The following is a 1,113,913-nucleotide window of genomic DNA, read 5'->3' as shown; positions in this document are numbered from 1 at the left end:
ATTGTGGGATTGATGGTACCAAATGCTGAGCTATAGTCGATTAACAACATCCTGACATGGGTGTTTGTATTGTCCAGGTGGTCTAAAGCCGTGTGGAGTGCCGTTGAGATTGCATCTGCCATGACCTATTGTGGCAATAGGCAAATTGCAGTGGGTCCAGGACCTTGCTGAGCAGGAGTTCAGTCTAGTCAATAACCAACCTCTCAAAGCATTTCATCACTGTCGATGTGAGTACTAGCGGGCGATAGTCATTAAGGCAGTCCACATTATTCTTCATAGGCACCGATAATTGTTGCCTTTTTGAAACAAGTGGGATCTTCTGCCCATAGCATTGAGAGGTTTCTGTAAATGGTCTGAAGAAGTCTAGGATCCAGTTACAGAGAGAGGTGTTGAGATCAAACAAGAACAGTTTACCCACCAGCTTCTGAGGGATGATCATATTAAATGCTGAGGTAAAGTCGATAAACAGCATCCTGGCGTATGAGGCATCATTTTCCAGGTGGGGCAGGACCCAGTGGAGGGCAGAGGCCATTAGCGGACAGATTTGAGTGAAATGAAAATGGAAAGAGGCCAATATAGCAGAACGATGGGATTTAATGCAATCAATAACCAGCTGCTCAAAGCACTTAAGTATTGTAGAGGTCAGTGCTACTGGACAGTAGTCATTGAGGCAAATTCCTGTCACGCTCTTGGGCACCAGATTGATAGTGGCTGCTTTGAAGCCTAAGGGGACAGTGGACTGTTAGAAGCTCTGTTAACTTGGCTGTACAGTCCCTCACCATCCAGACAGGTATGTTATCAGCTGCTGCAGCTTTATAAGGAATGGCTCATGTTGGTGTCTTCCTCACATCAGCTGCCTACTCCTTGGCATCAAACCATGATGGTTTGATGGTAGTGAAAGAAAAGTTGGTGGCAATTGTTGACTCCGCCAGACGATCGTGCAGTAGAGAGCAGTTCTGGCTAGGAATAGCAAGGCCTAATAATGCTTGATGGAGCCCAGCCAGATTTGGTGATGAATGGCTGTATTATTTGCAGTGTCTGGAAAGGAAGGTCCTCATAGTGCCTGGAATAAGAAACAGCAGCATTACAGAGTGATGATAATGATTGCAGATGTGACACCCACGTACATAAAATTTAATAAAAGATAGTGGAAAAAAAAATGAAAGGTTGCCAGAACCATGCCTCCAAATTCTTGATCAATTTCCACTTGAAAACGTCTTTAAGTTTTTGATCCCTTTTAAATTATCTTTCAAAATAGCTATTTCCCAGTGTGTATCATCCACAGTATGTTGCTAAGAGCAGAAATGAGAGTTACCCAGATGGGCAATGACTAAAATAGCATTGGGAGGTAACAACTGTGAATCTCATGCAATCAAATATTTGCTGAACTCCTACAAAACATGACAGATGCTCTTGATTGGCCTTGTGAAAGTCTGCTTATGTAAGCACTTAGGAAAGTTGTATTTTTCATCACATAGAAGTGCCTAACAATTTAGTGAGTTCCATGGATAATATTAACATTAACCTTTACACAACTGCTTGTGGTCAACCTACACTTTAAAAAAACCAGCTTCTAAGTTATAAGCACAATTGATTCTGCTGATGCTGGAAATCCAGAGGAACACACACAAAATTCTGGAGGAACTCAGCAGGTCAGGCGGTATCTTTGGAGGGAAATAAATGGTTGACATTTCGGGCCCAGGCCCTTCATCAGGATCAAATGCAAAACACCACAGCACATACAAGATAGCAAGCATCATACAATCACGTAGAAATAAAATCTATAGTCCAAGTCCATCAGCAACATTTCCCGCAATTTGAAAGTGCATGGCTGCCGTTGGCAAGAGAAAAACAGTTGCTGGTAGTCCACAGATGAACGCACGCAGGCACGGAATCCAGCTTGTCATTCCTCAGATCAAACACTGGATTGCCCCATTAACAGGAGAGGCCAGCTTCCAACCAACCACGGATGCTGTGCCACACAGCCTCAGATGGCTCCTCTCCTGGTCTTGCGATCACGAGAGAAATGTCCAAGGCAATCACCCATGGCTACCCTGCACTCTGCCTTCGAGCACCAACTCCAATGCCTTCTTGTAGCAGGCAGCAACAAGGTCCACACCAAGCCATGCTTCTATGCCAGCAGGCAGTTTGCTAATGGGTTCGACCCGCAGTACCCCAAGTTCGTAAAGTCCAGCAATGTCTTTCAATCATAACAAGTACATTTAAAAAAGACAAAAGCACCTTTGGTTGGCCCCTGACAGCCCACTATGTTTGAGTGCACCATAATCTTACCAGAAGACTATAAGAATCTTTGTGATACCTATGATATAAAAGGATTATTCAGCTGATCTAGGCCTTGTTGATCTTGTGAAATTTTATCACAAAATCTTTCCATCTATTTAATTTCCTCAATAAACAAACACCACATGATTCTTAATCTAAAGAAATAATCTTATATTTTGGATAGAAATATACCTAGTGTGTATAAACTTTCTACATAAAAATATGTGATGGACAGTGTATGTCATTTAAAAGTTAGTTGGTGCTCTGAAAAGCCATGGCAAATTTCACCATTACTCTCAATATGCCAGTATATCCATCAGCACTCAGAGGTAAAGAGGGTATGACGATCAAGATCTCAAGGTAGTTAGACAGCAATCACTCACTTGGAGCAGCTTTTTCAAAGTCCTTGAGAGCCATCCCAGTCCATCCCCAAGATAAATGAAACAAGATTAGTTTCCTCTCTCAGGCCAACATTTCTAAACATTGATGTTGTAATTATGCTCCGTTTACTCTGTTGGCCAAGCCAGATCATTCACCAGATTTCTGAAACAGCCCCACTGTTCATAGGCATGACGTTACCAAGTGGACAAAGCAAATGATTCATGGATGTTATCAACGCCTCCTTGAAAAAGGATTAAACACAAGAAATTCTGTAGATGCTGGAAATCTTGAGCAATCACGCACAAAATACTGGTGGAATTCAGTAAGTAAGGCAGAATTTATGGAGGGAAATAAATGACCAATATTTTGGGCGGAAACTATTCATTAGGACTGGAAAGGAAGGGGGAAGAAGCCAAAATAAGAAGTTGGGGGGGGGGTGGGGGAGAAGAGGAGAACAAGCTCATCAAGACTTGAAAGGAATTCTTCAACCCTTTACCTCTTCCACCAATCCTCTCCCAGCTTCTGACATCATCCCTTTCCCCCATCCAACCACCTTTTCCCTTATCTGCACTCACCTATCACCTGCCTGCTTGTAGTCCACCCCCCCCCACCCCCAGCTTCTTATTCTGTCTTCTGCACCTCTCCTTTCCACTTCTGTTGAAGGTCTTGGCCCAAAATTTCAACTGTTTATTTTCCTCACTACATGCTGCCTGACTTGCTGACTTCCGCCAGCATTTTGTGTGCGTTGAAATAGGATTACACTTGCAGTGACTACAAGAACCCCTGGTTCATGGCACAGAACATTTTGGATAGTCTTGAGGAACTTGACTCTGTTTACTGAAGTCCAGCAGAAATAGCAGGAGGAATACACCATATCCCAGACTGCCCAGGAGTCCACTGTGTCAGATACCTCCTGGCACTTGGTGGCAGGGTCTGCAGGTTCCTCACTGGCCTTATTAGCCACCTCCGAATCCACTAAACTGGAAGCAAATCACCATGAACTAAGGTGGAGGACTGTTGCAGTCAAATGTGCAGCCTGAGCATAATATGTTCTTCAATAATTGCGCTGGAGAGAACAGGAGAAATAAAATCCCCGAAGGGAACCTCAAGGGGCTACAGATGCTGGAACCTGGAGCAAAAACATAACTGGCTGGACAAGCTCAATGGGTCAAGCAGTCCCTGTGGAGGCAAAGGGAGTGTCACCACCTCAGGTGATAAGCCTGCATCAGGTTTGATAGTGTTCATAATGCTCATTATAGAAATGAAAGGGTGAGACAGAGGCTGTAGGTGATATGTGGAAACTGATAAGGGAGTGTTGTAAGGCAGATGGAACCAGTGAGGGAGAGTGAAGAGGCTAAGTATCTGAGGTGGAGGAAATAAAAGGGTGAACAAAGAGTCTGGGTGGACAGATGGGAGTGGGATATGGAGAGTGTATTGTCTGAACATTCAGTGTTAATATGCCTAAAATTGGAAAAAATCAATGCCTTCTCAAACACTTAGACCAGATTTATCATCTTGGCAAAGAAGCTGAAGCCTATCCCAAGAAAGGCTGTGTGGAAGATCATTAAGGAAATGTTTTCCTCTAAGCAATTGCATTTTCCTAAATCCTCTCACAATAGTCATCAGCTTTTGAAAGTATAGAGATCATTGATGTAGATGTCAAGTGCCACTGGAATCTATGGACTCATCAATTCATGTTTATTGCTCTGGAGTGGTGGGGGAACTTGTAGAACACGCTCACTGTCAAGATTTCTCTAAGACTTGAACAGAATTTATTTCAGAGAAGAGACTATATAGAAAGAGTACATACTGTGGGAATTCACCTTCTTGGACACTGCAAGAGCCACTAAGCCAAAAACAAAGCTTATTGATCTTGCTAGTGACCCACCACCATACCAGCAAGTTACTTGGGGGAGATGAAACAAGGTAGAGCACTACCAGATGATGCAGCAGAGACAGACAGGATAAGAGCCTCACCCTCCTTCCTGAGCCTTTCCTGTTATGCAGCTCTAAATGCAAGCCAGAATATTACTGTTGATAGTGGTTGTGGTGAGGCCATATAGAACCATAGAGCATTACAGCACAGAAACAGGCCTTTTAGCCCTTCTTGGCTGTGCCGAACCATTTTTCTGCCTAGTCCCACTGACCTGCACCTGGCCCATATCCCTCCATACACCTCTCATCCATGTACCTGTCCAAGTTTCTCTTAAATGTCAAAAGTGAGCCTGCATTCACCACTTTATCTGGCAGCTCATTCCACACTCCCACCACTCTCTGCTTGAAGAAGCCCCCACTAATATTCCCTTTAAACTTTTCCCCCTTCACCCTCAACCCATGACCTCTGGTCTTTTTCTCCCCTGGCCTCAGTGGAATTCTTATGAAACTAGGGTCTAATCAAAAATCAATGCTAAGTTTGCAGGTTTCAGGTTTTATATCTCCAGGCAAATTCAGAGATTAACCATCATCAATTTGGACCCAAGCTGTCTACTAGTTATAGACTTTGTCACTAACTTGGCATCTATTTTATCCTTTAGGCAAAATGGTTATTGGAGAACATGTTAAGAATTTAGCCTGAGTAAATCTGGAGATAGAATCTGTATTTTGAGATGTTTGTTTCCTATTCTTTTTGTTTTCAGATATATAAAGGGTAAAAAAGAGGCAAGAATGGATGTTGGACCACTAATAAATGATTATTGGTAGCAGGGGAGGTAAGGAGATGACAGATGAAATGAATAAGTATTTTCTGACAGTCTTCACGGTGGAAGACACCAGCAATATGTCAGACATTGAAGAGTATTGGGGGGTGGGGAAGAATTGAGCATGCTCACTATTGCAAAGGAGAAGCTGAAAGATCTGAAGGTAGATAAGTCAACTGGACCAGATGGATTACACACCAAGTAGCATGCCAGATTGTGGAGGCATTAGTGGTGATTTTTTCAAGAATTACCAAATTCTGGAATTGTTCTTAAGGACTGGAAAATTGCAAATGTCACCCCACTCTTTAAGAAGGATGGAAGGCAAAAGACAGGAAATCATAGGCCAGTTAGCCTGACTTCAATGATTGTCAAGGTAATAGAGTCTATTATTAAGGAAGAAGTTTTGGAGTACTTGGATGCACATGATAATATAGGGGAAATCTTGCTTGACAAATCTGTTGGAATTTTTTCAACAGGCAGGATAGACAAAGGAGAGTTAGTGAATGTTGTTTATTTGGAGTTGATCAGGTGAGACTGCTAAACAAGATAAGAGCCCACAGAATTACAGGAAAGATTCTAGCATGGAGAGAAGATTGGCTGACTGATAGAAGGCAAATGGTAGGAATAAAGGGGGTCGTTTCTGATTAGTTGCTGGTGACTAGTGGTGCTCCACAGGGGTTGGTGTTGGGTCCACTGCTTTTCATGTTATATGTGTAGTGAACTATGTGCCTGTCTGGACACACCCCCTGCTGACTGCTTCTGTGGCTCCTCCCACTGACCCCTGTATAAAGGCGATCAAGGCCTGGGGCCGGCCTCTCAGTCTCCAGGATGTAGTATGGTGGTCACTCACTGCTTGTTCCTTCTTCCAGTCAATAAAAGCCGATATCTTGCCTTTACGTCTCAGAGTGAGTTATTCATGGTGCATCAATATGTTAATGGTCTAGATGATGGAACTAATGGCTTTGTGGCCAAGTTTTCAGATGATACAAGGACAGGTGGAGGGGCAAGTAGAGTTGAGGAAGCAAGGAGTTTGTAGTCGGACTTGGATGGATTGGGATAGATGCAATAGGGTGTAGAGAAGTTTATGGTCATACAATTTGGCAGAAGGAATAAAGGTGTGGCCTATTTTCCAAATGGGGAGAGAATTTAGAAATCTGAGGTGCAAAGGAACTTGGGAGTTCTTGTGCAGGATTCCCTGAAGGTTAACTCGCAGGTTGAGACTGTTGTGAGGAATGCAAAGGCAATGTTAACATTCATTTCCAGAGGACTGGAATAAAACACCAAGAGTAATTCTGAGGCTTTATAAGTCATTGGTCATACCATATTTTGGAGTATTGCGAGCAGTTTTAGGCCCTATATCTAAGAAAGGATGTGCTGAAGTTGAAGAGGGTTTTGAGGAGGTTTGCGAGAATCATCCCAGCAATAGAAGTATTAATGTATAAAGGGCATTTGATGGTTCTATGCCTGTGCTCACTTGAGTTTAGAAGAATGAGAGGGGATTTTTTTGAAATTTACCAAATATTGAAATGCCTAGACGGATTTGGCATAGAGGGGATATTTCCATTTCTGGGAGAGTTTAAGACCAGAGGGCACAGCATCAGAATAGGACCTACCTTTAGTTTACAGATGAAGAGGATCTTCTTTAGCTAGAGGGTGATGAAGCAGTGGAATTCATTGCCATAGATGGCTGTAGAAGCCAACTCATTAGGTATATTTCAAGCAGAGTTTGATAGGTACTTAATTAGTAAAGGCATCAAAGGTTATTTGGAGAAAGCAGAAGAACGGTGTTGAGAGGGAAAATAAATCACCCATGATCGAATGGTGTAACAGACTCAATGGGCAGAATTGCTTAATTCCATGTCTTATAATCTTACAGTCTATAAAATACTCATTTTGAAATATCTTTTAGAATGAATTTGTTATTGACATTTGGTTCATAATAAAGTTGAAGGAAATTAATAACCTGTTGACGCACAAAGCTTGTGTTGTTATAGTTAATTTTATCATGCCTAGCTAAATGAACTAACCAAATCAGACTCTGATGAAGTGCAGGCAAAGCATCAGGTTATTTAAATGCTGAATTTACACTTACAGACCCAAGGAAGTGGATCCACTGATGCACTTCCCTTTTAGAACATTTATTGTGACCTGACAGAAAATAAAACAGATGGTCAGAAGGGTGCCTTTCTGGTTGATGATTAATATTAGGTATCTAAATGCATTAAATGACACTGAGGATTCAGTGAGAGAGGGAGCACACAAGCTTAAGGTAGCAATTTGTAACCTTGCGAATCTAAAAGTTAAAAATTATAATGTAATAATAATGTACACAAAACAGGAACATACATGCATATTCACAAATGAGAAATGGAAGTGTGAAAACAGCTGAAATGAAGCTTCATGGGTGCAGCCAAACAGAAGGGATGACAACATGCACAGTGTAGAGAACCATTTGACTGATGTGTCAGGGAGGTAAATCTCAACTGCATAAGCATAAAAGCCAAAGCTCTCCGTGGAACCTTTTAATTTTAGCTTTCCATATTTCCTGGTACTTTAATGGTAATTTGTTTTCCTCACCCGTCAAGCAGAAAAGCTGACGAATGACTTGAAAAAAGCTGACAACACAAAGAAATGCACAACTGAAAATAGCCTTGATTAAAGCATATGGCCTAGGCTGTCACTTCAAAATAATTGATTTTGGTTAAATGCTGCTTTCAGGGCTTTTAATTACCGATTCGTTTATGTTAAAAATGAAATTCCACAGATTCATGAAAAAGATTTTGGAACAGAGAATTATAGCACTGTACATAAATTTACAGTGGCTTAACATGAAGCAATACCAATTATTGTATTATTGGGGAAAATAAAATCACAAATGCAAATTAAGAAGAAGTAAATTCATACATTCTTGAAAGGAAAATGAAGTTTGTTCAAGCTCTTGAAAAATGTAGCCCTTGAAGTTTTTTTTGCAGTTTTCCCCCTTTTCTACTACTCATCCACACACCAGCAGCAACTTAGATGTTCAGAACATCCAACTAAACTTCTGGAGCAAACCAGGAAAACCAGAGTACTCAACATCAGCATTGAACCTCGACCTCTGGTGCCATACAGCAGCAACTCTACCAGCTGCAACATTATGCTGTCCTCATTATCTCTTGATATCTAGAGGAGATAAATCACTTGCACAGGAACATGTTTACACGTCTTCAATGAAGCAATTAGCCCAATGCATTTTAGGCTAAAATTTAGCTCATGATAGACCACTTTAATGTGTCAGCCTAGTACCTGGTACCAGCAACAACCATTCCACAATTCAATAGTGTCACTGCCTTCTCTCTCAGGCCTTCAGAAGTCAATCCTTACTTTGATCCAGGCACAGTGCCATTTACAACTCTTCCTCTACTCCCGCTCACTGACCAACTCCCCAATTGTCACTGAGATGGTTCAGCTGGATCTGCAGCTCACCTGTTTTCCTCCACAACTGGAGGGAAGGCCTGTGAGCTGGTTAAACAAGAAGGGTCTGTTCCAACATCTCATGTGTAATTGTATTTTATAGCATCAGGCCTTTGGTAAAAGAAATTTATTGGCTTGCCACATATCATGCTTTCTCTGCTCCTCTACAACAAACAAAAACTTTCCAGGCATTATCAGATTGGTGAAAACTTGTAAATTGGATAGTAAAGGAGATCTACAGTTATTAAGCAGATGCCTGTCTTATAGTTATAGTGAAAAGCTTTGCTCAAATGTGTGTGTGGTTTTGGAGTACAGACGATCAGCTCTGAAACAGAATGTTGCAAGAGCCCATGTCTATTGCTGTGGCCAGAGAACAGCATTGCTGCACCATCTGATCAATGGCTTGAAAACTTGACATTGCACAGTCCTGACGAAGGGTCTCGGCCCGAAACGTCGACAGTGCTTCTCCTTATAGATGCTGCCAGGCCTGCTGTGTTCCACCAGCATTTTGTGTGTGTTGTTTACAGTTTTTTATGTATGTTTTAGAGACAAGAGCCGCACCCTTTGGTTTACTGGTAGCGGAACTTGTTCATTTGCACTGCACAGCACTGGCAACAGGATATTGAGATGTGGAAGAGGGCATGGCCTTTGGAATGACAGGTGCATCCTGTTGTACTGGATTTTAAGGCTGCTTTGTATTTGTAGCTGCACAACTCACGAGAAAAGCCAAGGCTCTCCTCAGTTATTTGTATCCGAACTTATGCATGGCCCGACATGCAGGGAATCAAAGTCACTGTGGGATAAAACTAAAATACATCACTGCATTAAAGGAGTATGCTTCAGAAAAGTAAATGCAAAGAACCATTTACTGTGTTAAAATGTGTAAAACAGAACAGGAACCATGAAGGTGCAGTAGGGGATAGACATCATTGAGTCCCTTTATGGAAGCATTAGGGGATCTAGTCTCGATCTGCAAGCTTTGTATTTACAAATTCAACCTGTAGACTTACACTATTATAAAAAACGTGTAATATTTTTCATTGGTTTGTGTTAGCATTTTGACAACATTCCCTCAGAGCTTGAATTGCAAGGAATTAAAAATAGAGAATACTGCAAATACTCAGCAGGTCAGGCCTGTAAGGGTCTCCAGACAGAAACATTGACTCTGGTTCTCTCTCCACAGATGTGGCCTGAACTGCCGAGTACTTTCCACAATTTCTGTCTTGTTTTGATTTTACATCGAAAACCTATGGCACAATACAGGCCCTTCGGCCCACGAAGTTATGCCAAACATATCCCTACCTTAGAAATTACTAGGCTTACCTATAGCCCTCTATTTTACTAAGCTCCATGTACCTATTTATAAGTCTCTTAAAAGACCCTATCATATCTGCCTCCACCATCGTTGCTGGCAGCCCATTCCACACACTCACCACTCTCTGAGTAAAAAACTCACCCCTGATATCTCCTCTGTACCTATTCCCCAGCACCTTAAACCTGTGTCCTCTTGTGGCAACCATTTCAGCCCTGGGAAAAATCCTGTGACTATCCACACAATCAATGCCTCTCTTCATCTTATACACCTCTATCAGGTCACCTTTCATCCTCCGCCACTCAATTCTATCATCTTTCCCCATCCTTTTCGGTCCTGATGAAGGGTCTCGGTCTGAAATGTCAACTGTTTATTCATTTCCATGGATGCTGCCTGACCTGCTGAGTTTCTCTAGTACTTTGTGTGTGTTGTTCATGATTTTCAATTGCAAAGTAGCTTTTCCACCGTACATCGTTATGATGAGCTCCTAGTTTGGATACAGTGTGGATAAAGGAACAGGGTGGTGCATCTACCACACTGTGACACCTCCTGTCTTAGAGAAGGATATACTTGTTACCTGTTGGGACTTTTCCTTTTCTTCAGTGAAAGCACCAGGCACTTGTGTTGACCCAATCCTTCAACTTAATCTGTTATTTGTCCTCCATCTGATAATGAATTATTATATCGTTTGCATTAAAATTATTCCCCTTCCTATTCAGAGCTTAAATTCCAGCTATTAAATTTATTTTTAGCTATAATGATTTTAACTTCCAATTTCTCTTCTCTTTTGTACAATCTCTGAATTTTTTTCAGCACCTTCTTGCCTTGCCCTGTCAGTGTATACACTAAACAGCTGCAGGTGACTTAACTTTAGCAAGCGTGGCATTGTCCTTTCTGGTAAGTCACTGTGCAATGAATCCCTGCTGTATTTTCTTTTCATTGTCCCAGTAATGTTGTGTTTCTTCAGAGATCTAAAGGAACGATAGCACCAGCAAAGGAAATAATAGACAGGCATAGAAAAATAAAAACAGATCCAAGAGAAGGAAGTGGGCTTAAGGCAGAAGGGGCCATCACTTGCTTGCTTGTGCTTCTCCTTCTCCTCCCACCTTTCCTTTCTATCTTCTTCCCTCTTCCTTTTTGGTCCTGATGAAGGGTCTCGGTTTGAAATGTCAACTGGTTATTCATTTCCATGGCTGCTGCCTCAGTTTCTCCAGTACTTTGTGTTGTTCACTGTTTTCAATATCTCCAGAATCTCGTGTCTCTCGACATAGGAATGTAGGAGTTGTGAAATGCAGATGAGGTCGAGTCCAGCAGGAAAGCAAGGCTAGATTGTAGCAGGATGAAGCTAGAGAAAATCAATCCCTTTTGGATGAACATTACATAAAGAAAAAAGACAGAACTATTGTGAATCCACGTTTCATGTAAGTCTTCTAATAGCAAAATATTGAACAGATGCCAAATCTGATTTCCTTTTGAGAAACTGTAAAATGAGAGAAAGTCTTTACAACTCGTGATTTTACCACCCCAGGTTCTCTGCTTCTTGTATAAAGGAGCATTTCCTGTAGACTAAAAACAAGAACCTGCTTGACTTCATGCGATTTCAGCGTGTGAATTTCTCACATATCTTGGTAAATCATAGGGTGCTAAGCACAAAAGTGGAAAATTCTAACTCTAATGCATAAATTGTGGGAGAAAACATGCAAGAACAAAAAGTAGATCCCATATAATGATGATCAGCTAATTTTTTACAATATACTTCGACTGTGTAAGTGTGCTGCAAAGTGATAGACTTTTAAAGCACTGTTGGTGCTTCCAGTTTGATTATGGTTACGATTGTACATTTTTAGCACAAATGCTGACTGGAAGTATGCAGAGTGGCTAATTGGTTTCATGAAACTCATACAATGATGATTTGATAGCAGCCTTCTTAATACAGCCACAACAATTCAGCAACAAAGCACACCCCTCTTGCACTAAAGGGACCCTCACTGAATTGTTGGTTGTTTGGAGAATGAATGTTCCATAGGGGAATAAATGGCAAATTGATAAACAGGTTTATTAATGTCACATGAACTGAGATATAGACAAGAACTTGTCTTGCATACAGCACATACAGATCAGTTCAGTAGAACAGTGTGTTTAGGTAAAACAATAATGGAGTATAATACAAAGAAAATGTCATCCAGGTAGACAGTAAGATGCAAGGTCTCAACGATTTAGACTGTGAGGTAAAGAGTCTGTCTTCAATATCTTACATTAGTGGGGTAGAAGCTTTGAAGTTTTTGTATCTTCTGCCTGATAGAAGGGGGAAGAAGAGATCATTTCCAGTGTGGATAGAGCCTTTGATTATGCTGGCTGCTTTATCAAGGCAGCGGGAAGTGTAGAGAGAATCCATGGAGGGAATTGGTTTTTCATGATGTACTGATCTGTTTCCACAACCTTCCCCTTTTTTTGTGGTCAAGGGCAGTGTAGATGCTAGACCAAGCCATGGTACACCCAGATAGAATGCTTTCAATGTGCATCAATAAAACTTGGTGAGCATCCAACAAGACATGTCAAATTTCTTTAGCCCCCTGAGGAGGTAGAGGAGCTAGTGAGAGCCTTGGCTGTCGTGTCAACATAATTAGACCAGGGCAGGCTAATGGGGATGTTCACACCTAGAAACTTGAACCTCTCAACTGTCTCGACCTTGGCACCATTGGTATAAATAAGAGCATGTGCATGGCCTCCTGAAGTCAATGACCAGCTCTTTTGTTTTGCTGACATTGAGGGAAAGGTTGTTGGCGTGACACCATATCACCAGATTGTCTGTACTCTGTGTTCATTCCTGTACTCTGACTCATCATTCTTTGAGGTACGGCCCACTACAGTGGCATCTGCAAACTTGTGAATGGAGTTAGAGCAGAATTTAGCCACGTTGTTGTGAATGTATAGGGATTAGAGTAGGGGGCTGAATAGACAGCCCCGTGGAGTGCCAGTGCTGAGAATAATCGAGGCAAAGACGTGGCTGCCTGTCCTTAGTGATTGTTGTCTGATGGTCAGTAAGTCAAGAATCCAGTTGCAAAGGGAGGTGTTGAATCCCAACTTTAGGAGTTTACAAAATATAGTATTTACTTCTTGCAATTGTAGTATTAAATGTGAGCTGTAGGCAATAAAAAGCAGTCGAACATATCTGCCCGTACTGTTTAGATGTTCCAGAGAGATGGTATCTGCCACAGATCTGTTTCAGTGATAGGCAGATTTGTGCTGGGAATGTAGGAAATTAGTTTCTAGTTGCCAGGAAGGTCTGATGCTTATGTTGGAGCTATATTTATTCTTGTAGAAGCCAAATCCATCTTCACATTGAGAACACTCTGTCTCCTCTTTCCTGTGGTGTTGTTTGCCTTGATCCTTGTGCTAAATCAGCATACAGGAGAGAGAATAAAAATTTTGCTGAGTGCCGTCATAACAATAACCTCACATTCAATGTCAATAAGACCAAGGAACTGATTGTAGACTTCAGGAGAGGGAAACCAGAGGTCAACGAGCCGGTAATCATCGGAAGACTAGAGGTGGAGAAGGTCAGTAACTTTAAATTTCTGGGTGTCACTATTTCAGAGGACCTGTCCTGGACCCATCTCATAAAGGTAATTACAAAGAAAGCACAACAACGCCTCTACTTCCTTAGGAATCTGTGGAGATTCGGCATGTCAACAAAAACCCTGGCAAACTTCTATAGGTGTGCGGTGGAAAGCGTGCTGACTGACTGCATTATGGCCTGGTAAGGGAACACCAATGCCCCTGAGTGGAAAATCCTAAAAATAGTAGTGGATTTAGCCCAGTGCATCTCGGGTAAAGCTCTCCCAGCCTTTGAGCACATCTACATGAAACACTGGGTAGAAAAGCAGCAGCCATCATCAAAGATCCTCACCACTCAGGCCATGGTCTTTTCTCACTGCTGCCATTAGGTAGAAGATACAAGTGCCTCAGGACTTGGACCACCAGGTTCAAGAACAGTTACTACCCCTCAACCATCAGGGTCTTGAACAAAACGGGATAGCTATATTAATTTTACTTCTGGTGTTCCCACAACCGATGGGTTCACTTTAAGGACTCTTTGTCTTGTTAGTTCATGCTCATTATTTATTGTTTTTGCATTTAAATTTGCATTTGCACAGTTTGTTGTCCATTGATCCTGTTTACCGTTACTGTTCTATATAGATTTGTTAAGTATGCTTGCAGGAAAAGCATCTCAGGGTTATTATGTGATGACATGTATGCATCTGATAATAAACTTCACTTTGAGCTTTAAATGAGTTTGATTCAAAACAGATTTACATCCTGTAGGTTGATAAGGTAGTATAATTCCAGTGTAGATTTCCCAGTGCTACAATTTCTCCCCTATTGATTGATGGGTCAATTTACCTTTTCACATTTATTGGTTCCCAGTTAACATTATTTTAAAACTTCTTTGATTGAGCAGATAAAGTAATTAAAATCTATAATAGACATTACAAGATGAAGTTGTCAATAATGCAATGATTGATAGTCAAAGATATTATTAAGAGTTATTTCAATATTTTAATTATGCTATTTTAGAATTGATGTACATTGGTATATCTAGTGCAGGATAATTGAGAAAAATGGACCACATTACAACTTTTTATACCATATGTAATCATTGAGGTCAGATATTATGGAGAGGTTGATGCCAGGCATAATTCCTGTGAATTCAATCAACAATAATCTCAGCTGCTGCCTCATAGATCTAGCAACCTCGGTTTGATCTTAAGCACAGAAGCTGTTTGTGTGGGGTTTACATCTTCTCCCCATGTCTCTGTGGGTTTCCCCGGATTCCTTGTTTTCTCCCCTCATTATAATGATGTGTCAGTTGTCTGTCATTAAGACCATAAGGCAAAGGAGCCGAAACAAGCCATTCGGTCCATCACGTCTGCTCCACCATTCAATCATGGCTGATTTATAACGCATTTCAACTCCATTCTCCTGCCTTCTCCATGTTACCTTTGATACCCCTACTAATCAAGGGCCTATCAAATTCTGCTTTAAATATACCCAATGACCTGGGCTCCACAACTGTCTACGGCGATGAATTCCACAGATTCACCACCCTCTGGCTGAAGAAGTTCCTCGCCATCTGTCTCCTAAAGGGACATCCCTCTATTCTGAGGCTGCATCCTCTGGTCCCAGACTCACCCACTATAGGAAGCTACCACTCCATGTCCACTCTCTCAGGCCTTTCAATATTCGATAGGTTTCAATGAGAACCACCCCCCCCCCCATTCTTCTAAACTCCAGCAAGTACAGGCCCACAGCCACCAAATACCCTCATATATTAACCCTTTCATTTCTGAGATCAATCTCGTGAACCTCCTCTGCCAACACATCTTTTCTTAGATAAGAGGCTTAAAACTACTCACAATACTCCAAGTATGGCCTGATCAATTCCTTATAAAACCTCAGCCTTATCAAACTGCTCCTAATATATGTGTGTGAGCTCAGAACTGCTCAAATACTCTGTGTGGCCTGGCCAATTCCTTATAAATCCTCAGCCTTATCAAACTACTCCTAGAATATAAGTGTGTGTTAGAATCTGGGGATACAGTAGGATTAGTGTAGGTAGGTGGCCGGTGTACCCGTTATGTACGCCAGTTTGATCTATCACCTCTATTATTCCACCTTAGAAATCTTTATAGTCTCTCTGGATAACATCGATAATATAACATTACATTAATGTTTAAGTGAACGCAGAAAATTAAGGAAACATTCAGCAGTCGTACAGCATTTATGGAGAGAGAAACAAAATTAACAGGATTATAAACGAGAAAATCTGCAGATGCTGGAAATCCAAGCACCTCTCAGCAGGACAAGCAGGATCCATGGAAAAGAGTAAACAGTCAATGTTTCGAGCCGAGACCCTTCATCAGGACTGGAGAAAACAAGATGAGAAGTCAGAGTAAGAAGCTGGTGGGGAGGGTGGGGGAGGAGAGGAAGAGGTCAAAGTAGTAGGTGAAACCTGGGGGCGGGGATTTAAATAAAGAGCTGGGAAGTCTATTGGTGAAAGAGGAACAGGTCTCAAAATGTTAACTTTGTTTCCCTGTCCCCAGGTGTTGGGTATGCCTGATGTTTTCTGTTTTATTTCCGATTTAAAAAATCTGCAGTTTTTCTTTACTTTTATGAATTTGCTTTTGATAAAACTCACCTAGTGCAAACCTACCCACACATTTTTGATTTAAGTTGGCTTCCGATGTAGGGCGCCTACAAATAATGAGGAGTTTTATGTCATTGGCTTGGACTTAAACCCAGTTCTCAAGAGGTGTAAATATTTGCATTTATTTGCTGCCTTGGACATCTGTGAAGATTCAAAACTTTTGCAAAGCTAATTAATATAGTTTGTACTGAAGTCATTCTAGCAGCCAAATTCTGCACTGCGAGATCTCATTAGCAACAATAAGCAAGATATCTGATTAATTTTACAAGGGATAAATAATAGCTGGAAGATTTCCAGAATACCCCTACCCTTCAAGTAGGGGTAGGGGTGTCAAGAGCTACCTTGCTCCAAGTACAAACCCGGCTTTGGTTTACAAGCCAACGTGTCCAATGTGCTCAGACAAAACTAAATTATTCAGTGGACTAAACAGCTGGCCATTAGGGGTGGCTCTGGCACTATTAAGTGAGATTAGTACTTAAAAGAGCAATTTGCCAACACTCAGGTTTACCACAAGTTACTTAGTGTTTTGCATTAGCACTAATACCTTAAGCCCAATGGCTCTTGACACAGTTGCTTTCTATAATGCCATGATTACTCTCTTGTTCTCAGTTGAAACAGAGGCAGGATATTTACTGCCTTCTCAGTTTGAAACAAGACCCATGATGCCATGGGTCTCAGGTTATAGTTTGTTGGGACTCTTCTACGTTGGTGTGACCCAATGCAGAAACGTGGACCGTGTTGTTAAGCACCTCCATTCTGTCCGCTGCAAAAAGCAGGATCTCCCAATGGCTACCTATTTCAATTTAATTTCCCATTCCCATTCCAACATGTCTTTCCATGGCCTCCTCAATTGCCATGATGGAGCAAACTCTGGTTTCAGAAGAAACACCTCACATTCTATCTGGGTAGCCTCTAACCTGATGGCATTAATATTGATTTCTCTAACTTCCGGCAATTATTTCCTTCCTTTCCCTTCCTCTTTTTTTCCCCATTCCCCATTCTTGATATCCTCTTACCTCTTCTTCTCCTCACTGGCTCATCACCTTCCTCTGCTTCCCTCCCTCTTTCCTTTTTTCCATGGTCCACTGACCTCTCCTATCAGATTCCTTCTTTTCCCCCCTTTATCCCTTCCGCCTATCCCCTCTCAGCTACTTTCTTCATTTTCCTCTTGCTCACCCACTCAACTTCTTTCTCAGCTGGTTTCACCTATGACCTGTCTGCTTGTACACCCCCTCCTCCCTCCTTATTCTGGCTCCTGTCGCCTTCCTTTCCAGTCCCGATGAAAGGTCTCGGCCTGAAATATTGATTGTTCTTCTTCCCCCTCCATGGATGTTGCCTAACTTGCTGTTTTCCTCCAGAATCTGCAGAATCCCTTGTGCTAATGATAGCTTATCTTCACCAGAGGATTTCTGAGTGTGCTATTGCCACCTATAGCGAAATTAATGAAATGTTTTGCCCTTTGCTGTTCTAAGTGACTGCTGGAAAGTGTAGATTCCTGAGGTGGTATGAATTGAGCTTGGCTGCAGTTAACTAAAGGCTGATCAGAAGCTTATTAGTTGTGGTTGTGGTACAGGTGGAAGAGTGGTTGTGGACCAGTTGCATCTTCCAAGGAAAATCAGCAGTTTTGCACAAAACTTCACCTCAATGGTGTAGTCCTGGAGATTTGCTTATTGTTAAACAAAACAAGAAGAAAGAGAATGTGGCAAGTTTCATATTTGTATTTTAAAATCATACATTTTGTCAATGTTAAACTTTCTCCTTCCACTGCTAATTGTACAGCGTGTTTTCTGATCAGTAACTTACCTGTTGTATTTGGGTCTTTTTCCAGCTAAATTCATTTGTCTAGTGTAACAATTCACTCCCACTAGCAGATACCAAATTCTTAATACTGCAGTCAATTTTAGTTGGCCATGCTTATCATTTTACATTAGCAAAGAACATTGCATGTGGTTTGACTGGGATTGAACTGACGACTTGTCTGTTTATCTATTTATTTATTTATTGAGCTACAGTGTGGGACAGTCCTTTCGAGCCACCTTGCCCAGCAACACTTGATTTAACCCTAGCCTAATCATGGGACTATGGTGGTGGATGGAGATATGACTCTACCTAAGTAAGGCACTTCTTACCTTCACTAGCCACAAGTCACCCCGGGACAAGGTATAGCACCTGCTTAGTTCCATTCCACCCACCCCACGTGAAGCCATGGGAGGAGATGGTGGATGGACGAAAGATCAGCTGCTGTGTAATACAAATCCTGGTTATGTGACCACTGATGCCAAGCAGATAATCTCTGAAGAGTATTGATAATGGTTGGGGGTCACCCATCTTGTAAAGACACTGCCCAGAAAAAGGCAATAGCAAACCACTTCTGTAGAAAAATTTGCCAAGAGCAATCATAGTTATGGAAAGACCACGATTGCCCATATCATCGTCATGATGTAACTGGTATGTCTGTGGACTGTGGGAGGAAACCCATGCCTACTCCTGCACCTATTTTCTATGCTTCTATTCACGGGGAGAACATACAAACTTCTTTTTTGAAGTAAATCCCACATGATCAGGTTTGAGTTCCTATATGCTGAGATTTTTGGCACAATCTGTCTTTGGTCACATTTCCTATATTGTGAAATATGATCAATATATCTCACTATTTGGAGACATAAAGAGACTGGAGGTGCTGGAATTTGGAGCAAAATTATAAACTATTGGATTAAATCAGGTGGTTGAATAGCATCTGTGGGACTCAGCCGAAGGTTGCTGTTTCAAATTGAGATTCTGAGAGTGCAAAGAGGATACAGCCAGTATTTTGAAGTGAAAGGGAGGCTGGGGGTTGAGAGACGGAATCATGTGAAGGGCATGAGGTAATGGGCGGATGGAGACAGGTAGCAGGCCTTACCCCACCTGCCTCCATCTGCCAGAAGTGTTTCTCTTTTATGTTTCCACCTATCACCTATCTGTCTCTTACTGCCCATCACCACAAATCCCCTGTCTAGCTCCACCAATCGCCTACCACACTCTATCTCACCTACTACCTTTCAATTCCATATATTGAATTAAGATGATGCAATTAATACCCTGTGAAAGTTAGGATAGAACGCTGTCCAGTTGCAGAGGGAGGCATAGAGGCCAAGTTTCTGAAGCTTGTTGATTAGTGTGGCGGGATGATAGTGTTGAATGCCAAGCTGTAATCAATAAACAGCAGCTTGATGTAGGTGTTGTTGTCCAGGTGCATGTACTGTATGCTAGTTTCTTGTAAATATCTAATTTTATTTAATTGGAAGATTTCAATCCTGTTACTTTCATTATGTTCAACCGATTCCACAAGGAAGTTTCAAGGTGCAGAGAACAATGTAGAAACTAGTAATGGTTCAAATTAAGTGCGTGTGTCACTAAACTAGTTCAGTTCATATTTTAACAGGTGAGAAACAATCAACTTTATCATAATTTTCCCACTTATTCTTAATTTTTAATCTTATTCTTTGTGTGTCTAGTTGAGCAATTTCCAAAGCAAAGCTGGCAAAATTTATACAGCTTTGGACAGAGAAGATAATGTAACGAGATAGAACTGCTCATTCAAATACAAAGTACTGCAATATTTCAAAGCACTTGGTAGTGAGGATCTTCTAATGGATTTCTCACTCAAAGACACCATTGTTATTCTACTAATCAGAAAGATGATTTTAGACCTGCTCAATCTAACAATTACTAAGCCAGTCATAATGTGTTAATGGAATTTCATCTTCAACTGTGTTTGTTGACCTAGATTACTTTGAGAGAATCCTGAAGTAATTATTAAATCCCCTCTATTTACGCAGGAGCCACAGTATCCGTGGCAAGCCAGAAAGCTTGTTCTTCCATTCACAGACTGCTTTTCAGTTCCAGAGTTCTCTGTCTTGTACTCTTCAGGATTATACAGTAAATTAAAGAATGGTATTCAAATAGATAAGAACATGCATTGAGAATTTTTATTGTCTTTTCTCCAAATAGAATGTAGAACAGTACAGCACAGTACAGGCCCTTCAGCCCACAATGTTGCGCTGACCCTTAAACCCTGCCTCCCATATAACCCCCCACCTTAAATTCCTCCATATACTCGTCCAGCAGTCTCTTAAATTTCACTAGTGTATCTGCCTCCACCACTGACTCAGGCAGTGCATTCCACTTACGGACCACTCTGTGACTAAAAAACCTTCCTCTAATATCCCCCTTGAACTTTCCACCCCTTACCTTAAAGCTATGTCCTCTTGTATTGAGCAGTGGTGCTCTGGGGAAGAGGCGCTGACTGTCCATTCTATCTATCCCTCTTAATATCTTGTATACCTCTATCATGTCTCCTCTCATCCTCCTTCTCTCCAAAGAGTAAAGCCCTAGCTCCCTTAATCTCTGATCATAATGCATACTCTCTAAACCAGGCAGCATCCTGGTAAATCTCCTCTGTACCCTTTCCAATGCTTCCACATCCTTCCTATAGTGAAGCGACTAGAACTGGACACAGTATTCCAAGTGTGGCCTAACCAGAGTTTTATAGAGCTGCATCATTACCTCGCGACTGGGGAAATGGCAGGCCTCAACATCGTGGATCCTTGAAATCAGGAGGTTTCAGAACAAGGATTCACTGGGTTTGTTCTTTGAGTGATCCTGTGCTGCAAAGTACTCCAAAATTATGCACTTTTTGAAAACCATCACTATCACAATATAAAAATGACTTCTCTGAATCTGTTTTTAATTTTGTTAATAATAATGCAGCCTGTGGCAGAAGTAAGAACCAGTCATTGATTTTCATAGGAGATTTGTTATAGATCTAGTTTTTAAAGTGAGTGTCACTTTTAAACTCTCTAGGAACATGGCCCAGGTTTTCAGCAGGACATGACCGTGTTTAGTTTACTAACTAAACCATAGCAAACATCCAGAAATCCTGGTAGAGTGAGTGGATTTTTCCTTACCCGATGTAACTTAATTCTCAGGTCAGTTTTTGAAGAGTATGACATCAGTATACTGTGATGTCATCAAACAAGCCAAGCAGCCAATCATATTGAAGAATTCTTCTGGACAGCAACCAACTCCGGGATACACACAATAGGAAATAAAATTTCCAGTGGGCACTCTGTTTAGTTATATTCTACTAATTTAATGAAATTCAGTCAATCTTCATTTAGCTGAAAAATAATCACTTCAAAAGGCATTTTGAAATAATTATGTGAAGGAGAGATTATTCACACCTTTAATAGATTATTGGGGCTAGAGAGGCTGTCAAGGAGTAATGATTGGTTAACACACTATTAACATGTTAGTTACACTTCATTCAATAACGGTTAACATTTTCCTGTTTTTATTAAGGCAATATTGTTTGTGAATGTCTGTACTTTCTCATCAGCTCACTGATTAACCAGAGAAGCCCAGGATGGTAGGAGACCAGTGGCAGTAACCTGTATTTCTTCATTTAACTGCACCTTTAGCTCTATAGACGTTGCTGTCAAATCTGCACTGTTATAATGCTAAACCCTTGTCATTATTCGCATTGCAAATTCCAAACCATAATTATTGCAAAAATTACTAAGACTTATATTATTTGAGCCACAGCACTTTGATATAATGATACATTCCCCTCCCTCTTCCTGTAACAGATTCAATTTTATTATGCTCATTTCCTGCTTTCTATCCTAATGATGGGCTAAAATAAGACCATTAGAAGGAAAGAAAGATTTGATCTCCCACTTCATTTCATATTTGTTTATAACTAGAGCAGTGAGTTAACTATACTGGAATGACCGCAAATATAGACTGCGGGTTCCAGTGTGGCTGGCAAACAGCAAGCATAGTAAGCAAATACAATAAATTTGTATTACTCTGCATTGGTAATTAAAGGTTAACATTAGTCTCATGCTGTGAGCATAGAGCAACATAAACAAAATTAACATACAAAATGAGGAACTGGAGCAAATTTGTTCCCAAGTCTTCTGAGTCTACGTGGTTGATGCTACTCGCATCAGCACAACGCGCAGGGGAATCCTCTCCTGGCGTTACTTACCGTCCATTGCACTGCAGGCATTTAGGGCAACAGTGAGGGTCCTCCATCTCTGGTGGTGTTCAGAGTTTTCTTCATCCTGTCAGTAGCCTCTTCTCGGTTTTCACTACTGTCATTCATGCAAGTCCTGGGTGAAGACCCAGGAACACCATCCCATCACCATCAGATGTAGGAGGATTCTTAATTGCTGTTTCTGTGACAATTTTGTTTTTTTTTTATTAAACAAAATATACTTTATTCAAAAATAAAATTATATACAATAAACCATTCAATGACTCTCAATCCTTTACAACTGTTTCCATTGCGGTCTTTACATTTCCACACACTTTGCCACCCAGGTGGCATTCTGTTATTCCATATTTACATTCCCTTGTTGAGGGGTATACACCACACCCCCTTACCCCTCAACTCCTGCGGGAGAAGAACCCTAGACTGTGGTCCTTCCCCACCGGGCCCTTGCGGTGGCTGCACCAAGTTTGAGTGCGTCCCTCAGCACGTACTCCTGCAGTCGACAGCATTCCCCCACGGACATCTTCATGTGCTGGTAGACCATCGAGTTTCGGGCCAACCGAAGAGTGTCTTTCACCGAGTTGATGATCTGCCAGCAGCACCGGATGTTGGTCTCGGTGTGCGTCCCCGGGAACAGCCCATAGATCAGAGAGTCCTCTGTTACGCAGCTGCTGGGGATGAACCTCAACACCGTCCCTTCCATCCTCCTCCACACCTTCTCCACGAACCCACAGTGTACAAAGAGCTGGGTCACCGACTCCTCCTCATGGCAGTCATTTCGTTGTTAGCCCTGAGCTGAACCCCAAAACATGGAGGATGGGTGGACCACTCTTAATCTGGCCTCGACCCTTTGACCTGTTTGGCATGGGTGATCTGACCAAAAGCCAAAGCATAAAGCCCTGACTCTAGCCAACACAGCTCTCTGGGTCATTGAGGCATGCAAGACTCCAAACCACAACAAGGTTGTGGTGTTCTTGGAGGCCTCCCTATAGTTGATATACTTCTATAGAGATATTGCAAGGAATTAAATTATTGAAATTACAGTGTTTCAAACATTGAAGGAAATACAACTCCTTGCAAAAGCTTGAGGGAATTTATACACATTCACATTCAATCATCCACTGTAATTAAAAGTTTGCAAATCATATTTGAAATTCTGAAGGCTATTACAAATTATAATTCATTACAACTTATTTCTCTTTGCATACCTGTGTGAAAAATATTTACCCTGGATTTTATTTTTGAAGAAAAATGGTTCAGAATGGATTTAAATGTGGCTAATGTTATTAAATAATATTTTTTTTAAATCAAAAAATAACAAAGTCCTATGGATGGTGGAAATCTGAATTTAAATAGAAACAGAAAGTGTTCGAAACATTCACCAACCCATCAGAATATGTGGAGTGAGAGACAGATTTAATGTCCCATCAGCTGATTGAACACTCTCCTGCAACTCACAGATGGTTTCTGACAGTAAAGTGAGCCTCCTACTGTTTACCAAGGAAACTGATAAACTCACAACTGAATTCAACAGACAGGCTCTCTGGCAAATTCCATGTCAATTATCAATCCCTGTCTTGTGGGAAAGGTCATCTGACCAGCCTCTGTACACTGATGATCTGCATACTTGTGTTTTGTCGATGATTCACAGGGGAACGTTGCAGATGTACTAGATTTGCTTGGTGCTGCCTGGATTACTAGAAGGGGAGGTGACTTACTGACACACAGTCTGGGAGATTTAGCTCCAGGTGGTGTGATGGGGGACTGGATCTGCCATTGGGCGGAAGGTCCAATATCAGTGATTAAACTATTGCTGATCCAAATGCCTTCTGGCCAGAAACAAAAGGAAAGGCTGGTAGGTACTCCCAATATTGTTGATCCAAGGTCTGATATTCTTACTCAACATTTTTGTCAAAACCCAAAAAAGTTAATGATAAACAGGCTCAGAGTTACCGAAATAAGAGAGTGAAGAGAACAGAAGAGGAAGTCTGGAAGGTCAAACATGAGCAGCGACATTGGAGTCATTGTGAAGGTCCAGGCTCAGAGTTGATGGAGAGTTAAGGGTCACCCTTGTGGACTGGGTGGAGATAGTCTGCAAGTAGGCATCCAGTCTGTGTTTGGGTTCCCTGATGGAAGAAGATCATATTATCAGCACTGGCTGTAAGTAAAATGGTGGTTCCGCAGAATGAGTGATTGAGTAATGGGAGAGGGAGATTGAAAGGCTGTATGTAGGAAGTGTAGTGGGAAATGGGTACCGGCAAAAGTTAATGAGAGAGGGTAGATGGTTGGAGAGCAGGGCTTTGGGGAGAGGAGATCAGGCAAAGGGAATTAAAATTGGTGGAAATGGAGGAGTTTACTGGAGTGTTCTCATGGGAATAATCCTTTGGAATGCTGAGAGGTGAGGGGAAGAAAGATACAAAAATTGGAAGGAAGTGTGGAAGAGGAGGATCTGCCAAATTTGGTGGCAGCAAACCGGTCACAAGCACAGATGCAGATACGGGTGGGTCATCAGAGTACAAGATGTTGATATTGGCACTGAGGGCTGCATTGAACTTCACCAAGACATGGGGTTGTCTTTACCTTTGGAATGCTTCACAATGCTGCTATTAGAGTGACATTTGTATGGACAGGATTCCAAACTCCGAGTCTTCAGCATGGGAATCAAATTTAATTTCTGTGAAACTTCCTAGGTCAAATCCCATTTTGACCTTTGACTCCTGGCCCCAAGAATGCCATGCATAAGTTAAATAGCTTACCTTGACTGCTCTGATGAGGTCATGAAGCACTCCGCACTAGATATACAGCCTTTCAATAATACTTATGATATTCTTGGCAAGTATCTAGCTCATAGACTATAATCAGATTATATCCTTCCTTTCTGTATCTCCGACAATCTTATAACTTTTTTCTTTAATCTAGCTGACATCCTACTTGTCTAGTTATCTGTGCCTTCTTGTGCTTTAAGCTGCAATAGAGTTGCACTACTACTATCGGATCCTTGCAATTTTCTTCGTTATTTTGAGACACTTCTCCTGCCACTCTCCATTCTTGTTCCTCTATGTCCTCTACCTTTCCCTTGGGCTATTTGAACCTGAATTCTTGTCAATGACTTTTGTTCCATGCTCCTATATTTGCATGGTTTCATTGTCAGTTCACTAGTAATTTGATGACATTACTTGTGCACTCTTTGTTGGTGTGAGAGCAGCCCTTGGAAGCACACAGTCAGAGATAGCAGGGGGCTCGGAAAGGAAGCTGTGGCTGGGGCAGTCCTGCATTTTCTGGCTCTAGTGGCCTGGTCTCTACAGTGGCCTTCAAAGCTGATACAAGACCTTTTGGTTAAAGCATGTCAGATTGTTCTGTCCTGGGCAACAAGACTTCAGCCCTCTTGCCAGCATTCCACTGTGCTTGTGAAAACCTTTGATCATTTATAAACATGCATTGCTTTCTTCGACATCCCTGGCCCTGTACAAGAATGCTGGCCTGGCATTCGGAAGCTGTTCATCCTGATTACACGGCCCGTGCAGTGCAACTGCATCCTCAGGATCATGGCCTTGTGGCTGCCCACACTAGCCTGGCCACAATTTAAAAAATCACACAGGGCATGATTCAGGAAGTGATAAACAGGTTGAACAGGATTGGTAGGAAGATTCAGCAGGAAGGGTCTCGGCCTGAAATGTTGACTGTACTCTTTACCATAGATGCTGCCTGGCCTGCTGAGTTCCTTCAGCATTTTGTGTGTGTTGCTTGGATTTCCAGCATCTGCAGATTTTCTCCTGTTTGTGATTGAACAGGACTGGAGTGAGTAGACGGCCAAGAGAGATGCTATTGAGATACTGAATGATGTCGAAGGGGTGACTGTTCAGCATGGCTTATGTTCCTCCGGATGAGTAACTTGGATGAACTCACAACACATAACGGGCCTTGCATTATTATTGAGGGCAAAATATACTGTTTGCCTTAGATTTAATGACAGAAGGCTCATCATCATTTTGGGGCCTTGAAAGCAATAATAGCTTTAATTTATATAACTCCTTTTTAATATTTCAAAATCATCCTACACCAATCACACTATTGCATGAAAAGCAATAGTTTCATGCTGAGGTATAGAAAATGACCAAAGCTCGGTCAAAGAGGTAGATTTTAAGAATCATCTTTTGTTGCTGATCATTCGTTGCGTCCAACTTTTCGTGACCTCATGGGCAAGAAGTTTTCGTGGCAAGATACGGAAGTAGATTGCCGGGCCTTTCTTCCATGCGGATACTGCGGCTGCCCAGGTTGGGACCCGGCTGGGTTTACTCTGGACCATCTGCCTTGAAGTCCAGAGCTGATGCCACTACACCAGCAGCCGGCCCAGGAACCATCCTACAACAGGAATAAAGGTCGAGACAAGGAGAATCATATGTTATGAGCAGCTCTAGTTAGGAACTGTATATTACTTGCGATGCTGTTGGTAAATCCTTGTTCTATTTAACTATCCCCCTGTTAGTGCACTGGGATTAGTGAGTTGCAGGTAAATGACGGAAGTTGGAATGTGCGTGGGTTGGAACATATCCTTACTGATTTCGGCATCTAGCCAGTACAGCTTGTACTCTTCGTTTGTTGAGTGTGATAGCTGAGGGTAATTGCCATGAGTGTTAGCTCCAGTTGAATCAAGCCTGCACTACTTCAGGCTATCTTAAAGTGGGTATACATTTGGCTGGAGAGGATACAGGAAAGTGATGGGGAAAGATAGTGCAGAATAGAGCGAATGTGGCTTCCTAAGAAAGTTCCACTGCGGCTGGCGGACACCTCAGACATACTTTAAAAGCCAGTGAGCAATGTTGTCACCGACAATCCTGTACTGAAGGACAAGACGCTACTTACTTCAAGGGAAAGGTGCTGTCCTGTACATTCACGGGGCGAGGGGGTGGCGATGCCCTTTTATCCATGTGATTTTCCTGACCTATGAGTATGGAGTCCTGGATCAGACCAGGATGTTTAATTGGGCAAGTATTTTTCCTGGAGTCACATGAAAGGTATAATGGTCAGGATTTTGAGGCTAGTGGTGAACGCTGACCTTGGAAAGATATTGAAACTTACTTCACAGAAGCTCTTCCAGGAGGAAGCACGGGGAGCCAATAGGACACTGGGGAGACATTGGCGACCACCAAAGATCACGGAGAGCTGGTGGAAATCATTGGGAACTAGTGCGAGTCACCAGGAATCATTGGGGGAGACACGGAGCTACTGAGAACCACCAGGAGCTGTGGAGAATCTCTGGGACTCACTGAGAAGTAAGTAGCATGAGCTACTGGGAACCATTAAGGCAGCCAGGAATGACTGAGAGGAATCCTTTGAACCATTCTTATATCCACTCCTACCTTGGGCACCTGTTAAATACTGAGGGTAAGAGGGGGATGGACAGAAGCGGGACAGGTTGGAGTGAGTGATTGGAGGAGGGAAGAGGAAGAAATGATAGTTAAAGTGAAAGGGATTAGTGGAAGTTAGGAAAGGAGTGGTTGGGGCTCACCATTGCCGGAAGGAGAAGAAGTATCGCCTCTACTCAAATTTGACGTCTAACAAAGCCGTGATCACAAAGCACAATGCTTTCTGCAGACATTCACAATGAATAACCATTGAGAACACTGATGACTTTAGAACAAGGGTTCCCAACCTGGGGTCCCCTCGTCAATTATAGGGATTCATGGCACAAAAAAAGCTGGGAACCCCTTGCTATAAAATTATACTGCAAACATACAAATTATCCTCTAAGTAGTTGACTATCCCTTCATAAGGTATTGGTGAGTGTTCCCTCCTATTGACGAATGTCTCTTCACGCATGGAAGGTTAAGAAATAAAACTGGCTGGATTTATGCTTCAGAATGGCAGAATTATTGTTAAATTAATATTACAGATGAATGAAAGTCAGGAAATGTCTAAAATGGTATTTTGGCAGCCCAGTCATTGTGCATATATTAATGTGCTGCTTAAACAACCTCCATCACAAATACCCCTACAAATATATATCCAGATTGGGAATCATCATTTCAAATTCCAAGGACACTCATGATACCCAGCAAATGCATGCTGTTGATTTATTCCTTACCACTCAGTTGAAAATTGTAATCTTTCAAAAATATTCATCCATAGTTATGATTCTGCCATAATCTCCAATGCAGCCCACACAATGGTTATGTAAGTGAAATTATTATTGTCAAAAAATGATCAGAATTATATGAATTGGTTAACAAATATTAATTCTAAATCCACACACTTTCAGAATCAAAACTAATCCAATCTCTGACACTTGAAAGCCGATCAATTTGAAGGTGAAATTCCCAAAGCACAAGTGAAGTCTGGGTGGATTGTATAATTTCACTCATCAGTTACTCTTCCTGAACCATAAATTCCACTTCAATGTCACTGCTGTAGTCATTCAATAATTCAAGGCTCATGTTCAATGCATTCATTGCTCCATCTGACCAAATGCAAGTGCTGCATCAAAATAATTGTAATTGGACATTTTCAAAGAAGTGCAAGTCAATGGCCTAGAAATTTGATTGCCTGGCATTAATTTTAGAGTGCTATGTGCTTGAAAATTGATTTTCCCTGGAAGTAGATTGCACTAGTGATCATTTATGAATGAAGATGGTCCAATGTAAAATTGTATCAAACATTTTAGGTCATAGTTCAGGTTTTTTACACCTGCATACAATGACATCATTACAGGCCATCCCTAGGTTAAGGATATGGACACCACCCCCTCAAATGAGCTCTCATGATATTAAATTCAAAGGTCTGATGTACACACACATTTGAACCTATGAAAGGCAGAACTAGTTCCCCCTCTCCATCTTTCTCTCCACTTTTAGTAATTGTTCTTTCTTATCAGTTTTAAATGCTCTTTGACGCATAAAGTTGTCTTTATCAGGCTTTGGCCAGACCTCACCTGGAGTATTGTGAGTAGTTTTTGGAGCCTTATGCATGAAAAGATGTGCTGGTGTTGGAGAGGGTCATGAGAAAGATCCCAGGAACGAAGGGTTAATGTATGAGGAACGTATGACAGTTCTGGGCCTGTTCTCACCGGAGTTTAGAAATATGAGGGGGGGGGGAATCTCATTGAAACCTATTCAATATTGAAAGGCTTAGATAATGTGGACAGAAATTTATAATTTCCTTTTGTGGAGGAGTGTTGGAGTCTAGAGAGTGCAACCTCAGAATAGAGGGGTGTCCCCTTAGAACAGAGATGATGAGGAATTTCTTTAGTCTGAAGGTGGTGAATCTGTGGAATTCATTGGCACAGACGGCTGGAAAGACAAAGTTATTGAAAATGGAGATTGATGGGTTCTTGATTAGGAAGGGCATTGATGGTTATGGAGAAAGGCAGAGAATGGGGTTGAGAGGGATAATAAATCAACCAGCTGGACTGGTGGCCATATGAGTTGATTGGCCTAATTCTGCTCCTATGGTTTATGGTCTTTCATATGATTCACTGCAGTACTCTGGAGGTGTGGTTACTATTGTGAGTGATTTTTTTTGTGTATTTTACAACTTATGGAAAAAATCAAGTTGTGTATGTTGGTAAAAGTGGAACACATTCATTACCAGGTGACAGCCTGTACTTGGATATTCTTACCTGCACTACAATAAATTGGTGTTCAAAACTGGGGAAACATCAAACAATTAAAAGACAAGAGAGAATCTGCAGATGCTGGAAATCCAAGCAACACACACACAAAATGCTGGAGGAACTCAACAGGTCGGGTAGCACCTATGGAAAAGAGTAACAGTCGATGTTTTGGGCCGAGACCCTTCAGCTGTCCTGATGGAAGGTCTTGGCCTGTAGCGTCGACTCTACTCTTTTGTGTAGATCCTCCCTGGCCTGCTGAGCTCCTGCAGCTTTTGTGTGTGTCGCATACATAAAACAATGCCTTATTTTCTCCTTCTAACAGGAGGGACAGTCTGCAGGCAACTTGAAACCTAACAGCTACAATCAGCTGTCATTGTTGCATTCCCCCCAGCATTCTTCTGCTTGGGAATCCCAAAGACATACAGATTGGCCAATATAAATTGCTTCTAATGAGTAGGGAAGTGATAAAATCGGGAGGCACCCAATAAGAACGTGGGGAAAGTTGGGATTAACGTAGAATTAGTGTAAATGGCTAGTTTGATGGTAGGTTGAAGGGTGATACTGTGTCTTTATAACTCTAGATGATGATTCATGAGTCACTGACATCCTTTGAGATAGATGTGGCATATGGTGTGGATCAGAAACCTTAGGCAGGAGGCAGCAACGTACCCATTTGAGAAGATCTTCCTCCCACAGAAGCACCAGATTCTTCCTGGACATGTCTGATAAACAAGACAGTCATCACAGAGAAATGGGATACCCTGGCTTTCTCTTCAGGGAAAAAAAAATCATTTATTTTGGTTTCAAGGAGGATAAAATTGCATCTGGGCCATCTGGATTTGCCAGTCACTGACTTTGCTCACATCTGCAGTCTCTTCAGCAGAGAGGGTTTCCACTCACTGGTTATGATGGAAAACACAACTGGTCTCTTGTCTCTGTCTGGGCATTGTCTATTCCAAAATGTGCAGGGCTTAGGGCTGTTTCACTGTTCAGCCATTGGTCTTGGTGCCATGACAGGATTTGTTGAGCTAGGAATCTGCATTGTGAGTGCTTTGATGTTGTGACTGGACAGTACAGTTAGTACTCTGTGCTGTCATCAGTTCACGTGAAATTGCTAGTACCATCCTCATGTTGCTTAATGTTCAATGCGACCGTTGCCGTAGCATCCTATTCTGCAATATGTTTGCTTCTTATTTGCAAAAAGGTACTTTAGAATCAGCCGGTACCCTGACGATTGATCCAAGCCTGATCACGGTACAGTGTGAGGAGGTTACAGATGCAGTTGGATTTAGAGAGTAGAATGTGCCAGTGTTTTACAGCAGGTGATTGATGGGGAGCTCATCTGATGTCAGTGATACAAAGGGACTGCTAATCACTCAACGTGCAGTGTTTCTGTGGGACTACCAATGCCTGAGCATTTTATGAAAGTTAAATCTGTTATCTGCTGAGCTTTTTCTTGCTCAGACTTCAACTGTATGCATATGTGAGAGTAAGTGTTCGGCATGGACTAGAAGGGCAGAGATGGCCTGTTTCCATGCTGGAATTGTTATATGGTTATATGGTATAGTTAGGGAAGTCGTTACTCCTTTTCTTTGCACCCGTAAGTATATGTTTCTTTTACTTATTGATTTTCTTTATTTGTCTTTCCTTTTTACCGAGATTAATACTTATATTTTTCCATGGTTTTTTCTCGTAAATAGCAAACTTATTTACTTTGATATTTTGTTTTTGTATACATATATTTACAATTGTTTATTCAGCTCAACTATACATATATATTTTTTGGAGCCACTGGAGTTTTGGGTTGGGAACGTTACAATTAGTCTTCAGCCTCCCTTGGCTGATTTCTCTCTTTGAGCGAGGGGGAGAGGGAGGAGGGGAAATGGGTTCTTCCAGAAAGCTGATTGGAGGTTTTTACTGTTTTATTTATTCGCTATCTACATGTCTGTGATTACCTTTTATACATTACTAAAGGATACTTAATGGATTCTTTTATTAATATACTCAGTTTTAATGTGAAAGGTCTAAGTAACCCTGTTAAATGAAATAAGATTTTCTCTTATATCCGGAAACTTAAAACTCGTATAATCTTTCTCCAAGAAACCTATATTCGTAAAGATAATACTTCACGTCCTTTCAAAGGATGGAAGGGTATACACTTTCACTCACCCTCTCAATCTAGATCGAGAGGCGTTTCTATCCTGTTTGTTCAGACTGTATCCTTTATTTAACATAATGTAATTTCTGATACAAATGGCCACTTTGTTACTGTTTTGGGTAGTCTTGAGAATAAACTAATCGTATTTGCGAATGTATACGCTCCAAATACAGATGACTCCTTGTTCCTTGAACGTCTTTTCTCTTTTCTGCCTGATTTGAATCGGTATTCCTTAGTGATGGGTGGAGATTTTAATTTTTGGCTTGACACTATATTAGATCGCTCTTCAAGTAAAACCCCCATCACTAATAAATCAGTATTACTTTTTAAATCTTTTCTATTTCAATGTGGTATTCTTGATGTGTTTTTTGCACCCCCAAGAAAAGGAATATTCATATTTCTCTCAGGTTCATCATATGTAATCTCGGATTGACTATTTTTTTATAGATAGAAACTTGCTTCCACTGGTACGATCCTGTGATTATAAGGAGTTTGCTTTGTCTGATCACGCACCTGTGCTTCTGGCTTTAAGATTACCTGTTTATTCTGTACCAAATAGAAGTTGACATTTTAACTTATTGTTATCTGATAAAAATTTTCTAAAGTTTTTGGAAAACCATATTACTTTTTTCTTTAAAGAAAATTTTAAAGGAGATACTGCTGGTACTATAGTCTGGGATACTTTTAAAGCATATATTCATGGAGAAATTATCTTTTACTCTACCTATATAAAGAAAAAAGCTGATAAAGAAAGGTCTGACCTAGCAGTGATATTAAAAGATCTTGATCGAAAGTATGCCCTATCTCCAGATCTAAGTACATATAATAAGCAGATTGAAATCCAATCCAAGTATAATCTTCTGCTGACTTACCCAATTGAACGACAGATGTTGAGAGATAAAACTCAATTTTACATTCACAGGGATAGAGCAGGTAGTTTATTAGCCAATCGCTTAAAATCTTTTACAGTTAATCGTCAAATCACAGAAATTTTTTAAAGATAATGGTACTAAGATATCCGACCATTCAGAAATTAACAACATATTTAAAGACTTTTACCTTAAGTTGTATCAGTCTGACTCTTCTTTAGATGATACCTATATGAATGCTTTATTCAGTAAAATCAACATTCCTACATTCTCTTCTGATAGCCTAACACAGTTAGATCAGCCTATTTCCAATGAAGAAGTGGCTGAGGCTATATGTGCTTTACATTCTGGTAAGACCCCAGGACCTGATGGCTTTCCTGGGGAGTTTTATAAAACTTTCACTACGTTACTTACACCTTATTTATCCTCTGTTTTATCAGAGTCCTTTAAATCAGGTAAACTCCCTCAATCTTTTTATGAAGCTTTTGTTTCTCTTATTCTTAAAAAAAAATCCAGCTGAATGTTCTTCATACAGACCGATCTCTTTATTAAATGTTGATGCAAAAATCTTATCCAAAATCTTAGCTCGAAGACTTGAAAATATTTTACCATCTATTATATCACATGACTAGACAGGATTTATTAAAAATCTTTACTCACATTTTAATATATGTCGGTTATTGAATGTGATATATTCACCATCCAAAAAAAAATCAGAGTGTATATTATCCTTAGATGCAGAAAAAGCCTTTGATAGGATTGAGTGGAATTATCTTTTTAAGACCTTAGGAAAGTTTAATTTTGGGCCTAATTTTATTCGTTGGGTTAAATTAATTTACTTGTTTCCTACCGCTCAGGTTATTACTAACTCTCAAATTTCTAAGCCCTTTAAATTACAGCGGAAAACTAGACACGGTTGCCCTCTTAGTCCTTTACTTTTTGCTTTAGCTATGGAACCCTTAGCAATAGCATTTCGAGAATCTAAGGACATTTCTGGTATACTAAGGGAAGGTATGACTCATAAAATTTCATTATACGCTGATGATATTTTACCTTTTATCTCTAACACTGAAACTTCTTTACCTTCGGTTCTTTCTTTATTTTCCCAGTTTAGTTCTTTTTCAGGATATAAGCTGAACTTACATAAAAGTGAGCTATTTTCTTTAAATGACCTAATGTCATCAAATGCCAAATTTCCATTCTAAGTTGTTACAAGTCAACTTACATATCTAGGTGTAACAATTACTAAAAACTTCACGAATTCAGTTAAAGAAAACTTAAACCCCTTATTGAATTATGTGAAAAAGATGCTTTCTAAATGCTCCTCTTTCTTTATCCCTAATTGGCCGAATTAATTCGTTTAAAATGAAGATTCTCCCTAAATTTTTATATCTTTTTCAGGCCTGACCTATTTTTATTCCTAAGACCTACTTTGATTCTTTAGATTCAATTTTAACATCTTATATTTGGAATAATAAACAAGCTCGTTTAAGTAAAGTTTACCTCCAAAGAAATAAAGAGATGGGTGGACTATTTTAAAATAGTAAAATTTTAGGTTTTACTATTGGGCTGCCAATATAAGGAATATTACTTTCTGGTCTTATTATATTTATTGTAAAGATTGCCCATCATGAGTCTCCTTAGAAGTTAATTCTGTAAAAAATTCCTCTATTGTCTCTCTTCTTGGATCATATTCTTCTTTTTCAGCAAATAAAATAACAGATAACATAACTGTTAATTGTTAAGGGCTGTAAGAATGGCTCCAGGGGCTGTGTTTTGTTCTGTGTGAATTCTGGGAGAATTCCAGTCTGCTGGATAACCATATCTACACCAGATGCATCAAGTTTCAGCTCCTCAGAGAAACGTGTTCAGGAACTGGAGCTGCAGCTTGATGACCTTTGGGTAATAAGGGGAACTGTGGAGATGATAGAGAGGGAGGTTGTAGGAAGAAGGTGAATGGGTGACTGTCGTGAGAGGGAAGGGAAGTAAGCAGTTGGTACAGAATACCCCTGTGGTCATTTCCCTTAATAACTAGTGTATTGTTTTGGGTACTGTCTCCGACACTGAGTCTGGTGCTGTGGTCAGGATAGAAGTGGGTTGAGGAGGAATGTAGAGGTGATAGGAGTTTCCCTAGTTAGAAGAGTAGATAGGAGAGTCTTTGAACACGATAGAGACACCCAAATGGTATGTTGCCTCCCAGGTCACAGGGTTAGGGGTATCTTGGTTCTACAGGGGAGGCTGAGCAGCCAAATGTTCTGGTACGTATTGGTACCAATGGCATACAGTAGGATGGAAAAGAGAGGAGATCCTAAAGAGCGAATTTAGAGAACTAGGTAGAAAGCACCTCCAGAATAACGTGCACCAGTGAGAGCAAGACAGGATCATTTGGCAGAGAAATTCGTGGCTGAGGAACTGGTGCAAGAGGCAGGGTTTCAGATTTATGGATCATTGGGATCTCTTCTGGGGAAGGTATGACCAGTACAAAAGGAACAGGCTACACCTGAACCCAGGGGGGAGCAATATCATTGTGGGCAGGTTTGCTAGAGCTGTTGGGGGAGGGTTTAAACTAATCTGGCAGGGAGATGGGAACCAGAATGATAGGGCTGAGGATAGGGATGTTGGTTTACAAGCAGAAGTAGTGTATTGTGAGATTGCCTGGAAGGACAGGCAGATGATAATGCAAAATTGCAGCCAGTGGGATGAACTTGCAGTGTAAATGAGGGGTGAAGTTGAAAAGGGTGACAAAGGACTGAAGGTGTTATATTTGAATGCACGCAGTATACGGAATAAGTTAGATGTTCTTGTAGCACAGTTGAAGATTGGCAGGTTTGACATTGTGGGTGTCATGGACTCATGGCTAAAAGACAAATGTAGTTGGGAACTTAATACCCAAGAATACACATTCTATTGAAAGGACGGTCAGGTAGACAGAGGAGGAAAAATGGGACTTCTGGTAAAAAATTAAATCAAATCTTTAGAAAGATGTGACATAGGGTCAGAAGGTGTAGAATTCTTGTGAGTAGAGATAAGAAACCGCAAAGGTAAGAAGACCCTGGTGGGAGTTGTTTGCAGGGCTCCGAACGGTAGCCATGATGTGGTCTACAAATTACAATGGAAGATAGAAAAATGATGTCTAAAAGGTAATGTTACGTTCGTTATGGGGGATTTCAATATGCAGATAAATTGGGAAAATCAAGTTGATGCTGGATTCAAAGAGAGACACTTTGTGGAATGCCTCTGAGATGGCATTTAGCAGCAGTTTGTGATTGAGTCCACTACGGATCAGCAGTTCTGGTTTGGGTATTGTGTAATAGCACCACATTTATACTCTCAGAAATCCATGCAGCATGGAAACAGACCAATTGGCCCAACTTGTCCATGCTAATCATTGGATACCCTTCCATATTAACCACACTCCTCATACCTGGTCCATTGATTTCTTTGTACAAATGATTGAAGTGCTCATCCATACACTTGTTAAATGTTATCAGCAACCCAGCTTCAACCACTCTATCCAGAGAGTAGTTACTTCTATATTCCAGCTGCTTGCTCCTTCGGGTTGAAGAATCTCCTCCTCAGTAATGAACTGGTTATGATTAGGAAGATTGAGTTAAAGGAAACCTTAGGAAACAGTGATCAAATTATGATGGAATTCACCCTGCAATTTGAGAGGGAGAAGCTAAAGTCAGATGTATCAGTATTACAGTGAAGTAACAGGAATTACAGCTGCATAAGAGAGGAGCTGACCAAAGTTGACTAGCAGGGATGATGGCAGAGCAGCAATGTCTGGAGGTTCTGGGGGTAAATTGGAAGGCACAGGATAGATACATCTCAAAGAAGAAGAGGTAGTCTAAAGACAGGATGACACAACCGTGGCTGACAAGGGAAGTCGAAGCCAACATTAAAGAAAAAGAAAGAGCAAAAATTAGTGGGAAGCTTGAGGATTGCGAATTTTTAAAAACAAACAGAAGGCAATTAAAAAAAATCACAAGTGGGGAAAAGACAAAGTATGAAGGTAAGCTACCATATAATATCAAAAATTATACCCAAAGTTTTTTAGGTAGTGTACTGCTGGAAAATGACGCTGGAGAGATCGTAAAGGGGAACAAGGAAATAGAAGATGAAGAGAATAAATATTTTGGATCAGTCACTTCACTGGAAGATACTAGAGTTATGCTGGAAGTTTGGTAATATCAAGGGTCATGTACTTTGGAAGAAGGAATAAAAGCAGAGACTATTTTCTAACTGGGGAGAAAATTCAAAATCTGAGGTTCAAAGGCTATGTTCCCTCTAAGCTGTGCATGTGCACACACGAATTCACAAAGGAAATTAATGTGCGTACAAAAGGTTAGTTACGTAAAATAATGTAGTAATTAATAATTATACTTATTGAAAATAATCTTTTAACTAAATGTTTCTGTTAACTAGTTAGTTGGTTTTTCAAATACAACAACACACGTCACTAATTTACGTTACCCCGCCTTTCCTGTTCCGGTTTGTACAGCTGCATCACGACAGCAGCCATCTTTGGCGGACAGTGTTCATAAAGTTTACAAAGATTTGTTTCAAATCCTGTAGATAGCGTACTAAGTTTTTATCGAAAAATGTTGATTCACTATGTCAAATTCAAAAGAAGCGAAGGGCACGAAGTGCAAAAGAACTGCAAATTTGTTTAAAGTTGGATCGCTTAACAATATAGTAGAAACTGCCACACCAAAAGCTCATGAGGTTATGAACATTAAGTTACAAGAAATATTTATGCATGAGTTGGAAACTGGAGTTATCTGTTTGTATTGTCGTGATGCAAAAGTTGCTGGAGAATTTGCTAGTGGAAAGAAGTGGGATGATACTGAAGTGTCATTTGGCAAGTAAATCACATTTGGAAGGTGTACAAAAGCTCAGGCAACAGAACCCATCATTACCCGTTACAGGAGTGCTATGCATGTTATGGTTGAGTGCAGATGAGCAAGAGCTAAAATGTCTAAAATATCATGATTTTCTATCTGAAAATACTGTAATAGTTAGACAGTTTAATGATCTCAAATTTTCCGTGCAAGAAAAAATTAAATCCAAACTGATTTCAAACTTTGCTCAAATGGTGGCATTTGTACTTCAAAATGAACAGTTTTGCGACCTTGTGCAGTTGATGGACATTGGGGGAATCCTTTCTTGCATCTACTGCGGACTGTGAGTGAGGTCTTAGCCTAATGAATCAACTCAAAAACAAGCTGAGAAACCGTTTAGCTGAATGTCATTTGGATACGTTAATAAGAATCAAAAGCTATCAATTGGATGGAAGTTCTATTAGTCTAGATAGAGTTTACAAAGAATGGTAAATGCCAAAGATAGAGAGAAAAAATAATTGAGCAACTTAAATATGTATGTTATTTAGTTGTTATTCTGTGCCGTTTTATGTTAAATATTTTGTAAAACTACATAAATCTACCATGTGTGCATTGAGTGTGCACATACTTTTGTCACAGGAAAAAAAAATTGCACAACGTAAGATTTTTGCACACACTGACTACTGAAAATTAGAGGGAACATTGTTCAAAGAGATTTTGGAGTTCTCATGTAGGATTCCCTGAAGGTTAATTTGCAGGTTGAATTGGTGGTGAGGAAGGCGAATGCAATGTTAGCTTCAAGAGGACTAGACCATAAAAGCAAGGATGTAATACTGAGGCTGCATAAGGCACTGGTGAGGCCTCACTTGGAGTATTGTGAGCAGTTTTAGGCCCCTTATTTAAAAAAGGATTTGCTGACATTGGAGAGGGTTCAGAAGAGGTTCACGAGCGATTGAAGGCTCTGGGTCTAGAAATTGCTGGAATATAGAAAAATGAGGGGGGAATCTCATTGAAACCTATCGTGTGTTGGAAGGTCTGGATAGATTGGATGTGAATAGGATGTTCCCTTTAGGAGTCTAAGACCAGAGGGCACAGCCTCAAAATAGAAGGATGTCCATTTAGAATAGAAATGAGGAGGAATTTCTTTAGCCAGAGAGTGTGAATATGTGGAATTCGTTGCCACAGTCAGCCATGGGGTCCAGGTCACTGGCTGCATAGAAGGCCGAAGCTGATAGGTTCTTGTTTAGACAGGATGTGAAAGACTATGGGGAAAAGGCAGGAGAATGGGGTTGAGAGGAAATGGAGCAGCTTTGGTTTGCCAAATGGCCTCATTTTGTTCCTATGTTTTATGGTCTAAAATCAGGAAAACTGCAGATGCTAGAAACTGTGGTGAACTACATATACCTGTCTGTACACGCCCCCCACCAACCCCGCTGACTGCTCCTGTGGCTCCTCCCACAGACTCTGGTATAAAGGCGATTGGAGCCACAGACCCTTCCTCAGTCTCCAGGATGTCGTGTGATGGTCACTTGCTGCTTGTGCTTTCTTCCCGCCAATAAAAGCCTACCTTAACCCACGTCTCAGAGTTATTGATGGTGCATCAGAAACAAAACCCGAAAAAGCTGAAAATACTCAGCAGGTCAAACAGCATTTGTGGAAAGAGAAACAGAGTTTACTTCTCAAGTTAAAATCCTTTCATCAGAACTATTTTGAAGAGAGGTATCATGGCTGAAATATTTGCTCTGTTTCTCTTGCCACAGATGCTACCTGACCAGCTGAGTGTTTCCAGCATTTTCTGGTTCTGCACCTGAGTCTCCAGCCAAATTTACAGAACTGCCATTGGTCATGTAGGTTTAAGGCTCCAACCACAAGCAAGAGAAAATCTGCAGACGCTGGAAATCCAAGCAACACACATGAAATGCTGGAGGAACTCAGCAGGCCAGACAGCATCCATAGAAAGAGTACAGTTGGCGTTTTGGGCCGAGACTCTTCAGCATGACTGGAGAAAAAAAAGATAAGGGGTAGAGTTAAAAGGAGGGGGGAGGGGTCTCTTTCCATATACTCTTTTCCATGGGTGCTGCCTGACCTGCTGAGTGCCTCCAGCATCTTGTGTGCTTTCCAGGAAATTCATTCCCTTTTGTGATGTTTTCTAACAGTAAATACTTAAAGCTGCCACAGGGTGGCGCTCCTAGACCTTGTGCGGCAATACTGGCCAAGTATTTCTCAGTTTTCCAATCCAAAATCGTTGAATATAAAATTACCGTCGGCTGATAAATGGCAATTTATCAACTCAAATGTTATTGCATTTGCAAGCAGTTGTGCAAAGGCTCATAATCTATAGTGAATCAGGATGCCAGTGAACCTTTAGGTTGTCCCTGTAACTTTCAGTATTGACAATGGTCACATTAATTGCAAGTTGGGATTTTATTTGTATCTAATTAGCAGAGACCAGATAGCATGCAGGTAAATTTTAATCATTTGTCTTGGAGAAGCTGGGAGAGGACTATCTCCAGCTATCATAAGTATGCAACAAGGTTATTACAGTAACAGTAAAGTTCCCTCTAACAGTACAAATGGCATCTTTTAATATCGGAAATGTCCCGAGATGTTCACTAGAATAATAGCAAATACAATTTAATAAGAAGATAGAAGGGTGATAACCAAAAATTTTGGACTGGTGTAAGAGGGCAGTTTGTCATGCCCACTGGATTGTTTACTGTGAGGACTGAGTGGGAAATGATATTCAGCTTGGTTGGTCCTTGTTGTCGAGCAGATCACAGAAACAAAGCCGGAATTTTAAGAGTCATCCATCTTGGCTGAACGTGGGAAGTTACCTGTTGTCCCCTTTCACACTGACGTTAATATCCCACAGACTAAAATTCTGACCACGGATTTTCTTCATTGTTTGATCCTGAATTACTTGGAACCTTACACTCAATCTCAAGAAGTTACATTTATGTGTAAGACTTTACAGAGTAGATTGGTGTTATTCTTATCTGTTTCAGCATGTCCCTGTGTGCTTTACAACAGGTGAAGTGCTTCTTGACGCACCATCAATAACTTTCTCTGAGATGTAAAGGCGAGATATCGGCTTTTATTGACTGGAAGAAGGAACAAGCAGTGAGTGACCACCATACTATGTCCTGGAGACTGAGGCCGAGCGTCAGGCCTCAGATTGCCTTTATACAGGGGCCTGTGGGAGGCGCCACAGGAGCAGTCAGCAGGGGGCGTGTCCAGACAGGCACATAGTTCACCACACTTCTGAGGGGTTGTCGCAGCTACAGTGTAGAAACGTAGCAGCTAGTTTGTGCACAGCAAGCTCCCATGAATAATATTTGAGTACAGGTTAAATAGGATATAAAATACATCAAGAACAGAAAGTGGTTCCCTTCAAACTCATTTGAGGGTGAATTTACTTTGTGTCTGGTCGTTCCCAAGATGTAGTGTTCTTCTGCCGTCCTTAGGCTTCTGTCTGAAGTCTTGTGCTATTTCGTTCACACAGTCAGCAGGCATTTGGGGCCTACTTTCTTCCCTTGTGATGGGCCTGGAGGTTACTTATTCTTAACAAATGCTACAGGATTTAGCGTAGCTTTGTGCTGATTACAACTTCCTGGGCAGATCCTGAATGGAATGATGAAGATTGTGGTCCACACCAAAGATTTAAAGTACATTTATTATCAAAGTAATAATTATCATGGTCTTGACCAAATCCTCAGAAATTGAAATCACCTGGCTTGGCTTATTATAGAAGGGGTTTGGTTTCTCTATCCAGATATCAAAGTGATAATCTGGCAGGTTTGATTCGGTATCTGTAAAAAGTCCCATGTTAAATCTTTTGCGTTTGGAAGTTGCAAGTTATTCTTGGGCTACACAGAACCAGATGCCCATGACTAACTCATCTTACTGTGTGTGGAGTAATATTCCAAAATTCAGCTGCTAAATGTACTGCAAGGTATCACATTTTCTATTTTCAATAAGCATCTGACACTGTCCCAGCTGTCATATTATATGACCTAATTCAAATGCATTTTGAGTGATAATAACAATTTTGCAAAAATATGGTTTACTGAATTAGTTCGAGGGATGATGGATTTCGATTATGTGGATACACTGACTTGATGTCCTTTAAAAAGATTATGAGGAGATTTGTTGGAGGGACGATAAGGAGAAACCAATTTCATTTGCTGGTATATCAGTAGCTAATATATGGTTTTGTTATTGACATATGAACTAGAACCAGAGCTTTATCAGCAAGGGACTCAGGTTTAGAATGCACTCGCTGACTGAGTGAAGAAAGCAAATGCCTTAGTGCTCCTCAATAGGCAATTGGACGTATACCCGGATGGAGGTGGGGGTGGGTTTTAACAGCAATTTCCAGTTATGTAGTATCATCAACAAACCAAAAGCGAAGTACATCAAAGACACATTATCAAAAAGAAAATGATGGTTTAGAGACACATACTGCATGTCAAATCATCTGAGTGGGGGGTGGGGTGGGGCTGAACTAACACCCAGTATACATTTGGAAACTGATGACACTGCTGACAGGCAGCAAATGGATGAGAAGTAGAAAGGCCAAGGGTGACACCTTGCAGGACACTGTAGGCATAGGTGCAGATATGGGAAGAGGACATTACTTTGATTTTCTGTTTAGCATACAAATGGAGCTTGGAGACTGTTGTCCCAAGCATCGAAATTCAGGATCGAGAAGAAAACATGAAAGCTGAAGACACAGACTCTGATCTTCAGAGGCAGGAATCTGCAAGAAATCCCTGAGTTTAAAAGACACAAGTGCAAACATCAGGCTGAAGACTGGGTGTAACCAGAGGCAGAAGCAAACTTCAGAAACTGGCACAGTTTCAAAATCATTTGTAACTCCTCTGCCAATAAAGAGGGCAGCAAAAGAAATTAAAATTAGCGACGGCTTTTGAATGCAAAACCGTCGCAAGAGCAGCACGAAATGCACAGAGCTAGAAATTCATAAGATGAAAGCTATGGGTTAATCAGCATGAAACATCTATTTTCTGATACTGCTAATGATTATTATTAATTTTAGAACAAATCTTAGTGTTTAAATTAATATAAGGAAAGAGTTTAACATTCCAGTAGGTTTCCAAGCCAGAAGGCAAAGCATGAATAGTTCGGGCTGTTTGCTTTGGTAGAACTGTGTATTTGTCTACTCGGATCAAATTACAAAGCATGGAACATTTCTATGGCAAAATATGGATTTTGCTTTGAATGACAGAGCACTGCATAAGTGGGACTACTGCCTCCCCATCTGAGACCAATGCTAAGCTGCAAGTTTACCTGACTTATTTGCTGATGGAGTTGGACTGAGTATCTTGATACCTTGGCAGTCTACGGCATTAACATACCATGAGTTTTCAGATGATCTCGTGATGGAGCTTGCTGGCGGTTGAAGGTAAATGGTATACAGTCGGCCCTCCTTATTCGTGGGGGACTGGTTCCGGGACCCCCCGCGGATGCTAAAATTCATGGATGCTCAAGGCCCTTATCCAACATGTATCAGTTTGGTGGTCTTTAGGACCCAGTGGAACCCCGGACTTTATTTAACATATTAGTGCGGTGGACATTAGGACCTGGTGGTGCAGCTCTGAATCTGCAGTGTTTCTGTTCATGAAAATAATCATGATCGCGATTGGAAATAAGGTGGAAGTAATAAATCGGAAAGAGGTGAAATGCCATCAGTAATTAGAAAAGCGTTAGGGTTACAGTCGGTCAACGATCAGAACAATTTTAATGGAGCATGTGAAAGGCCCTGCCCCGATGAAAGCTACAATTATTACTAAGCAACACAGTGGTTTAATTATTGAAATACGTATGTTTCTTAAGTGTTTTAATTGCATAGAAAGATAAAATATGTACTATATACTAAGAAAAACGTTTGACTAACTGACGCTAAATAATACCGGATGTACCTGTTCCGACTTCAAATCCAACTTAAAGACGGACTCAGGAACGGAACTCATTCATAACCCAGGGACTGCCTGTACTTTTAAGTGATTTCTAGATTACTTATAATACCTAATACAATGTAAATGCTATGTAAATAGTTGTTATACTCTATTGTTTAGGGAATAATGACAAGGAAAAATAATCTATATATGCTCAAGCAACGAGTGCTGGAGAGAGAACTTCCGGGTTTTCCCGATCCGTGGTCAGTTGAATCCGTGCACGTGGAATCCGCAGATAAGGAGGGCCGACTGTATTTCTAATGAATGAGTAAAGAGAAAATACATTTGGAGGAGTTTAGTAAGCAGCATAACAAAAAATAATAACCAAAACAATGACTGCAGAAGACTGACATGGCCAGAAATGCAGAGATTACAGGAACACTGGTGTATTTCACAAGATATTGGCTATTCTTTTACTGCATTGTTGTTTCTCTGAACATACGTTTGCAATGCAGTGCTCGAAGCATAAAATGCTATTTAGGCCTGAGTGCAATTCCATACTGTAGTGCTCATCAGAGAATCGTACAGTGGTGCAGTGGTTAGCACACTGCTTTACAACGCAGGCAACCCAGGTTCAATTCCCTCTGTAGACAGTAAGGTGTTTGTATGCTCTCCCCGTGACCACGTGGGTTTCCTTTCCTGCTGTTGTCTGTAAGGTGTCTGTACGTTCTCCCTGTGACCACGGGGGTTTCCTTTCCTGCTGTTGTCTGTAAGGTGTCTGTACGTTCTCCCCGTGACCACGTGGGTTTCCTTTCCTGCTGTTGTCTGTAAGGTGTCTGTACGTTCTCCCCGTGACCACGTGGGTTTCCTTTCCTGCTGTTGTCTGTAAGGTGTCTGTACGTTCTCCCCGTGACCAGGGGGGTTTCCTTTCCTGCTGTTGTCTGTAAGGTGTCTGTACGTTCTCCCCGTGACCACGGGGGTTTCCTTTCCTGCTGTTGTCTGTAAGGTGTCTGTACGTTCTCCCCGTGACCACGGGGGTTTCCTTTCCTGCTGTTGTCTGTAAGGTGTTAGTGATTGCATGGGTTTCCTCCAAATGCACCAGCTTCTCCCACAGTACAAAGAGCAGTCATTGTGCATTGAGCCACGATTAGAGGAGGATTAAACTGGGGGATTGCTGGGCCGCATGGCTCAATGGGCTACAAGGCCTTATTCTGCTCTGTATCTCAATAAACAAACAAACACATAAATAAATAAATACGTAATAAAGCATGGCACTTCAATGTCCTGCAAGAATCTGTTATTGGGCAGCGAAGAAAATCAGAACGAATCAGGAGTCCAACAACAAACAATGTCATTGGGTATTGTCTGACATCATAAGCACATCAGAAGCAGAAACAGGAGTAAACCAATATGCCCCTTGCGCTTGCTGCACCTTCAGTAAGATGTGCCTGAATTTTTAACATCAGGACCACTCTCCCATTATAACCACCATATTTCTAGAGGTATTCACACCCAACAATCTGTTGATCTCTGTCTTGATGTCCGACTCCGTACCTTGAGACTGTGACCTCTAGTTATAAACATCCCTGAGCCAAGGGAATACCAACTACACATCCTCTGTGTCAAGGCCCAGAAGAACTTCACATGCTTCAATGAGATCATATGTCATTCCTTTAAACCCTTGAGGGTATTTGCCAAATGTCTTAATAAACCCATAACTCCATAAATCAGGCTGGTGAAACTTTGTTGCAGCTACGTACCCGGACTATTCTGTTGGGAAACTACTACCAAGGTGGAGATGAGCTGCAGGAACACGGCAGTGCCACATCACGCACATTCTCCTCCAGATCACCCATCTGAAACTATAACACTTGTCCTTTATTGTCACTGTTTCTAAACCTTGGAACTCTCTTCTATTCAGCAAACTGCAGTTCATGAAGGAGATCAGGAATCACCTTCTCACTGGGGACTGGGGATGGGCAATAAATGCCCATGTCCTGAAAATGCCCTGTCCGCACAGGAGCAGCTCTCATTGAAAATTACTCCTCATGGCAAGCCGGCATTGGAAGTTACCAGCATGGGTTATTTGTGCAACACACACAAAATGCTGGTGGAACGCAGCAGGCCAGGCAGCATCTATAGAGAGAAGCACTGTCGACGCCTCGGCCCGAAACATCGACAGCGCTTCTCACTATAGATGCTGCCTGGCCTGCTGTGTTCCACCAGCATTTTGTGTGTGTTGCTTGAATTTCCAGCATCTGCAGATTTCCTCGTGTTTGGGTTATTTCTGCAATGTGATCCTTTGCCTCCATTAAAGCTCCCACTGTGTTGAAAATACAGAATTAAATGAACTATGCATTTTATCTTAAGTCTATCAACCTCGCAGAAGCTAAGTAGTTTGTACAATAAAAACTCCCCACGATGGTCTGCAGACGATGTAAGCTTTTCTGTCCTAATTTTCACCTGCTTTCCTTAGCTGCCGGCTTGGGAAATTTGAGCTGGTTTGCTTTAGTAGCGGTGTGGTGCAGTTTTACCAGGGCACCCTACTGGACAGGAAATGGACCAGAGTCAGGGGCAACCCAACAAAGGAGATTGTGTATCTATTTACACTCCTCTTCAGGTCCAACAGAGGTCGAGTCCTGTCACAGTATGATCTCCCCTCCACCCCTTCTCCTCTCTGGTGGCAGGGCTGTGTGGGTGTTCCAGCTCCCAATTCACAGGCTTGCCAACCTCCTGGGTGGAATTCCTGTTCGGCACCATTGTTCCCTGACAAAAATTGTCTTGCTTTTAAAATTGAACTTGACATTTTCACAAAAGTACATGGTCGGCACAACATTGTGGGCCGAAGGGCCTGTAACATGCTGTAGATTTCTATGTCCGTGTTTTATGTTAAAAAAGAGGATAATGGGATCACAGAAGTGTAAGTGCTCAAAAGGAGGTCATTTGACCATTGTTGGTTCCTGATACAGTAATCCCACCAGTCCCAGGTCTCTTCATTTTCTTCATAACCTATCCACTATCTTTATCAACACCTTCTAAATAACCTATGTGAATTATACCTACTCTTTGGCAGCATCTTCCATGACACGTTTCCATCAGATTGATATAACACAATTTGTTTTTAACAGATCTCCACTGGCTCTCCAATTCAAACTGCTCCTACTGTTCGTGAGTGTGCAATTGACTGGGCTGCAGGTGCCTGACGTGTCTTTATACTCTGTTTTAAACAGAAATGTTACATCTACTGTTTAAAAACTGTCATCACTAATTCTGAGATGCTTAGTTACAGGTAACACGAGAATGACAGATCATCACTTTCCTTTTCCAAAAAATAGTGATTAATGAGATCTCATTAAAATAAACATTTTGATGCAGGAGGCCATCTTTATTCTGGCAATGGATTCATTGAAGCAGAGTTTCCACGTTATCAGGTGAATAGGTTGGGCTGGAAATAAAGCTAGGAAAACAGTAATACTGCCATCAACCAGAGTGGTAACCCCAAAACTCAGCCAGTGACAGAAACACAATATCATGTGTAATATTTATCTCTGCTGCATCACTGTGGAGCAGGAAAAGTGAGAGTGAAAACAACTGGTGTTGATGCACAGCCATACACTGAAGAACACAAAACAGGGAATAAGCTCAAGGTGGCCCATACTTTAAGGGAAATACACTATCTGTGAAAATTTCTGTATAAATACTCCCTGGCATTAGCCAACACCATGATGGGATACTACTCCTTACCCATATCGAGTACAAATTCCTGTCTGATCTCCCCCACCCTTAATTTATGCCACTTTGTGAGGAAGGATTTTGATCTGTGGAGGTCTAGGTTCAGCAGGACGCCGTAGCAGTGTTCAAGTTACTCGACCATTTTTCATGCAATCGTCAACATGTCCACAGCCTTTGTCAACCAGAACAAACCCCCAGGTGGTGGTAGTCGGGATTGTGCATAGGATGGTGGGGAGAGCAAAAGGCAAAGGCAGTGGACCATCACCATCCCCACTCCCTTAATTATAATACTAAGCTTGGTGGGCCCCTCACCATTGCTGCAGCTAAACTCCTTATCTATAACATATCCAACACTCTTTCTAATATCCTCCTGTCTGTAGTCTTGAACTCTCTAAAAACTCTGCTCTTGGTTTATCTAAACCCGTTCTGTCCTTTGTGGCATGCAGTATATTGGCTTCTGATCCTTCAATTGACAGTCACTTGCAAGGGGAGGGAATGGTGGTGGGGAGCAGTGTGAGTGTGGGCATGGGCAATAGACAATAGACAGTAGGTGCAGGAGTAGGCCATTCGGCTCTACTAGCCAGCACCGCCATTCACTGTGATCATGGCTGATCATACACAGTCAGTACCCCATTCCTGCCCTCTCCCCATGTCCCTTGACCCCGCTATCTATAAGAGCTCTATCTAACTCTCTCGAATGCATCCAGAGACTTGGCCTCCACTGCCTTCTGGGGCAGAGCATTCCACATATCCACCACTCTCTGGGTGAAAAAGTTTTTCCGCATCTCTGTTCTAAATGGCCTACCCCTTATTCTTAAACTGTGGCCTCTAGTTCTGGATGCACCCATCAGTGGGAACATGCTTCCTGCCTCCAGTGTGTCCAATTCCTTAGTAATCTTACATGTTTCAAAGTTGGAGGAGTGGCAGGCACACATATCCTCTTAATGGGTTTCAATAGGTACCCTTAATGTCAGAGAAATGTATACAATGTACATCCTAAAGTTCTTTTTCTTCACAAACAGCTGAAGTTCTTAACTAAATAATCATCCATTAATCTAAGCTTAGCACATGCCCATAATGTTAAGGATGCATGCATGTTATCCTCCAGAGGCTGAATAATTAAATTCCCATGCTTGCTCCTGTATTAACTTAAAAATTTCTTCTCATATTTAATTCCCATTATCATCTCAAAAAGCATCACCTTCATCGTCTACCTTTATCCTTACATATCTGTCCCTTCCCTAGTGTAGCAAACCTAGTATCTGATTAATGGAAAAAATAAATATGACTATTATAAACATCGTCTATCTGCTGGACTTCACACACCTTCTGTTTAAGGTTGCTTTGAATAAATACTAAGTAAACATGGTCTGAGCTGATGGCTTATTAATTCAGCATTCATTTGTAGTTTAAAAGATCAGGAGTGTGGATTCTTCTTCATCCGGATTTCAATGCCTTTTTCCATGGCAAAAGTAATCATCATTTGCTTGCAATCTTCATAGGTTGAATTGAAAATCAACTTTATTTCACAGGAAGTTCTTGTTTACCTTTGCAGGCTTTCTGGAGGAGGTCCAAATATTAATTGATGGGAACGAAAATGGAATAAATGTCATCTGCAATTAATACCAGGTTGTGTAAATATTAAAAATTAAATCATAGGAGCAAACAGCAGAATTAAAGTGATAACCAGGGCTCAGAGTAGTATGATCACAATCTAGCATTAATTACACTGGCCGTGGAGGGAGATGTGTTGCAGAGAGCTTCCAAATGAAGCTAAGGAACCTGGGGAAAATACGAGCTTCCTGGCCATCAAGAACTGAAGATCCAATTGACTTCACTCCGAACTGAAGTATAATTTCACCCTGTTAGTGTAAGGAATGACTGTGACCACTAGAGCACTTTAGAATTCAGCCATGTGATGGAACAGTTGGCCATTAAGTGCAATTTTAGGATGACATTCACTGGTGTTGCACTAGAAGTCAACATGACCCACTGGTAGTCATTGTCATTTAATCCCTCTGCCCTGCATCTTTGCTCGGATAGGAGCAAATTTATTGATCTAGAGATACAGCACGCAAAGGCTCCACTGGCCCTTCAAGCTGTGCCACCTAGCAACCTCCAGTTTAACCCAAGCCTAATCATGGGATAACTTACAATGACTAATGAACCTACTAACCGGTATGTCTTTGGACTGTGCGAGGAAACAGAAGCACTCGGAAGAAACCATGCTCCCACGCATTCCACGAGGAGTACGAGGGGAGACCAGGATTGAACCCTGAACTCCGATGCTCTGAACTGGAAAAGCATTGTGCTAATTGCTATGCTACTGTGACGTATTTTGAAATGGAAATTAATAACTTTATTAATCTGTGGAATAACTACTGAGAGCTGAGGTGGATGAGAAACCAAGAAATCCACTCAATGCAGTATTATGTCTCAGGAAAGGGAACCTACCATAAATTTTGCCTTTATGACTCCAGTCCCAGATATTCACAGGGCAACGAAGGCAGGTCAATAAAGACTGGCATGTCACACCAAAGTATATCACTTCTATTGTCCTGATATATTGGCTCAATTAAAAAAACAGTTTTAATAGTTGTAAGTCAGAAATGCAAATAATGGTAAAACACTGCAGAATTTAAAGGCAGGGCCTTCTCCGAGTACCTGTTCTCAGCTGGCAAGCTCCTAACAAAGGCTGAGAGGATATTGGAGGAACGCAGGGATGAGAAGGGGAGGCACATTAGTTTTGGGTTTCTGTACTACGTATAGTGCTGTATTCTATCTTCTTTTCTTGCTGTCGTTTTTGTTGTCAGGTTTCCTGAGTCCTGGGAAATCCAGACCATAGTTATAACAGCCTCAGTGATGTGGCTGGCCTTTTAAGAACAGATTAATTGACTGCCTCACCCACCCCCAGCCTGCACCCATCTCACTGCTGTTAAAACTGAAACTTGATTTGGAAGTGCGATTGAAATTACTAAAATTTAACCTTGCAGCTGCTTCCTCCCATTGTGAAGAGTTAAATTCCACAAAATCTTTCCCCTCTCTCACCCACTTGTCCTTCCACTGAGTTTGTTCTTCAGAGAAGGGCCGCACCACTAGATGGAAGCATTTCTGTTTCTAGGTAACTGGGTTTTTGTCTCATCGATTGCTATGGCAACCTGACTCACTTGCTCTATTCTTGGTAAATGAGATGGAACGTTTGTTTTTCGATGTCTGGAATCTGAATTTATTGACTTATTACTCAGGGTTGTGAGGTTGGCAGAGGAAATTTTCTCTCATTTCTTATTACTTCAAACAAGATTGTAAAATGTGAAGATTTTGTTGTGTTATAATAATATCACTTCTGGGAAAGAAAACTCCCTTGTTCCGCCTCCATTGCTTTGCTCTGTTTAGCTGCCAGTGAACCGGGTTTTTACTTTGCAAGTAATCTTGTTTTGGATTTTCCATAAATTGTAACACAAAAGTAATTTGCTTTTGAAACAAATAAAAAAAAATCTGCTGGGTCAGTGTAAAACCTATTTGTGAAACAAAGTTGGTCATTGCAACTTTCTCCCCTCTCCTGTAGTTTTTCATACCATTTGTAGAATCCAACCCACTCAAGGAAGGGTTGCACCTCCAGGGGTATCCAACTGGTACCTTCCTTGGATTGGTTTCCGTCTGGTTTAAAACAAAGTCAGTAAGTCCAAAGCTCACCTTGCAGAAATCCACAGTTCAGTTTGAGTCCAGGGTTCATTCCATATCAATGACAACAGAACTTGAGTTTATATGGTGTAGTGAAATATTCCAACAAAGTATCAACTCAAAGTTAAGAAAGTTTCTGGGAGATCCAGAAGGCTAGTAGATTGAAAAAGGTCACAGAAATTGCAGAGAAGATTGAGTGTATTGGCTTTGCTTTTTAAAAATGGAACAATTGAAGTGGGAGCCACCAGGGGTCAGTTAAGACCACGAACAAGGGTGAAGTGGGGCTGCGTTATTTAAGGTTTGGATTGTCCGTGATCTTCTCCAGACTAGCTTAGAGAACAGAGGTAGCAGATTCAACAGCCGGTCCACCCCCGCCCCCCCCCCCACCCCGGATTCTCATAATCTCAAAACAATCCTTATTTAACTGTGCACCTAGTCAATTCATGTCTTCCATCTAACTGCAAGCAACTGGAAAGTTGAGCTGACATTTGTTAATTTGCTTTTATTAACCAAAAATGCAATACATTTTATTTTATATACACTATCTAATCAAAAGAAACCTGATAATATATCACCCTGCCAAATAGAGCAAAACCTCTCTCTTCCTTTGTCTATCACTTGTGCATAGTGCAGCTCCTGTGATATCATTAGAAGCAAGGAAAAGCTGATCAGATAGATCAGTCCAGCCAAAGGATTTTGGTCTGAAACCCCTGACTGGCCTGCTGAGTTCCTCCAGCATTTTGTGTGTGTGTTGCTTGGATTTCCAGCATCTGCAGATGCTCTCTTGTTTCTGATAGATCCCTGAGGCTGTGAGTGCAGTGGACACGAGGTTACAGGTCAGCTCTGGCCATGGGGGCAAGCAGTGGGTGAGACGCGAGAGGGCATGGAGAGGTGTTTGCATTTCCCCATCCCTTTGCCATCATCCATCTCGTGTGCCAGCAACACCTCACTCCCACCAGAGTGCTAGAGATCAGTTCCACGCACCAGCGAGCCAAAACTAAGGCATCTGTCATCCTGTTTAAAGTGCCAAATGTTGGTCAAAGCCTGCAGAGAGACTCATTTGATTGCTGTATTTCATGTTACCCCAAGCTGGCTAATTCTCCCACACTCCTCACAATGCTTAGTGACATTAACCCTGTCCTATCTGAACAGCGACCACTCTGCTTGACCTGCAGCCAAAAAGGAAAAAAAGGTGGCTTCCTGTCACTTCACAATATACACAGCTTCAGGTTATCTCAGCATGCTCTGCACTCAAATAAATGTTCCTGAATTGGTGTCGATATTATAGGAAACAAGGCAGCAACTTTCTAGCACAGGAAACTCACACAAATGTAATATGATACTAAATAGATAAACTGACAAGCCAGAGAGTAAGCTATGAAAATCAAAAGAAGTGCAGATTCTAGAAATTTGAAATAAAAATGGAATGCTGAGAATGCTCAGAAATAAAGTTAATGCTTCAGGTCAAAGAACTAGGAGAATGATAAAACAAATTAGTTTTAATCAGGAGAGCCGGAAGTGGCCATGAGAAGGCCTTGACGGACAGGATTAAGGAAAATCCCAAGGCATTCTACAAGTATGTGAAGAGCAAGAGGATAAGATATGAGAGAATAGGACCAATCAAGTGTGACAGTGAAAAAGTGTGTATGGAACTGGAGGAGATTGCAGAGGTAATTAATGAATATTTTGCTTCAATATTCACTATGGAAGAGGATCTTGGTGATTATAGGGATGACTTACAGCGTACTGAAAAGCTTGAGCATGTAGATATTAAGAAAAGAGGATGTGCTGGAGCTTTTGGAAAGCATCAAGTTGGATAAGTCACCGGGACAGAACGAGATGTACCCCAGGCTACTGTGGGAGATGAGGGAGGAGATTGCTGAGCCTCTGGCAATGACCTTTGCATAATTAATGAAGATGGGAGAGGTTCCAGAGGATTGGAGGGTTGCAGATGTTGTTCCCTTATTCAAGAAAGGGAGTAGAGATAGCCCAGGAAATTATAGACCAGCGAGTCTTACTTCAGTAGTTGGCAAGTTGATGGAGAAGATCCTGAGAGGTAGGATTCATGAACATTTGGAGAGGCATAATATGATTAGGAATAGTCAGCATGGCTTTGTCAAAGGCAGGTTGTGCCTTACGAGCCTGATTGAATTTTTTTGAGGGCGTGACTAAACACATTGATGAAGATAGAGCAGTAGATGTCGTGTATATGGATTTCAGCAAGGCATTTGATAAGGTACCCCATGCAAGGCTTATTGAGAAAGTAAGGAGGCATAGGATCCAAGGGGACATTGCTTTGTGGATCCAGAACTGGCATACCCACAGAAGGCAAAGAGTGGTTGTAGATGGGTCATATTCTGCATGGAGGTCTGTCACCAGTGGTGTGCCTCAGGGTCTGTTCTGGGGACCCTTACTCTTTGTGATTTTTATAAATGACCTGGATGAGGAAGTGGAGGGATGGGTTGGTAAGTTTGCTGATGACAGAAAAGTTGGAGGTGTTGTGGATAGTGTGGAGGGCTGTCAGCGGTTACAGCAAGGCATTCGATAAGGTACCCCATGCAAGGCTTATTGAGAAAGTAAGGAGGCATGAGATCCAAGGGGACCTTGCTTTGTGGATCCAGAACTGGCATACCTACAGAAGGCAAAGAGTGGTTGTATTCGGGTCATATTCTGCATTGAGGTTGCCACCAGTGATGTGCTTCAGGGATCTGTCTGTGACCCCTGCTCTTCATGATTTTTATAAGTGACCTGGATGAGGAAGCGGAGGGATGGGTAAGCAAGTTTGTTGATGCCACATAGATTGGGAGTGTTGTGGATAGTGTGGAGGGCTGTCAGAGGTTACAGTGTGACATTGATAGGATGCAAAACTGGGCTGAGAAGTGGCAGATGGAGTTCAACGCAGATAAGTGTGAAGTGGTTCATGTTGGTAGGTCAAATATGATGGCAGAATATAGTATTAATGGGAAGACTCTTGGCAGTGTGGAGGATCAGAGGGATCTTGAGGTCTGAGTCCATAGGACATTCAAAGCTGCTACACAGGTTGACTCTGTGGTTAAGAAGGCATACGGTGCATTGGCCTCATCAATCGTGGGATTGAGTTTAAGAGCTGAGAAGTAATGTTGCAGCTATATAGGACCTTGGTCAGACCCCACTTGGAGTACTGTGCTCAGTTCTGGTCACCTCACTACAGGAAGGATGTGGAAACCATAGAAAGGGTGCAGAGGAGATTTCCAAGGATGTTGCCTGGATTGGGGAGCATGCCTTATGAGAATAGGTTGAGTGAGCTCAGCCTTTTCTCCTTGGAGCGACGGAGGATGAGAGGTGACCTGATAGAGGTGTTCAAGACAATGAGAGGCATTGAACATGTGGATAGTCAGAGGCTTTTTCCCAGGGCTGAGATGGCTAGCATGAGAGGACATAGTTTTAAGGTGCTTGGAAGTAGGAATGGAGGAGATGTCGGGGTAAGTTTTTTATGCAGAGAGTGGTGAGCGCGTGGAATGGGCTGCTGGCGACGGTGGTGGAGGCGGATACGATAAAGTCTTTTAAGAGACTCCTGGATAAGTACATGGAGCTTAGAAAAATAGAGGGCTATGGGTAACTGTAGGTAATTTCTAAGGTAAGGACATGTTCGACACAGCTTTGTGGGCCGAAGGTTCTGTATTGTGCTGTAATTTTTCTATGTTTCACTGATCAGGATGGAGGGATAGACAAAGCAAAAGCAATATCTTTGAGAGGATAGGCTGATGGTGACCTACTGTTCCTGAAGCCATCTGATTAATAGGTTAGTGAGAGCAGTTAGAGGAAAAAACAGATCAGGTTTTGTAAAAGCTATGAATGCCGGTTAGTGATGCAGGAACTGTCCAGTAGATCAGTAAACGTCAATGTAGAGAGAACATATGCGTTAATATTACAGATGGATGACTTACAACAAACATAGCCAGTTCTGGCTTCTAAGTTGCTGTGTGTGTGGAAGAGATATATATATAGGATATAGAGAATTTGCCTTATTGTCTTATCCATTCCCCCCCCCAGTTTTGGGTGACCATGTTAACTCAGTCTTCTCATTTTAACCCCCCATACCACTCGCATTCTGACCTATCTGCGTGGCCCCATGTAAACTTGAAGATCAGTGCTTTAATTTTTGTTTGGGGACATGGTAATCATGAAGACTAAATCCAATAATGTTAAGTAACTGTATCATATAGAGGGAGATGAGACTTTGCCTGAGAAAGTTGTGAGTCTCTGGAACACTCGTCCTCAAAGCAAGCGGAGATTTTGAATAGTTTGAAAAGACAAGCAGATAGTTTCTTGATAAACAAGGAGGTAATAGGTCACAGGTAGAGCTGTGGTTAGAATAAGACTAGCTACGATCGAATCGAAAAGCTCCACAGGATCAAGGGGTATAGTAGTCTCTCTATTCCTGCGACTATGTGTGAAGGAATGAATAGATTAGTCAAGAAAAATGAAGAGAAGCAAAAACATCCTCAATTTTAAAATCTCATATTTTTCGAGGTGGCCTGGGATGAAGTTAGTGTTGTTGTTGCACACTGCTCCAGCAATGTGGATCCAGCCCGTACCTCATAGCTGTCTACAAGTTTGCCCTGTGATTGTGTGGGTTTCTCCCTGGTGTTTTGGTTCTGTCCTACACTTGAAAGACAAGTTAATAACTGGATATTGGTCCCTAGGGTGCAGGTGGGTGGCAGGAGAATTGGGAGGATGGGTAGTTTTGCATGTGCTTGATGGGCAATAGAGACATCAGGTTATTGGGAAAATAAGTTGAGGAATAGGACTAATGGTAATGCTTTCAGACTCAATGGGCTGAATAGTCTCCTATGTTATTACAAAATACACAAAGATAAAAATCTGAGAATTAAATTGGGAAGGAATTAGATGGTATATTTGCAATTGTTCATTTCAAAGCCAGAGTGGTAGATTGGCTGGAAGTAACAATTATTACATAATTAAATAGAGAATTGATACTCGATACGACTTAATTTTCTGTTTACTGAATATCTTCTGTACAAATACAGCAAATCCACATTATTGAATCCACTTTGCCTGTGAAGCAAGCAGCCAGGTGCAATTTTCTTGGCATTGTTTGAACAGTAAATTTCGGATACTCATTCTAACCTGCAACTGTGATTCTTCTGCAATTTCATTTAAATCATGTCAAGATCCTCTAACCTACTTATCAGGCAGATCTTGTTTGACAAATCTGTTGACATTCTTTGAGAAAAAAACAAGCAGAATAGACAAAGAGAGTCATTGTTCTTGGATTTTCAGAAGGACTTTGATAAGGTGCTGCACATGAGGCTGCTTGACAAAATAAAAGCCATGGTATTACAGGAGAGATACTAGCATGGATAGAAGACAGGCTGACAGGCAGGAAGCATAAAGTGTGAATAAATGGAAAACAAGAGATGATTGGCAAATGCTGGAAATCCAAGTAACACACACAAAATGCTGGAGGAGCCCAGAAGGCCAGCTTGCATCTACGGAAAGAAAGTAGAGTCGACGTTTCGGCCGAGACGCTACGACAGGACTGGGCCTTTTCTGGTTGGCTGCCAGACTCAGCAGGCGGCAATCAGTACGAAAAGTCAATCATCGGTTTTGTTGCGCAAGGTGTACAAAGAGGAGCCGAAAGCAAATTCTGTGGATGTGAACGAGGCACTGAAGTGGTGTGTTGCCTGCCAGGTGCGAGGGTCAGGGACGTCTCAGATCAGATCCACGGCATACTAAAGGAGGAGGGAGGGTGATCAGCTGGAAGGTGCAACACGTATTGGTACCAAAGTTCAAAGCAAATTAATTATCACCAGATAGAACTCTGAGATTCATTTTCTTGTGGGCATACTCAAATAAATCCGTAATAGAATAACAACCATAATAGAGTCAATGAAAGACTACAACAACTTGGACATTCAACCAGTGTACAAAAGACAGTAAACTTCAAATACCAAAAAAAATGGTAATAATAAATATATCAGCAATAAATATAGAGAACGTGAGATGAAGAGTCCTTGAAAGCGAATACATAGGTTGTGGGAACAGTTCAACAACGGGGCAATTGAAGTTATCCCTTTCGTTTAAGATGCCTCAGGCTGAGGGATAATAACTGTTCCTGAAATTGGTGGTGTGACTCCTGAGGCTCCTGTACCTTCTCCTGATGGTAGTAGTGAAAAGGGAGCATGTCCTGGGTGGTGGGTGGCCCGGATGATGGATGCTATTTTCCTGCGATAATGCTTCGTGCAGATTGCTCAATTGTGGGGATGGCTTTACCCTTGATGGACTGGGCTGTATCCATTTCCTCTTGTTGGATTTTCTGTTCCACATGAGGCAATTGATATACTCATCTATAGAAATATGTCAAAGTTTTAGATGCCATGCTGAATCTTCACAAACTCCTAAGGAAGTAGAGGCGCTGCTGTGCTTTTTTCATAATTGCACTTACGTGCTTGACTCAGGACAGGTCCTCTAAAATGATAATACTGAGGAATTTAAAGTTGTTCACCCTCTCCGTTTCTTATCCTCTGATCAGGACTACCCCTTGGACCTCTGGTTTCCTCCTCCTGCAGTTAATAATCACCATCTTGGTCTTGTTGTCATTGAGTGAGAGGCTGTTATTGTGGCACCAGTCAGTCAGATTTTCAATCTCCCTGATGCTAATTTGTCACCACCTTTGATTTGGCCTAGAACAGCGGTGTTCTCAGCAAACTCGAATATGGCATTGGAACTGTACTTAACCACACAGTCAGAAATGTAAAGCAATTAAAGCAGAGGGCTAAGCACACAGCCTTGTGGTGCACCTGTGCTGATGGAGGTTGTGGAGGAGATGTTGTTGCCAATCCAAACTGACTGGGGCCTGCAAGTGAGGAAATTGAGGATCCAATTGCACAAGGAGATACTGAGGTCTTGAAGCTTATTGATTTGTTTTGTTGGGATGATGGTACCGAATGCCAAGCTGTAGTCAACAAAGAGCATCCTGATGCAGGCATCTTTGATGTCTAGATGTTCCAGGGTTGAGTGAAGAGCCAATGAGATGGCACCTGCTGTGGACCTGTTGCTTCAGTCGGCAAATTGGTGTGGATCCAAGACTCTTCTCTGGCAGGATTTGATATGTTTCATCACCAGCCTCTTAAAACATTTCATCATTGTGGATAATAGTCATTGAGGAAGGTCATTACATTCTTTATAGGCACTGTTATAAGTGAACTCTGCTTGAAGCAGGTGGGTACCTCAGACTGCTGAAGCGAGGGGTTAAAGATCTCAGTGAACACTCCAGCCAGTTGATCAGGACAGATCTTCAGTACTTGGGCAGGTAAACCATCTGGGCTGGATGCTTTTCATGGCTTCATCATTCTGAAGGCTGCTTGCACATCGGCCTCAAAAACTGAAATTACAGGATCAGTGGGAGCTGAAGGAGCTCATGATGGTTCCTCCATGTTTTAATGGTCAAAATAAGGATAGAAGACAGGCAAAGGTAGGAAAAGGGAGGAGGTCCTGAAAAAAAGTATATAGGGAGTTAGGCAGAAAGCTGTAAAAGCAGGACCTCCAGGGTAGCAACGTTTCGATTGCTGACTGTGTCAAGTGCCAGTGAGGGTATGAGTAGGATGATTTGGCAAATGGATGCATGGTTGAAGAATTGGTGCAGTGGACATGGTTTCAGATTTCTGGATCATTGGGATCTTTTCTGAGGAAGATATGACCTGTACAAAAAGGACAAATTACTCCTGAACCCGAGGGGAACCAATATCCTTGCATGCTGGTTGTTAGAGGTTTTGGGGAGGGTTTGAACTAATTTGGCAGTGGGATGGGAACCAAAGCAGTAGGGTTGAGGATGGGACAGTTAGTGTACAACTACATGCAGAGTGTAGTCAGACTGTAAGGAAGGACAGTCAGCTGAAAGGGCAAAATTGCAGTCAGTGGGATGAGTTAAAGTGTAACTGGGGGCCAAAATCAAAAAGGGTGATGAATACAGGGCTGAGGGTGTTAGATTTGAATGCATGCAATGTATGGAACAGGGTGAATGATCTTGCAGTGCAGTTCGAGATTGGCAGGTCGGATGCGGTTATCCTCAGATTGTGGCTGAAAGAAGCCCATAGTTGAGAAGTTAATATCTGAGGATACACGTTGTATCGAAAGGACAGGCAGGTAGGCAAAGGGGAGTGGTTTTGACTCTATTGGCAAAAACATGAAATCAAACCTTAGAAAGAGGTGACATAGGGATGAAGATGTAGTATCCTTGTGGGTAAATTTAAGAAACTCCAAGGGTTAAATGATCCTGATGGGGATCATACACAGGCCTCCGAACAGTAGCCAGGATGTGGGCTACAAATCACAATGGGAGATGGAAAAGGCAAGTATAAAGGGCAATGTTACACTAGGCATGGGGGATTTCAATAGGCAGGCCGACTGGGAAAATTAGGTTGGCGCTGGATCCCAAAAGTAGAATTTGTAGAATGCCTATGAGATGGCTTTTTAGAGCAGTTTGCGGTTGAGTCCACTGGGGAAGTGGCAATTCTAGACTGGGTCTTATCTAATGACCCAGACTTGAATCAGGGGCTTAAGGCAGAGCAACCCCCAGGACACAGGGAAAATAATATGATAGAACTCACTCTGCAGTTTGCGAGAGAGAAGATAAAGTCAGGTGTATCGGTATTATAGTGGAGCAAAAGGAATTACAGAGGCGTGAGAGAGAAGCTGGTTAAAGTTGATTGGAGGGGGACGCTATCAGGGATGATGGCAGAGCAGCAATGGCTGGAGTTTCTGGGAGAAATACAGAAGGCATGGGAAAGATACATCCCAAAGATAAAGAACTGTTCTATAGAGAGAAAATTTTCTATAGAAAATTGGCTGACTAGCAAGAGGCAATGAGTGGAAACAAAGGGAGCTTTTTCTGATTGGCTGTTAGTGACTAGTGGTGTGCCACAGAGGTCAACGTTGGAACTGCTCCTTTTCCCGTTGTTTGGCTATGATTTGGATGAAGAAATTGCTAACTTTGTGGCCAAGTTTGTGGATGATACAAAGATATTTGGAAAGGCAAGTAGTGCTGAGGAAGCAGGGAGTCTGCAGAAGGACTTAGACAGACTGGGGCAATGGACAAGGAAGTGGTAGGTGGAATATAATATAGGAAAGTACATGGTCCTGCATTTTGGCAGAATAAATGAAGGCATGGGCAATTTTGTAAATTGGGAGGAAATTCAAAAATCAGAGGTGCAGTGGGACTTGGAAGTCCTTGTGCAGGACTCCCTAATGGATATCTTGCAGGTTGAGTTGGTGGTATGAAAAGCAAGTGCAATGTTAGCATTTATTTCATGAATACAAAAGCAAGGATGTAATGCTGATGACAAAATCCACAGAAATCCGAGTAACACACACAAAATGCTGGAGGAACTCAGCAGATAACCCTGATGAAAGGTCTCAAACCAAAATGCCAAGTATTTGGTCTTTTTGCTTTTTGTGTTTGTTGCATGTAATACTGAGGCTTTGTACAGCATTGGTTAGACCACACTTACAGCATTATGAGCAGCTTTTGGGCCCCTTATCTAAGAAATTAGGTGTTGCATTGTGCAGAGTCCAGAGGAGGTTCATAAGGAAGATCCCAGGAATGAAAGGGTTAATATATGAGGGGCATTTGATGATTCTAGGTCTATAGTGTTTCCTATAATGGGGAGTCTAGGACCAGAGGGCACAACTGAGAATTGAGGGATATCCATTTAGAACAGAGATAAAGAAAAATTGCTTAGCCAGAGGGTGTTGAATCAGTGGAATTCATTGCCATAGATGGCCGTGGAGTCCAGGTCATTGAGTATAATTAAAGCAGAGGCTGATAGGTTCTTAGTTAGCCAAAGGTTACAGCGAGAATGCAGGAGGATGTGGTTGAGAGGGACAATAAATCAGCCATGATGGAATGGCAGAGCAGACATGTTGGGCTAAATGTGACTTTTGGTCTTATGGTTATTGTAAAAGCAACATTTTGTCATTTGTATTCTGTGATATGGCTGATCTCAGTCAAAACTGTCTCATAAAAATTGAAAATACTGGAAAAACTCCACAGCTGAGGCAGCTTTAATGGAAGGAGAAAAATAGTTAATGTTTGAGTTGATGGCCTTGATCAGGATGTATTTCTTCCAATCACATAAAAGACTATTGAATTTATTTTTATTGAAGTTCAAGCCAGACAACTTCAGCACGCCCCAGATCTTCAATCAAAGGCACTTTCAACTTTCTGTGAGTTTTGTTTTTATCTTTAAAATTCTGTTTGTAGTTTTAAGGATGTGAGAAAATACATATCACTTAAGAACTTTACATTATGTTATTTTAAGCTACAGCTTACTGGCTTCATGGCCTGATAACCATCACATGGGAATCAGATAATCTTGCAGTATTCAAAAACAGCTTTATAATAAGCAGTTGCAGGATATGTTCCCCATCTCTGTTTATTACTGATCTCTTGAATCAGAAACAGCATCTAATCTACATAGACACAGGAAACACGCTAAAATACAACTTTCTGATTACTAACTGAAGTAGTCCCATCATTTTGGATATTACTCTGTAGGACTACATTGCAATAATTTTGGGATCAAGGGTCCTTACAAGATTGAGCAGGGTAATTTAAATGTATATTGAATGCTGGATTTTCTATTGCCAGGAATAGCTTCTTGATAAACTTTTTGAAGTCATTCCACAGAGGTTGTTCCATGTTTTTCTCTGTGTGTTGACAGCAGCCATTCTAAAGGCAAATCTAGCCCAAATCTGACACAAACCACCCCTGTGAAGTCTGCATAATACACAGAGATGGCAGACAGCTCAGTGATGTTAACACTTTATTTGCTTACGTTACTACTCAGGACATCATGGCAGAGGGATAGAATTGACAAGAGCTCGTTGAGGAACCAGGATGGTCTCCTTGAAACAAGATACTGAAGAGGCTTGACTGGAGAGACGCAGAATTGATGCTTCCCCTGGCCAGTGTGGGCATGACTGGAGGCCACCATCTGAAAAACAGAGAGCCATTCGGCACTGAGATCTGAAGACAGGGTAGTGAAGCCTTGGAATTGTGGAGGTTCAACTACTGGTGCAGTGTGTGCACTTTGTGCTCCACGTGAGTGTTTTGCACCTTGACTCCATAGTAAAGCTGCTTTATTTGGCTGTATTCATAAGTATTCATGTATGGTTAAATTGACAATTAAACTTGAATTGATACTGAGTGTATAAGGCAGACATTGATAGGGCTTTTTATATAGTGTATATAAGGGAATCAGGGATTTCTGAGTACTATAGGAAAGAGAAGCTGTGGTGAAAAATCAGCCACAATCTCAATGGTGCAACAAGCATGCGAACACAAATGACCTCTTACAGTTTTTTTTTCATATATGAACTTATGAAATACATTTTAGGAGCAGGAGCAGGCCTGTGAACTAATCAATAAGATCATAGTTGACCTATACATACACCATTAGCTCAGGCTAGACGGTAGAGTTTGTGTTCTGTAGACTCAGCTTTAGCTCCCAGGAATAAGTTGTCAGTGCCCATGTGATCTTGAGAACTAATGGCACCTAAACGCAAGCACTGGCTTCAGGGAGCAGTTTACCACTGATAAACACCTAACCTGAATGTAGGTCTCTCCGTGCTGGTCTCTTTCATGATAATAATATTCCTCTAACGTTTTCAGATATTGGCAGAGTCAGACACCAGAAAAGCCAGTCACTTGGAGCAATATTTATTAACTGTGGAATATGATTCATGATCACAATTTCAAAATATGTTATTCAGTGTTCAAATCTTAAGATTTGTCTAACACTTTTTCATCGAGGCTATTCTCTAAACATAATAGAAAGAGCTTGAGGGCAAAGTATATTTTATACACAATTCTCTTCCTCTTGAAGAAGTTCTAATGCTTTTCACTACCTAGTCTTCATTCATAACATACATGTCATGTTAGATGAATATATTTTCCATTAATGTCCTAACTGATCAAAGTAAACACAATTCTCAAATGCCATTTACTGGTATTTCCAAATCATAAGTAGCTGGAGGCAAAAGATGCTGTGGTGTTGATGCCCCGTTCACTCAATGTGTATTAGGCTATTGCACAAGACGTACTTATCCTCCAGGAATTCAGTCAGATCTAGGTGCTGCAGAGCTAAGAACAGATCCCCCTTGTCATTTATACTGTAGTCACAACATGGAAGCTCCATGCCAGGAACATGTCATGCAATATGTTGAAAATGTTTTCTGCTTGCATTCAGAATAATGCACAGTAAGGAAAAATACAGCACATTGCTTGTTTGATTGCCTCAGCTTTGCTTGATTGGCTTTGGGGCTCTTCGCTTGAGCAGGATGTTCTGCCCCTTCCTAATATGTGTTGGGGAGAGACGTGGTGCATTTTTAACCAATGCTGTTAATCTCAGAAGGACCAAATGCAGCAAGATGACCTTGAGAGACCTCTCCAGCAAACTGGTCTGAATTGTGCTCCTTGCAATCCTCAGTAGAATAAGCATGCATAGAGCCCTTGGTGCAATGTGTCAGAGAATGGGCCTTTTAACCTATAGTGACCTGCAGATTATTGTAAACTCAGATGTTCGGAGGCCTGGTGCTTTCCATAATTTACTGGAGTCTCCAGGTCAACACTGGAGAGCTCCCAGTGGTGCTAATGCACAATGCAAATGGTGTCACAAGGCCTGGACTGCACATACAGCATAGCATCTCCCAGTGATGTGATATTAATGTGGAGTTTATATTATAAAACTGATGGCGTATGAAATAAATGTTTGCAAATTACCTGAGGGATCCAGACTGTCAGTTCTGTTGAGCAGATTTGACACCACAGTCACTGGTTCAAAATCTAGATTCACACTGTTGTTTGAAAATCACAAACATAGCTTTGAAGGAGTTCTGTAATATAAAGGGGCACAAGGTTAATGTGATGGTTTGGGGAAAACAATACTAGCCTTGCTGCTGAAAATATAATGGAAGTATGATCTTGGAAGTAAACTTTATACTTGTCTTATAACATCATTATAGTACAAGGACTTGTGCAAATAATTTTCTGATGGAATGGTAAACAGCTTGGCAGCAGAATTACAACAAGCCATTTATTTTATTTACACAGTTGTATGTAGCTCATTGCCAATCAGTTCATTTTGGAAGATATGGCCTCTTGGATAGCTCGTTAGTTCCACTTTATTGTCCATATGGGATCTAAACTATCATGGGCGAGTTTAGATGCAAAATCATTGTCCACTCATAGGGAAGCCCATCTTCACAGCACTCCCACAATTCATTCCAGTTGAGCTATCTCTCTGTTGCAATTCACCAGAGAGTATTTCAGAATAAAGCTTCCTGACTGACTGTGATTCGGAGACAGGGTCATTTCTTCTCCATTGCCATGGGTTCCCCTATGGTGGTCCCACTGGGTGTGAATCTTGAGCTGCAGCAACAGGGTAGGTACTGAAGAAGGAACAGACACGTCCTGAGTCCCTAAAGGCAGAGGATAAGAAAAAATCAAGTCTACAGATGACCCTTCTAGTATTCTAATACCCTTCTAGTATTCAGGGAACCATGCCCTGAATGTGAACTACTGTTTATCTGATACAAAGTTGTTCACTCATTACAAAGTAGGCCAACTATTGTTGGCAGAATTTCAGATGGTGACGAGGAAGCATGCAGGAATGAGATGGATCAGCTGGTATCACAACAACAACCTTGCTCTCAAAGTCAGTAAGACCAAGGAACTGATTGTGGACTTCAAGAAGGGGAAGATGAGGGAACACATGTCAGTCCTCCTTGAGGGATTAGCAGCAGAAAGGGTGAGCAGTTTCAAGTTCCCGGGTGCCAACATCTCTGAGGGTCTACTCTGGGTCTTCCACACTGGTGCAATTACAAAGAAGGCACGACAGTGGCTATATTTCATGAGGAGACCTGGTATGTCACTAGAGATTCTCGCAAATTTCTGCAGATGTACCATGGAGAACATTCTAACTGATTGCATCACCATCTGGTATGGAGGGGTCACTGCACGGGATTGGAAAAAGCTGCAGAAAGTTGTCAGCTCAGCCAGCTCAATCATGGGCACCAGCCTCCCCAACATCAAAGGCACCTTCAAAAGGCGATGCCTCAAAATGTGGCATCCATCAATAGGGACCCCTTTCACACAAGACATGCCCTCTTCTTATTTCTGCTATAAAGGAGGAGTTACAGGAGCCTGATGACACAAACATTTCAGATGTCTGAATGGACAATGAACCCATGTACACTACCTCATTATAGTTTTTTTTTGCTTTATGTGCTACTTATATAATTTAATATATAGTTCTTATTATAATTTGTAGTCTTTTTACTATTATGTATTGTACTGTACTGCTGCTGCAAAACAACAAATTTCAGGACATATGGCAGTGATATTAAATGTGATTCTGATTTTTCAGTGTAGTGGGAGCCACGATCCTCAGTGTTTATGTGGCTCCTGGGTTTGAATTTTTGTTTGCAGTCGGTGACTAATTTACATTGTGAGAGGTAGGGGTTGGGGGAGGGGAGTAAGCAGTAACGAACTATAACAGGGGCCCATATAATAACAGGGAGATGATGCAATGACCTTTGCAATAATGACTGGTAATGAAATCTGTCTTACTCTTCACTGAATCACCATGGCAATATCCTGGGATGTATCGGGATGAGACAGCCATACAATTCGAAAAGGAAGCCTCTGCACTCTCACTATTGCTGCCAGGCAATAACTGACAACATTAAGCCTATCCTTTTTTAAAATTCTAATTAGACAGCTATCAATGAACTGCTTAACATTTAGTGTGTTCCCCTAACACATCCCTTTAGGAAGGAGGCAAACACCATCAGTCTTTCTCTGGAATTTTACTGTTTAACTTCAATTATCCTCCTGCCTTCATTACTCAAAGCAATTCCATTAGTAACTCCGGTCAAGAAATTTCCTTTCTTACTGACAAAGCCCAGCTAAGTTTCAGGGTAAGAACCATTTAAGTTAATGGTGGGATAAAGATCAAACCCTAACTCCAATAATAGGCCAAATGGCGTGGGAGATAATGATCAGCTACCCACGTTTAATGTGTTGTTCTAATCTCGTGTTAGTTTGGTGATCAACAGGTTTGGTGCAGGAACTTTCATACTGACCTAAGTGGACCAGTTTGGTAGGGAGAAGTGTTGGAGAATATACTTAGTTTGTTCATTATACTTAATATCGCAACACCCGCTTGAAATGAAAGCTTCATCACCATCTACAAATTTGCGTCTGGAGCATGGTGGAATACTCTTCCTGGCCTGAATGGGTGCAGCTCCAGCATCAAAAGCAAAGCTGGTCACTTGGCATCCCATCAATGCTCTATATATGCTTTCAGAACAAACACAAAAAAATTCTGCAGGCACCCAGCAGGTCAGGCCGTTTCTGTGCGAAGTGGAACAAAGTTAATTTTCAGGTTAAAGACTTTTCATCACTACGGTTGATCTGCGGGGGACAGTGGGGAGGGGAGGTTTCCAATAGGGTAAATCCAGGGTGACCATAGAAATAAGCTGTAAACAAAAGGTAATGTGGCTAATCAGTGAATAGGAGCAGAATGTGAAATGCAGAGCCGGAAGATATGCCTGGCAGGTCAGACTGGACGTGTCCTCTACTCCCAGAGGAAAAGAAGGAAAAAAAAACCTAACAAGTTGAGTTATGTCACAGAAGGATTACTGATATAGACAGAAAAAGCAAGTTAAGTGAAGCCATAGAATTTAATATTGAGTCTAGAAAGCTGTAATGTGCCCAGGTAGAAGCTGAAGTTGCTCTGAGGTAAGTTTGGAAGCTATAGGAAAGGTGCTAGAGAGCACAACTTGTGAACTGCTCTGATAGCATGGCATGATGGGCTGAATGGCCTCCTCCATTCACGTATTCTCTGCACCTCCAGCGGTCATCTTTTAAAAAGTGAACTCCAGTTACCGGTGCAGGGAACTGCAGTAACAACTCCTGAAGCCAGCACCATCGCCACTGAGAAGGAGATGGGCAACAGGCACCTGTGAACGTCACCCGGCCTGGGAATATATCACTTTTCCTGCATCATCACTGGATCTAAGCTCTGGAACTTCTTGCACAACAGCACTGTGGGAGCAGCATCACCAGCAGCAAACCTTCATGGGGGCAATAAATACTGGCTTTGCCAATTTTCCCCACATCAAGCAAATAAATCGATAAGAACAAAACTCCAGCTGTAAGGAAGGATACCTGAAATGACTGAGGAACCACAGTTCAATAGGGAGTCAATACCTGCCAAAATATCATTTAATGTGAGACTTGCAAGCAAACACAAAACAGCAAAAATTGACATAGTTTCAAGGATGAGCATGATGCACCATCAATAACTCACTCTGAGACATAAAGGCGAGATATCGGCTTTTATTGACTGGAAGAAGGAACAAGCAGTGAGTGACCACCATACTACATCCTGGAGACTGAGAGGCCGGGCTCAGGCCTCGATCGTCTTTATATAGGGGTCTGTGGGAGGAGCCACAGGAGCAGTCAGCGGGGTGGGGGGGGGGGGGTGTCCAGATAGGTATATGTAGTTTACCACAGAGCAATCAAAAGTCAAGTAGGTAATTAAGGCACTTAGCACTTTCCACTCTATTGATCATGCAGGAGAAGGCTGAGGATGATGGGAAACCACCTCAGACTCCACCACCTGAAGCCTGGGAGATTGTAAATGCTGCCCTAAAATGTGATCAAGGGCAAATAGAGAAGGGTTGCCAGTCCAGTAGGTGGAGGTAGGGTTTCATGATGCAGGCAGAGGGTATCAGATCCAAAGAAACAGTTGTCAGAGAGGTACTAGCGTTTTTCAATTCATCCTCAGAGTCACTGGGAGACACACTTAAAGTGTTGATGCTTAAAATGGTGGCTGAATATTGAGCATCAGAGACACAATGGAAAACACTTTGCAGCTTTTTATCCTTTATCCTACTTCCTGCCACCACCTCCCACCCTCCCCAGAATCTAACCTCACCCTACTCCACTCTCCTGGGATATAATTCAGCCGTTGATTTTGATTTTCATGATTCCAGTAAGGGAGTGGGATAGGATTCCACCGGTGTCACTTAGTAAGCTAACAATTATCAGTGTGAGCTCCACTTTCCTAAGAATTTTCATTCTTAATTGAATGACAGTCTTTCTGGAGAATTCAGAAATAAAAATAAATGCAACTCTCTTAGAACATGAGAAGCTACTAAGACAGAGGCGGATGATTGCCACTTGTAGCTTCAGCAAGTGGGAAGGAAATAGAGTTACGCTAGCAAGACTGATGGTCTACATAAAGAAAATAGACGGATTGTGAAAAGATGTCAGGATGCAGAGCAAATGGGGAAAATGCTTTGAAAGTGCAACCTTCTCCAAGTCTACAGGGGAGAAATTTGAGAAAATGCCGGGACTGTAAAGCATAACTTACTGTCATTATTGGGAAGATGAGCCATCAGGGTGGCAAAACAGGATGATTCAGAAAGAACTTACAGCCACCTCTACGACTCCAGAGACGTGAAGCGCATGTGGCAGGGCATTCAGACCGCAATGGACTAGTCTGCCCTGTGTGTCGATGAGAGTGATGCCTCTCTTCCTGATAGGCTGAACGCCTTTTATGTACGGTTTGATGCACGATGTGTCGGTGAGGAAGGCTCCTCCCCTGCCCCCCAAAGAGCAAGCACTCTGTTTGCTGCTGCTGATGTGAAAAGGCTCCGGCAAGGGTTAACCCATGTGAAGCTGCGGGGCCTTATAACGTACCCGCTGGATGCTGAGAGACTGTGCAGTTCAGTTAACAGTGGTTCAAACAGACATCCTCAAAGTCTCTTTGGGACAGTCCACTGTCCCTGTAGGCTTTAAAGCAGTCACCACCATCCTGGTGCCCATGAGGTCAATGACTACCATTCAGTGACTGCAGTCAGTCAGTCAGTCAGTGTGGGCAGCAACATCTCTAGCTCCATCATGCCCCCCAGGGCTGCGTGCTCAGCCCGCTGCTGTTCACACTACAGTTGCATGACTGTACTGCCAGATCCAGCTGAAATTGGAACACCAGGTCACTGATGATGTAACCCCAGTTGGCCTCATCGACAACGATTATGTGACGGTGTAAAGAGGGGAGGTAGACTGGCTTGTAGAATGGTGTGAGCACAACAACTGGAGTCTCAACAAGGGTAAGAATAAAGAGATGATTTAAAAACGTGCAGGCTGACGATTCCTCACGGCTCCTTCATGGAGTGAGCTAGCAAGCCCAAATTTCTGGGAGTGCACATAATGGACGATCTGTCCTGGTCCTCAATACCAATCAAGAAAGCACAGCAGCATCTCCATTTGTTGAGGAGATCGAATTGAACGTGGCTTCTCCCACCCCAGCATTGAGAGTGTCCTGAACAGCTGCATCATTGTCCGGTACGGGAACCGCAGGCATCTGATCGCAAGGATTGCTAAAAGGATCATGAGGGTCCCTCTCCCACCCTCCCGAGATCTTTCCCAGGAGCACTTCATCCGCAGGACCCCCGTAGCATTAGGACAAGGACTTTTAGGATGAGAAACAGCTTCCTCCCCCAGGCTGAGCTCTCTGCCACCAGCCAGGCCTCATCACTTATGAAGCACCAGTAGTGTTGTACTGATTGCTTCTTAACTGTGGGGTAAGTGCACCTTAGACTAAATGTCAGTATTCTGGAATTTATTTTTTTATTTGTTAATTTATTTGTAGTAATATTACTTTATGTGCTGTGTGTGAGTTGTATGTATTGTGCTGTGCACCTTGGATGGAGTAACATTATTTCATTTGGTGATATACATGTGCATCAAAGTTCATTTAACTTGAACTTGCTTAAACTCCACAATGCATTTGGAAGATTTTTCCTGAAGTGAGGAGAGCATTTCACTCTGTGCCGGGGTCCAGGGCACCACCCGGACCTACACCAGAGGGAGGTTATCTATATCAGCATTGAGGTACTAAATGCAAAGTAAACAAATAGAAAGTTTGTGTAGCTTGCAATAAAGACATCATCAAATCATAACCATCCTTAGCCACTGGCTCTGATCAGTATATCTGTCTTGTGCCTAGTGAGAGTGTAGAATTCTCACCGGGCCAAGGGCTGACTATAGAGCAGAGCAACCACCTCTTCATTCTGTCAGGCACATGCTGACCCCAGTTTGGATTCGGGTAGATCATAATCTGTTGAGGATTATCTTGAATCGGGGTCTGGCTGTGACAAGTCACTTGTCCCGGTGGCTAGATCCTTCAGTGACTTCAGCATGGCCGTGTACAGATGGGTTTGGCCAATCAAAGTCTAACAAAAGCCCTGGATCCCAGTGAACATGGAGGAGCTCAGTACCAGACTTGTATAAGGTTTTACACAGAATGCGGTACCTTTTCTTCCTAACATAGAAGAGGTGAAACCTCCATTAGTACACCTGTGGGTTTGCAGTGCAGCACAGCGGAATTTGCCAGATGATTATGTAGCGGTAAAATCAGTTTTCATCCATGACAATTCTGTTTGTACCATCAAGGCTTGGGTTACCAATGTGCAAAGATTACTGCAGGACATTACTGCTGACCTGTTGAGCTTCAATTTCCTAGCACTGACTGACATCAAGGCCTTCCACAATGCATGCTTCTGCAAGGTGTTTGCATCTCATTCTAAAACTCTTTTCAGCCTGCAGCACAGAGGTGAACATCCGCTTTGTCCACCACAATCTAATTATTAGCATTGACACAGGAAATTTTTGTGGAATAATCTGGATAACCAGATTATTTTTTAATGAGAGCTTCCTGTGCACAAATTGATAAGCAGATTTCCTGTATTATTACAGTGATTTCACTTCAAACAAGCTCTATGGTTCAAAGGTTCATTTATAATTGGAGTACACAGTCCGAAATTCTTCTTCTCCGGGTGGCCATGAAAAGAGCGGCAGGACAAAAATCACCCCTCCCCGCACAAAAAATTGAACAAAAACTACACAGGTACATCAACCCAAAAGTCCCTCACCCCGCACAAAAAAAGCAAACAAAATGGAACAAAACGGAGTTTCGATAGTTGTAGAGTATTTGGCAATATAAAAATAAAAAATCTACATAAATTTTATTATTTGTTGGTTCATCTCTGGTCCCTTCCCCTGTTGTAATTGGCTTCGTAGCTTTCCTGCATGAAATTGGGGGAACCTGTTGTCCGTCAGCAATAAATAAATGAGCTGCAAAGCTCAATGTTAGTTTGCTATTCCATTCCTAGGGCTAATCGGATCCAAAGTATTTAGATACCTCATGCCAGATCATAAGCATACATGCATCTCACAACTCAAATAAATTTCTTTTTGAACTCCCATGTTTGTTCATAAATTGTCATGGTTTATTGGAGAAGTGTTCACATTATATGATATACATTAATGATTCTAATTTGTCATCTTTTATAGTGAGAACCCCTGTGGATACCCATCCGATCCACACGTCTGCACCCAGTTCCACTGTGGCATTTTAAATCTCTATGCATTGGTACTCTGACATCCAGAGAAAGCTGAGACGACGGCTGCTTGAGGCATATCAAGAGCTATGTGAAGTGAAAGAGAGACAGTGAACTTCTGCAGTTGTGAGCCAGCATAATATTTAATCCATCTCTTCATTAATTGACAAATAACCACTGTCATTATCTAGATTAAAATATTTTACGGAATAATAGGTACTATTGTTATCCAAGCTAATGCTGAACCTAGAGATGAAATGCTCTAAACTGCATCTTGGTCCGTGCACAAACAAGAGAAAATCTGCAGATGCTGGAAACCCAATCAACCCAAACAAAATGCTGGAGAAACTCAGCAGGCCAGGCAGCATCCATGGAAAAGAGTAGTCGTACTTTGGGGTCCTGATGAAGGGTCTCGGCCTGAAACGTTGACTGTTTACTTTTTTCCATAGATGCTGCCTGGCCTTCTGAGTTCCTCCAGCATTTTGTGTGTGTTGTTGACTTTGATCCATGGCTGGGATGGAGTTTGTACCTCAATGCATCCCTCAAATCCATTGTTGGTAACTGCTTTGGTGCTCAGACAAGGCAAGTCTTTTTAAAAGAGAATGGGCACAGATTAAGCAATCAGTTTAGATCACACTGAGGCAGGAGACTGATCAAGTCCGTCAGGTAAGGAAAATACATAGAAAACATAACAGCTCTGTAATGTATTATGTTGGCATTTTAACACAGTAACGTATCTGTCATGCTGGCTGACTAATACAGATAATGAAGAGCTGCAAATGATAGTTTCAAAGATATCAGTGATGAATGTGAAACGATTGCACTCAAAAGTGACATAAAATAGTAGCTTGCAGAAGACGCATTATCATTTTTTTCCCTTGTCATAGCAGAATTTAGAAAAGTGCATCAAAATCATTGACTTATTTTAAATGTGGATCACAAACCAAAACAGAGACACCTTGAGGGCTGGAATTACTTGAAGTATTATATCCATAACCTTAATGGGGCTGCTGTTTGACAAGGCAATACTGTATCAGAGATAGAGCTAACAACAGAACATCCCTTATTGGCGGAAGCTAACTTCCAAACAGCGGTGGTGATGAAACAACAATATAGGAAAGGTCATGCCACATGGAAGAGTCAATTCTTCAAAGCACACTAAGCCTCTTCTACACTGAGTAAAGTATAAGCATAATGTTCCTGCACATGCGTTATTGCATTGAGAGCTCCTAGATCCTTGTATGCCTGTAAGATCGGGTGCTGAAAATGTAGGGCCTGCTAGGGGAAGGAACATATCTCAGCTCTACCAAGATAGCATTTTAGAGCTAGTCGCAATGGAATTGTATGAGGCAACCAATCTGTGACCATGAATTACATTGAAATTGTATCTGGATCTCAAAGTGAAGGAGTTGAACATCTACAGAAACAGAGTGGCCCTTACAACGCAAAGGGTTGAATTCGATTTGAATCAAATTTGATTGGAGGGGCAATGGCACCTAACAGCGACTCCTTTACTTGCATCTTTGGAAACAGCTCTATTTCCATCTTCAATATCTTTATTTTTCCCTTTCATGGTTCTTTTGAAGACCCTGACCTGGAGATACACACAGGCTCCAGTTCTTTGTGGGAATGGGACCCATGCTGTTATTCGACATGCCAAGGGCGGCCTGACAGTCTCGATCGTGTTCGGAAGCCAAGACCTCAGGGCTCTGGAGACGGGCGGATTGAGGGTCGGTGTCACGGCAGGAGACTCGTGCGTCTTCGGGGAGGCTGGAAAATCTTTCGCTGTGAGCCCAAAGACCCAGGCCTTTACGATCTTCAGACACAGAGCTCGTAAAAAGTGATGAAACAGACGTATAACATCATAAACCAGCGGGTTGTTGTTATGTCTCCCGCTCGCTGTGAAAATGGGGGACACCTCCCTCTCCCTTGTCAGGGAGAGAGAGAACCTGTGGGTTTGTTGAATATTGGATGAAATGCGAAGCCTTTGGGGTAACTTTGGTCTGTGTCTTTGCTATTGCTCAGCACATGCTTGTGCTCAGTAGCGAGTGCTCTTTTTGTTTTGCCAGTGGGGGGAAGGGGGATTGTTGCTCTTTGCCGCTTACACGCGGGAGGGGGGAGCTGAGGAGGGAGGGACTTTTGAGGTTCTCACATTTAACTGTCATTCATTCTTAGGGCACTTCTCTGTTTTCGTGGATGTTTGTGAAGAAAAAGCATTTCCAGATGTATATTGTATACATTTCTCTGACACTAAATTTGACCTTTGAACCTTTGAATTTGATATGACCAGAAATTAAAAGTGATTCTCATAGTTTAAATTGAGTTTGGTACTGCAAAGTTACTGGCATTTCGAATGCGTTAAGCAATGGGATATTCCAATCTTCTTTACATAAGATCTGAAACTATAATCACCAACTTTTCAAAAAATAGCACAAATTAAGCAGTCACCTGATGGTTCGTGGTGAAATTATTCAAATGTTTTGCTCATGGTTCAGGTGCTGGTCAAAGGGACCAGGCAGAGCATGGATGGACTGAGGGGCCAGTTTCTGTGCTGTGGTGCTCCAAGGTAGTGATATCTGGATTACTGCCAGTGCTACATGTTAGTCAGGGCAGCAATAGGACGATGGCACAGATGCTCCAGTGGCTGGAGAAATGGTGCAGGGGCAGGGTTTTAAATTTTTCTAGATCATTGGGATCTCTTCTGGGAGAGTTATGACCTGTGCAAAAAGGACAGGTTACACCTGAGCCCAAAGGTGAACCAAAATCGTTGCGAGCAGGTTTGCTAAAGATGTTGGGGAGGTTTAAACTAAGTTGGCAGGAAGATGGGAACTGAAGAGTTAGGGCTCAGGATGGGACAGTAGGTGTACAAGTCGTTGCAGTTTGTGGTGATAGGCAGACAGATGGCAGTCAGTGAGGTGTAACATGGGGGCAAAATTCTAAAGGGTGGCAAATACAGGATTGAAGGTGTTATATTTGAATGCACGCTGTATATGGAATATGGTAGATGATCTTGGAGAGTAGTTATAGATTGTCAAGTGTGATGTTATGGGCATCACTGAGTCGTGGCTGAATGAAAATCATAGTTTAGAGCTTAATATCCAAGGATACGCCTTATTTCAAAAGGACAGGCAGGTAGGCAGGGGTGGTGGGGTTGCTTTATTGGTAAAAAAATGAAATCAATCCTTCAAAAGAGGATTGGAGGATGTAGAATCTTTGAGGGTAGAGTTAAGAAGATGTAAGAGTAAAAAGACCCTGATGGGAGTTATACACAGTCTCCCAAACAGAGGCCGGGGATATGGAATGTAAATTTCAATAGAAAATAGCAAAGGCATGTAATAAAGGCAATGTTGATATACTTATGGGAGATTTCAAGATTCTGGTAGATTGGGAGAATCAAGTTGATGCTGCATCCGAAGAGAGGAACTCTGTAGAATGCCTATGGGGCGGCTTTTTAGAGCAGCTTGTGGTTGAGCCCACTAAGGGAAAGGCAATTCTGGATTGGGTGTTGTGTGATTTGGTGACTGGATTGGTGAGCTTAATGTAAAGGAACCCTTGTGAGACAGTGATCATAAGATGATACAATTCACCCTGCAGGTTGAGAGGCAGAAGATAAAGTTAGATGTATTAGTATTACAGTGGAGTAAAGGGAATTACAGAGGCATGAGAGAGGAACTGGCCAAAGTTGATTCTTGCAGGGACAGCAATGGCTGGTGTTTCTGGGGCAATTCAGAAGGCACAGGATAGATACATCCCAAAGATGAAGAGGTATTCTAGAGGCTCCTGTGGGTGACAAGGGATGTCAAAAACAGCATAAAAGCAAAAGAGAGGGCATATAATTTAGCAATAATTAGTGGGAAAGTAGAGGATTGTGAAGTTATTATAAAACCAACAGAAGGCAGCTAAAAAAATAAGGCGGGAAAAGATGAAATATGAAGGTAAGCTAACAAAGTTATCAAAGAGGATACCAAGGGTTTATACATATATTTATATAAAGAATAAAACAGAAGCAAGAGTGGATATTGGATTGCTGGAAAATGACATTGTAATGGGGACAAAGGAACAGTGGTCGAACTTAGTAAGTGTTTTGCGTCAGTCTTCACTGTCAGTACGCCAGAAATGCGGGAGTGTCAGGGATTAGAAGTGAGTGCAATTGCTATTACTAAGGAGAAGGTATCTGGGAAGCTGAAAAGTCTGAAGGAAGAGGGGTCACCTGGCCAGTTGGACTACGCCCCAGACTTCGGAAAGAGGTGGCTGAAGAGATTGTGGAGACTTTGGTAGTGATCTTTCAAGAATCACTAGATCCTGTAACGTGCTGTTGTCATTGGGTGGCCATGCCAACTGATACTGCTATTGATGGAGCAGCAGCTAGTGCAAGTAGAGAGGAGGGCGATTGGGTGGATAGTTACAGGAGGAGTACCCCATTGGGGCCGAATGGACAGATTCCATGAGGCATTTTGAAACTGGCACACATGACAGGAAAGCCGTAGCATCAGATGGAACATCCGCTGCTTGCCTTGTTTAATAGATAATTATGAGAATCAAGGTGATTGGTCACATGGGTGTAATTGGGTGGTACAGACTCGTTGGGCTGGGAAGGGCCTGTTACTGCACTGTCTCTCTAACTAACTAAATAAATAAATGAATGAAAGTAGCACTGGGGGTAAAAGATCAGTCATGATTTTATTGAATGCAGGGGCAGACAGAAGCAGTGTGACCTGCTCATGATTCTTTTCCTGACGTTCTTATGTTAATGTTCCTTCTTGCTGACTTCAGTGGCATGTAAAACTGGGAAATGGATGAAGCCAGCTTTGTCCCAGATTTCGCTGGTTTCCCCACAGAAAGGTTAGATTAAAATTGCCTCCTGTGTAATTTGATGTAAAACTGGACCTGCACGGAACTTGAATTTGTTGTTACATTCCCCTCACTCTCCCAATTTCACTCTGCAGACTGTAAAGGCTTCTGCATGAATAATGCAACAAGACCTGGGATCACTGTTATTATTTATTAACAAGATGAAAGTGACAGGCACGCTGCAGAGACACAGCCTGGGATTCCGCTGAGCACCGAAAGATTTGTTAAATCTCTCAGCCTTAAAGCACAGTCTGAAATTAGAAGTAGAGCAAAAGTTGGATCACATCAGTGAGAAAGATTTATATAAATGTCCTAATTCATTGTTTAATTAGGATGTGGATTCTTTTAAAGATATCAAACTTTTTTGCTGAACTAACTTAAATAGTTCGCTGCCACAGTGAAACTCAGAGGGTCAAAGGCAGGTGGAAAGGCTGAACTTGCAAGACCCTGAGTTTCTATGAGCAGGTGAAGAACAAAAAAAGACCAAGGTGACTCTGAGAAAAGGTTTATCACTCATGTCAGAGAGACATGAACTTCGTATAAGCAACCATCAACTCTGGTGAGGAACTGACATGAAACAAAGCCACTTCACTCAGATGCTTCTTCAGCTCAGACCTCAAAGTGCCTTTGTGGAAATCAATCCAAGAACAGAGAGTGGTGCTGTGGATTTCAGACGAAATTAGGGCATATGGTGCAGGGCTTACTTGGTATCATTACTTAATTTGTAGCTGCTGCACCGCTGTTAGAAACTTCGCTGTTTGTTAGTCGGATGCTGGTTCAATTATTGCACTGACAGCTAGTTCTGGACCATTGATCCAGGAACTTGGGCTTGAATCCCATGGAGGCAACTACAGTACAAGCAATTAAATAAATTTGGAATTTTTAAAGAGTGACTTTTGGTTCACTAACATTGTTCAGAGAGGGAAATTTTCCGTCTTTACCCATGTGAGTCCAGTCCCATGATGTGGTTGACTTTTGACTGTTTCCTTCCCCCTGGCAATTAGAGATGGGCAATTAAGTAATATCCACATCCTGTGAATAAATAAACACTAATTGTTTCTTCTGACAAAAGAACCTGCCTGATTTTGACTCTAGCTCCAGGCAATGTGATAAAAGTTGAATGTATTTAGGAGATGGGCAAATATGTACTACCTTACCAGTACCACATGTGTATTATCAGGGGTGGTGATCCCATGACATGAACAAAGATTTTGTTGGCATATAGCATGCAGTGCCACCCCACTCATAATAAAATGATACATAATGATCATCTTTATTGCCAGAAGAAAGAGCGAATGATATTTTACAACTTGAGATCAGTGCGATGTTTTCACAGGAAACATCTCGTGCCAGCTTGGCGCCAGCTAGATGGTGAGAGAACACGTGATGTTGGATGATACATTTTGAAATCCTTGCAGCCCTGGTGTACACACAGTTATTTAGATAGCAAATGGTTACAATAACAGAACTATTTACAAATGTTGTTATTTTTCAGGTCTTTTTAAAAGATTAATTTTAATTATTTTTGAACAGGCTTTTTACAATGCTTTATTTATTTCAATCTGTCTCTTATGTACTTCTATTAGTAATAAAACAAAAATACATATATATATAAGCAACAAGACTTACCCTTTTTCCTTAAAAATGTCTATAATTATTTGTTAGTAATCCATTAATCAATGATAATCTCTGCTCAAGATTACCATCACATGCAAGAAAACATTTTATTAAATTGAATTGACTTTATTACTAACATCCTTCATAAACATGAATAAAAATATTTACGTTACACCTCCGTCTAAATGTACAATGTGCAATTTATAGTAATTTGTAATAAATAGTATGTACAACAGGACAGTCAATATAACATATAAATACACGTACAAACAAGCTGGATGAACTCAGCAGGTCGGGCTGCATCTGTTGAAATGAGCAGTCAACGTTTCGGGCCGAGACCCTTCGTCAGGACTGAAGAATGAAGGGGCAGGGGCCCTATAAAGAAGGTGGGTGGAGGGTGGAAGGTGCCAGGTGAAAAACCAATCAGAGGAAAGATCAAGGGGTGAGGGAGGGGAAGCAGAGAGGGGATAGGCAGGAAAGGTGAAGAAGGAATATAAGGGGAAGGCACTATGGGTAGCAGAAGAAGGCAGAATCATGAGAATCATGATAGGCAGCTGGAAGAGGAGTCAGACTGAAAGTGGGATGGGGGAAGGGAGAGGGAGGGAATTACCCGAAGTTGGAGAATTCGATGTTCATACCAAGGGGCTGGAGACAACCCAGACAGTATATGAGGTGTTGCTCCTCCAACCTGAGTTTGGCCTCATTAAGACAGTAGAGGAGGCCAGGTATGGACATATCTGAATGGGAATGTGAAGCAGAGTTGAAGTGGGTGGCAACCGGGGGATCCTGTCTGTTGTGGTGGATGGAGTGGAGGTGCCCGATGAAGCGGTCCCCCAATCTGCGTCGGGTCTCGCCGATGTAGAGGAGGCCGCACCGGGAGCACTGGATGCAATAGATCAGTTTAGTTCAGTTCAGTTCAGTTTCAGTTCAAAAGAATTCAGTAGAATTTGTGAATGCATGGATGAAAGTGCCTGCTGTTTCCAAAGTAGACAATGTCACATCAAGGACTGAGCTTTTTGCCATTCACATTGTCAGTGCTTTCACCTGGCTGGACAATTGCTACTTTTGACATTCCTAATAATATCAATTGTGTTCTGGTTCTACTTCAGAGCTACAACACCAGCCTGTTACGGGTGCAGTAAACACTAGCTTTCATCATTTCCTCCTTTCTATGCTCTGCCCACTCCAGCCCAGCAGTGGACTTCACCTCTCGTGTCTGAGAGCTAACAACTATTGGGCTGCTTCTGGTAGTATTCGGCAATATGCTCAGTCTGGTAAATGTTTAAGTGGTGTTTTAAATTTCCATGATTCTTACTCATATTAAAACATAACTGACAGAAACAGTACCTTCTGCTGTTGTAATACCTCACATATCAGAGTGAGGACCACCTATGTTCTTTGACAAAGTTCCACATGGAAGGTTAGTTAAGAAGGTTCAGTCGTTAGGTATTAATGCTGGAGTAATAAAATGGATTCAACAGTGGCTAGATGGGAGATGCCAGAGAGTAGTGGTGGATAATTGTTTATCGGGATGGAGGCTGGTGACTAGCGGGTTGCCTCAGGGATCTGTTTTGGGCCCAATGTTGTTTGTAATATACATAAATGATCTGGATGATGGGGTGGTAAATTGGATTAGTAAGTATGCTGATGATACTAAGGTAGGAGGTGTTGTGGATAATGAGGTGGGTTTTCGAAGCTTGCAGGGAGATTTATGCCGGTTAGAAGAATGGGCTGAACGTTGGCAGATGGAGTTTAATGCTGAGAAGTGTGAGGTTCTCATTTTGGCAGGAATAATCCGAATAGAACATACAGGGTAAATGGTAGGGCATTGAGGAATGCAGAGGAACAGAGAGATCTAGGAATAACAGTGCATAGTTCCCTGAAGGTGGAGTCTCATGTAGATAGGGTGGTGAAGAAGGCTTTTGGAACGCTGGCCTTTATAAATCAAAGCATTGAGTACAGAAGTTGGGATGTAATGTTAAGATTGTACAAGGCATTGGTAAGGCCAAATTTGGAATATTGTGTGCAGTTCTGGTCACTGAATTATAGGAAAGATATCAATAAATTAGAGAGAGTGCAGAGACGATTTACTAGGATGTTACCTGGGTTTCAGCACTTAAGTTACAGAGAAAGGTTGAACAAGTTAGGTCTCTATTCATTGGAGCATAGAAGGTTGAGGGGGGGATTTGATCGAGGTATTTAAAATTTTGAGAGAGATAGATAGAGTTGACGTGAATAAGCTGTTTCCATTGAGAGCAGGGGAGATTCAAATGAGAGGACATGATTTGAGAGTTAGGGGGCAGAAGTTTAAGGGAAACACGAGGGGGTATTTCTTTACTCAGAGAGTGATAGCTTTGTGGAATGAGCTTCCTGTAGAAGTAGTAGAGGCCAGTTCAGTTGTGTCATTTAAGGTAAAATTGGATAGGTATATGGACAGGAAAGGAGTGGAGGGTTATGGGCTGAGTGCGGGTAGGTGGGACTAGGTGAGATTAAGAGTTCGGCATGGACTTGGAGGGCCGAGATGGCCTGTTTCCGTGCTGTGATTGTTATATGGTTATATGTTCCCCCACCTTTTAAGTAGATGTTGTAAAATGTATTTTTATGGGTGGCATTAGGATGTGTTTCTTTTTGCTGTCTTAGTTCTGTTGTGAAACATGCAGACCAACAAGTCTTAAGCCTCTCTCACTGCTCTGGGTTCCAGTGCTGATTGCCAGGTTTGGAAGAGGTGGGTGAGTATGACAGTTCCCACAAGTTTTCCTCTTGCATGCATGCGTGGAGCTGAAATCAGGACCCCACTCGCGATGGGACCAACCTCATGCCCCTCCTTGCTCGTTGACAATAAGACGATCTCAAATGCAGTTCAAGCTAATCAGAAGTGGGATTCATCAGTACCTCCTGACAAACTACAATGATGGCTACTAGTTTCACCTCACTCCAAAGTTAATGCAATGTGACTGGTGGAGAATGGAGGAGGATGAATTTACCATGTTGTCATGCTGGTGCAGAAAATGTTTTGTGACTCAATGTGACAAGGCTATTTAGCAGCTGGGATGCCTCAAATTAGGTAGAAATTGTGATCAAGTGTTTGACAACTGAGTTTGATGCCATTTTGTAACACAGGTATCCTTGAAAATACCAAGCAGGATCAGGTCCACGACAGTAAAGGGGATACGGGAAGACACGATGGAAGCTGCCCTATAAAACTCTATACATCTCATATCTGTCACTGGGACACCTACTGAATTCGACTATGAAACAGGGATGCTGAATTCATTCAGCAACTGACATTGGGTCAGCCGTTGAATTCTGATGGAAACTTAGCATGCAACTTGCCAAGCTGCCTGACCTTGATTGTCCTGATCCAAGAAAGCAGAGATAATATGCCTTTTAACAGCTGACAGGGGGACAACTTTTCAATTCAGAGAGTAGATGGGGAAATCAATTTTCCTCATTTACATTGAATAATAAACCCAAATGCTGAAAGCAAAACTGAGAGCCCCTCCTGCAGTCACAAGTGTGAAACATTTTGTTCTCTTTATCCAGCTTTAACCATAATATATTTTTAAAGGTATCATCATTTACTTCTTTGAACATGTGTTGACCCATAAAATGGTTCCAGTTTTAAAATCGCCTGTAACCTTTCTTTTTTTAAGACCTGACTTGTTAATGAGGTGTGAGTTGCTCTTTCTACTGCAGTCAGTATAAACAATTTAAAATCCTTTTGTTAATAGGTGGAAATCCACAATGACAATCTCCTTCGAGTAGTCATCAATATCCGCCCACTTAAGGATACAGCTGCTAAAATTGAAACAAAAACACTCTGGACTCTGACATTATGTCAAGCTACCAGGTCTGATAGTGACCAGGAAATACAGAGACACATATATAGAGTGTCAGCATTTCATACTTTGAAACAACATAGGAGGAGGCAATATGGTTTACTGGACTTCTAACAGGACCCAGTCTCATCTATCCCTTCCTCCCGGCGATCCTCCCTCCCATATTCCCCTGCAAACCATTCTTTTTCACATGCTTGTCTATTCCCTCCGATTCTCATACTATTTATCTGCATCAAGTATATAATTTATAGGTGCTATTTCAGCTCAGCATGCCATTGAGGTGTGGGAGGAAAGAAGCATGCCATGTGGCTACAGGGATAATATGGATGTCATGTAAGAATGAAATAAACCCGGGGTGATTCTGCCACTGGACATTAAAAGGCTGGGTCCTCTGTGGAAGCCCCTTGGATAATTGTTAAGGGTGTCAATGACTCTATACAAATACTGTGTGAACATTACTAATGTATAGAACCAGAGACATGATGAATGTATGTATTAAATATCACAATGTAAAGAGACATGCGCTGTTTTTCACTTGTCTACTTCTTTTATTATGAATAAAGATTAATTCTGAAATTAAAAATAGTTAAACAGCTGATGTTTCACTCAATAAATAAAGGGCAAATGCAATCCTTGGAGTATCACTGTGCAATATGCTGCTTTGAACAGGAATGTTTAATAATTGTGACAGATCATGCATTACCAAATAAGAATTTTCAAAGCTGGAATCCTTAAGTGATCTCTACTTCGATTTTTAAGTGTTATTTTAGTTTGTTGTGGTGATGAGTTCAGCATCAGACACAGATTAAAACTATAACCTAGTTTATGTCAGAAAGGGAAGTTAAATAAAAAAAATGACAACAATGCCAATTACCTTTTGAGCTCATCACCGCAACTGCACATGCTACGCAGAGTTTAACACCAGAAACATATTATTTTAATTTCCTTATTTTGAATGCAGCTGCCTTATTAATTTTTCTCTTGCTAATTTAAATAACCTTTGAGAGAGCTGCGGGTTTGCTACTTGCCCTTTTATTGGTCAGTTTTGCAATTCAGATTTGATTCACATGAGAGGAAGGTAACCCATGCACTGATTTGCCTAATGACGAATGAAGCTGCATTTAAGCAGCAGTTGTTGCTCTCTGGCTGGTTCTGGTGGTTGTTCCTCTTCTCCAGATTTTCCATTTTTATTAAAAGCATCTGGTGACATTCCAAAGACTACAGTGGGTACCAGATTTTGGGGAATAAATCTATATTCCCATGCTTGCCTACTTTTTCAGCATACATTTAGCTTTTATTTCCTCTTGGTTTCCTGTGACATTGCACTTTCACCCCGCTCAGCCTTAAACATCAGACTCCACTATGCTTGTTCTTGTTCAACTGATGCATGTCAGCGGTGACATATGCAATATTACTTCACTTAATGGACTCGGTGACACAATATGGGACTCCCACGTTAGTCATAGGCAAAGCTTGCAATGCATTAAAGACCCTTCTCTGTGCTATCCCAGAACTGCAAAGAATGCTCTTTATTTTAGCGTTAGAAGGCCAACACCTCTGATCCTAGAGCGTACCATTTTGCTAATGGGTTTAAAATTTCACTGAATGGATTACGAGTTCATTTTCAAATATTAAGCCAGGTGGTACCACTTAGGTGCTGGGGGTACCAATTTGCTAATTGTGAGTGCACAATTTTTAACACAACTCAAGCTATGCAGCAAATTGAATAATACGTTACTGCACACTGAAGTATGCAGAACAGGCAGTTAATGGTGACAAGCTATGTGCAAAGCTGATTTCACACCTGTCGGACTAAATTAAGGTCACATCAATCCATTGAGCAGATTGTGTGGAGGCAAGTGTAGGGAACCTTAATCTCAGCAGTGGGAACTCCCTCCCCCACCCTTCCATACCTCTCTACACAATCCTGACCCCTCACAACAGCTGCCCTATTTAAAGAAAGGCTCAATGATTTGAGAGTTTATTGGAACATGATCAGGAGGTTGGCAAATTTACGAGAAATGCCATTGAAAGCAAAGATTGCAAATGCTGGGAACGTGAAATAAAATATACCAGAAAATGCTGGAATTACTCAGATTGTGGAGTGAGGAACAGTTTCTGGTTGTGGACCACTGAAAGCTCATTGACTTGAAATGACTTGCTGAATATGTCTAGCACTGAATGCTCCTATATCTTTGTGCTGAGTATCCGCTTTCATTGAAAGCAATACATTTGAGCCTGGCATTAAGTTAAAACATGACGCCTGTCTGAGGCTGTGGAATTTAAGGGGCCATTTTGCTGGGCTTACCTTGAGGAGGAGAGAACCCTGTACAGGCTTCCCCGCTATCCGAAGGTAGAGTGTTCCTATGAAACCGTTTGTAAGCCGAAATGTTGTAAAGCGAAGCAGCAATTAGCATTAACTTATATGGGAAAAATTGTTGAGCATTCCCAGACCCAAAAAATAATCTACCAAATCAAAGCAAATAACACATAAAACCTAAAATAAAACAAACATATAGTAAAAGCAGGAATGATATGATAAATATACAGCCTATATAAAGTAGAAATATCGTTTGTACAGTGTAGCTTCACTTATCAAAAATGGGAAGATTTAGCCAAAAATTATTTGGGAGAAAAAAATTGGCACATACATGTATACGCACGTACACACATGCACACACATCTGTCTGCACAAGGCTTCACAATCATGGTAGTCTTTCTTGGGGTGAACACACATATAAAACGGTTGTCTTTTTCTCGTAAAAGTGAAAATGCACTTTGGTTGTAGCGAAAACAGGTACTAATGTAGGTATTTTGTAACAGCGAGCTGTTGTAAAGCAAACGTTTGAAAAACAGGGGCCACCCTGTAGCTGAACGAAGGAGAAGATGTTTGTTTGGTTCAGAGGGCTTTTCCTATCAGAGGGCTCAGTGAGCATAGGTCACATGATTTTCAAGGTTAAGGATCTCCAAAATTAGTCACTCACATCCAATTTCCAGTAGTTTGGGGTGATTGGTCATGAAAGTGAAGGAAACAAAGAATGTGAAGGAAACAAAGAATGTGAGAAGTTCATCCTTTCATCATGTGGGCTAAGACTTCTGTCCAGAATCCATACATCAATGACCATTAGTGGTATTCTTAAATAACATTTCCACTATCTAAACAGCTCTGTAATAACTCAGCTGGTAAGTTTCATCCAGCACAATCTGGCCAAAATGAGTGAACAGCGTTCAACGCTGTGAGGGTGGTGAGAAGCTGGACGAAGGTGCACAAAAGGAAGTTGAGAATCATGAGGTCACAATGTAGTCATCTTCTTTCCGCCTGGGTTTATAATCCCAATCACCAACAATCAACACCTCTAATCTTTCCTCTACCGTGATATCCTCCTACCATAGTAAAATTAGTCAGAAATCCATTTTGCAGTCCAACTCTGAATTTATAAATTCACTGATATAATTGCAAAGTAACCTTGGTTGTGGTCTGCAGGTTGAATGCTTCTCCCATGGCTGTAGTATAGCTGGTGAAATAGTTATGGTGCTCAGAGGAAGAGTTGGAGAGAAAGTTGATTACCTTGGAGATAAACAGCTCATGGTTTTCAACAGCTAGGCATGAGGGGCAATGTCTGAGCTGGCTATAGTCATGTGAGAATATTGTCATCCTGAGAGTAAACAAAGGGTTCCTACTACGTAGGATCTCCCATGACAGATTGATGGATGCCTTGGCACCCGATTTGACCATTGGAATCATTGTGCAAAGCTTTGATGGAAGATTATTCTTGTGCAATGGAAGCTGAGACATCACACATGGTGATGAAATGTTTATAGTTATACTGATACCAGTGATCAGATTGGGCTTTATAGTCTGTGCAAATCCATGCCCCATATTGAGCTGGACCCCTCCTTACTTCTTAAGTACCAGTATAGGCTCTTCATTCCAACAGTACTCGGAGGTGTCCACATACCAGGGTTTCTCTCGCCCTTTGCTGCCCCTTTGCGTGCTCCAGTACATTTGCCTGGTGTCTCTCAAGTCCTCCCTCTATCTAGGCATCTATCCCAGGCATTGTAGTTGCTCTTTATCCACTGAGCAGAAAAAAACACAGTTTCTGGGGATCTGAAGTGAAAAAGCGACAAGGGCTGTTGTAATGAGGGAACAGAAGGATGAAGAAGGAGGAACCCTTGGGGCATTGGTAAAAAGTGAGATGATTATGATAAAAAAAAGATGTTCAAATAACCTCAACATTGTGAGCTTCAGCTTCACCGGTGACCAGGTGTTCTGTGATATCTCTTCCTGTGACAGTTGGCACAATTACTTCCACTTGGCTTAAATATTCAGGCATACTTCACCTCTTCCATTTCTTGCTGCCTACCTGAGGTGTGTTCAGCTTTCTCCTGTAAGATAAAGGGATAAGTGTCAAAGAGCACTGGGTAAAATATTTGGCTGCTGTGGCAGCGTTGGCTGAGCAGTTGGCCGTACGTACAAGCTGTGAATTGAACTGCTAGGCTTGACATGTTGCCAAATGTATGATGGTTTGATGTAGCACATGTAGTGCAGGGATGTGAATTGGTCGATACAAGATTGGTAGGAGTTGGAGCGTGCTGAGTTGAGAAGTAAATGACACAACTGGCAAGCTGGTGCGTAGGATCAGCTACCTGAAGGTGAAAATTGCCCTGAAAGCCCATGTGAGTTGGCAAACGTGATCTCTGCACTCAGTCCATGGTTGGTACAATGTTCTTGCCACCAGACTCTCCTGTTACTCTCACTGCCTCTTTTCTATGAATAGAAAGCGTCTTTTAGACACCAGCAGAAAGCTCATTCCGCTGCATGTCCAGCTATTGCTAAGAGTACAGATTTTATTTCCAATGACTCACGTCAATCCTTCAAGGTTTTAAGAGATGTGGATTACTTTGAATGTGTTCTAACCATTGATGATATCAGGCATCCCACTGGTATGCACAGTCAGTGAAAGGGGTGCTTGGCGCTAACTGAGCATAGGAATCATGTAAAATAGCAGGTGGTACTAATTCACCATACTGATTGTAACATAATGAACTGACTTCACTTAATCACACAACACAAACAGTGCAGCTGTTTCTTGAGTTAAACCTTATAGTCCCACTCTTACAAAAAGAAGAGTGACGCAGTGGTACTACAACTCAATCCCTTACTGCTCCTTCCTTGTCATCACTGAATGAATGGTAGACGCTTTCCAAAAGGAGCAGTTGAAGAATTTAAGAAGACAGATTTCTTCCAATATCAGCCTTATAGTAACATTAGCTGTAGGTTGGCAGTTGCACAAGATGAACAGTATTTGGAGATCATCCTGTTGGAATCAAGTGAGGAGACCATGATGACTAAAGAGAAAATAAAACAGAATTCCCAATTCTAAAAAAAAATCTCTTGCATGTTCTTGCTCAACTATTGCATTATGTAACATTATTGTGCCTCTTACACTCACGCTGAACTTGTCAATTTCATCAACTTTGCCTCCAACTTCCACACTGCCCTTAAGTTGTAGGACGTTGAAAACCTGTGCCAACCAATTGTAGGCAGTGTTCAAGGACATCTTCAATCTCTCACTGTTGTAGTCAGAGGTTCCCCTCTGCTTCAAAAGGGCATCAGTTATACCAGGGTAAACTGCCTCAATATCTATTGTCTAGTTATACTCACATCTACTGTGATGAAGTTCTTTGAGAGGTTGGTCATGGCTATGATTAATTCTGTCTAAGGAAGGACTTGGACCCACTGCAATCAGTCTACTGATCTTACCATAATTATGTAGATGACACTCAGATTTATATAACAGTGTCATCAAGTGACTATGGTCCCATACATTCACTGAAAAAAATTGTCTTGAACAAATCACTAATTGGATGTGCCAAAATTTCCTCCAGTTAAACAAAGAGAAAACTGAAGTAATTGTTTTTGTGCCAAAAAAGAATGATTAAATTCAGTGCTCACTTAAAATGGCTGTTGTTACACCCACAAACCAAGCCAGAAACCATGGTGTGGTGACAGACTCCAACTTAAATTTTAGCTGCCACATTAAGACAATTACAAAGTCAGCTTACTACCTTCTTAAAAGTATAATGAGAGTTAAAGGGCTTATATCTCAGCAAGATCAACTTTGAGGGCTCTGTAGATATAGACCCTCTGTTCTTTCACATTGCTAAGTTTCTAAGGCAACTGTGCTGCTCCAAGGAGTGCTATATGAGGTCATTCTTACCCTCAGCCATTAGGCTCCGCAATGAGTCAACCTATAACCAGGAAAGTGATGACCCCCTCCTGTTGGATTCTTTGAGATAACTATTTTTTTTATTCTTTCTTACTTCTCTTCGAATATTTGTACATCTGTGCATTTGTAATGCTACTGCAACTCGGTAACTTCCTTTGGGATCAGTAAAGTACAGAATCTACCTATCTATCTGCTATAAACCATGAATTCTGCCTTGAAGTTTGATCTTCCAAAGTGTATCACTTGGTGGTAGGGGTTGGGAGGAATAATACTACCAGTTCTCATTTCAAGATTTTTAGAATAGACTAAACGATGCATTCAAGCTGAATCCGGTTAGAGTGTCATGTCCTTCATGGTTTCACTGAAATTGTAGCTGAATTAACTTTCAGTTGACCATCACTTAATTATTACAGTAAGTGAAAGGAAAGAGAGACAGACAATAATTTCCCATTAATTTGAATTTTAATGCACACTAGCATTTCATATCCCTATTGTGCGAAGTATTGCAGGCTCATACTTGTCTAGAGACACTGTGGCTTTAGTCTTGAAAGGGTTTCTCAATTTCAGAATCTAAGGATAAAAGAAGACTGTGTAATTCTGTGAAACTCAGAGATTAATCAGTTCTGTTTTCTTTGGTTCTTTGTCAGGCTTCAAGAATCAATTCAAAATCTGGCATTTTCCTAACACTCTGTCATGAATGATCAGCCTGATAGACTGTGAGATTTTTACTCAGGAACTACTGTAAAATAACAAACACCACCTGAGTCCCAGGTTTTCACTTACAAACCCAACCGTTTAAAATGAAATGGTATACAAAAAAAAATCTAAATTGCCAGAAATAATTCTTGAAATGCTTTTGCGAATGGGTTTACCATGTAGCACATTTCCTCTTTTTCGTGTAGAACTATCTAATATACACACAATTTGTTGGTGCAGTTTCTTCACTTCCAATGTACTTCTCTCCTCAAAGTATGTACTATCAATGATCTGCTCTTAGTGCTAAAATTAGCTGTAAGAAGTCATGGAAGAGTGAATTGGATGCTTCCTGACAGTGATCTCTGACAGTTTTCCCTTACTGTACCAAATTAGGATGGTTACAAGTGGCTTGGGCAAAATGAGATTCTCCTCTAAGGCAATTGACTTTGCAGTGAAAATCACTGGTGTTGTGGCCAATACTTAATCTTCAACAAACACCCAAAGGATAATTAATTGGTCATTGCTGAATGTTCATGTGTCAGGTTGTCTTGACCTAATTAGTTCCAAAGTTTTTTGTTGCAGTTAAAACCACACATAGAACAACTTGGAGAAGTAATCAAAAACATGATTGAAAAGGCAGGTCTGATGAAACCACCTTGAAAGAAAAGAAATGATTAGGAAAAAAAATTCTAAAGCTTAGTGCCTTCTTTAAAGCTTGACCACCAAAAGCAAGACTGTTCAATTTATGTATGATCAAGAAACCATAATTGGAAGACTGCACATACCTTTAGGGTTGGGGGATGTTACAGATATTAGGAGGATAAGGATTGAAAGTACTTACAATCATGAAAAATTTGAAACAGAAACTTTGCTTGAACAGAAACCAGTGCAAGTTAATACATGGATAGGAACTGCATGATGGGGATTTGGTGTAACCTAGTGTGTGGATGGAAAAAGTTTGAATGAGTTCAAGCTTCAGGGAGTGGGGACAATGAGGCCAGGTGATTCAGTTTTGAATTAGACATGTCTTGGTATAACAATGGTAGGAGCAATGGTTTCCACAGTAGATGAAACACAGCATTCTAAGATATCATCCCTTCTCCCACTTGAGCTCACTCAAAAAGCCAATTCTCATTGTTTCACCAATGGCAGCCATTTCTTCAGGTTTTAAACCTGAATCTTTGAATTCCTTGTTACTCTCCCAATATCTCAGCCTACAAATAGACTTTGATTACAGTATTGGCAAAGCTAAGGATACCATATAAATTCAACCAGCTGTTGGGTAGACACAACTCACTGTAGTCATGATGCGCCAATGTTGTAGAGTAATTGTTTAGAGTGATGAAAGGTATTAACCAGGTGTCGTGCTTGTCAGGTACTGTTGTTGTTGCAGTCTTCCAGTTAAATAGAGGACACCTTATCAGACTTCTCATTTGTGAAAGAACGTTTGTAGATGGCATCTTTGATCTCAGGATTACATGCTTCTGATTTTTTTTTGTTCTGGTGCTTTGAGGTTTCTGAGCAATGGTAATTCCCCCAATATATTGGTAGAGGGGAACTCAGTGATGGTATTGACATTGAAAGTCAAGGATAGGTTTCTCAATACAACTTTGTAGAGATGGGCATGGAATGAGGGAAGAACACAGGAGTGGGGTGAAGTCAGGCATGAAGTATATTGCAGGGGGTGGGGTGGGAAGAGTATGGGGGTAGAAGTGCAAGTAGTTATGTAATTTTAATGGATGTGTGTCTGATCTCCAAAGAGAAAAAAGCAATCACCTGAGTTTTGTTGCTGTGAAACTCAGTGAGAAGTTCTCACAGGATCTGAAACATACCATCTTTGTTCCCTCCCCTGATGTCCTATGGCATAACCTAATTTTTAATGCACAAATAGCAAATCATTCTAGGTATTTTAGTTTTTACTGCTTCTGCAAAGTTGCAGTAAAACTGTCAGCTTACAGGGAACATTTGAAAGAACCGCTATTCTCCTTATGAAAACAACCACTTTGATCATGCTCATCATATCTGCTGTTAGACCTCTGAGCACCATTTTTTTGTACAATGGGATGAATTCTCAACCATGTACCTTCCAATGTTTCCCCAACATTCACCATCTTGTCCAATAAATGAGGGAAGCTATGTCACAGAGCAGCAGACCATTGGTTCCAAACCACGTTGGGCATTAGGATAGGGAACCCACCCCAATTTTCACTTCCTCCACATCTTGTTAGATGCAATTATTCACCTGCAGTAATTCATCAAAATGTTATTTTCATAGATAGAAACAGGAAATGCTGGAAATACTCAACAGAGCCTGCAGCATCTTGGGGAGTGAAAGGAAGTTTAAATTTCTGGTTCACGACTTTTCAATAGTTCCTGATCACAAATTCTGTATTGAAGCAGCTGAGTATTTATTGTATTTATTCCCGACTTCCAGCATCCCATTTTTATTTTTGCTTACTTTCAGGAACAACTGAGTTGGAATTCCATTGGACTTTGGGATTCAGCAATAGACATGCAATTATGAGAAATGTTAGACAGCCCCCCTAATCGAAATCATTCTATGGATGCCTAACCAGGAGATGGAGAAAGGCTGCCCACTGTCCTGCACCACTTCCCTCAACAAACAGGAGGCAAATGTTGACTGTATTTTAATTAAAAGCCTATTAGAAAAGCTTCACTAAAGGCACGTATGAACATGGCTGCCATATTCTGCTGGTAGCTACAAAGCTGCAGCTTCGGATTTCCAACTGCATATCACTGACTGAGATTTACCCTTTAATATTTCCAAGGGGATGGGATGCATTTAACCAGCTTTAACCCGAATACCAAAGAACAGCATGAGAACTGACTAAGGAACATTGCCTTTTTCCCAATAGGTTATTTTGGAAGAAATACTAAAACCATTCATAGAAACATCTACAAAGGAAGCTGGGTGTCCTTTTGCTCTCCATAGTGAAGAATAATATGAGTCAGGGGAATGAAAAATGAGAACAACATTTTGTAAAAAGCTGTTCAAACATTGATTAAGACCTATTGAATATATTTTTCTTTCTCTATTAATTCTACAGTCAGGTCAGATTAATGTAAGGGAGTTGCATCTGTATTAACCTCCTGTCACGTTTAATTTCTGTGACAAGTTCAATAACAAAAACTGAAAACTTGACCCACTCTTCATGGAAACAAGATGTGACTTACAGTGAAAGTGAAAATTATTACTTAGATTCTTCTGCCTCCTTCATCGAGGTAAGGTTGATGCAGTCATGGTTTTATAAATACTCTCTGCTCGTCATAAAAAAATCAGTGGTTGAAACAAGACTCTCAAGTATGTCTTAATCACACATGGGGTGATAATGTATGTTGGTAATTGTCAACACTAAAAGATTAACAACAGCTAATGTAAAATCACTCAGTATTTTGCTGTGCAATATCTCAAATTTGGACTGTTACATTAGATCATTATAAGCCACATCTGCTGTTTAGGAATTATGAAATTGTAAGTGAAGTCTTCATAAAGCAAAAAATGCCATTAAAATCCACAGGAGGAAACAATAGAGCTTTAACAGGCTGATATGGAAAAAAAGTCACATCAATAGTAGTTGTGACATATGTCTTGAGTTTCATGGGCTTTTATTTTTAGATGGATACCAGATTACATAGGATTGGGACAACACACACAAAATGCTGGTGGAACACAGCCGGCCAGGCAGCATCCATAAGGAGAAGCGCTGTCGACATTTCGGGCCGAGACCCTTCATCAGGACTAACTGGAAGGAGAGATACTAAGAGATTTGAAAGTAGTGGAGGGAGGGGGAAATGCAAAATGATAGGAGAAGAACAGAGGGGGTGGGATGAAGCTAAGAGCTGGAAAGGTGATTAACGAAAGTGATACAGAGCTGGAGAAGGGAAAGGATCATGGATGGGAGGACTAGGGAGAAAGAAAGGGGGAGGGGGGAGCACCAGAGGGAGATGGAGAACAGGCAGGGTGATGGGCAAAGAGAGAGAAAAAAAACAAACAACTAAATATGTCAGGGATGGGGTAAGAAGGGGAGGAGGGGCATTAACGGAAGTTAGAGAAGTCAATGTTCATGCCATCAGGTTGAAGGCTACCCAGCTGGTATATAGATTTAACCCCCTCCAGTCTTCTCCTATAATTTCACATTTCCCCCTCCCCCCACTACTTTCAAATCTCTTAGTATTTCTCCTTTCAGTTAGTCCTGACGAAGGGTCTCGGCCCAAAACGTCGACAGTGCTTCTTCCTATAGGTGTTGCCTGGCCGGCTGTGTTCCACCAGCATTTTGTGTGTGTTGTTTGAATCTGCAGATTTCCTCATGTTTACATAGGATTGGGATTGGTACACTTAAAACTAGCAGTGACTCCAGCATGGATAGCTTTCTTCACCTGGACTGTTGGGGTGCACTGTGTATATTTCCTGTTGGGTGCTTTCAAAAGCCTTTTTACCAGATACATCTCAATCTAGGGAAAGCAACTATAGGCTAACACGGAAATGTGAATAAGGCTATATCTAGTTTTATAAACTGGGAGATGAAGAAACAAATGAAAACAGGAATTTAGAGGAAATGTTAGTAGCTATTGAAAATGAAAACAAAAACTGCAGATGCTGGAATTCTGAAATAAAGGCAAGTAGGCAGTATCTTAAAGTTCAAAGTTCAGAGTAAATATATTATCAAAGTAGACATATGTCACTATATATAACCCTGAAATTCATTTTCTTGAGGGCATACTCAATAAATCCATAGTAGAGAAATAACCAGAATAGAATCAATGAAAACTGTTGAAGGACCGAATTTCTGTTGACAGAAAAATGGAATTAATATTTCAGGTTGAAAACTCTCTGTTAGAACTGAGAAACCCTCTGTTAGACAGAAAACAAGTTTGTTTTAGGTTACAAGGTGAATGGGGAAGGGTTGGAAAAACAAGGGCATTATTTCTGAAAGGTTTAGGTTCTCTCTAACTGCCCCCATTTCATGGCTTTAATGTCCCTTTGCTCATGTTTTTCTCTCTCTTAGTGTTCTCATCAACTGAATGACCCCTTCTGCAGATTGTCTCCATAGCAACTCTAGCCTGACCTGATGAATGGTATTCTATTTGTCTTAACCCTCTCTTCCATCCTGGACCCCCTACCACCCTTGAATCATCTACATCAACCCAGCCTTGATGCAGTGTTTGAAAGAACTTGTTTTCTCTGAGAAAATGACAATGCAAAGAATTAATTCCACAGCTGCTACCTGGCCTACTGAATGGTTCCAGCATTTTCTGTTTTTATTGATTTTTCAGCATTTAGTTATAATGAAATAGCTCAATTTAACCAAAAATAAATCAGTGTCATAATTATAATGAAACTCATTTTTAAAGAATTCAGTAATTATATTTAAAAAAGATGTTGGACAATTAGTGAGAGTTTAATCTGCTCTGCAATATTATTATGTTAGTAATTTGGCAAAAGTGTCAAGCTGTAATGAACAGAAATGAATACATACTCACAAACTCACCTCTACATAGAGATATGATTGAGTTCTGTTGTGCCAATTTCTAGTATCCACGAAGTGAACTGATTTAAAAAGATTCAAGTAGTTAACACAAGAAACAAATCTTTAACTTGTTTCACAAGCAAGAGATCAGACAAGCCAAATACAGGAAACTGGTGTAAAACAATATCACACACAATAATATATCTTATTGTCCATATTGCAAATGAGAAAGTGTTCTTTGTGTGTTGTTAGATCACCTGGATACTTGGTTATCACAATGATGATGCAAAGTTAATCCATTTAAATGTCATAGTTGGGTTAAAATTTGTTGTAGTGCCTAATAAAGTGGCCATTGAGTGTATGCCCATGGTCTTACATTGCTGTAGCACAGCCATTTCAAGGGTCAATATGTCGGCGCATTCAGAGATGCTCTTCTGCACATCACTCTTGTAATGCTTGGTTATCTGAGTTATTGTGGTCTTCTTGTCAGCTTGATCCAATCTGACCACTCTCCTCTGACCTCTCTCATTAACAAGGTGTTTCCACCCACAGAACTGCTGCTCACTGGATGTTGTTTTTTTGTTTCTTCCACTATTTACTGTAAACTCCAGAGACCATTGTGAGTAAAGATCCCAGGAGAACAGAAGATTCTGAGATGCTCAAATCACCCCTGTCTGGCACCAGCAATCATTTCACAGTCAAAATCACTTAAAACACATTTCTTCCCTTTTCAGATGTTAGGTCTGAACAACAACTGAACCTCTTGAACATGTCTGCATGCTTGCATGTATTGAGATGCTGAGATGTAATTGGCTGATTAGGTATTTGTATTAACAAGCCCGTGTACTGATGCACCTAATAAAGTGGCTACTGGGTGTATGTCACATGCTGCGGACTCCAGAACATTCCAATATCACGTACAGAACCAGATTGTTTCCCCTGAGTTAATGAGTGCGGTATTTATCGATCAATAACATATCCTCAGTGGCCCCTTTATTAGGTACAGGGGTGGAACCCAGTGTGGTCTTCTGCTGCTGTTGCCCATCCACTTCAAGGTGTTGTGCATTCAGAGGTGATCTTCTGCACACCACTGCTGTAACACGTGGTTATTTGAATTACTGTCACCTTCCTGTCAGCTTAAACCAGTCTGGACATTCTCTGACCTCTCTCATTATTAACAAGGTATTTTCACCCACAGAACAGCCAGTCACTGGATGTATTTTGTTTCTCACACCAATCTCTGTAAACTTCAGAGACAGTTGTGCACAAAAAAACAGGATTTCAGTAGTATCTGAGATATTCAAATCACCCCATCTGGCACCAACAATCAGCCCATGGTCAAAGTCAGTGAGATCACATTTCTGCCTCATTCTGATGTTTGGTCAAAACAACAATTCAACCTCTTGACCAAAACTGCATGTTTTAGTGTTTTAACTCTGAGCATTGCAATCAGATAGCAGGCATTTTTATAAAACCCTTCTCCAGCCAGTTGTGATGAAGTGAGTCTGCATGTCCTGCACACACTAAAACTGATAAATAATAGAGGATAGATCCCAAAAGACAATGCAATTAAACATTAAAGTTGGACTGCTGAAGCCCAGCTTTATAATGGTATTTATGATCCAGAAAGCAGGTAGTATATTTTCAGCAGACACCAAAGTGGTTCATTTGGGAGTCTGATTCATGTAACCTGGAATATCTGTACTGATGGGATTAGAACTACTTTCACTCATGATTTTGTAAGCCTCGTGTCTTATATAAAATAAATATACATTTTTGGAACCTGAGTTCTTTCACTCTGGAAACAGAGAGCCTGAAGAGTTAGTGGAGAGTTTGTGAAGGTAGATGTTGGCAAGACCTCAGACATAGTTATGAATCAAAAGATTGGGCATGGTGCAAGAAAATTGAAGATGGTGAAGCCTAGACTGAAGGTGCTGTATTGGAATGTTTGCAGTATACACAATAAGGTAAATGAACTTACAACACAGCTGAAGATTGGCAAGTATGATGTGGCAGGCACCAGGGAATCATGGCTGAAGGATTATAGCTGGGAGCTTAACGTCCAAGGATACACATTGTATCAAAAGGATAAGCAGGAAGGCCGAGGGAGCGATGTTGCTCTGTTGGTAAAAAATCATTAGAAAGAGGTGATGTAGAGCCAGAAGGTGTCGAATCATTGAGGACAGACAGAACTAAGGAACTGCAAGGGTAAAAAGACCCTGATGGGAATTATGCACAGACCCCCCAAACGGTAATAAGGATGTTAACTCCGGATTACAATAGGAGATAGTAAACGCATGCCGAAAGGGCACTGTTGCAATAGTCATGAGGAACTTCAATATGCAGTTGGATTGGGAAAATCAGGTTGGTGCTGGATTACAGGAGGGGGCATTTCCAGAGTGCCTACGAGTTGGCTTTTTGGAGCAGCTCATGGCTGAGACCACAAGAGGATCAGCTATTCTGGATTGAGTGTTGTGCGATGAACCAGAATTGATGAGAGAGCTTAAGACCCCTGAGGAGAAAGTGATCATAATATGATTGAATTAATACTGAAATTTGAGAATGAGAAGCCAAACTCAGATGTATCAGTATTACAGTGGAGTAAAGGGAATTACAGAGGCATAAGACAGGAGTTGGCCAGAGTTGATTGGAAAAAAACACTCGCAGGAATGATGGCAGAGCAGCAATGGCTGGAATTTCTGGAAGCAATTTTGAAGGCACAGGATTTATTCATTCCAAAGAGGCAGAAATATTCTAAAGGCAAGATGACATAACCATGGCTAGCAAGAGAAGTCAAAGCCAACATAAAATCCAAAGAGAGGGCATATAATAGATTAGTGGAAATTTAGAGGATTGGCAAACTTTTAAAAACCAACAGGAGCCAACTAAAATAGTCACTAAGAAGGTAAAGATGGAATATGAAAGAAAGCTAGCCAATAACGTTAAAGAGGATACCAAAAGATTCTTCAGATATGTAAAACGTAAAGGAGAGATGAGAGTGGATATTGGATCACTGAAAAATGATGCTGGAGGGGTAGTAATGGGGGACAAAGAATTGGTGGATGAATTGAATAAGTATTTTGTGTCAGTCTTCACTGTGGAAGACACTGGCAGTATGGTAAAAGTTCCAAGTGTCAGGGGGCATGAAGTGAGTAAAGTTATCATAACTAGAGAGAAGGTTCTTGAGCAACTGAAAGGTCTGAAGGTAGATATGTCACCTGGACCAGATGGCGTGCACCCCAGAGTTCTGAAAAAGGTGGCTCAAGAGAGTGTGGAGGCATTAGTAATGATCTTTTAGGAATCACTAGATTCTGGAATGGTTTCAGAATACTGGAAAATCGAAAATGACTCCACCATTCAAGAAGGGAGAGAGACAGAAGAAAGGAAACTATAAGCCAGTTAGTCTGACCTCACTGGTTGGGAAGATGTTGGAGTCAATTATTAAGGATGAGTTCTTAGGGTACTTGGAGGCACATGATAAAGTAGGCCATAGTCAGCACGGTTTCCTCAAGGGAAAACCTTGCCTGACAAACCTGTTGTAGTTCCTTGAAGAAATGACAAACAGAGTATACCAAGGAGAATCGGTGTACTTGGATTTTCAGAAAACCTTTGACAAGGTATTACAGGAAAGACTCTAGCACGGATAAAGCAGAGGCTGATTGGCAGAATGCAAAGAATGTGAATAAAGAGAGTCTTTTCTGACTGGTTGCTGGTGACCAGTAGTGTTGGGACCAATTCCTTTTATGTTATATTTCAATGACTTGGATGATGGAATCGATGGCTTTGTTGCAAAGTTTGCCGACAATATGAAGGTAAGTGGAGGTGGAGTTCTGAGGAAGTAGAGAGGCTTCAGAAGGATTTTGACAAATTAGAATAATGGTGAAAGAAATCACAGATGGAATACAGTGTCAGGAAATGTATGGTTATCCACTTTGGTAGAAGAAGTGAAAGGGTTGACTATTTTATAAATGTAAAGAAAATACAAAAAACGGAGACACAAAGGGACTTGGGAGTCCTTGTGCAGGACTCCCTAAAGGTTAATTTGCAGGTTAAGTCTATGGTGAGAAAGACATAGGCAATGTTAGCATTTATTTCAAGAGGAGTAAAATATAAAAGCAAGGATATAAGGTTGAAACGTTATAAAGCACTGGTGAGGCCTCACTTGCAGTATTGTGAGCAGTAATGGGCCCCCTATCTTAGAATGGATGTGCTGAAACTGGAGAAGGTTCAAAGGAGGTTCATGAAAATTACTGCAGGATTGAATGGCTTATCATATTGAAGAGCATCTGATGGCTCTGCGCTTTTATTCACTAGAACTTGGAAGAATGAGGGGTGAACTTATTAAATCCTATCGAATGGTGAAAGGCCTTGATAGAGTGGATTTGGAGAGGACGTTTCCTATGGTGGGAGAGTCTAAGACCAGAGGATACAGCCTCAGATTAGAGGGGTGTCCTTTTAGAACAGAGATGAAGAGGAATTTCTTTAGCCAGAGAGTGGTGAATCTGTGGAAATCTTTACTACAGTCAGCTGTGGAGGTCAACTATTTATGAATGCTTAAGGCAGAGATGGATAAATTCTTGATGGGTCAGGGGATGAAGGGATATGGGAAGAAGGCAGGAGATTGGGGCTGAGAGAAAAATTGAATCAGCCATGATGAAATGGCAGAACAGACTTGATGGGCCAAATGGCCTAATTCTGCTCCTATATCTTATGGCTTTATGACCTTTATTATATTGTGCTTTGCTTCTTTATTATTCACCAACTTTACTTTTGGTTAACTAATATAAACTAAAGATAATTTTGAAAGCTGATTCAACAATTTATTTGAAAATTTGTTGTAAGATAATTATTGATCCTTAGTGTGTATGTGTTAGTATAGATGAATTGTATCTTAATTGGGAGATACTATATTTGTTAATTTTTTTATAGGTCAACCCAGTTGGTTGTGTTTTAAATTAAAACCATTATATAAGTTCATTAAATATCCATTAATCATAAAAAATCCTTTATTATTTTCCCAGTGGTTAAAGATTCCCTTGAAGGAGTTTTGTCCAAGAAGGAGCTTATTAACCACATTGAATTGCAATTTAGAAAGCAGACAAAAAAAAGTATTGCTCAACAATTACCATAAGATTAGCCTCATTGTTACCATTGTATCTTACTTTAGGAAGTTTGCAGTTTAGTTTTAGTACTTTAGGACAAATATCTGTGTTTACCACCAATCACTGTTTTAAGCACATGGGGACATGTTTATGTAGAAATCCTGAGTAACATCCCAAATAAACATTAAAACTGTCTTAAAATTCGTCTGCATGCCATCCTATTCATAAGTCACTCATTTGTTGTTAGGGCAATTACTTTATTGAAGCATTTCAAAGTAGAAAACCTGCCACCCAACTTGATCTGACAGATAGATGACTCTGGTCCCTCATGCTCAATAAAGATGAACTCTAAGTAATGATGTGCCAAAGTTTCCCTCTCACAAACAAATAAACTGTCAAGAGTAGGGTAAAATGTTCCATATGTCTGAAATAAAAAACTAGATCTCTTCAAAAATCTTTTCCTTTCAGACATGGGAACATTGATCATCGTATAGTGTAGTATGATAAACTGAGTGAGGAGAAAACTACAGAGCAGAACATTGGGAGGAATACAAGGCAAATATACGAGGAAGACCTACTCCAAGGGTATTCAGGGCCTGAATACATCTCATTAAGATCATCTACGAAGTGCTTCTGTACTGATGTCCTAACAGAAAGATTGTACTTGCAGGAGGTCAAACTGCAGCTGCAAAGCACGACTGAGATCGTATTGCCCATTGTTTTGAAGTTGACAATAGCCTTCAGATTCTATGTTTCTGGATTATGGATAACTAAAACATTTTAATTTGTAGCTCACTGCTGCATTGCAGAGGAGGTGGGCATACTCAGGAGAACAGAATTTCCACTTTCTTTCATTACAGTTACAAAACATAGGTTTGTGGAGCTCCAAAGCTCCTGTTGGCACAGGACGCTTCTCAGCACTCTCATGTCAAACTGCCTCATGTATTCTGAGGCGTCCTGTAATCAGAAGAGATTTGATTCCCTGAATGGACAGTGGGTGTGCAAGCATTTTTCGTGCATCATTATCCCTGTCAATTGTAAAAATGCAATTCCTTCCTATCAATTCCTCCATCTCTGCTACATCTATTGTCTGGATGAAGCTTTCCATACCAAGACATCCAAGATATCCTCTATTTTCAGAAAAGAGTTTCCCTTGCACCACTATCAATGCTGTACTCACCCAGATCTCCTCCATTTCCTGAACATCTGCCCTCACCCCATCCCCACATGATATAGCAAAGATAGGGTTATCTTTGTCCACAACTACCGCCCCATAAGCCTCTGTATCCCACACATCATTCAGAATTGGGTACAATATCATGAAATATGTTGTTTTGTGGCAGCAGTATATTGAATGAAATTAAATTAATTAAGTAGTGCAAAAAGAGAACAAAAAAAGAAAAAAGAAGTGAGATAGCATATACTGGTTCATTTTCCATTTGGAAATCTGATGGTGGTGGGGAAGAAGCTATTGCTAAAACATTGAGTGCGTTTTCAGGCTCCTGCCCTTGTAACAAGAAGAGGGCATGTCCTGGGTGATGGGGACCATAACCAAAAGAGGATGCTGCCCTTTTGAGGCATCACCTTTTGAAAGTGTCCTCGATGCTGGGGTTTCTAGTGCCCATGATGGAGCTGGCTGAGTTTGTGACCCTTTGCAGCTTTTTCCGATCCTGTGCTGTGGGGTCTCTCCATACCAGATGTGCTGCAACCAGTGACAGTGTTCTCCACAGTACATCTGTAGAAATTTTCAAGAGTCTTTAGTGACATAGCTAGACTCCTCAAACTCTCAATGAGATATAGCTGCTGTCATGACTTCTTTTTAATTGCATCAATATGTTGTCCCAGGATAGATCTTCAGAGATGTTGACAATCAGGAACTTGAAACTGCTCACCTTTTCCACTGCTGATCCCTCGATGAGGACTGGTGTGTGTTCCCTCGACTTCCCCTTCCTGAAGTCCATAATTAATTTCTTGGTCTTATTGACGTTGGGTACGAATCTGTTTCTTCAACACCACTCAACCAGCTGATCCATCTTAGTCCTGTACGCATCCTCATCACCATCTAAAGTTCTGCCAACAATAGTTCGGTCATTAGCAAATTTATAGATGGTGTTTGAGCTGTGCCTGGCCACACGGTTGCGGGTGTGGAGAGAGTAGAGTAGTGGGCTAAGCACGCATCCCTGAGGTGCGCCTGTGTTGATTGTCAGCAAGGAGAAGATGTTGTTTCTGATCTGCACTAACTGTGTTCCTCTGATGAGGAAGTCAAGGATCCAGTTATAGAGGGAGGTACAGAGGCCCAGGTTTTGATTAGTACTGAGAGGATGATGGTGTTGAACACTGAGCTGTAATCAATAAACAGCCATCTGACGTAGGAACTGCTGTTGTCCAGATGACCCAAGGCTGAGTGGGGAGCCAGTGAGACATGACCAGCCTCTCAAAGCACTTTGTCACAGTAGATATGAGTGCAAATGGGTGCTAACCATTGAGGCAGTTCACCCTGCTCTTCTTGGGCACTAGTATGATAGTTGACTTTTTGAAGCTGGTTGGAACTTCTGATGGAACCAGTGAGAGATTGAAGATGTCCTTGAATACTTCAGCCAATGGATCGATACTAGCTTTCAGTACCCCACCCCCCCTGGAACACCATCAGGGCCTGATGCCTTGTAAGGTATCACTCTCATGAAACCTATTCTGACGTCGGCTTCCAAGTCAGAGATCACAGGGTCACCCGATGCTGCAGAGATGCAGTCCCCTTAATTTCCACCACCAGGCACATTCTTCCCTCCCACACTGCTCTCTCTGTGGCTCCCAGGTCCACTCACACCTCCCCACAGATCTTGCTCCTGTCACTTAGCCCTGCATCCATGGTAACTGCTCTATCTGCTCCTACACCTCTTCCTGCACCATTATTCGGGAGCTGGAATGGACCTTCCGGGTGAGGTGCTGCTTCACTGGGGTCATTTAGCACCCTTGCACCGTCTGCTGCAACAACAGGGTCTCCTAATGGCCACGCATTTCAATTCTGCTGCACAATCCCACAGCAACATGTCTGACCATGGCCTCCTGTACTGCCACAATGAGGCCAGTTGCAGTTTGGAGGAGCAACACCTCATATTCTGTCATGGTAATCTCCAACACGATGGCACGATCAATCAATTTCTCTAATTTCCAATAACCACTCTCCTCTATTTCACACCCACACCCCCACTTTGTTCATCTGCACCCTGTTGCCCCTTGTCCCGCGTGTCTTCACCTCCCCACTCTCATATCCTGCCCATCACTGATTCTCCACCTCCTTCCTTTTATTCCATGGCCTATTGTCCTTTCCACATGGATTCCATCCTCTTCAGCCCTTTACTTCTTTCACCTATCATCTTCTAGCTTCTCCCACATTCTCTTCCATTCCCCTTCCCCCACCAACCTACCCTTCCCCCTCACATAGACACACCTATCCAGCTTTTACACCTCTCCCTCCCTCCGCCTTTTTATTCTGCCTCTGCCCCTTTCCTTTCCTGTCCTAATAGAGGGTTTTGACCCAAAATATTGACTGTTTATTCCCCCCACCCCCATAGATGCTGCCTGACTGGCCTAGTTCCTCCAGCAGTTTGGGTGTGTTACTCATTTTGGTCACTTTTCAGTTTTCAGAAAGTAGTCACCATACTTTAATTTGCCATCTCTCTATGACACAGTGCATATTTAACGGACCACAGAAGATCAAAGAGATATCAAGGATTATCAAGGATTAATCAAGGATTAATCAAGGATTATTATAGCTACTTGGCATCAAACTGCAAGTAGAGAGATTATAAGGATCTTGAATATTGCATTACAATAGACCACAAGTGAAGCAATATGAAACTTGGAAAGGAAGTCCAAGAGATGAAGTGGTGAAGTATAATAGCTAAAGTCAATCATTCCATTATGGAGAGAGAGAAGTCTAATGGAGAGTAAGTCTTGATTCAAAAAGCCTTGAAATGTGCGATCAAAAAAACACTGGACAGTTGCTGAAACTACGATGATGAACAGATACCATGCATAAACTCAATCAGAAGATCCCATGCACAAACTTCATGTCTTTTGTCTGTATCGAGAGTATCCTGAGCAGCTGCATCACTGCCTGGTTTGGAAATTTCACCATCTCGGATCGTAAGACACTGCAGTGGATAGTGAGGTCAGCTGAAGGGATCATCGTAGACTCTCTTCCTGCCATTATAGACATTTGCACCACACGTTGCATCCACAAAGCTAACAGCATTGTAAAGGACCCCACGCACCCCTCACACAAACTCTTCTCCCTCCTGCCATCTGACAAAAGATACCAAAGCATTCTGGCTCTCATGACCAGACTGTGTAATAGTTTCTTCCCTCAAGCCATCAAACTCCTCAATTACCAGAATCTAGTCTGACACTAACCTACACACACACACACACAATTAATTGAACACCACTCCACTTCCTTAGCAATTTTTGCTCATTTCTTTCCCAATTCCTGCTAAAACATTGTTTACATTTACATTTACGCCTTTTATTATCATATTGTAATTTGCCCTTTACCGTGCCTATTGTCTTGTTTATTAATTATTGTACTGTCTTGCACTGATTTGTGCACTTTATGTAGTCCTGTGTAGGTCTGAAGTCTAATGTAGTTTTGTGTTGTTTCATGTAGCACCATGGTCCTGGAGGAATGATGTTTCATTTTTTACTCTGTACTGTACCAGCAGTTATGATTGAAATGACGATAAAAGCAACTATTATTATTATTAAATTGAAAATTATTGTTCATGTTTTCTAGCTCTCTTGGAGTTTAAGTCCATGACCCTCCTCCATTTGCATATATTAATCATATCATCGGTTTGCACTTTTAAATGTAGAATAATATTTCCTGTGTAGCCCATGCAATAGAGAATTCTGGCCTCAAGCAAATATTAGGATAGTTGGCAGTCACAAGATGTTTATTCAAAGTAATGGCTTTTAAGAAGATCTCAACAAAATTAAGAAGTTGAAAAGTAGCCGAGGCTCTTGAAATATTTTTTCTGAAATTTTGTACTCAGGCTTTCAACATCTCTATGATGATACACCCTGAGGGGTTCATCGTTTTAATTGGTTTTGGTGAACAAGATTTCCAACTGTTCACCTTCAGTTTGAAATCTGAATTTGTGCTTTTAACCCCAGTTAATAATTGATACCTTACTTCTTAAAAAGTAATGTCCAGGAAGAATCTAAGCAGAGCTATGATAGCCTGGCATTGTCTTCTGTAGGATAATTCCACATTATCTTAAAATGGAATGCTTCTTTGTTAGAATCAATATTTTGAATTATTTCTTCCCCTTAAGGCAGCCGTATACTTGCAACGTTGCTTTATTTAGAACCTCTGCTTTAGATAAGGAAGAGTGCATACAAATTACAGAAGACATTGTAGGTTAATTTTAGAGATAGTGCTCAAAAGTTGATTGTCTTCTGGGTTCTAGTGATAAAAACAAACGAATCTAAACTGATTATGAGTCTGTACCGGATGAATTAGTAAATAAGGATGCTTGTGGGAACTGCAATTGAATTATAGTACTCCATTGACATTGAAAACATGGTGGATGTGCAGACGAGGTTTATAGCAGAACTAATTTATATTTCTAGATGTTTGCCTGCCACCCTCATCCCCATCTACACCAGTGGGTCACTAAATTCCCAAATGTAAAACCTGACATTCGGTTTTGATCTTAAAATTGTAGCTAATCTGTGAGTGCTGTGCGAAGTTTACAAAAATCAATTAAATCACTTAAACTTCCTGTAATTTGTAAATCTCTTGTGAATAAATAATAATCCAGAAATAAATGCTGCATATTGTTCCAAGTAAATCATACTGACACAAAAGTGATCAGAAGGATAAAGTCTGATTCACTTAATGCTTGAAAATATTGTAAATTAGGACAAAGAAACAATTCCAAACCTTCAAAGTGATAACTAAACATAACCAATTGCATTGGTGCAAGCAAAAGTGCTCTGCTTTTAATTAGAATGTAAATTACTTAAGGTGAATAAAGGATATTGAATTTGCAACTTGTTGATCTCATTAGGTCAGAGATATATAAATTTTACTTACATTAATTCACATTACTTCATTAAAATAATGTGTCAATTTTTAAATGAAAATGCAGTTTAATAAACCTGATTTTCTTCATCTGCTGAGAAGCTTTAGGGTCAAAACAAGATTACTATAATGTCACAAGAAATTAAATAAATTTGGATCTATAGAAAACTTTTTACTGCAGATTATTTGTTATGTTGCACCTTTGATTGGACAGTGGCATAAATTTGCATTACTTTCCTTCTTGCTTTCATCTTCTGTGGCTGAATATTAACCCAGATGGCATTTATAGAACATAGAATATCACAGCACAGTACAGGCCCTTCAGCCCATGATGTTATGCTGACCTTTTAACTACTTCAAGATCAATCTAAAGTTTCCCTCCCACATAGCCCTTCATTTTCTATCATTTATGAGCCCATTTAAGTCTCTTAAATCTCCTTAATGTATCTACCTCTACCACCACCTTGCACTGTGTTCCACACACTTACCACTGCCAGTGTAAAAATCCTACCTCTGACATCAGAGGATAGGTTTTCCTCCAATCTCCTTTAAGTTATGTCCTCTCACCTTAGTAATTGCTGTCCTGGGCAAAAGGTGCTGGCTGTCCACTCTATCAATGCCTCTCATCATCTCATACACTACTATCAAGTCACTTCTCATCCTCCTTTGTTCCAAAGACAAAAACTGTAGCTCACTCAACTTTTCTTCATGTAACGCGCTGTAAGGTTTCACTGCTAATGTAATGGTTCCTCTGAGGCAGCAATGTTTGGGTTATGACTAGAGATAATGGGGATTTTGGAATGTGTGCCATCCAATGAGAGGCGTGTTGTTTTTTTCTGTGGGTCTGAGAGAAGGGATTTTGTTGTCTTTTGTCGGGGAGAGATGAAGAGAGAAGATGCAAGCGGAGAGATTTGGTAGACCGCCGGGCGGAGTGGACTTGGAGTGAGGGTGTGAAGGTCAGCAATGCTCAGAGGGTCGAGGGAGAACAAATGGACGGAACCATGAGCTCCAACATGAACAATACACAATCATGAACAAACAATGAACAATCATTAATGGGCCCTTTTTATTTTTATTTTCTTTACTAACCCTATAGTCAGATTAAGATTTATAAAGTTTAGTCGTTTAATTGCATATGGTGTGCTGTCTGATATTTTGCGGTTCAGATTTGTAACTGGGCAACACATCACGCAACATCCACACGAATGAGATTTCTCAGTTTGGCGGGTCTGGAGGCTGTCTTCCCCTAGACAAGCACGTGCTGACCGAACCTGAGAGTTATGTTCTTTAAAACGTGCTCTCTGATCCAGGCAGCATCCCGGTAAATCTCCTCTGCACATCTCTAAAGCTTCCACATCCTTTCTATGATGTGACTGAAACTGAACGCAATGCTCCTTTTGTCATCTAACCAGAGATTTATAAGTGTGCAACATCAGCTTATGACTTTTGAACTTAATCTCCCAACTAACAAACACCAGTACACCACATATCTTTGTAATCATCCTATCAAGCTGCATGGCTACTTTGAGAAACCTTTCGATCTGGATCCCATTTGAACAGATTTTAAAATATCTCTCAATAGCAGAGATATTTAAAAACAATGGAAGTCACTGTGAAAGGCTCTCAAGGAATACTGAAATCCTTTGTGTCCTTTATTTGTGGCCAAGATGTTATCCGATTCTGTTCAATGAAAGTGGAGCTAACCAAGCTAGAGAATGTGTTAAGGTGGCATAGGAACAACCTAGCTATTGACATGTCTGTAAATATTTGTCAAATGTCACACACCTCACTGAACAAAACGACAGTTTTCATGTTTTTCATTGGCAGGTGCACTATTGTCTCACTGATAGAAAGGTTGGTTTGTTGTTTAAGCATCAGATTTTACAACAAAATCTATCAGTGTTGTTTTATTTTATAATTCCTACCTCAGTGTTTAATTGTGAAGTGCTTTAACATTGACTCCAGGAATTAAAATTGCGCAATTGAGTTAACTGATTTCTTATATATAACTTAATTTCTCAATTTATTAATTTTGATTATTGAAGTGAAATTATTGTATTAAATTATCATAGAACATAAAACAATAGAGCACAGGAACAGACTCTTTAACTCATGATGCTTTGCCAAGCTAATTAAACTAGTAATTAAATGAGCAACTAAACTAGTCCCTTCTGCATACACAACTCCTTACGCTAATTTTTTTGCTATTCTAAGAGCCACTTAGACTCTTCTACTGTATTTGCTTCTTCTACCGTAGCCTGCCATAGGCTCAGACCTCCACCCCATCCTGTCCCACCTAGAAAATGCTGCCTCATACACCAGGACGTAATAACATTGCCTTCAGCTCTGGTTTAGTCCCTCGAAGGCGGGTGGGTAAACTGTCCTCATTTGGACTCAGCAACCCTTTCTGTAACTGGATCTTGGACTTCTTGATGGAAAGACCCAGTCAGCCCGAGTAAGCAGCAGCATCTCAAGCTCCATCACGCTGAGCACTGGTGCCACATCCGGCTGTGTGCTCAGCCCTCTGCTGTTGATTCACAACTGCACTACCAGATCCAGCTCAAAGTGCATCATCAAGTTTGTTGTTGATAGAACGGTGGACAGCCTCATCGGCATTCAGGGAAGTGGTAGAGAGGTTTGTCAAACGGTGTCAGAACAACAGCCTGAGTCTCAACATGGACAAGACAAAAGAGGTAACTGTAGATCTTCAGGAAAGCAGAGGTCAACCACTCTCCATTGCTCATCAATCGCTGTGCTGTGGAGTTAGTGAAGAGCACAAAGTTCCTTGGTTTGCACATAATAGGAGGATTCCTGTTGATAAGTGAAGGGCTTGGATATTCTTCCTAACTGACCTCACGTATTATCTATACTTAGTTAAACTTAAATTTCTTTATTTTTCATTTTTCCTCCGAATCTGATAATCAAACACTTGGGATAGCAGAGGTGCCAGAAGTTCATCTGGGAGCAGGGTGTTGACCTTTGTAGCCAGTGGTTTAGTTGCTGATCATGGCCCACTCCCCCCCAGGCTTTGCTACGGTAGTAACATTGGGAGCATGTTGACAGCAGCACTGCCACATGGGTTTAACACAGCTGTATTGATAGAAGAAGGAATGACCACGTGACACAGGCTGGGACCACCCCAATCTTATTCTTCTCCTCTCAGGTATGGAATCAGAGCCAATACCATCATGAAAGGTCATCAACAAAGTAAGCAGTATAAATACATTTTTGGAGTACATACACATACCTGTGCTCTTAAGTACATGTGAGTGGTGTGAGTGTGGAGTGAGCTACTAGAGGAAGTGGTGGATGCAGGTTTGGTTTCAACATTTAACAGAAATTTGGATAGGTACATGGATGGGAGCGGTATGGAGAGCTATTGTCTGGATACAGGTTGATGGGACTAGTGGGACTAGGCAGATTAATAGTTCAGCACAGACTAGATGGGCTGAAGGTCCAGTTTCTGAGCTGTCGTACTCTATGACACTTTTAAAAGTACTTTACTCGATGTGTATACCAGGAAAAAGGCATAATGCAGCAATATGTTGCTTATGTAAATATAATATAAATAAATCATTGATTTTAATGGAAGGAAGCACCATTGAGAATGTTCTGTCAGCTGACCCACCATCTGGTATGGGAATCGTAAGGCATCTGACCACAAGAACCTGCAGTGGATCATGAGGACTACTGAGAGATTCATCAGGGCCTCTCTTCCAGCAACCTACACCCCCATCCAGGCATTCATAGAGCCCTCAGCATTGTCAAGGACCTCTTCCATCTGTCTCACAATCTCTTTGACCTCCTACCATCAGGAAGAAGCTACTGCAGTATAAGAATAAGGACTGCTAGGCTGGTTTCAGCTTGTTTTGCTAGGCTGTGAGACTTCTGAGCATTGTACTACCAGTCAGTACACATTACTTATAACAGTGCCAATAGCATTTTACTGTTGTATATTTAACTATAAGTTATAATGCACTTTATGTCAACTTGTATGAATTGTATTATCTGTTAATACTATTGTGTTAATATTAATTTATCTGTTGCATGTGATATACGTACTATGTCTTGTGCCTTGGTCCCAGAGGAGCCTTGTTTCATTTAGCTATATACACACATGCACAGCTGAATGATGATAAACTTGAACTTGAACTAGTTTAAAATGAAGTCTATGATTGCAAAGAAAATGGAATGTGATTTCTCTTCTGTCCTCACCTCCTAATGTCTGAATTTTAGAAGAGCAATAGAATATTCCACCAAGCATAAAAAACATATTATTTATACAAAGTGACTCAATTATGTTCTTGGTGGGATCCTTAAAGGGAAAATGTGTCTCTCACTGTTCATTATTTCAACAGCTTTAAATACCCAGCGTAGAATATAACTTGGAGTGTAATCCAATTTTTAGACTTGCATGAAACAAATAGATCTTATAAATTGAATAGGTTTTATTCTCTTACACTTAAATATTCTAAGAGTAAAATAAAAATTGCATGTGTGAATTCAGATGAGTGTTATTTTTCTCAATGGCTCTCTGCAGGAGCACATAATATCACAGTAAAGCCATCTTCAGGTAGTGAGTGAAAATGACATTTCCTTGTTTTTTTTTCTTGGTCAGTTTTCTATGATTCCATCTGTTTCTAAAACTGTAATTATATGATGGCACTGCCACCATCCCATTGCACTGAACAGTTAAAAAAGGGGTATGATAGGAATAGAAAGGGATCTAGAATGAATAGTTAATCCACAGAGGAAGGAGGTACAATGAACTTCAGGGATGGTGGTCAGGATACGTGTGCAAATGTTGAGGTTGAAATGTTTACAATCAACTTCAACTGTGCTGTATTTATCATGAAATCTTACTGTCCGTGTCATATAAATTTAATTTGACACTTACTTATACAATTATTATCTACCAAGCTTCCCTTTGATTCTTTTAAGCAAGTGAAAAATATATGGATGGAAATATATGCACACATTTGGGAAGTAACCTCTTCCTCAATGCCAACAAGATAATGGAGATGACTTCAGGAGTACTTACACCACTCACAACCCTCTTTACATCAGTGGCACAGCACACCTCACACAACCTCTTATGGTCCCAGAACACATTCTGCACAATCAGGAAAGCCTTTACTTTCTGAGGGAGCTAAAGAGATCTGGAGTATGCACATTTATACTTACACCATTCTACAGATGTGCAGCAGAGAGCATCGTCTATTAAGACAGCACATCACATCAGTGTGGAGGATCTGAGAGATCTTGGGGTCCATGTCCATAGAACACTCAAAGCTGCTGCGCAGGTTGACAGTGTTGTTAAGAAGGCGTTTGGTGTGTTGGCATTCATTGACTGTGGGATTGAGTTCAAGAGCCGTGAGGTTATGTTACAGCTATATAACACCTTGGTCAGACCCCACTTGGAGTATTGTGTTCAGTTCTGGTCACCTCAGTACAGGAAGGATGTGGATACCATAGACAGAGTGCAGAGGGGATTTACAAGGACGTTGCCTGGATTGGAGGGTGTACCTTATGAGAACAGGGTGAGTGAATTTGGCCTTTTCTCCTTGGAGCTACGGAGGAAGAGACGTGACCTGATAGAGGTGTGTAAGATGATGAGGGGCATTGATCGTGCGGATAGTCAGAGGCTTTTCCCCACGGCTGAAACGGCTAACATGAGGGTACATAGTTGTAAGGTGCTTGAGTTACGTACCCCATAGCTGGGTCACTTACCAGCAACGTTAGAGAGGTCCGTTGAAGTCTGATGGTACTACTTTTAACAGTATTTATTGATAAAAATACACAAAAGTAATATCAATGCAAACATACAGATAATATACGTCATCAATACTAAATCTAAAAGCACGGGTATAATAATACTCAATAAGAAATAGCTCTGTCGTTGTCTAGGGGGATAATGTATTGTCCGATGGAAATATAGAAGTCACTTTAGTTCATTCAAGCTGTAGGCTGCAGCCTTCATTGGTTGGAGAGAAAGACGGAGGTTTAACTTGCCCATTCCTTTTATGATGTCAATCCTTCGAGAGTCGTTGGGGGACTGGTTTCCCCTTTATGGTTAGCTAAAGCCGTGCTTCCGTGGCAAGACCCACCAATTCCGAGGCAAATGGAAAGGGATGCACGTGGGCTGTTTCCACCGACTTCGCTATTACGCTGTTACAGGAGTTCTAACGTTTCTTCTGGCGTGTCTGATGGGCTGTTCCCACAGACCCTCTTTTATCCTGACTCACAGGGTCTCAGATGTCAGTCAGGTTGGGATGATGCAATCCCTCCACCAACCTCCCCCTCGGTTCATTGCCTGGGGCTTCGATGCATCGTACTGGATTCAATACACAAGTCCGTCTCCAAGAGACAATAGCCGGTATCAATGGTTCTGCCTTTCGGAGGCCAGGACACATTCCAAACTCTTTGTGGATTCTGCATGTCTTTCTCTCATTTCCTGGGTCTCCTGAACTGACTCAATAGTGATCTTGCGATTCTCACAAAGGAGGGGGCTACCCCGCACCCTTCGGCCCCTCAGAGCTGTGGCACATTCGTAACACTTGGAAATACACAGAGAGTGGTGAGTGCGTGGAATGCACTGCCAGCGGCGATGGTGGAAGCGGATACAATGGGGTCTTTTAAGAGCCTTTTAGATAGGCATACGGAGCTTAGAAAAACAGAGGACTATGCATTAGGGAAATTCTAGGCAGTTCCTAGAGTAGGTGACATGGTCAACACAACATTATGGGCTGAAGTGGCCCGTAACATGTTGTAGATTTCTATGTTCTATGTTTTATGTTCTATCACCCCAGGGTCCATATTCGTCAGTGTCTAATGACAGTTCAAGGTGACTAATTCTAATCAAAGCTTTTCCACATTCTCAAAGACACAATGTGTTAGGCTGAATCTGGTGGCAAAAGCCATTCCAGAGGTCCTAGCAGACAGCTGGAAACTATAATTGAATACAGCTTGGCTGGCACCCGGATTTTTGAATGTGACTCTAATGCATTGGTTGATAAGATGAAGACGAGTCACAGAGAGAGGAGAAAACCTTTCTGTTCAATACTAGGAGTGGATCCTTAAGAGACATGCATAGTCGTGTGAATTTAATCCCCACTAGCCACTAGCCTCAAAGACTGCTCGATCTACCACTTCTCCGTCACCTGCTTCCTCATATTCACCATTAGTAAAGTTGTATCTTTTTGTTTTTCAGGATTACCAATACTTCAAGCTTGATCCCCATGTATCACAACTTAAACACTTGCTACCTGCTTCAATTAGATAGATATGCCACCTGAGCATGCTACATACACAAGCAGCACAGTCAGGAAGGGAAAATGCATCTCCAATAGCTCATTCACAAGGAGGAGTGACTGATGGTTGTTAATGGACTGGCCATCCCTGAATCATTTGCAGCATGGATTGAAACAGGCTTTCTGCACTGCTTCTAATTTTCCTCTTTCTATGCCTCCTGCTTGCTCATTTTCTGTTTAGCAATCCTGTCAAGGGCTAAGCCCAGTATTGCCAGAATATTCAGTTTGGAGACTATGTTTTGTAAGATAATTCTAGAACAGCAAGTGCAATATTGCCTGAGGATATGAAAATGTGCCAAATGAGATTGCAGGTGACAGACTGGCACTCAGTGAGCTTGTCCTTGCTTTTCTCAATGAACATGAGTCACATTCAGAGAGGATGGCTTTTGCTTCTGAATAGCCACACACTGGTTTGGCCTGATTGCGAACTCTGTGACGCTGAGTGACATAAATGGCTGCATTATGGCTGCATCAGTGGCATCATGAATGACTACACTCAGGATATCTCCCAAATGTCACCTGAAAGTTAGCCACCATTTTCTGTTTTTTGTTCAAGAATTATGCTTCTATATGATGCCCTTATGGATATATAGAGCTGAAAGGTATTTTTGGTTTACATAGGAGAAATGGTCATTTGGTTAAGTGTGCAAAGGGCTACTATCTGTACCTCAACAAAGAGACATCACACAAGCATTCAATTTTTAAAAGATCTGTTCTGTTTCATCACAAATTGTAATTACAAGAAAAAATATGTTTATTAATTATATGTAATATAACATAGCTTATACATGCTATAATGCTAAATTAATTATATGCTAAATATATAATTAATATGTTTAGGAAATTATAGAAAAGCATGCAGGGAATAGTAGAAAAGGGTGAATTAATATCATTGAGTCAAGATGGTTCAGCAATCCTGTTTTCTCAAATCTTTAATCCTTTTCGCTCCTTATGGGGCATAGGGCCTCAACAGAAGTCCTCCACTTCCTGCGATCTCTAGCAGATGTTTTTGCAGTCTCCCAAGTTTGGCCGGCGGCTTTCAGTTCATCCAAAAGCTTACGCCTCCAGGTTTGCTTTGGGCGACCTCTTCTTCTCTTCCCTTGTGGATTCCATTTGAGTGATTGTCGAGTGACATTCGACTGGCTCTTCCTCAAGGTGTGGCCGACCCATCTCCACTTCCTCCTCCTTATCTGGAATACAATGGGCTCTTGGTTTGCTCTCTTCCATAGGTTTAGGTTTGACACTCTGTCGTACCACTTAAGGCGGAGGATCTGCCGGAGGCATTTGTTGAGAAAGCTCTGGATCTTGTTGCAGCTGGTGTTAATGATTCTCCATGTTTCAGATCCATATAGCAGGATGGCTTTCACATTGGAGCTGAATATATGGAGCTTAGTTTTGACAGAGATGGCCGTAGATCTCCAAACAGGTCGCAGGGTTGTGAAGGCATGTTGGGCTTTTCCGATCCTTGCTCTGATGTCCTCATCTGTACCTCCTGATTTACTGATTTTGCTTCTGATGTAGGTGAATTTGTCTACATCTTCAACTACTTGTCCTTCAATCCATAATGGCTCCTCTTGTTTGTTATTAATGCATAGAACTTTGGTCTTCTCCTGACTGATCTTAAGGCCTACTCGCTGTGAGGTCTCTCCTAAGGAATTTACTTTCTTCTGCATATCTTGAAGCCGGTGTGAGAGAAGAGCGAGATCATCTGCAAATGCCAGGTCTGACTTTCTGTCCAGGCTGACAATAAAACACACATATAGTGGAGTTTGCCATTCTATTGTCTGCTCCACAATGACTCTAAGTGTAGCTATCTGGTCAATGCATGATCTCCCTTTCCTGAACCCTGCCTGCTCATCTCTAAGTCCCTGGTCAATGGTGTCTTTCATCTGCTCCAAGATGACCCTGGTGAGAACTTTGCTAGGAATGGACAACAAGGTGATCTCTCTCCACTTGCCACACAGTGAAAGATCTCCAGATTTTGGCAGCTTCACAAGGAGGCCCTTCTTCCAATCTGATGGGATCTCTCCTGTTCTCCATATCAAATTCAGCAGTATATGCAAATGGTCCACCATAACCTCTCCACCCGTTTTCAATGCTTCTGCAGGAATGTTGTCTTCTCCAGCAGCCTTGCCATTCTTCAGGCTTTTCAGGGTTTTTCAAATTTCTTGCTTGGTGATTTCACCTATATTGATGTTGAGTGGGTCTCCAGGCTCCAGGTCAGGTGGGTTCTGTGGCGGTGGTCTATTCAATACTTCTTGGAAGTGTTCCTTCCATCTCGCCAGCTGATCTTCAACCGAAGTGAGTAGATGGCCTGTCTTGTCTCTAACAGGTCTGTTGAAATTGCTTTTCTTCCCTCTCAAAAGTTTAGTTGTCATGTAGAGTGCCTTGAGGTCCCCTTTACTGGCCGCTGTTTCTGCTTGCTCTGCTATTTCATTGAAGTATGACCTCTTGTCCTTTCCGAGCTGTTTCTTCACCTCCTTGGCCATCACGCTGTTGTTGGCAGCAATTTGTTTCTGTTGCCGGGTTCTGGCCTGATTCAACTCCTGTTTGAGCTTTTTCCTCTCCTCCACCTTCTGCCATGTCTCGTCCCTGATCCAGGGTTTACTGTTGATGTTTTCTCAATTAATGCTTGTTTATTTAGCACCTTTGCATGACCAGAGCAGTGATTTCTCTGGGCCACTCTTTTAAATTCGTTGGTTATAGCTGCTTTTAATAAAACTCTTTAAGAGAAAAACAGTAGAATTAAAGTAATGGCTAACAAAGTTGAAGTTGTAACTGAGTTATAAATGAAAAAGATATCATTCAATGGCGATTTTCTGAATCTGAACTCATATATTTGAACATTGACTTCTCTAACCTCTGTTAATGCCCCTCCTCCCCTTCTTACCCCATCCCTGACATATTTAGTTGTTTGGTTATTTTCTCTCTCTCTGCCCATCACCCTGCCTGTTCTCCATCTCCCTCTGGTGCTCACTGCCTCCCCCTTTCTTTCTCCCTAGGCCTCCTGTCCCATGATCCTTTCCCTTCTCCAGCTCTATATCACTTTCGCCAATCATCTTTCCAGCTCTTAGCTTCATCCCAACCTTTCCGGTCTTCCCCTATCATTTCGCATTTCCCTCTCCCCCCACTACTTTCAAATTTCTTAGTATCTCTTCGTTCAGTTAGTTCTGACGAAGGGTCTCGGCCCGAAATGTCGACAGTGCTTCTCCCTATAGATGCTGCCTGGCCTGCTGTGTTCCACCAGCATTTTGTGTGTGTTGTTCATATATTTGATAGCTGGATTGCTATACTTTGATGCCTGATTGGAGTTTTCCAGAATTCCACACAAGTCTTATGCCAATTCAGCACCATGGACAGCTCATTGAGAGCCAGAAGTCAGTCTCTCTCTCTCTCTCTCTCTCTCTCTCTCTCTCTCTCTCTCTCTCTCTCTCTCTCTCTCTCTCTCTCTCTCTCTCTCTCTCTCTCACTCTCTCTCATCCCCCTCCCTCTTTCTCTTCTGAGTTGAAATGAAGCAATTATTTGCTAAGATAATTTAGACTGGTGAATCCCAATACTTTTTTGGTTTACTACTTCCTTGACTCCCAGACCACATTCCTAGTACACCCTTCTCTCTTTTCTGCAAAAAACTATAAAGAATTTTGATTTATGATGCACAGTGAAAGAGAATAGGAACTGCAATTTCAAAGCAGTGACAAATAATTACAAAAATATTCAACTTGTTTAAATCTGCAAATAAAATAATTTCTTTATTTACTTACAGTAAAAACAATTTTCATTAACAATTTTAGAGTATACATTAGTAGTCCAGCTATTCAGTACATCAGTGCTTTTTCACCTTTTAATGAGACCGACAGGTTTGGTGCAGTGATATCAGCTTCTCAACACCAGGCTGAATGTCACTCTGGAGGAGTCTCAGATCCCCATGTTCAGCAATTTGCAGTCTGTTTTGTTGCTTGGAAAGTTCGGCAACTGCACTGAAACTGTGATCCACTGAATCTGATGTTGATCCTTTTCCATAGCACAGGATAGTGTTCAGAGATTCCTTCCTGCAACCAGAAGTCTTGATGTGATTTTCTGATCCTTGGCGTTAGTTAAGTTATTTTGTTGCGAGATCAGTTCTTCCTCCATCCTTCCTGTTAATTCCTCATTACAAGTGTTCAGGAATGGATTGTTACCCAATCTGGAATTTGGATTGATAGAAGATCCTGAAATCTATCTGACATGTCTTTACACAGCTCACCCAGGTGGGCACAGTATGAGGGGTGATTGATAAGTTCGTGGCCCAAAGTAGAAAGGGTCAATTTTAGAAAACCTAGCAGATTTATTTTTCAACGTAGTCCCCTCATACATTTACACACTTAGTTCAGTGGTCGTGGAGCATTCGGATCCCTTCTTTGTAGAAGTGGTCCATGGCAGGGGTGATTGATAAGTTCGTGGCCTACGGTAGAAGGAGATGAGTTATTAACTTCAAACTTTCTGCATTATCACTCAGAGTTGAACTGCACATGCATGTAACAAGAGCGTCTTGGACCTCCAGGTGGTCCACAGCAGGGGTGATAGATAAGTTCATGGCCTAACGTAGAAGGAGATGAGTTATTCAGCTCTTGTTATACGCATGTGCATTTCAACTCTGAGTGAAAATGCAGAAAGTTTAAAGTTAATAACTCATCTCCTTCTACTGTAGGCTACAAACTTATCAATTACCCCTGCTGTGAACCATTTCTGGAGGTCCTAGACGCTGACTTCTACAAAGAAGGGATCTGTATGCTCCACAACCGCTGGGCTAAATGTGTAAATGTAGGAAAAATAAATCTGCTAGGTTTTTTAAAATCGACTCCTTCTAGCTTAGGCCACGAACTTATCAATCACCCCTCCTATGTTTGACGACCATCATCTGGTATTTTTTCTTTCTCTTCCACATCAGAGAGCATTGGAAATTGGAAAAAAGTCCCAATGGTCTACGTTGCCCTTAAATAATGTTAACTTGGACAGAAATATAGAGCAGACTGATTTGACTTTGATAAGATTCACATAATTTCCTTGCAATTGAAGACTGATTTCACTAAACTTTACTAATAATTCTTACAAATAAGCCATGTCATGGCCAGTATTCTTGAGTTGATTACTGAAGGAAACATTTGAGTTTTCAAGGAATTTCATCCCAGTTTGAAAATGTGCATTAAAGTGTCTCAGGCGGTTACCTTTAGGGAGCCATCTGACTTCTGTGCACAACAGCAAACATTCAAGCTATCCATCATTCTCAACACAAAACTCTCAAAATAGTGAGAATTGAGAGCATGGGACTTGATTTTATTTACTGCTGTGATAACGGTATTTAATAATTTGTGCAGCCAATTACTTAGTTCTTTTTGCGACTGGAGGCTGTCTGTGAATCACACAGCAAATGGTAAATATGTTAGATACTACTTTTATCAAGAAAGTAATAACCCCCCACGGTGGCATCCTGTCATTGATGGTGCCCCATCTGTTGCACAAGCAAAAATGTTAGTGAGAGAAATGTCCTTCTCTTTAAAATATTGCTCAACACCCCAAAATATTGATTCCCCTTTCATATCTGTTTCTAGTTCCCTTGCAAAGAACAGCTCTTGAACCATGCTTTCACCTTTTAAGAAGCAAATATAACCAAAAAGCAAAGATTTAGTGCCTGACAAAGTTGATTCATACAGCTACAGAGCAAATTCTGTTGTCCCGTGGATGTTGGTTTAATTATTTGGACTTATGTAAAATCGTACTCAGAATCTCCAACTGCTGGCAGAATCAGTTCTTCACCAGTTGCATGGGGCTTTCCAGACTTAGCAATCAGCAATGAAATATTGTATGAAGCATGCAAACCATCACTGTTTGGTTGTGAAGTACTGGCAAATATGTTTTGAAGTGTTTTTCGTTTCTGAAAGTTTTCAGGAAATAACTGAAAATAAGCCAAGTTCTTCTTTGCTTTATCAGAGTCATAAAGCAAAGAAATGTTCAAGAAGCCTGGACAGTTTCATTGCTTCGTTTGATAAAACTTTTTCACACAACAGACAGATTGGCTGCTGTTGGTTGCATGGTGCTGGTATAAATCCACATTTCAGATACTCCACACTACACTGTCTACACTTAGTTTTTGTTTGGTCTGCTTCTGCCATTTTCATTATGGATTGACGACCACATTCAAATCACATACCATTTAAGTCCAACCTCAATAATGATCAATAAAGTTATGACATCATAATAGCTCAGGCAAAACCTGACTCTCTGCCTGGAGGTACAAAACATGCGACCACAGTATTTCTGTTAGGCCAGAGGCAAGAGAAATGCAGTCAAGACCATTCGAAAGGGTAGATTCTGAACTTTACCCCATTGATTGCCATACCTTAATTCACAGAAACTGCATCACTGCATGATTAGAGTATAGGAATTGTACTAGCTAACACTGCACTGCAGTAGCGAATGGCAATAATGTGTGGGCTGTGCCTGGAAGTAATATGGTTTCTTCAGTCCAGATTTCTCGTCATATGCTAAATACGGAAGTGTCAAGTAAATTTTCAACAACTACAATGCACTTCAAGCAAAATCTAAGAGAATGGTGGATTAACGAGATGAGGTGATGATGCAATTGTTGTAATCAATCATGAGGCACAGACAATCAAATATTTATAATAGCTTTCTGGGTTTATTAGGGTTACCCAAGTTAATAAAAGACCAACAACAATACCTTGACTCCACTATAACAATGGAAGAAATTCTATCAGTGGTTAAGACCTTCCCTACTGGGAAAGCTCCTGGCCCAGATGGATTTACAGCGGAATTTTTAAAATGCTATGCAGAGGAACACGTTGGTCTCTCCCTCCTTGGTATCGTATTGAGTGCTCTGCTCTTCCTGCCATCCCTCCATTACAATGCTTGTCTATCAAGTTACCTCCTGAGGCAAGGTCTCACCCAATTATATTGCATATGCATTTGTTCTGGAATAAACTAGCCAGATTATTTGTTTAATCCGTATTTGAATGAAGCCTTGAGTATCTGGATGAATCCAAAGTTGTGTATTGATTAGTCCCCTTTCTCCTGGAGGGAATGGCAAGGGAAAGGCATAATTAAATTGGGAGACCTTTATAATGGTGATAGTTTAAAATCTTCTAATCAATTAACCCAAAAGTGTATCTCTAGGTCACAATTTTGGAGTTATCTTCAGCTGTGTCATTTGCTACATACAACTTTTGGCTCTACACAGCAACCCCCACAATTTGCTATGATACTGTCTGCTGTACTGGCTGCATATGGTGAAAGTCACAAAGCCTCAACCTATTATTCAGCTTTAACACAAATCTCTGGGATAATTTTCTGTTGGGTCTAAAAGAGCATGGGAAAAGATCTGAGCGTGACTTTTGAGACAAAAGAGTGGGACAAAATTTACAAAAATGTCAAAACAATGTCAAGAGGCCTGAGTGTGCGCCTTATTCGGTTTAAGATCCTACACAGTTTTTAATTGGACTCCAGCAAGGTTACATAGATTAGGGTTGAAAATTACCCTTGAATGCTGGCGCTGTCAGGTGGATAAAGGGGACTTTGTACATGCACTCTGGTCCTGTCACAGAATTCAAGAATTTTGAATTATGAGACTTAAGTATATTGGTGAAGTTTCAGGTATTCAACTCCCTTTCTGCCCCAGACTTTTTGTCTTGGGAGACACACTTGGGGATTACACACTCTCAAAATTGGATCCAGACAAGTATAGTGGTAGGAAGACAAATTAAACTTAGAGGCTGGAGGAACGTGGGGGGAATAATCATTTCAGGAGTGGGTCACAGAAACAGCCAAAATGGCAGCTTTTGAACACATGTCTTACAAACAGTTTGATAGATTGGACATCTGCACACAAAAACGGGGCAAATATTTAGGTTTCCTGGGGGGGGGGGGATAATGCTGAATGTAGTGGTGAAGCATATTGCTGAATGGCAGTCTTTTCTGTTATTAGAGGTCTAAATAGACACACATATTGATATTTATTTCTGCCATGTTTGTTTTGTACTTTATGGATAATTTTATGTTTTGTAATCTATGATTTACATAATTCCAACACTGACTCAAGGGTTCAGGGAGATTTTTTTTAAAAGAATTCAAGAAAATTTAAATCTTAAAAAAAAAAGCAAACAGGAGCAGGGATATAATACTGAGACTTTGTAAGACAGTACCTGGAATATTGTGAGCAGTTTTAGGCTCATATCTAAAAAAAGATAAGCTGATATCAGACGGGGTTGAAAAGAGGTTCATGAAAGTGATTCCAGGGATGAAAGGAATCATGTGAGAAGAATTTGATGGCTCTAGGCCTGTACTCTCTGGAAGTTCGAAGTATGAGGGGGGAATCTCATTGAAACCTATTGAATGTTAAAAGGACTCGAGAGACTAGATGTGGAGAGGATGTTTTCTATAGTGGGGCACAACCTCAGAATAGAGGAATGTCCATTTAGATGAAGAGGAATTTCTTTAGCCAGTCGGTAGTGAATTGGTAGAATTCAATGGCACAGGCGGCTGTGGAGGCCAGGTCATTGGGTGTATTAAAGGTGGAGGATGTGTTTCTTGATAAGTCAGGGTATGGAAGATTGTGGAGTGAAGGCAGGAGAATAGGTTTGAGAGGGAAATGGATTTGCCATGATCAATTGGCAGAGCAGACTTGATGGGCCGAATGGCCCAATTCTGCTCTGTGTCTTATGGTCTTAACAGCCTTTCAGCCCCACCAAACTCCTCAGAAACAAGCTTTGAATGTGACCTTTCTTCCAGGTATCAGGTGCCTGTACAATCCATTACCGCATCCCACTCTGTAACTTTCTGAAGAAAAGTGCAAAGTTAAAAGCATGGTGGATGAGGGGAAGTGTAAAGGTTGCAGAAAGGACTTGTTTGAGGATAATCTTCAACAAATTGCATATAATGCAGTTGTACTGTAAAAACTGCTCCAATTATAGAAGGTACTGCAAAGAAAAGTAATGAAGCCTAGTTAGCTTTTGCTGCCTCCAGTACCCCTTGCCTTAGGGGTTTCGTTTGTCACCTTCAAATGTTTGCTTGTTTTTAAAATGCAACTTATGGTTTTCACTGCATTTTGAATAAATGAAGAATCTAGCTGTTCAATCATATTTCTTTGCCTCTTCTTTCTCAATCCTTCTGTCAACTCCCATCCTATATTACTGAACACATTCTGAAAACTAGTGGCAAAACACTCACCCTGGCTTTGGGACCTAAGATCCTAGATGTTTACTGTTATACAGGAAAATGGTAGCAGTTAGGTGTAGAAATACTAACAATTCCCAAGCAAACTGGGCAGTTTTAACCCAAGCAATTTATGTCTTTATCAGAGAAAGCAATTACATGAGTTGAATATCAGCCATATATTTCAATTCCCCTTTCAAACAAGTACAAGCAATTCTGAACCCTTTGGATAATAATTGTTACATATGTATCATTTTTATAGACATACATAACCCCTTAGAATATCTTAATAGTCCTTATCTCAACTGTGTAAATCTTTAGCAGAGATTTTGTGACTGATAAATAGAACATTTTATACAGTCGAGCTATTTTCAGTTTGAGATGTCGCAAGGATTGTGTTCTGTCGCTAATGAAAGATATTGGAACCAATGTTGTTAGTTTCTTTGTGTCCCTTTGAAAATTATTGGCATGTCTTATTTTTATACTTAATGAGTACAGTTTGTCCTTGTACAGTGATTCATGGAGTCTAATTAAAATATACTGATTGACAGCTGTACTGTATAAAACAAATAAACCGAGAGCAAACTACTGTTTGAGCAATACTTGTGTAAGAATCAGAATCAGGTTTAATATCAAGAAGACAATAACGTTAGATTACCATTATCCTTTTTACATTGGTTTTGTGTTTCAGTAATGATTTGAGATTAGGAGCTGTTCTCTTGCAGCATCCTTGTCGCTGTACCCTCTCTTAATCTCAGGGCACATAGGGAATAAATGAAACTTTATCTTCAAATCCTTAAGTTTCTCCAGGCCATATTAAATGTAAATTTGCACCAGTCCTATCTCAAAGCTGTGGTTATTATTCTGAGTAAAATGTCACCTTTGAGTTGGCAAGCCTCATTAAGCCTGGTCTTAAGTCGTAATCTTGTAGATCATGCACCTTTCTGACATTTGACATCTGACAGTAACTACAATGTTAAGAGAAAATTGGTCTGGTGAGGAAATACAGAGGCCTCAATGTGAAGGCTCCCATGGGAAGATTGAAAATGATAAGAGAAATAAAGCTGTTGCAAGAAACTTCGGCCATTGAGGATTTGGAATAAAAATGGAACATGCTGAAAACATACAGGCAGGATCTCTGAAGAAAGGAACCAAGTTCATGTTACAAGACAATGACATTTCAACAGAAAACAAAAGCAGCTTTTAATTTTAATTTAACCATAAATCCAATGCCTTTTCACATTTGAGGATGCTTGGTGGACTAATCCTCAAATTTGCAGTGTTCTCTTTTCGTTCTCCCCCTCCCCGACATTTTCTGTGAATCAGAACACCATGAAGCAAGCTGCTGGTTCTCTGGAGAGCCTGGCGAAACTGCCAGCATCCATTTCAGCGTTTTCTTACATGTTTAATGGAATACTTTTGAATAAGATAACAAATCTAATCAAATAATGAACACACAAATCAAAGTTATTGGGAGCACAGAGGAATTTGAAGCATTTTTAAAAACTGAATGAAAATGCTTAAATGCTTGATTCTGATACCTCAGAATTCTATTAAGATGATACTGCACTCTGTTGGATTTGACAAAAAATATTACTCTAAGCCCTTTATCCTGAGGCACCTTTTAGTGAGAGAACGGGTTCTCTATTCAGTCTCTGACCAGACACCTTACTTTATGCTGCCTGCACTGTGCTGGAAATTACTGGAGGAGAATCAATCACCATCATTGTGGCTTTTCATTGCATTAGTGTTTGAGTATTGATCTGCAGTCAAAGAATGGAATGCCAATGATGTTTCAGCAGAAATAACAAAAAAAAATGTTAGTTTCTTTGTGAAAGTGACCTTTAAGTTAGAACTTCTCAATGTTCTCCATCACTATACATGGAAGTTAAATATTGCTTATTTTTCATATGCAGAATTATTGAAACTTACTAATGTGAGAACAGTGACATTTTATTTATTTGCATGAAAGAAGAGCAGATATGATATGCTACAGCCTCTTACACATGTATAATAATTAATTCTTTAAATATGTGTATATTATTTTGTAATGTATTCCTTGTTTGCAATGAGATGCTTAAACCAGCAGTTTTTTAGGTGTACTGAACTACAAAAAATTGATAGATAATCCATCGTCCAGTGTCTTAGCCTTTTTCTTTTGTACTTTGTCCTGAAGCCACCTGATGATAAACACCAAATAGTTTTATTGCATTTTGATATAGTGCCTGACTGTATGCAATGCTGTTGATAGTAGACTGCTAGAATTTTTCTTCTGAATGATTCCTTAAAGGATCTCCATATTATGCCTTTTAATCATCATTCATTTGTCCTGCATACACCAAAGGTTTTTGATCTAGATACCTGTTGTGCATCATTCATTACTCAACCTTTTCTGCATACTACTACCATGATGTCTTGCCTAATGTACCTAGCCTTTTTCAACTAAATAATGTAATTCAGGAAGTAGGTACAGTATATTTTCAACATATTCACAAGATTAATACTTTACAGATAAGGGAAGCTTTTGAAGCCATGAATTAAACATATCTCATATACCAGCTTAGTTTCTATTAATTCCACTAATGTTAGTCTGGATTTACTGACTGAGGATGGCACTAGTTAAACTGGTGCTCACATTAGAAGAGTTTGCCAGCATCCCTATTGTGATGTGGTTCCTCAGGCTAGTGGAGCTATAATCTGATTTAACAGTCAATGCCTAGAGAAAGACTGAAGCAAAATGCAACAGAACAAATCTAGGTGGAGAAAAGAACAAGGGAAAAGGAGAAAATTGTTGCTGAAGTGCTCCCATTAAAATGGTTTTTTTTGGGCAATCATCATTTTAAAACATTTTGCTAATCGGTCACTCAAACTATTTTCAGAAAAGGTAGAGAAGGTAATAGATTTTAAAATATTATGAATGCTGGAAATTATTTACCAAGTCAATAAGATTAAGACCTTTCACTTTTATGTTGTCTTTGGCTTCCCTTTTCAGACTTGGTTGCTTCATTCTGCTTTTAGCATTTTTCTTCTTTGGGATGTAGTGCATCTATGCTGTGCCTTCTGAATAGCTCCCAGAAATTTCAGCTATTGGTGCTCTGCCGTCATCCCTGGTCATGTCCCTTTAACTTTGGCCATCTCCCCTCTCATGGCTCTGTAATTCTTTTTATTCCACTGGAACACTGAAACATTTGACTTTAGCTTCTTCCTCTCAAACTGCTTCCTCAGGGTTTCTTTAACTTAAGCTCCCTAATCAAATCTATTTCATTGCCCAACACACTACCCAGAATAGCTGATCCTGTAGTGGATTCAAATACTAGCTGATCTAAAAAGCCATCTTGTAGATATTCTGTAAGTTCTCTCTGTTGGGATCCATCATCAACCTGATTTTCAACCTGCGTATTGAAATCCCCCATGACTATCATAACATTGCTCTTTTGACGTGCATTTTCTATCTACCACTGAGATTCGTAGCTCAATTTTGGCTACAGTTCAAAGGCTGTACCTTTGCAATTTCTTAACTCTACTCACAAGGATTCCAATTCTGTTATTTCTAAGGATTTGATTTAATTTTTTTTTTACCAATAGAGCCATGCTGGCCTCTCTGCCTACCTGTCTGTTCTTTTGATACAATATGTATCCTTGGATGTTAAGCTCCCAACTATAATCTTCTTTCAGCCATGACTCACTGATGCTCATGTCATACTTGCCAATCTCTAACTGCACTGCAAGATCATCCACCTTATACCATACATTGCATGCATTCAAATATAACACATTCTGTTCTGTATTCATTGCACTTTTTGATTGTGACCCCTTGTTACACTGCATCATCTCACTGAGTGCAATTTTGCCCTATCATCTGCCTGTCTTCCCTGACACCCCATCTCTCACCTCCGATTTGATTGGGATGCTAGAAAAAAAGTCAAGTTGGTGCAGGGCTCAAAGAGCCTTCTTTTTTGCATTGGAGTGAGAGACAAACTTTTATATTGCTGGCTTGAACCAGAGTGGTGTCCTTTTGACCAATGGCCCAAATTCACTGTAGTAGCAGTAACCAACCAGTGCCCAAGTGTTGTAGTGAGAGTTCAATTTTCTGCAACGCCGACCCAGACTGTTGTAATTGGCTCTGGATGCCAACAATTGAAGGGGCCTGAAGGATATAACTAGTCCAACGGGTTGATTAGAATGCTGTTGTACCATTCAAGTGAATGGCAGTATGTCCTTGGAGCAAGATCCCCTTCTATTGCATCACAACTCCTACCATTGCCCCTTGGTTTGTACTCGAGACTGCTGCCTATGTACACAAAGTAGGTCCAGGAGAAGGCAAGTTGCAAAAGACAAATGAATATTGGTGACAGCAGAATCTGGATTTGGGGACAGAATATCCAAGCTGGGATAACTTCAATTCTAACTTTATCCAACAAAAGGACCTAAACTCCTGATCTGCAACTCAAATAAGAAAAAAATAGAGTACTGGGAATGATCATCAGGTTATCCTAGCTTCTCTAGAGAGAGAACCAGTGTTATCAATTCAGGACTGGTAACCTTTCAGATGACTTTGACTCAAAATATATGAACTTGCTTTCTCGCCCCCTAGGCACTAGTTTAGATGAGAATTTCCAGCATTTTCTGATTTCACTGCTGAATTTCTGTATTTCCCTGTTTTATCAGTCTGTAAAGGTCAGCGTGGCCATGAATATTTATGCATTGAGGTCCTTCTGGAATAGAGCTTAAATATTAGAAACACCTCACAGTTTGCCATCCACGGTTGCACCAGCCAGGTCACAGGTGCACTTCATTCCAAGACATGTCAGTAGCTTTTGTTTGAAGGTGGAGTGCACAGAGCTTTGCAGAGATGGCATTTTGCCTCTGGTATGGGGTGTCATTGCCCACAGGTCTCTCCTCTTATGATAGTTTTGTGGCATTATTTTAGTTTAATTAGCACTTTTATAAGGTTTTGTCCTGGGAAAAGAGAGTGCTGAGCTAATCTAGATAACTGAAACAATAGAAAGTCCTAAACTGCAATATAACAAAGGGAAGCTTACCACTACATAAAGAGGAGTGATGATTTTAGAGCTCTCAAAATATATAATATATATTCTACATTCTATTTAAAACATCTTTAGATAAAACTAACATCTATATGTTAACCTTAATACTTTCCTTATTCAATTCTCCTACCCCAGCTTTTCAAATGTGCCTTAAAAATGTCAGTGTTCCTCAGTGTTTGTATGTACATTTTTGTGTTTGACCACAATCATTTTGTTACAGAGAAGAAAATGTTTTCATAGGAAAGATTCTTACACTACTTTTGTCTGATCTTCTAAACTTGACCTTTAGAAATAAGTATGTGCAGAGTCTGAAGTTACTTACGCAATCCAGCCCACGAGGATTGTTTCAGCAGCACAGAAGCCTCACTGGGAATAGGCAGGGCGCTAAATAAACGGGTCCATTTCACACATCCAGAATACAAAGCAGCAAATAACTTGAAACAAGAATATACTGTGTTAGAAAAATGCTGCATTAAAACTAAAACTTTTTGCGGTCATTGAACTAGCTGCCTGATCACCTATGAAGCTTTTTCAAGAAAGGCATTTGTTGGATTGTGATGTCTTTAATCCAAAGTTCTTTCAGAAGGCAGGAAAGAGGCACAAAACTTATTGCTTCACAATAGTTTTATTAACTCTTTATAGAACAAAGAATATTGAAAATGGACAGTGATAAATGTCTAATAAGTGAAAGGAGATAGAAGGATAAAGACAAAAGAAGACAAAGATGGTGTTGCTTCGTGGTCAGCTCTTATACACATAGATAAGAAACATTTTATTCAGATTACAGATGAGAGACAGCCAATCAGAAAACTCCTATTTAAATAATGCAGCACCAGAGAAGCTGCCAGAGTTTTCCAGAATCATACAAATGGAACCACTAGGGGACATACTAAACAGCTAGTTATACATACTGTGACCACTAGGAAACATACTAAACAGCAGACAATTAAAATTGTTGAATTGATAAGAAAATAACAATTAAACAGATGGATCCAACAATACCCCACCCCTTTGATTCTAAGTTACACATTTAGAATCATTACATCTGAAAATTCAGAGGCGGAAAAAACTTGTGTAATGGCTAGGCTGATTAGTAGGCACACCTACATGAGCTTGAAATATTCTATTATCACCCTTAAACAAAAAAGATGTAAATTATGATAAGGCATATTAGCACAATATGACTCACAATATTGAGTAACCCAAGCCTCTGAGACTGAAATGACTCTAGGAAAATATAATCCAATAGATTGGTGCATTTTAACTGCTTCTTTACACAGTGATCAGCCAAATTAGTTAGATCTTCAGACTCATCAGGTACAGTATGTAGGTACAGTACACCACACTTCGCCTAAAACTGCGCATGACCCCCACCCCTCCCCCCCCAACTGCTAAGAGAAGATCTCATGCATGGCAACCTTTTGTGTGTGTGCGTGTGCGTATTGAATTGTAATATTTTTCTGATGGATATCGTCAATGAAACTTCCAGTCATTACCCCATTTCAGACAATGTAAGTGTAATTGCATGAACTATGCCCTACTGGAATAGTACCTTCTGAATGCAAGCAAAAGGTAGCTTTTATAGTGAACACATGAACATATTTAATATCTAATGTCATTAACTTTAGGTGCAGATGCATCCCAGGATAAGACATGATTAGGGTTAGATCTGATATGATTCCTTAAATCATCCAGATTATATTTACATAATTGATCCAGTTTATGATGGTGTGTGGAGGTCATGATCGTTGTAGATTTATTTCTCCCTTGAGGATAGTGAATCATAGGCATAATGTCAATATTGCCATTGCTGGAATGTTTAATGAAGAGAGTGAATGATTGTTCTGGATCTGCAGGAATGCCTAGTATTGGTGAATATTTTGACATACTCAACAGCTGGAGACATTAACAGCATCAGCAAATTCATGTGATACTCACAAGTATACAGTATGAGACATCTCAACTGACACATTGTGAGTGGGGAGAATTAGCAGAATTATAGCGTCAATAAATAAGATTAGAATAAACCTCATAATGTCCAGTAGTTGTCGACTTTGTTCAAAGTCTTCTGGCTGGTTAGTAATTTGCTCACTGTAGCACAACAGTATAGGCACTATAGCAGAGGTTACTAGCACCTTAACCACAATGCTTGTTGTCCTTGCTGGTACTAATTTTATTTGCTTGCAGTAGCTGGCATGTACCCATTTACTTTGAGCTTCTGCCTCTATTGCTGATTTGGCAATCACCAGCGTTTGGTAAAAGCCACTGAGCTTCCATTGTTCTTTTTCTGCAGTTTCTTAATCAGGACCCACTCACCAGGATTCAGAATGTGTTCTCTTTCTGTTGGATCATTCCAAGTGAGAGAAACCCGTTCAGAAGCGGACTGTACAGCTTGGGTTAATTTCACACAATTATTAGCTGAACTGTCTGCCCTAATGTGTACATCAGCCTCTCTGAGACCGAGGGCTACTGGAAAAGACATATGATGTCCTGTTAGCACCTCGAATTGACTTAGTTTAGTTTTTTTGTTTGGGGTTGCTCCAATGCTACACAAGACTACAGGAAGAGCGTAGGACATGGGATGCCTTCTGTTGTTGTTTGATGATCCCACTCATTTGTTTGCCTTGTCCTGATGATTCTGAGTGATGATGAAAAGATCAAAGTTCACCAGTCAACATAATTCCTGACAAACACTCCCAGTGAAATGTGACCCTTTCGGAGTCAGTGTGTCACGCTATCCCCCATCCAGGAATATAGTCCTTGATCAGAGTTTTTGTTGTTGGTGTGTGCCTGTGGCTGTTCTTGCTGAAATAGCTTCCACCCATCTTGAAAACTTGCCCACTATTACCAGTATCGTTGACACTTTGGCAAAGAAATGTCGACCACTTGTATGTGAAAAATTTGACCAGATGGGACAAGGGCATTTAATTGTGGTAACTTTTCTGCTGCTCCACAACTTTGTTCTGGCATGTCATGCATCTTTTAAATGCTTGTCAAGCTTGTGCCCTGAACTTTGCATTCCACTATCACTGGGAGAATCTATCGATCACCCTTTCACTCCATTGTGTCCTAGGGAATGCATCTGCTGTGTCAGAGAAGGAAAATCACAGTTAGAGCTACGTCCATGAATATTTCCATATCTCCATAATCCATCCATTCCCATGATTCTTCACATTTCTATGATGCAGAGTGAAACCTTATTTCCATAATTCCAGTTGTTGGGTTCACTGCATATGTTCTTGGTACTCCAGCTGATCTTCTTTCTGCCAACTTACAGGCTTCAATCAGAGCTTTTAGTTCTGCCTGTTGTGTGGAGGTTCCAGGAGCCATGGTTCCTCATATCAGTACTTCAGTTCCAGAAACAACAGACCATCCAGCTGTTCGAATTCCTCTCTCAATAGTTGAGGAGCCATCAGCGTACAGAATCAGATCTTTGGCAAAGTAATAACAAACAGGATGTTATCAGTCTCCATGTTCTTGAGTTAAGGCTGTCATCTTGTGTTTCTTGTTGATATACATGGTTTACTTGTATCAGGGATTCGTAATGTATGTTCAGGACACGTTACTTTTAAAATCTGAAACACTTTTAGCTGTTCTTCATTAAGAGTCACAGGACTGTCCGATGACTTACTGCTCTTCAATTAGCTTGTCAATACATTGATTAACAATGGTTTCATCTTCATTGTTTCATCCTGTGTGTCACTTCCCCGGTCTTTATTGGAGCAAGCTTTGGATTGACATAACTTTCAATCTTATTTCTTTATCACTGGCATCCTCACTTGAGTTGCAAGTGGCTGCTGTCAAGTCCATGTTATGTCTATCCTGTAATTCTTTTGGAGTTCAGATGGTGGCACTGTCATGGAGGACTGTCCAATGCGGGTTGTAATACTTCAGAGAAACTGAACTTGTTTCCTGATCATTTAAGAAGCTCTTTCAAGAAAGGTATCTATTGGATTCTGATATTTTTAATCCAAGGTTTTTTTTTGGAAGACAGGAAAGAGGCATAAAACTAGTTGCTTCACAGCCATTTATTAAGTGTTAAGAGAACAAAGAAAATTAAACACAGACAGAGATAAGGTCTATGAAGTGAAAGGAGATAGAATTAAAAAGACGAAAGGAGACAATGATGGCAAGACCTTGTGGTCAGCTTGTTTTATACATATAGATAAGAAACATTCCATTCAGATTTGCAGATAAGAGTCCAAAAGCCTCTATTCGAATAATGCAGCACTAGAGGAGCTTCCAGAGCTTTCCAGAATCATACAAAAGTAATCAGTAGGGGACATACTAAACAGTTGGTTATACATATTGAGACCAATAGGAAACATGCTAAACAGCAGACAATTAAAGGTGTTAAATTGCAAAGAAAATAACAATTAAACAGTTAGATCCAACATATCCTAACTGTGGCAGTGAGAGTTGATTTGGACTGTGTGTCAGCACAAGAACCCTGTTATGAAAAAGCAAGGTATAATTCATAGCTGATAATAATATAAAACAGATAGCTAACGAAGAAGAATCTTGTGAGGTTTAAACACAAACCTGCACAATAGACAGGCCTTCCAATAACCCTTCAGTTTGTTTATTTAAAATGCTGATCTTGCAGTCTGTGCCTGCTTCTCTCATTTGATCTGCACCAACTTCAAGACCACACCAGCCTTCTGTGGCCTCAGAGTTTCCAATGATAACAGAACATAACCCCTCTAAAGCAGAATATGAGCACTGAATAGGTGCTGGAGAATGCAACTGTGGTGCTGCCCACTGATACCCCGGTAACCTTCTGAAATTTAGAAACAGTTGGAAGAAATTATACTAAATAATTAATATTATAAAAGTAAATAAACTATTTTAGAAGCATATTTAAATGCAGTAGCTGCTACAAATAGCTTTCACCATATATTTACGTTTTAATTAGTAAATATAAACAACACAATTACCTAAACTTTCCTTTTTCATGAAGCTTGGTGACACCATTCAAATAGTGGGACCATGATGGGTGCAGTAGCGGTGCCCAGTGTCAAATGCAAGATAAAAAATTGCATTGTCCGTAAGTTTCATAGTTTATAGAGCATCATTTCAGTGGACTCGAAAACATCTGCATCAGTTGCACCTGACCAGTGGAAATTCATTAATTATGGTTGGGTGCTGGATGTCTGAACTCATGCCTTCCCCTTATAGGGTTTCAGGCCAGGACGGTGTGCTGGACTTAGATGAAAACAGAATTCCAATTGCAGGGACACCAGGTAGCTGGAATTATTGCCTGAAAGGATGACATTTCAACTAGTTCAGGAAAATAGAAATTTTCTATATTTATATTTAGATTATATTAATTTATATACTCCAGCCAGTATGAATTTTGATTCTAATTAGCCCAAATACCTTTTTTCAAAATTCAGTGCGGACTCAGTGGCAGACTATCACTGACTGCTTCAGAAAAAGCCCAAAATTATTACAGTTGTAACTATCTCCAAGGCTCTCGGTTTTGGAACTCCTGTAAACTGTTCTTCCCATTTACCTCCTTTGCCTCCTGATGCACCATCAATAACTCACACTGAGACGTAAGGCGAGATATCGGCTTTTATTGACTGGAAGAAGGAACCAGGAGTGAGTGTCTATCATACTATGTCCTGGAGACTGAGGCCGAGCGTCAGGCCTCAGACCTCCTTTATACAGGGGCCTGTGGGAGGAGCCACAGGAGCAGTCAGCAGGGGCGTGTCCAGACAGGCACATAGTTCACCACACCTCCTTAAAATAGAGTAAGTTTTTGGTCACCTGCACTCACATCTTCTTATACCTGCTCGATGATACTCCTGTGCTGCATCAAAGTTGGTATAAATTCACAAGCTCCTGCTATTGAACAGAATATAGCTCCCTGCTGTCAATAATATTATAAACTCACGGTCATCTTTAAAATCTTCTCTGATATTTTGCTGCTTTGAGGGGATTTTATTCTGCTTCTTTTGTGAAATGCTTTGCCAGGCAAAAAGACAGCAGATGCTGTAGCTATGCTGGTAGGTGGAGGAATTTCTTTTGAAGACAGGAATATGGCAATTGGTGTTCAATGGTCCACTGAGCTGAGATAGAGTTTAAAAATAATCAACAAAGCAGAATTATTCGGAGTAGAAGGAAGGAATTCAATAGGTAACTCTAGAATGTGGTGGGGTGGAAAATAGAAAATGCAGATCTTAGGAAAGGGGAAAAAGGTTTTTAAGGTGGACAAATGGACAGGGAATTACAGAGAAGACCAGACTGTGGCTTGTTAAGAAAATAGCTGCCATGGTAACAATATGTCAAGAGTAAATTTGAAAAGTTGATTATTAGTGGAACAGGATTGATACGGACATCTAACAAAGATAACAATGATTCAACTGATAATGGAAATATGCCAATTGGCATTTTTGAAGTTTAATATATTTTTGTCTGTTAATTGACATCCCTCCTCTCCCCCCCACTGTTACCTCCACACACATTTGTTCTTCTCTCCATTTCCTTCTCCCTGATCGTTGCCCTCTCCATCCTTCACCCAGATCTTCCACCTTCATCTTGAATTAAATCGATACTGAGCTTCATCTTGCTTTAGCTCTGCAAAATTCACAGGTCTCCAACCACCTTAGATATTTGCACTCCAAGTTTAACAGCACCAAGACTCCAACTTCTGCACTTCTTAACTTCGCTGCCTCTCTACCCCTCAAGGATATATTAGGACATTTCATTAGACCAACTTCATTGGCCAAGCTTCTGCTGTAATATCCATCAAAGTGGCAGTGTTGATTTTTATTTGATTAAACTCCTATAAAATGTCCTGAGTTGCTTTGCTGCATCATATATATATAAAAATTAAAGTTGATGTTGAATAATCCCTGGAGGCCCCTGGCTGATGTGCTCCAACATCATCCAGAGGGTTCTGATGCCAGATATTAACAGTGTCACTGGAGCCCTGCTGGACCAGGTGAACAGCTGCACTCTTGTTTCCTCACTTGCACATTCTGGCAATGCTTACTTGGGTTGTTATATAACAGGACCATAATTATTTGTCAGCATTGTTACTGCATGTTGCTGTGTGAATAATGAACAAAGAGCTTTTGAAGTCTCTGTATGCTTGTGAAATTGTGGAATGCTCAGAGCAGGTAATGATCCTGACAGTTCTGGATAAGCCATCTTGGAATGGTTCACTTGCTGTCAATGGGACTTGTGGCGCCCTATCCACATCTTTCTGTATGATCCCACCACAACACAAAAGGCCCTGTTGCTGTGCAAGGCTGGACCTCCATCATAGGTTGCAGGGCTAAAATCCCACCAGGTAATTTCAAACTGCATAAAGGAGCAATCTGCAGGAGTGCACAGTTCACCACTGAATGCAGCCCAATAGTAATCAATAACAGGTGAATGCCTTGGACCAGAAAGGCTGCAGGACAAAAGCTTACCATGGTTATATCAGTGGTACTGCAAGTTGTCTCAGCACCTCAGACTCAGAAAGGAAAAAGCAGCATGATTGCCATTTTCCTTTACCATCTGGTGATGTCTTCTGGGTATTCTACACAGCATTCAATTCATTTCTGAAACACCAAACTGTCCTCCCTGATTATGGCAGGATTCCATTCCATTGAAGTATTCATAACCCAAACAGTTTGCAGATCAGAAACTTAGCTGCAAATCGAGTTCCCAGTCGGCAGAAGATGCCTGAAGCTCCTCAGCAGCTATCGACCCCATTTTGCTGATGTCTCAAATGCTCATTTACTTGTAAGGGCTGTGCATAAGTTTGTAAGCTGGGGATGACAGGTACCAATTGTTAAAGAGCTACTTGTTAATCCTGACGATAAGTACTCTGGATAAATGTGAAACCAAGTTCCAAAAAGAACTCCATATCTTCAAAAGATACAGCATGCACACCAAAAGGGCAATAGGTACATAAGAGTGGCAAGTGGAGTCAATCTGGAGAAATGGGGAAAACGCAGATGATGATGCAGAGCAAAGGACAATGGAATGCACAATAAGTGGTAGGTCACTAAGAGGTGAAGAGGAATGAGGAACCTTGGTGCAAATGTCGATGAATCCTTGAATGTGGTGGGATACATAGATAAGATGGTTAAAAAGGAATATGGGATACTTGCCGTCAATGGCAAAGTCAAAGGGTGACATTGTCGAAAACATTAATTAGACCATAAGACGATAAAACATAGGAACAGAATGAGGCCATTTGGCCCATCAAGTCTGCTCCACCATTTCATCATGGATGATCCAATTTTCCTCTCAGCCCCAGTCTCCAGGCTTCTCCCCTATTTCCCTTCATACCCTGGCCAAACAAGAATCTATCAACTCCAAGACCTGGGCCTTAATACCCCCTGTGCAACTGGATCCTGGAATTCCTCACTTGTAGACCCCAGTTAGTTTGGATTGTCAAAAGCATCTCCTCCATAATCTCCATCAGCACAGGATCACTGCTGGGATGTGTGCTTAGCCTCTGCTCTACTCGCTTTACACCTATGACTGTGTGGCTAAGTACAGCTCCAACACCATATACAAGTTTACTGATGGCACCACTGTTATGGGCTGTATCAAAGGTGATGATGAATCAGCATATTGGAAGGAGGGTGATTGAAAACTTGGCTGAGTGTTGCAATAACAACATCCTCCCACTCAATGCCAATACCAAGGGACTGATTGTAGACTACAGGAGGGGGAAACCAGAGGTCCGTGAGCCAGTCCTCATCAGAGGATCAGAGGTGGAGTGGGTCAACAACTTTAAATTCCTGGGTGTCACTATCTCAGAGGGTCTGCTCTGAACCCATCATATAAATATCATTGCGAAGAAAGCACGACAGCGCCTCTACTTTCTCAGGAGCCTGTGGTGGTTTGGCATGTCATTGAAAACCTTGGCGAATTTCTAAAGGTGTGTTGTGGAATGTGTTGATTGACTGCATTATGGCCTGGTATGGGAACACCAACGTCTTTGGGTAGAAAATCCTAAAAAAGGTATTGGATTTGGCCCAGTACATCATGGGTAAAACCCTCCCAACTAGTGAGCACATCTACATGAAATGTTGCTGTCGAAAAGCAGCATCCAGCATCAGAAATCCTCACCACCCAGGCCATGCTCTTTTCTCACTGCTGCCAACAGGTAGCAGGTACAGGTGCCTCAGGACTCGCACAACCAGGTCCAAGAACAGTTACTACCCCACAACCATCAGATGCTTGTACAAAAGGGGATAGCTACACTCATTTAAGTACTCCGTTGTATTGTTATTTCATGCTCATTATTTATTGTTATTTACTTTTATCTGCATTTTCACAGTTTGTTTATCGTTAGCAGTTCCTGATGTTTACTGTTTACAGTTACTGTTCTATAGATTTGCTCAGTATGCCCACAGAGAAAGAATCTCAGGGTTGTACGTGGTGACAAGTATGTATGGTAATAAGTCTTACTTTGACTTTAATCCTCTGCCTTAAATATACATACATACCTCCACAGCTGCCTGTGGCAAAGAATTCCATAGATTCACCACTCTCTGCCTAAAGAAATTCCTCCTTTTCTCTGATCTAAAAGGATGCCCCTCCACATCCCCTTCACTCTATCAAGGCCCTTCACCATTCGATAGGTTTCAATGAGGTCACTCCTCATTGGTATAGCTTGTATTTTGATCCTATCTGGTCACCACACTCCAACAAAGATATTATAGCAATAGAGAGGGTGCTGAAGAGATTCACGAAAATGTTGTCAGGACTGGAAACCTTTGGTAATAAGTAAAGATGGTCTAGGCTGGGGTGTTCTTCAGTACAAAGATTTAGGGGAGAAAAATGTGAAAATATACAAGTATGACAGTTAAACTGTAAGGAGTTGTTTCATAAAGCACAGATGTTAATAACTAGGAAACATATAAATGGCTAGAAAGACTGGAGGAGGGAACTTGAGACAAAAAGGGCCTTTCTGTCGATGGATAGTGGCAATGGAGGCAGAAACTCTCAGCGGTGTTGAAAAGTACTGTGCTGGAAAAGCCACAACCTGTAAGGCTATAGACCAAAACCTGACAAGAAGGATTAACACGTCCATCTTGAGGTGGCATGGACACAGGGCTAAATGGCCATCTTCTGTGCTGTAGGTTTCTATGAATATAATTCATAAAATGTGTTACATCATTCTCTGCACACATCCAGATGAAAGCACTGTCAATTTATCACAGCTGTCGCCACATTGCTGTGAAATAATCAGAGAAGGCTGTTTAGCCTTAAAGGCACATTCCCCTTGGTAGCCAGATGGCAGCAATACAAACTGCAGTTGCCATGGAGGACAGAGTGCAAAGGCTCCCTGAAGGAGGTGACAATGAGCTAGTGAATGGGATGTATGCCAAGACGATGCATTATTTCATATTCTCTGGGGTAATGGTGGAAAAATAACATCATGCCACTAAATATGGCAAGTATGTAAACAGCTTCACAGCACTATGATCAATGCTCTTTTATTATGACCACCCGGATGTGTGCGGGCGCACACACACACACACACACACACACACACACACACACACACACACACACACACACACACACACACACACACACACACACACACACACACACACACACACACACACACACACACACTTGCCTGCTTCACAATCTATCAGGAATTAGCAGATCATCCGGAGAGCAGCTCCCCAGGCTTGAGGACAATCTGCCAATGGGACTTTGTCTGTCAGCAGCTAAACTGTCCAACACCAAAAACAACAGCAATCTCTGCCAGCAGCTGACAGCTTGTACTCCTTCCCCTCTGTGAGCGAGTATTCTGGAGTTATGTGAGTGCAGCAGATAATAATTCAAACAAGAACCAGTCTTTAGTTCTTGACGGCCTGAAATGTCAACTGTTTACTCTTTTCCATAGATGCTGCCTGGCTTGCTGAGTTCCTCCAGCATTTTGTGTCTATTGTTTAGTTCTTGATGTAAATTGTAAATTGAAAGCAGTAAGTTAAGTTAAAAACACAGGCTGGCCCATAGGCTAAGAGATACGGATTGAAAAATGGAGACCATTTTATTGTCATTCAAAGGAAGCATTGGCAACCCAAATTATTGAAGTATGTGATGTCCTTTTAACTATTGAAATTGCATTTGTATCACTTACTTCTGGTTGTAATTTCTGGTTTAAGATGACGCTATTGAAGTTGTGCGACAGCTTACTGATGATTTAGAAGGCAAGAAATACGACAATAAACATTACTAATAACCGTTTCTGAAGTAAATTGTGTCAACTATCACCACAAACAATGATGAAGCAAGTGGAAGTGAAGCTGATTTGAAGGATGAGCCATACTGGTGAATCACAAAGCCGGACAACATATTCAAGATGTGGTTACAGACAGAGGTGGTATCGAGGTGTTGAAATGAACGATTTGGAGAGGAGTCGATGCAGAAGAGTTTTGATGCCCGTCCGCCTAACCAGGGTGCGAAGTTTGATTGCTTCAAGCACCGAGCTGATTTGGTAAGATTGAGAGCAGCTTCAGGCCGTGTGATCCGGGTGTGTCGTTGTGCTGGGGCTATGTCCTAGAGTGAGGCACTACCTGGTGCTCAGACAATTTAAACACCAGCCCAGATAGACTGGAAAACCTGAGTGTGCAGGCAAGGGTCAGGGTGATTTCACTCACTCTCCCATGACATTTATTCCTCGTTTTGGTGGCTGTCATCTCTGTGAGTTTTGTGACATCTTCCCCTTTTAATACGATGAGCTGAGCTCAAGGCTTGGGCCTACTATTCTGGCTGCTCTGGCGAGCAGGTCTAAGGACTCAATTTGGTTCGGAATACTGTCACTTGCATCTGTTGTTTGAATGTTGTGTGTTTGTTTTTCTCCTTCTCTGCGCAGTGATTACCGTCTTTTTTTAATTGGGTACTTCAGGTTTCTTGCTTTGTGCTTGCCTGTAAGCAAACAAATCTCAAGGTGTATAACTTATATATTATTTGAAAATAAATGCACTTTGATTTGACTTTGACTTTGGTCTTAAGGGAATAAAAATGTGATGTAGTTTGGAGTTTGTGAGGCCTTACCATGAGCGCTTCCAGAACGATGCCTGCTTATTGTGATGAGTAAAGACTTCAATATCACCAGCTTCAGTGTCTCTCCACTGACTTTGATCACAATCATGACACCCCATCTTCTTTCTCTGGCTATTTCTCCCTTCCTTCCCAGGACTGATGAAGGGTCTTGGCCTGAAATGTTGACTGTTTATTCCTCTCAATAGATGCTGCTCAAGCTGCTGAGTTCCTGTAGAATTTTGTGTGTGTTGCTTTGGATTTCTAGCAACTGCAGAATCTCATGTGTTAACAGCCTTTACTAATTTGAGCTCTGTCTGAGATCTCTGGAAGACGTGTAAGTATCTCCAGTGAGATTTTGTGGCCATATAGCTTTTTAAACAGCTTCCAAGTGTGGAACTCACAGGTTGTGTTCCTGCTTTTCTGTGACGGCTAAATGCTATTTTTCACCTCTGGGAATTCTCAAGTCTTCAGAGCCTTAAAATGCTTTGCATATTGATGATCGCAGGATGCGCAGAGTACTGGAAGAATATTAGGGCATGGTAACAAAGACCCTGAGCAGAAGTACCCAATCCAATATTTGTATTTTGTGTCATTCAAAATTTTTCAGTTACATAAGGAGTAAAAAGGAGGTGAGAGTTGATATTGAACCACTGGAAAATGATGCTGGTGAGGTAGTAATGGGGTACAAAGAAGTGGCAGATGGACAGTGGGTACTTTGCATCTGTCTTCACTGTGGAAGACACTAGCAGTGTGCCAGAGGTCTGTCAGTGTCAGAGAGCAGGAATGTGTGCCATTTCTATTACAAAGGAAAAACTGGAAGGCAAACTCAAAGGCCTTAAGGTGAATAAGTCAATTGAACCAAATGAACTACATCTCAGAGTCCTGAGAAAGATTGCTGAAGAGATAACAGATGCATTGGTCATCATCTTTCAAGAATCACTTGATTCTGGCATGGTCCTGGAGGACTGGAAAATTGTAAACGTCACTCCACTCTTTAAGAAAGGAGGAATGCAAAAGAAAGGAAATCATAGGTCAGTTAGTCTAACCTCAGTGGTTGGGAAAATGTAGGAGTCTATTATTAAGGATGAGGTTTCGGGGTACTCGGAGACTAATGATAAAATAAGTCAAAGTCAGCATGGTTTCTGTAAAGGGAAATCTTCCTGACAAATCTGTTAAAGTTCTTTGAAAAAGTAACGAGCAGGGTGGACAAAGGAAAAGCAGTAGATGTAATATTCAGAAGGCGTTTGATAAGGTGCCACACATGGGGGTGCTTAACAAGATAAAATCCTATGGTGTTACAGGAAGGATACTGGCGTGGATAGAGGAATGGCTGACAGGCAGGAGGAAGTGAGTGGGAATAAAAGGGGCCTTTTCTGGCTGGCTGCCTGGGACCACTACTTTCCACATTGTTTATCAGATAGTGGAATTGATGGCTGTGTGGCAAAGTTTGTGGATGATACAAAGATAGGTGGAGGGATAGGTAGTGCTGAGGAAGCAATGTGATTGCAGGCCAACTTAGACAAATCGGAAAAGTGGCCCAAAAAGTGGCAGATGGAATACAGTGTTGGGAAATGTATGATAATGCATTTTGGTAAAAGAAACAATAGTATGGACCATTACCTAAATGGGGAGAAGGTTCAAATATCAGTCGTGCAGAGGTACTGAAGAGTCCTCATGAAATACACCCAGAAAGCTAATTTATAGGTTGAGTCTGTGGTAGAGAAAGAAAATGCAATGTTGACATTTATTTCAAGGGGAATAGAATATAAAAGCAAGGAGATAACGCTGAGACTTTATAGGACACTAGTCAAACCGTACTTAGAGTATTGTCAACAGTTTTGCGCCCCATATCTCTGAAAGGATGGGTTGTCTTTGAAGGTTCACGAGGATGATTCTAGGAATGAAGAGGCAAATGTATGGGGAGTGCTTCCAGCCCTGGGCCTGTACTCACTGGAACTTAGAAGAGTACGGGGGAGATTTCATTGCAACCTACTGAATGTTGAAAGGAATAGATAAGGTGGATGTGGAGAGGATGTTTCCTGTGGTGGGGATATCCAAAACTAGAGGCTACAGCCTCAAAACAAAGGGGCGACCTTTTAAAACAGAAGTAAAGAGGAAATTTTTTTTAGCCAGAATGCTCTGCCACAGATTGCCTTAAGTTGATAATTTCCTGATCATTCAGGGTAGCAAAGATATGGTGAGAAGGTAGGTGTGTGGAGTTGAGTGGGATCTGTGATCAGCCATGATGAAATGGTGGATCAGACTTGATGGGCGGAATGGCCTAATTCTGCTCCTAAGTCTTATGGTAATTGTACTCATAAATGATTACCACAATGACTTAAACAGGATTACATCATACGTGTAATCATGGTGCTGAAAGCTTTAACAAACCAGCTGGTAGGACATATTCAACCTCTGACTGCTGGAATTGGAAGTTCCTACCGGTTTCTTAGGGGAAGCAATCATGTTGGTACCCAGGAAGAGCAGGGTGAGCTGCCTCAAAGACAATCACCTGCTAACACATCTATTGTAAGAACTTTGAGAGGTTGGTCATGGCTAGAATTAACTCTTGCCTGACCAAGGATCTGGACCCGCTGCAATGTGCCTACTGCCACAACAGGTCAACAATCTCCACTTGCCTTTGAAGCACTAGACAACAGAAAAACGTATGTCAGGCTGTTGCTTATTGATCACAGTTCAGCGTTCAACATCATCACCCCCTTACTACGAATCAACAAGCTTCAAAACCTCGCCTTTATACTCCCCTCTGCAAATGGATCCATGTCCGCCTTATCAGGAGACCACAGACTGTGCAGATCGGTAATAACATCTCCTCCTCACTGACAATCATCACCTGCACACCTCAAGTATGCATGCTCAGCCCATAGCTCTACTCTCTACAATCATGACTGTGTGGCTAGGCACAGCTCAAATGCCATATGTAAATTCGCTGATGATATCACTGGCAGAATATCAGGTGTTGTTGGCAGAATCTCAGATGGTGACAAGTAAGTGTGTAGGAATGATATATGTTGGCTGGATGAGTGGTGTCACAACAACAAACTCAAACTCAAGGTCAGCAAGACCAAGGAAGGGGGAGACAGGAGAACACACACACCAGACTTCATTGAAGGGTCAATGGTGGACAAGGTGAGTTGCTTCAAGCTCCTGGGTGTTAGTATATCAGAGGATCTGTTCCAGGCATGTGAGCAGCTCAACTTCCTTAAGAGCCTGAGGAGATCTGATATGTGAACAAAGATATGCAAATTCCTGCAGATATATATAGCAGAGTGCATTCTAACTGGCTGCATCAGAGCCTGGTATGGAGGCTGTAATGCACATGATTTCAATGGGCTGCAGAGGTTTGTAGACCCTTCATGTTACTACCACTGGGGAGGAGGTACAGGAGACTGAAGGCCCACACTCAATGTTTTAAAAACAGTTTCATCCACCACCATCAGATCTCTGAACAATTCATGAACACATGAATACTATCTCATTATTCATCTTTTGCAAGATTTATTTATTTTGTAACTTATAGTAATTTTAAGTCCTATACTGTACTGCTGCAAAAAAACCCCAAGTTTCACAATATATGTCAGTGAAAATAAACTTGACTCAAACACATCAATTATGGATAGCAGAACGATGAAAAAGCCAGACAATGTGTTTCAGTTTCAGGTACAGTTGCTCTATGTTTGCTGCAGGCACACATTGTTGTTCGAACATGAAATCAAGGCTGAGGTTCCTTGCTGTATTGTTTTCAATTTGCTGCTGGGCCGGGGAGCGTTAGGGTTGGGGGAAATGGTGCAAAGAGGAATATTGTTAAGAGCTCTCAAGTTAAAGGCAGAGTCTTGGTTGAGGAAATCTTTGAAGTGTTCCTCCCAGTGGGAATTGACTGCCTCGCTATCCCTGATGAGCTCCCTTCCAGTCTGGGCTTTCAGGGTGAGTCACTGCTCTGAAACTAGCCATGACATCACTAAAGAATTCATGCACGCCATGGTGATTGATGAATTGTTGGATCTCCTACATTCTTCTCTTAAGATCTTTGATTCCTTTAGACTTCCCCTCCCTCCTCTCCAAATGAATCATTTCTCTGATGAAATGACTGAGCATGACATTTCATAACCCTATTTTATGAGAGGGACAATTATATTAATGGACGCATCCTTGAATCAGCAACTGGAACTTGTTAGAGCACATGACCAAAAAAGTGACAGACCATTGAGGAGCTAACAACTGATGCACTTAAACTGTTTCATATACTCAGTCATTTCCCTTGGCTAAGCCAAATATGTTGATGGTAACTGAAAACTTGCCTTGAGGAAATCAACATTGGAGAACTCAAGAACCCCAGTAAGAAGGGGCTACTTGGCCAGCATCACACAGCAAATATGAAGATACCTAACCCACTGGAACAGAGGTGTCCATAATCCCAGACTGTTCTGAAGTCCACTATAATTAGTATTCTTCTAGTTTATCTATCGGAAAATAGTTGGACTAGTTTAAGGACAAGAAATCTAGGAGTTCATAAATCATAAATACAAGGTGTTCTTGGACTGGAAGCCTGATAACCATGGGGGAGAAAACAATCTTCAAGCCTCTGAAAGAAAACAAGGTTAATATGCCGTATTGACGAGAAACACAATTTGGAAATCCAGAAATAATAGAAGTCATAAAATTAATGCAAATTGTTCTTCTATTTCCATGCATAAATCTCCTTTATCTTTCCACTGGATTTTGCCAGGGTCAATGTAACCAACAATAAGTCTTAAATGATATCTCTTAAGTTCACATTATGAGGCTGTAATTTCTTTTATTACTGCTCACGATACTGAATGGTTCATTGGGGCAAGAGTGATAGCAAAGTGGCTTCATGCATGAATAATAACCCTCGTGGGAAGGCATCAGGGATATGGAATGGGATGAATGACTTAATTCTGAACCTGTGTTTTAAGGTATTATGGATTAGCTTCCACAAAATTCCAGACATGAAATCAACCATCTCCCCCGACCCACCCCGATATTTGGTCTCAATTTCTTCCAGTGAAAGAATGGACAGAGAAAACATCAATACTCAGGGGATAGGAGCAGGCTGGAAAGGCCGAGTTAGCAATTCAATAATTCATGACTGGGTGTGATTTGCCTGGTAGGAGTTCATTAGAATCCCATATGAAAGATATAATCTTGGACAAGTGTGCAGGAAGTCTCCTTTAATTGCCAGTGTCTCACAGGTCAGACAAGTGGTGAGTGAAAACCTCAGAGGGTGCAAGAGCCTACATTGTGTTTGTTGAATGTTTGTTCATTTCCCTGGACACTGCCTGGCCAACTGAGTTCTGCCAGCATTTTGTCTGTTTTGCAGGAGTGTTGTTTATTTTTCTTAGCATGCACGAATTCTTGTAAGTTTGAAAAAAAAACCTCATAGTACAATGCCCTAAAACTGAAATATTTTATATTTATACTCATTAACTCATAACACAAATAGGTGACTTAATGGAAGTCCGGGATCTAATCACCAAAACATTCCAGAAATTCTTATATGCAGTACATTTTTTCAATGGGGTGTCCTCCTTCAGAGAAGGTAGGGTACATATTTCCACTCTGTCACAGAGACCTCAAATAAGGCAGGAGTTGGGAAGCTTTAATGATGAAGGCTAACATGACGGCACTGCTGGTTAACATTGTATTCTGCTTCAGCAAATGCAGAAAGATTACAGATAACCTAGAGGGGAATGTTCTGCAGTGATAGGCCACCACAAGTCCACTCTATAAGCTCGATGCCATTCTTTGTTGTTTCTGGTGGTAATCTTGTCCCACTGCCTCAGCTGGTTCATTGGGTCCTGGTAAGATTCTGATCTCAGCTTATTTACTGAATACCGGTGACAATTCTGTCACGTAGCAGCTGCTAATTCACAGCACAGGAGTAGCAGTGCTGGATTATTCAGGCGACAGCTGCTATGACTCAGACATGGAGTCTCATTCTACTACTGTCCTTCAGCCTTGCACTCATCAAGCTGGTAATCAAGATGGCACTACCCAGGTGCAGCTTGAAGCTCTTCAGGAACAGTGAAACACCAATAGACAGTGATTACTGAGTAAAGGAGTGTCATTTGTGAGCAAATTGCTGCTCTCATTAGCCACTGGGAGCACACTTGTGACTCGACAATAGAAATGCGATTGCTGCATGCGAACAGATGGCTGTTCTGTATGAGGAAAGAGGTGCTGCATGTGAGCAGATTGCTCTCCTGTGCTGGGAGAGAGCTGTCAAATGTGAGTCTCGGAATCAGAAGTATGGTGTGGTTATCAGAGTAGATATGGGAACTCATCGCAAAGCTCCAGCAATAGTCCTGCTCAGATTGCACAGAGAGCAAGGAAAAGATCGAGGGTGGCAGAGGTGCACTTGTGTCTGTCAGCTGGGTGGACTACAGATCTGGAAGTTCGAAGTGCATTAGTGCAGTGTTAGTACGAGCCGGTCGCTGCACCGTGTTTAGATTTTACTGATATGCACAGTCAGGACATTAATGTCCTCCATCACGTTCCTCAAAGTCCATCTCTCTCTTGACATCAGTCCACCACCCATGTATGCTCTCAGGCAGCACACACACTAGTGCCCCACAACCAGCCATCTTCGGATGTTTCCTCAGTTGGCCTTGGAAGCAATCAGAAGCCCATCCATTTACTTGCAAGATCTTCTTGTGGGTCATTGAGGAAATATGTCCTGAATATGTCATGGTAGCACAGTGGTCAGCACACTGGCCTCACAGTGATTGGACGCACCAATCAGCGTTCGATTCCTGCCTCTGTCTTTAAGGAGTTTGAATATTCTCCCTGTGACCATGTGGGTGTCCTCTGAGTGCTCTGGTTTCTTCCTGGATTCCAAAAATGTATTGGTTAGGGTTAGGATTAGTGAGTTGTGGGCATGCTATGTTGGTGCTAAAAGTATGGTAACACTTGCCAGCTGCCCCCAGCACAATCCTCAGAATGGGTTGGCCACTTAGGCAAAAAGACACATTTCACTGCGTGTTTCGATGTTTTGGTCTACGCGCGTCAGACAGACATACTTTATTGATCCCGAGGGAAATTGGGTTTCGTTAGTTGCATCAACCAAGAATAATGTAGAAATATAGCAATATATAACCATAAATAATTAAATAATAATAAGTCAATTATTCCAAGTGGAAGTAAGTCCAGGATCAGCCTATTGGCTCAGAGTGTCTGACAAATAAAGCTAATCTTACCTTATCTCAAATAGAAAGAACACAGAAACCAGAATGAAGCCAAGCATAAGGAGTCTGGTAATCTAGTACCAATTCATCAGATCTCACAAGTATTGGAATCGTAAAGGTATTAGAGAGGGAGTGTTTTAACCCAACTGATAATTTTCAATCTTTGCACTATTTGTGTTTATTATTGTTACGAGGATTCTAGCCTTGCGTAATTTCATCACTTAGGGAAAGTTGCCTATTTAATGACTCGGGGATAAGTGATGCAGATGTAGAAGCTGCTGGCAGACCCTGCCATTTCTTATATGCGTGTGTTGCTCCAGATTTTCAGCATCTGTAGTCTCTCTTGTGTTACCATCCTGTCTTTGGCCTCTCGGAATGCAACTTTTTTTCCCTCACTGTTTATCAGATATTTGAGTTTCATCTAATTATTAAACTTCAATAGTGTCTTCAGGAACTCAACTCCAAAGGTCACAAACTGCTCCAGGAAAATAAATAGTTCAATTGCTGAAGCATCACATTTAACCAAAAGTGTTTGAAGAACAGTTTATATAGTTGAAATTCAAAGTCAAATTCATATATGTCTCCATATACTATTTTGAGATTCATCTTCTTGTGGGAATTCAAAAGACAACAAGCTATGCAAATACAAAAAGAAAAACAACAGCAACATAATAATAATAATAATAATAATAATAAATACAATAAGTAATAAATAAAATTGAGAACATGAGTTGTAGAGTCCTTGAAAGTGACTCCATAGGTTGTGTAATCAGTTTAGCATTGGGGTGAGTAAGGTTATCCACTCTGGTTCAGGAGCCTGATGGTTGAGGGCTGACAACTGTTCCTGGAACTGGTGGTGAGGGACCCAAGGCTCCTGTACCTCCCTCTTGATGGCAGCAGTGAGAAGTGAGCATGGACTGGGTGACAGGGGTCCTTGATCATGTTTGCTGCTCTCCTAAAGATGTGCCCAATGGTGGGGGGAGCTTTACCTGTGATGGACTGGGCTGTATCCACTACTTATAGTTGGATTTTCCATTCAAGGGCATAGCAGGTTTTGATGTCTGTGATGTCACCACTCAGTATACTCTCCACCGAAGTTAAACTACATAGAAGTTTGTCAAAGTTTTAGATGACATGCCGAATCTTCACAAACTTCTAAGAAAGTAGAGGTGCTGCAGTGCCTTCTTTGTAATGGCGTTTATGAGCTGGACTCAGGACAAATCCTCTGAAATCATAACACCGAGGAATTTAAAGTTACTGACCCTCTTCAGCTCTGATCCCCTGATGAGGACTGGCTCATGAACCTCAAGTTTCATCCTTCTGTTGACAATAATCAGCTCTTTGGTTTTACTGATGTTGAATGAGGTTGTTGTTACGGCACCATTTAGCCAGATTTTCAATCTTTCTCCTGTATTCTGTTTTGTTGCCATTTCTGAAGGTGCCAGCAACAGAAGTGTCATCATATATGGAATGGGAGCTGAGTTCGCCTCACAGTGAGTAGAGCAGGGGGCTAAGCACACAATCTTGTAGTGCCCCTGTGCCGATGGTGATTGTGGACGAGATATTGCCAATCCAAGCTGACTGGGGTGACTAAGCTAGTCTTTGTAGTGTTGTATATTGCCTATTTTGTTTAATATGAATACAATGAAAAATAAAGGTTTTGAGCCCAAGCAAGCTTTGCATAGAAATGGCTGATATTCAGCATCCTGAAGTGAAAAAAACCATTCACATATTTATTATTCTAACCTGGATGCAGGGATGGAAAGACCTATGTATTGAAATTCTTGAAGGTGGCACATCTTTGAGGGACTGGTTCGTAAGTATGCAGGATCATTGCCTTCACAGAGAGAAGGACAGAATAGGAAAGTGGGGAAATTACACTGAACCGTTGAGTAGACCAGAACAAGGGTATTGTGTAAAATTCTTATACTTTGTAACTCTCGGTCCGGCTAGCAGCTTAATCTAGGGGAAGACAGTCGCCGGCCCAGTCAAACCTAAGAAATCTTGTTTGGGTGGATGCTGCGTGATGTGTTCCCCTGTTACAAATCAGTACCCTGAAATAACAAACAGTACACAATATGCAATTAAACGATTGAGCTTTATAATTCTTAATTTGACTATATGGTTAGCAAAGAAACAAAAAAGGCCTCATTCTCATGAAACAGTCTAATGCGCAACGTTGGAGCTCACGGTTCAGTCCACTGGTTCCCCGTCGACCTTCTCTGAGCATAGCTGACCCTCAAACCCTTGTTCCAAGTCCACTCCATCCAGCAGTCTACCAGCTTTCTCCATTTGCGTCTTCTCTCCTCACCTCTCCCCGACAAAAGACCGCAAAGTCCCTGCTCCATGACCCACAAGAAAGAACAACACCCCTCTCATTGGATAACCCACATTCCAAAGCGCTGTTATCTCTAGTCATAACCCAAACATTGCTGCTACAGGGAAACCATTACCTCAGCAGTGAAACATTACAGAGAGGCCATTACATTAGCAGTGAAACCTTACAGCGCTTTACACTCTCCCCCCTGCCAAATTTAGTCATGTCCTCATGACATTGAGATGATTTGCAAAACACAAAGTTCAATCCAGGTGTAAAAGGCAGTGACATAGCTCCCCAAAATGATAGGGGTCACATTCTGTTCCCCCAGTGCTACGTAGGCCAGCCTATCCGGTGGTCTCCTAATTCTCTGAGACCTCCGTACCCCCTCACCTAACTCTTCGGGTTCAGACACTGCTAGGGATACTTACGGTCTACCTGGCGAGACCTCCCCGATCTATCACTTGTGCCCACCTGCGACTCGAACCCCTCTGTCCCATGACCAAACCCCACTTCATCCCCTGCAGGGTCCCACTGCAACCCGGGCTATCTATAGATAGCTCCCCCACCCCCACCCCCACTTCACCTGACTCAGCGGGAGAAGGGCCAGGAGTCTCTCCATCAATCAATGGTGAGTTAGCAAAAGGCAGCATATACCACACCTCCAGGTCCTCATCCTCTGAATTGGTATTCCGCTCAGAGGTAGGGGCCGGCCTAACCTCTCCTGCGGTGGACCCCGCAGTGAAACCCCCATCAGTTTCTGCAGAGTCCTCTTACTAGGTGTAGGCTCCAAGTCCGTCTCTGGGTCTGCCTGCACCTCTTGTCCCAGGGGCAGCAGGTGATTCCGATGGAGAATCTTGACAGGCCCATTCCCATCCCTTTGGTTTCACCCAGAAAACTGATATTTGATTCTCCACCACATAGGGCTTAGCTGCCCAGCGGTCGGCCAACTCATGTTTCCCAGGTAGCCCCAAATTCTTTATGAGGAACTAGTCTCCCAGCAGGAGTTGGGAGAACCACACCTTTTGATCAGATCTCCTTATTTCCTTGATTCTGCTTGGCAACTGCGACCCCAGCTAATTCGTAAGCCCTTTTCAGCTCTCTTCTCATATCAGACACATATTTCAGACAAGTCTTCGGTGGTAAGTCACCCCTGTCAGTCCCAAAACAAAGGTCAATGGGCAACCTTACCTCGTGCCCAAACATCAGAGAGTATGGCGAGTACTCGACAGCTTCATTTCGGGTACAGTTGTAACTATGGACCAGATGTCCAATATGTTGACTCCACCTGCTCTTCTTGCTAATCTCCAAAAGCCAGAGCATGTCTAGCAAGGTCCGATTAAATGTCTCGGATTTGGATCACCCTGCGACTTCTCGACTCCAAGCATGCCCCGTAACTCATGGATGAGTCCTGCTTGCCTGTACCCCAGCAGGAAATCCCAACTCCCCCTCGTGGTCTTCCGGAGCATCCCCTAAGAGAGCGTCACCCTCAGGCACTCTGGGAAATTTGGGTTTCCCCGTCACTCTCACTACTTCCCCAGGCCGTACCACCATTGGCTTCAACTGGGTGAACCACACAGTCCCTCGTCTAAATTTGGTCCAATCCAGCCCATGCATTTCCTCAAAAGCAGCTCAAAACAGTGGGTGCACAGACAATGTTCCCAGAAAGCTCTCCCCAGCCTTCTCGTTGCAAGCTCCCATGAGCCTCCTCACAAGAGGGGTGTTGGTCACCACCAGAATTGAAACCCTGTCCTTCTCAATGAGGTCCGGACAAACCAGCACTAATGTGTCAAGGACCTCAGACACTCCCACATCGACCTTTAAGAGCTCCAGCTTCACTGACAAATAACTGTCTTGTGGATAATCACTAGCACGAAGCCCCAGATCGCCAGTGCCCTGAATGGGGTCAATGGTAAATGCTTCAGATACCAGTTGTAAAATGAATGGTACAACAACATGATCTGCAACCCGGTGTTGAATATGGTTTAGCATAAATATCCTCTATATGTAGCGACACACTGAGCATGGTCCCACTAAGCCCTTAGGAATAGGGTCTTTTGACTTTTGGGGGTTCCGTCGTACAGTACATTGCTGGGAACGTGCTCCCCCAGAGACACCAGGCCGTTCCCTCATTGGGTCTCCACTGAGTTTTCCCAGTGACTCTCTCTGCTTAGTACCCGGGGGTCACTCTCCTTCTGGCGTGGCACCTGCTGCCAGCGGCCCTCCACACTGTTCTGTTCATCCCCTTAGGGGATCTGCTCCCCCTCATCAGCTGCATCATATGGGCCAGGGGGTCACACCCTGAAATAACAGCCGTGACATCTCTGTTCTCAGCTCGGCCACAATCTCCTCTACCGCTCCCATGGTCACTTCACTGTAGGGGACCACTACCGAGGGCCGTATCCTGCTGACAGAGGCCTCCCACACCTCTGCCGTCTTCTCCTCTTCCCGTACCTCTCTGATCAGTTCAATAAAAGAGGGAAGGGGGGCACGTCTTATGAGACCGTCAGAGACCCCAAGCAATCAGGTCCTGGGACTGGGCACTCCGGCTATCTGGTCCATTCTTAACTGATCCACCTCAGCAGCCTGAATGATCCCTCTGCACCACAAGCAATTTAGCTGCCTCTCTTGCTGAAAAATAAAAGCAGAAAGCTTCTCCCCCTTCTCCTGATGCATATTCTGAAACCCCGCCACGAGCTCCATTGGGATACCTGTCGGGCCAAAAGCATTGTCCAGTGCTTACATGTAATTGACAGCTGTCGCTACAGGATTTCAGCAGCCTGCCCACTCAAACTCAACCAATCTCTGCCGCTTTACATCATTAGAGCACTGCCACCCATCTAACTAAGAGGTCTGTTCTGCCCAAGTTTCATACCCCTCTTTCCCTTTTGGGGTGGGCATTATTCCAGAGAATAGGCAGAGCCTACCATAGAAAGGAGTTTGAACCTGGGCGTTTTTCCACTTATTCGCCAGAGAGGTAAGGGTGGATACTAACTCAGAATTCTCACTCTTCATTGGTGGACGGCGATTAATTAGACATTCCAAATCTGACCACTCCTTCCCCTCACTCCTTAGAAACGATGGAAACCTGTCTTTGAAATCTCCGCTCACCCCAGCTACCTCTGTGTCAGCACTGGTCTGCATTAAAATGAGAGCTGTGCCCGCCATTTTATCAAACATCCTCTGCGCAATTTCAACTTTAACATTACATAACAGGCAAATTAACAATTCATCCGGAGTACGAATATCTACCACACTGGTTCGAAGCTCAGGGTAATCACACAGCATGCAACAATATCAATCCCGAACAATACCCCCATAATTGTAACTCTTGGTTTGGCTAACGGCTTAATCTAGGGGAAGACAGCCCCCAGCCCCCGGCCTGGCTAAACTTAAGAAATCTTGTTTGGGCGGATGCTGCACGATGTGTTCCTGTTATAAATTCGTACCCTGAAATAACAAACAGCACACAATATGCAAATAAATGATTGAACTTTATAATTCTTAATTTGACTATATGGTTATTAAAGACACCAAAAAAAGGGCTCATTCTCATGAAACAGTCCGTTGGTTCTCCGTCAACCTCCTCCGAGCATAGCTGACCCCCGGACTCTTGCTCCAAGTCCACTCCATCCGGCGGTCTACCAACTCTCTCCATTCACGTCTTCTCTCCTCATCTTTCCCCGACAAAGGACCGCAAAGTCCCTGCTCCCTGACTCACAAGAAAGAACAACATCCCTCTCATTTGATAGCACATATTCCAGAGCCCCGTTACCTCTAGTCATAACCCAAACGTTGTTGCTACAGAGAAACCATTACCTTAGCAGTGAAACCTTACAGCATGTTACACTTGCACTTTCAGAAGGACATGAAGGTCCAAGACAAGGGATACTAGAATACCTTCAGGGATGAGAGAGTTCAATTATGAAGATAGCCTGGGGATCTTCTCCACAAAGCAGACTATGTCTATGAAGGTTTATAATTGCAAAATAGATTGGTACTAACAGATGGTGCAGGGTCTAGACGAAACAGATATTTTAAAAAAAATGAGCGAATGTGAGGAAAAACAATTTAACACAGTAAAGTGATTATAATCAGGAACTAACTCTTCATAAGTGAAACTAACAGGTAGTTAAGGAGAAATAGTTTGCTCAACTATGAGGTAAGAGTAGGGGTGTGAGTATAATTAGGCAATGCTCCTAAAATCAGCATGGACTTGATGGACAAAATAACTCCTTCAGGCTATCATGACTTAGGGCAGCACTGTAGTCAATTTCCACTACTGCTTGTAAGGCGTTCGTACGTTCTCCCTGTGACAATGTGGGTTTTCTCTGGATACTTCAATTTTCCTCCCACATTCCAAAGGTATATTGGTTAGGATCAGTAAATTGTGGGCTCTAGGAGCATGGTGATACTTGCAATCTGCCCCAAGCCCATTCTTGGACCATGTTGGTCATTGCTGCAAATGATATACTTCAGTCTATGTTTTGATGCACATGTGACAAATAAAGCCAATCTCTTTCTTTAATTCTACAATTCTGCATAACTTTTGCATGGTGTTCATTGAGTTTTTGCAGGGTAATGGCAGGAGATCTGAAGAAGCTTCGAGGCATCCTCCTGTGAATGAAGATTTCAGCTTGCAGACCTACAGTGCGTTTCCATATATGCTGAATTCAGACAATTGTTCTCCTTTAATGTGACTGTCCTATGTTCGTATCATGGCTCATTTAATTTCAGCAAATCTGTCATAACTTGACAGCCACATACACCAAATCTTCAGCAAAACCCACTAGGTACTGAATCAGAGGCAGGAATTAAATCAGTTATTTTCAGCACTCTGCCTCAGGCCAACCTAGAAGCTTGGGCATTATCAGCTAATTCAGCAAGGAATAAGAGTAGATTTAAGGTAAAACAGTGTTGAAGAGACTCCATGCCAATTCTAATCAGGGTTTAGTGTAACAGGTATTCTAATACTCTTGACAACATCTAAGAAACTTGAAACAGTGGTTCCCAACCTTGGTTCTATGGACCCCTTGCTTAATGGTATTGGTCCATGGCATAAAAAAGTTGGGAATGCCTGATCTAGAACAAAGCAACCTGTTTGACTAATATTTCACTTACCATCCTTAACATTCCTTCTCTTCACCCAGTGATCACAGTAGTGAACCATCTACAAAAATTCATTGATGGTACTTACTCAGGCTATTTTGACAGCACCGTCTGAGGTAATCCTTCATCTTTGTTGAGTGTAATCCCAGAATTCTCTTGCAGGAGTCCCTTCAGTGAACTGTTCAAGAAGGCAGTTCACCACCAAGTTCTTAAAGGAAGTTCAATAAATGCTGGTCTTGCAGGGAATGTCCACATTCTATAAAATGGCTTTGAACACTATGTCAATAAAAATACCATATGTATGGAGCCTACTCATAATTGATGCTAATAAAGTGAGATGCATCATCACAGGTTTCCTGTGTAAGAGGACAACAAAGAGCTGGCAGATCAAGCCAGGCAAAATTCAGGCAAGACGTTATAGTGATGATGTCATAAACCAAACACAAAGCACTTGTAATTTTTAAACTACAGCATGACTCTATGACTGAATTATGTTTCATAACTGCTTGCCATCTGTTTGTTATTCTTTATAATATATAGTGCACTGTTTAATTTTAGCATGTTTAACTGTTCTTATTTTTAAATGGCAGGTACACAGTGAGTGCACAGCATGCATAAGTTACAGGCTGGTAAGAATCTTCATGCCAAGTGTTTCATGCAAGATGTTGAAGATAGTGAATAGTTCAGCTTGGGAAGTTTATCATTTGGCTTGTTTTCTAATATCTTACTACAACTCCACCCTGAGCTTAACCACTTGCTTCTTGGCCTGGGAGTACTTTCTATTCCCACCGCTGCATTTCTTTTCTGTTAGATTACAGTTTCTATTCCAGTTGAGTGCCTCCCATTCGGACTGTCCTCCTGTTGCCAATCAGATTAAAAATACGCAGCAGGAAAAAATGGTGATGAATTTGCTCCGATAACAGCTATCCCTTGGAATATGACCAGAGCTGGCCAGAGCTGTGGGAGAATATTTTACAAACACAAAGATAACCTTTTTTCTTGTATTCACAACACTTAATTCTGTACTGAATTGGGATTAAATCTAGAGATGAAGGTTTTATTGAATTTAGTGGACATCGGCCTTCACAGAGAATAGACACCTCTCCTGGGTTATTGATCACATCTCAGACTAGAGAGAGGGCAATAATGCACCCTACAATATAGAAAATGAATTGAAAGAAGAGGCAGAAGAAAAAATGAAGACCAAGGTGATGAATAAACACCTATGAAAAATCATTGAATTTTTGATGTCATCCTACAGGGGAGACCCAAGCTGAGGACAATGCATTGAATTATAAATTCAACGTTTTAAGCCCCTCACAATACGTCTTCTGATACTTTGGTGATCACTGATCTGATTGATGAAGGAGAATTTTTAGTTAGTTCTTTATGGTCTAATTTCAGTGGTGATCTATGTCAGATTCACAACTTCTTAGACCAGAATGGGTGAAAGAATATTAAGCACCAGTGGAGCTTGTGAGAATGTATGAACCATTTTTGGTCTGTGTACTGATTATAGAACTCACTTAATGGAGCAAAGAACCAGAGAACTATTAATAAGTAATCTCTTCACCCAGTCATGAAATGGTAACTTGCATTTATAAGACCATGAGACAGATGAGCGGAATTAAGCTATTGGGCCCACTGAATCTGCTCTGCCATTTTATCATGGCTGATCCATTTTTCCTTTCAGCCCCAATCTCCTGCCTTCTCCCTGTATCCCTTCATGCCCTGCCTATCTACAACCTATCAACCTCTGCCTTAAATAGACATACAGACTTGGCTTCCACCGCTGCCTGTATGGTGGAAGCCATACCAACCTTTAATGGTTCAAAACACCAGAAGGTACTTCACAAAAGCATTATCCAATAAAATTCATCGTGAACTCAGAAAGAAATATTAGGAAATTTATCAAGGAGATAAATTTTCAAGAACAGTTTAAAAGAGGAGAAAGTGAGATGGAAAGGTTCAGTCAGGGATACCCAGAATTCCCAGGCCAAGCAAGTGGAATGCACGGCCAACAACAATGACTAATACATAGAGTATCCACAAGACCAGACTGGAGGTGCACGAAGATCTTGGCGAGGGGAAACAAATAGAAAATCAGAATTCATACTATGTTACCTTTGAGGATTTAACCTAAAGAGGAATGAAAGAATGTGGAGGTCACTAATTAATATAAAAATTACATGCATGTATCTGACACATAATTATCTATAATTTTCTGCCATGCTCAGTGCAAAAATGTGAAGTTTTGACTGGTCTCCTGTTGGAATATTCTGGCTGACGAGGAAGATTGGTTTAAAGTACAGCTTTCAGCCTAATCACATTGACACTGACCCCATGTGAAGCCATTAAAGAGGAGCTGAGTGCTCAGGATACCTTATTAAATGGAAATGTCAGTTGGAGCTGCAGCTTTGAGGCTTGGGTCATGGGATCAGCTGCTTGTCTCCTTTAAATGTAAAAGGATAGGTGTCTTGCTTTGAATCTCTTTTCATCTCCCACAACAGCAATTACCATTTATATGATATTTTTAGAGACGAGAAATGATTGTGTTGGCACAATGTATTTTTACAAATTAGTAGATTCTTGGAAATTTTAAAAGAAAATTGGTTGAGCCAGTGGGATTTTAAAAAGCTATTTTGGAGGATGGAGCTTTGAAGCTGAACTCAATGAGACCAGTGATACTGGATGAATGGGCCAGGAGGGAGTGGGGCTGGGGTAGTGGAGAAATGTGTAAGGTTGCAAAGAATATGGTAACAGCTGCATTGTTTTATGCATGAACAGCAGCTGTACCAAGAAGGGCTGGAGGGTGGAGGCCAGCCGGGAGGTTATTAGGATGGATGGAATATAAAGGATTGGATGAATGTTTCATCAGCAGATGGGAAGAAAGGGCAGAACTGGAAAGTGTGAGACATGGAACTAATCAGTCTGTTATGAAGAGGTTATGGGGTTACAGTTCAATTTGTGATTGAAGAAAATACTGAAATTGTGAACAAGCTGATTCCAAATTGCTCTGAAAACTCAGTGGGCTTAGCTACTTGGATGCTAATTTTTAACAAACAAGATCTTGGGGGGGGGGCACCTACTGCAATAATTACCTTTTGAAAATGTTGCAATTATATCAGTTGGGTAGAAGCAGTCAATTTTACAGTAAGTTTATTATTTGCTTTCTTAGCTCCACTGAAATCCCAGTGAAGTCAGACTCTCAGGCTTCATCCTTCATAGTGTTTAACCGCGTACCATGGGTCCCAGTTACTCATCCTTTATGGAACAAAATGGCAAAGGCGTTGATAAAGAATGAGTTTATAAAGTATATTACCATGTGGAAAAAAACTCTCAACTTAGTAGTTTTATTAAATGGGGGCATGCAAGAATGCACCTCCTGTTCAATTTTGGAGGAAAAAGATTTAATAATAACACCAGGAAAATAATATGGGATCGAGTATGTGAACTCGGATACAGCTGAACTCAAGTCATCAATTCTGATCCTGGAGCTATAAATCCTATTAAGACAATCTTTCTTTTACATGTACATGTCTGCAGACTGCTTGCTACGTTCACCACCTAAAGTCCTTGAACCATGCAAAGACCAGATAAACTGCTGCCTTGTGATTCACTTCCCCCTCCCACTCCCACTAGCTGCAAGCCATCCACTCAAACCAAAGATTGCTATGGCAACCATTCTGAGAAGTGGTACAGGGTATCTGTTATAAACTCTTCCCTTCAATTCTAGCCAGGCAATTAAAGGTTGTGATGACGTCTTTGTAAAGAAACCTGTCATTTGCTTGCAAAGCCTATCATAGGTGAGCTCATGTAATCGTCTTATACTGAGACACATAAACAACAGTACAAGTGGACATTAACCAATATTAGTATTTTTAACACATTCTGTTGTTGGAACTTTAAGCATATTTTTCACAGAAGAAGTTGTTTCACAATGAAAATTGGGAAAATCAAATGCACAGGTTACTTCTTGAAGGTTACCTGCCTTAATTTTCATGTGGCCTCAATTTAAGCAGCCAGATCTCCAGGAGAAACAGATGAGCTAGCTTACTGTGGTACTTCCTGAGCACCAGTGCTCACTGACAGGATCAATGTCACTTATGTGTCAGTCAGTCAGTCATGTCCACAAACAGGTTCAAACTGCAAACAGTGCAGATTAGTTATAGCACATTTTAAAGAGACACATCAGAACAGGGATGGGACATCCAGCTGTTTGCAATAGTTGTGCCATTCAAAAACAATCCCCATTTACCCACATTGACTTCGTATCTCTGAACACTCTGGGCATTAAAGTTCCAATCATGTAGTTATTGGTTGGATTGTGTTAGGCCTGGTTTCTGAATCCACAGTCTCTCCCTTCCTGTCCTTACCTTCACTGGAAGTGCACAACCTGATGGGCTGACCCTCTGTATTTAGCAGATGATCTGTGAAGTGGAGTGGCTCTTTGCAGTAACAAAGGTCCTCATAATAGATCGCAAGGCCCTGCCCCAGTACAATCTGACAATTCACCACTGACATTGAAAGCTGATAGCTTGCTCAGGTACTTGGTCTACAAAATCTGAATAATAACATTATTGGACAGAACAGGCTGTTTCATGTGGAAATTATGTTCTGATCTCAAATTGTCTGTCATAGCACAAGCAACTTATCAGAGTAAAAAGTCTAAGCCCATTTACTAGGCAAGTGAAAATAGTGCATTGCAATTGACTTAAACCTCATGATATGGAATCACATCTACTGCAAATTTATAATTGTAGTTCTACTCTGCCATTAAAAAAAAAGAGGATCCTCATTTGACCATGACTGTCTGGTTTGGTGCAGCATCCTCTCACAATATACATAACTAAAGCAAACTGTCAAGTCAGAAGAAACGGCCTGAAATCACAGCAGGACTTGTTTGTGTTCAAGATGAAGAAGCATACAGGAAAAATCATTGTGGGCACCACCCACCCAGAAAATTGCCTTTTGCAAAAGCTCCCTTCTGGTAAGCACTATAGGACAATTAAAACAAAAAAAAACTACATGCCATGTTCCAAGCCTTCCCCCGGTAATGCTCCCCAACTCTTCCTCGGCTTCATGCACCCATGCTGAGCTCTTCCATTCCATCAACTTTGTTTCCAACTACCACCCTGCCCTTAAATTTATGGGTCTATTTCTGACACCTCCTTCCTCTTCCTCAAGTTCTCTGTCTGTATCTCTGGAGGCAAACTGTCAAACGACTTCTTTTTCTTAACCTTCTGATTCTCGTATCTATCTTGATTATATCTCTTCACATCCTGTCTTTTGTAAAAATGCTATTACCTTTTCTCAGATCCTTCATCTCTGTTGCATTTATTCCCAGGATGAGGCTTTCCTTTCCAGGACAACAGCGATGTCCTCCTTCTACAAAGAACAGGGTTTCCCTTCCTCCATCCCTTCCCTTCTTCCCTGCCATCACCTGCATCTCCTCTTGTCCTTACCTCCACATCCAACACATCATCCTCCGCAACCTCTCCCATCTCCAAAGAGATCCTACCACTAAACATTCCCTCTCTCTCCACTTTCCACTGGAATTGCTTCCTCTGTGATTCCCTTGTCCATTCGTTCCTCCCCACTAATCTCTCTTCCCTGAAAGCAGCCGAAGTGTGACACCTGTTCATTCAGGGCCCGAAACCCTCCTGCCGGATGAGGCAACACTTCATCTGTTCACCTGCTGGGTTCCTCTGTTATGTCCGGTGCTCCCGATGCGGCCACCTCTACATTGGTGAGACCCATTGTAAGTTGGCGGAACTGCTTCGTTGAGCATCTTCGTTCTAATCGCCAAAAGAGGAACTTCCTAGTGCCGAAAATTTAATTCCGATTCCCATTCCCGCTCTGTCATGTAAGTCCATGACCTCCTCTTGTGCCATGATGAGGCCACCTTCAGGATGGAGGACCAACACGTTATATTCCTTCCTGATGGCATGAATATTGATATTTCCTTCTGGTTAAAAAAGTTCCCTCCCTCTCCCCTCTTCTTCTATACTCCACACTGGCCCCTTATCTCTGCACACTTGCTTGCCAGCTTATCCTCCTTCCTCTTCTCTGATGATCCACTCTCCTCTCCTATCAGGTTCCTTCCTCTACAGCCCTTTCCCTTTCCCACCCATCTGGCTTCACCTAACGCTTTCTTGTTTCCTTCCATCCCCCACCTTTTTATTCTGGCATCTTCCACCTTTCTTTCCAGCCCTGAAGAAGGGTTTTAGCCCAAAATGCTGACTGTTTATTCATTTCCATAGATGCTGCCTGACTTGCTGAGATTCTCCAGCACTCTGTGTGTGATGTTATCTTAAAAGTTTCTCCCCAGGCTGTTAATCTGATCAACCCCTACCCCCATCTATTTATTACCTCAATCACCGGATTACATTGTAAACACTTCAAACCACTTTACATAATGCTGTTTACTTTGTAAATATATACTGATGTTTATGTCTTTTTGCACATTATATTCCACATCTGTACTTTAACCTCTAACTTTATTTTTATATAAATGTTTATTCTTTATAATTATTGAATACTGTTTTCATTGTAAGTCTTGCCATCAGACCACAGCAAATTCCTAATACATGTAGATGCACTGTATATGGTAAACAAAATTGATCCATGATCTTTCAAGCTCTCTGATAAGTTACTGCATTTCTTGTTTTCAAATCTAAGGTCTTCTTCTCTCCCTAGTAATGTGGCAATTCCACACATTTCAACTCTTATCCAAGGATGTCACCTATTTTTATCACTGGTTTTTCATTATTTACCCTGGCTAAATGTCTTTCAGGAGATTCTTGTTATACACTAAGTTTGGTGGTGCGTATAAATGAATCTCTGCACCATGACACGATACTTTGGGAGTCATATTGACAACAGAGAATATGTCTAATATTGTGCAGATGAGGAAACCGCAGTTTTTTCCATATGACTCTGGGTCATTGGAATTCAATGGTAATTAATGACAGGAAACAGAGAATTCAAAGAAAAGGAAAGCTAACTAAATCAAGGCTAACAACCTCATATTAAATCAGAGCTCTTCTACAACTAAGTTGCAAAAGCAAATCTCAGCATTATTTATTATACAGCATAGCACTTCCATAATTTAGGATGTTAAAATATGCATTTCCAAGTTGATAAAGAAAAACGCACCTTCTAACATCAAAGAATATATTTATAGATCAAAGGGAGTCAGGAAGTGGAGACACCTTCAAGATATTCTGAATTACCAGAAATAAAATAGATAAACATCATCATCATTATGTGCCGTGTCATATGACAATGGGCAATCATGGTCTTCCATCTGTTGACTATGATTGCTCTTGGCAATTTTTCCTACAGAAGTTATTTGCCATTGTTTTCTTCTGGACTCTGTCTTTACATGACAGGTGACCCCAGCCATGCCCAATACTATACATAAATTGTTTATCCGGCGTCAGTAGTCTCATAAGCAAGACTTATGATATGCACCACCTGCTCATAGACCATCCCATGGCTTCACATAACCTGATCGGTGGGGTGGGGGGGGGGTGGGTGCTAAGCAAATGCTACACTTTGCCCAAGGATGACCTGCAGGCTAGCGGAGGGAAGAAGTGCCTTCTTTTGTAGAGATGCATCTCCAACCCACCATCCCAAAAACAAAGATAATAGAAAAGTAAAATACTGCAGATCTTGAAAATCTGAACTAAAATCAGAAAATTACAGGAGACACTCAGCAGAGAGAGAAATATAGTTAATATTTCAGGTCAATGACTTGCTGTCAGAGCAGGATAATTCTATTATGCAACTGACACATCCTGCATGCCCATGAATTGGCACCCTCTGAACATTCAAAACTGCTGCCAAGTATTTAGTGACAACTTTTTTTTTCTGAACTGGCATCACATTACACCAGTTAACTGAGAATCTGCCAAAGATTACTTGGAAATATTGCTGAATGACTATTATTGATGGCCACCCACACTCTGGAATTGAATTATGTTGTCACTGTGGTAAATTCCCTTATTGTAGAAGAATGTCAGATAGAAGCATGACATCTAGTCCTTTCCAAGATACATCTCTGTCTTGTTCAGTTTTGCTATAGAGCCTGGTCTTTAATTTTATCTATATCTACTTGAACAAAATTGCCCATGTATAAAGCAGGATTTTAGCTTTATTTCTGGACTCTAAGATCTTCCCATGTAAACGTGTCTTCACTCTTAGCCACCAAATACTCTGCCGCCACTTTTCTTTCCTCATTTATTAAAAGAGCTGATACTTATCAGGGCAGCTGTTCCATACATTTGCAAATTTAATAAGTATGACAAAAAAAGCACTTGTAATATGAAATATTACTCTTGGCTGACCTCAACATTCCCAGCTCAGGAGCAATAAGGTCCCAATAGCAATTTTATTGTGTGAGCCGGCCTAACTTAGATTAGATTGGTAATTACACCTGGAAGCTTCCACAAAATTTTTAGCACTCTGTGTTTTTTCTCCTTGTAGACATATGTCATTCCTTTTGTTTTTAGAAACGTTTATACATGCTTTCATTGAGATGGATATGAAACGTTGCCGAGGATAAGTAGATTTCACCTGCACTTCCAAACTAATCTTATTTTTCCAGAAGCTGTAATCTAAAGTGTTTTGTATTCTAGCAGCCAAAAGAAATGATTGTACTGAAGACTGACAATGTAAGAAATAATTGAATAAGTTGCAGTGTTTGGGCAATGATTCAGCTCAGATACTACCCTCCTGGCGCAGGATTATAGATATCAGAATCAAAAGCATAATCAGTCCCTTTGGGAATGTTGCCATTTGAATTAGTCATTATGTTCCCTCATTGCTGGCTGGAAGAGCACCTTCATTTATTTTCTGGCTGTGCTGGTATCAGTGACTTTCATGGTAGCATACCTAGCAGGATTCTGGATAGTCTTAAAATATCATGAATTGAAGGAACAGTGAGAGGACTAGAGAAAATGCCTGGTCTCCTTTCTTTGGGATATGCTCTTTCTCTCCAACATACAGCAGAAAGCCAAGTGGACTAATTATCACCGAAGGAACATTGAGGGAATATTGTTTAAGGTATACAATAGTAAAGGAGAATAGCAAGGAAAAATATAAAGTTGAACTTAACTGGAAGAGGACTAACTTCAATAGCATGAGATGAGATTTGGTCTGCACATAATGGAAACAAATATTACCAGATAACTTTAACTGCACAGGAGGCTAGGCATGATGACTGACCAGGAAGCTAGGTATATTCCCAAAAAGGGAAAGACTTACTGGATAGCAGAGGCAATATGAAATATTATGAAACAAGTATCTATGGAGTTTGTCAGGAAAACAGGAGTGTTATAACAATGGTACAGAAGTTGTCCTTGAGCCTGGTGGTACATGTTCTCAAGCTTTTGTATCTTCTGCCTGATGGAACTAGGAGATGAGAGGATGATTGTGGTGGGAAGGATCCTTGATTATGTTGGCTACTTTCCCATGGTAGTAGGTAGTGGTAGTATTAAAGGAGTAGAGGCTGGTTTTCATAAAGAACTTGACTGCGTTCACAAATTTTTTATAATTTCTTGTGGTCTTGGGAAGAGCAGTTGCCATGTCGGGTTGTGATGCATCTGGGGAGGATGCTTTCTATGGTACATTCTGCATTAAGAAGAAGGATTGGCCAATAAAAGACCAAGACAGTGGTTAAATCAAAAAGTGGAAGCTATAGCTGGGCTACTTGATGGGTACTTTATTTCTGTCCTTATCAGGAAAAAGTTCAGTCAAACATTCTAACTAATTTTTTTGAATTAAGTAACAGGGAGGTTGATGAAGAAAGGTATAGGCAATATCTGTACAGGATCCAGAAGCTGCTTGACAAAATCTCACTGGAAAGGTTGGTTAGGAAGACTGAGGCTGACAGACAGTAACCACATGGATAGTTACCTATCTCCCTCAGTTTCTCAATAGATTTCTATAGAAAGGGAACTATCCACTCCATTTGATTTCCAACTCTCTGTAGGGGTTACCCAATAATTCCACCAAAAATTCTCCATGAATAACTGAGTTGCTGTTTCCAGTGTAGATACCTAAGCTGATGTCAGAGCTGATGGAGCAGTAATTGCACCAAACAATTCCCTTTAGAAAACAGGAATAGGAAGCAGGTTAGAAATTGGGGAACTAAGTGGGTGCTGGTTTAGGCCAGAAAAAAAGACAGAGATATGGGCATATGGTTACAATGTAAGGAAAAATAACAAAATGGAAGAAGTACCTATAGCTTTCTACTCTAGGCCAGTTACTGTTTTTATTGATGGTGATTTACAAGAAAATTGGCCAGATACAAGAGACATCAAGATGCGTTTGATTACGAGCATATCCTGCTTTCTCATCCAGTCTTTCCGCTAATGGAAAACAATAATGCTAATTGCACACTGGGGAACTCACGATCAGGAGCAACGTATCTAGAGCTTGCTTTGAAAACCACAGGACCCTAAGAGCTTTTATGGAGTAAACAATAAAATGTTTTTCAGATTTGAAATGCTTCTTCAGTTAATGCAATTGTTTAACATGTTAAATGAACCATGAGATGTTAATGTTTAGCACTGTTTATCTGAAATTATTTGTAATACATGCTTTATGTTTATAGCAAAAATTACTGCATCATAAAGTTTGGATAAAGGTTTTGTATAGCAGTTTGAGATTTAGTCATGATTATTTAAGTAGAGACTTTCATTAATGCCATGTACTAATGTTCATTTAGTTGCTAATGAAGAAAAATTAGAGTTAATTTATTTTGTTCTCAAGAGTTTTATATATATATCTTGGCCGTCACTGTATAAACCCACACTAAACAGATGAAAAATAATGGTAGACTTGTTCTGCCATGTTACATTATTTACTTTTGTGACTACGATATACTGATGCAAAAGATATAATTATCCGGGGGCGAGGAATGAAAATGATATTTGAACTAATTTTCTCCTCAGCTCAGCAAACCGATTTTGTTATGCTCCTGGAACGAGAAGCAGAATCTCTGCAAAGTTTGAGGCTAATTTTTGCATGACTAACAGTCCACTTATACTGAAATCCAGTTGGGGAATTTAAATCTGGAAAGTAAAATCCTGCCCAAAGGTGACAAAGGTTTGTCTGAAAGTATTTTCGAATAGACCAGTGTCTCTGCCTGAAAGCAGCAGGACCTTTTCGATATATTTAAATTAGGGCTTTACAATTGTTAGAGGGAACGTAATCATAGTTTTTCTTTTATCAGTGGACAGATTTCGCTAACCACTGGCCATTTGCTAATGAAACCCAGCTAGCAAGACACTCACAACTGTAGCAGCCATTATATTAACATTGACAGCTTGATTGAGAAACCTGATTGAAATTAAAGCCAATAAGCTTGTTCCACTTTGGAAAACAGAATTATTAATGATTGTAAGGTGAATGATGAATTTGATCCTGCCATATCATTAGATAAGGTAGGCATTTCAAGTAGAAGAGCATACACTAGAAATTAAACCATGTAATATCTTTTAAAAAATTATGGATGTGACATATGTCTTCAGGAGATGAAACTGTAACAGAGAGATAGATTTAATCAAATGGACCAAATAATACTTCAGAATAAAGATGGCACTGAATAATCTAGTAACAAGAGACGTAAAGATGAACATTGAGCTTGGCCCTGGCCCAGAGAATTTTACCTTCTTCCCTGAGACTGTATTACAAATACAGTTGGGAAGGGGAGATTATTTATGATAAGATAATCCAAGCAGTATTCCAGGAAGAGCTGGCCTACTTTCAAACAGAATGGAGACTGACATAATTTTGGTCTGCTTTTTGATTGCAACCATTAATCATATCCTGCACTTCACTAAATGAAAACAGGCCAGTTTTGTGTCGCTGCATCTTTGTCCTTCAGAAAAAGAGAACCGTGGAAAGTCATCTTAACTTACTTTTTAGCAAACCGCAGTGTAAAGCTGGGGGTTGGTGTGGGTAATGTAAAAAGAAACACTTGGTGGACCAGCCGTTTTAGGTTAAAAAACCTTGGACAGTTTTTAAGTTGTGAGGAAAGAATCTGTAGTTGTTCTAAGGTGAGTAGAAAATGTTCTCCCAGCTAGAAGCCCTGAAGATTTATTATAGAAGTTGTTTGACATAAAGCTGCATGAATTAAAGCAAGATATGAAGCATGTGCTTCAGCTCTTGTTGCATAAAGCACATTGATTCCAGCACTGTTATGACAACACAATTTATCCTCATATCTATCACAGTGCATTGGCTCCTGTCAATGTCGGGATAAACTCAGGCCATTGCTTTACTTGCAAAAAACCTACATCTTCCCATTCCAGATTTGTGACATAGTTTCATATTTCACTATTGGGATAGAATAATAACATAACATTCTAGAGTTTTCTATGCCCTCTGGAATGAAACTCAGATAGACAGGGAACTAAATTGAATTTGCATTTTCTTCAGAATTCCCTCTGTGCTTCCAACGGCTGAACTTACGTCTTTTATACACCCAATGTGCTGAAATGCTAAGGCATCTGTGGGCCTCCTCTCATCCATCTGAGAAAGCTAATAAACCCCAGCATAATCTTGAAAGGGTATTAGAACATAGTACAGCACAGTACAAGTGCTTCAGCTCATGATGTCGTGCCCACCTTTTAACCTATTTAAAGTCAATCTAACCCTTCCCTTACACATAGCTCTCCATTTCTCATTTATCTATGCACTTATCGAAGAATCTGTTAAATGAGACTCATGGAACTAGATCTAATATGCAAGTTCTCCAGAATTCCCTGGAATTCCATGCATACACCACTCTCTATATAAAATAAAACTACCTCTGACACCCCTTTATATTCTCCTCAAATCTCCTTAAAATTGTGCACTCTCATATTAGCCATTTCAGCCCTGGGAAAAATCTCTGGCGGTCCACTCTACCCATGTCTCTTATCATCTGCTATACCCTTATCAAGTCATTTCTCATCCTCCTTCACTCCAAAGAAAATAGACCTAGCTCATTCAGTCTATCATTATAAGTCATGCTCTCTAATCCAGGCAGCATCCTGGTAAAACTCATCTGCACCCTTTCTAAAGCTTCCACATCATTCCTATAATGAGGTGACCAGGACTAAACACTAACAGACTGTGGTCTAAGCACCGTTTTATAACGTAGCAACATTACCTCACAGTTCTTGAACTCAATCCCCTGACTAACAAAGGCTAACACACCACGCATCTTTTTAACCACCCTATCAACTCGCTGCTTTGTTGGACCTATGGACATGGACTCCAAGATAACTCTATTCCACAACACTGTTTTCTGCTTTCATATTTGACCTTACAAAGTGATTCACTTCACACTTTTCCAAATTGAACTCCATCTGTCACTTCTCAGCCCAACTCTGCATCCTTTCAAAGTGCCATTGTAACCTATGACAATCTTTGACACTATCCACACCACCACCAAACTTCATGTCATCTGCGAACTTCTACTTCTTAATCCAAGTCATTTATAAAAATTACTAAGAGTAAGGGTCCCAAAACAGATCCCTACAGAACACCACTGGTCATCAAACTCCAGGCAGAATACACTCCATCCACTACAATCCCCTGCCTTCTATGGGCAAGCCAATTCTGAATCTATGCAGTAAAATTTCCATGGATCCCATAGCTCTTGACTTTCTCAGTGAGCCTACCAGGGGGATCTTTATCAAACACCTTATCAAAAATCCAATGCACAAAATCCACTGCTCTACCTTCATCAAAGGGTTTTACCTCATCCTCAAAGAATTCAGTCAGCTCATGAGACACAACCTGCCTCTCACAAACCCATGCTGGCAATTTTTAATCAGACTATGCTTCTCCAAATGTTCATAAATTATGTCCTTAAGAATCTTCTCCAATAGCTTGCCATCACTGATGTATGCCTCACTGGTCTATCGTACCCAAGATTATCCCTTTTACCTTTCTTGAACAAAGGAATAACATTTGTCATCCTCTGAACTACTTGTATTATTGCTGTGGTCAGTGAAGATGAGAAGATCATTGCCAAAGGCACAACAATCTCTTTCTCCTGCTTCCCATCGTAACCTGGAGTAAATCCCATCTGGCCTCAGGGACTATCTTTCCTAATGTTCTTCAAACGTTCCAGCACATCCTTTTTCTCAATGTTGACATATTCCAGCATATTAGGTGATTCCACGCTGTCCTCACATTTGTCATGGTCCCATTCAGTGGTGAATACTGAAGGAAGTATTAATGACCTCTCCTATCTCCTCCAACTAAAAGCATATGTTTCCACCTTTATTCCTGATAGGTCCTACCTTCACTCTTGTCATCCTCCTGTTTTATGCATACTTGAACACCATAGAGATTTCTTAATCTTACTCAACAATGCCTTCTCATGTCCCCTTCTAGTTCTCCTAAGTCCATTCTTAAGCTCCTTCCTGACTATCATATAACTCATTACAGCCCTGTCGGATGCTTGGTTTCTACAATGTAAGAATGTTTCCTTCTTCCTCTTGACTAGATGATCCACTTCTCTTGTCAATCACGGTTCCTTGACGCAACCATCCTTTCCTTGGCTCAGTGGAACAAACCTATCCGGAACTCCATGCCAGTGCTTCTTAAACAACTTTCACATGTCCATTGTGCACTTCCCTGAGTACTTCTGGTATCAATTGCCTGCCCATATATATATATATTAGAGGATAAATTGATAACACTGGAAATAATGCTTCATGATCGCAAAATGTGATTAACCTGTGCTCATAAACCAAGTGCAGCAACACAATTACAATAAATGCAACATCCAGATTGATGCAATACTCTGGTCACATTTCATTAATGGTGAAAACCAGATCAAGTCTGATATTATGCTAAAAGCCAGTGCTTAATGGGAAGATGCACTGTGGTTAGAACTGGTTGAAGCTTCCTGGAAACCTGAGTTAATCAGCAGATTCACAGATATCCAAAAAGAACAATGGAGACCATGCCTGATGAAATGGAAGAAAGAAGAATGGACTTCTATTCAAAGAGGATCAAGAGAATTAAGGAAATGCTAAAGTTCCTGATGGAGACAACAAATTATGTCAACATTTAGAGTCATATAGCAAGAAGGCAGAGGAGGAATAGTTCAATGATCTCACATGTATAGAATTTTTTTCATGGGTATTCTAATGGTAGCTTCCTAACCCATGTTTTCTTCCTTGCTTCACTGGCCTCATAGCCTCATCCCAGTGAACCACTTGCTAATCTATGAAGAATCTCATTAAGCAGAACTCCCATCTGATTTTAATATGCAGGTACATGCACATTTACTCACCATTGCTCACAGGTCTGACAGCCTTCATGTACTGCTGACTCTTTACATAAACATCCCATAAACAGAAGAAGATAGCGCATGATCAATTTAAGAGACAGCCGACTACTACAAGACATGAGCAGCTCCAACAGGTTAACCAGCCTGCAAGATGGATTGCCATCAAAAAGGCAACATGAGAGCAGAAGTGGTTGGAGATTGCTAAGTTCATTCTAGTTCTTCTTGGTATTTTATTTTTCTCTTATCCCAGGGTCCCCATCATTACTAGCCATAGCACATGTTAGCATTACTTGCTTCCTTGGCCTTCTGCCTCACCATAGCCTGACCACCAAAAATCATAGACTTGCATTGTATTAGCAGCTTCAAAATAGTTTGTGGTGTCCCAAAGTTATTTATAATAAATTACTTTTAGGAGTGTAGCCACTGTGGCAACTAAGCACACAGTTTCATATGGACACTTTGCATTCATCAAAGTTTACCTACATATTGGATTTACATGCAGTGACTAACTGAGAAAGAGTGATCTGAAGCTAGAGCAGGGGAAAAGGAAAGCCCAGCTGCCAGCTCCTGGAAAGTAAGATTACATATGGTTCTGCCTTAACACTTTGATGGGCGGCCTACTGGCAAAGGCTTATGGAATCCATAAGACCACTAGTCCTTACAACATAGGAGCGGAATTAGATCATTCAATCATGGTTCATTCACAGCATAAAAAGAGTCAGTCCCAACACCAACCCCTGCAGAACACCACTAGTTACTGGCAGCCAACCAGAAAAGGATTCTTTTATTTCCCCTCACTGTCCCCTACCAATCAGCCAATGCACTAACCATGCTAGCAACTATCCTGTAATACCATGGGCTCTTACCTTGGTAAGCTGTCTCATGTGTGCCATCTTGTCAAAGGCGTTCTGAAAATCCAAATATACCAGATACACTTCATCCCCTATATCTATTCTACTTGTAACCTCCTCAAATAATTCCAGCCAGCTCGTCAGCCAAGACTTTTCTCTTAAGTATACTATGATGACTTTGTCCTCTTTTGTCTTATGTCACCAAGTACTGCATAACTCCATCCTTAACAATTGACTCCAACATCTTCACAACCACTGAGATCAAGCTAACTGGTCTATAATTTCCTTTCTGCTGCCTCCTTCCTTTCTTAAAGAGAGACATATGCAAATTTACGGTCCTCTGGAACCATGCCAGAGTCCAGTGATTCTTGAAAGATCATTGCTAATGCCTCCACAATCTCTACTGCTACCTCTTTCTGAACCTTAGGGTGCAGTTCATCTGGTCCAGATGACTTATGTACCCTTAAGTCTTTTAGGTATTTGAGCACCTTCTCCCTTGTAATAGTAACTGCACTCACTTCTCTTCCCTTACACCCTTCAACACCAGGCATACTGCTAGTGTCTTCCACAGTGAAGACTGATGCAAAATACTCATTTAGTTCATCTGCCATCCCCTTGTCTTCCATTATTATTTCTCCAGCTTCATTTTCTAGCAGTTCTATATCCATTCTCATCTCTCTTTTATTCTTATATACTTGAAAAAGCTTTTTCTATCTACCGTGATATTGTTTACTAGCTTGCTTTCATATTTCATCTTTTCCCTCCTCATGATTCTTTTAGTTGCTTTCTGTAGGTTTTTAAAGGCTTCCCAATCCTTTATCTTCCCACTAATTTTTGCTTTGTTGTATGCCCTCTCTTTTGATTTTATATTAACTCTGTCTTCCCTTGTCAGCCACGGTTATACTATTTTGCCATTCGAGTACTTTGTTTTTGTTTTTGGAATACATCTATCCTGCACCTTCCTCATTTTTCCCAGAAACTTAAGCAAGTGCTGCTCTGCTGTCATCCCTGCCAGCAGCTCCTTCCAGTTTACTTTGGCCAACTCCTCTCTCATACCACTGTAATTGCCTTTACTCCACTGAAACACTGCAATGCCAGACTTTATTTTCTCCCTATCAAATTTCAAGTTGAACTCAATCAGCTTGTGACTGCCTCCTAAGAGTTCCTTTACCTTAAGCTCCCTAATCGCCTCTGGTTCATTACACGAAATCCAATCCTGTATAGCTAATCCCCCAGTAGGCTCAATGACAAGTTGCTCTAAAACCCATCTCATAGGCATTCAGCAAATACATTCTTTTGGGATCCATTACCAACTTGATTTTCCCAATCTACCTGAATGTTACAATTTCCCATGACTATCACAACATTGCCTTTTTGACGTGCCTTTTCTATTTCCCATTGTAATCTGTAGTCTACATCCAGCTACTGTTTGAAGGCAGGTATATAACTGCCATTAGGGTCCTTTTACTCTTACTCTTTCTTAACTCAACCCAGAAGGATTCAACATCCTCCAAACCTGTGTTATATCTTTCTAAAGATTTGATGCCGTTCTTTACCAGCAGAGCCACACCACTCCATGAAACCATGGACATTCAGCTCTCAACCACAACTATCCTCCAGCCATGATTCAGTGATGGCCATAACATCATACCTGAAATCCATAATAGTGTAACAAGATCATTCATCTTATTTCTTTTACTTTGTGCATTGAGACATAACACAGTATTTGCCACACTTTTTTGATTCTGCATCTCTAATGCACTGATACTCACCCTGCTGGCTGCAGTTTTATCCTAACATCTGCCTGCTCTTCCTGACAGTCTGAATGCATGCTATCTTTGATTTTTTACCATCCATCCTATCCTGAGTTCCTTCACTCTGCTTCCCACCGCTCCTGCCAAATTAGTTTAAACCCTCCCCTACAGCTCTAAACAAACCAGCCTGCAAGAATATTGGTCCCCCTTGGGTCCAGGTACAACCTATCCCTTTTGTACAAGTCATACCTTCCCCAGAAGAGATCCCAATGATCCAAGAACCTGAAACCCTGCCCCCTGTACCAGCTTCTCAGCCATGCATTTATCTGCCAAATCATCCCATTCTACCCTCACTGGTGAGGGGCAGAGGCAGCAATCCAGAAATTACTACCCTGGAGGTCCTGCTTCTCAGCTTTCTGTCTAGCTATCTAAATTGTCTTTTCAGGTTTTCTTTTCATTCCCTTCCTATATCATTGGTACCAAAATGTACTAACGCATTTGGCTGCTCTCCCTCCCTCCCCCTCCAAAATGCTGAAAGAGTGCATTTTCTGGCCTTCCTGTAAACCCATGCACAAATCACAAGGAAACCTCTCACAGGGCTTTACTCAGAGGTTGACGATCCATGTTTGTCAATATGAAGGTGGTGGCCAGATCTGATTCAGTACTCAACCATCACGACTTTGTCATTTTGATAGCAAGTATCTTAATTACCAATGCAGTATAAGCAGGAGCCAAGAACATTACAGTAGAAACTTTTACATGCAAGCTCAGACCCCTGCCATTAGGAATTAAATTCAAAGCAGCTTTGAGGGTGTCACAGCTCTCGAATCATTTGGCCTCCAAAATTACAAGGTTGTTGAAGCAACAACAGCAGTAATCATTCTACTTTTGCCTACGTTTCTGCCAGTAAGTCAGTCAGCCCAGACATAGCGCAGTGTGAAGCTGGCATTCCAGGTCCAGAGATGATTGCAGTTTCATCCCAACTATCTCCTGCCACCTCCCCCGGCAAGTCAACATTCTGGTACCGTGCATGCTCCAGGTGCTGGGAGAACATTATATAGGAGTACTAGAACAGGCAGACACACATGGACTAAAGCATGGGAAAGATGTTGATGATTGAATAATTACTGTACTCCGGGAGCAATTAGTGACTCATTGATAGGCCATGCCTCTGGAGAATCCATGAATTCTTGCTACCTGTTACTCTCTTTCAATCTTCTTGGATTAGAGAATCTGTGGCATTCCTCATGCTATTAAATGTGAGATGATGTGGATATCACTGTTCAAGAAGAAAAGATGGAGATGTGATTTTAGACGGAACCTGACACTACTCTGAGAGTGCTGTTATAGCTATAAACTGTGCAACACCATCAACATCTCTGTGGAGAAGCAAAGTTAGCTCAAGCATTGCACTTCACTGGGATGTCTGAGGAAAATGAAATGCCCTACTCCCTTGTCTAATAGGTTGCCCTGCTCTGTAAGCCCTATCTTGTTCCCTCAGAGTAATAAGAGGAGTGGCCTCCACTTTTAGGAGTCACAGTACTTGGCTTAAGCACAAATATCAGGATTTCTTTTGTCACACCTCGTTGCAACTTCAGGAACTGCAGTGAGCTCTCCAGACACGAAGGACCTCTTTTTTTTACCTAGTATGCCTACACGATAATCATCAGTGAGCCACAAATAATATTGGACACTGTTAAACAGGCGAGGTGACGGCAGCAAACTTCCTACCACTACGCACAGGGTTTTCCACGAGAGTTCAATAAATAACATTAGTTGTATTGTCCAGTTTATCAGCACTGTGCATGGATTGACTTTGTCTTCTGCCTACTTGGAATACCTCTGGCAGGTATGATCATTGCACATGCAACTCCCCTTTCACTAGAACAGAAGCACAATCAAGCTGTGAATGCATTGTACAAAAACTCAAAGCAACTCAGCATGCAAGAGGATCCAAGGCAAATGTTGCAAGCCACTTATCTGATTGAGCCATTTGGATATACTTCTTTCCAATTTAAATTTTAAAAGTGTGTTAATTTCTTGAATTAATCATGTGATATAATCCATGAAATTTAAATTGCTGAAACCACTTTGCTGTGCAAACACAAACACAGGCCTTGGCGGACTCGCTTCCTATTTATGGGTTAACAACTGAACTGTGAAAAATATTGCCAATGTATCCACAGTAGGATTCTCTTTAGGCCTTCAATCTGAAATTTGTTGTGGCTGGTTGCACCTCTACCTCCAGCGGATAAGAGTAAGTGTTTTGTACAGTAAGTCAGTGAGAGAAATGTGAATGGCAAGCGGACTTGTGCTGCATGAACACAAATCCCATCATGTACAAGGAAAAGATGTGACAGCACTCCTTTGTTTAAACATTTGAAACATTGCCCTGTGCATTAAAGGTGATTTCCTGATGGCCTGGTGCTGAGAAATTGGAAGTACTTGATGCAGCAAGTTGATGGAATGTTGACAGAGTAAGAGGGGATGTTTATTAATATCAGTGACCAGCCACTAGATTTAACACCTGGACGCCACTGCACTGTTGTCACCGTATTTGACACCCAATGGGATCTAGTAATGGGTTTCAGTGGTTGCAACACGCAGTATTTGGGAGAATACTTTGACTATTACATTCCAAATTCTCTCTGCCAGTGATCTGCCAAGACCAGCAAAAGGCCCTGAAATCACTTAATTAAACCCAGATTCTAATTAAGAATTATATTCATATGGATTTGAAATTACGTGACTCATCTTTGCATTGCATACAACCAGTGAACCAATCAGGAGTAACAATTTACAAACATGAACTTAAAGTATTCCTCTATTTAAATCAACAAATACAAGCATATCAGTCAATCTTGAATGTATTTTCTGCAAATTATGCAGCAAATAGGGTTTGGAATGATTATTCAGAATCAGGAAACAGATTGAAATTTCTTGTTTCTTCAAATGCAAAAAAAAACATGCTAATTTCAATATTATCCTGGGTCTTTCATCATCTTTTACTTAAATATTGCATTCAATTCCATTACAAAACCAGACACTCAACACTCGGCAGCCTAAGGTTATGTGAAGACTAAGCACAGTAATTAAGGCAGTGGGAGGCATGTTAAATATAAGGCACATTTTTGTGACATAACCAGCACTTAAATTCAATAACAGTCTCGGGTAAGGGCTTATGATGGATTAGCCTGGCAGTAGGTTATGTGCTAAGTACAGCCACACCAAAACCAGAAGATCATAAGCAAGGGTAGCAAGCATGTCAGACTCCAAATTGCAGTTCTGCTTTTTATGTATGCAGAAACATTGTGAATCATTGTAACATGGTTTTGAGAGTCACTTTATGATTGAAATATTCATAGAACAGAGCTGCTGGGTCCCCACATCCAACAATACACGGCATCAATTTTAGTTAGGCATATTAAGAGTCAATTGCTAGTTCTCACCGCTGTCTATATCTCTCCTTGCAGGTGCAGTCTGGAGTGAGCTTTGCAACAGTTGTATCAGAATACAAGCAAGAAGTTTTCTGGTACCTTGCACCTTCATGAGTGAAAGGCTATTTTAGTGCTGTATGGGCTGGCAGGGTGATTTCAGAGGGTCAGAGAAACATGGACAGACTATTGCCTGGAAAAGGTATGTTCTTTTTGGAAAGTATGCGTGAATACCCTTCAAGATGACAAGACTGCAAGAGAAGAGAAGGCAGGATAATATTTAGGGCAAAGAGGCAATACAGGCAAATTGGTTCTTCCTGTTTCTGCGGGCTCAAGGGAAACTTTCACTATGGAGTTTGGTTCATCTACCAGTGAGCACCAAACTGGGAGACGTTGCAGGGATCAGTGGGAACAGCAATAAATGATCTTGATGATAGGAAACTGTGATTGATTGTGATCCTAAACACCAGTCACGCCTAGTGAGTTGTATTTGTAGTTGCAGAAGGTCACAAACCTGAATGAGGTCAAATAATACAATTTCTTTCTTAGTCCTTCGGAGGCATTATCAGGGGTAAATAAAGGTTTGATGAAAGACCCGAGAAAGTTTCCAACTATCATGTTCCACATCTTTTCCATCAGTGAAGCATAATACCCACCTCAAAGTCCTGAAGTACTTAATTAAGCCCAAATGGTTAATAAATAACCAAGGCAATATACTGTATTTGAGAAACAAAATGATTTTTTTTCTCTCTCTTGAGTTGCTTGCTGGCATTGGATCACTCAGGATAATTAACCAATGAGCTAGGATTCTTAAGATCTGTAATCAAACCATACTAATAGATTTTCGAACAATCCAGCTACTGTTCATTCAAAGGTAAATAAATGTTAAATAATTTTCATACAATTAGCTACTTCATATGTAATGAAGTAACACAACTTCAAGACACAGCTATTTTGAGCGTGTAATTCTTCAGTGAATTGATATAGTGTTATAGTTTTGGTACGAATTCTAGGCAATTCAAGTTTCCCTGTAAGTATGAAAACTTTACTTTGACTTTACAGTCAGTTTCTAATGATTTTTATAAATACCTCATGCAGAAGAAAGCATTGGCTGCCACTATTCAACTCCAGCAAAGGCAAAGAACGTCCGTTACTTCCCCAATCTATTGCTCCAATCTGATAGCTGTGGCATTGTCCTCCTCACCCATGATGTATTGCCTTTTGAAATACATGCTCCAGATCTTCACTTCAGCATTCGGATTATGATGAATACTTGTCTCAAATATAAATTCTGAAATTCAGTTTAGTTACAGGAATTTAATGTATTCCTACCCTAAAGCTATGACTTTGATCATAGACATTATATCAGGATCCTTCTTTCTCCGTGTGTCATTGGTGAGTCGCAGATTTACTGAAATAATTTGTCAGCATTTTCAAGTCTGGCAATTTGATTTGTAAATAAAAGAAAATGTAGGTCTTCAATCTTATCCGTAATTGAGTTCTACAGACAAGAATGTGAATGTGCTTTGACCTTAAAGCTTTGTTGTCTATAACAAATCCACTCTGGTTCTTTAATGCATCACAAACTAAGAAATACAAACAATCCAGCTACTGTGAATTCAAAGCTAAATTGGTAGCATAGGTTGAAAATGGCTGCTCTTTGGTAGTAGCATCTTTTTAAAATTAAAATTATTCTTTCGAGGAGGTGAAAAGTATCAGCCTGCAGCATTACACTCTCTGTTAATTTTTATACAATGTGCTGTCAGATACCTTGACATTTCAAGAGAATATTTTAAAAATGATTATGCCTTTCTTTCAATTTTGCTTTGTTGCCTTATATTTAATAGGAAATTGAACACTTTTTTCTCAGCATTTATAACAAGGATCAAATATACCAGCATTGATGTCCATGCATTGTCCCAGTATCGACCCCAAACACACTAAAGCAGAACAACACACACAAAATACCAATGGAACACAGCAGGCCAGGCAGCATCTATAGGGAGAAGCACTGTCGACGTTTTGGGCCGAGACACTTCATCAGGACTAACTGAAAGGAAATGTACTAAGAAATACTAAAGCAGAATTTGTGTGGGATAATCTTGCTTGGAGGTACTCAAGGGGCGAGAACCAGGTGTGAGAGTAGGCTCAGGTTAGATCTGCCATGACCTTAGTGAACAGTAAAGTAGGCTTGAGAGGTCGTATAGCCAACTCCTGCTCCTAATTCTTATGTTCATATACAGTATCCATCCTAATATTAAAAACAAGAGGAAATCTGCAAATGTTGGAAATCCAAGCAGCACACACAAAATGCTGGAGGAACACAGCAGGCCAGGCTGCATCTATGGAAAAAAGAGCAGATGACGTTTTGGGCCGAGACCCTTCGGCAGAACTGGAATAAAAAAGAAGAGGAGTAGATTTAAAAGGTGGGGAAGGGGAGAGAGAAACACAAGGTGATAGGTGAAACTGAGAGGGGGAGAGATAAAGTAAAGAGCTGGAAAGTTGATTGGTGAAAGAGATACAGGGCTGCTGAAGAGGGTGTCTGATAGGAGAGATAGGAGAGACAGAAGGCCATGAAAGAAAGAAAAGGGGAAAGGAGTACTAGTGGGAGGCAATGGGAAGGCAAGGACATAAGGTGAGAGAGGGAAAAGAGGATGGGGAATGATGAAGGAGGTTGGGGGTGGCATTACCAGAACTTTGAGAAATCAATATTCATGCCATGAGGTTGGAAGCTACCCAGATGGAATATAAGGTATTGTTCCTCAAATCTGAGTGTAGCCTCATTGTTCACTACCATTCAGGGCCCCAGACAGTCCTTCCAGGTGAGGCAACACTTCATCTTTGTGTCTGTTAGTGTCATATACTGTGTCCTGTGCTCCCGGTATAACCTCCTGTATATCGGTAAGACCTGAATTGGATTGGGAGACCTCTTCGCTGAACACCTCCACCCACCAGAAGAAGCAGGATCTCCCAGTGGCCACCCATTTTAATTCCACTTCCCATTTCCATTCCGTTATGTCAATCCATGGCTTCCTCTACTGTCGTGATGACACCACACCCAGGTTGGAGGAACAACACCTTATATTCCGTCTGAGTAGCCTCCAACCTCATGTCACAAACAATGATTTCTTGAACTTCCAGTAATGTCTCCTTCCCCTTCACCAGTCCTTATTCCCTTTTCCCTCTCTCACCTTATCTCCTTGCTTGCCCATCGCCTCCCTCTGGTGCTCCTCCCTCTTTTCTTTCTTCCATGGCCTTCTGTCCTCTCCTCTAAGACTTCCCATTCTGCAGCCCTGTATCTCTTTCACCAGTCAACTTCCCAGTTCTTTACTTCATTCCTCCCCCTCCCAGTTTCACCTACCACCTTGTGTTTCCCTCTCCCCCCCCCTCCCAACCACCTTTTAAATCTACTCCTCATCTTTTTTTTCTCCAGTCCTGCAGAAAGGTCTCGGCCCAAAACGTTCACTGTATTTTTTTCCATAGCTGCTGCTTGGCCTGCTGAGGTCCTCCAGCATTTTGTGTGTGTTCCATCCTAATATTACCCATTTGAACTGTGTTGCTGAATTATAGTAAATTGTTTGCATTCAAGGCTTTTGAATCATGAAACATACACCTATTGAAAACAGTAAAAACTACCTTGGTTCACTTCACCTATTACACCAATGCAATCTATGATCATGTGTGCTGCTTTGTGTCTTGGTACATACTTTGAATATCTCAAAGTTTTAATGTAGATTCTACAGACAATCCTTTATTCATTCCAGCCAAGCAACTGAAGCAGCAGAGGACTGAGGTCACAACAAACATATTAAGAAGCTGAAGCATGAAAATACTGTTATAACATTCAAAGGACTGTTTCCCTTGTCAGACATGATTTTTTTGGCCAGATCTTAAAATGGACCTGAGGAGCAACTTCTTTATGCAGAGAGTTGTGTATACTGTACACATGGAACAAACTGTCGTATATTGAGAAAAATGTTTGGACTATACAGGAATAAGAAGGTTTTAGAGGATTAAGGGACAAACACAGGTAATGGGACCAGCTGCGAAGGGCATCCTGGTTGGCATGGTGGAGTTGGGCCGAAGAACCTGTTTCTGTCTGGTAAAACTCTTGCTGTATCCAGTGTTTGGCATGGTACAGAAACAACAATGCCTTCAAACTAAAAATCTTACAAAAATAGTGGATTTGGGCCAGCACATCACAGGTAAAGCTCTCCCAGCCATTGAGCACATTTACATGAAACGGTATTACAGGAAAGCTGCACCCATTATCAGAGATCCTCTCCACCCAGGCCATGATCTTTTCTCACTGCTGCCATCAGGTAGAAGGTACAAGAGCCTCAGCACTCACACCACCAGGTTCAAGAACAGTTAGTACCCCTCAACCCTAATGCGGAGTAACCACACACACTTGTTCATCCATTGAGAAAGGATAGACTGACATTGGAGAGGGTTCAGAGAAGATTCACAAGAATGATACCAGGAATGAGAGAACATCTGGTAATTCTTGGGCTTTATTCCCTGGCATTCAGAAAAATGAAGGGGGATCTCACAGAAACATTCTAAATGTTAAAAGGCCTGAATAAATTAGATATGGCAAAGTTATTTCCCATGGTAGGGTAGTCTAGGACAAGAGGGCATGATTTCAGGATTGAAGGACATCCATTTAGAACAGAGATGTGGAGAAATTACTTTAGTCAGAGCATGGTTAATCTGTGGAATTTGTTGTCCTGAGTGGCTGTGGAGGCCAAGTCACTGGGTGCATTTAAGGCAGAGATAGATAGGTTATTGATTAGTCAGGGCATCAGAGGGTATGGGGAGAAGGCAGGGGATGGGGGATGACTGGAAGAATTGGATTAGCCCATGATTGAATGGTGGAGCAGACTCGATGGGCCAAATGGCCTACTTCTGCTCCTATATCTTTTGGTCTTAACCAATTTTCTTATTTTAAGGACTCTTTATCTTGTTATTTCATGTTCTCGTTATTTATTGCTATTATTTATAACCGTATAACAATCACAGCACGGAAACAGGCCATCTCGGCCCTCCTAGTCCGTGCCGAACTCTTAATCTCACCTAGTCCCACCTACCCGCACTCAGCCCATAACCCTCCACTCCTTTCCTGTCCATATACCTATCCAATTTTACCTTAAATGACACAACTGAACTGGCCTCTACTACTTCTACAGGAAGCTCATTCCACACAGCTATCACTCTCTGAGTAAAGAAATACCCCCTCGTGTTTCCCTTAAACTTCTGCCCTCTAACTCTCAAATCATGTCCTCTCGTTTGAATCTCCCCTACTCTCAATGGAAACAGCCTATTCATGTCAACTCTATCTATCCCTCTCAAAATTTTAAATGCCTCGATCAAATCCCCCCTCAACCTTCTATGCTCCAATGAATAGAGACCTAACTTGTTCAACCTTTCTCTGTAACTTAAGTGCTGAAACCCAGGTAACATCCTAGTAAATCGTCTCTGCACTCTCTCTAATTTATTGATATCTTTCCTATAATTCAGTGACCAGAACTGTACACAATATTCCAAATTTGGCCTTACCAATGCCTTGTACAATTTTAACATTACATCCCAACTTCTGTACTCAATGCTTTGATTTATAAAGGCCAGCGTTCCAAAAGCCTTCTTCACCACCCTATCTACATGAGACTCCACCTTCAGGGAACTATGCACTGTTATTCCTAGATCTCTCTGTTCCACTGCATTCCTCAATGCCCTACCATTTAACCTGTATGTTCTATTGGGATTATTCCTGCCAAAATGTAGAACCTCACACTTAGCATTAAACTCCATCTGCCAATGTTCAGCCCATTCTTCTAACCGGCATAAATCTCCCTGCAAGCTTTGAAAACCTACCTCATTATCCACAACACCTCCAACCTTAGTATCATCGGCATACTTACTAATCCAATTTACCACCCCATCATCCAGATCATTTATGTATATTACAAACAACATTGGGCCCAAAACAGATCCCTGAGGCACCCCGCTAGTCACTGGCCTCCATCCCGATAAACAATTATCCACCACTACGCTCTGGCATCTCCCATCTAGCCACTGTTGAATCCATTTTATTACTCCAGCATTAATACCTAACGACTGAACCTTCTTAACTAACCTTCTATGTGGAACTTTGTCAAAGGCTTTGCTGAAGTCCATATAGACTACACCCACTGCCTTAGCCTCGTCAACATTCCTCGTAACTTCTTCAAAAAATTCAATAAGGTTTGTCAAACATGACCTTCCAGGCACAACTCCATGCTGGCTACTCCTAATCAGATCCCATCTATCCAGATAATTATTAATACTATCGCTAAGAATACTTTCCATTAAGTTACCCACCACTGATGTCAAACTGACAGGTCTATAATTGCTAGGCTTACTTCTAGAACCCTTTTTAAACAATGGAACCACATGAGCAATACGCCGATCCTCCGGCACAATCCCCATTTCTAATGACATCTTAAAGATCTCCGTCAGAGCTCCTGCTATTTCTACACAAACTTCCCTCAAGGTCCTGGGGAATATCCTGTCAGGACCCGGAGTTTTATCCACTTTTAAATTTCTTAAAAGCGCCTGTACTTCCACTTCTTTAATTGTCATAGGTTCCATAACTTCCTTACTTGTTTCCCACACCTTACACAATTCAATATCCTTCTCCTTAGTGAATACCAAAGAGAAGAAATCGTTCAAAATCTGTCCCATCTCCCTCAGCTCCACACATAGCTGACCACTCTGATTCTCTAAGGGGCCAATTTTATCCTTCACTATCCTCTTGCTTTTAATATAACTGTAGAAACCTTTCGGATTTACTTTCACCTTATTTGCCAAACCAACCTCGTATCTTCTTTTAGCTTTTCTAATCTCTTTCTTAAGATTCCTTTTACATTCTTTATATTCCTCGAGCAATTCCTTTACTCCATGCTGCCTATATCTATTGTAGACATCCCTCTTTTTCTGAACCAAATTTCTAATATCCCTTGAAAAACATGATGCTTTCAAACCTTTAGCCTTTCCTTTCAACCTAACAGGAACATAAAGATTCTGTACCCTCATAATTTCACCCTTAAATGACCTCCATTTCTCTATTACATCCTTCCCATAAAACAACTTGACCCAATCCACTCTCTCTAAATCCCTTCGCATCTCCTCAAAGTTAGCCTTTCTCCAATCAAAAATCTCAACTCCAGGTCCTGTCCTGTCCTTCTCCATAATTATGTTGAAGCTAATGCTATTGTGATCACTGGACCCGAAGTGCTCCCCAACACATACATCTGTCAGCTGACCTATCGCATTCCCTAACAGGAGATCCAACACTGCCCCACCTCTAGTCGGTACTTCTATGTATTGTTGCAAAAAACTATCCTGCACATATTTCACAAACTCTAAACCATCCAGCCCTTTTACAGAATGAGCTTCCCAGTCTACGTGTAGAAAATTAAAATCTCCCACAATCACCACCTTGTGTTTACTACAAATATCTGCTATCTCCTTACACATTTGCTCTTCCAACTCACGCTCCCCATTAGGTGGCCTATAATACACTCCTATCAGTGTTACTACACCTTTCCCATTCCTCAATTCCATCCAAATAGCCTCCCTAGAGGAGCTCTCTAATCTATTCTTCCAAAGCACGGCCATAAGATTTTCTCGGACAAGCAATGCAACACCTCCTCCTCTGGTCCCTCCTACTCTATCACACCTGAAGCAACTAAATCCAGGAATATTTAGTTGCCAATCACACCCTTCCTGCAACCATGTTTCACTAATAGCTACAACATCATAATTCCAGGTATCAATCCACGCTTTAAGCTCATACACCTTTCTTACAATGCTCCTAGCATTAAAATAGATACATTTAAGATACTCTCCACCTCCTCCTCTCTTTTCATCCCTAACAATGCATTCAAATTTATTATCCTTTTCTTTCTTCTCCTCTACATCTTCGGGCTGAGCGCATCCCTTCTCCATCACCTGCCTTTCCTCCCTCACACACGGTCTGCTTACTTGCTCTACTGGTGAACTAACCTCCTCTCCCATAGTTATCTCAAATTGATTCCCGCCCCCCCATTTTACTAGTTTAAAGTCTGCCCTGTAGCCCTAGCAAACCTCCCTGCTAGGATATTGGTCCCCCCAGGATTATGATATTAGTATTTGCACAGTTTGTTGCTTCCTGCACTCTGGTTGATCTTTCATTGATCCTGTCATAGTTAATATTCTATAGATTTGCTGAGTATGCCTGCAGGAAAAGGACTCTCAGAGTTGTAGTAGCTGATGATATATTTGTACCCTAATAGTGAAAATTCCTTTGAGCATATGAAGTACAAAATACTGCTGAAGACTAGCTTCTCTAACAGTAGCAACCTCCAGAAATATGATGAATCCTTTCCTCGGTACTCAGGTGCTGGGCCCACCATTGTCAAGGATGGAAGTGTTCTTAGAACCTATCCCATTTACTTGTACGACTGTTCATGATTAAATGTGTCACATCTGTGGCCAATTGACTATGGTTTTGCATAGGTACCTAGTATCTCTTGCATGTTTTTTCCCATGTTCTGTTCACTAGCAGTCTCATGTTACAGCTTCACTAGGGTGGGACTTCATATTTTTTACAGGCATGCACTTCAATATTTGTGGGACAATAGGGGATGATCACCTGCCTAGAAGGTTCAGACTGAGTGAAGGATTTGCTGAACTGTGTGTTCACAGGTTTTGGTGGAGCACTGTTATACTGCAGCTAGTAGCCCATGGTGCCTCAAGTATGGCTAAATACGAGCTATTTGATTTGTTCTGAATCTATCAAATTTAGAAAGATGACTGTGACACACTACATGATTAAAGGGACTTTTTCTGTGAAGATGGGACTTTCTTCTTCATGAAGTTTGTGCAGAGGTTACTCTAACCAGTAGGTTAGTCTTCAAACTGATTCATTCATCAATTGCCCCAAACACTGACTCGACGTTCTGCTATTCTGGGCTCAGCAAGATTAGTGAGCTGAGTGGGTATCAAACCATTCATAGTGATGAGAGTTGAAATGTCCATTGTAGCACAATGAGGAAGGCAGCAAATAATTTATCATCCCTTTTCAATTATGATATTCTACAATCTACACTGTGCATGGAATGTACAGTAGCACAGTTGCTAGTGTATCATTACAACAGCATCAACAGCTCAGGTTCAATTTCACTGTTCTCTGTAAGGAGTTTGTATTTAGAATGCACAGCACAGTACAGGCCCTTCAGCTCACAATGCTGTGCAGACCTTCTAACCTACTCTAAGATCAATATAATATTTTCTTCACAGATCTCTTCATTTTTAATTCATCCATGTGCCCAAGAGTTTCTTAATATCCCTGATGTATCTGCCTCTATCACCACCCTTGGCAGGGTGTTCCATGCACATCCAACTCTTTGTGTAAAGAACTTAATTCTGAATTCCCTCTGTACTTTCCTCCAGTCACCTTAAAATTATAACCCCTCATATTACCCATTTCTGTCCTGAGAAAAGGTCTCTGGCTGTATACTCTATCAATGCCTATTATCTTGTACACCTCTATAAGTGTGACCTCTCATCCTCCTTCATTTCAAAGAAAAAGACCTATTCTCATGAGACATGCTCTACAATCCAGGCACCATTTTGGTAAAACTCTTCTGCACCCTTATGAAAGCTTCCATATCCTTCCAATAAAGAGGTGACCAGAACCGAGCACAATATTCCAAGTGAGCCCTAATCAGAGTTTTATAGAGCTGGAACATTACCTCTTGGTTCTTCAATCCAAATAATGATGGTCAATACATCATACACCTTCTTAACCACCCTATTAACTTGCGCAGAAACTTTGAGGGATCTGTGGACATGGGCTCTAGGATCACTCTGTTCCTCCACACTGCCAAGAATCCCGTAATTAAACCTGCATTCTCCATTCAAGTCCGACCTTCCAAAGTGTATCATTTCATGCTTTTCTGGATTGATCTCCATCTGCCACTTCTCAAACTAGCTCTACATCCTATCAATGTCCCGTTGTAACTTATGACAGCCTTCTACACCACCCACAGCACCACCAAACTTTGTGTCATCTGCAAACATTTCTACTCATCCACATCCTCATCCAAGTTAATTATAAAAATCGAAAAGAGCAGGGATCCCGGAACAGATCCACGTGGAACTCCAGTGGTCACTAAGCTCCAGGCAGAACACGCACCATGTACTACCACCCTCTGCCTTCTATGGGCAAACCAATCTGAATCCATGCAGGCAAGCTTGCCAGGATCCCATAACTCCTGATTTTCTGAATAAGCCTACCAATGGAGAACCTTGTCAAATGCCATACTGAAATCACTGCTTCATCATTTGTTTTGTTATTTCCTCAAAGAATTCAACCAGGCATGTGAGGCATGACAGGCTCCTCGCAAAGCCATGTTGAGCAGCAGCACAGCTCAGTAGAAACAATTAAATATTCCTAATCTAACTATGCTTCTCCAAATGCTTCTAAAACCCAAGAATCCTCTTTGTCCACAGTGATGAAAGACTCATTTGTCTATAACTCCCACGGTTATTCCTTGAATAAAAGAATAACGTTTGCCATCCTCCAACCTTCCGGTACAGGTTGAGTACCCCTTATTTGAAATTTCAAAATCTGTAAGCCTCTGTAATCAAAATTTTTTGAGCACTTCTGTCACATCAAATATGCAAATTTCCACAAGGCGCTGGGAAGGTTCACAGGCAATGTGCAGGTCTCTGTGCATCACAGACAGTTCTGAGAAGTGATCTCACATATATAATGAACAGAAGTTACTAAATAACAGAAAAACACTGCATACAACAAGAAAAATGAAGATCTCGATCATGTATTCAAAGGAAGGATTCATCAGCGTCGGAGTGAACACATGCTGCTTAACACTTTGCTGCTCTTGAAACAAGCAAAGATATATCACGGCAAACTGAAAATTGAATGTAATTGTGAATAATCAGCAGGCTAGTTTCAGAAATTTAAGAAAAGGCACAAAATAAAATTTTAAAGATAAAGTAGCTGTTGATCATGAAGCAGCAGAGAAAATCACTGACTGTTTTTATATCTTACATAAAATCTAAAAAATACTAAAATACAAATACAGTGTACTGTAACCTTTTAATCAGAACATGGCATTGTAGGTGCAGTCTGAAAGCCTGCCGTTGTTAATTGTACTACAGTGATTCAGGTGTTCTCCCAATCCTGCTCTGCTGCTTTTGTTCCCTTGCACACTTTATATTTTCATTATATTAATGGTATGTCATAATTTTAACTGTTAAGCACATGTACATGATAAACATATGTAAAGCAAAGAATACTTACCAGTAGCATGTATATTTGGAGATGGAAATGATGGCAATCTCAAGCTATCTCATTATATATTCCAAAATCCAAAAAAAATCCAAAATCCGAAACACTTCAGAGCCTAAGCACTTTGGATAAGGGGTACTCAACATGCTGTGGCCAGTGAGGACCAAGGGTGCAGCAATCTTTTCTCTTGCTTCCTGTAGAAAACTGCTGTCTACTCTGATGTTTTTCAAAAGTTCCAGCACCTCCTCTTTCTTAACCTTGAAACGCTCCAGCACATCAACCTGTTTTATACTGTACTCAGGTTTATCAAGATCTCCATCACTGGAGAATCCTGAAGCAAAGAACTCGTTACAAATTTCCCCTACCTCTAATCCTTTTCCTTGCCTTAATGGGACAAACCTATCTGGAACTCCCTAAACAACCTCCACAATTTTGTTGTTCATTTCCCTGATTACATCTCTTCCCAATTTATGCTCCCAAGTTCCTGCCTAATAGCACTAATATTCACCTTCCCCCAATTAAATGTGAGGATAGTGAGGGATAAAATTGGCCCCTTAGAGAATCAGAGTGGACAGCTATGTGCGGAGCCGAGGGAGATGGGAGAGATTTTGAACGATTTCTTCTCTTCGGTATTCACTAAGGAGAAGGATATTGAATTGAGTAAGGTGTGGGAAACAAGTGAGGAAGTTATGGAACCTATGACAATTAAAGAGGTGGAAGTACTGGCACTTTTAAGAAATCCTGACAGGATATTCCCCAGGACCTTGAGGGAAGTTTGTGTAGAAATAGCAGGAGCTCTGACGGAGATCTTTAAGATGTCATTAGAAATGGGGATTGTGGCGGAGGATTGGCATATTGTTCATGTGGTTCCATTGTTTAAAAAGGGTTCTAGAAGTAAGCCTAGCAATTATAGACCTGTCAGTTTGACATCAGTGGTGGGTAAATTAATGGAAAGTATTCTTAGAGATAGTATTAATAATTATCTGGATAGACAGGATCTGATTAGGAATAGCCAGCATGGATTTGTGCGTGGAAGGTCATGTTTGACAAACCTTATTGAATTTTTTGAAGAAGTTATGAGGAATGTTGATGAGGGTAAGGCAGTGGATGTAGTCTATATGGACTTCAGCAAAGCCTTTGACAAAGTTCCACATAGAAGGTTAGTTAAGAAGGTTCAGTCGTTTAGGTATATGGACAGGAAAGGAGTGGAGGGTTATGGGCTGAGTGTGGGTAGGTGGGACTAGGTGAGATTAAGAGTTCGGCATGGACTAGGAGGCCTGTTTCCGTGCTGTGATTGTTATATGGTTAAATGCTTTTGTCTATTGTCTGTTCCTATCTCTGTCTAAGGATATGGTAAATGTTAGGGAGTTGTAATCACTGTCTCTGAAATGGTCACCTATTGAGGTGTGTTACCTGACCAGGTTAATTGCCGAGTACCAAATTCATTTTTCACTTTCCTCCAGTCAATTTAGTATACATATTGTGTCAGGCATCCTTCCTGGGCACCCCTAACAAATTCCATCAACCTAAACCTTTTGCGCTAAAGAGGCACCAGTCAATATTAGGGAATTTAAATCACACATGACGACAATCCTGTTATTTTTGCAAATTTCCAATATCTGCCTCCTGATCTGCTCCTCAGTGTCTCTGTTGCTATAGAATACTTCTACCAGAATAATTACTTCCTTCCTATTTCTGACTTCCACCCATGATGACTCATTACACAATCTCTCCAGGACATCTTCCCTTTCTGCAGTTGTGAAACTATTCCCCTATTCCTGATTAGCAATGCCACTTTCCCACTTCTTTTACCTCCCTTCCTGTCCCTTTTGAAACATCTAAACCTTGGACATCCAGCAGCCATTCATGCGCTTGTGAGAGCTAATTCTCAGTAAAGGTTACAAAGTTTTTCCATGTATTGTCCTATGTTCATCGCCCTTGTTCCTATCAATTCTCATTTTATAGTGGACACATTTCAACCCATCCAACTGACTGCAATTATGCCCTTTTCACTGCTTATCCTTCCTCACAGTTTCTCTATGTGTTGCATCCACCTTTGCACAACCTGACTGTCTGGAGAGGCCCATTGTACCTGCCTGTTCCTGCCCTACTGCACTCATGTCTGCATACCTCAACTCCATTCTATCCCCCTTGGCTCAGTCCCTTGCCACCTACATCTGTAGCACTTCACATGCTCTCAATCTCCTCAGTAGCTTTCAATTCCCTGGCCCTGACTGCCTCATTTATACCAGAGATGTCCAGTCCCTATACACTTCTATCCCCCGTCAAGGATGCCTTAAAGCTCTCCCCTCCACCACCACTCTCCTCTGTCTAGCAGAACTGATCCTCGCCCTCAACAAATTTTCCTTTGACTCCTCCTATTTTCTCCAAGTGCAAGGGGCAGCCATGGGCACCAGCTATGTCTGTCTTTTCATGGGCTACATAGAACAGTCTGTGTTCTAAGACTTCCCTGGCAATGTTACCCAACTCTTCCTGCGCTACATTGACAACTGCATTGGTGCTGCTTCATGCACCCATGCTGTGTACGTCAATTTCTTCAACTTTGCTTCTTAAATACATTTAGACCATTTCTGACACCTCTTTTTCCTTTCTCAATCTCTGTTTTCATCTCTGTAGACAATCTGTTGACCAATATCTTTCATAAACCTACTGATTCTCATGGCTGTCTTGACTATTCCTCTTCCCACCCTATCTCCTGTAATAATGCTATTCCTTTACCTCAGATGAGATTTTCCTTTCCAGGACATCAGAGATGTCCTCTTTTTTCAAAGAATGGGGTTTCCCTTCCTCCATCATTGATGCTGTCCTCACCCACATCTCCTTCATTTCCTGGACATCCATGCTTACTCCATCTTCCTGCTACCTTAACAGTGTTAGATTTTCTCTTGTCCTCACCTACCACCCCATGAGTCTCTGAATCCAACACATCATGCTTCACAATTTCCGCCATCTTCAGCAGGCATATCTTTACCTCCCTCCCACTTTCCATTTTTCGCAGGGATCACTTGTTCCATGCTTCCCTTCTCTATTCATCCCTCCCCACTAATCTCCCTCCTGGTACATATCCCCGCCAGCAACAGAAATGTGATACCTGCCCATTCATCTCCTTCCTTACATCTATACAGGGCCCCAAACATTCCTTCCGGTGAGGCAATACTTCACCTGCAAATCTGTTGGGGTCATCTATTGTATCCAGTGCTTTCAATGCGGCTTACTTTGCATTGGTGAGAGCTGATGCAAACTGGGGGACCCCTTTGTCGATCACCTCTGTTCCATCCACAAAAAAATGGAACTTTCCAGTGGCCAATCATGTTAATTCTTATCCCATTCACGTTCTGATATGCCAGTCTCCTCATATGCCGGGATGAGGCCATTCTTAAGGCAGAGGAACAACACTTCATATTCCCTCTAGGTAGTCTCCAACTTGGTGGCATGAATATCAACTTCTTCTTCTGGTAACTTTTTTCCTTACCTCTCCCCTCTTCTATTTCCCCTCTATTTCCCTCTTCTCCTCACCTGCCTATCAGTCCCCCAGTGTCTCTCCTACTTCCCTTTGTTCCATGGTCTGCTCTCCTCTTTTAACTGATTCCTTCTTCTCCAGCCCTTTATCTTTCCCACCCACCTGGCTTCACTTATCACCTTCTAATTAGTCCTCCTTCCTCACTCCCCTTCTTTTTATTCTGGTGTCTTCTCCCTTCCTTCCCAGCCCTGAAGAAGGGTATCAGCTCAAAACGTTGACTGTTTATTAATTTCCATAGAATCTGCCTGACCTGCTGACTTCCTTTAGCACCTTGTGCGTGTTGTCCTGGATTTCCAGCATCCCATGACCTATCACTTTGGTTCCTGTCCTCCTGCCAAAAAGTTTAAACCCTTCCCGGTAGCTCTATCAAAACTGCCGCAAGAACATCGGACCCCTTAGTTCAACCTAAAACACTGTCCCCTGCACCAACTCTTCAGCTACACATTTGCCTACAAATTCATCCTATTCTCCTCCACTCTGGTGCATTGCACAGACAGCAATCCAAAGGTTACTATATTTAAGATTGTACTTTTCAGCTTCCTATCCAGCTCCCTATATTCTCTCTTCAGATCCTCATCCCTTTTCCGATCTGTGTCGTTCTTACCAATTTGTACCATGACTTCTGGCTGCTCACCATCCTCAGGTATTGACCTGAACTGAGATTTCCAGGGAGTCTCGTTCACATCCACCAAATTTCCTGTTCCCCTAAATGTGAATCCCATATCACCACTGCTCTCCTCTTCTCCGTCTTTCCCTTCTAATCCATAGAGAGACTCAGTGCCAGAGACCTGTTTGCTACAGCTTTCTCCTGTTAGGTCGTCCCCCACAACAGTATCCAAAGTAGTATACTTGTTCTTGAGAAGTATAATCACAGGGGTGATTATCTCCTGACAGATACCCAACTACCTACCCCTGCAACTTAAGGGTGTAACTACTTCCCTGTAGCTCTGATCTGTCACCACCTCATTCTTCTGAATGTGCCGAAGGTCATCCAGCTCCATTTCTAGATCCCTGTAGGGCTCCCGGATCTCCTACATCTTGCATCAGGAGCATAGCACTAACCTAGGATCCATTCTCACTCCTCTAGATAGGTGCTAATAAAGAAAGAGATAGTTGAGAAGAAACTCAACCTGGCCTTCGCTTCTTCTTGCTGAAGCCTGTTGCGGCAAAGCCTCAGCTCCCCAATCAAGCACTAGCCCGCTCAAAATAGTTCACTGCTCCATTCCTGAAGCTTGATATAAAACATTAACCAATCAGAAAAATACACTGATGTTGATTGGTTACTTGATGATAGTTCTTTTCCTTTCAAGGAATCTTTTATCACTGGAGTTTTCTACAATTTGTCAGTTTTTGAAGTATTTACCATTATATGTAAAATCCCCTTATGGCCTTCTTATATTTAGTGTCTTGCATTCATTTTCATTTTTCTTAGATTTCCTTCATTAACCCAGCTTTTCATCATTTTAAACAACCCCTGCTGTAATATTTGCAGATTTTCTAAATCTATTCCAGTGAATGTTGTGTGTGCATATAACATATACTGTATTTTCTGTGTGTGTATCTGCTTGGCTCTTTCAAATAGAATGTAAATTTTATTATTGAAGTACATACTGTATACAATCCTGAGATTCATTATCCTGTGAGCATACTCATCAAATCTATAGAAGTGTAACAGGATCAGTGAAAGATCAACCAGAGTGCAGAAGACAACACACTGTGTAAATGCAAATACAAATAAATAGCACTCAGTAATGGGAACATGAGATAATGAGATAAAGAGTTCTTAAAGTGGGATCATTGGTTGTAGGAACACTTCAATGATGGGGCAAGTGAGTGCAGCCATCCCCTTTTGTTCAGGAGCCTGATGTTTGAGGGGTAAAAATTGTTCTTGAGCCCGGTGGTGTGAGTCCTGAGACTCTTGTACCTTCTCCCTGATGGAAGCAGTGAGAAGAGAGCTTGACCTGGGTGCTGCGGATCTCTAATGATGGATGCTGATTTCCGGCAACAGTGTTTCATGTAGATGTGCTCAATGTCTGGGCCAAATCCACTACCTCTTGTAACCACAAAGCTACCTTTCTCAGTTTTGTGAGTGGTGAATCTGTGAATTCGTTGCCACAGGCAGCTGTGGGGGGTCAAGTCTGTATGTTTATTTAAAGCAGAGGTTGATAGATTCTTGATTGGTCAAGGCATAAAAGGAGGAGATTGGAGCTGAGAGGGAAAATGGATCAGGATGAAATGGCAGAGCAGACTCGATGGGCCAAATGTGCTAATTCTGCCCCTATATTTTGTGGTCTTATTGTTTGTGTAAATACCAAAGGAAGAGGGGAGTAGAAATAATTTGTTTCAGTTTTATTTTTCCTTTTTCTATGTCCTGATTTATTTTAAAGCCACACTAGCAATGCTCTTTAGTTCTAAAACAAGGGCTTTATACTGGAAATATCATATCTCCTCCACAGATAATGCCTGACGTGCCAAACACCTCCAGGGTTTTCTGTTTTTGTTTCCAGTTCGCTAGCTCTGTGCACCCACTGAGCTCTGCAAATTCTATTTTTACAACATATTTTCAAACATTATTTTAGTTATTTTGTTCCAAGTTAGAGTCATGCATTTATTGCTAACTTCCTGGATCAGAAAAAGTGGAAATATTCCAATGCACGCATGTGATTAATATCCCTCCTTGGTTGATCTGCATGGAAAACTGTCCAAATAATAATGGAATACACCTCCCATTTCATTATTCAAGCCAACTTGTTCAAGTCCCAATACTGGGACATCAGCAGCTTTGGGATGGTCCATATAAACCATCATATTCTATTGCAAATAAGCAATTTTATTATGTGTATTCATGTACATTGTAGTCTTTAATATACTCACCCTTGAATCAAATTTCTCTGATTATGTTTGTTTAATCAGTGAAGATTAGTTGAATGGTAAACATTTTAAATAGATGTAATACAAAAAATCAGAGTAAAATAGTGATAATGAATGATTATAAGGGCAGACATGCAAACATACAGTACAATTGCATAGTGAGAAATGACCATTTGTTCTCTTTAGCTGAGTAGGTTGCCAGGACAAGGTGAGTTGAACTACAGCAAGCAAATTTAATTCTGAAACATTTTAAAGCCATATAAATTGCACTTACTTTAACAAAGGTAGATGTAATATTGTCTACAGATTGGAAAAATCTTTGAAACTTGGATGTAGTAGAGGAGACTCTGCAGTGAAGACAGAGTAGCTGACAAACCCAAAATAGAAGCTATAGTGTCACTACTGGTGGGAAGAGGTGATCACAGTGTGACATTCACTTTTTAAAAAACTATCCTACTGATTTAAAAGAACATTGATCTTTTCTATCAAACGCTTATTGCTTTCAAGTATCCTTCCATTTTTTTTTGCATGCAATTCAGCTAAGGAACAGGGAAACCAAAGCATGTTAGAAGGACCTTTACTTGTCAAATTATTTTTTAAAAGACAATAAGCAGCATTGTATTATAAATATTTCTCAAATTATTTCAAGGTTTTTTGGAATTACTTCGTAGTGCAACAAATCATTGTATAAATTATTTCACTTTCTGGAAATTTGGCATGCACCTTCCCTTCAAACAGTGTATTTCTGTTTCTCATCACCAATGAACAAGGCTGTACAAAGCTCCAAAACGATCCATTTATTATCATTAAGGGATCTGCTTTGTGTTGTTAATTTATTTTGAATAGGGTCCAAATTGAGCTTTGCAAGAATTAATTAACATGAGAATTTTTAACATAAAGAAGAAATCTCCTCTTTGAAAAAGGAAGCACTTCTTGCAGATTTTCTTTGAGAGGGGTATCCCCTTCACCTCATACTATACTATGCTATACATTCATCAGACACAACAAAAGGTTAGTACTAGCTATTGTTGAGTAATGAACTACACGTCAAGTTTGATTGCCAAAAGAAATGAGTGTATATACAGTGATGTGCAGTTTGACTAAAGACTATAAAAGCATAAAATAATCAACTTCAGTTCTGTGGTTTAAAAACAAGGTGATCATTTTTTTTCATGAATTTCTGCTTCCAGCTCTAGTTTTGTTTTTGTGACCACTCACTCAGGTCTTGGATCCTTCAATGGCAGGTAAAAGAACACAGGTCAACTTGATTTATGGTGTTAACAGAATCAGCAGTCAAAAAGACTCCTAAAACTAGCATGTGGAAGATCCCCCTGATACACCATAATATGCAATGTGATTTGTCAGGATGTTTTATATAACGTGGAAACGGGGAAAGATTTAACATTGGCTGCCAAGTCACTATCACACATTTTACGTTTCACAGTTCCACACAAAGCCAACATTTCTGCCAATACATTCAAAATATGTCATTGAGGGAATCTGGCAATCCTCCTGCAGATTTAGGTGGATCAAAAAAGCCCAGGGTTGTGTGCACAGGTGAAGGGTGTGGATTCAAGATGTACACAACAGACATGTACACAGCGGGTGTTGGCCCAAAATATCGATTGTTTACTCTTTTCTATAGATGCTGCCCGGCCTGCTGAGTTCCTTCAGCACTTTGTGTGTGTTGCTTGAATTTCCAGCATCTGCAGATTTCCTCTTGCTTGTGATTGGACTAGTGTGATTCATGCATGTTGGTATGAGAGTTACCAATAGAACATTTATACTACAGGAGGACAACATCACATCTTACCCAACCTCATTAAATGTACCACTGCTGCACCCAGGAAGGTTTTAATTTCCAGTGCCAGCCATCCTACGCCCTCTCAGAATGAGACTGCATAATTAGTGCCAATCAGAGTTGAATTACAGACAGGTTTGTTCTATGAAATCTGGAACGAATGACTACTCATTTAATTTGGAATTTTAAACTGTCAGAGTCAGGACTTTCATCCTATCAGTCTATCTTGGATTCAAACAAAAATCCCACAGGCATTTGGCTCTGGTAAATTAATCTGCGCAGCTCTGCATTAAAAAAAATCAACACTTTGAATAGTGCCACAGGCAGTAAAGTTGGAATCTGAGAAATTTATAACGATGTTGCTCCTAGATAGTACTACATCTGCTCTCAAAGTCTCTCAAAGAGTCTTGAGATACTGTAGGTTGCTCAGTAAAGTTGCTGGTTGTCTGTCGTAAATTCAAGACTTTCCCAGTACATAAATATCATGACTGAACGGCACACAGAAGAGTACAGGAATAGATGTGGTAGCAGCAATACACACAGGGTAAGTGACACAGGAAAAACATAACAACCCTAAAGCACTGAAAGAAAAAGTTTGGCAAAGCACTGACAACCTTTCCGCATCACTGGAGCTGCTGCTGTACTGGTAGATTGGAAGGAAGTGACAGGAATGCCCATTTTCAAGAAGGAATGGATTCAGGCGATCCCAGATCCATCATTTTCACCTATAATGAATAAAGTATCCAGATTGGAGCAAACTGGAGTACTTGTTTAATGGTAGCTCATGCAGATAGTAGCCAGTATGGATTTAGATGAGTAAGAACAGTCTTGACCAAGCTTTTTGACTTAAGTAATTTCTGAAGAGCCATGTGATGACACGCAATCTTCCTAAAGTCTTCTATGAGCATCTTACTTACTTACATTTGGTAAACTTTGGAAATTACAGTAAAAACAATGAATCCTTATTCGTATCGAACGGAGAAAACAGAACAACACGGGTAGGCCCTTCAGCCCACAGGATTGTGTTGAAAGAATTAATCTAATGACTAAATGCCTATCTAAACTAATCCCTTTTGCTTCCACAATATCCATATCCTTTCATTTTCTATACATTCATGTGCCCATTTAAGAGCCTCTTGAACACCTCTATCATATGTGCTTCCACCGCCACCACCCCAGACATTGCATTCCAAGGCACCCAACACCTCTCTGTGATTATAAAAAAAAACTTGCCCCATACTTCAACTTAATCCGCTTACCTTAAATGTATGCCTTCTGGTATTAGACATTTCAAAACTGGGAAATATATTGACTGTCTAGTCTTTCTATGCCTCCTGTATATCTCCATCTGATCTGTCCTCAGCCTCTGCTGCTCCAGGGGAAACAATGTAATTTTGTCCAACCTTTCCATATAGCATATACCCTCTAATGCAGGCAGCATCCTGGTAAACCTCTCCTGAACCCTCTCCAGAGCCTCGACACTTTGTTCTTATAATGGGACGACCAGAACTGAACGTAATAGTCCTTTTGAAGCCTAACTAGTTTTATAAAACTGCCACTAAACTTTCTGAACCTTGAACTCAGTTCCTATAATAATAAATGCAAGCACAACATACGCCTTCTCTGTCACTCTGGGTGATGAAATGTAAGCAGACAATAATGTTAGTGACAAGACCCTCAACATTATTGATTTGCAGAAGGATCAAGTCTCCAAATCCATAGCTGTGTAGCCACTTCCAGGGAGCTATGATCTTAGACCCCCAGATCCCCCAGCACACTAACAATGTTAAGGGGTTGTCATTAACAGCATAATTCTTTTTAGATTTGATCTCCCAAAGTGCAACCCTTCATATTTGGCTGGGTTAATCTGCACTTGCCATTTCTCATCCCGTATCTACAACTGATCTATATCCTTCGCCAATCTTCTACACTGTCCACAACACCATCAATCTTCATATTGTCTGCATACTTGCTAACCCATTCATCTACGTTTTCATCCAAGACATTTATGTATATATCACAAAAAGCAGATGTCCCATTATGGATGCCTGTGAAACAGTGTGAGTCACAGACATCCAGCAAGAATAAGTCCTATTGACCACTACTCCCACTCTTCAACGAGCAATCCATTTCTGAATCCAAACAGCCAAGCCGTTGTGGATGCTATGCATCTTAATCTTCTGGATGTTCCTCCCATGAGGGACCTTGTCAAACACTATACTAAAATCCATGTATACAACATCCACAGCTTTACCTTCGTCAATCATCTTTGTCAATACCTTGAAACCCTCAAACAAGGTAGTAAGACATGATTCGCACAGAATCATGCCAACTGTCCTTAATTAGGACATGGTTTTCCAAATGCTTAGTAATCCTATTTCTAAGAATCCTCTCGAGTAACCTTGCTACCACTGCTGTGAGACTTACTAGTTTCTAGGATTATTCCTATGTCCTTTCTTGAATAAAGGGACACCATTAGCTACTCATCAATCCTCTAGGACCTTGCCTGTGGCTAGAATTGACAGAAAGATGTTGGTCAAGGCCCCAGCAATCTCATCTCTTGCATCTATCAATATCCTGGGATATATTCCATCATGTCCTGAAACTTATCCACCTTAATGTTCTTCAAGAGAGCCAACAGTACCTCTTTCCTTACCTCAACAAGTCTCACCATGCTAACATGCTGCACGCTGATCTTACAATCCTCCATATTCTTCTCCTTGGTAAGTACTCATTTAGGACATTGCCCACATTCTCCAATCCTTAACACAGTTACCCCCTTCATTCTAGAATGGTCCTACCCATGATCTATATGTCCCCTGGCACTTGTTGTTTGAGTATGAGAATAGTCCCATCTTTGTCATTATTTCTCTGTTAATCTTCTGGTTTATTGTTCACTGGGTGATCACAGTTAGTGCAGATTGGTGATAACATTTCCTCCTTGATGAAAGTAAACACAGCCATACCTCAAGGATGTGTGCTTATCCTGCTGGTCTCCTCTCTCTACACATGTGACTGTATGGCTAGGTACACCTCAAATGCTATCTATAAATTGTTACGAGATACTACTTTTGACTGCAGAATTTCAGATGGTGACCATGAGGCTTGCAAGAGTGAGATAGATTGTCTGGTTGAGTGGTGTTGCACACAACATCAGCAAGACCCAGGGATTCTTCAAGAAGGAGAAGTCAGGAGAACACACACCAGTCTTCATTAAGTGGTCAACAGTGGAAAACGTGTGCAGCTTCAAATTCCTGGGTATCAACATCTCAGATGATATATCGTGGGTCAAGTACATTGATGCAATCACAAAGAAGAGTTACCAGAACTATACTTCTGCAGGAGTCTGAGGAGATTTGGTATATCACCAAAGACATTAGCAAACTTCTACAGATGTACTGTGAAGAGCACTTGGACTGGTTCAATTATACCCTATTATGGAGGCTCCAATGTCCAGAATCAGAAGATACTTCAGAAGCTTGTAGTTTTAGCAAATTCTACCACAGACACAACCCTCCCCACCATTAAGAACATAATCAAAAGGCCGTACGTCAAGAGGGCAGCATCTATCATTAAGGACATTAATCAACCAAGACTTGCTTCCTTCTCATTACTACTATCAAGAAGCAGGTACAGGAGCCTAAAGATCCACACTAAACATTTTAGGAACATTCTTTCCCTCTGCCATCACTTTTTTGAAAGATCATGAACATTACTGTTCCTCTTTAGCACTATTCACAGATTCTGTAACTTAAAGTAATTTTTATGCCACAAACAACAAATTTCATGACAAATCTCAGCAATAATAAATTGTATCTGATTCTCATTCTGGTTAGTTTGCAAACGATACAGCTTAAAACACTTGGGTGTAATAGAAGTGTCACAAGAAACAACGATTGCGTAAGTGACAAATATTGCCGTTAACAGCTATGCAAATATGAATTCAGGAAATATTAACATATCGTGGCAAATCTGTGATAATGCTCAGAGTAAGATCAAATATTGTTTTATTATCATGGATAATTGCTAACTAAAAATAAAAGAGAGGCAGCAACAACAAAATTACTAGAAATTAAGTTTCCTCCAATACATCATTTCCTATAGACTGGGGACATTGAAGTACAATACAAAATGGTGAGGTTAAAATAACACACAAATTAGACTGAAAATTGACTCTAGTGTTCAATGTGTGGAGTAAATAGATCTAAATAGTTTTTGCAAAATGGCATGGGATTAACAATGCATTATTTGATACTAGTATTACGGTAACTATGTGAAGTTAAGTCACTGCATGACACCTTGTCTTTTTTAATGAATGAGCTGATTAAATCCAGTCAATATTCTTTATTTAGATAAGGTAGCTCCAAACTAAAGAGCGATAATATTGAAATTGACAAATTAAAATAAGACTTCTGAACCTGATTTGTGTTCGGAAGATACAACTCCAAAAATAGCCAGTCGTTAAAAAGAGTAGGAGAACCTTATGGTCATACTTGCACTGCTTAAGAAATAATTAGCATCTCCCAGGCAGTTAGCAACCAGACTGACAAAATTAGAATTAATACACTATATTAAGACCGTAAGATATAAGATTAAGACCATTTGGCCCATCAATTCTACTACATCGTTTCATCATGGCTGATCCATTTCCCTCTCAGCCTAATCTCCAGCATTCTCTGCGTACCTCTTCATACCCTGACTAATCAAGGATCTATCAAGTTCAGCCTTAAATATACTTAATGACTTGGCCTCCATAGCCCCCTGTGGCAATGAAATCGACGGATTCACCACTCTTGCTAAAGAAATTCCTCCTGATTTTTATTCTAAATGGATGACCCTCTATTCTGAGGCTGTGTCACCTGGTCTTAGACTCCTCAAGCATAAGAATTGTCCTCTCCATTTCCACTCTATCAAGGCTTTTCAACATTCCATAGGTTTCAATGAGATCCCTCCTCATTCTTCGGAATTCCAGTGAGTACAGGCCTGGGGCCATCAAACTCTCCTTCTGTGGTATGCCATTCAATCCTGGAATCATTCCTGTGAACCTCGTTTGAACCCTCTCTAATGTCAAAACATCCTTTCTTAGATATGGGACCCAAAATTGCTCACAAAACTCCAAATGAAGCCTCACCAGTACCTTATAAAGCCTCAACATTCCATTTTTGCTTTTATATTTGAGTTCTATTGAAATGAATGCTGACATTGTTTTGCCTTCCTCATCACTGACTCAACCTGCAACGTAACCTTTAGGGAATTCTGCACGAGGATTCCCAAGACCCTTTGCACCTTAGTTTTTTTGTATTTTCTTTTCACTTAGAAAGTAGTCTATGCATTTATTACTTCTACCAAAGTACATGACCATACACTTCTCGACACTGTATTCCATCTGCCACATGTTTGTCCAAACTTCCAATCGGTCCTTCTGTAGCCTCTCTACTTCTTCAACACTACCTGCCCCTCCACCTATCTTCATATTGCATGCAAACTTGGCCACAAAGCCATCAGTTCTGTCATCCAAATCATTGACATGATCTACATCAGGATGTTTCCATATTAAAAATTATATTGCTACTGTGAAATGTACAACAAATGAGGCCAGCAATGTTGAGGTGGCATGAATTGGAACAACAAAGATACTTTGATACCGTGAACTGACATCATAAAAGGGGCATCAGAAATTTGATCTGCTTTTATACTTTAGCACAACTGAGTGAGCTACACTGAGTGGTCACTTTATGAAGTACACCTGCTGGTTAATGCAAATATCTATTCAGCCAATCATGAGGCAGCACTTCAATGCATAAAAGCATGCCATGATGGTCAAGAGGTTTAGTTGTTCAGAACAAATATCAGAATGGGAAAGAAATGTGATCTAAGTGACTTTGACTGTGGAATGATTTTTGGTGCCAGACAGGGTGGTTTGAGTATCTCAGAAACTGCTGATCTCCTGGGATTTTCATGGTCAGCAATCTCTAGAGTTTACAGAGAATAGTGTGACAAAGACATATCCATTGAGGAGCAGTTCTGTGGGCAAAAGTGCCTTGGTAATGAAAGAGATCAGAGGAGAGTGGTCAGACTGGTATAAACGGACAGGAAGGCAACAGTAACTCAAACTACACATTACAATAGAGGTGTGCAGAAGAGCATCTCTGAATGCACAACAAGTCGAAGCTTGAAGTAGATAGACAAAAGCGACAGAAGACCACACTGGATTCCATTCCTGCACTTAATAAAGTGGTCATTAGTGTATATAAACTGGATGATAGTTTTCAAAAGCTAACTGTTATTTGATAGATTTGGAGAATTTGTTTATAGAAGAATAAAGGTCAGTGACTTGTTTCAATTTTTTTTTAAAGAATCAGATTTCTAATGTTTGTCAAAGTATCTAAACTCACAGCTGAGGAAAATCTGAAGTTAAGCCTAGTATTGACACTGGCTCAGGTTTCCCATGGCCTGAATTTGATTGCAATAGTCATCCTCGATCCGACTGCTCTGAAATCTAAACTAAAGTTTCAATGTTCATTGCCAATTAAACAATTTTACAATGAAAGCTCTTGTGTATTTAAGTGGTTGAGAAAGATATAGATCTATTCATCTTTCCTTTGTATCTGAAAAGGAAAGTGGCCATAATAATTTTTCATCTTCTCACCAAAGGGAAAGATCAGAATTTTTGTCATCTTAAATTTGTTTCCAGTTGTACTTAATTTTCTATTTTTCTTTAGTTTTTCCTGATATTCTCTGGCCAAATCACAGAGTATGGATAAGAGCACAGCTGACAAGTTCTCAGTCACAAAATTTTACCTTTTTGTAAATGCCACTTGGAGATGTAAAAGAGCAGCTTCATTCATGGAACACTAAAAATTATAGTTTGGAAACTACACTTAATACACAGAACCAACTAGGCTGCTGAGAGGGAAATATGACCTTCCTTCCGTATTTGATATTTAGTTTCTACGGTCCTAACCCCAACAGGTTATTATCTGACTAACTGGCACACGACTCAAAAGCTCTTGAAGAATTGTTCTGTAACCATCTATCAGAATTCACAAGCTCAATCCAGGTTAAATAGATGAATGATCAAAATGCTCATGTTTTCCTCTACATTACCCATTTTCCTCCATGAGGAGGTGCCAATTGTCCACTCATCAGTTGGCTCAGATATGGACCACTTCAAATCCTGGTGAAGTAAAAATTAATACTTCAAAATTTCAGGATAAAATATTTACCATTTGAAAGTAAAATAGTTGCATGTAAATGCCACCCACATATATGCTCAATGCAAGATCAGCTGCTCCCAAATGCACCAAAATTAGAAGCGTGGTTGTTAGCGGAATACTGCCAATGTCATTAATGACATCCATTCATGTCTTAAAATTGAGCCAGTACACAGCTATTTCTTTCATTTATGCTGCAACTCTTGAGTACCTTGTAACCTTTTTTTTCAAAGCTTAGTTTGATTTTGAACAATGGTCTTTTAAATACATTCTGTATTTTGAAGAAACACATACAATTGGAATGGGCATTCTGTTATGGTTAAGTGAAATTGAAGCACAATACACCTGTATTCCGGAAGAATTAACCACATTTCCATGTACTTTTACATCCTGACTAATCAAGAATCTATCCACCTTTGCTTTAAGTATACCACATGACTTGGCCTCCACACCCACTGTGGAGATTCACCACCCTTCTTGCTAAAAAATTCCACCTCGTGTCTGTTCTAAACCTAGAGATCATGGTTTAAGGGTGAAAGGTGAAATGCTTAAAGGAAAATGAGGGGAAACTTCCTCACTCACAGGGTGGTGAGAGTGCAGAACAAACTGCTGGCAGAAGTGGCAAATGCGGGTTCGAAATTAACAATTTGGCTAGGCTCATGGATGGGAGGGGTATGGAGTGCTATGGTCTGGGTGTAGGTCAATTCGAAAAGGCAGAATAATAGTTTGACATGGATTAGTTGGCCTGAAGAGCCTATTTCTGTGCTGTAGTTTTCTATAACTCTAATAATAATAGGAGTTTGCCTGTTTTGTATGAAATATTTCTCACAGAGATTAGTCAGCCTTTGGAATTGTCTGTCTTTGTGGACTGTGAATGGTCATTAGTTGGTAGATGCTTCAGTAAAGAAGATAACTTGAGGATCAAGCTGAGGGGCTGAGATTGATTGACTTTTGGGTGCAAGTGAAATAGAAGATGACAAGAATAAATATCAGAGATAACTTCAGGCACAGTATCAGCCATAATGTTAACAGACAGACAGACATACTTTATTGATCCTGAAGGAAATTGGGTTTCATTACAGTCGCACCAACCAAGAATAGTAAGAATATGTAGAAATATAGCAAAATAAAACCATAAATAATTAAATAATAATAAGTAAATTATTCCAAGTGGAATTAAGTCCAGGACCAGCCTATTGGCTCAGGGTGTCTGACCCTCCGAGGGAGGAGTTATAAAGTTTGATGGCCACAGTCTGGAATGACTTCCTATGATGCTCAGTGTTACATCTCGGTGGAATGAGTCTCTGGCTGAATGTATTCTTATGCCTAACCAGTACATTATGGAGTGGATGGGAGACATTGTCAAAGATGTCATGCAACTTGGACAGCATCCTCTTTTCAGATAATACTGTCAGAGAGTCCAGTTCCACCCTCACAACATCACTGGCCTTACGAATGAGTTTGTTGATTCTGTTGGTGTCTGCTACCCTCAGCCTGGTGCCCCAGCACACAACAGCAAACATGATAGCACTGGCCACCACAGACTTGTAGAACATTCTCAGCATTGTCTGGCAGATGTTAAAGGACCTCAGTCTCCTCAGGAAGTAGAGACAGCTTTGACCCTTCTTGTAGACAGCCTCAGTATTCTTTGACCAGTCCAGTTTATTGTCAATTCCTATCCCCAGGTATTTGTAATCCTCCACCGTGTCCACACTGACCCCTTGGATGGAAACAGTGGTCACCGGTGCCTTAGCCCTCCTCAGGTCCACCACCAGCTCCTTAATAAAGCGAACTTCATCATCAGCATAAGAAATTTGGCTTTAATTTCTAAATGCTCTTGGTTTTATACCAACAAAGCTGAACATATTTTGTTCTGCCTTACTGGAGAGAGAAGGCAGAGACCATAAGACCGTATGACCATAAGATATAGGAGCAGAATTAGGCTACTTGTCCCATCGAATCTGCTCTACCAGTTCATCATGGCCCCTATCTCTTGCCTTCTCCTTGTATCCCTTCACACCCTGACTAATCAGGAAACTATCACCCTCTGCCTTAAATATACTCAATGACTTGGTCTCCACTGCTGCTTGTGGACACCCTTCTATTCTGAGGCTGTGTCCTCTGGTCTTAGACACACCCACTAACTCATCAGTTAAGAACTCATCCGGGTGATTGATAAGTTTGTGGCCTAATGTAGAAGGAGATGAGTTATTAACTTCAAACTTTCTGCATAATCACTCAGAGTTGACCTGCATGAACATGTAACGAGAGCTGTATAACTCGTCTCCTTCTACCTTAGGCCACGAACTTATCAATCACCCATCTGTGGGCACTTTCCGGAAGTCCAAGATCCGTATGCTCCACGACCACTGGACTAAGTGTGTAAATGTAGGAGGGGATTATGTTGAAAAATAAATGTGCTAGGTTTTCTAAAATTGACTCCTTCTACCTTAGGCCATGAACTTATCAATCACACCTCGTATGTTTTTCCTGTTCTGCTCAAGTATGAAGTACGTGGTTCCCAAGCTAGGTTCACAGATTGTAAACTATTTTACCCAAATGAATATGTTTAACTAATTAAGCCTGATTTGGATGCTTGCAAAATGCAAAATGAATGAATGTATTGTTCTTTTTTGTCAAACCATTAAAGAAGCGAGAAATGAGTCATACACAACAAATGTTTATCAACATGATCATAATTATCTCTGTTTAAATAGTTAATATGTTATAAATGATTGTAGTCTGGTTAATCTACCAATTCAAATAAGAAATAATTAATTGAGTTCTTAAATGGAATTGCTAGTTGGGAAGGCAATTCAATACTCTCATTAGAATTCAGATTTAGTTTGATCACCAATTATCAAATTACATTTGAGAGGATAGCTATGAATGATGTAAATTGGTATAATGAATTTTGGATTAATTCTTAGATGATTGACAGTATTGAATAGGTTAGAACATCTGCACCATGAATAGTAATTTTCTCGAGTTTGCTTAGCCTTGCACCTTTAAGGTGGACAAGACTGAGTATGTTCTTCTGCCTCAGGACAGCCGCACCATCTCCCAGGATGCCAGGCGGATGAGTCCTTGTAAAGGTGATCTGCTTCACTTTGATCCTCTGCTCTAACTGAGTATATATGCACACAGTAGGCTGTTAAAGAAAACGGGGAAGTGTAATCCGAAGGGCTGTTTTCTATGGAGGGGCGAAGGCTAAGGGAAGATTTGACAGAGGTTTTTAAGATTTTGAGAAATATTAGATAGAGAGCTGGTATCTTTCTCCCAGGGTTAAAATGTTTAATACTAAATGCCATGCACTTAAGGGGTGGAAGTAAGTTGAAAGGAAATGTGTAGGTCATGGTTTTGTACACAGAGAGTGCTGGGTGTCTGCAATGTGCTGCCACGGTACTGGCTGAAGCAAAGCTGATAGAAACTTTTAAGAGGCTCTTAGATAAAAAGATGAATGTGCAGGGAATGGACATTGTGTGGCTAGGCATACAAGGCTGAGATAGATTGATTAGTTGAGTGGTGTCACAACAACAACCTTGCACTTAGATCAAGGAATAATCTGTGGACTTCGGGAAGGGTGTCACCACAATAACCTTGCACTTAACATGAGCAAAATCAAGCAACTTATTGTAGTCTTCATGAGTGGGCAGTTAAGAGAACACACATCAGTACTCATCAGTCAGTAGTGAAAAGGATGAGTAACTTAAATTTCCTGGGTGTCCATGAACAGGAAAGACTACAAAAAATGTATTCAGCCCAGTCCATTACAGGCAAAGGAGTGCTGCCACAAGAAGACAGCATCCATCATCAAGGACCTCCACCATCCAGGTCATGTTCTCTTCTCACTGCTGCCCTCAGGAAGGAGGCACAGGAGCTATAGGTCTCACAACACCAGTACCCTTCAATCATCAGGCTCCTAAACCAGTGTGTATGGTGACATATCTCTACCTTAATAATAAATTTACTTTGAACTTTGATTCAACAACCTGTGGACTCATTTTCAAGGATTCTAAAAGTCATGTTCTCAGTATTTATCTATCTATCTATCTATTTATTTGTTTACTGATTTTTTTTTGTATTTGCACAATCTATGTTATTTTGCATATTGGTTGTTTGTCAGTCTTTGTGTGTAGTTTTTCACTGATTCTGTTGTATTTCTTTGTTCCACTATTCCTGCAAGCAATAAATCTCACAGTAGTATATGGTGAACTATATGTACTTTGATAATAAATTTACTTTGGACTTTAAATTTTATTCGGAGTTTGAGGAGACTTGGTATATCTTCAACCACTTTAGCAAATTTCTATAGATGTACCATGAGGATCTTTCTAACTGAATGCATCATCATCTGCTATGGAGATTCTAGTGCACAGGATGAAGAAAAGCTGCAGAGGGCTGTAACCTCATCCAGCACTATCATAGGCATTAGGCTTCCCCACTATTGAGGACACTATCAAAAGGGGATTCCTCAAGAAAGCAACATCCATCAAATAAAGACCCTCATCATCCAAGACATATCCTCTTCTCATTATTATCATCAGGGAGGAAGTTCAGGAGTTGAAAGATGCATATTCAACACTTTAGGAACAGCTTCTTCCCCTCAGCCACCAGATTTCTGAACAGTCCATGAACCTACGAACACTACCTCACTATTTTGCTCTCTTTTTGCTCTTTTTAAAAATATTTCTTATTGTAACTTATGGCAATTTTTTTAATGTATTGCACTCCACTGCTCCAGCAAAACAACAAATTTCACCAGTTATAATAAATCGATTCAGAAGACATGAGTTCAGCTGGGCGTTTAATTATCAGTTTAATTAGTTCAGCACCATCATCAGCCAGAGAGTCTGTTGTTGTGCTGTTCCATTCGATGTACTGAAGGTGAAAATCTCTGATGTGCACAAGTGATTAGTGGCTCATTTTACTCACACCTTTGTTTATCTCAGATAAGACTGTACAATCTTGCTGATTATCCATCTTCAAGCCTGCAATGGTATCCTTCCACATTGTTACCTAAGCAATCAGTGAATTATGTCAGATCAATCCTGATGGGGGGGGGTCCTGGCCTGAAAAGTCGATTGTTTACTCTCTTCCATAGGTGACTTACTGTGTTCCTCCAGGATTTTGTGTCTGGTGCCTTGGATTTCCAGCATCTGCAGACTTTCTCATGTTATGGTAGTCTGATGCATCATCTTACTGTGGTAAACTATGTATACCTGTCTGCACACGCCCCGCCTGCTGACTGCTCCTGTGGCTCCTCCCACGGACCCCGGTATAAAGGCGATTGGAGGCACTGCTCCTTCCTCAGTCTCCAGGATATTGTGTGGTGGTCACTTGCTGCTTGTTCTTTCTTCCAGCCAATAAAAGCCTATATCTCGCCTCACATCTCTGAGAATTATTAATGGTGCATCACTTACATAACTAGTAAAATCTATTATATAAAATTAATTGATCAGAGTAACATGTAGCAGAACGTTTTGTCTCTCAACCAGCTAAACCCCTCTTTTACAAAATGACTGACATCAGATCAGATAAGGCTGATTTATTTATGCTTCTACAGCATTCACTTGAACATTAAGCTTTAAGTTTTAAAGTGGATTCTGGTGTTCGAGGCCTAGTGTTCAGGATCCTGGTCATCGGAGAGACCGGCTTTCAAGGCCTAGTGCTTGGGGTCCTCATCCGAGGTCATCATTCATTGTCACCAGAGAGTCCTGGGGTTAATACCAAAGGTCGAAGGGCGAAAGTCAATCAGAAGTCCAGAAGCTGAGTCCCAATGGCAAGTCCACTGGGAAAGTTGAAGGCCAATGTCTGTGAATGCAAGAGTCCGTTGGAGACTGGAGGCTGGAGACTGTTTGGCCTGGGGGGTGGTGGGGGAAGACTGTCTGTGTGTTGGAAGGTGGAAAGGAGGAATGGGGCATGTTTTACTGTTGCTTTGTTGCTTTTTCTTTTGCTGAGCATTGCAGGCATGCTATGTTGGTGCTGGAATGTGTGGCGACATTTGTAGGCTGACCCCAGCACATCCCTAGGTGTGTTGGTTGTTAATGCAAATAACACATTTCACTCTAGGTTTCAATGTATATGTGATAAGTAAACCTGAATCTGAGGATGAAACTCTATTTTGGGAGCACATATTGGGCCATTTTTGATGCAGTTTCCCAACTTTTCTTAAACATAGAAACCATAGAAAACCTACAGCACAATGCAGGCCCTTCAGCCCACAAAGTTGTGCCGAACATGTCCCTACCTTAGAAATTACTAGGCTTACCAATAGCCCTCTATTTTTCTAAGCTCCAAGTACCTATCCAGGAGTCTCTTAAAAGACCCACCACCATTGCCGGCAGCTCATTCCACGTACTCACCACTCTCTGAGTAAAAAACTTACCCCTGACATCTCCTCTGTAACTACTCCCCAGCACCTTAAACCTGTGTCCTCTTGTGGCAACCATTTCAACCCTGGGAAAAGGCCTCTGACTGTCCACACGATCAATGCTTCTTTTGTTCTTATTCATTACTTAGACAATGCTAAAAAAGAGCAAGGAATAATATAATACTGTCGAACGCAAAAAGCTCTTTTTCTCTGTTCATTGTGTCCAAAAATGAAAAACATTCCCACTGTTCGTATTCCTAGATGATACCTTAAAAAGGAACACAGGAGATTTTTCAATAACTGATAGCCTGTGCAAATAGGTCGGCTCTTATGTAGGTCAACTAAGTACAATTAGATGCTGTTTTGGCTGCAGTCATGAAAACATTCTGCACAATTCTCCAGTATATTATTTTAAATGGTTCCTCTGATTAAGCCAATGGGAAATTTAGCTGTAAAATATACCGAGAATTGTGCCTGTAAAGTGAATCCAGATCTGTAACCAAAAGCAATGAGGACAAACAAAAATCCAGGCATTCTCCTGGTATCATTCAGACTTCACTTTAGCTCATTTCTTGCAATATTTATATGAATTGGCATATATAAAGCCCTCCTTGATGTGAGGTTTTTAAACTAGCTCAGGCTTTAGAGGAGTTTTAGATAGAAAATATAAGATTACAACCAAAGTGGCTGCTTCTTATCTCACTTTCATGTCTAGGGAATGATATCTTCTGTAAACTAGTGATCTTGTGGCCCTACAGTAATAATATTTACATGTACTGTAGCCATGTGCTAGAAATGTACCACAGTTTTACTGTCGTTACTGCTATGAGGGATACCGAGAAACAAAATACCTTCTCAATGAACATCAGTATCAAAATCGCAAGGCCCAATCATGGATTGGATTAGCCATTTCTATTCTGCTCTAATACTGGCCTATATTTTCCTAAAATATAGATGATAGAATCATAATGCAAAGAAACAGTATTTCCGCCTGCTGCCCCTGTACCAGCCAGCAACACGGATTGATACTATCCCATTTCTCAGTACTCAGCCAGTAGCCCTCTTTTTTTATGATACTTCAAGTATATATCCAAATACTCGTTAAATTTTGTGGGCATTCCTGTAACCAGCAGCCCTTCAGGCAATGAGTTCTAGTTTCCACCACCTTCCGGCTGGAAAAACACTTCTGTTAAATTCCCTCTAAATCCCCTTTAAATCTCATACCCTTACTTTCATTTTATGACCACTGGTAAGAGGCTTCTCATTATGTACTCTGTCTGCTCCTTTCATACTTTTGATCAGGTCACCCTCAGTCTCCTCTACTCTAAAGAAAACAAGTACCATCTATCATAAATGAAATGCTTCATCCCACACAACATTTCCTTCCAGCTGTAGACTAATTGATGCTTTATAACTTTCCATGATTGCCTCTTACATTTTACACAATGGCAAGTATCCAATGTGCCTTCCTAATTGCCTTATCCACCTTGCTGATGCCTGAAAGGATCACTGGACATACAAACCAAGACCATTTGCTCCACAGAACATCCAAGGTCCTCGCATAATGTAACTGCTCGTGTTACTTAGGATTAAATTCCTTCTGTTATTTCTATGCCCATCTTGCCAACTAATCAATATCAATTTGTAGTCAAAGACTAATTATAATTCACAACTCACTAATCTTCGTGTCATCCAACAACTTGCTAATCAAACCTACTACATTCTCATCAAGGCTGTTAATTCCCATATCTCGTTGCTGTCTGTAAGGAGTGTATGTGCTTCCCGTACCTTGTGCTTTTCTCCGTGTTCTCCGGTTTCCTTCCACATTCCAAGGATGTGTGGGCTAGTAGGATGATTAGTCGTGTAGCTGTGATTGGGTGGCACAGTATCTTTGTGCCCTCTAGTAGGCACTCTGGAAATTCCCTCTCCTGTAATCCAGCACCAACCTACTTTTTCCGATCTACCTGCATATTAAAGTCTCCCATGACTATAGTAACGTTGCCTTTTAGGCATGCAATTTCTATCTCCCATTGTAATTTGTAGACCATGTCTTTATGGCTCTTTTGGGGTATGTATACAACTCCCATCAGGGTTTTTTCTTTAGGTCGCTCCTCAATAATTCAATACCTTCTGACCCTGTCTCACCTCTTTCGAATGATTTGACTTCATTTGTTACCAACAGAGCGGTGCCACCCCTCTGCCTTCCTGCCTATCCTTTCAAAACAATGTGTATCCTTGGACATTAAGCTCCCTGCTATAATCTTTCAGACCTGATTCCATGATGCCTGCAACATCAAACCTGCCAACCTGCAACTGTGCTGTAAGTTCATTGAATTTATTCCATATACTGCGCTAATTCAGATACATCACCTTCAGTCCTGAATTCACCCTTTTCAATTTTGTCGCACCATGCTCAACCTTTTGATTCATAACTTTGTTTGATGTCTCACCAACATCTGCCTCCGCAATCTCTCCACTAACTGTTCTGATCTCTGGTTCCCCTCCCTCTGCAACTCTAGTTTATACCCCACCATGCAGCATTAACAAACCTCCCCACTATGGTATTAGTCCCCCTCCAGTTCAGGTGCAAACTATCTCTTTTGTGCAGGTCCCACGATCCCTGGAAGAGAGCCCAATGATCCAGAATTCGTATTCCCTCCATCCTACACCAATTACTTAGCCACATATTAAACTGCATAATCTGCCTAGTTCTAGCATAGGTAGCAATCCTGAGATCACAACCCTGGAGGCCCTACCCTTTAACTCAGCGCCTAACTCCCAGAACTCCCAATGCAGAACCTCATCACTTGTCCCATCCATGTCATTGGTACCTTCACAGACCTTGATCTCTGGCTGTTCACCCTCCCAGTTAAGAATGCTGAGGACCTGATCTGAGATAGCCCAGACCCTGGCATCTGGGAGGCAACATACCATCTGGGAATCTCGTTCTTGACCACAGAACTTCCTGTCCATTCCCATAACTAATGAAACCCCTATCACCACAGCCTGCTTCTTCTTCCCTCTTCACGTCTGAGCCAAAGAGGCAGACTCATTGCGAGAGACCCGACAACTTTGACTGTCTTCTGTTAGGTTATTCCACCCCCCCCCCCCCCCCCACCAAGAGTATCCAAAGTGATATACCTGTTGTTGAGAGTGATGACCATGGGGGTACTCTGCATTGGCTCCTTAACCCCTTTCCCCTTCCTGACTGTCACCCAGTTTCCTGTGTCCTGCACCTTAGGTGTAACTACCCCTCTATATGTCCTATATATCAACCCCTCAGCATCCTGGATGATCTGGAATTCATCCAGTTCCAGCTCCAACTCCTTAACTCAGTTTATTAGAAGTTGCAGCTGGATGCAATTCCTTCAGTTGTTGTGGTCAGGACACTGGAGATCTCCCTGCCTTCCCACATCCTGCAAGAGGAGCATTGCACTATCTTACCTGTCATCTCTACTGTTCTAGCTGAGCAGATATAAAGAAGAGAAAAAAAACGAGCTTTTTTTCATTTGCTTTCTCTGAGTGAAGCCTGTCTTCGCTGAAGCCTTGAAGAGCTAAAGCTTTAAGATCACCACTTTGACTGTGTCCACCCAGACGATGGCTGCTGTGCTTTCCCCTGCCTCCTTAATTTCCTCTTACTAATTAATCTCAAATATCAATTGGGCACTGGTCAAAGCTCTACTATGCTGCCACAAACTGCTCCTGTCTTTTATCCTTGGGCAGTGGTCCTGATTGAAATCCCCTCCTCTCTAAACTTCTGATATCTGGATTGGTGGCTGGTCAAAGCTCTATTACGCTGCCACAAGCTGCTCCTGTCTTTTATACTTGGGCAGAGGAACTGATTGAAGTCCCCTCCTCTCCAGAGTTCCAACGTCCGAATTGGCGGCTGGTCAAAGCTCTTGTAGAAAATGCAGACTCAGTGGCCACTTTATTAGCTCCACCCGCTCATTCAAACAAGTATCTAATCAGCCAAAGGACACAGAAAAACAAGGTATGGGAGAAAAGGAACACCCATCACCAGGTCCCGACAGCCTACATCTGAGAAGATGTTAAAAAGCTAGTGGAACCATTGTTGAGGTTTTCTACAACTCACTGAGTGATGGGAAGGGACCAGCATATTGGAAAAATGCAATGGCAATTCATAGTTCAAGAAGAAAGGAAAATCAAAAATAGGTATCTCTTGGCTTGATAGCTTAACATCTGTTGTTGGTCAGATGCTGATGTCCATAATCAAGGAAGAGGTAGAGAAGCACAGTCTAATCAAAGCAAATCAACATTGTTTCATGACCATCCAGGACTCCTTAGATTTGTTGACCATATCCTTCAACCTATGGGAATTCGCTGGCCTCAACTCTTGACATTTTTTTGAATGCCTCCTATTGGGTGGTTGGGAATTTGCCTGCGAGCAATCCACTTTTGCCAATTCTGTTCTATCATATTGAAATCAGCCTTCCTCAGTTCCAGACCTTAAACTTTAAGATGTGCCTTGCACTTTCAGGTTCAGTAGCAGGTGATGCAGCTTCTGAACTTAACAAATTTTCATCTGATTCATCAAAAGACTGCAGTGTTCAATGTCTTGGCAATCTTAATGCTTCACTGCGTTACTGTTGACAAGATGAACCGCATGTTAAAGTCATTCAGTACATCAATGATGTGCTCGAGCTGTCTCATGTGACATCTACAAGTACAGATCCATCAATTTTGAAATGCCAAACACAAGCTTCGGTGTTATGTTCATCCTTTTGTTGCATGTGTTTGAAGTAGAAAGTGGCTCCGGCTTCACAGATATGTGTTCTAAAATACCTGCTCTTCAGTAACTCAAAAAGTATCTGTTCTGAAGCTGTTAAAGAAGATGTACACTCAGTGGCCACTTTATTAGGTACACCTGCTCATTAATGCAAGTATCCAATCAACCAATCATGTGGAAGCAACTCAAAAATAAACATGCAGGCATGGTCAAGAGGTTCGTTTGTCATTCAGACCAGTCATTACAATGTGGAAGAAATGTGATTTAAGCACTTTGCCTGTGGAATGATTGTTGTTGCAAGATGGTGTTTGAGCATCACAGAAACTGCCGATCACCTGGGATTTTCATGTACAACAGTCTCTAGAGTTTACAGAGGCTGGTGGAAAAACAGTAGACATCCAATGACTGGCAATTCTGTGGGTGAAGTGCCTTGTTAATAAGAGAGGGTAGATGAGAATGGCCAAACTGGGTCTGAAGGTGACAGTAACTCCATGTTTAAAGTTAATTTATTATCAAAGTACATATTGCATATGTCGTCAAATTACTTACAACCTTGAGGTGCATTTCTTTGCAGGCATGCTCAATAAATTCATAACAGAATAATAACCATAATAGACTCAATGAAAGACCCCACCAACTTGAGTGTTCAAGCAGTGTGTAAAAGACAGCAAACTGTGCAAATACAAAAATAAAGAAATAATAATAATAAATAAATAAGCAATAAATATTGAGAACATGAGAGAAGAGTTCTTGAAGGTGCCTCCAAGGGTTATGGGAACATTTCAGTGATGGGCAAGTGATGTTATTCTCTTTGGTTTGAAGAGCCTGATGGTTGAGGGGTAATAATTACACATTACAAAAGTGGTGTGCAGAACAGCATCTCTGAACACACAACACATTGAACCTTGATGTGGCTAGGTATAGCAGCAAAAGACCATGAACATACACTCTGTGGCCACTTTATTAGATACAGAAGGTATCCGATAAAATGACCACTGTCTGTACGTACTGAAATAAGCAGCATGCATCTTTTGACTAATTTCACTGATATTGATCTCTTGTTAGCACACACACAATGCTGTAGAAACTCAGCGCGTCTTTGCTGCCTGACCTGCTGAGTTCCTTTAGTATTGCATGTGTGTTGCTTGGATTTCCGACATCTGCTGATTTTCTCTTATTTTTGATCTCTTCTCATGTACTTTTCACTGTGTAAATGACCCTTTCTATCAATTCACCTGGGGCTGAGTGGAGTGCATTTTCTTTTGACGAATCTGGCAAATCCAGTGCATGTGGTTTCCATTGCCCATCACCAATAACTCCAGAAAATCATGTGTAGCAAAGATCATATTAAATTATTGTATTTTTGCTTAAGATGTTGACATAGTTACCAGAATGTGTGTGTGTGTGTGTGTGTGTTTGTGTGTGTGTGTGTGTGTGTGTGTGTGTGTGTGTGTGTGTGTGTCCTTAGTCCTGAACATATTTCCCAAAAGTGGACCTGTGGACCTGTAAATGCACATTTATCCATGACTATGGATTACTCGGTCAGGTTTATGTGCTCAGTGGAACTGTGATAGATTCACAGTGTCCTCTAAATGTTTGTCTGTTTTCAGGCCACTATGCAGAACTCCTGGGCATGTGCTTGTTATGAGATATACTGTAACTGGGTGCCTTTCATGCAACTGCTTTAGAGTAACTGTTTTTCCTAATGGTGGAGTAATAACTCTTGATTGCAAAATATAAAAGATACGTATCATTCTGAAGCTAGGCTTATAACATTTTCCACAATCTAATATTAATGAGTAATTTTCATATTCTCCTTCCCATTCACACTTGACATGTTTGTACACTTGGAAGGTAGTACGCCTGCCTCTCTCTCATCAGGAGAGCAAACTGTCATGTTGTGACTGGAGGCATTCCAGTGATGACCCAGTCCCATCAGTACTGCATTCTCATTTGCAGGTGCACCAAATGTCAATCGACTCATTGGATCCATATTCTGGTTATACTGTCCATTTTGTGCTTCAGAACAGACTCATGTTACTTCTGATCAAATATGGTTGTGAATGTTTCAGCCTTTGTCCTTTACACTTATTTTCTGGTATATGCCATCACCAAGAAAAATGGATATTTAACTAATTAGGTGGACTTGAATTGCAGAACAGAATTGAAGACTATAGGCTGTGGGATTCCATAGAACCATAGAACCATAGAACACTACAGCACAGTACAGGCCCTTCAGCCCTCCATGTTGTGCTGACCCATATAATCCTTAAAAAAAATACTAAACCCACACTATCCCATAACCCTCCATTTTTCTTTTATCCATGTGCCTGTCCCAGAGGCTCTTAAATATCCCTAATGTTTTAGCCTCCACCACCATCCCTGGCAGGTCATTCCAGGTACTCACAACCCTTGGTGTAAAAAACTTACCCCTGGTGTCTCCCCTAAACTTCCCTCTCTTAATTTTGTATGTATGCCCCTTGGCTTATTTACAGGTCCATTTTTGGGAAGTATGTTCAGGACTAAGGACAGACAGACAGACACACACACACACACACACACACACACACACACACACACACACACACACAGAGTTTGGCTGAAAGAAATCCCTGTGACTATGTAAACATGAGGGAATCTGCAGATGCTGTAAATTCAAACAACAACACACACAAAATGCTGGTGGAACACAGCAGGCCAGGCAGCATCTATAGGGAGAAGCGTTGTTGACATTTCAGGCCGAGACCCTTCGTCACAGGTTCCTTGGCTATAAATTTCTACCGTCGTTAGCATGCATATGGTGCTTCTTGCATGGCCTTCTACTTGCTTCCTTGAAGCATACCTGTTCTCCTAACTTGACAATAATAATGAGAGAGAGTGATTGATGATTACTGAACTTATAAATTGTGACAGAAAACAATTCTCTTTGTGATGGTCTGCAATTCTTCAGGGATGACTTGTTTTGAGCTGTCAGATCTGTTTCAATCTACCCGAGTTTACACAATGGTAGTTTCAGAATGGAGAGTGCCTCAGTTTAAATTCAGAACTTCAACTCCACAGAATAATGCGGAGATCTCGCCACTAATAATGTCATATACAAATTACATCTCCAACAGGCAAACTGGTAAAGATGAGGTCAAGTAGGGTATCCATTAAATATATTCAACCATCATTGCTGAGTATTTCTAGTATTTTCTATTAGTATTGCATTTCTGCAGAATTACAATTTTTGTTAGTTTGTTTATAATTTGGTTGTCTCAGCGTCTGCTGCACACTCAGTCAGGCAGCTATAACTTGCAGAGTTTGGTCTGCAGCTTAGGAGTGGCGTTAGCATTCCAAATCCCTCAGTGTCAGTGCTTTCTTGTTATCCTAGTGTTTCTTTCAAGTGGGAAGGAGGTCACAATTCACCAGATGAAGCACAGCATTTGGTGTTGATTTGGAAGTTCTTTGTTCATCTTTGACCTGATGTTACGAGGTTTCTTAGTATCTACAGGACTGTGCCAAAGTTCCAGGCACATGTTCAAAAAAGTTCAGTAAAGCAAAGATGCTTTAAAAAATAGTGAAATGAAAAGTTTCTAAATATCAAAAATACTAGCAGTAAACAGCAAAAAACTAAATCAAATTAACATTTGATGTGACCACCCTTTGCCTTTAAAACTACATCAGTTCTCTTAGGTACACTGTCATGTAGTTTTATTAGGAAGTCCCCTGGTAGGTTGTTCTAAGCATCTTGGAGAATTTGCCACAGTTCTTCTGCAGAATTTGGCTGTCTCACTTGCTTTCGTCTTTCTAGGTAAACCAAGGCAGCCTCAATAACATTGATATCAGGGCTCTGTGCAGGCCGTATCATCTGAAACCACATAAAACATCTAGGATGCCCAAGACTTTTGTACAGTATTTTATATTCAATGCTGTGTCTCCCGGAAATACTCCCTCCAGATTACGTTCCACTGTGCCACCTACACTGGTGGTTTTGTCATTCCATTGCAACAGAATATGCACAAGTGATGGTGGTGGGCAAGGCTTGCACATTAACTGGAAGTTAAAAGTTAAAGTTAAAATTCATTGTGAATAACTCGATAGATAGACAGATACTTTATTCATCCCCAAGGGGAAATTCAACATTTTTTCCAGTGTCCCATACACTTATTGTAGCAAAACTAATTACATACAGTATTTAACTCAGTATAATATGATATGCATCTAAAATCATCCTCCCAAAAAGCATTAATAAATAGCTTTTAAAAAGTTCTTAAATAGTTCTTAAATCTTAAATCTTAAATAGTTCTTAAATAGCCATTGCTTGATTAGTTTTTGAGACAGCACTGCCAATGTTTCCGGATGTTAAGAAGATTTAATAACATTGGAAAAAGCTGCCATTGTCTATGTTTTGTCTAAATCCAAATGGAAGTTTGAAGCCTGTGATTTGCGAGATTTGTATTTATTGCTTGCTCCTCTGATCACTAGGCTATCTAATAACACAGCTTGAACATAACTAAAGATTCCTACAGTCACAAAAATGAGTTAAGGAGAATTCTAGCCCAAATGAAAGATACGGATGATTAAAATGAACATTTACGCTATAGCAAGAGTGCTTTTGACAATAAAAATATCTTTCTTACTGTGAAAGAACTCCGAAGGTCACTTTTAGATTAAATAAACAAATTGAAGCATTATTAAGGAGAAATAATTTAAAAAGGAATCCCATGATGTATAGGTGAATATTTAGTCTTCATTGTGCATGACAATAAAATTTTCTTGTAAAGAAGATTTTATTATTTTTGAAAATAATGATCAGGGTAAATGTAAAGATTTAAGCATATATCAGACAGAGAGAGCTTGTATGCCATTAAATAAAGCATGATAAATAGCACCTTTAATATAGAAAAAAATCCCAAAGGATTTCACAGGAATGTTATCAAACAAAATTTGACACCTAACCACAAGTGGGAATGTCAAGACAGAGAGACAATTTTAAAAACCATTGAAAGAGAGAGAGGTTTGTTTTGAAAATAATATATTAGAATAAAGATAATGGCACCTGAAGAACTCATGGATCTTTTTGATAAGTGAGAAAAATGGTTCAGAGTCTGGGAATTAAGGAGAATGCAGAATAGTAGAATAAACTCATTAAGCATGTTGAAGTGACATTTCTGGTTACTTCCTTTCTAAAATTTGCACCAAGAAGGAAATATATAACTTTGAAAGAACAAATTAGTTTGAAATAAATGGACCTCCTTCTCAAGGGAAATAGGACAGAAGTAATGAATGGTCATTCACTTTAAATGTTGACTGTTGCTCTCACCCAGATGTTGTCTGACCTGCTGAGTACTTCCAACGTTTTCTATTTTTAGCCAGCAGTTTGTTGTTTACTGGTGCTCCACAGAACTGAGACTTTTGTAAAGTTATGGAAGTACTCGTGCTAGCTAATTCCAGTGGACAAACTGACCACCGATCATTATCTAAAGAATGTAGACCTGGTTAACTGAATAGAAATGAAACAACTGATTGCAATCGCCCACAAACCAATTGTTGGAAGTCTTCGTTTTTAGGTAAAAGCAGAAATAATCAGAGTCTCAGGAAAAGAGCACGTTTATTAATATGGAGTCCATTATTTATTAAGTACTGGAGACAGAAACAAAGGAATGCAAAGTAGAAAAATCTATTGAGACTCTTGTGCTAATCCAATATAAATCCAATGTCTTTTATAATTGAACCTGACAAAAGCCACCATGAAGGCTGAGCTGCCAAATGTGAAGTAATTGGCTTCTAGCCAATGACAGGAGCTGTGGAAACAATGCAGTGCTCGGACCTCACTATTGCCTTTGAGCTAAAGTCCTTATCAATAACATCTATTTCCCCATTTTCTTTTGTTCAAAGGCCCATCAATGTAAAATGACTCCTTTATTTGTTTCATGCTGTTTGCACGTCCCCTTCACCATTACATGTTAGAAGAGAATTTACTGACAGCCAATGAAAATGTATTTTCAATTTACTTCTTGAAAGTAAAATATATTCTGTGTCAATGTAAAAGTACCATTCTTTTTTAAAACCCTAATTTTCTTTTATCAAATTGGGACAAGAGACCTTCCAAAAAGATGATACAAGAGAAAATCCGAACATAAAGGCTAGGGGAAAGAACTTGTCCCTGCTCTACCAAAAAATGGGGATCTCTACCTTTCACTCGCCGGCTGGTGGCGCAGTGACATCAGCACTGGACTCTGAAGCGAAGGTTCCCAAGTTCAATCCAGTTCAGGCCACTCCCGGGCACGCTTTCCATCCGTGCCGGGTTGAGTGTCAAGTTTGCAACTGGGCCTCGTAAAAAAAACTGTGCTGTGAGAAGGACGTAGGGGACCACTCACAGAATCTTTCCTCCAAGACAACCGCTTGAAAAGTGGTCGCTGAGGCTCTGACAGAGTATGGCACACAAAAAAAAAATCCTCTTACTTGCTCACTGAACACAAGATCCTGTGTTTGCTCATTGCTAAAAGATTTATTGATCCTGGCTTTGAATATACTTGGTCAATGAGCAACAATGCTCCTCTTATTTTGTGATTTCATAGAATCACAATCCACTGAGAAAGGAGATTTCTTCTCCTTTCAGCCCTAAATAGAAGAGTCTTTATCCAGGAATATACTCCCTAGTCCTCTACATCCCAGCTTAAGAAAAGCCCCTTCACCATGCCCCTATCAATGTAACGTTTCAACAATGTCACACCTCATCTTTAAAGTTCCAGTGATTCTAGGTATTTTATTTAATTTCTCCGCCTAAACCAAGGAAATCATTGTGGACTTCAGGAAGGTGCAGGTGGACCATCCCCTCTGAATACCTGGTTCATCCATAGAGAAAGTTAAGTGCACTAAGTTCCTGGGAGTTCACATCACGGATGACATCACCTCAATATCATTTCCCTAGATAAGAATGCACAGCAGCACCTTCATTTCATGAGGAGATTGAGGAAAGCATCTTTACTACATTTTATAGGAGCACCATTGAGAGCATCCTGAGTAGTTGCATCTCCATCTGGTGTAGGAACAGCCAAGCATTGGACCAGAAGACCCTAAGGAGGACTGTGAGAACATCTGAGAGGATCATAGGGGTCTCCCATCTAACCTTCAGTGACATTTAATAGGAATACTGCAGATGCAGGGCCCTTAGTATTATTAAGGATCCCACCCATCCAGTCAGTATCCTCTTTGACTTTCTACCATCAGTCAGGAGACTCCAATGCATAAACACAAGAATAGTCAGGAACGGAGACAGTTTCTTCCATCAGGCTATTAGGCTTGTGAACTCCCCGCCATGTCATATTCAAAGTGTCATAAGTTAATTTGTTCTGTACCTTACAATATTTAAGTTATGCACTTTAGTTTGTTTATTTATGTGTAATCCAACTGTAGATTTCATCCTTACTTTCATAAGTTATTATGTGTTATGTGTGTTATGTTTACTGCAGTACTTTGCACCTTGGCTTGGAGAAACATCTCGTTTGACAGTATACATGTGCGTAGCTAAATGACGGTAAACTTGCTTTGATATGATACAACCCTCATCTCAGAAATCCGCACAGTGAATCTTTCTGCATTGCCTCCAAATCAAATTTAACTTTCCTTGCAAATGAAGGCCGATTTTGCATACTTCCTCTTAAGTGGTCTCATCAAAACCCTATGTACTTGCAATAAGATGTCCTTATTCTTCACTCCAACCACCCTGCTAGGAAACGCAATTTACCAATTTGCCTATTCTGTCCACACATTTACTTCCTATATTCCTCCTGCAAGGCCACTTAGTTCATCTGCATCTAAATAATTAAGTTCAGGATCAGAATCAGAACCAGGTTTAATATCACCGACATATGTTGTGAAATTTGTTAACTTTGCAGCAGCAGTACAATGAAATACATGATAAATATAGAGGGGAAAAACAGAATTACAGTAAATATATATATTTAGCTATTAAATATTTAAGTTAAAATAAGTAGTGCAACAAAGCCAGAAATAAAAAAAGCAGTGAGGTAGCGTTCATGGGTTCAAGGTGCATTTAGAAATCAGAAGGGAAGAAGCTGTTCCTGAATCGCTGCATGTGTGCCTTCAGGCTTCTGTACCTCCTTCCTGATGGTAACAATGAGAAGAGAGCATGTCCTGCATGGTGGGGGTCCTTAATGATGGATGCCACCTTCCTAAGGTACCATTCCTTGAAGGTGCCTTGGATAATATGGAGGCTGGAACTCATGATGGAGGTGATTAACTTCACAAGTTTCTGCAACTTACTTTGAACTTGTGTAGCAGTCCCTTCATACCAGATGGTGATGCAGCCACTCAGAATGCTCTCCACAGTACATTTGTAGAAGTTTTTATATGTTTTAGCTCACAAACCAACTCTCCTCGAACTCCTAATGAAATATATCCGCTGTCTTGCTTTCTTTATAGCTGCATCTAGATGTTGCATCCTGTTCAGGTCCTCAGGCATATTGACACCAAGGAACTTGACATTGCTCACTCCCTCCACTTCTGATCCCTCTGTGAGGACTGGTTTGGGTTCTGTCATCTTACCCTTCCTGAAGACCACAATCAGCTCTTTGGTATTGCTGATGTTGATTGCAATGTTACTGCTGTAACACCACTCCACTAACTGGTACTGTATATTTCACTCCTGTATGCCTTTTCCCGAGTTTCCCAGAATTTAAAAGTTAATATTTTCCTGTTCTTCTTAGCAAAACAGATTACCTCACGTTTTCCAACATTGGATTTCACCTGCAACGTTTTACCCATTCATACAATCTGTCTCTAATCCTTTGCATTATTAGCAATTATGAATACAACACATCCAATCCTTGTCAATTATTCTGGGTGATACAGTGACATTATAAATAATGTCTCACAACTCTAATGATCTGGGATCTATTCTCGCTTCCATTGTTGAGTTGAGTTTGCATGTTCTCATTGTGATAACACCGGCTCACATCCCAAAAATATTTATTGGCTACTATAAAAAGCACTTTTTGTAAGTGGGTAAGAGTAAGAATTAGAATATTTTAACGGACACGTAGCTGAGAATAGCAATGATAAAATAAGTGTGGGATGGGATTGCCCTGGACAACAAAAGATGAAAATATAAAATAAATAGTTCAAAACATCAAACACCCAGTACTGATGATCACAGCATCACATTAGCATCAGATCACAAACCTGAAAATAAACTATTCATTCCCACTCTCAGTTTCCATTCTTTCCCCATGACACTTGCCTATTTTCACAGACATTTGATAGAAAGTATCCTACCCAGGTGTATTACAGCTTGGTAAGACAATTTGACCTCTAACAGACTGCAACTGTCTCGACGTTATCATTCTGCTCTCCTGTTTGAACATCACCCCTCTGAATGCACTGCCCTCTGATCTCTCTACACCATTAAACCCACAGACAAGGGTGGTGCTGTTTTAGCCTGGCAACTGCCCTCTACCTTGCTGAGACTAGATGTCAGCTCTTAGACGCCTCCTCTTACATACTCCCTAAACAGGACCTCTAAAGAAGCATCAGGCCATTGTTTCCCACACTGTCGCCAACTTCATCGACACTGGAGATCTCCCATCCACTGCCACAATACACAGCACTACTCAGTTCTACCGCTTGCCCAAGATCCACAGATCTAACCGGTAGGCACCAAAATGTTTCTGCCTTCTCCAGCCTCACTGAACTTACATTCATTTATTTCAACTTCATTTTGTCCCCTTTGGTTCAGTCCCTCCCTACTTACATCCATAAAACTTCACAAGCACTCCATCACTTCAATCAATTTTCAGTTCCCTGGTCTCGATTGCCTTATTTTTACAATAGATGTCCAGTTCCTATACACTCCAGTCCACTGCCAGGAAACACTTTAAGCTCTCCATTTCTTTCTGAACAACAGTTCTAACCAGTTCCCCTCTATCTCAACCGTCTCTCATTACTCCTCAATTTCTCTTTCAGCTCTTCCTACTTTTTCCAAACCAAAAGTAGAGCCATTAGCACTTGCACGGGCTCCAGCTATGCCTGCCTTTCTGCTGGCTATGTGGAACAGTCCATGTTCCAAGTCTGCACTGGTAACACTCCCCAAGTCTCTTGAAGCCACACTGATGACTGCATTCGTGCTGTGTCCTACACCCAAACTGAGTTGATCGATTTGATTAACTTTGCCTCCTACTTCCAACCTGCCTGCAAATTTACTTGGTCCACCTTTGACACTTCTCTGCCCTTACTCGATCTCTCTGTCTCCATCTCTGAAATCAGACTATTAACTGACATCTTTTACACACCTACTGACTCCCCCAGTTATTTTGACTATACCTTTTCCCTCTTTGTCACCTGTAAAAATGCTATTATCTTTACTCAGTTCATCCATCTCTGTCACATCTAATGAGGCTTTCTATTCTGGAACATCCGAGATGTCTTCTTTTTTTCAGAAAATGTGGATTCCCTTCTAATAATGATGCCCTCAACCATACCTCCTCCATTTTCTGTACATCAGTACTCTCCCCATCCTCTTGCCATTGAAACAGGTATCGGGTTTCGCATGTCCTGACCCAACACCCCATGAGCCTTTGTATCCATTTCATCATTGTCTTCAGTTCTATCATCTCCAGCGGGATCCCTTCCCTTCCTTGTTCCCCTCCCCACCACTTTCCAGATAGATCATTCCCTACATGACTCCCTTGTTCAACTGTTGCTCCCCACTGATCTCTCTTCTGGCGCTTATTACTGCGACCATGACAGGTGCCACACCTCCTCCCTTAGGGCCCCAAACAGTCCTGTCAGTTGAGGCAATGCTTCACTTGTGAATCTGTTGGCGTCATCCATTGCATGCAACGATAACAAACAATTATCAAACATTCAGTCCTTTGCCATGCTATATTTTCACCAAACCTGTGAGACCTAGCTTTATAACATTTTTTTGCAGTTGTAATTCCTGATTGCATCAACTATATTTGTTCCTCCTTGTTTGTCCTGATCATTAAAAAAAGCTTCATATTTTGTCAGGCATGATTTGCCTTTCATAAAAGCATTAGGCTCTGGCTTACAGTGTTACTGTTAAGCTCTCAGTAGTCTGTTGCCTGGCCTTCATAATCCCATCTTTTGTCTGCAACTGGTATCAGAATAAAAATCAGTTTACTACATTTTCTTTTTCCCTATATCATTCAAGCATTCTTAGATCTGCATCTAAGAATGCAGAGAATTTTGGAAGCTTGCCTTGAGTTCATCGTCAGCTATTTTAGAACTTTACAATGTCCATTAGGTCCAGAATTTACATTCAGTGTCATTAATTTCTCCATTACTTTTTCTATACTAATATTAATTACTTTAAAGGCTCTTACTATCATTGGATTCTTGCTTCTTCAATACTTCTGGTAGATTTATTGCACCTTCTACTGAGATAACAAAGATGAAATATGAATTTCAAATTTGATGCATTTTTGCTCTCTATTGTAATCTATTCTAACTCTGCCTCTAAGGGCTCTTCTTAACTTGATTATTTCTTATTTTTTACACAAGGAAATTCACACAAACTGCTTTATATTTCTTGGCAGCATGCTGTCATATGTTGCAGTTATCATCTTTATCAATGTTTTGTTATATTTTTTTGTTTTTTTACACCATATGACCATAGGATCAAAATTTAGCAGTTTGGCCCATCAAGTCTGATCTGCCATTTGATCATTGTTGATTTAATTTCCTTTTTGACCCCAATCACCTGGTTTCTCCCTGTAACCTTTGACACCCTTACTAATCGAGAACATATCAACTTCTGCTTTAAATATTTTTTAATAAATTAATTAAAATTAATTAAATTTTACAACTTAGCAAACCACAACCTTATTGTTTTTGCAACTTTTGAAAGCTTTTCTTTTTGACCTAATACTGTCCTTAACCACTGCATTTTTCCATAGGGAAAAATGGAAATTATTTTGTCAATTTTGTCAAAATGGAAATTATTGTCTATAGAATTTTTTTTTTGCAAGAGCCAGAGTATGTCTTGAAGTGCCAGTGTCGATGGGTCTTTAATCTAAATTCCCAATGTACCTCTGACAATCTGTCCATCAGGCTTGCATATTTGCATTTACTTAACTTAAAGATCTACTATTTCTGACATAACCATGTGACTACCAAAACAAATTCAAAAACAACCTTACAATTGCCTTTCCCTACAGGATAACTTACTTTTACAAATTAAGCATGTACCAATAACAAGCATGTCTAAAATAACCTCTCCTTGGTTGGTTCCATGACATACTTCTCTAGGAAACTGTTTTGATACCAGTGCCCAAGAAAAAGTTGGCCAAGTGCCCAAGAGAAAAAAAGAAAAAAAAAAGAAAAAAAAGAAAAAAAAAGAAAAAAAAGAGTTGGCCAGTGCCCAAGAAAAACTTACACAGTGACTCCTGGGCAGTAGTATTTACATCCAATCCGATGAGGTGCTTTGAGAGGTTGGTCATGAAACATACAAACTCCTGCCTGAGGAGTGACTCAGATCCATTCCAATTTGACTACTATCACAACAGGTCAACAGCAGATGCCATTTCATTGCCTCTGCACTCAGCTCTAGAACATGTGGACAGTGAAGATGCGAACATCAGGGTGCTCTTCACTGAGTACAGCATCAGCATTAGCACGGGTGCACCACAAGGCTATGTGCTTAGTCCCCAGTTCTACTCACTTATACTTTTGACTGTGAGACCAAGTCCAGTTCCAATGCCATATTTTAGTTTGCTGATGGCATGCTGTTGTCAGCCACATCAAAGGTGGTGGCAAATCAGCAGAGAGAAGGGAGGTTGAAAATCTCATTGAATGGTGCCACAAAACCAACCTATTATTTAACATCAGCAAAACCAAAGAGCTGATTATTGACCACAGGAGGAAGTCCATGAGCCAGTCCTCATCAAAGGATTGAAGGTGGAGAGGGTCAGTAACTTTAAATTATCTGGCGTAATCTAACCTGGAACCAGCACACAAGTGCCAATACAAAGAAGGCAAGGCAGCACCTCTACTGTCGTAGAAGTTTGCACAGGTTTGAAACTCTAAAAATGTGAAAGATGAGCATAGGCGCACAGTGGAGAATATCCTGGCTGATGGCATCAGGGCCTGGTATGGAAACACCAATGCACGTGAATAGAAAGCCTAAATAAATAGTGAATACAGCCTAGTCCATCACAGGAAAAACCCTCCCCACCACTGAGCACATCCAGAAAGAGAGTTGCCACAAGAAAACAGCATCCATCGTCAAGGACACCTGCCATCCAGGTCATGCTGTCTTGCCAAAGGGAAGGAGGTACAGGAGACTCAGGTCCCACGGCACGAAGTTCAGGAACAGTTATTACCTTTCAGCCATCAGGGTCCTGAACCAGTGTGGATATCTTCACTCACCTCGACACTGAACTGATTTCACTATCTATGGACTCACTTTCAAGTACTCTACAAATCATGTTCTCAATATTTTTTATTTATTAATTGTTGCATGTGTACAGTTTGTCTTCTTTTGAACATTGGTTGTTTGTCCATCATGTGCAGGTTTTCATCTATTCCATTGTATTTTTTGTATCTACTGTGAATGACCACAAGAAAATGAGGGTAGTATATGGTGACATACGCACTTTGATAATAAATTTGAACTTTAAACTTTGAAATTACTTTTGCCAGTCTGACATGGCTGGAACAAAGCAAGATGAAAGCACTGCCACAAGTACTTGATTCCCTCTTAATTCCAACCATTTTCTATTTTCAGAACTTCTGAGCCCAAATTATTGCTCTGTATTGCCTTAATATCAGTGTGCGCATTTTGTTTTTCAGGTGCAAATGGATAAAATTTCTGCCTGCCACTTACCCATTATCCTCTCTTCTCTAAACCAAGTAATCCATTTCAGCCTTTTGTGAAATGAAGAATTTATTTGTACTTAATTCATTTCATAACTGCTCAGAAAGTGTTTGAAGACCGCCGATGCTAGAATCTGGAACAACAAAATGTCTTTTGGAGGAACTCAATAGTTCAAGCAGAATCTGTGTGAAGAAAAGAACCCTGTGCCTGGACTGAGAACGGAGAGGTGAGATAGCCACTATAAAAGAGTTTAAGGAGACAGGAGTCCAAGATAATTGGTGGACTGGTGAGGAGAGGAAGATGATAGGCAAATTGTACCAGGTACATGGAGGCAGTAGGAATGAAGTTAGGAGACAGTGGCAGAGAATGATAGATGGAAACAAATAGAGACTGAGAGGGAAAAATATGGAGAGGCAGATAGGGGGGAGGGTGGGAAATGTGACGATTGGAGACAGCTGCTGGAGGAGATAAGCAGCAACACAAAGGCCTATTGCTGCTGGAAACTGGTAAGTAAAGGAATTGAGAATGAGAACTATTGGGGAAGAAGTGAAAGGCTGTCGAACTAAACCATATGGGGGGAGGTAGGGATGGGGATGGAATGTTTGAAGTGCATATGAAAAAACATCCTAATTGCTTACCATGGAGATTCTTCTTCTTGCTAATTTGAAAAGAAAAACAAATGCCTTTCAAATGTAACAAGGGCCTCTTGCAATCAGTTACATCCTTGCTTAGATTTGAAATTTTTAGACAAATAGGATATACCTCAGCTCCCATATTTTATAATCTTGTGAGCTTCCTGACAAACAAAATCCATCATCAAGTTTTCTGAATCACTTGTGGATTTTAGTGTGAACATTGTGCTCTAGTCAAACTTTCATTGTCACTAGCTTAGAGATGCAGTGACCCTCCTTTGCACTTGGGAGGAGCCAATGCCATCACCTGTAATAAGACGATTGGAATTATTACCACCAACCTAGACGTCTTGTGACATGTCTGGTGTGGTAGTGTAGCAGGTTGCAATTGTCACTCTCACTTTCAGCTTCCACCACTGGCTAGCAGTCTTGCAAAAAGGAGAACTGAATGTGTAAGTCTCTCCCTGCCTGTACATAGCCTCTCCAACAACAAGCCCCATGTAGTGCCTCCTTGCTGGCGACACACAGAAACTGAACTCCTTTTGGACTCAGATGAACTACAGAGGAAGGGGAGGAGGTCTAGCCCCTGCATACATGGCTTGCAGGCCCACTGGTGTGTGGACACACCCTGGGGCTCGTGAACCAGATCCCTGGCTATGGGTAAATAGCCCTGCTGACTTGTGGGCAGCCTCAGGAGAGATGAAGGCAATAGGAGCAAATCGGAGTGGAGCCCCTAAGGCAGCTGGATGTCATTGAACATCCTTCCGGCAACTCCTGCCGCAATGCATTGGTGCCAAGTGTATTACTTCATAAGCTTTCCTTGGGATTACACTGGTGAAGCCAAGAGGGGGATCTTAATGATAGGGCATTTCGGGATCTCCAAATTTTCCACCCAGGCCAGTGATGAGGACCATCACCCATTGTCCTTTGAGACAGAGAGATGCCAACCAGACTCTTTTATGCCTAATAATTTCATGCTCATTGAAGGCAAAAGTGTTGTTGAGAGGTGAAAGCTCATCAGTACTATGCACCACTAGAAACTTATTCACAGTGATGTTGCATTACCCAGTGTGCAGATGGATGATGGAGCTTCTCAGCTAACAGATGGGTGAATTTATTCAGGAACAGAAACAGCTGTTCAAATGTTGGACATGATACTTGATTAAAAGTAACTTTCAGGACCATTTTCTTTTCATTTTAACAGAATAAATTAAATCACCAACATTAATCATTCCATTCTGCAAGTTGTCTGAAATAAGTAATATATAAAGGTTCAGCCTTTTGTACACTGAAAGGAATCTAACTTAAACAAATCACAACCAACTCATGATGTTAACATTTTCTGCTTTAATCTATGGCACTTCTCCAACAGGAAAAGTTAAAAGAGCAGTTAAGTTTCATTCGCTCCCCTGCTGGTTTGTGGACACCAGACTTTTTTCAAGAAAGCCGACGTGGATGTGACATGTGACATGGAAGAGATGCCTTGTCAAAAGATACATTTGCATCAAAAGCAGCCACACAGGCAGATAGGTGGTGAAGAAGGTAGATGGCATGCTTGCCTTCATAGGTCAGGACATAGAACAAAAAAATTGGCATCTCTATGAAACGGTGGTTAAACCAGTCTTGGAGTATTGGTTGGATCGCTATAGGAAGGATGTGACTGCACTGGAGAAAATGAAGAGGAGTTTCATTAGGATGTTGTCCGAACAGGAGAACTTCAGTTATGGGGAGAGATCAAATAGTTTGGACATGTTTCCCTTGTTACGAATGTGCTGCAACTCTGAGGGGCCGAAGGGTACAAAGTCGCCCCCTCCTTTTTGAGAATCGCAAGATCACTATTAATTCGGGTCTGGGACCCAGGAAATGAGAGAGAATCCACAAGGTTTGGAATGTGTCCTGGCCTCAGCAAAACAAAACCATGGACAACGGCTATTGTCTCTTGGAGACGGAATTATGTATTGAGGACTGTACTATTCATTAAAGCCCCTCAGGGGACGACCAGAGTGGGCTGGTTGAGGGATTGCATCATCCCAACCTGATCGACATCTGAGACCCTGTGAGTAAGGATAAAAGAGGGTCTGGGGAACAACCCCTTTAGATGCACCAGGAGAAACGCTAGAAATCCCGTGACAGCGTTTAATAGCGACAGCCGGTGGGGGCTCGTGTGCGTCCTTCCCTTGCCTGGGATTGGCAGGCTCACCACGGAAGAACGGATTAGCTAAAGGAGAGGCCACAAGTGAACGGCCACACCAACGGGACTCCGATGGATCGAAATCATAAAAGGAAGTCGGCAAGTTTTTCTCCAAATCTCTCTCTCTCTCCAACCATTGCAAACCCAGCCGTCCCCAAAGGCTGCAGCCTGCATGAACTGAGTGAACTTTATATTTCCATCGGACAATACATTATCCCCTAGGCAACGATAGAGTTATTTCTTATTGATTATTATTATACCCGCACTTTTAGATTTAGTATTGACGACGTATGTTATCTGTATATTTGCATTGATATTATTTTTGTGTATTTTCACTAATAAATACTGTTAAAAATCGTATCATTAGACTTCAATGGACCTCTATATCTTTGCTGGTAAGTGACCCAGTTACGATGTTCGTAACACCCTGAGGCAAAAAATACTAATGAGCAACTTGATAGAGAATATACAATAAAGTTACAAAAGGGATAGATTGAATAGATGATCAGAAACTTTTTCCCTAGTAGTAGTATCAAAAACAAGAGATCATCGGCTTAAGGCAAGAGGAGTCATAGAACATTACAACACTGCAACAGGCCTTTTGGCCCATCTAGTATATGCCAAGCCATTAATCTGCCTAGCTCCCATCAACCTGCACCAGGATATTAGCTCTCCATACCCCTCTCAACCATGAACCTATGCAAATTTTTCTTAAATATTGAAATTGAACTTGCTTTCACCACTTTTACTGGCAGCTCATTCCACACTCTCACCACCCTCTGAGCGAAGAAGTTTCCTTTCATGTTCCCCTTAAACATTTCACCTTTTACCCTTAACCTATGACCTCTAGCCTCATCCAACCTCAGTGGAAAAATCCTGCTTATATTTACCCTATATAATCCCCCAAAATTTCTATCAAATCCCCCTCAGTCTTCTACATTCTAGGAAAAAAAGAAGTCCTAACATATTCAACTTTTTGCTATAACTTAGGTCGTCAAGTCCCACAAAATCATTTAAATTTTTTTCTGTACTCTTTTAATCTTATTTACATCTTTCCTGTAGGTAGGTGACCAAAACTGTGCACAACATTCCAAGAGATGTTGAAGCTCTGAACTCTGCAAGAGATGGTGGACCTTCATTGCTACCATAAACACCAACCTTCTTGACCAACTGCCCAAGAGGGGCCTTGTCAAAGGCCTTGCTAAAATCCACCCAGAAAACATCAACTTCCTTGCCTTCATTAGTTTCTTTGGAAAACTCTGCAAAATTGATTAGACATGACTTACCACATGCCATGTTGACTATCCCTAAATGCACCTGGTCTATCAAAATACTTATATATCTGGTCTCTTAAGAGTACCTTCCAATAAATTTCCCTGTACTGATATCAGGCTCTGAGGCCTACAATTTCCTGGTTTATTCTTAGAGCCTTTCTTTAACAATGGAACAACATAAGCTATCCTCCAATCCTTTGGCACCTCACCCTTGGCTAAGGATATTTTAAATATTTCTGCTATGGCCTCTGTAATTTCTGCACTTGCCTCCCACAGAGTCCAGGTGAACATCTTTTCAGGCCCTGAGGATTTATCCACCCTAATTTGCCTCAAAGTTCTGGCACTCTTCCTCTTGAAGAGAAAGTTTTCTTTTTCCACAGAAAGCATGGTTGATATCTGTAATGCCTACCAAAGGAGGTGGTGAAATCAGATACATTCAATGTGTTTAAAGAGCATTCAGACAGACATTTGACTAGACAAGGCATCGACGAATATGGACTCAGTGTAGACAAACGAGATAAGTCTGATGGACAAAATGTCTGGCATGAGAATGGTGAGCCAAAGGATCTAATTCCAGAATGTGCAACTCTCTGACGCAAAAGCATGAGGAGAATGATGACTATGGTAAATTGTTGATTAACTGTAGTTCTAGTTCTTAGTTCTACAAACTTGGATGATGGTTTCAAGAGCTACTGTTATAGCTATCAAAGCCAACAGCCCAGAAGGAAAAGATCTCAATAGCATCTTACCTTTGTATCAAGACCTCTTTTCCTTTTTGTCTTCAGTCCTAACATCAGGGCAGCAAGTGTCCTACACATCATGTGGAGTCCAGATACAGCCACCATCTCCTTTTATTCAAATGACTGCAAGTGAACTAGAAGAAGCCAAGAGGCAAGCAAGTCTTAATATCATTATGACTGCATTCCTGTTCATGGTTCTAACTCCATAATCAAGCTCGCAGATGACACCATGGTGGTTGGCCTGATCAGAGGGGATGATGAGTCAGTGCACAGGGACAAGGTCCAGCACCTGGCCACGTGGTGTGCTGACAACAACCTGGCCCTTAACACCCAGAAGACCAAGGAGATCATCGTGGACCTCAGGCATGCTAGGAGCCACACTCATGTCCCCATCTCCATCAACAGAGCTGTAGTGGAGCATGTATCAAGCTTCAAATGCCTTGGTGTCCACATTTCTGATGATCTCACCTGATCCCTGAACTCCTCCATCCTGATCAAAAAGGCACAACAGTGCCTTTATTTCTTGTGGAGAATCAAGAAAGCTCACCTCTGTCCCAAGATACTGATGGACTTTTACTGCTGTACCATTGAGAGCGTACTCACCAACTACATTTCAGTGTGGGATGGCAATTGTCCCGTATCGGACCACAAAGCACTCCAGTGGGTGGTGAAAACTGCCCAGCGGATTATCAGCACCCAGTTGCCCACCATTGAGAACATCTACAATAAACGCTGCCTGGGCAGGGTGAAAAGCATTATCAAGGATGCAACTCACCCTAACCATGGACTTTTTACTCTCCGCCCATCCGGTAGGCGCTACAGGAGCCTCTACTCCCACACCAGCAGGCACAGGAAGAGCTTCTTCCCTGAGGCTGTGACCCCGCTGAACCTCACATCACAGCGCTAAGCAGTATTGCACCCATATTGGACTGCCTCAGTACTTTTATATCTGTATGCTATAGTACTTACTTTTTATTCACAGTTATTTTGTAAATAACACGATTCTTTTGCACTTCTGGTTAGATGCTAATTGCATTTCATTGGCTTTGTATCTGTACTCAGCACAATGGCAATAAAGTTGAATCTAATCTAATGTGGATACAAAATATCTATGCAGTTTCATAACTCTGAAATTTAACCAAGCAAGGAACTTTCATTTTAACGTCCAATGTGACTGGTGAGAAATACTAACCATTCTACAGTCTCATTTTATTATCAACAGCTACCTTGAAGTACAGAATTATGCAAATATGAAAAATCTAACCTCACCCACCTGCTGGGAATATTGCATAATCAGATCCATTGCCCATGCTATATTAAAACCAAATTAAGTTTTAAATCCTCATATCTCAGATTGTATGCTTAGAAACTTCTCAAACCATTGTTTAATCATTAAAAGGGATTCTTTTTATCTTTTAATTGCTTTCATAGACTGAGGCATAGAGAAATAGGAAATAAAAATCCTGGCATTTTAATCCTGGCCATTCAAACAAAAATCTCAATAAATCCAGGAAAATGCTATACTAATTCAGCATATTCATTCAATTCTATTCATGAAGCTTTCAGACAGCTGATATCTGATTTACTCATGAACCATGCAAGTATATTGAAGGTTGAATATTTGCTTGCAGGGGGAAAAAAGGGAAAGGAGTTGTTCCAGATTCCTTTAGGGTTTCTGCTGGACTTTAAATATACTCTCAGAACAAAGTTCCATTGGGATCTCAACATTTTCAAGATTTTCTGCACAGTGATGGAGCTGTGGTGCATGATATGATGCATTGACTTCCAAATGGGTTCTACTAAATAAGAAGGCAGTGGGGCATTGCGAGGCAGAAGCTATGGTTTCAAAGTAAAGAGGCAATTTAGACTAGAGAAAAAATTGCTAAAGATCCACCTGGCCAGGCAGCATCTATGGAAAAGAGTAAACAGACAATGTTTCGGGCCAAGACCTTTCATCTGTTCACTCTTTTCCATAGATGCTGCCTGGTCTGCTGAGTTCCTCCGGCATTTTGTGCGTGTGTTGCCTGGATTTGCAGCATCTGCAGATTTCTTGCCTCTGTAAAATTTTGATTTGCAGTGCATGGAATGCTTGGAATTTCCAGGGAATCTGAAGAATGTTTGAGCATTTTGGAGCTATTTGCTGAATATTCTGGGTGCTCATGGAGACCAGTTTGAGTGGAATGCACACACATTAGTGCCAAGCAAGCAAGTAGATCCCTATGGATTCCCGGCTAGAGCTAGGGTGTGTCTCACATGGCTCTCAAATTCCCACAGCACAGGGACTATAATCTATTGATGTAATCTTGTTGAAGCTACATAACTCGACTAATTACCTCCAAAAACCAGAATTTATTGTATTTAGGTGTAGCACAGGTGATTCTATAAGAAATGATTCAGGTCAGAGTTCTGCAGGCTCTGGAGTCAGGAAGAGCTGGGAGTAATTAAAGAACTAGTTGGAGAAGGAAGTCTCATAAATCTCTCAATTTTAAGGCTACTGGAACCTAGTAGATAAGTGCAACAGGCAAATCTGAGTGTTACCAACCAACTTTAGCAAGAAATACCTTTTGTGAACAGTTTGTCACCACCATAGGAGGTCTTCACTGATTGTTAACTCTTTGTAAGATCGGGAAATGGCTGAACACAATCGATATAGTAATTTAAGGACCACCAAAATACTTCAACTGAAGTGCCAAAGTCTTCTGCCCCAGCCAAATTGTTCTATTTCAGCTACAAAACTGGAACTTCCTGACATTGCTATTAATTTACTCAGTATATCATGACCTCAAATGTATGATGTAGCCATCCCCATTATCAATCAAATGACAGAAAGTGATCGTTTTCAGCCACCTGGTCACTTCTGTGCAATGTGGCTACTACCAGGACTAGATTACAGGTGAAGTTGCAGACATAATCATATCTGAACTCTGATGAAGAAATAGGAGTGACTGACCATGGTATTACTCCATTAGCAAAGGCAGCAAGACACCTTCCTGAAAGTGAGTTCACATTGATTTGCATTGAATTGACTAGCAGGAATTACACATAGTAGAAAGGAAAATTATTCTGGCTGTTGGAGACAATCATCTTACCTCCTAAAGTTTCTCAGCATCCACAGCCCCACTTCTGCCGCTTAATCAATGTCTGTTCCAGATGGAGACCGAAAGTGGAGATGTTTGCAGATTATGTCACAATGTTCAATTGCATTTGCAAATTCTCAGATAATGAATCAGTCTGTGTAAAAATGCATCAAATCCTGGACAGCATGCAGGTATGAGCTGACAAGTGTTAAGTAGAATTAGAATCAGAATCAGAATCAGATTTATTATCACTGACATATGTCATGAAATGTGTTTTTTAGTGGCAGCAGTACAGTTCAAGTCATAAAGATTATAAGTTACAACAAAAAATAAAACAACAAAAATGCAAAAAAGGAATAGTGAGGTGATATTCATGGGTTTATGGACTATTCAGAATTCTGATATCCAAAGGGAAGAAGCTGTTTCTGAATCATTGAGTATGTGTTTTCAGGCCCCTGTACCTCCTCGCTGACTGAAGTTGAGAAGAGGACATATCCCAGATGGTGAGGGTCCTAAATAATAGACAACAACTTTTTGAAGATATACTTGTTGTTGGGAAGGCTTGTGCCCTTGATGAAGCTGGCTTCGTCTATAATCTTCTGCAGCTTTTCCCAATCCTGTACATTGATGCCATTATAGCAGTTTCTAATGCAACCAGTCTGAAAGCTCACCATGTTACATCCATATAAATTTGCTTGACTCATTGGTGATATACACCATATAAAATATAGCTGTGAGTATGCCTTCTTCATGATTGCGTTAATATGTTGGGCCCAAGATAGATCTTTGTGACGTTGACATTCAGGAACTTGAAGCTGCTCTCCTTTCCCTCTGCTGAGCCCTCAGTGAGGATTGGTGTCTGTTCTCCTGACTCCACCTGCTTGAAGTCCATGATCAATTGCTTGGATGAGTGCAAAGTAATTGTTGCAACACCACTCACACCATATAAATAGGTGACGACTCTCTTGGAGAAGAGCTGGTCTAAACACTTCATGTGGAAGCATTATTCTCACTGAGTCCCACCCAAAAATGTCCCCACTATTGACAAGGAAACCTAATTGGAATACCACATAAATTCAATGGTTACAGCTGTATTTTAGAGACTAAGTACTCTGTAGTAAATGTCTCATTCTGTTGCAATCAGCGGCTGGAGTGGACCCAAGTGCAGGACCCAGGCACAGAGAGCGGGTTAGGATTTTTAAACAGAGTTGAATGTTGACTTGGACTTGGACTTGGACTTGACTAGGACACCCAGAGTGGATTCGGAGCTCAGACACTGAGCCAGGACTCGGAACTTGGACACGGAAACGATAACACCATACAAAGACAGGTGATTCGTATTTTGGCTCGGAGGAGCGGCAAATGGCCAGCAACCCTCGGCTGGACATGAGATGACAAAACCCAACAACGACAGATAATTCGTATCTTGGCTCGGAAGACAGTCTCTATTCTTGGCTCCTGGAACAAGCGTTGCCGCACAGTGGATTTTCCATTCCTAGAATGCATTGCTTTTGTAGTTATTTAGCTGCTGGATCTCATTAAACTTGTCTTCATACTTGTTGGTGAAGAAACCAATGGTCTCTGCATAACCACTAATCATGGCAGCCATTGTTACTATCTAGGTATGGTGGCACTCAGCCCTTTTGGGATATTGCTGCACAAGTTTATTGTGGCTTACAATATTTATTTCCTCTGTCACCAATCATGTTTTGGAGTCAGGCCACTGGAGGCAATAGTGAGGATTAGGCAGTGGCAGGTCCAGCAATTGTTGCTACCTGGGATGATGCAGTAACAGAATATAGAACATAGAATGTAGAAATCTACAGCACATTAGAGGCCCTTCGGCCCACAATGTTCTGCTGACCATGTAACCTACTCCAGAAACTGCCTAGAATTTCCCTAGTGCACAGCTCCCTATTTTTCTAAGCTCTATGTACCTAAAAGGCTCTTAAGAGACCCTATTGTATCCGATTCCACCGCTGCCACCAGCAGTGCATTCCATGCACCCTCCACTCTCTACGGGAAAGACTTACCCCTGACATCCCCTAGGTACCTATTTCCAAGCACCTTAATACCATGCCCCTCGTGTTAGCCATTTCAGCCCTGGGAAAAAGCCTCTGGCTAACCACACGATCAATGCCCCTCATAATCTTATATACCTCTATCAGGTCACCTCTCATCCTCCAAGGTGAAAAGGCCGAGTTCACTCAACATATTCTCATAAGCTATGCCCTCCAATCCAGGCAACATCCTTGTAAATCTCCTCTGCACTTTCTCCATAGTATCCACATCCTTCCTGTAGTGAGATAACCAGAACTGAACACTGCATTCAAGAGGGGTCTGACCAGGTTTGTATAGCTGTAAAATTACTTCATGGCTCTTGAATTCAGTCTCACAGTTGATGAATGGCAAGACACCATACACCTTCTTAACAAAACTGGCAACCTGAACAGCAGCTTTGAGTGTCCTATGGAGACGGACCCCAAGATCTCTCAGATCCTCCACAATTCCAAGTGTTACCATTAAAATTATATTCTGTCTTCAAATTGGACCTACCAAAATGAACCACTACACACTTACCTGGGTTGAAGTCCTCAGTCCTCACTTCTCAGCCCAGTTCTGCATCCTATCGATGTCCCACTATAACCTCTGACAACCCTCTAAACTATCCAAAACACCCCCAACCTTTGTGTCATGCAGACAACTTTACCATTTCCTGTTCTGATAATGATAATAATCTACAAAGTCCCAGATCAGAGCAATTAGATCTTGTGCTTGTCTCTCCAATGAAATAGGATGTTATTAACAACAATATCATACTCTATGCTTTTCCTCAGAAGGCTCTTTCAGAGTTAGCGTTCCCCTCTCAATTAGTTTTCCATTCAACTGAGGCACTTTGTTGTTGTTCCTTTCCGTGCTTTGTGCAACATCGGGCAGCGTCTTTATCATTTCCGTAGCATTTGACTGTTTTTTACGAGGATGAGTTGCCACGGATAGAAAGCATGCAAGGAGCCGGCTGGATTCGAACTCTGGACCATTTGCCTGGAAGTCCGGTGTAGATGCCACTGCATCACCGACTGGCTTGAGGCACTTTAACTGAAGTAAATTAGGTCTAGTAGGCCTCTGTTGCTCAGGGTTAACCATGAACGCTGCATCCTAGCTGTCTAGATACGCAAGTCGGTGCAGTACAATATGGAAAACAAGGCTGTTGCCCGTGTACTAAGCTCCCTCTCCACACATTTCTTATGAACCTAAAGGACTGATACAATTTGGCACCAGCAGCATGGCAGAAGTTGCCTGTCAGTGCTGAACTCAATGTAGGGGTGCCTCAGGGACTCCAGGGCCAGGTTTTTCTCTCGGGTTTTACTCCCAAAGCTTTCCCCGTGAGTGGGTATAGCTGCAAGGCAGCACAGGCTTGAGATCAGAGTTTTCCTTCTCCTAGATAAGCTGCCAACCACAGCTAACGAGCCCCATCTGCCCGACAAATTAGCTCGAGTCACTGTTGTAATTGAGAAAACATGGCAGCAGATTACAAGCAGCAAAATCCTACAGATTACAGCGCGGTAATGACCAGATGCTAGATGACCTACGGGGTAGTTCCAGCATTTTCCACTTTAGTTTGCATTAATGACTGAGAATTTTACTGATGTTTGAAGGATGAAAATTGGCCAGGACACAGAGAGTTCTCACCACCCTGTGGATGCAGATTCTCAGGGGGTGCAGTGAGTAATATGAGCACCATTACGATGCTGAAGACCTGTAGCACTGGCCCAGGATGACTGGATAAGGCACCAATCACCATTGTTGCAGCTGCGCAACAGATGTCAGGAATTTCCACTCTGTTATCCTGGGGATGCCATGCTGCCCACCACATTGTGATCCTTCGTTCAATACACCTTTTTATGTCATAGCTCATTTAATGTATGGGGAAATTCCAAACAGTGGTGGTATACATTGCTATTATTCTTGGAGGTCAGATGATTTCAAGCTGTGAACCTTTTTGACAGCAAGACCCCAAGATAGGATTTCCACTTGTAATTCACTGACATACACTGAATGTTACTTTATGTTTGTGAAGAGGAACTCAAAAAACATAATTAACTAACTTGTGTGAACATTATCAGCTTCATGGGATCTTTACCAGTCTCCCAGATTTGACTTTCAAATTACAGGTCCTCACAAGAGGCCCATAAAATAAAAACAACCAAAAAAAAATCACTGTCCTTTTCCTACAAGCCTGTTGAACCCACTTCCTTGATGAATTTGTCTTTATAAAATGACTATTTAACTCATGATGAAATCTTAATTAGTGTCTTCCTTTAAATCGCAAGCTAAAGTCAAGTTACAACAGACAATTAAAAGTCCGTACCAAACATTACAAAATGTCACCTCTCAAAGTAAATTCTGGCTAATGCAAGGCATTCAGTAAAAGTCTAAATGAAAGCAATACTATCCTGAACCCTTCAAAGTGAAGCATTGCATTTTCAGTGGGTGTTTCTACAGTGGTTTTTCTAATGTCTGAAACAAATAGAGAGTTGCTCCTGTCTCTGCTTACCCAACAGAGACAGAAGCAACTGTTGTTCAGCAATCAGAATATGTGCGTGTTAGAGAGAGAGAGAGAGAGAGAGAGAGAGAGAGAGAGAGAGAGAGAGAAGCTGTAAGCATGTTGAACTGATTGCACAGCGCAAGCAAGCAGAATATTTGAAATCTTATCAGCTACATCAAGAAGCATTGTGATTTCACCTCACATTCTCAGCCTATTTTATGTGACTGTCTACAGATTTGGATATATTTTTTTAAAAACATTTATCAAAAGGGAAGAACTGCTCTCACTGAACAATAAAAAAAGCTAAAAACAAAGGGAGACACACAGCCAAGAGGGGCAGAGTCAGGTGAGCCTGTGGACTCGTTGCTGAGCAGTGACAGATTGCCCAGCAAGAAAAGCCAGACTTCAACAACTGCACTTGAGAGAGAGCGCAATGAGTCTGAGGTGAGGAAAGCCCGAAATCCAGAACAAACGTTGGAGCCATTTGCTCTTTCCTGACCTCTGATCCCACCACTCCTGCCAGTCTGATCTGTGTCAGGTTTGAACTGCTAATAAAAACAACGGACGTCTGTGCTCGGCTGTAAGGGCTGTCCATTTCATTCTGTATTGCCTTTCATCTGAATATGGACTAGAATGGATTAACAAGAACATTGGGAAGAAGACAGTCAATTAAAGAACATAATTCAAAGATTTCCTGAGATTACATTTCAGACTGCAATAAAGCTGCAGCTCCGACTATAAGCAACTTAACGCTAACAGGTACAGAAATTTTCTTTGTCTTTACTAAAGCTTTTCTGCTTTATTGTGCTGTAAAATTGCTTCCTCAGCCAACTACTAGAGATTGTTGCCGTGGTGATTTGAGTGTAGTTATTGGGTGCCAAAGTTTATCCAAGTAAGATACATTTTCCTTTGTAATATATAAGAGGCCCATGTAATTTTATTGGGACTTTGTAAATTGTTGATGATATGAAAGATTGCTGTCTGTACCAGGCTGAATTTATACGGCAGCCTGACTCAGACAGTTATAACCCCTGCTTGGTGACTTACCTCAATGATTGCTATGTTTGAAACCTGAAAATTCTGCCTGGTGTGATGCACTAATTGGAGGAATCAATGCTTCCGACCTTATAGTAAATCTAAAATCAGACTATGGTTTATAAAAATCTCTCAGGGGTGAAGCTAATGTATAGATGGATTGACCTCCACCTATATTGCTTTTGTATTCAGAGACTGTTATTAACTGTATGCTCTTTGTAGGGTTGCAGTTTAATTTAAAGTGCAGTTAGAATTAAAGACATAGTATGGATGGGAGAAATAAAATACATAGCTATTTGACAAGCATGGGGAAAGCCCAGGATCTGTTTTGTCGTGCTTTTTCTAAGACCAGGGCCAGTAGAAGGAATCAAGCTGTTCGCTCTGGGGGAAGTGATAATTTCTTCACGTGGGGATTTTAGTGCCATTTTTGAGTGCCAAGATGACGCTGAGTGTCAAGCCTTACATCATGGGTTAGGTATTTTGAATCTTTGAAGTCTGATAAAATGTGGAGAAAATGATACATTAGTAGAATACCCTGCCTAGTTTCAAACCCTTATCTGCAGTATTTATTAACCAAAAGTAATTGTCTTGAAAATACTTTACAGAAATTCTTTTCAAATCTCCTCAGTCACATCTGGTGACCTGCAAGTTATTATCCATGACAGGAAGATTCTTAACAATTCTTATTATGGAGTGCTAGTCATTGAATTTAGCATGGAGGAGGACATTAACAGCTGCACTTCTGGAAATTGTCTAATTATTTCCTTTCACATCATTAAGTTAAGGTTAATTGTAAGACCTGAATGTTGGTAGTCCCCTGTAATCAACTGAGAACTTCTGGAGTATAATATGCTGTAGTTGCATGATAATTTTTTTTTGTATAAATGATTAAAAATTAAGAAGCTCCTGTTATGTAGCTTAAAAAAAGTCACAGGTGAGTGAGTTAGAGAGGAAAACTACTGAATAAAAGGGCAAGGCTAGAAGTTCTAAGACCGTATCAAATGTAAATGCAAGAAAACTGAAGTTACTAATCTAAGAGACTACTATATAAACTCAAAGTTCCTGATTCATACCATTAATACTGCGAAGTACACAGCAATGAGATACTCAAAAGACAACGGAATATGTTTAAATGCTTCAAATATGCACATCTTTGTCAGTTTTAAAGATTAGTTTGCATTTTATATATCTGGAGTGTATAAATTTTATCCAATGTAACTATTAATGACTAATACTGACTAGAAACCTTCTGCAACTCTGAGCTATGCTTTTTACAAAATGTCTTCCCTAAATTCATAAGATGCAACCAGACAATGAGCTAATCAGTTTACAATGAAGTGAAGCAGTTTAGCCCTTGATAGCTGTAACAGATTAAATGCATCCCATAATAAGCAGAATTACTGTCTGGAGTTCAGAGACATAGCTTCTGCATTTAGTAATTCACAGTGCATGCAGCATGAAAAGTAACAGGTCACTCCTGTCTAGCATTTTAGGATCTGAATTGTAACTTCTCTTTTGCAGCATACATAAAGCAAATAGTGATTTTCAGACTGGTATCTACCTCACTGTACACAGCAGGTATAGACAAAGGTTTGCTATTAACATTTGGCTTAACCTGCAGTGAAATTGATATTTTATTTGCAGTTCGTTCACTGTGGCCTCTGAGCTGCAGGGGTGTGCAGCAGCGCAATATCTGAAATGTCCCCTTGCACATAGCCTCTGCTGCCGGGCAGATGCAATGAAGACAGACCAGAAAAAGTTTACGAAACATGGAAGATTTTCTTTGTTCTACTGTATTTCATTATATGCTTCAATTAATAAATCAAAATAATTTTGATGTACTGCACAGTTTTCAGGCTGAGTAAAATGTTCCTGCTCCGAGCAATGTGTGGTCCCTGCAGCTGTAAAAAAAAAGTTAGATGGAATGTTTTCTCCCCCTTCTAATTGATATAATAATGTATATGTTTACAGGAGATATAGACATGAGTCATGTATATCTCCTGTAATTCACTATGATATCAACTACAGAAATAAATTGATCTAGTTTGAGTCCGGAGGAAACTGTGCTGATAACAGAGAAGTAGCAGCTAACCTTTCTTCACTGGATGCATTACTGTATCACAGTCTGCATCTTCCATAAATGATGGAACTGTCTTCAACATATCATCCAGGTAGTGGTTTGCAGATTGTTGGCAAATTATTTTATATTTGAAGTTTCTCTACAATAGTTTAGGGCTCAGCCTTTAAATTGGGGCTCAGTCCCTGCCTTTGTAAAATTACCAGAGATGTTGCAGCAATCCCTTTTTAGCTGTGTAAGCAATGGTAAACCAGACATCTACTGAAATCATGTTGGCAGAGCAGGATCATCACCAAGGAAATTCTGCAATCCAACTCTAGAGATAAGATTAAACTAACACCAAACTGGGGCTTGAGAAGGCTTCAAAGAATAGCACAAAGGTAAGATGATGGTGGATAAATAGTTCCACAATTCTGAAATATAAAAAAATAAGTGAGGTGAGTCTTTAATTCTTACACAGAAGAAAGCTGGGAAAGAGTGAGACTGTTCATTCTTCTTGAGATTAGCACAAAGCAAGGCGAGGAAAGACCGAGTAGGTCCAAGATTGCTTATGCAATGAGATGAGTTCATCAAAAAATTATGCTCTGTATTGCTCTGCAGTGAGAGAAGCTTTTTTCAATACAGGAGCAATGCCCAAAAGTTACCTTGATATTTGCCTATATCAGCTGAACTCAATTATGTTAATTCATAATATTTTATAGTGTCAAAATTCAGTATTTTGTCTCATTAATTGCCAACATCTGGAAACCAGACCAGTTATTTCATTGTATTTGAATGGTAATTAGTAACAAAGGAGATTCATTGTGTTCACTCTAAGCACTATGATAAAGTGATTTCCCGGTGACAGTTTTGCAATGACTTTTTCTGTAGTTTAGTAATGATGGAAATCATGTAACACATTGGTCGCTGACAGACATCCAGGTCTTTCACTTTTATTTAACACTGAAGGCCAGCTGTTCTGTTTTAAGTGAATGATGAGTAATATATTGTTCCTTGAAATAGGGACCACATGGTACCACATGTTGGGTCAGGAAGAACAGCTGTTTTGTCAGGCTGGAACCAGATTCAGCATAGCTGAAATATCACGACTAAAGACCTTGCCCCACATTTCTTTTCCCATGGATGTTGCCTGACTCACTGAATATTTCTGGCATTTTCCATATCTGGATTGTGATATGGCCCAAGCCCAGTTCAAGTATAATGTTCTAATTGGTTTTCTTGATCTTCAAAATGATTACCAACAATCCTGGCAAGCAAGAGATAGTGGCTGAGGGCATTATCAGAATCCAAATGAGAATAACAGAAAGTATCAAAGGGCTATGGTGGTAGAGATCTTCAACTGAGGCTATAATGATGGAAAATTATTCCAGTTAGGAACTTATAATGAGCACTTCATTTCAGACTGCTGTCAAGCACTATATATCTCACTGTTTAAAGTCTGTCAGTCTTTGTTATTACCTCCAGTGTGTCTCTGATTCCAGGGAGATGACAGCTGGTGTCATTACTGTTGTTTTGCAAGGTGAGCAGTGACTGTGATGAGTGGCCTTACATTGCCACGCTGCAGTGAATGAAGCCATGACTCGCGGAGAAGCCAGTGTCTATCTCAGAATTGGCAACATGTGGAGGTGCGAAAGGTTCGAGATACCTTGACAAAAACGGGCCTGCTTCTATCTAGGGTATGTCAGCTGACAGTGGTAAATAATGTCTAGTTAAGTATCTGGGACAGGTGTTTCAGTATGATGCAACTGTTAAAAATGTTCTATGTCATCAGACCTATCCTTCACAGGGATGGATAAAACACTGACATGTAGAAGCATACTTGATGAAAGGGGCATAGAGTGAAAGCCAAAAGTCAAAAATCAGATGAGTTCTCCCAACTAAAATATAAGTAAAACCTTCAGAAAATGAATTCAGTTCAGGACTGTCAGAGGCCACGAAGAAATTTCACTTTTGCCACTCCTGACAACAGGAAACTGTGAAGTAAATACCTTTTTACCTATACTGGTTTATTATTATTGTCACAGATACTGGGATACTGTGAGAAACTTGGTTTTGCATGCCAATCTTACAGATCATTTAATCTATCAATATGTTGAAGTAGTACAAGGGAAAGGAATAACAGAGTGCAAAATAACGTGTTCCAATGACACAGAAAGTGTAGTGCAAGCAAAAAATAAGGTGCAAGGCCGTGGCGAGTTGGACTGTGATTTAAAGAGTTCATCTTATTCTATGAAGGAATCATTTACATAAATCATCTTACAACAGCAGGTGAAAGCTGTCATTGAGGCAGGTGGTACGTGTGTTCAGGTTTTTGTATCTTCTGCCCAGTGGATGAGGGGAGAAGAGATAATGTCCAGGGTGGGTGGAGTCTTTGATCATGTTAGCTGTTTTACCAAGGCAGCAGGAGGTGTAGTTAGAATCTATGAAAAGGAGACTGATTTTCATAATGTGCTGATCTATTACCACAACTCACGGCAGTTTCTCGCCATCTTGGATAGAACAGTTGCCACTTAAGTCATGACCATCCAGTTTGAATACTTTTTATGGTGCATCAGTAAAGATTTCTTTAACATCTTGAGGAAGTAGAAACATCAGTGTGCTTTCTTGGCTGTGTGTCTGCAGGCTATTGGCGATGCTCGCTGCTAGAAATGGAACCTCCTGCTGTTAACGTACACAGGCACAGCCCACCCTTCCCAAAGTCAGCGGCCATCTCTTCTGTTTTGCTGACATTGAGTGAAAGTTTATTGTCATGATTACATGCCACTAGACTCTCTGTTTTCTTTCTATACACTATCTCATCATTATTTGACATTTGGTCCACTACGGTGATGTCATCAACAGACCTGCAGATGGAGTTAAAGCAGAATCGGGCTTTGCAGTCATTAGCATATAGGGGGTAAAGTAGGGGCCCAGGGACACATCTTTGTGGAGCACCAGTGTCGTGGATAACTATGGCAGAGGCTGCTTATGTGTGCCATGACCAGTATTTTCAGGTTTTTATATCTTCTGCCCAATGATGGTCAATGTCAGACCATTGGCAGAAGCCATGAAGGCACACTACCTTTATTTTTTTTGTACCAGGATGATAGTGAGGTAGGGACCTTAGACTGAAGCAGGAAGAGATTAAAACTGTTAAAACTGTTCTGCAAAACTCTGCAGACACAATGTAACACTAATAGGAGGTAAATGTTTGGCTAGATTATATGTAGATGAAAAAGAGGCCAATATATTTTGAAAATAATAACAGCATTAATTTCCATTTTCTGTCAATCAAAAATGCATAATCTCCACAGAATTATAATAAACAAATCTCTGGAGAAATAGGTAAAAAATGTATGACAATGTCAGTACAATGGAAAAGTTGTCTTATTGATTTCCAGTTGTGACTGCACTTGCACCAAAGAAGAGAACTCTTGCAATAAGTGTGTGCAACAAAGGTTAGCCAAATTAATTCCTGAGTAAAGATTTATATAATTGAACACACTGTCTGCATTTTGCAGAATTTAGAAGAATGAGAGATGATCTTACGGAAATATACAAAATACTTTCTTGGTTAGATGTAGAGGTAATCTAAGCCTTGGGCAGTGGTTAGAAACTCAAAATAAGAGGTTGGTTATTCAAGACGTTAATAAAAAAATAAATTACTTCACCCAGACAGTACTGATTGTCTACCCTGTGGAAGCTGAGCAAATTTTGAAGAATAAGGCAATTAAAGGAAAAGTGGTTAGTTCAAGAAAGTGGCACTGTGATCAAAGTTAAGCCAAGATCTAAGTGAATGTGGCAGCAAGCATGTGGACCAAATAATCTACAACAACACACATAAAATGCTGAAGGATCTCAGAGGGTCAGACAGCATCTATGGAAAGGAATAAACAGTCGTTGTTTTGGGTGAGACTTCATTGGGACTGGAAAGGAAGAGGGAACATGCCAGAATAGTAAGGTGAGAGGATGGGAAAGAGTACAAGCCAGAAGGTGATAGGTGAAGCCAGGTGAGTGGGGGAGGGGGATGATGTAAGAAGCTGTGAGCTGATAGGTGGAAAAGGTAAAGGGCTAGAGAAGAAGGAGTCTGATAGGAGAGGAGAGTGGACCATGGGAGAAAGTGAAGGAGGAGAGGCACTGGGGGAGTTGAAAAGCTGGCAAGGAGAAGAAGCCAGAGAGGCAAGTTAAAGAAGAGGGAAGGGGAGGGGGATTAATTGATGTTCATGCCCACAGGTTGAAGTCTACTTGGAATGAATATGACGTTTTAGTCCTTCACCCTGAGAGTGGCTTCACCATGGCAGGGGAGAAGGCCATGTCAGAATGGGAATGGCGATTGGAATTAAAATAGCTGGCCACCAGGAAATCCTGCTTTTTACAGATGGAGTAAAGGTGCTCGACAAAGTGGTCCCCCGATCTACATCAGGTCTTACCAATGTAGAAGAGGCTGCATCGGGAGATAGCCCCACAAGATTTGCAGTTGAAGTGTTGCCTCACCAGGAAGGACTGTTTGAAGCACAGAATGGAGGTGAAGGAGAAGGTGAATGGGCACTTCTTCTGCTTGCAGGGATAAATGCCAGGAGAGATATTAGTAGAAAGGATGAATGGACAAGGGAATCACTGAGGGAGCGATCCTTGCAGAAACGGGAGAGTGGAGAGGAGGTAAAGATGAGTTGGGTATTGAATGAAATACTGCTGCTTCTATCTCTTAAGGTCGTAAGTGTGGCTTCATCAAGCTGTACGCAAGCTCTGAGTTTGCAAACACTAAGCAACACTACGTGCTAAGGTTTCACCTGTCCCAGTGTTGTGAAGGATGGGTCTGATGCCATAGAGCTTTCCTTCCAGCTGGGCCATGCCATACTATCTGTCTCTTGTGGAGAGGAAAACCTTTGACCGCAAATCTGATCTGCACAGAATGTCCTCAAGACCCTGCAGGAGGACATGGATAATGTATTTTGTTAAATACTTCACATACTTTCAAAGTTGTTTGGTTAACTATTTAAGAATAGAAACTTTCACACAGGATGTTGCTTGGCTGGTAGCATGAAAAGCCTTTCCTGTCTGATCATTCATACACATCCAAGGTATCAGTGCCACCACATGCAGCTCTCCAAGCAGCTTCAATCGAGATGAGATCATCATCCGTCTACTTCAAGAGAGCGCATTTGTCGAGATGATCTGGAATGAAATGCAGAGGTCTTTGCTGTGATTGCGAACAGTTGCTTAGCATTGGACTCTGTGCTCTATTAGATATTCTCAGAGATATACATGAGATAAACATTAATTCCTGCTGGAAGATTACCATCTTTGTGAAAGCCGTAGTTTGGTTTTGCCACAGAAATTTTGCTGGCTTTCCAGTGGAAGTATTTTCCTGCTTGGATGTTGTGTGTTGGTGCACTCCAAGCTGCAGGAGTACATGCCAAGGGAAACTTGGTGCAGTCACTGGAAGGGGTGCATGGGTAAAGGCCATAGCTGAGTGCTCTCCTAGCAATGTACACCAGCTGGAATCTGTGTGAAAGCACTGCTCACCGTATGTGAGAGAGAATCTAGTATTCCTACTGGAAAAAACTGTATGAAAGTATTTCATACAGAACTGATAAGAAAAGGCATTCTGTTGAAATGTATCTTGTAAGTGACCTGAACAATATATCATCCAATGCAGTTGAATATCAAATGAATAAAGTTTTTTTAAAAAAAAATAGAGAGAGTAGAAAAGTAGAGAGAGAGTGAGAGATTAGTGCCAGGACAATAAGATTGATGGAGAAGTTACAATTGAAGGCTCTGATATTACTAGTTCAAACATAGGAAATTACTGCTTATCCCAAAATGTATATTGAACAAGAAGCCTGACTGTACAACATGTAATTGAGTAGATGGTAGGAAGCAGAGGAAAAAATCCTAGAGGACTACAAAGAATACTATGCAGAGATATGACAGATATTTATGGTCATAGCATGGAAAGGGGCATACTATCCAACACATCCATGGTGACCAACGTTGCAAAGCTAAGTCTGATTTGTCTGCATTTTATCCCTTACCCCACTGAACCTTTCCTGTCTATGCACCTGTCCAAAAACATTGTAATTTTGCACAGCGTTACCATTGCCTATGGCAACTCATGCCATAAATCCACCAACTTCTGTGGAAACTCCTGTACCTAATGAAATGGTACTGAGGGTACGTTTGTGGTCTTCTGCTGCTGTAGCCACCTACTCAAAGGTTCAACGTGTTGTGCATTCAGAGATGTTCTTTTACACACTACTGCTGTAATGCGTGGTTATCTGAGTTACTGTCACATTCCTGTCAGGTTGAACCAGTCTCGCCATTCTCCTCTGATCTCTCTCATTAACAAAGCATTTTCATTCACTGGATGTCTTTCCTGTTTTTTGCACCTGTAATCTCTTCTCTTGCTTTCTGCAATATTATTGGATATCCTTAGATATACATAGTCAGGCCCCAGGGATTTACCAACCTTTATGGGCTTCAACACCGCTAAATCCTTCCTTTTTGTAGTGCTGATAGGTTTAATGGCATCAAAGTTCTTTTTCCCAAATTCCCTAACTTCTCTGACCTTCTCCATGGTAAATACAGACAATGCATGTTAATTTAGCCCCACACACCTCACACGTAGATGACAACACATATCTTCAAGGGGACCTATTCTCTCCTTAACTACTCGTTTGTTTAATATACTTATGTTTCTCCATATCTGATCATTGACAAGCATCTCCTTAATGGATAAAATCAGTCAATAAAAAGAGGTACAGACTGAACTGGTTGATGGAAGAGGAGTTTTGAAGGTGGATGGTGCAATCAATTTTTGCCACGGGGTGAGAGAAACTGCCTCAAACTCAGTCATTGGCCTATTTCTGTGCAATGACCAAATATATTTGGAGAAATCCAGAGGGGATTTGGAAGCAACAATATGTTCAAAACTTCTGAGAAAAGCTGGAAGTTGTAATTTGGACATGAATCTCTAGCAACCTATTAAATAAAACAAAGTGGTGGCATAACTTTTGAAAAGGAGAAAGCTAACTTCGGAAGTAAAAAATGCAGATTTCTATGTTGTTTCATGGGGGTTACGTAATTTGGAGACGAGTTACCAGAGATCTGCTGTGAATGTAATTGTATATAAGTGTTTAGTAGGAATCTAGAATATGAAATCAGAATACACAGGAAAAATAAGGGGGGGGGAAGAGAGAGAGCGAGAGAGAGAGAGAGAGAGAGAGAGAGAGAGAGAGAGAGAGAGAGAGAGGGAGAGAGGGAGAGAGAGAGAGAGAGAGAGAGAGAGAGAGAGAGAGAGAGATGGTTTCACAACTGGACCAGGGTCCATGAGAGGAGGTTGTGAAGGAATGTATTAGATAATATAAAGGTTTAGCAAGTGAAGAGCCACCATTTTTATTATACATTCATAAGCCTGAAACCTTAGGGTGGCTGAATGTTTCAGCTCTTGATTAGAAAGTTTGTGAATTTGACCCCCTTGTGAAGCTGACCTTGGAGGTAAATTGAGTGGGTTTGCCAGTACTGTGACTTGGATTAAAATGTGTGAAAAAGTGCCACATCTCATCTCAAGGCAGACAGGCAGGGAATGAAAAGAGATGTGCACCAGCCCATCTTTTGAGTTTCTTGTTGCTCAGTCTGGAAAAGTCTAACCACAATTCAGATGAAGTCCATAATTCAGAAGAACGTGGAAAAACGGAACATTTACATATAAAATGCAGACACTCTCTGGGCTGACCTTTAAATGTTCCTTTTATCTCTTCATGTCATAATCAAGGCATGAAAACATTGTTTTTGAAACTGAGCACAACAACGCTGGCTGATAAATACATCAAACTTCCAGGCCATGAACCACGGAACAGAATGTGAATTGGTATAATTGTATAGTTTAATTTAGCTGTTAGTGTTACTTGGAATTTGATGGCACAGAAAAGGGACCTTGCAGATAACATTTTGTTCTTAAACAAGCTGCAGATATTTGCACATACATAATTTAAGTGCTGGCTTGATATTTTTAAAACATATAAATACAGTTTACCAGGTACAGATGGTGAGAACATTTGGGAGCTGCTGGTCACCAAGTACAAGACATTTCTATTCAGTATTCCCTCAGTGTTAATCTGGCTAAGGATAATGGACTACAATAATTATTCAAATAAGTACTTTCAGTGTGATTTCTTCTTAAGGGCATATTTACAATATGCTCAGTTGATAAAGGCACTGAGCCAAAGATATCAGGAAATCCCATTGCTAATCCTGTTCTATATAGAGATGATTGATCGGAGAAGTTGCAAAGGTAATACAATTAACCCTAATAACAACCATGAAATTTTGTTCATAATACTCCTGCGAAGCCCCTAGGGATATCTTATTGCACTAATGGTGCCATTATTCTGTAAATGCAGGTTATTTTTTTTTGCTGTTATTGGAAGAGGAACATCCAGCCAGAGTATTTGATTCAATCTTTTGTTCCTGTTGGAAGCTGATGGTTTGCAGATTATGGCATGACCAGGGTGGCACAGCAACATAGTGGGTAGCACGACGACCCATGCTCCGTTTCTGCCGCTGTCCGTAAAGAGTTACTATGTTTTCCTCATAACTACATGGGTCCTCCGGGTGCTTCTGCTTCCTCCCACAGTCCAAAGACGTACAGGTTGATAGGTTAATTGGTCATTGTGAATTGCCCGTGATTAGGCTAGGATGATGTCGGGTATTACTGGGCAGTGTAGTCCGAAGAGCCAAAAGGGTCTATTTCGTGCTGCATGTCAATAAATAAATAATCAAGGTTAACTTAGGAGGCATAGCTACCTGGATTGTTTCTTGAAACTGTTACAAACGTGCCACAGCTCTGAGGGGCCGAAGGGTGCGGGGTAGTCCCCTACTTTTTGAGAATCGCAAGATCACTATTGAGTCAGTTCAGGAGACCCAGGAAATGAGAGAAAGACATGCAGAATCCACAAAGAGTTGGAATGTGTCCTGGCCGCCGAAAGGCGGAACCATTGATACCGGCTATTGTCTCTTGGAGACGGAATTGTGTATTGAATCCTGTACGATGCATCGAAGCCCCCAGGCAATGAACCGAGGGGGAGGTTGGTGGAGGGATTGCATCATCCCAACCTGATTGACATCTGCGACCCTGTGAGTCAGGATAAAAGAGGGTCTGTGGGAACAGCCCCTCAGATGCACCAGAAGAAACGCTAGCGATCCCGTAATAGCGAAAGCCGGTGGGGAGGCCACGTGCGTTCGGTTCCATTTGCCCCAGAATTGGTGGGCCTTTACCATGGAAGAATGGTTTTTAGCTAACAACGGGGAAATCAACTCCCAACGACTCTCGAAGGATTGACATCATAAAAGGAATGGGCAAGTTTTAACCTGTCTTTCTCTCCAACCAAAACACTGCAGCTTGAATGAACTAAAGTGACTTATATATTTCCATTGGACAATACATTATCCCCTAGGCAACGATAGAGCTATTCCTTATTGATTATTATTATACCCGCGCTTTTAGATTTAGTATTGACAACGTATATTATCTGTATGCTTGCATTGATATTATTTTTGTGTATTTTTATCAATAAATACTGTTAAAAATAGTACCATCAGACTTCAACGGACCTCTCTATCTTTGCTGGTAAGTGACCCAGTTATGGGGTACATAACAAAACTGTCACAAAAGCCTCAAAAATCCAGTCCTGACATGGGTCATTGCTTCCAAACCTATACCTGAAGCAAATAAAGCTAGCTTATTTTTAATATGATCTTATTGGCCTGTGAAGGGTATCCGCATTTTTCAAAAGCTGCTAAACCTTTTGCTTTATTTGAGGAAGGAATAAATTTCATGCTTGTTACACTATTTTGTGGCAGCCTTTAAATTGAACTAACGTTGTGCTTTTGACCATTCAAGAATATTTCTAAAAAACAATTTTGGATACAATGAGGAATGAACTTACTAAGTTTCAAACCAGCCATAAAACCATAAGACATAGGAGTAGCATCAGGCCATTTGGCCCATCAAGTCAATTCCACCATTCTATCATGGCTCATCTGTTTCTCCCCCTCAAGCCCATTCTCCTGCCTTTTCTCTATAACCTTTGGCACTCTTACTGTTCCAGAACCTATCAACTCCAGCTTTAAATATACCCAATGATTTGGACTCTACAGCCATCTGTGGAAAGACATTTCAGAGATTCACCATCCACTCCTCTTCATCTCTGTTCTAAAGGGACATTGATTTCTTTTTAGGCTGTGTCCTCTGGTCCTAGACTCTTCCACCACCTGAAACGTTCCCCACATCCACTCCATCGAGACATTTCAATGATATCTACCCTGATCGTTCTAAACTCCTGTGCGTACATGTCTGGAGTCAAAAAATGCTTCTCATCCCCTTTCATCCCCAGGATCATTCTTGTAAACTTCTTCTGCATTCTCTTTTTCTTTAGATATGAGGCCCAAAAACTGCTTACATACTTCAAATGTAGCCAAACCTTATAAAGGCTCAGCATTACATCTTTGCTTTTATATTTTAGTCCTCTTGAAAGGAATGTTAATATGGCTTTTGTCTTCCTTACCACCAACTCAACATGCAAGTTAACTTTTGGGAAATCTTTCACTAAAGCTCCGAAGTCCCTTTGTACCTCCAGTTTCTGAATTACCTCCCATTTTAGAAAATAGTCTATGCCCTTACTTCTTCTACCAAATTGCATGGCCATATACTTCCCTATCCTGTATTCCATCTGTCGCTTTGCCCATTCTCTTAACCTCTGCCTTCTGCAGGCTCCCGGCCTCCTCCACACAACCTGCCTCCCCACCTACGTTTATATCATCAGCTATCACATAGAACATTAATATGTGATAGGAAAAGCAGCAGACCCAGCACAAGCCCTGCAGATCACCACTAGTCCCCAGCAGCCAATCAGAAAATGCCCCCTTTATTTCCATATTTTGCCTCTGCCGGTCAGCCAGCCTTCTATCCATGTTAGTATCTTGCCTTGACATCATCTCTTTGCTTCACAGCCTCTTGTGAAGTACCTTGTCAAAGGCCTTCTGAAAATTCAAATAAACAATATCCTTATATCTATCTGGCTTGCTACTTCCTCAATGAATTCAAACAAATTTGTTAGCCAAGATTTCCCCTTAGGGAAACCATGTTGACTTCAGCCTACTTTATCATGTACGTTCAAGTACTCCGAAACCTCAAACTTCATTATGGATTATAAAATTTACCAACCACAGTAGTCAGGCTAACTTGCCTTTAACTTCTTGTCATTTGCCTCCCTCCCTTCTTAAAGAGTCCAATAACAACTGTGGTTTTCCACTTGTCTGGAATCATTCCTGACTTTAGTGAATCTTGAATGAATACTACTAATGCCTCCACAATCTCTTCAGTGACCATTTTCAGAAACCTCAGTAGTAATCATCCAGTCCAGGTGACTTACCCACCTTCAGACCTTTCAGCTTTCCAAGCAACTACATTCACTTCCGCTCCTTGACTCTTGAATTTCTGGCATTTTGCTGGTGTCTTCCATAGTGAAGACTGTCACACAATATTTATTGTTCATCCACCATTTCTTTGTTCCCCATTACCACTTCTCCAGTGTCATTTTCAGGCGGTCTAATGTCCACTCTTGCCTCTCTTTTAATTTTTATTTATTTAAAAAACTTTTGGTATCCTCTTTGATATTATTAGCTAGTTTTCCTCATATTACATCTTTCCTCCCTTTATTGCTTTTTTAGATGCCTTCTGCTGGCTTGCAAAAGCTTCCCAATCTTTGAGCATCCTGCTAATTTTTACAATATCACATGCCCTCTCATTTGCTTTTATCCTGTCTTTGATTTCCTCTGTCAGCTATAGTTGCCTCATCCTCCCTTTGGAATGCTTCTTCTTCTTTAGGATGTAATGGTCCTGTATTTTCTGAATTATTCCCGGAAACTCTTGCCATTGTTGCTTTGCCATCTTCCATTCAACTTTGACTACCTCCGTAGTCACCTTTACTCAATTGTACTATCAACACATCTGAATTTAGCTTCTTCCTCCCAGACTGCAGTCTGTGCTCTATTATATTATGATCACTGCCTTCTAAGGGTTAATCTCCCTGTACCTACCAAAACAAGTCTGGTTCATTATAAAGCACCAAATCATGAACTGCCTTTTCTGAGCTGTCATGACCACAGACATCTTGTAGGCCTTCTAGAAATTGTTTCTCTTGGGATCTGGAGCCAGCCTGATTTTTCCAGTCTACCTGCATACTGAAGTCTCCGTGACCACTGTAACACTGCTTTTCTTACATATCCTTTCTTCTGTTGTAATTTGTGCCCCACATCCAGGTTATTATTTGGAGACCTGTGTAGAACTCTCATCAAGGATTTAACTTTACTGATGAGGAACTTACATCTTTATTTCACTTCTTGGATTTCACTTTTTTACCAACAGTCACCCCACCCACTCTGCCAACCTGCCTGTCTTTTCAATCGGATGTACATCTTTGGATATTTAGCTCCTAGTTATGATTTTCTTTCAACCATGATGCCCACAATGTTAAACCTGCCAATTTCTAACTGTGCTATAAGCTGATCTACCTTGTTTCATATACTGCATATAACACTTTCAGTTCTGTATTTATAACCCCTCTTATGAAACTTGGCTCCATGTTGTCTGAATTTAAATTCTTAACACTTTCTAAACTTACTGTCTTCTATTTTCATTCTGGATATTTCAGTAACCTCTCCTGCACTCTCCTTCCCTTTTACCTTATCCTTTCTTTTTCATGCTTTTGAAAACAATCCCTACTATTTTGTTTGAAGTCCTATCCACAGCCTTAGTAATGAGATTTGCCAGCACCTGGTTCGAGTATGCTTTCAGGTGGAGCTTGTCGCATTGGAACAGCTCCCTCCTTCCCTAATTCTGGTGCCAATGACCCATGATTTCAGACCCACTTCTCCCACACCAATCTTTGAGCCACATATTGAACACTCTAATGTAAGTGACCCTGTGCCAATTTTCACATGGCCTCATAACAACCCAGAGATGACCACCTTTTTTGTTCTAGCAAGACTGATAAAATGAATAAATCCACAAGTCATTACCTGTGAGACTTCTATGTAAATTATTTGAACAAATCCATTCTAATTGGATTCCAGACCACAGGACAGAACTGGGCTACGTTTAAAAAAACTGAAAACTGGGCATAGAATGATACAGATTGGCTAATGTACGGACTGAAAACTGGAGATACTAAAGGCACTCTCCTAATATGGTGTTGTGGGAGATGGGGTATGCAAACGTACATATTAGAAACAGAAGTAGGATACTCGGGCTCTCAAGTCTACTCTGCCAGTTAATAAGATTATGGCTAATCCACACCACAGAGAGCGTGTTGAGGCTAACAATAAAGTAATTTAAATATTTAACTCTCCACACCATTAATGAATTTTGCATTCATCGAGATAAATTGAAAAAGATTCACGTATCACTGTAGGTATAAATACACTATGGTACTTTAAAGCATAATATTTAAATCTCTGTTTGATTTTAAACAAAATCTTATCATATCTTGACTCTGGACTATGATGTACTTTTCTGCCCCAATGCCTTTTAAGGTAGGACACCATAACATACAATCATTAGATGAAATGGTTCCCTGCAAAATAGTCAACTGGAACCCTTAAACACACTTCACAGCTCACATAAACAGAAAAGGCTGCACATACTGAGCAGGTTAGGCAGTATCTGTGTAGACGGAGACAGCATGAAAGTTTCTGTTTCCCAGAATTGAAATATATTTGAAATATTCTAGCTTCATATGCAGCAAAGAAAGATAGGTGAGGAACACAAAGGCAGGAGAAGCAAAGGTGAATAAGGACAAGAGGAAAAGAGATATCTGTTAATGCAGAGAGCAGATCTTGAATATAGTGGGCAACCAGGCTTGAAAAAATCATTTACATAAGTACTCAAAGCACTAATACAAACTCCAGTGCTTTCCCTTTGTGCCGACATGGGAAATGTGAATAATTTATAACTTGAACAACAGCAATGATTCTTCTCCCTGAAAATTTTGACCCACTAGCACATTCTATCTATTAGCTATCTGATCTATGCGTTGTTCTCCTTTTGTAACAAAAGTGTCATAGAAACTCATTGGAAGGCCCAACGACTTACTATGTTGAAAAATCCCATGAAATAAATAAGTACCAGTTGGCCATTAATTCAACAGATGAATTTAGTGTTCTAGAGGATATGTAATAAAACCCTGAGGAAGAATTTGAAAAGCACAAAAATCTGTGTAGACATTTTAATGTGCGAAACCCCCCTATGAGCTGGTGGCAACTGCACAGGAAATTTGTGCTCATACTTCATTATAATGATTATAGCAATCAGCCCGCACTAATCAGACCAAAGCTGGCCTTAGTGCAGATGCATGCTTCTCAATGTCTCGAGTGGCTAGCACCAGCTGCAGCTAGCCAGCAGTAATCAAACCCAGGTCTGCCCCTCTGAAAGGCAAGGTGATTGCAGGAGAAAGCTATTTCACAGCTGTGAGAGTATTGAAGCAGAGGCCATAGGTCATGGCCAGACTCGATACCCTCAAATCACAGAGGCCACTCTAGAGGCATCGGTGGATGAAATGGAGAAGATAGGAGATGCTCTTTACCCACAAGAAGTTACAGGAGGAGGAGGCTGTATAGGGGAGTGAATGGCAGAATTCTCCCTGTTCTACTTGCATGGGACCTGGAACCAGAAGAGGGAGAAGGTTAATAACATCACATATATGGTCAAACTCAGTGAAGACATCGTCATCTCCTTTCGCCCCCCCCAAATGCACCACTAACACAAGCTGTTCATTGCAATATGTCCCATCATTCACCTATCATCAATCTCTATCAAAAACAACTCTGGTTTAATTCACAAAAGTACTCACACTCACACCCACATCTCATAGCTTCCATGCAGCCAGCTATTCAATATGGTAGGCACATCAGCCAAACACATTACACATTCTCACCCACACTTCCCTCAGTGATGTAGGAGAATGTGACTTAAAGTCACCGCCATCAAGGGCAGGCTGCCAGTACCCTGGAAGTGAGAGTCCTTTATGTTGTAGAAACGATGAAAGCATGCATTGTTGAGGCCGTGGAAACGAGAAATGCTTTTGGCAAACCCTGCTTCCCTCTCATCCCATAATCTCTTCTGATTTGATGTTTCTCTTAGCCGCGCTTTTCTTGCCATATTAAAATTTTATTGATGGTTTGAAGTATAAAGCTAGTCTGTAAATGAATTGATATGTATTTTGCTCTTTAGTGAAGGCACATCTGGTTGACAGGTACAGTGGGTGGGCTAATGGGTTCTAAAATCAGATTTGCATTAAAATGCAATTGATTAAAGAATGTGCTCCAGAAGAACCTTGACTGGAGTGTAACGGGGTCTGGGTTGGTGTTGGGAAGATGTGTAGGGGACAGAAGGAGGTAGCGGAGGTATTATGTCACAGCCAACACACACTTGTCTATGAACACTCTGCCAGTAATTAGCTGATAAGGCAGTCTTCGGCATTCTACCTTCTCCTCCCCATTCCCACCCCCACCTTCTGTTATCCAACAGGCAATGATGGAGCCCATAACAATGCTACATTAAACAGGATGTCACCAGCGCTACCAGTACTGTAAGCAGTCAGGATTTAATGCAATAGAATAAATATGCAAATGAACAATACTGATATTTTAGTTTACTGAAGGATGTTTTACAGACACAATCATAAATATTTTCCTATTTTTGAACATGTTCTTTAATCTTCAATCTAATTTTAATGGTTATTTAAGTTTATCGTTCAGTCACTTCGATCCTTGCACACCTTGAGGTCAAATTGATAATCTTTCCTCTGTTAGAGAGCATCTGTCATTGGTTGTCAAAAACAATAGTCCTGCAGGAAAATCACAGCCTCTGTAACAACGTCTGGACATTAGCAGCATGCCAACTATGGGTACAATGTCCTTTACCACATTCCTTCCATTGTTCTACCATCACCTTCCTAAACCTTCTTATCTCTAATCGCTTCAACTAACTTTGTATCCACCCCTCTTAATATTCTTACTTACATTGTCCATCTTTATTTGATTACTTCACCATAAAGTGCATTTGATATTTTGCTATTTAATTGCAGGTTGGTGTGGCAGACTGTTCCACTAATAGGCTCTTTAATGTGGTGCAATATTTTATAAATTTAGATTTAATTGCTGTATGAATAGTCCACATACATTCTTGATTGCTAGCAATTTCTTTTAGACATTTTGTTTTGATAGGGTTTAATCAGACTGTAATATATACTCACAGAGAGTTTCCTCAATCAAATGCTGAAGTGAGTAAGGATCAACTTACTGAATAAATACTTTCAACATTCACGCACAAACAGATTATTGGCCTATCCTTTGTTGTAATGTGATCTAATTATATTACCCTTTGGTTTTAGATTTCTCTTGTACTCCGCACATGTAACTTTATTTTTGGTTTCTTGAGCACTTAAAATATTGTTTAAAGGGTACTTGGCAGAATTACTGTTCCTAAATAGTTGTTGTGGATGTAGTTTGTGTTTGTTGCACAAATACAGCAACTAAGTGCTCTTGAATGAAGGCCAGCAATAAATAAAATAAACAAAAATGTTGCTTTTCCTGCAAGTCATTTTCTGAGCAGCACAACTTTTGGATCTTTGCATCAAGCCATCCTCTTTTGCCCAAAGTTGTTCTGCCATTTCCAGTTAAACAATGGTGAGCATCATTAGCTTCTCTGTTATTTATACAGCAGAATCTGGGCTTTTGCTTTTCAGTCTAAATCTATAACTAGAGTAGTCCAGTTGGTTCCACAATTGCAGATTGTCAGAGCAGTCTAAAGCTAAATCCAAATCCTGGTAAAGCCCCTACGTTGTGTATTTAATATTTCATTAACATTCAAGTAATAACATAATATATTATCTGATTAAGCATTCTTGTTCAGTTTAATAATTTTCATTATGCGTTATATGAAAATGTATGTGAATAATATGTCATCACACCACCATGTTATACGTACGGAATTGCTAAAAAGTAAATACAAGTCGAAGACACGCATCTCTCAGGATCTCTTGCTTTTCTTTTAGTTTCATCTTTTGGAGTTACAGAGATTATATGATATATATGTACAATGTCTGAAATACATCTTATGGAAATGTTTGTTTGATGAACTTCAATTAAAAAAATAAATTACAAAGTGTAACTGTGGTGATCAGTAAGTTTTAAAATGAACCCAAGATGACTATCTGCTGAAGTGCAGTGAGACGTTCAATTTTTAAGAAAAAGCACAGCATGCTTTCTTCACAAGTGGAGAAGACCTTTGAGTTTAAAATGGACAACTTTTATGAGTTCATAAACAGTGACTACCAGGTTATAATAATCATAAATAAAAGAAGGAACATAGATGTCTGGCTACATCGGACATATAGACATGTTCAATTGCACAAGGGATGACTCTCTCATGTATACTGAGGTAACTGAGCTGTAGTTAGAAGCAAATGTAGTGACCAATGAGAAGCAAGTGCTGGTTTTAATGAATGAATTGGGTTTAAAGGCATACTGTTTGCTTTGAAATTTAACTGCTCCAACTAAACCAGTTAAAATTAATTTTGCTGATATTGCAAAAGCAATGCAGGAACATTTAGAACCGAAACCACTGGTGATTACAGAATGCTTTAGGTTTCATAAGTGGAGTCGAAAGGAAGGGGAGTATATTTCAGTATAGATAATTGAGTTGGAGAAGTTGTCTAAGCATTGTCAGTTCAATGATGGGCTTAATGATGCACTAAGAGATGGTTTAGTTTGTGGAACCTTACAAGAAAGCATTCAGAAATGGCTCCTAACTGAAGCACAACTCACATTGTAAAGAGCAGTAGAAATAGCTGTATCAATGGAAACAAGAAACAGAGGCGCAATCGAGCTGCAGCCAGAAATGAAAGTGAGCATGAACAAAATTCCAATGTCTAAAGAGAAACTGGCCTGACTGGTTGTGGTAGGAGCTGGCATACACCAGCCCAAGGCAGATTTAAAAGTGGAACTTGCAGAGAATGTAACAAAGTAAGACATATACAATGAGCATGTCAGCCAGACAAAAATAAATTAACTGCAAAGTAAAGAGAAAAAGATAAAAAGTTAAGTTGCAGTTTCAAAATGAACACTAATGTTCATGACGTTGATGAAAAATCTGGTAAAGATGAGTAGTGCTAAGATTTAAATATGAAAACTAACAATAGACAAGCAATTCACCAGAAGTGAATGGCAAATTAATCAAAATGGAATTAGACATTGGTTCAATCACAAACAAGAGAAAATCTGCAGATGCTGGAAATCCAAGCAACACACACGAAATGCTGGCGGAACTCAGCAGGCCAGGAAGCATCTATGGGAAAAAAAAGTCCTGTCAATATTTTGGGCCTAGACCATCCATCAGGACTGATGTTATCCTGACTGACATCATTATTACCAGTAAGATGACAAGGGACATCTTCAAATTCATTGGAGGGAGTCCAGAGGAGGTTCATGAGAATGATTTTGGGAATGAAGGGGTTAACATATGAGGAGTGTTTGGCAGCTTTAGGCCTGTACTCACTGGAATTTGAAAGAATGCACAAGGTGGGAGGAGGGATCTCATTGAAACCTACCAAATGTTGGAAGGACTAGATAGTGTGGATGTGGAGAGGATGTTTCCTTTGGTGGGAGTATCCGGAACTAGAGGGTACAGCCTCAAAATTGAGGGGCGACCATTTAGAACAGAGGTAAGGAGGATTTTTTTTAGCTGGGGAGCAGTAAATCTGTGGATTGCTCTCCCATGGACTGTGGTGGAGGCCAAGTCCATGCGTATATTTAAGGTGAAAGTTGATCATTTCCTGATCAGTCAGGGCATCGAAGGATATGGCGAGAAGCCAGGCGTATGGGGTCAAGTGGGATCCAGGATCAGCCAAGATGGAGTGATGGAGCAGACTTGATGGGCTGAATGGCCTAATTCTGCTCCTGTGTCATGGTCTTATGTGATGAGAAAATTTAAGCAGTGGTGGATGCTCCAAGGTGAAAGGATGACTCTCAGTTGTGGTCCTTTTTAGGATTTGTCAATTATTATAACCAGTTCCTGCAAAACCTGTCAACTATGCTGCACCCCTTGAACTCATTACTGCAGACTGGAAAGAAATGGCAGTGGACAAAACAGTGTGAGGTGGCTTTAAAAAGGTAGAGGTAATGGTGACGTCAAACACTATACTCACACATTCTGATCCACAACATCCAGGGAAACTTGCCTGTGACACCTTGTATATGTGCAATAATATCACACTTTATAAGTGTTAGAAGAAAATTTCTCATAGCCTTTGCATCACGTTCCCTTACCACTGTGGAGAAAAATTATGCTCAGATTGACAGAGAGGCTTTGAGTCTGGTTTGGGGTGTAAAATTTTTCATTCAGTACTTGTGTGGGAGATAGTTTACCCTCATTACTGATTATCAACTAGTAGTGTCCATTTGCTATCCACAGAAGGGTGTTCCACTAACAGCGGTAGCGTGAATGCAGAGATGGGCTCTTTTTCGCTCTGGGACACAACTAAACGATCAAATTCAAGAGGACCACTAGCTGTGAGAAAGGAAAACTTAGCTGATGTACCATTTACCCTTGGAAAAGGAAATACCTGAAAATTTTATGAAAGAGGACACTCCTTTTGATGTATCCTACCTAACGTATATCAACAAACTCGTACTGCAGCAGAGATGATCCAAAGAGAAACTAGAAAAGACCCCACACTGCCTCAGGTCTGTATGGCAACCCAAAATGGCTGAAATGTGCAGCAGAAATACCAGTTCTCCCATTTTTACCAGAACCGGGATGAACTTGAGGTTGATGGTTGCCTTACGTGGGGATTGACAGTTGTACTACCATCCAAGCTGAGAGCTAAAGATTTGGAGGAGCAACATGTCGGTCATCTTGGCACGGCCAAGATGGAAGCATTGGCTCAAAGCTTTGTTTGGTGGCTTGGGGTAGATCTGCAGATCAAACAGCTGGTCATGCACTATTCAGGATGCCAGTACGTACAGAAGATGCCAAGGCCAGTGCCACTTCATCTCTAGAAAGAGCCTGCATTGCCCTGGCAGAGGATTCAGTAGATTTTGCAAAACCATTCATGGGGACACGTTTCTAGTAGTAGCGGATGCAGCTACAAAGTGACCAAAAATATTGCGGCCACTGTTTCCGCTGCAGCCTCACACACTGCTGATGATTTTGAGAAGCCTTTTCTCAAGGACTGGTGTTCCCCAACTCTTAGTAAGTGACAATGGACCACAGTTTGTGGCAGAACAATTTCAGTCCTTCCTGAAAAGGAATGGAATACGTCATATTACGTATGCACTATACCACCCAGTTACAAATGGCTTGGCGGAAAGGTTTATCCAGAGTTAAACAATATCAGTAGAACACACTGCACTGACACTGAATCAGTAGCTTACCAATTTCCTCTTTGCATATCACAGCACAGCGCACTCCACAACCAACAACTCACCAGCTATGCTATTCCTGGGTTGTCTCTTGTACTCATGCTTGGATCTCCTCAAGCCCAATCTCAGAAGGAGTGTGCAGGACAAACAGTTGAGACAGATTGAAAGTTCATCCAACAAGGAAGTTCGATGTTTCACTCCTGGACAAGCAGTCCTGTTAATGGACTACAGAGGTGATCAAAAGTGGTTACTTGGAAAGATTAAGGACCGAAATGGACCACTCTCCTACACAGTAGAGATTGCATCTGATCTAATCTGGAGTCTATACATTGATTCATTGAGAGCAGAATCAATTGTTAGAGAGGAAAGTTACCCAAAGCTATCAGAACCATTTCCTACGTTCTCAGAGTCAACTCCTAAAACCACAATGGAGGAGGCCCCAGAACCTGAGATTGTTTTCACAGCCACAAATCTCACCTGTCAAGCAGAGTGATCCCCTGGTCAGGAAAGATGTTATCTCACAAAAGTAAGAAAGCCTCCATGATGATTGAATCATCTCTAGGCCTAAAGAGGACAATTTAAAATTTACAGACAGACAGACAGACATATTTTATTGACCCCGAGGGAAATTGGGTAAAACTGGAATAGACAATGCGACCATACTGCTGCTCCGCTAATGAGACGTGTCGGAATGTAAATATTTTTAGTGCTAAAAGCCAGAATAAAACTCTGTCCACCAGCAGGTTAGAGAGGGTGCAGCTTCGACATGTTACCGTGAAAGAAAAAATACAACAAATAACGTAAGTTAGAAAAGTAGTCGGAGCGGCTGTAACAGGCAGCATGCTTGGCCGGCACATGCGCACAACTATGGTGTGTACAGAAGTTGTATCATATATTGTACTGTATATACATGTATGTAAGTTGACATGCATTCTCTATTGAGTAGGAATTTATAGCTATGCAGGAATGAGTATTGTGTATTTAATATTTCAGTAATATTTGAGTAATATACAAAAATGCACTATTTGATCAAATATTTGTTTAAATGATTCATTACAGTTTATATGTAAAAGTTCGTAAATGGCATACGTCATCACACCACCACATCATATGTGCGGTGTCCCTGAAAAGTAAAAATGAAACTAAGGTACGTATCCCTTGGGCTCCCTTGTTTTTCTTTTTGATTAGTTTTATGTTTTGGAGTTACAAAAAAGCACGTATTTCTAGTCACAAGGTCATTTTTAAGGATGTACTAGACTAGCAACTTCCCAAAGTGGTTCTTCACTCACTTGAGGACTGTAAATCTTTAGAGTTTTGCACCAAAGAAAACTGGTTGCTCAGTCACTGAATATATTCAAAATTTATCAGATTGATGATTATCAATTGATAATATTTTATATCATCAGGAAGAAGGTACAGGATCCTCAGGACTCACACCACTTGGTTCAGGAACAGTTATTATCCCTCAATCATCAGGCTCTTGAACCAGAGGGGATAATGTCACTCAATTTTATTTGCCTTGTGTTGTGATGGCAATGAGACAGATTCTTTGGGTCTCATAGGCAAGGACTCTGGACACACAGTTTTGATAATAAGGAGTTTATTTACAAGGGGAGAAAAGCTTGGGAACAACACAACCGGCTACAATTTTTGCACAAACATGCTTAGAATAGACGAGCGTGGGAAAAGTCGAGTTGGCAGTACAAAACATGGGAAATGGTGTGGGGACAGAGTACAGGTACACATACAAGCAAGGGAAAAGTAACTACAATACCTGCCAACCCTTGACTCTGGGCAGGCATGGCTCTCTGCTACAGGGACAACAATTAGTGCTCCCACACACTATTCAATGCACAGCTCACCACGTGTCTCCAGCACTGTTCTGCAGTCTTCAGCCTGGAGTGAAGCAAAGTGGTCCCTTGAGGATGGCAAAAAAAAGAGAGCGAGCCAAGAACATGTATTAGTTGGGAGGGGAGAAATTTTGACTGGCAGGTGGTGTGACCTCCGACCAGGAAGAGGGCAGTGCTGTCACGTGACAGGCATGGCACTGAACTGTTCCCACATCCTATGGACTCACTTTCAAGCATTCTTTATCTCATGTGCTCAATGTTTATTGTTTATTTATTTTTTAGAATTTCTTTTATTTTGTATTTGCACAGTTTATTGTCACCTTTTTGGGTGTGGTCTTTCATGATTCTTTTATGGTTATTGGATTTACTTAGTGTGCCTGTTAGAAAACAAATTTTAGGGTTGTATATGCTGGAATATATGTATTTTGATAATAAATTTACTTTTAACTTTAAACTTTGACTTTGAAGAGTGAAATCGATGGATTTTGAGAATCTAGGGGAACAAAAAGAAATTAGAATTGGAGTTGGGGGCTGGGAGTGGAGTAGAAAATCAGCCATCATCTCATTGTATGGTTGAGTGGGAGTGACCATGAGAACAATTCCGTCAGTCTTCCAATCCTGATGTTTTCCATTCTCATGACCTCTTTCACTTTCTCCAACTGACCTATCTGGCAATGCTCCTCTTATATCACCTGAACAAGCATAAATTTCAGTCCAACTCATATAATCAAACCCTAATACAACCATTACTGATATCAGGCGCATCTAATGCCTCCAACTATTGCTGAAATCTTAAATGCTTCTCTCACACCTCCTCTCCATGTCCATTTTCTCTACTGTGTTTATTCCTCACTCAGTTCCAGTTTGTCACTTCTTACTTCAATTACAATTATTCCACAGTGTCAGCATTTCCCCATCATTCTCCATCTTTCAATACTCTTTCTCTAATGGGTTGAAATCAAATGCATCTGAAAACCATGAGTTCCACTATCACCTGTCTGCTGTGGATGCACATCTTCATTGATTTGTCCTCACATTCCACCGCCAACACACAGCACAGTAACATGGCTGTGTTAAAGGTGCACAACAGACCTCGATAAACAGAAAAACTAAATTTAATAATTATGTAAAAGGCCCTTTCAATCCATGTGTGAAATTAAATTCAAGTTACATATATTCTTTAACAAAAGAAAACATGAACAAATTTGAAATGCATTTTTAAGTTTTCAAGATATTCTTAAACAATCAAACACTGACAAAGTGTGCACTGGGTATGGGCTGGTTACCCATCAAGGGCATAACTAGTTTAAAGGAAATGCTGAAACAGCCACAAAAGAAAAAAACTTTCAGTAGTCCCTTTCTCTGGGACACTTCTGTAATGTACCAGAACCATTTAATTCGATGATCGGTATGCCACTACATGCTTGCCTCCATGGCAGAACTCCCAGAAATCTCCACCCCTGCCCTGTGACTCAGTGGTAATATAGGAACGAAGGTCAGTTCTCATGACTGCTCTGGCCTCTCAAAGATGCTGTGCATGTAGCTTGAGCACACCTCCTAATGAAAGTTAAAACCATTACTATACGCCACAAGTGTCTAATATTGTCTTTAAGATTATTAGACAGCGTCAGCCTGCAGTATGGTTCCTCATTCATAGATTTACACTTATTTAGAAAGAGAGCCAACTGTTGAATTGTGCTTCAGTTTAATTCCGATTTGCTCTCATTTTTTTCTCATGCTCTCTCTTTATTTGATATGCTTTGATATATTTATTTAGTCCTCCAATTAATGGCTACCCTCAGAATTGCTGCCACATTCTTCACATGCCAAGCCTATCTGCAAAGGGCCCATCCCATTGGCCCAAAGATCTAGTGATGCTCTCCCTGAGCACTGGCAGCATTGTAATGAAACACCAGCATTGAAATGCCCATGAAAACTTTGACAGCCAGCTGTCCTGCTAGTAGTTTTGCTAACTAAAGTTGTGAGAGTTTCCAATAGACATTAAATGTCTCTGAAAAGACTTAAAATTAAAATCAATAAACCCAAACAAAATAATTGATGCACCATCAATAACTCTCAGAGACGGGAGGCGAACGATAGGCTTTTATTAGCAGCAAGAGACCACGATTAGCAGCAAGAGATCACCACACAATATCCCGGAGACTGAGGGAGGAGCAGTGCCTCCAATCGCCTTTATACAGGGGTCTGTGGGAGGAGCCACAGGAGCAGTCAGCAGAGTGGCGTGTCCAGACAGGTATATGTAGTTCACCACAATTCCAAAGGAGAAACATCTAACCAATTTGCACTTATAAATCTTTGTCTTTTAACCACCAGCATACAACCCCCATTGAGATTAATTGGTCAGCGATCTTGCTCCTGATCTCATTTGATGCTGGACTGAAACCAAGTTCCACAGACCTCTGCTCCTTGAGGACATGCGGAACGCCAGACTCACTTACATTTAAACAAGCTCCACGATGACATTTTCCAGATCACTATCAGATCTAGTTTCCTTTCTTTTAGGTCTTTTTCCTGACATCTCTCCTTCAAGGAAGTCATCTTAGAGCTCTGAAATCTTCTCATCTGTTCCCTCTCTGATGTTATGCTTAAAGGAACATCATTTTTCTTTTCAAAAATATTTTCATATATAAAAATAATGAAAGAATAATCTCTCTGTAGAGCTAGTTTCATCTTTCAACTGTACATGAAATATTAAAAGGTACTTCTTTCCCATTGACATTGGGAATTTAATGAACTATGGAGTGCAGACTGAGCCGAGAATGACAGATAGGTCAACTTTTAAAAAAATTGCTAACCTTTAAGCTTCAAAGCTCTTTCAGTCCACAGAGACCTTAATCAAAGTGCACTTCTGCAATAATTTATAGAATTCTGAATTCTATGATGCTTATAAGTGTATAGATGGAATGAACAGTGTCACTGCAGTAAGGGCACTATGAAACTAGTTGTGGATATGTGAGACATGTTTTGAAAATAGTCAAAGAGCAAGGACCATTAATTCTGATATTTTAGGTCAGAGTTGAATGTGCGGTTAAGTGAAAATTATGTTTAAAGATAGGGATCAATGAACTCAATGAGCTCAAATATCTAGAGAGACTAAACAGTTTCTAACAAACAGGATGGCTGAGCTAATTAAGACTAATGTATTAGTACTGTGTGAAGCCACTAATATAAAGTCTGAGAACAGAGTTTCGAAGAGAACTCCTTTAATGGTCAGCTCACAACATTTTGGTATTTATTATTCCATTTTAATGCATTTCATCATGTTTATGTATTGAATCAGAAGTTTCACTTCGTTAATAATTATATAGTTGTAACTTAACTATAATTTTGTGGAAGAAGAGCTCAAAATCAATTTTTATTTATCAGAAGACCAGCAGGGTCATTAAAGAAAAAATAGCACCTTTCTTATCCTCATTTTGTTCCTAATGTTTTGTGGACTGTGCAATATGGTTGAATTGTAGGCAATGCTGCAACATAGGGCACACAGCAGCCAGTTTGTGCAAAACATGGGCTCTCCAAACACGTATTTGGTGGTAATTTTTGAGGGGCAAGTGTTAGCCAAGATGCCAGCAACAACTCCCATGCTTTTCTTCACCATAGTCCAATGGAATCTTTAACCTCTTTAAAAAGGAGATGTGCTTGTCAACACATTTGAAAGTCTGCATTCTTTAGCTTGGCACTGAAATATCAACACAGGAATTTTGTAATTGTCTATTATTCTCTGCGAACCATAATAGACAATAGACAATAGGTGCAGAAGTAGACCATTCGGCCCCTCGAGTCTGCACTGCCATTCTGAGATCATGCCTGATCATTCACTATCAATACCCAGTCCCTGCCTTGTCCCCATATCCCTTGATTCCCCTATCCATCAGATATCTATCTAGCTCCTTCTTGAAAGCCTCCAGAGAATTGGCCTCCACCCTCTTCTGAGGCAGTGCATTCCACACCTCCACAACTCTCTGGGAGAAGAAGCTCTTCCTCAACTCTGTTTTAAATAACTGACCTCTTATTCTCAATCCATGCCGCAAATGTTGCGGTTTTAGTATTTCAGTAGTATTTGAGTAATACTGAATTGCAAAAATTTTGTTTGACTAGGTATTCTTTGTTTAAAAAATTCATGATGTAAAAATAAGTAAATTCCATACATCAAGATGCTACCATGTCACACGTGCGCACCTTGCTTAAAGTAAAACCGAAACTAAAACCCGTTCTCCTAGGGTCCTGTCTTTCTCTTGCAATTAGTTTTATGTTTTGGAGTTACAAAACGTAGCAGTAGCAATGAGATATTTTTAAAACAAACCTCAGATGGCTACCTACGCGCGGTGAGATGTTCGAGTTAAAAGAAAAGCGCAGCATGCTTTTTTACTTTGTAAGGGGAGAACGGACATCGAGTCAAAAAATAGACAGAAAAAGTCATATTCACCCATTCATAAACAGTGAGTACCAGGTGATAATATTAATAAATAAAAACAAAGAGCAGAGATAGCCAGCTACATTGGAAAGTTTGACACATTCGATTCTGCAAGAGATAACTGGATTTTGTATACTGAGTGAATTGACCAGTATTTTAAAGCAAATGGAATATATGATCAGAAGCAAGTACCAATTTTGCTGAATACATTGGGTAGAAAAGTGTACAGTTTGCTTAGAAGCTTGACTGCTCCAACCAAACCAGCTAAAGTGAGTTTTGCTGATATCATGAATGTAATGCAGTAATATTTACAGTAGAATCAAAACTATTGTTGATTGCAAATCACTTTAGTTTTCATGAGTGGAATAAAATGGAAAGGGAGTCCATTTCGGCATATGTGGCTGAATCGAAGAAGCTGTCTGAACACTGGCAGTTCGGCGATGTGCTTACTGATGAACTGAATGGAATCTTACAAGATTTCCTAAAGGTTAATTTGCAGGTTGAGTCTGTGCTGAGGAAGGCAAATGTGATGTTGGCATTAATTTCAAGAGGACTAGAATATAAAAGCAAGGGTGTAATGTTGGAACTTTATAAGGCACTGGTGAGACCACACATGGAGTATTGTGAGTAGGTTTGGGGCCATTGTCTTAGAAAGGATGGGTTGAAACTGGAGAGGTTCGAAGGAGGTTCACAGAAATGCATGGCTTGTCATATCAAAAGCTTCTGGTGGCTCTGAGCCAGTATTTACTGGAATTCAGAAGAAAGAGGGGTGACCTAATTGAAACCTATCAAATGGTGAAAGGCCTTGAAAGAGTGGATGTGGAGGGGATGTTTCCTATGCTGGGAGAGTCTAAGACCAGAGGACACAGCCTTAGAATAGAGAGGGGTCCTTTGAGAACAGAAATGAGAAGGAATTTCTTTAGCCAGATAGTGGTAAATCTGAGGAACAAGCAGCAGTGGAGGCAAGCCTTTGTGTATATTTAAGGCAGAGGTTGATTGAATTTTGATGGGTCAGAGCATAAAAGATATGGGAAGAATATAGGAGAATGAGGCTGAGAGGAAAATTGGATCAGCCATAATTAAATGGCGAAGCACACTCGATGGGAAAAATGGTCTAAGCAGCTGACAGCTGAAGCACATCTCACATTTAAAAGAACAATTGAAATAGCTGTATCAATGGAAGCAGCAGACAGAGGCGCAATTGATTTGCAGTCAGATTTAAAGGTGAAACGCAGAAAATGCAACAAAGTAGACACATACAAAGAGCATGCTGGGCAGACAAAAATAAATGGATTGCACAGGGAAGAGAAAAAGTAAAAAGTTAAGTTGCAGGTTCAAAAAACCACTAATCTGCATGCTCTTGATGAAAAATCTGATAATGATGAGAGTGACACTGGACTAGGTAGCCTTGAGTTTTAAATGTGAAAATTAATACTAGACAAGCAATATGGCTTATACCAGAAGTAATAAAATAGCCAGTGAGCTAGACCACATGGAGGCTGAAGGAATTATTTCCAAGATTGAGTAGCATCCATGGGTAACACCTGTGATCCCAGTAGCCATGATGAATGGATCTGTCAGGATCTGTGATCATTTTAAAGTCACCATCAACCCAGTAAGAAGGTAGAGCAAGGCCCTCTGCCAGGATTGAGGTTATCTCTGCAAATATTTCTGGAGGGTAATACCTCAGAAAAGGGGACTTAGCTGAGGCCCACCTACAGGTGGAGATGGAAAAAGAGTCCACTCAAAGGGAGTATCACTATAAAAGGCTTATTTTTGGAGTAGCACCTACATCTGCACTCTGGTAGAAAGCTGTGGACCAGGCACTGCAAGGCTGTGCAAGCAATCAGTTTTACCTGGATATCAGGATGATAAAGTACATTGGTGCAAAAAGTGTGAATTCTTTAAACCAAGCATCATTTACTGTGGTTGCACTATTGACACACAAAGATCACAAGGTGTACTTGAAAATTCAAGCAGTGGTGGATGCCCCAAAGCCAAAGGACATGTCATAGTTGCAGTCCCTTTTAGGATCTGCCGATTGTTTTAACAGATTTCTGCCAAACCTGGGTGCTGTGCTCCATTCCCTGAACTCAACACTACAGATCAGGAAGAAATGGCAATGGGCAAAGCAGTGGGAGGCGGCTTTCCATAAGTTAAAGGAATTCGTGATGTCATACACCTTAACCACTTTAACCAGCGAAGCTTGTCATGTGCTGTTTGGGATGCTAACACATCCAGGGGAAAGATGTTCAGAGCTGTCAGAGCCACTTCCTGCTTTCCCAGAGTCAACTCATTCAGCTACCATGGAGCAGGCCTGAGAACCTGAGATTGTTTCACAGCCACAAGTCTCTCCTGTCAAGCAGAATGATTCCCCTTGTCAGGAAAGAGTAAGAAAGCCTGCATAGTGATTTAATCTTTAGGTCTGAATGGGACAATTTAAAATTTACATACTTGTGGATGCCTGTGTAGTGGTTGTATTACATAGTATACTGTATATAACTGAGATGCATTCTATGTTGAGTTGGAGTTTATAGTTAAGCAGGGAGGAATGTTGTGTATTTAATATTTCAGTATCATTTGTGTAATAATTTAAGTATATTGTTTGATTAAACATTCTTGTTCATTTAACTAATTCATTACAGGTTTTATGTAAAAATGAGTGGCTTGCCTACATCATGTCATACATGCGTGCCATGCTTTAAGTAAAAACAAAACTAAAATCCATCTTCCTGGACTCCCGTCTTGTTCGTGCAGATAGTTTTATGTTTTGGAGTTACAAAACATAACACATAAGACCATAAATGAGTAGTCTGCATTTCATACACCAGTCAGTACTTCCAAGTCATTAAATATAAAGAGCCAAGACCATGTGATTCATCAACTAGAGCGGAATTAGTGAATAAACAACCAGGGGGTATTTCAACAGAATGCACAGCCATTATACTATTCTAATTTTAAAGTAATGTATTCTGTCTGCTTTCTTCCTCTCATATTATTTTAATTTTATTTAATAGTTATTAGCAAACTTCGCTACGATGTGTTGATTAGTGTACATATCATCTTACATCTGTTAGCAAAAGAAACTGTGCACCCTTTAGCAAAGTTTCAGGTGCAGCAGAACTGTTTTGTAACTCCCTAAATTAGCTCTGGTGTTTTTTGTGTCTGGTTCTTGAAAGCATACTTCTTCAACTTTCACTCCTTGACTCTATTCCTGTTTCTCTCTTCGTGGTTTTTGTTTCTCATTGTGCAATTAATTAGAAAATTTACATTTTCTAACTATGGACAAACCCAAGATGTAATCATATGATAACAGAGGCATTTGTTTCAAAAATATTTAAAATGGATAACAAAAGGCATACACTCTACTTCATACTTCTGTCTCTTTATCACTGCTTCCCATTTATGCTTACCACGTGGGTTTTAGTATTTGGGATGTTTACATTTTCTAACAGGTCAGTAAAATCAGAAAATAATAAGAGCTGTTCCACTGACACAATTCAGTTTTTTGGTTTGTATTTAAGAAGTGTCAGAACCTGTTAGGACATCTGCATCATCCTCCTTCTGGGTTTTTCTTTGTCCAACCATCCCTTGCTGGTACTACACTGGCTTAGCAGCCTACCAGGACACCTCAAAACAATCCAAAGTCAAAAAAAATGTTTATACTGATTTTTGTATTATAGATTTCCTCGTGTGCTTCCCAGTGGCAGCTTAATGCAGTGATCGCAACTACTATGTCATTGCAACAAAGTGGTATAGAAGCTCTAAAGAACTTTCCGTGACAGCCGTAGAGCAACTTCAGAAGAGGCTGACAAAAGCGATTGTAGGTGCTGGAATCTGGAGCAATGCACAAAAAACTAGAGGAACTCTGTGATCAGGTAGCTTCTAAGAAGGGAAAAACACAGTTGTAGGTTTGGATCCTACATGTTGAGTGTGTGAAAAAACTCATTGGAGAGGACATAGTTTATTAATTTATTTGGACATCCAGTCATCCTCTGCTGCATGGCATGTTCTATGCCATGAATAGGCCCCATTCCACTTGGATGCACTGGATCATTATGCAGAGACAGACCACAGAATGTATTTGAGTAGGTAATTTAATAGAGCCATCTGGCCAGCAATAACAGCAGAAATACATTGATTAATAGAAGTAAAGCAGAGAAATGTGAGCAGTCTAAGATCAGTTGAACAGTTCAGAACTTGTTTGTAGGGCTGTTAAGGACTTTTCAATCTTATGGGTTCTTGCTGATCCTTTTTTTGGAGCTATAAATGTGGATTTTACCTTCAATATCCAATTCTGATGAGCAGAAGGAAAAATGGCCACTGACTCTTGAATGATATAGATGTGCCTCTGATGCCAAGCAAACTTCAGGTACACTGTTCAGGTACAGAAACAATGGCCAAGATCACACACTGATAATAATAATTGAAGACTACAGTAATTACTGTTATTATTATGTCACTCAATGTGCAACAGGAGCCATGAATATTTAAATGTAGAACTCTGTCAGAGGTAATTAGTTCCTCATACACACAGCATTTAATAATCCTCACCTTTTGACCCAAAATCAAGGTGCTGGTACAGACTTGCGGAATTTACCCAGTGGTTACATAAGACATAATATATAAAGTTGGGGCTGATATTCAAATAACACTCCAATAACAGATACAATTTTCTGGCTCATGTTTATTCATAGAAGTTCCTCAGAAGCTAATAAAGGACAAAAATATTTTTTAAAGAATTTGCATACTTCTGACCATTTTCTGTCTGATGAATTACTTTTAATCTCCCCCTCTTAATCATCTCTCTTTTCCAACTGTTTTCTATGTATGATACAAAATTAGCCTACATTTCTTTTTGCCTGGTCCTGGTTTAGACTTTGTGTGGCTCCATGAGGATTCTGCAGATTGAGAAGGCAGAAAGTAGTGGTCAGTAGTATTTATTCTGGCTGGATGTCTGTGACTAGTGCTGTTCGGCAGAGATCTGTACTGCAGGTCTATGACTAGTGGTGTTCTGCAGGGATCTGCACTGGGACATTTGCTGTTTGTGATATATATATATATATATATATATATATATATAAATGATACGGATGAAAACATAGATGAGTGGGTTAGTAAGTTTGCATACAATATAAATTCCAGTGGCATTGCGGATAGTGCAGAAGACTGACAAAGGATACAGCAGGATATAGATCAGTTACAGATATGGGTGGAAAAATGACAGATGGTGTTTAACCTGTCCAAATGTGAAGTATTACAATTTAGGAAACCAAATGTAAGATGGCAAGATCATTAACAGTGTTGAAGTGCAGTGGGATCATGGGATCCAAATCCATTGCTCTCCGAAAGTGGCTACACAGGTTTACGGGGTGGTAAAGAAGCCACATGGCAGCTTATCTTTGTTGGTGGAGAAACTAAGTGGAAGAGTCAGGAAGCTACGTTGCAAGCTTTACAAAATTCAGATTAGGCCATTTCTGGAATATTACATTCATTTCTGATCAGAATCAGATTTAATATCACTGGGATATGTTGTGAAATGTGTTGTCTTTGTGGCAGCAGTATGATGCAATACACAATAATAGAAAAAATGTGAATTATACATATACTTGCTGTAATTCATATATAATTTTATTTATATATATACTTAAATGAGTAGTGCAAAACATAAAAATAAAAACATAGTGAGGTAGTGTTCATGGCTTCAATGTCCATTCAGAAATCAGATAAATCAGATGGCAAAAGAGAAGAAGCTGTAGCTAAATTGTTGAGTGTATGCCTTCAGGCTCCTGTACCTCCTTTCTGATAGTAGCAATGGATGATGTGTGCCTTTAATGACGGACGTTGCCTTTTTGAGGCGTCACCCCTCGAAGATGTCCTGGCTCCTACAGAGGCTAGTGCCCATGATGGAGTGACTAATTTTACAATTCTCTGCAGTAGCCATCCACCCTCCCCATACCAGACATTGATGCAGCCAGTTAGAATGCTCTCCATGGTACATCTGTAGGAATCTGCAAGAGTCTTTGCTGACATACCAAATCTCCTCAAACTCCTAATGAAATACAGCTGGTGTCTACCTTACAGCTACATCAATATGTTTGGTGCAGGTTAGTTCCTCAGAGATGTTGACACCCAGGAACTTGGAATTGCTCATTCGTTCCTTTTCTGATCTGTGTATGAGGACTGATGTGTGTATCCTCGTCTTGCTTTTTCTAAAGTCCACAATCAGTTCTTTGGTCTTAATGACATTGAATGCAAGTTTGTTGCTGTGACACCACTCAACTAGCTGATATATCTCGCTCCTGTACAGCCTCCCATCCTCATCTGAAACTCTGCCAATAATAATTATATCGTCAGCAGATTCATAGATGGCATTTGAGCTATGCCTAGCCATCCAGTCTCGAGTGTAGAGAGAAAGGATATGGAGGAGAGGGTGCAAACGAAGTTTACAAGAATGCTGCTTAGATTAGATGGCGAGACCTATAAGGAGAGGTTGGACAAATGGGTCATTTTTTCTGGAACAGTGGAGGCTGAGGGCAGATCTGATAGAGGTTTATAACATTATGAGAGGCATCAATTGAGTAGTCAGCCAGTATCTTTCTCCCTAGTTTGAAACATCAGATACCAGAGGGCATACATTGAAGGTGAGAGAGAGTAGGTTCAAAGGAGATGTTCAGGTCAGCTCTTTATTTTACACAGAGGGTGCTGGGTGATTAGAATGTGCTGCCCGTGGGGGGGGGGGGGGTTGGTGATGGAGGAATATTTAATAGAGGCATTCAAGAGGATATGGACATTCTGTAGGCAGAAGCGATTAATTTAGTTGGGTATTTAATTAGTTTGGCACAATATCGTGGGCCACAGGGTCAGTTACTATGCTGTACTGGTCTATATTTCATGTTCTCAGATTGCTTGAAGCACCAGTCATTTCTGTTCACAAACGCTACAAATCCCTTTTAAAGGGGGATGTTGTGGATCAGATGCCTGGTGACAGCAAGTTTACACTCAAAAGCCCTAAAAAATTCTTTGTGCAATTGTCAGCATATTGAATGACTACAGATTGCAAAATCCAGGCTAAAGTGTGCAACTACACCTTATATGTATAATTGTAGTTAGAAAACTGTACAATTACAATCACACACACTCTGTGCAATTACTTAAACAATAGACAATAGACAATAGGTGCAGAAGTAGACCATTCGGCCCCTCGAGTCTGCACCGCCATTCTGAGATCATGGCTGATCATTCACTATCAATACCCAGTCCCTGCCTTGTCCCCATATCCCTTGATTCCCCTATCCATCAGATATCTATCCAGCTCCTTCTTGAAAGCATCCAGAGAATTGACCTCCACTGTCTTCCGAGGCAGTGCATTCCACACCTCCACAACTCTCTGGGAGAAGAAGCTCTTCCTCAACTCTGTTTTAAATAACTGACCTCTTATTCTCAATCCATGCCCTCTGGTACTGGACTCTCCCAACATCTGGAACATATTTCCTGCCTCAATCCTATCAAATCCTTTAATTATCTTAAACGTTTCAATCAGATCCCCTCTCAATCTCCTCAATTCCAGCGTGTACAAGCCCAATCTCTCCAATCTCTCTGCGTAAGACAGCCCTGCCATCCCAGGAATCAACCTAGTGAATCAATGCTGCACTTCCTCAATTGCCAGAAAGTCCTTCCTTAAACCTGGAGACCAAAACTGTACACAATATTCCAGGTGTGGTCTCACCAGGGCCCTGTACAAATGCAAAAAAACATCCTTGCTCTTGTATTCAATTCCCCTTGTAACAAAGGCCAACATTCCATTTGCCCTCTTCACTGCCTGTTGCACTTGCTCATTCACCTTCATTGACTGGTGAACTAGGACTCCTAGGTCTCTTTGCATTTCTCCCTTACCTAACTCGACACCGTTCAGACAATACTCTGCCCTCTTGTTCCTGCTTCCAAAGAGGATAACTTCACATTTATTCACATTGAATGACATCTGCCAAGTATCTGCCCACTCACTCAGCCTATCCAAGTCTCCCTGTATTCTCCTAACGTCCTCTTCGCATGTCACACTGCCACCCAGTTTAGTATCATCAGCAAACTTGCTGATATAGTTTTCAATGCCCTCATCTAAATCATTGACATAAATCGTAAAGAGCTGTGGTCCCAATACAGAGCCCTGTGGTACCCCACTAGTCACCTCCAGCCAGTCTGAGAAACACCCATTCACTGCTACGCTTTGCTTTCTATCTGCCAACCAGTTTTCTATCCATGTTGAAACCCTGCCCCCAATGCCATGAGCTCTGATTTTACTCACCAATCTCCTATGTGGCACCTTATCGAATGCCTTCTGAAAATCTAGGTACACAACATCTACTGGCTTACCCTCGTCTAACATCCTTGTTACACCCTCAAAAAACTCCAACAGATTAGTGAAGCATGATTTGCCCTTGGTAAATCCATGCTGGCTCGGCCTAATCCTATTTCTGCCATCTAGATGTGCCACTATTTCGTCCTTAATAATGGACTCAAGCATCTTCCCCACGACTGACGTTAGGCTAACAGGGCAATAGTTCTCCGTTTTCTCCTTCCCTCCCTTCTTGAAAAGTGAGACAACATTAGCCACTCTCCAATCTTCAGGAACTGATCCTGAATCTAAGGAACATTGGAAAATGATTACCAATGCATCCGCAATTTCCTGAGCCACCTCTTTTAGAACCCTCGGATGCAGACCATCTGGACCCGGGGATTTATTAGCCTTCAGTCCTACCAGTCTACTCATCACAGTTTCTTTCCTAATGTCAATCTGTCTCAATTCCTCTGATATCTTATGATCCTGGCCCATCCATACATCTGGGAGACTGCTTGTGTCCTCCCTGGTGAAGACAGATCTAAAGTATGCATTAAATTCTGTTGTCATTTCCCTGTTTCCCATAACAATTTCTCCCAATTCATTCTTGCTCTTGTATATGAATTTAAAAATATGTTTATGCATATGCAGTTTAATCAGTAGGACATTAGCCCTGGCTTCACTCATTATATTCTGATCACCCATTGAAGATGGACGACTGGAGCAGGATTTTGGGTGGCAAAATCAGGTCCATTCTTTATCTCTGACTCCCACCTTGCCAACATGCCTTTGCTCTCCAAATGCAGGAATGTTAAAATGTTAAAATGTTAATTTTGTTCAGCATGTTCAGTTTTATTTCGTATTAACAGCATCTGCAGTTTTTTTTTATTTTTTATGCCTCTAATTAAGACTAGTTTGAAGCAACCACTTGTCAGTTCTCATCATGTGTTCCTTTTGAAGCCAAAATTCATCAAAGGAGACTCTGACAGAATAAAGCTTTCCCCAGAACAAAACATTCTGAATGTATAATTGTGCCAGAATTAAATGAAATACATGAAATATCTCCAGTTAAAATATGTTTGAAAGCTAACATTTTCATCACAAATCTGTTTTCCAAGAAACATGCAGGATGATGTCCTTCTGTATTCCAATCTCTCAGCAACATTTATAGTTAAAATTACTCTGTGTTACATATTTATGACTCCAATGTTTCTTGTAAGTATTGTCATTAGTTCATATTAATTCATCTTGCCTCAGCTTCCAATGCTATTTATTTTCAAAAAGATTGCTAATCATGTTGCTTGATTCTAAAATACATTTTAGATTTTTAATCCTTTTAAAATTATTTTTTCTTTGCATCTTATATTTTGCATTTGACCCAATTGGTGTGTGCCTTCTATACACAAATTACAGATACATTCTTCCAGTGAAGATGGTGCCTGTGTACAACGTTCCTTCAGTCAACATCTTCTGGATAGATCATGAAACCACATAATTAACTTCTTTTATGTCTTTTACATTTGTTTTTCATCTTGAATGTGATTCTGGAACTGTTGGAGCCTCTGATTTTCAGTTTGCAGATTATTTGAATGTTTCAGAGCTTTGCAGTCTCTAAAAGGACTCTGGGAGGCAGAGGCAGTGTGGGTGAACCTGGTGGCAAGGAAGCTGTGGGGCACGAGCTGAATTTTGAATTTATGTTGCCAATTAAAGCTTCCACTGTTTGCCAAATAAAGCAACAAGGGAGATTGAAACATCAAGACAAATGCAGCTGGTGAGCGCCTGTGGCCTTTCTTTGCGAGTTTAAGAGTCGTGGGGTAATGTTGCAGCCCTCTATAACTCTGGTTAGGCCACACTTGGAGTACTGTGTCCAGTTCTGGTCGCCTCACTATAGGAAGGATGTGTAAGCATTGGAAAGGGGACAGAGGAGATTTACCAGGATGCTGCCTGATTTGGAGAGTATACATTATGATCAGAGATTAAGGGAGCTAGTGTTTTACTCTTTGGAGAGGAGGATGAGAGGAGACGTGATAGAGGTATACAAGATATTAACAGGAATAGATAGAGTGGACAGCCAGTGCCTCTTCCCCAGGGAACCACTGCTCAATACAAGAGGACATGGCTTTAAGGTAAGGGGAGGGAAGTTCAAGGGGGATATTAGAGGAAGGTTTTTTACTCAGAGTGTGGTTGGTGCGTGGAATGCACTGCCTGAGTCAGTGGTGGAGGCAGATACACTAGTGAAATTTAAGAGTCAACTAGACAGCTATATGGAGGAATTTAAGGTGGGAGGATACATGGGAGGCTTGGTTTAAGGGTCGGCACAACATTGTGGGCCGAAGGGCCTGTACTGTGCTGTATTGTTCTATGTTCTATCACTGGGGAGATTTCTCTGCTACCAGAGAGGGGAGAACACCTTTTGTTCATCGGTGGGATTGCTCTGCTAGCGGAGAGGGGAAATTGCTTTTTGATTGCTGGTGGGATCGCACTGCTGCTGCAGAAGGAAAGGCCTGCCACTGTGCCCAGAGAATTTTACCCTGGTTCTCTGCATTTTGTACATGGACGAGGACAACAGATTTGTTCTCTGTCTTATAGATTTTTATATTCTTTGCTTTTTGCCCAATCTTTCTCATTTTTTTGTGTGCAGGGGAGGGAACTTTGGGGGTTAATGTGCTTCTTTCAATTTTAGAAACATCGAAACATAGAAAAACTACAGCGCAATACAAGCCCTTTGGCCCACAATGCTGTGCTGAACATGTACTTACTTTAGAAATTACCTAGGTTACCCATAGCCCTCTATTTTTCTAAGCTCCATGTACCTATCCGGGAGCCCCTTAAAAGGCCCCTTCATATCTGTCTCCACCACCATTGCCAGCAGCCCATTCCACGTACTCACTACTTCTATGTCTAAAAAACTTACCCCTGACATCTCCTCTGTGCCTACTTCCAAGCACCATAAAAGTGTGTCCTCTCGTGTTAGCCATTTCAGCCCTGGGAAAAAGCCTCTGACTAGCCACATGATCAATGCCTCTCATCATCTTATACACCACCATCAAGGTACATCAATACACCTCTCATCCTCTGCCACTCCAAGGAGAAAAGGTCACTCAATCTTTTCTCATAAGGCATGCTCCCCAATCCAGGCGACATCCTTGTAAATCTCCTCTACACCCTTTCTATGGTTTCCACATCTTACCTGTAGTGAGGCGAGCAGAACTGACACAGTACTCCAGTTGAGGTCTGACCGGGGTCCTATATAGCTGCAACATTACCTCTCGGCTCTTGAACTCAGTCCCATGGATGATGAAGGCCAATGCTCCGTATGCCTTCTTAACCACAGAGTCAACCTGTGCAGAGTCGTTGGTGCATGATGTGAAATTTGTTAACTTAGCAGCAGCAGTTCAATACAATACATAATCTAGCAGAGAAAACAAATAAATAAATAAAATTGATCCTTCTGATCCTCCACACCTCCAAGAGTTTTACCATTAATGCTATATTCTGCCATCATATTTGACCTACCAAAATGAACCACCTCACATTTACCTGCATTGAACTCCATCTGCCACTCCTCAGCACAGTTTTGCATCCTATTGATATCCCACTGTAATCTCTGACAGCCCACAACACCCCCAACCTTTGTGTCATCAGCAAATTTACTAACCCATCCCTCCACTTCCTCATCCAGGTCATTATAAATATCATGAAGAGAAAGGGTCCCAGAACAGATCCCTGAGGCGCTCCACTGGTCACTGACCTCTATGCAGAATATGACTCATCTACAAGTATTCTTTGCCTTCTGTAAAAATCCAATGCAAAATCCCCTTGGATCCTATGCCTCCTTACCTTCTTAATAAGCTTTGCATGGTGTGGTGAACTACATATACCTGTCTGGACACGCACCCCCCCCCCCCCCCCGCTGACTGCTCCTGTGGCTCCTCTCACAGACCCCGGTATAAAGGCGATTGGAGACACAGCCCCGGCCTCAGTCTCCAGGATGTAGTATGGTGGTCAATTGCTACTTGTTCTTTCTTCCAGCCAATAAAAGCCTATATCTTGCCTCACGTCTCCGAGAGTTATTGATGGTGCATCACATGGGAACCTTATCAACTGCCTTGCTGAAATCTATATACACTACTTCTACTGCTCTACCTTCATCAATGTGTTTAGTCACATCCTCAAAAAAATTCAGTCAGCATGACCTGCCTTTCACAAAGTTATGCTGACATTTCCTAATCATATTATGCCTCTCCAAATGTTCATAAATCCTGCTTCTCAGGAACTTTTCCATCAACTTACCAACCATTGAGTTAAGACTGACTGGTCTATAATTTCCTGGGCTATCTCTACTCCCTTTCTTGAATAAGGGAATGACATCTGCAATCCCCCAAGTCTCCAGAACCTCTCCCAACCCCATTGATGATGTAAAGATCATTGCCAGAGGCTCATCAATCTCCTCCCTTGCCTCCCACAGTAGACTGGGGTATATCTCATCCAGTCCCGGCGACTTATCCAACTTGATGCTTTCCAAAAGCTCCAGCACATCCTCTTTCTCAACGTCTAAATGCTCAAGCTTTACAATCCACTGTAAGTCAACCCTACAATTGCCGAGTTCCTTTTCCATAGTGAATACTGAAGCAAAGTACTCGTTAAGTATCTCTGCTATCTCCTCCGGTTCCATACACACTTTTCCACTGTCACACTTGATTGGTCCTATTCTCTCACATCTTATCCTCTTGCTCTTCACATACTTGTAGAATACTTGGGGTTTTCCTTAATTCTGCACAACCAAGGCCTTCTCATGGCCCTTTCTGGCTCTCATAATTTCATTCTTAAGCTCCTTCCTGCTAGCCTTAAAATCTTCTAGATCTCTATCATCCCCTAGTTTTTTGAACCTTTCATAAGTCTTTTTCTTCTTGACTAGATTTTGAACACCTTTGTACACCACAGTTCCTGTACCCTACCATCCTTTCCCTGTCTCGTTAGAATATACCTATGAAGAATGCCACACAAATATCCCCTAAACATTTGTCACACTTCTGCCGTACATTTCCCTGAGAACACATGTTCCCAATTTATGTTTCCAAGTTCCTGCCTGAGAGCTTCATTTTTTGTGCGGGGAGGAGGGATTTGGGGGTTGATGATCATGCTACTGTTCTTCTCTTTCTTGATTTGATGGCTATCTGGAGAAGAAGAATTTCAGAGTTGTACACTTTGATAACAAATGAACCTTTGAACAAAGTTAAAACTTATTTAAATTTGTTAGATTACTAAGTAGAATATTAAGTCATGCTGGCCTTTACAGGTGGTTAGTGGCCATTGGAGGATAAAGCCCTGTCACTTCCAGGTATGATTCCCTTTGGCATATCATAAGTGCTGACAATCAAGCAGTTGGTGACAATCGTGACTAATAATGTCTTCTATTGAGCTGCGACCATTTTTGCATTTCTGGACATAATCAGCTGATGAAGTTGATTCCTACTATATGTGTTTCTACCCCTCAATTAAACAAGGTGTTGAGTTGTTGAGTGGGATACAATGGGTAATTAAGGTCTGAACATAACCTTGTAAAATAGAACTACATAGGTAACAGTAATTTTGCTGCAGAAAAACCATTCCATTCAGTAGAACCATAATGATAATCCACATAAAAAGAAATTCATAAAGAGTGATGATGAATAGGTTATTAAAATACTATTAAGCAAAACTGAGCTTTCCAAACATAGACAAAATATACTTCTTCATTTCAAATCTATGTCTTTGTCAATAACATTATTGAAACCTATTAGAAGCAATAAAAGTGAGACATACGCAGTGCACTCCAGTTAAATTGGAAATAAATGACTTGATGTTGTGATGGATTTTGCTTCCTGGAACACGGGCTTCATGTTTGCCAAGCTCAGCTTTCTAAACACAGCAGCTGCCACTTGTAAGATCAAACAATGCAATTTAAACTTCTAACTACAGTGGGTTCTGGTTAATCAGGCCATCAGTTAAATAGGGCGGCTGCTTATTTGGGACAACTCAAAGAACAAAAACAAACTGGGACTCCCTTCATTTATTTGGGACACCATGCTGCTTACGTGGTCCAGGAAACTGTAGCCGAGCAGCTTCTGACTAGCTTCAGTTGCATGCACGTGGTGTGGGTGTGAGATACTTCACCATGCTAAGAGTGAACAAGTTTTAAATAGCATCACTTGTGTGTGTTTGTGTTCAAAAAGCAGTGATTTTTGTCACTGATAGCTGGCACATAATAAGCAGTAAGACAACTCTGAACTGTTCCTGCTCATTGCTGTTTCAAGCGTTCAGGCTTGGAAGTGCCAGAAGCAGCCAGCAGTGAAATGAAACCATTTCACGACTTCGACATGTTCAGAACTATGAAGAACTTGAAGGTATTGACAATTACCTTGAATGTTACAATGAAAATGCAGATATGATTGAGGATGGAATCATCAAAAGCATTGTTTGAAGGCAGTCCATTATCTGCGATAGATGTTCATGCTGATTTACAATCAATGAAAAGAACATATCAATGTGCACTAGATAAATTCCTCCATTTACTATTAGGAACTAATACACTGTCTTACAGTAGTTTTAGCATTGTTCTAATTTGTTCTGTATTTTATTTGAATACACAATTTGTTACTCAGTGAAATGGTAGTTTGTCCTTTTATACCTTTTTAAGATATTTCCATGAAACTTCAGCTAATTGGGGCAAAATGTATTGGTCTTGATGTGTCCCAATTAACTGGAATCCACTGTACTTAAAATCATCATGACACTATTTACACTGTAATAGTTTTGCACTTATTTTTCCAGCATTCACAAATGCACAGGTAGTCGACGTCAAAATTAAATGTAAGTATGAGAATCTCCTTAAACATATGTTGACCAAAGCAATTGTAACATCTGGGATAGAACACATGATAATTATGTTCAAGTTCAAGTTTAATTATCATTCAACCATCATGAATATCCATGAATACAGCCAAACAAAACAATGTTCCTCCATCGCCAAGGTGCAAAATACAGTACCACCAGTCAATTCCAGTACATGTAGCATATTTGAGATAGCAGTAAAAAAAACAGCTGCACAAAAAAGCTATATATGTAGCCTAAGTCCCAGAGTGAAATGTCCTGTAGAGTGATGGTGCATGGGTGTAATCAGCAAAAACAACCAGTACTCAGAAGTCTGCAGATGAATGCACACACGCAATCCAGCTTGCCATTCCACCAATTGAGCACTGAAGGGCAGCACCCATGGGGGGGGCCAGCACCCAACCCAGCATTGACACTGCACTACACCGCCTGCGGCGTCTCCTCTCCTGGACTGCTGTAACAAGCAAAGTTGCAGTTTGAGGCCTAGTCATTGCTACAAACGAGGCCACAAAGCTTCCCCGCTGTCAGTGTCTCCAATTAAGAAGGGAAATGGACTTGCAGAAGTTTACATTATCAATGTCCAACAGGGTCTTGCGATCACAAGAGAAACACCCAGGACAATCACTTGCAGTTAAACTGCAAACTGCCTTCATGCACTGGCTGCGATGCCTCTCTGTGGCAGGCAGTAACACCACGTCCAGCTCCTCCTGGTCAACTGCCAACAAGCAGGTAGATCTGTGGTACCTTAATTTCTTAATACCCAGCACTCTCCTGCAGCCACAGAAAAGATGTTGAAAAAAGGCAAAAACACTATTTGTTGGCCCCTGAAGGGCCGCTGCATCTGAATGCACCACCATGTTATAAGAAGTTTGGTAAGAAGCTGCATGACATGAACTGTAAAAATAAACAAACAGAAAAGGTGACGCTTATTAAATGGAGAAAATATAGGAAAACAATTGAATTTTTCAAATTGTCAGCCCTATATAAATTAGTAATGTATGTATAGAACATCTAACCATATAAATGAAGAGTATATTTTTGAATACTATATTAGTTTGGAAAATTGATGAAATACTAAATGCTAAAAAGTTAACTAAGCTGCTAAATCATTAAATGCCAATCTTATCATCTTTATTGAAATGTTAATGATCCTCAAATTCTGAATACATAATACACTGCCATAGCTTAAAATATGATTGTTTATATCAAATTATGACTATTAAGGAAAATTCCCGCATATCCTATTTAGCCTGGACAAAGTGTAAATCACTAGAAGTTGCAATAACCTCTGCTGGTTGGAAGTCAATTAACATGGCAGATTCTTTCTGGCTGTTGTAATACTAATTTAGCACAAACTGGAACTGTATAGTGCACAAGCTGCTCTGTCACTTGAACTCACTGAAACTGAGGCTGTTGACAGTAAATAGAGCATTGAAGTTCCCTTGTTTAAAACAGTTAGTATTATCTTAACTAAAGAGGTAGGTGCAATAATGCATGTTACTTGTTGTGTCCTACTCTCTGATTTTTCTGCCACTCTCTGATTGAATCAAAACCCATTCTGTCTATAATTAACACAGAAATACTGTTAATTATGCATGGGAATATACTCATATTGTCAGAGCTTTTCTAATCAGGTAAAGATTTAATCAGGTCTAGAAGAATATAAATTCAGAGGAGAGTGCTCTGTATCAACATCTGTAAACAAAACACAGAACAACAATTTTTGAGTTTAATCAAACATCATTTTGAGACACAAATCAAATTGTAATGCCGTGGAGGAGCCCTGATTCTACAGTTCTCTGCAATCTCCAATACTGACTGTCTTCAGTCTTGTCAATGCATATCATAAGGAATGACATTTTAAGACAAACTAATGACATAAGTACATTTCTACAGGAATTAATATATCAGCTGCTCTGTGAAAACAGACTGAATGATCTTACAATCATAAATAGTAAATGCCAAAGAAAGAATGAGACTTGACAGAACAGATACTTTAGCATTAAAATATAGACCTAGATTTGTCAATACTCTTTTAACTTTTAGGCACCATCAGCCCCAGATGACGTGATAGCTCTTTTGCTAACAACATTGCCATTTTAAGTTACACCCAATTCTTCATCAATCATATCGTTACAAGCCCTTTATGGTTCATGGTAGACAAAACACTTTCAAGTTTGAAAAAATCTGAGCAATGTAACTCTGCTGACATAGTTAATCTCCACCAAGAGGGCAACAAAACTACTACAGCTTGTTTTAGAATTCCTGCGTCAGTAGGAAGATGATCAAGGCAAAATACAGCATGGCTAACCATTCCTCACCATCACCCACCATTGTAAACATCGGTTATTTAGACAGATATATGGACAGATATATTAGACTGATTCCAAATTTGAGCAACCTCACTGAAGGGGAAAAGTTGGAAAAGTTAAAATGGAGTTCTAATCCCAGCTAAATCAAAATACATAATTTATTATCTTGTTTTAGGATTTGGGATATTGAAGAAAAAGAGTGAAATCTGGCCAGTGACTCCTACATCATTGGTGCATTAACTTGCTTTGTTATAATACCATGAGGGAACCAATGTCCTTTCGCAGATTTTGCCTCTTTCCCACATAAGAAGAGAGCTTTAAGATTATAAGCCAGCTGTGTTTATGAATGTTATTCCAATCTCCACACCTCAGTAAGTCCTGGTGTTTTGGAGGATGTCCCATGTTGCTGTATAATGCACCTTGTTGAGATGTACATGGGGATAAAAACAATAATTTGTAAAAGAACAATAATTTGCTCTTTCTTTGTACAGCCACAGACCAGAAGTTCACCATTCAAGCAACCTAGTCTACAGTCAGTGTTGTGAAGTATTAATTCTCTACGTTCAGTCACATAACTGCAATCACACATTATATCCTCTCAACACTCATTTTTATTTATTATTATTATTGAGATACAGCATGGAATAGGCCCTTCTGGCCCTTTGAACCACACTGCCCAGATTTAATTCTAGCCTAATCATTGGACAATTTACAACGACCAATTAACCTACCAAAGACTGCTACGTCTTTGGACTGTAGGAGGAAACTGGTGCATCTGGAGGAAACCCACGTGGTCATGGGGAGAACCTACAAACTCCTTACAGGCAGTGGCAGGAACTAAACTTAGGTTCCTTGTACTGTCAAGCTTTGTGCTAACCACTATGCTATTGTACCACCCACATGCTGACACGTCTGTGGAAAATGTAGTAACCGTTTTCAATTAATCATGTAGAGAAGAAGCCCAGCCCTAACAGGGGTAATTTCCAATAAGACGAATGTTGCTAGTGTTCTGTTGCACCTTTAGTTCATTCACAAAATGTTGAAAACAACCTTAGCAGCCTACACTCTTCAAAGTAACCAAATATATCTGAAAATACAGTAAACACTAGTTAACAGACTCCCTGCTGATGGAATATTCACTTAAATGGAGCATTTTTTTTAACCGATTACTCACTCCTCACACATTCTAATTGAATACCTGCTGATTTTAGAAGAACAATTTTGACTGGGGGCTGGAAGTATTGAAAATTGGCAAAGCTAAAAATTTGGGTTCCATAATATTTGCTATTTGTTTATCATGGGCGCTAATATAAGTGGAATATTATGTGCAATATAGGCAAGAACATTTCTGGCTTAACCTATGTTATTCATCTTATTGGGAAGAGCGGTAATACATACAACCATAAGACATAGACATTGGAGCAGAATTAGGACAAGTCTGCTCCACCATTCCATCATGGCTGATTTATTGTCCCTCTCGAACCCATTCTTCTGCCTTCCCACTGTAACCTTTGACACCCTGACGAATCAAGAACCTACCAACCTTCACTTTAAATATACTCAATGACTTGGCCTCCACACAATAACACCACACTTTCGAAAAGTATAGAGAATGTGCAAATTCTCACTTAAATTTATGCATTACAATTTGACACCAAATGATACCTCAACAACCCCGCTAAAGCCTTGTGTTGAAATCACATGAGGAATCCAGCAGGGAGAAGGGATTCAAAGGAACCATTAGGTAGTTACAGCATTATTTGTGATTGTTTTGAAGGACAGTCATTTATGGTGAAATAGTGTTTTTGCTCTTTGCAGAATGTTACCGCTTCAGAAATTTCAAGGGAGTGATGTGAATGAAATCTTTTAAGCAAACGTTAGCCAATATTAGTTTCTTTTTTCCTCCAGTTTATAACAAGATAGGGAAAACAAGGACTCACAGAGCAGACCTATCTTTAAGAAGTGGGAGCACAATAGGAGGGATGGGTATTCAATAGAAAACCCTATCCACCCAGATTTTTTTACCTTAGTTAGGAGCAATATGTCAAAAGTCAAGGAGGTGCTCACTTAGAATGCCTGCATACTCAAAGTTCAAAGTTCATTATCACAGTATGTATAAGTTACACAGCCTTAAGATTTGTTTCCTTACAGGCAGCCACAAAGCAAGAAACCTAAAAGAACCCAATTAAAAAAAGAAAGACCAACACCCAATGCACAGAGAAAGAGACAAAATACAAATCATGCCAACAATAGAAGCAAGCAACAGCATTCTGAACCAGATTGAGTCTGTAGACCCAAATCCCTGAATGCTGCAGAGACAACTGCAATGGGACAACAGGGCCATGAGTACATTGTCACTGATAGTGAAGATAACATTGGCACTTTGCTTACTCCCCAGGCCTACATTGGCTACAACAGTAAAGTATTAACATTTGCTGCATACCACTGCATCCTTTAATTAATGGAAACTCTAAACCTCAGGAGAGCCAACTACTCGTGCTTAGAATATTAATGATTGTGGCTTTCCTGATAAAGCAAGAGACATTTAATGCATCCACATCCCTTTCAAATGCAATTGAGAATCTAAAGATTTGCGGGAAACACAAGGTATTTCACTGGCCGACACTTCTGATAAATATTGAGCAGTCGTGACTCATTCAGCCTGTGACTTCCTGCCGTGTGCTCTATCTGAGCCATTGTATCAAACTTAAGTAAGATGACTGTAGTAAACTATGTGTATACCTGTCTGGACATGCCCCTCTACTGATCGCTCCTGTGGCTCCTCCCACAAACCCCTGCATAAAGGCGATTGGAGGCACTGCTCCTCCCTCAGTCTTCAAGATATTGTGGTCACTTTTGCAGCTAATAAAAGCCTGTCATTTGCCTCCCGTCTCTGAGAGTTATTGATGGTGCATCAGTGACATGGAGATGAGAGACATTTTGTGAGCACCTGACCTCTGACCACACTCCAAAGTCTGTTTACAAGGAGAGAATATGCCCATAATGAGATCCAGCATGCCATCTGCACTGTGATTAAGCCAAGAACTATTCTCTCAATCAATGTTTATGCTGGTTGTAAATTCAGTATGGTGCAGAATGGTCTCCAAATTCAGGCTAGCCTCTTTAATCTTCCACAACCTGGCAATAATACAGACTCAATTCGTGCCAGGAGCAGAGATGCAGTGTTCAGCAGAAGATGGGATGAGGAGGAATAGAAAGGGGGATATCTTTACCATGGAATGACTAATCAGAGTTTGAGTCCAATATACACACTCCCAGATCTCCATCCCACTGAAGTCCTCAGTTTACCTTCTCTCTGTTGTGTCCACTTGCCAAAGAGGCCAGAATTAGAGCTTAAAAAGAATTAACATTTCAGACCATATTAAATAATGTTCAAAATTAAAATGTGAAATTTATTATTAGAGAACATACATGTCACCACATATAATCCTGAGATACTTTTTCCTGTGAGCATACTCAGCAAATCTATATAATTGTAACTGGAAACAGGATCAATGGAAGAGCAAGAGCACAGAAGACAACAGACTGCAAATGCAAATGTAAATAAATAGCAATACATAACAAGATAAAACATCCTTAAAGTGAGATCATTAGTTGTTGGAACATCTGAATAGTGGAATGTGCTTATCCTCTTTTGTTCAGGAGCCTTATGGCTGAGAGTAGTAACTGTTCTTGAATCTGATGGTGCGAGTCCAGAGCAACCATACTTTCTACCTGATGGCAACGGTGAGGAAAGAGCATTGCCTGGGTGGTGAGGACTTTTGATAATGGATGCTGCATCTCTACGGCAACGTTTCATGTAGATGTGCTCAGGGAGGGTTTTACCCATGATGTACTGGGTCAAATCCATTACATTTTGTAGGATTTTCCACTCAAGGACATTGGTGTTCCCATACTGGGCTGTAATGCAGCCAGTCAGCACACTTTCCACCGCACCAATCTCTATAGTTGTGCTGTTGGAATATATCTTTGCTCCACATTCTGCACCTTGCTATTTTCCTGAGTGGCCAAAGGCAATAACTATAGAGAAATAATTGCTGACTTTTCCAGTGATCTCCAAGTCCCCTATAAAAGATGATCTACCTTTTTTGAGATACTTTCCTGGTCTCCATTTTGTAAAGATGTTTGCGTGCGCTTATTGCCTGGGTGGTGAGAATTTTTGATGATGGATGCTGCTTTCCTACCACAGCGTTTCATATAGATGTGCTCTATGGTTGTACTTAATAAATGAGCAACAAACTATGACAAACTCCATAAAAACTCAACTATTCACTGTTACATGTTCCTTTTGTGCCCACCTCTTCTATGTATTTGCCTCTACACAGACACAATGGTGCAAAATTTTGTACTGCTGTCTCACTGCTCTAGGGATTCAGATCTGGTCCTAACCTTGAGGGCTGCCTACATGGCAGTTTGAAGTTTCTCTCTTCGACCACATGCTCCAATTTTCCCTTGCATTCCAAAGACGTACTGGTAGGTTAATTGTAAATTACCCCTTAGTGTAGATTTATGGCAAGAAGAATCAAAGAGAAGTTAATGGGCATGAATAAGAGAAACAATTTGTGTCCATCATGTGTCTCGGAAGGTGTCCATCATGTTACAGATGGACACCTTCCGAGATCGATGACTATGTGCACCAAATCTAGTTGCAGATTCCACCTGGACTCTAGGGGAAAAACCATTGTTAATAATCCTCCTCCTATTGCACATTGAGACGCTGAAAGCCATGTATAAAAGCTCTTGACTGTTTAATTAAGGATGTCACGCAAATGAAAAATGATGACATATTGTGACATCATGTTGACATAATGGAAATGGAAAGATGTGGCTTATACTGAAGACATGGTGTTACATCTTGGCAAATTTCATTATTGAAGTAATAAATTTGAAATAAAGGATATCCAGTTTTTATTACTGTGATCCTCGGCAAAGTCTGAGTGCTTACACTAATCTGTTTACCTCATGCAAAAATCCCTATTAATTGAAGACAGTCGTTAAAAGCAGAATAAAGTTCTATTAAATGCCAGAAATCATAAAGTCAAGGAAGAGCCTGATTTAAAAGGTGGCACTATAAGGGGCAGAAATGTAAAACCTGCCAGAGATGAGACTAACTTGTAGCACAGGAGACGCGGCATTTACCATGACAAACCCATAGTAGTTACAAACTTGTTAAAATGATGCTGCCCACCTGGTAGCAATAACTCTCTGATGCACTCTCCACAATCAATGTCTACATTCCAAATGTCAATGAACCCCATGTAACTGAAGCAATTGAATTTAATCCCGATTAGATGAGCAACGCATCACGTTATTAGCTCAGACAACATGTAGAAGCAGTGACTCACCAGTCCTGTTTTTGCACTTCAATCACAGCCGTCACTTCAAAGATTATTCTTAAATCCAGTTCGCAGATAACTGGAGCAGGTAATGTAAAATTAATCTCCAGGAAAAAAAAATCCTTTGAATGCATATTTTGACTTTGAGAGTTGTTTTATTCTCTCTGCTCCTGCTGTAATGCTGTGGCTAAGCAGACCATCTACTGAGCAACAGTCCTTGACTTCTTTGACAGCACCTCACAAACCTCAAAGTTCAAAATAAAATTTATTATCGGAGTACATACATGTCACCACATAGAACTCGGAGGTTCTTTCTCTGCGGACATAATCAGTAACTGCAAACTGTAAATATCAGGAACTGTTAACTATAAACAAACTGTGTGAATGTAGATATAAGTAAGTAGAAATAAATAATCAGCATGAAATAACAATATAACAGAGTCCTTAAATGAGTGTAGCCATCTGCTTTTGTTTAAGAGCCTGATGGCTGAGGGTAGTAACTGTTCTTGAACCTGATGGTGTGAGTCCTGAGCAACCATACTTTCTACCTATGGCGACGGCGAGGAAAGAGCATTGCCTGGGTGGTGAGGACTTTTGATAATGGATGCTGCATCTCTACGGCAACGTTTCATGTAGATGTGCTCAGTGATTGGGAGAGTTTTACCCATGATGTACTGGGCCAAATCCATTACCTTTTGTAGAATTTTCCACTCAAGGACATTGGTGTTCCCATACCAGGCTGTCAAGCAGCCAGTCAGCACACTCCACCACATCAATCTCTACAGTTGTGCAGTTGGAATATATCTTTGCTCCACATTCTGCACCGTGCTATTTTCCTGAGTGGCAATATCAATAGAGAAATAATTGCTGACTTTTCTAGTGATTTCTACAACCCCTATAAAAGATGATCTACCACTTTTGAGATGCTTTTCTGGTCCCCATTTTGTAAAGATGTTTGTGTGTGCTTGTAACATCCACCAGGATATGCAGAGGAAGCGTACCGATCCGATCTCAGTCCTGCCATTCGAATCATTGAGCCTCAGACTCACTGCATGAAATCATCCTTCATACCCATAGAACCTCTCACCACACCAGCCCTACCAGACACCTAGGAGCAATCTGACACAGCCAATTAATCAAATAACCATGCCTTTGGAATGTGGAATGGAACTGGCACACACAAGAGAAATCTACATGCTCATATGAAGAATGTGCAAACTCCATAGATGAACACTAACGATAAGATAAAATCTGGGCACACTAGAACGGCAGAGTTAACTGCTACACCCCTGTGGCAACCCTCAATTCCAGAGCCTATACCCTCTCTTTAATACCCCCTCTTTAATACCCCAAACTCACCACAATGTCTGTGGCATGATAACTCTCTTTCCACCAGTGCTGTGTTATTTGTTGCCTTTCGACCTTTCCAAGCGTCCTCATTAATCTGTAGGATGAGGCCTGGCTGGTGCTGAATATTTTATTTGTAGATGGCTTGATCATACATGAACAAGTTGCTTAATAACTCAGTAGCCTCAGAGGTCATGTCAACAAAATCAAGTTGCTAGTAGGAGCAGGAGGAAGGATACAGGGCTTACAGAAGGGAAGCAATTGTGCAGAAGGCTTTTCGATCAGATATGTTTAGGATCAGATTGCTGGAGGCCCATGTCTTGAAGGCCACTTCACTCCCTCAGATCCAGAGCCATGAACTCAGCTTTTATTGACAGAAACACTTGTATAGAAGCTACCTCAAAGGAAGTTGTGATATTTAGCCTTGTGGCTGAGAAATACATATGCAAAGATGGAAGTGGCTACTAATTGCTTGGAGGGGCTTCCAAGCAATTGATTCAGCACTTTTCCCACCTTTGACTAGTTTCTGCTGCCTTCAGTTAAGCTCAATTTTCAATTGCAAAAGTGAGGGAAGCAATAGGGAAGGTTTAGGAAGGGATATGAGACAAATGAAGGCAAATGGAGATAGTTTTGATTGGCGTCCTGGTTGGCATTCGTAAGTAGGGTTGCAGGCTGGATTACTTTTTTATTATCAAGTAATTGGTTTGGATAATATCGTTGCCATGGTTGAAAACTGCTGATGTGTCAGCTACTGCTTTGAGCTTTACAACATTACTTTGCATGTAGATACAGGTGTGGAGCTCTGAGCAGCTGAATGTCAAGTCTGAATCTTGAGAGCTGATCATTGTTGGTACATTGATGATAGAGATGCAGTTTATAAAGCCGGTGGTGCTGTTGCTTGGATTTGGCATTTAAAGATAGGTTCATTGACAAACAGCACCTCTAAGGTCAATGAACTTCTTGCGGGAGTGCTTTTAAAGCCCCTTAAACTCAGAAGCCAAATTTCTCTTTAATTTGCCCAATTAAATCACTAATGTGTGTTCTGAAAGCAAACCATTGTTTGATATGGCTCTGCGAGGGAACAATGGAAACAGGAAAAAGTTTCCACAACAGGATAAAGGTCTGATCACGGCATTCTATTATTACTTTGTCATCAATTTCTGTAACCATCAAAGCTATGTCTGTTGGGGTGCCAGGACTCCCTAGCCCTTTACACTTTCAGTGCTAATATTTTAGGTTTAAAGGTTTACATTACAGTACAATGTTTATGCCAGAAACACAAGAGCAGCTGCAGCTATCCTTCGACGTTCTTTATCAATGCTCAGATTCCATTTGCAGTGCCAGAAGTGAAATTTCACTCAATATTTTACCAGCTTCTAGAATGTTCTTCCTGTCAACATTACCATCTGGAACCTATCTCTGAGAAACAGACACTTGAATGCAGATTGGTCACATCATGCTAAAACACAAACAAGATATTAGGGGACTGGTTATCCTTTAAAACCCCATATGGTGAACTTGTTCCAGCAGTCTTTTACTTGAACATAATATGAAATAATGAGGGTGTGTATTAGATGACAATCTCAATTTACAACCTAAAGAAAAGCATGTCAAGTTTATCTCTAGTTGATAGTGAAATCCACAGTATTATTTTTCAGACATTTTCTCTCTGAGCTGTCAAAAACAGAAAACCCATAGTAATTTAGGACACAATCTCTTGGAAATTCTTCAGCTGTCTTACTAGGCAATCAGGATAAATGTAGGAGTGTGGTGGCCTGCAAGTCATCACAACTGGAACTAACTCACAACGACTTCCTGAAGCTGAAATATTCCTTTATTTCTCTGGAATTTGTCTTCTGCTTTTAAAGTACCACAGCATATTTCATAGCATTTTTTGTCTACACCACCTCCTTTTCACCAATCCCTTTATTCCTCTATTCCTCACAAGAACTGATTGTGGGCCCACCATGTTTGACAGTGGGCCAACCAATCTCCCTACATTGCCATCATCCTTTGCCTGTTCTTGTATTGAATAACTTTCTTTGACTTCATTCAATTTTCTTTAGGGAAAAAGTTTACAGCAACATGCCTGCAGTTCCAACTATGTTTGTCTTTTCAAGAGATTTTTTCTTCCAGCCCTCCTTAGATGTCCCCCAAATTCCTCTCCACCATTTTTCCGTCAGTACACTGATGACCGAAAAAAATACCATTTTCTAATTCTGTCTGAACAGCATTGTTCCTTCACCATTGCTTTCTGCTTCAACCCTTCCCTCACCTTCATAGAGTACATCTCTGATTGTTACACCTGTTTCCAGTAATAAATTATTAACTAACTTTAAACCTGAGACTTCCAAAGATCCCTTAACTAAAATTACTTTCACTCTAGTTGTTTTGAGTAACCTATTCCATTCTCTTAGCTTCTATCCCTTCCTCACGTTTTGACAGTCTCACTTTCCATTTTGTGCAGATAGGAAGACCCTGCAGCCTATGTGGACAAGAGCAGAAGCTGCAACATGGATCCTCTACTTTCTGTATACCCGTAACTGTACCGCCACCCACAGCTTCAATCAGCTAAATTTGCTGATGACACTACACTGATTGGCCTAATCTCAAATAATAATGAGGCAGCCTACAGAGAAGTCACCACCCTGACACAGTGGTGTCAAGAAAACAGCCTCAAAGTTGCAAAACAAAGGAGCTGGTTGTGGATTACGGGAGGGATGGAGACAGGCGAACCCCTATTGACATCAATGGATCTGGGGTTGAGAGGGTGAACAGCTTTATGTTCCTTGACATAAACATTACCAAGGATCTCACCTGGTCTGTACATACTGGCTGTGTGGTGAAAAGGGCACAACAGAGCCTCTTTCACCTCACACGGTTGAAGAAGCTTGGTGTGTGTCCCCCAAATCCTAAGCACTTTCTATAGGGGCACAGTTGAGAGCATCCTGACTGGCTGCATCACTGCCTGGCATGGGAACTGTACTTCCCTCAATCGCAGGACTCTGCAGAGAGTGATGTGGACAGTCCAGCAGATCTGTAGATGTGAATTTCCCACTATTCAGGACATTTACAAAGAATGGTGTGAAAAAAGGGCCCAAAGGATCATTGGTGACCTGAGTCACCCCAACCACAAACTGTTCCAGCTGCTACCATCCAGGAAACGGTACTGCAGCATAAAAGCCAGGACCAACAGGCTCCGGACTGCTTCTTCCACCAGGCAATCAGATTGATTAACTCATGATTTATTATAAATTATGATAAATTGCACATTTCACATTTAGACGGAGATGCTAGGTAAAGATTTTTACTCCTCATGTTCAATTCAGTTCAATTCAAACTGACCACAGCACCATGCTACAGGAAACCATCAATGTTTGTAGAATGAAATGCAATATAGTGACAACAGGACAGCAATCGAGTTATAGAAATATAGAAAACATACAGCACAATACAGGCCCTTCGGCCCACAAAGCTGCTACCTTAGAACTACCCAGGCTTTACCCATAGCCCTCTATTTTTCTAAGCTCCCTGTAGCCGTCCGGGAGTTTCTTAAACGACCCTATCATTCCTGCCTCCACTGTCACCACCAGCAGCCTGTTCCATGCTCTCACCATTCATTGCGTAAAAAACTTACCCCTGACATCTCTTCTGTACCTACTTCAAAGCATCTTAAAACTACGCCTTCTCATGCTAGCCATTTCTGCCTTGGGGAAAAGCCTCTGACTATCCACACAATCAATGCCTCTCATCATCTTGTGCACCTCTATCAGGTCACCTCTCATCCTCCGTCACTCCAAGTAGAAAAGGCCAAGTTCACTCAACTTATTCTCATAAGGCATGACCCCCAATTGTTATGTTGTTTGTCTGTGCCAGCGTTATAGAAACATAGAAACATAGACAAGCACGGTATATGACATCTCTTTTTATACTGAGAGAGGAACTTGCAGTGGGTTGAGGTAAGATCCAACTCAGTAACGATAACTGAAGTTCATGAGGGAATTTGTGACAGGAGATGTTACAAAGGGGAATATCTAGCTGCAGGAAAATGAGTAACAAAGGTCAAAATCAAAAAGGAGAACCACAATACAAATAATCATCTCATTAGACCTGATATAGTAGGGGAAAATGGATTTCAATTCATGTAGCAATCACAACATTACTGCAATGGGATGGGTTTCACATTCCTTGGGTTAGGATGTGTGTTCTACCGAATTAAATAGCTAAGTGTGTAGGTGATACTGTTGCTTTATATTTCTTTATGATGTGGAAGGAGGCCATTCAGCCCAGAAGTCACAGGCTCTCATAGAAATCCCATCAATCCCCTTCCCCCTCTTAGCTTTCTGTAACCTATTCTCTCACAATACCCATATGCAACTCACTGTAGCCAATTAACCTATCAGCCAGCATATTGCTAGGACCCGGGAGTAAACTGGACTTCCCAGAGGAAACACATGCAGTCACACTGAGAATGTGTAGACTCCACAAAGATAGAGCCAAAGCAGAATTGAATCCAGGTTGCTGAAGATCTGAGATAGCTGTACCACTTGCAAAGCCAATGCTCTACCCTTAGGCTAAATATTGACAGGAAAGGAGAAGGCTTCTGGAAGGAAAAAGCTAGAAATGACAAAGCAATATTGCAGCATAGCAAAATGGGCAAAGACTCAGTCTATAAAGCAGGAAAGAAACATACAAACTTACTACAATGCGGGAAACATTCTAAGAGAGCAAAAACTGAAGCTTCTTCACCTGACTCCACACAACAATAATGAAAAAGGTATGAGGATTAATGATACACATCAAAACAGATGAATGTAGTCCAATGGTCATTACAGAGCCTGGTTTTCAAAGAGACCAAGGTTGAGATATAAACACACTAGGGCACTTTTCAGGATAAAATTCCACCTACTATTTCTCTGCCCATCCTAACAAAAGATCAGGATTATTCTGCAGCTGAAAACTATCCTCCTGATCATCAACAATACCAGAAATATGGCACTGACCTCGATAAATGTTTACATTGTCTTTCCTTCCCTGGAGTGAGTAGTTCAACCATGAGCACATGGTTGAAGTTGACCCATGGAGTCAGGGTAAGAAATCTCCATGACAACAGGCTGAGAACCTGACCACATAAATATACAGTGGATTCTGGTTAATTGGGTTACATTGGGACCCGTACATTTTGGCCCAATTAGGTGGCTGCTCCAATTAGCCAAAGTTTCATGGAAATAGTTAAAAAGGTAAATTGAAACAAGCTGGGTGACAAATTATGTGTTTAAAAAAACATTCAGAACAAATTAGAACACTACCAGCAGTACTACAAAATGGTATATTAGTTCCTAATAGTTATCAATGGAGGAATTCATCTGGTGTACACAATGAACAAAATCAGTGCAGACACCTAATGCAGGTAATGGACTGCCTTCCTACAATGCATTTGATGATTGCATCCTCCAAATCTTCAATTTCATTGTAACATTCAAGATCATTGTTGATACTTTCAAATTCTCCATAGCCCCTAACTTGTTGAAGTAATTAAATCATTTCATTTTCACTCTTGGCCATTTAAAAACATAGAAAACTTACAGCACAATTCAGGCCCTTCGGCCCACAAAGCTGAACTGAACATTTCTGGCATCTCCAAGCCTGAACGCCTGAAGCTGCAGTGAATAATACAGTTCAGAATTGTCTTACTGTTTATTTATCACCAACTGTCAGTGACAAAAAAAACACTGCTTTTTGAAAACAAACATACACAACTGACGCTATTTAAATATTACTCATTCTAAGCATGGTGTATCATCTAACAGCCAATCAAGTGCGTAGGACTGACACTAGTTAAAACCTATTTGGCAACAGTCTCTTGCCCTAATTAAGTGGCATAGCATCCCAAATGAACAAAGGGAATCCCGGCAATTTTCATGATTAGTTTTTGTTCTTTAAGAGTTGTCCCAAATAAGTGGCTGTCCCAATTAACTGATAGCCCAGTTAACCAGAATCCATTGTATTATCTAGAAAGCACAACAAAATTGCAGATGCTGGAAAACTGCAAAAAAAAAAACTTCCATCAGGAGTCAGCAAATGGACAAAAAAACCGGAATTCATGTTCCTGGTTAATGAATTTCCCTTTTCTTTAATTAACTAGGCCAATAGGGGAGCATTTGATGCTAAAGTAATCAGTATATGCCTCGACAAGTTTGAGCTCATGAATGCATTTGCCTCTGGAAAGTTATTCAAGTAATAATCTCCTGGCTTATGGGTATACCTCTGCTTCCTGCCCCCAAATCCATAGTCCTGCCCTATGTCACCCACACCCATATCTATCAGATGGATATATCCACAACAGTCAGTGAATGAGTTCAGCAGTTAAATTATGGGAGTGAACAGCCATTTGTTAATCATAGCATACTCTATGAACTTTCAAAATATTTTGGACCAGTCTGAAGTAGTCCTGAAGATGTTCTGTTAGGACTGCTAAAGTGAGCACTCACTTTTTAAGTAGCAAGGAAATCAAGAACATCTGAGCGAGTCACTGAGCAATGAGACAAACTTTCAGCCGCAAGATCAATGCTGATCATCAACCACCTAATGACATTAATCTTACTTTACTCTTCCCACTTTCCACGATGTACCTCAGGTCTGGTGAAATTGCTATATTGCTAGATCTTGTGTGGAGATTTGAGCTCCAATTTATGGCAGTACAGGCATGGATGTGCATGGTGTGACTACTGATGCTATTAGGTGAATGCCTGATCCCATCATAAAGTCAGACATGCTTACGTGGACCGTGCTCGGAGGCACCAGGTAGAATGTTAGAACTGGCTTGTTTTCACCAGGAATGATTGATTGATTAATTGAATGATCAAAAATCAGTTTTGGTGTTCAGTGCTTAAAAAAGTAGACGAGTGTTATATTTCTAAGTTTTGTTGCTTATGGTTAATATGGGTTATAAACATGAAGAATAAAATGTCATAAACTATTTTACTTTTCTGATTTAATAGTAGTAAAATGTAATTGGCTTCGACAGACTTGATAATAAAGGTCAAGGAATGCATAATTTTGGGACGTGCATTTAATCCCGATACTGTGTGAATTCTCTAAGATGAGCCTGATGCCTCATGTTCACAGTTTTATTCACTCCCTAATTAATAAGAATGCTGGAACAAGATTTATGCACAGGATAAGATTAAATGTTAACATAAAATCATGCAATGTACTGTTCCCACACCTGACTGAGCCCCAGGGCGAGCTCATTGCCTAAGATCTCATGACTAATAAAAGGATAATTATTTTGAATGTGTGCTCCTGCCACAGCATCACACCATCTGGAAAAACACGTCAGAGAATTGCATTGGTTTTCAGTTTCTAATAAGGCACCTGCTTTGCAGCACTTAGAGATAAGGCCTACTGACAGGAAATGCAACATCAATGTATTGACAATTCATATTTGGTAATATGGACAACTATCAAAGCATGATAAAATAAACCATTGACCTTATTATATAGCACGAAGATCCTTTTAAATCGATCTGCATTTCTGTACTTCCTTACATAAATGTTCCAGATCAGGTAACTTCAGAATGGTTTTTGTGAAGTAAACCCAACCACAGTCAAGGGAACCCATTTCCCCAGTTATACTGCATTACCTTTAGATGCAAACTGCTGAGTATTACACCCCGAAGGTGTTTATCAAGTCTATTAATTAATATGATCACTGAAATCACGTCAGTGAGCTGCAACAGAGCTTGCATTACTTTAGTCACACCTTGCTGCTTGACCTACTTTGTACTTGCACCACTCTATGTTTTGTTTTCAGACTGCCTCTGCCTCACAGTGATCACACAGTGACTACCACAATGCCAAATTCTACCCACACTGATTTAGGCCAGTGGTTCTCAGCCTTTTTCTGCTCATGGCCCATTTGTAACTTTTATTTACCTCTGAGCCCCCACCCTCCATAGACTCCCTTAGTTGCTAAAGTTTTAATTTTGGTCAACAGCCTAATTATTCTAAAATGCAGTCAATATTTATGTTTGAACAGGTTATAGGTATTATTATATGGTAAATATAATGTTACAGGTGTATATGAAACATAAAACGATTTCAAAGCTCTGAATAGGATACTTATGCATAATATTCCAACCAGCAATTAAAATTGAACTTAATATTGTTACTTTGGATAATTAGTGAGATCCTTTCAACTGATGTCAACTTGGGAGCTTTTGAGTATCTTGTGGCAACTTGGTTAAAAATATTCGAAGACTCCTCTTTTCACAACATCAGGATGGTTGTGAGCTTTTGAAAGCAGGTGAAGAGCTTGTCTAAAACCACACACAGGCTAAGCTTCTTGCTGCCTTACTTGCCTCATCTAGCATATTTTCCCATTCATTTCAATCAGGGTTACAATTCAATTACATATTTTCATTTCATTTTTATTTATGTATTTTAGGAATATTTAATTAAAGCAGTAAACTTATCATGGCCCATTCAGAAACTGCTGTGGCCCTCAGTGTCTTTATTTTACTTGTGGCCCCTGCAAGTTCCATACGGCCTACATTGAGAACCACTGTTTAGGCAACATAGAACACTGTGTGTGAATAAATAATACCTAATTTAACTTACTAACATTACATTAGGAGAATGAATTATCTGTTTTCCATCCAAATGTGCTCCCCTGGCCACATTCCAACCCTTGAACTCTTACTCTCCTTTGAGCTCAGTGACCTAATCTCACTATGAATTTACAAACTCGGACAACCAAATCACCTTCTACCAGTCAATATTATGTTTTTTCTGTTCATGTCTGTAGTACATCAATATTGTACTCTTGCCTGGCCTAGGCTTGGAGGCTCAGAAGCAAAACAAATTGAAAAACGCTGCACTGATTGTGGATCTGTGGCTCAGAAATGAAGGAGGGAGAAGCTGGGGGTGATGGTGATAGGGAATTAAAAAGTTAGGAGAACAGGCAAGAGATTCTGGGGGCTTGAAAGAGTGTCCTAGATGGTATGCTGCCTCCAGGATCAGGAATGTCTAAAATACGCTCCACAGCATTTTTAAGGGGGAGGTTGAGCAGCCCAAAGTTGCGGTACATACGGGTACCAATGACATAGTTAGTAAAAGGGATGAGATCCTGAAGGGAGATCATAGAGGGCAAGGTGGGAAGCTGAAAAGCAGTGTGCCATGTGCCAGTGAGGGTAAGAATAGGATGATTTGGAAGATGACTGTGTGGCTGAAGAATTGGTGCAGGGAGCAGGGTGTTAGATTTGTGGATCACAAATCTGAACTTCAGAGGGACCAACATCCAGGCAGGCAGTTTTTCTAGAGCTGTTGGGGATGGTTTAAAGTAGTTTGACGGAGGAATGGGAACCAGTGTGATAGGTCAAAAGATGGGCAGTTGGTGTAAAGATAGATGTAGCATGTGGAGAGATTGTAAGGAAGGGTGAGTAGTGAAAAAGGTATAAATGCAGTCAGATAGATGGGTTGAAATATGTCTAATTTAATGCAAGAAGTATTAGGAACAAGGGTGGTGAACTTAGAGCAGGGGCCAATACATGGAACAACAACATGTGGTCATTACAGAGAGTTTTCTATCACAAGTACGGGAATGGCTGCTACATGCTTGGGGTTTAGAGGTTTCAAAAGGGACAAGGAGGGAGGTTAAAGATGTGGGGGAATGGTATTGCTAACCAGGGATAGTATCAAAACTGCAGGAACGGAGGACGATCGGGAAGAATTGTCTATTGAATCAATGCTGATGGAAGTAGGAAACATGAAGTGAGCAATTGCTCTGTTAGGAATATTCTATAGATCCCCTCAATAGCAATAGACACACCAAGGAGCATTGGGAGGCAGATTTTGGAAAGATGCAAAAATCATTGATTTGTTGTCATGGGTGACTTTAATTTCTCTAATTTTGATTGACTCCTCCTTAGTGCAAAATGTTTAGATGGGGTGGAATTTATTGAGTGTGTCCAAGAAGGATTCCTGACACAATATGTAGACAGGCAACTAGAGGAGAAGCCATACTGGATCAGTATTCAGCAATGAACTTGTTTGGATGACAGATCTCTGTGGGTGTGAATTTCAGAGACAGAGACCACATCTCCCTAACCATTAGCATAGCCTTGGACAGAGACAAGAGTAAATAGTATGGAAAAGTATTTATTTGGGGGAGGAAAGGGTGAATTATGATGCTATTAGGCAGGAATTTAGGAGTGTAAATTGGGAATGGCTGTATTGAGGAAATAGAGAATGGAAATGAGAGGTCATTAAGGAGCACTTGAATAGGTTTGTCCCACTGAGGTAGGGAGTGGATGGTAGGATGAAGAAACTGTGTTTGACAAGAGATGTGGATCATCTAGTCAAGAGAAAGAAAGAAGCATACTTAAGCACCACACACAAAACGCTGGTGGAACACAGCAGGCCAGGCAGCATCTATAGGGAGAAGCATTGTCGACGTTTCGGGCCAAGACCCTTCGTCAGGACTAACTGAAAGGAAAGATAGTAAGAGATTTGAAAGTAGGAGGGGGAGGGGAAAATGCAAAATGATAGGAGGAGACTGGAAGGGGCGGGATGAAGCTGAGAGCCAGAAAGCTGATTGGCAAAAGGGATACAGAGCTGGAGAAGGGAAAGGATCAAGGGACGGGAGGCCTCGGGAGAAAGAAAGGGGGAGGGGAGCACCAGAGGGAGATGGAGAACAGGCAGAGTGATGGGCAGAGAGAGAAAGAAAAAAAAGGGGGGAAAACTAAATATATCAGGGATGGGGTAAGAAGGGGAGGAGAAGCATTAATGGAAATTAGAGAAGTCAATTTTCATGCCAATTTTCATGGAGGCTATCCAGCCAGTATGTAAGGTGTTGTTCCTCCAACCTGAGTGTGGATTCATCTTGACAGTAGAGGAGGCCATGGATAGGCATATCAGAATGGGAATGGGATGTGGAATTAAAAAGTGTGGCCACTGGGAGATCCTGCTTTCTCAGGTGGACAGAGCGTAGGTGTTCAGCGAAACGGTCTCCCAGTCTGCGTTGGGTCTCACCAATATATAAAAGGCCACACCGGGAGCACCGGACGCAGTATACCACACCAGCCGACTCACAGGTGACGTGTCGCCCCACCTGGAAGGACTTTCTGGGGCCCTGAATGGTGGTGAGGGAGGAAGTGTAAGGGCAGGTGTAGCACTTGTTCCGCTTACAAGGATGAGTGCCAGGAGGGAGATCAGTGGGAAGGGATGGGGGGGGATGAATGGACAAGGGAGTCACACAGGGAGCGATCCCTGCGGAAAGCAGAAAGAGGCGGCGGAGGGAAAGATGTGCTTGGTAGTGGGATCCTGTTGGAGGTGGCGGAAGTTACAGAGAATTATACGTTGGACCCGGAGGCTGGTGGGGTGGTAGGTGAGGATAAGGGGAACCCTATCCTGAGTGGGCTGGCGGGCGGATAGGGTGAGGGCAGATGTGCGGGAAATGGGAGAGATGCGTTTGAGGGCAGAGTTGATGGTGGAAGAAGGGAAGCCCCTTTGTTTATAAAAGGAAGACAAAGAGAGCAGATGCAGTGGAGACGGAGGAATTGTGAGAAGGGGATAGCATTTTTGCAAGAGACAGGGTGAAAAGAGGAATAGTTGCAAGAGACAGGGTGGGAAGAGGAATATTCTCTCTCTGCCCGTCACTCTGCCTATTCTCCATCTCCCTCTGGTGCTCCTCTCCCCCTTTCTTTCTCCTGAGGCCTCCCATCCCATGATCCTTTCCCTTCTCTAGCTCTGTATCCCTTTTGCCAATCACCTTTCTGGCTCTCAGCTTCACCCCACCCCCTCCAGTCTTCTTCTATCATTTTGCATGTTGTGAAATATCATGTTGCTTGAATTTCCAGCATCTGCAGATTTCCTCGTGTAAGCATACTTAAGGCTTGGAAAGCAAGAATCAGACCAGGCTCTTGAGAGTTACAAAGTAGCCAGTAAGAAACTGAAAAATGGAGTTAGGAGAGCTGGGAGGTGTGGTGAACTACATATACCTGTCTGTACACACCCCCTGCTGACTGCTCCTGTGGCTCCTCCCACAGACCCCGGTATAAAGGCGATTGAGGCCTGAGCCCGGCCTCTCTGTCTCCAGGATGTGGTATGGTGGTCAACCACTGCTTGTTCCTTCTTCCAGTCAATAAAAGCCAATATCTCACTTTTACGTCTCAGAGAGAGTTATTGATGGTGCATCAGAGGGGACATGAGAAGGCCTTGCAAATAAAGGCCTTGCAAATAAACTCCAAGGTGTTTTACCCACAGGTGAAGAACAGGAGGATGACTAGAGTGAGGATAGGATCAGTCAGAATTAAGAGAGGAAATAGGCCTGGAGTCAGAGGAGGTAGGGGAGGAACTTAATGAACATTTTGCTTCAGTATTCACTCAAGAGAGGGGCCTGGATGAAGGCACAGTCAGCATAGAAGAAACTGATATGATGAAACATGTTGATGTTAAGAAAGAGGATGTGCTGGAACTTTTGAAAAACATTAGGATAGGTAATTTCCCCAAGTCAGACAGGATATGCCCCAGGTTACTATGGGAAGCAAAGGAAGAGATTGCTATGCCATTGGTGATGATCCTTGTGTCCTTACTGGCCACAGGAGTAGTGCCAGAGGACTGGAGGGTGGGAAATGTTATTCCTTTGTTCAAATAGGGATTAGTGGGAATTATAGTTCAGTGAGCAGTGGGAAAACTATTGAAAAAGATTCTTAAGAGACAGGATATATGACCATTTTGAGCAGCTTAGTCTAATTCAGTATAGTCAAATGGCTTTGTAGGCCTCACATGAGCCTGAATTCTTTGAAGAAATGACAGAACCTATCAATAAACGCAGAGCCGTGGACAAGGTGTATATGGATTTTAGTAAGGCATTTGACTAGTTCCCCCATGGTATGTTCCATCAGAAACTCAGATTTTCAGTGAGTTTTGGCTGCGTGGAATCAAATTGGCTAGCCCACTGAAGGCAGTGGATGGATCATATTCTGCCTGGAAGTCAGTGACAAGTGGTGTCCCACAGGCATCTGTTCTAAGACCCCTGCTCTTTGTGTAGTTTTTATAAATGACCTGGATGAGAATGTGGATGGCTGGGTTAGTAAGTCTGCAAATGACCTAAAGGTTGGTGATGTTGTGGACAGTGAAGAAGGTTGTCATAGGTTATGAAGGTACATTAAAAGATCATGTCTATAAAACATATGAGCAGAATTAGTCTATTTGGCCCATCAAGTCTGCCCTGGCATTCCATCAAGGCTGATTTACAGTATTATCCTCTCAACTCATTCTCCTACCTTCTCCCCGTAATCTTTGAGTTCCATGCTAATCAAGAAGCTATCAAACTCCAATTTAAATATGCCCAATGACTTGGCCTCCACAGCTGTCTGTGACAATGAATTCCACAGATTCACCACCCTTTGGATAGAGAAATCCAAGTATGCTTTGATCAATGCTTTATGAAGCCTCAACTTTGCTTTCATATTCCAGTTCTCTCGAACTGAGTGCTGACCAGGCTGAGAATTGGCAAAGTTCAATCTGGAAAAGTGGGAAGTGATTCAGCTTAGAAGGTTGAAACTGGAAGACAGAATACAGGGTTAATGGCAGGATTCTTAACAGTGTGGAGGAACAGAGAAATCTTGGAGTTCACATTCATAGATCCCTCAAAGTTACAGTTCACGTTGAGAGGGTGGTTAAGAAGGCATACAGTGGTTTGGCCTTCATTAGTCATGGGATTAAGTTCAAGAGCTGCAAGTTAATATTGCAGCTTTATAAATCTCTCTTTAGACCATACCTGGAGGATTGTGTTCAATTCTGGTCGCGACATTCTGGATGTGGAAGCTTTACAGAGGGTGCAGAGAAGATTTACCAGGATGCTACCTGGATTATAGGGCATGTCTTATGATGATAGGTAGGGCGAGCTTTTTGGAGTGAAGAAGGATGAGTGATGACTTGATAGGGGTGTACAAGATGACAAGAGGCATAGACAAGGTGGACAGCCAGAGATTTTTTTCCCAGGGCAGAGTTATAGGGGGAATGTCACAGGCTGTTTTTTTCTTACATATAGAGTGATGGATGAATGGTATGTGCTACCAGGTGTGGTGATAGAGAAAGATACATTAGGGGCATTTAAGAGACTCTTAGATAGGAATGTGGATGAAAGAAAAATGGAGGGCCATGTGGGAGGGACAGCTTGGATCTTAGAGTAGGCTAAATGATCATTGTTGGCCAAAGGGACTGAGTGTGCTGTCTATTCTATGTCCGATGTTAATGTTCCTGGATTAGATGGTTTAAAGGATACCTGCAGGTAGCTACATGTCTGATCAATGGCATCAAATTAATAAAGTAGAATGATTCCAGGAATTAAGAAATATTCTCTTTCTATTCACCACTCTAAGTTGGAGGTTGTCTGACAGAAATCCTGCTTAGAAGAGTGAGCTTTTTGTAATTTTGTTTTGGTCTAAGTCTCCAGCCTGGGACCTCCCATAATACTGCAACACCCTCCTTGAAAAGTAAACAGAAAACTATGTTATCTGGTTTTAGGATGCCACTCAAAATCCTTGTTTGTGAATTGAGGGATCTAACACTCCTTTCCCAATGTATTCTAACCTTTCCACTTGACAACTATCTTCCACTGCATAATATTATCCTCACTCATTTCTTGCATATCCTGAAATTGAATCAATACTCATGATGTCAGGATATTTTTCATATGTGATAGAATTGGATGACCACTTCTTCAGGACTCTTGTTCATATGAGTCTACCGGCTGCCTGTACAAATATTCATTTAGTAGGTTATTAATGGGAAGAACTGATTGCACGTGTGTAGATCAGCCTACTGGAATATTATGCAATATTTTCAGATGCCAAGTCAGTACTATTGGTAGCTTCATGAGAAGCGGAGTCTGGGGTTTGACTTGCTCTGTTGCATCTGCAGGACTTAGCTCTGGATCACTGATCATTGCCTCTCCACAGCTCATAGCTGACATAGGCTGTGGACTGGAGAACCCCCCACAGTAGGTGCAGTGGGGTCAGAGGAAATAGACTATAGAGAAAGTTTCAAGAGGAAAATTGATGCTGTGAGAGAAGTAGGCTCATCGTTCACTTTGAGACAGAAATCATATCTTTTTCACCAGTAGCTGAAACCAGTAGATTTTAAACTATAGTAAAATGATAAAAATAAACCCAATGACTGCACTATGTTAAGAATAGAAAATATATCTTGAAAAACATACTTTTCAGGTAGACTTGTCAATCATCAATTCCTCCTCGTAGGCTGGTGATTACCATTTCCAACATTTGTATGCCATACAAAAGCTGTGTAGCTATAATCTCCCAATTTAACTTAGTTCTTTTTTATGTATTAGTAATATTCTCCATGCCCTGAACATTATATAAATGCATTGTAGCATAATTTAAAACTTTCTGGTCCATCCTGGCTCCCTGTTTAAGTGATCTGATCAAAAGGTCATTGATTGTTGAACGAAGTTAGAAAGCTGGCAAGGCATCCAACAAGAAGAAAAGAAAGTTGTTTCATGCCAGAGTGCAGTTCCACAACATTCTGGCCTTGCCAACAGAGAAATATTGAGTCCAAAAACTTTGTTTCTAAACGTTAGTGACATTGGAATCATACTTACTATGAAGAACTGTGTACAAAATCTTCCTTCTTAACAGGTTTAGAAAGGGTGACTCTGTGAAACAACATCTATGAATCTTATTCTATTTCAATAACATATTATGTTTGCTGAGGGTTTCTCACTTGTTATTAATGTACTCAACAAATGTCTATGTATGGCAAACTTACTGACAGAAAGATTACATTGATGGATCTTTCCACTCTGACTAACTACTTAATTTGGAAAAAAATATTATGAGTTATAGATTATGAATTTTTTCTTTTATGTTCTGATGTCAGGGTGACAAACTTAATATGTTAGACCACTTATAAGGATGTTTGAATGGGAATTTTATCTATAGATGACATCAAACACACAAAAACTCCCATCAGGATTTCAAAAGCACTTTAGTAGTAGAAAACATTCTGATAGTAACAACTTAAAGAGCAACACTATTGCCAGGTGCCAACTCTTGCTTAGAATATCTTGAAGTCCTCATTAGCAAAATATTTTGGATTCAAGGTCATATAGTATTTTATAAGATTATACCAACCATTTCAAACATTATAATGCTACCAGCTGTTTGGATTTGCTGTCTGTAATGGTCTGAAAAAGTTACAAGTCATTGCTCACACTTGCCTTGAGACATAATTATGAAGCTGCAAAATCTGAAAAGGATTTTGTTTTCCATGCCACCAATGCTGGCAGAGGAAATTTGGAATGTGAAGCTTGATAAATTTTTAATTACAAACCTAGAGAAAATCACATGCATCCACTTTCTGGCTTTGCAGGAGTATTTGCTAGCTGGCTCATATCTCAAGAAAATCTTGCACTGTTTTTGCTGATTAGAGAAAATGACATTTCCTTTTAGCCTCTGCCTCAACTCTGCTTTCTGGAATGCACAGCTGCTGAGATTATTCCAAATAAGACTCAAATATTTTGTATCCCAACTAATTTTACTGAAAGGATGTAGAAAGGTTGACATACAGTATGCAAGTTCTTTTATGTTGCCCTTTGGCCTAACTTGTCCTTACGAACTAAGGTGTTTTCCCCGAACTAGCCTCATTGCATGCACTTGGCCTGCGTCTATCTAATCCTTATAAATTATTATTAAGTTACAAATATAAAAATATAAATCCATCATTTATATCAATAGCCAATTGACAATTAACTTAATTAATCTCTTGTCCGTTCACTCACTGAACTCTTCGTTGCTAACTGCACTTCATAGAGTGAAGTCGTTGAAACAGAAACTAGGCTCGTGATTCAGAACAAAGGAAACTGCGGAGTTACGAAGCAGGAATTGCCTTGGAGAGCATTGCAAAATGGGTTAGCAGTGGATAGGCATTAATTACAACAATTATTCATTTCCGTTTGGCACAAAAATAAGTCAAGAAAAAAAGGCTCAAATGTGACACACAAAGAAAATTAGAAATGGCATTCTGTCCAAAGGCATATAAAGTTGTCAGAAAAAGGCAGATTGTATTATTATTATTAGAAGCAGTTTAGAATTAACAAAGAGGGACAAGCATAGATATGTACTAAAAGAGTCAGAATAAACTTAAAGAAAGGGAATCTCCTCAATATCTGTAAAATTCTAACAAGACTAGACAGACTAGAAGTTCCAACATCTCAAACCCTATCATATTGCCTTCCTCTTCTCACCTATGGCCACTTGTATCTGTTTTCTTTCCTCCCCTGTGACTTCAATAATACACAATCCTCAGAAAAATTTCTGCTCATTCAACTTACAGGGTAAAGATAAACAATTTTTTTCTAGTTGGTGAGACAATCACTGATACAGGGATGGGCACAGGATTTTTTTTTATGAGTGATTCAATACATTTGGCTGAAGAGTTAAATTATACCACCGAATCATGCAAAAAAGGTCCTTTGGATCACCACATCTACACTGACCATGATGATCAAGGATAAACTCTAATCTAATTTTTCCTCTTGCATGCCTATCCCACCAACTCCACTCCCCAATATTCTCTTGCCATCCTTGGGACAATTTACAGGAGCCAATTACCTATCAAACACATCTGAGGACTCAGAGAAGACCCACGTGGTCACAGGGGAAATGTCCAAACAGCACAAAGACACAACCAAGGTCACTACTAAATGAACCACCAATAAGGATAATTAATATAATTCCCATTTAGAACAGAAAGAATTGGAATGGTGACCAGAAAAGAAACTTCTTAACATATGAAATCAATAATACAAAAGAAATCAATTTTTGCTTTGTTGGTATACATACTTTCTCAAAGATCTCCAGAATAGCTGATGATTTGCAGAAAATTTTACACTCCACTACATATTAATTACTATTTGGTGGTACCCTGGTTACCTCAGCAAAACTGGTTAAGCACAACATTGCATATTACTCAGTCATAATAATAAATCTGACTGTCAAATGCATTCCACTTCATGGTATTTGAGAAAAGTAAATGCTGCCATTTAGGCATCTTGTCACTTGTAATATCCTATCATGCAATAAGTCACCAGATGTATGATGATAACTATTGTTGTTGTGGCAGTCTTTGACAGCAAAGTCTCTAGATGTGAGCAACTGCTGAAGAAAAGAAAAAAATTGTTACAGGTTTTGAAGAAACTGGTTTCATTAATTAACATGTCAGCATTTTGAAAGAGGTGAAGACTGAATGCTCTGGTTATCCTCATCCAAATGCACTGTAGATTGTGGAATGTTCCTGCAGATTAAAGGAAAACAAACATGACCCCTGTGTTTAGGAAAGGAGGAAGGAAAAAAGGAGAACTGCCACCCTGTTAGCCTAATATTATGAATAGAAAATGCTTGTATCTTTAATGAAGGATTTAATAGCAGAAAATCGTGAAGAGATAAACAGGAGTAATCAGAGCATGAAGGTATGAAGAGAAAATTGTGTTTAACTAATTGTCTGCAGCTCTTTGAGCTTGTGGCTAGGACAAGAAATGGGGGGGGGGGAAGGTGGTGTTTAGAGAAACAAGTGATTTGGGCATTTTGGGATTTTTAGAAGGCTTTCAATAAAGCCCCACACAGAGTCGGCTAACAAGGTTCGAGTACTCAGAGCTGGAATAAACAGATCTTCCTTAGGCTAGCATTCTGTGTCTATTCATCACAGAGGTAAGTCCTTTGACTTCAGTTAGATCAATAATTTGGCAGAAGGAACCAAATGTATTTGTTGTGGATACAAGACTAGTTGGAACTCTCAGCAGGAAGGGAAGATATAATGAGGCTTCAAAGGAATATGGACAGGCTGAGTGAGTGGGTAAGGAAACAGCAGATGCAATGCTTGTTTACATTCTTCAACAAAGGAAGCCATTTCGCCCACAGGGTCCACACTAGACCCCCAGCATTGTGATTCCGCCTCCCCTTGTCTTTCCCTGTAGTCGTACTGCAAATTATTTACAATCACAAGTCCACCAACACTTCTTTGATTCTTTTGCTATTTACCTTCATTAAAGGGTAATTAATGGCACCTAATTAAACAATTAATGTGCCTTTAAAGTGTGGAAGGAAACTGAGGCAGCTGGTAGAAAACCAAAGAGCCATGGGGAAAACATGCTCCCAAATGCAAGCATGAACCCAAGTCACTGGACAGTGAAGTTACATCACCTTTAATATCAAACAGTGGGGAGTTATGAATTTGGGTGCTCAATACTTAAGAAGAAAGTATTTCTTTTAAACAGTGAAAGATAGGGTAGTGATAACCAGGTATCCTTGTACAGAAGTTATTGGAATACAAAGTGCATTTGCACAAGAGATTAAGAAAGCAAATGTATTGACATTTACTATGAGAGAATTTGAGTTCAGGAGTTATTTATTATACTGCAGCTACACAGGTCCAAAATAGGATTACACCTGGAGCAATATGTACAGATGTGGTATCCTCAAAAAAGATATACTAACCACAGAGGGAAGGTACTGAGGTTCACTTGACTGGTTCCAGAGATGATGGATTTGCTGTATGAAGAGAAATCAAGGAGAGTTAACTTGCGTTGTCTAGAATTTAGAAGAAGTGGAAAGCTCATTAAAACTTACAAAACTTTTGCATGCTTGTCAGGCTGGATGCAAGGAGCATACTTCCTTGGGTGAACAGTCCACTGTATAAGGAAATCTCAGAATAAGGGGCCATCCATTTAGGACTGAGATGAGACAAATACTTTGACAGTGAATGATGAATTTTTGGAATTTGTCTACTCCAGAAGACTCTGAAGAGGAAGTCAGGTTTGATCTTGATGAATAGCAGAGCAGGCTGTTAAGGCCAACTACCCTCTCCTGCTCGTGTTATTTAATCCTAACATTACAGTTTCCAAGTTCATTGTGAATTCGGTGGGTCCATGCTCTTTCATCTCTCCCCCAAAAGAAAACGACTGAGAATTTTCAAAAATCAATTGACACAGACAAAGAAAAATGAAAGAACTTAATATATTTTCTATTTAGTTAGGAAATTGGATTTCAAATCCAAGTCAGAATGAAATAATGTCAACTTTCACCACTGTGGTCTGTAGCACAGTATATCACTGGAGTATTTTTGGAAGTAGATTCAAAGTCAGCCCAGCAAGCAAGGGTAAATTGATTCGTTCACAGGTTGTTGAGAATATCCACTTTTGAAATGTGAGAATTAACTGATAGTTGGGCACTTATAGAAGAGAGACAAGTCAGCAAAGGTGAAGGCCTAAACACACATCATCCATCTGACCTGAAATATCTCGAATCGTTTTTGTCAAATAGGCTGGGTATGGGTGAGGAAGGGAAAAGAGAAGGCAGTGACGCATAATTAACAACAATTAATTGATGGCACATGTGCCAATCTATAAAGCCAATAAAAGGAAAAACTTTCAGAAGTGTATCGCCTTTAAACTCTCCAATTACTGAAAAGCCAACCCCATACTTTACAAGTATGATGGCATATACTAAATAGGGGACCATTTGGACAGACCAAGTCTCAGAAACAGTTCAGAATGGTGTGAAGGTATGGCTGTCGGTGGTGGTAACATTCCACTGAAGAATGCCCAAGAAGTGAAAATGGGAAGAAAGCTGAGATTTTCGACAGTTATAGGCTGGACAAGGCTGCAAGATACAGGACATGAAATAAGAACTGGATAAGAAATACCTGTTTAACCTTTGCTTTCCAGACAACGCACTTGTCCCAGGCATTTAAAAGATGACATAAAAGGAAAATATCTGCAGACCATTTGGATTGCTTATCCATGGAGGCAGTTCTGACTGGAAAGGCCAAACAATCTCCTTTCAGGTTGTAACCTTTCTATGATTTTGTGATTTTTCAAAAATGGCAATGAAATTGGTTGGATTAAAGTTGAATGACAGGTATTGACCAAGCCTGCAAGAGGACTCCACCAATCTTTATAAATGCCTTGTTATTTTCAGTTTACCTGTGATCAAGAGAGCAGTAATATTTTTTTGCTTAATACCTTGTCTAAACAACATTTTATCCAACAGTACGTATTTCTCTACTACTGATCTAATGTAATTTTGTTATCTGTTTAGGTTACCAGAATTAACCACTGATCCAATGACCCTAGTTAGAGCTGATCTAAGACTTACAGAAATCTCATTTTTAAACTATGTTGTCAGAGAATTAACATTTTAAAAATTCCATCTATCATATTATCTGTCAAATGACTTGCTGAGTGCTATTTTAAAGGAGAAAGCTATAGGCATAACTTATCTAAGTCAGATACTTTGAATCACAGCAGAACCTTTTATGATAAAATTGTGTGTGGAAAATTTACACCAGTCTCTCATCCTGGAAAACTGTAAGCAGTTTTGACCTATTGGAAAGCAGATAGGATGGGAATCACTCCAACCAGCCATTAAACATTAAGGTATAAAATACAAAGGTTCTAAAGTCATCCATCATAATAGAAAAATCTTCAGCTAACATGTGGCATAATAACTCCAGGCTGTGTTGCACCTTTTCAAATCTCAATTCAAAAAAATACCTGTCAGAATTTTTGATGGCAATTGTTAGACTACTGTATTAGATTTGAAAGGCATATTGCACATTACAGTTAATGTCTGAAGTAAAAATTCTATCACAAACGAAGGTGTGTGTGACAGAATAATAATGCTCAGTGTCTTAAGATCTCTTACACTGTCATCACTGATATTCATGAGCTCGATTAAAAACAGCCAACCTTCATTCCCCTCCCCTTTCTGTAAACAATTGATCAAGAAATACAGTAAGTGGCAAAGTGGCAAACACTGCAGGATTTTCAAGACATAATAAGTTCATACAAACGGCCCATTAATGACAGGAGACAGAAATACTCCAGTCTTACATGAATTGCAGTACTGTGATAAGAATTTTTCATCCAGCACCACAATAGTCTAGTATACAGAATTAGTAGCCTTGATTTGAGTGAATTTTTTTTCAGCCTAATGCAGAACAACATAATATAGCTTTAATTGGCATAAAAATCCAACTGAGAAAGAAACTTTATAAAGTTAATTTGGAAAATATTCTTCTGGAAAGTTTTGCTGCCACAGATTTGTGGGGTAGCAGAAATATCACTGTCTGAGATTTTCCTGCAAACAGACTATCCTTGGTGAATATACATGGATTTAGGATGATCCTTGAGCACTCCAGTAGGTACTTTCATTAAATCAATTCAGCCTACAATAGCTTATCCAGCCAGAAGAATAGCATAAAGTCTTCAAAATTCAGCTTAGTAAAGCCATGTTGGTTGCTGTAGTGCTGAACTGGCTCCAGAATTGTGCTGAATGCATATGAAAATATTAGCAAAGTGAATTACAATGGCTGTGGTATTGTCAATGGTATGCATGGGCAGTAACACCCTCTTACTAATATGGAGATTCATTACCCAATTACACTGACTGCACTAGTTAACCTCCCACAGCTCAACGTGCGTTCGGTGTTAGGATTGGGTTCTGATTGTGCTATTTTTCACGATCAGCATATGTCAGGATTGTCTGACTGACCAGTACCAAGGCACTGGTGGAAGGGCAGAGGTGAGACCATGTTTGAAATTTGTGCTCCTGGTCATCGTACCTGCTGGAGGACAGATTGATGTCATGCTGGAAAAAGCCCCTTTAATACAGGTATGAAAAGCCACGAAAGCAGTAATTTAAATTGGCAAGACCATAAATTGACTTTTTACGACACTGGCCTGAACTCTGCCCAATTTACGTCAGATATCACCAGTGGAGAGTCCACATCAAGAGCATTGGATACCATAGGCGACCCCCAACAGTCTTGCAGGTGAAGTGTTTCCTCACCTGGAAGGAATGTTTAGGACTCTGAATGGAGGTGACGGAGGAATTGAATAGGCAGGTGTAACTTGCATGAGTGCTGGGAGGGAGATGAGCGGGAAGGGACCAAGTGGACAATGGAATCACACAGATGATGTGGAATAAGTATGGCAAATACCTTCTTCACTAATTTGTCTACCTGTGCCTCTGTTTTCAGGGAACTGTGTACTTGCACCCCAGGACTTTCTACTCTGCAACATTCTCCAGGATTGTTTGTGGTGCAAGTCCTGCCCTGACTTAACATCCCTAAATGCTGCACTTGTCTGAGTTAAATTCCGTCTGCAATTGTTTGGCCCACTTTTCCAGTTATGAACGGGAAAGATAACCTTCACTGTCCACTCTGCCCTCAGGTGATTTATTCCTGACAGCTGAGGCACGGGTCAGTCTCTGATATTCTGGATGAGCCCCACTGCAAACAAAACCCAATACTTAATCCTGCATTGCTGGCCAGTGGCGTAGTGGCATCAGCACTGGACTTCGGAGTGAGCGGTCCTGGGTTCGAATCCGGCTGGCTCCCTTGCACACTTCCCATCCGTGCCTGGTCGAGCATCGATCTAACAACTCAGCCTCAGAACAGACAGACCAACTGCTAAAGAAACAGCAAGGTTACCACCTGATGCACCACAAGGTGCAGAGAGAAATAACAACAACTATTCTGCATTGGATGCCCTTTCAGTAATTATTTTATATCCTACAGAGTACTCACCTCAATGAGGAAAGATAAATAACTTTATGAATGGAACTTTCGTGAAATAACGGTAGGAGATGATGTCAACCCACACACCATTACCCACTCCATTTTAGAACATGGAACATAGCTGAGGAACAGGCCCTTTGGCCCACTATGATGGGCCAAGCTAAATCAATTAGTAATCAAATGCTGAACTAAATGAATCCCTTCTCACTAGGTGCAGTTCAGTAAGGCAAGGGTCAAGATGAGAACCTGACAGAGACAGTGTACAGACATAGTGCAGTCATTCAAGCTGAATATGTCCCTGGGAAGCCTAACCCTCCTTTGTACAGTCTTTGCTTTTTAAGTCAAAGTTGCCAAGCATACCAAGACAAGATAAAGATGCCAACAGAAGATTCTAGGGCAACACTTACTATTAGATGGTTATTTTGCTAATTATGTATTATTGGCTTTTAGCACATAAACTTAATTGGTTATTAACACCTGAAATATATGTTATGATTGGCACTAAAATGCTTTCCTTGAGCACAAGTAAATAAACTGGGATTGCTCAATGAGTGCAAGTTGTCAGATTCCAGCAAATCGGCAATGACACCTGCACATATCCAAGTTCTTATCTTTTCATATCTGCACATTCGTGAGCCTATCCAAAAACCTTTTGAATGCCCCATCATAGTTGCCCCTACATGCCCTCTAATCCAAGTAAACCTCTTCTGCAAAACCTCCACTGCTGCAGTGAATCATCATAGTTAGTTCTACTGTAAAGTAGCGATAAATTTAATCAGCCATCTTCAGTGACAGATAGAGCCAACTAAAATACACACACATGGCATTATTCAGAACTTGACAAATTATCCGTTGGCATCCAACCGATCACTACAGACAGCCAGTAACACAGAGAAAGCAACTGAATACAAGTGATTGACATGCTTAAATACCTGCTCATCATCAATATTCCCCAGGATCATTTGTCATTAGAATTCTCATGCTTAGAGGTAACACTGAGTATTAATGGGCAGAAAATGACATGTTGAGGAAGGATAATGACAACAATAGTGAATCTTGGTGGTTGAAGAGCAGTATAAACCACAAATAGGGAGGATCTGCAGTTTCTTGTGCCTCTGAACTAGATATTACTCTATTGATTCTAGTATATCAGCCATCCCACACAATAACCTCATAAACTTTGCTGATCTTATTTATGTTGCAAATGAAGGTTGTGTATTGAGTCAATCAGCCTGACTTCTCTCTGTACCTTATATTGCCAAGGGCCGTTTACACTACTTGTAACGCTATAACTACTATCAAAAGTTCTTCATGAAATCTATTTGTATTGATAGCATTGTCGAACATATCTGCCATATTTCATGATCTGATTAGAATGCAGAGATACATACCTGATCTTCCATGCAACATGCCAAACAGTCTGTTACTCTCAGCAGAATGTTTTCATCAATATCAATCTCTATGTTTGAAATGTTTCAAAGCACCCTGTAAGATATGTAGATCTGCATTTCAATATATAGTCTCAGTGTCCACTTTATGAGGTACAGGAGGAACCTAATAAAGTGGCCACTGAGTATATTTCTGTATGTTCGTAGTCTTTTCTGCTGTAGCCCATCCATTTCAAGTTCAATCTGTTGTACTTTCAGAGATGCTCTTCTGCTCGCCACTGTTGTAAAGCGTAGTTACTTAAGTTATTGTTGCCTTCCTCTCAGCATGAACCAGTCTGGCTATTCTCTTCTGACCTCTCTCTTTAACAAGAACTAGATGGTATAGTAATGGGTTCAGCCTGGGTTCATTTCTCATCACTGTCTGTAAGGAGCATGTTCTTCTCATGGCTGTGTAGGTTTCCTCCGGGTGCTATGGTAACCACCCACATTTCTAAGAAATACAGTTTAATAAGACAATTGGTCACATGGGTGTAATTGGGTGGTGCAGGCTTGCTGGGCTGGAAGGCATTTTACCGTACTGCATCTCTAAATAAAAATAAATAAAATAAAACTGCCACTCACGGGATGTATTTTTGTTTATCATACCATTCTTGGTAATCTCTAGAGACTGTTGCACTTGAAAATCCTAGGAGTTCAACAGTGTCTGAGATACTCAAACCACCCTGTGTGGCACCAACAATCATTCCACAGTTAATGTCACTTAGATCACATTTCTTCCCCATTCTGATGTGTCGTCTGAACAACAACTGAATGTCTTGACCATGCCTGCATGCTTTTATGCATTGTGTTGCTGCCACATGATTGGCTGATCAGATATTTACATTAACGAGCAGTTGTACAGGTGTACCTATTAAGGTGAGCACTGAGTGTACACAACACTACAGTGCTAGTGCTTGATAGTTCACCTATAATAATCCAAAACCTTGGCCATATTCTTATCATGAGTTAATGCTTCCAACATTATCTTTTGGGCTACACAATCTTTGAGTTGCTGTGTCTAGTGTAGCACTCCAATCAGTATCTAAGGTTGCTCTGATTAGCAACAGACACTGCCTCTCCAATTTGGCATTGGTCCCAATTTGATATTTTTCCTCCTCTATAAAAATACAGATTAACAAATTAAATGTGACACCTCTTATGATCCCAGGATATTTACAGAATATCACAGCAATGAAGTACCATAAAAAATATGGACATTATTGTTGTGTAGAAAAATCTACCATTCATTTGGTATAGTCTCCTACAAACACCAAATTGGTGATGATCAGATTGTCTGTTTCATTTGTGTTGATTTAAGGATAGATAAGAGCTGTCCACTGTTTAATCTTGCCTGCCCCACCAAATGCTCCTCTAAATATAATGCTCTGATATTTCTGATTTAGATGACAGTGGATTATCCTATGCAAGGCTTTATTCCTTTCTAATGTTGTAGGTACTTTGATTAAATTAATACCCTTTCCCTGTTCTGATAGATTTGTCATTCCCTGAAGAGCGTATTTAATTCCTTCTGAGATTAAAAGCAAGAGTTTCTTCTTGGGTTATAATGCAATTCATCTCAAACTACATAAGGCAGTGTGAAAAATTGAAGAAGTTAAGCACAAATTATGTACAGTTAATACGGAGATCCTAAAATCTCATGCACTGGTTTAAAAAAAAGGTAGGAAATTTAAATTCAATAAATTAATTTAAAGTGGAATGAAAAGCTACTATCAGTAATAACCTAAAACTCAAGGTCATTTATTAGTCTTTCTCAAGTAAAGAAAGCTGCTAACTAAGTTATATGAGACCCCACTGCATGGAATCTGAAATGCCCTAGCACAGCAACCGGTTCAATGGTAATGAAATGTACATCTGGGTTCAGTAAGTGATTAAAACTAAATAACTTAATATTGAACATAGAACAGCACAGTATGGAGCAGTCCCTTAAACCCATTAGTCTGCAATGACCTTGATGCCAGTCTAAACCCACCCTGTCTGTTTCCACATGGTCTCCCTTCACTGCTGTTCATTGTTTGTCTAGATTTCTCTTAACATTATTATCATCTCTGTTTCCACCACCTCCCCTGGCAGTGCATTCCAGTACCTGCCATTCCATGTTAAAAAAAAACTTGCCTCATGAATCTCTTTTAAAATTTCCCCCTCCTACCTTAAACCCACCCCCTCTGGTGTTTGACACTTCCATCGTGGGGGAAAAAGACTATCTATCCAAATTAACCGGGTGACCATCGAATGCTATTCCTTATTGTTAAAAAGTGTACTCAGGCATCCATCTGGGCAATGCTAGAATAGCTGTCTGTGCCTTTAAGTGGAGGTGGTGATGTAATTACACACACGCGGGATAGCAGGGAGACCATTTTGTTTTCTGCTGCAGAAGTTGGTGGGGTGTTGGAATCGAGTTCCCCCAGAGGTACTGGGCTGGGTGACGAAAGGTGAGCATTAATTTACAATATCCATGTGAATTTGTTCATGCTTGTTGGTGAATCAAGAATATCGGTCACTTGACATGTTTTATATGTGGATGCTTTAGGTTTTCACGAGTAAAGAACTCGACACTGGATAGCGTGGCTTGCAAAGTTCCTCACCAGCCAAGTAGGTCAGTCTTCCTGTAATTTAAGTACCAGGCAATATCTTGTAAAAGTTGTGTCAAAGTGTACCTTTTGTCTAACTTTATTATATCATGACTGATTATGCATGTAACAGCGTAACGTGAATGTTCAGTCTCTGTTCGGGGGTTCAGCACATGTGAACTAAAAAGTAATAGATGCCTTAGGTGAGATGTATTCACTTACATTTTTCACTGCTATGTATAAGATACAGGGTTGGGGGGATTCTAACATTGCTTGAATTGTGTTCCTTCAGAATTGCCACTACCGTATTAGTACTGTATTAGTTTTGTGCGGTTTTCGTTCTGTATTTTTACACTGCATACGCAATCTGTCGATACACAAGTGTGTGGATCGAAGGTTAAATGGAGAGTGTAATGGCAGTACTTGATTGTAAAGTTGTTCATTTTGTTTTAAGACCCTCTTCTGGCACTTAAACATCTAAAACAGATAAAGGAATTAAAACACGAAAAAGTATTTGTTGTCCTGAGTGTGTACTTTTCCCCAGGTCACAACATAATTTTATGTACTTCTATCAGATTGCTTCAGCCAGCTCCACCATAGACAAAGCCTCCTCACCATCCAGAACATTTTCAAACGGCTGTGCCTTAGGAGTTATTAAGGATAAGGGCATGCCCTCTTCTCATTACTACTATCAGGGAGGGGATCAGGACTATGAAGACCCATACACAACATTTTAGGAACAGCTTCTTCCCCGCGATCATTGGTCCATGAACCCATGAGCACCACGTCTTCTCTTTCGCATTATTTATTTATTTATTATTTTAACTTACAGTGATTTTTTGTCTTGCAATGTACTGCTGCCACAAAGCAGTAGATTTTGTGTCATCTGTCAGTAGTAATAAACCTGAATCTGATTCACTCAGCCTTCAATGCTCTAATGAAGGCATTCCAAGATTATCCAACCTCTACTCATCTCCAAACTAGGCAATATCCCAGTAAACCTCTTATGCCCTCCCTCCAGACCCTCTGCAGTGATGACCAGAACAGCATACAATACTCCAAATGTGAACTAACAGAAGTTTTATACAGCTGCAATATCACTTCTCAACTTGTACACTCAACGCTCCATTCAACCACACTAGGATTTGCAGTATTTCTGAGCTTACTAGGAATACTTTTTGAAGTGAGTCTTCAGATAATTCCTGTGAGTTACAATGCTCCATGTAACTAACTATCTCTTCATCTCTTACCTTGACACATTAGTCCCTAATTCTACACTCTTGAGGTGGAGCAAACAGCCTTTGGCATTTACCCTAACTTGGCTTGCAAGACTGATTCAGTAATTTTATATATGGGTTGAGTTGGCTGTTTTATGCCAAGAGTTTAGAAGATTGAAAAGTGATAATACTGACACATTCTGTGAGGAATCAACAAGGTAGACATCAAGATACATTAAGCAGGAGATTCTCTGGATAAAGTTAAGCTATCAGAATTTGAGGGGAGGAAAAGTCTTTCAAGTCTTTGAAGATGTTTACTTCAGAGGTTTGCGCCCAGATATTAATAGAGGATATAGCGTTCAGGAGAAAAGTGGTCTTGGGCATGCAGTCAATAATGACCTTGTTGACTGAGGAGCTGGCAAATCTGGCCCTATGGCCTATGCCTTTTATCTTCCACACTCTTACAATAGCTTGAGGTATCTTTGTCAATTAACCATGATCATATGCTTTTGAACTGAGATCAACAAGATGGCTTCAGGTGTGAGAACTCTGCCTTTATTTTACCATTCCCAAGAGAAATGATTTTCAAACCATCACAGGGATCCTATATCTCCCCATCTGAAATCAGCTCGCTTATCAAAAGGCCAAGACTGAGCAGGAAAAATCATAATTCTTAAGTATAACATTTCCTCATTAATGATATTTCTTTATAATTATTACAATTTCTTTGAATCATTTTACTAAAGGCAGCTTAAATAGCATTTTTAAAAATTCATCTTTTGGGATCTGGGTGAATTTACCAGCATTGCCAAGTTACTTTGAAAGGCTTTAGTGTGTTGGAGATTGGAGCTTTTGTCAATTTAGTCTCAATACTTTGAAAACAATGTTGCAATATGAAACCTACATCAGGCATGAGAAGAAAAATGCAGCTCCTGTGCAAAAAGCAGAACTCACACTGGTGACATTTCAGACCTGAGGCTCCAGAATTACAAAATATTTCAGATGAGCACCTATAATGATGAACATGACTGGCCTTAGGCCTAAAATTTAAATTGATTTCCATTTCACAATAGGTGCTACCTACCTTGCTCAGAATTTCCAGTCTTTTTCTAATGTTGCATTCAAATTCCAGGTTCTATCATATTTCAGTTTGTGTGGCTCAGCTCCAGATGAAGCTCAAATCAAATGCAGATTAGAAAAGCTTCCAGATTTGCAACTAGTTATACGATTTCAAAATCCCAGCTAGTGGAACTCTGTGAGGTGGGGGAGGCAGGGCATTAAACATTTGATTGTGTGGGCATCTGCAGTCTAGAGAAATATGTCTGTGCAACTACATATCAATAAAATTTAAAAAGCACGCACTTGGGAAGTGGCTTTGATTGATGTTGCCGAGAGCGAGAGAGAGAGAGCAATGCACATGTATAGACAACAGATCCGCACCTCGTGCTAAGGGAAGTCATTGCCCTAAAAGAAATTGCTCTAAAATCCATACATTTCACTTCCTTTAGATTATCGCAACATAAAACTGTATATGTACAAACATTCAATTTCCTTTCATAAACCATATTCCAAACAAACATGCCTTCACAATTACGGTCCATAACTAATGTCACTATACTGAAGATCCAGTCTTTTGGGTGGTGCTCTGTCTCTTTCAGGATAGCGCCTCTGGACCTGAGGAGTGGCATCAGGTTTGGCAGGCGTCTTGATAATGATAACGTTCTCGTAACACCTCTGGACCTATGGAGTGGCATCAGGTTTGGTAGGTGTCTTGTACAACGCAACATTCTTGGTTTCCGGTGTCACATTGTAGCCAGTGACAACATCACTGAGAGGCTGTAATGTGTCCATCTCGTTGCATGTAATCGATTGGGTGTTTTCTTCCGTTGAGCATCCAATATCTGGTCCACATGACGTCTCCATGTTTGATCTCCAACATGGATGTAGTGTATATGGATTTCAGTAAGGCTTTTGATAAGGTTCCCAATGCAAGGCTCCTTCAGAAAATAAGGAGGTAATGGATCCAAGGAGACCCTGCTTTGTGGATCCAGAATTGGCGACCACAGAAGGCATAGAGGGGTTATAGATGGTTCATATTCTGCATGGAGGTCGGTGACCACCGGTGTTCCACAGGGATCTCTTCTGAGATCTTTCCTCTCTGTGATTTTTATAAATGACCTGGATGAAGATGTAGAAGGGTGGGTAGTAAGTTTGCTGATGACATAAAGGTTGGGGGTGTTGTGGATAGTCTGGAGGGTTGTCAGAAGTTGTCAGCAGGACATCAATAGAATGCAGAACTGGGCGGAGAAGTGGCACTTCAACCCAGTTAAGTGTGAAATGGTTCTTCTGGTAGGTCAAATTTGAAGACAAAATACAATATTAATGGTAAGACTCTTGGCAGTGTGCAGGATCTGAGAGATCTTGGGGTCCGTGTCCATAAGACACTCAAAGCTGCTATTCAGGTTGACAGTGTTGTTAAGAAGGCATATGGTGAGTTGGCATTCATCAACCATGGGATTGAGTTCAAGAGCCATGAGGTAATGTTACAGCTATATAAGACCTTGGTCAGATCCTACTTGCAGTACTGTGTTCAGTTCTGGTCACCTCAGTACAGGAAAGATGTTGATACTATAGAGAGTGTGCAGAGGAGATTTACAATGACGTTGCCTAGATTGGAGGATGTACCTTATGAGAATAGGTCAAATGAACTTGGCCTTTTCTCCCTGGAGCGACAGAGAATGAGAGGTGACCAGACAGAGGTGTATAAGATAATGAGGCACATTGACTGAGTGGATAGCCAGAGGCTTTTTCCCAGGGCTGAAATAGCTAACGTGAGGGGGCATAGTTCTAAGGTGCTTAGAATTGGGTACTGGGGCGACGTCAGGGTTAGGTTTTTCACACAGAGAGTGGTGGGTGCATAGAGTACACTGCTGGTGGTGGTGGTAGAAGCAGATACAGTCGGGTTTTTTAAGAACCTCTTAGGTATATAGAGCTTAGAGAAATAGAGGACAATGCACTAGGGTAATTCCAGGCAGTTTCTAGAGAAGGTTACATGGTCGGCACAACATCGTGGGCTGAAGGGCCTGTAATGTGCTGTAGATTTCTATGTTCTATGTTCTATCCACTGTGTACATCAGTGGTCCAGTTCTTGTAGCTATCCTACCGGGTGTCCACTTGTCTGCTCGGTAATCATCCTCTAGGACTTCCTGTCCAAACTTGACCCTCCTTGCTGATTCACTTAGCAACTGGTTGAACTGTTTAGATCTGGTTTCAGGAGGTCTGTGCAAGATCTCAGATTCCTCTTCATGAACAACTTTATAGGTGTCTGATCTGTCATCGTATGAATAGAGTTTGATACACAAAATGGAAGTTGTCCACACTGCGCTGTAGAGAAATGTCCTCCCTGTCCTCAGCTCTAAGGGACTTCTTGAATGTTTGGATAAACCTTTCAGCTAACCCATTCATTTCTGGATGGGGAGGAGCTGACATGAAATGTCTGATGCCATTTTTCTTCATGTATAGTCTGAATCCATCTGATGTGTATTGTGGTCCGTGGTCACTCACTATTTGTTCTGGTAGGCCATTTCTGGCAAAGATAGTCCTCAGAGCAGAAAAAGACTTTTCTGAGGTGGCTGACTTTATTGATATAACCTCCAGCCACTTTGAATGAGCATCTACAGCAATCAGAAACATGGAGTCCATGAATGGCCCAGCAAAGTCAATATATATTCTTTGCCTTGGTGTTGACGGACATTCCCATGGGTATGATGTTGCCCGTGGGGGTGCATTTTGAACTTTTTGGCATTCTGAACAGCCTTTGGTCAAGTTTTCAATCGGTTTATCTATTCCTGGCCACCACATATAGCTCCGTGTGGGACTCTTCATTTTGACTGTACCGAGTTGTCCTTCATGCATGTTCTCTAACACTCTGGGGTGCAGTTTAGAGGGTACCACAACACGAGATCCACTCATCAGCGTTCTCGCTGAGATCTCTGGAAACACAGAGTTACCATGCGCTGGCCATCCTTGCATGGCGATTTCATAGACTTTTGACAATGTCAGGTCTTTCCTTGCTTCTCTTCGTACTTCTGAATTTGATAGCGGTAACCGGTCCTCCAATGCTGTGTGGGAAATTTCTGCTGGGTCACAGTATGAACACTTTTCTTCTTCAGTTGCCAACAGTGGAAGATGTGACAAGTTGTCAGCGTAGCTGTGTAGTTTGGTACCCTTGAGCTCTATGTTATAAGAGAGGTCTCCGAGGAACAGTGCCCAACATTGTAACTTGGTAGCAGACATCACTGGAATTCCCTTCCTGGGTTTGAAAATGGACACAAGGGGCTGGTGATCTGTCACTAGAGTAACCTTTTGACTGTAGAGGTACTGGTGGAACAACTTTACTCCCCATACTAGACTAAGGGCCTCTCGGTTGATCAGTGAATAGTTATGTTCTGCATTCGTCAGTGATCTTGCAATCAGGTGTTCAGACCATTCTTTCCTAGTGTATGACAATGCCATAATGCCACAAGGGCATGCACCACATGCCAGTCTGAAAGTCAGCGAGAGGTCATAATGGGTGAGCAGTTCATCTAATATTATTAGTCTCTGTTTTCTTGAGTGCTCTTTCACATCTTTCTGACCCACTTTGCTCCTCTCTGCAACACTGCGTTCAATGGGTGCTGCACAGTAGCGATATTTGGGAGAAACCGCTGGTAAAAGTTTACATGGCCTGAGTTGTGTCACACTTTCTGGTTTGGGTGCCTGTAGCACTGCTTCAGTCTTCACTTGTGACTGATGTAAGCCATGCTTGTCATTGGCATGTCCGCAATATGAGATTTCATTCTTGAAAAACTCGCATTTCTCTCTCTTTCCGCAGAGACCATACTCACTCAGCCTGTTAAGCACTTTACCAATGTTCTGGAGGTGTTCATCATTCTTGTCAGTCACGATGATGTCATCAAGGTAACATTGTACTCCTGGGATATCTTGGAGCACCTGATCCATTGCTCTTTGCTAAATTGCTGGGGCTGATGTGATGCCAAGGACAAAATGATTGTACTGGAACAGTCCTTTGTGAGTGTTGATCATGAGGATCTTCCTGTTTGACTCTTCAATCTCCATTTGTAGATCGGCATGTGACAAGTCAATCTTTGAAAACTTCTCCCCGCCTGCCAAAGATGCAAAAATGTTTTCTCATATTCTTCCAAGATGGCGGCGTGACGCAGCTTGCAGCAGCCACTCCGGAGCTGATTATCTGTTATTTATGAAGCAGGGTGCCGTGCGCAATCATAATCGATTGAAAACAGATGTGGGAGCGGGGAGGAACATCGGGAAATCTCCAGGAAGACCTTCTTCGTTGCTTCTGCTGTTGTGAGGTCCGGGACTCTGCTGGTAAGAACAGGCCCCCAGTCCTCGGGATCACGTTGCCGATGGCCGTTGGCGGGGCCATCTTAATACGCTCGGCAGAGGATGGTGCTCGGAGAAGCTGTGCCGGAGGGGATGGTCATCGGCTCGGATGTTCGACGGACTCAGAGTCCACTGCGGTCCGGTTGCTTTCACTGTGTGCTGCGTCTGCGAGGCTGGGTTCGACGGAGCTTTCATTGTGTGCTGCGTCTGCAAGGCTGAGTCGGGCAGCGCCATGGAAGTCCATAGCGGGGGTATTCCCTTCTGCTGCCGGTGTGGGATGTCGAGTCTGTCAGGACCCTGGGAACTTGTGGAAACTGTGTGGGGATTTCATTTGAACTTATAGTCCTTTAACATCTTTGGACTATTTTTACTGTGCCCATGGTCTGTTTTTTTTATCAATTATGCTATTGTTTGCACTGTTGTAACTATATGTTGTAACTATGTGGTTTTGTGCAGGACTTGTAGCTTTAGTTTTTGGTCTTGTTTTGTCTGGTGGGATTGGAGCTCCTTTCTAGGAAACGCGCTAAGATGATAGCACGATATTAATATGCAGCAGCCTCTCCGGACTCTGGATTGGGGATTGCCAAATGTTATGTGGATTTTCTAGTGTAGTCTGTTTTGTCAAATACTTTTGTCATATCATTCTGGAGGAACATTGTCTCATTTTTTAACTGCATTGCATTTGTGGTTTCTAAATGACAATAAACTGAATCTGAATCGGAATCTATTCATGGCAGGGGATACACAGTATGCAGCACTAGCTTGACGCTCACTTTGAAATCCTCACATATGTGAATGGCTCTAGCTTCCCCTTCCTTGATCACTGGGACAATGGGCATGGCGCAATTGCTCCACTCAACCTTGGAGAGAATTCTAGATGCCTCCAAGCTCTGCAGTTCAGCATCCATTTTGGGACTGGGTGCACTTTATGGAATCTTGGCATTGCTGCTGCATCCAGTTCAATTCTGGCCTTCATGCCTTTGAGTTCACCAATCCCTTCTCAAACACCTTCTCATTAGCAATGAGCAGCTGTGCTTGTTGATGCCACATTGAGAGCTTTGATTGAGTGCCAGTCAAGTTCGTTTTTTCTTAACCGTTCACGTCCAAAGAGTTCTGGCCCTCCACTTTTGAAACAGCTGTGTTTGACCTCTGTACTTCACATTCACTTACAGTTTGCCTTGGCAGACACTTTTTCACCTGTGTAGGTCTTCTTGAATGGTATCTTAGAAAACAGTCTGTTGTAGTCAGCTTCTGAAATTATAGACAATGCTGACCCTGTATCCAGCTCCATTTTCAGTTTTACTCCAGACACATCTATTGCAATCCATATGATTTTGTGATCTGCTTCAGTAATACTATCCAGTTCTAGATATGATAGCTCACCTTTGTCAGACTCTGCATTGTCAGATTCTGTTTTATATTCAATCACTTTTTCCATTTGCTTAGGTTTGTGTTTGAAGCTTTTCACTCGGTTGTGCTTTTTTTCCATTTTGCACACTCTCTCTGTGACCTTGTCTGTGACACTTTCAGCAAACATTTTCTTTGAACCAACAGTTGTTTGGATCATGGGAGGATTTGGCACAGCAATAAGAGGTTTGGCTTTTTGCAGCATTTAGGGAAATTCTGTGCATTTCACATTCTAATCTCTCTTTCTGTAGTTCCTCCACATCTTTTGCTGCAATTCTAACGATATTGCATGGTCAATGCATGTTAGGTTAGGTCTGTTTCTGAAAGTAGCCTCTGCTGAGAGCTTTGATTATGCACACCACATACAAGCCTGTCCCTTATCAGGAAGTCTATCTCGAAAGTCACAATGCTGGGAAAGTTTGCGCAGTTCTGCATTGTACTCAGAAAAGCTTTAATCCTCTCACTGGTTCCTTTTGTAAAATCTAAATCTCTCAATTACCAGCTGTTTAGGACTCAAGTGATTTTGTAAATGTGCAACAATTTCATCAAACATCTTGCTTGCTGGCTTATCAGGGGTTACTAAGTTGTGTAAGAAACTGTATGCTCTTGCACCCATTAAGCTAAGAAGCTTGGGGGCTTTCTTTTTCTCAACTATATTGTTTGCCTTACAATACAATTCACCTGTCTTGATATACAAATCCCAGCTTTCATTGGCGTTATCAAGTTTGTCAACTTTCCCGACTGAAATCATCATCATTTTATTTTCACTGTATATTTGCTAGTTACGTCTTTCACTGTGAACTCTGCACTATTGCTCTCTCATCCCTCTGTTAATGTCTGTGACAGCCTACCCCACACTGTTTAAGTCTTCCCCTTCATTGTTTGGTCCCATAACTGTCAGAGTAGTTGGAGATATTCTCTGATGTTCAGGTTCATAATCGCCAGCAATTTGCTGTGTCTGTGCAACTACATATCGATTAAACAAAAAGTCGCACACACGGGAAGTGGCTTTAACTGATGTATTCATACTGCAGCAAGAGAGAGCAGTACACATATGTAGGCAACATATCCACATGTAGTGCTAAGAGGAGTCATAGCTCTACAAGAAAGACTCAGATGCTTTATGCCAGCTTACATTTCCTGCTACCACAGAGATTCATGTGCCTACCCAGTGCTGTGGAAGTTAAAAGGGAAAGATCTGTAATCTTCCTAATTCTTCAGTCTAAGACAGCAGGAACAAGTGCCTCAGCTTCCTGGGCAACATACTAAAGAAAGGAATAACCAGCAACTGATGTGAAAATTAGTCTCGGATGCTTTGTAATCAGAGGTACCCAGGCGAATTTCTGGAACGTCAAAATTTAATGCAGATGCCAGAACAAGTGTCCAGCTACAAAATCGGGTGTGTTGTGATGAAGAAAGCACCCCATTACAAGACTTTCTGGCTCTTATATCCAATACAGGTGTTTCCAATATTCACCAGTTTGCTTCCTTTTTTTTTCATTTCCGACACTAGAAGATCTCTTTATTGTCAGGGATGAGTTTCATACACTGTGGTTTATTCTGGAAATAATTTTGTTTTGGAGACACAGGGTGGTGGTATCTTCCTCTTGCAAGTCATAGAAGATCTGATAGACCTCCATTGTTCCTTATTGCTACACCTGTGAGAAGTCCATCTGAGTGCACCTGCTTACAGACCATGTTCGGGAACTGGGCCACGGATAGGAGCTTTAGGGATGCAGTCACACCGAGGCTGCAGGGATCAGGTAGCTGAGCAACTGTCAGGAGAGGGAGAGGTCATAGGCATACAGTGCTATGTACTCCTGTGGCCCTCAATAAGCATACCATTTTGAATACGGTTTGTGGAGGGTGGGGTGCGGTGGGGAGAGAAATGATTCCCCGAGGAAAGCCACAGAGACCAGGTCTCTGGCACTGAGTCCGTTTGTGTGGCTGAAAAGGGAAGGGAGAGAAGAGCAGAGTGTTTGTGATAGGGGATTCAATAGACAGGGGAACCAACAGGAGATTCTGTGGATGTGAAAGAGATTCCAGGATGATATGTTGCCCCCCACCCCGGGTCAGGAATATCTCAGACTGGGTCCACAGCATTCTGAAGGGGGCAGGGTGAACAGCTAGAAGTCAAGGTACACATTGATACCAACAATATAGGGAGGAAAAGGGATGGGGTCCTGGGATGTAGGTAGGAAGCTGAAAAACAGGACCTTGAGAGTAGTAATCTTTTTTATCACTAATTTTTGTAGCAACACCAACAAATTACATTCAATACAACCAGTTGCCAATTATATTTGGCTGTTTAACCCAGCCACCCCCAACCCTCATCCCCGTCCCCCTCTCCACCTGTCCCCCCCCTCTACCCCTCTCTCTCCCCCCCCACCCCTCTCCCCTCCACCAACGAACTGAATAGTAGTACATACACAGACAGAGCATTCCTATTTTAACAGAAGATCTTTTAAGTTAGATATCAAATCTGTCCACATTAAGATTGTGTTTGGTTGTGCATCATTTACTCTTGCTGATGATAATTCCAGGTAAGAAATGTCCAAAAAGCTCCGAAGCCAGTGAGTACTTGAAATATCATGAGGAGGTTTCCAACGCTGGACTACAATCTTCTTAGCTGCAGTCAGGCCTGCCAGCCAGATTTTGCGTATTTTTTCCGTAAGGGAAAGGTGGGAGTCATCATTTGGAAGAGGCAGTAGTAATCTTTTGATTGCTGCTTTTGTCACACATCATTGAGTGCAATAATAGGATGATATGGCAGATGAATGTATGGCTGAAGCATGGATGCAGGTGACAGGGTTGGAGGTCACTGGGATCTTTTCTGGGGAGGGTTACAACCTGTACAAAGGAGACGGGTTATATCTGAACTTGAGATGGATCAGTATCCTTGCAGGCTGGATTGCTAAAGCTGTTGGAGTGGGTTTAAATTAAATTAATTTGGCGGGAGGGGTGGGAACTAGAGTGATAAGTTAGAGGATGAGGCAGTTGGTGTAGAGGTAGATTCAAAGTGTAAGACACTATGAGGAAGGATATGCAGTTGATAGGACAAAATTGCAGTCGGATGGGTTGAAATGTGTCTATTTTAATACAAGAAATATCAGGACAAGGATGATGAACTTAGAGCAGTGGTAAGTACATGGTACAGTGGGTCTACATACCTATGTACATGGGTCTATGCTGCTGTGGTCATTATAGAGACTTGGCTGTTACAAGGGTGGGGATAGCTGCTGGATGTCCTGTGGTTTAGATGTTTCCTCTGTTCAAGAGAGGTAATAGGCATAATCCTAGGAATTATTGACCAGTGTGTCTTACATTGGTGGTGGGTAAACTACCGGAGAGGATTCTTGGAGATTAGATTAACAAGCATTTAGAGCAAGCGTGGTCTGATTAGAGTCAGTCAGCATGACGAAGTGAGGAACAGGTCATGCCTCAAGAGCCTAGTTGCGTTCCTTGAGGAAGTGACAAAACAAAAAAAATAAAGGTAGAGTTGTGGATGTGGTGTACGTGGATTTAGTGAGGCATTTGACAAGGTTCCCTCTGGTTGGCTCATGCAGGAAGTGAAGAGGCGGGCGATCCAAGGACACTTGTCTTTGTGGATCCTGATTGGCTTGCTCACAGAAAGCAAAGGGCAGTAGTAGATGGAGCATGCTCTGCCTGGCGGTCAGTAACAGGGATCTGTTCTGGGACTTCTGTCCTTTGTGATTTGTATAAATGACTTAGATGAGCAACTAGAGGGATCAGTTAGTAAATTTGCATATGGGATGAAGATTGGTGGTGCTATAAATAGTGTAGAAGTTTGTCGTAGGTTACAACAGGATATTGATAGGATACAGAGCAGGGCTGAAAGGTGGCAGATAGAATTGAACTTGAAGGCAGAGTACAGGGTTAGTGGCAGGATTCTTAGCAGTGTGAAGAAAAATAGTGATATTGGAGTCCATATCTATAGATCCCTCAAAATTGTCTTGGAAGTTGATAGGGTAGTTAAGAAGGTGTATGTTATATTGGCCTTCATTAGTTGGGGGATTAAGTTCAAGAGCCGTGAGGTAATGTTGCAGCTCTATAAAAGCCTGACTAGAACACATTTGAAGTGTTGTGTTCAGCACTGGTTGTCTTGTTATAGCAAGGACGTGAAACTTTAGAGAGGGTGCAGGGATTTACCAGAATGCTGCCTAGATTAGAGGGCATGTGTTATGAAGAAAAGTTGAACAAACTAGGCTTCTCTTAGGAGCGAAGAAGGATGGGAGGAAGCTTGATAGATGTGTACAAGATGATAAGAGGGATAGTGTGGGCAGCCAGCCCCTTTTTCCATGGTGGAAGTGGCTAACATGAGAGGGGGTAATTTTAAGGTGATTGGAGGAAAGAATAGGTGGGATATCCATGGTAGTGTTTTTTTTTTACACAAAAGAAGTTCTAGGTGCATGGAACAAGCTGGCTAGAGAAAAATACATTGGGGACATGTATAGGCTCCTAGATAGGCACGAGGATAAAAGAAAAATGCAGGGCTATGTGGGTGAGAAGTGTTAGAATGACCTTGGAGGAGGTTAAAAGGTCAGTGCAATATTGTGGGCTGAAGGGCCTGTACAGTTCTTTGTTCTATGTCTATGACACAGTAACTCATCTGGAGATTGTCCCAGGAAAATGGGAATGTAACATCACTTGCTGTGATCTGAAGATAATTCTCAACTCACCAGACCACTGACAATATTAATCCATTCTCCTGGGAGAGACCAGACACATTAAGAGAAGTAGCTACAGAAATTGACTTGCCATTTCCTATTTCAACTCAACTTTTAGAGAATCATACAATTACTACAGGAAGGAAAGGAGCCATTACTGAGTTTGTGTCATCCCATCAAGTGATTATCAAATTTCTTTTTGAAAGTCTCCATTAATACATATATGCAATGATTAATAAACCAGAACTACTTTAGATAAAACAGATCTTCTGCACATGCTTGTACATCACCTGAGTTTGATTCTAGACCTTGAGTAGTCTTTCTTTATTTAAACTAGTCATGATCCAAATGTCTTATCAGTACCCTCTCAAGCTCTTTGGTTCTAGGCTCAGAACAAACCTTGAGACCCATTAATTCATATCTCATTTCAGAATTTGATAAGTGGGCTAAAACTCAATTCCTCCAAATGCATCCCTCTTTTATGCGCCTTTAATACACACTTTAAAATGGAAAATAGAACCACACCTGTGCCTCTGCCCGTATGCAGGTATGAGGAGGACAGCCAGGTGACCAGATTTCCCGAAATGTGATCAAAGCATAGAACGGTGGGCAGTCATAATCATAATATAGCAGTGGTCAAGCGTGTTGGGACCACTGTTGCTGCATGTGATATTTTGATGATAATTGGACAGGGATTCCTTCAAACAAGCCTGACTAAATTCCCCAGCAATGATTTGAAAGGCGTTGGGGTTGGCTGTTTCTAGCTTGTTGATGGCAGCACTCAATATCTCGAGTTTCTGGTTAACGTTGGCCTTTAGCGATATGTAAATTCCAGTCAGGATCACAGGGGGAAACTCTCTTGGAAAGTAGAACAGTCAGTACTTATTTGCTTGATGTTCCAGATCAGGGAAACAAGAGTACAAGACCACTGCATCTGAACACCACCAATAGTTTATCATAAAACACAGACCCTCACCATTTGCCTTCTCCAAATTAGCAGCCTGGTCCATCCTGTATATTGAGAAGCCCTCAGGTCTTATCAATGTATCCAGCATGTCTAGAGTCAGCCATGTCTCTGTGAAACAGAGAATGCAGAAATTCCTCATTTCCCTCCAATACAGCAGCCTTGCCCTTAGGTCTTCAATCTTGTTCTCTAGTGACTGTACATTTGATAACATGATGCTCGGTAGAGGGAGTTTCGTTCTCTGGCATTTCAGTTTGGCTTGGAGTCCTCCCCTCCTCCCCCTCTTCTAGCTGTGCAAAAGTACCTTCATCTGCTTAAAGGTACCATACCTGCATGCTTGAGAGTTAGGAGTGCCGAGTCCTTCAGCAGATCGTGAAGTTGCTCGTTCGTTAAGACGGTTCAAAATTATGTTACTTAAAGGAAAATTACAAGCCTCAGATTGCAGCAAGAGTAGTTTAGAAGAAGTATATTTAGAAGTTTTGTAAACTGCCCGTAACACATTATCGCGGTTCACCAGTGCCATCTTCAAAAAGTTTCAATAGGTACATTTAATGTCAGTGAAACGTATATAATATACATCCTGAAATTCTTTTTCTGCACAAACATCCACAAAAGCAGAGGACTGCTCCAAAGAATAAATGACAGTTAAACCATTAAAACCCCAAAGCCCCCCTCCTACACACAAACAGCAGCAAGGCAACGACCCCCCCCCAACACCCATCAGCAAAAAAGCGTCAGCGCCCTCTGCCGAGCACTCAAACATGCACCAAAGCATCAATAAAGACACAGGCTTGCAGTACCCCAAAGACTACTCGTTCCCCTGGTAACTAGACATACCACAGGTTCTCTCTCTCTCTCTCTCTCTCTCTCTCTCTCTCTCTCTCTCACTCCCCCTAATAAGGGAAAAAGAGGTGTCCCCATTTCACAGAGAGAGGGGGGACATAACAAACAACTCGCTGATTTACAATGTTACAATTCTATTGCGTCGCTTTTTCCAAGCTTTGCACCCTGAAGGTTGGCACCAGCAAGGTGCAGCTCTTCAGAAACACAATCCTTGGCAGCTAACCCACTGCTCACAATGTTCCATGTTCTTCTGTGATGCTTCATCAGGGACTCGGCCTAGAATCATCACCTCTCCAGAGCCACAAAAATCCGGAACCCTGAAGGCATGCTAGCCTTCCAGGCCGTACCCTTGGGATATTAAAAAGCAGCCAGTCATGAGGCCCTGAGAGCAGGTCCCATTCACATAAGGAACCAAAGTCAACGTGTAACTCCAGGTCAGGGTCGTCAAATAAACTTTGAAAAGGAAAAGAAAAGAGATAACAAAGATAGAAATAGAGCTGTTTCCAAAGATATGAGCAAAGGAGTCACTGTTTACTGCCATCTTGACTTAGCTCCGCCTCTTACTATTTAAAGTGAAAGATGATAGTTTCTTGATTAATAATGCATCGAAGGTTTTGGGGATAAGGCAAGAGGTTGGGAGGGAAAAATCAGCTATGATTGAATGGTGTAGCAGAATAGGTTGGCCGAAAGGACTAGTCATGCTCCTATGTTGTATAGCGACTATTATTGCACAGCAGCACATCTACTGGGATGAAGAGCTTTGAAAGGTTGGTCGTGGCTAGAATTAAATCATACCTGAGCAAGGACCTGGACCCAGTGCTATTTACTTACCACCACAACAGGTCTACAGTGGATGCTCACTCTCAGCTTTGGAGCACCTGGTCAACAACAATACATACACCACGCTGCTCTTTATCAATTATAGCTCAGCATCCAAGACCATCATCCCTTCACTGCTAATCAACAAGCTTCAAAACCTGGACCTCTGCACCTTCGTCTGCAACTGGATCCTTGACTCCTCACCCCTTATAACATCTCCTTCACACAATCAGCACAGATGCACCCCAGGATATGCCCACTGTTCTATTCTCTCTACGTACATAACTGTGTGGCTGAGTACAGCTCAGACGCTATATGAGGTATACAGAAGTGAGATAAATGGACTGGCTCAGTGGTGCCACAACCACCTTACACTCAACATCAGCAAGGGCAGTTCTGGGCTTAAGTAAGGTAAGTCCGCTGAGAAGTCAGTGGTGGAAAGGGTGAGCAACTTGAAGTCACTGGATGCCAGCATCTCAGAGGATCTTTCCTGGGCCCAGCATATTGATGCAATCACAATGAAGGCATGCCAGCAACTGTACTTCATTAGGAATTTGAGGAGATCTGGCATGTCAGCAAAGTGTGAGGTGCAATAATAACTCAGTTCAAGTAACAATATCGTTAACAGGATTTTGAAAGTAACGTGTGATATTTGCGCACTTTACATTGGTGAATGCAAAAGAAAATTTGTAAAAAGAGATCATTCAGTGGACTATACAATTTGTGCAACCTGAACCAATCCTGGTATATTTTAATTGCAGATTAAAGGAGTTACACAGGTTCATTTGGATTACCGATGGAAGAACCATAATGCCACAAAGGTATAATCAGCAAGCTACCAGTCAAGACATACAATAGCGGCTGTCATCAGAAATTTCTGTGATTCAACTGCTCCTGCACAGAATGACCTGATTGGCATTAATCTTGCAACATGGGTATTTTCAGACAATATAATAAATCTTTGAGATAAAACTAAATTAACACAAATTTGATTTAAGCAAAGCATCCTGAGGTGGAATCAATATTGAATTTCAACTTCAACGGTGAGCTGGCTCTAAATGAATTTTGTTCTTATTTTTAAGTGTTATTTGAATCACTTTTTAGTAATGATTTTATTAATCATCACTGAAAGTGATATATTTCTTTGATTAAATGACCCTTGATTATCACTAAATTTATACCATAGCCTTTCAAAGTGACACTTGCAACAAGGGACTCAAATGTGTAACCACCACTACAAAATTTAGAACTGTAAAGTATATATAACATTCCAAGACAAATGTTTTGGTTATTACATTCAATATAGTGGTATCTCCAAGCAATTGATTGCAAGTAATCATTACATTAGTGAAATTATGCTTACCTTCACCTATGTTCAGAGTAGTTTTGATGCTTTTCAGATCAGTTCTCTGTTTTTAAAGTTGAATGTACAGTAAATGTATCCAATCTAGTTACATTCAGGATTTGGAGGGTTCACCTTCATAATCCAGACCACAGTTTACATACCACCAACAACCAAGCATAATCAAACACTTGAGATACTGCATGATGCCTTCTCCAAATAAGAAACAGTGCATACCAATATGGTTGGGTCTTTGATCAGGATTGTTTGAAGAAAATCCTGGCCATTTACAATCAGCATGTAACCTGTTGCACCAGAGCAACCAATACACAGACCACTGTTATACTAAGATGAGGAATGACTACCATTCCATGCCCAGACTGGGTTTTGATAAATCTGATCATTTAGCTGTCATTCTCGTAGCTGCAGACAGGCAGAGACTATAGAGCAAAGCCCCAGAAATTAGGGCAGCAAAGAGCTGGTCATCGGAGGCAGAAAGCGGTTATGGCACTTCTTCCAGTTGGTGGACAGGACCGTGTTTAAGGCTCATCAGAGAATCTGAATGAATAAACCATGGCTGTCACAGACTTTATTAAAACAGTTGTAGACAAGTGTGTCCTCCAAAATCATTCATAGTCTTCCCCAACCAGAAGCCCTGGATAAACTATGAGATCTGCAATCTATAAATTTGCTGATGAAATAACCACTGTTGGTAGAATCTCAGGTGGTGATGAGAGGGCGTACAGGAGTGAGATATGCCAACTAGTGCAGTGGTGCTGCAGCAACAACCTGGCACTCAACGTCAGTAAAACGAAAGAGCTGATTGTGGAATTTGGGAAGAGTAAGATGAAGGAACACATACCAATTCTCATAGAGGGATCAGAAGTGGAGAGAGCGAGCAGCTTTAAGTTCCTGAGTGTCAAGATCTCTGAGGATCTAACCTTGTCCCAACATATCAATGTAGTTATAAAGAAGGCAAAACAGCGGCTATACTTTATTAGGAGTTTGAAGAGATTTGGCAAGTCAACAAATATACTGAAAAACTTCTATAGTTGTACTGTGGAGAGCATTCTGTCAGGCTGCATTACTCTGGTATAGGGGTGGTGGAAGCTACTGCACAGGACTGAAAGAAGTTGCAGAGGGTTGTAAATCTAGTCGGCTCCATCTTGTGTACTAACCTACAAAGTACCCAGGACATCTTTAGGGAGCGGTGTCTCAGAAAGGCAGCGTCCATTATTAAGGACCTCTGGCACCCAGGGTATGCCCTTTTCTCATGGTTACCATCAGGGAGGAGGTACAGAAGCCTGAAGGTACACGCTCAGTGATTCAGGAACAGCTTCTTCCCCACTGCCATCTGATTCCTAAATGGACATTGAATCTTTGGACACCACTTTTTTTTCCAATATACAATATTTCTGTTTTTGCACATTTTTAAAATCTATTCAATATACGTAATTGATTTACTTGCTTATTTATTATTATTATGTTTGGTTTTATTTATTATTGTTATTATTTTTCTCTCTGCTGGATTATGTATTTCATTGAATTGCTGCTTCTAAGTTAACAAATTTCACATCACATGCCAATGATAATAAACCTGATTCTGGTTCTGATTCTGATCTGCTGAGAGCCAGATTGAAGGCATTCAAGTCTGGGGACCAAGAAAGTTACAGGACTTCCTCATTTCTGCAATCTGAGGTACCTATCTGCTTCAAGCAGACATCAATTATACTGGTTATCCATTATCAAGCATCCTCATCACCCAAGACACATTCTCTTCTTGCTGATGCCACCAGGAAGTAGGTACAGGAGCCTCAGGAGCCATACCATCAGATTCAGGAAATGTTATTACCCCTCAATCATCAGGCTCTTGAACCAAAGGGGATAACTTCACTTCCCCCATTATTGAAATGTTCCCACAACCTACAGACTCACTTTCAAGGACTCTTCATCTCATATTCTTGACATTTATTGCTTATTTATTATTATTATTATTATTATTATTATTATTATTTCTTTCTTTTTGTACTTGCACAGTTTGTTGTATTTTTGCACACTGGTTGAACACCCAAGTTGGTATGGTCTTTCGTTGATAATATTATAGTTCTTATTCTATTATGGATTGATTCAGTATGCCCACAAGGGAATGAATCTCAGGGTTGATTATGGTGATATATTTTTACATAATAAATTTACGTTGAACTTTGAACATTAATGAAGTTGGCATTGTTCTTTTAGGGCTATCTTTATATTAAATGTGGGCAGTGTACCTAAGTGTTAGTAGCTTAGGTAGAAGATACTTAAAGTTGTACTAAAATATTCATCTCATTCTACATTTATGACACAGAAACCTTAAAACTCCTGGAGCCGTATGATAAATCAGTGTTATTAAAATAATAAGATCAGTCATGCATGAGATGGTCTGCACATCGAGTACAGACATCCAAAACTTCTTATAGCTAATGCTTTTAGAATGCTTATTCCTGACTGTGAACCATTAAAAAACTGCATAAATATTTGTACAAATCACATTCATTCTGAAGAAATTCTCTCATTAGGAGAAATGAAGCACTTCCACAGTTGATGGTTTTTTCTAACATAAAACAGGTGAAACTTATAATCCCAATCACATGATATACCCAGGTTTTCAGATCCTTATCAAGTGTCATTCAGTCTCTTTTTTTTTCTCTAAGTTTATGGAATTTAATCTGTTTAGTTACAGGCCTCCATTGCTAAAAACATTTGATAAACATTTGCTCAAAATAATCTTCAGTGATTCACTTAATTCTACAATTCACTACAAATTTCCTACACTCAATTATTTATATTATATTACTATGCATAAGTATGAGGCTGTTTAAATGAAAGATTCTAACAAATCTCTGCAACAACGTTAAAGATTTAGTAGTGGTGTTTCATATTTACCCATTAGTGTGTTTAATGGAATGCAATGGACTCCTTATGATACATATTTAATTCCTCTTTCAATAACCCTGCAATGCTGAAGATTACATTAGCTAATCATCCAAACTTCACATGAACATTTGCAGCACAAAACATTGCTTGTGTTTGAAAGTAAATGCGCAGCATGCTGCTGAACCACAGTGACATGTTGTGGGCAGCTTACAAAACTTGTAAATATATTAATTTTTAACTACTCTCACTGCAATCTACAGCCTGTAACTTTCCTTTAAGTAACATACTTCTGAACTGACTTCATGAACTAGTGATATCACAATCTTATGACTCTGTGGACTTTAAGCGGTCAAAGGTATATCGTCATAGCCTGAAGAGAGGACTCCAAACCAGGCTAAAATGAAAAGGCATGAAACTTCTTTGACCTATCATCTTATCAGCAAATGTACCGTCGCTGAAGAACATGGGCAAGATCACTGTATTGGAGGGAAATGAGGGATTGCTGCATTCTCTGTTTCACGGAGATAAGGCTCACTCCAGACACACCAGATACATCAGACCTAGGAGACCTAGGAGCTTCTCGATGCGCAGAATGGACCAGTGAGGGTCTGTGATAAACTCCTTGTGACGACTGTACGCAGTGGTCTTGTCGGACTTTTGTTCCCCAGAACTGCAACTTCTAATGTTTAAGCGATGACCATGCTACTTATCACAAGAATTCTCCTCTTTGATCCTTACCACAGTTTACAAAGGCTGATGTTAAGCAGGCACTTGATGCATTGAGTGTCACCATCAGGAAACAAAAAACAGTCTACCCTAACACCTTTCAAATCATTGTCGGGTACTTCAATCAGGCTTGTTTGAGGAAATCTCTGCCTGATTATCATCAATATATCATCTACAGCACCGGGTGTCACAATACACTTAATCACTGCTATATTACAATTAGGAATGTATACCATTCCAACCCTTGACCACGTGTTGGAAAATCTAATCACTTAGTTCTCTACCTCCTTCCTGCATATAGCAGAGGCTAAAGAGCAAGTCTTAACAGATAAGGACAACAAAGAGATGGTCACAGGAAGCAGCTGAGTGGCTACGAGTTTGCTTTGAGTCAGTGGACTGGGCTCATGAGAGAATCTGAACCAATATGCTATAGTTGTCAATGAATTTATAAAGACAGTCAAAGATGAGTGTGCCCCAATAATATCATTCAAGGTCTTCTCCAACTAAAAGCCCTGGATGAACCATGAGATCCACATTCTCCTGAGGTGGCATTCCTGTCTGACGACCAAGTAAATACAAGTGGTCCAGGTAAAATCCCTGGAAAGCCACCTCCCATATGAAGTGGCAATTCCAGACCATTCTTGAATTGCTGAAAGATGCTTGTTATCTGCGGCAGAGCTTGAATTCTGCCACCTCTTACAAAGTAAAACCATGTGACAAAGGTGATTAGGTTTTGCTCCCTGACGAGCTCAATGCCTTCTGTTCTCACTTTCACCATCAACACATGGATAAACCTTCATGAACTCCCAAAGTCCCCTATCTTGTGATTTCAGTCTCTGAGGCCAATAGGCTAGCATCCTTCATGAGGATCAACCCACAGAAAGCATCCAGCCCAGAAGGGGTACCTGGCCAAGTACTAAAACCCTGCGCTAATCATTTGACTGGAGTGTTTACCGATAACCTTAACCTCTTGCTTCTGCAGTCTGAGGTACCCATTTGCTTCAAGTAAACATCAATTATACCTGTGCCTAAGAAGAATGTGGTGACCTGCCTGAATGACGATTGTCCCGTAGCACTTACATCCACTGTATCAGCTCCTGCCTGCTACACAACTTGGATCCATTCCAATTTGCCTACCATCAAAACAGGTCCAAAACACATGCCATCTCATTGATTCTTGAGTCAACCCTGGAAGATCTGGACAGTGAAGATGCATATATCAGAATGTTCTTCATTGACTACAGCTTGGCACTTCGTAATATCAACCCCTCAAAGCTAATCAATAAACTTCAAGACCCTGCCTTAGTAGCTCCTTTTGCAACTGGATCCTTAGTTGCCAACAACATCTCCTCCACAATCTCCATCGGCGCAGGTACACCACAACGCTGTGTGCTTAGCCCTCTGCTCTGCTTGCTTTATACTTATGTACAGCTTCAATGCCATATTTAAATTTGCTGAGACATCACTGTTGTAGGCCAAGTCAAAGCTTGTGACATATCTGCATATAGGAGGGAAATTGAAAATCTGTCTGAGTGGTGCCACACAACCCTTCCCCACCCCACCCCCCCTGCCTTTCACTCAATGTCAGGAAGACCAAGGAGTTGATTTTTGACTTCAGGAGAAAGAAACGAGAAATCCAAGAGCTAGTCCTTATCCAGGGAATCAGAGGTAGAGAACGTCAGCAACCTTAAATACATTGGTGTCATCATTCCAAAGGATCTGTCCTGAGTCCAACATGTAATTGCCTTTATGAAGAAAGCACCTCTACTTCCTCAGAAGTTGGTGAATATTTCGCATGACATCTAAAACTTCGACAAACTTCTGTAGATGCGCGGAGGAGAGTATATTGACTGGTTTCATCATGGTCTGGCATGGAAACACCAATGTCCTTGAATGGAAAAGCCTGCAAAATGTAGTGGATACGACCTATTCCATCATGGGCAAAGCCCTCCTCAGATCTGAACACATCTACATGGAGCTCTGTCACAGAAAAGCAGCATCCATCATCAGAGACCCCGACAACACCCCCCCACCACCATACCACCCAGGCCATTCACTCTTTTCACTGCTGCCATCAGGAAGAAGGTACAGGATCCTCAGGCTCTACACCCCTAAGTTCAGGAACAGTTATTACTCCCCGGCCATCAGGCTCTTGAACTAGAGCAAATAATTTCACTCAACCTCGCTTGCCCTGTCACAGAACTGTTCTCTTAACCTATGGAGTCACTTCACAGACTTTTCACCGCATGTTTCAATATTTATTGCTTACTTAGTTATTATTATTTTCTTTTGTTTTTGCACAATTTGTTGTCTTTAGTGCATTGGATGTTTGGCTGTCCTGGTGGGTCAGTTTTTCATTGATTCTATTGTGTTTCCTGTATTTACTGTAGATGCCCATAAGAAAATGAACCTCAGACTTGTATGTGGTGATATATATGTAGTAGGACAATAGATTTACTTTGAACTTTGGACAACCACTGAGCTAAGACTACAGATATTGTTGGTATTGCACACACTTTCGGGAATGGATATTTCAGGATGGGTGAAGAAATAAGCAGATGAGCAACCTTTAACTGAAGACGCAGTTTTCAATAAAACATGCAATTGTATTTCTGGAATTTATGTTAGGTTTGTACCATCCAAAGTAGTTTAAATACAGTCATCCTTTACTGAGATTGCTCTTCAGTGCTCCAGGGTAAATGAGCCTCAGAATATTATTAATGGCTTCAATAATTCTTTTAAAGTGAACCTATAATCTGTTTAAACAGTGGTGCCAAGTTAATGAAACTAAGTGCTGGATGTAATTGCCCAGTCATCTTATAATTTCACTTGATTTCTAAGGGAAGCTTTGAAATAACTGGCCTGTTTTTTTTTGTAAATTAATTTATTTCAAACTCACTATTCTTCTTTTAGAATGGAATATATTTGAGATCATAAGTAATAAAATCTATCTATTCAATCCAGCACAGAAGTACTGCTGGTATCATTTTCAATACTCCCATTTAAGTGGCTTCCCTGAAAGAAGCCTTTGTGTTTTTAGCTCTAGCATTCAACAGCAACTCACAACAACTTGTACAGTTATCTTGCCCTTAAATGTAAAAACTTCCTAAAGTTCATGGATGCATGGTGGACACAGTACCAAAGGGGAAGACATAGCGGATGACTAAAAAGAATTCGCTTTGATAGATTTGAAGAAAACTCTGAAAGAAAGAAGGTTTGAAGGAGTGACATGGCTGTTCACGTGTGGCGAATTTTACACAGTAAAATTCATAATCTGAATAGGATCTAAAAAGAAACTGGAAAACATAGTGGTCAAAGTTAGAGGAATAAGAAAACCCTAAAGATCTGGAAATCAGAAATAATAATGGAAAATGCTCCAATACTCAGAAAAGCAGGCAAGCTGTAAAGAGAGAAAAAGCAGTTAACATACCTGGACAACAAAACTACATCAGAATTTAAAATGTGAAGAATTAGGAAACCGGCTTATGTGCAGGATACAAGATAAAATGAATGATCTCTCAGAAATCTGTGTGAAAGCCTAATTTTATCTTTTAAAAAGTACTACATTGGGTACCATAGGTTTTATTCCCAATGGATAGGTTAGAATTTGCTGAACACCATTACTTGGTCAAGTGTGACTTGGAACAATATGTACCAGAATAATTGCTGAGGAGCATAATCCAACAGGAATTTGACTGAAACTGATTTGATCTGCTTCCTTATAATTGGCAGTAAAAACTGTTGCACTATCAAACATAAAGAAAAGTTAATTTTGAAAAATAACAGCAGGATGTTAATCATAGTGGCTTCTGGTAATATGTCATCTGAAAGGTCATCAGCCTGAAACATTAACTTTGTTTCCCACTTCACCAGATGAATTTTTTGGGAACATTTTTTGGGACCTTTGTCAGATGTTCTGCACTTGGTTGTGGAAGCAGCCACTCAGGATTCCATACCCTTTAAAAATCATTTGTTCAAAGAGATTGTACATAAACCTACTGATGACTCCAGAGAAATCATCAGTTAGGCTTGCTGGGGAATTGACAATGAGCCATCTGATTTCTGTGTGCAACAGCAAGTGTTCAAACTCTTTATCACCCTTAACACAAAAACTTCAAGTGCTCAAGATTTGAGAGTGTGGAACTTGATTTTATTTACCACTGTGATAACAGCATTTAATGATTTGTGCAACTGATTACTTAGGTTTTTGCGACAAGATGGTGTCTGTAAATTACACAGTGAACTGTTAATATGTTAAGTACAGCTTTTGTCAAGAAAGTAATAAACACAAAGGTGCCTCCCGTTATTGATGGTGATCACCTGTTACATAGCAAGAATGTTGATGAGCCAAATGTCCTTCTGTTAGAAAAATTGCTGAACAACCCAAAGTGTTGACTTACCCATTGTATCTGTAAATAACAACTCTTGGACTATGCTTTCATCTTTTATGAAACAAATTTAACCAAAAAGCAAAGACTCATTGCTTGGCAAAGTTGACTCATCCAACTGCAGAGCAAATTCTGTTGTCCTAAGTATGTTGCGCAATGTGTCTTACACATTCATGGACATTCAATTTATTCTTCTTTGAACAGAGTTGTCACTATGTGGAATCACTTTAATTATTTGGTCTGGTCACTTATGCAAAACCATACTCAGTACCTCTCTTACTGCTGGCAGAATCAGTTCTTCTCGAATTGCACAGGACTTCCCAGATTTAGCAATAAGCAATGAAATGTATGAAGCACTGTTTTGTCATGAAGTGCTGGCAAACAGGTTTTGAAGTATTTCAATTTTGGGAAGTTCTCACAAAGTGACTGAAAATAAGCCAAGTTTTTCTTTGCTTTATCAGTGTGTATTCTTTCCAAATGTTCAAGGATCCTGGATGGTTTCGCTGCCTCATTTGAAAAAACTTTTTCACACAATAGCCACATTAGCTGCTGTTGGTTGCTTGGTACTGGAGTAAATCCATACTTCAGATACTCCACACTATAAAGTCTAAACTTCTTTTTCATTTGGCCTGCTTTTGCCTTTTCCTTTATGGATTAACCACCATGGTCAGTCGCCCATTGTTTAGTCCAGCCTCGATCAATATAGGGGAAAGCTCATAGCTCAGGCAAAACCTGACACTCTGTCTGAAGGTACATAAAGTGGGGCAGCGATACCTTGGTTGGGCCAACAGTTAGAGAAATGCGGTCACGATCATTCGATATGGCTGATTCTGATCTCATTGAATGCCATACTCTAATTCCCAGGAATCACTGCATGATTGGAGAATGGGAATTGTACTAGCTAGCACTGTGCTCCAGTAGTGAATGGCAATAATGTGCACACTGGGCCCAGAAATAATATGATATCTTCAGTTCAGATTTCTCATAATATGCTAAATACAGAAGTGTCACTTTGCTTTTCAATAACTTTAACATGCGTCACACAAGGTCTAAGCAACAGTGGATAAGCAAGAGATGAGGTGATTACATGATCGTAATCAATTATGGGGTAATAAGGATCAAATGCTTACAATAAGTAATTCAGTTCTTACATTAAACCTATAATCCCTCATCTGCCCCCATGCTACCGAGTGATCCCCACCATCCCCTTCATCCCTTTTATTTTTATCACCCCCCCCCTTAGAAACTCCCACTGCCTCCGGGAGATGGGAAGGGGGGGGGGTGGAGGGTAGTGATATTGCCCACTTTGGGAACCATTATTCTAAATAATATAAATAGAACAATTTCTTTGCACATTAAACTTAATAAACCACAATGACCCAAAAAGGAGCCATCTCTTATACGCAAAACATTGGACAGCAACAGCATTGCTTTATCAAGTAGTTAAGTGCTAAATTGCTGGTAATTAGAAGTGAAAAATGGTTTATAACTATGTAATTATCATTTTAATAAATCATCTCATGTATTCAGAGTTAATAAAGTTGTCTACCATGTCCTACACTGAATTAAAAAAATAAATATGTAATGTGTCAGGGACAAGGAAGAGCTAATCAGTCCATGGACGACTATCCTTGCATAAAGATAACTGTTGCACTGGCATTTTTTTCACTACTAACTGCATTCACATTTCTGGAGGTGTGTTCAGGCACAATTGTAAAATGAAGCCTGAAATCCATCAGCAGTGACCTGCAATTTTATAGACATAGCAGCACGGACAAGGGTTGAAGAAGCAAACCACCTTTGCCAAAGATCTCGGCCTGAAACGTTGACTGTTCACTTTTTTCCATAGATGCTGCCTGGCCTGCTGAGTTCCTCCAGCATTTTGTGTGTGTTATACCTTTGCTACTGTGTTCTCTTTACCAAAAATGTCACATCAGAAAACTGACAGAATATAACAACGAATCATTCATCCACATTCCGCTACAGTTTATATAAATATTATAACAATTAGTAACTAATGGGCATAGAGTACTGACTGGTGCCAGTGCTCTATAACATTTAATTTATAATTAACTCCTTACTATTTAATGTTGAACAGCATCACTATTTGAGGGTAAACATTTGATAGGATGTTTTCATGTTCATGCTAAAGCTATAGTGCAATAACTTTCAACATATAATTATTGAAATGGAATCTACTTTACTTTGCTTGCTGGGCTTTGGGTCAATCAATGGGCACATCTGATGACTTTAATGGATACAGCAAATCCACATTCCATGGCAGAGGTCTATTATTTATGCTTCTAATCAGAATGGTCTCACACACACTTTCACCGACATGAGCAAACTTTTGGCGATTACAGACAAATCTGACCAGACCTGCTTACTTTATAACACAACTGGTTTGTGTCAGTTATTTGAACAGTTTAGATTAACCAAGTCTCAGCAGATGGAAGTGATATTTAAATCCAACAGGCACAGGAAAATAGACAACGCTTCCCACATACACAGAACAAGTCAACTGGGATCAACCTAAAACCTTTACTATCATATTAAACATAACGATTCCACTTTATCACATTTAGACCAAAATGTACTTTCAATTATTGCAACCTTTTGCCTCTAGTCCTTTTATTTTGTATATTTAAATTGTGTCACATTTTACACAAAAAGCATTCTATAAAATTAAATCTCAGTTATTTTAATTTAATCCTCTTTCCTTACAAAACTGTTTGCAATAACATAATTTTTATTACTAGCCCCAAACCATGACATTTAAGTGTTTATAACCCTTTCTCAAAACGTGTTCCAATAAAAATGAGAGCAGAAATTTTGTTCTTTTTCATACCCTTTCTGTAGCATAAATGTTTTTGTAAAGACATGCATGATTGTGACAACCATTAACTTAACCAATTATTCTGACAAAATTGCTCAAACGCCCGCATTCTTAAATTTTATGTCAGCATTGTCGCTTTGTTTAAATCAAAGCATTGAAAGTAATATCTGCTATTATTTCCAGGGCTTAAATGCTCACATGATATTGCAATTGTGTCATCATATAGCTGATAAATTTAAAATGCACTCGTTGGTCAATTGAACTTGAAAATACCCATGGCTGAAATAAGTGAACAATCTATAGGTTAACAGGCAAGACTGAAGCTGCACCTTAAATAATTATAATTTCTCTTTCCCTGAGACTTCAAAAGAACTTCTATATAAAAAGGAAAATGACCAAAGGATGTAATGAGCATATAGATATATTCATCAATTTTTAAACATTAAATTAAACTCTCCTTCCCACTGAAAGCAAAGTCAACATACAGACAGAAATATTGTCTTCTATTTTTAAACCTAATATCAGTGAAGTACAGTATTTGCCACCTATATTTTGTTAAGTGATAAATAAACTGAATATTCAATCTGCTCTTTCACTGAAATATAACTATAAATGATTTATTCTGCTGCACTAGCTCAGGAAATTTTAATTGGTGCCTAACCCAAACTCAGTAAAATAGTGTACAGTTTCACTGTCCATTTTAAATTCCCTCATTAGTAGACACATTTAACAAATGCAGTGGTTCCTGCTTTAAATGAAAGATTCCATTGAGTACACCAAGTCATTAAATCCATGAAGGTTCCAGGATCTATATCCGGTCTGTGCTGAGTTAGTTGATCAAAACAAAGACAACGTACCTCAGAATAGCTAATGAAAATGTCTCTAGCATTTTACCCCTGACATTTATCCAGTAATCCCTTGGAAGCTGCCTTTTTTTGCAGACTTAGAACTGAATTTGGCCTGACTGTGTTATCACTTTGGTTGAAAAGGAATCTAATACTTGCATGTTAAGTTAGTGACTCAGTTAAAGTGCACAATAGAATCCAAAGGCATCGATAAATAATTCCTTTCTCTGATTTTCTTGATCTACTGAGTTGCTATTATAATGAAGCAACTTAACCTGCTTCAGACAGTTAATTATTTTTGAGGCTCTGTGGATCTTCTTTGTTTTTGGTACTGTTGTACAGCACTTTTGAAATGTATGACATGACAGACACCAGCCAACTGTACATTAAAGGTCAGCTGAAGTATGATATAAACAACCATGATGGTTCCAAAATTGCATCAATTCAATGACCTATTTCTGTGAGCTTAACTGTTCTCTATCAGGGTGGAATTCTTATCTAACTTAGATCTGAGCAGAGCTCCTTACAGGTAAAAAGTTTCCATGTGAAACCAGTACGTAACATAAACTAGGGCTATCACATTAGAACCTTCTCATAAAATGATCCAGCATGGCCAAGTGGTTAAGGCGTTCATCTAGTTATCTGAAGGTCGCTAGTTCGAGCCTTGGCTGGGGGTTGCGTGTGTGTCCTTGAGCAAGGCACTAAACCACACATAGCTCTGCGACAACACCAGTGCCAACCTTGGACAATATTGGTGGCATGGAGAGGGGAGACTTGCAGCTTGGGCAACTGCCGGTCTTCCATAAAATAAACATTGCCCAGGCTTGTGCCCTGGAAACCTTCCAAGGTGCAAATCCATGGTCTATCGGGACTACACAAAATGATCCAGATGCTATTGTTTATCATGCAGATGTCTCTTTAATTTTCTCTCAAAGCTGGTCAAAATAAAATAAAATTGTCCTTATACAGCCTTTAATATTTCAAAATATTCAAATGAGCATGATCAAACATAATTTAACACACACTCAGTGTTTTTTTTTTGCTGCTATAGCCCATCCACTTCAAGGTTCAGTGTGGTGTGCTTTGAGAGATGCTTTCTGCACACCACAATAGTAATGCATGGTTATTTGAGTTACTGTCGCCTTCCTGTCAGCTTGAAACAGTCTGGCCATTCCCCTCTGATTTCTCTCATTAACGAGGCATTTTCCACCGCAGAACTGCTACTGACAGGAAGTCTCTTATTGTTTGTTTATTTGCACCATTCTCTGTACACTCTAGTTGTGCATGAAAATCCCAGGAGCTTCTGAGATACTCAAACCACCATCGTCTGCACCAGCAATTATTCCATGGTCAAAGTCACTTAGATCACATTTTCCCACATTCCAAACAACAACTGACCCTCCTGATCATGTCTGCATGCTTCTATGCTTTGTGATGCTGTTTAGATATTTACATTAACAAGCAGGTATATGGGTATACCTGATATGATGGCCTCTGAGTGTATGAAAGCCTGGACAATGTAGTAGTTATTACAAAGTATTGTAAAGGATAAAATAGAGGTTGGGAAGCAGAGTTTATAGGGCAGAGTTCCAGGGATTTGGCCTAGACTTGCTCCTGTGTTAAGTCAGTTAACACAGAACGCACAGAATCACTCAATCTAGGCTTTTCAATATTCAGTTGACTTTAATGAGATCACGCTCCCTCATTCTTCTAAACCAGCACATACAGACCGAGAAGCATCAAAAATGCCTTATGCCATATGATTAACCATCTAATTCCTGGGATCATTCTCACGAACCTCCTCTGAACCCCCTCCAATGCCAGCACATCCTCTTTTAGATCAGGGGCCCAAAACTCCAAATGCTGTCTGATCAATGCGCTATTCATGGTACAAAAATAAGGCTATTCAACCTATCACGCGCAAAGTGAGTTAATACTCCTGCTCTCAATTTTTTTGGTCTCATAAGGAACAACCATGAATAGATGGTCTCTTCTCATATCAATATGATTCCAAAATCTTCTCTGCACATTTCCTGATGCTTTCATGTGCTAACCTGAATGCACTTTATTCAGTTCTAATGAGACCTCTCTATTCTCATCAGCCTTCATATCCAATTTATTTACCTGTTGAATTACCTTCAGAGGTCTGTGGGCCTGTAGTCCAAGACCTTTCTCTGCTCCTCTACACTTCTTTGAATCAGTTATCAATTATTAAATTGCTTTATTTTGCAATGAGAAAGCATATGCCTTCTGTATTGACTAGTATAGCACAGATACAAGCCCTTTGGCCCAATGAATCCATACAGACCTCAGTATTCGGCAGCTAGTCCTAATTTCCTACATCCAGCCCGTAACCTTCCAATGTCCCTCCATATACCTATCTAAATAACATTATAGTACCTTCTTCAATCACTTCTTCTGATAGCTCGTTCCATATACTCATCAGCTCTCACTCAAAATCTATGACTTGCTGTTTTGGTCTTCCCTACTCTGAGGGAAAAGACTGTTACCATCGCACTTTATCTATGCCTCTCATAATTTTAAACATTTCTATAAGGTTGACCCTAACCCTGACGCTAACCGCATCCCTAACCCTAATCCTTACGTAACTAGCTCCATGCTCAACCTCTTTGCACAATCATGACTAACATAGTATATCTTATTCCTCCCCTTCATGTGAACCAACAGTCATAATTTGCTTTTCCTTATCTTCCACGGCACATTTGAAATTGCAATAGGTCGGAAAACTCCCACGGAATTTCGGAGTCAAAAAGTCCCAACTACTCCCTTGGATTCTAACCAGGTCACAACATTTTCTGGCTTTGACCCTCATAATTCAGAAGTTCTGACTTCCTAAATGTGAATATATCTTAAGCAATAACAAGAATGAGCAATCAGCCGCAAGTCAGACCAATGCACCCCTCAATATTCTTCCAGATCACCATTCTGCAAGTACCAATAAATTATCTAGTCATGTTAACACATTATATCATCTGGCGTTTTTTTCTTTTCTCAGGTGCATATAGCTGAATCTATTACACCATTTTGCATTCTTTGCCACAAGTGTTATGACATATCTTACATCTCTCAGACATGGATTTTCATTATAAAATATAATACTTTCTTAGGGTAGGAAAGTATCTTTCCCCATTTGTAAATGAGCCTTATTATTGGAATTACTTCTGTGTGCTGCTGGATCATAGGGCGTCTCAGAAATTGCTCTCAGTTCCAGAGCTCCTATAATCATTACCATAGATTTAATACTATATCATGTAATCTCACTCAGTATCGATAAAATAATTCTGTGCAGCAGTTCCTACCATCTATTCTTCACATTATCTTTGAAGGCAGAAAAGCCATTCTCTGCCTTTTTCTAGCATTCTCACCCATAGGACATCAGCACATGTAAGCTACCAGGTACCATAGAAGAACTTAGACATTCCTGTTCATTTTAATGCTATGCTTATCTGGTTTCATCAAAATGAATCTGTACATTTGATGAAACACAGACCGACAGCTGCGTACAGTATACTGTAAAGTGCAAAGCTTCAGTGTGCCTTACCATACTGTTTTCAAAGGATTGTTCAAGCTATTAACATTAATTTCCCATCAGGAATAGGGAGCCATTAGTTTGTCATAATGATATAAGAACTGTTTTGCTTCAAAAGGCTCTGTTATCGATAATATTGACTGGTGGGCAAAGAGAAAAAGAGGGAGGAGATCCTTGCAGCTTTAATGGATTTCAAATGCAGAAGGAGAAGTTTCAAATGTGGTGTGAAAGATAAGGCATAGAAGAGTAAATTTATAAAATTATTCCACCATGTGATGGCTAATGAAGCAAAGAATGCTTGAATATATCCTGAAAAAGATGTCAATCTGCAGACAGGACTACAGATTTTCGAATTTTTTTCTCTGAAGACAGTATTTTTCTCAGGGAAATCAAAGTATTTATTATTTAATAAAGCAATGTGTAACATAATAATACTTTACTCTGAAAAAATGGGGATTTCCTCAAATGGACTATTTTAAACTAACAGGCATCTGAACGATATGCAGAGAAGAAGGAAATAGTGGATTACAATTTGCTGCTATCTGTCCTAATTTAATTGTATTCACACTTTGTGCAAAATGTGTTTCAAATTAAATGAGACTGAGCTTCAGTTGCTCGGACAGCACAGTCAGATTTCAGCCTTGCTGTGGTATAAACATAGCTTTCCTGTCTGAAGGCAGAACAAAAATAAGATTGAGAATAATATGGCTTGTTTACCACACAGAAATTAACATTCGCTTTTGTTGTTTATCCCCTAACCTCGGCTGCTATGGAAACCTCATTAATTATAATTGGGTTGCTGTGACAGATGATATTTCTTCACCCTGTTAATCCACTCAACCGAAAGCCAATTGCAGGCACATCCTAATCCAGCAAACTGATTTCAAATATTCTCATTACCGTTTGTAAATAATCTGACCTCACACATTTTCTTTGCTGCTCTTTTTCACTTTCAGCGGGTTTTCTGATCAAAAACACCTTGCTACAGATTCCCATTCCTTTTCTTCCAACATAAACTCCTTGCCTCTGCGTTAACTTCTATTTCTCCAGTCATATTCATATCCTTTTCTCCTCATGAAATCTTTGTCCAATATTCTTATTTACTACTGTTAGGTATGAGTCCCAGCAGTGCATTTTTTGTGTCATCAGCTGACTATGAGAGTCTCCGAGACATTTCAGGAGGTGCAGCCCAAATTACTTGAAAACACTAGCAGTTCATCATTATCACTTCATGTTACGACAGAACCCTTTTGGAGTAAAGCAAGCCTAAAATGTGAGTATCTGTTTGACTTGAAATTTGAACGTGTATTTTTTTTTTAGACATTGTGCTTGTAAAGTTTTTTTTTTCTCTGTGATCAGGGAGAAATACTTCAAAATAATGTCAAAAAAGTTGAAAATAAACAGCGCACCAAAACAATATTATGTTTAAGAAAATAACAAGATTGAAGTTGAAGTAGCATTTTGATTATGAACAGCAACCTTTAAGATATTTCTTTGCTGATCTCATGTGACTGTGGTTATATTACTGAATGTAGGTGCCAGGCCATTAAAGCTCTTGGAAAGATTAATGATCCCAGACCAATAACCAATTATCAAAGGGACATAAAAATTTCTTAACATTAAAATATTGAGCATTCCCCTCTGAGCATACTGATTTTCTGCCACAATCGATTCTCTTTCAAATTCACTCTGGCCATATTGTGATTTGCTCAGTGAATTCTGGAGATGCTTGATATATAACCAGGAAGATACAGAATGCTCTGCTCCATGCTTCTCTACAAGAACAAATCACCTAGCAAAGAGGGTGAAATTTGAGAATGGATGTCCATTATCTCCCTGGAATCACAAAGACAGATAATGGGGTAGAAGCTCAAGTGTGTTACGGAGGTGATGTGATACTGAGTCATTAAGCTACCTGATGAAATATGCCCCTGGGATCATCATTTCTATCAGCAAATGTAGAGTGAATTTGATTGCCTTCACCTTTTAGCTTGTGATATGGTTCAGAATGGCAAAGATTCCAAAAGTGGTTTGCCTTACAAGGAATCGTATCTGTCATTAGCAAATTGCTTAAACTTACATAGAAAATACATCATTAAAACTGGTTCTTCCACCAACCATAGTTTAGTGGCACTGATCTTCATTCTCAGATGAAGATCTCAGAAGTAGGGTTGACTGGGGTGGCGTACACAGAAGAAAGTTTTGTGGATCACGTAGGAGGGATTTAACTCTGAGATGGTAACAAAAGAGGTAGGGGGATTATGACATGACTGGAAAAATTAGGGAAGCAAAACTAGAAAGGTAGGAGAATAGAAGAGATGCAGAGATATAATAGAGATAAAATAAGCAACTTTGAGGTGATGACTCCCAGGAACCTGAAGCTGCCCAACCTTTCTACCACTGATCTCTCAATGAGGATCTCAATTTCCCCTTCCTAAAGTCTACAATCAATCTCTTGGTTTTACTGACATTCACTGTGTATTTTTTGTTACAAAACTATTGAACTGGCTGATTTATCTCACTTCTGTACACCTCTTTTTTGCCATCTGAGATGTTGCCAACAACAGTGGTGTCATCAGTGAATTTATAGATGGTATTTGAGCTGTGCTTAGCCACACAGTCATGTGTGCACAGAGAGTAGAGCAGTGGGCTAATCACACATCCCTGAAGTGTGCCTGTGTGGATTGTCAGCAAGGCGGCAATGGTATTCCAGATCTGCACTGACTGGTCTCCCCATAAAGAAATCAAGGAATCAGTTGCAGTGGGAAGTGCAGAGATCCGGATTTAGACGCCTGTTGATTAGTAGTGAAGGGATGGCGGTGTTATGCCTGATGCATGTTTTACTGTTGTCCAGATGTTTCAAGCCAAATGAAAAGTCGAGGAGATTGCGTCTGCTATTGATCTGTTGTGGTGGTAGGGAAATTGCATCAGGTCCTGCTCCTTCCTCAGGCAGGAGTTAATTCCTGCCATGACCATCCTCTCAAAGTACTTCATCCCTGTAGATGTGAGTGCTACCGGAGGATAGTCATTGAGGCAGCTCACCCTGCTCTTCTTGGGCACCATTATGATTGATGCCCTTTTGAAGCAGATGGGAAGCTCACACCGCATATGTGAGTTTTTGGACACTCCAGCCAGTTGGTCAGCACAGATTTTCAGTACTCTGTCAGCTACACCATCAGACTCTGAAGTCTTGTGAGGGTACACCCTCTTGAAGGACATTCCAACATTGTCTTTCGAGGCAGAGTTCAAAGGGTCTGCAGATGCTGTGGGGGTTTGCATAAATGTAGTCTTATTCTCTCTCTCAAAGAGTGCATTAAAAGCAGTCAGCTCTTCAGAGAGTGAAGCATTTATACTGGTAGGTAGGCATGCAAACCATGTCACAGTTGTCGTGCATCCAACAGCATTTCTAACTTCACAAGGAATTGTCTTTTTGCTCTCACAATGGCCTTCCATAAATTATACTGTATCTGGACTTTTTGTAGAGTTCTGGATCTCTAGTCTTGAATGCCACAGATCTAGCTTTCGGCCTGGTTCATTTAGGGCTTCTGCCTGTGTTCTCACAGGCACACACTCATCCATGCAGCCTTTGATGAAATCAGTGACCGCTGCAGCATTTTCATTGAGATTCGAAGATGAAGCCTTCATTATGGTCCAATCCACTGACTCAAAGCAGTCCCGCAAAAGCTTGTCTGCCTCCCTTGACCACAGTCCTCCCCACTAGTGCTGCAGTCTATACTGTTCAATTTTCCTTGTTTATATACTGTAATTCTCCTATTATCCATGACCCAGTAAGATTTTGGTCCAACAATTATCTTATCAATTACAACTATGTTTCAATGTTGACAGATAAAATCAATTCAGTAACACAAAGAAATACACCAGTTGAATACTGTCTTGCATTTGTCATTCAGTCTGCCCAAACATTTGATTCTCAGGTTCATGGAACTCCATGGAATCAGACATGTAATAGATGATTTGTTTAAGTGAATTGACCAATCTCTTTTTTTTCTTAAAGAACATTTTGTTTTAAGTTAATGCTGAGAGATAATGCCAGTTTTGGAAGTTCAGGAGAAAACGTTTATTGTTTTTTCAGCCTGATTGTGAGCTACAAAGGATCAGCTTGGCTTTTTAACGTTGAATAAATCTTATAGATCTAAAACAAAATCCAATGTAGACATCAAACAAAGTTCTTTTATTTTGGATTATAGAGAGCTAAAGCAAAAGTGTGCTTTAAAAATCAGTAAAACAGGGAATTCTTGTTTAATTGCTGAGTAGTACAGAAAAGCAGCAGTAAAATGACAATTATGTTGCTAAAGGGGTTGCGGGGGTATGGAATGACTTAAAGGACCATGGTTTCAGAAATATTGGGGACAGTAGATATACCAATCATAGTTGTAGTTGAATAGAGCATGATGTTCTAAGGAATTATCTTTTGGTGGGTCTTCAGGTGGCTATAGAGGTCGATCTGGGATCCAGATATTGTGCCGCAGTGTGGGCAAGAGTACACACTGTACTCTCACACTGACACTGGCTATGTCAGAGCTTAATAAGCAGCATCAAGCGATGCTCATAAGTAGTATTCATGTTTCAATGAATGATATCCAACATGTAGAGGTGCTTTTGACAACTGTGCCTATAAAATTCTATTGCAAAATATAAAAACCGTCTATACATTCATGTGTTCTAGGAAATGATGCCTAACACTTAGCCACTCCTCAGCCTATTTCCCTAGCTGATCAAGATCAGTGCAATAAACTTCTTCACTATTAACAACACCTCCTAATTTTGTTGTCCGCAAAGCTACTGATCAAGTTGTGTGTATTTGCACCCAAATTATTTATATAAATGACAAATAGCTGGAGAATAAACACTGAAGCATGCAGCACATACTAGTCACCAGATCCCATTCCAAGAAACAACCAGTAACATCAGCTTCCTACCACTGAGCCAATTTTAAATCCACTTGTTAGCTTTCCCTAGATTCTATGGGAGCAAACCATCCAGACCAGACTAGCACCCTGTTAAAGGCCTTGCTAAAATCCAAATAAAAACATCCACTGTCCTACCCTCATCTATCCTTTTTGGTTACCTCTGCAAAGAAAGGTTCACCAAGCATAATTTCCTATGTACAAAGCCACACGCTGACTGCTCCTAATCTATCCAAATGCTGGTAGATCCTGTCCCTCAGAATTTCCTTCAGTAGCTTCCACATTACTGACATCAGGCTGACCACTTGTAGTTCTCTAGCTTGCCTTGCTACCCTTTTTAAACAATGGAAAACCGTCAGCCACTTTCCAGTCTTTGGGAACTTCCTCACAAGCTAACCATGAAGTAAAAATCTAAACGAGGAACTCTGCAATTTCCTCTCTAGCCTCTCACCAAGACCGAGGATGTATTTAATCAGCCCCCGAAGATTTATTCACCTTAATGCGCTGCAAGGCTGCAAAATCTCCTTCCTGATGATATGAATGTCTTTCCAAACATCACCATTTGTTTGCCCTATCTCATGGCAACTATGATGTTCTCCTGAGTAAGCATCAAGGAGAAATATTCGTTAAAAATCCTATCTGTCCCTTCTAGCTCAAGAGAGAGGCAACTCTGCTGAAGTCCAAGGGGACCTACTCTCTCCCTTGTCATCCTTTTACTCTTAATATAGTTATAGAACTATTGATATCTTCCTTAACCTTACTTGCCAGATTATTTCATTTCAAGTACTCGTCATTTGCTTGTTAAGAGTACTCTTAATCTTTTTATAGTCCTCAAGAGATTTACTCAATCCTGCCCTCAAATCCAATGAGTAGATTAATTAGGTGGTTTGTCCTGTACTTCTCTAGGCATTGTTCTCATTAGGTTATATTTAATGTTTGTTTTTTTGTGATTCAAATTGAGTTTAAGACATTAGCACAAAACTTCAGTAAGACTACTCTCTCAACATCCAGGAGCACTCCAGTCTTTGCAGTGATATTGGCCCAAGAAGACCATTTGTGAATAACGGAAACAGTTTTTTCCCACACCAATATATGCCCTTGGAAGAGGAACAGGCATTTAGCATGGGGATACCACCTGGCAGATCACTCCCTAGATCTCTGAATGATCAGGCTCAGTAAGGAAGTCCTCTGAACATAGCATCCCCCTCTACGCCAGGTGACCAAAATTTCATCAGCACAACTTGATGAGCAGCCCTTTCAAAAAGAGGTTGAAACCTTGCGTGTTCCATATACACATAAAACACAGACTCATCCAGGGCACAAAGATAACAAAGCAACAAGGGACTATGTGATCCAGATCAGATGTGGAGTGAAGATACCTGTGTAATTTTCACCATCATCGAGTATATACCAATCTTGTAACTATACTGGCAGAGCAGGGACTGAGGTACAGCCGGCTGCAGGAGCAGAATGTGTTTAGTCCCATAGCTTGTGCTGTATTCAATGACTTGATAACAAGTGGAGAGAGTAAGTGGAAAGTTTACCTTCTGCGATGATGGGAAACTTAAGATAAATCATCCAGTGAGTGCATTTGAAAAAGATCATCACATAAACATGACTGAAAAATTTTTGAAGCCTTGTCAAACATAATAGACAGGGATGCTAGATGTTCCTCAAACTTTTTCTTCTGTTGGCTGTTTCAATTAACTAGTACATTTTATGCCTGGATGTGGCAAGAAAGCAGCATCTTATTCCGAGCTATTAGTGGGGCGATTACATCATATTTGGTGTTCACCAATGCTTTAATTGAGTTGTACGCATGTAATCAGGGGCCAAGTCCTTTTGCACCTCTGATTTTTGATTTTGCTCCCCATTTAGAAAATACATTACCTCTTTATTCCTCCAAGAGGACCACCATCTTGCCGTTGGGTTTGGAGCCTTGCATGCCTCAGTGACTTGGAGAGCTCTGTTGGCTGGAGTCAGGGCCTTATGTTTTGGCTCTTGGCAGGGTCACCCATGCCAAACAATCAAAGGGTAGAGGCCAGTCGAAGTGTTGTCCACTGGTCCTCCAGGTTCAGGGGTTCAGCTCAGGGCTAGCAACCCTGACTGTTATGGAAACAATCATGAAAAATCCTCCTATACAGACAATGAAGAATCTGCTTATACCTTCATTACTTCCTGAAACACCAACGGCATAACGGGCAGGTGCAGCTTTATTTCTTCTATCGAAGTGCATAACCATGTACTTCCCTGTACTGTATTCCATCTGCCACTTAAAACAAAGACCATGGAGCACAGAGCGTTACAGTACAGCGAAGTCCCTTTGGCCCACAATGTTGTGCTGGCTGACCTGATAAACTACTCGGAGATCAATCCACATATCCCTCCATATTTCTATCATTCATGTGCCTATCGATGAGTCTCTTAAATATCCCATCAGACTCTGCATCTACCACCACCCCTGGCAGCGCATTCCATACACCCACCATACTAAATGTAAAAGAGCTTCCTCTGACAGCCTCCCTATACTTTCAAAAATCACCTTAAAATTATCCCCCCCCCACTTTTTCCCTATTCTCCTCATCTGTCCTTCTGCAGACTCCCTGCTTCGTCAGCACTATCAGCTTCTCAATCTATCATCCACAAATGTGGCCAAAAGCCACTTATTCCATCATCTAGATGGAAGAAGAAGGTGATGCCAGCAAACAACCTGACCAAAGGCAACATCCTACAGACAGTTCACAAAACTACTCCCTTTGCTTCGCCTTTCAGATATAATTCAGTTACTATTGGAACCTGTGACTTACAGTTTGATGGTGAGCTTTCCGGCCAATTGAGTGATCGGATGATTTGGTGGCTCCAAGGGAGTTCAGCGAGGTTTAGAGCAGATTGTGCCGCCTGGAGGCAGGGCGTGAGCCCAGCCTCAAATCCATTTCTTGCTGATCTCACCGATTAAAGTGTTGAGCAAGATTAAAACCAACGAGAACAAGAATGGAGGGCAAGCGGGTATTCAGCGCAGTCTGCCTGCATTTGACCAGACTCTCTCCCCCTCGCTTGATGCTGCTGGAGGATGGTGGGTCTGGGACAAGGTTTAATCGATGTGGATTGGACTCCGTAGCTCATGTTACACGTGTTTCTGGTTTCTGGTTATTCCTTTTTTAATTGTAATTTTGTGCGATTTTGATCAGGGTGAGCTGGCTCTGCGGCCTGCAGTCAATGAACGATACAGCTCTCAGTTGAACTAAACTGAACATCCCTGGACTGTTTCAATCACCTTGTGGTTTGATGTTTTATAAAACATAGAAATCTACAGCACCTTCCAGTCCCTTCGGCTTTATATCCTGTGTTCTCACTCATTGTTTACTGTTTGCTCAATAACGTTCTTTTTTCTTGTGTGCTGGGTGTTTGATGTTTTTTTTGGACTGGTTCTATGGCATTTCTTTGTTTTCATGACTGGCTGTGGGAAGATGAATCTCAGGGTTATATACTGCATACATACTTTGATAATAAATGTACTTAGAGCTGTTGAACTTTAGATCATTAACATATAATCTGTTAAGTAGTGAACAAGCTCAGTGGTTGGGTCACCTCCAGCTCTAACTTTCGGATCCTTCTACCTGCCTCACTTGCAGTCACCCTCTCTTGTCCCTGACCAGGATTCCCTAAAGGTTAACTTGCAGGTTGAGTCAGTAGTATCAAAGACAAATGCCAATGTTAGCGTTCATTTTGAGGGAACTGAAATATTTTTTAAAAAAGGATGTATTGCTGAGGCTTTATAAAGTGTTTGTCAGCGTGAGGCTCTCCATTGGTCAGAGTCAACTACGCATATTGCGGCCAGCTGTCTACATAATAAGCAAACCAGTAGGTAAGCCAGGGCTGTACAACATGGAGAGCAAGCTGTTGTTCATGTAGGATTGGCAGAGACTGACGCAGTTTGGCACCAGTGACGTCACAGGAGTTGCCAGTCGGCATTGAACTCAATGTTGAACTGCCTTAGGAACCCCAACTCTGCACTTTTCTTTGGGGTTTGCAATTTGATGCTTCTAGGCCTTTACTTGCTGAGTGAGGAAGGTTTTAATGAAGCCTGCTGAATACTGAAAGGCCTGGATAGAGTGGACGTGAAGAGAATTTTTTTCATTAGTAGGTGAATCTAGGACCAAATGGTATAGCCTCAGAATAGAAAGACATCCTTTAGAACAGAGATTACAAAGAATTTCTTTAGCTGGAGGGTTGTTATTTTGTGGAATGCATTACAAATGAAAGTTGTGAAGCCCATTGATTGTATTTAAATCAGAGGCTGATAGGTTCATGATTAATAAAGGTATCAAAGTAAAAGGATCTTGGACATTAACTAGGGTGTCAAAGGTTACAGGGAGAAGGCAGGACAATGGGGTTGAGAGCAAAAAAAAAATCAGCCATGAATGAATGGCGGAGCAGACTTGATAGGCCCAATTTCATAATTCTCTCTATGTCTTATGGTCTTATGTTCTAATCCTTTTTGTAGTTTTGTCAGGTTGGCACAATATTTTTGATGGGCATGGGGGAGAGAGAACAAGCTATAACTGCAACAGGAAGTCATAAGCTATTAATCTGTAAATTCAAACTACCTTCAAAGGCTTCTCATATATGCAATACGTCCACATAATATAACAGCATATCCCCTTCCTTGACAACACCCAAGTGAACCAATCAATCAAACTAAATGGGAAAAATGAAGGCTGCTTTCAACAAAATAGGTTTTATAAAAGGGTTACCATTTACAGAAGTATGCTCCAACAAGTCTACACCCCTGGGAAAGAAACAAAGATTCCTCTCTTCACAAGGACTATATTGAATCTATTTCCTTGCTTCATAATTCTTTTTAAAGAAACCTTATTATTTAAAATAGCCCATAATGATATTCAAAAATATGTGCAATACTGATGGACAGTTATATTTTAGTGGATTTTGGTGATGAATTTGAACCAGAATAGGGATGGTTGTTAGGGGACACAAGGTCCAAAAGAAAGCATTTCTGAAAATAGCAAAAAGAAAAATCCTTATCTGCTCTTCTTGAACCTCCTGTAATATCACCATTTCTATATTTTACTGCAAATTTCTCTGCAATTACCTAAATAAATCATGAAAGGAAATATAACAAGGGGCTTTATGTTGAAGTTGCCGCTTATTATCATTTAACACCTAATGAAAAATTGTTCATGGTAAAGACAGAAAGATGAAAACTGCAACCTAAATTGTGGACTGTGAATCACTTCTTTAATCCAAATAAACAACGAGGGTCAGAAGGTTGTGTGCATCAGTAATGCCACAATGCACTATAAACAAGATTAGTTCATAACTACACACTTGAGAGTTGTATCTTACATTCACCATGTTCCTATTAATCCACACGAGGCAATATTCAGATTCACTTCCTATTAACCCAGTCAGGGTTCACAGCTCTTTTAACCTTTATACAATTATCTTTAATATAAAGCAATATTTCCCGAATGGGGAATAACATTCGGACTTATTCACAATTTTGATTCACCATTGTTTGACATTGGAGTTGTCAAAATTGAAATTTCAAGAAAGCCATCTAATTAACTACCCCAGAAAATAAATATAAAATTTAAAACGAACATGCTGATTGATGAGTGGCTACTTTCAAATCTATAACATCCCACTCTCCTTAGGCTGTCCTTCAGGGGCTAAGTTTTGATTCCGCACAACTTCTTGTGTTCTGAAATGACTGATGAAGCTAATATGGTATCCAGGGTTACTAGCACAAGTGAGGCTGGAGATTCCTGATTAGATGAGTAGTTAGAATGAGAGGTAGTTAGTTCCATCTGCCATTACCACTGGACTTCTATGTATCACTGACAGAAGTGCTTGAGGTTCTATATGCCAGCTCAGATGTTCTCAAATTTGAGGGGTCAGTCGACAGGTGGTGATGTTATATCTTTCATGGAGACTTTGAGAATTTCCTTAAGTTCTTTCTTCAGTACTCCTGGTAATCTGTTGCTGTGACAAAGCTCAGATGATACCCCTTCATCTTTGGGAGTCTGTTGCTGGACGGGTAAACTCTGTAGCGTGTTCACTGGAGCTAAGTGAATAGATGCTGTTCTGGGAGTGGGTTTCTAACACTGGTTCACTTAACCTTCAGTATTGGATTTTGCAAAATTTTGTAAAAATAGCAATGGTGGTTTCATTCCAATGCTTTGAGTTACCTGCTATAGATAGAACATGTCTCAGAAGCCTGTAGGAGAACAGAGATGATTTCTTAACATATAGACCTATTCCATGAACTTAGTGCCAAGTTTGAAGTTCTGATATTTACACAACTTTCATTTTGTGCTGCACTGGAAGCTATGGTGAATTTCTATATTTATATTTGCTTTCACGAAGAGGTGGCTCCTCTGATACGGTAAGTGGTCCATGTTTTCCAGGATCTCAGTGTTGCATAGTAAAGCACAATGGCCGAGGCTTTCATTTTGCAGATATTTGAAGTAAGATCCATTCTCCGGTCTGTCACTGTGAGAAAATCAGTGTCTTGGAGCCCAACCGACCAAATTATGGAGTAATGATGGTTCTGCAGTGCAGGCAATATAGATTGAAAAATTGGCCATTTTCCCCAAATATTAACTCCACTTGAAAAAGATGCTTATATAGGAGGCAAAGTGCAGAAATGTGACACTGTAGCAACAAGGCTCTTTCAATTGGATTCTTTCATTTTGCACCATATTCAAATATCTTTTCTTTGGGTATGATATGGTAGCATAGTATTTGTTCTGGATTAATAATAGTCATCCTTAATACACAATTTCAGATCCAACCTGGGAAGCTTTCTGACACTAAAATAGTACTTCTTATGTGCTGGTCTGTAATTCCTACAAATAAGTATTTCAGATTACAATGGATATTAAAATAAAATACTTTTTCACTGTTATTAGTTTGTTTATATTACCTCAGCTTTAGAGTATTGTTACATGCTGTAAAATGTTTAAAACCATGTTACAGTGTTCAAGATGTTTGGCTATTCAGCTAGCTTTAACAATATTACTGTTGCTCAGTGCTAGGGATCCATTTGAACCCTGATCTGATGGTAATTAACAGAAGGAGTTCAATCCCTCCCCCCCCCCTCCAAATGTCTCTCAATGGGACTAGGTGGGGTTGTGTGTCTCACAGTCTGATTTATGCCAATTTGAATATTCAATGAAGCTTTGCTAAGTTTTGAGGGAGAAACCACCAGTGGAACATGCATTAGCTGAAGCAGCCTGTTGGGCAGCTAGATGCGTTTCTGATCATGAAAGACCGAAGCAGCTGCCACTGATGGGAAATGGATGGGGAAAGTTTAGTGGTTTAGAGCAGGGGTTCCCAACTTTTTTTTGATGCCATGGACCAATACCATTAAGCAAAGGTCCATGGTCCCCAGGTTGGGGACCCCTGGTTTAAAGGAAGATGGGCCAAGAGCGTGCAACTGGACCTAGCTCTGTCAGACAACTTGGCTGACAAGGATGAGTTGGGTCAAAGGGCCTTCTCTCCCATGCTCTAAGTCTCTATGACTCTATGTCTCTGTATGATCTTTAATTTTCTGATCATGTCCAAGAGTTTATGTTGAGAATTTGCAATGCCCGTAGAAATAAGTGTTGGTAACTATTTAGTTAGTGTGAGAGTAAACGGAAACTATTTATCCACAGAGAGTCACTCTTTAAAAATAATTGTCAAAATGAGCAAAGCTTTTTCCACACTGGGAGAGAGCTGCTGCCAACTGACCCAGATTTTCTGGGACAGATCTTAACTGTATTGTTGATAGAATCAAATGATGTTTATCCATCGTGAACAATTTGGCAGACACTGCAGAAAACTATTGCAGGTTTAAAAGAAAAAGATTTAATTATAGTGCAGAAAGAGCAACAATGTCACCCTTATTCCCACAAATGGGCAGGCTATGAAGTCTAACTCAGCTTCTTTTTTCAGTGAGATAAGTTGTGTGTTAAATTGTTTATGTCTTATTTGCAAAGAATTTTCTATATCAAAGAAAGAAATCAGTGCAGTTACATAATGCCTTCTACATCCTAACAATGTCACTAAGCACTTTACAGATAATTAATTACTTTTGAAATTTACTTACCATTTTAGTGCAGAAAATGAGGCAAGAGATTTGCTCATAGTCAATAAGATAATGAGCAGATAATATGCTTTTAGTGACAGAAAAATGGAAACACTGCCAGAGAATGCTTTATGCCCACCTGAGAGGCAAACAGCAGAATGAAACAGGGGACTTCCAAAAATGCAGAGTCCCAGAGTGCTGCATGGAACATTTGGCAAAATTTACTGCTTAAGTTTCTGAGACAGGACAATTTATGATCTTCTAACTTTGGGGAAGAATGCTACCACTGAGCCATAACTAACACCAAAATCAGATGCAGTAGTATGCCATTTAGCCCCTTTTGTCTGCTCCACAATTCAACTGATGTTTAGTCAATGTCACTTTGCTGAATTAATCCTTTATTGCCCAATTCCAATAATATCCAAAATTCTAATAATCTTGGGATGTATAACAGAAATTAACACTCAAATTCAGGAGCGAAGATGGATCTTAAGTGTGATAATATATAATTCAATAGTCACTTAAAAAGTATTTCCCTGTGGGACTGATTGGTGATAGATATGATTTAAACACAGATTAGAAATAGCAGTTAAAATTAAAATTCAACCCAAAATCATAGGATTATCTCCCTTTTTTCTTCAGATGATGTCTTGGCTTACAATTGTTTTATAATATTTTCTATTTTTTTTATTATTATATGAAATAAACTCTCACATCCCTGATGAAATCTGTAATTGAACATCAACACAAATGTTCTCTCTTTCTAGTGTACCCTGAACAGCAGGAGTGGCAGTCGGCCATGTTGACAGATTTTGATAAGGAGACAACTCTCTAACAGTCACATGAAAGCAAACTGAAAAATGGTCAGCTTTTGTCCACAGTCCACCACTGTAGCAACAGTTGTCCTTCTGTTGCTAACATCAGCAGGTAGGAAGCTAACTGCAATACATGAACTTGTAATAAATATTTATAACCATAGCCTCCTATCTGAGCACACAGAAGTAGCTTTCAATGACTTGGGATAAAAAGTGGGAAAGTATATAGTGCAAGAAAATAGCAAGTATAAGCCATCAGGGCACTCAAATCTGCCCTGCCATTGAATGTGATGATAGGTGAACTATGCTGGTCTGAACTCCCATGCTATGCAGTCGCACATTACCTTGGATTCATCAATCTTTCAAATGTTTACCTATCTCCACTTTAAATATTTCTAATGATCTGACTTCCACTACCCTCAGAGCAGACAATTCCCCTCTGATTGGTCCCTTATGTTGTAACTGTTTCTCCTTGGCCACGCCTATTCCCTTCATGGAAACATTTCAACATTTACTCTGTGAGATCTCCATATGGTTTCATATGTTTGAATAAAATCACCCTTCATTCCTCTAAACTCAGTGGCAATCAGACCTAAACTGTCTAGTCTTTCATGATACGACAACCACCTTATTCCAGAAGTTTACCTGGCAAATCTCCTTTGGACTAATGCAACTATATCCTTTTTTTTTGCGGGGAATGGGGTAAAAGGACCAAAACTGTGTATGGTATTCCAGATGTAGTCTCACTAGCACCATATGCAATTGTAACGAAACTTCCCTAACCTTAAGTTTCAGCATCTCTATAAATAAGGCGAAGATGCCATTTGTCTTCTTAACAGCTTGTTGGAACTACCAATGATTTCATGCTTAAGAATATCTAAATCAAGCTAAACTTCATCATTTGCAGTGTCTCCCTACTTTATCTTTGTCTCCTCTTACAGAAGTGCATGATCTCATACTTTCTCACAGTGAACATCATTTTCCAGGTTCTTGCCTAATCACTTATTCTATTGAAAACCCATTGCAGATTTGCAGCATCCTCAACATGACCTTCCACCTATCGGCCAACTTGGAAACCTTACATTTGGTTCCTTGCTGCACGTTAATCATGTAAACAGTAAAATGTTGTTGTCTATATTGCTATTCTCTGAATACTCCACTAGTTACATCTTTCCAACTGAAAAGAACCCAATTATTTCAAATCTGTTTTCTGTGTTACAGCCAGTTTTCAATCCATGCTAACACACTGTGCTTTTAAGAAACTGGTGCATAAAATATGTGTGCTTTGTCAAATGTCTATATCTAATATTCCTCTTTGTAAATTCTCCCTGTCACATCCTCAAAGAATCTGAGCAAATTTTTCAAACATAATTAACCTAAAACACATTGTATAAATTTGATTATATTCAGCTTTCCTAAAGGAATATTTATTTCCTCTTTGATCATTGATATATTTAGGGAGTTTTGGAAAAAAAATCCGTAACAGGCCATTAGGTTTCAGCAATTTGCCTGTGTTTACCCAAGCAAGCTTCTCTAATATTTTATCCTTTATGACTAAGATTTTTACAATTCTCTATTTTATTTAAAATTCATCCTTCTGTAGTGTCTTCCATGGTGAAGATTGATGTAAAGAACTGATTTAATATAGCTGCAATTTCTTGTTATTAAATCACCAGCCTTGTTCTCTAGAGATCCCAAACTTACCTAGGCCACATTCTTCCTGTTTATATATTCATAGAAACTCTTACTCTTTGTTTTTATATTACAAAATAATTATATCTCTCAAAATCAATTTTCATTCTTCTTATAAGCTTTTGTCTTTTGTTGCTGGATGCAAAAATCTTCCTAGTCCCCTGGCCTGCCATCAGCCCCTGCAATTCTGTAGGCCCTACTTTTCAACTGGCCTCATTTACTAACCACAGATTCTACCTCTTTTTCATGAAACCATCTTTCTAACTGTGATAAATGCCTGCGGAGCATTATGGATGAGCTGTTCAACTATCTGTCACTGCTCATTTCCTGACCCACCTCTTAGCTTATTTTCCCAATCCACCTTGGTCGCCTCTGCCTTTGCACAATTGTGATTATCCACATTTTAAGACAAAGACGTTGATTTAGGTCCTGCCATGTCCACCCTCAAAGCACATCTGAAGTTTTAATGTATTGTGGATGATTCTTTTGAGAAAAAAAATTAAGGGAAGATTATAGAATTGAACATCACATTACATGTTGAAGCTAAAGCTTGTAATACAGTGCCCAATGATCACAAAGACCTGGGGGTTAAACAGAGGCAGAAGTTATGGAGTGGGGGGGTGATGCTATGTTTTGTAACTTCAGGATGTAATTGGGAAAAAAAAACACACAAGTTAGAAGCTTGTCTATGCTGTTCACGTACTTCTTACGTATAACCCGTAATGAATTATGGAATTATGTAAACAAAGAATGCTTAATCCAACAATACTTCTCAAATATTACTGAAATATTGAAATATTGAATACACGGCAGGGGGTGATGATTGTGGAGGAAGACTGAGTGCAGTGTCTAAGTTCTAACCCAGTGAGAATAGAAAGTAAGCAAGAAGTCTGGGCCTAGGCCAGGGCACATCAGCCACCTGAAAAGCCAAAAAACATAAAAGACAGGCAGAACTTCTCCTGCCTTCCTTCAAGAGGAACAAGTATTCACTTAGCTTTAGTTGCACCTGACAGGGATGATTGGTCAGGGCAGCAACCCATCAAACCAATTGCTATTAGTTGAATTCTTAATCATTCTGATCGAACTAACACACCGTCCAGAACATATGTGATTCCTATTATAAACTGGGCCATCAAAATTATGTCAAATAATTGCAATTAATCACAGTTTTCATGAACTGCAACAAGAGTTCTAGCGAGTTCATAAGTTCCAACAAAAAAGTGGTCATTATATTTATTTCTGTACTTAAGTGTTCTGTCACAAATTCACCTAAAACATCACATAAAGGCTGGAGAGTGGAATTAAGAGTGGGTTCTCACATTGTACCACTGGTGATCGGGTCCCAACAACAGCAACCACCACGCCAACTGCCTCATCATGTGCACTTCCCCTACTGCCAATTGACAAAGTAGGTAGAATCTATTCCCTGCCGAAGATGTATAAAATGTGTCAAGTGGCTTACAGGAAACCCAAAAGGCTAACTCGGACTTGTAGTTCAGAAGGAGCAAGGTTCCTCAATCATAAACACCAGATTCAGCAGATGCTGGAAATCTTGAGCAACACCCACAAAATGCTAGAAGAACTCAACAAGTCAGGTAGCAAGAAATTGCTGTCAGGAAGGGAAGAAACAGTCAATATTTCAGGCTGAGGTTCTTCACCAGGGTGCAGAATCCAAAATAAGATGATGGGTGAGGGGAAGCGAGGGAGTACAGGATGGCAGATGATAGGTGAGACCAGCTGAGTCCTGCAGTTGTCCACCTCCGTCCTCCCTTTTCCATCCCCATCGGGTTATCCTCTCAACCCCATTCTCTCCTCATCTGCACATTACCTCCCTCTGATTCCCCTCATCCTTCCCTTTCCTTTGTGGTCCACAGTCCTCTCCTGTGAGATTCCTTCTTCATCAGCCCTTTATGCCTTCAAGCTATCCCCACTCTCTCCTCCACCTTCCCCCTCACCTGCTTGCTTGCACTCCTCCCCATTCCTCCCACCTTCCTAGTCGGGCTTTTGTCCCTTTCCCTTCCAGACTTGATGAAGGTCTCTGCCCCAGACGTCTACTGTTTATTCTTCTGTATAGCTGCTGCCTGACTTCCCGAGTTCCTCAGGCCCTTTGTGTGTGTCGCTCTGGGTTCCACAATCAGCAGCTGACGATGGGTTGATGAGGGCAGGGGATAATTACGGCATTTTTGAAACAGAGGCTGTTGGGGTCTGGCGAATGTCATTATAATTGCAGAATTATGCAAAATTATTCAAGTTGACAGGAGCAATGGAAAGATGTTGTATTATGTCAATGACGTTAGTTTGGGAAGAGTTGATGTGCAGGTAGACTTGAAAGTTCTTATACAGGTCACGGAAAGTAACTGTGTGAAGAAAAATTAATAGGTCAAATTGTGTGTGGCCTGAGGAAGATGATTTGAAAAAAGGTGCAAGGAAAGACTTGCTCTAATTATACAAGGATTTGTGGGAGTCATTTGGAGTACTGATTTAAAGTAATAAACCAGGGAAGATATGTGACATCTTTGACTCATTAAGTCCAAGCCAAGCATAAAGCACCCATTTACACTAATTCTGTACTAATAATATTTTTATTCTGAACTGCCCCTTGCAACTGCAGATGTTGAAATACTTGTCCTTTCAGCTATTCATTTCCCACCCACCATTCAGTGATCATCAGTCATTCCAAGTGAAATAGCAATTCCCTTGAATTTCTTCTGAGCTAGTGCTGTACTATTGAAACTAGCGATGCCTATTTAAACCAATCCCTTCTGCCTGCTCATGCTCCATACACTATGATTTTTGCATATCTAAGATCCCCTTAAATGTTTCTATCATACCTACTTCCACCACCACCCTCTGGTAGCACATTTCAGACACCTTTTATCTCTTCTTTTCAATTCTGGTGAAACACCTCCAACTCGTTTTCTTTTCCCACAGATGCTGCCTAACCTGCTGAGTATTTCTAGCATTTTCTGTTTTCATTTCAGATCATATTCTATTAGCTTCTCTAATTCTTTACTCTACCTACGCACTAGTCCTTTCTGAATCACGCATTAGGATGTCCATTGGCATCTATATATTGGTACTCTGTAATCTCTTACTATTTTTATAATATGATTTTATAAATGTTCTGTAAAAATTAACCAATTTCACACTTTCTTGCACATTCCAGTTGCCAGATCTTTGCCCGCTCATTTCTCTACAGCTTTTTGCAGCCTCCTTCAGCCTTTTCACAGTTTACTTTCCCACGTATCTTTCTGTCATTAGCAAAATTAACGGCCATATCCATAATGCTGTCATCCAAGTTATTTATGTAAATTGTAAAAAAAAAGACATCCCAGCACATTTTCTTGTGGTACATCCTTGGTTACATTTTACCAACCAGAGGAAGACATGTTTTGTTTACTTTCAACCTTGTTTACCAGTCTGCCTTTTATCCATGCCTTTTCCAGTTCACCTTGATCCACAGCACGTTACTTCGTCAAAGGACAAAGTTAGTCAAGCATGATCTCGCTTCTTCAAGGTTACATTGATTTTGCATGATTACCATGGATTTCTAAGTGTCTAATATTTTTTATGTAAGAAGTTAGGCTCATTGGCTTGTCACTTTAAAGAAACAACTTACACTTTCAAATTGATCATATTTAAAAAGGCATTAATTTCTATTGCATTATTCATATACGGTACTCATAATGATTAGTTGACAGGCCTTCTTTCAATTGGCCTTCTAAAACTTGTGAATCTAAAAGACAGACACCCAAGTCCAACGTCTCCAGCACAATATGGCATATTCACAAAATGTTCTTGGGAAACGTGGAATTATTTGTTAATAATTCCAGTTATCGACATGCTAAGATATTTAATAATTGCAGGAGTAGAATATTGATGGCCCAGTCATGCAAGAGCTATGAATGTTTTAAAAGGGCCTGCACATCACTGTGGCATGAGGTAGAGTGCCATTTTTAGGATGTTTTTACCATTTTTCCATGAAGATCTTAAAAATGGCATATTTCTAAGCTTCCATTTAAAATCACACTATGCTCCTGAAGGATATTTTTGAAGCCTGTTAGATAGCAAGATACTAAATCATTAGCTTTTATGTTATTCCTGCAGGGCAAGCTGTACACAATAAATGATTCATTAGTTTGTCCTGATAGCTGGTAAACAAATGGCTTCATAGTAACATAATATGGAAGAGCAACTAGATGATAAATAGTTTGAGAAAATTGCCTAGCAGATGTAGCCCAATCAGACTCTGCATCTTGCTCTGCCATTTGATAATACAATCTTAGCCTCAGCACCACATTCCCATTCTCTCCACATACAGATTGACTTTCTTGTCCTTTAAATATCTCTCAGACTCCCGGTTGAATTTACTCAAATACTCTGCCTGCACAGCAGCACGGGGTAGAAAATTCCAAAGATCACGACGCACTGAAAGACAAAGTTCTTTTTCATCTCCAACTTAAATCAAAGACTCCTTATTCTGAATCTAGGCTCCCTAGTTCTAAATACCTGATATCAGAGAAATATCCACTCCTCATTCTGCCCAACTACCTGCATCTCAGAAACTCATATGTTTCAGTAAGATTATGACTCATGCAGTGGGTATAGGTCGAACTTTCTCAACCTCTCTTCATGCATCAACCCCTTAATTGTAGGAATCAACTGAGTGACAAGAAAATAAGATAAATAATATTTACAAAATATTAGAATTTAACATGCATCTAATCATCTAATGAGATCTATGCTCTGCTTTCTTTGAACAGTAATCTCAGCACATTTCCGTGTTTGCGAGCCTTATGCAGATATCAAGGGACGCTATCATTTCGGTTTCCACTGCCCACGCCTATCAGACAGCAAAAGCTACATGTTATGTTGTCATCATAACAGCACGGTCTTCAAGTATTGCTGCAACGAGACTGAGTTTCAGGCAGTCATGCAGATGAACATGACAGGCCAGCCAGAGGGATACATGCATAAGTAAGTGCAGAAGCTCTTGAGATCTGGTCAGGTTCTTTGGCTCTTGATATTTTAAAAATGTGTAAATTGTTAATGATAAGAAACAGTATTTTGTCAATGTTGCAGATTAAGTAATGAACATAGGCCTTAATTTTGTTTACCAGTTTGAATTGATCAGAATGCATGCATTCTGCTCAATTCATGCATTAGCATTCTGGGAGATTGGAATTCCAGCCGGCCATCCAAATAGCACACGTTAATTAGAAACACAAGAAATTCTGTAGATGCTGGAAGTGCAGGGCAACACATACAAAATGCTGGAGGAACTCAGCAGTTCAGACAGCATGTACGGAAATGAATAAAATGTTGATGCTTTGGGCTGAGACTCTTCTTCAGGACAGGAAAGGAAGACGGAAAGATGCCAGAATGAAAAGGTGGGGATGGAGAAGTAGGATTATCTAGAAGAATGATAGGTAAAGCCAGGCGGGTGGGAAAGGTAAAGGACTAGAGAAGAAGGAAGCTGAAGGGAGAGGAGAGTGGACCATGGGAGGAAGGGAAGAAGGAGGGACACCAGGAGGAGATGATAGGCGTGCAAGGAGAAGAGGAAAGAGGCCAGAGTGGGGAATAGAAGGAGAAGGAAAGAGGAAAGTGAAATTTTTACTGGAAGGGGAAATCGATGTTCATGCCGTCAAATTGGAGGCTACTCAGACAGAATATGTTGCCCTTCCATCCTGAGAGGGGACCTGGAAAGGAAAGCCTCATCCTGGGAACAGATGTGGTGGAGATGAAAGAACTGAGAAAAGAGAATAGTATTTTTACAGAAGACCGGGGGGAAGAGGTATAGTCAAGATAACAGTTGAAATCGGGTTTATAAAAGAAGTCAGAAGACAGTTTGGTGAGAGAGGGAGAGAGAGAGAGAGAGAGAGAGAGAGAAGGAAGTTGTCAGAAATGGACCAATTGTATTTAAGGGCAGAGTAGAAGTTGGAGGCAAAGTTGATGAAATTGATGATCACAACATGCGTGCATGGAGCAGCACCAACACACATGTACTGCAGGAAGAGGTGGGGATCATTACCATGAAAGGCTCACGAAATGGACTGTTATACGTATCCAACGGAAAACCTGACATTGCTGGGGCCCATGGTTACCCCTTAGGTTTGCAGAAAGTGGGAGGAGCCAAAGGAGAAATCATTGAGGGTGAAGACCAGATGGAGGGGGTTGCTGGTGGAGGAGAACTGGTTGACTCTTTTAATGAGAAAGAAGCGGAGAACTTTAAGCCTTCTTGATAGGGGATAGAAGTGTCTCAGGACTGGACATCCATAGTGAAAATGAGGCAGTTAGTGCCAGAGAATTGAAAGTTTTTGAGGAAATATAGGGCATGTGAAGTGTCCGGATGTAGATGAGAATGGACTTAACCGGGGGGATAGATGGAGTTGAGATATGTAGGAATAATTCAGTGGGGCAGGACCAGGCAGACAATGGACCTACTCAGATAGTCAGGCATGTTGATCTTGGGTAGGAGGTAGAAATGAGAATTGCAGGGTAAGAGAACTGTGAGTTTCGTGGCAATGGTTGGGGGTTCTCCAGAGTTGATGAGGCTAGTGATGCTGTTGGAGACAATCTTGTGATGATCCAGAGTGTGATCTTTTTCAATGGGTAGGTAAGAGGAAGTCTCTGAGAGTTGCAGCCTGTCCTCAGCAAGATAGAGGTCTGTCTGCAACATTAAAACAGCAAACCCTTCGTCTGCAGGTTTGATGGTAAGGTTGGGATTGATGCAGAGACAATGAAGGGCAGATTTGCTCAGAGGGCGTAAGGTTCGAGAACAAGTGAGAAGTGCTGAAGTTGAGCTGGTTGATGTCTAAATCTGCAATCCAAGGTGAAAGGAATCAGAGAAGGCAATGACCCAGAGCAGGGTGTCCATGAAGAGAAGGAGCGTTGAAGACAGGAGAATAGGTCATCAGTACGGGTTGGGTAATTCTTGCCAAAGAAATGGAGATGGTGGCAATAGAAGAAGAGCTCAATGTCATAGTGGGTGCGAAACTCACTGAGGTGCAGGCAAAGCGGGACAAAGGTAAGGTCCTTGCTGAGAACAGAACCTTCTGCCTCAGGGAGAGGAAGGTTGGAAGGAATGGTGAAGATACAGCAGGGATTAGAGGGGCAAGGAGCGTTACTTGCGTCGGAGTAGTAGGGAGGGTTGGGGTTTTCATGGAAGGTGGGAAGGGATGAAGATGATGTATCTGACTTCTCAAAAGGTGATGGGGTAGCCTGAGAGACCCGGGGTTGGTGAGTGGTGGTGGGGAAAGGGGTGCCTGTGGTTCTAGCAGCAGCGAGAATAACTTCAACCCAAAGGGGCTGGCAGCATAAGTCTGGGCTGCAGCCAAAGCTAGAGGCTGCATAATTTGCATTCTGGAGATGTCCAGGGTCATTGGAGCTGGAGTTGATGATTGTATATCTGGTTCAGAGGAGTCCAAGGCTGTCAGACTGGATTCAGAGTTGGCGGGATCTGTAGTCTTGGGGATGTCCAATCAACTTAAGGTCCAAGCGGGAGGCGACAGGAAGGGTGCAGGGGCATTGGAACAGGAGTTGGAGTCTGAGGGATCCACAGCTGGAGATGGGTGATCTTCTGATCCTTCCTGAAAACAAGGATGGCAAAGAACTTGTGGTTGAAGGCATGGATCCAGTGCAGGATGAAATGTAGAAGTCTATTACAGGCAAAGGAGATAGAGGCCTAGAGCTGTGGCAGAAACTGGGACAGAGCCTGCAGGTATCTCTGCATTGCAGAAAGAGTGGCATGTAGAATTCAGAGGGAAAAGCAATCAACTGAATGTAGTTACCTGGGATCCTTGGTGGCGCCAAGCTGAGAGGCCTGAAGATGGTGCTGGAAGCCATGTGGTATAAGATGGCAGCGAAGACAAGTTCCCAGGAAGGATACATGGCTGTGGTAGTGAGTCTGGATGAGTACGTGATCGACGAGCCAGAGGACAGCAGAGATCATAGAGAAGGAGCAGAGATAGAGGGTCTCACTGAACTCCCTTAGAAGAAAAGATTTAAACTTCTTCAAAGTAGTCATCCCTCGAAGAGACTTCACAGTGGAGCAGCAAATCTAAACTACAAGAGAAACTGCAGATGCTGGAAATCCAGGGCAACACAATCAAAATGCTGGAGGAACTCAGCAGGAAAGGTAGCATCTATGGAAGTGAATAAACAGTCGTTCTGGGCCAAAACGTTGACACACAAATCAATCTGGATTAATTAGGTAGGGTGAGATGGATGTTGATGGAAACAAATTTGTAGAAAGTGGTAGGATTATGTATGACTCTTAAAAGGAATACTATTTTGGATTTCATAAGTTTGTCTTTTTTAACTAAAATAATTCATCATGCTGAATCCCTGATCTGTGCTAATCACAAATGAGAGAATATTAGCCACAACCCAAATAAAAACTGACCAGTTCTTCAACGCAATTTGTTACTGGTCAATGCAAAACTGATATGTGTTAACGTGTGTTAAACTCTACACGTACTTCCAGTTCCACACGTAACAATTGGTTCATCGGGCAAAAAAGATTTCCAGAAACTTATTTCACCATGAGCTATAGTCTTTAGGAAGGAATATAACACCATTTGGAAAAGGGTAAAATAAGGCATGTTATTGATTTGATTAGACATTTAAAATTTCTCTACAAAGCAATTTTACATTGCCAGAATAGAGTACACAAGGGAAATGTTTGGTTATTATTTCTTTTTAAATTAAATACATTTGTTAATCTTTTCATTCATTAATTTTCTTAAATTTTCTGTTTAACCATAAAATGTATGTAAGTTACTTCCCTGGTCCTGATAGGTTATTCTGCTGCTTTTGGTGGTGAAGTGTGAGTTACTGCTTTCCATTTTGTATCTCTGATCACTTCCACTGCTTTGAGCGAAAATGGCCAATCAAATGAAAGGAAGCTTCAGGATTATGGTCAAAGAGGTTCATTATCCAGTGTAACACACACAAAATGCTGGAGGAACTCAGCAGGTAAGGCAGCATCTACGGAGAGGAATAAACAGTCAATGTTTAGGGCTGAACTGGAAAGGATGGGGGGAGAAGCAGGTGAGGGGAGGTGAGGGTGTACAAGTTAGCAAGTGACAGGCGAAGCCAGGTGAGAGGGAAGGTGATTGAGTGGGGGAGGGGAATGATGGAGGGTGATAGGTGGGAAAGGTGGTCTGAAGAAGAAAGAATCTTCTTCATCATCCATCTGAATGCAAAAGTAGTGCTATTAATTCTGCATATTAAGCACCCAATTAAATAGAAAAAAATGGTATTTCAAAATTAGAAGTGATTATGCTGTACCTAGATGAGAATCCAGATGGAGATTTATTAATGGTATATGGATTTAATTAATATATCATCTCCTTATTTAAATAAAGTGGAACTCATCTGGAACATTATACCAGTATAACTTTTGATTGGAGTCAATACTCCATTGACTGCTAAAATCTGCCTATGACAAAATTACTGTTCAGTAGCTGTAACGAATGTCCTTTGCAGGACTTATATGCTCTGAACTGTGTCTCATAGTCAGGCTGACAGACACTATATGCTTCATCACAGTATCATAGTGTATCTCTCATGATTGGACTAATAAATGTTGAACTCTCCTTCTCAGTGCTGGACTTGGAGGCATAAAACTCTCACCACTGAACTGAAAAGGCAATGAACTGTCTTTTTTGTTGTTAGACCAAGAGGCACTGAATACTCTTACTTATTGCTGACTGACATATGTTGAACCCTTCCTTTTATGGTCAGGCCAACAGACATAGAGCTCTCCCTCTTATTGTTGGCCTGACAGGCTCTCCCCATCATCGACAGACTAACAGACACTGAACTCTCCCTCTCACTGTAGAACTGATAAGGTGGGAACTGTACCTTTCTCCACCTCCTCTTCACAAAGAGCTAAATGTTTTCAATTCTAACTCTATCAAGCGCTTCAGATTTGCAAAGATATATTTGTATGCTATAACGTAAAAGGCTTGGATTTTCCTACTTTGATATATCAGCCCAGTCATGCTTTCTACACTGAACTACCCTCAGACAATTTCAAGTCTTCTGTACGAGTAATGTTTATTGCAGAATTACCAACTTGCTGTTGTTGGTTTAGCTCTCAATCTCACTCTGCTCTGTTTGCAATCCTCTCCATGGAGTCAAGGGAAATGACTTAAATTAATGCATTTTTAAAAAGGTTTTGCTGGTTCATTATTGATTGCAAAATTCCAGCTAGATAGTCATGCAACAAAACACAACTGAGTTTCAAATTGTCTTTAAAAATGTTAATTATAATTTATGAGGATTATGATTTACTCAGATAACTGAAATATAATAGATATTAAATAATTTTCTTTATTCTGTACTGTAACTCATATTTCATTTTCTATCTTAATCAAATTTGTATGTTCCAATATACGTTCAGAATTCTAAATGTCCATTATCTTTCCTGTTTTGCTGTCTGTGAGAATTCTTTAACGTCATTCATAGTTATTAAACGTTCTGATTAAGGCACTAACCAATGACAGCAGTCAACATCCAAAAAGGGAAATTCCGTGCCTCTGAGCTCAATGGTCATTGTGGGAAGCTTTTTTTTCTTTGAAGGTCAAATACAAATGTCACTGCTTTCCAAACTCCAAGCTAATTAAATTTATAGCATTGTCATATATCTTGGCCATTAACAGATGATCTGCTCAGCTCAATCCCAGTTCCTACTTCTCGGCCTTTGCACAAAACATAGAAGTTTCAATATATAGTTAGGGTTTCAGTTTTAACAACTATTCCAGAGAGTGAATCCCAGATCCTCATTATTTTCATAACTCTACTCTAACTTTTACATTAAGTTGATACCCTCTGATTGTTTAGCTCTCTACTATGGGTAATGGGCCTTTCCCATGGGATCCAGGTTATTTGAGATTCATGTTGTGTTGGTAAGGCAGATAGAAAATTGGCTGGGTCACACAAGACCTTAATAGGGAATTGTGGAACAGTTCTGTAGCACTTACACACTGCAGTAGAGATCAAGGGGATGGCTTTGTAACAGAGAGATAATGGGTGATCTTGCAGGGCTTGTCCCAGACAAGTGTAACTAGAATCAATTCAAGCCAACCCAAACCGCGTATTACAGGCTAAAGTAAACTATTGTAAACTCATACATGGTTACCCGCCTAGCAAATATCCCATAAACTCCAACACACAAGCTTGCCATTGTACATATGAACTGCTCATGGCTCACATAACACACAACTGCTGAAGCTTAATGGCTCGTATAGGCCCTGAAACTTGCACTGCAAAAGACTTACCTCACTCTATTTATATATTAGCTGATGCACCATCAATAACTCACACTGAGACGTAAGGCGAGATATCGGCTTTTATTGACTGGAAGAAGGAAGCAGGAGTGAGTGTCTATCATACTATGTCCTGGAGACTGAGGCCGAGCGTCAGGCCTCAGATCGCCTTTATACAGGGGCCTGTGGGAGGAGCCACAGGAGCAGTCAGCAGGGGGCGTGTCCAGACAGGCACATAGTTCACCACATTAGCATTTACAGGGAAGAACTAAAAGGGAAAAATGTAGATAAGAAAATTTTGGATTGGGAAGCATACATTCCATGATGAGTGACTCCCAACTGACATTAGGTTGGAATAAACAAAAAGTTAGTTCAAAGGTCGAAGAAAAGTTAATATTCAAACACATATATGTCACCATATACTACCCTGAAATGCATCTTCTTGCCAGCATACACAGTAAATCAAGAAAGACAACAGTATCAATGAAGGACCACGCCCAAATGGAAGGACAAACAATGTGCAAAAAGCAATGAACTATGCAAATACAAAAGAGAAAGAATGTATTAATAAATAAGTAAACAATAAATTTCAAGACCATGAGATGAAGCGTCGTTGAAGGTCAGTCCGTAGTTTGTGGGAACATTTCAGTGACATGTTGAGTGAAGTTATCCCCTTTGATTCAAGAGCCTAATGGCTGAAATTTAAAAACTGTCCCAGAACCTCAAGTCAAGTCAAGTCGCTTTTATTGTCATTTCAACCATAATTGCTGGTACAGTACACAGTAAAAACAAAACAACATTCCTCCAGGACCATGGTGCTACATGAAACAACACAAAGCTACACTAGACTACGTGAAACAACACAAAACTTCAGACCTCAGACCTAGACTTAGACTTCAGGGGTCCTTCATAATGCTGTTAGCTTTGTGGATGCAGCATGTGGTGTAAACGAGAGAGATCCCGAAGATCCCTTCATGGGTCCTGATGCTCCTGAACCTTCTTCTTGATAGCTTCAGTGAGAAGAGAGCATGGCCTGGATGGTGGGGTTCCTTGATGATGGATGCTGCTTTCCTGCAATAGCGCACCATGTAGATGTGCTCATTGGTGGGGAGGGTTTTACCGGTGATGGACTGGGCAACATCCACTAACTCTTGGAGGATTTTCAGTACAATGGCATTGATTTTTCCCTACAAGACTCATGATTCTCCGGCTTCCTCCTCCTTAATTTTAGTAATCAGCTCCTTGGTCTTGCTGACATTAAGTGAGAGATTGTTGTGGCACCACTCAGCCAGAGCTTTGATTCAGCCAACAACAGTGGTGAAGTCAGCGAAGTTAAATTTGGAACTGGAGCTGTGCTTAGCCTCACAGCCATAAGTATAAAATGAGTAGAGCAGGGAGTTAAGCACACAACTGTGTGGTGTATCTGTGCTGAGCGAAATTGTGGAAGAAATGTTGCCAATCTGAACCGACTGGGGTCTGCAAGTGAGGAGATCAAGGATCCAGTAATTGCACAGGGGGGTTCTGAGGTCAAGGTCTTGAAGTTTATTGATTTTTGATGGTTATATGGCAGGGTGATGAGAGCCAGCGTGATAGAGCTGAGGATGAGCCAACAGGTTTACAAGCAGATGATGGGTATAATGTGAATGTAAGGAAGGAAAAGCCAATGACTGGATACAAATGCAGACAATGCAAAGAGTTAAATTGTATCACAGAGACAAAATTCAAAAGGGCAAAGAATGCAGGACCAAAGGTGCTGTATCTAAATGCACGTAGTATTCGGAATAAGGTGGATGAACTTGTGGCACAATTAGAGATTGCTCATTATGACATTGTGGGCATCACTGAGTCGTGGCTCAAACAAGGTCCTAATTGGGAGCATAATATCAAAGGATATACTTTGTATTGAAAGGACAGGCATAGGCGGTGGTGTGGCTCTGTTGGTGAGAGATGGAATTACATCGTTAGAAAGAGGTGGCAAAGGGTTAAAGAATGTCAAATCTTTGTGGGTGGAGTTAAGAAACTGCAAGGGTATAAAGCCATTATGGGAATCATATATAGGCTTCAAAATTGTAGCCAAGATGTGAATTCATGTCACAATCGTGATGAGGGCCTTCAATGCAAAAAGGGATTGGAAAAATAAAGTTGGTGTTGGATCACAAGAGAGGAGAATTGTTGAATGCCTACGAGATGGCAGCTTGTGCTTGAGCCTACTTGGAGAAAGGCTATCTTAGGTTTGGTGTTGTGTAATAATCCAGATTTTATAAGGGAGTTTAAGGTAAAGAAACCTTAGGAAGCAGTGATCATGATGTCTTTGAATTCATACTGCAATTTGAGAGGGCGAAGCATGTCAGATGTATGAATATCTCAATGGAATAAAGAGAATTACAGAGGCATGAGACATGAGGAGTTTGCCCAGATGGTTTGGAGGGGGATATTGGTGGGGACAATGGTTGAGCAGAGGTGGCTGAAGTTTCTGGGAATAGTTCACAAGGCACAGGATAGATATGTCCCACAGCAGAAAAGGTTTTCAAATGGCAGAAGTAAGCAACCATGGCTGACAAGGGAAGTTAAGGACTGCATAAAAGCCAAGGAAAGAACATATAATGTAGCAAAAGTGAGTGGGAAGTTGGATGATTGGGATATTTTTTAAATCCAACAAAAGGCAACTAAAAAGGTCATAAGAAGGAAAAAGATGAACTATGAGGGCAAACTAGCTTATAGTAAAAAAAGCAGAATACTAATTTTTTTTTCAGTTATATAAAGAGTAAAAGGGAGGTGAAATTTGATATTGGACCACTGGAAAATGATGCTGGTGATGTAGTAAGAAGGACAAAGAAATGCTCGATGAACTTAATAAGGAATTTGCATCATTCTTTACTGTGGAAGACATTAGCAGTGTGCCGGAGGACTATGAGTATCAGGGAGAAGGAGTGAGTACCATTGCTATTACAAAGGAAAACATGTCAGGTAAACTGAAAGGTCTTAAGGTGAATAAGTCACCTGGGCCAGATGGGCTATATCTCAGAGTTCTGAAAGAGATTGCTGAAGAGATAGCAGATGTATTGGTTATGAATCACTTGATTTTGGCATGGTTCTGAAGGACTGAAAAATTGCAAATATCAATCCACTACTTAAGAAGAGAGGAAGGCAAAAAAAGAAAATTATAGGCCAGTTAGCTTAACCACAGTGATTGGGAAAGTATTGGTGTCCATTATTAGAACGAGGTTTCTGGGTACTTGGAGACTAATGACAAAATAAGCAAAGTCAGCAGGGAAAGCTTGCATGACAAATCTGTTACAGTTCTTCGAGGAAGTAACAAACAGGGTGGACAAAGGAGAGGCAGTGGATGCAATTGACTTGGATTTTCAGAAGGCATTTGATAAGGTGCCACACGTGAGGCTGCTTAACCAGATAAAATCCTATGGCATTACAGCAAAGATACTGACATGGATAGAGGAATGGCTGACAGATAGGAGGCAGCGAGTGGGAATAAAGGGGGCCTTTTCTGGTTGGCTGCCCATATCTAGTAGTGTTCCTCGGGAGTCAGTATTGGGACCACTACTTTTCACATCATTTGTCAATAATTTGGATAATGGAATTGATGGCTTTGTGGCAAAGTTTACAGATGACATGAAGATAGGTAGAGGGGTAGGTGGTGCTGAGGAAGCAATGCGATTGCAGCAGAACTTAAGACAAACTGCAAAAATGGATAAAAAAGTGGCAGATGGAATACAGTATTGGGAAATAGACGATAATGCATTTTGTTAAAAGGAACAAAAGTGCAGACTATTATCTAAATGAGGAGAAAATTCAAACATCAGAGGTTCAAAGGGACTTAGGAGTCTTCGTGCAAGACAACCAGAAGGATAGTTTACAGGTTGAGTCTGTGACAAAGAAGGCAAATACAATGTTGGCATTTATTTCAAGGGAAGTAGAGTATAAAAACAAGGAGATAATGCTGAGGCTTCATAAGATACTAGTCAGGCCGCACTTGAAGAACTGTCAGTTTTGTAAGCAGTGTGCACCTTGTCACCGAGTTTCACTTGCACTATCTTGTTCTGAGTGAAAACCACAAACTTAAAATTCTGGCTGCCAAGATGGAGGAAAACAATGGAGGGGTGCTTTTCTGACTGGAGGTCTGCAACCACAGGGATCAGTGCTAGGGCTTCTGTTGCTTGTAATTCATTTCAATGAAAATGTAGTTGGTTTGATTTGGAAGTTTGTAGATGACAGGAAGATTGATAAGAGTTGTGGAAAGTAAGGTTTTCCAGCCTAAATAAAGTTTCCTTGTAGGTAAAGATTTTCATATCTTGCAAAAGCTTTGGTTGACAAGTGACATCATAAAAAAATCCTGAAACTGGTGTTTTATGCATTGGACAAAGCTTTGACACACAGTAATTTCACAAAGTACATCAATTGAGGTTAATTTGAGTTTCAGATTTATTGTCTCAAATATCCTTTTCCTATTACCAATAGACAGAGACCAGTAGAATATGTGATCATTTCTATATTGTAATTTCAGTATTAAGCAATTAAAGCAATAGTCAATGTATTTCATTAAGAAAGTGATAAAAAAAATTATCTTTAGAGCAGGTGTCAAATTGCAGAGGGGGAAATACATTATGCTGTGGGGTTTTTTTTGAACAGTCCTTATGATCTGGAATGCAGCACCTGAAATGTTGGTGGATACAGACACAAAGCCAATTTTCCAAAGGAATTTGGATGCATATTTAAAAAGAAGAAACTTTGTTTTTTATTGAATTGAATTGACTTTATTACTTACATCCTTCATATACATGAGGTGTAAAAATCTTTACCTCTCCATCTAAATATGCAATGTGTGATTTATAGCAATTTATAATATATAGTATGTACAATAGGACAGGCAATATAACATAGAAATACAGTTGTGTCAGTATGAGTTAATCAGTCTGATGGCCTGGTGGAAGAAGCTGTCCCAGAGCCTGTTGGTCCTGACTTTTATGTTATGGTACCATTTCCCAGATGGTTACCCTGTCTCCATTCCTCCTGTAGTCCACAATCAGTTCCTTTGTTTTTGCGACTTTGAGGAAGAGGTTGTTTTCTTGACTCCACTGTGTCAGGGTGATGACTTCTCTGTAGGTTGCCTCATTATTATTTGAGATTTGGCCAATCAATGCAGTATAAATTTAATTAGCAGATTGGAGCTGATACAGTAGTGGGTATGCAGAGGGTAAGGGAGGGGGCTTAGGACACAGCACTGAGGGGAACCTGTACAGAGGGGCAGAGGTGAGGGAGCCCATTCTTACCACCTGCTGGCGATCTGACCGCAAGTCCAGGATCCAGCTACACAAGGCAGGGTGAAGCCTTGTCGAGCCTGGAGGGAATTACTGTACAGTGTTGAGTGCTGAACTGTAGTCCAAGAACAGCATTCTCACATAAGCATCCTTACATGAAAGAACAGAGAAATTAATGGAATAATTTTTGAAATACCTGATCTAGCTTGATAGCCAAAAACCTTCTCCAACCAGTATAATTCTATATCACTGTAGTACGTTATGTAAATTAAAGAAAGACTTATACAAGCTTCATAAAGGAAAGAAAGGAATGAGGGTAAAACATCAAATAATAGTTGGATAATGGTAAATATTTTCCTATTCTATCATCCAATTTAAAGTTGATATATCCTCTTTGAGTTTCAAGCCATCTTGTGGCATAAATAGAGGGCTAGATTGAGATATGCCACTTACTTTCATCAACTATAAAAATTTCTTGAGAATTGTCCATCCTATACTTCCTCTGTGCCAAGCATGTATGCGTAATGGCATCTGAACTGATTATAATAGGTATAGAAAATGATTTTGCATGCACCCTTATGGGAAATGGGAAGAAATATGAAATTTAGTATGGGGAACTGAAAACAAAAATGACAGGTATTTGGAGAGATGACACCAGGGTACATTCCAGAATATTGATATGGAGTGGTTAAGCAGTAATTGCAATGAAATTGCTAATACAAATTGAGAAGTTCTCTCGTCTGCATGAAGTTTCCTCACAGATAAAATATTGCATACTATACAGTAACTGTGGTGAGTATAGGAAGAGGACAAAGTATGCTAAATAATCTAATCTTTCTATCAGCATGACTTCTCTGTATATGCAAGCAATCCATTCCTAATACAGGATATTGGTTGTATTATGTTAGCATTACAAAGAATGCCCTTAGCTGTTGGAAATTATATAGTGGGCAGATTCTGCTGAACACTAGGAAAGTTATCAGGGTGATGTTACATGAAAATGGAATAAAGATAAATACATGACTACAGGCAGTTCAGTAAATTACTGGCTGCTGTTACTGGAAATTTGAATTGGTCCATGGGGATTCTAGTTGCAATATCTCTGCTGACACAAGTAGTGAAGTCAACACTGGTGAAGATTATGGATAGTGAAATTCAGCAGACACTACGAAGAACATTATTGTTCTTCGGCTGCAGATTAAACTACAAAATTGATTCAGAAAGGGTTGTCTGCCATGGTCTATAACTGCAAAATGAAACCCTTAGTTGTAACCAGACAAATAAATTATATCCCAATTTCCCACAAGGAAATCTTTCATTACTTTGTCACTTATAAGAAAAACCGTCATGAAGAAAAAAGCATCAACTATGGGCATAAATTAGAACAGTATCATTTCTTAATGCGATGATTACAGTAAAAAGGAATTTCTCAGGTCTTGCTGATGCAGAGACTTATGAAACTGTCCTTTCATTTTAACAGTCTGGCACAATGGGGCAATTTTAAGCCAATCTTTCTAATCAGATCTAGAGACTTGGGAAATAAAATCACTCAAGTTGCTAATTTCCATTCCCCAGCTGTCAAGAGCTGACTGCTTTGTAAATTAACCTTTTCTCCTGAGCTGGTGAAAAATACACACATTTGAAGCTAATAGGAAACTGTTCACTGGAAGAGCCAAGTTTGAAATGGTAGTGAGTTTCTTGCCAGACCTACTCAGCAAAGATTGGATCAGAACAAGAACAGGCTTTAAATGAAAATTCAATTCCTTTCATTCCCCTACTTGACTAGGAAGATGTGAATTGCTCCACAGGGCCTCATGGGGAAATCCTTGTCCCTTTCTTCTGCATTCCTACCTCCCAGTCTCAGGTCACCTTCACAAGAAGACCTTCAGCTGTGAAATTCAAGCTACATTATACCAATATTCTACTTTGAAGAGATGTCTTTTATATAAACTGGGGTTCTTCTTATTTGTGCTTTAGTAGAAAACAAGGATAAAGTGAAAGGGATGGCAGGGTAACCCTGATGATGGTGGTAGAAAGAAAAGTAGAAGAGAAGAAAGTCCACTGTTTTCAATCAGTAGAATCAGTATAGGTGGGGTAAGGAAATGACCAATGGCAAGAAGATCTGTGGGCTCATCAGAGCATACAATATACATAATGTAATATACAACTCGATATAACAGTTCTATTAATCCTCACACAGATTGGGCAGCCTTAATTAGCAAGGAGGATGAGTTCATGGATTACTTTGGAAAAAGTTCATGAGAATAATATGTTAAGGAAACAGCTAGGGAATAGGTCATGTGAGATCCAGATATTATCCAATAAGAAAGTTAATTAGTAAAGGATCCTCTGGGGAAGAGTAATCCTAATAATAAAAACAGAATTTCATATTAACTTTGAGGGTGATCTGCTTTTGAGCCTTAAATAAAATCAATTGTAGAAAATACAGGGTGAGTTTCTTGAGGTAGTTTAGAAAATTGGTTAAAAAATTAAGTAGATAAGCAATGACAAATATTTAAAGACATAATTCATAATTCTCACTAAATTCAAAATCGCTTGACCAATAGAAACAGATTTGGAAATTTAGTACTGTCAACAAGGGAAATTAAGGACTGTATTAGATTAAAATAAGAGCCTTATAACTTTGCTTAAAGAAGCAATACTTGATGATTGAGAGGGTTGAAATGCTCAGCAAATAATGACCATGAAGTCAAAGTGGCGAGGTTAACGATTGAAGTGCCATGAAGATAGCTGCTGGACTTGAGTTATTTACCACCTATCTTAATGACTTAGGAAAGAGAATAAAGTGTAATGCTTCCCAGTCTGTTATTGATATGAACCTTGGCAGGAAGTTAGACTATAAGAAGGACAAAAGACACCACAAAGAGAGACAGCCAAGTTAAGTAATTGTACAGAAAGGAGCAATTGGAGTATAATGTGACAGATGCTGCAGTTATCCATGATATTTGTAAAAATGGAAGGTGAAACACTTTTTGAAAAATGGTGAGAGTTCAGTCATTGACTAACAGGCAGTGGCAGATTTGGGGTGGGTGTCACGGGAGAGAATGGCAAGTACTCACATTTGCTTCTACTTTTAGAACACAGAACAGTACAGCACATTCCGGCCCTTTCAAGATACTCTAAGATCAGTCTAATTCTTCCTTCCTACATAACTCTCCATTTTTCTTTCATCCATGTATCTATTGTAAATACCCTCTATACATTTGCTTCTGCCACTACCCCCTTGTAGGGTGTTTCATGCAGCCACCATTCTGTGTGTAAAGAACATACAGTACCTTTGATATTCCCTCTATACGTTCTACCAATGACAGCCAATTAGCTATTTCTGTCCTAGATAAAGTCTGGCTATCCACTATCTCTGCCTGTTTATGTTCTATTACCCCATTTGGAGCACCTGATGTAGACAGTGTATACAACATATTGAAATCCGTCCACTATTTTTACTATTGACAACCATCATAATTGAGAGCACAAGAGTCACTGGGTAAGATGTGAGAGGAGAAGATGAGGAAACTCTCCAAATAGAAAATACCTAAATAAAGTTAATGCATTTGTCCCTTGTTATTCCTCCTACAGCAACAAATCTAATGATTTATAATGGCTTCCTTATGACTACAAACTTATTCCAAACCACAATAAATTTCCAAAAGTGGACCATAATTTGCTGTAAGAGGAAAGGTCAAATCACACATGCTCACAGTTCAATGAGTCCTTGCTCATTCATCCAAGATGATATTTTTCATGGCAAGTTTGTAATCATGTGAACTGCAAAACTCAGAGCAGCATAACCCAGAGTGGCAGATAACAAAAGCGATGAACCTGAATCATCAATCTGATGCCAAAGCTGTGGGTTGCAATCATGCTGATAATAATAGTGTAGTGTACCAGTCTGCCAGTGTTTAGTTCCACAATGCCTTCCTACAATACACCCAGAGAAACTTGCTTTATTTGTTAGTAATCCAATGACAAACAAGAGAAAATCTATGCCATTCCCTCTCCTTCACCATTCCCCACCCCCTTTTCCCTCTCTCACCTTATCTCCTTACCTGCCCTTCACCTCCCTCTGGTGCTCCTCCCACTCTTCTTCCTTCCATGTCTTTCTGTCCTCTCCTATCAGATACCCCCTTCTCCAGCCCTGTATCTCTTTTGCCAATCAACTTTCCAGGTGATTATTTCACCCCTACCCCCTCCCTCATGGCTTCACCTATCACCTTGTGGTTCTTCCTCCCCCTCCCACTTCCTTACTCTGACTCCTCATCTTCTTTCCAGTCCTGATGAAGGGTCTCGGCCTGAAACGTTGACAGTGCTCTTTTCCATAGATGTTGTTGGCCTGCTAAGTTCCTCCAGCATTGTGTGTGTGTTTATTAGTAAGTAGGTCGTTCCAAAAATTGTCACAATACGTAGAAGTATCATGTCGAATTATTTCCAAGGAGTAAGTATTTATTGACGTTTTGCGTATTTCATTGATATGTTATATAGTTTATATTTCTTTATGCTGCTACACACATATGAAACGTGATTTCTAACCTCACTCTCATTTCAGTAACTACAGTGCGCTGGTTGGAGTATGGATTTACGGTTTTTTTGTCCTGGTCTTGCTTATACTGGACCTTCTGTACTACTCTGCCATGAACTATGAGATCTGCAAATTTTACCTGTCGAAGTGGGGGATCCGAGGCAGCTGGCTGAAGCAAGACGAGAGTCAATGGAGCGGCTCCACTCAGGGACAGGGACAGTGTCAAGCTCAGGAGCAGTCCCAGGCCCATTCTGCACAGACTATACAGACGCTGAAAGCTGATGTTCAAAGTCCAGCCTTGATGTCTTTTCAAACTTCAACTGCATGGTGAGTAAGCGCAGTCATTTATAAAACAGACGACAGCTGGATGCCTACAGCTGCAGATGGGTGTAAGCGTGCATGTTTAATCACATGATATTTTCTTTGACTGTCCAGGAATATCTTTGCTTCCCTCCTTACCTCTCATATATCAGTACTGATTTTTAAATATAATAGTATAGGTATGAATCAAGTCTCCAAAACCTAAGTAAAGATTCTGAATAACCAACATAACAGACAAAGCCATTGACTGGTGGTCAGGTCACACATAGATAACATCATTAGACCTCAGTTTAAAATCTTCTGCTCAGTTTGCCAGTGTTTCAATCCCCAATGCCTTCCTACGATCTGCCTAGAGAAACTTACTTTATTAGTTAGTAAGTCTGCAACAAAATCGATAAGCTCACAAAATGGCACATAAATTAGAAAACAGTCAATTTCATCGCTGGGCTACCGGGATCATGTTGTCTCAGATTCACAATTGGGCTTCTTATCACTGACATGGCGTATGTCGTGAAATTTGTTGTTTTGCATCAGCAATACATTGCAATACATAAAAAAATTAAGTTGCAATAAAGATTATATACTGTATTAAAAATAAATAGAGCACAAAACAGAACAAGATTGTGAGATTATGTTCAAGGTTCATGATCTGTTGAGAATCTGATGGCGGAGGGGTAGAAGCTGTTCCTGAAACATTGAGAGTGTGCCTTCAGGCTCCTGTATCTCCCCCATAATGGTAGTCATGAAAAGTAGAAATGTTGAGCATGGTGAGGGTCCTTCAAGGTGAATGTCACTTTCTTGAGGCACCACCTTTTGAAGAAGTCCTCGATGACAGGGAGGCTAGTACGCATGATGACAATGGCTGAATCTGCACCCCCCTGCTGTTTTTCCTAACCCTGTGCACTGACTCCCTCATAACAGTCAGTGATGCAACCAGTCGGAATAATCATTTCTGTTAGGTTCAGCCGCAGATTCTGCTGTGTATTAGCAATTCTTTGAAATACGACGTGGTTGTTCAGAATAATTAGACTGATGAATAATAAATAACTGATTAAACTGTTTTTATATTTATTTTAAAGTTATGTTAGAAATACAAACAATTAATTAAATATCTGAAAATGACTTTAACAGATTATAATATAGAAGATAAAACCTTATCTCAGCAGCAGCAAATTGGGATCAGTCTTTTTATCAGAAGACCAGCCTAAAAATTCATTCTGACAACTCTAGAAGAAATTGTACTGGAGTAAAACATCATAGTTCTGGACAAGTTCACACATGTCAGAAAATTCAGTTCCTGAGATTTAAGTAGATTTTTCTCCAGTATGATTTTGAACCTTACAGATATGAAAAATAACAGTTTTTATTTGTAAACAGAGCCACCGGATTTCACAAATCCACTTTAGAATGGCTGCAAAGGCGAGCCAGGGACCTACAGGCCGCTGAGATTAATGGTGGGAAAGTTCCTGAGAGATTATATTTATCTGATTTGTAAAAACAAGGACTGGTTGGGGACATTCAGCATGGCTGCATGTGTGGGAAATAGTGTCTCACAAATTCACTGAGTTATTTCAGAAGAGGTGACTGAGAGAATTGACAAGGTCAGGTAGGTAGATGTCTACATAGACTTCAGAAAGGCTTTTGACGTAATAGGCTTATCAGGGGATTAGATCCTTTGGCATCCAGGGTCATGGCCAACTGGCAATAAAATCATCTTAATGGAAGGAGACAGAGTGATGGTGGAAGGTTGTTTCTCAGATTGGAGGCCTGTGACCAGTGTTGTGGTGTTGGATTCCCTGCTGTTTGTCACCTATATCAATTTAGATGGAAATGTGGAATGATTAGTAAGTTTACAGGTGACACCAAATTTGGTAATGTGGTAGTTAACAAGGAAGGCTATCTAAGGTTTCAACAGAATCTAGGTCAATTGGGAAAATCAATTTACAGTATTTCTGATTCCAGTCATGACAATTCTAAACAAAATGTTTTATTAGCTTTGTCCCAAAAACAAAATGCTATAGATGCTGTAAATCTAAAGTAAGCCAGCAGTTGCAGAAAGAATGTTTCCAGTTAATGGACCTATGGTAGTTCTGAAGTATTTTGGTTTGCCCTGATGCTGTATTAACGTAAGTACTTGTTTTTCTGGCGGAGATGTACTCCAGAAACACGGCACTATGTATCGGCATGCCACCTGAAGTAAGCTGGGTAAGAATACAAGCATAAAATGGTTAGGATTTTGATCTGGATTTTGGTCTGTTAGAGCTATCGTTATGCTTTTCCAGTGCTGAACTAATGGATTGCCTTTCGGACTATAATGAGAGACTGTTATAACAGAAGTGTTCGGTGATGTATTAACTCATTTCAGATTTTATTTCTATATGATACATGGCATTTAATTCTAAGTATTAATTTAGAGTACAGATAAGTTGAGCATTAATCACACTTAAAGGTTTCCAGTAATTTGCACTTGATAATTATGGCCTATAATGTACCTGTCAATATTCTGATGGGAGAAAGCTGAAGCAACAACTATTTGTAGAAGCTTGCTGTGTGCAAACTGGCCGGAGCTTTTCCTACCTTGCAGCAATGACAATACTTCAAAAAGTACTGCTTTGGCTTTAAAAGAGGGGAGTGTCTGAGGTCATGAAAGATAATAAATAAACGGAAGAATTTACAGAATTAGACTTTCGCACTGCAGTAGTAATCACATGCCCCCTCTCAAAAAGACAAGCAGAATGAATGAGAAAATCATGGCTGGGAACATTTCCCTCCCTTTGTCTGGCCGAGAGTACTTCTCGTTACAGAAATGCACACCAGTAACATTTACAGTGCAATTAAGAACAATAACATTTACTGTATTATAAAATTCAGAGTAAATTCCCAGTGCACTCATTGGAATTTACTGTTATAAAGAAGTGGTTTGTCACCACCAGATATGTAATATGTAAAATTTTACAAATAAATTTAAGTTGATAGCTCCACCTAAGATAGAAAGATAACCCAATAGCCATAACATCACGAGAAGGAGGTTGTGGAAATTAGGATAATTGGCCAAGGCTGACTCTAGCAAACAAGAGTGGGTGTGTTAGTGGCAGGATGCCAATGTGGCAAAAATAGAGGCTTGGCATAGCATTGAATTCAAGACTAATCTGTACAGTTTGTTTGCAAGCAATTGTTGCAACAATTTATTTCACAAAGAAAATAGCTTTATTTATAACTTAATAACTGTTCAAGAAAAATGGATCCAGGTAGTGTGAAAAGGAAATCTTAAATTATATAAAATTTAATGAAGCTAAGATAATTCCAACCCTTCTTTTCCCTATATCTCCTCCACTCGCCCCATCCCACCTCCCCTACTGAAAATAAAATACTCATCATTATATGCCACCATCTGTGACTTATATGGGTACACCATTGGTACCTCCCTTGCAGTAATCTTCCTTTCCGACACAGAAGTTTGATTCACAGTGATTGATTTCTATAGTTCAATACTTTGTTCACTGTTAAATTTTTCGACGCACTCTAATTTGAAGGATATAAATATGGTGACTGGATATGGCAACAGACAAAACTAGCAAAGCGCCAGGGTTGAGTTAACTTGCACCTTTAGTGCTATAGATAAGAGGAACGAGCACAAATTCCACAGCTTTGCCACATCTTTTTTATTGATCATTCTTGGGATATCCTTGTTATCAGCAAAATCAGTGTTTAATAGCCTTGAGTGATGGTGTCCAATAGAGCTACATCCCAATTAAAGAAAGTACAGGCAACCCCAACGTTACAGCTGTTCGAGTAACAAAAATTCACCCTGACAGAATTCACAAATCCCTGCGCAAGAATTTGAGGAATGGAATAAATTTCAACCTTGAAAAATATTTGAATAAACACAGTTTTTATTTCAGCTTCCCTTTCCTGACATATGCACAGGTGGTTTGGATTCCCATTTCAGAAAATTATGACATTCACCATTTTATAAGAACCCACCCCACCCCCACCCTCCCCCCTCACCCCCACATAATATTGCCCCAATATTTCCATATTGAAATCAAATCCTGTCAGCTTTGTATTTGGGGAATTAACGCTTGCACTTAATGTTCTGAATTAGAATGAGAATAATTAGAATCAGGTTTATTACTCTGACATATGCCGTGAAATTTGTTGTTTTGTGGCAGCAGTACAGTGCAGAACATAAAAATTACAATAAGTTACAATAAGTAAATAAATAGTACAAAAACCGCAAGATGGTGTTTATGGATGGTCTGAAATCTGATGCTTGGGGGGATTATACTCTTTCTGCTAGCTGTTTAGATGAAGGCTGTTAGAGGGAAATTTACCAGCTTGCTTCCTAATGGCACATTTAATAAGTTCTCCATAGACAGCCTAGTTAGTAGGTGGCTTTCTATATAATTTTCTTTCTCACTCTTCTTCTTGGCAAGGCTTAACCATCAATAATGAAACAGTGCAACACGCAGCATATGTCCATGTATCTTAAACTAAGCACTACCAGCCTCCTGGAGAAAATACAAGCAGTGCAATCAATGTCAGAGCATGCCGAGAGTCTGTTTATTCACATTTTGTGTTTCAACATTTTGTTAGTTGTTAACACAATGCCCACGTAATATGGATAACGCACATGAGTCACGATTGCAGCTGCCATTTGCCTTGTCATGGTGACCCTCGTGGCCAGTCTGAAAGCCAGCAGCAGGGAAGCTCTGGATGTGCTCAGAGGTTACAACAGTAACAGGAGCAGAGGCAGGTTTCATCAGGGTACTGCATGAACACATCCTTCTTGGGGCTCGGGTTGGAGACTCATTCCAGACAAGAATGACCTCCTGCTGACAACTGCGCTGCTTTTCTTTCCTTCTAACAATTTGCATTGTTCACACCCGCAGGAATTTAGAAACAAAAGAATACTGGCAAGCACCGCATCCTCGAGCAATTATAATAACAGCCAATCAACAACTAACCTGTGTGTCGGTGATGAATCCCATTAAATCACACTGGTTCATGATCCTCTCTGTTCCTGGATGTGTTGGAGGGAGGGCATCAGATAGTGTATTGAACCTATTTTAACATCTCTGTTGTAAACTAATTCCTGATAAAAATGCCCTGTGATTAGCTGGCTCTGAAAGATCATGCTGTTTTACCTGTGCAACAGCTGCCACGACTTCAGCATGAAGGATGCTTACCACATTAGTTGGTATTGAGCTGAATTCTGTGCCTGAGGTTTGGACCAATTACTCACCTCATGCATTGCTCTCACCACTTCAATGCTACTTTGACAACCTGGTATGGATTTCTCTGCTAACAGGGAGGGAGAGGATTTGCAAAACATTTTGTATATTCTAAAGAGCCATTCAAAGCATAACAATTAGATTAAAATGACAACCACTGACAAATTATATTAAGAACACCATCTATTTCTATTATCTATAAATGATGTCATTTATTGCTGAATAGAACAACACACTGACACCCCACTGACACTACCCATGGAGTGCCTATTCGATACAATGTTCTTGGTCAAAACACTCACAGGTATATCACCCCTGTACAATAAAAGAAGACATCTGCTCAGGCAGTGACTTTATCGTTCCACAGAAACTTCCACAGCCTGTAAATAGTAACAGGTTAAACAGTGGTGACAAGTTCAATGATGGTTGTCATCTCTAGCTGGGGAGTGAAAGGAAGGGGGAGCCAGTAGATTCCATCACACCCGATAGGAATTGAGAGAGACAGTAGGAGGCAGGCACCTGTACCTAACACATGGAGAAGCTGTTGCTAGACCCCAGCAGCTCACCAAATAAGCCAGGGTACACCCTGAGCTGCACCACTTGCCAGCACCAGCCTTGACCAGTAGAACTTGTACGTTGCTGCATTGGCCCACTCCACAATAAGCCTTGTGATGACTTTAACCATTTTATTGTTGTGGGACTGCCCACAGATGGTTGAGACCTCTGGTAGATTCCCAGCACAGTTGCTCTGTTAATGCCTCATCTCTATATCTAATGCTGCAAGTATCCCTTTTAGTTCTGATTCCAATATCACTCTTGTGACCAGGAATGAATCTTGGTTGCTTAACAAGGTAATGATGTAATTCCAACATGTGTAGATATAACATTAGAAGCATTGTTCAATATTTTTGCTTATTGTGTTAAGATTTGTTTTCTTACAATTAAATGGAAACAAATCATCCATTATTAAAGTTCCCTAGCACTTTGAGGACTCAGAAAGTGCTTTAAACTTCATATGCTACATTTTAAATGGACTGGATTAGAGTTGAAGAGTTAATCAGTTAAACCGCCACAAAAAAAATGTTCCTAACTTCAAAACTTCTCAAATATTTCTGTGCTGAGGTCACAAAGTTGTGCTTTCAATATCGTTCATTACAGAAGGTAATTCACCGTGGAGAACAATGTAAATTGAGCAAAATAGTACCAAGTTTAAGAGTATCCAAGCCAAGTTACAAAGATATTATCACAGCAGATTTTCAGATTTCCAGATAATGCCCTGTTTAACTAAGCCCAGAATAAATATCACCATTATTATCACATGCCATATCATATGACATTGGTGGTCATAATTGTTCTTGGTAATTTCTACAGAAGCAGTATTACATTGGCTTGGTCAAAATATAGTCTTCTTGTAATCTCTTCCTGAGGAGTCAACTTGTGTTTTGCAGATGCAGAATAGTGCCTGGATATGGAGAAAAGACAAAGAAGAGGCAACCATTAAAACACAGCAAGAGGATCATCTCAGTTGACACACCTACAGAGTGAAATAGCTGACACAGGCTATGGTGCTTGATCATGGTCCTGACTATACAGATATTCCCAGTGGACTGAACTTGTAGCTCATGTGATCAATCAAGTGTCTGGTAGCCAAGTCCAATGTTGGGAAATGTGTTTACTCAAACTGAATGTGACTTGTAAGCAATAGTCTTTATGTAGAACAAACACAATATTAACATGTGGAGTCCGGAGTATTCAGCGTTACCTGCTCATTAATGTTCCTCAAGGCCGTGCAGAGTTACATTTCTAAATCCTGAGCTCTCTCATAATCTCCTGCACATTGTTTTTTTGTAATTGCATGGAAAAATAACCAAGATTGTAAGCACATGTGTGTGTAACACGCACTTGGATTTCCAGCATCTGCAGGTTTTCTCCTGTTCGTACGTGTGCAACACCTTCTGCTTCATGCTCACTCTGGGTGATACCATACAAATATGCAAGCCTTAGAACATATTTCCAAATATCTCTCAGTCATCTATAACATGCAGTTTTAAAAGAAAGTCCATTTGGAACTTTATCTTCAGTTATATTTCCCATCAAAACAACTGCAGAGATTTTCCTGATTAGAACCTGGCAATGATATAAGGCACAAGAAACAGTGGTTCTACAATAATATAAGAGCAGAATATTATATATAATATTATATAGAAACAGGAAAGAGACTTTAAATGAAATGTGAAATCCTCTGGTTTATAGAATTGTATTGACCATAGTCCACCATACAATTGATTGGGTCTATTGAAGTGGAAAAGCAAAAACATGTGAAATCACTGTTTGCAATTCATTGTTTATTGCCTTGATTTTTCTTTGAAATTCTGCATTTTTCATCCATCTCCAGAACTCTGTTGCCCTGTTCTCCTAATTCACAACCCAGATAACTTCTGCTATGAGAGCCTTGCCTCTCACAATAACTAGACTTGCTCTTTACCCACAAATGGTCTCACCTTCATCTTCTCATTAATTATCTCAAAATGATTCATATTTCTATTTTCTTTTTTCATCATTTCATTCCAAGTGGAAGCAGCAGTTCATGTCAGACTATCATGCTGCTAGAGGTTGCAATGGAGGTAACACAGGTTACTGACTGGAAAGCAACAAATCCAGAGGCTTCCAATGCTTAGAATCTCTTGAATATATCTGATGACTTTCATCGCTTGACTGTCAGCTAACTAGTTGGAGAAAAGTGTACGAAGATCTTGATAAGATGATAGTATGGTTAACAGGTGCACCGAATTCCAGACACCGAGCAGAAAGTGAAGAAAATATGTCACCAACACAAAATTCAATAAGAATCCAAGATTAAATGAGACAATCCTGACTTCGTCCAACCTATTGGACGGAGGTAGAAAGAAAATTATTGGCATAGAAAAACAAGAATGTTTGAAAGCAGCAAATAACAAAAAAAAAAATACATTTTTACTCTGGCACATCATTGTTGTTCATCAATGGTGAAGGTGTGTTTTTAGCTCAGCTGGAAGAGGAAATGGAATGAACCGTATCCAAAGGTTTATTTTTTGGTGTAAAAATCAATTTGTTGATACAAACAAGAGCAGACAAAGTAGCAGTGAAGAAGTGAACAACCTCTATAACCAAAGAACCCTTAAATTTGAAGAGTGGAGAAGAAGGGAATAGAATGTATAGTGATGATCCAGCAGACAAAAATTGTATTGAGATATTCAAAACTATATCCTCTTTGCTCTCTACTGGCCTGTAACTTGAGGGTACAGCATATTTTTGTTGTCAAGTGAAGGGTAGGGTCCAGGCACAACTGATGATATTTGGAAATTGCCTTGGTAAATACAACTTGTAAAAGTTCTGAAGCAATTATTTTAGAATTATAAAATCATTACAGCACTGGTGAAGATTATTCTGCTTATTGAGCCTAAGGCAAATGCAGTTAATCCTTTTCCATGTCTCTTTCCCTGGAGCTCAGTATTTTCTCCCTCAAGGATTTATCCAATTTCTTTTCAAAAGCCATGACTTAATTTGCTTCCACCATTCTTTAACATGGCCTGTTTCATACGATAAGAGTTTACTCCTTTGTCTCTTTTGTCAGTCATTTTAAATCTGTGCCTTCTGGTCTTTGACCGCTCCATCAATGTACTTTGTCGGCACCTAAAACAACCTAATCAAATCTCTTCTCAGGTAAATACCTCTATATCCTCCTGTGCTTTCACCCTTGTCTCCCGGTACAATCCCGTGCCCATTCTAAAATCTTCACATCCTTCCTAAGATGTAATGCCCACAGTGCTCTAGTTATGGCTGTCCTAATGTTCTGAGGGTTTCAACATAATTTGTACTTTCTATTAACAAAATCCAGGATTACATAAGCTATTTAAATTGTTTTCTTAACCTTTCAGATATTAGTGCATTTGCATTCTGTTGCTGCGTATTGTTTTAGAATTGTGCCATGTTTAATAGGTTTCTTCCTACCAGAACATACCACTTCCAGATTTCTGTGTTAACTATCATCTGCTCATTCTACCGCATGAATTATTTTTACATAAAGTCTGTCAGTATCTTATTTTCTAAAGCTACCAATTTTTGTACTATCAGCACATTTTTAAATTGTGCTCTGTACACCCAAATTGAAGTTTTTACAATGTATTGATTAAAACTGTGTTCCTGAGAATTGAGGAATGCTGCTATCGTCAAAGCCAAAACCACATTCATTCTGTTTTGTGTATCATGGACTTTAATTTTGCTTCTTATGCAGCATTCAATCAACTGTCTTTTGGAACTCTGCATGCATAACATCAACTGCTGTGCAACCAAGCTGTGTAATATGGAGACGCTGGCCCATCACCCCACCAAATCCACACGAACCATCAACCATTCATTTACTCATCCTACATTAATCCCATCTTGTTTTTACCTCACCAAAATTCATCCAATGTGGTTATACATGATTTGCCTTTAACTAGCTTTATTTAAGCTGAACCACATATCTAAGTCACAGATAATTCTGCTAAAGTTTTACTTCTTGGCCCATTGTTAGTTGTTTGGTTTTTAATGCTTTTCAATGAACAAGTACTTGCACGAGTATTGGCCATGTCTGTCAATTTTCCATATCTATGTAAGATTGAAAGATAATAGTCAATATCTGTGTAATTAATGCTCCTACCTCCTCCGATGCCTCCCATCCAGATCTGTCAACAAGCCTCCCAATACAACAAGCCAGCCTCCACAGTACTTCCTCTCCATCAATTCTTAGGCTGCTCAGTCTTGAAATATTTCTCTCTGTTACAATGCTGGCAGATACAAAGTACTTACATTGTGTCTCCGTCATGCCCTCTTTTTACATGTATTGATCCAATATTTTGGTCCCAAATTGACACCTCATAATTTACTATTAATATGCTTGTAGAAGACTTTAAGGATCTCTTTTATGTTAGCTGTCATTCTGTACACATTTGCTCCCCTCTCCAATTATTCTATTCTTTATATCCTCTGTGATCTTTCTATATTTAGTCTGTTTCACATTTGTATGATCAGCACAGCATTTGTCACACACCAGTGCCAATTCCTCCAAACAGGCATCCCAAATCCTTTTCTGCTATGTCCATTTTCATTTCAGGAATCATGGGTTAATATGATCATCCTTCCTCTCTGCATGACTGTAATTGGATTCTACTAACACCATCCTCTCTGTAAATTCTTTTTTTGCAACTGTATTTTTGCTACCAGGTTTTGATTCCAATTTATTTGCCCTTCACATAGTAACATTGAAGTATTAAAATAGTTGTCATCCTTCATTGTCTATACTCTGTAGTTCTTGCATCTCATTGTAATTTCCCTTCAAATTTGATTATCTTTAAATTCCAGTCTAACTGATGGCTTAACAAATACCACCCTGTGGTAAAGCAGTTTTGGCTACCATTTCAAGAAAGAGAAGCACTAAAGAACTAGGCCATTCATCCCTCACCAAGCCAGTTTCTTCTGCTCTATTTTTAAAGAACATTACTTACTTACTGACCATTATGCCAGCTAATGGTCATTAAGGGCAGTGATGATATTCCTCCATCTCCGTCTGTCCTTGGCCGTCCTCTCTATTGTGCCCTAGATGTGGTTCTGGGTCCTCATTTCAGCCTCTACAATATGGCGCCATTGCCTTTGGATGCCTGCATTTCCTCTGCCCTTCAGGGATCCAGTGAGGTGCTGTCTTGATGATGGAGCTGGCCTCTCTTCTCATCACATGGCCAATCCACCTCCAGTGCTTCCTCAGAATGATTGTGGCCATGTCCTCTTGATGACACTGAAGGAGTAGGACGTGGCTGGAGATCTTTCAGGGCCAGAAGATACATAATTTATTCCAGAGGTCTGAAATGACAAAACCTTGGCAAGATCACTCTCTGTCATCAGCAAGCATTCTGACTGTACAAGAGTGTGGACAGAGCACAGCTCAGGTACAGCTTCACTTTTGTGTTGACACTGAACTTGATTGATCCCCACATGTTACTCATTGCTCTGAAGATATTTATAGTTTTGCTAAGTCTTCTCTGGACGTTATCCATCGTCCCTGCCGAATGATGCTCTGCAGGCAGGTGAATCTGCCAGTGCTGTATGCCTTGACAGGAGGAAGAGACTCTACGCAGGGGGTCATGGTCTCAGTCTTTCTCTGGCTGACTCTGAGTCCAACCTGTCCACAAAAGGTGCACAGGTGCAGAGTGTTGACTTTCATGTGCTGGTATATATGTGATAACAATGCAAGGTCAAGGTCTTCCAAACTAGAGAATAGAGTCCATCTAAATGCCCCTCTGCTTAACTTTCATTATTTACCTTATAACTCAGTCAAATTCCAGGTTAAATGATATCATCAATGTCAAAGCTCAAGTTGCTGTCCCCAATTGTGCAGATGAAGTTCGCTTAGAAACTTTGAATGAGCCGGACAGTTTTGGAAAGGATCCTGCATGATTTGAGAATTCACCAGAGGCTCTCCTTGTGGATGCTGTCAAAAGCCTTTTCAATATCCATGATATTTACATACAGTTGTTTCTGTCACTCTGTGTCCTGCTCAGTGATGTTACCGCAGCCTCCATTCTTCCTGAAGCCAGGTTGCTCCTTCCTCAAGTACACAGCAACAGCACCTGTAAACTGTTGGACAATGACTTTGGCGAGTATTTCACTGGGCATTGGCAAAAGTGTAATTGTGCGCCAGTTGTTGCAATCGCATAGCACTCCTGTCTTGGGGATCCTAGCAATAACGCCTTTTGTCCTGTTCTTGGGTACTTGTTCCCATTCCCAGATTATAGTAAACAATGATTGCAGGATGGTTTTGATTCTGCTTCAAACAGTTCAGAGTTCAAATTGTCACAACATAGAGCTTTGCTTTTCTTTATCTGATTTAATCGAAGGAACCTTTCTTTCTTTGATGGATCTGTGTTGATGACAAATTTCTCTGCTGCCTCTTGTTTGTCAAGTTCTTCTGGTGGTGGTCTATTCAGTAATTCTCCAAAATACTCTGTCCATCGTACTTCTTGCTCTTTCTCAGTTGTCAAAAGCAGACGATTTCCCATGGGACCACTGAATCTGGACTGGAACGTTTCACATACCAATTTTGAAATTTTTCATATATTTCCCTGATCACCTTGATTGGCTGCTTCTTCAGCCTGCACTGCAAGGTCTTCCTCTCTTACCTCTCTTATCCTCTCTTACAAGTCTCTTCACTTCCTTGTTAGCTTTAGCATATGCTAGTTGAAGTTACACCTTAAGTAATTTTGACTTTGGATCTATTACTTTCTTCTTAATCTTTCATCTTTCTTCTAAGGGTGTCCATATTTACTACTGTATCCATTCTTTGTTCTTCTTTCCAGCTCTGCACCCTAGACAAGACTTGCTGTTCTCCTTGAAGGCTGAGACAATCCATTTCCTCATTGTATCAATCTTGTCTACTGACACATCCGCATCAAGGTCTTGCAAGGCCTGAAGTATGCTCTTAAGTTGAATGGTGAAGGCAGATCTCACACTGGTGTCCTAGAGCGTCTTAACATCAAGATATCTTTGTATATGCGATCTGGTCCCAGTGCTTCTCAGCTTGAATTTCATCACTGCTACAATAAAGTGGTGTTTGTTCCTTTCTTCAACTTTACATCCTGCAAGGACCATCTCCACATGCAGATAATCAAATGGTCAACGTGTTTCTTGTCGTGTCTATTGGTTGAGCACCATGTCAGTTTGTGGATTTAATCATGTGGAAAGAGGGTCCCTCGTATGACCAGATTATTCACAGGTTATGTTTTGTAACTTCAAAACATTAAACTAATTCAAACGAAGATGCGATGAGTCTGAAATATGGGTGTAACTTCGTCTTTAATTTAAGTGAGCTGTGTGTGGTTGTGTGACAACATATGCAATTAATATATTTTTACATATAACCCATAATTATTTAAGCAAACAGGAATACTTAATCAAACAATATATATACAAGGACACTCAAGTATAACTTAAATATTAAATACACCACACATGGCACAGAATTCCACCAGTCTTTTGTGGTTGTTATTCATTTTTCCACACCTATGCATGCCCATAACCCGAGTGAAGTATTTCCCACTTTGACGTTTAAATCTCCCAAGACAATGATTATGTCGTGATGTGGTGATCAGAGTTACTATCATTAGTTGGAGCATGGCACTGGATCACAGTCGTGTTCAATTGCTTCCCTTTCAGTTTGATTCTCATCAGCCTGCTGTTGATTGGTTTCCACTCCAGCAAGCACTTCTCAAACAAGAGAAAAGCTTCAGATGCTGGAAATCAACCAGGAAATGCAAGTCCTGCAGAAGGATCTTAGCCCGAAACGTCAACTCTACTCTTTTCCATAGATGCTGCATGGCCTGCTGAGTTCCTTCAGCATTTGTATGTGTGTACAAGCACTTCTCAATGCCTTTCTTCAAAATGACAACTACACCATCATGATGCTGACCATCCTCCCTTCCTGAGTATAAATCTGTTATACCAGTTGCTGCCTTTAGTCTGCCAGACCCCGTCCATTGCTTTCACTGATACCCAGTGCATGTTTTTTTGTGCTAGCTTGACAATGTTGTACATAGTTGAACAAACCAGAAACCAATTTTGGACTTGGACTTGCCAGTGTTCAAGGCTAGCTTCATCATGCCAGTAGCTTTCTCTCAGTTTTCACTTCTGACAGCCATGCAGGTCCTGAATGGAGACTCAGGAATGTTGTCCCACACAGACTTTGAAAGATTCTCCAATTGCTATTTCCGTAATGGTTTTGTATGATCAATCAGGGTTGTTAGCCCTAGCTGAACCCCTGAATCTGGAGGACAGGTGGACTGCTCTTAGTCTGGCCTCTACCCTTTGACTTGTTTGGCATGGGTGACCCTACCAAGAGCCAAAGCATAAACCATGACTCCTGCCAAAATAGCTCTCCAGGTCATTGATCCGCAAGCCTCCAAACCCTCTTTTTGGAGGAAGTAAGATCATGACTGATATTTATTTCAGTACTACTCTCCAGCATACTAATCCCATATCCCCTAATTCCCTTAATATCTAAAAGTCTATTGATTCTATTTTGGATATACTGAGCTGAGTTACCATGATTTCACAGCAATCTTGCATGGAGAATTACAAAGATTCATTATCCTTGGGGTGAAGAAATTTATTTTCATCACTGTCCTAAATGGCTAATATTTTATTTTGAGATCATGACCCCACTAGGGAGAATGACAGTTCCAGTTGCACTGCCAAGTCTTTTCAGAACTACGTATTTCAATGAGATCATCTTTCAGTCTTCTAAATTCAAAAGAAACTGTGCTCAGTCCAAAAGGTCATTTCCTAGAGGGGAAGGTTAGCAGCAGAGTGCAATGCCTCAAAAGAAGGAGGCACCCATTTTTGAACGAGAAGGGGGCGAATTTCTTCTCTCCAAAGGATTATAAGTTTATGGAATTCCTAGAATGAGAAAGCTGTGGAGGCTGAGTCTTTCAATGTATGCAAAACTGAAATAAATTTTAATCAACCATGGGATCAGGGTAATGAGGCAGGAAACTGTACCAACATAATCTTATTAAAAGGCCAAGTAGGCACGAGTGAATAAATGGCATGGTTAGGCACCCACATTCAATGGTTAATCATACTTACCAGAAGCAGATTGCTGTGCACTGTCTTCACTGCTAAGCCAGCTGGAAGTTCATCTGCAAGACCTAGCATAATGCAATATTTCTCCAGTGCAGCTATCAAGGGAACAAATGAACAAGAACCTTGCTCCACATTGCTTTGAATTCTCTCTTTGGTTACTCACAATCCAAAGAGTCAGAGACTGAATATATCTGACATTGCCTGATATCCACTCCTTAAAAATTCCTCATTCTTTAAAAGAACAAAAAGCTAAAGATACTAAAACAGTTAAAATGAATTATGTACTTATTGCTATTCAAATGAATGGATTTGCTGTGAGCTAGACCTAAACTGATATAGGTGCAATGGATAGGTTCTCTAGTGTGTGTGAAAGGGAACCAGCACCTCCACTGGACTCCAGATGGAGAGATACCTAGAAACTGGGCAAATCCCCAGGAATCAGCTGGGCTGATGTCTGGGATTTCCAATGCCATGGGAATTCTGAAATGTCTTCATTACAAAGCTAATAGCGGAACCTCCACGTGGAACTTCCAGTGTAGCTGCAGGTGATGTGGCCCAGTTTAACCAGGGGCATGTAATCCCCTTTTTGCCCTTCATTATCCATAACAATGTTTCCCTGTGGCTACTTACAGCCCAGTTTCACGAATATCATTTGCCATTTTTTTGTGCATTTATACGTAAAGCTCTCTGAAGCTTTCCTAAACAGCCTTCTATTCTCTCAGGCTGAGCCAATTGAATTCTGTACAAGTCCTTATCCCTCTCAATTCTTGGTGTTTCTCATTTTTCTTCCTATTACTATATCCTGATGCCAATATCACTATCATCATCATCATCAAAGAAACTAATGCACAGAGTTAGATCACTTGATATTCTCAATAATAGTTTTTCATAAGAGAGATATGGGCAAGGAAGCGATTAATGAATATACTGTATATTAGCCACCTGAGCCTGCATCTTCTATGATGACTCTGGAAATTAACTTTGTGCAGCCTTTCAAGTGGGAACAATTGAGAAATAGGTTGACAATGTGTCACACCTGTCTTGTCATGCTCAGTGTTTGTGAAGTAGTCTCTGAGCTTTAAGCAGATATACAACACCATGCTTTGGGCAACACGGTGTAGCTTTCACTAAGTATTGTGGTCATGTGGACCATGAATGTACAAATACTCAGTAATGGTACAGTGTTAGGCGTAAGAACTGGGTTCTATTAGATAATACTGATCTGAGATACTACAGTTATGTTATATTGTATCTGATGTATGCAAATATCATGAAGTGTAACATCATAAGACATTACTGTGCAATGACACAAAATGTCTTGAATTAGATTATTTATCTCTGTGTGATGTGTTTGCCTTTGTCAAACTCACAGTTTTAGTGGGAAACAGAAATATTGTACACCAACAATCTGTGCAAATAGACTGCTTAAATAAACGCATTAAGTGAGCAAATCTATTAAAGTGACAAGATATTATATGCCTCAACCAAATTTCATTAATTTCTGTAAATTGTTAAAGGAATCCAAGTTTTTATTATTAGTAGTATTTTTCCTGAATTATTTTCTGTTTATGGCCTCATTGCATTCTTTATAAATCCTTTACAGTTTCAATTCATTCCTTCCCACAACACTGAAATTCCTGAACACCTGCACTCTATAGCCCTAATCCATCAATCCAAAGACTAGCAAACCTGAAATTAATTAATTACCACTTGCAGATTTAAATCTGCCTCCAGAGACTGGGCTCCTTAGAACACAAACACAGTCCTCAACAAAGCATCAGTTCTTGAGGAAGTTGATCAGTAAAAAAAAATTCTGTGTAATATAACTAATAATTCTACGTTCTTACAATCTATCCAATACTACTTCAAATAAGGTGTAAAAATGTTTATAATTCACTGGATACTAGCAACAACATCAATTGTATATTGATATTTAAAATTTTGTAACAGGTAATGTTTCATTGTCATGATAAAAAATCTTTTGGTCACATTATTTATATATCACAGTAATCAAAATATTCCTTCTACTGATCATAATAACACTACCTGGGAATACTTTCCCCTTTTTATCATTATATTATAAGACACCTGTGTACTAATTTTGCATTTGAGGCAGATCTAAAAGCCAGCTCATAAACATTCTACAAATTCCCCCTCTGATTTTCCCAGTCTACCTGCATATTGAAATCCCCCATAACTTTGCGCTTTTGACAGGCCATTTCTATCTCTTGTTAGAATTTATAGCCTGCATCTTTTCTACTGTTTGGAGGCCTGTATATAACTCTCATCATGGTCTTTTTACCCTAGCAGTTTCTTAGCTTTCAATCCTATGTCACCTCTTTCTAACAATTTAATTTCATTTTTTTACCAACTGAGCTATGCTGATCCCTCTGCCTACCTGTCTGTTCTTTCAATACAATGTGTTTCCTTGGATGTTACGCTCCCAGCTATAAGCTTCTTCCAGCTATGACTCAGACCTGTTTTCATCACCCTTCTCAATTTTGTCCCCCTTTTACACTGCAACTCATCCTGCTGACTGCAATTTTACCCTATTATCAGCCTCTCCTTGCCAGCAGTCTCAGTACACACTGCCTCTATTTGTAGATGTGGTAAACTACTGGACACGCCCCTCTGCTGACTGCTCCCCTGGCTCCTCCCAGAGACTCCTGTATAAAGGCCATTGGGGCACTGCTCCTCCCTCATTCTCCGAGATGTCATGTCCCCTTTTGCTGTTAATAAAAGCCTATCGTTCACCTCCCATCTCCGAGACTTATTGAAGGTGCATCAGTAGACCAACGGCACCATCCTCAATTCTATCACTCTGGTTCCCACCCCTCTGCCAAATTAGTTTCAACCCTCCTGAACAGCTCTCGCAAACCTGCCTACAAGGATATTGGACCCCATCAGGTTCAGGTGTATTATTTCCCTTTTGTACAGGTTGTACCTTCCCCAGAAGAGATCCCAGGGATCCAGGAATCTGAACCCCTGCCCCTGCACCAGTTCCTTAGCCATGTATTTATCTCCCTCGTGCTCCTATTCTCACCTTCACTGGCACATAGCACAGGCAGCAACCCAGAGATTACTACCTGGAGGTCCTGCTTTCTACCTAGCTCCCTGAAATCTCTTTTCAGGACATCCCTGCTTTTCCTCTTTATGTCACTGGTGCCGATATGTAAGAAGACTTGTGGCTGCTCACCTTGCCCCTTTAGAATGTCGTAGACATGATCGGCGACATTCCTGATCCTGGCACCCAAGAGGCAACATACCATCCAGATGTCTCTATCTCATCCACAGAATCTCGTGTCTATTCTGTTAACTATATAATCTCCTATTACCGCTGCAATCCTCCTCACCTCTTCTGAACCACAGCAGCAAACTCAGTGCCAGAGACCAGGTCGCTGTGATGCCCCCCCCCCCCCCAGTTGGTCGTCCCCCTCAACAATATGAGAAATGGTATAATTATTATTGAGGGGAACAGCCACAGGGGTATTCTGTATTGTCTGCCCATTTCCCTTCTTCCTCCAGACAGTCACATGGTTATCTGCCTCCTGCAATATAGGGGTGACTAACTCCCTGTATCTCCTACCTATCACTGACTGATAGATAGATATGAACTGACTATCATCAGGCTGCAGCTCCAGTTCTTTAACAGGTTCTCTGAGGAGCTGCAGATTGGTGAACCTGGTGTAGATGTGGTTATCTGGGAGGCTATAGGTCTCCCAGAATTCCCATTTCATACAGATAAAACATAACACTGCCCCTGGAGTTATTAGCACTGCTCTTACTGTGCTGTAAAAGGCAAGGAATGAAGAAGAAGAAACTTAACAGATCCTTGCCTGATCTCGCCTAAGCCTGATGAGCCAGAACCAAAGCCTCCCCACTCTGCATCTGGCCCACTCCAACAATGGCTACTCCACTTACATTTATTCACCCTTGCCGATGAATCCCATTCACTGATTGGCTGAAGTTCAAACTCCAAAAACTGCCAAAAAGCACTTCTTTTTTCATCGTCAATCGTGGACCTCTGTGAAGTCACCTCTTCTTGTCATGCTCCCCTTCACTGATCGGCTGCAGTTCAAGTTCCAGAAACTGCCGCAAGGCACTGCTTTTTACAATAGTCATTCATGAACCTATGTGAATTTGCCTCTTCTTCTCACAGTCCTGTCCACTGATTGACAGACAGACAGACATACTTTATTGGAAATTGGGTTTCGTTACAGCAGCACCAACCAAGAATAGTGAAGAAATATAGCAATATAAAACCATAAATAGTTAAATAATAATAAGTTAATCATGCCAAGTGGAAATAAGTGCAGGACCAGCCTATTGGCTCAGGGTGTCTGACACTCTGAGGGAGGAGTTGTAAAGTTTGATGGCCACAGGTAGGAATGACTTCCTATGACGCTCAGTGTTACATCTTGGTGGAATGAGTCTCTGGCTGAATGTATTCCTGTGCCTAACCAGTACATCATGGAGTGGATGGGAGTTATTGTCCAAGATGGCATGCAACTTGGACAGCATCCTCCTTTCAGTTCCACCCCCACAACATCACTGGCCTTACGAATGAGTTTGTTGATTCTGTTAATGTCTGCTACCCTCACCCTGCTGCCCCAGCACACAACAGCAAACATGATAGCACTGGCCACCACAGCCTCGTAGAACATCCTCAGCATCATCCGGCAGATGTTAAAGGACCTCAGTCTCCTCAGGAAATAGAGACAGCTCTGACCTTTCTTGTAGACAGCCTCAATTCAAACTCCAAAAACTTTTGCAAAACATTGCTTTTTAAATCTTTAGTGCAGATCTGTGTGACGTCCTGTTCTAAGCATAGAACACCATGAATTTTAAGTCCCTAGTGTTGTACCAACACATTCACATAGTGAACTTACCTTGAGCTGTATGCAGTAAAAGCTCAGTCTTCCTTCAATGACAATGAAGATGTTTCTTGTCTGTAACGAAATGAAAGCACCCCTTACTACATTGCTTTGAAGATCTAGTTAAATGTACAATTTGATAAATTATTAGTTTTGCTGTTCATCACCAAACAAAACTCCAGGGTCCTACCTCAAATAACAAAAATCTGATTAATTCACAATGGTGTAGCAAATTGATGGGAAACATTAACAATGTATTTAAAAGTCAATGGACCAAGGGAAACTAATAACCACATACTGATACGTTGATTATCGTTTAGCAGACTTGGAAGAAATGCTTTCTGGACACTGACTGTTTTAAGAGGACATGCTCTTTTGTTCTCCAATTCAGTGGATGATGGTGTTATATAAATCTAATTGCTACTGGAAACAAGTTGGCCATGGCCACTATCTAGCTAGTTCTTTTTCCAGCAAGATTTCCTTTCCCTTTTTGAAAGTGAAGTTGGAAAAAAATGCTAAACACCAAACAGAAAAAAAAGTGAGAATATGGCTATTATTATTTTCAAGAATTCAATTTCAACCAGACATTGATATTTGCCCTGCCATTCTCGAATGAGACTGCTGTTCTGTACATGCTTCCATGCTACAGCCACATCTTTATTGGAAAAGATCTCAAATCTAGATACTTGTTAAAGCAAAAAGAGTCTTCAGTGTGACAATGGAGCAATAGGTGAAGACAGCAGGATTTCAAAATGTATTAAAGGTGATGCGGCACTGACAATAACAGGAGAGGAGCCTTACTCAAGTTTGACCCCATGACCCCAATTTACTAATCTCAGAACTGCAGACTAACCACTCACAACTGTGGAATTTTAACAGCTGAGTCTAAGGTCTTGTTAAACATGTCAAAATTCAGCTGTTTATAAGAAAGCTAAGCCTTTTCAGAAGTGTTCATTTATGTGTACACATAAAGAAAAAATAAAATAGCTGGTCATTGAAAAAAGGTTTAATTATCCTCTTCTAAAGGCTGACTGGTGATGAACAAAGGTTAGTGTTAATTTCTTCCAATTTTCATTGCAGGATACCTCTCAGTCTTGGGGATTTTCAACGTCGCAGCCTGTACTTTGTGGTAGTCAGTGGCAAAAATCCAGCATTTACACTGGCCTTAAAGAACACTGTCTGAACAAATCTCATAGGCACTGTACTGTGCACCTACCTTAATATGAAACTCCAGTAACAATGGATTTTGAAGATTTTGCTTCTAGAATACATTTGGGTTTATCTTATTGCTGCTGATCATGAAAATTTCCATGAAATTTACCTCTCATGCACTTCTGTTTTAAATTGCCTATATTTGTCATTTCAATTCATAATTCAAGTCATAACAACTGACACCAAGATTAAAGAAGGCATTTTCCTTAGTGCACAAATCAAACAGGTCATTAATGACAAACACCTCAAAGAACTTCTCGAGGGACTGCAGAAAATCACATGGAAAGCTTTCAAGGATATGGCTGAAAAATTTTTGGGCAACTGCACAGCACCAGACTGGTTGACAACATGCCTCAAACATACAAAACTAAGAAGTGCACCATGTCACTAAAGATTAATTTTCTGCATTCCCATTTAGACTTCTTCCCTGCAAACCTTGGCACTGTCAGTGACGAACATTGTGAAAGGTTACACCAGGATATTGCAGTGATGGAGAAACAGTATCTGAGCAACTGGAATCCATCAATGTTGGCTAATTATTGTTGGACATTTAAGCAGGCCGCATCAGATGCTGAGTACAAACAAAAATCATCAGCAAAACATTTTTAATTTAGTTGAACTACTGCAAAGTATCAACACTGTTAAATGTATTTATTCAATAAAAGTTAATGTCCTGTTTGTCCAAATGCCTACGTGATACTCTGAAATCTTATTTGTGTTCAGCTTAAAGCGGTCAATCATAAACAAAAAAAAGTCCTGGGATATCAACACTTCTGAAAAAAAATGTTGTCTAGTGTAAGCCACTATCATCACTATTCAGAAATCCCAATGATTTGACAACTGGCCTACCAAGATATCTGCCCCACAACCATCCAATTGCCAGGGCTCCAGTGACAGCATTCCCTATACACTTACCACAGCCCCAGTTCCTACACTCCAATGGTTCCTATGTTCTCTTTAAACTGACCAGGTTTTCTAGAAAACATTCTGCAGTGAAACATCAGGAAAACTTTAAACACTTGAAAAGTTTTACTGTAGTAGATGGAGATAGGCATCATTACAAGAGGTTGATGGGTAAAATGGCCTAATTCTGTTTCCAATGCTCATGGTTATGGTTATAGGTTCAGTGATGCACAGTAACAATAGTCAATTTATTGACTGAGCTGCTACACATATTGAAAAATTCTTTCAGGTAACAAACCAGGAGATACAAAACACAGTTTTTAGCTGGTATTTTAACATTTCGATCACCTAAAATGAAGATTAGGACATTCATGTGAGAGTAAGAAAGAAACTTAAATATCTTGACATCAAGCCACTAAATGTTTACTCATACTTCACACATTAGAAGTTCAAAATTTAAAAAGTTCAAAGTACTTTTGTTATCAAAGTATGTATACATTATACACTCTTGCAACTTGCCTCCTAACAGGCAGCCACAGAAGAAAGAAACCCAAAAACAGACCCTATATATATACATAAGAAGACTGTCTAACCCCCCGTGTGTAGAGAATTTTAAAAACACATCATGTCCATAAGTAAATAAAATAATAAAATGACCCAAGAAAAGGCCGTCAAATACCCAATGTGCAATGGGAAAAAAAGCATCAAGCAATCAGTAACCACAAGCAAATAGTGTTTCTGGACTGAAATCCACAGGTGAATCCCATAGTTCAGAACTCATAGTACAGAACTGAGTAAACCTTGTGAACAGTGACCTTGATTGGCAGTACCTCATCTTGTGCCTTGACACCTTGACCTTTTCAATCTGGCCTTGCGCTTAAACAAACAACAGGTTCTGCCACTTAGATACGCCAGATTTATTGCATCTATCTTCACTGTGGAAGACACTAGCAGTATGGTGACAGTTCCAGGTGTCAGGAGGCATGAAGTGTGTGAAGCTACCATAACTAGAGGGAAGGTTCTTGGGAAACTGAAAGTTCTGAAGGTAAATAAGGTCACCTGGACCAGATGGTGTACACCGCACGGTTCTGAGAGAGGTGGCTGTAAAGATCATGGAGGCATTAGTGATCATCTTTCAGGAATCACTAGTTTCTGGAATGGTTCCAGAAGACTGGAAGTTTACAAATGTCCCTCCACTCTTCAAGAAGAGAGAGAGGCTGAAGAAAAGAAATGATAGATCAGTTAGTCTGACCTCAATGGCTGGGAAGATGTTGGAGTCAATTATTAAGGATGAGCTTTTTGGGTACTTGGAGGCCCATGGTAAAATAAGCCATAGTCAGCATGGGTTCCTTAAGGGAAAATCTTGCCTGTCAAGTCTATTGGAATTCTTTGACGAAATAACAAGCAGAATAAACAAAGGAAAATTGTTTGATGTTGTGTGCTTGGATTTTCAGAAGGCCTTTGACAAGGTGCCACATGAGGCTGCTCAACAAGCTACGAGCCCATGGTATTACAGGGAAGATTTTAACATGGAGAAAGCAGTGGCTGATTGATAGGAGACAAAGAGCGGGAATAAAGGGAGTCTTTCTGGCTGTTTTCTGGTGACTAGTGGTGTTCCACAGGAGTCTGTGTTGGGACCAATTCATTTTACATGATATATCAATGATTTGGATGATGGAATTGAAGGATTTGTTGCAAATTTTGCAGACGTTATGAAGAAAGGTGGAGGAGCAGGTGGTTTTGAGGATGTAGAAAGGCTACTGAAGGACTTATACAGATTAGGAGAAAGGGTAAAGAAATGGCAGATGGAATCAGCCCCTTATGGTATAGATATATCCACTTGTTTGTGACTTTTCTATAAGTGAAAGCATTTCATTATCTACCCTTTAAGTCCCACTAGGACTTCATATGTTTGAATAAGGTCAGTGTACTGCCAGGGAAAGTATGAACAGATATGATAGCAATGATTAAGAGGCACCTGAGTAGACAGAGAGGGAATGGAGAGATACAGACCATGTGCAGTGAATGACATGACTTTGGACTGGCATCATGATCGCCATGTATGCCATAGGCTACAGGATCTGTTCCTATGCTGCACTGTATGTTCTTCTCTCAGAGGGATAACAAATTTCTCGAATTCTCTGGCACTGAGGGCGCTGAGGCCATCTCATTAGATTTGTTTGAAGTGAAGATAGGTTAACATTTGAAAGATTGGGGAATTGCAGTTTGTAAGGATCTGCACAGAAAATGGAGCTGGGGCCAGCATTGGTGAACCATGATCACACAATAATGGGGCAGGCTTGTGGGCTGAGTGGCCTATTCCTGCTCCTGTTTTTGTGCCTTTGTGTTTTGTGGGCTTGTCTGACATGGGCCAACTGCAGCCTTTCCTGTTTACACAAAATTGCAATAATATTCTACAAAATAATGGAAACCATGGAGATACTGCATTTGTATACCTTAATATATTTAATAAATGCAAAGAGGACTGAGAAATTGTGTTGTTGTTTTGACCCTCAATCCTAGACAAATTAAATTTTTAAAAAGTTACAAAATAGTATCAATGCCTGAAGATATGGTTGCATATAATTTATATTTCTATGAATTGGCAAGCTTTCAAGAAAATTAAAACAACTGCTAAACCCGATGGGAGAAACAGGATGCATTTTTCATTTTACTAATCTTATACTTTGAAACAGATGCCTGAAAGAATCACATTATTAAAACACAATTAAATGCTATTAAATGTATTAAATATGCTCCCTTGACCTAGTTCTTTTTAAATCTTCTGTTTGTCTATTTGGAAGTTGTTGGTAATTCAAAACCATATTTTAATCAAACATATCTGAGATATCCTGAGATTACAAAGTCATCTTTGCAGATGAAATTGTTTTCTTCCTACACAAGAGATTAAGCCTGTGCTGTATCATTACAGGCTCTCTACTTGCAAACGTGCATTTAGACCCAGTGACACAACTCCTATTCCTTCAGGCATAATGAAACACTTGTAGGTGTTGCATTCATTAAACAAATTCACCCTTAGAACAGTGCCAATAAGTATTATTAAGAATGTATCAAAGTTTTAAAATTTAACTTAGTGTCAGTAAGCATCCATTAAAATATTGTTTAGGCTTTGGATCAGAAAAGTGTTGTCATTAAGGATGCTCATCAGTCACATTCCTGTTAGTACTTTTTCTTCCAAGACTCTATATTCTGCCATTTCCTTTCCTTGTAATTAAACATGATCCCAAAGGTGTGGGCAGGAGCCCACTTCCCCACCCGAAGGATCAGGCTTTATGCACCATTCTGGACTATGGAGACTTATCCTCATAGCACCCCTTACATCAGCCTATCATAAATATTCTCTTTTTCCTATCCACGCCTTTCCCACCTTCTCTCCAACTTAAAACTAATTCTGTCTCAATTCTGATAAATACCTTAAACTGAAAAATGAACTCCTTTTCTCTTTCCACATATACTGACAAAGCGGTGTCAATTGTTTTTATTTAATGTTAAACTGGACCATGATTTGAGATTTCCTGAAATTATGAAGTCGGCTTTGTAGATGCAATTGTTTTCTTACTACACAAGAGATACTTTTGTGATCTGATTGAGATCAAAATGATATTTTGATTTGCATCAGCAGGAACAGAAGCTCTTGCACAGAAAAGAAAAAAATAAACTGGCTTCAGACTGACTGACTTCAAAAGAAACATCTGCAAAGACTTCTGGGTCATGCCTCAAGGTTAATACAAAAGATGAACTAATCACCATGGAAACTTCCACAAATGGATAAGCAGACAGTCAATCAATCCCTGGGCTGTAATTCAAAGGTGACTGCAGATGCAAACTTACTGTTCGAAGTTCTATAGAAATCCTATAACTTTGAATGGCAGCTTACAAGTGTAAACAGCATCTCTAATACAATAGAGAAAGGGATGATGTAAAGGCCCAAGCGGAGAAACCATTCTTTGCAGCCTACATCCTCAGTGCATTTTCCTACCATTATGAAATAACATACACTAATGCAACAGCTTTGTCATCACAGCACCATTAAGGTATCAACTAACTTCAAAGCCTGATCCAACTATAAGCATACAACACTTGACAAATTATTCACCAGCTCCTCCCCAGAAGTATTCTTGTTTTATTGTTTTACAACATTGAACCACAGCGGATTTAATTTGGTGTTTTTGACACTGATCAACAGAAAAAGACTCTTTCATACCAAAGTAAAAACAGATCTCTACAAAGTGATCTACATTAACAACAAATATAAACCACAAAATTATTACTTACATAAGTATTCACCCTCCGCCTTTAATATGACAATTGTTTTTAGAAGTCACATAATTAATTAAACGGAAATCTGCTTTTGGAGACCTGTGTGCAGTCAAGGTGTTTCAATTGATTGTACTAAAATACACCTGGATCTGGAAGGTCAAACTGCTGGTGAGTCAGTATCCTGGCAAAAACTACACCTTGAAAACAGAAGAACACTCCAAGCAACTCTGTGAAAAGGTTATTGAAAAGCACAAGTCAAGAGATGGACACAAGTAAATTTCCAAGTCACGGAATATCCCTTGGAGTACAGTTAAGGCAATTATCTAGAAATGGAAAGAAATGAAATGGAAATATAAATCTGACCAGAGCAGGCCATCCTCAAAAACTGAAGGAGACATATCAGGGAGGCCACCAAGAGACCTATGACAACTTTGGAGGAGTTACAAGCTTCAGTGGCTGAGATGGGAGAAACTATTGCCCAGGTGTTTCACCAGCTGCAGTGATGCACCGTCAATAACTCTCGGAGACGTGAGGCGAGATATAGGCTTTTATTAGCTGGAAGAAAGAACAAGCAGCAATTGACCACCACACTACATCCTGGAGACTGAGTCTGGGGCGGTACCTCCAATCGCCTTTATACTGGGGTCTGTGGGAGGAGCCACAGGAACAGTCAGCGGAGGGGCGTGTCCAGACAGGTATATGTAGTTCACCACATGCAGCTTTATGGGAGAGTGGCAAAGATGAAGCCACTGTTAAAAAAAAACTGACATGAAATCTTGGCTGGAGTTTGCCTGAAGGCCTGTGTGAGCCTGTGAAGTCAGCTGGAAGAATGTTCTATGGTCATGGTGGCTGCATCATGCTGTGGGAGTGCTTCACTGCAACAGGCCCTGGAAGGATTGTGAAGGTAGAGGGCAAGATGAATGCTGCAAATACAGGGTAATCCTGGAGGAAAACTTGATGCAGTCTCCAAGAGAACTGTGACTTGGGAAAACATTTGTTTTCCAGCAAGATAATGACCCCAAGCATGAAGCCAAAGCTACACAGGAATGGCTTAAAAACAACAAAGGTAATGTCCTGGAGTGGCCAAGTCAGAGTCCAGACCTCAATCCAACTGAGGATTTGTGGTTGGACTTACAAAGGGCTCTTCACTCACAATCCCCAAGCACTCTAACAGAGTTTGAGCGGTTTTGTAAAGAAGAATGGAGAAAATTTGCAGTGTCTAGATTTGCAAAGCTGATAGAGACCTATCCACACAGACTCAAGGCTGTTAATGCTGCCAAAGGTGCATCTAATAAATACAAGCTTGAAGTGGATGAATACTTATGCAATCAATTATTTTGTGTTTTATGTTTGTCAATTAATTTAGATCACTTTGTAGAGGTCTGTTTTCACTTTGACACAGAACAGCCTTTCTCTGTTGATCAGTGTCAAAAAAAGCCAAATTAAATCCATTGTGACTCAATTCTGTTAAAACAAAAAAACTTGAAAACTTCCGAGGGGGTGAGTACTTTTTATAGGCACTGTAACTTAATCCCTAATGTTAACATTTTTCTTTCGAAATGGTAAGCATTATGGAACATTCAGCCTTTTTGTAAAGCAATTATAGTTATCTTATACTTATTCAAACTCCTTGCAATGTGTGATCTCCAGGTATCATTTAATTCCAGGTGCCCATTTCCCCAGTGTTCATAAAATGTGCGATTTTTTCAATCTCACTGCTGATGCCTGGAGCTTATTGGAACAAAAAGCCTATTCAAATAAATATAATCTTTCAATTGTAAGGTATAAAAAGCTATTTCTCCATATTAAGAATACAATTTCATTTTGCTTTTTTGGAGTTACAGATGTACTTTGGTTCATGAATCAGAATTAAAGATTGGGACATGCTTTTGTGTTAACAACTGCATATTAACTAAATGCCACAAATGAGCATATAACTGATTTAGAAAGGAATTAGGTCACATTGCTCCCAAATCTGTACACATGCGAAGCATGCAAACATTTTTAACACATTTATCAGCTCGTTAATGCGTCACAAGAAAAAAACGTGCTTTTATCGTTGGAATGGAGCTCGTCAGTATCAACTAGTCACATCTATTGGAAAGCAGAACAGAAGCTTACCAAGAATAATCAGACATTTTTCCCCCATGTGAATACAAAGATACAGCACAAAATATTTTAAGATACGCTGATGGACTCTGAGCAGAATTGTTGCCAGTGAATTGTTAGTATTATTCCTCAGAATTTTTCTATAAAGCAAATACATGCCTAAGGTCCAGTTTTTAAAACCTTTCCTTTAATTTCTCAAAGGAAATTCTCTGCAGTATGCTCCATTGTTAAAACAAGTTTTGTTTGCTTCAGTACTGATAACAGGCTTATAAACAGAGGAAACCAATCCCTGATGCGATTGTATTAACTACACATTTATGTAAGTAATCGCAAACACCTCGGAAATCACTTCTATTAATGGAATTGCCAGCATATTAAAACAGGATTTAAAAATAATGAGTTTTATTCCAAAACTCATAAATAGTTGCCTTGTGGAGGTATGTGTATTATACTCCTGGTGCTATTCCAAAAAGTTTTTGTTTGATAAATCCCACAAATGAAAACAAACGGAGCCTAAAGTGAGAAGTGGATGAAAATTGGAACTTATTGTACACTACTGGAACTCTACACAGCTGAAATTGTTTCTGTCCTAACACCAAGATGTATCCTGAGACTTAACAATGGTACACACAATTAGCACAGGTCTATTTGTGTATGAAAGCAGTGTGTGATCTGTCACTTATATTTTGCACATTGACTGATTAAGATTTCTTCATCAACATACAGCTTCCAGAGAGAGAGAAAGCTGGCAACACAGACTTGGAAGCTGTCAACTGCCATAATAAATAGTAAGAATTACACTAACAATTACGGAGTGTAAACTGAAAGCATTCAATCAGGATCAGCTGAGAGAACAAAATTCATCTAATGTCTGTTCCTGCAAATCACAGTTTGTTCCACTTTGTTTTCTCAAAATCTTTTTTTGCCAGTCAAGAAAATAATAAAGCTCTTGACAAGTTCATTTGGAATATAGTCTAGAGGGTGAATGTAGAGAAGTATATTTGATGAGGGTTTCATGTCTTTATATGTTACTACTTTGTCTGGTCATCCGATAGAGATATTAATTGGTTCATGTTAATTCATGTTTATAATAGACAACAAAGTTGAGATGCTAAATATTCTGCAGCTAACGTATTCCTAGTTTTTCTCTTTAAAGTTTCAAAAGTATTTAATATAAACATCATGGTCATCATTAGTAAAATAAAAACTATTTGACTTGAGCTCTTTTGCCTAAAGAAGGGTTTTCATGATAATGGATCACCTTTCTTTTCTGAAGCTAGTCTAGGCCGGAAACGTCAAATGTTTATTCATTCCCACAGATGCTGCTTCATCTGCTGAGTTCCTCCAGCATTTTGTATGTGTCACTCACAAATAAAAGTCATCTATTTAATATCATTAAATCAATGTACCATTAATCCAAGCAACCCACTTTCCAATGAGGCAGGGGGAAGAAGTAAATATTTGGTAATGCGAACAGAAAATATTGGGAAACTACAGGAAGGGAGGCAGTGTCTGAGGAGATTTAGGTAACTCAAATGAATGATGCAGGTGGAAATAGTTCTGACTTAGATATGTCTAACAAGTACTGAAAAATACCCCAGTGTGAAAAATCAGTAGATTTTGAAGAGTGTTGATATAATATCTTTAGATCACCTATAAACATACTTTGTATTATTCACGTTCTGTAATTTCTGAAACACTATGTTCTGCATCATTTCTCATTCTGCTACGCAGTGATGGACTATCAGACAATACCTACACTTGCAGTAATGAGATGCGTTTCCAGTCTAATTCCCTGCTTTAACAAAATCCAGAAGTATTTTCGGTTCTAACCTGGGCTGTAAAATGTAGGAATATAAAGACCCTTCTGCAAATGCTCATTTATGAAATATGAGAAAAATATCAAATAATGTTATATTTCCACTATTTTTCTGAATAATTTTTTGAGGTTTGCATAATTCATGAACTCTGAACAGAAGCCCATGCATTGTAAGTTTCTAGATTGATGAAGGTTGATTTCACTTTCATGGAGAGATATAAAATCTGGCAGTTTTATCTCACATATGAAATAATGACCACGTTGTAACATAATTTTGATCTAATGATTGAACATATTGATTCGTCCTTTTCACTTGCTTTTCGGGAAGGTAATTTTCTTCATATTACTTTCCTTATTCTTTGCATTGCTGTAAAAACTGGGAACCTCTGGTGTGCTGTGAAGAGCTACTGTCACCTTGTGGTAGTTTGCTGGAAAACCCTGAAGCCCTACATATGTTAACCAGTGCCTCTCAGTACTCCATCCAAACAACCCTTTAAATTAAGCACTGCAATTTCTCTGACAGTATTTTGAATAAATGCAACATGTGATAAAGCACTAAGTCATCCTCACAGGATTAACTGATCTCACTTTGGCCTATACGTGGGCCAGTTCCATTGGATTTAGCCCCTGAGAACAGGAAGAAAACACAACAGGATTCCTACCTCTGACTCCCATCCAGAGAGTGTAACTGAAAAATACATTTGAACATCAAGAGTTCTAATTCATTCTTAATTCAGTTACATCATAGGACATATTGGGGACATGGCAGAACAGCAAATTGAAGACAAAAGAGAAGCAGACAGTAAATAAAACATAAAGAAAAGGCCCACCCTCTACCTCAGACTCGTGCCCAGCATGGTTACTCATAGAGCAAATGCTTTGTAAGAAGACTTCCTTACCAGCTCTCCTTAATAGCCCCACTGCAGTTAATAAGTCTCATTTTAGTAACAGCTTTGTGGTTGGCAGCACTATAAGAATTTGGAAGCAGATTGAACTACACATTAAGGCCCCAAAAACTTATATTGACACTCCGATTTCTGACAATCGTTCCTTTTTGCCTGGCCTGAATGATACTGTTTTTTTCTTCCTGGAAACAGAGTGGCATCTGTAGTGTAGGTGACCTATATATTAATGGAAACTTTGCCTCATTTACACAGTTACAAGCAGTTTACAATATCCTTGCATCTAGTTTTTTTAGATATTTACAAATTCGAGATTTTGTTAGGAAATATGTACCTAATTTTGAACCTTTAGACAAACATGAGTCCCTGGAGGCAATAAATAAATATGATCCGGTTACTTGTGGTGCCATATCCTATTCTAATCAGATCCTACATAATGGAGCTCGGGTGAATACTGCAGGTCTTAAACAGGCATGGGTGGATGAATTGGGTATAGAACTGACAGAGGAGGTCTGGGATGAGTGTTTAAAGAGCATACATGATGGTTCGTTCAATGTCAGACACAGATTTATACAGTTTAAAACAATACATAGATTCCATTATTCCAAAGAAAAGTTGCACAGCTTCTATCCTGATGTTTCACCAGTTTGTAATAGATGTAAGTCTGAGAACAGTAACTTGTCACATTCATTCTTGTCATGTTGCAAGCTTTATGCATACTGGGAAAGTATTTGTCACTGTTTCTCTGAGGCTTATGGGAAGCGGTGGGAAATGGACCCGCCCATCGCCATCCTCGGAGCAACAAGCTCCCTATCTTCAGACAATAAGTATGAAAAAATGGTGATTGCTAAGAAGTTAATCCTGCAAATGTGGAAAATGAACTCTGTGCGTACGTACGATTTGTGGCTGAGAGAACTGGCAAATACTTTACATTTGGAGAGACTGAGACAAAACAATAAGGACAGAGGGGACATCTTTGAAAGGATATGGGGCCCTGTATTGGGCTTTCTTACGGGGTGAGGACTGAGGGTTTTTTTTGGTGCGGTGCACCCCTGCTGTGTATGTTTACTTTTGCCTTTATATTTTTCTCCATTTTGCTGCTCAATATTTAATTTGATTTTGTTGAAGTCATGGTTTTTGTGGATGTGCTGTTTTTTTTTGTAGAAAAATATATATAAAGAAAAACAAAGAATACGTGCAGGTGATCTGAAATAAAAACTGAAAATGCTTTTTCAATGGAAGGTCAATGTCCTGAAACGTTGACTGAATTTTTCTCCATAGAAGCTGCATCACCTGCTGAGTGTTTCTTCAAGTTTCTGTTCTTCGGTGAAAGAGAACCAGCTCACCAATTCTGCACTATTTTTGCATTACCTTACCTTTGTCTGCAATGATTCATACTTACGGATTGCAATATGCAAGTACAGGTAGATAGTTGACCCATTATTTGTGTGGCAGTCCTTTGAAAGAGTTATGCAGTCCCAGAAACTTGTAAAATACTCAGCAAGTTATCACTCTTAATTGGCCAATGCTAAATTGTTCTTCAGTGAAGGTCGCTAAGAGCTTTCCTTCCCATCAGGCCCCTGGTGTTCCTTTATCTTGCAGATACTTCTCAAGTAAGGCTCCAGCTTTGAGTGGATTATTCTGTCAGTGAAAGCACTTCTGGGAGCTCTGTGTTCTCCCAGACACACGTCAATGACAGTCTGCTACTGGAAATAATTTATCATCAAGAACTGTTGGTGCATTAAAAACTGTTTCATTAAGAAATAATTTTCTCATGCAACCATTACACAATTTCTATGTTTAACTTGAGAGTGTAATGCCTCACTAGCCAAGCCACAAAAGTGCATTTTAATAAGTTTAGCTCCCTTTTAAATTGGTTATTTTTACCTTCTGATCTAGTAATTAGTTAATTTCCTCAGCATGATATTCACTGCTTGTTGTTTTCACATAATGTGGACTTTATTAAATAAGGAAGTAATTTTATTTTAATTTAAAAAGATCAAAATTGATTTACAGTTAGATTCTTATAACTATAAATTGCAGTGAGATGAAATGATAAATTTTAGCATTTAGAATCCCAGGTAATTGGGGAACCAGTGAAAATCAGCTAAATGAAGTCACATGACTCAGATATTTTGATACATGGGGAAAGGGAATCTGTCACCTCAACTATAAAAACAGCATGTCCTTAGCACAGCATCTTTACTAGTTTTAGTGTGCATTGTGCAGTGGCATCTACGACGTGCTAACTTTGCTGGGCAAGGGTTTTGGGTAAATGAAAATAATGTAAATTAAATACTTATTAATTAAGTCAAATTAATGCTGGCTTGGCAGGGGAGTAGCTTAGTATTTGGGAGTAAATGGAAGCTGGTGGGATCCATGGCAACCACATCTGCAATAAGTGGCTAAAATTTTATGAAGGGGCTCACCCTGAAATACCAATTCTTTATTCCTCTCCATTGATGCTGCCTAACCTGCCAAGCTCCCCCAGCATTTTGCGTGTGACACTCTAAATTTCCAGCATCTGCAGAATCACTTGTGTTAAAAAAAAACTTCATCGATCTCTCTTTTGAAAATATTGAACGATCACGCACTTTTTGCTATATATAATAATCAAGACCTGGGTATAAAGGGAAAATAATAATGACTGAGGTCAGGACAGCTTTGACAGATCAGTGAAGCACAGAAACTTCTGACACATGACATTTTCTCAGTGGGCAGCAATCAGCTCGGGAGGTCGTTTGTTGGTGACATGGTGCAAGGTTTAATAAGGGCTCGGGTGCTTTCAGCTTTTTTTCTCAATGAGCAGCAGTGAGTGCAGGGCCAATAAAAAGAAAGAAAATGTAAGCGGAGTAGCCATTGTGTGAGTGGGGCATTTGTTAGAGGGGTCTAGTGTTATCTCAAAAGGCTGAGGTGAGAACAGGCTCGGGCAAGCACTTGAGGAGGTTCTAAGCAAGTCAGTGATTTCCCAGCATGTTTCTTTTTCTGTTAGTGCATAACTAGTATGCTGAGGATGTAGTACGTTCTTTGTGTGAGATGTGGGAACTCTGGAGGACCTCCTGTCTCCCTGATAACTACATCTACACAACGCGCATTGAGCTGCAGCTCCTTAGAGACTGTGTTAAGGAACTGGAGCTGCAGCTCGATGACTTCGACTCATACAGGAAAATGAGGAGGTAATAGATAGAAGCCACAGGGAGGTAGTCACGCCTAAGTTGGAGGAGGCAGGTCGCTGGGTGACTGTCGGAAGAGGAAAAGGGAACAGGCAGCCAGTGCAGAGCAGCTCTGTGACCATCCCCCTCATTAATAAGTCTACCATTTTGAATACTGTTGTTGTGGGGGGGTGGGGGGTCTGACTACCAGGGGAAGACACAGTGACCAGGTCTCTGGCACTGAGTCTGGCTCGATGGCTCAGAAAGGGTGGGGGGGGGGCAGAAGGGGAGTACAATAGTGATAGGGGATTCCATAATTAAAGGAGCAGAAACCATATTCTCTGGAGATCAAAGAGACACCCAAGTGTTGCCTCCCAAGTGTTAGGGATGTCCCGGATCAGGAGGTCCAGGGCAATCTAAAGGTAAAGGGTGAACAGCCGGAGGTCATGGCACATACTGGTATCAACAACATAAGTAGGAAAAGGGAGGAGATCCCTAAAGAGAGAACATAGGGAGTTAGGGAGAAAGCTGAGAAGAAGGACCTCCAGAGTAGTATTGTCTGGATTGCTGCCTGTGCCACTATCAGCAAGGGTCAGAATAGGATGATTTGAAAGATGAATGCATGACAAAGGAATTGGTCCAAGAGGCAGGGTTTCAGATTTCTGGATCATTGGGATCTCTTCTGGATGAGGTATGACCTGTACAAAAAGACGGGTTACACCTAAACCCAAGGGTAACCAATATCTTTGCAGGCAGGTTTGCTAGAGTTGCTAGGGAGGATTTAAGCTAATTTGGCAGGGGTGCAGGAACCTGAATTGTAAGGCTAAGGATGGGGCAATTGGTATACAAGTAAATGCAGTGTGTAGTGAGGAAAGACAGGCAGATGAGATGGCAAAATTGTCTTCAGAAGAATTTGTTAAAGTGTAACAGGGGGCCAAAATCAAAAAGAATAATGTATACAGGACTGAAGGTGTTATAGTTTAATGGACACAGTAGCACATGATCTTTCAGCACAATTAGGGACAGGCAGGTATGACATTGTGGGCTTCTCCGGGTAGTGGCTGAAAGATCATATTTGGGAACTTAACATCCAGGAATACACATTGTGCTGCTCTAAAAAGCCATCTCATAGGTATTCTAAAAATTCCCTCTCTTGGGACCCGAAACCATTTGGACTTTCCCAGTTGGTCTGCATATGGAAATCCTCACAATTGTTGCAACATAGCCCTTTTTTACATGCGTTTTCCATCTGCCCTTGTATCAAAAGGAGAGGCAGATAGGGAGAAGGGATGGTGTGGCTCTAAAGGGAAAAATAATGAAATCAAATCCTTAGAAAGAGGTGACATAGGATCAAAGATATAGAATCCTTTTGGGTCGAGTTAAGAAACTGCAAGGGTAAAAATAACCTGATGGCAGTTTCAAACAGGCCTCTGAACAGCAGCCAGACTGTAGACTAACAAGTACAGTGGCAGATAGAAAAGGCATGTTAAAAGGGCAATGTTGCAATAATCATGGGGATTTCAATATTCAGGTAGATTGGGAAAGTCTGGTTGGTGCTGGATCCCAATAGAGGGAATTTATAGAATGCCTATGAGATGTCTTTTTAGAGCAGCTTGTGGTTGAGCCTGCTAGTGGAATGGCAATTCTGGATTGGGTGTTATATAATGTCACTGATTTGATCAGGAAACTTAATGTAAAGGAACCCTTAGGAGTTGGTAATCATAATATTACCATAGAGTTCACCCAGCAGTTTGAGAAGGAGAAGCTAAAATCTGATGCATCAGTATTAAAGTGGAGTAAAGAAAATTACAGAGGTGTGAGACGGGAGCTGGCCGAAGTTGATTGGAAAGGGACACTAGCAGAACAGCAACATCTGGAGTTCCTACGGGAAATTCAGATGGTGAAGGAAAAATACATCCCAAAAATGGAGTATTCTAAAGGGAGGATGAGCTAACCGTGATTGACAAGAGAAATCAAAGACAGCATAAAAGCAAATGAGAGAGCATATAATAGGGCAAAAATTAGTGGAAAGGTAGAGGATTGGGAGAACTTTAAAACCCCAACAGAAGGCAATTTTAAAAAAGCCATAAGGAGAGAAAAAAGTGAAGTTCAAGGTAAGCTAGCCAATAATATAAACAAGTACAGGTCCATAAACCCTTATCTGACATCCTTGGGGCTAGTTGCATTTCAGAATTCAGAATTTTTCGTATATCAGAAAATTGATAATAATGTTGATAATTGACCTGTCTCAGTGCGGATGGACTTTAGGACCCAGGGGAGCTCTGGACCAACACACATCCTCCCGTATACTTAAATCATCTCTAGATTACTTATAATACCTAATACAATGTAAATGCTATGTAAAAAGTTGTTATACTGTATTGTTCAGGGAATAATGACAAGAAAAAAAGTCTGTACATGCTCAACCAACGAGCACTGGAGAGAGAACTTCCAGGTTTTCCAGAACCACGCTCTTTTACAAATACTATTGCAGTTTATTTATAGAGTAATATACTGTTAAGTGAAATAGTGGGATAATTATAGACCATAAATACACTAGTACATTTTATTTCCAACAAAAACATTCAATAAAATATAAAAAGTATACAAAAAGCTATTTCAGATATATAAAGAGTAAAAGTGAGATGAGAGTGGATATTGGATTGCAGGAAAATGACTCTGTAGAGGTAGTAATTGGGGACAAAGAAATGGCAGAGGAACATAGTATTTGGCATCCATTTTCTCTGTGGAAGACACTAACAAAATGCCAGAAATTGAGTGTCAGAGGGCAGAAGTGGGTGTCATTCCCAGTACTAAGGAGAAGGTGCCTGGGAAGTTGATAAGTATGAAGGTAGATAAGTCACCTGGACTAAATGGACTACAGCCCAGAGTTCTGAAAGAGGTAGCTGAAGAGATTATGAATGCATTAGCAATGATCTCACAAGAATCACTAGATACTGGAATGGTTCCTGAGGACTGGAAAATTGCCAACTACACTCCACTCTTTAAGAAGGGAGGGAGAGAGAAGAAAGTAACATCTAGGCCAGTTAGCCTGATTTCAGTGGTTGGAAAGATGCTGGAGCTTATTATTAAGGATGAATTTTTGGGGTACTTCAAGGCACATGATAAAATAGCTCAAAGTCAGCATGGTTTTCTAAAGGGGAAATCTTCCTTTACAAATCTGTTTCTATTCTTTGAAGAAATAACAGACTGGACATACAAAGGAGAGTCAGTGAATGTTTGTTATTTGGATTTTCAGAAGACCTTTGACAAGGTGTTGCAATGAGGGTACTTAACAAGATGAGAGCCCATGGTGTTATGGGAAAGCTACTAGAATGGATAGAAGATTGGCTGACTGGAAAGAATCAAAGCATTGGAAAAAAGAAGGCCTATTCTGGTTGGCTGCCAGTGACTGATGGTGTGCCATAAGGGTCAGCATTGGGACCACTTCTTTTCATGCTGTTTATCAATGATTTGAATGATGGATTTGCTGGCCTTGTTGCCAAGTTTGCAGATGATACAAAGATACGAAGGGCAGGTAGTACTGAGGAAACAGGAAGGCTGCAGAAGGACTTAGACAGATTGGGGGAATGGGCAAAGTAGGGAAATGCATGGTCATGCACTTTACAGAAGAGCTAAAGGCTTTGTTTATTTTGTAAGTAGGGAGAAAATTCAAAAATCAGAGGCGCAGAGGGACTTGGGAGTCCTTGTGCAGGATTCCTGTAAGTCAAATTGCAGGTTAAGTCAGAGGTAAGGAAGGCAAATGCAATGTTCACATTTATTTCGAGATGAGTAGAATACAATAACAAGGATGTAATGCTGAGGTTTTATATGGCATTGTTCAGACTGCACTTTTGGAGTATTGTGAGCAGTTTTGGACCCCTTGTCAAAGAAAAGATGTGCGGCCATTAGAGAGGAGGTTCATGAGAATGATCCTGGGAACTAAAGGGTGAATATATGAGGAGCATTTGTTTCTTGTGACCTATACTCTCTGGAGTTTAGAAGGATGGTGGGGGGGAGAGGGGTGATATCATTGAATATTGAAAGGTCTGGATTGAGTGGATGTAGGGGGATGTTTCCTGTAGTGATGGAGACTAGGACCAGAGGGCACAGCCTCAGAATTAAGGGATGTCCATGTAGAACAGAGACGAGGAAATATTTCTTTAGCCAATGAATGGAGCACATGTGGAATACTTTGCCGCGGATGGCTGTGTGGGCCAGGTCATTGGGTAGATTTATGGCAGAAGATGATATGTTCTTGATTAATCAGGACTTCAAAGGTTATAAGATGGCATGAGAATGTGGTTAAGAGGGATAATAAACCAGCCATGCTGGAATAGCAGAGCAGACTCAATGGGCTGAATAGCCTAATGCTGTTTCTAGTTTGATAGTCTTATGGAAGGTGATTGCAGAAATTACCATAAAATGCAGTTTGGAAGGAAAGAAGTTGAGGGGGAACATGAACAAAATAATATCATTGTAAAAGGAAGGCATGTAGAAGATTTGAAGAAAAAATATAAGACAAACAGCAAAGGCTGTTTAAAAACATGCATGAATCCTTCATATTAATCATTGAGTGCAAAAGTGAGGAATTATGTGAACCCTTGTGAAACACTAATTAGTATGTAATGTTTACAGCTCCTGCCAAACCTTGGAAATTGAAGGACTTGCAGAGAATGCAGAAGAGTTTGGTTAGGATAGTAGGATAGACACAGGAGAGTAGCTGAATGTTGTTTACTTGGATTTTTGAGAAGGCCTTTGACAAGGTGTCACACATAAGGCTCCTAAACAAGGTACCAGCCCACAATTTTACAGCAAAGATACTAGCATGGATACAAGATACAAAGAATGGGAATAAAGAGAGCCTATTCCGGTTGGCTGTCTAAATTGCACCTGCGGTTCTTGGTGGTAAATTATCTTCAGCTGCAGACTGTCATTGACGTGTGTCTGGGAGAACACAAAGCTTGCAGGCGTGCTTTCACTGACAGAATACTCCATTCCAAGCCAGAACCTTACTTCGGAAGTGAGTTGGAGGAGTCCAGAGGAAGTTTGCGAGAAAGATCATGGGAATGAAAATGCTAATATACTGTATGAGGAGCATTTGATGGCTCTGGGTTCGTACTTTCTGGAGTTTAGAAGAATGGGGGGGGGGAGCTCATTGAGGCCTAATATCGAAAGGCCTCAATAGAGTAGACATGGCAAGGATGTTCCCAATTGTGGGAGAGTCTTGAGAGCACAGCCTCAGAATAGTAAGGCGTCCCTTTAGACCTGAGGCAGGGAGGAGTTCCATTAGCCAGATAGTCGTGAACCTATGGAATTCATTGCCATGGACAACAATGAGGACTAAGTCGTTGGGTTTATTTAAAGTGAAGGTTAATAGGTTCCTGATCAGTCAGGGCAACAGAGGTCATGGGAATAAGATAGGAGAATGAGTTTGAGAGGATAAATAAGTCACCCATGATTAAATGGCAGGGCAAACTTGATGGGCTGAATGGTCTCAATTCTGCTCCTATTATGCTTACCAGGGATGAGAGACTTCAGTTATATGAATCGACAGAAACTGAGGTTGTACTTCTTAGGATGAAGCAGTTCACAAAATAGTAAGTTTAATCTGAGACACTAAATAGGAAGAAACTGGGTCCAGTGGGAGAGGGGTCAGTAATCCATCAAAACAGATTTAAGACAACTGGCAAAATGATCAGAGGCAGGATCAGAAAATAAGTTTTAAACAGAGTGGACCATTCTGATCTGGATTGCATGTTGCATTCAGACCATCATGTGAGGCCACATATCCTTTGGGATGACACAAGAATCTCCAGGAATTACAGGTTAATTTCCAGAACATTGCTACAAGAGACTCTGGAGAAAGAAAAAATAAGGATTTGCATTTATTTTTATTTTGCTCTTCATATTGGTTACTTAATGAGGGTGAGTAAAATCACTTGTTTGCTGTGTGCCAAGAATTACATACTCAAATAATTACATTTTCCTGCACTCATTTAATACAGTAATGATGTAGCCATGGCAACATAAGTGCAGGTGACCATTGGTTAATCTGGGAGAGGCCCCACATCAGATTTGCTTGTAAATTCCAGTTGTAGAATTGGCAGCCATATTGTTCAACAATTTCAGATAGGAAACAGGCTGCGCACCCCTGTTGCCGAGGAAACATTGGACTGCACAGCAGGAAAGATCTAAAGAAGTGAACGGGGCAGTTGGGACATTCTGTGTGTCACAGTTCCCGAGGAGAAGCTGGATTGTGCATAATTAGGCACCTGGCAAGGACCAATAAAAAGAAATTAGGTTTGATGCACCATCAATAACTCACACTGAGACGTAAGGCGAGATATCGGCTTTTATTGACTGGAAGAAGGAACCAGGAGTGAGTGTCCATCATACTATGACCTGGAGACTGAGGCCGAGCGTCAGGCCTCAGATCGCCTTTATACAGGGGTCTGTGGGAGGAGCCACAGGAGCAGTCAGCAGGGGGCATGTCCAGACAGGCACATAGTTCACCACATTCACCCCCCCTTTGTTTGAAAGAGTCCCCATGTGGCGAAGTTTCTTACAAGTCAAGTCTATCAGGTGGTCGAATCTGTCGCTGCGATCTACGTAGCACCGGCTGTGATCGCATGGATGCCAGCGACATTGGTGATTGCACAGGGAACGGAGGTTGCGCTTGTTCCTGCCCACTAGGCGCCGGTGATCCCTCACGCATGTGCGAGGCGCCTGGTATAAATGCGTACGAAACGCCCGGTATACAAGTGTCGTGAGGAGTCTGTGTAGGGCCTGGTGAGTACGGTGTCACCTCTGGTGCAGGGTTCATAGTTACCGGAGAGCCTTCAGGGTAGTGGTCTGCTGCACCTGCGGGTGCCAGGTCGCGGATGGAGACCGTGTCCTCCCGCCCATCAGGTAAGACCACGTAGGCATACTGGGGGTTCGCATGTAGAAGGTGAACCCTCTCTACCAGCGGGGAGTATTTATTGCTCCTCACATGTTTCTGGAGCAGCACTGGCCCCGGAGACGTCAGCCAAACTGGTAGGGTGGTCCCAGTGACAGACTTCCTGGGAAAATAATGGGGGACCCATTGGGCGTAATAGGAAAAAAAACCCAGGCACCGTCTGAGGGCCTTGAGAGTGGTGGGAAGAGGGAGTTCTAACAGGGGGCGCATATGTTCGGGATCAGGGCCAATAACCCCGTTTTCCACGACATACCCAAGTATAGCAAGGCGGGTGGTTCCAAACACACACTTGTCCCTGTTATAAGTATGGTTCAGAGCTGCGGCCACTTGGAGAAATCGTTGGAGGTTGGCGTCGTGATCTGGCCTGTCGTGACCACAGATGGTGATGTTATCCAGATAGGGAAATGTGGCCTGCAGTTGGTACTGGTCCACCATCCGGTCCATTTCCCTCTGGAAGACAGAGACACCATTCGTGACACCGAAAGGGACGCGCAGGAAGTGATAGAGCCTGCCGCCCGCCTCAAAGGCAGTGTAGGGGCGGTCCTCTGGGCAGATGGGGAGCTGGTGATAAGCGGATTTCAGATCTATTGTTGAGTACACCTTGTACTGAACAATCTGGTTGACCATATCCGTGATGCGGGGTAGGGGGTACGCGTCAAGCTGCGTAAACCTATTGATGGTTTGACTATAGTCCACCACCATCCTATTTTTCTGCCCAGTCCGAACAACAACCACCTGGGCCCTCCAAGGGCTTGAGCTTGGCTCAATGATCCCCTCCCTGAGCAGCCGCTGCACCTCCGACTGAATGAAGGCCCTGTCCCCCACGCTGTACCTCCTGCTTTTAGTTGCCACAGGTTTACAATCGGGGGTCAGGTTGGCGAACAGTGGTGGGGGAGGGACCTTGAGAGTGGAGAGGCTGCAAGTGGTGTCGGTAGCGCAGCTGTCGGCCTGGTTCTGGATGGGATGTGTGTGCCCGTGTGTGTGTGTGGTCAGTAGCGGGGTATGTGAAGAAGTCCCACAGAACTGAGGATTCCTGACAGTGAGTGGTGGGAGGGGCCCGTCATATGCCATAGTCACACTTTCGAGATGGCTCTGGAAGTCCAGCCCCAATAGCACAGGTACGCACAGGCATGACCAGTAGCACAAAGTCCCGATATTCTGAGCCTTGCACCACCCAAGTCGCTACACAACCCGCCCGGATGTCTGCGGACTGCGACCCAGAAGCCAAATGGAACCTCCGACTTACCGGCCGCGTTGCGAGTCCGCAGCGTTGCACAGTGTCCGGGTGAATAAAACTCCTAGTGCTGCCCGTGTCAAACAGGCATCTAGTCCTGTGCCCCTCCACCCGGATGTCCATCATGGACCTTGCAAGCTGGTGTGGGGCGCTTTGGTCGAGAGTTACAGTGGCCAGAGTTGAGTCGCTGTCGGGGTACTCGGTAAGCATCGGAGGGCCGGGGGCAGGGCATGCTGACGTCGACAAAGATGGCCGCTCACATCCGGGGTACCCGGTCAGCATCCGGGGGTCGGGGGCGGGGCATGCTGACGCCGACAAAGATGGCCGCTCACATCCGGGGTACCCGGTAAGCATCAGAGGGTCGGGGGCGGGGCGTGCTGACGTCAACAAAGATGGCCGCCCACATCCGGGCATGCAAGATGGCAGCCCCCACGTTTCACCCGCAGCGCTGCACTCCGCTCGAGGTTGAGACTTACAGACCCTGGCGAAGTGGCCCTGCTTTCCGCAGCTGGAGCAGGTCGCTTCTCGCGCTGGACAGCGTTGTCGAGGGTGTTTTTTATGGCCGCAGAAATAACACACGGGCTTCTGATGGGCCACAGCCGTGGTCAGGGTTCGGGGAGCTCGTGGAATCGCGACTGACAGAGGTGAATTCGCTCCCGGGAGCCGGCGGTGGCGGGGTCTGGGGTGTCCACGGAACCGGCAGGGAATCGCGCGACTGGACAGCGTCAGCATTATGCAGCGCAGCTTCCAGAGCGTTGGCCGTCTCCATCGCCGAGCTTAAGGTAAGGTCGGCATTTTCCAGCAGTCGCTGGCGCATGTACACTGACCTCAGTCCCGTCACAAAGGCGTCTCGCATTAGCAGCTCCACACGTTGTTCTGCCGTGAGCGTCTTGCAGTTGCAAGCTCGGATGAGCGTCTGTAGTGCTCGGAGAAACTCAGTGCACGATTCGCCAGGCCGCTGTCGCCGGGTAGCTAAACGATGTCTTGCGTAGACGGTGTTCACCGGCCACAGGTACTGTCTTTTGAGGGCATCCAGTGCCCCATCGTAGGTCGGCAGGTCCCGGATAATGGAGTAAACTTTGGGGGTGACCCTCGAGAGTAGGATTCTGTGCATAACGGCGGGTTCAGTTGCACGAACCTCCTCCAAGTACGATTGGAAGCATGCAAGCCAGTGTTCAAAAGCGAGAGCTGCGTCAGGGTCTTGAGGGTCCAAATCCAACCTTTCCGGACGCAAAACGGTTTCCATGTTTGAAAACTTCCAATCAATAAAATTGATGCACCATCAATAACTCACACTGAGATGTAAGGCGAGGTATCAGCTTTTATTGACTGGAAGAAGGAACCAGGAGTGAGTGTCTATCATACTATGACCTGGAGACTGAGGCCGAGCGTCAGGCCTCAGATCGCCTTTATACAGGGGCCTGTGGGAGGAGCCACAGGAGCAGTCAGCAGGGGGCGTGTCCAGACAGGCACATCGTTCACCACAAGGTTTAAGTAGAGTGGCCATTGTGGGAGCAACCATAGAATGAGTGGACTGGTGTTAGAGTGGGGAGTTCAGTTTTTGGCAAGGAGATGCAAAGGCTGTAGGTAGAATTTTTATTTAAATCTTTCTTATTGCACAGTTAGAGCAGTGGGAATGCAAAGCAGGATATTGGAATGCTCCTCTTGTGGGATGTGGGAAGGCAGGAAGATTTCATGTGTCCCTGATAACTACAAGGGGTGATTGATAAGTTCATAGCCTAAGTTAGAAGGAGTCAATTTCAGAAAACCTAGCACATTTATTTTTCAACATAGTTCCCTCCTACACTTACACATTTAGTCCAGCGGTCGTGGAGCATACGGATCTTGGACCTCCGGAAAGTGTCCACAGATGGGTGATTTATAAGTTCATGACCTAAGGTATAAGGAGATGAGTTATACAGCTCTCGTTACATGCACATGCAGGTCAACTCTTTGAGTGATTATGCAGAAAGTTTGAAATTAGTAACATCTCCTCCTACTTTAGGCCACGAACTTAACAATCACCCCGATGAGTTATTAACTTCAAATGACATACAACACATAGAAAGGGTGCCGAGGCCCTGCAAGGTGAGTTCAGGGAGTTAGGTGTTGTTAAAGAACAGGACCTTTAGGGTGATGAACTCGGGATTGCTACCTGTGCCATGAGCTAGTAAGGCTAGGAAAAGGAAGATTACAGAGCTTAACAGGTGGCTAAGGAGATGGTGCAGAAGGGAGGACTTCAGATTTTTGGAACATTGAGCTCTCATCCAGGGAAGGTGGAACCTGTACAGAAGGGACGGTTCGCAAAAGAACTAATATACTTGTGGGAAGATCTGCTGATGCTTCACGGGGGGTGGGATTTAAACTAGAGCGTAGGGGAATGGGAACCAGAGCCTCAGAACAAATAGTGGAGTGGTTGTGGGGAAAGATACAAAATCAGAAATCCAAAGGTTGAGCATGGTGGGACTAATGTTCTGAGTTGTGTATATTTCAATGCAAGGAGTATTGTAGGAAAAACAATATTAGTGAGGTTTGGTTACAGGAGGGGAGGACTGGCAGCTCTGTGTTCTGGGTCTCCATTGTCTTCGATGTGATAGAGCAGGAGGATTTAAAGAGGGAGAGGAGGCATTGCTAGTCAGGGAAAATGTCACACCAGTGCTCAGACCGGACAGACTGGAGAATTTGTCTACTGAGGCTATATTGGTGGAACTGAAGAATAAGAAAGGTATGACTGCATTATATTATAGAGCACCCAACAGTCCGTGGGATTTAGAAGAGCAAATTTGAAGAGATGCAGGGAACATAAGGTTGTGACAGTAGGTGATTTTAACTTTCCAAGTATTGACTAGGACTCCCATTCTATAAAAAGGACTGGATAGGATAGAATTTGTCAAATGTGTTCAGGGAAGTTTCCTGAACCAGTACATAGATGTCCCAGCTAGAGAGAGTGCAAATCTTGTTCTCCTATTAGGGGGTGAGACAGGACAAGTGTCTAAAGTTTGTGTAGGGGAACACTTCGCATCTAGTTATCATAATGCTGTTAGTTTCAAGGTAATTATGGACTTGGATAGGTCTAGTCCTCAGGTTCAGATTCTAAGTTGGAGAAAGGCTAATTTTGGTGGTATTAGAAAGGATATAAAACAGCATAATATTTTACCTATTTGATTTCCACATTATATACTTTCTGTTTTTACTATTGCTGTTTATATGTCTTTTATATTATCTACTTGTTGAACTCCTCTTCCGATTTGTATATTCTTTATTTGGAAATCAATAAAAAAGATTGAAAAATGAAATAGAAAGGATCTGTCAAATGTGGACTGGGACTAGGTTGTTTTCTGGCAAAGGTGTACTTGGTAAGTGAGAGGCCTTCAAAATTGAAGTTTTGAGAGTACAGAGTCGTCAGAATAAAAGGTAATGATAACAGATTTAGGGAATCTTGGTTTTCAAGAGATATTGAAGCTCTGGTTAAGAAAAAGGAGGTGCCTGCTAGATACAGGCAGGAAGAAGTAAATGAGGTACTTGAGGAGTATAAGAAACGCAAGAGAACACTTACAAAGGAAATTAGGAGGGCTAAAAGGAGACGTGAGATATTGCTCTAGCAGACAAGGTGAAAGAGAATCCCTGGAGCTTCTACAGATATATTAAAAGTAAAAGTAAGAGGCAAATTTGGTCCTCGTGAAGATCAGAGTGGTCAGTTATTCATGGAGCTGAAAGAGACAGGGGAGATCTTAAATGGAGTTTTTGCATCTGTATTTACTCGGGAGATGGACACAGAAGTCTGTAGAAGTGAGGCAAAGCAGCAGTGATGTCATGGACCATATACAGATTACAGAGGAGAAGGTGTTTGCTGTCTTGAGGCAAATTAGGATGGATAACTTCCCAAGGTCTGACAAGGTGTTCTTTCATACCCTGTGGAGGCTAGTACAGAAATTGCAAAAGCCCTAGGAGATATTTAAAATGTCCTTAGCCAATGAGTGAGGGATCTGGAGGATTGGATGATAGCTAATGTTGTTCTGATTAAGGCAGGCTCTAAGAATAATCAGGAGATTATAGGCCAGTGAGCCTGACACCAGTAGTGGGTAAGTTATTAGAAGGTATTCTAATAGACAGTATATTTGAATTTGGATAGACAGTGATTGATTAGGGATGGTCAACTAGTCTCTGTGCATGGTAGGTTATGCATTAGCAATCCTACAGTGTTTTCTGAGAAAGTTACCAGGAAAATCAACGAAGGCAAGGCAGTGGATGCTGTGTACATGGATCTTAGCAAGGTATTTGCCAAGGTCCCACATAGGAGGTTGGTCAAGAAGATTTAATCATTTGGCACTCAAGCTGAGGTATTTAATTGGATTAGATATTGGCTTTGTAGTAAAGGGTTGCTTCACTGACTGCAGGCCTGTGTCTAGTGGAGTGCCACAGGGATCATTACTGGGTCTGTTGATATTTGTCATTTATATCAATGATCTGGATAATAATCTGATAAATTGGATCTGCAAATTTGCAGGTGACACCAAGACTGGGGATGCAGTGGACGGCATAAGACTATCAAAACTGGAGCAGCTGAATAAATGGACAGATGGAAGATGGAACTTAATGCAGACAAGTACGAGGTTGCACTTTTGGAGGAACAAACCAGGGCAAATCTTACACAGTGTGCGGTAGGGCACTGAGGATTGAGAGATCTGGGAATACAGTCCATAATTCATTGAAAGTGGTGTTATAGCTAGAGAAGGTCATAAAGGAAGCACTTGCACATTGGCCTTCATAAATTAAAGTATTGAATACAAGGGTTGAGATATTCTATTGAACTTGTATAAGATGTTGGTGAGGCCTACTTTGCAGCATTGTGTGCGGTTTTGTTCAATTACCTACAGGAAAGATGTCAATATGATTGAAAGAGTGCAGAGAAAATTTACAAGGATGTTGACAGGACATGAGGACCTGAGTTATAGGTAAAGGTTGAATAGGTTTGGACTTTATTCCCCAGAGTATAGAAGAATGAGGGACATTTTAGGTAGAGGTATACAAAATAATGAGGGGTATATATAGGGTAAATGCAAGCCGGCTTTTTCCACTGAGGTTAGATGAGACTAGAGCTAGAGGTCATGGCTTAAGGAGGAAAGGTGAACTGTTTAAGGGGATGGTAAGATAGTGGAATGAGCTGACTGCAGAAGTGGAGGATGTAGGTTTCATTTCAACATTTAAGATAAATTTAAATTTGTACATGGTTGAGGGGGAGGTATTGCTATGGTCCAGGTGCTGGTCAATGGGTCTAGGCAGATTAAGAGTTCAGCATGGATTAGATGGGCCTAAGGGCCTGTTTCTCTGCTTTAGTGTTCTATGATTATATATATCTGCAGTATCGGGTGTGGAATACGTGGATCAGCCAACACATCATGTATGGTAATTTGAGTAATCAGACACAGATTACATAAAATGAAATTTGATCCCAGCATATTCAACAGTGCAGAATCACAACTGAAAACTATATACTTAGGATAACTACTAGAAGATGCTGGGAGACATATAATAAATCAGCAGTGATTGAATGCACCACAGACTCAATGGGCTGAATGGCCTCTTTCTGCTCCTACATCATATAGTCTTATGGTCTAAGATTCTCTTAAATTATTTGTGCAATGTACTGGGTTGATCTGTCTCACTAGTGGCTAATAAGGCTCACTTACTTGTATCATAAGCTTTGAGTGATGCTTTCAATTGGGCTGATACAATGCATTGAAAACACCGTGCTATAGGATAATAGTTTGACAGGTTTTTTTAAAATGCAATATTGTTGGCCATCAGTGTTAACAATAGCAAGAATGAGGCAGGCACACAGAAAATTAAAATGTCTGTCTTCCTTTTGCAACAAAATGGGAATTAAATAAAATGTACATCCAAGTTACCAATATTAGTCTTGCACTATTAAATTCAGATCTTCATCTTGAGCATTCTTTTCGGACAACATATAGAGGAAATGAGCTGCATCCAGTGTACGCTGTCATGTTCTTTTGATTGACTATAAATGAAGAAAATCAGCACTGACACCTAGTACAGATAATTGACTGCTTTTATAAAATGCTTTCACCAATTGCATCCTCCAATTCTTCATTTTCATTGTAACATTCAAGATGATTATTGATACCTTCAAGTTCTTCACAGTTCCTAACTTAATGAAGTAGTGAAATAGTTTCATTTTCACTCCGGGCCGTTTCTGGCATCTCCAAGCCTGAATGCTTGAAACTGCTGTGAGCAAAACAGTTCTGAATTGTCTTATATTTTATTTATGGCAACTATCAGTGACAAAAATTACTGCTTTTTCAAAACAAACACAGAAAACTGATGCTATTTAAAAACTGTTTGCTCTATTCCCAAATTAACCAGGAAATCCCAACTAGTTTCTCAATTAGCTTTTATTCTTTAAGAGTTGTCCCAGATAAGCAGCTGCCCCAATTAACGGGAATCCGCAGCAGTTGGAAGTTTAACTTACACTGTTTGATCTTACCAAGTGGCAGCTGCTGTGTTTAAAAAGCCAAGCAAGGTGAACATGAGGCTCCCAGCCCAGGAAGCAAATATCCATCACATCATCATTTATCACTATTTTAGGTTACCAAGTGAGTTGTACCAATGTCAGTTTTAACCACTGTAACGTCATTACGAGGTTCTGCCCTTTTCTAGGCAAATCAATGAACCAAAATGTCTAATGTGGTTGATACACAGGTCACAAATTAGCAAAAACTGATAAAGTGGTAAACGATAAATTTACAATTTGATTTTGGATAGAAAGGTTCAGCAGGCATTAATAGCCAAAGACCTTATTAATTAACCAACCCATCAACTCTCAATCTTTCTTTCCATTGTCAACCTTCCTGTGTTTCTTTCTCAAACACTATGCTTTAGAAAACTTGGTATTATTTTGAGATCTCCTGGGCCCACTTCTTGTCTTATTTCTTTAGGATTAATTAATTTGGTTCTCAGGAGGAAACATAGATTGACCATAATCTGCAGCAAATCTGTGGCTCATCTATTACTTCAATCAACTGAATCAACTGTGAGATTGATTCCCATGAATAGGCGTCATCTTGATGTTGAACCACCAGGTCTTTGGGAGACAGGGAGCTGACAGTGCAGTATACCAGATGTGTTTTTCAGATGGTAATGTTCACGGTAACTGAAAGAGCAGCCACTGAAAATGAAGCTGAGAGAGCAGGCCAGAGGTTAAGCTAGCAAGTTGGACCTTCACTGGGAAAGGGTAATGTCAGAGTGGCTGGTGGTAGGGTTGAAATTGAATTTATATTTAAAAGCAAGGATGAAAGCTTTAGTGGCAAATACAGGATGAGGGGGTATTTTTAAAATCACCTCCAGCTGTACAATCTTCAGATATTTACTATCACACCAACACAGATGGTTGAGCTTTAAGCACCTTTTCCCTGCACTTTCTTCCACCTTTAAGGTCACTTTATAAAATCTGGTTCTTTGAACAAATCCGTGGTATTATCTCCTCACTTGGCTCAATATCAAATCTTCACTGTTTACATTCCTGGGGATAGTTCAATATACTTATTATGCTGCATAAATGCAAGTTGTCTTTGCAAAAGTAGCGCGATCAGGTAGATGAGGCTTGTCGGCCTTGACTAGCAGCTCATCTAAGAGAAGGAGAACTTCTCGATATCTAGGATGCAACATCCATGGCCGACCCTAACCAACGAGGGCCTCACGGTAGCACAATCCCACCGATGTTCTTACTCAAACAGGCCAGATGAAAAATCGATTCATGCCCACTCATACATAGGCCTAGGTAGGAACTGGAGGCGATGGGTCAGTTTTGATAATTACTTTTACCAGGTTTGGAGATGGCCCAAGTGCAGAGTGAGAGACTCTGAAGCAGGTCGATAGTTCACAGACTTTATTATGAACTGCATTAAAGGGAAAATAATACAATAAACGCTGGACCAAACAGGGCCGTTAAACTCTCAAAAGGGAAACAAAACCTATACTGCGGCTGAAAAGAACATCTAAACATTAGACAAATATCGCTAGTCAGTTGACTTGAAGTCCATTATCTCAGGGAAAGCCGAATGCAAAACAGCAGCGAAGCGTTGCTATGCTCTGTCCAAGTCTCGACAAGTATGGAGTTAAATACTATCATGATTAAATAATAGTTAGCTGACACGTACAAATTCACAAGCACAATTGCCGTATCTACTGTGCTGCTGAATCCGTGGCTGTGGCACTATTAGCTACAGGAAGTTTTGGCTCAGCCATTTCTTACTATCAGATGGAACACCACCAAAACACTAAATGGCACATGGAGATCAATCCATTAAGTTTTCCATTTTCTATCAGTGTACACATTCAGCATTGTGCACTTCAAATACAAATGCCCATTTGCTATTCTTTACAATAGAACAAGATTCTCAAGATCAATGGATAAAGTGTGTCACTTCCCAAGTTATATAAACACTAATCACAAGGGAACTAATTTAATATAAAAATCAGAGAGAAACTGCTAAATTCCGCCATCAGATATCAAATTCATGGCATCAGACCATGTGACACTTCAGTGGGAAAAGGTTGTTCCGGAACGTCAATTATGTACAAAACCAACCTGACTAAGTTTGATTATGTTTCGATAGCAAGTTCATACCTCTTAATTTAATAAGTATTAAATCAGTTCAGATTACATTATATTAAAGCAACTGGCAATGGTCGAAATTGACAATCACACAATGGAGTAAAGCAAGATCATTGCAAATTGTAAAATATAGCTGTTCTGAAATGTCTCACAACCATGCTGCCTGACTAGCTACTTGCTTCCATGAGATAAAACCATAAGATATAGAAGCAGAATTAGGCCATTTGACCCACTGAATCTGCTCTGCCATTTCATCATGGCTAATCCATTTTTCCTCTCAGAACCAACATAAAAACTTGCCCTCCACAGCTGCTTGTGGCAAAGAATTCCACAGATTCACCACTAACTAAAGAAATTCTTCCTCATCTCCATTTTAAAAAGATGCCCCTCTATTCTGAGACTGTGTCCTCTGGTCTTAGAATCTCCCACCACAGGAAACATCCTCTCCACATCTATTCTCTCTAGGCCTTTCACCACTCAATAGGGTTCAATGAGATCACCCCTCATTCTTCTGAATTCCAGTGAATACAGGCCCAGTGCCATCAAATTGTCATTGCCATGACAATCCATTTAATCCCGGAATCATTTTTGTGAACCTCCTTTGAACCTTCTCCAATTTCAGCAAATTCTTTCTAAGATGAGGGGCCCAAAACTGCTCACAAAACTTCAAGTGAGGCCTCACCAGTGCTTTATAAAACTCAACATTACATCCTTGCTTTTATATTCTAGTCCTCTTGAAATGAATGTGAACATCATATTTGCATTCCTCACTACAGACTGAACCTGCAAATTAACCATTAGGGTATCTTTCACAAAGATCCCCAAGTACCTTTAAGCCTCAGATTTTTGCATTTTCTCTCCAGTTAGAAAATTGTCAAGCCTTGCACTTCTTCTACTAAAGTGCGTGATCACACACTTCTAAACACTCTATTCCATCTACCATTTCTTTGTCCATTCTCCTAATGTGTCTAAGCCTCCCTGTTTCCTCAAAACTGCCTGCCATTCACCTATCTCAGAAATGTCTGCAAATTTTGCAATAAAGCCATCAATTCCATAATCCAAATCATTGACACATAGCGTAAACTGAATCGGTCCCACACAGACCTCTGTAGAACACCATTAGTCACCAGCAGCCAACCAGAAAAGGATCCCTTTATTCTCATTCTTTTGCCTCCTGCCAAATAACTACTGCTTTATCCATGCTAGTATCTTTCCAGAAATTCCTGCATGCTTCCTGTCTTACTTCCAATTTTCAAGAACCTGCACGGGTTTACTGATTTCTTAAACATATTTAGAAGCTATTGGACTTCAAGTCTCAACAGATTCATTTTGATACAGCTTGAATTTCTCCCCCACCCCCAAAATAATTCCAGTTTATCCCCAGTTTCTCCATGTTCTGAGCAAATTGTGATTTCCACAGATAAATCCTACCCATATCCATCAACTGCTCTTCATTAATGGTGAAAAGGTCTGCATTCCTTTCTAAGCTCTTTATATTCACTTGTTTAATCTTTTACACTCACTAATTTTGGCTAGGTAAAGTCTCATTAGCACTTACTATCCTTGCTTTTGATAGACACTCCAAATGATAAGCTCCAGAGCAGCTTTCTTACTGCTCCGTGTTTTAAAATATTGAAGCTATTGTATGAAACAAGTATAGAAGTAGCCTTACTCGAGGGGCCGAATGGTCTACTTCTGCACCTATTGTCTATTGTCTAAGATGAAGCTTTTCTCCATATCCCAATGCAAATTTTGTCAGTGATGTTCAGTTAATTAGCATTCATGAGGAAGGTTTTCATCTTACGCAAGTTAAGAAATAGCTCAAGTCCTCTCCCCTAGAAACCAGACATGAACTCAATGCTCTCACAATAATAACTAAATAGTCTCTGAGGTAATATTGATCTATATGTTCTAGCCCGGATCCTACCGATCCGCATGATGATTTCAGTTCATTATTTTTACAGTTTTGACATATTATGCTTGAGAGGTACAATGGTTTTTTACAACACTCATTTCCTCTCATGAACTTTTGTTTAAACCTGAGCTAGATTACTTAACTGCTATTTATGATTGGAACAGCCTGCAATCAGTTGTTGTAACTGAAATTATGGGCCACCATGGAATAATGCTACTATTTCTACAGTACTTGTGTCTAAACAAACACACAAGGTTAATTTTTTCGATTCACTCTTCCCTGCAGTCCAGTGGGGGAAATTATGTTCAATGTATCCTACAAGAACGTGATGAAGCTTAAATCCTACACCAGTCTGACCTGGATATCCTTCCTGTAGCAAAGGGATTATAGGCAAAGGGTTAACAAGCAAGGGGGGGGAGGGATAAATCATTTTAATCACTTTGTTTTAGCCATCTGTTTGAGGTTCAAGTGTCTTTAACTGTATGCTTCAATGTCACTAAATGTTTCTGACTGTCAGATATTTATAAACCATTAAAAGATCCCTGACAACTTCTACAGCTAGCAAAGCTCATTCTGAGTCTGTCAGGACATTTCATTACCATTCCTCCAAATCCCTGTCGCAATGAGGAGCAGACCATTGGGATGTGGACCCCATGAGTTTAAGCAGTATTAATAAGCAGCATTCTCACCTTCTTCCTCCATCATTTATACTGGGATAAAATACCAAGAGTGAAGTTACTTGTGGTCACTCTTCATCCTTTCATTCTGCCATTCAGAGACTAAACTGAGCTTCACGTTATCCTTAGCTGATTTGTGATTGCACTCCGTTCAGTAAAGATCATTAGAATGGTCCCTCTGACTTTTCCCTCTCTACCTAATTCATTTGCTTCAACTCATGCTTCAGCTAAACTAACCAAACTCAAATCACAAATCAGAAATTTCTGTCTAAGTAGCCCAATTCTACTCTAGGAAAATGCTGTGGAGGCTGCTCACTGGGACCAATAATTTTCTTTAATATGAATGATGTAGTTAAGTGAATAAATTCACAGAAGCATCAAGCTTACACCAGTATAATTCCTCACGTACTCGGCTAGACAGAACAGTCTTTAAAAATGCTATTTTAGTAAGTCACAATACAATTAAACTCATTGCAACAGAAACAGAGAAAATAGAGGTGTGTTAAATCCCACTGACAATGAGAGAAAAAATTAAGCAAAGGCTGAATTATTTACTTTTGTGAAATGTTATTCAGCTCTTAATGATCTTAGATTAACTTCTGCACATTAACAGTAATTTGCCATTAGATTTTATTTAAAATAGATTTAACTCAGTTTGTATAAAATTTATATGAATTATACATTGAAGCAAATTTGTGCTACAGTTAATTTCAACCAGTTGTGGGGAGATAATTAGGTAATTGTTTGAATATTTTAAGCAAAGGATGCATGAAACTTTACACCACAAAAATGTCTATAGCATTTTATAACACAAGTCTCTTTCCTTTCACTCTTCTTCTGATGATCTTCAATCAACTCAAATGAAGATTCCTTTCATTCTGCTTGAAATCCTGAGTCCGTCTTCACTTGTCCTTATACTTAGCAAACAAGCATTGCAAGATCCGCATTGTGGCTTTGATGTCCAAGTTTATAATGTCTGTGAGAAAGGAGAAAGGAGGATTTTAAAAGTTTAATCACAAGCACAAAGGGATGACTAAGCCCATCTTCACTTCTCTGATCAATAAGAATCTCCTGCTGATCAAACCACCCAGCTCGCTATATGGCTTACTCATCACCAAACTCACCCCTAATGACTGATTATTTGTTTCACAAGTTAACATGTTCTGACCTCAAACCTAAGTTTGATTTTCAGTCACATCCCCATAACTTGCTTCAATAGAAACAATGCCTTATAAAACCTTATTTTTACTATGGACGTCCAGTCCCTATATACATCTATCCCCCACCAGGAAGGTCTCCAAGCTCTCCGTTTCTTCCTGGATTCCAGACCCAGCCAGTCACTCTCTACCACCGCTCTTCTCTGCCTTGTGAAATTATCCTTAACAATTTTGGCTCCTCCCACTTCCTCCAAACTAATGGTGCAGCCATGGGCACCCGCATGGGTCCTAGCTACGCCTGCCTTTTAGTCGGCCATGTGGAGAAATCTATATTCCAAGCCTATACCAGTATCTGTCCTCCTCTTTTCTTATATTATATCGATGACTGCATCAGCGCTGCTTCCTGCACACATGCTAAGCTCGTCAACTTCATTAACTTCGCCTTCAACTTTTGACCCACTCTGAAATTCACCTGGTCTATTTCCGACACCTCCCTCCCCTTTCTAGATCTTCCTGTTTCTATCTCTGGAGACAGCCTATCCACCGATGTCTACTACAAACCTACAGACTCTCACAGCTACCTAGACTATTCCTCCTCCCACCCTGTCTCCTGCAAAAATGCTATCCCTTTCTCTCGATTCCTCCGCCTCCGCTGCATCTGCTCTCAGGATGAGGCCTTTCATTCTAGAACAAAGGAGACGTCTTCCTTTTTTAAAGAAAGGGGCTTCCCTTCACCCACTATCAACTCTGCCCTCCATCGCGTCTCCCGTATTTCACGCACCTCTGCCCTCACCCCATCCCCATGCCAGCCCACCAGGGATAGAGTCCCTCTGGTCCTCACCTATCTCCCTACCAGCCTACAGATCCAACGTATAATCCTCCGTAACTTCTGCCTCCTCCTACGGGATCCCACCACCAGACACATCTTCCCCTCCCCCCACTCTCGGCTTTCCGCAGGGATTGCTCCCTACGCGACTCCCTTGTCCATTCATCCCCCCCCATCCCTCTCCACTGTCCTCCCTCCAGGCACTCATCCCTGCAAACGGAAGAGGTGCTACACCTGCCCCCACACTGCTTCCCTCACCACCATCCCAGGCCCCAGACAGTCCTTTCAGGTGAGGCACCACTTCACCTGCGAGTCAACTGGGGTGATATACTGTATCCGGTGCTCCCGATGTGGCCATTTATACATTGGGGAGACCCACCACAGACTGGGAGACCGTTTCGCCGAACACCAGCGCTCAGTCCTCCAGCAGTGATGGGATCTCCCTGTGGCCACACACTTCAATTCCACAGACCACTCCCACTCCGACATGTCTGTCCATGGCCTCCTCTACCGTCAAGATGAGGCCACACGCAGGTCGATGGAGCAATACCTTATCTCCCACCTAGGTAGCGTCCTACCTGCCAGCATGAACAATCAACTCACAGACCTCCGTTGATACCCCTGCCCCCCCCCTTACCCCATCCGCATCTATAATTTTAGACTAGTTCTCTTTCTCTCTCTTCCCCCCCCACTATAATCTCCCCCCAGCCCTACCTTTCTTTCTCTTTTATTTCCCATAATTCTCCACCTTCCCCCAGCCCATTTCCCTTCAGCCTATCACTTCCCAGCTCTCTACTTCATCCCTCCCCCCCACTTCTTATCCCCCCTCAACCATCCCATGTTACTTCACTCCCAATGAAGGGTTTCGGCCCGAAACGTCGTCACTACCTCCTCCCACAGATGCTGTCTGGCCTGCTGAGTTCTGCCAGCACTTTGTGTTTTCCTTATAAAATCTCTGCCTGGTTCCCTTCATTAATGCACTTCTGAGCAAAATACACAAAAGCAATCAAACGTAAAACTCCTCTCCATATCTTCTCATGAACTTGCTGCCAAAATCAGGTCTACATTTTGACCCACCTGTAGGCCCTGAGCATCTCCCTCCACTCATCCCCAAACACCCCTTTCTGTTTGTCAACGTCAGAATCTCAGACCTTGCAACCTTGCACCACCACAGTCCTTTCTACAATGCCAGCTGGGAAGATTGATTAAGCTGGTGGGCAAAAAAGGTGAGGAGTGGGATAGGGTAGGGATGTAGTGCATAAATATCAAGGCAGAGACTGAGCGAGTCTTGGGGAAGCAGTGTGGGTGTATGAGGAAGATCACTTTGTGGTCCAGATAAAGAGGTGCAATGTCAAGTCTATACTGTATTATATCAGACACTACAGCATCAGTCAGTTTATAAATTGACTGATGAGAGAATAATCTGGCACATTGAGGGGACACATAAAATGATCTCTGCTATGGATATGCTGTTCAGGGATGAAATGTGAATCTACAGTGACAGTGACTATGGTGGTGCCTCCTCCTTTGTTCACAATGATGTCTCATGTGGTCCCTGAAAGCAGTTTTGGTGGGAAAGCACTCAGTTTCAAGGGACAAAAGGCACATATCAGTTTAATAATGGTAGAAGATGATCATAGGGTGGGAGGAGTGCTCAGGGCCACAAAACCGTCTCAGAGATGGATGGAGATCAAGTGGATCAGTGCCACAGCAGTGCATATAACACTGTTCAAATAAACAGCCGTCCCATGAGAATGGCGGTCAACACACAGATGAGTAGGTTGAGATTCTACAGCATATTTCACACGTATGATCCAGGGTGATCATACAGTCTGTATAAGGACGTGGTTAGGAAGTTACATTGAATTGGCACAAATTACATAAGCCAACAAATATTGATGAGGAAGGACTGGCTGGAGAATTCATAAATTGGATAGAGCTAGAGTTGTACAGCACAGAAACAGCCATTCGGCCCACCATATTCATGCTGACTATGGTACCTATTGATATAATTCATGTGCACCCATTTTGCCTGCAGGTGTCTAGGCCTTGCATTGTCAAGTGCCTGTCTAAGTGTCTCTTAAATGTTACCTTCTTATCCATTTCTATTACTTCCTCTGGCATTCCAGGCAGCTACCTCAGCTGTGCAAAAAACATGCCTCACAAATCTCGTTAAGCTTTCCTCTTCACCTTAAAACTATGCCCTCTGGCAGCTGATGTATCTACTCTTAGGAAAAAGACTGCCCAACTATCTTATCCTATCTATGGCTCTCATACCTCAGTTGGTCAGGTCACTCCTCAGTTTCCAGCTATAACCCAATCCACGTTTGTCTACCCTCCTCTTCTTATCGCTGCAACTACCGACTGAAGCAGTCTTAACCAAAGCCCACCCAATCAATGCAACACCCTGGTGAGTCTTGTCAGCACCTTCTTTTTCTGATAACACGGCAGCCAGAAATGCATACAGCTAGGGCAAGGGTCGGCAACCCGTGGCTCCAGAGCGCTCTTTCATCTCTGTGCTGCGGCTCCCCGTAGTTTGTTAGTTTTTGAAATGTAATTCGAAATTTGACGATTATGGTGATCTTGTACAATCTAAAAACGTTGTGGAGACCCCACTTCCTGGCACATCCAAACCGGCTCACAATTAGCCACCGTTCCGGCTAAGGGAGATAGCCTACGGGGGTTTGTGAGTACGTGTCTTTTGGAGCATCTGCGCCCACGGGGATGGGTTGAGGGAGGCTTTAAATCAAGGCTGTTTAGTTCGAATAAAGTTACCTTTGACTGCAGTGTCTTTATTTTATCGCTGCGTGTAGCGCTACACCGCTACAACGTGTTTTTTATCGCTATTAACATACATCACCACTGCCAATGCCTGACACCCTTTTAATTCTTTTAATTCTTTTAATTCTTCGATCCAAGATAGGCTAACTTTGGAGTAACCTTCAACCCAACGTCTTTTTTTCGGAGTTCAAAATGTTTTTGTTGCATGCAGAAATGTAATTTCGTTTTCTCTGCAGGAGTTCATCAATTTCATAAATGCAACACATTATAGTTTGTTTATACATAGCATAAAGGCAAAAAAAAACATTGTATGCAGTGTTATTTCATTTTAAATGTCAAACGGGTTTTGTGGCTCCCAGTGTTTTCTTTTCTGTGGGAAATGGGTCCATATTGGCTCTTTCAGTGGTTAACGTTGCCGACCCCTGAGCTAGGGGAAGGTACCAGAGAGTTTGCAGAGTTTTTGGCATTTCTCTGGCAACTGACCATTGAGTTACAGGGTTGTTGTTGACAGAAAGCATGCATGTACATTATTCCATAGTTCAACCCCTCCATTGACAGCTGAGACAAGGTGCCGATGCACTTTAAGTCACAGGTGAGAAGCTGTACTAGTTTGAAATGAACGGGTAGTTGAAGGATCCATGTGGCAAATGGACACTCCATTTAGAGTAGAAAAGATGCTGCAATTATACAAGGTCATTCCGAACAGAACTGTTGATAATGAACAGCACTTCACAGCACTCGCTTGAGGAGCTAGCAAATTTTCAATTGTTTTTTAAAAAGCTGTTTTTCCTTCATGTCAACACAAAATCAGGGTTTCCTAATCATTAACACACAGGTCGTATGCTTACTATCTGCATGACTTTAACCTTGAGGCACTTTGTTGTTATCTCTGGATTACCCCATTGAATACTGCGCATTCAAGTGGAACTGTGGATATGTTGCCATGGCACCGCGTATCATTCCAGAATATTTTAATGCTATGGTGATTTGTGTCATCAGCTATATAAGCAAGAGGAAAGGGAATTACTAAAGCACTAAACAGTCACTGAAATTGCCTGACACAGCCATCCTCAGCTGACATTTGGAAGATCAAAAGATTAATGGCTCACTCAGATTCTTTATGTTTGTAGCTAATTACATGGATATGACACTATCATTTTGTTGTCCATCAAAAGCAATAAAAATGATTGTTGTAAAAGGATTTTTAAATATTATTTTCTATATGAAACCTTTCCAATTTTAATATTTCACACATTTTCCTCATCCCATCCCTCCCATTTATTTTCCTGTAACCTATTTTGTCACACATGCCCATTAACACCATCAATTTTTCTGTCAACACTGAGTGCAGTTTACAGTAACTCATTAACCTTCCAATCTGTATGCCCTTGGGATTCAAGATGAAACCTGGGAACATGGAAGAAACCCTTGAAATCAAAGGAAGAATGTGCAAACTCCACAAAGTCCACGGCAGAGGTCAGAATAGAACTCAGATAATTGGAGACAACTGCACATATACAATTTGGAAAGATCGATTAGTCCGTTGTCAGATAATAAATAATTCCTCAGGTACACCAAAAAAACCACTTGGGTAGAAACAAGCATATTGCCTTCATTTTCTCAATCAATAACTAGGCTTCCAGTAGGCTCAAATCGGTAAAGCTGCATTTTACTCAGATAAGGCAAAGATATTATTCATTGCTACTGAAATATTGACAGAACCCAGCAAAGTCTAAAGTTGTTGTAAAATCTTCATATCACATCATTCGTTAGGGGAACAGGTTACGCAAGTATAAAGAAGCCTGGACTGACACCTTGCCCTATTGTCCTGGTTCTTATTTATTGTAATGCCTGCACTGTTTTTGTACACTTTATGCAGTCCTGTGTAGGTCTGTAGTCTAGTGTAGCTTTCTCTGTGTTGTTACTTTTTTACGTAGTTCAGTCTAGTTTTTGTACTGTGTCATGTAACACCAGGGTCCTGAAAAACATTGTCTCATTTTTACTATGTACTGTACCAGCAGTTATGGTCGAACTGACAATGAAAGTAACTTGACTTGACTTGAAGAAAGTGTGGTAACAATTGTTCTATTGGCAGTGTAATAATAATATTGAACAAACAAGAGTGAAAAATTACCATCTTTCTTTTCTAAATGTAACACACTGTAATGTTTCATACTAATGCAAGGCTTCTCTTGTAGCAGCAGTGCTTGGGTTATGACTAGAGATAACAGGAACTTTGGAATGTGCATGGGCCATTGAGGGAAGATGCCTTCCTGTCTTGTGTGCCCGAGTGAAGGCTTTGTGGTCTTTTGGTCTGCGGACGTTGGAGAGAGAAGATGCCAGAACGGGGAAGTCGTGGTCTGCAGGACGGAGTGGACTTGGAATGGGGTCGGGAGTCGACACCCAAGAGGAAAATCGATGAAGAACGAACAGGCGGGAAAACTGTCAGCTCCAACATTACGCATTGCACTGTTTCATGAGAATGGGCTCTTTTTCTTTTGTGTTTCTTTACTAACCTATAGTCAAATTAAAAATTACAAATCACAATCGATATTGTGTACTGTTTGTTATTTCAGGGTACTAATTTGTAACGGGGGAACACATCACGCAGTGTCCACCCAAACAAGATTTCTCAAGTTTGGCTGGGCCCCTAGGTTAAGCCACTAGGCGAACCGAGAGTTAGATAAATCTCCACTGACCTTGAGGATTGATTGGATAATTTAACAGTCCTCTGTCTTCAAGAAGCTCCAGCACAAAAGAGACGTTGTGAAGCTGCAGTGAAGGAGAACAGATAAATAAAATCTTGACTTAAATCAAACTACTGGCCAGGTGACATCCATGGGGAAACAGCTGAAATTTCATTTCAAAAACCACTCAAAACTGCTTCCAGCATTTTCTATTTTTGTATAAAATCTCAGAGCACAAGGGAGGGTAATTGGCCAGGATTTCACTCAAGAACTGTAGAAGTATTCAACAGAATTTAGATTAAAAATCTGGATTGACTCCTAGGCATTGCACTGAGATTTTGCAGAACTCATGGATAGTTTAATCAATTAAGCCACGCAACTAAAGAAGAGGGATTTTAGACTGAAGGTATGCAGTCCTGAATTTAATTGCCATAAAAGAGGTATACTTTATAGACTTCATTCCACTTCCACTTGCCGTATCATCGATATTTTCCCACAACCTATGGACTCATTTTCAAGAAGTCTTCATGTTCTCAATATTTATTGCTTAGATATTTATTATAATTATTATTAAATATTTATTTTATATTGACATAATTTAAAGCCTTTTGCACACTGGTTGAACACCTAAGTTGGTGCAGAATTTCCCTGATTCTATTATGGATTTATTGAGTAATCCTACAAGAAAATGAAAGTTAGGGTTGTATATAGTGACATATATGCATTTTGATAATAACTTTACTTTTAACTTTGAACCTTCATTGTTTAAATCTACAACTGAATGGGTGAGCTGGAGAAGTCACATATGAACTAATATTTTCAACTGCGTATCAAGTCTGATCGACATGGTTTGCATTTGTGTATTAACTTTTCCCAAGGGAGTTGCACTCCTATCTTGACCATGAGGCAGAGAGCTATGAAACCGAGCAGAAGGATAGGGGCTTCTTCCCATTCAGGGTGTGGCAACATACCAAATTACTCGGTACACATGACACCCCCATCAGAAGACCACTGCAGAAACTTGATGGAGGTTTTCCTTGCACCTGTGCAGTTAAGCACTGTGGCAAAAAGCCTAAAAGAGACAGGTGCAAGGGGGTCAGGACAATTTTTGTCAACTCACCTTTTCTTTGTCATCCGAGGGGCTTAAATAGTATTTGCTTAGATGAATGAAATAGCCTTCCAGCTGTCCGATTAATAGAATCAAGATTACTCCATTGGAAAACTGGTAAAATAGTTAGAGAAACAATTAGGAAAGGTCAAACAATGTATTTTTATATAATGAAACAACTGTTTAGATGTGACAAGGTTCTGCTTGGATAAAAATGGGCAAGCCTCAGAATATTGTTGGTACTGAGTTAAACAATGTACAAGTCATATAGATAATAAAACTATACTCAAACACTGTTAGATAAAATCAACTCCCTTATAAAATAGTTGTGTAGGAAAGCCTGCAGGAAAAATGACTAAATATACAGCACTTGCAATAATGGGGTTATGTGAGTCTATATGTGCTGGACACCAGGGAAGAGGATATGCCATAATTACCAGAAGCAGAATCAGATTTATTATCACTGACATACAGCATGTAGTGAAATTCATTGTTTTGTGGAAGCAGTATTATGCAGTACATAAAATATATAACAAATTATAATAATAAATATAATTTTAAAACATATATAAATGGTACAAGAAGAAAGCAAAAATAATGAGGGTTCATTAGCTCATTGTCCATTCAGAAATCCAGTGGTGGAGGGGTCTCACTGACTGAGTGCAAGGTTGTTCTTGCGATACCATTCAACCAACCGATCTATCTCACTCCTGTATGCTTCCTTGTCATCATCTGAAAATCAGATGTCTAAATCTTTTTCCCCCAATCCTTTCCAGTCCTGATGAAGGGTCATGGCCTGAAACATCGATAGTTTATTCCTCTCCTTAGGTGCTGCCTGACTTGCTGAATTTTGTGTGTGTCGCTCTGGAGAAAGTGCATGAAATTTTGTATTAAGTCAGAGTGGAAGTTACAGTTACTATTGCTTATGGCTGTGTAGTTTACCCTAAGCTTTTTGGAGCTTAGAAAAATACAGGGCCATGGGGAAGTCTAGTAATTTCTAAGGTCGGGACATGTTCAGCACAACTTTGTGGGCTGAAGGGCCTGTATTGTGCTGTAGGTTTTCTATGTTTCTAAAACCAACACAGAAGAATGATGAATTAGTCATGCCTTATCAGATGACTGGCATCTGTAAGCAGATGAAGGATTCAGCTCATAGCAAGGTGGGGTAGAGAAAAAGGGAAGGTAATCCTTCTGTTAGATGCTACATTCAGAATACTCTAATGTCTTAAACACGAACAAAAACATTTCACCACAGAACTTTCCTTTTTGCTATTTACTCAAAGTTCCCGATCAGCATTTCTGTGCAACAGTCCTACAGTGGACCTTTTAAAAATACTATTCTATAGTTTATTTATTTTTCATGACCAAATATCAGTGGCCTGTAGTATGGAAGCACCCAGGAAATAAGGTGTGTATTGGAGTAACCTCCCAGTTCATACTTACAGATCACTGATCTGTTCACACCTTGCTCCAAATGCACAATTTCTACTTGGATCAAAATTCCTCTACCTTTCTCTGTTGCCGAATGGAGATGCACCATAAATAAACTGTGCTGTGTGTGAGATGCAATGAAGCATCTAAAAGCATATTTTTAAGTCAAAAAATGAAATTAGTTTGGTGTCTTTCAAAAATCGATGGAACATCTTTATGGAGTCAGTCTGAAAATATAAAAAAGCAAAAATGTTGATTCTTTCACAATGAATTCTGGGGTTGGTTATCATGACAACACCACACTATAATCTCTTTTTACTTCCACTGCTGGCAGACATGCTTTGGAAGTGCTCTCTAAATTTCAACTCCACCTCTCTGCCCCTTTCAAAGATGCCGCCACCTGTCCCAATGCCTTGGAGTGTTTTGATTTGTTAAGAGTTCTATAAGTGTGGTGAACTACATATACCAGTCTGGACATGCCCCCCCCCCCACCCCGCTGACTGCACCTGTGGCTCCTCCCACAGACCCCGGTATAAAGGCGATTGGAGGCACTGCTCCTCCCTCAGTCTCTAGGATGTTGTGTGGTGGTCGCTTGCTGCTTGTGCTTTCTTCCTGCCAATAAAAGCCTACCTTAACTCACGTCTCAGAGTTATTGATGGTGCATCAATATGAATGCGTGTAATTGTTGTTTCCTGTCATTAGACAGGCAGTTCTAGAGATTACTGGATGCATTTACTATTTGTCTATACTGCTTCCATCATAATATTTCTGAGCTGAAAGTATAAATCTCTTGCTGGAGTCACTTTCAAAAAAAGTTTTTACATTCAGTTTAGGAAGTCCCAAAGTTACCGCAGAAATGTTAGACCTTCCATGGGCTTAGCTGTGATTAACTGTACAAGCTCACCAAACATTTCTAAAGGACATACTGACCTGTGAGCCAAGATCATTCACAGTCACACCAAGCCTCCCCACGTGTTTGTTGACAAAATGAAGCAATGCCTAAAATGGAAAACAAAACAAGCAGTTCAGCTCTGCACCAATACTGACTCAGCCAGATCATTAGTGTGTTATGTCTGCAGCCCCCTCCTTTGTGAGAATCGCAAGATCGCTGTTGGGTTGGGTCAGGGGCCCAGGAAATGAGAGAGAGACGTGTGGAATGTCTCGTTCCCCCGGCGATGTAAAGCTACGGGACATGGCCATTGTCTCCGGAAGGCGAAGTTGTGGATTGGAGACTGTGCTACGTGGAGGCCCTCAGGCAAAGTGGGCTGGTTGAGGGAGGTATTGCATCACCCCCAACCTGATTGACATCTATGACCCTGCGAGTCAGGATAAAAGAGGGTCTGTGGGAACAGCCCCTCAGACGCACCAGAAGAAACGCTAGCACTCCCATGATAGCAGGAAGCCATTCAAAGGAGGCCGCGTGCGTTCAGTTCCGTTGCCTGGGACTGGTGGCTTGTAACACGGAAAACGGCTTTTAGCTAACAACGGGGAAACCAACTCCCCGACTCAACGGATTGGCATCGTAAAAGACCCGGGCAAGTTTAAACCGTCTCTCTCTTAAACCCGAAACGCTGCAGCTTGAACGAACTAACAGTGACTTTTAGATTTCCATCGGACAATACATTATCCCCTAGACAACGATAGAGCTATTTCTTATTGGTTATTATGATACCCGCGCTTTTAGATTCGGTATTGACGACGTATATTATCTGTATGTTTGCATTAATCTTATTTTTGTGCCCCTTTATCAATGAATACTTTTAAAAATAGTACCATCAGACTTCAACGGACCTCTCTGTCTTTGCTGGTAAGTGACCCAGTTACAGGGTTCGTAACAAGTGCCTCTCAGATCTAAGTTAAGTTATAGTGGTTTCAAAGCTTCAGTGACTTCCAAGATCACGGCCATTTACCCAACTAAACAAAGTTAAGTCCACGTTAGCTCCTTCTAGAGCAATCCAGAGAGGGCTATTGTATTCCATGGTCCTGAAAACTATTTTCTGTGCCTACTAACTCTGATTTGAAAGTACTGATTCAATATCCACTCCCCTAATAGGCAGAGAGAGCCATTCATAACATCGTCTGTCAAAAAGTGTTTTTCCCCCATTTATTGTCCATCATTCAAACCTATGCCCTATCTGCTGATGGGGTCAGCTTCTCTCCGTTACCATCAAAACCAGCCATCACCCAAATTTCCTTTCAACCTTCTCTGTTGCAAGGAGAAAATCTACAGCTTGTCCAATCTTATCTTGTAACGGAAGCCCTTCATCTCTGGGACAACACAAGTAAATCTCTACATCCTCTCTTCTTAAATGGTCACTCAAGAGCAAGAGTGTCCGTCCTGAGTCTGGAGCCACCGATTTCATGGCTGGACAGGTAGTGGTGGACCATGCAGGTGGATGGATACATGGTGAGGTGGTCCATTCCTTCCACCACAAACACCGGGCCTCGTGCTTCTGATTCACAGTCCCAACATTCTCAGAACATTCCCGAATGCTACTTGTCCACTTTAATTAATAATGGGGCAACAGAATTCCAGAACTCAGGAGGCATGATCATGGGGCAGAAAATTCCAGGACTCAAGGGGTTTTTAACATGACTTTAAAACTATTCCTGTCACACAACTTGGAATAGAGAGCCTTTCTGTGAATCTGGCATCAGCCTTGTAAGCGACAATAACCTGAACAGCTGGGTGTAACCAGGGCCTCAGTACTGGGGGTGTTGACCTTTATTATCAGAGGATTGCAAGACTACACGCTCTGAATCTCTGCCCCTACCTTCCCAGCAGTTGGGGATACATCCTACATCAATCAGCTGACTTAAAACACAAAAATACAACTGCAGATGCTGTAGAACAAAGAATACGTACACGACACTGGAAGAACTCAGCAGGCCAGGTAGCATCCGTGAGAAAAGAGTAGCCAATGTTTCGGGCCGAGACCCTTCATCAGCTGTCTTATTTACTTGAAACACAATCAGCATTTCCTGTATGCATACCCTAACAATTCCAACCCCCACCCGTGCATTATTTATAACACTCAGTATTAAGATAAGCTGCCAAAGTCTCTGACAATAGTAGTCACACAGGATGGAAATGAGCCCTTGGACCACATTTCCACACTGGCCACCTGGAATAACACCACAAAAATCCCATCAAATCTTTCTCCTTCTTGTCGCTCTTGACCTCCATGATTCTCCCCCTCTTTCATTACACTCAGGGCAACTTAGGAAAACCAAGTCACTTCCAACCTACTCAGCTTTAGCTTCTTGGAGGAAACTGGTGCACCAAGTAGAAACCCACAAAGTTACACGCACAATAAATAACCTGAGGGTCAGGTCTCTGGAGCTGAGAGGCAATAGGCCATCCCCAGTACCAAAATTCCACTCATCAAAACAAGCAAAGGACATTGATTGGCAAAAAGCCCTTAACATTTTGACTTTGGCAAGGCTATGTACATTAAGTATGAAGGACAGTTGTTACTTGCAGGAATAGATTAATTTGTGCAAACATTTCACGCTTTGCCAATTCTTTTAAGTAGGTTTAGCTCAAGAAAAGGGAGGGAAATGACCTGCAGGGTGTACCCAACAACTGCTTTATTCTAAGATCATCAGGTTTTAATTTGATCTCAGTACAATTTCTCTGTCAAGTGGATGTGTATTTGAATCAGTGTGTATGGGCAGGATTAAAATCAACAAGTGATTGATTAAATGACTTCTCAGTGGTCACCACCTAGGCAGGAGTTACTAGAAGGCTGCTGTTATCCAAGGAACTGTACACAAACAATAATGTGCACTTCAACATAATCAGAAGTCAAAGAGTCCGTTCTTAATGTGGAAATGGGGGGGGGGTGAAAATAACATTTAAAAAGGCATGAGAAGAATTAAAGTGAAATTACAGTACCTGTTGCACTACTTTTATTTTGTCAGGCTTGAGCTTAAATAGGTCGTTAATGTTGTCTGCTTCTAAACATAAATATAACAGTGAGAGTAATATCTCTACACAGCAGAAGTACATTTTATACGATAGTTCAAATAGTCAGAATTCAATGTGAAAGTAGCAAATTTTCTAATTTGTAAAGCAACTCCTATAAACCTATTATAGAAGCAGCTATCCTAAGCTTGTATACTTATAAAATACTAGCAAATCCACATTAGTAGTCATTGCTTGTAAATGAGACGGACATAGGAAAATGTTGTTTGAAGCAGCAGATTGCATCACAGCTCAGTTTGTTTTAAAATATTAATTAGCTAATACTAAAGCCGAATTTGAGGAATCATACTTGAACGGTTTCTTGGCAATATGGGTATGTTGCATTTATTCTTGTAAAGTTGTAAAGAAACGGGCCCTTCAGCTCACTACATCCATGCCTACTTTTTTGTCATCAACAAGGTCAATCAAAACACATTCTTGAATTTATCTCCCTCCAGAGTGTGGCAATGAACGTCAAATTCAATGCTTAACATTTCTCCCATCATCTCACACATCACAGTATTAAACTGACTTTATTTCTTACGTCCTTCACATACATGAGTAAAAATGTTTACATTATGTCTCCATCTAAATGTACAATGTGCAATCACAGTAATTTATAATAAATAGAACAGCCAATGTAATATAGAGTACACTCAAATCAGCATGAGTTCACCAGTCTGATGGCCTGGTGGAAGAAGCTGTCCCGGAGCCTGTTGGTCCTGTCTTTTATGCTGCGGTACCGCTTCCCAGATGCTAGCAGCTGGAATAGATTGTGTTCGAGCCCTTTTTACACACCTGTCCTTGTAAATGTCCTGAATCATGGGAAGTTCACATCTACAGATGTGCTGGGCTGCCCGCATCACTCTCTGAAGAATCCTGCGGTTAAGGGAGGTACAGTTCCCATATCAGACAGTGTTGCAGCCCGTCAGGATGCTCTCAATTGAGCCCCTGTAGAAAGTTCTTAGGATTTGGGGGTCCATACCAAACTTCCTGAACCACCTGAGGTGAAAGAAGCACTGTGGTACCTTTTTCACCACACAGCTGGTGTGTATAGACCACGTGAGACCCTCGGTGATGTGGATGCCGAGGAACTTGAAACTGTTTGCCCTCTCAGCCCCAGATCCATTGTGTCAATAGGGATTAGCCCATCTCCATTCCTCCTGTAATCCATAGCCAGCTCCTTTGTTCTTGCGACATTGAGGGAGAGGTACATGTGCAATTTGGAACCCATGGCCATCTGGACACTCTGACATGGCAAACTTCAGTGAAAATTAATCCAGCCACCTGGGAAGATACCCCCTCATAACACTCCAACAATTATAGAAAAATCAAGAGAAAAAGGCTCTAGTTCTATTTCGTACAGATCTAACATAACCATGAACCCTTTATTTCTTAAACATTCAAATCCAACATTGCCTTTAAAAAAAAATGAACAGTGGACCTACATTCTGCAGCAAATAAAACATAGAAACAGCATCTTCTACAGGGTTTGTGGAGTGGAATTCTGCGTTATCATCTATGCTTCAGTTCCTGTGGGAATTTTTTTTAAACTTTGTTCTCTAGTTTAAAGCTTTCGATTTGATTCTAGCTTCATTTTCTACTTTGTAAACAATGAAGTTTGGATCAGCAAAGTGTTAACATCTTACCCTGTATTTGACTTTGTTCTTTATTATCTGCCCTGGAAAACAAAGTTGTTTAAAAATGAAAATCCATTTCAACTTATTTTGTGGTCTGTGAACAAAACATAAAACATTTACAATCAGAGTGCTTATCAGTCATGCTCAAAATGCACAAGGGGAGCGCTCAGCAAGACCTAATACTGTACTGATCCTCATGACCTGTGTTATAAAAAATACAGCTGAGTTCTGAATTTACTGAGGAAGTTTTGGAAATTTATTGGCTTTTGTTTGTTAAAGCGAATACATTTTATCAAGGACTTGCAGCTAATCTACAAGCTTCAAAGTAGATCAAAGGTTCACTTTGCTCAAACTCAGACACAGTCCCATAAATTCAGAAATTTATCATGTACCATGCTAGTGTGATACTTTCTATTTCCCACATTAAAATTTCCACCGGCAATCTGAACAAGACTGCCTATATGAAGCAGCCTTAAGCAATCTAAAAACAAATACTTTTTTATCTGTGATTATACTTGCACAAGGGGAAAGGTTGAGTCTGCTAACTCCATTTCACGACTAATGGCTTTAAACATTATTACACTAATAGAGCAAGGAGATTTCCAGTTCACCACCTCACTGATAAAAGGATCAAGTTTGTGAGAGTGCAATAGGTCAAATATATTTGAGTCAGATTCATAACTAGCACCTTGGTGAAAGGATATAATTCACTGAATTACTTAGTTTACCTTTAACATATTAATGAACAAACTTACAAATTAAAACCAATATGGATTAACTTTCATCTGTGATGCTTACAAACTGGTTTATTTATACTGAAGAAAATATTTAAATTCAACTGGAAAGCTAGGTAAATAAACTCAAGCATAAATATAACAACAGGAAATGGCTGAAACACTCAGCAGATCAGATAGTATCAGTGATAAGAAAGGATCAGCATTTCAAGTGAATGATCTATTGGGCTCAGACTTTTCATTGTCCACCTTGAACAAATATATTTTTATTCCAATCTGACAGGTTGAATTTTCCATATTTATGAAATGACCATTTAGATCCTATTTTACCTTTTCTCTGTGATATATTCCAAGTCTTTTGTTGTTTTTATTCCTGTTTTGTCAATCTAGAAAAACAAAATTAACAACCTGCTTAAATTATTGTGGACTTGCAAGTACTTCAAAATATTTCTCTTTATTTAGTGATTAGCTCTTATGCTGCAGAGTTCCCTATAAATCTCACTTGTCAATGAACTATGTAAAACTCCTCTGGATGGAAATGATGGAATATTCTAATATTGGATTGAAATTCCTTATTTTTTAGTCTCTGTTCCACAATTTAGTCACGTTACATAGTTTCTCTTCAGGATCATCAGTAATCTTCAATATGCCATTTTTTATGATTGGAACCTAGGATGAATCCAAACTTCATGAGAACAAGTTCCATTCAGCAGTATATCAATGTTGAGATGATTATTTGTTGTCCTTGATAAGATAAATTGACCATTTCCTTGAATGTGTGGAGTTTCTTTATTGAAGTTATCTTAGAGGTGTTAGGAATTTCAGGTTTATGACTCAAAGAAAATGAAGGAATGATGATATATTTTCAGTTCAGGATGTTGACGACCTTAGGAAGACTTGGTGCTGTATCCATTAGACTGCTGGCTCATCTGTCTACATCTTGCTGCTTGTGGATACAAACTGCTTATTGGACCGGTTGGAAATTAAATTAAAAACTGGCCAATAAGCAGTGAGCACCTTGATTTCTGATCATACTAAGGTCATTGCAGAAGTGGCAAAAGGCAAATGGATGTAGAATATCATTCTGAGGAGCTCGTGCATTGTTGCCCACACCTACCCTCCGACACACACAGCTACCTTCCTCACCACTAGATATGAATCCTGTAACGCTAGTGTTTAGCACCTGCTTTACGGTGATTTCAATTTTACCAGGACTTTTTGTACACCAATGGTACAGATATTTACCCATCAGTTCTGAAAATCATACTTGGATCGGTAAAGGAATAAAGTCCAGAACAGTGTGGACCTGTTGTACCCCTGAACCGAATGAGCTGCACATGGTTGCTGTGTAGCAAATTCTGGGATATTTTCTTCATTTTTCAATCTTTTTATTGATTTTCAAATAAAGAATATACAAATCAGAGGAGGAGCTTAGCAAACAGATAATATAAAAGACATATAAACAGCAATTAAAAAACAGAAAATATATAATGTCAATATCAGATAGATAAAATATTACGCTGTTATATATACAATGGTCAAAAAGAAATTACAACCCCTCATAGCAATCATTAAAAAAGGATTGGAAATTTTATTTGATAAAGGAAAAAAAAACCCCACCAACTAACTAAGATGAAAGAAAAGAAAAAGAAAAAAGAAAGAAAAAGAAAGATTGGGCAGCCCAATTGAGGATAAAATTAAAAAGAGACAGAGAGGGGAAAAAACATCTTTTCAGTCATCTCCGAACCTTCACAGATAAGGATTTTCTGAAAAGAGTAAAGAAAAATAAATATATAAAAAAATAAATTAAATCATCTGAAAATATTGAATAAAGGGCCATCAGACTTGTTCAAAATTAAAGGATGTATCAAATGTCCGGCTTCTAATTTTCTCCAAGCTTAGACATGACATAATGGAGGAGAGCCTATATAAAACAGTAGGTGGGTTAGATTGTTTCCAGCGTAGCAAAATAGCTCTCCTAGCCAGTAAAGTTGAAAAGGCTATCATATGTTGAGTGGAAGCAGACACTTTGCTTGCTTCCTCTGGAATAATCCAAAAATTGCTGTAAGTGAATTAGGTTGAACATCCACATCTATAACTTTAGATAATATTCCAAACACATCCCTCCAAAAATTGTTTAAGCTTACACATGACTAAAACATATGAGTTAGAGTAAACACGAGGAAATCTGCAGATGCTGGAAATTCAAACAACAACACACACAAAATGCTGGTAGAACACAGCAGGTTAGACAGCATCTATAGGGAGAAACGCTGTCGACGTTTCGGGCCGAGACCCTTCATCAGGACTAACCGAAAGGAAAGATAGTAAGAAATTTGAAAGTAGTGGGGGGAGGGGGAAATGCAAAACGATAGGAGAAGACCGGAGGGGGTGGGATGAAGCTAAGAGCTGGAAAGGTGATTGGCGAAAGTGATACAGAGCTGGAGAAGGGAAAGGATCATGGGACGGGAGGCCTCAGGAGAAAGAAAGGAGGAGGTGGGGAGCACCAGAGGGAGATGGAGAACAGGCAGACAACTAAATATATCAGGGATGGGGTAAGAAGGGGAGGAGGGGCATTAACGGAAGTTAGAGGTCAATGTTCATGCCATCAGGTTGGAGGCTACCCAGCTGGTATAAAAGGTGTTGTTATATAAGAGTAGCCACTTCTGCGTTACATCTGTCACAAATAGGGCTTATTTTAGGAAAAATATGCACCAATTTATCTTTGGACATATAGGCCCTGTGTACTATCTTAACGATTAATAGCTATCATTTATAAACAGTTAATGAATGCTTGCATGTCGCCTAATGATAGGGTTCAACACATCTGGGAAGTAGAAGTTCAACATTCACTTTTAGACAATCAATGGAGTAAAATTTATTATCTAGTCAATAATTCATCTACCTGCGCACGCCATATCTTAATTCTGTGATATTTTCTACCACTTTACTAATGAATGGCTGGGAATTGATTCCGATTTTTTCAGGCACATCTTCATCCTCATTGCGTAGTGCCACAGTACGAGACCAAATTGGCCAGCGGCTACGATAAGAACTGCAGAAACCCAACACTACCCTAAGACTGTATCAGAGCCTGCTGAGCAAGATAAGTTGGAACACTTGATACTGAGATCGCTTGCAAGGTTCAAATTTTCCATAGCAGCAACTGTCCTCTCGTTATCAACTAGATTTAAACTAATTTGCCAGAAAGGGCATTACAAATGAAGATTTCAAATGGCAAGTAGCAAATAGCATCTTCGTTACCATTTAAAATCATCTACAGAAAGTGAAAGGGAGAATATTTCAGGTCTACTTTATCCTCTGATGAAATTCATTCTATTTGTCTCTCCACAGATAATGTCTGACATTTTGTTATTTTCAGGTCATCTGTTTTCATTGTGTCAAGATCTTCTTGCAACTTTTAATGTCTTGTTAAAAAGGGGCTGGTCAGGGTAAATTTTCAGGAGAATCCCAATAACATACAACAGCTCACAATATCCGTCCTGTTGAAGGAAACCTCATTTAGAGTAATGAAAAATTATAAGCTTCAAGTCATTTCTGTCAATGAGGTATGTGGAGCAGATGGCATTGAAACCATTTTAGAATAATGCATACTTTACTTGCAGAAATAAAACAGCCTGAGGGGATGCATCTTTCTGTTAGCGTTGCTGTATAAAGAAAACTAATGTTGAATGAGCAGTAAGATTTTCAGTAATCTGGAATCAAGATCAATCTGAGCCAGCTAATCTATTTGTCAGCGGAGTTACCTCAAGAATTATTGCTTCCACGCACACGTTTTCTGGGAGGTGAATATCAGGTCTGAAATGCTTTGCAATGGCAACCAAGAGATGCAAAGTGGCAATCAGGTCCTTGTTATGGATCACTGAAAGTCAAAGAGAACAACAGCTTTCAATGGAGAAATCAGAAGTTTTCAGTTGTGGTATAAGGGAACATTGTCTATGAATGTGTTAACAAGTCCTTCTCTACATGGTCCACCCATACAGGAGATAGGAAATGGTATCAATCCACTTGTTATTGCTCAGTTGCAAAGTAAGAGACTGATATTTACAGTTTAAAAAGCACTATTAAAATGCAGTGCTTAGTCTAATTGACTTTTTATTTAGCACTTCAGTCTGTTGGTACTTCCATTTCACTCAGCAGGGTGATTAAAACCTGAAGCTCGACATTTGTGAAGTTCCATCACACCCCGGTGCATTTCAAGAGTACTAATGACACTAAGGCATGCAGCTTGAATAGTGGTTCTTAGGAATATTGAGGAAGGCAGGGACCTTGGTATGCAAGTTCAAAGAACCAAGGAGGTGGCCGTGCAGGTATATAATGTGGTTAAGATGGCATACGGGTTGCCTCTGAACACAAGAACAGGAAGGCTATGCCCTAACTTTGTAAATCCTTGATCAGAGCTCAGCCAGCGTGTGTGTGCAGTTCCAGTTATCACACCATAGGAAGGATATGATAGTAATGGTGAAGGTGCACAGGAAATTCATCAACATGGGGCAGAGAATTTTAGCTATGAAGAGAAACTGTAGAGGGTTGGTCTGTGGAAGAAATTAAGAGGGGACATAACTGAGGCATACAAAATTCAGAAAGGGTAGAGATAGGATAGACTGCAGTAATTTTTCCCCTTATCAGAGGCAGAATAAAACTATTTTGGGTTGATGCACCATCAATAACTCACACTGAGACGTAAGGCGAGATATCGGCTTTTATTGACTGGAAGAAGGAACCAGGAGTGAGTGTCCATCATACTATGTCCTGGAGACTGAGGCCGAGCGTCAGGCCTCAGATCGCCTTTATACAGGGGCCTGTGGGAGGAGCCACAGGAGCAGTCAGCAGGGGGCGTGTCCAGACAGGCACATAGTTCACCACATGGGTAAAGGAATTTAGAAGAGAAAATCAGGAAGATTCTCAGAGAAGGACGTTAACCTAGAATGCAGAGTAGTAAAATTAGAGCTGTTAACAGCATTAGGAAGTACCTAGATGTGAAATTGAATAACCTTGGCATTGAAAGCTATGGATCAAGTGCTGGACGATGTGATTAATACAGATGGATGCCCCTGGTCAGTGAGGACATGAGGAGCTATTGATCTGTTTCCATGCTACAAGAACCTTTCTTTCTCTATGATGTAACTTCCCCCAGAGAGCTAGCAAACGAAACACAGACTGGAATTTTGATTCTAAACCAAAAGCTTTAATGATTCAGTAGTGGGATGTGTTCTTCAATGACAAGGTCATCATCTACTGACCATCCTTAAACACCACTAAGATGGTAATGAACCAACTGCTTTTTGCCTCAGTTTATCTGGTGAAGGAACTCATACACTGGCTTTGAGAAAGGAGTTCTAGGGCTTTGCCTCAGTGATGATGAAGCACAAGCAAAGGAACCGCAAATAGTCTAATGTCTGAGGTGGAGGGGGAGCTGCAGATGCTGGTCTTCCCTTGGACCTGATGTTCATGTCCTAGGCAGTAGTGATCATGGGTTGGGAGGTGGTGTTGATGCAGCCCTGCTTAGTAGCTGCAGTCTATCATGTAGATGGGATACATACAATCATAAGGTATGCCAGTGGAGCTAAGTAAGTGTTGGAAGAGTGCTAATCAAGAAATTTGCATTATCTAGGATGATGTTGAGCTGTTCTTCTTGGACATAGTTCAACCCAGACATCTGGTCAGTGATTTCACCGCTACAATCAAGAGAAATCAGGTGATTAAGCAAATACATTCTCATGAAGGATGATAACAAACTACAGAAATAACATTACAAAAAATAAAATGGTTAAACTTTACAATTTTCACAATAATACTTACCCTGATGTAACAGGACAAGCTACACAACTTTAGCAATGATCCTGTGATCCTAATTATTATGCATGACTTTTTTAATATGCAAGGAAGCTAAGGCAAGACTCAAAGATGATAACGTTACCTTTGACAAGTGTTACTCAACTGCATGTATAATTTTATTCAAGGTACAGACTGGCTCAAATCAAATATTCAATTTATTTGCATTAAAACAGAAACTAGCTTAAAATACAAGTATACAATATTGCTGTCAATACATGAATAATGATAGCCTGCATTATTTAAAGATATCGACATTAGGCAAACTTCTTATGCAAAGGCATGTCCCTCACTTTGTTGTTTTGGTCAGTGTGATTATAAAATAGAGAACTATGTTGTGCACATATGATGAGGTTAGCAAGATACATTCTATTTCATTGATGCAGATGTGAACTTGGGCATATTAGTCACACAGCATGGAAACAAGCCCTTCTGCATATAAGTCTGCACCAACTAAAAAGCACCCATCTACAGTAATTCTTCCTTCTTACCCATCAGCTGCCCTAGATTTTACCACACACTTATATACTATGGGTAATTACATGAAATTAACCCATGTGTGCCTGTTTAAAGGACATTCCATAAACTCTTCAGATTTAAATTATTGTACAGTATATGCACCTTCATATGACAGTCCTCAACAATTTCACAGATTCCTACAATAACAAAATTTAAATCGCTTTCAAGACATTTAGAAAGAGGAACAAATAACTTCATCTCTCAGTTCAGAGCCATGCATCAGCTGTCAATTGTTTGCAGTTTTTTTTATCCCCAAGTATAACTGGCACTTCCATCAGAGAATGATGACATCTCACAGCTTGACCATCTGTACTTAAACTGTGTAACTGAGAAAATTAAATAAAACACCACATAAGCATTAAGGAGCCATGAAGCATTTCTTAGATGCAGTGAATTTGGACGTCACCCACTTTGCATGCCCAATTTTCTGCCCTTTTGCACAAAGCAGCTAGCCTACCTTAATCCTGGATGACCTATTTTACTGTCTTTATGAACCTTTTGCAGTTGTAAGAAACACGAGTGAAAATGATTATGCAGAAAAAATTTAGACACAGAGACAGGTACACAGATACACAAGGAGTACTTAACTATAAAACACAAATTCAACATTTGCACAGATTTGTTTCAAACAGAATCAGAATCAGGTTTCTTATCACTGACATACTGCATGTTATGAAATTTATTTCACAAAATATGCCAATGATAAACACATTTCTTAGAATTTGGTTCACCAGACAACCAGCTGTACTTTCAACCTTGCTATCCATACTTCATTCTCCACAGCCAAACTCTCATCTGAACTGTTTCTGTTAAGCACCACAAAAGAGATCTTCAGCTGCTACATCTCATTCTTTCCTTTACCTTCATTGCCAACGTCACCCATTTCCATGTTGGTAACCTGTATGACTTATCTTCCAGCCTCCTGCTGACTCTGTCCACTACCCACTACCCATCCAGACCCTACCCCTTCTATCCATCAGCCACCATGTGGCTCAGAGTTCAATAGGGCTTGAACTCCCTTTCATGCTTGGTGTAACAAAAACCAGTTAACGCATCAAGGCATTTAGTACACTTGCTGCCTGGCATTCAGCATCTGTTTAACTATTCAATTTCAAATTAGAAAATTTATCATGTGCAACTAATACTCATCAGCATTCTGCAGTGTACTTACAGTCTACACTCCAGTTCGGACTGTCATCCTTTGTAACTTGGAGAAGCTGATTGATTTTATCCAACACAGCACTGAGTTTCTGTTTCTGTGCACCATCAGACATTGCAATTTCTTCTACATCCAGTTTGACTTTACCCAAATGCACTAATAATAAAAGAAAATAAGCTATAACAAGAATCAAAAATGCGTACACATTCCGAATTCAAGTTTGACTACAGTATATGCAAGTGCCTATAAAAAGTGTACACCCACCCTTGGAAATTTTCATATTTTATTATTTTACAATATTGATTAACAGAGACTTAATTCAGCTTTTTTGGCACTGATCAACAGAAAAAGGCTGGTATCAAAGTGAAAACAGATCTCTACAACATGACTAAATTAATTACAAAACAAATATAAAACACAAAATAATTGATTGCGTAAGAATTCCCCCCCCCCCTTAAAAATAACACACCAACTCATCACCGGTGCAGCCAATTAGTTTTAGAGTCACATAATTAGTCAAATAGAGATCACCATGTGCAGTCAAGGTGTTTCAATTGTTAGTAGTAAAAATACACCTGCATCAGGAAGGTCAAACTGCTGGTGAGTCAGTATCCTGGCCAAGACTACACCATGAAAAGAAAAGATCATTCCAATCAACTCTGCAAAAAAAGCACAGGTCAGGAGATGGATACAAGAAAATTTCCAAGTCACTGAATATCCCTTGGAGTAGAGTTAAGTCAATCATCTAGAAATGGAAAAAATGTGGCACAGCTGTAAATCTGACTAGAGCAGGCCGTCCTCAAAAACTGAGTGTATGTGCAAGAAGGGGACTAGTGAGAGAGGCCACCAAGAGACCTATGAAAATGATGGAGGAATTTCAAGCTTCAGTAGCTGAAGTGGGAGAGACTGTGCATACAGTCTCATGGATGCTGCCTGACCTGCTGAGTTCTTCCAGCATTCTGTACGTATACTTTTATCCACAGCATCTGCAGTTGTTTTTTTTGTGTTTTGAACTGTTGCTCAGGTGCTTCACCAATCACAGCTTTATGGGAGAGTGGCAAAGAGAAAGCCACTGTTGAAAACAAATTCACGTGAAATCTCAGCTCGAGTTTGCCAGAATGCATGTGTGAGACTCTGAAGTCAGCTGGAAATTTGAGCATTTTGGCCAGACTAGATGCTATGCTTGGCATAAGCCAAACACAGTACATCATTAAAAACACACCATCCCTACCGTGGAGCATGGTGGTGACTGCATCATGCTGTGGGGATGCTTCTCCGCAGCAGGCCCTGGAAGGCTTGTGAGGGTAGATGGCAAGATGAATGCTGCAAATACAGGGAAATCCTGGAGTAAAAGCTGATGCAGTCTGCAAGAGAACAGTGACTTGGAAGAAAAATTGTTTTTCAACAAGGCAATGACCCCAAGCATGAAACCAAAGCTACACAGGAATGGCTTAAAAACAACAAAGTTAATGTTCTGGAGTGGCCAAGTTAGAGTCCAGACCTCAATCCAACTGAAGATTTGTGGCTGGACTTACAAAAGACTCTTCACTCATGATCCCCATGCACTCTAGCAGAGTTTGAGCAGTTTTGTAAAGGAGAACGGGGAAATTTTGCAGTGTTTGGACGTGCAATGCTGATAGAGAACTATCCACACAGAGTCAAGGCTGTAATTGCTGCTAAAGGTGCATCTAATAAACACAAACTTGAAGGGAGTGAATACTTATGCAATAAATTATTTTGTGTTTTAATTCTGTAATTAATTTAGATCACTTTGTAGAGATCTGTTTTCACTTTGACACAAAAGAGTCCTTTTCTGTTGATCAGGGTCAAAAAAAAAGCCAAATAGTCCTACTGGTAAATAAGTGATTCGCTTGAACTTCTTTTATTTTAGCAAAATGTATTTGGTACATTGAGAGAGAGTGACCATTCTACAGACAGCACCACTCATTCCATACTCACTCTGAGCTCTGTCCATGTTTTCACAACAATGCCAAACATAAGCTCACGGAACAGTATTGCTTCTGGCGAGCTCAATACAGCTCTTGGGACTTAATACATAATTTACTAATTTCAGATATCCACCCTTTATGCCTTTCCTTCTCCATTGATGTGATTGTCCTTCTATTTTTATTTATTCTTCTGCCCTAAATGCTGCTTTGTAAAGTAACTGTTACCTTGTCAACCTTGGTCTACAGCCGATCAGAGACATTCCATCTATTCTATTCCCCTCCCAATATCCCCCTCCACAACTTAATATGTCTGTGTTCTTAATTTTCCCATTCTGTAGACTGTCCTTGACCTTAATAATTGACCATTTCTCTCTCTTCACGAATGTCATTTGACCTACTAAGTACTTCCAGCATTTTGTTTACCTCAAATATAGAATTTGTTATTCTTATTAAAATACTAACATACTGATGACAAATCAGAAGTTAATATTCTGGAAGGACAGCAGTTACATCTTGTAAAACACATTATATGATTCTGGTGCTTCACTAGCAATATAAAAAATAATTGTTCTGCATTCTTGAAATTATTATTTCTTTCCTGATCCTTATATCAAAACTATTTGTTCCTAATTATTATACAGCATTAATTGTTTACTTCATCATTATCCAGCAAAGTCAAGCAACTTTATGTAAAAACATGATCCAGCACATCCCAAAATGTATTCTCCAGTGTGCTTTCGTATTTCCTCTTCTCAAGCTGAACTTGAAAAAGCAATCCACAATACATCTGGCAGAATGTACCAGGGGAAAAATGAACATAATGCATCAAATACACTACAATACCTTTACACTGTGGGTATCGACTTGTTTACCTAATAGATGGTGCAGCACTAATCCATCATACAGGTCTTCCTCCAGCGACTTAACAACAATGTGATCTTGCTTCAATGTGGCATTGATCCAATCAATGAGAAACTAAGAAAAGGAGTCAATATTGATTCATAGTTAAATATTGTAAACCTATTATATTTATTAATTAAATGGCATGGTGTCACCAAGCTAATCTAGTACCCTTAAAGGTTTACCTTCTGCTTCCCTCCAACATTGGACCGTAAATAGCCCAAAATCATTTTAGTTCATCATTACATCCCAAGCATGTGACACAGAAACAGCTCTAAGTGAAGACAAAATATCAGTTCAAGCTAAGAGGTATAGGAACTTTGGGTTATGGCCAGATGACAAACAAAAGGAATGTAGTTGACCTTTTTTGGTGACGCAGGGTGATCTCGGAATCAGATTTTGTTATCAATGACTTATATGATGTAAAATTTTGGGGGTCTTTTTTGCAGCATCAGTGGAGTGCAAAGCAAAAATACAAAAATAAATAGTGCAAAACAAAGAGAAGAAGTGAGAAATCACAGGAATGGAAGGGCTAAGAACAACTGTCAATTAGCAGGGGCTCAGAAATTTAAGCAGCTAAGAACAGAAGTGTAGTGGTAGAAAATTAAAATTCAATTCAAAATACTAGTTTTGAAAACATTTTGTAGATTATCATAATAGGCTGACTTTGGATATCATAATGCTTTTTATGCTGTCAGCCAGGTTTGTTGGATTGCTGAGGTTTCAGAAGAACAGCAGCATCCCTTAATTACATGTCAAATCATCTGGGACACAAGTAAGCAAATCAAATGGCAAACTGAAAAGTGTGATGTTCAATATCTGCAACCAAAAGACAAAAAAGTAGAGACACAAGCAAAGGAATAAGTTTCCACCATCATTAATTCTTCCAGCTTAGGGTTCTTCAGTGATGCTGGCTGTATGAACTTTCTTTTTTCACCTGTAAAGTCAAAGGAAATATTATTAAACAAACAGAAAATATGAACATTAAATGTTGGAAACACTTAGTTAAGGCAAAGACAGGGTTAGTGTGGGATAAGTTTAGAGGTTGTCCAGTTAATGAGTAAATAGAGATATTGGAGAACAAGAAGTGAACAGCTATGAAACGGGGGCAGATAAAGCAAAAATACAAACGAACTGAAAATTTGTGAAATGCAGATCTGTAGAACATCGCCAGGTCTTGCTCTTTCAGAAGTATTTCCTTTGTTTTAATTAACCTTCCCCTACTTTCCCTTTAACTCAAAACTAGTTTGTTTTTCCCCTCTACCAGTTCTGATCACGATCTTCAACTAAGAACATTAAACTGCATCTCTCCTCAACTCCATGGTACAAGAGGTTCAGGTACAACCTCCAGAAAGCCATCTCACAGGTGAAGTGACAATTCCAGACCAAAATTGAATTTCAGCTGCTGTGGCATGGTTTGACTGCTATCACCTCCTTCTATAAAGTAGAGCCAAGTGACTTAACTGACAAAGGTTTCGCTCCAATGAGCTCAATGCATTTTATGCTCACTTTGATGGAGGAAGCTTCACAAACTCTCACAGCCCCTAGTAACCCTGTGATGAGGGTGAACACACAGAGACCATCTAGCCAAGGTGGTGTACCTGGCCAAGTACTGAAGACCTGTGCTTATCAGCTGGAGTATTTACTAATATCTTTAGTCTCTTGCTTCTGAGGTACCCATCTGCTTCAAGCAGGCTTCAATTATATCTGTGCCCAAGAAGAATGTGGTGATATTGAACATCTGGCTGAATAGTGCCAGAATAACAACCTCTCACTGACTATCATTCATTAGCATTTACATCCACGATGAAGTGCTTTGACAGGTTGTTGATAAAATATATCAACTCGTGCATGACTTGGATCTGCTCTAATTTGCCTATTGTCACAACAGGTTAACAGTAGATGCCTTTTCACTGGCTCTTCACTCAACCCTGGAGCATTTGGACAGTGAAGATGCATACATCAGGATGCTCTTTATTGACTACAGCTCTGTATTGAACACTATGAGCCCTTCAAAACTAATGAATAAGCTTCAAGACCTTGGTCTCAGTGCCTCCTTGTTCAAACGGAGCCTCGATTTCCTCACTTGCAGAAATCAGTCCATTTGGTTTGACGACAACATCTCCTCCACAATCGTCAAAGTGGACCACAAGGCTGTCTGCTTAGCCCCCTGCTCTACTCACTTTCTACTTATGACTGTCAGGCTAAGTACAACTCTAATGTCGCATTTAAGTTTGCTGATGGCACCACCGCTGTTGGCCATATTAAAAGTGGTGATGAATCAGCATTTATGAGGGATATTGAAATTCTGGCAAAATGGTAAACAACAACTTTTCACTCAATGTCAGCAAAACCAAAGAGCTGATTATTGACTGCAGGAGGAAGAAACTAAGGATCCATGAGCCAGTTCTCACTGGGGGGAACAGAAACTTTAAAGTGCTTGGTGTTAACATCTCAGAGGATCTATCCTGGATCCAACACACAAGTACCATTGAAAAGGACGTCAGTGCCTCTACTTTCTTAGGAGTTTGCCAAAATTTGACATGTCATCTAAAACTTTGACAAGCTTCTATAAATGCATGGGGAGAGTAAACTGATTGGTTGCACTATGGCCTGGTATGGAAACAGCAAATCCCTTGAACTCAAAAGACTACAAAAAGTAGTGGATACAGCCCAGTCCATTACAGGTAAAGCCCCCCACACCATTGAGCACAAGGGGTGTTATTGCAGGAAAGCAGTATCCATAATCAAGGACCTTGACCATCCAGGCCATGCTCTCTTCTCATTGCTACCATCAGGAAGAAGGTACAAGAGCTTTAGGTCCAACACTACCAGGTTCAAGAACAGTTGTTACCACTCAACCATCAGGATTCTGAACCACAGGGCTAACTTCACTCACCCCAACAATGAACGGCTTTCACAACCTCTGGACTCACTTTTAAGGGCTCCACAACTCAGGTCCCAATATTTATTATTTATTTGTTATATATTTTTTCCTTTTGTATTTGCACAACTTGTCATCTTTTACACATTGGTTGTTGGCCTATCTTAGTTTATGTGCAAATATTTCACTGACTCTATTGTGTTTCTCTGTCTTTACTGCGAATACCCACAAAAAAATGAATCTCAATATAGTACTGTATATGGAGACATACATGCACTTTAATTATAAATTTAGCTCAATTTTGGTGATTAGAGCTCTGCGTAGAGCAGTAAATAATTATTATACTGTTGTATAACCTTCATGCATGCATTCAAGATATTTGATGAAATTTTGATTTCTGTCTAGTTCAAACCTGTAGTCAGAGAACTCTGGACTATACCACAAATTCTACTTTTGCCTTTTTTGCTGCCATTTATGGCTTTCTGTGATTGTGTCTTCTCTACAAGACTACCTGATTCTTGCGATGGCTTCCAAATGCAGAAAGATAGATGCTGTCTGATAGTCAAGCCCCTTTATTGCTTCTGCCTTGTCTTTTCCTATCATCCTCAACTGATCTTATATTCTTTGCCTTTGTTTACCTGCACCACAATAATCAGAGTTTCTCTTCATCTAATTATACTATGTTACATGTGCAATTATATATATCAGTCATCATAAGAACTTCAAAAGGAATTCTCTCTTCCTATTGTAATATTTGTTTTTTTAAAGCCAAACTAACATCTAAAAACTAATTGCTGAATTAATTCCCTTAAACTCTTTTCTTTTAAATTTTGGAAGGTAAATTCCACAAAGGTGCTGAAAACATCACTTAGGTTTTTCAAAGGAATAGAAATCACAGTAACTTTTACATTTTGTTACAACCATCTACAACCTAGGGTAGTTCAAAGTTTTGGGAATGGTTGAATTCCAACCAAAATGTAAAATGTCCATTTCTGAATCCTGCCTATTCTTTGTTATAATGTATTGTGTCAGAACTTGGAGATGAGGCATTCCATTTCATAAACTATTACTGACTGATACCTCCACTGTCGTTGTTTTACTTTTAGCAATTCGTGACATGGAATTGAGAATTTAGTAACTGGACATATCCCATACTTCTAATATAAAGAATTTTTTTACTGTGCAGGAAAATCAATATTGCAAGAAATGTACAAACCTAGAGGAATGTCAATTTTTGTAGATTCTTTAGATTCTTCAAAGGCAGCAACAATATTAGCAAAAGAAGAATCCATTTCCTTCACCTGCAGGTATAAATATATAAGATATGCATGATTATCTATGAAACATCCATCTGTAGAAGATTTTGTACAAAATTGCAAGGGAGATGTAAGTTCTTCTGCCAGAGTCTCTGCAGTGTGGAATATTACAGCATAAATACATATCTCAATTCCAATGAATGGTTATTGTTGTGAAATATTAACTCCCTCTCCACAGATGCTGTCTGACCTCCTGAAAACTTGTAGCACTTTTTTCCATATGTAAATAGACTAAGTTCAAAGTATAATATTGAATATCATGACATTAAACCTATTACAAAAGGGAGGTTTTAAATGTGGGATATTCTTTATCATTGCTTACAAGATATGATAATTTATCTTTAAGGTTAAACATGAATATAATCTTGCAAAGTTTCTTTGTTTACTTACATATGTTCTTTTTAGGTGATGAAAGTATGGACGGAGGGATAACCTTTCCCTTGGCTAGGGTTATCTCAAACCAGGATCACAGCTGCAAAATAGAGCAATAGCTATTCATACCAAGATGAGAAGAAATTCCTTCACCCAAGTTACAGTGATTCTTTGGAATTCTCTTCCCAGGACAGCTTGGAGGTTGTTGACTATTCATTCTAGACTAGGATCGATAGACTACAGTATATTAAGCGGAATCAAAGGGTACAGGGAGGAAAATTACATTGAGGCAAAATGTCAACCATAATTTTATTGAATTAGGCCAAATGTTCTGCTCCTACTTCTACTTATATTCCTTATGACTAGCATATAAGATACAAAAGGGTAGCGAAGTGGTTAGCACAAAGCTTAACAGTACCAGCAACCCAGGTTCAATTCCCACCACTGCCTGTAAGGAGTTTGTACATTCTCCCCATGATGACGTGGGTTTCCTCAGGGTGCTTCAGTTTCCTCCCACAGTCCAAAGATGTGTCAGTTGATAGGTTTGTTGGTCATTGTAAATTGTCATGTGAATGGGTTAAGATGAAATGGGGGGTGGGGGTTTTGCTGGACGGTGCACTTTGAAGGGCCAGAAGGACCTACTGCACGCTGTATCCAAATAAAATAAATACAAACCAAATTATAGGTCAACTTTCATTTCAGAATTCCCAGCAATATTTTATGTTAAACAACTATACAAGGTGAATTATAACATTAAAACAAATATTATAGTGAACTAAGAGTACTGTACTCACTGTCGTGAATGCTTAATGATATTCAATGTTCCACAGGTAATCCCTGCATCCTTCAACCATTTGCAACAATAGTTAAATTACATCATAATGATAATTTAAACTCCATAATACCTTCTATCATCTTAGTTGATCTGATGATGATAACCTCTTCTCCATATTTGTAACTCCCAACAATAGCTTCATTAAGATTCCCATTCACTATTCATGCAGCTAATTCAAAACTATGCTGCCTGAGTCCTTTCCCACAATGGGCCCCAAACACAGATTAGCTGCAGGGATAATCTTTGCTATTTCACTCTCCCTAGTTGTCCACCTTCACCCTAGCTAGCACTAACCATTCCACATTTAGCAATCTCAACCCAGTCTTCAGGAACGTCCTCACCAAGTTTCACTGCTTCAGTACCACATCCTCCTCCTTTAAGACTTTCTTTATTTAAAACCAACTTCTTAACTGAGTGTTTGATCACTTCTATTATCTCACTTAGGCTTAATGTTGAGTATGACTGAAACATCCTTCTATGAAGTGCTTTGGGGCATTTTCCAAAAAAAAAAGGCATCATGTAAATTCTTTATTATGAGCATGATATTTCAGAAATTCAATGATCTGCAAGGGAAAGTGGTTGTACGCTAAATATGCCAGCCACCATACTATATATAACAATTCACAATCAAGCATTCATTAAACAAATTTTGAGTTCTTTCTTAAAAGAAAAGAGTTATTATTGGAAGTTTCTTTAATGTAGCTTACAGTGGTCAACGTTGCCATATTATCAGTGAATATTAAGGATGCAGAGAGAATTCAGTGTTTGAAAACAGCAAAATTTTCACTCCATTGAAGAGGACGTAGAGAAAGTTGCTAATGTGTAAGCAGTATTACCACAAGGTATTTTCAAAAGGAGCAAAGTTCATCAAACAGTTGCAAAGATCTCAAACAAAAGTGCATATCCTGTTTTGTGTCCTTCAGCAACTTAACAGTCCAGACAATTTCTTAAAAGTCCTATTCAGTCTTTTTCCATTTTTCTGCCCTCTCCTACTATTCTCCTTTTCATTACAAGAAAATCTAAAATAAAACTTGGAGAGATGTGGAAATGGCGTTATCTAGTCATGGATTATACATTCATATCTGCATTTCAAATACTTTTTAAACAAATCTCACAGCCCTCAACTTTATTCAAAAAAGACAATACTCATTGGTTATGTGCTTCTGTTGAAGCAATCTTAAGTGTCCTGCTGAAGGGACAAATTCATTTTAACATGAAACATTCCAAGATTCAGCTCTACTGAGTAAATAGCACTTGAAAATTATGTCTACCGAAGCCATTGAAAAGCAAAGGTAATGCAAATTTGCAAGCTTGATCACAAACTTAAAAGCAATCTTAAAAACTGTTTTAAAAAGGATATATTGTGCTTTATTAAGTACATACAGAATATACATCACAATATTGCTAAAACTTACCTTTGATGATCTAACACTGCAAATATAGTTTTCAGAGAAGGCCCTTTGTGATATTTTACACCATCAAAAATAAATGGTCATCATTCTTGCTGATCATTAGAGCATGGGAAAAGAAAAAAAAACTGTTGCATGTTTGTACGTATAGGAAATTCAGATTTTGTGGTAAGGACATATTTAGCATTTTACTTTTAATCCTAGCAACAAATGTTGAGAATCTAATAGTCACAATTACGGATACAAATCGCACACACTAAAAACTACGTTAAAAAATCAGCAAAAATTATTTTTTCTGATATCATTGTAGCTTCCTCTTTTATTCTTTGTGGTTTTAACTGGAAATCACGCAGACTTGTGTATAACGGAAATGATATCAGAGTTTTTAATAGTACACTGCCATTGTAACAGAACTGCAACATTGTCACAGGAGCTCAATGGCTATATGTCATGAACCCAATGCTTTATTTGTTTTTAACTGAACCCCCCCCCCCCCCCAGGAGAGGAAAATATATTACTGAAGTGTACTCAAATGTGCACGTATATCAGCATTACAGATATGAATCTAGTCATGCTGGGTCTACCTATGAACCTGTTCGAGTTTTGCCATCAAAATTAGATGCACTGACTCCTTTCTAGTCTGGCTGCATCATCTCAGTGGAGTTGGTTTCAACATACAGTACATAGTGACATCTACATTTAAGTAGACTGCCAACATAGTTCTAATTAGTTTGGTGTGATAAACTGTCTAAATTACATTTAGCTCTATTTGGAATCATGGGGAAAACAATTACGATATTCATTCCAATGTTGTTACAGTATCCAGGAACAGATACATCTTTATAGTTAGTAGTCAATAGCAAAATCAAACATTCAATGTCAAAAGAGAACGGGACTGTGCTCTTTTCCTTTTTACTTATCTTCATACTTATGATTAATGTAGCTGGCAATTAGAAAACAGTTGGAATCATTCCACTATCTTGAATCAAACGAATATTCACTGGCTCAATATGATTCCCATTCATCCTAGTATTCTTTATTTGCTTTATTAAAAAAGTCATAGACGAGTGAAAAATCATTCAAGTCTTCTCTAACCAGAAGCCCTGGACGTAAGATTTGCAATTTGCTGAGGGCCAGATTAGTGGACTTAACTCTGGTAACCAAGTTACATATAATGGGTACGGGCACAGTCTCCAGGAAACCATCTCGTGTGTGAAATGGCAATTCCAGACCAAACTTGAATCACTGATGGATGCTCAACAGCTATGGCAGGGCTTGAACACTGTCACCTCCTACAAAGTGAAACCAAGTGACATGGGTGACAACAAGGCTTTGCTCTCAAGTGAGCCCAATGTCCTCAATGCTCACCTTGACCATCGACACGATGAACCCACAGAAAACATCTGGCCCAGCAAGGTACCTGGCCAAGTACCAAGCAACTGGCTGGAGTACTCACTGATATTTTTATCCTCTTGCTTCAGTAGTCTGAGGTACCCACCTGTTTCAGCCAGGCTTCAATTAAACCAGTGCCGAAGAATTATAGCTGCTTCAATGATTATTGTCCAGTAGCAGTTACATCCACTGTGATGAAGTGCTTTGAGAGACTGGTGATGAAATGTATCAACTCCCTCCTGAGAAATGACTTGGATCTCCTCCAATTTATCTACCATCACAACAGCTCTGCAGTAGATGCCATTTCATTGGCTCTTCATTCAATGCTGGAACAGATGGACAACAAAGGTGCATACATCATGATGTTCGTCATTGACTATAGCTTATCATTTGATGCTATCATCCCCTCAAAGTAATTGACAAACTCCAAGACTTTGGCCTCACTACCTCCTTGTGCAACTGGATCATCGATTTCCTCTCATGCAGACCCCAGTCAGTTCAGATGGGCAAAAGCATCCTCTCCACAATCTCCCTCAGCAGAGGTGCACCACAAGGCTCTTTGCTTAGCTCCCTGCTCTACTTGCCATATACTGATAACTGCGAGGCTTCACACAGCTTCAATGCCATATTTAAGTTTGCTGATGACACCACTGTTATTGGCATAATCAAAGCTGGGAATGAAAGAGCACACAGAAGGGACATCTGGCTGAGCAACAACCTCCCAAATGTCAGCAAGCCCAAGGAGATGATTATTGACTTCAGGAGGCGAGAACTGGAGTTCCATGACTCAGCCCTCATTGGGGGATCAGAGGTGGAGAGGGTCAGCAACTCTAAATTCCTCAGTGTTATCATTTGAGAGGATCTGTCCTGGATCCAGCACGTAAGTGCCATTATGAAGAAAGCACGGCAATACCTCTATGTTCTTATAAGTTTGCAGGGATTCGGCATGACATCTAAAGCTCTGACAAACTTCTATAGATGTGTTTCTGAAAGTATACTGACAGGTTGCATCACAGCCTTGTATGGAAACACCAATACCCTCGTACGGTAAAGTGGTAGATAGGACCCAGTCCATCACGAGTAAAGCCCTCCCCACCATTGAGCCCATCTATACACAGCACTGTCGCAAGAGAACAGCATTCATATCAATGGCCCCCACCTTCAAGGTCATGCTCTCTTCTTCCTGTTGCCATCAGCAAAGTGGTACAGGGGCCTTAGGACCAACAACACCAGGTTTGGCAAGTTATTACCCCTCAACCATCAGACTCTTGAACCAGAGGGGATAACGTCACTCGCCCTATCACTGAACTGATCAAAGATTCTTCCTCTTATGTTCGATATTTATTGCTTACTTATTTATTATTATTAATAATAATATTATTCTTTTATTTTTCTAATTCTTCATTTTGTATTTGCAGTTTTTTGCCTATTTGGTTGTTGTCGGCCTCATTGGGTGTGGTCTTTCATTGATTCCCTACCCGACTCCCTGTCTATTCATTCTTCCCCATTAATCTCCCTCCCGGCACTTACCCTTGCAAGTGGAACAAGTGCCACACCTCCCCCTACACCATCTCCCTCACTACCATTCAGGGCCCCAAACAGTCCTTCCAGGTGAGGCGATACTTCACCTGTGAGTCTGTTGGGGTTATCTACTGTGTCCAGTGCTCCCGGTGAGGCCTCCTGTATATCAGTGAGACCTGACGTAAATTGGAAGACCGCTTCGCCGAGCACCTATGCTCCATCTGCCAGAGAAAACAGGATGTACCAGTGGCCACCCATTTTCTTTTCTTTCTTTTTCAATCTTTTTATTGAGTTTCATATATATATATAAGAAAAAACATAACATAATAATGAATAGGTTATAAATACAATAGACTTGAAATTACATTAGTAATAGGATAATAATATCCTATTAAATATCAACAAAAAAAAGTACATTAATCAATCAAGTCTATATAATTATATATAAAAAAAAACAAAAATAATCATCAAAAGGAAAAAAAAATTTGAAAATATATAAAAGAGAATATATATTGAAAAAAAACACTAAACTAAACTAACATGGGCAATAATAACAGTTTATAAGTATATGATAGTGTCAAAAAAAACTCCGGAACTCCATACCTGAACAAGAATAAGCGGAGAGAAGGTCTGAAAAAGGCCAAATTAATTCATATGAAAATGTCGAATGAACGGTCCCCAAGTTTCTTCAAATTTAATTGATGAGTCAAAAATAGTGCTTCTAATTTTTTCCAAACTCAGATAAGAAATAGTTTGAGAAAACCACTGAGACGTGGTAGGAGGATTTACTTCTTTCCAGTTTTGTAATATAGACCTTCTGGCCATTAATGTTACAAAAGCAATCATTCGTCTGATTAGAGGGGAAAACTGATTACCATCCTCATTTGGTATACCAAAAATTGCAGTAATAAAATGAGGTTGTAAATCGATATTCCAAATTGAGGAAATGGCACCAAATATGTCCTTCCAATAGTTATGTAAAGTGGGACATGACCAAAACATGTGGGTCAATGAAGCCACTTCTAAATGACATCTGTCACATTGAGGGTTAATATGAGAATAGAATCGAGCAAGCTTATCTTTAGACATATAAGCTCTATGTACAATTTTAAATTGTATTAAAGCATGTTTAGCACATATAGAAGAGGAATTAACCATTTGTAAAATTTTTTCCCATTTATCTGTTGATATATTGTATCGAAGTTCTTTTTCCCATTCTTGTTTAATTCTATCTGATATTTCTGGTTGTATCTTCATAATCAAATAAAAGCTACTAATCCCTTCTGACAAGGATTAAAGGTGAAAATCAAATCTGAGAAATCCAATGAAGTTGAATTGGGAAAAGATGGTAGAACTTTATGTAAGAAATTTCTAATTTGTAAGTATCTAAAAAAATTAGATTTAGGTAATTTAAATTTGTTGGAAAGTTGGTCAAAAGACATCAAAGTACCTTCAAAAAAAAGATCACGAAAACATTTTATACCTTTCCTTTTCCATATGCTAAAAGCTTGATCTGTCAATGAAGGTTTGAAAAAAAAATTAAGTAAAATAGGGCTATCAAGAACAAAGTTTTTCAGAGTAAAAAACTTACGAAATTGAAACCAAATTCGTAGCGCCACCCATTTTAATTTCACTTCCCATTCCTATTTCGATCCACTGTCAGATGAGGCCACACTCAGGTTGGAGGAACAACACTTAATATTCCATCTGGGTAGCCGCCAACCTGATGGCATGAATGTCAATTTCGTGAACTTCCAGTAATGGCCCCCTCCCAACTTCACCATTCCCCATCTGCTTTTCCCTCTCACCTTATCTCCTTGCCCACCCATTGGCTCACTCTAGTGCTCCTCCCCTTTCTTTCTTCCACGGTCTTCTTTCCTCTTCTATCAGAGTCCCTCTTCTCTAGTCCCGTATCTTCTTCACCAATAAACTTCCCAGCTCTTTACCTCATCCCTCCCCTTTCGGGTTTCACTTATCACCTTGTGGTTCTCTCTCCCCTCCCCCTACCTTTTAAATCTACTCCTCTGCTTTTTCTCTCCCATCTTGGCCCGAAATGGAAACTGTACTCTTTTCAATAGATGCTGTCTGGCCTGCTGAGTTCCCCAGCATTTTGTGTGTGTTCTTTGGATTTCCAACATCGGCAGATTTTCTCATTTCTTTCATTGTTTTTATTATGTTCCTTGTATTTACTGAGTGTTCACAAGAAATTAAATCTCAAGGTTATATATGGTGATGTACTGTATATGTAGTTTGATAATAAATTTACTTTGAACTCATAGATACTTTTTTGCAGTCTGAAATTAATGGCAAAAACATGATTTTGACAGGAATGTATAACAGAATCCAAACAATTGTGTCTTGGAAAACAGTGACTGAAAATATTCCCTAAATCTAAAATTGAATACTGTATTTTAACCACTCCTGTTGGAGACCATTTTTTAAACCTGCTGCAGACGAAACCCAAACTGGCCATATTAACAAGGTGCCGAAACAGAAAGACAGAAGCATATGAAATTGCTATATTAAAGAAGGGAGATTTTAAAGTGAGCTTTTTCCTTTCTGCAGCTTCTCATTTATACTGATATAAAAACTTTGAAAATACTTACCATTCTCTTGTTTTTAGCTCCTCGTTTTGCAAAAATGGAACCAAAATGAAAGTATCGCCGTTGAGCTGGTCTGCAATGACGTTTCTAATTTACATTCTTCCTCTTTTCACTGTGTAATACGCAAGCTTTGCTATGGTCATTTCCACAAATAGATTGCAATAGTTCTACCAAACTTCCTCTAAACCTACTAAACCATGTTACAGGACAATTCTGTTTTCTATTAAGGCTTCTAATGTAGGTATTCCCCCCAACTGTGATTTTCCTACAAGCAGAGCAGATTCTATGATCACCTGACTTCAAGTGGCTTTTCCAATATTTTATTACAAACATAAAGCCTTACCAATTGTCAGTAGTCGTAGTGCCCAATCCCCACAAATAGTGCTTTCTCAATCATTGGATAACAAGTTTCTAAAACAAATACCTATGGTACAAAACCATTTAAACCTCATTATTTCTACTTACAGCAAGCTCTTTTAAGGATACAACCCAATTAACTTTGTTGACAACAACTCTTATAGATAAAAAGATTCAATATTGTTTTTTAAGCTGTTCTAATTCCACGCAATGTACAATACAAGATGTAATTAGCATGCATGGTCCAGCAGAAAAGGACACAAAGATAGCAAGATGGTAATACATGGTCTTATTGGACTAAGTTGCAGCATCATAATAAACTCAAGGGGATTGAAACTTCCCATGCATTCTAATGGAATATTGTGACGTTAAGCATTAAAGACAGCCCTGGGTACACATCAACAATTCTTAACTTTAAGTCAAAGTAAATTGTATTATCAAAGTACATAATATATACAGTTGCAAGAAAAAATTTGAGAAGCCTTTGTAATTACCTAGTTCTCTGCATTAATTACTCAAAAATTGTGGTTTGATCTTCATCCAAGTCAGAATAATAGACAAACACAATCTGCCAAAACTAATAACAATTGTATCTTTCATGTCTTTATTGAACATATTTCGTGACTCATTGATAGTTGAGACTGGAAGAAGTATGTGAACCCTTGCTGTTAAAAACTGGTAGAACCTCCTTTAGCAGCAATAACTTTCAGCAAACATTTCCTGTAGCTGCTGATCAGACACACACAAAGGCAAAGAGGAATTTTAGTCCATTCCTCCATGCAAAACTGTTTCAGTTCATCAATAATTCTGGGATACCTCTTCAGGTCATTCCACAGCATCCCAACTGAGTTAAGGTCTGGACTCTGATTTGGCCATTCCAAAACATGAAATGTCTTCTTTTTAAACCATTCTGTTGTTGATTTGCTTTTGTGTTTTGGATCATTGTCTTATTGCATCATCCAGTTTATATTAATCTTCAGGGGATGGACCTCTACCCTGACATCCTCCTATAAAATGTCTTGATACAATTTTGAATTCATTGTTCCCTCAACTATTGCAAGCTGTCCAGGCCCTGAGGCAGCAAAGCAGCCCCAAACTATGATGTTCCTTCTACCATGCTTCACAGTTGGGATAAGGTTTTTGTGTTAGTGTGCAGTGCCCCTTTCCTCCTCACATAGCAGTGTGCATTTCTGTCACAAAGTTCAACTTTTGTCTCATCTGTCCACAGCCCAGGAAGTATTGTGAAGGTCTTTTGCAAAACTTGAAACTTAGAGCATTTTTTTTTTTGGAGAGCAGTGGTTTCCACCATGGTACCCTTCATGAACACCATTCTTGTCAGTGTTTTTCTTTTAGTGGACACATAGACAGAGCCTTCAGCAAGTACAAAGATTTCTGCAGGTCTTTTGCTGTTGCCCTTGGGTTTTTTCTCACCTTCTTCAGCATTGCGCATTGTGCTCTTGGTGTAATCTTTGCAGAATGTTCATTCCAAGGGAGAGTACTAACAGTACTGAATTTCCTCCATTTGTAGAAAATCTCTCTTCTTCTGAACTGATGAACACTCAGGTCTTTAGAAAGGCTTTTGTAGCCTTTTCCAGCTTGATGCATCTCTACAACTGTTCTTCTAAGATCCCCTGAAAGTTGTTTTAATCGAGGCATGTTATACATGAACAGATATTTTTTGATAAGAGCAGGTTCTGTCAGTAACCTGACTTTGTGTATTATATATATATATATATATATATATATATATATATATATATATATATATACACACACACACAACCCACACCTCCAACCTCATCTCATTGATTGGAACACCTGACTCCAAATAGCTTTTGTAAAAGGCATTACCCCAGAGGTTCATGTGCTTCTTTTGAACCTAGACTCTGAAATAGTGTACTCAATATTGATGAGAAGTAGTACAATTGTTTGTGTGTTATCAGTTTAGGCAGATTGTGTTTGTCTATTATTGTGACTTTGGCAAAGATCAGCCACATTTTATGAGTAATTAATGGAGAAAACCAGGTAATTGCAAAGTGTTCACAAACTTTACCTTGCAACTGTATGTCACCACATACAACCCTGAGATTCTATTTCCTGCAGGCATACTCAGCAAATCTATAGACTAATAACTATAACACGGTCTATGAAAGATCAAGTAGAGCATAGAAGGCAACAAACTATGCAAATTCAAATATAAATAGCAATATATAATGAGAGCATGAAATAACAAGATAGTCCTTAAAGTATGAACATCTCAATAGATGAGTGTAGTTATCCCCTTTTGTTCAAGAGGCTGATGGTTGAGGGGTAGTAACTGTTCTTGAAGCTGGTGGTGAGAGTCCTGAGGCACTTGTACCTTCTACCTGATGAACAGCGAGAAAAGAGCATGGCCTGGATGGAGAGGATCATTGATGATGGATGCTACTTTCCTACGACAGTGATTCATGTAGATACAGCTTTTTCCCATTTTATTTACCAACAATCTTATAAAACTGATGGCAGAAGAAATAATGTGAAGTTAATGCTCACAAATGGCTGAACTCAATCCACTTTAAGTGTTTATCTATCTGAAGCATTCAGGAATTTGCTGCACAAAGTCATGTTGTTTGCTTTGTTGTTGCTTCCTTATAAATGGTCCCTCATTAGCACTGGCACTGTGTTTCTTCATAAGCTTTTAAATAAAGCAGCCCAATTCTACCACAGATGAACTGGATGACATACAAACCTAGAATAATAAGTGATAGGGAAGTATTCATCATGGATAAGAGAAAGCTCTAACTTTCAATGTCACCACTAACAATGTGTCACATCAATACATTAGAAGCCACACTGATCAGGAACTTCAGTGGACTCTCCACACTAACAACGGTAATACTCAGGTATTCCGCCACAAGTAATTCCTAGGAACCTCTACATTATGAAGGCAGCTCAGCACCAGCTACCCAGGTTCAATTCTAGCCCTGTCTTTAAGGAGTTTGTGCCATCTCCCCATGGCTGTGTTTTATCCAGGCGTTCCGGATTACTACATTCTAAAGGTGCACAAGTTGTGGTCAGTAAGCTGTGGGCATACTATGTTAACTCTGGAAGCATGGCAACAGTTGCAGGCTGCCCTCAGTGCATTCTCAGTTGATGACAGTATGCCATGTAACAAATACAAATAATCTTATACCTAGTATTAGTTCAATCCACCTTTGTTCCATAAAATTCTCACGGCAGATGCACATAGTTCTGCATCATTTGTTCAACGTGTCCCAACATAAGCTTTGAGGTAAACATTATCTGTCTTTCAAATTTTCCTCACATTCTTTGTACTCTTAAAGCAGCTATGTTAATAAAATGAGCAACTGTACAGTATTTGGTTTGATTAGGTAGACACTGTCATCTCCTCTTTTAATATATATTTTTAAATTCATACAAGCTTGTTTCAAAATCTAAGCACATGCCCACAAAAAATGTCAGTATTTCTGAATCTGGAACAGAATAAAGAAGCACATTCAGAGCATCCATCCCACTTCATAAAAATGTATCTGCCTATCTTAAACAAAGAGATTGCATTTTTAAAATACTTTAACAATTAGAAAGAATAATTTGGCAGAAACTATGAAACTGAGTGAAATCATTCGCAAATTCAGCAGAGGCACAAATTGGACGTGTTGAAGGGGAAATCATTTATATCTCAAAATAAAATAAATGCAAACCCTCACAGTTAAAATAATTAGCAGCAGCAAAAGAACTCTGATGCATATCAATGTTCTGTTTATTCATTTCCTTCACTCTTGATTACATTGATAAGTAAAGCACACATCTTAACTGGCAAAGGGTAAGGCCAGTGGGATTTTAATAAGCAAACAGTAACATATGGCTGCTAGTAAACATTTATTAGAATAAATAACTGTTAGTCTTTGACAACCATGCCTACATTAATTTTCTTTCACATGACCACAATGTTGTTTGCTCCCAGTATTTCTTCTATACTCATGCAAACATTTACTGACTTTATATGGTTACATCACCTTGAGGGAAAAAACAATTTTCAACAACATGACAACCATTGTCATTGAAAGGTGCATGAGATTAAATAAATTATCAGCTGTTAAAATGAAGGCACAACTCTGCAACCATGTACTTATTTTTCTAGTAACTGGCAAACACTTCTTTAGGATGGTTCTTTAGGATAAAACGAAATTCTTCCCAAAAGAAGAAAAAAATGATAATTTTCCAGCAATGTGAAGCATTTTCTTTCAACTGCTCAATTATGTAGCTTCCTCAAGACCAGGAAAAGTAATGTACTTCTTTTTTGGTTCCAATACCATCAAGAAATGCAAGTTAAAGCATTGATTCGGTGTAGAATAAAGTTAAACAGTGCACTGTTGCAGAGGCCTGTATTTAATCCAAAATAGATCACAAATATTGCCGCTACCAATGTCTTTAATCTCCAGTTAAAATTCACCACATAATGCAAGCTACAGTCAGTGGTTTTTACATTAGATACAAACATTTGTAGATTTATCGTTAATTAGAACTATTTTCCACCAAATATGTGCAAACTCAGTTGGACCAAATTTCAACTCAGCAAGATACAGAAAGGCAGTTTTTTTAACCTAACATTATATATTTCAGCACTGTAATGCACAGATCTAAGAATACATCAGAATTTAAATCTATGACAAAATTTACAATCTCAGATTACATCCAAAGATTTTAATTTAATTGATTAAAGCACTTTAGTATGCACTGGCTAGAAGTAATGTGAGGCATGAAAATTTTTATCATCTAAGTTAAAATGCCACAGATGCTGGCAGATTCAAGATCATTGCTCCTTTCGGTCTCCAGTCAATCATGATAACTTGGGGAAAGATAAAATTTGTCCTTGACAATCCCATTCCTATGGAAAACACACTTTTCTAAGAACTAAACTTCTCTTTGTTAATTGCCAACTAAAGACCACCAAATTAATATGGAAATAATAACAATGGAAAATTTAGATGAATACATTGAGGACATTACAAATGCAAATTTTCCATGAACAGTACTGCAATTGGGATGACAAAGGCAGCGATCAAATACTAATTCTATGAAGACCTCCAAATTTTGAATGACAAGCTCAAAACACATCTGCAGTTAGTGACACAGATGTTTACTCTTAGGATTATTTGATATTTGGACCAGAAACTTCATCTGTGTCACATTAATTTAATTTTGGAAAATGTATTGAAATATATAATCTTCCATTCAAACATTAGCACTCCAGTTAGGTTGTTATTGATAGTGGTTCTTGTGGTTATTGCACTGTAGTTCATTTAGCAAAGACAATTTGAATAAATTATAATACTGAACTATAACTATTATTTGAATTTCCTGTTCATCAACTTTTCACACCTCATGCCTTAGTGAAGTGACATTAGCAAACCACATTTTCTCTATAAGATGTAGCCGCTCAGTTAAAAATGAGTCCATTTTTACACAGTTTAGTTGAAAGTTATTGCATCGCAGTTGAATACACAGTAGCCCAGCTATCTGCACACTGTTGACACTTATTAGTGATTAAAATATCTCTCACAGCTATAAAAAATGTACTATTAGTATCAAAGTGAGGTCTCAGAAAACTTATCTGTAAATGGCTTCTATATAATTTTACAAAATAAAGTTGCAAATATGCTGTTACAGATAAAAGTTAATGTTAGCAAGCGATGTCAAGTCAAGATTCTTACTCCAGTTCTGTAGTTTGGAAGATTAATTCAGCTTGAATTCAAACAAAACTTAAATTCAGTTAAGCATAAATAATATTTAACATTGAAATAAAATCATCTAACTTAATACTATTTGAATTCATACCAGCTACACACTAGGATAAAGAAAATACAAACAATTAAAATTCTCCAACTTCTAACAAAGGAATTCCCTCCCCCAATTTAATTAAAAATTCTAACCAGATTCCTAGACATCATTTTGATCATATTTTTAATTACAGCTGTTTCTGGCACCTAAAAATATTCCTGATGCTTAAATCTTTTAAACATTGTGTCAAACTGATTCAAGAGAGTGTTTTAAGGAATAAAACACTATTGGTAAACACAGCTGCAAAGATTAATGTTCAGCTGCTTTAAACCTTCAGCAAAACTGAATCATCCAGTAATTTGCTCTATGATTCTGAAACCTTTCTTTATATTCCTGAAGAACATGTTGAGTTATTTAGATAAAGTTGAGGATACCTTAAAAGATTTAGTATCACAAACACATTAAAGTGACTCATGGATTAATTCTGGCAAGAGTGACTAAGTGAACAAGAACAGGTGAAGACCACATATAATTTGGTTTAGTCTCACGTCTGCTTATCAGACTGGTGGTGGCATCCGTCGGTCTCGAGAGACCATGGATCTGCGCCTGGAGTTTCCAGGGCGCAGGCCTGGGCAGGGTTGTATAGGAGACTGGCAGTTGCCCAAGCTGCAGGCCTTCCCCTCTCCACGTCACCAATGTTGTCCAAGGGAAGGGAACTAGGACCCATGCAGATTAGCACCAGTGATGTCGCAGAGCAATGTGTCGTTAAGTGCCTTGCTCAAGGACACAAACACGCTGCCTCAGCTGAGGCTCGAGCCAGTGACTTTCAGGTTACTAGGATGCCTTGCCCACTAGGCCACGCGCCTTATCAGTCTAAAACCACAAGCTGCATTGGTCTTAAGTTTATCTGATCTTACCCAAAAGGGGAAAACTGAGAACAGCTTCCCTTGACATCAATGAAACATGGCACATGAGAGCCCTACTATCATTATCACTGGCTCAAATGAAAAAAACTTTGAGAGACTGAAACCAGATTAGAGAGGAAAGGTTAGAGGAAAACAGCTAAATGAGTTCAGAGAAGCATAATGGGAAGCAAATAACACTGCTTTTTGAATTATCTTCCCTCCTAAAGCTAGTACACTTCTTTCCTTTTTAAATATGTACCTATTGGCCCAGTGAGTCCATTTTGGGTCTTAGAGCAAACCTTTGGCTCGCTTGTTCTATAGTAATTTATTCCTTTTCGCATATCCATAAGCTTCCTTCAGTTCTTTTGCCGCAACTCGCCTCCCAATAGGAGTAATTCACAGCAGCTTACTAAGCTGCACATCTTCGGGAAGCAAATGGAGAATTTGGCAGAAGCCTATGCTACAATAAGGTGAACATACAAATTCTGCCCATGCAGCATTTTAAATCAGAATATATTTGAATTGTGAGGCAGTATTTCTACCTGCTCTGCCAATTACGGTGCAACTCTCTGTTGATTATTTCATATTTTTCAGCTATGTTTATAATTCCCATAATAATCAAGCAGCCTACCTCCAGGCTAGGAGAGATGAATGAACAAAAGATTAGTCATAAGAATTTATAGTGCTGGGGGGGGGGGTGGGCAACACAGCATCTACAAGCTTACAAAGATGTGGAAGGGTGAAAGTTTGGGGCAATTTAAATGCATTACAAAAACTGTCAAATTTAGAGCATCAGGAGCTAATGCAGATAAGTGAGCACAGGGATGTGTGAATGGGATCTGATGTAGAACAAGATACAAAGTTACATTAGTGAAATTTAAGAAGAATGAGATAACAGTTCAAACATGATGCTTGAAATAAAAACTGGAAAAGCTAGAATCACAGCAGATTATTCAGCATCCACAGAAAAAGAAATAGAGTTAATCCATAGGGTTGGAGACATCTTGCCAGAATTCATGATTATGCTTAGAGTACAAATACCATAATTTGGAAATAACCCAAAGTGACCTACATTCCAAAGAAATTGATGTCTCATATGAAATCACTTACAATTTAGAAGTTTGGAGAAAGAAAATCCATTACTGATCTTTCTAGTGCAGTACCTGAAAGGGATCAGAACAGTCCCAATGTACAAATTTCAAGTAATATGCAAGGGTCCAGTGACTATACCATGTAAAACTAGCTAAGTCTTACCAACAATATTTAAAATTCTTTTATGAAAATGTACTTCAAGTTACCACTAATCACTGCAAGTAAACAGTTGATTAGTCATTTCCAACTAGCTGTTCAGCTGGCAATCATGCTATTGCAGCATTTTATTACAATTCAGAAAGTGTTATTTTTTAATTGTCAAGGCTGCAAAATGATCACTCCTGATACTTGTTTTGCACACTATTAAATTTAGCTGCAATTGTAAGCAATATATTTTTCTCCAATGCATTTGAGATTATTTTCATGTCAGCCTTTCTGTATCCATTTTTTAAACTTGTCTCTCAATTATGAATATATAAAACTTGCCAAACAGGAGTTTACAATGACTCTAGAGCACATTTCATTCAGTTCATAATTTCTGAAAGTATTCCCTACGACTGAGGTTTTTGTTTGCTTCAGTCCTATGATCGCACAAAGCTTTCTACATTTCAATTGTGGTTTATGAAAAATCAATTATATCACTTCCCTCAACTTTAGTCCTGACTGTTTAAGGACCAATCATTCAGCAAGAAGAAAGCACTAAAATCAGTCACACTCTAGCTTGGAGCAGTTCAGAGAGTGCATCTTGAAAAGCCTTAACAGCCCTCGGCCAGCGGGTAACATGTTTATGACCTTATCTACATGAGAAAAGACAATTGATTATAAGTAGGAAGATTTCTCTTATCTACAACTTTAGCAATGTATTTTTACTCTCCATCAATGACATCAAAAGAAGTATTTTGACTCCAGAGCACATTTCATCAATGTACTTCTAGAGTTAGAGCTTTGACACCAGACATATTGACAACCCTGAAAATAGGTGGTTTTCTGTAATATCAAGATTTTTTGAAACAAAATTTCATGGTGGAGTCTGCTTGTGCTACAGCACCACCATCTGGTTGAAGAACACATTAATTCTTCAGTTTCCTCTGCAGAATTTATTTTCATTTTCTTGTTCTATATTCAAATTAAAAGTCAATAAAATTTTGTAATGGAATACATTGATGCAATGAAATGATTGAGTTCTTTTTACATTTAGTTTTGAGTATATATTTAATCACTATTCTCAAATCACATCTTGTTTATTAAATCATGATTTGCATAATTTGGAAACTGCAGCAGCAACATGAGGCATTCTTAGGCTCAAGAGAGAGCATGAAGGCCAAATACTTGAAGAGAAAGTAAATGTGTTTGGGTAAAAATTTTAACAATAATTGTTTGTCCTTTCATTGAATTGTGACAATTATTTTTGGATCCGCGATCAGCTACTCTTCAATGATACTTGTTTATTTTTCTCAACCTTCTTACTGACTGTGAACATATTCTTAAAATTAATGGGTAGGTGGCACAACTGTAAATTATGATCTATCACTGCCAACAATTATATATTATTCACTGATTACATTAATAATGAATTAACTATATGGTGCTGTGATGAGGTATCCCTGCTTACAGTAATGCTGAGGTCCCACTGGCTGCTTCTTCAAGTTCTAAATCTCATCTGAAGTGCTGTAAAGAGATATTTGACTCTGGAGATGGAGCCTTTTATCACAATGTTCAGACTTGAAAGGATGTCTGCTCACTGTTTCATCTGAAAGGCCTCAATAAGAGAACAAAGCAAAATGCCAAGGTGCCAGAACAATGCTCTTGCCCACTGTTCTCACTTATCTCCAATTGATCAAGGGTGGATAATAGGCAAGCAGAATAAAGGGGAAAAAATTTTAGAACATTTTCATGAAAGTAAGGCATTGTAGTAAAAGTGGTAACTTCATTCACGGTTTACTTTGACTTTGGCCCAGAGCACTACTCTTACATTAAATATTAGGTATACCCAACCTTTGTCAATCACTGCTTATATAATTCTCCAATTATAATCAGAATCAATAGCTGAAGAAATGTTCTTACACTATGAAGGAAGTCTGTGTTCTGAAAGATTGCTAAAACCTCAGAAGGTCACAAAGAAAGAGATTATACATTTTAATCTCAATTCTCTCAGGCCTTTTAAGGACCGCATAAAGAAGCGTTTATGACAGTGGAGCCCAACCACATAACATACAATGAAAAGAGGAAAAAAGTCAATAGCATTATGCTTGAAACTCCTCTAAGAAAACCAGAATGATAACATCTAATTAAATAAAGAAACTGTTTGAGAGGAGGAAATGGACCCAGAGACAGAAAACACTGCTCATTGAAGAACAAATAAAACATTACCATAGATTTTAAAACAAAACAAGAAACCTATACTAATATAAGGTAAGGCACAGATACATTGGAGTCAGTGTTGACAATTGACTACTGATATTTCCAGTTGAACTCATCTTGGATATTCAGGCAATCACTCCACGTTTTTGTATTTTGTGAACAGGTTGTAAAGCACTCTCAATGTTGACTTCAGATCCAAATTTACAACATCTGATGAAAGAAAATGCAATTCAGTTATGTTGAAACATAGCAAAATGTAACAATATTTAAATTGCAAAGAAGGAACCCCAAGCTAAATTAGTGGAGAAAGAACAGAAAAGGGAAAATTAGGCCAGCACCTTATAATACTGCAGTATTTAGCAATAGTCATTTATTACAATTATGTGCAAGAATTTACATCATAGGTAGAATAGTACAGGCCCTTCAGTTCTTGATGCTTGTCCCAAACACTACAAATTTAACTACATATTTTCTGCCTTTACAGGATCGAAATCCCTCCATTCTCAGCAAATTCATGTGCCTATCCAAAATTTTCTACAACACCAGAATTATATCTGCTTCCACCACTAACCCAGCAGGCTGTTTCAGGCACCTACCACTCTGTAAACTCCCCAGCACATCTTGTTTACACTTTTCTAATTAAATGCATGCCCTCCAGTATTTGATTGTAGAATTTGGGGAGTTACTGCCACGTGGTATTAAATTCTTATGGTCAACAGGAAACAAACATCACAGGGAATAAAGTCAACAGAGCCAGATTTTATCCTTGTCCACAAAATGAGCCATATTTGCACAAGGCTATCTATCAGACCAGCTGATATTCTACCCTTGGTTATTATCAGCATGAGTGACATGATTGTTTCTTGTCATATTTCAGCCATGCCTGAACATCGTCTAGTCATGCACGCAAGCAAAGACTACTTTGTGAGGAATTGTGAATGGAATTGAATGTTACATAACCTTCTGTGAGCATTCCCAGATCTATTCTTATGATGGAAGGGATAAAAGAAAATTTGTTGATGAAGCAGCTGAAGATAAACTCTGTCCTGAGGAATCGTGACAATGATGTTGTGAAGTTTACATGATTGAATACTACAGTTAACTTCTTTTGTTTGAGGTATGCTCTCCACTAGTGGCAATTTTTCCCCATTATTGCCCATTGGTCTTCAGCTTCACTAAGGTTCCTAAATATCACACTTGGTTAAACAAAGCCAGTGACTCTCTCCTCATCGCTAAGATTCAGCTTGTCACTCCACATATGGACCAAGGCTGTGAAGAGTCCAGAGCTGGGTGGTTCTCATGAAACTCAAACCAGATATGATGAGCAGATTATGGTGAATGAGTGCCTCTTCATGGCATTGTCAATAATACTTTAAATCGAATGATTGGATAGATTGGATTTGTCCTGTGGTTTGTGGACATGACAGAAATTGACGCTGTTGGAGGTTGCCACTGCCTCAACTATCCTGGGGCACTCTGGCTAGAGGTACAGCTACCTGTTAAGTGCAGGAACTCAGTGCTACATCTGGGATGTTAACTGGTCTTGGAGCCTTTCTTGTATTTGGTGCTCATCTGAAGTGAATCAAGTTGGCTGAGTGCTGGCTTCTGAAATGGTAGAGTTCTCAGAAGAAAGTTAAACTGGATCATCCACTCAGTATTTATGGCCAATTACAGCTGCAAATCCTAAACACTGCAAAATTACAAAATGTGAGTACCAAACGGATCTAAACTTGAACAAGTTTTACTCTGTAAACTGTTACAATTGTGAACCCTATTTACTTATTTAGAGATACAGCACAGTACAGGCTGTATATCCAGCCTAATGAGTGTGAACTGCCAAAATACATTTATGTGGCCAATTAACCTACTAACCCATATGTCTTTGGAATATAGATTATCCTTTATTTCTATGGAAATATAATATGGCCAGTAACCTTGCTTCTTGAAGATACTGAACATTATTTAATGATACAAGATCTGAGCTTCCATAGTGAAGGTGATAGTTTTCTTTTAAATTGAATTGTACCTTCTGGCCGAGCTTTTGGGTTCTTAAGCCCTCCGTCCTGCATAAGCTCAAAGGAAAATGACACGTTATGAACCTAAACAAAACACATTAATTATATTAGTCCAATAAAGTCATCCCCAAGAGAAATAATATAATTCTTATTCTGGCATAATTCATAGCTCAAGCTAACCTACGCATTACATTGTCCCATTCACAGCCTGTGTTGGATGTCACGGATATAATATCAACTCACAGCTTGTGTAGTAATCTCACAGCTTTGTGTATTATCTGTTACAATTGCAACATTCTTCTAACCATGGGTAGAAAGCCAGTCATTAGGCCGAGACCAGAAAAACAAACTTTCAAGTTACATAACTCACATCCAGAGTCAAGAATGAAAATCAACCCATATTAACCAGAGTAAATCAGTGTAAATGTCATATAAAATAATGCAGCAGAACACTTAAATAGAAAAGTAACAATCATTTTGCATCCTCAACATTGAAAATAAAATGTTTAATCACAGGTGCCACAAGGTATATAATTGAAATATATTTTTTAATTTCTTGTGCCAGCTGCATTATTAAATGATACATTTAGAGTCAAGAACAAGATACTCAACACTCTTAATCATCTCCCACAAAGATAACCAATTTAAAGACCTTATTTTTAAGAATTTCCATCATAAGAATTCCCAAGGGATTTCATCAGGCACAAGGGAAAATAATACAGGCTCAGTCAGGGTCATGGCTCAAAAGAAGAGAAGCAGAGGCTTGGAGGTGGAAATTCCAGCAAACTCTAAGCCTTAGAAGTCAAAGGCTTATTTCTCACTAGTGTAGTTATTGAAATCAGAGTTATACATAATCATAGGAGGAAATTACAAGAAGCTATGAGGGCTGAGATGAAAATTTTAGGGTTGTGATACTAAGGCAATGATGGTACTTAGCACTGGAGTGATGGATGCACACTTCGTGCAAGATAGGATATATGCGATTTTTTTAATGATGACCTAGAGAAAAATGGAAAGGCAAAGAGAATTGGTAAAATATCTCAGAATCAACAAAAGCACGTATGCGGGTTTCAGTGGATGATGTGAGGGAGTGACGGGATAGCTAATACTGGGGGGGGGGGGGGGGGGGAAGTATAAATTCTTTAAGATGCTGCCCCCATGTGGTCATTAGTTCATCCTTGTTTCAGCCTTGTATGACTGCCATCGAACAAGTTTAAACTGACATTATCACTTTTTGGGGATAATCTTGCTCAAGTATTTGAACACTTTGAGTTATAAAGCAGTGTGGTCACCCACTTCAAGCACATGTCCATATTGCAAAAATGGAAAAGCAAAGAAATTCGGAGTTCATTGGTGGTGCCAGCATGTTCCAAATCAAATATCAGAACCTGGTTTTACTCCAGTGGTTTAAAAATCAAACTCCTTGGAAATAATTTATTTCTGTGTTAATTCTGGGCTTAAGACTCTATCTGTGCCATAGAAATCCAGCAATGGCCACCTCTAACCTGTTGGTGTTTATGTTTTCCAAGCTGACTAGTTGCCAGATAAACACCTGAAATTTAAATTTAACCTCGAGAAATGTGGTGCAAGTGCAGCTGCATCGTCTCATGACAGACTGTATTAATACCTCTCATAAAGGTCGTGAATTAAAAATAATACTTCTCAGGAACTAGAAAGGTTTAATAAGCATAAAACTAAATCAGAGTAGATCCAATTTCTGACTAAGACGACATTTCACAATTTTTAGATTTTTGTGCAGTGTCTGTAAAACAAGACTCACAATTCTACCATCAGTGTTACTGGATCTTATCCACTTCCACTTTAAAAACCTAGATCCTTCCAAATACTGGAAAATACAGTTTGTTCATGTTTACAGTACCTCTCCAATTAAATAATGCACAACAGGAGGAACCACAAATGAGATGAAAGATTGTAACACATGAATGCTTGCTACCTTCATTGTCTTATTAAAATCAATATTCTCATAAATTTCACAATCTTTTTACTTGATTATGCTTCATTACACTTGTTATACTAACCTTCTGCTCAAAACTTTCTGGTGTCAGATAAAAATTGTACAGAGGAACAAAATAATCTTCAAGAAGTCCCATAAGCAACACAAGGTACACACCATCTGCAAACTGACATCAGGCAGGGATTTTAGAACAACAGTGTTTTTAATCCATAAAGCAAGCAGTTAATCAAACTCAATCCATACTACTTACAACTGAATATTAGTTACTTATTTTATGTCGACAACACAATCAACATTAAAGAGATACAAGTTTGGATTTGATTCTGATTTAATTCACTTTTGGGACCTAGACATTGATCCCAAATTCTAGCTGCCTTTAAGTAGGTGACAATAAGCCACCTTTCTGAATTGCTGCAGTACTTCTAGAGGAAGCACATCCACAATCCTGTTTGATAAAGAGTTCAAGGATTTTGACCTTGTGATGATAAAAGATGACATTATATTTCCACGTGAGGATGGCATGTCAACTTGATGGGAACTTGCAGGTGACTATGTGCCCATGCACCAGCTGCCCTTGGCCTCCTTGGTGTTAAAGGTGCTTTTGAACTAGCTGAGACTGGTAATTCTAGTGCATCTATAGATGGCGTGCACTGTTCCAATTGAATGACCATTTAGGGGGGTGAATGGGATGCCAATCTAGTGGTGAACATGCTGCACTCATCCAGTGGAGAATTCCCATCACCCGTCTGAATGATGCTTTGCAGACGGCAGAAATGCCTTGCTCATCACAGGACACATGGCCTCTGACCTATCTCTTGTTGCCACAAGTACTTATGCAGCTGATCCACTGAGCCACTTGAGTTTTTAGTCAAAGGCAGCCTCCCCAGAATATTGACAGTAATGTCACTGAAGGGTAGGTGGCTAAATTCTCCTGTTGGAAATGGTCATTACCACACACTTCTGGGGAACAACTGTTACTTCACACTAACAGTAGGCATGGGAAACTTTAATTGCTGAAGAGCCGTAGATGGAAATAAACAGTGTACAATCATTCTCAACATTCCAGCATTTCCTATTATAATGGAATATAAGTCATTAATGAAGCAGGTGGCATGAGCCTAGACACTACTCTGGGTAACTCCTACAGCGACATTCTCCAGCTTCAATCATCCTGCTTCATGAGGTATGAATCTACCCACTGGAGTACTTTTCCTTTAAATATCATTTTCCTCAGTTTTACAAGTATCCTGATGCACACTTAGTCAAATACTGGCTTAATATTGTTATGTACCCCATAACTGGGTGTCTAACCAGCAGAGAAAGAAGAATCCGTTGAAGTCTGGTGGTACCAAACTAAAGGTGTTTATTAATAAAAATAAGCAAAACCATATCAATAATGCAAGTATACATATAAAACAAGTTAGCAGTAATAAACCTAAAAGTGTAGGAATAATAATAATCAATAATAAACAAGCTCAATCGATGTCCAGGGGTAAATAAATTGTCATAGAATATAAAGTTCAGTTCAGTTCATGAGTACTGATGTAGTTATGGCTGTTGAGTTGCAATCGCTGGAGAGAGAGAAAGAGAGAGAGCGAGAGGTAACAGCTACAGCAGCCAAACCTTCCTTTGCTTTCTTAATCCGTTGTATCTTTGTTATGGTGATCATTCAGTTATAACCCCTCTGGTCTTCAGCCAGACCATTCTTCTGTGGTGGACTCGTCACTTTAGCATGAGTGGACACACACATGTAACCCCCTGGGTCGCCTCAGGCTCGCTCAGCTCGTTTCCGTCTAGGGGGAGCAGCCTTCGGCCCCGCCAAACTGGGTAATCAGCTGGTGTGGATGCTGTGTGATGTCCCCGCCTCACCCAAAAACAGACAGTACACCATATGCAATTAAATGAGTACAATTTATAAAGGTTACTATAACTAAGTGATTAATACCGATACAGTATATATGAGGAGAAAATTAAAGAAAAGGCGCCAAACTTATCAAAGCCCAAACCACTTCGTGCACAGCCGTTGGAGCTCAATTTCTGAAGTCTTCTGGCCACCATTTGATCCCCTCCGAACTCAACTCGCAGCTCAGGACCCTCCGAACTCCTCGGACTCTCCAAACAGCTCAGGACCCTCCGAGTGGTCAACCAAGCACATCTAGCTTCATCCCCCCCCCCCTCGGAGAATCTCCCGGCCTCGGACCCCCCTTTGGGGTCCGATCCTCGCCCAGCTTAGAGCATTGCGTCCTCTCTCTCGACCCCCTTGCGCCGATCTGCCCAAAAGCCCGTCAACAAAAGCTTACAGACTCAGGAGAAAGAACATTAATCCCCATTTGGTTTACAAAGGAATACCATTCTCGGTATCAGTAAATTAGCATTCCTGCTAGTTAACAAAAAGAAACCCTTTCCCAACAGTAACAAAGAAAAAAGAAGAAACCCCCTTTACACTCTCCCTCCACCAAATAAGTCATGTTCTCATGACTACTAAATAACTCGCCACCTTTCCTGCCAACACACCGTAATCCAAGGACAAACAGTGACATCTCCTCCCCACACAGTAACCCTCACGCCCTGTTCCTCAGGCGCTACTTAGGCCAACTATCTGGGAGTTCCCTAACCCTTCTGAGGCCTCCGTACCCCCTCACCTAAACCCTTCAGGCTCGGACACAACTGGGGATACCTTGGGCCCACTACCAACTCCTCTCTCAACCTCTCACTCATGCCCCACACTGCACACAGCTAACCCTCCCCACTACACCTGACTCAATGGGAGAAGGGCCAAAGGTCTCTTCCTCAATCGAGGGAAAGTCAGCAAAAGGCAGCATGTACCACACATCCAGCACATCATCCATCGAATCTGTATTCTTCCTCATTCCTGTGATCGGTAGCTGCTGTTTGATCTTCTCCAAACGGAAACATGTGGCCTGCACTGCTCCCGCAGTCTCTTCAGCCTCCTGTTCAGTATTCACTGCACTTCTCTCCAGCTTTTTCTTCCTCATGACTTCTTCCAGATCAACTTTCAGGTTTTGCACTTCATTTGAACTGTCGATGGTCATCTTCAGGTTCCCTTCAAGCTTCCGCTTCTCTCTTCTGAGATTCGTCTGTAATTTCTTCACCTCCGCAAACTCCCCTCTCTGGGTTCTCAGTTTGCTATTACCCTCAGTCAGACAACTTTCTTCAATCTCTCCAACTTGTAAGTCTTCCGACTGGTTCCAGATCGCTTTCTCCAGTCTCTCCATCTTCATTTCAAACTTGATTCCGTAGAGACAGTCACTCACGAGCTGCGACCTTCGCCAGCCCTGGCACGTGTCCAGAAAACACTTTAACTCGGTAGTTCTCAGCTGCTCCTGCAACGACCTCACTTCATATTCTCCTGAGGCAAATCCAAATACCAAGAGATCATCCACATACACCAAAACTCCAAACGCCTCCATATCCCCTATGGTCTTCCACCTGCCCCGCAGGAAGGTTGCAAGGGCTCCAGATATACCCTGTGGCATCTTTTCGGACCCGAAGACTCCTAGGGAATTTATAACGGCCGTCTTCTCCTTGTCGGCCCCACTCATCGGGATCTGGCAACATCCACTCCTCAGATCCAGCACCTTAAACCACTTCACACCACTCAGACAGGCCATCGCCTCTCTGGCCCTCAGGGCCATATTCTGGTCACTGACAGTGCGCCTCTTCAACGCAATATAATCCATACACACGCTGCCTACATCTTTCACAGCTGTAGGGGCCAGTCGCCGCAACCTCTCTCTCTCCGAGGTGTCTTCAGCAGTCAACTCCCCTCCCTTGTGGTATTTCGCAGCGTCCACGAACAGGGTCTCACCATCAGATACTTCCCCCAGGCCGTACCACCACTGGCTCTTGTTTGAATTCGTTATCAGCCCAATGCTGCTACACACGTCCGCACAAGCAGCTCGAAACCCTGGGTGCATCGACAATGCCTCCAAACAGCGCTCACCCGCCTCCTCCGGGCAGGCTCCCAAGCGCACCAGCAGGATTTGGGTTCTCTCTAGAACAGAAACGCTGCCCGTCTCAACAGGGTCCGGACACATCAGCATTAACGATTCATGAACCTCAGTCTCCTCCACATTTGCCTCCAAGAACTCCATTTTCACTGACCAACAACCGTTGTCTGGATAATCACCGGCACTGGTACCCCGAATCTCCAGTGTCCTCAATGTTGTCAAGGGTAAATGCTTCCAATAACGGTTATGAAACAAACTGTACAGCAACTTCACCGGCGCCCCGGTGCCGAGGATGGCTTTAACTTGACTTCCATCCATCCGTAACAACACCTGTGCGCATGGCCCCTCTAAGCCTTCAGGAATAGGGTCTGCTCCTTTCGGGAGTTCCTTGGTACATTGCTGGGAACGTGCTCCCCCAGAGACCCCAAGCCGTTCCCCCACTGGGCCTCCTCTAAGTTTCCCGACACCTCTCAAATCAACGGAACAACTGATCCCCTTGACAGATCCCCTTGGCACCACAAGCAATTTATCTGCCCCCCTAGGCAAAAAGGGATACCCTAAAAACTTCCCACCAATCTCCTGCCACGGATATGAAAAGCCCCCCCAGCTGCGGCATTTGACTTCCAGTCAAACCACACGCATTTTCCCACACTTTCCCAGAACTGGCAGCGGTCACTTCGAAGTAATTGCGCCCGACAGTTCTAACAACGTCAGCAGCCCGCCTACTCAAACTTTCAACCCGTCCCTGTCGCTTTCCCTCAGCCAAGCACTGCCACTCACCCAACAACTGAGGGGTCCGCTCCGCCCACGCTTCCGCCCCTTTAGGGCTGGACATTATTCCAATAACCGGGCAGAGCCCACCACTGCTGAAACATCCCAACCTGTCACTCCTCACTCTCCAAACAGTACGGACAACCCATGGTCCCACCACCATTTCGTCAGCACTAGTTGGAACTCGAACAACGACCTCGAGGCTAACAACAGCAACCACCCCACCCAACACACACGCAGCGATAACCAGCAATCACAAACCCACAAAGGCACACCAGCTCTTCGCCGCAGACACAATTTAAAGAGGGTGATCACACAGCTTCCACAGAAATCAATCCCGGACGAGCACCCCACAATGTAACCCCCTGGGTCGCCTCAGGCTCGCTCAGCTCGTTTCCGTCTAGGGGGAGCAGCCTTCGGCCCTGCCAAACTGGGTAATCAGCTGGTGTGGATGCTGTGTGATGTCCCCGCCTCACCCAAAAACAGACAGTACACCATATGCGATTAAATGAGTACAATTTATAAAGGTTACTATAACTAAGTGATTAATAACGATACAGCATATATGAAGAGAAAATTAAAAAGGCGCCAAACTTATCAAAGTCCAAACCACTTCGTGCACAGCCGTTGGAGCTCAATTTCTGAAGTCTTCTGGCCACCATTCGATCCCCTCCAAACTCCTCGACTCGCAGCTCAGGACCCTCCGAACTCCTCGGACTCTCCAAACAGCTCAGGACCCTCCGAGTGGTCAACCAAGCACATCTAGCTTCATCCCCCCCCTCCTCGGAGAATCTCCCGGCCTCAGACCCCCCTTTGGGGTCCGATCCTCGCCCAGCTTAGAGCATTGCGTCCTCTCTCTCGATCCCCTCGCGCCGATCTGCCCAAAAGCCCGTCAACAAAAGCTTACAGACTCAGGAAAAAGAACATTAATCCCCATTTGGTTTACAAAGGAATACCATTCTCGGTATCAGTAAATTGGCATTCCTGCTAGTTAACAAAAAGAAACCCTTTCCCAACAGTAACAAAGAAAAAAGAAGAAACCCCCTTCACACACACACACACCAGTCCCCACCGGCCCTCATTTTATACTGATAGCCTTACTGACCGACCTCCTGGTTCGGTCTTCGAAGCCCCCACCTTTCTTGTGGGTTCCAACATTCAATCAGTGTCCACTGGCATGTCTGACGAGTGTCTCTCCAGACCTGTCTTTTATCCCTACTAACGGGGACTCAGCTGTCCAGCACTCCTGAATGACTGTGTCCATCAAATAAGGCCACTCCTTCAGTCCACTGAGGAATGTTTATGAGCAAACTAGTAGAAGATAAATAACCCTTGCAGAAGTCATAATACAGTAACATCAACAGTCTCTCTCCCCCTTTTATCTGTAGCAAATGTTCTTACCTGTTTTTCGTCTCTCTCTCTCTCATGGTCAGCATAGCAACAGTAATAGTTCATGTTTCTTGGGGGGGGGGGATGGTTACCTCTGTACCCCATTGTCCATCAGGTCTGTTCATTACTCATAACAATATCAAAGACAATTTTCACTCACATCGATCCCCTCTGACTCTCAACACAGGAGCCCCTCAGAGCACTGAACTAAGTCCCTTCCCTTACTCCCTGTATACCATGACTGTGTTGCCACCCACAGCTCTAATCTGCTAATTGAATTGCCGATGACACTACACTGATGGAAGAATCTCATGCGGTCTGTACATACCAGCTGTGTGGTGAAAAAGGCACAAGAGCACCTCTTTCACCTAAGATGGTTGAGGAAGTTTGGTATGGGCCTGCAAATCCTAAGAAATTTCTACAAGGCCACAATTGAGAGCATCCTGACTGGCTGCATCACTGCCTGGTGTGGGAATTGTACCTCCCTTGATCGCAGGACTCTGCAGAGAGTGGTGCGGACAGCCCAGCGCATCTGTAGTTGTGAACTTCCCATGTTTCAGGACAGGTGTGAAAAAGACATTACAAAGACAGGTGTGAAAAAAGGGCCCGAAGGCTCACTGGGAATCCAAGCCACCCCAACCACAATCTATTCCAGCTGCTACCATCCGGGAAACGGTACTGCAGCATAAAAGCCAGGACCAATAGGCTCCGGGGACAGCTTCTTCCACCAGACCACCAGACTGATTAAGTCACGCTGATTTGAGTGTATTTCTATGTTACATTGACTGTTCTATTTATTATAATTTATTATAAATTGCTATGATTGCACATTTAGACAGAGACATAACATAAAGATTTTTACTCCTCATGCATGTGAAGGATGTAAGAAATAAAAGTCAATTCAACAATCGCTCGCATCTCACTTCAATAATCCAGATCTTTGATCTGTGTTTCTAAAAAGATAAGGTCTGGAATTGGCTAGTCCTGGTGAAATGAAACTTCGTTCAAAATATACTCAATAAGTAGGTTATTCACAACGAAGTTCAGAGTTCAGAATAAATTTATTATCAAAGCACACATAAGTCACCATATACAGCTCTGAGATTCATTATTTATTTATTTAGCTCTACTGCACAGAGTAGTTCCTCATAGTCCTTCGAGTCACACCACCTAGGAACCTTCAACAAACCCAATTAACCCTAACCTAATCACGGAAAAGTCTACAATGACCAAGTAACCTGACTGGTATGTCTTTGGACCGTGAGAGGAAACCAGAGTACCCGGAGGAAATCCACGCATTCCATGGAGATGATGTATTCCTGACAGAACGGCACCAGATTTGAATTCCAAACTCCGGAACTCCAACTCATAGTAGCATCGTGCTAACCATTACACTACCGTAGCAAAAACACTGTTATTCTGAAACAATTTTCTTGCAGGCATACACAGTAAAACCAAGAAACACAATAGAATCAATGAAAGACTGTGCCCAATAGGAGAAACAGACAATGTGCTAAAGACCACAAACGTTGCAAATGCAAAATAAATAATAACAATAATAATAAATAAGCACTAAATATCAAGAACATGAGATGAAGAGTTCTTGAAAATAAGTCTATAGGTTGTGAGTACAGTTCAGTGATGGGGCAAGTGAAGCTGAGTAAAGTAATCCCCTCTGGTTCAAGAGCCTGATGGTTGAAGGGTAATAGCTGTTCCTAAACCTGGCAGTGTGGGTCCTGAGGCTCCTGTACCTTCTTCCTGATGGCAACCACAAGAAGAGAGCATGGCCTGAATAGTGACGGAATTTGATGATGGATGCTGCTTTTCTGCGACAGCACTCTGTAACGATGTGCTCAATGGTGGAGAGGGCTTTACTCGTGATGGACTGGGCCATATCCACTACTTTGTGTAGCATTTTCCATTCAAGGGCATTGGTGTTTCCATACCAGGCCATGATGTATCCAGACAATATACTCCCCACAACACATCTATATAAGTTTATCAAAGTTTAAGACATCATGTTCTAAGGAAGTAGAGATGCTGATGTTCTTTCTTCATAATGGCACTTACGTGCTGGACCCAGGAGAGGTCCTCTGTAATGATGGCACCAAGGAATTTAAAGCTGCATACCCTCTTCACCTCTGATCCCCCCGCTGAGGACTGACTCATGGACCTCCCGTTTCCTCCTCATCAAGTCAGTAATCAGCTCCTTGTTATTGCTGACATTGAGTGAGAGGTTGTTATGTCACCAGACAGCCAGATTTTCAGACACTCTCCTATCTACTGATGTGTCATCACCTTGATTCGGCCAGTGACAGTGGTGTCATCGGCAAACTTAAATATGACATTGGAGCTCTGCTTAGCCTCACATTCATAAGTATAAACCAAGTAGAGCAGGGTTCTAAGTACACAGCCTTGTGGCACACTTGTGCTAATGGAGATTGTGGAGGAGATGTTGTGTGCAAATCAAACTGATAAGGAGGTATTGCGGCCAATGTCTTGAAGCTTATTAATCAATTTTGGGGGGTTGATAGCATTGAATACTGAGCTGTAGTCAATGAAGAGCGTCCTGCTACGTGCATCTTCTCTGACCAGATGTTCTAGGGTTAAGTGAAGAGCCAGTGAAATGGCATCAGCTGTGGACCTATTGTGACAGCAGGCAAAATGGAGCAGATCCAAGTCGCTTCTCAGGCGGAAGTTGGCACCTGCAGATCGTCCATGAGACCTTCCATCACTTTGCCATTGACGGAAAGTGGATTGCAATTGTCCTTTTTTTTTGTGAAATGATCATAAAGCCTTCCATGTTGTTGGGCAGAATACAGTAATATAACTGCCTTGGATGAGTTTGGCGAGTTCTCAAAACCAGCTTCCATAAAAGATCTTCACCATTCAAGCCATGCTCTTTTCTCGCTGCTGCCATCAGGTAGAAGGTACAAGTGCCTCAGGACTCACACCACCAGGTTCATGAAGTTACTACCCCTCAACCATCAGGCTCTTGAACAAAAGGGGATAACTACACTCATTTTATTTCTGATTTCCAACAACCAATGGTCTCACTTTAAGGACTCTTTATCTCATTATTTCATACTTATTATTCATTGCTATTTATTTATATTTGCATTTGCAATTTGTTGTTCATTGATCCTGTTTAACAGTGAGGGTTAGATTTGCTGAGTATGCCCGCAGGAAAAAGAATCTCAGGGTTGTATGTGGGGATATGTATACACTCTGATGAAAAACTTTACTTTGTGCTTTTAAACTTCAGTATTGTATTGGGATGTTGTTTTATCCCAATCTTTACAGTAAGTACCCAGTGCTCTTAGTTATTTCTTGGCATTGCTTGGAGAAAAACAGATTAGCCAAAGACTAGCCTAGATGATGGTGGGGATGTCAGGAATTAACTGAGTTAAGTCTTCCACTCAACACTTCTGGGTGAATGTGGTTGTAAGTGCTTCAGTCTTTTCTTTTACACTCACTTGCTTGGCCTTGCCATCAGTGAAAATAAGGATGCTCTTTTCTCTCGTGCTTTAACTGCCCATCAACATGATGTTGCTAGACGTCAAAGCTTAATGTGATCTTTTAGCTGTGAGAGCACAAAGCTCTATAATACTTTTAGGTATCCCAGTATATAATCGTAGAGCACTTCCATCACTGTTAGGTACACTTGGTACTGCCCCCCTCATGTCCTTCTGCAGCATGCCCTTCAGAACCCCTGGCTTGACAACAATGACAGAGCAAGGGTAATAATAAAATACACTGTGATGGAGTACAAGCCTGCTGCTGATAATTGTCCTAGTTTTGTGCTGCAAGATCTGTGCCACACAACAGAATGGAGGGCATCGTCAATGTGAAGACGGGCTTTATTTCATTAAGACTGTGCTGTGGTCACAAATGCTATCACAAGCAGATGTATCTTCCACACACAGTGCCACCAAACCTCGCTTAGTGATGGATACTGAGATCCCCCACCAAGAGTATATTCTGCGCTTGTACAACTTCCAGTGCTTCCACTAGTGATGTTCGACAAAGAAGTTGATCAGCTGAGAAGCTGAAGCATAAATAGATATGAAACATAAATAGAAACATTTTCTATTACTGAAGGAATCATGCATAACGTGTCCTTCATCAGAGGCAAGGGTTCCAAACAAGTAATCAATTGCTTTCTTTGTACAGCTTTCTGAAACATAACATTTCTACCTGTGTCTCCAGTTCTGTTACTTCCAAGTTGAGTTTGTTTAGATGTTTATTCACAAAGGTGATGAGCGACTGGGAAAATAAAATGATAAAAATTAAATCATTGCTCTGCAACGCAACTTGTAGAAAATAGAATTTTAATTTGGAAATAACCAACATTGCTCTGATTGCATATCTGACTTCATTGATCTGACTGTGTATCTGATTGTATGTATACAATCTTAGTGTTTGGGCAATATCCTCCCACATTTCCCTTCTTTATTACTTGTACATTGCAAAGGAGACACAACATAAGATTTCTACTCTCTTGGATATAAGAAATAAATCAAATCAAGCTAGGAAGTATGTGCGGACAGAGGCAGAATTAATATTTCAAATCAATGCCCTTTTATCAAAACTGGGAAAAATAAACTGGGATAAATTGCAAAGAATGTGGCAGTAATTGGTGGGGGATATAAGTGTGGGTGGGAGCAGAGGAAGTTGCTGAGAGAGCAAAAGGGAAGATGTACTGTATGGTAGGGAACTAGAGAAATTAAATGATGAAAGTGATGATGGAACCAGTACTCTGGAAAGGTGTAAATAGGAGAATACAAGTGCAATCTGACATTACCAGAGAGAATGAAAACAATAAATAATGGAATACTAAAAAATGTAAGGTACAATGTCAGAATAGGTGATAATCTGAAGTTGTGAAATCAGTATTCATCTACACGGTTGCAATGTTCTTCATCAGAACAGGTGGTGCTGTCCTTCAAGATCAGGTTCAGCTTTACTGGAATAGGAGGTCAGTTCCTGGGATTGAGAAGGCACTTAGCTGTACATTTTCAGTAGGTATGGTATGAAGAGGACTGTGGATTAACTGAAGGGAAAAGTATCAATGAAAGCAGAAAAGATATGCTGATATCAGTATCAGAATTTACAGAAAATGGTCTGTTGAACATAGAAGACTGGTAATGTGGAAGGTGGGTACAAAGAAGAGGGAGTGAGAGCAAAAGGGCATGAAATTAGCCATGTACTTAGAGCTAAAATAATAAATAGTAAATGTGTGTCAAGTTACTGTGCACTGTCAGCGAAGATGCACCCAATGATGATAAGCAAAATTGGTCAAGCAGTATAATGAGCTGTATAAAAACTCAATAGCACCAGCTTTTGCTTTTAATGAACGTTAACCATTATTAGACCAAACAAAAATCTTAAAACATAAAAAAACTGCCCTTAGTAAATCACTTAAGGTAGGTGGTTTTGATACTATATCAGCAACGGAAATGTTTTCTGTTTTGATCTCAACTATTTGTTTGAAATCAATTTAAATGTTCAAATTATTTAAAAAGTAGTAAATTATTAAGGAAGCAGAGATTGAGGAATATTAGTACAAGAACAAACAACAGTATTAACATTACTATCCACACAATGGGCTTTCAGAACATGAAGCACGAGCAAGCAGTGCCAAAAAGAAAATGAGGCAAGTATTTAAAAAGGAAAGAATATAAAATGACGCAGCAGAGAAATGAAAAGTTAAAAGGATTATAGTGATTGGTTCCAACTGAAAACCTTCAGCACTGGCATTACATTTAACACTGCCCTTCTGTGCACAGAATATTTGACCCAAGAGTCATATGTTTTAACTCTACATTAGAAATCATGCATCATTACATTTTCTTCAAATTGTTGATAGCACAGTCTAAAAGATTTTTCAAAACTTGATTTGAAATTTACCTTCTTAACAACACTGAGTTTATCAGGAGCATGGTCAAACAGTGTATCGAATGCATCCCGTTCTGGAATAATAAATGACAATGCAATTCATATATTCTCACAATAAATCACAAACCTAAATGTAATTTCCTCACTACTTACTCCAGCAAAGGCACCCTCTGGTTCAAATGCACCCTTTTATTAAAGGTTGGCATTGCAATAGAGAGCTGAAATTTAAAAAAAAAACTCCTCCACCTTTTTGTCTTTACAAAAAGGTTTTTGGGGGTGGGGGGGGGGGTGGTGGAAGACTGCATTTCTGATCCTGATCTCCACTGCTGCACACAGAGTTTGCACATTGTCCTTGTAGTGCACATTTTCTGGTTTCCTCTCATGTCCCATAGATGTGCTGGTTAATTGACCCTGTAAATAGCTTTGAAGGGTGGCAGAAGATTTGTGGAGTTAAGAATGAGAACAGGTATTTGTGAAATAAGAGGGTGAATGGCATAGATTGGATTGCTTTTACAGCTCGCACAGATTTGATGGACTGAACCTTCAATCTTGCTGGAAATATAAAACTACATTTTTAGAGCCTGAAAACATGCTTCTACAAACATTGTGTCAGTTCTTTCTTTGAAGTATCCAGGAAAAGTCATGAAAACAAGGAAAACATATGCCTGTGCTTTAATACAGCAAAAAAAAAGCTCTGGATGGCGGATATTACGAACTTTAAAGCAATATGACTAATGTCCTATTTTTTGTAAGTTGACAAATTAAAGCATGGTGTTGGGTGCCAGATCAGAATATCACTGATTCGTGTTGTGATATACATTGTTTTGCACAAGTACTAATGAGCATCTACTGTTCATTCAAATGCATCTTCCAGCAGCACATTGGCAAACTGCATGGCCACAAAAGTCAATGAAAAAAAGAGAAAATCACAACAAGGTTGGTTGGACCTCTGAATTACCTGAATCTATATATTTACAGTCTCTAAACCTGTTATTCCCAGTAGAAACTTTCACAAGATGCTGCTTAGGTCAAAATATGGCAATCACACTGCTCCAAACGAATCTCTGTCTATTTCCCGTACTTCCTAATTCCGTAGTGGAGAGACCAGGAAACATTCTCACACTCTGGATCTCAGCTCTGATAGCAAACACTTTCCTGACCTCTCATGTTCGGTACCACAACACTGGCTCAAGTACACACCCTGCTCGAGACTCCAGGGTCACACTTAAAATTAATAAATGAGCCAGTAAACTCTCAGCGCTTCTAAAAAATTGAATGTCAGATTCATACATATTGGAAAGGACCAGATTGCAAAATCACCAGACCAGTCGGGTCTACACGCAACTTGTGATGCATTTATGCATAATCTATTAACTGCTTAGACTATGTTTGGCCTAGCTTGCTCCATCTGCAAGATATTCAAGATGACATACTTCTTTGATTTGGGTGGTACTGTACACACCATCTTAAACTTCAACATAGGAAAAGAACGTCTTCTTAAAGGTACAATATCATTTTATATATGTTTTTCAATAATAGGTGTAACAGTAACTGTTCAGCTATTTACTTACCAAACCTCCCCATCATCATCCTGCAATATAAAAAACAAAAGTTAATAATTAAACTCAACTGTTTTAACATTTTTCCTCATTACAAAAAGGTTGAATTAATGAAATTTCTGAGAATTTTATTAATACTATACTATATAAAGAAAAATTATAAACAGATCCAATTGTAAAAGAGTTTACATCATATTATTCTCAAAGCAACAAAACAATAGTACAGTGGATTCCAGTTAATTGGAACACTTCAGGACCATTTTGGCCCAATGAAGGCATGATCCAACCATTTGAAGTTTCATGGAAGTAGATTAAAAAGATATAAAGAGACATACTACTGTTTAATTGAGTAACAAATTATGTATTTAAATGAATTACAGAACAAATTTTTAAAACTATCAATACGACTATGGTACTATAAACTATATATTAGTTCCTAATAGCAATCAACAGAGGAATTCATACAGTGTATGCTGCCAGGTTCTTTTGATTGACTGTAAGTGACCAAAATCAACGCAGACACCTAGTACAATGCCTTCATACAATGCTTTAGGCAACTGCATCCTCCAGATCTTCATTTTCATTTTCACCTTCAAGACAATTGCTGATACCTTCAAATTCTTTGTGGTTCCTAACTTGCTGAAGTATTGAAATTGTTTCGTTTTCACTCCTGTTTCTGGCATCTCCAAACCTGAATACTTGAAACCACTGTGAGCAACAGTTCTGAATTATCTTACTCCTTATCTCTCGCCAACTATCAGTGACACAGGCAACAGACACTATTTAAAAACTGTTCATTCAAAGCATGCTGTAGTAGCTAACAGCCACGCATGTGCATGTGACAGATGCTAGTTGGAAGCTTTTTGCCAATTGTCTCCCGTCTCAATTAAGCAGCATAAAGTCCCAAATAAACAAAGGGAATCATGGCTAAATTCTCGATTAGCTTTCGTTCTTTCAGTTGTCTCAAATAAGCAGCTGCCCCAATTAACCGGCATTCACTGCATATGCTGCCAAACAATTCTAAAATAAATTTTATAGTGACAGAAGCAGCTTTCTTACAAATAACTTCAACTTTTTTAATAGACATGGTTAAGCCAACAGAATGGGTGTGAGACAAATGATAGTGCTCCAGAGTTAATGCACAGTTACTTGTGAAAATTAAACCCAGGAGGAAAGTTAATTCTGAGTTTAGCAAAAAGCTAATACTGAAGTTTCACACCCATCTTCATAATCTGGCCACCTAATAATACACCTGTCACCATTTCTTCCAGAATGCAGCCAGAATGATGGCATATTTTCTTGCTGCAAAAGCATCATGAGTAATTATTTCAATTCCAAACAAGCCCAGATCCATTAGTCACATGTGAGAACCAGCTGAGATTGTCTCTGGAAGAAACCACACAGAATCTGGGTAATGAAATTTTAAATGTCATCTGGAAAAGGTATGTACATTATACATTCAGCAGCTTGCACACTGAGAGCATGTTGCCTCCCAGACTGATTTTTGTCTTAGATCAAATTTCAGCTCTTCAGCGTGGGCTGGTTGGTGGAAATGATAAATTCATTAGGAGAAACAGGAAAGCAAACACTCCAGAGAAAATGACCATACCTGGGAAGTTTTCATAAATATTTAACAATGAATCTGTTCTAAAAACATCTGGAATTAATAGTACACATTGCTTTATTTCCCTTCAGCTGTACAGTTTGTTTGATTCATGGTTGAAATAAACTTACTCTGTAGTGCTGGTCAACTCCTCTGTAATGTGGGATGTGTGAAGTATCCCTTCTCTCTTCTGAAACCATAGAAAAAGTCAACTATTCAGAATAAAAAGCAATTAGCCATTTAGATATTCACTTTATGCCCATAATATAATCAATTTTGTTTTGTCTGCAGGTGGATAATTATGCAATAAAAACAACTGGATTCCGGTTTCACAGCTTGGGTCATAACTGCGTGTGTGCATGTCAGGTTCAGGTTAGGAATGTAACATGTTCTTGCCATTTGGTCAGAAAAGGTTAGTTCTTTATAAATAAATGTGTGAAGTATCAGTATTGTGGAGTGTGATAGGACCGATCATCTTCATAGATCTAGGAAGGAGCAGATAGCACAAAAACAAAGTAGTTCTGTTTCTCAATGTAGTTTCATTTTAGAGCCAGAGTATCTAAGCCAATCTAGAAAGGACAAAATTATATGCATCAAGTTCAGATTGGATCAAGTACATCAAAAACATATTGAATCTAGTCGGAATTGACTGTTATCACTTGGGTTTGGTGTGTGCTTCAATTTTACATGCAACAAAAACACTAAACACAATTAAGCAACATCAGTGCAAATAATGAAGAAAATGTATCTTCAAACATCAATTAAAACATTGAGTGATACTATACATGTCTCCAGTTCCCTCTCTAACAAGTAAATTATCAAACTCAGTCGATAATAAGTTAGGTAATCAAAGTCAAGTGGCTGGTTGAGGGATTAGAATTACCATTAGCCTTAGGTCTGAAGGAAAGGAAGGGGAAATGAACTATCCAGCAATTGTGTTAACTCTCACTGTCATTGGCACACAATGGTCCAGTGCGTTACATCCACAAAACGGTACTGTAGCTATCCCAAACCTGTGAGTATCTCCCTCAGGGAGAACACAAGCAACAAGCATCTCTAAATGCTTTCATGTTCAGGACCTCTCAAATCACATCAATGTGTCTAAATTCTAAAACTTTCAGTAGAATTACGGGAACTTATCAGAAGGAACTGCAATGGCTCAAGACATTCAGGAAAAACTTTTTCACCCAGAGAGTTGTGGATCTATGGAATGCTCTGCCTCAGAAGGCAGTGGAGGCCAATTCTCTGGATGCTTTCAAGAAAGAGTTAGATAGAGCTCTTAAAGATAGCGGAGTCAAGGGATATGGGGAGAAGACAGGAACGGGGTACTGATTGTGGATGATCAGCCATGATCACATTGAATGGTAGTGCTGGGTCGAAGGGCTGAATGGCCTACTCCTGCACCTATTGTCTAATGACATTGGCTCTCCACCAACTTCTCAAGAACAATAAATGATGGGCAATAAATGAAGAATTTTTCAGAAATACTTATAAAAACATTTAACAATTAATAAGTAAAGTATTTAAGTTATAAAAACCTGTTGGGAATGCTGGGAAAAGGCAAAGTTAATCTAATAAACTTAATTTGCTTGGTAATATTTATTTATTGAGATACAGCGTGGATTTGGCTATTCCGAGTCCTTTGAGACACACCGCCCAACAATCCCCCAATTTAATGCTAGACTAATCACAGGACAATTTACAATTACCAATTAACTTACCAAACAGTACGTCTTTAGACTGTGGGAGGAAACCAGAGCACCTGGAGGAAACACATGTGGCCAAAGGAAGAACATACAAACTCCTTACAGGCAGCGGTGGGAAGTGAACCAGGGTGGCCCGTACTGTAAAACTTTGTGCTAACCACTATGCTACCATGTTGTTCTCATATAGGGCAGCGTGCCAGGGAGAACAACGTACCAATAAGCAGCGAAAAAACTAAAATAAAGAAACTGTAGAAAGAATCGTGGGAACCATTGATTGCAGTTAACCCCTGCTGCAGGACTTCATACTATAAACCCAGGAACCACCATCACATTCTGATAACTAATATCCTTAACAGAATATTAGCTAACTCAAATTTTTATAAGATATATACAGAAAGAGCTACTTTGCCAGTTCTCCACGTGTCCGCCTTAGAGAAACTCAGTTTTAGATGTTTAAAAATGCCCTATGTAGCTATGCAAAATTTTGAACAATCAACTAGTTTCTTTTTTCCACAAAACCACTCACATTGTATTAGTAAGTGGCTTTGTGAAGGTAAAATTCTGTAAAAGGTGCAAAGCAAGAATAGATGATGGAACTTGTTGGTAAACGATACTGATATTCAATTTATGTTATTCTGTTCAGCTTAACTTGATCTTGGGAGCATGGCAAAATTGCTACTTGGGTTATTTGGTTTGATTCCAAACTCTTCAAAAATTTGGAAATCTTTGTCTGCAGAACACACCTATACATTAGTTGGTTGTTTATTAAAATTAATAATGATATCTTTATCAAGTCAGATTGAGAGACAGGTAGACACAGGGGCAGAGAGGGAGGGGGAAACAGACAGATGGGGGTGCTGGAGAGAGGGGTCTACCCTGACTAGAAGATTGTAAATAAAGAAGCTCTGCTTCAGCATGATTGCCTGCCTGCATGCCTCCAAAAAAACAATAAGATCTCTCTGAACATCTCTCTGACAGCCTGATCAGGGAAAATAATTGAGTGAAATCACCCTAAAAGTCAATGAAAATATAAGGTGAGAGGAGGACTGCAGCAGATCATAATCAAATAGATGCAGAAGGAAATAATGCTCTGAAGCAGTCAAAATGAATTAATAGACAAACCAGACAATAAAATGTATTTACATCTTTTTTCTAATATATATCAAAGATAGGAAGTGAAGATACAATAGAAATAGATGTAAAACAAGTTCAGTGAATTAATTGTGGTGGGGTGGTTTCAAGGCTAGCCCTGAACAAAAAAGGCCATTATCTAAATACCTATACCTTTCTTCATTTTTATTTTATTTATTGTGCTATGCCACATAGCAACTCCCTATTTAACCCTCGCCTAATTACAGGACAATTTACAATGACCAATTAGCCTGCCAACCAGCACATCTTTGGACTGTGGGAGGAAACTGAAGCACCCAGAAGAAACCCACACGGTTACGAGGAGATCGTACAAACTCTTTCCAGAATGGGGCATGAATTGAACCTGGGTCACTGGTACAGTAAAGCATTAAGCTAACCACTGCACTAACGTGCCTCTCTACTTAGATTAATTTCTAGCAAAAATTCCTTCAATTTTTCTTGCAAGCGAGATGCACGACAGAAATCAAACTGATTTTGCAAAATACAGATCTCCACTGAATAAAGCTAACCATATTTCCCTTAGACACAAGGACATCTGCAGATGCTGGGAATTCAAGCAACACACACAAAAAGCTAGTGGAATACAGCAGGCCAGGTAGCATCTATAGGAAGAAGTGCATTCGACGTTTCAGGCTGAGACAGTCCTGACAAAAGGTCTCAGCCCGAAAAGTTGATTGTACTTCTTCCTACAGATGCTGCCTGGTCTGCTGCGTTCCACCAGCTTTTTGTGTGAGTTGCTCATATTTCTCTTAGAAAGGTCTCAGCCCGAAACGTTGATTGTACTTCTTCCTACAGATGCTGCCTGGTCTGCTGCATTCCACCAGCTTTTTGTGTGAGTTGCTCATATTTCCCTTAGTTTTACCTTGTAAACAATTTTCAAGTGCTACCTGCATGTTTATTTTTCTTATTACAAGTTCAGAAATTGCTGCAAAATTTTCATTCCTTTAATCCCAAGTGAAGAAACTTTCAGTATTTTCAAAAAAACTGACATTTCCTTCTAACATCTTGCTCATTACTCCCCATCTTTTTGATATATTAAAATTTCTAAGCCAAACAAGTCTAATAGCATAGAATCAATAACTACCTCACAATGTTTAAAATTTGAAGTTTCACTTACCCGTACAACCACTAACTGCACAGCGACATGTTCTGGTAATCTAACAGGGGCTCGAAAGTGCATGGCCAAAGCCACAAGAAGGTGAAGAATGGCCACTGTGTTTTTTGTGTGGATTGCTACAAAAGAAAATGATAATTTTATTACAATCAACAAATTTAGTTTTCAAGAGCTCAAACTCAATTATATAACTGTGCCACATTAGGTTATAAAAGATAAATGGGTCACTTGGCACAATGGTATATGCTACCAATGCTGCTCCCTTTCCGATCTAATCAATCTACCTAGCTACTTCCAGGCCGTCAACATGGATGACCCGAAAACAGCAGCTCTCATTGAAAACAATGGAAATAGTCAAATATTCTCATTTTAGCCTGCCACTGCTAAGGACCATAAATCCATCTATGTTGTGTACAGTCAGTGAAGTTTTAATGTGAATGAACAATCTATAACTGGTTAAAACATAAATAGACCAGACTGTAGCCGGCACACCATCCCTTTAAGAAGCAGCCGGCAAAAGAGGGATCGATGTGCTGGTCTGATGACGTGTTTATAATAAAAAGGAGATTTTTAACTCCCAATACCAACTATCTTGCTGACAAACGTAGAGTCTCTGTAAAATAAGACAGACAATCTCAGAGCTAGGGTGCTGCATCAGAGGGACGCTAGGACCTCATGTGTCCTTTATTTTACAGAATCTTGGCTAATCCATTCCGTGCCAAACACAGTGATTCAAATAGATGGGTTTGCAATACATTGTCAAGACAGGGTGGTTGAGTCTCTCAAAAGCAGAGGTAGAGGCGTCTGCCTCATGATCAACACCTGGTGGTGTACTAATATGTGGGTGATGTCCCAATATTGTTCACCAGACTTGGAGTACCTTGCAGATAAAAGCTGGCTGTTTTACCTGCCACAGGAGATATCAGCAATCATTTTGATAGCGCCGTACATTCCACCTCAGGCCAATGTCATACAGTGCGACACAGCAACAACCTTGTGCTAAATGTCAGCAGGATCAAAGAGCTGATTGGGGACTTCAGGAAGGTTAAGACGAGGGAGCACAAACCAATCCTCAGAGGGATCAAAAGTGGAGAGAGTGAGCAATTTCAAGTTCCTGGGGGTCAATATCTCTGAGGACCTAACCTGATTCTAACGTATTGTTGCAGCTATAAAGGTGACAAGACAGTGGCTTTATTTCATTAGGAGCTTGAGGAGATTTTGTTGGTCAACTAAAACATTTCAAAACTTCTACAAATGTACCATGGAGTGCACAGTATCACCATCTGCACAAGATCGAAATAAGACATAGGAAGTTCCATCATGGGTACCAGCCTCCATAGTATCCACAACATCCTTAAGGAGCAGTGTCTTAGGAAGGTAGCATCCATCCTAAAGGATGTCCACCATGCAGGACATGCCCTATTCACACTGTTACCACTGGGAAGGAGGTGCAGAAACCTGAAGGCTCACACTCAGTGATTCAGGAACAGCTTTTTCCCCTTCTGCCATCCAATTTCTAAATGGACATTGAACTACCTCACCTCTTTTTTCATTTCTGTTATTTTGAACTACGTATTTTAATTAGCTATTTTATTTTATATATAAAACAGGCAATCTCAGTAAAAGTAAAAACAGAAGTTTCTCCTTAAAATAGAATAATATTTCTCACTGACTTAATAAGCAAGAAATTATGAAGCTTTAACCGAATTAATCAGCATTGACTTTGAAAAGCTGATGTAAATTCTGCATTTAGTAATATTCCACGTGTGTACTTCAATACACAAAATGTCATTAATTGTTAGAAAGGACAGTACTTTGTGGGCATAACAAATTACATTTACAATTTCCCTTTTATTTTCTCTGAATCCAATTTAAACTACAATTTACAAGAAATATAAAATATACATATTTGATTGTATTGCATAAAAGTTAGATATTTTAATCTCAAAGTTCATCCACTGGAAAACTGAACAAATGTGCCAAAGTGTAAAATTTGCATCAATTCAGAACTACCTCAGTGACCAAAGGTCTAAAAATTTTGTATGGATGTAAAGTCAAATTTAACAACTTCACACTCACAATCAACACTCCATTTGATTGCCCACCCTTGAGGTCGAAGTAGATTATTTACAGATTCCAGCACTGTCTGAAGTTTCTGCTTCTGCCCTATTTCAGACTGTGTCACTTCAGCAACATTCAGTTTACGACCTGCAAGTTTTTCTGCATAAGGAAAGAAAGAGATTAAAAGATAATGTTTCCGAATATTCAAAAATAAATTAAACTGCAAGTACTGACTTCAATGTAAACCAATATGCAATACCATCTAACATTACAGTTTAACAATGGTAGAAATTATGTAAAGCAGACAATCCATAATGAACATGCACAAAAAATATTAAGATTTTAAGTGGAAAGTTCCATAAATATGTTTGCTCAAAAATATTATTAGCTTAATAATTTATAATACCTTCTGTTAATTCCAGGCTTAATTCCTGCTTGCAAGCTGCTTTTTCCAGAAACCTTTGGCTGCAATGCGGTGGCTTTCTTCAACAACTGCAATTATTATATTCTGTTTTGAATTGACTATTTATTGATATTGTGATGACCCACTTTCCAGCGCACTCGAACCGGCTCACAAAATGGCACAAGCCAGCAGAGAGGCCGGCCCCAAAAAGGGCACCAGGTCTTCTTCACCAGCAAGGGGAAAAGCCTGCACGTGGGAAGGGACTGTGAATATGTGCCCCCTACAGCATTCCCGCTCAGGGAGGGCGGAAACGGGAAGGCTTAAAAGCGAGGCTGCAAAGTTTGAATAAATCTTTTACACAACTGCAACTCACCGTCTGCGTGTTGCTATTCCAGCGCTGTGTGTAGCACACCACTACAATATGCTATTATAGTTTTAAATGGTATTCTTCCCATTTACTCTGCCATTTATTTTAGCAAGGGGGTGAAATAAATGGCAGAGTAACACAAACACAAAAAGTACCTGCAACACAAACTTACTTGATCAAAGTTTAAGATGCACAACTGCTGTGTGAAATAAAAAGGCAAAGGAGTAACAATTGGATATTTGAACACAAATTAGATAGCATTTTCCTGTGGGTGGATGAGAAAGGTAATTCAAAATGTTTTTTTCAGTTTTCAAAACAAGAAATCAGAATAGCCACACGATCAGCCAAGATGGTGCTGCAAGTCATGAACTGAGCTTAAATGGAGGGTAAGAATGGGATGTCAGATAGATCGAAAACTCACAACATGGGGAATTGAGAAGGAGGTGCATAAACAGAGCAAAGAATGGAAGGATTTGAAGGTATTGATCAAAAAGGGTTTAAGCAAAGCAGCAGACCTGGAGCAAATCTGGGCACTCAAGGCGGAGAAAGCAACGACAACAACAATAAAGACAACCACAGAAATGATGAGAGTGACACATGGTAGTACAGTGGACAGCAGCCTGTCAAATGGAGTTTAATATGGAAAGGAGCATTTTGTGTTTTGTGGAGGAGAGGGGTGAAAAGAAATATAAATGGAAGGACAGTACACATTTTAGATGCAGAAATCTAAAAAGTTCAGCTGAGCCAGAGCTACTTATCGCTATACCCAAGACAAGATGAGAACATGATAAATAAAGCACTAGGATTACTTGCATTCACACATATTTAAATTCTGTTCTTAAAGGTTAGCATTTTATATCAGAACTGTACTGCACAGAATGGACCCTTTTGGGCCACTTCATTCATATACAAGTTAATCAAAAGTTTCATTTAAGTTATTCTTGTCATTAAACTTCAGAAACCTGCAAAGTATATAAAGTTCCAAAATTTCCAGCAGTTTATCAAGGTTAAAGAATTTCAGATCTCAGGAAAAAGCACAGTTGTTTTCTTTGGAACAGTGATGATCAAGAAGTGAACTAATACTTTTCATGAAGTTTGATGGAGATGAAAAACTCCCCTCTGCATGGATTAATAACACTGATGGCAAATGACACAAATGCAACCAGTTTCCCTTCTCAGAAAGGTCCTTAACCTCAAGAAATGGTAGGTTTCACTACTTTAAAAAGGAGTTGGCAGCTACTTCAATTTGAGGAACTTAAAAGTTGCCAAAAAATGAGGAAGCAAATGTCCAGGAATGATTAGTCTTTATTAACCAACACATGTACAACCGGCTAAATGGCCTCCATCGGTGCTATGATGCAATGATCTTATGAAATTGAACAATTCTCTCAGGAATTCTTCAGTTAAATACCTGAACAGTCATATGGTTTACTGTAGTGAAAAGTTGAAAAACTGCAGGACATTGTCTTAGAAAAGAGCACAGCCAACATTTCAGGCCAAGACCCTTCAGCAGGACTGCCCTGATGAAGGGTCTCGGCCTGAAACGTCAACTGTACTCTTTTCCATAGATGCTGCCAGGCCTGCTGAGTTCCTCCAGCATTTTATGTGTGTTATCTGGACTTCCAGCATCTGCAGATTTTCTCTTGTCTGACATTATCTTCAGAATGGCAATTTATGCTGAACCTTCAATATACAAAGGCTATGATGCACATTGTGCAAGAGTGTTAAAAAGATAACTATTCATCTGACGTCATTCCCGTGGATGCTGTCTGACATGCTGAGTTTCAGAATTTTGCATATGTAATAATTTGTCTGTTTGGAACAAAAATCATTTAAAAAGAAAAGGGCAAGATGACAGGTATAAAATAAAGTGACAAAAACTGACAGGCTGATATAACTTAATGCTCATCTCTACATCACTAAAAAGTACTTTCATGTTACGATTGCTGTTCTCACCTAGCAATTTCTGCAGAACCTGACCATCATAAAGATCTTCTTCCAATGACTTCACTATTATTCTTTCTTCAACAAGAACATCATTAATCCAGTCAATTAGAACCTAAAGAGGGTTTAAATAATTATTTCATAAATTAAACAATGTATAAAGCTAATAAACTGAAATACTTTCAGTCTAACTATCAACAATTAAGGGCTTTTAAACAATTCCTCAGTTTGGTGGCTTTACTTTGATTTCTTCCTAGCATCACTATAATCATCCACCTGTGAGGTTACCAAATGTAATAACAGCATTCTTGATAAAGGAGAAATCATACCATCATCTTCATCATACATAGGATCATCTTTAGAAATAAACCCCAACATTTGTTGGCATTTATTATAGCATCAAAGCACTGTTTGTAGATCGGTAACTGTGTGAAGCTTCACTTCCAGTCCTCCCTCCCACATAAACATTACTTTGAAACCATGCATATAAAGTCCACCATGGTACCAGGATCTCACTGTGGTTTCTTACTCTCATCAAGATTAATTGCTCCACCACCATTTTATGTCAGCTCCAAACTTCTTGATGCTTTCATTCAAATTACCGACAAAGGCCGGAGAAAACAATTGCAAAATCAATTTCATTGGACTATAATAGTAATTAGTCTCCTTAATAATTTATGCCTCCGAGACCACCAATTATTCTGTCTAAAAACATTCATCCCAAGGTCTTCCTCAAATTGCAGAGACATACAATTTGAAAATTTGAGTATGTATTTTTGACCCAGCTTTCTGTAAACCACATCTGTAACACCCAAAAATTCAATCAATGTGATGTGATATGGCAGATGTAACTTACATTCTTGCCAATTTTCTAATATACATAATAGCTTTCATAATTGATCAAGATAAGCTGATGATACTGATAACTAAAACATTTTCTATCAACAAAAATTGATAATCTTCCTCAAAAACATATGGATGAAGTCAGTCATACGAAGAGAAATAATTATGCTATACAACAAAGAATCCTCAGGCAATTTACAGTGCTGGACATTTTATCACATATTGTAGTTTTGCAAGTCATTACAGAATGGCTGTAAAATAACCAAAGTTAAAACAAGAAAATGCTGTTTTTGATAGTTACATATTGGAATTACATTTCATTCTGGTACTTTACCTTTACGAGTTCTTTAAACTTTGCTTCTTCCTTAGAATATGGCTCAATCATCGTGCGTTCTTCATTTTCCTCTATAATTGAAGCCAAGTGAATAAAAATAAGCAGCAGTAGGTAAACAAGATAGTTGTGTTTGTCAGATAAATCGTAATTCATTATGGAATAATTTTCAGAGCCAACAAGGAAGGCAACAATAAAGTACTGCATGTGTAAAGGAAACATAGGTTTTTAAGTTATCATAAATGTTAGCACAAATGATACTAGCACTAGTGTTATCTGTACTTGGTGTCTGCACTACTATAAGATACTATAAGGAGGAAAACCAATCAGACATTGAAGAAATTATTTTAAGAACTTTAATTGTAAACAGTGGATATTTATATAAAAAAATAAGGAAAATGGTTTCTTAAATACCTAGCATGGTATCCTCTGGGTGAACGTCTGCAGGTGTAGGTGACAATGCAGCATTGATGGCATTTTTACCTTCTTCTTGTAAGTCACTCACTAAAGAGGAAATAGAAGTGTCCCAATTAGATGAAATATTTCCAATAGTCAATTAAATCTGACAATGCAATAGTTTCAAAGAGTAGACATTGATGGTGAGCTGTCTATAAAATAACTGTACAGAAATATACTCAGCTCTCTCTACTGCCCTATTATTACTTTGGATCTAACTACAAAATAATATTTTCTTTAATTATCCATTTACAAATTCATCATTGTTATCAGACTTATTTTGTAATACTCATAGTCAGAGATGACTCTTGCGTTCATGCAAAAATAGGGCCATGTATATTACAAAACCTTTAGAAGCTGAAGGAAATACAGTAGATGCCAGCTAATTGGGTCACATCAGGACTAGTACATTTTGGCCTAATTAAATGGCTGCCCCAATTAGCCAATATTTCATGGATAGTTAAAAATGTATTTTAAAAAACTGAGTAATATATTATGTATTTAAATGAAATACAGAACAGATTAGAACACTACTATAAAACTATGTATTAGATCCTAAAAGCGATCAACAGAGGAATTCATCTAGTTATACGTTTGTACATTGCCGTATTCTTTTGATTGACTGTAAATGAACAAAATCAGCGCAGACACCAAGTACAGATAACACTAGACAACAAATTTTTTTGTAAGTGATGCTTTCTCAGAATTTTTTTTTTGTTTATGACAGACCACTTGAAGCTGAACACAAATATGTTAGACTACCTGTATCACACAGGAATTTTGGAGAACCAAGAAATTAACTTCCAGTGAATATATAGGTTTAATTGCATAACAGTGCTGACACTTGGCAATAGTTTAACTAAGCTTAAAATGTTTTGTTGACGATTTTCAGTAATACTCAGTGTCTGAGTATTGGGCTTCTCACTTAAGTGCCCAACAATAATCAGCCAGCAGTGATGGATCCCGGTTGCTCTGATACCTTGGCCACAATTATAACTACAGGTGATTCCAGCATGCTGAAATCCATAAGAAACATCCAAAAGTATTCAGGAAACAAAATCTTTGTCGTCCAGTGTAATGGACAGCCTTCATACAATGCTTTCCACGACTGTATCCTGCAAATCCTCATTTTCACAGTAACATTTGAGGTGATTGTCAATACCTTCAACTTCTTTGCAGTTATGAATTGCTGAAGTAGTGAAATTGTTTCATTTTCACTTTCAGCCAGTTCTAGCATCTCCAAGCCTGATTGCTTGAAACCACAGTGAACAACATTTCTGAATTTTCTTGCTGCTTATTTCTTGACAACTCTAAGTGAAAAATTCACTACTTTTTGAACACAAACACACACAATCTATGCTATTTAAAAACTGTTTGTTCTAAGCACATACACAAGACTGACGCTAGTTAGAAATAGCTCGGCAACAGTCTCCTATCTCAATTATGCGGGATATTGTCCCAAATAAATGAAGGGAATTCCAGCTATTTTCTTGATTAGTTTCAGTTCTTTAAGAGTTGTCCCAAATAAGTACTGCTCCAATTAACCAATGGCCCAATTAACTGGAATGCACTGTACTTCCATCAGCCAATCACTCACTATGAACAATTCCTCCCTCAATGATTTAAAAATATTAAATGTTAAAATAAGTAGAAAAAAAATGACTGAACTTTGTTTCCATCATTAGAATATGAGAAAAAGTTAGCCAGCTGGTCTTCCAAGCCTGTCTCACTAGTACCTATCACTGTGGCTGATCGACACCATTCCCACCTGCACTCTGGTGCCTTACTTAGCTTATTTTTCAAACATGTATACAACTCCTCTACAACTACCTCTATCGATCTCACCTCCACAAAACACCAGGATAGAGAGTCCCTGCTGTATAACAAGTGGTCAACTCCAATGCAAAATCATCAGCCTGTAATATGAACTCTATCTTTCTTTTTCCAGATATGCTAAGTGACTGGCTGTATTTTCAAGAATTCTCTTTTATTTCAGGGACCCAAGCAGTCCGTTCAGGTGCAGCAGCAACACATCTTATAGCTGGAACACATTTTTTTTCTCTCTCTCCTCTATCTTCACTGAACTCTTACTGTTCGGCCAGACAGATCAGCTATGAATAACTAACAAGCCTTCACTGCTCTCACTTAGATGTTAACAAATGCAGATACATCATCTAGTTTCTCCTTGTTCCCCCCCCCCAATACATACATCCCTTTACACTCTCCACTCACACCCCCTCTCGCAACTTCAAATATCCTTGTCTTATTAGTTTCTCGTTTTGATTTTAAAAAATAACTCAATTTCTCTCTCCACAGATGCTGCCTAATCTGCTGTGTGGTTCCAGCCTTTTCTCTTTTCATAGTAGACAAAAGCTACATATTACTGAGCAACCTCTCTAATCCTGAAAATTAAATTTTATTAACACTTTTCCTCTCAGGATTTCACTAAGCATCAAAATAATACAAGCAATGCCAATGGATTCAAAGTAACAACAAGTCAGTGATGCAATGATACAGACCAGCTCATCACCTAATTCTCTGAAACTCACTCAGAGGCATAGGCATCATATCTGTACTATATAAACCCAATGGCCATTTTATTAGATATACCTACTTGTTAATGCAAATATTGTCTCAGTCAATCATGCGGCAGCATCTCAATGCAAATACGCATACAGACATGGTCAAGAGGTTCAGTTGGTGTTTAGACACCAGAATGGGGAAAAAAAATGACTTTGACCACGTAATTCTGGCTAAGGTGGTGCTGTTGAAGATGAGCAACGGTGGTTATCAAAACAAGAAATAAAACTAAATACATTACTCATAGCACTTTTTTCTGTAAAAAAAAAGGTACGCAATCACAGCAAATAATGAAGAAACAAGCAAAGATGAGGTTGAGTTGAGAGCTGACATGTGCACGTGCAAGCCAAAGCCCAGATGAGGTTGAGGTATTTTTGAGGCAAAGTGGGGCAGGTGGAGAGGAGGAGAAGGAGCTTCAAAACCACTCCACCTAAACAGAGGGTGAGGTTTAATTGGTCTAAGCACCAGGCCGATTTGGAATGGTTGTGTATGGGCCAAAGTGTGGCTGTGGGATCCAGGCCCTATCGATGTCACAGGGCCTGGATCTTGGAACGAGGAACAACCCAGTGTAGGACGATCTAATCACTGTGTCAGATGGATTGAAATGGCAGGGTGCCGGAACCAGAGGCAAGGGTTGAGCTGATTCAGTCTACTACACGGTGATGTTTACTCTGCTATGCGCAGAACCTATACTGAGGCTATAGCCTGCTCAGGCTGCTCCAAGCTTTGTGTCTGCAGGCTCTGTGACATCTACTCTGCTATGTGCTGAACTGAGGCTTATATGCTAAATGTTATTTATTAATCTTATTGTTTACAAGGTTTGTTTCTTTTCTCTCTCAACATTGGGTGCTTGTTGGTCCTTCTACTTATTGGAGTTCCTTGTTTTGTGATTGCCAATACGGAGACGGATCTCAAGTTGCATAATGTAAACATGGTTTGATAATGTACTTTGATCTTTGAACAACTGTGCCAAATGTGGTGGTTTGTGTTTCTCAGAAACTGCTAATATCTTGGTATTTTCATGCACAACAGCCTCTAGAGTTTACAGGGAATAGTGCAAAAAAAAACAACCAAACAGCAGCAGTTCTGTAGATGAAAATGCTTTAAGAGGTGAAAGTAGAACAGCCAGGCTGACAGGAAAACAAATGCAACTCAGACTTCCACACATTTCAACAGTGGTGTGCAGCAAAGCATCTCTGAACACAATATGTCAAACCTTAAAGTGGATGGGCTACAGTAGAAGACCATGAACATACACCAAGTGGCCACTTTATTAGGTACAAGAGGTACCTAATAAAGTGGCCATGAAGTGTACAAAATTGTTAAAGCAATGATTTTGATCATTAAAATTTATTAGGCTTGACTTACTTACAAAAGTTTAGATATAATATTGTCAAAAAAAAATTGCTGTGGCTTCTAATTACGGCATCTAATGGTACGAGTACGAATTCTCAATCCTACCTACAGTTTAAAGGGTAGAAGTGCACTAGAACCAGGGTGATTTTACCCATTATCAGCAATAAATATCCGTCCTCTGCTTGTTATTTCACTTCCAAACACAGAATCGCAACAAGTAAATTGAAGCTGCAACCTTACCTTTGCTTCCACTCTTTTTGGTTCCGCACAAGAGCCCTGCCATGTTTTCATTAACAGACTGTAACACAACTGAGCAAAGTTGCATGCCAGCCCAGCTGCAGGGGGAGAAGTACAACTGGGCCAAGCACAAGATGAGTAACTAGGCACCACATGTCGTTTCTGTCACTTTGACAGGAACGAAAGCGGTAAGATAGTAGGATGAGTCGCATGCATTGATAAATGGTTCCTAAGTAATCCTGCCTTAGAAATCTTGAACACAGTGTTCATACTGGCCTTCCGATTTCCTTTTACCCCAATGGAATGTATAGTGAAACAGCAGTTTGCAGGTATGGGACACAATGTTTAAATGGTTTAGTAGATAAAATAATGATATTCTGAATACAAAGATAACTTCTGATGAATTATGGTCTGATAATTTTGAACTATTCACTATATCTAAAAGTAGCAGACTCCTACAGTATAAGCAATGATTGCACTTTGCTTCATTGATGAGCTTTAATTGTATTTTTTTCAGACTTTGTTGCATGTTTGGCGGCATTTAATGTGGAAATTAATCCTAATTAGGAAAACACAGTAGGACACTATCTTGAGTACTAAATGATTCTCATTCTATTTTGACCTTTTTTTCTTGTTGATGGGGTGGAAGTTGAGCTGAAATATCAGAATATGCATCTTCTACAACAAATCCATAAAGTCCAAATTCATCTGCAATATGACTGAAATTCTCAACTTGCTTATTTAAACAAATGTTCAATACAGCCAAAGCTAGATTAAAATTAACATGATTGTAATTTCTGAATATTTTTAGATGAAGAATTTGAATCTAAATATCTGAAATGGAAATCACGACGCAGTGCCAAAAAGAGACAAAGGATTGATTCAAGGTAGCTTCAGTTCTGAAACCACATTCATGTCAAACAGCATAATCAGCATATGCTCAGATATAATTTTGTTTATAGTCCTCTCTAGCTCTACTGCATTATAGACATAATTACAGCATTAGTCTTAAGAAAACAATCTGTAGCAGCACAGATCATGAAGTACTGGCAATTCAAATATATACAGCTTTGCATTTTTTTTCTTTTTCATGTACGCATATCAAAGACAACTTGAATCTATGTTAGTTATGTTGGTTCTTTGGTGATTAGTGAGCCACTGTGGGAACTCTTCGTGGTGGGAAAGATGCACGGGTCATTTGTGAGCTAGTGTATTTGCTTAACAGAGCTCAAAAGCAGACTGCTTCAAGAGCCTGGTGATGTTCAGATGAGTGATAGCCTGCTTAACACAAGCAGCTGAATAACTGGGTCCTTGGTGTTGGGGCCCAAGAGGATATTGACTGCACGTTTACCCCTCTAGTGAACTCACAAATTATTAAATGATTATTATTTTCTAGCAAATTGACTTTATTTCTTACACCCTTCACATATATGAGAAGTAAAAATCTTTACATTACGTCTCTGTCTAAATGTGCAATGCGCAATCATAGTACTTTATAATAGTTTATAATAAATAGAATAATCAATGTAATATAGAGTACACTCAAATCAGTGTGAGTTCATCAGTCTGATGGTCTGGTGGAAGAAGCAGTCCCCGGAGCCTGTTGGACCTGGCTTTTATGCTGCAGTATCGTTTCCCGGATGGTAGCAGCTGGAACAGACAGCATTGAAAGGTATTTTGCCAGTGCCTGTGTTAACCTGCCATTGGTATTCCAGTTCTGAGAAGCAGAGATTTGCTAGATCATGAGGTAGAAACTACAGATCTATCTGGTAGGCCATGAGTTTTCTGGCAGGCCTGAGGTCTTGAACCTCACAAACCTTTTTCCTCAACTGACATAAGTCTGTACTTGATGCATTAAAGGCAACATATCTGCTTTTACCACGTGGTAGTGCCTGGAAATGACATGTCACAGTCTCACAATGGATCTTTACTGGCAGAGAGCTGTACAGTACTGTTGGAGAAAGTGAATGTTGGACCTCTGTCTCGCAGATGTTGAGTGCAAAGCCATCCTCCAGCACACATCAATAAAAAAGTCATATCTTGGAGCTCAGCTGCCATGAATGTACAATACTTAAGTATTATCTGCACACAGTAGCTCCTCTACTGTACCTGGGATGACTTGTTTCCAGAAGATTGACACAATAGACTAAACAGTTTCCCATTAGCTCCACTCTAACAAGAAGTTTCTTGGAGGTGAAGAAAAAACAGGAAAATTGCTGAGGTAATGGCCTTCACTGTGATTGGTTTTGCAAACTCATTGGACAGCATCAAGGCTTGCATTCCATTGTAGAGCAAATTAGGATGGAGAAGGTGGTTAGTAGGCAACTCACTGTCAGGAGGGTGTCCCACAGTTCCTCCCAATTGATGGACTAGTAATTTGCTACTCAAATAAAGCAGCTTCACTGTGAAAGCTGAGATAAGGTATAAAATCAGTTCTGCATCAAAGTTCAAACAGGGAACATTTATTGTAAAGTGTTTCCCCGGTAGCAAGTTACCAGGTAATCTTGTTATACAACTAATTACAAATAGGAATAGTGCTCCTGAATCCTAATACAAGTAACCTGGAAGCAGACAATTGCTCACTCCCAGGGATCAATAAGTAGAGGATGAATCACGTCAGCACTGTCTGCACACTCCTGGGCAGGAGAACAGTAACATCCTTAAAAGGCAAAGAACTGTTTTCCTCCCAGGAAAACAGTCCAACTGGGAGAACTAAAATATGGCAAATACTTAGGTGAAGCACAACTCCTCTGCATTGAAAGAAAAGATTAGCTTTATTAATCATATTGAAATAATCAAAACATACGACAAAATTCATCATTCATCAGTACAGCCCGATGATATGCTGGGCAACCTCCAAATGTCACCCAAAATAGCATGCCCACCCAGTGTCACCCAGTGAAAAACAGAGCAGTGGAATCATAGCTTAGAAGGTAGAACAAGAAAATTGTATTTTTAAATCCATATTATACAACCTCTGCAATAGAGTTGGTCACTTCTTTTTAAACAGTAAATAGCACTGAAGTTAAGTTGGAACTCATGGAAGTCCAAAAGTAAGACAGTCAACAGCAATATATACAAGATACTGAGTGCTCAACTTTCTCAATTACAGTGTGCAGAAAATGGCACGCCACAAAGTCTGCAACAACATAATCTCCCTGACAGTGCAAGAGTCAGCAGCAGTAAAAGCAGAAAATGAATTGGTATCAAGTGGAGAAGGGGAAACGACTAGCAGCCAGTGCTACATAAATTTAGTTTTAAAGGAATTCAAGTCTGGAACATCCTGACAGCATTTTCAGGGATGTACTTCAGGCTACAGTGTCAAAAGAACAATTTTTCACCCCTCTTACTTTTGGTCTTGCTCACACTTCTGGTGTTGAAAGAAAATGACGCATGACTACACGCAAAGTGTGTGTGCCAGGAGTTTTGAACTGGCAAACATTCCACAACAGTATAGTAGAAAACTGCCCTGCCAAGAGCAAGATCTTCTCGCCGCTGTATGCAAGGAGTTTGTATGTTCTCCCTGTGAGCACATGGGTTTCCTCCGGGTGCTCCAGTTTCCTCCCACAGTCCAAAGACTTACTGCTCAGTAGGTTAATTGGTCATTATAAATTGCCCCATGATTTGGCTAGGGTCAAATTAGGGGTTGCTGGGTTTTAAGAGTTGGGAGGGCATACTCCGCACTGTATCTTAATAAATAAAAGTAACAAAAAATGAAGTAAATGGACAATGGGGGGGGGGGGGGAAGCATCTGATGGTATGCATAAAACAAGTTGATTTTCAACTTAAACCATTTTCCTTTCTTCTGAGTCGCTCAACAGGCCAGACCAATATTGAAAGTCAACGACCCATTTCCCTCAATCAAAGTAGAAAACAGGAAATCAAGAATATGCTTGTAATGTGCCACCTTTTGTGCAAGGAAAGAGAGGAAGAGAGGTTGATGGTAGAAGGGAGAGGGTACCTAAAGAGTACCTGCAATCTCATGGCTTACCACAATATGGTTTGCTTTCAAATTACAACTGAATTGAAACCTCATGCAAAATTTTGCCATCTCCTAAAAGCTTAAGATTGAAGCAAGTAAAATACTCACTATCCACCATGCAGGATGGAATGCTTCAGCAATCCTTTAAAATTCATGTACATCACAGATGTTCATTTTAAATTATGTCTGTAAAGGGTTGTGAAACACTTATACATTCAGCACACGAGAGGATTGTCCAGTCATCACCTACATCCACTGTGATGCAGTGCTTTGAGAGGTTGATCGTGAAACTTATCAACTTCTGCCTGAGGAGTGACTTGAATCCACTCCGGTTTGTCTTCTGTCACAACAGGGCTACAGCAGATGCCATTTCTTTGGCTCTTCACTCAACCCTGGAACATCTGCACAGTGAAGATGCATATATCAGGATGCTCTTCATTAACAACAGCTCTGCATTCAACACTATCATTCCCTCAAAACCAATCAATAAGCTCCAAACCTTGGCCTCAATACCTCCTTGTGCAACCAGATCGTCAATTTCCTCACTTGTAGATCCCAGTCAGTTCAGATTGGCTACATCTCCTCCACAATCACCATCAGCACAGGTGCACCACAAGGTTGTGTGTTTAGCCCCCTGCTCTATTCACTTTATGTTTATGGCTGTGAGGCTAAGTACAGCTCCAATGCCATATTCAAGTTTGCAGACAATACCACAGTCATTGGCCAAATCAAAGGTGATGACGAATCAGCCAGTATACAAGGAGATTGAAAATCTGGTTTAATGACATCAGCATAAGAACCGCTCACTCAATGTCTACAGAACCAAACAGCTGATCACTGACTACAGGAAGAGGAAACTGGAGGTCCATAAAAGAATGCTCATTAGGGGACTGAAAGTGGAGGGGGTCTCTTACTTCAAATTCCTTGGGCATTATTATTTTACAGGATCTGTCCCGGGACTAGCACAAAAGTGCCATTACAAATAAAGCATGGCAGAGCCTCTACTTTCTTAGAAGTTTGCTCAGATTCAGCATGTGGTCAAAAACTTTGATGAACTTCTATAGTGTACAGTGGATAGTACGCTGACATGGTTGCATCACTGCCTGGTATAGAAACACCAATACACATGAATAGAAAAGCCTACAAAAAGTACTTGATACAGCCCAGGACATCACAGGAAAAGCCCTCCACAGCAATGAGCAGATCTACAAGAAGTGGTGCCACAAGAAAGCAGCATCCATTATCAAGGACACCCCCCATCCAGGCTATGGTTTCTTCTCGCTGCTGCTGTTGAGATGCTGGTACAGGAGCCTTGAGTCCCACACCACCAGGTTCAGGAAAAAACTATTATCCTTCAACCATCAGGGTCCTGAACCAATGTGGATTAACTTCACTCACCTCAAACTGAACTGATTTCCACAGCCTACGAACTCAGTTTCAATCGAACTGAATTGACTTTATTACTTACATCCTTCACATACATGAGGAGCAAAAATCTTTATGTTTAGTCTCCATCCAAATGTGCAATGTGTAATTTACAGTAAGTTGTAATAAGTAGTATGTACAACAGGACAGTCAATATAACATAGAAATACAATTGTACCAGTGTGAATTAATCGGTTTGATGATCTGGTGGAAGATGCTGTCCCGGAGCCTATAGGTCTTGGCTTTTATGTTGCGGTGCTGTTTCCTGGATAGGAACAGTTTGTGGTTGGGATGTCTCAGGATCCCAATGATCTTTCAGGCCCTTTTTACACCCGTCTTTGTAAATGTCCTGACTAGTGGGAAGTTCACATCAACAGATGCGCTGGGCTGTCCGCACCACTCTCTGCACAGTCCGGAGATTGATGGAAGTACAGATCCCATACCAAGCAGTGATGCAGCCAGTCAGGATGGTCATACTTCTTCCTCTAAAGAAGGTTCTTAGTATTTGGGGGCCCAAACCAAATTTCTTCAACCATCTGAGGTGATAGAGGCATTGTTGTGCTTTTTTTCACCACACAGCTGGTATGTACAGACCAGTAAGATCCTCGATGTGTATGCAAAGGAACTTAAAGCTGTTCACCCTGCAAACCCAGATCCATTGATGTCAATAGGGGTTAGCCTGTCTCCATTCCTGTACTCCACAATCAGTTCCTTTGTTTTGCGACATTGTTTTCTTGACACCACTGTGTCAGGATGCCTCATTATTATTTGAAATTAGGCTAATCAATGTAGTGTCATCAGCAAACTTAATTAGCAGATTGGAGCTATGGGTGGCAACACAATTATGGGTATACAGAGAGTAAAGGAGGGGGCTTAGGACACAGCCCTGAGGGGTACCTGTGTTGAGGGTCTGGGGGCAGAGGTGAGGGAGCCCACTCTTACCAACTGCTGTTGATCTGACAGGAAGTCAGGATCCAACTGCACAAGGCAGGGTGAAGGCCGAGTTCTCTGAGCTTCTTGTCAAGTCTGGAGGGAATTATGGTATTGAAGGCTGAACTGTAGTCCAAGAACAACATTCTCACAAAAGCATCCTTCAGATGTGTAAGGACAGTGTGTAGAGCTGTGATTATTCCATCATCTGTCAATCTGTTGTGTTGATAGGCGAATAGTAGGGGGTCCAGTTTGGATGGTAGCATGTTGCAAACGTAGTCCTTGACCAGCCTCGCAAAGCATTTGCTCATTACTGAAGTGAGTGCGACAGGATGCCAGTCATTCAGACATGTTACTTTGGTCTTTTTTGGTGCAAAGACAATGGCGAATGTTTTGATGCAGGAGGGCACTCTAGACTGGGAGAGGGAGAGATTAAAAATGTTTGTAAACGCATTTCCCAGTTGTGCTGCGCATGGCCTGAATACCCACCCTAGGATGCCGTCCGGTCCCACAGACTTGTGACTGCCCACTCAATGACTCTACAACTCATGTTCTCACTATTATTTATTGTATTTGCATAGTTTGTCTTTGCACATTGGCCTTTGTGTGAAGTTTTTGATAGTAAAAACCACCAAGAGGATCATTGGGTCTCCCTCCACCCTCCCATTTGTGACATTTACTAGCAGCATTGCAGATAAAGGATCTGAAGCCTTATTGAGGATCCCTACCACCCATCCCACAATCTCTTTGACCCACTACCATCAAGAAGGAGGTACCGAAGCATCAGGTCTAAGTCTGCCAGACTGAGTAACAGCTGCATCTCTCAGGCTATGAGACTAATGAATACCCAGTCACCATCGAGGTCTCGTCACTAAGACAGTGAGCTGTTTGCCTGTGTTGCACGCTACATGCGTTTTGAATTACATTTTATTAACTTATTTATGGTTAATAAATATTTTGGCTTAAGTGTTATGCATGATGTACATTTTGTGGGTGCACTGTAGTCTGAAGGAACATTTGGTTGGATATGCGTACAGTCAGATGACAATAAATTTGACCATGAAATTTTTCACTGATTCTATTGTGTTTCTTTGTACTTGTGAATGGCCACAAGAAAATGAATCTCAGGGTAGTATAGGGTGATCTATATGTATTTTGAGAATAAATTTAAATTTACTTTGACTATCAACAAAATTAAAATCCAGCTGTGGAATGTAGGCAACATTTTTATTGACAGGTGCTCAGGAATGATCAAACCATATTTTGAATGCAGCTTTTGTATGATATAGACACAAGGAGGAATTGAGGAAATATTTTTAATTCATATAACACATCAAGAGTATGTTCACTGGCCAAGATGTGAAATAGCTTTTTTTCTGGGTGTGTGGTAAGAATTGGGAGAAATACCAATTCCATCTCATGCTAGAATACTAAAACATCTTCGTTGACAGCACAGTTCAAAGTAAATCTATTATCAAGGTACATATATGTCGCCAAATGCAACACCAAGATTCATTTTCTTGTGGGCATACACAGTAAAAGCAAGAAACACAACAGAAAAAATGAAAGCCCAAGCCCATCAGGACAAACAACCAAGGTGCAAAAGACAACAAAATGTGCAAATATAAAAGGAAAAAAGGAAAAAATAATAAATAATAAGCAATGAATATTGAGATGAAGAGTCCTTGTAAGTGAGTCCATAGGTTGTGGGAACAATTCAGTGTCGGGACAAATGAATTACCCCCTCTGGTTCAAGAGCCATATACATATGTACTGTATACGTAGTACATTTAGTACAATGCGTGCTTCCGTTCAACATACTGAATTGGATTATCTACCAATGCATTGTGGTCAAGTTCTTTTGGCAAACAGGGCAATAAAGGGCATAAGCAACATAGATTACACACGGGAGCTACCAAACAAGATGTAATACAGGAACGGCAAATTCTATTTATAGGTCATTCTTGTGATGTTGACTGCACCCAAAATAAAAATGAAGAATTTTTGTTAGCTTTCACCTCTGTATTGCAAAAAAACTGAACTTTGCCTAATGAAAGTGTCTTATCATATATTTATTTTTCATGATGGGGACATCACTAACTTTAAACAACATGCAACAATAGCTGAAGTGCCAAGAAGTCTTCATGAAGGAGGATTCAATAATTCAATTATACAATTAACTCAGCTTTGTATCTGATTACAAGCTTTTGAATTAAACCTACTGGCAGCTCTACTGTAACACAAGTTTCCATAATTCGAACTGGCTATAGTGCGATTGATGGATTAAGGAACACTATTTGTCTTACCTGGGCCACATTGATTATAATGTGATTGTAATCACGAAAGCCTGTTTAAATCTGTGCTTTAAAGACAACTACAACCTGTTCTGTGATAATGCAACTTTTTATAACACAAGGTTTCTTAGGATCACTTTATAGCAGAACTACCTGCACTACTGTGGAAACCCTGTCAAAATCTTCTGCATTTTTGAGTCTTTAAAACAGCTGAATATCCATTTCAATATTTATCAATTACAGCTCATCGTTCAACACCATCATCTCCTTATGACGAATCAGTCAGCCTCAAATATAGGGCCTCTATACCACCCTCTGCAAATGGATCCCCAACTTTCTCATTGGGAGACCACAGTCAGTGCAGATTGTTAATAACATCTTGTCACTGACAATCAACACAGATATACCTCAAGGATGCATGCTTAAACCACTGTTCTACATTCACAACTTTGTGGCTAAGCACAGCTCAAATACCATCCATAAATACACCAGTGATATTACTGCTGTAGGCAGAATCGCAGATGGCAATGAAGAAGCGTACAGGAGTGAGATGGCTGAGTGGCATCACAAGAACAACCTTGCACTCAATGTCATTAAGACCAAGGAGTTGATTGATTGTGGACTTTAAGATATGGAAATTGGGAAAGCACACACCAGACCTCATTGAAGAGTCAGCAGTAGAAAGCTTCAAGCTCCTGGGTCTCAACATCTCAGAAGATCTATCCATCACATTGATGCCATCACGAAGAAGGCTTGCCAATGGCTCTACTGCATTAGGAAATTTAGAAAATTCGGTACGCCATCAAAAATTCTCGCATTTCTATAGCTTACGGTGAAGAGTATTCTGAATGGTTGTACCGCGCAAGCTCCCCTGCACAGGACTGAAAGAGGCTACACAGTGTTATAGGTGTAACAGCCTGGGAAAGATTTCATTGCTAACATAACGATCTTTCTGTAAAAGCAAGTGTTTGGGCGAGAGATAATGGGTGCTTTGGAATGTGAGCTGGGTCCTTTGTTCAGCAGGAGATGAAGAGGGAAGAAGCTGGAGAGAGCAGGTGGTAGGATTCAACCCGGTGGGGGACCTTGATTCGATGGAGCCAGGTGCCGAGATCGACTGAGGATCAGTGAATTTGACTTTTGGGAAAAGTTCAGCTCCAACTTGTGGACATTTGACTGTTAATTATAATGGGCCCTTTTATTTTTTTCCTTTACAACCCTTCAGTGAAGATTCATAAGCATAAATCGTATCCAGTGTGCTGCCTGTCGTTTCTTGGCACTGAGTTGTAACAGGGTAGCAAATTACACAGCATCCACACAAACCGGGGTTTGGGATGGGAGTGCCATCTCAATCTCACGGTTTTGGTAGGACCAGAGTGTGTATTCCCAACGGGGTTTCATAGGCTGAGGCAGTTCCATCACTGGTACAAACCTCCCTGCCACTGACGATATCTTCAGGAGGCGATGCCTCCGGAGGGTGTCATCCATCATTCAAAACTATCAGCATCCAGAATGCCCTCCTTGCAATACTACCATCAGAAAGGAGATACAGAAGCCTGATGAACAGCTTCTCCCATCCACTATCAGAAATCCGAATGGTCAGTGAACACTACCTTATTATTCATCTTTTATACTATTTAATTTTGTAACCTATAGTAATTTTTATGTCTTGCACTGTACTGCTGCCACAACAAATTTCAGAACTTATGTCGGTGAACCAAATCCTGATCTTCTAATTGTAATAATACAGAATAAACATACAAATAATTTGTAAGCAAAATAACAAATTTACAAACATAAGAACTTGATAAATATTATTTCCTTCTATCAATAAGAAATTATATAATTTACATAATTATCTTTTAGTGAATGCATTAAATTTTCTTTGGATTTCTTTCATATGAACCTTATTCTATTGCCGTCTAAAGCACTCCCTCATGATTACATATGATAGCAACACACACAAAATGTTGGAGGAATGCAGCAGGCCAGGCAGCATCAATGGAAAAGAGTACAGTCGACATATCAGACCAAAACCCTTCAGAGTTAAAAGGAGGGGTGAGGAAAGGGAGAAACACAAGGTGATTGGTGAAACCGTGAGGGGGAGAGGTGAAGTAAAGAGCTGGGAAGTTGATAGCTGAAAGAGGTACAGGGCTGGAGAAGGGAGTCTGATGAAGAGGACAGAAAGCCATGGAAGTAGAACAAATGGGGGAGGAGCATCAGATGGGCAGACAAGAAGATAAGATGAGAGGGGGGAAAGTGGATAGGGAATGGTGAAGGGGGTGCAGGACATTAGTGGAAGTTCGAGAAATCAATGCTCATGCCATCAGGTTAGAGGCTACCCAGACAGAATACAAGGAGTCCAGCCTGAGTGTGGCCTCATCACGACAGTGGAGGAGGCCATGGACAGACATATAAGAATGGGAATGAGAAGTGGAATTAAAATGGGTGGCCACTGGGAGATTCCCCTTTTCTGGTGGGCAGAGCATAAGTGCTCAGCAGAGCAGTCTCCCAACCTATGCCAGGTCTCACCAATATACAGGAGGCCACACCAGGAGCACTGGATTCAGTATTTGACCCCATTCGGCTCAGAGGTGAAGTGCCGCCTCACCTGGTAGGACTGTTTGGGGCCCTGAATGGTAGTGAGGGAGGAGGTGTAACTCTTGTTCCGCTTGTAAGGATAACTGCCAGGAGGGAGTTCAATGGGGAGGGACAAATGGACAAGGGAGTTGTGTAGGGAGCGATCCCTGCGGTAAGTAGAAAATGGAAGGGAGGGAAAGATGTGCTAGGTGGTGGGATCCCATTGGAGATGGTGGAAGTTGCAAAGAATTATGTGCTGGATGCAGAGGCTGGTGGGGTGGTAGGTGTAGACAAGAGGAACCCTATCCCTGGTAGGGAGGCAGGAGGGAAGTTTGTGCACTAAGGATTTATTAATGGCAGTTCAAGTTTGCGGCCCTAATTTTCTTTCTCCACTCAGGCAGCCAAAATCTATGCTAGCATCAATTCTTTCCTTCTCTGAAAAAAGATACACAAGATATATAATATTCTCCATTATATAATATGCCAAGAACTTTGCCGACACAATAGCAATGGTGGTGAATTTTGTCTTGCTATCTACATTCACTGAGAATGGAAACTACTAATTTCTAGAATCTTGCTTTGCTCCTTGACTGTCAATGGCAGTGTAAAACAGCAGGTTGCTTGAGGATGTCAAGTGTAAGTCCCAATCTTTCCTATGTTTTAGGAGAATCGACAATGACCTGAAAATCAATCACAGAAAATCACATATAAAAGCATCAACTCCTTACTGTAACTTGACACTCAAACTGGAAGGAGCTTGATGCTTAAATGGAATCAGGATAAAGAATAATATTTGTCTTGTAAATCAACTCCACTCCAGTAGAAAGTGCAGTACAGTAGAGCAGCGAAGACTGACAAGAGGGTCAATGCAACAACACAGCCTCCAGTCTATACTGGGATTCAGTCTGTCATGGACAAACTAGTTAGGATTGTAGTATGTCATCATGCAGCTAGTTTAGAATGGCTATTTAAAGCATTTGAGATCCTGTGACTTCAGAGTCACAGAGTATTAAAGGAAAACTATTTTGTTCATTGTGGCAACAAACAGAGCACTATGTCCACTTCTGGTCACAAAACTTCAAGAAACAGGTAAACCTCACAATCAGCGATAGACAATTATACAAAAGTGAAAGTAGATTTATTGACAGAGCAATTATTAATCAACTCAAAGTCATAATGGACACAATGATTTTGCATTTATCCTCCAACTGGCCCAACAACAACAACACAAGCAGAGACCAAAAATTTATAAGTTGTCCATTAAAACCACTTTCTGGGATCAAAAGGTGGATCTGCGACAAAATCTTAAAGGGTATTTCAGGTGCAGTCAGCTGGGTTTTAACTGCCATCCATTTTAGATAATAGATCTAACTTGAAATTCTCTTTTCCAATGTTAATTGTTAGCCTATTTCTCTTGTATTTTCTGGCCTTTTTTTAAGTATAACGTTTGTAATAGTTTGCTCAAGTACAGGTTGAATCTTCCATAACACAGTGTCACCTACTGGACAATCATGATAACATCAATGGACACCAAACTCAAAAGTGATGTGAAATGTTGCATGATGACAGATGAAAAACTAAAGCTACCCCTACAAGTGTATAAAAGGAACATATGACTTCATTCAATTTGTATTTCATGACATCTTGATCTTTTCTCCTACATTTTACTCGTACAGATGAGTTTGCTATTGCCATGTCTTTCCTGAATATTGAGGTTGCATTAAGCTTTGACTTTGAGGAGCACTTTGAAAAAATTTGCAATATCATGAAAGATCCTAACCTTTTTAGTTATAACATCATTAAACAATTAACCAGAGTAGGGAAAGGATGCTCCAAATTGGAACAATGCATCTTCACCCCACAGCATGTAATTCTAAACCAAGATCACAAGATTTACTTGACAAGATAAATGATTTAAATAGAGGCATTTGGGATGACTCAGGAAAGATTTTACTACGATTAGCACAGATTATGATGTTATGCCTTCTGGAGACAGGTTGAAAAGGTAAAGTCAATATTCCAAGGTTTTAATGATGTAGACATGGAAATGATGCTCCCATAAAGCTAGAGTTTGAGGCAATAAATGGAATACAAACAAAATAACAGAATACTTGATCTGGGATCAAACATTGGATCTGTGACAACACAAAAATATAGGTATGCATGTTTAGTGTTTGTCTATTGATAATAGATCTATTTTTTAAAATCTGCTTAGTTTTTTTAGTGCCACTCTGTATTTTATATACTTTCTATCAATATTCTGAGTATGTAAAATGTTTTCAAGTAAAGGCTCAGTTTTCAGGTTAATTAACTATCATCACAACTAGAATACATTAGATGTAAAGTGGTTTTAAGGATAAGACTAAATTACAAACAGGAAGAGTAATGGGCAAAATTTAATTATCAAAGGACACATGAGGATGAATAAAGAGAATAAGACAAATCATTATCTGAAATTACAAAAGAAAAGTACCATGGATTTTGAAAATAATATGTTTAAATTCTGAAAATGCACATTTTCTTAACTTGCCAAATTGTTTTGGCCAAGGGGCCCAAATGTGTCCAGTCAGAACCTAATGTGGTATACTGCAAACTTACCTTAAACTTCATCTTAATAGTAGAGAAGGCTTGGTGTTGAATGTAAGAGTAGGGACAGGGCAGGCAATTAAAATTGCAGGTATTTCACTTATCCACAGTTAAATGCTATGGAAAGAACAGTGCATACCAGTAAAGGCCTGCTAAACATTCCTAACAATTTTTATTTTCATTTGCGACTTCATCTGCGATTTGAGAGGATGCTGTCCAAGTTGCATGCCATCTTGGACAATGTCTCCCATCCACTCCATAATGTACTGGTTAGGCACAGGAGTACATTCAGCCAGAGACTCATTCCACCGAGATGCAACACTGAGCATCATAGGAAGTCATTCCTGCCTGTGGCCATCAAACTTTATAACTCCTCCCTTGGAGTGTCAGACACCCTGAGCCAATAGGCTGGTCCTGGACATATTTCCACTTGGCATAATTTACCTATTATTATTTAATTATTTATGGGTTTATATTGCTATATTTCTACACTATTCTTGGTTGGTGCAACTGTAACAAAACCCAGTTTCCCTCGGGATCAATAAAGTATGGCTGTCTGTTCTAGCATTTACTGTATTCTATTTTTGGCTAAAATAGAAGGGAGTTACTAATAAATTCAAGAAGAAATTCAGGCATAATTTCTTCACACAGAGTATGGCATACTCCCTCAAAGAACAGTTGTGACAAACTGCATAGGTATGCTCAGGAGGTTAGATAGGTATTAGGGAGAAAAGAGTAAAAAGCTACATTGATGGGCATGGTGGATGGCATGTGGTACTTAAACAAAAGCAGGGATCCATTGGGTCAATGAACCCAAAAGACTTCTGGTGTAATCAGAACTTACCAGAGTTTATTAACACTGACGTTTGCTGTGAAATTTATTGTTTTCTGGCAGCAGTACAATACAAGACAAAAACTTCTGTAAGTTACAAAAATAAATAAATAGTGGAAAAGACAAAGGACTTGTTAAATGTGGTTTCATTGACTGCCCAGAAATCTGATAGCGGAGGCGATGAAGCTGCTCCTTAAATGTTGAGTGTGTGTCGAGTGTGGGTCTTCATAAATGGTCCATAAGGCAAAAACACTGCACTACTCAAACTTCAGAAACAGAAATTTATTTTATCCATTATAGAATTAGTTTCAAAGTGAACAGCTGTGGATGTGACAAAATATCGGTTGCTATATTGAGCAATGGGATTCATGTTATGACCAGAAAGTATGCAACTTTATTTCTATAGCACTTTTCAAACTTTTCAAAGGCAGTTTATAGCACGTTTCAAAGGCAGTTCAAAGTGCTTTACATAGAACAAGATTTAAACATCAAAATTAAAATTTCAGACAATATAAAACAGAAAAAAATCACACAAAATAGATATGATAACCAGAAGTTACTGCAGCAAATTCAAATTAAAAGCTACAGTGAAAAGAAAAGTTTTAAGGCTTAATTAAAAGAGCTTAAAGTTGGGGCAAACTTCAAATCCTCTGGAAGGTTATTCCAGATATGTGGAGCACAGTAGCTAAAAGCTGCTTCACCATATTTAGTTTTGACCCTGGGGATGGTAAGCGGACCTGCCCCAGACAACCTGAGAGTTTGGAGAAGGTTCATAATGCAGCAGAGATCGGAGATGTATTTTGGCCCCAACCCATTCAGTGCTTTATAAACCAGTGGTAATAATATAAAGTCATTCCTCCGATGGACATGAAGCCACTGTAGTGATCTGAGAACTGGAGTGATAAGTTTTACTTTCTTGCTCCTCGTGAGGACTCTGACAGCAGCATCCTAAATGAGCTGCAGGAGTCTTAGGTCATTTTTACAGTGACCTGTGATAAAGCCATTACAGTAGTCAAGCCTACTAAAAATAAATGCCAGGATGAGTTTTTCTAGATCTTGCTGAGATACAAGCCCTTTAACTCTCACTGTATTTTTAAGATGTCAGTAGACTGACTTTTAATTGTCTTAACGTGGCAGCTAAAATTTAAGTCCGAATCCATCACAACACCAAGGTTTCTGGCTTGGGTTGTGGTCTGTGTAACAGAGATTCTAATTGAGCACAGACTTTTAATCATTCTTTTTTTGGCACCCAAGAACAACTATTTCAGTTTTCTCTTTGTTTAATCCCCATTCTGGTCTACGATGCAATGTAAGATGCACAATGGCAACTAGTCACAGTAAACTTATGAAAACATCTTAATTTTTAAACAAAATCCATATATATTGCAACTAATTAAAAACAGTCAATGAACAAAGAACACAGTGTAGGACTAAACATACTTCTCTTTTTCAGAACACGGTATTTCAACTTCAGTTTAAAGTATTATGAAAGTTCAAATTAAAGTGTCATTCAACCCAGTCAATCAGATTCATCCACAAAGCATCCACAGTAAAATAAATACTGGATTCATTCAATCAACAAAGTAACAACAGAGAGTGAAAGATTAAAATCTTTCAATATATATTGAAGAAAATTAAATCTGCATTACCTCTTTATGCTGCATTATGAGAATAAGCCCAGAGGACTTCTTTATACATATAATCTGTGAATTAGGACTTGGAGTAAATTGTTTGGCCCCTTGATGCTGCTCCCACATTCAGTGAGATCTGGGCTGACCTGACAACTTCAACTCCATTATCTACACCCAGTAAACCTGCACAATTCTATCATGTTCACTGCTTGAACAAAAATATTGAAAGTAGCCCAGCATAAGAAACAGAAAAAAATAAATCTAGCAAATATAACACATCTAACCTATAAAATGAGTTTCCCCCCCAAATTGTACTGTGTAACAAACAAATATAACTCAAGTCAAGTTCCTGAAGCTGATCATTTAGATTACTGGCATACTTACTTTTGTTTAAGGATCTGTCTTCAATACAGCGGCAACAGTTTAAAATGGGACTGTTGGTAGGACAACAACAAGCTTCTGTTTCCCCTTTTTGCTGCCGTACACTGAATGAAAGTGCACATTACTGCCAGGCATTCTATAAGTGTCGTGGGATAAAAAGTATTCTTTGCATATCTGGACAAACACAAGGGGTTTACCAAAATAAACAGAAGTCATCAGTGAGATAAATGAAACAGCATAAAATAAGGAAGACTGCCACAATGATAGAAAATGAAACTTGCCTTAAAAGATTACTGAGGAAACAGATTAACTCTAATCTATGCATATCATTCTATAACACTTCTGAAAGAAAATCTAAAAACAGCTTTAACTTCATGCAGTGTAATAGCCAAAAACACATCTCATGAGTTGAAAGGGTTCAGGAATTATGGAAGCATGTAAATATAGCTGATATTAATTCAAACGAGAACCAGTCTTTAGAAAATAAAACTTATACACAATTTAACTTCAGCTGATGCTTATGATTACGGAAGCCAATCATTGGGCGTGGAACATTCTTATTCTGTCTGATTGAAACAAAGCAGAGGAAGACAACAGATGAATGTTTATAAGCACAAGAGATTCAGTGGATGCTGGAAATTTTGAGCAACACAAAAAAAAATAACGAAGGGACTCAGCAAGTCAGACAGCATCTATGGAGAGAAATAAACAGTTGACGTTTTGGGAAGAAACCCTTCATCACGACTGGAAAAGAACAGGGCAGGAGCTAGAATAAGCTGACGGGGAAGGGAAATGAGTACAGTCCTCACCCCAATTCCCTTCTCTCAGTTCCTCCTCTCTGCTGTAACAGTTCTCAGGATGAGGCTTTACTTTCTAAGACATCTGTAGTCTCCTTTTTACCAAAAGAATGGGGTTTCGCTTCCACCACCATCAATGCTGCTCTCACTGCATCACCTCCATTTCCAGCACATCTCCCCTCACGCCATCTGCCACAGGAACTTGTCTGCTTCTGTGCTGTGTTGTTCTATATTTTAGATGTGGTGTCAATATAAAGCAAATGGAACAGCATGGTTTGTCCCGTGTGCAATATTTGCAAATTATATAAATAAAGTAAAAATCTTGAAGAAAAAATCAAATACACATGGGAATAGACACCACTGAATGATCATTTGGGTGAATCAAGTTCAGAAGTGTCATTGAGTAAGTTTCACCTTGGGGTAGTGACAGCAAGATCCAATAAAAACAGCAAGTCTCAATGTGAGTGAGATTTACTTGATCCAATATAAAAAAAAGTAAGATTTGAGCAGAGCAGCCATTGTTGGAGTGGGTAGAGTTAGAATGGAGAACTGTAGCTTTGGCTCGAGAGGTTTCAGCAAGGCAGAGGTGCATAGCAGGAAGGAACAGCTAAGAGTTTTTTTCTTTTGTAGGACTCTCAGTACCAGTAACTGTGGTGTTAACTGTTCAGGCTAACAAAATGGCTTCTCTGTAATGTTACTTAATGCTGTAATGGGTTTCTGTATCTGGAATGTTTGGGTTATAACTGTAGATGGGGGGGGGGGGGGACCAACCAACGGAGAATTGTTTACCTATCTTGTACGTGTGAACTGAGTGGGAGTTCATGCTCTTTTTCTGGAGGCAAGTGAGAAGGGGGGATGTGTGAGGAGCAGACAGCGGTTCCAGGGCGGCGGATACTGGATGTCGGCGGTTCGGACGGTGGCCGAAGGCTCGGAAGGTCGTTGTGGATGGAACTGGAGGCATGAGCTCCAACGTATTAAAATATTATGTGCACAAACTGATAAACTTACTGATTTGGTGCCTTTAGGTTATCTGTTTCTACTAACCCATGACTAAGAGATAACTATAAAGTTGCAATTATTTACTCGACTTTGGTGTATTGTCTGGTATTTGTGTTGCAAGCGTGTACTGGGGGGGCATTACACCGTATTCACACCAAAGAATTGCACTATTGGCGGGGCAATGGCGGTTAACCCTAGGAGAACAGGGGTAAATTGGGGGCACGGATGCTACACTTTAATTACATATAGTATTAGTTTTATATAACAAAAAGGATAGCAAATTTCAAAATTTAAAATAAAATAGGGATGCAGAATCAGGTGATGTGTTGTAGCTGGTGGACACCATTACATTACCTAGTGACCATGTCTGCAGCAAGTGCTGGAAGCTCGAGGGGGCTCAGGCTCAGAGTTAATGACCTGGAATGTGAGCTTCAAACACTGTGATGCATCAGGGAGGGGGAAGGGTTACGAGTTTCAGGAGGCAGTCTCACCTATTAGATTACTTACTTCAAATTTGGTCTGTAACTAGGGACAAGAGGGTGTGATTGGAAGTGAGGCGGGGGGTCCAGGAGGAGGTGCTGGAGGAGCCTCGCCACTTGAGTTTGCCCAGCTTGTCTAAGATGGTTGCTCCACGTGAGGTTGCCAGTGGGGACTGTCAGAAGGACAAGCAAATGAACCGTGGCATCATGGTTCAGGGAGTCATTGAAGAAGGGGAAGAGAAGAGAAGGGTAGTTAGAATTAGGGGTAATATAGTCAGGGGAATAGATACAATTCTCTGTCACAGGGATTAGGAGTCCCAAAGGCAGTAATGTCTGCCAGGTGTCCAGGTTTGGGACAGCTCATCTGAGCTGCAGAGGAATTTCCCTTCCAAATTAGGAGGGAAAAAATCCAGTCATGCCCATGAGGGTACCAACAATGTAGAAAGAAACAAGAAAAGAAGTTCTGCTGAGGGAACTTGAACAACTAGAGATTAAATTAAAAATGCAGAAATAAAAAGGTAATAATCTGGAGTTACACGCAGGTTTCAGTTCTTTGCAGGAATGGGACATGTTCTCGGGGTTCCAATACTGGCCATCATTCGACATGCCAAGGGTTTGGCCTGAGAGTCCTGATCATGTTCAGAAGCCTAAGATCTTGCGGTTCTGGAAATGGGCAGATCGAGGGTCGGTGTCATGGCAGGAGGGAGGCCGGAAAATCTTTCACTGTGGGCCCGAAGACCCAAGGTCTTTGCAACCTTTGGACACAAAGCTTGAAAAAAAGCAACATAATGGACTTTTAACATCGTAAACCAGCGGGTTGTTGTTATGTCACCTGCTTGCTGTGAAAATGGGGAACACCTCCCTCTCCCTTGCCAGGGAGAGAGAGAACCTGTGGTTTGTCAAATGTTGGATGAGATGCAAAGCCTTTGGGGTAACTTTGGTCAGTGTCTTTGCTATTGCTTAGGACATGCTTGAGCTCGGTGACAGTATCGTTGCGCTTTTTTTTGGGGAGCTCGTTGCTTGCTGCCACTTACACGTGGGGGGGAACTGGGTGGGGGACTTTGGGGTTCTCACATTTAATTGTCGTTCATTCTCTGTTGCACTCTTTTTTCATGCATGTTCGTGAAAAAAAAAGCAGTTCAGGATGTATATAGTATACACTTCTCTGACATTAAATTCGAGCTTTGAAAAAAGGATGCCAAAAGTTTTTTCAGTGGAAGAGAAGCTAGATTGGATATTAAACTGCTGAGAATTGGCACTGAAGAGGTAGTAATGGGGTTCAATGAAACACCAGACAAATTCAAATAAGTATTTTGTGTCAGTTTTTGCTGTGGAAAACTCCAGCAAAATGCCAAAATTTCACGAGGGTCAGGGGCCAGAAGTGAGTGCAGTCACTACTATTAAGGAGAAGGAGCTTGTGAAGCTGAAATATCCAACAACAGACAAATCACATGGACCAGATGTACTACACCCCAGGGCTCTGAAAGATGTAACTGAAGAGATTGTGTTGGCATGAACAGTGATCTTTCAAGAATCACTAGATTCTGAAATGGTTCCAGAGGACTGGAAAATTGCAAATGCCACTCCACTCTTTAAGAAGGGAGGGAGGCAAAAGACAGATTTTAGGCTAGTTAGCCTGGCAAGATGTTAAGAGTTTGTTATTAAGGATGAAGTTTCAAGGTACTTGAAGGCATGTGATAAAATAGGTTGAAGTCAACATGGTTTGCTTAAGGATAAATCTTGCCTGACAAATCTATTGGAATACTCTGAGAAACTAACAGTAGGATAGACAAAGGAGAGTCAGTGGATGTTGTTTACTTCAATTTTTAGAAGGCTTTGACAAGGTGCCACACGAGGCTGCTAAACAAGATAAGGGCACATGGTAAGAGACTAGCATGGACAGTGATGCACCATCAATAACTCACACTGAGACGTAAGGCGAGATATCGGCTTTTATTGACTGGAAGAAGGAACCAGGAGTGAGTGTCCATCATACTATGTCCTGGAGACTGAGGCCGAGCGTCAGGCCTCAGATTGCCTTTATACAGGGGCCTGTGGGAGGAGCCACAGGAGCAGTCAGCAGGGGGCGTGTCCAGACAGGCACATAGTTCACCACGGACAGAACATTGGCTGACTGGCAGGAAGCAAGGAGTAGAATTAAATGGCGCCTTTTCTGGTTGGCCAGCGGTGATGTGGTGTTCCGTAGAATCAGGGTTGGGATTGCTTCTTTTCATATTATACGTCAATGATTTGGATGGCAGAACTGATGGCTCTGTGGCCAAGTTTACAAACGATACGAAGAAAGGTGGAGGCAATGTTGAAAGAGGAAGGAGTCTGTGGAACACTTGGACAGATCAGGAGAATGGGCAAAGAAGTGGCAGACAGAATACAGTGCAGGGAAGTGTATGGTCATGCACTTCAGTAGAAGATATAAAGGCACAGACTATTTTCTAAACGTAGAGCAAATTCAAATATTGGTGGTGCAAAGGGACTTGGGGGTCCTATTGCAGGATTCCATAAAGGTAATTTTCAGGTTCAGTCAGTAGTGAGGAAGACAAATAAAATGTTAGCATTCATTTTGAGAAGACTAGAATATAAAAGCAAAGATCTAATGCTGAGGCTTTCTAAGGCATTGATCGGGTTGCACTCCAAGTATTGGGAGCAGTTTTGGCTGCATATTTAAAAAGGAATGTGCTGGCATTGGAGAGGGTCCATTGAAGATTCACAAGAATTATCTCAGGAACAACAGTGTTAATGTATGAGGAGTGTTCGATGGCTCTGGACCTGTACTCGCTGGAGTTTAGAAGAATGAGGGGCGATCTCATTGAATATTGAAAGGCCGAGATAGAGTGGACATTGTGAGGATGCTTCCAATAGTGGTGGTGTTTGGCGGGGGGGGGGGGGGGGGGGGGTGCGCGGGGAGAAGAGTCTAGGACCAGAGGGTACAGCCTCAGAATGTAAGTATGTCCCTTTAGAAAAGAGGTGAGAAGGAATTTCTTTAGCTAGAAGGTGCTGAGTCAATGGAATTCATTGCTACAGAATGCTGTGGAGGTCAAGTAATTTGTTACATTTAAACCAGAGTTTGATAAGCTCTTGATTAGTAAGGGCAAAGTTTATAGGGAGAAGGCAGAGGAATGTGGTTGAGAGGGATAATAAATCAGCCATGATTGAACAGCAGAGCAGACTCAATGGGCCAAATGACCTAATTCCGCTCCCATGTCTTATGGTCTCAAAAAATCATCTGGAGTTAAGGACCTCTATACATAGGAACAGTATGTTAAGTAAACTGCTTTCCTAAGTACTTCTAAGTACAATAACCTAATAAAAGGTTATTGCTATGCTTTCTGAGCTTTGAGCAGTTTTATTCCACTTCTGCTTGTTCAATTCAAATTTAAGAATTATACTCACAGCAATATACCACAGAAACAGGCCCTTTGACCCTCTCGGCCTGTACCAAGAATAAGCACTATTTTTGCTAATCCAGTACTAATTCCTATTTTATTCTCCCCACAATCCCATTAAGTCCACCCAGGCTCTACACTCAGCCACACATTGAGATAGAGTCTCAAATTAACCTACCAACTCCTAAGTATTTGGAGTAAAGTGACAGTCACAGACAGAGCATGCAATCTCTGTAAACTCAACATTCAATCGAGGATTAAACCCGAGACAGTGATTCTGTGAGGCAGCAGTTCCCCTGTGCTAGAGAGAAGGTAAGGATCACCTTCCCTTTGCAACCTGCTAAACAGAAACAAAAATCACATGGTCACTCAAACTCAACATGCAAAAGATTGCACAAGAGCTGTCAAATTTAACATCCATATTTTTAAAAATCCTCTTTGCATCTCAAAGTACTTAACTCATGAATTACTTGGAAAATGTAAGTACCATTGGGGGTTGAAATACGTTAATCAACTTGCACAACACCAAGTTCCATAAAAAGCAAACAACATTAATCATCACAACATAGTCTATTTTGATTGTTCTCAGTTAAAGGCCTGTATAGTTCCTCTATCAATGCAGAAGTTTGACATAAAATGATGAACGAGATATCAGAATTTAGTTTTCCCCCAAAATTATGACTCATTTACCATGTATCTGTAATATGTCCAATAATAATTTTAAAAACTATGTAGGATTTAAAGAAGAACTTAGTAACTTTGTATATGAAGTTTCAGATCAATGAAACAATGGACTTCTTACTGGGTACAAGAATGATTAAGTCACTTGCATTACAATGCTGAGGGCAGTAACCGCTAATCCAAAATCAGAATCAAATTAATTATCATTGACATGACTTGAAGGTTATTGTTTTATGGCAGCAGTACAGTATAAAGACATACAAATCTATAAAATTACAAAAAATAAATAAATACTGTGCCAGAAAAAAGGAATAGCTAGCTAGTGTTCATGGACCATTCGGAAATCTGAGAGCCTAAGGAAAGGTGTTTCTAAACCATTGAGATTAAGTCTTCAGGCTCACGTACCTCCTCCCTGATGGTTTCTTAAGGAACTGTGTGTTGAAGATGTGCTCAAGGGTGGGAGGATTGTGGCTATGATGGAGCTGACTCATTCTCCATCCCTCCACAGCCTTTTGCAATCCTGTGCATTGGAGGGCCCATATCAGGCTATGATGCAACCAGTCGGAATGCTCTCCAGCATACATCACTAAAAATTTGCAAGCCTTTGGTGACATATTAAATCTCCTCAAACTCCAAACAAAGCAGAGCCATTGGCCTGACTTCTTCATGACTGCATCAATGTGTTCGGGCTAGGCAAGTTCCTATGAGGTGCCGATGCCCAAGTACTTGAAGCTGCTTACCTTTTCCATCATCGACAAGAACTGCTGTGTGTTCTCTCAACTTTGTCTTGCTTAAACCACAGTCTGATCTTTGGTTTTGCTGATGCTGTGTGCCAGATTATTGTTGCAACTCCATTCAGCAAGTCAATCTATCACACCCCTGCAAGCCCCCTCATCTACCTACAGGAGTACAGTAGTGGTATCATTGGCAAATTTATAGATGGCATCTTAGCTGTGCTTAGCCACACAGTTCTGAGTGTAGAGACAGTAGAAGAGGCGTAGGCTGAGTACACACCCTTGAGAAACACCTGTCTTGATAGACAGTGAGGATGAGACACTGACTGAGGCCTCTTCCTAAGGGAATTGAGGATTCAGTTACAGAGTGCAGTACAGATGTCCAGGTTTTGAAGCTTGGTTATTGGTCCTGAATGCTGAACTGCAATCGATAAAACAGCAGTCTGACATTTATCTTGTAATGTGCTCCAAAGCAAAGTTGAAAGCCAGTCAATTCCCACAGTTTCAGTTCTAAAGACCACTAGCCTCAAGCAATTACATTGTTTATACCTCCATATATACTGCCAGACCTGCAAAGTATTTCCAGCATTTCTTGTTTTATTTTCAGGATAGAAGTTCCTTTTCTATAAAAAAATGCCAAATCCTCTCTCAAAATGCAGCCACTAAAAATACTTTACAGTAGTCAAATATGAAATAGGATCTAAATGGATCCCGATTCAAACAAAATATTAATAGGCATTTAAAACAATTTGGATTTGATTAAACTAGCAAAATAAAAATCTTAAATATGAACATTTTACAAATTAGACTCAAACTAAAGAGGACTAATGCATTTTCTTCAAGAAATTAAGAAGCTCTTCAAATGAAAACTAAAATGAGCATTTCCAAACAGTTAATTCTGACTTTAAAATCACATTTGAAAGCTGAAAAAAACAGCAGAGACTTCATTTTAAAGGAGGCAAAATTGCTTCAGAATTGAACATAGGAAACTGGAAAAGGTCATTCAGCCCTTTGAGCCTTCTCCACTAAGATCACAGCTGACATTAAATCTTAATACCATTTTCCTGCTGTATTCCCATATCCCTTTAATATCCAGAAACTGATTAATTTCCTGATTAATCAGTAATTGAGCCTCCACAGCTGTCAGGGGAAGAAATTTTCAAAAGACACACCACTTTGTATGGGAAGGCATCTCTCCTCATTTCAGAGACACAAGCAATTGCAGTTGCTGAAAAGTGGAGTGAAAAACAACTCAGTAGGTCAGGGTAGCATCAGTAAAGCAAAATGGACAATCATGTTTCAAGTCTAAACCCTTCACCTGGACTAAAAGACGAGAGATAGCCAGAATAAAAAGGTTGGAAGGGGCAAATATATCTAGCTAAGAATGGGTGATAGGCAGATGGAAAAGGGAAGTGTGGAGATACAGGTTGATTACCCCTTATCTGAAATTCCAATATAAGAAAAACTCCGAGATCCAAATTTTTCTGAGCACGGACCTGATGTCACAAATGGAAAATCCCACAAGACACTGGGAAGGTTCTATAGGTCTCTGCGTAACATAGACAGTTTTAAGAAGTGGCTTCATATATGTAATAAACAAATGTTAATGAAAAATAGAAAAACATTGCAAAAAATGAAGATTTCAATTGTGTTTTGAAAGAATGAATTCATCAGTGTCAGAGGGAACACATGCCACTTACCGGCATGCTGATCATAAAACAAGCAAAGATCTATCATGACAAACTGAAAATTGAAGATAATTGCCATATTCGGCAGGCCGGTTGCAGAAATTTAAGAAACTGCATGGCATTAAATTGTTTAATGCAGCCATTCTCGACGGGAGCCAAATGGGGCCCTGGCACATCTGAAGGGGGCCAATGACTGAAAACTGTGAGAAGGAGAGCCCCGAGTGTTTATGGGGGCCCTGGTAACTGAACCGATGAAATACCCAAGCAGCAACCTTTATTGGGGTCAATAGTTTCCCTTCTATTTATAATATTTTTCCAACACACCGTTTGAATTCGGCATACCTGGTAAGTTCATTGCTTAAGCCCCTCCCACACAGCCTCACCTTCGAGTCAGTTGCGAATCAGATTGCATTGGGTCAACATATTCAATCAAGGGTTCTTGTATCCATTATCGCCATACTTCATTCTACGAAGATCAGCATGTCTTGCTGGGCCTTTTGTTAGCCTAGTAACTTTAAAGTTTATGTGTTTGGATATATTATGCATCAAGGTAGGTTATGAAAAGTGTTTATTACTGCACATGAAGACACCAAAAGAAAAATCCCTGGCTCCGGGTGACAGCATTGTTTGTCAGTAATGTATCTGTAATTCGCGTGCTTATTCTCAAGTCAAAAACGTTTAGGCAGGCTTCCTAAACCATTTCCCACTCAATGTTGTCGATTTAGCTAGAAAAAAAATAGCAAAATCATGCCTCATGATTATTTTTATTATTTTCAGAAATAATTCTACCCATGAGTTCCTTGGCAAGAAAAAAGTGTCAGCAGTATTCAGTGGAATACTTATCGTGTGGTTTCATTGCATCCCTGCAAAACCATCTTTGCCCATGTGTTTGAACTGCATGACAGCACTGCATCTAAAAAAGTCTTTACTATTCATTGCGTAATTCACAGGGAGCACCTGGTAGCTAAAAACTTGGGAGGAGTCTCAATCTTTTGCTTTCAGTTCTCATAAAGGCTGTAAACGTCATCATATCCCAGGCCCTTCAGGATCTTTTCCGGCAGCTGTGTGAAGAAAATGATGAAGACTTCCAGATGCTGCTGCTGCTGCATACTGTGGTGAGGAGGCTTTCCAAGACAAACTGTCTTCAACGTTTTGTTACACTCTGGGACACCACAGTTTCCTTCATGTCTGATACAGAGCATGGAGAAAGACCCATTGATGCTAAAGAGGACATATTTTATCTGGCAGATATCTTTCAGAAACTTAATTTGTTAAACAAGACCTTACAGGACAAAAACAGTAACCTTGTAGACTGTAAGGAAGCCATTGTTTCTTTCCTTAAGAAACTTGAAGTCTATTGCCACAATATGGGACGTCGGGAATTTTACAATTTCCAAACCTGAAGAGGATCGCAAAGGCACTGAAGGATGATGACCTTACCATTTATGTGAAACATCTCAACCAGATGCACAAGGATATGCAAGATTTAATGACCTGTTAAACCTCAGTATCCAGGATTGGATTTTGAATCCATTTGAAGTGCAACCCACCTAAGTTGAGGCAGAAATTCAAGAGAGTTTGATTGATCTTCAGAGTGATATAACTGCACGTCGTCAGTTCAGTCAGTTTCAAAAAGATTTTTGGATCAAGCATGATCTGCCGAATAAATCTACAACACTGTGGGAAAAAGCCTAAGTTTATTGCCTTTCCCTCAAAGTATTTGGTTGAGAGCAGATTCTGCAAGGTAGCTTCCTTGACAAAATCCAGGAACAGAATTAATATCACAACAAGAGGTGACCTCCCACAGTCACTATCTAATTTGGAGCCCTATTGCAGAAAAGCACCAAGCTCAAGGATCGCATTAAGCCTGACAGATGTTTAGTTTCATAGTCTTTTTTAAAGTTTTGTCCAGTATGCCAGAATGTTCAAGTTTTCTTGGTGTTCAATAATAAATTATTTTCTATCTGTTCATGTTGTATCCCTGTTTGAAAGGGGGGCCCTGGAACCTGAGAAGAGCTCCTAAGGGAACCGTGGCTAAAACACGGTTGAGAATCACTGGTTTAACGTGTCAGCTGATCAAAAAAATCTAGTGCCAGAACAAGTCTACGATGCAGATAGTTTTTATAGCTTACATAACAGCATTAAATGTTTAAAGCATCACTGATGAAAAGTAAAACCAGAACAAGTCTGAAGTGCTGATTGTTTTTATAGTTTACATAAAATCTAAGAAAAAGTAAAATACAAATACAGTGTACTGTAAACTTTTGCAGGTGGAGACTGAAAGTCTGCCATTGTCTGGTGTTGTTCAATACTTGAACAGCTACCTGATCAGGCATTCTCCCAATGTTGCTTTTGTTACCTTGTACACATATTTTCATTACATTAATAGTATATTTTTTTATTGTTAAGTAATGTGTGATGAACAAGTGCAAGACAAAGACTGCATTACTGGTATAAATTCAGCATAGGAAATTATGGCAATCCCAAGCTATCTCATTACATATTTTAAAATCAGAAAAAAAATCTGATATCCAAAAAACTTCTAGCCCCAAACATTTCAGATAAGGAGTTCTCGACCTGTGGCAACAGAGGCTAGAGGTGATAGGTGAAAGGCACAGTGCTGCAGATAGAGAAATCTGATGGGAAGAAAAGGTGGAGCATAGAACTAACTAGAGAACATGGGAAGGCAGATGGGAAGGTGCGGGGGAATCATTGGGGAAAAGTGAGAGTGATAGCCTGATGGATTGTATGGAGGAGGGGGAAATGTTGATCAGATCACTAAGTTGGGCGGGTGTGGGAGGAATTGGACAGATCAGGAGGGAGGGAGGGAGAACAGATTACCTGAAATTGCAATCTTTCACCTCAAGTCCATTTGGCAGTGACAGGGTCACTATAGAAATGGTGGATTGGTTCCCAGAGCAGACTGTCCAAACCATCTGGCGGAATGCCTCATCACCACATCTCACCAACAAGCAACAAAACCCTCACTTGACTGGTGGCGAAAGGAGTCTGGCAGTCAGATATTTTCTGTTACAACTTGTCAACCCTAACGCACTCTGCACTCGGAACGGCAGAGATGAGAACGGGACGATCACCACTTTTTTTGCTGATTGAATTTACAAAAATGTCCGGATCCATCCTCACCAAAAGTCTAACAGAGAGGACACTGATCACAGAGCTATTCCCAAGGACACACGCCGAGACAGAAAGTTATCAATTTAGTGAAAGGCGCCATTTCTCTGCCCAAAACTTGGTCTTCTGGCACAATGAGATGTCCATAATGAATGCTGCAGTCCAAGCTACAGGAGTGCAAACTGAGGGATGTACTTAAAGCTCGAAGCAGCTAATACTAAGGGTCAGTGAGAGAGACAACACAGGCTCCTTCCGCTACCGCACAAGTGCGGGCGACTTTGGTGGAGAAGTCGCAGCAAAAATGAAAAGGGGTACCACCCCAGTGAGTCATATAAGCGCCATGGGGCTACGTTTGTTTTTTTTTAAAGGGTTTACACCACTGAATATAACGGCCATGAACGTATATGCGTTTGCATTTCTATCTTCTTTTGTGTCTATTTTCTGAATTAAGTTTATTTTTGAAAATTTAAAAAAAACGAGAGGCTGAGACCATCCCACCTGTTCCCCACATCCGGTCCAGCACAACCTACCTTCTCGGGCCTTCTTCCTCCTTGCCAATGTCCCCCCCAGCTTTCCCAGGAATGACTCGTCCTTCTTCATCCTACTCGTGTGTTGGACACTCGGCGATCGGACCGGCGTGGTGGCCATTGCCCTCTCACTCTGAAGCACGGCCGTTTACGACCGCCCGCACCACAGGATGCGGCTGACCGCTCGTCCACCCTCCCGCAACAGCGACGCCCGCACCACAGGATGCGGCTGACCGCTCGTCCACCCTCCCGCAACAGCGACGCCCGCACCACAGGATGCGGCTGACCGCTCGTCCACCCTCCCGCAACAGCGACGCCCGCACCACAGGATGCGGCTGACCGCTCGTCCACCCTCCCGCAACAGCGACGCCCGCACCACAGGATGCGGCTGACCGCTCGTCCACCCTCCCGCAACAGCGACGCCCGCACCACAGGATGCGGCTGACCGCTCGTTCACCCTCCCGCAACAGCGACGCCCGCACCACAGGATGCGGCTGACCGCTCGTCCACCCTCCCGCAACAGCGACGCCCGCACCACAGGATGCGGCTGACCGCTCGTCCACCCTCCCGCAACAGCGACGCCCGCACCACAGGATGCGGCTGACCGCTCGTTCACCCTCCCGCACCACAGGATGCGGCTGACCGCTCGTTCACCCTCCCGCACCACAGGATGCGGCTGACCGCTCGTTCACCCTCCCGCACAACAGGATGCGGCTGACCGCTCGTTCACCCTCCCGCACAACAGGATGCGGCTGACCGCTCGTTCACCCTCCCGCACAACAGGATGCGGCTGACCGCTCGTCCACCCTCCCGCAACAGCGACGCCCGCACCACAGGATGCGGCTGACCGCTCGTTCACCCTCCCGCAACAGCGACGCCCGCACCACAGGATGCGGCTGACCGCTCGTTCACCCTCCCGCACAACAGGATGCGGCTGACCGCTCGTCCACCCTCCCGCAACAGCGACGCCCGCACCACAGGATGCGGCTGACCGCTCGTTCACCCTCCCGCAACAGCGACGCCCACACCACAGGATGCGGCTGACCGCTCGTTCACCCTTCCGCACCACAGGATGCGGCTGACCGCTCGTTCACCCTCCCGCACCACAGGATGCGGCTGACCGCTCGTTCACCCTCCCGCAACAGCGACGCCCGCACCACAGGATGCGGCTGACCGCTCGTTCACCCTTCCGCACCACAGGATGCGGCTGACCGCTCGTTCACCCTCCCGCACCACAGGATGCGGCTGACCGCTCGTTCACCCTCCCGCAACAGCGACGCCCGCACCACAGGATGCGGCTGACCGCTCGTTCACCCTTCCGCACCACAGGATGCGGCTGACCGCTCGTTCACCCTCCCGCACCACAGGATGCGGCTGACCGCTCGTTCACCCTCCCGCAACAGCGACGCCCGCACCACAGGATGCGGCTGACCGCTCGTTCACCCTCCCGCAACAGCGACGCCCGCACAACAGGATGCGGCTGACCGCTCGTTCACCCTCCCGCACCACAGGATGCGGCTGACCGCTCGTTCACCCTCCCGCAACAGCGACGCCCGCACAACAGGATGCGGCTGACCGCTCGTTCACCCTCCCGCACCACAGGATGCGGCTGACCGCTCGTCCACCCTCCCGCAACAGCGACGCCCGCACCACAGGATGCGGCTGACCGCTCGTTCACCCTCCCGCAACAGCGACGCCCGCACAACAGGATGCGGCTGACCGCTCGTCCACCCTCCCGCAACAGCGACGCCCGCACCACAGGATGCGGCTGACCGCTCGTTCACCCTCCCGCACAACAGGATGCGGCTGACCGCTCGTTCACCCTTCCGCACCACAGGATGCGGCTGACCGCTCGTTCACCCTTCCGCACCACAGGATGCGGCTGACCGCTCGTTCACCCTCCCGCACCACAGGATGCGGCTGACCGCTCGTTCACCCTCCCGCAACAGCGACGCCTGCACAACAGGATGCGGCTGACCGCTCGTTCACCCTCCCGCAACAGCGACGCCCGCACAACAGGATGCGGCTGACCGCTCGTCCACCCTCCCGCAACAGCGACGCCCGCACAACAGGATGCGGCTGACCGCTCGTCCACCCTCCCGCAACAGCGACGCCCGCACAACAGGATGCGGCTGACCGCTCGTCCACCCTCCCGCAACAGCGACGCCCGCACAACAGGATGCGGCTGACCGCTCGTCCACCCTCCCGCAACAGCGACGCCCGCACAACAGGATGCGGCTGACCGCTCGTCCACCCTCCCGCAACAGCGACGCCCGCACAACAGGATGCGGCTGACCGCTCGTTCACCCTCCCGCAACAGCGACGCCCGCACAACAGGATGCGGCTGACCGCTCGTTCACCCTCCCGCAACAGCGACGCCCGCACAACAGGATGCGGCTGACCGCTCGTTCACCCTCCCGCACCACAGGATGCGGCTGACCGCTCGTTCACCCTCCCGCACCACAGGATGCGGCTGACCGCTCGTCCACCCTCCCGCAACAGCGACGCCCGCACAACAGGATGCGGCTGACCGCTCGTCCACCCTCCCGCAACAGCGACGCCCGCACCACAGGATGCGGCTGACCGCTCGTTCACCCTCCCGCAACAGCGACGCCCGCACCACAGGATGCGGCTGACCGCTCGTTCACCCTCCCGCAACAGCGACGCCCGCACCACAGGATGCGGCTGACCGCTCGTTCACCCTCCCGCAACAGCGACGCCCGCACCACAGGATGCGGCTGACCGCTCGTTCACCCTCCCGCAACAGCGACGCCCGCACCACAGGATGCGGCTGACCGCTCGTTCACCCTCCCGCAACAGCGACGCCCGCACCACAGGATGCGGCTGACCGCTCGTTCACCCTCCCGCAACAGCGACGCCCGCACAACAGGATGCGGCTGACCGCTCGTTCACCCTCCCGCAACAGCGACGCCCGCACCACAGGATGCGGCTGACGGCTCGTTCACCCTCCCGCACCACAGGATGCGGCTGACCACTCATTCACCCTCCCGCACCACAGGATGCAGCTGACCGCTCGTTCACCCTCCCGCAACAGCGACGCCCGCACCACAGGATGCGGCTGACCGCTCGTTCACCCTCCCGCAACAGCAACGCCCGCACCACAGGATGCGGCTGACCGCTCGTTCACCCTCCCGCACCACAGGATGCGGCTGACCGCTCGTTCACCCTCCCGCAACAGCGACGCCCGCACAACAGGATGCGGCTGACTGCTCGTTCACCCTCCCGCAACAGCGACGCCCGCACCACAGGATGCGGCTGACCGCTCGTTCACCCTCCCGCAACAGCGACGCCCGCACCACAGGATGCGGCTGACCGCTCGTTCACCCTCCCGCACCACAGGATGCGGCTGACCACTCGTTCACCCTCCCGCACCACAGGATGCGGCTGACCGCCCACAGCCGCTCGTAACCGCAAAGAAGGAGAGCGAGCTCTAGGTCCATTCGCTAGGTCGAACAACATAGTATGAACACGTTTCTCTATGGTTCTATTTTTGTACCCCTCGTGATTCTATCCGACTCTGCGTCCACTTTCTGTTCTAAACTCTAACCATCGGGGCAATTACACCTGCGAGGGATTAGGAGTCTGGAAAGGCAGGACAGATGTCTCAGAGGACTATACTAGAGTAAAGGGATGGGGGAAAGGAATAATAAACTGAAATTTTGAAAGAACAAGGCTAGGCTTTGCTTGATAAGAAGTCAACACCAATCGTGAACAGCATAGGTGATAAAAGGGCTGAGTGTAAATTAAAATAACTGCTTCAAGTTTTCCACTAATTTATATCGGAGAATAACCAAAGGGACTCTGGAATGTTCGACAGGTGGAAAAAGCTTCCCAGAGGAGAGGTTCAGCAACAGATGAGCAGAGGCAGCAAGTGGAAAATGAAGGAATAGGAAGAAGCAGGTTTCTCATTTGCTGCGGACATCTACTTAGAAGCTTATTCTGGATAACCGTAACACTCTCAGGTACTTGGTAAGAATGAGAATGGAATCGATGCTTAAGGAATAGACTTTATGTGAGAGCAAAGACAATGGTGATTCGTTCTTCTCAATCATGTGCTGTCTCACCTTTCAGAAATTCCAGGGTTTTTTTTGGCATCCAGCTCATTGAGTGCTCATTTCCCACTAGGAATCAATACCCATAATTCCCTAAAACTCACTGGGAGTTAAAGTTTATCTGTAAACCTAGCAGGGATCCCAATTCCCACACTCCTTGAAGCTTAGTGAACTAAATAATTCTATGGTGTAACACAGTACTGTGTCACATACAATAATTCAGAAAATCTGCTAGGTTGGCACTAATGTTCCCAACTAGTCAGATTAATATTATTTTATTGTACTATCTTAAAAGTAACTTCTTGTTCAACAAGTTAGAAACAATAGAACAATCAGGATTTTGAGTCCCATATCTAAGGATGGATATGCTGGCAATGGAGATGATCCAAAAGTTTGCAAGAATGATCCCAGGAGTGAAATGATTAATGTATGAAGGGCATTTACTGGTTCTAGGTCTGTCCTCACCCAGTTTAGTGAAAGGAAGGGGGATCTCATTGACTATTGAAAGGCTTAGATAGAGTGGAAGTGGAGAGGATATTTCCAGTAGTGGGAAAGTCTAGGACCAGAGTCTTAGAACAGAACATCCTTTTAGAACAGAGATAAGGAATTCCTTTAACTAGAAGGTGATGATCTGTGAAAACCAAATCAGACAGTATATTTAAAGCAGAGGTTGATAGGTTCAGGGAGATGGGACTCATCATCTGTGGTTGACTGTTCATCTAGGACAAGGAAAACTCTGATCTCAAACTTCTGCTGCCTTGCAGCTATACCCACTCATGGGGAAGGCTTTGGGAATAAACCCCCTGAGGGAAAAATCCGGAGCTGGAATCCCTAAGTCCTACATTGAGTCCAATGCTGATTGGCAACTCCTGCAACGCTTCTGGTACCAAACTGTATCGGTCTATGCCATTCCTTTGGGTTCATCGGATGAGTGGAGTGGGGAGCTTGCTACATGGGCAACAGCTCACTCTCCATATCGTACTGCCCAGGTTTGCATACCTAGACAGCTAGTACGTAATATCCATACTCAACTCAATATTATGGGGAGAAGGGGAGAAGATGAGGTTGAGAAGGAAAATAAATCAGATATTATCAAATGGTGTTGACAACTTGATGGACTGAATGGCCCAATTCTACTCCCATTAAGAGGTAACTGTTGGGAGGAACGGGCAATATTAACAAGCTGTTTTTGGATGATGTTACTGAAGGATAGTAAGATAGGAGAGCATCAAGGACTATTTCTTGGGGACACTAACCGTATGGAACAGAAATAAAAGCCTTTTGCAAGCAATTCCCTGGCTATGATTCAATAGATAAGAGTTGAATTAAGTGATTGTAGAGATGGGTAAGAGAAAGATGGCCTGGTAAATCCTGACAACTAAAAACAGTGAGGGTAGGGAGATCTATCTGCAAATCCTAACGAGAATAAGAGTGCATCCAATTAAGAGCTGGTTCATCTCTGCAGCAATCATTAGACATAATGAAGAATTGGAAACATGAAGTCTGGGAAAACATTGAGGAAGAGGATGCTTGAAGATGGAAGGTGATTTGGAAGAGTAGAGAAATCAAGTTTTTTTAAAATTGACTTGGGAGAATCATGATGGCTCATTTGAAGGAGATTGGGGAAGGCCAGCGCCTAATAAGAACTCTATAGGTTAACACATTGGTCAGAAAGAAAAGTTGCATTGGCAGCATTGCAGTAGATTTCAGATCCAGGTAGCCTGTTTGAATGAGGAAAGGAAGATTTAAAAAGTTTGCACTACAGGAGTGAAGTGTTCAATTATGGTATTGATCTTTTGATTTCAGATGACTCTTAAGTAAATAGATTAATTAGAGGTGAGCAAAACCTTACAGTACTTTCTGTTGTCCAGCCATGGTTTGCAAGGGTCTTCTGTGTAAGCAGTTGGAGAGATTAAGATCCAACAAACATCTTAAGTAGATCAACAGCAATGTTGGATGGTGACATTTAGATTTGTTGCTGATAAATTACGTAGTATTTACAAATACTTGCATGGACACATAAAGGAAAGCTTAAATGTGACCAAGGTAGCCATGAGATGTTGGTCGAGGAGTGCTTAAGAGTTGGGATAGGTATATTAGAGAGCATTGGATCCCAGAAAAATGAAAGAGTATTGCAGCAGGTTAAAGCAGTTCAGAAGCTGTAAAAAGCAGAAAAGTAAAATGTATAAATGGAAGTGGCAATCTTCAGCGTGTTGTCACATTATCAAATAAGTATAACTTGCAGTAAATGGGAGAGAAATTTTAGCGGAGAAATCAGAGTTAAAAGTCAGAGGGTCTGCAGTTGGATGAAGTTTCTGTGGTAATATGGAGATAGCATGAGGTGCTGAGGAACTAGGTCCTAAAATGAATGGGATTACAAAGTTATCTCAGATACTATTTGAGGGGCATTATACTGCTCTGGAAATATTTCCATGCAAATGAAAATGCAGGAGGTATGCAGAAACATGCACATGGCAGAAAGAACCAGCAAACTTGGAAACACGTACTTCAGTTTAGGAGCACTAAATTCAATTTTTAAAAATTAGCATTTTGAGATTAATATTCTCACCTATCACTAGATTGTGAATACCAGCCCTAGCAAGTGAAAATTAGAGCATCTTGCATTGGTGATCAGCAATTTAATCATCTCTTGGTACAGCTGACCACTGGCTGAGAGAAAAATGTTCTAATTTCAATGTTGGATGGCTTGGGTTTCAATTTCACTTCAAACTCCACTCAGAAGGTGCAAAACTCCCATTTAGCTCTGCAAACTCACCCTAATGTGAATTTCACAGACATGGAGGATTTTTTCAACAAGTCCTTAACTAATGTTTATCAAAGGTAACAATAGAACTACAAACAAGAAGCATCCATTATCTGAAATGTCAGTAAGTGATATGCAAATAAAAACTGGCCAGTCCTATTGAGCATAGTTTGATTTTGGCAAAGAAAACAAGAACTCTTTCCCTATGCCAGGGATTCCCAACCTAGGGTCCACAGACCCCTTTCCTTAATGTTATTGGTCCATGGTATAAAAAAGGTTGGAATCCTCTATTCTAAGCAAAGATCAGTGCAGTGCAGTTTAATCATAATCACAAATGGCAAATTTAAGAGACTGTAAGACTGCAAGATCAGTGTATCAGAAAGAAGCGACATTATAGACCTTTCTCTCCTCATATCAAAGATAGTCATTACAAAAAAATGCCACCTTTAAGTCTCTGGCACTAAAACATTTGTACTATTCATTAATAAAATGTTAGTTGTCAAACCATGCATGATAAAGCTTATAATTGAAATGCTGTGTACAATTCCAGGCATCGTGAGTGAGAAAGTATATTTTTTTCCATTGGAAAGAGTACAAAACAGAATTAATAGAATGTGAGATTACAAGTGGAGATTAATTTATCTGTTGGTTTGAATAACCTTATCTATAAATTCCAATATTATGCTTTCATAATATTATCTGGGCTAAATAAGGTTAAAGAGGGATTTCACTGAATATTCTGAGGAGGATAGGATGAGAAGAGTGAAGATTATTCACTGGTGATGAGTACAATCTGGAGACATAACCATAAACATCAGAGCCAGATGATTGAGGCAAGTGCTGGGGATAGGGATGTGGAGTGAAATGTTTCATCATAAGACAGAGTAACATTGTGAAATTTCTTCCTACCGAAAACATACAATAATTTTAAATCCAAGATCAATAGATTTTTGCAAGACAAGTACGTAAAAGATGCTTGCAGAACACCCTGAAGGTTAACTTGCAAGTTGATTCGGTGGTGAGGAAGGCAAATGCCATGTTAGCATTCATTTCAAGAGGTCTACAATACAGGAGCAAGGATGTGATGCTGAGGCTTTATAAGGCACTGGTGAGGCTTGACCTTGAGTATTGTGAACAGTTTTGGGCCCCTCATCTTAGAAAATATGCGCTGGCATTGGAGAGGATCCAGAGGAGGTTCACAAGGATGAAAGGGTTATCATATGAGGAACGTTTGATGGCTCTGCATCTGTACTTACTGGAATTCAGAAGGATGAGGGGGTATCCCATTGAAACCTTTCAAATGTTTAAAGGCCTATACAGAGTAGATGTGGAAAGGATGTTTCTTCAGGATAGAGGAGTGCCCTTTCAAAACAGATGTAGAGAAATTTCTTTAGCCAATGGGTGGTGAATTTGTTGCCACATGCAGCTGTGAAGGCCAGGTCATTGGGTGTATTTAAGGCAGAGATTGATAGGTTCTTGATGGGACATGGCATCAAAGGTAACGGGGAGAAGGTCAGGAACTGGGGTTGAGGAGGAGAAGAAAAAAGAATCAGCCATGATTGTATGGCGGAGCAGACTCGATAGGCCAGATGGCCTAATTCTGCTCCTATGTCTTATGGTCTAAAAGTATAAGAAAGTGTGACAGGAATATGGAATTAAAATGCACAACAGTAAGGATCTATTTCAGTGAAAAAGGGTGATGGACTGAAAGGCCTCATGTCCCCTATTCATTTTGTTCCCAATGGTTTTGCTTGTGAATGTTTATAGAACAAAAAAAAACACCAGGGTCAAATTAGAAACAACTTTATTATAGTTTGGATAAAGTACTGATTCAACTTTAACAGTGGAAAACTTGCATATTGCATCTTCTTAAAAGGCATCACAGAAACCTTATTCCTGCTCCAAACTGGACTCCATCACATATCCTGTATAGGGTAAGAAAGAAAAGTAAGATTGCTTCACTTAAAATCTCATCTCAGTTGTGCCTTACATAAAACTATGGAAAATGGGAAGTCACAGCTAATGCGTAGTTCAGACATCTTTCAGATACTGATGAAGCTTATCATGTTTTTATTTTTCTTTTAATTTTATCTACCAGCACACATTCTTTATTCTGCAAATTAATACTTTGAGAAATAATTTTTATACATTAAATGCCACAAATTTTAAAAACATAAAATTAAGAGGGTTGTGATCATCTCAGATACCTACTTAACAATAACCAGGCCAAATACATTTACTATACATATAGACAGCAATAAATTTATATGGCAATATTCAATGTGAATGATTTTTTAAAAATATGGACTAAATGTGTGCAGCAAATAAACTTTGTCACAGCTCAACCAAGCACAAATGAAACACCTGATCAATTTGTCATCAATGAGAAACCGGCTCTTTACAAAATATTTGGCCTGCAGGACTGATAAAATGCAAGCTGTACTTGCCTATCGCCACTCTGCACCCCCATGGGAATACAATAGTTGAGTTCCAGCCTGGCGATATTTCCCAGCCTCAATACAATCCCTGCTCCATATGACCATCGAATGGATTCAGCCAACTTCTGCAGATGTGCATTGGGACCATCACCTGTAAAATTTATCCAGAGAAACAAAAATGTATTTTCAATTGCTTCTTTATCAAAACAATGCAAAGACTCAATAATTTGGTATTGTTAATTATAATTCTATATATGGAATAGGTCCTTGGAATTATAACAATCCCAACTAATTTTTATTATGGTGCACTAAAGGGAGTTATAAAGTTCATAATTCAAATTAAATTTATTATCAAAGTAAATATACATCACCACATACAACCATGACAATCAACCAACGCGCAACAAACAACAAAGCGGAAATACAAAAAGAAAAATAAAACAACAAAATAATAAGAATAAATAATCAGTATATATTGAGAATATGGGATGAAGAGCCCTTGAAAGTAAGTGCATAGGTTTTGGGAACCGTTCAATGTTAAGGTGAGTGGAATTGATTAAAGGGGAAATAACTGTTGCTGAACCTGCTGGTGTGAGTCCTGAGGCTCCTGAACCTGCTCCCTGACGGCAACAGCAAGAAGAAAGCATGGCTCTGTGGTGGGGAGGGCTTTACTTGTGTTGGACCTTGTTGTATCCACTACTTTTTGTAGGTTTTTCTATTCAAGAGCATTGGTGATTCCATACCAGCCCATGATGCAACCAGACAGTCTTCACTCACATCTTTAGAAGTTTGTCAAAGTTTTAGATGAGATGCCAAATCCTCACAAACTTCGAAGTAGAGGTGCTACTGTGCTTTCTTTCTGATGACACTTAGCTGCTGGATGCAAGACAGATCCTCTGAAATGAAAACTGAGGAACTTAGAGTAGCTGACCCCCTCCACCTCTGATTCCCCTGGTGAGATCTGTTCAAGGGCCTCCAGTTTTTTCATCCTGTAATTCATAATCAGCTCTTTGGACTTGCTGACATTGAGTGAGAGGTTGCTGTGATTTTCAGTCTCCCTCCTATATGATGATATGCCCCACCTTTGATTTGGCCAACAACATTAGTATCGTCAGCAAAATTAAAAATGAGATTGCAGCTGTGCTTAGCCTCACAGTCATAAGTATAAAGTGAGTAGAGCAGAGGGATAAGTACACAGAACCCTGATCATGAGTAATCTGCTCCAAAACAATAAAGATGAATCCAAATCCTAATATTGTGTGTAAATTAAATACAACTCATCCATTAATCTTTTCCAGTAAGAACAGAAATCTATATTGTATTTGCAATACAGCTCTTTAGAAAAACTGAGTCTTGTATTTGTGATATTAGAATATTTCCTTCCTCAGAAACAAATACATCCATATGTTGATCTTGTTGCTCTATATCACAATATATAAAGGAGTGGGTGAACAAATTGCTTTAGCAATTCAGTCTGATCAAGTTTTATAATCATTTAATAGGAACAGGTGCCTGCGGGAAAAAAAAATTGTCTGCCATACCATAGTTGAGATTACAAAGATTGCCAGCATTCAAAAAGAAGTGTGTTCGGAAAAGGTCTCCAAATCCTCCTTGGCCTGGACGGAAAGGCAGAGGTGTGTACAAGTGCAGGCCTCCAGCCCAGTATGTTTCACCACCGAGGTAGTCCCCTTGTATGAGGAGAAGGGAGTGGAGGGGGAAAACAGAGAGAGAAAAATCACTGTTTAAATAACATATTTCTATACAGTTAAGTCTAATTCAACTCCTGAACCTCAACAGATGGTCCCATTAAAGTCGACATAAACCTGCAATATACATGAATTTTTTTTAGTAAACCACAAACACAATCACTAATTTTTACCTTGTACATTAGAGTTGTTTGTTTTTAATTCATTTATAACTTAGATGTCATTCTAAATAACTCAAGAGATTTTAAATTTACTCATTGTATTTTTAGTAATTGAATTGCCAGTATGTTGTTTTGCACTAAATGAAGTAACATTAAAATCTCATTGTACTGAGCAATGACAATATAGTTCTAATCTTTCTAAATAAAATATTTAATTTTCCATTGCCTCTATATGTCACAAATAATCACATGAGATGTAGAAGACAGATGGGCAACCTTGCTTTATTTGCAGTATTTTTTTCCATTACAGTATTTTTTGGGTACCACAAATATTTTACGCTGTTTTTACAACACCAAGTTTATCACTCAATATGTTGAAAGTCAATAAAACAGCCTGAACTCCAATAACTTAACTCAATTCTGCATCCCCAGATACATTCACAATTCCAACGAATACATAACCTCACACATACCTTCGCTCTGTGGTCCAATACTATACATGCTAAAGCCACGGACTGTTGTTGGTCCCCCAAGATAAAATCTGAATACAAAAATAATTTGATAAAGTCAGTAGATCTATTTAACTACTTTACCACAATCCTTCTATCGTACTGTGGACACAGTAAAGCAAAGTTCATCAATCACATCAGTCCAATGTATTTAAAAAGACTTGGATTTAATTTTTCTCTCACAAGACTCTTCATCAGGACTTGGCCCAAAATGTCATCTGTTCATTCATTTTCCTAGATGCTGCCTGACCTGCTTAGTTCTTCCGGCACTTTGTTTGTGTTGCTCTGGACTTCCAGCATCTGTGGGATCTGGTGGCTAGCTATAGTATATTGTTTTAAGTTGTCAATGATTATCATACATTGTGAACGATGAACAGCCTATCATTAATCCAAATTATGACTGATGCATGTTTATATGAATCAAAAGAAGTGATTAGGAAGAAAATGAACAGATGGTTACTCTTGCTGCTGCATCTGAAATGAAATCCAATGCCTGATGATTTATCCTTGATCAATATCTTTATACGCTCTGATTGTTTAAGGAACCTGAACTCTTGCCTTCAAACTTCATTGCACCAATTTTAAGCAATGAAAGTGTTCAACAAAATGATTCCACTAAATCCATCAACCAGGGTTGAGCTTATACAATAGATACAAACCTCTTAATCAGAATGACCTAGTAATGAAATGGACAATGAAGCATCGTGTCTAGACTTTTCACAAAGACAAACATTGAAACATCAAAGAATGAAACCAAAATGCTTCTACTAAATTCTGTTCCTTGACATTAAGTTAATTTCTTCCACAAATTCTCTTCTCAAACACTCACCTGTCAGCAATAGAAGATGGCTTGTCTCCAATTGGTACTAGAAGTCCACCCCAGAGGGAAGCTGAGAGAACCTAATCCATTAAAAATAAAACATATTGTGATCAATATTATTTTATTATGAAAATAATTATTCTAATTTACTATTATTTAATACATATAATGAATATATTACAGAAGTAATAAAAATAAAATATGTACAAAATTCTATAATGTTATATGTACAGTATTAACCAATACAGCTGAATAATTATTTGGTCTTCCTTCACTCGTTCAAATTGAAATTAATAAACTGCTCAATTTCCAACAATAAATTGTTACAGACTGAATTATTTTTAAAACTCAATCTTGTTACTCTAACTATCAGTGAACAAATTTAAGTACTTAAGACTGATGTTCATAAATGTTTTCATTGGTCATCTATTTACTGTATATTGTTAATCAACATGTTCAGAAATTTGAAGAAAAGAAAACTACTATTGTTCAGTTGAACCAATTACATTTTGCTATTTTCTAAATTGCTAAAATGTTGATTCTTACCAAATGCAGCAACATGAACATAGAATGAGGAGAAATTTGTTTTAAAACTACATTACATTACTTGTTTGATGAATGATTATTTTAAACTCTTCACACTCCACGTCTGCCTTTTAGAAAGGCGTCATTTAACAAAGATATTCATTCATAACCCATCAATATTGTCACCCCCTTGATTAATTCTACGTTGAAAGAGCATTCCCACCTCCAGTAAAAATAAATCCTGATTCAAGTTTACAATGTGAGGCAAATAAGTTATTTGTTGTAATACACAAATGATTTAACTGAAAGCAATTCTCACACAATCCCACAAAAGGTTCTTGTTGAATTGGAGCTCAAAGTCCTCCTTCAAAAATTTCACATCACCTCCAGTGTAACCTGCCAATTCCTGTTCAAAATAAACAAATGATGAGTCATGACAAGGAAACTTTACTCAGGCAAAATTAATACAGTTTTCATTCAAATACATAACAATGATATTGCTAGCACCTTTAGAAGCACCTCAACAAGCTTAGCATTTCTTTGATAAAACAAGCTTCATTCTGTACGTTACACATCAAGAGCTAAAACAGAATTATTTTTCAACAAAACTACTCAAATTCTTTATGTTGTTATTGATTTATTTCTCTTAACAATTTACATGTAATATACAATGCAACCCAGCATAAGGACTGAGCCTGAGGTTCAGGAAGTGCTTCACCATTCAATGCGATCATGATTGAACATCTATTTCACAACCCTTTTTCTGCCTTCTCCTCAAATCATTTGGAGTCTCTGGCATTGAGAAATAAATCTAACTCAACCTCATGTTTTGACAATATTACAATAGACACTCAACTCACCTTCCTATATTCTATTCTCTGTACCTCAGAGATCATCTAAAATCTTTACACAAACCCAAATGTGTATCATCCCAATATCTGTTGATTTACACTGGCTCCAAGTTTATTATGTTCCTGTTTTAACATTTTTTTGGATTTATATCTCACTTTGATTTTGCCCACCCTTGTCTCTACAATTATCTCAAGTTCTTTAAGCCTCACCAAGGTTGTGCTGATCAAACTCCATCTCTTCCTCATCCATGATTTTAACTGCTCTACTGCTTACAGCTGTGTCTTCCACTGCCAAGATATGATCTTCTCCATCACTTCAATTTCCTTTAAAATGCTCCTTAAAACTTATTTCTTCTCTCAAACCTTTGGCTTCTGCCCAAGTATCCCCTTGCACAATAGCTTTTGATTAATTTGGTACATCAAGTTGTCATATAACTGGAAACTGTTAATGCTGTTGCGTATCTAACAACACACGTTGGTATTGGAGTAGCAATCTAATTGTCTTAGATACCACAATTAACAATGAAAGTCACATATTTCAAATGACTAGTTAACCAAATTAACCAAAGCTAAAACTAATTATTCCTTGAGTAGTATGTAATCATTTCTAAATTCACTTGTGTTTTACCTGGTTTATCTTAAGTAAAGCTCCACGTTTGGGAATGATTGCTGAATTCCGGGTGTCAACTGTCATTGAGTGCTGTAAAGAAGTAACACAATTCAATTACAATACAACGTGAAAACCATACTGTATTCCTCAAAACCAAATTAGTCACAACTGCATGGATGGACTGGTCAATTACTTTAATACCACCTACAGTAAGTATATTTACCCAAGGATCACTTCAGAAGTAATTCAGTATGGAATGGTTATTTCAATATAACACAAGTTGTTTAACAGAAAAATAATTTTTAAATCAAATTGTTAAAGTCACAAGTTGATCCGATAATTTTTAATGTAGTTCTCCAGATTCCATTGTGATACAGGTTTAGTTAAAATTTGTCCGCAGAAATGAATTCTAAATAATGTATATTCAGTTTGCAATTGTTAGTTTCTAAAATAATAAGCAGAACTATTAACATTAGAAAATGAAACTGGATTAAAGTTTTAAAAAATCTGTTAACTAAAATCATACAACTGCATCAGGCTTCTAAAAATAAAGACATTAATTTACCGAAATCGATGACTTGAGTGAATGACCACTTTCTTCCCGAACACAAAATGATGCTGTGCGAGACAAAGAACCCAGCTCCCTCCATATTCCTTCCCATTTCAGAGTATGATGGGTCTTCCACAGTGGAAACTATAAGGAATAAATAAATCAACAGCACCATATTACAACTCCGGGGGAACAACTATTCTACACTGCACTGGTTCTAAAAACCCTCTCAGTTTGCCCACATAATGTTCTATACTATCTCCAAATTTTTATGCTTAAGATCAGAGTTAGATGTATCTGAAAGAATGATTTTTTTTTCAAAGCCGGGTCCAAAGTAGATCAGGTGATATGTTCAGAAAATGGATTCAAATCTTCTGATAGCTCAAAGAATCCTCTTATGCACAAGCTCCATCCCAGATTCCTCTACACTAAAATCTACCTTTTTATGGAACACTCCACAAAAGTATACAGTTACAAGCAAATGTAAAGTACATATTCTTAATAGATTCTGCCAGGACCTTCTTATCTTTGATGATTCAATCATACCATTATGTTCTCAACTAGCTGATTATTTGATGTGCTAGTAATATCAAACATGCTTCCTTACAAATACACAGTAGCACTGTCACTTAATGTCAAGTAGCTTTGTTAAGATGAACAATTTAAGATGGATTAACCAAACGGTGTTTCATCCTTACATTGTATTCTGTTGAGATCCCTCTATCAGTTTCACGAAGTGAACTCCAGGGAAACTGCCCCGTCACCTTATACAAGTTAACTGAATAACTGAAGAAGAAGAAGAATACATTTCAATCTATGATCCACTTTTCATTTACATCATGAACAATCTACAAGCCAATTTTTCAGTACCTACAGTTAAAAATAAACTCTACTCACGTTAATCCTTAGACGCAAGTGCAAAGATAAATTAGCATCGAGACATTACAACCAATACTACTAAAAAGTAGTTTCACTGCAAGACCAATTAAGTAAAAATTGTTCTGCAATGTTTAGTAAATACACATGAGAAAAGTTCACTGGCCAGCTTACTAGGAAAGGTACAAATAAAAGCTTATGCCATTTCTGAGGCGCACTGAATTAACAATGAGATGATATCTGGACACAACTGTACAAAGACCAGTTTTATGTCCTTTTCATTAAAAGAAACCCCGAAACCTTAGTGGCAACTATTGATAAGTAACTGAATTTTCTAAGCCAAGATGATCATAGATTCCTGTGCCAGTCTGTGGTGATTTACTTTCTTCATCAGGCAATAGACGATTGGACCGTTCTAAATGATCACTAAAATCTGAAAAATGACATATTTTAAAAATAATTTTCAGCATTCAAGAGATTAATTGGCATTAATGACAAACCTAGAGTTACACAAAAGCACTTAGATCTGACTTAACTTTCTACGCAGATTTATTTCATATCTGCGTGAAAAGGGGGTAAATCCAGATCGCTTCTTTACAAGGCTAACAACGGGGCTGCATCTTTCCAACAGCAACTTCTTCATTTCTCCCTTTAGTTACACGTCTACACACATCCCAAATTTATTGTTGCTTTTGCATATTACCAGCAAGCATTATTTCGAAAGCCCAAAATTTATGATTTACATTCTATAATTCCCCAGTTCTTTTTAAAATGAAATTTGGGAAGGGTTGCAAGTGCACACACTGCTGATGAAAAATTCTGTGCAAAACAAGTTTTTCTTAAAGCTAATTTTCCAAACTCTAAGTTGAACACTGTATCTAGTCCAATAAAACCTGGATGAAAGACAGCTGTTTCATGTAGGGAGATTACTATGGCCAGCTAAATTGAATATGCTTAGATACCTCCCCGTCAATCATGCTTGATGGCCACAACGTTACAAAAGATTAAACATGGTCTTATATACATCAACGAATGTTAGTACCCTACACTCACTGCATTTTCTGGAGAAAATACCCCGCTTTATTGGAAAATAATTAATTCAGGTTCTATTTCCTACACTCTTTAAACAAATAATGTTTTGGCCGGAAAAAAAAGTGGCTGTTCTCAGTGAATCATTAACCCTGACCCATTTCAAACTTTAAAGAGTAAAGAGTCTGGTTTTTTTTTCCTTTTTCAACATTCATTTACCTCTCTCTCTCTCTCTCAAAACAGTCAACACCTGCCAAAGCAGTAAGATCGTAATTTTCAAGGATATTTACAAGCAGAGAAGAAATGTATGACTGCATTACTTCCTGTCAAAGTTGCCAGGCTCTGGTTTAAAGTAGGAAATGCCATAAGAGGTCTCCTTCGTCCCATAGGAAAACTGGAAAGTTATCTTCTCTGCTCGCCCAAACAGATTAGGTAGCTTCAAACCTAAAACCTGTTAGGAGGGAAAAAAAATTAAAAATCCAGTAGGCAGAATTGCAGTTGCCCAACCATAGTTAATACTTGTTAAATGGAGATCATCTTACCATGCTTCCTTCATTGTTCCCAACCATAGTGTTGTAGCTTCCAGTTAAACGTCTCATTTCCTTCACCTCAAAGATCACATCCAATCCATCAGCCAATGCCTCCTCTCCTTTAGAACCAACAAAATCTATTTAGAAAATAAACTAAAAGGGATGGAGCACTCAATTTATTTTAAACTTAAATCAGCAAAATGTGGAATTACTTCTAAAATCATAACAAAACTTACACAATGATCAAACCTTTCACAACAGTGTTATCTCTTGCCTCATTTTAACCTGTTTGCCTGAATAATTTTCCATGATTCAGCCAAGGAAGTGAATTAGTATTGTGCCATCAAGATTCAGTGCGCAGCCTTCCACCCCCCCCCCCTCCCTCAAATTATCACAAAATACTACCTTTTATTCCAGATTTACTGCTGACAGCTACCAGGTACAGATCAAAAACATAAGAATACAGTATATACGGCAGATGCTCTTTAACTTCCAGTTTATTAAATTATGGGTAGAAAGCCACAATGTTTTTCCCAGGGTAAGGCAATCTTAAATTAAAATACATAGATGTAAGGTGAGGGTGGAAAGATTTAAAGGGAATATGAGGGGCAACCTTTTCCATACATAGTGAGGTGGTATAAGGAACAAGCTGCAAGATAGTGGTAGTGGCAGGTCTAATTGTAATGATAAAAAAAAGCACACTTGGGCAGCACATAGACAAGAAAGGTTTAGCGGGATAGGCATTAGTTTAGACAGGCATTTTGATTGACTTGAATGAGAAGATGAATGGCTATTTTTGCACTACATAACTCTAACTTCAAGTTCCAGTTAAATTGCTGGTTGACAAATGGTCCACATCAGAGATTACCCTTGCATTCTGGCCAAGATTTATCAAACTACACTGTCAGAATATACATTAACTGAGTGTCACCTCATGGCTCTTGTTGAGAAATAAGTGGCTACATTGTTCGACAGAAAATTACTACCATAAATGTCATCTTTCCTTCTCTTTCCAGTGACATGCCTGTAAAGCAGAACAGTGTCTGCTTTTATTTCAGATTACCAGGATCTGCACCTACATTGCCAGTGGCTGCTGTGACTTAATTTTTTAAAAATATCACTATAGGAACAAGTCATTGACTACAAACAGAAGTGAGTGAAATTAAATTGAAAGAGCACACAACAGAGCACATCACACACGACTTCTGCACGCAAAACAGAATCAATCTTTATTGTTATCAATGGACCTGACAAATTTCAATCCTGCACAATAAAGACCTCCGGTCGAGATAGCACCAGCTTTCAACACTCCCTTGGTTGATATCTTTCAGATAGCCTATGGAAATGTCCATTTTACTTGTTTTAACGTCTGTTTTTCATCTTAAATGTGTTTCTGCGATTGTTAGAGCCTGCAGTTTTCAGTCTGGAGATTGTTTGAGTGATCCAGTGCTTTGCTGTCTTCAGGATTCTGGGATGTGAGCACGTACATGGACCACCTCAAGGCGAAGAAACTTCAAGGTGGATGTGAGCCGATGTTTGACTCCATTTATAACCATTTAACAATTACAGCACGGAAATAGGCCATCTCGGCCCTTCTAGTCTGTGCCAAATGCTTACTCTCACCTAGTCCCACCTACCTGCACTCAGCCCATAACTCTCCATTCCTTTCCCGTCCATACACCTATACAATTTTTTTTTAAATGACAAAATCAAACCCGCCTCTACCACTTCCACTGGAAGCTCGTTCCACACAGCTACCACTCTCTGAGTAAAGAAATTCCCCCTCGTGCTACCCCTAAACTTTTGCACCTTAACTCGTGTCCTCTTGTGTGAATCTCCCCTACTCTCAATGGAAAAAGCCTATCCATGTCAACTCTATCTATCCCCCTCATAATTTTAAATACCTCTATCAAGTACCCCCTCAACCTTCTACGCTCCAAAGAATAAAGACCTAACTTGTTCAACCTTTCTCTGTAACTTAGCTGCTGAAACCCAGGTAACATTCTAGTAAATCTCCTCGTACTCTCTCTATTTTGTTGACATCTTTCCTATAATTCCGTGACCAGAACCGTACACAATGCTCCAAATTTGGCCTCACCAATGCCTTGTACAATTTTAACATTACATCCCAACTCCTATATTCAATGCTCTGATTTATAAAGGCCAGCATACCAAAAGCTTTCTTCACCACCCTGTCCACATGAGATTCCACCTTCAGGGAACTGTGCACCATTATTCCTAGATCACTCTGTTCTATTGCATTCCTCAATGCCCTACCATTTACCATGTATGTCCTATTGTGATTACTTCTACCAAAATGTAGCACCTCATACTTACCAGCATTAAACTCCATCTGCCATCTTTCAGCCCACTTTTCTAACTGGCCTAAATGTCTCTGCAAGCTTTGAAAACCTACTTCATTATCCACAACACCACCTATCTTAGTATCATCTGCATACTTACTAATCCAATTTACCACCCCATCATCCAGATCATTAACGTATATGACCAACAACATTGGACCTAGTACAGATCCCTGAGGCACACCACTAGTCACCGGCCTCCAACCTGACAAACAGTTATCCACCACTACTCTCTGGCATCTCCCATTCAGCCACTATTGAATCCATTTTACTACTTCAATATTAATACCTAACAATTGAACATTCCTAACTAACCTTCCATGTGAAACCTTGTCAAAGGCCTTACTGAAGTCCATATACACAACATCCACTGCTTTACCCTTGCCAACTTACTTAGTAACCTCTTTAAAAAATTCAATAAGATTTGTCAAACATGACCTTCCACACACAAATCCATGTGACTGTTCCTCATCAGGCTCTGGCTATCCAAATAATTATATATACCATCTCTAAGAATACTTTCCATTAATTACCCACCACAGACGTCAAACTTACAGGCCTATAATTGTTAAGTTTACTTTTAGAACCCTTTTTAAACAACGGAACCACATGAGCAATACTCCAATCCTCCGGCACCATCCCCGTCTCTAATGACATTTGAAATATTTCTGTCAGAGCTCCTTCTATTTCTACACTAACTTCCCTCAAGGTCCTAGGGAATACCCTGTCAGGACTCAGAGCCTAATCCACTTTTATATTCTTTAAAAGTGCCAGTACTTCCTCTTCTTTAATTGTCATAGTTTCTGTAACTTCCCTACTTGTTTCCCTTACCTTATACAATTCAATATCCTTCACCTTAGTGAATACCGAAGAAAACAAATTGTTCAAAACTTCCCGCATCTCTATTGGCTCCGCACATTGCTGTCTACTTTGATTCTCTAAGGGACCAATTTTATCCCTCACTATCCTTTTGCTATTAATATAACTGTAGAAACCCTTTGAATTTATTTTCACCTTACTTGCCAAAGCAACCTCGTATCTTCTTTTAGCTTTTCTAATTTCTTTCTTAAGGTTCTTTTTACATTCTTTATATTCCTCGAGCACCTCATTTACTCCATGCTGCCTATATTTATTGTAGATCTCCCTCTTTTTCCGAACCAAGTTTCCAATATCCCTTGAAAGACATGGTTCTCTCAAACTTTTAACCTTTCCTTTCAACCTAACAGGAACATAAAGATTCTGTACCCTCAAAATTTCACCTTTAAATGACCTCCATTTCTCTATTACATCCTTCCCATAAAACAAATTGTCCCAATCCACTCCTTCCAAATCCTTTCGCATCTCCTCAAAGTTAGCCTTTCCCCAATCAAAAATCTGATGTAAGCGTCCATTAATCACCAATCTAAGTGCTGAGAAAGATCGAGATATTGGGGTGAATGAAGAAGGTGAGCAAGAGCTCAGCGTTGACTGCTTCCTTTTGATCGCTGTAAGTGGCCTATTACTATTTGCCCTCCCATGGCAGGCGTGCAGACCTCTTCATATGGTGTCTCTCTCTCTTCAATGATGAAGGAGGATGTTACTGTGGTTCTGCATTATAGATTGGACTTCTGCATTTATGGAGTCGGGACTTTCTCAGACTTATGGTTTTTATATTCTGTGTTTTTTGCCCATTTCTTTCCATTCTGTTGTGTGTTGGGGGGGCAGAGGAAGGGATCTCACTTTAATCTTGCTTTTATTCTGCATCATTCCCCATGAACCAGTCAAGAAAGTGAATGAGTGTTCTGCTCCCAGGCCCCTGTGCTAGTCTGTGATGTATACATGATTGGCCTTGGATGTTCCACATTTTAAAAATTTCCTGCCAATCTAAAGTGGTAGTGCAGTGGTGAGCACAACACTTTACAGTAGTGGCAACACAGGTTCATTTCCCACTGCTGCACATAAGGAGTTTGTACGTTCTCCCCGTGACCGCGCGGATTTTCCCTGGGTGCTCCAGTTTCCTCCCCCAGTCTAAAGACATACCAGCTGGTAGGCTAATTGGTCATTGTAAATCATCCCATAATTTGGGGGACTGCTGGGTGGCATGGCTCAAAGGGAAGGAAAGCTCATCTTATTACTCCATGTCAGAATAAACTAAAGAACCACCTTGCAAGGTGACAACATTCTCTTGGACATAATATATTACCTTATTAGACATGACATTCATTTGTGCAAATGTTCAAATATCCAGAGAATCACTATAGATCACCACTCAGTAACAGAAGACAAGAAACAGAACATTTTCAAAGTTACCTTGGGCAGTGTCAATGAGGACTTCGACATTTCTGAAAATTCCCAGCCGAAGTAACCGTTCTCGAGCCTCATGAGATTTCTTCATCACCTTTATTTTTGAGGAAAGAAAATAGTCCACTTGTATCTTATCCAAACCCACTAGTGAAGCAAAACCTAAACCTTTATGGAGCTCAACTCAATCATGCCACCCACAAGTCAGAACTTTGATTTGCTTTGCACTCACTGAATTGGTTGGATTTGAAGGAAAAGTGAGAGGAGTGCTATAGAAGGTGGAAAAGTAAGGATCAATTGTATCAAGATGACATGTAAAGAATTGTATCGACTCAAAAAAAAACTGTAAGCTGCCTACCTGGGTGAAAAATAAATATGGCAGGTAATGTTATATTGTCATGTCAGTTGATGACATTAGCTAAGAAAAAAAGGGGGACTGACAGAAAAGTGTAAGAAACCTCAGAGAGATTAGTTTCCTGAGTCATCTTAATTTATATGCAATTATTAAAGACACTAGATGTGATTCAATTCCACTTCAAAATTAAAATTTTTGATTTAATATGAACCAAATGAGTATGAAGTAACAGTTTTCTCTTGATTCAGAATACAAATTTTAATAGGAGTCAATAAGTTAGAAGATAATTGCAGGAGTGTACATAAGAATAGTATTGCCTTTTCCCACTACTCAACTGTTCAAATGTCAGATAATCCCAATTTTCCTTTAAATGTTACTGCTTGGGCCACAGCCTATACCAAAAGCACAATGTTAATACTGCTGGTACCACTGTGCTACTTAAGATACATAAACCTGAATACTAAGCTAAGCTACTGTACATAAATCTGTCAGTTTGATTCAATGGGTAACATTAACCCATAAACTTGCAGGTTAAAAATTAAAGTTTCCTGCCCGAAATGTGATCACAAAAATATCTCCTAATACTACAGTGCTATGCTGATGAAGCAATGCTATCAGATAGCATCCTTTCTATTAAGGCCATGATTATTTTCAGGTAACTGCAAAATATTCCAAGTTGCAACACTGGTATCATATATTCTCTGGTCACTAGTACATTGTAAACCATCTGTTGTGCTTACTGAATTATAATAGTGACTAAACAGTGACAAGGGCTTTGGATAACCCAAGGATATGGAAGTTATATTTTGATGTTTTACCATACTGTAATAGACCAATTACAGTACCGCACACTTGCTTGTGAGCCAGGAGATCATGGGTTCAATCTCACATTGTCACAGATGCATTATTAATGCCCTTTTTACAGTGCCAAATAGAATTTAAATTATTTGAATTTAAAAATGGAGCTCATTCTTGTACCCTTTAACCAACATCATAAAATGAAGTTTCATTAGCCATTCACTGGATCTCCCCACACCATTCAAAATATCAACATCAGATGTCCTACAACTTTCACTGATATTTCATCATCTTCAAGTTGCTGCACAGACAGCAACCATTTTATTCTATATTGCCTAAAAGCACATGCAAATCAGAAACACTGGTCAGTAAATCCATTAAATTATTTTGCCAAAGGAACTTTAGTTTGAAGCATTTATTCAGGATTACTTTCCACTGATGCTCCCTGACCTGTTAAGTGCTTCCAGCATTTTGTGTTTTTATCATCAAAATGTTTACTACAGTCAGGAAAAAACATGGTACTTAACCCAATGCCACTTGCTCCTAATTATATATCTGGATGCAATGGGAATAGATTAGATTTTGATTAATTGGGACACATCAGGACCAGTACATTTAGGTTAAATTAAATGGCTGTCCCAATTAGCCGAGGTTTCATGGAAATAATTTAAAAGGTGTGAAAAAAGATGAACTACTCTTTATCTGAGTAACAAATTATGTATTTAATTGAAATACAAATTAGAACACTACCAATGTTGCTACAGTACTATAAAACTGTGTATTAGTTCCTAATAGTTATCAACAGAGGAATTCATCCAGTGTACGGGGCTGTGTTCTTTTGATTGATTGTAATTAACATGATCAGCATAGACACCAAGTGCAGTTAACAGGCTGTCTTCATTGCCTTCCTGCATGAAACAGTGTCATAATCCAACAATAAAGTTCCAGCTGACGATGAGTGGCGTTAGGTGGATGGCTTTTAATGGTAATTTATTAGACTGGTGTCAAAACTTTTCATAGCATCTTGGCAAAGGATTCAATTTTCTTAAGTCAAAATAAAAAAAACAAAATTATCAAAAATCACTTATTTTTTTGAATCGATGTCCATTGGCCCAAATGGATAACATAACAGAAGCATGCAGAGCTGATACTATTGAAAAACTGGTTGCTTGAAGCATGGTATAGTGTCCAAAGCCACACACAACAAGCAACTGATACTAGTTAGAAATTATTCAGCAAAAGTCTCCTTTTCCAATTAAGCAGCAGAGTAAACAAAAGGAATTCCAGCTTTCCCCCCCACTGATCCATTTTCTCCTATTAAGAGTTGTCCCAAATAAGCTGCAGCCCCCATTAACTGATAGCCAATTAACAGGAATCCTCTGTACATTATAAACCATAATTTGGTACTTCTCACCAGATAAAATGGGGTGACATTTCTCAGCAGCCACTTTATCACACAAGCTCTTAAGTCACCTTTCAATAAGATCATAGTCAAACTGTGATTCAATTCCTTATGCTCATCCTTTATCCTGACAGCAGAATAACTTTGGTTAACATAATTCCATCCATCTCCCAGTTAATAGTTATAAATGCCCCGATTACAGAAGAGAATTCCAAATATATGCCACCTTCTGACACAGAAATATTTTCGAAGACACTTTAGAGACCTGGCTTTAATTTTCAATCAATATCATCTAGTCCTAGATGGGCTAGCCAAAGAAAAAAACAGCTTTTCTCTACCTTTTCTATCAGTTCCCCTGAACACTTTGTGGTAGAGTACATAGAGAAAAACTTATAAAGCTCAAAGTTCCAAAGTTTCCAGAAATACTTACTTCAATGAGATTTTTAGCTTTGAAAACATCAGCTATTTCATATATTAAAAGGTCATCCTTAGTTCTGCTGATTCCATCAATATGCACATGCTGAACAGTAATCTGAAGTAAGAGAGAAAGATTAGTACATGACCAATGCTTCATCACGGACATCCTTTCTGCAAATGGTTACAGGGACAGAATTTGGTATTTTCACCAACTGATTCAAAAGAAGCTAACAAAATCACATCAAAATGGGCATATTTTAATGTAGTAAATAATCACCTGTTTATTTTCCAGGACTTCCTGTTTGGTTTCAGGCTCCACTTCAACTGTTTCTGCTTCATCTATTGGAGGTGACAAATTTGGCCCAGTCACTGGGAGGGGTTCCAAGCTCTGAAAAGAATATACATTTGTCTTAAATCTGCTGTATTTTATTTGAAAGAGACATTTAATAAATATCAGCATAAAATCAGAAATCAAATTGATTCCATTGTAAGAATTATAAACAATTCTCCTCCCTTGACCCCTGCTGTTTATGGTTGATGAATCACAGGATCAAACCAAGTTTTTATTAAGTGATTGATAAAGAAACTCGCCGCTCAACAAAGTGACAATTTATCAAGCACGGGATGTGGGGACAAAGTATAGCATTCCTAGCATTCTTTCATCAAAATGCCTGACGAGTTCAGGCATAAAGAAGTAGATTTAAGGTTTGTTTAAAAAACTATACAAGTAGAGTAACATATATAACCATTTACGCAAATATAGTAACAAACGCCAAATTGCTCCACACCCAAAATTAGTCATAGAAAAGTAGAGTGCAGAAACAGGCCCTTTGGCCCATCTAATCCATGCCAAAACCATTTAATCTACCTACTCCCATTGACCTGTACTGGGACCATAGCTCTGTACCCCTACCATCCACATAGCTATCCAAACTTCACTTAAACATTGAAATCAAGCTTGTGTGCACTACTTGTGCTGGCAGCTCATTCCATACTCTCATCAGCCTCTGGAGTGAAGAAGTTTCCCCTCATATTCCCCCTAAAATTTAATTTAGATATCTCTCTACAAGATGGCTAAATCTATACATGAAATGTAGACAAGTTAAACATAAAATAAGAATACAGAAGCTCATACTTCAATAATTTACATTTGCATGGGTAGCAACATACATGACACGCATATATTTTGTCATTCAGATACAGATTTCTCTGAAGTCCAAACAAACCAGACAACTTTCAAAATTCTTAGCTGGAAACAGGGTAAACCTGAGAAAAGTCATGTTCAGAACACATTTCCAGGATTTAAGTTCACAGGAGCATTATTAAAAAATACTAGCCAATCAAATTGGGGGGGGGGGGGGGGGGGTGGCAAACTGCTGAGGTCATCACTATCTCCAAGTAAGTACACACTATACACAAATTCTCTCCCTGTGAAATAACTTATAATCAATACAAAACGATAAATCAGAGTGCATGGGATAAAACACAATATATTTATGCACAACTTAATGCCAGATAATTTATTAGATTAACTAAATTATTAATGGGAATCTAGAAAATAAGATGAAAAAGTAAATTTCAATTTTAAGATGAGAGGGCAGTCATTTAAAACTGAGATATATAAATTTTTTTGTCACAGAGCAGTGAACCTCTGGAATTCTCTACTCCCAAGGCTGGAGAAGGTAGGATCGTTAAGATATATTTAAGAAAGTGATAGATAAACATTTTAAAAAAGGATTTTTCAATTTCTCTGATTTCTGATCTTACCAATTTCCTCTTAAAGATGACAAAATCTTAACAACTGCACTTGGATCAGTGATCCAGGAAAATCCTAGCCCTTTCCAATGATCTGGTTGCAATATACCATGTGGTGGTAACACCGTTAAGAATATAACAACAATTACACAGATCAGAATAACATTACAAAGTTTTAAACTTTTCTTTACCCATGTAGAAAACTTCCAATTTAACAAACATTAAATAATTCTGAGATTTAGGGATAATATTGTTTTGTCTTTTTTGTTTCCTAGTATGGAGACAGAAGACCATTCCCATTCCCTTAGAAACAGTTGTACTTGCCAACAGAAAGATCCATTGCTTTGGTGGTAAGACATTAGAAAATTTCATGAGAGAGCAGAAATCCTTCAAAGTCCACCTGTAGAATGTTGTACTGCAGCAACAAATCATAGTGGCAATCAAACTAAATCAATATTTTCCTCCACAATGCCATTGCTCCTAATGACACTATTCTTCTATCATTACAATGAAGAATAAGTAGTATTTCTGCTGAATTCACAGATACTTCATAGCTATCTATTGTAAACAAAGGAAATCTTTAAATTGGTCTCACGTGGTGACTACATCTCATCTGGCAATGGAGCACCATTCAAATCCATCTTCAGGACTGAAATAAAATACATTTAATGTATATAACCAGAGAACAATGGGAAGTCATCCTGAAGTCCTATCCTTTGTACTCCAGATAAACAAATAAATGCCTACTAAGTCATGTTGTCTGTAGAACCTCAGTCTATATTTCTATAAATTTATTGTTTCATTTACTAAACGTGACAAAAAGAAAAAACAAAATTGTAGGATGTAGATATTACTGACAAAAACTAGTTTTCATTTTCCAGGTGAGGCACCACTTCACCTGCAAGTCAACTGGGGTGATATACTGTATCCGGTGCTCCCGATGTGGCCACTTATACATTGGGGAGACCCGCCGCAGAATGGGAGACTGTTTCGCCGAACACCGGCGCTCAGTCCTCCAGCAGTGGCGGGATCTCCCTGTGGCCACACACTTCAATTCTACAGGCCACTCCCACTCCGACATGTCTGTCCATGGCCTCCTCTACCGTCAACATGAGGCCGTACGCAGGTCGATGGAGCAATACCTTATCTCCCACCTGGGTAGCCTCCTACCCGTCGGCATGAACATCCAATTCACAGACATCGGTTGATACCCCTGCCCCCCCCTTACCCCCATCCCTATCTATTATTTCAATCTGGTTCTCTTTCTCTCTCTTTCCCCCTCTCACTATAATCTCCCCCCAGCCCTACCTTGCTTTCTCTTTTATTTCCCATAATTCTCCACCTTCCCCCTAGCCCATTTCCCTCCAACCTATCACTTCCCAGCTCTCTACTTTATCCCTCCCCACACTTCTTAATCCCCCCCCCAACCATCCCATGTTACTTCACTCCCGATGAAGGGTTTCAGCCCGAAACGTCGTCACTACCTCCTCCCATAGATGCTGCCTGGCCTGCTGAGTTCTGCCAGCATTTTGTGTTATTATTTTTTTCATTTTCCATCTCTCATTGCCCCTGAACCAAAGAGGCCTCTCATAGCAATCCAGTTGCTTTTTTTTGGCTGTGTTCACAAATAACTTCAATTTAATTTCAAACAAATTTAATTATTTGAAGTTAAACTTGACAACTGTCAGTAGTTGTCAATATTTTAGAGATTAAAACCCAACAAATTTTTACCTGAACCAACTGAAGTGGTAGCTATTGAGAGCTGTGATATAGCAGCATATTCCAGAAAGGAAGCTTAACCTTTGATCTCTCAAAAGAACCGAATAGGGTTGCAGTAAAATAAGAAAGACGGAAATATTCAGAAAGTCAGACAGCTCCTTTCATCAGAACTCTCATAGACCTTTTGTGGCTTCCCTCCCGATGGGATGAAGATTTTAACTGGAACAAGAATGTTCACCAATGCCTCTATTTCCGTCAGAGACTAAAGAAATTCAACAAGTCCCCAACAACTCTTACCAATTTTTAATTGATGCAACATAGACAGCATCCTGTCTTGGCAAGGCAACTGTTCTGCACATTTCACCGCAAGGAAATGCAGAACTGTGGACACATCTCAGCAGGTCACAGGAATCAGCCTCCCCTCTATGGATTCTATCTATACTTCTTGCATCCTCAGTTAAACAGCCAGCATAATCAAAGAACCCACCCAGCACAGACATTCTCTCTTTTACTCTCTATTATTGGGCAAAAGATACAAAATCTGAAAGTACATACCACCAGGCTCAAGAACATCTTTTATTTCACAGTTATCAGACTCTGAATGGACTTTTTGTATGATAAGATGGACTCCTGACCTCACAATGATCTTGCATTTCATCATTTACCTGCACTGCACTCTTTCAATAGCTTTTACATTTTATTCTTCATTGTTATTGTTTTACCTTATTTTAGCTCCGTACTGTGTAATGATTTGATCTGTTAGAACAGCATGCAAGTCAAGCTTCTCCCTGTATGTTGGTACATGTGACAATAATAAACCAATACATCATTTCCTAATGACAGCAGTGATGTGGCAGCATATTCCAAAAAGCTTATCTCTTGATCATTCAAAAGAACTGACCAGAGTTGGATTAAAAGGAGTGCAACACAGAATAATCACATACATTCCTTCCACTATCATTGCAGAATAGCTGTTATTTATATTATCTACAAAATGCAGTGCATTTATTTCCAAGGCTGTTTTGTCACAATTTCCCAAACTTGCTGCCACCAGCACCAACCAGTACACGGACAGCAAGATCACGGGTGCACCCTCACCTTAAAATACTATCCAAGTCATACAAAATGATGAAATGTCATTTCCCAGAATCACTCCGCCACCTCACCCCCCCGCTCCGACACTATTATCAATGGGTCTGAATCTTCGAACTCTAGCATCAAAAACTGCAGTGACTCAAGAAATCGGTTCACCAACTACTTCTTAAGTGCAATTATCGATGGGGCAGCAACTGCTAGTGCCTAAAAAGTGAATCAGTGAATACAAATTCGCTGGACATGGGGACTACATTAAAATTAATGTATTTCGCTCCTGATTTAAATAAGGAAGCTCATTCGAAGTAAGCCAGGCTGAGGCAGGGGCGAGGGGAGCGCCTAATGAAAGAGCGAACACACAGGCAGGCAGGGTACACCGACACCAGGGTAGGGGACCGCTCCCCTCAATGGCAATTCCTGCCAGGCCACTGGCCCGGGGTCATCGCTTACCCGCGCCTGCACCGTCCCCATGTTTCCCCAAGCTCCTCACTGCGCCGTCGTCTAACTCAAGGCTGATGCCCCCCGCGACGGTGCTGAGCTGAGGTCTGAGCAGATTGCCCAATGATGCCCCACCAAACCCGGTCAAACACTGGGCCAGCACACCAAGGACGCCGCCATTTCACGTCACCTGACATCTACTGCGCACCGCTGATTGGCTCACATCTGATCGCGTCTCCGTCCGCATGCAGCCAATCAGAACGCTCGCTCCACTATCACTCATTAGTCACGCCCTTCCGGGGCATCTTTCCGAAAGTTTTGCCACCTGCAGCTCTGCATGTGTGTTTTTTTGTCTTTTTCCACCCTACCCCGAAAGAAAAGGATCGTTCTTTTCAAAGTTGGTGTTAACTATTTCAACCACAGTCTCAGCTGTAACATTTTATACCAAAAATTCATAAAACTACAGATGTTTGAAATCTGATCTAGACACTAGATCCTGCATCAAGACGGAGGGAATAGGGAAAATCTGACCTGCTTTCTTCTCCCTGTGTTTACCTTTCCAATCCTCAACTGTAGATGATTCTCTCTGCAGATCATTTCATCTCATCTGGTTCCATCTACCACTGCTGGATCCCGGCAATCTTCTCTCTGTCATGATGCAGGGTTTCAACCCAAATTGTCAATATGCACATTTTCCATTGACAGCTATTGCCTGATCTCCTCCTTTACTGCTTCTTATTGGTTCCTTTACCTTGCTCCAAACAGTTTGTCTCAACGAAGCTGCAGTTAACCAGCACTGCTTTGTGTACAGTGCAATATATTCACTAGCTACAACAGAAGAGCCCATCATTTTAACATTGGAGTGTATTGCAGTCTTCAGATATCAATGCTAAATGCAGTAATTTCAGATTTTATTTGTTATTTGCATCAGAACAGACTAAATCTCAATAAGGGGATTAACTGACTTAACAGACAGTTCCAACACTCTTAATTTAATTGCAAGTTTCAGCTGTAGATCTGAAGCAACACACACAAAATGCTGGAGAAACACAGGCCAGGTAGCATCTATGGAAAGAGTAAATAGTCGATATTTCAGGCCAAAACCCTTCTTCAGGATGGGCAAGGAAGCGGAGAAGTCAGAATAAGGGGGTGGGGGAGGGGAGGAAGAAGTACAAGGTGGCAGGTAATAGGTGAAACCAGGAGCGGGGGAATAGTGAATTGAAGAGCTGGGAAGTTGATCAGTAAAAAGATAAAGAAGTAGGAATCTGATAGGAGAGGATAGAAGACCTTGACTAACATCAGGAGTACCGGAGGGAGGTGATGAGCAGGTAAGGAGATAAGGTGAGAGGGGGAAATGGGAAGGGGGAATGGTGAAGGGGGGCAATTACTGGAAATTCAAGAAATCGATGTTCATGCCATCAGGTTGGAGGCTTCTTCTCCTTCCTTGAGTTTTTTGCATTACTGCCATCTTCAGGATTTATTGTGCCTCATTGTCCACTCACTTGACTGCCAGTTTGGAGGCTACCCAGAAAGAATATAAGGTGTGGATCCTCCAACCTGAGTGTGGCCTCATCACAGCACTAGAGGAGGCCATGGACTGACGTGTTGGAATGAAAATGGGAAGTGGAAGTAAAATGGATGGCTACCCAGAGATCCTGCTTTTCCTGGTGGCAAAGCAATCTCTCAATCTACGTCACTCCTCAGCGATATACAAGAAGCCAAGCCCACAGCACCAGATCCCAAAAGTAGCAATCCCAACTGACTCACAACTGAAGTGTCACCACACTTGGAAGGACTGATGGGGCTCTGAATAGGAGTGAGGGAGATAGTGTAGGGGTCAGTGTGGCATTTGACCCTTGCAAGGATAAGTCTGCCAGAAAAAAGCGTGATCTCCTTGTAGCCACCCATTTCAATTCCACTTCGCACTGCGAAATGTCAGTTCATGGCCTCCTCTTCTGCTGCAATGAGGCTACACTCAGATTGGAGGAGCAACACGTTATATTCTGTTTGGCCAGCCTCCAACCTGATGGAATGAACATTGATTTCTCAAACTTCTGGTAATTGCTTCTTCACCATTCCCTATTCTTGTTTCACTCTCTTACTATATTCTCCTTACCTGCCCATCACCTCCCTCTGGAGCTTTACCCTGACCCCTTCCCCTTTGTTCCCATGGCCTTCTCTCCTCTATCAGATTACCAGCCCTTTATCTCTTTCACCAATCAACTTCTCAGCTCTTTACTTCACCCCTCCGCCCACCTTCTTACTCGCGACATCTCCCCTTCACTTCCACTCCTGAAAAAGCATCTTGGCCCAAAACATCAACTGTTTATTCTTTTCCATAGATGCTATCAGGCCTGTTGAGGTCCTCTAGTACTCTGTGTGTGTTGCTTTGGATCTTCAGCATCTGCACTTGATCTGGTATTGGGAAATGAACCTGGTCGGGTGTCAGATCTCTCAGTGGGAGACCATTTTGGAGATAGTGATCACAATTCTATCTCCTTTACCATAGCACTGGAGAGGGATAGGAACAGATAAGTTAAGAAAACATTTAATTGGAGTAAGGGGAAATATGAGGCTATCAGGCAGGAACTTGGAAGCATAAATTGGGAACAGATGTTCTCAGGGAAATGTACAGAAGAAATGTGGCAAACATTCAGGGGATATTTCCGTGGAGTTCTGCATAGATATATTCCAATGAGACAGGGAAAGGATGGTATGGTACAGGAACTGTGGCGTACAAAGACTGTTGTAAATCTAGTCAAGAAAAGAGCTTACAGAAGTGTCAATAAACTAAGTAATGATAGTGATCTGGAAGATTTTAAGGCTAGCAGGAAGGAGCTTAAGAAAGAAATTAAGAGAGTCAGAAGGGACCATGAGAAGGCCTTGGCGGACAGGATTAAGGAAAACCCCAAGGCATTGTACAAGTATGTGAAGAGCAAGAGGATAAGATGTGAGAGAATAGGACCAATCAAGTGTAACAGTGGAAAAGTATGTATGGAACCAGAGGAGATAGCAGAGGTACTTAATGAGTACTTTGCTTCAGTATTCATTATGAAAAGGATCTTGGTGATTGTAGGGATGACTTACGGCAGACTGAAAGCTTGAGCGTGTAGATATTAAAAAAGAGGCTGTACTGGAGCTTTTGGAAAGCATCAAGTTGGATAAGTCACCGGGACTGGATGAAATGTACCCCAGGCTACAGTAGGAAGTGAGGAACAAGGTTGCTGAGCCACTGGCAATGATTTTTGCATCATCAATGGGGATGGGAGAGGTTCCAGAGGATTGGAGGGTTGTGGATGTTGTTCCCTTATTCAAGAAGGAAGTAGGATTAGCCCAGGAAATTATAGACCAGTGAGTCTTACTTCAGTGGTTGGTAAGTTGATGGAGAAGATCCTGAGAGGCAGGATTTATGAACATTTGGAGAGACATAATATGATTAGGAATGGTCAGCATGGCTTTGTCAAGGGCAGGTTGTGCCTTTCGAGCCTGATTGAATTTTTTGAGGATGTGACTAAACTCATTGATGAAGGAAGAGCAGTAGATGTAGTGTCTATGGATTTCAGCAAGGCATTTGACAAGGTACCACATGCAAGTCTTATTGAGAAAGTAAGGAGGCATGGGATCCAAGGGGACATTGCTTTGTGGATCTAGAACTGGCTTGTCTACTGAAGTCAAAGAGTGGTTATAGACCATATTCTGCATGATGGTTGGTGACCAGTGGTGTGCCTCAGGGACCTGTTCTGTGGTAGGTCAAATATGATGGCAGAATATGGTATTAATGCAAGACTCTTGGCAGTGTGGAGGATCAGAGGGATATTGGAGTCCAAGTCCATAGGACACTCAAAGCTGCTATGCAGGTGGACTCTGTGGTTAAGAAAGCATACAATGCATTAATTGTGGGATTGAGTTTAAGAGCTGAGAGGCAATGTTACAGCTATATAGGACCCTGATCAGACCCCTCTTGGAGTACTGTGCTCAATTCTGGTCGGATTGGGAGCATGCCTTACGAAAATAGGTTGGAAGGAAGTGGAAACTATAGAAAGGAGGCAGAGGAGATTTACAAGGTTGTTGCCTGGATTGGGGAGCGTGTCTTATGAGAATAGGTTGAGTGAACTTGGCCTTTTCTCGGAGCAATAGAGAATGAGAGGTGACCCAATTGAGGTATATAGGATGATGAGGCACTGATCGTGTGGATAGACAGAGGTTTTTTCGCCAGGGCTGAAGTGGCTAGCACGAGAGAGCAGGTTTAAGGTGCTAGTAAGTAGTTACAGCAGAGATGTCAGGGGCAAGTTTTTTTTTAAATGCTGAGTGATGAGTGCATGGAATGGGCTGCCAGCGACAGTGGCGGAGACCAACACAATAGTGTCTTTGAAGAGACTCTTGAACAGGTATATGGAGCTCAAAAAAAAAGTAGAGGGCTATGGGTAACCCTAGATAATTTCTAAGGTAAGGACATGGTCAGCACAGCTTTGTTTGCCAAAAGGCCTGTATTGTGCTGCACACTTTCCATGTTTCTATAATCTGCAGTTTTTCCTCATATTTATGAGCTATAGCTGACTTGGATTTCCGATTTAACAAATTGTATTCCTTTTATCTTAATCTTTCTCTCCCTCCCTCCTTAACTCTCTCTGAACCAGATCACTCGGTAATCTCTCAAACCCTGGCCTCATCTCAGGAGATAAAAGCTTTGTGTCCTAAATCAATTCGCTCCACCACTCTGCAAATTAAACTAATTCTTTCTCTTTCTAGATAAATCTGTTGTTAGTTACAGAGAACGCTCCTGTCAATCTCAATTAGATAAATGTCAAGCTAACATACAACATGAATTTGTTGTTTTGCAGTACCCTTTTGTTTTTGAAAACTACAATCTGCAAGCTCCAGTATTTAAAATCATAGGATTCAGATAATTCCAGGCCATTGTGCATTTTCAAAGTTTCTGAAATGTTTTCTGTGAGCAACATTAATTTGGGCAGCCAGTTCTAAACAAACAAATTTTCTGCTGTTGGCAACCCCCGCAGATGTTTTACTTTAATGATGCGCCCTCAACTCCCATAATGATTGCTCCAGAAGTATGTATCTGATCCTTTAGTAGCAAACATACAATCTTGAAGTGATGAAACTAAGTGAAATTAAATGTAATGGAGCAGTCAATGAAAGATATTACATCGATTAGACCCCAGTACTAAATGGAAAAAAAAAGTCGAGAACAAAGCATGAATACATAACTAAACCCCACGCCCCCACCCACGTGAATAGATACCATAATATAACACATGCAGATACCACAGATGCACAGCTCCCACATTAATCTTCACTGGCAGGATAAAACTCATTGCTGTTCACTACACTCAATTAAAATTAAATGTGCACAGGTGATTTAGTTACACTTTAAAATAACTAATGTGACATCAACTTGTGTTGGAAAAGCACGTGCCCATAGAGGACATAAGGGCAATAATGAAACTGGACTGAAGATACTTCAGATATTATTAGGAGGATAAAACAGTCCACTTGAAGAGTTACCTTTAACTATTTTTCATATTTGCCTAACTAAATATGCTGAACCAAAATCAGGAGTCAGAGATTAGGTGAAAAAAATATTCAAGTTTTTCTTCCAGTTCATTTTTGTGGTTTCTAATGCTAACTGATGCAGCTAGCATCAGACTGACCTATAATTACTGCCAGTAATTACCACTAAGGTTTAATTATACAGTGGCACTGCCCATTTCTAGAAGTCTTTATTATTGGACTTTACTGAAAAAAGAACGAATTGTCCAGAAATGGGAAATCAACCAGTAACTGGTGTTCTTTGCTCTTCAACTTACTTTCAAATACTTTCAAATTAAGTTATTTCTTAAGAATTAAAGTTTCTTAAATGTTTCTGAACATCAGAAGGATTTACAAAAGGGTTACAATTTTCCCAGCCTTACCTCCTGACAGACTGTAGGTATGTTTCTAAGTCAATGCAGTAGACTTTCAAGGTCTCACTATTTACTTCCAAGAAATTCAGCCCTCTGCATCCAGCAAAACATTCAAATAAATCTTGAAATTACACGACATTTCTCATTAGAGCTGCAAAGCAGAAAGGCCATGTAGTACGTTTATTTAAATTATGCAATGCAATAACTTTTCATAGTAATGAACCAAACTCCATATTTATTTATAAGTCTTTAATAAACAAATACAAACTAGATTTACAGATAAATTTTAAAAAGGAATGCATGAGATTGATGTTACTTTTTTCTCCCCTGAACAAGTTGGATCAATATTGAGTGTAATTGTCAGAAGATTCTACAATACGTAAATAATTTAAAAGGCAAAAATATTTTAAAAATTAAAATAATATCCATCCAGGCTTTTGAACCATAAATAGTTCAGAGCTGATCAATGCAATGTAAACTAATTTTGCATCACTGGATTTCACTTCGTTAGATTGAAATCCTCAAGATTAAGATCCTCAAGTCAGTTATTAGTGTGAAAATTGAGCTGTATAATCAGGTTTTCAAGTGGCTTTAATGTCGTTAATATGAGAACAGATAATCTAGGTATCCTATGGCCAAGTAAAAATCTCATTATTGTGTTAAAAAAAAGGCACTTGTACAGCTTTTAATTTCATTGGTCCATAGAGCAGTGTTGCAGCATTTTCCCTGAAGGGAGAACTAGATGCCATTAACATTTAGGGAATTATCCAAGCTGGTGAAGGAATGCCTGTTGTTGCCAGAAGTCGCCAGACTCTTTTCTGGTAAAGCAGCAGACTCCGGTATTGGTTTTTCTGGAGAAATAGGAATGGTACAATACCAGGATTCAAGATCCACAGATGAGATATGAGACGCGAGATTGGCTTCGTATTGGTTTGTGTGCAATGGAAGACTGCAACATTTTCTCAGAGGAACATTTGTTTGAGCACTGAAAAAAAAAAACATTATTTTAAATTCATGTCACTCTAGGTTAAGATTGACAACCTGCAGTTGCCCCAGTTATAACAAAAAGTATTTCATAATTTTTTTTTAAACTGCAAGAACCCAATATTCAATAAGTCATGAAATGTGAGTAAAGCAGAAGGATCCAACTTTGGTCGGCTAAATGGGAGAAAACAAATTTCTACCTTTTTTTCTGAAAAACCCATCAGCTATAATCCAACATCTTTTAGAAAATTACTTTTCTATAAAGTCATGATTTCACACTGGGATGTTGTGCACAATCAAGTTAGCCTCATTATTCCGGAGGGAGGAAGATGGGAGTGAATCCAGCTTTAAAAAAATGACAGTATTTGTGCATCATTCCACAGTTCCGCTCCCATGTGAATCTGTATAACTTGGTATTGTAAATTGAAGGGAGAATCAAATTACTAAAGAGAGAACAGGCAAGAAATCTTATTTCATTTCCAGGATTCTCTATGATAAATCTATCAATCACAGTAGCAGAGACAACCATGCAAATATCTTCATTAATTAATAGGTTATGAGGAGTCCAGGGGTGACAACTGGCAGCCAGTTATCAACTAAACATCTTTCTTTTGGGAGAATTAAAATGTCTTGTAATTTTATCTCCCAGGATATGTCACAGATTTGAGGCACCACCTTTTTTCCCCCTCATTTTAAATTCTCAAAACTGACCCATAGTCAGCATCTTGAAAGACAATTTCCAGCAAGGTCCTCTATCAACTTGCAAGTCTGAATACAGGCAGTCCCTGGGTTACGTACGAGTTCCGTTCCCGAGTCCGTCTTTAAGTCGGATTTGTACGGAAGTCGGAACAAGTACATCCGGTATTATTTAGCGTCAGTTAGTCAAACATTTGTGTTAGTATATAGTATATATTTTACATTTCTATGCATATAAAATGCTTAAGAAATGTATTGTTGCCTACCCCGTAACTGGGTGTCTTACTAGCAAAGACAGAAGTATCCGTTGGAGTCTGGTACTATTTTCAAAACAGTGTTTATTAGTAAAATTTACAAATCAATACCAACAATGCAAATATACAGATAATACACGTTAGCAATACTAAACCTAAAAGTGTGGGTATAATAATAATCAATAATAAACAAGCTCTATCGTTGGCAAGGGGATAATGAATTATCATGGGAAAGTATAAAGTTCAGTTAGGTAGTTGATGGTGAGGGGAGAGGGGAGAGGGGAGAGGGGAGAGGGGAGAGGGGAGAGGGGAGAGGGGAGAGGGGAGAGGGGAGAGGGGAGAGGGGAGAGGGGAGAGGGGAGAGGGGAGAGGGGAGAGGGGAGAGGGGAGAGGGGAGAGGGGAGAGGGGAGAGGGGAGAGGGGAGAGGGGAGAGGGGAGAGGGGAGAGGGGAGAGGGGAGAGGGGAGAGGGGAGAGGGGAGAGGGGAGAGGGGAGAGGGAGAGGGGAGGGGGAGAGGGGAGAGGGGAGAGGGGAGAGGGGAGAGGGGAGAGGGGAGAGGGGAGAGGGGAGAGGGGAGAGGGGAGAGGGGAGAGGGGAGAGGGGAGAGGGGAGAGGGGAGAGGGGAGAACAGTGACAGCTACAGTCATTCAAACCTGCTTTTATTTTCTTGATCCGTCGATATGTTGTTGTGGCCATTCAGGTATGCCCCCTCTGTCCTTTAGCTAGACCGTTCATCTTTGGTGGACGTGTCATCCAGGCAAGGGTGGACACACACACAAACCCTCAACAGCCTCGCTATAAACACTGAGTTAAAATTGACCAATCCTTCATTCAGTCTCCAATGCCCCACACCTTCTCGTGGGTTCCAACACCTAAGCAGTGCTCACTAGTGTGTCTCCTGGTGTGTCTGAGGGGTGTCTCCCCAGACCTCACTTTTATCCCTACTCACGGGGTCTCAGGTGTCAATCAGTTTTGAATGGCTTAGTCCATCAAACCAGCCCACTCCGGCTGTCCATTGAGGAATTTTAATGAACAGAATGGTACCAAGTACACAGCCCTCTCCAAAAGACATAACAGTAAGTCAATGGCTCCTCTCCTATCAGCAGCAGATGTTCCAACTTGTTTTCCTCTTATCTGTGTCTCTCATTCCCTCTCCTGAGCAGTGTGGTAACAGTAACAGTTTGTAATTCTCCCAGGGGAGGGGGACATGGGCAACTCTGTACCCTTTTGCCCATCAGAGTTGTTCATCCTTCGTAACAGTATGTATTCCAATAATTAAACCACTGTGTTGCTTAGTAATAATTGTAGCTTTCATCGGGGCAGCGTCTTTCAAATGCTCCATTATTCTCACTTTATCTATTATCCTTTAAAATTGTTCCGATCGTTGACCGACTGTAGCTTTTCCAATGACCGATGGTGTTTCACCTCTTTCCAAAACGCTTTATTACTTCCACTTTATTTTCCAATCGCGATCACTTCCCATCAATGGAACAGAAACACGGGTGGTGGCTCCCGAGGTCCGCTGGGTCCTAAGGACCACTGCATTGAAACAGGCTAAATGGGACAAGTGGGAGCTGTGCTGGGTTTGGGTATTTGATCAACCACAATATTCTGCGTGGGAATTTAAACTGGAGGTGGCAGCGTTTGTTTTTTTTTTATGAGGTCGAGTTGCGAGCTCCACATCAACCAGCACGGATGGTACCATCCAGCACGGATGGTACGGAGTCACTGGATTGACATCAACCCGGCACGGGAATGGTCTATCACTGGATCAAACTCTGGAAACTCCGTTCTCCAGCCTGGCACTAATCTCACTGCACCGCCAGCCGACTGGAACGGAGGGGGGGGGGGGGGGTGCGGGCGGGGTCAGGGTGAATCTTACTAAGAAAAATTTAAGCCAAATATAAAGTTAAACACTCAGTGTCAACAGCAATGACTTAAAATGGCAGACAGCATTCTCCTTCCTCGATTCATAAGTACAATTTGTCCGTAAATCGGACGTTCGTAATTTGGGGGACTACCTGTATTGTAGTGCAAAAGAAATACAGTATACTAGAGACTGGAAACTGAAACATCTGAATTCTTTACCCCTGGGCTCAACAGATTTGCATTAACAATGTATCCAGTCTGGTCCCATTCATTTGCATTAGTCAACTCAATTTCATAGTGAACCCAAGTTGCCTATTTTGTTTCAATTAAGATTTGTTTTTCTATTGATCTACACCATGGTTCTAAACAATTTAAGTATTTAAAACTACTTCAAGTGGATTTAAATCTCTGATCATTGCAGACAATTATTTACAGTCGGGTTCTGAATGCGCAGATTCAACCAACCGCGGATCGGGAAAACCCGGAAGTTGAGCATCGTTCGCCTCGCATCTCATTTGTTCGTTACTTGTGAGTGAGTGAGAGGAAGGAGTTTAAGGCTAGTGAGGGATGACAGGCTAGATATGTAAAGCTCTACAGCCTCAAGAACTTAAAGATCACGGGAGAATTGGGATCGGCTGATGCCGAGGCAGCATCAGCGTTCCCAGAAGAGCTACGATGGTTGCGTCTGCACTGAATATGTACGGACTTTTTTTTCTTGTTATTATTCCCTAAACAATACAGTATAACAACTATTTACACAGCATTTACATTGTATTAGGTATAAGTAATCTAGAGATGATTTAAAGTACATGGGAGGATGTGCGTAGGTTATATGCAAATACTACGCCATTTTATATAAAGGACGAGCATACGTGTTTTTTTTGGTATCTGCGGGGGGGGGGGGTCCCTGAACCAATCCCCCCCCCCCTTGGATAAGGAGGGCTGACTGTACAATTGATAAAGGCCTTTGACATCATATCGATGAGCAAGACCTCTGGAAACACCTTGGTCATCTGTAGCCCAGCATCCCCCAAGGTTAGCACAGCAGAAGGGTACGGCAAATTCAATATACAGTATGGGACAATCCATAACTATGAAGAAAGCACGTTAAAATGGTTATCTACTCTGACAGGACAAAGGAATCTCTCATGAAGCCAGACTCTCTCCCACACAGCTCTTTGCTATTTAAAAAAAAATCAATATTTCTCACCCCATCCCCTTTTCAGTGCCAATGAATAGTCTTCAACCTAAATGTTACCACCGTTTCTCTTTCCACACATACCACCCACTCTGCTAAGTGTTTTTATTTTAGTTATCTACTGATCTAGAATCTATTCACCAGAAAACATTGTCGCATGAATCTTGTTGCAGGACCATTTTGCAACCAAAACAGTAGAATATTTAAAGTAATAAGTGAGGCACTACATTGGCAGATGTAAATTACAGAGCTGTGATATGCACTTAGCATTTGAAATAAAGTATGCTGTGTTAAATCATTTAAAGCCAGGCATTAAGCAATTATTTTAGTTAGCTTTCCAAGAGCTACCAATCAATTTCCGATTCATTAACTTGTGTGTTCAAGTTCTGTTTGCTATTACACTTTATGACCTTACTTAGACCTTGTTCTTCCAACTACATTTTTAGGGTATTTTCCAGCAAGAATCATTCATTAATTTACAGACTTCTGGAGAAATTACTGTGAAACAGCCATTTGTCAGCTTGCAGGGAATCACAGGAAATGACTTCTGGATTTCAGTGCATTACTATGAATGTATACGTACTGCTGAAACAGCTGCCGAGTAAAGATCCAATGATGGCAAAATGCCAGAAGTTTGAGGCAAATAGCTGGAGATTTGAGTTTTTTTAAAACCACATTGCCGATTTGATTAGAGCATGACAATATATTTTTCCAATAAACAGAGAGCTTACTAGAGCCTTGTAAATATTACCAATTATTTGAAAACATACTTCCAAAGGGAAACAATCTAAGCATTTTAAATAAAAAGAAGTACATACCTACAATGACGCTGCAGGCCAAACCGTTTGGTTGCTCGATGATAAAGTACACCACCAACAATACCCAATTGTTCACGCATCCAACATACATCTTCTGGGACATCAGGAAGCCATTCCAGCAATCTATACATTTTTGAAGACAGTCATTTATTTATTTATTGAGATACAGCGTGGAATAGGTCCTCAAGCCACACTACCCAGCAATCCTAGCCTAATAACGGGACAGTGAGCAATTAACCTACCAACTGGTAGGTCTTTGAGCTGTGGGAAGAGGCCGAGCACCTGGAGGCAGCCCATGTGCTCAAGGAGAGAACGTACAAACTCCTTACAGGCTGTGATGGGAATTGAGTCCCAGTTACTGGTGCTAATAGAGCATTGTGCTAAACACTACACTACCATATAATTATTAAAATAGACAAACACAAAATCACATTAGCTATTTTTCATTATAGTCAGCAATTATTTCTATATTTGTCTAGAAAACATACATCAATTACTACTCTAAACAGATAATTCCACCTCTCCACACTAACGCTGGTGCAAAGTGACACACCAGTCTTGTACCACTCTTAAAAGCTAGTTAACAAAAAGAAAGCCCTTCCTTCTGAATACACTTGATCCATTTTGTTGAAGTAGATTTATAATAACAAGCAAATGAGGTTTGCTGTTATAAACAGAGGCATAGAGTACAAAAGCAGCTTAGCTATACTCATTTTTACAGATGTTTTGGCTAAGCTAGAATATTCTATCCAATTTTGTGCATCAGACATTTAGGACCAAGTTCTTGACCAGCTGCAGGGTTTTATATAAAAAGGGTCAAGTATGAGATTGAATGAAGATAATAAAGGAACTAACAAGCCAGGTCACCTCTTAAAGACAGAAGTTTTACACTTCGGCAGTTAACACAAAAGAAGAAATGCTTAAACACTCGCCCGACCAGTTACTTCATGTGAACATTTATACTTTTCTGTTCTATTTGTTTTCTATTCTAATTTCATGGTTATTTCCAGGTGTGAAGAAATTAATTATTTTGATAAGGGATACTGCAGTATTGTGGTTAATTACCGGATTAGAATGCCATTTAATACTCAGTGAGACAAGACTGAAGTCTATTAGGAGCAGAATTGAATATCAGGTACTTAATCCAGAATGATAAGCAACAGCAATAACCAAGAAACCAAAGTGTTTGGAAAAAAATATCCCACCTAATTGACGACCACACTTCAAACAATGAAATCTGTCACCCTTATTTAGTCCAACCATTGTGAATCCAGATTAGTTATGTGGTTGATTCTCAACTATCTCCTTCTTTTGAAGGGGCTATCATGAATGCCACCACCACCCACGTTCCATGAACAAAGCAAAAACAAAGTGGATAATACTACAATTGCAGGGCCTTGCTATGAAGTATCAACAATTCCTTTCCACCTACAGATACTACTTGAGTTCTTTCAACAGATTTTGTTAGTCATACTCCAGCATCTGAAAACTGTCTCCAATGTTAGAGATTACTCAAGTCCTGACTTCATTAGTGAATGCCGTAAATCATGCATCAATATGTAATTGTACTAAAAGACTGATCATAATGATTTAAAAATCTGCAGCATTCTCATTACCTTTAAAGAATTTTACTTCATTCAGGTTCTCCCTCTAGTCTATCAGATACATGTACATGGACCTCACTCCATCAGGGAGGATCGAGTCCACAATCTATTTGAACAAGTGAATAACATCATGGAACTTAAACTTCCATGCTCAATTTTTCAGAGCTGACAGACAGGGGATGTTTCATAGTTTAAAAAAAAGAGAGAAAGATATAGAAAAAATCTGTTATAGATCAACTGCACTTGATAAACAAGGATTCTGCTGGAGTTACCAGTACTGCTTGGTAGCATTATAATGTTTACTTATATAGGTCCTTTATTATTTGTTAACTTATTTGTGGTAATATTGTGTTGTAAGTTTTATGTACCGCGTCGTGCACTTTGAACACAAGTCAGAGCAGGAGTAGGCCATCTGGCCCGTCGAGCCTGCTGTGCAGGCCTGCACTTTGGTCCAGAGGAACGTTTTTGTCTCATTTGGCGGTATACATGTGTACGGTTGAATAGCAACAAACTGGATCATTTTGAAAATTAATTCATCTCTCACTGTTATAGCATCAAGTTGTTTAGAACACATACCTACAGCAAAACAGATAGGCAGACTCCAATGGTAATGTGTAAGGCAGCATTGCATAGGATGCCATTCTAACCAGGAAGAGGTTACTAAGCTGTGTGTATAGGCCACTTTTCTCTTTACAAGCTTCATACAAAGCTGCACAAAAAAAACAATATAGCTGTTATTCAGTAGGATCTGACCTTGAATTCAACTTTTTTTGCCTATTCTCCTTTAAACATCAACTCCACTATTTTCCTAGTGATTATCCTTCTCAGTTTCATTCATATTCAATAACTCCGCATTGACAGCTCTCTGAGAGTAGGGAATTACAGATATACCCCACCCTCAGAAGAAACTCCTCTATTTTCTTAATACTGCAACAATGCCACTAGGTAGATGTGGATTGCTTCAAGTAGAATTAGTTGAAGGCTCAATATGGAGCATACCAATAGTTAGTTTGTCAACATGAAATTGATCTATTTATCACAATTCTCTATTCCCTGTAGTTAGCCAATTCTCTATCCATGCCAACATATCATCCATAAGACATAATAGCTTATCTAATTCAGTAACCTTGTGGTACATTATCTAAAGTCATTTGAAATCCAAGTGGGCTATATCCATTGATTTACATTCATTTTTAAAATCCACACTGCTTGTCACATTCTGACTCAAACAAGAGATTCTGCTGATGCTGGAAATCCAGAGTTACACACAAAATGCTGGAGAAACTCAGCAAGCCAGGCAACATCTACAGTATGGAGAGGAATAGAAAGAGTTGACATCATTGACTCATGAAAGATCTTTGCCGAAAACTCTATTCTTTTCCACAGATGCTGCCTGAACTACCGAGTTCCTCCAACGTTTTGTGTTTTCTCTCAAATCCAGTTTTCTTTCATAAAACTTCATTGGCTCAAATTCAAAAAACATAGAGTTGAAAATCATAATGTACAAGAATTGCCTAAAAATAGATTCCAATATCTTCGCACAGTGACATTAGTCTGATCTATGGCTTTCTGCTTTTCTCCACCACTCCTCTTTCTAGAATAGCCTCTTGTATTCTGCATCTCCCATTGCGGAATTTGAACCTCTCCAAATTGATCTCTTGGGATTCCTTGTCCCATGACCCATGCACTTTCCCACATTGCTTAATTGTTACATTGTTTGGCTTACAATTTAAAAAAATGCTCTTTTCACAATACCATTGCAAATTGTTGGAGGTAGATTTTCTATTATTCTCTCATCTAGAGCCAATGACCAATGCTTTATCTGCAGTGACTTATTAGATTTGGAATCCAATGTTGAAGATTTATCTACAGCCATCAATGCCTTCTCCGATGGTAATGGGACTTCACTGTTACACGAGCCATCATTCTGATAGCACGTGTCTATGGCTCTCACTGATGCTGCAAAGGGCAAGTCATCCAGGACTGGGATGTTTTGCAGACCTAAGGAGCAAACGAAGTAGATAATCATGAGAGTATCAAGACAACTGCTTCACTGTCATTATGGAGATCATGGAAAACTGAAGTTTGAGAGTCATAATAAACAAGAAAAAAAAATTAGGTTCAGAGTTAGAGAAGAAAATCTTGTTGAATGCAAATCTGGAATTCACACCACCACCAGATTTTGATTGATAAAGCACATGTGAAGTGTCTTAGAACGGATGCTATATAAAGATTTTATAGGACTTCGGGTATGAGGACAAGATTGCCATTATAGTTTCCTGATCTTTCAAATGCCTTTTCAAAGAATTTAATTGACATGAAAGTGTGATTTAATCATTTTGAATGGTACTGAATCTGTGTACATTACAATTCCGTCTATACCTTACTGTTCCACATTTGTTAGATTGCTCAGACTTTTACAACCATGCTGACAAGATGGAGTGTAGAGGCAGCCCAGAACTGACCATCTGATGCTCAAGAGCTAGAGCCTCTGAATGGGCAAACCAATGATGGAGCATTTTCTGCAGAAATATTGCTTCACTTAGTATTGGGAAAGACTATTTGAGTTCAGTGGTGCAAATCTGAGCATCACTTAAGACAAAATTCCTCCTAGAGGACCACAACCTTGTCATAGGATTTGGAGGCTCATCTGCCTCAATGACCCAAAGAGCAACACTGGCTGGAGTCTGGGTTTTACAATTTAGCTCTTGGTAAGTTCACCCATGCCAAACAGTTCAAAGGGTTAAGGTCAGACCAAGTGTGATCCTCCAGATTCAGGGATTCAGTTCAGGGCCAACAACCCTGATTGTTCAAACAAAACTGTTACAGAAAAAGCAATGAAGAATCCTTCTACATCTCAATGCAATTGTGTTCCTGAGTCTCCACCCAGAACCTGCATGGTTGACAGTAGTGACAACCAAAAGGAAGCTGCTGACACAGCGAAGGAAGCCCCAAACACTGCCTGAGAGAGAGGATCTTCATCACCGGCCCCAAATGCAAGTGATGTAACTAACAGGCAGCAAGTTAACATAAAACTATTACAAATACACATATAACCTCAGGCAAGTATTCTTTTTACATCTTCAAATTTAGGATTCATCAGAACTGTGGAGGAGTTAAAAAAATAACATGCAAAAATTCCAAACTACAGTCAATCACAATTCTGAATGCAGGTATCATTAAATGATGCTAACAAGGGAAATGCAAGCTATTCTAACCTGTTACAATCAACAAATTAGTAACAGTTACCATTTCTTCTGAGGAATCGGAGTGCATCTCTATAACCCTGATGGCACATTTCTCCCAGCACCTGAAAATTGGTTACATCAAGTTTAAAATCGAGTCAAACTGTCCAGGAAAGGCTAGTCTGTAAATCTACACATCAGAACAAGAGTCCGTTAGCTGCTCCTTTACTTATCCACCACATAATAAACAAACAGTGTCCCCACCCTTGTCATCATTTCATTTTCAAGTACACCTACCAGAGCTCATTTTATAAAAAGTCTGAAGGAATTTTTAAAAGTAGTACATAATTAATGCATCAGAATTTCTAACAACAAGGGATTAAAAACTGATGAAGAATCCACATGGAAATGTTATTCAGCCTTGTGTCTAGGATCTTAAAATAGATATATTAAGAAATTAACCCGATGGACATACAAAATAATAATGGAGAGACAGGCAAATTAAAGAACGGAAAAGAACATCATTTGTTGCAATCTCAAGTTCTGATACTTCAGCCAAGATCCACCGATGAACACTAGCCTTGCTCAATTTGTGAGCAGATTTCAGACAGAAGCCACATAACCCCAGGGTACAAAAATATATTGATGATTGACTTTGTATGATAAAGCTCAAAATATTGAGATCGATTTAAGTCTTCTAACTCATCCAGTGGCAACAGGGAAGCAAACAATTAAGTGAAAAATCTCCAAGGTACTTTACAGCAAGAAATTCCCAAGAGATGGCAAGCTCTGACTTTTTAAAATCTATACTGCTGGGCAGGGTATGGGAACATTTTTAAGAAAACAAATTGCTACTTGAGTCCATATTCACAAGTAGCATCTGCAGGATGCAGCAATATCCACTGAAATAATTTTTAAAAGAGATTGGCTTTTGGAAGCAGTCAAATATGCTAACACATAATAAAAGGATCCTTCTACAACATGACAAGTAGGTAAATCCCAAAAGATTGAAGTCTAGATTTTGCTTGTGGCCTTGTTCATTAAACAAGTAAGTATGCATCCATAAATAAAGTGAACCTTGGAATTACCAACTGAGTAAATTTCAATCATAGCTTCAGTTGCAAGCTGATCGCTCCGTTACCTTGGGTTCAGGAGGGAAAAATGCTTGAGTTATACGGTACAGGTTCTCCAAACTGAACTGAATGCTGGTGTTAGAGACTCGCAGTTCATGGAAGTTGCAGGTGTTATCTCGAGGACAGATATCACTTTCTCCTGAATATGGAGATACTGTTATCGTATTCTTCAATTCACATTGAGGCAGGTTGTTGCTGATCCCTCCGTCAATGTAACGCTGATAAAGAAATAAGCGGTCAATATTAAAGTCAGAGCAGAATTTTCAAGCAGTTTCCAGTCCCACTAAGGGATATCCAAGCTTTGCCTTTGAAGTAAATTCCTAAACAATTAAATCATGTAATTGACATTACATCCTACATCGATCTTACTCATTATTGGGCCACAATAGAAATGGTCACATTGCAGCCCTGGGTGTCTGACTGCCCATCCCACTTAATATTCATAGAGTTAACTATTACCACTGTGCCCACCTATAAAAGAACGCATGACACAAAAAACAAAAATACTGCAGGATTTTGGGCATATGGACTCAACATTTTGAGAACCAGCTGTTCCCAACTTCTTTTGCGCCAATCCTTTACCTTCACCCGCGTTGCCTCAACTTTGTTTATTCTATATCTAGGATTATTAATTCTTTTACCTTAGATTGCACAGATGTAACTCCCTCCCCCAAAGTTAATACTTTAGTTTGAACTTTATTTTCCTATTCTTACAGACTGCTAATTTTCAAATCCATTTTATCAAGATTGTTCAATATTATTTCCTGTACTCAAGTGTAAATATAAGGAAATAATCAAAATCAGGTTTATTATCACCAGCAGATGAGGTGATCCCTTGCACAAAAAAAACCACAAAAGATAAAGAACACAATAATTTTACTGATTTTTTTTTAAATCGCTTGAAATATACAGGCAAGCGTACAAGATAACACACGTAGATTGCTTGCAGGTCCATAAAGTGACACTAGACTGTGCATAAGGTGACTAGTGGAGAATAATAAAATAGTGGAGTTAGAGAGTGGAAATGTTGATCAGCCTTGTTGCTCAGGGAAAATAACTGTTTTTGTGTCTGGTGGTTATGGCGTGAATGCAATGCAGCCTGCTCCCTGATGGGAGTGGGACAAGCAGTCCATGAACAAGGTATGTGGGATCCTTCATGTTGTGACTGGCCTTTTCCAGGCATCTTTCTGTATACATAACCTTGATGGCTGCTATGCTGCTGTCAGTGAAGCACTGAGCAGTTTTGACTACTTGTTGGCGTGCCTTCCTCTTTTGCCACAATGCAGTTCCTGCACCAAGCAGTGGTGCACTTTGTTAGGATGCTCACTACGGCACATCAGAATGAAGCGTATACAATGTGCATAGTCCAGCTTTCTTCCGGCTCCTCAGAAAACTTCCTTAACTATATACGTTCTGGGACCATGAGAGGTTGCATGCTTCCACTACTGTGCCACTGTTGTAAAGTGGGATGTGAGTGGTGCCAGTTCTCCTGAAGTCTATAACCATCCCCTGTCTTGTTGTCATTAAGAGGTTAATTTCACCATTAAAAATAGCTTTAATCAATGTACAGAGAAAATAATACTGATGTTGGGACATCACATTGGCCTTCTCCTGTTTCTGCTTGGCAGTATTCCAAAGCTCGATTGTTGCACCAATAAGAATCATAGCAGTGTTCAGTGCCACACCTAGTTGCCAAATCTCCTTCATATTCCAATAACAAGCCTTGAACCTAATCAATGACTGAATGAGGCAGCGAATTCTGAAGATTTAAAAAAAACTCTTCATAATGAAATATCCTTCATCCTTAGCTTGAGATTGTGTATCTGAGTTTTAGACACTCGAGGAGACTGTGCTTCTTGGCAACAAATCTAGCTAGGCTTCTCAGAATCTTCAATGCCTCAGTTCATCTCCAGATCTTCACAGATTGACAGATGAGAATGAACCACATCATTTTTCTATGTTATATTTATTTCCTTGTATGTCCATTCCATTATCTCTAAATTCATTCTAACATTCAAAATGTCAATTCCAGTTTTTAGCTCCAGTACATCCTCCAAGCTCGCTTCAATCCCATACTTTATTTTCAGGCCCAACAGGCCAATTTTAATCAGAGGAAACTAGGACTGGAGCATGAATTTACATTTCTACTTTCCATCCTAAAACCCATTCCCACTAAATTCCAGGTTGGCCCCCACCACGAAAGTCAACGATTCTTCAATGTTCAGTACTCCTCCTGTATAAATAAGAAACTACAGTCACATCACCACTTTCCCTTTCCCTAAAAATGCATCATTGCCTCCAGAATCTGTGCCCACATTTTCCGGAGCCTCTCAAATTCAGTATAACATTTTGTCAGTGACATGGTTAAAAAAAAATCTGCATGCTATGAGATATTCAAGACAGCCATCACTCCTTATTCTTGTTAGCACATCAGCAGTCCTCTATACTTGATTGCAACTTCCTCAACTGATGTTTCACTGCCATCATCCAGGTGGCTTTGATTGCATTTTTCCATTTCCAGTTTTTTCCATTGTAGCTGGAAAGCTACCTGCAAAGATTCCCTCCCTGCTCCTGAACCCTCAGCTTTTGGGACTGTACATTAACTTCTGGTGTTTACATTTTGAAATCCTTATAATGATATTCACATCCCTTCATGACCTCATTTTCTAGCCTCTTCCAATACTTCATATCCTAGCACCTTGTTCATCCTGATGGCAACAAACAAAGCTTAAACCCTGGGCTCTCCCCATTAAAAAAAGCTCAACTCAAGCTTCTCAGACTCTCAGCCTCTTGCTCATCTGCATTTAATGTTTCCTCATCAAGCCAGCTGGTCATCATTTGATAACACTCCCAGTATATGAGATCTCATAATTGGGATCAATATCCAATTCTGGATTGGATACCCTAGGACAACGTAAAGCCATAGGGCATTGACACGCATTGAGCAATGGGATGTTTACAAGTTTACATTTGCTCATTGATATCCGAATCTTCCCATCATGGATAATTGCAACCCAACAAGATTCAAGGTGAGACTCGCTGTTATATGTTAATGAAGCACATGTGAAGATTTCTACCACATGACACTATCTTATAGAATTTATGGCTTTAATCAATTAAGTCTTTGAGATTATAGGGTCTCTATATGGGATAATTACAAATAAGATATTGACTTATTTGTGGAAGATTCAGAAGCTCATTAATGGGTTATTCAGCAAAACCAAGCTTCAGGAAAAAAAAATCCCTGCAAAGCTTTCCTAAAGACTCCAGCACAAGTTTGAACTTTTTCCCAGTTCAGCGACATGCAGCCTTGCATCTTTGTTCACTAAATTTAACTAATCTCAAATTTAAATTAATAAGCATTTATGATTGAAATAAAATCACAGAAATATGTCTAAAACTTACCACCCCTCGAAAAGATGGTGGAATGAGCCCACAGTAAATTGGAACAAAAGCACTGCAGATTAAAGCCTGAGGAGAATAAATATATCTAAGTATTGAGTGGGACAAGATACATTATAATAAAGCACATATAATAATACAGAGCTCACATGGGCACCAGTTGTGGTGTAGAATTCCAAATTGGCTGCATAAATAAATGGGCTTTGGAGAAGAGGGGAAAGAGTGAAAAAAAAATACATTTACATTAAGTCACATATATTGATTTAGCAGCTTAGACATACCCAGTCCTCAAGATATGTCTGGGAAAAAAAAGGTAAGACATTTTCTTGCCTTACCTGAATGAGTTCCTCCTTGGAGTTGAAGTCTGACACCAGCACATTCTCACCATCAGACACTCGGGTAAGAGAGATACAGAGCCTGCCCGTGGCTAACTGATGGGCATTTTCAGGAAGATTCCTGAATAGTCCATTCCTTATTATTTTTACCAGGTTGAAGGAAGGGTGTAGAGGTCCTAGATTTCTTTTTCTGGCTTCTTTAGCCAGTTCCATAACATCTGCGCAACATTTGTCTAGGAAGAAATTTAACACAAAACAAATCAATAAACTGTAGGTCATCAAATACTTAGGGGTTTTCTTCTTTCTAACACCACCATACCCATTTCTGACAGTTATCTAATTAGTTCCACTCCTATATCTTAACTGGTTTTTTTTCACCCCTTCAATAGTTAGACATTATTTTCAGCGTTGACTGTAGAAACTGTCCTTTCAGGCAGTGCGTTCTCAACCACAACAACTTGGTCTTTAAAGCAAGTTTCTTCCATGTTCCTGTTCTTTTGTATCCAAGTTAAATCTGTATATTTGGTATCTATTAAATCTAAGTTTTTTCAAGTTGCTTGGAATAATCCAATCATACAAAAATCATAAGGGAACTGTGAGAAATAATTCTGTAAGAATGTGTTTCCATTTGTGAGAATAGAATTGAGTGCATTTGAGAATAAGGAGCTGGCCTTACAGGTTCAAGATAAAGATTTTCCTTACTCAAGAAGTCACATCATAATGCCAGTTGGATGACACTGGTATACAGATAAATTCCAGCTTTCCCAGGGGCTGCAAAAAGACAGGTCTATATTTTTACAGTCAATAACAAAGCTGAAATCCACATTGTCTCAACACAAACAGGAGAAAATCTGCAGATGCTGGAAATCCAAGCGACACACTCAGAATGCTGGAGGAACTCAGTAGGCCAGGCATCATCGATGTAACATTTCCAATGAAACGTTTCGGCCCAAAATGTTGACTGTGCTCTTTTCCATAATGCTGCCTGGCCTGCCAAGTTCCTCCAGCATTTTGTATGCATTGCTTCCTTTGTCTCAAGCCGATTCACCACAAATGCTATCAAACTGACAAATTTTCAGAGTCAGCAAAGGTTAAAGAGTCCAAAACATCTTCATTATGTCAAGTTTTGGGTAAATTTGTGTTACTGGAGCAGAATGAGCTGCTTTAACAACTATTGTCCAGTAGCACTCACATCTATGGTGATTAAATGCTTTGAAAGTTTGGTCATGGTTAGAATCAACTCCTGTCTCAGCAAGAATCTGTACCCACTATAATAGCCTATTGCCACAATAGGTCTACAGCAGACACGATCTCAATAGCTCTCCATGCAGCCTTGGATCACTTGGACAATACAAATACTTATGTCACGATGTTGTTCATTGTCTATAGTTCAGCGTTCAACAATGTAATTCCTACAGTCCTAATTGAAAAGCTCCAGAACCTGGGCTTCTGCACCTCCCTCTGCGATTGAATCCTCAATTTCCTAACCAGAAGACCACAATTTTCTCATATTGGTAATAACATCTCCTCCTCCCTAACAGTAAACACTTGCACACCTCAGGAATATGTGCTTAGCCCACTGCTCTACTCTCTCTACACCCATGACTCCATGGCTAGGTATAACACAAATGCCTCTATAAGTTTGCTGATGACAGAACTATTGTTGGCAGAATCTCAGATGGAGACAAGAGGGCATACTGGAGGTAGCTGAGTGGTGTCACTGCAATAACCTTGTACTCAACGTCAGAAAGACCAAAGATTTTGTGGACTTCAGAAAGGGTAAGCCAAACCAATCCTCAGAGGGATCATAAGTGGAGAGTGAGAACAATTTCATATTCCTGGCTGTCAATATCGGAGGATCTAACCCGGTCCCAACAATAAATGCAGGTGTAAAGGCAGCAAAACTACAGTTATATTTCATTAGGAGTTTGAGGAGATTTGGTTTGTCACCTAAAACACTTGAAAACCACTACAGGTGTGCCATCGGGAACATTCTGACTGGCTGCATCACTGTCTGGTATTGGTGGGGGGGGGGTGATGTGCTACTGCACAGGTTTGAAGAAAGCTACAGAAAGTTGCAAATTAGTCAGCTGCATCATAGGTACCAGCCTCTGTAATATCCAAGACATCTTCAAGGAGCAGTGCCTCAGAAATATCATTAAGGACCACCATTACCTAGTACATGCCCTCTTCTTATTGCTACCATCAGGAAAGAGGTACAGAAGCCCGAAGGCACACACTTAGTGATTTAGGAACAGCTTTTTCCCCTCTGCCATTCAATTTCTAAATGGACATTAAACCCATGAACACTACCTCATTACTTTTTTTATTTCTATTTTTGTACTTCTTTTAATTTAACAATTTAATTTACTGTAATTCAGCCTTTTTCTACATTCATCATATTTATCAGGCCTGATGAAGGATCTCAGCCTGAAACATCAACTGTACGCTTCCCCCATAGATGCTGCCTAGCCTGTTGAGTTCCTCCAACATTTTATGTGGTACTCTAAGCCATTTCCCTCCCCCTACTTTAAATCCAGGAATTATAAAGACAGGGCAGAATTAAATTATCTGAAGAATTCAGAGCAGGAGGTTTGTTACTTGTTAATCACTTGACAAATACTGCCTTGTCTGAAAGGACATTAATAAATCATTCTGGCAAAAGTTTTCTAGGCCAGTCACAGAAAAGTACAGTGGTCCTTGCAGTCAAAGAAATGTGCAGTTGAAAGACTGAGGGACCCAATAATCTTATGTCTTGTACCCAAAGTATATTAACATTAGTCTTGTAACAATGTCAGGGGATAAAAAAAGGCAAAAACAGTTCCTGCTAGGCTCTTAAACGATGCTCAATATTAAGAAAAAGTACACTTCAAATTGCATTCAGCACATATCATTCATTTTATGTACTTCACAAAAATATTCTGCCAATTAGTGTTAGCATCGAGTAGTGCCAGATTCTGCAGAAGCCAAGAGAGAGTCAATCTCCGGCACTGAAGCAGAGCACTAAACACTAACTTGATTTAGGAATGTGGAGAGATTGTGAAAAAGCATTTATTGTCATCTTATAATGGGGCCGACTGAAACCTTGAATTGCATCAAGAATCTTCTATGGTACAAAGGACATCAACTTAAGAAAATCTTTACAACATCCAACAATAAAGTTCATTCCTCGGGCACACTAGTAATAGAATGAACTGTGTTGCCAAACAAAATCCTTGAATTACTGTGTGTAGACAATGGAACTATACAATTTCTTCATAAACTTTTCTTCCATGCCTATATAGCATTCACTTTAGTACATCCTGTGTTTTATATTTAATATGTCAGTAACATTGTAAATATGTTTGATTAAGCATTCTTTGTTGTTTACATAATTCATTAAGGATTATATGCAGAAGTACATGAATGGCATATGTCATTTCACGACCACATCATATCTGCATGCCTTACTGAAGGAAACATGTTCATCCCTGGCTCCTCCTCCCACCCCCCCCCCCCCCCATTAGTATTGTGTTTTGGAGTTGCAAAACAAAACAGTGACAATGAGGTAGCCAACATGAGTTGGCTATTTACCTGTTGAAGAGCAGTGAAACAGTCCAGTTTTTAAAAAAGCGCAGCACGTTTTCCTGCCTTTGTAACATGAGAAACGTGGTAGACTTTTTAAAGAAAAGGCAGAAAAGGGACAAAATTCACAGGTTCATATACAGTGAGTGATAATACAAAATTTGTACAAGCAGAAACAGCTGGCTATGTTGAAAAATAGATGCACTTGATTGCACAGTGGATAACTGGGTGATGTATGCTGAATGAATTGAGCAGCATTTTGAAGCAAATGAAATAACCAATGAGAAGTGAGTGCCAGTTTTGCTGAGTGAAATTAGTGAGGAAGCATAAATTTGCTTAGAAGTTTAACTGCTCCAACCAAACTAGCTGAAAGGAGCTTCAGTGAAAGAAAATAATGCCAAACCATTTAGAACCAAAACCATTGTTGATTGCAGAACACTTTAACACTTCAAGCAGAATAAAAAAGGGGAGTCCATTATAGCTTATGTGGCTGAATTGAAGAGATTATCTGAGCATTGTCTGTTCAGTATTGTGCTTAATGTTGCACTGAGAGATTGTTTAGTTTGTGGAATCTTACAAGAATGCATTCAGAAATGGCTCATAACTAAAGCATGACTCACATTTAAGAGAGAAGTTAAATCACTGTATCAAGGGAAACAGCAGACAGAGATGTAATTGAGTTGCAGTCAGGAATGAAAGTGAATGTGACCAAAACGGCAACATCTAAACTGAAACCTGCCTGGCTGAAAATTGTGTTACCATTGTGGCAGGGGTTCACATACAGGAGACCAATGCAGGCTTAAAGGTGAAACATGCAAATGCAACAAAGTAGGACACATATAAAGAGCAAGTCAGACAGACAAAACTAAATGGACTACACAAGGAAGAGAACGATTAAAAAATCAAGAGCACTAATCTGCATGCTGTTATGAAAAATCTGATAATGATGTGTGACTCAGAACTAAGTAGCTTTGAGATTTACAATGTGAAAACTAATAGACATGCAAATTGCTTACTCCAGAAGTGAATGACAAATTAAAATGGAATTGGACACTGGCTCAGCTGTTTCAGTCACTACACAAAATAAGTTTGAACAGCATTTCAAAGATACTAAATTGAAGCCAACTTATATTGGAGAAAAGTTAACTCCTGTTGGAATGACATTAACAGTGAAATATAACACCCAACATGCCACATTGGGCTTGCATGAGGTTAAAAAATGAATAAATAAGAGGGCCAGTATTGTTGGGCCATGTTTAACTGGGATGACATTGAGGCATCGTAGTTAGCACAGCACTTTACAGTACCAGTGATCTGGGTTCATTTCTTAGTGCTGTCTGTAAGGAATTTGTACGTTTTCTCCAGCCCTACATGGGTTTCTACCAGATGCTCTGGTTTTGTCCCACAGTCCAATGACATACCAATGGATAGGTTAATTGATCATTGTAAAATTGTCCCACAAGTAGTCTAGGGTTAAATCTGGGGTTGCTGAGCTGTGTGGCTTGAAGGGCCTATTCCATGCTGTACCTCAATCATAAATTACAACTTCTTTGGAGATACATCCACCATTTGCATGCCACATCCCCTGCAAAAGGCACAACTGAGAGCAAATTAAGAAAGAAACTGGATGATGCCACAGCAATGTTAAAGGATGGCTTTGGAAAACCCAAACTTATCAAAAGTAAAATAACGTTAAATGAAAAATGCCACACCCGAGTTTTACAAAGCCCATCTGGCTTCTTGTATGAACCATGAACCAGTGAGCTAGATCACATGGAGGCTGAAAGAATTCTTTCCAAGGTTGAGTGGAGCCCAGGGGCAATGCGAGAGCTCCCAGTTGCCAAGGATGGGTCTGTGGCAATTTCAAGGTCACCATCAATCCAGTACTGAATGCAGATCAATAATCTCTACCCAGATAGAGGATATCTCTGCAGACCTTTCTGGAGGGAAATACTTCAACAAAGTGGATTTAGCTGAAGTCCACCTACAGATGGAGATAGAAGAGTCCAAAATGTTTCTCACCATAAACACTCAAAGGGCTTTAATCACTATCACTATAATAGGCTTATTTTTAGAGTACCATCTACACCTGCACTCTGGAAGAAAGCTATGAACCAGGTGCTGCAAAGCTGCCCAAATACCTAATGTTACCTGATGACATCATTGTGACCAGTAAGGATAAAAAGGAACATCTCCAATCTCAAGTAGATTATGAGCTCAGAGCACGACACGTCCAGTGTGAATTCTTTAAACCAAGCATCACTTTCTGTGGTCACACTGTTGATTCAAGTATGCTGAAAAATTTCAAGCAGCGATGGATGCCCAAAGGTAAAAAGACACGTCACATTTGCAGTCCTTTATAGGATTTGCCAATTGCTATAACCCCCTTAGCTCATTGTTACAGATCAGTAAGAAATGGCAATGAACAAAGCAGTTTGGAAAGCCACTTCACAAGCCAATCGAAATGGTGTTGTCAGACTCTGTACGCACACATTACGATCCACATTGTCCAGTGAAGCTTACCTGCGATGCCTCACCTTATAATATAGGTGCAGTCATGTCACGTCATGAGTGATGGATGTGAACACTCCATTGCATCACATTCCCATATCATTGAAGAGAAAAAAAATTACACACAGATTGACAGAGAGGGCTCGAGTTTGGCTTGGGGTACAAGATGCTTCAACCTGTAGCCTTGGGTACTCGCAAGGGCCCCAAGGGCCTTTTTCTGGCTATGTCAAATAATCCATGTTTCCCTGGTAATACTCTCCAACTCTTTCTCCACTACATTGATGACTGCATTGGTGCTGTTTCATGCACCCATGCTGAGCTCATCAATTACATCAACTTTGCCTCCAACTTTCACCCTGCCCTTAAATTCACTTGGTCCACTTCTGACACCTCTCTCCCCTTTCTTGAACTCTCCATCTCTGGAGACAAACTGTCGACTAGCATCTTTTATGAACCTACTGATTCCTACAGCTATCTTGATCATACCTCTTCCCACCCGGCCTTCTGTAAAAATGCTATTCCCTTTCCTCAGTTCCTTTGTCTTCACCACATCTGTTCCCAGGATGAGACTTCCCTTTCCAGAACATCAGCGATGTCCCCCTTCTAGAAATTTTCCCTTCCTCCACGATTGATGCTGCCCTCGCCCGCATCTCCTTCATTTCCCAGACATCTGTACTCAGGCTATCTTCTCATCGCCTTAACTATGAGAGAGTTCATCTTGTCCTTACCTACCACCCCATGAGCCTCTGCATCCAACATCAACCTCCACAATTTTGGCCTGGAGTACTCTGCCCAGGGTAGTGGTGGAGGCAAATGCATTAGGCGCATTTAAGAGGCCCTTAGGCTCATAAATGTGCAGAAAATGAAAAGGTATGGACACTGTGTGGCAGAAGGGATTAGTTTATTTGGAGATCTGTTTACTAAATTAGTTTGGCTCAACATTGTGGGCTGAAGGGCTTGTTCCGGAGCTGTACTTGTCTACTTTCTCTGATCTAAAACATACAGCGGCTAATTCAGGCTCAGGGTCACCAGGTTGAAATTGGGACTGGGGAACCTTTGACCAGCCCTTCTCCATCCTAGGACGCATAAATCAACAGCAAGGCGTCCATCTCCAAACAGCAAAATTGATGTCCTAAAGTTCAGGAGGGCAACTGGGCTGATTGCGAGATGGAGGCATTGCTCTGCGCAGGCCCCAACCACATTCTTGGGGGTGGTTTCAGGAACCAAGGATTGTTAATTTAAAACTGAGTCCTGAGTGATGTAATGAAGGACAAAGGTAATTAAATGCTTAGGACAAGGCGCGGGACTACCGAGTCTTACAATTATGCAACTTTGCTTTTAATTCCACACTCAGGGATTGTTTTGTTAGAAGGCATTGTGTCGCCAAAATTCGTGTTTGAAATCCCTTTGACTATGAGGACTTGATTCAGTAGCATAACATTTTCAGACGGCAGTACGCTACCAACATTCTAAGTTGATACCATTCGTCAGTTACGAGAAACAATCGCTCACTTCCAAAATACAGTCTATGAAACCACTTTCAAAAGGTGAAGAACGTAATTGGAAAGTTACGCTTCTGAGTAAAGTAGTTGGATATATTTTATGCAACACCCTTCGGCACTGAAGGTCAATGACCCGCAGTAACCCGTTCCTAGACCCGCCCCTCCCAGTCACCCCACTAATTGCTGCCAATAAGACAGAGCGTTCAAACTCAGCGCCGACCGTCCGATCTGCCAGGGAGTTACAGTTCGCTAACTGAAATAAAGTAAAGCCACTAATTTCCAAATTAATGAAAGGCCAGTTTTTTTTAAAAAACACCGCAGTCGTCCCATGTGACTTGTTTAAATCCGCAAGCAAGACCCATTTGACGGCAGTAACAAACTCAGTAGAAAAGGGAATCGCTTTCAGTTCAGTTTGCTATTTGTTTGCTCTCGTGTTTGCTAACTTCCTCGTGTAACACGGTGATCCTTTCATCCACGGCCAACTGATAATGTGACTGCTTTATTATTTCACGCCCATTTTATAAATAAAATTATATGACAATGATATACCGTCCTTGCAAAATCCACTCAAAAAACACATACATTTAGTATCCCATGTATGACTTGAACACTGGCCCAGAACCATTAACCAATTTCTCGCAGTATCTTTGAAGCGGAATCATTAATATCTCAACACCAACCCAAAGATACAGGTACAAATATTCTATAAAACGGCATTAAGCCGAATTATTTTAAAAACAAAACGCAATTAGACAATAAACGAAGTGACAGGTTCGTACTCTCCAGGCATAAAACAAAACATATTACACTCTTTTCAAATTATTTCCTAAAATACCATTGTATCCGTTAATATATTTTATGGCACATCCAACTATTCCGTCACTTTCCATTTCATTAGTTCTGGCCCTTGGTACTACCTTGGAATTCTGCACCGAGTTAGTTGCCCAGCCACACACATCACTCCCCAATTTTCCATCCCCGTTCAACATCTCACCTAACGGTGATCCGCAGACCAAGGCGGCGGCTGTGAGGGCACCGGAGGACGCCCCGTAGATCTTGTTGGCGTCCTGTATCAGGTAAGGAGCCTGTTCCTGGATGCCGCTCGCAACCCCGACGTGGTAAACACCGAGGAATCCGCAGCCGGCGAAGGAAATGTTCCAGTCTCCTTCCAGATCAAACATCTCGCACAATGAAACCCGGTTTCAATGAGAGGAAACGGCTCCCCCCACGGGGATTTAAAAGAGCACAGGTCAAGAGGAGCGCGGTGACATGTTCTCAGCTGTATGGATGACTCGGTATCCCTCACTAGCTCCCGGTGAAAGGCACAGCCCACGACCGCCTATCCTGAGTGATATAACACCCGCTCCTGCCTGTCAATTGCAAAGCTACTTAAAGGGACACGTTTACCTTTTATTTGCCTTTGGAGCTGTCGTAATGAAATCAAATAATGTAGATAAGTTTAACCTTTATCTCACATAAAGTACAGGTTACACCGGAATATTTTGTCACCCTCTAAAACAACACACCAGTGGAAGCAAACACAAGGAAATCTGCAGATGCTGGAAATCCAAGCAACACACACAAAATGCCAGTGGAACACAGCAGGCCAGGCAGCATCCATAGGGAGAAGCACTGTCGACGTCTGGGGTCGAGACCCTTCGTCAGGACTAACTGAAAAGAAAGATAGTAAGAAATTTGGAAGTATGAGGGGAAGGGGGAAATGCAGGATGATAGGAGAAGACCAGAGGGGGTGGCGTGAAGCTAAGAGCTGGAAAGGTGATTGGCAAACGGGATACAGAGCTGGAGAAGGGAAGTCTCCTTTCAAATGTCGAGATACCAGCCAAAATTGGTAGTGCTGTTGTACAGGTCGGGCAAGTGACAGCTGGAGAAAGTCACCCAGAAAGTATTGTTATCGACGAGGCGACTGAAGTGGTGGAGGTGCAGTCTTTCAGATGAAGTATTAAGCCAAGCCCTAATTGATTGTATGTCTCTTAGGTGGTCCAAATATCCTGTATTTGAATCAGAGCAAGGGAATTCTCCAGAATGTCCCTGGGTGTTAGTTTTGCTTTAAAAAAAATTAATTTAGAAAAAGAGAAAGAAATAAAGTGCAGAAACAGGACCTGGGGCTCACTGGGCCCACATTCATTGTCAACCATACAATTACAGGGTATGCAAGTGTTACAAATGCTCAATTTATGGAAATCCACAAGCTATGAAAGGGTTCCCATAATTCCACTGAATTCCAAAGTCTGACATACATATAGATATTTGTTTCTCTGAACAGCAGTTCCTATGAATAGAACTATTTACCTCTGTCTTCCCACTTTTAGTAATTGTTCTTTCTTATCCGTCTTTGATGATGACAGTACTGTGTAGGTGTAGTTACCATACTGAGTGATTTTGTGTATTTTCTAACCTACAGATCAGATCATCTTATGGTTAGATGTCTGTAGGAACAGAATCCTTTCATAACCCCATGACAGCCTATACATTATCTGCATTTTCTACATTACTCTAGTTGACCTCTGCCTCACAGAGGCTGTACATTAGCTCTTAGCCACTTCCTCTTATCTCCCTCTGGACTGTGACCCTGCCACTGAACTGGTCATTGTTCTGAAAGAACTCCATTATGGTCTCTGACTTTGTCCTCTCCTTCATATCTGTTCTGATTTTCCACACCAGTGATTCTGTGATATTTATTTTGCTTCTTTTATTGTGGCAACGTTTGCTGATGAGATGAAGATAAGTGGAGGGGTAGGTAGTGCTGAGGAAGCAATGTGATTGCAGAAGGGCTTCAACAAATTGGAAGAATGGGCAAAAAAGCGGCAGATGGAATACAGTATTGGGAAATGTATAATAATGTATTTTGGTAAAAGGAACAATAGTGTGGACTATTATCTAAATGTGGAGAAGATTCAAACATCAGAGGTGCAGAGTGACTTAGGAGTCCCTGTGCAAGACTCCCAGAAGGCTAATTTACAGGTTGAATCTTCTGTAAAGAAGGCAAATGCAATGTTGGCATTTATTTCAATGGGAATAGAATATAAAAGCAAGGGAGGTAATGCTGAGCCTTTATAAGATACTGGTCAGGCCGCACTTGGAGTATTGTCAACAGTTTTGGGCCCAATATCTCAGGAAGGATGTGTTGTCATCGGAAAGAGTCCATAGTAGGCTCACAAAGATGATTTCAGAAATGAATGGGGTTAACATACGAGGAGTGTTTGGCAGCTTTGGGCCTATTCTCAAAATTGAGGGGCAACCCTTTAGAATAGAGGTAAGGAGGAACTCATTTAGCCAGAGAGTAGTAAGTCTACGAAATGCTCTGCCACAGACTGAGGAGGAGGAGGCAAGTCCATGGGATATTCTTTTCCTGATCGGTCAGGGCATTAAAGCATATGGAGAGAAGACAAGTGGATGGGGTTGAATGGGATCTGGGATCAGTCATGATGGAATGGCAGAGCAAATTCAATGGGCTGAATGGCCTAATTCTGCTCCATGTATTATTGCCTTATGGTCTTCTCTGTTTTTGCCAGGACTTTCAATACATCTCCTTTATTTCCCACATGTCTGCTCTCACTCTGCCTTCTTCCAGCCAGAACAAGGATATGATTCCACTGGTCCTAAACTTCCATCCCACATGTCTCTGTATACCACCTGCAATAATATTCCATCATCAGACTCATTTTCCCCTCCACCCTTTTCTTTATCATTCTGTAGGAACTGCTTCCTTTGTGATTCCTTGGTGCGTACTTCCATCACCTGCAATCACCTCCCTCTTATGGCAAGTTCCCAAGCAATTGTGGAAGATGCGCTTTTTACATCATTCCTTCCCATCATTTAAGGGCCCGAACAGACCTTCAGGTAAGGCAGAAATTCATTTCATTTCTTGCAATTTAATGTGGTACAGGCCGAATCGAAGTAGTAGGGTCCTGGTTGCAGAGAGTATTGAGGTGATTGAACCCAATGTTTGGACATCAATTTAGGCACCAGGCCAGATTGAAAAGGTTAGAGTGTTGGAACTCAAGGTGAAGGATGCGTTAGGGCCAGTTCAGATCACTGTTCAACTATGTTTACTCTGCTCTCCGCTAAAACATGGTGAACCATGGGTCTCTCTTTGTGAACTACAGTTCAGAAGGCTATTTGCTTGCAGTTATTGTTTGCGTGATGTGTTTTATTCTCTCTGCACATTGGGTGTTCAATGGTCTTTTTTAATGGGTTCTTTTTATGGGATGATAAGTTTTTTTTCTCTCTGCACATTGGGTGTTTTTTATATATGGGTCCTTTTGGGTTTCTTTGTTTCATGGCTGCCTGTCAGGAGATGAATCTCAAGATTGTCATTTAAAAAAAAGTTGGATAGGTATATGGACAGGAGAGGAATGGAGGGTTATGGACTGAGTGCAGGTGGGTGGGACTAGGTGAGAGTAAGCATTCGGCATGGACTAGAAGGGCCGAGATGGCCTGTTTCTATGCTGTAATTGTTATATGGTTAATATATACATACATTGATATTAAATGTACTTTGAACTTTGGTGCATTTCTGTGCTTGTGACACGGTTTCTCTACACTGGAGCAAGTTGGTTGACTGCTTTTCACAACCCTTCAGCTTTTTCTGAAAGCTTCTGCACACTCACTTTACTTCTCACACCCACCACTTCTTTGGCTTCCTACACAATTTCATTAGCTCGAGGAACAGTATCTCATTTTCCGCATTGGTGGTTGAGATCTTTGGGACTGAATTCAGTAATTTCTGAGAATTAATTCTTTTCCCTGATTGTCTAATTTGGCCAGTTCTGATACAAGGCCAAACAACCCAACTCTGATTTTCTTTCTCCATAGATGCTGCCTGATCTACATTTTATTTCATGCATTCTGTTTTGTTTCAGATTCCTAGCAACTGCTGTATTCCATTTCCTCACAACTTGGTGTGTCATTTTGTTTATTATTTAGATTTTTTTCTTTTACTCCCATTGTTAATTTATTAATTAGGCAACTCCAAAAATATTGTGTTTCCTCAACAACCTTAATCTCCACTTTATCACAGACATTCCCTCCATTATCTTCACCCATTCTCTCTCTGCAATTTATATCATAATTATTTTCCCTCTCCACTTCTGTTGAAATATCGTTGATCTGTAAAGTTAACTTTGTTTCTTTCTCCACAGAATGCTGCCTGATTTAATGAATTCTTCAAGAACTTTGTTTTCTTTATTTCAGATTTCCAGCAAATGCAGTTCCTTTGAGTTTAGTGAAAAATAGATTACCTGGTTATTCTCTTCATTGACAATTGTGAAGCCTCTCTGAGATGTTTCCAACATTCCTACATTTTAAAAGTCCTTAATTAATTACAAAGTGCCATCACGCATCCTGAAGCCAGGATGGATTTATTGTCATATGCACAATTACAAGCACAGTTGCAATGAAAGCATACTTGCACAATCACATAGCATTAGAGACTCATTCTTAGGATAACGATAGAGCTTCTCCAGGTCACTGAGGTAGAAATTTATCTTCTGGCATGTGCTAAACTTGCAAAGTAATAGCTTAAAATACTACAAAATTGTGCCTTCAGTGCAGAGAGCAAGGAGTCCAACCAAGTGCAGGCTTTCCCTTCCTCGCAACGCACAGATGGGCAGCTGAAGCCAACCAAAAAGTTCTATTTTAACTTCATTTTTCCAAAATGCATCAGGCTTGTTTAGATGTTCCTTTGCAAACTTCTGATGCTGAATTTTGTGGTGAGAATGCAGGAAAGGTTTTCTTCTGATTCTTCCATGAAGGTCATATTTGTGCAGGTGTCGCTGCACAGTAGAACAGTGCATCACCACTCCAGAGTCGGTTAAATCTTCCTGAAGGTGTTTTGCAGTTTTGCAAAAATGGGGGTTTTGATTTGCCTTTCTAGCAATCCTACGAGCAGTTCTCTTGGAAAGTTTTCTTGGTCTTCCAGACCTCAACTTGACCTCCACCATTCCTGTAAACTGTCATTTCTTAATTACATTACAAACTGAGGAAAGAGCTACCTGAAAATGCTTTGCTATCTTCTTAAAGCCTTCTCCTGCTTTGTGGGCATCATGTATTTTCATTTTCAGAGTGCTAGGCAGCTGCTCAGAGGAGCCCATGTCTGCTGATTGTTAGGACAAGGTTTGAGAAGTCAGGGTATTTACAAAACTTTGAAATTTGCATTACCTGGCCTTTCCTAACGATGACTGTGAACAAGCCATAGCCCTAACAAGCTAATGAAGGTCTGAGACCTTGGCAAAAGTTATCTGAGAGCTCAAATCTCTTGGGGTTCCCAAACTTTTTCATGGTGCTCCTTTCCTTTTTTTCACTCTAAAATTGTACAAAACAAAAATAATACACAAATCTTGCTTAAAATGTTAAAAAGAATGTTTCATCTTTAACTTTATGACTTTAGGAGATCAGTTCATCTTCTACTCACTTAACTATTCACAGTATCAGAAATTTTGACCAGGGTGCCCAAACTTTTGCATGCCACTGTATTTTATGAACCCTGGTGTCCCAACATTGTATCACTAGTGTCTGTTTTTTGTAAATGAAAAATGTCTTTGGCATACGTGGCAGGCTGACCAAAATTCAAAGTGTAAAACAACAACGTATCAATGTTTTTTTCTGATGGTGCAGCTTCAGCAAATTATCAGTGCAATAGGTCCTAACTGTTAATGACCATGGCATTTTAATGCTTTTTACAATGTGTGAAAGTTCAACAGTGGATGACAGTTTCAGCAATATTGTCCTGTAGTTAACATGCTTTCTTAATCTACGGTGCCATGGTAACATAGTTGATGTGAAAGGTTGATTCAACCTTTCTTCTTTCCCACCAAGGTTTTTGTCAAGTTTACTAATTTCAATAAAGTATAAATTGCCCTAAAACTTTAAATACTGTCCACAGATGGAGAACTTCCAGAAACTCAATTGGACTTCTTGAATAGTTAGATTAATTAATCTGTAAGCACATGCTTTAAAAATGACATAATGCAGGACCCTGCACTAAGTTGCCCAGGTGTTGCATTGTGCATGCATTGTAGAAATTTAAATGTTTAAGAGATCCTAATTAAATTTCCCAAATTGCATCACAACCAAGCTTGCATGCCATATGAAATTAATCTTTGCTAATTCATATCACATATATAACTGTTAAATGAAGGATGATAACTGACTTCAGATACTGCTCAAGTTTTGGTGCAGCTTAAAGCCACTGGGAAAAAGAAAAGGATAGTCATGCAGACCTGGGAACCAGCAACCTGTTTCACCAATGTACTCTTAAATATTCTTGTCAAAGAGTTGGAGAGAGATCTAACTGGTGTTCACTGGAAATCCTTCAGGCATAAAATGAAAAAAAACAGCAGGAGGAGGTGACCAGTGAGGTCAGTGCCAGCGGTGACACCCAGTGACCCGGTTCCAACAAGGGAAAATGTTTAATGTGGTGAACTACATATACCTGTCTGCACACGCCCCTCTGCTGACTGCTCCTGTGGCTCCTCCCAAAGACCCCTGTATAAAGGCAGTTGGAGGCACTGCTCCTCCCTCAGTCTCCAGGATGTTGTGTGGTGGTCTCTTGCTACTAATCGTGGTCTCTTGCAGCTAATAAAAGCCTATCGTTCACCCCTCCGTCTCCGAGAGTTATCGATGGTGCATTAGCATCATAAGTCCAAATCAACACATCCCAGCTCCTAACAACTGCCCAATACAAAGATATGCATCCATGCACCACGTCATGTCACTAAACTAATAATCTCTAGTAATTAATGCTCCAACCCAACAGATAAATGTCCCAACACCTATTACAGACTTAACAAGACTCCAGCTATGTACACACATTTATGTACCCTACCAGTTATTGAAGCCTGGCAGACACATTTACCTGCTGCAGTGCAGAGATACTCTCCCTACTAGAAGTCCAGACGCTGCTTTCAAGTCCAGTAACAGAACAACTCTCAGAGCAGAGTCAGGAGAAAACTCATCCTAGGCATCAAGTCAGCAATGACTGCTTTCACACACAAAAACTCAAGAACACCTGTCTGATAGCGATCCCTAGTGTATGCAGCTGGGCAAAACTGCCCAGCGTATCACTAGCACCAGCTTACCCTCCACCATGGACATTACTGACCTCGCGAGGAAAAACAGTGTCAACTTTACTGATGCTCCAAATGACTTCTGTGCATGCTTCGAGGCATGCAACACAATGCCGGCCATGTAAAACCAGCCTCCTTCCAGGTGTCTATAACAGCAGCAGACATGAAGACTGCAGCGAGTCGACCCCCATATGGTAGACTCTGTCGCATTTTGAGTACTCAGGGAATATGCCCACCAGCTCAACAATGTCTTCACAGTCCTCTTCAACACTTCACTCACCCAGTCTGCTGTCACCATATGTTTCAAATCAGCCACCATATCTCTGTGCCAAAGAACTAAATGATTACAGCTTCAGAAATAAATGATTACTGTCCAGTGGCACTGATGCCAATCATTGTGAAGTGCTTTGAATGGCTGATAATGGCACATTTCAAAAAATTCACTCCTGAAACATTGAACACTCACCATTGTGCTTACTGACAGAATGGCTCTATGACAAATACAATAGCATCTGGCCCTGACACACCAAGAAAATGTCATGGTCCCGATCGTTTATTCCCTATCTTGCTCCTGATTTCCGTTGATTGTGCCACGGTTCTGACTGTTTATTTCTCAATTGCTTCCAATTCATTTTGATGACAGCACACCTGGTTTCCATCAAGAACTGCAGTATAAGAACCCCGGTGTCACAACCACTAGTCAGCAGTTCTTTGGTCTTTTTCCTGTGAGATAAGTACGTTTCCCAACTGCTTAGAACAGCTTGATCCTGGGAGTGCTGATCACGTACAACCTCTCATGGGCCCAAAACACATTCTATACAGACAAGAAAGCTCACTAACACCTCTGCTTCCCGAGGAGGCTGAAGAGAGCTGGACTTTGCACATCCATACTCACATTATTCTATAGATACGCAGTAGAGAGCATCCTAACAAGTTGCATCACTGCTTGGCACAGGAACTGCACTGCGGTGGACAGGAAGTCTTTTTAACAGTTAGTCAAAACTGCCCAGCCTATCACTAGCACCAGCCTACCCTTCACCATGGACATACAGAAAGGTGCTTGAAAAGAGCCATTAACATCATGAAGACTCCCTGCCATGGATTGTTTGTCCCACTCCTATCAGGAAGGAGGCTACAGAGCATCTATGTCAGGATCCCCGGACTTGAAAATGATTACCTTCTCCAAGCAGTAAGGCTGACTAACATCTCCACGCACTAACTCCACCACCACTTTATTGTTTCCTGTCAGTCACCTTATGTACAGCCTAGCCTCATTTATGGTCATAAAATCAATCTATGTATATAAGCTATTTTATGTATTTATATTTATTGTGCATTATTATTGTTACTACTATTGTTTCTTATGTGTTTCTTTGTGCTGCATCAGATCTGGGGTTACAATTATTTCATTTTCTTTACACTTGTGTGCAGAAAATGACAATAAGGAATCTTGAAATGAACAAACTAAAGGAGAGCTTGGCTCTCTTAACGGCTTAAGTAAATTGACGAGATCGTTTTGGCCATCATAAGTGTAGTTGCTTGAGTCCTTGGAGCAGAGGATTAGAGGTTGTTGATATGTTTATATTTATCCTTAATTAATGTGCCCCATTCTGCATCATCTCAAATTGTCTTTTCAGGCCAGTTTGAAAATGGTCTTCCAAACTGCAACAATTCTGCCCCAGTTCCTGAGAACCGCTGTAAGGAATGCTTCACCCTTTCAGTGTGATGGTGCTCACAACCCCACCACTAGCACTTTAGCAGCTCTTTCACTGCTGTTTATCAAACAGATAGCCTAGACTGCTGCCATTCATGGTGAAACAATGCAATGCATGCCCAGAGTACTCATGATTGCTCTTCATGGACCCTGCAAACTCCTTCATTTTGGCAGGAGGCACAAAGCAAGCTCTGCAGAGTGGTAGTGGGGTAGATGGGCATGTGGAAGACAGGTATTTAGGTTTAGTATCAGTGATTAATATACAGGTACATTTTGGTTTTGATTAAATGTGTAAACATGTTTGCCTTGTTAAGTTGCTTGCTTCTAGTTTTCATAAAGGAACACCAAGATAATCAGTAACACAGATGGCAAGAAAGCCATCATGGGAATTCTGGTTCCTATTCAGTGAACATCACTGTGAGATCATTGCTCATCTCTACTTGTTAATGTGGTTACAGAGGAGCTACCTTCCCATACTGCCCCAGCTTAGTGGATATGAAAGCACACAGATGAAAAAAAATATATTTCCAAGGCATACAAAATTACGAAGGGTATGTATAGGGTGAATGCACACAAGCCTTTTCCACTGAGGTTGGGTGAGACTAGAACGAAAGGCCATAGGTGAAAGGTGAATTGCATAAGGGGAACATGAGGGCAAGTTCTTTATTCAGAGGGTGGTGAGGATATGTTACAAGCTGCCAGCAGAAGTGGTGATTAGGGTTCAATTTCAACATTTAAGATAAATTTGGATGGAAGGGGTATTGAGGGTTATGGTCGGACGCAGATTGATGTGACTAGGCTTGGCATGGAGTAAATGGGGTGAAGGGCCTGTTTCTGTGAGGGAGTATCCTATGACTCTATTTCGCTACGTGAGTATGTCAGTGAGTGTGAGGGAGTCTGTCTTAGAAGTGTGAGAGTATGCAAGCAATAGCTATCTTTGTTTCTACAGTTGACGTTAATGGAGAGTTTTTATAATGATGGGGAATTAGCTTTCTAGTAGTGGGGCTGATATCACTGACACTATTACTGGATGCTTTGTGCTGAATGGGATGAAGAGAAGTCCAAGCAGGAATGAGTCCCTGTCTAATGTTGCCTTTGAAAATAGCCTCCAGATGCAGTTATCTTTGGAAAAGTAAAACATCCTAAGGAATAGTAGCACTTGTCGGTGCTCTTCTGCCATACTCCTTCTTCCCTAATATGAAGGTTGTGTCTTTGCCACATCTCTTCTTTTTCCAATGACTAGAGTACCAACAGGACAATGAATAATGCTTACTCAGTATATCCCTCTCTCTAAGCTACCACATTCTCTCAAAGATTTTTGAAAAAGTAACCAAAAAGATAGATAAGTATATGGCAGTGGATGTTGTATAATTGTTTTTTAATAGAGCTTTCAACAAGGTTCCACGTGATAGGCTGATGTGGAAAGTCCCATGAAATCCATGGAGTACTAGATAGTTTGGAAGCAGAAAGTGGTGGCTAAGTTGATTCTAAGAATGGAGGCAGACAGACAGACATACATACTTTATTGATCCCGAGGGAAATAGGGTTTCATTACAGTTGCAACAACCAAAAATAGTGTAGAAATATAGCAATATAAAACCATAAATAATTAAATAATAATAAGCAAATTATTCCAAGTGGAAATAAGTCCAGGACCAGCCTATTGGCTCAGGGTGTCTGACACTCTGAGGGAGGAGTTTTAAAGTTTGATGACCACAGGCAGGAATGACTTCCTATGACGCTCAGTGTTACATCTCGGTGGAATGAGTCTCTGGCTGAACGTACTCCTGTGCCTAACCAGTACATTATGGAGTGGATGGAAGTCATTGTCCAAGATGGCATGCAACTTGGACAGCATCCTCTTTTCAGACACAACCGTCAGAGAGTCCAATTCCACCCCCACGACATTACTGGCCTTGCGAATGAGTTTGTTGATTCTGTTGGTGTCTGCTACCCTCAGCCTGCTGCCCCAGCACACAACAGTAAACATGATAGCACTGGCCACCACAACCTCGTAGAACATCCTCAGCATCATCCGGCAGATGTTAAAGGACCTCAGTCTCCTCAGGAAGTAGAGACGGCTCTGACCCTTCTTGTAGACAGCCTCAGTGTTCTTTGACCAGTCCAGTTTATTGTCAATTCGTATCCCCAGGTACTTGTAATCCTCCACTATGTCCATGCTGACACTTTGGATGGAAACCGGGGTCCACCACCAGCTCCTTAGTCTTTTTCACATTAAGCTGCAGATGATTCTGCTCACACCATGTGACAAAGTTTCCCACCATAGCCCTGTACTCAGCCTCATCTCCCTCGCTGATGCATTCAACTATGGCAGAGTCATCAGAAAACTTCTGAAGATGGCAAGACTCTGTGCAGTAGTTGAAGTCTGAGGTGTAGATGGTGAAGAGAAAGGGAGACAGGACAGTCCCCTGTGGAGCCCCAGTGCTGCTGACCACTCTGTCTGACACACAGTGTTGCAAGCACATGTACTGTGGTCTGCCAGTCAGGTAATCAATAATCCATGACACCAGGGAAGCATCCACCTGCATCACTGTCAGCTTCTCACCCAGCAGAGCAGGGTGGATGGTGTTGAATGCACTGGAGAAGTAAAAAACATGACCCTCACAGTGCTCACCGGCTTGTCAAGGTGGGCGTAGACACGGTTCAGCAGGTAGACGATGGCATCCTCAACTCCTAGTTGGGGCTGGTAGGCGAACTGGAGGGGTCTAAGTGTGGCCTAACCATAGGCCGGAGCTGTTCAAAAACAAGTCTCTCCAGGGTCTTCATGATGTGGGAGGTCAATGCCACCAGTCTGTAGTCATTGGAGCCACTGGGGTGGGCAGGACATCTTCCACAGCACAGGAACCCTCTGGAGACTCAGGCTCAGGTTGAAGACATGGTTGGGAACTAGTGGTGTGCTGCAACAGTCAGTGTTGGGACCATTCATATTTGTTATGTCTATATATGACTTGAATGCAAATACATGAGGTTTGATAAGTATGCATATGACAATATTAGGAGGTGTTGCTGATAGTTAGGAAGCTTATCATAGATAACAAGGAAATTAATCAATTAGGGAAGCATCTGAGGAGTGGTAAATGGATTTCAATACAGATTAGTGTTTAGTGACGTAAAGTCAAATGACCATAGTACTTATACTATGAATGGTAGCACACCTGAGAGTGAAATGGAACAGAGGGACTCAGGAGTACAGTGCATAGTTCCTTGAAAGCAGCATCACAGGTAGATGGGGTGGTACAAAAGGTGCTTAGCACACCGGCCTTCATCAGTCAAGGCACTGAGAATATGAGTTGGGATATTATGTTGTTGTTGTCATATATATCATTAGCAAGTCCATTTTTGGAGTATTGCGTACAGCTTTGATCACCCTGTTATCGGAAAGATGTGGTTAAACTGGAATTACCACTCAACAACGTGCTTCCTGACAGAGCTGCTCTACAACTGATGCCATAACATCTGTCATGCATCTGGCTCTGACACACCTAGAAAACAAAGACACTTATGCCAGAATGCTCTTTCTGGATTTCCGTTTGGCGTTCAGCAGTACTGTTCCACAGACGTTGATGAACAAACACCTGCAGCTCAGTCAAAATACACCACTGTACAGTGGAATGTTGTATTTCCTAACCAACAGACATCAGAGAGTCATGATGAACAACAGCCCCTCATTCCCCATCATCCTCAACACGGGTTCTTCCCCAGGGCTTTGAGCTGAGCCCATTACTGTACACTCTGCTCACACATGACCACATGGCCAAACAAGAACAACAAGGCCTGAGTTATATAGGAAGCCCCTAGCCTGGCTGGTTCTTAGTTCCTTGGTAAATAGAAGAACGAGGAGTGACCTAATAGAATTTTTTAACAGATAAAGTAGATGGTTTTCCTCAGGCAAGGTGAGATCAAAACTAGGAAGCACAGGTTTAGGGCAGGGGTTCCCATCCTTTTTTATGCCATGGACCAATACCATTAAGCAAGGGGTCTGGTGAGCTGAGGCTGGGAACCTGGCAGGTAAGAGGAGAAAGATTTATCCCATGTGATAGATACTTGTGACATAGACTCTTGAGAGAACTAACTTTATACATGATGCTGAATTTATGCTTTTGCATCATCCCTATCAATATTATTTTGCTGTTTAGTCATTTTCCTCTATGATTGCATAGAAAGGCATTGGATGGATTGGTATGAAGGCAGCTTTGGAGGTATTAATACACACTTTTTCTCCACAGATTAAATTTCAGGGTAGCATGAAGACCATGTTTGCATCAAATGGTAGATAAATTGTCATTTGGAAAAATGGGTTGATAAGTGTCAACACATGGATTTTTTAAAAAGCAAATTTTATGATAAATTTGATCTCTGAGATCTCTGAGGACCTAACCTGGTCCCAACACATCGATGCAGCTACAAAGAAGGTAAGACAACGAATATAATTCATCAGGAGTTTGAAGAGATTTGGCATGTCAACAAAAATACTCAAAAAACTTCTATAGATGTACCATGGAGAGCATTCTGACAGGCTGCATCACCGTCTGGTAATGGGAGGGGGAGGGGGGGCTGCTGCACGGGACTGAAAGACGCAGCAGAGGGTCGTAAATTTAGTCGGCTCCATCTTGGGTACCAGCCTACAAAGTACCCAGGACATCATCAAGTAGCGGTGTCTCAGAAAGGCAGCATCCTTTGTTAAGGACCTCCAGCACCCTGGGCAAGCCCTTTTCTCACTGTTACCATCAGGTAGGAGGTACAAAAGCCTGAAGGCACACACTCAGCAATTCAGGAACATCTTCTTCCCCTCTGCCATCCAATTCCTAAATGCCCCTCAACACAGGTGCCTCTCTGTGTCCTAAGCCCCCTCTTTTACTCTGTATACCCGTGACTGTGTCACCACCCACAGCTCCAACCGGCTAATTACATTTGCTGATGACAATACACTGATTGGCCTAATCTCAAATAACAAGGAGGCAGCCGACAGAGAAGAAGTCATCACCCTGACACAGTGGTGTCATGAAAATAACCTCTCCCTCAATGTCGCTAAAACAAAGGAGCTGGTTGTGGACCACCTGCTGGATGACTTGACCTGCGTTTGGATGCATGGAGAACAATTAAGAAATAAAGTAAATAGTGAGGGGGATAGAAGCAGGTTGAAGAGGAACTGCCAAATTGGAGAAGTTCATGGCAGATGAAAGATGACATAGGGACATCTATAATGATACTTCCAGAAAGAAGAATGAGCGGAAAGAGGGTAACATAGACTAAATGGAAAAATAACGTAAGTAAATATTTAGTGTATATGTACAAAAGTGAACGAGGTAGGACATTGATAAGAATGTAAGTGAGGGTTGGGGACTCTTGGGGCTTCAATAGATGAATAAAGTCAAGAAAAACAGAAAAGTAGTGCCAAACTTTAAATAAAAAGGCTTCAGCCAAATGTTGACATGTAAAAGTTTTCAACAGATATGTGCTTGTGTTTAGATGTATAATGAAATTCAAAGACAAAAATAATATTTTCAGTGCTAGAGTTTAGGTGGTTTGGATGGCCTCACTTTTATCACTTCAGAGTCCTGGTTTCCCTTTAACATACAAGGTCCTAGATTTCCAGAGTTCCCTTTCCACACATTGAAACCCTTTAATACACAGGGGCTCTGATGATCGTACTCCGTTCACATTGTGTCTGTAGTTCCTACGTTCTTTTTAAACTCACTCGGATCTTAACTCTCGAAACGGAGATCTTCCATTCCCCATGTTTATTTTAAACCCACCAGCGCACTAGTTCCCATGCTCATTTTAAACCTACCGGATTCAATAAAAAATGTGCAATAATCTGGGAAACCTGCCAGCTTGGCACCTCCAGAGCCCTGGTATGTCGGATTAACGGTTTTACTTAGACATGAAACCAAGACGAATGCTGGACCAAGCTCATAATTTGTTCTGGTTTTGGAGAGACCGGGTTGGGTACAATCCTAAACTGCAATGAAGTCCGGTAGCCCGTGAAAGGATTGAAGTAATGGTTATTTTGTTTCTTAGATATCCATATCTGCGATGATTGCAAAGGATAAATTAAGGAAACAAATTTATTTAGAAATGATGCGGCGTGAATGGGAGGGAAGTGGAGGTGGGAGCTTCGTTTTATTTGTCGGCCGAGTAGGAGTGGGTGCGCGCACCTTTAAGCTGACGGGGGCTGCCGGAGCCGGCGTCGTGCCGCTGCTGTTGCAGAGCGACTGCGGAGGATCAGCACGGTCGGTGCGACGTGAGACCGCTTAATCCCCCACTGCCACCCAGTATAACCTTGCAGCCCGAGCCCGGGAGGATGGCGGAGAGCGAGGCAGAGACGCCCAGTACTCCGGGCGAGTTCGACAGCAAGTACTTCGAATACAATGGTGTGCGGCTGCCTCCGTTCTGCAGGGGAAAGATGGAGGAGATAGCCAACTTCCCGGTCAGGAAAAACGATATCTGGATCGTCACTTATCCCAAATCCGGTTAGAACTCCCCTTCCTTACCTGGACACTTCCTTATCCCCTCTTTGATTTCACACCTCTCGTCAACATCAATTCCCCATCCTTCCCCCTCCTCACCCCATCCCCCATTCTCCCCCCCCCCCCCCCCGCCGCTCCCTGGCCTTCCCTCCTCCTTTCTCCCCATCCTAACCCTCATCCTCCCACCAACCGCCATATTCCTCTCCTTCCCATATACAACTCCGCCCCGTCTCCCCGCTCCTCTGTCCTTTCTCATCTCCATCCTCACGGTTCTGTCCCTCACCCCTATGTCAAGCTGACTGTATTCAGGTAGCATTTTCCTTCCCTCGTTATATAAAATGCTCCTGAGATCAATGGAACTATACTTTGACTGGTGTGTGATTTAACTGGCTGAACTAGACCAATTTATAACGTAGAGGCAACAAAATTACAAGTGTCGGTCTTGTTTTGATGAAGACCAAAGTATGAGTCACTCAGCACCGATTACAGTTTGCAGATTGGGAACAGCTTTGAGCCCCCTTCCACGTGTGCAGAGAAAGGTGAAATAGTGATGGGGCAGGCACCGATTCATGAAGCTTGTTTACATGGAATTTCTGCAGACCCACCATTGTCGGTGTGTGAGCAGAGGCCAGTTAAACAAAATGTGGAGATCCACTTTTAGTTCTGATTGCTTTGCATTTGTTATGTTGTTGGGAACCCCTCTGCAATGCAAAATTGTAGGTCCTGATGTAGCGTGCCCCTAATGTGAACTTATGATCCAGTTTAGTGTCAGAATGATTGATGGGTCTTGGCTTTTGGAGCGCGCCCAATTCTTCCGTCTTCTCAGTAGAAACGTTGATTAGCATTTTCAGATACAGTACCTATTGCAGTTTCAGACCACTTTTAGCAGGAAAAAGAGGCTATTTATACCGGTACACCCATGAATTTAAAATAGTCCCGCATGAAGGACAATGTTATGATTTAACACGAGGAAATCTGCAGTTGCTGGAAATTCAAACAACACACACAAAATGTTGGTGGAACACAGCAGACCAGGCAGACAGTGCTTCTCCTTATAGATGCTGCCTGGCCTGCTGTGTTCCACCAGCATTTTGTGTGAATTTTATGATTTTGTTATTTTCCATCAAAGCCAGATGAATTTACTCCCAAGCTTACCTTGGTTGGAAAGACATATGCTGATATTTGAAATCTGATATGATTTTGCAGGTTACCATGACAAGCACACTATTTTTTTCTACATTGGTTGGGTGATTTTTTTAAAAAATTAGGTAACAGCAACTTTGAAAATAAATGTTTCTATTCCTAAGATCATGGAGCCGAATTCACCTTAGCTCTTGCTCCTTGCTTCGCTGCCAGGCTGCATATCAGTCGGTGTTTCAGTAATTCCTCCAGTATTTAAAAAATCCCTGAAATGATTCATAAATAAAAACAAAATATTTAGTAAAGCAGTAACAAATGGAGAAGAGAAGACTAATGTTTGATGATTCTTTGACAAACTTTTAAATAAATAGTGACAGTAGCAGTGGACTTAACACTTGCTAATTTTGTTATCTTCATAGTTTGGAGAGAAATGTGAGGTCACAATATTTGCACAGTTTTTCTGTAACTTTAGCTTTTAAAATAGTAGACTTGGTGATTTTTCTGGCTTGGCTCTGGCTTCTTTTAAATTATGATATTATTTCCAGATTCAAGTCCCACTCCAGAGACTTGAGCCTTTAACTTTAACCTTGCATTTCAGTGCAGTTCTGAGGGTCTGCTGCGCATTTTGAGGTGTCTCTTTTAATGAAATGTTTAACTAAGGCCTTACCTGCTTTTTCAATAGATAAGATAGATCTTTAGCATTATTTTGAAGAAGAGTTTAGAGCAGATTCCCTGAACCAGCATCACAAATTATCTGTCATATTGATATACATTGCAAGAAGTATGCTTTACAAGTGCTTTATTGGTTAAAAACATTTGAAAGAGATGTGAAAAATGCCAAATGACATTCCATCTGTCTTTAATAATTTACTTTCAGACTTTCTGTAGTCCCTGATAAATAAGAGAATCAACGAGGAACTATAATTTTCCATGTTAGAGTTCAGCATTCTGAGATAGCAGATGTCTGTACATCCATGCATCTGGGATGGAATGGTATAATTGCTTGTGCAATGAAGCAGCATCATATCCTGTTACAGCTTGTTTCCGTAAATCATCAGTGTGCCAGGCAATAGGCAGGATTCTCTAGCTGCCTGATTTTGTTATGTCCTTGTTTTTCGTGACCTTGTTCCTATAATTCATTTGTTTCTTTGCTGAATTCCTACCATTGTCAGGTAGTGATGCTTTGTTAGGCCTTTAGAGTCGGTTGCAAAAGCCCCAAGTCTACACTGAAAGATGCAACATTGTAGTAAATTGCCATCGGGCTCATTGCTGCAAATAAATCAAATAAATTATTTTTCAAGAATTTCTTCACAGCCTGTCTCATAAATGCTTTGCTAGATGCAGGTAAATCTAAAGTTCAGTGAAGCCAAATTATTTGCCTCATAATCTAGGTTACTTCATTGTCTTGCATATTAAAATCAGGAATGATTTAGAACTGCCTGCTCACAACTGAGAGAAGCAGGGCTGATGGGTGTGCTCAATAATGCATCGTGTACAATTACTCCATTCTAAATGATGCTCTCAATGCTTGAGCAGGAAGTAACTGTTGACTGGAGGTGATTTTATCAAACTTTTACCCTAGTAATTTTAGTGGCATAATTACCTTGTTTTTATTTGTCATTTGTTCCTGTAAATCACAATTCAGTACAGGAAATTTACTGAATTCAATGATTTAAAAATCTTGCTTATTGCACATTTTTCCCTTCCATCATTATGCCTCATGCCAAGTTTAGAAATCAATGATTATTGAAATTTAAACATAAAGACAAGTGATGGTGCAGTAGGTTAGCACAGTATCCTGTCACATCTAAAAACAATTTGGATCTAGCCTTGAGGTTCTCTTTGTTTAATGTAAGGGTTCAGTGAACCATGGAATAAGCTTGAATAATCTCAATCCTGCATTGTTCCATTGACTGTCATATTCACTGAGGACATAGGAGGTTTGGTGTGGAAAATGGGAGAAAAACACCCTGCATCACAGAGGATATTTATTGAGACAGGAATATTTATTGTACAGAAGCCAGTGTTATTGAAAATGATTAGTATAGGTTTTATTATGATTTATTATCATTATTATTATGATTAGTATAGTATACCAGGACTGAATTTTGCTTTCCCACAGCTAATGTCCTTCACAATAAATACAAAAAGCACTCACAAATTAAAAAAAAATAGAAACTGTGTAGACCTTGAATTGCAGAGTGAAATTTATTTTAAAATAACCTTCAAGTTTGCAATAAGTTTTGCAATAATTTCTGTCTGGAAATATTTTTTCCACATTTATTTATTATTGGGTGCATTTTATCAGTTAAATATTTCAGCAGAGGAGTTGAGAAGCATGCGAACATCTTCATTTTCCTAAAGAAAAGCAAAACTCAATGAAGCAGTAATTTAGTGATTATAAACAATCCTAGTATGCAAGCTTATTAGCTATTGTTCTTTAAATTATGGCGAAAGTCCACCTAGGATTTGTCCTCTGTGAAGAGAAAGCACAAGCATACATTTTGCCTTCTATCCTTTTCAAACCAGTTTGCTACCTTTCCCTTAACTTCTTCCAATTCATCTCCTTTGTGATACCTCACCAACGGTTTGTAAAAAATTTTTGTATGCAACATCAGCTGTGTTTTCCCATCTGCTATAGCTGTCAACTCCCTCAGGGAACTTATCAAGGTGTTCTCTAAAGTTGTCCTTCTGACACAGAGAAAACTGATCCTAATTATTGTTTTTTAATATCATGTAATATTTTGGGACAAAGTTCAATTAATTTGCTTTCATTGTGAATGTGTACAGAGTATTTAACGTTTCAATCTGTGGATATCATGTCAGTTGAGAGTCAAAGGCTGAGAGCTGGGCCTGAAATAAATGCATAGAAAAAGTACTAGCCTGAGAATTACTGGATTTACAGCAACTTGTGTTTCTCCTTAAGCAAGAATTACGTTGGAAAATAAAGTTTGTTGCGACTCAGGATTTTACTCAAGGTTACATTGAAAAGCCTTTCTCGACAACATTGCCCATCTCTATCAGTCTGCCAATGCAACAGTTATCAATGTCTGTCCATATCCAGAACATTCAAATCTCAAAGTAAATTTATTATGAAAATACATAAATGTCACAATATACAACCCTGAGATTAATTTTCTTGTTGGCATTCACAGTAAGTACAAAGAAACACAATAGAATCAGCAAAAGACTGCACGCCACTAAAATGGACAAACACAGTGTGCAAAAGACAACAGTTTGTGCAAATACAAAAAAGAAAAAAATCAAAATAATAAATAAATACATATTGAGAGCATGAGTCAACTTCTCAACTTATCAAAAAGCCAAAGAAAAGTCTTTCATTGAATTTGACGTATAACATCCTCCTTCTCATCATGAAATTTTAAATGTTCAGTCTTGCGTTTAAATTCTCTTGTTGCTCAATCTCTGTATCCTGCACTGTTGCAACATTTCTTGATTCCTCTGCTTTTTTTTCACTCCTTGGTTCTGTGCTCTTGGCCCTTTCTGAATTTACTCTTTTAAAAATCCTCCATGGTATGTTTTGTAACTCTAAAACATGAAAAAAAAACCTAATTGAAACAAAAGAAAACAAGGAGCTGGGAATAACTCGTAAATGTTATTTTTGTTTTTACTTTAGGCGAGGTACATGTATGACGTAGTGGTGTGGTATATACCATTCATGTATCTAATAACAAATTATGTAAATTACAAAGAATGCTTAAACAATATACTTACAATATTAGTCAAATATTACTGAAATATTAAATACACAATGCTCCACTATTTCACTTCCTTTAAAATCATCTGTTGAGCCTCCTCATTGACATTTGGATCATATCGTCTAATATCTTTCTGTTTGCCTTGGGATTTGGATCTTTGATGATATCTTTGATATACTTGTCTTTCCTACATTTGCTCTATTTTTTTGTTGTTACTACCTGCAATATGGTTCTTCTCTCATACTCTGCTGGAGTTATCAAGCTCCAAAATTAATTTTGTGAATAGTTGACCATTATTCATTTTTGCCAAATGTAGAGGATTCAATTCTAAGAAGGTTGCAGGTCCACATCTGTCTTGAACACAGAATGCAGACCAACACTTCATTACAGTACTGAAGGAGTGTGACACTGTTGGAGAGGCAGTTTTTGGAGGAAGCATTAAGGCAAATTTCAGCATTCTGTCTGAGGTGTTTACAGAAGGTTCCCTTTATCTTTCAATACTCTTTCAAAATATTAATCCTGTTGCCAGCACCACTAAAGTCTAAAGTGCCTTGGAAAATGCTGTTGTCCCAAAATCTCTTATCGGTGCATACATTTGCCTCTTTCCTTTTCTATCTCCTCTCTTCTCCCAGGTAAAAATTTCTGCAGTCTGAAATTTGCCGGTTTTTGTCCTGTGATGAAATTTCATGTACTACATGATAAACAGCAAGCAAAGTGGGATTATGTTCCTTGGACTGTATAGCGTGAGGGCAAAATAGTATTGTTCACACTTGTAAGGCAGAAAACAGTAATAATTCTGACATGGCATTTTCTCAGTTTTATTAGCAAAACAAAATGGCCAGCTGAATGGCATCAGCAAGGGAAGCTGAGAGAATGACGCAGTGCAAAGCACAGAGCACAAGCTGACATATTACTGGTCAGAGATTTATTGAGATGATGTAGAGCTGTTAGCTGTTCCTGTGTTTGCAGTTCAGACCGTTACGACTGTGCTGAGCTGACATCGCGCCTCCTTTCCTATCACGCTGACATTGTGACTTTCTTTGGGTTGCTTATATTTGGTCAATTACACGTGGATTTCATTTTTTTGCCCTCACCTCCAAGAGGGATTTTAATGTGCATCCGAAGAGTATTTCCTAGGTTTGGCACGGACTGTCAGCATAAAATATTCTTGGCCTTTATATAATGCGGGCTAGGTGCAGAGGAAATTCACTTCCATTTCAGGCCTGCTTTCCAGTAGTCTACGGGGAAAATTTGCTGACTGGCACAAGACCTGGTTCAAGGCAGCACATGAAAGTTGGGGCTAGAAAAGAGGCAGCAGCCAACATTCTGAGATTGGTGATGAAAATTCTCATCTCTGATCCTTGACATACATTCAAGCACAAATGGCAGTGATCTTTTTTGTGAACTGCTGGTACCCTTCTCATTGGGACAAAATGAGCTAAGCCACAGTTGTTTTTGAAATGCAACTGTAACAGCAGTGTAAATGCCACTCTTTTGACATTCTCTAGTAAGTTTGACCAATAGAGCTTCCTTGTTGGATTTTAACCTTGTGGACCTTTCTCCACGATCAAATTGCCTCAATTTGATACATTTTTTTTACCACTCTTGGATATGAAGTCTAGACTATACTTTGTCACATGATGTACCATTATCAGCAAAAGTTCCTTAGCAAGAAACCATTTAATAAGAGAGAGGAAATTGTATAACTTTATAGATTCTAATCTTGACTTACATAATATCCTTCTTTAGATCTGTCACAAGTCATCAGATCATTTTGTTGAAATCATTGTAACTTAAAAGTTAGGATAATATTAACATAGTCTACCTTATAAAATAGTTTGATCTTAGATTATCAATTCATCATAATGACTGACTTATTAATTGGGATAGCCTTGACATGTACAGTAGGTATGTTGTATCTGTTAGGCTATTAGAAATGTTTTAAACTCCGAATATTGTACATCCCAGGTTTTAGAGTAGCATCCATTATCATATTTGATTCTTATAACACTTTAATCTCCTGTGTGAGTAAAGGGACTTTTTTTTCTCATAGAAGGCAATATAGCTGAGATTGTTAATTAAGGCAGCTATGGCCAGAAAGGATGTTCATCTGTAAAAAGTATAAAATTAGGATTTAATATTGGAACTTCTGTTGATGAATAAATAAACTGATAAACACTTTCAGGGGTGAGAGAAAATTGCTGAGGAGATTAGATGTAGGAGGAGTTGATTTGAATGTCCAGTGTTAATGTTTTAACATGGAGTTTCATTCATCTTAATTTAATTCAGAACAACAGAATTACGAACAGGCTTTAACAATTTTGCTTTTTAGATTTGTTTTACTTCAAAGGATTGAAATTTGCCTGCACTATTTTCAATAATTCTATTATAAGTTGTAAAAGTAAATGGATGAAATTAGTGCATGTGAATGGAATATGAATGCATTGCTAAGTAGCAGACACAAAAACTCCATCTGCAGATCCCCTGTTCTCTGTATTTGAGTGTAAAAAAATTGGAATGTTTTGATAAATAGCAAAGCAAATAAGTTTATGGGCCAAGCTATTGAACATAAGAATAAATTTAATTACATTTTCCTTTAAACATCTCAGCTTCTATATTAACAAAGTATTTAAGAATTACATTTATGGTGAGAAATGTTTGTGCTAGATTATAGTCCACAAAATTTGTCGGTCATGGATGTTACACTGATTGGAGAGAAATGCACGTTCAAATTAAAAGATCCTGGAATAAAGTATTATGGTCGCCACAGAGATTAATAAATGCTTATCAGTTAGTTTTTGAAAACTCACTTTTTATTTGCCTATTGCATAAAGAACTACCAGATATAAATATATAGATCTTTGCATGTTTTTTACCTGTTGAAAGTGACATTTTATAATAATTAAAAATAAGCAAAATTAATTGATTTGGAGTCCTTGCATCATTTGGAGAGAAATGGGGATGTGTTTAAAATGAAGCAGGTTACTTATGCACAACAGCTAAATATGCATCTCAAGACAAAATCCATTTATTCATGTTCTTTTGTGTTCTTTGCCTGATACGGTCCATAAGATGCAGTCCATGATAGATCTACCTAGAAGAATACTTGTATATGAAGTGAACTTGTATGTCACGTTATTGCTTTTATGTAGCACATACAAAATGCTGAAGGCACTCAGCAGGTCAGGGAGCATTTATGAGGGGAATAAACAGTTGATGTTTCAGGCTGAGATCCTTCTTCAGAGCTGGTTGTTTATTCCTCTCCATAGATGCTACCTGACCTGCTGCGTTCCTCCAGCATTTTGTTTGTGTTCCTTAAGATTTCCAGCAAATGCAGATTCTCCTGTGATAATGTTTTTAAGTAAAATTTTATTAAAATCACCTGTACAAGATGCAATGAAAGCTTTGTTTTGCATGCCGTCCATACAGAAAATTCCAAAACAGCAATACATTGAGCTAGTACAAAGGGAAAGACAATAACAGAATACAGAATATGGTATTATGGTTACTGTTACTAGAAAGTGCAGTGCAGGTAGACACACAAGGTACAAGGGAGTATGACAAGGCACATTGAGAGATCCAAGGGTTCATCTTCATCATACAAGAGGTCCATTCAGGAGTCTTAAAGCAGCAAGATAGAAGCTGTCCTTGAGCCTTGTGGTGCACATTTTCAAGCTTTGTATCTTCTGCCCAAAGGAAGGTATGGAAGAAAATATGACCAGCATGGAAGAGGTCTTTAATTATTTTGCCTACTTTCCCGAGGCAGCAGAAATGCAGACTAGAGGACGGGCTGATTTTCACAATGGACTGAGCTATGCACGCAACTCTATAATTCCATCCTGTCTTGGGCAGAGCATTTGCTTTCTATGTTGGATATTTTCTATGGTATGGCTATAAAATTTGTTGAGGGCCAATAATGAGTAGCCAAATTTACGTAGCTTTCAGAAGAAGAAGAGGTACTTGTGTGTTTTTTTTTGGTCATTGCATCTATGGGGTAGGACTGGTCAAGCTACAGCTGATATTTACACCCGGGAACATGAAGCTTTCAATCATTTCCACCGCAGTGCCATTGATGTTGGCAGTGGCATGTACCCTACTCTGCTTCCTGAAGCCAATGTCCAGCTTTTTGTATTGCTGGCATTGAAGGAAAGGTTGTTTCCTTGACACCATCCACTGGGCTCTTGATCTCCTTCTCATACTTGGTCTTGTTGTTCGAGGTGGGGCCTACAATGAGGGTCTTATCTGCAATCATAGGTGGAGCGATAGAGCCAGAGCTGAATCTGGCCACACCGTTGTGAGTATATAAGGAGTGGCGTAAGGGCCTGAGAACAGTCCTGTGGGGCACCAGTGTTGTGGATAATCAAGGTGGAGGTATTGATGCTTATCCTTCTGGATTGTGTTCTGTGGATCAAGAGGTCAAGAAGCCATTTGTAAGGTAATATAATTCACATTAAAAAGCTGAACCTAGTTTTCATTTAGGATGGAATATAAAGCAGTATTAGAATTTGTATTAGTTTATTATTGTCACATGTACAAAGGTAAGTGAAAAGCTTGTCTTGCATACTCTTTGTACAGATCAATTCATTACACAGTGCTTTGAGATATCACAAGGGTAAACAGTAACAGCATGCAGAATAAAGTGCAACAGCTACAGAGAATGTGTGGTGCAGGTAGACAATAAGATACAGGGTCATAATGAGGAGGATTGTGAGGTTAAGAGTCCACTTTATCATAGTAGGGAATCATTCAGTAGTCTTATAACAATGGGTTAGAGACTTCCTTGAGATTGGTGGTATGTGTTTTCAGGCTTGTGTGTCTTCTGTCTGGGAAGAAGAAAGAATGTCCAGGGTGAGTGGGGTCTTTGAAAATGCTGGCCGTTTTACTGAAGAGGTAAGAAGTTTAGACAGAGTCCATGGTCACCATTTTAGTACTAAGCTCTCTATTTCTCTTCGTACTCATCGTTCGTTGCGACTTGGCCCCTACAGTGGTATCAGCTGCAAATTTGTAGATGGAGTTAGAGAAGAATCTAGCTATGTAGTTACGGTGTACAGGGAGTGGACTGGCGGGCTGGGGGCACAACCTTGTGAAACACCAGTGTTGAGGATAATCATTGTGGAGGAGTTGCTGCCTATTCTTAATGATTGCAGCCCATTAGTCAAGGATTCAGTTGCTAATAGAGGTGTTGAGGCCCATGATTAGGAGTTTCGAGATGAGTTTGCTTGAGGTTACTTATTGAAGGAACTATAGTCAATAATCAGTAGTCTAACATGGGTGTATTACTGTCCAGATGCTCCAAAGATGAGTGTAGGACCAGGGAAGGGGCCTCTTCGGTAGACCTGTTTGAGTAGTAGATGGATTTGCAGTGGGTCGAGATCGTCTGGCGGGCAGGAATTAACTTGTGTTATGACCAGACTCTTGAGGCCCTTCATGATGAGAATGTGAGAGCCACTGGGCAGTAGTTGTGAACACACTTTACTTTGTTTTTGTTAGGTACTGAAATGACAGTGGTCTTCTGAAAGCAGGTGGGAACCTTAGTTTGACAGATTTAAAATATCTTGAATACTTCTGCCAGCTGATCTAAGGATGCCATGCAATGCCAGATGCTATTTGTGGGTTCACTCTCTGGAAGACTATCTTACATTTGCAATGGTGACAATGGATTCAGGTGTGTTAGAGGCTGTCGGGGGAGTGGTGACATACCAATCCCTTCTGTTCAAAATGTGTACAAAATGCATTAATCCCATCAGGAAAGGTTGTGCTGTTGTCGAGGATGCGGCCTGGCTTTGTTTTGTAGTCAGTTATAGCATGTAAGCCCTGCCAGAACTGATTTTTGCTCTGGGACTCGATTTTAGACTGCCTTTGTCTCTTGGCATCCATTATAGCTTTATGGAGGTCATATCTTGATTTCTTAAGAATGTCAGGGTCACTTGAATGCTGCAGTCCAGGACTTCAGTAGGGAGTGGACCTCCTGGTTCATCCATGGTTTCCGATTTGGGAATACCCAGACTATTCCCTTTGGTACACGGTCCTTAACACTCTTGCTGATAAAGTCCATGTTGGTAGTGACATACTCATCTAGGCTGGCAGCTGAGTCTTTCAACAAACTTAAAGCAGTCATGTAGGAGCTGATCTGTTCCCTCAGACCAACACAGTATGATGTTCTATAGTGGATCTTCCTGTTTTAGCTACTGTTTGTTTGCAGCAAGAGGGAGCACAGCCTGTTGGTCTGAATTACCATCGTATGGACAGGGTGTCCATATTTTGATTGTATAGCAATGCTTGGGTCTGAATAAAGGCAACAGCATTAAACTGGAAGAACAAATGAAAGTGCAGAAATACTTGGGACTTTTAGTTCATTGCCCTGGAAAGTTCATCAGTGTTCCTGTCCCAGATTCCACAAATGTCTACCACAACATTATCTAGATTGTGGCTTTGTAGAAGGTAATGTGGTGATGAACATTTCTGGGATGTGTGACAAATATCTGAATTCTAATTAACAAATTACATACATTTATGTCTTTTGAGTTTTTTGTATACAATCTACTCAATTTTATTGATACAAATTATTTTGGAGATAAAAATTAGTTCTTTGTTTTAATTTGCTTGATTGGAAATACTGCATGGTTTGTTGTTTAGCATGTGAAACATGCATGCCTCCACTGTTTTTTTTTTAACTTGTTTCCTTTGGCAAATGTGAACTTTTTGGCCCATTCTGTGGATAAGAGTGTAATAGCTTGCATTGCGCTTCAAAGTTCAAACTCTGAAAATGCAATGCTGTTTCAAAGTTTCAAAGTAAATTTATTATTGAAATGCAAATAGGTCACCATATACTACCCTGAGATTTATTTAGTTTGCAGGCTAAATTACTGAAAATCAAATCTTGCTCAGTCTCAAATTAACAGAGGTTTAGCCATACCTAAACAGTTGCAAGTCACTAACATAGAAAATGGATATCATTGTTATTAATGACGATGTTTCGTTCTTCTTTGTCAAAGTTTCTCATGCATCTTGTCCTTGCATTAGTATGGAATTTTCGTATAGGTTGGCACAATAACAGTGTTTCTTTCATTGTCACATGCATTGTAATTTGTCAAGGAGAATGGTTTATTTTTTTTTGTTAGAATGAACACTGCTTCAGGATTCTTGCAAAAACAAGGCTGATGGTTCAGAATCATCTTCCACTGGTGTACTGGTTGTAAAAATGCTGCTGGAAGAACTATATCTTGTGTACTATTTGCAGAACGAGGGGAAGAATACTTTCCATATTGTACTACATATTTATTCCATACCAAATTAATTTAAAAATATTGAATACATTTCTGCTTATTACTCGTGAATATATTTTTACTATTGAATTGTTCCTTTTCACCCTGTTTATAAAAACAGTATTGGTTGGTTCTGTGATGTGAGTTAATGCTTTAGTCTAATTGAACTACTGCAGTAAAACAATCCTCCTGATTTTATACATGATTTAATAGACCTGTTCAAAATTCCATTTTCTGCTGAAAGCGCTGTTTGGGAAAATGTCTTGTGCTCACAATATCAGTTCAGTTCAAGGGCACATTTATGGAATGCATAGACACAGGGGTAATAGATTATGCCAATTACATTATCTGTGTAGATTGTGGTGGGGGGGTGTATATTAGTCCTCGCTCTTAACATGGAATAATAATTAAGGCCAGGCACATAAGATTTTTTAGATCAGATATAACACGGTTTCTCAGGATAATACTTGCCACCTCTAACATGTCCCACCACCCTGCAGCTAGTTTTGTTCTTTCTTTAGTGCAAAGACTTCAGCTGTTGCAGTGTCCCAAAGGCATTTCTGGCTGTTCAGTATTAGACAGTGAATATTGGCAAGAAACTTGATCAACTTTTCTATCAGCTGTGACAAGAAGTGATGTTAGAGCTGAACAGGATTTGTCCTTTCACCAGTGTACTACAGCAGAGGTCACTGGGGAAACATTGTGAGTACAGTCGGCCCTCCTTATCTACGGGCGATTGGTTCCGGGACCCCCCCCCCCCATGGATACCAAAAAATGCGGATGCTCAAGTTCCTTATTTAACCTGTCTAAGTGCAGCAGTCTTTAGGACCCAGCAGAACCTCAGACCTTATTTAACCTGTTTCAGTGCGGTGGACTTTAGGACCCGGTGCAGCTCTGAATCTGCACTGTTTCTATTTACGAAAATAATCACGATTAAAAATAAAGTGGAAGTAATAAAATGATCGGAAAGAGGTGAAACGCTATCGGTCATTGGAAAAGTGTTAGGCTACAGTTGGTCAACGATCGGAACAATTTTAATGGAGCACGTGAAGGGCCCTGCCTCGATGAAAGCTACAATTATTACTAAGCAACACAATGGTTTAATTATTGAAATACATACATTTCTTAAGTGTTTTATATGCATAGAAAGGTAAAATATATACTATATACAAAGACAAGCATTTGACTGACGCTAAATAATACCGGATGTACCTGTTCCAACTTCAAATCCGACTTAAAGATGGACACAGGAACGGTACTCATTCATAATCCGGGGACTGCCTGTATTTCTAAATCATTTCTAGATTACTTATAATATCTCATACAATGTAAATGCTATGTAAATAGTTTTTATACTGTATTGTTTAGGGAATAATGACAAGAAAAAGTAGTCTATACATGCTCAAACAACGAGTGCTGGAGAGAGAACTTCTGGGTTTTCCCGATCCGCGGTTGGTTGAATCCACGCATGTGGAATCCATGGATAAGGAGGGCCGACTGTATGGTTCATTTTCATTCCCCTATCTCAGACTTACCAAGGAGATGAAAACCCTGCCCATCTTCACTGTTTCCATTGAATGTAGCTCTAGAAAATAGATGTTTCTGGCTTACAGAGAATTGAGCTTATAGATAGTTCTCAGAAATGGAACCAATATATAACCCAGGGAATGCCTGTATTTAAAATAATCCTCTATAGAGTGGTAATGAGATGAATGTACATTGGTGAACAGTGAGTTATTGGATCTCCAGAGGTATATAATCAAGGATTAAATTTTGTGGTTTTTAAATCAATTGTGGCTTACCCTAAATGATAACATAATACATAGTATACATTATACATCACATCAGTTTTCTTTATATAGTATTAATAAGTTAAATCTGGAGTGCCAATGTTCGGATTTGTAATGTTTTTGGAAGTGATAAGGTTCAGGTTATTTCACTGTTAGCTCAGTTAAAGAGCAAATATCTGGTCTGCTTTGTTAAGTGTGTGCATATTAAGACTCATAGTGCTCAATCACCTTTTGAAAAATGGCATCATGCAAGAGATTTCCAAAATAAATATGATTCATTGATATTTGATGAGCAAAAGAAGAAATTATTGTGATTTGAGGTTTATCATCTTGTGGCAGGGAGGTTGGCATGAGCTAATATACTACTTATTTGGATAGGAAGAGAAATTGAACAATTAAACAGATCAATGAGCCAGAAAATGACAAAAATTGAAATTGGCAGATCTATTTTGTAATTTGGTGAAAATGATAACTTCTGTATTTGTTTGTTGTAATTGGAGTGGAGCTTGTGAACAACTCAGGGTTTGTTTTGGAAACTTGCCTTTAGACTTAGATTATGAGGGGAAAAAAGGAAGGATCATTGGAAATAATTAGCAATTGAGTCAAAAGATGGGATTGGAAGAAATTAGACAAGCTCGAGTAACAGAGAAGTGGTGTGTGAATGGATAGGCAGAAGAGAAGAATACATATATCAGAGGAGTCAAGAGTGTGACATAAGATGGCTTTCAATGAGGTAAATTAGAACAAGCCTAAGGATACTACTGTGGGAAGGGCAGGAATTTTATCATTGATCCAGGAAGTCAGTGTTTCTGTATTTAAGATCTATAATTGAGAAGTATTCATTATAATATACAATACAGATCTAATTATGCACAATAGCTTGAAGATGTCTAATGCCTAATGATTTACTTAGGCAAGAGAATTTGTTAGTAACGTGGTTTCTATTGGCTTTCCCAATTTCAAACCTGAGGCTGTTTCTTGGCATTGTCATTCATAAGTTCATCATATTGAGTAGGAAGAGGTTAATCTTTAACACTGATCTGAGTACTGTTGAAGCTGTATAATAGAAGTGAGTATTGAGGGAAAAAAACACTTCGCCATTTTGAATTTTCTGTAAAACTTTATTTTAGGGACAAGTGTCTCACTACATAACACCCCAGATTCCTTCTGTTAACTACAATAAACACATTAGAAATGTGAGGGAATGCAAATGTTCTGCAACATTGAAGAAGTTCAACATCATCCAGCACAAAGTAGACTGGTTGATAGCCCATCCACCGGCATAAATATTCGTCTGCAACCATAGGCATATAGACCATTTACAAAATGCACTGCAGTTTCTAAACTGGACTATGCCTCTCAATCTTGCATTCATATCCTCAGTTCCAGTGAAGGGTTTGTTTCTGTTTCCACAGATCCTGTCTGATCCTCTTTTTCTGTTTGTATATCAGATTTCCAAAGTCCGCATTTTTTTATTTTCAATCTATATTTTGAATGTTGAAAGGGTTGGACGGAGTAGATGTGGAAAGGCTGTTTCCCTTGTTGGGTGAGTCCAGGACAAGAGGCCACAGTCTTAGAATTAGAGGGTACCCATTTAAAACAGAGATGAGAAATTTTTTTAGCCAGAGGGTCGTGGAATTATGGAATTCATTGCCACATACAGCTATGGAGGCCCGATCATTGAGAGTGTTTAAGGAGGAGATTGATAGGTATCTAATTAGTCAGGGTATCAAGGGATATTGGGAAAAAGCCAGACATTGGAACTAGATGGGAGAATAGATTAGCTCAAGGTGGAGTGGCGGAGCAGACTCAATGGGCCAAATGGCCTACTTTTGCTCCTTTGTATTGTGATCTTATGTCCTCTTCTATAACTCAAGTTGAGGTTGTTTGTTGAGAATGTGTGGTCCTATCAGCATGAATTTATGTTCGGGCAATAGCAACTATCTGCTTTGATGTAATTATCTGGTTATTTTTGTGACAAGCTTGTATCTTTTATTAATGACATTTAGGCAGTGAACTGATTCATAAAGCAGATACCAGTAGGGACTGAAACCATTGGTGTCTGTGTCAAACATCAGCAGAGCCCAGGTGACCCTCTTTGTAATCTTCCGTACTGTTTTTCCCTCTTTATGTTGGCTTGCATGGGTTAATATTACCAAATAAATTCTTGAAAATCCTAATGTAGTGCTTCAAGTCGAGGTGTCTAAATTTCACGGTGCAAAATGTTCTCTTAGTATAATGAAAAAATACATTACTCTAAACGGAACTTCAATTCTTTTATTGTGAAATCTATCATTGTGCTAATACTGGAGTTATGTACCCCTTCCACCATCAGTTTTCATTTTTCTGTTGGAGGGTTGGATAACCATTGAATCATGCTTTTATTCGTTCTGAGAGTTGGCCAATTTATCACTTTGCCGTTAAAGTATAATAGGTGTCAATGGTGGTTTGGAAAATGAGACATTTGTGCAGCTTCCTGATGTTATTAAAATCCAAGTCTCTGACTCTTTAGAAGAGTTGGAGGTGGTGGGGGAACTGAAGTAGTAAATTCTATCAATGCAGTACCCTTTTTATTTCTTAAGATTTCCATTGATTTTCCAGCTCCCCACGACAACCACCTATTCCAAGATGGCTGGAGTCTTTGAGTCGTACTGAATTTACATCCTTTTGAAGTTTCTTTTACCTGTAATTACAAATGGGATCTTTATCAGTTATAGTTCTTGTTGATAATTTGGTGCTACTGTATCACTTGCGAGTGGGAGTGGTGAGCTGGGGGGGACTTTGGGGTTCTCATGTTTAATTGCCGCTCGTTCTTTGGGGTACTTCTCTGTTTTCATGGATGTTCTGCGAAGAAAGAGCATTTCAGGATGTGTATTGCGTACATTTCTCTGACATTAAATTGAACCTTTGAACATGGCGACATATCGTTCAAGTGGTTCCGTTTATTATCAGCGAATGTATACAGTATAAAACCCGAAGAACTTCTCTTCTCAGACGTCCATGAAAAACAGAACCCCAAAAGAATGAACACCAGAAAAACATTAGAACCCCGAAGATTCCTTTTGCCCCTTCCCCTACGCAAGCAGCAGCAACCTTCTCCCTCCCCCTGCTGCCCATTTCTGCAAAAAGCATCAGCGTCCACCATCCACCAAACAAAAGTAAAGCACCTGATCTGTAGTCAACAAAAGCTATTGTTTACCCAACAGTTTGACATGCCACAGGCACAGAGAGATATCACCCATTTTCACAGAGAAGGGGGAGACTGATAGTCGCTGATATGATATTATAGTTTGCCACGTTGCTTTTCCATACATCTATCGCAGCGAAATCCTCATCTACTTTGATAATAAATTTACTTTGAACTTTGAACTCATGACTGTGTGGCCAGACACAGCTCAAATGCTGTCTGTAAGTTGGCTGATAACACCACTTGTTGGCAGAATCTTAATGGTGATGAAGAGGGATTAAGGAGTAAGATAGATTGGGTGGTTGAGTGTGTTGCATCATCTACCTCGCACTCAATATCAGTAAGACAAAGAATTGTTTGTGGACACCAGTCCTCATTGAGAGGTCAGTGGTGGAGAGGGTGAGCAGTTTCAAGTTCCTGGTGTCAACATCTCAGGATTTGTCTTAAGTCCACACATCGATGTAATCACAAAGAAAGCACACCAGCGGTTCTACTTCATGAAGATTTTGAAGAGAATTGGTATGTTCCTAAAGACTTGCAAATTTCTACAGAAGAATGATGGAGAGCATTTTGACTGGTTATATCGCAACCTGATTTGGAGTCGCTAATGCATAGGATCACAAAAGGCTGCAGAGGGTTGTAGATTCAGCCAGTTCTGTAACTGCCCCCCCATTGTAGATGTCATCAAGAGGCAGTATCTCAGGAAGGTGGGATCGATCACCATCTGGGATGTGCCATCTTCTCGTTGCTTCTATTGGGGGAGGAGGTACTTAGGGCAGATTTCCTGATGGTTAATGAATGCATGAACACTATTTGTGTTTTGCACTATTTATTTCTTATGTAACTTAAGAATATTTTTATGTCAAGCTGTAACAAAAAACAATCATTATGTTTGTGATAATAAAGCTGATTCTGATGTGAAAGGCTTTGAGTAAACATCTGAATTTTTTTGTTTTTCTGTTTGTGTTTGCAGTTTCTCTGTTTCCCTATCCATACAGAATAACTAAATCAAAACAAAACACTGGATAGAATTAGTGAATGTTAGTGCAGTAATGTTAGTGAAGACCTTGGAATGGAACTCTCATTTGATGAAAGTTCTAGAGGGACATTAATGGGATATTTGAAGAAGGCTAATATCAGAATAACTAGAAATGAGATCATCTAAGAAATATTATGCTAATTTGGTATGTATTGTTGTCAGGGACCAGCCTTCTCCAGGAACTGGTATATTTGGTGAACCAGGATGCAGATCCAGATGAGATTGGAATAATGAACATTGATGAACAGTTACCAGTCCTAGAATATCCTCAGCCTGGTCTCGATATAATTAAGGTAAGTGTAATTCACTTGAACTTGTCCTGCAGTGAAATTCTGGGGCTAATACTGACCTCCAACCACAAATGTCTTACTATGTATTATTTTTGGTTTCTGCCAGTGGAGACTTGCCATTAATTTTAATAAAATTTGGAGGGAGATATCTCAATTATATCATATGATACCTTCATGTTAAAGGCAGTCATTCTTACCTCACCTGTTTGTACCAACAGTATAAAGAAATCCAAGTTGTGTAACCCTGGAGGAACCCAAAGTGAGGATCAACGTGCTGGTTATTGATAAATACCACTTGATAAGACGTTTGTTGACTTATTGTTTTGCTTGTGTCTAACCTGAACAGTGATCGTTAGAATTGGATCTTTCCTTTTTTTTGGACATGGCGTACATGGGCAGTTTTTGTGTGTTGTTTCTCAGTTGGAATACTGGTCAAGTGCCAGTATTATACTATATTATACTTACACACTACGATTAGGATGATTTCATGGCCGTTAACCTTCCCTTATCTACTGAACTGTGTCATTTGATCTCACAAAGTGATTTACATTGGCTGAACACAAGTTTCTTGGCGGGTAAACACAATGTCAGTAGTAAGAAAGCATGTTTAGTTTTTTAACGATAAGTTATCCGGACATTAGATTTGGATTTTGAAATGGATCCTCCAGATGATACTTCAAGCTAAAGATGCCTTTGGGTTTCACATTTGGTGCTGCACTGTCAGCAAGAACAAGTATATTCTTGGAGTGTTTTCCTTTCATTAGCTGCTAAATCCATCACTGCATGTGTCCGGAAATGGTGTTGTTCTGATGCTTTGCTCTGCTCTGGGTTTGATTAGTTCTGTGGATAACCTGCTGCTTTGGTTGTTTAGGATTTCTGTAGTTTTGTGTGGCAGCTTCACTGGGTTGGCATATAGACTGGCTATACAGCGGCACGCTCTTCTAAAATCCTCTCCAAACCAGAGTCAGCTCCTCAGTAGATGTGAGCCATTGAAGCAAGAAAGTGCTGGGCTGTGAGATTACAGATTGTGGTGAGGTACATTTCTGCAGCTGATTTTTGAGCAGTATGATCTGCCAAATCTAAGGCTACGTCCACACTAGACCGGATAATTTTGAAAACGCCAGTTTCACGTAAAAACAATAGGCGTCCACACCAGGTGTTTTTTGAAACTACCTCCGTCCATATTAAAACAGGTATTTGGGCGAATCTCCACTTACTGGGCATGCGCAGGATACATCTACAGAAAACAAGCAACGTGTTTGGGTGTGGAATCTCACTGTGAAAGACTTGGTGCGCATGTGTCCAGTTACAGATTAGAAAAACTTAAAAGGAAATTGCCAGTCGACGAACAGCTGTTGGTTCTCGTGCTGCAGGACTTAAAACTTAAAAAAAGAACAAATACTGGAGCGTATGGAGGCATCCGACAGGGAGTTCACGGACAGTATGACCCGGCTGACGATGAACATTGAAAAACTGACTAACTCTATTGCAGAGGGATTTGCAATGATGAGGAATGGGTGCCCCCCCCCCAATACTTTTCACTACCACAATACCAGCCTCACAGCCACTACAATAGCCACAGACGGACACACAGACCCCCAGGTGGCCCCACCAACATCTTTCCCACTCCCACAGAGGGGTCACCCTGGAAACATTTCCTACAGCCATTGTCACTTCACCAATGAAAGGGACGACAGCTGCAACTAAATGCACTAAGGCTAGTTACTGGGCAAAAGTGAAATTTTCTGTTATCTCACTTGTTTGCCTTTACTTTTGCCATGTCTTTGTGTATTATTTTGCTGTTTTTAACATGTGCAATAAAACAAGTTACTGGGCAAAAGTGATTTTATTTTTACCTGAGTAAAAGTGAAACTTACAATTTTCCTTTTTTGGCCTTAACATTTTCACGTCTAAGCCAAACACAAGTTACTACTTAAAAATGGCATTTTGGAAATAGTTACAGTTGCATCTGTTGAATGTTTGCACAAGCAATACATTAATAAAGCACCTTGTTAAATGTATAAAACATGTCTGCATCAGTGTTGTATTTCCATACAATGTTACATTAGGCTGTTACACATCTATAGTCAGAGAAGTACTTGCATAAATAGGTAAACCACCTTCATACAAGCAAGGACAGAAAACAAGGCAAAGTGAGTATACTTATTTATTCAGTAAGTTATGGGTCAAAGTATTTGGTGAGTATATTTCTAACTCTTCTGGCTTCAGTCTTGTTGCTGTCTGTTCTGAAATTGTTAGGTTGTGGGGGGTTGAAATTCTCTGTTCACACTGCAAAGCTGCAGTAACATTCTGCTCAGGGGCAGTCTCCTGACGCCGTCCGCCATTGTTGTTGTGGTGTTGGAGGTTGCGTTCAAGAGGACAATGATATGCCGCGCTGCTGCCACCATCTGTTCCGGCATGTTATGACAGCATTTTTAAAAAGCTTCCGTTACCCCGTATACACTACACCACCCAGTCAGCGTTTTCAGATTTACACACTCTAGAGAGCGTTTTAGAAAAGCTCTGTTTTTGGGGGAAGAAATCATCATTTCAGTGTGGACGGAGGGTCAAAACGAGGAGAAAAAGCTTCAGTTACGTATTTATCCGCTCTAGTGTGGATGTAGCCTAAATCAGCTCCATTGCATAATACAACTACCATGTGTTTGGTATAAAATCATAACTATTTACTTGAAGGTTTTGCAACACTGTCTGCTACCAGTCCGCTTGTGGACAAGAGCATCTTGTATTGACTGGCATGAAAGCGGTCAAGCAGTTCTTTTCTACCCATTGTAGTCATGTTACTACAGCGGTATCTGTCAGTCCCTTGCCAACTCAGAAAGTGGTGATGTATGTTGAAGGCCCCTGCCTTCAATACACTTTGTGTCTTTGCTATTGCCAGTGCTTCTCCCAAGCGGACTTTTAATATGGAAGGTTGCTGATCTTTCAACTGAGGTTGACCATCAGGTGATGATCAGTTGGTTTTGCAAAATTGAATGGTATCTTGGGCTATTTCAAAGAGCCTTTGGTTATCCACTCTGCATCATTTTTTACCTTTTCATTGATGTCTTTCATGCATAAATTTCCCTTATTTGTGATATTCTACAAGTAAGAGTAGCAAGGCTAAGCATGTGAAATAAGTTATTTATAGACGGTTCCTTGTGTTCATTCTGCCAGATCTACCTTGGATGAAGAAACAGAACAATAATAGTTCTTTACAAAGTAAGGTTTCTGCAAGCTAATTATGTTTTCATCTTTAGGAACTGACATCCCCTCGCCTCATTAAGAGTCACCTGCCATACCGTTTCCTACCTACAGATTTACACAATGGACAGTCAAAGGTAAAATATTATGAGTCATGTACTTTTTATTGATTATGCTCTTTGGAATCAGTTAACATTGACAGGTTTTCTCAAAAGTTATGTTACTATGTAGATTAAGTTCTTTAAAATCAGCTTTTCACATAGGAGTTTTTATTTAGAAATTATTTCTGAACTTCTCTTTAAAATTTTTTGGCTCTCCAGAGTACTACAGAATATTATGGACATGGATAAGGGAGCCCTTAATTAGCCCCTGCCGTTCAGCTGCAGTTGAAAGATATTATCTATTGGACTCTGAGCTGCCAGCAAGCTCTACTTTGTTTACTGAGATGCAGTCAACATTTCTCACTCTTCCTCCTACTTTCAAACACACGCACTCCTACACACACTCACACACTCACACACACACACACTCACACACTCACACACTCACACACTCACACTCACACACTCACACACTCACACACACTCACACCCTCCACTCTCTTCTCCTCCTCCCCCCACTCTCTCCTCCTCCCCCCACTCTCTCCTCCTCCCCCCACTCTCTCCTCCTCCCCCCACTCTCTCCTCCTCCCCCACTCTCTCCTCCTCCCCCCACTCTCTCCTCCTCCCCCCACTCTCTCCTCCTCCCCCCACTCCTCCTCCCCCCCCACTCACCTCCTCCCCCCACTCTCTCCTCCTCCCCCCACACTCTCCTCCTCCCCCCACTCTCTCCACCTCCCCCCACTCTCTCCTCCTCCCCCCACTCTCTCCTCCTCCCCCCACTCCTCCTCCCCCCCACTCTCCTCCTCCCCCCACTCTCTCCTCCTCCCCCCCACTCTCCTCCTCCCCCCACTCTCTCCTCCTCCCCCCACTCTCTCCTCCTCCCCCCACTCTCTCCTCCTCCCCCCACTCTCTCCTCCTCCCCCCACTCTCTCCTCCTCCCCCCACTCTCTCCTCCTCCCCCACTCTCTCCTCCTCCCCCCCACTCTCTCCTCCTCCCCCCACTCTCTCCTCCTCCCCCCCACTCTCTCCTCCACCCCCCACTCTCTCCTCCTCCCCCCACTCTCTCCTCCTCCCCCCCACTCTCTCCTCCTCCCCCCCACTCTCTCCTCCTCCCCCCACTCTCTCCTCCTCCCCCCACTCTCTCCTCCTCCCCCCACTCTCTCCTCCTCCCCCCACTCTCTCCTCCTCCCCCCACTCTCTCCTCCTCCCCCCACTCTCTCCTCCTCCCCCCACTCTCTCCACCTCCCCCCACTCTCTCCTCCTCCCCCCACTCTCCCTCCTCCCCCCACTCTCTCCTCCTCCCCCCACTCTCTCCTCCTCCCCCCACTCTCTCCTCCTCCCCCCCACTCTCTCCTCCTCCCCCCACTCTCTCCTCCTCCCCCCACTCTCTCCTCCTCCCCCCACTCTCTCCTCCTCCCCCCACTCTCTCCTCCTCCCCCCACTCTCTCCTCCTCCCCCCACTCTCTCCTCCTCCCCCCACTCTCTCCTCCTCCCCCACTCTCTCCTCCTCCCCCCACTCTCTCCTCCTCCCCCCACTCTCTCCTCCTCCCCCCACTCTCTCCTCCTCCCCCCACTCTCTCCTCCTCCCCCCACTCTTCCTCCTCCCCCCCACTCTCTCCTCCTCCCCCCCACTCTCTCCTCCTCCCCCCACTCTCTCCTCCTCCCCCCACTCTCTCCTCCTCCCCCCACTCTCTCCTCCTCCCCCCACTCTCTCCTCCTCCCCCCACTCTCTCCTCCTCCCCCCACTCTCTCCTCCTCCCCCCACTCTCTCCTCCTCCCCCCACTCTCTCCTCCTCCCCCCACTCTCTCCTCCTCCCCCCACTCTCTCCTCCTCCCCCCACTCTCTCCTCCTCCCCCCACTCTCTCCTCCTCCCCCCACTCTCTCCTCCTCCCCCCACTCTCCTCCTCCCCCCCACTCTCTCCTCCTCCCCCCACTCTCTCCTCCTCCCCCCACTCTCTCCTCCTCCCCCCACTCTCTCCTCCTCCCCCCACTCTCTCCTCCTCCCCCCACTCTCTCCTCCTCCCCCCACTCTCTCCTCCTCCCCCCACTCTCTCCTCCTCCCCCCACTCTCTCCTCCTCCCCCCACTCTCTCCTCCTCCCCCCACTCTCTCCTCCTCCCCCCACTCTCTCCTCCTCCCCCCACTCTCTCCTCCTCCCCCCACTCTCTCCTCCTCCCCCCACTCTCTCCTCCTCCCCCCACTCTCTCCTCCTCCCCCCACTCTCTCCTCCTCCCCCCACTCTCTCCTCCTCCCCCCACTCTCTCCTCCTCCCCCCACTCTCTCCTCCTCCCCTCCACTCTCTCCTCCTCCCCCCCACTCTCTCCTCCTCCCCCCCCACTCTCTCCTCCTCCCCCCCACTCTCTCCTCCTCCCCCCCACTCTCTCCTCCTCCCCCCCACTCTCTCCTCCTCCCCCCCACTCTCTCCTCCTCCCACCCACTCTCTCCTCCTCCCACCCACTCTCTCCTCCTCCCCCCCACTCTCTCCTCCTCCCCCCACTCTCTCCTCCTCCCCCCCCACTCTCTCCTCCTCCCCCCCACTCTCTCCTCCTCCCCCCCACTCTCTCCTCCTCCCCCCCACTCTCTCCTCCTCCCCCCCACTCTCTCCTCCTCCCCCCCACTCTCTCCTCCTCCCCCCCCACTCTCTCCTCCTCCCCCCCACTCTCTCCTCCTCCCCCCCACTCTCTCCTCCTCCCCCCCACTCTCTCCTCCTCCCCCCCCACTCTCTCCTCCTCCCCCCCCACTCTCTCCTCCTCCCCCCCCACTCTCTCCTCCTCCCCCCCCACTCTCTCCTCCTCCCCCCCCACTCTCTCCTCCTCCCCACCCCTCTCACTCACACACACAAAATGCTGGTGGAATGCAGCAGGCCAGGCAGCATCAATGGGAAAGAGTACAGTCGATGTTTCGGGCCGAAATCCTTCAGCAGGACTCAACGTTTTGTGTGTTTTGCTTGGATTTCCAGTATTTGCATATTTTCTCTTCATAAATGAGAGAGAATCTGCAGATGCTAGAGATCTGTGCAACACACACAAAATGCTGGAGGGTAGGGTCTTGGCCTGAAACATCAACTGTACTTGTTTCCATAGATGCTGCCTGGCCTGCTGAGTTCCTCCAGCATTTTGTGTGTGGTGTGCAGAATTTCTCTTGTTTGTGTTAAGAGTCAAACTGGGTCTGGATGCATTGGAACAGAGTGGGGGTGACTTGATTGAAGCGTAGATTCTTTGAGGTTCTTAATGTGTGGATGTCGAGAGGATGTTTCAACTCGGGGCAGGATCTCAGACTTATTGGTTTAACAATAAGTGGGGGCATATTTATGTAAAATGAGGCACTATGTTTTGTCTGAGAATTTTGAATGTTTTGAACTCTCCTTGTCAGAATAGTGGTAGTCGCCTCTGAATACTTTGACGCAAAGCTAGTTTCATACTTGATATGCAAGAGTGTGAGAAGTTGGCAGAGGTAGCTGGGAATGTGGATTTGAGGTTGCAGTCAGAGCAGCCGTTTTCATATGAAGTGCCTTAGCAGGACTGGTCAGTCTAGTTGCTAATTAGTACAAGGAAGTGAGAGGGTAGATTTCGGCAATGATGATTCCGTTGGCCAAGAATTTCTAGATTCTCGTATTATGGTCTCCTATTAAAGGGTTAGCTATTCAAGATTGAGATGGGAAGGAATTTCTGCAGCCACAGGGTGGTGAATCTTTTATCCAAGAGATCTGGAAGCTCCGTGCCAGAACATATTCGAGGCAGCGATTGATAGATTTTAAGGGAATTGAAGGGGGGTGGGGAGGGAGTGGGGCAGTGCATTGGAGTAGTGTCAAAATAATGGATCAGTCATGATCCAAGATAATGGAACAGCTGGTAAAAATGTTGAAAGGTCAGCTACTTATATTTTTAATTTACAGTGCACGATCTGATATTTAATGATTGCATCACTATTGTATGTACAAAGGCAAGTACTGCATATGCTGGAAATCTGAAATAAAAACAAAAGATGGAAATAATTGGCAAATTAGGCAAATTATTTGGAACAAGAAATTGTGTTTATCATTCAGATCAACAACTTTTGCAGAATACTTGACAAACCGTTATTGACCCAAAATATTAAGTTTTTCTCCCTCACTTTTAATATTTTGGGTCAATAGTCATTTTATACTAAGTGACCAATTTTTTTCCCTCTCAGTTGAGTCCAAGCAGCCGAGATTTTAGTGCCGTTGATGTTTTCAAGTCTTTATGCAGCAGCATTGAAATACTCCCTCTCGCAGTAAAATGGGCTGACGATTTGGCCCTTCATTCTAATTGCAGGTGTCTGACCCACCTGCTTGTCCTCGTTCATGTGGTCCAAAATTTTGTATTTGAGTTTCACTTTCAATGTAAGTGCACCTTTTTAGAAATGATCCTTATGTCTAGGTTTCTGAAAATGGGAAACTGCTAGTATAATGGCAATTTATGATTTATTTTAAGCTTTCATCCGCAGTTCCAAAACTTTCTTTCTACAGGTTATATGCATGGCCAGGAATCCCAAAGACTTGGTGGTGTCATATTATCAGTTTCATCGTTCTTTACGGACTATGAGCTACAGAGGGACTTTTCAGGAATTCTGTCGGCGGTTTATGAATGATAAGTGTAAGTGTCAGAACTACTTTGATATTTCATCATTTTTCTTTATTTCTATACAAGAAATGGAAGGTAGTTAAGATAAATTTGAATTGGGCAGCTATGTAATGTATTAATTAAATAAGTCTGCTTGTATTCCGAAGAATCAATAGCTTGGACTTCACGATCAGTTACACCGATTTTTTTTTTGGGAGCGAAGAAATTGAGCCAGTTGTATCAGGACATAAGTGGAGATTCAGCATCTGGAAACTACTTACAGTATTTCTGATTGTGATCATGAAAAACATAAGATGTCAATAAAGGCTTGATCATTAGACGTTGACCTAATTTAATATAGTCCACTTCCAAATCATTGTTATTTTTTTTACAGGAAGTGGGCATTCAGAACTGTAAGTTTATGTATACAGGTGGTATTTAAGAATCTTGTGTAATGATTATGTGTATTATAAAATTATGTTTATAATTTTTGTGTATTTTTGTTTCCAGTTATCTCAAAAAAAATACTATTCATAGTGAAATGTCCATAATTAACCAATGAGGCAAATAGCAGCACTAAGAGTTTCTTCAACAATACCATTGTCCATCTGCTCTTTCAGCAAATACAGTGGAAGTATGGCAATAAATTTGGGCTTTGTCGCAGGTTTTCCCAAGAAGTTGTAAAGTTCTTAGGTCTAATAATACAATCGCTTATGGTCTTAAAGTATTTTTTGTTTTCCAGTGGGTTATGGTTCATGGTTTGAACATGTTCAGGAGTTTTGGGAACATCGCATGGACTCCAATGTCCTCTTCCTGCTTTATGAAGATTTACATAAGGTGAGCCTTGTGTAGCTGGGATGAAAATTAACTGAACCACATGAAATCATAGTTTTTCCAGTAAAGCAGTCTGTTTGGTCCAGCATTGTTGGTATTAATCTGTTCTCTTCTTGGCTGTTTCTCTAGAGTGCTGCAAATACTGTTTCTTAAAGCATGCACTCTTACACAATTCCTTTTCAAAATCCCTAATAAAATCAGCTTTCAGACAATGTATCCGAGACCTTGCTACCTGTGTGGAAAGATTTATAATTTTGTCTTATTTGATTCTTTAGCCAATATTTTAAAATTTGTTTTCTCATATTCATGAATCTGATGTAAACAGGTAGATTTCTTCAACTTATCTTGACTTTCATGATTTTGAACATTTCTATCAAATCACCTCTCACATTCCATGATCTGCATAACTATTCTTGTCGATCATTAATACATCTCATAAGCCCATGAATGGAGCATCAATCTCTAGTAATTGAACCAGTGTTTTATAAAGGTTTGACATTAACATAGACCTTGACAGTGCTCTGGTGTCTATCCCTGGCTCAACCCTTGGTGCTGACCTTGGGGCATTAACATACATCCATTTAACTGCAACTCTTGATATTGCAACCATAGACCCTGTCCCAGACTTGCTGTTTCTTGCATGCTCCATGGCTCTCAAAGTATACAGCAGGTAGTTATCACCTGATATTTTTGGTTTTCCTTTGCTGCTATATTTTGTGTTGGCTCATCTATGCTCAAAGTAGTGTACCTTGCAATGAGCCTTTAGCGTATATATGAGAGTCAAGATAAATTTCTAGTAATGCACGTCCACAGACATTCATTAAGCTAAAGCCAAAGAACATTCAGGCTTGGAGTGATCAGTGGTAAATCATCATCTTTATGTGGCAGGGGTGTTCACTGTGATCCAAACTCCCCCCAGAACCAGCCAGTTAAGTACCATGGAGAAATCCAAGAAAAGGTTAGAGATTAGGGTATTCCAGTCTGGCACCAGAAGTCTTTATGAGGTACAAGTCAAGATAAAATGTATTCAAAGCCATGTAATACTGTATATTCTCCATTTGCATGATGAGTGCATTTGTAACTACTCTGATGAAGTTTTAACACAATCCAACAAAGCATACTTGATTGATACTCCAATTGTTGTTCTCAACATCACTCTCTCCACTACCAGTGCAGTCTATGCAATCTATAAAATGTACTGCAGCACAAGCTACTGTGATAACACCTCCAAATCGGCAAGCACTACCATTAAGAACAAGGACAGCAAGCATAAGTGGAATGCATTCAGCTGTGAACTCTCTTCCTAGCTGCGTATTATTTTCACTTGAAAATATTTATCATGGCTTCTTTGTTGCTGCTGGGTGTAGAGCCTTAACCAACAGCTCTGTGGGAGTACATTTACTCAGAAGATTCAAGGACATTTAGAGATGTTAAGAAAAAAAGATCTCTCAAGATGTCAAGCCAGATAAATAATGTAATTATGTAGCCAAGGGCTAGAATATGAGAATATGCAAATTGTGTTAGGCTGCAGCTTAAGATTCTAGTTATAACACCTCAGATATGATCTGATGTTACTGGAGTTTCACTTGGATGTTCGAAGGAGGGAGGCCAGGCTGCGGGTTGTTTTCTTTAGAACAGAGGTGTACTTGGGACACACAAAATTGAGTGCCTGAGACAATATGAACAGGACTCATTTCCCTTTCCAGATAAGTCAGTAATCGGAATAGTAATTATTGCAATATCTTAATCAGAAAAGTGTTGAAGAGAAATTTTACATCAGCTAAATAGCAAGAAGTATCTTGAAGACCTGGTCTGCTCAGTTCAACAGTGGAACTTTAACCTGCAATTTGTGTGATTCCTTTTGGCAAGGACCAGTTCAGATATTTAAATGATAGAAAAGGATGTAATCAAAAGCTTATAAACACCAAGGAAAAATGAATCTGAATACTGATTTTCCAGATTTGTACAATTACCTTTTCTAAGCTGGCATATTGATCTGGTATTAGTAAGGTTATGATATTTTATTAGCAATTTTCTTGATATTCAAAGATATTCCAGTTAAGTCTGTCATTTGCTCCTGGTGTTAGAATCTTGCAGGTACTGTGGAACTCTTGGTCCGGTTCCTTGGAGTATCATATGATAAAACTCAGATGGAGGCTATAATTGAGCATTGCCAGCAGCTTGTGGACCAGTGCTGTAATGCAGAAGCCCTTCCCATTGGGAGAGGTAAGTGCTGAGAACCAGTTTAAAAAAAAAACAGCAAACTGTAATATTCCGGCACATATGGTGGATTTAAAAAAAAAACACATAAATGTTCAGTTTGGCTCTTCTGTCTATGATGCCATATGATGTAATGTGCTACGTAAAGATTATCTCTGAAACTCTCTGTACTGTACGAGGCCCATGAGTAGCAAGAGCCTCCTCCAATAAAACAGGACCTAACCAGTGGGCTAAGGCCTGCTTTGGTGTGGGTTATATGGCTTGACCCTGACTTGGCTATTGTCAGGGTGTCAATAAAACCCTTAACCAAAAGAAATCTTTCCCCATGGTTAGTCACTCACCATTTACCTTGCCATCTTACTGAATCTCCTCCACCCTCCTCAGTGATCCTCAACCCATTTATGGAATCTTAATCTACCAATCTACCCTTACTTTCTCAATTCCTGACCTCCCCCACTGCCAAATAGACCTCCAGTTAATTTTGCTACATTTATCCTCATTTTCTTCACTGTTAGCAATGGTGGGACATTGAGTATGAAAGGTCTTTCTTGTTATTTGTTCAAGTAAAGTCTTTTTGTAGCACACACAATGCCTGTATGAAATGCCACTGTACACACATTTAAGTACATAACAGTTTGTAGATGTGCAGTTTAACAATGGATGCCGACTATCTCATCTCTGTATGACATCGAAGCCATCCAGCCCATTGATACTATGCTGGTTCTCATCACACATCAACTCCATATCCCTGACTTGCTTCCCTTCGACCTCATGTCTCAAACCAATCTGCTCTTCCTGATTTTCCTGCCAGCTAACTGTACTAGAGGAAAATTTCTAGTAGCTAGTTATCGTAACAGTATGCTTTTGGGTTCTGAAGGAAAGGAATTAAGGAAAACCAGTCTAGTCTCAGGGAGAATAGGCAGACTTCATACAGACAAGTTTATTTTGAAATTAATTGAATTCACTAGTCCTAATAAAATATGGGTAATTTTAGAGATGATGTCATCCGAGATCTGCAAATCCTTATAAGGGTGGAAGATAAATACACATTTTCAGATGTCCTCTGTACATGCAGGGCATGATTGGGATTACAGCCATGTCTTCTTCCATTTAAAAACACAAAATTTATAATGTTTTATATGCTTCAGATATAGGTTATTGGGCTTTCAGTAGTTCCAATGGATTTTATGAGCATCCCTCTAATGATCCTGCAGCTATTCTCCTACTGGACCTATTTACCTCGTTGTTTATAACTTGTATGTATTGTATCCAGATGGATAATTCCAGCCATCATCCATCTTGCACATACAAGAAGGAGGCAGAGGGAAAATATAACAAGCTATGATGAAAGGCAGTGGACAACATTAGAATCTAATTCTGATGTGGAACTTGAAGGAATGGCATTCGGGATTAATAAACTGGTGGGACAGAAAGTGATGTCAAAAAGGGAGTGTGATATGAACTGAAGGAAATTATGTTGAACTGTAACTTTCATTTAGAACTTAAGAGAATGTTGTTAGGATGGGAATATGATCTAGAACAGATGGAGTGATGTGAAGGAGTGAGTATAATCTGTAACTGAAATGAACTACAAAATCCACAGACGACTAAAAACTGTTTAAGTTTGTTCATTTTTCATATTTTTAATTTTATTCATTGCTTTCATTGTATCAGTTTTGTTTTACATATATATATATATATATACGAGCTATTGAAAATTTTCAGACACGCCTTTTGATGAAAATATTTAAGTTAAATGCTGAATATTCATTTTTTTATTTTCTAAGTTTTGTTTGTTTGAAGCATTTTGGTTTCTTCCTTTTTGTTTTTAGTGTTTCGACTCATTGAACTGAAGACCTAGTATAATTGATGAGAAGGTAGACTAGACCTTTTCCCATTGGGGTTCTCTTTTCATCTAAACCCTCAGGCAGGTGTAATGTAGCAAGGTGGGTATCACAGTATTTCTCAAATCGATTTTTCATTTGTTTAAAAAAAAGTAAATTCTATTGGGTTACTAATCCATTGTATCACTTCAGCCACTTGATTTTCACATTGTATAATAGTGGTATTATTTTTATTCAGCTGTTAGCCCAATCCATTTTAATTTTGAGGGTCTCCCTGGATTTATTTTTCACACCTATGCAGAATTAAGGTTCAAAGTAAATTTATTTTCAAAGTACATATATGTCACCATATACAACATGAGATTCATTTTCTTCCGGGCAAACTCAATAAGTCCAATAATCAAAATAGAATCATTGAAAGACCACACAAACAGGGTGGACAACCAGTGTGCAAAAGACAACAAACTGTGGTGTGAGTCCTGAGGTCCCCGCATCTTTCTGATGGTAGCTGTAAGAAGAAAGGTGGAGGTCTCTGATGATGGATGCTCCTTTCCTGTGACAATGCTCCATGTAAATGTGCTCATTGGTTGGGAGGGCTTTATCCATAATGGACTGGGCCATATCCATTAACTTTTGAAGGATTTTTTGTTCAAGGGCATTGGTGTTTCCATATTAGGCTGTGATGCAGCCAGTCAATATACTCTCCACCACACATCTATAGAAGTTAGTCAAAATTTGCAAACTCCTAATGGAGTAGAGGTACTGCCATGCTTTCTTTGTTATTGCTCCTATGTGCTGGGCTCAGAACAGGCCCTCTGAAATAATAATACCTAGGAATTTAAAGTTGCTGACCCCATCCTCCTCTGATTCCCCCGATGAGTACTGGCTCATGGACTCTGGTTTTCTACTGAAGTCAAAATGTAAGAAAGGAAATTACCACTTAAGATTTGAAACTGAATTAGACATATCAAAACTGCTCAAAGTTTATTTTCCACAAACCCAAATATTAATGATGATGGTGAAGGAATGTCATTTCTTTCTGTTCCAGTGCAGTTCTCAATTTTTTTCCTTTATTACTTGTTGATCCGCTGGTCTCCAGATTATATTGAGACTTGAGTACTTCGTATCCATTGATTTCTGCTGCCATAGTAAGATAAGGTTGCTATAATTTAGAATACTCATTATCTATTATCTTCAACATGGCTTTGATATGTTTTAATCAACACTACTTTTATGCACAAATGGGATTCTGTTCTTGAATGTGTTGGTGATTATTGTTTCCATTGACTTGGAATTCTATATTCTTCTTGAAGTCTGACACCTTGGAATTCGAAATAGGCAATTGTTGGGAACCAATGTTTATTTCATCATCCAAAAAAGCTACAACACTGACGTTTTGTCATATCACTTATGTTGCCTGTGTTTCATTTCCTGTCACCTGTACATTATCTGATTTCTTTCACATTATATCTGTTGCTTATCCATCAACAGGTAAGTTGCTATAAACATGTGTAATCATAAACTTTGCACTTTAGGAGCATTTAGTCTGAAGCAGAATTTTCATTCCTCATTTTATTGAATTGTTGGACTGCAATGTTTTTCTATTCTTCAAAGATACAAGCAAAACATTTATCTTATAGGACTTTAATACTGTAATGATGATCTTGTAACTGGAACACACCCCTGCTGGCATTTGTCAGTTAAACAGTCTCAAGAAATGATTGATTTAGCATCTTATTGTTTGAAATACAAACTAATCACTTCATTCTGCTCCTTGTCTTTTTCATTGTTCTCTGGATTACATTGTATATTTTAGCCCTTCTTTTGATAGCCTCCATTGTGACGGAAGAGTTTGAAAAAATAAGACATTTATTTCAGAATCTCTGAAGTGTACTATGAATTTCTATTATTTCCAAGACCTCTAAACTGTTTACTGACTATTTTCACTCTTAGTCTTGAGATAGGAAAAAGCCTTTTAAACAAAAAGCGTGATATTGTAGAGAAAGGAAAAGTGAGAGCAATTTCTCTGTCCTAATTGATTTTATTTTCCATGCTCTTACTTCTCAAAACTGCTAAATTCTGACTGCAGAAACCTGTGAGTCACTTTGCTTATTAATGCGAGGTAGATGACTTGCAATCCACCAGCTCCTATTCCAACTTGGGTCTGTAATCAGTTTGATTACAGACCCCTCAAACTTTTGTTTTCTCAGCTTTCTCACTGAGGAAAATCTACAAGGTTTGAAGATCTTAAAACCCAATTTTGCTACCATTTACTTGCAATTTCCTTATTTAATTTTATTATCTTTGTTGACGACAACCTGGTTTGTGAGTTAAATTCCTTACTTAAATTTTGTAAGTGATACTCCTGGCTCAGATATGCCACTGGTTGCTTTGTTTCAAACTATTTATCCAATTTCTAACTTTATTTTTCCTTCCAAATAATGTTTTTCTTACACTGAGTCATCACTCTACATTCTCCTCAACTTGTCCGTTGCCTTTGGCATTTCGGAATATAAGATTCCCCCTTGTGCTTCCTCTCTGTAGCACTGGTTAATCTTGACATCCAGTTTGACTGCGGATTACACTTATGTGGCTGCCTGTTTCCTCTCTGTAACAATAAACCCCTGCATTGGCCCATTATTATTATCACATGTACCAAGGTTCAATGAAAAAGTGGTCTTGCATACCATTCAAACTTATCAATTTGTGTTACAATAATACATTGAGTTAGTACAAGGTAAAAGAATAACTGCAGATAAAGTGTTACAGTTACAGAGAAAGTGCAGTGCAAGTAAACAATAAGGTGGAAAGACATTACAAGGTAGGTTATGAGGTCAAGAATCCATCTTGTCACACTAGTCTTATAATAGTCTTATAATGGCAACATAGGAGCTATCCTTGAGCCTGATGGTTTGTACTATCAAGATTTTTGTATCTTCTGTCCATTGGGCTTTGACTATGCTGGCTGTTTCAGCAGGACAGTGGAAAGAGCCCTTTGAGAATAGGCTGGTTTCTGTGACGTGCTGAACTGTGTTCACAAATCTCTGCAGTCCTTTGCAGTCACAGGCAGAATAGTTGCCTATTCTTGAACCTGAATGATTGGAATTTGGAATGATATCCTTGCACTTGTATTGTAGATTTTGTTGGTCATGATGATAGAATCAGTTTGTTGCCTGTAGCACATTGATTCAACCGGAATTCTCCCTAACTTAATCATGCTAATAAATTTAACTTATTTTTTCAATTTCAGGTCGAGTTGGCCTATGGAAGGATATCTTCACTGTATCAATGAATGAGAAATTTGATGCCGTTTACAAACAGAAGATGGGAAAATCTGATCTTAAGTTTGACTTTAGCCTTTAAGGAAGCAACATGCATGCGCTTCAGTATTCTCAACATTAGAAATGCATCTCTGCATTTGTTTATCATTCACTGGCTAATCTTCGCTGTTATGTGTATTATGACAGCTTTTAGTGAAAGATATTGGGTATTCTCTATCTATAGTAACAGTTCCCTCACTTGTTGCAGCTTTGACTTGTATGTTACCTTTTGGCAGAATTGGAAGATACATAGTCTAAGAAAGCAACTTAATTATAAACTGTAGTAATTTTGATGGAAAGGACAGTTACTCTGTACTCCTAAATAACTATTTAAAAATATGCAAACTGATACTTGCACTCCCATAAACTCAATTATGCACACACAAACAAAACCAAAATTATAAGGAAAATTACTGCTGCAAAATAGATGTTATTTATTTTCTGTAATTTTTAATTGCATATTCCAGGTTAATTGCTTATGATAGCATCAATGTAGTGTCCACGTCTGAATTAAACTGATTAAAATTATTTAGTTAGTGTTGATGCCATTTCATTTAGATCTACAAAGAAGGGGGTGAAAAGAGATAAATCTTCTATTTCTTTTGATATTTTAAAGAAAGCTGAAGCATTTCTAATTCATTTAAGCAACATTGTGAAACAGTGGTTAATGAATACCCGGTCCATTGACACCATGTTGGCACATGGATTCTCAGGATTAGTAAGTTTGAGGTTCTAGTGGTCTGTAATTACATAATGTTTAAATAAGCTGCATTCTACAAATACAGCTTGTAGAAGCAACAGCATGAGGAGACAAAATGGGAAAGAAATCTGTTACCTACACTCACTGCTTGTACTCGTGAATATTGTCATTTCATCTTTAATCATGGTAAAGTTTGCAATAAAATCTCCATTCCAGAATAATCTCCTTAAACATAGAAAATATTTTGTGATTGACATTGTGTTATTTTCAAAACAAACAGTTTGCAATGTTAACAAATCCTTTATTTAGTATTACTTGAAGCTATATGAAATTTAAAAAGAAATCCTATCCAGTCTTTAAAAATTACCATACAAGATTTTACCAATTGTGGACAATCAAATTATTAATTTTCATGTAACACTTCAACTTTGAGACTGTCAATATCTCTTTTGTCTGTGGTAGCACCTGGGCTAACATTTTTCCAGAATTCTTGAATAATTAATTAGGTGCATCAAGTCTTAATGTTAGAATTGCTGTTCTTAGTTTTAGAGACAAAACCAGAGCAATTCCTTAAAAATGGTTTCCATCTTGTCTCTTGACATTCAGTAGATCCATCTATCTTAATACTACTTAACCCAATGCTAGTGGTCAATTTCTACAAGTCTAATGAATAAGTTACTTTTATTTCAGGATGAATGGCGTGAAAATATTCGTTGGTTGAAATATTAACTTCATTATTCTTTCAAAAAAACTGGTAAACTGATTTTGCTATGATTTCATTCAGATGAGTAATGCAGTTGAAAAAGTCTACATGAAATATGACTTTGCAGAGATGTCAAAGCAAGTGTTTGAAATTAGTGAGGAAGCCATGGCTTGGGGTCCATAGCATCTGCTCCATTAATATCCCAAGATGGAACCCCAGTGGAATCTGAGAGGAAAAATATCTCAAACATCAAGCATTTTTGAAGGCAACACAATGTCTTCTCAAAAAAAAAACTTAAAGCCATAAGATATAGGAGCAGAATTAGGCCATTCCGCCCCTTGTGTCCACTCTGTGATATCATCAAGTCTCATCCAGGATCCTATTCAACCCGATACACCTGCCTTCTCACCATATCCTGTGATGCCCTGACTGATCAGGAAATAATCAACTTCTGCTTTAAATGCACACACACACTTGGCCTCCACTGCAGTCTGTGGCAGAATATTCCACAGATTCACCACCCTTTGGCTAAACAGTTCTTACTTCTGTTCTAAAAGGTCACCCCTCAGTTTTGAGGCTGTGCTCCCTAGTTCTGGATTCCCTCACCAGAGCAAACCTCTCCACATCCACCTTACCTAGTCCTTTCAACATTCAGTAGGTTTCAATGGAATCTCCACATATTCTTCTAAATTCCAGTGAGTACAGGCCCATAGCTGCCAAATGTTCCTCCTACGTTAACCCATTCATTTACAGAATAATCCTTATGAACCTCCTCTGGACTCTCTCCAATGACAATACTGTACATCCTTTCTGAGATACAGGCCCAAAGCTGGTGACAATACTCTACATGCGGCCTGACTAGTGTCTTACAAAGCTTCAGTATTATCTGCCAAAGGGTCCCAGCCCAAAATGGCAACTTGACTTTTTTCCATAGATGCTGCCTGGGTTGCTGAGTTCTTCCAGCATTTTGTGTGTGTCGCTTCTGAATTATCTCCTTGTTTATTTTATTCTATTTCTATTGAAATAAATGCCAACATTGCAATTTACTCAACCTGTAAATTAGCCTTCTGGGAGTCTTGCAGAAGGACTCCCAAGTCCCTTTGCAGCTCTGATGTTTGAATTTTCTCCCCATTTAAATAATAGTCCACACTATTGTTCCTTTTATGAAAATGCGTTATTGTACATTTCCCAACACTGTATTCCACCTGCTGCAATCGCATTGCTTCCTCAGCACTACTTACCCCTCCACCTATCTTTGTATCATCTGCTAACTTTGCCACAAAGCCATCAACTCCACTATCTAAATCATTGACAAACAATGTGAAAAGTAGTGGTCCCAATGCTGACCCCTGAGAGCACCACTAGTCACTGGCAACTAACCAGAAAAGGCCCCTTTTATTCCCATTTGCTGCCTGTCAGCCATTCCTCTATCAGCACCAGTATGTTTCCCGTAACATCATAAGATTGTACCTTATTAAGCACCCTCACGTGAGGCACCTTATCAAAGTAAATGACATCCACTGCCTTTCCTTTGTCCAGCTTGCTTTTGACTTCCTCAAAGAATTCTAACAGACTTGTCAGGCATAATTTCCCTTTACGGAAACCATGCTGACGTTGACTTATTTTATCATGTCTCTAAGTACCCCAAAACCTCGTCCTTAATAATAGACTCCAACACTTTCACAACCACTGAGATTAAGCTAACTGGCCTATTATTTCCTTTCTTTTGCCTTCATCCCTTCTTAAAGAGTGGAGTGACATTTGCAATTTTCCATTCCTCCGGGATCGTGCCAAAATCAAGTGAATGTGGAAAGGTCCTGACCAATGCATCCGTTACCTCTTCAGCAACCTCATTCAGGACTCTAGGATGAAGTCCATCTGGTCCAAGTAACTTAATGCACCTTAAGACTTTTGAGTTTGCCTAGCACTTTTTTGTTTGTAATAGCAATGGCATTCACTGCTGCTCCCTGACAGAGGCATACAGATAGTCTTCCACTGTAAGGACTAAAGCAAAGTACCCATTAAGCTCATTTGCCATTTCTTTGTCCCCCATTACTACCTCACAAGCATCATTTTACAGTGGTACAGTATCACCTCCTTTTTATTCTTTATATAACTGAAAAAACTTTTAGCATCCTGCTTTATATTATCAGCTAGTTTGCTCTCATATTTCACTCTTACCCTGCCTATAGATTTTCAGTTGCCTTTTGTTGGATTTTAAAAGCTTCCGAATCATTCAACTTTCCACTCACTGTTGTTACCTTGTATGCACTTTCCTTGGCTTTCATGCAGTCCTAAACTTCCCTTGTCAGCCATGGTTGTATTGTCCTGCCATTTGAGAACTACTTTTTCTGTGGGACATATCTATCCTGCACTTTGTGAACTATTCCCAGGATCTTCAGCCACCTCTGTTCTGCCATCATCCCTGTCAGTATCCCTCTCCAATCCTCCTGGGCAAGCTCCTCTCTCTTGCTTCTATAATTCCCTTTATTCCATTACCATACTGATACATGTAACTTGGGCTTCTCCCTCTCAAATTGCAGTATGAATTCAATCATATTATGATCACTGCCCCTCCAAGGATCCCTTTACCTTAAGCTGACTAATAAAATCTGGGTTATTACAGAACATCCAATCTAAGACAGTCTTTAGATCAGCACAAGCTGATATAAAAAGCCATCTTATAGGCATTCAACGAATACCCTCTCTTGTGCTCCAACACCAATCTGATTTTCCCAATTCTCTTGCATATTGAAGTCTCCTATTACAATTGTGACATTAACCTTATTACATGCCCTTTCCAGCTCCCTAACCAATCATAACCCCACATCTTGGCTACTATTTGGAGGCCTATATATGATTCCCATAAATGCCTTTTTACCCTTAACCATCACCAACCTTATTAGCTCTGGGGATCTCCTATCCACTGCCACAAAACTTATAGTTCCCTCACCCCACATTTCCCGTTTCTACCTCCTACCCAAGATCCACAAACCTGCCTGTCCAGGTAGACCTATTGTCTCAGCTTGCTCCTGCCCCACTGAACTCATTTCTGCATACCTTGACACTGTCTTATCCCCCCTTGTTCAATCTCTTCCCATCTATGTTCGTGACACTTGTCATGCTTTGAATTTTTTCAATGATTTTAAGTTCCCTGGCACCCACCGTCTTATTTTCACCATGGATGTCCAGTCCCTATAGACCTCCATCCCCCACTGAGATGGTCTCGAAGCTCTTCACTTTTTTTTGGATTCCAGACCTAACCAATTCCCCTCTACCACCACTCTCCTCTGTCTAGCGGAATTAGTTCTTACTCTCAATAATTTCTCCTTTGGCTCCTCCCACTTCCTCCAAACCAAGGGTGTAGCCATGGGCACCCGTATGGGTCCCAGTTATGCCTGCCTTTTTGTTGGCTTTGTGGAACAGTCCATGTTCTAAAGCTATACCGGTATCCATCCCCCTCTTTTCCTTCGCTACATTGATGACTGCATTGGCGCTGCCTCCTGCACACGTGCTGAGCTTGTTGACTTCATTAACTTTGCCTCCAACTTTCACCCTGCCCTCAAATTTACCTGGTCCGTTTCTGACACCTCCCTCCCCTTTCTTGATCTTTCTGTCTCCATCTCTGGAGACGGCCTATCTACTGATATCTACTATAAGCCTACAGACCCTCACAGCTACCTGGACTATTCCTCTTCCCACCCTGTCTTGCAAAAAGGCTATCCCCTTCTCACAATTCCTCCATCTCCGCCGCACCTGCTCTCAGGATGAGGCTTTTCTTTCCAGGACGAAGGAGATGTCTTCCTTTTTTTAAACAAAGGGGCTTCCCTTCGTCCACCATCAACTCTGCTCTCAAACGCATCTCTCCTATTTCCCACACATCTGCCCTCATCCCATCCACCCGCCATCCCACTCGGGATAGGGTTCCATTTGTCCTTACCTACCAGCCTCCAGGTCCAACATATAATTCTCCGTAACTTCCGCCACCTCCAACGGGATCCCACTACCAAACACATTTTTCCCTCCCTTCCCCCTTTCTGTTTTTCGCAGGGATCGCTCCCTATGCAGCCCCTTGTCCACTCGTTCCCCCCATCCCTTCCCACCGATCTCCCTCCTGGCACTTACCCTTGTAAGCGGAACAAGTGCTACATCTGCCCTTACACTTCCTCCCTCACCAACATTCAGGTCCCCAGACAGTCCTTCCAGGTGGGGCGACACTTCACCTGTGAGTCGGCTGGTGTGGTATACTGCGTCCGGTGCTCCCGGTGTGGCCTTTTATATATTGGTGAGACCCAACGCAGACTGGGAGACCGTTTCGCTGAACATCTACGCTCGGTCCGCCAGAGAAAGCAGGATCTCCCAGTGCCCACACATTTTAATTCCACGTCCCATTCCCATTCTGATAAGTCTTTCCATGGCCTCCTCTATTGTCAAAATGAATCCAAACTCAGGTTGGAGGAACAACACCTTATATATCGGCTGGGTAGCCGCCAACCTGATGGCATGAACATTGACTTCTCTAACTTCCGTTAATGCCCCTCCTCCCCTTCTTACCCCATTCCTGACATATTTAGTTGTTTGGCTGTTCTCCATCTCCCTCTGGTGCTCCCCCCCCCCCTCCTTTCTTTCTCCTGAGGCCTCCCGTCCCATGATCCTTTCCCTTCTCCAGCTCTGTATCACTTTCGCCAATCACCTTTCCAGCTCTTAGCTTCATCCCATCCCCTCCGGTCTTCTCCGATCATTTCGCATTTCCCCCTCCCCCCACTACTTTTCAAATCTCTTACTATCTTTCCTTTCAGTTAGTCCTGACGAAGGGTCTCGGCTTGAAACATCAACAGCGCTTTTCCCTATAGATGCTGTCTAGCCTGCTGTGTTCTACCAGCATTTTGTGTGTGTTGTTGTTTGAATTTCCAGCATCTGCAGATTTCCTCGTGATGCCCTTTTTACCCTTGCAGTTTTTTAACTCCATTCACAAAAGTTTGGCCCTATGTCACCTCCTTCTAACGATGTAATTCTATCTCTTATACATAGAGCCGAGCCACGCCACCACCTACCCCTTCCTGCCTGTCCTTTTGATATAAAGTATATCCTTTGATGTTAAACTCCCAACTATGACCTTCTTTCAGCCACAACTCAATGATGCCCACAATGTCATACCGGCCAATCTCTAATTGTGCCACAAGTTCATCCACCTTATTCTGAATGTTAGGTGTGTATAAATACAGCACCTTCGGTCTTGCACCCTTTAGCCTTGCGAATTTTGCCGCTGGTACATCTTAACTCTTTGCTCTTTCTGCAGCTGTACCCAATCATTGGCGTGTCTTTCCTTACATTCATATTTCATATTACATCATCTACTTGTAAACCTGCTGGCTCATCCTTGGATCTATCATACTGGTTCCCATCCCCTTACCATATTAGTTTAAACCACTGCCAACAGCTCTACCAAAAACCCTGCTCATTTGAAGAATGATTCTGAATACTACTTTTCACTGAAGTTACAACTACTATCATTCTTGCATGCTCAGCAAATCTGTGCCTACCATCAAGTACCCACACCAACCCTATTCTTCCTGAATCCCACCCCCAGCTGTGACAATTCCTTACATATAAGGGACAATTTGCTGTGGTCAATTATCCTACAGTTCCACAGATCCTTGAGGAGGAAATCAGAGTACCTGGTAGAAACTCAATCAGTTACAGGGAAAACGTGCAAACTTCACACAGACAGCTCTGGAGGTTGGGATTGAACTCAGGCTGGTGTACTGTAAGACAGTAAACTCCTGTCAACTGTACCACGGTTGGAACATCTGCATAATCCCTCAAAGTCCTGTGCTCTGACATGTGTTTCGTAACGCAACAATGATGAAAGCCAATGTTGTAGCATATGATTACAATTTGATAATGAGTGAGAAAAACACAATTATTTTTATTCTGGCCTTGACTTTGCCCTTCCCAAATTTGTTGAAATGGTGATCTCTTTAAGCGTGACGTCAGCCTTTGGTCCTTCATCACATGACCAAATAGGAGGGAAATTACACCATTGATACAACTTGTGTATCCGATTTATTTATTGCAACTACTTTTCTCAATTAATTTTGATCTTAGAGTTTAGCAGTTCCCCCTTTATCACTCTGGCTTTAGTTTTAGATCAGATTCTGCTTGAAAATCTGAAATCACTCTTTACTGATGAGGCTCAGGTGTATACCCGGGTTGAAATGAGCATTTGTGTCATCAGTGCTGGACCAGTTTTCAGTTCCAATCTTGTAACGTGTAAAATAAATTGTGTATGATTGGTAGGTTTGATATCACATTTATCTAAAAGATACACTTATTTATAAGAAGCATCTTGAAGACAAAGCCAAAAAATTTAGTTGGATTGCATCTGTTCTCACCAAGTTATTGCTTGGGATGGACAAGAATCATTACCACACTTGGGCAATTTTTATTGTCTCCACACAAACATAGCAGCAAAGGTTGGGTATTTCTAGGCATTGTGATGATGAATGGCCATACCCTTGGTCCATTCTCTATTTATCTTTTCATATAATTGAATGTTGCTACGTGCTTAAGGTTTTCTTTTTTTTTGCTGCTTTGGAGAATGATCTGAATCCTAATGTTCTGATGTCTTGCTTGATAAAAGAAAGCTCCAGGAAGAAGGGTTGTGATTAGTTCAGTTCCCAAAATCTGTGTTCAGTCACATTGTAAATAAAAACATCTCTCAAGTATATGATGCACTGTTATTTCTTAGTATCTCAGTCCCTATACTGCCCAGTGCTGCCCATTTTTTAATGTGTTTGCTACTATTTATTTGTTCTTCTCTTTCCAAAGCTCTTTATTTTCACCCTCATACCCCAAATCAGGTCCTCCTATTCTGTTCCTTTTAAGAAATATTTAAAACTTTATCTACCTGTAGAGGTCATTAGGTTGAATGAGGAATATGGTTCCTGAAACAAAAATACTTCTGAGGCACCATTGCCGTTTTCTGAATATACCAAAGCAATTCATAGACCATGGATTCATCAAAAATATCTATTACTGCCACGTAAAGAGAGTTGCGGCAACCAATTTGTGCAAGAGAAGAACGCACACCCGCAACCGAAATGCATCATGTTTAAAATCTCGGAATCTATCTGAAACAGATGCAATATTTTACTTCCAAGTAGTATTTTCATCACTGAAATGTGTGAACTCCTTTGTGTTTATCCCACGCATCGTATTGAAATTCAAATTCCTCATCATTGTAGCTTTGTTCACATTTGCAATGCATCAATAATTATCACTACAAATAACCACACTCACCAATCAGAAGTTGGTGCATATCTGTTTCCCACATGATAGTTCTTTTAACTCTCACATCCACTGCCTGAGATGTTGCCCCTTGTCCACTTGATAAACTGTGTGCCCACTTACCTAGCTGTTGACCCCATCGCCCCCCTAGCCTTCATCTGATTTTCTCCTAATTGTGCACACAAGGTCAGAATTTTCAGAGCCGATCTGTTTTCCAAAACATTTACTTGTTGGAGAGACACCAAAACCCACCTAAAAATCCAAAAGTAATTGTGGAGTGAGCTGGAGGTGATGAGTTAGATGGATAGTTAGAGGTGAGGAGGTGAGGATAAGTCTTTTAGCTTATCATGTTTATGCTGATAATCATAACAATTTATATTAATGCCAAATACTTGCATTAATCTTGTATGCCTCGTTTAAGTTCCTTTCCAGTGCCTCTTAAATGTTATTACTGTTCCTGCATCCACCACCTTCTCTGGGAACTCCCAGTTACTGTGTAAAAAAAAACTCTCCTCTCGCTTTAAACCTTTACCTTCCAATTTTAGACATCTCTATCATGGGGAAATTAACTTTGGTTATCTACCCCTAACAACGCCTCTCCCGTTCTTATACATCTCTGTCAAATCACCTCTCAGCTTTCAGTGTTCCTGGATAGACAGGTTCTGCCTGTCCAATCTCACTTTATTACTCAAGCCCAGGTAATATCCCTAGGAAACCTTAATCACATCCTGTAGTGTGGTGAGCGGTCCAGCCATTGATACTCCGATTGTAATCAATATTTTGCACAATTACAACAATATGATGCCACAGCCCTTCAGTTCAAATCCCCGACAGAGGAAGCTAAGCATGCCATGTGCCGTCTCTACCACCCTTGTGTTGCCACTTTCAGGGAAATATGTACATATACTCCTAGATCTCGCTATTCTGTCGTATTCCCCAGAGCCCTGGTTTAACTTTCCAAAATCCAAAAATTCTCAATGCTGGGCGATGGAGAAGAAAGGTATTTATCAACTCTGAATCTATATCTGTGTACACAAGCTATTTGACGGTGGCGGCAGCGGCATGAGAAGTGGATTGGGACTGTGTATGTTCCTTTATTAGGGAATTCTATGAGAAGAGCTGACAGGTGTAAAGCAGCCTCCACAAAAGCAGAAAGCAAGTTAGGAAGAGTAAAAAGAAGTGTCTTGGTTGAGCTGTGATGAAGAAATAAAACTTGATAACAGAAAATTGAAGAGATTAATTTAGTACTGACTTCCTGACATTCCTTCTACTTCCTATAACGCCACGTGTTTGTTTAATTGGGAAAATAAGTGGTGGCAAAAATAAATTGGTTGAACATGAGCAATTGCCCATTCTATTGGTTACACGTTGGTTTGATTGATATATCGAGCTATTCTTCACCTGAGTGAGAGAGGTTGGAAAATGAAAGATAAATAAATTCAATTTTGTTTGATCCTGTTTCAATGAAATAATTTGGGTATTTTTGGAAAAAGGTTAGAATATTGCAATTAGAAAGACGTTAATGCACCACCATGAAAGAAAGCATGCTGGTGATTGATATGAATAGGTGTTTAATTTACTCTTATGCATCATCTCCTCAGTGCCGCGTGGTCTCTTAATTTCTAGACTTCCATATCTCGTCAAACGCTTGTGTGAAAAGCCAGACAACGAACACCAGCAGGGAAGTGCACTACAGGAGGCATCTTAGTCTGGTTTAGTTCTGATATTCCCAAGCATCCAAACATGTTTTTAACTGAGCTAATGATGTAAACGGGTCCTAATCTGATCAATGTACCTACCACGCGCATTAAACTGGGCAGACCCATCAGAGGTATGCAGGGAGTAGAGGTAGAATGCTAAATATTCGTGCAGGCTCTACAAAATTTCACAGCGTAAAAGGCAAACAAGCACCAAAAATGATAACCCCAACCATCTACCTCGCCAGCATCCCGCCGCCTACTTCCTCTTTGCCGTTTTAAAGCGCAGACCAATCGGGAAGACCTTTGCTTGAGTAACATATACGGGTTTATCCAATGAGGAATGTGTTCACCATTGCGATCGACAACGATGTTGCTCGGCAACTAGACTGCGTCCGCGCAACCGGAGCGGCAAGAACAGTGTGCGGCAGGAGGACAGGTAATGAGGGTGAATCGTTTACAGAGTGAAGGTTTGACAGGGAAGGGGTCATGAAGGGGGTTGGAGAAGGGAAGAGGGCCATTAAGGGAGTTGGAAGAGGGCTATGAAGGGGGTTGGAGGAGGGAAGAGGTACGGCAGGAGGACAGGTAACTGGGATGAAGTTTACAGAATGAAGGAGTCATGGAGGGGGTTGGAGGAGGGAAGAGGGCTGTGGAGGGAATTGGAGGAGGGAAAGGGTTATGAAGGGGTAGAGGAGAGAAGGGGTAGGAAGAATGATGGGGAGATGGAAGGGGTCATGCAGAGAGGAGTTGAGAAGAAGGGGTCATGGAGAGATAAGAAGGGCAGAGTTGTTTTTGTGGGGCATACAGGGAGGGCAGGGGAATCTGGGAGAGCATGGGGAGATGGAGAAGGCATTGGGTGTGTGATGAGGCAGGTGGAAGGGGAGGAGGGGGCAAGAGACAGGAAGGGGGGAGTCCTAGAATGTTGAACGAGGGAAGGGGTGACAGTGAAGGTCGTGGAGGGGGTGGAGGAAGGATGGGGAGAAAGAAGGGGTCATGGAGAGATGAGAATGCAGGGAAGGGGAGAATTGGAGAAAATCTCCAATTCTACCTGTTAAAACTTGATGCAAACTGAATGCCGCTGAAACCAGAACCTAACTGAACAGCAAATACCTTTCGACTCTGCTGTCCAATAGGAACTCAGTGCAAACATGAGCGTGGATAGAGAGAGACAAAGGTGTTTCATGCTTAAGTGAGGTATTGGATGCTGATTTCAGAACAGGTCAGGCAGGTTTCAGATATTACAGGTTACGGTTTTGCTCTCCATAATAAAAATGATCATTTAGATCTACAGGTTACCATTCCATTAAGTTGTGTTCTAAATATTGATTTATTTTGATTCCTAGATAAATTCTTCAAGAGGATGGTTGGCTCTACCCCAGATTTAGGGGTTCTGTGTTTGGAGTCCCGTGGAATACCATTGACCCCAAGGCCCCAGACAACACCCTCATGGCGCAATTGCAATAGTCGAACATCACTGCAATCAGCTTCTGGTATAATGAGCTTTTCTGGTGTCTCAACACAGTCAAATTTATCATAATATTTTTATTGCTAAAATATTAATAAGGGATAAATTGTTAAATGACAAATATGTTTGCCATATTTTGCAAAATGAGTTTTTTTCTCCTACTTCCTGTACCAACTGATGTGCAACTCTATGAATGAAAGTGAATTTTAATTAGTTTAGTTCCATGAAAGATTTTTTTGAAGAAGCACAGTGCATTACAAACATAAACTAACATAAATTATACAAAACTTACATGATAAAATAAACTAAAATAAATATAAAAACATTAGTGGAAATTGATAGGGAAAAGGAAAAAAAATGTTCTTGGCCTGTCTTTTAGGAACTGGACCGAAATTTACTTCACGGGGGGGGGGGGGGGGGGTCTTTAAAACCTACAATAAATGAGTCTTTGATTCCTTTAAAACAGTCTGGATCTTAGATAGGAGGCTTCAGTTCCTTTGATTATACTTTCTCTAGTTGGATCTTACCATTTTATTTTCCTTTTCTTGTGATGAGAACAAGAAACAGAAGAGGAAGGTATAATTTCTGTCAGCAGTGATATATGCACACAAGACAAGACCATCATGCTTGTTTTATGTAGCTCACATCCATCATCAAAGTCTCTGACCATCTATGATATGCTCTTTTCTCGCTGCTGCCATCAGGAAGAAGGCTCAGGAGCCACACTGCCAGGTTTAGGAACAGTTATTCACCATCAGCCATCAGGCTCTTGAACCAGAGGGGATATCTTCACTCAACTTCACTTGCCCCATTACTGAACTGTTCCTGCAACTCACTTTCAAGGATGCTTCATCTCATGTTCTATATTGTTTATGTATTATTATTAATTATTATTATTATTTATTTTTTTCTGTTCACTAGAGCATTCAGCTTTATAATACTCCATGCAAAACCCACTTCATCCTCCCTCTCTAAAACCTGGAAGAATGATTATCCTGGTATTTTCTTTTTTTTTGTAATTTTTTTATTGAAGTTCATCATCAAACAAACATTTCCATAAGATGTATTTCAGACATTGTACATATATATCATATCATCATATATATCACAAATCTCCACAAAGTATTTATCTGAGGTATACACTTACAGAAAAGAGTGGAAAGAAAAAACAAGCAAAAGGAAAAAACTATCCTGGTATTTTCATTGTTTCAGTCTGTTCCACTACCACAGAACTTACTTCTTTCTAACTTTATTGTTTCTTCCAGCATTTTCCCATTTGCATTCATGACTTACTTCTGCTGCTTTGACATTTTCCATTTTTTAAGATTCAACATGAGCACCTAATCACTCTGTACTACCATCCCACATCAGGCTCAACCAGTGCTCCTGCATCAGAACCATGCTTCACCTAGCTGAGCAACACAAATACTGGAGGAACTCAGCAGGCCAGGCAGCAACTGTGGAAAAGAGTCAACGTTTCAGGCCGAGACCCTTCACCAGGACCTTAGCTGAATTTGTTTTCACACTAAGCACCACTCATTTAACTCCACTGACCTTCTCTAGCAGTTATCTACTTTTATTATGTTTTCCTCTCTCTCCTCTGGTTTTCATTTATTTCTTTCTATTTCACCTCTTCCAGACAGATCATCATCAGAGATGGAAGGAGGTCTGGAACCCTCTGCCGAAAAGTAGATGAGAGCAGAAGCCATAAATATATTTTATTCTATTTGGATGTGTACTCGGCTATCATCTGTAGGATTATGGACCAGTTGCTAGAACAAGGGATGGGGACCTTCTTTGACTGGCTTAAACAGAATGAGCTGATTAGCCTCCTTTAGTGTCATCAAAGTTCAATGATTCTGATCTACATTGAACAAACTTTGACTATCATCTCAAAACCCAGCACCAAAACCTTTGTGCAATTCTTTGGTTTCTGTCTTTTTGTCAGTAATCCTATTATTTTCTCAGATAAAAAAATAGAAAATATGTGAAATTTTATTTTTAAGCTTTCTCAGTTCTGCAGAAACTACACTTACCTATCATGTTGTCTCTACTCTTTTTACAAGAGTTGCCTGTAAATTTCCAGCAATTTGTTTTTTATATACTCATTAATAATTATCAAGCTCTTGCGCTTTTTTGCTTAAATCTGATTTAATGTTTATTTCTTAGGTTCATTGTGCTCTGACCATGATGTAAGTTGCTCCATTGCAAAAATTGCACACATTCTTGCTCAGAGAGCCAAGGAAAAGCAAAATGACTTGAGAAGAGCTTTCGAAACTTATGACAAAGTTCGGAATCTGACGGTCACAAAAGGCGAATTCCGCAAAGTGATTGAAAGATTTTTGCTGCCTCTTAATCCAAAACAATTTCAAGATCTACTTGCAAGGGTAATTGAATTAAATGACTAAAGTCTCATTATAAAGCAGTCACTGAATTTTAGTGCTTTATTGTTACTATTTTTTTTCAACACTCTTGAGCAGTAGGAAATGACCATTAAATTGAATAAAAGGTTGAGATGTCGAAAAATTGCATTGTTAAAATGTATCTTGTTTCCATGGAAATGATTGAACTTGAAGATTTGATAGTCTCAATATTTTTGAAAAACATAATGGGGGCTTTTATACATCGAATGCAAGATTTCTCATTTTTTAATATTTCATAAATGCCTTTGAAATCCAGAAATTATGGAGACTTCCTCAGGGAAACTGTTTCAATGTTTGATGATTTTTGTACAACTGTATTGCAATGATCAAGATGCTCTGACCCTAGTTAGTAACTTTAAAGTGGAATTGATCCCTCTTTTTGAAAATAGTTTAATATGTATACACTTGTTAGCATCTGCAAGCATCTTATGACTACGCCCAGAAAGCTTGGTTTCTCTTTTAGAGCCATAGTAAAGTACAGCATAGAAACAGGCCCTTTAGCCGTACTAGTCCATGCTGAACCATTTAACCTGCCTACTCCCATCAACCTGTACCGGGACCATAGCCCTTCATACCCCTACCATCCATGTACCTATCTGAACTTCTCTTAAACGTTGAAATTGAGGTCGCATGCCCCACTTGAGCTAGCAGCTCATTCCACGTTTTCATGATCCTCTGAGTGAAGAACATTCTGTTCATGTTCCCCTTAAACTTTTCACCTTTCACCCTTGGCTCAGAACCTCTAGTTGTAGTCCCATTGATGAAAAAAGCCTGCTTACATTTAGCCTATCTATACCCCTCATAGTTTTGTATACCTGTAGCAAATCTCCCCTTAATCTTCTATGTTTGAAGGAATGAAGTCCTAACCTATTCAATCTTTCCTTATAACTCAGGCTCCTCTAGTCCTGGCAACAGTAGGCGACCAAAACTGCACAGAATACTCCAAACTAGGCCTCATCATGTCTTACACAACTTCAACATAACATAACATCCCATCTCCTGTCCCCATGTTCTGATGAATGATCTTTGCCTGAAATGTTGACTGTTTACTCTTTTCCATAGATGCTGTCATAAGTTCCTCCAGAATTTTGAGTGTGTTTCCTGTACTCAGTAAATTGATTTATGAAGACCAATGTGCTTCAAAAAAGCTTTCTTTATGACCCTATCTTTTCATGTCTAACTCTTAATTATTTTTTGAAATGCTTTAGACTAGCCAAGAAATAAAGTATCAAAAGAGTCTGAGTTTTAGTATCTACTCTTTTCATCTGCAGAAGATATTAGAAAATTACAGAGTATTGCCAGGCAGTCCTTCATGTTTCCAATTCGTCAGTTTTATTCTTCCAGTTGATTCTTGTTTTAGTTAGAGATGCTGCTTCTCATTAGTATTTACTGTCCATGGCATGCTTTCCAAGATATTTTAACCCTCTCCACTTATCCCCACAGACAGTTTGTCTTTTTCCATGTCATTTCATCATTACCCATTTTTCTACATGATATTCCTATGACTAATGCTTACAAGAGGAAAGAAAAGGCTGCAACAGATAGGACCTGTTTTAAAAGGACCTCCAAAATTAATTACCTCTATTGCATAGGTTAGCAAGTACCAGATTGCTAACCAAATTGCTTGATTGACATTCTGGAACTTTCAGTCTGAGAGCACTGTGAGAATGCCTTCATAGGTTGGACTGTAGAGGTTAGTTATTATCCTTTCTGAAGGCCATTAGGAATGAGCAATAATTGCTGTCTTTGCCAACAGTACACATGTCACAGAATAAATAAAATGCATGCACATTTATTTGTCCAATCATATAGGGCTTTGAAGTATGAAGAGTGGGGATTATATGTTTACAGAGGTAGATGTGCTGTTTTATGGAAGTGAAATGATTACAATCCAGTTTGGACTGATTGTATGCTTGTTTTTGTGGATTTTTTTTACACTATAGTATTGTTTCATATGGAGAATGTACAAAAGTTCAAAGCACATTTATTATTGATGTATGTATACTTTATACAGCCTTGAGATTCATCTGCTTACAGGCAGCTACAAAACAAAGAGACCTAATAGAACCCAATTAAAAAAAAGAAGGCCATCAAACACCTTAAGTGCAGAAAAAAAAATTCATGCAAACAGTAAAAGTAAATAAATAACATTCATAACTGAAGTTCACGAAAGTGAGTGCATAGCCAAGAACCAAGTCACAGCCGATCCAGGAGCCCATTAGTTGCGGTCTCAGTTCAGCACAGAAATGAGTAAACTTTATGGAGAATCAAGTTGAACACTGGCCTGTCCCTTGCATCCAGCCCCAAATCCCTGACCTTTTCAATCTGGCCTGGTGCTTAAGTCTGCAAACATCAACTCATTCTTTGTTCTCAGACCCAGGCCGTGCTACTTCAATATGCTCTTGGGCCCAGAGTCCACCACCTCAATTCCACCTATACCCAACCTTTCCAATTTACCCTGGTGCTTAAATCAGACAACATTGGCTTGTTCCTCGCTCTTGGGCCTTGGCCTCAATGCTGCTTCACCTTAGTTCTGGCACTTTAAATTGCCTACAAGTTCACTCCAGCAGACAAACACAGGCTTGCTCCCTGTTCTCAGGCCAAGGCCCCACCACCTCAATGTAGCCTAACCGTGTTGCACCTTTCAAACTTCAGTTCACACACAGCAAGTCATCGTTGTGCTTCACCAGCACCATATTAAATTGGAATCACTAATTGGATTGGTGAAGTGCAAAATTAGACAGCAACCAAATAGAAGAAAACTGATCCTTAAGCAGCAATTAGGAAGAAAATGAATCATCACACAATCACATTGCTGATCACCATCTCAGTAGTGCTGTGGATAATGGTGATTTGAGGGAATTTATAAGCATGGAAATTTACCTGCTATATTGATGAAGATCAAAAAGTACCTGAACTATTCTGCAAAGAATGATGTACATTATGAAAAATTGTAGTAGTCACATTAATTCTGAAATAATAATCGGATTGAATAAAATGTGGAATAATAAACGTGTGTGATGATTACAACATCAGACAATTTATAACACTTAACCCAATTCATGAAAGTGAATCACAAGTGAGAAAATCTGCAGATACTGCAAATTCAAGCAACACAAATAAAATGCTGGAGGAAATCAGCAGGCCTGGCAGCTTCTATGAAAAAAAATACAGTGTGTTGGGCTGAGACCCTTTGGCAGGACTGGAGGGAAAAAAAGATGAGGAGTAGATTTAAAAGGTATGGGGAGGGGAGAGAGAGTCACATGGTGATAGGTAAAACTGGGAGGTGGAGGAATGAAGTAAAGAGCTAGGAAGTTGATTGGTGAAAGAGATACAGGGCTGGGGAAGGGGGAGTCTGGTAGGAGAGGACAGAAGGCCACGGAAGAAAGAAAAGTGGGGGTGTGTGGAGAAGTACCAGAGAGGAGCAATGGGCAGGCAAGGAGATAAGGCGAGAGAGGGAAATGGGGAATAGTGAAGAAGGGGCGAGGGCATTACCAGAAGTTCAAGAAATCAACATTCATGCCAACAGGTTGGAGTTCCTGGTGAATTCTTGCAGCATTTTGTGTTATGAAAGTAAATCATTCATTTTCCACTTACAATAACAATGAATCTTGTGTTCTTTATGATAAAGTACATTCTTTGCTTTTTTTAAAAAAAGATTCCAATCAACAGTGATGAAACGGTACCTTACATGGTATTTTTGGAGAAATTTTGTTCATCTCATGAATCCTGTGTAAGAAGAGCAAGCAGCAGGTTCGTACTGAAATTACAATAAACTGGAAATTTTAAATACAAGTGACATAAACTGTGAAGAAGTTAGCAAAACTCTGTCAAATAAATGTTTCATCAATCTAATGAGGGACACACATTTAAATCTTTTTTTTTGCGAATGCTGATTTATATGGATTTTAGCAGTATTTTCTGATTCGTTCAGTATTGACAATTCAATGGGCAAGGAAATCATTGTACATATCTTTCCAGACCAGTTTTAAAAATCACAAACGTTTATTTATTGGTTTTGTGCTGTTGATAAAAGAGATCTGAGGAAAAAAGGAGAGTTGATACTGCAAGGTTGAAGTGAAACATTAACACTTTTTTGAGATAAAGAAACATGAAATGCTGGCAGAACTCAGCAGGCGTTACCACCTCTACCATCAAGATGAGGCCACACGCAGGTCGATGGAGCAATACCTTATCTCCCGCCTAGGTAGCCTCCTACCTGCCGGCATGAACATCCAACTCACAGACATCCGTTGATACCCCTGCCCCCCACCCTTACCCCCATTCCTATCTATTATTTTAGTCTGGTTCTCTTTCTCTCTCTTTTTCCCCCCTCACTATAATCTCTCCCCCAAGCCCTACCTTTCTTTCTCTCTTATTTCCCATAATTCTCCACCTTCCCCCGGCCCACTTCCCTCCAGCCTATCACTTCCCAGCTCTCTACTTTATCCCTCCCCCCACTTCTTATCCCCCCCGACCATCCCATGTTACTTCACTCCTGATGAAGGGTTTCGGCCCGAAACGTCGTCATTACCTCCTCCTATAGATGCTGTCTTGCCTGCTGAGTTCTGCCAGCATTTCGTGTTTCTTTATTTATTTCCAGCATCTGCAGATTCACTCGTGTTACTTTTTTGAGATTATAGTTATAGATTATAGATTATAGATTATAGTTTATATAGTTATATAGTTATATAGTTATAGATTATAGATTATAGATTATAGTTTATATAGTTATATAGTTTATCCTCTGTTGGATACATTGCCTTTAATTTAAAATTGCTTGGAGTGCTGTGTTGGACAAGTGATAATGCATCAAATATTTTGCAAAGCTCATCTTGTAAACGTTTTCCTTATTACTCTGAACACAATGGGTATGTTAAGGATAATGTTCTTAGCCATAAGCAGCAACTGAAAATTCGTTTAGTTGTCGACTACATTGACAATCTTGATGCTGATTGTAGTTGGTTGTTTAATCGCGTTTTCACAGTTGAAAAAAGAAGCTATAATTACATAGTATTTTCTGCTGTCTGGAAATGAGAACCCTATTTTTCCCCCTAGCCAGGAAGCTTGAAATTGATTGAGGTGCTTTTCTTTTACCCCAGGTGAGATCTACTAGTGCCGCACAGTTGAGAGATCACACTTGGGATTGTCCTGCTTTGTATGAATCTGTTCTATATTAAGTGTGTTTATGAATTGAGCCTTCAAATCTAGTGTTTTGTTATCGACAGTACTCAATATTCTGAGGGAAGAAAGAATTAACATTAACTTGCCACTTGGATGTTTGAAATTCTCAGTAAGAAAATGCTGATAACTTAAAAAGCCCAAAGGAATGTTGTTAAAATTTCAAGTAAAAATTTAACATATCTTGATCAATAAGATATGGTTTATTTTAAGTGAGAAATGTAGTTATTAAATTACTGATTTAAATATTACTTTTGAAAGCAGTACAAATATGAATTCCTTTAAGAAATTCTGAAGCATTCTATTTATAATTTTTATCCTAGGAGTATTCTTACTTACTTAAGCCCATTACCCCTACTGGGGCATAGGCTGCTGACAGCTGCTCACCTCCTCTGTCCTGAGCTAGTCTTTCAAGTTGTCCCCAGCTGTAGTCCATCTTCTCTTTCCACTTCCTGGAATGAGCTCTCTGAAGCTTCTTGTTGGCATTTCTGTAGCACTGGGTTTTTATGGGATGGGGTTGTTAGTGCCATGCCCAGCCCTCCTGCTTTCACAGTTGGGCTTGGAACAGTCCACAGGCTGAGTCAGGGGTATCCTTGTTTGTTGCAAAGATTTTGCAATCAAATTTAAGCTAGTTCTTTTGAGGGCAGAAACACAATTTTCAAAATTTTTGTTTCGTTAACTTTGGATGTGCAATGTGATCACATTAGCCATTAAACTCAAATCATATCATTTAATTATCATTCAGAGCATGCTTTGATACAGTCAAACGAGACAGTGTTCCTCTGGGGCCTATGTGCATAACATACATCCAAAAGAGTGAGAGAGACAAAAAGCACATACATCGTTATGCAAGAGAACACATGTATAGTTCAAGTCACTGAGCAACATGCCAATTGATGGTACAGCTCCAAGCAATCTAGCCCGTCTTTCTGCTGATTGAACACTAGAAGGCAGCACTGACAGTTCCCAACCAAGCACACCACCCCCAGCGTTGTCTCACCTGGACTGCAGCAGCAGGCAAGCCTGCTTGAGGCCTTGTCCTCACCACAACTGAGGCCACGCTTCTGCCTCATCGCCTGTAGGGAAACAGGCCTGCAGCATCTCACATTATCAATGTCCAACGGGGTCTTGAGATTGCAAGAGAAACGTCAAGATAGTCACTCACGATTACACTGCAAGCTGCTTTTGCACATCAACTCCAATGTCTTTGAGTAACAGAAGCAATGCGGTCTGCAGCCAGGTCAGCTCCTCTGAATCTTCCCCAGCCCGTCGCCAGCTTCTCCTTCTCCTTCTGACCCATTCGCCGACTTCTCCTTCTCCCGGTCCGTCTGTCGGCTTCTCCTTCTCCTTCTGATCCATTCACCGACTTCTCCTTCTCCGGTCCGTCTGTCGGCTTCTCCTTCTCCTTCTGACCCATTCGCCGACTTCTCCTTCTCCCGGTCCGTCTGTCAGCTTCTCCTTCTCCTTCTGACCCATTCGCCGACTTCTCCTTCTCCCGGTCCGTCTGTCGGCTTCTCCTTCTCCTGGCCAATTCGGCAATTCTTCTCCCAACTCATCCACCAGCTTCAACTACCTGGCCAAGCAGCAGCTTCTCCATGTAAGAGAGAAAACTTTCACCAATTATCTCTTCATAATCTGATATTTCCATAATAAGGTCATCATTTGGCCTCCTTGCAAGGTTTGTGTTCGTTACACAGTTCTTTCATTACAAAGGAACTATGAAGATAGAATTATCTGGTAGGTTAGTGGAATTGCCTTAAAATTGAATTGACTTTATTTCTTACATCCTTCACATACATGAGGAGTAAAAATCTTTATGTTATGTTTCTGTGTAATTAACAATGCCACAACTTTTTGAAGCTGGGCTTCAACTTTCAAGGTAATTTTTTATCCATGATTTCCCATTACAGTTGATTAGTAATGCTTATTTTGGAGTGCTCTTTCAGAAATATGTACAGCTAAACAGATTGTATCAAGAAACTGCTCACCTCTGGTACGATTTTTTGGAAAAATGAATAGCACAGGCATTGCTTATGGCAATGTAGCATACATGTAACTGGACTGTATTGGAGAAGATCTGCATTCACTTTATAAGTACAGCTATTTATCTATTTTCTCTCTTTTTCTAGGAGCAGTTCCATTATCTCCAATTGCAATTTGACATTAAAGCAAGTTGAGAATCACCTCAGAGAAAAGGTGAGAAATGCATCAAACTTTGCAAAAGAACAAAATTACTCCTATATATTTATCATTGTGATATAGAGAAACACTTTTTTTATCACAAAAATGAACTTTTATTTGCATAACTGCTTGAACAGCAATGTGTCCCAAGTGATATCTGAAGTTTATCACCATAACTGAAGATATTAAAAAAGATAAACAAAATCTTAAAGATGCAAAGTTTTAAATGTATCATATGGAAAGAGCCATGAAAGTTTTAGAGAAGGAATTCAGCACTTTGGGCATTGACAGCTTAAGTCTAGCCACCATGTGCAGAGTAATTCAACTGAGGGTAACCACGAGTTAAAGGAACCCAGGTATCTTGCAGAACTGTAAAATAGAGAGGTTTAGAGATGGGGAGGAATTGGGGACCAAGGGTGAGAATCTTAAATAAGACATTGCTTAACTAAGTCAGTGAGCGTGGGGATGATGGACTTGGAATGTTAAGAAATAGGGTCTGAGTTTTTGATGAACTTGCATTTACAAGGGTAGTAGGAGCTTCCATGGGAAGTGGAGGTAACACATGTTGGTTCCAGCAGCAAATGACTTGAGAAAAAACATGATAACAGCCTTGGAAATGGTAGGGTTTTATAATGTGATAACTGTGTCAGGATCAGGAATGACACCAGTTTTGTGAACAAGCTGGATCTATTTCAAATTAATGCCAGGAAGAGAGCTGGATTCGGTGACTAGGGAAGATAGTTTATGACATGGCAGAGGCAGTGACTAAGTTTTTGTAAATGAAGTTTAAGGGAGCTTCAGTCTAGAAATGGACTTTGTTTTTAAGTGATATTGTCAAAAGACAACATAGAGATGTATAGGAAGGCCAGAGGCGAATTCATTACAGAAAATGAGAGAGAAATTTGCAGCGGGTAGTTCTGTAACCACAGCTGGATTGATGACCTTGAAACAACTGGGCAAGTGTTATTCCATCCATCTAACAGGGATAGAGAGGATAAAATGGTCTACCACTTCAAAAGAGATGAGAAGCAGTTAACTACCTTTATACCTACTACATAGGATGCCTTTGATCTGAGCTGTTTTGACAATGTGGCAGGACAAACAATGAGATATTTTAAAAAATAAATATTTGCTTTACAAGGCTTGGGATTTGGGGGCAAAACCAGCATTTACAGGCGATACATTTTAGTTCTGTCAATGGACATAGGACAAAATGATGGCTCAGCTTATGAAGCCTAATTGCCGTTAAGCTGCCTTGCTGAGAATCAGTTTCAGAATTGATTACATATAGGGAGTATCTGAATTTTATTCCTTGATGCACAGTAGAGAACCAGACTACTGCAATCCAGTAAATGCTGCATCATCCTTACCAAAGATCAGTTGACTACTCACATATAAATGAAAGTGAAATATAGAATAAGTGAGTTAATTGTGAAGTGGCAATATTTTAAATACAGTATCAGATGTATGGTAAAATCCTGATAATCAGGCATTTGTCATTCAGAAATGGTGGTTTGGTGTCTGGCTCATCCTGTCCAAGGGCCAGGTATGCAGCCGTGGTTGAGGTTGGATAACTGGAATGCTATTAAAATTTACTGAGCTTTTTGCCCCCATTCCCTTATGAAATGGCTCAATTTTCCATTCCCATTTACCTCAGTTTTATAAAAGAATGTAAAATTGTGTTGGTATACAGGTGTTTACCCCCCCCCCCTTACAAAGGTAGAGCGTTCCTATGAAATCTTTCTTAAGCTGAAATGGCGTAAAGCGAAGAACCATTAATTTATATGGGAAAAATTTTCGTAAAAGCAAAAATCCTCTTTGGAATGTGAAACCAGGTTACAAATGTAGGTCTTTTGTAAAAGCGAAGTGGCGTAAAGTGGGGGACACCTGTATTAAAAGGAGTAACATATTTGGCAGCATGATTTTAAAATAATTGTTTAGGTATCCTTTGTACTAATTTCTAAAAAACTTCTATTCATTAGCATATAAAAGTAAGATAACATTTTTAACACAGAACATAGTATATCTGTTATATTAACCAAAGTTCCATCTGAGTGACTCTAGTATGAAAAGAGCTTGTCACGTTTTATGCCAACTTCCCCAGTGTGTCAGTACTGGAAAATAAGTCCGTTTTTTTACAATCTCCTGTACTTTTAGCAAATGAGATTTCAGAAAAATGAGAAGTTGCAAATAAGACTGTTGTGATTTATTTTATGTAACAATTATGCAGAAAAATGTAACATTATTTGTTTCCTTAGATCTTCAATAATGTAAAAAATCTCCTAAGAGCCTTTAAGTTATTTGATTATAACAAGGATGAGCACATTCAGTGCTATGAACTTCGAAGAGTTCTTGAGAGTTATTGTCTTCGATTAACAGATTCTCAGTTTGAAAGGTCAGTATATGTGGATGCCCATCTTTCGTGTTTTGGGATGTATTTTTAAAACTATACTTTGATACAGAATGGTTCAATAGCTAATCCTGTGCACTACAGTGAAAATTTGCTACATTACAAATGAAAGCAGAATGCAATTAGCAACAATTAAATGTATTTTTAAATTGGTTATGCGATGTGATGAAGCCAGAAGGGAATCCAAAGCAGTGATTTCAGCTTTATCCATTACATCAGAAGAGTAATGAATGTTTATAAATATTAAGCTTGAAACACTAATTTAAACAGTTATAGAATAACATTACAAGCTACTTTATGCTGGTTAATAATTCATATTGCTCAGTTGTTGAAAGATGAGAACAAAGTTAAGTAGCTTATCCCTTGTGTTTTTCATCTTTCCACCTCATTCCTACAACTCCAATGTGCTCATAAGTCCCTGTTCGGACTAAATTATGTGCCCATGCTGTTCTCTGTGCTTCAGCAGGTAGCAGTATTGATACAGCAGTTAAAGGGAATAGGAGTTCTTGGGGATGGCATTGGGGATTGAGATGGAAGGTATGGAAAGGAGCTATGACAATAGCAGGCAATCAGTAAGAAGTTTTTCTAACGATGCTATTATAACAACAGTATTAAAGACATTTAACTCAAAGCTCTCTTGATTAAGTATCTCTCTGCAACTACCTCTAAGGTGATCTTACTGGTGGGTCAGAACAATGTATAGAGATCAAGATAGGTGAGCCAGAGATATTAATGAATAAAAGGCATCTCAGTCTATGCCATGTATTTGTTATTTAGTTTGCAGGGCAGGCTTCCCAATTTGGGCATATCTCGGAATGTCTGTAAGGAAGATTTTAAAGTCATCTAGTATTTTATAGGTGCCATTACAGTCATGGTATTTAAACTTGATTCTCTGAATTTTGTAACTCAGCTCTTTGGAGTACTCATATAGAAGTATAACCACTGCTATCATTTTCTTAATTGAATGAAGTAGCCTAAAATTTTCTTACAAATCTTACCCATCCATCTATCTTTCCATCTATTTAGAGAGATCTATGGATATGCTTAACCTCTTTTCCTCTACTCTTTAGTGTAGTATCATCTGTGTGATCCCCATGCCTAATTTCCTTCACATTACCTTCCACGTCTGTAGGTTTATTTCCTTCTTTCATTTTTGCACCTACCCATTCAGCTTGCTGAGATCCTTCTCCAGTCTACAGTTATTTTTCCTTCATCTGTTTGCACATCTTTAAGTGTGTAACAGGATGGCTTCTTGTATTCCTGCAAACATAGATTTCTCCTGCTTTCTACTACCTCCATTGAGTCTTACTGAGTGGCATCTGCAAGCCTCTGATCCCTTTACTTCATATTGTCCATATTTATTTCTTGGATCAGTGCATTAGTTGACAGACCTTTCCTTATGATGTGCAAGTTAGTTTGAAACAAGACATTTACTTTATGAGCTACTAAGTCAACACTGGAGTCTCTGAAAGCAATTGCGAATTGCTGCTGGACTACTGTCTTCTAAATGGAGCTGATCCTGGCCTCTCAGATTATGACATTTAGGCTTGCAAGGCTCTGCTACCATTTGGACCTTCCCATGGAATTTTGGACCAGTGTTTTGCAGGAGGTTAGCACTGGGGTATCTGTGCAAACTCAACTTTGTGTTTATGGGTGGGTGCAGGTTACTCGCAACTGGTAGGAAGTATTGGGTCGTTATAAACAGGCAATGGACTTGGTGTGCTGCTTGCTTTGCCATCCATGGGCATGGGTTTAATTGAAGATTTTGATCCCTTTTAAATATAGGCACTCCAACTCAAGTAACAGGAGTTGTACTGTTGAGCCAACCTAGATGCAGTTACTTTCACTGACATAGATGTATATTTCCATTAGGCTTTGTTCTCGATACAACCTTTCTCGGACTGGAACAGTGAATTACGTGCAGTTTCTACAAAAGCTGGGCATCCATGTTGAATCCTCAAACAAATGCAGTAAAGAATGTGTGGCACAAGGTTGGTCTTAAGTTATTCATCCTTTCACTTCAGCTAGTACACATCTATGCTTTAATTGATCTAAAATTTATAATATTAATATATAATTTGGAAATCATGATTATGAATCATCAGAAATGTAGAATATATTTGACTGTAAGCAAAATGTACTATATTCCCAAAGTTGCCTTATAATTCTGCATGTAAGTATAAATAATTTTGTATCCACAATCGTTATACAAGTCAGACTTCAAGATCCTGTTTTCCAAATAATCAGCACAATCAATGGTGATATGTAATTAATTTCCATGAGAACCTGATTAATGACTTGGCTCGCATTTGTCTTTTAGCCCCCTGATAAAGAGAATGACTGGTAGAGGAGGGCTGTGCAAGCTAAAGATTTTTGAGTTGGGGGAACTCAGCGTTAAATGTGTGCATATGTAGTATTTTTATCCCATTATTGTTGCTTTTCTGATAATAAGTGGAGAACTCACAGTTCTCCACTCATTATCAGCCAACTGATCTTGGAATCGTAGAGTCATACAGCATGGAAACAGGTCTTTCAGCATGCAGTTCATCCCAATGTACTGATCCTATTTTCCAGCGCTTGCCCTGTAGCCTTTTATACCATGACAATTTGGGTGTTCACTTAAATACTTAAATATTATGAAACTACCTTCCTGCACAGCCACCTCAGACAGTATGTTGAAGTGGTTTCATGTATCCACTGGGAGAAACATTCTGTAGAAATGCTTGCTGCACTGCATTTATTTTTGTGCAAGTGCCCACAATATTTACACAACTGCAGGAAGTCTGACCTCAAGTGATTATCCTCAGACATACTGGCAAATATGTTTATTTTTGGTGGTAATTATTGCTGGATTCCCATTGTTTCATTAAATTCTAGAGATTTATTATGAGTCAAGTACTGTATAACTATTCTGCTGTTGACTCTTCAGTTACATTTGTAGCAGGTAACTGCCCAAAGTCTCCATTTACTTCAGCTAAAGTCATCATTGTGTTTTTGATATTCCACCAGGAGTGCAGTTAAAAAGGATTGCTTTACACAGAATGAATCTGGAGTTGTATCCATGGTACTCAAATTAAATATACCCCGGATACTGAAAATTATAATTTATTTATTGGTATGAAAAAGAAGTATTAGACTGCATCATGTACTCCCTCCATTGTCCCTGCACTATTCCCACAGACAAACCTTTGTTAATCCTGTGTGATCAGTTGGCCTTCCATGTTTGTGCTCCAGACTCTGAAGCAGTGCTGGCCTGGATGTGAAGCAGAAAGTTAGTCGAATAGCAACAACTCAGTACAATAGGAACTCAATGTGTCCGGCAACATCTGTGTGGAGAAAGGAATTGTTGATGTTTGGGTTGAAACCCAGTATCAGGACTGGTATCAGACTATTACAGTGTCTTGACCCAAAACTTTGACATTTCCTCCTCCCCTGCCCCCATGCACCACTGATGTTACTGGATCCGCTAATTTCCACTAGCAGATTTGTTGCAGTTTAGGTGAAGAGCATTAATTCTCCCCAAAGTAAAAGATATGTTGACTGGAAATGCAAGTACATTTCGGACCGAGTTATCTTTATCAATTCAGTTAAACTTTAAAATGGAATTACATTTTATTCCGGTTGTTTAGATTGCAGCTTTAAAGTGATGTATATTTGGGTATTGGTGCAGGATTAAATACAGTCAGCAGAATTTTGAATGTGAATAAGTTGAAGAAAGATAGGAACCTCAATTAAGAATGAAACATCTCATCCATTGATATGATCATTTGAGAATTGGCACTGTTTGGGATTTAGTGTTCATATATAATGCAAAAAAATTACACAAAATCTTGGGATAAGGGATAACACAAGGGATCCATGAATGATGCTTGTGAATTTAGATTGTATTTATCATTGAAGGAGGAAACAAGACTGGATGCTGAGTAGAGAATAGAAATATACAGAGTGAAAAATTGCAAGGTTCTGGTGAACTGACATGAATGGAAAAAAATCATGTTTATAGCAGAAAAATTTATATTGGTAATTATAAGTGTTTAAAGTATATTTAATTGTGGTTTCACAAAGCAATGAACTGGGAAAATGGTGTTCAAAAACAAGAAAAAAAACCAAAATTGCAACAACAAGTGACTGAGGAGCCCCCCATAAATTCAAAAAGTTTATCCATGGATGAAATTTATTCTACTTTTCAAAAAAAGGTAAATTTGTTCATTTATTCTGATACATCTTGATATGCACAACTGGATTTGTGTGTTTAAATTAAATGTTATTCTTATAGAAATAAAGAAAGTTTATAGTTTGAGTTTGAATAAGAGATCAACAGTAGTGGAACACTGGGTTATTTTTCATCCAAATCAATGATGATAGTGTGCTATGACTGAAATAGCTATGACTTTTGCTAATATTGGTGAGTGCTCAAATATAATGACCTTTAAAAGATAAAACATGGTAAACAATTACAATTATAATATTAGTAGAAAAATGATAGGTTTTGTGATTTTAACTATTATGGTTTGCTTTTGGATTAATTTCAATTGTCTTAACAGTGTTACTTATTTTTTAAAAGGTTAGTTGGGCAGACACTGGAACTTGCTCACTTGTAGTGGTGTTATGTTTAATACATATTCTTCCCAATTACGAGGTATGTTATTCCTCTGGACTCAGGAGAGTACGTCATTCATAAAATGGATTGCAAACCAAAATTATTAAAATGGATGTAAATCCATAGTGTATTAATGAATAGAAGCAAGGTAAATTTGATGAACACACACAAAATGATGGATGAACTCAGCGGGCTAGGCAGCATCTATGGAAAAGTGTAAACATTCGACGCTTTGGGCTGAGACACTTCATCAGGACTGGAAAAAAAGTTGAGAAATTAGAGCAAGAAGTTGGGGGGTGGGGAGTAAGAAGTACAAGGTGGTAGGTGATGGGTGAAACCAGGAGAATGGGAGGGGTGAAGTAAAGAACTGGGGAGTTGATGGGTGAAAAAGATAAATGGCTGGAGAAGGGGGGATCTGATAGGAGAGGGTAAAAGACCATGGAATAAAGGAAAGTAGGGGGGAGTGCCGGAGGGAGGCAATGGGCAGGCAAGCTGAAAGAGGGAAACGGGAATGGGGGAATGAGGAAGGAGGGAGTTAACAGAAGTTGGAGAAATCAACGGTCATGCCATCAGATTGGAGGCTACACAGACAGAATATCAGGTGCTGCTCCTCCAACCTGAGTGTGGCTTCATTGCAGCAGTAGAGAAGTCCATTGACTGCCAAGTTGCAATGGAAATGGGAAGTAGAATTGAAATGGGTGGCAACTGGGAGATCCGACTTTTTCTGATGGTTGAAGTACAGGTGCTCAGCGAAGTCGTCTCCTAATCTACATCAGGTCTCACTAATATACAGGAAGCCATGCTGAGAGCACTGGATACTGTAGATGACACCGACAGGCTCACAGGTGAAGTGTCACCTCACCTGGAAGGACTGTTTTTCTCATGAAGGTGAATTTAATACTTATTTTCTATTCCTTGCCTACAAATGTAAGAATGTATGTCTAATTATGTGCATTCATGCAATATTTACAATAAATGATTCATAACTTTCCAATAGTCTTCAAATAAATTTGTGCATGGAAAGTACAGGGGAATGAAAATTTGAATGATGAAAAATTGGAAAAAAGAGATGGAAGGAAAAAAATATTAGACTATCAGAAAATAAGAAATAGGAGCAGGTGTAGGCCATCTGTCAGGTCGAACTTGCTCCACCATTTGATAAGATCATGGCTGATCTGGACATGAATTCAACACCACCTACCTGCATTTATCCATAACCCCTAATCCCCCTGCTATGCTGTAACTATGTCTGAAATATGTTAAATGAGCACTGTTCCCTCTAAGCTAAGTCGGTGCGCAGCCATGCAGTTACTGAAATGTTCTCGAATGCATAGCCTTTGTTCCCCCAGCTGCAATTTTCTTTTATATAATTGACTTATTCAATTCATTATTCTATTATTTGATTCATTCAATGTGTGTAATCACTTGGATAATAGGTTTCCTGACGATCAGTTAAGAGAATGTCAAGCTTTTGTCCCTTTTGCTATTGCAAACCAACAAATTTTGAATCTGGAGAAGAGAATGCTGTATGACTGACAAAAAATTATTCAACTACTATTATGAACTACACTGAAAGCATTGCCTCAAAAATGTTGCAGCATTTCTGTAATAACAAATTTGTAATTTCTGCGAAAGTTAAAACTGTTTCAATTAATATGTTAGCTGATATGTTGAACTATGTGCTTAGAAATGAAGAATTTGATGAACTGTCAATTCTTGTTGACATCATTGGATCACTTCAAGCTTCTAGTGCTGTCTGTGAACAAGGATTCAGTCGTATGAATTCAATCAAATTTAAATCCAGAAACAGACTAGAAGTGGAATATTTGAATGATCTAATGAGGACTAAGAAGTATCTTTCATCTGGATACAAATTAATCTGGACAGTGTTTGTAGACAATGGATTTGTAATAAAGACAGATGAAGAAAAGTTTACGGAAGTGTGAATGATTTTCTTTGTCATCCTGTATTTCATTATACAATGAAATACAATTAATAAATAACATCAAATGTGTGTTTTTTTTTAATTTTCATTCTAAATATTCATAGTATGTATATTACAAAAAAAACATTTAAATTGCCACACAGTTTTCAGGCCATGTAAAAAACTTTTGCTCAGAACAATGTGTCTGTATCACTGCAAAAAAAAGGGAGGAAATGCTAATGAGGTAGCCTCGTACTATTTCCCTGAGCAGAGAATTCCACAGATGCAGTACTCTCTGGGAAAAGCAGTTTTATTCTCATCTCTGTCCTAAATCTATTCCCTCAAACTTGATGCTATGTCCCTACCTCTTACCAGTGGAAACAACTTTCCAGCCTCTATTTTATCTATCCCTTTCGTAATCCTCTACCATGCTAATGCATCATCGCCAACTCCATGCACCCTTATCTTATGAATAAGTCTTTTACATAGCACTTTATTGAATGCCTTCTGGAAATCCTAATATCTACCTGTTCCCATCTAATCTCTGTGCACAAAGAACTCCAGTAAGTTTGCACTTCATTAATCCATGATGTCTGCTTGATGAAACCACTTCTATCCAGATGTCTTGATTTTTTTTTCCTTTAATGATGGCTTCAAGCAATTATCCTACTATAGATGTTAAATAACTGGCTTATAGTTACCTGCCTTTTGCCTACATCCTTCTTTAAGCAATGGTGTAATACTCACAGGAAGAACATGACACGGGGTTAAGCTCAATGCCATGAATAAAAATCTTTGAGGGTGTTAAAAAGTAAGAATTTCCCTCACGTTACCTTATTGTTGTTCTCTGTCCTCATCGAAATTGTTTAATATACTGGTAATGCTTTATTATTCTCATGCAAAAAAAAAGCATTGTATATAAAAATATGCTCTTTTTAATATGATGTTTCTAAATTTTTATATTTAATTTTTATTATCAACTGTAGAAATTGAAATTAGAAATCACCAGTGATTTTTATTACTAAATAAAAAATATTATTGTCAGGTACTATCATATGCTCACTATTTGCATATTCAATTATTGCCTCACCTATTCAAACACAAAGGTAAATATTCTTTAAAGCTACCCAAGTCTCCCAGGCCAATTGTATGTGTAATTTTTCATGACAAGGATATTTGAACTAAAGAATTAAACAGAGTTGGTAGCATGTTCCTCTTTTATTCCAGTTGCACTCCAATTATCATGAGTTGTTGCAAGCATTTTCAACTTCTGATGTGACCAAAAGTGGCTTAGTCTCAATGGAAGAGCTCCAGACAATTTTCAACAATGTTTTATTTTCAATGAGTAAAGAAGTCTTTGATCACATAATGGGCAGGTAAGACGTAAGTGTACTTAATACTATTCATTTAATTTAAAATATTTTGTCTGAACATTTTAAACAATTTCTTGTTTATTATATAAGATAAAAAATACCTATTAGTACTAATCATTGAGGGAGAAAGATAACATGCAGAAATCTAAATTGGATTTTACCACAGTCCTGGGGAAAAAAAGACAGAATCAGTACAGCAAACACAAGGAAATCGGCAGATGCTGGAAATTCAAGCAACACGCACAAAATGCTGGTGGAACGCAGCTAGCCAGGCAGCATCTATAGGGAGAAGTACTGTCGACATTTTGGGCCGAGACCCTTCGTCATGTTTATTTATTCTAGCAGTATTTCTGGCTCCGTCTCTACCTCTTGAGTTACGCAAAAGTTGCCAAGTTCCATGCAACTCTTTAAAACTGAAATCATCCACTCTCTTTAAACCATTACTCTCTCAAGTCTTAATTCGACAAGACAGTTTAAGTCATTTTAAAACTGAAAGCATCCAGTCCATAATCCACTTCTCTCTCAAGTCTTATATGGACAAGGTAGCTTAAGACAATTTGACAGACTTTACGGAGATGTTAGAGGGAAAGGCAGTGAACAAGGTTCAGGGAGAAGAGGAGAGATGGATGAACAAGTGTCCCAGCCTCCTTTTTATCTGATGCTTATTTTAATCTCTATGTCTTGCTGCATATCCTTTCATATATTTATAAGCAAAGTTGAAAACCCTCAATCTATGGCTCTCTGTTTCATTACAAACTCACTCACTTTCATCCTATCCAAATTCACTCTTTTATCCACTCTTCGTTGATGTAAATCATTTACTGGGGTTGTTTTGAACAAAGCGGATGAGCTTATAGTGTGGATCAGTACCTGGAGCTATGATGTTGCTGCCATTACAGAGACTTGGATGGCTCAGGGGCAGGAATGGTTACTTCAAGTGCCAGGCTTTAGATGTTTCAGAAAGGGCAGGGAGGGAGGCAAAAGAGGTGGGGACATGGCACTGTTGATCAGAGATAGTGTCATGGCTGCAGAAAAGGAGGAAATTATGGAGGGATTGTTTACAGAGTCTCTGTGGGTGGAAGTTAGGAACAGGGAGGGGTCGGTAACTTTCCTGGGTTCTTTTTATACACCACCCAATAGTATCAGGGACATCAAGGAGCAGATAGGGAGACAGATTCTGGAAAGGTGAATTAATAACAGGGTTGTTGTGGTGGGAGATTTCAATTCCCCAAATATCAGTTGGGATCTTCCTAGAGCAAGGGGTTTAGATAGGGTAGAGTTTGTTATGTGTGTTCAGGAAGGTTTCTTAACACTATATGCAGATAAGCATGCAAGAGGAGAGGCTGTACTTGAGTTGATATTGGGAAATGAACCTGGTCAGGTGTCAGATCTCTCAGTGGGAGACCATTTCGGAGATAGTGATCACAATTCTATCTCCTTTACCATAGCAGTGCAGAGGGATAGGAACAGACAAGTTAGGAAAACATCTAATTGGAGTAAGGGGAAATATCAGGCTATCAGGCAGGAACTTGGAAGCATAAATTGGAAACAGATGTTCTTGGGGAAACGTACGAAAGAAATGTGGCGAATGTTTTGGGAATATTTAAGTGGGGTTCTGCATATGTACGTTCCAATGAAACAGGAAAAGGATGGTAGGGTACAGGAACTGTGGTGTACAAAGGCAGTGGTGAATCTAGTCAAGAGGAAAAGAAGAGCTTACAAAAGGTTCAAAAAACTAAGTAATGATAGAGATCTAGAAGATTATAAGGCCAGCAGGAAGGAGCTTAAAAATGAAATTAGGAGAGCCGGACGGGGCCATGAGAAGGCCTTGGCGTACAGGATTAAGGAAAATCCCAAGGGATTCTACAAGTATGTGAAGAGCAAGAGGATAAGATGTGAGAGAATAGGACCAATCAAGTGTGACAGTGAAGAAGTGTGTATGGAACCGGAGGAGATAACAGGTACCTAACTCCTGATGAATGGTTTCGGTCTGAAACGTTGTCACTACCTCCTCCCATAGATGCTTTCTGGCCTGCTGAGTTCTGCCAGCATTTTGTGTTTTTACTTAATGAATGCTTTGCTTCAGTATTCAATATGGAAAAGGATCTTGGTGATTGTAGGGATGACTTACAGTGGATTGAAAAGCTTGAGCATGTAGATTTTAAGGAAGAGGATGTGCTGGAGCTTTTGGAAAGTATCAAGTTGGATAAGTCACTGAGACCGGACAAGATGTACCCCAGGCTACTATGGGAGGCGGGAGCAGGAGATTGCTGAGTCTCTGGTGATGATCCTTGCATCATCAATGGGGACGGGAGAGGTTCCAGAGGATTTTGAGTTGCGGATGTTGTTCCCTTATTCAAGAAAGGGAGTAGAGATAGCCCAGGATTTTATAGACCAGTGAGTCTTACTTAAGTGGTTGGTAATTTGATAAAGATCCTGAGAGGCAGGATTTATGAACATTTGGAGAGGCATAATATGATTAGGAATAGTCAGCATGGCTTTGTTAAAGGCAGGTTGGGCTTTACGAGCCTAATTGAATTTTTTGAGGAAGTGACCAAACACATAGATGAAGGTAGAGCAGTAGTTGTAGTGTACATGGATTTCAGCAAGGCATTTGATAAGGTACCCCATGCAAGGCTTATTGAGAAAGTAAGGAGACATGGGATCCAAGGGGACATTGCTTTGTCGATCCAGAGCTGGCTTGCCCACAGAAGGCAAAGAGTGGTTGTAGGCGGGTTATATTCTGCATGGAGGTTGGTGACCAGTGATATGCCTCAGGGATCTGTTCTGAGACCCCTACTCTTCATAATTTTTATAAATGACCTGGATGAGGAAGTGGAAGGATGGGTTAGTAAGTTTGTTGATGATACAAATGTTGGAGGTGATGTGGGATAGTGTGGGGGGGGGCTGTCAGAGGTTACAGTGGGACATTGATAGGATGCAAAACTGGGCTGAGAAGTGTCAGATGGAGTTCAACCCAGATAAATGTGCAGTAGTTCACCTTGGTAGGTTAAATATGATGGCAGAATATAGTATTAATGTTAAGACTCTTGGCAGTGTGGATATTCAGAGGGATGTTTGGGTCTGAGTCCATAGGACACTCAAAACTGTTGCGCAGGCTGACTCTGTGGTTAAGGAGGCATACAGTGCATTGGCCTTCATCAATCGTGGGATTGAGTTTAAGAGCTGAGAGGTAATGTTGCAGCTATATAGGACCCTGGTCAGACCCTACTTGGAGTACTGTGCTCAGTTCTGGTTGCCTCACTATAGGAAGGATGTGGAAGGGTGCAGAGGAAATTTACAAGGATGTTTCCTGAATTGGGGAGCATGCCTTATGAGAATAGGTTGAATGAATTCTGTCTTTTCCACTTGGAGCGATGGGGGATGAGAGGTAGCCTGATAGACGTGTACAAGATGCTGAGAGGCTTCAATCGTGTGGATAGTCAGAGGCTTTTTCCCAGGGCTGAACTGGCTAGCACAATAGGGCACTGTTTTAAGGTGCTTGGAAGTAGGTACAGAATAGATGTCAGGGGTAAGTTTTTTACACAGAGAGTGGTGAGTGTGTGGAATGGGCTGCCGGTGACGGTGGTGGATGCGGATATGATAGGTTCTTTTAAGAGACTCCTGGATTGGTACACGGAGCTTAGAAAAATAGAGGGCAATGAATAAACCTAGGTAATTCTGAGGTAAGGACATGTTTGGCACAGCTTTGTGGGCCGAAGGGCCTGTATTGTGCTGTAGGTCTTCTATGTTTCTATTTTCAAGCAGGTCACACTGCCCAGAACATTGTTCTGCCCTCAAGAGTGTATCTAGCATATCCTACTCTCATGCCTATTGCCATTGGACTTTTGTCACATCCCATACCCACATAATCAGTTGAAATTCAAACCTCACTGTTCACTGTTACTTCAGCACACACAAGGAGGTCAACCAGATACAAAGTTTTGGGATGTCTCAAAAACAACTCATAGAATGCTTGTTATTGTATCTTAAACACACTTGCATATGACCTGTATCATCTAATTGACAGATTACACATCATAGATGAACATTTTCAAAAACATTGCACAAAGATATAGCTATTACTTCTTAACCAGCTTGGAGTGCATCTCCTCTCCGAACAGAATCGAACATCCCTTTGATTCAGTTGATCAGCCAGTCAATGCCACATCCCTCCAAAGGGCATATGTAATTAACAGACCTGTTATTGGTAGTCAGCTGAACACTTGTTTGCAAAGCTGTCACCTTTCCTTAAATTCTTGCAGAGCTTAGTTGTGTGAGGAATAGGCTCATAGCATTTACTTCTTTTCCATCCTGCAGCTTTCTGTAGCCTGCTTATTTGGAACCATAAGGTGAATTAAGGTTTTCCTGTATATTTGCATCGAATATTGTCCTGTGTGATAGTAAAGGTCTTCAAGAGAAGATTCCAAGGAGCTGTTCGTGTTGTTTTGTATTGCTGATCCTGTTAGCTTGATTACTGAAAATGGCTTAGTGATAGGAGACAGGTAGTGAAAGTTTGGAAATGGAAGTTTGTGACCAATAGTGTACTACAGGGATAGGTGTAGGAACCCTTGTTGTTTATTATGTAATGACTTGGGTGTGAATATAGAAGGAATGATTAGTAAGTTTATGGATGACATGAAAATTGGTAGTCATATGGAAATCAAGGAATATTGGAATTTATTCCTTGTAAGTGCAAAGTGATGTATTTTGAATGGAAGTGGGACAGTGATAGAGCAGAAAGGAATATGATGTACAGAGGGACTTGGAGAATCAAATACACAGGTCCCTGAAAGAGATAACAGGGGTAGATAAGAAAGTATAGAAGATGTATGACGTGCTTGCCTTCATGGAGTATAATTGTAACGTTCTCCTTCGCGTGTAACGAAACGCCGAATTAAACGTCGAGATAAACCACAGTTAATAAGAACCAGATCGCAGTAAGATTAACCATTTACTGTTCACTCTTCACATTAACATATGGTGAAAACTGTTGATTAAACAATACAAGATTGATACAGTATTTGTTCCTTCCTTAATATCACATTTCAATTGTAAATACTTGCAAAGGTGACTATAACTACATTACACTAAGGTGCAGTATACAGGCAGAGTTTACCTGCTCCATTGACTACTTTAAATACACTTCCATGCAAACTATCCGCAACTCTTTAACTAACGAAAGCATAAACATTATCGACCGTCGTTACTTCTAACAGGATCGGCATTAACATCTTAGTTCAATATATCGATTATCTATTAACTTACAGCGTTGCTCTCACTGTGATTTCTCATGCCTGCAAAACAACTTCTGCTCAGGTGTGCCTCGTGGTGAGCCCCCACCCTCGTGCTAATTCAAACCGGTATTTTCCCACAAGACGCGGCGAAACCGGATGTGACGTCATCGCATGCCGATATATTTTACATGCAATGAATATACTTTAAACACTTCTAATTCTAACTAGAAAATACTATCGAATGAATTACTAAGCAAAAATATTATAAACTAAATAACTGTCGTAAAGACAGCACAATAATGTTATTATGTTGTGGCTTTACTGAACACTGCACTGGGAACATTATGTGCAGTTCTATTCACCTTAATAAAGGAAGAATGTGGTTACTTGGAGGGATCGCAGAGGGACTCACCAGGATGTTACTGGGATTAGAGGTCTTTGGTTATGGGGAGAGATGAAAGAAATTGTGTTTGTTTTCTGTGAAGCAAAGGAGGCTGGAGTGTAAGGGTTGGGTTCAGTGACCTGATAGGGGTATTTATCATTTTAAGAAGCATAGATAGTGTAGGTAGTTGAGCTCTTTTTTCATGGTAGGGTAAGAGGGCATAGGAGAAGGAGTTGCAAAGGGGTTTTGAGGGGAAAGTGTTTTGCACAGAGAGTGATATCTGGAACTTGTTGCCAGAGGAGGTGCGAGAATCAGATATAAAGGGTATATTTAGTAGACTTAAAGGCAGGCACTTGAATTTTTTATTTGGCCAAAAAGGGCAGCATCAATGTGGTGGGCCAAATGCCCCTTTGCTGTACACCTCTAACTCTGTGATTCTAAAATAATTTGTAAACCTTACTGGTTATCCTGGCGACAGTCCACTGACCATCCAGGCTTCGGAAGGTAGATAATACATTGACGTTAAAACAGTCCTGTCCTTGCATTTGTGCAATCTTTATTTGCTCCGCTTATTGAACAATATAGACTATACATTTTTAAAATGGGAAATACTTGTTCTTTTCTTCCCCATCCCTTCATGCTACACCAGTGACCTGTTAAACACAAACTTTTTACATTTGTAGTAAACACATTAATAAAGGAGAAGCTGGTTTGAGGCTAATTTTGTAGTGATCTTCCAGACAGCAAAATAATTTCTAATTTATCAGTCAGAATTGGCTTCAAGTTACTTTTACTTGCAATTCCTCTTATTGTCATTTAAAGGTCATCTGTCACAATTCAGTTTAACAAATTTTCCCTTCAAACCTTCTTTCCAAATTGAATGTGCGACTAAATCAATACTTCATTTTGGCCGTTTATAAAGCATTGTAGACCATCAGGTGCCCACTGATCAGAAAATGCCCATGGACACTGCAATCTTGCCCTCTCTCTGCAGGATTAAATGCATCGAGGCAGCTGTAGGAGCCATATAGAGCCAACATATTAATTCTGGTTCCATAATGAATGGAACATGATTTCTGTTTGATACGTAGCCATGGATTATCAGTCATGAAAAGTGAATAAGCTTGCTTGAAATTATGGAGTATGTGCCTTAATGTCCCAAAGATTATTTGGATAGCTTTAATACCTTAAGTGTTTTACTTATGGTTTGTTACTTCTTTCAGGGAAATATTTCCGTGAGATAAATTTTCAGGAGGTTGAGTTTACTTGTTTTTCATAACCTATAGGTTTAATAAGCTTCTATTTCACATATACAGTATTTGAATTTTGTTTTATTAGGTATAAAATTGAAACTAATGGCAAAGTAGCATGGAAACAATTTTTACTGACCCGTTCAGAGTCACAGCCATTGGAGGACAAATGGGCATTATCAAAGCATCAACCAAATCATATGTAAGTTTATTTTTCTGCAGGTTTAATAGCTATTTCTGTTGTGTGGTGTTTTTCAAGTAATAGTTACTTCTGTTTAATTTCTTTGCTTAGATATATAACAGGAAATGACACAACAAAGATGCAGATCTGTCCTAATTCATTTCAATTTTGAAAGGCATATCTGGTTGCACTTAATTTCTTTGAATGGTTGTAATCACTTTGGACAAATTTATATTCACATTCTTATAGAACAAGATTTCATTTTCCAGTCAAAGCAGCATTTGATGGTGACTTGAGAGGTGGGATTGGAATAAGACAGAACTTAGCAATGATATCTCATATCTTGCAATCCCGACTTGCTGGTTAGATTTGACCACATTTTTTCCACTGAGCAGAAGTATATATTATTTAGTTCTTTGTGACTTGTTATATTGTCATGCATCTTAGAGATCCACTCTCTCCTTTTTTGAGAATGCACAATGAACATATATAGATGTATGTTTTTTTTCTCATTTCTTGAGTCATAATAAATGATATTAGTTGGTCATAAAAAACACGCATGGCACATCTGCATAATAAATCTCCTTTCTGCTCCTTTGGTTTTAATTTTTATTTTTTTGCATCTTTAAATTACTTTTTTCCAATTTGTTTCTCTATCAATGTCCCCAAAATTTTTAGTGCGGTGAGGAGGAGCATCCCTCATATGTTCACAGTCACTCATTTTAATTCATTGAAGCTTTGTATGGAGATTTTCCAAGTTACTAAGGCACTAGGATTCAGAAGAGGTCACAAATTCCAGCAGGCAAACACTAGTACAAACTATGGGTAGGGATAGCTAGGTCGAGTAAATGGTAGAAATTAGAATATCTAGGATACTGGAGACACATAGTAAACTGTATATTGTGTAGCCCTTCGCAGGTTGAGAGTACGACTGTTATCCAGGAAACTCCAAGGTCTCCTGCGTGTGGTTCACATAAATCTGGAGCAAAGTTGGAGTAAGTTTGTGATTCATTTTGTTTTTGTTTATTTGTACGAGGAATTTCAATTTTGGACATCAACTAAATCAAGGCAGCAAATAATATGCTTTTGTATTGCCAGTCGCTATTTATTGTCAGATGTTTTCATGAATAATTTCAAATGCTGACAGAGAGAGGATTTTGGTGAATGATGAATGGTTCAGTGAATCAATGTAGTCTTTCTGAATCTCTGTCAAGTTTTCTTGGATAATGACTGTGTCAAGAGAAATACATGCTAGCAGGTAGAGAAATTATAGAGAACACTTTGCTGCAGCTTGGTACAGTACACTTTCAGTTTACTCCAAAAAGACTGTTGTTTGAGCTCACCAGGAATATCATTTGAACGGTACCTGCTTCTAGATGGACAATTCAAGTATAAACGCTTTTCACTGAGCCAATTAACAAAGGGCCCTGGTGTCTGAGAGAACTAATGAGATGGCCAAGTACTTTATGTGTAATAAATGCTAGCTCTGCAGAGAACTGCTCCTTCTATAAATTAAGATATTCATGTATTTAGGACTTCAGGTATTTTAAGGAAAATATTGACCAGTTTTCCACAGGAGCATCACTCTTTCAAACTGTCATTGCAGTTCGATATTCACCTAATGCACTAGAATGCTAGGTTGGATAAAAATTTACCATGCGTGTAACTCATATTGATTTAATGTCATACTGGCAATATCACTGAAATTGTAAATTTGGTCCTCAAAGATTTGGTGTCATAATAGTACCATTTCAGTCTTTAAAATAAAGTCTAGAATTTCTTATTTGTGCTTCAGTCTTCATCTTTTTCATTATTTTGAAACACAGCTTGTCATCTTGTCACAGTTTGACTCATACTGGAGAAATGTTTGGGAACAAAAAGGTTATGGATGTTGTCCTGAAGCTTCATAAATATTTCCAGGAGAGATACCCTGCCTTGGAGGAGGAGGTATATGTCATAATTCAAAATTTTTGTATTTCTTACACTTAATAACTGTAGCTTTCTGGTGCTAAAATACACTTAAACTTTACAGAGTTACAAACATACCCTCAAATAGCTTAGCTGAACTTTTTCAGAAATACATTTTAATGTATAAATGCAAGTAATTGGACTTTAGATAATGGCAATGTTATTTTTAATGATTCTTTGTATAATGACTATGGGTAACCCTAGGTAATTTCTAAGGTAAGGACATGTTTGGCACAGCTTTCTGGGCCAAACGGCCTGTATTGTGCTGTAGGTTTTATGTTTCTATGTTTCTATAATGCTTTTATAGTAAAGCAATTTTATTTTTTTCTCAGAAATGCAAAGACTTAATAGCTAGACAAGAACTACGTCAAATTCTACAGCATTTCCCCTTTCGTCTAACTGATGAGGAGATTAAAACATTTATGTTATTGCTGGATCCACAACACAGTGGCTATTTTCATTATAACCAACTTATGGAACTTATTGAAGGAAAAGTATGTCAAACATCACTTTTTTTTTGTTTTGAAACCAAGTGGTTGATGATATGTCAATCTTTGGAGATAGTCAGAAAACAATGAGTGTTGTCAAGTAAATTTAAATAGTTTTGTATCTTGTGAAACATGCTGTAACACTCTGCATATATATAAAATTTAGTGATAAATCAAAATTCTGTGAAGATTATAATAGAGTAGTTATAATGTCTCAAAGGTTTGTCAACATTTATTTGCAGAAATGTTTCCTACTGCACTACAATTAAAATTGCTAGCAGGCTCACACAGTAGTACATCATACACCAGATCACAATATGAGAGAATCAGCAAAGCTTTTGCTTTGTATTTGATGGTTTGGGGTAATGTTGAAAAAAACAAAGTTGAGTAATTCAGATTATAGCCCATGGTTTTACTAAAAAAAATCTTTAATTGTTAAAGCAGACAGTTCTAATAATATGTATGTCAGCATTCTTCCCTTTTAACTGAAAATTTTAATCTCCTTCCAGTAATCCTGGGTCATAGTATAAGTGTTTGTGAGGGAATTGTGTAATGCACTTGTAATGGTTAGATGCACCTGCAAATCAAACTAACATATCCTGCCACACTATCGAAGGCAAACAGAGAAGTTTGAGGGAACATAGAAAGAGCACAGAACTATACAGCACAAGAATAGGTGCATTCTTGCAATGGGCAGAATGCCAAATTAAATTAATCCCATCTGCCTGCAAATGCTCCATGTCCTTTGCTCTCTCATGTCTGTCTGATTGCCTCTATCCTATCATTCTCCACCACCTCCCTGCCAGTGCATTCCAGATGCATACCACTCTCTCTGTGTTTTCAAAACATGTTGTCTTGCATATCCCCTTTAAATTTCCATCTTCTTACCTTATGCTCTGCAATAGTCAACATTTTCACTCTGGTAAAAACACTCTATCTAATCTATGTTCTTAAAGTTTTATATATTTCTAGGATTCTCTTAAGACTGTTTTACTCCAGAGATACCAATCTAAGTTTGATCAACCTCTCTTTATAGCTATACACTCCAATCCAGGTAACTCTTGGTGAACCTTTTCTGCACCCTCGCCAATACTTCCACATCCTTCCTATACCGTTGCTCCCATATGATTTGGATATTCCTAACCATCTGTATTTGTCTTTAGTTCTAGTGGTAAAAAAAAATGTTTGAAATACTCTGCAGTGACTTTGAAGATAGAGAAACAGTGTTAACAATTTATACCTACCTACTAATTAGCAGCAGGGGTAGACCATATAGGCCCCTCGAGCCTGTGTGACACCAACAAAACCATGCTTGATGTGATTATAACCTTAACCCTACATTCTCATCTACTAAAATGAGATTATACTGGATGAAAAGTGAGTAGAAGCTGATTTGGAGACATTTGTTATGCAAAGGTGTGTGGCTGCAGAAGTAAATTTTGATTAACACCTTTACAGTAATGAAAAAGAAAACAAAAACTGTTTAGGTGGCAAAAAGTAAAGGAAACAAACTGAAATTCTTGAATATACTGGGTAGTTGAATTTATAAAACCCTCCGGGATAAAGCATTCCAAAGTTTTGCTAGCTTCTGGATGAAACACTTCTTTTTCATTTGTCCTGAATGGTCAATCCACTGTTTTAAAGAACATGTTTTTATTCTCATCTAATATTTTGAAGCAATTAGAAATCAAATCAACATTTATGAATGACTGCCAAGTTAATTGATTTTTCATCAATATATAATAATTGCAAAGCTAAAAAAATTGTATGGAACATTGATGAATGCATCGCCACTTTATATGACTTATAACACAATACCTAAAAAAGTAAACTCTCTTCTTTAACAGTAAGTGTAAACATAAGTAAGAAACATAAAGTTTTGATTAAATTTAACAAATTCTACAGCAACCTTTCATGAAAATAGTAGTTATAGATCTTGGGAATTAATTTGCAAAGTCTTCTAGTTAGCAATGTAAAAAAATGCTGAAATAAAAGCAGAAATTATTGGGGACACAAGGTAGTTCAGCAGAATTTGTGGGAAGGGAAAAGGAGTTAATATTTCAAAGGGGAAATCATTTGATAGAAAATGCCTGAATATCAGGAGGATATCCTCCCATTCAACTAGATTCACATCTACTGGTCAACAGTTATCAGTTTTGTTCAATTAAATATATGTCTAGTAAAGATCTGTAGGAAAGGTGGATCCTACACTCCAAAGGCTTACTCCAGTTGAATTTGTAGAGTGTTTATTGCTAGTTTGACCCTTCACATTTCTTTATAACCATTCTATTATGTTATACCATTTAGCATAGTACAGAGAAAATTACTGGTGTTCTCATAAATATTGCAGCTATCTGCCCCTCTCCATCCGAGCTGTTTTATACACAAGGGGATGTAAACATTGGTACTTTACATTGAAATTTAATATCCCTGTTGTGCCCTTTCCAAAACCAATATATTTGTTTAGTGGAGGAACATCCAGAAATGACATAGTACTTCAAAATGGTCTCACCAAGATTTGATGCAGTTAAAACATAACATCCTTGTCTTTATAATCAACCCAGGAAAACATTGAAATATTGCATGTACTTTTAAAATTCTTTTTCATATACCTTTCTGCTAAAGTGCTTAATAGGTTTCTTGCTTTGGTAGAAAAAACACACATTGTCATAGACTCTTGTTAAAGTGAAATTGTAAACTTGTGCCAAGTAATTTCATAACTGAAGTGTTGTGTACTTGGATTCCTTGATATTTTTGCTCCTCTGCACTTTGTTGTTTTTCATATTACTGAACCTCTTCTGCAGATGGGAATTTCTTTTGCACTGTGAATTATTCCTGCCATTTGGAGTTTGAAATCGTAGACGGGTGACTTGCTATCTCATCGTCCACATTTAAAAAAAAAGAAAAACTAAGGTCCTGGAACCTCACTGGGGAACTTGCTTACCAATTTGAATACATCATTTTATCACCATCTTCCATTTTCCTTCTTTTGTAATATGCCTTAAAATGCTGATACTTTAGTAATTATTACTTAAGATCTATAAGTTTTTCCCCTTGTTTTCTTTACCAGAAGAACCAAAGTTCTTTGAATGGAACTAAAACTGTCAAGAAGCATACTCCTGCAGCAGCAATATGGAAAACTGTAAGTATGTCTGTTTACTTCTGTGAAATATTTGATGCAAATTTGCTTTCGTAAGTTGCACTTGTGAACTTTAGTGAACTGCGTGTGTTTTGGCAATTCTGAATGCAGAAATGCCCGTTTTAACAATTTTTAATATCCTGATAGAAGAATACTTATATTCCATTAATATTTAAAAAGAAAATCCTAGTTCAAGTAGGGTCCATGAATCTGTATTCTGAAAGTGAACCATAGAACCATAGAACATTACAGCACAGAAGCAGGCCTTTTGACCCTTCTTGGCTGTGCTGAACCATTTTTCTGCTAGTCCCACTGATCTGCACCTGGCCCATATCCCTCCATACACCTCTCATCCATGTACCTGTCCAAGTTTTTCTTAAGTGTTAAAATGAGCCCGCATTTATAACGTCATCTGGCAGCTCATTCCACACTTCCACCACTCTCTGTGTGAAGAAGCCACCCCCCACATGTTCCCTTTAAACTTTTCCCCCTTCACCCTTAACCCATGTCCTGTGGTTTTTTTTCTCCCCTAACCGCAGTGGAAAAAGCCTGCTTGCATTCACTCTATCTATACCAATCATAATTTTGTATACAGGTACCTCTATCGAATCTCCCCTCATTCTCCTGTGCTCCAGAGAATAAAGTCCTAACCTATTCAACCTTTCTCTGTAACTCAGTTTCTCAAGTCCCGGCAACATCCTTGAAAACCTTTTCTGCACTCTTTCAACCTTATTAATATCCTTCCTGTAATTCAGTGACCAAAACTGCACACAATACTCCAAATTCAGCCTCACCAGTGCCTCATACAACCTCACCATAACATTCGAACTCTTATACTCTATACTTTGATTTATAAAGGTCAATGTACCAAAAGCTCTCTTTACTACCCTATCTACCTGTGACACCACTTTTAGGGAATTTTGTATCTGTATTACCAGATCCCTCTGTTCTACTGCACTCCTCAGTGCCCTACCATTTACCTTGTATGTTCTACCTTGGTTTTTCCTTCCAAAGTGCAATACCTCACAATTGTCTGTATTAAACTCCATCTGCCATTTTTCAGCCCATTTTTCCAGCTGGTCCAAATCCCCTGCAAGCTTTGAAAACCTTCCCCACTGTCCACTACACCTCCAAACTTTGTTTCATCAGCAAACTTGCTGATACAATTTACCACATTATCATCCAGATCATTGATATAGATAACAAATAACAATGGACCCAGCACTGATCCCTGTGGCACACCACTAGTCACAGGCCTCCTCCACTCAGAGAAGCAATCCTCCACTACCACTCTCTGGCTTCTCCCATTGAGCCAATGTCTAATCCAATTTACTACCTCACCATGTATACCTAGCAACTGAATCTTCCTAACTAACTTCCCATGCGGGACCTTGTCAAAGGCCTTACTGAAGTCCATGTAGACAATATCCACTGCCTTCCCTTCATCCACTTTCCTTGTAACCTCGTCAAAAAACTCCAACAGATTTGTTAAACATGACCTACCATGCACAAAGCCGTGTTGACTCTCCCTAATAAGTCCCTGTCTATCTAAATACTTGTAGATTCTATCTCTTATACTCCTTCCAATAATTTACCTACTACCAACATCAAACTTACTGGCCTTTAATTTCCCGGATTACTTTTAGAGCCTTTTTTAAACAACAGAACAACATGAGCTATCCTCCAATCCTCCGGCACCTCACCGTACATACCAACATTTTAAATTTATCTGCCAGGGCCCCTGCAATTTCAACACTAGTCTCCTTCAAGGTCTGAGGCAATACTCTGTCAGGTCCTGCGGATTTATCTACTCTGATTTGCCTCAAGATAGCAAGCACCTCCTCCTCTTCAATCTGTATAGGTTCCATGACCTCACTACTTGTTTGCCTTATTTCCATTGACTCCATGCCAGTTTCCTTAGTAAATACAGATGCAAAAAACCCATTTAAGATCTCCCCTATTTCATTTGGTTCCATACATAGCCAACCACTCTGATCTTCAAGAGGACCAATTTTATCCATTACTATCCTTTTGCTCTTAATTTACCTGTAGAAGCTCATTGGATTATCCTTTACCTTGACTGGCAAAGCTACCTCATGCCTTCTTTTAGCCCTCCTGATTTCTTTCTTAAGTATTTTTTTGCACTTTTTATAATCTTCAAATACCTCATTTGCTCCCTGTTTCCTATACATGTCATACATCTCTCTCTGCTTCTTTATCAGAGTTCCAATATCCCTAGAACATCAAGGTTCCTTATTCTGATTTACTTTCCCTTTAATCCTGACAGGAACATACAAACTCTGCACTCTCAAAATCTCTCCTTTGAAGGCCTCCCACTACCAACGACATCCTTGCCAGAGAACAACCTGTCCCAATTCACGCTTTTTAGATCCTTTCTCATTTCTTCAAATATGGCCTTTTTCCAGTTTAGAACCTCAATCTGAGGACCAGATGTATCTTTATCCATGATCAAGTTGAAACTAATGATGTTATGATCACTGGAACCAAAGTGTTCCCCTACACACACTTCCATCGCCTGTCCTAACTTGTTTCCTAATAGGAGATCTAATATTGCATCCTCTCTAGTTGGTACCTCTATATATTGATTTAGAAAACTTTCCTGAACACATTTTACAAACTCTAACCTGTCTAGATCTTTAACAGTATGGGAGTATCAATATGTGGAAAATTAAAATCCCCTACTGTCACAACTTTATGTTTCCTGCAGTTGTCTGCTATCTATCTGCAGATTTGCTCCTCCAATTCTTGCTGACTGTTGGGTGGTCTATAATACAACCCCATTAATGTAGTCATACCTTTCCTGTTTCTCAGCTCCACCCATATAGCCTCAGTAGACAAGCCCTCTAATCTGTCCTGCCTGAGCACTGCTGTAACATTTTCCCTGACTAGCAATGCCACCCCCCAACCCTTCATCCCTCTGCCTCTATCACGTCTGAAACATCGGAACCCTGGAACATTAAGCTGCCAAGTTTCACTAATGGCTACAATGTCATAATTCTACCTGTCAATCCACACCCTCAGCTTGTCAGCCTTCCCCACTATACTCCTTGCAATGAAAGAGACTCACCTCACCCTGCCCCCTACACCAGTTCCTCAGCCACGTGTTCATCCTCCAGAGCATCCTATTCTTCCCCTCACTGGCACATGGCAGAGGTAGCAATCCTAAGATTACCACCCTCGAGGTCCTGCTTTTTAACTTTCTACCAAGCTCTCTATACTCACTCTTCAGGACCTCCTCACTTTTTCTTCCTGCGTCATTGGTACCGATGTGTACCATGACATCTGGCTGCTCACCCTCCCATTTCAGAATGCTGTGCACGCGATCACAGACATCCATGACGCTGGCACCCAGGAGACAACAAACCATCCTGGAATCTCTGTCATGACTCCAGAACCTCCTGTCTATACCTCTAAGTATCGAGTCCCTTATCATTACCGCTCTCCTCTTCTTCCCCCCTCCCTTCCAGATAAGTCATTTCCCCCCCAGCAGTATCCAAATCAGTATTCTTGTTGTTAAGGGGAATGGCCACAGGGGAGCCCTGCTCTGCCTGCCCTTTCCCCTTCCCTCGCCAGACGGTAATCCGATTATCTGTGCGCTGCTCCTTTGGTGTAATTACCTCCCTGAAACTACTATCTATAAACTTCTCATTCTCCCGAATGATCCTGAGGTCATCCAGCTCCTGCTCCAGTTCCCTAACGTGGTCTGTTAGGAGTTGCAGCTGGATGCACTTCTTGCAGGTGTCGTTGTCAGGGATACCAGGTCCCTGACTTCCCACATCCTGCTTGGCATTCTCTCTACTCTAAATGAACAAAGCAGAACTTACTGGAACCTACCCTTGCCTCTACCTATTCACACCGAAGCCTGTTGAGCCAAAGCCGTCCCACTCTGACTCAGACCACTCTGATGATGGCCGCTGTATATGGTAGTCTTTTTTTTAAACCTTTAGCGCAGTGTAGTGATTTTTCTGTTAATATCAAAAATACTTGGCTGGAGAAGGGAAGGAACTGTGCTTGCAAGGGAGCTGCCAACGTTAATCTTCGAGAAACGGAAGCAACAGGCAACAATGTGAAAGTGACTAAAAGACTTATTGTTTGGTTGAAAACTATGCACTGTCAGAAAGACTGTTGAAGTAAAATGACATACTCTTATCAAGTAATCTCATTGTGAGCTGAGATCTGTTATTTTCACAAAAGTATAGGATGAGTCAGAAGCACAGGATGACTCAGACCATTAACTTGAACTCTAACAGCCAGCTTCTACAGCACAGCGTATAATAATGTGGACAAGGTGCTAGAATTATGGCTTTCAGTGAGAAGGAAGGAATGTTGGGATGTTGTGTTATTATTGTTTGTGACATAATATTGTTTAGTTCTCATTCAGAAAGTAGAATTTGAAACAAACCTCCTCTGTAGTCTCTTGTGGAAATGTGAATGTGGCGTACTGTATGTTTGAATCTCATCATCAAGTTCATAACATAATTTAGGCATTAGTATGTGTCCAGTTGCAGAGAAATTGGTCCATGATGCAAGCATTATTATTTGATAAACTATGGTCCCATTCTTAAAGGTGGTGGATATTGGGGCTGGAACAGAGATGCATACATACTGTACCTTCAAAATGTTTGGGATGAAGTCTGCCTGATCATAATTGGTTACAAACTTTTTTTTTAACTGAATTTGCACAGATCCACTAATTGGCCAATGATTAGGAAATGATCCTCAGCAATCACTTAAGTGTTGCATTGTATCTCCTGCAGGCTTGCTGAAGGGTTCGAGCTAATATTGGCCAGAAGAAAACTGAATCTTTAACATTTCATACTGCTCTACCTTATTGTTGACTTATTTGGAGGTGTGGCCTATGTAAAAGTTCTCACATCTTAGCCAGCTAATAGCCTGTAATGAAAATTGTATATCATGTTAAGATTGCTTTATTGGAACAATGTATGTACTTGAAGGATGCAACTACTTCCTTTTGGTATCTGAAACACCTCAGACGAGCAGATTAAATTTGTATAATTAGGTAGGTGTCGAATAGATGGGGATGATGTATAAGTATATATGTTTACAAACATTTTTGAGAGGCAGAGATAGTTAAAGCCAGGATGTTTATGTTATTAAACAATATAGGCAAGAAACCCTCGCATTTGATGTCCAGAGGTGTGCATAAAAGCTAATTTTGAGAATTGTAGTTCATCAGGATCCTCAATTCTGACTGCTATACTGCTCCAATTTCTGCTGGAAGGCAGATAGAGGAATCAATCAGGATGAAGCACCTCTATCTCTTCAATAGATTTTATTACACCATTTATAAAGATTTTGTCTTTGTGAATTTGGTCTTGAAAAACATTAGGTTTGCTTCTTTCTGTCTGTGCCATATGGTGTTCAATTGAAAAAGGAAGCTGTGGGAACAAAATTTAAAGGGGCCAATTAAATTAAATCTTTGGTAAGATTTGAGAGGCTTCTGGGGTGCTTCAGTGCGGTTAGCTTATTTGGATACTTTGATGGTCTGCAGGGTGATTGTGAAGTGCTTCAGTATTTTAAACCAGAAGAATTAAACTGCTAAAAGCCAGCACTTATGAAGTATGTGAAGCCCACAACAAGCTTTAAATCTCAACGTTACTAAGTGATTTAATTTTGTAGGTATAGAAAGATTCACCCACTCAGGAGAGGCTTAATGAAAAAAATCTGTGCATAAGCAAAGTTTGACGTTTTCTTGCTTTCTTACTTAATTTCTTGCTTTTCCATTTACCCTTGCTTGGCATTTCAACCAGGTAGAAGATATTCTGTGTGACAAAATTAGACACAATTGGGATGAAATACAAAAGTCTTTTATGATGAATGATCCTGAAAGAACTGGTACAATTAGCCTTGCTAAATTGCGAAAGATCCTGGAAACCCACTGTCTTAGTATTTCTGACCAGCACCTTGAGAAGTAAGTGATTTTTAATAATTAATATTGTCCTTTTTGGTACATTGGAGATTTTAAGTAATATTTGTTAAAATTTAAATTTTGAGATATGTTATAAAAGAAAAAATGAAAATGGAAGATTGTATAAAGGATATGTACTTAGTAAGCAATGTTCCTCAGTAATGTTCTGAAGATTGGATTTATTGCTACTATTTTTCATAATGTGGATGAGGGGACAAAGAATTTTATATTCATTATTATAGAGTCCCCACTAGCTTTCTGACTTTTAAGATTTGTACACAACAGTTCTCAAGTGATTTATTAATTAACTCTGTACTGAGGTTCCTTTGGCTTATGTGATTCAAAAATACAAAGTATTAATATATTGTATGCTGCAAAGGTCTATAACACAAGGAAGTAAGTGTGGGGAAAGGGCTAATGGAGGGAAAAAGATCTGTATTGTCAGAATGAATTTCAATAATAGTGTAGGGCAAGGGTGGGTGGTAAACCTTTTTGAGAACAAGTGTCCAAATTGGTGATAATCTTCAAAAAAAATTCTCTAATGTGCCATACTAATTTTGAAATTTTGAGCAATGATGATCATTGATAAAGTGTAACAGAGACAGATTGAAATAAATTAAGCATTTTAGGATAACTATTCAGAAATTATTAATATTAATCTTTTTAAAAAACAACTATTTCTAAATAGTATTGTTGTACTTCATATATAGTATAACATAAAAAATGTGAATGTGAAATTATAAGATTTGGTGCATATTCATAAAAGATTAAGAAAAGGAAAATAAATACGCATTACTCTCAGTAAGACTTTTGTTGCTGCATTAATGATGACAAATGTTTTATCCAGCTTGTATTTGGTTGTTTTGAGAGCAATATATGTAGCACCATTTTCATCAGTAAATCTATTCCTTTTATTAGATTTCATCATTATTGAAAACAATAACTCACATGAATATTCACAGAGATGCTAAACTACATACAATATTTACTGTTTTTATCACTGTATTTCCAATGTATTTCCAATTTCAAATGAAAGAATAGAAAATTTAGGCAGAACCAAACCAATGCAAACTGGTCCAACCATTTACTATCCAAATACTGATAGTTTTTACATTATAGACAATAGACAATAGGTGCAGAAGTAGACCATTCAGCCCTTCGAGCCTGCACCGCCATTTTGAGATCATGGCTGATCATCTGCTATCAATACCCGGTTCCTGCCTTGTCCCCATATCCCTTGATTCCCCTATCCATAAGATACTTATCTAGCTCCTTCTTGAAAGCATCCAGAGAATTGGCCTCCACTACCTTCCGAGGCAGTGCATTCCAGACTCCCACAACTCTCTGGGAGAAGTTTTTCCTTAACTCTGTCCTAAATGACCTACCCCTTATTCTCAAACCATGCCCTCTGGTACTGGACTCTCCTGCCTCTATCTTGTCCAATCTCTTAATAATCTTATAAGTTGCAATCAGATCCCCTCTCAATCTCCCTAATTCCAGCGTGTACAAGCCCAGTCTCTCTAACCTCTCTGTGTAAGACAGTCCGGACATCCCAGGAATTAACCTCGTGAATCTACGCTGCAGTTCCTCTATAGCCAGGATGTCCTTCCTTAACCCTGGAGACCAAAACTGTACACAATACTCCAGGTGTAGTCTCACCAGGGCCCTGTACAAATGCAAAAGGATTTCCTTGCTCTTGTACTCAATTCCCTTTGTAATAAAGACCAACATTCCATTAGCCTTCTTCACTGCCTGCTGCACTTGCTCATTCACCTTCAGTGACTGATGAACAAGGACTCCTAGATCTCTTTGTATTTCTCCCTTACCTAACTCTACACCGTTCAGATAATAATCTGCCTTCCTGTTCTTACTCCCAAAGTGGATAACCTCACACTTATTCACATTAAATGTCATCTGCCAAGAATCTGCCCACTCACCCAGCCTATCCAAGTCACCCTGAATTCTCCTAACATTCTCATCACATGTCACACTGCCACCCAGCTTAGTATCATCAGCAAATTTGCTGATGTTATTCTCAATGCTTTCATCTAAATTAGGTCTGTGAGGATTTCAAAACATATTATCCAGCACCAAGTCTTCTTGAAATTGTCCAGCTGATACCAAGCCAGGATGAGGTGTTTCCTGTGAAAACATTTTCATTGCACTTGGGTTGTAAAAAGTAACTTGATGCTTAATTTTGCAGAGAAGATAATCATTATGTATCTTTTTTAAGGAGTTTAAAGAATGAAAGAATTGCAGTGTGCCAAAAAATTCTTGCAAGTGCCCTAGATCTACCATGCTGGGTGTAAATGTGGTAGAAAAGAAATGGTTAGAGGTATTTCCTTAGGAAATTCAACAGGGTCAAGAAGAAAATCCACTACTGGAGATGCGCTGTCTCTGAGCAGATTGGTATAAGTAGAATCAAGCAAGTTGCAATGAACTGGAGAACAATGAGTATTTGGTTGAGATTTGTGTAATTTACCAAGTCAAAGGCTGTAGGGAGGTTGAGAAAGGAGAGTTTAGGATTAGGTAAGAGTTCAAGTGGGGGAGATGGAGTGAAGGTTAGTGCACTATGATCATGGTTGATTTTCATTCAAACTATTTCAGTGCTCATTACATTTTCCTGAAAACAAATAAATGCTAGCACAAGTGAATTACTGTAAGTCAGTGAGAGACCTCAGCTTGAATCAGAATTCCTGGCAGAATTGGTGTCTGAATGTACCAGTTCCAGTTAAACATGGTGCCTAGGGTGACAAAAGTCATTACATATTAAGAAAATTCATTGTGGTTTTGTTTTATATGTTGCCTTGATACTTGCAAGTCATTTTGTATGAGAATTGTGCCTATTTTGTCTGTTTGATTATTGTGGGGTATATTTCTGTTATTTGGGGTGTATCACTGCAATTTTGTACCATTGCTTCTAGCACCATTTTCTATTAGGGGTAGTAAACTTGTTTAAGTTTTATGCTGTCAGTTACATGGATAAAACAGCAACAACATGAAAATAAAATTATAAAGTTGGAGGTACAGTTGAGAGATGACAAAAGAGCTCATGAGATATCAAAATATGCAAGTCTTGGAGACAGTTCCAATTATCCTCACAGAGTTGATGCATGTAAGATGATTTTGCTTTGGCCGACCTACCATTACTGAGCTATGTTGTGCTACAGTAGAAGTCAGTGTTAAGGGTCTGGCAAGCACAATGAATACTGTGGTGAGAACACACACAAAATGCTGGAGAAACTCAGCAGGCCAGGCAGCAACAATGGAAAAGATCAATGTTTTGGGTCATGATCTTTCATCTGGACCCAAAACATCAACTGTACTCTTTTCCATAGATGCTGCCTGACCTGCCGAGTTCCCCCAGCATTTTGTGGGTGTTGCTCTGGATTTCCAGCATACATAGACATCCTCATGACTGTGGTGAGGATAACAGTCAGAGTGATGCTAACTGTTGTAGGATTTATGTTTGTTCTCTGAGTCTTTATCATTCAACATATCATTCATGAGTTATTAGTCATTCTTTACAGTACTTCATTACTTTGAATTGTGAGGATAGTTGAACAGCAAAAAAGAAACCAAGTTTTCTATGGGTGCATCAAGTACTACATCAACTCCTGGGTGTCACTATCTCAGTGGGTGTGTCCTGGAACCATCATATAAATATTATTACAAAGAAAGCATGGCACGCCTTTACTTCTTCAGGAGTCAACGTAGGTTCGGCATGTTATCGAAAACCTTGGCAAACTTCCATAGATGTGTGGTGGAAAGGGTTCTGACTGGCTGCATTATGGCCTGTTATGGGAATACTAATGCCTTTGAGTGGAAAAACCTACAAAAGGTAATGGATTCAGCCCAGTATGTTATGGGTAAAACCCTCTCAACCATTGAGCCTATCTACATGAAACATTGCCTTAGGAAAGCAGCATCCATCATCAAAGACCCTCACCACCCAGACTGCTCTTTTTCACTGTTGCCATCAGTTAGAAGGTGCAGGTTCCTCAGGACTCACACTGCCAGATTCAAGAACAGTTACTACCCCTAAACCATTAGGCTCTTGAACAAAAGGGCATAGCTACTCTCATTTAAGTACTCTGTTATATTGTTATTTCATGCTCATTATTTATTTATATCTGCATTTGCACAGCCTGTTAACAGTTTACAGTTTCTGTTCTATAAGTGTGCTAAGTATGTCCATAGAAAAAGAATCTCATGAATATATGTGGTGACATGTATGTACTCTGATAATAAATTTTACTTTGAACTTTAATAGATTGTACTCATAAAGCCCTGATACTCTATGCCTCAAGCAAAGAAGTTTCTACATTGGGAAGGGTGCTTCTTATTGAATATTAAACTCATCTGCATTGAATAATTTAGTCTGTGTTCAGTTAACATTTATTCTATGAAAGCCTCCAATTTTTGTTTCTTGCACCAAAGTTATTTGATTTTCATGACAAATCCAGACACAGATACAAAGCTTTATTGTAACATCTACTCCAAAATAAAGTTGCATATAAAGCAGCACTTAATGAGCTCTTAAAACTAAGGTTTCACTGTTTTGACTACTTTGGGCTATTCTATTTTTCTGACTGATTAATAAAAGATAGCTTAATTTGGAAAATCTAGAGCTATTACAAAAATTTAAGGAGGCAATGAAAACAAGAAAGGCCTAAAAGGTTGTATATGTTGACTTAAAGCTAAAATTCACTAAACTGAAACTCAAAAATTAAAATTCATTATATGGAATCCCTAGTACCTGGCTTAAATACTCCCTGCACTTATTGTGATGCTACTGTATTGTGTTTCCACATTGGTTTTAGTTAAAGTTGCAAAACTACTAAACCTTTATCGATAGTGGGTACTAGAAATCCCCGTGTCAGATAAGCTCAGGGAGCTATGCCTGTTGAGAGTTTGGCTTAAATAAGTGCAGACGACATTTCCATTTTGTAAAACTAGCAGAATGCAGGGTGTATGTTTCACCTTCTGATATATAATCACTGAATAAATTGTCATATTGTGAATTGAGAGATTTCCTGGAATTAAAAAGGGTGTGAAAACGTTAAAAAAGACATATTCCCAAGGATGCTCCCTGGATTAGAGAGTATTATCTCTATGGAGAGTTTGGACAAACTTGGATTGTTTTCTCTGGAGCATTAGATGCTGAAGAGACACCTGCTTGAGATTTATAGGTTTATGAGAGGCATAGATATGATAAATAGTCTTTTTCCCAATGCATAAATGTCAAATATTAGAGGACATAGCTTTAAGATGAGAGGGGGAAAGCTTAAAGAAGGCATATAGTGAACATTTTTTTTTACAAGAGTGATAGATGCATGGAAAATGCTGCCAGGGTAATGGTGGAAATAGACATGATAATGGCATCTAATAGGCATTTAGACAGGCATAAGAACATGTAGGGAATAGAGGATATGGATCATGTGAGGGTGGATAAGGTTTAATTTAATTTGACTTTGTTCTCAGCACAGTCATGGGCAGAAAGGCCTGGTCCTGTGCAGTACTATTCAAAGTTCTATGTACTAGAATAATTTCAATGATCAGAATTTGCAATTACTTGAAAGATAGGAGAAACTTGAGCTCTCTTGGAGCAAGGAAATTTGAAAGAGATGTTTAACATCATGAAGGAATTAGAGGAATAGCCTATGTGAACAAAGGTAAATAACCGGAGGGCACTGATACAAGAGGTTGGGTTTGAGATTGGATAGTGGAAATAACTCAGTAGTAGCTTTGAGAAGGGAGTTTGGTAAACTCTTGATGAAAAAACAAAAGTAGGAAAGAGGGTGATCAGCTGAATTCACTATTAGATGAATGAAAATCTGTGGAAAATGTTAATAAATCTAGTTCTATAGAGAAAACTGCCCACACAGAAGTAATCCACCACAATGATTGTATTTTAAGAGTAGCACAGATTTGATGGAGAAAATGGCCTCTTTCTATACTGTACCATGTCACTGATACCACTGTATCCTTTGTAATTAACTATAGGGCTGTCAAATAGCTTTTAGGTTTAACAGTGTGATGTTTTTAGGGTATTGTAACAATATGCTTTCTAAATTTGAATCAATGTCTTTATTAACATCAAGATAAACGCCCTCAATGTTTCAGATTGTGCAAGCAGCAACAGAACAACAGCGTACAAGTTTCATATCAGCAGTTCCTGGAAAACCTTGGGGTGACTGACATGCCTAAGATCAACAGCACAGAGGCACCTGTGCTCAATCAAAAGAGGCAAGGTCACTTCTCCACCAGCACTCAGTGCATCTCTGTTATTTAAAATGCTGTCAAAATCTTGATTGGTTCAAAATGAATATTAGGATGTGATATTCCTTCTAGGAAAAAGCAATTCTGTTGTTATAACTAGAGCCTTAATTCTAGAGAAAAAAAAATTAGTTTGATTGTTAGGTTCTGGAAGTTATAATCCTAGTTGGTTATTTGGCTAATGTGATCGTGAATAGAACATCATGCACAATATTTTGAAAGTATGTTGAAAGTTTGCTGAGATCTCTGATGTTACTATCTGAGATTTAAAATTGAGATCTACTATACACAATAAAATTAAAATTGTCTAAATTGACTGAATAGAAGTGAATTATTTTCAGTGAAACTTCATGGAGATGTGTAAAACCCTAGCAGTTCCATTTCTGTGATGTTCAGAGTCTGCTTATAAATGATTTTCAAATTTAGATCAAAAGTTTTGCTGAAAATTAACAGGTAAAGTTTCAAAGCTATATTAAGTAAATATCAAGGACTTGGTGAATGTTATCTGCCATCACTGATTCACTTGGCTAATCTTGTTCTCCACCAAAGATATCAGAGATGTTCCTTTCTCTCCACCTCTCACACTATCACATAGTTTTGTTGCATGATATAATTAAGGATAACAATTTTGTTTTCTTCATTACATTAGAGATCTTGAGGTCTTACGAGTTTTATTTTTCCTTTAATAAACAACCATGATTTTCTTCTTAAATTGTGATCCAAGTAAAATAGGATAAAACTTTCTTTGAGTGAAAGGGCACTCGTATTGCATCAAATGTCCAATGGAAATTAGTTCCCTTGGTAATTATAAATTATTAATTTAAAATGTATTGATATTTAGGTACATGAGTCAAAACTGTAAGTTAGCATACCCACAGATGAATCAGAATTATATGAATATCAGCCCCCTCACCCCCCTCCAAAAATAGACGACTGAATGAATAAAACCATTTCCATTCATTTTTCCTCAGTATAGTCTCCAAGAAATGATTTCAGAACTGTGAACAAACTGTGAGATTTGTCATTTGGGAAACAGCAACATCCTTAATTTCCTCACTCAGAGAAACACCAGTGCCATCTACTCATAAAAAATGCTCTATATTTTAAAGCTTTTCTATTAGTTATTTCAATGGATAGCTATAACATTTACTGTTTATGTTTCAGGCTCATAAAGAAAGAAAATGAGGATTCCATGTTTTGCAAGAAGATGACTTTGAACGAAGTGAAATCAGAGCTTTGGGAACGTATTATCTATTGTGACAGTAACATTAGAAAAAGTTTCCTTACCCATAAAAACCAATGTACTGGCAAAATCAACAAGGAAGGATTCAAAAAGGTTTGAATTTTTGAGTAAAGATAACCTCATTTGATTTAGGGAAGGTAATATTCAATGAGGCAAAATGATAAAGTTAAATGGAGAGGTATCAATCAGTTCAAACTGCATGTCGATGATAATCGTGAATGAAAGTTACAGATGGTTGTTGCTTTACTTCTGTCAGCTTTTTTATTTGCTCTGATTTTCCATTTCTTTTGTTTAGACATAACACCAAGTCACATGAATGATCTTTGTCAAAGCATACTACTTTATTCTTTCCCTTTTATGAGGCAATACTTACTGGCTTTCGTCCATTGTCTTCTGCCAGCAATTCCACGATGAAGGATGATGGCTGATAGGTGATCCAAGAAAGTGCTGTTGGTAGAGAAATAATCCCAGAGCATAGCAGCTAAGTTTGATCCACTCTCCATTCCATGTGCAGACACTCACTTTCAAACAGGGCCTTGTAAAGTAATAAATTTACTGAGCACAGTCAAGAGGTTAAATATGAAAGAAATTACCTCAGTTTGATTGCTAAATTTGGTGAAGGAAATTTATAGGTAAGTAAATGGTAAAGGGGGAATGAGGAGGCAACAAAGAGATGGAAGAAGGCTGAGAGAGTGGGTAATGTAGGAAGATCAAAAACTGTCCATTTTGACAGGAGATTTAAAAAAAAATCTAAATGATGAGAGATTGCAAAGCTATAAGGTGCCAAAGTATGTGGATGCCTTAATGTAGAATTCACAAGAAACTTCGGTAGTAATTAAGGAAGATAAAAGAAGAGTTTCATTTTTGTTTGTAAATGAAACTGAATACAATTTAGTGAAATTGTGCTTTTGTTATAGAGACAGTTAATATCACAACATCAGGAGTACATCATAAGTCTCCTTATTCAAGGAAGGATGTTAATATATTTGTAACATTTCAGGGTGTATTTAACAAACCAATACTTAGAATGGGAAGGTTGTCTTAGAGGGACGTTTGGACAGGAAAGGCATGTCCGCCCAGGGATTTGGTAAATTTAGAGAGGAATTGATTGAAGCATACAAGATCATGAGATATCCTGACAGTGTAATGGTGGGCAGAATGTTTCCTGTCATGAAAATCTAGAACTAGAGATCATTATCTAAAAATGAGTGATCTTTTCAAGATGGTGATGTGGAAAAAGAACTCCCTCAGAAGACTGGGAATCTTTAAAATATTTTTTCAAGGAAAGGTGGAATCAGAATATCTTCAAGGCAGAGGTAGATAGGTTCTTGATAAGTAAGCAAGTAGAGAGTGAAGATGCAATATCACCGCTGGTAGACTGGAATGCAGAGGTTACGGTCAATTAGCAATCATTTTATTTAATGAAAGAACACCTGTAACCTATTCCTGTACCTTAAATTGTCACTAGCTTATTCCAGTAGATTTTAAATATCATTACTCATGCTTTGCTATACTCTTCTTAAGTTCTATTTGTCCAGTAGTTGAAAGATAATGGTAGATGTTTTTTAAAAAAAGCTTATTAATGATTGTATACATGGCATGTATGTCAACAAGTTTCTTTAACTTTGATTAAAATATATATACCTGTTATTTTGCTCTTTTGATACCTTTCCATTATTTTCAAAAGTAAATTTCCAAGATTTTTAAAATTCTGCTTTTATTTATTTTATGCCTGTGGTATTAATGAAGTATTTCCCAATCAATTAAGATCACCATCAAGTCCACAGCAGTCTCCTCCTTGGCCTCCCACAGTATCCTGGGATAGATCCACTTCAATGTTTTTCAAAACCTCCAAGATACCCTAGATTATCAACATACCCCTCCCTGATCTCAACATCATTCATGTCCTTCTCCACTATGAATACTGATTGCGATGTGCTCATTTAGGACCTTGACCATTCCCTCTGGCTACTTGCGTAAATTCCTCCCTTTGCCCTTGAGTGGACCTACCCTTTCCCATTGTGCTACCCTTTTGCTCCTGATATAGGTATAAAATGCCTTGAGATTTTCCTTAATCCTACTTATCAAGGCCTTTCCACCCCTTTTAGCCCTCCTAATTCTTTGTTTAAATTCTTTCCAGATTTCTTTATATTCCTCAAAGGCTTCATCTGAGACCAGTTTCCTAAACCTTAATCAATTTTCCATTTTTCCTTTAACTAAACTAAAATATCTCTTTTCATTGCAGGTTTCTAAATCTTGCTGTCCTTTCCCTTCAACCTCTTGGTGTTCTGAACTCTAAACAACTGGCCTTTAGCACTCTTACGTTCAGATGTGAAGGTCAAAATTTATTGAGGTAATGCCTGCAGAATGCCACACATTTGTTGGCCGTAACTAACAAAACTGCACCCCACTGGGTCTCTTCTGATATTCCAAATGATATTTCTACTTTCTTTATGGGGTTGCCCTCTAAGTAATTCTGGTGGATGACAATTTCTGAAATCATTATTACTGATCATTGGTGAAACAGTTTGCCTGTTTCTGTACCCATCCCAACAACTCCACCACATGGCAGTCTGATTTAGGACCACTAGGGACCGCTACTACACTAGAAGAGGTACTGCTGTCATGATGTGTGAACTGGGAACTTAAGAAATTTTTGGTTATTATGCAAAACCAGGGTTGAGAACCATAATTCATGTTGAATATTCATTATGCACATAAGAAAGTTTGTTCCCTGCAGCTAAATAAAATAATGCCTTGGATCAAATCTGTAGCTGTATGTTAGTTTGTGTTTGTTTCTATCTGTATTAGAATTTTTAGGCTAAAATCAAATTTACAACATAATGTTCATTCCATTGTTTTCTAGGTGCTACAAGATTGTGGCATAATCATGGACGAACATCAGTTGAACATTCTGGCTAATGTACTGGGATTCACGAATCAAGACTTGGATTTCCATGACTTCTCTGAACACTTCAAAGGTAGCCAAAATATTGCAAATTCAATTAGAACATTGTCTCTGACACCATCACCAGCCTAAGCAAATCCAGAGATCTCCCATTTACTGCCATCGAACTTATTGTTTCCTTACCCCACACTGCTCATTTCTATCTCCCACCTAAGATCCACAAACCTGACTGTCTAGGTAGGCCCATTGTCCCAGCTTGCATCTGCCCCACTGAACCCATATCTGCATACCTTGATGCCATTATATCCCCCTTGGCTTAGTCCCTTCCCACCTACATCCGTGACACTTTATATGCTCTTGATCTCCTCAAAAACTTCCAATCCCCTGGTCCTGATTGCCTCATTTTCACCATGGATGTGTGCACCCACGCTGAGCTCGTCAATTTTATTAATTTTGCCTCTAACTTCCACCCTGCCTTTATCTTCACTTGGTCCATTTCTGATACCTCTTTCCACTTTTTCAATCTTTCTGTTTACATCTCTGGAGACAAACTGTCTAATGACATCTTTTAAACATCTACCAATTCTTCACAGCTATCTTGACTCTTCCCACCCTGTCTCCTGTAAAAATTCTGTTCTCTTTTCTCAGTTCCTTCATCTCCACCGCATCTGTTCCCAGAATGAGGTTTTTCTTTCCAGGACAGATGTCCTTCTTCAAAGGACAGTGTTTCTCTTACTCACCATTGATGCTGCCCTCACCCGCATCTCCTGTATTTCCCCAACATCCACATTCACCCCATCTTCCCACCAGCTTAACAGGAAAAGTTTCTCTTGTCCTCACCTACCACCTCATGAGCTTGCACATCCAACACATTATTTTCTGCAGCTTCTGCCATCTTCAATGGGATCTTACATCAACAAATCTTTACCTCTCCCCTCAACCCCCAACTCTCCGCTTTCTGCAGGGATTGCTCCCTCCATGATTCTCTTGTCCATTCATCCCTCCCCATTAATCTCCTTCGCGGCACATCTCCCTGCAAGTGACAGAAATGCTCTACCTGCCCATTTGCTATTGTATTAGGTAGACTAAGAAATTCATTGGCATGAGAGACTATCTTATAAGTTGTTGTGTAGTTTGCAAGTGAAAATTTATTCATAGGTTAAATCAACCTCCCCTCCATTGACTGTCTTGGGAATGCAGCCAAGACCCTCGTTCTTCAGTTATTCCTTATTCTCTCTTCTCATGATGGGCCAAATATATGAAAACATGAACAGCCAGACTCAAGGACAGCTTCTATCTTACTGTTATGTGGCCTCTCATGTGCTAAAAGATAAACTTTGACCTTCTAGTTTACCTAGTCATAGTCTTGCTATTTATTAGTCTACCTGTCTTGCATTTTATCTGCAACACTATATTCTACATTCTGTGTTTTTAAACTCCAGTGTAATAACATATGGCATGACCTATGTGGATGGTATGTAAAACAAACACTTCACTGTGTTTCAGTACGTGTGACGAAATACCAATATCATTGCAGCAAAATTCAGCAGCTAAGACCAAGATCTGTTGTGTTGCTGAATAACTCTTAACTTTATGCACACTACCATTTTGGGGAATTGTGTGAAAGAAAATGATAAAGTCCAAGGCTGGGGCTGAGTCTTGACAGATTGTGAGCTTTAAAATTGAATCAACTGACAATGGTTGTATTATGAGATGGTGGAAAGAGGTGTGATTCAAGGCAGATCGGCATTGGATCAGGTGGGTAGAATAAAATTGAGACCATAAGACATAGGAGCAGAATTAGGCCATCTGGCCCATTGGGTCTGCTCCACCATTCAATCATGGCTGATTCTTTTTTTCTATCTCCTCCTCAACCCCAGTTCCTGGCCTTCTTCCCATAACTTTTGATGCCATGTCCAATCAAGAACCTATCAATCTCTGCCTTAAATACACCCTATGACCCAGCCTCCACACTGCACGTGGCAACAAATTCACCACTCTTTGGCTAAAGAAATTTCTCCTCATCTCTGTTTTGAAAGGGCACCCCTCTATCCTGTGCCCTCTTGTCCTGGACTCTCCACCATTGAAAACATTCTTTCCACATCCCCTCTGTATAGGCCTTTCTACATTCAAATGGTTTCAATGGTTCCCCCATCCTTCTGAATTCCAGTGAGTACAGACCCAGAACCATCAAACATTCTTTGTATGATAACCCTTTCATTCCTAGAATCACGCTTGTGAACCTCCTCTGGACCCTCTCCAATGCTAGCACATCTTTTCTAAGATGAAGGGCCCAAAACTGTTCACAATACTCAAGGTGAGGTCTCAGCAGTATCTTATAAAGCCTCAGCATCACATCCTTGCTCTTGTATTCTAGATCTCTGAAATAAATGCTAACATGGCATTTGCCTTGCTCACCACCCACTCAACCCACAAGTTAACCTTCAGGACATTCTGCACAAGGACTCCCAAGTCCCTCTGCATCTCAGATTCCTGGATTTTCTTCCCGTTTACAAAATAGTCTGCACATTTATTTCTACTACCAAAGTGCATGACCATGCATTTTCCAACATTGTATTTCATTTGCCACTTTCTTGTACATTCTTCTAATTTGTCTAAGTCCTTCTGTATACTAGCTGTTTCCTCAACACTACCTGCCCCTCCACCAATCTTCGTATCATCTGCAAACTTGGCAACAAAGCCATCTATTCCATCCTCTAAATCATTGATACACAGCATAAAAAGAAGCGGTCTCAACACCGACTCCTGCAGAACACCGCTTGTCACTGGCAGCCAACAAGAAATTGATCCTTTTATTCCCACTCGTTGCCTCCTACCATTCAGCCAATGCTCTAACCTGTAATTCCATTGGCTCTTAACCTTGGTAAGCTGCCTGATGTGTGGCACCTTGTTAAAGGCCTTTTGGAAGTCCAAATATAGAACACCCACTCCATCCCCTTTAGCTATTCTACTTGAAATCTCCTCAAAGAATTCCAACAGGTTTGTCAGGCAGGGTTTTCCCTGAAGGAAACCATGCTGGCTTTGTACTATCTTGTCCTGTGTCACCAAGTACTCCATCACCTCATCCTTAACAATTGAATCTAACATCTTCCCAATCACTGAGGTCAGGCTAACTGCTGCCTTCCTCCTTTCTTAAAGAGTGGAATAACATTTGCAATCTTCTAGTCCTCTGGTACCATGCCAGAGTCTAATGACTTTGGGGGGTGAGACAATAGGAATAGTGATTTTGGGTTAAGTGGATAGGATATTCAATGTGTTTGGAGACCAGTTAAATAAATGGGATTCTGAGGCACAAGCTAGGATTTCAGTGGTCAAGTACCATTGGTGGGGGAAAGGGGATAGTGTATTGGGTGGGCAGGTATTCCTTCCCCCATTCTCCCCCACCCAAAACAGATGCTGCTTGTCCTGTAGTCAGATTGATTTTTGCTTCAGATTGCAGCATCTTCAATCTCTTCTGTCTGCAAGTTTAAATCTTTTGAGGAAGCTTTATTAAAGGATAATCTCAGGCATAACTATGACTGAAAATATATTCTCTTTGATTTGCAAATGGTTGTGTTTCTGGCAAGCTAGGCATGATTTAACCCAGAAATCTCAAACACATTTTGCACTAGAAATAGCCAGGTTACAAGAATTCAGTTCTTCTCAATTAAAAGAATTAGGGAAATGAGATGTGGCACATTGTGCTTATCCCTGACCTTGTTAAATTGAAACTTGTCACCCAAATAAGAAGGGCTTCAGATAAGTTGGCAAAACCTTGACCTTCATCAGTCCAATGCATGGTGATAGTGAAGATTATAGACCACTGGATGCCTGGCATCCTTCGATTATACTTTTCCTGTTGCATTTGGTTCTGTCTGCATCTGTAATGCTGTCAATTTAAAGTTGGGAATAATGGACTGCATGCTGTGACTCCGTCTATGTGGCTGAAATGAATAGTAGATCTTCAGTTTAGAATGAGTCGATAAACTGCACCACCCATCCAACTGCTATGACTATGTTCTCAAAACCCTTCTCATTACATTGCCTTCATTTCTAGAGTTCCATTAATGTCCACATCTGAATTCCAAGGAAGGTTTACCGATGTTTCAGCTCCAAGATCAGGGGGAAAGTTCTGATTTACCAAAAACTGGGTGGTGTTGGCTCGGGGATACAGTTTGCAAATACAAGGGGTAGGCCATTTGGGACTGAGTTAAGGAGATCTTCCTTTGCTGAGTGTGGTAAACCTTTTGAATTTACTCTGTTAGGTGGCCCTGGATGCTCAGTCACTGTGTATTTTTCATAACAGATAAGACCAGATTTTTGGTCAGGAGATAAATGAGTACTTGAGGAAATGGTGCTGGGGCAGAATTTTAGCTATGATCTCTAAGAATGGTGAATAGATTTGAAGGACAAGATTGCCTACTCCTGCTCTTTTTCTTCAAGGTATAATCAAACATTTTATTTAATGATTTCTTTATCTGGATTACAGATTACACTACTGCAAATCCAGATGTTGCAATAAAACAATCTTCCAGTAAAGGGGCTGACTGGAAAATGAGACGCATGATTGCTGATGATTGTTTTAATTACATCTTTGAAAAAGTGAAACATTCATCTTTGGTAAGGTAATTTAGATAATGCTGAGGAAATGTTGCAGTTTTTACTACTTATGGATATGTGTTACCTGTGAACAATTAAGTTTGTGATTTTTAGTAAATAATTAATATTTTAAAATCATACTCCTGAAACTGGGTGATATTACTAATGATGTACTAATTTTTTTCAAGGATTTACAGGTATTGTTTGACCAATTAGACCGTAACCACGATGGATTAATTACGATGTACGACTTCCGTACTCTGCTTGATGACTTTCCACTTACAGTCACAACAACCGAGTATCATCGATTTTTAGAGATGTTGGGACTTCTACCCGAGTCAAAACTAACATATTTGGAATTCCTTAAGATAATTAGGATAATAGAGTCCAAGCAAGATCAGCGTTGGAATAAATCAGCCCACAAGTCAGTGTGTAACTTTGCTTTTTAAAGCTCACTATAGTATTGTCCTCCATTAAATTTGTTTGGAAATGAAAATGTATTGTTTGAATACAAATAGAAAGCAAAAAGACTTTAAAATATACAAATCTGAGACAAAACTTTCCATCATTGTCTGGCAAACGTCAGTAGGAAGCAGGGCTAGGTCTTTTCTTCAGGTGAAGACAGTTATTGATGAATATGATGTTAGTGGAGGTGGTTTCATGAGGCTGACTTAATGAAAGATATGAAAATAATAGCTGGAGACTGAAAATATATAACAGCATCTCGATTAGACAATGAAAAACATAAGAATAATTTAAAGGTAAAACTAATACAAAGACAGTGAGCAGCTCATAGAAAAGCGTGAAGTGTGAGAAAATGTGCAATATGGTCATTCTTCCATATTCTCTCTGCCTTAAATACTTTTTCAGTTTTATTTCTTTATTAGCAACTTGATCTGATCATTTGAGGGGCTTTGTAGTTCACTTATCTAATCCTCAGGAATACTCCCCATCCTCTTTGTGGCATTATGACCTTTTGTGTATATATACAATATAAGGTAAGTTTTTACAGTGGAGGAATTTTGATCAGGATATTTGTTGCTGATCTCCATAGGTAAGTTTAAGTGTTTTATCTTCCTTTCTCATTCTCATAAATAATGAGGAAATAATTCTGCCTTCCTTGTTTTGCTACTCTCATCCTTCCATGTCTTGCCATGCAAAATCTGCAGAACTGAAAGAAATGCGCAAACGACAACTGAGATGTGTTTTTGTATTAAGCACTCAGAAGGGAGCAGAACATTTAGATGTGTGAAACGTGAAACACAAAATACTTTTCTGAAGTGTAATACTAAGTCAGTGATAGAACAACAGTTAAAATAGTCAACTTGCACATTTAGATACTGCACGACTCACCAATACTTATGGGGATGACATCTTTTTGGACTGTTTCTTCTGCAGTTCTGAATTGAGTGATTAGAAAACCACAGTGCAAGTTAGCTTCCGAATAAAATGTAGAAAGATCAGATAAGTGCAAATAAGAGGGGCAAAGAATAATTTTCCTGCCAACATAAAAGGGAATCCAGTGGTATCTTAAAGGAAATAATACAGAGCTGTACGTGGACCAAAGAGGCCAATTGTAAAGGATCATAAATTATATCTATTTATGTTAATGTATAGTATGAGTACTTTGCATCTGTCTTTACCAAGAAGTAAGTGAAATTCTGGAATGTTCTAAAAGGGATGGTCATTTTAGCAACCACCTCCAACCATTTGGCTGTGAGCCTGGTGCTACAAATGCTGGTGTGATCGTAGCCCAAGTTCTGCAGCTGTATACTGTAGTCTATTTACTTGCTTGTATGCTTACCAAAATTTCATGCTATTCTAATTCTCTTTCTATAGTAAGCTAAATTTAGTGTTTGACATTCAGTTTTGCAGTGAGCTAGGAGTAAATAATCTGAAACAGGTCTCCAAGGCTCTCAAACTAGGATTCGAATAAAATGGTACAATTGCAATCAGGACAACATTTTAGAGTTTTCTTATAACAGCACTAAATAATAAATTAGTTAATTTTTTGACGGTTGGGAGGCAGGAAGCATTCCTCTAATCATGATATTGACATAAAAAGAAATAATTTTTACTATGATAACTTCCATTTATTTGTAGCTCAAGAGAGGACACAGATAACACTTACCTGATTTGTGAGCAGGCCCATGATCACTTATCTAATAAAGCAAAAACAAAATGGCATGAGATGAACAAGGTAAGAAGAAAGTTCTGATGTGATGTTCCAGTATTTTCTTTTGGCTTATTGTTTTCTCACTCTAATTTATTAAGAGACTGTACTGACTAATTTGTATATATACTATATGTTTTTCACTGTTTTATATAATTGTAACCCCCTGGGTCGCCTCAGGCTCGCTCAGCTCGTTCTCGTCTAGGGGGAGCAGCCTTCGGCCCCGCCAAACTGGGTAATCAGCTGGTGTGGATGCTGTGTGATGTCCCCGCCTCGCCCAAAAACAGACAGTACACCATATGCGATTAAATGAGTACAATTTATAAAGGTTACTATAACTAAGTGATTAATAACGATACAGTATATATGAAGAGAAAATTAAAAAGGCGCCAAACTTATCAAAGTCCAAACCACTTCGTGCACAGCCGTTGGAGCTCAATTACTGAAGTCTTCTGGCCACCATTCGATCCCCTCCGAACTCCTCGACTCGCAGCTCAGGACCCTCCAAACTCCTCGACTCTCCAAACAGCTCAGGACCCTCCGAGTGGTTAACCAAGCACATCTAGCTTCATCCCCCCCCCCGAGAATCTCCCGGCCTCGGACCCCCCTTTGGGGTCCGATCCTCGCCCAGCTTAGAGCATTGCGTCCTCTCTCTCGACCCCCTCGCGCCGATCTGCCCAAAAGCCCGTCAACAAAAGCTTACAGATTCAGAAGAAAGAACATTAATCCCCATTTGGTTTACAAAGGAATACCATTCTCGTTATCAGTAAATTAGCATTCCTGCTAGTTAACAAATGGAAACCCTTTCCCAACAGTAACAAAGAAAAAAAAGAAACCCCCTTTACACAATCTTTATTCTTTATTTCACTAAATTATGGCTTCCCCTTCCATTTGAAAAATGTAGTACAGGTGTCCCCCGTTTTATGAATGTTCACTTTACATCACTTCGCGTTTACAAAAGACCTACATTAGTAACCGGTTTTCGCATTACAAAGAGGATTTTCGCTTTTATGAAAATTTTTCCCCTATAAATTAATGGTTCTTCTCTTTATGCCATTTCGGCTTAAGAAAGGTTTCATAGGAATGCTCTACCTTTGTAAAGGGGGGGAGGGATCACACCTGTGATTGTAATTATAATATTATATCCTGATGAAGGGTCTCGGCCCAAAGCGTTGACTGCTCATATCAACGGATGCTGCCTGACCTGCTGAGTTCACCCAGCTTTTGTACGTGTGATTATAATTTGTTTGGGATTTCATAATGTGTCCAAAAGCTTTTGCTATGGACTCAATCAAATATTCCATTAGTGTTTAGAAAACTTTTTAATTGTTCTAGCTTCTGCTCAAACTTGTTTCCATAACACTGAAAATAAAAACTTCTATGAATTAGAGCAGTCCGGCAGTGTCATAAGACTGTAATTAAAAGCATTTTCTGATTCACTTGATGTAGGTAATGAAATTAGAAATGGGTGTCAATGCATTGTTAATCTGTTCATGTAGTTTCAGTTTAATGACTGAAAATTAAATAAAAACAGCACAGAATTTATTATTACATTAGTATACTGTGTCAAATTCTTAGAGAATTAATCTATTTAGCAGTTTTTAACATTGTTGTCATTGTGTTTATAAAATTAACTTTGGAAGAAATTACAAAAGTAAATAAAATTTGCAATGAAAGATAATTCAATATGTAGAGAGTGTCAGTTTTGTGATTGTGGTCAGCTTTACTTTTTAAACTAATGCAAAAGTAACAAATTGTGATAGACATTTGCTGAATATTGGGTTCTCTGATTCATGGTTTGATTGAGTTAGGCAAATTGAGAAAAATCCAGTTACTACCTCAACCTTTCTACCAAATATACAAAAGTTGCTATCAAACATAAACTGAGAATAATGATATTTATATTTTCTAGGCCTTTAATCAGATTGATTCTGAAGGTAACCCTATTGTGCAAAAGAGGGATATAAAGGAGCTTTTATGCCGGCCCTGTATGCCAATTTCACCCAAACAATTTGAAACACTTTGGTCCTGGTAATGACATTTCATTCTTCTTCGCCACCTCTTGTCTTCTGAAGTTGATTCATGTCTTAACTAGAGTTGTGATAGAATAATATCTTGATGAAATGGTCATTCATTATATCTAAACTTAGAGACAGTATGTAAGTTAATCAACTGTGAAAGAACTCAAAACCTTCCTTAATATTTCCTTCACTTGACTTCCATGAGCTGTTACCTAGTGTTGTAAGATATTATAAGAAGAAATTTTGATATTTGTCTTTTTCCTGCTCTCAGTTTCCCCGTCCCCTTCTTAATAGGCCATGATTTCAGTTCAAACAAGTCAATTGCAGGATGAAAATTAGCATACACCACAGATTATGTTTCAGACTTCCTTCGGCTTGATGATATCATTATACATCTGATAATCAATCATCAACTAATTAATTAAAGTAATATTTTACATATCTTAAATTACTGTATATTTGAATCATGGAATTTAGATTTTCTTCCCCATGTATGTTTGCACCTGTGACTAAATTGTTTTCATGGATTAGAATTCTCTTTTACTACAAATTTTTCTCATCTTCACTCCATTTCATGCTATTCTTTAATAGCATTCCTTAAAGCTCACATTCTAATGAGAATAGCATTCCCTTATTATACATCCCAAGATCTGTTCCTGTGGATTATCTTGAAAAGTTTTGTTTATGTTAAAAATATTATGCACTTGGTCAATTCTTGTTAAAATTCAATGTAGATGGAAGCTACATTTTTTTGTTGAATTATTAATTAAGAACATTTGAAAGTGAATTTAGATGAAGCAGCAAATGAATTAAACAGCATAATTGCATTATAAAATAATAGTATAATCTTGGATCTAAAACAGTATTATTTCAGATATGACATGTCAATTTTAAGTACCTTAATATGAAGTGTTGCATGAGTAACTACAGAAAAGAAGAGTATTCAGAGATGGTATATATAATTATCTGGAGAGACAGGGTCTGATTAGAAACAGTCAACATGGATTTGTGTGTGGAAGGTCATGTTTGACAAATCTTACTGAATTTTTTGAAGAGGTTACTAGGAAAGTTGATGAGGGTAAAGCAGTGGATGTTGTCTATATGAACTTCAGTAAGGCCTTTGACAAGGTTCCACACGGAAGGTTAGTTAGGAAGGTTCAATCGTTAGGTATTAATATTGAAGTAGTAAAATGGATTCAACAGTAGCTGGATGGGAGATGCCAGAGAGTAGTGGTGGATAATTGATTTTCAGGTTGAAGGCCGGTGGAGGCTAGTGGTATGCCTCAGGGATCTGTACTGGGTCTAATGGTGTTGGTCATATACATTAATGATCTGGATGATGGGGTGGTAAATTGGATTAGTAAGTATGCAGATGATACTAAAGTAGGTGACGTTGTGGATAATGCAGTAGGTTTTCAAAGCTTGCGGAGAGATTTAGGCCAGTTAGAAGAGTGGGCTGAAAGATTGCAGATGGAGTTTAATGCTGATAAGTGTGGGGTGCTTCATTTTGGTAGGACTAATCAAAATAGGACATACATGGTAAATGGTAGGGCATTGAGGAATGCAGTAGAACAGAGTGATCTAGGAATAATGGTGCACAGTTCCCTGAAGGTGGAATCTCATGTGGACAGGGTGGTGAAGAAAGCTTTTGGTATGCTGGCCTTTATAAATCAGAGCATTGAGTATAGGGGTTGGGATGTAATGTCAAAATTGTACAAGGCATTGGTGAAACCAAATTTGGAGTATTGTGTACAGTTCTGGTCACCAAATTATAGGAAAGATGTCAACAAAACAGAGAGAGTACAGAGGAGATTTACTAGAATGTTACCTGGGTTTCAGCACCTAAGTTACAGAGAAAGGTTGAACAAGTTAGGTCTTTATCCTTTGGAGCGTAGAAGGTTGAAGGGGGACTTGATAGAGGTATTTAAAATTATGAGGGGGATAGGTAGAGTTGATGTGGATAGGCTTTTTCCATTGAGAGTAGGGGAGATTCAAACAAAAGGACATGAGTTGAGAGTTAAGGGGCAAAAGTTTAGGGGTAACACGAGGGGGAACTTCTTTACTCAGAGTGGTAGCTGTGTAGAACGAGCTTCCAGTAGAAGTGGTAGAGGCAGGTTTGATTTTGTCATTTAAAAAAAAAAATTGGGTAGGTATATGGACAGGAAAAGAATGGAGGGTTATGGGCTGAGTGCAGGTAGGTGGGACTAGGTGAGAGTAAGCATTCGGCATGGACTAGAAGGGCTGAAATGGCCTATTTCCGTGCTGTAATTGTTATATGGTTATATGGTTATAAAAGTTACTCCATCTCTGAAATATTTAGTTCTAATTTCAAGGCAGTAGTTTTGCCTCAAAAATTCATACACAAAAGATTGGATACCAATCAGAATGTAATTAGCGAAAGTTCTGCCTAATTCTTTCCTCAGATACCCTCAAAAGGTAGTTAATATGAGCATGCTCAAAATTACATGCTCATAAAACTATCTACCAAAACACAAAATTAGTGTTTTGATGCACTTGCATAAAAATTCATTAAAAAATATTTTTATGTTTGATTATCTTAAAATACTGTTTGTTATTTCTTCAGTCTAATCCTTAAGTTGTAAATGGAAATTTAATATGGTAAAATCAAAATTAGGATATAAAATCTGCTTGTATGAGTTCAGAAAGTTCACAACAGTATTTCATTTTTGGTAGCTCACAGTTACTTACATTCCCTTCCACAGAAACTGTGTTGCATTGAGGCTGAAATTTTGTCACAATGATGAGTTCATTAAATGAGTTTGATTCACAATTTATCCATTCCTCTAACAACTTTAAAAGTGCATCTGGGACAACACACTTTAAAAGCTTTGCCAAAGAATTCCTACATTCATTTATGTTGCTGACTAAGTTATTGTACTACAATATAAATAAGTTGACAAAATGCAAACCAGAACTGATTTATGAGCCATAATATTGGTCAAAAGGAAATGTAAACTTGCTGCTGGAAAAATTGAATATTTAGGGAGCGCAGGTGGTCTCTGGCCTGTGCGGTGCATGTTCAGCAGAAGATCCAAAAGAAGTGGTAGAATGAGACGAGGCATTCTTCTTGCCACCAATGTTATAAAACCAAAAGAGAGAATTTCTCTGGATATTCATCCTCAAAGTTTCATTCTTCAAATCAAGTAGCCATGCTTATTTTCTGTTCCACAGAACAACTTAGGTACCTGTCTTTCACTAGTGAATCACAGAGCACAACAGACTAACAGAAAATGAGGACAGCTGACAGCTGTGGCTCATTTGGCTGAATTTAGGCCTTATTGCAGACCCCTGATATTAAAATATGATGCAGTTTGCTACATCATTAGACATAGTACCTTTCCAGCAATAAAAGGGTTCTTTCTAATCTCAGTTGGATGTAATAGTGCAACCACCATACTTTGGGTAGAGGATTTATCCACAATGTGCTTACTGATAATTATCACTCAATGAGCATCACTAAAACAGATAACCTGGTCTTTATTGATTTTTGAGGAAGCTTAGCATGTTTAACCATATGTCATATGTTGCAGCAGTGACTAAATGTCAAATACCACATTGATGAATAAGCATTTTGGATATACTGAGGGAAAGAAAAACACTGCATAGATGCTTTTCTACTCTTTTCCTTTATTCCTATTGACATTAATTTCCCTTTGCATTTATTTTATTGTCCTGCAGGTATGATCCTGATAATAAAGGTTTTGTGACTTACTTTGAGTTCCTGCAGAAGCTCAGGAGTAGATTTGGATCACAAATCCAGTCAGACAGAAAACAAATTGTTCCAGAGACCAAAAACAACTTAAAGGACAGTTCTGAACAACACCAGGTCTATGCAGATAGCATCCAAAAACAGAGACTTCATACAGGCAAATTTAATATCAAAGAATTACAAAAACAGCTCAAGTAAGTACAGTGCACATTTTCAACTGTTCTTATTAAAGCAGTTAGTGAGTTACAAAGGAAATTTAACACTTGGTTATGGTATAAGGTTTGTCAATGAACTTTGTTAAAAATGTCTATCATTGGCACTATGGAAATATCAAACTCAAAGAGAAGGGGTAATGCTACATCATCAAAGAAAAGCTGCACATAGTTGGGGAAAACAAGCAAATTAAAAATTGGAGTCATGGTGTTGCAGCCTATCTCTATTTTATTCCCTTTCGATATGGCTGATTGATGGTATTACCTAATTATTCTGGGTGATCAGATGTGCAGGATAGCTTGTGGAGATTTCCATTTGCTGTTTTTCAGATAAAATGAAACATTAGTGGAGTACTTAGTAAAGAGATAAGCGTGTAAGTGCTAGGATCCTCCTGGAACTTACTCATAAAACTTCTGTTGAAGAGAATGTGTAATGCCTTGCTGCAACAAAGGGTAATAGTATCTGACAGGGTAGGAATGAGAGGTGGGGGAAATATTAATTGAAAGAAACCAAAGGGGGCAAATGAAAGAAACTGGTATTTCCTTTACAAACACTTTCTGGTTTTCTCTTTAGTCAGTTGGAAACAAATTTTAGAGCATCTTTTTCCAAAGATCAATTGCAATAATTGGTAATTAAAATGGAGAATTTTTACATAATATTCAGAATCTTCTGAGATTGTGTCCGATATAACTCATGAAATACAGTGAGTTTATGTTTTAAACGTTCATGTCAAATTCTGGATGTGTAGCCTATAAATTCACAGGAATTGTCTGTAATTCAATGAGAGTTCAAATCATCAACCTTCTATTTATGCTGTATCTAAATGGTAGTTTGAAAACTTATTTTTATTCATGAAATTTAGGTATTGTTAGCAAGCTCAGTATTTATAATCTCTCCACATTGTCTCCAAAATTCTTGGATGCTTATGCCACAGAAGGAAGTCATTTGCCCTTTTAAAAAAAGGGCTTTTCAGTACTAAATCTATAGCTTTGTTGATTACAGAACACCATACATTTTGAAATACTTCCTAAATAAGTAATGGGTTACTAACCCACACCAATCTCATTATTCATGCATTCTTTGTGTACTACCACCAGGTATCTCTGAATGGGGTACTGTGCCCTCTCCAAATGTGTAGCCTCATGTTTGTGTGGAATTGAATTTCATTTGACATATTTGCCTTTACCTGATCTAGCAATTGTACAGAGTTTTGGTGAGAGCACAACTTGAGATTTCATCTCTATTTCCAACAAACTATACTCCCCTTGGAGGTGCAAAAGACTGACCTTGTCTGATGGAATCATTGTGCTTGTGGAATGAGGAGAAATTGAATGTTTGACTGAAGCACACCGGAATTTGGGATAAACACTGCGAAGCTTTGGCTGGAGAGTTAACTGGGGGTCTTGTAGTTTCTAAATATGACTGGTTATTTAGAATAGAGATGGGAAGAACTTACTTTACTCTGAGAGCTGAATTTTCTACAGTGAATATTTAATTATTGAGGTGATTATTGGATTACAGCCTCTAAAGGAATCAAATGTTTTGTAGTTCAAATGGGAAATGAGACTTGGCTGTGCCCTTAACTCCAAAGTTCGGGAGGTTAGATGGTGAATTCCTGTTTCTGCTTTATATATTCTTCACATCATACTGGTTCAACTGGTTCTAGAGTTGCAAATAATGTTGGTTCATTGCCTTCTCAAAGGGTAATTATAATTTAATGGATTTGAGACAATCACATTGGTATTTGTATTTTGATGTGAATTTATTGATTTAAATTCCCAACCAGTTATGATGATTGAGCATTACTTTGAATATGTGTTATTAGACCAGTGTTCAAACCTCTAGACTTCTGGTCCACCACCAAAACTACAATGCTATCATCCTGCTAAAATATCTTGTGACAAAAATATGTATGAAAACATTTGCTGTCTTCCAATAAGAGGAAGCTTCTGAATCACAACTGATAGAGGTAGCATGTGCTTTACTGCTGACAAAAATAAAGGTGTGGAGCTTGATTGTAATATATTAACCACCTACTTTTTTTTTGTTCTTTTGTCCTCCAAGAGCTATGTTCAGGGATCACCACAAGGGTTTTAATGAAACCTTTTCTAAACTAGACAAATGTAATGATGGCTGCATAACGATAAGTGATTTCCAGAGTGTACTGAAGGATCATAACTACCAATTGGGACAAGAACAACTCAAACAACTCCTGGTCAGGTATGAGCATAAAATGAATGTCACACAACTTTTGTCCAAGGTGTACCTACATCAAATTGTGTTGATGAATTTGGAGAAGTTATTTGGAAAGACAATCTTCACAAATATTTCATTATTGCAAACATTAGTTTGAAGTTGAAACCAGTTTCCTGAAGGTTCAAAGGTTCATTTATTATCAAAGTATACAACTCTGAAAATCTTCTGCTCTGGGTAGAAGTGAACCCAAGAGAGAAAAGAAAGGCAGCACAATCATCAACCCCAAATCCCTCCTCCCACACAAAAAAAGAACAAAAATGGTACAGGCACATCGATCCCCAAATCCCTCCTCCCACACAAAAAAAGAACAAAAATGGTACAGGCACATCGATCCCCAAATCCCTCCTCCCACACAAAAAAAAACCCAAAAATGGTACAGGCACATCGATCCCCAAATCCCTCCTCCCACACAAAAAAAAACCCAAAAGTGGTACAGGCACATCGATCCCCAAATCCCTCCTCCCACACAAAAAAAAACCCAAAAGTGGTACAGGCACATCGATCCCCAAATCCCTCCTCCCACACAAAAAAAGAACAAAAGTGGTACAGGCACATCGATCCCCAAATCCCTCCTCCCACACAAAAAAAAACCCAAAAGTGGTACAGGCACATCAATCCCCAAATCCCTCCTCCCACTCAAAAAAAGAACAGAAATGGTACAGGCACATCGTTCCCCAAATCCCTCCTCCCACACAAAAAAAGAACAAAAATGGTACAGGCACATCGATCCCCAAATCCCTCCTCCCACTCAAAAAAAGAACAAAAATGGTACAGGCACATCGATCCCCAAATCCCTCCTCCCACACAAAAAAAAACCCAAAAATGTTACAGGCACATCGATCCCCAAATCCCTCCTCCCACACAAAAAAAAACCCAAAAATGGTACAGGCACATCGATCCCCAAATCCCTCCTCCCACACAAAAAAAGAACAAAAATGGTACAGGCACATCGATCCCCAAATCCCTCCTCCCACACAAAAAAAAACCCAAAAGTGGTACAGGCACATCGATCCCCAAATCCCTCCTCCCACTCAAAAAAAGAACAGAAATGGTACAGGCACATCGATCCCCAAATCCCTCCTCCCACACAAAAAAAAACCCAAAAATGGTACAGGCACATCGATCCCCAAATCCCTCCTCCCACACAAAAAAAAACCCAAAAGTGGTACAGGCACATCGATCCCCAAATCCCTCCTCCCACACAAAAAAAAACCCAAAAATGTTACAGGCACATCGATCCCCAAATCCCTCCTCCCACACAAAAAAAAACCCAAAAATGGTACAGGCACATCGATCCCCAAATCCCTCCTCCCACACAAAAAAAAACCCAAAAATGTTACAGGCACATCGATCCCCAAATCCCTCCTCCCACACAAAAAAAAAACCCAAAAATGGTACAGGCACATCGATCCCCAAATCCCTCCTCCCACACAAAAAAAGAACAGAAATGGTACAGGCACATCGATCCCCAAATCCCTCCTCCCACACAAAAAAAAACCCAAAAATGGTACAGGCACATCGATCCCCAAATCCCTCCTCCCACACAAAAAAAAGAACAAAAATGGTACAGGCACATCGATCCCCAAATCCCTCCTCCCACACAAAAAAAACCCCAAAAATGGTACAGGCACATCGATCCCCAAATCCCTCCTCCCACACAAAAAAAAACCCAAAAATGGTACAGGCACATCGATCCCCAAATCCCTCCACCCACACAAAAAAAACCCCAAAAATGGTACAGGCACATCGATCCCCAAATCCCTCCTCCCACACAAAAAAAAACCCAAAAATGGTACAGGCACATCGATCCCCAAATCCCTCCTCCCACACAAAAAAAACAAACAAAAATAGAACAGGCACATCAGACCCCAAAAAACAAGAAAGACTGCAAGGAACTTATTAGACTGAAGGTGGCCTTAATAGTAACTAATGGAATTGTACTAAAATGTGAGAACCTTAACCAACTTATGCATCAGTTTCCTTTATTATTTGTAATGAATGAATGTTTGTTTCAGTGTACACAGCAGCAAGTAAATATGTTTTCTTCTGTCTTGCTCATCTGGTCACTTTTCATCAGTTGCTCAGTTCTTAAAGATAATTCATGGTTCTTATTTCAGTTATATTTGTAAATTGCGGATCATCTTTATACCTCAAAATTATGTTAATGTATCACACACACAGAGCTGGAGGAGCTCAGCAGGTCAGGCAGCATCTATGGAGAGGAATAAACAGTCGATGTTTTGAAACTGTTTATTCCACTCCATAAATGCTGCCTGACCTGCTGAGCTCCTCCAGCACTGTGTGTGTAACTCCAGATTTCCAACATACACAGAATCTCTTGTGTTTATGTTGATGTATGTTGACTTTAAAAAGTATTTGGAAATCATAAAGCAGGGAAGGTTTCTAGTCTGTCCATGCTTTATCTAAAATGGACAGTTTATAAAATATTTTCATGCCCATTTTTTGACAGCCAAGTTTAAATTTTCCAAGCATGTATTACCTAAATCAATAGTGCACTTCTTTTTATTTTGCTGGGAAGAGACAGATAGAGGACGGAGACACATTTAAAATCCAAGCTACTTCTAAGAGACCTGTTTTATCTTAATTGTATGTAACTAGGTGTTGATATACTTGTGACTGCTCCATTCAGTGCCTCCAGGTTGCTGCATTTAATACTGCTCTGCTACCTCTTCATTGCTACTCTGTCTCAGTCTCACTGCTCCAGACAAAGGCCCCTCACTTCACTCATTGCACTTATCCTGGTCCAGAAATGTGCCCGCTTGTATCATGCACTAAAGGAAAATGAATAAAACTACAAGTGCTGGAATCTGAACCAAGAGCAGAATTGCTGGAAGTACTCAGACAACTGAGTAGCATTTATGGAAAGAGAAAGCAGTTAATGTTTCAATTTGAAGTCCCTCCATTATTCTAATGAAGGATCTTCAATCTGAAATGTTAACTGGTTACTCTTTCCACAGATGCTGCTTAACTAACTGAATGCCCCAAGTACTTTATTTTGCTGGTAGATTAGGCCACATGGAGACTTCATAGATTGGCTTGGCCATAGAAGATGGAGGGAAGTGTTAAGGGGTGGTATTCTGGCTGGAGATTGGTGACCAATAGTGTTGGTCAGTGCTGGGACCTTTGTTTACGATATATAATCAGAATCAGACATTATCACTGATGTATATGGCATGTGGATTCTTCTGCTGCAGCTGTACGGTGCAAGGAAGTAAAATTACTGGAAATTACAAAATAAATAATATAAATAAAGATAAGAGTAATATAATTATTTAGATGAAAATGTACTTTGGCTGATTAATGACTTTGCAAACAACGCAAAAAACGTTGTTGTGGATAGTGAGGAAAGTTGTCAAGTGGTTCAGCAGGATGTAGACTAGTTGGAAGTATGGCAATTGGAGTTTAATACATAAAACTGTGTGGTAATGCACTTTGAGAAATAAAATTTAACAGGTAAGTATATAGCAAATGGCAGCATACTGAGAAGGATTAATGTACAGAGTGATATTTGGGTACAAATCCATAACCCCCTGAAACTGGCAACACAAGTAGATTGGATGGTAAAGAATGTGTATGGCATATTTGGCCTAATCAGTCGGTGTGTTGATAAAAGTCGTCATGCTGCAGCTGTGTAAAACATTGGTCTAGCCACATGTAGAGAATTTTGAGAGGGGATGAGTTTATCGGAGATTTATGTTGTGATTTTTTTCTTAGAACAGATGCTTGGAACATGCTATTGGAGCAAGTGCTGGAACCAGACATGATAGCAGTTTTTAAAGGGCATTTAGACAGGCATATGAACAGGCAGGGAATAGAGGGATATAGACTATGTGCAGTTTAAATTGATGTCATGGTCAATACAAACTCTGTACTGTACTGTACTATGTTCTAGTTTATTCAGTAACTAGTATGTACCCTGAGTGCATATGTCACTGATAAAAACTTACAAGTCTCTACCTATCAGTACAGTGCCCATTTATTGTTATAGATTTGACTCCACCAGTATAAGACAACTTGGTTTAGAACTGCGATTTTTCTTAAGATCTTAAGATTGATTCTGTCATGGTCTCTTGAATTCTCATCACTGAGTTCCCATCCCAGGCCTAGCAAAAGGTAGATCTTGATACTTATTTTCAAGTGGGACTCAAGGCCTTGTGTTGGGAGAGCTTCAAAGTCTGGCCCTTGCTCTGATGGGATTTGGAATCCAAGCTTGGCATTAGGCAGGGCAGCTGGGACAGAGAATGTGGGCAGGATACGGCCCAAAGGCTGGAGTTACCCACCAAGATCAAGATTGTTGTATTTAGTTTGGCATTTTTTTTTCAATTTGATCTGTTATTTTAGAACATGGCACATAGAACACTGCAACACAGTACAGGCTCTTTGGCCCACAGTGCTATGCCGACCCTACAATCCATTCCAAGATTAATCTAACCCTTCTCTCTTACATACCTGTGGTAAACTATGTATACCTGTCTGGACATGCCCCTCTGCTGACCTCTCCTGTGGCTCCTCCCACAGACCCCTGTATAAAGGCAATTGGGGCACTGCTCCTCCCTCAGTCTCCGAGATGTCATGCTCCCTTTTTGCTGCTAATAAAAGCCTATTGTTCACTTCCAGTCTCCGAGAGTTATTAATGGTGCATCAATACCCTTCCAATTTTCTTTCATCCATGTGCCTATCTAAGAGTTCTTTAGATGTCCCAATAATGTATCTAATAATATTGTTTAAAAAAAAACTTTCCTCTACCATCCTCCTTATAGATATGCCACCTTAAAATTGTGTCCCCTTGTATCAGCTATTTCCGCTCTGAGAATAGTCTCCAGCTAACCACTCGATCGATGCCTCTTATTATCTTGTACACCTCTATCATTACATTTCATCCTTCTTTGCTTCAAACCCTAGCTCACTGAACCTATCCTTATAATATATGCTCTCTAATCCGGACAGAACCTGGTAAATCTCCTCAGCACCACCTCCTTCCTGTAGTGAGGCAACCAGAACTGGATATTTCAAGTGTGCTCTAACAAGAGCTTTATAAAACTGCAACACAGAAATGGGGTTCTTGAACATAGGTCCTTGACTAATAAAGGTCGACACACCATATGCCTTCTTAAACTCCCTATCAACTTGTGGGGTAACTTTGAGGGGTCTATGCATATGGATCCTAAGATCTCTCAGTGAATCACTTCACACTTTTCCCTAAATGAACTCCGTCTGCTACTTCTCAGCCCAGCTCTGCATCTTGTCAGTATCCTGTTGTAACCTATGACAATCTTCTACACTATTCACAGCTCCACCAATCTTTGTGACATCAGCAAAGTTATTGGCCATTCCACTTACCATTTGCTCATCCAAGTAACTTGTAAAAATCTCAAAGAGCAGGGGTCCTAGAACATATCCCTGTGGAAAACCACTGGTCACTGACCTCTAGGCAGAAAATCTACCATCTCCAGGCAGAAAACCTCCATCTCCAACCACACTCTGCCTTCTCTGGACAAGCCAAATCTGAATCCATACAGCCAGTTTCCCTGGATCTCATTTTACAAATACTTCTTTTTAACTACTTTCATCTATTTTCTATACTGCAAAGAAATTATATTTTATCAATTGGAATGGATATTCTTCCTGTCCTTCAAGACCTGGAGCAAGGAGATTTCCTTGTTCTTGCAGTACCTAATCCAGTTATATCCAAAGAGACACACCCAATAATGCAGGTTTGTCAAATTATTTTGATGAGCTTGACTCTTTTTTTTAAAAAAAACTATTATAGACAAGACATCAGCATCAACTAGCTGAAGTCTTGATTTTTCAAGAGTGCTTCATCTCTTTACCATGCATGAAGATAGAACCAAACAAATATTAGTTAGTACATGCTGTAAAATTGTTTTGGAAAACAGATCAATTGAAGGAGAATGATAGTACTTTGTATTTAATGATATGCAGTGAAAGTGTATTTAATGTCGAATAAACTCTTCTTGGGCTTCCAGCCAGGTACAGGTATTGATTATAACTGATGTTTCGGTGACCAACTCTACCTAGAGTTGGTCATTAAAATGTCAGTTATAATTGATATCTGTACCCGGTTGGAAGCCCGAGAAGAGTTTGTTTGTCATATAGGCTGGGAAAGCGCTAGATCCTTAGTGTACATTTAAAGTATTTAAAGTTCCCTTTATATAATTTTTAAAACTCCATTAATTTCAGAGAAATTTAAATGTATGTTAAATGTTTTTCAGTTTGTAATTTAATCACTCAAGAACTGAATGTAAAGTCAATGTTTTTATCGAAAGTACCGCAAAATCATGGTGTGTGACAGGATCATGTGTTTACTGAACATTAATCATGATTTGTGTTTAATATTGCAAGTCATAATATGGAATAGTGATGCAAACATAATGAAAATAATCAATGAAATAGGTACTTCAGAATTAAAGACTGTTGGCTGCTAAACATGTAGAGATTTGACACGTAGTCTCGGAGCCGATGCTCAGCAAATGGACTGATAGAGGCTTTTTCCCAGGGCTGAAGTGGCTGGCACAAGAGGGCACAGTTTTAAGGTGCTTGGAAGGAGGTAAAGAGGTGATGTCAGGGGTAAGTTTTTTTACGCAGTGGGTGGTGACTGCGTGGAATGGGCTGCTAGCGACTGCTGCTGGGGTCTTTTAAGTGGCTCCTGGATTGGTACATAGAGCTTAGAAAAATAGATGGCTATAGGTAACCCTGGGTAATTTCTAAAGTAAGTACATGTTTGGTATAGCATTCTGGGCCAAAGGGCCTGTATTGTGCTGTAGGTTTTCTATGTTTCTATGATATGTTCCAGTTAAGTTTCTGGAAATTTACTGAAATAGTGGGGGGAAAAGGGTGCTGGAATAGCTGAGTGCTCTTTTAAAAATCGCTCTATTACTCTTTTCCACTGTCTCATTTTTCATAATCCTATCACCCTGCCTCAGGTTGGAAATTCCACTGTATAACAGCAAGTTTTCATATTCTCATCTCTTGCGGGCCATTGAGGGTATTGAAGACAAGTCTTTAAAGTGTGGGTCAAAACTTACGTTGATTCCACATGAAAACATTGAAACCCCATCTCCAGAAAAAGTGATCACTAGACTAAAGGGGGTTGTCCTCAAATCCTATGGGGCATTGTTTAAGGTAAGTATTTTTTTTTTCATTTTAACACTCAGGATAGGTGTAATGTAAGTAAGATAGGGTTCAGATGGTTCTGTTGTGTACTTACATTTTAGTAATATTCGAGTAATTGTTTGTGTGTGTGTGTATGTATATAAATTTGATTAAGTATTCTTGTTGTTTTAAATAATTATTGATTATATGTAAAAGTAAGTGAATTGCATTTGTCATCACACCACCATGTGAAACATGCTTAAAGTAAACATGAAGTTAGACCCACATTCTGAGACACCAGTAACCTCCTTTGAGTTAATTTAATATTTTGATGTTAGAAAACATAACATTGGTTACGAGGTATTTTATAACTGAACACAAGACTGCTTTTGACCTGTTGAGGCGCAACGTGATGTTCGAACTGAAAGAAAACATGGCCAGTAAAAAATGCAGCTCAGCACATACAGAGATGGTTGAGTTTAAAAAAAACATTACAGCATATTTTCTTTGGAAGGGACGACACGATCGTGTTTTTAAAACAAAAAGTCAGAAAATGGAAGGATTCACAGGTTCATAAAGTGTGAGAGCTGGGTGATAATCATAAAAGAAGGCAGAAATAGCTGTCTACATTGGAACGGCTGACAAATTTGATTACACAACAGGCATTCAATGATATTTTCAAGCAGCTGAAATAGCCCATCAGAAACGAGTACCAATTGTTGCGTGCAATGGGTTTAAAGGCATACAGTTTGCTTCAAAATTTGACTGTTGCAACCAAACATCCAAAATGAGCTTTGCTAATATTGTCAAAGTAATGCAGGAACATTTAGAATCAAAAGTCATTGTTGATTGCAGAATGCTTTATGTTTCATGAAAGTAATCAAGAAGAAGGGGAGTCCATTTCAGTGTATGTGGCTGAATTGGAGAGGTTGAGCATCGTCAGTTCAGTAATGGTCTTAATGATGCACTGAGAGCACAATTTGTTTGTGGAAACTTACAATAAAGCATTCAGAAATGTCTCCTAACTGAAGCACAACTTACATTTAATGGAGCAGTTGAAATTACTGTTTCAATGAAAACCACAGACAGCGATACAATTGAGTTGCAGTCAGGAATGAAAGTCAGTGTGAAGAAAATTGCAGCGTCTTTATGGAGGCTTCCCTAGCCAAACAAATTGTGTTATCATTGTGGCAGGGGCTCACATATACCAGACAAATGCAGGACTAAGGGAGAAGCTTGTAGAAAATGCAACAAAGCAGGACACATACAAAGAACGTGTTGGGCAGACAAAAATAGATTGAATGCTCAGGGAAGAGAAAGGGCTAAAAAGTCAAGTTGCCATTTCAAAAAGAGCACTAATCTGCATGCTGCTGATGAAAAAATGATAAGAGTGACACAGGGCTATCTAGTCTTGAGATCTATAGTGTAAGAATTAACAATAGACCAGCAATATGGCTTATGCTAGAAGCAAATGGCAAATAAGTTAAAATGGAATTAGACAATGGTTCAGCTGTTTCCGTCATTCCACAAAACTAGTTTGAATAGTATTTCAAAGAAACTGAAGCCTGCAAATATCCAACTAAGAAAAGATAGCTCCTGCGGGAATGACATTCCTGACAGTGTTAAATGACAGCCCACAAGCCACATTGAACTTGAAAGTGGTAAAAACAGGAGGACCAGTATAATGGGGATGTTAGCATTAGCTGAGACAGCTACAAGTTGATTGGAAATCTATTCACCATGTGCATGACACATCCCTTGCAATGAAGCCAAATAAAAGTGAACTAAGAAAGGTACTGGATGATGCCGCAACTGTCTCGTTGACGTACATCATGAACCATTGTCAAACAGAAGACTAACATGCATTGGTGCCAACTTCTGTGCCTCTGGTTCAAAAGCTTGGACCAAGGAAAGACCATGCTGCTCAGAGGAATCATAAATGTGACGAAAGCAGTGGCCTGACTACAACAGTTTTTGTAGGCAATGTTTCTGAGAAAGCTTCTAATATGTTAATCGGGCAGTTACTTGCGAAATATGGCTTGGTTTTAAGATGGAAGAGAGTTCAAGCAGCATCAGGAAAGTTGCAAGCATTCTGCTTTTGTGAGTATGAAGTACTCAGTATGCATTAAGGTTATGGCATGAAACTTTAAGTGGGAGACTGAAAAACTGTTTGTAAAGGTAGATGCAAAGACCAAATCCCAGCTGGATGAATGGAAGACCAAAAAGAAATGAGTTAATGAAAATACAAAAGCTCATTAGATGTGGACGAGGAAACCAAGAGGAGAGATCAGATCGCAAAAGGGGCAATAGAGGGATTAATAAGAGAATACTCCAGTGAACTAGATACACCTTTCCAAGATCAAAATGCACAAACTAGAAGAAAAAAGGAAGGAGAAGAAAGGTGTCCAGAGCTGTTGGAACCACGTCCTACAACCCCAGAATCAAATGTTTTCACAGCCACACATTTCACCTGCCAAGCAGAGTGACTCCCCCTTGTCAGGAAAGACTTCATCCCACCAGAATAAGAAATCCTCCACAGCAATTAAATCTTTATGTGTGAATGGGACTATTTAAAATTTACAATACTGTGGATGTATGTGTATATGTAGTAGTTGTATAATATAGTGTACTGTGTATATAGATGAGATGCATTCTCTATTGAATTAGAGTTTATAGCTAATCAGGGAGGAGTATTATGTATTTAATATTTTGGTAATATTTGAGTAATCTTGTATATAGTTTGATTAAGTATTCTTGTTCATTTACATAATTACAGGTTATTTGTAAAAATATGTGAATTGCATACTTCATCACATTATTATGTGAAACGTGCATGTCTCACTTAAAGTTTGACTCGTATTCCTGGACTCTCGTATCTTCCTTTGAATTAGTTTAAAGTTTTGAAGTTACAAAACACTACAGACTCCACCCTGTAAAACCTCAAAAGCAGAGAAGCATTAGATTTTATCTGGAGAAATTTAAGAGCAAAGAAGCAAGGATTTGAGATAAAGAGAGTGTGGGGGGGGGGGGGGTGGAATAAAATTAAGGGAAAAGAGTGGGTTTTGGAATACTGTAGATAGTTCAAGGGGGAAACACCAAAATTGAAAAATTGGGCTTCTCTTAAATTCTGTACGATATGTGCAAGTGCATATCAGTAACATTCTAAGATAAATCATAATACACCACAAGCAGAAATATACAAGACAGAAAACAGAGAAAATTTTCAGGAGCAGAAGATGTTAATGAATCATAAAGAACAGCTAATAACATGTGTGGACCATAATATTGAAGGACCAATTGATTTCCAAGCTATTTATCAAAAAAAGAATTACAGGTGCACACTTTTGCTTGTCCTTAAAGCAATTGTCTTCTGTTTTCTAATTATTCATCTTGTGTTAGCTGTAGGTGAATAATTTTCGACAAAGTTGAACATAAAATAGATTAGCATAAGCAATGTTTCCACAAACTTTTCAGACTAATTGCTGTGCTTACTTTCTTCAAAGTTATTTTAGCATGTGATCAACTACACAAAAAACTATTTGCCATGATTCATTTCAAAGGCTAAATTTGAATTTGAGATAAAGAAATGTGGGAAATATACTTAAAACATCAAAATCATTGGAACTTTCTGAAGCCTGTTCATAGGGTAACCAGCAACACTTAGAATACTGTTGATTATTTGGGGAATCTCCAACAACTCTTGATAAAATCTCCTGGATACTGCATCAGTGCAACTCCCTGCTCCCATGTGAAGTACTTCTATTCTGTTCTGTAACTTCGCCCCTAGACTTCTATCTTCCAACCCCTCTTTATGTTCTTTAAAACCATTGCTATGCTGAAACCGTCATTCATCCTGATGGGTTATTGTGTGGCATCTGAATCACAATGCTCGAAATAAATGCCATGCTTCATTAAATCTGGGGTACTATATAAATGCAAGTTATTGTTCTTCCATGACTAACAATTCTTTGTATGACACAAACCATCACAATTCTGCGCACCTGGGCTGGATTCTGCTTGACTAGAATCATGTCCCACTTGTGGCTCTGTTGTTCAAATTACACTGCAAACATTGCTGATGTGGTCACTCTGTGAAACTGGTCCACAAGTGGTGACTGGATGGTTTCTAGCAGAAGCTAGTTTCTGAGATCTGATATTGAAACACTTGTTTATGGTTTCCAAATTACTCTCATAATCAGAGAAATTTAGAGCCATTTGATGTAAGTAATCAAAATAATAGTAAATGGTTAATACATATTGTATTTAATTAAACATTACTATTAATTAAAATATACAAAAAAGATGACTTTTCAGTGAAGGATGATAACTCTATTCGAATAAATTCTATGCACTCCTTCCAGCTGTTGTAAAACTGAGGGGGTTTCTGCAGCCAGTCCCTTGGCTCAGTAAATTATGCAAAGTCCCATGACTCTATGCGTTGCCCTGTTGCTTCGGATTGCAAGTGTATTCTCTAGTTCTGCATAGATGCAGTATGATCTGGCCCATTGTTTCTCGATTATTTTCTTTTTCTTCCTCCATAGAGAAATGGCAAACTCCACACTATCTCTCTCATTACTTAGATCATTTGAAATTTGAGGAAGTAGGAGATGAGAGGCAGGTATTCATGCTTGATTCTGGTCTGTATAAAATTTTATGCACTTACTATAATGTAGGTCATTATCATTGTAGGAACCCATCATCCTCAGTAACTTAATCAATGAAGGTATATAAAGGTATATGAAACTGAAATAGGCAATTCGAACTAAAATTTTGCTTGTTCCTTGCCAAAGATGTTTTAATACAAAACTAAACTAACTACTCCAAATCCTCCCATGCAGATCTTCAAAAACTCAGAGATTTTTGTTGCTCATTAATATTTTGTATGAAGAATTCATCTTTGATCTTTGCTGTTTTGTTTCCTTAGGCTTTTAAATCATTTGATAAATACGGAAATGGAAAGATCAACTCGCTGGCATTCCGCCATGTACTGAATAATGTATGCTTCAGGATGACAGACAGGGAGTTCAATTACCTCCTCAGCAAATTGAAATTAGACTCTGACTACATGGTGGACTGGGTTGATTTCCTACAGACCTCCACCATTTACAATTATAAGGTCAGCATAGTTAGTTTAATTTTTTTTTCTCTGCAACTATTCAGTCCTTATCTGACCACAAACAAGAGAAAATCTGCAGGTGCTGGAAATCCGAGACACACACAAAATACTGAAGGAACTCAGCAGGGCAGGCAGCATCTATGGAAAAAAGTACAGTCGACGTTTTGGGCCAAAACCCTTTGGCAGGACTGGAGAAAAAAAGCTAGAGTAGATTTAAAAGGTGGGGGAGTGGAGAAAGACCCACCAGGTGATCAGTGAAACCTGGAGGGGAAGGGATGCAGTAAAGAGCTGGGAAATTGATTGGTGAGATGAGGTGAGAGAGGGAAAAGAGGATGGGAAATGGAGAAGGAGGGGGAGAGTGGTAGTACTGGAAGTTTGTGAAATCGAGGTTCATGTCTTCAGGCTACCCAAAAGGAATATAAAGTATTGTTCCTCCAACCTAAGCATGGCCTCATCACAACAGTGGAGGAGGCCACGGATGGACATATCAGAATGGAAATGGGAATTAAAATGGGTGGCCATGGGAGATCCCGCATGTTCTGACAGATGGAGTGTAGATTCATAGTGAAGTGGCCTCCCAATCTACATTGTACAAGATGTACAAGGGGCCACACTGGGAGCATCAAACACAGTAACTGACCTCAACAGACTCACAGATAAAGTATTGCCTCACCTAGGACTGTTTAGGGCCCTGGATGGTAGTGAGGGAGGAGGTGTAGTGGCAGGTGTAGCACTTGTTCCACTGGCAAGGATAAGTGTCGGGAGGGAGATCAGTGGAGTGTGATAAAAGGACAAGGGAGTTGCTTAGGGAGCGATCCCTATGGAAAGCAGAAAGTGGGAGAGGGGGAAAGATGTGCTTGGTGGTGGGATCCCATGGAGGTGGTGGAACTTTTGGAGAATTATGTGCTGGATGCAGAGGCTGTTGGGGTGGTAGATTAGGACCGAGGAACCCTATCCCCAGTAGGGTGGCGAGAGGATGGTGTACAAGCAGATGTGAGTGAAATAGAAGGGATGTGGTTGAGGGCAGCATTGATGGTGGACAAAAGGAAACAACTTTCATTGAAAAAGGAGGACATTTCCTTCATTCTAGAATGAAAAGCCTCATACTGAGAGCAGCTACAGTGGAGACAGAGGAATTGAGAAAAGGGGTTGGCCTTTTTACAAAGCAGTAAGGAGATTTCACCTATCACCTGGTGGTTCTCTTTCCCCTCACCCCAACTTTTAAATTTACTCTTTAGTTTTTTTTCTGCAGTCCTGCTGAAGGTTTTTGGCCTGAAGCATCAATCGTACTTTGTTCAATAGATGCTGCCTAGCCTGTTGAGTTCCTCTAGCATTTTGTGTGTGTTGCTCAGTCCTTATCTGAATTTTGTTTCAATCAGCACATATAATGTCCCTCTTGTTTCTTATCATATGGAAGCTACTTAATAGGAGGCATAAATAAAATATAAAGGTATAGAAAAGATTGTTGTGATCAGAATGGTGCAACTTGCATTGAAATATTAACTTAGACATACAAGAACTAAAGAAACAAGTTTCCAATGTAAATTGAATCTTAAAAAGTCCTGTTCTGCCTTCCAGTTTGGTCATCTAGCTTTGTAACAAAGGCATGTTCATATGCCATGAACTTTGGCTTCGAAGAACACAAGGAAATTAATCAATCAAGTTTGGGGTATGAACTTGCGGGGCCATGTTAAAATCATAGCTCGGTTATAATGACTAACAATTGAAAATGATTCTTAGTTCACTGTATTACTCAGCTGATTATGAAACATTTGTATTGTTAACTGTTTATTGTATTAAAGTTCTATAGAGCTGATGAGGGTGTTTAGATATGGACCCATATCTGAGGTCTCTGACCTCTCTGTTCATAGGTATTATTTTCACAATGTTAGGATATATGAGAAACAACCAGACACAATGTCCAAATTGAAACTTAACTTTGGTTTGTACAGAACTGCATATGTAGTCAATGTTGTGGGATCCATTTTCCATATTTGGTAACTAGCATAGAAATGATTAGGTGACAGAATCACTTAACACAAATGGAATACAATTTACTGATTTATTTATTTAGAGACACATCATGGAACAGGCCCTTGCGGGAAAACGAGCCACAACGCCTAGCAACTTACCTATTTAACCCTAGTGTAATCACAGGACAATTCACAATGTTCAATTAACTTGCTAACCAGTATGTCTTTGCGCTGTGGAAGGAAACTGGAGCACCTAGAGAAAACCCATACACTCACAGGAAGGAAGTACAAACTTTTTACAAAGAATGCCGGAATTGAACTCCAAATTCCAATGCTCCGAGCTGTAACAGCACTGCACTAACCACTACATTGCCGTAGTTATTTGGTTGAATCTTGACATGCTGTATATGGAAGAGACTTGCAGATAGTAGATTACCAATTAGTGGGATGTGGATTCCACAGAACAGATGATGTGTATTTTTTTGTACATGAAAAATTAATTTGCAATTTGAAGAGTGTGTATGGATGTAATGTTATGGAATTGAGTTCATTACAGGCAAAAGCGGAATATGTTGGAATACTCAGTAGGTTAGGTAGCAAAATGGAGAGAAAAATCATTGGACTTTACAATGATCTTTCATCGAATCTATTTTATGCTAGGTTATTGATCTGAAGTCATGAAATAGTCTTTTTTGTTGGTTTTCATGTAATTACTTTTGGATTCACACAAATAATAGTAGTAGAGTTCTGTTACTAATATCTACAGACTTCAGCATTCAGACTCAGACCCTGTGTTGTCAAACTGATGTGTTCCATTTGGTTAGAAGACTAACCACTCTTCAGAAACATACAGAGAATGCAGGACAAACTCAGCAAGTCGGGCAACATCTGTGCCGGGGAATAACTAGTCAATATTTTTGGGCTGGGACCTTTAAATAGGACTGGAAAGGAAGGGGGCAGATGCCAAAATAAGAAGCTGGGAGGAGGGGGAGCAGAACAAGCTGGACGGTTATAGGTAAGACCAGGTGGGTGGATGGAGGAGGGGAAATGAAGTAAGAAGCCAGAAGGTGATAGGTACAAGGGGTAAAGGCTGAAGAAAAATGAATCTAATACGAGAGGACAGTGGACCATAAAAGAAAGGGAACAAGGAGTGGAACCAGGGAAGGCGCGAGGCAAGTGAGAAGGGAAGGGGTAAGAGGATAACCAGAATAGGAAATGAAAAAGCAGATAAGGAAGAGAAGGGGAATTACTGGAGGTTAGAGAAATTGATGAACGTGCCAGTAAATTGGAGGCTACTGAAAAGGAATATGAGGTGTTCTCCTCCAGTCTATGTCGGCCTCATCATTGGCAATAGAGAAGACCAGGGGCAGACATGTCAGAATGGGAATGGGAAGTAGAATGAAATGGATAACCATCAGGAGATCTTGCCTTTTGCAGTGGACAAAGTGAAAGTGCTCAACCAAAATGGTTCTCCATTCTGTGCTGTGTCTCACCAATGCAGATGAGGCCACCCCATCAGCACTAGATATAATAGATTACACTGACAGATTTACAGGTCAAGAACAGTTTGGGCCCTAAATGATGGTGAGGGAGGAGATGTAGGGGCAGGTGTAATATGTCACACTTGCAGGGATAAGTGCCAGGGGAGAGATCAGTGGGGAGGGATGAGTGGATAAGTGAGTCATGTGAGAGCAATCCCTATGAAAATGGAGGAAAACAGATCGCACACAAAATCTGGAGGAACTCAGCAGGCCAGGCAGCATCTATAGAAAAGAGTACTGTCGACATTTTGGGCCGAGAGAAGGGTTTTAGCCCAAAATGTCAACTGTTTATTCATGCCCATAGTTGCTTCCTGGCCTGCTGAATTCCTCCAACATTTTGTGTGTGTTGCTTGGATTTCCACCATCTGCATATTTTCTCTTGTTGACGATGGAGGATGTTGTCAGTATGAAAACTTGTTTGCAAAAGGATTTTGTGATGGTCACACCTAGCAATGCTGTCATGGGCTGATCATCTGCAGTGGGTGACAAGAACAAGGTAAAATAAGTTTGTGTACTATCTGTCACAGACACAGTCTGAAAGTTTCTTGACTTAGCGTGCTTTGTGAAGATCATCATTATCCCATTCCAGAGTATGTTTTGAGCCCTTACTACTTTCAGTGCTACCAAGTATTGTTCAACATAGTTCCATCACTACATCATCAGCTGAGGGAAAGTAGCAAGTGGTAATTAGGAGGAAGTGTTCTTGCGCCTGTCTGACCTGATGTTATGATTTGTTATGGGGTTGGTAGTTAATGTTGAGGACTTCCTGGGTTACTCATTACCACTATGCAACTACCTCTGTTGAGTCCAACCTGCCGGTGGGGTAAACATGCATAGGGATCTTGATGGAAGAGTCTGACATGTTTTCTGGAAGAAGTGATTTGTGGAGTATGACAACGTCTCACAACAGCTCAACCAATCAGTTGGACAACTCTGCCAGTTTAGACCTTTGAGTTGTCTAGATTTGGTATCCAGCTCATGCTGTGTTATGGTTAACTGGTTTCAGTATAACCCAGGAACACTTCTTTCCCTCTGCCATCCGATTCCTAAATGGACATCGAACCCATGAACACTACCTCACTTTTTGAAATTATTTCTGTTCTGGCAATATTTTTAATTTAACAATTTAATATATATATAAACTTACTGTTACTCTGTTTTATCATGTATTTCAGTGTACCGCTGCCGTAAAGTTAACAAATTTCACGACATATGGTGATGATATTAAACCTGCTTCTGATATTTGAGATAAAGAACCTTAGAACATTTTAAATCCCGACCAGATTCTAGTACATCACATTCCAAAATGCATTTTCTAACTGATCTCTTTATTCGCAAGTTTGATTGTCATTTAGCTGTTCTAATGAAGTACGGTTAAAAAAAAGTTTATACTTATTTTATATTTGTGTGGATCAATGGAGCCTTATTTGTTAGACTTCAATACTTTATAAAAAAAAAGCAAAAGGAAAATAAAATTCTCATTTTCCATTTGAACTGACAATGGTGAGTAGTAATTTTTTAATGTACTAGAATTATTTTTTGCATCATAACATACATATACAATTACATTACAACCACTGTTGGCAGATAGATCCTCTATATTGGGCACTGGACTTGAGTTACAAGCAATTTTTGTGATTTTACATACTATGGATCGTGCTGTTACCTTGATATTGCCTATGGAAAGCTGACATAATGATTGAAGAACAATATTGCTACAAAGAGCATCCACTTTTACATTAAGAGACAATGTATTATTTATGACTTAGTATCAGGGACACAACAAAAACAACTGAACAGGAGTACTAAGTTGTGAATTGAATAGGTGGACCAGAGACCACTGGATTTTATACACATTTAGAAATTGCTTCTGGTGTTTGATTTCAGGTTAATTAAAAATTTGGAGTAACTTATTTTTCCCCTTTTAAATACAATGTTGCGGTGTTTATTCTGTAGTTCCTCAACTTTCTGGGGACTCTTTGCCAGTATTTACCCTTTTGGATTGAAAATAAATCCTCTAGAAGAATTAAACTTCACTACAATTTCCCAAACCATTTCACTGGACTATCTTTCCACTGAACCGGAGGGACAGCATTATTCATTTGTTCTTTATACAATTGTGCAGCTGATATCTTTTAACTCCAGTGACACAGGTTTAGTCTTGATCTCCAATGTTCTCTGTCTGGAGTTTGCACATTCTTTCTATGGGCTACATCTATCTGTGGTGGTTTTCTCCCACCTCCCAAGAATATGTGGCTTGGAAGGTTAATTGCCCAGTGTAAGTTGCCCCCTGGGTGTAGGTGACTGGTAGAATCTGAAGTGAGTCGGTATTTAACTAATGAGTTAGCCAATGAGTGGGACAATCTTTCCATTGCTGCATGTCTGGCCTTGTGTCCCATTTTGTGTCATCCAGTAAGAGCATCAATCTCTAAATCAGCTCCTAAATGCCATGCGGACATGTATAATTCCAATTACTTCTTTTAATTTTTTTCAGATGTCATCCATCCCTGATTGCCATTGAGTTGGTGATAAACCACTTACTTGCACTGTTGTAGTTTATTTGTGTTATCTGTGATATAGTTATTAACAAATTGTAATTTTGCATTTCAGGCTGCAGAGGTACCAGATGGAGAAGCGGCTAGACCAAAATCATCACAGCAGTTAACAATGAATGACATTACGTCCCATGTACGAGAGGTTGTCAATAAGTGCCTCTATACCATTACTCAAGAATTTGAAGACATTGATTATGCAAATATAAAAGTTATTTCCAAGAAAAACTTTAAAGAAATATTTTTCAAGCACTTCATGAGTCTCACAGATGAACAGGTAAGTTATGTAGAAATTGGAATTATATAACCATTTTGCTCTGCATCATCATTGTTTGAATTGAATAATAATTGATATTTAATAAAGTATCAACAACTAACTTTATATTGTTAAATTCAAATCAACATGATTTGCATTATGCAACTTAAAATGAAGAGGATTAATTAGGTTTTTTTTCCCGTATCTTCCTTTTGATTTCTGAAAGATTTAATCAGGGAAAGTTGAGATAGTTTTTTTTTTAACTCCATAGAACATAGAACATAGAATAGTACAGCACAGTACAGGCCCTTCAGCCCACAATGTTGTGCCGACCCTTTAACCCCACCTTAAATTCCTCCATATTAGTCTATTAGTCTCTTAAATTTCACTAGTGTATCTGCCTCCACCACTGACTCAGGCAGTGCATTCCACGCACCAACCACACTCTGAGTTTAAAAAAAAAACTTCCTCTAATATCCCCCTTGAACTTCCCTCCCCTTACCTTAAAGCCATGTCCTCTTGTACTGAACAGTGGTGCCCTGGGGAAGAGGCGCTGGCTGTTCACTCTATCTATTCCTCTTAATATCTTGTATACCTCTATCATGTCTCCTCTCATCCTCCTCCTCTCCAGAGAGTAAAGACATAGCTCCCTTCATCTCTGATCATAATGCATACTCTCTAAACCAGGCAGCATCCTGGTAAATGTCCTCTGTATCCTTTCCAACGCTTCCACATCCTTCCTATAGTGAGGTGACCAGAACTGGACACAGTACTCCAAGTGTGACCTAACCAGTTTTTTATAGAGCTGCATCATTACCTCACGACTCTTAAACTCAGTCCCTTGATTTATGAAAGCTAACACCTCATAAGCTTTCTTTACTACCCTATCTACCTGCGAGGCAACTCTCAGTGTTAGACTGTCTTTTCTCCAGCAAAGGGTAATATAACTGTTGCATTCTACCACAGTTTAAGATGCCTGATCTTAATAAGTGAGCACTTAAATGACAATGAGAAGGATCTAGAAAGAGTAGAAAATAAATCCCATCCCAAAGAAATAATCGTATAGGACTTAATTGACCAACTGGTAGAGGAAGCCATTGAAATAAAACCAGAGGCAAAGAGCTTTAACAAAGATGAAGTTCTTGCTCTGAGTAAGAACTGGAATTTGATTGTAAACACGGTGGGAGCATGGAATGCATGAGGACTAACCAGTCAGGAAGGATGGACTATGGGAATATAAATACCACCAGACTAGACATGCCCAGGCATCATCCCTGATGAAGATGGCAAGAGTCTGATATCAAAACATTGGTTTTAACCGATACTTGTACCCAGCTGGAAGCCCGAGAAAAGTTTATTTGTTATATATGCCAGGAAAGCACTAGATTTTTTTTTAACAGTTTGATGAAGTTTTAGTTTTTCAGAATTATGGATGTTAGCACTTATAATGTAAAGACAAATCTCAGTGTTTCTTCAGCAATAGTACTAAAATACAAATATATAAGAAATAACCTTTTCAAAGCAATTCACTTACTTCATATTTAAACAAGTAAAAATTTGAATGGAATATAATTTTGTTTGATTTCAGGCTTTCAGTTCTCCAGATGCATTGCATTTCATTGGGGGTGGGGGCGGGCTGTGGAAATAAGTTTTGATACAGTGTATTGTTTATCATTTCTTTTTCAGTTTGAAAACCTGTGGAATCAATTACCGGTCAACGAGTATGGGAATCTGGAATATCACAAATTTTTGAAGCAATTCACTGGTCAGGAATTACTTGACATGAACAGTAGTCGAGCATCATCAGGAACCAAACTGTCAACATCTAGAAGTGCAAGTAGATCTTCAAGTTCTCGGAGTTGTAAAACAGCATCTGCCATTCTGGGCAATGAAAAGGTATTGGCTACTAAAAACTCCCAATTAGAAATGCTGCAATAGTATAACAAATGATAGAATAATATTATTATAGCATTAATTTATCCTACTATTATTACTAGCATATTCACAAATTGATATATCACTATCAGCACAGGTGCACCACAAGGCTCTGTGCTTAATCCCCTGCTCTACTTAGTTTATACTTACGACTGTGAGGCTAAGCACAGCTACAATGCCATATTCAAGTTTTCTGATGATATTACTGTCGTTGGTCATATCAATGGTGCTGATAAATCAGCTTACAGGAGGAAGATTGAAAATCTGGGTGAATGGTACCTTTACAACATCGTCTCACTCAATGTCAGCAAGATCAATGAGCAGATTATTGTCTGCCAGAGGCGGAAACTACCGTAACTGGAGGTCCATGAGCCAGTCTACACTGAGGTATCAGAGGTGGAGAGGGTCAGCAACTTTTAATTCCTTGGTGTTATCGTTTTAGAGGATCTGTCCTGAATCCAGCACATAAGTGCTATTACAAAGAAAGTTTGGCAGTGCCTCTACTTTCTTAAAAAGTTTGCAAAGATTCGGCATGTCTTCTAAAACTTTGATAAACTTCTATAGATGTGCATGAGAGTAAACTGACAGGTTGTATAATGGCCTGGTATGAAAACACCAATGCCCTTGAATGGAAAAGTGTACACAAAGCAGGGTATGCAGCCCAGTCCATTCACAGATAAAGCCCTCCCCATCATTGTGAACATCCATAAGGAGAACTGTTGCAGGAAAGTAGCATCCATCATTAAGGGCTACCACCATCGAGGCCATACTCTCTTCCTGCTGCTAACATCAGAATGGAGGTACAGGAGCCTTAGAACCCACATCACCAGTTTCAGGAAATGTTATTACACCACTACCATCAGGCTCTTGTACAGATGGGATATGAGTGCGTGGAATGAACTGCTGGTGACGGTGGTGGAGGCAGATATGATGGGGTCTTTTAAGAGACTCCTGGATAGGGACATGGAGTTTAGAAAAACAGTGGGCTATGGGTAACCTCACGTAATTTCTAAAGTAAGTACATGCTTGGCACAGCATTGTGGGCCAAAGGGTCTGTATTGTGATGTAGGTTTTCTATGTTTCTGCAACTTTACTCAACTTAACTCACCCCAACATTGAACTGTTCTCACAATCTATGGGTTCATTTTCAAGGACTCTTCATCTCACGTTCTCAGTATTTTTTCTTTTTGTATTTGCACACTTTGTTGTCTTTTGCAGATTGGATGTTTGACCGTCTTGTGTGTGGTTTTTCATTTATTCTATTGTGTTTCTTTATATTTATTGTGAATGCCTGCAAGAAAATTAATCTCAGGGTTGTATATGGTGACATATACAGTATATACTTTGATATTAAATTTACTTTGAACTTTGAGGGCTTGAGTTAACAAGGAGAGAGTCTTTAGGCTGGAACTTTTGTTTTCCTAGAGTGTAGGAGATAAGGGGTGACTTTATCATGAGGAGAGTAGATAAAGGTATTGCCAGGTTTTCCCACTGCAGAGGTATCTAAAACTATAGGGCACATGTTTAAGATGGGGTGGGGGGAGAATTTAAAAGGGAATAAGGAACAACTTTTTCACATGGATGGTTGTGGGTATATGGAATGAATGAGCTGCCAAAAGAAACTGTAGAGACAGTTACAATTACAATGTTTAAAAGTCATTTGGATAGGTACTTGGATTGGAAAGGCCAAATTGTAGATATACATGCCAAATGGAGGCAAATTGGACTAGATCAGATAGACCTTTTGGTCAACATGGACAAATTGGGCTGAAGAGCCTACATCTGTGCTGATTAACTCTATGACTCTACACTGTTACTTTACTACCACCTGTGGGCTATTACTCTTGTCTGAAAAATGCCTAATTCATTCACCACAGAATGATTGCATTTTCAGTGTTCTTCTGTATTTGCGGTTACCATTTGATATAAACTGGAGAAAAAATTTACAAAATTGCTGATATGAGATATTTGTAGTTCAACTATTAGACTAAAAATAATTAATAACAATTTAGCAAATGTGATAAATTTGCTTTGTTAATCTTCCTGCAAATCTATTGTAGCATTTTTAGAAACCTGGCTTAGTTTCTTCCAGCCTTCAGGATTTCTGGTAACTTGGTTTGCTATGGGGTTTATGATCTGTTGTTGTAGAACCAAAGAGTGAGTTCCTCATTATCTGAACCTGATGATTAATAATGCTACTGAATGTTAATTCCCGAGTCCACTTATTGAACAAAGAAATTCTCAAAATTATGGAGAAACTACTTAGTTTTGATAATTAACTGGAAAACACAGACACTATAAAGTATTTTAATGACTATGACTGATTTTAAGTGGCCTCAATGCTGCTTATATGCCTAATATGTGAATAGTTTACCAGCAATGTTACACAAGCTTCAGAAGGATTTCTCTTCAGAAGGATGACATGATACCTTACAATGTTTTGGCAGAACTTTTACTTGCCAAGTGCTTGGTTTGTTTAATGGTTTCATAAGACAATGATAACCACCACCCCATTCACACTTTTTTTTCTTTGTGATTTCCAGCCAATGGAGTTTTCACAACAGTCGGCCTCCTTAGCTTCATCAATGAACTGTGAGGCAATTGAGCAGAGGCTGAAGAAATATATTAAACTTTTCTGGAAGGAGATACAAAAAGAATGCATTGAAAAAGACACTGAGAAACAGGGTGAAGTTGAAGCTACTGCTTTTCAGGGTATGCCAAGTTTTAAAAAAAAAGTTCCTTTAGTGTTCAGAATATTAGTATTTTACTTGCACTACTCACTCTGTAGTGTGGCCATTAGTTTGATGATATCATGCTTGATCCAATTATTGAAATGACTGACACACAATATGCAACTGTAGCGGGTGAGAACAGTCTAGATTGATCAAGTGCTCAGTAAAATAGGCATAAAGGTAGTGCAAGTAAAGACAATCTTTCTATTTTGGATGAAGAAGAACTTTGCAATTTGAAAATTGATGAATAGTATTTCTTTGTTTCTGAAAGCCTTTTTATAAATATTCTTGCTAGATTTATCCTAAAATTACAAATAATTTTAATTTTAAGATATTAGGAAATACTTATTGTTAGAATAAGTTGAAGTTACACAATTTTAATCTTCGACTCGCTGTCTGTTAATGTTCCAGTGTTTTCCATTAAGAACTGGGTAAAGGATTTGCACTTATTTTCTGTTTTCTTGATTTGCAAATTTACCATGAAAGAGAAACCTAAAACTCACTCTCATAATTACCTTCTAATACCAGGTCTTACCATCTCCTGATTGAACTATGTACTACAGGTATGTGTTCATGACAATAGGGTATAACCACCTCTGGTAGTTATTCCCAGGTATGCTTGTACCTATCCGAAGATGGCCAAAGACCTTAGTTGTCCAATTGCCTCTCTTCCAATTGACCAATTCATCCAGCAAAATCAATAGTTCATCATAGGTCAGTGTCATTGTGGAATCTGCTGGCTCTTGATTTGATGAAATGCCTCTGCTACAAGAAACTAAGACAGAGCAGTTAAGAGCCAATTCATCTAGGCTGGAGGAAAGGGAAGTAGCAAATCCTTGTGAATCCTTGCATAATCAAAGCTAAGTGCTTATGTTGACCTTCTTATGGTTTGGCTGTACATCCCTGAACTTGGAGCTGGATGTTATATATACCAAGCTATTCATCCTGATAATGTAGTTTTAGTTTAGGTTGAAGTTACACATGCAAATTCAAATTTTACAGGGTTTAAGGGGCTGATTAGAATTATATTGGAAGAACAATATATGGGAATAATTTTCCCATTTAAATCGATCTTCAGATTACCTATAAATATTTCCTTTGATCTGCATGATTCTTGGGGAAGTTGTGGATGGAGAATAAATATTAGCATTTCCTATAATCTTTCACTGTGGAAAAATATCTAATAAGATAGAGCAAAGAAAATCATAGCTTAACTCACCACAAGCTACAAACCATGCTTGAGAAATATTCTTCTGCATAGATGAAAATATGTTGCTTTGTTTAAAAATAATTAGTGGAGATGTGTACTCAGATATAATTTGTTTATAATGAATCTAGGAAGCTATTATTTTAGGCTTGATAATCCTGTACATTTCTCATTAGCCGAGAATAGGAGAAAAACTAGCTTTCTGATCTTTTCATATTACACTAAGCACTTTCAGAGCAGAGAAGTGGCCAAGAGTTGCTCCTGTCACCATTAAAACGTGATGTAGAGAAAGGCTGCATGAATAAACAACAATTCTGTGATGAACTCTATTTTTAATTGCTTTCAGGAGCAATTTATTGTTGCCTAATTCAAAATTTACTTCAAAGCAACACTTTTGTAATTTTTGAGAGCAAGTGAAGTATTTGGCTAACCTTTGTTTTAATGATGGAGGACAATACAATAATAGTTGAGTTATATGACTAATGATCAGAGCCCTGGCCCATGGATTCAGAAACAGGAAACTAAATCCCAGTACAATAAGTAGAAATTTAAATTCAATTTTTTAGATGAATAAAAAATTTGTCCCAATCATAGTACCAGAAAACTGTTCAAAATCCACTGTTCGTAAATGTACTTCAGGGGAAAAATCTGGGCATTATCCAGTCCAGCCTATCTCTTTCAAGTATAGATTCATTCTTAAATGAAATCAAAAAATGACATGTGTTGAATTTTGTTTTTATTTCAGATTTCCAGCACCTGCAATTCTTTTACTGTCATTGCTTCTTGACTGCCTCAGTTTACATACAATTTGGGATAGACAATGAACACCAGCTCTGTCGACAGCCCACAGACAGATCATAAGCAAAAAAAATGTGTTCAATTTATATTGTGGGTAGCTGGCCTGTCAGAATGTGTTTGTGTAAACTATTTATGAGAAACAAAATAAAATTAGCGTTATCTCTTCAATCTTCCAGCTGTAATGAAAAAGTTCTGCATACCTATTAAACCAGAAGAGTTTCAGCAGTTGGCCAAAAAGTATGAAACTAAGAATGTGGGTCATTTTGCATACAGTGAATTTCTTCAGCACCTCATCTTATCACTGGGAAAACTGGACACAAATCCACTGCAGAGAATGAGGATCCCTCATCCAAAGATCCCGGTATGTACAATACAGGTAGAGTAGCACAATGATTAATTAAGCAAACTGGCTCCCAGAAGCCCGGAATGTTGATCCAAACCATGAGCTTGAATCCCACCACCATCATAAAAAGCAGGGAATTTAAATTCAAGAGCTTTGGACGGAAATACTAGTATCAATAATATTGCCTGCAAAACAGTTGAGTTGCTGTAAAAACACATATGGTTCAATAAAATAAATCAGTTATCCTAATACATTTGGGCCTGCAGACCAATTAATGTGGCTGATATTGAAATCACTCCGTATCCTCTCAGTGCATAGTGCAGTTAACAATGGACCGTAAAATGCTCGCAATCTTTGTGTGTGGGGGGAGGGGGAGGGAGTGAATAGCGGACTTGAATAGTAACAAATAGCATAGTTTGTCATACTGTGGAGGAAATTCTGTTCTACATATTATCTAATAACTTGCTATAAAGTTTTACTCTCTTTATTGACTATAGAATTAAAAATTAATGATTGACAAAATTTTGGTGCACAAGTTACTTTCTGCATTTTTCAAAGCTCTTATTTGGCTAGTTTTAAGAGAGGAACAGAATATGTTGGGTACTTCTGACTAACTCTTACAGGTTTCCTTCTTGAGGGAAACTTTGAGAACAAATGTTGGTACAAATATTTTTAAGATGCAGATGCTAACTTCAGATCATAGCTGAAGTAATGAGAAATATAATTGATTACTAGAAACCCAATTTAATGTAGTAGGTAATGTATCTTTAGCATTTGAGAGTTTTTGGTATGAATTAAAATAAAAATGAATGTATTTTTAACTTCTGAATGTTGAGCAGATTCATCTTTCATGTTGTCCAGGCTTGGTTAATAGTTTTTCATCAATGTACCAGAAATTTATAAATTAGTTCTTTCCTTAGTACCAGTATAACTAAGACTACATTTTAATAGCATATCTACAGTTGGTGGATTTGTACATTGTGAAGGCAAAAAATGATGGTAGAAAAACAAAGCCGTAACAATTACTTTTTAATGTAATGTGTAAAGTCTCTTGATATAATAGAACAATGGGAGTATAATTTTTCTTTTAATTTACTCTAATTACACCAAGCACAATCTTTTTGCCACTTTTGTACTACAGAAACCACATTCATCATATTGCAATCATACAGTGAATAAGGTTACCATAATAAGCATTCTGTCTAAGTCTAACCATTTGATTTGTTCAGTTCCTCTCCCACGTGTCTGTCCCAAAGCAAAAATAGGGAAGGAAGTGAAATGGTAGAGTGCCCCAACATCTGCCCTCTGTTTTTCTTTTCAGATTTTTTAAACTATTTCATCACGAGTAAAAATAAATTGTCAACTTGCAAAGTGAGCAGTGACTTGCCACAGCATTTGAACTTTGTTTCTCCTCAGATGTGTTATAGCACTTTACTATTTTACATCCCTGTGCCAGCTTTCATACAGTTTTTTTTCACTCGCAAACTCTTGTATTTTATCACAATGTATTTCTCCCTTACAGATGAGCCCCGGAATGCAACATGAGACACTTACTCAATTAATGATGCGGATTCAGCCATGCATCACAAAATGTTGGAAGCTTATGCGTCGAACTTTTAAAGCCTATGATGAGACAGGGAGTGGCTACCTCTCACTTTTTCTGTTTCGACAGGTTAGAACCATGGCTTTTGTCAATCCAAAACTTTTACATGAAGATTGAGCTTTCTCTTTGACATTCATATTTTTTCAATGAAGTTGGTTGCTGTCAGTATTTTAGGGCGTTCTGGTGTACAGGCCAGTTAGGTAGAATGTCATACTGAAAATTTTATGAATTCTTCAGAGCCGGACATATAATAAACTCTAATTTTAGAGAGAACAGAAAAATTAAAGATGTGCATGAGAAGCAACTGCATAAAAGATTAAAGAGCTACAGAGATTGTAAAGAAATAGTTACAGCTTAGTGCACACTCAAAAATTTATAGAGGCTATAAAGCAAATCAAAAGCTAGGCGTTTTTGCAAAGAAAGCAGCAATTTCACCAATGTCCAGAAATTCAGAAGTATAGTATCCCATACTTGACAGCAGATGATTGTTATTTCCAATTCCACTGTGCTCGGATACCAGACTTCTGAATTTCCCTTTAGTTCTTCCAGCAGTTGTGCTGGGAAACCCACCAACTGAATTTCTGCAGATAGGTCTGGCACCTGTTTAGTAACTCCATTCATTTTAATGGAACTGATTAACTGTGAGGAAGATTTTTTTTTAAGAGTTTTTACTTCAGGAAAAAAATGATATTTTGGGTAGTCCCTTCGGATTTTGTTTAATTTTTCAAATAAAATAAATGAAACATGCCACGTAAGTTCACCAAGGCTTTTTCAGCACCTGCTGAGCCCACAGCATTGAAGAACAAGGGTTGCAAGTACAAGAAACAACCTAGCCTCTCGTCAAGTTAAACACATGCTGACTTGATACCAGGATCACTTTTTTTTAATGTCACCCAATCCAATTCTCAGAGCTACCTATATAACAGGGCTGTAAGAATACCTTCACTGTGCACACTGCAGTGGTTCAAGGATAATTGGAGACAGTATATAAATGCCTTTTGGGACCCAAAATCAGTGGATGAAATATAATAAAAAGTTAGATTTTTTTTAAATGCAGCAAATGATCCCTTGTTGGTTGTCCTAGAACACGGCAGTGACATAATGGTATCCAGGGAGAAATAGAAACAGTTGCTATAAAATCCAAAGAGCTGCTTTGAAATAGGTTAACATCTTGAAATAAACAGAAGAATCTATGGTACACTAAGATGAAACTTATTTTTCATGATGTAATTTTCACAGATGTCCATTTGGATCTCTTAACTGTATTGTTGTGTTGTATAGGTCCTGCAGCAGTACGGTATTAAACTATCTGAGGAGGAATTTTACTACCTGTCGTCCTATTATGACAAGCATCTACAGGGAACAATCTCATATAATGAATTTCTGCATGTATTCCTCTGATTACTCTGTTTCAACGTTCATTTTGGAATTTTAAAAGGAAATATGACATCTATTTTCTAATGGTAAAGGTATTTTCTAAACTCTCAAATGTATAGTTATTTTAGAAGCATCCTATTTTTTTTAAATTCTCCTATTGTTATTGATTGAAAGTGAATAAAAGGCAAAGTAAAGTTACAAAAACACCACTGATATATCCAGTCACATAAATCTATATTTAATAATAATGTATTATTATTGTAATGCATTACAAAGGTAAATTTTTGAGGAATTCATTAGTTACAAAATGTCACTGGCAGAAACAGTTAAAACATTTCCCAGTTATGTAACCGGAAAATAAACCATCTTGAGATTGACAAAATTATATGTGATGATGGAGTAGTTATTCCATGGTCCCATCCCAAGAGTTACTGGCTCTCAATGTGTTGTCACCATTTCTAAGTATTTGTGAAAGCATATGTGATACTTTGCTTTTTTGGCTTTTGCCATATGATCCTACTTCATCTATTGACCATTTTCAGCATTTTATAGTTTCAGTTCTATAGCCTCAGTAGTTACGTTTTTCTGCTTTCTCTGATGAGCCAGTATACTTTAATGGAATTAGCAGATTAAACCAAATACAGCCACAGTGGGCACATTTCTTGGACTGAAAACTGGGAAAACTGTACAAGTTTGTTTTACCCCTTTGGACTCCATATCAGCATCAGCAATTTTGCTGAGGGAGTGAGGCTAAGTACCACTGTCAGGGGCAAAAAATTACTCGTTTATAGTTCAGAGTTTATAGCACTAAGCAGATTATCCAGGTATCCCATTATATGTCCATGGTCATGGTTCTTTCATTTGAAGATGTCTAATTATTTAATCTTTCCATAAAATCAAAATAGAAAATTAAGTTTGTTTTATCTATTTTAACCCAAGGAACAACATTTCCATTAAAATTCTATCTACTTGATAAATCCACTGAAACTGTTAGTCCTAGGAAAGAGAATTTATGAAGTAAATGTCCTTTTTCCACTCTGCACATGAAGACACCAAGTACAGGTCCTTCCCAGGTTATGGCACGGTTGCGTTCCTCCAAGTCATTTGTAACCCTAACTGTTTGTGCTGTGTAAATGTAGCCTAGCAGGAGATATCTAGAGCTGCACAGCAGCCAATAAGTCCATTTTGAAGATCTCATTCATGCGTACAGGCTCCGTATAAGTTGGGTGATCTTAATTCAAAAAAAAGCAAAGCGAAATAATTTTAAGAGGATGATTGAGTACTACGCCATCTGGTGGAAATCAGTCATCTTGAAAAAGATCTTTTATAATTCGCACCAGCAGTTTTGGAGATATGACCATAAGATATAGGAGCAGAATTAGGCTATTTGACCCATTTCATCATGGCTGATCCATTTTTCCTCTCAGCCCCAATCTCCTGCCTTCTCTTTAGATCCCTTCATGCCCTGACCAATCAAGAATCTAATAAGAAGGTAAACCTGTTGTCAGTACAGATCAGGCATTAAATTTGCTCACTGAATCTGTACCTAGTGCAAGTGCTAGAAATCCCAATAAAAAGCTTTCAGTGCCATTCACAATTCCTCAGTCCAAACAATTAAAACCTGCATGCAGCAAAATTGAATGATAGTCAGTCTTGGAGTGGTAAGTGGTAAATAATTTGCCTGCCAGTAGTGATCACCTCTAACTAGTGAAGGTATTAACATTTCCTTTATACTTATGATCATCATTGACTGGAAATTGAACTTAAGTGCCCACTATTTGACCTGCTGTAATAGCCATGGCATTTACATGGATGTTCAATAATCATAAAAACCAACACAGCAACGCTGATTTCTCAACAGTCCATGTATTTATTCCAATTTTGCACTAATTTATTTACATTATAGTTTAACTTGGAGTAATTTGCTTTGCCTGCACTGTACTGCTGCCACAATACAAGATTCTGAGTAGACTGGGCTTTCAAGACAGCCATCTCATTCTCAATTTACTTAATCTTCCACATCTTTGTTGCTCACCTTTGTTATTTATGTCTGTCTTCTCTCAGCTGCACTTTAGTTTATTTACAGGTTTGTCACTTGGGAATGTATCACAAAGTATAAGGACAAGAACACAGTGCATTTCCCTGTTTGGACACAGCTGCAGTGACACCAAAACACTCAAGCTTCAGCATCTGCCATCAGCAAACAAAGCTTTCCATGTGTGTTTCACTGTACAGGATTCAACGGTGAAGAAATAGCTATAATTCCTGTTGGTTTCTGTATGCAATTAGATAAATGGAAAAAAAGTTTAGATCGTATACACTGAAAAAACTGAGGTAAGGGGATTGACATGTTCTTAGGCATTAGAATATGTAACTATTTGGAAGAGGGAGTTGCAGATAAATAAGCAAAATGAATATTTTCCCACTCTGTGATGAGAGTGCACACGGATTTGATAGTAGCAGTTCTCAAACTAAATCCTGTGATTCACATCACTGCCTGCGTATGATGTATGAATTTGCTCATTTTATTTCAGAAATCTAATTATAAAGGTGTACAATGGATTACAGTGAAACTAGGCACTTCTATATGTTCCAATCCCACTTTTAACTTAAAGATGTAGTTCTACTTAACTATAGGCTAAGTTACAAACAGGATCAGTATACCATCCAGCAGTATTCCAAACAAAACTCACTCACCTTAATTTTTAAGTAATCTTTGAAGTTTATTATGAAAATGATTAAACAGACAAAATCCTTTATGTGCCTGCTTTAGAGGTCTAAGTTGGAAAATAAAACTAAATAGAGAGAGAAAACAAGGTAATCCAAGAAAAATGTGCAGAGTAAAAGGTTACATTTACAACACTTTACAGTGATAAAACTGGCGGTATTAACAAAACTGTGTGGCTCCCTTACTGCAAGTCTATGACCATTGCCATTTATATAAAGTAACAAAATCTTATTGCAGTTTATACAGTTTGTATTTTAACTTCTTTCTATCTACTTTGGTAAATATTAACTTAATTTCATATGGAAAACAAAATGCCAACATTTGTACATAATTTACACATTGGTAATAAAGCTTATAAAGCAGCATCTACAGGTTTTTTTTTATGCTTAGGTAAAGTATCAATCAGACCAGTAACCTAAGAATAGGAGAAATAACACAAGAATCTGTAAAACACTTCCAGTTCTGTACAGATAATGAAACTTCAGACCAACAGGAAGACCTGCCTATTCCAGTTAGTAAATCAGCCAGTAGCTTTGCTACCATTACATCAACTAAATCAGTAGCATAAATACAAAGAGAATGCATTGGTTTTTAGACAAAAATGGGATGTTCCCAATTAACATCACCTATGCAGATAAAAACAACCAATATGGCTATACCATGAAGAGCTGAGACTGCCTATGCTGATTTTCTTTATAAAGGAAAGCGTTACCAATCATTAAAACACAACATTCTGTATGGAGCATTTTATCTTACTGGAACGTACTTGGAATCATTTTTCTCCTCCACTCCCTCCCTCCCCCAAAGAAATGATAGAAGTGTTAAAATTTGGTATTCAGTTTGCAAAATGTCCTTTTAAAAAAGGCTTTTCTGTAGCAAAGAGATAAAATTAATTTTTTTGACCAATCAGAATGAGAGACTAGAATGACTGTCCAATTCTGTTTCGTCTCTGAAATATAGTCAAGCATTTATACAAGTCAAATAGTACTTTTAGATCTAAGTAGAAAACAATTTAGATTTTTTACTAAATTGATTCAAATACAACATTCAAGTGCAATTAAAGTTCCAAATATTAGTTACAACTTTTCCTTTATTTCTGTTGCATCTTTTTAATATACTTTTACAGGTAGTTGCCAATTTTTGCTACTTTCCAACTTGCTGGATGAGTTTTTGTTCTACTGGACCTATATTTTCCCTGTAGAGGAGATTAAAAATGAAATTATGTCAATAGTCATTTTCTATTAAAATGAAATGTTCTTTGAACGTATAACAAAGGTGACCACCTGTAGTGCACATGTTTACAGCCAAAGCCAAATGCACATAAGGCTTCCCAAGTTCTTTCTGCTTTCAAAAGAATATCAACCCAAAGCAGGATAATTGCTTGTATATTTCAGCACATTTTAGAATATGTTCTTCAATAAAGAAGAATGGAAAAGATCTTTAAAATCAAAAGAGGACAATTAAACAGAAGTTTGAATTGTAATGAGAAAGTAGGACACCAGTGTTGAAGGAAGGGATGTCTTCTTTTTTTCCAGATTGCAATATGACAGCATGTTAAAGATCTTTAGCAGCAAACCTATTTGTAAGGCCTCAGAAACCTGGAAACTTTGGATCGCAGCAACTTTATAAATGATCTGGGGAACATTTCTTTTGACTCTTGTGCTGTATACTTGAAATAATTTTGAGGATGTGCCAATACATCAAAGAGTGCTTTGATCAACTTCTTGTCCTATGTTTTAAAAAAAAAACAAAGTTCATGATTGAAAACTTTCTTCAGCATGGGCACATACATGTTGTATTTGTAAATACTTATGTCAATCTTTCTTCTTAACAAACTTACTTTAAGAATTTCTTGATGATTCTCAGAAGCATACAAACGGCCGTCTCTGACAATATCTTCTATAAGCTGTTGGTAGTCCTCTAACCAAGAGAAAAATTAAGTAGCAACTTACTATTTCAATTCTGATAAATGTTCTTTGGTAGTTATCATTTGCAAGCAATATTTTGAAATGTTCTAATTATCGTATTAAATAATTATGCAGTATTAAAAGTAACATTCTGCATGGGCTTTTTGTTAAATATAACCTTGTAGTTTGCTGATACTAGTTAACTCATTGTACACAGCAAGTGAATAGAGAGTCTTTTATGTACAATTAGCAGTGCAATATGGGTACATTTTATATATATATATCTCTGATATAGATATATGTGTGTGAATATATGGGAGAGGGAGAGGGAGAGAGAGAGAAAAAAGATAAATTACATCTACTATATAATAAAGTAGCTTGTACACCACAAATCCATTAGACAGTGAGGATAAAAACAATCACTAAATAGATACTTGCCACGTCATTTACCTTCAATTTAAATACTTTATAAGACCATGTCCTTTTCTTGTATCTTATACTTTTGCTAATCTGGGCAATGCATTACACTGTATCTTAAGTATTTTAAATTTATACAAACTATTTAAAACTTGATGTTACACATTCAAAGGATGTTTCTTAACATTTTGCAGCACTATGATGCTGCGGAAAAACAGTTTCAAACTCCATTTGAAGAGAGAAGTTATCTTGGAGATCTAAGAAGCTCTATCTTATCCTTCCCCTTTAATAGTTTTAACATCTACTCCCATTCCTCTACTGTGGTAGAAGTGGTTAAGACATTTGTCTAGTGACCTGAAGGTCACTAGTATGAGCCTTGGCTGAGGCTGTGTGTGTGTCCCTGAGCAAGGCACTTAGCCACACATTGCTCTGCGACGACACCGGTGCCAAGCTGTATGAGTCCTAATGCCCTTCCCTTGGACAACATCGGTGGCGTGGAGAGGAGAGACTTGCAGCTTGGGCAACTGCTGGTCTTCCATATTTTAAAAAAAAACCTTGCCCAGGCTTGCACCGTGGAAGCTTTCCAAGGCGCAAATCCATGGTCTATCGAGACTAACGGAGGCCTGCACATACTGATAAATATATTAGAGCAGGTGACAAAACAGTTTTTGCAGGAGGATATTCTGAAAGATTTTTGACTTGTCTGTCAGAAGTATCAAAAACACCATTAGCTCTAATGCACCTTTTAAATATGTATTGTAATCAAATTCACTGCAGTCTCAAACTTGCCATTCTCCAAGATCAACTTAATTTCCAGTTTTTACTCTTATATTCAAATGTGCTTGCAATTAAGGTAAATATACCATTTACTTTCTTAACTACTTGAAGTTCCTGCAGGTTAACTTTCAGTGAGTTATTACAAAGACACTCATATGCCTCTGCATGCCAGTAACATTCCACCTTTCACTGTAAAGATTCCCTCTTTATAATTTTTCTACCAATGTGAACTAAACCTCAATTTTTCACATTATAATCCATCCGCCATGTTCTTCTTCATTTACTTTATCTTAAGTATGGTCTAAGTGCCCTGTTATGTCTTTGTTAATAATAGTTCCACATTTTTCCTATTATTGATATCTGGCTAACTTAGTCTGAAAATTCCCTGTTCTCAGAATCCTTCATTTCATAAATAGAGCAGATGAATTTACTACGTTCCAGTATATAGACACCCGTACAATTTTGAAAGACAGTACTTGTGCGTCTACAACAGCCAATGAACTCTCCCTCAAAAACGTAAGCAGTAGATCACCAGGATCTGGAATCTACTGCCGTATACTCCGAATAATTTCTCCAATAAATTTAGATTGAAGCTTAAGGGAGGATAATATTGTAGAATAGAGAAAAGCCGCAAATAGAGTGGTGCAGGTCACCATGATTGTAAATCATTTTACTGAATAAAATGATAATATGGTTCTAAAGCAATATTTAGAACAAATTGTAATGGAGAAATTACCTCCACTTGATCTTAATTGATAATATTAGGAAACCTTTCTCTTTTTGTGATCTTTTTTCAAATAAATATTCACTGACTGTAAGCCATTCTATTGCAAACACAGTAGTTGCTTAGAAGCTTTGTATTAGATTCATTGCATTGCATTGTCTCATAGTTTGAAGAATGATGAATTGTTTGGGGAATATATTTAAAATGAATGGTTTAAAAAGGGATTGTTTGAAAATAACTCAGAAATGGTCCCCAGAATGTATAAAAGTCTTGGCTAGATTCAAAAACTGAACATCGGATCTTCTCTAAATTTAAGCATGACATAACATGCCGTAACCATTGAGCATGAGTAGGTGGAACAGCATCCTTCCATTTAAGCAAGAACACCCTCCTAGCTATAAGAGAAGTAAAAACCAAAATATGCAAATCAGGTATCTCGAAAATAGTCTTTTCCTCCAACAACACCAAATAATGTGGTCAAAGGGTTAGGCTTAAAATTTACCTTGAAAAATACCGAAAATATTTGGGATTCTTTCTTCCAATATCTTTCAAGGCTTGGACATGAATCTGTATTTGATTTGTTGTAAAAGTACAGATCGTGGCTAATAATATATTTTATTATATAATAATGGATTTTTTCACTTTTGCTTTCCCTAACAGCTCTGACTTTGGTAGTGGATTTAATTTTTTTTCTCTATATAACAATTATTATATTTCAATATTACGATTTAATTTTTATGAGTACAGGGTTTTGTGATTGTAACTGTATTTTTAATACAATGTATTTGGTACTCTTTTTTTCTTTTGACTTGTATATCTTGTACTCTGTATTCCTTTATGCAGAGACTAATAAAAATATTGAAAAGGGAAAAGGGAATGTTGTTAAAGCAGAAAATATACTTATTCAAACTACCAATATAAAAAGGAAGAGCACCTTTGAGTATATGGATCATTTTTCCTTACCATCATATGTAACATATGGAACTTGAAATCCTTTGGCGCTGTTCCCTTCATTAGCTTTGAACTGAATCCATAGTTTCCGAGACCTTGAGGTAAATGCGATAGGTCGTTCATAAGTTTGGCATGTTTCATAGGTTGTAACAGATGTTGGTGAAGCTGCAAGTGAAGTTATAAAATAACATAATATGAGCCATAATGAAAATGCATGTACACTACATTATTTGAAACTTATCCTTTTAACTCTTTGACTTCATTTGGAACAACTGGAGCCACTGAACCTGGGCTTGGTGCTGGTTCAGTGTTACAGTGTAGAAGTTGCAGTAAGTTAATGCCCCTACTGCCAACATTGAATGTTGTTGTGTGGTTAACAAACCACTTGTGATCACCTCTCAGAAAGCTGAGACTCCTGCATCTGTAATGAAATTCCAAGCTGCCTGATAAGAGAGAGAAAGGCCGACAATTCCACATAGAACTCTTGGCACTCCTCAGGAAAATTTGGGCCAATCTTTGCTATAGATCAAGGTGCAATAATGAGATAAATGCTTTCTTTTCCTTCATGTATGTTCACTGGCAAGTCAATAGCAAATTTCAGTTAATGTTTTTAAAGATGGGTGAAAGGTTGAAGGAAGAGTAACCAATGCTCCATCATTAGCTCTTCAGTTTCTTCTCCACCTACTTGATAATATACAGGAAAAGTTTGCAGAGTTTGAACTGAAGGTGTCCCTTAATAGTTAATTCTACTTTTCAAAATAGACTTTCCATTTCTAATTGTATCTGGGTCCTAGTACATGTAAGAAGAAAACAGCATTCAGCTACCAGAATTAGAAAGTCTAATGCAATACCCACCCATATTGTAAAAAGAATGGAGTATAAAATGGAGGACATTTTTGATACAAACTTATTGGGTACTGGTGGACTGCACCTGGAATACTATGTACAGTTCTAGTCTCTGTATTAAAGGAAGAATGTTCTGCTTTCTAGGCAGTGTATTCACTAGGATGATTACTGGTCTGGCGTCAATGATGCATGAAGAATCTTGAATAGTGTGGGTTTATTTTCATTGGCGTATGGAATCAGAAACAATACTAATGAGGGGGATAATTAAGGTGGATGACAAGAGGTTTCCCTCTGGAGATATCTATAACTAGGGAGCATAGTTTCAAAACAATTGAGGTGGAGGTTAGGAGAATTTCTTTTCTCTCAGAGAGTCATGCATCCATCAGAGAACTGTGCAGGTGAAGTCAGTGATTACATTTGAGGCAGAGATTGAATGATATGTACACTAGCAGCGAGTGGGATCTTGTGTTACAGTTCAAATTGGATCAGTAGTTAACTTGTTAACTAACAGAGCAGGCGTGAGAGGTAACCAGCTCACTCATGCTCTCATATCTTGTGTTCTCATGTATTCTTTGAATAATTCTCAATTATTCTTTAACAAAAGGAAGGAAATGGGATATTTTAAAAAACTGCAAACTAAAATAAGGCAAAGTAAGTAAACAAGCAAAAAGGACAGGGTGTGGAGGATGAGAAACAAGAAAACATATTAGCTGAAGTAAGATCAAAATATTAGTAAATAATATAAAATAATGGAGTAATATAAAATTGGTACAAAATCTTAAAAGAATAATTACTGAATGTAATTACTTACAACTCTTTCTCATTACTAAAACATCTCCACACTCATCTTCCATTGGTAAGAAAATTTCTGGCACAACAATGAGGATTCTTCTCTTTGGTGGTGGATTTATATTCCAAACACACTCCACATTGGAAGGATAATCTCCAGGATAGTTTGGTGACTCAATAAACCCTGTGTAGTCTCCAAGATCTCCTCCACACTGTTGGTCTTTTTATCAAAAAGAGACAATATTGAAATTGAAAGTAGGCAGGAAATTTACAGAATATTATCATTTGTTGCAAAGGATCTCAGTGCAAAAGTAGGGAGGATATACTTAAATTGTCATTTACTCTCTCCTGCTTTTCACCATCAGAGGTATTGGTAAGATGTCTTCTAGAGTATTGTGTACAGCATTGATTTTATTTATTAAGTAAGCAAATATTAATAATTCAGGAATAGTTTACATGACTAACAATCATAGGCAAGTTATCTTTGAGAAACGGTCAGACGGGTTAGACTTCAGTCTGGTGGAATTTAGAGAAGTGGGAGGGAACCTAACTGAAACATGCAAAGTGGTATTGACATGGTGGATGTAGCATGGGTGTTTACTCTTGTGGGGAGGATTTGTTATGTAAGAACGAGGGCATTCCCAATTACAACAGAGATGAAGAGAACATTTTTCCATGTCTTTGAAATACTGAACAGTGGAAGCAGAGACTTTGAGTATTTTTAAGGCAGAGATGGATAAATTCTTGATAGGTGGTTGGAAGAGGGTGAGATTATAAGCCATGCAAGGCTTATTGAGAAAGTGGAGGGATGGGTTAGTAAGTTTTCTGATGACGTAAAGGTTGGGGGTGTTGTGGATAGTGTGGAGGGCTGTCAGAGTTTACAGTGGAACATTGATAGGATGTAAAACTGGGCTGAGAAGTTCAACCCAGGTAAGTGTGAAGTGGTACATTTTGGTAGGTCAAACATGGCAGAATATAGTATTAATGGTAAGACACTTGGCAGTGTGGAGGATCAGAGGGATCTTGGGATCTGAGTCCATAGGATGCTCAAAGCAGCTGCGCAGGTTGACTCTGTGGTTAAGGAGGTGTATGGTATATTGCCCTTCATCAATCGTGGAATTGAATTTAGGTTCCGAGAGGTAATGTTGCAGCTATATAGGACCCTGGTCAGACCCCACTTGGAGTACTGTGCTCAGTTCTGGTCACCTCACTACAGGAAGGATGTGGAAGCTATAGAAAGGGTGCAGAGGAGATTTACAAGGATGTTGCCTGGATTGGGGAGCATGCCTTATGAGAATAGGTTGAGTGAACTTGGCCTTTTCTCCTTGGCATGACGGAGGGTGAGAGGTGACCTGATAGAGGTGTATAAGATGATGAGAGGCATTGATTGTGTGGACAGTCAGAGGCTTTTTCCCAGGGCTGAAATAGTTGCCACGAGGACCAAGGTTTAAGGTGCTGGGGAGAAGGTACAGAGGAGATGTCAGGGGTAAATTTTTAACTCAGAGAGGGGTGAGTGTGTGGAATGGGCTGCCAGCAATGGTGGTGGAGGTGGATATGATAGGGTCTTTTAAAAGACTTTTAGGTAGGTCCATGGAGCTTAGTAAAATAGAGGGCTATAGATAAGCCTAGTAATTTCTAAGATAGGGACATGTTCGGTAGAATTTCGTGGGCTGAAGGGCCTGTATTGTGCTGTAGGTTTTCTATGTTTTTATTACTGGGGATAAGTGGGAATGAAGAGCTGACGTTATAATCTGATATTCCTTAAATTGATTGAGTTGTCAAACAAGCTCATGGGGTGAGTGATCTACTCCAGCTCCAAATTCATATACACGTTCATATGGACTTTTGAGGTTTGTTTTATTTATCCTATTTTCCTGTCTTACACTATCTTGACAATTGTCATTTAATCTCTCCTGCATTTCACCATCAGAGACATCCCTTGGTCATCAACCTGAAACATTCAACTTGCTTTGCTACCTTGTTCATTGAGTATTTCCAGCATTCAGCATTGAGTATTTCCAGCATTTCAGTTTCTATTGTAGGACAACCTGCATCTGTGTAATTACACTTTTGTCACCACTCTGACATTAGCTTTCATGTAACTATGATCACGCACTGAGAGTCTGGAATACCTTATGTCATTTAGGTTGAATTACTAGCACTGTCTCCTCTGAGTGTCTTAAATCCACATAATTTGCCTGGCTTCAAGTCCCTCCAGGTAAAAACGAAACACCCTCATACTTGTACTGATCTGTTCAACGGAAGCTACTGTTTTTTAATGAAGATTAGGTAATTTCTCCTTCACACAGCTATATTGACACTGATATCTGTGGGGCTCAGAGGGATACATATTTGTCAATAAAATAAATGGTTGTACTGTGACTGGCAAGGAGTTTGAGACCTTCTGAGATATGAAATATGTCATTCTTCTAACAGCAGGTGTCATGAGGTACAAAACATTCTAACCCAGAGCAAATCAACATCAAATGCACTTATAATGGCCAAAATTGTTGGTTTATATCTAATAGAAGGCAAAGAGAATTTTTTAAATAGTCTCATAAATTCTGTGTATGTGCAAAATCACCTGTTTTTGCAGCTTGCCTGCAAACCAGCACATTCATTGCCTAATGAGGACTGAGAACTTTTGAAGTTTTTTACCAAAGTAAGAGAGTGAAATACTCAATCAAGAGCCCACTAAGGCATCTGGGAGTTGTGTAAATGCTATAAAGGCTATTTCTATCTTGTTTAAAAAGGTAACAATCTTGAAATGCAGCTCTTGGATGGTGAAGCTGCTGGCATCTCTGCTCCACAACACCAACAATGACTTAAGAGCTACCATGCAAATATAATTTAATACAAAAGTCATGAATTTGCAATTAGTAATGCAACATGGAATTTTACAGCTATCTTCACTGTAATCCAGCTGTAACAGTGATTAAGCTTCTATAACCCAGTCCCTGAAAAACAACACTTGGCCTGAGAGCATTTAACGCACTCAACCATAATTAATACACTGCAAACTACCTGTTCCTAAAAAAGTAATTTTATGCTTTGCAATTTCCTTACCAGAACAAATTATAATCGACAGCAACAAACAATCTGTGGGAAGAACTCAGAATCTGCGGTCTCTTGTATCTATTATAGTGTAAGCTTATATTTTATAAAAAGTATTTAGAATTCAGCTTTTACTTTAATCATATTGTATATGCTGATCTTTACTTAGCATTTTCTAGAATAATGAAAAGATTGACAAAAACTGATCCTGATTATGGTACTTGTTTCATACAGTTGGCCACCGAGCCAATTCAATAATATCACTGCTGCTGCTGATAACAGCAAGAAGCAGAAAGAAGAATGTTTTGAACATAAGCCTATTAATTTCAATAATTACAATGGCAAGACGATGAAATACATGTTACCATAATAGAGAAACCTAGGGGTGAAACTAGTGGTCCATCATACTGCAAAACATATTGCAAAGGTTGTTTAGCATCACGTCTGAAATCCCTTCTCAATGAAAACAGTGAGCTGTCATGCTGACATTTAGTAAACTGTACAAAACCTGCTGTAAATAAACATAATACTTTGTATCTGAAAAAATATTAAGACAACAACAACATGTCCTGGTATCACCACATAGATGCCACAGCCAAGAAAGCTTCCCAATGACTTTACTTCCTTAAGGGGACTGTAGAAATTTGGCATGTCCCGATCGACACTTGCTGTTTTATCAATGTACCATAGAAAGCATTCTGTCTGGATGTATCATAGCTTAGTATGGCAATTGCTCTGCACATGACTGCAAGAAACTGAAGAGTCATGGACACAGCCTAGTACATCATAGAAGCCTGCCCCCTATCTGTGGGCTCTGTCTATGCTTCTCACTGCCTCAGTAATATCTGTGGGCTCTGTCTATGCTTCTCACTGCCTCAGTAAAGCAAACAGCATCATCGAAACCTCCACCAATTCCAGACATTCTCTCTTCTCCTCTCTCCCCTCAAGAAGACAACACAAAAGCCTGAAAACATACCACCAGGCTCAAGGACAGCTTCCACTCTGCTGCCATAAGACTATTGAATGGTTCCCTAGGAGAATATGATGGACTCTTGACCTCACATCATTATGATCTTGTACCTTGTTGTCTACTTGCATTGCACTTTCTCTATAGCTATTACTTTTTAACCTGCATTCTGTTACTGTTTTACCTTGTACCACCTCAATACACAGTATAATGAACTTATCTGTATACAGTGTGCAAGACAAGCCATTCACTGTACATCAGTAATTGTGACAATAATAAAGCAATTCCAATTCCAGTTCCAGAACTTTCCAAATCTGTGTACTCTTTTGGATTACTGTAAAATACTTTTGTATTAAGTCAGTGAAAAAATGCTCTAAATAAGATCCTGAGATTACTAATTTCTAATGTATTAACAATTACTTACTTTTACATTGAGTGACGTTGGTAGAACCATCAAAATCTGTGGTTGTATTTCCAGGACAAGTGATGCAGTAATTCTGACCAAACTCTGGCTGATAAGTTGCAACGGGACACCTTATGCATCTGTGTGTGGTGGAGTTGTAATAGTGACCAGGGGAACAATGAACTGTGGAAAGGTTTATGAACGGTAAAAAATATTTCACTGAGTGATTTATTATGTTATTTTAAAAGTCATAAAACTGTTATACAAAAAACAATATTTTATGTAAAAGTTCACAGTAAATGAAGCATGAAATACAGAGTTTAGCATTAAATAACCATTTATTATGATGTTATATAATTCAAGTGAACAAGACTAAGACTCATCCAATTAAAAGGGAATGTTGATGCTGTTGTAAATGTCATTTAGTTTCATTGAATAGGCTGTATAAGTAATTGTAAACAACAAGCAATTTTACAAATTGCATTTACACATCACCTTTTGTTTTGGAAAATCCTCCTTCCACAAATGGAAAGAAAACCGAATGCACATATAAATAAACGAATATTAGGAAGGGAGACTAAAATTTGGTCAAAGAGATAAAACTTTTAGGTAGAGTCTTAATGCAAAGGGAACAGATGAAGCACAGGAGCTGAAGGTGGAAGCTGCTTTGCTGCAAGCAACTGAAAATGACAGACAAGGGAACAGTCGAGAGGTCAGAGTGGAAGGAATAACTACCTAGGGGCCTGGGGAGGTGAGGTAACAGAGGAGGGAAGCATCACTGTTGGAGGGAGAGGTGCTATAAGGAGCAGTGAGGCAGTAAAATCAATTATTTGAGGGCAGGGAAAGGAAAGGTGCTCGGGGCAGTCCTGGTAGAGTAGAAGGAAGCAGGCTCCACGTCCTGAATGGAGAAAGCACAATGAAGGATAAAAAAAACAGAAAATATGTTTTATGTGAGTGTGAGATGGTGGAAGATAGGAGAAGACAAGACTGCTCAGTGAGGTGAGGATGAGGTGTGAATTGCAGGAGAATTTCAGTGCCCCAGAGGGAACCTTTCCACTTACACCTTTGGTAAGAGTTAAGGGTATATTACTGTTTCATCAGTACAGGTATCTCCAGTATAGAATCGTAAAACCATAAGACATCGGAGCAAAATGAGGCCACTCAGCCCATCGAGTTTGCTCCACCATTCCATCATGGCTGATTCCGGATCTCACTCAACCCCATACACCTGCCTTCTCGCCATATCCTTTGGTGCCCTGACCAATTAGGAAACTATCAACTTCCACCTTAAATATACTCATGCATCTTTTGTGACATTGCACATAGAGGATAAGCAAGTATATTTGTAAAAGATTAAGTGGCTTAGGAGACCAATCCCAGGGCTACAGAAGATGAACATGTTGAAGCAATATGTGAATGTGAGCCAGGATGGGAATGTAACTGAAAAATGATTTTGGTAAGTTAAATGGATTATGGTTGCTTTGATTAAAGTGGGGGATATACAAGATAAATATGTCAATTAATCTAGCATTTAAAATTTGTTAACACAAAGTACACTGCAGATGCTGGGGTCAAAGCAACACGTACAACAAGCAAGAGGAACTCAGCAGGTTGGGCAGCATCCGTGGAAGTGAGCAGTCAATGTTTCAGGCCAAGACCTTTCGTTAGTCTTGATGAAGGGTCTTGGCCCGATACGTTGACTGCCCGTTTCCACGGATGCTGCCTGACCGACTGAGTTCCTCCAGCTTGTTGTACGTATTTAAAATTTCTTGTTTGCACAGCTGTATTAGCTTTTCATTGGTAATTTTTAGTATGTTTTTACTGCAACTTTCCAACTAAGTGAAACACTGAAAATGTGCTGCTCACTTGACTAGAATGCCGTCAGTGGAACTGCTCAAACTGCAGATAACAACAGCAAGACTTACCTTTTGTTTCGCAATCTTGGAATGAGACTGCACCTTCATATTTGGTTAATAATCCACCCCCACAATAGAAGCACTGTGTGCGGCCTGGCTCAGGTTGGAAGGTGCCAATTGGGCAAGATCGACAGGGCCTAAACCCATCAGATGAGAAATGTCCTGGAGAGCACTGGCCTGAAAAATAGAGTTATAGAAAACTTCAATCCATTTGCACAGTAGCAACTTAAAAACAAGCACATCCACCCACAACTTAAAGAGTCAAAATTATATGGTGGATAAACTACATTTTCTGATTGCATATATAGTACAATATATTACAAACTATCCTCCACAAGTCAGCAGCTTCTACAGAGGGGAATAAACAGTTGATGTTTCAGGCTGAGACCTTTCATCAAGACGTCTTGCTTGAAATATCAACTGTTTATTCTAATCCTGACTTGCTGAGTTCTTCCAGCATTTTGTGTGTGTTGCTTTAGATTTCCAGCATCTGCAGAGTCTCTTATGCTTATAAACTATCCTTCTGTCTGGCATATGGGCTCAAATCCAATCCCAGAAGGGTTGTGTAAAACTTTTGATTATTAATTAGAGATCATTGACAAACTATGTTTGGATGAAATAACAAAATTCTGAAGAATCCACCGCGCCAATGTTGTCTTTAGACGTACACTTAGTGGCCACTTTATTAGGTACATCTGCACACTAGCTTGTTAATGCAAATATCTAATCAGGCAATCATGTGGCAGCAACTCAAAGGATTAAAGCATGCAAGTGTGGTCAAGAGGTTTCTTTGTTCAAACCAAACATCAAAAATGGAAGAAATAGGATCTAAGTAACTTGGACTATAGATTGATTGTTGGTGCCAGACAGGATGGTTTGAGGATCTCAGAAACTGATCTCCTGGGATTTTCACACACAACAATCTCTACAGTGTGCAGAGAATAGCATGATAAAGAAAAGACATCCAGTGAATGACAATTCTGTAGGCAAAAATGCCTTGTTAATGAGAGGTCAGAGGAGAATGACCAGACTGGTTCAAGGTGACAGGAAGGCGACAGTAATACAAATCATCATGCATTGCAACAGTGGTGTGCAGAAGAGCATTGATGTGGATGAACTACAGCAGCCAAAGACCATGAACGTACATTTAATGGCCACTTTATTAGGTTCAGGGGGTACCTAATAAAGTGGCCACTAAGCATAGGTAAGTTCATTTCCTGCAATGGATTTGCTGTTTCACTGCTCACTTGATGCACACTACATAACCTAATTTCAACGGGAAATTTCCAAATCCATCCTGGAGAAAAGAACGTTTGTGAAAATCCACCAACCCGAAATGGTCTCTGTGTTTCTCTCCCCACAGATGATGCCTAATCTGCTATTTCCAGTACAATTTCACTAAATAGTAGAAAGGGCTCAAGAGCCTAAAAAGGCAACTCTTGTTCATGTATTCATTTACTTTCATTCATGTATTCATTGCATTTCAGAATTCCAACAATAGCCAAATTTTGCTTTGGTAAAGAAAAGAAAGGTTTGATATTGTTCAACTGGCATGAAGAGCCAGTTCTATTGAATTATCCAGGAATATGGAATATGACTTTAAACTTCATTTTCAATACTCTTGGATCATTACTGGCCATGGGATCATTGACTCCCACTGTGATTAACCTCTTCATGTTATCTAGCACAAATCCATAGAATTCTCAGTAACACACACAAAATTCTGGAGGGACTCATCAGGTCAGGCAGCATCTTTGGAAATGAACAAGCAGTCAACATTTTGAGCCGAGACCCTTCTTCAGGACACATAGAATTCTCTTTATTTTTGGAGATAGAAAGCTTCAAACCATAATGAGCCTCTGGTGTTTATAACCCTCATCAGCTACACACTCAAAAAAAAAGTATTCTGCGGGACCTTGCTCTTAAAAACACCAGGGAGATACTTTCACTCTATGTAATTTGAATTCTGGCTATTCTCAAAATTTCATCAAAATTCATTTAATTCAAGCACAGCTCTGGCAGCGTGTGTGTGTTAACATCAGTGTATTAAATATTGGGTAAAAGCACCACTTACAATTCAGCAGGTAAAACATGGGAATAAAAATGCCTGATGTGGCGGACAGAGCACCTTCACTCTATCTGCCACAACAAGTGAGCTTTCCTTGTGGTCACCTACCTTTATTCCACTTCCCATTGCCATTCCGTCATATCAGTCCATAGCTCCCCCTACTACCAATATGAGTCCATTCTCAGGTTGGAGGAGCAACACCTCATATTCACTCATATCTAGGTAGCCTCCACCATGACAATATGAATACTGAAATTTCTAACTTCCAGTAATTTCTCCCTTCCTCTCCTATCTTTTTAAATTCCCTATTCTGGCTCCCTTTGTACCCCTTCCCTTATCTCCACCTCCCCAACACCTCTCACTCGTGCCCCTCCTCCTTTCCTTTCTACCATGGTCCATTCTCCTCTCCTATCAGATTTCTTCTTCTTCAGCCCCTTACATTCTTCAACTGTCACCTCCCAGCTTCTCGCGTCATCCGCTGCCCCTCCCCTATCCACACATAGTATGATAAACTAGCTATACTTATTCCTGAAACCATTCTGGATGGACTGTATTTATCTTTGGTACTTGTAATCAAAATAGCATTGTTTAATGCATTCAAGCATTCAAGCATTCAAGCATTTAAAAATTCAGCAGTGAAAACATATACTGTAGCATTCTGCTCTGTTTAAGTTGTTTTACACCGTTTATCCTGTAGAGGGCATTAATAAAAAGAGTTGAAACACAATGTTCCCAGATTTTTTAAAATACCTTAACACCACCAATAGTTACATAATAATCGCACCCTGTGCTAAGCTAATAAGTTACTTTGAAAGTTGCTCTTTTTTTAAATTAAAATAGCAATGGGATTAGATGTCTTTTCTGATTAAACATGAATGATTTAAAGATTTTATTTTGCACAAATTGTAAGTAGATCATCCTCTTACGCTTATCAATCTGTGTTTCATTTTCTTCAGTCTTTGTGAGGAGGATGCTTGAACTTCAATGTTTATGTTCCTTTCCCCCAGATTTTCCCTGGAGTGTAGTTGAATGTGGGGAGTTTGACAGAGGTACAAAATTATGAGGGAGATAGATAGGGTAACTGCAAGCAAGATTTTTCCATTGAGGTTGGGTGAGACTAGAGGTAGAGGTCAAGATTTAAGGGTGAAACGTGAAATGTTTAATGGGAACTTGAAGGAGAACTTCTTTACTCAGAGGTTGGTGAGAGAGTGGAACGAACTGCCAGAAGTGGTGGATGCAGGTTTGATTTCAACACAGAGATATCTGGATAGGTACATGGATGGAAAGTATATGAAGGGCTATGGTCCAGGTGCAGGTTGATGGGACTTGGCAGGTTAATAGCTTGGCACAGATTAGATGGGCCAAAGGACTTATTTCTGTGTTGAAGTGTCCTATTACTCTCCCTCTGTTTACCTTGTACATATGTACATATGTATCATATACATCTTGCTCTCAATCTGTACTGACCTTTCTAATTATTATATCCCCTACAAATCTTGGAGCTCCTTCATATTTAAAAATAATTCTAATTATATGGACTAAATGTAGAATTAATGTTTGTTTATTAAGGATTTCAATAGAATATCGACTTTTATATTTTACAAGATATCTTTCCTTGCAGTTTTTTCTGAATAAGGTGATCTAGGAACATTAAGACATAATATCATCTTTATAGCTTGAAAGGAATGTGGAATGTTTGGACAGAGGGTGGTTAGGAGTAATTCCTTGTACAGAAGTAGAATAGTGAATAAACAAAAAGAATATTGAGAAAATCTACCATAAATTGTGCCTAGTTTCTTAACATTGACAATTGATTACCAAAGTATGTATAAGGCAAGAACCCACCTCCACACTCAGATACATTCCGAGCCCCAGCTATTCCTTGTCCATCGTTGCTAGGACATGGCTCACAGGACAGCTGACCTCTTGTATCCTGGTATGTGCCCGGTGGACACAGGAGACATTGGTTGAGCTCTCCACTGTAATAGCGTCCTAGTTCACAGCTGACTGGAAGAACAAGACAGATTTGTGAGTGAACCGAAAGGCTTAGCATTCCAGCTTCTGCTATTTTGTAGTCTATCATGCCTGTAAGATATTCACATCATCCTCTCAAACCTAATCAATAAGCTCATGGACCTTGGCTTCAATACCTCCTTGTGCAATTAGACCCTCGATCTTCTCACTTACAGACCAGAGTCAATTCGGATTGGCAACTACCTCTCCTCCACAACCTCTACCAGCACAGGTACACCACAAGGATGTGTGTTTAGCTTCCTGCTCTACTTGCTTTTCACATATGGCTATGTGGCTCCAATGGCATATTCAGGTTTAATGATGACACCACTGTCGTAGGCTGAATCAAAGGTGGTGATGAATCGTCATAGAGAAGGGAGATTGAAAACCTGTCTCAGTGGTGCCACAACAACCTCTTACTCATTGTCAGCAAGACCAACCAGCTGATTTATTGATTTCAGGAGGAGGAAACCAGAGGTTCATGAGCCAGCCCTCATCGGGGGATCAGAGGTGGAGAGAGTCAGCAACTTTAAATTCCTCAGTGTTATCATTTTGGAAGACCTGCCCTGGGACCAGAATGTAAGTGTCATTACAAAGAAAGATTGGCAGTGCCTGTACTTCCTTTTGAGTTTGAGAGGATTCGGCATGATATCTAAAACTTTGACAAACTTCTACAGAGTTGTGGTGGAGAGTATATTGACTGGCTGCATCATAGCCTGGTATGGAAACACCAATGTAGTGGATACTTCCCTCCCCACCATTGAGCACACCTGCATGGAGCATTGTCACAGGGAAGCAGCATCCATCATCAGGGTCTCCCATCACACTGGGCATGCTGTCTTCTCACTGCTGTCATCAGGAAGAAGGTACAGGAGCCTGAGGACTCACACTGCCAGGTTCGGGACAGTTATTACACTTCAAACATCTGGCTCTTCAACCAAAGGGGATAACTTCTCTCAACTTCACGTGCCCCATCATTGAAACAATAGACAAGACAGTAGGTGCAGGAGTAGGCCATTTGGCCCTTCTAGCCAGCACTGCCATTCACTGTGATCATGGCTGATCATACACAATCAGTACCCCGTTCCTGCCCGCTCCCTATATCCCTTGACTCCGCTATCTATAAGAGCTCTACCTTACTCTCTCTTGAATGCATCCAGAGACTTGGCCTCCACTGCCTTCTGGGGCAGAGCATTCCACATATCCACCACTCTCTGGGTGAAAAAGTTTTTCTGCATCTCTGTTCTAAATGGACTACCCCTTATTCTTAAACTGTGGCCTCTAGTTCTGGACTCACCCATCAGCGGGAACATGCTTCCTGCCTCCAGCGTGTCCAATCCCTTAATAATCTTATATGTTTCAATCAAATCCCCTCTCATCCTTCTAAATTCCAGTGTATACAAGTCCAGTCGCTCCAATCTTTCAACACATGACAGTCCCGCCATTCCGGGAATTAACCTTGTGAACCCACGCTACACTCCCTCAACAGCAAGAATATCCTTCCTCAAATTTGGAGACCAAAACTGTACACAATACTCCAGGTGGGGTCTCACCAGGGCCCTGTACAGCTGTAGAAGGACCTCTTTACCCCTATACTCAATTCCTCTTGTTATAAAGGCCAGCATGCCATTAGCAACATTCCCAAAGCCTATGGACTCACCTTCAAGGACTCTTCATCTCATGCATTCAATATTTGCACTTGTTTGCATATTTATTTATTTGTTGTACACTTAAGTTGGAGCACTCTTTCACTGATTCTGTTATGGTTGCTATTCTATTATCGATTTATTGAGTATGCCTGCAAGAAAATGAATCTCAAGCTTGCATATGGTGACATATACTTTGATAATGAATTTACATTGAACTTCGAACTTTCGCCTTTATACTAAAAACTAAAGAATCATGTCTTTAATAATAAAGGAAAGCTGTTGTCTGACTATTAGGCAAAAGACTGAGGAGCTGGTGGGCGGAGTTAAGATGGCACCAAATGGCTGCCTCTTTGCACTCATCTGTGGAAACAGGTTAAATTCCTCTCTGTAATGTCTCTTTTTTCCTTTTTCAATGTAGCTGGGGTTCTAGTGAGGTCCTGATCTGCAACAGCACTCATCGTGCATTTTTTTTTACGGCGTAGGAGTTCCTGTTCCTAGAGATTGCTAGCTGACCGTTTTCCGAAATTCTCCAGGCACAGCTTGGAAGATAGTGCCTCCGGGGTGCGGCCATGTGGACGACCGATTCCAGGCCGGTGTTGCCAACTGAGGCGTCGCGAGAGAAGGAACATCAGGATTTCACTGCTGCGGATGTATGGACAGAGGTCTCTGTAGTCAGGCAATCGCACTCTCTTCCTCTCAATGGTGGGGAGCGTTTGTTGCCAATCCTTGAGTCGGAGAATTTCAGAGTAAAAAGCAACGTGGCAGATTATAATATTGTAACAGAGACTGTCAGTCTTCCCTTTCACTGTGAAATTGGTGATACCTCTCTGTCCCTTGTTATTGAGAGAGAGAGAGAGCCTGCACCATATCAAACTGTTGGGTAAACAACAGTTTTTGTTGACTGCAGACCTTTCCTTGGGTGCTTTGTTTTTGCATGGCGGTGGTAAGCGCTGACGCTTTTTGCTGAAATGGGTGGGGGGGGAGGGTGATGCATTGATCCTTCGCTGCTGTTTGTGCAGGGGAGGGGGAAAGGGGACTTTGGGGTTCTAATATTTTTCTGTCGTTCATTCTTTCGGGGTTCTTCTGTTTGTAGATGTCTACGAAGACAAGTGTTTCAGATTGTATACTGTATCCATACTCTGACAGTAAATGCAACCATTTCAATTAAAAAATCCTATCTGCGGATTAAAATTGACTTCCAAGGCTCTGACACAGGTTAATGTTTGGGACCGCAGAGTAGTGGAATTAGTGAAGTTGCTGCCTCACAGATCCAGTCCAGGGATCTGGATTCAACCCTGACCTCCAGCACTGTCTCTGTGATGTTTGTGCACTCCCCTTGTGTCTGTGTGGTTTCCTTCCACATGCCAAAGAAAAGAGGAATTATACATTAAATAAACACTGCAAATTGTTGCTATCTGTAGTTGAGCAATGGGAATGTGGAAAGAATGATATAAGTTTAGTGCAAAAGGGAGCTTGATGCCCATAATGGCCTTGATGGGCTGAAAGTCTTGTTTCTGAGTAATGAATTTATCATGCATTTAGAGTTCCAACCATGCATCAATATTACCTTGATTTCCCAGTACAGTGCATCTCAAAAGAAGGATATCTGATACCTTCATATATTTGATTTTTATACTTTTAGCACAAAATTTGCATATTACTCAGAGCAGTTAAATTTTGGTGGTGTTTTCCAAAAATAAGCTCCTTTGGACCTCCATTTCAGAAGATAGGCACCATTTAAATTGTGTTAACACCCAGGGTGATTTCAGCCACTACCTGATCCACCTGATTTCAATTTCTTCTGTTATACTCAGTTTGGCAGCGAGTGACTTTACAATATAAAGTACAAAGAGAAGTTTATAACAATGTTTGGCATTGATAATCTCTTTAATTAATTGTAGTCATTGTTGTTGAGATTATCAAGGCATTTGCAAGGCTTACTGAAGTGATCAAGGGTCAGAAAGTGACGGAAACACTCAACAAGTCCAGTAGGATCTGCGGACAGAGGAACAGAGTTAACACTTCAGGTTTAAGACTTAAAGGTCCGATGAAGGACCTTCAACTTGAAACATATTCTGTTGCTATGTTCACAGCTCTTGTCTGACCTATGGAGCATTTTGATTGTAATGTGTTAAAAAAGTCTTATCCCTTTCCTCTCCATTGGATTGGTTCATCTTAGTTGATAATGGCCCATGCAAAGTCAGAAGAATACTTACTGCACTTCCCATCCTGGAGCACTTGACCTGGGCTGCACATTTGGTTTTCGTGCATTTTTGCTGGTTTCTGGGCGACTTCATACTCTGTCCCAGAGAACTGAATGTAAAATTGTTGTTTATTAATTGACTTTCTCAAAGTTTTAATTGCTGTCTGCAGTTTTTGTTCCATCTTCTTGCGTACACATTCCATGTTGCAGGAGTCTGAGGAGAAAAGCAATACAGATTGCATTAAAGGTTGGACTGAACATGTACTTATTTACAATGTTATATTTACAATAGAAGATATACTATTATAGATAGAGTATACTTTATCAAAGGAGTTTGCAAATGGTCAAAGGACTGAATGTGAGAGAAATGAATCCTGACAATTGTTAAACCATTTTGAAGTGGAATTGAACACATTTTTACTTCCATCTTCAACACCCTACATTAGACAACACATTGACATTGAAATGCAAAGGGTTGGAAATGCCTGAGGGTATTAGATCACCTCTTGCTTTTCAAAGCCATTCTGGCTCTCTACAGGAAACTCCTTAAACTCCTGGGGACAGAGGAGAAAATCACTACCGGTGTATTAGTGGATTGTTGTTGCTGTTCATTTTCTGTAGCCAGTTTTGCCATTTCTGCAGCATTTTGACTGTTTTTTTTTTAAGACACAAAGTTGCTAGCTCAACGGTCAGCCTAGCACAGATAGAAAGCATGCAAAGAGCTGGCCAGATTTGAAATCAGGACCATTCACCTCAAGCATATATTGGTGAAGGTTTATGTAAATTCCTTTTCCCTCTAAATTGGTGCAGTATCAACCATCCCCCTTTGAACCACTACTTGTCTGGGATTATAGTCGAGTTGAGTGAAGTATTTTCTCTCCTATGTAAAATCAGATCTGACTAGCATTTTGAACAACAGTGTAGTGGTTAGTGCGATGCAATTACAGCTCAGGGCATTGGAGTTCAGGGTTCATTTCTGACGTCATTTGTGGGGAGTCTGTACATCCTCCTCATGGAATGCATGGGTTTTCTTTGGGTTCTCTGGTTTACTCCCACATTAGAAAGACTTACTAGTTAGTGAGTTAATAGATCACTGTAAATTAATATGGGGTTAAATCGGGGTTTGCTGGTTGGTGCAGCTCAAAGGGCTGGAAGGGCCTATTCCACGCTGTGCCTCTAAATAAATAGAAATTTAAAAATAAGAATAATGGGAAAGCTTGTGTATTGAAATAATTCTCAATAATGTGAGGTCAAGGAATCACTCATTGAGAACACATCTGGCTTGGCTGGATAATAGGGATGGAAGAAGCCCATGTTAAACACAGGGATGGACCAGTTGTACCAAATGGCCCGTTTCCCTTCTGTAAATAACCGTGCGTGTAATAAATGGCTTTTAAAAGAAAAGTCAACAAACATTTGAAATGGAAGCATTCAAGCTGGCATGGGAAAATATGAGGGCATTTACGTGAAGCAGATTGATATTATCTTTTTCATGAGAACTGCTTGATTTGGATACACAATCTTATTGCATTCCTCTTCAAGCAAGTTTCTCTTTCCAATAATGCAATCCCTTGACTCATCGACAGGGGGTGCTGGAGACTTATTTGTGAGATCAACCAATCATACGCCTGAAACCCACAGGATATTTATCAGTTTGAACTCATTGGGACATTAGGACTCTAATTGCCACATGCTGAAACATTACCCTGAAAACAAAATGCAGAGCCAACACAACTGAATGCCATTTCTCAGCTGGGTGTCTCAATAGCAGACAGTTGCTTTTGTTTTCCAGAAAGCGCATTCTGTTCCCAGGCTAATTCATATTTGTGCTAACTTGCACAATTTTAATATTTGCATTCCTTTTCAACATTTTGCTAACTAAAATCTCAGTGAATTTTCCTGCACAACATCTTTTTTGTTTTCCCCTTTAACATTATTCAAAACTTTAGAACTGCACTTAAGCTAATATTGAGAATAACCAAGGGGCAGCCTACCCGTCGTTTCTCAGGAAGAGATTTCTGTTATAATCTCTGATTTAAATGTTTTTGACAATGGTAGATACTAACAAAACAACATAAAATATACGTTATACATACATGTGCAAATAGCTATGTCAAGTTTACATCTCATACCTAAAACGATACCTAAAAAGAGTCCCGAAAAGCAGCAAATTAACCTCAGTTGTGACAAGAACTCACTTCCATGCTTAAGTTGGTGGAAACAACTGCAAAGCTGCAAACTGAACAATAGCTAAAACACTGAAAACAGCTGGATCCCAACAGCAGTGAGATGATCAATTTTCACTAACTGAAGGGAACCTTGATCCCTCGATACAGCATGTCTACTTATCAGTTGGCAAATGATTGATCATTAGTATATGAACATGTATGATAACTGTCCATCGCATGTTATTTTCTTGGAGCTTCTCCATTAAAAAGGTGCAAAAAATACTGAGAAGGGGTCCAGATTAATAAACATTAGAGTGGGATGGGTCGAGAGCCACTGCTCACAACATGTAAAGTTCTAAAATGGCAAACTGTATGTTCTTCCTTTTCATTTAGGAGCCTTATTATGATTGGGTTATACAGTAGTCCAGAACAGACTTCCCCTCATACCATCCCTTGAAGGTTACCAATTACTTAACAATAATATGAAGGACTCTTACCATCCAGGACATACTCTAAGACAACTGCGCTGCTCCAAGGAGTTCTATATGAGGTCATTCTTACCCTCAGCCATTAGGCTCTATAATGAGTCAACCTATAGTCGGGGAAGTGATGACCCCCTCCTGTTAGACTGTTTGAGGTGACTTATTTTTTTATTCTTTCTTACTTCTCTTCTAATACCTGTATATCTGTGTGCTTGTAATACTACTGTGATGCTGTAATTTCTTTTGAGAATCAATAAAGTATCTACTTGTCTATCGATCTATCTCTTCTCATTCCTACCATCGGTGAGAAGGTACAGTACTGGGGCCTGAAGACACAGTCAATGTGTTAGGAACAGTTTTTTCCCCTCTGCCATTTCTCAGCTGATGAACAGTACTTCACTATCTCATGGTTCCTCTTTTGCAGGTTTTTTTTATTGTAACCCACAGTAATTTTTTAATGTCTTGCACTGTATTGCTGCCACAAAATAATCAATTTCACAACATATTTCAGTGATAATAAACACAATTCTGATATTATGGTGATTTTTTTCTTCCTATCTGCTTGAGACATCCTCCTTGCTCTTTATGCCTTCTGAATCCCTTAATTGTATTTATTCTAAATGCTTCTGCTGGGGTTAAAATACTGACAGTACACAAAAGGAAAATATTTTAAATGGTAGCTTACTGCTCAATAACACAACGTCAATTGACTATATTCATGTAAACTGGAAAGAATGCAGAAAAGATTTACTAGAATGCTGCCAGGACGAGAAGGCCTGAATTATCGGGAGAGGTTGGCCAGTGTAGTAGGTCTTTAATCCTTGGAATGTCAGAGAATGCGAATAAAATGTATAGAAGCATTTACAATTATGAGAGACAAGGATAAGGTGGATGCTAACAGTTCTTTCCCCAGGGTAAGGGGTCATACATAGGTTTAGGTGAGAGGCAAAAGATTTAAAAGGGACCTGAGAGGGATGTTCTTCCACACAGAGGATTGTGAGTATAGAACAAGCTGCCACAGGGAATGGTTGAGGCAGAGACAGCATTATCATGAAGAGATTTTGAGAGGATTCTGTTCCAGTTTTAGATTTTTCTTTAACTCCAGTAAACATCACAGAAAAAAAGACCTATGCATTGAAAGTCTTTTGGAAAAGAGCAACAAACTGTTTTGCAGGGTTTTGCAAATTTCTTTTACAACAGGAGCACATAAGTCAGTATCTGTGGCAGATTAACTTTCATACAATCTTCTTTGGAAGTAGTCGAAGTAAAATACCAAAAGTGGTGAAATACAGAAAAGCACAACATAGATACATGCCCTTTGGCCCATCATATTTCTCATAATTTTGTATACTTCTGTCAGGTCACACCTTAGTCAAATTGTTTCAACCATTCCTTAAAACACTCCAATCTAGGAAACATCCTGGTAAGCCTCTTCAGCACCACCCTCCAAACTTCCACATCCTTCTGGCAGCCAGAAAGGTGCACAATATTCCAAATGTAGGCTAAGTAACATTTTATACAATCACAGCATGACTTCTGACTTTTATATTTAATGCCTTGACCAATGAAGGCTAGCATGTCCTATGCCATCTTTACAATCATATCCACTTGTGCTGCCTCTTTCAAGGGACAATGGGCACTCTTTAAGATCCTGTTGTACATAAATGCTCCTAAGTGTTCTGCCCTTTACTGTGTACTTTACTCTTGCATGTGATCTCCCAAAATGTAACGCCTCATACTTGTCCTGATTAAACTTTATTTGCCAATTCTCCTCTCAACTTTCTAACTGACTTATATCCTTCTCAATCCTTTGATAACCATCCTGTCTATTCACTACTTTTAATAATTTTCATGTATTTTATAATTGAACTAATGAGTTATCTACTTTTCATCCAAATCATTTCATTACAGACAGAGATTCCTGCACTGATCCATCTGATCCATGCCGAATATCACTGGTCACAGATCTCTGTCAGAAAAGTATCTCTTCACCACAAACCTCGATCTCCAATGTTGTTTCCAATTTATCAATTCACTGTGGATCTCACATGACTCAATCTTTTGGACAGGCCTACCCTGAAGGATCTTGACAAATGTTTTCCTAAACTTGATGTAGGCATATTCCATTGCCTTACCCTAATCAATCATTTTCATCACTCCCTCAAAAAATGCCTCTATCAATTTTTGAGATAGGTTCCATCATGCAAAGCCACAAAAATTATCCCTAAAAGTCCATGCTTTACGAAATACAAGGAAATCCTGTCCACAAGTATCTACTCCAATAATTTCCCTACCACTGATGTAACAATCACCAGCTTGTAATTTCATAAATAAAAGAGCAGCACTGGTTATTTTACTGTTTTCTGGCACTTGCTCTATAGATATTTATATTTTCTTATCTTAATGTTTAATTTTATAGTGAAAAACAAGTTTACTTGTGCTAAATGGAAAGAATGAGGAAAGGAACTGTTTCTCTCTGTTCTCCATTCTGCAAGACTCTGCAACAAGAAAAATGTAAATTTGTAAGCTCCAGGTAGGACCTTGAGGACAAGAGCAGAGGTCAACGTGGAGCAGTGGAGTGCTCAGCAAGTGGGAGTAAAACATCCCTAAAAGCAAAACAAAGTTTGATCAATGATTTGGTGTGACAGAAATGAATAAAGAGAAAAGGTCGTACAATGAGGAAAAATTACTCTCGAGCGGAACTTGCTCTTCAAGCCCCTTCCTTTCAGTGGAGAAGGGTATCATTATGGTGCCTGCTTGAGGGTGAAATCTTGCAGCTATCTCAGCATCTCAGGGTTTTGACATTTGAAAAGGGCACTGAAAATAAAAACCCTGCAGGTTGCTTTTAAGTGGCTCATTAAAAGTTTGTGAATTACTATTTTCAAGTGTACAGTCAAACATCTGATGATTACATGGGTAGATTCTTTTATCATGGATTTTCAAGTTAAAGAAAATTAAATTAAAACCCAAGAATTATGTTTGTACATAGTTCACAAATCCATCTTCACACTCTTGGTTTTCTCTTTCCTTCCAAAGTTCAAAGTTCAAATAACATTTATTATCAAAGGCTGGCAGTATGGGTGGTTAGGTGGCAGGTGAAGTTTAATACTGAGAAAGATAAAGAGTTACACACTGGTATGAGGACCAATAGAAGGCAATGTAAACCAGAGGACATAATTCAGAATGGGATCAAGAATGGAGAAATCTGGGGGTATTTCTGCACAATCCATGGTAACAGTCTTTTCTCCAGAGCAGTTTGAGAATGCAGTGAAGAAAGATGGGATCCTAGGTGTGTTGGCTGTTAACACAAATGACACATTTCACTATGTTTCGATGTACACATGGCAAAAAAACCCTGAATCTTGAAGCTTTACATTGAAAGAGGGAGAAAGTACAAAAGGAAGAAATTCACAATGGACATTTATAAAATTTTACTGGTTCAGTCATCACTATGTAAGATGCGAAGTCCAGAGCATTACAACACAGCTACATTAGAGCCACAGAATCTTATCATAATTTCTTCATTAAAGAAAAAGTGATTTGCTTCCTATTCCAATTACCAAGATGTACATATAATCATGGAACAATACAGCATAGATACAGGCCCTTCAGCCCAGCCAGTCCATGCCAACCCTGGAGCCCACTCAGCTAATCCTAATCTCCTGTGTTCAGTCCATGTGCGTCTGAGTCCTGCACCTCCATGTACCTCCCCTCGTGCTTCTTACATGATACGGTTGTATCTGCCTCAACTACTTCCTCTAGCAGCTCATTTAGTATACTCACACCCTCTGCATGAAAAAGTTGCCCCTCTAGTCCCTTTTAATTCTTTACCCTCTCACCCTTGATCTATGCACCCTCTCCCCCAGTTTTGGACTACTCTACGCAGGGAAAAGACTTTTACTATCTACCTTATCTTTGTATTTCATAATTTCTAAATCTTTCGAGAGTGTGAAGAAGAGATTAATTAATAATGACTCTTGGAATGAGGGATTTAGTTATGAGGATAGGCTGAAGAAACAGGATTCACAGAGAGATACAGAATGGAAGCAGCTCCTTTGGCCCACTAGGCCAGCACTAACCATTCAGCAGCTCTTTCCACTAACCTTACATTAATTCCACTTTACTCTCCTGGCATTTGTATCACCTCCCTCCAAATTCTACCTGATAGGCTGGGGACAAATAGCAGCGAAATAATCTACCAACCCACGTGCACTTGGGATGTGGATGGAACCCAGAGTACCAAGGGAAAACCCAGGTAGTTTCTGGAGAATGTACAGTGTATAGAATGCCATTGAGATCAAGATTGAAGCCAGGTTGCTGATGATTGCAATTCTGTGGTAGGGTGGTAGCAAAAGGATCTGATGGAGTTATTTAAAATCAGAAGGGTCTAGACAGGAAGATTGAGAGAAATGCTGCCTGATGGTGGAACGGTCAAAAACAAGAATGAAGATGATTTTCAAAATAGCAAAACTTATGAAGGTATACTATTTCTCGTACAGCAGATAGACCATTTTTGTTTGTTGTGTAAGCACTGGAATTTAGCATTCAAAAGGGAGCTGAATAGGACTTCAAAAAGGAAAGAAGATGCAGGACTATGGAGGCAGGCGAGAGAAGGATCAGCTCGATTGCTCTTATGGTGAGTCTACATGTAGCTGATGATCAGAATGGTTTCCTTCAATGCCTTGATCATTCTGTGATCTTGTGTTACTCCAAGTGGCCAACTCTTATCCCAAGACACAGCCATTGAAATAATCATTGTACAGTCCCACTGATGTTCAAAGAGCAGTTTGTATACAGCTGTATCCCACAAACAACATGGCTATGTCTGGAACATCTATTTTGGCGATATTGATGATAAAATGCTGCTGGCAAGATGTTTTTTGCCTTCCTGGCATATTTTCTATTTTTCAGATATTTATCCAATAGCCTTTGAAGTAAGCAGTTTGGCCACGTGACCTCATTCACTTGTTACGCCTGCATTGAACATGAGCTGCTGAGACACAGGCTTTGAATTGACACACCAGATTAATCAGTTTGGAAATGTTGTTATTAAATGTTCCTATCATTCCGATGTTCACTTATGGTCTTACAAAAAGCATTCTTATGATGTATTTGCAGCAACAAACTTATGTATTGACAACTTTTTGAAATGGCCTCTTCCTATTAAGTGTTTGATTTTGTCGTCAATAATGAAAAGCTACGTTTTTCTATATACCTGCATCTGGAAGTTACTCATTCCTAAAGCAGAAAGAAATCCTGGGCATAGCTCAAGTCTGTTGGCTTAATGCATCTCACATTATTTTTGGTATCTTACTGCACAGTCACTTGAAAGATGTCTCACAAGGAAACTGCCAATAGGTATCCCAACTTTGGCACAGCTAACAAAATTGTCACTCTTCAAACAGACCAAAATATATTTCAAAGTACATTTATTATCTAAGTATGTATGTTATGCAACCTTGAGATTCATCTCCCAATAGGCAGCCACAAAGCAAGAAACCTAAAAGACCCAGTTTTACAAAAAAGACCAACACCCAAAATGTAGAGAGAAAACAAATCATGTAAACAATAAAAGCAAGCAACAACATTCAGAGCCAAATTGAGTTCTTAAACCCAAAGCTCAGAGCAGCCAGTGTAGGCCCATAGCCTCAGTCTCAATTCATCACACCAAATGACAAATCGCCATAAAGCATGGAGCAGCCGGAGCAGTCTCACAGCCTCAGTGCCGTGGAGACATGAGTAAACATCATGGAAGAGCGAGCAGAATCAGCCTGACCCTCGTCTTCAGTTTGACACCCTGCCTTTTCAGAGACATCTGACCCTGTAATTAGCACATTTGGCTGAAAATTCAAAAGCTGCTTTCTCTGGTTTCCTAAGCCAAAGTGACAGAGCCTGGCCTGAGTGTGAGGAACGAGCAAGGTGCTTGACTGATTTAAGCACTGGGCCAGATTAGAAAGGTCAGGTATGGGCTAAATCAAAGCAACGGGGCCCAGGCCCAAGCGCGTTTTGAAGCAGCACAGCCCGGGTCCGAGAACTAGGAATGAGATGAGGTTTGACCGATTTAAGCACCTGACTGGATTGAGAAGGTCAGGAAGACAGGACTGGAAGCTAGGTATGGGTTAGTGTTCAGCTCACTGCTTCATGAGGTCTCAGTACCTGCAACTAACAGGCTCCTGGATCAGCTGCAGTGATGACTGGCTGCTTCATGACTTCTGTGAACTTTAAATCTGAATGTTTTTTGCTTACTTTTTACTGTTTGCACAATTTTCTTTGCATGTTGGATGTCTGACAGTCTTTTTTAGTTGGTTCTATTGGGTTTCTTTCTTTTATGGCTGCCTGTAATGAGATGAATCTCAAAGTTGTATATACTATACGTACTTTGATAATAAATGTACTTTGAACTTCCCATTCCAGAATGCAGAATGGACATTCACACTGATGATGATTCCTTGAAGATCTGGAAAAAAGAAACCTTTCATATGTGTAAACAACAGCAACTTGGAAGACCTAGTGCTTTATACAGCCTGTCCTGCAGAAATTTTGTCACTCCTGCACACCTCAATTTGTACTGACTCCAAGGAAGGTTGAAAACAAAAACACACACCAGTTTAAAAATTCTCTGAGGGAATAAAGTCCTACAAGTCCTCTTAGCAGAAAATTAAGATTTACAAAAGAAAAGCAGGGTTTCAGTTGATTATTTCCATGTTTAGAAACTGCAATAATTTGAATAAAAGCACAACGGACTGCAAATGCTGGCAGCCTGGCGCAATACACAAAGGCACTGGAAGAACTCAGTGGATGAGACAGCATCTGTGACGAGAAATGGCCTCCATCCCTTCCCTCTACCATTTTATACTAGCAATCTCCCCAGTTTATTTCCAGTTATGGTGATGGTTCTCAACCCAAAATGACGACTGTCCAATTTCCTCCATAGATGCTGTCTAATCTGCTGAGGTGCTCCTGTATCTTTATGTGTTATGCATTTATTAAACAAAATTGATTTCTCTGAAATTGACTTCTCCATTAAATCCATGTAATTTCTCCGAGCCACAATGGTCTTGGCTGTATAATCCATTGCTGTGAGACTGATTAACCTTAAGCTTAAATAGCCACTAACCTGTCACCTGTTCAGACTTCATTTCTACCTCGAATTCTGCTGTAATATGCGAAACCTCCTTAGATGGTGACTTGCGTCCACGCCTCCGCTTTTTGGAAGAATCACACTTCAGATTTACGAATGTCACATGGCAGTTGTCTGTGCATGGGAAGTGTCCACCTTTGTGCAATGGAAATTGAAAAGTGAAGAGGCAGCATAGAAAATAAAAAAGTGGCATCTACATGACGAGATATAACTGCAAGGTATTTGGGAACAGTATACATTGTGGTGTACTTTCAATCTCAGATAAACTTTTAGCAGGTATCTTAAATTTTGGAATTTCCCTGTTGATAAAGTCTTGCCACAGTAGGATAGAGATTAGCATGACACTACTACAGTTCGGGATATTCCAGAGTTGGGAGTTCAATTCCAGTTCTATTCTGTAAGGAGTTTCTGTACATTCTCCCCATGGAAGGCTTGAGTTTTCTCTGGGTCCTCCAGTTCCCACCCCAGCAACCCCTCAGCCCCCCCCCCCCACCCCATACGAAGACATTCCAGGGAGGTCAATTGATCATTGTAAATTGTCCTGTGGTTAGGTAAGGGTTAATTGGGTTATTGGGTTTGTTGGAGGATGCTGGGGTAGCATGGCTCAAGAGGACAGAGGGACCTACTCTGCACGATATCAAAAAAAAAATAAATATCTGCTGATCAGATTATCCACAGCCAGATCCTGCCATGTTAGCCTTATCTATGTAGGTGACAATTTAAAGATTGCTCTGAATGTTGACTAGAAAACAGAACATAACACTAGATTATCAAAGGTTATATTGATCACATTATTGGTTTATATCGGGGGCAAAACATTGTATGCTGAAGAGTTCCTACTGTGCTGTGATGTTCTATGTTCTAAGATCTACAAAGAGCAAATGAAAACATTCCAGAGGAGTTATAATATATTATCATAATTTCATCAGACCTGGATGAATTTTGTACATCCATAATGACAATTTAAGGCAGAACAAATTAACTTCAGGTTTGGAATACTGAGATACAAATAAGCCTTTTGCCATCCACTCTAAAAGGGTACTTTTGCCATCCATAAAAGGGTAATGACATTTTTCATTACTCATAGCAGTGTTTCTGTGGACTTTCTAAGCCACATGATAACTGAAAGGGGCCTATTTAGGTTAAAGACACGAAAAATTAACCTGAAAACACATAAAATATATTTCAAATGGGCACTTTGCCAGGCGATAGACAATTCTAATCATACCAGTCATTTTGGACTTGATCTAAGTCACAGGACCCACAACGTACTCTCTCTCAAAAACTAAAATAACACTATGTATTTATTTCCAAGTGAACTATGGGAACACCTTTGCATCTTTTGGCTGAGTAGCTTTATTGACTTTGACATTCAAAATGCACATGACATTGTCTTTCAGCTTGCTCTAAAATACTGAGTGCATTAATATAAACTGCAGTACATCATCACGGGAACCTGCTGGGCAATTGATGAGGAACTGCCATCACTGCTAGCACCGATGAATGACACCATCTGGAGCGCACTTTTAAAACTGCAAATATCCCTCAGTTCACAATACTTCTAGGAACTGCTTGGGCTTGCTCTTCACAAATTTGTCTGAAAATATTGCTGCAACTTGTTTGTTAACAGTCACTTCTGTCATTCTTTCAATGTGTTACTGACAAGGTGTGAACACATACCATAGCTATGTGGAATTTGATCTGTTATTTGACACCTTGGACAGCAAATCTAACAATGGAGATAACGAAGAAATTGCAAGCTTCTCAATAAATGAACAAACAATAATCCCATTTATATAAATAGGAATATATACTTCTGAAATAAGGCCATTAGTATTGCAATTCAGGTCAGCCATGCTCTATAATTTGCATTTGCTCATCTCTACTTCCTTTAGCAATCCTGTATTGTTGTTGTGCTCTAGAGAACAAGAATATTTATTACTTTGATGTCATAGGAGATTTCAACCTCCACTTTAAATACACCCAATGACTTGGCCTCTACAGCCAACTGTGGCAATGAATTCTACAGATTTACCAACCTCTGTTCTAAAGGGATATCCTTCTATTCAGAGGCTTTGCCCTCTGGTCCTAGACTCTCTCACTCTTGGAAACATCCTCTCCACATCCACTCTCTCTAGACCTTTCAGTATTCGATATGTTTCAGTGAGATCTCCGCCCATTCTTTAAACTCCAGTGAGTACAGGCCCAAAGTCATCAAATGCTCCTCATATGTTAACCCTTTCATTCCTGGAATCATTCTCATAAACCTCCTCTGGACCTTCTCCAATGCCAGCACTTCTTTTCTTAGAAAAGGGTTCAAAACGCCAAAACTGCTCACAATACTCCGTGTGGTCTGATCAATGCCTTACATCCTTGCTTTTATATTCTAGTCCTCTCAAAATGAATGCTAGTATTACATTTGCCTTCCTACTACCAACTCATCCTGTACCTTTAGCGAATCCTCCCAAGTCCCTTTGCACCTCTGATTTCTGAATTTTCCCTTCATTTAGAATATGCACTTCCCTACATTATATTCCACCTGCCACTTCTTTGTCCATTCTCATAATCTGTCAAAATCCTTCTGCAGATTCCCTGCTTCCTCAATACTACCTGCCTCTCCACCTACTTATACATATGTCAAACACAAGAGATTCTGTGGATGCTGGAAATCTAGAGTAACAAACAAAATGCTGGAGGAACTCTGCAGGTCAGGTAGCATCTCTGGAGAGGAATAAAAAGTCGAAGTTCTAGTCTGAGACCCTACATTAGGATCTGTTTTTCTACTGCTTTTAAGCATCCCTGGTCATTTGGACATCAGTGAATAGCAGTACGGCAGGAGTTTCAGAAGACTGTCTTGAGGAAAAAGTTAATCTGGATTATGATAATGTTTTCCATCCACTGAACAGTTGCAGAAGATTGCAGAACCTCTAAGGCTTGTATTTACAAAAGTTAAGTGTGACTGTGGGCACCCTATGAGAGACACATGGCACACAGGTCACATCAGCCTTGGGCCAGATCTGATACAATCTCACCCAATAACCCTTCAAATACCGTTAATGGTCACTAATCAACAACCATGGTCTGAAAATTAAGAATATGCATTTTTGGAAGACATTTGAAAAGCATTATATTTTTTCTTAGTTTTTCCTTACTCTTCCTCTTAATCTAATCTTTCAGTACATGATTGGGGTTTCTTGATTGGACAGTCAATCTAATTCACCAGGATATGAATTTAATTTTACCAATCTCTCATTCCTTTCTATTTCTCATTTTGGATAATATCAAAAATATATATAATATATTCCTGAAAATTAGCCTGAGTTAGTGATATCCAGACATAAAATTGAGTGCTGACTTTCAAATTTCCTGTTGTGCCAGCTTTGAGTTTAAACCACCTTTGGTCATTAAAATGTCATTGGAACAAATAGTTACATCATGGAGTTAATTCATATAGCTCTTTCCAGAAGCTGATGCCCTTTGGAATTCTGAATAAGTGAGAAAAACCAAGGATTTAAACAAATTTTGGTCTTTGTGAAAACAAGACTTCAATAATGTGTATCATTTAGTCAAAGGGCTTCTATTTGAAGAATGATTTTTTATTAATATTGCAAGTCAGTAGTAATGGATTGTTCTGCTGTTATGGGCAAATTAGCAATGAAATTAAAATTGGCAGATGCTCAAGGGCAGTTCATTGACTATAGGTATTCATTATCTTTACTAATGTTAAATTTGTTCCTTCAATTTATTGACACTTTGGATTTCAGATATCACTACTCTACCGCAATCAATATTTTGACTCTGTTATGGCAGGCAATGAGAAATTTATTAGCATTGTTCTCACTGACAAAAACATCAATTCCTTGTAAGAATAGTTCATGCCAGTACACGTTATTTTTCATACCAGAAGCATGAGCTCATTACATTTCAGACCCTTCCCTGTTATAAACAAACTATAACATACCTGACATACTTTGCTTCAGACTATCCTTAATCCTCTCCTTAATTCGTGGTCGAAGATGGCACTTGGCATCCTTTATCTTAAATCTAGCTCTTTGTTTTATTGGAGGTGCCAAGGGATCTGAAATAAAAGGAACTGATGTCTTCAGTATCAGAAGATTTAGGTTTAATATTGTATTCCAACTCATTAACAGGATATGGCCTACATTGAGAATGTTATCCCAAATTACTCCTAAAAAGAGCTGGTTATTTGTATAATCTCCGGTGAAGGTACTTCCACCAGATATGAGTGTACTTGTTCTAGAACCCTAAACTTAAGCCAAATAGTTGTTAAGTACCTTCGCTTTATGAAGATTATACCATGGCAAACTATAAGACAAAGACTAACTAGTCCCTTGGCTGCAGGGGATTAGCTGTTAATAATCACTCTCCCAACCAAGGAGGAGATACTTCCAGCTAATGAAGCAAATTAAACACAATTAATTTATTTTAAATGGAACTCATTACTTTTGAGGAATAATTCTAAAAGATTATAATATTTACAAAGGATTTCAAACTACAAGTACAATTCCTTCAGATTAGAAAACCATATCAATATGTTGCAGATAAACATGTCATCTGTCATGTAAAAGATCCTTTGTGGGTTGAGGCTGAGAAGTAAATTCCATGTTTTCATCACGGTAACTCTTCCCCACCCCTACTGCCTTCTGATATTTATATCTTTTTTTTGACAGCCATCTAGTGACAAGCTCACATGCACGTGATGTTTGTACGACTGCATTGATCATGTCAGATGGCAGGAACTTTAAGTTAGCAGACGATGTTGTTTCTTCTGATTAGGTTGCAGTCTCAGTAAAGTCAACAATGGGCTTCCTGAACCTGGCTAAGTAACACAAATTAAAAATTAACAATAAACATCTTGAACCTTGAACAGTTTCTTCTGCTGTGCTAAAAAGCTGAGTTTAGCAAAGAGCCTCCTGACCCTGGATAGTGAATATCCATCACAAAAGTGGTTCAATAGAGGCTCTTTGGATTTAAAAGCAGAAACAATTTTGAAGGACCAACAATTTATCAGAATGGATTGTGACTTTGAAGAGAATCTGGATATGACAGTTGTTCGCTGGTGGTAGTGGCTTTGAGCTTGGGGAGGGGGGTGATGTACAGTAAGTTGGATGAACAACTGCAGTGCATTTTGTAGATGGTAGATCAGGCAGCCACCGAGCGAGGAAATACATGTTTAGGCTGGTGGACAGAGCGTCATTCATCTAATTTGAGATGTTCTGGACGAAAGAAAACTTCTTGAGTGTTACCAAAGTGGCACTCTTCCAGGCAAGTGGAGACTATTCTATCACACACTCTCTTTGTAGAGACAGTCTCTGACTGGAACTTGTATGGTATGCATACTACTGGCCAAGTAAATTAGAAATGAATACAATATATAAAAACTCAAGCAGAGCATCAGATAATTATTACTGCATGTGGCTCCCATTCTCTAATGAGCTCCACATTTCGAACCCGAAGTCACTCCAGTTTCTTATTCTTTCCTCATTCCCTTTAATAGGCAGCCATGGTAGCATAACTCTATTACGGTGCAAAGTGCTCCTGAATTTGGAGTTCAATTCTGATGCCATTCAGCAAGGAGTCTCTGGATGTCCTCCCTGTGGAACGTGTGGACTTTCTCTGGGTCTCTTGGTTTCCTCCCGGTCTAAAGGTAGGTTAAGTGGTCATTGTAAATTACTGCTGGGACAGAGTGGCTCAAAGAGCCTACTCTGCACTGTATATTTGTGCTTTAAGTATTTACTTAATACCTGCTAGATATTCCTTGACCACAACTAGGATTGCACATCTCTGGCCTGGATTTCATGGAGTAAATTTAGCAGTTCAACACTGTACTGCCAGCATTTGGCTTTTCCTCAGGGATTTTGGAGCTCCTGGTTGAGATGTGTTGGTCAGTGAATACAAAATAAAAGTCTCCACTCTCAAGTGTCTTGAAACAAGTCATTCCTTCACTGTCACTGAAGGAATGTGAAGGAACCCCGACCCAGTACCAGAAGGACTTTGGTAGCTCAAAAGTGCAGCTTACCATCAACTAGGGACAGGCATCAGTACTGGGCTTGTCAGCTATGTTTTGGATTGTATTAACAAATAAATTAATAGAGATTCCTGATCAGAATCACTGAGAGACTAAAATAGAAAAACAAATGCCATTCCAAGATAGTTTAGCAATTATACTAATCACCCCAGAGAAAAAAAAACATTGCAGTAGTGCATGCCATATTCCATTTCATTCAGATCCTGTGTGAGTCAGTTACCTGCACAGCTGGGGAGAGTTGCATTTCGTTTCTGTGAACCTTTGGTTGGCTGTATGGGAATGCCACAACTGAAAGTATAGCTGTTTTCAGAATCTAAAGGAAGATAAAGATTATATATAAGATTAAGATGGATAGTAATAGTGAATCAGTTTTTTTCTAACAGATCTGTAAATAGAAATTGAACTTCATGGAAAAACATGCTTAGAGCAATACAACACAATACAGGACCTTGGCCCAATGAGTCTATGCTGATGATGATGTCCCTGCATTTGGTTTATATCCCTCTAAGCACCACCCCTGTTTATTCTAGATAGGGATTTCTCAGCTTGGTCACAGTGGCTGTGTTTGGGTTATGAAAGATTTAAGCTTTTATTTGTAAGACAATTTATTTTACTAAAAACAATTAATATTACTTTCCAAATCTGATAGAATTGCCTGACTTTCCCAGAGCAACTTCTACACAACAATGCAATTGATATCAAAGAAAATTATAATGACAAATCCTATTTCTGTATGAGTGAATAAGAAAGAAATGAGAGTAAAAGTGAGTGAAAAAATACCAACCAGGGTGCAAAATCAATAACATTTTTGTTGATTTCCAGATAGATCAAGATTAGTTCTAAAAAATAAAATTCACGTCTTGTTCATTCCAGTCACCCAGCACTCTCTGTGTCAAAAAACTTGCCCTGCATTATCTCCAATGAAGCTTACCTCCAAGAATGAAAAAAATAAAGAAACCTCTCACTTTCATATTGCTTTTCAATCCAGACTGATGCACCATTTAAAATGAGTTCAGCTGCGCTACACATGCCAAACACCCTGAGCATAAAGTAGAAGGGCTTGCTGTCATAAGCACCTGTCGCGTAGCTCAGCACAGCTGAATTCTGCCCTTGAACTTAGTACCTGTCGTCAGCTTCCATCTTTCAATGTGTGGATGTGGAAGTCAAGAGTGCGCAAACCTGGAATCTGCAACACACTGACTGTTCCATGGAGACAATCACCATGATCGGGCCCATTGTTCATTAACTGCTGTCTTAATAGGGGATTGCAACCTATTCGGAAAACATCTAAATGTATCACAAACCTTGTTGTTAAAAATCTCCCTGTGTTATGCTGGGAAATTTATTATAACTAGTAGTGATCTTGAATCTCAGTGATTACCTTACTAATCTGAACAAACCAACAATAACTAAATCAGACAGCACTTGAACCCTATTTATAGTCCTTCTCAAGTGCATTTTAGATTTTTGTTAAGTATATTTATACAGTGTTAAGTATTAACATTCAATTATTCATGACCTGCTTCTACTTATATAAGCATAAGTATATATAATAGATATCACAAATACAAGAAAATCTGCAGATGCTAGAAATCCAAAGCAACTCACACAAAATGCTGGAGGAACTCAGCAGGCCAGGCAGCATGCATGGAAAAGAGTAAACAGTTGACATTTTGGGCCAAGACCCTTCATCGGGACTGAGAAAAAACTGGACTTCTCATCTTTTTTCCCAGTACTGGTGAAGGGTCTCAGCCCAAAACGTTGGCCATTTACTCTTTTTCCAAAGATATGCATACGTATATCTTTATGGGAAGGGTAAATAAGATACTACGGCAAAAAGCAATAAACAACAAATTCACTACCAGTGAGACCATTATATGATGTGTAACATGTCGTGTTCAACTTGCTTTTTATTAGAGTACTGCTTCTCTAGAGTACTCATGATGCGCATTCTACTTACTCCATAAGCAGATTTGTTCCTCTGTCAGCGCAGACACTACTTCACAAATGTACATTGTACACTGTCAATACTAATACATTCCCACACTAGACACTTCTGAAAGGTTTGATAAATTCTGAAAGGGTGGGAGATTTATGGCTGTTACAGCAGCGGAACTGCTGGTATTCTGACAGCAAAAATGAAGTAAATTCCAGACTTCCACATGTTAAAATGACACATGGATGCCCAGAACTCACTACCAGTTGGGAGGGTGTGGGGTAAGGGGTGGTCAGCTCAGAGTATATTCTGTTACACATGTGGATGGTAGAGGACAGTTTCATTTATACAGTTACCACAAAGGTCTTATATGAGGTGAAACCTTTTACAGGATTCCGATTTATTTCAACATGGTTTAAAGAGTATAAGTTTCAAAGGTGACGGGGAAGGCAAGTTAAAAGAATAATTACCTTAATTTAATGTTGCTGATATCTTACCAGTTTTTATGTATCATTATGATTAATGTTTTAAATTTCTTTATTACTTACATCAATGTTAATAGTTTTCAAATGTGTTCAAATGCCCACTTCCAATATTAATGGCCAATTTGATAAATGGTTTGACTGTCTGCCAAGAATGTTTTGGAAATTTTGCCTCTATGCAGATGTGTTGTGGACAAGTCACTGTGAGTGAACACAAGATACAGCAATGCCATGCAAATGGGTCCACAGGTGGTGATGCCAGGAAAGAAGATCAGGATGACCCGATCTACTGTTTAGCAAAGTCAGATATCTTCCCTGTGCCAGTGAGTGCAAAGGTTCTTTCTAAGGAAGAGTTTGGTGAGTGAAAGAAAACTTCAACAAAGAGATTTGAATTTCCAAGAGGTACTGAGATACTCCACTGAAATGAGGGAGTTTTTGTTTATACCATGTTATGATATCCCAAAATACAAATGCTGATATTTGGTGTAAATATCTCAATAGAAAATAGGTGCAGAGCATGGAGAACCCAGAAATAAGAGTAGAGTGGTTAAGGCATGGAATAACCAGACTTTGGGGGAAAGGATTTTGAAAATGGAGGAAAGGAGACTAACAGGAAATAGAGAGTTCAGGATGAGAGTTATAAATTGACAACACCTGGTGAGAAAGGAAAATGGCCAATCTTTTGAATGACTGCAGTTTTTTCTCCAAGCCTGTTGGGCTAAGTTGGGAGATGGAATAGTTTAGGGAGGACGTGATGAGAAATGAAGACGAGATTCCTAGGACGGAGGCTGTTAAGATCGCAAGTCACTTTTTTCTGCATGGGGTGGTGGAGATTGATGGCTAGAGACATGTATAGTGAAAGCATTGCTTCATTGAAAGGTGAGCTAATAACCTTATTTAGTGGAGGTAGAATTCTCTGTTCAAATTCCAGATTACTCACTTGGTGTTTGTGCTGCTTTGTCTTACCTGCTTTGTCAGTTCACCATAAATCATGTCACAATACTTTTGTATCACCTAACACAACAGTTGGTAACACTTACCACTGTTAAAAATTAATAGACAATAATGGACGAAAAGTTAATTATTGAATGCCTTGTATTTTCAGAACTGGTAGCACTGGTATTCCATTTTTTACTATTTGTACACTATTTGGTCAAATAAATTATTATTCTAAGTACTTATTCCTACAAAGCTCTCCTTCGTTATCATCCTGCATTCGCAACTAAATTCATTTGATAACCTGCCTTTTGTATCAACAATTCAATGCATTTTTCAAGGCCCACTTTCAAAGTCACCCACTTCTCCCCACAATGGTATTGACATAATCTTTACAGGAGGAATGCTGACCTGCCACAAAGAGTGCCTTTGATGGGCAAGACAGAGAGCAGCTTTCTACTCCTCTGCTCTTACTGCAGATCAGCTGAACTTTATGTGCAACCTTTGAATTTCGGAGACATTTCACCGTCTCTGAGGGAGAAAGAAATATTGATTACAAAGAAAGAAATGGTCGACGTGTTAATCATAACAGATTGAGGCAACTGAAAAGGCTGAGAAACAATGTCTTTACAGGTGATTGTTACATGATGGCTCATTGGAGAGATGGAAAACACTCTGAATATTGAAACAAAATTTACTGTATCTCTGAGTCACACATGATAAACTAACTTGCAAACATTAGCACCTTCAGTACAGTTAATTTTCCCAAGTTTATTCACAGGGCACTTTGGATAAAATCTCAGAAACATCATGTGAAATAGAAAAAGGAAGATGATTAAGAATAAATCCTTGAACGATAGTTAAAGATCAGGAAGAGATTTTGCAATGCAAACATTTTAAGGCTAAAATGATAAAATTCCCATAAAAATAAAGGATCTCAGAACATAACAACTGACATCAAAACATCACAGATTTGTTGGTTTTAAATGGGACTAAAATAGCAGGCAATGTTTTATAGCGCAATAGAATATGTTGCACTTTTGACAGGCCAGAAAATTTGTTTTTATAGATTTTGATTCAGCTCTACATTTTGTAGAGAAAACCATTCAACATTGTTAAGTGATTACTTGTACCTTAGGCAATTGAATTGTTTCATAGAGTTCTGTACAATAATTTTAAAGTGTGGTGGTTAAAAGATAATACAGCTGGAAGTTGGTGATTAATGCATGGTCTTTCTGTATCCCTTCCCCTGCATTTCATCTTACTCCTTCAAGATTTCTACATACCTGTCTTAAAAGCCATGTATTATAAATCATTTTTGAATGTTGCTAATTTATTGTTAAGATGATGGCTTCTACATTCTGTTGCAAGGTGCATGACATTTGGCTTGAAAGCTATCAAAGCGTCTAACAATTAGTGGAAAAAACAACAAAGTGAAATTATCCAGGCAATAGATTTTTTCAAAAACCATAATGGCTTTGAAAGATGATCAATAACATAGTGAAACCAAACACAGTACATGATATTTTGCTTGTTAAAATAAAAAGCAAGTTACAAATTTAGTTGATTTGTTTCTCCATTTCTCTCTCTAATCTATGCACCGAGGCCTTGTATATATACTAACTTGGAAGTTCCTGACTTTTTCGGCATTTTGTTGATCTGTTTCACTTCACTGCTTCTTATTAAAACATAAGTTAAATTAAATGCTGTTCAAAGTACATGATGTTAGTAGAAGGAAATGTAATACTTTTTGTTTAAAGTTTTCATTATTATCAGGCATAAAGAATTTGGAAAGATAAAATAAAACTGTTGGGCATCTAAGAGCTACCAACCAAAGTTGAATTCTTCCCCAGAATTTTTCAGACCTTGTATTGACACTATACCAATATGACATTCTCCATATCCCTACTCATCATCTACCAATTTGTTAGAAGTGCAATTGTGCTGATTTGAAATTGCTCCAAAACACTTTGCAGTTTGACTACTGAAAAATAAAGACAGACCAATCATTCAGGCGGAGCCCATCTACCCAGATTTGCCTGTCCCCAATTTTGAAACTGATAAGAACAAAGAAGAATGCAAAACAATCCAATATATAGGACAAGTAATTCAGTGTTGAGAAAAGCAATGGAAGCAATTCAAAAGGCTAGTGGAAAAGATAAGAGAGCAAGGAACAAAGATGTGAAGTATTTTTCCAGGACGCTGACACTTCTGGAGTTGGGCAGTAATAGCATTCATACTAGATGACAACACTGTCCGAGCTTCCTGTTCATTATATTTACTGTAACAGTGTACTCTATTCCACCCCTGATGGTAAGTGAAAGGAGGAGGTGTTTACTTTCATAGTTCTAACTTTAGCTCTCAAGATGACTGAAGTACTGTATCTGAACCCTGGATGTAGAGACTGCTAAATTCAATTTATTGCCACTAAAACATTTTGTATAGAAATAAATGTGTACAGAAATAATTAAGTTTTGAGATCTGAGTGCTGAAGAGTACCTGTGACAAGACAGATAATACATTTAAGATACTTTAGGTTTAATTTGAACTCACCTTAGAGGGATCGAATCTAAGGCATCATGTGGGATGTCATATATCACTGCAACATGTTAGCATTCACCACATGCTTTTTATTTAAATATGGAACCATTAGTTGTGACACATTTTATTTTACTTCACTTTCTTCTGAGTATTATATGTGTTTCATTCCAGCAGAAACCATCAAAATAAACTTATTGAGGGGAAAGAAACATCACAAGACTCAGAGGAATCCAGCTTTACATATTGGTCCCTCAATATGATCTGCGCTGAGTTAGGCAAGATAATTATAAGAACATTAAAATTGTGCTTTTCTTCTTCCAGAGAACTATCTAAAGCCATGAAAGTACAAGCCCAGATACAGGGAAGGACTATAGCACATCAGAGATCCTTCTACAGGTAAAGAGCCTGTCAGCTTCCACGGTTCAGATTTAGATAGCAAAAATATCGATGTCAAGCTGAAGGTCGGTACTCTTGCCTACGGGAACAGAGGTGTAAAATGAGAAAACATTAATCTGCTCTGGATGGCAGGTTGGAATTTCAAATTCACCATCTCCTGCTTTCATCAGTGCCAATTTAGTGAGGTGCTGAGCAAATCTTAGACATCCCCCAACAGAAAAATCACTTCAGAAGCTTTACTCAAGACAGTTTGTATTCACCTCACAGAAGCCCAGGGGCATTGCCAGTAACATTTTATTCTGTACTAAGAAAGGTTGATCTCTGAAATATCCTTTGAAAATGAAGAGAAGTATAGACCACTATTAAAGTAAAAAACTAATTTAAATACATGTATTCCCAAAATTGCTCCTTAAATATTTATTCTACCCAATATTTTCAGTGTCTTATCTTAGCCACACAGATAAATTAAAAATCTGTTGAAAAATTACTGAGTAGAGTAAGTTAAGACTCTTATAAGGCAGCTATTAGAACAAAAAATGGAAAAGTCTGACATGCATCCAGTGTACAGCTCATGGCAAGTTTAAGTCAGACTATTGCATTTATGAAATGTATTCTGCTGCTGCTACAAAGTTCAATGCACAAAAATTTCTCTGTAAAATTAGAAATGAAAAGTGTAGACACTTAAAGTGCATTGGTCCTTTTTCATGTTGATTCTGCCCAAATTAACTTTCTCACCTTGTCATCATTATTTCTAAAGCGATACTCACCGGCACAATCTTTTTTGTTCCAATGCAATTTCTTCCCAGGAGGACATACACACTCATAACTTCCCATTGTATTAATACAACCGTAATCACAGCTCCCATTATTTATACTGCATTCATCAATATCTGAGAAGGCAAGAAAATACATTATGATGGCTAGAATTATTACTTGTGGTGTGAGAATAAAATTCCTGTATTATTAATTATAAAATCCATACTGACACTTTAGTTTGTAAAAGGAAACAAGATATTTTCTTTGAACATAGCTAAGAGGTGTATTATTCTAGGTCCATTAATCAAATAATTACCATGTTGGTGTTACAGTGGAGCTAAATAACTAGCTATACCATTTAGGGGCAGCTAAATTTAGTGTATTAAAGTAAAATGATAAAACACCCATTAATATGACCTCTTCAATTTTCATCTTATCCAAAATAATTTCTTGTTTTCTACCTCATGCTTTTAACCCCTTCTTCTCTTACCTCTATTTCCATTGATATCAGTGCCTCATTCATTTACCTCCTACTACAGCCAGAGATGTCACAATTCCTACCTTTGGTCTCAATTGGCATCAGACCAGATTAAATCTTTTTTGTCCCTTTTGCATACTCTTGTTAGTCCATCATAGCACATTACCTAGCCTTTTTAAAAGCAGTAACCCAAATTTCTCAGTCATTCCCAATGAGACATTGACTATAGACAAGGACCTCTATTTTCTTGTATTAATCTCCACTCCATCACCCAACCAACCAAAACCTTAGCTCCTTCTTTCTAACAACTACAATCTCACATTGTGTTGCCTAGCCTTTGATTCACAGTTCGGTGCTATATTTCATCTTTACTTCAATATAAATATATGGGATGTCACTTACTACTGCTACAGTTTATTATTGGCAGAACATGTGATTTACAATAACACACATTATATTGTACAAACCTCCACAATGAGTCAGTCCGTATAAAGTATAGCCTTTATGACACAAACATTCAAAACTTCCTGGATAGTTGATGCATATGTGGTCACAAGTCCTTTCAAAGGAGCACTCATCGATATCTTAAATTGAAGAAAAGAAATATCACTATACAGTGATTAAAATCACTGTTGCATACCTTCATGCAATTAATAAAGGCTCCAGCCCCATATGGTCCTTCTTTCAGATTTATTTGAAGCATAAATATTGGAACCTGTTTAACAATTGAGCTAGTTTTCCAAGGGAAGTTTCTTTTGGGAACATTCCCGAAATTCATCCGGTGACTAAACTCAATCCATTAAATGAATCATTGCCCAAGCAATGTACTTGCGAGATCCAGCTGATCAGTATTTGTGAATATTAGAATGCATTGTAGGCAGCACATATGAAAACAGTTGAGCCTCTTTACTTAACTAGTGTACAGAGCCCATGGCTCACCATTGTACACAGGAGTGTCAACATTTCACACACATAAATTTTTGTTTGCTCAAGAGACCTTTAGATATACAGCTGCTCAGTTTCCAAGTGAGGCGTGATGAACAGAAGGAATTCTTTGACATTTGGAAACAGCAGCACTTTCAGTTTCTGACCACTGTTTCGTTTGTATATACTTCAATGGGCACAAAGATGATGCAGTTCATTAAATAAAAGAAAAGCAAACCTAGCATGGGCCATCAGCATGGACATTGTGGGCTGAAAGGCCTGTTTCGGTGCTGTGTCACTCCAGTACTATATTTCCAGCCTCAGCACATCCACTGAGTGTTAATAAACTTGCTTCACCCTCCTCTATGCCTTTACCAAATTTTGTACAGAGATCCAGGCTCAAAAAGGTAAGTTCCACAAAGTTTAAAGACTTGCATTTAAAGGTGTGAGCTGCCTAATGCAGAAATTAACAAGCAACTTAACACATCAAATAAAAGAAAAATCCTGAAATGGGGTTGATTGAAAGTCTAAGGCAACAAACTGTTACACACTGTAAAATTGTAATCCGATAGTCGCAAATCCCAGTGTTTTTCGTGGATGGAACTCCTGGCTAGAAAATACCTTGCAATTGCCAATCACAATCCTATGTCTAAACATAGAAAATGTTGGTAATTCAAAGCAGATCAAGTAGCTATGTTGACATAAAGAAGATCAGTAACATTAGGGGTGTTTTTGTTTTAATTGTTTCTTCCCAATTAAAACAAGGAAGATGTGATAATTTCTGCTTCATCCAATGCATATGCTTTACTGAAATACAAGCAACATGTACGATTTGGCACAAAATAAAAGCATAGAAAATCTGACTGGGCTAATACGTTCATTGTTCTTCATTTACCCATATCTAGGGTCTCATAAAATACTGTTTTGTAAAGTTCTCAACTTCTTAAGAACGCTTCAATGATAACATAGTCTAGGTGTTCTTCAAAATGTTAACTTTTGCTGCTTAATTTCCTCTAAAATATACACATCTATTGCTCACTTAAGAGCTAGATAAATATTAATACAAGCTAACAAGGATGGTTTGGGGATTACAGTTTTAATTTGCAATTCCAGCAAAGGAATTATGTTGGAGCAGAACCAGTTCTATGTCCAATAAAATCTCCATCCAACATTTTATTTCAAGCTCCCATTAATTTTTTGATTCAAACTCAAGCTTTCAGTAATGGATGGTAGACTAAAACATGTACTAAGTTGACATGCTGTTGTTTTGTCCCTTCTTTACTGGTTTCAATCTTGTCCAAAATGATGGAATTAGTATGCCCTAAGGGACCTTTAACACACCCTGGCTGAAGGAAGAGGGTAAATGTGTAGATAAACTAGATTTAGTCCCCAATTTTCATATAATTCCCACTATAAATACACAAATGGAATCTTTATACTGTATTTTTTATCTGACTGAGCTAGCTGCTTAACTCAAATGGTAGCTTAATAAGACAAGTTAATTAGTGCCTTATGCCATCCATGGGAAACCCTGACATCATAACAAGCTGCAGTGACAGCACTGTTTTTCCTTATTTCTCTTCCAATATGCCCATGGGCATAGAACTCTTTGTTTGAATTGCTCTGATCAGGTTTCAAACACTTTCATAGATCCAAAAGAGGACCAATATGTAATATTGGTTAAAAGTACTACATGCTTGTTGCCCTTCTTGTTTAACTTGCCTAGACTAGGGGACTAGAGTTATGAGAAGAGGTTGTGTGGACTAGCACTTTATTCCCTGCAATGTAAGAGGTTGATGGGTGACTTGATAGGAGTATATAAGTTCATGAGGAGCATAGAGGCGGTGAAAGCACAGAGAAGGAATGCTAAAAACAAGACGGCCTAGGTTCAAGATGAGGTGAGAGAGATTTATAAGGGACATCACAGACAGCTTCTTCCTGCAAAAGGTGGTGCATACTTTGTAATGAGTTGCCAGAAATAGTGGTTGAGTTGGGCACCTTAGCAACATTTAAAAGCCATCTAGATATGTACATGGATAGGAGGGTTTTAGAGGGCAATGGACAGATGGGACTAGCTCACTAATCAACAAAGCTGGAATGGATAAGTTATGCCAAAGGGCCTGTTGCCATGTTGTATGACTCTATATAAGTCTGCAGTTCTTTGACATAATTGATTAACTATTCTCTCTGGTATCATCCAGCTGCATAGGACTGTACTTCTCTGGTTTCATTATTCATCACATCCATCACTGCCAAAGAATAACCTACATTTCATATTTTTGTACCATCACCTTGGTCCCCTCCGATCTTATTTCACTTTTCCAGGCTGTCCTTTGGCAACATTATCAAAAAATACATCTTCCTCAGCTTCCCCAGGCAATCACTATGACAATGATGGAAGAATACAATAACTCATCTGCTGCTGAAATTCCTATTCATGCTTTTGCAACCTGTAGGCTTGACTGTTCCAGTGCCCTCCACGTCCAGCCCCAAGGCCACCCAGATTTCTGCCAACCATTTTTCACCAAAATCAATCCCCATTCACCTATCACACCTCATGTGCTCCATAATCTACAACATTGCTGAAGATAAGTGAACTGTTGTTTCAACATTTTTATTTCTTGTTTTTAAATCACTCCTTCAGCCTTACAGCTTTATAACCAGTGCTCTGCAAATTCTAGCTCAGAGTTCAATTGCTCAACTACTGGCAGCTTTATATTCCCTTTACCCTCTGGATGCCCTTTCAAATCTATACCTGCCTCACCATGGGTGTATATTTTTCCATTGATGTGAGAGTGAGGCAGGGCTGCCTCTTTGCTCCAGGGAAATAGGTTTGATCCTGACTTCGGCTTCAATCCAAGTGGTGTTTGCATGTTCACCACGTGACCATGTGTGTTTCTGACAAGTGCCCCAAATTCCTCTCACATCCCATAGAAGACATTGCAGGTTAATTGGCTACTTTAAATTGCCTTTCTCATAGATTGATTGCTAAAGGTTCAAAGAGGAATATTTGCATGAGACTAAGTTGCAGAAATATGGGAAGAGGAGACTTTGGACTGCAGGCATGGCTCTGCCGCAAGTTTGCATTGACTTGAGAGTTTGAATTATTTCTTCTATGTCATTATAAATAAAATATCTTTGATAAGGTTCTTGCAAAATCACCTTGTGAAGTTGTTGCTGTGGTTGTGAAGGATTGCTTCACTCTGTATAATTTGGCAGAATTTGTTCCCAACAAAACTTGGGTCAGAAATGTGCATTCAGGAAACTGAAACTGGTACTTTTTTACATTCGACATGGTCTTGCTCTAAAATTCAACCTTTTTGGACAAATTTAAGACTTTTACTGGAACAAATTACAGGAACACAATTTCCTCATAATCCAATATTATTTTTACTAGGTGATATTGAAGGGATAAAACCGAAACTCAAACTAAATAAGTATCAGAAAGAATTTATAAAAATTGCACTGGCAGTAGCCAAAAAAGCTATTGCAGTTACTTGGAAATCGGATACACATTTAAGTATAGACTCTTGGAAGAAAGAAATCTATGGTTGTATTCCATTAGAAAAAATTACTTATAATTTAAGAGATAAATATGAAACATTTCTGAAAATTTGGAGCCCTTATTTACAAAAGACAGGATTAAATATATAGATGCTCTGAAGATGAAACAATTGGTTATTAGGGGAAAGAAATAAATATACATATTAAAGTTATTACGAATTCCATGGAGCATGTGGAGATCTTCCAACAACCAGGCATTCTTTCTTTCTTTCTTTTTTTTTCTTTCTTTCTCTTTTTTTTCTATAGGGCAGTTAGGGGGGAGGGGTTAAGGGGAGGGGGTAAGGGTTATATACATTGTTTTTTCATACTTTACTTTGTAACCATTTAAAAATGCAATAAAAAAGTTTAAAAAAAAAGAAATGTGCATTCACGAGGAAAAGTCAGAGTTTCTGCTATCTAGTGGATTCCATATTCACACTAATGACCACTCTCCACTCTTCCAAACAAGATGCCAGCGGTGGCTTTCCCAAAACAAGCTAGCTGGCTCTTCCATTCACTCAAGTGGATGACTGGCTAAGGTGTTAGGTGTTTTGCCAAGATCTTCCATGGGGACTCTTGGTCAAAAAGGAAATTGTCTTTAACTTGATTTTCATTTGGAAAATTTAAAGTCACCCTTTTCTTTGCATGGGCTGAGTCTTTCTGTACTTGGTATTGTTTGTTAAGGTGTCAAGATTTTGCCACAACTTGGCGTTGAATATTTAAACTCAAGAGTGTATTGTATATAAACTGGAACAAAAATATCACTAGTATAATTTAATCCAGTCGAATCCGATCGGCTGAGATAAAATTTTATTTTGCAATTGATTGCGTTATTGATGATGTGAGAGTATTTTGTTCATAATGAGTACCAGTTTCAAAAGGCATTCCATTTATAGCACTGCTCTCCCTCAATATAAATAATGCTGGCTACAAAGTAAAGGAAATACGTGATGTTACTACAAATGACTTTCCGGAAAAATTACATCATTTTTCATGTAATCCAAAGCGGTATAGGAACACATTTTTTAATGATTCAAAATCCCCAAGACCGGTAACTTACTCCTTTTGGCACTTCAGTCAATAAAACAAACTACTTAGCACTTTCAGGTTAATGCTCCCTGCAGCAACCAATAAATCACCTTCATGCTGGTTTGCTCAAAATATCCATCAATTTACAAAGCTAGCAGAACAGAATAAAATATTATCACTGACAAACCGTGCCTGGAGTTAATTACAGAGCAAACTCCCTCAGTGAGTGGTGTGGGTGTTAATGCCCATGAGAAACAGACTGCTGATACTGCACTGCTTTGTCTTGCAGCAGCTGGTCCCAATAAAGTTGCCCAAGGGGGGAAGAAGCTAATCTTAAATCCAAAACTCTGATCCTAGTTTCTGTGGATTTTCCATGCCCTATCTAAACCAATTATATTTATTATAGAAACATGTATTAAGGGCGCTTTTAGGTTTTAAAAAAAAGCAGATCCAACAATCAACATTCAGAATTTAAAGTCAGCTACTGAATTAGTTAAATAGCAAGTTAGTGGAAAAGTACACAGAAAAACAGAAAATCTATGGCTCTGATTGATTGCAACATGAACAAAGATACCCCATAAGTTTTCATTGCCCGTCAGTGTTGAAGTTCAGTGTAGATCCTGGCAATTAATGGCATGCAAAACAAAGTTTTCACTGCACCTCAGTACAAGTGACAATGAACTAATTTGAGTTTACCAAGCCCATAACTATGAACAACAGGTAATGCAGAACTTTTGTAGCAGAGTGTTATTGTGTGGAAAATACAGTGCCCAATATGCAAAGAGTAAACTCACACAGCCAACAGCATGATGATGACCAGATATTTGTACCTGGAGTTGTTGGCTGGGGGTAAATGCTGACCAAGATGCAAAGGATAACTCTTCTTTCTATGAAATAATGCCACAGGGACATTTTTCAGATATACCTGAGAGATCAACTAGAACCAGAAATGAACATCTCCTCTGTACACCCAAAAGTTCTGCACTCACCCAATGCTACACAGGACCAGGAGCCTAGAATGTTATGCTCCCAGTTTCAGAAGGAGATGAATACAGAACCCTTTGATTCGGAGGTGAATCATAAATGGTTAAAAAATCTGCTCTAATCTCTACTCAGCTGATAAAATTCTGTCTCCAAGTCACTTCATTAAAGTGAGATAGAAACCAATTCTTCATTCCCCCGATAGGCTATACCCAACTGCTTCACTCTCACCCCTAGCAAAGAGGTATCATCATGAGCAGGTGTTGCGACTCAAATCCTTTTGCCTGCTTGCTCACTCATTAATTCTTACTCTAATACCAGCTCAGAATACTTCTTGATAGCCTGTGCTATTGTCACAATCTCACCTCAATCTTGAATGCAGCTCTCTGCCTGAGCCAACTCATCATTTGTTATCTCAGATATGACTTTGCACCCTGGACCTTTTTGGTGTCCTTAGATCTGTTGTCAATAGGGTTGACATCTTAATCAACATGTTAATTAAGATTTCTGAAAAGTCCATTAACTCTCGAATGTCACCCCATTATTCCTCTTTGGACTGTTTATTTTTTGTTGTAAACTAGTAATTTTTTGTCTTCCACTGTATTGTTGATACAAAATTACAACATGTGTCAGTGATAATAAACATGATTCTAATTCTAATGTCCTCTTGGTCTCACTACCTCATAACAATTTCTCAGAATCCCATGAGCATCTTCCCAAATATTAATCAATATTCGTGCATGTTTCCCATCACCTCCATAGCCAATACTTTATTTCCTCATCCATTTTACTAAAACTCTTCCATTACTTTAAAATAATTGTATGCAGACTTCCAAGGAACTAGAAAAGTAAAATGCCATACTATAATGTGCCACCAATATTCCAAGGTTAAAAGATAATCTGGAGATATAACTATATTTTCATATGATATAAAGCTGAATCAACAGAAATTCTAATCTACACAAAACGGCTGAAATGCAGCTGTTTCCCATCATTTTATTGATTATCTCATACTTGTTTTTTTTCTCAAAACACAAAGTTCTGCTCAATCAGTTCAATGAACATCATAGCTTTTCAAGTTCTTTAAGCTGGTCCAGCATTAAGTGTAAACAATTCTCGTGGTAGGAACCCCAATACCCTGTGAAATGAAATTTGCTTTTGTAACGTGATCTCTGGACTTCTTTGGCCAATGGAAATGACTGACAATGGTTGAGCTCAAATCCAGAGAGCTTTTGAACACCAAAGACTTAATAATCTAAAAGAAGAATTGTTTTGCACATATTTGGAAAAGTAAATAGAAATAAGAAACAAGTAATATTATAGTGGACTATAAACTGTGTCACGCAGAGAAATGTAAGCAGTAATGTCAGTAAATAAAAGCTATGCACCAATTTTTCCTGGCGCTTCAAGGAGTAACAGGATGTATGAGGAGTCATGAATCCTGATGACTTACCTGGGCAACAGCACCCTATTATTCAATTAAAAATTGCTTTTGGACACTAGACTGATGCAGCTTGTGTCCTCAAAATGAAGTAAAAGGACCTCTCTAGACTGTTGAGAGATATGGCCCACTGGTGCACTGGTGAAGAACTTCTATAGGATAATATCTGAGGGATATATCAAAGGTATGGAACATTTCTGCTGGGATACTCCCAACAAGGCAAAATTGGATAATAAGGAGGTGTCATCAAAAACCATGGAAGATATTAAATGCACACAGGATGAAAAGGATAGTATTATTAAGATGACTTTATTGATTAAGGAAGCAAGTACACATGGTTGTATTGATACACAGCAAAATGATTGCTTGTAGGTCAAGAAACATAGCCAAAATACTTCAACTGTTTTCCAGTGATGTGGAAAAAAGAAAGTATTGCATAATTGACACTCCAAGTTATGAGAGAGATGAAATGTTCCACTAAATTCAAATAGACCTTGTAGTGATTTGCCTACCCTAATTGGAAGACAAGGTTGTACGTCAGCAATTGTGAGGATAGACAGTAAAATTATTTGTATTACAGGGTCATGTTTTTAGAAGAATCATTGGATGGTGAGGGGATTCAAGAGTCACTCATGAGTTAGGGTATGCTGGCTACGCTCAAGAAGACCACTGCTCGGCTAATCTTCGGAGGCTCTGCAAGGTGTCTCCCAAGATGGGCAGTGATGGGGACTGGATCACTAGATGATTTGCACTGAAATCTGTCTCATTCATGTACCTGAATAAATGAAGGTGAAAAAATCCCAAAAGGAAAAGAAAGCCACTTGGAGGCAATCATACAGTTCTCATTACAAAGGTCAGAGAGTACCCAAAGTGTAGTTAATTTCTACACACATTGTCAGGCCACCACTCCCAGCTCCCACACAGTAAAAGGTGGTGCCTCACATTAAAGTGATTCCAAGAATGGAAATGACAGAGGCAATGAGATGTATTCAAGCATCTTGTATTTATGACTTTCATGGCTTGGATTCTTCTTTGGCATTTCACAAGTCTCAACTGCAACTTTATATTGCAGAACCAAATGAACCAGTCAATCTGCACACAAAATGGGTAAATAGCAGGGAGTTAAAGAAGAGAACAGTCTTCGTTCAGAGCCAAATTTAGATGAGGACTATGGATGACCTCCCAAGTTTTTTGATTAAAGCCATTCCCTTCCACCCAAACAGATGGGAACATAGTTCAAGCTCTTATCCAGAAAAATAAAATGGAATGCAATACAAAATCTAAGTAAGAGATGAGCAAAATTAAGAAATGGGGAATGATACAAGAAATTGATAGCCACATCAGAAATATTCACAGCAAAATAGTTTGTAATTTTCTTTATATTGTGGTGAGGTTACCATCAGTCCACAGAAGTATCCATATGTCTTTCACTAAAAAGGGCCTGTTGCCTCTTATCTCCAGCAAACAACTGCAGGATTAAAAACCACATTTGAAGAGCTCCACATTGAGAATGCACATCCACGATACACAAAAGTAGAGTGCTGGTTAAAGTGTCCTCTAGAGGCCAATATGACCTTTAATTATATTCAAATTGAAACCAGATTTCCTTTCAATACACCACAATGAAAGTTGAAAGTGTCTCTGGGTTTTTAAGTTACTGCTCTGCTAATTCATATCAGTTATCAGTGCAAACTCAAGAATTTCACTTCGATAAAAGCTCTGCTTTGTGTCAAGGATTTTGTTAAAGTGTATTTTTTTTCCCTGTCAAGAACAAGGGTCTCACTGCTTGGGGATGGGGCTACTTTCTTATTTTCTGACAGATGCTCAATTAGTTCCAAAAGGTAAAGACATATTCCTGTGTTCTGTGTAGTCAGATGCTATAAACTAGTGGTATGAAAGACTGCATTACATGTACAAACCTTCCAAGCAGGAAATGAAACAGATCTCTCTTTGCAGTTTATTAGACAGTTTTGTAAATGCTTCCGCTGTTGTGTTTTATAAACAGTTTCATGGTTACTTAAGGAATTGGAATTATATACTTTTTTTCTATGAGAATTGTTTTCTATAAAAGACCCAAAACCAGAGTTCTGAATCTTTTTTTTTGCTGTAGCCCACTTTAGAAAGGGATTTGTTTATGCAGCAACCCCATGTCCCCTCTCCCCCTCCGCCCTATTCTCCACTCCAATAATAAATTTTGAATGGCAAAATTTGTTTTTAGAATTGTGGCTCCGTTCTAACCTCTCCACAACCGTGGGAGAGCACTCCCCCCATTCCCCATTTCGAAACCCAAGACTCTAAACAAAATAGTTGAACTTCAAGTTGACAAACAATGTATTGCTGGCTTTCATCAGTTCCTATTCAAACATTTTAATGTAAAACATTGTGAAAGCAAATATTGAGAATAATGCATATTCTGTCTTACAAAATCATTCATTTCCCAAAATGTATGAACCTACAAAGAACCATTTTGTCTCTTTTTCTAGAGTGCCCACCCTCTGCTTCAGAGAAGACTACAAGATCTCATTGAATAATGTTATTATGTTAAGGGCTTGGTCCTAAGCTTTGTAGAATTGCTATATCAAGGGGGCAATTTAGCAGCTAGTGAGAGGAGAACAACCCCATTGTAAATGGTGATGGAGCTCTGTATGACTGCTAAATACAAGGCTGAAGCTTTTGGAATCACTTTCAGTGCTAAAATTGGATGTGGATGATCAGTTTCTGCTTCCTCCCATGATCCTTGCCATCACAGATACGTCTACTCAGCCTAGCTTTCTCAGTCCAGATAATTGCAGGAAATGATAGTGATCACTGAATATAGCACACATTAGACAGCCAGAGAACAGCTTGGTTCAGTGTGAGTTCAACTGATGCAGAATCTGCTACACTTTTAGCAAAGCAGTTGAAGTGCAGTTACAGTACTTGCATTTACCGACGATGTGGAAAATTAACCAAAGTTTGTTACATTTCTGTGCAGTTAGGCTTTCGGATAAGAATCACCAGGATTCATTTAAGTTCCACGATTTGGTCTAGAGATCCCTCCCCCACTCCCCACCCCCAAAACCACTTATTCGTAGGTAGCGAATCCAATCTACGTCGGGTCTCACCGACAGACAGCAGGCCACACCGGGAGCTCTGGATACAGTACCTACTCAGAGGTGAAGTGTCGCCTCACTTGGAAGGACTGTTTAGGACCTTGAATGGTAGTGAAGGAGGAAGTCTAGGGACAGGTGTAGCACTTGTTCCCCGTGCAACGATAAGTGCCAGGAGGGAGACTGGCAGAGAGGGACAAATGGACAAGGGAGTGGCGTAGGGAGCAATTTCTGTGGAAAGCAGAATGTGTGGGGATGGGGGTCGGAAGTGATGTGCTTGGTGGTGGGATACTGTTGGAGATGGCGAAAGTTTCGGAGAACTATGTCCTGGACGCGGAGGCTGGTGGGGTGGTAGGTGAGGACAAGAGGAAACCTATCCCTGGTAGGGTGACAAGAGGATGGGGTAAGAGCAGACATGCATGAAATGGATGAGATACGGTCGAGGGCAGCATTGATGGTGGAGGAAGGGAAGCCACTCTCTTTAAAAAAGGACATTTTCTATGTTCTAAGAATGAAAAGTCTCATCCTGAGAACAGATGTGGCAGAGATGGAGGAATTGAGAGAAGGGGGTGGTGTTTTAACAAGTAATGGGGTGGGAAGAGGTATAGACCACAGAAAGCACATCAATTCCATTTCAGTTGATCATCATCTCATTACTCAAAGTGATAGAATGTGTCAGTGGCAGTGCAATCAGGGCAGCACTAATTCATCCATAACCTGCTCACTGAAGTTTAGTTAGGGTTCAGTCACCAAAAGCATTTGAGCCATATACCAAAAGATACTTCTGAGTCAGGATGGTAAGTGACATGGAGGGGAACAAGCAGGCAGTGATATTCTTTTGTTTTCTTTGGTACCCTTGCTCTTGGTTCAACATTTGGTTGAACATCTGAGGGTAGTGCTATTGGAGCAATCTTAATGACTGAAACAAGTGTATTTTTAAGAGGCTGCACATGACAGACACACAGTGCTGATGGTGGAGTGAATGTATCCTTAAAGTTACAAAAGGGGTGCCAATTAAGTAGACTTTTTTCCTGGATGGTATTATGCTTTAAGTATTGTTGTAACTAAAGTCATCCAGGCATATGATGAATATTCCATCTTACTCCTGATGTGCCTTGCAGATACTCTGAATTGTATCAGAAAATACCCAGACTCTAATCTGGCTCTGAAGCCATAGTTAGTATATAACCAGTCCCACTGAATTTCTGGAGTGGACATACTTTCTTCTTGAAGGTAGAATTGTCCGTGGTGCAAAATGACATGGTATAAATATTACTTGCTACAGTCTATTCTGAATGTGGTTTTGGTTTGGCTGTGTAAAAGCTCCATCTGCTTAATGAACTGAGGAGCAGCAAACTAATTTAACATTATTCTATCATTTCACTTGTTGATAGAAGGGATGTCAGGGACGAAGCAGCAATAGATGTTTGGGTGGATTGATTTGATCTACAAGGACAAAGAAACAAAAGCAGGTATTACAATGTTATTGGATTGGCTTAACTTTGATGGCTGATGACTTCAGTTTTACCAGGTCTGGCTGATGTCACCTTTGATCAAATGCCCTTCTGGAATTTAGTTCTTTGCTCCAATGTAGACATATTTATTTTAGTTTTAAGATCCCCACTTTTCCCCTTCCCCTTATGTACATTAATTGGCTGCTATGTTTTCCACAGTGCAACCATAGCAACATTTCACTGGATGCAAATTGCTACAGAAATCCTCTCCTCTTTTCTCTCTTCTTCAAGCTTTATTCACACAGGTTACAACATTTTTAATATCATGTATAGAAATTATGCTTTTACTGGTCAGTACAATTATCACCAGAAAATTCCAAATGAATACAGTTGCAAACAAAACGAATAGATTAGCACACTATTGAAGAACTGAATGGTGGCCTGCATTCATCAAATATGTTACATGAAGGATGTGAAGAGTTTCATTTTTGTTAATCTAGCACACCTAACTCTTGAAGAGCAAGTTTTGTTTTGGTGGGCAGTGAAGGGAATGGTGATTGTTAAACCACACAAAAATATTTGAGTTGCACACCTAAAGTTACTCAGCCTACTTCTGAGTCAGATGGTGAGAACACACAATATTAATTTTCCCTCTTGCACTCAAGATGCAACGGAACCAGAATGGATCTTTACCCTTCTAGTTCCAAAAGTGATCATTCAGTCCATGCCAATTACTTGAAGGAGTTATCCAATTACTTCCACACCCCAGCTCTTTCCCCACTGTTTTAGAGTCCTCTGTTTTCAATTCTTTATCCATTTTCTGACAGCATTACATGTTTTTCCACCACCCTTCCAATGTAAGTGTTTTAGATTGTGAGAACTTTTCATGAAAAGAAAACAAAATCTCCTCACCTTGTCTCCAGCTTTTCTGCTCTGTAAATAGCTATGCAAGTCAACATTTTAAGTCTTACTTACTGTGACAAACAGATCAGATCAGTTTCAAGAATCAGTCCTGCTGTTTGTAAGGGTTGCCAGAACGGAGAGTTCCAAGTTGTCACCAGTATAAACCAGACTAGGCTCAAGCTAGTGCCGTTTTGATGAATGTCAGCGTAAACAGCCACCAAATCTGAATTCCTACTGCCTTCCAAGGTCCTGACGTTTCTTCCACTTTTTCCATCTCACTATCACCAACCTCTGTCCCCACTTCTTCGGTTTGTATTGGCAGTGGGATTTCAGGAAAGGGTGTTTTCACAGATTAAATTTAGAAGGAATAAGGAAAACACATAAATGGTTCACTAACCCTCTCCTGTTTATTTGATTAGTGAGTTAATATTATGGAACAAACAAACTGTTGGTTCAATATTCGGTCTGAATTTGCTGAGCACAATCTAGTTTGACCAAACCTGTTGACCTCTTTACAGAAGATTCCAAATATTAACACTTAATATTTTAAAACATAGATTGATATTAGTGTTGGTCAATGTCAGTTCAAGTACCATTTTTAATATGGTTAAAATCAAAGGCTGTTCACAAGGCATATGGCAAGCTTTTAACTGCAAGTACAAGGCAGAAGTAATTTATGACATAGTCAGAAACACTAACATGAGATTTCCACTTTCCCTTCATACAGAATTGTCTACAACTTTCTGAAGATGTTTCACTCTATGTTTTAATAAGCCTAAATCTGAATTGTGTACTAATTTTAATGGATCTTCTGCCATTAAACAAGCAGGTTTTTCAACTTCAAAAGATTCTGGTTCAAAGGATGTCTCGGCAACATTCAAATTCTGTTCATTCCCAACATCCTCTAATCAATCACTCATTGGTATGAGAAAACCATTACATTACTGTTGTGAGAGCATATTCCTTGGTAAATGTGGAAATTCTTAAAAGATTGAAGTAACTTGGAGCTACGTTGAAAGAAGTCTTTAATTAACAAAGTTAGAATTTCGAGCTTTGGAGGCTGTGCCGATGCTGTACTGTGCTCCAGTCTGGCCATTGTGACATAACACATGTCCCTAAGTTTCAGCAAAGATAAAGGCAAATTCCAAGACCAATCTCCAGCATTGGAATAATGGCTATTTTAAAAATTTGGATTAATAAAAAGTGTATACTATATGCAAGTAATATTTCAGGCTCCTTCAGATAAAACATTATCCAAAGATTGGTTTCTCGTTATACAGAAAAGATCCCACAGACAAAAAGCGAAGATATTCTTTTCCAGGTTCCTGAAAAATATTTGCTCTTTAATCAACATTACAAAAATGGGCCATCTGCTTATAATGAAACAGTAACTCATGAAATTTTGGTCCCTACATCTCTTAAAATTATGATGTATAGATTCAGACCTTCACCTTGGGACATCCTAGTAGTGCTATTAAAATGCAAATCTCTTTTTTATTCAGAGTATCTTGTACTGTGGAAATGGATATGGAGAATACTTGGCACAAGGTGAAGGGATGCAGTTGAGTAGTTGGGATATGGCAATAAAATGACTACTAATAGAGCAGTTACTGTCAACTGAGTAGAAGTTTCCTGGCTACTGTGACATCTGCTAAAGTGAGATGGCTGAGTGACTAGTAGGTGAAATTTCCTCCCTCCCTAACCACATGGTAACTCATGGAAGGTTAAGGATATCAGAGTATGTGAAAATTGCAGTAGGTAGTCTTAAGTCTGGAACATTAATAAATAGCTTCAAGTTTCAGAGTCCATGCCCAGCAACAGAAATGACTCATTATTACAAGGAAAATAAGGTTCATTGTGCTGGTGCAGGGTTCACTCATTAACGTAATGTAATGCTATCCATTGGTTTGCTTCCACTCACATAAAAATGTGAAGCGACTTCCAGTCAGACAGGGATCCTATTTTAAAGTAGCCTTCATCTCTCAAAAAGAATGAGAATTATGATGGTTGGATATAGTAAGCTAATTGAATCTAGAGCTGTGCAAAAAAAAACAATAATCCTTGACCATGATAGAGAGCAGACACCAGGGTATTTTGACTTTGTATCAGAGTTCTGAGGGGATACGGTGGAAAAATGTATTGTGTCTGTAGTTTGGCAGGATGCCTTACAGACACATGCTGGGAAGACAGCAACACTAGACAGCCACAGAGACATATGTCAAGAACTTTGTCCCAAGAATTGCAGGGCACTGTCATTTGTAATTCAATTATTTCACATGTGTGGCCAAAGTTAGTGATTACATTTTGAAATTCCATGTCCTAGCAACAGCAATAATAGCCTCTCTGCTGAGCAGTTCACCGCATTCCTATTACTTCCCTACTGGCATTCACTATCAGAATTCATGCACAAAGATTTATGTTAGACTATTATCTTCACAGCATGTTTAAGCTGGCAGGTAGTCATATACCTCCAACTATTAAAAAATAGCTCACTGATGCATTTTTACCTCTGTATACAGGAAAGTGATGCACAACAGAGCCCAACCAGCCAGTGGGTTGTGGGGCTGGTGGTGGGGGACGGGGAGCTGTTCCCTCATGTGCCAACAGCTTGTAAGACATGGGGCTTTCCAGTAATGGCAGGGTCATTGCCAAGTTCTAAATCAGTTTCCTCACATACCCTTTTGTCTACTGTCTACTGATTTTTGGAGACAATTGATTTTGACATACAATTCCCAATAATGTGCTCTCCTCTAACCACAATCTTTCCTTTGTCCCATATTTCTGGTTGAGAAAAGCAACACTGTAATTCCATTCTCGGAGTGACCAGCTGAGATTCAAACTAAAGGTTAGTCTTTTACTCTACATGAGACTTAGGATCATGATGTAAAATTGGGCAACAGTGCACTGCATCCACTAAAAGACTCTAGGACTGAATGGGCTCCAATTGTGATGATAAAATTACTCAGCCTCTTTATCTTCTTTTACGAGAGTAGATGATTATTTTTCCACATATTTTAGTTCCCATGCACTTTTCTATTATCTTAACCTTGAAACAACTGCATTCTCTTCACAAGTCACACGACCACCTTGGTTTGCATTATTAGCAAACCTGCATAGATTACACTTTGTCCCTTCATCAAAATCTTTGACTACATCATAAACTGCTGGTGTCTTAGTACTTATTCTAGTTGTCACATTCTCTCCTGCTTTCCTAAACTGCTGAATGTATTCTTAACAGTGTCTTTCATTTTATTTAAAAACGTCTTGTGTGGCATTTTATCAAGGTCCTTCTGAATGTTTAAATATGTCACTTCACCATTCTCCTTCTCCTTTATCTGTAATATTAATTAGAGTCTCAAAGAGTTTTTAAGTAGATTTCTAAAATGTGATGCACTTTCGTAAATCCAGGTCAGCATAATTTATCCGTCCAAATATTACTTCCCATGTGCCCAGTTCCATTTCATTAATAATAGATGTTGATATATTCTGTACTATTGTTGTCAAGCTAATGGATTCTCTCCTTTTCTAACTAATAGGGTTAATTTTGCTACCTTCCTGTCTGTGTGAGCAATCTGATGTGATCAGTGGAATTTCAGACATTGGTTTTAGACCTGATGTGTTCACCTTAGAGTGCATATGAAATTCTATCATATTGTAGTCACTTTTTCCCAGGAGATCCTTAAAATAAATCCTTTCTCATTACATATGATCAAATCTGAAAATGGTTGTTTCCAAGTTGACTTTGTAACATACTGCAATCCTTGTCTGACTCTACTATCTTCTTCTTTGCCAGTTTGGTTTTGTTGAGTCAACATGAGGATTAAAATCTCCCATTCCCTTCAAACATGCTTTGATATTTCCTAATTTGTGCGTTGATTTATCAATAAATCACTCTTTGGAGGTACATGTGCCATAAAATACAAACACCTGTGCAGCACAGTGGAATGCTTTACATTGCCAGTGATAAGCTGTTGGGTCTCAATTTCCACCACTATCTGTAAGGAGCTTGTATATTTTCTCATGGCCATGTGGGTTTTCCCTGGTGCTCTGGTTTTCTTCCATATTCCAAAGACGTTCTGGCAAGGGTTAGTAATTTTATTTTATTCCCTATTTTCAGTTCCTCTGTCTCTGCCGCAACTGTTCCCAGGATGAGGCTTTCTGTTCCAGGACATCCCAAATGTCTTCGTTCTTTAAGAATCACGGTTTCCCTTCTGCCGTCATCAACGATGCCCTTACCCTCATCTCCTCCATTTCCCGCACTTCGGCCCTCACCCCATCCTCCCATCACCACAACAGAGACCATGTTCCCTTTGTCCTCACCTACCATCCCACCAGCCTCCGGATCCAGCATATCCTCCGCAACTTCCGCCACCGTCAACAGGACCCCTCCACTAAGGACATCTTTCCCTCTCTACCCCCCTCTGCTTTTCACAGGGATCGTTCCCTCTGTGACTGCCTGGTCCACATGTCCCTCCCCACAGATCTCCCACCTGGCACTTAACCCTGTAAGCACAAGTGCTACAACTGTCCCTACATCTCCTCTCTTACCATCATTCAGGGCCCCAAACAGTCCTTCCAGTTGAGGCAACACTTCACTTGTGAGTCTGTTGGGGTAATCTATTGCATCTGGTGCTCCCGGTGCGGCCTCCTCTACATCGGCGAGACCCGACACAGATTGGGGGACCACTTTGTCGAGCACCTTTGCTCCATCCGTAACAACAAACAGGATCTCCCTGTTGCCACCCACTTCAACTCTGCTTCACATTCCTATTCGGATATGTCCATACATGGCCTCCTCTACTGCCATGATGAGGCCAAACTCAGGTTGGAGGAGCAACACCTCATATACCGTCTGGGTAGTCTCCAGCCCCTTGGTATGAACATTGAATTCTCCAACTTCTAGTAATTCCCTACCTCTCCCTTCCCCCATCCCACTTTCACTCTGTCTCCTCTTCTAGCTGCCTATCACCTCTCTCATGATTCTGCCTTCTTCTACTACCCATAGTGCTTTCCACTTAGATTCCTTCTTCACCTCTCCTGACTATGCCCTCCCTGCTTCCCCTGCCCCACCCCTTGATCTTTCCTCTGATTGGTTTTCCACCCTCCCCCCAACTTCCTTATGGGGACCCTGCCCCCTCCTTCTTCAGTCCTGACGAAGGGTCTCGGCCCGAAACATTGACTGCTCATTTCAACAGATGCTGCCCGACCTGCTGAGTTCATCCAGCTTGTTTGTAAGTGTTAGTAATTGGTGGGCATGCTATGTTGGCACTGTAAAGCATAATGACACTTGCGGGCTGACCCCAGTACATCCTTGGAATGTGTCGGTCATTGATGCAAATAATGCATTTCATTGTACATATTGTTGATTCGATGTACGTGATAAATAAAGGTAACTTTTAAAAACCTTAATTGTTTCTCCTGCTAGTCATGATTTCCATCTAACTCCTGCATCTATATCATGACTCAGCAACATCTGATATCTTCCTTGATAGATAGTGCATCCATCACAACAGGTCAACAGCAGATGCCATTTATTGGCTCTTCACTCTGCCCCGGAACATTTGATGCAATGTGCATACATCTGGATTGCTCTTCATTGACTACAGCTTGGCATTCAGTACTAACAACCCCTCAAAACAATTCAATAAGCTCAAGACCTAGGCCTCAATACCCACTTTTGCAACTGGATCTTTGATTTCCTCACTTTCAGACCCCTGACAGTTTGATTTGGCAACAACATCTTCTCCACAATCTCCATAAGCTCAGGTGCACCACAAGGCTGTGCGCTTAGGTCCTTGTTCTACTCACTATATACCTATGACTGTGAGGATAAGCACAGCTACAATGCCATATTTAAGTTTGTTGATCACACCACTGTCTTTGGCCTAATTAAAAGTGGTGATGAATCAGCATATAGGAGGGAGATTGAAAATCTGGCTGAGTGGTGCCACAACCAGCTCTCACACAATGTCAGTAAGACCAAGGAGCTGATTAATGACTACAGGAGAAGGAAACCAGAGGTCCATGTGCCAGTCCTCATTGGGGGTCAGAGGTGGAAAGGGTCAGCAACTTTAAATTCCTCAGTGTTATCGTTTTAGAGGATTTGTCTTGGGTCCAGCATGTAAGTGCCATTACTAAAAAGCACAGCAGTGCCTCTACTTTCTTAGGAGTTTGTGAAGATTTGGCATGACATCTAAAACTTCAACAAAATTCTATAGACGTACAGTACAGAGTATATAGACTGGTTGCATCATGATCTAGTAAGGAAACATGAGTGCCTTTAAACAGAAAAGTCTACAAAAATTAGTGGATACAGCCATCATGGTAAAGCCCTCCCCACCACCGAGTTCATCAACATGGAGTGCTGTCATAGGAAAGCTGAATCCATCATCAAGGACCCTCACCATCAGGCTCTTGAACTAAAGCGGATAACTGAACTGTTCCCACAACCGATGGACTCACTTTCAAGGATGCTTCATCTTATGTTCTCACTTCTTATTGCTTTTTTTCAATTTTTAATTTTTCTCTTTGTATTTACTGTGAATACCCATATGAAAATGAATCTCTACTTTGACAATAAATTTACTTTGAACTGCACCACCTTTCCCAATTGACTAGTTCTTCTAGAACATTACATAACAAAGCACCCAGTCCCGATCACACTGTAACCATATGTCCCTAATAACCAGTAGATCATCTTATATTGGTCCCTACATCAGCATATCTAGGTGCAAATAATTATGTGCATTCAAATAAAGAATAGTACATTAGTACATTTTGAATTTTAAAAGCTCTTTTTACTTACTCTGGGTTTACTTTTGAGATGCTCTCTTCAGCTTACATTTTCTGCCCCTTCCTGTTACACTTTGATTGTTATTTTAACCCTCACTATCCTCGTTGCTGGTCTCAAATTTTCTTCTGATTTATTACACTTCCTGTCCTCCCTCCCGCTATTTAGTTTAAAACCTTATCTACAATCCTAGTAATGAAGTTCACCAGGACACTGGTCCCCAAGGGGTTCTGGTGAAGCACATTCCAATGAAACAGTTCTTTCCTTTCCTTGGACTAGTGTTCGTGCCTCGTTAATTGGAATGTATTTATTTCATACGAGCTTTGAGCCATGTGTCTACTTTTTTATTCTTATTTGCTCTAATTCTTTCTCCCTCTTGAAATTTTCCACTCTCCACAGATACTATTTGATCTGAGTATTTTCAGCATTTTTCTTCATTTCAGATATTCCGGTATCTCAGTTTCAGCATCGCTCACTCACTCCCTTTCTCTCACTCTCTATCCCTCTTCAACCACTTCTACTTAAACTCCTCTAGACAGATAGGCTATGATTAATAAACCTTCGTCGTGCTCTCACTGATTTTACTAACAGCCTGTGTGTCACCTGGACAATCTTGTTCTTTACTCTATCACAGATATCCCCTTTGTTCTCTCCACCACCTCTGTGCAACATAATCCATCCTTGGCTTCTTATTTCTCCATTACTAATAAGAGTTAATTGACTTGAGAAGTTGACTATTTCTCACTCTGCAGATGCTGCCTATCTGTTGATCATCTTCTGTATTTTCAGTATTTTTAAATTCAATTTGTTAAGTAGTTAATGAATCAATTTATCCAATGCCAGCACAAGGAAAGATGGACTTCAGGACAGGGGGACATTAATGCTGTTAAATTAGTGCTCTGTAATGTGAAGTCATTAGTGAGAGAGTGGAACTCCAAAATCAGCATTCAGCAATGATGTCATGACGTGCCTGCTCTGTTACTGCCAGTGGATGTTGAGTGCATAGCATATTACTGCCTTTGTCAAGAAAATGTTCAGTGTGCTTCATATTAATGGCACATTTTGAAAGCTACAGGACAATTGAGGCATAAAATGCATGGTCACAGTCCAAATTTATTACTTTAAATTCTATATAAGTATTTTTCTTAAGATCAATATTTGAAAGTAGGCTTGTAAAACAAAATCTTGAATCTTATTGACAACTACAGTCAGTGGCCACTTTATTGGGTACACCTGCTCTTTATTGCAAATATCTACTCAGCCAATCATGTTGTAACTACTCAATGATCAACATGCAGACATGATTAACAGGTCCATTTGTAGCTCAGATCAGCCATCAGAATGGGGAAGAAATGTGATTTATGTGACTTTGACTACAGAATGACTGTTGCTGAAAAATGGGGTGGTTTGAATATTTCAGAATCTGCTCATCTCCTGGGATTTTCGCACAAAGTAGTCTCTAGAGTATACAGAGAATAGAGCAAAATGCAAAAAAAAACATCCAGTGAGGGGCAGTTCTTTGGTGAAAATGCCTTGTAATGAGAGAGGTCTGAGGAAAATGGCCAGACTGATTCAAACTGACAGTAAGGAGGCAGTAACACATTACAACAGTGGTATGCAGAAGAGCATCTCTGAATGTTCAACACGTCGAACTGTGAAGTGGATGGGCTACAGCAGCAGAAGACCATAAACGTACACAAAATGACCACTTTATTAGGTACATTTTCCCCACCCGCTTCTCTTCCCCACTTGGGCCTCTTACTTCTCAATCACCTATCACCTTCCCCTGGTGACTTTCCTTCTTCCCTTTCTCCCATGGTCCACTTCCTCTACAGCCCTTTTACCTTTTCTGTCCACCTGGCTTCAACTAACATCTTCCAGTTATCCTCCTCCTCCTCCCCCAATCTTTTTATTCTGGTGTCTTCTGCCTTCCTTTCCAGTAATGAGGAAGGGTCTTGGACCAAAACATAAGCTGTTTAATAATTTCCATAGCTGCTGCCTGACCTGCTGAGTTTCTCTAAACATTTTGTGTGTGTTACTTTGGATTTACAGCATCTGCAGAATTTCTTGTGCATATATACATTTCATCTCTCTTTAAAATATTCTAAAGCTTACACAGCCAATTAACCACCTTTAAAATCAGCTCTCTGCCAGATTTTGTAAATTCTGAGTCCAAAATGGCTGTCCACATCTCCTACAAATACTAACATGTTAACAGGCAGTTAATGGGTTTGCACAAGGTTGATTTAGTGATAAAAATTGTCTGAAACAATTCACCTTCAGAACAGTGGTATTGGATAGTTTATAATTACGCCTAGATGCAGGTAGAGTGTTGGTTTAGTGTCATACCTCTGCCTGCTGTCCCTTAGTATATGAATGGAGAGTGTGAAGAACTTCAGGATATCCTGGTCAAGAAAGATGCTATAGAAATGTACTTATTTTTTTGTAATGATGAAATGTGATCAATGTACATTAAAGTCTTTTGGTCTGACAACTTACTTCTGAACGTATATTCCAAAAATCTCTTTGTAGTTCTGAATGCTCAAGAAAACATTAATTTGGGTGCCTGATTGCTTAAAGAGTAGGCTTTAAAGAAATCAGCCTGCAGACAGCAGAGAGAAGCTCAAATGTATATTTTGTATGGTATGGTTTATTATACAAAAAAACTGCTGATGCTGGAATATAGAGCAACAAGCAATCTGCTGGAGGAGGTCAGTGGGTTGTGCAGCATCTGTGGGAGGGAAAGATTTATTGATGTTGTGGGTCCTGATGCGAAGTTTCAACCTGTAATTCCTTTTCTCTGACAGATGCTGTTTGACCTACTGCATTCTTCCAAGCAGATTGTGTTGTGTTTTATATCACTTAGCCAATGATCAAATGCCACTCAGAAAACAAAACTGATGCCATACATTCACTACTCTGTTATAGGCTGTCCTTGTTTATGCTGTAGGATCTCAGAGCCACCTTCAAATATTCTGCACCAGCCTACTCTAAACACTTGTTTAATTCCAAGGGTGATGAATGCTGTATTCTAAAGCATTGGACGTGGGCCATATTTGGGACTGTGAGCCAAAAACATTTATAACATTATTGCACTTGTGGGAGCAATATATAGTTTATATTCCCTCCAGTGATTTCTTGTTTTAGAATCAGAATCAGGTTTATTATTACCAGCATGTGACAGGAACTTTGTTAACTTAACAGCAGCAGTTCAATGCAATACATAATCTAGCAGAGAGAAAAAAAATAAATAAAATAAAATAATAATAATCAATAAAGAAATAAATCAATTATGTATATTGAATAGATTTTTTTAACATGCAAAAACATAAATACTGTATATTTTTAAAGTGAGGCTGACAGCCTTTCATGTGACTGGGACAATAATAAATAGAAACCAAAGTTTGTTAATGAAAATGATGGGAGTGATTCATTTGCCTGCAGTGTTAATTACAGTTATTAGAATATTCACTTAGATGTGATTAGTGTTTCCTGATCTGGCAGAATATCCCCAGGTCAGCTTATTTTGAAAGGGAGTCTTTGGTATTTCTAGATGTTAAGTGAAGCATTCGGCTGAGCACAGTGTCCTTATTGTTGTGATTTTCCAGATCACTGACCAATGAGCTGGATTTAAATAAATGGTTAATCTAGCTTGTACCAAAGAACTAAAAAGTTAATACTTTCCTTTCTTTTTCCCATCCATATCATTCTTTATACCATGAATTGGTTACATATTCTTTCATGGATGATAGAATTCATTCATATTGATTATAGTTAATACAGGAACTTGATTTTCATACCCTGCAGAAGATTAGGAAATTTTCAGCAATGGCTTCTACTGCCAATCATCATCTTTAAAAGCCTCATTCCAAGATATCCAAATGTATCCTTTCTTCATCAAAGTATCAATACCATGGACGGTAGCCCATTGAATTGTAAATTAGCTCAAGCAAAAATACTGATTCTTACTTACTCCAAAGAAGTCTAACTTACTTGTTAACTCAGGTCCTATGGGTTTGACTGTCACCTTTAGTGGCTGAAAGAACTATTGTTACCCAGCTCCAGCAACCCAATTCAGTGCAGATCTTTGATACAACTTGGAGTTTACATGTTCTCCTTGTGGCCGTGTGAGTTTTCCTTGGCTACTCTGACTTCTTCTCACTTTCCAAAGATGAGTGAATTGTTTGGTTCATTGGCCACTTCAAACTGCCCATAGTGTGAGGTGAGGGATAGACTATGAGGTGAACAGGTTATGGGGAAGATCAGTGGGGAAAAAGGATTGCTTAGAGAATCAACATCGACTTAAAAGAGCAAATGTCCTCTTTCTGTGTTGTAAGGAAGTACAATAAGTTCTCGGCATGAATTAATGTTACATGTAGGAGGAGAAAATAAGGTCAATTATCATAGGTAGTTGTGTGGATTTCATTCCTCGAGGGAGAAAATTTGGGGTTTATTTTTCTTTAAGGATTACTTAAAGTGAAACAATTGAAATGCAAGAGTTGTGAAGCAAAGATTTTCTCTGTACACTAATCCAACAAAACTTTACTGAAGAGGTTTATGCAGAGAAGAAACTTCATAGAGAATATTCACAAGCTCAAAACATTTCAAAGTAATTTACAACCCAAGCAGGACCTTTGAAATGTAGTCACTTTGGATTGTAGGAAATGGAGCAATTAATTTAAATAACAAACAGCAATGAGGTAAAGATTTTTTAAAGATGTTATTTGAAGGATAGCAGAAAGAAATCTTCTCCTCTTCAAAACTTCTGTCTACCAGAAAGGAGAGATAGGGCCATAATGTAAGTCTCAACTGAAAGATAACACACTGCTTCATTCATTTAGTCAATTTATTAATATATGATGTCAACTAGATTTTCTGCACATCTTCAGAGTGTGAGCTTTAACCCATGACCTTCTGAATCAAAGGCAGCATAACTTAACCATGGCAAATACACTAAGTCTACATCAAAGAAAAGAGGAAAGAAAATTAGACAGAAAAAATAATAAAGGCATTAAGGAGAAAAGCAAATAGAGGAGATAATGCTAGAAGTACTTATCAAGTCAGGTAGCACTTCTGAGAGAGGAAAAGAAATATCATTTCTGAACATGGGAAAGTTAGAGACAAAGCAAGATGTAACATGGAGAGAAAGGGGGAGAGGAGGGAAAAATGGAAAACAGAGAAAGTGAAGGAAGATCTGGGATACAAGAATTGACAGTTGGGCTGCTGGATTGGGTGAAATAACATGGGGATAGGTGCTAATAACAAAAGATAGATCTGAAGGAGGCAAGAAAGAGAGAAGAGTATCTAAAATTACCAGCAGATTGATAAAATAGAGATAAATGCTTGAAGTATGAGATGAAAAAGCTGTAATTGCTGAATACTCAGTTTTGGGAAGCCTTTAGAAAAGGGTCATTCTATTTTGTATTACACCATTATTTAGTTCACCAGGAATACTCAAGGCTCTCGGCTACCTGTCCCTTTAATTCTCTAATCCAGTCTGACCTCACTTCCATTTCTTACCCTAAACAAAACACAATCTGGACTCAAGGATCAAAACGTCATCATCTCGTTCCACATTGTGGCCAAAGGAATCAATAAAAGTCCAATTTTGGATTTCCAGCATTTGTAACTGTTCTCATTCTTTGCTAGTAATGTGGGAGTATTCTTCTTCTACAAAATGCACCTCCTCCAGACTATCTTGTCATTTGCCAGTGTCTTCACACCCCAGTCACACCCCTCCTCTTTTAATCTCTTCTGTCCTCTACTATATTATCTTACATTATAATCCTCTTTCCCCATTCTATACTTGTATTTTCCCCGTTCAGATGGCAGATCATGAACTTAAAGAGAAATGAAAAAGTATTTCCAATACTTTTTCCTTCAGTCAGTTTCACAGCAGTTACAGGATTGTACAGGGAAAGAAAACAAGGCACATAAACAAAATCAGGTAAGAAAATTAGCAACTACAATGGTAAAGGAAGAAAAAATTCAGGTGCCATCAGTCTTGCCATACTATGACAACAGAGAATCCGTTTTGAACAGAATAATCTGCTCAGACTAAAAGGTATATCAGGAAATATCTTGAAAAAATTGCTTAATTAGCTCAGCATTTAAATATAATCCCATTTTTAAAAAAAATTGCTTGATTCTTGTAATTAATAAGGAAAACATTCAGTAATGGAAGATCTGTGTTTTGCATAATACTGTGATTCATGGGTGGCAAACTCTCAAATTACCAACAATTATATCATGCAACATATCAGAATCTGGAACTTAAAACCATTTTTACTACTCTATCACTTTGCTGATACAACCCCCTTAGCGCTACCAGCAGAGGAATCAATTTTGTAATCATTAGGACAAGACATGAGTTGTTATCCATGAAAACCTAAGGAGCACATTCAAGTGTTGTAATGGTTTTGAGTTTTATTTTCATTGTTTGTGTGAGAACTATGAAAGACAGAATTGCGCTAATAAACCAGCCCACACTATTTACTATCCTGTGGTACATGAAGGGGAGAACACAATCCTAAATTAATTTATTTCAGCAATGTATTTATCCATATTTTAATGGTTATCTGCCAACCTCAATAAACATAATAAAACATTGAGCAGGAAATAGCTGAGAGACTAATATCTCACAGTAACCCTCAACTTTGTGAAATCATGTTCAGTCATTTAAGTCTTGTTGACTGCTTGAAACTAACTTTCATGTTTTAATTGCAAGTTTCCAAAAATGCAATATTAGAGTTAGCACACAATATTTCTAACTATTTGGTCCATTCAGATAGATGAACAAATCTACAGTTGTTTGAAAGTTCCCATTTTCTTAATATTTTTCAAAATGAGTTACAATCAATGAAATACATTTTGAGAAGTGTGTTGACAGGCAAAAATGCTGATACATCTGTGCTCAACTAATCATCTAATCTTTTGTGTTTGTTTTGTAGTGATGTGTGAATAATATTGCCAAGCCACATATTCTTCAAAATTTCCTTTGGGTTATTTACCTGCACCTGGGAGAAAGGCTGGCCACCTTCAGCTGTCATCTCCAATAAATTAGGCTCTCAGTCCTGTGTTGACATATTATCCCAGATTACATGTTTATGATGTAAAGTGGAGCTTGAACCTTTAGCCTTCTGACCTAAAGCTCAACTCTGGTCAAAAATGCTATCATCGAATTGCTTCAAGAGGTGAATTTATATTTGACACACTTAGAACTAGTAACATTAGTACTACCAATAACAACTGTAAACACTAAATAGAACTGAGATGCAGCCAAGCTTATATCAGGCCATTAATTAAAATTAATAGTCAGATACTTGGCTCCAAACAACGTGAAGATGACTGTTACTTCATCAAGAAATCTGATGCCAAGAATTTTAACATATGAATTCCATCAATTTGTTTGTTTTAGGGTAAAGAAACAGAGCAAAGATCAGCATAAACTCAATGAGTAACTTTGACCCTGAACAGGGACTGACTGCATTTTATTGATGGAGTCAATCCTGCAGTTTTGGTTTGGCTTCTGGAGCCAACAAAAATCTCAGTACAAGCCAACATTAGCCACATGATAAAGTCTCTTGTTTTTGCTCAACAGAATGAATACTGAAGATACTTCTCTCACTCCAAAATGTCCCGGTGAAAGAAAACATCAATTGTATGAATGATATAGCCATTCACAAGAGAAATTCTTCACATACTCATCTTCAAAAACATTTCTTGTTTAAAGGCACTAGTGCTTACATGGTTCATTAGCCTGCATTATAGATTTGAATAAACAACTTTCCCTCATAGTATACTGGATTGGTTCATTATTTTTAAAAAGATGCCCTTGTGTATTACTCCTGGAGTTCTAGTGGTAATTGGATCCGGGACTGGGCATCAAGGATGGATTTTGCCATTGCTGGGCAAAATCAGAATAACAATTTCAGCCCATGTCTGCATCCAAACATATGGACACAATCCTGAAAGAGCCTTACTACACTGTTATCAATTGGTGGAGCTTTTAATATGAAAATTATGTTCTGTCAATGGAAATCTGATGGGAAGCACAATAACACCTGAAACCTTATTGCCACATTTCTGCCCCATCATGACAATTAAAGCCAAATTATTTGAAGCTCTCTTGTTAAAATATCAATATAAAAGTCTTCTTTCAATTCAAGAGTAAAATAAATCATCAACTTAAGTTCTCAAATTAGAATTTATTAATGTTCATGATTGTATTATGCATCTTGATATAACTTATTCAGAAAGACCAAATTGCTGTCATGTTCTTTACAAAGTTTTAGTTTAAGAAAACTAGCATCATTTGAACATTGGTATCCAGACGTAGATTTACCAACTTGCTTTTATTTTCAGATCAACTTATTTTTTGACTGCAAACAGAGTAAGAAATGAAGTGGATGGAGACTTACCTTGGCAAGATCGCTCATCTGTCAGGAGCTTGTAGCCTTTTCGACAGCTACACTCAAAGCTGCCAACTGTATTCCTGCAGAAATGGTCGCATCCTCCATTATTTACTAAACATTCATCAATATCTGTGAGGAAAGAAAACATAAAAACTCACTACAAAAATTAATAAAGTTTAACGCAGGTGTAAAGACAATGGAGATACTCTGATTAAACTTCTCACTGGTTCATATTATATTGAACAAATAAATTAAAGATCCAATAATATTGCGAGTGCCAGAATATGAGGTTGCTAATTTCAATTGCTCTCCAGATTGGAGAGCACTGAACCACACAATTCAAAAGTCATCATTGTAATGAAGTTTTCAAATCTAGTCATTGCTCATGTAAAATTCAAACTTCTGATAGGAAAATTAACTGGTGCGTCTTTGAACAAACCAAAATGCTGTGAAAATAGCAGATGAGGGAGAAACCATGACAAATACAGCCACATTATCATCATCTGGGGGCCAGTGTTACAGCTCTTTCTACTGTCAAAGGTTTAACATGCACTTTCCAGTTGTATAGTGTATTTTAATGCGATGTTATTACTATGTGACTCAAGATCTGAAAATGTTTTGCCAAGAATAAAATGTACGTGTAACAGCAATATGACGTGTATTGTTAATGCAAGTCTTGGCAAGTCTTTTTCTGATTATATATCTGTGGGCAATAGTTGGCTGATATTCAGATGTGAGGACTACTGAGCTGCGATGTCACAACTTTCTGCCCACATCTAGTACATAAAGAGCTTTGGCAACATTAATGAGATGTTTCTGACTGCAAACACCTCATAGACATAGTCTCATGTGAGGAGATAGAAGACCACCCAGGCCTGGAAATTCAATATCAACTGATAAGTGTGCCTAACTCAAACTTATTTATGCTACAGCTGCTAGAAAATGGTGCTCCATTACAATTCTTATAGAATTTTCACTACATTTTTGAGCAAACATTACAGAAGGAAAAGAGGGGAGATGTAGTGGTAACAGAAATCATATAAAGAACAAGTCAGCCCACTCATAGGTACAGAATGAAGAGGAATTTAATGATCTTGGTCAAAAAGGAAACTATAGAGGGCTACTTCCAATGACAATGTCCATCTCCAGAATACCTAGGTAGAAGAGAAAGTTCACCAAGATTTCAAATGTTAGCATAATCAGATCTGGCATGTGGAAAGTTCTTTGTAAAACGAATGCAATGAGTTGGCACAATCTGGAAGTTACAGCCTGAAGGAATGTTGAGAGCTGGTTTAGTAGTTACTTTTAAAAGAATGTTGTTTAAATATTTGAAAGGAACAAATATTCAGACCCCGGGGGGAAAGAGCAGGAACAGAACAAGTTATTAGCCCAAACAAGGGGTTGACACAGACGTGATAGACCAAGTAACAACATTCCATGATGTATGCATCAAAATAAAAGGGGATATGTTGTAAGACTGTTTCATTGCAAAGCTCTTATTAAGAATTTTTCTACCCAAAACTTTAAAATACAAATTAATTGTTTTTAAAAATGAAATGGATACATTAAAAAGACTTAAATGGGGCTATTTAGGAGAAAAGCAGAGGATCAGGAATAAATGAATAGATGTTGAGAGGTCAGTACAGTGGGTTAAATGGTCTCCTTTTGGGCTGCTGAATTTTATAGGAGGAATTCATGTGATTTTCTGATCTTTTACTGCAAATTCAGCAAAGTATCAACAGATATCCTAACAAATCTATAGAAATGGCTAACAACAAAAATAATTCTTTGGGTTGGTAATTCACTTGTTCAGTGTTATACTTGTGTGCTATGTGAATGTTAACTACTGCAAATTGTATCCAGGCCCATTATGTGTGGGGTATGCGTGCACCCAGCAGCTTCTGGGCCGTTCTAGTGACTTCAGATGTTATTGAATGCCTGTTTTTATGTCACATTGCAAAAATTATTGTGTGCATATGGACAACTTGCACCTAAGCATATCTTATTCAGAGGCAAAGAAAAAAATCCTGCCAAAGGCTTTTGGCCCAAAATGTCAACTATACTTTTTTCCATAGATGCTGCCTGGCCTGTTGAGTTCCTCCAGCATTTTATGTGTGTTGCAAAGAAGAATTTGCCTTGAACCTTTGCACTGAAGTATTGGATATCATTTGTATTATTATTTGTATTATTCCTCTAGGTAGGCTTCTTAGTACTCATGCTGTTTTAATCATTGCTGTTGATGTCCTGAACAGCCCACATTTGAAGAACATAAGAGCATGGGCTCTTAAGGACATCAACAGCTATGGTGCCTCTGCCTCTGAACCTCACTTCTCAAGTTACCAACTCCTCTCTATCATCTAATCATAGACATTGACCAGACCCTTATCTCCCTTCACATTTCTGCACACAATCACCCACCCCTTCCCCCCCACCATCCATCAATGTGATCTACAGCTTGCCTGTCTTCCACTGCAGTGGTAGAATCATGGTTGAATGATACTTGTTTGCACTTGATGGCATTCACCATTATGTAACAGAATTTTGATGCTGATTGTCTTTGTGAGATACTACCCACACCCCTCATGCACTCCATTTGAACACTGGTGAACTACCAATCCTTTCTAGACAGCACAGTTGGTAGCAGTAGAACTGCTTCCTCATAGGTCCAGAGATCCAGGTTCAATCCTCTGCATGTTAAAACATCCTCTACAGGGGTGCCTAACCTGGGGTCCATGGACCCTTGCTTAATGGTTTTGGTCCATGGCATAAAGAAGGTTAGGAACCTCTGCTCTACATGTTCTTACAGTGACTGTGAGAAATTCCTGCTGGTGCTCTGATGTTCTCCCACATCCCAAAGATATGCATATTGGTAAGTAAATTAACCACTGAAAATTGCCCCATATGTGGATGAGTGGCAAAATCTGGGGGAAGTTGTGGGGAGATCAAAAAGTGGGATTGATACAGAAGTAATAAAGATGGATGCCAGATGGTCAGTGCAGAGTAGGTGGGCTGAATGGCCTGTATCTGTGCTCTTTCACTCTGTTGTGCATCTTCATGAAGTAAACCAGTGTCACAATGGATAGGCTGATGAGTCTAAGGACATGATCTGATGAGAGTTGGATTTGATGTCAATGCCCCTGAAAGGCACCTACAAAACCCTTTACATGGAGTATTTGATGGTACTTGTAGTTACGGTATAAAGTTATTTGTGTTATTCCATGGTATAAAGTTATTTGTGTTATTCAGTGTAGCATAGATACTAAATGTGGCATCATAAAGGGAATTGAATAAAATTACATCTTAGGTTCCAAGGATCTGTCATTTGACCCCATCAGACCATTTTCCAGCTGTAACCATTAAGCATCCCAGAAACTTATCAGAACCTCTGTTTTACAAACTCAGGGCATAAATTATACACAATTATCAAAATTACTTATTAACTGGTTAGCTAGGCATGGGTGGAAACACAATTTATTCCTTTGTTTAATTTAGAAGTCACTGGGGTGAAAGACTTGTGTCAGAGGTATGGCGATAATCCTTATTTGATTGGTATTCCTTGTCCTGAATGGTGAAGGGATTCCATGTTAGATCCATATCAACGCCTTTTCAGGCACAAAACCAGTCAAGGGCAAAATTGCTAAAGTAATGGGTCAGAGGAGCTGCCCTGATGATTTACAATCAGCAGTGTATTTAACACTGAACTCATCAATCATAAGCCTTTAAGCAGAAATTGCTGCTTAAAACAGGCAGATAACATCATCTGAAACCAGCTGCTTTTACAAATGGAGAATACGGATTAGAGCATAACTGCATCTGAAAATAATCATGTCATTTCAGTTGTTTGCCATGTGGAGAGCAATTCTGAATATTAAACTTTAAGTTTGCTTGGCAAGTACCATATTTCAAAGCTACCATGTTAAAAATTTTAAGATATCTCCCCCGAAGTTTATTGGTGTACAGAAGGGGAGGTTAGCACAACATTAAGTGTTGGCAGCAGTATAATAGAGAAAGATTGAGCTTGTGAATCACAGCAGCATAAACAGCACAGTAAAGTCACTAGTGGAGATCTGAAGTTAGGCTTTTAGAAGCTAGGGAAGGAGTTTTAAAAAATCAGAAAGTAGGACGCTGATGGTTATAATCTCAGGATTACTCCAAATGCAAATGAAAGTAGAAAGTACCCTGGTTACAGTGTGTGAAGGACAGGATATCAGATTCTAGGAGTCCACTGAGACCAGATCAGGGGCAAACTGAAATTACATAAAGTGAATGGATTGCACGTCAACATGAGTGGCATCAATGCCCACATGGCAAGGTTCACTAATGCAATCGGATTAGACATAAAATGATCCAGCAAGGGATAGGCATTAGTCTTTAGCTTTAGAGAGGAATAAATTACATACATGAATGGAAATATTAGGTAGCACTGGAGTAGGAATTGGTATAATATTTATGGAGAAACAGATGGATACATTTTAAAGATGTATTTGCCATGTGATGTGGACATAGTTGTCCACCCATATTTAAAAGTGGGTGGGTTGTCCCCTTTTATGTCCACCCCTATTTGCCCTTGATCTGCGAACCACTGTGGTGCACACAAAATTCTGAGGAAACTCAACAAGTCATTCAGGATCTATGCAGAGAGATCAGAGTCATTTGCCTTTTGTCAGAACTGGGAAAGTAACAACAGGAATATTATAAGTTTCAGACATGGAGAAGGGTGGAAGAAAAAATAAGATATCTGTGATGGAGTGAAGACCAAAATTGTCCAGATAACCAAATTGCATTAAAAGTAGCTTCTAACAGAAGAAAATTAATGCTAATTAATCATAGTCAATTATCTTTAACCAGCCGTCATTACTCCTCACAGTCAGCACCAAATCCTTCCCTATGTCTTAGCTACCCTCCTCTCTGCAGTTTAAAATTCTCCTGTTATTTTCACTTTCTTAGATCCAACGAACAGCTACTGACAAATTATCAAATCTCCCTACAAATGCTGCCTAACCTGCTGAGTATCCCCAGAATTTTCTATTTTCATTACTACTATTACTGGAACAAATATTTCCAAAAATAATTCTATTTAATTATTTTAAGTTAATTTCTTAAACTGGCATTGTGGGATATAAATTCATATTTCCTGCTCACTACTCCACAATTCCGGTTGTTAAACTAGTATTTTAACTGAAACACTATCACATCCCATATAACCACATTAGGAAAATTTGATGGATTCTGCATTTGATGTGGTGCTACAAGTTGCAAATTATTTCAATATCATAATAAATTAATTTTTAAAAAATTTTCTCATGTGGTAATATTGTTCAAATGGAAAAAAATCAGTCTGCCCTTCCTTTTCAATTAGCAGAAATAGGTGCACCTTTTTTGTTTCAGCACTCGATACTTTTGTCCTTGAACTAAGCCTAATATAAAAGAATAGAACTTTATAGTCACAAAGCTAACGGTTCTGTTGCACTTCCCTTTCCTGAAATGAAATGAATGGCCAAGGAAGATATATTTTGCAATATCTGCAGAATGTTGGCTGATATAATTTGTCAGTAGCTTTGGGTTTCAGATGCAACGCTGCTACATTCAACCATGGCAATTTCTCCCCTTTGAGCTATGAAAAGGGAAGAGAACCCAAAGACATACTGACTGAAAGCAATATAGTGTAATTTCTATCAGAAAGAGATGTCTATTGATAGTAGGCAAAAATCACAACTGATCAAATAAGGTCTGATTAAATACTTGAATTGGGATTAAAGTCATATCACCAAAGCTTCAGTTTAAGTGAAATTCTTATTTCTAAATGATGTTGTTTATGCATCTAATAGTGATACCAGATTGTAATTCAACCTTCTCTCCATAATTCCATGCAAATCACAAAAAGAAACAACCAAGGCAAGATGATTAAACTAAACAATAGGAGAGATGAATTGCTTGTGTTGTCCGAGTAGATTACTTTAATCAATAACTCCTGCCTAATTATAGAGAAGAATCAAGGGCCTGAACTGGTGAAAAAGAGTTTATAAAAGGTGAGTAAATAGTATAGAATGAGCAGGATTTTCCTCCATTATTGTACAAAACAAGAATGCACTGTTAGGTCTACTGTCACAGTACCATCACACTGTCCTGGATCAAGAATTTCCATGTTGTTGATCATTACTGATCGATCCAATGTATTCAAGTAACAGCGAAGATTAACTCTTATAAACATCCAATAGAAAAGGTTGGATTAGGTCCTGAGTTCCTACCTGAGGGATAAGGACTCTCAGGGTTCCCCTTGTCCTCACCTTGCATCCCACAAGCCTCTGCATCCAGCACACAAGTCTCTGCAACTTACGCCATCTCGAACTGGATCCCACGGCCAAGCACATCTTTCCCTCCCTTCAACTTTCTGCTTTCCACAGGGATTGCTCCCTACATGACTCCCTGGTCCACTGTCCCTCCCCACTGATCACCCTCCTGGCACTTAACCTTGCAAGCAGAACAAGTGTCACATCTGCCCCTACACCTCCTCCCTCACTACCATTCAGGGCCCCAAACAGTCCTTCCTGGTGAGGCGGCACTTCACCTGTGTGAGCTTGTTGTAGTCATTTACTGTATCCGGTGCTCCCAGTGTGGCCTCCTGTGTATCATAAGACATAGGCTATAATGCTATTCAGAATTAAACTATTCAGCCCATCAAGTCTGCTCCACCATTCCATCATAGTTGATCCCAGATCCCACTCAACCCCATACATCTGCCTTCTCTCCATACCCTTTGATGCCCTGATCGATAAAGAAATGATCAACTTCCGGCTTAAATATACCCACAGATTTGGCCTCCACTGCAGTCTGTGGCAGAGCATTCGACAGACTCACTACTCTCTAGCTAAATAAATTCCTCCTTACCTCTGTTCTAAAAGGTTGCTCCTCAATTTTGAGGCTGTGCCCTCCAGTTCTGAACACCTGTACCCTAGGAAACATCCTCTCCGCAACCACTCTATCTAGTCCTTAGGTTCAGTAGGTTTCAATGAGAGCTCCATGTTCTTCCAAATTCCAGTGAAAACAGGCCCAAAGCTGCCAAACGCTGCTCATAGTTAACCTCTTCGTTCCTGGAATCATCCTTGTGAGCCTCCTCTGGTCTCTTTCCAATCAGAACACATCCTTTCTGAGATATGCAGCCCAAAACTGTTGGCAGTATTCCATGCAACCTGACTAATGTCTTATAAAGCCTCAGGATTATCTCATTGCTTTTATTTTCTATTCAATTTCTTGCATTGCATTTGCCTTCTTTACCAGATTCACCCTGTAAATTAACCTTCTAGGAGTCTTGCCCAAGGACTCCTAAGTCCCTCTGCACCTGTGATGTTTGAACCTTCTCCCCATTTAGATAATAGTCCACACTATTGTTCGTTTTACAAAAACACTGTATTCCATCTGCCACTTTTTGCCTATTCTTCCAATTTGTCCAAGTCCAGCTGCAATTGCATTGCTTCCTCAGTACTACCTACCTCTCCACCTATCTTTGTATCATCCACAAACTTTGCCACAAAGCCATCATTTCCATTATCCAAATCATTGACAAATAATGTGAAAAGTAGTGATCTCAATACTGACCCGAGGAACACCACTAATCACTGTCAGCCAACCCTTTTTATTCGCACTCGCTGCTTCCTGCTTGTCAGCCATTCCTCTATCCATGCCAGTATCCTTCCTGTAATGCTATTGAATTTTATCTTGTTAAGCAGCCTCATGTATGGTACCTTATCGAATGCCTTCTGAACATCCAAGTAAATGACATCTACTGCCTCTCTTTTGTCCACCCTGCTTGTTAATTTCTCAAAGGGCTCCAACAGATTTGTCAGACAAGATTTTCCTTTACAGAAACCATGCTGACTTTGACTTAATCATTAGTCTCTAAGTACACCGAAACCACATCCTTAATAATAGACTCCAACACAATCCCAAACTGGCCTATAATTTTCTTTCTTTAGTCTTCCTCCCTTCTTAAAGAGTAGTTCATTTGCAATTTTTCAGTCCTCGGGGACCATGATAGAATCAAGTGATTCTTGAAAGATCATGACCAATCCATCCGTTATGGCTTCAGCAACCTCTTTCAGGACTCTGGGATATAGTCCATCAAGTCCAGGAGATTTATCCACCTTAAGAACGCTGAGTTTGCCTGGCACTTTTTCCTTTGTAATAGCATTGGCACTCACTCCTACTCCCTGACACTCACAGACCTTTGGTTCACTGCTAGTGTCTTCCACAGTGAAGACAGATGCAAGGTACCTATTAAGTTCATCTGCCATTTCTTTGATCCCCATTACTACCTCACCAGCATCATTTTCCGGTGACTCTCACCTCCCTTTTACTTCTTATATAACTTTAAAAACTTTCAGTATCCTGCTTTATATTATTGGCTAGCTTGCCCTCATATTTCATCTTTTCCCTTCTTGTAGCTTTTTTAGTTGCCTTTTGTTGGATTTTAAAAGTTCCTAATCATCCAACTTCCCACTCACTTTTGCTATCTAATATGCCTTTTCCTTGGCTTTTATGCAATCCTTAACTTCCCTTATCAGCCATGGTTGCCTACCCTTGCCATTTAAGAACTTCTTCCTCTGTTGGACAAATCTACCCTGTGCCTTGTGAATTATTCCCAGAAACTTCAGCCATCTCTGCTATCCTGTCATCCCCACCAGTATCCTCCTCCAATCCACCTGCAGTAGCTCCTCTTTCATGCCTCTGTATTTCCCTTTATTCCATTGTGATACTGATATATTTGACTTATGCTTGTACCTCTCAAATTGCAGTATGATTTCAATCATATTATTATCACTGCCTCCTAAGGGTTCCTTTTCATTAAGCTCCCTAATAATATCTGGGTTATTACACAACACCCAATCTAAGATAGACTTACCCCGATAGGCTCATGCACAAGCTGCTCTAAAAAGCCATCTTGTGGGCACTTAACAAATTCCCTCTCTTGCGATCTGACACCAAACTGATTTTCCTAATCTCCTTGCATATTTAAGTCCCTCATTGCAATTCTGTCATTACCCTATTACATGCCATTTCCAGTTCTCTTTGCAATCACAATCCCACATCTATTATTACTACTATATGGAGGCCTATATATGATTCCCATAATGTTCTTTTTCCCCCTTGCAGTTTAACTCCACCCATAAAGTTTCAAAATTCTCTGACCTTATGTCACCTCTTTCTAAAGATGTAATTCCATCTCTTACCAACAGAGCCACACCACTGCCTATGCCTTTCTGCCTGTCCTTTCAACACAAAGTATATCCTTCGACATTAGGCTCCCAACTATGACCTTCTTTCAGCCATGACTCAGTGATGCCCATGTCTTACTGACCATCTCTAATTAAGCCTCAAGTTCGTACACATTATTCTGAATGCTACACGCATTTAAATACAGCACCTTCAGTCCTGTATTCTTCTCCCTTTTGAATTTCGGCTCTGCAGTACAATTTAACTCTTTGCTCTGTCAGCATTTATACCCAACCACTGGCTTGTTCTTCCTTACATTCATGTTACATCCATCATCTACTTGTAATCCTGCTGGCTCATCCTCAGCTCTATCATACTGGTTCCCATTTCGGTGAGACCAAACATAGATTGGAAGCCCACTTTATTGAGCACCTTTGCATCATCTGCCATGAAAAGTGGGATTTCTTGGTAGCAACCCATTTCAATTCTACTTTCCATTCCCATTCCGATATGTCAGTCCATGGCCTCCTGAACTACTACGATAAGTGCTCACTCAGTTTGGAGCAATATTTTAGAATCCATCTGGATAGCGTCTAACTTCATGGCGTGAATTCTGATATCTCGAACTTCTGGTAATTACCTCCCACCTCCCCCACTTTTCTCCTTCATCATTCACCCTTGTTTCCCTCTCTCACCTTCTCTTCTTACCTGCCATCACCTCCCTCTGATACTCTTACCCCATTCCTTTCTTCCATGATCTTCTGTCCTCTCCTATTACATCCCTCCTTCTCCTGCCAGTTTTACTTATCATCTGCCACCTTGTTCTTCTTCCACCCCTCCCTAGTCTGACTTCTTCCCCCTTCCTTTCCAGTACTGATAAAGGGTCTTAACCCACAACATTGTCTGATTATTCCCATCCATATGTACTGCCTGACCTGCTGAGCTCCTCTGGTACATTGTGTGTATTGTTCTAGATTTCCAGCATTTGCAGTACCTCTTGTGTCTAAGGAACTTAAGAGTTTCCATCTGTTGCAATACTTCCACTTTTGTTTTCAACTAGCTCAAGAATCCAACTGTGACAGTTTGCAGTCTGAAGTCTAAAATACAAGGACTATGTGGAGAAGATATATGCCAATAAGACTGAGGAATAAAGGGCTAAAGGTATAAATGTTGAGGCAGTGGTGACCTTTATTATTGCCGGAAATGTTGCTTTATTTCTCATCCATATGGATTGATAAGTGGAATTCGGACTTCCTCTTTTCATAAACAATTCCACTCTATTAATGGCTGCCTGTCTTGGAAAAATGAAAGATAATGTGCTTCAAAAGCAATATTCTCTCTACAGAAACCTTTCTTCGGTCTTCAATTGCTTGTAAAATTATTTTTCGTTGAAGTATATACATCATTCTCCAGGACTAGAAAAAGAATTGTACTTCTGCAGTTTGGAACAGTCCACCTTTAAGAAAATAAAGTATTGAGATTAAAATTGAATTAGCTTTTAATATAAAAATTCAGAGGGGAAGCTGAATGTGTACTTGAGATTTGGCACTGACCAATTTGGCCTTCATGTGAACAGTTTGAAAGACACACAAAAGTATTTTTTTTGTCAGAGCAAGGAACATTAGTAGACAACTCAGTTAGGAGTCTGGCAGCATGCCATTTGAGAAATAATTTGGCAATTTTATTACTAGCCTTATTCACAGGCCCTATTGCTTATTTCACAACAGTGAATCTGTTAACACAGGTCTTAACTTGTATCTCAGATGTTTATTTAACGAACCGTACTGGAAAGAGCTCATGTATAGACATTTATTACAAATGAACTTGGGAGCTCTGGATAGTACAAATGAAAAATCTGTCATTGTCCATCTAATTCATATTGTATATCCTGGCAATTTCATGACACTGTGTTCATGGAATTATTGACTTATTAGGGTGAATGAGTCAAATTTGGCACTAATCCAGCATTGAAACCACCATCTTCTGAACTGGTTGGCTTATAAATATTATGTACCATCCAGAAAAATGAGAAGTCAAATTATTTTTCTGATAGTTAACTTATTGTCCTGGCAATAACAGCTCATTTATTTAGCAAATAATTAACAAAGTGACTTAAACTCCAAGAGTTTAAGTATACTCCAAGAGCATTCTCACCAATAACTTATACAACTGCAACATAATATCCCAACTCCAATATTCAATGTCCTGACTGATGAAGGCCAGCATGCTAAATGCTCTTTTCACCAATCTTTCTACTTGTGATGCTGCTTTCAATGAACTATGCACTTGTACTCCAAAGTTCCTCTATTCCATTACACTCTCTAGTGCCCTACCATTCATAGTATAAGTCCACTTATCTACTGAAATGAAATTGCCACACTGCAACCCATTTCCACAATCAATCCCCTTGTAATCAATGATTACCTTCTTCGCTATCAACAACACCTCCTAATTTGATGGCATCCACAAACTTATAGATCAAGTCTTGTGCTTGCATAACCAAATATTTTACGTACAATAAGTAATGAATATACAAGGTTCCAAACACTGATCCTGTGGCACACCATTAGTCACCGGTCTCCATTCTAAGAAATAACCTTCCACCACCATCCTCTGCTTCCTACCTTTGAGCCAATTTTGAATCCACCCAGCTAGCTCTCCTTGAGTTCAATGGGACCTTCTAGACCAGCCTAGAAGTTCCCTTGTCAAAAACATGCTGAAATCCAAATATACAATATCCACTGCCCTATCATCATCTACATTTTTGGTTAACTCTTTGAAGTATTCTAAAAGGTTTGTCAAGTGTGACTTTCCACAAATATAGCCAGAATACAAGAGAGGCAGTGTACAATACACTGATGTGTCTAGTAAGGGCATTTATTACTTGTAACCAGAGACAGATTTCCTGGCAATATTTTTAAGCTATATTACATGTCTCAAAGTTATTCAGTGCAATAGGTAAGGGATACTTTCAACTTCATACTTCAAAATCTATTTTTAAAAATGTGTGAAGAGTAATAAGGTTTTCAAGTATGGTTCATTGATTGAGTCTGAATAACTACAGACTCAGAAAGCCCCAACTATAGGCTTGTTATGAAACAGTTATTGCTATTTTGTTGGTTCTCAATGTCAGCCAATGCCATCCTTCTTAGTGAGCAAATCCCACACCAGAACCACAAGTAGAAATTTTTCCAGTGAGATCATGAAGTACTAGAGATGCAACCTTTCACATAACATGTTAAATTTAAGCCATCCTGCTTTTTCAAGTGGACAATCTCTGCAAACCCCTTCTTAAGTTTCAATGGAGTGAACCTCATCAGACAGGCTGGAACTTATCTCTTGTAGGCTGGCTATTATTTAGCCCTCAAATTTGCTGTCTTGATTCCCACACTGTTTTAATTGTTTTGCAATACCCGTGACATGTTTTAGAGATTTGGGTATGAATGTTAACTAGTGGAAGTTTTATGAGTCTTTATTTATGTCTACTATTGGTTGCATAATACACACCCTCAGAATCAATCAACCTCAACTGAGAGACTGGACAAAATGGAATGAACTACAAAATTATGAGGCAAACCACAGAGGTGGCATTGACCAATCAAGTGCAAATGGCATAATACACTTCTCAGAGAAACAAATATTTTGGGATGCAATCAATTTCCAAAGAGAGCTGACTCCCGGAAACCCAATTGACTTCTCTCTATGACCTCCCAATGCTGCTATTCTTCTGACTTGTTGATCTCCATTGAAATCTTTACAGTCCTTCTCTTCTTCCACATCCATTTATTCTACAGTTATGATCATCTTTCCTATTAGCTCAAATCATGCATCAAAATACATCACTTTCTGCTTGTCTACCATAGTCTCTAATAAACTAGTAAGCTGTATGTTCCCTGGCCTGAGTAGTTTGTTGTCATTACTATCCATGGGATTTCAAACAATCTTCTTCAGCATCATATTTCAGATGAATTGATGGGATGCAGTGGATGCTTTGTTGATCCCTGAGAAGATCAGTTGACTTTAGAGCAATGGCACTTTCATTAAGGACTTTCTCTTTTCATGTCAGTTGTAAACCAAATGTATCGTTTGTTTTGCATTACTCATTTTTAGGTCCCTAGACTTCAGCCCTTTTAAATCTGGTAATTTAACTTGAATTGACATTCATTTTCAAAATCTCTCATGCAACGTTCCATAGCTAAGGTATGCTTTTAAATAATATTTTTCCTGCACATTGACGCACTGTTGTACTGTACAAGATCTTATACTGTAAAAGATACAGCACTTAGTACTTATGAGAGTCAAAGTACAGAATGTGTGGGACCAATAAAAATTTCCCTTTGCCTTTCCCTCCTACGCTGACTAATAAAGTGGGAGAAATTCAATGATGCATGCCAATTAGGAAACTAAATATCCATTTTTATTTAGCCATGCTTTTATGACATAAAATATTGATGTTACATCTGGAGTTAGGAATCAAAGCATATCTAATTCATACAATGCTGAAGGAATAGACAATAAGTGCAGGAGTAGGCCATTTGGCCCTTCAAGCCAGCACAGCCATTCAATGTGATAATGGCTGATCATCCACAATCAGTAACCCGTTCCTGCCTTCTCCCCATATCCCTTGACTCTGCTATCTTTAAGAGCTCTATCTAACTCTTTCTTGAAAGCATCCAGAGAATTGGCCTCCACTGCCTTCTGAGGCAGACTATTCCATAGATCCACGGCTCTCTGGGTGAAAAAGTTTTTCCTCAACTCAGTTCTAAATGGCCTACCCCTTATTCTTAAACTGTGACCTCTGGTTCTGGACTCCCCCACCATCGGGAACATGTTTCCTGCCCCTAGCATGTCCAATCCCTTAATTATCTTACATGATTCAAACTCAGCAAGTCAGGCAACATCCATGGAAATGAATAAGCTGTCCTGATAAAAGGTATCACCCCAAAATGCTGACAGTTTATTCATTTCCATGAATTCTGCCTGACCTGCTGAGTTCCTCCAGCATTGTGTGTGTGCTGCTTTGGATTTCCAGCATCTGCAGAATCTCTTGTACTTAAAATGTAATTGAAGGGATTGTGGCTAATTTTACAATGTGCATATGCAATGTAAGTAACATTTCTGAATAGTAAAGTCTGATCAACATATTTGGAGGTCCCTGGTTGACAACTTTGGCACTGACACACTTATCAGGAAATTATCATGGAAATGATGTATCTTTTAGGAATTGAGGCCAGCAGAGAGGTAAATCATGTCTTGCAACAACTCCAGGATGACTACCATCTGTTTTGTAGGCCCTATTCCCATATATAATTCTATGCAGACAGTGTTGGCACCAGGCCTAGTGCTGTCACCTCCGATTGCTATGTGCTTCTTCTACCTACAATACCATGCCAAACCTCGATTATCTTCACCTTTATCTGTATCCTGCTCTTAGTCTTCTGCTTGCTTAGCACAGGGAAAGGATCATGTACGTTTTTAAGTTCTCCAAAAAATTTTTAATTTGTCACCTGATTACTAATGCATCTGATTATGCATTTATCACCTGATTACCTAATGGTTAAATTTCACTAATGCATGTGAATCTGCATATGGAACTCTGTCTTGGAAAACTGAATGCAAGGATCGATTTCAGCCTTTTTGAAAGCAACCAAAACACACAGTTGAATAAATTGTACCAAATATCAAAAAACATGCTTTTGTCTTGAAATAGTTTATCATAAATTCTACTTGAATCACAAAGATCAAGAGGAGGAATAATGGCATAAACTTACCAAAAAAAACTAGTAGCAATGGTAGATTTTCAGAGAATTAACAGATTTTCTTTGTTCTGAATAGTATCAAATACTACTTGCACATCAACATGTACTGTACCGCCTACAGTATCTGAAGATTTACAATTATTAGTACCACAAGGGCCAGCTGCTGGTGTAGTGGCATCAGCACTGGACTTCAAGGCAGATGGTCCTGAGTTCAAACTCAGCCAGGTCCCAACCTGGGCAGCAGCTGTATCTGTGTGGAAGAAAGGCCTGGCAATCTACTTCCGTATCTTGTCCATGAGGTCATGAAGAGTCAGACTCCACCTAACGACTGAACAACAAAGTACCACAAAAAACACTGAAGGCTAATGATACATTAACAAGCACAGGAACTGACCTTTGCATGTTTTCCCATCGGGTTGCAGCGTGAATCCGACAGGACAGCTACACCGAACTCCTGTAGCAGTATCTTTGCATGTACGATCACAACCTCCATTATTCACAGCACATGTTTCTGTTAATTATAAATTCAATATGGAAAATATCATTAAGCTTCAGAAATATCAGACTGACATTTACTTAGTAGGCAAAAGATGATGAAAATTCTATCATCATTTAACACACAGAAGTCTCATATCAAGACGATTTATATTTAAAATATGAATAAGCAGCAACATATTCTGTGCAGTGTACATTTAGATTTCTTTATAATTTATCTTCCTGTTTTTTTGTATGAAAGTGCTGACTTATACTGCAGTGCAGTTACACAAGAGCAGTCAAGTAGCTCACTTGTGAGGTCGCAATTGAATATGGGCCAATCTCATCTCAAAGCCACCTACAAAGGTGTCCATCCTATAAAGATTAAAGCACGATACTGGCTATCCATTCCCCTGAAAGCCCAGGGGCACTACAAACATTTGTAGTTCTTTATTACCTTCCAGTTGAATTCATCACATACTGGAATCAAACCAAGTATCTTCCTTACGTAGCTTCTTTTTCTGTTTATTAAATGCACCACCAATGAAGGTTATTTTTTCTAAGCACAGGGATTATCACTGAACTGCAACATTTGCTGAAGTAACAAGAATAAGCACAGAGAATGGCATCCTGTAAAAAGATTCTCCGTTTTATTTACAGCAAAAATCTGCACAGAATGTAGCACTGCAAAGTGTTAAGGGATATATTGGTGCAAAAAAAAAAGATGTTGCGCAAGAAAGCGAGCATTTCAGCAATATTGATTTCTCACCAAGTGAAGTCATTGTGGGTGAATATCAGAATTCAGTTAATCATTTGATGAGGAGTAAACCATGTGTATATTTCTACATTTGGAAATCTAGAACATCAAAGTATTAAAGCATAATGCAAACTAGCTTGTGTGTGAAGAACGTTCTAGAAGTTAAAATATCCATTTATAGAATATGTGGATACATGGGACTGCAGGAGGCTTGGAATTGCAATCTGACGTATCTATTTAGCAAGATTCAATATAAAGGTTTTTTTAAAGAGGTGACTAGCTAAGGAGTTACATTTCTAAGAAATGAGAACAACAGTCTGTGGAGAATCTTTGGAACACCTCATCACAGCTAGAAGACTGGTGTCATGAATTTTATAGTGAATTCTAACAGTTAATGGCAGGTTCTGTTATTCCTACTCCGTCTGTAACAGTGCCCTGGATTTCTACAGGCATTCCTGGTGTAGTTTACTGGCTTTGCCTCACTGAGCCAATTTGACTGCGAGTGTCTACCACCAAGCTGTCTGAATACAACTTGACCATAAAAGCATTGTCCCTTTCATTCCCCAGTCACCCCCATTTCCATTATCCAGAGGGTATGGGTATGCTTTGATTCCTGGAACAGTCATTCTTAGTAGCAAAGCCATGGATGAGTGCTTTCTCATTTGAGCTGAGGCAGGAGAAGATTTCAGAATTTGAGCTTTGAATGAAATTCAAATGGATTTAACTGAAAATATTCTTGAGTATGGATCTGAGTGAAAGCTGAACCTCAATGCCATGTTAAATATGACATCAAGGCCAAGAAGAGGCTGATTCGGTTTCAGCCAATGACTGAAAAAGGATGGAACGGGTGGGAAGGTGGTAAAACTTGTGATGGGAACTGATATTGAAAGTATTGGCCTCATTGATATTTAGTTGAAAGAATTTTCTTCTCACATAGAGAGATAAGCCTTGTTTTCAAATGAAGTTGCTAAGGTGAGCCATGGAGATGAGCAATAGTAAGGGCTAAGAATAGACCCATGTTGAGCATGTGATAATGGAATTTGTTTGGAAAGAAAAGTCATGAATGTCAGTTCAATGGCTGAGACTGGAAAAGTTAGAATGGATCTGGATTTGTATCATCTCATTCTGTTGAACAACACTGGACAGTGCTGGTGGAGGGTGGTGTTGACAACCTTAACAAAAGAATGATGAAAATTCTGAGAAACGAGAAGGAAATACATTTATCACAATCACATAGGTTGCTATTAATTTCCTTGACTAGAGCTATTCTTGCAAGGTGACAGAAATCTGACCGAAGGAATTCAAGAATGGTGTTCTGGGCAGGAATGATGGCAAAGTCCAAGGTCCTTTATGAGGAAAGGTTGATGACAGCACCTTATAAAATGAAGGTAATGGTATCTGGGAAAAGAAAATTACCATCAACATCAGAAAAAGAAAGCAGCGTAAGGTGGGATATGGTGAAAGGATTAGGACAAGGGTTGCATGATTGGGAAATAGGAGAGATAGAAGCTACAAGAGCTTAATTGGAGCTGTAAGGATGCAGGGAGAGAAGTGAAGAGATCGATATGAAAATCATTACAGGTTTGTCCTATTAACAAGGGGAAGAGGAAAAAATAGCACAGCATGGTATTGTCTCAGATGTGATGATACAGCTATTTGTGAGCTAGTATTATTTGGAGGTGTTCGGGAGAAGAGATGGCAAGCAGGGGCTAGTCGATGGGGCAGGGGTGTGGATAATAGCTAATAGAATGATCTTCTAATAATATTGGGAAGCAGATTGACAGATATATGCAGAATCCAGAAGTGATTCTTTCAGATCCAACAGCATATAATGAAAGCAGTTTTCTACTATACCTATTCCAACCTGATGTTAATATTGGGGATTGCACTAGGGAAACTGACAGGATAACACATAGTAATAGCTTTAGCGGTGATATGGTTGTCAATGGTGGTAGTAAGGACCTGGTTGAGATTTCCGAGCTGCAGAGATGTGGGGGCAAATTGAGTGGCAAAGGTCAATAAACTGAAACACTAAGCCAGATTTTGGCACGAAAAGCCAACACTTCAACACACAATGAGCAGCATTCTCCTGTTGAACTGCCAGGAAGTTCAGGAGTTCCATGCATATGTGCACAAAAGCTGAAAACTCAGCTGTGTGGAGTTACTTACAGTGTTTTTCACAACTCTGTTCTATTGCTGGAATACTCTAGCGGGGAAGGAGCAGGTTGAGGCTAGTGTTTTCAGAGTCAAATTTTATTTACCTGACTTTTGGAATTTAGTTTTAACTGAATTTAGGTTATTACATTTTTAATAGACTTAAAATGTTTTTACAGGTTCTGAACACCAGGCAGTTGTAGTAATGGCTAAATCTAGGGCTATAGCTGAGTAGATAGTTGGATTCCTGAGCCAGACTTGCTCTGACTCCACTGACTAGGTAATGGGATTTACACCTGCCAGGTCATGCTATGCTACAAAGCATCACTACCTAGCCTGGAGCCAGGTCCTATATACCAACTCTTCACGGGTACAATGTTAGCATGATCTCTTTATATTGGTCAGCAGTGAATATAGGTGGATTGTTGCTAACTGCAAGTCCTGGGGCATTTATTTGTTTCTCTTCACAAGCTGCCTAAACTGTCAAGCATTTCCAACCATTTTTGCTTTTGGGAGCAAGCTAAATTTGGAGAGGTGGGGAGTAAACACGGAGGATATAGTGTTGATGAGAAGGAAGTGTGGGGGTCATAAACAGGGATGTCCCCATCTGTGACTGGGAATGGCAAGGTAACTTGAGATGGCAATGGTGGTTAAAAATATACATTTTGGTGAGTTTCCATGGAAAGAGGGAGAGATTAAAGGAAGATAAGGGAATAGTGAATTGAGAACACAAAAACAAAGTAATTGAATTCACACAAGGATAAAAAGATTGTAAGATTCAGAGGCTGTTGGGGAAAGAATGCATTGAAGATGTATGAGTGAGAACATATTTGCTTGGAAAAGTGTTATAGAATCTATGTCAACAGAATGCAAATGAGATTAATTAAGGCAGTTATGACAATGTGTTCTGTAACATCCAATATTATCCAAGATTGTACTTTCAGAAAATCCTGCCTGAAGACCAAAGGGCTTGACATCTATAACTTTACTTAATGTGCAAGTGATGTTCCAAATGAAACAAGAAGGTATTTTTTAACACATTAAATAATTCAGCAGCCAGAAGAAATTAAAGGGGCATGGTTGTTATCAGTGGTGAAGAATACTAACAGATTCATACGGTGAAATGTGTTTGTGTTAACAATCGACACAACCAAGGATGTGCTGGGGACAACTCGCAAGTGGCAACTCACAATCTGGCACCAGCATAGCACAATGTTCAGCAGAAGAATACAGGCAGCAGCAAAATAGCAACAACAAGACAACGGTGACAAATCAAGCCCCATTCCCAGCCTTCCACTCATAAATCCACTCTCACACACAGACAGGCCTCCAGCACCAGGACCGGTCTCCCTCACGCTTTCAATCCTTGGCCCCCAACTCTCAGGTATTGGAATTGACCTCTGGTCAAGCCAACCCAAGGGCTTCAACCTCTGGGCCTCTACCTCTACAGTTATCAACTTCAGTTTTTGATCTTTGGGCTTCCACCTCCAGACTTTCCATGCTCTGGATTCCAAACTTTGGCTTTGCCCACTGGACTCTGCTGACCTGTGTATTGACCGCAGGACTCACTGATCAGTGTTTTGACCTTCAGGACTTGATCTCAGGACTTGCCAATCACAGGTATCAGATCTGAGCTTCAACTTCACAGATTCAGATTCACATGGACCTCTGGGATTAACCAACCTGAGGGGATGGTCACTGGCCCTCATGACTTCTGTCCTTGTAGTCCTTCAAACTTGGACTCACTGGTCTCTTCAGCACCTGCCTTTCCAATCTCTGGGTTGAACGTACAGTGAACTTTCCTTGGACTCTTCATTTACACCCCGACCCCCAACTCTCCTCATTCCTGTCCATAAGCCCTAAGCTGACCCCAAAACCATCCCTATGAACCCAAAAAAAAATCAAATGTCGGAGCCACAACATTGATGGACCACGGCGTCATTTTGACTGGACCCAGAAAATTAAAATCCTGCAAACAAAACAGTTCAAGGTATAAATCCTACAGGTGTGTAGTTGAATTTATGCAGCGTGTCACACAATCTCATGAAGGAAAACTAGGGGAATCTAAGAGGAGTAACATAAAATAATCATCATCAATTGGTGTACATTGCAATTGGATGGAGCATGCAAATCTAGACTGAGCTGGTGTGTGGACGTGTGATTACAGCAAAGACTGAAATGATGTGGCACTACATTTCATGTTGCACATCTAGTACAAACCATTTACTCATCAATAAGCTTGCACATTCACACTTGTTTTAAGCTTTTCCTGAAGTACTTGGCAGTCACAAGAGCTTACCCTGGAGCAGAAATTAGAGCAAATGTTTGTGATTTCAGGGCAATCTTTGTCCAATAATGTGACAAAAGAAACAATGCATTCATGGCAAAATTATAATAAGTTATAAACCAATTCTCACAGATTCAAAAGGGAAGTGTCATTGGCCCAATACAATTGCATTCTCCTCAATCATAATGAGTGGATAAATCTGTAGTGATAAGCTATTGCTTTTAATGCAGTATCATGGGAAAGTGGAGGCAGGGTAATGTATAGATTTAAATGACAAGTACAGGATGCTCAGGTATCTGCACTTAACCTTTACTGTTCCCAGCATTGCCAAATTCACCACCTACATCTTGACAGGTTGTCACTGATCTTACTCTGAACTGAACCAACTATGCTAACACAATTTTTGCAGAACTGATGAAGAGATTGGCTAATGGTTCATCCCATTAAAGCTTCTCTGCAGGTACAAAATCAGAAATTTGATGGGCCACCAATCAGCTGCTTGGATCATCACAGCAGCAATAATGATCAAGAAACTTTATATCCAGGACAAATGTTAATTTTACCTGGTTCCTTCAACTGAGGACAATACTGACCACCTCCACCAAGGACATGGTGCTCACAACACATAAAAGCAGACAAAATGAAAAGCAATGACAGTGGCAGCCTACGTGCTAGAGTCAATAATCAAAGAGGAAATTGCAAGTCCTCAAGAAAAGTTGAAAATATCATCAAACCTAATCAGCATGATTTTATGAAAGGTGCAGTAAGTCATACTTGACAAATTTGCTTAAAATCCTTTGAGACTGTGACAGCAATCCACATCTCAGATCAATCCCATCAATCCCTTTCCCCATCTACTGTATTCTTTATGACTTACTTACCAATTCACCTACTGAACAGCATATGAGAAGAAAGCTGAGCACCCAAGGGAAATCAGTACAATGGCAGGAAGAACGTGCAAACGGCACACAGATAGCAGCAGAGGTTAGAACCAAACCAGGGTCACTTGAGCTGTGAGACAGCTACAATGCCTCTGTGCAGGCCATCTTACTTTGACAAGACTGGGAACTCCCATGGAACAGACAAGGTTAAGATTATGATGGTGGGAATGGCTGGGAGGTGACACGGGGAAGGTAAAAGATTCAGAAGTGTTTTTACGCTGCATCAGCCATAGAGAATAGTAGCTCAGGGTGACCACTAGAACAAGGAAGATACAATGTTGTAGCATGATGAGCTGACTATCCTTCAAAATCTAGAGATCCTGATCAGATGTTGCACGGTGCCTGAGCAGGTTAAATGTCCACTGTCAAATAGAGTACCTGACATATTTAGCAAGAAATGATGTTATCAATTTGGCTGAGCAACAAAACAGAACAATCCAGTGAGAGAGCACAGTAGACCAGGAAGTAAACAGCTCAAATTTTTATCTCTTGAAATATGACCAGAGTAAGGATTGGAACATAAGTGTATATCATGGAAGAAAATGAAATATTTACTGTATGAGGAAACTTGACTCCAGTTTACTGGAGGAGAGAGGCAATGAGAACGCCAAATAGTTCACTGGTTCTTCTACTATCGTTCCATCAAATAATATTGTCACTACATTCAATGCCCAAGACTCAAAAGTGCACAGAGGCGTATATCTCCCTTCGTAATTAGCTTGCTCTCTGTATCTGAAAGCTTAGACCACTCCTACATACACACACACACACCTACCTTTCTACAGTGTCAGAAACCAAGAGGTGATGGCAGCACCACTATGCAATGCCAATGAAGAAATTCTGGAGGTGGAAACACACCCTGTGTCACAGCATCTAAGCCAACTAAACTCCAGCTCATTTGCTTGCATCACATGGGTTGCAAACAACAGATTACAGGATGTATTTTCACAGGATTGTACTGACATTACTGGCTTGCATTCAATCAAGAGACAACTGGACTCTAGCTCAACAAAGGGGGCTAGCTCATTCGCCCTGCTCCACAAGACTCAAATGGTAAGCATTCAGGAAAAGGCTTCATGGAATCAGAGTGAAAGCTTTTTGCACTATCTTCCCTACCTGACTAAATGCATGAGACTAACAAGACTAAGATGTTTTCTGCTCCGACCCAATATGTGGGGTCATGCAGAATCAGGAAAGCATCATTCCATTCTGGGGATGATAAACAATCATGCCGACTGCTGTTGACAGCTCTCCATTATCATGCCCAATGACTTTAGCTTCAACAAAGACAGATGAGGAAATTATTCAAGGTCTTTGAGGAGAATTGGGCTGATAACATCAGAGTTCTGTAAATTATTGTCTGGGAGAAGACTGTTGTCAGAGTAGAACAGAGGGATGCTACCAGGAGTACTCATTTGCCTGCGTACAGCAAGATCTAAACAACATTCATGAATGGGTTCATAAGCAGCAAATGATACATGCACATTGATAGTGAGACTGGGAGCATGTCAGAGACTGGGGTTCCTGTAGTGAGCCACCTGTCTTTGAGCTACTTCCGACACCTCAAAGACTCCTCACTATCCAAAAGGCAAGAAATTGGAAATGTTCTCTCCATTTGCAAGGATGAGTTCAGTTCAACAGCATTCAGTAAGTACTAAATCATCAATTACAAAGCAACCCATGTAGCACTCACCACCCTAAACCTTCACTGCTTCCACCACTAGCACACCACAGCTGGTATCTACAAAATGAATACTTACTTGATGAGCTAACCTTACTGCATCCTACCAGTAAGGACAAGGACAGCAAGCACATAGTAATGCAAATACTGTATCTGCATTTTCCTTTTCAAGTTGCACACTCTCATGATTTGGAAATGTAATGGCTGCACCTTTATTATCAACTCTCTCTCACTTGCTGCTCCTAGAAGTCCCTGTGTTTGAATGGTCTCTCTCGCTCTCCTTTGCTGCTGTCAGAGGATGGTGTTAGAGTCCTGGGTCTTGGGCGGCATTTGATCAGCATGGTTTGTGGATCGGACTCTGTGATTCATGTTACGATGTGCTTCTGGTTTCTGGTCACTCCTTGTTGCGGTTTGAATCAGGGGGGCCTGCAGATGGCGAACAGCGCAGAGCTGGTTTGAACTGAACTGAGCAGAACTGAATATGTCTGGACTCATTTGATTATGACTTTGTGGGTTGACGTTTCATACTCTGTGTTTTTGCTCATTTTATTTGCCATTTGTACATTTTTCTTGAATGTGGGGTGGGGGGTTTGATGTTTTCCATGAACAGGTTCCATAATTTTCTTCGTTTCGTGACTGTGTTGGAATACAAATTCCAGGATTATATACTGCATACATTTTGATAATAAATGTACTTTGAATCTTTGAGAGAAAATTCCCTCAGTCTTCAGAAGCAAACCTTGTCGGGGCGGGTGGGGGTTTGGCAGGTTTACTTGTAGTTGTACACCTAGCTCACAGCAGACCTGTGCCCACTGTCTACAACTTCACTTTCCTGAATCTCACAGTTCCAAAATGTTTTTTTTTCCTCTTTTCCTCCAATAGCCATCATTCAACTGATGACTAGCTGGCTCCAAAATAATTGAGTCACCTCAACTACTTGGGTCTATACCTTATCACTTGCTTCTCTCTATCACTTCACTCTCTGCAAATCCAACTACTTGTTCTTAGTTTTCAGGATCTGATAAAGGATCAGTGATCTGAAATACTCATCTATTTGATCCTCTACAGATTCTGATTCATCTGCTGTAAATCTCCTGCATTTTCTTCTTGTACACCACACTCATCTACTGCCCATACTGGTGAACTTGGAGCAGACTGTCAGTGGTGAGAAGCATGGAAATATAGTGGAACAACAGTACAGCCAATGTGGACAGCAAGCACAATGGATAAGCACCATGGCAGGCAAGCAAGCTAGCACTATAGTTAATCATTTTAATTTCATAATTTACACTTCATATTTCAAGGTCATGAAACCAATAAACATTTTAAATGTTAAAATTCAAATTACTGTATTGGTTCATAAGAAATAGACAATTGCATACATATTGTGTTCCCTTTTTAAAAAGTGAACACTTTATCAGTCTTGATAACATCAAGGAAGGATCTAACCATTAAAAAACTGGTAGCGAGGACTTTTATTCACTTGAATCAAAGTACCTGATTACCCCCATCTTTGATGCTGCCCTCTCCTATAGCAACAATATAGATTGCTTGCCTATTATTAACTAAGTGTATCATAATATTTGGAAACTCTTCCATCTTGTGATCCTCTAATTAAACACAAATGCAATCCTCCATTCTCAGCCAAAAGTTAGGATGTTTGGAAACAGTGATCACAACTCCCTGACCTTTAGCATATCCTTGAACAAGGATAGAAGCAAATGATATGGATAAGTATTTAATTGAAGGAGGGCTAATTATTATGCTATTAGGCAGGAACTTGGGAGCATAAATTGGGAACAGATGTTCTCAGGGAAACGTAAAACAGAATGTGTAGGTTGTTTAGGGAACACTTACTTAAGGTTCTGGATAGGTTTGTCCCATTGAAACAGGGAAAGGATAGAAGGATGAAGGAACCATTGTTGACAAGTGAGATGGAACATTTAGTCAAGAGGAAGAATGACTCAAATTTCAGGAAGCAGACAGGTCTCTGAAGAATTGATAGGGGCTTAAGAAGAGAATTAAGAGAGCTGGAAGGGCCATGGGAAGGCTTTGGCAAGTAGTATTAGGGAAAACGCCAAAGTGTTCTACACATTCATGAGGAAAAGGGTGATCATAGTAAGGGTAGGACTGACCAGGGACAAAAGAGGAAACATTCCTGGAATAGGAAGAGATAGCACAATTCCTTTATGAACACTTTGCTTTAATACTTACTAGTAAGAGAGACCTTGATGAATGTGAGAATGTGATGAATGAAAAATAGAACAGACAAATGAACTGGAACATATTGAGATTAAGAAAGAGGCAGTGCTGAAAATTTTGAAAAGCATTAGGTACCCCAGGGCTGGACAGGATATACCCCAGGTTACAACAAGAAGAGATTGCTATGTCATTGGCGATGATTCTTGTTTCCTCATTGGTCACAGGAGTAGTACCATAAGATTGGAGGACAACAAATACTATTCCTTTGTTCAAAAAAAGTAAGAGGAATAATAGTTGGAATTATAGACCAGCAAGTCTTACATCGATGGAGAAAAACTATTAGAAAGAAGATTTATGAACAATTGGAGAAGCATAGTCTGATTAGGAATAGTCAGCATGGCTTTCTGAGGGGCAGATTGTGCCTTGGGGCCTGATTTAATTCTTTGAGGAAGTGACAAAACAAACTGATGAAGTTAGAAATTCTTTTTCACACAGAGATTGGAAAGTGCATGGAATGCCATGCCAGGGATAATGGTAAAGGCAGATATATCAGGGACATTTAAGAGACTCTTATCTAAGCACATGGATGAAAGGAAAATGGTGGGCTATGTGGGTGGGAGGGAGGGATTAGATCGATCTTGGAAAAAGTTATAAGATTGACATAACATTGTGGGCAAAGGGGTAGTACTATGTTGTACTGTTCTGATGCACCATCAATAACTCTCGGAGACGTGAGGCGAGAGATAGACTTTTATTAGCTGGAAGAAATCACAGTCAGCAGCAAGAGACCATCACACAACATCCTGGAGACTGAGGGAGGAGCAGTGCCTCCAATCGCCTTTATCCAGGGGTCTGTGGGAGGAGCCACAGGAGCAGTCAGCAGGGGGCGTGTCCAGACAGGTATATGTAGTTCACCACATGTTCTAAGTTCTATTATGGTGTTAATAAAAAGTGGCCCAATAATTGCATGAGACTAGGTAGATGAAGAGTCTAAATTTAAAAATCTTGGACTTCTTAACCTGGAATTTCACAGGAATTTAGAAGGTTGAGAGTGGATCTCATTGAAACCTTTCAAATGCTGAAAGGCCTAAACAGAGTAGATATGGGAAGGATGTTTCCCTTGATGGGGAGGTCTAGGACAAGAGGGCACAGCCTCAGGATAGAGGGGTGTCCAGTTAAAACAGAGATGCAGAGAAATTAGCCAGAGAGTGGTGAATTTGTGGGATTCGTTAACACAGGCAGCTGAGGAGGCCAGGTCATTATGTATATTTATGGCAGAGCTTGATAGGTTCTTGATTGGAAACAGTATCAAAGGTTACAAGGAGAAGGCCAGGGAGTGGGGCTGAGAAGGAGAAAAGAGGATCAACCATGATTGAATGGTGGAGCAGACTTGATGGGCTAAATGGCCTAATTCTGCTCCTATATCTTATGATCTTAACTGAAGAAACCACACCATCCTGGAGGTAGCCTTAAAATGAATGGAGTGTAGGGTGTGATCACCCGCTAGGATAGATTTGGAAACCCATCAACACAGGCTGTTTAACTGAAGGAAATTCTTGCTGGGCTCCCTGTTAATTCAAAACCAGTACTTTGCAGATGCTGGAAGTCTGAAACAAAAACAAAAATTGCTGGAAATGCTCAGTAGGTCAGACAGTATCTGTGGAGAGAGAAAAAGAGTTAATATTTCAGGTTGATGACTTTTCCTTGTCAGAAATGACTATCATGGCTTTTTCTCCCACACTGCATTTTGTTCCCATCTTTTGTGCTTGATGAAGTTTGAGACTCAACATCCTGAGTAATGCATTTCTTGTTCAGTGGTCAGAGCAACTTATTAGTACTTGTTAATGATATAGTGATACCTTTCTTTCCTTTGTATGACACGGAATTCAGAAGCTCTTCTTTGGAACCTTAGATGGATCCATCCTGAAGGCAACTTCGAAATGAAAGAAAGACTTACACTTACCTGTGATTACATTACTTTCAAATGAGATTGCTCAATTGTATATATAACTACATTATATGCATATAATTATAAGACCTGGCATTGGTTTACAGTTTGTGAGGACGTTATGCTGCTTCTTACTACCCAAAACATGGCTGCAGACATTAACTGAACCATTGGTTTGCACCTTTATGGAATTCCAAAAGAAAATCATTCGAAGGCTCTGATTATTGGGAACAATTGCCAAGGCACATTTAGGAGATCTTCATAAGCACAGATATAGTGAGTTAAGTTGGTGAGCTCTTTAGGGCAGTTATCTGTTAAATTGTAACATGTCTCTTAAACTATTGTACAATTGTGAGTAGAGAAATGTCATTGTGTAGTGAAGTTTTACATGGGTCATTCCTTTGTAAGTGGAACAGTATTTGAGTGTCAATGAGGAGAAGCTAATTGCTGGACGTTTCCTGTTGCATGCAACTCTGGGAAGCCACGTAGGAAGTGCAATGCTTTGTACCTGTGTGGTTTCTTGTCATGGAGCATTGGCTTTGGAAATAACTCGGGGAGGCTGCCAGTCCTGCCGTTTGGTTCTGTTGATATAAATATCAGGGAAATCACATGGGACGGCTTCCCTTCTATATCATGCTTTGTTCACTTCAAAGAATACCTTACTGTGTCTGATGTTGAGGCTTGTGCCTCATTCCCTGCCTCATTATGTAGGTTCTCCTGCACTTATTCACATATCTCAAGCGAGGGATCTGTTCTCTTCCTGGATGGAGCAATTAATGAATAATGAACCCTCTTTGGTCAGTAGCAGAGGGTAGATCCTAATTGGTGCAGGCAGTGAAATCTCAACCTAAGGAAGTAAATGGCAGCTACATCTAAGACTGTGATCTTGGAAAGGCTTCAATCTCATCTGGAAAAACAGTCCTGCCATTGACATAAGCCATGCTGTCTGCATGTGGAGACCACAGCTTGACTTCTCAGATAGAAACTCAAATCCCCATAGAGTGACATCCACAAATGAGATCCCTTCTATACTTCAACTTCAGTGTCCTACGATACCTGATCTACAGCCATTAATTATCCAGCAGATCCAACAAGAGCACTGAGGGAGCATTCAGAGTAAAGATGGTTGAAATTTTCAAATGGCAGTATAGTTCCAAGGACAAAAGGAGCATATTTCAGATTGGTTAGCCTCTCTGCAGAGTATCATGAAACAAACTGCAGACACAATGGCTCTTTAAGTATCAATAACAAACTAAATGCTTCTGGAAAGCATGGTTGTGGTGACAGGGGCTAACAAGTGGTGCTACTCAATAGAACATAGCCCAGCCTCACTCAGTATGGCACTGTGTGAGAAATGGCATCACTTGAGGCATGTCTGATGATAAATCGGATCATCATTGCAGCTGCTGTCTTGACGGGAAGTGGTCTGTTGAATTCTGAAATTGGCAAGAAATGATCCAGAAAATATTATCAATGTGTTTTTCTCTGGAAATCAGCTGGAAGCTTACTAAAGTAGTCATTACTGAAATATGTTTCCTTCATGAAAGGAAACAGCTCCACTGGATTGAATTTCTAGGCCCAAATATTGCTTGTCTGGCCCATGAAAGCTGAATTCATGTGGAAGCTCCAGATGCAAAAGCTCAAACACACTCTTTTACTCAATGTTTTTCAAAATATAAGTGTCAAACATAAATTTCAATTTCAAGATTTAAGAAAATAGGTTTTTAAAAATATTTTTGCGATTATACATTGGACATATAACAAAAAGGAACAGAGTTTGCAAAGACCACAAAACAGAGATCATTTCTCACGTCAGCATTCTATAACCAAATTGTATTTTAGTGAGGGTAACACAATTTAAAATATGAATTTCTTACTAGTCTCAAACACTGACCAAGAAAACATCAACTTAATCTTAACTAGCTACTAGTTTATTACTGACATTGTTGGCAAAAGACTGCTTCAATGCTATGGAAAGATAAAAAACAGAAACCCCTGAATTTACCCTTCAGAATTAGTTAATACCACTGAACTAATATGTTCAATGGAGTCTAGAGTACATATATCAATTTGACAAGACTGTACAGACTGCCCTTGTCGAATTACAAACAAGCAGCATCTGGGTTTTCTCTACTTCAAATGTTCCTTCAAGAAAAGAGGCATTAGAATGAATGGGAGGGTACTATTAAGGTCACTGAACTCACTATAAGCTGTGTCATTGAAATTTCCCAGTACAAACAGGACATTCCAGTTTTTTAAAAATGTGATTCGCCATACAGTGACAGAGAAAGTGAGCCTGTCCTATTCATGGACTTGCAATAGAAATACAATTCAGTCAATAATTCCACATTCTAAATTTTAAAATAACTATCATAACTACCTTATATTGTACTCTACGTTAGAAAACATAGGATACGTATGTGATAACCAGCATTTCTGGTTATCATGCTGTATGCATGGGCATTGTGACTACATTTTAAGTGTCCCATGGAATTTAATTATCCAAACTACAGCAGCATATACAAATTACTTACCCTCATTCTCTTCATGTGAAATTTTATAAAGCCTTTCTGAAGGCTAAATAAGTAATTCTATTTGGGAGGAACTCCATTAATTCCCTTTGAAGACAGACAATAGAGCAGCTACGAGTTAAGATTTGGTGATTTGTTGGAACAAAACAGGTTTTTTCCCATTTGCGCAACTAGAAAAGTCCAGCTTCAGCAGTAGGAGCTAACAGAAAGTAAGGGTTACTCTCAGAGGCTGCACAATCAAATGATTTGTGGAAGAAGATTTGTTGTCATTTGGAATCTCTCTGCATTTTGTTTCTACCATATCATGGATTTTAAAAATACTTTTAATCCACAGGGAACAGACAATAAAGAACATAGGTAAAACTGACACTTAAGCTGTTTGCTGGTATAGATCTGCTGCAGTTGGGTACAATCTACAGTTGAAATGCTAGAAAGGTACACCAAACGTGAGAAGTTATTTAGCATATTGTGTCTGTGTCAGTGAAAAAAGGACTACCAGCCTTCCAGCAGCAGACACACAGTCTTGCAGTCCTTGACTCCTTAAGTACACATCCAAAGGATTTTTTAAATAGTGGTGAGGATTGGAGCCTTTACTCTTCTTTGAGGCAGCCATTTCCACAGCCTCATCACCATTTTCCTCATCTCCCTCTAATCTCTCTACCAGTTACTTCAATCTATCCTTAACTGGTTTTGATCTCTTTATTAAGGGTAGCAGGTTCCACCAGTTTATTTTCTTGAGGTCACTCATAATTAAAAGTATTTGAATTAAATTTCTCTTCACTTTCCTGTATTCCATTAAAAAAAAACATGAGCTCATCCAATCTAACCTCATACTTAAAATATTCCAGTCCTGGCAACATCCATTAAATCTGCTCTGCATCCCACCACCCCACCCCACCCCCCGCCACCTCAAAGCAGTTACACTTTTCCTGTAATATTGTGACCAGAACTGTGTGTGTTGGTGGTACTCAAGCTGTAGTGTACCTGCAGTTCTAGTGTAACCTTATATTCAATGCCTAAGCTAATAATATCCAGCAGGTGTATACGACCATTTTATTGAACTACCTCTTCTACCTTTAAAGACAAACTCATGAGGAAATGTTTGCTCCTGCACACTGTTCATTATTCCTTCATTTCCCCTCACAATTTCCTGCAGTAAATTCCTTTTGCCAACATCTATATTATCTTTTAGTCTAAGACTTGCTTCCACACCAAAAACCACATGGTCAATCTTGGTCATAGCCACTTGCTTATCTAAGTTGACCGCAAATATCAACCTTTGGTGTCATTCAAATTAACAAATGATAGAATAGTGAATATTCAGTGATAATAGGATATAAATTAAAATTGGACAACTCCAAGAGGCAGGTGTATGAGTTTCAATTGCATTATTCATGCCTACCTGAGTGTTTGCAAATATAGGTACACATGTTTTAAACTGCTGACCAGCACTAAGTTCCACACCAATTGATGAAATCTAGAAACTGCCTAGAGGAATAAAGTTCAAGTTGTTGACTGCTTCCATTTTGTTTACAAAATATAATCATGATCACAATTAACAATCAAAGCTGAATTCTCAATAATGCCGTCTTTCATCTAATAGATCTGGTAGTACAGAGTAATTTTTATCATTACCAGCATGATGAGAGTCCGATTAATTTTGCTATCTGGATCTGGGACAAGAAGAAGATTTAAAGTAGTCTATTATTGTAAGCAGTTAAGAATGTACGTTTGTTTAATGATCATCCATTATTAAAATCAAGGTCATTACCTTTGGTGTTAGTCACAGAAGTTTCAAGACCCAGCAACATTTAGGGTTTAAATTCACCACCAGCTACAGAAGCTAGTATGTTTGTGGAACAAATCTACCTGACAAGTATTCAAAGTTTCACTTAAATGCAAGAACTAAACCATAAAATCAATGCTTGGGTGATATATTGTAATTGCTTTTAATTTGTAGAGAAGTGTAAAATACCATGTCAATTCATTGAGTTTCAGACTGTAACCATTACAATGCATCCATGCTAGCAGAAGAGCAAAGATTCATGCAAAGATTTTATTGGTTGTGGCTTGTGAATATTTGATCACAGAAGTATTTGATTACGGTTACTGGCAATTATGGAAAGCGCAGACTTCAAATGCAAAAATTAAAACTAACTGCTTGACTGACAGGTCAAGGCCATGATAAAATTTGCAATGAGTAAGCGCAAGACCCTCTTAGTATTATAATATGGCGCTACATATAAACTTTATTGGTTTCTTTTCTGAATTTGTAGGTAATGAAATTCATTATCTAAGTTCATTGCAATGACCATATTACATTCACATCACCTTGGATTCTTACTAGCTTCATCCTTTTCCTTGTCAGTCAAGCACAAGATTCCATGAGCCTTAAGGCTCAGTTCAATACAACTGAGTTTCAATTATAACAGATATGTGAACTTGTGATTTTAGAAAAGGAGGCCACAAATTAGACCAATTTTTCATCCCATTAAATAAATACTGGAAATAAAGTTTAATGACATAAAACGTACACATTATACATTTTCAAAAGTTTCTAACCAGTCACTGTCCTTTGGTGCAACTTTCTTCTTTTGTATTTGGGAGGAGAAATAACAATTATAGATGGAATTACTTCAAAGCCCAATAATTAGCATCTTTTTAATTGATGGAGGAGTCACAACAGGAAATAGGAAATATAAAAGCAAGTATCATTGGTTAAGTAGGGTGGAGATGAGAAACCTTTTAATTTGTGACCTTACCACAAAGATAATATATACACAAGCGTTAGCACTAACAAAGGAAGTGGAAGTAAAGGTTTACCCATGTGTAGCCGCCGTTTCACCCGCTTGTCCACATCAGCTACTGACGTGGCATTGTACTCAGAGCTCTCAATTGCAGCCTCATCCTTCTCTAAAACACAAGTAAGGGGACAAACATGGAGCAGTCGATTAACCAGGAGCCCAATCTTTCTGCCGCCTACGACAGCTGCTTGGCATTGACTAACCAAACAAAAGAAAAAGAATTAAGAAGTAAGCCATGAAGCACTAAATCCTTGTTAGAGTGTTAATCCTGTTGGGAATCTGAAGAAAGTCTAAAATAAGATGGAAAAGATAGATTCTTGAAATGACTGCTAAAGGAATCTAAAATGATGTGCTATCAGAAGGTTGATAAAAGATAAGAATTTTGACAGGACATCAAATGGTGACAAGGTAGAAAATGAAAGGGAAGAGGAAGTACGTGATTTCAATAAACAAAAACTATCATGAGCAAATGGAGACAAAAATATTGAGATCAGGAATTTTGAAGACTCATGATGGAAATCAAGAGCATCTTAAAAGGACAGACACAGAACTTAAAGAAGCCGGTGATGGATGGATACAGGAAGACAATAATCTTCCACAGTAACATAGAATGCAAAAGAGGCAGTGGTGGTGGTGGTGGTGGTGGTGGAGAGGGGTAAATGAGTCTGCATGCAAACAGGAAACATCAATCAGGGGCAGCGCTGGTTGCCTGCTTGTCTATGGAACACACCACAACTGGCTGAACAGTCAGGACGAGAAACAATGTTCCAAGGATTGGCGTGCAGTCAGTATGAGTGAGTACAGGAAAATGTTAGCAACACAGCCATTAAAGTTAGTCTTTTGTTCATGTACACGGATGAGAGAGAGAGATAAAGACAGAGTGACAGAGACAGAAGAAAAGTGACAGACCAAGAGAGACAGAGACAGAAATAGAGGAAGAGATAGGGTGATATAGACAGAGAGGGATAAACAGACAGAGAGAGACAGGCAGAGATATAGAAATGGAGACATAGAGAGAGGGAAGTGATGGAGATAGTCACAGAGACAGTGAGATATAGAGATAGAGAAGAGAGAGAGAGGGGGCAGAGAGAGAATCAGAGACAGAAAGAAAGATAAATGGAGAGAAAGAGATAGCGAGATAGAGAAACAGACAGAGAAAGGGATACAGAGAGAGAAAGATTAGAAACAGAGAGTGATATAGACAGAGAGGGTGATAGAAAGGCAGAGAGAGTGAGCGAAAGACTAAGAGAAAAAGGAAGAGGCACAAGGAGTGAGAGAGATAGAGACAAAGAGAGAGAAAGAGACAGAGATACAGAGATGGAGACATGGAGAGAGGAAGAGAGAGGAGGGACAGAGAGCGAGAGAGTAACAGTCAGAGAGAGACAGACAGACGGACAGAGATAGGAGAGAAGCAGACAGACAGTGAGAGAGATAGAGAGATAGACTGAGAGTAACATAGAGAGTATGATGGAGAGAGCAAGACAGAGAGACAGAGGGACTGGGATAGTCTGAGAGGGAGAAAGACAAGTCACTAAGAGAGAGATAGACAGTGAAAGTGAGATACAGAGAGAGACTAATAGGGAGAGAGACAGGGACAGAGGCATAGAGAGAGAGAGAGAGAGAGAGAGAGAGAGAGAGAGAGAGAGAGAGAGAGAGAGAGAGACAGAGAGCTAGAGAGAGGGGGGATTCACATAGACAGAGACAAAAAAAGAGATAGAGATAGACAGATATTAGAAGACAGAGACAACCTAGAGAGACACGGACAATAAGGTAAGAGATGGAGAAAGAGAGACAGATGGACAGAGACAGAGGGAGAGAAAGACAGAGATAGAGGGAGACAGACACTGAGAAACAGAAACAGACTCACATAGAGAGACAGCCAGGCAAAAAGAGAAAGGGAGAGTCAGAACAGTCAGAGAGGCGGAGGGAGAGGAAGACAAAGGGGCAGACAGAGAGTCAGGAGGAGGGTGAGATGGAGAAAGAGACAGACAGAGGGAGGGACAAAAGATGAGATGGAGAGTGAAAGGGGCTGAGAAGGAGGGGTGTGAGAGAGGGAGAGGGGATGAGGGGAAGAATGGGTAGATGTGTGTGTGTGTATAAATATATATATATAGGAAAACAGGACAGATGGTGAGTGGAACAGAGGGAGAGGGAAAAATGGAGAGAGGGAGATTGAAAGAGAGGCTGGAGGAAGGGAAGCACGAGTTGGGAAGTGGGCGAGGGGAAGAGGGGTAAAGTGGTGAGGGAAGATAAGGGGTGAGTGTGATGGGGTAGGGACAGTAGGATAGCTTGGAGGGGGTGAGAGAGGAGTGGGAATTGGGGAGAGGGAGATATAGAGAGATATAGATGGTGATAGAGGGTGATAGTAGGAGAGATGGATACAGAGAGTGATAGAGAGTCAGAGAGGCAAAGAGTGAGCAAATCTGCCACACAACATTACAATTGGATTAGACATTAATTACATTAGGAATAATGAAATGAAATAATCCAAAGTTAGACAAGTAAAAGATGAAGTCTTTAAACATGTTCCCTCCCACTCAATTGTGGAGGAACAGGTAGTTTCAGTAGGGTGGTAAGAATGATGATTCAATAAATAGAAAGAAAATTGTGAGAAATTGTACAATGAAGTTTTCTAGTACTTTCACATGCATCAAATGCAATAAGAATAGGAGGAAGGCAAATAATAAATAGGCTAGGTTTCATTTCAAAAATCAGACAGCTGAAGGGTGACATTACTGGGCATTTGCAATCTTTCATGATGTCACAATTCCACATCACTTCAGATGGCAAATCATAATGAGTTGGATGAGTCAGGAAATGTGTTTCAGTGGCACCACGATATGGTTTAACAAGATTAAGTTCTTTTGTTTAACATATATATATATGTATATATATGTGTATATGGAAACCAGTTTCTCTGTGGGATCAGGCTGCAATAGAGGCTTTCTATTGTGTACTTTTTTAAAGTCTTTTGTTTAAAAAAAGTCACATATCAAAATCAACAATGCTCAGACAAGACAGGCAATCAGGAACCATCACCAGAAAGCAGAGGAAACAAAGATTTTCCTAAAGGAGGACTATATACAGAGAAGTTGGCACAGGCAGTTAAAGTAACATGGACCATATGACTAAGAAACAGTAAACTCCAAGTCTGTCAACATTTGCTGACTTGTGTTATCTGACATGTATAGAGAGTTTCAAGATTTTGTGAAGATTGAAAAGGACTAGAACAGATAAACAGATGGAATATGTATTTAACCAATATCTGATTAAAATATCACATTCCATTTTTCTCCGTGAGGCAACATAAATGTTGTTCAAAAATGTTGCATCTTGAACATTAATATATTGCAAGCAGACACAACGTTATCAGACAAGGTTAAAAAGAGCACCTTAATACCAAATAGTCCTTTGTTAATGACAGACAAGTAAAGCACCCCTAAGACAGTTATTTTTAAGTTTTTTTAGATACAGCCAGCCAAGTTGTACAGATGATATCCTCTACAATAAACATTAAATCAAACTTACCTCTGCCAAATGTCACACTGCATTTAGATTGATGCCAATAAGATTTGTCTTAAAAGAATGCAATTAAAGCATGTGATTGAGAAATAACTGTGGATCTGATGTGCTTCACTGTCTCTGATACATGATTCTTTAAGTTTGTTGCCTGTTATGCTGTGCATGCAACGGTTAATGTTCCACAAAGCACATGAGAAAATGTCATATTAATGTCAAGATCCAAAAGAGCGGCAGACAGAAGAGTTTTGCAATGGGCATAGAGCTTAATAGCAAAATCTAATTAAGTCTCACTATATCTTTACATCAAAGCTTTAATAGTATTACACACCAAAATCTTTGCATTGGTAGTAAGTTGTCTATTGTTAACATGTTAAACATAATATGGCACAGTATATGATTTTTAGATGTCAAAAAATCATGAAAGGATCTTACCTTCCAAACATTAAAATGTGCAATCCGTTCCTATTAACATTTTCCTTATTCCATATAACACTGGATCTCCAACTGCTAACTACCCCCAAGCCCACCCTCCCCCAGCAAACCTCCTGCCCTGTAGGCACATTTACTCCTCCGATTAAGAAATGTCAGTTCACCTCCTAACTTTATGGGAGAAAAGCTTTTTGGGACCAAGTAGCAACTTTGATTATATTTTGGCATCCCAAGGACCATGCATAACAAAACATATTACAAAGCACATATTACTGGATGGTATTAGAAGAACAAGACATTGTGTTGCCCAAACTTAATGTAGAAAAGAGTAAATTCAATGTATAATCCTCATACTAGCTGACTGGCATCTGCAATGACCTTTTAGGTAAGGTAAAAGGGTAGGAGCTATGGAAATTTTAAACAGGTTATTAAATATTGTGGTGGCAGATATGTTTAGAAGGAGATAGTTGACTAGTGGTGTCACTAACATTAGACATGGTCATTGCATAATAGCTTGTATTTTTGGCTATAATAAGCAGATAAAATGCTGGGACATGAATATAATCAGGTACTGTGGTTTCCCCATCAATAATTTACCAAGTCTATTTGGTAGGCTTATAAATGTAACAGTGATTTGCTTTTCAGATAAAGAACTAAAAATATCTGGTTGGTAATAAATGTTCCAGGTATTGCTCTAATGGTATTGCTGAAGCTGAATACAGTTATTACAGGGTAAATCTGGCAGCAACTATATGCATAGTGAATTTTAAATTTCCTACTAGGGATTTTTATTCTGCTGCAGGTTACACTGCTGTAGTTCCTGCTAAAAAAAGCAAAGCCAAAGGTTCCCAATATTTGATATGTATCCTCTCACCCCATCTCTACACTAATGTCTCCCCAAACCCTAATCCTGTCTTACCCAAAAGAATGCATGTTTACTGGAGTGTTCAGAAATGTCACATCTTATGAAGAGAGATTGTTGAATTGTAGTTGCATACTGCAATTTCCATTTTTATTGCATTTCATAAATTACATTTTGCAGATATGTAGCAAGGAAGGTTTTGTCCATAGCTTTCCTGTGACACCACAAATTATCACCATGACTGTGGCCTCTATATGTCATTGTAAAATTAACACCTAGTATATGAGAATTGGAAGCCTTAACTATTAGAAATGGAAATGTTGGGGCAAGGCATTCTCATCTGAAGTCCAAAATTAGAAGCATTTCGTGGTTCTAATTCAGGAAGATACTATGTATCTGATATGAAATTTCCTTCTGATCAATTACTCCCTCTTCAGTTTTGAAGTTGCTTTTCCTCAGCCTCTGACCAAATCTGCAAAAAGGCAATCAGTGACGTTCTCATGTATAAAACTAAATCGGTGAAATGAATATCCAATTGTCATGATTCTGGAGTAAGCACAGTCACATGACTTCCCAAGTCACTGCTGCTTGAAATGGGCTTTGAGTAGGACAAAAGGCGGAACCTTTAATCTTCAGGAAATTATAGCATTGCTCTACCATTCCAGAATTCACGCCCTCACAATTGGGTAGTAAATACTGTCAGATTGAAAATGTGCTCAGACTTTATGGACTTCAGTACTGGAAGCAAGTGATTCAAACCACATCAGATCCTATTGCTTTTGTTGAAATAGTGATGTGGGATCTTTAACATCTGCTTGAGGAACCTTGTGGGGCCTTGCTAAGTGCCTTAACCAAGAACAATATAATTTCAGTAATGGCATATGCTCAATACTGGATTTAAGCATCAGTGTAAATTATGGATCAAGTTCTAAAATGACAGTTGAGCTCATGACATTCTGACTTTGAGGAGAGCATGCCAAAAAAAAAATTAGACAAGGCCCTGTATTTTTTTCAGTTATTTTGGTAATGTACTAATGAGTTGGCTACTCTAAAGGCCAAGCCTCCAAATTCAAATCCCACTTCTCACCCCGAGCCATGTGCCTTTTTTATGCAGGCCGTAGTTTTCAAAAAGTAGCACTGTAAAATAACTTAATGCACAGAGTAGCAAGCCAAAATGTTCACCTGTATTTCAAGTGAAACTTTTCGTTTTGAACAACTTAGATTTTACTCCAGAAAGCACACAGGTAATGGACAGCTTGTGAGAACTTCATGTTACATGGTTACCATCAGACTTGGTTTAAATAAACTCCAGCGTGCCTTGTGTTTAGATGTGTTAAATTCAAAGCTCACACATTGACAGTGCATGACTGAAGCTTCTTCAAAAGGAAAATGTGATACAACATGGAATAATCACAGAAAATTTCCTGCTGCTTCAAATGCACAAGATGAAGCAGTTCCACATTAGGGCTGTCTTTCTGTTGGTGAGTAGGAGGACTATTAGGGATCCATATGCAACAGTAGTTAAAAAGGATTGAGAGTTAGATTCCCATGGAACAGGAGCAGAATGGAAATACTCTTTACATATCCTCATGCAATAGACAACATACTGTATATAGCATTTATACTGAAAGGCAGGCCTTTGCTCAGTGCACATATAGCAGCAAGCTGTCTAGCAATGATATCTTCAACACATGCAATAAGTCTTCACTTACCAATGCACGTTTTCCCATCAGAGTGTAGAGCATATTTCTGGTGACAGCCACACACTGGTCCATTGTCGGTATCGTCACAGGTATGCTGACAGCCCCCATTTCCATAGTTACAGGTTACTGTTTCACGAAAAGTATAAGCCAAAACATAAACACAGAATTCCATACTCTGAACGACACTTCTTTATAACATCTTGTGTTATTGAAAGAAATGTTGTGGCAAAAGCAATTCATTCTTGATGTTATAATAATGTGACCTCAGAAAAGGATAAATATTGCTATGGGACTGGAACAGTGAGGTGATTTTGGCTATTGTTGGGAATTATTCAGTTTAATCTTACCAAGTTAATCCTTAACTTTGGATTCCTTTACCAATGTGAAGAGTGGAGGACTCTAGGTAGCTATTGTAGGTAAAGAGTGCTCGGTAATTCTGAACAATTAAAGCTCTCATTTGTTATCAAGTCACAAAATGGATCAGAATATCAACAGACCAAGTACGGGGGTGTGGCTGATATTCCACTTACTGATAATACTGATTCATGGCAGACCCTGATGATTTTCTTTCGCCACAAAATAAGGCATGCTGGGAAAAGGAGAAAGCCAATTAAAAATGCTTTTGTCATATGCTCCCTACATTTTATGGAACTGCAGACTGCCCAAGGAAACATAGGATCACCTAGTCCAAACTAAACACATAATAATCCTTTTCCACATTACGTGATATGAACTTTTGATATTAAACTGACAAGGGAACTGGGAATAATATTCCTGCATAAATATAGCTTGTACTCATATATCTTAAGTAACATTACTATATAATCAAATAATGCAATGAAGGCATAATGTTTTGAGCGGGAGATGTTATATTCTACGCGTAACTATTGCCAATATTCCTTGCTAAAATTATATTTCTTTTCTACACGTGTCCTTGCATTCTTCATGCTGTGTAAATGCCCAAAAAACTTAATCTCTAGCTTCCATGTATGCAAGGCTATATTTAACTATATAAAGTTGGAAAAATATGTCTAAGAACGATTTCCCTTTTTTCTGAAAATTATTCATAGATCCCATAATTTCTGATCAATTAATTATAGTGAAACTAAATAGAAGCAAGTCAATGGGCCACATATATTCCACAGTTCCTTTGAGAGTGACACCCTTTCTGTAGGAACATGCATAGAAAACCCTTAACTTCTGATTACTACTCACTGGCAGCTTTGAAGCTGGGACAGGGCAAGAATTCACTGTGTGGAGAACAGTACCCTACTGTTCCAGACTGTAGGATCTAAATTACTAGCATTTAGTAAGTGTCTACAAAACTATGATCACACAAATATTAATTTTGCTCAGAAATAGTGTAAATTAACCCTCAAGATAATTGAATAACCATTAATTTGGAGAAAAATAAATTGTATTTCATCACACTAATAACATGCACATACATATCATCATATGCCCATGGATCTACAGAAATACTACTCAAGGTATTGTACACATAAAGTTATTCCTCACTGACTAGATCAAGTGTGGACACTGAAGAATTAATAGATAGTTGGGAATACTAGTGCATATAAATATAACACAATTCAAACATTAATCATACTTTAATCATATGTCATTGAGTTCACAGTTGCACTACACATGCAATTTGCACTTTTCCATTAGCAATGGTGTTAAAATTTGGGATTATGTACACAAGAAATTGAGTGAGGTTTGAATACACATTTTTCCAGCTTGGAGGATGGACTGTTAGCACTGAGTCAAACAGCCATATTTTAATTCTTACATACTTTTTTTAAAATTCTACTGGAAACATTAAAGGATTCAATAAGAAAAAAAACAATAAAATTGTACAAAGTGCTTGAAATCCATGAGCATTGTACAATGTGTTGCAAGATCAGAGTAGCAAGTACTTAGATGATGTCGGAGCCACAAGCAGGAGTGATTTAAGACATTCTGGTATTTCTCCCTTTTGCAGTCTTGGCAAGGCTACCATTCTGTGGTCTGGATAATTGACATATTTTTAAACTACTTCTGGCACTTCCAATTCAACAGGAAAGTTGACAGAGAGTGAAAGAGGTAGAGTGCAAGTGAGCATAGTAGGTAACGCATTTCAGTATTATAACACGCATTATATGGCTATGTTCCACAATTTTTTTCATCCAGTAAGGCAACCATTTTATTGTAAGTAAGACGAAAGAGCTGATTGTGGATTTCAGGAAGGGTAAGATGAAGCAACACAAACCGATTCTCATAGAGGGATCAGAAGTGTAGAGAGTGAGCAGTGTCAAGTTCCTGAGTGTCAAGATCTCCGAGGATCTAACTTGGTCCCAACATATCGATGCAGTTATAAAGAAGGGAGACAGCAGCAATACTTCATTAGGAGTCTGAAGAGATTTGATATGTCAATGAATACACTCAAAAACTTCTATAAATGTATCATGGGGAGCATTCTGACAGGCTGCATCACTGTCTGGTATGGGGGGGTGTTGGTGAGAGGGCTACTGCATAGGACTGAGAGAAGTTGCAGAGGGTTGTAAAATTAGTCGGCTCCATCTTAGGTACTAGCCTACAAAGTATCCAGGACATCTTCTAGGAACTGTGTCTCAGAAAGGCAGTGTCCATTACTAAGGACCTCCAGTACCCAGGGCATGCCCTTTTCTCACTGTTACCATCAGGTAGGAGGTACAGAAGCCTGAAAGTACACACTCAGTGATTCAGGAACAGCTTCTTCCCCTCTGTCATCCGATTCCTAAATGGATATTGAACCCGTGAACACTACCTGAATTTTTAAATATATATTATTTGTTTTTGCACGATTTTAGTCTATTTAATATATGTATACCGTAATTGACTTATTTATTTATTATTATATTTTGTTCTTTTCTTCTATATTATGTATTGCATTGAATTGCTGCTAAGTTAACAAATTTCACAACACATGCCGACGATAATAAACCTGATTCATTAGCCCATCTACTTAAAAGGCACCATGTAGCCTCAGAAAGATATTTCCCGTTCCAAATGCTCAGTATTGCTATGGAGAAACTATTGGAAATATTGCATGATCCATTCCCAACATGTTATTAGAACACACCAATCCATTTTATACTATGTGTTGACTATATCTCCACGAACTTCAGCGAAAAGTCCTAGCATTGACAAAAAGGAGAAGAGTCTCTGTAGAGTTACTCTGAAGAATTTCTTGCCTTTATTAACTGGAATTATGTCAGTGAGCTGATATAATCCAATGGGAAATCCTAGCTATTATTTCTAACAAGATGTGTGCCACTTTAGTGAAATCTGTTTTTCTTCAAAAGATGGAGATTAAGAGAAAAACATTCCTATTATTTGGCTTGTTGTAGCTGCGAGGACATTTATTTCACTTGACAATACAGTGAAACATTAAAAGTTCTATATATTACAGCAATTCATTTCATTCCATCAATCACAAGCCTACCTTTCAAGCTGAAAATGGCTTAATTAATAGAAACAGAATGGGGGTAACTGAACTCAACTCAAGGTCTCAGTCAGTAAAGAAAACACTTAAATAACTCACACTGGATCAGAAGGCTCCAGTTTCATTTTTTTTTAAATTGCTGAGTTCAATTAGTCTGGTTATAATGACAGAACGTGCATTACAATTCCAATTGGAGAGAATGAGCAAAAATTACTCACTGTTTTGGTTCCAAACTGCTATTAGGTAGTATTTATTGCTTCATTAATATTGGAAGAAGAATTAATTTATCTGAATTTCATTATTGGATAAGCTGCCAGCAATCATTTCTTGAGACATAATACAGTCTTTGAAACTTTGTCAGACTGCATATTCTGAATATAAAGGCATAATTGCATTTGACAGAATTATGGTAATTGAGCATGCTCTTTATTTTCCACCATCATTAATGTTTTTTCTCTGAACCATCTAAACTGAAATAGCCAAGGAAGTGATGATTCCCCCCCCCCCACCTCCTGTTAGACTGTTTGTAGTAACTTTTTTATTCTTTCTATTTACTTTCTAATATTTATATCTGTGCACTTGTAATGCTACTATGACTCTGCAAGTTCCTTTGGGATCAATAAAGCACCTATCTATATATCAGGTAATAGTAACTATACTCATTTCTTACCTCTCGTACTTGCTGCTGGTTGTCTTCCACAGTGAAGATGATGCAAGATCCTTATTCAGTTTGCCTTTGTTCCGCATTACTACCTCTCCAGTATCATTTTCCAGCAGTCCAATGTTAACTCTTGCTTCTCTTTTATTCTTTATATATCTATTTAAAAAACTTCTGGCATCCTCTATTATATTTTTGATTAGCTTATCTTCATATTTCATCTTTTCCCTCCTTATTGCTTTTTAGTTGCCTCTATTGGATTTAAAAGCTTCCCAGTCCTCCAGCTTCCCACTACTTTTTGCTATATTGTATGCTCTCTGTTTTGCTTTTATGCTGTCTTTGACTTTGTCAGCCACTGTTGCTTTTTCCTCCCTTTAGAATGTTTCTTCTCTGTGATGAAACAATCCTGTACTTTCTGAATACTTCCAGAAACTCAAGACATTGCTGTTCTACCATCATCCCTGCTAGTATTACCTTCCAGTCAACTTTGGCCATCTCTACTCTCATGCCTCTATAATTATTTTACTTAACTATAATACCGACACATCTGATTTTAGCTGAATCCTCTCAAACTGCAGGGAGAATCCTATCATATTATGATAACTGTGCTCTATGGGTTCCTTTATCTTAAGCTCCTTAATCAATTCTGCTTTATTGCACAACAATAAGGCCTTTTCCTTGGTGGGCATGACCACAAGCTGCTTTCAAAAGCCATCTTAGTACTAACCTGATCTTCTCAATCTACCTGCATGTTGAAATCCCCAATGACCATTATAACATAACCTTTATTTACAAGACTTTTCTATTTCCTTTTGTAATTTATGGATAATGGACTGCTGGAAAATGACAATGGAGAGGTAGTAATGGGGGACAAAGAAATGGCATACAAACTTAATAAGTATTTTGCATCAGTGTCTCCTGTCGAAAACTAGCAGAATGTCAGTGAGAAGGAGTGTGTGCCATTGTTATTACTAAGGAGAACTTGCTTGGGAAGTTGAAAAGTCTGAAGGTAGATAAGTCACTTAGATCAGATGGACTACCTCCCAAGGTTCTGAAAGAAGTAGGTGAAGAGATTGTGGAGGCATTAGTAATGATCTTTCAAGAATCACTAGAACCTGGAATGGTTCCTGAGGACTGGAAAATTACAAATGTCTTTCTCTTTAAGAAAGCAGGGAGGTAGAAGAAAGGATACTAAAGACCACCTTGTCTGACTTCAGTGGTTGGAAGATGTTGGAGTCTATTATTATGGATGAGGATTTGTGGTACTTGGAGGCACATGCAAAAAAAGGCCAAAGTCAACATTATTTCCTTAAGGGGAAATCTCCTCCAACAAATCTGTTGGAATTCTTTGAAGACGTAACAAGCAGGACACACAATGGAGAGTCAGAGGATGTAGTCTATTTGAATTTTCAGAAGGCCTTTGACAAGGTGCAATGCATCTGCTTAACAAGGAAAGAACCAATGGTATTACAGGAAAGATACTCGCATGGTTAGATTATTGGCTGACTGGCAGGAGGCAAAGAGTGATAATAAAGGGGGCCTTTTCTGCTTGGCTGACAGTGCCTAGTGGTGCTCCGCACCACTTGGTTTTGGGACTGTTTTTTGTTCACATTATGTGCCAATGAATTGGATGAAGACATGGATGGCTTTGTGGCCATGTTTGTGGAGAGTATGAAGATTGGTGGAGGGGCAGGTAGTGTTGAGGAAGCAGGGTGGCTGCATAAGGACTTAGACAGATTGGGAGAATGAATAAAGAAGTGGCAGGTGAAATATATTATTGCAAAATGCATGGTCATGTACTTTGGTAGAAAGAATAAAGGTATGAAAATGAGGAGAAACTTCAAAACATCAGAGGTGCAAAGAGACATGAGAGGCCTCATGCAGCATTCCCTAAAGGTTAACTTGCAGACTGAGTCCATGGTAATGAAGGCAAATGCAATGTTAGCATTCATTTTGAGGGGACTATAAAGCCTTAAGATGTCATGCTAAGGCTTTATGGCATCGGTCAGATCTTACTAGGTGCATTGTAAACAGTTCTGAGCCCTTTATTGAGAAAAAATATGCTGGCGTTGGAGAGGCTCCAGAGGAGGTTCACGAGAATCATCACAGGAATGAAAGGGTTAACATATGAGGAGAATTTGATGGCTCTGGGCCCGTACTTGGAGTTTAGAAGAATGAAGGGGAATCTCATGGAAATCTATTGAATATTGAAAGGTCTGAATAGAGTGGATGTGGGGAGGATGTTTTATATAGTTGGGGAGTCTAGGACCAGAGGACATTACCTCTGAATAGAGATAGGTCCATTTAGAATGGAGATGTGGAAACATTTCTTTAGCCAGAGGGTGGTGAGTCTGTAGGATTCACTGCCAATGTATGGCTGTGGAGGCGAAGTCATTGGGTATACTAAAAGTTGATAAATTCTTAATTAATCAGAGCTTCAAAGGCCGGAAGGCAGGAGAATGGAGCTGAAAGGGATAAATAAATCAGCAATGATGGAATGGTGGAGCATACTTGATGTGCCAAATGCCTAATCCTGCTCCTATGTCTTATGGTCTTAAACAACTGCAATGAGCGTCTTTTTACTCCTGCAGTTTCTTAACTCTATCTATAAGAATTCTACATCTTCTGATCTTCTGTCACTTTGTTCTAAGGAATCGATTTCATTTCTTACCAATAAAAGACACTCCATTCTCACTGCCCATCAGCTTCTTTCAATGCGACATGTATCCATGGATGTTTTTACAGCTATAACTCAGTGATGCCAACAACGTTGCACCTGCCAATTTCTAACTGCACTACAAGATAATCAACCTTATTTCATATACTACATTTGTTCAAATATGACACATTCAGTCCTGTATTCACCACCTTTCTTTTCAATTTTGCTTCCATGTAGACTGGGGTTAAATTCTTACCGTTTCTAAATTTTGTCTTATTCTTTATTCCGGAGATAGTAGTAACCTCTCCTGCACTCTCCTTTCCTTATACTTTATATTTTTCCTCGCTCTTGAACCTGTCCCCACCCCCCCCCACTACTTAGTTTAAAATGTCTGAGCTTTTGACGATATGAAAGCTATCTTAAGTCTTGAATCCTTCACAGACAAAGAGGAAATACTTCATGCCGCCTTAAATTGGTAAATGAAAAGATAAGTTAATTATCTTCAAGAGGGAGCAAAATCAGTAGTATCTATCTTAAAGGAGTTTTTGACAGATCCAGAGAAGGCGGTTTACGATAACCTAATGTCCAGCATGAAAAACTCCCTGAACATAACAGGAAATGCAGAGGGTCAGGTGAAGAGATGAACAGCCCAACTATTCAATTATTGTCCCTGTGAATTTTGTAGCCAATCTGTCTGAAAAGTGAAGTTGTAAAACTGATGAGACTTTTGCTATTGTGTTTGGCTGTAAATAAAATATTTGATAGTAAGGCTTTGAAAATTATCACCCATTAATTTATGCTACAAGCCTATGCATAAATGATATTGTCATGGTCCCCACTGAACAGCTGCATTCATCCAAGTTTCAGCACTCCAATTCCCCAGAGAACGGTTAGTTGCCACTGTGGCTGTAAGACTCAGAATACCAGTTATTGCCGACCATATTCCTCCATGGAAAGTCTGTACTTAAAATGCTCATGCTGAGCACTCAGTGCTCAATCATAGGAGTTCAATTTCTAGTACGACTATTTGTGTTTTCACTTTTGGATTTCATTTGTGTCATTTTGTTTCATTTGAGTCTGAGTTAATTCTAGACCTAACTCTGCACTTGAGTTCACCATCATTCATACTATTCTCATTACAGATATAGACTCAAAAAAATTTATTCTGCTCATTTTGATTTTAGAATATAGAACAGTACAGCACAGTAACAAGCCATTCATCCCACAATGTTTGCACCAGCCATGCTAATTTTAACTAATCCCATCTCCTAACTCATGGTCTATATCTCTCCATTTTCTGCCTATTTATTTGCCTGTCTAAATGCTTCTTAAATATTACTGTTATATCTACTTCCAGCACTTATCCAATGGCAGCAGTCCATATACCTACCACTCTTTGTAAAGAGGAGTTTACCACTTCAACCTCTTTTATATCTGAAATAGAAGATCAGCTGTGGATTGGTAGAGATGGCTTGGGAGCATTTTGGGTTGTCCTGACTCTGTTTTGAAATTGTTCTAAGGAAAATTGTGTTATCTTTTCCAGCCCTGTGTGATTGCTCTCTCATCCCCGTAACATCTTGAGAAACCTCTCTCGGAAGTCAAGACATTCATATCTTTCATGATGAAGTTACCCAGTATGGGCTGGCTAAAAATAAATTCCCGATTTTACTGCATCCAAATGCTAAACTGGAAGATTTTTGTTTTGGGGGTGAAGGAACCAATAACTGAAACAATTTATCTTATATAATAATTATTCAATATCTAGGCTTTTGTGTGAAAGACATGCATTGAGGTGAAATTCTGGGATATAGTTGGCAAGAAGTACTGGAATACAAAATAGGATTTTGTGCAAAGAGCAAAAAAGCTATGAAAATCCAGCATGTCTTCAAAGAAAAGACGAAGTCTCTACCTACATGTGCAGTCCCTTTGGTTTTTGGCGAGCTCAAAACCAGGCCTGCATTCACAAGCCACCCCACCCTTTGGTGTCTCTCGACAGATATGTGCACATCCATGATCTTTGTTCATGCAGTTCATCCCCTCTGTAAACAAAGCACAACACAGAGACAGAAAAAGAAACATTAGGTTGCAGCTTCAATACCTGTAACTCCCATGGCTATTTCATGACCAAGCCAAATCAACGGTGCTTCCAAATATGTGACCTGATTTACAAACATTCTCTCCCAACGTTACATTTTTGTGAAAGGTGAAATGCCTGCCTTCCTGCAAGGCAAAATAATGAGGACCAGTCAAATAAATGATATTGTAATTACCCAGACTCCCTAACATAGGTTCAGGTTGGACGAGACCAGTTAATATAAGCTGACATAAACCTTCATGCTCCAGAGAACAGCTGATCCTGCTTTGAGGTGCACACTATTTCATGAACAGAATGATGTTGCAATATTGTAGCATCAATTGTGTACCCTGTAGCCTCCAGGTTAGTACAGTGTATCACATGCGTGGAAGATGTTCCACAGTAGATATACAGATAGATGACAGAGCACAATTTTTCAGTCTAAGTTGTCCAAGATTCTTGGTGAGATCATCTATGAGACTGAAATAATGTAAATGTAAGTTAGTTAGAAAATTCAAAAAATAGATAAATAAAAATAAATTCAACATACTGTACCCTGGACCAGCTCCTTAAAAAGGGAGGGTCTAAGTGAGTATTTAACCAAATGTGAATGTGAAACTTTCATTCAAAGCATTTTGAACTATTAATGTAGTGCATTAAAAATGTTGTGCCCCAAAAGATATAATTTTTGGTGTAGGATGTCATATAATTCCACAGGATTGGTGAGACCATATTGGGATAGTGGGTAGTATTCCTAAGGGCTCATACTCAAGAAAAGATGTATTTGGCTTGGAAGCAACATTACTAAAGAATCAGACATCCAGTCTGAGGATAAGAGGATTGTCCCTCCAGCTGAGATCAAGGAACTGGCCAGTAGCCTCTGGAGTCTTGAAGAAAGAAGAATAATCTTATGGAAATAATTGAGATTCTAAGAGGAGTTGACAGGATGGATGGGTGAGATTACAGAAATGTTCTTTAACCTTCCAGGATGGTGAATGTTTGGAATTCCTTACCACATAGGGCTTTGGCTTCTCAGCATATTCATGGATAAATTTGATAGTTTTTGAACTCTAAGGGAATTGAAAGATTTGGAGATCAGGCAGGAAAGCAACTGGATGATTCCCATATAGAGGATTGCATATAATCTTATTCAAAGTCACTCTGTAGGACCACTTGGGCTTTTATTTTTACTCCACGAGATCAGACCAAGGTCCAACTCATTCATCCTCTGATTTCCCAGTAATACATTTTGATCATGAATCTTACCAGTCATGTCAAACATTCAGTTTTTATTAACTCAGAACCAAATAAGACATTAAAAAGCTATTTTGACAAAGGCAACAGTTCATCGAGATCATACTGCTTGAATGGGCAGTTTCAATATGAAATGTTTATATGAAAGTATAAATAAACCTCATCACAGAAAGTACATCCATGATTTCTAAATGACCTAACTTGTGATTTTTAACTGATAAAGATTAATGAGCAAAATTTAAAAATAATATTCAAAATTTTTATCAAAGCGGAACACAACATCTGTAAATTTAGTTGAGCAAAATGTGATTTGGAAAATTACTGCACAAATATTTATCCAAAATATTATTGTGGCCTTGATTTAAAACCCAAGTTAAAACAGCAGAGAGATTTCGTATAGACCTTCACCCACAAATATTTACAGTGTGTTAGCTCTTCTCTTTTGTGGCCAGCTTCCCTAAAATGTTATTTATTATAGTATCAGTGTCGGGTGCTGATCATACAAAGTGATATTCCTGTATTGACTTCTCATTTTCCTTCTTTTCAGTAACAAAGAAGTAAATTCAATTCAGCAGTAGTTTTCAGATGAATCAAGTTATAACTCTTTAGAAGTAAGTTCAGACTTTGATAGATAGGTTGCAGTACTTCAGCACAGACCATCTGGAAATACTTGAATGCATGAATAGCTGGTGGTAGTTTAGGTATAAAGAACAAAATATGGAAATGGTGCTGATATATCATAAAGAATTTGGAAAATAATATAGGCCAAATAACTAAATTGACTCTTCCAAAAGCCAAGGGCTCTACAGCTTTTAACATAAGATCCCCCTAAGAATAGGGAATGGTCAATGACAAAATCTCATGCCCAGAAAATATACACATTCCATCAACTCCCAAATGAATCAAACAAATCTCTTCTGCAACACATCATGTTGACTCCAGATAGCCACACTGGACAATATTACCAGGCTCTGAAAAATGCAATGCAAATCCTATTAGTAACTGGAAAGGCTTGGCAGTATTTGTGCTTAAAAAAACAAGAAACTCAATTGCATGAATTCTAATTAGCTTACAACTATGTCTGAAATTCTTCACCAATGAAATGGATTTGTTTCATGCACATAAACCATAAGAACCTACACAATTGAAGCATAATTTCATGAATTCTGAAGGCTGGAAAACTCTGTACAAGTTGATAACTCAAACCATTCCAGTCTAAGTACCTCCTTGAGAGCATAGTAAATCCTATTTGCTGCTAAGCAGTCTCTCTGACACAGAAAATTAACTTTGGCAAATGTTGACTCTCATTCCTTCAGGTTTAAATTATATGCAGATTTTATTTTAAAAAGGGCTAAAATGCAACTAAATGTGATTTTTCTTTCTTAACGTGCCTTTCAACTCTTTTAGTATATCTACTCTTCTTTTTCCACTCTTTAATCTCAATATCTGTGTTGACTTTGAATTAATTAACTTAACTTGCTTTCTTATTTCAGACTCCAAGCCCGTTACTAATTTGAAGAGTCATAAAACCATTGAGTAATACAGAACAGAACTGGCCAGTTCCCCCAGCACAGTTAATGTTGACCATTCATCAACACTAATCCCATTTGCCTGCATTAGGATCATTTGCTTCTATGGCCTGCCTATTAAAGTGCCTGTCTAAATGACTTATCATCGTGGTTATATCTGATTCTGCACCTCCTCTGGCAACACATTCCAAATACCAAACTTTCTGTTGACTGGTTAAGAACAGACAAAATTGCTTATTTTGTTCACACAAATCCTTATGCCCTGTGGAGGTTCTCGTCCTTTTGTATGTTTGCTTGACAGTAATTTGCCCCTTCCAATTTATGAGAAAAACCAGTGAAATGGAAGCAAAATTTGACTCAATAGACATCAATAAACCCAGGCAAAACAAACAGGATACCTAAGAGATAGAAAAAAAATTTAAAAATGAATGGAAATCCTGGACAGGTTGGTAGCTGTTCAATACAATCACTAGAGGAAGTCAACAATTCCAGCATGATGAATATTGGGAGACAAATGATGCAATAAATACTATTGCGATACTGGACAGAAGCATTGCAACAATGCATTTGTATCTCACTATTTCTGATCCCAAATACAAAAACAAAAGAACATCACTAAAATGGGATCTACACTTGCTTTAATTTCACTTTCATTCCTTGTAAAACAATAGACTCAATTTCCAGGAATAGTATGATGGAGATCTTTGCGATAATAATCTCTCCAATAAGCAGCAAGAGGTTGGATAATCAGTTTCTTCAGTTACCTGGAAGAAATGACACATCAAGTGAACAGCACAAAGCTTTATTATGTGGCGAACCTTGATTTCCACAACATTTTTCAGGTTTTTGGAAAAGCATCCCTTGGTGTATTATAATCAATTAATGTAGGATATTAACAATCTTCTGCCATTAGACATAAGTGATTCTTGATTTTTTTCTTTGATACTCTGTTCTGATTCTTGATTAATAATTCTGTGCTGAGAAACTGCCTAATCTGGGACTCAAGATACATAATTTATGCAATATGATTACGGTACTGAAATAAACATCCAGAAATACCGAGTTTATAATCCAACAAAAGCAAAATGCATTGCTATAAACTTGATAACATTAGGATAAAAAATCTTTAACTAGTGCCTCAAATCCTTTAAGAAGCTCCAACCTTAATGGTGAGCTCCAAAGCCAATTTACTTAATACACATTGGCTTCAGAAAAAGCCAGATGATCACTTTCTCAGAAAGTTAATGAGCATAAAATGCTGTGTTATCCACACCCTGAAAAAAAACAAGTTTTAATCACAAATTGTTGCACTGGTTTTGCATACAAAGAAGAAAATTGAATTATTTTCCTACATTAGTAAAAGGAAAAATGTCTTAAAATGAAAGAAAATAAAGCAATGTACTGCTACGTATTTCAAAACATCTGCTGGTTCCTTTGTATTTCTGCATTAACACTTAATAAATGTGTTTTATAATTTTTAGCCTGAGCATTTTGTTCTGCTACAATGCTGTATTTCACTGGTTCACTGGGATTTCGAAAACACAGTGGCCTGACTGGCATCTAACCTTAAAGTCCATTTATGTCTGTGGGATGTAAATCCTTCATACTGGTCAGTAAATTATTTTTGATGCAACTTCAGTGGTAAATGGGTCACTGGAAATCCAGGCTGAGCTTTGAGTCATAAGATTCAGTATATCTGATTTATAACAATTCCATCACTGTGTTGGTGAAACTTTGAACATCTTGGAAATGACAATCAAGGTTAGATCTTTTAAGAATTTCCATTCTACCATCAATTATCCAGCCATTGCATTATATTTTTGCTGAGTCACATTGGAATTATTATGGATTAGTGTCAATATACTATGTACTTCATGTCAACAATGCTAACAATGTAAGGTGTTAGCACAAATCTTAATGCATCACTTGCCTTAATCTCTATAAATTTGACTTGTTTGTTTAAACACTGAATTTTTCTTTGGTTGGCCTTATCTCTGTTATATTCACAAAAATTACATCACCTGGATTTCATCACTAACCATCAATTTTTGTGTTTACTTTCTCAGAGTCTAACTCTTCTTGGTATCTTAGTCACCCATCACTCCTTTGCTCATCCTCTCACACCCACCTGCATTTGTACTCTTATTATCTTCATTTACACTTTCTTTTCCCCTTACCTCCCCCGCCACCCCCATTACCAAATACCATTTAACTTTTTTTCCTTTGACTCAATTTAACTGGGCAAGTCTTCTGGAACGAAAAGCTAAAATAATGTCTAACAAAACAAAACTGATTGCATTATGTGTGACAAGCAGAAAGCAAATCTGACAAATCGGCTTAAGGTATGATTGACCCCCAAATTCACCTCACATTTCATGCTTACAAGTACTCACGACATGAAAGGACAGACTAAAACTGAAATGAAAGGAGAAGAAATGACTATAAAAATTCTGTTCTTTGATGGTACTTTGTAACCAGATCAACAATCTTTGCACCCTCCTCCTTGCTCTGAGAGAAGGCTCTTTCTGTGTTAAAAAAAAGGTTGCAGGAGTACTTCTTTCTTTCAAACAGTGCATAGCCTAGATTAGTATGATTTTTATCTTTGCCTCCTACACTGACAGAATACTTTGCACATTTTGACACTTCTCAATTTTATGTCCTGCACATAAATCTGCTCTTTGGGGTTAGATGACAGATGCAGTGGCACTGAATGCCAGGCCACTAGTATTCAATCAAGTGTTATAGTAAGATCCCAACTGCCTGCTGTGTGTCAGCTAAACACCATCAAATTAAAAATTTGGCCATGTCAGTATTTTGTCCACTCAGTTATCTCTAAGCTCAAGTTTGCTCTGTGCACTGATAAAAAACAAAACCGGCATATTTTGGACTTGCACTATTTTATTACCAATATTTTCACATCAAAACTAAACCTCTCATAGCACTAAAGCACACTTGTTATAATAGTGGAATTCAAAATATTCAGGTAATAAAATAATATTTTATCAGAACTTGAAGGAATGATGAATTTACAACTTAATCATAAACACAAGAGATTCTGCAGATGACAGAAATCTTGAGCAACCCACACAAAATGATGGAAGAACTCAGCAAGTCAGGCAACATCTATGGAGGGAAATGAATAATCAATGTTTTGTGCCAAGACCATTCACCAGGACTGGAAAGGATATTCAGCTAACATACAATTATTACACATTTTGCCCAGGGTCTTTGGTATGGCATGATTGGTCTGATTTGAAGTCTGTGAGAATACAATTGTCATTCAGTGTAAAGAGTAGACTGTCAGTGGGATGTAAAATTGATGGGTATCAAGAAGTATAACTTCATTCTATCAATATAGGAAACATAACTTAGAAATTCCTAAAATCTGTGCAGGAGAGGCAACTTGCACTGTTGAATAAGGAACTGCAATTCCCCTCCCCCAATCCTTGGCATTCAGAAACTATAGTTAACAGATTAACAGGGCTCAGATCTTTTCAACAGATCTCACACTGTTTGAGCATTAAAAAGATGAGCTTCTTTGAAAGTAGCTTTTAAAGCATTTTGTTCTGCATTTTAATGTTAAACATGGATCATTTTTGTTAAAGCTGCATCAACATTTGCTCAGGATATGTTCAGCTAGTTAACCAGGCAGCTCCTGAATGCATCTTGTTTGACAGATACATCTTAAAAATTCAATTCAGGAGAATAATAACTTTAAAATTAAACTTGATGTGAGCAGTTTAATTATTCACTTCACACCACAAATTTAAAGAACTGCTACTTCATCCCAAGATGAAGTTTTGCTTAATTAAAGAAAAAAATCCAAACTGCATTTTTTGCTGTTTAAAGAGAATTATCCAGTAATTAATCCCTGCGAAGTGGCAGAAGTACATAAATTTAAATGAAACAGAATTTCAGAGACAGAGTAAACTATGTTATCTAAAGGCGAAGGGGTTCCACACTCAGGATTTTAGGAAGAGCTTCTTCTCCTCCAATATATTTCTGAACAGTCCATCGCTGTCATAGTCCCATCGGGCAATTCCCCATTACCTCATTAATTGAGCCTTAAATTCCCTTGCCTGATTTCCAATTGTTCCCAATTCAGCAAATTATACACACTTGCTTCCCATCAGTAAATGCAGGATAAAAACCCTGGAGTCACAACAAGGAGCTGCCAGTTTGTTGGTCAACTCTTGTATGAGTAACCTTGTTTCATGGTTAGTTAGGACTGTCAGTTCTAAGTTCTGCATTGTCTCCTAGATTCTCTATGTGAACCTGGTCTCTGTATGAAAGCTCTCCTGGATACTGGCTCTCTGTTTGCAGTGGTGCTAATGCCTAACGACTCCGCCTCAGTGCCTGTGTCCTGCACCTAGGTTAATCCCCAGCCATGTCCTTGGAATAATCAATCCATGAACACTACCTTGTTACTCCCCGTTTGCGCTATTGATATTTTTATTGAAACAAAGTAAAATTTTATGTTGTGCACAGTACTGCTGCCACAAAAAAAGGTTTCATGACATTTGGCAATGACAAGAAAATCTGACTGATACTGATTCTATGCTGCCATTTCTTAGCACCATTTAGCAGGGAGGAAATTCTAGTCATTTGTTATTCTAACCAGGTATACACTTGCACATGCAAAAACAGCTCATTATGAAGAAAGATGCTACCACTTGGAAGACCATATCGTTGCTTTCTCTAAACTAAACTTAAACTAAACTCACTATATTGTTCTCACCCCAGTGTCCAGTGCATTTTACCACTTACAATATTTTTCAAAGTTCTGTTTTAAAAAAAATGATATCTAGAAGGTGCCTCCTAGCCACTTCCCTATCAAAAATTAAAAGGGTTATCAATTTAAAATTTGACAAATTTAAAATGATAAACATTTAATTACAAACTGCACAGTGAATAAACTTAAATTCCATTATTTACTTTAATAAAATTACATAATGGGGATTGTGGAGTCACTATTGATCAAAAATTCAATCCATATAATCTAACTACAAAAACTGATTGGAAGTGGGGTAGAAACATATACAATTACGAAAGGGATAGATAAGATAGAGGCAGGAAAGTTGTTTCCACTGGTAGGTGAGACTACAACTAGGGGACATAGCCTCAAGATTTGGGCGAGCAGGTTTAGGACAGAGACGGAGGAAATGTTTTTTCCCCAGTGAGGGGGCTAATCTGTGGAATTCTCTACTCTATGAAGCAGTGGAAGCTACCTTAATAAACATATTTAAGACAAGGTTGGATAGATTTTTGCATAGTAGGGGAATTAAAGGTTATAGGGGAAAAGGCAGGTAGGTGGAGGTGAGTCCATGGCCAGATCAGCCATGATCGTATTGAATGGCAGAGCAGGCTCAACGGGCAGATGGCCTACACCTGTTCCAATTTCTTATGTTCTTATTAATTTGTAGTAAATTACTCACTTCAGGTCAGCCTAAAGATATCTAGCATCTATAAGGCCACCATGTTCTTCATTTCAGCAAATCTATGCACCAGATAAATTGAAAATTCTTTAACATCAAGGCTCCAGCTCTTGACTAAAAAGAGTTAACTCCTAATGGACAACATGCTGGAGGCCACTGTGGACTGCTGCTAAGTTTTCCCTGATATTGCCTACAGCAGATCAACCACTGGCTCAGTGTTACAATGGCACTGCAGTTTGTTCCCAATGCTCAACTTGGTAGCATCATAGAATGCAGAACGATACAGCCCTTTGTCCAATGACATTGTGTCACTATTTCATGACCAATCTGACCCTCCCTCCTTCATAGTCCATAAACCCCCAAATATCTTTCATCCACATGTCTATTTAAAGCCCCTATTGTATCAACCTCCACCACCACCCTTGGCAGTGCACTCCACGCACTTAACACTCTCTGTGTAAAATACCTACCCCTGGCATCTCCCCTAAACATTCTTCCACTCATTAAAAAAAATGTCCTCTTGTATTAACAGATGCCACCTACACTGGGAAATAAAGCGCGTGCTGTCCACTCTATCTATGCCTCTCAAGACCTTATATACCTCTATCGAATTGTCTCTTATCCTCTTTCACTCCAAAGAAAAGCTCTAGCTTGCTCAGCCTTTCCTCATAAGACATATTCTCTAATCCAGGCAGTATCCTGGTAAATCACCCACTCTAAAGTTTCTACATCTTTTATATAATGAGAAGACCAGAAATGAGCACCACTCTCCTAGTGTGGTCTGACTAAAGTTTTGCAGAGTTACAATATTACCTCCTGGCTCTTGAACCCAATGCACTGGCTAATACACCATACTACCCTACGTGCAGCAGTTTTAAGAACTCTATGGACTTGGAACCCACATGGTGAAGAATTTTGCCATTAACCTTGCATTTTGCCTTCAAGTCCAACCTTCCAAAGTGTATCCCTTTTCACTTCATTAGATTGAACTCCATTTGTCACTTCCTAGCCCAGCTCGGAATCTTGTCAATATTCCTATGACTACTTTCTACACAATCCACAACACCACTAACCTTCATAGGATCTGAAAATTTATCAACACACCCTTCTATTTCCTCATCCAAGTCATTTATAAAAATCACAAACAGCAGGGCTCCTAGAACAGGTCCATATGAAATACCACTAGACACCAAACTCCAGGCAGAATGTGCTCTACCTGCTACCACCCTCTGCTTTCTGTGGATTGGCCAATTTATTTATTTAGCGATACAGTGCAGAACAGACCCTTCCATCTCAAACAGCCATGCTGCCCATCAAACCAGCTACTGACCCCAGCCTAATCACAGGATATGACCACTTAGTCTACTAACCGGTACATCTTTGGACTGTCGGAGGAAACCCACTCACTCACGGGAAGAATGTACAAACTTTTTTACAGAGGACACTCTTCACATCCATGCAGAATGCCTTGGGGTTTTGCTTAATCCTACTCACCAAGGCCTTATAATGACCCCTTTTAGGTCTTCTAAGTCACTTCTTCAGCATCTTCCTAGCTTCCTTGTAACTCTCAAGAGCTCTCTCTGAACTTTGCTTCCAAAATCCTCAGTATGCTTTCTTCTTCATCTTGACCAGATGTTCTACTTTCTTTTGTTAACCATGGTTGTTTCATCCTACTATGTTTTCTCTGTCTCAGTGGGAAAAATCATTTCAGAACCCTAAACAAACTCCAAATTTGCACTGAGCATTTCCTTAAGAGCATTTGCTTGCAATTTATGCTCCCATTCCTGTCTAATACCCTTGTAATTAGTCCTCGCCCAAAGATATTTCCAATATCTTCTGCTTCTATCCTTGTCCATGGCTATGCTAAAGATCAGGAATGGTCACTAACTCTGAAATCTTTGCACACTGAGAGAGCTGACACCTGACCAAATTCATTGCCTACTACTAGATCCAGTATGGCCTCTCCTCTATTCAGCTTGTCCACAGACTGTGTCAGTAGTTCTTCCCAGACAACCTAACAAATTCTGTCCCATCTAAACCTTGCACTAAGGACTTGCCAATATTTGAGAAGTCAAAGCCATCCTTGACAACAATCCTGTTTTTATTGCAACTTTCCAAAATCTGCCTCCTTATCCACGCTTCAGTGTCCCTGTTGCTTTGGTAAATGGGGGAGTGATAGAATACTTCAAACAGAGCGATTGCTCCCTTCATGTTTCTGACTTTCATCAACACTGTCCTCCCTTTCTGCAGTTGTGATACTATCACAAACTAGCAATGCCACTCCCCCACCCCTCACTCCCCTCTCATCCTCCCTCAATTTCCTCCTACCTTATGTCTTTTGAAACACTTAAGCCCCAGAAAAACAGTCAAAGTGTAAGATCTACTAGTTGGCACAGGCCTTATGGCTGTGATTATTTTTATTTCGTTCCTGCGTCTCACTGGCACATCAGGCAGCCAACGTACCATTTCCTCTGCTTTTGTCTGTTTTACAGGGCCGAATTTCTAGCTCAGCGCTCAACCCAGCACAGATAGAAAGAGTGTGAAGAGTAGGCTGGATTCAAACCCAGGAACACTCGCCCCCAAAGTCCAGTGCTGATGCCACTACATCACTAGCTGGCTTCAATTATGGCCGTGATGGTAGTGATATAACCTACCCCTGAAGTCTACAAGACCTATGGACTGGTGGAACTAAATTCTACCTCCTTCTCTAAGAAACACAGCAATTGCACTCCTTTCCAATCTGCTAGCTCAGATTACAAATCGTAAATGCAAGTGTTTGATAAATTCATGCAGAGAATGCTGTTTATACTCAGGTGGAGACAGAAATAAAAACACTTTCAGATTGTTCTGAACTGGAAGTAAACTACTGATCCTGTTAAGTGAAACAAGAAACAAAGATCTTTCAAGAGGCAGTCGAAGTTCAAATACATAATGGATAGATAAAGGGATGCTGGAGGAAAGGGAAAAGTAGGAAGGTAAACACCTACTATTTTATTGTTGGTACTATTAGCCAAGCCTGGCATTCCAACATTTCCAGTCAGATTAATCACATCCCTGCCATCATTTCTGTACCACTGTTCTTGAAATGTTGGTAAAAAAAGGAAAGACTACTGTGGAGAAACTTCGCACTAACTGCTATATTGGATGCCCTTTCTGACTCTCACGTTAAAAAAACAATCATACACTCAACTTTAACAGAAGAAAATAGAGATAGTAAATATCTCCATAATTAGCAGTGAATGGTCCATTCACCAAAGAGCCTTGCTCTTGCCATGGATCATTACAGCAGTTGAGCAAACTATGAAAAACTAAGAATTAATTTCTTAAACAATTAAAGAAATATTTTGCTCTTCAGGTGTACAGTACAAATAGGAAGAACATCCAGAACTCCACTATAACAGTTTGTACTTAAAGTAGCATCGGTCATATTGATTTATATTCTGTTTGAAACAGTTTGTACTGAAGTTAGAAAGTAAATATTTCACATATATGAGCAGGGTTTTTTATTAGCGTATATAAAATTTACAAATAAATTAATTCTTTTTGTCTCTTTCTCTGTATAATGGGATTCAACACAATGGACACCTCTCCATAAATCCAACTATATTTGTAACTCAATTGAAGGGACAATTGAAGAAATAATTTAGCACTTTAAAGAAAGATCAATTTACCCACACCATATCACATAGGATAGGATTTTATGAGACACAAGAGAGACTGCAGCTGCTGAAACGGAGTAACACACAAAAAAACGAGAGGGTGGGAAGAGATGCAGTCAGTGTGACTCTGGGACTTGTAAAAGATGTCGGTAGCTAATCTTTATCTGGAAATGGAGGCAGAAAAATCAGGAAATGAGAGAGAGAGAGAGAGAGAGAGAGAGAGAGAGAAAGATATCAGAGATAGACCAAGTGAATTTGAGGGGGAGGGTGGACATTGATGGCAAAATTAATGTGACAAGCATGGGTGCAGGAATCAGCACCAATGCAGATGTCAAAGTTCAAAGTTGAAAGTAAATTTATTATCAAAGTACATTATCAATGTCACTATATGAGATTTGTTCTCTTGCAGGCATAGTCAGTAAATCCAAGAAACATAATAGAGTAAATGCAAGTCTGCACCCGACAGGATGGATAAGGTAGTGGAGAAAGAGTTTGGGCGTGTAACCATTGTAGGTTTGGAGCATGGATTGTTCCACATAGTCAACAAAAAGGCAATAATAGCTAAGGCCCATGTGAATGCCCATGGAATCAACTTTGGATCAGAGAAAGTGGGAGGAGCCAAAACAGAAGGATGAGTACCAGTTCTGTCAGACAAAGGAGGGTGGTTGTGGAGGTGAACTTGTTGGGTTTGTTATCAAGAAAGAAGCAGAGACTTACATCCTTCCTGGTGGAGGATGGAAGTGTGCAGGGATTGGACTCCATAGTTACCTTGACTAAACCTTCCATCCTATTCATTGCATGGATATTATCCCTTCGCTCAGTTCTTGTCTTTACCATATCTGCTATCAATGCAACCTCATCCTCAGCTCCTCCATTTTCCACAATCCTTTCCTCATCACATCACCCCACTAAAATAACAAGAATAAGAGTTCCCCTTGTTTCGCACCTATCACCCCACAGCCTCCACATCAATCACATCATTCTCCACAATTTCCATATCTCGAACAGATCCTACCAACAGGCACATCTTCCCCTCTCCACTTTCCAAGGAGGTTGAGATCTTTGTGACCCTTTGTCCTCTCACCCATCCCCACCGATACCCCTCCAGGCACATCCTGGCATGTGCCTCAAACCTCTTCCCTCACCACCATTCATGGTACTAAACATTACTTCCTGATGAGGCAGCAATTCACATGTAAGTTATCAGTGGCATTGATTGATCTGGCATTCCCACTGCAGCCTGCTCTGCATTAGTGATACCCAATGCAGACTGATGGAATTGCTCTGTTGAGCACCCTAACTCTGTCCTCCACGAGAGCCAGGATCTCCCTGTTGCCAGACATTTTAATCCCACTTCCCACCCTCACACTGAATAGTCTGTCTACAGCTCCCCTACTACCAAGTTGAGGCTAGATGCAGATTAGAGAAAGCGCATCTAATATTCTGTTTCAATTGTCTCCAAAATGATGACATCAATATAGATTCACCTAATTTCCGGTAACCACTCTGATCTGTCTCCCCCACACTCCCTTTTGTTTTCCCTTATCCTTCTGATCTTCCTCCCATTGGTTCCCAACTTCCTTCCATTTAATCCATGGTTTAATGTCCTCTCCTATCAGATTCCACCATTACCTCTCTACCTATCACCTTCCAGTTCTCTCATCATTCCCACATCTTCCCTCTACTCCCCACTGACAACTTCCCATCTTCCCTCGGCCCCACCCCTCTTTTTTTTTATTCTGACCTGCCCTTTTTCTTTCCAGGCAGAAGGAAGGGTCTCAATCCAAAACAGAGACTGTTCATTTCCCTCCATAGACACTGTCTAACTTGCTGCATTCCTCCAGTAGTTTTATTTTGTGTTGCGGGAACTTTGAGGTTTCAAAAAGTTTTCCTCTTCCTTTGCAAAAGTTGAATTTGAAAGGTCAAAGTAAAGAATGATGAGCCTTATTCTCTTCTATTACTGACATTACGCTTCTGACTGACCATCAATATTCTTCTGTAAATCAATGGGATTTCTGCCCTTAGGGTGAACAGAGGAAAATACTTCAGTCATGCAACTCAGTCTCATAAAAAGCAGACAAAAATGCAAAAGGAACAGCAAGGTTGCCACCCAATGCACCACAAAGTGTGGAAAGGAAAACAATTCACAGAAAGTAAAAAGGAGCACAATAGAGTCAATGAAAATCCGCACACAACAAATTTGAACAACCAATGTACAAAAAAACAACAAATAGTGCAAACACAAAAGAGAACAAAAAACACAAATTAATAATAGTAATAATAATAAAGCAATAAATATCAAGAACATGAGTTGAAAAGCCCTTGAAAGTGAGTCCACAAGTACTGTGATGTTCAGTTCAGTGAAGTTGAGTGAAGTTTTCTCCTCTGGTACAATAGCCTGATGGTTGAATGATAAAAAGTGTCTCTGAACCTAGTGGGATGGGAACTGAAGCTTCTGTACTTTCATCCTGATGGCGGCAGCAAGAAGAAAGCTTGGTTTGTATGCTGGAGGTCCTCAATAATGAATGCTGCTTTCCTGCAATGGCTCTCCTTGTAGATGTGCTCAATTGTGGGAAGGGCTTTACCCATGATGGGCTTAGCTGTATCCACTACCTTTTGTAGGCTTTACTATTTAAGGACTTTGTAGATTCCATACCAGGACATGATGCAACCAGTCAGTATAATCTCCATTGTGCTTCTATAGAATCTATAGAACTGGATCTTGTTATTTCAACTCACTCCTTTAAAAATGAATAAACTCTTCTCATCAATAACACATACAAATGGCTTTCAATATCTTCTCCTTTGTACCTTACATGAAGCAAACCAGGTCCATGAAGGCTTTTGCTTCAGACACTGTCAACAGTACACCTCAGTAGACGAAGAGGCAGGCTTTGGTCACCAGAATATCAGGAGCACTTGGTTAAAATGCCCTTGAATATAAACCTGACAGACTACGCTTTTATGAGGGAAGAAGTAAGCAGCAATTTGAATCTTACAGAGCAGTCTGCACCTATCAATAATGCCTCAAGGAAATAAACATAGCCTACTTAGAGAGGCTAGAGCAGGAGTTCCCAATCTTTTTTATACCATGGACCAATACCTTTAAGAACCGGATCCATGGACCACAGATTGGGAACTACTAGTGTAGAGGCTCCATTCAACGCAGGGGTACAGATAATAGAAGTGGCTTCAGTCACGGATGTTCTGGTTGAGACTATGGAGGCTTTTAGCACTAGAATGCAGACAGCTGTCCCCTTTGGCTTTAGCTGGAAGGTTTGACAGGCTACAGACTACTTCTGTCAATGATTTACTGTTCTAATTACTACTATTAGATCTACTGCCTTGCTGATTATTAGATAGTACAAAGTTAATACCCAGTTTTCCTGGTATGACAGGAATTTATTCACATGATGCTACTGTCTGAGGATATTTTCAGACTTTTTTTTTGCATGGTTACCTCAGAAGCCTGAAGATGCAGCAGAAAAAAAAGTCAGGCTGCCAGACTATTCCAGCACTAGGCTGTCATGAGATGGAACCATTTCAGCTCTAAAAGGTAGCTGTGAAAAAGGGGAAACCTTACCTTCTCTTCCCACTTAAAATAAAATTCTGAGGCAACTTTAAACACCTCACACTTGGATAGAAGAAAAAACACAGAGGAATCTATATATCAGGCTTCTTCAAAGGCACAAACCAAATACCTGTGAAAGGATAAATGCAGCAGGTAACATGGAAAACCAAATAGTGCAAGTTTCCCCCAAGTCACACAGCTTTGTGACTTGGAAAAGTGCTCCCATTCCTTAATTTCTGGAACTTCCTTACCTGGAGCACTTTGGGAGGGAGACAGCACTGACTCAAGTAAGCAGGCCATTACCACCTACTTGTGGACCATTGGAAAAGAGAAATAAATGTTGGCTTTTCATTTCCTGAATGAAAGAAGAGGGTGCACAGCATAGTTTTAAATTAAAATCACTGGCCTTCCATTTTACTGAGGAATGCAGAAGTTCCTTGAAGCGCCTAAAGATGAAAAGAAAGGTCCACCATGTGGTCAACCCTTTTGCAAAAAAAGAAGAGATTTCTTGAAAACCCTGAGAATGAAGGAGCAGAATGATTATATTCACAGCAGCTATAAACCAAGTTCTACAGTCCAACTCACAATATAGCAGGCAGGTTGCATACCACAATAACCCAATGAGAAATTCTAGACTATTTTCTTTACTTTAGCAAATGAAGAAAACTGTAGAATTGAGAACATATCCTGTATTCACTTGCACTAGATGTTATACTAACTCACTACACCATTATATAATTTTCAATGAAATTCAGTGCATTATATTTCATGATTGCAACCAAAGCTTTCATGTGTTAGTTATGTTTTTGAGACTTAAAATACAATTTTAAACTTCTAACCTAAAAATTCCAGAGTAAAGAACAGATTTCTGGGAATTCCTGCCTGTCTGTTAGGCTACATGCTGCTACATGTGGAAAATGTCAAATGTGGATTATTTTGAAATTGTAAAGCAAAAGATCAGGCCCACAGTGTTCACTTGCATTAACATTCAAACCAGAGAGCCAAATTGATTTCATATGTGGTTCATAGTTGGAACTTCTATATCTAAGCGTGTAATGTACAGTATCTGAAGGTGAAAAATATTCTTCAAATAGACTCTTGCCATTATATCCAAACTCCAAAAAGGATTAAGTTTTGTTATAAAAGCATAAAAATTTATGAAATGATGTAACTGGTAAATATTTACTTTTGTTTTACTGGTGCAAAGAAAGTAGTGTTTATGATACGTTTAATTTCTCATAGAAGCATCCAATAAAATCTGACTTGGATTGCAATTACAACTGAGAGCAGTTTCAACAATTCTGTCAGCAACAAATTATTATTGACAAATAGATGGCAACTAGTTAGTCCAGCAAAGGAAACAAAAGAAGATTGCCAAAGTCCTTTGGCAAAGACTGGTTAACAGTAGGTGGCAGCATCACAGCAAAAGGAATCAGGGCAACTTGAGTGTCTGTGTTATTTGCCTGTGACCAAATACAGTATGAAAGTGCATATTATCTATGTTTTTTTTAAACTGCAGAGCTCTTATTAGCACCTGCACTGGACTACTCCAGGGCTAACCAAGCCCCCCTTATGTACCTCATTTCTTGATTCCCAGGAAGAGACAACAGTATAAGCTTGGACTTGCTTAATGCACTCAGTAGAAGGCCAGAGAAATAAAAAGGTTTCGGGTAACAAGCTGATCCTTTTTCCTACTTCAGGTTTAATCAATGAAAGAGAACATTTTCCTTTAATGTTCTGACGTGAATACCAGTGATGTTAACTCACTTCATACATAGGAAAGGAAAGAATTAACGGTGATAGGTTCTGTACTCAGGAACTGAACTTTAAACTGAGCAATCATGTCAGAACTGACAAGGATAAAAAAATGACCTGTGAATAATCAAATAAAAAGCCAAAATTTGTAGGAATGCATATTGTAAGCTTAAACTGTTTTTACAGTGACGGAACACTTGTACCACAAAAGCTGTTTTAATCAGATGTAGATTTTGGAACATTGATGATTCTGTAGATTTACAACAGAAATGAAGGAACTTTTGTCTGATTGCATCAAAGGTAATAGGTTCAAGATTAAATGTTAATTTTAGGTTTGAGAATGATATATTTCATCAGCCAAGGAAATAAAGAGAAAACTATAAGACATAGGAGCAGAATTAGACTATTTGGTTCATCAAATCTGTTCTGCCATTCTATCAGCTAATTTATTATTCCTCTCAACCCCATTTTCCTGCCATCTCCCCGTAACCTTTGACACCCTTACTAATCAAGAACCTATCATCCTCCGACGGCTTTAAATATACCCAATGACTTGGCCACCACAACTGTCTGTGGCAATGAATTCCAATTTGGTTCCATAGGTTCTGGCTAAAGAAATTTCTTCTCATATCTGTTCTAAAGGACATCCTTGTATTCTGAAACTGTGCCTTTGGGTCATAGACTCCCCTATTGTAGGAAACATCCTCTGCACCTCCAGGCCTTTCAATATTCGATAGATTTCAATGAGATCACTCCTCATTCTTCTAAACTCCAGGAAGTATTGGCTCAGAGATGTCAAATGCTCCTTGTGCTGTCTTTACGACAGTTATTTAGTTTATAATATTTTCGCTTAGTAATTCATTCGATAGTGTTTTCTAGTTAGAATTAGAAGTGTTTAAAGTATATTCATTGCATGTAAAATATATCGGCATGTGATGACGTCACATCCGGTTTCGCCGCGTCTTGTGGGAAAGTACCAGTTTGAAATTAGCGCGAGGGTGGGGGCTTACCACGAGGCACACCTGAGCAGAAGTTGTTTTGCAGGCATGAGAAATCACAGTGAGAGCAACGCTGTAAGTTAATAGATAATCGATATATTGAACTAAGATGTTAATGCCGATCCTGTTAGAAGTAACGACGGTAGATAATGTTTATGCTTTCGTTAGTTAAAGAGTCGCGGATAGTTTGCATGGAAGTGTATTTAAAGTAGTCAATGGAGCAGGTAAACTCTGCCTGTATACTGCACCTTAGTGTAATGTGGTTATAGTCACCTTTGCAAGTATTTACAATTGAAATGTGATATTAAGGAAGGAACAAATACTGTATCAATCTTGTATTGTTTTATCAACAGTTTTCACCATATGTTAATGTGAAGAGTGAACAGTAAATGGTTAATCTTACTGCGATCTGGTTCTTATTAACTGTGGTTTATCTCGACGTTTAATTCGGCGTTTCGTTACACGCGAAGGAGAACGTTACATTCCTCATACATTAACATTTTCACTCAAGGATCATTCTCATGAATCTCGTTTCTGAACCTCTCCAATGTCAGCATCTCCTTTCTTATTCCTCTCCATGACTTGGACAGCAACCTCGTCGTTTCTTTAGTATTTTGTCTGTTTTCTATGAGGCCAAGTTGTTAACTCGACACTTAACCCAGCATGGATCAATAGCATACAGGGAGCCAGCAGGATTCGAACCGGGACCACTCACCTCAAAGTCTGGTGGTGATACCACTACATCACTGTCCAGCTTTTTCTTAGATAGGGGACCCAAAACTGCTCACAATACTCTGAATGCAGTCTGACCATTGCTTTATAAAGTGAGGCAAAGACTGCTGATTTGCTTTTATTCACAATTTCTAAGTTGGCATGGACATGTGCCTAATGTTTTTTTTATAGTCTCATGAATTTCTCTGATTCTTAACTCTATGAGGAACAGCAGTCTCAATATCAAAACTAGTATTTATTGTCCTTCACTTATCACTAAGCCCTCTTCTTTAACCACTGCCATCTTAGTGGTCATAGGGAGTGCTGCTATAGGGAACAGATTTTGATGAATAAACAGCAATATACATCCAAGGCAGGGTGGTGCATGGCATTGTGAAGGAAGGTCACAGTTGATACAGCTAAAGGTGGTTAGGCCTGGGACAGTGCCCTTGGGAATTCTTCCAGCAATACTTTGAGGATGAGATCATTGGCTGTCATCAATCACTGCTATTTCCTTTTGTATTAGTCATGACTCCAGCAAGTGGAAAGTTAATCCAAATCATCATTGACTTAAATTTCCTTTCCTTGATGTCATCTTCAGTTGAATTCTGCCCTAGGGTCAAGGCCAGTCATTCTGACATCACTTCTGGAATTCAGCTTCGGGCCAAAGCTCTGATGAGGTTTGGAGCTAAGCAGCCCTGGCAGAGGTCACATTGAGTAAAGAAACCTGCTTCTGGAAGATGAGTTACAATTGATAGCACTACTGGTCATCTCTTTATCACCTGGCTGATATTTCTGAGCAGACTAATCTAACTTCTCCAGTTTCACTTCTCTAGTCAGAGCACACTTTGGTAAACTTTCCCTTGTAGAGTAGTTGGTAATGGAAGAGCAGGACTGATCATTGATTTTGTCTTCATCTACTTGTTGTAGATGGCTGCAAACGCTTCATCATCTTGTTAGCAAACATATAGTCGCTAGAGAACAAGATTGAGGACCTTAAGGGCAAGATTGCTAATTCAGAGATAAATGAGGAATTGCTGTGTTTTCTGTTTCATGGAGACATGGCTCACTCCAGATATGCTGGATATGTTGGTAAAACCTGAAGTCTTCTTCATACATAGGATAGACAGGGTATCCAGTTGAATACTACAGAACTATGCTATTCAACAGTTTAAGAGTGTTCAACAATATCTTTAACCTCTTGCTTTGGCAGTCTGAGGTCTGAGTCTTGCTTTGGCAGACTTCAGTTATACCAGTGCCGAAGAAGAACACGGTAACCTGCCTCACTATCATCCAGAAGCCCTTGCAGTACATCCACTGTGGTGTAGTGTTTTGAGACATTGGTGATGAAACATATCAACTCCTGACTGAGAAACAACTTGAATCTGCATTAATTTGACTACAGGCTCAACAGGTCCACAACAGATGCCATTTCATTGACTATTTCACCTGTTGTGCACATTGCTCCTCTATTCAAAGGTACATTTACTATTAAAGTATAGAACTCTGAAATTCTTCTCTGCGTAACTATGAAATCAAGAAAGAAGAAAGGCAGCACAAACATCTACCCCTAAATCCCACCTCCCCTACAAAAAACAACACAAAAATGGAAGAGGCACAACCAGATCGGGTGAAGAAGAGTATAAAAAACTATAAGACTTTTAAAAAATGTAAAGCCCAAGTCTACATCCTGGGCACAGTGGCAGGCTCTCCTCTCTCTGGTACAGAGTGATCAAAAGACAGGGAGCCAGTGCTCACCCTCCGCACTTGCTTGATGCTTCGATCTCCCTTGTCATTTTAATTGGTGCACAATGGAAGCTTTAATCACCAAAATGGAGTCAAACATCAGCTTGCACCCTGTCCCTCAGCCTACCCACTACACGGTTCACGCACGCTACCTCTGTCTCCCAGAATCCAAATTGTTTCACCCAAATTTTCTAGGTCAGGTGATTATAACAATAAATTAGAGCTCCATATTAAAGTGTGGGTGCAATTAATGACTGATGCCTATTAGGGTTACAAAATCTTCAAACGTTTTTAGATTATCTAAAGAGGGTGCATTAACCCTTTGTCAACATTCTCTACTGACAAAATATGAAGGAAGAAAAAATAAATCCACAATTTACATACAAGCCTACAAAAATGCCCTTGAGGATTAACATTTACTCACAAGTTTGGTTTTGCTCAGGTTGGTGTGGCATGGGTTTTAGGCTGTAATTGGGCTGTTTTAAGACCACTGAACAGTCCCCTAGTAAAAATAGATTTCTTGAGCTCACAAGCTACTTTGTTATGACCTTGTACTTTATCATCTGCCCATACTGCACTCTCTCTCTGTAGCTGTAATACTTTATTCTGCATTCTGTTAACGTTTTCCCTTTTACTAACCCATCACACTTGTGATGAAATGATCTACAGATGGCATGCAGAACAAAATTTTTCTTCTGTACCTCAGCACATGTGACTATAATAAACCAATTTACAATAGTGCTTTTGATAGTACAGATTTTGCTTGATCTGTTGAGTATTTCCAGCACTTTCTTTATTTTCATTCTTAATAACTCAGAGGAGCAGTTTATTTCAGCTTCTGGCAGTCCTTTTCCGGTTGTATTGCCATTAACCAATTGCTCCTTATATACAGATGAAATGCTAATAGCAATGAGTACTAAATTAAGTGTTAGTTTTGTGCAGTGTTCTAATCTTCATCACAGATTAACAAAGATAAAGATGGTCTCTAATTAGCTGTCCTTTCTGATCCAGCTGTTCTAAAGTGATTTTAATTAAATCACAGTAGTTTCAGGTGACAGATGTGTTTTTTTCATGATACGCTCTGCTGTTAAATTGAATTGACACCCTGCCTTTAGCCCATTCACATGAAATTGCTGTCAGCTGTGGCACTTCTGCAATCAAAGTGGTTGGAAGGCTTTATTTTGAGTTTTAAAATTGGATAGAAATTCCACATTTATTGCTTTGCCTCCAGTGCTTGCATTCATTTTCAGCCTGCCTTCCTCTCTTTGTTTAAAACCTGCCTTTAAGTCGTCCAATATGCTAAACTGACTATGTTTTTGTTCTGTGACCTAAGTGCCTCTGATGAAAGGTGGATGATTACATCCTGACACCAAGATAAATGAATGAGATTTAAGATGTTCATGAGAAAATGGCATCAGTTTAGGCATGATAAACTGTCAGCATATCACAGGTTTCAGTGAATGATGATTTCCATGAACTACTTGCTAGAAAAGTCAGTAGTGTTTTGGGGTTAAAGGATGCATGATACTGAATAGGCCTTATCCATTGCAGAACATAGTAATAAATTACCAAGCAAGTTCAATGCCAGAATGAGGAATGGGGAACTATGGGTTTGCATATGGAGAAGAGGCCCATAGGAAAGAGAGGAGACGGTGGGTTGGGGGAGGGGGGGGGGGGCAGAAGGAGTTGGGAGTGTCAGCAGCCAGAGAACAGGAAACTTCTAGTGGGTAGTAGCCAGCAATTCTCAAGAGGACTCAATTTATCAGTTCGTTAGAAGAGCATTGAGGGCATTTGGCTGCAATGAAGATTGGGCGAGAGTTGTTTGCTATGTATTGGGAGGGAGAAAGTGTATTGTGAGAAGAGAGTCACTTTCTGCCTTTCCCAGTATTGATCATCTTATTTATGTTTTTTTTCTAATATTAACTGTTGGTGCTTAAGACAGTCAAAGTTTAATTTACAGTCTTCCTGTTTCCCAGTCATGCTTCTCCCCACCCCAGGACATTCGTACTAGCTCTCTTAAGGTGCAACCCATAATGGTTGTACAAGTTTCCTGGAACTGGTATGACTGCCCCAGGAATCTAAACCCTGATTTACCAATTGCAAATTCAGACCTAACCTCCTGGTTCAGGACTCAATAACACACGACATTGGAGATTCTGACTTTGAAGACTTGTTTGTTTACTCTCCGAAATCTGTTTACAGGACCTCATCACTTTTTCACTGATGAACTCTTGTAAAGAGATCACCCATGTGCTGACACTCCCCCTCTCCTTAGAATATACAGTAGCCAGTCAGTGAGTGACATGTTTGACTGTCACCTCAGACGATGCAACAACTTTGTAGTACCACACTGTGGCAAACTGAATTAGACGCTTAAACACTTTCGGTTCAGAGATGCAAGTGCTACCATCGAATCAAGGCTGACAACTGAAAATCAGTTGCTTTTACGCTGGATGTACATTGGTGATTTTCTCTCAGGAGCTGGAACAAAATTGTAAACTTGTGCTGTGGAATCTGGATTTAACGAGCAATAAATAAGGTGGAAGACTGAATCATAGAATGCTATAGCACAGGAATAGGCCCTTCATCCCATTTAGTCCATGCTGAACTTCAAGAAATTATTCGTGGATTATCAGAACAGAACGCTGCAGTAGCACAGCAGGTAGTACTGCTGTATCAGAACTCCAGTGACCCAAGTTCAATCATGACTTTGAGTACTATCTGTTTTGCCTGTCATTACTGGTATTTTGTCATATCCTAAATATATTCCAGCTGGTAAGTAAATTAACTACTGTAAATTATCCCTAGTGTAGGTAGATGGTAGGAGCTGTGAATACGGTGATGAGTATAGATTACAAGAATGTATGGGGTTCAGATACAGAAGTAGAAATGTAGCAGATGAAGCAATGGAAACTAGTACTTATCCGGCATGTAAATTGTCTCCTCCTGGACTTTATTATTCAAAGGTTCTGTCTTAATCATAAAAATTAATAAATATTTTGACATAGTGTGTTTGTGCTTGTTTCAAATTAAACAGCTGCTGGTAGTTTGTTACATAGAATTCTAAGCTATTCTCTTCAGTTTCAAGCTGCCACCCAAGGGAAACTGTATTTATTATCTAGTCCAGATATCCCTTTCATACTCTTACATGTTTCAATGGGAGCACCTTATTCTTCTTAAACTACAGTTAAGCAAGTGGCGGTGATGCAATAATTAATTCACTGGAGTAACAGTCCAGGGAACCAGCACAAATTCCAACATGGCGTTTAAAGAACCTAAATTCAGTCTATAATCTTGAATTTATAGTTAGAGATGCACAGCTCAGAAACAGGCCTTCCAGATCATCATATCTATATCAATCTTTATGTCCATCAATATTATTGTCACTTGCCTGCACTAGGTCAGTATCCTTCTATACCTTTCCCTCAGATCTCCTTCCTTAAATCCATGCATTTGTCATTTTCATATGCATACCATGGGAATAACAACACAGAATATCCACCCTAACTCTGCCTCCTATAACTTCATTTGCCCTGATCAGGTCAATCTTCAGCCTCTTTAATTCCAGGGAAAACAAACCTCAGCCTAACCAATCTCTTCCTACAACTCATGTCCTCCAATCCAGGCAGCATCCTGGTGAATCTCCTCTGCACTCTCTCCAATGCAATTTCATCCTTCCTGTAATGTAGTGATCAGAAGTGCACACATTACTGACAACACCACTGCTATAAGCCAAATCAAATGTGATGACAAATCTGCATATAGGAGGGAGATTAAAAATATGGCTGAATGATGCTATAGCTCAATGTCAGCAAGACCAAGGAGCTGATTGTTAACTTCATGAGGAGGAAATTAGAGGTCCATGAGCCAGGCCTCATCGGAGTATCAGAGATAGAGTGTGTCAGCAACTTTAAATTCCTCAGTGTTACAATTTCAGAGGACATGTCCTGGGTCCAGCAGATAAATGCAATTATGATGAAAGCATGGCAGCTTTAGGAGTTTATGAATATTCAACATGACGTCTATAACCTTGACTAACTTCTTTAGATGTGTAGTGGACAATATATTGACTGGTTACATCACAGCCTGGTATGGAAACACCAATAACCTTGAATGGAAAATTCTACAAAAAGTAGTGAATATAGCCCAGTCCATCATGGGTAGAGCCCTCCTTGAGCACATCTGTAGAGTTTTGTCGCAGGAAAGCAGCATCCATCATTTACTTTCTTTAATATTTGCACAGTTTGTTGTCTTCTGCATATTGGTTGTCCACCCTATTGGTAAAGTCTTTCATTCATTCTATTATGGTTATGGATTTACTGTATATGCCCACAAGAAAGTGAATCTCAGGGTTGCATATGGGACATATATGTACTTTGGTAATAAATTTGCTTTGAACGTTGAATACTCCAAATGCAGACTGAACAATGCTTTTAAAGTTGCACTATATCCTCCCAACCTTTATATTCTATGGCTCATCCTATGGAGATGAACCTACCTTCTTTAGCATCCTAACCATGTGTGTTACCTTTTTGGGGAACTGTGGGCTTAAACCCCCAATGTCCCTCTGTTAATCAACATTCTTTAGCACCTTGTGTATGTCCTACCCTTATCTGGATCATCTTGAACTTGTCAGGACTAAATTCCAAGTGCCAATGCTCCCCCAACTTTCCTTATAATTCAAATCCTGCTTTAGCCTTAGACAAGAATCCTCATTTTCCACAAAACTATCAACTTGCATGTTATCTGCAAACTTACTATTTATATTTTCTACATTAACTGAAAAGGTCCCAGTTCAACCAGAGATATCTTTCACTCAGTCCTGTGTGAATCCATATGCATCCTATAGCATTTAACACTTCCTCCTTTTTAATAGTGACCTGTTCCAGATTATCTGGATGCCCTTGATTATCTGCATACAGTGCCTCTCCCTGAATTCAACTCCTGTGCCCTTCTTCTTGGTGAATACAGATGAGAAGTATACATTTCATAAATATATCAGATTGAAACGAGTCATGATGGCCTCTAAATTACAAGACTGTTGCCAAATCAATAATGTTATTCAGTAAAGGAAATATGCCATTCTTACACAGAATGTGGACCCACCAATATAGTTCATTCTTTCATGGTTTATGAAGCCAGTCAGTTTATAGACGATTAAGATGGGTCCTAAATGATTTCAAAACTGTATAACTAAAGGTTAATCATTCATTCTTTATTGAAAACCAAGAATCAAGTTCATGGATTTACACAGATCCTAATTTCCAAGAAAGCTAACCTTTAACCAGGTGTGATCTCAAAGCTCAGTACAGTTACACCAAGACTTCCTTCCCTTTGTTCTCCAATTTGATAGGTAAATTTGCAGATGGCACAAAATTAGGAAGTGTTGTTGATAGTGTAGAAGGTTATCAGAGATTACAGGGGATTTTAATGAGTAAAGGAATTATGCTGATCGGTGACAAAAGGATTTCAATACAAGTGGTGCATTTTCTAAAGTCAAACCCGTGTAGGAGATATCCTTTGAATGGTAGGGCACGAGGAAGTGTGAATGGTAGGGCACGAGGAAGTGTAATGTAACAGACGGCCCAAGCAGTACAGGTGCATGGTTTGTTGAAAGCAGCGTCACAGACAGACAAGGTGGTGAAGAAGATATTTAGCATGCTTGTCTTCATTAGTTGGGGTACTGAGTATAGAGCTTGGGACATTATGTTGCAACTGTGTGTCATTAGCAAGGCCATATTTGAAGTACTGAATACAGTTTTGGTCACCCTCTTAGAGTGAATACATGGTTAAACTGGAGATGGTGCAGATTTGAGGACGTGCCAGGACTGGAGGGCCTGAGATAGGAAGAGTTTAAGCCTTTATTCTGAGGAGCATAAGAGAATGAGGGGATTATAGAAATTTATAAAAATCACAAAAGGGAATGATAGTAGTCTTTTCCCCAGGGTAGGGGGAGTCCAAAACTAAGAGGTAAAGGTTTATGATGAAAGGGGAAAGATTTAACGGAAGCCTAAGGTGCAGGTTTTTCCAAACAGAGGGTGGTGGGTATGCAAAAAAAGCTGCCAAAGGCGGGTACAATAGTGTAATTTAAGAAGCTCTTGGAGAGGCACATGTAAGGATGGGATTTAGATGGATAGAGGATAAATGCAGGAAATTAGAACCATATGGACGGGCACCACAGTCAGCATGGACTCACAGGGCCGAAAGAGCTGTATCCATGCTGTATTGGTCTATGGTTCTATGACACTAATTCACTGAAAAATGATCATCTGCTGATTGATTCCTTCTGCCTGTTACTTAGTTTGCGTTCAGTACTTCAAGGAAGCTTTAAAGCTAGCATAGTGGAAAGGAAGTGCTTAACAGGACATCAATGGAGTGTGTCTAGTTCAAAGCTCATGTGGGTCCATGGATGCATTTGTGATCATTCCACTTGAAGTGCAACACAACCAGAATGAACAGAGTAGGTGCAGAGAGAAAACTATCCAAGGAGGAAAGAAAAGAAAGGAATAAGAGCTGAGTAGGAGGCCATTTGTGTTCAGAGGACATTTCTTCCATTTGAAACTTACAAGGAATTGTGTAACTTCTATGTGCCTCGGCACAGACATTCTCATGTTAATATGTTAAATCTGACACTGGGAAGCAGATTAGCAGGGCTGAGTTCATGTGGTAAGCGTCCATACAGCAGTTTATGGGCAAAAGGAACATAAGTACCTCCACTACAATCTCAACCATAATCACCAACCCTTCCCATTTAAGTATCTTCCCACCAGCTCCCACTATTATAATTCCCACCCCCACCCCCACCACTGACACCAGCAATGCCTCCCACCCATCTCCAAATCAGGACTTCCCACCCTGGCCAATCAGCCACCATCAGCACACAAGTATCTTCTTACATCCAAATCAGACATTTATTATTGTCTAATAAGGTCAGAATATGAGGGGGGAAAATAAAGAACTGGACTATTTTTGAGGAAATATGCTTCAGCATTTAGGATCAATTAGATAAAAATCTTGGGCCATTCCCAGCCCTAAATTTGCCCAACTGCAGAGTTCATTTTCTAGAATGTAGCAACAGTTTATTTCATAAAAATAAAAACAGTTCCTGACGAAGGGTCTCGGCCCGAAATGTCGACAGTGCTTCTCCTTATAGATGCTGCCTGGCCTGCTGTGTTCCACCAGCATTTTGTGTGTGTTGTTTAAATACAGTTTAATATTGTTATAGTAACATATTTGGCCCATTACATCTACTCTGCCATTTCATCATGGCTGATTCATTTCTCCTATCAGCCTCAGTCTCCCGCCTTCCCCCATCCTTCATATCCCTTCATACCCTGACTAATCAAGACCTATCAAACCTCTGTGTTAACTATACATAAAGATTTGTCCTCCACAACTGTCTGTGGCAATAAATTCCGCAGATCTACTACTCGCTGGCTAAAGAAATTCCGCCTCAATGCATTCTAAAAGGATACCCCTCTACTCTGAGGCTGTGACCCATGGTCTTGGACACTCCCAGCATAGGAAACATCCTTTCCACATCTGCTCTATCATACCTGAGTTTAGTGAGTGATGTCAGTGAGCTATCAGACTATGGACAATTATAGCACAGGCTTATTTTTTATGAAATACTAGCAATATTTTCCAACAGATATAAATGACTAAATATCACTCATTGTGCTTCTAACCAACTTTCTCTTTTTTTGTTATTGCTCCCCCATGCATGCCTTCCCATATGCCAAGACAGGAACTGGAGATATCTATCTGGTCTGAGGAAGAACATTCATGGGCAAGTGCCTGAGCAGAACCAACTCCCTAGTCTCCTCTTTTCTGCCTTGAGACCTGGATATTCTATTCAGTGTAGCAGGAATTGGTGATGTATCCTTGTACAGGATTGGTACTGTTGAGTGAAATGGAAATGTAATGCTTTTTGCAATCACTCAGATGCCTTGAACAATTGGGGGTGTATCACATTTGAGCAGTAGAGAATGCAAGATGCCTGCAGGAGAATCTGCTTTTGAAAGGTGAGAATGGGTCTCTCAAGAGAGGAGATAATTAAAGCCTTGGGAGTGACAAGAAGAAGTCTACTAATTACCCATTAAGGGTGGAGGAACCACCAAGTGTGTAACCAAAGATATCAAGTCTCAGACATTTTTGAGTTAGAGGCAGAAATCAGATATGGTGGTAGTTGTCATAGTTTCAATGCATATATCCACAATGATTGAGAATAGGTGTCAGACTACAAGATGCATTACTAAAGCTTTTCATAACATGCAGTTCTGCAGCGAACAACTCGCATATTGTTTCCTCAAAGTCTTTCACTATCTGTAAGGGACTATTAAGATGGTGATGGAATATTGCAATTAATGAATGAATGCAATTCCAACAAAACACTAAAAGCCCAACACTTTTCAGGAAAAAGTCTCTCACTTGATGCATACACCACTCTAAATATGCAATCCCCCCCCCCCCACCACCAAGAAATGAAGCATTGTGACTGTGGTGTGTACCATGCCAAGCATGCAATGCAAATACTCACCGGTACTATTTCAATTGCCTCTCCCAAATCCAGGATATCCATCATTGCCAACGGAAATGGTTGGCACATGGAAACGTAATCATGTGTTGGTTCCTCTGCAATTTGCAAACTGTTTCAATGTTCTTCTACCATCTGAGGATCTGAATCTTTGACCTATTCAGTAACACTGGGTGAGGCTCTGACTGCAACATCCTCATTATATATCAAAATTTAAATGATGGAACATTCTCTGATGAGCCCTTATCAGTCTTTTTAAAAAAGTAATGATAGAGATGAGGTAGATGGGGAAGAAACATGTTTTCTGATGTCTATCTCATTTTCAAATATTAACTCTGATCCATCTTTAGATAATAAAATTTACTTCAAACTTTACTTTTCTTCTGAATTGTTGGCTGGTTGTCCTCAACTTTTCTTGTCTCATTTTTCAGAGTTTTAAAAAATCAGTTGCTACAAAAGTCCTTAAAGAACCTCTTCTGTACAATTATTGTGTTGTGATGGAATAGAATGTTACTTGTCACATTGATATCTGGTAAAAATCTCATTAATAATAAAATGGGTGCATTTGATACAACAGAATCTACAGTCCAGCAGTCCTGAATTAGAGGAGAAATATGGGAATAATCAATGTAACCATGTGCAGAATCACTGATTTTCACAAAAATTCTGATGCTGTGCATCAAAAAGTCAGCAGAATATCATGAGTTAACAATTATTCTGCAGCGCATTAGATACAAATGTTATGCACTTACTTGCACTTTATGTTATTTCTCAGAGGAGAATAAAGTTGCCCCTAGTTCTGCTGCCAAGAGGCAGAACTGTAGCAACACTTTACTCCAGATCCCATGGGTTCTTTATTTGTTTAATGACATAGTCACTCTCTGACACATATTTTTAGATTTCCATTCTGGCAGTCAGCAGAACATAAAATATAATAGTATATCTGTAAACTTTGGCTCAGGTTTCATCTAAGTGGTACGACTTGAGACAAGAAATTTGTCTGCTTAAAATATTTCTCACAAAGTTCCAACAGGATTGCCAACCAAAAACTTGAAAGTGAAAAATAGTTGGCAAGACTGTAAACTGCTTCAGATGTGGAAATTTTAGACAGAAATACCTTTTTTTTAAATTTTCAAAGCATGTCATTGGACATTTTTGTGTCTCCTGTTTGTTGGACAATATTTTTCATTAAGCAGAAATGTCTCCTTGTTCACACAGATCTATAATCTTAAACTGTAAAACCCTGCAGCCAAAATTCTCACTATTGCAGGCTGGAATGTGCCTTTAATGTTTACTTTTCATCCTGTATGCTCTGTTTCAGATATGTTGATCTCTTTCTCCTTGCACATGTTAGAGAAAGAGTTCCTTATATCAAGAAAAGCTGGTCAGAAATAATCTTCATAATCCTACAAGGGACAAAGAGCAGAGGAGTCATTTGCTCTTCATATGGACATGCACTTGTGTAATGTCCACAAACTCTTCGACTGTTTCCTTGGCAAAAGGCCCCAGTTTAACTGAAATTGATGTTGTTTAAAACCACATCAAATACTTGGCATTTAACATATTGAGACAGCTGAATTAAAGCATATCCATTTGTTTTGCACAAGAACTGCAATCAAGTTGTATAAAATTGTGGAATAACTTTTGAAAAGTGGAGATAATATTGTGGTTTGCATCCAAAACTGGTGTTCAAGCCTCAGCTGATGGTATTTAAAATTTTACTTTATTCTCACATGTACATTGAAGAAGTACATAGATAAGAGGGGTGTAGACAGATATGGGCCAAATGTGGGCAGATGGGTCTAGTTTAATGGTTAATGATTGAGGTTTGTACAATGGGCTTCTCTGGTGGCTGTATATTGTGTATTTTTATGCAACTGAACTAAATTGTTCAAAAATAAATTCCATATGAATTGCACTTTGAAAAGTAGATTTCTAACCAGCATCTGTCATTCTGGGCAAGGTACTTCTTTTGAAATATGAGTGCTTTCAGTATTCATGTTATTCATAGTATTGCTCTGGGTAAAGTTTCATTTGGCTTGCCTGTCTTCAATTTTGTTTAACAGGGTGAAAAGAGTGTAAAACCCAGTGTTCCTAGAATTGGTCTTTTTAAACATCTTCAAAGTTCTAAATGAATTTATGGAAGTACATTTTCTTACAGGCATTCACAGTAGAACATAGAAATACAAATAAGTAATGAAAAACCAGAAAGAATGATAAACAATTAATGTGCAAAAGACAACCTGTGCAAAAAAAATAAAATAAATAATGAGAACATGAGTTGTAGAATCCTTGAAATGAGTCTCAGGTTGTGGCATCTGTTCAGAGTTGAGATGAGTGAAGTTATCCACTCTGGTTCAGGAGACCTGGTGGTTAAGGGCCTAAGGCTCCTGTACCTCCTTCCTAATCGCAGCACAAGCCAATGTTATTTACAATATTAAGTTAACCTCCCCTCACCAAAGACTAGCAAACTTCTACAGATATATGATGGAGAGCATTTCGACTGGTTGAATTACCATTTGGTATGGAAGCTCTAATGCACAGGACTGAAGAAGGCTGAAGAATACTGTAACTCAGCCAGTTCCATCACCGGCATAATCCTCCCCACCATCAAGGACCATCTTCAAAAGGCAGTGCCTCAAGAAGTGTCATTCATCATTAAAGACCCTCAGAATCTGGGACATACTTTCTATTTACTACCAATTGAGTAAAGGTACAGGAGCCTTAAGACCTACACTCAATGTTTTAGGATTAGCTTCCTCCTCTCTTGTGGCAGATTTCTGAATGGTCGATGAACACTACCTTGCTATTCCTCTTTTGCATTATTGACTTGTTATTGTAACTTACAGTAATGTTATATGTCTTACACTGCACCGCTGCTGCAAAACAAATTTCACAACATATGTCAGTGATAATAAAACTGATTCTGATATCTTACTTACAAGCAGTAACTGGTACCCCATATAATTTTACTGCAAAAATATTACAACCACTCTCCGAAACTACAGAAATTTTATTGGCTGCAAAAACCTCTGGGTGATTACATATGAAGAGACTCTCATCTTCAATGTTGTTTTACCTCTCATTGTGAGGTAAAATTCTCACATAACTTATCTAAAATAGTGGAAGTAATTCAGAAGAATCTGACAAAACCAGTCTAAGAAAAGTATTACAATTCCAAGCAAGGACTAGCACAAATACAATAGGTACAAAATGCTGTCCTGTGATCTTAATCCTCAAATTTGTTCAACATGCTGTGACAGGCTTTGCCAACAGGCATTCAAATACCACTTTAATTGGAATCTCAACTGTTCTCTCTTCCTTTCGTTTTCTTCCTGTCATTATCTGCTACATTTTCCTTAATCCTCCCAGTCAAAACCACCCTCAACGCCACATATTTCATTATAATTTGCGAAATTCAATTCATTTGTTTAGCTAAATTCCCTTTCACATTTTACCACTGAATGCAATTATATATTTGTTGTCTGTCAAAGTAGGTTGATGCAAGGAGTTGGAGAGAATGATGGAAAAACCCAAGGTTCTCAGTCTTCTTCACAAGGTCTACAATCTGCATCTATTCACAAAGTTACTTGAAAGTAATTATTAGGTCCTTAACGGCTGAATGCTCTTGATGAGATCAATACATTTGTTTATATATTCTCCATTAAACCTTATCTGAACAGAGATTTGCTGAAAGGTTACTGTAGCTGACATTTAGCAATGTTAACACTTTCAAAATTATTTTAGTTCATAATGCTTTCTCACTTTTTTGGTGTACTGCTAAAATCATATGGAAGCTGTTGAAACCATTCTCATCACAGGCGTATCATGTAAGGAATAGCAAACATGTCACTTTTAATGAACATAGACCTATCATCCATATTAAACACCTGGGAACGAATTTTCAAACTCAGGAGACACATTATATCTTGCTCAAAAGAAAAGTAATTTCCATTCTCCAAAAATTAGATATCTGTAAACTACTGGTTTCAATCAGGACAATCAGGAAAACACAATGTAGCCCAACAGATATTTTTCCAAGAAAGTTGTGGCAATGGGATGCTAACAATAAAAATAAAGGATTTTAGACAGAGATCATCTCCACCATTATTAATCATGGTTTATCTTTCAGGGATCATGCTCTATAGTATTTTAAACAAAATAAACAAAATTGTTACTTAATTCATAAAAACATAGCAACATAGAAAGCCTACAGCACAACACAGGCCCTAAGGCTCACAATGCTGTGCCGAACATGTACTTACTTTAGAAATTACCCAGGGTTACCCATAGCCCTTTATTTTTCTAACCTCCATGTACCTATCCAGGAGTCTCATAAAAGACCCTATCGTATCTGCCTCCACCACCATCGCCGGCAGCCCATTCCACACACTCACCACTCTCTTCATAATAAACTTACCCTTGACATTTCCTCTGTACCTACTTCCAAGCACCTTAAAACTCTGCCCTCTCGTGCTAGCCATTTCAACTCTGGGAAAAAGCCGCTAACTATCCACATGATCAATGCCTCCCATCATCTCATACACCTCTATGAGGTCACCTTTCATCCTCCGTCACTCCAAGAAGTGACGAGTTCACTCAACCTGTTCTCATTAGGCATGACCTCCAATCCAGGCAACATGTTGAAATTATCATGCATTTGTATGCATTGTGTGCTCAGATTGTCCATGTAAATAAAATTATTCTGGATTGGTAAAAGTCTCTTCATAAAATGACATACGTACATTTGGAAGGTATTTGAGATCATGATGGTATATTATTTGTTAATGTCTTTTTAAATGCATTTATTTTATTTCATACCCTCATCCACCATACCACACCCCCGACAACAGTTGTCTCCTCATTATTTCTAACAGTATAGACTATTCTAATAATCCACTGATGAAGAGAATCCCATCATAACTATTTACATTTTGAAGTATTTTCTGAAATAGAATCAGTTACGCTTCCTCACACTTTGGTTCATCTGTATGAGCAGTTGGACAGAAGTCCACGTTCTCAGGCTGCACCTTACTGATGGAGAATTAAGACGATGTTCAAGCTGCAGAAACCCTTCGGATGCAAAAGCCTCCACCCGACAGATATCAGTCATGGTCATTACTGTCTGAACTATTGTTTTTAAAAAAGAGGATGTCTTTGCAGGAAACTCTCTGCTAGGGCCATGTTGGATGAGGGTCCAGAGGTTTGATTTTTTTTTGTGTTTTTTATTTAGCTTTCTTTACACTTGCTTACTTGTTTGCATAATCACCTATTTGGTCAGGTACGCAAAGGTATTTTTTCTCTTCCACTAATGCATCAGATGAAAATTCAGCAGAATTGTTTTCACAAATCAATCATTTAAATTCATTCAATATTAGTAAATTTAGTTTTATTTCTGGAACAGGCTTATGCCTTTCTTAACTCCACAAGCTACCCAACAAATTGGCAGATGACTGCATTATCTAAAAGGGAAAGTTCCATACTTCCTTATACCAGAGTAGCAATTTGTCAGGAGGCTACTAGTATCTGTGACATCTTTAAACTCAGAAGCGGAGAAAGAAAATAATCAAGCTTCCTGTTCCTGATAGCCATCCATATATCTATGCTGGAAAACTATAGGGATATGATAGCAAAATTGAAGGATGCTTACCTATGCTAGTCCCCACTGAGAGATCATGTCAATTTTAACTGTTTCGTTGCTTGCAAAGAACATGCAATTGGACGTGCTACTGGAGAACTAATTACACCCTTTGAGGAATATCACAAACCGAATTAATGCAAAAAAAAAGTGTGGCTATATGGAATGAAGTAAATCAAAAGAGGCTATAATACGTTGATATATAATCCATTATTTTTTACCACCAAATAAAACTCACAACAAGAATTCCAAAAGGAAACAATTGTTTCAAATGAAAGAAATGGTTGTCAAAAATGAAAGCATGTGCATAAAGGGAAACAAACACCCTCCCCCTCTGCACCCCAGCCAGAACAGAGGTCACAAATTAGACTCGGAGGAATGCTTTGCCTAGGCCAAAAATTTCACTGAAAGAAAACAAGACTACAATAAAAAATAATGAGAAAATGTCAGCATTTAAAGGATAATGATGGGAAAGGGACTGCGGGAGTGGTCACAAAAATAGAGATTTATTCACAGCAGCAAACAGTAATAAAGAAACTAGAAAGGAAGCAAAGATAATATATTCCCACGTAGCTTTCAATACAAAATCATCTGCCTTAATTGTTATATTTTAAATGAAACACTGGTATTTAACAGAATCTTTTTAAAGATTTCTAGAATAGTGACAGTCATAGGTTGAGGACCCTACATAATTAGCTGAGCATCTTACCAGCACCTACTGTATATACTGCTAACAAGATTACTAAAATGAACAAAGCCACATCGTTACTATTTAATATATCTATGCCAATATCTAGAATGTTTCCACTCTTAGATACCAGCTTGAGTTCTATTATGATTATTTTACTGGAGTCCAAGCGTTTTTACATTTGTTTGGCAAAATCATGGAGCAAGGATAGCAACAGGGAATTGTTATCAAATTGGTGTCCTCTGTTGCCTGGAGACAGGCAGACAGAAAGGAATCATTCTGGTGCCAGACCTTTTGAAACCTGCAGATGGAATGCTTAAAGCTGCCAAGTTAACCCCAGAGTGTAAGTCCTTTCTGAACTTAGTGCACTGAAAACATATAAGGTTAGATGTATCTACATAATCTGAATTCATAAATAGAGCAACTCATGTCTTCTAAATAATCAGTCTTGTTAACGTTTCTTATGAGTGAAAATGCAGTCCAGCACATTCCTACCTAAGCTGTGATTTGCACTCCATACCTGATATTAAGAAATAGTTGGAAGTAGCTCAGAAATGGGCCAGGCCTATAATGAAGTCCCAGTTAGTGCATAAAAATATCTGAACACCAAGAGATCATGATATGCTGACAGCAGCCAGGACTAGACTGCAAAGGTTTTTCTAAGTTCTGCAGGTGGGGGGTCTATGCTAGTCTGCAGGTTGAATGACTGGAAGCCAAGTTATCAGCATGGCTCCCTTTTAGCTTCAGATTCTTAGAGTCCCATGCTGTCTGTAAATCCATGTGGCCTCTCTCTTCCAAGCCACTTTTTAAACCTTGAAATCCCTTTATTGCCTTTGAACCCACAAGGCCTGAGTCTTCAATGAAACCTTTAAACATTTAGGGCTTCTTCTCTTGCCGATTACTTAACAGGGCAAGCGGATGCAATATGCAATTGAAATCTCTCCTGAACTCACACATTTCAAAGTTAACCATGCTAAGTCAGGGACTCATGGAGATGTACTGTACGGCGTGGAAACAGGTCCTTCAGCCCAACTCATCCTTACTAATTACGTTGCCTACCTGAGCTAGTCCCATTTGCCTACATTTGGCCCAATTCCCTCTAAACCTCTCCTATCTATGTACTTGTCTAAATGCCTGTTAAATCTTGTAATGGCAACAGTCTCCACCATGTCCTCATCCACTTACCCATCACCCTCTATGTGAAAATGTTAACCCTCAGGCCCCTTTTAAATCTTTCCCCTCTCACTTTAAAACGTCGCCCTCTGCTTTTAGACATCCCTACCAAAGGCAAAAGACTGACATTAATTCTATGTATGCCTCCTGATTTAGTATAAGTTCAGCCCCCAGCCTCCCTTGCTCTAGCAGAGAAACTGTTGTATTTCCGACTAAAAAATAATTTATATTTGAACAGTAGTTAAGAATGAGTTGCTAGCAATCTGTTGCACATCTTGAATAGATCACAACACTGTGTGAGGGCAAGTGTATTAACAAAGTAGCGTGCTTTCAGACCACAGATAAGAAAAACTTAATTTTGCCCAATGACTCTTTAATTCTCAGTCCCAAGGATACACAATATTCAATAATGTGCTTAGCCACACAATCATGAGTGTAGAAAGAGTGGAGCAGCAGGTTTTGCACATATCCTTGAGGTGCACAGATGTTGATTGTCAGTGAGGAAGAGATGTTATCTCTAATCCACACTGACTGTGGTTTTCTTTTGAAGAAGTCAAGGATCCCGTTGCAGAGCGAGGTATAGAGGCCCAGGTTTTGAAGCATGTGATTAATAATGAGGGGGCAATAGCATTGATCACTGATCTGTAATTAATAAATGGCAGCTGTATTATTGTTGTCCAGGTGGTCTAAGGCTGAGTGGAGAGCCAGTGAAATTGCATCTGAGTGGTAAGCAAATTGCAGTGGGTCTATGTCCTTGCTCAGACAGGAGATAATTCTAACCAAGATAAACTTCTTAAAGCAGTTATAACAACACTTGTGAGTACCAGTGGGCAATAACTGTTCAAGCAGCTCACCCTGATCTTCCTGGGCATCAGTGTGACTGATGCGCATTTGAACCTCTAACTTCAGCAGTAAGAGATTGATGATGTCCTTGAATACCCCTGCCAGATGGTTGGCACAGGTTATCAGTGCTCTGCCAGGTACACCATCTTAGCAAGATGCCTTATGAGGGTCCACACTCCTGAAAGATGTTCTGACGTCATTATTTGAGGCAGATAACACAGGATTGCCAGAGCTGCAGGGATTTGCACAGGTATAGTTTTATTCTCCCTTTCAAAACATTCAGCTATTCAGCTATTCCCAACACACTAAACCACTGTTATACTAAGATAAGGAATGCCTACTGTTCCAAGCTCAGACCTCATTTCACTAAATCTGATTACTTGGCTGACCTCCTACCTGCATACAGGTAGAGGCTAAAGAGCAAAGCTCCACAGATTAGAACAAGGCGTTGGCTGCAGGAGGCAGAGGAGTGCTTATGGGATTGCTTCAAGTCATGGACTGAGCCATGTTCAGGGGCTCATTGGTAAATCTGAATGAATACATCTTGGTTGTCACAGACTTTATTAAAACAGTCATAGATGAGTGTGCTCCTACAAAATCATTCAGAGTCTTCCCCAACCAGAAGTCCTGGATGAACTATGAGATCCGCAATCTGCTGAGGGCCAGATCAGAGGAATTCATGTCTGGTGACCAAGAAAGTTACAAGAGGTCCAGGTATGATCTCCAGAAAGCCATATCACAGGCAAAGTGGCAATTCTGGACTACACTTGAAACAAAGAAGGGTGCTCGACAGTTATGCAGGGCTTGAATACTGTCTCCTCTTACAAAGTTAAATCAAGTTACAGAGGCAACAACAGGGTTTTGTTTCCAGATGAGCTCAATGCCTTCTGCCTTCTATGCTCACCTTGATCGGCAAAACATTGAGGAACCATCACAAATTCCCACAGAACCTGATGATTCTGTGATTTCAGTCTCTGAGGCTGACGTGAAAGCAACCTATGGAGGTGAACCTATGGAAAGCATTCAGCCCAGACAGGGTACCTGACTGAGTACTAAAAACCTGTGCTGATCAACTGGCTGAAGAGTTCACTGAGTGTTAACACCTCACTTCAGCAGTCTGAGGTGCCCACCTGCTTCAAGCAGGTTTCAATTATACCAGTGCCGCAGAACATGGTAATCTGCCTCAATGACTATTGTCCAGTAGCACTGATATAAATGTTGATGAAGTGTTTTGAGAGGTTGGTAATGAATCATATCAACTCTTGCTTGAGAAACAACTTGAATCCACTCCAATTTGCAAACCACTACAACAGGTCCACAGATGAAACCATCTCATTGGCTATTCACTCAAACCTGAAACACCTGGACAGCAAATGCATACACTAGGATGCTCCTTAACAACTACAGCTCAACAATCAATACTACCATCCCCTCAAAACTAATCAGTTTCAAGATCTTGCCCTTAATACCTCCAAGTGCAATTGTATCCCCCATTTCCGCACTTTCAGACCCCCAGTCAGTTCAGATTGGCAACAACATCTCGTCCACAATCTCCATCAGCACAGGTGCACCATAAGGCTGTGAGCTTAGCCCCTGGTCTTTCACTTACAGCTCTGTGACTAAGCACAGCTCCAATGTCATATTCAAGTTTGCTGATGACACTGCTGTTATAGGCTGAATTAAAGGTGGAGACAAATCAATATGTAGGATGGAGATTGAAAATCTGGCTGTGTGGTGTCATAAGAACAGCCTCTTATTCAATGTCAGCAAGACCAAGGACCTGATTATTGAATTCTGGAGGAGGGTACCAGAGGTCCATGAGCCAGTCTTCATCAGAGGATCAGAGGTGGAAAGGGTCAGCAACTTTAAATTCCTCGGGGTTATTATTTCAGAGGTCCTGTCATGGTCCAGCACGTAAGTGCAATTAAGAAGAAAGCACAGCAGCTCCATTACTTCATTAGGCATGAAGTTCCTTCGGCATGACATTTAAAACTTTAATAAACTTCTGTAGATGTGTAGTGGAGAGTATATTGACTGGCTGCAGCACAGCCTGATATGGAAACACCAATGCCTTTGAACAGAAAATCCTATAAAAAGGAAGCGCTCGCCACCACTCAGCACATCTACAGCAAGCATTATTGTTGAACAGCAGCATCAATCATCAGGGAACTCCACCACCCAAGATCTGTAGTCTTCTCACTGCTGCCATGAGAAAGAAGGCATAGGATCCTCAGGACTCACACCACCAGGTTCATGAACAGTTAATATTCCTCAGCCATCAGGCTCTTGAACCAAAGGGGATAACTTCACTCGCCCCATCAATGAAATGTTCCCACAAGCTATGGACTCACTTTCAAAGACTCTCATATTCTCAGTATTTATTGCTTATTTATTATGATTTCTTTATTTTTGTATTTGCATAATTTGTTGTCTTTTGCACATTGGTTGAATGCCCTTGCTGGTGCAGGCTTTCATTGATTCTATTATGGATTTATTGTGTATGTCAAAAAGAAAATGAATCTCAGGGTTGTATATGATGACATGATAACAAATTTACTTTGAACTTTGAGGAGTGAAGCATCACAGCCATTTATAATGTTAGATTTTGTCTTTTAGGAAGTAATGGCCTGCATACTCTGGTGTGCATCCAATTTAATTTCTAACTTCACTCAGAATTGCTCTTTGTCTCTTAAGATAGCCTTCTGTGGGTCATACCTGGACTTCTTATAGAGTTCTGGATCACCATTCTATATACTGTATGTAGCCTTCAATGAACCACAAATCTCCTGGTTCATCCATGTTTTCTGGTTTGGGTATGCTGGGTTTCTTTTTGAGGGTACACACTCAATCACCCAGTCCTTTATGAAGTCTGTGACAACTGAGACATATTCAGTAAAATCCAAAATCAAGCGCTGAGTATAGCCTTGTCCATTGACATATAACAGTCCTTTAAGTGCTGCTCCACCCCTCCTTGACCATAGCTTCACAATCCACACCACATTTACTGTGGTCCTCAGTCTCAGCCTAAATGTTGGGAGTGTAAGTACAGCCAAATGATGGGACTTGCCTAGGTGTGAACATGGGTTGGTGCTCTAGATGGTGGGGTAACAGTAGTCAAGTGTGTTGGCCCCTCTGGTCCCACAGGTGAAATGTTGGTGGTAATTGGTCCGAGACTTCTTCCAGCTGCCCTAATTGAAGACCCCTGCAATGATTGGTTGCATTGTCTAATGACTGATCACAGTGCACAACTCCTTCAGTGCCAGACTGATGTTGGCCAGGGTGTGGAATGTACACTGCAATTGGCTTATAGCAGAAACCTCCTTCAGTAGATAGAATAGGCCACATTTGACTGAGAGACATTTCTGGTTGGGGAAATAAAACAGAGACAAAACTATTACCTCTGTGCACCATAATGATTTAATTATGAAGCTAATGCCATCAGCTCTGCCTTTACCTGGCGTCACTGCCCGGTGAATGAAGTGAAAGGTGATTCCTCAGGCTGAAGCTCTGTGACCAGAGTGCTGGGGGTGAGCCATGTGCCTGTGAAGCAGGGTACATAACTGTCCCTGATATCCCTTTGATACTGCAATCTTGCTTGCAGGTCTTTAATTTTATTTCCCAGAGCCTGTATATCAGCCAGGAAAATGATAAGGAGTGGGGGCCTCGGCAGCCCAACCCGGCAGCCTCATTTTCTTGAAAAGAAACTACACTCACTCTCTTGGTGGCCTGCAGTCCAGATTGTGCCGATTTTGAAGATCGAATGATTTTTAAAAACATCTATTAATGCAATTTGTCACGTCAGCTTTTACCATAATCTGCAGGCTAATAGCAATTAGTGCGTATTTTCTAATAAAACACTGGCCTCAGCGGTTTCAGATCAAAATCAAATAAGCAATTAAAAAAACATATAACGTTGACAAAGCTATTAATGGTAACTTTATTGGCTGAAGAACAGCCATTTTAATAGGCATTTTAGGTGGCAGAAACTCCATCAAGAGCATGAAAATCAATACGAAATGGTTACAAGAGGATATTTTGGGTCTCAGCTTATTTGTTCTATTATCAGCTAAATTTATCCATTTTTCTGAATGATTTGCATGGAAGCACTTTAATAACATTCAGATATTAATCATCTATCTCTACAAGTGTGTCTGATGGAGAAGGTGAGAGCTGCAATACTGTAGGAACAGCATCATTTCCAAATTTCCTTCCAAGTTACACATCAGTTAATTTGAAATGCACTTTGTGGTCAATATTCCCGAATTCCCTATCTACAAAGTAGAGACTATCACCACAGTGACCACAGTGGTTTGTGGAAAAGTCCCATCAACAGCAATTCAGGACAATTAAGAATAAACAGGCTTCCATCCAGCAACAATAAGATGAACAGCAAACTGAAAAACAACCTGAAAACTGTTGTAGTTTATTTCTGGGTCTACACGTTGCAGAATTCAATAATGGTGTGTGACTGGACTCTTAGGGCTACATAATGGAGTTTCAGGTAAAGCAAATTTTCTTATGCCACTCATAAGGGGCACCGATAACTGAAATTAGTAATTTAAATATTTGACAGTGTTTAATTAAAATTATATACTTTGCAATAACATGCATCTGCAAGCAAGCATTTTAGGCCATGCCTATCAGGGACTTGTACTAATACTATTTTGTGACTGTACGTGTTATCAGAACTATATGTGCTGTGTGCAATGAGTGACTGCATGTGCCGTGTTCTGCAGTTTGGCTCTGGAGGAATGAGATTTCATTTAGCTCTATGCATATGGATGGTTGAAAGAAAATTAAACATAAATCTGAACTTGATTTTACTGTTAATTACCAGAACATCAAATGCCACCCTTCAATGCTGGAGGCATTTCCTTCTAATGCATTAACTTTTAACGAACAGATGATCTTGGAAACTGAACATTAGTGAACAGATGCAGAAGTCATCCAATAATGGGATCCAGTTGCTGAAAAGATAAATTCCATTAATAGAATGTAGATAAGCATCACTTTTGAGCAAAAGAAATTAATTAAATTAAGGAAAAAATAAAACTACTTTCTGCCAAATGGGGTTCTAAATTACTTTGCTAATTTATGACTCTGTAAGCGATTTTATGAAAGAAGTCTTCATGAAAAAACCATTAAATCATTAAAATCCATCTTATGACATTTAGCTGCCATTTTAGGAAAAAGGGGAGTGAATGCTGTATAAAAGTGGAATATTGTGAGTTCATTCTTCATCTGAAAATAATCTTAAGGTTTGGTTTCATAATGGTCTACCCTCTGCAGATTGACTATTTTAAAAAGTTTCAAAATATTGCTCATGCCAGTTACATCCTTTGTATTAAAAAGGGCATAAGAGCTATTTGCACCCCCACAACCTTTTTGTTGTTAAATGTATTCAGTGTTCTGAAGAATAGCATTACTGAATTAACAGTTAGGTGGTGTTGAGCCAGAAAAATCCTTCTTTTTCATTCTAAATTGTAAATATTCTGTTCATTAAATGGAATGCAATTTGGCAGTGAATGCAAAATTGAACTTCATGAAATCAATGGTTGCTTTGACAGTCTGCAGTTTTAAATGTTAGCATGCGAAGTAATTAGTTACTAAAATACAAGAAATTTCTTACCAAACTCATCTAACAAGCAATTCAAATCATATCAAGCCCCTACATTATACCAAATGAATTGGATGAATGCATGCAGTCAAGAATTAGAACCACCTGACAAAATCCATTTATAAAATCATTGCATTACACACTTTCTCCAAATTAGACGAACTACTTGAAAAGTGCCTCTCTACACTAAAGTAGGATTCTTTCTTTCAAGCATTTTCTCCCCAGATCATATTAACTTCAAATCATACCTATTTTCTTTGTAGATATGACTCTAAATTCACATGGAGACTTGTGAAAACCATTTTAGGTTTCTTTTCTAAAGGTGCAATCCTGCTGCAGAGCCCAAGTTTCTGTGAACGTAATGTGGGTTCCCTAATCCCTCATTTGCCCTGCATGTTTTGTTGGCTAAAATCTTCCAATCACATTCAGCAATGGTACCAGATTACCAGCACCCGGATAAAATTCATACCCAGAAAGATAATTCACAGGTTTAGTAATTACAGAAGAAATTGTTTGAGATTCCTCTGTTTGAATGAAACCTTACTAAACATGAAGAATTAGAAACACGGCTGCATTGGTGTCTCATTATATTAGTACTGCATATTGCTGAATCCAACTGTTAATCAATTTTAGCTAATCCACTTTCCATGCTGGTAGTAAGAGTTGCTGGACCATGAGCTGAATATCCAGATTTGCAACAGTGCCAACCTTTTTCAAGCTTATGCTTCCTGCGCGTGTGGCTCTCTGTTGGGAGTGCACTAATATGGAGATGCTCCAAAAGTTAATGTCATTTTTTCCAATGACACTCCAATTAATGAACTAATCTTTAAAATATGGATAAAGACAAGTATCAGGTTAATGCGTCAAACAGTTCACTTTTTAACTGATTTGATTGAGCTTCTGCTGGACAAATCTAATTTGAAACACATAAAATGTTCAAATAGGACATACAATTTGTCTTCAGAGTCTGAATCAATTAGAAAGATAACTTGTAAAATATTAACTGCACCCATTATTTCAGCCACACTTTCATGAAGTCTTAACTGGTTGTCTTGCTTAAAAAATTTGTTATTAAAACATTTATCTTCGTACAGTTATTTCAGAATTTATTTCACTTTTTCCCACTCTGATACATCATTTTAGAAATCAGTCGAATTAAAGGGCACTTCTGTACTTCCACAATGTCACAAAGTATCAGCCTTCCTGATATTTACTTTGTCTTAGAACACAGAACTTTACAGCATTATATAGGCCCTCCAGCCCACAATGTTGCACTAACCTTTTAACCTACTCTAATGGCAAAATTAAGAATCTAACCCATCCCTCCTGCATAGCTCTCCATTTTCCTATCATCCATGTACCTCTAAGAGTTCCTTAAATGCCTCTCATGTATCTGCTTCTATCACCACCTCTAGCAGACACACCACCACACACTCAGCACCCACTGTAAAAAAGCTTACCGCTGACACCCCCCCGATATTTTCCTCCAAAGAATATTCTTTATATTGTTTATTATTTACATTGTCTTCCAACATAAAGAATGGGTAATCAGGTAGATTATCATGTTCTCAAGTATGCGACACACGATTGAATTCCATTACCTGCAGGATAACTATACAAACAGCAAGGCAGCTGTCAGATGTACTATATTTGGTAAGAGTTTCAGTAACAAGGCAATTCAGATAAACATTAAGAAGTGAGGGTCTAGCACATACACATAGACAGTAATCTCTACTAATCTAGCACTCTTGGAATTTAGGGCACACTGATCAGATGTTATCACTATGAATACCCCAAACACACTTTTATTTCTCTTTTTTATATGTTACACAGTTTTGTAATAGATTTTCCCATGAAATGGTGAGTTTAAAGTGAAACACTCTGGGCCTTTGTTCCAGTCAGAAAAACTACCGACTTTCCTGGCCCCTGATGTTTCACATCACCAAAGTTCAAAGTAATTTTATTATGAAAGTATGTGCACATACTGTACACAACCTGAAGATTTGTCTTCTTGCAGGCAGCCACAAAACAGGAAAAAAAACACACTAGAACCTACTTTTAAAAACCCAAGAAAGCCCATCAGACACCCAATGTGTGAAAAAAGGAACAACTCATGCAAACAAATAACATACTGGATATTAACAACAGAGTCCCTGAAAGTGAGTACTGTACATGGCCACAGAGCTGTTCAGCGCTGTCCTGATGGTTTGAGGCCACAGTTGCACAGTCAGTTCAGCACTGAAGTGCCTTGATCTAATCACACAAATGGTGAATAAAATGTAAACAAAAACAAATGGAACATCAACTGCAGAGACCCCAAGAGTCCACAGCTGAGCTCGTTCAGCACTAAGGCAAGTGAAACAACAGGGCAATGGGCAGGGCAAGAACTGCTCCTGAACCTGGTAGTGTGGGAACCAGGACTCCTGCACCTCCTGCCTGATTGCAGAAGCAAGAAGAGAGGGAGATGGGTCAAACAGAGGCAGATTGCACTGAATACCTATTCATTTTCCACTTTCATCCTCGACACGCTAATCGGGGCGGAGTAATGGAGCAAGCCATAGGTTCATGTTCAACCACCAGGATTTGATACAGCCATCCTCAGCGATGGCAATGCCCGCATACTCTTCTCTCATCCTCGCTGAATCACCCAGGAGAACGCAAATGTGCCAGTTTGCTTAGTGAGATCAAAAGTACATCCTTAAAAGGAAACTTACAGGCTGCAATTGATCGCAGTTCAGAAAGGCTCAGGCAAAGAACAAGGACAATTGGGAAGGAAGGTGAGAGTCGAGGGGAAGTAAAATTAAAATCCTAAAAAGACCACACATATATATGCACAGAGACCTTGAAAGAATAGAAGGCTAGAGGATGGTAACGTGGGTGGGGGGAGTAACACAATGGAAAGATAAGGTTAAAAAAAATTGACTTTCTTTACAAAACATGAGCTGCTTGACAAGGATTGCTGTCAGTCAAGATGTCAGGAACAATGAGTAAATGAGAAATGGATGGAAATGAGGACAAGGACAGCATTGTTTTGGGAAGAGTACAGATAAATCCAAAAAAGGTAGACAACAATTTTGATGAAAATATCTGAAGGACAGACTCCATGTTCCAAAACTACAAAAAAAACTTAAGGACCAATTCATAAATCATCACATTATTGTAATGAATAAAATCATTCAAGCATAATTTTGTAACCTAAAAACAATTGTGTTCTGACTAATCTTCCATTATGTACTCAAGAGTGTAAGAAATAAATATACATCTGGAAAATATGGTTCCAGTAACGAATACCACAAACACAATGTAGTCAACCATTTTATTCACGCACTAGGCTGCTGGCACAGGCTCCATCCCAGCCCACACCCATCTCAGTCCAACCTGTGTATTCCTCTGCTGCGATCCACATTAAATGGGCCAGGAATAAGGCTATCAGCTATGTTGTCACAAGGAACAAATTATATATACTGAAAACACTTGAAGATTTGAAATGCAAGCTTGAAGCAATGTGCTGCAATGCAGTTATCTGGAGAATTAAACAATTTTTAGAAGACCTGCCATGCTGTCAAATGAAAGTAACATAGACATAGATGTTTAGCCCTCTACCAACTGACTTTAGAAACTTCCTGGAGGTCTCAGGGGAAATGTCAGTTTAGGATTGCCAGCCAATGCTCATGGCTTTTTCATATTACTTTTGTGCATATTGCTGAAAATTGGATGGAATGCATGTCCATTCTCCTCAGGGAACACAAAATGCCAATACAAAATAGCAAACTTGCTTACAGTATATGGTTCAGCAGGATATTCTTGACCTGTTTCTCTCCAGCGACTTCCATCTGTCATTGGTCCACAGACCCACCTTGTGTTTGTTCCTCACTCTTTGCCCTTCTTTGTTCCGACATCAGTTCCAACTCATGGCTTTTGCTGATTGTTAGTCTATATTGAAAGCTTAGGATTAAATTCAGGAACCTTTTTTCATAATTGACAGCATTAACAAATGCTCCAAAGTTGCTCTCAGACATACAAAAGAAAGAGTACTGAAAACTCTCATTACAAAAAAAGCCTTTCTTAAGAATATCATTTGAGCAAAAGAAAACTTTTGGTCTAAAACTTACAATTCTTTTCAAGGGATTAAAGCAGAAAAGCCCCAAGAATTGCTTATTCTATAGTACACTATACATAATTTTGACATACCATTATAGAAAGGGTATTGAAGGCTTCAAGCAAATTTGAGTTTGGATATTACTGACAGGCAACAGTCATACATTGATGAAAATTTAATGTCATATCCAGCAAAACAAACAAAAAACAAAATGAAGACTTAATAGATCATCTATTTAGAGTATTTTAATGAGAGTGAATAAGTTGTGGTTGTTCAGAAACTACAATTAGTCTGTTGAAACTTTACCCTTTAGCAACTCAATCCATCATTAAATTAGGGAACACAATAAAAGAGTCAATTTGATTGAGAATAATTCAAAAGATGTATGAAAAATGCATCCTGATTCAATAGTTTAATAGATTTTCTTTAAGAAATGGTGAATATAAAGGAAATACAATTATGTAAATCTAGATTTTAAAGAGGACTCTTCTGAGGTGTGTCAAATTTCAGGATTTTGGTTTCACCACAGAATGTTCTTTGTTAAATCTGTGGTAACATTCATGTCCCTTGAGACATTAAGTTGTGAAATGGTAACTCTGCCATACTTCAACTTGAAACAGCAAATGTGGTGTGCGTCTTCTTACATCAACCTTCACAGGGATATGTGAGAAAATTCCAAATGGTGAAATTTACAGGCTAATTGTAAAAATAATCACTTTCAGCAGTTGTAACCTTGCTAAAAGCAAGATAGTTTTAATCCTCATTCTTCATCCTATTAATACCATGAAGATCATAGCCATGAGCATTTATTGGTTACAGTAATGTATGTTCTTATTTTCAAAATCACAGACAGGTATGTCACAGTGGCAGTCCCTTTGACCCACTGAATCTATGTCAACAACCAACCAGCCATCTATTTGAAGCACACACCCAAAGTGCTGGAGGAACTCGACAGGACTGGTGAAGGGTTTCAGTCGAAACATCAGTTGTACTTTTTTCCATAGATGCTGCCTGGCCTGCTGAGTTCCTCCAGCATTTTGTGTCTGTTGCTTGGATTTCCAGCATCTTCAGATTTTCTCCTGTTTGTTATCTATTTGAGCCCTTCATTAATCCCATATTTATTCTCTCTATATTCCCATTGACTCCATCCCCACCTTGATTCTACCACTCATCAAAATTTATGGTGGCCAATTACTCTACTGGTCCACAAAGTCTTGTAATATTGTTCAAAAAGAATCAGATTAATTATGCTTGATTTCAAAAGAGTAAACCTTAAGTCACATGATAAATGTAAGCAGGTATTACACAAAAACTTCTTTTATCAAGTTAGTAGGGCTTTCTATAGCATCCTCCCTACCCCTGTCAACCATGAACACCTTTAAGAACCAGACTCTGGAGGTCAACACATGGAAATCTGCAGATGCTGGAAATTCAAGCAGCACACACAAAATGCTGGTGGAACACAGCAGGCCAGGCAGCATCTATAGGGAGAAGCGCTGTCCACGTTTTAGGCCAAGACCCTCCATCTTTCCTTTCAGTTAATCCTGACGAAGGGTCTCGGTCCGAAACGTCAACCTATAGATGCTGCCTGGGCTGCTGTGTTCCACCAGCATTTTGTGTGTGAGGCTCTGAAAGTGCTCAGTTAGTGACGGAATGTCACCCAGAATAAGAGAAACAGTAAACAGATATCCATACTTGGAGACTCAACAATTCAAACATGCATTTTTTCTTTAAAAACAAGTTTCTGAATAATTATGAATTATAGTTTTCATCATTGAAGTCACATTAAAGTATATTTATTTTGAAAAAAAAAACAGAAAAACATTTAGGTTAATTTTGGGAAGAGTAAGTCAAGATTCCCTTAGGGCTCTCCCCATTCCTCTGCCACGAGATTCTTCTGTATGATTTCTGCAATGTTGACAGACGCAGCAAGCAGCATGACCAGACTCAGATCTCAGTACGTTAACTCCCCCATCATTTAGTCTGTGGGCCTAATGTATTGTGCCATCAGAGTAACTCCTGAAAGATGCTCCACTTCACAGGGCAGAAACTAGAATTACTCCAGATGCAGGCCTCAATGGAGGATCTCAGCCCACTTCCAAATAATTTTGGTCTCAAGTTCAGGTCAAATGCACATGGGCATTCAGACATGCTTCTCAGGTACCGAAGCACCAACTGGAGGTGTGAATTCTTCATCCAAGCATTTTTTTTCTCATTCCAGTTCAAATTAAGGATATTAAAAATGTATCATGTATCTAACAAACATATCACCACAGTACAGGAGGTATTTGAGTGGCGGATAGGTGAATTGCTAGAATTTTAAGACTAATATAACTTTTAAAAGAATATTGTAAATAAATTAGTTGTGAAAAGTTTAGAACGCTTCTGAACATCAGGGGTGCCCTAGCACAGAAGTAGGAAATACAATGGATATGTCTTTAATTGACAATTTGTATCAAGTCCCATCCTAAACTTTGATATTCGAAGGAGAAACCTCACTTCCTCTAAATTTAAGTCACTCATCTTTATCTCTTTTACATTTTCTCCAAAGCCATGTTATCCTTCCTACAAAATAATGCTCAGGAGTGAACACAATTACTTGCTTGTTACTTTCCATTTTAATAACCTGTTTATAAAATCATGCTTATAAGAGGCATACATCTTCAAAAGAAAAAAATCAATACTCCTTCTGTTCCCTGGCCTCTTCAGAATTATAGCATTTTATAATTTCTGATTCTTTTGACCAAAGGACATCATCTCAGATTTCTCTGCACAAAATGTTTTATACAACTCAAAAATACACTTTAACTCTCTCTCTCTCTATGCTTTCCTGGTTTGCTAAAGACATCCTCATTATCTGCAACATCTTAATACCTTTAAATTTTGCCATATATGTCTCAGTCCTGGTCATTAACACACATTAAAAAGAGGTCTAAGTACCAAGCATTGAAGAACAACATATTCCCCATCCCATTGATTGATGTTCTCTGTTTTCTATTCATCAGCTAATTTTATATTCATTCTGCCAATATTATTATATACATTTCTTTTCAAAAAATCATGTATGCAACATCACCCACAGTAACCTGTGTTAGGGCAGTCAAATTAATTTAGCCAGATTTAGCTAAAGAGATTTAGCCAGATGGTAATTTCTTTAACATGCTGAGATAATCTAGCTAACAGGCTGACAGAGGAAAATGGATCAGCCATGCTGAAATGGTAGAGCAGACTCGATGGGCCAAATGGTCTAATTCTGCTCCTATATCTTATGGTCTTATGTTCTTATAGTGACACTTGCATGTTAATGACTGAAGTTAGTGACTGTACCCGGGAACTCATCCCAAAAGTAAACACGGATTAAAACAAAATCCCACATGCTCTTTATCACCCTTATTACCAGAGGATTTTTCCAACTAGAAAAAGCACAGAATTAACAAATGCAATTTGGCAAAATGTTCTGTGTAACGCAGTTGATACCAACTTAACATTGGCTCACACAACTTGTATAATGAATGCAAAAACGATTTTAATCTTAACAGTATTTCTAGACCATTAATTGTATTTCAAATTGTTTTCATCTATATTAACAGTGGAAATTTTGCTTGCATAACTTGGAAGTTGTGTTGTGTGCTGTATTACATTGATAGAATTTTCATCCACACTTACCTGCCCATTTCCAAATTTGTTTGTCTTTCTGAAGTGTGACATTAACTGCTTCATTATTTACTAAACTGATCCACTACAATATACTGGAGATGTTAATCAGTTAGCAATATGTCTGTTTTTTGGACTAAATTTCTCAACAAAGGCATTTGCTCTATTGTATGTTAATTCCAGAATATATTTACTGTAATTAACTTGTTTAGAATTCTAAGAAACAGATTTGTCAGCTTGTAACTCATCTGTCAGGAAAGCAGTCTGCAATTGGACAACCGCTGAAGCAAACAAATGATGGAGTCAAAACTAGAGCCATATCCATACACCGTTTACAAATAGAGACCTCGTAAAGAACTTGGCATATTATGGATGGAAAGCATTTACTTCTCTTTATAGACATTTTCCCTCTACTAACATACATAGAAAATCTAGTTACTGACTACATGACAGCAACTGAAAATGAGGAACTTGTAATCTAGATATTCTATATGAAGAGTATCACTCATCAAATTTATTATAAACACTCTATTTTAAAGGACAGCCTGCAGCTGATTCCATCTTTCCCCTCAAGTTTGCAGAAATTAGTGATGAAAATGAAATACATTGAAATATTTCCTTGAAGGTGGTCCAGTGAAATGGTCATGGTTTGAATGCAGGCTTGTACTTTTGGTTCCCTTCACAATGAGATTTTTGTCTTAGCTGACCCATTAGGGCACATTATGAAAACACTGTGCTGGTGTAAAAAAGTATGTACAGTAAAAGTTAGATCAAAATACCAACGAGAGGGTCATGAAAGGGGAGGCAGACAAGGAAAATGGTTCTCTAACTTGAAGAGATTACACCTGCCTTGTCTTGATGATGGTTCCAGTGGCAAATACAACCAAGGTTTAGTGACAGTTATTTGTCATACACAAGGAAAACAGCGTAATATACAACGCTAACAAGTTTTCATGCAAATAGTAAAATTGAAATCCATTTTCAGTACAAGTTGAATCCAACCTTTCTTTATACTTTCTTCAAATATACATTCAGGTAAAACAAATCAAACTTTATTGACCAATTTGTAAACAAGGCCAAATGAGCAGAGCAGGCTTCAAAACATTGGGGCTTTCTCAAATCCTTCGACTTGGCAAACTGTAGTCCTCATTTGTGGGCAACTCATAACCTTCTACAGTTCTCTGCTAAGCTTGGAAAAGAGTAAGGTTTCTGAAATCTTTCAAATGGATCATGAATCAAATAACACTGCTGGGAACAAAGTTTTGTTTGTACCTAACGCAAGCTGCAACATCACATATCTGTACTGGAAGAGATGGGAATATAGAATCTTCTACAAAGTGAAATATTGACTATGGCCCAGATTTGTTGAGTGAAGACCACTTAACTCCTCATTTCCCCTAACATAACATGCTCAGGCCTATAAAGACCATCTTGCTGACCTGGACTATTCCAGAGTTGTGCAGTGTGGTGTGAGAGCCTCATTTTACCAAATCATGTGATGTGGATCAGACAAAACAAGCCCCACTCACAAAATACCTCTTAAAACCATGGACCAATGGCAAACTCTCAGCCCAGACTTTCATCTGTCAGAGCTACCATTTTTTCAACATTCCTATCTAAACACCCCTGACAATGAAAAACATGTAAAATTTATGTTAAATAAACAATTTTAAAATTCATACTCATAGCTAATAACTCTAAATAAAAACATGAAAGGCAAGCTCCAAGAAAAAAATAATGAAAACAACAAAAACTGGAAGCATCTGTGGGGAGAGAAGGAGAGTCAAAGTTGCAGGTCAATTACTTTTCTGCACAACTAGAAGTTATAAGTCAAACATGTTTTGTTATAAAGGTGCATAAGGAGTATATGTGATAGTGTCATAACTGATTGACACAGAAGCTGCTGACAACAGCATCTTAATTGCAGCTGAATCTGCCTTGGTGGAATAGGGACAGAAAACTCAATGCTGAAATGGTGTGATACAAAACACTGTAAAAACTAGAAATACCCAGTTGTTCAGAGAGAGAAAATGGAAATTTTGATACAAACTGGAATGGGTGAGGACATAAATTTCTTTAATTCACTTTTGATTCCCGAGGGCTGCAAGGTGTCATATCTAAAGATGAGCTTTTGTTCTTGACCTTAAGATATGCTTCATTAGAACAGTCGGAGAACTAGAGACACATAGACCAGCCTAAAAGTGCAGGCAGTATTAAATTGACAGGCAAATCAAGTGGATATCTGCTGCAAGTCAGTCAGCAGATCATTATTTTACCCCCAATGTGAGCACTGAATGATAGGCCCTAAAGTTCAAGTGAATTCTTGCTTCTTCTGGTAGGAGTTTCAGGATTATTGAGTTTGGATATATCTGGGAGGCAATAGAACAGACATTGATGAGAATTTTGTATCATATCCAACAAAACAGCAAAAACAAAATGAAGACTTAATAGATAATGTATTTAGAGTACTTTGATAAGAGTGAATAAGTAGTGGTTGTTCAGAAACACGACATCGCAGTTGAACTGGTCTGTTGAAACTTTACCCTTCAGCAACTCAATCCATCATGAAATTGGAGAACACAATAAGAGAGTCAATTTGATTGAGAATAATTCAAAAGATCGATGAAAAATGTGTCCTGTTTCAATAATTTGTTTTTCTTTATTATGGTGAATATAAAGGAAATACAATTGATGTGAATCTAAATTTTGAAGAGGACTCTGTTGAGGTACGTCAAATTTCAGGATTTTGATTGAACCACAGTAAGTTCTTTGTAAATTCTGTGGCAACATTCACTTGTACATTGTACTTGGGATCCTGAATGGTGTAACGTGAGTAAGTAGAAATGCAGGAATTGCATATGTTGCAGTTGCACAGGAAAGTGCTGAGAAGGGGTGAAAGGTCAAAGGAGACTGAAGAGTGAAAAAGCAAGCCAAGAAGCCAAATGGTGGTCAGAAAGCTGTAAGGAAATAACAAATATGACCCTTGGTAGCTTCAAACTGATTACTGAGAATGATCTATGTGAGTGCACTAGATTCAAAGTGAGAACAAGGGCAACCATGTCTTTCTTCACTTTTAGTGGGAGGAAAATTGGTATGAAAATAAGTATTTCATAAAAAATAAAAGACTGTGCTTAAAACAGTGTTGTTAAGGAAAGTGTCTCAGAAGCTCTGAGTTGAGCGTTATCATCAGAATAGATATATCAGAACCAAAAAGAGTGGGAGAATGTAATGATTACCTTACTGTTGCCAGGGTGGGCGTACGTAAGATGGCTTCAAGAGCCTTATGCTTGTGATGGATTTTTGTTATTAATCTATCCCCTAAGGTGAAACTATTTTGGTTGAGGAAGAAAAATAGTCATTATTGAACTAGTGGAAGTGAAAGCAGCATTGAAATCGGAAGTAAAGGTAATGAAATATTTGAGTGAGAGCAGCATCAATACAGTCATCAATGGAGCAGAAGAAAAGGTGAGGGAAGGGATCCAAGTATGACTGAAGTAAGAAATATTCCACATGGATGTATATGAGAAGGGACTAGACAATCGGTGAAAGAAAAGAATCAAGAAAGAAATAAGCATGTGTTCTGTATCTCACAATTATAGCATTTTTTGATTCTCTCTCTCCTTATTCCATTTAAGAACATAAGAAATTGGAGCAGGAGTAGGCCATCTGGCTGGTCAAGTCTGCTCTGCCATTCAATGAGATCATGGCTGATCTGACCATGAACTCATCTCCACCTACCTGCCTTTTCCCCATAACCCATAAGAACATAAGAGAAACAGAAGATTAACAAACCTTCAATACCGTCTCTCAGCCAGCATCAGCAGCTGTGTGTCATTCAGTTTCTTTTGGCTTCACCATATCACAAACATTGCCTTTATCATCTCCATTTCTCCTTTTCTGTCTACTTTAAAATTGTGCCATTGCTACTTGAACCCAGCTCTGATGAATAGCTATCAACCTAAAACATGAAAACTGCTTCTCTCTCCATAGATGTTGCCTGGCCTACTGAGTACTTAAAGCATTTTCTGTTTTTATTAAAAATACATAGTGCCTTCCTCTTACCTTTCGCCATCAGAGCTGTGTAATTCAAATGAATGGGCTCACTGATCCTGAGCCTTTCCCAACCTGGCGCAAGATCTAGGAATAAATTATTCAGGAATCCAAGAAAACCCCACCATTGGACTATAAAGAATCTAATTGTAGAGTACATTTGGGAGAGCACCAGCTGGGCTTGGTCAACAATATAAAGAATTCAAACTTCCACTTTCATGCTGGAGTCCTGAAACTCTGGAGTGACAAGAGAAATTACCGACAGTTCCAAATTAAACCACATGTTTGAACACAGAATTTTTTAAACTACATAAATGCTTATGTATTATTTTATGGAGTCCTAACCGACCTCTCACACACCCTGTGAATTGATCTTGTATTTTCATTTGCATAGGAGTACAACCTTCACATCTAATCAGTCATCATAAGCAATGGCACTTCAAGGCAAAACAAAAAATGTCTATTGCTGGAAGGGACACTGGCAGACTAGTTACAGCAATCTCTGCTGTTCACAGTGATTAGCTCAAACAATAAATCAAACCAAATACTGGATGACAAAGGAGATGACAAATTTAAGCCTGCAGGACTATTAGAGTGTAATACTGGTATTTGATTAAAAGAAAACTACTATGCACTTTTAAAATATTCTTACATGCATCCAAACTAAGTTGGAAAATTCTCTCATCTTTCATGTAAATATGCCTTTGGAGGCAAGCGTTCTGTAGAAAAGCCTGAACAAACAACTTTCGTATTTAAACATGCATAGTGGAAGGAAAACTTGTCTCTTCCGAAGAAATCTGAATCAGGATAATACATAAATCACAGTTCGACAGACATGTAACAAAATATTCTTCATTTCACCAATATATCAATCCATGAGATTCTCCAGAGTGCTGTCATTTATAGTTTTAAAAAGAAAGTCAAGAGTGACCAATATTAGGACACTATTTCTCTATAACTTTGATTTTCTTAACCTCTGTTTTGAAACTAAGCTGTAAAAGTAAACAAATGATATGTAATGATAAATTACTTAATGTATTAATTTCATACCACAGCTTTTAGAGTTAATATTTACCACTCTTTTAGAGTTATCATTCATATTTCAATTTAGTAATACAAAGATTAATGATTGTGTTACCCACATTTATTACATCAAGGAGCAAAATACAAATCCAAAGATCAGTATTTTCAGTAAATAAAATAACATGAACCTTTTATTCAGCAAAACAACATAATGTTCTTAGGTAAACTCAGTTTCTATACAGCCCTCACTAACATGGTCTTTTGCACAACTTAAGCCAGTGAACCCAGAGGTAGCTTTTGATTCACATTCCCTCTTCTTCCCCAGACAATAGTAAGCCCCCCACCCCCATAGCAGATATACACTCACCATTAGAGCGATGGATGCAGGTATGTTGGTTATCACTGAGAAAGAATCCCTCTTTACACTGACATTCATAGCTGCCCATGGTATTAACACAGATTTGCTGACAGCCACCATTATTGTCATCACATTCATTCACATCTGCAAATTTGAAAAAAAAATCCTCTTAACAAATGAAATTGCACATTTAAGCAAAATATCATACCTTACCATTAAATTCTGGTGAAATTTGACATTAAAAATAGCATGAGTTGGATCATTTCTCGCAGTTTGTGTAGTGCTTCTACAATCCTCAATTTTACCATCCTGTCCCAGTAGGAAGATGAAAAATAATATAGTATTATTGCATTATTTTGGGAAAGCAACTGATTTTTTTCATACAAATGCATGCTACAAGCCACAGCTGATGTTATTCTCAGATTTCCTTTCAACATCTTCACATGAGTGTTATTCTGATGGTCTACATTTCATAAAGTCTATGGGGGCAATGTTCCTTTCCATCCCAGATTATGTTTAAACTTGTATTTTTCTTAGCCACCACAAACCAAAGCTAAACTAATTAACTGCATCTGCATTAGCCTTTCTTCTCATAAACCATTAAAAAAATGTCTTTTGTGAATGATATTATTTCCCACAATATTTTGGAATTCCAGTTTTCAAAAAAAAAATAGATATCAAGATTGCTGCAAACCCTTCTTCCAGTCATCTATACCTTTCTAGGGGACAAAATTGGCAAAACATGCTAGTATGAAGAAATGAAGCCAAGAGCTGTAATTGTGCCAGCTCCAAGGTCATATTAGCTAAACTTGAAATCTGGTCATTCAGCAAAGAAAGTAGAGCTCCTCTGCATTTATTGTTCCTTTGAGTTGTATGTATTTTATACTTCAGCATTTAAAACCTGATCAACTCACTGATTATCTATTTATCCCACAGATCAGGTATGGATCTCTTCATAAAGGACTGTTATTTCATTTCCTCATGAAAATCTCCTTAAATCTTTCTTCTTTCTGGAATGAACCTTGACTTCAAAGTACATATACTCTCACATGTTTCCTACAGTAAGTGAGTTTAGGACCAGAGGGCAGAGCCTCAGAATAGAAGGATGTCCCTTTAGAACAGAGACGATGGAATTTCTTTAGCCAGAGGGTGCTGAATCTATGGAATTCATTGCCACAGATGACTGTGGAGGCCAATTCTTTGGGTATATTCAAAGTGTAAGTTGTTAAGTTCTTGATTAGTAAGGGCATCAAAGGTTATGGGGAGAAGGAGGCAGCAGAATGGGGTTGACAGGGATAATAAATCAGCCAGGATGAAATGATGGAACAGACTTGAGTCAAATTGCCTATTTCACAGGTCCTATGTCCTACCATCTTATATTTAGCTGCTAATCTTCATTATTTAATTCTTATTTGCCGCTTTCCACAGACGTTGCTTCCTGTTGCTAAAGCTCATGGACTGCTGTGCCTATGAAGTGCTTAAGCATCTTTGTGTATATTTAACATTATATCTTTAGACCCACACTTAACCAAATAATTATACTTCTCTTCTGAATTCAGACTGCAACAGTTGCTTTTTACACAGACATTCTCTCCACATTTTATTTCATGAGGGAAATTACAGCATTTTTCATTTCAATATGATGAATATGTTATTGTACATTCTTGCTCCATGCTTAGTAGTCACGTTAGATATCCTAGTTTCCTTATCAAATTATTATATACAAGTTCTTTTATCCTATAACAATAACTGGTTCTGTGTTGCTTTTAGTAACCTGAGCCAAAGGACCTGGGCTTATCCCTGTAACTCTTCTTTGGACATTCTTCAAAGCATAAATGTTCTTTTGTGAGTATTGTTTTTACAGCTACATGGAAGATTCCATTCTTGGAGGTGCTAGAATCTGTCAGAGGTTAAAATAATTTACTTCAACATCCAATGAACAGGAAGTTACATCTACATGCTTCATTTGCTTTTACACTAAGCAGATATTTTCCAATGAATACTAAGTAAAACCCACCTCTTTACTTGTCAATTTGAAACAATATAGTGAAATTACAAGAGTGAAATTGTTAAAAATGTTTGTGCTTCTTACCAAATAATTAATTCATATTCTGCACAATATAATCTAAAATTAGTTCCAGACAACAAAATAAATGATTTATCTTTGCTATCATGAAAAGAACATTGTGGCTGACTACTATTGAAATTTTACACACTTCAGTTCATACTATATGTTAGCATCATTCATTTTTGAATGTTAGATTGCAAGCTACATATTCCATGAATAATTGCAATGACAAAATACAATTGCAGGTAATCTCTCTGAAATGGGAGATAACATTTCAAGTATTATAAAATCTTAATAAAAGAAAATGTAAGCAACAATGAAGTAATAATTTTAAATGATCATTGACTTCAGGAGGGGGGTTACTGGTTCATATGCTCCTGTTTACATCAATGGTGCCGAGGTTGAGAGTTTCTAGGAATAAACATCACTAATAGCCTGTCCTGGTCCAACCACATAAATGCCACAAAGCTTAACAGCACCTCTACTTCCTGGGGGGGTGGGGCTAAAGAAATTTGGCATGCTTTCTTTGATCTTCACCAATATTTATTGATGCACTGTAGAAAGCATCTTATCCAGATGTATCATGGCTTAGAACGCCAACTGCTCTGCCCGTGACCAAATAAAGCTACAAATGGCCATTGACACAGCTCAGCACATCACGGAAACCAGCTTATCCTCCATGGACTCTGTCTACTCTTCTTTCTGCCTCAGTAATGTAGCCACCATGATCAGAGTCCCCATATACTCCAGATGTTCTCTGTCCTCTCCTCAACCATCTAGCAGAAGAAACAAAAACCTAAAGCAAGCTAGTAACAGCCTCAAGAACTGCTTCTACCCAACTGTTATACATTGCTCAAATGCATATAGGAATTTATATTACCAGTGGTTGAATATTCAAGAGATCGTTATATCTTTAATTTAAATTTTGTGTTTATTTCAAATACATATTCTGCTGTTGTGTTGTAAATCGTGTTTGTGTTCTTATAAATTGAGTATGTTTATTCACTCAATTACAAATTGAGTATGCCTCTTGGTATGATTCTATCTACAGTGAGCACTAAAATCAGAAATTATAACAATTTATTCTTGGTTCATGGGTAACTAGCTACACATGAATCAAGGAACAGTACCTATTGATTGATACCTAATTTCAGAGCTGGAAATTTCTTCAAGTTGCCCTGATCAACATTTTTTCACTTCACTCAACATTACAGAAACGGGTTGTCCGTTGTTACTGTAAGTCTCTTTGAGGGATTTTGATGGGTACAAATGGGTGGCCTTCTTCAAAATGGAAATGTTGTGACAACATTTCAACATAAGCTTTGAGCTAGAAAAGCTGTTGGATATCCCAAAAGAAAGGACACTATTTAAGTGGAGGGCTTCCTTTCTGTGGTGGTTGAAATGGCTGTCCTCATCAATCCCCCCCATAGACAACTATTGCAGACATATAATCTGATAAGAGAGAGTTAGAGAATGAAACTCAGCAATAAAACATAGGGATGAGAGAATAATTCACAAATCCATAATATAATTTTATTCAATGCCTCAAAGTGATTTGATTCAATCTAAAAGCAAGGTCTTAAATCTGAGTAAAGCAAGGTTTAAGGTATAAATTGGATGTGATAGATAAAAATGTATGACAGTTAAGATCAGCTTGTAAAGCCTACGGGGTTCCCTGGAGGTCAGAGTTAAAGGACCATCCCATTTTAAGTTGGATACTGAGTGCTCCAAGACAGATAGCGTCATATATCTATGATAAGTTAAACTCCCAGAAATATATACCCACATCAGGAATGAAAGCCTGGGATAGGGATATATCTAGGGCAGGCATGGGCAAACTACGGCCCGCGGGCCATATGCGGCCCGTTAAGCTTTTTAATCCGGCCCGCAGAACTTGATGAAATTATATTAATAAACCTTGTTAACGTTTTTTCCCCGCAATTCTGGCGTCTTCCCAATAGATGACGCACTCTATATACATTGACCTTTGTTGAGGTGCAGCGTATTACTCCACATTTGCGCTTTACTTTGTGACCTTGTGGCGACCCATTTCCTAGCACATCCGAACCGGCTCACAATTAGCCAGCGTTCCGGCTAAGGGAGATAGCCTGTGGGGATTTGCGAGCACAGAGCTCCGCATATTGGCGTGCTCTCACTGTTCTGTCATTGTGCGGGTCGTTGTTGAGTTTTGGCACAGGGGACAATTGAATAAGAAGGAGCAGGACAAGTAGACCTGCATCTCCTACCGTTTTTGAAATAAAGACAGTCAGGAGGAGAGTGATGATGATAATATCTTGAAGGATAACAGAATTTTCAGTGCTTTAAAATAATAACTTATTATTAAAAAAGCTGTATTTTACTAATTTAATTTTCAGTGTTTTAAAAGACATTTCAATAAACAGCTAAATACCATGGGACTTCAAAGACAGATATTTTGTTGTAATGCATTTGTTCATTTTCAATTGAAATTAAAGCACATGTTTTCTACATATCCCATGATATTTCATTTTCTCTTATGAGGTGTATTACCAAAAAACTCCGTCCATCTGCTCCTGGTCCGGCCCCCCTGTCAAATTTTAGAATCCTTTGTGGCCCTCAAGTCAAAAAGTTTGCCCACCCCTGATCTAGGGGGAATGCCATACTAGATCTAGTATTAGTTAACGAACTGGGTCAGGTCACAGATCTGTCAGTGGGTGAGCATCTGGGGGACAGTGATCACTGCTCCCTGACCTTTAGCATTATCATGGAAAAGGATAGAATCAGAGAGGACAGGAAAATTTTTAATTGGGGAAGGGCAAATTATGAGGCTATAAGGCTAGAACTTGTGGGTGTAAATTGGGATGATGTTTTTGCAGGGAAATGTACTATGGACATGTGGTCAATGTTTAGGGATATCTTGCAGGATGTTAGGGATAAATTTGTCCTGGTGAGAAAGATAAAGGATGGTAGGGTGAAGGAACCATGGGTGACAAGTGAAGTGGAAAATCTAGTCAGGTGGAAGAAGGCAGCATACATGAAGTTTAAGAAGCAAGGATCAGAAGGGTCAATTGAGGAATATAGGGTAGCAAGAAAGGATCTTAAGAAGGGGCTGAGAAGAGCAAGAAGGGGGCATGAGAAGGCCTTGGCAAGTAGGGTAAAGGAAAACCCCAAGGCATTCTTCAATTATGTGAAGAACAAAAGGATGACAGGAGTGAAGGTAGGACCAATTAGAGATAAAAGTGGGAAGATGTGCCTGGAGGCAGTGGAAGTGAGCGAGATCCTCAATGAATACTTGATTGAGGTGGTGATGAATACTCTTTGGTATTTACAACTGAGAGGGAACTTGATGACGGTGAGGACAATATGAGTGAGGTTGATGTTCTGGAGCATGTTGATATTAAGGGAGAGGAGGAGTTGGAGTTGTTAAAATACATTAGGAAAGATAAGTCCCCGGGGCCTGTCTGAATATTCCCCAGGCTACTCCAAGAGGCAAGGGAAGAGATTGCTGAACCTCTGGATAGGATCTTTATGTCCTCGTTGTCCACAGGAATGGTTCCGGAGGATTGGAGGGAAGCGGATGTTGTCCCCTTGTTCAAAAAAGGTAATAGGGATAGTCCAGGTAATTATAGACCAGTGAGCCTTACGTCTGTGGTGGGAAAGCTGTTGGAAAAGATTCTTAGAGATAGGATCTATGGGCATTTAGAGAATCGTGGTCTGAGCAGGGACAGTCAGCATGGTTTTGTGAAGGGCAGATCGTGCCTAACAAGCCTGATAGAGTTCTTTGAGGAGGTGACCAGGCATATAGATGAGGGTAGTGCACTGGATGTGATCTACATGGATTTTAGTAAGGCATTTGACAAGGTTCCACACGGTAGGCTTATTCAGAAAGTCAGAAGGCATGGGATCCAGGGAAGTTTGGCAAGGTGGCAGAATTGGCTTGCCTGCAGAAGGCAGAGGGTCGTGGTGGAGGGAGTACATTCAGATTGGAGAGTTGTGACTAGTGGTGTCCCACAAGGATCTGTTCTGGGACCTCTACTTCTTGTGATTTTTATTAACAACCTGGATGTGGGGGTAGAAGGATGGGTTGGCAAGTTTGCAGGCGACACAAAGGTTGGTGGTGTTGTGGATAGTGTAGAGGATTGTCGAAGATTGCAGAGAGACATTGATAGGATGCAGAAGTGGGCTGAGAAGTGGCAGATGGAGTTCAACCCAGAGAAGTGTGAGGTGGTACACTTCGGAAGGACAGACTCCAAGGCAGAGTACAAAGTAAATGGCAGGATACTTGGTAGTGTGGAGGAGCAGAGGTATCTGGGGGTACATGTCCACAGATCCCTGAAAGTTGCCTCACAGGTAGATAGGGTAGTTAAGAAAACTTATCGGGTGTTAGCTTTCATAAGTTGAGGGATAGAGTTTAAAAGACGCGATATAATGATGCAGCTCCATAAAACTCTGGTTAGGCCACACTTGGAGTACTGTGTCCAGTTCTGGTCGCCTCACTATAGGAAGGATGTGGAAGCATTGGAAAGGATACAGAGGAGATTTACCAGGATGCTGCCTGGTTTAGAGAGTATGGATTATGATCAGAGATTAAGGGAGCTAGGGCTTTACTCTTTGGAGTGAAGGAGGATGAGAGGAGACATGATAGAGGTGTACAAGATATTAAGAGGAATAGACAGAGTGGATAGCCAGCGCCTCTTCCCCAGGGCACCACTGCTTAGTACAAGAGGACATGGCTTTAAGGTAAGGGGAGGGAAGTTCAAGGGGGGATATTAGAGGAAGGTTTTTCACTCAGAGAGTGGTTGGTGCGTGGAATGCACTGCCTGAGTCAGTGGTGGAGGCAGATACACTAGTGAAGTTTAAGAGACTACTAGACAGGTATAGGGAGGAATTTAAAGTGGGGTGTTATATGGGAGGCAGGGTTTGAGGGTCAGCACAACATTGTGGGCTGAAGGGCCTGTAATGTGCTGTACTGTTCTATGTTCTATCTGAATTGGGACAAGACTTAGACTGGGATGTGATTTGGGATAATGCTGCCAATGCTTCAAAAAACCCAATTCATCTGTATATACACTTGAAATTTTGTCATTGAACATATCTAACACCGAGAATTAGACATCAAATGGGACTGGTTCCTGACCCATATTGCTCATTTGCCCCCATGGAACCGTTGGCTCTTTTATACATGTTGTATGGGAATGTTTAGAGGTTTTTGGTTTATGGGGGAAGGTTATCAGTACTCTTACAGAACTAACGGGGGTACAATTACCAATGGACCCCACTGTACATCATCTAAATGATGACTCCCACCTTTCCTTTACGGAAAAAATACGCAAAATCTGGCTGGCAGGCCTGACTGCAGCTAAGAAGATTGTAGTCCAGCGTTGGAAACCTCCTCATGATATTTCAAGTACTCACTGGCTTCGGAGCTTTTTGGACATTTCTTACCTGGAATTATCATCAGCAAGAGTAAATGATGCACAACCAAACACAATCTTAATGTGGACAAATTTGATATCTAACTTAAAAGATCTTCTGTTAAAATAGGAATGCTCTGTCTGTGTATGTACTACTATTCAGTTGGTTGGTGGAGGGGAGAGAGGTGGGAGGGAGAGAGAGGGGTGGAGAAGCGGGTGGGGAGGAGGGTTGGGGGGGGTGGCTGGTTTAAACAGTCAAAATGTAATCAGCAACTGGTTGTATTGAATATAATTTGTTGGTGTTGCAATGAAAATTAGTGAAAAAAATGTATGACAGTAAACATGCAATGGCAAACACATATTATTAATAAATAGTTTATAATGAATATAAATTAATTTAAGAAACAAAAATCCCACAGGAAAAGTGGTCCAGCCTTGGCTATCAAAATGATTTTAGATCAAAGGAAAATGCATGACGTGTAATAAAAAAGAAGACTAGGAAAACGTCAGAATTTAGCAGAGGACCAAGATGTTAACAACAAAAAACAGAATACCAGAATAATACAAGAATCATTGAGACTGTAAGTTTTCAACAGAAAGCAATAAGTAAATGGTGACATGGAACTGAAACAGGAGAAATTATACTGGAAAATGAAGAAATTACAAATAAGTTTAATAAATATTTTGAACCTGTCGTCACAGAAGATGATATTTTAAAAACTATTGGTGAAATAAAAGAGATCAAATCTGAGGAAATAATGGCTGACCACAAATTAGCATTTCTAAAAATAATTTGCAGAAATTAATGGGACTGAAATACAATAAATCCTCAGGACACAAATACATTCATTCTCAGGTTCTGAAGTTGGCAGTAACTGGTTGCCATCTCGCAAAGGTCCATCATTTTGGAATGCTTCCCATAGATTGGAATGTAGCAAATGTAAGCGCTCTATTTAAATAGGAGAAGAGAAAATAAGCAACTATGCATCTGACATAAATAGGAGGAATCATGTTAAAATCCTTTATTAAAATAGACATTACAACAGGGTACTTGAGCAAGATAATAGAATTGATCACGGTCAATGCGAAATAATAAAAAAATCACATTTTACAATTCTCTTTTTTTTTGACATTCGATCTAGCAGAATATATCAGGGAAACCAGTAGATATGGTGGATCTAGTCTTCCAAGATCACAGATAAAGTATCACACAAGAGATTATTGAACACAGTTAGACCACAGGGATTAGGAGTGATATATATGTATGGACTGAAAATTGGTCCACAGGCAGCAAGCAAAATGTATCAGTAAACAAGACATTTAGGCCGAGATGATGTGACTTGTAGATTGCCAGAGATGTCTACACTGAAGCCCTTTTCATGGTTTATGTCACTCTGAGAGATGAAAGGGCAATTGTAATATATCCAAATTTGACGATTATACAAAGTTGGGTGACACTGTGGATTTTGATGATGTAGAGATAGTTCAACTGAATTTGTGACAAGATGACAGATGGAATATAATGAGAAAAAATATGAAGTCAGCCACTTTTGTGAAACAATGATAGAAATATGAAGTACATTTTTAGATTAAAAGATGTCAGTATTCAGGGGGACCTGGGCATCCTTGTTCATGAATCTCAATGCAAACACACGGGTGCAGCAACTATTAGGACAGGCTGTACGCTGGCTTTCATTGCAATAGGATGTGTATGGGTATAGTGACAACCTCCTGCAATTATAAGGGCCTAGGTAAGATGACATCTGAATAAAATGGATCCACAACATTCACAAGAAAACCAAATTAGACATAAATTGTACACAATTTTTACAAGAAAGAACATAATTAGAACTACAAAAAAGTCCACCTTCACTGATTCCTGGAATGAAAATATTACCCTCAAAGAGAACAAATAAACTGTGGAATATACTCTAGTTTAAAAAAATTAGATCTTTGAAACATACAAAATTCATTATTTTACCAATGGACTTTTACTTGATCAAATGGTTTGGCAGAAAGGCTTGTCCAAAATCTAAAGAATGCATTATGAACAAGTTCAGCAGAACACACTTTGCTGGCACTAAATCAGAAGTTCATCAACTTCCTCCTTGCATATTGCATGCAGCACACTCCACAACCAACAACTCACCAGCTCTGCTGTTCCTGGGTTATCCCTTGCGCTCACATTTTGATCTGTTCAAATGCAAGTTCAAAAGGAATACACAGAACAAGCAGATGAGAAAAATTGAGAGATTCTCAAACAAGGGACAAGCAGTCCTGGCGAGGGACTACAGAGGTGATCAAAATGGGCACTTGGAAAGATTAGAGACAGAACTGGACCACTCTCCTACACAGAGGAGTTTGTGTCTGATGTCACCTGGAGACAACACATCCATCAGTTGAGGGGAGCAGAATCAATTGTTAGACAAGAAAGGTGCCCAGAGTTCTTCTCTTCTCCCTCCTGCCATCCAGGAAAAGGATTCGGAGCATTTGGGCTCTCACGACCAGACTATGTAACAGTTTCTTCCCCCAAGCTATCAGACTCCTCAATACCCAAAGCCTGGACTGACGCCTTGCCCTACTGTCCTGTTTATTATTTATTGTAATGCCTGCACTGTTTTTGTGCACTTTATGCAGTCCAGTGTAGGTTTGTAGTACAGTGTAGCTTTTTCTGTGTTGTTTTTTTTATTATTATGTAGTTCAGTCTAGTTTTTTGTACTGTGTCATGTAACACCATGATCCTGAAAAACGTTGTCTCATTTTTACTATGCACTGTATCAGCAGTTATGGTCGAAATGACAATATAAGTTGACTTGACTTGACTGTAGCCCCAGAGTCAACTCCTAAAACCGCCACAGAGGAGATCCCAGAATGTGAAATTGTTTCACAATTCTCACCTGCCAAACAGACTAATTCTGCTTGTCAGGAAAGGCATTATCCCACAAGAGTCAGAAAACCTCCACAGTGATTAAATCTTTAGGCCTGAATGGGACATTTAACATTTACTATGCTGTGGATGTAATATAGCAGTTGTATTATGTTCTATGCAGTGTATATAGTTGAGATGCATTTTCAATTGAATTGCAGTTAATAGCTAAATAGGAGGAGAGGGGAGTGTTGTGTATTTAATGTTTCAGTAATATTTGAGTAATATTGCAAATATATTGTTGATTCATTTGCTTAAATAATTCATTATGGATTATATGTAAAAGTACATGAATGGCATACATCATTACTCCACCACGTTATATGTGCACACCTCACTTAAAGTAAAGCCAAAGTTTATTTGCATCACTTGGGCTCCCTTTTCTTTCAATCAGTTTTATGTTTTAGAGTTACAAAATGTAACAATCATGCTCCACTGCATCATTTGCCCTACTTTATTTACCTGCCTTAACCCAATCTCCTGAAACCCATTTAAAATCAGAGTTAGACTTCAAATTCCTGAACTCATTCATGAAGATTTATTGATTATTTCTTCAGCCTGTCCTGAACTCAGCATGCCAATTTCTTCCCTGATATGTTCCTGTTCCAGCTCCTAATTATTTTGTATGGGTGCAAAGATACCCTCCATCCTGGGCAGAAGGTGTTGATCTACTTTCAGTATTGGGCTGATAGTGACCTAACGTCACCACAGATCCTGACAGATCCATTCTTCTTGGCTTCTGGGACCACAGATATTGCCCATGGGTTCCACTCAACCTTGGAAAGAATTCCTTCAGCCTGCGTGCAATCTAGCTTCACTGTGGAAGACACTAGCAGTGCCCCAGATATTGTAGTGTGTGAAGAAAGATAAGTGAGTGCAGTTACTATTACAAGAGAGAATCTGTTCAAAAAGCTGGAAGAGTTAAGGGTATATAAATCACATAGACCAGATGAACTGCGTCCTAGGGTTCTGAAAGAGATCGCATTAAAGATTGAGGAGGCATTAACAATGATCTTTCAAAAATTATGGGACTTTGGTATGCTGCCAAAGGACTGGAAAATAGTAAATGTCACTCCACTCTTTAAGAAAGGATGAATTAGCAGAAAGGAAATGGCAGGCCAGTTAGCCTGACCTCAATGGTTGGGAAGATGTTGGAGTCAACTGTTAAGGATGAGGTTATGGAGTACTTGGTGATACAGGACACGAAAAGCCAAAGTCAGCATGGTTTTCTTACAGGAAAATCTTGCCTGATGAACCTGTTTGAATTCTTTGAGAAGGATAAATAACAGGAATGCAGTGGATGTTGTATATTTGGACTTTGACAAGGTGCCACATGTGAGGCTGCTTACCAAGTTAAGAGTCCATGGTACTAAAGGGAAGTTACTGACATGGTTAGTGCATTGGCTGATTGGTAGAAGACAGAGTGGGAATAAAAGGATCCTTGTCTGGCTGGCTGCCAGTGACTAGTGGTGTTCCACAGGATCAATGTTGGGACTGCTTCTTCTTCTACTGTATATCAATGATTTAGATGATAGAAAATATGGCTTTATTGCCAAGGTTGCAGATGATATGAAGATTGATGGAGGGACAGGTAGTGTTGAGAAAACAGGTAGGCTGCAGAAGGACTTAGACAGATTGGGAGAATGGGCAAGAGTGTAGCAAATGAAATACAATGTTGGAAAATGCATGGTCGTGCACTTCGGTAGCAGAAATAAATGTGCAGACAATTTTCAAAATGGGGAGAAAATCCAAAAATCTGAGATGCAATGTGTCTTGGGAGTCCTTGTGCAGAATACCTTAAAGGGTAACTTGCAGGTAGAGTTGGTGGTGAGGAAGGAAAATGCAATGTTAGCATTCATTTCAAGAGCTCTTGAATACATGGACAGGGACGTGATGGTGTGGCTTCACCTTGAGTATTGTGAACAGCTTTGGGCTCCTCATCTAAGAAAAGATGTCGTGGCATTGGAGAGGGTCCAGAGGTGGTTCACAAGGATGATTCTGGGAATAAAAGGGTTATCATTTGAGGAATGTTTGATGGCTCTGGGTTTGTACTCATGGAAATTTGGAAGGATGAGGGGGGAGGGGATCTCATTGAAACCTTTCAAATATTGAAAGGCCCAGGCAGAGTAGATGTGGAAAGGATGTTTCCCATGGTCTAGGCCAAGAGGGCACAGACTCAGGGTAGAGGGGCATCCACTTAAAACACAGATGCAGAGAAATTTCTTTAGCCAGAGGGTTGTAAATTTGTGGAATTTGTTACCATAGGCAGCCATGGAGACCAGGTCATTGGGTGTATCTAAGGTAGAGATTGATAGGTTCCTGATTGGACATGGCATCAAAGGTTACATGGAGAAGGCTGTGGAATAGGGTTGAGGAGGGGAAGAAAGGATCAGCCACAATTGAATGGCAGAGCAGACTCGATGGGCCAAATGGCCTAATTCTGCTCCTATGTCTAATGGTCTTAAACTTCTAAGCAAACTGTAGCAAAACACAAACCATGCTGGGGTAACTCAGCAAGTCCAGCAGCATCCATGAAAATGAACAAATTGACATTGTCTCAGGTCCAGACCCTTCTTCGCAAACTGTAAGCTTTTTCACCCAATGCACTCACACTTTATATCGGGTATTTCAGCTGCTTTAAAATACTGATCAATTCGCTCAAGATACATCAGTCAATTATCTCTTGTACAATTGAATACATCTATCATTTGATGTAGTCAGCCATTTCTGCTTTTTTTAATTTATAATTGTTATCATCCAGTACTCACTGTTTATGGACCTGTGAATTTAGTCAAATTTTGGCTTTTTTTTAAACTCAACCATCTCCTTTTCTTAAGAAACTACGTTCAGCACTTTTATTAAACTCAAATGTCTTGCTGCAATTCAACATATAGATAATCATCTTAGATTTGTTTAAAACTTCCTCAGCACCATTATTATATTTTGTAACTCTAAAACATAAAACTAACTGAAAGGAAAACAAGGGAGCCAGAGATATTCAAGGAAACTTTGATTTTACTTTAAGCGAGGTGCATGCATATGACATAGTGGCATAAAGATGTATGCCAGTCACACGCTTTTACATTTAACCCATAATGAATTATCTAAAAAAATGCTTAATCAACAATATATTTGCAATATTACTGAAATATTAATTACACAATAAACACAGCCTAAAATTACTGAAAGTACGAGCCCGTCAGTTTTGAATTCTCTGTTGGGGGAAAAGGATTTCAATGAGAAAAGCATCCTGTGACCTGGGTTCATGGTGAAGGATATGCAGAAGTGAAGCTGAGAGATAAGTATAATATAACTGAGTAATAGGTATTGAGATTTCAAAAAAAAGGACCAGGACCTGAAGGAATAAGATGAATAGATCAATACGGGATTTTGAGTTGAGTGCAGGGTACTCATTAGGTAGGTTTATAAGCCTGTGCTCTGAAGGAGTGGGATGGAGAAGAAGTGCAGTTGCTTTAATCCAGAAAAGTGAAGATTATGTGGAAAATATCCCTGTGAAGAATAAGATTACTCAGAGTAATTTCTGGAAGTACAACCAATGAACTCCCTACAGCAGGATAAGATGAGGAGCCCACTTCATAAGAGGAAAATTCTAAGTAAGCAGTAGGAGGAGGCTTTGGCAGGAGCAATAGTAGGTGGAACTGTGGACTAGGTAATCATAAATCATTAACTAGAGAGGGAATGGAGGCAAGGAGATCAATCACAAACAAGAGAAAAGAGTCCTGATGAAGAATCTCAACCCAAAATGTTAAACTGTACTCTTTTCCATAGATGCTGCCTGGCACGCTGAGTTCCTCCAGCATTTGCTTGTTGCTTTTAAGCAAGGAGGTGCTCACTTCATTAAATACATACATGTCACTGTGATTTAAAAGTACTTAGTTTTGCTCTGAAAACATGAAGACATCAATTTTTAAAATAATGAAAACATTCATTAAAAATGGTCATGAATTTCAAATTAACCATTTCTGAAATATGCAACCTGATTTAATGGTCAATCAGATTCAATGAAATCAACTATTCGTAGCAGCAACTAGACAAACTGCACTTAATATTTTCATGAATATGGCTGAATAATTTTTTTATATAAAATGTGCAAGCATTGGTAATTTCTCATCATGCCTGCCATTGCTTTAATGCTGTTCATGAAAAAATCACCAGGATAAAATGCAAACAAAAACTACACTTTAATGGTCCATATTTTATTAGCTGTAAAATAAATGAAATACATTAAAATGTATTGTAAAGTAGATTTGTAAAGGCAGCCAGTTTGGGAAGATAGAAAACCATCTTACTTCATGGTTTTCATTCTTTCTTTCCTTTATGGTCATCAGATAATGCCTTTAATGATCACACACTGACCTCCTGAAATCTTTTGTTTGTACAAAGGATTAACTTTGTATACTGCTAATTGATGCTGTGTAATGTCTGCACCCTTTTCACAGTCAATGGGGAGTCTAGACTGCTTATAACCTCTCCTATCATTCCCAGCCCACTCAAAACACATAGCTGAGGCAAAAAAAACAACTTCCAATTGAAACAGCGCATCAATAAAGAGGATTAAAATTGACAAAATTAAATCATTGCCACTTAATCCTAAACAAACATGTTGCAACTGAGAAATGAACGGAAACAGTTTTAGGTGCCAGCATAAGGGAAATCTGTTAAAAGGCTCAGTATCATCAGGAATTCCTCACTTGTAAATGAGAAATTCCTGTTGACAAACACTGGAGATCAAAGATCCTGCTGGTTTACAAAGCAGGGCCTCAGTAACAGTGAAATTCTTTCAGTGAAAGAGAACTCAGGAATACAGAGGAGTAAAACCATTTTGTATACAAGTTCATTTTCTGGTCAAATTAGTGATTGAGGGGATTTCATCTCTAGGATGAAGGTGGACAAAACTCATCTCTGTGTGCTTTTCAACTCTGATCTCAGCAACTTCAGGAATGAAGCTGGCCTTCAGGAATTTCTTACTTGCAAGTAAGAAATTCCTGACAAGACTGGGGTTTTAACCCCTTTCCCTCGGGTAATTTGCAGCTTTATATACTTAACCAAAACTAAATTCTGATCAAGATGCCCAGAAGAAAAGGGGTTAAACTGAAGGAAAGCTGTAAACTGCTTAGTTCTTATTTTTCTTTGGCATTCAGAGTTTGTAGCCCAATCAGTTTATTGACCAGACAGGTTCCCTTTTACAGGCAAGAAAAAAGTCTGAATTAAAAGTAGATTATTGGGCACATCTAATCTGCACTCAACCTTGCAGGCCATCCTTTCCTCTGCCTTTCAAATTCTCAGAATTTTAATCTAGTTATATGTACTGACCAGTCTTCTTTTGCAAAAACAAATTTTACCTCTTGCAATTCAGCATTTACACAGATCTTTATTCCTCCATCCTCTGTCCATTATTATTTCCATAACTGAATCACATACTTTGAAAAAACAATGTGTCATCAAGGGGGCTCGCCCTCCTAATACCCTCCAACTGTTAATTATGTCACTTTGTTCTAATCATGAACTATATATTTGACTATGAGTTTGAATATCAAAATGAAAATGGAGGTAAAACATCAAAAGCATATTAAAAAGTAGCACCAAAATATTGGTGTTCAGATCAATTTAAAACATATTGTAATTTATGGCAACATTGCAACCAGATTCATCAAGTTAATAATTCTGTTTCAGTATCTATTAAGTGCATTCAACAGATTTGTAGCTAAGAAATAAAATCCTGTGTAATTGGAAAGCAAAATGTAACCAGCTGGATAGAATTGGTGATAATTATACCAGCCCTGGAAATAATTTATTTACAGTGTAATAAACTAAACCAAAGCACATAATAAAATCCAGTTTTCACAGATGTGAAATAGTAAAAAAAATGGATTCCTCATGTGCTGGGCTATTATTAAACTTGCAAGCTTTTTAATGACTACTATGATGTAATTGAATCTCTTCAATTAGATTAGAACTCTAAATTTATAACTTCCTGTTTCATTCTCTTTTAATTTATATTCAAATCATTAAAATATTATTTCATGCAGTCTGAGCCTCCTCTTTCAAAGTGCTTACGGATGTGCAAATTTCTCATTTCTACAGATCCTACACAATGGCAGATGATTAGTTTGTGTATTCACTGCTTGCTTTTCATCAAAATGTTAAAATAAAAGGGCTGACAATGCAATTGACATCTCTCCTCTGAACCCTTGGGTTGCATATACCTCTGTTTTACATCATTAACTACATAAAAGATACATCAGGGGTCATAACAATGTGCCTTTCATAACATTGAAAACACTTCTCATTTCTGATTAAGTTGAAGCCTAGGGTAGTGTTTGACCAAATTAAACTGGTGATTCTATCAAACTAAAGTTCAATCTTATCTGACTAGGACTCATGCAGATAAGCAAGACTGCAGAGCAATGTTGGGTTTGCTGACCCTTAAGTGAAAATTGGAAAAGGTATCAGAATCACCAGCTAAAGGAGGGTAAAATGAATCAGCTATTGTTCCCTGGCTCTGATCACTAACCAGTAGCCCTCAGCTGGATGTCTATTTGACAGAGGCAGGATTAGGCTTGATGACGGTCCCTACAACTGAATAGCTGATTGACACTCCTTGTCTAGATTAATATTTGAAGAATTAGCCCTGTGGCAGGGTATCAGAGAGTGTCTAGCACTTGTACGGGGATGTCCCAACACGTGCAGAATTTCTTAAAAGCAGTCATTACAAGATTGGTATCAAGTCTAATGCACTGGCTGCTCCCACTGACATGTTTTACTTTTATCCTGATGTTTTAAATGAAAACTTATCTTTCAGAGAGCAAATTTTCCACATATTCCCATACTTCAAGGATGAATGTCACAGACAACTATGAACAATTGGGAGACATTCCAAATGCACTGGATATATTTGACACTTCAAACTATATTATTGGGCTTTCAATAGCACCCCCATCCAGTCCCAATAAAAGTCTGAATTTTTTTTAATATTGCTATCTCCACACTATTCTCTGTGTTGCCTTTTGGAAACAAGCTATACATTGCTGTAATCTCTCAATAAATCATTAATGATGTACTTCAACTAACAATACTGTTTCTCTGATGTAATGCTTTCATTTAATTATATTAATTCATAACAAAATAATGAAAACTGGGAATGAGGATGCAATTTAGCTGCAAACATGTAAAAGACTTGTATTTAATTTTCAATTCAACAAGTAATGGTTTGAGTTTTAAAAATGAAAATGACCAGATGATGATCTAAAATATAAGAAATGATATTGGGCTTCACTGATTGAACTCAATACTCTGTACACATATGTATTTGTGGATAATGCACAATTGTTAGAACCTGATATGAACACTTTACCCATCTGGAGGTCATTAAAGCCTTCAGCCAGCAACTGTCTGATGCCATTGCTGCTGACAGCCCCTAAAGTAAATTGAGAAGTGGATTATTTCAGTGTCTACTGAAGGACTGAATGTTCCATTCACCAAATGAGCTCTGTTGTTTATACATGGCTTCTAATGCACTGCTAATATCAGTGGGCCTCCAGTTACCACAATATAATATGGGATCACAGTTTTGCACCTGTTACTCTCAATGAGGTAAAATAAATACAGAAAATATTGGAAACTCTCAGCAAGTCAGCCTGCATCTGTGGGATGGGAAACAGAGTTGCTGCTTCAGGTTAAAGATGCAGTTAGAACTAGGAAGGAGAGAAAAGAAGCTTGTAAAGTTGCAGGGAGGGTGCGGGAGGGGGAAATGCCTCTAACTGTGTAAATAAGGTTATTTGGCCCAGGAATAAATGGGAGTGGATAGAAAATCAGAGCACAGACAAAGGAATGTAGGAGTTATGAAATGCAGAGCAAGAGGACATGCTGGCAGGTCATCAAGGTAGCATCAGACTGTTGCTGACTGAAGGCTTTAATAACCTCCAGATGGGTAGAGTGTTCGGATCAGGTTCTAACAATTGAGCATTATCCACAAAAAAACATACATCTCCAGAGTATTAAGTTCAGACTGTGAGGTCCACGTCATTTCTTTGATATTAAAGCCAGTCACATTCAACTCACCTCTAAAATTCAACACTTTTACTTGCACGTACCAAGGCTGCAATGAGATCTGGAGACGAATGCTCTTGGAGGATACAAAGGAGGAACATCAGCAAGGAGGTTAATCATGACTAAACACTGTCTGCTAGCCCTGTTGAAATATCTTCCATTATTGTAATGAAGGTAAATGTAGGTTAGATTATATTTGTCCTACTTATTATGGACAGGACAAACCAGAAATTTTTTCCACTTTGTCAAAAGAAAGCAGGTGTTAGAGCAGTACTGAACCTGAACAGCCAGGAGCTGCAGCTGGATCTAGAACACAAGATTATAGCCAAACTGCTGCAGTCCCCATTATCCTTTATTGTAATACATGTGGATTGAATTAAAATGAATGAAGACCAGCTTCTGTAATGGCGGGGACCATGGAAGGAGACAGGGACAGTCACTTCTAGTTGAAGATGGTTGCAAATACTTCAGCCTTGATTTCTACGCTTTCAAGAAAGGATTGTTCAAGAAGTCTCCTCCAGTAGAAATTTAACTGTTCACAACCAAATGTGGCAAGACTGCAGTGTTTTCATCTGATCTACTGGGCCTGGGATCAATTAGCTTTCCATAGCAAGCTGTTCCACCATTTATCATAATCGTTGTTCTTTTCTTGAGCTTTCCCAGAATGGCACCTCAGTTTATTCATGCCTCATGCTGATCCCAACCTGCTGTTTGGGACACCTCTCTTCGAGCCAGAGATAGCTGTATGGATTGTCAGTAATGACAAAGAAAGAGATATATTGGACCACGAGATGTCAGACTATTATGGAATATAATTCTATTGCTGGTGGCCCACAACACATCATGGATGTCTAACTTTTAGCTGTTGCATCAATTCTGAATCCACCTCATTTAGCATAACAGTAGAGCCTTAGCTAAGTACTGTAGTAGAACTCTCACCTCTAAGACACATACTCTTGGGGTTTAAGTTTCCCTTCAGGGGCTTGAGTGCATAGTCTAGGTTTACAGGTGCTACAATTCTTAACACATACTGCAGAATCAGAGATGTCGCCTTCCAAATGAAACATAAATTCAAAGCCCACTCTACTTTTTCTAAGTGAACAATGCATTTCATGGTGTTATTTCTAAGAAGAGCAAAGAGTTTTTTTCAACTGTTCTCGCCATTATTTATCCTTCCACCAACATAACTAACAATAAATCATCAGATTCTTGGCTATGAGTGCTTGCTCTGCCTAAAGTGTCATTTCCATTTCCTATATTATGAAAATACTATGCCCAATAAATTCCTTGGAATATCCTCAGATTGTGAGTTGACTTTTCTTTGAAATCATTAATTTCTGCAAGTTGCATTCACTTACTCAAAATGTATACTTTGAGTTTTTTTAACTTAGCCAATGAGGAATCTGGTTTTCAGAAACACATAGATTGTGTTCATTCTCAGCATTTGGGGATTGTGGGAAATTAAAGCTTACACCGCTCACATTCAACTTAGATGCTCTCTTGGGGACTTCAGAGAGCAGGTTAGAGTCAACCACATGGGTGCGACTGGAGTCACACTGACTAGATTAAGAACAACTTCAGATGTTTTCATCAAGAACAATTTTTGATCCATTCCTCCAGAGCACATTTCCAGTAAAGGAATGGCTTATAATCACTGAATCTTTTGCACTATCTTATGCCCCAGAGCTCCCTTCTATCAAAGGTTAGACAAATTCCTTAGGGATTACAATCCTTCCCATCAAATTTTCATCTAGTGAACTCTTGAATTTTTCCTTGCTGAAGTATGGTTTCATTTGTGCTGATTCTCCTCCAGTACCCTGGCATAAAAGCTAGCAACTTTTACCTGAGCCATGACAGTGAGTGTGGCCTTCAATAGCCATCATTGGGATAGTAATTGCGAACAGGAATCACAAATGATTGTTTCCAGACATCCTGAGGCTACAGAGCTACCAATATAACAACCACCATGACTAGGTCAGCTATTTCATCAAATTCCAAAGTGGAATCCTTCCTAGCTTTATGCTTCAACTGAACAAATTGAAAATGAGCCATAAAAACAATGCCAATTCAGTTTACATACAAAATCTATTTTTCTAAACTAAAATATCCATTCAGATTCAAATCTAACGAGTCAATAAAACCAGATAGAGGTGATCCAGCAGTGTAAAACATTGTTTATTGTGCAATGTCCCAAGTTCAAGACTCATAAAATCCTAAATCCATATTCCCATGCCTCTGTGAACAAGTATACTGCCAAATAAATATAAAAAACATAAACAAAAGAAAATGAAAATCATATCAGAGATCATCATTGAATGCTTCCTATTTGGAAAGCTAATTAGCCCTGTGATATGCATTCATGCCACAACATAGCTCTACTGCCCTGGTGTTGTGACATTCAGTTTTTATGTTGCTCTCTTTCAATCCCCTACCAACCCATCCGTACACTGAAGTCAAAGGCCCTGGGAAACTTGGCTCAGATTAACCCATACTGAAAAACAAAGATCACTAGATTCAAAGGAATCATTTTCTCTCCTGCCTCTGTTCTTTGGACATTATGCACAGCAATTGACCAGAACAACCTCCAGCAAAAAAAATTAAATAAATCCATATCCTCTGCCTGGTATAGGAAACAAAGACAGTATCAAGTAGCATGTGGGGGTCTCTATCAATAATACTTGAAAAGGGAACGATGTTTTTTTTTCCCTGAGCCATCACTGCAGATCACATCTTTCAATGACAACTTTTCTGAAACCCCTCAAAAGGTAAAGAACTCAAAAAGAAATAGGCTACAAGTTCAGAAATGTGATGTTGCAAATGCAAATTCAGGAGCTCCCACAATGCAGAAGAATCTCTGCAATTCAATTAGGCAACAAATTGAAAAATATAAATAAAAACTAGTCTGCGTGAAATCAAGAAACTTTCATCAAAACCCTCTAAAATTATCAACATACTGTATGCAGCTGTCCCAACTAAAGGAAAATAAATGTTAAAATCAAAAGAAACAGGAGTGTACAACAGACTTCTTTAATCAAGCCTTTGACAATGCAATCTTAAACCAATTAGTGTTGCAATTTGTTGACATTAAGCATCTGGAAGTTGATGCAGTGACTTCCTACACCCTTTGTGACAAGACAGGAAAATCACTTGCTCTTCTATGCCCTTGAATTTTGACTACAGAACTTGTTGTTAACCTTCTGAGGAATAGTCACAAGCCACCAACATACAAAAGTTTGTATTTGCTTTTAAATTTATAAATTTCTCACACAAACCTAAAGTTGTTGGGTTCTATCTTTTTCCTTCTTATTAATAAAATGGGCTTATCCATCTTCAAAAGCTGTAAGCAATTATTCTAAAGTTCCTTGTATGTAGAGTTAAATTAGCCTTTTGTAGCTGATTTCATGCTCTAATGGAACCACCTTTCCACTGGAGGACTGAATTAAAGACACTATGTAGTGCATTCATCTATCACACAACCCGAAGTAGTAAATTTAAAAAATATATATATAGCCTATTAACACATTGCATAATTTAGAGATCCAAATTCCCTTCACCCTGATGAATTTACTAATAAACTTGTGACACTTTGTAAAATAGATGAAAGTTCACTTCCAAATAAAGATAAAATGCCATTTTCTTTTTATCTGATATTCAGTGTTTCAAAAAGGGCTAGAATGTAAGTGCAAAATGATTGACATCAGTTTGTGACTTTGTGTACATTAATGACAAATCTAGATTGATCCAGTTTTCAAGTACATTGGTCAGTATGGGTGCACAAACACTTACGCCTTCAATAAATTGGTGCTGTTACCTAGCAAGGCAGCAAACAAGACTGTCACAAGGATAAAGCATATTTTAATATCAGGTTAATACGCTTTATTTCCCAATAAAACTTAATTGGTGGACTATTTGGGACATGTGCTTTCTATCTCAAGTTAATTATCCCCTTCACCCCTTCCCATCATTCGGTCAACTATAACATCCACCAAGGGCATTAAAAACATAATATTACTGCAATTCTATCAGGGCACATATGGAGAGGTTAGATATTCTAAAAGCCTTGCTAGAGAAAAATCAGAATACTGTTCCCATTACTTATTTATATCATTGCAATTTGTTGTTATTAATACAGTCAGTCCTCTGTTCTATTTCAGATCAGAGTTTGGAGCTTCATCCAGATGTTGTTTTCCCAAAGTTTTGACAGGCCTTCATAACTGGCACACAAACAAAAGTTCCTTCAGCTGGTGGAGAGAGATAAAGGGACCAGCGAATTTGTATTGGAAGTTTAGATTTCGCCAATGTCCTCTTCACTCTTAAGTGGGAAAAATCTAAACATACAAATAAATTCATTTGCACAGTTTTTTGGACTGTTGTACAATTAGACTCTATGTTCCCCAGAGTAGCACATGTTGGCAATCATCATATTCACAATTTCAAAGAGTACTTCCTGGTCTACGTTACAACTTTTATTTATACTTTAACCCTTGGAGATCATGCGGTAAAACTACACTGATTTTCCTTCCCTCTTGCATTCTTCACAAGGGGTGTTGCCTAGAACAGCCAACTGTACTTCAGATATAGTCTAGCCCAGGGGTCAGCAACCTTTACCACTGAAAGAGCCACTTGGACCCGTTTCCCACAGAAAAGAAAACACTGGGAGCCGCAAAACCCGTTTGACATTTAAAATGAAATAACACTGCATACAACGTTTTGTTTTGCCTTTATGCTATGTATAAACAAACTACAATGTGTTGCATTTATGAAATTGATGAACTCCTGCAGAGAAAACGAAATTACATTTCTGCATGCAACAAAAACATTTTGAACTCCGAAAAAAAGAGGTTGGGTTGAAGGTTACTTTTAAGTAAAATACTCAATGTCTATTTGAGTTCTTCTTGTATTTATGAAAAACGCCAAACTTAAATTTGCCGCCAGCAGCAAACCAAAAATAACGTCAGCCAGCTGTCAACCTGAAAAATAAAAGGACTATTTCACTGAACAATGAAAACATATGAATATACGTAAAATAATAGGCAATTAAAATATTTATCATACTTGTTCAGGTTGACTCACACCTGACAATGCAGTCGTATTCAGTAGGGATGGATCGATGCTTAGGGGAGTGACCGGGAAGGATAATGTGCTTTTTTTCCACTCTGAACTCACAGAAGCGTTTCCCAAACGATGTTTGCATTGCGATGATTGCAGAATGTAAATACTCCGAATTTATCATGTCATGACCTTGTTTGAACTCTCTCAAATTGGGGAAGTGAGACAATGTGCCTTTCTGTAAATCTCTGGCAAGCAACGTCAACTTGCGCTCAAATGCCAAAACATCCTCCAACATGTGCAGGGCTGTACGTCCTTACCCCGTTGAAGAGCTGTATTCAGCGTGTTCAGGTGCGCTGTCATGTCTACCATGAAGTGTAGCTTTTCCAGCCACTCTGGCTGTTCCAGCTCAGGAAAGTTGAGCCCTTTGCTGCCCAGGAAAGTTTTCACTTCTTCCAGACACGCGACAAAGCGTTTCAGCACCTCCCCTCTGGACAGCCAGCGATAAAAACACGTTGTAGCGGTGTGCTACATGCAGTCAGTAAACTGCAGTCAAAGATAGCTTTATTCGAACTAAACAGCCTTGCTTTTAAGCCTCCCTCAACCCGCCCCCCATGGGCGCGGATGCTGCAAAAGACACGTACTCACAAACCCCCGTAGGCTATCTCCCTTAGCCTGAACGCTGGCTAATTGTGAGCCGGTTCGGATGTGTCAGGAAATGGGTCGCCACAACGTCTTATTTAGATTGTACAAGATCACCATAATCTTCAAATTTAGATTTACATTTCAAAAACTAACAAACTAACATAAAATACATTTTAATTAAATACTGACCATGTAGCGGTGTGCTACACGCAGCGCTAAAATTACGACACGGAGTCGGTAACTGCCGTCGAAGGAAAAAACTTTATTCGAAATCTTCAGCCTCACTTTTAAGCCTCCCTCAACCTGCCCCCCCCCCCCCATGGCGCAGAGGCTCCAAAGCTCTGTGCTCGCAAACCCCCGTAGGCTATCTAATTGTGAGCCGGTTCGGATGTGCCAGGAAAAGGGTCGCCACAACCAATTATTTCCCAAAGCAACAGGGAGCCGCAGCATAGACGTAAAAGAGCCACATGTGGCTCCGGAGCCGCGGGTTGCCGACCCCCGGTCTAGCCAATCTGGTCAAGTTTTTAAATCATTACTCTGCAAGATATTGACTAAATTTTGAAGAAGTAAGCTTGTGGCAGTCTTACAGACACCAACAGGCATCAAGCCATGCAAGTAATTTTGCAATAATTCCTACCCAATTCTGACAAAGGAAAGCATAATAAAGGAAGCAGGAACTGGTATCTAGCTTGTTAGCATACATAGCACATGCAGTAACAAAGCATAGCAGATATTCACAGTTTGGTCATCTTAATTGTCATAGCAAACCTCAAAAATTCCAGTTCCAGTACAGTGATTAACAAAACTCTGAAGGGAAACGTTCAGGTGTGAATTTCTGATAGGTTGTAATTCTACCCTCACAGCTAAAAGGTTAAAACTTGCTGCTATGAAAAAAAAACAACTCCTAAGAAACCAAGTTTTAGAGAACCAGAAACGTACAGAATCCCTCAAAGTACCATTAAAGCAACTTCAGAATTTCACTGAAGTAGAGGTAGAGGAAAAGTATATTGACAATCAATTTGGAATAGGCCTATTTTACAAGATGGTTTGGTCTAATGGTACATATGACTCTTAGAAATATGGTTAAAATGAAATGTTGAAAGTTATGTTAAAACTCTTCACTCATTTCTTTCACAAACCAGAGCATACTGAAAGACTGAATCTATTCTGAACGAAAAGGAAATTTCTTCCATTGTTTGAATTCCTGTTTTCTCCGACTAGTTGGAAGTTTCATAAGCAACATGCAAAGAACTTATGAGGAATTTGTTAGGTTTGCATAAATGAACTTTCCCCATGGTCATAATACCAAAGCCCTTGTAATCCTCGATATGTTCTGCATCAACAACAGGAGAAATGATTGTCTGTTGAAGACAAACTACCAACTATTTTGAGTGAAGTACCTTTCAGATTTTCTGTATGAAAAGAGACATATTAGTTAACTTGACCCAGCTCCTTATTATTAACATGTAGCTCAATATTTATGACTACTTTTCAAGGCAACTTTTGACTCCATTTAAGGTTCTTCTGTTTTGGACACAGCCCTTCTTTTTGAGATTTCAATTCTCCTTCTACATTGCAGCATCACTTGTGTGATGTCTGTTGATAACTTTGTTGAAATGTCTTCCTTAACATTGGGATCACATCAAGGATTTACAGATACTGTTGCCTGAATAAAGGAAACAATTTGCTGCATAAATGGCCTGGGTTTTGAAATCCATCCTATTTGGAAGTTGAGTACAGCATGAATGCGCCAGCCTCATAAGGTAGGTTCCAAATCAGTCTGAGAAGCAGGCATTTGTCATGGTACACATGATACTGTGAAGTAGCAGAGTATCACAATGTTGTGGGACTGTGCTACTTCGTACACAGATTACTTCATTGTGTATTAAGTAGCAGAGTGCCACACATTTAAAGATCTGTTGTAATTAACATAACTAGATGTTATTCCTTCGTACACACAAAATTTCACGAAAAGATACCAATTCAAGCATTTGCAGCTATGTAGTGGCTGAAAATCGCAACCCTCTTCAATCCTGTCTCAATTCCAGCTATAAAGTGCTTCCATTTTGTAGACATGAGCGTTACATAGTTCACACTGAGTTTAGGAGTGAGAAATGTGAAATGGTGACCTATTACTGGGAGCAGCAGTCTGAGATGAGAAAGAAATAAGAAGCTCCTGGTTCACAAGTCCAATGAACAGTACTGTACAGAAGTCATAGGTACATATATATAGCTAGGGTGCTTAAGACTTTTGCACAGTAACTGTATTTGTCAATGTGGAGCAGGGAGCGAGTTTGTAAAGCTGTCAGGAGCAAAGGATGCTGGAATAGTGAGGGTGGAGCACCGTGAGAGGGGTGTGGAACAGGTGGTTGAAAAGGAATGTCGGTGTAGAGTGCAAACACACCCAGCCCCGAGATACCAGGCAAGGCATTTGATTCCAAACAATTTTTTTCATATTTCATTACAGAATGTCTCTCTGGTGCGTCCCACTCTCTCCCCTCTTTTCCCCCAATCCACCAACCATGATTCCCCTCTCCCTGCCTCCTTCCCACTCTCAGTCCACAATAGAGACCTATATCAGAATCAGGCTTATCATCATTCACTTATGTCATGAAATATGCTTATTTTTGCAACAGCAGTACAGTGTAATACATAAAATTACTACAGTACTGTGCAAAAGTCTTAGGCACCCTAACTACAGTATATGAGGCTCAGACTTTAACACAGCACTGTAATTTCCAACATCAGTTGAGTATCAATCTAATTGGATCAACTGTTTTTAATTTGTGCTGTTTTGCTTATTTTAACCCTAGAAACACACCTATAACTGAGCAGAGGATTACTATCAGAGATGTATTTAGCTAAACTCCAGATAATTCACATGTCCAAATGCACAGACTGTTACAGGGCTGTTACAAATAGACAAGTATTCAACTGCATCACCACCAGTCACCAACTTCCTCAAACTACTCTTGTGAGTTATCTCAGACTATGATCTGACAAACTGATGATGCTTGAACTCCAAGACACAAGCAATGCTAATCCTATAAAAAAAACATACAGGAGTCCAAAGTAAATAGTCAGTAAAGTGACTGTTGCAAGTTTATAATGAAATTCAACCAGTGGCCACTTTATTAGGTACACCTGGCCATTAGTGCAAACATCTAATCAGCCAACCATGTGGCAGCCACACAATGCATAGAAACATGCAGATTTGGTCCAGAGGTTTGGTTGTTGTTCAGATCAAACATCAGACTGGAGAAAGAAATTTGATCTGAGTGACCGACAGTGGAATGACTGTTGGTGCCAAATGGGGTGGTTTGTATATCACAGAAACTGGTTAACTCCTGGGATTTTTTTTTAATATACAATAGCCTCTAGAGTTTACAGGGAATGGTGCAAAAAACAAAAACATCCAGTGAGCAGCAGTTCTGGGGGTGAAAACGCCTTGGTAACGAGGGATGTCAGAGGAGCACGGCCAGACTGGTTCAAGCTGACAGGAAGGTGTCAATAACACAATAACCACATGTTCCAACAGTGGTGTGCAAAACAGCATCCCTGAATGTACAACATGTTGAACCTTTAAGTGGATAGGCTACAGCAGCACAAGAGCATGAACATATGCTCACCAATTATTTAATTGTATTCTATACTCAGGATAAACAAAAATACGGCAAAACTCCACATTTCTGTACTCCATTAATCATTAAATTGTTCTTTTATTCACCTATGGGATTTGGGTAATGATAGTGAGGCCAGCACTGATTACTCATCCTTAAACCACACACAAAAAATGCTGGAGGAACTCAGAAGGTCAGGCAGCATCTATTGAAAAGAGTAAAAAGTCGACATTTCCAGCCAAGACCTTTCTTCAGGACTGAGATGGAAAGGGGGAGATGCCTGAATTTGAAGCTGGGGGAAGGGGAAAGAGACTAGCTGGAAGGTGATAGGTGAGGCCAGGTGGATAGGAAAGCTCGTGTTGAAGAAGAGAGGATCTGATAGGAGAGAGTGGACAATGGGAGAAAGGAAAGTGGAAGGCGGCCCAGGGGGAAGTAATAGACAGGTGAGAAGTAGTAAAAGGTCAGAGTGGTGAGTGGGGGGAGGGAAATTTTGTTCACCAGAAGGGGGGAAAAAAATCGGTATTCATGCCATCAGGTTGGAGGGTACCCACATGGAAAATAAGGTGTTGCTCCTCCACCCTGAAGGTGACCTCATCTTGGCACAAGATGAAGCCATGGATCGAATGTCGGAAAGCGAATGTAAATTAGAATTAAAAAGTTTGGCCACTGGGAAGTCGCACTTGTGGCTTCTAATTCGGGCATCCCACTCCTTCCCTCTCAGTTCTGAAGAAGCATCTTGGCCCGAAATGTTGACTGTTTACTCTTTTCCATACATTCTGCCTGACCTACTGAGTTCCTCCTGAAGTTTGTGTATGTTGCTTTGGATTTCCAGCATCTGCCAATTTTCTTGTGTTTGTGATTTACTCATCCTTAAAAATGTTCTTCCTCAATTATTCATTCCAACTGCTAAAAAAAGGGGAAACAAATATCAATGCTCCACAATCTTTCCTTTTCAAGTTGCAGCTCAGAAACACTTATATGTAAAAGGATCCCATTTTATAATTGGGGTAGAAAGTCAAGGGTCATCTCAGCACTTTAATGATTTTAATCAACTTTCTAAATATGCAATACAATATTAATTTCAAGGTGTTCTTGACAAATCAACCCTTGTGGATTTGGGAAGTTTATTTTAAGTTCTCACAGTGTGCATGTAATTTGCATATCCAGAGGTGGTGGTCCAAAATAATTAATGTGAAGGCAGCTTGAAGTAATATTTTTGATCAAGACCATGAGATTAACTATCTAAGGGCATAACATTAACAGCAAAGTATCTCTTCCTATTCATATCACATTTGTAGGCAAAAGCAACTTGAAAACTTAGAGGAATATCTCCAATGAAAGTGAAGGAGGTGGATGTAAACATATCTTGTCTATTTTTATTGACTCACAGTTATTCCAGTTGATACTGTCTCTGGTAGCCAATCAAAGCCAATGCTCATAATTTTCAAAAAGCTTTTAAAAAGACAAGTATCAGATTAACTTCTCTGCTGTTTGTTGAAAAGGAAGGGAAGAAGACAAGAAAGAGAAACAGGATTTCATTGTTAAATATCAGTATATTACCATGCCCTAATTCTCATTTTTTTAAAAGCACTTCCCTTCCCATTTGAAGAGTAAGACTTTGATCGACATTTCAGTTGGTTAATCACACACACAAAATGCTGGAGAAATCAGCAGATCACGCAGCAAATATGGAGGGAAATAATGTTTTATGTCCCGACCCTTCATCAGGACTGGAAGAAGAATAATGTGGGCTGCCTTAATGACTATCGCCCGGTAGCACTGACACCGACAGTGATGAAATGCTTTGAGAGGTTGGTCGTGACTAGACTGAACTCCTGCCTCAGTAAGGACCTGGACCCACTGTAATTTGCCTATTGCCACAATAGGTCATGGCAGACACAATTTCAATGGCTATTCACATGGCTTTAGACCACCTTGACAACACAATCAGCAATGTGAGGATGTTGTTCATCGACTATAGCTCAGCATTTAATACCATCATTCCCACAATCCTGCTTGAGAAGTTGCAGAACCTGGGCCTCTGTACCTCCCTCTGCAATTAGATCCTCAACTTCCTAACCGGAAGTCCACAATCTGTGCTGATTGATGATAACATATCCTCCTTGCTGACGACCAACACTGGCATATCTAAGAGATGTATGCTTAAACCACTGCTCTACTGTTTATATACACATGACTGTGTGGCTAGGCATAGCTCAAATACCATCTATAAATTTGCTGATGATACAACCATTGTTGGTAGAATCTTTAGAACCATTGTTGGTAGGACGAGAGGGCATACAGGAGTGAGATACGCCAACTAGTGGAGTGCTGCCACAGCAACAACCTTTTCTCACTGTTATCATCAGTTAAGAGGTACAGAAGCCCGAAGGCACACACTCAGTGATTCAGGAACAGCTTCTTGCCCTCTGCCATCCGATTCCTAAATAGACATTGAACTGTTTGACATTACCTCACTTTTTAAAAAAATATTTCCGTTTTTTGAACATTTTTAAAATCTATTCAATATATGTATACTGTAATTGATTTATTTATATTTTATTAGTAGTAATTTTATTTCATTTTCTTCTATATTATGTATTGTATTGAACTGCTGCTGCTGAGTTAAACAAATTTCTATCACATGCCGGTGATAATAAACCTGATTCTGATTCTGAAAGAGAGTAAAAGCCAGAACAAAAGGGTAGGAGGAAGGGGAGGAGCAGGAGCGTGAGCTGACAGGTATGGATTCAAGAAGAGCGGGTCCTGATTGATAAAATTACTGATTTTTTTAAAGTATATAACAATCGCAGTGGTAGATGAGATCAGGTATGCTTGAATTTCCCGAGGATGTTTGATAAGATGCCACATAAAAGACTAACCCATAAGATAAAGATGACTGGAGTTGAAAGTAATGTAGAGGATTAGTTAACCAATAAAAGGCAGGGAGTTATGATAAATATGTATTTCTCTGGTTGACAATAAGTGGTGCAGTGTGCCACAGATCGGTGCTGGCCCCACAACTGTTCATGATATACATTAACAATTTGGAAAAGGAAACCAAGTGTTTCACATCTAAACCTACTGATGAAATTAAACTTGAGTAGAAAGGCAAATTATCAAGTATGATGGAGGTAGCATCATGTTATGGTGATGCTTTTCAGCAGCAGGGACTGTGAATCCAGTCAGAATTGATGGCAAGATGAATGCTGCTAAGTACGGAGAGATCCTGGATATAAACCTGCCAGCCTCTTTCAGAAAGTTTAAACTGGGGAGGAAATTTGTCTTTCAGCAGGACAACCCCCCAAAGCCGGAGCAACCATGGAGTGGCTTCAAAAGAAGAAAATTTATGTCGAGTGCCCAGTCAGAGTCCTGACCTTAACCCAATCATACACTTCTGGCAAGACCTCAGGGCTACTGTCCACCACAGCTTGCTTAATGTAATTCATTTATTTTATTCATTCTTTCTTTCTATATTATCATGTATTGCATTGTACTGCTGCTGCTGAATAAACAAATTTCAGGACACATGCCAGTGATAATAAACCTGATAATGATTATTTTTTGAAATTTATTTATTTATCTATTGATTGATTGACTTTTAGAAATTACAAGGAATAAATGTGATAATAAAATAGTAAGAAAAATAATATTGACCCTCCCCCCTCCCCTTAACCCTCCCCCCCCCTAACCCTTATCTAAAGAAAGAAAAAAAAAGAAAGAAGAGAAAGATTGCCTGGATATCGGAGGATCCCCACATGCCCCATGGAGTTCAAAATAATTTTGATATTTATTTTTACTTTCCCCAATTACTATAATTTTATCTTCAAAGGACCTGTGTATTTAATCCTATCTTTTGTAAGTATGGGAGCCAAATTTTCAAAAATATATCATATTCATTTCTTAGATTATACATAATTTTTTCAAATGGAATACAACTATGTATTTCATTATTCCAACAATCCATGGTTAAATATAAATCAGATTTCCAATTAACTGCGATAACTTTTTTGGCTACTGCCAATGCAATTTTTATAAATTTTTTCTGATACTTGTTCAATTTAAGTTTCGGTATTGTCCCTTCAAAGTCTCCTAATAAAAATAATAGTGGACTATGTGGGAGTTGTACTCCAATAATTTGTTCCAATAAAAGTCTTAAATTTATCCAAAATGGTTGAATTTTAAAACAAGACCAGGTAGAATGTAAAAAAGTACCAATTTCTTGATTACATCGAAAACATTGGTCAGACATATTTGAATTAAATCTATTTATTTTCTGTGGTGTTATATATAATTGATGTAAAACATTATATTGTATTAATCTAAGTCATACATTTATTGTATTTCTCATACTATCAAAACATAATCTTGACCAGTTTTTTCCATCAATTTTAACATTCAGATCAGATTCCCATTTTTGTCTTGATTTATGAATTCCTAACTTAATTGTTTGCTTTTGAATCAAATTATACATACAAGATGTAAATTTTTTAATTTTTCCTTTCTGAATTAATATTTCTACTTCACTAGGTTTTGGCATCAACATTGTTTGTCCCAGCTTTTCTCGTAAATAAGCTTTCAATTGAAAATAACAGAAAAGAGTGTTATTTGATATTTTATATTTATTTTTTAATTGCTCAAACGACATCAATATACCTCCTTCAAAACAATCACCTATATATTTAATCCCCTTTTGGAACCACTGATTCTGATTCTTCAATTATATTGCTCCTAAATCACCCCTGGCAATTTCTCCAGTTTGGCACCAATTTGACTGCTCATTGAGCTGCCACTAATGTAGTTACATTTTCCTAAAGTTAGAGATGGGACATTGTTTTGACAGGCTCAGCAGGTGGATTATACAAGAAGTCATACTGTAATCGTGGTCTCTTACTTGACAATGGCCATACAAATTCTAGGTTCTGGGGACCGTTCCCCCTCCCCCCCCAAGGATAACAGATTTGATACTAATTATTGAAAACTACCATCAAGTGTAAAATAATTCTGGACCCCATCCCCCTGCCCCACAGTGATGCACTGTCCTACTAGGGCAAAAACCATAAAGTGTGGTAAAACCCGAAAAAGTAGTGTGCAGTATAGATTGCACCTGAAGAGGAACCAATATATTTATCAACTTAAAACTGAACATTATTTTTGACTGATTTATTTAACAACATTTCACTAACTGACAAAACATTAGCCCTCATCCACAATCCATTTCCTTTCACAGGCTGGGTGTTGGAGAAAGGAACTTTTCCCAAGATTACTTATCACATTTGTAAACATAGAAATACCATAACATAACAATACCATTCTAAAGTTAATTACCCTTATATTGTTAAAGGGATGAGCATGAATAGCAGAGATACTTAGCAAGAAGTTGAATCATTGGATCAGAAAAACCCCAGGCTTCACTGTCTGTTTGAATTTAGTGTATCTTAGACAAAATAGCAGCTTGGAGGGGATAATTACATTTTTAATTTAGGAAGTAGCAAATCAACTGCAGTTCCTGATTCAATATGGTACTCTGTCTGTATAGTCCGGGCCTTGCCAAGATCAGATGGACCAGCAAGATCTTCAGTTTAGAAAAGAGAGCTAAAGTTGTGTTAAAATCTCAATGTACCATAGTTCTGCCAGTAGTGCCAGTAATCTTCTGCCAATGTTTAGTAGCAGCTGGGAAGCCTTGTGAAACTGAGAAGAAAGACCAGGCCGCCAAAATAATCAGCAGAAGCCTAGAGGAAGGGAGGAAGAGTGGTGAGTGCCAACATCAGAGCACTAGGACATTGTCTCTCACTGCCATGGTTCAACACCTGACGTATGCTGAATAAGCTCACAGCTGCATTATGGATGCATGCCTTTGAAATTTTTCATGTATAAAGCATTCAAAAAGTATTTTCAATGTTCTTTTTTCTTACTTTTAAGAACATTAAGAGCTTGTCATCAGAAAATACTTTTCTATACTGTACTGAACCAGTTGATAATTAACTGCTTTTCCACTCTCAGGTTTTGGCTGGCATCCTGACACTTTAATTTGACTGAATCTCATGACGACTTGAGATCATTCTTACTCTTGAATTCCTTTCAACTACTAACCACTTTAAAGGAAAAGCAAGACTAGTTTCGTGCAAATCCCTAATCACAAAAACTGTTTTGGAGGTTAAGGAGGGAAGTTAACAGAAGGATTATGAAGATGCAAAAGTTATCAGCTGGACATCAACAGCAAGTTTTTAGTTTTTCAGTTTTTAAAATCACAGAGTCATAGAGTTGCAAAAGTATTGTGCAAAAGTCTTAGGTACCAATTTTTTTTATAAATTTTGTTTTAGATTTTTATTTTTTGTCTTCTGCACCAGTGTGTCAGTAAAAATGAGCAAATTCTAGACTAGCAAATGTTCATTTTCCAAAAAATTAAATGTTGCAGAGGAATTTTTGTGTTTCATTAAAGAAAGTAGTATTAAGTAACAGACCATTTTTCAAATAAAATCTTGATGACTTTGTAGGTATTTAACCCAGTTCATGATCAAACCAAGGTTACAAACAGGTGTTAGGGATCAATGACATGAGTTGAATAAGCTAACCTGATTAACTGTAAAAGAAATGAGTGCAGAAGGAATCAAACTGGGTGAAGGTCAACCAAACTAAAAGGTGAAGGTGTGTCAGATATGACATTTTAGACAGTTTAACCTTCAATTCAGCAACTCTTACACTGTTAGCATAACAACAGGACATAAGGTAGTCATCCTGCATCAGCAAGCTCTCTCCCAAGCAAAACATTTGCCACAGACAGGAGTTACAGCTCTTCTGAAGAAACACAAAGAAACGGGCAAGGTTGAGGACTAGAAACATACTGGTTGGCCACAGAAACTGATGCAGCAAATCAGAGTTACATCAAACTGATGTCCCTTCTAAATTGGAATAAGTCCACCACTACTATCAGCTCTGAACAGACAGACAGACAGACAGACTTTATTGATCCCAAGGGAAACTGGGTTTCGTTACAGTCACACCAACCAAGAATAGTGTAGAAATATAGCAATATAAAACCACAAATAATTAAATAATAATAAGTAAATTATTCCAAGTGGAAATAAGTCCAGGACCAGCCTATTGGCTCAGGGTGTCTGACACTCTGAGGGAGGAGTTGTAAAGTTTGATGGCCACAGGCAGGAATGACTTCCTATGACGCTCAGTGTCGCATCTCGGTGGAATGAGTCTCTGAACGTACTCCAGTGCCTAACCAGTACATTATGGAGTGGATGGGAGACATTGTCCAAGATGGCAGGCAACTTGGACAGCATCCTCTTTTCAGACACCACTGTGAGAGAGTCCAGTTCCACCCCTACAACATCACTGACAAATGAGTTTGTTGATTCTGTTGGTGTCCGCTACCCTCAGCTTGCCACCCCCCAGCACACAATAGTAAACATGATAGCACTGGCCACCACAGACTCATAGAACATCCTCAGCATTGTCTGGCAGATGTTAAAGGACCTCAGTCTCCTCAGGAAATAGAGACGGCTCTGACCCTTCTTGTAGACAGCCTCAGTGTTGTTTGACCAGTCCAGTTTAGTGTCAATTCGTATCCCCAGGTATTAGTAATCCTCCACCATGTCCTCACTGACCCCTTGGATGGAAACAGGGGTATATGATGCCTTAGCCCTCCTCAGGTCCACCAAAAGCTCATTAGTCTTTTTCACATTAAGCTGTAGATGATTCTGCTCACACCATGTAACAAAGTTTCCCACCATAGCCCTGTACTCCACCTCATCTCCCTTACTGATGCATCCAACTATGGCAGAGTCATCAGAAAACTTCTGAAGATGGCAAGACTCTGTGCAGTAGTTGAAGTCTGAGGTGTAGATGGTGAAGAGAAAGGGAGACAGGACAATCCCCTGTGGAGCCCCGGTGCTGCTGACCACTCTGTCTGACACACAGTGTTGCAAGCACACGTCTGACAGTCGGGTAATCAATAATCCATGACAGCAGGGAAGCATCCACCTGCATCATTGTCAGCTTCTCACCCAGCAGAGCAGGGTGGATGGTGTTGAACATACTGGAGAAGTCAAAAAACATGACCCTCACAGTGCTCGCCGGAACACAAGAATGCAAGATCACCCCTCCACAGTCCAGAGAAGTGTTGTCAGAAGTGGTCTTCATGGAAGAGTTGCTACCTAAAAGCCATTCCTTGGAAGTGCAAATAAAGCCAAGAGACTCATCTATGCACAAAAACACAAGGACTGGGGTGCGGAATAATACCAATATGTGGTCTGGACTGACAAGTCAAAACTTGAAATTTCTGGCTCAAGCAGGAGGCAGTTTGTCCATAGAAGAGCTGAGAGTACTACATGGATGAGTGTCTGTAGTCAATAGTGAAGCATGGCAGAGGTTCACAACAGGTTTGGAGCTGTATTTCTATAAATGTAGTTGGGTGATCTGATCAATATTAATGGAATCCTCAGTGTTGAGAAGTACAAGCAAATTCTCATCCATCACGCAGTGCCATCAGAGAGGTGAATGATCGATCCCAACTTCATTCTGCAGCAGGACAATGACCCTAAATACATGGCCAAGGTCATGAAGAACTACCTTCTGTGAGAAGAACAAGGAGTTCTGCAACAAATGGTATGGCCTCCAGAAAGCCTTGATCTCAACATCATCAAGGCTGTCTGAGATTATCAGGAGAGACAGAAGCAAGCAAGACTGCCAAAGTCTGCTGAATAACTGTGGCAATGTTCTCTAAGATGCTTGGAACAACCTACTAGACAGCTTTCTGTTAAACTGCATGACAGTGTACCAAAGAGAACTGATGTAGTTCTAAAGGCAAAGGGTGGTCACCCCAAATGTTGATTTAGTTCTTTACTGTTTACTGCTCTTTATGATAGTTTTTTAATATTTAAAAAATATCTAGAGTATCTATCCTGGGTGTAACACAATACAATCACAAAAAGGTGTAATATTGACTATAATTTGTTAGGTGTTTGAAGTGATTTGCTACAGTAAAAACAAATTTCTGGTGCTGATTCAGATTTATTTATTGATGACATGTACACCAAAACATACAGTGAAATGTGCATTCATGTTAAAAACCAACACAACGCAAGGATGTGCTGGGGCAGCTTGCGAGTGTCTGCACACATTCCAGCACCAACATAGCATGCCTACCATGTTCACAGAACAACACAAGCAATAACAACAACAATAGATCAACAGCAACAGTTCTATATTGATAGCATTCTGACTGACTGCATCATAGCCTGGCATGGCACCTCCAATGCACAAGATCACAAGAGGGTTATAGACTCAGCCAGCTCCATCATGGGCACAAGCCTCCCTGCCTGCTAGGACATCTTCAAGTAATGGTGCCTCAAGAAGATGGCTTCCATTATTAATGACTTTCACCATCCAGAATGTGCCTTCTCCCTGTGACTACCATCAGGAGAAGCTAAAGGAGTCTGAAGATTCGTACTTAATGATTCAGAAATATCTTCTTCCCCTCCATCAGATTTCTGAGGGGTTCATGAAGACTACCTTTTTTTTGTTTCTTTTAAGCACTATTTAGTTTTAGTGATTTACTGATTTATGTGTCTTTGCATTGTACTGCTGCCGCAAAACAAGAAGTTTTATGTCATACATCAGTGATAATAAATCTACTTCTAATGAGCAAAACCCAAAGGTCATTCAGATGGCTACAGTTGCATTTTTAAAACTTCCAGTGCAATATTTTGGAAACTTTGTAAGTTGGTGTTCCAACTGGTAGAAATCCAGAGCTTTGCCATGTGTTATGGCAATCTGAAGTGGAAACTGCTTTGGTTACTTGGAAAAAATGTGGTTTGACTTAAATTAAATTAGTGAACCGTTCTAAAGTTTTAATGGAATGTTCCAATTGCCTCAGCATAGCAAATTAGCAGCTAAAGTGAACTGCATAGAAGAAGAAATTCTATCTCACTCATTTATAAAGAATTTACCCGGAAAATCAGTGGTATTCTTAACTTCAAAGCGGTGAGTCACCTCTGGTATTATGTGACCCATTTCAGTGTTGACAAACTTACATGTAGTGACAAATTTTCCAACTACAGTCTGCCCTCCTTATCCGCGAGGGATTGGTTCTAAGACCCCCCTGTGGATACCAAAAACGTGGATGCTCAAGTCCCTTATTTAACCTGTCTCAGTGCGATGGACATTAGGACCCGGCATCGCAGCTCTGAATCCGCAGTGTTTCTCTTCACGAAAATAATCACAATCACGATTGAAAATAAGGTGGAAGTAATAAAGCGATCTGAAACACCATCAGTCATTGGAAAAGTGTTAGGCTACAGTGAGTCAACGATCGGAAAGATTTTAACGGAGCATGTGAAAAGCCCTGCCCTGATGAAAGCTACAATTATTACTAAGCAACACAGTGGTTTAATTATTGAAATGCGTGTTTCTGAAGTGTTTAATATGCATAGAAAGGTAAAATCTGTACTATATACTAAGAAAAACGTTTGACTAACTGACACTAAATAATACCGGATGTACCTGTTCCGACTTCTGTTACGCCTGCAGCCCCTTCCTTTTTAAGAATCGCAGGATCGCTATTGATTTGGGTCAGGAGACCCAGGAAATGAGAGAGAGACGTTCGGAATGTCTTGACCCCCCCCCCCCCCCCAGCGATATAAAGCTACGGGAAACGGCCATTGTCTCTTGCAGAAGGGATTGTGTATTGCAATACTGTGCTACGTGGAAGCCCTCAGGCAAAGTGGGCTGGTTGGTGGAGGGATTGCATCCTCCCAACCTGATTGACATCTGAGACCCTGTGAGTCAGGATAAAAGAGGGTCTGTGGGAACAGCCCCTCAGATGCAACAGAAGAAATGCTAGCGATCCCGTAATAGCGGAAGCCAGTGTCCTTTACCACGGAAGAACAGCTTTTAGCTAACAATGGGGAAATCAACTCCCAACGACTCTCGAAGGATTGACACCATAAAAGGACTGGGCAAGTTTTAACCCGTCTTTCTCTCAAACCAAAACGCTGCAGCTTGAACGAACTAAAAGTGACTTTTATATTTCCATCGGACAATACATTATCCCCTAGACAATGATAGAGCTATTTCTTATTGATTATTATTATACCCGCGCTTTTAGATTTAGTATTGACAACGTATATTATCTGTATGTTTGCATTGATATTATTTTGTGTATTTTTATCAATAAATACTGTTAAAATAGCACCATCAGACTTCAACGGACCTCTCTATCTTTGCTGGTATGTGACCCAGTTACGGGGTACATAACAACTTGGGGGCTCGTCCGGGATTTGATACCAAATTGGAGGGCCAGTGAATCGGGCTTGTAAGTCCAAACTTGGATCTGGTTACGCGGATAGCCAGATGGGAAACCAGCAAAAATGGACATGGGTGAATTTATAGAAAACCCAACTCTGGAGGCACTAGAGGCGGCCACCAAATCAGACTTGATAAATTTGGTGAAGGGGTTAAACCTCGCAGAGGTGAGGTTGTCAAGGAAAAAGTGGGAGGTGCGAAGGGCAATAACTCAGTATTATATTGGGAAGAATGTCTTTGCAGCTGAGGTGTTGGAAAATATCCCTGAAAAGGTACCAGCTAGTGGGATGGTTCAGTTAGAGTTGGAGAAATTAAGGTTGGAACATGCAATTAAGGTAAAGCAGCTGAAAAGGAGAATGAAAGAGCTGAGAGAGAGAGAGCATGCACTCCAGCTAAAGGAGTTACAGGTGAAATGGGAGCAAGAAAGAGCTGAGAAAGAGAGGGAAAGAGCTGAGAAACAAAGCGAGCATGAAATTCAGTTAAAGCAGCTGGAAGCAGCTGAGAAAGAGAAGGAGAGAGAGTATGGGGAGGCAGAGAAACAAAGGAAACATGACTTGGAGATGGAGAAGTTAAGGCAAGGGCGAAGAGATCAAGGGTCAGACCGAGAGGAGCGGTTTAATGTTAGTCGAGAGTTGAGGTTAGTATCTCCGTTCGAGGAGACGGATGTTGATAGTTATTTCTTGCTTTTTGAAAAGGTGGCAGTGAATCAGAAGTGGCCCAGAGATCAGTGGGTGGCGCTATTACAAAGTGTGTTAAAAGGGAAGGCACAGCGGGCATATACGGCGTTGTCCATGGAGGAGGAAGAGGAGGAGAGTTATGACAAAGTAAAGGCGGCCATTCTCCAGAGTTATGAGGTATAAGGTTACATACGTTGATAGATATTTTATTGATCCCACAGGAAAATACAGTATCACAGTAGCATTACAAGTACACAGATATACAAATATTCAAATTCTAGGAGAGAAATAAGAAAGACTAGACTTCCTGACTGGGAGATCTCAGTCAGTCTGGATTGGGAGCAGCATCTCCAACATCATCACACTGAGCATGGGGGCCCCCCTGAAGCGTATAGACAAAAGTTCAGAACTTTAAAGAAAGGGTGGAATCAGATGTATACCGAGTTTGCCTATGAGAAGGGTGTGCTCTTGGACCGTTGGTGCACAGCAGAGATAGTGGAAGAGGATTATTGGCGTCTCAGGGAGTTAATTCTGATTGAGGAATTTAAAGGTTGTATTTCGGAGGATATCAGGATGTATTTGAATGAGAAGCCAAATAAGTCCATCTCAGAATTTGCTAGGTTCACAGATGAATATGCCCTAACCCACAAGTCAAAGTTTTCCTCGAATAAAGGTTCCCAGAGAGACCATGGGAATGATAGAGAAAGCCCGCTGGCTGAGGCAGAGGTCCCGCTGGGAGCTAGTGGTAAGATTGAGGGGGAGAGGCAAGACGGCCAGATATTCCTGGGCTTGACCTGTTTTAATTGTGGAAAGGGAGGACATATTGCATCTAGGTGCTTTGCTCTGAGGAAGGAGACAGGAAAAGGGAAAGCAGCAGTCCCTATCGGATGTGCCGTGGTAATCAGTAAATCGACAACAGATCCCCAGATAGACAGAGTACGAGAAGGGTCTGAGACTTGTATGTCCTACGGAACCGTGTCTGTGAGGGAGGGAGGCCCACCAGTTCCCACACGGATCTGGAGAGACACGGGCGCTGAACTGTCATTGATTAGCAGTAAGGTACTGGATTTTGGTCACAAGATGGGAACGGTAGCTGTGAAAGGAATAGGAAAAGAGATGGAAATGGGGCCCTTACATAGGATCATTATGAATTTTGAGCTAGTATCCGGACCAGTTGAAATGGGGGTGCGATCAGAATTCCTGAGAACTGACGCGGACATCCTTCTGGGTAATGATATAGCTGGTGGTAAGGTTTGGTCAGCAATGACGCTGACGAGCCAGCCGGTAAATGTTGCGGTCCCACCACTAGATTCCAAGATCCATCCCGCATGCACGGTCACTCGCAGCATGTCGAGAAAGGCAGCTGAGAACGAGAGCAGTTTAAATCTGGCCTATTTCGCCAGGGTACGCAAGCTCCCCACGTGGGGATTAACTGGAAAAGAGGCGAGGGTTAATGGGGACGCCATTTTTAAATAGCAAAACCCGTTTCTACAGGATTTCGACAAAGCATGTGAATAATAAAGCCAACCCCATGGAAGCCTGCCTGTTAAGTTTGAAAGCAACATAAAGATTAGTATTTGCATGAACTTTTGTAGTATACACATAAGCTAAGATCACCACTCCTTAGTTTTTGTTTGCTGAAGGAAAGAAATAAAAATAGGTGGTTATTAAATTGAAGTCTGATGCTACAAGACTTTAGTAAGGTACAAGATGTTAAGATATTAAAGGAAGTGACACTGTAATCGTTAACTGTTTAGATGCTGAATTGAATGTATAACTGTATTACTCTGTAGTGAAAAGGAAAAGCTTTTATATTGGGTTAGATTCTAAAATCCTGTAAGACTCTGTACTACTTCGTTTTCACCGCTGGTGAAAACGCGATGAAGAAAGGGGGTGTTATGCCTGCAGCCCCCTCCTTTTTGAGAATCGCAGGATCACTATTGATTTGGGTCAGGAGACCCAGGAAATGAGAGAGAGATATTCGGAATGTCTTGACCACCCACCCCCCACTGATATAAAGCTACGGGAAACTGCCATTGTCTCTTGGAGACAGAATTGTGTATTGCAATACTGTGCTACGTGGAAGCCCTCAGGCAAAGTGGGCTGGTTGGTGGAGGGATTGCATCCTCCCAACCTGATTGACATCTGAGACCCTGTGAGTCAGGATAAAAGAGGGTCTGTGGGAACAGCCCCTCAGACGCACCAGAAGAAACGCTAGCGATCCCGTAATAGCGGAAGCCGGTGGGGAGGCCACGTGCATTCGGTTCCATTTGCCCCGGAACCGGTGTCCTTTACCATGGAAGAACGGCTTTTAGCTAACAACAGGGAAATCAACTCCCAACGACTCTCAAAGGATTGACATCATAAAAGGACTGGGCAAGTTTTAACCCATCTTTCTCTCAAACCAAAACGCTGCAGCTTGAACGAACTAAAAGTGACTTTTATATTTCCATCGGACAATACATTATCCCCTAGACAATGATAGAGCTATTTCTTATTGATTATTATTATACCCGCGCTTTTAGATTTAGTATTGATGATGTATATTATCTGTATGTTTGCATTGATATTATTTTGTGTATTTTTATCAATAAATACTGTTAAAATAGTACCATCAGACTTTAACGGACCTCTCTATCTTTGCTGGTAAGTGACTCAGTTATGGGGTACTTAACACTTCAAAACGGACACAGGAACAGAACCCATTCATAACCCGGGGACTGCCTGTACTTTCAAGTCATTTCTAGATTACTTATAATACCTAACACAATGTAAATACTATGTAAATAGTTGATATACTGTATTGTTTAGGGAATAATGACAAGAAAAAAATAGTCTGTACATACTCAAACAACAAATGCCGGAGAGAGAACTTCCGGGTTTTCCCTATCCGCGGTTGCTTGAATCCACGCATGCGGAAACTGCGGATAAGGAGGGCCGACTGTATATTTAATTTTCCAAAAATCACCTGATGGCCATAGTTACACCTGGCTCCAGGTTTCAGCTTTGTATTGGGTTCACTTAAGTGGATGCATGGAGAATTGCAAAGAAGATATGCAATTGGATCAAATTGGGTCAAAATTACTAGACAAAACAAAGTAAAATGTTTTCACATTGAAATAACATCATGGAGCCTGAGAGAAACAAATGATATTTTGGAATATAGAAAATTAACCATCCCAATTAATAAATTTTGAATACTATTGGTACTTCCTGAAGTTCTCCACCAACAGTATTTCCCTTCTTCCAATTCCCATGTGTAACACAGGGGTTCCCAACCTGGGGTCCATGGACCCCTCAGTTAATGGTAGGGGTCCATGGCATAAAAAAGGTTAGGAACTCCTACTATAACAAATAAATTGAGAATCTATCAGACATAGGAATGGAATAAAAATTTAGGATGAATCTTAATGGGGCTTTTGATGTAACAATTAATGTTTTACACTACAGGATTTGGCAAAAGTCATATAGAAATGAAATGCACAGACCTCTCATCTTAACAAACCTGCATAAATATTAATTCACCTTGTGAGTAATAACCTCATGTGCCACCTTGAACTATTGTTTTTGTTTCAGTTTCAGATTCAGATTTAGTTTATTGTCATTTAGAAACCACAAATGCAATGCAGTTAAAAAATGAGACAATGTTCCTCCAGAATGATATCACAAAAACACATGACAAATTAGACTACACCAGAAAATCCACATAACGTTTGGCAATCCCCAATCCAGAGTCCGGAGAGGCTGCTGCATATTAATATCGTGCTACCATCTTAGCACGTTCCCCGGAAAGGAGCTCCAATCCCAACAGACAAAATAAGACCAAAAACTAAAGCTACAAGACCTGCACAAAACCACATAGTTACACATATAGCTACAACAGTGCAAACAATAGCATAACTGATCAAAAACAGACCATGGGCACAGTAAAAATAGTCCAAAGATGTTAAAAGACAATAAGTTCAAAAGAAATCACCACACAGTTTCCACAAGTCCTCAGGGACCCGATAGACTCATCATCCCATGCAGGCAGCAGAAGGGAATACTCCCACTATGGACTTCCACGGCACCGCCCAACTCAGCCTCACAAACGCAGCACACAGCGAAAGCTCAGTTGAACCTAGCCTTGCAGACACAGCACACAGTGAAAGTGCTCCGACCACATCAAACCTCCGAGCCTCTGACCATCCCCTTCGGCACAGCTTCTCCGAGCACCATCCTCTGCTGAGCATATTAAGACACTCCCACCAACGGCCATCGGCAACGCGACCCCGAGGACTGGGGGCCTGTTCTTCCCAGCAGAGACCCGGACCTCACAGCAGCAGCAGCAACGAAGAAGGTCTTCCTGGAGATTTCCAGATGTTCCTCCGACCTCCCACGTCCGTTTTTCATCCGATTATGATTGCGCACAGCACCCCGCTTCACAAATAACAGATAATCAGCTCCGGAGTGGCCGCTGCAAATTGTGTCGTGCCGCCATCTTGGATGAACTTGGATCTTGGATTCAGTAACTTAACTAAATATTCTTAAATTCTGACAATCACTATTCATTTGCTAATTCTAACCATTCCACAGCCCGTACCCACCCCATCTCCTTAAAGCAGCAGTGTCCCAAATCACTTGAAGTCAATTTCTTTGCCCTCTTGCTTTTGTCCATTTGCCATGAAAATTGGCTTTCCAATAACTATTGCAGGATTTCTTCCAATTGTCACTGTAATTTAAACATAGATCTTAAAAAAAAATGGAATATGCATCAACATCCCTATCTCACCCTTTTATCTGTTTGGTCTCTTATGTGAGATCACTCCCTTTATTTCCTGAAACACACACACTTCAAGTATGATGTTCATAAAGTCATACCGCAACAATAGGGAGCATATGAACAGAATATCACACCCAAATGAGATGAGTATGAATTCCATCCATGTTTATTTGGATTAACAACCCACATCAAATTAAATTGTTAAACTAAAGATGAAAGGCTGCTGTTGTGTGAGCATTAACACATTTATCACAAGTCTTCAGCTTGAAGCAGTAATATTTGAAGAATATTTCTTCCACAGGAGAAAGGTAAACAAAATTAAAATTGCATTTCTTTATTTACAAAGAAAACTGAGTGTAAAACATAGAAAAGATGTTAATTCTAACACTACTTTTAAGAAAGTGATACAACTTACCCAGGCAATTGTGACCATCGTGTGCCAGCATAAAACCATCGTAACAAGTGCACCTGTAGTTGCCAGGAATGTTGATGCATTCATGAACGCAACCACCATTGTAGTCATTGTCACATTCATCAACATCTGGAAGACAGTTAACAAGACTCAGTAAAGCTCAGGATGTTTTGGAAGACATTACGTTAGAACAGAAGGTAATGAACAGCAATGGAGACAAGCACCATAGTGAAAGTATTTGATTGTCACAGTAAATCTGAGCTTTCAGTTCAAGAGTACAAAAAACTCACAGCAAACATATTGTGCTATGGTAAATAATAATGGAAAAGAGGTGAAAGTTCAGAAAATGGTCACAAAAAACTGCTACCATAACTATATTAAAAATGCTGCTGTGCAAAACATTACTAAAGAATGCAGAAAAGGTTTCTGAATATATATTTTTTGAAAAGAAGAATTTACGATTTGGTTAAACTCATCCAAAGTCAACTAAAACATTGAAATCACTACTATCATTACCAACAAATGAAGAGTTAACAGGTTTACACAACATTCCACAAATTAATATTTTTAATGGCAGGGTTAACCCAATTATTTCAAACATTTTGTGGTCTTCATTAAAGTAACATAATCTCATATAAACATTAAGTTTGCCTGCCAAATATCACTTCCGGGCCAACTTTCCAGAATTATTAAGTGTTCTTCTGAAGGTCATAATTCGTCTTAACTTTTACTGCTTTCCCTAACCTCCAAGTAGTCCACATAAAACAGAAAGTGCATACATGAATACTTCATTAGATGCACGCTCATTCAGGACTTACATTTTCTGGAGATCTGCAAACTATTGTGCATAGAGATGGGATTTTTCCCAATGATTCAATCTCACATTTCATTTATGTTACATAAAGTGGGCAGGCATGGCAACGGGAATTGACAATTTAGGTAATCAGCCTTAGGTGGTTAACAGGAGGATGGACCTGACATTATTGTACTGGTGCAAAGATGTGGCACCAAGCTTAATATTACAGTACAATGCTTAGCACAATGACATGGGTTCAGCCTGACATACGGAGGTGGTGGCAAGATATGGCTGGGATGGTAAAATAAAAAATAAAAATGTTGTAAACACTCAACAGGGTAGGCATCAAATGCAGCAATGGAAATACAGTTAACCTTCAGGTGTGAGACTTCATCAGAACTATATTCTAATGTAATGTCATACCACAGAGTGCATTAAAATGTTACCAGCTTTTCTTCCTCTCAGGTTCCAATAAGAAACTTTGACCTGCTGATATTTAAAACCATTTGCATTATAGATAATGTTTGACAAATAGATTCAAAATGCAAAGGACAAGAAAAGGTGGCAATTAGCTATGTGAAAATTCCCACCACAACTTCCACCTCTTCCCTCCTTGAATATGACCACCAACTCCAAATACAGTGGGCATAAAAACTGATTGCATTTTGGTTTATTTTGAATTACAAAAACTTCACCATTCTAAAATCTGTGGGATAGACATATGTGTCATAGGATGCCTCTGTCAGGGCCCATTTGGTGCTGCATAAGGTAGAATATGCAAAGGGGTATTAAAAATGTTCACATATTATTGCTACCATGTAAAAAGCAAGAACTATAGATATTGAAAATGGGAAATAATGTTTAAAATATTCAAGATCAGGCAGCATCTGTGGAGAGAGAAATAAAGTTAGTATTTCAGGTTGAAGACTTTTCAACAGAATCAGCAACTGGGAAAGTTACAAAGCACACTGCAGGAGAAAGATAGGGGAGGGAGAACAAAGGGGATGCCTGTGATAGACAGCTGATTGGGGAGATGGTGATGCAAACACTGGAGCTGTCAACTGAAGAAATTTGCCATTCTGGAGGAGGTGTAAATTAAAGATAGAGACAACATGGGAACAACCTTCTGCCCAACTTGTCCATGCCAACCATGCCAACTTGTCCACCAAGCTAACGCTATTTCGCTGTGTTTGGCTCATATCCCTTTAAAACTTTACTCTCCATGTGCTTATCTAAATGCCTCCTAAATACTGTAGTGAGCATGTAAATAGTGAATGAATACAGACAACCAAGAGAGGAATGAACACAATGTTGGATACAGAACCACACCAGGGACTAGAAATCCAGTGAAAGCTGGAAATAGCATTCTGCGGAGAACAAAGAACTGAATTTCAAATAAATTCATTATCAAAGTACTATACATATACGTCACCATTTTCTTGTGGGCATACACAGTATAGCCATGAAGCACAATAGAATTAATGAAAGACTGCACCCAACAGGACAAACAACTAATGTGGAAATATAACAATAAACTGTGCAAATACAAAAGTAAAAATAATAAATAAATAAGCAATAAACATCAAGAAAATGAGTTGAAGAGTCCTTGTAAGGGAATCCATAGCTGTGGGAATGTTTCAGCGATGGGACAAGTGAAGTTGAGTGAAGTTATACCCTCTGGTTCAAGTGCCTGGTGGTTGAGGGGTAATAACTGCACCTGATGGTGTGGGTCTGAGGCTCCCACCATCTTCCTCATGGCAGCAGTGAGAAGCGAACATGTCCTGGGTGGTGGGGTTCCTTGATGATGGATGCAGTTTTCCTGCAACAGTGCTCCATGTAGATGGGTTCAATGGTAGAGACAGCTTTACCCATGATGGACTGGGAAGGATCCATTAATTTTTGTCAGATTGTCTATCCAGGGCATTGGTGTTTCCATACCAGGCCTTGGTGCAACTAATCTATATACACTCCACCATACACCTATGGAAGTTTGTCAAGGTTTTAGATATCATGCCAAATCTTCACAAACTTCTAAGGAAGTAGAGGTGTTGCCATTCTTTCTTCATAATGGCACTTACATGCTGGACCCAGGACAAATCCTCTGAAATGATAACAGCGAGGGATTTAACTTTGCTGACCCTCTCCACTTCTGATCCTCAGATGAAGACTGGCTCCAGCTTCCTCCTCATTAAGTCAATAATCATAAGATTATCTTCACCCCTCATCCTTTCTATTGCTAAAGTGCTCTTAACTACTGTATATTACTTTGTGACAAATGATACAATGTCATCCCATTGAGTCTATCTATGCTGACACAGAGAGTAATCTTGTAACTCCATTAATTTTCTCAGTATCCTCTCAGCATTACCATCAGCTCCCTCAGGCTCACATACAATGACCAATTAATCTACCTTTGACATTTTGGACAAGAGTAGAGCACCTAGAAAAAACCCATATAGTCACAGGGAGAACATACAAGCAGCACGTGAGGCCGGGACTGAATCCTGGTTATTGGAGCTGTGAGACAGCAGCTCTATCAGCAGCCCAAACTTGGCCTGGTTCTGATTGTCATCCACCTCTTAATTCTGTTACTTTCTTCACTGACCCTGCTGACTATTTCCCATATTTTCTGTTTTTTTATATCACTAGTAGCTGCCAATAACAAGTTGTGTTGATAGCAGTCAATCAAAAAAAAAGTTTCCCCATTTCTGGGAAGAAATCTTGAAAATGTTGTTTCAAATTCTTTCTGTGGAGTTACACAGCCTTCCCAAATTTCATGTCCTGGCATATCTTAAAAGTGAAAACTGACTGGTAAACCTCATGACATTTGCTAATGGAAAGTAGTACACATACTTTTTCTTTTTCTGTAGGTCACCTGAAATGGCAGGAACATCTGTTTTAAACTTGTTTATCACACCTCACCATCACAATTTTTGTGTTTGCAAAATTGAAATTTAAATTTCAATCTCACACTAACACAGTGAACATTCATAACTCTAAATATGAACAGTAAGGAAAAGCAGCTAAATGAAAAGGAACAAAACCAAACTATTCTTATACGTATTTGTTGTACCTATCAGTTTCTTCATCTAATCCTGTACAAACAAAAACTAAAAATAGTTCACCTAGAGTTTTCTAATAAGCTCTAGAAAAAATCGTGTGAGTGAAATGCTCTCATCTTTTACATTTTCAAACACAAACTTGTATAATTTTTATTGCTATTCATCCAGAGATGGTAATCAGTCAGAGTTAACAACAATGACAATTTACTTTCCATTAGTGCAACAGATCAAAGGCTTTATTCTTTGGAGGGTAGAAGCTTCTTAATGGATGATGTTGCAAATGTTTCCATTTTTCTTAGCAGATACAAAGCCCAAAATCCTTTAATTGGCTGAAATATTGTTCCACTAAACAGGTGGTGTGATGGACTACCTTGCGGCAGTGGTTGTGTAAGAGGACACAACCATCACATGCAGTGGAAATCAGTCTTAATTTGTACTTTGCACCTATATTTTTAACTCCATTAACACTGGATATCAGGAATAAACAGAAAAAAACAAGTGTCAGTTCCTATAATGGAGGGATTAGGGGATGAGGGCAGTGATGTGTCCTGGAGCAAGGAATGGGAGAATCAGATGATCGTAGTAGGCAGGGTCATACTCCCTTTAATTGTTACCTCAAAAAAATTCACCAAAGTCATCATCTTCTGTGTGCTACCTGCACAAAAGAATCTGAAGAATGTGGTGCTCAAGTTCATGTCAAATGCTGTTGGCCTCCATTGTGCATACTTGAATGCTAATATGCCATGCATATTTAGAGTTTAGAAACTATCTAACAACTTTCTGATCTCTACAATAAGTACTCAACCACATTTGGTGATAAGGTTTACTTTAAGAAAAAAAAGATCCCATCAGAGAATTTGATAGGATTTATAGACCTCATGAAGATTGACACACATTTCTTTGATAACTCTCTCCTATCTCCCGAGGAAAGGATTGTCACTCAATAGTCAGGAGTTCCATCACCAATTTTAAATTGCTCATTCCCTCCATTAGGGATTATTCTGGGGTTATGAAATTATGGATAGCATAATTATGGTTTAACTAAAATGGGTACCAATCTCCAGAAAATAAGACCTGTACACAATTTAAACTCCAACTGATACTTTGTGGCTAGTGAAACCAAATATTTGTTGTAGGACATTCTGACTCTGTCCATTGAAACCATGTACGGAAAGACAATAGAGTAATGTTCCTGCACATTACTAAAGATGCCCAGTTCAGGATACATCTACTTTGTCACTTAACCTTCTAGTTAATTTTATATTCATGGAGTCAACTTTCACACTGCAACTGAAGGGGTATACTTTGGGTGGCTGAGTTATGGCAGTAGGAAAAAGGAATGTCAATCAATTCTGAGACTATCCAAGGAAACCTCTCATTGACAATGAAAGATCAAGTCCAACAAAGGTGACTATAAAACCAACCACGTACAGTAAATTCTCTGCATTGCTACATCTCCCGACATAGCAATCCCAATAACACAGGAAGTTGTGTATGACACCAGGAAAACACATATGACACCATTGCTACATATAGAGCTGCCAGAAGCAAACATGACTTCACTTGGTTTAATAGATGCGCCTTTTCTTTCTACTGCAGATTGACATGAAGGCTTTCTCATTTTTAAATGGTGCAGAAAATAATTCTGCATCACATAGAATCTGATATTTTGTTCAAATATTGTAAATCTCATATGTATTATTAATTTTCTTTTTGGATTATGGTGATTTATGCTTAAATTCTTACTTAAGAAAAGAGCATTTCATGGAATGTAAATGGTATATTTAATCAAGAGTTGACAAAATTAAAGGATAAAATGCACTGTCAACTGATATTCCAGAAACTTTTTTCACTTAAATAAGAGGAACAGATCTAAAGAGCAAAAATGCATCCAAAAGGGTGCACCCCAAGTTTCATTTATTCTCCCTCTCTGTTACAAACTTTGTCAGTGGGGTTCAGGGAAAGTTAAGGGGAGAAGCTTAACCAGTAGCCACAGCACAAATCAGACCTCTGCTGCAGATGGAGAAGAAAAAGCAGATAACATCAATAACAGATGGCAGGTAGAAGGGTGAAATACCAGATACTAAAATACCATCAGCGATGACAGTTGAGAGCAGTGCGTGGGGTCTAGTGGAGGTAGGCAGGTTGGGTCGGGAGAAGGTTGGGACCAGGTCATAGATGACCAGAAGTTTTAGAGAACGATCCTACCATTGAAAAATAATTGATTTACATATTAGACCATCACAAACCAGCAGTATAATCAGAAAGCCAAACTGTGATACAAGCCTCCAAGCATTCACATTTCTGGGCCAAAGTGATTCATGTTCCATGCAAAAGGAGCATTTCAAAGGAGATAATGTCAGCTCATGGACATCTGGCATGGAAATTGCATCATGGGTTCATTGGTGACCGGTAGCTGGAACTGCCGGTTAAATTTCTAGATTGACATAAGACACCCTTGGAATTGTTGTTCTCATATTTTGTTCTGGAAAAGGTAAGATTTTCAATCACAGAGTTCTGAAATAAAAACACTACCATTCAATATTTGGTTAAACATCTAAAACACATTGAAAGTCATGTATTTTTTCCCAATTAATTCCTCAGTGTGTCAAAATCTTGACATCATCTGATGGAATTGATCCACATACTCCTTAGATCAATTTTCCAATGCAATTTAAGATTAGTTTTAAGATTCAAGAGAGGCAGAAACAGAGAACAAGAGAAATACGGTGAGAGTGAGACAGAGATTTCTCCCAATACCCTTTTATTCCCATTCCCACTGTACTCTACCAAAATATGTCAGCATACATTCAGTATGCAGAATCTCTGGGCTCTTCTACTTTATTATTAACTTTGATCTGTTGTTGAAAATATTGCCCTGTGGACCAAGTTTACCCTGCTGACAAATAAATCTCACTGCAGGGAATATAGAAGTTAGAACAGGCCAAGCTCTTTAGTTAAATTGTTCTACGTCCATGCTTCAAATGCTTACCTCCCTCACTAGAGTAGTTGCTATTTCATAACTCTGCCTCCTTTTGAGTTCATTCACTACTAAGTGCTTCCCAATTATAGTGGCTTCTACACAAAGTGATCTTGCCTCAAATGCTGACCAACATTATTGAATTCCCAGTGCCATCACATTTCCTTGACAGCTCTGACACTTCAGCTGTTTTACTCGCCCCTTGGTAGGAAGTGTGTTCTCGGATGACTACAGAGGGATCTGGGAATATAGATCCATAATTTCTTGCAAGTCGCATCACAGGTAGATAGGTGTATAAAGAAAGCTTTTGGCACATTGGCCTTCATAAATCAACGTATTGAGTACAGGTGTTGGGATGATATATTGAAATTATATAAGATGTTGGTGAGGCCTAATTTGGAGTATCGTGTCCAGTTTTGGTCACCTACCTACAGGAAAGACATAAATAAGATTGAAAGAGTGCACAAAAAATTTACAAGGATGTTACTGACAGTTAAGGACCTGACTTACATGGAAAGGTTGAATAAGTTAGGAATTTATTCCCTACAGTGTAGAAGATTGAGGGAGACTTGATAAAGGGATACAAAATTATGAGGGATACTAATAGAGTAAATGCTTTTCCACTGAGTTTGGGTGAGAGTAGAACTAGGAGTCATTGGTTAAGGGTGAAATGTTTAAGGGGAACATGAGGGGGAACTTCTTCACTCAGAGGGTGATGAGAGTGTGGAGCAAGCTGCCAGTGCAAGTGGTTGATACGGGGTTGATTTCAACCTTTAAGAGAAATTTGTGTAAGTACATCAATAGGAGGGGAATGGAGGGCTATGGTCTAGGTGCAGGTTGATGGGACTAGGCACAGACGATATGAGCTGAAGGGCTTGTTTCTGTGCTGTAGGGTTCTATGACTCCAATACAGGGCTCTGTACAGACTAAACAATGAGAAAATGCCAATAGCTATGACCAACAATTGCTCTTAGTTTTCTCACATCTACTCAAGAATTGTGGTGGATAAATAAACAACCAAATGGAGGAGACTCAAAGAAAATCTCCAGTCTCAATGATGGAAGAGCCCAGCACATAAAAACTAAAGACTGAAGCATTTGCACACAGATTCTGCCAGAAGCAATTAATTTAGTAATCCCCACCATCATAGAAGCCAGTCTTTAGCTAATTTGGTACACTCACGATATCACAGGATGGATACCGCAAAGGATACAGGCCCAAACAACACTGTGTGTGCAGTACTGGAAGCTTATGCTGCAACGCTTACTGTTTCCCAGCTGATCTGTTCCAGCACAGTTAGAGCAGTGGTCATCTACCAAGCAACCCGTAAAACTTCCCAGGTATGTCTTGTTCACGAAAGGCAGGACAAATCCAGTGTGGCCATTTACTAACCAATCAGTCATCCTCAAAGCGACAGAAATCATTAAAACTGCTATCAGGTGACACTTACTCATCAGTAACCTGCTCCTTGACAACCAGTTTGAATTTAGTATGACCACTTACTCCAGATGTTTTCACAGCCTCGTTCCAAGAGCTGACTTCCAGAAAGGCAATGAGGTTATTTAACGGTGGTACTGAAGGCCTCCAGTGAAAATGAAACAAGCATCAAACAAAAAACACTCTCATAGTTTACTTAAAGAACATGATCATTGGTGGTTATTACCTCAACCCCAGGACAACACTGTACAAAAGCCTCAGAATATCGTCCTTGGCCCAACTATCTGCAGCTGCTCCATCACAATGTCAGAAATGGAAATGACAGATAACAGGACAAGTTTCAATTAAATGTACAACTTTTTAGCAAATGAGGCAGTACTTCCCACTACATAGCAAGGCATGAATGACACTTAGATATAAACTAAGTGGCATGTGACCTTCATACTACATACGCATGAGGGAATAACCACCTCCTACAAGAGAGACAATAACTATCTGTCCTTGATATCTATTGGTAGTGTCATTAGTTTCCTCAACAACATCAATATCCGAGGAATGACCATTGACTAAAAACTCAATTGAAACAATTGGGGTATCACTAGTTGAGATAATAACCAATGGATATCTTGAATCTGAACTAACCTTGAATCCACAGTGATTATAAAACTGAATAGTTTTTAGTCAATGGTCATTCCTAGGATATTGATTTTGATGAGGAAATTGAAATGGCACTACCAATGGATATTAAGGATAGATAGTTATTGTCCTGATGAAGGGTCTCAGCCCGAAACGTCAACTCTATTTCTTCCTATAGATGCTGCCTGGCCTGCTGCATTCCACCAGCATTTTGTGGGTGATGCACAATGTAGGCAGGATGCTAGTTAAGCTAGAGTAATAGAAGCAGCTTTTAAAACCCCATTGTAGAAAGGATGTTGGTAACCAAAGCAAAAGTGCCACATAAATTGATAGAGGCCACCAAGATCAGAGGATATATGATGGGGTACTTGAAAAACTAGAATATCATTCACCACAGCAGAAAAGTTTAATGGGAAACTTAGAAAAAGAATTCAATGTTTTAAAAGGGATTAAGAGAATAAATAGTAAAAGACTACGTCTAGTAGTTGCTGCTTATGTACGAAGAAAGGCTAAGCTTAGGATTAATGCTAAAAGGACAAGAAAGATGGCTTTATATGAAAAGTTACTAGAAAAAAGGAATACATAAAATTTTTGAACAACAGGCATTCCCAGTGTTTGGGAAGCCAGTCTGAGAGATCCAAAAAATGTGGATTACTTAGCATTAGTTGTAGAGAAGCTCTCAACTACATAGAGAATATAGAGTACTACAGCACAGAAGCAGGCATTTCAGCCCATCTAGACCGTGCCAAATTGTTATTGTCTGGTCCCATTGACCCACACCTGAACCATAGCCATCCATACACCTCCCATCCATGTACTTACCCAACTTCTCTCAGTGTTCAAATTGAACCCAAATTCACCACTTCCGCTGGCAGCTCATTCCAAACTCTCACCCTCTGAATGATGTTTCCCCTCAAGTTCCCCTTAAGTATTTTTCCTTTCACCTGTAACTTATGACCTCTAGTTCTAGTCTCACCCAACCTCAGTGGAAAATGCCTGCTTGCATTTACCCCATCTATACCCCTCATAATTTTACCTCTGTCAAATCTCCCCTCATTCTCTTACAGTCTAGAGAATGTTCAATCTTTCCCTATGACATAGGTCCCAGTAACATCCTTGTAAATTTGTTCTGTACTCTTTCAATCTTATTGATATCTTTCCTGTAGGTGATCAGAACTGCACACAATACTGCAAATTAACCCTCACCAAGGGTTATTATATCTTATATAATTTCAACATAACATCCCATCTCCTATACTCAATACTCTGATCTATGAAGTCCAATGTGCCAAAAGCTCTCTTTATGATCCTATCTACTTTCAAGGAATTATGGATCTGTTCTCCCAGATTCCTTTGTCCTACCACACCCCTGATGCCCTGCATTGTGCTTGACCTCCCAAAGTGCAACACCTCACATTTGCCTGCATTAAATTCCATCTGCCATTTTTGAACCCATTTATCCAGCTGGTCCAGATCACTGTCTCTATCTTGGAGAAGAAATCAGCCTCATAAAGCCCTTTTTTTACTATCACACTTCTTTATTGTGAGCATGAATTAAGCATTTAATATCGACTCATTAGTGCTTGGCACTGTACTTGTCCAGGCCATTATTAGAGGCCAACTTGTCCTTAAACCATTCTGTTATCAGGAACATTGGTCTTGTACAACGACTAATTAATCACTCCTGTTCTTCTCAAAACCTAGAATCACTGCTAATATAAGCTGGTTACCAATGCTGCTAATATAAGCTGGTTACCAATGCTGCTAATATAAGCTGGTTACCAATGCAATGAGGTTGTATTACTTTGCTGTTTTAACAGATGTTAACCTAATTTTCCCCTCAGTAAGTTAACCTCAGCGAATCATATATTTTCTTACAACAAAGGAGGAAGTGATTCATCTCAAGTCTGTCTGCTCTCAGAGCAACACCAATCACATTTCCACACTATTTCCCTGTAACCCATTCTCACACATGCCCAATTCTACAACCTCTCACCTACATTAAGTTTAATTCACCATGGTCAATTAAACTAACAGTCAGCCTGTCTTTGCTATGTGGGGGTAACCCTCCGTAATTACAGAACGAATGTGCAAACTGTACAGAATTTACCATACATTATGATGGCACTGGTTACTGGAGTTGTGAAGCAACTATATTTCCAGTGAGACTGTTGATGAGCTAGACTTAGGGCTGTAAGCCACAATTTCTAAATATGGAGGTGGTGATAAATTGCAACAGGATATCAATCAGCTGGTAGGATGGGCAGATATGTGGCAGGTGAAGTTTACTGCAGAGGAATATGACGATGAGAGGCTGTTCTGAAAATGGTGCAGGAAGAAGGGACATGAGGGAGAGGTAGCTATAACATTGGAAGTAGCATGGCAGGTTGAGAAAATAGTTCTGGCTTTGCCAATGGAGTACAAAGCCAATCCACCGCTGTCTGCAACAAGTTTAAACGTTCTCCCTGTGATCACATTGGTTTCCTCCAGGTCCTCCATTGTAAATTGGCCCATGATTAGGTTATGGTTGAATCAGGGGTCGCTGGGCGGTGTGACTCAAAAGGTCAGAAAGCCCTACTCCCACTGTATCTCTATAAATAAATAAATTTCTGGTCCATCCTCCGCTACACTAATTAATGTGCTCATTTCTCAACACCTCCTAAGAGGAATGATGTGGAGTTACTGAAGAAGATCCAGAGGAGGTTAACAAGAATGGTTCCAAGGAGAAGACAAGACAGTAATAAGTACATAAGAAAGAGTAATAATAAGGAGAAAACAAACCACTGGAGAAACTCAGCAAATTGAGCAGCATCTGTAGAGTGGATTGTGTAAGGAAGGGATTGCTGATATTCATCCTGATACAAAGTGTCAACCAAAAACACTGACAATTCCTTCCCTCCACCCTACAACCCCAAACAGATGATGCTCAACTCTCTAAGTTCCTCCAGCAGATGGTTTGTTGTTGCATTTGCAAATATGGATTAGAGTCATTGAAGCTGTTGTTGTTAAAGAAGGCTCAGGGGAGATCTTAAAGGGGGCTATAAAACATCAGAGGTATAGATAAGAGAGATTTAACAATGACGTGAGGAAAGAGAATTTCACGTATCTTGTAATTGGAATCTGGAATGTATTGCCTGTAGATGTGATGAGACAGATTTCATGGTGGCCTTTGAGAGGAAAATAGATAAATGTATGAGGTGGAACTATTCTATAATGGTATGTTGTTCTGATAGAGTGCTTGCATGGGTATGATGGGCCAAATTGCCTTCTTCTGTTTTGTTTGTTCAATGATATGGTGGAAAGGTAAGTAAAATGTTACAAAATATTTTTCTGAAAAAGCAGAAGTACCCAAACTGCTATAATAAGTGCAAGAAAGAATGAAATGAATACCAGATAACAATATAATCTTTGTGGCTAGACTGCAATAATAAATTCTTTCAGTTTGTGACATGAACTAACCTTTTAATTAAATACAATTCCCAATCATGCTTTATTCTCCAAATACACCCCCAGAGAAACATTTCTCTATTTAGTGGCCTATTTTAACAGCTTTGGGAGTAGTTTTGCAATGAAGTCAGATTCCAAGGTTCCTGATTACCTTAAAAAAATGTTCTTGGAACGTCAGCCAAGTACCCTTCTTTTCACATGAGTCAGCATATTAAGAACTAAATGAACAGCATGGGCATAAGATGGAACAAATAGGAGAAGTAGATTATATTCTCTGAAAAAGATCCTGCACAAGCCAGTTGCATTTTCCAGCAATCTGACAACTTTATGAAACTCAAGCGTTATTGCCAGGTTTATTGCACTGTTAGCTTAGATTTAAGTAACAATCTTCGGGCTTCTCATATAGACCCAAATGTTTACTGGAATGGAACAAATTATTTAAACTACCAAAAGCTGCGCAGGTACGGTTGCTAAAAGGTACTACCAATGTTAAAAAATATGACTAATTCAACAGCAAAAATTACATTTCAATTATCTGCCTGTGTGTTGTGCTTTTCCTCAAGAGGATAAAGTCACTTAGCAAAGCAGCACTCCAATATTATCAGGGCTGCTGATGTCCTGTGCTGGAATAGATCTTAAAAACAGAGCATGTTATATGCAAGTTTTTTTACCAACTTAACCCAAATGTCCAGTTACTTGGGTGAAAGTAAAGTTGACAAACAAACATGGTAACGAGCCTCTATTTTTATAGAAAATACATTATGAATATATAAACATGCACTTCAATGAACTAAATTTTCAGACAATGCATGAATTGCTCAGTTATAAAAAGGAACTCTGTTGCAACTACTTAACTGTTGAATTGTGGCATTCCAGATATTCACTGAGCCCATACCAGGGTGATTCTCCCTTATGCATTTGATATATTTTCCACTCCTCTAGAGCAGGACCTAGGAAATCAGGCCACATTGTTTCAGGGTGCACCTCTCTTTGGATACTCTCAGAACGAATGTGTTTTCATACCATTCTGGCATTGATATTTAAAGGAGACTGCCTTCAAGTCTCAGGCCAACATTGAGAACCAGATCCATCAGATCTCCTTTAACTATTTCAGTGTGCACCCATTGTACCAGACCCATATCACACATCTCTTATATTTTGACACATTCCTCAAAAGACCATGTCATCAAAGCCTCTCACCACCACTGCTGTCTCTACTAAAGTCCTGGTTCCTGCTTCCAGCCTCCACCTCAGGACTTGATGGATTTTCTGGTCACTGGAAAATTTCCCCTTGCACTGCTCCCCATGGTCCTGCACCCATTCCTGGTCTGCCACCACATGCAGAATGGAGGGCAAAATGGATGCTAATAGTGATTAAGACCTCTGATCTCGGGAGCTACACAGACCTGCAGCAACCCTAGGGCTGAAATAGTCACCCAAAGATGATTACACTTGATAATGAATTTTCCAATGGTACAAACTAAACCAACTTCCCTGGAAATCGGAATAGAAAAAGTGTAAATTATTCTTAAGAGAAAAGAAATGGGGCTGCCTGCATTTAAATAAAGCTCAGCAATACCCCAGACATCTAAATCAGTCTGAAAAAATCCTGCTGGCAGGACAATAAATGTTGCCTGAATATGCAACTTAAGACAATTGTGGAGGTCCAAGAGCAGTTCTGAAGACTATAAGACATAGGAGCTAAATTGAGCTATTCAGTCCGTTGAGTCTGCACCACCACCCCATTATGGCTGAATTATTATCCCTCTCATCCCATTCTCCTGCTTTCTCCCATAACCTTCCATGCCCTTACCAATCAAGAACCTATCAACCTCCACTCTAAGTATGTCCAAAGATTTTGTCTCCACACCCATATGTTGCAAAGAAAGGAGGATTCCAATAAAAGTTGTGACTGCTCTACTCACCTATAGCAGGCATCAAATCTAACCTGCAGAACAGAGAGTGAAGGGGCTGAGAGAGGAATATCAGTAACAAAATGTTATTCGTGGCATATTTTCAAATCAGAGAGTAATGTCCTTATAATCAACCAGAAATTGTGATAATGGAGGTTACATCCTACACTTGGGTATTTCACAAGTATCCATTTTCAGATTTAAAGATGGCGGCGCGACACAGCTTGCAGCGGCCACTCTGGAGCTGATATGTTATTTGTTAAGCGGGGGGTGCCGTGCGCAATCCTAATCTAATGAAAAACAGATGTGGGAGCATGGAGGAACATCTGGAAATCTCCAGGAAGGCCCTCTTCATTGCTGCTGCTGCTGTGAGGTCTGGGTCTCTGCTGAGAAGAACAGGCCCCCAGTCCTTGGGCTCACGTTGCCGGTGGCGCCTTAATATGCTCGGCAGAGGATGGTGCTCGGAGAAGCTGTGCCGGAGGGGATGGTCAGAGGCTTGGACGTTCAATGGATTTGGAGTCCACTGCGGTCAGGTTGCTTTCATTGTGTGCTGCGTCTGTGAGGCTGAGTCGGGCAGTGCTGCGGTAGTCCATAGTGGGGGTATTTCCTTCTGCCGCTGGCATGAGATGAGGAAACCTGAGGACTTGTGGAAACTGTGTGGTGGTTTCTTTCGAACTTATAGACTTTTAACATCTTTGGACTATTTTTACCGAGCCCATGGTCTGTTTTTTATCAAATTATGGTATTGTTTGCACTGTTGTAACTATATATTGTAAATATGTGGTTTTATGCAGGTCTTGTAGCTTTAGTTTTTGGTCTTGTTTTGTCTGGTGGAATTGGAGCTCCATTCTGGGGAACGTGCTAACATGGTAGCCCGATATTAATACGCAGCAGCCTCTCTGGACTCTGGATTGGGGATTGCCCAACATTATGTGGATTTTCTGGTGTCGTCTATTTTATCATGTTGATATCATTCTGGAGGAACATTGTCTCATTTTTTAACTGCATTGCATTTGTGGTTTTTAAATGACAATAAACTGAATCTGAATAATCAGTGCTGATTTGAAGATTTTTCTCCTACCAACTGTTATTAGCAGAATTTATAATATAAGATTATAATGAGCAGTAATGAACAAAATCAGAAATTCTGACCAGTAACGTGTCACAGTATTCAGGTCTTTCAAATAAGTTAAGAACACAGAAAGCTACTGAACAAGAATAGGAAACTGCTAAAACAGTCCTGCATTAAGATCAGAGAACCACACTGGATTTGCAGACAATTTTAAGTAAAGAGATGGACCCATCTCTGATGTCAACTAGAATACAGCAAGGAGAAAATGCTGTTTGTGTAAATCATCAAGAGATCACACAACGGACGTCCGAAATGACATATGGAAATAGTATCTACATACAGAATGGTTCAGGGAGATGAGAATATTTAGGAATCTGAAAACATTACTAATTCACTCGCAAATAAAAAGCCAACCAAATAAGTAATTAGTCACAAAGAAAAGAAGCATGGGTGATTGAAGGTATCTGTTTGTAGCCCTTCATTAGGATATTTATGGGAAAAGGAAAATACTATAGCCAGCTAGAGTGCGGATAATTGGTTAATTCGCTTGAGCTTAGTGACTTCACTACTGGAAATGACTGAGATTAATTTTATGCATACAATGTAACAATCCTCCATTTACAACCGTGGAGAAATTACACTGGTTTTATTGTGAGAATTTGCTATGGCTTCTCTTCCCTTTAAATAGACAATACAGTTTGCTTTGAGTCATTCAACTTATCCCACTTATAATTTACTGACTAACACCAGTGTCCCAATAAATATGCTGAAAATAGAAAAACGTTATACTGGCTTTGGAAAAAAAACATTGACAATTTACAAAGAACTGAAAAGACTTGTTAGGATAATAAATGGTATCACATTCATTAAAGGGAAAGGATTACTCGACAACCTCAACGAACTGTATTAAAAAAATCAGGAAATTTACAAAATATATTTAACCTCAAAAACCTAAAATGGAACCAATTAAAGAGTTTTAATTAAGTTCTTCATAATCTACCCGAGTTATCATGCTTTGATACTGAATCAACTGAAGCTTGTAAAGCAGGATACAGGTACTCCCTTCAGATACAGACCATAAGGCATAAGAGCAGGATTAGGCCATTTAGCCCATCAAGTCTGCTCCACCATTCCATTAAGACTGATTTGATATCCCTCTCAACCTCATTCCCCTGCCGTCTCCACATAACCTTTGACGCTCTGACTAATCAAGAAACTGTCAGACTCCACTTTAAATGTACCTAATGATTTAGCTTCTGCAGCCATTTGTTGCAATGAATTCCACAGATTCACCACCCTCTGGCTAAAAAAGATTTCTCTTCATCTCTGTTCTAAAGCAACATCATTTTATTGTGATGCTGTGTCATCTGGTTCTAGACTGTCCCACTATAGGAAACATCATCTCCATATCCACTCGATCCAGGCTTTCAATATTTGATAGGTTTCAATGAGGTTCTCCTCATTCTTCTAGACTCCAGCCATCAAATGTTCTTCATACATTAACCCTTTCATTTCCAGGATCATTCTATTAAAGGCTTGCAAAATATATGTCATGAGTTAGGCTATGGATGGTAAAAGAACTGAGTTCCTTTGCTTCTAATATGCAGTGAATAAAGCTTCAAATTCTATATTCTCCTGCAGGGATGACTCTAAAACTCGGCTACTGGCACAAGGTGATAGAAATGAAGACTGTACCACAATTCCCAGCAAAGTGGGTCTCTGGTTTTGGATTTGCTTTCTGGCAAACCAGGTCTTCAATGATTTTCCTGTGGGAGTGATGGAAAATAAACTGGGGAATAAGTCATTCTGAGTATATTCACAAGTCTCGAGCCTTGGTATAAAACAGAAAACTCCTCTATTTCATCAAATGTTAAACATGGCCAAAAAAAGCAAAGACATATTTTAGCTTTGGCACAAGTTTACAAAATAAACAAACAAATAAATCAGTCTAGTAAGTGTTCGGCAAGTATTTATACAGCTAAATTTACATTAAAACCTACTTTGACTCATAGCAACATCAAGCCCATTGGTTCCCAAACTGACCTGTTCTTCTCCATAATGTTCTTACCATTGCTACCATGTCAATGTGCTGATGTTATCAATCATTGATACGTTTATCTCCCCCCTGCTAAGGCAAGAAACCAAGCATGAAGCCAATAACAGCACTACAGTAAAAGCTTCCTTTTAGATCGATGAAATATATTTTTCTTCAGAAAAGTGTGCATTTTCAGCTATAGTTATTTCAACATCTTTCATATTTTAAAACCCTTCTTGTCCAGTTATAATCATCTTTCCTCATTTCCAGATCTTGAGTGTGTTTGCTAAGATGCTATTATATTTACTGCAGTAGTTTTCCATTCAGGTTTGAAGCCTGAATGCAGATCTGCTAATCTGTAGCATCACAGAAATGCAATTTTTGTTATTTGCCATTTACAAATACACTCCCTGACATATTTCTCTTCAGAGATAACATGGTAACATGGTAATTATCCATTTAAAATACACCCAAATTGACAGCGTGATAAGATATGCAGCTCAGGACTGATCAATTCCTCAACATCTTCTTTCCAATATCCTGAATATCTAAAGTATTATTTAAAACATGCAATGATTCATTTATGGTACAGTATTGTAAAAGAAGCCTTGAAATTATTTTTGTTAAAAATATCTCTAGAATTCAGACACTTTGCAAACTTTGAACTTAAGTAACATGGTTATGTTAAAAAATGTACATTTTAAATATTGTACCTACAATTCAGACTATGATCTTCTTCTGCTTTCCTGAAATATCCCAGAGCGAGTGCCCCCCCATTACAAAATGCTCTCAAAATGTTTAGTTCTTGCAGGTTTTAAAGTGTGTGTGTGTGTGTGGTCGTCAGGGCGCATCACAACAAGCTTTTTGCACCGATCTTTTTGGTGATTGCTCATCGTGTGGCATGTCTTGGGCATCTGAAACCTGGCGGAGCCCATCCCTCTCCAGGTTTTTTTTTATGAGGTCGAGTTGCTAGCTCAACACTCAACCCAGACATGGATGGAGAGCGTGCAAGGGAGCCGGCCAGACTCGAACTTGTGACCTCTCACCCCAAAGTCCAGCGCTGCACCACCAGCTGGTCAGTTAAATGTCTGACCTCAATCTGGCATTCTGTCCTTCAACAAAATACAAATGCTGAAGAATGAAACATACCTACGTCAAATGCATGCTAATAACAATGGCACAATGGCTCAGCAAGTAGAGCCACTGGTTCACATTGCCAGAGGTCAGGATTCAACCCTGACCTCCAACACTATCTATGCAGTTCACGCTTTCTCTCCGTGACCACATGGGTTTCCACCAGCTGCTCGTTTTCTCACCTGTTCCAAAGACATGAGGTCCTGCAGGTTAATTGGTTATTGTAAATTGCCAAAAGGAAGAAGTTGAGAGAGATATAGAGAATGGAGTTAATGTAGGATTAGTATAAAAGGGAGGTGTGTTTTTTTAATCAAGGAGGACTGCATGGGCTGAAGAGCTTCCTTTTGTGCTGTATCTCTCTACATCTACATGAACAGAGGCAAGGGAAGTATATTCTTTCATGGAATAGGTTGTCAAGAACACTGTGAAGGAACTGGCACAATTTTAAAACATTATATTCTCATGAGTTCCTTATAATCTATCAGAGGCTTATTGTAAATGAAATGAAGAGCTCCATGGCAGCTGAATTCCATGCAGGTCTCATTTTATCTACATGAAAGGGCTGAAGAACTGCAGCAATGGAGAACAGCAATGGCAGGAACCTCTTCACCCATGGAACTGCAGTCAGTACAAGAGCAGATGACAAGTGAAGGGAGAAATATTTTTTTTTAAGCAATGTCAATGCTGAAGGTAACAAGTTAGTCTGAAAATGCTTTTTCATCCTTACACTTGCTGCAGATAGTTGAAATTATCAGTACACATTATTGTAATCCACGTAGTTCAGGACAATGGATTCAATCACCAACTCTTAGCTGATTAGGTGACTGCAAAAATGCGATTATGAAGCTCCAGTGTATTGCATTTTGATTTGACAGTATTTGTAAAACCTCTTTTAGGGGACCCTTTGAATTTCAAGAAAAACAGTTGTTATTGTTTAACTTCAATGAACAGAATATAACAAATTCCAGCAAGCAAAAGTAAGCATAGTTAAGAACTTATGGTGACTTCTGCAATAAGCAAAACAGCGATATTCATAAAGTGATTTACCAAAGATAGATATATTAAAACTTGCATAAGTTCCCTTAAAATGCTCACTCTATTTAATTCACTTTCAGTTGCAAAAAAAAGCTTTCATTGTTCCCCATCCTACTTTCCCTGATCAAAGATAAATAATGTTTGTTGACTGGGAAAGAAGGAAATACATCCAATGCTTATTGCTGTTCCCTGACTGAAGGTGTTAGTGAGACATGTTCTTGAACTACTGCGGAGCTTAAAATGAAGGCAATCCCACAATACAATTTGATAGGGAATTCTGGGATTTAAACACAGTCGTAATGAAGAAACAGTGATAAATTTTCAAGCGAGGAAAGGAACCAGCAGATGTTGCTGTTCCATGTGATCATTACCCTTGGTCCTTTCTAGGGGTAGAGACCATACATAAGAGTTGCACAATGGAGTGCTGCTGGTGAAATCCTCAGTAACTTACTAGGATGGCTTGAGCGAGTTTCCTGTATTTCTCATGTGTACACTTGCACCCCAGAGTTTAGGAAAGTCTGGTCACAATGTCATCCAATGTCAGTAAACTAATATTTGTGATTTTCCTCCCAATAATTTTAGCATTTTATTTTTGCCATTTTCCTATGCCCAGTAAAAGATTTAACCAAGAGGCTGTCATTATTTACAATGATGAAACATCTTCCAGTTGGCTAATCCTGTTCTGGGAACAGAGGCAGGATGTTTAAAGAGTGAGGCATTGTGGGCAAAAAGCACCAGCCCTCTTACTCACTCATATGTCTAACAGGGAAATTCACACTTGTTTGTTTGCTTTTGGCCAGGTTTTAAATTCATACATGGGGAAATGAACGCAACAGGAAATTTTGAAATGTTTCTGTAAACAAAATAATTTCAGGCAAAAACGTCAGTGCAGTTAGCACAAAAATGCAATACAGGAAACCTAGAGAGGACCAATCTAAGGAGCAAGGAGAACTAGTTGCTGCAACTGCTATCTTTTGAATAACTGTGCAGCGCATGTGTAAAATCAAGAATGCACTGTTGTATTAATGATTGCTGTTCCACTAAAGCACTGAGAAGTAGAAATCTAATCTCATCGGTATTTTAATTTTGAAAAAGATAAGTGAGAATTACTCAATTGCACTGACTTTTTTGTCCTGAGAAGGTACAATTGTATGGAGTTTGCTTTATCGCATAACATATGATATATATAACATACTTCGAGAAAATATTCCTATAAAAACAATGGTCTGAAAATTGTGTCCATACAGCTACACTTGTATAACAGCTTTACTAGTTTGCAGTTATACAGCCTAGTATATTGAATTAAAAACTGATTCTCACTTCCTTAGGACATATCGGAAGTGTTCTTTGGCATCTGTGATTATTTTAGAAGCGATTTTAAAACTGATAACAACACTTCATTTCGACCTGTAAAATTAGACAGTTTATACTCCACCCTCTACTCAAACCAAGCTACTGGTGCTTCTTCCAGCTTGTCGGGCTTCACACTCCAGCGATAATTTCAGTTAGTGTTATCAACATTTTCACAGTGCAGAGCTCAGGTCTGTCAAGGTGCAGTACATAATACCACACAACTACAATTAATGCTTAGAGCTCTGCCACTGGGTGGCTGGTTTAAGGTTACCTATTGGATCAACCAGAAACCTTTAAAAAGTTCTCAACTTCTTCAGCGTTTGAGTTCATTGCTAACATGCACAGGACTCAAACTGTGACAAAAGATTTTTTTTAAATCATCGCAAGTCCTAACTCTTGCTTCACAGCAAGGTTGAAAGTGTATGACATTCTTGTGCAGATCTAGGAATCTTTCCCTGCTCCTGCCAAAGGCATCTGTCTAGCTTCCTCACACCGGCCATTGAGACTGGAATGTCCATTGAAGAATGAAATTCCTGATCAGAAAAATGGCTTGGACCACAGAAGATGCACGGACATTTTTTTTCTATTGGTCTCATCTTGATGGAAACACGGCTCCAGGAAGCGGCCACCCAGCTAGAGGATTTTAGGATGGTCAAAAATCCTGTGAACTCTGATAAGACCCACAGAAGGACTGTATATCTACATTAATAAGAACTGGTGTGTGCATGCTTCAGTAGTGACTGTTCACCTAGAATTAACTTAATGTGCAGTCTCTGCTATTTACCAAGAGAGTCCACTGCCATTGTGATTGTGGCTGTACAAATGTTGGGGAAGAGCTGCATGAGTTCAATGGCACCATCAGTGACCTCCAAACCACGCACCCAATGGTTTCTTTATTGTTGCTGGCAACTCCAACCGTGCTAACTTAGAAACAGTCCTGCCTAAACTGTATCAGACCTTGCTACCAGAGGCAACAACATATTAGACCTGGAGCATACAAGGCTGCTCCCCACCCCCACCTGACCACTTACCTGTGTGCAAGTTCTTGCATACAGATTACTGATTAAATGAATCTACCCAGTGCAATGGGGGAGAAAGACCTAACCAGAAGGAGCAACCTCAGCATTGTGGCTATTTTGAAAACAAAGACTGGAATATATTCAGGGAGGCAGCTGCCTACAACCATCACACTAACATCAATGAATATGCAGGATCTGTGATGGCTACATTGAGAAGTGCATTGAGGACATGACTGCTATTAAACACATCTCTGAGGGAAAATCAGAAGCCACGACTGACAGCAGAGGTCTAGGAATCGCTGAGAGGCTGAGAAATCTGCCTTCAGGTTGGGGATAAGACAGCTCTCACTTCAGGAAGAGCTGCATTTTCCCGCGCCATCAGGAAGGTAAAACAGGATTATTCATAGAGAACATACAACCATTTCTATGACACGAGAGACACGAGGTGAGTGGGCATTTAGACCATAACCACAAGCTCACCCTGCACGTCAACAGTGACGCCTCACTTCCAGATAGCTTCAATGTCTTTTATACACAGTTTGATGCATGATACAATGTTCCCGCAAGGAAGGACCATTTTCCCCTCCCCTTGAGAAGCAGGCACTCTGTCTGGCTGTAGATGTTGTGTGGAAAACCCTAACCAGTGTCAACCCACATACAGCTGAGGGAACTGATAACATACCTAGTCAGGTGCTGAGGGACTGCAGCCCAGTTAACAGAGGTTCTCTTTGGAACAGTAGACTGTCCCCGCAGGCTTCAAGACAGCCAACATCGTCCTAGTGCCTAAAAAGGTGACAGTGACCTACCTTAACGACAGCCAGTCAGAGGCATGGTAAACAATAATGAAGTGCTTTGAGCAGCTGGTTATAGATCTCATTAAATCCCATCTTCCTGCTACATTGGACCCTTTTAGTTTGCTTATTGTTCAAATCAGTCCACTGATAGTACCATAGCCTCTGCACTTCACTCTGTTCTGTCCCACCCAGAAAAGAGTGCCTCAGTTTGTTAGGATGCTGTTTATCGTCTTCAGCTTGACATTTAACACAATCATCCCTCAGAAGCTGGTGAGTTTACTGTTCTTGTTGAGTCTCAACATCTCTCTCTCTCTCTCTCTCTCTCTCTAACTGGATCTTGGACGTCTTGACAGAAGGACCACAGTCAGTTTGTGTTGACAGCAACATCTCTAGCTTCACCATGTAGAGCACTGGTACACCCCCACCCCCACCAGGTCTGCATGTTCAGCCCGCTGCTGACACGTGAGCATACTGCTAGATGCAATTCAAAACTAAATCATCAATTTTGGTGATGACACAACATTAGTTGGCCTCATGAACAATGACGATCAGACAGGGTACAGAAGGGAGGTAGAGCAGCTGGTAGAATGAGTCTTAATGTGGACAACCAAAGAGATGATTGGAAGGTGCATACATAGAGAGAGTTAGGAGCACCAAATTTCTGGGACTGTACATAATGGATGATCTCACCTGGTCCCACACCACCACCTCTTTGGTCAAGAAAGCAGAGCAGCGTCTCCACTTGCTGAGGAAATTGAGGTGATCAAGGCACCCGCGAATCTAACCAATATTTATAGGAACACTACTGAGCGTGTCCCGACCAGCTATGTTACTGTCTGGGGTACAGGAATTACAAGGCATCTGTTTGCAAGACCCAACAAAAGATTATGAGGATTGCTGAGAGGATCATTGAGGTCTCTCTTCCACTCAGCTGAGACACTTATCAGAAGTAGGTTAATGATTCGTCCCATCTGTACAACAATCTCTTTGAACCCCGACCATCAGATAGTAGGTACTGCTGCATTAGGACAAGGACTGTTAGGATAGGGAAACAGCCTTTTCCCCCAGGTCACAAGGCTTCTCTCTGCTACCACCCAGGTTTCTTCGTGTACGAAGTGCTGTTAAATTGTGTCATAAATGCACCTTATTATTTGTTAACTTACTTTATGTGTTGTGTGTGAGTTATATGCTCAGTAATGTGTTGTGCAGAGCAAAGATGCTTTGCTTGGCGGTATACAGTTAAATGACAATAAACTTGAACTTTATGCAAAGTCCAAAGAAGGACTATATGGCATTAGGATTGTAGTGGAAGAGGAAGGCAAGTGCGGATTTTGGTACAGGAAGTCTTTTAATTGTTATCTGGTAGCTTTGACTAAGTAGCTACAGAGTTTGAAATGATAGTGGCATAAACGCTCATGGTCTCAGGTAATTCGATACCACATTGCTACTTCAAAACCTCCAGAATGACATTCTAATGCTAGAGTCATTGGACATATTTATTCTTAATATAATCACCAGCAGCACTGTCAATCAAGACATTTTATAGAGTAACAAAAAAAGCATATTTGATTCTGAACACAGTAACCAAAATTAATGTAAAGAGGTTTAAATTCTAAAATTAAGTTCAATTAAGGAAATCAAAACAAAAATTGCTGGAAATACTCAACAAGTCAAAACTGCTGTGGAAAACGAATTATTGTTTCAGCTCAAAATCTCTATCAGATATGGGAAAATGTGGAAACAAATTAAGTTGTTGTCTTAAGTTATACAGGAAGTGTGAAATTGAAGGGAAGTATAAAGGGAATCTCACGGATAGGCGAGGCCAGAGTTGCCAAGATGATCCCAATTTTTACAGAACTGTCAGAGAGAGAAAACAAAGTGACATGTTGAGGCTATTGCTGAAATCTAAAAAGCAGATTACACGAAATGCCCAGTGGATCAGGGAGTTTCTGGAAAGAGAAAACCAGAGTTATTATCACAGGTGGAACACTGGCCAGTTCTGGTGCAAACAAAACAAAAATGGAAGTTATCCACATTGGTTGAACTCAACACTGAGACCTGAAAGCTGCAACAGGCCCAAATGGAGAATGTGCTGCTGTTCCTTCCACTTTTTTTAAATATAAAGTCTACCTTTTCCTTTCTTTCCAGTCCAGATGAAGGGTCTCAACCCAAAATATTGACCATTCATTCCATTCATTGATGCTGCCTAAGCCAACGAGTTCTTCCGATGCTTTCCACTTCCCTTTCACTTTAATTCTCCATGCCATTCTGACCTCCTACCTTGTTCCAATAAAGTCCAAAGTAAGCTTGAACAGCATCTCATCTTCAGAATGGCTACATTACAGCTTTTGGAACTCAATATTAAGTTCAATTTCAGGTCACCGGTAGAATTTGCTGCAAGATTGTCCATCCACAGTATTTCTCGCTCCATGGACTCTGCTTTATCTGGTAGTTACTTTCAGCAGCCTGTATCTGTTTTCAGGCTTTAGCAACAGTTACACCCAGAATTTTACATCTTTAACATGTCTCTTTGTTTTCTTTCTCCTTTAATTCACCTTTTAAACAGGTGGTACTGTAAACATTGGGATCACCTCAAAAGCACCGGCCTTACATAATCAGAGATGTACTTTTTGTTTCCCCCACCATCATTTCCTCAACTGATGGAAGGTGTTTGGCATGAAAGGTTAACTGTTATTCCCTCAACACAAGCTGCCTGATTGTTGAGTATTCCCAACATTCTATGTTTTTATTTCAGATTTACAGAATCTGTATCTACTTAATTTTCATTAAGTTTCAATAGGTACATTTAATGTCAGAGAAATGTATACAATATACACCCTGAAATTCTTTTTCTTCGCAAACATCCACGAAAACATTTACTCTTCAAATCTATTCACAAAGAATGAATGACAGTTAAATGTTAGAAACCCAAACCCCCCCCCTTTCCTTCCCCCTCCCACGCATAAGCAACAGCAAGGTAATTTTCAAGTAATGAAGGAAACATATCTTGGAGATGAGGCATATCAAAATACTATCCTATTGTGTATATGTAGGTTACATGGTCTGTACAACATTGTGGGCTGAAGGGCCTGTAATGTGCTGTAGATTTCTATGTTTGCAAGGTAACCTCATGTTCACCCATGGGAAAGATGACACCATTCATCCAGATATCAAGATCAGATAGGACAATTTTTGGCATTGGTATGTATTATAAAATCTAATGTCAATATCAGCCAAAGAGAAAGACTCCCAATGACTGGATATATATCAGATGCAAAGGAACATAGTTGTGACCATTTGAGTTCAGTCCTGATGTTTTGATTTTATTACTAGATTACTGCAAGGATTCCTCAGGGAAATGCCCTGCCTTCCCATTGTCAGCTATACTTTGCCTTTTAAAGTCAGGAATAAGCATTCACTCTTCAGATCCCCTATCACAACCCCTTCAATAGTGAAGTGACTCACTTGAGAGTGCAGAAGGACTGGCTAAGTTCTTGATTTACACATGGCAATAAACATCATATTACCTGAGTGCTGGATTAATAACCTAGAGAAAACCCAACCATCTCCTGTTTACCTTTGATGATACTTCTGAGGGGAAATCCTCCAGCATCAAACTGGAGGCCAACTTAAACCAGAAACTAAACTGCAATCAAAAAGCTCTGTCTTACACCAGGACTTACAGTCATGGAAGGATACAGGAATCTCAACTTCAATGAATGTTTGCCATAATTTAAGTACAGCCTATTGCACATGTTGGGATTCAATATTCTTGATAACTTAAGAACCAGTATGGTTACAGTTTAGTTATCATTGAATTCTAGGAAGGTTTTCAATATCACTTTTAATTCTGTTTTATTATACTTGCACCATGTTAGGTAGTGAATAAGTTGCCTGTTAAAGTGGAAGACAGATATTTAGAGATCTGCGAGATACAAGGGTGAAAAGGGGAATAGGTACCTGTCAGATATAAATTGTATGACGCTGATCAAAACTGGTCTGCACAGAAGCTGGTTGGGAACATACACTTTCTATTCAGTTCTTCCATTACACTGTTGTTGGAGACTGTCCAAAACACGGGAAAAACACTTTTATTGATCTATTCCTAGAATTAGAAGGGCGATGGACAATCTGCATTGTTCTCTAAAAACAGCATCAATTAACCACTAACTAAAATCTTTGTAGTGTTTATGCTTCAAACTTCCATCCTAAAGATGCTCACCTGTAGACTGATCAGCGTTTTTTTTATCCAGGTGGAAAACTGAAATAGAAATGTCCTATTGGAAATCTAGCTCCTTGTTTAGTGAAAATGAAGTTCAAGATATAACCTCAAATCAGGTCTCAAACCCATTTTGAATGAATTATTATACATTTTTTTTAAATCAAAAGGCCCATTCTATTCTCAGTCAGAGGTCATAGGTCAAACCCTACTCCAGACTTTCATGCACAATTCAGGCTGGCACATCATTATTGCCACCATATCAAAAGCTATTAAACTGAAGTTCTACTTGTGCTCATAGATAGTCCTGGACAATTATTCCTCAAGCAACATAGCCCATTCATTTAAATACTACTTATCTCCTCCTCTCACAGCTAGCATTGGGCAGAAGGTATAGAAGTTCGAAAACACACACCACCAGCAGGTTCATGAACAGTTATATCCCTTCAACCATTTAGCTCTTGAACCAACCTGCACAACAGTAATTACTGCCTTGGTATAGCAACACCATGATCACTTTGCAACAAAATAAACTTTTTTTTTGTCCTGTGTTCCTTCTTGTAAAAATTGAATATATTTTATGCTTAATGTGTTTTTGTTGTGAATGGTCTATTTGATGCTATCTGCTTGATGCTTAATTGATGCTGCTGCAAATAAGTTTTTCAATTGACCATAAGACATGAGTAGAACTAGGCCATTTGCCCATGGAAATTGCTCCACCATTCCATTATAGCTGATTTATTATTCCTCTCAACCCCATTCACCTACTCACTCCCCGTACTTTTGATGTCCTTACTAATCAAGAACCTATTTACATCCACTTTAACAATACACACTGACTTCGCCTGCATGGCCATCTATGGCAATAAATTCCATAGATGGCTAAAGAAAATCCTCATCACCTCTGTTCTAAAGGGACATCCCTCTATTCTGAGGTTGTGCTCTCTGGATCTAGACTCCCCAATTATTGGAAACACCCCCTCCATATCCACTCTATCAAGACCTTTCAATATTCAATAAGTTTCAATGAGACCACCCATCATTCTTCGAAACTCTAGTCAGTGCAAGCCCAGAGCTATCATACGCACCTCATATGTTAATCCTTTCTTTCTTATGAACCTCCTTTGGGCCCTCTCCAGTGCCATCACATCTTTCCTTAGATAAGGGGCCAAAACTGTATACAGTACTCCAACTGTGGTCTGACCAATGCCTTATAAATCTGCAGCATTACATCCCCACATTTATATTCTATTCCTTTAGAAATTAATGCTAACATTGCATTTGCCTTCTTTACCACTGATACAACTTACAAGTTAACCTTTAGAGAATCGTGATGAAGACTCTCAAGTCCCTTTGCACCTCTGATTTCTGTTTTCTTCCCATTTAGAAAATAGTGTCTACACCTTTATTCCTTCTAGCAAAGTGCATGACCAAACACTTCTCAACACTATATTCGATCTGCCCATTCTTTGCGCATTCTCCCAATCCATCTAAGTCTTCTACAGACTCCCTACTTCCTCAATGCTACCTGCCCCTCCATCTATCATAGCATCCACAAACTTGGCCACAAAACCGTCATCCAAATCATTGACATATAATATGAAAATATGTGCTGATAACACTGACTCATGTCAAACACCACTTGTCAGTAGCAGTCTAAAACAGAAAAGGCCACCTTTTTTGCCTCCTGCCAGACAGCCATCTTCTATCCATGCTAGTACCATAGTTCTTCAAGCAGCGGCTCCTTGTAAAAATCCAAGTAAACAACTTCACTGACTCTACCTATTCTGTCTGTTATTTCCTCAAAGAATTCCAACAGATTTGTCAGGCAAGATTTCCCCTTTAAGAAACCATTGTATTAAGCCTATTGTATCATGTGCCTCAAGGAACCCCAAAAACTCATCCTTCTAAACAATGAAGTCAGGCTAACTGGCCTACAATTTCCTTTCTCATGCTCCCCTCCCTCCTTAAAGAGTAGAGTGGCATTTGTAATTTTCCAGTCCTCCAGAACCATTCCAGAATCTAATGATTCTTGAAAGATCATTACCAATGCATCCACAACCTCTTTAGCTACTCTTTCAGAGCCCTGAGGTGTAGTCCATTGGGTCCAGGTCACATATCTACCTTCAAACCTTTCAGCATCCTAAGTAATGGCAACTAAACTCACTTCTGCCCTCTGACACTCTTGAATTTCTGGCATACTGCTGGTATATCAGAAATTCAAGAGTACCAGCACTATGCGTAAGTATGCATGGTACCTATGCATACATGCACATGACACTTTGATGTGATTTGTCGGATCTACCTGTGTAAACTATCAATTGCATATACCTAGTTCAGAAGTACTTCAATAACTGCAAATACGTATTGTTCAAAGATCAAAGGGTTCTTATAGAAATGTTTCTTCTTTCCCAGGTCATTTGTCCAGGTATATGGAAATGTGATGCTCCCACTGAAATTTGCTTGTGATCTTATCTTTCCTCAGCAATCATTTCAAATTCCTCTTCCTCTCCTCTAGTTGTGACACAAAGGTAAATGAAGCAGAGGAAGACTTTGAAGAAACATTCCCTCTGATTAAAATCTTGGTAGTACTGGATTCTCGTGCTGTACTTGAGCATTAAAGAATAGACAAAATTATGATGAACATACAACTAGGTGACATGCAGAGCCAGAGTGGGAAAGAAAAGTTGGGAACAAAAGGTGAAGAAGGCATTCCAGACAAACAGCAGTGGAATATGTGGTGGGTAACCCCACAATCACAATCAGGTTTATTATCACCGGCATGTATTGTAAAATTTGTTAACTTTTGCAGCAGTTCAATGCAATACATAACATAGAAGAAAAAAACAAAATAAGATAATAATAAAAAATCAATCAATTACAGTATATGTATATTGAATAGATTAACAATCATGCAAAAAACAGAAATAATGTATGTTAAAAAAAAGTGAGATAGTGTCCAAGCCCCAAGGGTTCAAAGTCTGTTTAGGAATCGGATGGCAGAGACAAAGAAGCTGTTCCTGAATCACTGAGTGTATGTCTTCAGGCTTCTGTACCTCCTACCTGAAGGTAGTAGTGAAAAAAGGGCATGAGCTGCATGCTGGAGGTCCTTAATAATGGACGCTGCCTTTCTGAGACACCGTTTCTTGAAAATGTCCTAGGTACTTAGTAGGCTAGTACCCAAGATGGAGCCCACTAGATTTACAACTCTCTGCAGTAGCACCCCTCCCTACCCCCATACCAGACAGTGATGCAGTCTGTCAGAATGCTCTCCACGGTACATCTATTGAAATTTTTGAGTGTATTTGTTGACATACCAAATCTCTTCAAACTCCTAATGAAGTATAGCCGCTGTCTTGCCTTCTTTATAACTGTATCGACATATTGGGACCAGGTTAGATCCTCGGAGATCTTGACACCCTGGAACTTGAAACTGTTCATTCTCTCCACTTCTGATCCCTCCATGATTGGTATGTGTTCCTTTGTCTTACCCTTCCTGAAGTCCACAATCAGCTCTTTAGTCTTACTGATGTTGAGTGCCAGGTTGTTGCTGTGACACCACTCTACTAGTTGGCTTATCTCGCTCCCGTAAGCCCTCTCATCACCGTCTGAGATTCTACCAAGAATGGCTGTATTATCAGCAAATTTATAAATGGTATTTGAGCTATGCCTAGCCACAAAGTCATGGGTATATAGAGAGTAGAGCAGTGGGCTAAGCACACACTCCTGAGGTGCACCAGTGTTGATTGTCAGCGAGGAGATGTTATCACCAATCCACACAGATTACAGTCTTCCAGTTAGTACGTTGAGGATCCAATTGCAGAGGGAGGCACAGAGGCACAGGTTCTGCAACTTCTCAATCAGAATTGTGGGAACAATGGTATTAAATGCTGAGCTATAATCGATGAACAGCATCCTGGCATGGGTGATCGTGAAGCCCAGGTGGTCTAAAGCTGTGTGGAGAGCCATTGAGTTTGCATCTGCCTTTGACCTTAGGCAAATTGCAATGGGTCCAAGTCCTTGCTGAAGCAGGTCAGTCTAGTCATGACCAAACTCTGAAAGCATTTCATCACTGTAGATGTGAGTGCTACCAGGCAATAGTCATTTAGGCAACTCACATTATTCTTCTTAGGCATTGGTATAATTGTTGCCTTTTTGAATAATGTTGCCTTTGGGAATAATGATTAAAGTGAACACAGAAATTTCTTCAAATGCACATTAAGGTTGCTGCCATAAAGGCCTTGGCACCAGATATAAAATGGCTGCATGACCTCCCCACAACAATTGTTGTGACAATTTAAACAACTTTCTCTCAGGTATGATTGTTAATTCTCAGCCTGTTTTCCTACCAACTTCCATGCTGAACTCTGCAACTGAAGGATGAGCAGTTAACTACATCTCCACATCTCCCTCAGCACAGGTGCAGCATAATGATGTGTGCTTAGCCACCTGGTTTACTTGCCTTCTACTTATGATTGTGAGGCTGAGCGCAGCCCCAATGCCATAATTAAATTTGCCAATGACACCACTATCATTGGCTAAATCAAGGGTGGTGATGAATCAGTATATAGGAGGGAAATATGGCTCAGCAGTACCACAACAAAAACCTCTCACTCAATGTCAGCAAGACCAAGGCGATGATTATTGAGTTCAGGAGGAGAAAACCAGAGGTCCATGAGCCAGTCTTCATCAGAGGATTCAAGGTGGAGAGGGTCAGCAACTTTAAATTCCTCTGTGATATCATTTCAGAGTATCTGTCCTGGGTCCAGCACATAGGTGTCATTATGAAAAAAGCATGGCAGTGCCTCTACTTTTATAGAAGTTTGAAAATATCTGGTATGTCATCTAAAACTTTGACAAACTATTATATAATGGTGCTAGTAAATTTGTGAACTCTGTAAATTTTTCTCTATTTCTGCATAAATATGACTTAAAATGTGATCAGATCTTCAATTAAGTCCTAAAACTCGATAGAGGACCCAATTAAATAAATAACAAAAAAATTATACTTGTTCATTTATTTATTGAGAAAAATGATCCAATATTACATGTTTTTGTTGGAAAAAGTATGTGAATCTTAACTTTCAGTTCAGTTCAGTACAAAGATAACCTTGTACAGCAATAACTTCAACCAAATGTTTCCAGGAACCATTCATCAATCCTGTATATCGGCTTGGAGAAATTTTAGATCATTCCTCCTTACAAAACTGCTTTAACTCTGGGATGTTGGTGGGCTTCCTTGCAGGAACTGCATGCTTCAGGTCATTCCAGGTTTCTATAGGATTACGGTCAGGACTTTAACTTGGCCATTCCAGAACATAAAGTTTCATTTTTTTAAACCATTCTGTTGTTTACTTACTCTTGTCTTTCGGTTCATTCTCTCATTACATTACCCAACTTGTATTAAGCTTCAGGTGACAGACTGCTATCCTGACATTCTCCTGGAAAATGGATTGATACGATTTTGAATTCATTGTTCCCTCAATGATTGTAAGCTGTCCAAACCCCGAGGCCGCAAAACAGCTGCAAACTGTGATGCTCCTTCCACCATGCTTCACAGATGGGATGATGTTTTCGGGTTGATGTGCCCTTTTTCCTCCAAACATAGCAATGTGCATTTCTGCCAAAAAATTCAACTTTGGTCTCCTCTGTCCACAGAACATTGCCCCAGAAGTGTTATAGAACATCCAAGTGGTCTTCTGCAAACTTGAGACATGTGGCAATGTTTTTTTTTAGGAAAACAGTGGTTCCTCTAAGGTGTCCTTCCAAGAACACCATTCTTGTTCAGTACTTTTCTTATAATGGACACCTGAACAGAGACTTCAGCAAGTCCTAGAAATTTCTGCAGGTCTTTTTCACCTCCTTCAGCATCGCAGGTTGTACTCTTGCTGTGATCTTTGCAGGATGCCCATTCCTAGCGAGGGTAGCAACAGTACTGAGTTTTCTCCATTTGTAGACAATTTCTCTTACTTTGAACTGATGAACACTCAGGTCTTCAGAAATGCTTTTGTAGCCTTTTCCAGCTTGATGCATCTCTACAATTCTTCTTCTAAGGTCCTCTGAAAGTTGTTTTGATCGAGGCATTGTGCACATTGTACACAGATCTTTCTTGAGAAGAGCAGGCTCTGTCAGCAACCTGAATTTGTGTGCCTTTTTTATAATGCAGGGCACCTCTACAACGCACATCTCCAATGTCATGTCACTGATTGGAAAACCTGACTCCAAACAGCTTTTGTATAAGACATTACCCCAGAGGTTCACATACGTTTTCCAACAAATACATGTAATATTGGATCATTTTTCTCAATCAATAAATGAACACGTATAATCTTTTTGTATTATTTATTTAATTGGGTTCTCTATCTAGTTTTAGGACTTACATGAAGACCTGGTCACACTTACACAGAAATACAGAAAATACCACCAGGTTCACAAATTTTCCAGCACCACTATAGGTATCTGGTGGAGGGTACACCAAGTGGCTGCATCAGTGCCTGATATGGAAGCATCAATGCTCTTGTATAGAAAATTCTCCAAAAAGTAGTGTATACAACCCAGTCCATCACAGGCAAAGCCCTCCCCGCCAGTGAGCTCATCTATACAGAGCAATGTCGCAGGAAAGCAGCATCCATTGTCAAGAGTGTCCACCATACAGTGTTACTGCTGCCAAGAGGAAGGTGGTAAAGACCCTCAAGACCAGGTTCAGGAGCAGTTGATTCCCCTCAACCATCAGGCTCTTGGAGCAAAGGGAATAACTTCATTTGCCTCATCACCAAACTGTTCCCACTGAACTGGACTCACTTTCAAGAACTCTTCATCTCATGTTCTCGATACTTATTGCTCTTTTATAGATTATTTCTTTTCTTTCTCTTTCTTTTTGTATGTGTCAATTTGTTGGGGGCTTTTTTTGCACATTGGTTGTCATCTGCCCTGCTGGGTGTGGTCTTTCTATGATTCTGTTTTTTTCCTTTTATTTACTGTGATTCCCTGCAAGCAAAGGAATCTCAGGGTTGTATATGGTACATATATGTACTTTGATAATAAATTTACTTCCAACCTAATCATCAAATGCTGCATGTGTATTCAAATGTAATGGTTCCACTAAATTAAAAATATAGAGATGACATTAGTGACAATGTTTAAATTGAATTCTTCAAATATAGAAACAAGAAGAATACATGAAGTCCATTAACAGATTATGCAAATTGTGCAAAGGGTTGAAAACAGATTTGTTAGTAATAACATCCAATTCAATTACTTTATGTCTCATTTCATTAAAAGGTGTGTTCTTAACATCTTTTTTTGTCAGCCATTTGCAATGCCAAGGACCCATTTTATATACTGGGATGATTTATATCTAGTTATAATGAGACAGAAATGACAGAACAATATATAACACAAACCCATCACTTAAAGTATGCACGATAAAATTTTGCTTAGAATTTAATACATTGAATAAGACTAATACCCATAAATTTAATGTCATGAGGAGCAAATGCTGATCACCTATGAAAACTTCAACCATTTTAACTGTATTTTCTATCCAATATGTAGACAGGTTCAATGGTTCACCCAGCTGAGATGTTAGGACCAATTCAGTATTTCAATCAGTTTAATGCAAGCCTTTGTGCAAATAGAGCCCTTCACCAGAAGAGCTATCAGAGGCCTTTCAGAATTGGCAAATTCTTACAATTCAAGATCAACATCTCCTTGGGTGTTTGCTACCTTCTACAGATAAGTAGATTAAAATGACAAATCATGAAAGATTGTGGCTTCTAGTTATTGCATTAAATCAGAGATCTGTTCATATTACAATATTTCTTCTGTAATGCTAAAACATGCTTTTGTGATTTTATCTAGCACAGACTAAAGTCTTCTCCATGCCTTATTAAGTGAAGAGCAAACTTATATCCACAGGGTTCTAAGAGGTGCAATTTCTTCCTTTGTACCTTTCACCTTGCATCACCTTCAAAGCAGGAGGAAATTGAAGGCTTTACTTACCCAAAGGACAATTGACGATGACAATGATTGTGTTCTTCTTCCTTTCAGATTATTTTTACATGAATAATTAAAAGGACTGGGACTGTCAGTGTTAAATATAGTGCAACCTTTCATCTCTACCACATCATAGGATGCTTTGCCCTGACAGAGCCACAAGAGCCACTTTTTCTTTTAAATATAATGGTACAAAGATCGACAGTGATATTTATGCCCTGTCTGTTCATTTTACTCTCATTATTCTCTAATTCTTTTCTCCCTCTTGTGCATGGATTGCCTTCCCTTAAATGTACTATTTGCCTTATATGTACCTTGTGGTTTTGAGCTCTTAATTCTTATCTCTGAGTGAATTCATTTCCAGAATTCTTTATTAGATTAATTAGTGGCAAGCTTATTACAATCTCCGAAGTTTGGACTTTAGACAATTGAAAATACTGTACCTCTGTATCTACCTGATCACCTTTCATTATATTAATGCTTTAATTGGGTCTGTTGGGCAATTAGCCAAACCATAACACATGCAGAAAATTATGCAGCCAATTTCTAGATTTCTCAGTGGGGCACAGAATGAGAATTCCGTTTATAATTATTTTCCATGTTAAAATTGATTTGCAGAACGAATATTTTATGAGGGTTTCATTTTCCGTTACAGAATATTTTGGATTCTTTTAATACTTAATTAATTATTTTTACAGTAATGGGACAGGTGTTTACAATTCAGTTTTCCTTTCCTAAAAGCTGCAAATGGCAAGCTATTTTGAATTAAGTACAAAATGAAATTGTTGAATACAAGTCATCACCATATAAAATGGGTTTCCAGTTTTGCTGATAGATCATAAAATGTAACTGGAGCAGAAAAGAAGCACATAGATAATAAGTTCACAGGCAACGATTTCCAAACCATGGAATTTTTGGAACACATTTTCACACCATTTCCCAGACCACAATACAGCCAAGAACATCCACCATCCTGAAGGCTGGTATCTATGGTCTTCTACCAGTCACCAATATTCAGATGACCAGGACTGAGAACATTCCCAGCCAATGGCTTAGGTGCATGCTTGTTAACTTGCTTTTTGATGGGTGAGAAAATTCACCACACCAACACTTCCATCCACAGAAACTATTGGGATGCTATATATCCAGCTCTCAATTAATATACTTTCCCTCTGTGGGACTAATATTTGGAGAAAAGACATTTAAATTCTACCATTTAAACTTACTTTTAAACTATTTGTATATGCTCCAAAAGTTGCTTTCCTGGTCAGTTAGAAGTTGGGCTGCTGAAAGAAATCCATGCATGCATGAAAAATTAAATCCTTGAAGGATATCCAATATGAGTATTCTCTCAAAGCAGGAGGCATCCTTGGTTAATTCACTTCCTGTTGCTAAAGACTTGTTAGGTGCTTGCGTAGTCTCTACACCTTGCCCGTTAAAAAGCCAGTTGATATTGGTATTTGTTCATTTTCCTTGAATACAAACTCTTTCAAGAATGTAAATCATTCAGAATCCCTCCACTGATACAAGTTATCATTCCATTTACATTCAATGGGCACCTTCTCATTAATGCAAATATCTAATCAGCCAATCATATAGTAGCCAATCTAATCAATGCATAAAAACATGCAGAAATGGTCAAGAGGTTCAGTTGTTCATCAGATCAGAATGGGAAATAAACCTGATCTAAGTGACTTTGACTGTGGAATGATTGTTGGTGCCAGGCAGGGTTGTTTGAGTATCTCAGAAACTGCTGATCTCTTGGCATTTTCATGCATGACAGCCTCTAGAGAGTTTACAGAAAATGGTGTGATAAACAACAAAAAAGTAATCCAGTGAGTTGCAGTTCTGTGGATGAAAACACCTCGTTAATGAGAGCAGTCAGAGGAGAACAGCGAGACTGGTTCAAGCTGATAGGAAGGCAACAGTAATTCAAATATCCTTTGGAGAATTTAAGGGAGAAGGAGTCCTGAATAAGGATCTCGGCCTGAAATATCATCTGTTTATTCATTTCCACAGATGCTGCGAGATCTACTGAATTCCTCCAGCATGTTGCTGTGTATTTCTGCATCTGCAGACTCTCTTGTGTTTTTCAGTAATTCAAATAACCACATATTACAAAAGTGATGTGCAGAAGAGAATCTCTGAATGCACAAAGCATCAAAACTTGAAGTGAATAGGCTGTAGCAGCAGAATACCGATATACAGAAGGTATCAAATAAACTGGCCACTTTGAGTATATCTTTTTTTATGTCTCCAACTAGTGAATATGCTGTCAGACAGATTCTTTATCACAGTCCCCATCACAGACCCCATCACTCCAATTACAGTAACTTTCCACCTTTTCCACAACCATAAACTGTTCCCAAATTGGCGAATTATATCCTGTGTTACAATTGCGTTTTATGCCACCTCCTCCTATTCTCTGCAGCCATCGTTATACATCTCCCCTTTGACATCCAATAGAATTGCTTAGATGGTCTACTTCTACAATCCATCTGTCAAACACATCAAAAGAGGGAAGACATTTTGTAAACATTTACTTTCTATGGACTTGATTCAGAAACAGATAAAGTTAAACCACATGACCCCCCCCACCCCCCCCCCGTAAATTTGCCATTCCAAATTTTGCAAAACTTTGTCTCATTCTTCCTGGAGAAGTATCGGGCAATATATCTCACATTTATTTCAGTTCTCTTTCACCATACAACGAAGTACCTCCAGGAAAACTCTCTGACATGGAGAGTACTAAAAAGCTGAAATTTAGGAGCTAATGCAGACAGAACAAAAAGTTCCAGAACCATGTTTTTATTATATGTAGCTATCAAGAATCAAGATTTTAAAAGTTGGTGTTTTCAGACAAAGGGAAGAATGTGATTAAATGCAAGACATTCTGTAGATAGTGGAAGTCCAAAGTAACATAAATAAAATCCTGGTGGAACTCAACAGGTCAGGCAGCATCAATGAAAAGGAATAAACAGTCAACATTTAGGGCCAAGACCCTTCATCAGGACTAGGGAGAAGGTGAGATTATAAAAGATTTTGTTTTATCATGTCCACACCATTTCTAAAGAGGCCAATCACTGAGTAACCTACTTCCAGACATTCATGAGTGCAATTTACTAACCAAGGCAAATTGCAAAAATGCCGTAAGTTGAGATGCTCAAATGTTCACTCAGGCATCGTCTCTTTATCTTCCCAAACAGTTGGGTGTTCAGGTGGAGTGGGGGGGTGGAAGAGGCTGCTTTTCATGCAGAGGCGGTTAAGAGGATTTCTGAGTTGGGTGGAGGAAGGCAGTTGCAAGTTGGAGAAATTGCTTTTGACACTCACCATGCCATATAGTGAAAGCTATTTTTTAAAAATTCCAATTAATATCAACATTGGAATCATTTCCAAATCATTCCATGATTCTTACATTTGAGCACATGGGAGGAAAAGTAAGATTCTTACCATATCCTTACAGGTTAGATGATTTGTTTGTAAAATCACCGTAGAATTTGTTCTTTTGAAATTAAGTAAATTAGCAGATATTAGCCATGAATTTACCTTCACATTGTTTTCCATCTCCTTTATAGCCAGGTTTGCAGATGCATTTGTAGGATTTGGGCGTATTTTGGCAGATTGCATCGATATGACAGTCATCCGTTCCTACAGCACACTCATCTAAATCTAGATCGAAATGAGAAACATTTTAAGAATCAGGGCCCAAATAATCATCCATTGAAACATGGCATGAACATAATTTATCAAAAGCCACTATTTTCACATACAAGATACAGCAGTAAAATGATAGCATAAAACAGAACTTGTCTGTCCTTGGCATCTGACTGTTGGGGACGCCCACTACAAACTCTTGCCTTGCCTTTCATCCATCTTTTTACAGAACTCCACTATATCCTGAATGCTGGAAGCTGCAAGTTCCTGCAGGATTTTAAAACAGCTTGCTTTTGCTGTTTCATAACTAAGCCAATTTCAATCTCAGAGTTTGACTAAAGCTGATACACAAATTCAACATTCAGAGCAAAACTGGTCTTGCCAATCCCCCCTCTCAAGTAATTTACCTGTGCATTTCTATCTGTCCCCCACTTACCTGAAAAGAATCAGTTTAAAATGTGATAAAAAAAATTCTAGCCTAAGTGTTTATATACTTTATTTATACAAATCAAATCCTCAGCTAAATTTTAAACATCATGTCCCTGATCACATATCTACTACAGATTTCCACTTTGTACAATAGTGGATCTTCATCCTCCTGTCACTTTGCCCCTACCATCACTACATATACCTCACTTAAGAGTCATTTTATGTACATATAATCAGTCTATGCTTTTATATTTACACTGTGTTTTTTACAATGTTCTTTATGCTTACTGTGTTTTTTAAAGCTGTATCGGACCTGGAGAACAATCATTCCGTTCTCCATTATGCTCCTGTACTGAAGAATGTCAATAAACAAATAGATTCGTGCAATTCACACAGAACTAAATTTGCTTTCTGTGATGCTTGGTACCAAATTACCCAAAATGCATGTCTTTCAAACGGGGCCACACAGATCCGAGACACTCGTGCCACTGTAGATCAAGACTGGAACTGGAACCGAAACTTTAACCGGTCTAAAGCGTCCGTGACATCCAAAGAAAACAGCTATATTAATGCAACTAAGATAACGGTTATCCAGCAAGCGCGTCCATATGCCAAGGATTTGACATAGGTCTTTATATTCCCGAATCCCATTGTTATTTTCTATTTATTTCTAACAAGCTGCTATGTGTTAGGATTTGCAGAAGTCCAGTAGATGACGTGAGGCTATTGGAAAAGTAGTTGATAACGCCAGTGCGTCAAAGGACTGTTTCGGCCCTCTCGAGTCGAGTGGCATTCCCATGGGGCCAATATTGCAAACGAACGGGCGGAACAAATGTGCAGTTTGTGAGTAATCAGTGTGACAGTGCAATGTTATTTTACGGTTGCTGAAAGCCAAACACTGGCGGGGCAAGAACAACAAACGTGCCGAACTACAGAGCGATGCCTTTTAAATATAAATGTCCCCATCTCGGGAGGACGCCGGGAGAGCATTTTCAAGAGTAAAAAATACACCAGTCTTTCACTAAAACTACCCCCTTAGCAGACTGGATGTTGAACTTCATAAGGAAGTTCGGGTAATTAAGAGGCAATGTTGCGTTAAATTATGATTATTTTGTTTAACTTTGCCTTATGGTTGCCAGGACCAGTATTTTGTTTCTTCTATCGTTTAAAACAAGTGAACTCAAACTTCCATTGCCTGCATAACATAGGACGTTCATCATATACCGTCTTTATCTGAACCGAATCAAAACGTTGCGACCCCTCGGGCAAAGATATTTGCAAAATTGTTTTTTTTAATTCACGTGATTATGTGCATACACCAGCGGCGCTGTTAAACAAAAATAAATAGAATTTACTCGGTTAACATTGGTTCTAAGTTCTAGTTTGCACAACTGTAACGGTAAAGGCCAGACGTATGGCTGATTTTGCGTTAAATACAAAACTTACAAGGCTATTGTTTTCTTTTACGCCTGGATTTGATTTAAAATCATGCAGTAGGCAACTTTGCAAGCGTTTTTTTTTTGAAACTGGCGATTCGCTTTTGCAAGTTAATTAAAATAATAAATAAAGGGTAGTGATTTTGCAGTCTGATTTGAATTGCCAATCTGCCGAGACGTGTCCTATCATTATAGCAGCCGCCTTCAGGTATCCAGCGCTATTGATTGATGGATTACTGTCAATACAGCGGCTGCAGTTGCTAGATTTTGACTGGTAATCGATTTATTCGCAGTTTCATTATCCATCTGCGCTGGGGACCCTTGGTAAGTATGTGTCCTTCGAGGGTAAATAGAAAAGCCGGCAGGCATTACAAATGTAGCCAAAAACTACTTAAATTGTTTATTACTGTGTCTGTAGCAGTGGAACAAGATAGTCTGTGCGAAGGGTTTATTGATGCTGAATTTAAGATTGCAATGGTCGTGACAATAATGACAATTTAATGAGCATTTAAACGTTACGGGAGTCTTGAATGAGGACGACCTTATTTATTCATAGACAGTTATCCGCCCCCTCCCCCTTTACGGAAACCACGGTTTTTTTTAAAGAATCGATTGAATCTCTGCCGGCTCAGTCAAGTCTAAACTGAGTTTCGGTTAAATGAACTCGGCAATCCGAAGCAGACGTTTGCAGTGAAGCAGAAAAGAAAAAGTGCCTTGTCATATTTTGACTCATTATCAAGTACTGCTCTCGTACGGTGTCCCCGGACTTGACAGCTGGGTTCCTTGGCACCGCCGACGCCCTCGGAATTAAACTGCAAATGAGTCCAAAGGGGGGCTTTTCATTAGGACTGGAGGGGGTCACTCTTGAGTGTGTTAACCAATAAGTAAAATATCCCCTTCTCTTCGGGGGATATTTGCCAGGATACAAACATGCAAAATACCCCACAATTTAATGCCGGTTTTAACTCTTTAACTAAACTGCAATTTTTTTCCATATACACGATACATCGTAAACAACAAACACAGAAATACCAAACAACTTCTTTATAACCTCCTCGAATACGCGTCAGTCATGTTCTACCAAAAGTAACATTTCAGGATAGCCTTTCCATTGGACCTTTCTGAATAATTTCACTATGCAAAAGTTAAACATTTAGCAAACATCAGAAACTTTATTAAAGCTCTGTGAATGCCTGCTATCAAAAAAGAAACTCAGAATGCGAAGTAGAAGGGGAAGAACCATTAACTGGATCTTTCAAAAGTTTAAAGCAGTCCCGCATTAGCATCAAAATACAAAACGGCCGCAATTAAAAGAACTGGAAGAAAAATGCTTACTCCTTTGTTCCGTTTCCCCCAGGTACTGTATTCTGTTTCTTGACTAGCAATAAAGTATCGCGCTGATGGAGTGTTAATGACTTCTTAAAGTTGCAAATATTTTCTTGCAAATAAGGATTAGCAGCAGATTTGAACATTAACTGTTCAAATTGACATTGAACAAATTTAACATTGACACAACTGAAATCTGTTGAAGTGACCCAAAATCCAGCGGTGTAAAAAGATTCCTGCCATTGGCTGGTTGGCAACATTATATATTTTTACAACTGACAAACACTCACTCACCCTCACAAAAAAATAAACATAAATTCCCTCTTTCACAATTTGCAAAACAAAAGGTAACAGAGAGAATGTTCAAATTTCGGAACTCTTACCTACAAGCCCACTAGTTCCCAAGGACCGACAAGTATTTAACAGGACGAAAAACAAACAAAAGTGCCATGAAAAACAAACAGTCCCCATAATGATATGATTCGATCCTTGGTGTTTCTTTGATAAGACGCGTTTGGACTGAGAAATTGACGAGCTGACAGCCTCATTTTCATGCGAGAACGTCAGGGCAGCGGCGCGGGCGCGATCTGGACATTCCCGCCGCGCTCCGGGCGGGTACACGCCCGGCCAATGGCGTCGCTGCGAATCGTACGCGAACGCGCTGAACGTTGGGGGGGTGGGGGGGTGGCGGCGGGAGCGGTGAGAGTGGAGTCCGCGGGCAGAGCGCGCGGCGGTGGGAGCGTCACTCGGCACGCGCGAGGTTCGGCCTTCCCGCTGATGACAGCCGGCTCCACCCCCCCCCCCCCCCCAGTCTGCGCGCGCCCGGAGGTAAAGGTCCCGACGCGCGGCTGCGAAAGCGCGAGCTTTGTCTCTGCCCGCTGAGCAAGGAGGAGGGCTGATGCCTTCCTGGCGGCTGCAGCGCACTTGCAAAGGCGCGAGATCTGTTCCGAAGGGAGAGTTTTGCACCACCCTCCTCACTTCAGAGCAAAACCGCAGCGATCTCGCTTGCCTGTGTGTCCTGCGGAGTAGTGGTCATTGCAAATATCTCTTTGTACGGCTGCAGTGTCCCAGTGCTTCGAAGCTGGGCTGTTCAGGTGACACTTGTCCCTATTCTACCAGCTAGGTTTGTGTAAGATCTCCCTTGACTCATCTCCCCCATAATGTTGGCGATTGCTGGGATTTTACTGAGAAATTTCCAGAATTGTACCAATTGGAGTCGACAAGTGTCAGTGTCCATCTCCGATCTCCTTGACAACCAAAGGAGAAGTCGTGTGATTTTTGTCCCAGAGGTCAGAACAAAGGAATATGGTTTACCTTGAAACAAACATAATACATATGATTACCGTGCCATACTAGACATGTTTAGCGTTTTACTCAGCGGACGGTGCCAGTCATTTCCAATGCCACCTTCATCAATAATCCAGTGATGGTCTGGAGTTAAGTATCCAATAACTTGAGTCAATTAAAGCTTCTGAAAGCAGATCAATAATAAGAGATGGAAAGCTATAATCAAAGTTACTGACATATCTGCTGCATTGAATTCCCCGAGCTGCGAGGGAGAGGGTGGGGGAAGGGGGACTCGCATAAAACATGCAGGAAAGAGGAAAACTACTAATTTCCCCCGAGGTAACAATTAGATCGATGTGTATAGTCTCGAGTTAAAGACATTAATTTTGTGTGTACTGCGTGGATATAATTTGTTGTGGGCTCAGTTCTTTAACTTTTGGATATTCTGACAATCTGATTGAAAAAATCGCACGTTTTGAACAAAGAATTCGTGAAATATAAACGCATCTTTAAATCGGCATGATTAGGCAAACGTTTATAATTGAAAAAGAAGTGGCCAATATCATTGAGGCTATTTAATGTTACAAAAATTACACAGGTCTCAAGCCGTCAACATTGCTCTGGTGATGATGAATATCCCGTTTCACGTTACAACCACGCTGTCACAAATTCTACGGAGTGAGGTTTAGATTGAGGCTTTGCCGCTGCATATCCTGGGCATTCTTCAACGGTCTTTAATTGGAAAAGTACTTTCATATTTTTTCAGAAATGAATCCGACAACCGTATGCAGAAAACAACAAACCCTATATTAGAAAGCGTGGCCAAACAGTTGCGAGTTTGAAAAGTAGATTTTCAGAAGCTCCGGGGTGACAGTCATAATGACCAAATGCGGGGTGAAAAGATGCATTACACGGGGCCAGGACAGACGTTTGATGGGGGTGAAAAGGTTGGGAGTAAATGGCTTCTGGAAACATAGGAATTTTAATTTGGATACATAGGCGGGCCAAGAACCTAACGTGGGACACAAAAGATTGAAGACTAGGAATATGGCGGGGGGGGAGATCTGGGGCTGGGGTGGAGATTAAGGTTACAGGGTGAATAATGTAAGATGGCAGTTATCCGGTCTGAGGTATTTAGATGGACGGCGTCGATACAGATGAAGTCAAGTGGCCTTTTATGTTGACAAGTTCTAAAGGGGGCAGTAATTTGCTGAGGTTGCAAGTGCATAATTAAATTCCTCGTGAGACAGTGGCCAGGACGAATTGGAATTACCAGTAAGGATATCGAATTCGTGGCGGAAGCCACATATGGGTCGTTTAGAACTGGTGGAAATTATACAAATCTGGTCTAAAGTGGAACAGAACAAGTAATCTAATGACAGTTTTGATAGACAGTCGCATAATTTTCAGTGGAGTTCCGTGTGCACTTTTGTGTGAGAGTACACCTAAATTTTGGATGATGTTGGGGAAGTTTGCGAATGAGGAAAATAGATTCTGTAGCTGACGCGTTGGGGGAGGGTGGGCGAAGCGGAAGCAAGACTTAAGATGCGGAAATGAGGATACAGCAGTTCTCCAGAATCTCCGGAGTATATTGGATTGTAAACCAAGTTTGAAGAGCTTCTTTGAACAGAGGGTATTGGCGGGGTGATGGGGTGGGGATGGGCGATGGGGAGGGTTACTGAGGAAGTCAAAAGCAAATGGTTCAACTGCCTAGGGAAAAAATTAAATAAAAGCAATTACTAATAAGTCTCTAACAGTGTTTTTTAAAAAATGATTGGGACTATACTAATTGACAGTTTAGAAGGGAGTTGTGTGTCTACGGAACTTGTTTTTTAAAGTTGAAAATGTTCCTGCTATCTCGTGCTGAATGCAGTTGTTCTCTTGGCCAATTAACGAGTTCATTAGAAAGTGAAATCGCAAATGTAAATATTGCCCTGCTCTTTGTAATTAAAGGACCATTATCCATTTAACTGAGGCGGTTTCCACATGCAGGTGGACCTCCAGTCTGTTTACTCTCATGAAATGGAAAATTGCATCAGGACATTTGTTTCAGTTGAAGCCCTCGCGGAGATCAGAAGGAGCCGCCAGCTCCGTTTATTTTAACAAGTCTTTCAGGTTTCCCTTGGAGCGTGTCGTATACAGAGACAAAACTTCTGCTGCTATAATTGCATCCATATACACAAAACATCTTTGGCTTCCGCTATACCTTTCACCGTCCAACCTGATTGATTTTGGTCACCGCTTGCACACATCTGAAAGAAGGCAGCTCTGAAATCTTAAAGTGAGGCAATTCAACAAACAACAGTGAAGATAAATACGAAACAATCGCCTTAATACTTAAAATTTAGTTTTTTTTCCCTAACAAGCGTAGTCACTTTTTGGCATAACATTTTAATCGTGTGTAGGAAATGTGTTTTTAAGTTGGCAATTCCGGAATGTAGAACACATCCTACTTATTAAAAGTCAGTTGACACATACATAGCAACGGTGTAAAAGTAATAACGTATTAATTTTAATTGCACGACGTGTTCACAATACAAGGAGAATGTGTGTAAACCCAATGAATAATGCGCGATGAATGAATGAACCATTCCGATCATTGCTTTTCCCACGCTGCGACCAGGCAGAATTCCTTGGAACTGTTGAAGCCGGGCGCCACCTGCCGATGACCAAAGGGGGGGGTTCAATTGAGTTACAGGTGGGACCAGCACAAAAACATTGCATGCGCGATCGATCAAAGCTTTCAGAAATACAGAGATGTTTGGAAAAACATTCAGTGAAAGAGATGTTTTAATCTGCTAGTCGATTTCTACTAGTCATATTGTTAGAACCTGATTACAATGAAAGCATCATAATTTTCTAAGGCGAACAGATGTCGTTTTGTAGGGCAAACAGATCGGTATTAAAACGTAGTTTTTCCTCATTGTTAATTCTTCGATCCAGCAGCTGGCTTCAGGAATCGGGAAGTTTTAAAGATAAATTTGTTTTTTGCTCTTGTGAGCGGCAGTGGCAATGGACGTTTAGTGTTGTTACAAAAAGGATATGTGTCGAAATGAGGTGGTTAGAGATGCGTTCGTCTGAAAGGTATCAGTCTGTAGAAAACGGACCTTGCCCGAATACTTGAAAGGATTATTCAACCCTTAGTTGACATTTTGTTTGAGTGATGATTTATGCTTTTGTGAATATATAATGGAGATCATGTTTCTTTTAGCCATGACAGTATATATTTCACGTTACCAATAATAAAAACTCAATTAATAACTCAAAATAACGTAATGTTATAATCCTTCCGCCCATGCACACACTATATAAATACATCGGTATTAAAGCTTTGTGTCAGTGCTGGGTATCGCGACGCTAATGGGTTCCATCGTGATCGGCGCATTCAGAGCACTTCATTACTTCAATACAAAGGAAGAATGGCGCGATTGAAGAGTTCTCCAGGGGAGAAAGGCGTGAAAATCACAGAAACGTCTGCTCACTTTGAAAAAAAGTGTGGATTTAGTAAATGGAAGGCGGCGGGAGGCCTCAAACGTAGCAAGCTCCATTCATCAATCCCATGGTGTTGAGAAAGGCCCCATACAGTCCTCTTACCAATGACGGTATAATAAAACAAGGCAGAGGGGGTTTATTCCTCTCTCCCGAGAAGATCAGTGCAATCCGCGTTTTGAATGAAGGGCAACGAACTGTTTAAATTGTTATTTACATTTCCAGCTGTTTAACTAGCGATTTGTCCATCTTAATAGCTCTTTAAGCTTTTAAACAGGAAAATAGCCATTCTCATGATTCAAAAATGAAACCCGGGTTACTCAAGTCCCCGTCCACTTGTAAAAATAACGGTTAGATCTGTCTTCCAAACATCCCAGCACCACACCACTATCCTCTGTTGCATCTTTTGCCCATCGAGGAAAAGGTAATTTTATTTCTAGGCAACAATTTTCAAATCTGGTGTTCCCTGAAACTGTTTCGGCGTGGATTGTCAATAGCATTAAGCCTCATGCAAAATAGTAAATCAAGACATCTGCAAGCTAAATTCCTCTAAATGTGGAATATTGGGAAATATGTTGTTGTGTGTGTGTGTGTGTGTGTGGAAATTGTGAACTGTGTAAGATTTATGTGAGTGTCCTCTGGGATTTTGTTAACAGCAGTATCAATAAATCAGACTCATGTGCAGCAGAACACCCTTTTTAACCTAACGCAACTAATGTTCTACGTGCTGCCTAGTTACTGTATTTTAAAACCGTAGAAAAATCCATTTGTAAGGAAATAGCAGTTCAGTGTTGGCAAAATCGTCACAATGATAGCTGCAAATTAAAAAAAGCGTCTCTCGCAATACTTTCCCTTAACATTCTGGGAATGTTGAAAGGTGCAGAAACAGATAAAGGCAAGGTCAGCCTGGAGTAGATAGCACTCTTCATGTGCAAGAGCGGACTGGTATGTTAAAGAACAAAGAGTTAACAGCGCACACTGAACACGAAGGGCAAAGATGTTCCGGAAGTAAACCAGAGTAAGATCAAAGATAAGAATTGTAAAAAGAACGCGGGGTGGGTAGCAGATGTGAGGAAGTGGATGAGGAATTTTGGAAGGTACATTAATGAACGTGTAGCCACCAGCAGAGCCTCGAGACATGCAGTCCAAGAGGAGATAATCTGTGCAGTGATATTAAAGCAAGAGATCAATAGGTAATTCCGGTGAGATCTACGGTGGAGTGCTGTCCAGTTCATACCATTGACTATGGCTTTCCTCTAGGTTTATGTCTATAGGTTGAAAGATTGAAGGTAAAAACTTTCTAAGATGCATTCATGGTCGATGCAGATGCTGCTTATGAGAAAAATGCTTACAAGCAATGATTCTGGGGATATTTTGTATATTCATGTTCATAGGATGATGTTCAAATACTTGTGTGCATTGGGCCGAAGTAATCTTTATCAGCGCCATGAAAAAAAGATGATTTGGTAGTCTGAGATGGAAGGCTGTGGGTTCCAGATCCTTTCCAGAAACGGGCGTGAAGACCACACTGATACTCCACTTCAGTATTTGTCACTCGTTCATTGGGGGTTTTAGTTTGCCAGGGTGGTGAAGGGAGGAGCAGTGACACAATAAGTTGAACTGCTGCCTCACAGAGCTAGAGGTGGGTTCAGCCCTGATCTCAGGAGCTGTCTGCATGGAGTTCGCACATTTCCTCTCTAACTGCATGGTGTGCCTGTTACCACTTACATTCAGAAGACTTGTTTACTGGCCACTGTAAATTATCCGTGGTGTATAGATGAAAGGGAGAATTCAGGGTTGGATTTGACAGGGTGCAATACAAATGAATGATTAGTGAAAGATTAGCATAAATGAGTGGCCAATAATGAGTGTAGATTTGGAGGGCTGAAGGGAATGTTTCCATCATTTATCTCTCCATGACTCTGTAAGATCAGTTGTGCATCAGATCCACCAAGGAACTCTGTGCTTCCAGTATTACCTCTTGTATCTTCAAAAATATGACTATCATAGACAGAATTTAGACCAGAGGAAGATGCAGCAGGTGGTTCAGCTACTTTTAAACCCACCAGCTTTTTGATAAACTACCTAAGTAATGCCACTGAGTATAAGTACCTGTGGGACTTTCCCCATAACACTGCAGTATCTGCCAACTTGTTGTCATATCCTTTAGTTTACTGGTTATGCTTGTTTCCTCATGTTGTTTCTGGTTCCAGCACCAGACTTTTTCAGTCTGGGTTGTGTAAATTCCTTTGCAACCTTTTCTAGGCATTCATATAACCATGATATGATGTGAGGAAATCTCTGTCCAAACTGTGACATCCTTTTGAAGCATAGATCCTAAAAGTGAAAACAGTACACCTTCTTAGACCAAATATGATGGCCATCCGTTGTATCCAACGATGACAAAAAACCTGTACGGGAGAGTTTTAAAGTAGGAAAGGCTGTTGCACTGGGGTAGTTCCACTCTCTTGACCTCAAAATCCAGGTCTAGTGGCATGATCACACAAAGATCTTCCTCGGTTTCAGTAGATGCCTTGTCATGCCCTTTGCTTTCCATGAAGAGTTGCAGAACCAGCTTCTTGGCCATTGGATCTCACTGTAGATCTCATCTGCCCCCTCCGCTGGAGCTGTTCACATGCTAGGACAGGCATGTCCCTGTATCACTGGGGTATGAGGCCTGTTGGCTAACCCCTCCTGGTTTATAGGCCGCCTGTCAAAGTGGTGTACTGCAGTATGGCCGAATGCAAACAGCTACAGTACTTAGAGCCACAGGTGTGAGCTGCCTCAGAATGGACACAACCAGCTCCTTCACCAGAGGTGCTACACTTCCCTAGATATCCCATTCACGCCAGGCCTAATATAGTTATAGTTTTACTTCCTTTCTTGTGCTCTGTTGCTCGATTAGAATAACATGCAGCATGTGGTAACAAAACAATAAATAAATTCTTTTCCATCTCTGCTCTCAGCCCTAATGAGAGATTTTAACCCAAACCTCAAAAACTTCTTTCTTTCAATAGATCATGCTGGATCCACTGAGTTCCGCCAGCAGATAGATTGCCCCTCCTAATTCCAGCGTCTGCAGTCTATATATATTGTGATACTTCTGAAGGATCATATAAGCAAAATGCATATCACTCTTCTCTGTAACTTCATCAAACTGCTCAACAATTAATCATAAAGCATTGTGTTTTTCTTCCAGAGGTGACTAAGTACTCCCATAAAATGTAAGAATGTCAAGGGTTTGATGGTAAATGTTTGACTATCTTTACATGTGTTACTGTATGTCTGATCTTCAGGAAGGTATGAAGTTTGAAATATTGTTGCTGGCATCCATAAGTGCTGGCTCCTTTACTACAGCGTCACGAACCAATTCACTTTTTTCCAATTCTTACTGTAGTCTTAAAATGGAAGGATTTGTGACATAAACTAGAGAGATTCTGCAGATGCTGGAAATTCAGAGCAACACAAACAAAATGCTGGAGGAACTCAGCAGGTCAGGCAGCATCCATGTAAAAGAGTATAGTTGATGTTTCAGGCTAAGACCCTTCATCAGGAATGGAGAAAAGAAGATAAGCCAGTGTTAGAAGGTGGGGAAAAGGGAGGAAGAAACACAAGGTGATAGGTGAAACCGTGAGGTAGGAAGGGGTGAAGTAAAGAGCTGGGAAGTTGATTGGTGAAAGAGATACAGATCTGGAGAAGGGGGAGTTTGATAGGAGAGGACAGACAGCCATGGAAGAAAGAAAAGGGGGAGGAGCACCAGAGGGAGGTGATGGGCAGGTAAGGATATAAGGTGGAATAGGGAATAGTGAAGGGGGAGGGGGCCATTACCAGAAGTTCAAGAAATTGATGTTCATACCATCAGGTTGGAGGCTATCCAGGTGGAATATAAGGCTTTGCTCCAACCTGTGTGTGGCTTCATCGCAACAGTCGAGGAGGCCATGGACTGACATATGGGAATGGAAAGTGGAGTTAAAATGGGTGTCCACTGGGAGGTCCAGCTTTTTCTGGCAGATGGAGCGAAAGTGCTTGGCAAAGCGGACTCCCGAACTACATTGGGTCTCACTGATATACAGGAGGCCACACCAGGAGCACCGGATACAGTAGATAACCCCAACAGACTCACAGGTGAATTGTCCCCTCACCTGGAAGGACTGTTTGGGGTCCTGAATGGTAGTGAGGGAGGAGGTGTAGAACTTGTTCCGCTTGCAAGGGTAACTGCCACAAGGGAGGTCAGTGGCGAGGAATGATTGAACAAGAGAGTCGCGTAGGGAGTGATGCCTGCAGAAAGCAGTAAGTGGGGGGTGAAGGGAAAGATGTGTTTGGTGGTTGGATCCCACTGGAGACAGCAGAAGTTATGGAGAATTGTGTGCTGAATGCAGAGGCTGGTAGGTGAGGCAAGAAGAACCCTATCCCTGGTGTGACAGGAGGATGGGGTGAGGGCAGAGGTGCATGAAGTGGTAGAGATGCAGTTGAGGGCAGCATTGATGGTGGAGGAAGGTAAGTCCCTTTCTTTGAAGAAGAAGCACATCTCCCTCATTCAGGAATGAAAAGCATCATTCTGAAGTTGCAACAGTTGATGTTACAGGCCCAGACCCTTCACCAGGACTGGAAAGGAAGGGGGAAGAAGCCACAATAAGAAGGTTGGGGGTGGGGAAGCAGTACAAGCTAAAATGTGATAGGTGAAGCAAGGTGGGTGGGGGAGGGGAGTGAATAAGAAGCTGGAAGATAGTTCAAAGTTCAAAGTACATTTATTATCATAGTATGTATACTTTATACAACCTTGAGATCGGTCTCCTAACAAGCAGCCATGAAACAAAATACCCATAGAAAAGATCATCAAGCACCCAATGTGTAGAGAGAAGACAAACCAAATCATGCAAATGATAACCACAAGGAAAAAGCATTCTGAACTGAAGTCCACCAAGAGAGTCTGAGGCCCATAGTTCAGCGTAAAGGCAATAGGCAGAAAAGGTACAAGGCTGGGGAAGAAGGATCTGTGGTAATTTTGTTATAGGTATTGCTGCATTGACCGGTCAATGCATGTTTCCTCGTAGCAGGGACATCCAAGATGCTGAAGTATTTCAGGTACCGAGAGGAATCTGATTTCAGGTGGAAGCTGAAATGCTGCCCAGTAAACATAAATCTTTGTCATTAATATATGTCAAAAGGAACTACTATCAACCGGTGAACAGTATTGTATAATTCCTTCTGGTCTGAAAAGCCAATATTGGAAACAATTACTCATTCATCATGCATTTATATGTGCATACAGTATTACTGTCGTTCATCATGCTGCAGTATAATTATTGGCTATGGTTGCACAATGACTGTATGTGGTAGATGCTTTCTGTCTTTGGCTGTCACCTTCCACATCCACTATTATGACATGCCTGGTAAAACTTCCAAAACCCAAGCCTTTCATAAGAGGTTCCTTTTCACTGATCTGTGTTTCTACATATCACAATTCATTATTTGATCTCATTAAAATGAAAGGTTCAGTTTGGCTAGCTTACTGTACATCATCACTTTATACGTTCTTTAACTGCAGAATACCTCTGTAATGCAACCCACATGACTGAATTAAATTAAACTTAATAAAAAAATTGCACTGAATATTTTGTCTAAGTTTTTTGAGTGGTATGGCATGATATTATATGAACTATGCACTGGAATAATATATTTAGATTAGTTCCACACTAAAGATCCCTGAACAGAGATATGGCTCCCTAATGTTAGAATAATAGAATGTCTGATATCAGGATAAGGTTAATGGACCAAAGAGGCCTCTTTCAGAGGGATCAGTTTCACTCTCTGGTTCTTCACTTCGTTTGGTATCTGGAATTGCGCTTACTTTCCTTTTGGTTATTTAGTTCTTTTGAACAGCTTCCTCATCAATTAAGTCACAACACTGTTCCCACTTCCCTGAAATGGTTCTGGCAGAACTTCACTCCAACTTTGTCGTTTTGTCATTATCAATGTGTCCTTCTTTATACGATGATTAATTTGCCCACATAAAGGTTTTTAAAAAAATGTCAATTTCTATTAGCCTTCTTCACAATTTAAAATCCAGAACTTTCATTGCGCCTAGCTCTGTCCTTCTCCCTTCAAGTAGGCAATCTCTCATGAAGACTCACTTCCATTGAGCCCTGAGGTGGCCGATGAGATTAAAGTACAACCCATGGACTCCTCCTCAGTTGGAGCAGGAGGTGCTGGACCGGACAGGTCGGAGGATAGTTGACTTTATGCAAAGTTCTGCATGTTCCCAGTGAATAGATTTGAGGTTTTCAATGGCACCTTGAATCTTCCTTCTCCATTCTAAGTATGCACAGGCCAGAGTTTTCCAGGAATCACTGAAGATGTTACATCAGTAAAACAGTAACAACATCCTTAAATGTTCTCCTCTGCCATCTTGACCTAATGGGGTAGAGGACCTGCTTTGAGATCCGGTTTCAAGCATGTGAACAACATGGTTTTTTGGATGGAGCTATTTCAGGAGCCAATAGGACTGGGAATGTTGGATTGGTACAGGACGCTGATGTAACCTAAAGAACAGGTGCTGGGTGGAAATAGTGCAGGATGTTCAGCATCTCTTTGGTAACCATAATGTACACAGATTTTTTTCAGCACTGTCAGCACCATCTATGGCCCAAGCACCTAGGCCTAACCTGTCTGTAACCTACCTCTGTACCATTTTAATAGAGTCATAGAAACAGGCCTTTTGGTCCAACAAGTCCATGCCATATCTCTTGTTTCATCGACCTGCATCTGGACTATTGCTCTCCATACCCCTCCCATCCATGTATCTATCCAAATTTCTCTTAAATGTTGAGATGTTGAAACTTATGCTTGAAGCTTGTTTCATACTCCCACCACCCTCTAAGTAAAGAAGTTCCTCTCTCATGTTCCCCTTAAACATTTACCTTTCACCCTTAACCCATGACCTCTAGTACTAGTCTCACCCAATCTCAGAGGAAAAAGTCCGCTTGCATTTACCCTATCTTTACCCCTCGTAATTTTGAACACTTCTATCAAATCTCCCGTCACTCTCTTACACTCTAGGGAACTAATAGCAACAGTAATATTTTTCCTAACACTGTTTCCATAAATTATTCAGTAGACAATTGAACTGAAAAAAACAATGAATAAACGAGGTAATGCTTCAAGTGCGTCTGAGTTACCTAATCCTTGCTGAAGTGGGAGAAACAAAGAAAGAAAGCAAAGAAAGTGTACTTATCTAAGATATTTCATATCCTAGCGTGTCCTAACCCATTTCATAGCCAATGAGATTATTCTGAATGTAGCCCATGTCGTAATGTAGACAAACATGTTGGGCGATTATTACACTTCAAGATCTCACAAGAAGCATTATAGTTGACCTAACTATTTCTAAGAACAGTGTTGGCTAAGAGATAAAACATAAGGCAAATTGTCATCTGCTTTTTCAAATAATGCTATGACAACCTTTTTCCAAATAATGTCAAGACAATCAGCTGTGTGGTAAATAAAGTAACAATGTAATAGTTCATCCAATTGATGGCAGTATTTTTGGTGTTGGATGAGAACAGATAGACTTAGCTAATCTACTCGTAGCTTTTTGTGTGGTAGGACAGATTGAAAATGGTTCTGCAGTTACTACAGATCGGGGGCTTCCCAACCTGGGGTACGTGGACCCTTTGCATAATGGTATCAGCCCATTGCATAAAAAAAGCTTGGGAACCCCTGCTGCAGATGTATTCATAATTTATCCATTGTATTCCCTTAATCTCCTACCTACTCAAAATATTACACCTCATAACTCATGTTTCCTTCCACCCAGGTGAAGCTGTACTCTTCATATTGAACTACAACTTCTGGCCATTTGAATAGTTACCTAAATTGTCTTTCAGAGATTGGTTGCAATGTTCTTATTAACTACTTCTATTTTTATTTTGCTATCATCTCCATATTTAGATTTTTTTCTAATAATGTCCATGCTCAAATTGTTTATTAATTATTTTTAAAGTTATACAAGTTGTTAGGCATCTTCCTTGACCCAGTCAACAACTTGAAAAGTCCTCACTTATCTGTGGTTTTTTTTTTCCATTTTTAATGCTGATTTGTATCCAAAACCATATATTAGCATCTTTTTTAGGATTCCTTACTTTAACTATAAATTATTAATAATAAAAGATGCTGACAATCCTTTTGCCAAATGCATAAGTGGTATGCAGCATTCATGAAGATTGAGCTGTTATGTTTTTTGAGTAAAATTACCAATTCAAAACAATGCTTTAAATATGTGCACTGATATTTTGGTCTATTTTGTCATGTCTAAGATGTTAATATCTTTGATATTTTGCAATCATATGCACTGTCTGTGCAGCTGATGCCACATAGCAAAACATTCTGGTCATTCAAGGGAAACTTAACAAAATGTCAATGCACAACAATGGAGTTTAAACTTTTTGAAAAAGCATTCCTTGATGGGACAATAATGTTCTCTTTTTTTGAGAAAGTATGAGCCTAACTTGTCACTTGACAACTGTTTCACCTTATTTACACTATTTCAACTCCGTATTTCACCTCTGTTGCATAAGCTGTAGTCAAGGTGACCAGACAGATGTCTGGCGTTTTAGCTGAAGCCGAGTAATGACCAGTGCACATTTTATGCTTAAGAAAATGCTGCGCACCTTCAAAGGAAGTTCGGATAATGGAAGCTCTTTTGTTCAGCATTCTGGCATCTATTGTGGCTCAATCAGTTTGGGTGATGTGTGCATCGAATGGTTCATATGCAAATGTCTTTTTAAGGATTTAGGCCTCATTATAATTGAATAAGAAGTTTGGTTAATTCTGTAGCTTCCACGTAGAAGTACATATCTTTTAATTTGTTTAAAGAATCATGGATTTGATACTCCAGGCAATTAACAAAATAAACAAACAGTACAGCCATAGATCAGAGTGATGTCTACAATTGAAAGAAACTTGATGTCAGGAACCAAAAGGAATTTGTAACAAATTGAAGTTAACTGAAAGAGAACAACAAATTTTGAAATTCATATATCGCTTACTCTGAAGGCATCTTTTAGAAGAAAATACAAGTGTCATTCCTTACTGAAAATAATGATCACTTTGCAGAAGTACAATGTGGTACATTTAATGGAAAAAGCATCCTGGAGTTCTTAACAAAAAACCAGAAATGTTGGAAATTCTCACCAAATCAGGCAGTATAGGTGGAGAGATAAGGTAAACATTTATGGTCAAACTTGACTCTGTTTCTGTTTCCACAGGTACTGCCTGACCAGCTGAGTATTTCTAACATCTTCTGTTTTATTTCAGACTTTCAGCATCTGCTTGCTTCTGCATTTTAGATTGTGGAGTTTCTCTGACTCTAACCATCAGAAGAAGATAGTAGGCAAGACGAACAAATGTCAGCTGGGCATTAAGAAGCATTTTAATGGAAGAAAGAAAGGTCATGAAAAGGAGAACAGTTCAGAAGGGAATACCAAAACCAGGGAACTGGCTGTTCAAAGCCTCCGAGTCAGTAGTAATGTTGATTACATTTAGTAATGAACAAAAGGCAAGAATTGGAGAAGCAGCAAGACTATGGATGGATGTGGAAATTAAGAGAAAAATTTTATAACTGAAGCTATGAATCAACTGGGAACTAATGTAGGTTGGAAAGCACAGAGTGAAATCTGGTGCAATTTATGACATGGGTAACAGGATTTGGATTTAACTGCAGGGGGGAGGGGAGTCAGACTGCCCAAGAGTGTAATGGAAAATTCATCACCAAGGATGAAGGTTTCAGCAGCAAATGAGTGAGTGAGATAAGCAGAGGAAGAAGAGATGGAAGGTGTTAGTACAACCAGCATTGCACTGACCTCTGCGGACAGGAAGGCTCTACAAGAAGACAAAACTGCCTACCGCAGCACCGGCAGCAGCTTACCCACCATCAAAGATGTATACAGAGACAAGGGTCAGCAACTTCATGAAGGATCCTATCCACCCTGCTCGTGGACTGTTTGTCCCACTCCCATTAGGGAGGAGGCCAGGACCACCACACTCAAAAACAGTTACTTTCCCCAAGCATTAAGACTGACCAACACCTCAAGCCACCACTACTTCATCGTTTCCTGCCAGTCATCTTAGGTATAAACATTCCTGTGCTAGCATCACTTTATGAACATAGAACCAATCTATGTTCACAGCAATTTATATTTATTGTTTTTTTGTAATTATTGTGTTCCTTATCTTATCGTGGGTTTTTTTCTTGCGCTGCATTGGATCTGGAGTGACAATTACTTAGTTTGACTCTCCTTTACTGACTTGGATTGATTTCCAAGATGGCGGCGTGACACAGCTTGCAGCGGCCACTCCGGAGCTGATTATCTGTTATTTGCGAAGTGGGGTGCCGTGCGCAATCATAATCGATTGAAAACGGAGGAACATCGGGAACATCTCCAAGAAGACCTTCTTCGTTGCTGCTGCTGCTGTGAGGTCCGGGACTCTGCTGGGAAGGACAGGCCCCCAGTCCTCGGGGTCGCGTTGCCGATGGCCGTTGGCAGGGCCGTCTTAATATAGTCGGCAGAGGATGGTGCTCAGTGAAGCTGTGCCAGAGGGGGTGGTTTGACGGACTCGGAGTCCGCTGTGGTCTGGTCACTTTCGGTGTGTGCTGCGTCTGCGAGGCTGTGTCGAGCGGACCCGTGGAAGTCCATAGAGGGGGTATTCCCTTCTGCCGCCAGTGTGGGATGGTGAGTCTGTTGGGACCCTGGTGACTTGTGGAAACTGTGTGGGGATTTCTTTTGAACTTTTAGTCCTTTAACATCTTTGGACTATTTTTACTGTTTTTTTTATCAATTATGCTATTGTTTGCACTGTTGTAACTATATGTTGTAACTATGTGGTTTTGTGCAGGTCTTGTAGCTTTAGTTTTTGGTCTTGTTTTGTCTGGTGGAATTGGAACTCCTTTCTGGGGAATGCGCTAAGATGGTAGCCTGATATTAATACGCAGCAGCCTCTCCAGACTCTGGATTGGGGATTGCCAAATGTAATGTGGATTTTCTGGTGTCGTCTGTTTTGTCATATGCTTTTGTGATATCATTCTGGAGGAACATTGTCTCATTTTTTAACTGCATTCTATTTGTGGTTTCTAAATGACAATAAACTGAATCTGAATCTTTACACTTCAGCACGAGAAATGACATGAAACAATCTTGAACACAATGGCTTTGGTCTGCTCAGCATTTAGCTGAAAGAAACTTGTGCTCATTCACTCTGTATCGCAGGCTCCAGACAGGTTAGAAGGAAAAACAGTTTAACCAGTGTTATGTTGGATGACATTAACAATTTTGATAAAAATCTGTTTTGATAATAGAGAAGACACATGACAACAAAGAATCAAAAAATGATTCCTACTGAGGAAGATTTTCTGGAAAACCTTTTGCAAAGTTTACCTTCCGAGGTTTGTGCCTGTGAGAAATACAAGTCTGAAATCAATTCAGATTCCTTAACTGTGTAGCTGCCAGATTGCAGCTTATCACAACCATCATGCAGCTGTACTCTACAAGCTCAGAAAATTCTCTCAGTTTTTGTACTCACTATACTGCATGTCAGAACCGAATGCTCAAAACCCTAGCCCTCAGATTGAAAATTTCTACAAATGCTAAAGCTTCAGGAAGATTATTTTGAATCATATCCAGGGTTTCAGCTGAATAAAAAAGGTGTAATTTAAAACAAAAGTTGCTGATATTCTTCATCAACTGATGTTCGTCAAACCAATCTTGGACATGCCTGAGAAGAATCTCAGATAATCACTCAGTAGGCCTTTATATTTAGCAATATGTTACCAAATAGTTTTCTGTTTTTAATTTACAATCAGAGTCCCAGAAAGGTGGCCAGGCATTCTGAGGGCACAGCTAGATGACCGTAAAACTACATTTCATATGGAAAGGTGGAGGAATTGAACAGGCAGAATAATAAAAGACTGGATAGGGAATTGAATTTGGGCCTTTACAGTTATGAATGATTCTTGTTACTTTTACGTATTTATGATATTCTCAGATAAAACAAGTACTGAACAAAAAAAAGCATTGGAGATATTCAATACATTAGTTAGCATTTGTAGAAGGAAATGTGTTACCATTATTTTTGATGACCTTTGTTTGCTTTGCAACTTGCAATGGAAGTATAAATGTAAACACATATTCAGTCAACACTGCAATTTTAGTATTAATAATAAATGGCATACTCTGGAATGTGGAAATTATGAGGAGTACTTTGACTTTTTCGGGTGTAGCAAAGCAATAACCTGATCAGATGTTACTGCAAGGTTCTCAAATTATTCTGTTTTCCTAGCTACAATCTGTGCCACTGACAGATGCTCCATCTCCTGGAACTTGCAGCTCAGTCTTAGAACTTGAGCTTCTGAGCTATTCTGTTCTCAGGAATCTCTGTCTCCAGGTCTTTCATTGCAGTTCTTTTCAATGTTATTAGCAGCCATGGCAGCAATGAATGCTTGCTGTATACAAGAATTTCCCTTCATTCTGGAAGAGCATAGGGAGACTGGGCAGACACAGGATGAAAGAATAACAACAGCTTCCTACACACTTGCCATTAACAAACAGAAGCCTCAGGTAGTATGATCAGTGTGGTATCCATTTCTTTCACACAATGGCTTGGGCTGATGCTAGGGTCACCTGGTGTAATCTGTACATTGGGGTATTTATATAACTAAAAAAAGTTAAAGCTCACTTGCTTAGTCTTGCTTTTGAACCAGCTATAATGAGCAGCAATTTGTCTGATCTTGCAGTAATCACTGTAAAACTGATTCACTGACAGGATAATATGTAGAATGTATCTCACAAGAATGTATTATAGAATGAAACAGCACAGAATAAACTACTTATTCCACCAAATTTTTCCTGGCATCCCTGTTGACCTAAAGCTTAAGAGTTTAGTGGTGTTTTTACTCTGTAGCTAATGTGAGACCACCGGAGAAATCAACCCGTACCATATTAGTTTTTTTTAAAGTAACTCATGAGTACCTTAAAAACACAAAAACTGAAAACCTGACATAGATGCAGAAACAAAGATGGGAATACATAGCCCGTCAGGCACCACCTGTGCAGAGTGGAACAAAATTAATACGCCAGGTTGATGAAAAATGATCAACTTTAAATGCCAGTACCACCTCTCTCTCTCCATGGATAAGCTTGACTTTCAGCATATTTACAGCATTTACTATTTTTGTTTCATAAGTGACATATTTTCCTTTCATTTTTTTGTTATGAAAGTACACAACTCTGAAATTCTTCAATTCTCTGGGTGGCCACAAAACTAAGACAGAAAAGAAAGGCTGCACAATCATCAAACCCCCAAATCCCACCTCCCCACACATAAAAAAGAACAAAAATGGATCAGGCACATTGACCCCCAAAATCCCTCCTCCCACACAAAAACAAAACGAGAAGATCAGGTGAAAAAACACAGAATATAAAAACTATAAGACTGAAAAAAGTATTTTATAGTTCAAGTCCACATCCAAAGACACAGAAATATCCCTGGCAACTCCCTCAGCAGCAGCAGGCTCTCCCCTCTCTGGTAGCATAGCAGAGACAGGCAACTAGCGCTCACCCCCTGTATTCGCTTCGATGCTTCAATTTCTCTCGTCGCCTTAATCGCAAACAGTGGAAGCCATAATCAGTGAGGTGGGGTCAAACATCAGTTCACGTGCCCTCCTGCAGGCTTCTCGTCACGAGGTTCCCTCACACTGCCTCTACCTCTCAGTGACTGCAGAGCGCTGAAGCACCCAAACAATCTCCAAACAGCAAAACACAGGCTCCAGCAGTTCCAGAATCACATTCAAGATGAGAAACAAATGTAAAAGACATAAAAGAAGTGAAAAAGATGGTTCCATGACCTATCCAGAAGATGTTGACCAAAGGAGCGTTGTACGCAAGCAACACACACAAAATGCTGGAGGAACTCAGAAGGCCAGGCTGCACCTATGGAAAAGAGTGCAGTCCACTTTTCAGGTCGAGAACTTTTGGCCAGTCCTGCCAAAGTTTCTCGGCCTAAAATGTCGGCTGTACCTTTTCCATAGATGCTACCTGGCCTGCTGAGTTCCTCCAGCATTTTGTGTGTGTTGCTTGGATTTCCAGCATCTGCAGAATCTCTCTTGTTTGTGATTTGATTGTATGCAAGTGCCATCTTGATCAGAGATCTCCAATGACTAAAAACAACTAAAGCATGAGAAAAAATGTTAACCAAATATTAATAAGACCATAAAACATAGGAACAAAATAAGACCATTCAGACATTGAGTCTCCTCCACCATTTGATCATGGCTGATCTGTTATCCCTCTCAAATCCATCCCATACCTCCTCCCTGTAACCCTTGATGCCCTTACTAATCAAGAACCCATCAACCTTCGCTTTAAACACACTCAAGTGCCTTGGCTCCCACAGCCATCTGTGGCAACGAATTTCAGAGATTGGCTAAAGAGATTCAACCTCATTTCTGTTCTAAAGGGACGACCTTCTATTCTGACTGTCCCATCTGGACCTACACTCTTCCACTATTGGAAACATCCTCTCCATGTTCTCTGTTTCAAGGAGGTCACCCTCATTCTATTAAACCCCACTGAGTGCAGGCCCAGAGCCCAAACACTCCTCATGCTTTAACCCCTTCAATCCCAAGATCATTCTAATAAACCTCCCCTGGACTCTCTCCAATACCAGCATGTCCTATGGGGCTCAAACCTGCTTACAATACTCCAAATGTGCTCTGACCAATACCTTACAAAGCCTCAGCATTACACCCTGCATTTATTGTTTAGTCTACTTGAAATGAAAGGTAACATTGCATTCACCTTTGTACTGACTATTTTGAATGGGACTCAATAAAACACAAGTTACTTTGTAATTAGTAGGCAGGCAATGAACTCAGGGGATCATGGGGGTTTGTGCCTCTGCTGGACTGTGTCCTCTCCGGGATGGGAAGATTTGAAGAACAGGCTGTTGCCCATGCAGCAGGTTCTCCCTCTCCATGTCACTGATGTGGTCCAAGGGAAGGGCAAGCGCCGATACAACTTGGCACCAGTGACGTCGCAGAGGTTGCCAGAGTAAAGTTGTGAGCAACATCAGACTGCCTTAGGGACCCCAGCTCCAGATTTCTTCCTTGGGGTTTACTCTCGAAGCCTTTCCCATGGGAGGGTATGACTGCAAGGCAGCGGAGGTTTAAAGTCAGAGTTTTCCTTCTCCTAGGCAGGCTGCTGTGCAAGGCTGATGAGCCCCCACCTGCCCGAAGCAATTGGCTTTGAGGCACCAGTGGACCACCTTTGCCCCTTCTCTTGTTCGTAGAAACAGATCCACCATGGCTAGTAGCTAAGCCACACACGAAGGTCAAAAGTTGAACTTGATATTCAGAGACTGTTAGAGCTGCACGCCATTTGGAGCACTTTATAGGTAATGGGAGCTTACCCCCAGTATCACCCCCAGCTAAGACAACCTTAGGAACCTAATATTTGTAATGCATCTTTGCAATACCCACCACTTACAGAAGTCAGCAGCTATGTTTGGAGACAATGCGTTCCTTGTCTAATGACACCTAACTGTGATGGCCACCGTGGAAGAAAACCAGACAGCCCATGGGGTATATCAGTCTGTGTTAAGATCTCACGATTTATTATGGCCAGTGCAGGGGGAGAAGTACTCAAAACTATTTTCAATAAAAAGTGAAGCAGAATGCAAAATGATATAAGTGAGGTCTATACATCCTTTATTTAAGACAGTTAGGAAGGGTAAAGCAAATATCAAGAGTAAAATTGGCTGATATTGTGATTCAAAAGACTGACCGCAGCACCCTCTTGTGACAGACAATAGGAAGTACAGCACTTGGGGATTAATTCTATAGTGTGAAGTGGGGCTGCAAATTGTCCTGGAAGCTTCATCCATGAGCTTCAATCTCTAACTGTCAAATGGCCTTCCTCTAGCAAACTCCATAGCATTTTTGTAACTAATTAGCATGTTCAAAAATGTAAAGAAAATTCTGATGAATTTGACTTAAAATGTTAACTCTGCTTCTGCTCTGCTCCTTAATGGCTGAGTGGTTCCAGCAATTGTTGTTTTTTTTAATTTCAGGTTTCCAGTAGTTCCTTATTTGGCTGGATTGGACAAGGGGACGAGATGTAACACTTCCAAGCTTGCGAATGTGGGAATGTGATTAGTGATGAGAATGTGACATACTTATCCACAATTCTAAATGTGAAACAAAAATGGAAAGCAAAAAGTGAGTTTCACAGACAGGGTGTGTGTGCTGTTTACAAGAGCTTTAGTAGTATGTGCATCATTTTTTGGAATGAATTAAGGATTCATAACAGACCTACTTTTTCTAAGTCTCAACTTGCTCTTTGGAAGAACTGAAACATATTCAATGACTCCACTTTATACTAGACATGATGTGTTTCCATTTTTTTTTACTTCCCATTACACTGCTGGCATTTAGGGCAGCAGTGAAGCTCCTCCATCTCTGGCAGTGTTCAGGGTTTCCTTCATCATGTCAGTAGCTCCCTCTTGGTTTTCACTCCTGTCAGTCATACAAGTCCCAAGTGGCGACTCAGGAATACCATTGCGCTCAGATGTGGAAGAAATCTTCATTGCTGTTTCTGTAACAATTTTATTTTACCAGTCAGGGTTGTCAGCCCTGAGCTGAACCCCCAAAACCTAGAGCAGCGTTGCACCAGTCTTAGTCTGGCCTCTACCCTTTGACCTATTTGGCATGGGTGACCCTACCAAGAGCCAAAGCACAAGGCCCTGACTCCAGCCAACAGAGCTCTCCAGGTTATTGAGGCACACAAGCCTCCAAACCCTAAGACAAGGTTAGGGGTCCTCCAGGAGGAAAAATCCATATGGTTCATCAAATTTCATTGTGATGAAGGATGTCATTCAGGAGACACCTTGAATGTGCTACCTATTCTTACTTGTTCTTTTTAAAGATCTGTTGACAGATTTTGAATACTGCTATTGAATGTGCTTTCATGGTTCTTTTGTTTAGTTATATATTTTAATTAAAATAATTTGCTCTGTAAACACAATTTTCCCCATTCAGTCATCCAACATATCTACATCTGCTTATCATTATGATATTTGATTTATAATGTTTTATCTGACCCACCAAATTACCCCCAATCAGTTAGGAATAACAAATACAGAGGCTGTTGTTTTGTTTCTTCTTGTCAAGATTCCTCTTCTGAGCAGCATAAAGTCACAATGCAACAGACAAACCTACTCATTATAGTACCCTGTTGGTTTGTTCATTGGCAAGAATGGGGATTAGAACATTGAACAACATAACATCATCTGCGAAAAGGAAATCACCATTTATCTGTGATGTTCAGAACAGAAACTTAACAATTGAAGAGCAAAAAGCTGGAGGCATTGAAAATCTGAAATACAAAAATAACTCCTGGGGACCCTCAAGAGGACGGTACCATCTGCAGAAAGGGAAACACCGTGTTTTAAGTCAACGGCCTTTCATTAGGACTGAATATGTTTGTGATCAACTGTGTGTTAAGTTTTCAAGAAGGGCAGAATGGAGAAAACAAAGGAAATGTGCAATAGAATGGTGAAGAAGGCTATCTGGATGAAATAATTGCTTTTGAAAGTATTTGCATTTATTTAAATCTTACAATGATCCCACAACGTGAGGGAGTAAAAACCATTACGTTGTGACTCCATCGCAATGTACAGACATGTGAATTTATAAGTCTAATGGCTTGTAGATAAAAGCTGTCCCATAGCTTGTTGGTCCAGGCTTTAATGCTGCAGTACCATTTGCCAGACAGAAGCAGCTGAAACAATTTATGGTTGGGGTGACTGGTGTCCCTGATGATCTTCCAGGCCTTCTTTCTGCACCTGTTGCTATAAGTGTCCTCAACGGAGGAAAACTCACCTCCACATGTGCGCTGGGCTGTCTGTACCACTCTCTGTAGTGCCCAGTGATCAAAGTTGGTGCAGTGCCCATACAAGGCGGTGATACAGCCAGTCAGGATGCTCTCAATGGTGCCCCTGTAGAAGGTCTTGAGGATTTGGGGACCATGCCGAACTTCTTCAGTCGCCTGAGGTGGAAGAGACACTGCTGACCTTTTTATTGCCACAAAGCCGGTGTGTACAGTCAAGCTGAGATATTCATGATGTGTATACCAAGGAATTTGAAACTATTCACCCTCTCAACTGTAGACCCATTGATGTTGATCGGGACAAGCCTGTCTCCGTTCTCCAGTAATCCACAATCAGTTCCTCCATTTTTTTGGAATTTGAGGGAGAAATTCTTATCTTGGCACCACTGCATCAAGGTGTCAACCTCTCCTCTGTCTCATCACTGCTAGAAATAAGGCCGATCAATGTTGTGTCATCCGTTAATCAGCAGATTGGAGCTGTGTGGGGCAGCACAGTCATGGGTGTAAAAAGAGTAGAGGTGACTCAGGACACAACCCTGGAGGGCACCTGTGTTGAGGGTCAGAAGGGCAGAGGTGAGGGAACCCATCCTTACCACCTGTCGAACCCAGATGCACAAGCCGGGGTGCAGGCCAAGGTCTCTGAGCTTCCTGTCAAGTCTGGAGGAAATTATGGTGTTGTAAGCTGAACCATAGTCCAGGAACAGCATTCTAACTTAGGCATCCCTCTTCTCCAGGTGAAGACAGTGTTTGTGTAGTGCTAAGGCTATGGCCTCATTGGTAGACCGGTTCCATCAGTAGGCAAATTGTAGGGGGTCCAGTGTGGGTGGTAGCATGCTACATGTAATCTTTAACCAGCCTCTCACAGCATTTGCTTATAATTGAGGTGAGGGCAACATGGTGCCAACTGTTCAGGCATGCTGTCTTGTTTTTCTTAGGTAGGGGGACAATGATGAACGATTTGAAATAGGAGAGCACTACACTCTGGGAGATGGAGAGAAATTGAATGTTTGCCAAAACACCAGCCAGCTGTTCCACACCACACTTTGAGAACGCGCCCTGGGATGCCATTGCGGCTGTTGACACGTAGGAATGTTCTATGGACCTCAGTCTTGAAGCTATCTAACAAAAGGGGCTAATCAACTTGAGGTTTGTAAGTAAATGCGGATGAATAGGAACAATGCAGAGAGAAAATATTACAAAATCTGGATAATGAATATTGTTCCTGGAAACTTGAAATAAAATGGAATATGGGGCACACTCTATTGATCAGGTTGGATGTACGCAGTGAATTAAAGTTACATGTAAATGACCTTACATTGAACTGATGGGTTTCTACCCAAACAGCAAATGTTGGTTACCAGCAATTATTGGAAGTCAATTGCTTGTAACTCTTGTGGCTACCAAGAACCTAAATCCAATAAAATTGCCACTCCTTCAGCTTGCTTCCTTCATTTCCTATTCAAATTCATTGTTTCAGAATCAGGTTTATTATCACTGGTATGTGACGTCGACATTTTCGGACGGACTCGGAGTTGGCTGTCATCGAGGCTCCCAAGGTGTTGTATCGGCAAGCTGCGGCGCTGGAGGTTCATGGCAGGAAGAGTTTTTCTTCCTTCCACCATCTGTGTGAGATGATGGGCTGTTGGGACTTTGAGACTTTCTTTTAAACTGTGCCATGGACTGCTCTTTATCAGATTACGGTATTGCTTTGCACTGTTGAAACTATGTGTTATAGTTATGTGGTCTCTGTCCGTTAGTCTTTTATCAATTATGGTATTGTCTGCACTGTTGAAACTATATGTTAACTATAACTATATGTAACTATCTGGTTTTGTGTAGGTCTTGTAGCTTTAGGTTTGTCTGATGGGTTTGTAGTACCTTTCTGGGGAACGTGCTAAGACGGTAGCGCGATATCGATACGCAGCAACCTCTCCGGACTCTGGATTGGGGATTACCAAACGTTATGTGGTTTTTCTTGTGTGGTTTGTTTTGTGCTTTTTCGTGAAATCATTCAGGAGAAAGTTGTCTGATTTTTTAACTGCATTGTATTTGTGGCTTATAAATGTAATAAACAATCTGAATCGGAATCTGAATCTGATTTGTTAACTTACTAGCAGCAGATCAGTGCAATACATAATATAGAAAAAAATTAAAATAATAATAATTAATAAATAAGTAAATCTTATTCAGTATACTTTATACAGTATACATATAATAGATTAAATAGATTTTAATAGATTAAAAATCATGCAAAAAAAACAGAAATACAATATAGTATAAAAAAGTGAGGTAGTGTCCAAGGATTCAATGACCATTTAGGAATCGGATGGCAGAGGGGAAGAAGCAGTTCCTGAATCACTGAGTGTGTGTCTTCAGGCTTCTGTACCTCCTACCTGATGGTAACAGTGAGAAAAGGGCATGCCCTGGGTGCTGGGGGTCCTTAATAATGGAGTAGAAGTACAGCCAGGTGATCAGACTTCCCGAAGTGAGGGCGTGGAATAGAGCGGTAGGCAATTCCTCTTCATTTTAACACAAACTGTGAGTAATTTTTATTGTAATTTTGGACCGATATCGATTTTGCCTGAGAAAAGGAGACTTTTTTGTCGGGCGATATATATTGGAGTCCTGCAGGCGGCGACTGAACATTGCCTTTAAGCGGCGGCGCGCCCGCAGCCGGGTCTCCAGTTCACGTGTGGCGAAGATGGAGTCGGCTGCGGGCTCGGAGGAGGATTTCCAGCTTTTCGTAGACGTTCACGGCGCGGCTCTGCGAGCTTCAGGGGTGCCTCCGCTTTACTGGAAAAGCTTGCACCATAAACTGGCACATGAGGTTGTGGCCTTTGATGATCTGGGAGCGGCTGGTTGAGATCTGGACATGTGCTGCAAATTCTTCCGGGGCGTGCAAGGGAATGTTGCAAACTGCCTAGCTGGCAGTTCATTTATTTTCTTGAATTCATCAAATAGCTAAATGTTTCCTTAGGGAAACAAAGCGTAGGCCAGGAGGACATGTTTTTACTTTGATGCTGCGGCCCATGAGAGCAGATTAGGAATGGCTGGTCTGTGTTTAGGGGAACCGGGGTGGGGGTGAGAATCGGCCTGGATTTTCACAAAGTAGACTTTATAACTCCTGAAGAAGGATGGTTGGAGAAATAATCAATGTTCACGCAGGACATCTAACGTGCAGCGTGTCCCACAGTAGTAGGAAGTATAGTGCCTTGTCTGGTAGATAATTAATTTTTTAATCTGTGTTGGTTGCGCCTAGAGGATAAGTGAAAACTGGCAGCTAACTCCACTGCCAATCTGAACAGAGTGGGAATAAACATAATTATATTGCCGCTAGGGAAACATCTTATTTGATGTAGAGGGCTAGAATTAGAAAACAGCAATAGGCAGCGTAACAGAGGTGTAACAAAGGTGTAAGTATGTAACAGGTCTGGCAGTATCTGTAGTGAGAGAAATTGAGCTAATGTTTCATGATGATTATGACAGAAGTTTAATTAACCTGAAATATTAACTGTTTTTCTCTCTGAAAGCTGTGGAGTACTTCAACATTTAGCGATTTCTATCACTGATAATTTTTTTGCACCAAACATGTTTGTCCCACACTTAGTGGCATAGTCCTGTTTGAAGTATACTGACGCGACTGAAGGTGGAAAACGTGTTTACTAGTATGATACAATGATGTCACTTTAGAACAGAGATGAAGAGGAATTTCTTTAGCCACAGGATGGTGAATCTGCAATTCAATACCACGGATGGCTGTAGAGGCGGAGTCACTGGGTGTGTTTAAAGCGGAGCTGGATAGGTCCTTGATTAGTCAGGGTGTTAAGGGTTATGGCGAGAAGGCAGGATGGGGTTGAAAGGGATCATTGAACGGCAGAGCAGACTGGAAGGGCTGAGTGGCCTAATTCTGCTCCTGCCTTCTGGTCTTCTGATACCAGAGCTGTGCTTCAATCCATGGAAAGATTGAGACAGGATCTTGTGGAAGCCTATGATGAGTTCAATCCTGATGCAGGGTTTCAAGCCAATGCATCCCTTTGCTTTGGATTGACTTGTTGAGCTCCTTAACCAGTTTGTTGATTTTCTTTCCCCTGGTTAATATTTTAAAAGGCGCTGTTAGGGAGATTTAGTAAAGGTACTTTCACTGGTTTCACACCAATAATTGGAAAGGAATCTTTGCTGAGAGAGGGGGTAGAATGCTGCCACTAGGAGGGATTGAAGAGGGGAAGCTGGATAAGCAATAAGGGAAAGTAAGAATATGCAAATAGGGTTGCTTGAAGAGGGATGACAAAGGTGCGTTAAGCTGAATAACATTTTCCAGTACATAGATTACAGAGTCATATAGCTTTGAAGCAGACCATTCAGTGCTAACCAAGGTGACCCATTCAAGCTCATACCATTTGCCACCGTTTGGCAAAATCTATAGCCATCTGTCTTTTAAATGTTTTTGTTGTACCTGTCTCAACTACTACCTCTGGCATCTGATTCCACATAGATGCCACCTTTGTGTGTGTGTGTTTTTTTTTTAAAAACAGCCACTCAATTGCTCTTAAATCTCTTAAAACAGTACAGGTCCTTCAGCCCACAATGTTATGCTGACCTTTTAACCTTACTTCAAGACTAATCTAATCCTTCCCTCCTACACAGACATACATTTTTCTTTCATTCTATTTAAAAATAATAAAGTACCTCTCTGGATTTGACCGGTTCTGATGAGGGCTCGTCAAAAAGGCAGGTTTTGAGAAGGAGAGAGAGGTTTTGGAATAGGTGGCAAGGAAGAGGGCATATTTGATCATTTAGGGGACGTTAATGTGAAGGTACAACTTGCAGAGATGGAGCGATTTAAAATGTAAAATGCTAGAACTGGAGTAGTGCAGAGTTTGTAGAATGCAAAGAAATTCTGCGGAGGGATTTGAAAGCAATTTGTTTGTACTTGTGATGAGGAAGAGGGTTCAGTGGCATCATACACACCAGAGGTGTGAGTTACAATTTTGGAGCAGTTCAACTTGAAATCGCCAAGTGTTGTTTATCATCTCACTAGGTGAATGGCACGTTCACCATTGCGGCATGTCCCAGTATTGCAATAATGTGTCAATGTGGAATCCTTGTCCAAAGCTTCTGAATGCAGTGAGAGCTGAGACTTGAGCGACACTTGTCTGATCACCGTGATCATGAAGAGATCCCAACCACTGGAACACACACTTTGGCTTGTTTACATACTTCAACTGTATTTTTATTCACAGCATTGTTACATCCAGACTTGGTTCCTTGAGAATCACTATAGCCAAACTTTGAATTCGCTGTGCTTCCTGACCTTGTTAATAGTTAATCGGCCTCCATACTGATTCTCACTGACACCAGAGACTGCCTGGCTATCTTGTTGAAAGATCCAGTTCTCATTTGTAAGTCCTTCATGATCATATTGGTTGGAATAAGAAAAATAATACACATTGCCTGACAAGATCTGTTTAAATGCTGTCGCAAAGTTTTACTGCTGTAGGTGAAGGGTCTCAAACTGGAAGGTCAGCTGTCCATCAGATGCTGCCTGATCCACTGAGATCCTTAAGCAGCTCAATCTTTGTTCCAAATTCCAGCATCTCAGTCTCTCTGCTGTTGATCTATGTGTCTAATGGAAACACCTCATTCAATGATTTTACTATATGATTGAAAACAGTTCTTCACCCAGGTTGATCAGGGCATGAAGTTGTTTCCAGGTAGCTATAAGATAAGTATAGGTAGAGTAACTGGACACTATGGGGTAGAAGGCTGAGATTATTGTTTGAGCAGTTGAGGGTCAAGGGGATGTGGCCAAATAAACAAGACCGTTCACAGGGGTGTCGGGACAAGAGCAACTCTTTTTGGACAGAGCTTTGTGGATCTGAGATTATTTCCAGAGTCTTAACGTATAAACGTCCAGAGTTGAAGATGAGTTTGAATGGAAGAAAAAAAAATGTCTTATCGATTGTGGGAATGTTTCAGCAAATATGATCAGCTTCTTATCCATTGATAAGCATTGACGTGCTAGAAAAAAATTACCTATTTCTCAAATGAAATTTCACTCTGGGACACATGCAATATCATTATTTGGCATGTGGGTATTACTTTACATTTGATTGTGAGGAATTTTAAACCACCTTGATGATTTTGGGTAATTATCATCCTGAGTAGCGGAAATGAGAGAATTTTGAAACATGTTCTGTTTGTAAAGCCACCAATTAGCTTTGAATTTGGTCTGGGTGAACAATGTAGTGGCTGTATCAATTCATTAAACTCAGCAAAGATGGAAGGGACTTGCATTTATGTACTGCCTTCTACAGTCTAAATATCATAAAGCATTTCACTGTTGATTAAATTGTTTTGAGGTATGACAGCAAGTTTGTATAGGTTCCCATAGCTCTGTAATATGTGTTCAGAGATTTTGCGCTTGGAACAAAAGTGAGAACAAGTCTATTAGCTTTTCTGTAAAATATGACCTTTCCCTTGAAATTGTGAACTCTTTCCACCTTTCGGCCAGTCTTGCTGCAGTGTAAGTTGAAGTGATATGCATTAATTTCCTTCAGGTGTTTGATGCGGGTGAAGTATTTGGGATAATGGAAGTAGAAGATGAAGAGGTTGAAGATGATTCAGAGCAAAAGATGTCCCTTAATCCAGGGACACCCCCTGTTTACAAAGTCATTGTCACCAAAGAAGATGGGCTTCAGGCAGCAAACCCAGATAGGTAGTAGACACTTTTTTTTTGTCCTCTTTGAACACTGTCCTCAGGCTGTGATGTGAAAGAAGTTCTACATGTTTTAAGTGTTTTAATGTGGAAAGTTTTGTCTAATTAAATTTAGGTTTAGTTTAATTTAGCTCCCTCCGTTTACTAAACAGGGCTGCATCTTTTCTGAATCTGTTAACTTCCTGGTTGCCCTTTAGTTGTAATTTGTCTACACTTGATCGTTTGCCTCATCTATCCTGTCTAACTCTTGCATTGGTCAATTGCTACTGCAAGCTAACTTTATGCTATCAGTAAGTCAACTTTATAACAACGAACCGTTCTGAACATCAGCCTTTTAGATGGGACTGTTTGTTGTTTCTCCTTCCTGTGCTCAGAACGTTACGTGCTGCGTCTCGTCTGCTGTGGGTGGAGAAGCCAATATTCTTTTTGTCTGTCATCCTCTGAGAACCTGAGCTTATTGGTGTTTTGTTTGGAGGCTTCACTTGAGCTTTCCTGCTTTCTTCCTGTTAACCAGCCTTGCTGTTTCAGGTACCTCCTCTCCATTAAGCTATGCAACAAACTGTCACAATATATTCTTCTTGTCTTGTCACTGCCCACATTTCAGTCCTCCTCAAACAAATATCTGAATATTTCCTTCCTTGGCTAACCTTTGACTAACAATTTAAAAGTTTGGTTCTTTGACCTAAGGACGGAAAGGCAACTAGTGGAGAAGACAACCTGACACACTGTGTGACCTATGCTTTAGAGTACTGTATTTTGTCTTTTGCAAGATGAAACAAGTTTTACAGCGTTATAACTGTACTTGATAATCTACAGTAAAAAAAATTTGGGGCACTGTTTCCAATCATTATGTCCTGTCCTGTATTACAGTATTTTCTTAATAGATCATGCCTGGACCTACCGAGTGGGTCAAGCTCGTCAGCAGCTCTGGGAAATCCCTGGCTTGCTGCACCGAATGGCAAACCTTACTGGGGTGGGATTCCATGGAGAAGTCCCAGATGATGATATCATCGACAATGTGCTGGCTGAGCTGTGGGCCTTTAGCCATGTGTACAAGCTGAACCAGGGGGTAAGAACGATGCCATTTTAAAATGCACATTTAATAGCAGAAGTATTTCTAATTAAGTTGTACAATGCTGTGATTGAAGCTGCAGTATTAAATGCAGTGTGAAATTTTTAACAATAGTGGACTTAATTTCTGAGGGATCTAAATGTTAAAGGGCAGTTTAACATCTTAGTTATACTGTACTCAGTATTAGTGGTGTTATCAGCAATTCACTTTGACATAAAGGTGAATAAAGTTTTTCTACTTTGCAACTTTTGATTCCAAAAGGAATACTCTTTTAGGTCAACGAGGTAATTTCCTTTGTAAAGGGTGATTTGTTGTGGTGATGCAGGAATCAGATGTTATCATTTGATTGACTTTAGAGCTGAGGGGATAGTTATCATCCTGCCTTGTGTTCTATTTGGAGAAGTTGCATCCAAGCTGATTTTATTTCTTCTGTCCATCCGCAGTCAGCTGAAGAACAGGTACCAATTTGGTATGTCATGGATGAGTTTGGGTCGCAGATCCAGCACTCTGATGAACCAACGTTTCAAATCGTCCCATTCTTTTATGGGATGGGACAAATGGCCTTCTCCTTATTGTGGCCATTGCAGGATCTCAACCATGGAGGTGAGTAGAAACCCTGGTGGTTATTTCATAAAATTGTTTTAATATATTTTGCTGTTAATAGTAGCAGATTGGGGCACCTGGTTGCTAATTTATATCAATTCAATAGGCTCTGCACTTTCACTATTGTAGTCATAAGAGAAGATATATACAGCCCTACAAGCCAATTCCATATTGAAGGAGAATGCTAGTTGTATTTCTTTGTGCATTAAATTAAGAATGGTGCTTTTTTAAATTTTCACAGGTACTGGGTTTGAACGCGTGTTTCCAGATCAATTCTATGTGTCTATTTAGTGAATTGACTACTGTTACAGAGCTATATACTCGTATTTTGAACTTTAAGGATTTTATTCTATAACCCACCAGGTTTGCAGTGTGATGCTAATTATTTGAAAACCTTCGGTAAATATTTGCTTTTATGCTAGTGTACGTGCACAGAGGATTTTGCTGCGGGCACTCTTTAACAGATCACTGACGTGCCCATCTGCTCTAGTTGGACATGGTTCTTAATTGATTCATTGCCTGAATGTATTCCTAAAAGATGTCTTCACCATTCTGCTTTCATTTTGTTTTGCATTTCTGGTTGTAATGTCTGCAAGAAATTGAAGGACAGGATCTTAAAAAGAATTGTGTGTGTGATATACGTAGTGTTTGTTAAACTAGTTTTGTCAGAAAACTGACAGGTCTGGAGTAGTTCTGAGATGTCACCTGCTTTAATGATGGGACTTTCCATTAAATCATTTCTGAGATGTCTTCCTTTATGTGGTAGCATAGCTTCTCTTCTAAAGTAGGTGGCAGAATCCTTAACGACATATCATCAACCTCCATTTGTCTTTATTTTCCACTTTGTCTATTCAACGGATCATCCTTTACAATTTCCCCCACTTGCAGTCAAATTACACCATCTGACACATCTTCCTTACCACCTTGATTATTTTGGTCCCTTCAAGAATCTGAGCTCCATTCTTCCATCTTCAACAATCACTCCTCAGAGCATTTCTCACACAATCAAGGGAGATGTAATATCTAAATATGAGAGTATGCATTTGCTGTAAGTTCAGAAGAATGCATCCAAAATGCTAGAGGCACTCAGCAGGTCAGGCAGCATCTATGAACATCTTGATGCTACGGGCTAAACCCTTAATCAGGACTCTTAACAGATGTAATATCTGTTCTTTTGCCTCTTCCCGTCCTGCTGTCGTGGAATCAAAGCAGTAGTTTAGATGTTATTTTGTTTATTATTATTAGATTGAGATACAGGATGTTGGCTGTGTACCATCTACATTGATATAAAAAACAAATTTGGAATCATTTGCAGCTGGGTACCACTTCAAAACTTTCCCTGAATGTTTTATGTAGAGGAGGTCACGTGGGATCATGCGCATGGTGAGCAAAACCCTCTGATCCGGAAGTGCATGCTGTTGCCGTGGCAACCAGCTGATTTGAGGGAGGCGGATGCAAGCGTCAGTGAACCACCAGAAGATTATTTTAAGGTAAGGACTTGAAATGGTCTAGTTGAACACGTTGAAATAGAGAACTCAAATTAATATTTTATATTTTACCTTACTGAGTAATATAACTAATTTGAAGATTTTGATTTTGACTTTCAGCTGTTAGTAATCTTGTATATTTTATATCTAGGGATTTTATCTTTTATCTCATCTGTATTGCTGCTCCTCTGTCTGAAGTCGTTGACTCTTTGCTGGGGTAGCTTGGGTAGATGTTGGTTTCATTGTGATCTTGTCCAGTTGACCAAGCTTTAAGTCTTGGCTCTGGTTTTTTTTTGAAGGCTATTTAATTATGGTGCATTTTAATCTTGATGAAACCCTGTTCCCTGTATTTACTCCTTTCCCTGAGAGACTTTAATGTTGTGGTAAAGAGCCAACATTTCAAACCACTACATTCTTTCTGATGAAGAGATTCCCTGAAAGCTTTTGGGTTGGGAGCTCCAGGATTTATGCCCAGAAATGGTAGAAATGCAGTCACCATGTGCCAGAGGTGCAGGAACAAAAGGTTTGGGTAATGGGTGCAGTGCTAGTTGGTTGGGCTGCTTTGCCCTGAATGGTGTCAAGCTTGAGCATGGTTGGAGCTACAGTCATATCCCAGGGTGTTCCTGACATGCTTCCCACATAGTGAAAAGCCTGTGGGGTGGTAGGAGTGGGCCATACACCTTGGGATACCTGATCTTTGATCTGCTGTATCTAGGATCTACAGTATTAATGTGCTGGATCAGTTGATTTTATGGTTGGTGGTGATCCCTGGAATATTTATGTAAAGGCAGTGCTTGTCAAAGACAGGTGATTAGATCCTATCTTGCTGAATGGTTATCTGGCGCTTTTGAGACATAAATCGTCCCTACTGCTCACCCATCTGTGCCTGAGTGTTGCTAGGTCCTGTTTGCTGCTGGCATGGGCTTCCTTGTGTTGATGAGTTGTGAATGGAATTGAATAATTGTGCCATCGTCAATAAACTTTCCCACATGATCTTTTATCGTTGAATGAATTATTGATGAAGCATTTATAAGAATATATTTCTTTCTTTCAAAATATTAATAAGATTCATTTTCTAAATTTCAGGGTATTTTAGCTAGCAATAAAGAAAATCTTCCTCTTCCAATAGAACCACCAGTTTATCAGAAGGATAAAACTTTCAAGTACGTTTCAATCTTTTTGTGCCTTTCAATTTTCTCATATTTCTGAAGATAGTGATAATGGTGCAGTTCAATCTGTACTGTCTGAGGTAATTGCTAAGTTATGCATTTATCAGTATAATAGAGGTACTCAATTAAAAGGACTGCCTTGCTTCTCTTGGACAGCTCCCTTTTATTTATCTCTTCAGTTCACACACTGCCCATTTATTCAGTGTCCTTGACAGATCGTTCTCTTAGCTCCAGTCATCAACTGCGAACAGCTGTTACTTTAAGGAGCTTTTTGCTTCTCTGAACTTTCTCATAAATGCAGCATTTTGAAACACACTAGTCTGGCATTTTGTGATCTGGCAGCTTCTATGGTTCAGTGTGTTTTGAACCTTCGTAATAGATCTATTCTAATTAACTCAGATCTGAACTAATTTGTAGCTAATTAACCTTTTGTGATCTCAGCCGACAGCTTTTCTAACTTATCAAAACTTTGAGTTGCCAGCAGTTCTCGCAATCCTTGCATGACCTGGCAAGTGTCTACATTAAAAGAAACAGTTCTTCTGTTTGAATGAAGCTGATTGTGGGTAATTTCTGGAATGTATTTGCTGAGGTCTGGCACCTGTCAAGTCCCAAGCGTGCCAGACTGGAGTGTTTCAATTTATATGGTTTTCCTAAAGTTCAGTTTGAAAGATCTTTAGAAGCCAAAAAATACAGTCACTCTTTCAGCCCCCCCCCCCCCCCCAATTCCATCACTTAGAAGTTAGGGTAATGTGATCCCTCAAAGCTTTTGATATTTGCCATGAAGTTCCCTCAGAGAAAGTCTGACACTACGCAAAAGATTTGTCCAGATAAAATTATTCTAATAACTTTAAAAAATAGGCTGTGATAGTTGACTTTTTGGACTTTTGATCATTCAATATTTTGCAAGTAAAATCCATAAACACAATTTTGTATGAAGTTTGAGTGTATAACTGCATGTTTTTATCTTTCTCTCTCCTGTATTGCACATAGTAAATTGTTAACGTAGTACCTTGAAAAAGTATTCGGCCCCCACAACTATTTTCACATTTACTGTCTCTTTCTCCAAATTGAAAATATCTGGCCCGTGGGACAGATTTTTGCATGTAGGGGAATTAAGGATTATGGGGAAATGACAGGTAGATGGAGCTGAGTCCATGGCCAGATCAGCCATGATCTTATTGAATGGCGGGGCAGGCTCCACAGGCCAGATGGCCGACTCCTGCTCCTATTTCTTATGTTCTTATCGTTATCGCTGGCAAGACCTCAAGATTGCTGCCTACTGCTGCTCCCCAACTAACCTGGCATAGCTTGAGCAACTTTGTATTGAGGAATGGGCAAATCTTGCTCCATCATGTTGTGCAAAGCTAATAGAGATTTATCCAAAAAGACTGCTGACTGTAATAGCTGTGAGATCAACTAAGTACTGAGCAAAGGGTGGGGGGGGGGGGGGGGGGGGATGAATACTTCTGAACTGCTGACATTTCAGTTTTTGATTTTTTTTTTCATTTTTCATGCTTTAGAATTTTCCTTGTTTTTGGGCTCTACAGTGGGGGGGGGGGAAGGAACATGTCATTCACAAATAAAAATTCTCAGTTAAATTAATCAAAATCCCTGGTTGTAATAGTCATTTATGTGAACAAAGGGTTGGGGGCTGAATACTTTTACAAGGCACTGTACTTCAATTTCAGCTTAATTAATAAATGGAGAGGAGTTTTCTAGAATCATGAGTGGCATTTATTATCTTATATTCTATCTAATAATAATTAGACTGTGAGGGAAATCTTATTCATTTTAGGGATGTCTGAGATCATTTGACGTGAACATCAGAAGAATGAAGGATTAACATACCTGATGAGAAGCTAAGATTTGTGGAGGTTTTGAGGTCCCCAGACAAATTATTTTAAAACCAGTGGACAAAAACAGGCATTGTGTTTATCTCAGGAAATTTGGAATTCTACCTTTTCCTTAAACTTTGATTGGATTGCACTTTAGATTTATTTTCAGTTTTGGGCACTGAAATTGGGAATGTTATATTAATCTGGAGAGGGTTGAGTGCAGATTAACCAGAATAACACTGGCTAGGAAGGTGAAATTACAAGCCTTTTTTCCACAAATTAGACTTGATTCCCTAGATTGTAGAAGATTGGTGGGTGATCTGATTTAGTAGAATGTGGTAACAAATTCGATGGGCTAAATGGGTTACTTCTGTTCTTATGCTCAAGAATAAGGAGGAGGTGGTTTCAGGAAGAAAAGAATGTAGTCTAGATGTGCTTGTCTTTCTTGAGTCTGCAATGTCTTGTGTATTTTTAAAATTTTAATTTTGTATCCTTTTTATGAAAGCACAAATTGTTTACATGAACCACTTGTAACTCGTTTTTTAACATTCATATTTTTCATCTAGGGTTTATACAGATTTTAAACAAGTGTTGAATTTTCTGAATGCTCCACGCTTTGTCTTTACGGAGGATGAGGAGGAAGCAGATATTCTTTACTTGTATGATCACTTTAAAGACTACAGGTCAGTGGCACATTCTTAGCAAGAAGAGTTTCCAGGGTAAATTAATGCCATCAAAATTCAGTTTTAATTGCAAAAAAAAATGCCTACTGTGAAAGTTGAACTAGTTAAAGAGCAAATTGGCAAAAGCAGCTATGTTGGACGATGGACAGATTTGTTTTTGTCATGGCAACCCTCAACCCTGGGCTGCATGCTGCATGGACTGACGAAATGAATCTCCACACTATTTATTCTTTCTTGGCATGCCCATGAGTACCAGTAAAATGTATTGGAATTGAGGAAGGAGGCATTTAATGGGTATTTCAGTGGATCAGGCGAGAGTCTAGCAGGAAGTGACATTGTGAAAAATTCAGGCTTGAATGGTTCACGGCCTACTCCTATTTCTTGTGTGAAGCATTTTGAAACTGAGGGATATGGGAATGGGCACAGAAAAGGGATTGTGGCCAGCATAGATCTGTCATGTTTCCTGGCAGGGGAATATGGCAGACATGGTGGTGTACTTTTGCTCCTGTTGTGCTTTTCTCCCCCCTCACTTTGTAATTTCTACTGTTCTACCATATTCTTTAACAGCGATATTAGAACTTATTTTTATGTAACCAATGTAGTTCAATTGACAATTTTCACATTCTTTGTATGTTTTGTGTAAAACATTTGCAGGACTCTGAGTGAGAAGAGGCCCCATGTTATGGTCAATCAGTTTCCATGTGAAAGCCTGCTGACAGTGAAGGATTGCTTGGCTGCTGTGGCTCGGCGAACAGGAGGTGTGAATGGTCCAAAGTGGTTGCCGCTTACCTATAACCTTTGCACAGAGCTGCCTCAGTTTGTTAGCTGTTACCAACAGCGCCAAGCCAGGTAGGTAACGAGGAGGTTATGTTTCATTGATTTTTCCAGCTGCAGTGTATGACTGAGAATTTGTAGCTGTTGCTTAAAGAGGCAGTGGACTGGTGCACCATCAAGAAGGATATTATTTTTCCTCGACTGATATTGCCGCTTGCACGTGAATGGTTGAAGTATTTGCAGTAAGGTAGTCACCAGAACACCACAAGGGATCTTCTGTATTCTATAAGTTATTTTCTAATTTATCTAGTTTTGTTTCTCAGAGGTGAGGATAATCACTGGATCTGTAAACCCTGGAACCTCGCTCGCGGTCTGGACACACACATTACAAACAACCTCAACTGCATCATTCGCCAAAGGGAGGGTACGCCCAAGGTGGGTTGGACTTGACCTGAAAAATTATGGAACTGTGAGGTTATTTGCAGGACACTCTGGGCTGAGTCACTGGGTAGGGTGGTGACGCAGTGCCTTAAGTACTGTGATGAATCGTAGTCTTTCCCCTCGTGTGTGGTTATGTTGTGGTGGAGTAGTACCTGCATGGTGCAGCTGCTTATTGCTGCCTGTTCAGAGATAAACTCTTGATCTCTTCATGTACTCGTCATCAGCCCTTGCACTTGTCTACTTGCAATGCACTTTCTCTGTAACTGTAGTGATATATATTATGCTTTCTTTTGTTTTCCCTGAAGTTCTTGTGCAGGAATGTTCTTCCTAGATGGCACGCACACAAAATCTTCTCACTGTATCACGGCACATGTGACAGTAATAAACCAATAGCCAAACACAAAGAGCAGACGTGCAGAGGGGATGGAATCTGTGGGAAGAATCTCTTGGGAGAAATCCCAGTAAAGTCAAAATTATGTTTGAAAATACTCCTTCAGCACAATGATAACAGATGATGATTAAATTCAGTAGTTTCAGTCATTGTAATTACACAGTATACAATATTTTAAGTGTAAACAAGTGGTTCTCTAGAATTGTAAATTTACAATAGGAGCAACTTCAACAGAAGCAACACTTTTTCATATCTGCTTATCTTTTTTGGGGAAGATCCGGACTCCCGAAGTATCTATCCCTCAATGTAGTGGTAAATTAAGTCTCTCTGTGAAAACAATGGTGATTATCCTTGTCCTTGAATGATGATGAGGTTCTTGTTTCTTTTAACTGAGTGCTACTCCTTTAACTCCTGAAGGATTTTCCATGCTTAATAATCTCGAATAGTAATTTTATATTCAATTTGCATTCTTCATTATCTCTTTTGCAGGTGGTGTGCAAGTACCTTGAGAATCCAGTGCTATTTGAGAGAGATGATATAGGGTTGGTTAAGTTTGACATTCGGTACATTGTTCTTCTCCGCTCAGTTCACCCGTTGCAGCTATATGCATACAATGTATTCTGGCTCCGCTTTTCCAACAGGTATAAAAAATGGAAATATGAGTTCAGTGTGTATTTTTATAAAGGAATGTAATTACATTTTGGATGCTGAATGTAACTGGTTTAAGTTGGTGAAGCCAACAAAGTTCAATTTCATTGCTTTTTAGAATCAAAAAACAAGTTGAATGGTGGATTTCTAAATTGTTTTACTTTCTTTTCAACCAATAATGCTATTGAGGATCAGATTATTTTCTTTCAAAACTGAGAAAAAGTTAAGGGAGGGAGTGGAAAATAACTTCAATTAAAGTGCATACAGAAGATTTTTAGTTATTTGGATCTTTTAATGATGACTTTGTGTGTTTGAAGTATTTCAGTAAAATAGGCCTTTTTAATTTAAATAATATTCCAGTTATCACATAGCAAAATAATCGGATGTTGTACTAGTTTCCACTTGTAACTATTACCTGTTTGAATAATAGCCAGCTCAGCAGGCCATTCGTTTCCTGTCGTGGAATCTGACTCTCTTACTCTCCCAGTAATAATGGTCAAAATATAGTTAGTGTGCTTAGAAGGAAATTGGATAGATATTTAAGAAATAATTTTGCAGGACTGCAGGGAAAGAGCAATGTACAGGGACTGACTAAATTATTTTGGACAGATCTGGCAGGAGCTTGAATTGCTGAATGTCTGTGCTGCAATAATTCTTTAATTATATGAGTAGTTGAACAGTAATTGACTTTGGAAATCCTGAATTAAGGAAACAGACAATGTGGCAGTGTAAAGTAGTGGTTAGCACAACGCTTTACAGGGCCAGCTCAAATCCCATTGCTGCTGGTAAGGAGATTTTTACATTCTCCCCCGTGACTACATGGGCTTCCTCTGAGTGATCCAGTTTCCTCCACATTTCAAAGATCTAATGGTTGGTGGGTAAGTTAATCATTTTAAGTTGCCTCATGATTAGGCTGGGATTACGTTGGGAGATTGCTGGGCAGCATAGCTCAGGTTGCCAGAGGTGCCGGTTCTGCTCTGTATGGAAATAAGAGTAAATGAAGAATAATAGCTAGGTCTCCATGAGGTGCAGATAATTCACTTTCACCAGAGTGCTTGTAATTTGTACAAATACTTCTGCCTAAAAACAAGTAGCCTTTCATATTGTTCTATGAAAGGCTCTATTCCACTACGTATCTTGGTTCTATTCCACTACATTGCTCTTTCGAGACATACGTACGTGTGTGTGAGTGTATACATGTGTGTGAGTGTATACGTGTGTGTACTCTGTTAGTTTTCCTGATACCTGAAGGTGGAGCTTATTCATGACCCAGCCACACACAAGTTTTTTGGCACCTCAGCCTCAGTCAACTATAGTGATGGAGATGGTTTCTGGTAAGATGATGGTGCGCTCTGACATAGTCGTCACTCCAGCTCCAATTAAGATTGTATTTAGTCTTGCACGTAACTAACTGCTCAATACTAATAATATCAAGTAGTGCAGGACTACCCCATCAGCAAGTTGCTTGACAGTGATGGAGCCAAGCTCATTGCATACAGTAAATGTATACCATTGGACAGTATGCAGTCCCAAAAAAGATGAGAGTGACAGTCTTCGACATTTTTATTATGATTGCAAGATCTTGTAGGAATTGGTAACATAGAACATTGCCAACCTGGTCAATTGGTTCATTGGCGAGACAGATAGTAGGGGAACTACATAATCTTGGTTGTGGCTAGGCTTGCCTGTTGCAGTTGCTCAGGGATGGAGATGCTGAAGCTGTGTGGGAGAGTCCTCTGTGGGCATGCTGGACTTTGTCAAAAGACTGGAGGCTGGCCCCTCCCTCTGGTGTTCACTTGGTGGAAGAGTAAGTTGGTGTTGAAGAAAACAGTCTCTAGATATCAGACTTCAAGTGGTGATACCATTATTCAACATGATGTCGTGGAGAGCCTGCAGAAATATGCAAGACTCTGAGTTACAGAGCAATTTCAGCATATCCATTTATACCAATGCCAGGCTACGTGACTACTGGCATTCAAGTAAATCTGTTACACAGGCAGATATATACACAATCAAGAGCAAGATGCACATATCTGTAGCTCAAGATACTTTTTAATCATAGAACAGACAGTGACTATGTTACTCTTGTTGGCCATCTGTACTCAGTACTGCATCCTAATTGTGAAAGGCTTCTGCCTTCTATGCTACTTGTGTTGCGCGCTGTGTATTGTTGGCAAAGTGTTTTGCACCTTGGCTTTGGAGGAATGCTATTTCATTTGTCTGTATTCATGTGTGGTTGAATGATAATTGAACTTGAACTTTTAATGTGGGTGTCTGTCTGGACTATATATTGATGATTACTGCCAAATTGGAAAAAGGCTGTCTCCGATTAATTGTAGTGCTTGGGACTGGGACTGTGAGCAGTGAGGACCAATGAATCACCCTGTTCCCAAGCTGTCACTATTTTTCACCCTTTCTCTCTGGCTGGAACTTGTTAACGTTGAGAGCCTGATACACACATCAGCACAACATTACTGTGAAATTCTGCTTGCAGTGAAGAAAATAACTTATTTAATATGGAACACTTTCAAATGCTCTTTTTGACAGAAGAAAAATGGTTTAAAATTCCCAAACTTGAGGATAAAACAGTAATTATTTTAAGACCAATAAATTATAAAGTCATAAGGTAAAATAAATAGAGCTTCAGATATGACTAGGAATGACAGTTATGCGATGCCACTGGGAAGATTGGGTCAGGCAATCGAGCCAAATGCTGATGATAACCAATGATAGTGAAAATGCATTTGTTTAATCCCTTGGGATCTCCCGGAGCAGTTTACAATAAATGGGCTAAAGTAGCTGGAAACGAAGATCAGGATCATCACTGTAGAATTGAATACAAAGCCATTACCCTTTCTGCATTCTTGTATATTGTCTTTAAGAGCACTAATCCGACAAATCCTTCTCAGTATGGAGCTGAAATGAAAGCTTGGATCACATGATCCATCGGTGGCCTGTCTCATAGAAGCTACCAATCATGTCAAACTGATGGCTTAATGAGGGCAAACAGGAAAGAGTGAACATTTGCTGACACAAATGTTAGATGACACAAAGCTGGTTGGCAGTGTGAAATATGAGGAGGATGTTAAGAGAATGCAGGGTGACTTGGACAGGTTGGGTGAGTGGCAGATGCAGTTTAATGTGGATAAATGTGAGGTTATCCACTTTGGTGGCAAGAACAGGAAGGCAGATTACTGTCTGAATGGTGTCAAGTTAGGAAAAGGGGAAGTACAATGAGATCTAGGTGTTATTGTACATCAGTCACTGAAAGTAAACATGCAAGTACAGCAGGCAGTGAAGGAAAGTAATGGCATATTGGCCTTTATAACAAGGGGAGTTGAGTATAGGAGCAAAGAGGTCCTTCTGCAGTTGTACAGGGCTCTGGTCAGACCACACCTGGAGTATTATGTTCAGTTTTGGTCTCCAAATTTGAAGGACATTCTTGCTATTGAGGGAGTGCAGCGTAGGTTCACGAGATTAATTTCTGGGATGGCGGGACTGTTATATGTTGAAAGATTGGAGCGACTGGGCTTGTATACACTGGAATTTAGAAGGATGAGAGGAGATCTGATTGAAACATAAGATTATTAAGGGATTAGACACGCTAGAGGCTGGAAACATGTTCCTGATGTTGGGGGAGTCCAGAACCAGAAGCCGCAGTTTAAGAATAAGGGATAGGTCATTTAGAACGGAGTTGAGGAAAAACTTTTTCACCCAGAGAGTTGTGGATCTATGGAATGCTCTGCCTCAGAAGGCAATGGAAGCCAATTCTCTGGATGCTTTCAAGAAAGAGTTAGATAAAGCTTTTAAAGATAGTGGAGTCAAGGGATATGGGGAGAAGGCAGGAACGGAATACTGATTGTGGATGATCAGCTATGATCATGTTGAATGGCGGTGCTGGCTCGAAGGGCTTAAAGGCCAACTCCTGCACCCATTGTCTATTTGATGACAGCGCTTATAATGGAAAAACCGCGAGATAGCTCTGACACGTGCTGGAAAATGAGAATCGAAAGTTGATGGATGTCATTATCATATGCACATATCTGCCCAGGTGAAATGAAAAACTTGCAGCCATTTTTCAGGAAAATTGCATCATATAAGGAGCATTCAAAAGAAAAACATAAACTTAACAGAAGTTAAACAATTTTTACAAGAAAGAACACATTTAGAACAAAAAAGTTGCATATTTATTGGGCTGAGGATATGAGGTTTTGGAGTGGAAATGACAGAATTTAAATGTACACATGCAAAAAGTGTTTCAATGTTTAATGTGAACAAACTGAAAAAGCTTATTCATTTTGTAGACATGGATATGTATTACAACGTCATGATTCAAAGTAGTCTGTGATTCCTTCATATTGAGAAATGTTTTACTAATTTTCCAGGCCTTTCTCCTTGGATCATCTTGATGATTATCAAAAACATTTTACAGTAATGAACTATGTTGATGACAGTCAACTTAAGCAGGTAAGAAAAGTTATTTTTAATACTCAGTGTTGCTAATTGTATGGTTTTCTGGTTTGCCTTCTTTCTTCCGTCCAATTTCTCTCCATTTCTGCTCATTAAGGTACAGCCCCACAGGCATTTACCTTAAAGTGCTTCTTGGCCTTCAGCTTGTGCTGGCTGGCTAGTTTTGATGAATCACATCTTTATCCTTGTGCGAACTTGCATCCTCCGCAGGGCATCTGTGTTTTTTATTTGGTTGGGCATTGATAATTGTAAGCAGAAATTATGACCAAGGAGTGCATTATACAGATGGTCCTCAAGACCTGATTTATTGTAATCAAACAAACCAATGTAAAATTAAATCTGCTATCTTAAAGGAATGTATTCTATGGAAATTAAGTAATGCAGCTTCATTTTCAACTAGGTTTTAAAAAATATTTGTATCTGTTGGTACAGGGCTCCCTAGAAGACCCAACTTAATGCATATTCTTGTGCAAGTTCTCCCTTAGAACTCTAAATAAATGCAGACAATGCTTCCATGAAAATTTGGTTATTTGTACTTCATGAATATTTGTAATAATCTTCAAAGTTCATAACATTGAATAACTTGTGCTAAAAAGTTCAGTATGGGCATATATCTATGTGTTAAAACTTGGCTTGATTTAAAAATGTTTTGTTGGAATTGTTACCTCTGCTGGCATTGTGGTTCTTTAGTAATAGAATGTGGTGACTGTCTACGAATGAGTGAATTTCTGTTGTTATTTCAGTCACTACTAATTTCCCTGAGAAACTTTTCATTTCTGACTTGGAAGGGGGCGTGGTAGTAGAAACAACCCTAATATTTGTTTTAATATTTTCACAACTCTTTGATTTTATGTTGTTTTGTATTGATGACAGTATGAAATATTCAAAGCAAACACTTGACAGATTTCAGCATCTAGGTTGGGTGAACAGAGAACTACATTTTCATCCCACCATGTCTGTTTTGACCAGGATGCCTATTTAAACTAATCCCATCTACCTGCATGTGGTCAGTATCCTTCCATTCCCGACTTATTCATGAGCTTGCCTAAATGCATCTAAAATCACAAAGATTATGATTGTCACCTCCGGTGCATTGCAAGCACCTCGCACTTCCTCTATAAGAAAAAGTTGCTTTGCATATCTCCTTTAAATTTTCCCACTCAACTTAAATCTGTGCCCTCTAGTGTTTGATATTTCCACACGGGATGGGGGGGGGGGGGGGGACTTCACCCTGTCTATACTTGTCTTCATTTTATATACTTCTATCTGCTTACCACTTAGCCTTCAATGCTTCATGACCAAAAAACAATCCAAGTTTATCCAACCTTTCCTTTGCAGCTAATACTCCTTAATCCAGTACTGCACAAAGTACTCTAAATGTGGCCAGCTGTAACTTGACTGCCAACTTTTATATTCTGCATGCTCTGACCAATATAGGCAAGCATTCTACATGCCGCCTTTCAGGGAGCCTTGGACCGAGTCTTTGTTAGAATCTTCACCTTGTTCAGTCAGTGGGTGCATGTGGTCTTCTGACTCCTGAGCGAGCCTTCCTTTCTCCGTATTCCACAGTGTGGGACTCCCTTTATGTACATCCATTATACTGCAAATCAATAGGGGACTGTTTGACCCAATGACAAACATACACACAATTTGCATAGTCCAATCGCCCTGCCTTGCTGGGTCAAAGTTGTGACCTTTGAACCATTTATTTTTCACCACTGGGCTGTTATCTGTTTATTAGCATTCCAGAGATAAATTCCTAGACCTAGTGGAGACACATTGTCTTTGGTCATTAGCTATCCTGACTGAGACTAATGTCAATCCCTCTTTGTTTAATATCTTATTGAGGAATTCTACTAATGTAGCCTTGAATCTCATTCCCTGCGAGAGCAGATCGCTGAGCTGTACAATTGAAAGTCTGCTGATTTATTTTAATTTTGGTCCAGGCAGGCCTAGCATCTCTGCCTTACTCTCATGTTCATTTCACAACAGGATTAGAGCTAAAATCATTGTTTGAATGTTACTTTATGGGTTCTTCAACAAAATAAAACTACTAGTTAGTTTAAAAAGTAAAAAAAAACACTCCAGGGAAACTTTTTAAAAGCTTCAACTGATCTTTGTTGTCACTTAAGATAAAATATGATCCAATCTGCTTTATGTAGACAATCAATATGATTTTTAATTTTTCTCAATAGCAGCTCAGCACAAATTACAAACCCCATTTCCAGAAAAGTTGGGATATTTTTCAAAATGCAATAAAAACAAAAATCTGTGATATGTTAATTCATGTGAACCATTATTTAACTGACAAAAGTACAAAGAAAAGATTTTCAATAGTTTTTCTGACCAACTTAATTGTATTTTGTAAATGTACACAAATTTAGAATTTGATGGCTGCAACACACTCAACAAAAGTTGGGACAGTTAAAATAAAATTGAAAAGTGCACAGAATATTCAAGTAAAACCGGTTTGGAAGACTGCACATTAAGCAGGCTAATTGACTGGGTATAAGAGTAGCGTCCATCAAAGGCTCAGTCTTTGCAAGCAAGGATGGGTCATGACTCACCCCTTTCTGCCAAAATTCGTGAGAATTGTTAGTTCAAAAGGAACATTTCCCAATGCAAGATTGCAGACAATTTAGGTCTTTCAACATCTACAGTACATAATATTGTGGAAAGATTCAGAGAATTCAAACACACTTCAGTGTGTAAAGGGCAAGGTCGGAAACCACTGTTGAATGAGCATGATCTTCGAGCCCTCAGGCAGCACTGCTTAAGAAACCGTCATGCTACTGTGACAATTATAGCCACCTGGGCTCGGGAGTACTTCGGAAAACCATTGTCACTTAACACAGTCCATTCCTGCATCCAGAAATGCAACTTGAAACTGTATTACGCAAGGAGGAAACCATGCATCAACTCTATGCAGAAACACCGGCGAGTTCTCTGTGCCCGAGCTCATCTCAGATGGACTGAAAGACTGTGGAACCGTGTGCTGTGGTCAGATGAGTCCACATTTCAGCTAGTTTTTGGAAAAAAACGGGCATCAAGTTCTCCGTGCCAAAGGTGAAAATGACCATCCTGATTGTTATCAGAGAAAGGTGCAAAAGCCAGCATCTGTGTTAGTATGGGGGTGCATCAGAGCCCACAGCATGGGTGAGTTGCATGTATGTGAAGGTACCATTGACTCTGAGGCGTATATTAGGATTTTAGAGAAACATATGTTGCCATCAAGGCGACGTCTCTTCCCGGGATGTCCATGCTTATTTAATCAGGACAATGCAAGACCACATTCTGCACGGGCTACAACAGCGTGGCTTTGTAGACACAGAGTGCGTGTGCTTGACTGGCCTGCTGCCAGTCCAGATCTATCTCCTATTGAAAATGTATGGCACATCATGAAGAGGAGAATCAGACAACGGAGACCACGGACTGTTGAGCAGCTGAAGTCTTCTATCAAGGAAGAATGGACAAAATTCCAATTGCCAATCTACTACAATTAGTATCCTCAGTTCCAAAACGATTAAAAAGTGTTATTAAAAGGAAGGGTGATGTAACACAATGGTAAACATACTTCTGTCTCAACTTTTGTTGAGTGTGTTGTAGCCATAAAATTCTAAATTTGTGTATATTTACAAAATACAATTAATTTTGTTCAGTAAAACTATTGAAAATCTTTTCTTTGTACTTTTGTCAGTGAAATAAAGGTTCACGTGAATTAACATATCAGATTTTTGTTTTTATTGCATTTTGGAAAATATCCCTTTTCTGGAAATGGGCTTTGTAGATGGGTTGAAGGGCCTGTTTCGTTTGAGTACTCTATAACTCAAATGTTGCTACAAGGGTCAATTTTTTCTAAATGTCTGGGTTTGTTTCTGTACAATATTCTGCATTCCACTGTTGCTTTTACTGTATAGTACCTCAATGCGCTGATATGATGAAACAATCTGTATCAATGGCATGCAAAACAATTCTTCAGTGTTCCATGAAACACGTGACAGTAATAAACCAATTTACCAATTTAATTTGAAATTCATTGCTGTTTTGAGTGGAAATTTATTGACCAATTATTTGGGAGTATGAAATCTTGACTCTCTCCACTGTTACTGACTACTGATGAACCACCATGATAGACTGTTGCTTCTAGTTGCCACTAAAGGAGGTAAAGGAAAGCAGCCTAATTTGAGTGGAGTATGTCCAAGAAGAAAAGCACTCTTCCATTCTAAATTGCTTCTAATAAGCCTGGAGATCCCCAGAGAATGATGCAGCAGCCTAACTATTGCAATGAAGCCAGTCTGGGGGTCTCTATCTTATGACACAACTTGCCAGTCCATCAAGGTGCTTCACAGAATTATAAGGGTATGTGACCTGTTTGTAGTTCCAGATCATTTTTTTCTCTTTGGGCCTTGATCTTCTAAATGGTTTTATAAACCCCATGGAATACCATGTTTAAACATACAGCGTAGTATTGAAATTAAAAGTTGTATATTCTGATTAGTTTATAAGCCAGTGGTTCAACCTTGCTTTTGTCGTCGTTTCTCGTGCCCCACAAACGACCTGGAGACGCAGAAGATTCTTCAAGAAGTATTAAACTTTAATTTGCAAATCAAAGCTGAGACAGTCATTGAGCTAGTCGCTGATTGCCCACCGATCCCCGGACACAGCATTTTTTATAGCAATCTCCTGGTTTAGTTGCATTAGCATATCCAATCGGTCTACAGTTGCGTATCACAAGTACATCCGCCACTATTGTTTCTACCTATTGACTTAATCATGTTCTAATCTACATCTCTTAGCTACCTCTCATTAACACACCATTGTCTTCTACATTCTTAAGATTTCATTCTCCTACTAAATTGGGTACATGCATAGCAAATAGCAAGTTCAAACTACATAATCTTCATCAAGGCTGACTACATAGTTTTGGTTACACAGCAAACAAGTTCAAAGCAAAACATCTCTTAGCTACCCCTCATTACCACACCATTGTCTTCTACATTCAATTGGATACATGCATAGCAAATAGCAAACTCAGACTACATAATCCACATCTCTTAGCTTCCTCTTATTAACATACCATTGCCTTCTACATTCTTAAGATTTCATTCTCTAGCAAATAGCAAGTTGCAACTTTTATACTCCAATATATCCCCCTTTGAGACCCAGAGGATCTCACACAGAGAAAGAAGACTAAGAGTCTGCGCACAAAAGCCCCAATAAACTCAAGCACTTATTCCCAAATCTCGGGTTAAACTATAATTTTCTGTGCCAAGACCTCAAAGTATTCTCTCCCTTTTACCCTGGGCCGCTGAGCCAAAAACCTGTCCCTTTGTACCTGAGACAGGGAAAAAGACTCTGAAGCCCTTACAATCTACTCCCACATTGTCGTTTTGCTCTTGTTCATCCTGCAGGTGTTGTAGGCTGTAACGATACATTTTCGGTGTTTCTTTCTCCACTAAGCTTGCTTCAGTAACTGCCACGAGCATTGGAAATTGTTTGGTTGCAGCACGCACTACAAGAGACTTGAGACAAGGAAGAAAACAGCACAGCACAAGCGCACAGCTCAACAATACAGTACTGACAGCTATTGCCATTTTAGTCAGCCATGCTCCCCATCCTCCGAGTCTACTTTCCAACCAATCAAAGAACTGATGTTCAAATCTTGCATTCTGTTTGACCTCCGTCCGCAGATTCTTTAATTTATTCAATGCTCTGGTGAAAGACCCTTCTGGGCTAGTATTGTTCGGTATGAAAGTGCAGCATTGTTCTCCAAACATTACACACACATCCCCTTTTTCTGCGAAAAGCCAATCCAGTACCTGTCTGTTTTGCCACGCCATCCTGCTAGTTGCATCCAGCTGTTGCCCTAAGGCCTCCAGTGCGTCATCGCTGTAGTTGATGAATCTCTGTTGATTGTAGTGTATATATAGTTTATCCATTCAACATTTTTGCTTACCCCTATCACAGGTATGATAGCTTCCCAGCTTGCAGCAATCTCATTCCGCGCCTTGAATTTGTTCGGTATACCTCTCGGCTGTCCTATACTGTCAATCCGGATTGTCGGGTCAGGGTCATATTTTCTCTTCTGCCGTAGCAGTGTCCGCTGCTCAGGGAAATTAGCGTTGGTCTGTACTTCAGGGGACATTATAACTTCCTGAAGCAGCATGACACGCGTACATGTTCCTGCCCAATTGAGAGGGAGCATAGATCTCAGACCTCCTTCCTGTACACACAGCCACCAAGTGTCTGCTAATGGGATAGTCTGAGAGTCCATTGCACCCTCAGGAGGAGGGGAACCCATCAAGTGTCTTTTACCTGGGGTTATATCCCGCGTCTGAGTGCGGTTGCCTGGGCAGTGGCCAACCGGGTGAGTCCCACCCGCATGAAACATTCATAATTCCGATGGTCCTGCATTATAAGCTGTTGCAGTGTTGGTGTCTGGCTTCTTTTATTTATAGCCCATGGTCTGCTGTAATTGCATTCAGAGGCAAGCTTGCTTTGATCAAACTGCGAGGAAGCCTGATATAGCATACACCAATAGGGGCACATTGGTGCATTGTTCAGACAGTTTTGATAGCAGGGATCTGCTTCAGCGCAAATCCTCATGAAACAAGCCCTAACCGGACCTGGACACTGTCGTTCGCATTGTTCCCTGTGCTCTCTTCGCCACCGCGTGCAGGTGGAGGAGTTATAAGGCATGGGAACTACATGCTGAGTGGGGCTTTCCCTTGAGCACAGGTAACAATTCTGTCTCTTCATCATTCCTGCCGTGTAAGTTGCCCATTGATACCACTGATTAGTACATGTCTGTAACCATGGTGAGGAGGTAAGTGTTGTGCTCCTCTTACTTCTTTTCTGCAGGTTACCAGTCCCATTCCATATATGCCACACTAACGGTTCCCAAGTCTGCACTGGAGTATGTGGGTGCTTTGTCCCCAGGGGCACGAGTGGTCGTTCCCAGCTCATCCCCATTATCTGAAGAAGCCCTACTGTCCACCACCACATCCTGAGGGTCTTCAGGCCCGTCCTCAGAATCAAAAATTTCCCTTACCAATTGATCAAACTCCTGAGGTGCAGTTTCAGCTTCTAGTTCCTCCTGTCTGTCTCCTGCTAACTGCTCTTCTGCATCACTTACCTCGGACACCTCACCTGATTGCCCTTGCGGGACTGCCCTCGTGCAATGGATCAGATGGTACCAGGTGGAGCGGCCTTCTACCTGAACTGCGGTGGGTGATGCCTTGGTCACCGTAAAGGGTCCTTCCCTTCTTGGCTCGTTCCACTTTCTCTGAAAAACTTGCACGTAAACCTGGTCTCCTGTTTTAATCGGTCCTTCCCCTTGTACGGTCTCCAGCTCTTTCTGTTTTTCCTGTGCATAAATAGACCTATGTATCATAGTTAGCTGCTGCAGGTATTGTTTCAATTCTATTTCCAATTGTTCCAAACTAGGTCCCTTATACGGCCCTCTCCACTGGGGCACTGGCATGGGCCTCTCAGTGAGCATCTCATGCGGTGTCAGGCATGTCATTCGATTAGTTTGCATGCGGTAACTCATCAATGCTAACGGTAAAGCATCAACCCAATTAAGTTTAGTGTCTGCACAAATTTTGTTTAGTTTGGATTTTAGTTTGGTTCCATTAATTCTCTCTACCATGCCCTGCGACTGAGGGTGGTATATACATCCAAATCTTTGCTTTATCCTCAGCGCCTGTAGTACCAGTTTGACCACTTTCTGGATAAAAGCTGAACCATTGTCTGAGCTAACTTCTGTAGGTATTCCAAACCTTGGGATCACTTCAGTTGTCAGAAATTTTACCACTGTCTTTGCCCCTTGATCTTTTGAAGGTACCGCCTCCACCCATCTGCTAAATCGATCAATTACTACCAGCATGTATCTTTTCCCTCTCACTGTCTTTATCATGTCTACGTAATCGATCACTAGATGTTTAAATGGTCCTTCAGGTACAGGAATGTGACCTATTGGGGTTGTAATTCCCTTCCGAACATTATTCTGTGCGCGTACCTCGCACTGTGGCAAGACAATGTCCACTGAAGCCTGTAAATAAGGTGACCAAAAACCATCCTTCTTTATTTGCTTTATCACTCCCCCCCCCCTCCGCACAATGGCCAATCCCATGCGCTTCTGAAATCAGAATCGTCAGTAGAGGGGAGGGCACTACCAACAAACTGTCTTCCATGCTCCACAAGCCTTCCGGGTTCTGCTTGGCCCCCCTTCGTCTCCACATTGTCTGTTCTGCCAAAGTTGCCTTACCTTGTATTTCAATTAGGTCCTCTACCTCAGGTTCTGGAGTTAGGCTTACCTGGGGGGCAATGACAGCTGATGTACATCCAGACGCTTTTCTGGCTGCCTCGTCCGCAGCTTGATTTCCCTTTGTTATTACATCATTTCCCTTTTTATGTGCCTGGCATTTTACTACAGCCAATGCTTTAGGTTTTATTATGGCTTTTATTAAGTCTAGAATTTGCTGACAATGGTGTATGGGATCTCCACTACTTTTTTTAAAACCTCTCTGCTTCCACACTGCCCTGAACAAATGGCATACTCCATGAGCATATGCCGAATCAGTATAGATGTCTACTTTCTCACCTTCCATCATTTCACACACAGCTGTCAGGGCTTTGATTTCTGCTAGTTGGGCGGAACATGGTTGGGGACAGGACTCCATCCTAATAATCTTACAGCTCGACTGATCCTGCTGCACTACGGAGAACCCTGCATGATTTCCATTATAATCCCTATAACAAGAGCCATCTACGAACAGTACCTTTTTATCTGCATCCTCTAGCAGTTCTGACCATAAATCTGCTCTCAATTTGGCAAATGTAATCGTCTTCCCTACACAATCATGGGGTTCTCCTTCATAGCCCAAAGGGACAAAATCGGCTATATTACTGGTAGTGCATCTCTGTATAGTTATATCTGGAAATGTCAATAGCATCTGATACACTGCTATCCTGGCTGGCGTCAGCACAAATTTCCCTCTTTCCAGCAATTCTGCTACTTTGTGGTGTGTGTACAGAGTCACAGGATAGCCCAGGGTTACAGATGATGCCTTTCCATATGCATAGTACAGCGCCACCAATCCCTGATAACAGGGTGAATACCCCTGAGCCACCTCATTTAGTCTCATACTGTAGTATGCTATCGGCTGCTTTGCTTTTCCTGTGCCTATCTCCTGTGTTAGAACCGCTGTGACATAACCCTTCTGTCAGTTGGATACATACAAATGAAAAACCTTCTTGTAGTCAGGCAAAGCTAATGCTGGTGCTGACTGCAATTCCTGCTTAATAGTATTGAAAGCTATCTCCACCTCTCCATTCCACTGTAAGCCATTCTTCAAATTTGTATGTCCTGCTTGTTTCATTATCTTTCTCAGCATATTCAGAGATATTCAGCAATCTCAGCATATTCTCCTATCCAATCTGAGCTGTACCCTGCCATTCCCAAAAACGTCATCATCTGCCCTACAGTCTGGGGTTTTGGGGCCTTAGTTATTGCCTCAATCTGATCTGGTGCTATCGCCTTCACTCCCTTGGATATTACCCTGCCTAAGTATTCCACTTGCTGCGTGCAAAATTGCAGTTTCTTTTTGGATACTTTATGTCCTCTGTGCGCCAGCTTCACTAACAGAGTTATAGTGTCCTCCTCACACTGTTCCTTGCTGTGGGAGCAAATCAACAGGTCATCCACATACTGTAACAATGTACTTTCCAATGGCATGCCCTCTAGGTCTGCCTTCAACACCTGATTAAAAACGTGTGGTGAATGTTTAAATCCTTGCGGCATTCCTGGTCAGCTAGAGGAATGCTGAAGAAAGCCAAACACAAATCAATCACTGAAAAGTAACTTGCTTGGGGTGGAACATTAGTCAAAAGCGTGTGTGGATTGGGGACTACCGCTGGCCAGTCCTCTACCACATCATTTACCACTCGCAAATCATGCACCAATCTCCACTTAGATTTATCTGCTTTTAAGACCGGCAGCAATGGGGTATTGCATGGACTGTTTGTTCTTTTAAGCACTCCTATTTCAAGCAACCCCTGCACTGTCGATGTTATTCCCTCTTCTGCTTCTGGTTGTAGAGGGTATTGTGGTCCCCTGGGTGGAATTGCTTCCCTTTTCGGCCTTATTTCCACCGGACTAGCTGTTTTTATTTTCCCTGCGTCCATGTCATGCTGTGACCACAGAATAGATGGCAACTCATCTAACCTTCTATCTTTCTACTGGGCTCTTTCCTTTCCCAGCAAGGGCAGGTGTGGTTGGGGAGTTATTTCGACCTCTCTCACTGTGCCTACCATATCTACACTGACCATTATTTTAATGCAATTGTTGTCTTCTGATATCCACACCTCTGGTGTGATTTTCCTCCACACTGTTACGGTTTCAGCACTCTTAACTAAGGGTCCTAAGTCTTTAGACTGATATCCCTTGTTTACCAACAACGTTACGTGGGGCGCAGCCTCCGCTATCCTGTACCATTTTTCTAAAAGGGTGTTCCACTTAACTTGTAAAGCTGCCCCTTGCTTTCCAATTATCACAGCCTCCCCTTCCAGGTGCTGTTGGGTACATGCCTCCAGGAGCCATCTCTCCTCTCTGTTCTGAGTCTCGTCAAAAATCACTGTACAATGTAGCTCAGATTTGGGCATTACCGCCCTGGGTAATATAGCCTGCACACACTTTTTCCATTTCTCCCAGGTTTCCTGAATCTGATCTGCGATGTCTCCTATCCAAAAGACATTAGCCTTCTTGTCTTCTCGCACTATCAATTGAGCCCCTGCTCTTTCCACACTCAGCCCATTTCTGGTGCATTCTAAGTTTAATTCCAGTTTCAATAAGGCATCTCTGCCTAACAAATTAATCAGAGTTCCTTTAAATACTAGCACCGGCAAAACAATTCCTTTATTTCCCATTCTCAACCGCACTGGAGCCGTGCACTGCGTCAACTGTGTTTTCCCCGAGAACCTTACTGTCTTAATAAACTTTCCTGACATGGGAAGGTGAGGGGCATACTGTGGCTGTACACAAGTGTACATGGCTCCAGTATCTATCATCATTGGTGTCAGTTGCCCTTCTAACATAACCTGAACAATGGGTTCCTCGTCTGCCTCCCTTGTTATCATTGGGTAATGTCCCTTCCCACTCGAGTTCTCGGGGCACCCCTAATACCTCGCGTAGGGGTTCACAGGTCTGCTTGGGCCTGTGGGGGCTGGTCCTTGGCTAAACTTTAGTTCCCTTCTTATCAGTTCCTGCTGGTGTGTGACAGGCCATGGTGTAAACGGACAGTCTCTTCTCGTGACCTGGCTGATTACATCCCCAGCACAATCTCTCTACCTCTCTTCCCCCTGTTTCCTCACTGGTCCCCTCTGCCCATAGCTCCTCTGTCCCCCTCCTTGGGACTTCCAGTCTTGTCTGGGCTGTTTGAATTTAGTCTGTTCCTGATAGGGCATTTGTGGGAATGCTCCTCCAAAGACGATTATTGGCATGGGATTTTCCAGCCCTTGTCTTACAGTATGATGGGTTCCTCCATATAGCGGTGCTTCATCCAGTTCGATGGCTGTACTCGGACTGGTGGTTGCTGGCAGCATCTTTTTGCTTTTCTCTTTTTCCTTCTTTTTGAGTTCTTCGAGCTGCATTTGTATTAACTTTCTTTGCACCTCTTCCTGCTGCTCAGCCAGCCTTCGTTTGTCTTTCCGGTATTTCTCAACCGCATGGACTACGTGGTCTCTAAATTCTTGTGGGGTCATTGATGTCAGCCCAACTACTTCCTCCAGTTTGGATTTTACTTACGGAGGCATTGCATTCAAAATGCTATGTCGGAACAGTGTGGTGATAAATAAGCTATTCTCCATGTCTTGCTCAGTCTCCAGTCTCCACCTTTTCAACTGGTTTTCTACGTAGGCTGCTGGGTTTTCAGTGTCTCCCAGTGGATCCCCTTTTAAGGCTTTGGGGTCCACTTTGGGTGGGTAAAGCTTCCTGAGGGCCTGCCATACCCTCTGCCTCACTCTGTCAAACCCGTCTCCATCAGTTCTCGGGTCGTTCGAGTTTACTATGCCAGACATTTCCATTAGTTTGTTAAATTTGGAGGTTCCCATCAACCTTATCAATAGTGCCTTCAAATCTCCCATAGCCAATAATCGTCCTGCCGTTTCTTCTTCAAAGGCTCTAATCCATTTCCCTGCTCCTTCATGTAGATTGGGCAGAGTGTTTTTCAGCCCTTCTAGGTCCTGGGATCCCCAAGGGATATACTGCACTTGTCCTGATCCTTTAACTAACAACGGCATCATTCTTCCTCCTTCTTCCCACCTGCCCTGGCTCTCCTCCTCACCTGCCTCCCCATCTGTCTCAGGGTATGTCTTTACTGCCTCCCACGCAAATGTCTCCGGGGTCCTCTTCTTCCCTCGGTCTCCCTGTGGAGTCCTTCCTTTCTGTCTTGATTCAATACTTGGTTGGCCACTGGAGTATTTTCCGCATCTCCTCTGGCAATCCCCTCTCAGTAACTTATCTGGCTCTCTCTCTACTTCCGCAAGTCGCTCCCCGACCGCCTCCTTCTGCTCTTCTAGGTTTCTGCCTCCTACCTCTTCCCCACAGATTCTCGCATCCTCTCTCTCTCCACTTAACTCTTGCTCCTCCAATGAGTCGCCTTCTCTTTCTTCCTGTCTGTGTCTGTTCACCTGTGGCAGGGGCTCCTCATGATCCTTACTCGTGCTTGACTCCCTTCTCTCTTGTGTTTCTCCAAGACTCTCATCTCCTATCCTTTTTCCACTTCCTCTTGAATGCCTCATCTCTTCCTGCCCTAATGAGCCACTTTCTTTTCTAGTCTGTTTATTTCTATGGTATAACCGATGCTCCTCATACTCCTTTTCCTCTCTCAAGTATTTAATCTGTTCAATCTCTTCTTCCATTTCTCTCTTTGCCTCTTCCACCTTTATCCTTTCTGCCTGTATCTCCTTCCATATCGCCGCTTTTTCCTTCTCGTATTGTCTTCTTTCCTCCTCATTATCCCAAACTTGTACTTCTCCCTGCATGTTTACTGTCCCCTTCAGCAGGGGGCACTGCTTAGGGGTTCCTTCCTCATTATAGGGAGGGGGCTTTTCTGTTTCTTTCGCATCCGGGTACGGAGCTGAAGCCAGCTTTTCACTGTACCTTCCTCTCTCTCTCTAACAGGCTGTTTCTCCAGCACCTTAGTGTCTTCCTCGCTTGTAATCAATATTCTACCTGTCCTCCTCAGCCTTTCTCCCTCCGTTCTGAAGAGTTTTAGCACTTCCATTTCTCGTTCTCTTTTTTGCCCTCTTAGATTTATCTTTTGGTTTGTAATTTTTAATTAGTCCCTCCGTTTCTTTGCACAAGCTTACATCAAACGTTCCTTCTCTTGGCCACTTTGTGACCAGGTTTTTTAGTTCTTTTTTCCCATTTTTCTGAAGTTTTTGTGATCTCATATTTATTTATGGGGAATTTTTTGCTCAGAATCTCTACTGCCATTCCTTTACCTGTCATGCTATTCTCTCTTTTTAAGGTATTTCAGAGATTCACAGTTCATTTCCTGGATAATATTATTTACTCTAATTCCATGCCTAGTCTATCGTTTATCTATCAGCACTTTAAACTATATATTGGACTGTCCTTGTTTCCTATTCTGTTCTGCCCGTATAGACCTCTATTCAGAGCGGTATCTACAGAACTTTCTCTTTGCATCTCGTCTATTCAGACCCTTATCTCTTAAGGCAGTATCCACGAGGATTTTCTCTATTTTCCCTTTCCCTGCCCGTTCAGACCTTTGTTTTATACGAGACGGTATCCACAGAGATTTACCAACACCACGTGGAACTTTTCTTAGCTTCTTATTAACTTATTTGTACTTACCCTCACTGCAGTGTTCCTGATCAATCCTCTGAGCCTCCTGTTAACCCCCAATTCTGCTAGATTCTTTGGACCGGAGAGACCCTTTGGCAGTGGTTCCACACTTCTGAGACTCCAAGACCTCCCCAAAACCAACAGAATTCTTAGTCCAAATTGTCGCAAAAAGCACTTACCTTTTGTTTGGGTGCACCCTTAATTCTGTCAGCCTTGTGGGGGTCCCTAGAGGACTGGGAAGCATCCCCAATCTGCTGTTTCCTTTCCGCTGGTCTCTTTCCGGTCCTGCCGCGGTCGCCAATTTTGTCGTTGTTTTTCGTGCCCCACAAGCGACCAGGAGGCGCAGAAGATTCTTCAAGAAGTATTAAACTTTAATTTGCAAATCAAAGCTGAGACGGTCAGTGAGCTAGTCGCTGATTGCCCACCGATCCTTGTACATAGCATTTTTTATAGCAATCTCCTGGTTTAGTTGCATTAGCACATCCAATCAGTCTATAGGCGCGTATCACAAGTATATCCGCCACTATTGTTTCTATCTATTGACCTAATCATGTTCTAATCTACATCTCTTAGCTATCTCTCATTAACACACCATTGTCTTCTACATTCTCAAGATTTCATTCTCCTACTAAATTGGGTACATGCATAGCAAATAGCAAGTTCAAACTACATAATCTACATCAAGGCTGACTACATAGTTTTGGTTACACAGCAAACAAGTTCAAAGCAAAACATCTCTTAGCTACCCCTCATTACCACACCATTTTCTTCTACATTCAATTGGATACATGCATAGCAAATAGCAAACTCAGACTACATAATCCACATCTCTTAGCTTCCTCTTATTAACACACCATTGTCTTCTACATTCTTAAGATTTCATTCTCTAGCAAATAGCAAGTTGCAACTTTTATACTCCAATTCTTTCTGAGTAGTTTCTCTTAACTAGGTCAAGATTCAAGATTTTTTTATTGTCATTCTTCAGTACGCAAGTGTAAAAGAACAAAATGATTGATCCAGATCTGATGCAGCATTAAAATAAAAACACAATAAAAATAAATATAAAGCAATCCTGTAAAATACAATGTGGCCATATATACATTAAAAATAGTTTGTATACACAGACTGATTGTATATAAAGTGACCTTTAAGAAACACAGTAGAACAGTGTAGGTATGAGGTATAGGGTGTAAGCATAGAAATAGTGTGTGGGGAATGAAGGGTGCTGAGGGGCTGTGGAGAGGAATAGCTGATATAAATGTAGTGGTGGTGGAGTGGGTTCATGGATAGGGTCAATATCAGAGTTCCTCATGAGGTATGAGGTTTGCAAGCTGAAGTTCTTGCACGTTTTAGAGATTTGCTGGAATCACAAGGCAACTCTGGATGTTTATCGGGATCCCCCCCCCCCCCCCCCCCATCGTGTCTATGCCCTCTAACTCTTCCCTAAATGGTACTTCAATTGTCAGTATTCTTCCTTGTCAGTTCCACATTCCTCATCTGCCCGAATTTAATTCCATTCACCATTCAGATCTAAGGGACCTGTGTGTTGTCGTACTTACTGTGCATTGCTCTTCTCTTCCTTTGTTTCTTCAATGTATCTTAATTTTTTGTTACACTGGTAATTTGTGGTACTGGCTGTTCTCTTTCTAATCAAGAGAGTTTCATTAACTGTGCTATCAACTTCTGCAAATCATAAATGAATCTTGGATTCTTGTTTCTTTGAGTTTTTCTGTTGATGCAGTGGGCTTTCCAGTGTTTAACTGCTGATAGCTGACAGATCCCTCCCACCCGTAGCTCCCTGAATTATACTGCTTCCCATTGGTGGTATGTGTATATCTCTGGCAAGGGTGGCATTTATTGACCGACGTTAAGTCGGCCTTGGAAAGAAGGTCAGAATCAGAATCGGGTTTTTATCCCTGACGTATGTCATGAAATTTGTTGTTTTGTGGAAGCTGTACAGTGCAAGACAAAAGCTACTGTAAGTTATAAAAAGAAACTAAATAGTGCAAAAGAAGAATTAATTTTATTTAGAGCTACATCACAATTACAGGCATTTCCAGCCCAATGAGCCTGGTACTGCCCAGTGTGACCAATCAAACTACTAACTTTTTGGAAAGTGGGAGGAAACTGGAGCACTCAGAGGAAACCTGTGCATTCACGGGCGAATGTACAAACTCCTCACACACAGTAGCAGAATTGAGCTCTGTCGCTGGCACTGTTATAGCATTATGCTAATGGCTTGCCCACTGTAGCAACAGAATAGCAAGTTACTGTTCATAGTTCAGGTGAGAGGAAGACTCCTGTAGCTCTTCCCTGATGGTAGAAGGTGAGCAGACTGCTGCTGTCCTTATGGTCCCACCTTGCTGAGTTGCAGTAATTTTTGGACTGGCAGCAGGGAAGGAAATGCCTCTCAGATGGCTGGGGATTCTGCTTTATACTGGGTTTGTTTTGGTTCTCTGTTAGTGATATGGCACTTGTCTTATTTTCTGGGTTTATTTCTGATGGTGACTTTCTGACAACACTGGAAATTTAGAGCTTTTGTTTAAAATTTCCTGTACTTTCAACACTTGAAATGTCATGTTACTGAATTTGATCAAAGATTAACATCGTGCTAAAGAATTTGATGTTTTAATTTATTGTATTGTCCTAATTCAGTGAAAGTGAATATACAAAGTAGGATTTACTCTCTGGTTTCAAGACGTTTCTTTCATTGTGCCTGTTAATTATCTACAGATTCACTACAATGAGTTCATACCAATGTTTGAGAAGCAATATCCCAAGTATGCATGGACAAGTATTGAGGTAAGCTTCGGTAATTACGTCGGTAAGCCTTTACAGTGCTCTGTTTCTGAAATGAATTAATTGTGTTTTGGTTGTGGTAGAAGCAATGTAAACTTCTGATTACCAACATCAGAAATGTCACCACTGGACAGAGTATGAAACAATTTGTGTCCGGACGGAGGGCTGAGATTCTGAGACCAAAAGGATATTTGAGCAAATGGAGACTTGTTGAAGCTAAGTGGGTTGCAACTGAAAAGTGCTGGAAACAATAACCTTGCATTACCTTGATACAGACTGGACAGCAGTTTGCTAAGAAATTAGGCAGCTGGATGTATAGAGGGGAAGGAGGATTGTGTGATGAAACTGGGAGTGGCAAACATCAACGTCACAAGGATGAGCAGTAGGAGGAATTTAATGTTGGACAAGACCAAAAGGCCAGAGCTAGGTCATTTGATCCATCAAGTTTGCTCTGCCATTCCATCATGCTTGATGTATTATCCTTATAAACCCCATTGCCCTGCCTTCTCCCCAGAACCTTTGATCCTTGCTAATCCAGAACCTATCGTTAAATATACCTAGTGACTCAACAGCCATATATGGCAATGAATTCTACAGATTCACCACTCTGTTTAAAGAAATTTCTCTTCATCTTTGTTCTAAAGGGATGTCCTTGTATTCTTGGGCTATGCCCTCTAGTCCTAGACTACCCCCACTATCGGAACCATCTGCCATATCTATCTAGGCCTTTCAATATTCAATATGCTTCAACGAGATTCTTCCATCTATCTTCTAGATTCTAGCAAGTACAGGCCCAGAGTCATCAAATGCTCCTCATACATTAACCCTTTCAATCCCAGGATCATTCTTGTGATCCTTCATTGGATTCTGTCCAATGCAAGCACATCCTTTCTTCTACACGCAGTCAGACGAACGTCTTATAAAGCCTCAGCATAACATCCTTGCTTTCATATTCTAAACCTCTCAAAATGAATGCCAACATTTCTTTTGCCTCCCTTACTACCAACTCAATCTGCAGGTTAACCTTGGAATCCTACACTAGGACTCCCAGTCCCTTTGCACCTCAGATTTCTGAATTTGCTCCCCACTTAGGAAATAGTCTATGCCTTTATTTGTTCTACCAGAGTGCATGACTATACACTTCCCAACACTTTACTCCGTTTGCCGCTTCTTCACCCATTTTCCTAATCTGTCCAAGTCCTTCTGCAGAAGATATCAAAGCCAGCCTGCAAGATGTTAATATGAGATGTTACAAGTTAGTGGCATATTTTGTCATGCGGTTATGGGGCTACAACAGAAGATACAATGCATTGGGGACGATTAGAGGAATCAAAAGACAAGTTGGCTAACTGTTTTGGTCAAGGACAAAGCTGTATTGAGGTTTGACACACCAGGTCGGTGATCTCTAGCATTCTTTAAATTGAGGTCATACAGGCAAAAATACATGTCATACAAGCTTATTTAGTTAACATTTAGCTTACTGTACCTTGTGCTTGGCCTCTTCCTGCCCCTCACCTGCATGCTCATTATTTTACATGTTTCTGCATCTTTCCCTCTTATTTTTCTTTCTACCTAGTTTCCTTCTCTGGTATTTCTTGTCTCCTTTTCCTCTGCTTTCTGTGTTTTTTTTTCTCTCTCATGCTCTCCTCTCTCTCTCTGTTTCTTGCACTGTTCCTTTTCCCAAGACTTCTGTAATAGAACTCTTAAATTTTTTTTGGTGCCCCTTCAACTTGTCTATCTCATACTTCCCATGATACCTTTCACCCCAAGTGTGTTTTTCAGCACCTCTGTACCTCGCTATCACTGTATCCTCTGAGCTTCAGGAAGAGTGCCGGGAGCAACATCAAGACCTGTTTATGGCCTTTGTCGACCTCTCCAAAGCATTCGACACTGGGCAAAGAAAGCTCGTATGGGATGTCCTCCTCAGGTTTGGCTGTCCCAATAAATTTGTTAACATCTCTGCCAGTTCCATGATGGGATGACTGCTCGGGTGACCATAGGAGGGCAAGAGTCCAAGCCCTTCCTTGTACGCACAGGGGTGAGGCAGGGGTGCGTGCTAGCGCCAGTGGTCTTTAACATCTTCCTCTTGTGTGTTACCAAGCTTCTCCACAACAAGATTAAGGACAGCAGCGGTGTGGCAGTGGACGTCAGATTAGATGGCAACCTCTTTGACATCAGGAAGCTCCACATAACCACCAAACTCCATAGAGAATGGGACCTGGAGCTGCAGTATGCAGATGACTGTGCTCTTGTGGCCCATTCTCCGGAGGATCTTTGGACTGTCCTTGCTGTGGCGGTGAGAGCGTACAGCAGGATGGGGCTGACTGTCAAGCCAGAAGTGGTTTGCCAATGGAGTACCAGTGTCCCACCCACCCTACCTGCCTTCACTGTTGGTGATGAAAAGCTGTCAGTAGTGCCATCTTTCAAATATCTGGGGAGCTTTCTCTCTGAGGATAGCGGCATTGACAACAACATCCAGAGCCACATTAAACAGGCATCAGCTGCCTTTGGGAGACTTCGACACAGAGTCTTTCAGAACAGGAGCCTTTGACCCTCCACAAAGGTCGTCGTATACCAAGCTGTCTGTATCACTGCCCTCCTTTATGGCTGTGAAGCTTGGGTAAACTACAGCCATCACATCAAGTCCTTGGAGCGCTTCCACATAAGCTGCCTTCAGCACATCCTGGGAATTACTTGGCGTGAGCGGGTGCCTCACACTGAAATACTTGTAAAAACCAACTGCAGAAGTATTGAGGCCATGATCACCCAGCGTCAGTTGCAGTGGCTGGGGCACATGATAAGGATGCTCCCATGTCGGCTACCCCGCAGAGTGTTATACGGCCAGCTACATCATGGTCGACGCTCAGCTGGAGGGCTGAAGAAGCGCTATTAGGATCAGATGAAGAATGCTTTAAGGAAGTGCAAGATCAGACCTGAGGACCTGGAGGATGTTGCTGCTGACCGTAACACTTGACGACAGCTGTGTAGGGACGGGGTTCGTATTCTGGAGATGGAAAGAACAAACAGAAGACAGCAGAAGAGAGCCAGGAGAAATGCAGCCATGGTTGCCATCCCTACCACCACTATTGCATATACATGTCCCACCTGCAATATAACTTGTGGGTCCAGGATAGGACTGTATAGTCATAAAATATCTCACCGTTAAAGGAATGGACGTCGCCATCGGGTTCTGATGGACAACCGAAGAAGAAGACCTCGCTATCGCTCTATCCTCTCATTTTCCCCCACCACTCTTTGCTATTTAGCCCCATAGAACATTGAAAAGTTAGTTGATTGAACAGGTATTGGAAGATGGCCATTTGCTTTCAGGATAATGAAGAGAAAGGTGAGCTGATGTGCTAAATTATTTAACTCTTGTAAAAGAGCCAATTCAAATGCAAAATACCAATTGGTTTCTTCCTTTGCTAGAAGATTCTTTCTTTATCTTTGTTCTGCCATCTTTCTTTATCTTTGTTCTGCCTATCAGTTTTCTTTAGTGTTTGCAGCGTGTGATTTTTTTCATGTTTGTGTGAAGCAGATTTGACAATGCCAGTTTTCTTCTGGTTGATTGTCTATCTTCCAAGAAATTCAACATCCCAAACTTACTTCCATCCTGTACCAGGAGTCATGCCATCATCTCCCATCCACAGTTTGCGTTACTTATTTCTCCATTTCTGTGCGTTTGCTTTGTAATAACTTCCCTTTCCGTTCTTGAGCCTACTGTGTAACCACCTGCAAATCTGTTCCTCCATTTCTGACCTTTTCTGCTTCCTGAGGTCCATTCCAATCTGTGGCTCCAACCATTTAAACCTTAGGACAATAATCCCCTCTTTACACTTCCCTTCTCCCCTCCTCTCTTACTGTCCAAAGTCATTGCTATTGAATCCTAAGCTCTGATTTTTAAAATTTATGTTAATCACATCTCTGTAGCATTCATGCCTTGATATTTTCTTGAACGAATGCCAATTGCTTCTTGATTTTTGCCCCTGCCAATCTGCTCTATATTTATTTCAAACTGAATGCAAGATCACATTGCAAGGACAGCAGTCCCAAGCTTAAAGGAATAGGGAACAGGAGTAAGCTCACAAACATGAAAAAACCTGCAGATGCTGGAAATACACATAAAATGCTGGAAGAACTCAGCAGGCAAGGCAGCCTACTTACTTGTTTTTTATGCTGCCTAGACTTCTGAGTTCTTTCAACATTGTGTGTCTAACAGGAGTAGGAGTTCACCTGCCCCTTGGGCTTTTATGCCATGTTAAATCTGTACCTGGACTCCTTATATGTGCCATTGATCCATATTTCTTGACATCTTTACATATCAAACGTCTACTGCACTCTGTATTGAAAATGTTATTTGACTCATCACCCATAGGTCTTTTTTGAAAAAGGTTAGATAGAGGAGGAATGCTAGCTTCAGATTTTCACTGTACTTTGAGGGGGTGTCTTCAAATCTCATTCAGATTGGTCCAGCTCTACGAATGCAGCTTCGTTTCTTAAAATTTCCCCAGTGGGGAAAATTAAATCCTATAGGTATAATTGAAAAAGCTTCAAATAATTCATCCCTCAGCTTTAAAAGCTAAACAGCGCCATTCAAGTTTATGTGATTTATTTTTTTAAGTTGTGTTATCATTCCAGATCTGTGCTGTCTGCAGCCAGCAATTGCTAGGATATGCTGTGGGAACTTTCCCACAAGACAGATGATGCCTGCAGTGCCTCAGCTGCTAGCAAAATCCTCTGGTCTCCCAAACGTTCATTTGTGTATGTAAGCTGTACGTAAATTGGATGCTGTATACCTCATAAGTTGAATGTTGGAAAGCTCAGAAGGACCAATATTACAGAGCCCAGAACTGAACTTAGTGCCTTCTGAGATCTGATTCTGGCTCTGTACAACTGAGACACAACTTGTAATCCTTTATAGTTGCTTCCACTAATTCTCACTGACCTTGAGTTGAAGACTAATCTTCCATTAACCTTCTTGAATATGCTTGACCCTCTACACTAATGTTTCACATGCTGGGCATAGATGAAATATATTACACATACTGTAGTTTCATATTTCTTATGGTTAAGTTGTGGCATTTGAACACAAAGTCACATTCTATGATAAATAAATTGATTAGCTGTTTGGATTGTTGGGGCTGAGGTTAGAAGGGACAGTGGGGTGGAGGTTTAAGAAGACAGCCAAGAGAAAATTAAGGATTATCTTTCTATTCTAGTGTTAGATGTGAGTAGATGACAGCAATGAAGATTGGGACCAATTGAGCTTAGTGGTGAGGCTGAAGCCATTCATTGCCAGATAAACAATTTGCTGGTGTTGGCAATAAAGACCAGGGGCTTGGAATTAGAATGAAAAGAAACAGGGTCAGGTCCAGACTTGGGTCATTCAGAGAAGTACTAATGATAGACCTTTCATCTGCAGAATGGAAGGGGACCCAGTACCTTGAGTGAGAGCCACACGCACTTCCCCATTATATAAACCATGGCACTTTTTGGAGATAATGAGCCACAATTTTATCAATGTACAGAGGTACGTTCCAATCCAAAGCAAGGTGCGTGATACAGGTTTCTCCCGCAATCTGAAGGTAGAGCGTTCCCATGAAACCGTTTGTAATCCGAAATGTCATAAAGCGAAGAAGCAATTACCACTAATTTATATGGGAAAAATTTTTGAGCATTCCCAGACCCAAAAAAATAACCTACCAAATCAAAGCAAATAACACATAAAACCTAAAATAACACTAACATATAGTAAAAGCAGGAATGATAGGATAAATTTACACCCTATATAAAGTAGAGATATTGTAGGTGTGGTGTAGTTTCACTTATCAAACTTGGAAAGGCAGCGAGCCAAAATCGATTTGGAGAAAAAAAATCGACACATATACGCATACGTACACGCATGCGCAAACAAATGACCGCACAAGTTTTGTGGCTGATTACAATCTCACACCTGTAGCTATTCCTTTCCTTCCTATGGCAATAGGACTAATAAATTTTTCTGATATATCTTTCCTGCTGAACTTTAACTTGTACTGAACCATACCTTTGTTGCCAGGCAGAGTATTCCAGTGGGGAAGTCTATTTCTTATTTCTAAAGCTAGTCCTTATAGCTCAGCTGTTCAGGCAGGTCTGATTTTCTTTCCTTATTATTTTTCAACATGATATTCAAGTTAACCCCTTTCTCCCAATCCTTGGTGTCTTGATTGTCTCACTACAAGCAGTTTTAGAAGCATTCAAGGATTTAGATGCTGGACGCAGCACAAATAACTTGTCATGTTACAGATAATTTTAAACTAGGACTTTGAAGTTTTAGTTTGGTCAAAAAACATCACTACTTGCAAGCAAGGGAACTGAACAATGAATGCAGAGTCTTGTCAGAGGTTGCCAGTGTAGTGTTACATTGATTTCCATCTAATTGTCTACCACCCTGTCACACTGCTGGCATCTAGGGCAGCAGTGAAGGTCCTCCATCTCTGGCGGGTTCAGGGTTCCTTTCATTGTGTCACTAGCTCATTTTTCTCTACTGTCAGTTATGCAAGTCCCAGGTCGAGTCTCAGGAATAGTGTCGCGCACAGATGTAGAAGGATTCTTCATTGCTGTTTCCGTAACAGTTTTGTTTTACCAGTCCGGGTTGTTAGTCCTGAGCTGAAGCCCTGAACCTGGAGGACGGGTGTACTGCTCTTAAACTGGCCTCTACCCTTTGACCGCTTGGCATGGGTGCCCTTACCAAGAGCCAAGGCATAAAGTTCTTACTCCAGCCAACATAGCTCTCCAGGTCATTGAGGCACACAAGCCTCCAAAACCTACAACGAGGTTGTGGTTGTCGTGGTTTCTCGTGCCTCACAAATGACTAGGAGACGCAGAAGATTCTTCAAGAAGGGTTAAACTTTAATTTGCAAATCAAAGCTGAGACAGTCATTGAGCTAGTCGCTGATTGCCCACCAATCCTCTCCTCGGACACAGCATTTTTTATAGCAATCTCCTGGTCCAGTTCTATTAGCATATGTAATCGATCTATAGTTGCGTATTACACGTACTACACGTACATCATGTCCCTATTGTTCCTATCAATTGGCTTAATCATGTTCTAATCTATATCTCTTAGCTACCTTCATTAACATACCATTGTCTTCTACATTTTTAAGACTTCAGTCTCCTACCAAATTGGGTACATGCATAGCAAATAATAAACTCAGAACTGAGCAATGTTCTAATCTACATTTCTTTAGCTCTTTAGCTACCTCTCATTAACACACCATTATCTTCTACACTCCTAAGATTTCATTCTACTAGATTGAGTACATGCATAACAAACTGACTACATAGTTTTGGTTACATAGCAAATGATACAAGTTTTATACTCCATAATATTTTTATACTCCAATATGGTCCTCTTGGAGGTTCCATCTAATTATTTTTAAACGATCATTTTCCATGACCTAACTAACCATAATACAGTACTTAAGAAAAAGAAATGAAATCTTCATTTCTTTTTCTTAAGTCACAGTGATATGATTGGGGGCTCTTATGACACCAAGACTATATTTCTTCGTAGCCTAAGATCCTTTAAAAAATATGTAGTTGTACACTGATAAGGCACCATAGCAATATATACCTCCTTCATCCTCTATGATAAGGTTGACTACAATTTTCATACCTTTTTTCAAAGTCAGATATTTCATTGTATTGTGGCGACCCATTTCCTGGCACATCCGAACCGGCTCACAATTAGATAGCCTACCGGGGTTTGCGAGCACAGAGCTTTGGAGCCTCTGCGCCACGGGGGGCAGGTTGAGGGAGGCTTAAAAGTGAGGCTGAGGATTTCGAATGAAGTTTTTTCCTTTGAATGCAGTTACCGACTCCATGTCGTAATTTTAGCGCTGCACGTAGCACACCGCTACAGTATGTTAATAATCATCTATATGGCACAATTAGTTTGATAAGAAGCAAACTCTCATTAAATTGGTTAATTAAAATTGATTGCAATTTATTTGCTTAATTACATTTGCTTGATGTGGCCTTCAAGGGACACAGCCTCACTTTGGTTGATAAATTTGTAGTTTGGCAGGGTATCATGCAGCTCCCTATGATCAATGCTGCCTGAGGTAACTTGCTGACGTCTGTGTTATTCTTGCAGTCATTAACTCTGTCATAACACAGTTACAAATTATGACTGAGAACCCTTCAAAAACCAGTTCAATAACAGGAGGCTGCTATTCACCTTGATTGTTGACCTCTTTTTCCTAGAGGAGGAAGTGTTATTCTGAGGACAAGCAATAAAAACATTTTAATCAAACTGTGTATCAAGCGTTCTGTTACAGGACAGACTGAGGTAAATATCTCACTTTAGTAGCAGCTCATCTTTGTGGTAGATCCATGATCCTGGATCCACTTGTGAATACAACAGCTCTTTATCCTGTCCAAACCAGTTTTTTTTTGTGGATATCTATCACTTGGTTGGAATTTGCTAAAAATCTGCATGTTAGTGACGTGTGACATTATCCATAAGCAAACTGGTCTGCAGCTTGCATTGTGGAAGGGGGTAAACTGATATGTAAAATACCATGGGTTTGTTGAATGCAAATATAATCTCTACTCCTTAAACCTCAGCCCCTGAACATTTTGTGAAATGGCTACACCTTCACATTAATTGGCTAATAAGCCTGCCAAGAAGGTAAATGATAGGGCCTCTAGAGGCATTTGGAACAGAGAGGAGGAGGAGGAGGAGAAATTTCTTTCTCCAGAAGGTGATGGATCAGTGCCATAAACAGCAGCGGAGGCCAAGTATTTGGATATATTTAAAGCAGAGTTTCTTGATTAGTAAGGGTGTCAAAGGTTACGGGGGAGAAGGTAGAATGGGACTGAGAAGGCAAATAGTCGGTCATTATCGAGTGGTGGAGCATGCTCATCAGCTGAATGACCTAATTCTGCTCAGTGTCTTAAGGTCTCATTGATGTATAGAGAGACTTTCAGGTGCAGGTTGGAGTATTGTGCATAGTTCTGGTTGCCAAACTACAGAAATAATGTGGTAGTAGAGAGAGCACAGAGACAATTCACCAGGACAATGCCTTGGATGGATTAGGTTTATTCTCACTGGAACATAGGAAGCTGAGGGATGACCATGTAGAGCAGGGGTTTCCAGCCTGGGATCAGCGATTCCTCAACTAAGAGTAAGGCTCCATGGAATCAAGAAGTTTGGGAACACTTGGTGTAGAAGTTATTATGAGATTTCAGAATCATTTTACTGGGACAGCGTACGCTAGAATTAGAAGACACACATTTAAGGTGAGAGTGGAGAAGTTTAAAGCATATTTGAGGGGTAAAATTCACCACACAGCAGAGATTACCTGAAACCTGCCGACTGAGGAAATAATGGGTACAAGTACTTGGATAGGAAGTAGAGAGATGCAGGCCTAGTATGAGGAAATGATCTGTCTGGGTAGGGTGGGTTGAATGAGCCTGTCATTGTGTTGTATGCTTATATGGCTCTAAAGTGGGCTATTATTATTATGGGCTAGTTTAAGAGTTATGAACAATTTTGATGTCTTCCATTCCTTGATGAACTGATTAATGGAGATATTGAATATATCAAATAATAAAATTGTGTGCTCCTCCCCACTCCAACTACCACTCACACTAACACAGATCTTTATTTTTCCGTTCTAGATCCGATTTCAGATTGCCCATCCCCCCTCAATCCCACTTCAGTCTTTCCTCTGCCAATTCTCCAGCCCTTTATTTGCAGATACGATGCTCCCTTTCCCAGTTCACTGAGCTCACAGTCTGCACCACATATCAGCTTACACTTCCAGTACCATGGAAGGTAAAACGTGCTTTGAACTGATGTGTTGCAGTTGCAGAACAACTATAAAGCAGCTCCCAGAAAATTTCCACTTGCTGTGTCGAATGTTGCGGAGCTGTTAAGAAAATGGTCTCTGAGATTATCTGAGCAAAGTCTAAGAAGATCCACCAGATTTGAAGTGATTTCATGGCTATAGCAATTATGTTTTACTTTTCTTATTGAAATGTTTGTTTTATTATCACTTTTCTTGCAGGAGGAAATATATAAATCGTTTGTTGAACTGTTTCAAGTTGCCACTGCTAAACCTGCCCCCTTTGGTATCTGCAATTATCCGTCATCTCGAGCAATATACGCTATTGACCTCATGCTGAAGTGGGATACTGATGGTGATGGTAAGTGTTCTTTTTTGAGGATCTCATTGTTGAAGCCAAAAACAGGATGTAGAGAATAGTGCTCTGGTCCTTCAGGTAGAGAAAACACTGAACCATACAGCATTTAAACAGCCTTTCATCCTGATGCACCATCAATAACTCTCTCTGAGACGTAAAGGCGAGACCTTCGCTTTTATTGACTGGAAGAAGGAACAAGCAGTGGTTGACCACCATACTACATCCTGGAGACAGAGAGGCCGGGCTCAGACCTCAATCGCATTTATACGGGGTCTGTGGGAGGAGCCACAGGAGCAGTCAGCAGGGGGCGTGTCCAGACAGGTATATGTAGTTCACATTCACCACCCCCCCCTTTGTTTTAAAAGAGAGTCCCCATGTGGCGAAGTTTCTTACAAGTATATTTTACAGGTTAAGTCTATCAGGTGGTCGAATCAGTCGCTGCGATCTACGTAGCACCGGCTGTGATTGCACAGGTGTCGGTGGTGATTGCACAGGAGACGGTGGTTGTGCTGGTTCCGGCCTAACTGGAGGTGTCAGCCCACTAGGCGTCAGTGATCCCTCACGCGTGTGCGAGGCGCCTGGTATATACGCATACGAGATGTCCGGTATAAGAGTGTCATGAGGAGTCTGTGTAGGGCCTGGTGTGCGCGGTGTCACCTCGGGTATAGGGTTCATAGTTACCGTGGAGTGTTCGGGGTAGTGATCTGCTGCTCCTGCGGGTGCCAGGTCGCGGACGGAGACCGTGTCCTCCCGCCCATCAGGTAAGACCACGTAGGCATACTAGGGGTTCGCATGTAGAAGGTGAACCCTCTCAACCAGCGGGGAGTATTTATTGCTCCTCACATGTTTCCGGAGCAGCACTGGCCCTGGGGACGTCAGCCAAGCTGGTAGGGTGGTCCCAATGGCAGACTTCCTGGGAAAAGAGAATAGGTGCTTGTGAGGGGTGGCATTGGTGGACGTACATAACAGGGAGCGGATAGAGTGGAGTGCCTCAGGGAGGACCTCCTGCCATTGAGAGACCGGCAACCCTTTTGACTTAAGGGCTAAAAGTGTGGCCTTCCACACTGTGGCATTCTCCCTCTCCACCTGTCCATTTTCCCGGTGATTATAACTCGTGGTCCTACTAGTAGCAATGCCTCTAGCTAGCAGGTACTGGCGCAGCTCGTCACTCATAAAGGAGGACCCTCTAACATTGTGGATATAGCAGGGATATCCGAACAGAGTGAAGAGCTGGCGCAGGGCTTTTATGACGGACGTGGTAGTGGTGTCGGGGCAGGGGATGGCAAAGGGGAACTGCAAGTACTCGTCAATAATATTGAGAAAGTAGACATTGCGGTCGGTGGAGGGAAGGGGGCCCTTAAAGTCAACACTCAGTCGTTCAAAGGGGCGGGTGGCCTTGATAAGTTGCGCCATTTCAGGACGGTAGAAGTGCGGTTTGCACTCAGCGCAGACTTGGCAGTCCCTGGTCATCATCCTAATGTCTTCCAGGGAGTACAGCAGGTTCCGGGCTTTCACGAAATGGTAAAATCAGGTGACCCCCCTGATGGCAAAGATGTGCATGGAGGGCGTATAGCTGGTCGAGCTGTGCGCTGGCACACGCTCCCCGGGATAGGGCATCAGGGGGCTCATTGAGCCTTCCAGGCCAGTACAGGATATCATAGTTGTAGGTGGAGAGTTCTATTCTCCACCGCAAAATTTTATCATTTTTGATTTTGCCCCGCTGTTGGTTGCTGAACATGAACGCAACTGAGCGCTGGTCAGTCAGCAAGGTGAACCTTTTGCCAGCGAGATAGTGCCTCCAGTGCCTAATAGCTTCCACTATGGCCTGGGCTTCTTTCTCTACCGTGGAGTGCCGAATTTCAGGGCCTTGAAGGGTACGAGAAAAGAATGCTACTGGCCTGCCTGCCTGATTGAGGGTAGCAGCAAGCGCAAAATTGGAGGCGTCACTCTCTACTTGGAAGGGAATAGTCTCGTCCACCGCATTCATCGTTGCTTTGGCAATGTCCCCTTTAATGCAGCTGAAGGCTGCGCAGGCCTCGGCAGAGAGGGTAAAAGCGGTAGACTTGACCAGGGGGCGTGCCTTGTCTGTGTAATGGGGGACCCATTGGGCGTAATAGGGAAAGAAGCCCAGGCATCATCTGAGGGCTTTGAGAGTGGTGGGAAGAGGGAGTTCTAACAGGGTGCGCATACGGTCCGGATCAGGGCCAATGACCCTGTTTTCCACGACATACCCAAGGATAGAAAGTCGGGTGGTTCCGAACACACACTTGTCCCTATTATAAGTAAGGTTCAGGGCTTTGGCCACTTGGAAAAATCGTTGGAGGTTGGAGTTGTGATCCGGCCAGTCGTGACCACAGTTGGTGATGTTATCCAGATAGGGAAACGTGGCCTTCAGTTGGTACTGGTCCACCATCCGGTCCATTTCCCTCTGGAAGATCGAGACACCATTTGTGACACCAAATGGGACGCGCAGGAAGGGATAGAGCCTGCTGCCCGCCTCGAAGGCGGTGTAGGGGCGTTCCTCTGGGCGGATGGGGAGCTGGTGATAAGCGGATTTCAGATCTATTGTCGAGTACACCTTGTACTGAGCTATCTGGTTGACCATATCCACGATGCGGGGTAGGGGGTACGCGTCAAGCTGCGTGAACCTATTGATGGTTTGACTATAGTCCACGACCATCCTATTTTTCTGCCCAGTCCGAACAACAACCACCTGGGCCCTCCATGGGCTTGTGCTTGGCTCAATGATCCCCTCCCTGAGCAGCTGCTGCACCTCCGACTTAATGAAGGCCCTGTCTCCCACGCTGTACCTCCTGCTTTTAGTTGCCACAGGTTTACAATCGGGGGTCAGGTTGGTGAACAGCGGTGGGGGAGGGATCTTGAGGGTGGAGAGGCTGCAAGTGGTGTCAGTAGCGCAGCTGTCAGTATGGTGCTGGGTGGAATGTGTGGGTCGGTGTGTGTGTGTGGTCAGTAGCGGGGTATATGACGAAGTCCCACAAAACTCAGGATTCCTGACAGTGAGTGGTGGGAGGGGCTCGTCATATGCCATAGTCACACTTTCGAGGTGGCTCTGGAAGTCCAGCCCTAATAGCACAGGTGCACACGGTTGAGACATGACCAGTAGCGCAAAGTTCCGATATTCTGTGCCTTGCATCAGCAATGTCGCTACACAACCCACCCGGATGTCTGTGGAATGCGACCCAGAAGCCAAGGTGACCCTCTGGCTTACCGACTGTGTCACGAGTCCGCAGCGTTGCACTGTGTCCGGTTCAATAAAACTCTCAGTGCTGCCCGTGTTAAACAGGCAGCTAGTCCTGTGCCCCTCCACCAGGATGTCCATCATTGACTTTGCAAGCTGGTGTGGGGCGCTTTGGTCGAGGGTTATGGTGGCCAGAGTTGAGCTGCTGTCTTGGTGCCCGGTAAGCACCAGTGGGTAGGGGGCGGGGCATGTTGACGCCAACAAAGATGGCCACCCACATCTGGGCATGTAAGATGGCAGCCCCCATGCCTTGCGCGAGGCAGGCAGGCAAGATGGCGGCCCCCATACCTCACACGCAGCGCTGCCCGACCCCGCTCATGGTTTATGCTTCTCGAGCTGGGCAGCGTTTTTGGGGGTGCTTTTTGAGTCCGCAGAAGTAACTGCGCGGACTTTCGACTGGCCGGAGCTGTGGTTGGGTTTGGGGCGTTCGTGGAATCGTGACTGGCAGTGGCGTTGGCGAATTCGCTCGTGGGAACCGGCAGCGACAGGGTCTGAGGTGTCCACGGGACTGGCGGGGGATCGCGCAGCTGAACAGCGTCAGCGTTGTGCAGCGCAGCCTCCAGTGTGTCGGCCGTCTCGATCGCCGAGCGTAAGGTAAGATCGGCATTTTCCAGCAGCCGCTGGCGCACACACACTGACCTGATTCCTGTAACAAAGGCATCTCGTACCAAGAGTTCCGCATGCTGTTCCGCCGTGAGAGTTTTGCAGTCACAAGTTCAGACGAGTGTCTGTAGGGCTCAGAGAAACTGGGCGCTCAATTCTCCAGGCCGCTGTCGTCGCATAGCTAAGCGATGTCTTGCGTAGACTCTGTTCACCGGCCGCAGGTACTGTCTTTTGAGGGCGTCCAGTGCCCCTTGGTAGGTCGGCAGGCCTCAGATAAGTGAGTAAACTTTCGGGGTGACGCTCGAGAGGAGAATTCGGTGCATAACTGTGGGTTCAGTTGCACTAACTTCCTCCAAGAATGATTGGAAGCATGCAAGCCAGAGTTCAAAGGCAAGAGCTGCTTCAGGGTCTTGGGGGTCCAAATCCAATCTTTCTGGACGTAAAATGCTTTCCATGTTTTAAAACTTCCAGTCAATAAAATTGATGCACCATCAACAACTCTCTCTGAGACGTAAAGGCGAGATATCGGCTTTTATTGACTGGAGGAAGGAACTAGCAGTGGTTGACCACCATACTACATCCTAGAGACTGAGGCCGGGCTCAGGCCTCAATGGCCTTTATACCGGGGTCTGTGGAAGGAGCCACAGGAGCAGTCATCAGGGGGGCGTGTCCAGACAGGTATATGTAGTTCACCACACATCCCACAGATTCTGCACAGTCAGCAAGCACCCTCGTTATTCTCCCACATTTCTCATCAACTCCCCACACACTCTACCTTCCCATATACCTGAGGGATAATTTCCAGTGTCTGATCAACCGAGCAGCCCACATGCCTTTGGGTTGTAGGAGGAAAGCAGAGCGCGTGCAAACTCCACACAGAGAGCCGTCAAGGTGATGACTGAACACAGATACTTGGCGCTCCGAGAAGCAGCTCTGCTAGCTGCCCCATGGTACCAAGCTACCTTGATGTGACCAGTAATACTAAGCACACATACCACTTTTTCCCTTTTGGAATATAGTTTACTTAACCATAGACAGGACTGTTTTGTTGTTGTTGTTTGTTAAGAAGCTGCACTTAGCCACTCCTCATTGTGAATGGTTGTACTTCTGTGATGCAGTCAACCAGAAAAACATGTTGGTTCACTTCCCACAACTTGTTTAGCTCAACCTACTCTTATCAGTCACAGCGCCAGCTCGCTGTGCTGCTAGACTGAGTGAGAAGCATTAAGTAGTGTTACGAACCCCGTAACTGGGTCACTTACCGGCAAAGATAGAGAGGTCTGTTGAAGTCTGATGAAATGATTTTTAACAGTATTTATTAGTGAAAATACACAAAAATAATATCAATGCAAATATACAGATAATATACGTCGTCAATACTAAATCTAAAAGTGCGGGTATAATTATAATCTATAAGAAATAACTCTATCGTTGTCTAAGGGATAATGTATTGTCCGATGGAAATATAAAGTTCACTCAGTTCATGCAGGCTGCGGCCTTTGGGGACCGCTGGGTTTGCAATGGTTGGAGAGAGAGAGAGAGTTTTGCGAGAAAAACTTGCCGGCTTTCCTTTTATGATTTCGATCCGTCGGAGCCTCGTTGGTGTGGCCGTTCACTTGTGGCCTCTCTAGCTAAAGTCGTTCTTCCGTGGTGAGCCTGCCAATCCCAGGCAAGGGAAGGACGCACACGAGCCCCCACCGGCTGTCGCTATTAAACGCTGTCACAGGATTTCTAGCGTTTCTCCTGGTGCGTCTAAAGGGGTTGTTCCCCAGACCCTCTTTTATCCTTACTCACGGGGTCTCAGATGTCAATCAGGTTGGGATGATGACCCTCTGGTCGTCCCCTGAGGGGCTTCAATGAATAGTACAGTACTCTACACAATTCCGTCTCCAAGAGACAGTGGCCGTTATCCGTGGCTTTGTATCGCTGAGGCCAGGACCCACATTCCAAACCTTGTGGATTCTGCGTGTCTCTCTCTCATTTCCTGGGTCCCAGACCCAAATTAATAGCGATCTTGCGATTCTCAAAAAGGAGGGGGCAACTTTGTACCCTTTGACCCCTCAGAGTTACGGCACATTTGTAACAGTAGTTAGCGTATTAGTCATTTGAAGACCAGTATGGACTGCTGGACAATAAACAATTGCACTTAATAAGGTCTTGGATTGGTTCAGCTGCTCTTGCAATTTAATGCTATCCTGTAGCATGTTAGATCTAACCATAGGTTATGTACTTTGAAAGGATGTTGGATTAGATGAATAATAGTGGATACATCGCCGAATTCTCCTGTAGTTGTAAGCACTGGTTTACTTTGCCTCTATCATCACATACTTGGTCAGCAGCAGCTCCCCTAGTGCTACAGTGGAGGGTTGACATGTTTGCACCCCACAGTTTACAACAGAGGTATTTCTCCTCAGCCACACCACCACCATTTGCCTGATTCCAAGCTACCAGCCAGCTGCCTGACACGACCCTACACTCAGCTGGCCAACCTGTGTCTGATTACAGTATAAAACTGGTGTGACCTTTGTTCTACATTTGATGTCAGGATGTGTGGATAGTTCACAGGTCCACTGGCTGACCTGAACACAAAGTCGGCTTATGTCTGCCACTTATGTAAAGTATCAATGACAACTGCCTTTGTCTTGGGAAGGTGAAGGAAAGGGAGTAGAAGAGTGCATTGGGAGAAATTCATAAATTCTGCCAAAACTTAAAAATTGTTGTAACCGCTCTTAAAATACAACTGTAGAGTTTTTTTTAAACCCTGCACAACAAATATTTGTATCTGTCTTCCAGGGAAAACGATCATGCAACCACAGATTCTTGAGGTGAATTATAGCCCTGACTGTGCTAGAGCCTGCAAGTACCATCCCAGCTTTTTCAATGATGTTTTTAGTGTGCTCGCCTTGGATGAAGTGGCTGGACATAATGCCACTCGCTTGATCTAATCCCATCTGCAGTTATTTGGATTCAAGACGTGGATTGTTGCAGATCTTCCAGGTTTGAGGAATGCCATTCAGCAAGTGGAGGATGACACCAGACATCAGTGATGTGAGATGAGAGTTGTGAGAATTTTAAATTGTGTATTGGGGTTGCTGTTTCACTCACATCATTGAAACTAGTTTTCAAGCCCATTTTAAACTTGCTTCCAGTAGCTTTTGATGGAAAAAAAAGCCCTCAGACAGCCTTAATTTGTAACTGGTTTCACATATTCACATTAAATATGTAACCTTGCTTTGAGTTGTTTGGCTTCTTTGTAAGAATGTCATTGTTGAAGATGGAAAATTTTACATGGTCGGGTATATTGGAAATTATCCTTCTAAGTTTTGTGTGCCTGAGTAGTGATTCAGGGTCAACTATCATTTTGGAAATGTTAGTGTCATAGAGAGTCATATCGTGACAGTTTTCCAGCACAGAAATGGGTCCTTCACCCCTCTACATTCATGCCAACCTTTCTGCCCATCT

The 1,113,913-nt window shown here is 40.0% G+C and overlaps 9 protein-coding genes across 19 annotated transcripts; 4 read left to right on the top strand and 5 right to left on the bottom strand.

The window, feature by feature from the left end:
- The first annotated feature begins 354,172 nt into the window (after positions 1-354,172).
- LOC132397811 (protein shisa-like-1) lies at positions 354,173-389,919 on the top strand. Its single transcript, XM_059976566.1, has 4 exons — positions 354,173-354,248; positions 366,763-366,922; positions 373,266-373,479; positions 389,616-389,919. The coding sequence occupies exons 2-4, from the start codon at positions 366,856-366,858 to the stop codon at positions 389,917-389,919; spliced, it is 585 nt and encodes a 194-aa protein (XP_059832549.1). The 5' UTR covers positions 354,173-354,248; positions 366,763-366,855.
- Positions 389,920-440,177: 50,258 nt separating this feature from the next.
- parvg (parvin, gamma) lies at positions 440,178-482,638 on the bottom strand. Of its 3 annotated transcripts, XM_059977966.1 has the most exons (16): positions 482,521-482,638; positions 478,500-478,719; positions 477,008-477,096; positions 474,776-474,857; positions 474,286-474,370; positions 471,058-471,122; positions 470,158-470,260; positions 467,349-467,492; positions 463,570-463,685; positions 460,133-460,188; positions 459,078-459,109; positions 457,360-457,421; positions 454,392-454,460; positions 452,043-452,144; positions 450,935-451,007; positions 440,178-444,447 (listed from the first exon to the last, which is right to left on the bottom strand). In XM_059977966.1, the coding sequence occupies exons 5-16, from the start codon at positions 474,359-474,361 to the stop codon at positions 444,374-444,376; spliced, it is 972 nt and encodes a 323-aa protein (XP_059833949.1). In that variant the 5' UTR covers positions 474,362-474,370; positions 474,776-474,857; positions 477,008-477,096; positions 478,500-478,719; positions 482,521-482,638; the 3' UTR covers positions 440,178-444,373. The 3 variants fall into 3 exon arrangements, with proteins under 3 accessions (XP_059833949.1, XP_059833948.1, XP_059833950.1); XM_059977965.1 differs by lacking the exon at positions 477,008-477,096; XM_059977967.1 differs by lacking the exons at positions 477,008-477,096; positions 482,521-482,638 and adding an exon at positions 481,506-482,232.
- Positions 482,639-486,241: 3,603 nt separating this feature from the next.
- On the bottom strand, positions 486,242-556,059 carry parvb (parvin, beta). 4 transcript variants are annotated; one of them, XM_059977961.1, is made up of 14 exons: positions 555,824-555,954; positions 543,386-543,556; positions 522,530-522,619; positions 522,119-522,189; positions 520,954-521,056; positions 518,246-518,386; positions 516,170-516,285; positions 512,326-512,384; positions 510,604-510,623; positions 509,045-509,106; positions 507,332-507,400; positions 497,068-497,169; positions 495,040-495,112; positions 486,242-493,223 (listed from the first exon to the last, which is right to left on the bottom strand). In XM_059977961.1, coding segments are annotated over exons 2-14 (984 nt in total). In that variant the 5' UTR covers positions 543,387-543,556; positions 555,824-555,954; the 3' UTR covers positions 486,242-493,146. The 4 variants fall into 4 exon arrangements, with proteins under 4 accessions (XP_059833944.1, XP_059833947.1, XP_059833945.1 ...); XM_059977964.1 differs by lacking the exon at positions 555,824-555,954 and adding an exon at positions 555,003-555,031; XM_059977962.1 differs by lacking the exon at positions 555,824-555,954 and adding an exon at positions 549,237-549,442.
- An 8,385-nt stretch (positions 556,060-564,444) lies between these two features.
- On the bottom strand, positions 564,445-586,085 carry LOC132398469 (sorting and assembly machinery component 50 homolog). The gene is made up of 15 exons (XM_059977959.1): positions 585,894-586,085; positions 581,155-581,265; positions 580,891-580,992; positions 577,915-578,002; positions 573,275-573,381; positions 573,053-573,183; positions 571,526-571,613; positions 570,843-570,971; positions 570,296-570,367; positions 569,136-569,222; positions 568,301-568,371; positions 567,436-567,503; positions 566,637-566,783; positions 565,105-565,246; positions 564,445-564,582 (listed from the first exon to the last, which is right to left on the bottom strand). The coding sequence occupies exons 1-15, from the start codon at positions 585,912-585,914 to the stop codon at positions 564,537-564,539; spliced, it is 1,410 nt and encodes a 469-aa protein (XP_059833942.1). The 5' UTR covers positions 585,915-586,085; the 3' UTR covers positions 564,445-564,536.
- A 5,807-nt stretch (positions 586,086-591,892) lies between these two features.
- Positions 591,893-616,207, bottom strand: pnpla3 (patatin-like phospholipase domain containing 3). Of its 3 annotated transcripts, none has more exons than XM_059977956.1 (9): positions 615,852-616,198; positions 607,281-607,513; positions 606,949-607,014; positions 603,552-603,761; positions 602,475-602,535; positions 600,981-601,226; positions 599,802-599,934; positions 597,622-597,744; positions 591,893-592,787 (listed from the first exon to the last, which is right to left on the bottom strand). In XM_059977956.1, the coding sequence occupies exons 1-9, from the start codon at positions 616,036-616,038 to the stop codon at positions 592,541-592,543; spliced, it is 1,506 nt and encodes a 501-aa protein (XP_059833939.1). In that variant the 5' UTR covers positions 616,039-616,198; the 3' UTR covers positions 591,893-592,540. The 3 variants fall into 3 exon arrangements, with proteins under 3 accessions (XP_059833939.1, XP_059833941.1, XP_059833940.1); XM_059977957.1 differs by having other exon boundaries at positions 592,623-592,787; positions 599,806-599,934; positions 615,852-616,207; XM_059977958.1 differs by lacking the exon at positions 600,981-601,226 and having other exon boundaries at positions 591,896-592,787; positions 615,852-616,197.
- Positions 616,208-630,858: 14,651 nt separating this feature from the next.
- On the top strand, positions 630,859-666,682 carry sult4a1 (sulfotransferase family 4A, member 1). Its single transcript, XM_059976565.1, has 8 exons — positions 630,859-631,152; positions 649,452-649,582; positions 652,837-652,917; positions 657,371-657,497; positions 658,207-658,301; positions 660,386-660,524; positions 662,351-662,464; positions 665,613-666,682. Exons 1-7 carry the CDS (start codon positions 630,984-630,986, stop codon positions 662,377-662,379), a joined length of 771 nt encoding a protein of 256 aa, XP_059832548.1. The 5' UTR covers positions 630,859-630,983; the 3' UTR covers positions 662,380-662,464; positions 665,613-666,682.
- Positions 666,683-676,404: 9,722 nt separating this feature from the next.
- efcab6 (EF-hand calcium binding domain 6) lies at positions 676,405-771,973 on the top strand. 3 transcript variants are annotated; one of them, XM_059977950.1, is made up of 32 exons: positions 676,405-676,511; positions 677,416-677,562; positions 679,707-679,924; positions 683,619-683,713; positions 687,271-687,337; positions 689,581-689,717; positions 691,605-691,723; positions 693,798-693,928; positions 697,484-697,632; positions 704,587-704,700; positions 705,588-705,674; positions 706,524-706,626; positions 706,980-707,141; positions 710,206-710,277; positions 716,067-716,227; positions 722,351-722,473; positions 723,668-723,839; positions 726,613-726,727; positions 731,144-731,274; positions 731,442-731,677; positions 733,357-733,453; positions 735,339-735,457; positions 739,147-739,371; positions 741,455-741,610; positions 748,612-748,810; positions 753,705-753,896; positions 760,021-760,239; positions 761,905-762,114; positions 764,697-764,865; positions 767,067-767,251; positions 768,756-768,905; positions 770,118-771,149. In XM_059977950.1, exons 1-32 carry the CDS (start codon positions 676,409-676,411, stop codon positions 770,235-770,237), a joined length of 4,683 nt encoding a protein of 1,560 aa, XP_059833933.1. In that variant the 5' UTR covers positions 676,405-676,408; the 3' UTR covers positions 770,238-771,149. The 3 variants fall into 3 exon arrangements, with proteins under 3 accessions (XP_059833933.1, XP_059833932.1, XP_059833934.1); XM_059977949.1 differs by having other exon boundaries at positions 706,506-706,626; positions 770,118-771,148; XM_059977951.1 differs by lacking the exon at positions 753,705-753,896 and having other exon boundaries at positions 706,506-706,626; positions 770,118-771,973.
- A 956-nt stretch (positions 771,974-772,929) lies between these two features.
- Positions 772,930-1,037,289, bottom strand: scube1 (signal peptide, CUB domain, EGF-like 1). 2 transcript variants are annotated; one of them, XM_059977952.1, is made up of 23 exons: positions 1,037,110-1,037,289; positions 1,033,428-1,033,550; positions 994,958-995,083; positions 950,026-950,160; positions 893,519-893,644; positions 884,832-884,948; positions 878,326-878,415; positions 860,922-861,038; positions 845,565-845,687; positions 817,458-817,574; positions 816,524-816,646; positions 813,231-813,350; positions 809,686-809,778; positions 807,378-807,494; positions 803,393-803,551; positions 793,639-793,839; positions 789,606-789,767; positions 785,702-785,869; positions 783,798-783,959; positions 779,375-779,572; positions 777,730-777,882; positions 774,782-774,861; positions 772,930-774,670 (listed from the first exon to the last, which is right to left on the bottom strand). In XM_059977952.1, exons 1-23 carry the CDS (start codon positions 1,037,195-1,037,197, stop codon positions 774,518-774,520), a joined length of 3,051 nt encoding a protein of 1,016 aa, XP_059833935.1. In that variant the 5' UTR covers positions 1,037,198-1,037,289; the 3' UTR covers positions 772,930-774,517. The 2 variants fall into 2 exon arrangements, with proteins under 2 accessions (XP_059833935.1, XP_059833936.1); XM_059977953.1 differs by lacking the exon at positions 878,326-878,415 and having other exon boundaries at positions 772,931-774,670; positions 1,037,110-1,037,288.
- Positions 1,037,290-1,062,128: 24,839 nt separating this feature from the next.
- On the top strand, positions 1,062,129-1,113,683 carry ttll12 (tubulin tyrosine ligase-like family, member 12). Its single transcript, XM_059977955.1, has 14 exons — positions 1,062,129-1,062,265; positions 1,065,996-1,066,153; positions 1,067,024-1,067,222; positions 1,067,669-1,067,828; positions 1,069,185-1,069,318; positions 1,070,402-1,070,478; positions 1,072,886-1,073,002; positions 1,073,657-1,073,851; positions 1,074,100-1,074,211; positions 1,075,098-1,075,249; positions 1,079,642-1,079,723; positions 1,096,330-1,096,398; positions 1,106,454-1,106,592; positions 1,113,245-1,113,683. Exons 1-14 carry the CDS (start codon positions 1,062,140-1,062,142, stop codon positions 1,113,394-1,113,396), a joined length of 1,872 nt encoding a protein of 623 aa, XP_059833938.1. The 5' UTR covers positions 1,062,129-1,062,139; the 3' UTR covers positions 1,113,397-1,113,683.
- Positions 1,113,684-1,113,913: the final 230 nt, after the last annotated feature.

This window comes from Hypanus sabinus, chromosome 8 (assembly GCF_030144855.1).
Source record: "Hypanus sabinus isolate sHypSab1 chromosome 8, sHypSab1.hap1, whole genome shotgun sequence".
In the NCBI taxonomy this organism is placed as follows: Eukaryota; Metazoa; Chordata; class Chondrichthyes; order Myliobatiformes; family Dasyatidae; genus Hypanus; species Hypanus sabinus.
The sequence above is the reverse complement of the archived record's forward strand: the minus strand, read 5'-3'. Positions and strand labels throughout refer to the sequence as shown.

Excerpts from the sequence above, each read along its gene's own strand:
- LOC132398469 (XM_059977959.1), bottom strand. The coding sequence starts at position 585,914 with ATGGGGACGGTGCAGGCGCGG. Across the intron at positions 568,372-569,135 it reads AGAACCTTTTGTGGGATTGT|GTTCTCTCAGCTTCCCTCTG; the intron begins GTGAGAATTGCT and ends TTAATGGATTAG. Across the intron at positions 565,247-566,636 it reads TCTTTGTAATCTCAACTATG|GTGATGGTCCCAATGCACAT; the intron begins GTATGGCAGACA and ends TAAATTTTACAG.
- ttll12 (XM_059977955.1), top strand. The coding sequence starts at position 1,062,140 with ATGGAGTCGGCTGCGGGCTCGGAGGAGGATTTCCAGCTTTTCGTAGAC. Across the intron at positions 1,062,266-1,065,995 it reads ACCATAAACTGGCACATGAG|GTGTTTGATGCGGGTGAAGT; the intron begins GTTGTGGCCTTT and ends AATTTCCTTCAG. Across the intron at positions 1,070,479-1,072,885 it reads CAGAAGGATAAAACTTTCAA|GGTTTATACAGATTTTAAAC; the intron begins GTACGTTTCAAT and ends TTTTTCATCTAG.
- scube1 (XM_059977952.1), bottom strand. The coding sequence starts at position 1,037,197 with ATGGGGACTGTTTGTTTTTCATGGCACTTTTGTTTGTTTTTCGTCCTG. Across the intron at positions 1,033,551-1,037,109 it reads GGGAACTAGTGGGCTTGTAG|ATTTAGATGAGTGTGCTGTA; the intron begins GTAAGAGTTCCG and ends ATTTCGATCTAG. Across the intron at positions 816,647-817,457 it reads CGGACTGACTCATTGTGGAG|ATATTGATGAATGCAGTATA; the intron begins GTTTGTACAATA and ends TTGCCTTCTCAG.
- sult4a1 (XM_059976565.1), top strand. The coding sequence starts at position 630,984 with ATGGCGGAGAGCGAGGCAGAGACGCCCAGTACTCCGGGCGAGTTCGAC. Across the intron at positions 649,583-652,836 it reads CTGGTCTCGATATAATTAAG|GAACTGACATCCCCTCGCCT; the intron begins GTAAGTGTAATT and ends TTTCATCTTTAG. Across the intron at positions 652,918-657,370 it reads TACACAATGGACAGTCAAAG|GTTATATGCATGGCCAGGAA; the intron begins GTAAAATATTAT and ends TTCTTTCTACAG.
- LOC132397811 (XM_059976566.1), top strand. The coding sequence starts at position 366,856 with ATGGTCAGCTTTTGTCCACAGTCCACCACTGTAGCAACAGTTGTCCTT. Across the intron at positions 366,923-373,265 it reads TCTGTTGCTAACATCAGCAG|TAATCTCAGCACATTTCCGT; the intron begins GTAGGAAGCTAA and ends TTCTTTGAACAG. Across the intron at positions 373,480-389,615 it reads CCAGAGGGATACATGCATAA|TAACTACAGTGCGCTGGTTG; the intron begins GTAAGTGCAGAA and ends CTCTCATTTCAG.
- efcab6 (XM_059977949.1), top strand. The coding sequence starts at position 676,409 with ATGAGGAATGTGTTCACCATTGCGATCGACAACGATGTTGCTCGGCAA. Across the intron at positions 705,675-706,505 it reads AAATCTGGAGCAAAGTTGGA|CTTGTCATCTTGTCACAGTT; the intron begins GTAAGTTTGTGA and ends TTTGAAACACAG. Across the intron at positions 768,906-770,117 it reads CACTTTTTCTGTTTCGACAG|GTCCTGCAGCAGTACGGTAT; the intron begins GTTAGAACCATG and ends TGTGTTGTATAG.
- parvg (XM_059977966.1), bottom strand. The coding sequence starts at position 474,361 with ATGGATTCTTCTTTTGCTAATATTGTTGCTGCCTTTGAAGAATCTAAA. Across the intron at positions 467,493-470,157 it reads AGTGCTGCACCATCTATTAG|TGCATTTGGGTAAAGTCAAA; the intron begins GTAAACAAGTCG and ends TTTTATTATTAG. Across the intron at positions 460,189-463,569 it reads TGGAAGCAATAATTCTTGAG|ATTGACAAAACAGGAATAAA; the intron begins GTAACTCCGCTG and ends TTGTTTTTCTAG.
- pnpla3 (XM_059977956.1), bottom strand. The coding sequence starts at position 616,038 with ATGTTTGATCTGGAAGGAGACTGGAACATTTCCTTCGCCGGCTGCGGA. Across the intron at positions 607,514-615,851 it reads GGTCTGCGGATCACCGTTAG|ACAAATGTTGCGCAGATGTT; the intron begins GTGAGATGTTGA and ends ATTTCTTCCTAG. Across the intron at positions 592,788-597,621 it reads GGCCTGCAGCGTCATTGTAG|TGCTCAAACAAATGTTCCTC; the intron begins GTATGTACTTCT and ends TTTTTTTTTCAG.
- parvb (XM_059977960.1), bottom strand. The coding sequence starts at position 555,941 with ATGGCCACCACGCCGGTCCGATCGCCGAGTGTCCAACACACGAGTAGG. Across the intron at positions 522,620-555,823 it reads GAGGAAGAAGGCCCGAGAAG|TGAGTGACTTACAAGAAGAA; the intron begins GTAGGTTGTGCT and ends TTTCCTCTTTAG. Across the intron at positions 493,224-495,039 it reads CCCAAAAGCTCGGCCAGAAG|ATGTTGTAAATTTGGATCTG; the intron begins GTACAATTCAAT and ends TTCTTTCATCAG.